The sequence below is a fragment of the Lepidochelys olivacea genome, assembly GCF_965140295.1.
Source record: "Lepidochelys olivacea isolate rLepOli2 genome assembly, chromosome: 10".
Classification (NCBI taxonomy): Eukaryota; Metazoa; Chordata; order Testudines; family Cheloniidae; genus Lepidochelys; species Lepidochelys olivacea.
The window spans coordinates 10245194-11398626 of NC_140420.1; the positions used below are offsets into that span (position 1 = coordinate 10245194).

Below are 1153433 nucleotides of genomic sequence, written 5' to 3' on the forward strand. Positions count from 1 at the left end.
CAGCATGTTTGGGCACTACCGGTACACAAATAATAAATAAATAAAATATTATTATTTGATTTTTATTTATTTTTGACAGCTCATTTATTCTACCACTTGAGCACACAGATTTAATATCAGCTGTCAGCAGAACTAGGGCTCCTAACCTCTTAAAAGGCCACAGCCACTTGACAAGATATTCACAGGCCCTTGAATAGGTCTGATTCCACCAGAGGACACACACATAGGCCAATACATTACATTGTGTAGTATCCAGAGCAAGGCTACCAGAGTTTAGATTCTGAGCGCTGTAGGTAAAACTTCATGAAACTCTATTCCTTTGCCTTTAGATGTTCTACTTGTGTTGAGTACCTTGCCCCCCCTTTACAACAGCATAAAGAAAAGTCTCATGAGAGTTTTCTGTTCTTTAAGGAGATGCAATATAGGAAGGGAGGGAAAAGTTGTAATTACCTATTTCAAACCTTAACTCTCCTATCTGTGTTCTGTTTTCTGTCTTTTTCTCAGCATCTTTGGAGCCTATAGCATGGATGTTGTTACTAGCACTTCCTTCGGTGTGAACATTGACTCCATGAACAACCCCAAAGATCCTTTTGTCAAAGAAATCAAGAAGCTAGTGAAGTTTAACCTTTTTGACCCACTCTTCATTTTGATATGTAAGTTGTCTGTTGCTCACTAAAAATTCCGTTAAAATGTTTCGTTTGGAACCGTGACTTCAGCATCAGAATGAGACAAGTGGTCTATTGGTTATACAATACAAGTGGCTATACCTGAGCCTATAAGCCAATGACAAGGCAACTTTACTGCCAAGGATAAAAGTCTCAAGGGTCACCTGAGACAAATTCTGCTCTAATTTATACCCATACAATCCCACGGATGAGAATCATCTGGAGTTATGTAAGTGCTAGTAAGCTCAGAATTTGGTCTATAGGTTGTGGGAAGGATCACAATACTGTGGGGAAGGTTTGGAGATGTTTGCTGGGACATGAGATGTTAGTGAATATCAGAACGTTGAGGTCAGTCTGAAATGACTGGAAGAATTTCAAAACTTTTAGTTTATTTTCATTCTGGTCCATATCGCTGTAGCATTGGTAGTGCAAACTGGAGGAATGTCCTGCACTCGGAATGTGACTCCCCAGTCTCAGTGACAGCGCCTCCAGTCAGACGTGGTGTGAAATAGTGGAATGCTCCTTTCGCTTTCATTTACATTTAGGGCTAAATTATATCATTTGTGCAGAAACCTGAGAAGAGGGAGCATGGAGCCCATCTGCCCCACGAGGAACATGGTGGCAGACAGGCCCTCAGTGAGCTCCCCAGTACACAGGAGAAATGATCAAACAGAGCCATCATTTAGATGCAGCCTCATCTTTCTAATAAACATTTTCAGTTGTTCTAATTAATATTTTACCATAGATATCTTAGGTGAAATGGACTTCTATTCCCTGGACCTTGCTTCAATCACAGTTATTTTTGTCTCTCTTCTAGTTGTATGCCCGTTCCTCATTCCCCTTCTTAAGAAGATGGATGTGAATTTTTTCCCCAAAGATGCCATAGAATTCTTCACAAAGTCGATCGCCAGAATGAAGGAGGACCGTGAAAAAGAGGCCAAAGGGGTTAGCAGGACTCTCCCAGTCATGATGCCAGAGAACATTCTCTATTCAATTAGCCCAAGAGAAAAACACTTACTTGCTTGAGTTAGAGTCCAGCAAAGGACCACAATAGTGTGTGATATCTCAGGCTATATCAGGGTAACACCCATGCAAACTGGATTGCAGTTTGGGTGTGCAAAGATTACGATTTACAGAAAACTACCCGTAGGAGTAGACTTGGAGAGCTGGAGCAGACAGAGGGAGAGACTCCACTGAGCAAGCAGTAGAGCTGTGCACCAATACACAGTGCAGTGTCACTGATATGGTGGTATTCAGGAGCACAGTCCCCAAAAGAGGCGGTCGTCACTCTCCAAAAATGACAGAATCAGATTTATCTCCCTGCTGGACTTCACCTCCCCCAGAGTAATCCTGTTTTAAGGGAGCTACTTGAAAAAGTCACTTACTGAGATGTAGTTATTACTTTCCCCTAAAATTGCACAGCTACATTAATGAGGGTGCTTTGCAAAGTGGACAAAAGTAGTTTAGTTCTGCAGTTGTCATTCCTTGCGACAGCAAGAGACCAAGTCTGCTGTCTTGGCTGACATCTCTCTGGGACTGGGCAGATGGAACCCTCCCAGAAGCATAAGAGTTTCATGTTTTGAGCCACTGTAACAAGAAAGGCATTTACATTCTGCTGGGTCCTCTCTGGCCACTCCTGGGGACTTTAAAATACAACCTTTGTGTTCTGAGACCCATCTTTGTGAGCCTTCCCTAGGGGATCTCTCACCAAACCAGCTCTCCACTGAATGGTTACTTCTTTTCCCAGGGCCGAGTGGATTTCCTACAGCTGATGATCGAATCCCAGAACTCTAACATTAGCTATGAAAGCAATGGAGTGACTCACACATATAAAGGTAACACCATAAAAATACTCATACTTGTGAGTGCCTTTGGGGGCTGCCGGAGTGAGGGGAATAGGAACAGGTGTCCTACTGGAGAGGAAATAAATGGTTCATCCCGCCGTCTGCAGCTGGGGAGAGGAATCGTCGACTCACCTGGACTATACATACATTTTTGTCCAGCACAGAGTTAGATGGGGACAAGTGTTCATCCCTTTTATGCAACACTTTTTCCACAAGTAGAATAGAAGACATGCATTCCAGGCCAATTCCTGCTGTATAATCGTTAGCCTTGGCCAGTGAAAAATATGGAGTTGGTACCTGCCAATATGGTAAGAGGCAAAAGCCAGCTCTGCTCCCCAGCTATTCGTTTGCATTGCATCACTATTCACAATTCATTTAAATACAACTGCTTCAATTACAGCTTGGTTAGAAATATCCTCAGTTCTTCTCAGGACTGGGAGATAGCAGGTGTCCTGTGACATTTATGTAACCACAGAATATTTGGGTTAGATAACCTGAAAATGAACCACAACAAACTTGGCAGGAACCCATGTTTTGCTTTGTGTGTTCTGCATACACTAATCAACAATGCCAGAGGTTACAAAGCAATCATTAGTCCCTGTTTAATTTTCCCACCAGACCCATCAGCCATGCCTATGGGATAATAACAGTAACAAGAATAATAATAACAACAATAATAAAATAATAATAATAATGATTATTTTTATTATTAAGGCTAAGATTTTTGTCAGGGATATTTTTAGTCAAAGTCAGGGGACCGGTCACTGGCAATAAAGAAAAATTAATGGAAGCCCATGACCGGTCCCCTGACTTTGACTAAAAGTATCCCTGACCAAATGGGGAGCCCAGCTGCGGGGTCCCCATGCTGCCTGCAAAGATTGGGCAGTTGCGGGGGCGCTCCGAGCTCCAGGGTCCCCCTGTTCAGAGCTCCAGGGTAACCCTGCCACCTGCAGCGGCCAGGATCTGTGAAGGATCCCCAGTGCCCACGGTGGCTCAGAGCTCCGGGGTACCCCTGCAGCCGCTCGGAGCTTCTGGGCTGCCTCCCCGCACAGCAGCCAGGAGTGGGAGGGGGTGGGGCCCTGCGGTGGCTGGGAGCTGTGGGGTAGCCCCCACTGCCTGCAGCAGCTCGGAGCTCATGGCGCTGTCCATGTCCACTGGGAGCTGCCGCCACCTGTATCAACCAGGAGCTGCCGCCACCTGTATCAACCGGGAGCTGCGGCCCTCTTGCCCACATCTGCCGGGAGCTGCGAGGGGAGCCCTGCCACCCGCATCCGCCAGGAGCTGCAGGGGACCCCACCGCCTGCAGCCACGAGGAGCTGCAGGTCCTTCCTGCTGCAGCGGGCGGTGGGGGGACCCCGCAGCTCCCGGCCGACAGGGCTGAATTGATGGAGGTCGCTGGAAGTCACAGATTCCGCGACCTCCGTGAATACTTTTTAGCCTTAATAATAATAAATCGTTGGCCATCTATACTTCGATAAAATACACGATGTGCAAAGAGCGCAGCCTATGTGCTGTAATGTTTGGCCTCAACTTTTCTACCTGTTTTCCTCTCTTCTCACAGGCCTGACTGATACTGAGATTTTGGCACAAGCGTTTATTTTCATTTTTGCTGGATATGAGCCCACCAGCAACTCCCTTTGCTACCTGGCTTACAAACTGGCCACCCACCCTGAAGTGCAGCAGAAGCTGCAGGACGAGCTAGACTCAGTTTTACCAAACAAGGTAAGAGAATGTTGTATGCTCAGTGATTGCACAGAGCCTCTTTAAAGCCAGTTTCTTCCCTCTAGTTAAGTCCAGTTAAGGAGACTGTTCTTTAAAGACGTTAAATACATGTGCTAAAAAACTACCATTTAATAAATACTGACTCTGCTATCCTGTGGAAGCTCTTGGTGGGCACACTTTAAGAAAGTTCTGCTTTCACTAAAAGGAGAGCCAATAACTTGCTTCCAAAATGGCATATGTTCATTTCAGGTGTGTTACATAATGTACCATGTATAGAATATACCACTGCAATCTTGCAAACTCCGCACCATAACTATTACACGCATAATAGCTGTTGTGCATTTCTCAAAATCTCCAGATGACATATGAGGGGAAAGGAGGCTGAGGGGATGATGAACACGGATAACAGTAGCCTGGCAATAGCAGAGATTACAAATCAGTCTTTAGTACAATTTTTAAATCCCCAATCTCAAACCCACACCAGTAACTCTGCCCATGGGACAATAAAATAAATCCTTACTGAGTCATATATGTATATTATACCAATATATACAGACACAGAGACACACACACACACATCTTGTTTTTCTTATATCTGCTTGTCTATATATTTTCCCCATACTACCCTTTTTGCTACCTATTTATCTCGCTCATCAGAATTCACACACTCCGCAAGGGGCAAATTACCTCAAGTTACTTTAACTTGCTAAACAACAATGAATTGTTTATGAAGCAGTAGCAAAGGGAAACAAGGAGCAATCAGGAGTAGACAGTTATGCTCATGGAAAGGAGATGCTAGATGGGAGACATGGAGTATTCTTGGAACAACTCAGGAAATTCATACCATTATTCATGGGTACTCATATTATGGTGTTTGTGATCTCTTACACTGGACTTCTACATGTCTCAAGAGATGCCACTTTTCAGAAATGCATTGGCCACACCAGGAGTCTCAGAGAATTGCTGATTTTAAGTACAAACTTTGTTTGCAAAAATGGGCAAAGATTTTCAGTAACTTACATTATTTAGGAAAGGAAAATTAAGGTGAATTCTTAGGTTCACACTGAACGTTCAGTTCAGCATTGAATGTAGAATGTGCACTGTAACAGATGAGAGGGAAGGACATGGTTTCCACACTGATCACATGGAAATCTGATCTAGACTCCCACATGCCAACAACCTTTTTCCCATTCCCCTGAAGGCTCCTCTCACCTACAATGCCCTGATGCAGATGGAGTATCTCGACATGGCAGTGAATGAAATCCTTAGGCTGTTTCCTCTTGGAGGACGACTTGAAAGGGTCTGCAAGAAAGACGTAGAGATAAATGGACTGACCATTCCAAAAGACACTGTGGTTATGATCCCAATCTCTATTCTGCATTGTATCCCAGAATACTGGCCAGAACCAGAGGAGTTCAGACCGGAAAGGTACAGAATCTATATCAATAGGGAATGAGCAATATAATTATCTCTTTTACCGATATTACTTCATTCCTAAATATCAGTCTCTTACAAAGAAATTCTTGTTGTGTTTAATCTTAACACCTGTTTGCCAATACAAAAGCTGGAGAGGATTCATCATTGTGAAGACACACCACTCATAGTTAAGGCTGAGTTGAATTTTGCACTTACAGCAGGGATTTAACAACTCTGTTACACATGAAGAATACAGCATATTCTACTCAGAAGTACAGCACTTCCTCTCTGAGTACAGAGTGAGCTATCTGAGATTGTGCAAGTACATTGGTTGATTAATTTAGGAGTTAAAATTAATTTAAAAAATTGGTCCTTTTGAGAAATTTAGCACCCATTGTCAGACTATTTCTTTCTCCCATCTCAACAACAGAATAATACTGACACTTCAAAACTTCCCATATAGTCAGAACTCACTGAAATCTTTTCTAGAAACTACATTTGAAAACCATTAGGCTTAAAGGTAATTTTTCCCATTAGTATTCATCACTGAAAGTTTTTCCTTCAGAAGGGGTTGGCTGTAGAGAATTCCACGTAGAACTGCCCTCTTTCAAACTGATACCATCTCCCACTGGTCTCAGTGGGACTGAGGTCATACTTGCCCACAGTTAGATGTCATTTTCAAAATGGCTACCTATCTCCCATTGTTCCCAATAGGACTGAAACAACAGGCTGCTCTTAACAAAGATGTCTGCTGGCGACATCAGAGAGATACTTGGCCTCCTTTTTCTTTGCTTCCCTAATTTCTTTCTTACACTTGTAACTGGAATCAGGTTCAGTAAAGAGAACAAAGAGGTCCTGGATCCATACACGTACCTGCCCTTTGGAGCTGGTCCCAGGAACTGCATTGGAATGAGGTTTGCTCTCCTCTCCATGAAAGTTGCTATCGCCAGTCTGCTGCAGAATTTCACCTTCAGACCCTGCAAAGAAACCCAGGTGAGAAACCCAGATTTACATTTGAAAACTCAGATGTGAAAACCAGATGATTATTCACTGGAAAGAATGAATTAAAAACAGTTTTAAATACTTTATTTGGGTAAACAAATGGTAGATGATGAAAAATGAAAAATAAATGTGCAACACAGATGTTAGAGCATAGAAGTGTAATACATAGCAGATTGTATATTGCATGCCTGTGTGTAGTATACAGTATTCTAAGATATATGGTAGGAGTTATTCTATAAGGGAAAAAATAGCAACCAAGGAAACATTACAGGACAGAAAGGAGAGGAAAGTGGTTAATCAGCGTTAGTGATACCTTCATTCAAGTACATTAGTCTGGGCCCATTGGGGATGGATGAAACTTCCATAACAAAACCCCAAGCAAGGAGTAAACTCTCCTGGACTGGGGCTTTGATAGAAAACCAAAAGTATGTCCAAGTTTGTAAAACTTATAGTAACGGTGGGGCAGGTTTTGAGTGAACCTGGACTGGATTTTGGGCAAACAAGGGAAAACAAAGGCATAATGTCTCTTTGATAATCTGTGTATATTTTATTTGCTGGGCTACAAATGTTCTTTTTTCTGTTAATGTTGCAGATCCCGCTCAAGCTGAATTCCCAGGGATCCCTGACGCCAGAGAAACCTATTGTTCTGAAGTTAGTCCCCAGAACTTATACCACACACCCAGAGGAGTAAGACCCAACAGAGTTCACAGCAGCTCTCCAGAGTACCAGCAGATGCTTTACATCATTGGGTCTCTCCCACAGATGCAGAAGAAGAGCTTCCGTTCATTCCAAAGGCATTTACTAAATATCTACATAAAAATTGTGACTGTCAGAAATGTAAACCTGGATAGTGACTGTAAATAGCTTTTATACCATCAGATTTAGAGAATGTATATAAAGGAAAAATTCTACTGAGACACAGCTCTGCTTCTCTGACTCCTTTCTAGTGAGATTCCTCCATCTGGAGAGGGAATTACTGTCTCATCCAAGAGGCAGTGGGAACTTTTTTGCTGGAAATAGAAATCACTAGAGCTACTGGGGGCAGGGGCGGGTGAATGCCAAGAGTTTTGTGAGTTGTACTGATATTTGAAGAAGTGTGTATGAACTGTTGGGCTGTTGAATTTACTGGGATGTGGTGAGATTATCCTAGAAACCAAATCTCTCTTGGGTCATATGTTAATGGAACAAAAGCATGTAACATTTACAGAGAACAGAATTAATCAAATGTTTGTTAAACATTTGTTGTTAAATCACTTCAGCCTTGAAAAAATATTCAGTCTGGACCCCTGAAATTACCCACATACAGCATCTTCCATTTAATTTACTGAATTTGGTCCTTCATTTAACTTGATCAAAGCTTCCGTTCTTACTGTAAAATGTATTACAAATAATACGACTCCTACCTAGTATTTTGGTTAAATGGATCACTTTAGGGCAGGGTTATTAATCTGATCACTAACCACTAGCCATTTGACAATGAACAAGATGACTGCAATGAAAGTTGCACTATTTAGGCATTGTTATTGACACTGTAGGCACTGCTATGTGCTAGGCACTCTGTGATATGAGCCCTACTTATTGTATGGGTTGCAAGATCAACCACTTAGTAAGGTCAAACTGATAGGAAGAGATCCTCAAGATAAGAGGTAGGCATCTCACCAAATAAGGGTAAATCCATCCTCATCATCGTATCCTCTCATAATACTCCACACCTGAACGTAGCCATTATATGAAGAACATACCCTCATATCTCAATGTCTGTACTTTGACATGCTAACCTTTTACCCCCGATCGGGGATATTGCAGATTATGTATTCCTTATGCCATCTGATCCTAAACCGAATTTTGCACCCCTTGATAATCTGTACCTTATTCCCTGATAACCAGAAACTTCTACGCTTAAACTCTGTACCATTTTTTTTATTTTAACATCATCTTAATAAAATTATTAAATCTATTTTCTTTCTATCTTGTAAGCCACTTAGTCAAGTGATTCAGATAAATGTGATAACAAAAACCTAGCCTTTTGGGCACATACTTGATATGCCCTTTCCACAGAACTTGTTTTGGTTGGCGTAGGATGAGGTAGAATATTCACAGCAAACACACAAAATATAACTTACTAAGTTCCTCTTTTGGGCAAGAAATGTTTCTTGTGTTAATAAAAATCACTAGAAACAACATGTCATAGGTGTTGTAATGATGCTCACTCTATAATATGGTAACACGCTAGGCTTGTCTACATGAGAACACTCAGGAAAGTTAATCCAAATTAACTACATGTGAATTAAAAGTGGAGTAGGTAAACTGCATTCGACTGCTGTGTAGACACTATATGCTGTTCATTGTTTCAAGAATGAAAAATATGGATAATTCTCCAGCAAGGGCCAGCTATGACCTGCCAGCACTAGCACATGGAGTCATATATATGTAACAAGATAACATTAATACATCTTCTAGAAGAAAATTACATCCACAGTGGCTTAGCTACATAAAACTGCTTTGCCAATGCAGGCTGCTCCCTGCATATACCAGAATTTTCTAAAGTTCTTTGTTAACCATCATCGCTTTTGGCATTTATTCAGCTACCAAAAAACTGTCTAGGTATGTGATATGGGTGATCACTCTATCCAATCTACTAGCCAGCTAGTTACCCTATTTATGTGAGTTTATTCCTTTTCAATCCAGAGACTCTACTGTCTGGGCTGCAGCATCCCATTTGTTTATCTTCTGCATACCAAGAAGTCCATGTTAATTCACAACATTAACCGTAGAGACTGGGGCGGTCAGAGGCAGGGTCAGAGGCAGGTGCTAAGCCAAAAAACATTGGAGCTGCAGTCAGCATCAGGGGAAGGGGCATAAAGGCAGGGACCTGGAGTGAGGCAGAAAAGCAAGAACCGGGAACAGACAGGGGTCTGGGATAAGGAGGGCAGTAGTCAGGTAAGTAGGCAGGGTCAATAACAGTACCCAGCCAGGATTCACCTAGTTGCTCAGACAACTTCCTGTGCCTCTTTCTGGTTTAAATAGTGCATCCCAGCCAACTGTTGGGGCTGGAGAACTCCCGCAACCAGGAAGTTTGTGGGTGGGGCCATTTGTGAGCTAGAGTTTCATTAGCCCCCTTCTCCAGTGGCTCAGGTGATCTGTGCACTAGCTAGGAACCTATAGGCACAGGTTTGAGGGCTGTGATTCCTCACATCAACTTTATATCGGCTTTACTGCTATTAGGATGTTGTTCTTTCCTATTGATGCTCATAGCATACAGCTGACATGTCTGGACCGTTGTTTTGCATCAGATCTTGCATTGCTGTGGCCAAGCCCTTTCTATGTCAGATTATTTGTTTTCCAAATGCAATATAGCATGCGAGTTAATTTAAGGGCACATCTCTGTTTTACTTCCTCTTTAAAACCCTCCCAAATAACTCAAAAAGATAAAAAGTTGAAAGTGGAACAAGGTGTAAATAACATCTCATAATTCTGGCCCTTATTCAGGAAAGCACTTAAGCACATGCAAGGTAATTCTATTTTAGGTACTTATATGGCCCCATCACTGTAGTATCTCTGTGCCTCATAATCTTTCAATGTATTTATCTGCACAACATCCTGTGAAGTGGGGCACTGCTATTATCCCCATTTTACAGATGGGGAACTGAGGCCTAGAGAGGCAAAGTGACGTGCCCAAGGTCACACAGCAGTGGCAAAGCGAAGAAACTGAAATTGAATCTGGGTATCCCAAGCCCTAAACTAGTGCTCTAACTACAGACAATCCTTCCTTGACTCTCAAGTCCATTTCTATTCAGGATGGGTGCTGAAGCAAGTGCTTAATTGTAATTCCTCATCATGGATGCTTTCTTAAACCCCAGCCTAATTCAGAATGGGAATGTCACTCTTGAACTATAATCTACACGAGTAGTTTTAAAAAAAACTTTATTAAGCCTTATTTGCTCTGAGAATTAAGCTGACCAAATTCAATTTGATTGGTTTCTAAAGGTGTTTTAAAAACACTGTTTTATCATATTAGTATTGTTAGTGGGAAATCCTATATCAGTACAAGAGAGTGAAAAAATAATACAGGATCCAAACCTTGGTAATCTACCACTGGTAGCTGGTTATCCGGGCAAGCTTCTAGAAGAGGTTTTCTGCACAGATATCTCCCATCCTACTTAAAGTCTTTGCTGAAACTTTTCAAAAGGGAAGTTTCTCATGATACAAGAACGGCTCTTATTAACTTTGGAGAAAGGTAGTGTTGGTCATAACTGGTAAGATTTCCTTCCTATGTCTCTGTAAAATACAGAATAGAAAATATTCACCAAACTTCTAGCAGCCTGCCTAAATGACAGGGGTGCTGGAACAATGTGTATAGTGGGGGTTCTGAGAGTCATTGAATCAAACTGTGTATAATGGAAACCACTTAAAGCCAAGGGGTGCGGCAGCACTCCCAGCATCCCTAGTTCCAGCACCTATAGTAAATGATGCAATCCCTTTAATTATTTACAAAAGTGAAGTTGGTTTTGTGAAAGGCAGAATTGCTGCTGATAGCAAAAGAAAAATATTTCACTTAATTCACCAAGCCCAGTTACTAGGTAGTCCATCAATAATTTTATCCCTAGGGCTGCATTTGACAGGGTGGAGTGTCTCTTGTTAATTGCACAACTAATTTTTGGTCCAATTTTTCTTAACTGTCTTGAAGTCCTTTACAATACCCCTTTTGCAAAGGCGCTGACAAATGGAATTCTTTTACATATATTTCAGCTGGAAGGAGGAATGCAGCAAGGTTGTCCCCTCTCCCTTTTATCTGTTGAGCACCTAGTAATAAGTCTAAGAAAGTAGTCCAGCTTTGCAAGCCTACAAATAAACAAAAGGTATACAAAGAGCAAAAGAGCAGTTTGCATGCAGATGATTTTTTGTGTTACTTGGGAATTCTTCTTCGGTCTTCCCCTGCTGTCATTAATAAATCGGTTTGGAGAATTATCAGGATGCCAAATCACTTGGAATCTACTCACACATAATGGACATTTCCGAAAGATCATATGCTTTTTTAAATCTGCAAGGAAATTACATACCCCGGCATGTACAACCTCTCCCATATATCCCATGCAGACACTACATAATAAAACCACTATGACATTATAAGATGGTTGCTTCTTCCCTTTTCTTTATGGGCAGAATTGAAATTGTTAAAATGAACACAAGGTATTTATATTATTGAGTTTGTTGCCAATGGAGATCTCTGCTTTATTATTTAGCCAGCTAAATAAGCTAATCACACTATGTGGGACTTGAGGAGCGCTATTAGTGGTCCCTGAAGAGGCATTGAGGCTCATAGCCTCATTACAGAAGACCCTGGGCTCCTGTGGAACCCAGAGGATCCCCTGCTAGAGGATTTGCAAGGGATTTACCTTCCCCCAGAGCTCCTCCCATAGCAATTTCTACAGGAGATCTAGGTTTGGAAATGAGAAAAGCTGACAGCCCAGTTTAGGGCCTTCTTCTTTGTTTGCATAAGATAGAAGAAAGTGTCTCTTAGTTAATGAACTTTGCATGCCCTTATGATTACACCAGTTTGTTGACAGGATATGGTATTTACTGTATCAATAAAAGCTAAAGGGACTCTGTCCTCACTTGAGGACTCACGTGATTGACCTTTAAAAACACAACAAATAGGATTATGCTCGTCTTGGATTGCTTTGTAAAGAACTGGCTGCTGTGGAAAGCCAGTAAAAAAAGTCAAGTCTCCACTCCATATCCTGAACTGGGTCTGAGCTGTCTCCTGCACAGCTCAGAAGGTGGCATGCACAACCTTGGCAACTAACTCCCTGATCCTGGAGATGGCCAATCACTGTTATTGTCGAATCCTAGATAATAGTGGATAACTGGAAAATGCCTTTTGGATCACAGAGTCCAATCTCCCTGCATTAAGGAGAATAGGATACTAATTTGCCACATGCTTACCTAATCCTGTCATTAACTTGTCTACATAACACATGTAATAATTTTAAGACAGTTGTTGTTAATAGACATTAATCTGGACTGATTTGTATCCAAAGCTCTCAGCAAAAGCCAGGGGAAGGTGGAAAGCAATACGGATCCTCCTGAAATAAGATCAGATGCTGCCATTCATGGTGCTTTCTGGATGGCTCTCCTCAAGTCTTGCTCACAAGCCCAAATTCTACTCAGTGCAACAGTCAACAGTGATGACGTATAAACTGTGAATACCCCCACATTCATGAATGGGAAATTCACATTGTCACACTGGTCTAAATCCTGAGCAATGTCACCGATGTTAGCTTGGTGTAAGAGAGTGGAGAATCATGCCCATTGTTTCAGTCTCTCTGCCTGCAGACTCAGGAGGACATTCCTGCATTGGTTCACATGAGACAGGTTTTCTTCAGTAGGGCTAGCAATGTTTTTTTTTAAATGAAAGTTTTAAATTCTGACTAAACTGATGGGATCACAGGAGATGTGATTGTATGGTTACTGCAACTCTAACTCCTGCTCAAGCCAGCTCTGACTCCGGATTTTAGAAATATTTTAATGGGAACAGGGTTTATTTTTTTAAATTGTAACTGTATTTATATTTATTTCCCTTAAGGAGACCAGAGGCATTTGGATACTAAATCAACATAATTATTCTTGAATTTTTAAAATGATTTGATTGTAATCTAAAAAGAGATGCTGTAGCTCAAACTGAAGTTATGCATTTGATGTAGCAATTATTGGATGAGGTTCTTGGGCCTGTGTTATGCAGGAGGTCAGGCTCGATGATCTAGCTTTAAAGTCTATGAGATTGTCACCATGATAAAGGAACTTCCCTCACATGGGTTAGGAATTCCTGACTAATTATGGTTTGAACAATTTGTTATGAAGAAATTTAAGACCTTTGAGGTTAGTTTCAGGTGCTCTTACATCATAAGATAACATAACCTTTCCGGATTGGCCTCTTTCCACTAGCTCTGGCATTTACTCCTCCTCCCCTTTCACATGAAATAAAGGCAGAACCCAAGGCTCATTTAGAGGCCACTGCGTCATATGAGTAGCAGACAAAGTCGTGAAACTCTCTCATTTTTCCTAGGGCGCTAACCTAATCCAGGGCAGAGAAGAGAAAAACAAAGTTAGACTGGTCAGCGAGAGGAGTACAGAGCGAGGATGAGCTTCCTTCCACATTTCTCCATTGAGACCTGGGCTCTTCTGATCACCCTCCTCGCTCTCCTGATACTGTAAGTAAAGTTCTATTGAACTAAAGCTTCTCTTCTTGTGCTGTTTCCTCCAAGATCTTGAGAATTGTCAATGCCTTAATTCCAATGGTCTCCTGAAATGCAACCTGCATGTCAGTCCTGTAGGACAGGGGTTCTCAACCTGCTTCTTTCTGAGGCCCCCCCGGACATGTTATAAAAACCCCACGGCCAAGCTGTGCCACAACAACTTTTTTCTGCATATAAAAGCCAGAGCCGGTGGTAGGGGGTAGCAAGCAAGGCTATTGCCCAGGGTCCACGCCACAGGGGGCCCCGCAAAGCTAAGTTGCTCAGGCTTTGACTTCAGCCTCAGGTGGCACGGTCCAGGGCCCCAGGCTTCAGCCCTGCATGGTGGGGCTTTGGCTTCCTGCCCTGGGCCCCAGCAAGTCCAACACTGGCCCTGCTTGGCAGACCCCCTGAAACCAGTTTGCAGCCTCCCAGAGGGTGCCGGACTCCTGGCTGAGAACCACTGCTGTAGGATCTGTAGCCTCTGAACTCAAAGGGCTCTCTGGCTAGCAAACCTTTTCGAAAGACATATTGGCAAAGGGATGGTCCAGCCATAATCCAATCTAGGGAGATCTGCAAACAGTATTTTTGTGAATTGCTATGAGTTTGAGCCTCAAGGACTTCCTCTAGGATTTACTGTGGCAGAATTTGGGCTAGATAGTAGGGGGACTATTGCTGAGTCTGTAACTGCTTTGGGATCCATGGAATGAATTATAAATATTGATAAACATCTTGTACAATTTCCAGTGTCAGTATGATGCACAATAAAATACAGTATCAGCAAGAAGTCAACCTTTCAATATACTTACCCTTTTTAACCTGCCCCCGCCCCCCTCCCCATTTTGTTCTGGTCTAAATAAAGCCTCTGCTAAGGTTTCCTTGGTAAACATTAGAGCTATAACATTCACCCAGTGATAAAGTTCTTCCATGGGAAGTTGGTAACCTCCATCCAGAAACAAATATTTTGAAAAGCTCTTTCAACACAGCCCAAGACAAGCTTCAAAATGCTACAGCCCAGATCTTTATAGAGAAGCAGAGAGCCCTGAGGTAGGAGTAATAACTTTACAATACCAAAAAAAGGGTGCTTCAGAGGAGAGAAATCTGCAAAGCTGTCAACAAAATCCAAACAGAAACCCATCAGACTAGGCTCCTCGACACACCACTGCAGTAACATTGGGCTAAGCACAAGGAGAACAACACATGAAATTAAAGTGCAGCCTTATAAAAGCTCCGCTCAGGACATAATGTCTGGCTCGGCTTTGGTTTGTCCGTAATAAACATATGTAAGGTTTTTTTTCCCCTATGTTTCTCTCTCCCTTTATTGGCTCCTCTCCCTGTGCTGGCAATGAGCCTAGAGAGGCTTTTGCATTTTGCTAATGGCTTGAAGGACCCATTCTGTTGGAACAATTATTCCTTTATGAGATGATTGCTTTTACCTCAGGGCTCACTCGTTGATGGTCCATTACAGCAGTGAAGCTTATCACTTGCTGTGTTTATTAAACAGATTTACAAAATACTAATTTTTGGACCAAATTTTCCACAGCTTCGTTCCTGTTATTGTGCAACAGCTCCACTGCCCCTGGATTGCTTTGAGATCCAACAGCCTATTGTCACTGTTATGTGACCTTCAGATTCTTATTATTTTACAGATATGGGATCTGGCCACATGGTTTATTTAAGAAACTGGGTATTCCTGGGCCAACACCCCTGCCTTTCTTTGGGACCAGCTTGGAGTATCGCAAAGTAAGTGACTGAGGGCTCCAGAAACACACGTCCCTCATATTACAGTACCAAAACATTTCCACTGCACTGATGGATGTATCCTGTACAAGCTTCTCTGCTGGCATGTGAAGACCCAAGACAGCACAGAGTCTCTGTAATGTAGACCATGACACCTATTCTGTACAGCTCAAGTGAAGGACCCAGCGAGACCTTGGTGCTAACTCAAAAAAGACAAACACAGATGTAGCTGGTTTGCAGACTCACCATTTACATTTACACCATTTTTTTGGTACACTGTTTACTTACAGTCTCCTCAAGTTCAGGTTTGACAGACGGGCACACATATCCAATGATGGTCTTAGGAGGGTCTTTTTGCTCACAAGGTCATTGGGAATCACACAGGCCTCAGGAACAGCATATTCGGGAATCTTCTCCGCCCAGCTGCCAGCTCTAGCCTCAATTTCCCATCTCAGCAGGCTTCCTGCTTCATCCTTATATGGCACAGGGAAAGGAGGAGTATATGGCTCCTTCTTAAAAGGGCAGCATGCTGTCCCTTGTGACCATTACACTGTAGCTGCATAACTAGAAAATTTTTATTTGTTTACTTTATTTTGTTTATTTGTTTATTTATTAACCACTAAACTACTTGGGCAGCTCTTGGATTGTCTGAATGCCCCTAACCAAACACGGTAGAATATTCCCTTCCTCCAAGCCATCCCAGGAATGACAGGTAGACCCACCAAGCAACAAACAGACCCATCAAGCCAACCCAGCTATGTTTGTAGTTTAAAAAAGAAATCACAGTACCGAACATCAGGCTGAACTATGCGCACAGGTACATGTATGATTTAACCATCAAAGTCAATGTGCCTGTCTATCTGAGGGCAGCCTTTGCTCATAGTGTAGATCCTCAAGAGTCCCTAGGCAGTTTCTGCCATGTAGCTGATGAAATTTCTGCCTGAGTACTCTTCCTCCACTTCTAATTCCATTTTAACATTTCTTCTGCAGGGTGTAGTGGACTTTGACAAAAACTGCTTTCAGAAATATGGGAAAATCTGGGGGTAAGTATTTTACTAGACAGTATTCATCAGCTCAGGGTCTTTAAAGTTCATCCAAAATCTAAATCAGATTGTGAAAAAAAATCCACCAGAAGAGGGGAGCTTAACATCATGTTATATAGAGCTTAACCTGGCCTGTAAGATGAAAGGTGTTGAAATTTCGATCCAGGTGACTAGGTCCTGCTTTCAGTCATGTCAATAACAAAATTCCCACTGCCTTTAATAGGAACAGAATCCAGCAGGGTTTATAACTCAGGTGTCCTATTCTCCTTGTTTAAAACCTGTGACAGAAGGTATATATACCCCAGATACTCCTTTGAGAAACAGCCATAATGCTGTAGCTGATGGGTATTTCTATAGCACCTAAGATAGAGTGATAGATCTGCCTTGTCACATCTGTCCTGACCTGATGAAGTGCAATACATCTGCATTACCACCAGTCTTTTTCTGCATTGGATGTTTGCTTCACTTTTTGTCACTATGATTATAACTCCGGCTCTAAACCTGGAACACACCTTGCTGTTTTCAGTTATGGATATATCTATTCACTGTAACATCTCTGAAAGAGTTTCAGAGTCTAGGGAAAATACCTTTAAATGCCCCACCCCTCCCCAATTTTCTTTCCTTTTCCCCACAAACTCTCCTACCCATTAATTGTTATTATTAATTATTATTATTATGTATTATTGTAGCACATAGGATCCCCAGTCATGGCCCAGGACCCTATTGTCGTAGGAGCTGTACAAACACAGAACAAAAAGACAGTCTTTGCCACAGAGTTTATAATCCAAGAATAAGACAAAAGACAACAGGACAAGGAAACAACGAGACAATACCAGTCAGCATGATAGGCAGTGGGTCTTCCACTCTGTCGCTCCTGTTTCTCTGCACTCCCTCATCTTCCCTCCTGTTCCCTACAGCCTCCTCTGCCCTAGTCTCCTTCTGCAACCCGCATTACTCTTCTCCCTACAGCAGTCCACATATCCTTGCACCAGCCATCTTCCTGCCTTCTCTCCTTACCATCGTCTCCTTACAATTTCCAGTACAGAGCCCAAGGATACCCATGTTTCCTGAGGGTGGCCCATTGGAAACAATGTGAGAGAGCAAACATCTTTACTAGAGGTGGCCTTGCTTCTACGCGCAAAGTAGAGATATGGAAGCCATCTTCACGAAGGGCACCCTCAGCCTTCAAACACTTTGAAAGTAATGGGAAATGGTGGGCATTCTGAAGAAGGGCAAAAGTCATGAGTTTGATGCCAGAAATTGGTACACCATCAGAAATTTAACACAAACGCCTAAAATTGGAAGAGTTAACAACTGATGATTCACAGCACCTTAAACTGCCATGGATTGCAGTGGGCGTTGGAGGTGCTCAGTCTCCTGTACGCCTGGATCTTTTCTTTAAGATTTGCAAAGAAACTTGAAGAAATCTCATAATTTTCACACTGTGTTATGAGTCAAGGTAACATCCTGCTGTACATTCGTTTTTTGTAAAAAACTTTCTATTTCTACATTGTAGAAATGCTCCCTAATGACACAGGTCAAGGTGCTTGTGCCACAGAAAAACATGTGTCTTTTATCTGGTTTTGGAAAGATGTTTTCAGTACAAATCTAATTCTGGAAAAAGTCTATTCTAGCTCCAGTGGGAATGAAGGGATTGATTTATGAAGAGAGATTAAGGAACTGAGTATGTACTGCTTGGCAAAATGAGGACTTGTAGGGAATGGTCTACATGTATTTGAAGGATGTAAACATCAAGGAGATAGTGGAGGTGTTGAGAGGATTAGAAAAAGGCATAACTAGGAGGAATGGGATGAAATTAAATGAGCATCATCAATTTAAAAACCACATTTCTGTCTGCAAATCCTTGACCTATTGTTACCAGTAGCACCCTGATGACTATAAATGAAAGAGATTACATAAAAATATTTCTATTTTTCATATCCAGTCATGGACTTTACTATAAAAAGCTCATGAAGACTAGATCTTGTGGCCATCATAGAAAACTTGATGAAGGAGCTTCCATATAATTCCTTATTCTCCATTAACATTGGTGGGTTTTGCAATGTGTTATTTTTTCCCTAGGTTTTATGAAGGCAGACAGCCTGTGCTGGCCATCCTGGATTCTACACTCATTAAAACTGTGCTGGTGAAAGAGTGCTACACCACCTTTACCAACCGACGGGTAGGTTTCCAATCTTTAACCTTCTTCATTAAGACATAAAAAAGTCTTAAATGAAAACAATCTCAATTACTGTTAGAAACACACAGTATTGGAAAGCTTTAGGGTCTCTTAGTATAGGAGAATGAATGTACATCCAGAATTAAGCTCATTTCCCACTGCATGTCACTCCACTCAAGAAGGAGGGAGAAAAAGCTCAGTTGGAATAGGGTACTTTGGTTCTCAAAGAAACCTATTTGATTGCACTTGAAAAGCGGCTGAACCTCTTAGGAATACAAAAGTTGGGAATACAAAAAAATACTCAGGACAAACTCTGCTGAGTTGAAACAATCAATGAGAGCTAGATATGATCCTTTCTGTGCTTTGCCTTTCCCCCCCAGAGATTTGGTCCAACAGGATTGCTAGAGTCGGCTGTCTCCATCGCTGAGGATGAGCAGTGGAAGAGGATTCGCACTGTGCTCTCTCCAACCTTCACCAGTGGGAAGCTAAAGGAGGTAAAACGCAGAAGAGCAGTCACAAACTAAACCACTGGGTCAGTGCAGACAGCACTGAAGCAAAGATAGTCACAATGGTCTGGTCTCTTCTGTCAGAATCAGATTACTAAATCAGCTTGTTTTCTTTGCGCCTCCTCATGTAAAAAGGAAAAGGATTAAAATGAAAATGCCAGAAAGCCAAAAGACATGATGCTTGTGAATGTTTATGATTCTCCCCTAGGCTATTAGGAACCATGTTTTAAACAAGAGGAAAAGTTACTATACTAATTATCTATAAATAGGACATTTTTATTTGTGTACTCTGATTCATATTTCAGATGTTTCCCATCATGATGCATTATGGGAAGGTTTTGGTGAGAAATGTTCAGAAGCAAGTGGAAAAGGATGAACCCATAGCTGTTAAAGAGTGAGTAATTCTGTCCTGCAAGGCTGGGACTTGTCAGACAACAGCTGTTGATACGGTGTGATTGTGAGCTCTTCGGGGCAGGGATTGTGTCTGTCTGGGGCGCAGCTAATATATTGTACTAATGGCATGCAAATAGTAAATAAAACTAATGGTAATAAATTCATTGTCACCATACATGCAGCATCGGGGACAGAACTTAGCATACTTAGTTCCAAAACCACAGATTTTACTACTGGAGTAAACAGAGACTACACTGTCTTAGTGTTAGGGCTTCAAGGGCCACAGCCATTAGCTGACAAGATAATCACAGCACTTGAGCAGGTCTGACTCCCCCAGAATATCTACACATGAGCTAATAACTGTGTCATACCCCGAGGAAGATTACGAGATTCTAGGCTATGCTAGTTCTGAATGAGGCTTTATGGAAATTTGCCTGTTTCCTCACAGATGCAATACTGGTATTGCATATCTTTCTTTGTTTTCAGAAGGAAAGAGAATTCCTCCTGAGGGTTTTGTTTTCTTTAAGGAGGTGTCATATGGGAAGCAAGTGAAAGGTTACAATCACCTATTTCAAATGTTAAGTCCACAATCAGTATTTTATTTTCCATCTTTTCTTAGTGTGTTTGGTGCCTACAGCATGGATGTTACCACAAGCACTTCATTTGGCGTGAATATTGACTCAATGAACAATCCCCAAGACCCATTTGTGAAGGAGGTTAAGAAACTAGTGAAGTTTGATGTCTTTTCCCCACTCTTTATTTTGATATGTAAGTTGACTCCTGCTCATTGAAAACTCCATCCAAGTTTGTGATCCTGATGTTCAGTAAGGATGAGTGGAGCAACAACAGTACATACTGCTCCATTCTATACCTTAGCCTATGTCTAGGGAAACTAAGTTACTTAGTTCTGCCATAAGAACAGTAGTCTGGACTAGATGACCTCTCAAGTTCCCTTCCAGTCCTATGAGTCTATGATTACACTAGGATGATCTAATCTGTATCAAATTATAATCATGCTATGCCTAATGGCTATGGTAATCTCTAGAAGAGAAGATTTTCTATAGTCAGTGGAGTTGTGTTGACACGAAGACCACCAACATTTGGCCATTTTATTGTATAGCAGGTAGGAAGGGTCACATCCGATGAAGTGAGCTGTAGCTCACGAAAGCTTATGCTCAAATAAATTAGTTAGTCTCTAAGGTGCCACAAGTCCTCCTTTTCTTTTTGCGAATACAGACTAACACGTCTGCTACTCTGAAACAGTGTAGTGGAGATTTGGAACTGGTTTCTAGCATATGAGACGGTAAAGGATTTGAGAACTTTCAAGACAGTCTGAAACAAACTTCAAACGCTTTCAGAATATTGTTATGAGCTGGGTGAAACCTTGTTATGGGTTGAGGTAAAGCCTCATTCAAGCTGAAGTGTGAGTGTGTCCTCCGTTTAAGATAATTGTAAGAGACACTTAAGGGGCCACACCTAAAACAAAGCCTAATACAGTCTGCCCAGAAATTAGCACTGCATGGGGCAATGTGTTCAACTGGGTCTTGTGACCAGCAGGTGTGGGAGTACACACAGATACTGAGGTCACAGTCAAGAACAGAGAGAGGAAGAGGCAAAGAGCCAAGAAAAAGCCAAGCAGGAGCCTGTAAGCACAAATTTGGTCCTGGAAAAAGATAGACTGTTCTTTTGAGTTTGATGTTGGCTACAGAGGTTGGGGGGCTGTTAGCAAAGAAACTGCTCCTTTTGTTCTTGGTTCCTTCTGTATTCAGAGAGATAGGACTTTGTACAGTTTTTGTAAATAAACAAAACTGCTTCAAAGAAATGCCTGATTACCACCAGTTTCTACTTCCAGCCCCAAAGCTTGACTAGCTGCTCAGGACAAAAAGGGCAACAATATTTTCATCTTGAGTATGCCAGGCTTTGTTATTAGTTTGGTTTTTCCAAAGATTTCTTGGGGTGGGAAGCTATTTCTGTGGAATATTGCTAGTGCTAGCTGGAGGAATGTCCTGCACTCAGAGAGCATAATCGACCCCAGTTTTCAATGGTAAAAAAACACCAGACACACATGGCTTGAGAGCAGGGCCGGATTAATACAGGGGCTTTAGGGACTGCAGCCCAGGGCCCTGGGCTAAGAGGGGCCCTGGCGCAGCAGGGCTCAGCAGGCTACCTGCATGCTGTGGCCTCACACCACTCCTGGAAGTGGCTGGCTGCTGGCACGTCTCTGCGGCCCCTGGCTCCGCAGGCTGACCCTGCCCCCAGCACCGTCCCTGCAGCTCCCATTGGTCGGGAAGCTCACACCCCCTCCTGCACCCCAACCCTGTACCCCAGGTCAGAATCCCCTCCTGCACCAAACTCCCTCCCAGAAGGAAACTAATATAACAGCTGTTCTAAGGTAAGAAGCAGGCTACTTTGAATTAATTTAACTATATTCTACATGTTTTAAGACTGAAATGTAACCACAGAACAGCTTTATGTTAATTAAAAGGCAAGTTTAGGATAACGTTAATAGCCTCAATGCCATAATTGTGATCATTTTGTTTTAAATTAGGAAAAAGACTTGTATACAGGGGCCCCATAAAAATGGAATAGCCCCGGGCCCACAGGAGAGTTAATCCGGTCCTTCCTGAGGGACTGGAATGCTCTTGGGGCAGGTATTCATACACAGGGCTAACTTGTAGCAGTGAGGCAGCAACTTTAGTAAGGGGTAGTGTGAAGCTGCATTGCCCCAGGCAGAGCTCAGGAAGGAACTGATTATCCCTCTCAACTCCCTGTTGCCTTTGGGTAGTACACACACTATACCGTGTCAGCACATCTGCCTATGTAAATGGGAGCGGTGCCCATTTGCTCCAGGGGTGAACTGGGCACTAGACTGCTACTGTCTGGAGCTGGATTTGAATCACTGAACTGTAGAATGTACTTGCTCAGTGCCTGGTTCAGCTAAGAATGTCATTTGGATCTGAACAGCCAACCAGTAAAATCTGGATTTTGAACCATTCAGAAAAGAGTCTAAATATTGTCAAATTGATTGTTCTGATCATATTTTTCCGTTAATATCTTAAGGAAATGGATTTTTTTGCCCAGGTTGCCTCACTCTCACAATGAATTTCTCTCTGCTCTAGCTGTATTTCCATTCCTTACTCCTCTTCTTAATATGCTGAATGTGAACATTTTCCCAAGTGATGCCCTGGAATTCTTTGCACGGTCAGTCACCAAAATAAAGGAAAAGCGCAAGAGAGACACCCCCACGGTAAGGAAGACTTTTTCAATGATGGAACCAAAGAATATTATCCATTCAGTTACCCACGTGAAAAATTCTTCACGTGACACCATTGAAAATGCAACTAAAGTCAAATAATGGCCAGAAGCCAGCATTACAACACATCCAGAATTTTGCTGGAACTAAAGTCCCAGCGGAGTCACAGAACAGAATGAATGCAGCAGTGACCTCGGGCTACATCAGGGTAAAAGCAACTGCAATTTAGGCTTGCAATGCTTTTGATTTGACAGCAAACTGGCAGAAGATGTGATCACCCGTGGAGTGGACTAGGGATGCTGGAGCAGAGAGAGGGAGAGATACTGCTGAGTAAGCAGTAGATACAGTGCAGGACGACAAATACTCAATATTCAGCAACATGGTCCCCATACAAGACGTGGTCTTCACACCAAAGATAAGAGGACAGAGTCACTCTTATTACCCTGCAGGACTTCCTCAATCCAGTCCCAGGGAGAATATTAAACCCTATGGTAGAGGTGGTACTTCTGAAATACACTTACTGAGATTATTTCCCCCCCGAAATTGTAAAGCCATATAAGGGTGCCAAGCAATCCGGACTAAAGAGGTTTAGCGTTGTGGTTCCATGCTGTGCTCACTGCTTCTTGTGAGAATGAGAGTCCAAGTCTGCCGTCTTTGCCATCAGTTGTCTTCTGAATGTTACTTCTCTTCCTAGGATCGAGTGGATTTCCTGCAGCTGATGATTGACTCCCAGAATTTAAACACCAGTCACGAGAGCAATGGGTTGGATCACCCAAATAAAGGTAAAACCATGAAATTATTTATAATCATGAGTGCCTTTGGAGGCTCCTGGACTGAGGGGAATTGGATTGTTCATCCTGTGCAGTTGGGGAGAAGATTTATACTCATTCATGTGCACATTTGCACAACAGTGTTGTATAAAATAGGAAACATGTCTCCTTTCCTGCAGTAAAAAAAAAAAAGGCGCATTCCATGGCATCTTCTACAGCATATTAATTAGGGTTGGTCAATAAAAGATATTGGGGTGGTATGTACCAATATACCCAGGGACAAACTGTCCATCCTCCCTCCCCCAAATATTTGTCAGCATTGTATTTATCACTATGAACAAATATTCTCAGTTCTTTTCCGGGGTGGATGGAGGCAGGTGATGTGAGAGAATTTCTCCCCTTTTTTCTTTTCTCACACCTTCCTCAAAAAGCCTCACATCTGACACCCCTTCTCTGCCTAAAGGGGAGAAGACACAGCTGGCTCTGGAGCCCAGCAATTGACCATTCATTAGCTAGCAGGCTCATTTCAGAGGGACACAGGGACTGCATTTACTTTCCCTGTAGAAGTCAAGTCTCGGGGTGAGGGATGAGCTTGAGATCCAAACACAGACATTCTCATTTTAACCCCTTCAGTAGCCTTTTCCTGCACTACAGGATGTGATGATTACACCAACTCCAGACCAAGGTCTCTGCCTCACGCTCCAGGTTTCAGGGCTGTAGTGAGCTCAGTGACCTTACACCAGACTCACGGCCGAACAAGTTCATCAGGCCACAGGATGATGCATACATCCATAATTTACAATTAGTAATTTCTTTAGGCCCTGCTGCTTTAATCAGGAGAAACTTTCATGGGGATTGTGGCAGGATTATACATGTTACATGATTTTTTTTATTAAAGTAAACTATAATTATAATACCTGCAGAAGAACTACAGCAAACTTGACTTACTTGTTTTGATTGGTGTTTTCTGAATAAGTCAACTCTCAATACCAGGGACTCAAATCAATTATTAGCATCTAATTCACCTACCTCAACCCTGTGCTCCTGCACATGGGACAATAAAAGAAACCTTCCTCATCTGTGTGTATGTATATAAAATACAATATATACTGTTCCCCAAACAGCACAGTTTACATACTGTGAATTTGGACTTCACCTTTTCTGCCCGTTTATAATCTCTTCACAGTCCTGACTGATGCTGAGATTCTGGCACAAGCAATTATCTTTATTTTTGCTGGCTATGAGACCACCAGCTCCACTCTTGGCTACTTGGCTTACAGTCTAGCTACTCACCCCGATGTACAGCAGAAGCTGCAGGAGGAGATAGACTCTGTTCTTCCCAACCAGGTAAGAGTATTGGATGCTCAGTGATATGTAGCATCTCTTTATGGGAAATCCCTCTCCTCTAGTTCAAAGTCAGCAACACTGTTCTTTAAAGAAATTAAATGGTTGTATTAAAAAATATTCTAAGTGTTGATTCACCAACCCTTTGGGAGCTCAGAAGGACAGTGAGAAGACAATAAAAGAAATCTTCACCAACCCACATATAAGTCTTCTCTGTATCTGTTTGTCTTTATGTCTACCCCTTCCACCAACTTCAGTCATTTATCTCTCCTCAAAATCCCACCATTCAACAATGCATATTAAAAGGGACAATTTACATCTGTTTTCTTAATTCTGCTATTCAACAATAAGGTATTTATGGGGCAGAGGCAAAGGAGGAGGGAAGGGGCGAATGTAAGAAGAGAAAGCATCTGCACAATATTGAGGGGGGATTGGCTGAGAGACATGGAGCAGTGACAGGGCAATATGGTAACATCGCATTTTCATGGGTACCAACTTGTTTTTATAACCTCTTACACTGGGCTCCTGTACCCACCTCTCTCCACTGAAGCCACTTTTCACCAATATTTTGGCCACAGCAAGGGGCTCAGAACTGCCAATTTTAACTACAAGCTTTGTTTTCAAACAGCTTTTGTGTTTAGGTGGGGTCCCTTTCTATCTAAGCTTTCAGCATAAGGAAAATGGGCACAGATTCCTGTTAACTTACACTGAGGAAAGGAAAATGAAGGTGAACTCCCAGCTTTACCCCCAATATACCTAGGACATGTACTTTGACAAGAGATAAATTGGGGAGGACAGGATGGTTTTAACACTGATCAGATTAAAACAAGATGTGTAAACTCCCACATGCCTGATCAACATTTTTGCTTTCCACTAAAGGCGCCTCTCACGTATGATGCCCTGATGCAGATGGAGTATGTTGACATGACACTGAGTGAAACCCTCAGGCTCTTTCCTATCGGAGGGCGAATTGAAAGGGTCTGCAAGAAAGATGTAGAGATAAATGGAGTGACCATTCGCAAGGGCACTGTCGTTATGATCCCATCCTTCCTTATGCATCATATCCCAGAATACTGGCCAGAACCAGAGGAGTTCAGACCTGAAAGGTACAGAACCTATATTGATAGGGAAGTAGTAATATACAGTACTGACATCTTTAAATTCATTCTTAAATATCAGTCTCTTGCAAAGAAATTCCTTGTCATGGTTAACCTTCATTACTGTTCATAACAAGGCAGGCAGAGAGTCTTCAGAGAATATCAGAATACCTGCTCCTGCTTCCACCGAAGCCAATTGCAAAATCCCCATTAACTTCAACAGGAGCAAGATTATATGCCCAATATGAGCAACTGTACCTGAGTTCTGTTGGTCTTTCATTTATGAACTCAATGCTCATGTTTCCAAGGTGCCACTCCTCTTTATAACAGTCACATATAGAAGATATAGAGAAACATTTTGCCTGATCCAGCTGACTGATGTCTATGGCCCTGCACTTACACTTTACAGTAGCCTGACCAATGACAGACCATGCCATGATGAGGCGGTACTGTTGCAATGCAACATCATTAACAGCTGAAAGGTGAATATAACTGGTAATCACAATCATTAATGGGACTTCATTACTCTGCAGAAGCTTTGCCTAGAACTCTCACTCAGATGTTTTACGGACTATCAACTGAACCTCCACAGAAAAACTCATTGTATCCTACAGAAGCTGATTGTCAGCTCGGTTTCTTTGTTTTTGCTGTTCACTCTCTTGTCCAGCCTGAGGTTGAAATTCATTTCTGACACCACTTGACACTTCTATGTACTTTGTCAAGTTTCGATGGCCAAACAGATGAAATCAAAAGTCTGCCCAAAAGTCAGAACTTCTTGTCCAAAAAAACACTGGCTTTTATAATTTCCGATTAAGAAGAATCCTCATTAGCTTCAGCAGCATTAGGCATTACATCTTCCATTAGCCAGTGAGAGGGTGTCATGATTGCACATATTTCAGTAGGTCTGACATTCCATCTGGTAGAGACCAGCGGTGTATACTCCTTATCAGTACATCAATTATACATCACACCCCTATAGCATTTTCCACCTGAGGATTTAAAAAAAACTTCACAAAAATTATTCAGTTAAATCTCACAACACCCACGTGAGGGTCAGAGTCCAAGACAGGCCAGAGGGCAAATCAAGAGACAGGCATCATTAGGCAGGCAGTGTCCCAGATAGGCCAGAGGGTAAACCAAGAGTCAGGCATCAAGAGACAAGCAAGGCCAAAAGCCGGAGTCTGAGATCTCTCACACACGGGGTCTGAAGCAAGACAGCCAGGCAGTTTGTACTGTTGCTCAGACAATTCCCGGTCATGGATGCCTGGCTTAAGTACCAATGCCAGGCAATCAGTGGATTGCAAGGAGCTGCCACTCAGGATCTGCTGGGCAGTACTTCCTGCTGGGCTCAGCCTTACGGGGCCTTCCGACAGGAGCCCAGCCTCCTGTGGAGGCATCAGGGGACCACAGTCCCAGGTTTTAGCCCTGCAAGTTCTTATAGCTAGCCCCTGGGCTTTCATGAAATGTTGCCAACTGTTCCCATTTGAAATAGCCTCTTCCCCACCCAAACTCATCCCAAGATTCATTCCTGCCTGCAACAGGGCAGTTCAGCCATTCTTCAGGACATCCTCTGTAGAGGCCAGGAAGGGCCCTGGTGCTGTGAAGCAACCCTTGACTTTGCTTTCATGAAGTTCCCATGAAGTCCTGGGGAGAAAGCATAGAACTTTGATCTTGAACTGAAATTCCTCCACATGGCAAGGGGCTTGGTTAACTGTTAGACCATTTGTGTGGCAAATACAAGTTATTTCTAAAACCAGATCATGTTTCTGCACCCCAAAACTGAGCACGTTCTCTCTCTAAAGAAAAAAGACCTTTCAGGTGAAGTCACCCCTGGGGTAGCTCTGCTGAAGTCAATGGAGTTACAGCAGGCAAGAATTTGTGTCTCAGTTTCTATATAAATGCTCAGGTGCTTGTATCTGGAACCAGGTTCAGTAAAGAGAACAAAGAGACCATGGATCCTTACATGTACTTGCCCTTTGGAGCTGGACCCAGGAACTGCATTGGAATGAGATTTGCTCTCCTCTCCATGAAAGTTGCTATCACCAGTCTGCTGCAGAATTTCACCTTCAGACCCTGCAAAGAAACCCAGGTGAGAAATCCAGATTTATACGCAGTTATTTGCAAAAACAGTTAATATAAAACTGCCTCAATTTATTTGGCTAGAACAGTGGGATATAGTGCAAGAGAAATATGCAACACAAGATGCAAAGCGTACAGGTATAATACACGGCAGACTATACACCATATTTAATGTGCATAATGTGAAGTAGTCTGAAATTTGCAATGGAATATTCTGAAAGGGGTAAGAAACTGTCTAGGAGAGAGAAATGAGAGGGAGAAGGATTAATCAGCTTTAGTAGAAACCTTCAATCAAGTACATTAGTTGACATCAGCATAGTGTTCCATACAGAAATGAAATGGCTTGACTCCTAACCAGTAACACATTATCAATGAGTCCTTGTTTTTGCTGTTCAAGTCCCTAGGCAGTTTAAGGTGAGGTTTCTGCAAATCATGGCTCATCCTTCATCTGTTTAGTAAAGTGGCTCCTTAGAAGTCCAAACCCCCCTTTTGCTTAGTTGCCTACGTAACATTTTCCGAAGAAAACAATGGCTTGAGTCAAAATATTGCCAGACTTCCAATGCAAAGTCATAACCCGCCTTGACAATTATGAAGGTCACAGGCTTTAAACATTTTTAGCAGGAAACAAGCTCTTGTTGAGATGAACACTACATATATGAAAGCCAAAGGCCTTCACAAACCATAACTAGGAGTACTGTAATGCAGACATACTGTGACACAGACATATTAGATAAAGGATTTTGTCAAGAATCTGTCATTCCCTGGAACTAGGAACCTTGCTATTCAGAAATGCACATTTATCTCCTTCCCTGAACATCATGGAGAAATATTTAGCTGTGAATCATGGAGACAAAGGGAGCAGGGGACTGTAAGAATGATCATAAATAACCAATCTCCACAAATAACATTTCAGCAGGTGCCCATATGATCATCCAAAAGAATTCCCTCTTGGACAATTTGTTGTAGGAAGGCAAGTGAATGTTTGTTATTGGTTCATTTAGTTTCATCAGGACTCAACTCACTTCCTTTCACTAGGACTACACAGAAAGACACCATTCTACCTAAAGGCAGTGAATATATGCTGATAGTTCCAATTTTACCTTCACCAAATCCTAGCCAAAATGTTAATGGAATTCTCCGACTTGCAAAATAAGCCATTTGGATTTGTGGTTTGGTCCAGGCCCGCCTCTACCCCAAAATCAGGCAAACCTTTTCAATATGAGTTACATTTATAGATTTTGGCTTAGTTTAAACCTACATGTCAACTAAACCAGTGGTAGAGGGAGGGCTGTGAACCCCAGGAAGTTTGCATGACCCACTGTGAAGTGAAATATCCATGTTTAGCACAAATCTTGTTGTAAACTTCAAACAGGGAAAACGAAAGATCCGTGACACAGATATACAAGGGTTTGTGTTCCTGAGAAGGCCAGAAACAGTCCTATTCCCAAGGACAAAATGCCTCTGTCCTATGTCCCCTTTTTATCTGTCTTTTATTCAGTGGGATCTAAATGATCTTCTCTAATTGCTGCAGATACCTCTCAAACTGCTTTCAAAAGGATTCATAACTCCAGCAGAACCTATCATTCTGAAGTTAGTCTCCAGAACCACAGAATCGAAGAAGTAAAATCCAGTGACGTTTTATAGCAGCTCTTTAGAGGCCAATAGCTGCTGTACCAACAGATGCTGTACACATTGTTCTGGGAAGCTGATGCAGACACAGAAGAGCTTAATTCAGAAGACAGTTGCTAAATATTCGCAGAAAAGCATGACCAGAGAGACAGAGAAAGTGGGTGAGGTAAGGAACCATTAGAATATGTGCTAATTACTTATGCTAAACTATCTGTTCAATCTTGTATTTAGCTGTGACACTCTTGAGCACCTTTCCCAGGCCTGGAGAGGAGCTCTGTGTAGCTGGAAAGCTTGTGTCTCTCTCACCAACAAAAGTTGGTCCAATAAAAGATATTACCTCACCCAGTTTGTCTCTCTACTATCCTGGGATCAACATGGCTACAACAACACTGCATGTAAAAAGCATGTTTGTCAGAAATGTAATCTGAGTCATTGGACAGTAATTATACAGTAAATGGCTTTTCTAATTCTGATTGTATAAAATGTATTTACAAAGTAAAGATTCCACTAAAGAGCAACAGCTCATTCACAAAGTTATCCTCTGCTACCTGGTCTATCCTATGAAATTTAATCAAGTCTGAACAGAGTTGTCAGCAATAGCGTTAGCTGAATGGGCTTGGAACACAATTTAGCAGTGAGCGTGGACGAGGGTAAACCATGTTCAGTATTGTGTTAGCTAATTAAACTCAACCACACCTAACCCTTGCTGACAGACATGACTGCTGGCAACTGTGCTGAGTCAGGTGCTGTTAAATTTCAGTGCAGGCCAGGTCTGGCTCTCTTTTAGCGGTATTCCTTCCCAAAAGGGAGAAAAGTACAGTCTCTTTCAAGATGCAGAAGAGACTTGTTTGATACCAACAGGAATCAGTTATTATTAATAATGATTATTGAATGGGAATATTGGTGATGAAAAATGGGTGCATGACAAGATTCTTTTTGAATAGTGCAAATAGTTCTTGTCTGGATACAGTTCAGCAAACAAACTGTTTGGCTGCAGTAAGGCTATATTCTGCTAACTAAACACTTGTGTAATGCATCTATTGTATAAAGTGGTAATTTACAGAGATGACAGAAATCAATAAAAATATGTTGAGCAGAGCTCATTTGTCTGTTTTATATTATGAATGAGTTCATCACTTGTCATTTGAAAGAAATATGTAGTCTTGACCGCTGAAATTATGAATATATAGCATCTTCTACTCAGTTCAATCTCTGGTAAATTTGATCATTTATCCTGCTCAAAATCTCCAAAACAAAAGCATTTGCTTTACATATAATACAGTTTCCACATATCTTGGTAGATAGGCTTGCTTTAGGCAAATATTTGATAATTTGAGCACTGGCTATAGGAAGTTCCCATTTAATCAACAGAGAAGACCAATTGTCTTATGGGTCTTCATTCAGACTATACACAAGATAAATTATATTGGAAATTTGTGTTTAAGACATTCTGAGCATTGGCATGCGTGTGCTAAACAATCTGCGATGAGAGTCCTCATTTTCTGGATGAGGAGATGAATTGTTTAGTTCAGTCAAAGCGATAGGAATGGACTCAATCTAATAAACTACTTCCACACTGTACTACTAATTTCATTTCCATCTTGTAATCCACTTGGTCAAATGAATGAAGTAAATATGATAAAAAGCCTTTTAGATAGATTTGATATGCAGTTTCCCACATGACCACCTCTTGTTTTGCTTGTTGTGGGATTGGGCACAAGAGTCGCCACAGTTGTCACAAATCGTATCACTACACTTGTACTTTGGGCAAGAAATGCTTCCTGTATTTCTGGCTAGAACCTCATGAAGATATTGTTCCTTAGCCAAGTCAAGCAGTTGTTGTTCCGTCAACATCCTTTTGGTTTCATGATGTTCTACAGATGAGCTCCCCCTGGGATACCTCACAAACTAAAGGAAAAAATAGTACATATTCTTGTATTTCCCACAGCACTTTTCAGATACAGTGTTTTCTTCAAGGTGCAAGACTGTGGTGCTTTGTCATGGACTGTACATTCACACTTCTGTCCTCGAATCTATACCTACGCACCAACCCCTGCACCCAAAATGGATTTCAGCTTGACTAGGTCTACGGGTATCCTCGCTTTGACACCTTCAGAAACAGTCACAGGAACCTGATGGAGTGTTAGTTTCTGTTAACATCAGTATTAACGAGCTGTGATCAATGATGCCCAGATACCACGGTAATGGATGCTCTAGAAATGTACCGACAGATTCCAGACGGTCATTACCATTGTTTGCCACAGGGAAACTATTACTATACAGTCGTTAAAAAATTATAATGCAGGAATGATTCTCTTTGCTTAAATGTGTGGGCCTGAACATGCCGTACCATTGTTAGTAGCTACCGTAAACAGACTCCATCATCCTTTTTATGACTTTGTATCTTGTATAAAGGACAATATATGGCTGTAGCTGTTTAATTGTACTATGAAAAAATTAACAAGACGACTTCAAACATTTCTCACACATGCACATGTTTCTTCTATCTAATTTCTTTACCCATTTTAATCAGCCCTTGGAGAGATTTTTCTTAAAATGAATGATGGAGCATGGTGAGGAGTTTATTCTGTCTCACTGTGCAATAGAATATCCTCAAAATCTGTTTAAGTTCTTTCTAACCCGGTAACAGTAGTTTTTCTTCTTCTAGGAACTTTTTCACATATTTTTCGTCTCTTCTCTCTTCCCACCCCAGTTGGTTATTTCATTACAGGGGATATCTTTTCTGGCTGGGTAAAGGCAGCTTACAAACAAATGCATGGAAATATTTTTATGAACACTGCTGGAGCATTGAGTGCCCTTGACCCATGTGGAGAGGCAATGCTTTGTGTCACTCAACAGTCACTTCTCTGCTTGATTAAGGACCATCATCTTTCTTGGCCAGAATGGCAGCACCAACAAGATGCCCCCAAATAGGAGCAAGAACCAAAGTAGGAGAAATTAAAGTGTTACTCAGGGTTCCATGAGCCACTGAAGACTTCCCAGGGGAAGATGAAAAGGAATGAAAAAGGACTTCATTGATAAGCAATTGTTGCTTGTGCCTTGGTACACACATTAGCTTGTACTAATTCTGGTCATGATCTACTTGATTTGAGGATACACAGAAGACTGACTGAAGTCCTAATAATCTGATCCATTTCATTATTCCAAATATATTTCTTACTTTTCAAGTTCTCTAGATTGTATATAGACAGTTGTAATCATTCTAATTCCTGTTATGAGAAGGAGCTTGCTGGGGCAGTACAGGATCTTTCTCATACCAGCATGACAGAAAGAAAGTAACATGAGTAGGGGGATTTACTGAGAAAAAGCAACTTGTGCACTCTGGAAAAAAGTTCTGAAATTGATTATTAAGCATTCTCAAACGGTGGTAGCAAAATCCTGCTTTATCCCCAAAATGTACATTCTCAAGTCCTTTCACATGTCAGCAAAGTGTTGACAGAGTGACAGTGAGGCATATTGGAGTGGAAGCAAAAAGAAGCACCGTGCCTTTTATTTTAACCACAGAGCCATGTGAATTCAGGGAAAAGCAAAGAAGAGAGAGACTGAGAGGACAACAGAGAGAATGAAAATGAGCTTCCTTCTATAGAAATCTGGATTCTTCTTATATTGCTATCTCTGCTGGCACTTCAAATATAATTTTCCTTATTGCTTCTGAAAATGTGCTTTGCTGATGTTTCACTTTTGTTCTTGATGCAAAAATTCCTGACAGACTTGTCCAGGGGTGGGGGTGGGAAGGAGATGCTGGACACTGCGCTTAGAGGGGTATAGACTTGATGATTTTTTCCATTGACATTTTCTACAGTCCCATCTACACCCACAGATTAATACATCTTCTTGTTTCTCCCCTGTGCGTCCTCTTTTGCTCTTCCCATTTTCTCTCCCACCACTTCCTCCCCCACCCCGCCGCAACCTCTGTCTCCTGCCTGATCTGGGTTTCCCCTTCTTTTTCCTTCCCAAACTCCAACATTGCTAGCAGTCCATTCCCCTTCCCCCACCCCCGGCCAATCGCTCCTATGTTGCCAGTTGCAGAGCACTGAACCAACTGCCAGTCAAATGAACACTCCTTTCACACAGCCTGAAACACATGAGCAGACCAGAGAGATGAGCGTGGATCAACTGGGCAGCGTTTTTTTAGCTCTTTGTGTAACGATTAATGACTGATTACATGGTGTGCACATTCTCCTGCACTATAAAATACCATTTACATTACCGACGTCCTAAAAGTAATAAAACCAGATTTAAAACACACCCACACCCACCCCGTAGGTCTGAGGTAATTCCACACATTGCTGAGGGACTGGCACTGACTGAGGGGAAACTCCCCGGGAACGCAGCCTGGGTTTCCAGCTTCCCAAGTTTATATGGCAATCCAATGGTTCCACACAACATTTTACTCCCTATAACACTGTCGCTCACTTTTCACACACACTTTTCTTCATTTCTCTGCAGGTATGGAATCTGGGCATTCATTTTCTTCAAGAAATGGGGTCTTCCTTTGAAATGTGCCCGGAGTACTGTAAAGTGACTTACATGAGGCTTCCAGTGTTAAAGCGGCACAACCCCTGGGCTGACTGAATAATTACACTCCCTTGTTGGCACAGGTCTGTGAGCTAACCCTGCTCATAACCCCAGTTCCCCTCCCCCACTTTCTTGCAGGGGTTTGTGAACTTCAGTGAGGCGTGTTTTCAGATATATGGGAAAATCTTGGGGGGAACAGTCTTCTAGCACAGTAACACTGACTTGACTCTTCCAGTGCTGTACACGGCGTTACATGCACTGCCCCCAGCTCATGGTGTTCAGTGTACACCCGCTCTGCTCCCAGCTCAAATCCTGGTGTCCAAGTGGAAAAAGATAGCCGGAGGGATCTCAAGGTCATGCCACAAGACCCTGCTTCCCCTCAGGTTTCTGTCCCTCTCAGTCTCTTCCTCCTCATGCCCCCTTGTGCCCCGTCTCCCCGCACACCGTGTTCCCCAGGAGCTCCCCTTGACCTCCCAGCGCCCCCTGGCGTATTCCCCCTCAGGACTCCATCCCCATACAGCCCACTCCTCCTCGAGTCCCCACAATACCCCTCTGCCCATCCTCCATAAGTCTCTAGTCCTCCCTCAGCTCCTTCCCCTCGAGTCTCCGTCCCCCTCGCTTTCTTCCAAGGCCCCTGCATGCAGGGCTTCTTTCTGCCTACCCCCTACAGCACCTCACAGGCAAGATGGCCCTTTGGGCAGCTCTGAGGGGAGACAGTCTCCCTGCTCTCCTTGGCTGCAGTCAGTGACTGAGGAACTGCAAGGAAACCTGCAGACTTGGTGGGAGCACGCAATTCCAGCAACGTTGTGTAAAGGAAGGCACAATGCATGAGTGTCCTGACACATAGATATTGTCTATTTGATAAAACCACAGGATTTACTTCACTCTCTGCAAGCGTACATGGCACGGTGTGCCCAGCATGCAAAAATCCTGACCTTAGACTCACCTAGTCAACACATTTACTCCTGGTTACTGTGCTGTCCTGGGTGGAGAGAGCTCATTGGCTCATACAGAGTCACACACATCCAATGCATTCAGAATACCCCCCAGCCTAAAAACAAAACAAATCATAGCCCCCTATAAAGCACTGTCATTAAACACCTCTCATTCTACTCACAGTACTGGTGGAGTAGTTTAACATATTATACAGATTAATGGTTTTCTATGGCAAGCAGCCCATGCTGGCCACCCTGGACCCTGCTCTCTTTGTGGGTCCCATCTATTCCCTCTTCCCTTTCCAAAACACCAGCCCCAGGATACGCTCAGGACACATAGACTGTTGCAGAGGTGCATGGGGCTCACCTCTCCAGCCACAACCCAGCCCAAACTACTGGGCCATCCCTTACAGGAGAGTCCCATCCCCTCTGCAGTGTTTCTCTAACTCAGCTCCCTCAGGCTTCATATAAGGTCCAGGTGAATAACGGCTCATCACCTCACTCTGCCCCCTCTGGCTGGGAGGCAACCAATCAATCAACCCCCAGGTGTGGAGAATGGCTCTAATTGTTGTTGGGCTTTTTGCCCTTCTGGAGCCAGTGCTGGGGAAACCCCATCACATGCCACTTTTAACTAGAAAGCTGGATCCCAGGTATCCAAAAGGAGTCAATCTTGAGAATTAACCGAGCCAGTCACCACATCACCTTATTTATTAATTTTTAAATGTATTTATTAATGATTTGGGTCACAAAGTGGACAAAGTGATGTTTGCTGCTATAAAGTTGTGTTGTTTTATTTAATAAAGACTATGGAGGATTGTGAGAACCTCTCAACAAATTTAACCTTGCTGGGGGGAATTGGGCAGCCTTTTAATAAAGGACATTTAACTTGGGTAAAATGTAATATATAATCAGGGGTGGCAGGCTTGTAGAAATTTTGGTGGTGCCCAGAACCCACCCCCCTCTGTTTTGAGCCGGGTTTGAGGCATTGGAGAGGCTCAGGGCTAGGGCAGAAGGGCAGGGTAAGGGCAGCCTGCCCTGCCATTATTGAATGGGGGGCACTCGGACCCTGCGGCAGCAGTTGATGCAGGGAGCTGGCAGGGCAGAGTCAGCATGAGCTGCAGCTCCAGGGCTGGGGGAGGTGAGCAGGGGCAGCAAGTGGGGGCCGGGGAACATTCGGGGTGGGGGTGGGGGGTGGCAGACATTGGTGGAGCCGGGCCCTGAATATTGCTGGAGCCTGGGTACCACCACCCGGGCATCACCAGTGTATATAACTTGCCGCCCCTGTATATAATTCCATACTTCTCATGGCTTTGAATTCAGATCTTGTAGATTCCTCTAGGTCCTCTACCATGCTGCGGAAGTTGACCTAAGTAGCTTCTCCCAGGATCTCAGCTAGCATACCGTATTACTGGCTATTAAGTGCTAGCAAGCCTCTCAAACATGCCTCTCTGTTTAAAGGTCTTGTACAATAATGCTTGCTGTCTTACTTCTCTGACACCTTGAGAAAGTGGTCCAATTATATTAAAGAGGTATTAGTCTTGTTCTCTCGAGATGACTTTTGCCAAATTCCAAATCTCACAGCTACCGTGTAAATTGCTTGAGTTGTATAATTAAGAACTTTTGGTCTCCAAATGCTTCAATAGTTCATACTTTTTTTCTACCCTACAGTGACAGAAAGAGTCGGAGGACAATTCATTATACTTTTAGCTGCTCTAAATTTCAAACTCAACCTTGGCTCCACTCTCTCAGAACTTTGGTCTAATGGGAGCACTAAAGTTTACCATTTCAGGTGTCACAGATGAACAATGGAAGAGGATTCACACCATGTTCTCTCTGAGCATGTGGGAAGTGAAAAGAGGTAAATAACCCAGGAGATCAGTCACAAACTAACCCAATGGCTCTGTGCAGGACATTTAAAATTCACGGGTCTCTCCAGTCAAAAGCAAATCACCAGCACATTCAGTTTTAACCTTCAAATATGGACATTAGGGAAAAGTTTGGTTTTAAACCCAGAAAACACTTTCAAAAGTCCTATCCTCTCCCAGCAAGAGTCAAAGTAAAGAACAATGTAAGAGCACTTTAGTGTAGCTCACAACTATTCCAGTTCCAGTCTCTTCCAGGTGGAATGCTGTAGGAAATGGGGTAGGAGTGCTGGCTGAGAAAGGAGCTCAGACTCATTGCTGAGAATGTTTTTGGATGTGTGGTAGTGGATGCCATAAGACATTGCCCAGGTCATGCTTTTCAATAACATGTTCTCTATTGTAAAGCAAATACAGGGTGGTGTCTTGATTATATTTCAGATGTTTCCCACCGTACTGCACTCTGGAGAGGTACTAGTGCAACATGTTGAGAAGACAGTGGGAAAGATGCATGTGTTGCTGTTAGAGAGTGAGTAGCTATTTGGAATCACGTGGTTAACTGGGCACAACACCTGCTCTCTGATTGAAGTGTCCTTGTCTCTTAGATAGGTTCATGTTGCATCAGTGTACTTTAGAGCAGAACAAAGCCTCCTCTGGAATGCCATTCCCTTCAGAAGCAGGGACCACCTCACTTTCTCTGTAGTTGACTGCAGCACTCCAACGCCAGTTAGCCTAGCCTACAAGAGCTAACACTTGAGATTTGAACTTCTATTCTGATTAATTCCCGTGTACTGCATGATGTGTATGATTCTCTGTGTGACGGCTGAATGGTTGTGTGTGAGAAAGACAGTCGGCAGAATGATAATGAGTCATGTAGCCATGGCATCTCAAAGACAACTCTCTGTGGTGAAGTAGCCTTAACACCCCAGCAAGACATCACTCTTTCTTCCATTTTCTTTCTCTTTGTAGCACCTTTGGACCTTGCAGCTTGGCTATAGATGTCATTACCTCCTTTACTGTAAACACTGACTCAGTGAAACAATGAGGAGTCTGGTGGCACCTTAAAGACTACCATATTTATTTAGGCATAAGCTTTTGTGGGTAAAAATCCAACTAATTTGGCTAATATGACTAATATGGCTACCCCTCTGTTACTGACTCAGTGATCAACCCCAGTCATCCCTTTGTTAAGCAGATTAAGAAGATAAGAAATTTGATGCTTTAATTCATTTTTCATTTTGGATTATTAGTATGTCTCCCTTTTCTTATTGAAAACCAGCCGGGCAAGGAATTACATGTGGTCTTGATATTGTCAAATGATGACTTTAATAGTATCAACTAACAATACTTGTCAGTTATGTGACACTGGCAGGCCAAGTGCCAGCTCTTGCCAGGCTACAGGCGTTAGCTAAGAACTGACAAACTCATAGCTGGAAACCAGATCACTTATGTGTTAGTGTTGCTCAAAGTAGGTATTAGTCTTATAAGAATGTATTCAGTGTTTAGATTCTGTAGAATGTTTGTAAGTTATTACATCCATTAATCTTATTGGAAAGGTCTGTATTCCATGCTATAAGGAAGAGCAGGGCCTCCCTATGGAACAGTCCACCAAAGAGGTGATGGAAGGCCCACTGCTGGTACATATGAAACTAGCCAGGATTAAACATTTGAGATTATACTGTAGGGACCAACCCTATAGTGTCAGGAGGACTTGGTAGCTCTGATCTAACAAGTATTTTCCATCCTGACATGCTAGGATTTTCCAGTAATTTAACTGCAAGCAGCTGTGTGCTGGGTGTGATGGTGGAATACATAGCTATTTGCCTTTGCCTTCAATCAGAAGTAGAACTCTGACATATGACATTCAACCGACATGTTTACGTAAACAGTAAAAGAGTGGTTAAAGAAGCCGTATTTTACTTAACGTTGTACACTCCACTGTAACTTGTCAGACAGGTTTACATTATCCCTATAGGGCATTAAAGAGTGTCAGTTAGAAATGAACGATCAAACTATTATTACACGGGCTTCAGCCTGTACAGAAAACCATATAAATGTGCTTCAAGGAAGGAGTAATTGGATGTTTACATGGGATGGGCTAACTGCAGGATGTTAGAGACTGATTTTACAATAGGAAGCACGGGTCTAGGAATCAGGAGACCTGGATTCTCATCCTAGCTCTAGGGACATTAGCAGCAATTCCAGCCTATATTCTGCACCGTAATCCAGAAGTACTTACATGCCTGTTTCCAAGTTGAATCCCACACTTACACTTTGGCCTAAACCTATTTGAATAACTCAACAATACCATGTGAGTCCCTGGAAGCGTGTGAGACCTTATCTACGCTGCACTTCCATCCTTAAAACTTTTGTAGGTCAAGGGTGTGAAAACGTGCCCCCCCAGTGACAAAAGTTTGAATGACAAAAAGCGACAGTATGGAATTTATTCTTGCACTGTGACCATTTATGTTAGTTTGACAGGAGTTTATTGTGTGTGGCAGGTGCCAGCACTGGAAATGGAAGTCTTCTGTTTATCCAGAGAATAGGCACAGTAGGTGCAAATTTACCCTATGCTGCCTGAATATTGCCTTGGACAGATCACTTGATCAGGCAATTCAGGTTCTGTCTCATTCAATCTTTACCCTGTGTGACGTTGTTTGATTAACCTATGATCATGTCAATAATTGTTGCTACCACTGTTATATAATTGCAACAAATATGGTACAAAGGTTGTGAAGTAAGGTGTCTATGGAAAGGCTATGATTTGCTGAATATGCCTATGCTATTTGTATGCATGTAACATTTTTGTATTTGAAGTTATGAGCGTTGGCCCTGTACCTGGATTTCAAATGTTTGCTCCTGGGGTAACGCCCCCAAGGTAGCTAGCCAGCACATCTTGGAGCAACTATTCAAATTGAGTGGCCCATCAAAAGAACATTTAACTCACAATGGAAGACACCCACCTACCCTGAATGGACTTTCCTGTGAACATGCTTTTTGAGGTATAGGTCATGACTTCTGCCATGACTAAGTGAAGTCATGCATGGACATGTGACTCGCCTATGTGACTCCACAATCCATTTTTTACCTGTAATTTTCCACTAGCTGGCCTGAGGGCTTTGTTTGAAACAATGGGTTTCCCTCCACATGGCAGAAGCTATAAAAGGTCCTGAAAACACCTCCATTTTGCCTCTTTCCTGCTCCATAGAATCATAGAATCATAGAATATCAGGGTTGGAAGGGACCCCAGAAGGTCATCTAGTCCAACCCCCTGCTCAAAGCAGGACCAATTCCCAGTTAAATCATCCCAGCCAGGGCTTTGTCAAGCCTGACCTTAAAAACCTCTAAGGAAGGAGATTCTACCACCTCCCGAGGTAACGCATTCCAGTGTTTCACCACCCTCTTAGTGAAAAAGATTTTCCTAATATCCAATCTAAACCTCCCCCACTGCAACTTGAGACCATTACTCCTCGTTCTGTCATCTGCTACCATTGAGAACAGTCTAGAGCCATCCTCTTTGGAACCCCCTTTCAGGTAGTTGAAAGCAGCTATCAAATCCCCCCTCATTCTTCTCTTCTGCAGGCTAAACAATCCCAGCTCCCTCAGCCTCTCCTCATAACTCATGTGTTCCAGTCCCCTAATCATTTTTGTTGCCCTTCGCTGGACTCTCTCCAATTTATCCACATCCTTCTTGAAGTGTGGGGCCCAAAACTGGACACAGAACTCCAGATGAGGCCTCACCAATGTCGAATAGAGGGGAACGATCACGTCCCTCGATCTGCTCGCTATGCCCCTACTTATACATCCCAAAATGCCATTGGCCTTCTTGGCAACAAGGGCACACTGCTGACTCATATCCAGCTTCTCGTCCACTGTCACCCCTAGGTCCTTTTCCGCAGAACTGCTGCCTAGCCATTCGGTCCCTAGTCTGTAGCTGTGCATTGGGTTCTTCCGTCCTAAGTGCAGGACCCTGCACTTATCCTTATTGAACCTCATCAGATTCCTTTTGGCCCAATCTTCCAATTGGTCTAGGTCCTTCTGTATCCTATCCCTCCCCTCCAGCGTATCTACCACTCCTCCCAGTTTAGTATCATCCGCAAATTTGCTGAGAGTGCAATCCACACCATCCTCCAGATCATTTATGAAGATATTGAATAAAACCGGCCCCAGGACCGACCCTTGGGGCACTCCACTTGATACCGGCTGCCAATTAGACATGGAGCCATTGATCACCACCCGTTGAGCCCGACAATCTAGCCAGCTTTCTACTCACCTTATAGTGCATTCATCCAGCCCATACTTCCTTAACTTGCTGACAAGAATACTATGGGAGACCGTGTCAAAAGCTTTGCTAAAGTCAAGAAACAATACATCCACTGCTTTCCCTTCATCCACAGAACCAGTAATCTCATCATAAAAGGCGATTAGATTAGTCAGGCATGACCTTCCCTTGGTGAATCCATGCTGGCTGTTCCTGATCACTTTCCTCTCATGCAAGTGCTTCAGGATTGATTCTTTGAGGACCTGCTCCATGATTTTTCCAGGGACTGAGGTGAGGCTGACTGGCCTGTAGTTCCCAGGATCTTCCTTCTTCCCTTTTTTAAAGATTGGCACTACATTAGCCTTTTTCCAGTCATCCGGGACTTCCCCGGTTCGCCACGAGTTTTCAAAGATAATGGCCAGTGGCTCTGCAATCACAGCCGCCAATTCCTTCAGCACTCTCGGATGCAACTCGTCTGGCCCCATGGACTTGTGCACGTCCAGCTTTTCTAAATAGTCCCTAACCGCCTCTATCTCCACAGAGGGCTGGCCATCTCTTCCGCATTTTGTGATGCCCAGCGCAGCAGTCTGGGAGCTGACCTTGTTAGTGAAAACAGAGGCAAAAAAAGCATTGAGTACATTAGCTTTTTCCACATCCTCTGTCACTAGGTTGCCTCCCTCATTCAGTAAGGGGCCCACACATTCCTTGGCTTTCTTCTTGTTGCCAACATACCTGAAGAAACCCTTCTTGTTACTCTTGACATCTCTGGCTAGCTGCAGCTCCAGGTGCGATTTGGCCCTCCTGATAACATTCCTACATGCCCGAGCAATATTTTTATACTCTTCCCTGGTCATATGTCCAACCTTCCACTTCTTGTAAGCTTCCAGCCTCCTTCCTGCTCAGGCTTCTGGATTTATGCTAATGGCAGCATTCTAACCAAGGGACTGAGGATCTTCCAATGATCTGGAAGCAACCAGAGACTTGACTTAAGCCAGCAGTTTATTCCACCACGGCTACAAGCCTGAACCAAGAACTTTGAAATTGTTGTATGTATTTGATGCCTTTAAACAATTTTAACTCTCATCTTTCTTTCTTTCTTTCGATACTAAAGGATTGGCATCAGCGGGATTTTTGGGTAAGATCTAAGTATTATATTGACCTGGGTGTGTGGCTGGTCCTTTGGGATCAGAAGAACCTTTTGTTTGATGTGACTGCTTTAAAGAACCACTCAACTTAAAATCCAATGTTTTTGGTGGGGATACAAGGACTGGAATACCTAAGGAAACTACTCTCCTGACTTCTTGTTAGCCACTGTGGTGAAACAGACGTTTACTTTTGTGGCTGGTTTGGTATATCCTATGGAGTATTAACCACCAGTCTTGGGGTATATTGGCCCTATTTCTCAGCACTTTGGCCTGACTTTGGCATTCTCGGTTGTGACCCATTGAGGCACGGTTACACCCTGTTTGCCTTCAGCAAGCTGACTGCTGCTGGTTGTGTGATATAAACACGTCTGTTGAGAACTAACTTGGGTGAGACCACGGAGTCATTTCACATAAGCCCCAGCAGCTGTCAGAGGGTAACATCCTGTGATTGCACTTTTATTCTTAAAGCCTGTTGAATTCAGTCTAAAGCTTGCCACATGTATCAGCAGTTCAGTTATTACATCGTTTGAATTCAGTGTAAATGCACTGTGACCAAGAGACAGAGTGGAGTGAGTTTCACCATCCAATTCTCCATGTGTAGAGCTGTGCTGCATCAACAAAACTGTGGAAACTGTAAGCTGAATCAGCGGAAATGATGCAGGATCAGGTTGTCAGGGTACAAACACAGCTCTGAATGGCGATCAGAGTGGCTGAACTCCTTTGACACTGCCAGAAAAGTAAACTGTTTATTACTAATATTACCATGTTGTTGCAATGCTTTGCTTGAGAGAGAGAGAGAGAGAGAGAGAAAGAAAGTGACTATCCTGAAAGATCTTATCAGTAAGGTTGTACTTTATACATATGAGTGTGTTTGCCTTAGTTGTGAGACATGTGACTTAACTCAATATAGCAATGGAGTGAGCAGAGAGCGCCTTTGCTGTTCTCAAAGCCCCTTTGAAAGATGTTGGACATGTAGCTGAACATGGTTGGTTGGGACGTGGCTTTCTGTGCAGCAGACAGCAAAATACAGCTGAGTTATGAATTCATAGCTGTGATTCCTGAACTGCAATACTGGGTCCTGCTACTGTTCCATCTGACAGACTGGGGCACCATTCAAGACAGGGACCAGAAACCTCCTGAGCCTTGGCACCACAGAGTCAGTGGATTCCCCCTTTTGGCTCTTCCTTCAGAGGGCTGAGCCTTGCTTGGGCTCCCTCTCAATGTTTCCTGGTCTAGCTGCATGTGCCTTATATTTAAGAGAGAGGAGAGAAAGAGCTTAAAATATGTAAAGGGGGTTGCTCTCAGGTAGAAGCAGCAGCAGGAAGCTGCAGCACTGAGGATTATGAAACAAAAGGTGGAAGCAGTAGCCTCAGACGTCAGAATCCATGTCTGCACTTTCAGTGTTCTCTCTCCCAGTTCATAGCTGGCTCCCCGAAATTTAAAAAAAAAAATCCTCCTCTATCTCCCTTTAGGTAAGGAAAGCCCTATATTGGGAATGTCATCCTGTATAGAAAGCATGTTATGTTTCCCGAATGTAGTGTTTTACCAAATTCCACAAGGATACAAGTATCGAGAAAATGACGTGTGTTCCTGTAAGCCAGCCACTACGCAATAGTAGAAGAAAGCTCCGAAAATTGATGGTTGGTATAAAAGCCGTTTAGACAGTCTCCAGAGCTTTATGCAGCCTTTTCTGAAGGATTGGTGTACTTCTGTTGGTTAATAGGATTCAGAAGTATCCAATTTTAGGATCTGTGTTTCTAAGCTGCAGCCAGAAGTGGCTCTTCCTGCTGCTGACATAATGCTATAATGCTTTGTGTTCTACAGTAAAGATTGATTATAATAATGATTTTCCATCACACAGGAATCCCTAAGTGCATCGCAAATGGTACAGATTGTAAAGCATATATGGAAATCACTTCTCCCACCCTGAAATTCAGCCATTTTTAGGGAAAACCGTGGCAGCTGTTAAATAGTGCATAGAAATAACATACCATAAATTTTATAAAAGGACGTGAAATGTATTATATCACAGAATATGCTGAGCTAATTTACAAGTTGGAAAGGATACAATAATTAGAACACTGTACTCTTGTGGAAAGTGCCAAGGGATGAGATCTCAGAAAGTCAAGAGCTCGGTTTTACATCTCATTTAAAAGATGGCACCTCCAGTAGTTCATTGATTCATACTGGGGTATTTGCTCATTCCTGACTCAGAGGGAAGAGGGTCCCCACCTCAGTCATTAATGTAACTTCCCTGCATCACCTGGGATTTCCCTAGAAGTCTCCCATCTAGCTAATGACAAAGCCCAACCCTGCTGAGTTTGGGAGATGTAACGAGATTCTGTGAACTGCATGGACGCTGGCTCCAATGCCCTGGAAAAGGATTGATTTGTGTGTGGAAGAGGGGGGAGTGGAACCAGATGTTGGCATCATCTCAGTGCAAATGATAAGGAATTATGTTTTTTATTTTAATTATCCTTCTATTAGTACTTTTTGGATTAGTAAATATGAAATCACACCACATATTATACAGAGCATTCAGCATTATGCTCATTTGGAATCTAAGAATGACAAGGTCCAGTGAGCCTTCTCTGCTCTCAGTATCCAACAGAGAGAGACATCCTTCTTCCAAACCCAAGTCTTTCCCAGCGCTGCACCTTGCCGTATTCCTACAATTCAAATCAAAGTTATAAAATGGAATAATAGAGAACAAAGTTAAAAAATCATAACTGGGCTAATATCTGTGTAAAGATATTACACAGGAGACCACTGGATACAATAAGCAAACAAACAGAAAGAACACATAATATGCTTCACTCCCACTCTGCAAACCACTGCTCATAAATGGTAACTGCTTATACCTAGGCTGCTCAGGTTAACTCATCTGCAAGCTGAGGCATGTTACAAGTCTTTAGTAATAACAGCCACCCAAAAACATACCAGAATCTAGCTGATGTATTTACATTGGGGCAAACCCTTAGTGTGGGCACACTGCACTTCTGCAAAATTCTGGGGTTGGCATCAATGCAGCTTATCCCAGTAAAGTTCCAAGCCCTGTTTTATCCCACTCTACAGCATCTGCTCTGAGGGGGTTGCAATGTGTGGCTCCCCTGGTGTGAAGCAACCAAGCAGAAGCAAAGCCTCAGTAAGGGGAATGTATGAAAGGAAACCTCACCACTCTGACCGGCACTAAGAGAGAGAGAGACCCACCTGACCCAACATCATCCTGACCTCTCCTTCTAAAGCATCAGATTGCCCAGAAGGCTGGCAGTGACTTTGGACTAGGGTCAGAAACACCACCAAAGAGTCTTTCAAACAAGCAGAAACCTCTGATGCAGCAACAGAGACAGTGCTACTGTAGCAACAGATGACATAGCCATTGAGGCCAGCAGGCTCTTTGACGTCTGACACCTGGTTTACACTTAATAGGTAGATCGACCTAGCTATGGAGCTCAGGGGTGTGAAAAATTCCCGAGCACCCCTGAGCACGATGGTTAAGCCATCCTAACCTCCAGCGTAGACCTGGCTTGGCAGATGGAAGAATTCCTTCATCAACCTAGCTCCCTCCGAGACCAACCCCTGGACCGTGTGCATCTGTCCACATGCTGCCTTTGTTTTGACTTCCTCTTACCTCATCTCTACATTCCTAACTTATTTGGTCCCTTGCTATCTAGTTCATAGTAAATAGTCCCCGGGGTGTTCTCCCTCTTCTCTTCGCTGGCTCTGACATTCTGTCTTTTCAGCCTACTACCCTATTTACTTATCGTATTTAGCACAAAGGTCCTGTTTTCAGCCTGATGATTCATTTACCTTCCTAATGCTGTCTTCCAAAAAATGAGGCCTCCCCCCGCCCATGTATTAAATACTCATGTCAGGCTTCAGCTGCACTCCCTCTCAGGGAGGTGGATTACCTCCTACATTCCTACAGAAAACCCCCTTCCATTGATGTCAGAAGCGTCTACATTATGATGCTACAGTGGTGTCCATAGCATAGACTAAGAGTCCATCTACGCTGGAGTCAACAGTGTGAGTGGAGCATGTGTAATCATAGCTGAGCTTGCTTTGAACTAGCTCAAATGAAATAATGAAGCCCCAGCAGCACAGGCTAGCTGCTTGTGTCCCCAGGTGCAGTTGTACAGCCCCGGTGGTTCTGGTTTTAGTGCAATTATTACTCAAGCTAGTGAGATTAAAGCTAGCTCAGGTACGTCTACCCATGTGGCAGTGTAAAATACCCTGGGGCATGTGATTTTTATATGGAGTCATAACAACCTCAACTTCGGATGAGTCTAGCCAGATGGGAGGTGACACAGTTTTTGTCCCAGTGCCCGAGGCCTGATTCTCATTTATGCTAAACCCTGCTCTGGCAGCGTAAGGGGGCCTGAAAGCAGGTGCATACCCTTAAAGGTCCCTTTAGACTGTCTGAACAGCGTAAAGGGGTCTTGGTATCAATGAGAAACAGGCCTGGGTCTCTATTATTGCTTTATAAAAATTGTACTCTGCTCAGCCTGTACTTTGTGTGGGGCTTTTTGGTAGAAAAGCTATGCACAATCTCCTGTTAGACAGAAGGGCCCATCAAATTTGGTATGCTGTATAGTCACAAGGCCCTGCTTTTCATGACCCTGGGGCTTTTTCTAGATATTGCTTTTGCTTTCCCTCTACAGTTTTACATGGCTCATTCCTATTCTCATGTGATTGATAGAGAGACGAATGAGGCGGAAGGAGCAGCTGGCAGCAGCCTCTGATCCGTTGCAAATTGTTTTATACCTCTGGATCGACATGGGTTCTGGGGACCATCTTCAGAATGACTGGCTTCTTGGGTTGCAAGAAACCCCTTGTGTCCAGCACCAGAGGGATCTTCACCATTAGTAGAGAAAAATGAAAAGAAAGCCAGAGAATGCGGGGAGCTAGGGAGGGACACAGCAGACATTATATTCCTTCTGACAAAAGCCCAACACCCTGGGAATGTCTACATGTCGATTTGGGATTACGATTCATATCTTGAGCAGACATACAGGCTCTCTGTCATCCAGCTAGCATGCAAAAAATAGAAGGTAGCCATGGCAGCGTGAACAGCAGGAGGAGCTAACTGCCCTGAGTACATACCTCGGGTCTCTGACAGACACGCACTGAGAGAGGCTACACTCTATTTTTAGCATGCAAGCTCAGAGAGTGCTAACATGAATATGTATCCTTGATCTGCCAGCTCCAAGTGTGGACATACCCTACAAAGCGTCCACTCATGTCTCACACCCTTTGCTTTCACTCATTTGCATTTTTCTGACCTACTGCATGAGCCCACTGTTGCCAAATATGTTGGTACAGGTCCAGTGAGAAGGGTGCAGTACAGGTATAATGTTCTCCAGTAGCAGGAGCAATATTGCCTTCAATTCTGTCCCCCACCACCAAGATACTGATATATTGGGAGGAACTCAATGGAGAACCACACATCTGATGAGGGAACTGGACATACAAGGAAAGGTTTCACGAGGTAAATCTGTCAAGCTTGGCTGAGCAATGACTAAGCAGAGACATGGTACCAGTCTGTTAATAGTTGATGAGTGTAAACACGAAGGAGGGAGAGGTATTGTGTGTGACATACAGGAGTAATGGAACAAAACTAAGAAAGGATTATCAGACTGAACAGCCAGAGAAACTTCCTGTCAGTGAGATGCACCAGGCTGTGGAACTGTCTGTCCCAAGGACAGGCTGGAAGCATCGAACCATGAAACTTTTAAAACTAGTCTGGATAGAACAGCAGAGGATGGAGTGCTGGGAACAGCCTTGCACTAGCAGAGGATGGGCGGAGATGGTCTATTTCCCTGTCTAGCTCCTAGGGGATTCAATGATGCTGAGATTCACCAGTGCAAGCAAGATACCCAGCATCTTCCTTCCCAACAAGACAACATGAACACATCAACAATGCAACAGGTTGCTTCAGGCTTCATATGGGCTTGGACCAGGAATCCTGAGTAACCTCCTGATGTCTGAAGTTCGGCTCTCAGCACAGCCTGCATCACTGAGCTCAAGGGGAAAGCAGCTTCTTTGGGCATATATTTTGGAGTGGTATTTTGGTGGGAAAGCTGGAGGAGCTACATAAAGCTGCTGGCATTAGTGATATGATACAAATTTAAATAGTCTTCCTTTAATTAAATTAAACGGATCCATTTCAGGACTAGAAAAGTGTCTTTAGACTCAGGGGAGGCCGGGGAGGCCAGTGGATTGTTAATGGGCTGTTACAGTCTTTCACCTCCAAGGTAACAGGTCAGTTATCGGCAGCTCACGTCAGTAGAGTTTAGAGCTGAGCACTCACAGCCAAGAAAAACTTCTGTAAATATCTGTTTGCTTTTTCAGACAAATCTGGTTTGAGCATGTTCTTGGCCATTGGGCTCATCTTCCCCCAGCAAACAAGCTCATGGACAAGGCGTCCTTGGAAACGGGACATTCTATTGGAGCGTTGTAGAATATTCACAGAAAGCCAATCTAGAATTTGAAGTTGCAAGAACCTGCCCTGAAAACCTAAGAATAACGCTTGCTTAGCCTGGGAACAGAACAAACTGCTCCCAAAGCTGTTACTGACAAAGAACTTACAGCAGGGATTATTTGACATATACTTTCAAGTAGCAAATTGCACCTACTTTATGTCAAATATAAATAGCACCATCTCCAACTTTCTGAGTGCCTTGCTCAACCGGTACATGTATGAAGCTGAAGCCCAAGCAAGACTGAGGACATGCTGACAGGAGGAAGGAGGTTGTTTGAAGAATTTGCCTCCTCTATATAAGATCTCCCAATATTGAGGGTATCTGTTCTCAGATGTCTAAGCAAATGTCTACACTGCAAAAAACATTCACGGCAGTGAGTCTCAGAGCCCAGTTCTACAGATTCAGGCCTCCCGGGCTTGTGGTATGGTGCTAAAAATAGCCATGTAGAGGTTCCCAGTCGGGCTGGAGCTCAGGATCTGAAACCCACCCCCGTCTCTGGCTTCAGAGCCTGAGCAGGACTGTCTACTTGGCTCTTTTTAGTGCCGTAAACCCTTCTTTAGACCCGGGCTGTGATACTCGCTGCTGTGGGTATATTTTTAATGAGTGGATGTAGATGTACCCTTAATCAGCTCACAGTCTTGGGGTCCTTTTAGACTCAATGTTAGCAGATACCCAAATAACCATGGTAACAAACAAAAAAAATCCCAAACACCACCGCATGCCTCTAATCCACACTGAAATCTTCCTGCTTTCGTAGTGTGAAGGTAAAACCAACTCTGCCTACCAGGTTCAGTGCTCCAGAATCTATCAGCCTCTGAATGGGGAAAGGGATTATGTGCGTGAGAGACACAGTGCCCCATCTGTTCTGAGACACAGGTGACAATGCGCACATGTGATTATCTCAATGAGACTATGGTAGCGCGACGGGGGTATACAAACCCTTCATTGGGCAACAAGGGGTTAAGGAGCTGCTCTGGACTCAGCTTGCCCTGCCCTACCACGCATGTAAGAGATGCACAGGCTGGAGGAGGTGGGAGCAGAACAGCTCAGGGGCAGAGCAAGGAAGAGAGCAGACCTGCAACTCGCAGCTCCTGAGGGAAGAGCTGAGGGAAGGTAGGCTCTCTCCCTGAGGGAGGGGAGGATCTGCGTCAGGGGCAACCTGAGGGGGAGCCATTCCCCCTCTCTCATGTGGACTCAGTTTATTGGTACAGAGTGCTAACTGCGGACAATAGAGGGGTGACCTAGGGAGGGCTGGTTTAAGGCTCTTCTGGGTGTTGGAGCCCTGTGTTGCCCTCACAGAGCCCTGGGCCAGAGCCCGGTGAGGTGGGAGGGGCTGGGCTCCCCAATCAAAATCCCCTCTGCAGGTCGAAGAGCCTAAGCCCCGGCCACTAGGCAACGCTCCCCACGAGCGAAGACCATCTCAGGTAGTAAAACAAACAATACAGATACAAGGATGGATTCTCACCGGGGTGTCTTTGCAAGTTCTGAAGGAAAACCTTTGCAACAGCACAATCATGGCCACTTTCAGGCTGAGAAGGGCAAACCTCATTCCAATGCAGTTCCTGGGACCAGCTCCAAAGGGCAGGAAAATGTAGGGGTCCATGCTCTCTCTGTTCTCTTTACTGAACCTGGTTCCAATCAGAGAAAAGAAGAAACAAGTTAGGAGAAACTACTGTCTCAGGACCTGTCCTCTTTGTTGGATTTGGCATGCTCAATGGATTGGGAGGAGGCAAAGGCCTGTTTTGCATATTTCAATGAGAACTTATCTATTTTCCTTGTTCCTCCCTCACCGTACAACACCCTCCCACCCCCTTCCATGCTGGTGCCTAGAATTAGCTGTATATCTCCAGGGCTTTCAAATGAGCAGGAAGTCCTAGAATATACTTGTGATTTCATGGGAACTCTTCTCAGAACTCAAGTTGAAATTCCTCTCGTCCCAGAAACTAAACCCAGAGTCCATATCACAAAAAACAGCTCTAGATCTTCTACTTATAACAAGTAAATGGACAAACAGAGCAAGTGTCTCTCCCTGTCCGGTCTGCACAAGAGCTAGCTTTTGAGACATGCCGCTCAGAAGAGAAGACATATTCTTTCTTTGTGCTGCAAACCAGACAGGATCTGTAAAATAAAAGAGCTTTGCCAGTGAAACATTTCAATAATCCTAAATCAAAATGACAATTTATATTTTTATAGCACTTTCCATGCCAAAGTACTTCACAGATTTAAATGGATCTACAAACTAGGTAAGGCTCACGACAATCACCATTGAAATACAGACTCTGGGGTAGAATGGAGCAGCTGTTTCATGGCATACAACAACACTACACAAATGGTTAGACAAGGAAGTGAAGAAGAATACTCTATCTAACTGTAATGGGAAAATGTAGGCAAGGTAGATTATTATACCCCAGGCTGGACTTTAGCCAGAATACCCATACTCTTATGAAAAGCAGCACGGGAACATTAATCACCACAAGTGGACAAAATTTCTATTTTACTCTGCATCTGAACCAACAGTACCCCCAGAAGGCCAGCACTCTAGCTTGAGTGTGAGGTACAGGTGCAATGCTGACCCAGAGGATCGTGTTCCACCTCCTGAATTTCCAACACCACTTCCCAGAGCGCACACACACAATGGCAGGTGTTCGTTGGATCTCGCCCATCCAACTGCTGAGGTGGCCCTACCATGGCTAGCTTGGGAGAGCTGTTTGGAGCTCATCGCAAAGAGGTTAAGTTGACTTCAGAGTAACTTGCGCAGAACTTCTAGTTCTTTAGTCATTTTTACGTTATCCATTGAAAAGTGGTGCTATCTTCCATCAGTTGAACCACTTGCCAGCCATGTATCTGATACTAGAGCAGAGCTGGCCATCTAGCACAGTTCTCATCACTGTGCGTAAATCCCATTGGGTAATTACAGTGCGTCTGTCTAAGATTCCGCATGCAGGTTCAGCTGGACATGTTATTCTTCACGTCTCCTCCTAAACTTTGTCCCCAAGCTGCCACGCACTGTTAAACAGCTGCCCTGTTTCACTCCAGAGGTGGGTGCATTTCAATGACTGAGGATTAATCTGCAATAGTTTGTAGAGTTTGGGCTCTTCACATGAACACTGCTATATAAATGTCAGCTCTTAATATCATTATTGAGAGAGACAATTATTCCTGGCTCTCTGTGCCAACTTGGAATGGCTGCTGGGCCTTTTGCAATCCAGTGAGGGTTAGGCCACCTAATTCCATCAGATTCTTGCCTCATTTCTCAGGGCCTGACACATCAGTAATTCCTGAGCAGGGAACATTTCATAATGTGAACTGGAAAATTAAATTTTATTTTCAACACCTCTTTGCCCTTCCATCACTGATCTGCATGGCACTGTGCCAGTCACCCGATTGCTCTGGCTTTAATGTCTGGCCATAAACCCCTCAGTGCTATAGCTGCTGAGAGCTGGTTTCAGTGTCATTTTCTTCAATACAGTTCATTAAATTCCATGCACAGTTTATAGATGTAGATCATAAAACTCCACGCGCGGCAACGGCAGGACTGGACGTCAGACATTAATAAATGCCTCATTTAAATGTTATAGTCACGCTTCCCCCACCTTTGCTGCCATTTTCACCCACACACTTCAGGAGGAAGCAGCATTTCTTCCCCCTCCCTGGCCCTTACCTCTCGGGCCTGAACTCTTCTGGCTCTGGCCAGTATTCCGAGTCCTGATGCAGCACGTAGGCTGGGATCATTGTCACGGTGCCTTTCGGAATGGTCACTCCGTTTATCTCAATGATTTTCTTGCAGACTCTTTCGATCCGCCCACCTACGGGGAAGAGCCTGAGGGTTTCATTCACTACCATGTCGAGATACTCCATCTGCAGGATGGCGTCATAGGTTGGAGCAGCCTGGGGAGGGAAAGGCAGAGGGAACCAGATTTTCAGGTACAGAGGAGGCCATCTCAGGGCTTGCCTGGCTGCATATATGCACAGTAGGCATGCTAAACAAATCGGGATGACCATGGGACCCGGGGGCAAATTGTCCTGTCCACCTCCAGCAGGACAGCACCCTCTAGCATGAGACTGAGGTACTGGTACAGTGCTGACCCAGAGGGCTGCTCCTTTAAATACTGCAGCATGTGGATGCCAATGGTTAAACTGGGGCTAGTGAGGTCCCCTCAATCCCCAACCTTGGTCCTGCCCCGCAATTCCAGGTGCCCCCTGGCACAGACAGGCAGGTCACACGAGGGAACTTCCCTAGACGTCTCTACTCCCTGATGCACCCAGATGCTATCGAAAGACTGGGTTGCTATGGCCAAAGAAAGCCCAGGTCACAATGGTGCATGGTGTAGGATTGACAGCCCTGGTTGGGGAAACCTCCTGTGTACAGAACAGATGCTCCGCCTTCCACCCAGGTTCAGCTCAGCCCCCGCGCAGCAGCGACCAGGGTGCATCTGCTGGACACAGAGCACTGCAAACCCCTCTAACCTTGTTGGGAAGAGCGGCGTCAATCTCCTCCTGCAGTCTCTGCTGCACGTCGGGGTGAGTGGCCAGGTTATATGAGAGGAAGTTGAGGGTGAAGCTGGTGGTCTCATGACCAGCTAAGATAAAGACAAGGGCCTGCGCCATAATCTCCTTGTCAGACAGAGCTGGAAAAAGAGGCAAGAAAGCACACAGGGAGGGTGAAGCCTCCCTCCTATACACTGCCCAGCTCAGATGAGAGTCCTACCCGGGCATCCATTTACTACAGTTCCTTTGCTGATCATTTAAGTACAATAGCGAAAGGTCCATCTGACATGGGTTAACCCCTCTAGAATCCAATAAGCAACAGCGGCAAGTGGTGGACTTGACTCCCCTCTCGCCCTGCTGTAAATCAGGAGTAACTCCATTAAAATCAACTGAGTCACATCCGTGTCCGTGAGGTGGGAAACAGGCCCATTGAGTTTATTCACTGCAACACAGCAGCCTGAAGAGCAGGGGTAGGAGAGACCCTGCTCTGGAGAGGGTTTGCGGAACTGCACTCTTGCTCCACAGTGGGTTTGAAAATATAAGAACATAACAGAGATATTCATAGGTGGACAGATGTCTAACACTCGCCCCTAGGCTCTGAGGTGAGCTGCAAGCTCCTGAGGGAAGGTTTCGACTGTGCTAAGCACGCTGGCAGCACTCTGCAATAATTATTATTTAACAATTCTACTGCAGCAGTGTCAGAGGCCACAGCAGGATTAGGGCCCCATCGTGCAAGGCGCTGTACAAACACAAACCCAAAGAGCTTACAAACGAAGAAGGAGAGGGATAAAATCAAGCTATTGTGACAAAGTTCCTCTTCTGCCTTGGTGGGTCTTGTGCTTATTGGCGGATTTGCTCGCCTCAGAGATTCACGGCAACCCTCAGTCTGGCCACTTTTGCTAGTGGCTCAAACCTGCCATTTACTCAGATAACCTCATCACTGTCGAGCATGGGGAAAGGGAGGAGAACAATCCCCGCAGTCTCTGCTGACACACCTAGTGGGTCAGGGGTAGGCCAGGAACCTTCCCCTCTGGTGGGACCGACAATCCAGGTCACCTCTTCTTGTCTCAAATAGGGAGTTGAGGGAGATGGGGGGAACCCGGGCCCGCCCTCTACTCCGGGTTCCAGCCCAGGGCCCTGTGGATTGCAGCTGTCTACAGTGTCTCTTGTAACAGCTGCGTGACAGCTACAACTCCCTGGGCTACTTCCCCATGGCCTCCTCCCAACTCCTTCTTTATCCTCACCGCAAGACCTTCCTCCTGATATCTGATAACGCTTGTACTCCTCAGTCCTCCAGCAGTATGCCTTCTCATTCTCAGCTTCTTGCGTCTCTTGCTTCCAACTCCTGGCACACACCTCATTAACTGAAGTGAGGTCCTTTTTAAAACCAGGTGCCCTGATTAGCCTGCCTGTCCTAATTGATTCTGGTAGCTTCTTAATTGGCTCCAGGTGTCCTAATTAGCCGGCCTTAATTGGGTCCAGCAACCTCCTTGATTGTTCTGGAACAGTCCATTATCCTACTCAGGGAAAGGGGACCTGCTTAATCTGGGGCTAATATATCTACCTTCGATCATTCTCCTGTTGCCATCTGGCCTGACCCTGTCACACTATGTCCAAATCTTATTTATATGACACACATTTTTATACTTTATTATGAATTGTTTTAAAATATAATAGCTACATCGGAACTCTTTGATTACCCTTGGCCTCCCTTTTACTTCTGGCCGAGTTTCTTCTATAGGATCTTGAGGAATGGCATACAGGAAGGGAGAGTAGTTACTGGCTTTCCGGGGGGTGGTGGGGGGGGCGTTCCATGTACAGAGGTAGACAGGATGAAAAGAGCTATGGGAATGACGGACAAGTGAGTGATCAAGGCTAAAGTCATTGGCAGAGTAAGGGAGGATATGGCAAGAGACAAGGGTAGAGAAGTAAGGATTTTTTTTTAAATTATAGTAACTTGGAGCACCTAGGGTCAACTCCTGAGTCATCTGCCCTGCTGGCTTTGACTCAGATTTCACACAGGTAAATCTCCAGTTCGGTTGATTAAGTGCCTCGGGATTTGCCCCTCGCTCATTAGGTTTGATTCTATCCAATTTCATGTGTAGCACAAATCATTACTGTCCTGATTCTCATGAGCGCTGAGAATTGACAACTCCCATTGGTTTCAGTAGGGATTGTGGGTGCTCAGCATCTCTGAAACTCCAGCTGTCAATTCCCTTTCTCTATTTCTGAGAGAGATCCAGATCACAGCATGGATTTCTGGAAAGCACAGAACTTGCTTTGGCGGGGGTGGGAGGGAAGGAATTTCTGGTCATTCTCCTGATGTGTACTAAAACTCCGTCCCTCCAAAACCCTATATGAAATATCGCAGCTAGTGGCTGGGAGGAGGAGGGGCCTGTAGCCTTATCTTTATAGGAGTGTGTCTTCTCATTAGATTCAGAGCTGCCATCTGAACTCTGTGAGTCAACTATCAGCTGCAGGAAATCCACCCGGACCTGGGGATGGAAGGACAGAGTCAGGGCAGAGCTACAGCACAAAGAAAGGTGTGCTTGCAGTGCAGGTAGGCATGCCTGTGCTAGCTTTAATCTAGCTAGCACAGGTAACAATAGTAGTAAAGACACGGTGGCAGGGACTTTAGTGCAGGCTAGCAACCTGAGTACATACCCAGGGTTCCCTGCATGCTTGTACTGGGGCTGCTAGCCTACACTGAAGCCCATGCTGCCACATCTTCACTACTGTTACCCATGCTAACTAAATTAAAGCTAGTGTGGGCTATGCTCACCTGCGCTATAATCACACCTTCCTGTGCTGTGTAGGTGCACCCTCAGAGGAGCAGTGGGTGGAATGAAAGGCTAGTCCAGCACAGGCTTTCCCTCTGATGCTTCAGCCCCAGTTCCTCCATCAGTCCAGCAGTATAAGGAGGATGTGAAGGAAGACCTCAAAGTATGGTGGCTAGGAGGCTCCTTAAGGTGCATGCTGGAGACCCATTTTGAGCAAGGGGATTAATTTCTTCTCCTGAAAGCCTGAGCAGGACACTTATCCAGTCTCACCCAAATTTGGCAAACTGGGAGCTTGTATGGAGTGTCGCCTCTGGGGACAGGCTCAGAAACCTTCCCCACACAGGGTATGAACTACTCAATTTCCAGCGTGCGGAGACATACCCGTGCTAGTTCTGACTGCATTAGCGTGCTAAAAATAGAACCATAGCCGCAGCAGCATGAGCAGCGGGAGGGGCTAGCTACCTGAGAACGTACCTAGAGTCTTGGATGGAATTCTACTTGGGGCGTGTCAAGGTTCCTTCCTCACTCTGAACTCTAGGGTACAGATGTGGGGACCTGCATGAAAAACCCCCTAAGCTAATTTTTATCAGCTTAGGTTAAAACTTCCCCAAGGTACAAACTATTTTACCTTTTGCCCTTGGACTTTATTGCTGCCACCACCAAGCGTCTAACAAATGTATAACAGGGAAAGAGCCTGCTTGGATACGTCTTTCCCATCAAAATCCTCCCAAACCCTACACCCCCTTTCCTGGGGAAGGCTTGATAAAAATCCTCACCAATTTGCATAGCTGAACACAGACCCAAACCCTTGGATCTTAAGAACAATGAAAAAGCAATCAGGTTCTTAAAAGAAGAATTTTAATTAAAGAAAAAGTAAAAGAATCACCTCTGTAAAATCAGGATGGTAAATACCTTACAGGGTAATCAGATTCAAAACATCGAGAATCCCTCTAGGCAAAACCTTAAGTTACAAAAAGACACAAAAATAGGAATATACATTCCATTCAGCACAGCTTATTTTATCAGCCATTTAAACAAAACAGAATCTAATGCATATCTAACTAGATTACTTACTAAGTTCTAAGACTCCATTCCTTTTCTGTTCCTGGAAAAACAACACACAGACAGAGAGAACCTTTGTTCTCCCCCCTCCAGCTTTGAAAGTATCTTGTCTCCTTATTGGTCATTTTGGTCATGTGCCAGCGAGGTTATCCTAGCTTCTTAACCCTTTACAGGTGAAAGGGTTTTTCCTCTGGCCAGGAGGGATTTTAAAGGTGTTTACCCTTCCCTTTATATTTATGACAGGGCGCTTCGCCCTTCCTGCTGTTTGAGCGATTGCAGCCACACTTCTAATTTTAGCACACAAGCTCCATCGGAGCTGGCACGGGTCTGTTTCGTGGAGCTGGAAATTACATCTCCAGCTTAGTCCTACTCTCAGAGCAAGCGCATGCATGCTAAGGAAGACAAGGTGGGCCAGACTGACCGAGTGGTTGTTCTTCTGCCTCTCCGTCTTGATGCTCTGGATAATGTTGAGGAAAAGTCCAGGAAGCCCGAGGGAAACAGACTCACATTCATCTTATCCAGCACTGGTGTCAGGAAGGGGAACATCACTGAACAAGAGAGAAAGGAAACAGTTCCCCTCGTGGTTAACAGGCTGCAGCTCAGCAAAGAGGGCTGCAGTGGGATATGTGCTCCAAGGCACAGCGGGAGAGTGGGCAGAGTCCGGGTAACTCGCCAAGGACAACTAGCCTGCCAAATGACCTTTTTCCGGTGCTTCTGGCTCTAATGACAACTGCTGACTCCCAATTTATTTCACCTAGTTCAGACCCCTGGTCAAGAGGGATTACAGGAGTCCACCGCTGTGGCGTGGGTGGGAATTTCACTTGAGAATCTCCTGACTTTTACCCCTCTACTTAGCCAACTGTGATGCCACATTCAGTGTAGTTGTCCTGCCAAGGGAATAAAAGTTCTCCCTCTTACCTCTGTATCCAGTTATTTTACCTGGGTGCTGCAGACTGAGCTGGCCAAAGGAATGGGGGAGAATCTCTCTGTATAAGTATCTTTACAAATCTGTCAGGGAGGGCCTGATCTTACAAGGGGCTGAGCACCTCCTGAAAAGTGAAGGGGACCCTGAAATCCCAAAGGAGATGATGGGAGATAGGGTACACAGGCCCTAAGGCACTAATCTAGGAGTCTGAGTCTTTAGGTGTGTAGGATCCTCATACCTACTAACAGGAGCAGTGGGTTAAACAAATTGAATGAGAGATACTTCTTGATGTAGGCGACAAGGGGGTCATTGGGGTTGTTCATGGAGTCGATGTTCACACTAAATGAAGTGCTGGCCACCACGTCCAAACTGTAGGTGCTGAAGATGCTGAGGAGAGAGGTGGAGAAAATGAATGCGAGGAACTCAGCAGGACAAGGGGATCCTCCCTGGGAGAATCCTCAGCACAGAGAACTTCCCCTCCTCAAGGACTCAATACCCCCCAAACCTGGCACCTTGGTTTATTCATAAAAGGAAAAGATAGAGATGAGAGCTAGAATTGGTTAAATGGTATCAATTATATATAGTAATGGCAAAATTCTTGGTTCAGGCTTGCAGCAGTGATAGAATAAACTGCAGGTTCAAATCAAGTCTCTGGAGTACATCCACAGCTGGGATGGGTCTTTCAGTCCTTGGTTCAAAGCTTCAGAGTAGCAAAGTTCCTCCAGAGGTAAGAAGCAGGACTGAAGACAAGATGGGGGAGCTGCAGAAGCTTTTTAGATTCTCTTGCCATGTGGTCTTTCTTTCTTTGTTCCAAAGACAAGCTGTCCATCACATGGCATGGAAAAACCTCAGAGTTTTGTCCATAGGCATGTCCCTGCATACCTTGCTGAGTCACAAGGCGTCTCTGCCTTCTCTCAATGGGTCAGTTGTACAGCTGATGGTCCTTAATGGGCCATCAAGCAGGCTAGGCAGAGCTGACACCAACTTCTCTGGAGTGTCACCCAGAAGCATAGCATAAGTTTCAAATACAGACAGTATAGAGCCAATATTCTTAACTTCAACTACAAAAATGATACACACATATAGACAGCATAATCATTGTCAGCAAACCATAACCTTGTCTTAGACACCTCATTTGCCCCCCTTTATATAAGGTTTAGTGCCACTACAGGACCTTGGTTGCAACAATGATCTATACGGTCCCAGATTATGTCAATAATGTCACAAGGTGCTTGCTCTGAAATGCTGATGGAATTTAGAGCTTGTTCTTTGCTACTGTGCACTGCAGTTCAGCTCCATCCTCCTACCGTCCAGTGTGCTGGGCTCATAAAGAGAGAGATTGAGGGCAATTTAGTCATAAAGGGAACTGGCAAAAACTGGGGAAATGTGTCCTGTTCATACCCAAAGTGGGGGCAAGGACTTGATTTTGACAGGACCTCAGCAGCAGCCTGGGGCTCTGCTCTGTGAGGGCCAGACAGAATGGCAACTTCAAAGGCTCCAGGCTCATTTTGGGATCTAGAAGCCATGATTTCTTGAGGGGGTTGTAAAGCTGGGGAAAGGCGGTCTCCCTTCCTTGGCTGGAAAGGCTTACTCGGAGCACAGGGGTACAGTCTGGACTGCACTGATGGGAGGTGCCATTATCTCCAGTTTAGGTGGAAGGGGAAGCACTCCACAGACAGAAACGGCATCTCTGAAAGTGCTGCTGCTGAGGAACAAGGGAGAGCACAGAGAGAGGCAGTTTGTGCCTCCCTGGGACACCCGGCACAGGCTACAGGAGCCCTGAGGGCCGCTCAAATATGTGTCTGACTACAATGACCCCTATGGGGGTTGGCAGGGGAGCTGAATCTTCAAGGAGCAGGCCGGGCCCAGCCATGCCTCCTCCAACCCTTGCTATGCCCCGACTCCATATCCCAGAATGCCCCTGTGATTGTAGGGGAGCAGCTCCGCCTAGCTGTCAGAGTCACGTCTAGGGGCTCCCTGTGCTGGAGGTATTCCTGGGGGGGCACTCATGCCTGCCCTGCAACCTTAGCTGGCACAAGGGGCTGTAGTGCTATGTCAAATCTGGCCCAGCGGGGGTAGGACTGGGCTATTTTCTAATCTGCTGTGCAAACAAAAGATCAGAGCTCTATCTGCTATCATCCCAACACTGATCAGAGCGTTACAACCCCATCCGGAAACAAAGGGTGAGAGAAGAGTGTGATGGGGTGAAAGGGTTAAAGGCCAGCTGGGCACATTCAGTCTACCTGGGCAATAGTCAGACCCTAGCTTGTCAGCCAGAGAGGACGGGACTGAAAACGGATGGGGTGATAACTCCACGGACACCTGGGCCTTATAAACAGGCTGAGAGAGTTCAGGCAAGCGGGCTGCTGCAAAGGGCACTGTTAGGGTACATCTACACAGCAAAGAAAAACCTGCCACTGGCCCATGCCAGCTGACCAGGGCTGGCTCGGTGACCCTCTCACCCTGCAGGGACCTAGAGTCTGCGCTCCAGCCCGAGTCTGGAAGTCTACACAGCAATGAAACAGCCCTGCGATCCTGAGTCGGCTAGCCCGGGTTTTTCTTCGCTGTGTAGACGTACCCTTAGTGGCTAGAGGCCTCAGGGAGACTTAGGTTGGGTGGGACAGAGCTGGAGAAAGGCAGTGGAACCCCAGGGAAGGGTTGAGCACAGGACCCAGAAGATAGGCTGACTCTGGGACTTTGGACTGCACTTGGACATTTATTATTTTTGGGCCTAGTCACTTCTTAGCTGGAGGGGCTGAATGGTGCCCCAAAACAGATAGCCTGCCAGGGGTGCTAAAGATGAAAAATCCTGCATCATTGTTCCCTGACACCAGAGGGCACTCTTGAGGTGAGCACTCCCCATTACAAAGAGCCTTTGAGAGACACAGCGGAAGATCTCAGTGTGTTCCAGTAGCCTCAGTCATATTTTCAGCACAGAGGAACTGAGACTGGTGAACCTGGGCTGCCCTGAGGAGCAGATACGTCTTCACTGCTAAAAACAGGGTGTGTTCTTAACTTGAGTTAGCTAGCACACCTTTTATTCTGCAGGGAAGACAACCCCTTAGTGTGAATCCAACCTAAAGGCATCACCTACACTTAGGGTGACCATCTTTGTTGGATGGAAATAAGGGAAAACCACATGAAAAAATTGTCAATGCTTTATTTTTAGAGGCATTTTAGGGACAAGCCATTTCCCATGGCATACCGTGTATCTTTCTCCGAAGTGAACATCTCTCCTGCCCTCAGGTGTAAAGTGTAATTATCAAAAGCTTCAATGTAATGTTTGGTTTCAGAGCAGCAGCCGTGTTAGTCTGTATCCGCAAAAAGAAAAGGAGGACTTGTGGCACCTTAGAGAGTAACAAATTTATTTGAGCATAAGCTTACATGAGCTACAGCTCACTTCATTGGATGCATACAGTGGAAAATACAGTGAAGAGATTTTATATACACAGAGAACATGAAACAATGGGTGTTACCATACAGACTGTAATGAGAGTGATCAGGAAAGGTGAGCTATTACCAGCAGAAGAGTGTGGGCGGGGTGGGAGGCGAACCTTTTGTAGTGATAATCAAGGTGGGCCATTTCCAGCAGTTGACAAGAATGTGTGAGGAACAGTAGCCGTCAAAAGCTTATGCTCAAATAAATTTGTTAGTCTCTAAGGTGCCACAGTAGTCCTGTTCTTTTTGCTGATACAAACTAACACGGCTGCTACTCTAAACCCTTAAATTCTACAGAAGCTGATTGGGCCACTAGAGAAAGGATGCTACCATATACTGCACAATATCCATTCTTACTCCTGCTCAATACAACTCTCATGCCTTCACTTCGGATCACTCTGTGACACTGCACCCCATATTCTTCACAGTGATATTATGATGATATGATTATAGCATAATTATGATGCATTTTATACAAGATAAGTCATGTGAGGTGTCACTGAAAAAGTTATAATTTTCTGAATATGATTATCCTCTTTGTATGCACATATCACTTTTGTATCTGAAGTTATGAATATTGACTATGTATCTGTATTTCAAATATAGGTACACCTGGGTGATGCCCACTAGGCAAGATGCTTTCAGTCTAGACAGTGGGTGGGGAAGGGCCTATTCAGGGTAATGGGTCATTAGGAAAAACAACAGGCCTTAGGAGAAGCTTATCCCCCACCTGGTGAGCCCTTTTGAGAACGCTACAGACAGCCGGTAAGTAACAGCTGCTATGACTCTACAAGAACATGTGACCAGGCCACATGATTCTGAACTCCATCTTGGGATGTCAGTATTTTTCCATAAATCGGTCTGGGAACCAAGTTTTGAAACAAAGGGTTCCCGCCATACGCTAAAGCTAAATAAGGCAGGGAGTGACATCATCTGAGGTTCTTCACTCCCCACACAAGAAGACTCTTGGAAACATCTGAGGAACAAAGACTGAACCGGGGGAAGTGCTAAAGGGATTTTTAGCCGGTGAATGAAACACCTGGGGATTCCAAGCTGGAAAGCAAGTGCAGCTTGCCCCTTAAGAATCTGCAGCCTGCTTGTATCATTTCTCAGGGTGAGAATCTGGTAATTCATATACAATCTATTTAGTATATTAAGCTTAGTTTGCATTTTTTGTTTATTTGCTAGGTAATCTGCTTTGATCTGTTTGCTATCACTAATAATCACTTAAAATCTATCTTCTGTAGTTAATAAACTTGTTTTTGTTTTAATCTAAACCAGTGAGCTTTGACTGGAGTGCTTGGGGAAAATCTCTGCTTGGTTACCACAAGTGTACATTGTTCTCTTCACATTGAGGGAGAGGCGGACCGGGTATTAAACCCATATACTGGCCAGATTTGACCAGGGCAGGACGGTACTGCTCTGGGATCCTAAGCTGGGAAGCTGGTGGTTAGAGAGCCTGTGTGTAACTGCAGCTGGGTGTGTCCCTACCTGTGTGAATGCTCGTGAAAGTGCAGGCTGGAGGGCTTTGCAGCTTGTCACAGCAGTACAGTGTGAAAAGGAGCCCAGACTGGTGGGTCAGAGGGCTCAGTGGTATTCCAATTCCAGGTGGCAGCCCCGGGGAGAACCCATCACACTCTCTATGTAGGTATGTTGTCTTTTTATTGCCACTTTGACATTATTTATTTCTGTTTAGGAGCCCATTGGGTGGTTCCTCATTAAAAGTAAATATTACACAGGAGGAACTTTATCAAGAGAAAACTGGAATAGCTGACTGTGTGTATATTAAAGAACTTGTGCTGAGGATCTTTGTATTCCTAGAGATTACATTATATCTTTTGTCATGAGCTATTAAAGGTAACATTACCTGTCTAGATTGGCATTTTCACTATCTTTGGCATTCACTCCACCCTTTTGATTACATAAAGGACCAGCTCAAGTTTCATTTGGTCACTGAGCCACGTGATTAGAGACAAACAGATAAAAAGTTGCAACACTGTTCTTTCCCTAGTCCCAAGACTGATCAGAGCAGAGAGAGGGAAAAAAACAACAACTGAGAAGTTAGACAGAGAACAAGAAACTGAGAGGTACAGAGCTAAAATGAACCTTCTCCCTAGCTTTTCCATTGAGACCTGGGCTCTCCTGATTGCACTGCTATTTCTCCTGATACTGTAAGTATAATTCTACACTTTGCTTTTCTACTTATGCTGTTTTCAAATTCCTGAAGGAGCGCCACTGTTAATTTAAATGTTACTGGTCTTTTCACAGAATCATATAAGCGTAGGGCTGGAAGGGACCTCAAGAGGTCATCTAGTTCAGTCCCCTGCACTCAAGACAGGACTAAGTAATAACTAGACCATTCCTGACAGGTGTTTGTCTAATCTGCTCTTGAAAACCTCTAATGCAGTGGCCCCCAAACTTTTGAGAGTTATGCCCTGCATGCGCCCTCCCCAGAGCCAGGAGCAGTGCTGCAGCTCCGGGGAAGTGGGGGGAAGGGATGTGGCCAGGGGTAAGAGGGCCAAGGTTGGGGGCTGCAGCTGGGGGTGGGTCTGGGTCCGTGTCTGGGGCCAGGGCCAGAGACGGGGCCAGGGGCTGAGGCTGGGTGTGGGAGCAGAGCTGCAGCTGGGCCGCAGTGGGGGCTGGCAGTCAGGCTCACGCCCGGGGCTGTCAACAGCTCCACTCCTGCTCCCACCCTCAGCCTTGGCCCCGGGCCGAGAATGGAGCCAGGGCCAAGGGCCGAGGCTGGGGTGGGGCCGGGAGCGGAGCCGTGCCAAGGCTGGGGACAGGGTCAGGCGCGGGACTGGGAGCTAGCACCACAACTGGGGGCGGGAGTGGAAGTGGACCCTGGTTTTCTCACCTGCCAATGCTGTTCTGCTATTAATGGCTCGCAGGTGACTTACTGCAAGCTTGAAGTTGCTAAGGAGTTGCTGAGGGAATCTTTATATTAAGACTGTTCCTCGCAACTACTTCCAGTGATGCAGGAAAAGCAGCACAGATACAGACTAGAACAGAGTCAGACAAAGACTGCACGTTTTTAGGTATAGCGCCTAATGGTCAATGTGATCAATAGCACGGTCCATTTATTTGCTCTGCACGGGCAACTATTCAATAACATCTGCCTTCTGAAACTATCAGCCCTGTTCCTGAACTTGTTTGTGTTACTTGCATTGAGGAGCCATTCAAGGACCCTTCTGGGGGTACACTCTGATCTTCAGTTTGGGAGAAGCTGTTCACCTTCGCAGGCCCACATTTTCATATTGCAGCAATTCTGTGGCCACGCAAGACTTCTTGGTTGTCATGCTGCATTCGGTAGCTACTTGGAATTTCATTGTGGCAACAGGGATAGAACTGCTCCAAAAATTCATGCCCCCACTATTTGAGTTGAAATAGAACATCCACTGACTATTCACATCAGGCTTATGATTCACAATTGAGCTCTTTTGAGTCTGTCTAGGGCAGTGGTGCTGTTCAGGACATTGCTTTATTTCCTGTGCAATAAAGTTATGTAAGCCAGTTCAATATGCTATTTTCCATCCCTTACACGGGGTTTGGGATAGCCTGGATCTCAAACAAACTAAGATGAAGGCCCTTCTGTTTGTTTTCATTGTTTGAAAATGGAATGGTTACAACAAGTGTGTTATTCTCCTGGCTACATTTCTGTCCTGTCCTACTAATACCCGTCACTTCTGTAGCACCATCTGTCTGAGGATCTCACAGCATTTTACAAATGGCGAATTGAGCCCAACAGCCCTGGGAGGGAGGCAAGGGTAATCATCCCAATTTTAAAGATTGGGAAATGGAGCCAGTGACTTGTGCTAGGGTCACAGCAAGCCAGTGACATACCCTGAAAAAAAAGCCCACATTTCCTTTCTTACAGGCGCGTGCTAAGCCCACTAGGCAATGCTAAACCCCAGAGATCGCTGTAGTACAGTGGTGAGCAAGTATTCCCTGTAGATACAAGCACACTTGGACCAGATTCATCCAAACTGGCAAATGCTCTGGCAAGAGTTCCCCACATGCAAACTGAGGATAATGGTGTTTCCTTTTTCCTCACTCTTTGTCAGTCTTGGCTGTCTGGACTGTAAGCTCTTGGGGACAAAGACTGTCAGACAGTGTGTTTGTAGAGCACCTATCACAACGGGACTGATCTCAGCGGGGGTTTCTAGGCATGACCATCATACAAATACAAAGTAGTAATAATAAAGAGAGGTGTAAGTTACAGCTCCCTACCCCAGCATGGCTCCTGGTGTCCCAGGGAGGAGTCACCTGGAAGAAAGGCAGGCTGTATGGCAGCTGGTGTTCTGGGCCAAACAAGACCTTTGATACGGTTTCCTTGACAAACACTGGAGCAATAACGTTCATTTAGTGACAAAGCTCTTGCTTGGGAAGCTGGTAACCTCCATCTGAAAACAAATACAGTATTTGAAAAGCACTTTCAACACAGCCAAAGACAAGCTTCAAAATGCTGCAGCCCAGATCTCATAGAGAAGCAGAGAGCCCTGAGGTAGGAGTAATAACTTTACAACACCAAAAAAGGGTGCTTCAGAGGAGAGAAATCTGCAAAGCTGTCAACAAAATTCAAACAGAAACCCATCAGACTAGGCTCCCCAACACACCACTGCACTAGCATCGGGCTAAGCACAAGGAGAACAATACATGAAACTCAAGAACAGCCTTCACAAAAGCCCTGCTCAGGACTTAACTTCCGGCTCCATTCTGATTTCTCTGCAAAAAAAAAAGAAAAGAAAAAGTAAGCTTTGTTCTCATTTCGTCATTACTTTGTGGCTCCTCTCCATGAGCTGGCAATGAGCCTAGAGAGGCTTCTCTTTTGCATTTTGCCAATGGGTAGAAAACCCTGTTTTTACTGGAGCACCTATTCCTTTATGAGAGGCTTTCTTTTACCTCAGGGCTATCTCTCTGAAGATTTGTGGTGCAGCTGTGAGGTTTATCACTAGCTATGCTTATGAAATAGCTTTACGAAGCACAAATTTTTTGGACCACACTTTCCAGCTTCCAAAGTGGGTTCTTCATTCCTGAGTAAATGCAAGAGCTTCACTTCCCCTGGATAGGCTTTGAGATCTTTCAGCCCCAACATCACTGCAATTATTGTCCTGAAGCCTTCAGATTCTTCTGTTATTTTTACAGATATGGGATCTGGCCATTTGGTTTTTTCAAGAAATTGGGTATCCCTGGGCCAAAGCCATTGCCTTTCTTTGGAACTGCCTTGGAGTATCGTAAAGTGAGTGTTTGAAGGCTTCTCCTGGCTCCAGAAATGTATGTCCTTCATCATACAATAGCTAGATTTGTACACTGCATTGATGAGTTCTCCTGTGTGCTAAGCTCTGCCCTTATGCACAGGGTGTGTAGGACCCAATGCAGGATAACATTTCTGTAATGCAGATTATAGTGTGAAGGGCATGGTGAGCCCCGGGGTGACTGCCTAAACCAGGTGAACACATGTAGGTGGCTGGTTTGCTGTCACTATTTATTGAATTCCTTGCAAACAGTTTACTTACAGACTCCTTAACCTCAAGCATGATACGCCCCTGGAATAACTAGATCCAGCTATGTTCTTAAAGGATTCTATCCCTCACAAAGACATTAGGAGTCACACAAGTCTCAGGAGCTGCGCTCAGGAGTGCTTGGCCTGGCTGCTAGCTCTAGATGTTTAGTCCCACGACAGCCCCATTCCCAGCCCCTCCCCTGGAAACCCTGCTTCTTTTCTAATTCCATTTTAACATTCTCTCTCTGCAGGGTTTCTTGGAGTTTGACAGTACGTGCTATGAGAAATACGGGAAAATCTGGGGGTGAGTATGTTGACCAACCAATACTGTTTGCTAGTCTCCTCACATTATCCTATAGTCAGAATCCAAATTGGAGGGTGAAAAAAATCCACTGGAAGAGGAGATCTCAAAGGCCTGAATCCTGTAACTGGACCCTGTTCTCCATGTGGAACCACGAAAAGGTTAATGGGGCAGCACCCAGATGCAATCATCCATCCACATGGATCTGACTGCAGGATCCAAGCCACAGACATGCTATGTACATGTTAATCTGAACTCTCACATGAAAGCTGTTCCATATCAGGTGCAGACTGCCAGCTTCTGCTCCCACTGAAGTTAATGGCAAAACTACCATTGACATAAAAGGAAATTTGTAACTTAGAAGTCCAGTTCTCCTGGACTGCAAACTGTAAAGGAAGGTATATGTATTCCAGATACGACACAGATATGCTGTTATTATACACAGATCTCAGTTCTACCAACTCTGTTTCTGTCTCTAACCCTGACCTGCTGAAGTGTGATATGTTTGCGTTACCGCTGCTCTTATTCTGCACTGGATATTCCCTACATTTGCCACTGTGGTTATTACTTGGGCTACATGATCTGGTATCTTCTGCAATCTATCCAACTGGCCCTTATAACATTTTCCCATCCATTCAAAAACCCATATAAATCCACATTGATCTTACGTCCATTATAGGATAATAAATCTTGAAAAATCTGGTCTTAAAACCATGATTTAAAACAAGAATTCAAGCCAATCTACAGGTGTATTTCAGTGCAACCTGCTGAAAAGTTTCAAGTACGTGAATCAAAAGGATGGAAGAAATTTTCTGCTAACATCATAACACGTTTATAAGAGTCTGGAAATGTATAGTGCAATGAGTGAAAGTGAAGGTACTTACTGCCTTTAGAATTCAGTAGCTCTGTGTTCAGTACCTCTCATTGATTTTAGAAGGTGTTTGGCCTTCTACAGGATTGGACCCTTTCTTGAACGTTTATTAAAAAAAAAAAAAAAGTGAAGCAATCCTTTTGTTTTCACTTTGTGTGATAAGTTACTGTGACATCCTGCTGAACATTATTTGCTTATCATAAACCTTTTGTTATAATTCAAGTTATGCATGACACCACGTGAGGGGCTTGAATCACAGAAAAAATTGTACTATTGATCATTTGGTTTTGGAAAAGATTTTCATGTACTAATCTCTTACAGGAAAAATCCTATTCTAGGACCAGTGAGAGGGGAGGGATTGATTTGAGAAAAATGGAAAGGAATAAACGTTTTACTTGGGAAAATGAGGAACTGTAGAGAGCTGTCTACATGCATTTGAAGGGCATAAGCACCAAAGAGGGAGAGGAGTTTAGGGCGGCAGACAGAAGTACAACTAGGAGGAAAGGGATGAAATTAAATGAGCATCACCCATTAAAAATGACACCTTGGCCTGAAATCTTTTACTTACTAGTGATACCAGTAGCACCCAGATGACTATAAATGAAAGAAAGTTGAGAAAAAACAGTATTTCTCTCTGTAGCTTCAGTTTGTTAACTATGTGCGTTTGACAGCACTTTGTATATAGCCATTTTCACCATTTCCCCTGGATAGACAGTTCCTCCTATTCTTTGTGTGGGTCTTTAGTGCAACTACAAGAAACAGAAAACTGATTTAAAACACAACTGTAGTACTGTAAGCATAACGGGGGGAACTGGGAACGGGTGTAGCACTGCACCTAAAACTCCATTTAACTTACTTTTTTTGAAGTGACTAAAATATGATGCTGGGTCTCTTTCAGAAAAGATACAGGTAGGCTGTCTTTTGGGGATATTTATGTGTGTGTGAGAGAGATTTTTCAGACAGGCATAGTCTCTCAGAGAAAACATTCCTACAGTGGCTGGAAAAGGCAGGAATATATGATGACCTGAAGGCCTTTTCCATCTCTCATTTCTATGATTCTGTATATCTGTATTTCCAGTCAGTGCACTTTGCTATAGAAGCTAATAAAGACTAGGACTTGTAGCTATCAGAGAAACACCAGTTTTTCCACTGAATGCATCCGATGAAGTGAGCTGTAGCTCACGAAAGCTTATGCTCAAATAAATTGGTTAGTCTCTAAGGGGCCACAAGTACTCCATTTCTTTTTGCGAATACAGACTAAGGGTATGTCTACACTACGGAATAAGGTCGAATTTATAGAAGTCGGTTTTTTAGAAATCGGTTTTATATATTCGAGTGTGTGTCCCCCCACAGAAAATGCTTGTCATAAATATAAAGGGAAGGGTAAACCCCTTTGAAATCCCTCCTGGCCAGGGGAAAGCTCCTCTCACCTGTAAAGGGTTAAGAAGCTAAAGGTAACCTCGCTGGCACCTGACCAAAATGACCAATGAGGAGACAAGGTACTTTCAAAAGCTGGAAGGAGGGAGAGAAACAAAGGGTCTGTGTCTGTCTGTATGCTGCGCTTGCCAGGGACAGAACAGGAATGGAGTCTTAGAACTTTTAGTAAGTAATCTAGCTAGGTATGTGTTAGATTATGATTTCTTTAAATGGCTGAGAAAAGAATTGTGCTGAATAGAATAACTATTTCTGTCTGTGTATCTTTTTTGTAACTTAAGGTTTTGCCTAGAGGAGTTCTCTATGTTTTTGAATCTAATTACCCTGTAAGATATCTACCATCCTGATTTTACAGGGGGGATTTCTTTATTTCTATTTACTTCTATTTTTTATTAAAAGTCTTCTTGTAAAACACTGAATGCTTTTTCATTATTTTCAGATCCAAGGGTTTGGGTCTGTGGTCACCTATGCAAATTGGTGAGGCTTTTTATCCAACATTTCCCAGGAAAGGGGGAGTGCAAGTGTTGGGAGGATTGTTCATTGTTCTTAAGATCCAAGGGTCTGGGTCTGTAGTCACCTAGGCAAATTGGTGAGGCTTTTTACCAAACCTTGTCCAGGAAGTGGGGTGCAAGGTTTTGGGAAGTATTTTGGGGGGAAGGACGCGTCCAAACAGCTCTTCCCCAGTAACCAGTATTAGTTTGGTGGTGGTAGCGGCCAGTCCAAGGATAACGGGGGTAATATTTTGTACCTTGGGGAAGTTTTGACCTAAGCTGGTAAAGATAAGCTTAGGAGGTTTTTCATGCAGGTCCCCACATCTGTACCCTAGAGTTCAGAGTTGGGGAGGAACCTTGACAATGCTCTAAGTGCATTAAGTGCATTAACTCGGCGGAGCGCTTCCACAGTACCGAGGCTAGAGTCGACTTCCGGAGCGTTGCACTGTGGGTAGCTATCCCACAGTTCCCGCAGTCTCCGCTGCCCATTGGAATTCTGGGTTGAGATCCCAATGCCTGATGGGGCTAAAACATTGTCGTGGGTGGTTCTGGGTACATATCGTCAGGCCCCCGTTCCCTCCCTCCCTCCATGAAAGCAAGGGCAGACAATCATTTCGCGCCTTTTTTCCTGAGTTACCTGTGCAGACGCCATACCACTGCAAGCATGGAGCCCGCTCAGGTAACCGTCACCCTATGTCTCCTGGGTGCTGGCAGACGCGGTATGGCATTGCTACACAGTAGCAGCAACCCCTTGCCTTGTGGCAGCAGACGGTACAGTACGACTGGTAGCCGTCATCGTCATGTCTGAGGTGCTCCTGGTCGCCTCTGTGAGGTCGATCAGGAGCGCCTGGGCAGACATGGGCGCAGGGACTAAATTTGGAGTGACTTGACCAGGTCATTCTCTTTAGTCCTGCAGTCAGTCCTATTGAACCGTCTTATGGTGAGCGGGCAGGCGATACGGACTGCTAGCAGTCCTATTGCACCATCTTCTGCCGAGCAGCCATGAGATGTGGATGGCATGCAGTCCTTCTGCACCGTCTGCTGCCAGCCAAAGATGTAAAAGATAGATGGAGTGGATCAAAACAAGAAATAGACCAGATTTGTTTTGTACTCATTTGCTTCCCCTCCTCCCCTGTCTAGGGGACTCATTCTTCTAGGTCACACTGCAGTCACTTACAGAGAAGGTGCAGCGAGGTAAATCTAGCCATGTATCAATCAGAGGCCAGGCTAACCTTCTTGTTCCAATAAGGACAATAACTTAGGTGCACCATTTCTTATTGGAACCCTCCGTGAAGTCCTGCCTGAAATACTCCTTGATGTAAAGCCACCCCCTTTGTTGATTTTAGCTCCCTGAAGCCAACCCTGTAAGCCGTGTCGTCAGTCGCCCCTCCCTCTGTCAGAGCAACGGCAGACAATCGTTCCGCGCCTTTTTTCTGTGCGGACGCCATACCAAGGCAAGCATGGAGGCCGCTCAGCTCACTTTGGCAATTCGGAGCACATTAAACACCACACGCATTATCCAGCAGTATATGCAGCACCAGAACCTGGCAAAGCGATACCGGGCGAGGAGGCGACGTCAACGCGGTCACGTGAGTGATCAGGACGTGGACACAGATTTCTCTGAAAGCATAGACCCTGCCAATGCAGGCATCATGGTGCTAATGGGGCAGGTTCATGCTGTGGAACGCCGATTCTGGGCTCGGGAAACAAGCACAGACTGGTGGGACCGCATAGTGTTGCAGGTCTGGGACGATTCCCAGTGGCTGCGAAACTTTCGCATGCGTAAGGGCACTTTCATGGAACTTTGTGACTTGTTTTCCCCTGCCCTGAGGCGCATGAATACCAAGATGAGAGCAGCCCTCACAGTTGAGAAGCGAGTGGCGATAGCCCTGTGGAAGCTTGCAACGCCAGACAGCTACCCGTCAGTTGGGAATCAATTTGGAGTGGGCAAATCTACTGTGGGGGCTGCTGTGATGCAAGTAGCCCACGCAATCAAAGATCTGCTGATATCAAGGGTAGTGACCCTGGGAAATGTGCAGGTCATAGTGGATGGCTTTGCTGCAATGGGATTCCCTAACTGTGGTGGGGCTATAGACGGAACCCATATCCCTATCTTGGCACCAGAGCACCAAGCCGGCGAGTACATAAACCGCAAGGGGTACTTTTCGATAGTGCTGCAAGCTCTGGTGGATCACAAGGGACGTTTCACCAACATCAACGTGGGATGGCCGGGAAAGGTGCATGATGCTCGCATCTTCAGGAACTCTGGTCTGTTTCAAAAGCTGCAGGAAGGGACTTTATTCCCAGACCAGAAAATAACTGTTGGGGATGTTGAAATGCCTATATGTATCCTTGGGGACCCAGCCTACCCCTTAATGCCATGGCTCATGAAGCCGTACACAGGCAGCCTGGACAGTAGTCAGGAGCTGTTCAACTACAGGCTGAGCAAGTGCAGAATGGTGGTAGAATGTGCATTTGGACGTTTAAAGGTGCGCTGGCGCAGTTTACTGACTCGCTTAGACCTCAGCGAAACCAATATTCCCACTGTTATTACTGCTTGCTGTGTGCTCCACAATATCTGTGAGAGTAAGGGGGAGACGTTTATGGCGGGGTGGGAGGTTGAGGCAAATCGCCTGGCTGCTGGTTACGCGCAGCCAGACACCAGGGCGGTTAGAAGAGCACAGGAGGGCGCGGTACACATCAGAGAAGCTTTGAAAACCAGTTTCATGACTGGCCAGGCTACGGTGTGAAAGTTCTGTTTGTTTCTCCTTGATGAAACCCCCCGCCCCTTGGTTCACTCTACTTCCCTGTAAGCTAACCACCTGCCCCTCCTCCCTTCAATCACCGCTTGCAGAGGCAATAAAGTCATTGTTGCTTCACATTCATGCATTCTTTATTCATTCATCACACAAATAGGGGGATGACTACCAAGGTAGCCCAGGAGGGGTTGTGGAGGAGGGAAGGAAAATGCCACACAGCACTTTAAGCACAGCACTTTAAAAGTTTACAACTTTAAAATTTATTGAATGACAGCCTTCTTTTTTTTGGGCAATCCTCTGTGGTGGAGTGGCTGGTTGGCCGGAGGCCCCCCCACCGTGTTCTTGGGTGTCTGGGTGTGGAGGCTAAGGAACTTGGGGAGGAGGGCGGTTGGTTACAGAGGGGCTGCAGTCTGTGCTCCAGCTGCCTTTGCTGCAGCTCAACCATACACTGGAGCATACTGGTTTGGTCCTGCAGCAGCCTCAGCATTGAATCCTGCCTCCTCTCATCACGCTGCCGCCACATTTGAGCTTCAGCCCTGTCTTCAGCCCGCCACTTACTCTCTTCAGCCCGCCACCTCTCCTCCCGGTCATTTTGTGCTTTCCTGCACTCTGACATTATTTGCCTCCACGCATTCGTCTGTGCTCTGTCAGTGTGGGAGGACAGCATGAGCTCGGAGAACATTTCATCGCGAGTGAGTTTTTTTTTCTTTCTAAGCTTCACTAGCCTCTGGGAAGGAGAAGATCCTGTGATCATTGAAACACATGCAGCTGGTGGAGAAAAAAAAAGGGACAGCGGTATTTAAAAAGACACATTTTATAAAACAGTGGCTACACTCTTTCAGGGTAAACCTTGCTGTTAACATTACATACATAGCACATGTGCTTTTGTTACAAGGTTGCATTTTGCCTCCTCCCACCGCGTGACTACCCCCTCAACCTTCCCCCCTCCCTGTGGCTAACAGCGGGGAACATTTCTGTTTAGCCACAGGCAAACAGCCCAGCAGGAATGGGCTCCTCTGAGTGTCCCCTGAAGAAAAGCACTCTATTTCAACCAGGTGACCATGAATTATATCTCACTCTCCTGAGGATAACACAGAGAGATAAAGAACGGATGTTGTTTGAATGCCAGCAAACATACACTGCAATGCTTTGTTCTACAATGATTCCCGAGTACGTGTTACTGGCCTGGAGTGGTAAAGTGTCCTACCATGAAGGACGCAATAAGGCTGCCCTCCCCAGAAACCTTTTGCAAAGGCTTTAGGACTACATCTAGGAGAACCGCAAATGCCAGGGCAAAGTAATCCTTTCACATGCTTGCTTTTAAACCATGTATAGTATTTTAAAAGGTACACTCACCAGAGGTCCCTTCTCCGCCTGCTGGGTCCAGGAGGCAGCCTTGGGTGGGTTCGGGGGGTACTGGCTCCAGGTCTAGGGTGAGAAACAGTTCCTGGCTGTTGGGAAAACCGGTTTCTCCGCTTGCTTGCTGTGAGCTATCTACAACCTCCTCCTCATCATCATCTTCTTCGTCCCCAAAACCTGCTTCCGTATTGCCTCCATCTCCATTGAAGGAGTCAAACAACACGGCTGGGGTAGTGGTGGCTGAACCCCCTAAAATGGCATGCAGCTCATCATAGAAGCGGCATGTTTGGGGCTCTGACCCAGAGCGGCTGTTCGCCTCTCTGGTTTTCTGGTAGGCTTGCCTCAGCTCCTTCAGTTTCACGTGGCACTGCTTCGGGTCCCTGTTATGGCCTCTGTCCTTCATGCCCTGGGAGATTTTCACAAAGGTTTTGGCATTTCGAAAACTGGAACGGAGTTCTGATAGCACGGATTCCTCTCCCCAAACAGCAATCAGATCCTGTACCTCCCGTTCGGTCCATGCTGGAGCTCTTTTGCGATTCTGGGACTCCATCATGGTCACCTGTGCTGATGAGCTCTGCATGGTCACCTGCAGCTTGCCACGCTGGCCAAACAGGAAATGAGATTCAAAAGTTTGCGGTTCTTTTCCTGTCTACCTGGCCAGTGCATCTGAGTTGAGAGTGCTGTCCAGAGCGGTCATAATGGAGCACTCTGGGATAGCTCCCGGAGGCCAATACCATCGAATTGTGTCCACAGTACCCCAAATTCGAGCCGGCAACGTCGATTTAAGCGCTAATCCACTTGTCAGGGGTGGAGTAAGGAAATCGATTTTAAGAGCCTTTAAGTCGAAATAAAGGGCTTCATTGTGTGGACGGGTGCAGGTTTACATCGATTTAACGCTGCTAAATTCGACCTAACGTCCTAGTGTAGCCCAGGGCTAACATGGCTGCTACTCTGAAACCAGGGAGGAAGGAGCTTTTGTTTAACTCCTGACTTTCACTGATAGTAGTTAATCATGGATTTTTATTTCTTTTCCCCCATAGGTTTTATGATGGCAGGCAACCTGTGCTGGCTGTCGCAGATCCTACAATAATTAAAACCGTGCTGGTGAAAGAGTGCTTCACCACCTTTACCAACCGGCGGGTAGGCTTGTAATCATTAATATTCATCAGAAAGATGCAATAAAGCCATAAGAACATCAAATACTGTAGTTAAACTCTGTGGAGATACACAAGATATGTTTCGGAGATGCATTCAGAATGAATGCACAGCTGGCATTAATCTAAGTGGCCACTGCATATCCCTAAAGGAACAAGGGAGCAGGGGGACCTCACCTGGAACTAGATCCCCTGGCTCTCCGAGAAAACTGTTTGACTGCACTTTAAAAGCTGCTTAGGTTGTTTACTTTTATTTATTAAATAAAAAAAAAGTTCTTAGGACAAAGTCAGCTCTCAGTTACACCAGTATAAACGAGAGCTGAATTTGATAGTGTGTGTGTGCACGCAAGTGCATGAGCACCAGTCTGAGTTAGTGTGTATACATTTGTAGAGGTCTCCCCCAGTGCGTGTAGAGTTGGTGTCTTCTTGTGGGTGTATCTGCCTAAGTGTAACCAGTGTGGGGAAGTGTATGTGTGTGTGTACATGGGGCGGGAAAAGGATTGCTTTGTGCACTCTTATGTTTAGTAGAGAAACCCAATAGCTTCTTGACAGCTATAAACTTGCCTTTGTCACCCCAGAATTTAGGTCTAGTGGGAGTGCTGGAGTCGGCTGTCTCCCTGGCTCAGGATGAGCAGTGGAAGAGAATTCGTACAGTGCTCTCTCCAACCTTCACCAGTGGGAAGCTAAAGGAGGTAAAACCCAGAGCACACACTAACCCTCGGGTCAGTGCACAGGTGGCATTCAGGCTGAGATAGTTATAATGGTCTGGTCTCTTCAGTCTGATTCAAATGATTAAACTGGCCTATTTCATTTGTGCCTCCTAATGTAAAAGAAAGAAAGAAAGAAAGAAAGAAAAAAGGATTAAAACAAAAAGCCCCTGACAGTAGAAACAGATCAAGTCTGTAAGTATTAATGAACCTCCCCTCTGCTTTTCAGAAGCTAGTCTTAACGAAGAAGTAACATTTGGTATGTTTAAGTCATGTCCTGTAATGTGTATTTCAGATGTTTCCCATTATGAAGCAATATGGGGAGGTTTTGGTGAGAAATGTTCAGAAGAAAGCAGAAAAGGATGAGCCCGTGGAAGTTAAGGAGTGAGTAACTCTTCCAGGAACAGGAACAGCAAATCTTGTTAGCAACTCTTTGGTTCGTTCATTACTGGCAATGCAGGTTGTTCTTTGGATGAACCAGACTTCTGAAGTGATGAACAGGACTATCTGAAGGGCTAAAATGAAATTTAAAAGGGAAAATAGAGGTTAAATCTCAAGAAAATCTCCCTGGGGTGAAACCTGTGGAACATTCTCTCAAGGGAACTGGTGGACGCCCCAAAGTTTGGCACATTTTAAACTAGAGTGGAAAAAACACTATAAAATGTAGCATAGGGAACAACCCTGCACTGGCAAGGAGTTTGAGAGGATGGTTTAACAGACCTTTACTATGTCTAAGGTCTGTGATTTAATACATGAGGACCGAGTCTTGGAGATCAGACAAAACTTGTTTGTAAATATGTGCTTCCATGAAAGTTCTTAGATGGTGAATTCTTTGGGGCAGAGACTGTGTTTTTTTGCCTGCGTTGACCCAGCATGTTTGGGCACTACTGGAATACAAATAATAAATAAATAATATATTATTATTTGATTTTTATTTATTTTTCACAGCTCATTTATTCTACCACTTGAGCACACAGATTTAATATCAGCTGTCAGCAGAACTAGGGCTCCTAACCTCTTAAAAGGCCACAGCCACTTGACAAGATATTCACAGGCCCTTGAATAGGTCTGATTCCACCAGAGGACACACACATAGGCCAATACATTACATTGTGTAGTATCCAGAGCAAGGCTACCAGATTCTAGATTCTGAGTGCTGTAGGTAAATCTTCATGAAACTCTATCCCGTTCCCTTTAGATGTTCTACTTGTGTTGAGTACCTTGCCCCCCTTTACAACAGCATAAAGAAAAGTCTCATGAGAGTTTTCTGTTCTTTAAGGAGATGCAATATAGGAAGGGAGGGAAAAGTTGTAATTACCTATTTCAAACCTTGACTCTCCTATCTGTGTTCTGTTTTCTGTCTTTTCTCAGCATCTTTGGAGCCTATAGCATGGATGTTGTTACTAGCACTTCCTTCGGTGTTATCATTGACTCCATGAACAACCCCAAAGATCCTTTTGTCAAGGAAATCAAGAAGCTAGTGAAGTTTAACTTTTTTGACCCACTCTTCATTTTGATATGTAAGTTGTCTGTTGCTCACTAAAAATTCCATTTAAGTGTTTCGTTTGGAACCGTGACTTCAGCATCAGAATGAGACAAGTGGTCTATCGGTTATACAGTACAAGTGGCTATACCTGAGCCTATAAGCCAATGACTAGGCAACTTTACTGCCAAGGATAAAAGTCTCAAGGGTCACCTTAGACAAATTCTGCTCTAATTTATACCCATACAATCCCACGGATGAGAATCATCTGGAGTTATGCAAGTGCTAGTAAGCTCAGAATTTGGTATATAGGTTGTGGGAAGGATCACAATGCTGTGGGGAAGGTTTGGAGATGTTTGCTGGGACATGAGACGTTAGTGAATATCAGAACGTTGAGGTCAGTCTGAAATGACTGGAAGAATTTCAAAACTTTTAGTTTATTTTCATTCTGGTCCATATCGCTGTAGCATTGGTAGTGCAAACTGGAGGAATGTCCTGCACTCGGAATGTGACTCCCCAGTCTCGGTGACAGCGCCTCCAGTCAGACATGGTGTGAAATAGTGGAATGCTCCTTTTGCTTTCATTTACATTTAGGGCTAAATTATATCATTTGTGCAGAAACCTAAGAAGAGGGAACATGGAGCCCATCTGCCCCACGAGGAACATGGTGGCATACAGGCCCTCAGTGAGCTCCCCAGTACACAGGAGAAATGATCAAACAAAGCCATCATTTAGATGCAGCATATCTTTCTAATAAACATTTCAGTTGTTCTAATTAATATTTTACCATAGATATCTTAGGTGAAATGGACTTCTATTCCCTGGACCTTGCTTCAATCACAGTTATTTTTGTCTCCCTTCTAGTTGTATGCCCGTTCCTCATTCCCCTTCTTAAGAAGATGGATGTGAATTTTTTCCCCAAAGATGCCATAGAATTCTTCACAAAGTCGATCGCCAGAATGAAGGAGGACCGTGAAAAAGAGGCCAAAGGGGTTAGCAGGAGTCTCCCAGTCATGATGCCAGACAACATTCTATATTCAATTAGCCCAAGAGAAAAACACTTACTTGCTTGAGTTAGAGTCCAGCAAAGGACCACAATAGTGTGTGATATCTCAGGCTATATCAGGGTAACACCCATGCAAACTGGATTGCAGTTTGGGTGTGCAAAGATTACGATTTACAGAAAACTACCCATAGTAGTAGACTTGGAGAGCTGGAGCAGACAGAGGGAGAGACTCCACTGAGCAAGCAGTAGAGCTGTGCATCAATACACAGTGCAGTATCACTGATATTGTGGTATTCAGGAGCACAGTCCCCAAAAGAGGCGGTCGTCACTCTCCAAAAATGACAGAATCAGATTTACCTCCCTGCTGGACTTCACCTCCCCCAGAGTAATCCTGTTTTAAGGGAGCTACTTGTGAAAGTCACTTACTGAGATGTAGTTATTACTTTCCCCTAAAATTGCACAGCTACATTAATGAGGGTGCTTTGCAAAGTGGCCAAAGTAGTTTAGCTCTGCAGTCGTCATTCCTTGCGACAGCAAGAGACCAAGTCTGCTGTCTTAGCTGACATCTCTCTGGGACTGGACAGATGGAACCCTCCCAGAAGCGTAAGAGTTTCATGTTTAGACCCGCTGTAACAAGAAAGGCATTTACATTCTCCTGGGTCCTCTCTGGCCACTCCTGGGGACTTTAAAATACAACCTTTATGTTTTGAGACCCATCTTTGTGAGCCTTCCCTAGGGGATCTCTCACCAAACCAGCTCTCCACTGAGCGGTTACTTCTTTTCCCAGGGCCGAGTGGATTTCCTGCAGCTGATGATCGAATCCCAGAACTCTAACACTAGCTATGAAAGCAATGGGGTGACTCACACATATAAAGGTAACACCATAAAAATACTCATACTTGTGAGTGCCTTTGGGGGCTGCTGGAGTGAGGGGAATAGGAACAGGTGTCCTACTGGAGAGGAAATAAATGGTTCATCCCGCCGTCTGCAGCTGGGGAGAGGACTCGTTGATTCACCTGGACTATACATACATTTTTGTCCAGCACAGAGTTAGATGGGGACAAGTGTTCATCCCTTTTATGTAACACTTTTTCCACAAGTAGAATAGAAGACATGCATTCCAGGCCAATTCCTGCTGTATAATCGTTAGCCTTGGCCAGTGAAATATATGGAGTTGGTACCTACCAATATGGTAAGAGGCAAAAGCCAGCTCTGCTCCCCAGCTATTCGTTTGCATTGCATCACTATTCACAATTCATTTAAATACAACTGCTTCAATTACAGCTTGGTTAGAAATATCCTCAGTTCTTCTCAGGACTGGGAGATAGCAGGTGTCCTGTGACATTTATATAACCACAGAATATTTGGGTTAGATAACCTGAAAATGAACCACAGCAAACTTGGCAGGAATCCATGTTTTGCTTTGTGTGTTCTGTATACACTAATCAACAATGCCAGAGGTTACAAAGCAATCATTAGTCCCTGTTTAATTTTCCCACCAGACCCATGAGCCATGCCTATGGGATAATAACAGTAACAAGAATAATAATAACAACAATAATAATAATAATAATAATAATGATTATTTTTATTATTAAGGCTAAGGTTTTTGTCAGGGATATTTTTAGTCAAAGTCAGGGGACCGGTCACTGGCAATAAAGAAAAATTAATGGAAGCCCATGACCGGTTCCCTGACTTTGACTAAAAGTATCCCTGACCAAATGGGGAGCCCAGCTGCGGGGTCCCCACGCCGCCTGCAAAGATTGGGCAGTTGCGGGGGTGCTCCGAGCTCCAGGGTCCCCCTGTTCAGAGCTCCAGGGTAACCCTGCCACCTGCAGCGGCCAGGATCTGTGAAGGATCCCCAGTGCCCACGGTGGCTCAGAGCTCCGGGGTACCCCTGCAGCCGCTCGGAGCTTCTGGGCTGCCTCCCCGCACAGAAGCCAGGAGCGGGAGAGGGTGAGGCCCTGCGGTGGCTGGGAGCTGTGGGGTAGCCCCCACTGCCTGCAGCAGCTCGGAGCTCCGGGGGGGTGGGAGGGAGCGCTGTCCATGTCCATCGGGAGCTGCCGGCAGCCAGGAGCTGTGGCCTTGCCACCTGTATCAACCGGGAGCTGCGGCCCCGGTGCCCACATCTGCCGGGAGCTGCGAGGGGAGCCCTGCCACCCGCATCCGCCAGGAGCTGCGAGGGGACCCCACCGCCTGCAGCCACGAGGAGCTGCGGGTCCTTCCTGCTGCAGCGGGCGGTGGGGGGACCCCGCAGCTCCCGGCCGACTGGGCTGAATTGATGGAGGTCGCTGGAAGTCACAGATTCCGCGATCTCCGTGAAAATTTTTTAGCCTTAATAATAATAAATCGTTGGCCATCTATACTTTTATAAAATACACGATGTGCAAAGAGCGCAACCTATGTGCTGTAATGTTTGGGCCTCAACTTTTCTACTTGTTTTCCTCTCTTCTCACAGGCCTGACTGATACTGAGATTTTGGCACAAGCGTTTATATTCATTTTTGCTGGATATGAGCCCACCAGCAACTCCCTTTGCTACCTGGCTTACAAACTGGCCACCCACCCTGATGTGCAGCAGAAGCTGCAGGATGAGCTAGACTCAGTTTTACCAAACAAGGTAAGAGAATGTTGGCTGCTCAGTGATTGCACAGAGCCTCTTTAAAGCCATTTTCTTCCCTCTAATTAAGTCCAGTTAAGGAGACTGTTCTTTAAAGACGTTAAATACATTGCTAAAAACTACCATTTAATAAATACTGACTCTGCTATCCTGTGGAAGCTCTTGGTGGGCACACTTTAAGAAAGTTCTGCTTTCACTAAAAGGAGAGCCAATAACTTGCTTCCAAAATGGCATATGTTCATTTCAGGTGTGTTACATAAAGTACCATGTGTAGAATATACCACTGCAATCTTGCAAACTCCGCACCATAACTATTACACGCATAATAGCTGTTGTGCATTTCTCAAAATCTCCAGATGATATATGATGGGAAGGGAGGCTGAGGGGATGGTGAACACGGATAACAGTAGCCTGGCAATACCAGAGATTGCGAATCAGTCTTTAGTACAATTTTTAAATCCCCAATCTCAAACCCACACCAGTAACTCTGCCCATGGGACAATAAAATAAATCCTTACTGAGTCATATATGTATATTATACCGATATATACAGACACAGAGACACACACACACACATCTTGTTTTTCTTATATCTGCTTGTCTATATATTTTCCCCATACTACCCTTTTTGCTACCTATTTTTCTCTCTCATCAGAATTCACACACTCCGCAAGGGGCAAATTACCTCAAGTTACTTTAACTTGCTAAACAACAATGAATTGTTTATGAAGCAGTAGCAAAGGGAAACAAGGAGCGATCAGGAGTAGATAGTTACGCTCATGGAAAGGAGATGCTAGATGGGAGACATGGAGTATTCTTGGAACAACTCAGGAAATTCATACCATTATTCATGGGTACTCATATTATGGTGTTCGTGATCTCTTACACTGGACTTCTACATGTTTCAAGAAATGCCACTTTTCAAAAATGCATTGGCCATACCAGGAGGCTCGGAGAATTCCTGATTTTAAGTACAAACTTTGTTTGCAAAAATGGTCAGAGATTTTCAGTAACTTACATTATTTAGGAAAGGAAAATTAAGGTGAATTCTTAGGTTCACACTGAAAGTTCAGTTCAGGATTGAATGTAGAATGTGCACTGTAACAGATGAGAGGGGAGGACATGATGGTTTCCACACTGATCACACGGAAATCTGATCTAGACCACCACATGCCTGACAATCTTTTTCCCATTCCCCTGAAGGCTCCTCTCACCTACAATGCCCTGATGCAGATGGAGTATCTCGACATGGCAGTGAATGAAATCCTTAGGCTGTTTCCTCTTGGAGGACGACTTGAAAGGGTCTGCAAGAAAGACGTAGAGATAAATGGACTGACCATTCCAAAAGACACTGTGGTTATGATCCCACCCTCGGTTCTGCATCGTATCCCAGAATACTGGCCAGAACCAGAGGAGTTCAGACCGGAAAGGTACAGAATCTATATCAATAGGGAATGAGCAATATAATTATCTCTTTTACCGATATTACTTCATTCCTAAATATCAGTCTCTTACAAAGAAATTCTTGTTGTGTTTAATCTTAACACCTGTTTGCCAATACAAAAGCTGGAGAGGATTCATCATTGTGAAGACACACCACTCTTGAGTCCATAGTTAAGGCTGAGTTGAATTTTGCACTTACAGCAGGGATTTAACAACTCTGTTACACATGAAGAATACAGCATATTCTCCTCAGAAGTACAGCACTTCCTCTCTGAGTACAGAGTGAGCTATCTGAGATTGTGCAAGTACATTGGTTGATTAATTTAGGAGTTAAAATTAATTTAAAAAATTGGTCCTTTTGAGAAATTTAGCACCCATTGTCAGACTATTTCTTTCTCCCATCTCAACAACAGAATAATACTGACACTTCAAAACTTCCCATATAGTCAGAACTCACTGAAATCTTTTCTAGAAACTACATTTGAAAACCATTAGGATTAAAGGTAATTTTTCCCATTAGTATTCATCACTGAAAGTTTTTCCTTCAGAAGGGATTGGCTGTAGAGAATTCCACGTAGAACTGCCCTCTTTCAAACTGATACCATCTCCCACTGGTCTCAGTGGGACTGAGGTCATACTTGCCCACAGTTAGATGTCATTTTCAAAATGGCCACCTATCTCCCATTGTTCCCAATAGGACTGAAACAACAGGCTGCTCTTAACAAAGATGTCTGCTGGCTTCACTCTCTCAGAAAACAATGGGAAAGAAATAGTGGTCATTTTGAAAGAGTGGAACTCATGATGCTGCTAGCCTGGGTGCAAAGGACATAATCTGGGCTTTGAACTCAGATCCTCCGCCTCACCCCACCCCAAACAGCCGAAGGGCTGTGTAACTATTAGGCTGCTGGGATAACCAAAGATGTGCTAGTTATAAAAAAGCAAAGTTTCTCTAACACACAATCAGAGGTTCTTTTAGAGAGAGAGAGAGAGAGAGAGATACTTGGCCTCCTTTTTCTTTGCTTCCCTAATTTCTTTCTTACACTTGTAACTGGAATCAGGTTCAGTAAAGAGAACAAAGAGGTCCTGGATCCATACACGTACCTGCCCTTTGGAGCTGGTCCCAGGAACTGCATTGGAATGAGGTTTGCTCTCCTCTCCATGAAAGTTGCTATCGCCAGTCTGCTGCAGAATTTCACCTTCAGACCCTGCAAAGAAACCCAGGTGAGAAAGCCAGATTTACATTTGAAAACTCAGATGTGAAAACCAGATGATTATTCACTGGAAAGAGTGAATTAAAAACAGTTTTAAATACTTTATTTGGGTAAACAGATGGTAGATGGTGACAAATGAAAAATAAATGTGCAACACAGATGTTAGAGCATAGAAGTGTAATACATAGCAGATTGTATATTGCATGCCTGTGTGTATTATATAGTATTCTAAAATATATCATAGGAGTAATTCTATAAGGGAAAAAATAGCAACCAAGGAAACATTACAGGACAGAAAGGAGAGGAAATTGGTTAGTCAGCATTAGTGATACCTTCATTCAAGTACATTAGTCTGGGCCCATTGGGGATGGATGAAACTTCCATAACAAAACCCCAAGCAAGGAGTAAACTCTCCTGGACTGGGGCTTTGATAGAGAACCAAAAGTATGTCCAAGTTTGTAAAACTTATAGTAACGGTGGGGCAGGTTTTGAGTGAACTTGGACTGGATTTTGGGCAAAGAAGAGAAAACAAAGGCATATTATCTCTTTGATAATCTGTGTATATTTTATTTGCTGGGCTACAAATGTTCTTTTCTCTGCTAATGTTGCAGATCCCGCTCAAGCTGAATTCCCGGGGATTCCTGATACCAGAGAAACCTATTGTTCTGAAGTTAGTCCCCAGAGCTTATACCTCACACCCAGAGGAGTAAGACCCAACAGAGTTCACAGCAGCTCGCCAGAGTACCAGCAGAGGCTTTACATCATTGGGTCTCTGCCACAAATGCTGAAGAAGAACTTCCGTTCATTCCAAAGGCATTTACTGAATATCTACATAAAAATTGTGACTGTCAGAAATGTAAACCTGGACAGTGACTGTAAATAGCTTTTATACCATCTACGATTTAGAGAATGTATGTGAAGGAAAAATTCTACTGAGGCACAGCTCTGCTTCTCTGACTCCTTTCTAGGGAGATTCCTCCATCTGGAGAGGGAATTACTGTCTCGTCCAAGAGGCAGTGGGAACTTTTTTGCTGGAAATAGAAATCACTAGAGCTACTGGGGGCAGGGGTGGGTGAATGCCAAGAGTTTTGTGAGTTGTACTGATATTTGAAGAAGTGTGTATAAACTGTTGGGCTGTTGAATTTACTGGGATGTGGTGAGATTATCCTGGAAACCAAATCTCTCTTGGGTCATACGTTAATGGAACAAAAGAATGTAACATGTACAGAGAACAGAATTCATCAAATGTTTGTGAAAGGGCTCTCTGTTGTGTACTCTCAATAATTTGTTCACTTCAGCCTTGAAAAAATATTCAGTCTGGACCCCTGAAATTACCCACACACAGCATCTTCCATTGAATTTACTGAATTTGGTCCTTCATTTAACTTGATCAAAGCTTCCGTTCCTGCTGTAAAATGTATTACAAATAATACGACTCCTACCTCATATTTTGGTTAAGTGGATCACTTTAGGGCAGGGTTATTAATCTGATCACTAACCACACAATGTTACCATTTAATCAATAAAGCAGGGCAAAATTCTGAATGTGGGAGAGACCAAGGAAGAGCCATACGACAATGAACAAAATGACTGCAATGAAAGTTGCACTATTTAGACATTGTTATTGACACTGTAGGCACTGCTATGTGCTAGGCACTCTGTGATATGAGCCCTACTTATTGTATGGGTTGCAAGATCAACCACTTAGTAAGATCAAACTGATAGGAAGAGATCCTCAAGATAAGAGGTAGGCATCTCACCAAATAAGGGTAAATCCATCCTCATCATCGTATCCACTTATTATACTCCACACCTGAACGTAGCCATTATATGAAGAACATACCCTCCTATGTCAATGTCTGTACTTTGACATGCTCACCTTTTACCCCCGATCGGGGATATTGCAGATTATGTATTCCTTATGCCGTCTGATCCTAAACCGAATTTTGCACCCCTTGATAATCTGTACCTTATTCCCTGATAACCAGAAACTTCTATGCTTAAACTCTGTACCATTTTTTTTTATTTTAACATCATCTTAATAAAATTATTAAATCTATTTTCTTTCTATCTTGTAAGCCACTTAGTCAAGTGATTCAAATAAATTTGATAACAAAAACCTCGCCTTAGGTTGTAAATTCCAAGCTGTAAAGCAAGTGCAGCTTTCCCCTTAAGAATCTGCAGCCTGCTTGTATCATTTCTCAGGGTGAGAATCTGATAATTCATATCTAATCTATTTAGTATATTAAGCTTAGTTTGCATTTTTTGTTTATTTGCTAGGTAATCTGCATTGATCTGTTTGCTATCACTTATAATCAATCTTTTGTAGTTAATAATCTTGTTTTTGATTTAATCTAAACCAGTGAGCTTTGACTGGAGTGCTTGGGGAAAATCTCTGCTTGGTTACCACAAGTGTGCATTGTTCTCTTCACATTGCGGGAGAGGCGGACTGGGTATTAAACCCACATACTGGCCAGATTTGACCAGGGCAGGACGGTACTGCTCTGGGGTCCTAGGCTGGGAAGCTGGTGGTTAGAGAGCCTGTGTGTAACTGCAGCTGGGTGTGTCCCTACCTGTGTGAATGCTCGTGAAAGTGCAGGCTGGAGGGCTTTGCAGCTTGTCACAGCAGTACAGTGTGAAAAGGAGCCCAGACTGGTGGGTCAGAGGGCTCAGTGGTACCCCTGTTCCAGGTGACAGCCGCGGGGAGAACCCATCACACTCTCTATGTAGGTATGTTGTCTTTTTATTGTCACTTTGACATTATTTATTTCTGTTTAGGAGCCCATTGGGTGGTTCCTCATTAAAACTAAATATTACACAGGAGGAACTTTATCAAGAGAAAACTGGAATAGCTGACTGTGTGTATATTAAAGAACTTGTGCTGAGGATCTTTATATTCCTAGAGATTACATTATATCTTTTGTCATGAGCTATTAAAGGTAACATTACATGTCTAGATTGGCATTTTCACTATCTTTGGCATTCACTCCACCCTTTTGATTACATAAAGGACCAGCTCAAGTTTCATTTGGTCTCTGAGCCACGTGATTAGAGACAAACAGATAAAATGTTGCAACACTGTTTTTTCCCTAGTCCCAAGACTGATCAGAGCAGAGAGAGGGAAAAAAACAACAACTGAGAAGTTAGACAGAGAACAAGAAACTGAGAGGTACAGAGCTAAAATGAACCTTCTCCCTAGCTTTTCCATTGAGACCTGGGCTCTCCTGATTGCACTGCTATTTCTCCTGATACTGTAAGTATAATTCTACACTTTCCTTTTCTACTTGTGCTCTTTTCAAATTCTTGAAGGAGAGCCACTGTTAATTTAAATGTTACTGGTCTTTTCACAGAATCATATAAGCGTAGGGCTGGAAGGGACCTCAAGAGGTCATCTAGTTCAGTCCCCTGCACTCAAGACAGGACTAAGTAATAACTAGACCATTCCTGACAGGTGTTTGTCTAATCTGCTCTTAAAAACCTCTAATGCAGTGGCGCCGTAACTTTTGAGAGTTATGCCCTGTCTGCACCCTCCCCAGAGCCAGGAGCAGTGCTGCAGCTCCGGGGAAGTGGGGGGAAGGGATGTGGCCAGGGGTAAGAGGGCCAAGGTTGGGGGCTGCAGCTGGGGGTGGGTCTGGGGCCAGTGCCAGAGACGGGGCCAGGGGCTGAGGCTGGGTGTGGGAGCAGAGCTGCAGCTGGGCCGCAGTGGGGGCTGGCAGTCAGGCTCACGCCCGGGGCTGTCAACAGCTCCACTCCTGCTCCCACCCTCAGCCTTGGCCCCGGGCCGAGAATGGAGCCAGGGCCAAGGGCCGAGGCTGGGGTGGGGCCGGGAGCGGAGCCGTGCCGAGGCTGGGGACAGGGTCAGGCGCGGGGCTGGGAGCTAGCACCACAACTGGGGGCGGGAGTGGAAGTGGACCCTGGTTTTCTCACCTGCCAATGCTGTTCTGCTATTAATGGCTCGCAGGTGACTTACTGCAAGCTTGAAGTTGCTAAGGAGTTGCTGAGGGAATCTTTATATTAAGACTGTTCCTCACAACTACTTCCAGTGATGCAGGAAAAGGAGCACAGATACATTGCATTGAGGAGCCATTCAAGGACCCTTCCGGGGGTACACTCTGATCTTCAGTTTGGGAGAAGCTGTTCACCTTCGCAGGCCCACATTTTCATATTGCAGCAATTCCGTGGCCACGCAAGACTTCTTGGTTGTCATGTTGCATTCAGTAGCTACTTGGAATTTCATTGTGGCAACAGGGATAGAACTGCTCCAAAAATACATGCCCCCACTATTTGAGTTGAAATAGAACATCCACTGACTATTCACATCAGGCTTATGATTCACAATTGACTCTTTTGAGTCTGTCTAGGGCAGTGGTGCTGTTCAGGACATTGCTTTATTTCCTGTGCAATAAAGTTATGTAAGCCAGTTCAATATGCTATTTTCCATCCCTTACACGGGGTTTGGGATAGCCTGGATCTCAAACAAACTAAGATGAAGGCCCTTCTGTTTGTTTTCATTGTTTGAAAATGGAATGGTTACAACAAGTGTGTTATTCTCCTGGCTACATTTCTGTCCTGTCCTACTAATACCCGTCACTTCTGTAGCACCATCTGTCTGAGGATCTCACAGCATTTTACAAATGGTGAATTGAGCCCAACAGCCCTGGGAGGGAGGCAAGGGTCATCATCCCAATTTTAAAGATTGGGAAATGGAGCCAGTGACTTGTGCTAGGGTCACAGCAAACCAGTGACATACCCTGAAAAAAAGTCCCACATTTCCTTTCTTACAAGCCCCATGCTAAGCCCACTAGGCAATGCTAAACCCCAGAGATCGCTGTAGTACAGTGGTGAGCAAGTATTCCCTGTAGATACAGGCATGCTTATTAAATAGCTTTACAAAGCACAAATTTTTGGACCACACTTTCTAGCTTACAAAGTGGTTTCTTCAGTCCTGAGCTAATGCAAGAGCTTCACTTCCCCTGGATAGGCTTTGAGATCTTTCAGACCCAACATCACTGCAATTATTGTTCTAAAGCCTTCAGATTCTTCTGTTATTTTTACAGATATGGGATCTGGCCATTTGGTTTTTTCAAGAAATTGGGTATCCCTGGGCCAAAGCCATTGCCTTTCTTTGGAACTGCCTTGGAGTATCGTAAAGTGAGTGTTTGAAGGCATCTCCTGGCTCCAGAAATATATGTCCTTCATCATACAATAGCTAGATTTGTACACTGCATTGATGAGTTCTCCTGTGTGCTAAGCTCTGCCCTAATGCACAGGGTGTGTAGGACCCAATGCAGGATAACATTTCTGTAATGCAGATTATAGTGTGAAGGGTATGGTGAGCCCCGGGGTGATTGCCTAAAACAGGTGAACACATGTAGGTGGCTGGTTTGCTGTCACTATTTATTGAATTCCTTGCAAACAGTTTACTTAGAGACTCCTTAACCTCAAGCATGATACGCCCCTAGAATAAATAGATCCAACTATGTTCTTGAAGGATTCTATCCCTCACAAAGACATTAGGGGTCACACAAGTCTCAGGAGCTGCGCATAGGAGTGCTTGGTCTGGCTGCTTCCTCTAGATGTTTAGTCCCACGACAGCCCCATTCCCAGCCCCTCCCCTGGAAACCCTGCTTCTTTTCGAATTCCATTTTAACATTCTCTCTCTGCAGGGTTTCTTGGAGTTTGACAGTACATGCTATGAGACATACGGGAAAATCTGGGGGTGAGTATGTTGACCAACCAATACTGTTTGGTATTCTCCTCACATTATCCTATAGTCAGAATCCAAATTGGAGGGTGAAAAAAATCCACTGGAAGAGGAGATCTCAAAGGCCTGAATCCTGTAACTGGACCCTGTTCTCCATGTGGAATCCCAAAAAGGTTAATGGAGCAGCACCCAGATACAAGCATCCATCCACATGGATCTGACTGCAGGGTCTAAGCCACAGACATGCTATGTACATGTTAATCTGAACTCTCACATGAAAGCTGTTCCATATCAGATGCAGACTGCCAGCTTCTGCTCCCACTGAAGTTAATGGCAAAACTACTATTGACATAAAAGGAAATTTGTAACTTAGAAGTCCAGTTCTCCTGGACTGCAAATTGTAAAGGAAGGTATATGTATTCCAGATACGACACAGATATGCTGTTAGTGTACACAGATCTCTGTTCTACCAACTCTGTTTCTGTCTCTAACCCTGACCTGCTGAAGCGTGATATGTTTGCGTTACCGCTGCTCTTATTCTGCACTGGATATTCCCTACATTTGCCACTGTGGTTATTACTTGGGCTACATGATCTGGTATCTTCTGCAATCTATCCAACTGGCCCTTATAACATTTTCCCATCCATTCAAAAACCCATATAAATCCACATTTACCTTACGTCCGTTATAGGATAATAAATCTTGAAAAATCTGGTCTTAAAACCATGATTTAAAACAAGAATTCAAGCCAATCTACAGGTGTATTTCAGTGCAACCTGCTGAAAAGTTTTAAGTACGTGAATCAAAAGGATGGAACAAATTTACTGCTAACATCATAACAAGAGTATAAGAGTCTGGAAATGTACAGTGCAAAAAGTGAAAGTGAAGGTACCTACTGCCTTTAGGATTCAGTAATTCTATGTTCAGTACCTCTCATTGATTTTAGAAGGTGTTTGTCCTTCTACAGGATTGGACCCTTTCTTGAATGTTTGTAAAAAAAAAAAAAGCTCACGAAAGCTCATGCTCAAATAAATTGGTTAGTCTCTAAGGTGCCACAAGTACTCCTTTTCTCTTTCCACATTGTGTGATGTTACTGTGACATCCTGCTGAACATTATTTGCTTATGATAAACCTTTTGTTACAATTAAAGTTATGCATGACACCACATGAGGGGCTTGAATCACAGAAAAATTGGTACTATTGATCGTTTGGTTTTGGAAAAGATTTTCCAGTAAAAATCTTTTACAGGAAAAATCCTATTCTAGGACCAGTGAGAGGGGACGGATTGATTTGAGAAAAATTGAAAGGAAGAAATGTTTTACTTGGGAAAATGAGGAACTGTAGAGAGCTGTCTACATGCATTTGAAGGGCATAAGCACCAAAGAGGGAGAGGAGTTTAGGGCGGCAGACAGAAGTACAACTAGGAGGAAAGGGATGAAATTAAATGAGCATCACCCATTTAAAAATGACACCTTGGCCTGAAATCTTTTACTTACTGGTGATACCAGTAGCACCCAGATGACTATAAATGAAAGAAAGTCGAGAAAAAACAGTATTTCTCTCTGTAGCTTCAGTTTGTTAACTATGTGCGTTTGACAGCACTTTGTATATAGCCATTTTCACCATTTCCCCTGGATAGTCAGTTCCTCCTATTCTTTGTGTTGGTCTTTAATGCAACTACAAGAAACAGAAAACTGATTTAAAACACAACTGTAGTACTGTAAGCATAATGGGGGAACTGGGAACGGGTGTAGCACTGCACCTAAAACTCCATTTAACTTACTTTTTCTGAAGTGACTAAAATGTGATGCGGGGTCTCTTTCAGAAAAGATACAGGTAGGCTGTCTTTTGGGGATATTTATGTGTGTGTGAGAGAGATTTTTCAGACAGGCATAGTCTCTCAGAGGAAACATTCCTGCAGTGGCTGGAAAAGGCAGGAATATATGATGACCTGAAGGTCTTTTCCATCTCTAATTTCTATGATTCTGTATATCTGTATTTCTAGTCAGTGCACTTTGCTTTAGAAGCTAATAAAGACTAGGACTTGTAGCTATCAGAGAAACACCAGTTTTTCCACTGAATGCATCCGATGAAGTGAGCTGTAGCTCATGAAAGCTTATGCTCAAATAAATTGGTTAGTCTCTAAAGGGCCACAAGTACTCCTTTTCTTTTTGCGAATACAGACTAACATGGCTGCTACTCTGAAACCAGGGAGGAAGGAGCTTTTGTTTAACTCTTGACTTTCACTGATAGAAGTTAATCATGGATTTTTATTTCTTTTCCCCCATAGGTTTTATGAAGGCAGGCAACCTGTGCTGGCTGTCACAGATCCTACAATAATTAAAACCGTGCTGGTGAAAGAGTGCTTCACCACCTTTACCAACCGGCGGGTAGGCTTGTAATCATTAATATTCATCAGAAAGATGCAATAAAGCCATAAGAACATCAAATACTGTAGTTAAACTCTGTAGAGATACACAAGATTTCTTCTGGAGATGCATTCAAAACGAATGCACAGCTGGCATTAATCTAAGTGGCCACTGCATATCCCTAAAGGAACAAGGGAGCAGGGGGACCTCACCTGGAACTGGATCCCCTGGCTCTCAGAGAAAACTGTTTGACTGCACTTAAAAGCTGCTTAGGTTGTTTACTTTTATTTATTAAATAAAAAAAAAAGTTCTTAGGACAAAGTCAGCTCTCAGTTACACCAGTATAAACGAGAGCTGAATTTGATAGTGTGTGTGTGCACGCAAGTGCATGAGCACCAGTCTGAGTTAGTGTGTGTACATTTGTAGAGGTCTCCCCCAGTGCGTGTAGAGTTGGTGTCTTCTTGTGGGTGTATCTGCCTAAGTGTAACCAGTGTGGGGAAGTGTATGTGTGTGTGTACATGGGGCGGGAAAAGGATTGCTTTGTGCACTCTTATGTTTAGTAGAGAAACCCAATAGCTTCTTGACAGCTATAAACTTGCCTTTGTCACCCCAGAATTTAGGTCTAGTGGGAGTGCTGGAGTCGGCTGTCTCCATGGCTCAGGATGAGAAATGGAAGAGAATTCGTACAGTGCTCTCTCCAACCTTCACCAGTGGGAAGCTAAAGGAGGTAAAACCCAGAGGACCAGGCACACACTAACCCTCGGGTCAGTGCACAGGTGGCATTCAGGCTGAGATAGTTATAATGGTCTGGTCTCTTCAGTCCGATTCAAATGATTAAACTGGCCTATTTCATTTGTGCCTTCTAATGTAAAAAAAAGAAAAAGAAAGAAACAAAGGAAAAAGGAAGGATTAAAACAAAAAGCCCCTGACAGTAGAAACGGATCAAGTCTGTAAGTACTAATGAACCTCCCCTCTGCTTCTCAGAAGCTAGGCTTAACGAAGAAGTAACATTTGGTATGTTTAAGTCATGTCCTGTAATGTGTATTTCAGATGTTTCCCATTATGAAGCAATACGGGGAGGTTTTGGTGAGAAATGTTCAGAAGAAAGCAGAAAAGGATGAGCCCGTGGAAGTTAAGGAGTGAGTAACTCTTCCAGGAACAGGAACAGCAAATCTTGTTAGCAACTCTTTGGTTCATTCATTACTGACAATGCAGATTGTTCTTTGAATAAACCAGACTTCTGAAGTGATGAACAGGACTATCTGAAGGGCTAAAATGAAATTTAAAAGGGAAAATAGAGGTTAAATCTCAAGAAAATCTCCCTGGGGTGAAACCTGTGGAACATTCTCTCAAGGGAACTGGTGGACGCCCCAAAGTTTGGCACATTTTAAACTAGAGTGGAAAAAACACTAGAAAATGTAGCATAGGGAACAACCCTGCACTGGCAAGGAGTTTGAGAGGATGGTCTAACAGACCTTTACTATCTCTGAGGTCTGCTATTTAATATAGGAGGACCAAAGCCAAGACTTGGAGGTCAGGGAAAACATCTTTGTAAAGGTGCGCTTCCATGAAAGTTCTTAGATGGTGAACTCTTTGGGGCAGAGACTGTGTTTTTTTGCCTGCGTTGACCCAGCATGTTTGGGCACTACCGGAATACAAATAATAAATAAATAATAAATAATATATTATTATTATTTGATTTTTATTTATTTTTCACAGCTCATTTATTCTACCACTGGAGCACACAGATTTAATATCAGCTGTCAGCAGAACTAGGGCTCCTAGCCTCTTAACAGGCCACAGCCACTTGACAAGACATTCACAGGCCCTTGAATAGGTCTGATTCCACCAGAGGACACACACATAGGCCAATACATTACATTGTGTAATATCGAGAGCAAGGCTACCAGATTCTAGATTCTGAGCGCTGTAGGTAAAACTTCATGAAACTCTATTCCTTTGTCTTTAGATGTTCTACTTGTGTTGAGTACCTTGCCCCCTCTTTACAACAGCATAAAGAAAAGTCTCATGAGAGTTTTCTGTTCTTTAAGGAGATGCAATATAGGAGGAAAAAGTTGTAATTACCTATTTCAAACATTAACTCCCCTATCTGTGTTCTGTTTTCTGTCTTTTCTCAGCATCTTTGGAGCCTATAGCATGGATGTTGTCACTAGCACTTCCTTTGGTGTGAACATTGACTCCATGAACAACCCCAAAGATCCTTTTGTCAAGGAAATCAAGAAGCTAGTGAAGTTTGACTTGTTTCACCCACTCTTCATTTTGATAAGTAAATTGTCTCTTGCTCACTAAAAATTCCATTTAAGTGTTTCGTTTGGAACCGTGACTTCAGCATCAGAATCAGACAAGTGGTCTATCGGTTATACAATACAAGTAGCTATACCTGAGCCTATAAGCCAATGACTAGGCAACTTTACTGCCAAGGATAAAAGTCTCAAGGGTCACCTTAGACAAATTCTGCTCTAACTTATACCCATACAATCCCACGGATGAGAATCATCTGGAGTTATGCAAGTGCTAGTAAGATCAGAATTTGGTCTATAGGTTGTGGGAAGGATCACAATGCTGTGGGGAAGGTTTGGAGATGTTTGCTGGGACATGAGACGTTAGTGAATATCAGAACGTTGAGGTCAGTCTGAAATGACTGGAAGAATTTCAAAACTTTTAGTTTATTTTCATTCTGGTCCATATCGCTGTAGCATTGGTAGTACAAACTGGAGGAATGTCCTGCACTCGGAATGTGACTCCCCAGTCTCAGTGACAGCACCTCCAGTCAGACGTGGTGTGAAATAGTGGAATGTTCCTTCTGCTTTCATTTACATTTAGGGCTAAATTATATCATTTGTGCAGAAACCTGAGAAGAGAAGCTTGGAGCCCACCTGCCCCACGAGGAACATGGTGGCAGACAGGCCCTCAGTGAGCTCCCCAGTACACAGGAGAAATGATCAAACAAAGCCATCATTTAAATGCAGCCTCATCTTTCTAATAAACATTTCAGTTGTTCTAATTAATATTTTACCATAGATATCTTAGGTGAAATGGACTTCTATTCCCTGGACCTTGCTTCAATCACAGTTATTTTTGTCTCCCTTCTAGTTGTATGCCCGTTCCTCATTCCCCTTCTTAAGAAGATGGATGTGAAGTTATTCCCCAAAGATGCCACAGAATTCTTCACAAAGTCAATCGCCAGAATGAAGGAGGACCGTGAAAAAGAGGCCAAAGGGGTTAGCAGACTCTCCCAGTCATGATGCCAGAGAACATTCTCTATTCAATTAGCCCAAGAGGAAAACACTTACTTGCTTGAGTTAGAGTCCAGCAAAGGACCACAATAGTGTGTGAAATCTCAGGGCTATATCAGGGTAAAACCCATGCAAACTGGATTGCAGTTTGGGTGTGCAAAGATTACGATTTACAGAAAACTACCCGTAGGAGTAGACTTGGAGAGCTGGAGCAGACAGAGGGAGAGACTCCACTGAGCAAGCAGTAGAGCTGTGCATCAATACTCAGTGCAGTGTCACTGATATTGTGGTATTCAGGAGCACAGTCCCCAAAAGAGGCGGTCTTCACTCTCCAAAAATGACAGAATCAGATTTATCTCCCTGCTGGACTTCACCTCCCCCAGAGTAATCCTGTTTTAAGGGAGCTACTTGAAAAAGTCACTTACTGAGATGTAGTTATTACTTTCCCCTAAAATTGCACAGCTACATTAATGAGGGTGCTTTGCAATGTGGACAAAAGTAGTTTAGCTCTGCAGTCGTCATTCCTTGCGACAGCAAGAGACCAAGTCTGCTGTCTTGGCTGACATCTCTCTGGGACTGGGCAGATGGAACCCTCCCAGAAGCATAAGAGTTTCATGTTTTGAGCCACTGTAACAAGAAAGGCATTTACATTCTGCTGGGTCCTCTCTGGCCACTCCTGGGGACTTTAAAATACAACCTTTATGTTTTGAGACCCATCTTTGTGAGCCTTCCCTAGGGGATCTCTCACCAAACCAGCTCTCCATTGAGCAGTTACTTCTTTTCCCAGGGCCGAGTGGATTTCCTGCAGCTGATGATGGAATCCCAGAACTCTAACACTAGCTATGAAAGCAATGGGGTGACTCACACATATAAAGGTAACACCATAAAAATAGTCGTACTCGTGAGTGCCTTTGGGGGCTGCTGGAGTGAGGGGAATAGGAACAGGTGTCCTACTGGAGAGGAAATAAATGGTTCATCCTGCCATCTGCAGCTGGGGAGAGGACTCGTTGATTCACCTGGACTATACATACATTTTTGTCCAGCACAGAGTTAGATGGGGACAAGTGATCATCCCTTTTATGTAACACTCTTTCCACAAGTAGAATAGAAGACATGCATTCCAGGCCAACTCCTGCCGTATAATTGTTAGCCTTGGCCAGTGAAAAATATCGAGTTGGTACCTGCCAATATGGTAAGAGGCAAAAGCCAGCTCTGCTCCCCAGCTGTTCGTTTGCATTGCATCACTATTCACAATTCTTTTAAATACAACTGCTTCAATATCAGCTTGGTTAGAAGGTTTCAGAGTAACAGCCGTGTTAGTTTGTATTCGCAAAAAGAAAAGGAGTACTTGTGGCACCTTAGAGACTAACCAATTTATTTGAGCATAAGCTTTCGTGAGCTAAAGCTCACTTCATCGGATGCATACTGTGGAAAGTGTAGAAGATCTTTTTATACACACAAAGCATGAAAAAATACCTCCCGCCACCCCACTCTCCTGCTGGTAATAGCTTATCTAAATTGATCACTCTCCTTACAATGTGTATGATAACCAAGTTGGGCCATTTGCAGCACAAATGATCCATTGTCTACAGCCAAGCTCTGCGATACAACCGCATTTGCTCCAACCCCTCAGACAGAGACAAACATCTACAAGATCTCTATCAAGCATTCTTACAACTACAATACCCACGTGCGGAAGTGAAGAAACAGATTGATAGAGCCAGAAGAGTTCCCAGAAGTCACCTACTACAGGACAGGCCTAACAAAGAAAATAACAGAACGCCACTAGCCATCACCTTCAGCCCCCAACTAAAACCCCTCCAACGCATTATTAAGGATCTACAACCTATCCTGAAGGATGACCCAACACTCTCACAAATCTTGGGAGACAGGCCAGTCCTTGCCTACAGACAGCCCCCCAACCTGAAGCAAATACTCACCAGCAACCACATACCACACAACAGAATCACTAACCCAGGAACCTATCCTTGCAACAAAGCCCGTTGCCAACTGTGCCCACATATCTATTCAGAGGACACCATCACAGGGCCTAATAACATCAGCCACACAATCAGAGGATCGTTCACCTGCACATCCACCAATGTGATATATGCCATCATGTGCCAGCAATGCCCCTCTGCCATGTACATTGGTCAAACTGGACAGTCTCTATGTAAAAGAATAAATGGACACAAATCAGAAGTCAAGAATTATAACATTCATAAACCAGTCGGAGAACACTTCAGTCTCTCTGGTCACGCGATTACAGACATGAAAGTTGCTATATTACAACAAAAAAACTTCAAATCCAGACTCCAGCGAGAAACTGTTGAATTGGAATTCATTTGCAAATTGGATACAATTAACTTAGGCTTGAAGAGAGACTGGGAGTGGCTAAGTCATTATGCAAGGTAACCTATTTTCCCTTGTTTTTTCCTACCCCCCGCTCCCCAGACGTTCTTGTTAAACCCTGGATTTGTGCTGGAAATGGCCCACCTTGATTATCATACACATTGTAAGGAGAGTGGTCCCTTTAGGTAAGCTTTTACCAGCAGGAGAGTGGGTTTGTGTGTGTGTGGGGGGGGGGGGGGTGGGGGGGGGCGGGGTGAGAAAACCTGGATTTGTGCTGGAAATGGCCCAACTTGATTATCATACACATTGTAAGGAGAGTGATCACTTTAGATAAGCTATTACCAGCAGGAGAGTGGAGTGGGAGAAGGTATTTTTTCATGCTTTGTGTGTATATAAAAAGATCTTCTACACTTTCCAAAGTATGCATCCGATGAAGTGAGCTGTAGCTCACGAAAGCTGATGCTCAAATAAATTGGTTAGTCTCTAAGGTGCCACAAGTACTCCTTTTCTTTTAGCTTGGTTAGAAATATCCTTAATTCTTCTCAGCACTGGGAGATAGCAGGTGTCCTGTGACATTTATGGCTTGGGTTAGATAAGCTGAAAATGAACCACAGCAAACTTGGCAGGAACCCATGTTTTGCTTTGTGTGTTCTGCATACACCAATCAACAATACCAGAGGTTACAAAGCAATCATTAGTCCCTGTTTAATTTTCCCACCAGACCCATGAGCCATGCCTATGGGATAATAACAGTAACAATAATAATAATAATAATTAGTGATTATTATTATTAAGGCTAAGATTTTGTCAGGGATATTTTTAGTAAAAGTCAGGGACCGGTCACGGGCTTCCATTAATTTTTCTTTATTGCCATTGACCGGTCCCCTGACTTTTACTAAAAATATCCCTGACCAAATGGGGAGCCCAGCTGCGGGGTCCCCACGCGGCCTGCAAAGATTGGGCAGTTGTGGGGGCGCTCCGAGCTCCAGGGTCCCCCTGTTCAGAGCTCCAGAGTAACCCTGCCACCTGCAGTGGCCAGGAGCTTTGAAGGATCCCCAGTGCCCACGGTGGCTAAGAGCTCCGGGGTACCCCTGCAGTCGCTCGGAGCTTCTGGGCCCCCTCCCCACCGCCTGCAGCCACGGGGAGCTGTGGGTCCTTCCTGCTGCAGCGGGCGGTCGGGGGACCCTGCAGCTCCCGGCCGACAGGGCTGAGTTTACGGAGGTCGCTGGAAGTCACAGATTCCGCGACCTCCATGAAAATTTTTTAGCCTTAATAATAATAAATCGTTGGCCATCTATACTTTTATAAAATACACAATGTGCAAAGAGCGCAGCCTATGTGCTGTAATGTTTGGGCCTCAACTTTTCTACCTGTTTTCCTCTCTTCTCACAGGCCTGACTGATACTGAGATTTTGGCACAAGCGCTTATTTTCATTGTTGCTGGATATGAGCCCACCAGCAACTCCCTTTGCTACCTGGCTTACAAGCTGGCCACCCACCCTGATGTGCAGCAGAAGCTGCAGGATGAGCTAGACTCAGTTTTACCAAACAAGGTAAGAGAATGTTGGCTGCTCAGTGATTCCACAGAGCCTCTTTAAAGCTAGTTTCTTCCCTCTAGTTAAGTCCAGTTAAGGAGACTGTTCTTTAAAGACGTTAAATACATTGCTAAAAAACTACCATTTAATAAATATTGACGCTGCTATCCTGTGGAAGCTCTTGATGGGCACACTTTAAGAAAGTTCTGCTTTCACTAAAAGGAGAGCCAATAACTTGCTTCCAAAATGGCATATGTTCATTTCAGGTGTGTTACATAAAGTACCATGTGTAGAATATACCACTGCAATCTTGCAAACTCCGCACCATAACTATTACACGCATAATAGCTGTTGTGCATTTCTCAAAATCTCCAGATGATATATGATGGGAAGGGAGGCTGAGGGGATGGTGAACACGGATAACAGTAGCCTGGCAATACCAGAGATTGCGAATCAGTCTTTAGTACAATTTTTAAATCCCCAATCTCAAACCCACACCAGTAACTCTGCCCATGGGACAATAAAATAAATCCTTACTGAGTCATATATGTATATTATACCGATATATACAGACACAGAGACACACACACACACATCTTGTTTTTCTTATATCTGCTTGTCTATATATTTTCCCCATACTACCCTTTTTGCTACCTATTTATCTCTCTCATCAGAATTCACACACTCCGCAAGGGGCAAATTACCTCAAGTTACTTTAACTTGCTAAACAACAATGAATTGTTTATGAAGCAGTAGCAAAGGGAAACAAGGAGCGATCAGGAGTAGATAGTTACGCTCATGGAAAGGAGATGCTAGATGGGAGACATGGAGTATTCTTGGAACAACTCAGGAAATTCATACCATTATTCATGGGTACTCATATTATGGTGTTCGTGATCTCTTACACTGGACTTCTACATGTTTCAAGAAATGCCACTTTTCAAAAATGCATTGGCCATACCAGGAGGCTCGGAGAATTCCTGATTTTAAGTACAAACTTTGTTTGCAAAAATGGTCAGAGATTTTCAGTAACTTACATTATTTAGGAAAGGAAAATTAAGGTGAATTCTTAGGTTCACACTGAAAGTTCAGTTCAGGATTGAATGTAGAATGTGCACTGTAACAGATGAGAGGGGAGGACATGATGGTTTCCACACTGATCACACGGAAATCTGATCTAGACCACCACATGCCTGACAATCTTTTTCCCATTCCCCTGAAGGCTCCTCTCACCTACAATGCCCTGATGCAGATGGAGTATCTCGACATGGCAGTGAATGAAGTCCTTAGGCTGTTTCCTCTTGGAGGACGACTTGAAAGGGTCTGCAAGAAAGACGTAGAGATAAATGGACTGACCATTCCAAAAGACACTGTGGTTATGATCCCACCCTCGGTTCTGCATCGTATCCCAGAATACTGGCCAGAACCAGAGGAGTTCAGACCGGAAAGGTACAGAATCTATATCAATAGGGAATGAGCAATATAATTATCTCTTTTACCGGTATTACTTCATTCCTAAATATCAGTCTCTTACAAAGAAATTCTTGTTGTGTTTAATCTTAACACCTGTTTGCAAATACAAAAGCTGGAGAGGATTCACCATTGTGAAGACACACCACTCATGAGTCCATAGTTAAGGCTGAGTTGAATTTTGCACTTACAGCAGGGATTTAACAACTCTGTTACACATGAAGAATACAGCATATTCTCCTCAGAAGTACAGCACTTCCTCTCTGAGTACAGAGTGAGCTATCTGAGATTGTGCAAGTACATTGGTTGATTAATTTAGGAGTTAAAATTAATTTAAAAAATTGGTCCTTTTGAGAAATTTAGCACCCATTGTCAGTCTATTTCTTTCTCCCATCTCAACAACAGAATAATACTGACACTTCAAAATTTCCCATATAGTCAGAACTCACTGAAATCTTTTCTAGAAACTACATTTGAAAACCATTAGGCTTAAAGGTAATTTTTCCCATTAGTATTCATCACTGAAAGTTTTTCCTTCAGAAGGGGTTGGCTGTAGAGAATTCCACGTAGAACTGCCCTCTTTCAAACTGATACCATCTCCCACTGGTCTCAGTGGGACTGAGGTCATACTTGCCCACAGTTAGATGTCATTTTCAAAATGGCCACCTATCTCCCATTGTTCCCAATAGGACTGAAACAACAGGCTGCTCTTAACAAAGATGTCTGCTGGCTTCACTCTCTCAGGAAACAATGGGAAAGAAATAGTGGTCATTTTGAAAGAGTGGAACTCACGATGCTGCTAGCCTGGGTGCAAAGAACATAATCTGGGCTTTGAACTCAGATCCTCCGGCGCACCCCACCCCAAACAGCTGAGGGTCTGTGTAACTATTAGGCTGCTGGGATAACCAAAGATGTGCTAGTTATAAAAAAGCTAAGTTTCTCTAACACACAATCAGAGGTTCATTTAGAGAGAGAGAGAGAGAGAGAGAGAGAGATACTTGGCCTTCTTTTTCTTTGCTTCCCTAATTTCTTTCTTACACTTGTGACTGGAATCAGGTTCAGTAAAGAGAACAAAGAGGTTCTGGATCCATACACATACCTGCCCTTTGGAGCTGGTCCCAGGAACTGCATTGGAATGAGGTTTGCTCTCCTCTCCATGAAAGTTGCTATCGCCAGTCTGCTGCAGAATTTCACCTTCAGACCCTGCAAAGAAACCCAGGTGAGAAACCCAGATTAAATTTGAAAACTCAGATGTGAAAACCAGAGGATTATTCCCTGGCAAGAGTGAATTAAAAACAGTTTTAAATACTTTATTTGGGTAAACAGGTGGTAGATGGTGACAAATGAAAAATAAATGTGCAACACAGATGTTAGAGCATAGAAGTGTAATACACAGCAGATTGTATATTGCATGCCTGTGTGAAGTATACAGTATTCTAAAATATATCATAGGAGTTATTCTATTTCCCTATTCTAAGGGAAAAAATAGCAACCAAGGAAACATTACAGGACAGAAAGGAGAGGAAAGTGGTTAATCAGCATTAGTGATGCCTTCATTCCAGTACATTAGTCTGGGCCCATTGGGGATGGATGAAACTTCCATAACAAAACCCCAAGCAAGGAGTAAACTCTCCTGGACTGGGGCTTTGATAGAAAACCAAAAGTATGTCCAAGTTTGTAAAACTTATAGTAACGGTGGGGTAGGTTTTGAGTGAACCTGGACTGGATTTTGGGCAAAGAAGAGAAAACAAAGGCATATTATCTCTTTGATAATCTGTGTATATTTTATTTGCTGGGCTACAAATGTTCTTTTCTCTGCTAATGTTGCAGATCCCGCTCAAGCTGAATTCCCGGGGATTCCTGATACCAGAGAAACCTATTGTTCTGAAGTTAGTCCCCAGAGCTTATACCTCACACCCAGAGGAGTAAGACCCAACAGAGTTCACAGCAGCTCGCCAGAGTACCAGCAGAAGCTTTACATCATTGGGTCTCTGCCACAAATGCAGAAGAAGAGCTTCCGTTCATTCCTAAGGCATTTACTGAATATCTACATAAAAATTGTGACTGTCAGAAATGTAAACCTGGACAGTGACTGTAAATAGCTTTTATACCATCTACGATTTAGAGAATGTATATGAAGGAAAAATTCTACTGAGGCACAGCTCTGCTTCTCTGACTCCTTTCTAGTGAGATTCCTCCATCTGGAGAGGGAATTACTGTATCATCCAAGAGGCAGTGGGAACTTTTTTGCTGGAAACAGAAATCACTAGAGCTACTGGGGGCAGGGGTGGGTGAATGCCAAGAGTTTTGTGAGTTGTACTGATATTTGAAGAAGTGTGTATAAACTGTTGGGCTGTTGAATTTACTGGGATGTGGTGAGATTATCCTGGAAACCAAATCCCTCTTGGGTCATATGTTAATGGAACAAAAGCATGTAACCTGTACAGAGAACAGAATTCATCAAATGTTTGTGAAAGGACTCTCTGTTGTGTACTCTGAATAAGTTGTTCACTTCAGCCTTGAAAAAATATTCAGTCTGGACCCCTGAAATAACCCACATACAGCATCTTCCATTTAATTTACTGAATTTGGTTCTTCATTTAACTTGATCAAAGCTTCTGTTCCTACTCTAAAATGTATTACAAATAATACGACTCCTACCTAGTATTTTGGTTAAGTGGATCACTTTAGGGCAGGGTTATTAATCTGATCACTAACCACACAATCACAGGTTTCAGAGTAACAGCCATGTTAGTCTGTATTCGCAAAAAGAAAAGGAGTACTTGTGGCACCTTAGAGACTAACCAATTTATTTGAGCATCCGATGAAGTGAGCTGTAGCTCACGAAAGCTCATGCTCAAATAAATTGGTTAGTCTCTAAGGTGCCACAAGTACTCCTTTTCTTTTAACCACACAATGTTGCCATTTAATCAATAAAGCAGGGCAAAATTCTGAATGTGGGAGAGACCAAGGAAGAGCCATACGACAATGAACAAGATGACTGCAATGAAAGTTGCACTATTTAGGCATTGTTATTGACACTGTAGGCACTGCTATGTGCTAGGCACTCTGTGATATGAGCCCTACTTATTGTATGGGTTGCAAGATCAACCACTTAGTAAGGTCAAACTGATAGAAAGAGATCCTCAAGATAAGAGGTAGGTATCTCACCAAATAAGGGTAAATCCATCCTATTCATTGTATCCACTCATAATACTCCACACCTGAACGTAGCCATTATATGAAGAACACACCCTCCTACGTCAATGTCTGTACTTTGACATGCTCACCTTTTACCCCCGATCGGGGATATTGCAGATTATGTATTCCTTATGCCATCTGATCCTAAACCGAATTTTGCACCCCTTGATAATCTGTACCTTATTCCCTGATAACCAGAAATTTCTATGCTTAATCTCTGTACCATTTTTTTTATTTTAACATCATCTTAATAAAATTATTAAATCTATTTACTTTCTATCTTGTAAGCCACTTAGTCAAGTGATTCAGATAAATGTGATAACAAAAACCTCGAGTAAGGTTGTAAATAGCTGACTGTGTGTATATTAAAGAACTTGTGCTGAGGATCTTTGTATGCCTAGAGATTACATTATATCTTTTGTCATGAGCTATTAAAGGTAACATTACCTGTCTAGATTGGCATTTTCACTATCTTTGGCATTCACTCCACCCTTTTGGTTCCATAAAGGACCAGCTCAAGTTTCATTTGGTCTCTGAGCCACGTGATTAGAGACAAACAGATAAAAAGTTGTGACACTGTTCTTTCCCTAGTCCCAAGACTGATCAGAGCAGAGAGAGGGAAAAAAACAACAACTGAGAAGTTAGACAGAGAACAAGAAACTGAGAGGTACAGAGCTAAAATGAACCTTCTCCCTAGCTTTTCCATTGAGACCTGGGCTCTCCTGATTGCACTGCTATTTCTCCTGATACTGTAAGTATAATTCTACACTTTGCTTTTCTACTTGTGCTCTTTTCAAATTCTTGAAGGAGAGCCACTGTTAATTTAAATGTTACTGGTCTTTTCACAGAATCATATAAGCGTAGGGCTGGAAGGGACCTCAAGAGGTCATCTAGTTCAGTCCCCTGCACTCAAGACAGGACTAAGTAATAACTAGACCATTCCTGACAGGTGTTTGTCTAATCTGCTCTTAAAAACCTCTAATGCAGTGGCCCCCAAACTTTTAAGAGTTATGCCCTGTCTGCGCCCTCCCCAGAGCCAGGAGCAGTGCTGCAGCTCCGGGGAAGTGGGGGGAAGGGATGTGGCCAGGGGTAAGAGGGCCAAGATTGGGGGCTGCAGCTGGGGGTGGGTCTGGGTCCGTGTCTGGGGCCAGGGCCAGAGACGGGGCCAGGGGCTGAGGCTGGGTGTGGGAGCAGAGCTGCAGCTGGGCCGCAGTGGGGGCTGGCAGTCAGGCTCACGCCCGGGGCTGTCAACAGCTCCACTCCTGCTCCCACCCTCAGCCTTGGCCCCGGGCCGAGAATGGAGCCAGGGCCAAGGGCCGAGGCTGGGGTGGGGCCGGGAGCGGAGCCGTGCCGAGGCTGGGGACAGGGTCAGGCGCGGGGCTGGGAGCTAGCACCACAACTGGGGGCAGGAGTGGAAGTGGACCCTGGTTTTCTCACCTGCCAATGCTGTTCTGCTATTAATGGCTCGCAGGTGAAGAAGTTGCTGAGGGAATCTTTATATTAAGAGTGTTCCTCGCAACTACTTCCAGTGATGCAGGAAAAGCAGCACAGATACAGACTAGAACAGAGTCAGACAAAGACTGCACGTTTTTAGGTATAGCGCCTAATGGTCAATGTGATCAATAGCACGGTCCATTTATTTGCTCTGCACGGGCAACTATTCAATAACATCTGCCTTCTGAAACTATCAGCCCTGTTCCTGAACTTGTTTGTGTTACTTGCATTGAGGAGCCATTCAAGGACCCTTCCGGGGGTACACTCTGATCTTCAGTTTGGGAGAAGCTGTTCACCTTCGCAGGCCCACATTTTCATATTGCAGCAATTCCGTGGCCACGCAAGACTTCTTGGTTGTCATGCTGTATTCGGTAGCTACTTGGAATTTCATTGTGGCAACAGGGATAGAAATGCTCCAAAAATACATGCCCCCACTATTTGAGTTGAAATAGAACATCCACTGACTATTCACATCAGGCTTATGATTCACAATTGAGCTCTTTTGAGTCTGTCTAGGGCAGTGGTGCTGTTCAGGACATAGCTTTATTTCCTGTGCAATAAAGTCATGTAAGCCAGTTCAATATGTTATTTTCCACCCCTTACACGGGGTTTGGGATGGCCTGGATCTCAAACAAACTAAGATGAAGGCCCTTCTGTTTGTTTTCATTGTTTGAAAATGGAATGGTTACAACAAGTGTGTTATTCTCCTGGCTACATTTCTGTCCTGTCCTACTAATACCCGTCACTTCTGTAGCACCATCTGTCTGAGGATCTCACAGCGTTTTACAAATGGCGAAATGAGCCCAACAGCCCTGGGAGGGAGGCAAGGGTCATCATCCCAATTTTAAAGATTGGGAAATGGAGCCAGTGACTTGTGCTAGGGTCACAGCAAGCCAGTGACATACCCTGAAAAAAAAAACCACATTTCCTTTCTTACAGGCCCGTGGTAAGCCCACTAGGCAATGCTAAACCCCAGAGATCGCTGTAGTACAGTGATGAGCAAGTATTCCCTGTAGATACAGGCACACTTGGACCAGATTCATCCAAACTGGCAAATGCTCTGGCAAGAGTTCCCCACATGCAAACTGAGGATAATGGTGTTTCCTTTTTCCTCACTCTTTGTCAGTCTTGGCTGTCTGGACTGTAAGCTCTTGGGGACAAAGACTGTCAGACAGTGTGTTTGTAGAGCACCTATCACAACGGGACTGATCTCAGCCGGGGTTTCTAGGCATGACCATCATACAAATACAAAGTAGTAATAATAAAGAGAGGTGTAAGTTACAGCTCCCTACCCCAGCATGGCTCCTGGTGTCCCAGGGAGGAGTCACCTGGAAGAAAGGCAGGCTGTATGGCAGCTGGTGTTCTGGGCCAAACAAGACCTTTGATACGGTTTCCTTGACAAACACTGGAGCAATAACGTTCATTTAGTGACAAAGCTCTTGCTTGGGAAGCTGGTAACCTCCATCTGAAAACAAATACAGTATTTGAAAAGCACTTTCAACACAGCCAAAGACAAGCTTCAAAATGCTGCAGCCCAGATCTCTTAGAGAAGCAGAGAGCCCTGAGGTAGGAGTAACAACTTTACAACACCAAAAAAGGGTGCTTCAGAGGAGAGAAATCTGCAAAGCTGTCAACAAAATTCAAACAGAAACCCATCAGACTAGGCTCCCCAACACACCACTGCACTAGCATCGGGCTAAGCACAAGGAGAACAATACATGAAACTCAAGTACAGCCTTCACAAAAGCCCTGCTCAGGACTTAACTTCCGGCTCCATTTTGATTTCTCTGCAAAAAAAAGAAAAGAAAAAGTAAGCTTTGTTCTCATTTCGTCATTACTTTGTGGCTCCTCTCCATGAGCTGGCAATGAGCCTAGAGAGGCTTCTCTTTTGCATTTTGCCAATGGGTAGAAAACCCCGTTTTTACTGGAGCACCTATTCCTTTATGAGAGGCTTTCTTTTACCTCAGGGCTATCTCTCTGAAGATTTGTGGTGCAGCTGTGAGGTTTATCACTAGCCATGCTTATTAAATAGCTTTACAAAGCACAAATTTTTTGGACCACACTTTCCAGCTTCCAAAGTGGGTTCTTCAGTCCTGAGTAAATGCAACAGCTTCACTTCCCCTGGATAGGCTTTGAGATCTTTCAGCCCCAACATCACTGCAATTATTCTCCTGAAGCCTTTAGATTCTTCTGTTATTTTTACAGATATGGGATCTGGCCATTTGGTTTTTTCAAGAAATTGGGTATCCCTGGGCCAAAGCCATTGCCTTTCTTTGGAACTGTCCTGGAGTATCGTAAAGTGAGTGTTTGAAGGCTTCTCCTGGCTCCAGAAATATATGTCCTTCATCATACAATAGCTAGATTTGTACACTGCATTGATGAGTTCTCCTGTGTGCTAAGCTCTGCACTAATGCTCAGGGTGTGTAGGACCCAATGCAGGATAACATTTCTGTAATGCAGATTATAGTGTGAAGGGCATGGAGAGCCCCAGGGTGACTGCCTAAACCAGGTGAACACATGTAGGTGGCTGGTTTGCTGTCACTATTTATTGAATTCCTTGCAAACAGTTTACTTACAGACTCCTTAACCTCAAGCATGATACGCCCCTGGAATAACTAGATCCAGCTATGTTCTTAAAGGATTCTATCCCTCACAAAGACATTAGGAGTCACACAAGTCTCAGGAGCTGCACATAGGAGTGCTTGGCCTGGCTGCTAGCTCTAGATGTTTAGTCCCACGACAGCCCCATTCCCAGCCCCTCCCCTGGAAACCCTGCTTCTTTTCTAATTCTATTTTAACATTCTCTCTCTGCAGGGTTTCTTGCAGTTTGACAGTACATGCTATGAGAAATACGGGAAAATCTGGGGGTGAGTATGTTGACCAACCAATACTGTTTGGTATTCTCCTCACATTATCCTATAGTCGGAATCCAAACTGGAGGGTGAAAAAAATCCACTGGAAGAGGAGATCTCAAAAGCCTGAATCCTGTAACTGGACCCTGTTCTCCATGTGGAACCCCAAAAAGGTTAATGGGGCAGCACCCAGATGCAAGCATCCATCCACATGGATCTGACTGCAGGGTCTAAGCCACAGACATGCTATGTACATGTTAATCTGAACTCTCACATGAAAGCTGTTCCATATCAGATGCAGACTGCCAGCTTCTGCTCTCACTGAAGTTAATGGCAAAACTACCATTGACATAAAAGGAAATTTGTAACTTAGAAGTCCAGTTCTCCTGGACTGCAAATTGTAAAGGAAGGTATATGTATTCCAGATACGGCACAGATATGCTGTTATTGTATACAGATCTCTGTTCTACCAACTCTGTTTCTGTCTCTAACCCTGACCTGCTGAAGCGTGATATGTTTGCGTTACCGCTGCTCTTATTCTGCACTGGATATTCCCTACATTTGCCACTGCGGTTATTACTTGGGCTACATGATCTGGTATCTTCTGCAATCTATCCAACTGGCCCTTATAACATTTTCCCATGCATTCAAAAACCCATATAAATCCACATTTACCTTACGTCCGTTATAGGATAATAAATCTTGAAAAATCTGGTCTTAAAACCATGATTTAAAACAAGAATTCAAGCCAATCTACAGGTGTATTTCAGTGCAACCTGCTGAAAAGTTTTAAGTACGTGAATCAAAAGGATGGAACAAATTTACTGCTAACATCATAACCAGAGTATAAGAGTCTGGAAACGTACAGTACAAAGAGTGACAGTGAAGGTACCTACTGCCTTTAGGATTCAGTAGCTCTGTGTTCAGTACCTCTCATTGATTTTAGAAGGTGTTTGTCCTTCTACAGGATTGGACCCTTTATTGAACGTTTACTAAAAAAAAAAAAAAAAAGTGAAGCAATCCTTTTGTTTTCACATTGTGTGATAAGTTACTGTGACATCCTGCTGAACATTATTTGCTTATGATAAACCTTTTGTTACAATTAAAGTTATGCATGACACCACATGAGGGGCTTGAATCACAGAAAAATTGGTACTATTGATCGTTTGGTTTTGGAAAAGATTTTCCAGTAAAAATCTTTTACAGGAAAAATCCTATTCTAGGACCAGTGAGAGGGGACGGATTGATTTGAGAAAAATTGAAAGGAAGAAATGTTTTACTTGGGAAAATGAGGAACTGTAGAGAGCTGTCTACATGCATTTGAAGGGCATAAGCACCAAAGAGGGAGAGGAGTTTAGGGCGGCAGACAGAAGTACAACTAGGAGGAAAGGGATGAAATTAAATGAGCATCACCCATTTAAAAATGACACCTTGGCCTGAAATCTTTTACTTACTAGTGATACCAGTAGCACCCAGATGACTATAAATGAAAGAAAGTCGAGAAAAAACAGTATTTCTCTCTCTCTGTAGCTTCAGTTTGTTAACTATGTGCGTTTGACAGCACTTTGTATATAGCCATTTTCACCATTTCCCCTGAATAGTCAGTTCCTCCTATTCTTTGTGTTGGTCTTTAATGCAACTACAAGAAACAGAAAACTGATTTAAAACACAACTGTAGTACTGTAAGCATAACGGGGGGAACTGGGAACGGGTGTAGCACTGCACCTAAAACTCCATTTAACTTACTTTTTCTGAAGTGACTAAAATGTGATGCTGGGTCTCTTTCAGAAAAGATACAGGTAGGCTGTCTTTTGGGGATATTTATGTGTGTGTGAGAGAGATTTTTTCAGACAGGCATAGTCTCTCAGAGGAAACATTGCTGCAGTGGCTGGAAAAGGTAGAAATATATGATGACCTGAAGGCCTTTTCCATCTCTAATTTCTATGATTCTGTATATCTGTATTTCTAGTCAGTGCACTTTGCTATAGAAGCTAATAAAGACTAGGACTTGGAGCTATCAGAGAAACATCAGTTTTTCCACTGAATGCATCCGATGAAGTGAGCTGTAGCTCACGAAAGCTTGTGCTCAAATAAATTGGTTAGTCTCTAAGGTGCCACAAATACTCCTTTTCTTTTTGCAAATACAGACTAACATGGCTGCTACTCTGAAACCAGGGAGGAAGGAGCTTTTGTTTCACTCTTGAGTTTCACTGATAGTAGTTAATCATGGATTTTTATTTCTTTTCCCCCATAGGTTTTATGAAGGCAGGCAACCTGTGCTGGCTGTCACAGATCCTACAATAATTAAAACCGTGCTGGTGAAAGAGTGCTTCACCACCTTTACCAACCGGCGGGTAGGCTTGTAATCATTAATATTCATCAGAAAGATGCAATAAAGCCATAAGAACAGCAAATACTGTAGTTAAACTCTGTAGGGATACACAAGATATGTTTCGGAGATGCATTCAAAACGAATGCACAGCTGGCATTAATCTAAGTGGCCACTGCATATCCCTAAAGGAACAAGGGAGCAGGGGGACCTCACCTGGAACTGGATCCCCTGGCTCTCAGAGAAAACTGTTTGACTGCACTTTAAAAGCTGCTTAGGTTGTTTATTTTTATTTATTAAATAAAAAAAAAGTTCTTAGGACAAAGTCAGCTCTCAGTTACACCAGTATAAACGAGAGCTGAATTTGATAGTGTGTGTGTGCACGCAAGTGCATGAGCACCAGTCTGAGTTAGTGTGTGTACATTTGTAGAGGTCTCCCCCAGTGCGTGTAGAGTTGGTGTCTTCTTGTGGGTGTATCTGCCTAAGTGTAACCAGTGTGGGGAAGTGTATGTGTGTGTGTACATGGGGCGGGAAAAGGATTGCTTTGTGCACTCTTATGTTTAGTAGAGAAACCCAATAGCTTCTTGACAGCTATAAACTTGCCTTTGTCACCCCAGAATTTAGGTCTAGTGGGAGTGCTGGAGTCGGCTGTCTCCATGGCTCAGGATGAGAAATGGAAGAGAATTCGTACAGTGCTCTCTCCAACCTTCACCAGTGGGAAGCTAAAGGAGGTAAAACCCAGAGCACACACTAACCCTCGGGTCAGTGCACAGGTGGCATTCAGGCTGAGATAGTTATAATGGTCTGGTCTCTTCAGTCCAATTCAAATGATTAAACTGGCCTATTTCATTTGTGCCTTCTAATGTAAAAAAAAGTAAAAAAAAAAAAAAGAAAAAGAAAGAAAGAAAGGAAAAAGGATTAAAACAAAAAGCCCCTGACAGTAGAAACGGATCAAGTCTGTAAGTATTAATGAACCTCCCCTCCGCTTTTCAGAAGCTAGGCTTAACGAAGAAGTAACATTTGGTATGTTTAAGTCATGTCCTGTAATGTGTATTTCAGATGTTTCCCATTATGAAGCAATATGGGGAGGTTTTGGTGAGAAATGTTCAGAAGAAAGCAGAAAAGGATGAGCCCGTGGAAGTTAAGGAGTGAGTAACTCTTCCAGGAACAGGAACAGCTAATCTTGTTAGCAACTCTTTGGTTCGTTCATTACTGGCAATGCAGGTTGTTCTTTGAATAAACCAGACTTCTGAAGTGATGAACAGGACTATCAGAAGGGCTAAAATGAAATTTAAAAGGGAAAATAGAGGTTAAATCTCAAGAAAATCTCCCTGGGGTGAAACCTGTGGAACATTCTCTCAAGGGAACTGGTGGACTCCCCAAAGGTTGGCACATTTTAAACTAGAGTGGAAAAAACACTAGAAAATATAGTGTAGGGAACAACCCTGCACTGGCAAGAAGTTTGAGAGGATGGTCTAACAGACCTTTACTATCTCTGAGGTCTGCTATTTAATACAGGAGGACCAAAGCCGAGAGTTGGAGGTCAGACAAAACTTGTTTGTAAATATGTGCTTCCATGAAAGTTCTTAGATGGTGAATTCTTTGGGGCAGAGACTGTGTTTTTTTGCCTGCGTTGACCCAGCATGTTTGGGCACTACCGGAATACAAATAATAAATAAATAATAAATTATTATTTGATTTTTGTTTATTTTTCACAGCTCATTTAGTCTACGACTGGAGCACACAGATTTAATATCAGCTGTCAGCAGAACTAGGGCTCCTAGCCTCTTAACAGGCCACAGCCACTTGACAAGATATTCACAGGCCCTTGAATAGGTCTGATTCCACCAGAGGACACACACATAGGCCAATACATTACATTGTGTAATATCCAGAGCAAGGCTACCAGAGTCTAGATTCTGAGCGCTGCAGGTAAAACTTCATGAAACTCTATCCCTTTGCCTTTGGATGTTCTACTTGTGTTGAGTACCTTGCCCCCTCTTTACAACAGCATAAAGAAAAGTCTCATGAGAGTTTTCTGTTCTTTAAGGAGATGCAATATAGGAAGGGAGGGAAAAGTTGTAATTACCTATTTCAAACCTTAACTCTCCTATCTGTTTTCTGTCTTTTCTCAGCATCTTTGGAGCCTATAGCATGGATGTTGTCACTAGCACTTCCTTCGGTGTGAACATTGACTCCATGAACAACCCCAAAGATCCTTTTGTCAAGGAAATCAAGAAGCTAGTGAAGTTTGACTTGTTTCACCCACTCTTCATTTTGATATGTACATTTTCTCTCACTCACTAAAAATTCCATTTAAATGTTTCGTTTGGAACCGTGACTTCAGCATCAGAATCAGACAGGTGGTCTATTGGTTATACAATACAAGTGGCTATACCTGAGCCTATAAGCCAATGACTAGGCAACTTTACTGCCAAGGATAAAAGTCTCAAGGGTCACCTTAGACAAATTCTGCTCTAATTTATACCCATACAATCCCACGGATGAGAATCATCTGGAGTTATGCAAGTGCTAGTAAGCTCAGAATTTGGTCTATAGGTTGTGAGAAGGATCACAATGCTGTGGGGAAGGTTTGGAGATGTTTGCTGGGACATGAGACGTTAGTGAATATCAGAACGTTGAGGTCAGTCTGAAATGACTGGAAGAATTTCAAAACTTTTAGTTTATTTTCATTCTGGTCCATATCGCTGTAGCATTGGTAGTACAAACTGGAGGAATGTCCTGCACTCGGAATGTGACTCCCCAGTCTCAGTGACAGCGCCTCCAGTCAGACGTGGTGTGAAATAGTGGAATGTTCCTTCTGCTTTCATTTACATTTAGGGCTAAATTATATCATTTGTGCAAAAACCTGAGAAGAGGGAGCATGGAGCCCATCTGCCCCACGAGGAACATGGTGGCAGAGAGGCCCAAAGTGAGCTCCCCAGTACACAGGAGAAATGATCAAATAGAGCCATCATTTAGATGCAGCCTCATCTTTCTAATAAACATTTTCAGTTGTTCTAATTAATATTTTACCATAGATATCTTAGGTGAAATGGACTTCTATTCCCTGGACCTTGCTTCAATCACAGTTATTTTTGTCTCCCTTCTAGTTGTATGCCCATTCCTCATTCCCCTTCTTAAGAAGATGGATGTGAATGTTTTCCCCAAAGATGCCATAGAATTCTTCACAAAGTCAATCGCCAGAATGAAGGAGGACCGTGAAAAAGAGGCCAAAGGGGTTAGTAGGACTCTCCCGGTCATGATGCCGGAGAACATTCTCTATTCAATTTGCCCAAGAGGAAAACACTTACTTGCTTGAGTTAGAGTCCAGCAAAGGACCACAATAGTGTGTGAAATCTCAGGGCTATATCAGGGTAACACCCATGCAAACTGGATTGCAGTTTGGGTGTGCAAAGATTACGATTTACAGAAAACTACCCGTAGGAGTAGACTTGGAGAGCTGGAGCAGACAGAGGGAGAGACTCCACTGAGCAAGCAGTAGAGCTGTGCATCAATACTCAGTGCAGTGTCACTGATATTGTGGTATTCAGGAGCACAGTCCCCAAAAGAGGCGGTCTTCACTCTCCAAAAATGACAGAATCAGATTTACCTCCCTGCTGGACTTCACCTCCCCCAGAGTAATTCTGTTTTAAGGGAGCTACTTGAAAAAGTCACTTACTGAGATGTAGTTATTACTTTCCCCTAAAATTGCACAGCTACATTAATGAGGGTGCTTTGCAAAGTGGACAAAAGTAGTTTAGCTCTGCAGTCGTCATTCCTTGCGACAGCAAGAGACCAAGTCTGCTGTCTTGGCTGACATCTCTCTGGGACTGGGCAGATGGAACCCTCCCAGAAACGTAAGAGTTTCATGTTTTGACCCACTGTAACAAGAAAGTCATTTACATTCTGCTGGGTCCTCTCTGGCCACTCCTGGGGACTTTAAAATACAACCTTTGTGTTCTGAGACCCATCTTTGTGAGCCTTCCCTAGGGGATCTCTCACCAAACCAGCTCTCCACTGAGCGGTTACTTCTTTTCCCAGGGCCGAGTGGATTTCCTGCAGCTGATGATGGAATCCCAGAACTCTAACACTAGCTATGAAAGCAATGGAATGACTCACACATATAAAGGTAACACCATAAAAATACTCATACTTGTGAGTGCCTTTGGGGGCTGCTGGAGTGAGGGGAATAGGAACAGGTGTCCTACTGGAGAGGAAATAAATGGTTCATCCCGCCGTCTGCAGCTGGGGAGAGGAATCGTCGACTCACCTGGACTATACATACATTTTTGTCCAGCACAGAGTTAGATGGGGACAAGTGTTCATCACTTTTATGTAACACTTTTTCCAGAAGTAGAATAGAAGACATGCATTCCAGGCCAACTCCTGCCGTATAATTGTTAGCCTTGGCCAGTGAAAAATATGGAGTTGGTACCTGCCAATATGGTAAGAGGCAAAAGCCAGCTCCGCTTCCCAGCTATTCGTTTGCATTACATCACTATTCACAATTCTTTTAAATACAACTGCTTCAATTACAGCTTGGTTAGAAATATCCTCAATTCTTCTCAGGACTGGGAGATAGCAGGTATCTTCTGACATTTATGTCACCACAGAATACTTGGGTTAGATAAGCTGAAAATGAACCACACCAATCTTGGCAGGAACCCATGTTTTGCTTTGTGTGTTCTGCATCGTCAATCAACAATGCCAGAGGTTACAAAGCAATCATTAGTCCCTGTTTAATTTTCCCACCAGACCCATGAGCCATGCCTATGGGATAATAACAGTAACAAGAATAATAATAATAATAATTAGTGATTATTATTATTATTAAGGCTAAGATTTTGTCAGGGATATTTTTAGTAAAAGTCAGGGACCGGTCACGGGCTTCCATTAATTTTTCTTTATTGCCATTGACCGGTCCCCTGACTTTTACTAAAAATATCCCTGACCAAATGGGGAGCCCAGCTGCGGGGTCCCCACGCGGCCTGCAAAGATTGGGCAGTTGCGGGGGCGCTCCGAGCTCCAGGGTCCCCCTGTTCAGAGCTCCAGGGTAACCCTGCCACCTGCAGCGGCCGGGAGCTTTGAAGGATCCCCGGTGCCCAGGGTGGCTCAGAGCTCCGGGGTACCCCTGCAGCCGCTCGGAGCTTCTGGGCCCCCTCCCCGCACAGCAGCCAGGAGCAGGAGGGGGTGGGACCCTGCGGTGGCTGGGAGCTGTAGGGGAGCCCCCACTGCCTGCAGCAGCTCGGAGCTCCGGAGGGGTGGAGGGGGGCGCTGTCCATGTCGACCGGGAGCTGCCGGCAGCCAGGAGCTGTGGCCCCGCCACCTGTATCAACCGGGAGCTGTGGCCCCGGTGCCCACATCTGCCGGGAGCTGCGAGGGGAGCCCTGCCACCCGTATCCGCCAGGAGCTGCAGGGGACCCCGCCGCCTGCAGCCACGGGGAGCTGCGGATCCTTCCTGCTGCAGCGGGCGGTGGGGGGACCCCGCAGCTCCCGGCCGACAGGGCTGAATTGACGGAGGTCGCTGGAAGTCACAGGTTCCGCGACCTCCGTGAAAATTTTTTAAGCTTAATAATAATAAATCGTTGGCCATCTATACTTTTATAAAATAAACGATGTGCAAAGAGCGCAGCCTATGTGCTGTAATGTTTGGGCCTCAACTTTTCTACCTGTTTTCCTCTCTTCTCACAGGCCTGACTGATACTGAGATTTTGGCACAAGCGCTTATTTTCATTTTTGCTGGATATGAGCCCACCAGCAACTCCCTTTGCTACCTGGCTTACAAACTGGCCACCCACCCTGATGTGCAGCAGAAGCTGCAGGACGAGCTAGACTCAGTTTTACCAAACAAGGTAAGAGAATGTTGGCTGCTCAGTGATTGCACAGAGCCTCTTTAAAGCTAGTTTCTTCCCTCTAGTTAAGTCCAGTTAAGGAGACTGTTCTTTAAAGACGTTAAATACATTTGCTAAAAAACTACCATGTAATAAATACTGACTCTGCTATCCTGTGGAAGCTCTTAATGGGCACACTTTAAGAAAGTTCTGCTTTCACTAAAAGGAGAGCCAATAACTTGCTTCCAAGATCAGAATACTTTAACTTGCTAAACAACAATGAATTGTTTATGAAGAAGTAGCAAAGGGAAACAAGGAGCGATCAGGAGTAGATAGTTACGCTCATGGAAAGGAGATGCTAGATGGGAGACATGGAGTATTCTTGTAACAATTGAGGAAATTCATACCGTTATTTATGGGTATTCATATTATGGTGTTTGTGATCTCTTACACTGGACAATCACGTGTCTCAAGAGATGCCACTTTTCAGAAAAATCATTGGCCACACCAGGAGGCTCAGAGAATTGCTGATTTTAAGTACAAACTTTGTTTGCAAAAATGGTCAGAGATTTTCAGTAATTTACATTATTTAGGAAAGGAAAATTAAGGTGAATTCTTAGGTTCACACTGAATGTTCAGTTCAGGATTGAATGTAGAATGTGCACTGTAACAGATGAGAGGGGAGGACATGATGGTTTCCACACTGATCACATGGAAATCTGATCTAGACTCCCACATACCTGACAATCTTTTTCCCATTCCCCTGAAGGCTCCTCTCACCTACAATGCCCTGATGCAGATGGAGTATCTCGACATGGCAGTGAATGAAGTCCTTAGGCTGTTTCCTCTTGGAGGACGACTTGAAAGGGTCTGCAAGAAAGACGTAGAGATAAATGGACTGACCATTCCAAAAGACACTGTGGTTATGATCCCACCCTCGGTTCTGCATCGTATCCCAGAATACTGGCCAGAACCAGAGGAGTTCAGACCAGAAAGGTACAGAATCTATATCAATAGGGAATGAGCAATATAATTATCTCTTTTACCGATATTACTTCATTCCTAAATATCAGTCTCTTACAAAGAAATTCTTGTTGTGTTTAATCTTAACACCTGTCTGCCAATACAAAAGCTGGAGAGGATTCACCATTGTGAAGACACACCACTCATGAGTCCATAGTTAAGGCCGAGTTGAATTTTGCACTTACAGCAGGGATTTAACAACTCTGTTACACATGAAGAATACAGCATATTCTCCTCAGAAGTACAGCACTTCCTCTCTGAGTACAGAGTGAGCTATCTGAGATTGTGCAAGTACATTGGTTGATTAATTTAGGAGTTAAAATTAATTTAAAAAATTGGTCCTTTTGAGAAATTTAGCACCCATTGTCAGACTATTTCTTTCTCCCATCTCAACAACAGAATAATACTGACACTTCAAAACTTCCCATATAGTCAGAACTCACTGAAATCTTTTCTAGAAACTACATTTGAAAACCATTAGGCTTAAAGGTAATTTTTCCCGTTAGTATTCATCACTGAAAGTTTTTCCTTCAGAAGGGGTTGGCTGTAGAGAATTCCACGTAGAACTGCCCTCTTTCAAACTGATACCATCTCCCACTGGTCTCAGTGGGACTGAGGTCATACTTGCCCACAGTTAGATGTCATTTTCAAAATGGCCACCTATCTCCCATTGTTCCCAATAGGACTGAAACAACAGGCTGCTCTTAACAAAGATGTCTGCTGGCTTCACTCTCTCAGAAAACAATGGGAAAGAAATAGTGGTCATTTTGAAAGAGTGGAACTCACGATGCTGCTAGCCTGGGTGCAAAGGACATAATCTGGGCTTTGAACTCAGATCCTCTACCTCACCCCACCCCAAACAGCCGAAGGGCTGTGTAACTATTAGGCTGCTTGGATAACCAAAGATGTGCTAGTTATAAAAAAGCAAAGATTCTCTAACACACAATCAGAGGTTCATTTAGAGAGAGAGAGAGAGAGAGAGAGAGATACTTGGCCTTCTTTTTCTTTGCTTCCCTAATTTCTTTCTTACACTTGTGACTGGAATCAGGTTCAGTAAAGAGAACAAAGAGGTCCTGGATCCATACACGTACCTGCCTTTTGGAGCTGGTCCCAGGAACTGCATTGGAATGAGGTTTGCTCTCCTCTCCATGAAAGTTGCTATCGCCAGTCTGCTGCAGAATTTCACCTTCAGACCCTGCAAAGAAACCCAGGTGAGAAACCCAGATTTACATTTGAAAACTCAGATGTGAAAACCAGATGATTATTCCCCGGCAAGAGTGAATTAAAAACAGTTTTAAATACTTTATTTGGGTAAACAGATGGTAGATGGTGACAAATGAAAAATAAATGTGCAACACAGATGTTAGAGCACAGAAGTGTAATACATAGCAGATTGTATATTGCATGCCTGTGTGTATTATACAGTGTTCTAAAATATATCGTAGGAGTTATTCTATAAGGGAAAAAGTAGCAACCAAGGAAACATTACAGGACAGAAAGGAGAGGAAAGTGGTTAATCAGCGTTAGTGATACCTTCATTCAAGTACATTAGTCTGGGCCCATTGGGGATGGATGAAACTTCCATAACAAAACCCCAAGCAAGGAGTAAACTCTCCTGGACTGGGGCTTTGATAGAAAACCAAAAGTATGTCCAAGTTTGTGAAACTTATAGTAATGGTGGGACAGGTTTTGCGTGAACCTGGACTAGATTTTGGGCAAACAAGAGAAAACAAAGGCATAATGTCTCTTTGATAATCTGTGTATATTTTATTTGCTGGGCTACAAATGTTCTTTTCTCTGCTAATGTTGCAGATCCCACTCAAGCTGAATTACCGGGGATTCCTGATACCAGAGAAACCTATTGTTCTGAAGTTAGTCCCCAGAGCTTATACCTCACACCCAGAGGAGTAAGACCCAACAGAGTTCACAGCAGCTCTCCAGAGTACCAGCAGAAGCTTTACATCATTGGGTCTCTGCCACAAATGCAGAAGAAGAGCTTCCGTTCATTCCGAAGGCATTTACTAAATATCTAATTGTGACTGTCAGAAATGTAAACCTGGACTGTGACTGTAAATAGCTTTTATACCATCAGATTTAGAGAATGTATATAAAGTAAAAATTCTACTGAGGCACAGTTCTGCTTCTCTGACTCCTTTCTAGTGAGATTCCTCCATCTGGAGAGGGAATTACTGTATCATCCAAGAGGCAGTGGGAACTTTTTTGCTGGAAACAGAAATCACTAGAGCTACTGGGGGCAGGGGCGGATGAATGCCAAGAATTTTGTGAGTTGTACTGATATTTGAAGAAGTGTGTATAAACTGTTGGGCTGTTGAATTTACTGCGATGTGGTGAGATTATCCTGGAAACCAAATCTCTCTTGGGTCATATGTTAATGGAACAAAAGCATGTAACATGTACAGAGAACAGAATTCATCAAATGTTTGTGAAAGGGCTCTCTGTTGTGTATTCTGAATAATTTGTTCACTTCAGCCTTGAAAATAAATTCAGTCTGGACCCCTGAAATTACCCACATACAGCATCTTCCATTTAATTTACTGAATTTGGTCCTTCATTTAACTTGATCAAAGCTTCCGTTCTTCCTGTAAAATGTATTACAAATAATACGACTCCTACCTAGTATTTTGGTTAAGTGGATCACTTTAGGGCAGGGTTATTAATCTGATCACTAACCACACAATGTTGCCATTTAATCAATAAAGCAGGGCAAAATTCTGAATGTGGGAGAGACCAAGGAAGAGCCATATGACAATGAACAAGATGACTGCAATGAAAGTTGCACTATTTAGGCATTGTTATTGACACTGTAGGCACTGCTATGTGCTAGGCACTCTGTGATATGAGCCCTACTTATTGTATGGGTTGCAAGATCAACCACTTAGTAAGGTCAAACTGATAGGAAGAGATCCTCAAGATAAGAGGTAGGCATCTCACCAAATAAGGGTAAATCCATCCTCATCATCGTATCCACTCATAATACTCCACACCTGAACGTAGCCATTATATGAAGAACATACCCTCCTATGTCAATGTCTGTACTTTGACATGCTAACCTTTTACCCCCAATTGGGGATATTGCAGATTATGTATTCCTTATGCTATCAGATCCTAAACCGAATTTTGCACCCCTTGATAATCTGTACTTTATTCCCTGATAACCAGAAACTTCTACGCTTAAGCTCTGTACCATTTATTTTATTTTAACATCATCTTAATAAAATTATTAAATCTATTTTCTTTCTATCTTGTAAGCCACTTAGTCAAGTGATTCAGATAAATGTGATAACAAAAACCTAGCCTTTTGGGCACATACTTGATATGCCCTTTCCACAGAACTTGTTTTGGTTGGCGTAGGACGAGGTAGAATATTCACAGCAAACACACAAAATATAACTTACTAAGTTCCTCTTTTGGGCAAGAAATGCTTCTTGTGTTAATAAAAATCACTAGAAACAACATGTCATAGGTGTTGTAATGATGCTCACTCTATAATATGGTAACACGCTAGGCTTGTCTACATGAGAACACTCAGGAAAATTAATCCAAATTAACTACATGTGAATTAAAAGTGGAGTAGGTAAACTGCATTCGACTGCTGTGTAGACACTATATGCTGTTCATTGTTTCAAGAATGAAAAATATGGATAATTCTCCAGCAAGGGCCAGCTATGACCTGCCAGCACTAGCACATGGAGTCATATATATGTAACAAGATAACATTAATACATCTTCTAGAAGAAAATTACATCCACAGTGGCTTAGCTACATAAAACTGCTTTGCCAATGCAGGCTGCTCCCTGCATATACCAGAATTTTCTAAAGTTCTTTGTTAACCATCATCGCTTTTGGCATTTATTCAGCTACCAAAAAACTGTCTAGGTATGTGATATGGGTGATCACTCTATCCAATCTACTAGCCAGCTAGTTACCCTATTTATGTGAGTTTATTCCTTTTCAATCCAGAGACTCTACTGTCTGGGCTGCAACATCCCATTTGTTTATCTTCTGCATACCAAGAAGTCCATGTTAATTCACAACATTAACCGTAGAGACTGGGGCGGTCAGAGGCAGGGTCAGAGGCAGGTGCTAAGCCAAAAAACTTTGGAGCTGCAGTCAGCATCAGGGGAAGGGGCATAAAGGCAGGGACCTGGAGTGAGGCAGAAAAGCAAGAACCGGGAACAGACAGGGGTCTGAGATAAGGAGGGCAGTAGTCAGGTAAGTAGGCAGGGTCAATAACAGTACCCAGCCAGGATTCACCTAGTTGCTCAGACAACTTCCTGTGCCTCTTTCTGGTTTAAATAGTGCATCCCAGCCAACTGTTGGGGCTGGAGAACTCCCCCAGTCAGGAAGTTTGTGGGTGGGACCATTTGTGAGCTAGAGCTTCATTAGTCCCCTTCTCCAGTGGCTCAGGTGATCTGTGCACTAGCTAGGAACCTATAGGCACAGGTTTGAGGGCTGTGATTCCTCACATCAACTTTATATCGGCTTTACTGCTATTAGGATGTTGTTCTTTCCTATTGATGCTCATAGCATACAGCTGACATGTCTGGACCGTTGTTTTGCATCAGATCTTGCATTGCTGTGGCCAAGCCCTTTCTATGTCAGATTATTTGTTTTCCAAATGCAATATAGCATGCGAGTTAATTTAAGGGCACATCTCTGTTTTACTTCCTCTTTAAAACCCTCCCAAATAACTCAAAAAGATAAAAAGTTGAAAGTGGAACAAGGTGTTAATAACATCTTATAATTCTGGCCCTTATTCAGGAAAGCACTTAAGCACATGCAAGGTAATTCTATTTTAGGTACTTATATGGCCCCATCACTGTAGTATCTCTGTGCCTCATAATCTTTCAATGTATTTATCTGCACAACATCCTGTGAAGTGGGGCACTGCTATTATCCCCATTTTACAGATGGGGAACTGAGGCCTAGAGAGGCAAAGTGACGTGCCCAAGGTCACACAGCAGTGGCAAAGCGAAGAAACTGAAATTGAATCTGGGTATCCCAAGCCCTAAACTAGTGCTCTAACTACAGACAATCCTTCCTTGATTCTCAAGTCCATTCCTATTCAGGATGGGTGCTGAAGCAAGTACTTAATTGTAATTCCTCATCATGGATGCTTTCTTAAACCCCAGCCTAATTCAGAATGGGAGTGTCACTCTTGAACTATAATCTACACGAGTAGTTTAAAAAAAAACTTTATTAAGCCTTATTTGCTCTGAGAAGTAAGCTGACCAAATTAAATTTGATTGGTTTCTAAAGGCGTTTTAAAAACACTGTTTTATCATATTAGTATTGTTAGTGGGAAATCCTATATAAGTACAAGAGAGTGAAAAAATAATACAGGATCCAAACCTTGGTAATCTACCACTGGTAGCTGGTTATCCGGGCAAGCTTCTAGAAGAGGTTTTCTGCACAGATATCTCCCATCCTACTTAAAGTCTTTGCTGAAACTTTTCAAAAGGGGAGTTTCTCATGGTACAAGAACGGCTCTTATTAACTTTGGAGAAAGGTAGTGTTGGTCATAACTGGTAAGATTTCCTTCCTATGTCTCTGTAAAATACAGAATAGAAAATATTCACCAAACTTCTAGCAGCCTGCCTAAATGACAGGGGTGCTGGAACAATGTGTATAGTGGGGGTTCTGAGAGTCATTGAATCAAACTGTGTATAATGGAAACCACTTAAAGCCAAGGGGTGCGGCAGCACTCCCAGCATCCCTAGTTCCAGCACCTATAGTAAATGATGCAATCCCTTTAATTATTTACAAAAGTGAAGTTGGTTTTGTGAAAGGCAGAATTGCTGCTGATAGCAAAAGAAAAATATTTCACTTAATTCACCAAGCCCAGTTACTAGGTAGTCCATCAATAATTTTATCCCTAGGGCTGCATTTGACAGGGTGGAGTGTCTCTTGTTAATTGCACAACTAATTTTTGGTCCAATTTTTCTTAACTGTCTTGAAGTCCTTTACAATACCCCTTTTGCAAAGGCGCTGACAAATGGAATTCTTTTACATATATTTCAGCTGGAAGGAGGAATGCGGCAAGGTTGTCCCCTCTCCCTTTTATCTGTTGAGCACCTAGTAATAAGCCTAAGAAAGTAGTCCAGCTTTGCAAGCCTACAAATAAACAAAAGGTATACAAAGAGCAAAAGAGCAGTTTGCATGCAGATGATTTTTTCTGTTACTTGGGATTTCTTCTTCTTCGGTCTTCCCCTGCTGTCATTAATAAATCGGTTTGGAGAATTATCAGGATGCCAAATCACTTGGAATCTACTCACACATAATGGACATTTCCGAAAGATCATATGCTTTTTTAAATCTGCAAGGAAATTACATACCCCGGCATGTACAACCTCTCCCATATATCCCATGCAGACACTACATAATAAAACCACTATGACATTATAAGATGGTCGCTTCTTCCCTTTTCTTTGTGGGCAGCATTGAAATTGTTAAAATGAACACAAGGTATTTATATTATTGAGTTTGTTGCCAATGGAGATCTCTGCTTTATTATTTAGCCAGCTAAATAAGCTAATCACACTATGTGGGACTTGAGGAGCGCTATTAGTGGTCCCTGAAGAGGCATTGAGGCTCATAGCCTCATCACAGAAGACCCTGGGCTCCTGTGGAACCCAGAGGATCCCCTGCTAGAGGATTTGCAAGGGATTTACCTTCCCCCAGAGCTCCTCCCATAGCAATTTCTACAGGAGATCTAGGTTTGGAAATGAGAAAAGCTGACAGCCCAGTTTAGGGCCTTCTTCTTTGTTTGCATAAGATAGAAGAAAGTGTCTCTTAGTTAATGAACTTTGCATGCCCTTATGATTACACCAGTTTGTTGACAGGATATGGTATTTACTGTATCAATAAAAGCTAAAGGGACTCTGTCCTCACTTGAGGACTCACGTGATTGACCTTTAAAAACACAACAAATAGGATTATGGGGTATCAGCTCGTCTCGGATTGCTTTGTAAAGAACTGGCTGCTGTGGAAAGCCAGTAAAAAAAGTCAAGTCTCCACTCCATATCCTGAACTGGGTCTGAGCTGTCTCCTGCACAGCTCAGAAGGTGGCATGCACAACCTTGGCAACTAACTCCCTGATCCTGGAGATGGCCAATCACTGTTATTGTCGAATCCTAGATAATAGTGGATAACTGGAAAAGGCCTTTTGGATCACAGAGTCCAATCTCCCTGCATTAAGGAGAATAGGATACTAATTTGCCACATGCTTACCTAATCCTGTCATTAACTTGTCTACATAACACATGTAATAATTTTAAGACAGTTGTTGTTAATAGACATTAATCTGGACTGATTTGTATCCAAAGCTCTCAGCAAAAGCCAGGGGAAGGTGGAAAGCAATACGGATCCTCCTGAAATAAGATCAGATGCTGCCATTCATGGTGCTTTCTGGATGGCTCTCCTCAAGTCTTGCTCACAAGCCCAAATTCTACTCGGTGCAACAGTCAACAGTGATGACGTATCAACTGTGAATATCCCCACATTCATGAATGGGAAATTCACATTGTCACACTGGTCTAAATCCTGAGCAATGTCACCGATGTTAGCTTGGTGTAAGAGAGTGGAGAATCATGCCCATTGTTTCAGTCTCTCTGCCTGCAGACTCAGGAGGACATTCCTGCATTGGTTCACATGAGACAGGTTTTCTTCAGTAGGGCTAGCAATGTTTTTTTTTAAATGAAAGTTTTAAATTCTGACTAAACTGATGGGATCACAGGAGATGTGATTGTATGGTTACTGCAACTCTAACTCCTGCTCAAGCCAGCTCTGACTCCGGATTTTAGAAATATTTTAATGGGAACAGGGTTTATTTTTTTAAATTGTAACTGTATTTATATTTATTTCCCTTAAGGAGACCAGAGGCATTTGGATACTAAATCAACATAATTATTCTTGAATTTTTAAAATGATTTGATTGTAATCTAAAAAGAGATGCTGTAGCTCAAACTGAAGTTATGCATTTGATGTAGCAATTATTGGATGAGGTTCTTGGGCCTGTGTTATGCAGGAGGTCAGGCTCGATGATCTGGCTTTAAAGTCTATGAGATCGTCACCATGATAAAGGAACTTCCCTCACATGGGTTAGGAATTCCTGACTAATTATGGATTGAACAATTTGTTATGAAGAAATTTAAGACCTTTGAGGTTAGTTTCAGGTGCTCTTATATCATAAGATAACATAACCTTTCCGGATTGGCCTCTTTCCACTAGCTCTGGCATTTACTCCTCCTCCCCTTTCACATGAAATAAAGGCAGAACCCAAGGCTCATTTAGAGGCCACTGCGTCATATGAGTAGCAGACAAAGTCGTGAAACTCTCTCATTTTTCCTAGGGCGCTAACCTAATCCAGGGCAGAGAAGAGAAAAACAAAGTTAGACTGGTCAGCGAGAGGAGTACAGAGCGAGGATGAGCTTCCTTCCACATTTCTCCATTGAGACTTGGGCTCTTCTGATCACCCTCCTCGCTCTCCTGATACTGTAAGTAAAGTTCTATTGAACTAAAGCTTCTCTTCTTGTGCTGTTTCCTCCAAGATCTTGAGAATTGTCAATGCCTTAATTCCAATGGTCTCCTGAAATGCAACCTGCATGTCAGTCCTGTAGGACAGGGGTTCTCAACCTGCTTCTTTCTGAGGCCCCCCCGGACATGTTATAAAAACCCCACGGCCAAGCTGTGCCACAACAACTTTTTTCTGCATATAAAAGCCAGAGCCGGTGGTAGGGGGTAGCAAGCAAGGCTATTGCCCAGGGTCCACGCCACAGGGGGCCCCGCAAAGCTAAGTTGCTCAGGCTTCGACTTCAGCCTCAGGTGGCATGGTCCAGGGCCCCAGGCTTCAGCCCTGCATGGTGGGGCTTTGGCTTCCTGCCCTGGGCCCCAGCAAGTCCAACACTGGCCCTGCTTGGCGGACCCCCTGAAACCAGTTTGCAGCCTCCCAGGGGGCGCCGGACTCCTGGCTGAGAACCACTGCTGTAGGATCTGTAGCCTCTGAACTCAAAGGGCTCTCTGGCTAGCAAACCTTTTCGAAAGACATATTGGCAAAGGGATGGTCCAGCCATAATCCAATCTAGGGAGATCTGCAAACAGTATTTTTGTGAATTGCTATGAGTTTGAGCCTCAAGGACTTCCTCTAGGATTTACTGTGGCAGAATTTGGGCTAGATAGTGGGGGGACTATTGCTGAGTCAGTAACTGCTTTGGGATCCATGGAATGTATTATAAATATTGGTAAACATCTTGTACAATTTCCAGTGTCAGTATGATGCACTATAAAATACAGTGTCAGCAAGAAGTCAACCTTTCAATATACTTACCCTTTTTAACCCACCCCCGCCTCCCCCCACTTTGTTCTGGCCTAAATAAAGCCTCTGCTAAGGTTTCCTTGGTAAACATTAGAGCTATAACATTCACCCAGTGATAAAGTTCTTCCATGGGAAGTTGGTAACCTCCATCCAGAAACAAATATTTTGAAAAGCTCTTTCAACACAGCCCAAGACAAGCTTCAAAATGCTACAGCCCAGATCTTTATAGAGAAGCAGAGAGCCCTGAGGTGGGAGCAATAACTTTACAACACCAAAAAAAGGGTGCTTCAGAGGAGAGAAATCTGCAAAGCTGTCAACAAAATCCAAACAGAAACCCATCAGACTAGGCTCCTCGACACACCACTGCAGTAACATTGGGCTAAGCACAAGGAGAACAATACATGAAATTAAAGTGCAGCCTTATAAAAGCTCCGCTCAGGACATAATGTCTGGCTCGGCTTTGGTTTGTCTGTAATAAACATATGTAAGCTTTTTTCCCCTGTGTTTCTCTCTCCCTTTATTGGCTCCTCTCCCTGTGCTGGCAATGAGCCTAGAGAGGCTTCTCTTTTGCATTTTGCTAATGGCTTGAAGGACCCATTCTGCTGGAACAATTATTCCTTTATGAGATGATTGCTTTTACCTCAGGGCTCGCTCGTTGATGGTCCATTACAGCAGTGAAGCTTATCACTTGCTGTGTTTATTAAACAGATTTACAAAATACTAATTTTTGGACCAAATTTTCCACAGCTTCGTTCCTGTTATAGTGCAACAGCTCCGCTGCCCCTGGATTGCTTTGAGATCCAACAGCCTATTGTCACTGTTATGTGACCTTCAGATTCTTATTATTTTACAGATATGGGATCTGGCCATATGGTTTATTTAAGAAACTGGGTATTCCTGGGCCAACACCCCTGCCTTTCTTTGGGACCGTCTTCAAGTATGGCAAAGTAAGTGACTGCGGGCTCCAGAAATACACGTCCCTTATATTACAGTACCAAAACATTTCCACTGCACTGATGGATGTATCCTGTACAAGCTTCTCTGCTGGTATGTGAAGACCTACGAAAGCACAGAGTCTCTGTAATGTAGACCATGACACCTATTCTGTACAGCTCAAGTGAAGGACCCAGTGAGACCTTGGCGCTAACTCAAAAAAGACAAACATAGATGTAGCTGGTTTGCAGACTCACCATTTACATTTACACCATTTTTTCTGGGTACATTTACTTACAAAAAGAAAAGGAGGACTTGTTGACCTTAGAGACTAACAAATTTATTTGAGTGACAGCTTATGCTCAAATAAATTTGTTAGTCTCTAAGGTGCCACAAGTCCTTCTTTTCTTTTTGCGGATACAGACTAAAACAGCTGCTACTCTGAAACCTGTCATTTACTTACAGTCTCCTTAAGTTCAGGTTTGAAATATGGGCACACATATCCAATGATGTTCTTAGGAGGGTCTTGTTGCTCACAAGGTTGTTGGGAAATCACACAGGCCTCAGGAACAGCCTATAAGGGAGTCATTTCAGCCCAGCTGCCAGCTCTAGCTTCACTTTCCCATCTCAGCAGGCTTCCTGCTTCCTCCTTATATGGCACAGGGAAAGGAGAAGTACATGGCTCCTTCTTAAAAGGGCAGCATGGTGTCCCTTATGACCATTACACTGTATCTGCATAACTGGAAAATTTTTATTTGTTTATTTATTAACTACTAAACTACTTGGGCATCTGTTGGATTGAACGCCCCTAACCAAACACGGTAGAATTTTTCCTTCCTCCAACCCATCCCAGGAATGACAGGTAGACCCACCAAGCAACAGGCAGATGCAGCAGACAGGCAGACCCATCAAGCCAACCCACCTATGATTGTAGTTTAAAAAAGAAATCATAGTACCGAACATCAGGCTGAACTATGCGCACAGGTACATGTATGATTTAACCATCGAAGTCAATGTGCCTGTCTATCTGAGGGCAGCCTTTGCTCATAGTGTAGATCCTCAAGAGTCCCTAGGCAGTTTCTGCCATGTAGCTGATGAAATTTCTGCCTGAGTACTCTTCCTCCACTTCTAATTCCATTTTAACATTTCTTCTGCAGGGTTTAGTGGACTTTGACAAAAACTGCTTTCGGAAATATGGGAAAATCTGGGGGTAAGTATTTTACTAGACAGTATTCATCAGCTCAGGGTCTTTAAAGTTCATCCAAAATCTAAATCAGATGGTGAAAAATAATCCGCCAGAAGAGGGGATCTTCAACATCATGTTATATAGAGCTTTACCTGGCCTGTCAAATGAAAGGTGTTCAGATTTGGATCCAAATGACTAGATCCTGCTTTCAGTCATGTCAATAACAAAAATCCCACTGCCTTTAATAGGAACAGGATCCAGCAGGGTTTATAACTCAGGTGTCCTATTCTCCTTGTTTAAAACCTGTGACAAAAGGGTTTATATACCCCAGATACTCCTTTGAGAAACAGCCATAATACTGTAGCTGATGGATATTTCTATAGCCGTGGTTCCCAAACTTGTTCTGCCGCTTGTGCAGGGAAAGCCCCTGGTGGGCCGGGACGGTTTGTTTACCTGCCATATCCGCAGTTTTGGCCAATCGCAGCTCCCAGTGGCCACGGTTCGCTGCTCCAGGCCAATGGGAGCTTCTGGAAGCAGCGTGAGCCGAGGGACGTACTGGCTGCCGCTTCCAGCAGCTCCCATTGGCTTGGAGGGGCGAACCGCGGCCACTGGGAGCCGCAATCGGCCAAAACTGCGGAAACGGCAGGTAAACACACTGGCCCGGACCGCCGGGGCTTTCCCTGCACAAGTGGCAGAACAAGTTTGGGAACCACTGTTCTATAGCATCTAAGACAGAGTGATAGATCTGCCTTGTCACATCTGTCCTGACCCTGACCTGATGAAGGGCAATACATCTGCATTACCACCAGTCTTATTCTGCATTGGATGTTCGCTTCACCTTTTGCCACTATGATTATAACTCAGGCTCTAAACCTGGAACACACCTTGCTGTTTTCAGTAATGGATATATCTATTCACTGTAACATCTCCGAAAGAGTTTCAGAGTCTAGGGAAAATACCTTTAAATGCCCCACCCCTCCCCAATTTTCCTTCCTTTTCCCCACAAACTCTCCTACCCATTAATTGTTATTATTATTATGTATTATTGTAGCACATAGGATCCCAAGTCATGGCGCAGGACCCCATTGTGGTAGGAGCTGTACAAACACAGAACAAAAAGACAGTCTTTGCCACAGAGTTTATAATCCAAGAATAAGACAAAAGACAACAGGACAAGGAAACAACGAGACAATACCAGTCAGCACGATAGGCAGTGGGTCTTCCACTCTGCCGCTCCTATTTCTCTGCGCTCCCTCATCCTCCCTCCTGTTCCCTACAGCCTCCTCTGCCCTAGTCTCCTTCTGCAACCCGCATTACTCTTCTCCCTACAGCAGTCCACATATCCTTGCACCAGCCATCTTCCTGCCTTCTCTCCTTTCCATCGTCTCCTTACAATTCCCAGTACAGAGCCCAAGGACACCCATGTTTCCTGAGGGTAGCCCATTGGAAACAGTGTGAGAGAGCAAACATCTTTACTAGAGGCGGCCTCGCTTCTACATGCAAAGTAGAGATATGGAAGCCATCTTCACGAAGGGCACCCTCAGGCTTCAAACACTTTGAAAAGTAATGGGAAATGGTGGGCATTTTGAAGAAGGGCAAAAGTCATGAGTTTGATGCCAGAAATTGGTACACCATCAGAAACTTAACACAAAAGCCTAAAATTGCAGGAGTTAACAACTGATGATTCACAGCACCTTAAACTGCCATGGATTGCAGTGGGCATCAGAGGTGTTCAGTCCCCTGTATGCCTGGATCTTTTCTTTAAGATTTGCAAAGAAACTTGAAGAAATCTTGTAATTTCACACTATGTTATGAGTCAAGGTGACATCCTGCTGTACATTCTTTTTTAGTAAAAAACTTTCTATTTCTACATTGTAGAAATGCTCCCTAATGACACAGGACAAGGTGCTTGTGCCACAGAAAAACTTGTGTCTTTTGTCTGGTTTTGGAAAGATGTTTTCAGTACAAATCTAATTCTGGAAAAAGTCTATTCTAGCTCCAGTGGGAATGAAGGGATTGATTTATGAAGAGAGATTAAGGAACTGAGTATGTATTTCTTGGCAAAATGAGGACTTGTAGGGAATGGTCTACATGTATTTGAAGGATGTAAACATCAAGGAGGCACTGGAGGTGTTGAGAGGATTAGAAAAAGGCATAACTAGGAGGAATGGGATGAAATTAAATGAACATAATCAATTTAAAAACCACATTTCTGTCTGCAAATCCTTGACCTATTGTTACCAGTAGCACCTTGATGACTATAAATGAAAGAGATTACAGAAAAAATATTTCTGTTTTTCATATCCAGTCACAGACTTAACTATAAAAAGCTCATGAAGACTAGATCTTGTGGCCATCATAGAAAATTTGATGAAGGAGCTTCCATTTAATTCCTTATACTCCATTGACAGTGGTGGGTTTTGCAATGTGTTATTTTTCCATAGGTTTTACGATGGCAGACAGCCTGTGCTGGCCATCCTGGATTCTACACTCATTAAAACTGTGCTGGTGAAAGAGTGCTACACCACCTTTACCAACCGACGGGTAGGTTTCCAATCTTTAACCTTCTTCATTAAGACATAATAAAGTCTTAAATGAAAATAATCTCAATTACTGTTAGAAACACACAGTACTGGAAAGCTTTAGAGTCTCTTAGTATAGGAGAATGAATGTACATCCAGAATTAAGCTCATTTCCCACTGCACATCACTCCACTCCCGCACTAAAGAAGGAGGGAGAAAAAGCTCAGTTGGAATTGGGTACTTTGATTCTCAGAGAAACCTATTTGACTGCACTTCACAAGTAACTGAAACTATTAGGGTACTTTACTGAAGTTGGGAATAGAAAAAACACTCAGGAGAAATTCCACTCAGTTGAAACAATCAATGAGAGCTAGATATGATCCTTTCTGTGCTTTGCCTTCCCCCCCCCCAGAGATTTGGTCCAACAGGATTGCTAGAGTCGGCTGTCTCCATCGCTGAGGATGAGCAGTGGAAGAGGATTCGCACTGTGCTCTCTCCAACCTTCACCAGTGGGAAGCTAAAAGAGGTAAAACCCAGAAGAGCAGTCACAAACTCAACCACTGGGTCAGTGCAGACAGCACTGAAGCAAAGATAGTCACAATGGTCTGGTCTCCTCTGTTAGAATCAGATTTCTAAATCAGCTTGTTTCCTTTGCGCCTCCTCATGTAAAAAGGAAAAGGATTAAAATGAAAATGCCAGAAAGCCGAAAGACATGATGCTTGTGAATGTTTATGATTCTCCCCTAGGCTATTAGAAACCATGTTTTAAACAAGAGGAAAAGTTACTATACTAATTATCTATATATAGGACATTTTTATTTGTGTGCTCTGATTCATATTTCAGATGTTTCCCATCATGATGCATTATGGGAAGGTTTTGGTGAGAAATGTTCAGAAGCAAGTGGAAAAGGATGAACCCATAGCTGTTAAAGAGTGAGTAATTCTGTCCTGCAAGGCTGGGACTTGTCAGAGAACAGCTGTTGATATGGTGTGATTTTTCGATTGTGAGCTCTTCAGGGCAGGGATTGTGTCTGTCCGGGGTGCACCAAGTATTTTGTACTAACGGCGTGCAAATAATAAATAAAACTAATGGTAATAAATTCATTGTCACCATACAGGCAGCATGCGGGACAGAACTTAGCATACTTGGTTCCAAAACCACAGATTTTACGACTGGAACAAACAGACTACACTGTCTTATTATTAGGGCTTAAAGGGCCACAGCCATTCGCTGACAAGCTAATCACAGCACCTGAGCAGGCCTGATTCCACCAGAATACCTACACATGAGCTAATAACTGTGTCATACCCCGAGGAAGATTACGAGATTCTAGGCTATGCTAGTTCTGAATGAGGCTTTATGGAAATTTGCCTGTTTCCTCACAGATGCAATACTAGTATTGCGTATCTTTCTTTGTTTTCAGAAGAAGGAAAGAGAATTCCTCCTGAGGGTTTTGTTTTCTTTAAGGAGGTGTCATATGGGAAGCAAGTGAAAGGTTATAATCACCTATTTGAAATGTTAAGTCCACAATCAGTATTTTATTTTCCATCTTTTCTCAGTGTGTTTGGTGCCTACAGCATGGATGTTATCACAAGCACTTCGTTTGGTGTGAATATTGACTCCATGAACAACCCCCAAGACCCATTTGTGAAGGAGGTTAAGAAACTAGTGAAGTTTGACTTCTCTTTCCAACTCTTTATTTTCATATGTAAGTCGGCTCCTACTCATTGAAAACTCCAGCCAAGTTTGTGATCCAGACGTTCAGTAAGGATATGTGGAGCAACAGTACATACTGCTCCATTCTATACCTTAGCCAATGTCTAGGGAAACTAAACTCTCCACCTTGATTACTTAGTCCTGCCATAAGTACAGGAGACTGGACTAGATGACCTCCTCAGTCCCTCCCAGTCCTATGATTATTTTAAGTTCACTGGGATGGTCTTATCTCTGTCAAATTATACTTCTTTATACCCATGCTATGCCCAATGATTATGGTAATCTCTAGAAGAGGCAAGATTTTTTGTAGTCAGTGGAGTTGTGTTGACACAAAGATCACCAACATTTGGCCATTCTATTGTATAGCAGGTAGGAAGGGTCACAACAGTGTAGTGGAGATCTGGAGCTGGTTCCTAGGGTATGGGACAGTAAAGGATTTGAGAACATTCAAGGCCGTCTGAAACAAACTTCAAAAGCTTTCAGAATATTGTTATGAGCTGGGTGAAACCTTGTTATGGGTTGAGGTAAAGCCTCATTCAAGCTGAAGTGTGAGTGTGTCCTCCATTTAAGATAATTCTATGAGACACTTAAGGGGCCACACCTAAAACAAAGCCCTAATACAGTCTGCCCAGAAACTAGCACCGCAGGGGCAATGGATTCAACTGGGTCTTGTGACCAACAGGTGTGGGAGTACACACAGATACTGAGGTCACAGTCAAGGACAGAGAGAGGAAGAGGCAAAGAGCCAAGAAAAAGCCAAGCAGGAACTTGTAAGCACAAATTTGGTCCTGGAAAAAGATAGAGCGTGCTGTTGGGTCTGATATTGGCTACAGAGGTATGGGGGCTGTTAGCTAAGAAACTGCTCCTTTTGTTCTTGGTTCCTTCTGTATTCAGAGAGACAGGAGTTTGTACAGTCTTTGTAAATAAACAAAACTGCTTCAAAGAAATGCCTGATTACCACCAGTTTCTATTTCCAGCCCCAAAGCTTGACTAGCTGCTCAGGACAAAAAGGGCAACAATATTTTCATCTTGAGTGTGCCAGGCTTTGTTATTAGTTTGGTTTTTCCAAAGATTTCTTGGGGTGGGAAGCTATTTCTGTGGAATATTGCTAGTGCTAGCTGGAGGAATGTCCTGCACTCAGACAGCATAATCGACCCCAGTCTCAATGGCAAAAAGACACCAGACACACACGGCTTGAGAGCAGGGCCAGATTAATACAGGGGCTTTAGGGACTGCAGCCCAGGGCCCCGGAACAGTAGGGCTCAGGCAGGCTGCAGCCTCACATCACTCCTGGAAGTGGCTGGCTGGTGGCATGTCTCTTCGGCCCCTGGCTCCGCATGCTGAGCCTGCCCCCAGCACCGTCCCTGCAGCTCCCATTGGTCGGGAACCTTGCACCCCCTCCTGCACCCCAACCCCAGGTCAGAATCCCCTCCTACACCAAACTCCTTCCCAGAGCACGCACCCCTCACTTGTACCCCAACACTCTGCCCCAGCCTGGAGCCCCCTCCTGCACCCAAACTGCCTCCCAGAAGGAAACTAATATAACAGCTGTTCTAAGATAAGAAGTAGGCTACTTTGAATTAATTTAACTATATTCTACATGTTTTAAGACTGAAATGTAACCACAGAACAAAGGCAAGTTTAGTATAACGTATAATAATAGTATAATTTAATAGCCTCAATGCCATAATTGCGATCATTTTGTTTTGAATTAGGAAACAGACTTGTATACAGGGGCCCCATAAAAATCAACTGCCCCGGGCCCACAGGAGAGTTAATCCGGTCCTGCTTGAGAGACTGGAATGTTCTTGGGGCATGTATTCATACACAGGGCTGACTCCTAGCAGTGAGGCAGCAACCTTAGTAAGGGGTAGTGTGAAGCTGCATTGCCCCAGGCAGAGCTCAAGAAGGAACTGCATTTGGGGCGGGATTATCCCTCTCAACTCCCTGTTGCTTTTGGGTAGTACACACACTGTACCATGTCAGCACATCTGCCTGTGTAAATGGGAGTGGTGCCCATTTGCTTCAGGGGTGAATTGGGCACTAGGTTCCTACTATCTGGAGCTGGATTTGAATCACTGAACTGTAGGATGTTCTTGCTCAGTGCCTGGTTCAGCTAAGAATGTCATTGTTCTGATTATATTTTTCCACTGATAACTTAAGGAAATGGATTTTTTTGCCCAGGTTGCCTCACTCTCACAATGAATTTCGCTCTACTCTAGATGTATTTCCATTCCTTACTCCTCTTCTTAAGATGCTGAATGTGGGCGTTTTCCCAAATGATGTCCTGGAATTCTTCGCACGGTCAATCACCAAAATAAAGGAAAAGCGCAAGAGAGACACCCCCACGGTAAGGAAGACTTTTTCAATGATGGAACCAAAGAATATTATCCATTCAGTTACCCACGTAAAAAATTCTTCACGTGACAGCATTGAAAATGCAACTAAAGTCAAATAATGACCAGAAGCCAGCATTACAACACATCCAGAATTTTGCTGGAACTAAAGTCCCAGCAGAGTCACAGAACAGAATGAATGCAGCAGTGACCTTGGGCTACATCAGAGTAAAAGCAATTGCAGTTTGGGCTTGCAAGGATTTTGATTTGACAGCAAACTGGCAGAAGATGTGATCACCCGTGGAGTGGACTAGGGATGGTGGAGCAGAGAGAGGGAGGAATACAGCTGAGTAAGCAGTAGATATAGTAATGACGACAAATGACCATATTGCTGAATACTGAGTCCCATAAAAGATGTGGTCTCCACACGAAAGCTAAGAGGACAGAGTCACTCTTATTACCTTTCAGGACTTCCTCAATCCGGTCCCAGGGAGAATATTAAACCCAATTGTAGAGGTGATACTTCTGAAATACACTTACTGTGATTATTTTCCCCCCCAGATTGTAAAGCCATATAAGGGTGCCAAGCAATCCGGACTAAAGAGTGTGGTAAACCCAGGACAAACAGCTACAAAAGGGGGGTAATAATTAGTCCCAGGGGTTTAAAAGGCCCCTCCCTATCCACTGAGGCGAGAGAATCAAGGGGGCAATAAGGTTCAGCTGGAAAAGGGGTTGCTAGGGAACCAATTAGGTTCAGCTGACTCCAACTACTTGGGACCTTTTTAAACCCTAGCCTGGGTGCTAGGAGAGGGAGAGTGAAAGACTCAGAGGAGCAGGGAAGCTGTCAGTAGACTGTTTGCAGCAAGACACCAAACCTTTCCAGTAGGGAGGCTGCAGTTGCTCCCCAGGAGGGAAGGAAAATAAGCACAAGGGACTGACTGAGGAGAGGAGCAGCAGGACCCTGTGCCACCTATAAGGCTTTGCCTTGCCCCAAACCTGAGTCTCCAAGGCTAAAAAGGACTGAGCCTACTGAGGCGAACAAGGTATTTTGCCACAAGAGATTTAGCTTTGTGGTTCTAGGCTCTGCTCACTGCTCCTTGTGCGAATGAGAGTCCAAGTCTGCCATCTTCACTGTCAGCTCTCTTCTGAATGTTACTTCTCTTCCCAGGACCGAGTGGATTTCCTGCAGCTGATGATTGACTCCCAGAATTTAAACACCAGTCACAAGAGCAATGGGTTGCATCACCCAAATAAAGGTAAAACCATGAAATTATTTACAATCATGAGTGCCTTTGGAGGCTCCTGGACTGAGGGGAATTGGATTGTTCATCTTGTGCAGCTGGGGAGAAGATTTATACTTATTCATGTGCTCATTTGCACAACAGTGTTGTATAAAATAGGTAACTTGTCTCCTTTCCCACAGTTAAAACAAAAAGCGCATTCCATGGCATCTTCTACAGCATATTAATTAGGGTTGGCCAATAAAAGATACTGGGGTGGTATGTACCAATATACCCAGGGATAAACTGTCCATCCTCGCTCCCCCAAATATTTGTCAGCATTGCATTTATCACCTATGAGCAAATATTCTCAGTTCTTTTCCGGGGTGGATGGAGGCAGGTGATGTGAGAGAATTTCTCCCCTTTTTTCTTTTCTCACACCTTCCTCAAAAAACCTCACATCTGACACCCCTTCTCTGCCTAAAGGGGAGAAGACACAGCTGGCTCTGGAGCCCAGCAATTGACCATTCATTAGCTAGCAGGCTCATTTCAGAGGGACACAGGGACTGCATTTACTTTCCCTGTAGAAGTCAAGTCTCGGGGTGAGGGATGAGCTTGAGATCCAAACACAGACATTCTCATTTTAACCCCTTCAGTAGCCTTTTCCTGCACTACAGGATGTGATGATTACACCAACTCCAGACCAAGGTCTCTGCCTCACGCTCCAGGTTTCAGGGCTGTAGTGAGCTCAGTGACCTTACACCAGACTCGCAGCCGAACAAGTTCATCAGGCCACAGGATGATGCATACACCCATAATTTGCAATTAGTAATTTCTTTAGGCCTTGCTGCTTTAATCAGGAGAAACTTTCATGGGGATTGTGGCAGGATTATATATGTTGCATGATTTTTTTTATTAAAGTAAACTATAATTATAATACCTGCAGAAGAACTACAGCAAACTTGACTTCCTTGTTTTGACTGGTGTTTTCTGAATAAGCCAACTCTCAATACCAGGACTCAAATCAATTATTAGCATCTAATTCACCTACCTCAACCCTGTGCTCCTGCACATGGGACAATAAAAGAAACCTTCCTCATCTGTGTGTCTGTATATAAAATACAATATGTACTGTTCCCCAAACAGCACAGTTTACATACTGTGAATTTGGACTTCACCTTTTCTGCCTGTTTATAATCTCTTCACAGTCCTGACTGATGCTGAGATTCTGGCACAAGCAATTATCTTTATTTTTGCTGGCTATGAGACCACCAGCTCCACTCTTGGCTACTTGGCTTACAGTCTAGCTACTCACCCCGATGTACAGCAGAAGCTGCAGGAGGAGATAGACTCTGTTCTTCCCAACCAGGTAAGAGTATTGGATGCTCAGTGATATGTAGCATCTCTTTATGGGAAATCCCTCTCCTCTAGTTCAAAGTCAGCAACACTGTTCTTTAAAGAAATTAAATGGTTATATTAAAAAAGTATTCTACGTGTTGATTCACCAATCCTTTGGGAGCTCAGAAGGACAGTGAGAAGACAATAAAAGAAATCTTCACCAACCCACATATAAGTCTTCTCTGTATCTGTTTGTCTCTATGTCTCCCTCCTTCCACCAACTTCAGTCATTTATCTCTCCTCAAAATCCCACCATTCAACAATGCATATTAAAAGGGACAATTTACATTTGTTTTCTTAATCCTGCTATTCACCAATAAGGTATTTATGGGGCAGAGGCAAAGGAGGAGGGAAGGGGAGAATGTAAGAAGAGAAAGCATATGCATAGTATTGAGGGGGGATTGGCTAAGAGACATGGAGCAGTGCCAGGCAATATAGTAACATCGCATTTTCATGGGTACCAACTTGTGTTTATAATCTCTTACACTGGGCTCCTGTACCCACCTCTCTCCACTGAAGCCACTTTTCACCAATATTTTGGCCACAGCAAGGGGCTCAGAACTGCCAATTTCAACTACAAGCATTGTGTTCAAACAGCTTTTGTGTTTAGCTTTCAGCATAAGGAAAATGGGCACAGATTCCTGTTTCCTTTTCTTGAGGAAAGGAAAATCAAGGTGAACTTCCAGCTTTACCCTCAGTATACCTAGGACATCTACTTTGACAAGAGATAAATTGGGGAGGACAGGATGGTTTTAACACTGATCAGATTAAAACAAGATGTGTAAACTCCCTCATGCCTGACCAACACTTTTGCTTTCCACTAAAGGCGCCTCTCACGTATGATGCCCTGATGCAGATGGAGTATGTTGACATGACACTGAGTGAAACCCTCAGGCTCTTCCCTTTCGGAGGGCGAATTGAAAGGGTCTGCAAGAAAGATGTAGAGATAAATGGAGTGACCATTCGCAAGGGCACTGTCGTTATGATCCCATCCTTCCTTCTGCATCGTATGCCAGAATACTGGCCAGAACCAGAGGAGTTCAGACCTGAAAGGTACAGAACCTATATTGATAGGGAAGTAGTAATATACAGTACTGACATCTTTAAATTCATTTTTAAATATCAGTCTCTTGCAAAGAAATTCCTTGTCATGGTTAACCTTCATAACTGTTTGTAACAAGGCAGGCAGAGAGTCTTCAGAGAATATCAGAATACCTGCTCCTGCTCCCACCGAAGCCAATTGCAAAATCCCTATTAACTTCAACAGGAACAAGATTATATGCCCAATATGAGCAACTGTACCTGAGTTCTGTTGGTCTTTCATTTATGAACTCAATGCTCATGTTTCCAAGATGCCACTCCTCTTTATAACAGTCACATATAGAAGATATAGAGAAACATTTTGCCTGATCCAGCTGACTGATGTCTATGGCCCTGCACTTACACTTTACAGTAGCCTGACCAATGACAGACCATGCCATGATGAGGCGGTACTGTTCAATGCAACATCATTAACAGCTGGAAGGTGAATATAACTGGTAATCACAATCATTAATGGGACTTCATTACTCTGCAGAAGCTTTGCCTAGAACTCTCAGTCAGATGTTTTAAGGACTATCAACTGAACCTCCACAGGAAAACTCATTGTACCCTAGAGAAGCTGATTGTCAGCTCGGTTTCTTTGTTTTTGCTGTTCACTTTCCTGTCCAGCCTGAGGTTGAAATTCATTTCTGACACCACTTGACACTTCTATGTACTTTGTCAAGTTTCGATGGCCAAACAGATATAATCAAAAGTGTGCCCAAAAGTCAGGAACTTCTTGTCCAAAAAAACCACTGGCTTTTATCATTTCCAATTAAAAAGAATCCTCATTAGCTTCAGCAGCATTAGGCATTACATCTTCCATTAGCCAGTGAGAGGGTGTCATGATTGCACATATTTCAGTAGGTCTGACATTCCATCTGGTAGAGACCAGCGGTGTATACTCCTTATCAGTACATCAATTATACATCACATCCCTATAGCATTTTCTGAGGATTTAAAAAAAACTTCACAAAAATTATTCAGTTAAATCTCACAGCACCCACGTGAGGGTCAGAGTCCAAGACAGGCCAGAGGGCAAATCAAGAGACAGGCATCATTATGCAGGCAGGGTCCCAGATAGGCCAGAGGGTAAACCAAGAGTCAGGCATCAAGAGACAGGCAAGGCCAAAAGCCGGAGTCTGAGATCTCTCACACACAGGGTCTGAAGCAAGACAGCCAGGCAGTTTCTACTGTTGCTCCGACAATTCCCGGTCATGGCTGCCTGGCTTAAGTACCAATGCCAGCCAATCAGTGGATTGCAAGGAGCTGCCACTCAGGATCTGCTGGGCAGTACTTCCTGCTGGGCTCAGCCTTACGGGGCCTTCCGACAGGAGCCCAGCCTCCTGTGGAGGCATCAGGGGACCACAGTCCCAGGTTTTAGCCCTGCAAGTTCTTATAGCTAGTCCCTGGGGTTTCATGAAATGTTGCCAACTGTTCCCATTTGAAATAGCCTCTTCCCCACCCAAACTCATCCCAAGATTCATTCCTGCCTGAAACAGGGCAGTTCAGCCATTCTTCAGGACATCCTCTGTAGAGGCCAGGAAGGGCCCTGGTGCTGTGAAGCAACCCCTGACTTTGCTTTCGTGAAGTTCCCATGAAGTCCGGGGGAGAAAGCATAGAACTTTGATCTTGAACTGAAATTCCTCCACATGGCAAGGGGCTGGGTAACTGTTAGACCATTTGTGTGGCAAATACAAGTTATTTCTAAAACCAGATCATGTTTCTGCACCCCAAAACTGAGCACGTTCTCTCTCTAAAAAAAAAAAGACCTTTCAGGTGAAGTCACCCCTGGGGTAGCTCTGCTGAAGTCAATGGAGTTACAGCAGGCAAGAATTTGTGTCTCAGTTCATGTATAAACGCTCAGGTGCTTGTATCTGGAACCAGGTTCAGTAAAGAGAACAAAGAGACCATGGATCCTTATATGTACTTGCCCTTTGGAGCTGGACCCAGGAACTGCATTGGAATGAGATTTGCTCTCCTCTCCATGAAAGTTGCTATCACCAGTCTGCTGCAGAATTTCAGCTTCAGACCCTGCAAAGAAACTCCGGTGAGAAATCCAGATTTATATGCAGTTATTTGCAAAAACAGTTAATATAAAACTGCCTCAATTTATTTGTCTAGAACAGTGGGATATAGTGCAAGAGAAATATGCAACACAAGATGCAAAGGGTACAGGTATAATACACTGCAGACTATAGACCATATTTAATGTGAAGTAGTCTGAAATTTGCAATGGAATATTCTGAAAGGGGAAAGAGACTGTCTTGGAGAGAGAAATTAGAGGGCAGAGGAGAGGGAGAAGGATTAATCAGCTTTAGTGGAAACCTTCAATCAAGTACATTAGTTGATATCAGCATAGTGTTCCATACAGAAATGAAATGGCTTGACTCCTATCCATTTACACATTATCAATGAGTCCTTGTTTTTGTTGTTCAAGTCCCTAGGCTGCTTAAGGTGAGTTTTCTGCAAATCATGGCTCATCCTTCATCTGTTTAGTAAAGTGGCTCCTTAGAAGTCCAAACCCCCCTTTTGCTTAGTTGCCTACGTAACATTTTCCGAAGAAAACAATGGCTTGAGTCAAAATATTGCCAGACTTCCAATGCAAAGTCATAACCCGCCTTGACAAATATGAAGGTCACAGGCTTTAAACATTTTTAGCAGGAAACAAGCTCTTGTTGAGATGAACACTACATATATGAAAGCCAAAGGCCTTAGAATCATAGAATATCAGGGTTGGAAGGGACCTCAGGAGGTCATCTAGTCCAACCCCCGCTCAAAAGCAGGACCAATCCCCAATTAAATCATCCCAGCCAGGGCTTTGTCAAGCCTGACCTTAAAATCTTCTAAGGAAGGAGATTCTACCACCTCCCTAGGCAACGCATTCCAGTGTTTCACCACCCTCCTAGTGAAAAAGTTTTTCCTAATATCCAACCTAAACCTCCCGCACTGCAACTTGAGACCATTACTCCTTGTCCTGTTCTCTTCTACCACGGAGAATAGTCTAGAACCATCCTCTCTGGAACCACCTCTCAGGTAGTTGAAAGCAGCTATCAAATCCCCCTCATTCTTCTCTTCTGCAGACTGAACAATCCCAGTTCCCTCAGCCTCTCCTCATAAGTCATGTGTTCCAGACCCCTAATCATTTTTGTTGCCCTTCGCTGGACTCTTTCCAATTTATCCACATCCTTCTTGTAGTGTGGGGCCCAAAACTGGACACAGTACTCCAGATGAGGCCTCACCAATGTCGAATAGAGGGGGACGATCACGTCCCTCGATCTGCTCTCTATGCCCCTACTTATACATCCCAAAATGCCATTGGCCTTCTTGGCAACAAGGGCACACTGCTGACTCATATCCAGCTTCTCGTCCACTGTCACCCCTAGGTCCTTTTCTGCAGAACTGCTGCCTCGCCATTTGGTCTCTAGTCTGTAGCTGTGCATTGGGTTCTTCCATCCTAAGTGCAGGACCCTGCATCAGATTTCTTTTGGCCCAATCCTCCAATTTGTCTAGGTCCCTCTGTATCCTATCCCTGCCCTCCAGCATATCTACCACTCCTCCCAGTTTAGTATCATCCGCAAATTTGCTGAGAGTGCAATCCACACCATCCTCCAGATCATTTATGAAGATATTGAACAAAACCGGCCCCAGGACCGACCCTTGGGGCACTCCACTTGACACCGGCTGCCAACAAGACATGGAGCCATTGATCACTACCCGTTGAGCCCGACAATCTAGCCAACTTTCTACCCACCTTATAGTGCATTCATCCAGCCTATACTTCTTTAACTTCCTGACAAGAATACTGTGGAGACAGTGTCAAAAGCCTTCACAAACTATAACTAGGAGTACTGTAACACAGACATACTGTGACACAGACATATTAGAGAGAGGATTTTGTCGAGAATCTGTCATTTCCTGGAACTAGGATCCTTGCTATTCAGAAATGCACATTTATCTCCTTCCCTGAACATCATGGAGAAATATTTAGCTGTGAATCATGGAGACAAAGGGAGCAGGGACTGTAAGAATGATCATAAATAACCAATCTCCACAAATAACATTTCAGCAGGTGCCCATATGATCATCCAAAAGAATTCTCTCTTGGACAACTTGTTGTAGGAAGGCAAGTGAATGTTGTTGGTTCATTTAGTTTCATCAGGACTCAACTCACTTCCTTTCACTAGGACTACACAGAAAGACACCATTCTACCTAAAGGCAGTGATATATATGCTGATAGTTCTAATTTTACCTTCACCAAATCCTAGCCAAAATGTTAATGGAATGCTCTGACTTGCAAAATAAGCCATTTGGATATGTGATTTGGTCCAGGCCCGCCTCTACCCCAAAATCAGACAAACCTTTTCAATATGAGTTTCATTTAGAGATTTTGGCTTAGTTTAAACCTACAAGTCAACTAAACCAGTGGTAGAGGGAGGGCTGTGAACCCCAGGAAGTTTGCATGAAGTCACTGTGAAGTGAAATATCCATGTTTAGCACAAATCTTGCTGTGCTAAATCAAACAGGGAAAACCAAAGACCTGTGACACAGACATACAAGGGTTTGTGTTCCTGAGAAGGCCAGAAACAGTCCTATTCCCAAGGACAAAATGCCTCTGTCCTATGTCCCCTTTTTATCTGTCTTTTATTCAGTGGGATCTAAATGATCTTCTCTAATTGCTGCAGATACCTCTCAAACTGTTTTCAAAAGGATTCATAACTCCAGTGGAACCTATCATTCTGAAGTTAGTCTCCAGAACCACAGAATCAAAGGAGTAAAATCCAGTGGTGTTTTATAGCAGCTCTTCAGAGGCCAATAGCTGCTGTACCAACAGATGCTGTACACATTGTTCTGGGAAGCTGATTTAGACGCACAAGAGCTTAATTCAGAAGACAGTTGCTAAATATTCGCAGAAAAGCATGACTAGAGAGACAGAGAAAGTGGGTGAGGTAAGGAACCATTAGAAACTGTGCTAACTACTTATGCTAAACTATCTGTTCAATCTTGTATTTAGCTGTGACACTCTTGAGCACCTTTCCCAGGCCTGGAGAGGAGCTCTGTGTAGCTGGAAAGCTTGTCTCTCTCTCACCAACAAAAGTTGGTTCAATAAAAGATATTACCTCACCCACATTGTGTCTCTATTATCCTGGGATCAATGTGGCTACAACAACACTGCATATAAAAAGCATGGGCAAACCGTGTTCAGTATTGTTAGCTAATGAAACTCAACCACACCTAACCCTTGTTGACAGACATGACTGCTGGCAACTGTGAGTCAGGCGCTGTTAAATTTCAGTGCAGGCCAGGTCAAGCTCTCTTTTAGCGGTATTCCTTCCCAAAAGGGAGAAAAGTACAGTCTCTTTCAAGATGCAGAAGAGACTTGTTTGATACCAACAGGAATCAGTTATTATTAATAATGATTATTGAATGGGAATATTGGTGATGAAAAATGGGTGCATGACAAGATTCTTTTTGAATAGTGCAAATAGTTCTTGTCTGGATACAGTTCAGCAAACAAACTGTTTGGCTGCAGTAAGGCTATATTCTGCTAACTAAACACTTGTGTAATGCATCTATTGTATAAAGTGGTAATTTACAGAGATGACAGAAATCAATAAAAATATGTTGAGCAGAGCTCATTTGTCTGTTTTATATTATGAATGAGTTCATCACTTGTCATTTGAAAGAAATATGTAGTCTTGACCGCTGAAATTATGAATATATAGCATCTTCTACTCAGTTCAATCTCTGATAATCTTGATCATTTATCCTGCTCAAAATCTCCAGAACAAAAGCATTTGCTTTACACATAATACAACTTCCACATATCTTGATAAATGGGCTTGCTTTTGGGCAAATATTTGATAATTTGAGCACTGGCTATAGGAAGTTCCCGTTTAATCAACAGAGAAGACCAATTGTCTTATGGGTCTTCATTCAAACTATACATACATGTATACAAACTATACATGGGTCTTCATTCAAACTATATTGAAAATTTGTGTTTAAGACATTCTGAGCATTGGCATGTGTGTGCTAAACAATCTGTGATTAGAGTCCTCATTGTCTGGATGAGGAGATGAATTGCTTAGTTCAGTCAAAGCGATAGGAATGGACTCAATCTAATAAACTACTTCCACACTGTACTACTAATTTCATTTCCATCTTGTAATCCACTTGGTCAAATGAATGAAGTAAATATGATAAAAAGCCTTTTAGATAGATTTGATATGCAGTTTCCCACATGACCACCTCTTGTTTTGCTTGTTGTGGGATTGGGCACAAGAGTCGCCACAGTTGTCACAAATAGTATCACTACACTTATACTTTGGGCAAGAAATGCTTCCTGTATTTCTGGCTAGAACCTCATGAAGATATTGTTCCTTAGCCAAGTGAAGCAGTTGTTCCGTCAACATCCTTTTGGTTTCATGATGTTCTACAGATGAGCTCCCGCTGGGATACCTCACAAACTAAAGGAAAAAATAGTACATATTCTTGTATTTCCCACAGCACTTTTCAGATACAGTGTTTTCTTCAAGGTGCAAGACTGTGGTGCTTTGTCATGGACTGTACATTCACACTTCTGTCCCCGAATCTATACCTACGCACCAACCCCTGCACCCAAAATGGATTTCAGCTTGAATAGGTCTACGGGTATCCTCGCTTTGACACCTTCAGAAACAGTCACAGGAACCTGATGGAGTGTTAGTTTCTGTTAACATCAGTATTAACGAGCTGTGATCAATGGTGCCCAGATACCACGGTAATGGATGCTCTAGAAATGTACCGACAGATTCCAGACGGTCATTACCATTGTTTGCCACAGGGAAACTATTACTATACAGTCGTTAAAAAATTATAATGCAGGAATGATTCTCTTTGCTTAAATGTGTGGGCCTGAACATGCCGTACCATTGTTAGTAGCTACCGTAAACAGGCTCCATCATCCTTTTTATGACTTTGTATCTTGTATAAAGGACAAAATATGGCTGTAGCTGTTTAATTGTACTATGAAAAAATTAACAAGACGACTTCAAACACTTCTCACACATGCACATGTTTCTTCTATCTAATTTCTTTACCCATTTTAATCAGCCCTTGGAGAGATTTTTCTTAAAATGAATGATGGAGGATGGTGAGGAGTTTATTCTGTCTCACTGTGCAATAGAATATCCTCAAAATCTGTTTAAGTTCTTTCTAACCCAGTAACAGTAGTTTTTCTTCTTCTAGGAACTTTTTCACATATTTTTTGTCTCTTCTCTCTTCCCACCCCAGCTGGTTATTTGATTACAGGGGATATCTTTTCTGGCTGGGTAAAGGCAGCTTACAAACAAATGCATGGAAATATTTTTATGAACACTGCTGGAGCATCGAGTGCCCTTGACCCATGTGGAGAGGCAATGCTTTGTGTCACTCAACAGTCACTTCTCTGCTTGATTAAGGACCATCATCTTTCTTGGCCAGAATGGCAGCACCAACAAGATGCCCCCAAATAGGAGCAAGAACCAAAGTAGGAGAAATTAAAGTGTTACTCAGGGTTCCATGAGCCACTGAAGACTTCCCAGGGGAAGATGAAAAGGAATGAAAAAGGACTTCATTGATAAGCAATTGTTGCTTGTGCCTTGGTACACACTCAGAACAGCATACTTGAAAATAATGGAAAGGCTGCATTCTCTTGCTCCAACTGTCATTCATCTCAGGCAAGGAGTTAGAAAACCTTCAGCTAAAAGTGAGGGGTAGGGACTCTACCTCTTAGATGGGTAGGGGACCGCTCTTCTAGCATTTCACAAACCAACCACATTGGTGCAAGGCACAAGTAACGGCCAGTAAATAGGCAGAAGTGACCCATAAAACAGCAGCAGAGGAAGAATGTTTTTCCCCCCACTCAGAAGAGTGCTGTACTTCACCAGAACAGCCACTCCAGACACAGTGAAGGAGAAAGAAAGATCAGGAATAGCAAAACATATCCAGCAAAAATCACATGTGGGCTAGTTAGAGGCTTCAGAAGAGGATTCACATGGCGTCTAGTGATGGAAACATACGCTCCTAAAGATGATGATTAGAATGAGAAACTGTTAATCTAGCCACAATACAGTAAGAACAGCACATGCATGGAGTCCATAAAAATGAAGTAATGTAACTGTATATGCTATTCATGCTTTCAAGAATGAAAAATATGAATAATTCGCTGGTAAGGGTCAATTATAACCTGCCACCACTGGCACATGGGACTATATGTATTATGGGGTAGCAAGATAACATTAATAAGATTCCAAGAAAGGAAATTAGAGCCACTGTGATTTAACTGCATCACACTAATTTGACTATTCAGGCTGGTTCCCGCGTATCCCAACACTTTCCAGACTTCTGTGTCACCTTCAGTCATGAACGTGAAGTCCAAGAGTCGTCATACCTAAGCCTGGCTAGGCACATCATCTGAGAGCTCTATTTCAAGGAAGAGGGCCTGAATAGAGGAGTGGAGAGGGACTTGTGGTGTTGCAGAAATGCTAGTAATGACTGGGTACCTGTCATCTTCTAGCCTCTCGACATTTGCAGAGGGATGGAAACGATTAAATGTCAATAGCAGAAGTTTATGTTTACTGTAGTTCTTGCATTATCTTGGAGAATAGTTATTACTAGTGAAATATTAACTTAAACGTAGATATAGTGTTCCTCTACACTTACAGTACAGATAGTTGTAGATGGAGCCTTTAACCTCAAGTTCACTGGTACGGTTCTGACTCGTGTCAATGATGTCCTCAAACTATCACCAATTTTATGCCTAGTCACAATTAGCTGATGGTCTCTGTCCTCTTCCTAGAGTAAAGATGTCCAAATCACAAAAACCAGCCACATGTTCTAATCTCAGTAGAGGAGAGGACTGAATGGAATGGAGTATAAACTCTGTTCTCAAATTCAGAGGTGGTCTTTATGGGACCGGCTTGAAGGACATTGTCAGGGCAGTGCAAGGTAGCTTGTACTAATTCTGGTCATGATCTACTTGATTTGAGGACACACAGAAGACTGACTGAAGTCCTAATAATCTGATCCATTTCATTATTCCAAATATATTTCTTACTTTTCAAGTTCTCTAGATTGTATATAGACAGTTGTAATCATTCTAATTCCTGTTATGAGAAGGAGCTTGCTGGGGCAGTACAGGATCTTTCTCACACCAGCATGACAGAAAGAAAGTAACATGAGTAGGGGGATTTACTGAGAAAAAGCAACTTGTGCACGCTGGAAAAAAGTTCTGAAATTGATTTTTAAGCATTCTCAAACGGTGGTAGCAAAATCCTATTGGACTCTGCTTTATCCCCAAAATGTACATTCTCAAGTCCTTTCACATGTCAACAAAGTTGACAGAGTGACAGTGAGGCATATTGGAGTGGAAGCAAAAAGAAGCACCGTGCCTTTTATTTTAACCACAGACCCACGTGAATTCAGGGAAAAGCAAAGGAGAGAGAGACTGAGAGGACAACAGAGAGAATGAAAATGAGCTTCCTTCTATAGAAATCTGGATTCTTCTTATATTGCTATCTCTGCTGGCACTTCAAGTATAATTTTCCTTATTGCTTCTGAAAATGTGCTTTGCTGATGTTTCACTTTTGTTCTTGATGCAAAAATTCCTGACAGACTTGTCCAGGGGTGGAGGTGGGAAGGAGATGCTGGACACTGCGCTTAGAGGGGTATAGACTTGATGATTTTTTCCATTGACATTTTCTACAGTCCCATCTACACCCACAGATTAATACATCTTCTTGTTTCTCCCCTGTGCTTCCTCTTTTGCTCTTCCCATTTTCTCTCCCACCACTTCCTCCCCGCCCCACCCCGCCGCAACCTCTGTCTCCTGCCTGATCTGGGTTTCCCCTTCTTTTTCCTTCCCAAACTCCAACATTGCTAGCAGTCCATTCCCCTTCCCCCACCCCCGGCCAATCGCTCCTATGTTGCCAGTTGCAGAGCACTGAACCAACTGCCAGTCAAATGAACACTCCTTTCACACAGCCTGAAACACATGAGCAGACCAGAGAGATGAGCGTGGATCAACTGGGCAGCGTTTTTTTAGCTCTTTGTGTAACGATTAATGACTGATTACATGGTGTGCACATTCTCCTGCACTATAAAATACCATTTACATTACCGACGTCCTAAAAGTAATAAAACCAGATTTAAAACACACCCACACCCACCCCGTAGGTCTGAGGTAATTCCACACATTGCTGAGGGACTGGCACTGACTGAGGGGAAACTCCCTGGGAACGCAGCCTGGGTTTCCAGCTTCCCAAGTTTATATGGCAATCCAATGGTTCCACACAACATTTTACTCCCTATAACACTGTCGCTCACTTTTCACACACACTTTTCTTCATTTCTCTGCAGGTATGGAATCTGGGCATTCATTTTCTTCAAGAAATGGGGTCTTCCTTTGAAATGTGCCCGGAGTACTGTAAAGTGACTTACATGAGGCTTCCAGTGTTAAAGCGGCACAACCCCTGGGCTGACTGAATAATTACACTCCCTTGTTGGCACAGGTCTGTGAGCTAACCCTGCTCATAACCCCAGTTCCCCTCCCCCACTTTCTTGCAGGGGTTTGTGAACTTCAGTGAGGCGTGTTTTCAGATATATGGGAAAATCTTGGGGGGAACAGTCTTCTAGCACAGTAACACTGACTTGACTCTTCCAGTGCTGTACACGGCGTTACATGCACTGCCCCCAGCTCATGGTGTTCAGTGTACACCCGCTCTGCTCCCAGCTCAAATCCTGGTGTCCAAGTGGAAAAAGATAGCCGGAGGGATCTCAAGGTCATGCCACAAGACCCTGCTTCCCCTCAGGTTTCTGTCCCTCTCAGTCTCTTCCTCCTCATGCCCCCTTGTGCCCCGTCTCCCCGCACACCGTGTTCCCCAGGAGCTCCCCTTGACCTCCCAGCGCCCCCTGGCGTATTCCCCCTCAGGACTCCATCCCCATACAGCCCACTCCTCCTCGAGTCCCCACAATACCCCTCTGCCCATCCTCCATAAGTCTCTAGTCCTCCCTCAGCTCCTTCCCCTCGAGTCTCCGTCCCCCTCGCTTTCTTCCAAGGCCCCTGCATGCAGGGCTTCTTTCTGCCTACCCCCTACAGCACCTCACAGGCAAGATGGCCCTTTGGGCAGCTCTGAGGGGAGACAGTCTCCCTGCTCTCCTTGGCTGCAGTCAGTGACTGAGGAACTGCAAGGAAACCTGCAGACTTGGTGGGAGCACGCAATTCCAGCAACGTTGTGTAAAGGAAGGCACAATGCATGAGTGTCCTGACACATAGATATTGTCTATTTGATAAAACCACAGGATTTACTTCACTCTCTGCAAGCGTACATGGCACGGTGTGCCCAGCATGCAAAAATCCTGACCTTAGACTCACCTAGTCAACACATTTACTCCTGGTTACTGTGCTGTCCTGGGTGGAGAGAGCTCATTGGCTCATACAGAGTCACACACATCCAATGCATTCAGAATACCCCCCAGCCTAAAAACAAAACAAATCATAGCCCCCTATAAAGCACTGTCATTAAACACCTCTCATTCTACTCACAGTACTGGTGGAGTAGTTTAACATATTATACAGATTAATGGCTTTCCATGGCAGGCAGCCCAGGCTGGCCACCCTGGACCCTGCTCTCTTTGTGGGTCCCATCTATTCCCTCTTCCCTTTCCAAAACACCAGCCCCAGGATACGCTCAGGACACATAGACTGTTGCAGAGGTGCATGGGGCTCACCTCTCCAGCCACAACCCAGCCCAAACTACTGGGCCATCCCTTACAGGAGAGTCCCATCCCCTCTGCAGTGTTTCTCTAACTCAGCTCCCTCAGGCTTCATATAAGGTCCAGGTGAATAACGGCTCATCACCTCACTCTGCCCCCTCTGGCTGGGAGGCAATCAATCAATCAACCCCCAGGAGTGGAGAATGGCTCTAATTGTTGTTGGGCTTTTTGCCCTTCTGGAGCCAGTGCTGGGGAAACCCCATCACATGCCACTTTTAACTAGAAAGCTGGATCCCAGGTATCCAAAAGGAGTCAATCTTGAGAATTAACCGAGCCAGTCACCACATCACCTTATTTATTAATTTTTAAATGTATTTATTAATGATTTGGGTCACAAAGTGGACAAAGTGATGTTTGCTGCTATAAAGCTGTGTTGTTTTATTTAATAAAGACTATGGAGGATTGTGAGAACCTCTCAACAAATTTAACCTTGCTGGGGGGAATTGGGCAGCCTTTTAATAAAGGACATTTAACTTGGGTAAAATGTAATATATAATCAGGGGTGGCAGGCTTGTAGAAATTTTGGTGGTGCCCAGAACCCACCCCCCTCTGTTTTGAGCCGGGTTTGAGGCATTGGAGAGGCTCAGGGCTAGGGCAGAAGGGCAGGGTAAGGGCAGCCTGCCCTGCCATTATTGAATGGGGGGCACTCGGACCCTGCGGCAGCAGTTGATGCAGGGAGCTGGCAGGGCAGAGTCAGCATGAGCTGCAGCTCCAGGGCTGGGGGAGGTGAGCAGGGGCAGCAAGTGGGGGCCGGGGAACATTCGGGGTGGGGGTGGGGGGTGGCAGACATTGGTGGAGCCGGGCCCTGAATATTGCTGGAGCCTGGGTACCACCACCCGGGCATCACCAGTGTATATAACTTGCCGCCCCTGTATATAATTCCATACTTCTCATGGCTTTGAATTCAGATCTTGTAGATTCCTCTAGGTCCTCTACCATGCTGCGGAAGTTGACCTAAGTAGCTTCTCCCAGGATCTCAGCTAGCATACCGTATTACTGGCTATTAAGTGCTAGCAAGCCTCTCAAACATGCCTCTCTGTTTAAAGGTCTTGTACAATAATGCTTGCTGTCTTACTTCTCTGACACCTTGAGAAAGTGGTCCAATTATATTAAAGAGGTATTAGTCTTGTTCTCTCGAGATGACTTTTGCCAAATTCCAAATCTCACAGCTACCGTGTAAATTGCTTGAGTTGTATAATTAAGAACTTTTGGTCTCCAAATGCTTCAATAGTTCATACTTTTTTTCTACCCTACAGTGACAGAAAGAGTCGGAGGACAATTCATTATACTTTTAGCTGCTCTAAATTTCAAACTCAACCTTGGCTCCACTCTCTCAGAACTTTGGTCTAATGGGAGCACTAAAGTTTACCATTTCAGGTGTCACAGATGAACAATGGAAGAGGATTCACACCATGTTCTCTCTGAGCATGTGGGAAGTGAAAAGAGGTAAATAACCCAGGAGATCAGTCACAAACTAACCCAATGGCTCTGTGCAGGACATTTAAAATTCACGGGTCTCTCCAGTCAAAAGCAAATCACCAGCACATTCAGTTTTAACCTTCAAATATGGACATTAGGGAAAAGTTTGGTTTTAAACCCAGAAAACACTTTCAAAAGTCCTATCCTCTCCCAGCAAGAGTCAAAGTAAAGAACAATGTAAGAGCACTTTAGTGTAGCTCACAACTATTCCAGTTCCAGTCTCTTCCAGGTGGAATGCTGTAGGAAATGGGGTAGGAGTGCTGGCTGAGAAAGGAGCTCAGACTCATTGCTGAGAATGTTTTTGGATGTGTGGTAGTGGATGCCATAAGACATTGCCCAGGTCATGCTTTTCAATAACATGTTCTCTATTGTAAAGCAAATACAGGGTGGTGTCTTGATTATATTTCAGATGTTTCCCACCGTACTGCACTCTGGAGAGGTACTAGTGCAACATGTTGAGAAGACAGTGGGAAAGATGCATGTGTTGCTGTTAGAGAGTGAGTAGCTATTTGGAATCACGTGGTTAACTGGGCACAACACCTGCTCTCTGATTGAAGTGTCCTTGTCTCTTAGATAGGTTCATGTTGCATCAGTGTACTTTAGAGCAGAACAAAGCCTCCTCTGGAATGCCATTCCCTTCAGAAGCAGGGACCACCTCACTTTCTCTGTAGTTGACTGCAGCACTCCAACGCCAGTTAGCCTAGCCTACAAGAGCTAACACTTGAGATTTGAACTTCTATTCTGATTAATTCCCGTGTACTGCATGATGTGTATGATTCTCTGTGTGACGGCTGAATGGTTGTGTGTGAGAAAGACAGTCGGCAGAATGATAATGAGTCATGTAGCCATGGCATCTCAAAGACAACTCTCTGTGGTGAAGTAGCCTTAACACCCCAGCAAGACATCACTCTTTCTTCCATTTTCTTTCTCTTTGTAGCACCTTTGGACCTTGCAGCTTGGCTATAGATGTCATTACCTCCTTTACTGTAAACACTGACTCAGTGAAACAATGAGGAGTCTGGTGGCACCTTAAAGACTACCATATTTATTTAGGCATAAGCTTTTGTGGGTAAAAATCCAACTAATTTGGCTAATATGACTAATATGGCTACCCCTCTGTTACTGACTCAGTGATCAACCCCAGTCATCCCTTTGTTAAGCAGATTAAGAAGATAAGAAATTTGATGCTTTAATTCATTTTTCATTTTGGATTATTAGTATGTCTCCCTTTTCTTATTGAAAACCAGCCGGGCAAGGAATTACATGTGGTCTTGATATTGTCAAATGATGACTTTAATAGTATCAACTAACAATACTTGTCAGTTATGTGACACTGGCAGGCCAAGTGCCAGCTCTTGCCAGGCTACAGGCGTTAGCTAAGAACTGACAAACTCATAGCTGGAAACCAGATCACTTATGTGTTAGTGTTGCTCAAAGTAGGTATTAGTCTTATAAGAATGTATTCAGTGTTTAGATTCTGTAGAATGTTTGTAAGTTATTACATCCATTAATCTTATTGGAAAGGTCTGTATTCCATGCTATAAGGAAGAGCAGGGCCTCCCTATGGAACAGTCCACCAAAGAGGTGATGGAAGGCCCACTGCTGGTACATATGAAACTAGCCAGGATTAAACATTTGAGATTATACTGTAGGGACCAACCCTATAGTGTCAGGAGGACTTGGTAGCTCTGATCTAACAAGTATTTTCCATCCTGACATGCTAGGATTTTCCAGTAATTTAACTGCAAGCAGCTGTGTGCTGGGTGTGATGGTGGAATACATAGCTATTTGCCTTTGCCTTCAATCAGAAGTAGAACTCTGACATATGACATTCAACCGACATGTTTACGTAAACAGTAAAAGAGTGGTTAAAGAAGCCGTATTTTACTTAACGTTGTACACTCCACTGTAACTTGTCAGACAGGTTTACATTATCCCTATAGGGCATTAAAGAGTGTCAGTTAGAAATGAACGATCAAACTATTATTACACGGGCTTCAGCCTGTACAGAAAACCATATAAATGTGCTTCAAGGAAGGAGTAATTGGATGTTTACATGGGATGGGCTAACTGCAGGATGTTAGAGACTGATTTTACAATAGGAAGCACGGGTCTAGGAATCAGGAGACCTGGATTCTCATCCTAGCTCTAGGGACATTAGCAGCAATTCCAGCCTATATTCTGCACCGTAATCCAGAAGTACTTACATGCCTGTTTCCAAGTTGAATCCCACACTTACACTTTGGCCTAAACCTATTTGAATAACTCAACAATATCATGTGAGTCCCTGGAAGCGTGTGAGACCTTATCTACGCTGCACTTCCATCCTTAAAACTTTTGTAGGTCAAGGGTGTGAAAACGTGCCCCCCCAGTGACAAAAGTTTGAATGACAAAAAGCGACAGTATGGAATTTATTCTTGCACTGTGACCATTTATGTTAGTTTGACAGGAGTTTATTGTGTGTGGCAGGTGCCAGCACTGGAAATGGAAGTCTTCTGTTTATCCAGAGAATAGGCACAGTAGGTGCAAATTTACCCTATGCTGCCTGAATATTGCCTTGGACAGATCACTTGATCAGGCAATTCAGGTTCTGTCTCATTCAATCTTTACCCTGTGTGACGTTGTTTGATTAACCTATGATCATGTCAATAATTGTTGCTACCACTGTTATATAATTGCAACAAATATGGTACAAAGGTTGTGAAGTAAGGTGTCTATGGAAAGGCTATGATTTGCTGAATATGCCTATGCTATTTGTATGCATGTAACATTTTTGTATTTGAAGTTATGAGCGTTGGCCCTGTACCTGGATTTCAAATGTTTGCTCCTGGGGTAACGCCCCCAAGGTAGCTAGCCAGCACATCTTGGAGCAACTATTCAAATTGAGTGGCCCATCAAAAGAACATTTAACTCACAATGGAAGACACCCACCTACCCTGAATGGACTTTCCTGTGAACATGCTTTTTGAGGTATAGGTCATGACTTCTGCCATGACTAAGTGAAGTCATGCATGGACATGTGACTCGCCTATGTGACTCCACAATCCATTTTTTACCTGTAATTTTCCACTAGCTGGCCTGAGGGCTTTGTTTGAAACAATGGGTTTCCCTCCACATGGCAGAAGCTATAAAAGGTCCTGAAAACACCTCCATTTTGCCTCTTTCCTGCTCCATAGAATCATAGAATCATAGAATATCAGGGTTGGAAGGGACCCCAGAAGGTCATCTAGTCCAACCCCCTGCTCAAAGCAGGACCAATTCCCAGTTAAATCATCCCAGCCAGGGCTTTGTCAAGCCTGACCTTAAAAACCTCTAAGGAAGGAGATTCTACCACCTCCCGAGGTAACGCATTCCAGTGTTTCACCACCCTCTTAGTGAAAAAGATTTTCCTAATATCCAATCTAAACCTCCCCCACTGCAACTTGAGACCATTACTCCTCGTTCTGTCATCTGCTACCATTGAGAACAGTCTAGAGCCATCCTCTTTGGAACCCCCTTTCAGGTAGTTGAAAGCAGCTATCAAATCCCCCCTCATTCTTCTCTTCTGCAGGCTAAACAATCCCAGCTCCCTCAGCCTCTCCTCATAACTCATGTGTTCCAGTCCCCTAATCATTTTTGTTGCCCTTCGCTGGACTCTCTCCAATTTATCCACATCCTTCTTGAAGTGTGGGGCCCAAAACTGGACACAGAACTCCAGATGAGGCCTCACCAATGTCGAATAGAGGGGAACGATCACGTCCCTCGATCTGCTCGCTATGCCCCTACTTATACATCCCAAAATGCCATTGGCCTTCTTGGCAACAAGGGCACACTGCTGACTCATATCCAGCTTCTCGTCCACTGTCACCCCTAGGTCCTTTTCCGCAGAACTGCTGCCTAGCCATTCGGTCCCTAGTCTGTAGCTGTGCATTGGGTTCTTCCGTCCTAAGTGCAGGACCCTGCACTTATCCTTATTGAACCTCATCAGATTCCTTTTGGCCCAATCTTCCAATTGGTCTAGGTCCTTCTGTATCCTATCCCTCCCCTCCAGCGTATCTACCACTCCTCCCAGTTTAGTATCATCCGCAAATTTGCTGAGAGTGCAATCCACACCATCCTCCAGATCATTTATGAAGATATTGAATAAAACCGGCCCCAGGACCGACCCTTGGGGCACTCCACTTGATACCGGCTGCCAATTAGACATGGAGCCATTGATCACCACCCGTTGAGCCCGACAATCTAGCCAGCTTTCTACTCACCTTATAGTGCATTCATCCAGCCCATACTTCCTTAACTTGCTGACAAGAATACTATGGGAGACCGTGTCAAAAGCTTTGCTAAAGTCAAGAAACAATACATCCACTGCTTTCCCTTCATCCACAGAACCAGTAATCTCATCATAAAAGGCGATTAGATTAGTCAGGCATGACCTTCCCTTGGTGAATCCATGCTGGCTGTTCCTGATCACTTTCCTCTCATGCAAGTGCTTCAGGATTGATTCTTTGAGGACCTGCTCCATGATTTTTCCAGGGACTGAGGTGAGGCTGACTGGCCTGTAGTTCCCAGGATCTTCCTTCTTCCCTTTTTTAAAGATTGGCACTACATTAGCCTTTTTCCAGTCATCCGGGACTTCCCCGGTTCGCCACGAGTTTTCAAAGATAATGGCCAGTGGCTCTGCAATCACAGCCGCCAATTCCTTCAGCACTCTCGGATGCAACTCGTCCGGCCCCATGGACTTGTGCACGTCCAGCTTTTCTAAATAGTCCCTAACCGCCTCTATCTCCACAGAGGGCTGGCCATCTCTTCCGCATTTTGTGATGCCCAGCGCAGCAGTCTGGGAGCTGACCTTGTTAGTGAAAACAGAGGCAAAAAAAGCATTGAGTACATTAGCTTTTTCCACATCCTCTGTCACTAGGTTGCCTCCCTCATTCAGTAAGGGGCCCACACATTCCTTGGCTTTCTTCTTGTTGCCAACATACCTGAAGAAACCCTTCTTGTTACTCTTGACATCTCTGGCTAGCTGCAGCTCCAGGTGCGATTTGGCCCTCCTGATAACATTCCTACATGCCCGAGCAATATTTTTATACTCTTCCCTGGTCATATGTCCAACCTTCCACTTCTTGTAAGCTTCCAGCCTCCTTCCTGCTCAGGCTTCTGGATTTATGCTAATGGCAGCATTCTAACCAAGGGACTGAGGATCTTCCAATGATCTGGAAGCAACCAGAGACTTGACTTAAGCCAGCAGTTTATTCCACCACGGCTACAAGCCTGAACCAAGAACTTTGAAATTGTTGTATGTATTTGATGCCTTTAAACAATTTTAACTCTCATCTTTCTTTCTTTCTTTCTTTCGATACTAAAGGATTGGCATCAGCGGGATTTTTGGGTAAGATCTAAGTATTATATTGACCTGGGTGTGTGGCTGGTCCTTTGGGATCAGAAGAACCTTTTGTTTGATGTGACTGCTTTAAAGAACCACTCAACTTAAAATCCAATGTTTTTGGTGGGGATACAAGGACTGGAATACCTAAGGAAACTACTCTCCTGACTTCTTGTTAGCCACTGTGGTGAAACAGACGTTTACTTTTGTGGCTGGTTTGGTATATCCTATGGAGTATTAACCACCAGTCTTGGGGTATATTGGCCCTATTTCTCAGCACTTTGGCCTGACTTTGGCATTCTCGGTTGTGACCCATTGAGGCACGGTTACACCCTGTTTGCCTTCAGCAAGCTGACTGCTGCTGGTTGTGTGATATAAACACGTCTGTTGAGAACTAACTTGGGTGAGACCACGGAGTCATTTCACATAAGCCCCAGCAGCTGTCAGAGGGTAACATCCTGTGATTGCAGTTTTATTCTTAAAGCCTGTTGAATTCAGTCTAAAGCTTGCCACATGTATCAGCAGTTCAGTTATTACATCGTTTGAATTCAGTGTAAATGCACTGTGACCAAGAGACAGAGTGGAGTGAGTTTCACCATCCAATTCTCCATGTGTAGAGCTGTGCTGCATCAACAAAACTGTGGAAACTGTAAGCTGAATCAGCGGAAATGATGCAGGATCAGGTTGTCAGGGTACAAACACAGCTCTGAATGGCGATCAGAGTGGCTGAACTCCTTTGACACTGCCAGAAAAGTAAACTGTTTATTACTAATATTACCATGTTGTTGCAATGCTTTGCTTGAGAGAGAGAGAGAGAGAGAGAGAGAAAGAAAGTGACTATCCTGAAAGATCTTATCAGTAAGGTTGTACTTTATACATATGAGTGTGTTTGCCTTAGTTGTGAGACATGTGACTTAACTCAATATAGCAATGGAGTGAGCAGAGAGCGCCTTTGCTGTTCTCAAAGCCCCTTTGAAAGATGTTGGACATGTAGCTGAACATGGTTGGTTGGGACGTGGCTTTCTGTGCAGCAGACAGCAAAATACAGCTGAGTTATGAATTCATAGCTGTGATTCCTGAACTGCAATACTGGGTCCTGCTACTGTTCCATCTGACAGACTGGGGCACCATTCAAGACAGGGACCAGAAACCTCCTGAGCCTTGGCACCACAGAGTCAGTGGATTCCCCCTTTTGGCTCTTCCTTCAGAGGGCTGAGCCTTGCTTGGGCTCCCTCTCAATGTTTCCTGGTCTAGCTGCATGTGCCTTATATTTAAGAGAGAGGAGAGAAAGAGCTTAAAATATGTAAAGGGGGTTGCTCTCAGGTAGAAGCAGCAGCAGGAAGCTGCAGCACTGAGGATTATGAAACAAAAGGTGGAAGCAGTAGCCTCAGACGTCAGAATCCATGTCTGCACTTTCAGTGTTCTCTCTCCCAGTTCATAGCTGGCTCCCCGAAATTTAAAAAAAAAAATCCTCCTCTATCTCCCTTTAGGTAAGGAAAGCCCTATATTGGGAATGTCATCCTGTATAGAAAGCATGTTATGTTTCCCGAATGTAGTGTTTTACCAAATTCCACAAGGATACAAGTATCGAGAAAATGACGTGTGTTCCTGTAAGCCAGCCACTACGCAATAGTAGAAGAAAGCTCCGAAAATTGATGGTTGGTATAAAAGCCGTTTAGACAGTCTCCAGAGCTTTATGCAGCCTTTTCTGAAGGATTGGTGTACTTCTGTTGGTTAATAGGATTCAGAAGTATCCAATTTTAGGATCTGTGTTTCTAAGCTGCAGCCAGAAGTGGCTCTTCCTGCTGCTGACATAATGCTATAATGCTTTGTGTTCTACAGTAAAGATTGATTATAATAATGATTTTCCATCACACAGGAATCCCTAAGTGCATCGCAAATGGTACAGATTGTAAAGCATATATGGAAATCACTTCTCCCACCCTGAAATTCAGCCATTTTTAGGGAAAACCGTGGCAGCTGTTAAATAGTGCATAGAAATAACATACCATAAATTTTATAAAAGGACGTGAAATGTATTATATCACAGAATATGCTGAGCTAATTTACAAGTTGGAAAGGATACAATAATTAGAACACTGTACTCTTGTGGAAAGTGCCAAGGGATGAGATCTCAGAAAGTCAAGAGCTCGGTTTTACATCTCATTTAAAAGATGGCACCTCCAGTAGTTCATTGATTCATACTGGGGTATTTGCTCATTCCTGACTCAGAGGGAAGAGGGTCCCCACCTCAGTCATTAATGTAACTTCCCTGCATCACCTGGGATTTCCCTAGAAGTCTCCCATCTAGCTAATGACAAAGCCCAACCCTGCTGAGTTTGGGAGATGTAACGAGATTCTGTGAACTGCATGGACGCTGGCTCCAATGCCCTGGAAAAGGATTGATTTGTGTGTGGAAGAGGGGGGAGTGGAACCAGATGTTGGCATCATCTCAGTGCAAATGATAAGGAATTATGTTTTTTATTTTAATTATCCTTCTATTAGTACTTTTTGGATTAGTAAATATGAAATCACACCACATATTATACAGAGCATTCAGCATTATGCTCATTTGGAATCTAAGAATGACAAGGTCCAGTGAGCCTTCTCCGCTCTCAGTATCCAACAGAGAGAGACATCCTTCTTCCAAACCCAAGTCTTTCCCAGCGCTGCACCTTGCCGTATTCCTACAATTCAAATCAAAGTTATAAAATGGAATAATAGAGAACAAAGTTAAAAAATCATAACTGGGCTAATATCTGTGTAAAGATATTACACAGGAGACCACTGGATACAATAAGCAAACAAACAGAAAGAACACATAATATGCTTCACTCCCACTCTGCAAACCACTGCTCATAAATGGTAACTGCTTATACCTAGGCTGCTCAGGTTAACTCATCTGCAAGCTGAGGCATGTTACAAGTCTTTAGTAATAACAGCCACCCAAAAACATACCAGAATCTAGCTGATGTATTTACATTGGGGCAAACCCTTAGTGTGGGCACACTGCACTTCTGCAAAATTCTGGGGTTGGCATCAATGCAGCTTATCCCAGTAAAGTTCCAAGCCCTGTTTTATCCCACTCTACAGCATCTGCTCTGTGGGGGTTGCAATGTGTGGCTCCCCTGGTGTGAAGCAACCAAGCAGAAGCAAAGCCTCAGTAAGGGGAATGTATGAAAGGAAACCTCACCACTCTGACCGGCACTAAGAGAGAGAGAGACCCACCTGACCCAACATCATCCTGACCTCTCCTTCTAAAGCATCAGATTGCCCAGAAGGCTGGCAGTGACTTTGGACTAGGGTCAGAAACACCACCAAAGAGTCTTTCAAACAAGCAGAAACCTCTGATGCAGCAACAGAGACAGTGCTACTGTAGCAACAGATGACATAGCCATTGAGGCCAGCAGGCTCTTTGACGTCTGACACCTGGTTTACACTTAATAGGTAGATCGACCTAGCTATGGAGCTCAGGGGTGTGAAAAATTCCCGAGCACCCCTGAGCACGATGGTTAAGCCATCCTAACCTCCAGCGTAGACCTGGCTTGGCAGATGGAAGAATTCCTTCATCAACCTAGCTCCCTCCGAGACCAACCCCTGGACCGTGTGCATCTGTCCACATGCTGCCTTTGTTTTGACTTCCTCTTACCTCATCTCTACATTCCTAACTTATTTGGTCCCTTGCTATCTAGTTCATAGTAAATAGTCCCCGGGGTGTTCTCCCTCTTCTCTTCGCTGGCTCTGACATTCTGTCTTTTCAGCCTACTACCCTATTTACTTATCGTATTTAGCACAAAGGTCCTGTTTTCAGCCTGATGATTCATTTACCTTCCTAATGCTGTCTTCCAAAAAATGAGGCCTCCCCCCGCCCATGTATTAAATACTCATGTCAGGCTTCAGCTGCACTCCCTCTCAGGGAGGTGGATTACCTCCTACATTCCTACAGAAAACCCCCTTCCATTGATGTCAGAAGCGTCTACATTATGATGCTACAGTGGTGTCCATAGCATAGACTAAGAGTCCATCTACGCTGGAGTCAACAGTGTGAGTGGAGCATGTGTAATCATAGCTGAGCTTGCTTTGAACTAGCTCAAATGAAATAATGAAGCCCCAGCAGCACAGGCTAGCTGCTTGTGTCCCCAGGTGCAGTTGTACAGCCCCGGTGGTTCTGGTTTTAGTGCAATTATTACTCAAGCTAGTGAGATTAAAGCTAGCTCAGGTACGTCTACCCATGTGGCAGTGTAAAATACCCTGGGGCATGTGATTTTTATATGGAGTCATAACAACCTCAACTTCGGATGAGTCTAGCCAGATGGGAGGTGACACAGTTTTTGTCCCAGTGCCCGAGGCCTGATTCTCATTTATGCTAAACCCTGCTCTGGCAGTGTAAGGGGGCCTGAAAGCGGGTGCATACCCTTAAAGGTCCCTTTACACTGTCCGAACAGCGTAAAGGGGTCTTGGTATCAATGAGAAACAGGCCTGGGTCTCTATTATTGCTTTATAAAAATTGAACTCTGCTCAGCCTGTACTTTGTGTGGGGTTTTTTGGTTGAAAAGCTATGCACAATCTCCTACTGGACAGAAGGGCCCATCAAATTTGGTATGCTGTATAGTCACAAGGCCCTGCTTTCATGACAGCTGGGGCTTTTTCTAGATATTGCTTTCGCTTTCCCTGTACAGTTTTACATGGCTCATTCCTATTCTCATGTGATTGATAGAGAGACGAATGAGGCGGAAGGAGCAGGTGGCAGCAGCCTCTGATCCGTTGCAAATTGTTTTACTCCTCTGGATCGACATGGGTTCTGGGGACCATCTTCAGAATGACTGGCTTCTTGGGTTGCAAGAAACCCTTTGTGTCCATCACCAGAGGGATCTTCACCATTAGTAGAGAAAAATGAAAAGAAAGCCAGTGAATGTGGGGAGCTAGGGAGGGACACAGCAGACATTATATTCCTTCTGACAAAAGCCCAACACCCTGGGAATGTCTACATGCCGGTTTGGGATTATGATTCACAGCTTGAGCAGACATACAGGCGCTAGCTGTCATCGACCTAGCATGCAAAAAATAAAAGGTAGCCATTGCAGCGTGAACAGCAGGAGGGGCTAACTGCCCCGAGTACATACCTCGGGTCTCTGACGGACACGCACTCAGAGAGGCTACACTCTATTTTTAGCATGCAAGCTCAGAGAGTGCTAACATGAATATGTATCCTTGATCTGCCAGCTCCAAGTGTGGACATACCCTACAAAGCACCCACTCATGTCTCACACCCTTTGCTTTCACTCATTTGCATTTTTCTGACCTACTGCATGAGCCCACTGTTGCCAAATAAGTTGCTACAGGTCCAGTGAGAAGGGTGCAGTACAGGTATAATGTTCTCCAGTAGCAGGAGCAATATTGCTTCAATTCTGGCCCCCCACCAAGATACTGATATATTGGGAGGAGCTCAATGAGAACCACACAACTGATGAGGGAACTGGACATACAAGGAAAGGTTTCACGAGGTAAATCTGTCAAGCTTGGCTGAGCAATGACTAAGCAGAGACATGGTACCACTCTGTTAAAAGTTGATGAGTGTAAACACTGAGGAGGGAGAGGTATTGTGTGTGACATACAGGAGTAATGGAACAAAACTAAGAAAGGATTATCAGACTGAATAGCCGGAGAAACTTCCTGTCAGTGAGATGCACCAGTGAGTGTATGGGCCTAAAAATAGCCATGTAGAGGTTCCCACTCGGGCTGGAGCTCAGGATCTGAAACCCACCCCCGTCTCTGTCTACTTGGCTCTTTTTAGTGCCGTAAACCCTTCTTTAGACACGGGCTGTGAGACTCGCTGCTGTGGGTATATTTTTAATGAGTAGATGTAGATGTACCCTTAATCAGCTCACAGTCTTGGGGTCCTCTTAGACTCAATATAACCATGTAACAAATAACCCAAATAACCATGGTAACAAACAAAAAAAACCCCAAACACCACCACATGCCTCTAATCCACGGTGAAACCTTCCTGCATTCGTAGTGTGAACGTAAAACCAACTCTGCCTACCAGGTTCAGTGCTCCAGAATCTATCAGCCTCTGAATGGGGAAAGGGATTATGTGCGTGAGAGACACAGTGCCCCATCTGTTCTGAGACACAGGTGACAATGTGCGCATGTGATTATCTCAACGAGACTATGGTAGCGCGACGGGGGTATACAAACCCTTCATTGGGCAACAAGGGGTTAAGGAGCTGCTCTGGACTCAGCTTGCCCTGCCCTACCACGCATGTAAGAGATGCACAGGCTGGAGGAGGTGGGAGCAGAACAGCTCAGGGGCAGAGCAAGGAAGAGAGCAGACCTGCAACTCGCAGCTCCTGAGGGAAGAGCTGAGGGAAGGTAGGGATCTGCGCCAGGGGCACCCTGAGTGGGAGCCATTCCCCCTCTCCCATGTGGACTCAGTTTATTGGTACAGACTGCTAACTGCGGACAATAGAGGGGTGACCTAGGGAGGGTTGACTTAAGGCTTTTCTGGGTGTTGGAGCCCGGTGTCGCCCTCACAGGGCCCTGGGCCAGAGCCTGGTGAGGTGGGAGGGGCTGGGGTCCCCTATCAAAATCCCCTCTGCAGGACGAAGGGCCTAAGCCCCAGCCACTAGGCAACGCTCCCCACGAGCGAAGACCATCACAGGTAGTAAAACAAACAATACAGATACAAGGATGGATTCTCACCGGGGTGTCTTTGCAGGTTCTGAAGGAAAACCTTTGCAACAGCACAATCATGGCCACTTTCAGGCTGAGAAGGGCAAACCTCATTCCAATGCAGTTCCTGGGACCAGCTCCAAAGGGCAGGAAAATGTAGGGGTCCATGCTCTCTCTGTTCTCTTTACTGAACCTGGTTCCAATCAGAGAAAAGAAGAAACAAGTTAGGAGAAACTACTGTCTCAGGACCTGTCCTCTTTGTTGGATTTGGCATGCTCAATGGATTGGGAGGAGGCAAAGGCCTGTTTTGCATATTTCAATGAGAACTTATCTATTTTCCTTGTTCCTCCCTCACCGTACAACACCCTCCCACCCCCTTCCATGCTGGTGCCTAGAATTAGCTGTACATCTCCAGGGCTTTCAAATGAGCAGGAAGTCCTAGAATATACTTGTGATTTCATGGGAACTCTTCTCAGAACTCAAGTTGAAATTCCTCTCGTCCCAGAAACTAAACCCAGAGTCCATATCACAAAAAACAGCTCTAGATCTTCTTCTTATACAAGTAAATGGACAAACAGAGCAAGTGTCTCTCCCTGTCCGGTCTGCACAAGAGCTAGCTTTTGAGACATGCCGCTCAGAAGAGAAGAGATATTCTTTCTTTGTGCTGCAAACCAGACAAGATCTGTAAAATAAAAGAGCTTTGCCAGTGAAACATTTCAATAATCCTAAGTCAAAATGACAACTTATATTTTTATAGCACTTTCCATGCCAAAGTACTTCCCAGATTTTAATGGATCTACAAACTAGGTAAGGCTCACGACAATCACCATTGAAATACAGACTCTGGGGTAGAATGGAGCAGCTGTTTCATGGCATACAACAACACTACACAAACGGTTAGACGAGGAAGTGAAGAAGAATACTCTATCTAACTGTAATGGGAAAATGTAGGCAAGGTAGATTATTATACCCCAGGCTGGACTTTAGCCAGAATACCCATACTCTTATGAAAAGCAGCACGGGGACATTAATCACCACAAGTGGACAAAATTTCTATTTTACTCTGCATCTGAACCAACAGTACCTCCAGAAGGCCAGCACTCTAGCTTGAGTGTGAGGTACAGGTGCAATGCTGACCCAGAGGATCGTGTTCCACCTCCTGAATTCCCAACACCACTTCCCAGAGCGCACACACACAATGGCAGGTGTTCGTTGGATCTCGCCCATCCAACTGCTGAGGTGGCCCTACCATGGCTAGCTTGGGAGAGCTGTTTGGAGCTCATCGCAAAGAGGTTAAGTTGACTTCAGAGTAACTTGCGCAGAACTTCTAGTTCTTTAGTCATTTTTACGTTATCCATTGAAAAGTGGTGCTATCTTCCATCAGTTGAACCACTTGCCAGCCATGTATCTGATACTAGAGCAGAGCTGGCCATCTAGCACAGTTCTCATCACTGTGCGTAAATCCCGTTGGGTAATTACAGTTCGTCTGTCTAAGATTCCGCATGCAGGTTCAGCTGGACATGTTATTCTTCACGTCTCCTCCTAAACTTTGGCCCCGTGCTGCCACGCACTGTTAAACAGCTGCCCTGTTTCACTCCAGAGGTGGGTGCATTTCAATTACTGGGGATTAGTCTGCAATAGTTTGTAGAGTTTGGGCTCTTCACATGAAAACCGCAAGATAAATATCAGCTCTTAATATCATTACTGAGAGAGACAATTATTCCTGGCTCTCTGTGCCAACTTTGAATGGCTGCTGGGCCTTTTGCAATCCAGTGAGGATTAGGCCACCTAATTCCAGCAGATTCTTGCCTCATTTCTCAGGGTCTGACCCATCAGTAATTCCTGAGCAGGGAACATTTCATAATGTGAACTGGAAAATTAAATTTTATTTTCAACACCTCTTTGCCCTTCCATCGCTGATCTGCATGGCACTGTGCCAGTCACCCGATTGCTCTGGCTTTAATGTCTGGCCATAAACCCCTCAGTGCTATAGCTGCTGAGAGCTGGTTTCAGTGTCATTTTCTTCAATACAGTTCATTAAATTCCATGCACAGTTTATGGATGTAGATCATAAAACTCCCCGCACGGCAGCACTGGACGTCAGACATTAATAAATGCCTCATTTAAATGTTATAGTCACGCTTCCCCCACCTTTGCTGCCATTTTCACCCACACACTTCAGGAGGAAGCAGCATTTCTTCCCCCTCCCTGGCCCTTACCTCTCGGGCCTGAACTCTTCTGGCTCTGGCCAGTATTCCGAGTCCTGATGCAGCACGTAGGCTGGGATCATTGTCACGGTGCCTTTCGGAATGGTCACTCCGTTTATCTCAATGGTTTTCTTGCAGACCCTTTCGATCCGCCCACCTACGGGGAAGAGCCTGAGGGTTTCATTCACTACCATGTCGAGATACTCCATCTGCAGGATGGCATCATAGGTGGGAGCAGCCTGGGGAGGGAAAGACAGAGGGAACCAGATTTTCAGGTACAGAGGAGGCCATCTCAGGGCTTGCCTGGCTGCATATATGCACAGTAGCCATGCTAAACAAATCGGGATGACCATGGGACCCGGGGGCAAATTGTCCTGTCCACCTCCAGCAAGACAGCATCCTCTAGCATGAGGCTGAGGTACTGGTACAGTGCTGACCCAGAGGGCTGCTCCTTTAAATACTGCAGCATGTGGATGCCAATGGTTAAACTGGGGCTAGTGAGGTCCCCTCAATCCCCATCCTTGGTCCTGCCCCGCCATTCCAGGTGCCCCCTGGCACAGACAGGCAGGTCACACGAGGGAACTTCCCTAGACATCTCTACTCCCTGATGCACCCAGATGCTATCGAAAGACTGGGATGCTATGGCCAAAGGAAGCCCAGGTCACAATGGTGCATGGTGTAGGATTGACAGCCCTGGTGGGGGAAATCTCCTGTGTACAGAACAGATGCTTCGCCTTCACCCAGGTTCAGCTCAGCCCCCACGCAGCAGTGACTAGAGTGCATCTGCTGGACACAGAGCACTGCAAACCCCTCTAACCTTGTTGGGAAGAGCGGCGTCAATCTCCTCCTGCAGTCTCTGCTGCACGTCGGGGTGAGTGGCCAGGTTATATGAGAGGAAGTTGAGGGTGAAGCTGGTGGTCTCATAACCAGCTAAGATAAAGACAAGGGCCTGCGCCATAATCTCCTTGTCAGACAGAGCTGGAAAAAGAGGCAAGAAAGCACACAGGGAGGGTAAAGCCTCCCTCCTATACACTGCCCAGCTCAGATGAGAGCCCTACCCGGGCATCCATTTACTACAGTTCCTTTGCTGATCATTTAAGCACAACAGAAAAAGGTCCATCTGACATGGGTTAACCCCTCTAGAATCCAATAAGCAACAGCGGCAAGTGGTGGACTTGACTCCCCTCTCGCCCTACTGTAAATCAGGAGTAACTCCATTAAAATCAACTGAGTCACATCCGTGTCCATGAGGTGGGAAACAGGCCCATTGAGTTTATTCACTGCAACACAGCAGCCTGAAGAGCAGAGGTAGGAGAGACCCTGCTCTGGAGAGGGTTTGCGGAACTGCACTCCTGCTCCACAGTGGGTTTGAAAATATAAGAACACAACAGAGATATTCATAGGTGGACAGATGTCTGACACTCTCCCCTAGGCTCTGAGGTGAGCTGCAAGCTCCTGAGGGAAGGTTTCGACTGTGCTAAGCACGCTGGCAGCACTCTGCAATAATTATTATTTAACAATTCTACTGCAGCAGTGTCAGAGGCCACAGCAGGATTAGGGCCCCATCGTGCAAGGCGCTGTACAAACCCAAACCCAAAGAGTTTACAAACGAAGAAGGAGAGGGATAAAATCAAGCTATTGTGACAAAGTTCCTCTTCTGCCTTGGTGCGTCTTGTGCTTATTGGCGAATTTGCTCGCCTCAGAGATTCACGGCAACCCTCAGTCTGGCCACTTTTGCTAGTGGCTCAAACCTGCCATTTACTCAGATAACCTCATCACTGTCGAGCATGGGGAAAGGGAGGAGAACAATCCCCGCAGTCTCTGCTGACCCACCTAGTGGGTCAGGGGTAGGCCAGGAACCTTCCCCTCTTGTGGGACCAACAATCCAGGTCACCTCTTCTTGTCTCAAATAGGGAGTTGAGGGAGATGGGGGGAACCAGGGCCCGCCCTCTACTCCAGGTTCCAGCCCAGGTCCCTGTGGATTGCAGCTGTCTACAGTGTCTCTTGTAACAGCTGTGTGACAGCTACAACTCCCTGGGCGACTTCCCCATGGCCTCCTCCCAACTCCTTCTTTATCCTCACCGCAAGACCTTCCTCCTGATATCTGATAACACTTGTACTCCTCAGTCTTCCAGCAGTACGCCTTCTCATTCTCAGCTTCTTGCGTCTCTTGCTCCCAGCTCCTGGCACACACCTCACTAACTGAAGTGAGGTCCTTTTTAAAACCAGGTGCCCTGATTAGCCTGCCTGTCCTAATTGATTCTGGTAGCTTCTTAATTGGCTCCAGGTGTCCTAATTAGCTGGCCTTAATTGGGTCCAGCAACCTCCTGATTGTTCTGGAACAGCCCATTATCCTACTCAGGGAAAGAGGACCTGCTTAATCTGGGGCTAATATATCTACCTTCAATCATTCTCCTGTTGCCATCTGGCCTGACCCTGTCACACTATGTCCAAATTTTACTTACATGACACACATTTTTATACTTTATTATGAATTGTTTTAAAATAGAATAGCTACATCGGAACTCTTTGATTACCCTTGGCCTCCCTTTTACTGCTGGCCGAGTTTCTTCTACAGGGTCTTGAGGAATGGCATACAGGAAGGGAGAGTAGTTATTGGCTTTCCGGGGAGGGCGTTCCATGTGCAGAGGAAGACAGGATGAAAAGAGTGATGGGAATGATGGACAAGTGAGTGATCAAGGCTAAAGTCATTGGCAGAGTAAGGGAGGATATGGCAAGAGACAAGGGTAGAGAAGTAAGGATTTTTTTTTTAAATTATAGCAACTTGGAGCACCTAGGGTCAACTCCTGAGTCATCTAGCCCTGCTGGCTTTGACTCAGATTTCACACAGGTAAATCTCCAGTTTGGTTGATTAAGTGTCTCGGGATTTGCCCCTCGCTCATTAGGTTTGATTCTATCCCTTTTCATATGCAGCACAAATCATTACTGTCCTGATTCTCAAGAGTGCTGAGAATTGACAACTCCCATTGGCTTCAGTAGGGATTATGGGTGCTCAGCATCTCTGAAACTCCAGCTGTCAATTCCCTTTCTCTATTTCTGAGAGAGATCCAGATCACAGCATGGATTTCTGGAAAGCACAGAACTTGCTTTGGCGGGGGTGGGAGGGAAGGAATTTCTGGTCATTCTCCTGATGTGTACTAAAACTCCGTCCCTCCAAAACCGTATATGAAATATCCCAGCTAGTGGCTGGGAGGAGGAGGGGCCTGTAGCCTTACCTTTATAGGAGTGTGTCTTCTATGAAATATCCCAGCTAGTGGCTGGGAGGAGGAGGGGCCTGTAGCCTTACCTTTATAGGAGTGTGTCTTCTCATTAGATTCAGAGCTGCCATCTGAACTCTGTGAGTCAACCATCAGCTGCAGGAAATCCACCCGGACCTGGGGATGGAAGGACAGAGTCAGGGCAGAGCTACAGCACAAAGGAAGGTGTGCTTGCAGTGCAGGTAGGCATGCCTGTGCTAGCTTTAATCTAGCTAGCACAGGTAACAATAGTAGTAAAGACACGGTGGCAGGGACTTCAGTGCAGGCTAGCAACCTGAGTACATACCCAGGGTTCCCTGCATGCTTGTACTGGGGCTGCTAGCCTACACTGAAGCCCATGCTGCCACATCTTCACTACTGTTACCCATGCTAACTAAATTAAAGCTAGTGTGGGCTATGCTCACCTGCGCTAATCACACCTTCCTGTGCTGTGTAGGTGCACCCTCAGAGGAGCAGTGGGTGGAATGAAAGGCTAGTCCAGCACAGGCTTTCCCTCTGATGCTTCAGCCCCAGTTCCTCCGTCAGTCCAGCAGTATAAGGAGGATGCGAAGGAAGACCTCAAAGTATGGTAGATAGGAGGCTCCGTAAGGTGCAGGTTGGAGACCCATTTTGAGCAAGGGGATTATTTTCTTCTCCTGAAAGCCTGAGCACGACACCTATCCAGTCTCACCCAAATTTGGCAAACTGAGAGCTAGTTTGGAGTGTCGCCTCTGGGGATGGGCTCAGAATCCTTCCCCATACAGGGTATGACTACTCAATTTCCAGCGTGCGGAGACATACCCGCGCTAGTTCCGATGGCATTAGTGTGCTAAAAATAGAACCGTAGCCGCAGCAGCATGAGCAGCGGGAGGGGCTAGCCACCTGAGAACGTACCGAGCATCTCAGATAGAATTCTACTTGGGGCGCTTCGCCCTTCCTGCTGTTTGAGCGATTGCAGCCACACTTCTAATTTTAGCACACAAGCTCCATCGGAGCTGGCACGGGTCTGTTTCGTGGAGCTGGAAATTACATCTCCAGCTTAGTCCTACTCTCAGAGCAAGCGCATGCATGATAAGGAAGATGAGGTGGGCCAGACTGACCGAGTGGTCGTTCTTCTGCCTCTCCTTCTTGATGCTCTGGATAATGTTGAGGAAAATGTCCAGGAAGCCCGAGGGAAACAGACTCACATTCATCTTATCCAGCACTGGTGTCAGGAAGGGGAACATCACTGAACAAGAGAGAAAGGAAACAGTTCCCCTCGTGGTTAACAGGCTGCAGCTCAGCAAAGAGGGCTGCAGTGGGATGTGTGCTCGAAGGCACAGCGGGAGAGGGGGCAGGGTCTGGGTAACTCGCCAAGGACAACTAGCCTGCCAAATGACCTTTTTCCGGTGCTTCTGGCTCTAATGACAACTGCTGACTCCCAATTTATTTCACCTAGTTCAGACCCCTGGTCAAGAGGGATTACAGGAGTCCTCTGCTATGGCGTGGGTGGGAATTTCACTTGAGAATCTCCTGACTTTTACCCCTCTACTTAGCCAACTGTGATGCCACATTCAGTGTAGTTGTCCTGCCAAGGGAATAAAAGTTCTCCCTCTTACCTCTGTATCCAGTTATTTTACCTGGGTGCTGCAGACTGAGCTGGCCAAAGGAATGGGGGAGAATCTCTCTGTATAAGTATCTTTACAAATCTGTCAGGGAGGGCCTGATCTTACAAGGGGCTGAGCACCTCCTGAAAAGTGAAGGGGACCCTGAAATCCCAAAGGAGATGATGGGAGATAGGGTACACAGGCCCTAAGGCACTAATCTAGGAGTCTGAGTCTTTAGGTGTGTAGGATCCTCATACCTACTAACAGGAGCAGTGGGTTAAACAAATTGAATGAGAGATACTTCTTGATGTAGGCGACAAGGGGGTCATTGGGGTTGTTCATGGAGTCGATGTTCACACTAAATGAAGTGCTGGCCACCACGTCCAAACTGTAGGTGCCGAAGATGCTGAGGAGAGAGGTGGAAAAAATGAATGCGAGGAACTCAGCAGGACAAGGGGATCCTCCCTGGGAGAATCCTCAGCACAGAGAACTTCCCCTTCTGAAGGACTCAATACCTCCCAAACCCTGGCACCTTGGTCCTGTCAAAATCAAGTCTTTGCCCCACTTTGGGTACGAACAGGACACATTTCCCCAGTTTTTGCCAGTTCCCTTTATGACTAAATTGCCCTCAATCTCTCTCTTTATGAGCCCAGCAGACTGGACGGTAGGTGGATGGAGCTGAACTGCAGTGCACGATAGCAAAGAACAAGCTCTAAATTCCATCAGCATTTCAGAGCAAGCTTGTGACGTTATTGACATAATCTGGGATCATATAGATCATTGTTGCAACCAAGGTCCTGTAGCGGCACTAAATCTTATATAAAGGGTGGCAAATGAGGTGTCTAAGACAAGGTTATGGTTTGCTGACAATGATTATGCTGTCTATATGTGTGTATCATTTTTGTAGTTGAAGTTAAGAATATTGGCTCTATACTGTCTGTATTTGAAACTTATGCTATGCTTCTGGGTGACACCCCAGACAAGCTGGTGTCAGCTCTGCCTAGCCTGCTTGATGGCCAATTAAGGACCATCAGCTACACAACTGACCCACTGAGAGAAGGCAGAGACGCCTTGTGACTCAGCAAGGTGTGCAGGGACATGCCTATGGACAGAACTCTGAGGTTTTTCCATGCCATGTGATGGACAGCTTGTCTTTGGAACAAAGAAAGAAAGACCACATGGCAAGAGAATCTAAAAAGCTTCTGCAGCTCCCCCATCTTGTTTTCAGTCCTGCTTCTTACCTCTGGAGGAACTTTGCTACTCTGAAGCTTTGAACCAAGGACTGAAAGACCCATCCCAGCTGTGGATGTACTCCAGAGACTTGATTTGAACCTGCAGTTTATTCTATCACTGCTGCAAGCCTGAACCAAGAACTTTGCCATTACTATATATAATTGATACCGTTTAACCAATTCTAGCTCTCATCTCTATCTTTTCCTTTTATGAATAAACCTTTCGATTTTAGATTCGAAAGGATTGGCAACAGCGTGATTTGTGGGTAAGATCTGATTTGTATATTGACCTGGGTCTGGGGCTTGGTCCTTTGGGATCGAGAGAACCTTTTTTCTTTTACTGGGGTATTGGTTTTCCTAACCGTTTGTTCCCATAACGAGTGGCACTGGTGGTGACACTGGGAAACTGGGGTGTCTAAGGGAATTGCTTGTGTGACTTGTGGTTAGCCAGTGGGGTGAGACCAAAGTCTTCTCTGTTTGGCTGGTTTGATTTGCCTTGGTGTGCACAGAAACCCCAGCCTTGGGCTGTAACTGCCCTGCTTTAAGCAATTTGTCCTGAATTGGCACTCTCAGTTGGGTCCCGCCAGAACCAGTATCGTTACATACCTCTCATCTGTAAAAGTGACTGTTAAAATAACCTTAAAATGTTTTTTCCCCGTCTGCAGTTTGTCACACTTCTAGGATAGGCCTGATTTCTCCCATCCCCAACGAGACTCTGCACCCCCCCTTCACCCCCCAACAGCTAGTAAAGTGACAAAACCACAGAAGTGTACTGAGTAGTACCGGTCTGGTCTGATCGGGGCAGAGGGCAACCGAGAAACGTGCCATGAGCAGGACTGTTATGGAGATTGTCTTCATGTCGCATCTCAGGAGAGGTGGGGGAGAAAAGTGGGAACGTGGAAATATTTTGTGGGGGCCTGGTTCCTATTGTGGAAGCATCAGGATATCCATGTGCATTTTAAATAAAAGTAAACTCATCTTTACAGTGTGATGGACATTTTGAGTGGAAGATGCTGTGTGAAGGCTATCATGGCCCCTCCAACTCAGCTATACTTCACAGAGATGAAATGCAGCATGCTTAGGGTAAGCTAGAGCCAAACCAAACTCTGGGGCTCCCTTATGAACTCTCAAGACTTGCTCTCCACACCTGTTGTGAACACAGGCTCTTTCCTGCCAGCGCAACAAAGCTACTCACCTCTTCATTTCCAGGGACTCATCGTTATCCACTTTCTCCTGGATATTTTTCACTAAAATCTCTCCATAGCGATTCATGATAGGAAACATCTGAAATGCAAACCAAAGCACAAGGCATTGCAGACGCCTTCTGGTTCCTGAGGCAGGGTCACCGCTAGGTAGCTCAGCCTTGCTATTTGCTGGCTATCCCCTAATAATGATCAATACTCTGGTTTGAGAGGGGCATCATTAGAGCCAGGGCTCAGACATGGTTGGGAAAAAAACAGGGTTGCTCTTATCTCTGTAGTTGGTCCACCGAATCATCTGGGTGTGAACTAAAAAGGGTCCCGTCCCCCCGACAACACACCCAACTTCCCCTCCAGAAAGCAGCACCTGGTGCAAAGGCCAACAGGGTGCTGTCCATCAGTGACACAAGTAGACTCTGTAGCTGTCTGCCCTGAAGGGAGAGCATAGCTGAAAAGGATTGAGAAACCCATGTAGTGCGCCTCCAGGCTACAGTGTGGAAAGGGAGACGGATGTTCCTTGGCACCAGCGGTCAAGCACCCACCCTTAGTGCTGGGCAAATATTGTTTTCTTCTGGTTTGGGGGCAATTCCCAAAAATCGGGGGGAAAAAACTGTTTTGGGTCAAACTGAAAACGAGATTTTTTTTTTTTAATTTTTGGCAAACCAAACAGTTGAAAAACATATTTCATTTCGGGTTGAACAAAATGTTTCATTTTGACAAAATCAAAGTGTTTCATTTAGATTTTCACCATTTGTAAACTTTATCTGTAGGGTCTCTGATTCTTTAATTGTTTCTGTCTGTTGAATAACTAATTTCACAAGATTTAAATCAACTAAGGTGGTGGGGTGTGATTGGTTAAAGAATTGTTTCGTAATGGGCTGTGATTGGTGAAAAATACTGTTTGGTAGTACTTTAGTTTAAAATGATTGGTTACAGTACAGCTAAGCAGGACTCAAGTTTCACTATATCAACTGGGGTCCAAAAGGAAGTTCTTAGGAACCTAACTACAGGACACGGCCCAAAATCAGAGCTACCAGACCTCAACACCCAGCCAATTATATCACGTAGAAGCTGGAGCCCCAGATGACCTGACCCTGACTGGCCAGCAGGAAAAATTCATCTGCCTTATTGGGAGTGGTGAACATCGTATGCTTAGTATGTGTATTGTGTTTTGGTAACTGTTAATAAATAGAGGTTAAGGATATTACTGTGTTAGGATCTTTCACTGGTAAAAGGCCCCACAAACCCGCAGAAGATTACGCCCTGAGCCCTCGGAACTGGGTAAGGGTGGGGTGACTAAATTAACCGGCGTTATGCCTTGAGCCTACGGAAAGATAAAGGAGGGGTGGTACTCTATAGTGTGCGAGTGACAAGCCATGGTGGTGAAAGTGACTGAGTATGTACCTATTATCTCAGATGGGTACACACTTGGGGTGGCTAACCTGTCTTGCCACCCATGCTTCCATGGCCACACTCTATTTTTAGCATGCTAGCTGGATCACAGCTGGCAGGAATACATCTCCTCGAGCTGGGAATCGCACCCCCAGCGCTCTGACTGAAAATCTACCCATTGTGCTGCCTTCTTCTTCGTGAAGAGGGATCAGCAAGAAGAAATCTCAGGTCAATGGTGGGATCCCTGGCAACAGATTGCCATACCCTAGTATGTCAAATCTTGTAGCCATTTCATTCCCCAGAGGTCAGTTCCTTCCTGAGAAAGCTATGATGAGGGGCAGAATGGGGAAAAACCCACCACCCTCACCCTGACTGAAAAAACATCATGTTGCTGAAATGCCCATAAGGATGGTTGCTTTTGGCGGAGGCCCTTTTGGAAAATGAGTCTGGCAAGGGGATGGGTGGCACAGCAAGATGATTTTCCAGGTGCCTCTTTATTGAGGCTCCAAACCCAAATAGCCTTCAAGCCACTGGCCCAAGCTGGAACTATTAATGTAATCTGGACTTCACCTCCTTTAGCTTCCCGCTGGTGAACGTTGGAGAGAGCACAGTGCGGATCCTTTTCCACTGCTCATCAGTAGCTACCGTAAGGGCAGACTCCAAATCTCCACTTGGACCAAAGACCTAAATGGGGAGAATAAAGTAAAAGGTAACTGTTTATACAGTGCATAGGATTTCAACCAGCACCTTCACATGATCGTCCTGAACATGGAACTCTGACCGTGCCCACAACGCCTTAGGAATGGGACCCCTGCTGCCTGCACCAGGAAACTCTAGGATCAGGCCCATTGTCGTACTACTGCAATATGGAAGCAAAGGCTTTTCCCTGCCTGGTGGGTGAAACAATGAATTATGTGCAATGCTACAGTATATTTGAACTGAAGCACTCCAAATATCAATCAACCAGGCCTTACAACCCCCTGTGAGGTTGGTATCATTACATATATTTTATAAATGGGGAAATTGAGGCACAGAGATGGAAAGTGACTTGCCCACGGTCCCACAGTGAGTCAGTGGCAGAGCCGAGAATAGAACGCAGGTGTCCTGTCTCCCAAGGCCTGTCCTGTGAGCAGCCCATGTTACTGAAAGTTTGCATTGCTCTAGGAGAAACCCTGCCTTCCCACCCCACACACAGGTCTGCATAGGAAAGGCCTATCCTGGATACCTACCCGGCGATTGGTAAAGAGGGCATAGCACTCTTTCACCAGGATGGTTTTGATGATTACAGGGTCCAGAATAGCCAGGACTGGCTGCCTGCCATCAAAAAATCTAGGCCAAAGAGAAACTCTGAATCAGTCCTTTGCGTGTATCAGATAGAGCAGGACTGTCTTGGTTTAGTTATGAATAAATAATCATCCATACTAATTTACAATGCCCAATACCAACGGGCCTCAATTCTCGTCCCCTGCAAACTCCCCTAAAACCCATCAAAAGGGATAAGATTCTGAAATTGTTTTATTACTCAGTAAAAAGGAGAAATGGGGGTGGAGGAATAGTTCCAAGCATTGATATCTAGCATTTCTAGCAAATATCTGCACTACTGAGAATAGCATTGCCAAAGCGGGGTGTGTTTGGGCAGGGGGATGCTGATTATCTCTGTATTGATTGTGCTGTCTGATCTCTCTTTGTTTCCCTCATTGCTGCTACCTGGTGTTAATAAATCCACCCAGATTAGCCCAAATGGAAGAAAAATGAATTTCTCTGCACAGCGTCTCAGACAAACAGAGGGGGAAAAACCCAAACATCTGCAGTGTCTGTTTTTAAATCAAAGTATGTAGAAAAACATTAAAATCCAAGGCTTGGGCCCAGGGGTGGGAGAGCCAGGGGTGCATGTGTGTGTCTCAGATTTCACAAGCACTTTTATCTTTTAAAAATGTTTTGAGCTCATGAAACTTTTCAGAGTTTTGTGCAACAATTTCCCTCCGAGAGCATCCTAATGGAAATGTGATGAGAAAGCCTCCTATACTTCTGTCCACACAAAACCTGAATTGTGAAAGAGGCATCAGGACTAAAAGGTAGCTCATGCCCTGATTGTAGGAGGAGCTGATATGCAAGATAAAAACCTGCAGCAGCAGCCTGGGGCTCTGCTCTGTGAGGGCCAGACAGAATGGCAACTTCAAAGGCTCCAGGCTCATTTTGGGATCTAGAAGCCATGATTTCTTGAGGGGGTTGTAAAGCTGGGGAAAGGCGGTCTCCCTTCCTTGGCTGGAAAGGCTTACTCGGAGCACAGGGGTACAGTCTGTACTGCACTGACGGGAGGTGCCATTATCTCCGGTTTAGGTGGAAGGGGAAGCACTCCACAGACAGAAACGGCATCTCTGAAAGTGCTGCTGCTGAGGAACAAGGGAGAGCACAGAGAGAGGCAGTTTGTGCCTCCCTGGGACACCCATGAATTAGAGATTTTGTGCAGTGGAAAACTCACCCCCAAATTTTACCATATTTCTGGAAACACTTCTTGTCGAAATCCAGAATTCCCTGCCAGAGAGAGAGACAGAGGTTAGATGTCTGCAGGTAAACAGTGAGCAAAGGAGGGCCGCAGCTTGGGTTTCATTGGAATACATTTCTCCGCAGCAAACCAGAAATAAATGGCAGAGATGGGTCAGGTGGGCAGAGGGGAAAGGTGGGCTGCCCTGAGGAGCAGATACGTCTTCACTGCCAAAAAACAGGGTGTGTTCTTAACTTGAGTTAGCTAACACACCTTTTATTCTGCAGGGAAGACAACCCCTAAGTGTGAATCCAACCTAAAGGCATCACCTACACTTAGGGTGACCATCTTTGTTGGATGGAAATAAGGGAAAACCACATGAAAAAAATTGTCAATGCTTTATTTTTAGGGGCATTTTAGGGACAAGCCATTTCCCGTGGCATACCGTGTATCTTTCTCCGAAGAGAACATCTCTCCTGCCCTTAGGTGTAAAGTGTAATTATCAAAAGCTTCAATGTAATGTTTGGTTTCAGAGCAGCAGCCGTGTTAGTCTGTATCCGCAAAAAGAAAAGGAGTACTTGTGGCACCTTAGAGACTAACCAATTTATTTGAGCATAAGCTTTCATGAGCTACAGCTCACTTCATCAGATGCACACAGTGGACAATACAGTGGGGAGATTTTATATACACAGAGAACATGAAACAATGGGTGTTACCATACACACTGTAACAAGAGTGATCAGGAAAGGTGAGCTATTACCAGCAGGAGAGCGTGGGCGGCGGGGAAACGGGACCTTTTGTAGTGATAATCAAGGTGGGCCATTTCCAGCAGTTGACAAGAACAGTAGCAGGGGAAATAAACAAGCAGAAATAGTTTTACTTTGTGTAATGACACAGCCACTCCCAGTCTTTATTCAAGCCTAAGTTAATTGTATCCAGTTTGCAAATTAATTCCAATTCAGCAGTCTCTCATTGGAGTCTGTTTTTGAAGTTTTTTCTGTTGAAGAATTGCCACTTTTAGGTCTGTAATCGGGTGACCAAAGAGACTGATGTGTTCTCTGACTGGTTTTTTAATGTTATAATTCTTGACGTCTGATTTGTGTCCATTTATTCTTTTACGTAGAGTCTGTCCAGTTTAGCCAATGTACATGGCAGAGGGGCATTGCTGGCACATGATGGCATATATCACATTGGTAGATGTGCAGGTGAACGAGCATCTGATAGTGTGGCTGATGTGATTAGGCTCTATGATGGTGTCCCCTGAATAGATCTGTGGACACAGTTGGCAACAGACACAGTTTGTTGCAAGGATAGGTTCCTAGGTTAATGTTTTTTGTTGTGTGGTGTGTGGTTGCTGGTGAGTATTTGCTTCAGTTTGGGGGGCTGTCTGTAAGCAAGGACTGGCCTGTCTCCCAAGATCTGTGAGAGTGATGGGTCATCCTTCAGGATAGGTTGTAGATGCTTGATGATGCGTTGGAGAGGGCCTAACTATCTATAATGCCATCGCATAGATGCAGCTTATACCGACGGGAGGGCTTTTTCTCTTGGGGCAACACCACCACCTCCCAGAACAATGGTAGCTACAATGACTGAAGCATTCTTCCTTGGACAAAAATGCATCTACATGGGTGGTTAGGCTGGTGTAACTATGTCAGTCAGGGGTGTGGATTTTTCACACCCCTGACTGGTGTAACTATGTTGACCTAACTATTACTATAGACCAGGGTTTAGCAATGGTGAATTAGGAACCACAATACAGACTTGACATCAGTTCCCCTCTCCTAAAGTTCTGAAGCCAAGTTGCTCCCATGGTTGGGGTACAATTTTCTCTAAGGGAACATCTACACGGGAACACTCAGGAAAGATGAATTAACTAAAGGGGTGACTTTAAAGTGCATTATTTAAAACACATTAAACCCTTCTGTTGATGTTCTTCATTCAGAAGTAAAGTGGCCTTTAAGGAACTTCAGATTCATGCCTTGAGTTAATTCAGCTTAACTTTTCTGAAGATCCCCGTGAAGAAATGCCCTGAGTTTCCTATAGACACCAGGCATAGACCTCCTATTAAACCTTCCCACAGGAGCAAGGCAGAGACACCCCCCACCCTACGACCACAGGTTAGTTAAGAGCCATTATCCTCTGAATGGGCAGATAGCATAAACTCCCACCACTCACATTCCGGTATTCGTGAAATGTTCCGATGAAAGGCAGAGGCCTTGGCCCAGGAATACCCAGCTTCTTAAAGAATCTGTATGGCCAGATCCCATAACTGTGGAGCAAACAGAGATCAAATACATGAACGACAGGTCATTTATACGTGAATGGCCTTCGTGCTGATGGTTTAAACAGCTGTCACTGTCACTTAGGTACTGCTGAAATAATGGAGAGAGAACACATGTACGAAGGAGCAGGGCTTTATCTAGTTGTCTCTTTCTCTGTCTAGTGAGAAGGGTATAAGCGTGTTACAGTTGCATTTACCTTCTTGCGCCATTCTCCATATGGCAAAATCCTCTCCACCCAACTAAAACCCAGATGATCACACTCCATGCAGGTGGAGTGAGGGGAGAGGAAACCCACCCCCTAGTCCAGTGCTAGGGTGAGGGGCAGCTGCTGTTCCTGTCTATAGGCTGGAATGTGGCAGCATTCCACAGCCCTTCAGCGCTAGTCATGCAGAATACAGTAGCCACGGGATCAGCGTAAAGCAGCCCATGCATGGCTTTCTGACTGGTACTATAAGGGGCCAGCGCAGAGGCTCTTACCATGGCCATCAGCTGTTCAGAGATCAGCTTGCAGCCCCTAAGTGCTTACCCTATGCAAGAGTTGAACAGTGTGGAGGGCCTTGCACCAGCTCTCTGTGTCACAGATACTGTCCCCTGCAGTGCTCAGCAAGGAGTCAGCTTCCAGATGGTCCCAATAGTCTGCCTTAGCTTCCTTGCCATGTTACTCCATGTGGCCTCCTACATGAAGTAGCGTGGGTGTTTAAAATGCAGGTCAGAATGCTCTGACAAAGCAGCATACAGTCACTGCCCAAAGCATAGCAGTTTCAGCAGGGGCTCTGCAGTTTGGAGCTGTTACCCTTATAATTTTTTTTATAAGGGCACAAAGTGTGTTCCATTGCCAATGTGTAAAGGGTGCAGCATGGAAATCCCCAGCAGGTACAGAGGATTTGGAAACCTGCCTCGATGTGCCTGGTGCGGGGACATGACACCTTCTTGCTGGATAAGGGTTAGCTGGAAAGGTCCCAGATGTACCCTGCTGATGGGCATGAGACCCTGCAGAGTGGATGTGCCCTGTTCCCTGGGCTTTTGCTACCTTAGCTCAGTGAAGCAGCATGAAAGACCTGAATGGGGCATTGCTTCATTTGCAAGAAGCATTTAGATTTTATTTCAATACAGTATAACAGGTGGTTGTTGCTGTTTTGGAAACACCATCTTTTGCCACAACAACAGAGCCAGGAGAGAAGCCAGAGGAGCTCCAGGCCCCAGTCCTGGAGGGGAAGCCAGCACTTACAAACAGGGCTGTAAGGTTAGCCACGTAAACCTTCCCCTCTCCGTTCTGGGGGACCTACTTTAGTCTACACTGCAATTAAAAATCCACAGCTGGCCAGTGCCAGCTGACTCGGACTCGCTGGGCTTGGGGTAAGGGGCTGTTGAACTGAGGTATAGACATTTGGGCTCAGGCTGCAGCCCGAGCTCTGGGACCCTCTCACCTCACAGGATCCTAGAGCCTGAGCTCCAGTCTGTGCTGAAACATCTATACCGCAATTAAACAGTCCCTTAGCCCGAGCCAGCTGTCACAGGCCAGCCGCGGGTGTCTAATAACAGTGTAGACATAGCCTTAGCCTGAGCACTTTGGCCTGTGTGTCTTGACCGAAGCCCCAGAGAGCCAGTATCCAACCTGGGATTGGTCCCTTGCCATTAGACCTCACTGCCTCTCATATTTTTCGGCTGCCCCCCTTTGCAATTAGAGGTCATGCTGCCTGCTGACCTATGGCTATCAGGGAGCTTGCAAGCCACTAGTGCATTAGGTACATTTCTAAGGTCTGGTCTACACCTACAACGTAGGTCGACCTAGCTTTGTCGCCCAGGGGTGTGAAAAAGTCACACCCCCTGAGAGACGTAGTTAAGCCAACTTAAGCCGAAGGTGGACTGAAGAAAAAATTCTTCAGCCACCACCTTTCAAATGGGTGGATTCACTGATGGATGGAAAAGCCCCTTCTGTTGCTGTTGCAAGTATCTGCGCTGCTTGCATTGTAGCGCAGACCTACCTTAAGGGTCCCTGTGGAACGAGTGAGAGACGTTCTCTTTTTCTAAACCGAAAGCCAGGTTCTGTCTTTGTATTTATAGCGAACCCAAACTGGGGAGCTGAAGGGGGGAGGTGCTGTGCCCACAGGATTGTGGGACCGAAAGGACCAGCTCTGCTTCACAGTAAACAAGATGCAAACCAGAGTGTCTTCTGCTGAGTTTCTTTGGCAAAAGGCGTTCCCCCCTCCTCTGTGTATTATCCTCTCCCCCTATTTCTCTTTTCTCTACCCATAAGGAGTTCCCTGAAGCCCAGTGAAGGCCATGCACTTTCCTGTTAGGAAGGCCAGTCCCTCTTCTCTAGCTGAATGTCTATCAATTCCCTGGTCTGCTCCTCCCCTAAATTCTCCCAAAGGCCTTGTAAGTGCTGGCAGAACAACAAGGAAAAATCCCCTGTCCCCTGGCCAGTTAGAGGCGGGGTGCTACTTACAGCATCAAGAGGCTCACAAAGGCAATGAGTAAAATCCAGGTTTCGAGGGATAAACTCGGAAGGAAATTCATCTCGACTCCCTGCCTGCTACAAGCGAACAACTGTCAGCTCCAAAGAGGCTTCTCGGCTCTTTAAAGTTTTTCAGCCCTCCAGCCAAGTACAGCAGGTTTTCTGCAAGGGATGTTCCTGGTCACATGACTTAGTAAGTTATTTACTCTCACTGCACAATCTTTAACCCTCAAATGTGCTTCTCCCTTGAGTGCCTGAGAACAACTGTATCTGCTTTCTCTTTGCATCACCTCCCTCAGTATCCTCTGAGCTCTGAGGTGCCTTAGCAAAGCCCACTGGCCTGTAGCCAACCTACCCATAAGATCCCTCATGCTGCCTTTCCTTTTTCCTAAGCTAGAGAGGTGCCCTGTATTGGAGTCTTGAAACGCAGCCTACGGCCACCTCATTGCTCTGACTACAGCGGGAGGGATAAACCAGTGAGCGACAGTGAATGCACCCAAAAGGCCATTTCTGTTCATCTACCCACGCTGATAGGAACACCTAGGTGAGTAGGGAGGGGACTAGTCTTAGGGGTTCCAAGCACTCTGAACTAACCTGCGATACAGAACAGTGCTGGGCGTCAAGTTTTGAAGGAGTGCTACATGGAGACAAAAAGCCACTTCTCTGACATGCTGCCTGGAATAGGGTCAGAGGAGAACAGGACAAGAGGATGTGCTATACAGAAACTCTTCAAGTGGCACCCAGCCAAAGGGTTCCAGGCTAGATGGATGAAGCAGATCATTTGTCTCCCTATAACCTACCCACTCTCTTTTCTTGTCTTATTTTGCTACAACCCTGTGTCTTTAGACCTGTGGTTCTCAACCTGTTTACCATTGTGGACCTCATACACAGCTGTGTATGTGTTATGTGGGCCGCATCCACACAATATATATACTACCTGTATGGCCGGGAGGATGTCACATGGGCCGCAGCTGTGTGCTGACTGGGCCGTCGGCAGGCTGCAAGTTTAGAACCACTGCTTTAGATTGTTGTCTGGAAATCTTGGCCAGAACCCGCTGAGCCAATGTAACAATCTTAGCCACTGAGAAGAGGGAATGATAAATGGGTCTCTGCAGCTGGGTCAGCTCAGATTCCTTGGTCAGAAAGACACAGACTAGAGCCTGGTCTACACTACAGAGTTAGGTGGACCTAAGCCGACTTGTTTGACCTAGTTTTTGCATGTGTCTGCACCTAAATTTGTCTCTCACCGGTACAAGTACCCCATTACAGTGACGCAATAACACCACCTCCCTGAACAATGCAGAGCCATAGTCAACCTACTTCCATCGACACAGGGCAAGTGTAGACACTGCATTACCTGCATCAACCCTCATAGACCTCCAGCAGCTCTCCCACAATGCCTCTGTCCCTGCAACAGTAGTTGCTTCAGTCACAATTTTGAACTTCACTGGCCAGGGGTCACAGACATTAGAAGTCCACCTCTCCCCCTTTTCTATCCTCCCCCTCCCCCAGCCTGTTTTTAAAATGTCTTTTCCTGAGGGCCCACTTTGACGAGCACAACCAGAGCTTAAATTCTCATAGAGTAGTCCCCAGAGGGTCCCCCCCATGCTATTAAAACTCCAGGGGGGTGAAAATATTTACCGAGCTCCAGCTGAATTTAAGCCCTGAGAACAACTACTAGCCCACCTTGGCAAGCAACTAACCATGCCAGCTCCACACACATGCTACTAGATGTGCTCCTGCCTGGAGCAGGTGAGAACTCTTGGATCTCCTCATCCTGTGGGGAGAAGCTAAGGATCAGCCAAAGAAATATAGATATCTACGTGCAGCTTGCACAGGGGTTGCTGAAACTGGGGTAGGACAGAGATGGACAGCAGCAGGGGGCGAAAGCAAAGAAACTTTGGCAGATCTGCCACTTCTCCAGTGAACTACATGCCATACGTGGCAGGTACCCCACGAGAACTTGACCAGGAGACCCCTGCAACTGCACAGTGAGGAGGAAGAAGTGGATGGGGGTGTGGGGGAAACGGTGGGAGACACAAACCATGAAGCCAGCCAGGAGCTGTTTGAACCTCTGCCAGAGCCAAGTGCAGATGAACCTGCTGATGAAGGGGAAGGGAGCTCAGGTAAGTGTATACAGGCATTCTTCCTTATAAGTGTTTTTTTACCTATTCATTGCCCCAAGTCTTCCCTCTCTCCCTCCCTGCCCCTTCTTCCCCACTTAAAAATGGCACCCATCCCCTCTGCGTGTTTAGAGAACAAAGGCATTGACTTGATTGCTCACTTTCCTTGTGAAATGTTAGAAAATAAATTCATACAGATTATTCTGGCCGTCTGCATTACACAGTCCACATAAGATCAGTGTCCTGTGCTCGGACAGAGGGAGAAGAAAGAGGTGGAGGCAACATCAGCTCTTCCATTTTTTGGCTTGTTCGGCTAGGCGGGGGCCAAGTGGAGTACTTTGTTTATGTGACCAGGGATGACCCTTTTATCCTGTTGAGCAATCTCTCTGAAACTTTCAAGGATATAATCTGTAATCCTTTCCTGAACATTTCTAGGGAGGGAGGCCTTGTTTCTTTCCCTGCGATAGGAGATTTTCCCATGCCATTCTGCGACTACTTGTGCTGACACCATTGTAGTAAACAGGTTAGCAGCACACGGTCCTGGCCAGCTTTGGAACATCAGTAGCAGCTGGGTTCTCTGTGATTTGGTCCCCCTCAGGAGCGAGACATCAGCCCAAAGCACTGCTGCCTGTGAAAATATTGGCAATATTCGCTGCACTTTCCTTATACTCACACCCAGAGGCACCCAGCGGTTAATCCTTCCATGCAACAGACCTTCCCCCCCTGGCCCCAGTCCCCCACTAGGGCGTACTCACCATGGCTTGCGCTGCAGAGTGGTGCTCCAAAGCTAAAGTGACAATTACCACTTCTTATGAAAGGTGTTTATAGAAATAATGCAAGGGAATGTTGAGACTTATCTTTCCCTTTCCGTTGTGACTGTAAATTTAATGCTGTATCTGTCTGTTTTAATCAGCAGCTTTTGGCATGGTAGCCTTTGACGGTGTCCCCTCCACGCCTGCTGAATATGTGACCTGGTCAGGAGCAGAAAGAAGCAGACCAGAAAGGATACATTCTGCAAGATCCTTCAGTCGTCTGCAGCTGCTGACAGTGAACGCAGGGATTAGAGGGGGGCAAGTGGCTGAGAACAAGGAGCAGGACTAGGAATGGAGAAATCTGTTGTGGGAGGAGAGGCAAAAGGACAGAGAGGTGCAGCAGGACATTACGGCTTTGGTCAGCAACAAACGTAGCTGTTCCAGAACATTATCGAGCTTCATGCACAAATACTCCTGGAACAGCAGCTTTTACAGTTTCTGGGAGACCCTCTGGTCACTGCTCCCTGTAACCCCCAATGTACCAGGTGGCAGCATGGCATGAACCCTTACCCTTGTGGCCACTGCACACCTGGGGAAAACAGGAGAACCCTAACTACACCTCGAGTGACTAGTGATAACTGCAGGGTCAGCCCCGGGCACAGTGCACTACTTGTGTTGCAACATGAATGAAGCTTTGTCATATGTTTTTAATATGCATGTTTATCCTTTCCTTGGGTTTTACAAGTATGGGTCACCCTCTTACAGTGGTGCTAAAATGTGTTTAACTTGTATATTTGCTCTTTCATGTTGGCTCCCATTTCTTGGCACACAATAAAGTTATATTTTTGGAAACTCGGAATTTGTTTATTAGTTCACACCAAGCATAAATACCACTTTACAAAATATGTAACAGGAGTCAATAACCCACCCATATTTAAGCTCTGTACACACCAAGGCTCACTAGTTAATAAAAGCATCACACAGTTGCTCTACAGTTGACTCTTCTGATAGTCCTTGTGTCTGGCTGTTCAAATTCAGCAAATAGTAAGTCCACTTCAAACCTCCCCCCTGCTGGTAGCCTTTCCCACTTTACCTCACAGATATTCTGTAGTACATAACACACAGCTCTAACAACAGGAATATTTGCCTCATTGAGATCCAATCTAGTCAGTAAACATTGCCAGTGACCTTTGAATCTATCAAAAACACATTCAACAGTCGTCTTGCACTTGGTGAGCTGGTAGCTGAAACTTTCCTGGGTGCTATCAAGGTGGCCAGTGTATGGCTTCATGAGCCAAGGGTAGGCTGGGTCTGCCATAACAACTTTTGGCATTTCAACATTGCCAATAGGAATGTGCTGATCAGGGAAGAACGTCCCTGTTTTCAGCTTTTGGAAAAATCCTATGTTCTTAAAGATGTGAACATCCTGCTCCTCCCTTGACCAGCCCACAGTAGATCCCCCAGCATTTCCATAACCACGGTTATGGACTCATTGGCAAGGTGGAGGTAGTGCCAGAATAGGGAGATGTGTCCCATCTCTCAACACATTGCAGCTCAGGATCCCCACTGTTGCAAATCCATCCACTGATTCCTGCACATTGCCAAGAGTCACAGTCATGTGCAACAGGAGACAAATAATGGCTTGTGCACCTGAATAACAATGGTCCCCACTGTAGATTTTTTTACCTCCAAACTGAATGGCCAGTGACAGTTACTAAGCTGGTGTTACAAGCTTCCAGAATGCAATTGCCACTCGCTTCTCCACTATCAGGGCAGCTCTCATTCTGGTGTCTCTGCACTGGACTGTTGGGGCAAGCTCAGTACACAGGTCCAGAAATGTGGCCTTTTGCATCCAAAATCTCTTCAGCCACTGCTTGCTCGTTGTCTCAGACCAGAATTACTGTGCCATCTCACCACACAGTGTTCATGTCTTGGGCCCAGAAGACACTATGTGGAGCTGCTTCATGAATGCCAGCAGCAACCTGGTATTTTTATTTGCCGTGTCCAGCAGCATTCAGTCATTGTCGTCGAACATTGTCTTCCTCCTCATACAACTGATTGTAGTAATACTCACCGAGGTTCCACAAATATTGTACAATTGTGTGTCCTGTATTAGCAACAGTCATTAGAATTGTGCTGAGCTCTGCAGGGTCCATGCTTCTGCCAGAGAGATGGTGGAGACACCGAAAAGCAGCGCACAGGGCTGTGGAAGTTTGTTAAATGGCACAAGAATTATGAGATGGAATGAGCATGATAGGATGGAGAAGGTGGCATTGTAGGAATTTGACCCCTAGTTCCCAGAAATCCCTGGGTGAACTGCTGTTATGCCACCCAGCACTTTGAACATGTCCCACAAGTGATTGCACCAGCTGCATGTAGATGTAGCTTCTGTCAATCAAACTTCGTAGCGTACATGGCCTAAGGCAGTGTCTCCCAAACTTTTCAAACCTGAGCCCCTGTGATGGGGTGTCCACCCCCACTCGAGGCCAAGCAGGTTAAATTATGTCAATTAACCTTGTATGCTGCATCAGTCAGAGAGCAATAAAGCCTAATGGAAGATGACGTTCGCCTGGGAAGGAGCAGGTTGGGTCTGTGTAAAGGGATGGAAGCTGAGAACAGAAGAGGGCTGCAGGGGAAGTAGTCTACAGTTACTTGCTGGGAGGAGGGAGTTTGGGCTGTTAAACCCAGGGGGAGAGGGCAGAAGATAGAGAAGGGATGTAGGAAGGACTCCAGGGAAATAGCAACAAGGTCTGGGAGCAAGCCACTGTTGCTGGACATAGGGTCCCTGGGCTGGACACGGGAATAGTGGACGGGCCCAGGTTCCCCTACCAGCCACTGGGAAAGTGGCACAAGACTTGGTCTTGAACCAGATGACTGCCTGGAACAGCATGTGGACAGCTGATCCAATGGGAATTTCATGCTCCAGAAGGGCAGGGCTCTACAGTGATCTGCCGGAGGGCTGAGGCTTGAAGAGGGAGCACTGTAAGCCCTGGAGAGCGAGAAGGGACGTGGTGTGAGCATCTATCGGAAAGGGGCGGGCGCCTGGCCTGAAAGGCGCTAATCCCCACACACAGCCATAAGAAGGTACCTCAGTGGTGAGTGACCCTCATTACAGCCCCCTCTTCAGATAACTGCAACCAATTGCACCCCTCTTCAATCCCAGTGAAAGGCCTCTGTAAAATGAGAAGACTGAGCAAATCTTCAGGATGATACTCCCATTCCTTTCTGACCCACTGTGACAGTGATACATAAAGACAGGCAGTGCGACAGTTAACAGTAATAGTTGACATTTAAAGTACCATTATTGGCACCTGAATCTTTCAGAGCTATTGTTTCAGCCTCTCTGCAAAGAAAAGCTGGACGAGGGGATCATCTCCACCTGGTGTGCCGCTGTCAGGCTGGGATCCTCACGGTGCGTGGGAGATATGTAATGGCCACCCAGGCAGCAGGGCCGGCTCCAGGCACCAGCGTTCCAAGCAGGCGTGTGGGGCGGCAGTCAGAAAGGGGCGGCAGAGTTTCTGCGGCGGCGGCGATTTGGCGGCAGCTTCTCCGTTCCGCTGGCTGTGGCGGCAATTCGGCGGCAGCTTCTCTCTCCCCTGCTGTCCGCGGTGGCAATTCGGCGACGACAGGTTTTTTTCCCTGCTTGGGGCAGCAAAAACGGTAGAGCTGGCCCTGCACATGAGAACTATTTCAGGGCCATAAGGTGACATAACCAAAGATTATATCAGGTCTCAGAAGCTAATTATTAACAGAGTCCTTGCTTCAGGCTTTGGGAGTTTGTCCTGATGACATTTTGCTTCTTTCTTTGTGGTTGACTGTCCTTTCACTCAGTATCCTAGAGGGCGGATATGGGGAGTTCTTTCTATAGCCATGAGCAGACTCCCTCATGCTTGCATAGTTGAATTAACCTCTCTGAACAGAGCTGGTTTTCCACTTTGCAACTGGACTCTCCAAGGCTGTATTACCTCAGACATAACAGTGCTATCCATGGCAGAGCAGGTCCCCTCCAGCACAGCATGGGCAAGCAAGACAGGCGGAACCATGCTGGCCAGGACAGATAACTCCTAGCCACCATTTGGTTTAGATGTGGTGACTTATCTGCTCCTTCCCTGGGCCCTGGGAAGACCTGGCAAGAATGAGATTCTGAGAGGAAGCTTATTGGATGTTAAGCAAACTCACAGGGCCCAAAAGGCCATTTGGCAAATCTAGCAAGTGGCACTTATGTTCAGAGCCTCCCAATGTCAGTGAAGGGCTTTCCAGCCGGGTTTCTGTCACCTGTATCCTGGAGACGGTCACGACTTCCCATCCACTCTGGGCCTGTGGCTGCAGAAGGCAATGTGTTTTGTCTGGCAGGTCCTGTTCTCTTGTGAAGTGTGGCAGGGCACTTCCTTTGCCTCGTTGGCCTCAGCGTTTCTCCCTTGGGCAGTAGGGGGCCTGGCGTAAACCAGTCTGGTGATGCCGGAAGGGTTTTCTCTTTGCTCGGGCTTTATTTTCCCTTATTTACATGGTGGGCCTCAGGGTTTGCCCAAAAAGTTCTCCTTAGGGGGAAAAAAAGCGGGGGGGGGGGAAGAAACCTCCAAACTCACAACGCAAACAGAAATATTTTCCCCAGGCCCCTCTTCTGGGGTGTTACCCTCCTACACTGGCTCCTAGTTGCAGTGTTTCCCCAAGCAGCTATCTTACTTTCTTTCCCCATAGGGAGGGGAGACAGCCTTCCACGCAGGGGAAGCCTTTCCTTCCTGCCGCCACTACCCCGGCTGCAGCCTGTCTCTCCCCTCCCCACTCTCACGGGAAGAGGGGTTTTTAAAGGTCATTGGTTGCACTTAACTGACCTCAGGAGTCTCTAGTTTCCTTTTTCAGCTCCTAGGGAACAGGGCCTTCATCATTCTAGGGCTGATGTATCTGCCTTCCACTCTTTGTTACTTGGGGCCTATTTCTGGTCCTCCCTCCATTCACACTTCCCAGGGGAGTTCCTCTGGGCGGCATCCGCTGGCTCCCTTGACACCTTCGAGGAGCAGTGGTTGCTGTCCGGGGTTCTCTGCTTGATGTCCTCTTTAGGTTCTCTCTTTCTGACCCTTTGACCTGCACACCCAACCTTGTTTTTCTTTGTGGTTGTCTCCTGTAATCAGTTGAGTTCCTGGGCTCAGTGGATCCTCCCTGGAGGGTCCTTTAGCTGTGGGTGGGCTTACGCCTGCCCACTTCCCCTGGAATTTTCAATAGGACCGCTCTCTTATATCTGTCAGGGGTGAGTGAGACATGCCCCCTTGGTAGACAGACATGCACTAGTGGGGCTCAAGCGAGAGCTAGCTTGCTAAAAGCAGCAGTGTGGGTGTTGTAGGTCAGGCTCTCAAACTGAGGGAGGCGGGTGGACGTGAGAGCCCCAGGCACAACACCCACACTGTTATTTTTAGCATGCCAGCTTCAGCCCTGTTAGCATGAGTCTCTCTACCCAGGCTGGGAAGCACGCTCCCAGCTGCAGTGTAGACCTGACCCTGGGGGCTAAGTTGGTAGGGATGCTGGGGGAGGCTATGGTATTCATAGATTCATAGATACTAAGGTCAGAAGGGACCATTATGATCATCTAGTCTGACCTCCTGCACAACACAGGCCACAGAATTTCACCCACCCACTCCTGAAAAAAACCTCTCACCTATGTCTGAGCTATTGAAGTCCTCAAATCGTGGTTTAAAGATTTCAAGAAGCAGAGAATCCTCCAGCAAGTGACCCGTGCCCCATGCTACAGAGGAAGGCGAAAAACTCCCAGGGCCTCTTCCAATCTGCCCTGGAGGAAAATTCCTTCCCGACCCCAAATATGGCGATCAGCTAAACCCTGAGCACATGGGCAAGATTCACCAGCCAGATACTACAGAAAATTCTTTCCTGGGTAACTCAGATCCCACCCCATCTAACATCCCATCACAGGCCATTGGTATTGTGCCCAAGCTCTTATTTTCACATCATAAGACACATCCAGTGCCAGTCTTTTTGAAGCTGCAGAAGCTCTCTTGCTAAAGCCCACACAAAAGAGAGATGAAGTGGTGCTGGTTCTAGTAGGACAAGATCACAGGCAGCCACAGGTTCTCACTGCCATAACGTGCACAGTGATTTATTTGCTAATCAGTCAGTCTGTTTACTGGGGGAGCCTGGCTGATTTCCAAATTCTGAGGCTGCAGCAAATTTCCAGCTCTCCGCTGATCAGGGCTGGCTGTGAGTGTTTGGGGCCAGAAACTTTGGCTCTTTAACTTTATGCTTCCTTTTCCGCCCTTCAGAAATCTGGTTCTTTTATTTTTCTCGCCTCACACGCTCCACAAAAGTGCTGATTATACCACATACTTTTACAGCCACCCTTCCCACTTGTCATATGATGCAGATTCTTCCAAACCCCAGAGCAATTATATCCAGCTTAATACAGAAAGCAGACTAGAGACCACAGTTATGGGGAGGGAGATGAATTAGCCAGTGTTCAGTTTTGAAGAACAAGCCATTTGAGAGAGCACAGCTCTGTAAAAGAGTAGTAAATATCCCAAATAAGGGCTGGCTGCACTCCATCTCCTACACACAAACCCTTTGATTTTCCAGTAACCTCTGCTAATGACTGCTGTGATTTTCTCACAGGCTTTAGTGGGAACCCAGCTTGTATTTCCAGTTTTCATCCCCCTCCTTGCTAAATCACAGGAGAGCAGCTGATGGCAAAGCCAGTTTCCCCAAGGAGGGAGAGTGGACTGGCCCAGACAGAAGGTAAGGAAGAGATGGGGCACCAGACAAAAGAGGATTTAGTTCAATGTAGCACCTTCCATACAGGGTAATGTTTCCCTACCTGCAAAATGGGCTTCAGCTCCAATGATCCATGCTAATAGGTCTGCCAGCTGTGGGACAGATCAGAAGACAGAAGAGTCTTCCACCAGAAGGCATCGCTGCTGCTGGTCACGCAGAGGAAACCAACTTCTCTAGAATGATCAAACTAATAGAAATGGTTAACATGTATCAGGGATACAGAATAACAACAACCAGGCAGGTCATTGGAGCAGCTCACACAGAAACCCTTTGTACTGTTTGGGAGAAAATATCTTTCCTGCAGCAATTAGCTGCAGTAACCCTAACAATGGACTCTGTCTAGTAGCAGTACTAGTGAGCCACATTCAGAAGAGGAAAGCCAGATCCCTGGACCAGGCCTTAGCAAAGAACTTCCAGCAGCTGCTTTGTGAAGCTCTTACATAGAGGTTATCCCCTTAGTCTGTTGGACTTTCGCTGATTGGGGGCACAGGGATCCTTTCTCAGAGTTTCATTTCCTTCTGAGAAAGGGGACTGTATATGCTGCTCCAAAACAGACACAAGGGCAAACAGTTCGTGGAAGAGTTGTTTGTCTTTTCCTTTATACTTCCAGGTTGGAGCACACTGAGTGAGTGTAGGACCTTTCCTTCTCCCACAGGGGGCTGGGGCAGAAGGAATGGAGGGATGCTTTCTGGATGAAGGTGAAAGCCAGGATTCTTCTTTGGGATGGAACTGGGCACAGCAGTCAAGTCTACTTGGGGAGGATGACTGGTGACAAATGAGAATCTGCCAGAAAAGTAAATGCGATTTGTCCTAGCTTCCTGGCTGAGAGAATCAGAACCAAAAATGCCACCTCGGGTGAAAAAAATTGACAGAACAAGATGGCACCAGACTGAGCTTCCAAGGTGGAGTGATTTCATTGAACATAGGTGATAGAAAACCCCTTACTAAAGGGAAGAGATCCTCCCCAGAATCCACCGAGATTGTCCCATAGCACCAAATGCAAAGACTGACCCTTTACCAAGGGCCAGATTCTTCACTCAGCCATACCATGGAATATTAAGAAAACCAACTATTTGGCACCTAAAGAGGGAAATATCCTATTTCTCATAGCATAAGGGTAGGTTATCCAGACTCTGTGGTTACTTGTCTTGGGGACTTGAGAAGGATTTCAGTGCCTTTATTGAATAGTCCTCAGTGTTTCAAGAGGAGATTATTGGGGTGTATCAGTCCCTTCTCTAGGTAAAAATTTGGCTAGGTTTTGAATCCTGTCCTAACATACATCCTGCGCAACCCCATTGTAATCAACGGGGTGTAAACCAGGAAAGGCCAGAACATGGCTCTTCGTATTTAGAGGGACACAGGCCTGCACAGTTAGGCTGGTGGTGTGGGGAGGGATGAGGGAGTCTTGGTTCCCTGAAGGCCTTGATGAGATGGCTTGCCAGCTCCATATTTTGAAGGGAAATAGGGACCTTGTCCGCTGATGAGAGGGACCAGAGGTGGTGGGAAGCGGGAGGATCAACATTTTGTATGAGAGTCCGTCTGGAATAGGGCTGGATTATTGTTTGTATTATGGTAGCACCGACAATGGGTTAGGCACTTGTCACACACATGGGAAGATAGTCCCTGGCCCAAAGGACTTACCTTCTGCTGCTAAGAAAAGAGTGACACCAACAGCACACTATTGCCATGGTAGGCGAACAGCAAACATGGCACACCCCGACCTGCATTACTGATTAACGAGTGCACTGATTAACATGACTTTCCACTGATCTCATGTGGCAGAGGTGTTTCCAAACCTTCATGAAGTAACATTATATCAATAGAGAAAAAGTGATGATAGCTGTGGGAGTCAGCAGTTTTACAATAGACAAACTGCACGCTCCCGTGTGACTTCACCCTTTTGGAACATACCATGTATGGTCTTGACTTTGGCCAGGGACAAACAGAACCCTGGCTTCCTGCTCTCTTGGAGAGCCATTCACCCCGAGAACCTCACCAAGTTAGTACAAGCCTCTGTTTCAGGGGTCTAAGTGCACCATTAGCTATTAGAGGAGGTGGCTTGCAACTGAAGTGGTATCTTTGAGGGGTTAAGTGTCTCTAGCTATGGAGGATGCTATAGATTCCTGAAGAGTCAGAAGAAGTCTTCTTCCCTGGCTCCATGAGCTGTTGTAGAAGTGGCTTCTTAACTTTCCTGCCCATGCCATTGTTACTTGAATTTTACAGACAGCGTGCCATTACATTCCCTATTGAATAAGAAATAAAGCCCCGGGACCCCAGTGAATAGGGAGATGGGTGTGAACCTCCACTAGATACACTGTGATATAAAGGATTAATTCTCTAGTTTGGGGACACAAGGTGATTCAGTCTGAGAACCCAGTTAAACCCAGCAGGCAGCTTCCACTAACGTGTCAAAATAACCCTTCAAGGTTTCAGATAGAACTCCAGGCAAAGGTCCGGTACCACACCTATGTTTGTTAGTTAGCGGCATGGCCTGACTGTGTCAGCACACAGGATAGTTAGTAACTGTGGTAGCCAGCAATGTCTCTCCCCTGCCAGAGTCTTTAGCAGGTGCATGGTTCAGCCATTAACCAGTTCAGCACCCTTATTTTGCAATACGGACAGGAAATCCTATTCAACCATGTCTATACAATCATTTTGGCTGGTCTTTCTTCTGCTCTCGTATTTCTCTGTGCCACGGACATCCCAGAGTGCATTGCCCCATATGTGGCTGGTGCTGCTCTGTGTCCTTCTCAGGGTGCTCTACCCCAGGGCACACTATAGGATAGTTGCCCCAATTTTCCCACATTGCACTGATTCAGAAATGGATGAGCAGCATGGTAGGAAGGTGTGAATGCAAAAACCACCGTTCCAGAGGCACAGGCTGATTCAGTCTGAGAACCCAGTAAGTAGCTTCCATGAACATGCCCAAATAGCCCTTCAAGGGTTCAGAGCGAACACTAAATGAACCGTATTATTTATAAACACCCTATGGTGACCATAACATTACAGCTGCAGCTGTAGCACAGATGGGCTTCAAAAGGGGCCCAGGGAGATGGTTCCTACTGTGTTAAGAGAAATGGCTAATGAACTTCCTAGATTGACAATTATTTTTGAAAACATGCAAAACTGGGGAGGTGTCAGATAAGTAGGGCCTTACCAAATGCATGGTCCATTTTGGTCAATTTCACGGTCACAGGATTTTAAAAATTGTAAATTTCATTATTTCAGATATTTAAATCTGAAATTTCATGGTGTTGTAACTGTAGGGGTACAGACCCAAAAGGGGAAGAAGGTCACAAGGTTATTGTAAGGGGGGTCACGGTATTGCCACCCTTACTTCTGCGCTGCTGCTGGCAGGGTGAATCCCACAAAGCTGGGCACCTGGCCAGCAGCCACCACTCTCTGGCCACCCTGCTCTAAAGGCAGCAGAGAAGTAAGAATGGCAATACCACGACCCCCCTAAAATAACCTTGTGACATCCTGCTCCCGCTACCCTCTTTTAGGTTGGGACCCTCAGTTTGAGAAATGCTGATCTCCCCTGTGAAATCTGTATAGTATGATAAAAGTACATAAAAGATCAGATTTCATGATTTCTGGGGGACACCAGATTTCACGGTCCACGATGCATTTTTCATGGCCGTGAATTTGGTAGAACCCTACAGATAAGGGAGAAAAGCAAATATACAACCAGTAAAATCAACCCTAGCAAATGCTGGAATAGCCTCCCCCAGGGAAAGGTGGGTGTGATGCTGGCAGACCAGGTGCCAGCTCATGCCAAGGCCCCAGGCCCCAATGAACACTGATACATGCATACCAAGCAATCAGTCTGGCTCACCTGTGGGTTAGTACAGTCAAAATACATAGTAGTGTTATAAGAATGTGTTTAGACTTTACGGAAGGCTTGTAGGACGCTGCACGCATTAATCCTAGTTATACTGTCTGCATCCCACGCTATAAAGTAATACTTAAGTGTTTGCTCTATAACTGTCAAATGTTTTTTCTGAAATGCTGTAACTCACCAAATGGGAAAAAAGTCACCTAATGCAAAATGCTGCACTTCTATAGAAAGGATTATCTCCTGCCCATCAGGACGGCCTATTGAACCCAAATGGGTCATTGTGGCAGAAGTGCTCGTCCCATCACCTTGAACTCTAGCGGGCTGGGGGAAAAATCCCTGACCAGAAGGAATTAGGTCTTTTTATGCTGTTTGGACTCTAAGTTTGGACAAAGATTCCTAAACATAAGCAAGAGATTTACAGGACAAACTTGGGTTAGCCCTATTGGACGTATAGAACTGGCATATTTCAGGGGCTGTATCACCCTCTGAAACCTAAGACCGCAACTCATTTGTGGGTGTATGTTTATCCGCTTTAACTTTGTAAATAATTCTCATTTCTTTTTCCTAGGCGATAAACCTTTAGTTAGTTTATTACAGGATTGGCTACCAGCGTTGTCTCTGGTGTGCAATCTAAGGTGCAATTTGACCTAGGTTAAGTGACTGGGCCTTTGAAACTGGGAGTAACCTGAATATGTTGTGATCTTTGGTGTAAAGTGACCATCTAGCACAGAGTCAAGCTTGCTGGGGTGGCAAGATAGATCGGAATGCCCAAGGGAACTGTCTGTGACTCCATGGTAAGGCTGTACAGTGCCTGAGGAGCTCATATTTGTTACTTGGTTGGTGAAATCTAATTATAGAACTCACAAGCAGTTTCGGGTCTGTGCCCTGCTTCTTAACTGTTAGTCCTGGGGTTGGTATTCTTGCTTGTGAGCCACTACAGACATTCTGGCAGTGGGATCCTTGCCACTCAGGCTCCTGAATACTAGACTGAACAGAGCTTTGTGGGAACAATCCTGCATTGCCCAGGGGAGGATGGGCTAGAGAATGACCAGCGGGAGAGACTTCCCCTGCGGCCCCCCTCTCCCATTGCTCTTCAGCTACGAGGAACGTTAGTAATGTAGCCACAAGTTTCCTCATTTCCCCTTCGCCCTTTGAAAAGATCATATTGCAACACAGAACCATCTCCCACAGAAGAAAGCAACACTTTAGATTTGTTAATGAAGCAACTTTAGATTAGTTGATTGCCCCACCTTTGATTATTCTGTGTGATGCTCCTTTCCTTTCCTTCCAGGCCAGGAAGCACTTTCCCACTAACCCCACCTTCCAATGAGCCTCTTGCTCACTGCTGAATATGTAGAGACTACCCGGGCAAGCATGAAATGTATAACTTCCTCCAAGGGTTTCACTTTCAGGGTGTGACTGAGTGTTGGCATTCACTTCTCACCTCTTTCTCATGGACCCCAGGGCAAAGCCCACCATGTCTGCATGTTCCCATCACTTCTGCATTGTGATACCATGGGCTGTTCTGCCTGAGCAAGAATCTATTTCCGTTAAATCAGTAATTGCTCTGCTCCTGAAGTGCTGACAGCTCAAGAGCATTTCCCCCTCTATACTCTGTAATTTCCCAGTGAAGAGAGAGAATTATAGTTCATAGCCAGAATTACTGCACACAGCAATTTATAAAGAACAGAAAGGCTAGAGCACTCTCCATGCGATCAAATGCCGCATCCAGGGGCAGGTCGTTCAGCTGTTTTCTTTCTGACCTAATTATAACTGGAAAATGATTTTGCCAGAAAGGAGCAACTTGAAATAAGGGCCCAGCTCCTTGTGGTCCCTTGAATACCTGGAAGGCGTTTTGCACGGCCAAGTGGCAATGTGCCTTCCCTGTCTCAAACCTCCAAGCAGGTAACCCTGGCTCACCTACGATCAGAGAACCCAGTGCAGTCCAGAGACCCATTCAGGGGCAGGGTGGAGATGCCGCATTTTTAATACCATGGAGTACATCTTAACAGTGTCATCTGCGCTTCAGACACAGTTTAAATCTGAGCTTCTTGATAGTGCACTGTGCATCTTCCCAGCAAGCAGAGTCCTTTTGAAAGAGGATTCAAACAGCACCAGTGAGTGAAGTATCTGGGAGGTGAAGGGAGAGGACTGAGGAGATAAGGTGGTGGGATTCCAAACTAATGCTCATTGGTGCTGCTGTGGGAAGTCATGTGTAGGCAGATATTAGGTGTGCCTACCTAGGGAATTTGACTGGAATAGTTGCCTGGGTGGACAATCTATTCCAGAATAAAAGTTGCTTTTATTCCAGAATAATCAGTGCATTTCCAAAGCCTGATTGAGGGATGGGAGGGGGATGATGAAGAAGAAGAATCATCTCCTTAAATAGTGACCAGTCATGAATATATCATGATAGATATTTCTCTTCTAGCCTGGTATGCACACAATCGTCTGAGTTTAAGGAAATCTTCATCCTGCTCTGGAGGGGTCTAACAGGTCTCTGTCTCCAAACTGTCACCTGCTTTATGTCCTTCGGTTCCCAGTGATTCATAGGAAGGAAATTGCTATGGAACCATGCAAAATGCTGCACACATCCGTTCCCAGGAATCAAGACGATAGGGCTGGGAATCAACACAAAGTCTCTTGCATGGTCGAGCATTGTAGACAACAAGCAGAGTTTAACAGCATCCTCTTTTTACTGTGTAAACATTGTGTATGAGCTAGACAGCAGCACGGGTGCTGAGACATTGGGATGAGCATGCTAGAAATTCCTCGACAGCCAGAGATTAGATAGCAGTTACTCCTTACACTGTGTTGCAAATTGATTTCTGTAAGAATGGAACGTTTGCATTTTTATCTGGAAATTTTCGAGCTGGTCGGTGAAGCGCAACAAATGATTTTTTTACGATCAAAGCTTTCAATATTTTATAGTCCTGGGCCAGAGCGCCCACTGAAAGCGGCCTCATACATTTTTAGAAATTCAAGCATATTTCTCTAGTTACTCTGCATCATGGTACCCCGCCATCCATTTTTGTATTTACCGCCCAGCTCTTATGAAATTAACTGCTCACACTCCACCCCCCTCCACGAAGAGAGACTACATCTCAAGAAGGCAATCCTTGGATAACAGCTCTGCTCAGGATACTGGGGCTCCCCTTAGCAGTCACCCAGAACAGTTCAAAAAAACATGGCCAAAGCAACAACATCACTTCGATGAATTCGTGTTGTATGACCTCACCCACTGAGCAAAACACTCTCCTCTCCTTTGTCAGGGGTGTTCTGAATTGCCAACCCTGAAACGTTCCAAACTCATGAGTCAGGCCTCAAAAAATCATGAAATTGGCTTAGGAACTCATGAGAGTTAAAAAACAAACACTGGGTTCATTGTCTTCTGGTTTCTGAGCCATTAGGGTGCACTCGGGTCACAGTGACAAGCTTTTTCTGCAACCAAGAGGGTTAGAAACTCTTTTTTTTTAAAATGAATTCTCTCATAATCTCTTCACCCCAAGAGCTGGGGATTTAAGAAAAACATCAAATATCATAAGAATCCCAATTAAAAATCGCAAGAGTCGGCAACACTGAGTTTTAGGGCCAGAATCTGTTCTCAGTTTCGCTAATCTAAACCCATTGACTAAGAGCAGAATCTGCACTTTACCTTGCCATCTCCAGTATCTGTGAATAAAGTAGCCATCTTTTTTTTGAGAGAGAGTGCCCTGCATATTGATCAAACAGCGACCTCATCGGTGAGTGATGTAACCTCCTAGGTCTGCAGTTATTTCAGCATAGTTATCACATTAGCAAGCTGTGCAGCTTGCTCCAGGTCAGGGCATGCCTGGGCATGCTACTTTTGAGAAGCACAGCAGGGGTGACTGGAAGCTGCTCACTCATCCTGATGGGAAAGCATTTGCCATAGCAACAGAACATGAGTATTAATAGATGGTTTTAACCCTTACTTACTTTTGAAAGAAATAAGCACATTTCTCTTACCTCGTTAATTTCTTTCCATGAGGCAGCAACACCTGCATGAACTAATAAATGAGTCCTCATATGTCAGTCAACTAGGTGTTAGTCAATTCATACCCAGGATTGTTGTGCCAAGTTCTTCCACCTCTTGTCCGGTCCCTGCCATGGCTAATGCAGGATTGCTCCCTATTCTTAGCTGCTTTGTCCAGTTTCGTTTTAAATGACCCAGATGATAGGGTTTTCTTCATGTCTCCTGGGAGATCATTCCACAGGCTAATAGATCAGTCTGGAAATTTATCCTGCACTTCACACCAAATTTTCCATAGTTCAAATTCTTCCCATTATTCCTAGTTCTATTCCTCCAGCCAGGGTCAAATAAAAACATTCCTCATCTCCTTGGTGTTTACACCCTCCAGACCCTCAGTGTGAATGGCTAAAAAACTACCCCAACATCAAGAAAATATTTGTATTTAAGAGCAGAGAGTTGTATTGATAAAAGGCTAATTAACTCACTTGGTACAGCATGAATGAAATCACTATGTTAACTGACTGTAAAGCATGCTGATATCCTTAAAAGGAAGGTGCTACATAGGTGCCCAATAGTATTACATAAACTTCCTTTCATGGCTATCTTTATACCTGACCATGAGTTCTCTTTTTGGATAGTGCACAAATAATTAACGTCTTGCCTACGCATGGTTTCTTTTTCACGAGGACAAGAATAAAGGGCAGGACAAATGTATTTCATTGCCATCCCCTCAGACAGCATCTCCTGCTTTGTCACAAAATCACATGCTGTTGAGTAACACCTGTAGGAAGCTGTTTCCTCATCAGTCACCAGGTTATTAAGCAATTTGGGGCAATACCTTTTCCTGATATTATTGGCTTTGTGCTGGCTGCTTCCTCCTCCCTGAACTTTTATCTCGTTGCACTCTCATACCCTGGAGCTTTCTTAACTTCTCCATTTATTGGGCCAGATTCTCTGCCAGTGAAACTCCATGGGCTTCAGTGGAGTTAGGCTAGCAGAGAAATTGGCCCATTATGTTAAACCTTTTTGCTGCTGTCCAGATACTCAATCATTTCAGACACAAAAGACACATTAACTTCAAAAATGTTGCTTTTATTGTGGCTAGTTATAGTCCTGAAGCTCTTATTCAGTTAGGGCAAAATTTTCTGCATGCCCAGCACCTGCCCCATATCTGAGGCTCTTTTAAACATATTTTCAATTATTTTTTCCTTTTAAGGGGTGTCTTGTGCCACCAAGGTTACCTACTGCCCCTGAGCCCAGATAGTCTTTGTCTCTGAGTTGTGTCCTAAACAACACCCTGCCTGGAAACTCCCTACCATCTTTTCACCCCCATTCCTATGTCCTCTGCCTCAGTAGACATTCCCCAAATTGGTTCCCTCCCCATTGCCCATTCCCTGTACCCCTCGGACATGGTTTGGCCTGATTTACCCCCAGTCAGTAATCATCTGCCTCTAGTCAACATGTTCCTTGCTTTTTGAGCTCTCCCTTACACCTGGCCCACAGATCTTCTACATGAATGGAAATAAGCAGATGCACTTAGTTCCTTTCTCCAAAGCAGAGGTCCAATGTCTTGAACAAATATGCCTCTTCCCAGTCTCATCTAGGAACCCACGCACTAAGAGAGTCTGAAGTGTTTATACAATGACCTCTTTCCAATGGAGACCCCTACTACAGGATTCTGCCCGATTCTCGATATAGGACAGTTGCCGCTTCAGCTCCTAGTTTTGTTGTGCTGGGTTTTCCAGTTCATCCCGACGCTTGCAGCATTGTGTGCACATGCACAGTTATGGGGTGCTACAACCATTGGTTGTGGAGAAGCAGAGCAAGCTGTACTCCTGAAAAACACCAGACAGGAAGTGCGGCAGTTGTGGGGAGGAACATACATTTATACTGGGCAGAGGCCTTTAGAGGGGGAGGTGGGAAGCAGACTAGAAATCATATAGAAGAGATAAGTCTCCCCTCTAAAATACTTTGTTAAGCACATGTGATTGCTTCACAGTATGAGCCATTCCTTCATGCTGACTTGGCTTGTAATGGCAAGGCAAGGCTGGGAGGAAGGAGGACTCCTTTTCTCTAAGCCATGTGCATCCAAAGGAACATAAATGTGCATTTATAAAGATGTTTCTTTTGGTTTTATAGAAGGGCCAAGATGGGAAAGAAGAAATGGGCAAGAAATGAAAATAACGAGTGAATCAAGCAAAGGAGGAAAATATACAAAAGAAAATCAACCGGAAGGGTAAGTTCAATGAAAAAGTTTAAAAAAATAAGAAATTAAAAGGGAAGGGAGCGAAGTAAAATAACCACAGAGGAAGTGGTTACTACAAGGTGGAACTACATGGTGAAGAGGAGGAAACAAGGAGACAGTTACCAGGTAGAGAGTCAGCAACCAAAACAGATTTCTTGGTTCCGTCAAGTCATTCGTTGCCTGCACTGTTCAGATTGGGGCAGGCAGCCAAGCCATTTTTCTGTGAGATTGTTTAGGCTTCAAATGCCATGGCAGCTTTCCTACATTCTGCAGTGTTTATATCCATGCTCTGCTATTAAACACAAAACCATATGCAGGGGAAACGTGTGCTGAAAACAGTTAAGGCTGGCAGTGGGAGGATGATATGCTTTGGAGCTGAATGACCTCAAAAAAACACGGCTGCCTTTTGTGGCAATTTTGTAGAATAGTGTCTTGCTCGCACTGTTCTGCAGAGAGAGGATTTTCATCTTCAAAACAGGCAAATTGATATCTCTGGGTTATGATGAGCTACCAGCGGGCTGCTGTGTTTATATAACGCTGGATTATTTATAATGTCCCTTGCAGGAGCTGGAAAATAAAAGGCCTTCCTTAGAGGTTTGGCTCTTTTCTTCCATTTGGCAAACACTGATATTGGGGCCAGATCCTGAGTAGTGTACATTGGTGTAGCTCCGCTGATTTTCTACTGTCAGCTCATCAACTCGTATAAATCAGCAGAACACCACTGAAATCAACGGAGCTGGGCTGATTTACACCAGCTCAGGATCTGGCCCCATCAACATCAGCACACTTCTGGGAACAAATTCACTGCTGCTTGAAAGTCTGCAGGGAGAAGCCAAATGTGTCTCGTGAAGGGAGAGAACCACACAAAATGGATGCCGTTTGGCTTTCCATTTCCTGGCTGCTCTCCCTCCCCCTAATATTCAGAATCTGGAGGAAATTTATCGCACCATTTTTAACAACAATTTAAGGTTGATCACATTTTGGGTCTAAACTACTTGAAGTATCATTTTAACTGAAAAGCAGCAGGAGATTGATTATAAGCTTTTACAGTCTAGAACTATCAGCTTGTGATTTCACCCATGTTAGATTTTCACTGTTCTGAGAGCTAAACCAAGAGTGTACTGGCAAGACACTGAGAACGCTCTGCAAACCAAAACTAACTGCCAGCTTGCTGCAAATAGTTTTCAAAAACAAATGTACCCAGGACACTCATGTTCAAAAAAAAAAGGTTCTTTTAATCAGAAGCAATTTTGCAAAGAAGAAATAATTTTTTCATATAAAAGAGGGGAGTGGTGGGAGTGAGGCTAACAACAGGAGTGGGACAAAAAACAGGTCAAATCCTGAAGAAAATAAACCCAAAGTAAAAGCAGGACCCAATACCACAGTACAGTAAAAAGAGACTAATTCTTGAAACAAGCTATGAAACATTGGTTCTACTTCCTAAGCTGACAGCAGACACATCAAAAGATTAAATCTCCATTTGAAGAGCCACAGCTGTGTGGCTACAAACTCAATGTACAGTTTTCTTGCACCTTTCTGCTACCTGAGACCTCATGCTGTATACGTAAGGGGACTGTTGCTCCCTTACTAACATTCAGTGGGGGTGTTTTGGTTGGCTAGCTCCCAGTACTAAAAGGGGAAGGGTCTATGGGAAACCAGGACCCTGAGACTGATAGTCCCCAGGAACAATGGGGAGAGGCCAATGCCCCAGGTCAGCCTGAATGACAGGGCGGGCAAGCTAATCAGGGAGTCAGGAGGCCAGGGAGGTCCCGTCCTCCATGTGAGCTGGATTTGCCTGGATCAGACAGAGTGGGGCTGAGCTAAGGAGAAAGCAGGGGCTCAAGCTGAGCTGGGGAGCAGAGCTGTGCCAGATCCAGAGGAACCAGAAAAGCAGCCCAGAGAGAGCAGACCCTGTCCTGGGAGCAGAGCTGGAGCCCCAACGCCAGAGGCACAGCCAGAGAGAGCAGACCTGTCCTGGGAGCAGAGCTGCAGCAACCAGAGCCAGAGGGGCCAGAGAAGCAGCCCAGGGAGCTGGAGGCAGAGCAGCAGCAGCAGCCGTGCTGAGACAGAGTGGTGGGGCTGGGGTTGGAGCAGTCCAGAGCTGGGTGCGGTGACAGCTCAGGAGACCGAGGGGGACCCTGGGCAGCAGGCCCAGCACAGGGAGACGCCTCAGCCAAGGGGCTCTGCAGGCCAGGCTCGGATCATAACCCCGACAGGGCGGGGGCGACACTGGGAAGAAGGGTCCTACCACTTAGAGCCTGAGAGCGTGTGGCCACCACCGGAGCAAGTGTCCAACCCACAGCATCCCTGCAGGAAAGCCAAGGCCAGAGAAGGAGGCCTGGGACTTACAAGGAACAGACTGAACTGCCCTGACATTCCAGAGACACTGTTTGTGATGTTCCCTGCCACAGAGCAGGGTGATGTGTTTCCTTTAACCTTTCCCATTTTTCCTTATTCTTTTTAAAATTAATTGTTGATTAAATAACTTGCATTTGCTTTAACTTGTATGTAATGGTCAGTGGGTCAAAAAAGTGCCCAGTGCAGAGAGAGTACCCCGAAGTGGGGACACCCTAGCCCCTGTCCTGGGTGACCACAGCAGGGTTGGGGGTCGAGCCACCCAGGAATCCTGGGCCCAGCCTTGTTGGGGTTACAAGGACTCTGCCAGACAGGAGAGTGGAAAGGGAGTCCTCAAGGGCAGGGAGGCCACTGGGTAAAGGAAGTGGGAGCGAGGACTCAGATCCTTTTGCTAGCCCACTTCACCGGGGTAGTGCAGAAGCCAAGGAAGGTCCCCACGATAGCAGGACTATTCCCCCACTTATATATAGACATAGATCACAGCAGTGCCTGCTATTCACAGGGTTAACATATACAGTATGCTAGGTCTAGTGAAAACATACCATACCCCTACCTGCAAGACTCCACCTGTCGCATTTACTAGGAAGATCTCATCTCCAGACTTGCCTTAGATGCCTTAAAGTATATCTGCTCTGCACACTAAGCCTGGGTCTGTGGGACTTGGGCTTGTGAACCTGGTGGGTATGTCTACACTGCCATTAAACACCCATGGCTAGCTCGTGTCAGCTGACTCGGGCTCACAGGAGTCGGGCAATGAGGGCTGTTTAATTGTGATGTAGACGTTTGGGCTCAGGCTGGAGCTTGAGCCCAGGGACCCTGTCAGGGTCAGGGAAGCCTGAGCCCCGGGATCCTGAGTCAGCTGACACAGGCCAGCCATGGGGGTATTTAATGGCTGTGTAGACATACCAAGTATTTGCAAGCTCATCCACACTGCACTGTAAATCTGGTTTTACAATTGCTGGACCCAGGTCTCACAGCCATGCTAACATGTCCATATTACACTACTCAGACCATCTGACTTGGGACTGTGGCTTGACCTGCATACACACTGTAAGATGAAAGGGTTTGGACCTGACTTACAGTGGGACTTGGGCTCTGACCCACCCCCAGCAGCAGGGTCCAAGGACCTGGGTCCTGATTGCTTGATGACCCGAGTCAGACTGATTTGTGTGTGGATGAAAGAGAGGGGATGGGGCTCAAACCTGAGTCAGAGCCTGGGCTTAGTGTGCAGCACAGAGAAACACACATGCATGGAGAATACCTTTGCTATAAAATGCTGCAATCCTGCTTCAGGCTCCAAATCCAAAGATGTAAGCGCCAAGATCAATGATCAGATCTAACTGGGTTGAAAATCACGATTCTCCTAACAAGTCACGACTAACCTCGAGGAACCAGACACTACTAAAAATGCACCTGTGGCAGCTCTGAGAGGATAATAATCCTGGGTCAGATCCTGAAACATCACAATGGAAGTACAGCCCTTATCCAGGAATATGGAAGGTCATTGACTGATTCTGTCTGATCCAATCCACTCCTCCTTCATCTGTCCCATGCATGGTGAGTGTGCTTATGAGTGCAGGCACTCCACTTCCAGTAGCTGGAAAGCAAACCAAGTTTGTTTGGCTATTGGGGGTGGAGGGTTATCTACAAAGATGAAGAACCTTTCTGAGCAAGTTATGGCAGATCTCAGACTCACCGTGCATCTCTCTATCATTTTCATGCCCTGCAATAACTCAGCTGCAAACTTGGCGGATGACTTTCTGCAGTGAGAACGTTTCAGTGGATAGTATTATCATACAACCAATTTAATCAGTGGCTTTTATGTACACAAAAAACAATACCAACTCTGCTCCCCAAATGAGCTTTAGTTATGTCTCACTTAACTGGAAACTGGCAAACACTTAGGTTTGACTCCCAGTCTGTACATAACACAAGGCGCCTACCAGCACCTAGTTCTGTAATGGCCTTTCTCCTCCACAGCTCATCCATTAATGCATCTGATGAAGTGAGCTGTAGCTCACGAAAGCTTATGCTCAAATAAAGTTGTTAGTCTCTAAGGTGCCACAAGTACTCCATCAATGCACACACCCTGCTGCTGGCTATTTATGGAGGAGCTCTCAGACAGAAAGCAGTGTCTGAAATCACGTCCACGCTCTCTCTGTCTCTTGTACAGCCCTCGTTTTCAAGACTCAGCTGATTTCTAGTAGGCCTGTCAAAGCGATTTATTTTCATATCCTGATAATTTCATTTTCTGCAATGAGTGAACATAATCACAGACTAATGTGTTTTGATTATGAGGAAGACAGCAGTGCTACGTATGATCAAAAAGCTACCTCTGCTTCCTTTCTGAGGAGTATCTTGGAGCCTTTTGTGTAAGCCATGGATTTCTTGAGGGCAGCAATGATAAGGATAGTCAGTGCATCTTCACATGGAGGAGCCAAAGACAGATGCTTGCTCCTACCAAATCCTGCAGCAATCTGATGTTGACCTGGGAGTATGGATTCAAATGACATCTCAGCCAATCTGGAAAATGTCACAGGCCTGTATTTTAGCATTCAGATAAAGGCAAAACATTTCCCACTGGATAACTATCCAGTCCCCTTTTTCAAATATTCCTTCTTCTCTGCAGTGGCAGCAATTACTTCCAAAAGCAACAAGATTCCTTTAGTAAATGTTGTTGGAACTTTTCACCCCTTTCCATTCACGTCCCTGGGCAACTGCTGACGATGAAGAAAAAAGCAAGAGGCTGTCATTGATTAAAGTGAAACAGTGCCCTCTCCTGTCTCTTCATTAGTACTGCAGCATAACACATGATTTCAGCAATTGTCAGAAATTAGGGTTGATACATTCATTATTGTACGCTGTAGCTGTGTTGGTCCCCGATATTAGACAGACAAGGTGGTGGGTAAGGTAATATCTTTTATTGAACCAATTTCTATTGGTGAGAGAGACAAGCTTTCAAGCCACATAGAGCTCTTCTTCAGGTCTGGGAAAGGTACTCCAAACATCACCGCAAAATGCAAGGGTGGAACAGATTGTGTAGCATAAGTAGTTAGCACATATTGTAAGGGACCATTCAAGGTAGTGTGGCCCATTAAGACCTCTGCAGTCATAGGATAAAAAGAGGGGATTAGTGGGTTACAGGTTGTTGTAATTAGCCACAAATCCAGTGTCTCTGTTCAGTGCATGATTTTTAGCGTTTAGCGGAGTAATGAATTTAAGTTCCCAGGCTTTCTTTTAAAAGTGTTGTGCAGGTTTCCTTTGAGGATGTGGACTGAGAGGTCAGATACAGAGTGATCACTTTGTGAAAAGTGTTCATCCACAGATGATAGGGTGTTTTTGTCTTTTATCATTTTCCTGTGTGAGTTCATGTGAGAGCACAGTGATTATCCGTTTTCATCCACATAGCTGTTAGTAGGGCATTTATGCACTGGATGAAGTGCTGTACACCACAAGTTGGGATAAACATGTAAAGGATCCATGGGTCTTGAAAGGTGTATGCAGGGGGGGTTTGTTGATATTGTAGCAGCAGATATATGTCTGCAGATGTTGCATCTATTGTTCTGGCAGAGTCTGTTGCTGCTTTGAGTTGGTGTTTCCTGGTCTGTGAGGAGCTTGCTTTTGATGATGAGCTTGGAAAGGCTGGGGTGTTGTTTAAAGGCCAGAGGAGTTTGAAGACCAGAAACAAGCTCCCCACAGACCAGGACACACTCTGCTAGACACTAAAAATCATGCAGTGATGCTGGGGGTACCTCTCCCAGACCTAAAGAAGAGGGTCTGTGTGGCCTGAAAGCTTGTCTCTATTACCCACAGAAATTGGTACAATAAAAGATATTACCTCACCCACCTTGTTTCTCGGTTGATACATTAAACAGAGATCTTGTAGAGCATTTCAAAAGAGTGAGCGAATGATTGAGGCTTGGTGGGGGACAGTGTTGTTTATGAAACAGAAGCAGAGGTTAAGAAAAATACATACTTAAAATTATGCAGAAATGATACAAAAGATTTGTAGAGGGGATTTTAATCTGTGTGAGTTTTTCCAACAGAGTTAGATTCGTTACATGGGAAACTTGAGATTCAGGTTATATGCTCACATCAAAGATGACATCATTGAGTGGTTTGCAGTGTCATCTGAGCCCAGAGATGGGTGTGTAATATTATGCACTGTTTTCCTGTGTGAGCTTTGATATATTTGAAGGCTACCACAAGAAAACTATGTTTCCATCAGATCAGAGATGACCCTCTGTGCTCCTGCATGGACTCGTTAATTATGCTGTTTTTGTTTTTTAATAGATCCATGAGGGAGGGAGGGAGAAAAAGAGCGAAACGGATTTTTTAAATGTAAGCTTTGAATTAAAAGATTGTTCTGAACAGTGATATGGTGAAAGGTGGGTGTGATGCATAGAAGGATTTTGACATACAGCTATCTCAGCCTATAGTGTGCTTTAGTTTATTTGCATACTCAGTTCTTATTGGCTAAAATGTGGAATTGTGTCTTGAGTTTTCCTCAAACTTGAAACATAACTTTTAAAGGATCTGATCCCCAAAGATCACAGCTTTGAAACAGGACTTTCTTGCTAACTAAGGGTGCGTCTTGCCAGACATGGCAATTTTGCTTAAATCCCAGTAAATAAAACACAACTATTAATCATACCTTTTCAACTACAGAATGCTAACAGCAGATGATGGGAGGTTCAGCCTCATAATGTATTTAACTAAGATACATGGTAGTGGGAGGGGTAATGCACATTATATTCCCATTTGCTAAGAGTAACTAATGCCATGCACTTCCATTCTTTATGGATAGGGTAACTTAAATAAATGTACGGATGTGGAAATGACTGTTAGAGTAGAACTGAGTAGAACTTACTCTGTTAGTGTCAACAGGTCCTAAAAGAATCACACTTGACATTTTTATTTGGGAGACAGAGTTCTCATACAACCAATTCAGCAGGCCCTCAACAAACTCAACAAAATTCCTGACAGTTAAGTAGCAGAAGGGTTTAAGGAAGGAGGAGTATTCCCTTCACCTCACCCTATCAAGTTCTCACCGTTCCCCTCTTCAAGCCACAGGGGAATGGTGGCCATTAAGGTCCATTTCCTTTTATCATGCACTGTTCACGAGCTGTTTGCTCAATGAGAATGGAAGTTGGGATACAAAGCAATGTGGTGGTAGCACTATTCCAGGAAGTGCTCTCTCATGTGCCACATTCAGACCTGGTGTTGTCATCTGTGGTGTGCACCTGCTTAAACTAAGCCTGACTTTGGACCTAAGCCTTTCCAGGTTTGGATCTAAGCCCTTCCAATCCATGTATCTTACCAGAAAGGGCCCTGAAACATGCTTCCGGTAACATCATCCCTCAAAGCTATTGGATCAGTGCAGGGTTACTAAAATTCCAACAGCAATCACACTGCCAGGGCAGCTACATTATAGAAACAATTCTATACAAAAAAACCCCAAACCAAACCAAACCAAATCTAAAAATACGTACTCAGACACAGGAAATAATAAAGGTGAAAAAAATCAAATCACCGGAAATAATGAGGCTATTAAAAAAATCAAAGCAAAACCCTCACTCATGTAATTTTCCCCAAGAAACAAAACAAAAATTCAAATAATAGATTTCAAACAAATTCTTTTCAGTTAATTAATTAAAACAATGTCCATATGGCTTAAGAGAATAGTCAAAGTGCACAGAAAGGCAGTCATTTCTTTCCGTGTGCTCCATTTCTACATTCACCTTCACAGTAAGTTCCAGTTGTCCCCCGTGGAGGCCCATGCACAAGCAATAGTGGAAGAGAGGGATGCTCCCTTCTTCCCTCAAGCACATGTCTCTCCAAGACACTTTCCAGCCCAAGAACTGTGGATAGTTATCTCCACTTCAAAAGCTGTTAAACACGCGCTCTCAAGTTTTTGGTTTGGAATCGCTTTCTTTTCTGGAGCGTTTGGAAGGGAACATAAATCCAACGTCAAGGCTACACAGAGTATGCACCTAGAGCTGCAGTACTGTACTGAAGGATAAAGCAGTACTAAGGTCGCCTGCCCTAAGCAGGCACTAGAAGGTAACAGCTGTGCTGAGGTTGTGGTTGCACCACACCTGTCCAGAAGAAGTGCCAATGCCCAACCAATTCCTCATCTGCCCTGAAGAGGCATTGGCAGGTAACAGCAGTAATAATGCAATGACTGTTTCAAACCTGCCCTAAAGGCCATTGGCAGGGAGCAGCCGAGACAATGCCAAAGCTGTTTCACGCCTCTGCTGAGAGATGTGGACAAACAGCAACGATAGTAATGCCAAGGCTGTTCCACACCCGCCCTAAAGGAGCCTTAATAAGTTGCAGCAGTGCCAATTTTTCTTGGCTGTTCCCCAAACACATCTGGAAGGAACTGCCAGATGGCAGCATTGCCAAGGACATGATTAGTTCACAGTAATTGTTTCAAACACCTCATGTAGAAATGGTGTTACAGGACTGTTGCTAAATCCAAAAACTGGACTGGGATTCTTTAAATCACTGACAGTTTCCCCTTGAAAACAACCACTTGCTGATAAACACAACAGACTTGGGTAAAAGCCTGCAGCTCTGCGGGTCAAAAACGGGGCAGTACAAAACAGATGTAAAACAAAACAAAAAAAGCTCTCTCATTTCTAAAAGTTGGAGGTTTGGTGCACAGACCGAGCCTGTAAATGTGCACGAGGTAATTTGCAACCCTAACATTTGAAAACCCGTTGAACTTTATTTGGAGACATTTTGTTGCTTCTCTCATGTACAAAGCTGCAACAATCAATAAAAGGCACCTGTGGACAACAGAACTCAGCCCCTTTGTGTGATGTGTCTTTGTATCAAATAAAAATCAAACCGACACAATTAACAATATGTACTTTTTACAGAGCAGTGTGCAGAGCTGCAGAATCAAGTAAGAGCGGCATGGCGGGGAGGAAGGCGGTTGGCTTCTATCGACAAGGAAGGACAACTTTGATTACTGAAAACCAATCTATCAATTAGCAGGTCCCCCAGTTTGTAACTGTCACGTTCATTCAAATTTCCCTCTGCTTGCTATTTTTTCCTTTCAAATTTGCAATTGAAATTTGCACATGCAGTCTACCAAAGGAGGGTTAGAGCCACACCAAGAACAAAGGGACCCCACATCAGAACAGCACCCTACTGCTTCACCCAGTACCATCTACAGCGCTTTCAAGCTGTCTCCTCTTAGAGGAGCCCAGGAATGGGAATATTTTAGGAATTCAAAAACCCTGTTTGAGAAGGATAGAAAAGCAGGTAAGATATTCGTTATCAGAAACACCCATAGCGAACCTACTGGCAAGAGAAGTGATATCACTGTAAACTAATCAGCTGGTGTTTCTAAGGTGGAGGCAGAATGCTGACAAGGAGCAGGGGAAAGAATGTTGTCGTTTTTCATGAAAAACATTCCCCCCTCTTTAAATATTCCTACTTGAGCCTGATGGGGGGTGGGGAGAGAGTTTGGGAGGTTTCCTGTGTTTTCTCCTCAAATTACATCACAAAGTCACACACTGCATCAAGGGAATTCACCTCCTTGGTTGGAAAGAGGAAAGAAGAAGAATAGGGGAACTGCTTCCTGAAGCAGTGCTACAAAAGTGGTTAAAAACTTCCCCTGCTATTCACAAGTGGTTAAAATTGTACCTTTTCAGAATATTTTTTTTAAACAAAAGTTTAGCAAGTTCAGCTCCGGGTTTTAAGAGTTGATTGTCTTCAGAAAAATAGACTCATTCATGTTCACCTCTGTTCTACCCTGATAGAGAAATTTACCCACAGTTCACTGCACCGATCACGCACACAGTCACTGTGATAGGTCATTCTCATCTCCACAGGAGTTTCCACTGTGCTGTCACGTCACTCCCAGTGTCAGACAAAGGAGGAGAACCCTGTCACTGGAGTCCGTGAGCTGGGAGCAGGCTGTCCTGTTGGGGTATACACCCCACCTGTGCTCTGCGTTGTGATGACAGTCTGGAAATAGGGTTCTGTCTCACTCGCCGCACACTCTTCGTACCTGTAGGGCGTTGGGTGCTTCACACCCTTCTGCTGACGCTTCCAAGAATTGTAGTATGTGGGGTCACTCATATAATGGTTCACAAAAGAGTGCTTTGGCACCTCATCTTCGTAATCTGAGTCAGTGGCCTGCAGCATTAGAGAGAAAACAGCCATTAGCATCCAGGACTTAGCTTGTTCCTTACTAATACAGATTGTACGAAATCACCACCACCACCACATACACCACAACCCTGTATTTTCAGGACAGGCAGGTCTGCAGTCTAAGTGCAGCACATGTAGAAAAGTACGGTGCTCTGATTTAGCACAGCTCTGTGACAGTGGAACTGGGCTGGAGAGAAATGAACCCTGGCTGGAGGAGAGACAGAGATCTGTCCTGATTCACTGGGAGTACTGCTGTACGCGTAACAAGCTCCATTTCAGCAGAAGATGCAAGGGAATGTACAGATGTCACAGTGAAATAAAAAGCCTTCAATCATTTCATCAAAATGCTCACAGTTTCAATTTCAAGACAAGTGAAATCTTACTAAATGTTGAGCAGAAAAAGTTTCTCTGTATCTATCACATTTCAATTTATAGGAAAAAATATCCATGCAAATCCCCTGGCTCGAGTCAAATTTGCTATTTGTTTATGATGATAACACTGAGGCACCCGCATGTCACTGGGTTTTGCTCACAAGCCCCACTGATTTTTGAAATTAGCTACATCGTTATAAAGAAAATTAAACAAAATCACATTTGATTTCAAGCACAGAACAATTGCCCTTATTGCACCTTATGAGTTTGTTTTTACAAAACTAGCAGTATTGAAAGATAACTGAGCACCAGACCTGAAAGAGAGCATTTCCAAAGTGGTGGGGTTGCTTTCCTGGGATGTTTCAGAGTAGCAGCCGTGTTAGTCTGTATTCGCAAAAAGAAAAGGAGTACTAGTCTCTAAGGTGCCACAAGTACTCCTTTTCTTTTTCCTGGGATGGTCCATGTGTTAGCCTGTGCTCAGATAGATTCTTATTCCAACAAACAATTGTACAAGGTGGCTAGCCAGCTAAGGAGCACCCCCAATCCCTCCACCAGCTAGCTGGGGTCTGGAAGCTCCTTTTGGTGCAATCAAACAAGCTTTGTAGGTCTGCCCTGCTTTTGAAATGGTGCTGCCGTTACCCAGCAGACAGAATCTCAACTGGTTTGTAGATCTCATCAGAACACAGAGACAAAGGCAAAGCCTTGCATGAGGGATGCATTTCAGGTGCACCTTTGTCTTGTATTTCTATTCCCACCAAGAACTGACATCATGTAAAATGGACAAATATTTGCTCAAAAATTTCCATAATTTAGGTCTTTTCTTAACACCATCGGGCTTGTCATGCAAAAATTGCTTTACTCTTTTTTGATAGTCTGGTTGTTTCTGAAAGTCTTTAGATATCAAAGCAGTAGTTGCTTAAGAAATACAACAGATATATGGATAACTAGAGTTTGCAGTTTATAGTTACTGGCATTGGTTATAAAGTGTTGGTTTATCTCTAGGAAGTTTCCATGTCATTATGATCTGTGACACTGAACAGCAAACACATGTTCACTCATCTCCTGTATGCCACACGACTGCCCTCTCCTCCTTCAAATCCCTCTTTAATCACCCTTTAACATTCCCCAAAGAACAAGCATCAGATGCCCTGTAAACTATTGTTAAAAAAGGATGTCACATCCTTCATCCTATTCCTTTGTCAGTAACAATGCATTGACACTAGTAAATTCAGTGCCCATTTCCCCCGCAACAGTGTGTAGACAGGTCTTAGGCCATTTAACCACTGTGCTTTGAAAATCTTTGCAGAGCAGCTTTTTATAACATAGTAGTGTTTTCTACAATGGAAATTTTGCAAAAAATATCCTACTGCTGTTAACAAAGGGTTGGCACTACCAGAGCTATTGTACTTTTATTACTTATTTATTTCATTTTGAATAATAAAATAGATGTGTACACAACACTCCAGGCATACTGACACATAATTAATAATTACAACAAAACCAAACCCAGTCGCATTAAACAATTTTTCCAAAAGGAACTCAGCCAGCCTGCTAACGACAAAATGCTCCTTTCCACCCTGTCATCATCCTGGGAAGCAAACTCTCAGCCTCATCCAAAAACCCTGTTGGACAGATGTCTATTGTGGCATGCCTGGAATGTCACCAAATTTGGGCTATTTCAGATCTAAGGGATTTCCACAGTCTTATCACACATGGATCCATCTCTAGTGCCTCTGATGACTGCAGCTATGGCAGTATTGCATGGGGAGAGAGGCAATCTCTCAGGCTGGCTGGTCCCCTGGGCCATTTAGGTAACCAATACCTTAAACTCTCTCTGGAAACCAATAGGCAGCTAGTGCAGATCCCAGAGCGTTTGTGTGACACTACGCCCCATATTCTTCATACAGACATTGTTATGATACGAATATGGAATAACTAAGATGTGTTCTACGCAAGATGGGTCATGTGAGGTATCATTGGAGAGGTTGTGATTTACTGAATATAATTATTCTATTTGTATGCATGGATCATTTCTGTATCTGAAGTTAGCAATATTGACTAGGTAACAATTACAAGTGGGTTTACACCTGGGGAACACCTACCAGACAGAATGCAATCAGCCTGGATTGGCCATTAGGGAGAACAATAGGACTTTGAAGATGCTCATCTCCCACCTTCCTGAGAAGCTTCCTGGATGCTGCAAACAATCTTTGACTCCTGGCTGCTTTGACACTGCAAGGTCATGTGATCATGTCACCTGGTACTGGATTCCATCTTGGACTACTAGTATTTTTCCACTAGTAGGGGATGGGGATTAAACTGGGAAACAAAGGATTCCCACGATATGTAAATCCTATTTAAAACAGGGAAGTGAGATAATCCGGTTCATTCTTCACTGAATCCCCGCCCAAGATGACTGCTGAGAACATCTAAGAAACAGGGACTGAGGGGGGCAGAAGAGCTGAGCCAGGGCTGTAAAAGGTGTCTGGCCTGTGAAAAGAATGTCTAAACCAACATTTAGGGTGAGAAATTACTACTTTAACCAGTTTCTTTAATATATTAAGCTTAGTTTGTCTGTTTGTTTTATTTGCTCAGTAATCTGCTTTGATCTATTTGCTATCCCTTATAGTCACTTAAAGTCTATCCTTTGTAGTTAATAAACTTGTTTTGTTTTCTCTAAACCAGTTTGTGCAATTCATAACTGGGGGAGGGGGAGGAAAGCTGTCATATCTTCTTCCACATTGAGGGAGGGGATGATTTTCATGAGCTTTCACTATACAGTTCTCTGTGCAGCGCAAGACAATACCATTTTGGGTTTGCACTCCAGAGGGAGTGGGCACTTGAGTAATGGGCAATCCCCTAGCTGATTCTTCCCATGCAGAGCTGAAATCAGTGTCTGTATCTTTCTGCAGCTGGGCATGTCCCTACCTGTGTGTGTGCTACAGGAGGCTTGAGGGCCTGGCACTGCAAGACAGGGTGAGGGAACCGAGGCTGGTGGAACGGCCAGGCTCAGTGGGACTCCAGTACATCAGGTGGCACCCCGAAGTGGGGGGCAACCCATCACAATTGGTATCACATGCTCCCAGCAAGATGTCCTGCTCAGAAAGCATGCCACTACATTCTGCAGCAGCGGCAGTCTTTGAATGGTTTTAAGGTGTAGTTCCATGTAGAGTGCGTTGCAATAGTCTAATCCTGAGGCAACAAAAGCACGTGTAACCCTTCTGCCAGATGCAGCTGGCAGCAGCCATGGCTGGGTTCAATATCTAGAGGTTCCTTTTTAACATACATCCGGCTCGATCCCCCACCCAGTAACCTGGGAAAATTACACACTACCCTTGGGCGCCTCTGAGAGGCAATGCTTCCTCACTCGCAAGCACAGCGTCTGAGTGTAGAAAAGAAACTTTTAATGAAAGGAGAGAAGTCACCCTACATTAATTAGGGAAAATTCCACAAGCAGAATTCATAAACATAAAACTGTGAGCAGGACACCCACCCCAGAGTGCATGGGGCAAAGTCTTCTGCCTCATGTTGTTGAGTTCTACAACCAAAAGGTCCTTTACTATGTCCCCCTCTGCTGCCTCACCATATCCCACTCACAGCGGTTATCCTTGGTCAGTGAGGACCCAGGGTTCAAAGGTGCATCTGTGTGAGTTCATTTCCCACCGGGGAAGAAGGCACCTTGCTTGCTCTGCCATCTGAGCACTTGCTCTGGCTGGCTGGCCCACCAGCTGCTGTTCCTGTCTGGTGGCCTCCCCACCAACCACGATCCCTTGCTACCTGGCTGCCTGTCAGCTATAATTGCTCACCGCCTGACCACGCTGCCAGCTGCCTGCTTGCCATTTTCACTGGCCGCTGCTGCTGGCCAACTGCTCATCACTTTCACCAGTTGCCCATTAGTTACCTTCTGCTGCCACCTGCCTCTCTGCTGTGACTTCTGCTGGTCAGTCTCTTATAGATTTTTAGCTCTCAGCAGGCTGGACAGAACCACTGTCCCACCACAAGTGATTTCAGTTTACTGAGTACTTAAAATAACAAAAGGCTCCTAATGAAGCCTATTTAGCTCTATCTTTGAACAGTGGGGAGGAACAGGTTAAACCAGAACTGGAATCCTTAGGGAGAGTCCAAACCTCCTGGCTGGGATATCTGTCCCCACCTCTCCTACTTTCACAGGGGTCTGGCATTCGAGCCCCTGGCTTAACGAGGTCCTTTCAGCTGAGGGTGACCCCCTCATTTGGGACAGGTGAAGGACAGTTCTTCTCCCCTTTATTCATACAATAAAGACAACAACACTGATAATAACATTTCACTACCCCTGCATTAAGTACTAAAGTGATTTATAACCCAACACTAGCCAAAGTTGATCACTTTGAGTAACACAGCTCTATCTGCTGGGTATGTTGGCAGAGTAGATGTGTTCATGTAAATACAGTTTGCTCCTGAAGTCTCTCCCCCTCCCAACTAGCTGTCAGCAGAGAGTTCATTCAGACCCTGCTTACACATGGATAATAGTGGCAAAGTCCATATCTGAAAGGAAAGGTGGCTACCTCCGGGCCAGACATAGATGATACAAGTTACATAGGGTATGTCTATACTGCTATAAAACACCGATGCTGACCCGTGTCAGTTGACTTGGGCTTGTGGGCTTGGGCTACGGGGCTATAAAATTGCAGTGTAGACAGTTGGGTTTGGGCTGGAGCCTAGGCTCTTGGACCCTCGCCAAAACTATTTGATGAATTCATGTAAAATTTGGGAACAGTTTCAGGTTGACCAAAACTGCATTTTTCAGTGAACAAACTGTTTATCCAAAAAGTTTCTCCCGGCTCAAGTCCTGGGTCTCTCTCTGTGCTGGTAAACCAGGGAGTATCAAGGTATATTTTCCCCACTGTCTCCCATTATGACCCAGATTGCTTACAGGATCATTCGTGGAGTGGATATATTATTTTTAATGATTCAAAACTATTGAGTACAAGGAAATGCTGTAGGGTTTTTTTATTATTATTATTTGTTTTCTCTGTTGTATGCAGCCATTTACCGTGATTATGGGTTTGTTACCTAGGAAACTATGATAGGCTGGAATTTGATTGGATGTAGTTGTCAGTTTCTAATCTGACAGCAAAGGTGCGTGCATGCCATTGAAGCAACAAATAAAGAAAATGCCTGACAATTTAAGTATTTTATTGGTAAGATGAAAGACACAAATGCTATTTAGGAGACAAATGAGGGACCAGTGGGTTAGTATTATGGGAAATTTGAAAATAGTTCTGGGTTGTCAAATTTCTTAAAAAGTGATTGGAGCTAAAGTGTTCACATATATGTTCATTTATAACCAACAAGGCAGAGAACAGCAGCCCTTGCCAATGACTGCAGTAGAAATAGGAGCAGACCAGCCGGCAGCCTGCACCAATTACAGGCACAGCTGGGGATGTTTTTTCCTGTGACATCTACTTTTGCCTCCCTCTCCACTTCTTCCTCCCTGCCCTATGAACAGCTCATCTCATTGCCAAGTGACGGTATCAGGACCAGTCATCACTTTCCCCTGTGAGTGCATGAACCGGCTGCACCCTCCTGGGTGAAATGAAATGAGTCAGCCACAATGAGAGTAAGGAGCAAGAGACAGGACAAAAACAGACAGGCAAAGAGATGTCTGTGGACACTCTGATATCTATTCACTGAGGGTACGTCTACACTATGAGCTAGAGGTGCGACTCCCAGCTCGCATAGAAATATGCGCACAACCTATCATCAACCTAGCATGCTAAAAAGAGTCGTGTATCAGCAGTAGCATCGGCAGCGGCTGTAGTGGCCTGAGCTAGCTGCCTGGAGTACAAACCCACCTGAACCTCGTGAATACACACTTGGGGCACCTAGCCCAGGCCTCTGTGGCCTGGACTACCGCAGCTACACTTCTGTTTTTAGCGTTCTAGCTTGATGAGAATTAGCGCAAGGATGCCTATCAGAGCTGGGAATCACACCCCTGGCATGTAGAATAGACGTGGCCTTTGGGAGAGGCAGGTTTTATTATTAATGTGCCATCTACATCTGGCTTCCACATGGTACCATCTTCATCAAAATCAGTTGGAGAATTTTATTGGATACTCATTAATCCCTTCTCAAAAATGAATTATAAGTGAATAAAAACTACATTCATACAGAGCTGAAAAAGCACAATTCAGTTATAGTGCATAGAGCATCAACGTACCATTGTAAGCACTAGCATTCAGCACGGCCAGATCATTTGTGAAAGCATCAGGTTCTGGAGAAACTCTTTAGGAAATGACAAAAAACAAACAAACAACCTTCCAACCTCCCCAAAAATGATGGCTCCTCCCCTAGCCTGGTGAAAGGTGAGCTGTGCCAAGCAACTACTCTACGCACAGACCTCAGAACTTCCTGACTGTATCTGCAGAGAGCCTAACCTGTTTGAGCTTGTATCCAAGAGCTTTGGTTTTATCATTTGGCACTTGCTCTCATTACTCGACGCCCCCTCTACTGTAGATGCCAATGAAATAATTTCCATCTCTCTGTAACACTGCAAATACTTGGCTTCCAGGACATGGAGTGTATGTTAGTATTTTTATATATGCATATTTGAATACTGTATATTCTTGCCCCATTTTTTTTCCTTCACTGGGGGGGCTCAGAGGCAGTGCTCCCAGGCAGCTGTGTTCTGATCTAACTGTGGAGAATCAGTCCATGAGTCTTTTATGATGGCCTTGTTCACATTTGAGTGACCCCACGGGATGTGGAGGCAGCTGATTTCCCTCTCCACCATGCCAAATCTTGGCACTTCAGGCTAAGAGGTTAAAGCAAAAATTCAACAAGATGACATCTGGGCTGAAAGCAAAAAGCACAATTTTGGCCTTAGCTGGCCAACTGCACACTGTATTAAGTGGAATCCAAGACACACACAAAGAGGCATCAGAAGAAAACAGTATCAGAACATCTCCTGCTGCAAAGGACAAAGCCTCTGCAGAGCCCACAGGGAAATGAGACATCTGTATCATGGAGAACATCTCTTTCTGCTAAATATGACGGAAATCCTGGGAAAATAAAGCTTGTCTCCTAAGAAACCCCAGGAGAACTGAAACGAAACTAGCAGAAAACACCAAACAGGAAGAGATAAAAGACACTCAAATTCTGTATGATACAAGTGGTCAACGATCGCAAACTAAACACCATTTCCAGGCTGATCAAAAGGCAGCATCCCCTACTGATACCTTTGTTGGCAGCCCATTAACATGTCATGCCTAAAAGCATTTCCCACGGAAAAACAAGCAAGCATCAAAGACACTATATAGAAGGGCTGCATATCTAAGCCCCAAGGGAAAACGGGTGGCACATTTTGTTTGCATAGAAGCATGCACAGAAAGGAATACAAAGGAAACAGCAAGGATAAAAATCACTTTCCTCTGTCTATCCTGTGTAAACAGTGCCCACTTATGTATGGCAGAAATGACGACTTGTGAGAAGGTTTTTGTGCACTATACAGAAAACAACACATGGAATATTGAAATTAAATGTCAGAAAGTGCCAGTGCTAAATTCATGATCATGCTCACAAACCATATGAATGGCAGGTTTCATGATGGGTTGTTACAGGGACATGACCACAGATATCATGGGTTTAATCTGTAGGTAATATGTCTACATCACAAAGAGAGCAGCTTACTTGAGCTGCAACCAGGAACACTGACTGCACGGAGGGTCAGTCACAGGGCAACATAAAATGGCAGTCTGTCCAGGGTAATTAACAAGAGGTCAGAGCCAGGAAACCAGCAAGCAAAAAAAAACAAAAAACAAACCAGCTGTAGCTGCAGGTGCAGAAAAGCTGCAGATGAAAACTGTCATCTTCTTTCCCCACTCGCTGCTTTTGGTTTATTCTTGCCGGAAGGGTCAGATTCAGAATATTTTGGCCCACTTCTTGTGCTGTCTGCTCTGATTCATCAAGATTTCAGCGGACAGCACCCAATTTTAGAGACAAATGTACCTTTCTGCACATTCCTCACTGCCAGTTCTAAAGCCTGCCTTTTAAGCCAGGGCTGCTGCTGAGTTTATACAGACTGTAAGTGCTTCATAAAGCGAATGTGAGACAGAAAATAGAGGACTGTCAAATACATAGCAATAGCACACAGTATCGTCTTCCTCACAGAATACATGGTTTTCAGACTTTTTAGGCTGCGTACCCCTTTCTAGATAATGTAGCTTGCTCAATACCCCATCCGAGATGGGGTTATAATATATCTAGGATTAGCCTGCCAAGTCTTACTAAATAAAATGCATTGTCAGCCATTATAGGAATTTTCTTGCGTACCCCCCTGCCGAGAGCTTGTGATTCCCAGTCTGAAAACCACTAGCAAACAGAAAGGAAGGCAGAGTAGCCTTGTGGTTAGAGCATAGGACTGGGATCAGAAAACCTGCATCCTGGCTCTAAGAATGATTTGCTATGTGATCTGAGTCCCCTGTGACTCAGTTTCTGCATCTGTAACACAAGGATACTTACCTAACTCACAAGGGGATTATGAGGCTTAATCACAATGAACATTTGTAAAGTGCTTAGAGATTCTTGAACAGAAGGTGACGTAGAATTTTTACAGATAAAGGACCCGCTCTACAGAACCTCAGTAGTGCCTGGAATTGCCTAGCAGCTGTGAAAGATACTCACTGTAAATTCCAAACCATCTCCCACATTTGGGCTAGTTCCATGATGTGAAATTCATTTCTGATTAAATGTCACTTCAGACAGTAGATGCGCAGAGCTGATTATGTACGGACTTCTCACAACATGTGCTTTCATGCTTTCTTTCCAGGAGCTTCAGGGTGATAACATCAAAGGGAGAGCAGGGAGCTCAGTGCCTAACCAGTGAAGCCAACTGCTTGCATTTGCCTTTTATTAATAATATTGGGAGATTATGAAATATCTGACATGACCCCAAGTTTTTCTGGTTGGCACCTGCTCATTATTCTTCACCACGGCATTTCAGTTTTAAAGACAGATGCTATTTTAGAGGGGAGGGGCCATGAGACCCTAAAGTTTGAGCACCCTGAAGTACTGTGCCTGAATATGAAAAACTGATGCAAAAGTAGCATAATGCAGGCATGGAAATTTGATTCCAGAGAACATGCTGCATGCAGTGAGTTCAGTGACTGTGCCAGACCCTGGCGCTGCATGATGGGAGGAGAGGCAAGGGATAAGGAATGTACTCACCTCTGATTCTGACACTTCCAAGGGCTTCTCATTCAGGGCCACACTCTCAGACAGCACTGCTCCATTGTACTTGTTGCAGATGTCCTCATCTGAGTAGTGCAGCCCACCAGGGCTTGGGCGAGGAGGGGACCTAGGTGGACATCAGGAGAAAGCGTATGGCACATTAAATAATGGGTGAACTACATGTTCTACAATCCTTTTCATACCTGGACACAATATATCTACCAGTTCCCACCCCCCTCTGAACTCCAAAAACACAGTCACTTACCTTAACCCTGAAATGAGAAGTTTAGTGTCCCACTCCAGGCCTAGATCTCTTTAATCATTGATCATGCCATCTACCATCAGGGGCTGATGTTGCATTCTGGGGTAGAGGCTTAGCTATTAGCCCACAGTTTTCACCATATCCTCCAAACAGAGCTCCACCCCATAATCCCTTTTGCTTGTCCTGCGGTAGGTATGAAGCTAGACAATAAGTGAATGCTACGGCCAAAACTGAGACAAAGAGGGTCCGTCATCCTACCTCGTCCCATTCTTCTTGGAGAAAGTGCTCTTTACGTTGAGGTGTCGGCTGTTGAGCTCCAGGGCTGTGAAGCCTCCATTATCCAATGTGACCGACTCTTCCACATTCAAAATGTTTTTACCTGGAGTCAAACAATGAAACAATCAGCAAAGACAAAGGCACTGCCCCACCCACTACATGCCTAGTGATAACCTAAAGAACCACTACAAGCAAGTGTCAAACCTTGTCCTTCCTTTTATGGCTACTTTTGTATCCTCGCTTTCCATAATGATCTTTCCCTTCTTTCATAGTGGTAGAATAGCTCAGCAAGGAGTGGGAGAGAAAAGGAGACAAAAGATCAGCAGTGGGCTGCAGACCAGGAAAAGGGGTGAGAGAGAGACTGACTGAAGGCGGGAAGGGAAAGATAAAAGAGGAGGGAAGTGAGAGCAGGAGACAAATGGGAAGAGAAAAAAGTGAGGAAGGAAAGAGAGAAGAGAAAGAGAGAACAGCTGGGTGGACAGTGAAGGAGAAAAAGGGGTTGGAGCTGCAATGGAGAGAAGGTATGTAAATGAGAAATTACAGGATGGGGGAAATCATAGAATCAGAGAAATGCAGGGCTGGAAGGGATCTCAAGAAGTCACCAAGTCCAGACCCCTGCACTGAGGCAGGGCCAAGTGAACCTAGAGTGTCCCTGACAGGTGTTCTTAAATGATGTGGATTCCATAAGCTCCCTTGGAAATCTATTCCAGAGCTTAACTACCCTTATAATTAGAAAGTTTTCCCTGATATCTAACCCTAAGTCTCCCTTGCTGCCAATTAAGCCCATTTACTTCTTGCTTTACCTTAAGTGGACCGGGAGAACAACTGATCATAGCCTTTATTTATAGGAGCCCTTAACATATTTGACTGTTATCAGGCACCCCCCGGTCTTCTTTTCTCAAGACTAAACTTTCCTCACAGGTCAGGTTTTCTAAATCTTTTATAATTTTTGTTGCTCTCCTCTGGACTCTCTCCAGTTTGTCCACATCTTTCCTGCAGTGTGGCTCCTACAACTGGACACACTACTCCAGCTGAGGCCTCACCAGTGCCAAATACAGTGTGACAATTACCTTCCTTGTCTTACATATGATACTCCTGTTAATACACCTCAGAATGATATTAGCGTTTTTTGCAACTGCATCACACTGTTGCTCATATTCAATTTGTGAGACACTATAACCCCCAGATCCTTTCCAGCAATACAATCACTTACCCAGTTGCTCCCCATTTTTCCCATTTACTGCAGTACTTTGCACTTATCTTTACTGAATTTCATCTTGTTGAATTTAGACTAATTCGTCAAGGTCATTTTGAATTCTAATCCCATCCTTCAAAGAGCTTGCAACCCCTCCCATCTTCGTGTCATCTGCAAATTTTATAAGCATACTCTGCACTCCTTTATCCAAATCATTAATTTAAATATTGAATTTGTACCAGACACAGTATTGATATGCCCTTCTAGTCTGACAGCAAACCATTGGTAACTACTTTTTCAGTTCGGCCTTTCAATTAGTTGTGCACGCACCTTATAGTAAATTCATCTAGACTGCATTCCCTAGTTTGCTAATGACAATGTCATGTGGAACTGTGTCAAAAGCCTTACTAAAAATCAAGGTACATCATGTCTACTGGTTCCCTCCTATCCACTGGGGGAAAGATTCCCATGTCAAAGATGGAAATTAGGTCTGTTTGGCATGATTTGTTCTTGATAATTCCATTCTGACTATTCCTGATAACCCTATTATCCTCTAGGTACTAACAAATGGATTGTTTAGTAATTTGTTCCACTATCTTTCCAGGTATCTAGGTTAGGCTGAGTGGTCTATAATTCCCAGGGTCCTCTTTGGTCCCCCCTTTTAAAGATAGGTACTAAGTTCCAGTCCTCTGGAACCTGATCCATATTCCATGAGTTCTCAAAGATCAGCGATAGCTTCAGCTAGTTCTTTAAGTACTCTAGGATGAATTTCATCAGGCCCTGTTGACTTTAATACATCTAACTTATCTAAATGTTCATTAATCTTTTCTTTCTCTACTTTGGCTTTGGTTCCTTCCCCCTTGTTGTTAATATTAATTGTATTGAATATTTGGTCACCATTAACCTTTTCAGTGAGGACTGAAGCAAAATAGGTATTAACCACGTCAGCCTTTTTGATGTCATCAGTTATTAGCTCTACTTCCCTGCTAAGTAGAGGACCTATGCTTTCCTTCATCTTTTTCTAGCTCCTAATGTATTAAAGACCTTTTCTTATTCCCTTTTATGTCCCTTTCTAGTTGTAACTCATTTTGGGTCTTAGCCTTTCTCATTTTGTCCATACATGCTTGTGCTATTCTTCTGCTCTCCTCCTTAGCAATTTGTCCACGTTCCCACTTTTTGTATGATTCCTTTTTGATTTTTAGGTCATTAAAGAGCTCTTGATGGAAGTAAAGAACAAAGACAAAAGACGGGGGGCAGAGGGGAAGAAGAGAGGAAGACATGGCAAGAGATTTTTTTCCTATGCTCATAGTGTGTAATTCCACAGGTCTGAGCTCTGCTGGTATCTTGGGCAGAAAGGCTGGTGTCATATTGCCAGTCTGCTGTAGACAGGTATTTTATCCTCAGCTTCAATTACAATGTTACATTAAGGCTCAGTGTGAACATGGATATCAGAAGGTGCAGATCAGAACTGTCTTTTCATGTCTGTCCTCCAAATGTAGAGCACAAGTAGGAAGATGAGAGATTTTCTATGTGCCATGCATAGTAATCTGTAATAGTATTAGCTTTGTAAAATGCCATGGCATTCATACATTTTAAATCCCATGGGGATAAAGTCTGATTTACTAACACTTGTTAGAAGTGAATTTATACAGAAAAAATAAATCTTTCCTTTGGGCTGAACCACTGAATGCTGCCAGGGGAAGTGGGAGGTTCCTTCCATTTCCCTTTATTCTATTAACCCCTCGGCATCAGGAGAGCTGGGACTTCTGCTGCCTGCTCCTGTTGATTAGCACCTGAAAATTAACGTAGTTGTCTCCTGGATTTTGGAGAAACATGCACACCAACAACATTGCCAGAACTCAGGTTACTAAAGGGGGGAAAGGCAAAAATTATTTTAAAAGCTCCACAGCCAGAGATCTGGGATTTGAAAGGGGGATCTTTAAACATTCCTAGTGATGGACCAGCTGGTCCTGTTTTCTGTGAGAGAGGTGACTGTCAAAAAATCACTCCTAAAGGCAAATTAAGAGGCCTGGGGCTCAGATTATAGTATAGTGCCTTAAAGTCCAATTCAGGTCAGCCATTAGACCCCACTGCCATGACAACTATAGCACTAACGAACAGAGGTGAGACATGGGGTACCCACATACACCATTTATCATCGATGGGATATTATCTACTCCCAGCACCATCCGTGCTTTGTAAATACATCCCTCCACCAAATATTTATACGGGGTGTACCCATGGAAAAGCACAAGCCATTTCTCCCAGATTAGAGATCAAAAAGACCTGATTGGTTGCTCCAAAGAAACACAGAGAGCGAGAGATTTCACGCTGCCGGAGTCACTGGTTCAAATGGAAAAAGAATGTCAGTGGCATGGGAGGGACTGAAATGGAGCCACTATCTCACCTGTGCTGCAGTTCTTGTATTTCTTGCTCTGGCCATGCAGGACCAATGCAAACACCACTAACAGGATGAGGATGAGACTAGACAGAGCCATCACTAGCAGGAACCACCACTCTTCGTAGAAAGGGGTTTCCACTTGGGCTACAGAGAGAATAAATAAAGGTTTAGGACCCCTCCACCTAATAACAATTCCTACACATTCCTCCCCTAAGCCCCACTAACATCTCCCTACCTTTTCCCCATTGAAATCTGTACCCCTGTTAGTTCTCAGGAAAGGGTGGGGCTAAAAGGCTGGATTAGTGCCAGAGGAAGGTCCTGTGCCTATTTCTCCCCCATAGCAATTCCAAAGTGCCCAGGTCTTCCTGGCCTCTGATACTCCAGTCCTGGATCCAAAAAGAGCCCTGCTGACTCACCTCAAATGTCACTTCACTTGGAGGACTGGGCCTTCCCAGAACATCACCCAACAGCGCTCGCAAGAGACACAGGTGGTACCTGTGGGTAATGTCCAAGCACTCTCCAGTGCCAATGTGCCTCAACCCAAACTCTCAACATCCCTGCTATTCTAGCTTTATCCCTCACCTGCTGTCAGTTTAAACCATCCTGACCAGCAGCACCCTGGCTATTCAGAGAGTTGGGTTCTATTCCTATCCACAGATTTGATGTGGCCCATCTTAACTCCACCCATGCCTCAGTTTCCCCAACTGCAAAATAGGTAAATGACATTTACTCTTCTTTATAAAGTGCTTTGAGATCCTTGGTTAAAAGTGGTAACTATTATTAATTATTAATTATTATTATTCCTTTCCAGTCATCCCCTTTTCCAGGGCATCTCAGCATTCCCACTACGGCATAGATTATCAATTGTGCATAACTACATTGTAGTTAGCGAGACAGAGAAATACCTGCTCGAATGGCTGATTCCAGGAAACCTATTTCACTTGGGACCAAAGCCCTAGCTGAACCCAGACCACTGAGCTGCCCATGGTGGAGTCGCAGCTGCCCCCAGTGGTGAACTTCGGCTCCCTGCAGCAGGGGCCGCCAGCAGCCCCCCCCCACACACTCTCCTAGCTTTCTTACAGCTCTGAAGAGCACTTTACTGCCCAGATTCCCTGGATCTAAACTCAGCCGTGTTATGAGCCTTATGATGTGGGGGGCCTGATTCATCCCAGGGCACTGGGAATTCTGTAGCAGTGAAAACCCTCTGCTGGGAGGCCAGCACGGACCAAAAAAGCCAAAAAGACAAGTGGTACAGGCCAGGCTGGGGGCTGAATGGACCATCCAGCTGTGCCAGCGAGGCTGACTAGCCTGTAATGCTTTACAGCTTTTAAGCCTGTGAGTCTCAATAGAAACTTCTTTCTTTCAGGCTGCAATTTGAGAAACTTTAGAGCATCAAAAGGAAGTGAATTAAATTGTTCTGCTCAAGTGGAGAACATACGAACGGGAAACTCTATGAGCTCCTTAGAGGAAACAACTACTAATGGGAAGAGAGGATAGCGGGGCTGACATGATTCCAACTACAGAACATCCCTTTAGATTTTGTGTGAAACGACAGAATGGAGAAACACGCTAATATGTGAAGTGGGTTCCCCTTCTCCCTTGTGCTTGGAGAGGAATGCAATGAGACAATTCGCGCGGAAATCCAGAGGTAGTTCATAGGGGCTAAGTGGTTAGTTACCCAGGGACAAAGAAGGGAATGAACACAACAGCAACAGCGATAGTACCATTTATTTCCCCTTTCTGCTGGGCAATTGTTGTGGGATATTTGTGTTCTTTACACCAGGAGCAAAGAGATAAGTCCTGCTTCAGATACTGGCACTGCCAGGCCCCCAGGAAGCTCCAGAATTTTGAATCACAAAGCCGTTTTAACAGTTTGCCTAAAAGCAACTTGGAAGGAGGAAGCAAGGGTAAGGAGACACCTGTGCAAGGCCTTAACCAGGGCCGCTTCTCCTGCTTCTGCAACAGGCCACCAAACTCCAGCTGCAGGGATACCAATGGAACAGAGCAAGCATCAGCCTAGTTTACCTCACAAAGTCCCATCACTCTCCTTCTGGCAAGTCTTGAACTCTGAGTTCAAAGAGATTTCTGAAGGGTGTTCAGGCCACATCTCTACATACTGGGGATAACCACAACAGAGCTGGCAGGAAGGTGTGTGAAGAACATCAACAATCCAACCCATACAGGCTTAGGGTCTGATGTTGTGATGGAAGTCTTTCCATTGAGGTCAGTGCGTTTTGGGTAGGACCCTTAGAGAATTTGAATTGCCAGCGGAAGGATACAATGGAAGGATACAGTTTACTCTGCCAGTAAATTTCACCTAGCACATTTCTGAGAGCGATATATACAACATAACATAGAAATATCTACCCCAGGAGACTGGGGAGGGAATGGACCCAGGTGAAAAGAGGAAACAGAAATGGAATTGAGGAGGGGGAAAAAGCTAACAAATCACAAACTGTATAGTCATGTTGCAATACATGCTAATTTACATGTGGACTCCTGGGGGAGTTTCTTCAGCAAATATTAAAGTGGTAGGCCCCTGTTTTCCTACAAAATGGTTTCCCTTGGGAGAAAGGCCCACTGTAAAATCAGCATCTGATTCATCATTGCATCATACTGGTTTTAACATGATTTCAATGGGGTTTCATGGCATAAAGGAAAAGTAGCACAGTTTTTAAGAAGGGCCTCAGTGCTTTATTTTAACTGTTGGCTCTGGTTTGCTCTCTCCTCTTTCCCCACAAAGGAAGCCTAGTGGAGAAAGTATAATACAGAATGCACAATTACCTGATACTGCTGCAGATGGGATGCTTGGCTCTCCATAGCCAAACTCATTTACTGCAACCACTCGGAATTCATAGCTCACCCCCTGTTTTAGCTTGTCCAGACCGACTGTGTAGGAGGTAGCACTGTGGGGGATATCCTTCACAAACGTATCCCACAGTCCTTCATCTAGGAAAACAGCACACACAAAAAAAGGGCATCATTAGCATTATTACTGGACACTCTTTCTCCTGCTCTGTGGAAATGAGTTGCTATTAATCATGTGTTTCAACATGAGGCAATTTCCGTGCATACCTGAACTACTGCTGTCCAACACAGCAAATAAATTAAACCAATGTGGTAGACTATTGAGCCACAGTCATTCTAGGTTGTGATTACTTTTACATTATGTCAAGATCCAAACGTGAAACCTTCACATGGGTGAAACTTACAGATAGAACTTGCTGTGTGACGAAATCCTCCCTGTTCTATACCCCAGATGTGCGCAATTAGATAATCTAGATATTCAATAGCCATACTAATATTTATATTGATAACCATCCAGAGTGTGTATCGCATTGTTTTCCTATTACGTAGGTCATATTCTCATATCTACTTGAAGCACAATGAAAAGAGGTAATTTTCAACAAGATGGTCACTGCCAGTGGTAGGATAAAAAATTACAACTGTGATTAAAAACTCTGGCCAACAATTTTGAATTTTGGACCCTAATGTCAGGCTAGGTGGCCTATTTTCCAGAGACGACCGGCAAACCTACCGCTTCCATTGACTTCCCACTGATGAAATATAGGCACCGTTTGTGTGTTGGGGAGTAGTGCTTATTGTTACAGGAGCATTCGAGCTGCAGCGCTGAGGACAATGGGCCAGATCCTCAGCGGATGTAAACTGGCATGGCTTCAAGGACCTGGCCCAATGACTATTAATTTTATTTTAACATTTTTGGTAATTAATTTCCATTCCCCCCCCAGTATGTCTTAATGACAATATAAAAATAGAAAGACAAAGTCTGCACAAATACAGTGTATGAGATGCTTGCACTGAAAGAAAGCCCTCTGCATGGAGAGTCTACCACATCCATGATTCCTTCTGACTAGAGGTGCCACCAGTATAATAGTAAAGTAAAAGCCAGCCGCATTATCATTGGTGTCATGTTTCGATGCTGCAATGTCAGGAGCAGAATCTGTTCTCACTTACTCTAGATTTCACAAGTCCATTGAAGTCACTGCAGTTATTCCAGAATTACACCAGTGTAAGTGAAAGCAGAATTTGGCCCTTAGCCTATTCCTTTGCAACAGAAAATAATGGGCAGAACTGAATGATTTATGCCATAGGTGCATTTCCATGTGAATGTTTTAATTTTGCCATAAGTAAATACTAATTTGTAATGCGCTGCATGTCCCCCACACTGCACCTGTTCTGATCAAGATGATTGGCAGTCCCAAGTGGACAGAACAAGGAGGCTGAAAATTTTATTATTCTGTCCACATTTGAGAAATACTAACGAATAGGCAATTTTTCTGTCATGTTTAAAATTCAGACCAATACATTATTCACCAGCATTTTCAGAGTTTAATGAAGTTATCATAAAGTACCATTGTTATGAATTACTTTTTTTTACAATGTGTGTAAAACAGAAGATAAAATATTGACTTCCCATATGTAGGGCAGTGTAAAGCTAGATTATTTTCACCATGCAAAGCTAACCATGTAATAAAAAATGGTTGGAATGTTTTTTTACTTGAAGTGGGTGGAGTGTGGATACATTTTCAAAGAACGTTTGCTGCAATCACTGACACTAGATCCTGCATCTGATTCTATAAAATATTGTCATAATTGCTAGAACTGAATGAGTTTTCATAAACACATTTGTAAATACTGATACAGAATTTCAGCCCACTGTGATCTGCTTTAAAAGCAATTCATTTGCACCGCAAATTGCTTAGATGGCGGAAAAAAATAACAGCATAAATAACGATTTTTCCAACACTAATTTCAACAGAAACAAACCTACCACTCTCTTGCTGTTGTTCTTAAAATAGTCCATGAAATTATTTGTATAGACAGCGTGCTAAATTCAACAGAGCTGCTGCAGGGAGCTGGAAAGTCAACCTCAGAGTGCAGCCTGCATCCAAGGGGAAATTACCCCCTGAGGACTGATGGTGGCATTTCTGCCTCTGCCCTGCCCCGGGACCATGTTGGGGAGGGTGGCAGAGAGAGGACACAGCTGTAGTTTATATCAGGTATCGGGGGTCGCTGTGTTAGTCTGTATCCACAAAAACAACAAGGAGTCCGGTGGCACCTTAAAGACTAACAGAATTATTTGGGCATAAGCTTTCGTGGGTAAAAAACCCTTCAGATGCAAGTTTATATCAGGTTATCCATGGAAGTTTGCTGGTGGGCGTTTCTTCAGTGAACTGCCGTATCAGAGAAATTCCAGTTGCTCTGACCGCCTCCACTTTTGGCTCACATTCTGCTCCAATCCTAAGGGGACTGCCTCCTGAAGCTGGGCCAAAATGGAGCCATTTACCTCACATCCCCCATTCCAAACTTTGGGGAGCTGTATGAAATAGAACCCAGATTCAAACTACCCTTGGTTTGGGCCAGATTGTGCCTTACAGGAAACCAGCCCACGCAGAGCTGCACAATGCTAGGAAGGACTGCAGTTGGGGCTAACCCATGCACTGCAGGCAGGAAAGTGGAGGAAGGCTCCTTGTTCTCTCTGCAATGCACAACACATGCACACACCAGACACAATCCAGTCCTTTGGGTTTTCAAGACTAAGACCTGGCCAACAAGACTTTGTCCTATTCCTGACAGGAATACTTGGGTCTGCCTGTAGATGGACAGCACAGTCGGGTTAAAAAGACAGCTTATTTTGATGGCAAAAATTGCTATCCGATGTCGCTGCATGTAGTTATGAAATCCCTCATTGCATTTAACTTTCCCTCTTCCCCAAAACACATTTGCTATAAATGTCAGCAGCTCATGGGAGAGAGAATTCATTAATGAGATACCTAAGTGGGGGGTGGAGGGGGCAGATTGGCTTCTGTATTAAGTGGAAAATCATTAGCATACTGTACACAATATTTCCCACACAGGTCATGGTAAGGAAGGATTTGCATGCCAAAAACTAATAGCTCAACAGTGTATCAGTGCAGAGAAACCAATGAGAGAAGCAAAGTTTGCACCACTGACTAACACCCCCAAAACAGATGCAAGGCTAGCCGGTCCCACTCAATTCCTGTTTAACGTACTGTGAGATTCAGCACAGCTGGTGATGGGGATGCAGTCATATTACTCTCAATTGCTTTTGCCTCAATAACATCTGTCCATTCTTTCAATTCTTATTACCTTTCATTGTGTATGTGGAATCTGATAGGAGGGGTAAATATATGACACCAAAAGGAAAGTTCCTTTGAAAAATCAATCTTCTTTTGCTTCCTGTTTTTATAAATGCTACACCGCATCAAGGCCCAGCCTCATTTCCTGCCGACACAAGAATCTGATCTCTATCGTCAAGCTTCGATTTCTCCATCAGCGTTGAGAGGCATACGCATGTGTGTGGCGAGAAGGCTCTAATCGCTCTAAAAGACACTAACCCCTCCTACCTATCGTCATGTTGAGCCTCGGCTACGCACACAGTTTATTCCTCTGAAATGGTGAGCAGTGTTGTGCACTGCAGGTGTTCGAACAGACACCACACCAACACAAAAGCTTGATATCATGGACAATTAATCAGGGTCTCTATGCTGCATAAAACTGTCAGTCAGTAACAGAGGTTTCTGGTTCTTATAAGACAGGCTAGGTGACAAATGACTGGCATGCTGGAGCTGGGCTAGATGGAAACCTGTCAATTATTCATTTCTGAAACACTAGCTTTTCTCTCTTTGTGTAACCGGAAAGCTGTGTTATAAAACTTACTAGTAATCAGACATCAGGAGATTTACAAGAATAGAAGCTACTGATCATTAGGGTCTCCTGTACTTGGTCAGTGTTCATCCCACAAATGACAAGATTAAAATGTTAATTTCTTGAGTAAAGGGAAAGGTTTGGGTTATGATGCCAACTAACAAAAGGACAAGAATGGAAAGTGAAGGCTGACAAACCGTCACTGCACGCAGTTCGGAAGCAGGAGCAAATGAAAGGCCCCATGGCAGGAGCCAGAGATGCAGCTGCATCCTTCACTTTGAATTTACTGAATTTTGCTGGTTTGTGTCCATGTTAAACAAGGAATTTACTTATTTGCTTAAAAATAAATAGAAAATGAAAAAAAAAAGAAAAAAGAAAAAAAAGAAACATTACTCAAGAGACCAGAGACGAGCTAGAGAGAGATCAGTTCACAGGGCTCCGGGAAACAAAATGCCTCAGTCATTTAGGGGAGGGAAAACCCCCATGCTGAGTGGAAGGGTTCTTCCCGAAAATGTCTGTCCTCTGGGAAGAGTAATTTTGAGGACAAGATACATTATTTGCCTGATTTGTCTATATTCTAAATATGGGCTTCATGGCAATTGGGGGCTTATTTGGCCTATATTAGAAACCACGATAACTGGAAGCATGTTTAAATGCATTTTCCTACTATAGGGTTAAGCCATGCCCTCCTACAGGGAAAAACCAGGTCAGCACCAGGAAACTTTGCATCATCCTGTCCTGGGCTTTGGGTATCTGTCCCACAAAGCAGGCAGATCCATGGCCTGCCTACCCTGGAGATATCCTATGATTTGCAAGGAAATCCCACAGATCTCAGAGCATCTGCAGCAGGCCAACATAGGCATTAAGGCACAATGCCTCTGTACTATTCCCTCCATATATCCATGGCAGCATGGATCCCTCAGGAACCTTTTGGGAGGCCAGTAGCAGGGGGCGGGGAGTCTGCAACATCATCCATGAGGAAAGCTGTGGGCTTGGAGGGGGACAACTCTGTGCAAAATGGTGCTCCCCAGACTACACCCCTCTCCTCACCAGCCACAAGTCTCCAGCCACATGGAGGGGAAGCACACGGGATGCCACAGTGTCGCAGAACGCAGATAAAACCACTTAACTCTTCCCTGTGGTAAAATTAGGGCCATTTGGACAGGTTTGCCATTCTCTGCCTGTTCTCTGCACATAAAAGCAGAAGGCATGATCTGATACACATTACACAAGTGGCCTAGGTGATATTTACTGTGAGTGCACCAGAGACTTCTCAGTGGAATTTACTGTAACGCAGGAGGAACTGAGCTGGAATCTATTTCTCCTGCCACAGAATGGAGGCAGGAGGGGAGAGACCTCTGTTTTTCTGAAAATTCTCCCACTTGCCCTGAAATCTCTGAAAAAATGTTGCTTTGCCTTGTTCTGTGCCAGTGTCTGAATTATATGCTAGATGTGGAGGAGGTAGGCAGGCTGGTCACCTGACATAGATCCAGGGGAACAGCAGAGAGGCAGGATAAATACCTTTACCTGTGTATATAAAAGAAAAAGGCAGCAGGACAGAAGGGCCTCTTGAAACAGAGCAGTGCAAAGAACAACCTGATGAAGTGGCAACTCAGAGCAGAGGCCAGCATTTATTACTCTAAGCCCCCTCCTTCCCTGGTGGAAGGCAGCTCTGGCAGAGAGCTACAGCAGGATAAATGAGATGATACGGCAGTTAATGTTTTGGGTAATGAGGCCTATAATAGATGACACCTGAGATCCAAAGCCCTAAGGTAATGGCACAGTGTTTAAATATTGACATCATGCTAAAGCTTTTTATTTGCCTATTAGATGCTTCTGTTCTTGGTCACAGAAAGATGGAGACTTCCCCTTTCTTGCTTTGTATGTGAAAGGCACATGTCAACTGCTTTTCTCTGAAACAGCAACTGTTTAAAAACAAAACCAAAAAGTCTCTCCAACCTGCGTTTCATTGCTCAGTAACAACCCAGAAGGCAGGAACAGCTTCTTAGCATTATATTAAAAAAAGATGTTTTTCTGAAATGCCCAGCATGGGCAGTGGAAATTAGCCCCCTTCTTTTGCTGAGCTCTAAATTCAGATGGCAAATTCCTGCATGCAGAGATGAGGAAGAATGAGATATTTAAAGGAAGCTGAAGCCTGCATGAAATAAACAAACATTGCAATTAGTCCCTCTCCTCACTTGGATCACATTTCACGCTCTCTACAGCTTCAACCAGAACTAATAACTGGAATCTAGCATACAAATGGCCAGTTCACATGCTACAGCAGCATGAATAGGATTAAAATAATCTGAAGAGGAATTAAATCAGATCCTGAGAGCAGGAGCACTAAGAGACCTCACCTCTCCCCTGTTTGTTTGCAGGCTCAGTAGAGTAGGGCCAGGATGAGTTAATGTGGCTCAGGCTTGCCTTGGAAGGATCATTCTCTCCGCACAAAGCGCCAGCGTTCTATGAATCCCTAGGCAGTGAATGTAAAACATTCACTTAAATGATGAGCCACGCATGACAATGAGAGGGAGTTGTGGTGTAGCCATCGCACTGCAGTGTTATCTGCTTACATGGAAATGCTCCTTCTGAAGTCTTGTAATTTGTTTCCACAGTGTTAGGGGAACACATTAGAGCTTGGGGTTAGCCATCTACAGCAAGATGTGAGTGACAGTGGATTCACCAGGATATCTTAAAGGAAGGTTGAAGCTAATAAACTCCTATAGTTTATGTACGCTTGTTTTTTCAGCACAGCACTTAACATTTTCTTGTTAGTATGTGATAGGTAAGTGGGATGTAGGCCTCACTCTCAAATACTCTTGTTTTATTGAGCGCCATTTGTCTGGACTGGTAAAAGTTGGCTAACAAGCTTCAATGACTGTTTTGTCTGAGTGTTACAGGATGGGCCCTTTAAGGGCTTTTGACTTAGCCCCACCTGTGCCTTGTCTGGTCCTAACTGATGAGTTTGGGCTTGGGCCAGTAGTTGGGTCAGGTGACTGAATATCTGATGATGGCAATCTGGGGATGAGGCTTCCTATAAGAGTGGGTCTGCTCCCTTAGCCAGAGGGAAAATAGGGACTAAGAAAGACCTAGGGGAGGTCTCTTCAGAGAAGCCCAGAGTCTGAGATAAATCTGACAGTACCTTTGCTTTGAGTGATTTGGGGAGGTGAGAGAGCTGGATTTGAAGTCTTGACACCAGGGTAATGGGGGAGATACACCTGCAAGGAGGCTGTTGCGGGGATTCAGTGGGGACCAAGGTCAGAGAGGAGTGGGAAAGAGGCTCTCCCCAATAGCCAGAGGAGAAGGCCTGGCTGGAGCTACCTGCAGTGGGGTCAGGAACAAAAACTTTAAGAGGGTCAACAGCTTTAAGAAGCTTGGCTTGAAGAAATGCTAGGCAGCAGGAACTGGGTTGTGGAAAGAACTGGTGAGACCAGTAAGGGGCTGAAGAGACAATGGAGGGGGAGAGGTAATTTGTTTTAGTTTAATATTACATTTAAACTGCACTGTTTTAATAAACCACTCCACCCAAGATGAGCTGTTGCTCAACTCACAGAAGTCTGGGTGCAGCTATTGGGAAGCCCAAGAAGGGGAAACTGAGGCAGCAGCAAGGCCCAAACCCAGTCCACTTAAGGCCTTGTTAAACTTGGACACTCCAATCCTTGAAGAATGTGCGCATTTTATTAGTTTTGTTTGAAAACCATGATCAAGGTTGAGTCCTTGAAAATAGGAAAAGGTAATGGAATCACAGTGGAACCTTGGAATTCATGAGGGAAGCCTATATCCCTAGGGCTGAAGATCACAATAATTCAGCCTATGGTTTAGCTAATCAGTACTGGGAGAGTGCCAACGAAAAACCTTAGTGGAATTCCATCGGTGGCACTCCTCTCTCTGACACAGGTCTGAATTAACATCCAGCATTAGTTAGAATGACACGGCTGAAGGTGCCATCTGCCAGAGCAGATACAAAAATGAGGCTTTGACCCCTTATATGGTGTGTCTAAACTTGGAATTCGGGGCTTGAGGAGACATACCCACGCGAGCTCTCATTGAGTTAGCGCAATAAAACCAAAATGTAGCCACATCAGTGCGAGTAGAGGGACGGATAATACGTGCCTGTCAGAGACCCTAAGCATGTATCTGGGGCGGCTAGCCTGTTGTGCTGCTGTGGCTACACTCTAACTTTAGGGCGAGCATGGGGATGTCTCCCCCCAGCTCGAAGTGCAGACGTATCCATAGTCAATAAAGATCCCATGACATAATAACTTTGTTGTCTTGATCACATTCCTCCTGTAGAATGAATCGGAGATGTTGTTATTCTGTACGTCCACTGCAAAAAGCCATGTTTTCTTACTGATCCAGGATAGCTGCTGCATTCTGCCCAGAAGAGGTGTATTTCAGTGGTGGATCTGTGATCCTCAAATATACAGTTTGCAAAGTGCTTGAGGATCCTTCTGCATTAAAGGGACTGCATACATGTCCATTATTTTAAATTATGAATAACATCAGTTCCTTAACTGGCAGCTTTGTTGGTGACATATGAGGAAAAATGGCACAGTACTCATGGCAATTTGCTGTGACTATTTCCAAGCAGGAGGAAATATGACCATTAACATAGTTCCTATTTTTGCCTTCTGTAAACATATTGCTATGTAAAAACACTTGGTGGTGGGCGTTTAGAAAAGAAGAGCTGTGTCTTTCTTATCTTTCTTCAAAAGGTCCCATTCCTCTGCTTCATGGACAAATAAATTCTTCCAAACTATTACACTGTGGCTAGGACTATGGTGTGGACTAAAGGGAACAAGTTCCCATCACCAAATCCTGTCCATGTTTTATGGATTTTTTTTTCCTCAGCAGTAGTTCCTCCTACCTGATGACCGTGCCTCTATGACGTAGCCAGTTGTGGGTTTGTCCCCTGAATCTCCCTCAGTCCACTGCAGAGTCAGCCCAGAAGCAGATTTTGTAGCCAGAATTTCCTGAGGGGAACCAGGAGACCCTAAGGGATGAGACCAGAATAGCAAATATCAGGGGGTGTGAGAGTTGATCACATTATACTTTGTAACATCTTCAGAAATATGCACATAAAAACCACACACAGAAGCCAAACATATACACAGGGTAAACCAGTTTAATAGGGTGCTGGCTCAAATCTCCCCCGGTTCGAGCACCACAGATTAAAATATCAGCTGCTGGGTTTTACAGGGGTACTCACATCAACTAAGCAGACCAAAAAAAAAACACCCCAAAACAAAAAACCCTGTACTTTCACCACTTACATCTTTGCAAACATCTGCATATTATCCCTGGTATTCCTGCCTACAGAGTCACCCCAGCACCATCCCTGGAAACTCACAGACCAGCAGCAAAGACACGCTACCTGTTCAGTCATTCAGTACCATGTCATTCACACATCCGACCAGTAGTTATAATGCCTGTGATGTGAGCATGAGGATGAGTTAAACTGCAGCATCATGCATCACCATCGCATTCACATGGTGCAGAAGGTATTTCAAGAACATTATAACTGTTGCACAAACATTATAGGAGAGCTATTTATGATCATATAGCACCTTCAAAAGATGAGATCACAAGGGAGGGGTGCAATGAGAGAGGTGGAGGGTAGCTTCTGTTTGATTAAGAGGGCAGGGAGACACAAAATAGAATCGTGCATGAATATTGCACAGATGCTTTAAGGACTACCAGTCCGGCAGAGATCATTGTAAGACTTTAATTTTTCTTGCTGTAAACATAATGATTAAAATGAATCATCTGTTTAACAACAAAAAATCTTGGTGCACAAACCAACAAGTCAGGGAGTCTGAAGTTAAGCCTGCTGTTCCTCTCTCTTTGCATATGGCTAATATATTCATGTGTGTAAGCCAAAGCATAAAGACACAAGGGAATGTTTCTGAACTCTCACCAGTTTTACACCCAGGAAACACCATTGATTTATATTGGGTTAATTCAGGACTGAATCAGGAGTGTGATCAGTGCAATCAGAATCAGGACCATGCTGTCAAGGAACACCTTTGAATTCCCTTGGCTAGTCGATTTGTCTTTCAGTTTATTTGCACAGGTTTTTGCAGTCAGACTTTCTGGATTTCATAAAAAAGGAAAAACGTTTTTCATGGAATGTTATGAACCCACTAAATCATGCCTAGAGCCCTTGTGACTCAATTCTTCCTCGGACTGGAAATGTATTTGCACATACACTGTATTACTCCCTGCTGTTGGATTGAATTAATATAATTGGCTCTGGTCTGTTGCATGTTGCTAAGGTTGCACTTACCCTCTGCTGGCCCAGCTGTGATGTTGGCTTGTAGCTCAGGTCCATAGGTGATGGTTCTGGCTTGCACTCTGAATAGGTAGGTCACCCCCTTGGTGAGATCTCGGACCTTTAACCAACGCTGCCAATTTCCTTTTATGTCCACAGTCACTACCTTACTCACCCCTGGAGTAGCCATCAAGATGAAAAATAAGAGAAAGCCTCAATGCAAAAAAGGAATTGAGCAGAGCTTATCATGTCTAGATAAGTGAAATTATCTCACAGTTTGCTAAGAAAGTATTTCTTACAATTAGTGGGAGTTTAAATAGTGATAATAGCCAATTTTCAGCACAAATAAGTGTAATTAGAGTTTAAGCTTGATAAGTGGGTGCTGACAAGAAAAAAACCTTACAACACAACTGGGAAATTACCATGAGACTATACGCAACCTCACTAATTACGCTGGGAAAAAAGGAGGAGGTAAATGAAGGGGATTGCAAGCGGCACAGCTCTTCCTAAGCCAGAGCTTCTCCATGTGGTGTCTCTTTGCCATGTACCTTGCAACACTAGTCCAAGCAAAAAAATACTGTGCCAGATTCATCTTTGCCCTGCACCTTGTACTTTCGTTTACACCAGTGTGAAGTGAGTGCACCATGGGTATAAACAGTTACCATGACTCAGTAGTGTTTTACACTGAAGTAAATGACCACAGAAGATGCACTGCAGTGGTGAATCTCATCAGCTGCATTATTATTTAACGGGACAGTGAGATCCTCCCCCTTGTTCAAGCCTCTTTAGGCCGGGGAAAAAGGGCTGGAGTAGCATAAAGGGGCCCTAAAAGTCATGGCTTGGTCTGAGAAGAATTCCCTCAGTAGAGGCACAGTGGGGTAGAAACATAAGGCTGTCTTCCAAGGGCCTCCTCACAAGCCATGGCATAAGGGGTGGATCCCCAGGTGCAAGACTGGGTATGGGAGTGATGTGTCAGGGGTGGCGCTGTAGCATGCAGCACTGAAGAGATTCTGGGCAGCACTACGGCCCACAGCCCCAGGAGGTTGTCATAGCTGAGACAGATCCTCAAGATTGTCAGAGTTGCACTGAGGGACTCTCCCACTCCTGGAGGAGCCCAGGATCAAGAGGGCGCAAATGTGACTTAAAACTACTTCAGTGGCGCATTCTCCAGCGCTGCGATTTCTGTGCTGTGATTTGTAGACCCTTACCCTATATTCTATACACACACACATTACTTTAACTATGTTACTGTCATCTCTTTGGATTAAGCCTGCAAGAATTTAAAGGATTCAATTTACTTTTCACTCTTTATGCAACACTTTCTTTCACGTGCATTCCTCTCTCATAGAACAAGGAAAATCAATTCAGTTTCTTTCACTAACATTTAGAGTCAGTTTCACATTCAGGTTCTCAATGATGCCCTATGTACGTTGCAAAACTGCAGAGGCGTGATTATTTGAAAACAACTGTTTTCACTGGAATATTCTAATATAATTACATGGAAACATTTCTTAAATTTTGTACAAGTTGTTTTACAAAATTTTGGGGCTAATCTGAGTTGACAACGTTCTTTTAATATTTGCCAGTGAAATAAATGTATGTAGCCCTTTCCAGACAAATAAGAGAGGTTGCTCTCTCAGGAGGAATCATAGAATCATAGAATATCAGGGTTGGAAGGGACCCCAGAAGGTCATCTAGTCCAACCCCCTGCTCAAAGCAGGACCAATTCCCAGTTAAATCATCCCAGCCAGGGCTTTGTCAAGCCTGACCTTAAAAACCTCTAAGGAAGGAGATTCTACCACCTCCCTAGGTAACGCATTCCAGTGTTTCACCACCCTCTTAGTGAAAAAGTTTTTCCTAATATCCAATCTAAACCTCCCCCACTGCAACTTGAGACCATTACTCCTCGTTCTGTCATCTGCTACCATTGAGAACAGTCTAGAGCCATCCTCTTTGGAACCCCCTTTCAGGTAGTTGAAAGCAGCTATCAAATCCCCCCTCATTCTTCTCTTCTGCAGGCTAATTCTTCTCTTCTGCAGGCTAACAGGAAGAGGAGTGCAGGAGTAGTACAGGAGTGTACTAGTTTTGCAGTATTCAGGGAAATACATTATGAATAGAATTTCCAGTTTTTGATGTAAAGTTTATGCAAATTATCATCCATTTTCAAGATGCAGTTGTACTTGTTAAATTAAAAAATGTTTTCCAAAGGGTTTTTGATCAAAATTTCATCCCAATTACAACTTCCTATTCAAAGAATCCTTTCTTATTTAAAAGAGAAAAAGCTCTAAGCTGCAAAACTTCTCCCTCTACATCTAGGTATATTATTTAATTTCTCAGTGACAAATGTGGAGACCTAATCCAGCAAAACACTGAAAAGCAAGAACCTCTGAAATTTCAAACAAGCTTTTCCACCCCTCCCACCCTTAAACTGTGAAAAAAGGCTCCAGGGTAGTTTTGTTGTCAGTTATTGGTAAAACATAAAATTGTACATGTCTAAATATGAATGATGTGGAGAAGACAGCACTAGAGAAGAGACTTTAGGAAGAAGGTTTTAAATAGTGCTTAGAGCACAGTAAGAGAGAGGTTGTTCCAAGTCCTACGAGAAAAGCCAAAAATCATGAGTTGGAAGAGGAGACAAAGAAGACAGATTTAGGGAGGAGGATTTGCTAGCATTCAGTGTACAAGTGGGGCAGCCAGAGAAGGGGAAGACGGCACAAACAGACATGGTAGGGAAGAGCAGAAAATGGTGAAGATAAGCGTGAGTGGGTTAAACTAGATGCACAAGGAGAGAGAGGGATCTGAGAAGTAGAACAGAGGAAGGGAAAATGATTTATTGCTATCAAATATGGAGATGAGAGGGTGTTCCTGGAGTCTCATTTTTCCTTGTCCCCCCTACATTGTAATTGCCATCCATGCCAACTAGTTAAAAGGGAAGACAACAAATACTGAAACAAAAGTTCAGGATAATCCAGAGAGTATTTTCACAGATATACTGTGAAACACAGTATCCAGACACACACATCACACATTTCTTTTTATTTTCAGCAATTGGATCTCCAACACCAGAGCATGAACTTTTCTTTCTTGGCCAACTGTGAGCGAAAGGGGACAACACATCTACAAGGAATGGGTTCTGGTGGATCAAGGGGCATTTGAGGCTGCAGTCCTCTTGCAGCTCCTTCTGTTCTCTCCAGCATCCAGCTGCACATGAATTGGGTCCCTGATGACCACTTTTTAGGTGGTGCTTTTAGCTTGGACTTTACCCGTCCCATGTTGCTGGAATCCTGAGGGCAACTCTGAACTCTGAATTGCCCATTCAAGGGCCTCTGAACTGGTTAAGTACTTGGGTAGCTCCAGAAATTTTTAGCTGGTATATTTTTCATGAAGGTTCATCCATTTGTGCTCCTCCACTGTACACAGTAACGGCAGCTGCATAATATCCCTTTACCCTGACATCCATCACCAGCAACTGATCAGACACACCGTTTTTGCCATATCAGTAATCCATCTAGTCTGATATCCTGTCCCCAGCAGAAGCCAGAATCTGATGCTTCAGAAGAAGGCAATCCCTTCACAAGTAATGCAGCTGCCAAGTGTGCAAATCTGTAGATGTTGGGCAGGGAAGGGGGAAATTCCTTCCTGACTCTACAAGCAATCAGATTATACGCTGAAGCATGAGATTTGATTGACTGCTGAGAAAGCCCAACTGCTTTCATGAAAGAACTATTTCAGTACTGGACAAGAGTACTTGAAACACTAATATTTCCACATAAAAGATGGATTCCCTTTAAGTTTTATGTATGAGAGAATAAGAAGCAGGAGAACTCCAAGGTATCTGAATGTCCTTTATGCCCTGTCCACATTTCCTGGTCAGAATTATGCATCCGTTCTGCACTAGCTCTTCATGCTGAAACTCTACAAAGGGTGAAAGTGCTTTTATTCTCCTGCTTTCATTTCTGAGTATGACTTTCCCCATGCACAAGACATGGAAAGTCAGCTATAAAGAAATACTTTATTCCTTACAGCAGAAACAAATGCTAGTGATTGATACCCTTATTTCTTCTGAAAGAAGTTTAAAATGGATTGGCAATGGTTGAAATTACTCGACCCGTTATCACTCTGCCAAAGCTAGACATCCTATTGAACTACTAGAAATGTATCAGGAATATAAAAAATATTAATAACTCCCTCCCTAAACATTTTAATCTTCTCTAAATCATCTTTAGAATGATTTTACATTTGTTTTCAGAGAGATTGCCAATTCCTTCTCTGCCGATCTTCTGGCAAATTAATAATGCATTTGTGACTGTCATACTGTCATCAGGTGGGATTATATCTAGTGCTGGGTTAAAAATGCAATTTGAAAACTCAGTAGAAACACACCGATACAATGAAATCTCTACCACTGCCATTCTCCTCTTCTAAAGTGGTCACGGTGCCACTGAAAGCTAACACACGATGCCAATACGACCCTTGTTTTATGATATAAATGATATAGTTCACCAGCAGCAACACAAATGGGACTCAGTGAGGGGTATTCTGTGGCAAGGCCCAGGCTGCAGTTTTGGGATGAAGCGCAGGGAGACAATCAGGACACGAATATGTTGAGTTTCCTATTCTGCCACAGAGAGTAACAATGGCAGTGTAATGGCTTTTCAAGCCACTCAAGAACACGCTGAATACATCTTTGCAGGGAAATGAGAAAGGATGGAAAAAAGCTGTATTCCACAGTTTTATAGTTTACAGAGCAGTTTTAGCAAAGCAGGAACACCCACATTTGCTCCAACCACCCATGTCCACATGGCTACTGTCAAAGCTCCAGGCTGGCACCCCCTCTTGGCCACTCACCAGACTGCTGTGAGGGGACACAGCTGCTGGATCCCATGTGTGTTCAGTCTCTGGAGTCTGAACAGAGCTCTGAACACTGTCTCTGTCTTGGCGTCCCCAGGCATACTCTCAGGGTGCCTATTCTCTATCAAACACCCACTCCTGAGAGTTTAGACCATGCGATCCACTGCCCAGTCCCTGGAACCAGAGCAGGCCTCACAGCCCCCCCCCCCCCCAGCTTAAACACACCTTCTCCCTGAATCTCACCGAAGGTGTGAGCCTTCTGGGTTCCAGTTTAACTCTCTCAGGGGCACACAATCAGGTGTAGTATACAAAACAGACAGACTTTGCACAGGACCCAAACACAGCGTTACTCTTTCTTTAATAGCAGGAGAAGTACACAAATCTATACCAAAATAATACTTTCAATAAAATAATAAAAATAGTAAGTGAACTCAGTGATTCCAAGTCCGTGCTCGAGCATCTGCACTGCAATGTAAACCTGGGCTTACAGTCACCGAACTCAGGTCTCACAGCTGTGCTAACACATCATTACTACACTATGAGCTGCAAAACGACAGGCCCTAGACCCGAGTGCCAGAGGGACTTGGGCTGTGACCCACCCTCCTAGCAAGGCCCTAGGATCAGGGTCCTCAGTGCTCGCTGACCCGAGTCAGACTGATTTGTGCATGGATGAAAGGGGTGCTTGGGCTCAAACTGGAGTCAGAGCCTGGGCTTAATGCGCAGTGTAGACATACCTAAAAAGACCACAGAGAGGCAACTAGCCCTACATTCAAAATGGATTTTGCAGCTTAGTAAAGATACACACACAGAGTTCATAATTTCACAAAGATTTCATAGAGAGTACCCACACTTTCCCTAAATTGTCACAGCTACATGTAGAGCATGGATGGAGAAGAATGGCAAGCTGGACAGAGATAAAAGACATGATGGTGCTTTTTTCCCTAGCCTGAATATATAGGTTCTTTGGGGCTTACTTACCCTGGACTGGTGCCAAGGGCTCATACACCACTCGATAACCCTGCAGGATTCCATTTGCTGCCGTCGGCTCTCCCCAAGACACATTGAGTGTCGTGCAAGTGATTTCTGAGAATGCCAAGAAGCTAGGAGCGCTGGGAGCTGAAAGGATTACAAACACACTGAACTGCAGCAGGAATATTTATTCTGATATACGTATTATGAAATGGTATATATTACCCAGTGTGAATCTAAAGGAAATAAGATGAGAACAGGATTTATCAACAGCATCAGGTCTTCCTGTAATTGACTGGAAATATAAAAAGTGTTCTAAAATCAGCAGACACTAAATTGCAAAACTGAAATTAAACAGGCTAGGAAGAGGAAATGACAAAGATGAAGAATGAATGACATAAGAGAACAGCAGAGAGCTTCATTTCCAAATGACTGCATCACCAGGACGGTGAGAATGCCTTTTCTACAACCTTTTTGGGATTGGAAGACATAAAAATGAGTCAGGGAAAAACATCAAAAGTTTAGGGATTCTGGTCCAAGTGGTTAAGTGGCTGTATGTGAATTGAACACACAAGATACCCAAAGTGCATGTGTTGGTCAGGTCTGTACTCAAGTATACTGTTTGTATGTGTGCATGCAAATCCCCAGCTTACGTGCATGCATCAGCATTCACATGCTTTCATGTTGGGGGTCTCAGTTTGACTAAGCAGCCAAACTTTTCATCTGGAGTTGTTGGCCTGCAAATCTTGTGCACACGGATGGCATTTTCTGTTATCCCAGAGCACAGGGACTGTTACTGTGTGCTGCTTGCTGCAGCCCTTTGCCACTGCATGGTGGAGAGAGGCCAGCCTGGCCCTGAGGGTTTAAATGGTGCACGGTGCCTTGTGTGTGCTCTCTGCACTGGGGTGAATTTCATTCTCAATCCTGTGCAACAATCTTCAGTTTCAGATGGGGATGTAGACTCCCATTGTGGAATATCAGTTTCTTTGCTAGTAATGTGACCCAAAGAGAATCAGAGGGCATTGTATAGTCTTCCCCAGTGATAAAAAAGTGAGGGTTCAGAGGCAGAAAGACAATAAGAGGGAGTCTGCTGTTGGTGCACACTCCCTCACAGAACCTAATGACTACGGAACATCGATAGAATACGTGTCCCTCTGGGATCAGCATCTCCAGCACAGATATTACTTACTGTAGTTGTACATAATGCCAGAGGCCCAATAAAAAACAAAAAGAGCATGACTCTTCTCTCGCATGATTTTATCAGTGTATCTCCACTTACTACAACTACGTTACTCCTAATTTACTCCAGTGGTAAGATCAGAATCAGGTCCATAGCCTTTTGTTGGACCAGTTTGTGACAGAGATTCTATTGCTATCCCAGCCTGTTCTACTTCATATTGCAGCATCAATTCTGAAATCCCTTCCCAAAGGGTTGACTCTGATTCGATCCAAATTGTTTGCCTAACCATAATAACAATACAATATAATAATTTACCCAATGATCAGATCTAAAACACAACCATCCTATAGTTCTGTATTTTGTTTCCTCAGACACACAGATGAACAGTTATATGATCATTATCTCTAAACAGGTTAAACTGTGGTTTGGAAAAGAAAAATAATCTCATACCAGCCTGGTGAGTCCTGCCCTGCCTGGGGCTGCTTCTTGGTCCATCGCCTGCTGCATTGAAGGCAGATATGCAGACCATGTATTTGGTGTGGCTGGTCAGATTTTTCAGCCGAACTGTTGTCTCTGGGAGGAAAAGGACCTTCACTTTCTCAGTGTCATTCTGGATGTCCATTTCCCAGTAATAAATCTGTTAAGAACAGAGAGATGTTGAAGTCAATCCTGCACTCAGATTACAGTCTCATTGCGATGCAGGCTGTAAAACAGGTACTCTTGTTTCCCCATGACCAGTAAGACGTTGGCAGTTTTAGCTTTGGACCATTCAGTTATGGGGTATAATAGTATTATTCACTCTTTGCCCAATCCTGAAGGCCTTATTTTATTTTTACTGAGGAAAACTCCCCTTGGGTTCAAAAAGAGTTTCCTGAGAAAGGCCTTTTAAAAATAGTGTACAGACAATGTGACATGGCCTAATGACGTTAAATAAGACCTTCCAGAACACAGGAATAAGTGGCCAGGTACCAAACCATTCTCAGGTGTGAATTGCCCATTAGTGCTGGCATTCTGGTATGGCTACAAACTACACAAGAAAGTCCTTAGTCCCAGACACAGATCCACCTCCTCTGAAAAAGGCTCTTTCTTTAGCTTTCATGTAGGTACTTCCCCCCGATTCCCCTTTTCTCCCATACTTATCCTGCAGCCATACAATTTAAACTCCAGAGATGATGATTCCAATAGGCTACCTGCAGAGCCATTGGTAGCACGGCTTGTGGATAGGCCTAGCAGTGACAACTGTACAGGCCAGGGCATAAAGTCAGGGCCGAGCCAAGAGTCTACCTTGGCTCGACAAGCTAAGCTATTAGAACTATCTATACACATACAAGAGGGAAAATGTATAAATTGATATATAACATTGCTTGCTATGGCCAAGACGTAATGCCAGATTATTCTCTCTCACTGGCTCGGCTTTCCTTCACTTGCAGACCTAGATACATGGAGAAAGGCAGAGCCAGACACTGAACTCAAGCCAACCTCCAGCGTTTGTAGTCTTGCCCACTTCCACTCTCAAAGGGTCTTCTCCCATCTGGAGAGACAAAACAAGATGGTTCTGCAACGTGCCTTGTGTTTCTGCAAACCAAGTGCAATAAATACTACTGTTTAATTTTGTTAAAAAGTTAAGGACATGAAATAAACTCTCTGAAATCTGACATGGCTCATTCTTACAGCTCAGAGAAAGTTATAGATTTCCTGATGTCTCAAATCAGCTGTCAGTTCCCACCCCCACTTTTCCTGTGCCTTTGGTATTTGGAGCAGACATGTTGCCTGCCTACACTGAGCTCCCCAACTCTCTGTATGCACTGAATTTCCATTGAACAGAAGTACCCTCTTCTCTTTGTCTCTGCCTCATTCTCTCTCCCTCTGGTTTTGGGACATAATGCCATGTTCATTACTGTAGCCTGAGTATTGCTTTAATTTGCCTCGTGCAGCAAAGGTAATTCTGAAGCCAAGTGAGATAATGAAAGCAGCAGGAAAAGGTTATTGCCTTGTAGCCTTGTATGTTCCCATTTTGGCTGTCGACAGGAGGTGGGTCCCAGGTGATCTCTAGCTGGCTCGTAGTAAGAGCATCTACTTGGATGTTCTGTGGGGCCATTGCTGGTGCTAGAGAGAGAGACAGTAAGAGAAGGAAATAAGGAGAATTAATAGTGACAAGCAGAACTAAACTGATATCCAAGTTGTACTTTTCCATTTATGGAGTAACCAGGTTAGTCTCTTTGTTTATGCCACAAGTGAGCTAAGAAACAGAATCAGCTTTAAATCCATCTAACACCGCAGAGAAGTCTCAGATAAATACTTGCAGTGCGTGTGGAATGAGAATCACTTGGGCCTCTTGGAGGTGGCTGTGTTCTCTGTCTCATACAGACCAGCTGAGCACACTCAGTCCACCAGGCAGTTCTTTAAGAAGAAAATGGCAGAGAAAAATCTCCTTATTTGTGTTCATCTAAGCTTCAAAGGCAAATGTTTGACGGTGACTTTGCCTTCCTGAATGGCCAATTGGTGAAGATAAACATATAGAGAAGTAGCTCAGGTTTCCCCAACCTTTCTCCTTAGCAAGAGTCACCATAATGTCCTGTTTATGCTATTGCAGTTTGCTGCCATGAGGCTCAGACAACTGGGGCTGCAAACACAAAAAGCAAGAGGAGTGCATCTTTAAAAGACTAGCATCTTTAAAATTATCTCCAGAACACTTTAGAAACAAACCAATGAAAGTAACATTTTCTGTACAGTAAATGGATTTTGATACAGTAAAATCAAAACAAAAAAGTATCTTCAAATATAAACACAGACTGGAATTGTGTCTCTTTCTGGCTGAATGTGTAATTTATTCACATGCTTGCCATTTCTCCTCCTGTGTACTGCACCATACCAGAAAACTAATCTCTCCTCTTTGTGCGCACCTGGGTCACACAATCTTTTCCCTTTGCTGTGATCCAGCTCAATGCAAGTGAAACTTCTTCCCAAGTGACGGGTGGGGATGGTCTGTTTCCTAGATCCTCTGTCTTAGCCTACAGCAGCTCTTAACAAACAGCATGTTCTGGTTACAGAAAAGATGTCTAAACATGTCCTGTTTGAGCTCCCAAAATGGGAAGGAGAGGGCAGAGTATAAAACAATACCACTCCTACCTTCTCCTTGTGCATGTGCAGATGGTACGGCAACCTTTGCCCACAGTGTCTGAGCTTCCTGCCCATTTATAGGTTGTAAATAGAAGTGATAAAATATTCACCACCCGAGTAAGATAGCCCTGGTTATCTGTTCCTCTAGAGAGCTCTTTCTTTAGAATGAATGACCTTCATAAGTCAGACTCTCCCTATACCCGCCTGCCTTCCAGGGTTATAAAATAAAATAGTAATTAACACCCACTCAGCCTGACACCAACTATTTATTTTGTTCTAACTGTGTGGTTTCTATATTATCACTGCCCACCCTGCCGTTAATGGAAATGTTAATAACCAGCGCCAGGTTGTTGTGACAGATGCTTGGGCTCATTATCAGAAATTCTTATTTACCGCTCCATTAAACGACAGAATCGCACAAAAAAGCCACAAAAACAATTCAATCAAAACTAACTGGAGGTATTTTAACAGCCACATTAATAATCCAAAACATAAATAAAGTTAATGTCTTTTGCCTGTTTGCCATCGGCAACCCTATTGCAAAATTATTGTTGTACAATTAAAATGTGAAAGGCAAAATTGAGCAGGGTCATTATCCTGGTGCTCAGTTAAAACTGTTTGCTTATTATTATTTTTTAGTGGTTTTTTTCAGTTGGATATGTCAAATGCAGGAGGTGAGAATGGCTATAAATAAAACACAAGCTGGGCTTGTTTAGTCAAGTGAACTCATCTAATTGCTGCTCTGCAATCCAACCCCTCTTCCAGATTTCACTGGTAATGTGAACATAGCAGCAAGCTCACCTGATGGCTATGTTCAGTGCAACTTCACGATGCTACCTTAGTTCTGAAACTCTCAGATGTGGAGGGCTTTATAGCACACATCAGAGCACACAACTGTATTCTTATACAATAGAAACCTGCAAATACATCTTCGAGATCTGGCGATGACGACATATTGGAGAAAACAGAAATATGCATAAGCACAGAGAAAAACAGATCCGTTTTACCATCTACTTTTGTCCTACGTAGTGACACAACTGGATGTATTGTACTGACAGAGAGATTGTACTTTGAGGCCACATCTACACTAGCATTCTTCTTCAAAATCCCAGTGCTGGGCTAGAACCAGTGCAGTTCCTATGCTGCAAACAACAGTCGGAGAGCTAGCGTGCACAGGCTCCTGCCATTTTAACCGTGTCATGTAACTCTTTTCAGAGCATGTCTAGACAACACAATGTTTAAAAATGCCAGTGATCATTCCATCCCGACGCTCCTATTTATAACCCCAGAATCCTGATGACATGCAAATTATGTTTGGTTTGGTGCCATATGAGTCTGTCTCGCTATCGAACTTTCAAACTCAGATGCTTCACTCTCCCTACATGCACAGATTTCCTGTTGAAATAAACAGGGACAGCAGAATAGTGCTGTGCATGCCTGATGCTCTGCAGACAACATATTACATTAGGGGCAAAGTGAAATATTTTAAAAAGAATGAAACACATCCCTAAAATCACTCCTGTTTGAGACCCCAAAACCTTCACTGAATGCATGGGCAGAGTTTACCAGTACAAGCAAACACATTTTAAAGGTGAGCTGAAAGGCCTTTCACCTTCTAGGAATTCAGTTTTTCATAGCTGCTGGCCTCACTAAAACATAAAGCAGAGTGGGAACTGCATCCCTGACATTGGTGTAGGTGTTAGTGACATTATCAACTTTATCAGGAGAGACACAGAACCCTGAGGGCCTGAACTCAGCTCTTGGCTGGTAAAAAGCATTTCAATTCCTTTGAAAAATGTATTTAGTTGTCATTTCTAAGTCTGCACATATATTCTTTTTTGGGAGCTCAGGTAGCTTTTTGCAAGCGCTTATTTTTGTAATAGGATTTCAGTTTACCTTTGAGGCTGCTGTCTTTAAAAACTCACTCAGCAACACAGAGACAGGGTAAGGAGTTGAATGAGCAGATTGTATAATTAATTAATACAGTAATAATACTAATTATGGATTGGTATGATGCTAATAGAATGGCACAAGGACAGCAAATCAACAATACCACATGGAGACACAAAAAGATGAAAGCTGGAGCCAAAATTTACTAACATGAGTGCCTAAAGTTTGACACCTACATTTGTATTTGGACACCTAAAATGCAAGTGGCCTAATTTTTGTCCCACAGCAAAGTCAATGGGAGCTGCAAGTGCCAATCACCTTTACAGAACATGGTGGTTAAAATATGCAGGGGCCAGGCTACAAGAGAGTTCCCTGTATTGTTAGCACTGGTGGAGTGGCACTGGGCCATCACACTGATTTTCAGTAATTGTTGGAACACTGGGGAAGCTCCAGATGACTAGAAGAAAGCTAATGCTGTGCCAGTGCTTCAAAAGGGTAAACAGGACAAGCTCGGTAAATAGACTGGTCAGCCTGACATCAATAGCTGAATAGCTAATACGGGACTCAATGAATGAAGAATTAAAGGTGGGTAATATAATTAACGCCAATCAACAGGGATTTATGAAAAATAGGTTCTGTCAAACTAATTTGATATCTTTTTTGATGAGATTACAAGTTTAGTCAATAAAGGTAACACTGTTGATGCAATATACTTAGACTCCTCTAAGGCATATGACTTGGTACTGCATTATATTTTGATAAAAAAATAGACAGATATAAAATTAACATGCACACAATAAGTGGATTAAAAAGTGGCTAACTGACAGGTCTCAAAATGTAACTGTAAATGAGGAATCATCGAGCAGGTGTGTTTCTAGTAGTGTCTCATGGGGATCAGTTTTTGACTCTATGCTATTTAACATTTTTATCAATAGCCTGGCAGAAAACATTAAATCATGACTGATAAAGTTTGCAAATGACACAAAAATTAGGGGAGCAGTAAATAATGAATAGGACAGGTCACTGACCTAGAGAAATCTGGATCATTTGGTAAACTGGAAGCAAGCAAACAATATGTGCTTTAATATGGCCAAATGTAAAGCTATACATCTAGGAACCAGGAATGTAGGCTGTACTTACAGGATGGGGGACTCCATCCTCGGAAGAAGTGACTCTGAAAAAGACTTAAAAAGAAAAGGAGTACTTGTGGCACCTTAGAGACTAACAAATTTATTTGAGCATAAGCTTTCGTGAGCTACAGCTCACTTCATTGGATGCATCCACTGAATGCATCCGATGAAGTGAGCTGTAGCTCACGAAAGCTTATGCTCAAATAAATTTGTTAGTCTCTAAGGTGCCATAAGTCCTCCTTTTCTTTTTGCGGATACAGAGTAACATGGCTGCCAATCTGAAACCTGAAAAAGACTTGAAGGTCATGGCGGATAATTAGCTCAGCATGAGCTTCCAGTGTGACACTGTGGCCAAAAGGTCTAATATGATCCTTGGACAAATAAACAGGAGACTATTGACTAGAAGTAGGGAGGTCATGTTACCTCTGTATTTATCGCTAGTGTGAATGCTACTGGAATACCATGTCCAGTTCTGGTGTCCACCATTCAAGAAGGAGGTTGACAAATTGCACAGTGTTCAGAGAAGAGTCATGAGAATGATTATAGGATTGGAAAACATGCCTTGCACTGATTGAGCTCCTTGAGTCTCTCTATTTAGCTTACCAAAGAGAAGGTTAAGGGGTGAATTGATCACAGTTTAAAGTACCTACAAGGGGAACAACAATTTGATAATCTCTTCTATCTAGTAGATGAAGGTACAACAAGATCCAGTGACGGGAAGTTAAAGTCAGACAAATTAAGACTGGAGATGGGGAGCACTTTTTTTTTAAAACAATGAAAGCAATTAGTCATTGGAGCAATTTACCCAGGGTTGTGGTAGAGTCTCCATCAATGGCAATTTTTAAAAGACGATTGGATGTTTTTCTAAAAGCTATGCATGAGTTCAAACAGCAATTAATTCAGAGAATCCCTATGGCCTGTGTTATACAGGATGTCAGACTAGATATATGATCACAGTGGGTCCCTTCTGGCTTTACAATCTACTTGAATGATGGGAGAATTACCAAAAAAACCCAACACAACAAAACATTGTTGCATATGTAGCCCAGCATTACTTCTTGTTAGTGTGGAGTATTACCTCTCAAGGCTGTGTGGCACATGGAACTTCTCACCAATATGATGTTGCAGTTGGCCTTTCATTTCTTTTCTTAGTGACAGTTGCTATGATGCTTTGTAGCACTCCATAGGCTACAAATCCTTGTGATTTATTGTTTAAACATAATAACTTTCTTTATGAAATGCACTCTGCTGCTACTGTTGTGTCTGTGATATTTGTGGGTAGCTGAGAATTTTCTCTCTACTTATTTTATTATTGTTTATGTAATGTCAATATTATACAAGGCAATTTAAAGACAAGTATAGGACAAAATCCTTGCCCTCGGGAGCTTGCTTTTTAAACAGATAAATCAGTTGACAGTTGAGGGGAGGGATGCAATGAAACAAAGATGGACTGCAGCATGCTATTTAGCATGATTCTCTTTGATTCCACAAGTTTCAAACAATTCTGTGTTTCTATTTTGCTGATCCTTTTTTATCTAGTGAGCATTATTTATATTTTTCTATTCTTCAATAAGAGCTTGAAATTAACCTGGCTGCTTTAATTCCCTTCTAATCATTAGTTGTATTATGCTAACATCTAGAAGTCAGGATCCCATTGTGTTACAAATTGTACAAACATATAATAAAAAGATATCCACTTGCCTAAAGGTTTTACAGTATAAGACTGTAGAGAACAGGTGGATTAACAAAAACTTAGATGAAGGGGCAAGAGCACAAGGAAGCTATGAGATGATCGAGATCAGCATGACAAGCAGTGGTCACAGCAAACCAGCTGCCTAATTACTGTGGAGTTTTTGCAGGCATCACAACAGAGGAAGGTTTTAAGGAAATAAATTAAAGGAGGACAAAGAGACAGCTTTTCCAATGTTGCAGTACCTCCTCCCATGCACAAGGGGCAGCATGAGAGACAGCGCCAAGATGGTTCTTGGAAAATTTTTGAACTGGGCAATCAAAGCTGGCACCTTCGTGGAATGAAGGTGTGGTATGTCATACTACTTACTGCATCTCCTCCAGCAACACTGATGCTATCACCATAGCTGTGTAACTAGGATGATTCGTTAGTTCATGTTATAGAAACAGCCAGAGATGAAGCAGTTTTTCACTGACAGAATGGGATCTTTTAGAAACAGATGTTCAGAATCTAGAGGATGTTCTCCACTCAATTCTAGCCACTTTCAGGTAATTCACATTTTGGGACTAAATTATGTGGTGATGTCCCTCTAAGTACACAAGTTCCATATTAATTTTATATGTGTAATAATATAGACATGCATACACACAGAGTACATATATATTATATCCTTGAATTCTCAAAAATAATACAATTTACAAATATAGGGTCATTTGACCTAAATTGTACACTATTTTCTTATTTGGGTATCAGTTTTTCGCTTCAAAAGGTTGGGAGGAACAATAACAGTCTTACAAACATTAGGTATCTACAAATGAATAGACAGGGTTAAACCCAAAGGCCAAAATCTGCTCTCAGTTGTATCAATGTAAATTAGGATTAACCGCATTAAAGTCAATGGAGTTAAATCAGTGTGAAACTTGTGTAAATGAGCCTTGGTCTATACTATGAGTTTATGTCAGATTTAGCAGCATTAAATCGAATTAACCCTGCACCCATCCACACAACAAAGCCATCTTTTTTGACATAAAGGGCTCTTAAAACTGATTTCTGTACTCCTCCCCAACAAGGGGATTAGCACTGAAATCAACAGCACCATTTTGAATTAGGGTTAGTGTGGACGCAATTAGAAGATATTGGCCTCTGGGAGCTATCCCACAGTGCACCATTGTGACTACTCTGGACAGCACTCTGAATTTGGATGCACTGACTAGGTGTACAGGAAAAGCCCCGGGAACTTTTGAATCTCATTTCCTGTTTGGCCAGGCGAATGATGAGCTCTGCATGGTCACCTTTGCTGATGACCACCTGTGCTTGGTTATCAGCACAGGTGACCATGCAGTCCCAGAATCGAAAAAGAGCTCCAGCATAGACCAAACAGGAGGTAATGGACCTGATCACTGTATGGGAAGAGGAATCCGTGCTATCAGAACTACGTTCCAAAAGACGAAATGCAAAAAAAAATCTCCAAGGCCATGAGGGACAGAGGCTACAGCAGGGACGCAACACTGTGCCGTGTGAAACTTAAGGAGCTCAGACAAGCGTACCAGAAAACCAAAGAATCAAACGAATGCTCCGGGACAGAGCCCCAGACATACTGCTTCTACATTGAGCTGCATACCATTCTAGGGGGGCCCGCCACCATCACTCCACCCCTGTCCATGGACTCCGATGATGGGGTACTCTCCGCCATGCCTGAGGATTTTGCAGATGGGGAAGATGAGGAGGAGGAGGACAAGCTTGAGGAGAGCACACAGCACACCGTTCTCCCCGACAGCCAGGATCTTTTTATCACCCTGACTGAAATACCCTCCCAAACCAACAAAGCCAGAGAAGGGACCTCTGGTGAGTGTACCTTTTAAAATATAATACATGTTATAAAAGCAAGTGTTTTTTAATGATTAAGTAGCCCTGAGGACTTGGGATGCATTCGTGGCCAGTACAGCTACTGGGAAAGTCTGTTAACGTGTCTGGGGATGGAGCAGAAATCCTCTAGGGACATCTCCATGAAGCTCTCCTGGAGGTACTCTAAAAGCCTTTGTAGAAGGTTTCTGGGGAGAGCAGCCTTATTCCGTCCTCCATGGTAGGACACTTTACCATGCCATGCTAGTAGCAAGTAATCTGGTATCATTGCATGACAAAGTCTGACAGCGTATGGTCCCAGTGTTTGCTGGCATTCAAGCAATATCTGTTCTTTATCTCTCTGTGTTATCCTCAGGAGAGTGATATCGTTGATGGTAACCTGGTTGAAATAGGGGAATTTAATTAAGGGGACATTCAGAGGTGGCCGTTCCTATTGGGCTGTTTGCCTGTGGCTGAAAAGAAATCCTCCCCACAGTTAGCCACACGGTGGGGGGTGGGCATTGGCGCTGAGCTGTTCGCGTTTGGCTAGCAGGGATCTTCCCTGATACCAGCCACGTGGTGGGGGAAGGGGTAAAGCGATCATCCCAGAGAATTGGATGGGTGGGGGTTAGTTTGGTTTCTGCTGCTGCACGTTAACAGGAAAACCACAGCACTAAATGGCCAACTCAACGTGCTTTGCTTGCTATGGGAGAGGAGAGCACTGCTGTTATGAAAGTTGCAGAAGCCAAAAGACTATGGCTTACCATGGTTGCATGCAAGCCAAATTCTGTTGCCCGACACTGCATGTGTGATCTCTAGCACCAGAGCCGCAGGCACTCAATATAATATGCAAAATGCGACCTTGTACCAAAATCGCATGTGCTATGTAATGTGAATAGTGTTGATCATCATGAAAGAGTATAGCCATTGTTCTGTAAAATGTATCTTTTAAAATACTTCACTCCCTTTTTTTCCTCCAGCAGCTGCAAATGTTTCAAGCCTCCCTCCTCTGTCTCCAAGGCTATCTCAGATAAGGAAGCAAAAAAAACGCACGTGGGATGAAATGTTCTCTGAGCTCATGTAGTCGTCCGGCACTGACAGAGCTCAGCAGAATGTGTCAAGGGACACAATAGCAGAGTACAGGAAAGTGGCCAATGAATGTGAGGAGAGGTGGCGGCAAGAAGATCAGAGGAAGCATGAGGCAACACTGTGGCTACTGCAGGATCAAATGGACATGCTCCAGCGTCTGGTGGAGGTTCATGAACGGCAACAGGATCACAGACTGCTGCTGCTGCAGCCCCTGTTTAACCACGCTCTCTCCTCCCCAAGTTCCATAGCCTCCTCACCCAGATACCTAAGAACGCAGGCAGGGGAGGTTCTGGGCACCCAACCACTCCACCCCAGTGAACAGCCCAAGCAACAGAAGGCTGCCATTCAAGAAGTTTTAAAATGGCCTTTTCCTTCCATCCTACCCTCCTCCCACACTCCACCCGGGCTACCTTGTGAGTTATCTCCCTATTTTTATAATCAATTAATAAAGAATATGTTTTTTAAACGATAGTGACTTTATTTCCTTTGCAAGCAAGCTGTGATCAAGGGGGGAGGGCGGGTGGCTTACAGGGAATTTAGAGGCAACCAAGGGGGTGGGTTTTCATCAAGGAGAAACAAACAGAAGTGTCACAGAGTCATGAAACTGGTTTTCAAAGCTTCTCTGCTGCGCAGCGCTTCCTGCTGTGTTCTTCTAACCACCCTGGTGTCTGGCTGCGTGTATTCCGCGACCAGGTAATTTGCATCAACCTCCCACCCTGCCATAAGCGTCTCCCCCTTACTCTCACAGAGATTGTGGAGCGAACAGCAAGCAGCAATAACAATGGGAACATTGGTTTCTCTGAGGTCTGAGCAAGTCAGTAAACTGCGCCAACGACCCTTTAAACATCCAAATGCACACTCTACCACCATTCTGCACTTGCTCAGCCTATAGTTGAACAGATCCTTACTACTGTCCAGGGTGCCTGTCTATGGCTTCATGAGCCAGGGCATTAAGGGGTAGGCTGGATCCCCAAGGATAACTATAGGCATTTCAACATCCCCAACAGTTATTTTCTGGTCTAGGAAGTAAATCCCTTTCTGCAGCCATTTAAACAGACTAGAATTCCTGAAGACGTGAGCGTCATGAACCTTTCCCGGCCATCCAAAGTTGATGTTGGTGAAACGTGCCTTGTGATCCACCAGTGCTGCAATCCACCATTGAAAAGTACCCCTTGTGGTTTATGTACTGACTGCCCTGGTGGTCTGGTCCCAAGATAGGGATATGCGTTCCATCTATAGCCCCACCACAGTTAGGGAATCCCATTGCAGCAAAGCCATCTAGTATGACCTGCACATTTCCCAGAGCCACTACCTTTGATAGCAGCAGCTCAATGATTGCATTGGCTACTTGCATCACAGCAACCCCCACAATAGATTTGCCCACTCCAAATTGATTACCGACTGACCGGTAGCTGTCTGGTGTTGCAAGCTTCCACAGGGCTATTGCCACTCGCTTGTGAACTGTGGGGGCTGCTCTCATCTTGGTATTCTTGTGCTTCAGGGCATGAGAAAGCAAGTCACAAAGTTCCATAAAAGTGCCCTTACGCATGCGAAAGTTTCCGAGCCACCGGGAATCATCCCAAACCTGCAACATTATGCGGGCCCAGAATCGGTGTTCCATGGCATGAGCCTGCCCCAGTGACACCATGATCTCCAAATTGGACTGCGGTTTTAGAGAAATATGAGTTCATGTCCTCATCACCGCGCTGCTGTCGCCTCCTCGCCTGGTTTTTCAGATGCTGGTTCTGCATAAACTGCACAATAATGCGCGAGGTGTTTACAATGGTCATAACTGCTGCGGTGAGCTGAATGGGCTCCATGCTTGTTTTGCTATGGCATCTGCATGGGCAATCCAGGGGAAAGGGCACAAAACGATTGTCTGCCGTTGCTCTGACAGAGGGAGGGGCGACTGACAACATGGCTTACAGGGTTGGCTTACAATGAATTAAAATCAACAAAATGGGTGGCTTTGCATCAAGGAGAAACAGAATGACCCCCTCAAGGATAGAACTCAAAACCCTGGGTTTAGCAGGCCGTTGATTTCACGGAGGGAGGGAGGAAGAGAGAAAATGAATACAAAACAAATCTGGTCTATTTCTTGTTTTGATCCACTTCATCTATCTTTATACATCTTGCTGGCAGCAGATGGTGCAGTACGACTGCTGGCCATCGTCATCTTCTGGGTGCTCAGCAGAAGACAGTGCAGTATGACTGCTGGCCATCGTCGTCTCCTGGCTGCTCATTAGAAGACGGTGCAGTAGGGCTGCTGGCAGGACTGAATCGCCATGAGATGAAACTTAAAAGGGAAATGACCTGGCTGAGTGACTCCCATGTTTGCCCAGGCGCCCTTGACCGACCTCACCGAGGTTGGCTAAAAGAGCACCCTGGAGTACGGCGATGATGGCTACCAGTCATACTGCACTGTCTGCTGCCAAAAGGCAATGAACTGCTGCTGTGTAGCAATGCAGTACCGCGTCTGCCAGCAACCAGGAGACATACGGTGATGGTGAGCTGAGCGGGATCCATACTTGCCGTGGTATGGCATCTGCACGGGTAACCCAGGAAAAAAGGCACGAAACGATTGTTTGCTGTTGCTTTTATGGAGGGAAGGAGGGGCCTGACGATATGTACCCAGAACCACCCATGACAATGTTTTTGCCCCATCAGGCATTGGGACTTCTACCCAGAATTCAAATGGGCGGCGGAGACTGCGGGAACTGTGGGATAGCTACCCACAGCGCAATGCTCCAGAAGTCGACGGTTGCCTCGGTACTGTGGACGCACTCTGCTGACTAACTGCACTTAGAGCATTTGTGTGGGGACACACACAATCGACTGTATAAAGACGCTTTCTACAAAACCGACTTCTATAAATTCAACCTAATTTCATAGTGTAGACCTGGCCTGAGAGTACAGTCAGCTCCACTGACTGCACAATTCAGAATTCAGCCCCAAGGATGTATTGAAGGTTGTTCAAGTATGCAAGAATATGCGGCAAAGACGCTGCTGGGTGTTTGACATTGTGTGAACATACTGGCCTGATTCTCTTCTCCCTTACTACACCAGTATAAATTAGGATAACACCATGTGAGAAGGTGCCTTTTCTGATCTGCAGTAAAACAAAAAGTCTATCCTTGTGGGGAGTCAAAACTCACATCCTTCCCGGGGCCTGGCTTTATTAACCAAGAAATTAACAAAGTTCTGTTCAAGTCTTCTCCTCAGGCTTGCCTGCCCCCACAATTCCCCCTGCTCAGCCCACATCCTAGTTCCTGTCTTTGTTGAGGGCCATTCCCACTACCTTTATCTCCAGATGGGGTAATAAGTCACCTACATCAGTGAGTCAGCAGCATCCATTTAACATTTATTAGCAGGATCAACATCTGCTAATAGACTGGGGTGTTTCATGCAAACAGTGTCAACTTGTTACAGTCCACTGAATGCAGTGTTGTTGTAGCCGGGTTGGCCCCAGGATATTAGAGAAACAAGGTGGCTGAGGTATTATCTTTCATTGGTCCAACTTCTGTTGGCGAAAGACAATATCTTTCAAACGTTCAAAGAGCTTTTCTTCAGATTGAAGAGCATGGCGTAAGCTCCAAAGCTTGTCTCTTTCATCAAGGTTGGTTCAATAAAAGATATTACCTCACACACCTTGTCTCTCTAATCCTCTGCTGAAGTCAGTAGTGTTGCAGTGGTGTATAACCAGTAGGAGTGAGAGTAGAACCAGGTCCACAGACTTTTCACATGCTTATGGGTATATATAGAGGTGCATATATAGTTCTATTAAGGAGAGGCTGTGCTAGCTCTTCATCAGGATAGGTGTCCAGGTATGTTTGGTATCACAGGGATGTGAGAGCTGTTAGCCAAATATATACTGTATCCTCCATGTGTGGATCTGTCTGTATCAACTAGGAAAGGGTCCCAGCTTCCCCAGTATTGACCTGCTTTACCTTGTAAGTCAATATATGGATTTCTCTACTCAAGAATGTCATTGAAAACAGGCCATTTTAGCTCCCTCTAGAGGCAGTTAGGGTATCTCAGAGAGCCCATCAGGGAAGTTAGCAAAGCATGAGAATAGCCAGAATTTAAGAATGTAGGGAATGTTCCTAGTAATCAGTGTTGCCAACTCTTGCCATTTTTCTGAGAGTGATGGGGGCTGAAGCCGACTTAGGGTGCCGCAAGAAGCTCCAGCCTCCTCCTGAAGTTAATCCCTGCTGGAAGCCAGGAGAGTCTCTCTACTAACCTCTACTCCCTGGCACCTCTTCTCCTCCCCACTGCAGCTCCTGGCCTCGGAAGGGGCAGAGAGGAAGGAGCCCCTGGAGCTGCCCCCCACAGACCTGAAATGGGGCGAGAGGACCCTGCAGCAGCCCCCAGGCCTGGGGTTTGTGTGTGTGTGTGTGTGTGTGTGTCTGTGAAGAAACCCAGGAGGAGCAATGGTGAGGATGGGCAGGAGATTGAACTGAGAGGGGCTGAACTGATAGGGCAACTGGAAGAGGTCTGAACTGACGGGGTGGAAGCAATGGAGTGGGAGGGGCTGAACCAATGGGATGGGGCTGAACTGAGGGAGAGGCTGGGGGGACAGAACCGATGCGGGGGAACTGAGGAATGGGATTAATTGCTGGGTAGGGGATAGGCAGATGTGCGGGTGAGAGCTCCAACAACAGGATCCAAAATCACCTTACCCAATATGTTTGGGAGAGTGTCAGCACTAATTGTCACAAACACATGCACACACAGAGCCATCCCCTCTATTCGACATTGGTGAGGCCTCATCTGGAGTACTGTGTCCAGTTTTGGGCCCCACACTACAAGAAGGATGTGGAAAAATTGGAGAGAGTCCAGCGAAGGGCAACAAAAATGATTAGGGGTCTGGAACACATGACTTATGAGGAGAGGCTGAGAGAACTGGGATTGTTTAGTCTGCAGAAGAGAAGAATGAGGGGGGATTTGATAGCTGCTTTCAACTACCTGAGAGGTGGTTCCAAAGAGGATCGTTCTAGATTATTCTCAGTGGTAGAAGATGACAGGACAAGGAGTAATGGTTTCAAGTTGCAGTGGGGGAGGTTTAGGTTGGATATTAGGAAAAACTTTTTCACTAGGAGGGTGGTGAAACACTGGAATGCGTTACCTAGGGAGGTGGTAGAATCTCCTTCCTTAGAAGTTTTTAAGGTCAGGCTTGACAAAGCCCTGGCTGGGATGATTTAGTTGGGGATTGGTCCTGCTTTGAGCTGGGGGTTGGACTAGATGACCTCCTGAGGTCCCTTCTAACCCTGATATTCTATGATTCTATGATTCTCTGGGGATAGGCAGGAGGCGCTCACAAATCAGAAGACTCAAAAACACAATATATATATTGTTTAAATCTCATGGTTTTTGCGGGGTCCAAATCATGATTTTCAATTTCTTGCAGATGGTAATACTGAATACTGTATCATTTAATTAAATGACTGTTAATTACAGACCCACGCTTCAAAATCCATTCTGTCCTTGATCCTTGAAAATTTCATTTGCTCGGGATTCAGTATAGCTCAAAGTGTCACTAGGGGGAGCTAAAACAGCTGTAATCTTTACATATAATCTTTTCTCCTATCAAAATCAAAGGGAAGTTAGAATACATGTGTACCATTCAGTCACAGCAGAATATGCATTTTAAAATGATATCTTTCTGCTCTTTTCCCTTCATCCTCCCGAATGAAAGGCTCCCTCCTTCACCTCATCATCCCAGACACTCTTGCTATGAGAGCCAGGGCTTCAGGATAAAACTGACAAACCAAAGCAAGTGTAAAATAAAGTATAAAACCATACATTAAATACCAAAGAGTGTTGGTATAAAAGCCAACTCCTCCTGGAGTAGAAGAGAAACCTTAGAATCCCCCGACCTTCCTCAGTTTCCTCTCACTCCCTTAATACCCTATGTCACGAGGGCTGTCTCTCAGACAAAGGAAAATGGATGGGGTTCCTTCAGTCAGCACCACTTCTGTATCTCAGAAATTAAAGATGGAAAATACTATTACATCAGCTAGTTCATATCTCTGCCATAGCAGGATTGTTCCCTACATATAGTCACCTTGTAGAGCAACACAATGACACACCCTTTGTGATGCAGAGATCCACTGGTGCCAACGGGCGAAGGGTTCACTGTTCTTTACAAGCAACTCCTGCCTCAGAACTGACAAACTCACTATCCCTAATACATCACTTTCATGGTATTTATCAATGAAGCATTGTGTGAACTGACTGGTCAACCACACAACTCATTTGGAACTGGAAGAACACAATTAGGCAGCAGAGGAAAAAAAAAAGGATTACAGTACTGGGTTAACTAATAAAGGGAAAGAAGTAAACTGTTTCACTTAATTTAAGATGGTTAGAAGCAACATTTTTCTTCTGCATAGTAAAGTTTCAAAGCTGTAATAAGGCAATGTTCAGTTGTAAATGTTTGAAAGAACCATAAAGTTTTGTTCAGGGTTACGAACAACCTCCATTCCCGAGGCATGTGTAACTCGGAAGATCTACTGTATTGAAACTATGCCTTATGGCCCTGGGGTAAAGGTTAGTCTCATTCATGACCCATTCAAGCAGGAGGGATATGTCACCTCTCCCTGATCAGCAGAGGATGTAATGCAAGGGTTCAGTTGTCTACCTTTGCCCCATCCTAGAACGGTCAATGGAAAACCATCAAAGACAGCTGCAAACTATCGACAGGACTTGAAGATTAAAAGAAACATAACTGACGGGATTGCCCGGACCATGAAAAAAGGCAAAAGAACCATTCAGTGTGTCACAGGATGGAAAAAGACACTCTGTATTCTTTCACTGAGGAGACCTCTTGTTGAGCAGGGGTGTTTCATGAACGATTGAATCTTGGTTCCTGAGAAGCAAGCCAGGCTGAACTCAGAAGGGGAAAACCTACTTCATTAGATGGGAAATGTAACCATGTAGACCCTAGTCCATATTTTATGATTTTGTTTTATATTATAACAATTTGTTTCCATCATTCTCTCCTAATTGTAGTGGAATCACTATTCTTTCTTAAATCAATTTTCTTTTGTTTTATTGCTCACAAGTCCTGTGTGTGATACAGGAGTGATGATTTACAGTAAAACCAGTAAACTGCGGACACTGTTCCTTTGGGAGCAGAGGATCTGGGATTTCTGTGAGGACCCAGTGTCAGGAGCTGGATATCACAGGGGAATGATCTAAGGGGAGTCAGGGACATAGAATCATAGGACTGGAAGGGACCTCGAGAGGCCATCTAGTCCAGTCCCCTGCACTCATGGCAAGACTAGGTAATATTTAGACCATTCCTGACAATTGTTTGTCTAACCTGGTCTTAAAAATCTTAACCTGCAAGGCAAAGACAGGGCTGGTGGTGTTGGGGAGCTAACACCCAGCTATCACAGGCAAGACTCCCTCTTGCTAGGGGCAGGGGGTTACAAGATGACACATAGCCTGGGGCACCCCAAGATCCAAAGGCGACGCCTGGGAAGTTCAATAGGGTCACATGCCCCTCTCCAGATGCCTGGTGGGGGTGGGCACAGTCAGCAGGGAACTGCAACAGCGAAAGGGGCAGAAGGTGGCGCCACTGACAGCTCCTCCAGTGGGGCTGTACTGCCTTCTCCCTGCCCGCAGCCCTCCCACGCAGCTGCGTTTCCTGGGGTCTGTAGAGCCCAGCCAGAGGACAGGGCTGGCGGCGGTACTGGTAGCGCTGTGCCGGAGGAGCTGCTGGTGCGGGAGCCCTGCGCTGACAACTCCTCTGGAAGAGTGGTACTGGTACCGCCCCAAGCTGCGAGTCCTGTCCTCTGCCAGGGCTGTGCAGACCCCAGGAGACGCAGCTACATGGAAGGGCTGCGGGCAGTACAGCCGCGCCAGAGGAGCTGTCAGTGCAGGGCTGCCTTCTTTTTGCCTGACGTTGGTATCCGGCGCAATGGGAGGACAGAGCTCCTCACTCTCGTAGGGATGAGGAGGGGACGAGGATGGCGCAGGGGCCTGGGCTGGGGGCAGGGAAGAGTCATGTGTGTGTGGGGGGGTGTCACATGGCAGGTCAAATGGGGAGGCTTTAGCTGGTGTCCCCCTTTGTGTCCCTCCCATGAGTCGCCCATGCCAAGAACTGCTACACCCTTCCCACCCATCCTACCATGGAGCAGACTCATTTCCTGCCACCTTAGGAATAAAGGGCCAAACCAGAGTCTCAAATCTGGTGCTATTAACAGAGTATGGGGCTGTCCACATGCACCTTTTGGTTCACAGATTGGAGAAAGAGTAATGACTTTTCGTCTTGAACAGACCAAATGAATGCATTATTCAGTGGCACTGTGTGCTATACAGTTATTTGTTCTTTGTTCTCACATTCAAACATGGTATGTCCTCTAGCAATAACGGGGTGACTAGGCACTTTTGTGGCTTTGGAAAGCATAGTTATGGTTTGGATCTGAAGACCTTCATGTTTAACATAATGGTAATGTACAGTATCTTCTAACAGCATTTCTCCATTTAAGCCAAAGAAGAAAATTTGAGTTTGCAAGACATTAGGTCTGATGAGCAGAGGAAGCTTGCCAAAGTAAGTTTTGCAGGATCTGGTGCCAGGTGCTCGGGGGTGCCCACAGAAAGTGTGGTTTGACAATGTGACTGACTGGACGGGATGTGGTATGGCGTGCCTCTCCGAACTGGTGAAACACAGAGAAAGATCGCTGGACAATAATTCCTGTTTTGTGGGTTCTATTCACAGGGTCGGTGGTGCGGGTTATAGCCAACCCCAAATTTGCCTTAGGCCCCCACCCCCGCCGCTATCCCGTAGCAGCTGCTGCTCTCCAGCCACCCAGCTCTGAAGGCAGAGCGGAGAGAGCACTGGAGCAGCATCGGAGAAGTAAGCCTGGGCAGGGATGCCTGAAAGCAGGCCCTAGCCTATGTTCCCGCCCGCCAGGGCACGCCATCCAGGGCAGGTGAAGGGTCCAGGGCTCTCTACAGTTGTTGCTCCCTGGACCTCAGTAAGAGTCGCCTTGGCAGGGGGGACCCAGCTCTGGGGCTGACAGAGCCCTTGGGGTCCGGGGACAGCAACTGTAGAGAGCCCTGGACCCTGAGGGCTCTGCCAGCCCCCAGAGCTAGGTCCCCCTTGCCGAGGCAACTCTTACCGGCTGCGAGCACTGCCCACACTGCCTGACTTTGGCTTCTGCCCTCTGATGGGGCCATGGGGCAGGACCTCAGGGAGGGGAGGGGAAGAGGACGAGCAGGGGCTGGAGCCCATGGAGAAGGGCAGGCATTGCGGTGAGGGGGGCTAAGCTCCCACACTGGAAGAGGCTGGTACTTCCCTGACTATTCGTTGTGATGTGACCCTATGGTATTTTGCACTATGAGAGAATGTATGTACATATTTAAGCCAGAAAGACTACCTAGTCTGCATGGGAACTCCATCCTCACAGCAAATGAAGCTACTCCTCACCTTGACCGTGTCAGGCCCTCAAATCGTTAAGGCTGCAGCTGAGTTCTATTTCATTCTATGTAGGTTCCTATGCCCCCCTCATTACCATAGTATCTGAGCACCTTCCAGTAGTGAGTTCAGCTGTCTGACTAACATCTGTCAAACATTGTTTGTTCTCTCCTCTTCTCCCCAGAGGGAGAAGCACACACAGTGGAGTGTACTGGTATGGTTATGTGTGTGGGCAGGAGGTGGATTTTTTTTTTTTAATATATCTATACCTGTTGCTATGTGTTTACGTTAGCAAATGCCTGGTGAAAGGAAAGTGGTAAGGTTTGTGATGGTCTTTAGTTCTTGAGAGAGTTCCCATTATAAGCCTGATTTTACACACACCACCCAACACTCAAATTTCAAAACCCACAAAAATGTCAAAACTTTGCTAGATACTAAAAATCATGGACTGAATAGAGAGACTGGATTTATGGCATATTACAACAATCTGTAACCCACTGACAACCACACACACCCGCAGCTGCTTCTCCCTCCCTCCCTTTCCTCTTTATGACTGGAGGGGTGTTAACAGGTCATTTCACCTTGAATGGTCCCTTGAAACATGTGTTAACCACTGATGCTAAACAATCTGTTCCACCTTGTATCTAACAGCCACACTCTCAGACCTGAAGAAGAGCTCTGTGTAGCTCGAAAGCTTGTCTCTCTCACCAACAGAAGTTGGTCCAATAAAAGATATTACCTCACCCATCTTGTCTGTCTAATATCCTAGGACCAATGAGGCTACAACACTACATAAAAAACAACAACGTATCAGTCTTAAAATTAGTTGGGAAAATCAGGAACTAAGGTAGACTCTCTCCAAAATTAGAAGTGAATCAGACAAGAGGTCACAATTTTGGCTCATTTAGGGTTCAGGAGCCAAATCCGGTTCATTTGAGGCTGCAGGATTGCAACGAGGCTAATGTGACTGGAGGAGTTTGGGGTCCAGATGGGGAAAGACTAAGCCCTGCATTTTCTGGGTGTTGGAGTTTTTTCACTGTAACATTCTTGCACTCAGTAGAAGCCAGCTTTTCCTAGCTTGAATATTTGTGCGTGCTATGGTCATATAATTTCAGTCGGTTGCTAATTCACATTTTCATGAGGAAAATCAAGGCCTTTTTACTTTCAATCCCTGATAAATGGCTGAGAATGCCTTCAGTTCAGTGCCTGACAATGGCCAGGATGCTGAAATCTGAAAGCAAAAGAAACAGCATTCCCCTGTGCCTAGGTTCACAGCAGTCACATGGGAGGAAAAATGAGATGGCAGGACCATAGGGAGTTGAGGTGTGCAAGAGAAACATCACAATACCTTGCTCACTTATCCCAGGATGAGTGTATGCAAGCAGAGCAGGATGGGAAAGTGAGAGGAAACAAAAGCTGATTTCAAGGTTAACCCTTGAGCCAACCAGAGTCCAAATCTAAAGCCTATCCCCGCTTGAATATGAGTTATAAGCCAAAGCAGAGGTGGTTTTGTCATAGCCCAACCTTATCTGTGCAATATATGGCCCATTTTATTTTAATAATGCTTGTTCATGGGTTTGTTTTTTTTTAATGGAAATTAATTTCTTTGCTTTCAGTGAGTGAGTCTTGCTAATTTTCTCATTAAGGCCATGTATCCACCAGCACATTTCCTACCATTTTTATTACTGTATTACTGTAGGACATAGGGACCATAGTCATGGATCAGGACCCCACCATCGTAGGCCCTGGACAAATACAGAACAAAGAGACCTAGTGCAGATGCAGCTTTACTGGGCACAAATAGTTTCACCACAGCATCCTCTGTCCCTGCACTTAGTTCCTATCAGGGTTATACAACACAACAGTATCAATGCTATCAGCTGCTTTACACTAGTACTCCCACCATTGCTTACATGGGTGGTACTGCAATGATGGTAGTTTTTCTGAAACATGCTAGTGTAGCTACAGTCTATGTCTTCAGCTGGTCATTGCTGAGAGCTGCCAGGGGACTGTCAGGTTTGTAAGAGGTAAGTTAATCATCCAGGCAAGAGTTGCATGGCAAAGTATGGTACAATGGGACATAAATAAATGAGAACAGGGGAAAAGATGGTAAGCTCTGTTGATCAAAAAACGTTTATCCCTTTAGTTCGGACACTAACATCTTTCCTGGATCGCAACATGATAGAAGGCGGCAATTAAGCCAGAGCTAAACAAGAAACTGCTGCACTGTATAAAGCATTGTGTTGTACGGAGGGCTGTGTATGACTGATATTAACAGCTTAATGAACTGTTAATGAGGTGCTCAGTCAGCTGCTTTTACTTGCAGCATGAAAATAAAGCAAATGATTTCAGTAAGCCTCTGCATTCTTGATGGGGAATTAAATATGTCAGATAAAACTATCAAAACTATGTCTCAATCTTGACATTTTTCAATGCATTGTTTTAAAATTCCTTTTTCTATATGGTAAAATAACGTGCTCTGACAGCAATATGACTCCTGGTTCCTTCCTTTCTATCTTGACAATGGATTGAAGTCCCCAGCAACCTGCAGAGATATCTTTTTGACACATTTACATTAGGACACTTCTTCCAGGGACTTGCACTGGCCTGGTTAGATTCTCCCTTTCTATTATAACATCTACAGAGCTGAAGTTACTCAGTTTGGGTGTTTAATAAATAAACTTCTTTGATCTCCTACAAAAAGTGTGAGATCCTAAAATTACCTCTAAAAGAGTAGCTTGGGTGGGTGACGGAAGGAGGAGATAGAGATAAGCCTGGTCTAGATTAGTACAATTCATATCCATAATTCACCATCAATGCAACTCCAGTGCAGTGGTGAAAACTCTAACGTAGGGAATGCTCAGGTGTTTTCATCAACCTTCCAGGGTCCAAAGAGATGCTGTGCACTATCCACACCAGTGTTACCACAAGTGAGGCTGCATCAATACTGAATTATACGTCTCATTTGGGCTTAGTGCAGGCAAACCCAGAGTGATGCCCATGTATAGAATGAGACTATGGAAGCATAAAACATTTCACAGAAGCTGACGGGATCACCAGAGAAATGCTGGTACAAGGCAATACCTGTAAAGTCCAATGGCTGATCACACACCCAGAGGGCCATGCCATTTAGATATAAGATATAAGCCATTATTTTATTGGCTTCTTGTAAGGCACAGGAGATTGGAGAAAGGTATGTGACTGGAAACCCCAGTCAAGATAGAACACTCTCCCTCCCCTCCATTTTCTCTTTCCACCTTCCTGAGTTTTTCCTTTCTTGTTCTGCTTCTCTTTCACTCCATTCTTTCAAGCAGCAATGTCAGGGAAACTAGCTAGCAATCCTTAACTCTGAACCCCAGTACAGTGCTTCAGAGACCAGACTGTTAGTCAGTTTCACAGATGCATTGCTGCTGTTGCTAGGCCCCTATTCAAAGCAGAGTGGCATAGCATGGGCAGGTAAACTAGGCAGCAAGGTGGAAGGAGTCAGCCGAAACCTCTCCCTACTCAAGAAGCTGAGGGAAGGATTTAACATCTCTGCTGGAGAACAGCACCCCACACTGTGTAATGGCAATGTCCCAGTACCACTGTCCACCATGAAGGCTCTGCAGCCCCTTCAGATTTAAATAGAAAATCAACATCTTACATACTCCTTATTCCCCGCACCTCACCCAAAGAAGCCTTTTACTCACAGTCAGAAGATAACTCTTAAAATTAAAATATTTCCTACATTTCAAAAGTTTGGTACTTCTACGTGCCAAGAGGGATCAGCCCACTGCCAGTACAAGATATTATAGTGCAGATTTATTTAGGCAGCATGGGTGCTAAGGTAAGCTGCACTTTGTTTAAAGCTTGGCCAAAATGAAACCAGTTCCTCACCTCGACCTCTTTAACAGAAGAAAAAACGGCAGCTAGGCTGACAAACTGCATCCTGCATTTTAAACGGATGCAATTTGAAATGGCCAAGACATTTAACCTCCCTCAAAATGGTTTAGAGTGGAAATGTCCGACTAACTCTTGCAGCATTGTACTTCCAATCTGCAGACGCACAGTCATTCACATACATACCTGCAACTGGGGTCGCTGGAACAATCTGTATCGCGGGGATGCTAAGAGCCACTGACAAAAACTGTAAACCCTGTATATGATGGACACCGCTTCAAGCCAGGGGGTGCTGAGGCACCCTCAGCACCTCTATTTCCAGCACCTATGGCTGCAACACACATGCCCCACACAGATAGAGGGAAAGCAGCTACGAGTGCCAAGTTAGAATGACTGAAGTTGCCAGCTGTAATGTATTGAAGTGTTGGTTTTCCCGGGACCTCTCTCCAGAGGCATCATTTCAACTACACTCTGGAAAAGGAACAAGAGGAAGCCCTTTTTCTGTAAGGGCTGGGAGGTTTGAGATGGGGGGTGGGGGAAGATTCCCTCTCCTCTCCCTCCAAGTAATTGCGGGTGTGGGGAAATGATGCCAAATTGGCCATTCTGGAAGGACATTTGAAAGTAATGGAGAGGGCTTACATCAGGGAATGAAAACCGTCAATGAGGATAAGTCCTTGCACCCACATCCTCCTCCCGTAGCAGAACAAGAATCAAAGGCAGAAAGCACCCTGCTGGGAGCAGCTCACGGCATTGAACCGGTGTCTAGAATTTAGCCTTCATCCCCCAAAATGCTGTTACCTGCTCCTCCTTCCTGAGCACCGTCCCTGTTCTCCCACCTAGATATTCAGGCTCCCCTACCCCCACTGCACCTTGTGTTCCCCTAAGTCTCAATCTCCTATTCATGTCCTTGGCACTCCTCAGCCTCTTTCTATTCCTCGCTTGTCTGTACCAGGCATCCCAGAAGAATATGAATGCTTTTCCTGCTGTAATGGACAGGAACAAAGCTTTCTGGGGTGCATTATCAGTGCTTCAGATGCAGGTGGGCAGGGGGATGAAAAATAAACAAGTTCATGAGCTCTAGGGACATTTGTGGTGCTGCAGGCAGGGAGGCAGAGGAAAATAATTACGGGTAACAGTGGGAAAAGATATTTGCTTTGGCTTCTGTAAGCTTTGTACTGTGGGGGCAAATTCAAGTCAGGAGGTGGTGGAGGGGAAGAAATGGTCCTGTTACTGTCCAGACGGCAACTTTCATTAGACAAAGTGAAAGCAAGACAGACACTTTCCCAAAAGCTGATGTTAAAGCAGCCAAGGTAGCATTTCAATACAGGACACCCGGGAAGGGGGTCTGCATCTCCCAGTCCTTGGCTGCATCTTTTTGCTTCCTGTGCCGAGCCCGCTGGCAGAGCTCAATTATTCAAAAAATTAAAAAGAAAAAAAATCAGATGCGTCAGCTCCCGTGAAGCATGAAGGGCAGTCGGTGTCACCGTCAGTTATAATGATACGCGTCACTTTCCCCTTCCCCATCCCACAAGTGCCTCCATCCCCTGTTGAAAGGAAAGTATTCCTTGGCATATTTCACCCTTTCCATGACTTCCTCCCCACAAACATACACCTCCAGCAGCAGCTGCTAAAACAAGTTAAGAATTCCACTATATTTCATCCAGGGCAGCTCTGCTGGATGAGAGGAAGCACCAGTGTGCGCATGCCTGCCAGCAAAGGAGTTGCACTGCTGCTTTCCATTTTATTCGCCTCCCTAAATTAGGGGAAGCATGACTGCCCTAAATCCGTGATTTGTATTCAAGTATTATGCAGATATTGGAACTCCAGATCCCACCCCACAAGCAGATAACAACAAGAAGCCAATGCTCCTGGCATAGCAGCAGCTGTAAAGGAATCTTTATTTCATTTGAGCAGACCACCACCTCTGGTAGCAGTTGTATTTAGGAGCAGGATTAATATCAGTACCTAGGCTCTCACTGAACAGTCACTGGCTTTCCAACAAAGCTGGAACCCTGACAGCTGAACTGTTAAATGAATTAACAAGGAGAGAAGGGGGCCTGCCGAAGGGGCTGTGACTCCCTTTCTAATTTCTGTAAGTAGCAGCTTTCCACTTTTCTGTCATTTGTGAGGAGCTCCACACAGTTTACTAATGAGCAGGGCAGAGCTGTGGCTGGATATAAAAGGCAACATTAGATCATTACAAGCATCTTCTAGTCCACTGAGAAGAGGAATCTACTGGTCTGTGTGCTCGTCCCTTAGGAAAAAGCCGCTTACATCTACCCCACTATTTCACTGCTCAAGTCAGAAGACAGAGTATCACCATTACTGCCCAGTCTTGTCAACAAGCATGTGGCGCTCACAGAAATATTGTCATCTTCTTTCTTGCCCTGACTGCCAAGTGCATCACAATGGGTACCCAATGGCTAGGACCCTTGCCTGTGAGGAGATGGGTGTTGGGTAAGGTTGATTAGTAGTGGTGGTGTAGGACTCTGGTGGGGAGGTGATTCCTTCTTGTCTTGTTATAGTTGTGTTGTTACTGGGTTGTTTGATTTGATCTGGGGTAACCCACAGATCTCTTCATCTATTAGGGCATTTAAAAATAATTGTCAAGCATGCTCCAAGTACTGAAAAGCAGCATTATTGTAATACATAAAATCCAAACAAATAGGAATAATTCAAATCTAACAGAGAGGGAAGGGGCAGATCTGCAGATAGTCCTCCTGTGCAGAAAGTTGCTTCCACCATACGTAGATGGTAGAGATTAAGGATAAACCCTTAATGCAGACTGTTTGAACTGCACTTCAATGAGTGTGTAGTGGTAATTTGGTGCTGACTGTGCTCCATGCAGCACTAGATATAAAGATGAAAACAATGCCAGAAGATCTTAACTTTCTGAGAATAGTGGATTCTAAATTTAGAAATGACATATTCCCCCCAATATATACCTTGCATCTCTCTCTCTATGGCCCCTTCCTTCCAGATGAGTGGTATAAACTACAAAAGGACTCACTTTACCCACCACATACTACAACCTGTGGGATTGAATGCAGCAGCCATTTAACAGCACTCATCAATAGACTAGCTGGGGTATGCTGAACTGGTGTTGGTCTCCTTTTGTCTATGTGTGTGCCACTGGTGATGGTATGATAATCTATATCTTCCAGTGGATTAGTGAGCTCCCATTCCCATTATTGGCAACCCTCACTTTTTATTGTGTGATCTTTTTTTAAAATGGGTCTCCAGAGCCAAAATCAAATCAAAGACCCATCTCTCCCAACCTATCCTGAAGGACGACCCATCACTCTCACAGATCTTGGGAGACAGGCCAGTCCTTGCTTACAGACAGCCCTCCAACCTGAAGCAAATACTCACCAGCAACCACATACCACACAACAAAAACACTAACCCAGGAACCTATCCTTGCAACAAAGCCCATTGCCAACTGTATCCACATATCTATTCAACGGACACCATCATAGGACCTAATCACATCAGCCACACTATCAGAGGCTCATTCACCTGCACATCTACCAGAGTGATATATGCCATCATGTGCCAGCAATGCCCCTCTGCCATGTACATTGGCCAAACTGGACCGTCTCTACGTAAAAGAATAAATGGACACAAATCAGACGTCAAGAATAACAACATTCAAAAACTAGTCAGAGAACACTTCAATCTCTCTGGTCACTCGATTACAGACCTAAAAGTCGCAATTCTTCAACAAAAAAAAACTTCAAAAACAGACTCCAATGAGAGACTGCTGAATTGGAATTAATTTGCAAACTGGACACCATTACATTAGGCTTGAATAAAGACTGGGAGTGGATGTGTCATTACACAAAGTAAAATTATTTCCCCATGTTTATTTCCCCGACTCCCCCGCCCACTGTTCCTCACACATTCTTGTCAACTGCTGGAAATGGCCCACCTTGATTATCACTACAAAAGGTTTTTTTTCTCTCCTGCTGGTAATAGCTCACCTTACCTGATCACTCTCGTCACGGTGTGTATGGTAACACCCATTGTTTCATGTTCTCTGTGTATATAAAATCTCCCCACTGTATTTTCCACTGCATGCATCTGATGAAGTGAGCTGTAGCTCACGAAAGCTTATGCTCAAATAAATTGGTTAGTCTCTAAGGTGCCACAAGTCCTCCTTTTCTTTTTGCGGATACAGACTAACATAGCTACTACTCTGAAATATCTCAATTATGTAAGTATCTCCAGCTGTAACCGGAGAGCAGGGCTGCCTCTGATTAATTGATGAAGTTTTATATAACAGTGAACATTACAACTATGTCTGAAATAAAAAAGATTAAACAGAGTTAATAATTTTTTTTCTTAGTTCACAGAAATCTAGTATTTAATGTAGCAATAAAAAGCCATCTCGAGAGTTTGAACTCAAACCTTTAAATCTTAGATTTAAGAAAAAGAGTAAAAGTGAAATCAAATTGGTTCATATAGTTGAATGGGCAAGAGACCAAGTGGTGGTGGATTTCCCATCTTACCTGAGACTCTAATGGGAGAAGTTGCTATGGGGAATGGTACAGAAGTGCTAGCTGAGGAAGCTCACAGCTACTCCAGTCCCATCCTCTCCCAGCAAGAATTACTGTGCGGGACAGGGTCCCTGTTTCATGAAGCATTCAAATGGTAAGTATTTGGTTATGAGCACTGTGATGACTTGTGCCTCTAGACTCTCAGCCCTTTAGAGACAGGGACTGTACTTTGATCTGCAAGTTACACTTTGTAAAGCGCAGTGTAGATTTCTGTACTAGATCCATGCTAAGTAATACGAAGTTGCATGGCAAGACAGATATCTAGGTGCTGAGGGAGGGTTTGCAGCTGGTTAGATTAGAAGCAGAGGTAGAGAGTATTCATTGTCTTGTGGGTGACTGGGAACTTCAGCTCCAGAGCTACCAATAAGCTGAATCCACGGATTCAACGTTTTATTTATTTGTGGGGTGCATGCACAGAAAACATTGCCATGCAAAAGGGCTGTAAAAAAAGGATCTACTTCCAATGTCTCTCTTGTTTTATGACCCCTCTTCGTTTCCTAATCTCCACTTTTTACTTCTATAAATTGAGTCACCTTTTCCTCACACTTCCTGTTTCCCTTTCCCAGCTAATTTGGTACAGATGTTAATCTTTTGGAAATTGCTAAAACAGTTGTTGTCCTCTTTCTCCAAGAGGCATATTCCTTCTTTATTTTGGGTATTCTAGATGTGTTGGGCTTCTGAACAGCAAATGACTATCGCACTCCAGTCCCAACCTCTGCCAGCAGGAGGTGCTGCGGAAAACTGTTTAGGAATCATAGCTATCTGGGGAATCTCTCAAATTCCTCAGTTCCTGTCTCAACTACCTTGAAAGTGTGAAAAAAACTCAGGTTCCATTTAAATCAATTAATTTTCCATTTGCTTACCTGCTTCACCAACAAACACTTCCACAGGTGTGCTGGTAGGGCTCTCCCCAATGATGTTATATGCTGTTATTACAACTTCATATCTCTTGTATTTCTTCAGCTCTGGAAATTTAAATCAGCAGATTAAAAAAATGGGCACTTTTAACATCCCACTTAATACTCTCTCATCGCTTTATACCCAGAATTCTGTCTCTCACTTGATACAGTGCTAGAATACTAGAAACAGTAAGTCACTGAAAAGTTCGTATTTCCCTGGCTATAACCATATCTAATTCACACATCATCATTGTACTTCCATAATTATGAAAGACACAATATCTGCCCCAAGAAAGGACCTGACTTTCCTATTGCTTCCTCATTTTACTGCTTCCGTAAAACGGATAATACTTGGTGGGTGACTAGAGGGAGGTAACATTGCTGGGCTATTCCACAGCTGCCATTACTCAGGGGGAAGCATGTGCATGCAATGGACTCTGCACTGTGCTCCAAAAGTTCAAAAGATTCATCCACATGTCTGCCGGTGGGAGATTTCATAGCTGCAGGCCTTCCCCCAGCCTCAAAGAGTTTCACCTTGGGAACAGTCAACAGCAGCATCATTATTGTTTGCTGCTGCTGAAGCGGGGTGCAGAGGGAGACTCATGGATGGAATTTGTAGTCCTATTCAAAGGGCTGCACAGAATTCTTTTTCTTGCAGCAATCACAGTTTGAACATTGAAATCTCTTTCCTTTTTAAGATCAACTTCTTCTATGCTCCATTCGGCCACTGGGCAACAATTTCTTAGCTGACCCTAGGAAATACACTAACAGCTGTGGAAAGAGTGACAGCAGGGAGAAAAGAAGCTAGCAAAACCCATGGCATTATGGTAATTAATAAACAAGGGAAAGACAAGAGGCAGAATAGAATCATGGAAATACCCTCACAGAGGGCTGGCTGCCGCCGCCCAGAGTTCCAGGATTTGCAACTGAAAATGAAATAACCGTCTTTACAGTTAATATTTATTACCTAAAAGGGTCCCACAGCAAAAGCATATGGAAAGACAGATCAATGGTATAATAAAATTGTACTTTAATCAGCACTGAGTTTATTCACACAGGTGTGTTTGTGGATATGGGTCTGAATTTCTCCCCTTGTCAATACCTTTTCTCTGTTATCTATGAATCACACTACACCCCCAGCTCTGTAGCTCATGGCAGGCCAACAGTTCAGTAAAGGTTCAATGCATCTGACCACAGGGGTCCTTCTAATTTCAGCTTCACAGAAGTATTTACAAGTATTCTGCCCACATATCTGAGTCAGAGTCCAGCATCTCTGACTTGTTTCAGATACACAGTAGATGATTTTTTGATACATCGCTAAGGCTTTGCCAGCCTATAAATAAAACATTGATATACCATAGGAAACAGCCATCTTGATAAGAATTGCAGCATTTGTCAGCTCACACAGAGGAACTTTTATTGCTGCTGTTGTTAAAAAAATCACAAGAAGGGTTTCAATGCCAGGAAAACAGAACATATGAGATTTCAGGCATCCGAATGCTTGTGGGGCTGGGGCTTCACTTCTTTCCCCCCCAACAATCTGTAACTTAAACGCCTGGGGCCAAACCTGCCTAGTGAACCATCCTCACCAGAAAGCAATTTGCCTTTTAACTCCGTCGAACCCTGTTTTATTCATTTCCAACTGAACACACCTCTGAGCTGCATAAGCATTCTTTGGGCCCTTTCTAAATTAGCCCTCTAACTGCGGGACTGCCTGAGCATCCCAGTGCTCGAATCAAAGGACTAATGATGTGACTCAGCTAAACTCAGATGGACTGTGAAATATGAGGCGAACACAATCAGAATTCATTTAGCAACAGAAATATTGAGATGTTAGAGTCAATAATGCTTCACTTTCCCAGCAGCCTTGTTTTTAAACTGTTACCTACTTGCATCATCAATGTCTTGATATATTGGAAAGAAGCATTTAAAGAAAAGGAATTCAAGGAAGCCGAGTCATTAATCTGGAGTTGGTTTCTGCATGATTCGGTGAGGAGAACCATATAAGTGTGCCCATGGTGTATTCCCAACCATTACAAAAAGTCAAGGCAGCGTGCACTTACGTGTTAATTCATACGTCGTTAATGCAGAGGGGCTATTCACTGTCTGGAAGCCGCTTTGGGCTATTCAGGGTAAGCAAAGCAGAAAGCTTGTTACAGTGCAGGGAAACAGTTATTGCAAATGATGTACAGCAGAGACAGAGGGAAATGATGCAGCACACACATACGCAGTTTGAGCTTTAGGACTCTACCTTGAAGGGCAATAAAATCACATCACTCTCTCGTAACACATCAAAAGCATCTCACTCACAAGGGGCTGTTTCATTTCATCACCACAGAGAGAATCACACAAATATACAGCACAGGGAAATGTACTGATTCCTTAGATTAAATAGAACAAATCAGTATAAGGGAGGCAAATTCTATGGGGAAAACTCCCAACACCGCACTGAATTGTTAGTTCTCAGCCTACCAAAGCTTAAATGTGGAGCATCATAGGATAAAGTCCCCAGATGTGGGACATAAACAGCTAATGTTTAAATTTATATGGGATTTATTTCTTTAAAGCATAAACTAAGTTTCCCACAGTTTCATTTTCATGGTATTTACAGTAATAATAAACTGTATAAAAACAGCAGGTCAATGTGGGAGAGGTACGCATGGGTACAAATATCACTGTATTGCTTTAAAAGAAGAGGGAATTTTCTTTGAAAATCTCTCTCTCTCTCTGTCTTTCCATAAAAAGCACAGTAGGGTGATTTATACTATTAGAAAATCAGCTATAGAACCTTTAGGGCCACATTCTGCCCTGATTTACACTATGTACAATCCCATTGTAAATTAGGACAGAATTTGATGCATAAGCTATTGCAAAGAAAATCTACTCTCTATAGATATTATCATAATAGTGTCTATAAGAGACAGCCTGAATGGGTTCTCCCAGTCCTGAGAAATGCTGCAAGACATTATCATATCATGTAAATCCTGCTGGACCAGATTGTGCCACCCTTACTCACAGTGAGTAGTATTTAACTCTGAGAGTAATCCCATTGATTTCAATCATGGCAGAAGCTTATCTGTCACGATGACATTTTATTGCTAGTCTACATCTCTCAAGCTACTGAGCCGTCACTTGATCCTCCTCTCCCGCCTGATTTTTATGCTTTATTCTTCCTTCCTACTTTCCTTCTTCTCTTTAAATCTCCTCTTCATTTTTCTCTTACTCTTCTCCTTCTCAGTATTCTTTCCATCAATAAAATGTTTCCTGACTATTGTTAACCTATACGCCAATATAAGACTATTTGTTAGTCTCTAAGGTGCCACAAGTACGCCTTTTCTTTTTGCTTTTTATTTATTTTATTTCCTTTCCATTTTGACCCTAAATAATGACAAACAAACACTTAGAAACTTTAAATATTCCCATCAGCCGGAAAAAAATAAATAAAAACCTTTTCTGAAATAATACATTTTCCAAAATGTATCTGCTACCTTTTGTGTATGAAGCCAGAGCATAGTGTACCACAGTAACCACCAGATGGAAATAGGAGAAAGCAGGAAATCAGAGTATGCATGGAGGGAGGAGAAACAAAGAGGGAGAGAAAATGCCACTTCAAGCATGCTGGCATGGATTGGAGTGTGCCATTAAATATAATGCAGATTAGACCATAGTTAATAGCATCTTTGAACATCTCTGCCCTTTGTACTTAAGTGTTAAATAATTTAGCACCCATGGCACATCTTTACATCCTCTCCACTGAGTAATGAGGGGTGCGGACTCTGATGGAATGGTGGATTATCAGCTTCTAATACAGCAGTGTGTCTACTCACGTGTAAGCTCAGCTCGTAAAGCTGAAGGGATTTTAATAGTCTTGGACTCTGTTCCAGGCCCAGTTTCATACTCCAGCTCCCGGTAATAAATCCGATACCCCAACAGCAAGCCATTCAGACTCTCAACCTTTGGTGGCTGCAAGAAGTTCATATTAGGAATGTGCTTGGTAAGAAGTTCAATGCAACAAACATCAGACAGTTTAAGACATTGGTTTAGACAGTCTCATCCAGAGTCTGGGTTCAGTGCAACAGGGACTCAAACTTCTATGGTGAGAACAGATCCCTCAACAATACAAGAGAAAAACATTCATGGAAGTTATAAAACAACATTTAAAGGCATTGTTGTTATTTTAACTCAGAGACAGTAGTTAAAAATGCCCTGGATTTAGTAGTCCACGGCTTATATGATTCACACAAACATGAGCGTCCTACATCCTGAATGCACAAGAGTCTGTGTGTGACAAATTGTCTGGACAAACCAATGGCAAAAAAACACAGATGTCGTTACATGTTGCCTGGCACAAAAACAGCAGAAAAGGAAGCCAATTTTTCACACATTTAGCCGCAGAAGAGGAATTCAAAATTTTGGCAACGGCGGTTATTATTAAACAGCGATTCTCTCCTGGTTGTTCTCCTTGAGGACAGCTTCTGGATTCAGCATGGTTAGAGATGAGGGGTAGCTGATGAGAAGTGGAATAAGGATCAGTAGTTTTAACTAATTAGGTGAAAACCAGGTATTTTGGTAATGGCCCTACTTCCATATGAGGTACTGCCACTCATTTATATTTGGCTAGTGCAGAACACACATCCCTCAAGCCACATGGGTCTGTCTATAACAAACAAAGAAATACACAAGTCATGAGAATAGCTGCAATTTAGGAAGTGAAGGATGTTTACGGTCTCTCCCTTTTTGTGCCATGAATATAAGTCTCACCTATAACACTCCTTCAGACTATGTTTCTTTTTCCCCAAGGAGTCTTGCACATAATGTATTGGGACCCCCAGGATTCTGCTCTTTCCACTCACTCCAAGCCTCCTGCTTCAAAGAATCTTCTTTACGGCTGAGGAGTGAATGGAGCCCAACATTGCTGTTCTCACATCAGCAAGGTATCCACTTTGGATACTGGGCTAAGTTGAAGAACAAGAAATTTAACTTGAGAACTAAATATGGATTTCTGGCATAGCTATATGGTAATTATGTAGGGCCATCAGGCTGGCCATCCATACACTTGTTATTTCTCTAGATCATACTCTGCCACTCAATAGTACTTATACCTCAGCAGAGGAATGCTACTGCAGTCCCCCACGTCCTTCTCCAACTAGAGATAAAAAGGCCGAAGAAATCCATTACACTGAGAGGAGATTTTTTTATCTGAGTGACTTACTTAGATATAGACAGGACATGGGAGTCATGATGGTTTGGAAAAAAAAAATGTTTTTTCAGGAGCTCACCGTAGGTTTAATGTGGCAGAGAAGAAAAGTGACCTTGAGCCATTATTTTCTAAAGATCCCCAAATTTAAGCAGAAAGGAACTGAAAGGGTAAATGATAATGCCTGTAGCTATAATGATCTTGCTTTTAAATTCCAGAAAAACCTCCATGTACATTGGAAACTTTACACAGAAATATCTTTGTCCATCACTGAAACAGTAACTACTTGGGTGAAATGTAGTGACAATACCAGATAACACCCTGTGTAATTTTAAAGAAGAAAGTGAAAACCAATAATTTAATCATTTAAAACAGGGAGAGAGGCAAGTACTCTGAAATTTAAAGAAGAATTTGGTAACAGTCTAGCATACTGCTATGAAAAGAAAAAAAGAACATAACACCTCCTGCTCCATACCACCACCAACAAAAAGACATCCACCAGAACTGACTGTACTACAGAAAAAAATGCCTCTGTATTAGGGCAAAAGGTATTTTGGGGGGCTTGGTGCATAACCTAAGGCTGAGGGGAAAGGGGATTGCTTACCTGTGCCGTAACAGACGTTCTTCGAGATGTGCAGTCTGTAAACATATTCCACAGCTGGTGATTGCATCACACCAGTGTGCATGTGTTGAAGAACTTTCTAGTTAGCAGTGCCTGGAGGGGCAGCATATGCACCTTTCATTGCCTCAGGAGCTTGCGTGACAGAATAAGGGGCGGACCTGCCCCGCCCACCTCAGTTCTTCCACGGCTTTCAGAGCCCCTGGCCTGTGGAGTCTGCAGTAGCATGAGTGGAGAGCGGGTCATGGAATATGTATATGGACTACATATCTTGAAGGAGATCCATTACTGTACAGATAAGTAGCATCCTTTTCTGTATCGAGTGATAGTCCTTATCACATTCCACAGCTGGTGACTCCTAAGCAGTAGAACTTCCCGGAGGCAGGTGCAAGGCATTCACAGTCAGAGTGCCAAATCTAGCATCATCCCTGGTCACCTGCACTTTGTGAATGTGTGAAGAAAAGACTAACTTACTGCTCTGCAGATGTCTCTGAGGAGTATGCACACTAAAGAGGTCACCGACGTAGCCGGTGCCCTTGTGCAATGTGCTAATTTGCTGCCAGGAAGAGGTGCCCCTGCCAGTCTATAACATGATCTGATGCACTTGGCTATCCATCTGGATAGATGGACACTACTTGTCCGCTAGCCCCCTCCCCATAAGCCACAAAGAGCCTGGAGAATTTTGTGAGGGGCCTAGTCCTGTCAAAGTAGGATAGCAAGGCCCTTTCTTACATCCAACATATGCAGCTTATTTTTATGTAATGAGAAGCGTCATACAGCACTTCAAAAAACATGAGAAACTTTTTTAGGGACAAATATTTTACTGTACCCTTTCCTATATAATGTAAAAAAAGTAAACACTGTTGAATAAGAGTATATGAGGGACACTAATGCGCCACATTATGTTATACATCTAATTAAAGGATATTTCTTTAATTCCACATGAATCCATTGACAACCAACTTGTATTTATGCTTTCATGTTTTCCCCAGTCCTTTCCTCCTTCAAATATAGCACAGGGATACTCAGAAGATAAATGGCCCAGGATGTTTTTCTCTTTGCCATGAAAATGATGATTCTTCCTTGAAAAGGGTACTTTGCTGAAAGGTCAGGTCTTTCCACTCCTATCAGTCTTTCATGGATAAATGTCCGCTTTTGATGTAATGGATTATTTAGGATTTTTCTCTATCTGGAGAAAGGCCTAAGGGATCTGCTGAGGTAGGTAAAGTGATTATGAGTGGCTGCCTGGATGGTGTGCAGTAGTAATAATAACAATTTGTTTATATCATGTGAGTTACAGAAACTCTTGTGTCTAAGGTGGAAGTAAAGTGATACACTATCTTGAAGTTAACAGTAACATCATTTAGAACTTTTAAAATCAATCTTAGATTATTACTATAACTGGCTTTGATGGAAAGGACTTGTTTTCTACCAGTTACATTTAAAAATAATGGACTGACTGGACCAAAGAAATGGAGTTGATCTAATCTACCTGGATTTCAATAAGGCATTTGATACAATTCCACATGGGCAATTATTCATTAAATTAGAAAAGATGGGAATTAATATGAGAATTGAAAGATGGATAAGGAACTGGTTGAAGGGGAGACTACAATGGTTCATACTGAAAGGTGAACTGTCAGGCTGGAGGGAGGTTACTAGCGGAGTTCCTCAAGGATCAGTCTTGGGACCAATCTTATTTAACAGTTTTATTCCTGACCTTCAAACAAAAAGTGAGTGTGCGCTAATTAAAATTTGCGGATGACACAAAGTTTGGCGGTATTGCCAATATGGAGGAAGATCGGATTATCAAACAAGAAGATCTGGATGACCTTGTAAACTGGAGTAATAGAAATGGGATGAAATTTAATAGCACGAAGTGCAAGATCATGTATTTAGGGACTAACAACAAGAATTTTTGCTATAAACTTATCGGTTGGAAGCGACAGAGGAGGAGAAATAACCTGGGTGTATTGGTTTCTCACAGGATGACAATGAGCCATCAATGTGATGTGGCTGTGAAAAAAGGCTAATGCAGTCTTAGGATGCATCAGGAAAGATATTTCCAGTAGAGACAGGAAAGAGTTAGTACCATTATACAAGGCACTGGTGAGACCTCATCTGGAATACTGTGTGCAGTTCTGATCTCCCATGTCTAAGAAAGATGAATTCAAACTAGAACAGGTGCAGAAAAGGGCTAGTAGGATAATCCAAGGAATGGAAAACCTACCTTATGAGAGGAAACACAAAGTGCTTGGCTTGTTTAGCCTTGTTTAACCAAGAGAGGCTCTTGGGGGAAATGATTGCTCTCCATAAATACATCAGAGGGATAAATACCAGGGAGGGAGAGGAGTTGTTTAAGTTAGGCGCCAATGTGGACACAAGAACAAATGGATATAAACAGGCCAACAACAAGTTTAGGCTCAAAATTCGGTGAAGGTTTCTAACCATCAGAGGAGTGAAGTTCTGGAACAGCCTCCCAAGGGGAGCAGTGGGGGCAAAAAACCTAACTGACTTCAAGACTGAATTTGATAAATTTATGGAAGGGAGGGTATGATGGGACTGCTAGCAGCAAAGTCACCTAATGGCCAGAGATGGGACACTAGATGGGGAGAGCTCTGAGTTACTACAGAGAATTCTCTCTCAGGTATCTGCCTGGTGGGTCTTGCTCACATGCTCAGGGAGTAACCGACTGCCATATTTGGGGTCAGGAAGGAATTTTCCCCGTGGTCAGATTGGTAGAGACACTGGGAGGTTTTCACATTCCTCTGCAGCATAGGGCACAGGTCACTTGCAGGTTTAAACTAATGTAAATGGTGAATTTTCTGTAACTTGAAGTCTTTAAACCATGATTTGAGGACTTCAGTAACTCAGCCAGAGATTAGGGGTCTATTACAGGAGTGGGTGGGTAAGGTTCTCTGGCCTGCAATGTGCAGGAGATCAGACCAGATGATCACACTGGTCCCTTTTGACCTTAAAGTCTGTGAGTCTATAAGTGGATTCAAATACAGATAGTGCATTTGGATTTTGTTTTGTGAGTTATTAACAAAATTCAAAGTTAAAAATTCAGCTTTGCTTGGAACTCTACAGTCTCTTCTTTCCCCTCTTCTCCGTTCAGACTGGCTTGTGTTTTCAGTTTTACATTATTCTTTAACACTGCTGTAGAATGCCCTGTTTATTGTAGGCTACTGCGGGATTTGAGGTTTTTATTTATTTGAAAAATAAAGTACAGCTGAATTACTGAGATCCCATATAAGACATGTAGTAATGACATGTAATTGCCTGCAACTCCCTTGACATGGCTCTGGTACAACTATCCCATTTCATTTTCATGAAATAAAAAGCATCTAGTTACCTAAACAACCACCTATTTCACATTAATTACCCCCCAATAATCAGTCAATTGGACAAATGTGGTTTTTTTATTGTGCATTACATTTCACATTCCCTGTTTGTCCTTGCAAAGGACTACACTGATTTGGAAGTGGGGCTATTGATTGATACCTATACTAGCTCCATTGGTAAAGTTGTTCAGTATGTCTTCCATTTGTCAACATGCAGTAAAAGTGAGAGAGTTACAAACTGTGTTGCTGCATGAAAATGTGCTCACTACTCATTTGAATAGCCAGACCTTCTAAGTACAGTTGCACAGCAATAAACAGGCCCTCATACATCAAAGAAAATTCTTCCAACATGCAGGAAGCCTGATCTACACTGTAAACAGTATGTTTTCCGCTTGAATCCAACCTGTCAAAGATGCACTTCTTATTTGGGCAGAAGTCTATCTTAGGCATGGGGTGGGACAGAATTTCTGGCACAGGTAACAGATACCTTGTGTTAACCCATTGGGTTTTCTATATTAATGCTGACTAGCAAGAGGAAGTCTCGGGTAATAGCATACAAAGAGTTCCAGTAAATCTAAGTAGATCAAGGCCAGACTGAAAAGATAGGATAGAAACTGAAAATGCATATATTTCTAAAGCAGATATGGCATGGTTACTCTCAGCATCCATTATTCTGGAGAAACTTCCATTCTTTAGACCTCAAAAAGAAAGAGCTCAAGTGTACGTGGAATTCCTTGGAGGTATGAATGTTGTCTCAGACACAGCATATTTGCCTGTTTTATCATCTGAAGGAGATTATATGCAATTTGAACTGAATGAGATTTTTGTTCCCTGATCCTTACCAACTCTGACAATGACTCTGCTGTGTATTGTACAGGCAAACTGTGATACCTAGTATTATCAACAAGATGACAGTACTACTTGTAAGAGAAACATTCTCAGGCATCTGTAGAAACCCCTTTATGTCTCCGGTCTCCCTCAAGGTGCATAACTATCCAGTCCCCCTTAGAGTAAAAGCCAGGAACCAGAAATTTACATCTTTCATCATAATATATAACTGGATCAGCAGTAGGGAACTAGGCTGCAGTCTTTCTAGTGTGCTATAATACTGGCTTTGCAGAGAAGTTATTCATTGCATTGTGCCATTAGGCCAACAAGGTTCATCAATCTTAGGTCACTGTAGAAAAGTTCTAGTAATTTTTGTATTTTACCTACCTGCCACTGAACAAGGACAGAGGAGGTAGTGTGGGGAGTTACTGACACAGAGCGTGGAGGTTCACCTGGAACTAAACAAAACCCAAAACATAATAAAAGGTTATAATAGTGTGGCAAAACACAGAAAACTTATTCCATCAACCCCTCCTTCCTTCACTACTGACCTTTCTGTCCCAGCTTCAGTGTTAGGTTGCTCAATGGAAAAAGAGTGAACAAGAGTACTCCTACGCATGGCCAGTTACCTACCATACCTCCTCTCTGTCTACGCTACCTCTCAACACCCAGTATGTATCATCTCAGGAATAAAGAAGGAAAAGCTTATCAGGAGCTCACAGCTCTCCACAGTGGAATGCACTAGGTTTGCTCAGCAGAATAAACGATTACAGTTTGCCAAGGAAGCGAGACTCTTTTGCAGTTTTTACCCATTTGATTGTAAGGAGGCCAAACTGTTCTGGATTCCCTGTAACTAAACAAAGTAAATTAAACACACCTCAGCCATTTGGATGGACTGCAGCCTAATGTGGATCATGAGTGAAAACAATTGAAGACATTTCTTCAAACATATGCACAGTTCCACATTTATTTTTAATGATCCCTTGTAAATTATTCAATTTCTGCAAAGATAATGGTTGGAACAGAGTTTGAAAACCAATGAAACAGAGTTTAATTCCATTTGGAGACTCCTGAAAACATGGTTCATTTTCAGAGGGCACACCAAAACACTTAAAGCTGCCTGTTATTAATTAAGCTATTTACCACCCATATCAATTGTTTGTGAACAGAACTGTGTTTAAGTGGGTGGGTACCACTGTCTAAGGCACAAAATGGAATTAAATCCACTGGAAAGTGTGTTCTAGAGGTTATAGCAAGATCTACCCATGCCCCATCCCATGCCAAGGGTAGGATCATATTCCCTCTCCATCTCTCTTACCATCCTGCAGAGTAGTGACTGCTTCTGTCTCAGCACTGAAGTCACTATCTCCAATATCATTGGTTGCTTTCAGACGCAGCTTATAAGAGGTAAATGGGTTCAGCCTGTAAAACATAACAATGAGGATGAGGGATGAATTCTCTTCAAAAGCTGTCTGAGACCAAACCTCTTACAAAGAACCTGCCCAAAGGCAAATGAAATTATTAGAGTAGTTCATCTCCTCTTAAGGCTCCTCCCTTTCTATCTGGCCTTGTCCTTCTTCCTCGTAGCACTGGATTTGCTCAGACTCTCCACTGTTGTCATCACCTTCTCAAATATTGACTGGACAGAGTTCTTAAACACAGGCATTCTGTGCTCTTGATGGTCTACAGAATAGCCATAGCTATGATTCACAGACATATCTATGGTAGCTTTTGGTTCTGGAAAAGGGCAGGGCATATTAATAATAATAGAATTCAGCATGTATATTAGTGTTTCAGATCTTCAGAGCGCTGTTCGTATTTTATCTAATATATCCTCACAACACACCTGTGGCACAGCTAAAGACTATCATCCTCATTTTACAGATAGGGAAATTGAGCTAAAGAGAGGTTAGATGATTTGCCCAGAGCCACCCTGTGAGTCAATAGCACAGCTGGCATTAACCCTGAGGCCACCAATCTCCCAGTTAATCCTCTGTCATGCTGCAAGATTGGCATGTTTCATTCCTATTAAATTCCAAGCTAATGCAATTCCCTGAATTATTTAGTATGGACCGTGACTGCAGATTCACTACAGTTCTGTATACGCATGGCTTTAACATATGCAAAGAGCAACTTCCAACTGATATAACCTTAGCAAAGCTTCTTCTAGCTTGGCGAGGGGGAAGATTTGCTTTTGAGTCACCTTCACGAGTTTCAATTTCAGGGCTACAAGTTATGGTGAGTTTAGTTAATTAATTGGTAGTATCTGTCCAACAACCAGCAAATGCAACTGTGACTACAGGTCCAAAAACCTACTGGGAAGGAATGTGTAAAGGGGTGAGCCATCCTCCTGCACTCCTTTGTGTCCCACCGCGGTGTTGCAGGTGTGTCCCACCTTAATTTCCAGATTGGGCAGCAAAAGGTTTGCTTTATCAGCTCAGGCCAAGGAGAACTCAACACACATTAACAGAACAGCACGTCCTTTTATAAAAAGGCTTTAGGAAAGGAGCATTTACAACAAATTTCATAAGGTCTTCACCACTGGACTCTGGTTCAGAGCTCCCAAAACTTGAAGTCCATAACACCAACCCTCTAAGTCTCATAAGCCTGGTCTGCTGGAGCCTGAGGAAAAACCTTATGCAGCCTGAATGGATTCTACTCCCCTGCTGAGCTTCCTCTTCTTATTTATATAGCCCAGCCCTAGGACAGGGTCTCCTTGATTACACTCCAGGCTGTCCCAGCTGCAGGCTCCAGTCTTTCCTTTAGAGGGGTAAGACATTCCTTCACAGGATGATTAACTACTGAGGGATGGGCAATAGTCTAGTGGCACTCAAAATATTGCTTTTCTGGATTCCCCCAGGAAAATGCTTTTAGCAAGGTGGAGAAGAAATGTTTCCCTTAGTTCTACCCTATTAGAAAACTTCAGCAACTTAAATGGTCTTTCTTGAAATACAGATCTTTGATTTTCAGTAACTACAGTGTCAGTTCCAAAATACATAGCTGGTCTCCTTGATTTCAGAGGCCTTGACTAGAAAGACACCAGGCATAATTCAGGCCTGATGTAACTCCACTGAGGACAATGAATCAGGTCTGCATTTGTCCTACAATCTTCAAGTTTTCTTTTTCCTGCACAGTTAGACAAAGGGTAGTAGCAATTTGTTTATACCTCTGGGTGGACTAATAAGTCAGTGCTGTGTCCTCCATGACAGCGATTATCTTCTAAAAGTCATGGAAGATGGGAGAGATTCCAGAGGACTGGAAAAGGGCAAATATAGTGCCCAGCTATAAAAAGGGAAATAAGGACAGCCCAGGGAATTACAAACCAGTCATCTTAACTTCAGTACCCGGAAAGATAATGGAGCAAATAATTAAGCAATCAATTTGCAAACACCTAGAAGATAATAAGGTGATAAGTAACTGTCAGCATGGATTTGTCAAGAACAAATCGTGTCAAAGCAACCTAATAGCTTTCTTTGACACGGTAACAAGCCTTGTGGATGGGGCGGGGTTGGGGGGAGGAGAAATGGTAGATGTGGTATATCTTGAATTTAGTAAGGCTTTTAATACTGTCTCGTATGATCTTCTCATAAACAAACTAGGGAAATACAGCCTAGATGGAGTGACTATAGAGTTCCCAGAGAGTATTTATCAGTGGTTCACAGTCAAGCTGGAAGGGCATATCGTGGGGATCAGTTCTGGATCCAGTTCTGTTCAATATCTTCATCAATGTTTTAGATAATGGCATAGAAAGTATAGTTATAAAATTTGCAGATGATATCAAGCTGGGAGGGGTGGCAAGTGCTTTGGAGGATAGGATTAAAATTCAAAATGATCTGGACAAACTGGCGAAATGGTCTGAAGTAAATAGGATGAAATTCAATAAGGACAAATGCAAAGTACTACACTTAGGAAGGAATAGTCAGTTGCACACATGCAAAATGGTAAATGACTGTCTAGGACGGAGTACTGTGGGAAGGGATCTGCAGGTGGATCACAAGCTAAATATGAGTCAACAGTGTAACACTTGTTTCAACTTGAGTTGAACAAACTTGAGTCAACAGTGTAACACTAAAAAAGGCAAACATCATTCTGGGATCTATTAGCAGGAGTGTTGTAAGCAAGATACAAGAAGTAATTCTCCCTCTGTACTCTGCACTAATACGGCCTCAACTGAAGTACTGTGTCCAGTTCTGGGTGCCACATTGGACAAATCTGGACAAATTGGAGAAAATTCAGAGAAGAGCAACAAAAATGACTAGAGGTCTAGAAAACTTGACCTGTAAGGAAAGATTGAAAAAATTAGGTTTGTTTAATCTGGAGAAGAGAAGACTGAGAGGGGACATGAAAACAGTTTTCAAGTTTATAAAAGGTTGTTGCTAGGATTAGGGTGAAAAATTGTTCTCCTTAACCTCTGAGGATAGGACAAGAAGCAATGGGCTTGAATTGCAGCAACAGTGGCTTAGGTAGGACATTAGTAAGAACTTCCTAACTATCATGGCTGTTAAGCACTGGAATAAATTGCCCAGGGAGGTTGTGGAATCTGCATCATTGGAGATTTTTAAGAGCAGGTTAGAAAAACACCTGTCAGGGTTGGTCTAGAACAGTGGTTCCCAAACTTGTTTGCCGCTTGTGCAGGGAAAGCACAAGTGGTGGAACAAGTTTGGGAATCACTGGTCTAGATAATACTTAGTCCTGCCTTGAGTGCAGGAGACTAGACTAGATAAACTCTCGAGGTCTCTCTGAGTCCTACAATTCTATGATTTTATTGTCTAGCATACTAAACATTGGGGGAGGAGCCTAGAAATGTTTAACTACAAAATCAACTCTGAATTAGATTTGTGGGACGTCCTTAGGCAAGTTACTAAACCTGTGTATCTCAGCTTTGCCAACTCTAAAACAGGGATAGTGACCATTACTTACCAACCTCACAGAAGGGTTGTGAGGTTTCATTATCTAATGTTTGCTTAGTGCTTTGAAATTATAAAATATTTGGAATGGTAAGTATTGTACCTTCTATGACACTCTGATGTTATACAATACCTCTCAATAACACAGGACGTTGCCTCATGACTGATGGAAGAGGAATAGGTTTGCCATTCTCCATTTGGTAGCTCCCGCACTTGCACGGTGAAATACCGTATTGGTGAAGATCCATCACTACCAGGAACCCATTGTAGCTGCAGGGTCTGTGATGACACCTCAGACTGGGGAACCTTCGGCTCTCTAGGAGGTGCTGGCCGCTCTGCAATTAAACAAACAATGGGTATTACTGTGGGAGGAAACTCAAGATAGCACAAATCTAGAGGTGCTCATGGAGCTTCTCAGATGCAATGCAACAGATTACTGCTGCTTTTAGATTTGCTGCATGAAACAGTGAAGTAGACATTCTGTACCATATCTCAAGTTTCAGCTGCAAAGAGGAGTGTTAGGAATGATTCTTGTCTCCCTAGGAAAAAAAGACACCTCTGTGTGGCTATGCCCTCAAATAGCCAGATACTGAGGAGCTGATCTTGTAATCAATACATTTTATATCTCTAGAGACCAGAGAACACCTGCACCTTCTACATACACCTTCTTGGACAAAGAATTGCTCCTTTGCCCCAGCATACATGGGAGGAGAGGATGCCTCAGGGTGTGCTGGAGTGTGGTGGTCAAATTTCACTATGCCTTATCCTTCATGGGGCAGCAGAAGTAAAAGAGGCCACATTGTTACTCTAACTTTCACTTGAGCCAGCTGGTCAAAGATCTGGAAACCACACCCATCTTCCTGTGGCTGCTGTTGTCCATGATGTTGGAGCACAGCTTGGTGGAGTGGAGAATTGGGAGTCTAAGAGCCTCATTCAGCTCACTAGTCAGACCCACCCCTCCTTCTTCCTTCACACTTATTGACCCTGAGCCTGCAAAGGCAAGAAAGCTAGTCCCAGTGCAGATGGGGAACTCTCCAGAGCAATTAATGGTTAATATCTTTCATATGAGGTGAAGAATGGGAATGCAGGTGCTGCTGAAGCCAGTATCTATCTGTTTGAATATAGATCTCCTCTACCTTGTCAGTGTATCTGCTCACCCCATCGATTTCAACTGAGAAACTCAATAGAGTGAGAAATAATTGTTTAATTGTTTATCATGAAGTTTATTGATTCTGATTAAAACGTGTGCATGTAATAAAGCAGGAATTGACTGGAGACACCACAGTGACTTGCCTTCAAGAAGTGATATGATTCAACTTAATCAGCACTTGTTTCCATAAGCACACACCTCTGACTGCATGATTCTCCTAGCTTTGTATGAAGAGCATTCCCTCTCCCCCCACCCCAACTCAAAACATTTCCTTTACGGCTTGGCATTTCTCCGCAGCATGCTCTTGCTGATGCATGAATGCCAAAAGAATTGTAAGCTATTAGCCATGCAGAGTCAGCAAGTGCCAGTAGTGTGCATTGCAGAGTTAAGCATAAAAGTCATTGTCTTGCACTGGCAGGACTAGACAGGTGTTCAGGGTTATTCCTTCAGAGGAAGTGAGTAGCTGGTAAAGTCTTGTGGGGGTTTAATACTCTCATCTGGTAAACTTTAACTGGCTTGCAATTTGGGGCAGATCACATATTGTATCCAGTTTCCCATGACAGGGTTTTAGTCTGTTGTTAAAGTCTTGATGATCCATTACCATCTTCTTCTTTTTTTTAAAATAAATTCCCTGATTGTTAGTAGGAAACTATTACTACAGAGGGCCCCCATTACCGGAGTTTATCCACAAGCAAACTCAAAGGTTAACTTTCCTGCAGAAGTAGCTAAGCCAGTTCACATGACTCAACAGAATTTTTTCACAGGCAGGGGCACGAGTTTCTTGTTAAGTTTAACAATGGAGAATCTCAAGGCTCATCAGCTCTGCTCTAACCAGCAGGTGTTACTATCCTGAAGGGCATTATAGTAAAGTGTAAATCCAAAGGATCAAGAAATACCATGCTGTCTAGCTATAACTATTGCCACGAAGCACCTTGTGATAATTAAGTCATGACAAGCACCACATATATAAAGTTTTAGACTTCGATTTTCATAGGAACCTTTGTAGTGGGGTCTATCATGCCTTCTCTACCTCCTGCTGGAGATGGCAGTGCCTGATGCACCCCAGCTTAAGGAAAATCCAGTCAACCAAAAAGCCTTCGTACTTCAGGGGCCTGAAAGGGCCAAGAGGAGACACTGACCAATTGGGAGCCAGCAGTCCTGTTCAGAAGGCTTGCCTGCCTCACCTCCTGTCATGGGCGGGAGTGCTGGGACAGGAGAGGAGCTCCTAAGTGTTAACCCAGAACCCCAGGGCCAGATCAGAGCCTTTGCTTAAAACACTGCAACAAAATAGATAGCTTTTATGTTTAGTCGTTAGTTGAAAGGTGCGGACAGCCAAATTTGGAGTTTGTTTATTGCTGAACCATTTCAAGACTGAGGCTGAGCTCACAGCATGGGCCGTTCTAATCCAGCTGGGTTACCACTGGCCTAAAACGGGTGTCCAATCCCGACTGAGTTTCAATGAGACTTGGGTGCCTATCTACTTTAAACTCTTTTGAAACTTCCATCTTTATTTGATATTAAGTGAATTTTATTAGTGGAGAAGTGAGTATTCATTCATGAAAGCATACACTATAAAGACTCTCATATTCTGGTTTGTTTCCTAACTGAACAGCTGCAACTTATGCATTTCCTCTCATCTTATTGATATGAGCTTCACCATTTTTCTTTCTCTCCCAGACACACAGACCAGACAGCTGGTCTCAACTTTATGGGATACATGCAGGGACACGAAGCCAGCTATTAGAGAGGGAAAGGTTTTGTTTTATATAATGACTCTCACATTCAAGATATCCCTACGGGCTTGATGATAATGGAGAACATTGTTATTGTAGTGAAAGTGGGAATTATGCAGTGAGCTATTATGTGCTCAGCAACAGCTAATGTGCAGCACTGGAAATTAGAATGGCTATTTTTGAGAAAGAGAATGTTTCCCAGGACATCGGGGTTCTCATCTACACTTTACTGGAAAGTTCCATGCATTGTTTAACCTTCCACTTGGGCTTATCAGTCCGTAAGATGGATAGGAGTGTTAGCATGTGTATTTTTAAAATTTTTCTACAGCTCTTTTCCTTCCCTGGGGACAGCACCTTGATGCGACGGGAAAACTTGTGTGTGCCACTGTCCTTGAGAGCTATGCCAGTAGAAGTTTTAACTCCTGGGGGGCCATCTAAGCTGGACAGGTCAAATGGTAGGGACCAGACAAAAAAACCCAGCCCCACTGGTCCTCCAGGTTGGGTGTGGAGCAATAGGCCAACAATGGTATGCTTGTAAAAAAATTATAGAAACACAATAAAGTAGCCATTCCAGAGAACAGCGAAATACACAGGGATGGTGGAGCCTTGTTCATGCCCCTCACATTGATGGTACAGGAAAGATTCAGATTCAGGTTCAGATCTAGAACTTGTTGGACAATCAAATTTTATGAACTGAGAAATAAAATGCAAAACCCCGTAGTGTTGCACTGTTATGTCAGAACTAGGCAAGAGCCAAAGTCTGCAAGCTGATCCCACAATCGTTTTACTCCAAGGCAGGAGGCCTACCAATTGAACATTCAGGCTTGCTTTTGTTGGGGCTTTATTGTTATTGCCGCCTCATGAAATGTGGTTCTACTCTGAAAAGTGATTGTGTATAATTGGTACATTGGAATTCCATGCTTATATTCTTTCAGGCCAATCAACTTTTCTACATTTATAAGCAAAAAAAAAAAAAAAAAAGTTTTTCTGTCAGATCCTCAGACTAAACTGAGGATCTCCAAGGCAAGTGGGATTCTTTCCTGCTTATGTAAAAATACCAGTACCAAAAATTCTACAGATCAGATTCCGTCATATCTTATTTTTTCTATAATATTTCTGAGGAACCCATCTCCTTGGTATTTAACTGGATTCAGTTACATCTGTGCAACCTCACGGTCACCAATGAGGTTCCACAGGTGTAAATTGAAGGCAGAAGTGACTCTGGATTTGGAATGTAGTTAGTAATTCTGAGCCAGATTAAAATCTGGGGGTGCCCTGGCAGTGTGCATTAGAGCCAAAGAATGGAATAACAGGGAACTCCTTAGATCAGAACTAAGATGCAGTGGCAGAGCACTGTGGGGGAAGCCTGCACAGTGTCTGCTCACAGCTGCCTCTCTTAATTAGTGCAATTAATCCTCTTTTCTTCCCCAAGACTGCCACCTAAATGTTTTATTTAGAAGATCAGTAAAGACCTGAAAGAAAATATCTGACTGCAGAAAGGGGTTGTGCATGATCAACACACTGCTTGATGGGAAAAGTTCAGTCTCTGAGAATCCTCTTTTACACAGTTCATCACATTCATTGTATTAGTGAAGCCACGATGGCTACAGGCATTACCTCTCTTTTCCGTAGTGATTACTGTGGCTTCCAGAGGCTCCCCCCAGCCCTGTCTGGTCTTGGCAGATGTCCGGAAGATGTATGCAGACTCAGGGCTGAGATCGGTAGCTGTGAATTGTCTGACTGTTGAGCCAACTTCCACTGTGGTGAACTTGTTAGGGCTGCTGGTTGCCAGGCGGTATGCAATTTGATATCCTGAATTCATAGCAACAAAAAGCAGAAGAGCGAAGAGAGGTTAGGGTTGTTTTTCAATCTTTTCGTGGGGGAAAAATGCCAAGACTATTAGTTCATCCTAATTACTTATTTATTTGAAGGCAAAACAAAGTAATTCAGCTTTATAACACCCCCTCCCCCAGCCAGATGCAGTACATTATCAGGGAAATTACACACATTGTGATGAATGGAAGGGCCTTCTGAGTATTAATGCACCATGAAACTCGTTTCACTTTTCATCCTTCACCAGAATGGGATATGAAAACAGTTTAATCTTTCCTGAGCATATTGGTACACTGAGAGAATGCCACAGGAACCAATAGAGTCCATACAATTGACTTTGACAGGCCAAGTCAGTTCACTGAAACTAATCTCCCCTTACTGTTCCCCTCCTGCTGACACATACACATTTACTGCAGAGCAGAGCATCCTGATTGAGAATTTTTTAAAACATGGGTATTCAGATTGCTTAGGTAATGCAACATTCATATCTCACACTCAGTTAATTCTCACATCTGTTTGGAGATACCTTTTTTCATCTTTCCTGCCCATGTGTAGATCTAGAATTCATGCTGTAGTTGATGGTACAAGCCTCTTTCTTTTAGTCACTTGGTGTTCCTGCTCTTCTCCTTCACTGCAGAAGATCAGGTTTCAGAGTGGCAGCCGTGTTAGTATGCATCAGCAAAAACAAGGAGGACTTGTGGCACCTTAGAGACTAACCAATTTATTTGGGCATAAGCTTCCCCACGAAACCTTGTTTCTTTACCTACATTTTAAACAGACCAACTAATTTATTTGGGCATAAGCTTTCCCATGAAATCTTATGCTCAAATAAATTTGTTAGCGTTTAAGGTGCCACAAGTGCTCCTCATTGTTTTTTTAGGAGATCAGGAGACTGTGGGGTCCTGCTTGAAAAATACCCCGTATGCTGAAAAGCTGATACCACACGTCATCTGTTTAGTAAATTCTGCTCAGTCGACTCTAATCTCCTCTCAGGCCTTTCTGATGGTTATGAGTTTACAGTTTATCACACATTATTAATGATCCAACTGTGCAAACTAGTGTGTCCAGGATTCTCACACACCACAAACAACAACTGTCCCCCAAAGAGAGAATACCAAATGTTCAAACCCATTCTGGAAATACTACCAACTGCACCAGGTTCTCTTTCTCCTGGAGCGCACTGGCAACTTTTAGTCCAGCAACTATGTTCCAGAATCAATTCATACTAGAACTTGTGTGGTGCTCTGTTTTCCAAGCTGAATAAAGTCAGAACTGTTAAATGCTTCATCAAGTTACGTGAGAGAGGGTAATGGCCAAAAAAACCCTACAAAATAAAACAGCTGAACTCAGTTGTGACAGATTTCTGCCAAACCTTTGCTGATCTTCTGAAATACAAACAGCTCTGCAGAGACACTGATTTTCCCCCCTGAACTTTATATCCCCGCTACAGAGTTGAATGCCTACTAAATCTTGATTGCAATAAGAGCAGAAAGAGTGTTTCATACATGAAGGTCAATGCATGGAAAACTAAGGATATTAGTGGACATTAGACAAAATTGATGGCATCTATCTCCCACCGGGAAACTGCAGTGATTGTCATTCACCCAACTAACAAAGAAAGAAGATGCACAAATAGAGAATTAAAGTACTTTTCAGAGTGAATTCTATATATGAGTATGTGTATTATCTTGTGAACCATAGAATTTACCTGGGATACAAATGGTGTTATATGTGTATGCAGACAGTGGTGATGATGGGGATGGGGTGTCACAGGGTGATTGGCCCCAGTAAATGAAGTAGGTCTAGCTCCCAGGTATGAGAGCAGGTGCTCCCATTTGGCTAATTAGGAGGGCTGCTTGGGTTAGTCAGGAACCCAGAGATGAGAGCAGACTGGTTCAGCCAGGAAGGGCAGGTGAGAACTGTCAAAGACCAGTGGGACTGGAGAACGTCCTGGAAGGAAGCAGAAGGTGTTTCCTGGGGAAAAGTTGAAGGCAAGGAGAGCTGCAAGAGGCATTTGCTGGCTGGCATCTCCAAGCCAGAGAGCTAGGACCAGAGAGGGTTGAAGACAGGGGAACGGCAGAGGAGCTTACCTGCTGACATCCCCAGGGCTGGAAAGCTGAACCCAGGGTAACCACGAGAGCGCTAGGGGGAGTGAAAGATGCTCCCAGCAGAGAGGCTGTGGGGTTCCTGCTAGGAAGAGTGGAGCTACACTCCAGTTGGAAGGGCTGGGGTGGCTGTCCTGGAACAAGGAAAAGAGAGGACTGACAGTGTCCAGGCATGACTGAAGGTGTCAGTCTGTGGTATGTGAGGCAGCTAGGGGCAAGATGTCTTGGGTTTTAAGGACTATATACACTGGGTGTGGGAAACAGACTATTTGGGACTTTTGGTGGGGATGATTTGAGCTATGTTTTGGTAATGGTAATGTTGATGGACTAGAGGTTAAGTTTGCATGGAGTTATGTCGACTCTGAAAGGGGAAACCGAGGCAAATGAGACTGTCTTGCCATGGCCTGCTGCAGAAGGGTGATCCAGGTGGGGCCATCCTATTCCATGTTATTACTGATGGCATTTCTCTTCCTTATATTTCCTTGTCTTTTTCTTTGGAGGCTATAAAGAAATCTGTGGCAATGGTTAGCAGTGGGACTCTGAATGCTAGTACTGTATGCTGCTGTGACCCAGAGTTTCAGACCCTGTGGCTACACATGGACAAGGGTAGGAGACCAGTCTTCCTTCGTATTCAAATTACAGCAGGTAAAAAAGAGAGAGGGAGCCAATGGTCTCAGCCCGTATAAGAATAATGACATATACAGATGATAGACTGGAAGACCAACATTTTCAAACCAGAGTGCATAAAGGTAGGCATCTAAATAACCAGCTTGCTTTTCAGATTACCTGTAGCTCCAATTGAAGTCACTGGGGGCTGTGAGTTCGCAGTACCTCTGTATATATAGCCACTTATTTAGGTGTATAAACATGGATTTTGGTGTTTAATTTTGGGCACCCAAGTTGGAAACTTCTGGCTTTGGAAAATAAGGTGAATAGTAAGAGCTTGGGTAGTTTTCTCAGAAACATTATAGGGCCATCTGAGATAGCACAGATTAGAAACCTGAGCGTGTGGATTAAAATGCTGTCCTACTATGAACAGTGACTGTAACATGACATGGTGAGGCTCTACATTTACTGTCTCTTGTAACAGGGCTGGCCATCTCCTAAGCACCCTTTCATGACCAGAGCTTGCTTTGCAACATCCTACTTCTGTTTCCCTCTCTTCAGGGTCCCTTAAGAACAACACATAGATTTCCCTCTGGATTAACACCACCCCTGCCTGGGGCGGGTTTAGTAGCAGAAACAATTCTTTGCCTGGGGTGTCATGAACACAGTTTAATAACAGAAATAGTTCTTAACAAACCACAGGGTCCCAAAAATAAAGACCATCACCACACAAAAGTCTATACTTTGTGCGGGTGCCTTCTCTCACAGGCACAGCTTGGTCTTCTGTCCCAGACGGTTGTCACAGTCCATCCTCCCAGCTCTTCCTAGCTGGAGCCTTAGCCTTTGGGCAGCAGCATCTAGGCCCCAAACTTTGAGACCCAAACATCATCTGGGTTTCCTCACAGGTGCCTCGTGATGCCTGGGCTCCTCTCTGACACACCCTTGATCTCAGGTCTCCCCTACAGAAGCTCTTCACACTCGCTATAGTTTCTACAATTTCCTGATCTCTCCCCACTTCATTGCAACCTCCGGCTGCTTTTTATAGAGGAGTAGTCACACAGATCTCTTCCAGGTGTTGGCTATCACCCCCGTTACATTTCTCTGTGACTTCCAGATCAAATATTTTCATTTTATGAGTATAAAGATGGTTTTCCAAGCTTATAGCTCTGAAATTCATCCTAAGATCTGAAAGTCAAGCTATATACTTTTGGCTGCTGCATCACTAATGAAGAGGGTGCAATTAGGGCTCAGTTAACAAGTCTGTTGATGACCCATGAGCCAGAAGACATTCCATTTTGCTATCTCAAACCTATACTGGTCTGCAGTGCTAACAGGAAATTTAGACTAACATTTTCACAGTTGGGTGACTAAAACTAGGTACCTAAACAAAAAATGATTTGATTTTCATAGGTCCTGCGCACTCACAACTCCCAGTGATGTCTCAGAGGTACCCATCTTTGAACTTTCCAGCCTTACACTTTTCAGGCAAGTATATATAATCTATCCCTTTTGACCTATAGTTCCAAGCCTCTCATCTGTCCTGCACTCATCACCATGGTATTTCAGCATCTTTAACACTAGAGTAGTCTGTCTTATTTAAAGTCCAGAGAAAGACAGATCAGTAGGACGAAGAGGAAGGGATATGTTGTGATCTTTTCTGTTTCTGTACATGTACAGAAAGCAGAATTGAGAGCACAGATACAGGTGACCAGAGTGGGGGAAACAGAAGAAAGAATGCATTGTGGAATTTATACAGTAGCAAGAGCAATGCAGGAAGAGGCAGATAAGATAGTTAAAGAAGTACAACAAGAGAAGATAAGAACAAGTAGTAAAACAGCAAGACTAGAGCCTGGAGGCAAAACATGGACTATTAAGAGAAAAGCAAGTTGTTAAAAGGTAAGTATGTTATCAAAGGCAAATTATTGTTGGTCACTTTCCTACCTGTTCTAATCCCGCTGAACTATAAAATTTTAAGTATTAGACATGAATGCAAAGAAAAAAGTGTATTACTAAATGCTAAGACTAATGATAGACAGATGTACAAATGAATCAAGGAAATAGATTGACATACAGGGAATTATAATAACCAAGTTTTTAGAAGAACAAATTCTCACTACTGTTAATGCTAGTTTTACTGTTTAGAAGATTAACAAGAAGACTCACTTGTCTCTGACAGCTATACAAACTCCTTCAGTGCAATCTGAAAAAATACAAGCTATCGTCATTCTCTCCCATATTTGCTTTGCTGGCTGGCAGTCTGGGAAAGCATTCCCCTTCTTGGTGGTTTCAAAAAGATTGATGCAACCAGAGACTCCAACCTTCTTCCCTCAGATGTTTCCTCAGAAGTCCACATCTAAAGCCCAACTCACTCTTGTTATCACGAAAGCACCTGAAAAATAGTTGGAATCTGCATCTTTAGTTTCTTGGGTCACTCTCTACTATGTCATCCTTTGATGTTCCAGAGTACCCAGCAGACGCTCAGTCATGGTAGAGCAAGTCTTGTCTTATTTTTGAGTGACACAGAGGCAACATCTGAAGCATGGAGGTCTAAGCCACAGTCGAGCTTGGTTAAGTTAAGCTGAAGTGAAATTAAAATGGTAAAATTATTAGGTTGCTGAATTTTAGCAATAAAAGGATGGAAGAATGCAGGAAGAGTTGGGTAAAATTAAACAAGGCAAATCAATAGAGGTAAACGGAAAGTGTTCAAAGTGAAATTAATACATGCCTCAGGGCATTAAGAAGCAATGTAGCAATAACTGCGAAAGGAGCTATAAAGGCTCCTGCAGATGAACAAGGAAGCTCAGAAAGGAACAAAGGATAAAAGAGTCCCAGAAATCTGGCAGAGAGGAGAGCTGGAAAGATTACTGAACGGAGTCAGTGAAATATGAATAAAACTTAAATGCAGAATGAAAAAAATTACACACAGATTATGACAATACGGCTTTTTTCAGATATAAGAAACCAGAGGGTCATGGGGAAAATAGAGTAAAAGATTTAAGAGGTGGCTCAAGTAAGTCTTCTGGGACAGGAAGATATTCTAGAAGAACGATATTCCAGATGGCCAATCACAGTAACCATGACAGATACAGCAATTTCTTGCAATATCTACAATGAAAATGCTGCAGTGCTTCAGTGAAGACATTACCTAGGTTACTCGAAGCACTTCTCTCATCAGTGTAGGTAATCCACTTCCCCATGAGGTAGTAGCTAGGTTGATGGGAGAATACCTAGGGAGAGGTGAGTGAAAATTCCCCACATCCAGTTATACAAAACCCCCAGCCTTCTGAAGCTATGCCCTGTGGAGAGGGTGATTGTTTTTGGATCACCTGTTATGTAAAGCCAAACTGTGATCAAAGGCTCAAACTATATAAAGGGAAGATTGAACTATTTCTCGTTGTTCTGGTTCTGAATCTGACCTCGTAATGAACTTGTAATCCCGGAAAAAAATAGTTGTGAGTTTTGAAGGACTGACACCTACCACAGCCTGAGGCTGCAGGTGGGGTGACGTCTTGTAAGCTTTTTAGCATGCGTCTAGGTTCATTTTTATTAATGTTTTCTCTGAATGCTTTAACCTTAAGAATAAATGTGCTTGCCTACAAAGAGCTGTGGTAATTTGTGAGAGCAATTACAGCTGTTCATAGCCTCTGGAGAGAAGCAAAGTGCAGACGCTGGCCTGTTTAGGTAGTCTGGCTTGCTGGAAATATCTCCGTGTAGGCAGGGAGCTATGCAGCCTGCAAAACCCATCAGAAGGGAGAGGAACACAGGTCTTTACTCAAGAGAGGTGATGGCTGAGGAGCCAGGACCCTAGAGTAGGAATACAGATGCAATTGCCCTGAAACTGTGAATTTACCTTTAAGTTGTTTAAGCCTTTTCCTTACTCTTTTCCCATATAATGCCTGACCCTAAATCCACTACCATCCCTGGGAGCCTTTCCATTGACTTCAGTGGGCTTTGGGTCAGGCCCACAGTGGATAACGAAAAAATAGATATATTCTTTAGGAATTTCTTTTTTTTTTAAAATGTGCTTACATTTGCCTGAGCATCTTTTAAAATACTTTTTGCGTGTCTGCAATCAGTTTCATATGGCTGTGCTTTCTGAACTGAATAAAAGGCAACAGTTTAAACTGCCTGTTAAATGTTAGGTCACTGTAACACAACCACTTGATTCCCCAAAGCAAACAGGCAGGAGAATGACTACAGACAGTGAATACTAAAGCATCTTTCAAGCTCGTCACCATACAAAACCTTTCAGAACCGACAGCACTGCTCACATGGGCTGTGATGCATCAGAGCGATAAACACTCACTAATTTGTCATAGAACTTAGGAAAAGCTGAATGATATTGGAAAGTTACAGCCTGCCTGATTGTTTATTTTACCATTTGTGCTATTTAAGGGCCAGGGTGTGTGCAAACGCAATACAGGATTAAAATGTGAATTTGCAAAAATGGATTACATCCAATTATTGTTCTAATTCTCAGACGAGTTCTTACACACAGTTTTGCAATAAGCTGCAGGTAAATGTTAGACACAAGGATACCATGAGGAATACTAACCAGGGACTGGAAGGGTGCCGAATGAGCTCTCATTCTCAGTGAACCGCTCACAGATATGAAGAGCACATCCATAGTAATGCATCACTTTGTTTAAATAGTATGTAAAGGAACTGTGTCTCGTGGCAAGTGGATGGAATGCAGAAAAGAAGGAAGAGTAGGGGCCCAGGTGGTTACTTCAACATTCCCAAAAGAGGAGTCAGAAATATCTGCAGCTCTCCATAGTAAAATATTTAAACAAACAAGTATTTTTCCCTCTAGGTGCCTGCCAGTGTTGCATGCTGCTAATCCCTCTCTGAAATGCTAGAACATGTTTTAATATGGATTACAAAAATGTTAGCTACAAAGGTGTTTGTATGCTCAGAGGGCCACACTAGCAGAGCAGAAACATTGATTCTAAGCCTTTGATTCTAATGTTGCTCTTGGGGGGAAAAAAAAGACACTTTCTCTTTCCAGCACCACTGATGGTCTGCAGGGCGCCCTGCAGAACCGTATTAACCTATTTTCACCAACATTTCCAGTTCAGTACACTTGGCTGTGATGGTTACAATTGCTTTCTAAAAGTTCACTGCAATAAGGAGATTTAAAAAACAATACAGGAAAAAAGAGAAAATTGTAACCTTCATTTTCCAACAGTGTTGCAGTGCTATGCTATTTTTCACATATTTTTGGGGTACTCTTCTTTTGTTAGAACGGATAAGATATACCCTATGTGGGTAATTCTTACCCTTTCATTGTGACATTGCCAACTAACTACTTCCTTCCTTGGACCCTCATGTTATTATTTATCATGTTTATTGAGGTAGCGCCTAAGAGTCCATACAAGAATGGGGCTGCAGTTTGCTAGGCCCTGTGCAAACACAGAATAAGAGATAGTCCCTCCTGTAAGGAGCTTACAGTCTGAACAGATAAGGCAAAGATCAGCAATGAGGCATAGTGTGACAGAGGAGGCACAGTTTATAAAATATTTTTTTATATTTTTCCAATATTCTTTATCAGCTGGAATTTTCTGTAGACACATTTTATGCTTCAAATCCTAGTTTCCATTGGAAATAAGCACATAGGAGGTAGTTCTCCTTTATTTAAAAAACAGACAGACACCCAACACCTCAAACTGCAGGATTCTGTCTCTGACAGCTAACTGGTGCCAACTTTCATGCAAAGACTTTTTTTCTTGTATTCAGGAGATCCCTGCAGCAGCTGCCTTCAAATCACATCTGATGACTTGCCTGCTGCTTCAGGTGCCAGGATTTCCTCACTTGAGTACTTTTGGAGGACGTGAACCTGAGCAGTTTCTATAGCGATTGACTCAAGATTTGAACAAAATGCAAAAAAAAAAAAAAAAAAAAAAAAGCCTGTAATTTAAAGGGACACTGTCAACCTGGTAAAACCCAAACTATGGGCCTCCCTTAAAATTATGCTAATGCTATGGAAAATTATCTCAGAATTCTAAATACAAACCCAAACTACAGCGCTGCCAGGTAACCCTAGAGACAGAACCGAGGCAGCAGAGTCTAAAAGAATGAGTACAAGATGAGAAGTCAGGGTCTCAATTTCCCCATTTTTAAAATGGGAATTAGCATCCCTACCTACCTACCAGGGCTGGTGGGAGGATTATTAACATTAGTCCAGAGCTTTGAAGACAAAAGTGCTATTTAACTACTCAGTACTTTATTATTAGAGGCAGGAATGGATTAATATCTTGTAAACATCTTCATACAGATCACATTGTTTTTGTAAAAGTGACTGCTGGTTTGTGTGCTGGAAAGCCATCTTGAGAGGTCAGGGTAAAGGAAAGGTGAGAAGACATTTCACAGATTCTTGTCATTCAGTTAGCTACTACTATTGCTCTTGATGAAAAGCTAATTATGAGTTAACTCCTTGTAACCTGACAGATGGTATTCGCCAAAGAAAAGTGATAAAGCAAAACACAAGAACACATACAACTAAGAGCTTAGGTGGTCCTGGCATCACAAGGGAAAAACCAACTCTTCCCCTGCCATAGAATAGGAGGCAACTCCCCAAATACTCATCTAAAAAGGATACAAAACAGAAAAATGGGACACAATTTAAATATAGTGCCATGAGATTACATGCATCTGACTCATGCAAATGTGCACCCTGGGGATCAGAAGAGTGTTACATTAGTTATACAGAATCTCACTGACCCTTCCAAATCCCACCAAGGGGTACCACGCGTCTCAGCTGACAGCAATGTAATATTTTCATTTGTTCACCTGTGAACTGGCTTGGATGTGCTTTCTAGTACTGAAAGCAAGAGGAGAATAAGCACATATTCATAGTTCTCCTTCTGTTCTATCTCCGCCTCTTCCTAACCGTTGTGTTTGGAAATTTAAATGTTGCCTCTCTTACCCAGAATAATTCCATTGGGTTCTTCTGGTGGTTGCCATACAATTCGTACTGATGTCAGTCTCACTTCAGGGAACACCAGCCTTACAGGAGGTCCTGGGGCTGAAAAGAGCAACCGAAATCTCAAAAGTGGATATTACGTACCAATGGAACTGCTAGTTCTGTGGCAGCTGCTTGTTTAAAAACTCCTCTGTCTACTCTATACAGACATCAGGCCAAGCAGTATCTAACCAGAACTCCAGAGATGGCTGTGAGCTTATGATGCTGTACATGCACACACTGGTTATATGGTGAGGAATTCTGTGAAAGGCTGCACCACAGAAGAGTAAATATAATACCGCAACCACTCACCCTAGAATGTTTTGCTGCTCCTATAAAAGTGTGTTATACAAGGATGCTTTGACAAATGAGTTCTGACCTATGTGAGGATGATCTCATAACGGCATAGCTGGGAATCCCTGTGAGCCAATCAGATTACACACTTCATCTAAGTCACTACATAGCTGATTATATTCTAGGGTGCGAGACACTGAACTACCTTTACAGAGAGAGATAATGTGTCAGCTTAATCCCCTTCATGCCTGTTGAAACTGAATAATATCGTCTAACTGTGCGGGCAGCCCTAGCTTTGAACTCCCCTCTGATTTTACATATGCATTTTGTACGCGTGTCTAGGCTCGAGAACCTCTGTGAGGTCAGAAGCCCATTAACACAGATGGCTGGCACCCAGGTTGTCCATCTCAGGTTCACAAGGTGAGTTTATGCGAATTCACAAATACGCAGGCTCTAAAATTCTCCTTAAGTACAAATCTCACCTGCACTCTCATTGATGATACTTTTAAGTAAATTGAACTGAAAGAAGACGCAACATGTTTATGTCAGGAGTTTGGAGATGGAAGAACAATTTGTGACATTTGCCAACATGTACTTTAGGAGGGAACAGGTATAATGAGCTTGTCTTTGACAAACAACCTTAAACATTTCTCATTACATTCTGGTTTATGGAATTCAGTGAACGCACTATCTCCCTGTAGAGTTTTGCGACAATAATCTCCTCTCTGCCTCGTCTCTTAGAAAAAGGCCAAGTTACCACACAGCTAGTGTGTTAGGAGAATGACTAAAGCAATGATTGGGGGTAATTGCGCTCTTCCTATGTGCAAGGCACATCCTTAGTGCTTTGTTGTGGACTGCAGAAAATATTGTACTAAATCAGAAATCTGAACATGTTCTCAGTCCAATGTAATTACTTAAATAAAGTTTCTTATGGAAATCTACAGTTATTTAATTTCTGTTGGGAGCTTTAGATCCAAAAGTATTTGGGTTTTTTATTTTTATTTATTTTTATTAGGATGAATACAAAAAAAGAGTTTTCAACTGACACATTCTTTATACTTGCTTATACTCTACTGAAAATGCAGAGAAAATGGTCACCTTTAAGTGTTTGACATCTGTAAAGCTGAAAAATATTTTTACTGCTAATGTAAACTGCAGTGAAAATACACCAGGAATACTCTCATCACGCGGACAAGTTTAAACAGAAACAGGGGGTGGCTCTAGTCCTTTCAGCACATCAAACTGCACAGAGGAATCTTTGAGCTCATAAGAAGCATTGTGGCTGGGCTTGGGGGTGTTTGGGGGGGGGGAGGATTACAAAGGGAAGCTTATATGGTCACTTTTCGAAGATCAGTCTCTTATTGACCAGAACAAGAAGGTGAATGATTGACAGACCTGTGGGTTGGGTTTAAACAGCAGGCTGCAACTTTATTAATTTTACCTTGTGGAGGGGCACTTCATTGCCTGCCCCACTCTCACATATGAGGCATTTAATTAATTTGTTCCAGTGAGGGTTCCAGGGCTTTTACCACAAACCAAAAAATAACTTGAGGTACATCCTTCCTGGTCTACTCAGGGACTCAGTTCAGTTGTGAAACCTCTTTCCCCTGGTTCTCCGCGTAAGGAGGCTGGAGTGACAGAGGCCACAAAGGCATGAGTGGGGAACCTCAGTCCTCAAAGACTTCAAAGTTCTTCTACTGCATGAGAGCAAGGTCCAGCTGCACAATCCTGGAGGTCTTGTTGACCTCTGGAAGCTGGCTCTTCTCGCCTTTACTCCCGGGCACCAGCTGCAAGTTATGACAAGTCAGCAATCATAACAGTGTTATAAGTAGGGCTCCGTGTCTGTCATGGAGGTTGCGGAAGTCATGGATTCCGTGACTTTCTGTGACCTCCATGACTTCTGCAGCAGTCAGCATGCCTGAGCCAGGGCTGCCCATGCAGCTGGCTCAAATAGGCAAGGTGGGGAGGGGAATGCAGCACGCATTCAACTGTTCCCATCCCCCCTTACCCAGCCAATGGCTAAGGAGAGAACTGAAGGGGGGAAACCCCCTCGCTGCTGTGCATGCATTTGGACTTCTCTCATTCCCTGATGCCCAGTCAAAGTACCTTTCCCAGTAAAGGCAGCACAGGGTATTCTTTTGCAGAACATTGGTATAGATCCTCTTACTGGAATGCCAAACTCCATATCTCCTTCAGGCCCAGTCAGGGCTAAATTTGTTTACTGTGTCCTATTATAGCTTTTCTTTTTTTAGTGCTAAGATTGTAGTTCTGTAGAAGTTCATAATTGGGCTGTCAAACTTCACTCCAACCTGGAACTAACTGTATGAGGTTTGAATGAGTGAGAAATAGAGTTTTTTGCTTTTGTCAATTATGAGGGGAAATGTTTTCAGTTTTTGGGCCCAGAACCTCGGCTTGCCCCCAACATTGTGCTAATTGACACTAGCCAAGGATCAGATTCTTTATGTTAAAATTGTAAGCAAATCTAGGCTATATTTTTAAAGCTTGCATAATGAAAACAGCTTTGATTTTAAAAAGAAATGCTAGAATGTATGGGAAGAACACTTGAGCGACCCATAAACTCACCATCATCCTTGGTTCTCTCTATGACTGGAGGGAAGTTAGGGACCCCATCTCCAATACGTGTGAACGCCAGCACCTGAATCTCATAAAGCACATATTTCCGCAAGCTGGCCAGCAGGACAGACTGGGTGTGGTTACCTCTCACTATTTGGGTCTTTGGTTCAGAGTCCAAATCTTTTGCTTTAAACAGAATCTGCAAGAATAAACACAACAGAAAAAGTACGGTTATCAATCATTATTCAAAAGGATTGCAAGAAAGATTGTATGTATTTTGAGTTCTTCCTGATCTTAAAATATAAAACAACAGATTCAACTGCACTCTTTTGCACAGAGTAAACAGGTAATCCCATAGACATGAGCACCGGCTGTATATAACACAGAGGGTAAGCCATGAACTGCTGTACATGTGAAGGGAAATCAGTGATACTGCATGCTTGAACCTGAGAGATTATGACTTTAGAAGACAGAGGGCATTGTTAGAAACAATGCAACTCTGCTGGATACTTTGCCCTGATCTCTGGTGACTGAACTGCAATGATCTGGGATGATGAGGTGAGTATGGGCAAGCCTGTTCCAGGATCTTGACAGATATCCCTTTCTATGGTCTCCACTTTGAGCTGCAGGTGTAAATTCCAGTTCAAGGAGACATAGCATGCTTTAAACAGAAAGTAGACATGCAATGTGAGCAGCAGGAGAAGCTAGCTGCCCTGAGTACATACCCATCTGAGTTTGTATGAAGTTGGGGTACCTAGCCTGCTCCTGCTATTCACATCACTGTGGCAACACTATTTTTAGCATGCTAGCTTGATCAGAGCTAGTGTAGTTTATATCTCCAGCTCCAAGTGTAGACATACCCTAAACCAATCAGATCACTCCTCTGAAGAAAGAGCACATTTCCTGACCCTTCTCAAAAGATAAATGGGTAAATTAATATGCATCTGGTAGATAATAACTATCAAATGGAAAAACAGCATAGCAAATGTATTAAAACACTTGACAGCATGAAATCTCAACTGTGTACCTTGTAGCCCAGGATAAGTCCATTCTGCTCTGGTTCAGGTACTGATGTCCATGTCAGTAGGATCTGGGTGGAGCTTACAGCTTCAGCTGACACATTCTCAGGGGGAGCAGAAGGAACTGCAATCATATGGAATCACAGACATTAGAGACAGGTCTTCCCTATTATGTCACCTAGTCCATCGCCCTGCCAGCTCAGGATTGTTCCCTACAGAGCATTTGCATCTGTCTTGTTTAGTCTAGTTTTCAGTGTCCATTGCAAGACTTCTCCACAGCCTAAAACAGATGAATGTCCATTTTTCTCTGATATTCACCCTATATTTCCCCCTCTTAAATCTCACCCTATTTTTCCTAGCTCTATCCCTCCTTCTACGCTAATTCTTCCTGCAGATCATGACATTTGTGAACAAGCAAAGGTTCTAAACTAGGGACAGTCCATTCCTGGGTGCTCATGTGTTTTATTTTTATAAAATAATGATAAAGATGGAAATTGGGATTTAAACACTCAGCATTCTATATACTTTATAATAATGAGAATCAAGTTAACATTGGACTAATGTAAATATCTTTCTCAATATCTCTGTCACACGTTTTATTTCCCTGTGTTGTAAGCCAGAGATCCTTATATGCTGGAAATTTATCTGAAGGTGCAAATCTGTTCCAACAAGAAGTTTTACATCTGCCCTGCTTCCTATGCTATCTGAAAGGAAAGTACAGCATCTTGTCTAGAATTGGCAACAATTCCAGCCTCTGGATTGAGCCCAGACCTCCCGATTTACTGAGGACTGCTCCAACCTGCAAGCCTTTCAATTAGGGTGTAGTGTACAAAATGACAGTGTTGTAGATCTATCACTGAGGAGCTTGGCTTGGATCAGCAGGGTATAAAAGAAAGACATGTCTATTTCATTTAAATTATAAAATGTGATTATTGGGCCTTATGAAACTAGAAATACGACCGCAACTGAAATTACAGACTCCTCACTAACCTGAGAGCGGAGGGATTCTGCATCCTCTGACTATATTACCTCTCCAGACATCACAGAAGAACCACACAACCACAAGTTTAACACCAGGCAGTTATGCAATTAAATTTGGAGGCTGCTTTTAAAGGTTCAATGAACAAGATTTTATTTCAGCTCTTTCATCTTTTTTTCTGTGCATTTCTAATGTCTGAAGGGCGTAATCCTTTTTTAAAGCATGATACACCTGTCAAGCTTCAGAGACCACTCATTTGCCAAGGAAGAGAATGTTACACAAGCACACGTGGAAAAGAAAGCTTGAATAAGGTTCTGAGTGCATCACCAAGGGAGCGCAGTGCCCCTGAAAAAGCTAGCACTCTCCTTGCAGTCCAAATGAAAGCAGAAGAAAAGCTGTTATGGAGGGCTCTCTCCTGAGGCTGTAAGCAGCAAGAACAGTATAATCAGTATGACACAAGAATTAATATATATTGGGGGGAAAATTCACCAACCCGCACCCCAGTGCACTGAAGGTTAACCGCATATACAGTCATTTCTGAAACAACTTTCCTGTTACCAATTACTTGGGACAAGAGAAACACAGCACCATCACATGACAATGTAGCAGACTGAAATCAGATTTTTTCCCCCTCTCTATGCTGAAGTGTTTTTTTATCTTCTTCTAGATTTATCCCCCACAAGGATATAATTATGTTAGAGGAAAACAGATTGCCAGGAGCCATGAATGTCTTTGGATCCCTGCCATAACTTTATCTGTAGATCTTCACAAAGAGCTACTCCCACATGAATTACTTTGGAGGGAGAGGAAAAGGAATCAGAGTAAGTGTAAAGGAAAGCAGCCCCTTTCTAGCCAGATTTATTCATATTTTATTTGCTTTGAATTTTCCTTTTTACAAGAGAAGATTTCTTTATTTTATGAAGAATCTTTTGCGTTTTGGTCAGCTGCCATAAGTTCTCCAGAGTTCACAGAAGGTTGAGGCTGAAGTTGTCCCCACAGTGTATGCATGCATCTTTAGGCTGTGTATATGATCACTTATTACTGCTAGGAGGAGTCTAAGTCTAACAATACAGGAAATGGAGCTTTCTGAAGATTTGCTAGCCCAGACTCTTGATGGTCTCTCTCACCTCTCAGTAATGGACACGGCAAATATTTCCCCAAACTTTACTTTAGATTCGAATGTAAGCACAATACCTAAATGGCAGCTTTTTTTGTGTATCAGGTGCTTACCAAATCTTTAGTTTGTGTCTGTTCTGGCACTCCACTGCAATTCTTTTTTTGATGGTCATATTTCTATTCCAAGGGGGAACCAGATTCAAGATAATCATTAGACAGGGAACGTGAATGTGTGTGTTTGTGTATTGTGTTTAGTGATAAGGTGGTTGAATTTATGGTTGTTTTTCATCGGGTGCCACAGCCAGAATACAATGTTGAAAAAAAGGCATGAAAAGTTGAAGCTAAATGTTGAGACAATCTACTGTTCTCCATGAGGTAGTTAGAAGTAATGCCAACTGCACAGGGTACTTTGTGTGATCAGACATGGGAAACTACAGAGAATCTACTGGTATTTTCCACTGGATGTTAGCAGAAGCTCATGGTTTTGCAGTTACGTTCAGCATCACCATAGCCTCATTCTGTCCATTGTACCGGGAGTGCCTCATTGTGGTGGGACCATACATCCCTGTCTTGACTCGAACAGTCTCATACTGAAAATGCAACAATTATTCATAATTCATCTCTTTATGTATGTCAGTGACAATCCTTACAAACTATTAGTCTCTATTTTGGATTTGACCAGGAAAATTCAACTGTCTTAGAAGATGCCAGATGTGGAGTGGTCCACTGGTTCCTTGTATTAGCTCATTTAAGTTAAATGAATCATTGTAACATTTTGAAAGTAAAAATAAAGCTGATAATTTGTACATCTTATGTTAGTTAGAGGTGAGGGTTCAGACCTATGGCTATGGTAAAAATAACAGCGTTGCACCATAAAACCCTCTTTGTCTATAAAGCGAGTTAGGCATTATAGGCCAGATCCTCAGCCGGTGTAAACTGATATAGCTCCATCAGCTACAATGGAGCAATGCTTCTTTACACCAACTGAGGATTTGGCCCTATTTCTGCCATAAACCAATGCTTTATCTCAGAATCTTAATTGCTTCCTGAGGATCAATGTCTGAAACACTAAGAACTTGATCCTCCCACAGATACGTGACTGTGCTTATATAGCAGCTGATTTTGTAAGATGAGTGGCTATGCACAGCCACGTCATCAGGGAGCATTATGAGCCCACAAATACTAGGGCAGTGGATTGGCGCATTTGAGATGAATTATGTGAAAACATGAGGTTATGGATCAAGAAAGAAACATTCGAATCAAGGTTGTATGAACACTGTGAAGGTCTAGTTAGCATTTCTGTAGTTGAAATATGTAATCCTGAAAACCAATTCCCATCACAATGAGTGGAAACAGAGTTTGTAAATTGTCATTCTGTGATTATATTACACAGTGAAATTAACTGAATTATTTAAGTTCCCAGAGTATAAAAACATTTTGGATCAATAAAATCTGTCCTTTTTGAGGCCCAAATTCATCTCTCTCTCTCCTCTTCAACAACCTGTTTTTGTATCCAGGATGTGGATCTTCCTTTCACTTTGTTCATCCTTCCTGCTGTCTACTCTTAAGCCATCCCCCAACCAATCCCAGTATTGCTTCTCCATGCTCAGTCTGTTTGGTTGCCTCAAGCCTTCTTTATAATGAAATGCATTAAAAGACAGAGTAGCTGCAGTGACATGCAACTTATGGTTAGCACGTGTGCTCAGCTAACAGTGACATAATCACAAATCTTAGAAAAAACAGTCATTCAGATGCAATTTTTCTTTTTAATAAGGATTGTGGACTCATCCAGCTGCACTGACATATAGGATACCAAGAATGAGGTTAGTGCCTGAACTCACTTCTCAGGCTGCCACCCTGGGCTGTCGGTTAGAGCTCTGCACTGGCAGTTGAGAAATACAGGCTCCGGTCTTGGCTCTGCCACTGCGTGGCCTTGGATGAGTCAACTTTGGCCTGATTGTCAAGAGCGCTGAGCACCCACAATTCCAGTTAAAATCAGCCTAAGTCTCCCCATCTGTAATATAGGATATCAATTCTTACCCACCTTCTACCTACCTCACAGGAATGTTGGGAGAATTTTTGTAAGGCATTCTGAGCATATAGACCTCTGTATAAATGTTAAGTATTACTATTATGCTCACTCCCTGAAAGAAGTGGCTGATGGGACTTGCTTTGCCTTGAATCCTCACTCTCCACGCCCCGGCTTTAGGGGTACCCTACTCACACTTTAGCCCAGCCATGCCCATGAATACAAGGCCTGTCAGGTTAATTTCAGCCTTGATGAAGTTTTTGTTTTCAACACAGCAGGTTGCTCCACCAACATTTGTTTTCTTGTGCCACTTCATCTGAAAAGATGCAGCCTAATGTATGATTCTTAACTGTGCACCAAGATGCTTTATTCTTGCAACAGATACAGACACCAAAGAAAATACATGGAAAACAAACAAACAAACAAACTAGTCCTTATGACCCAAACCAGTGTTCAGCATCATTTTGATTCCAGTTTTCTTTCTTTCTCCTCTAGAATTGCTTGCCAAATTAAATATTTTTTTTAAAATTGGGAGAGAAAATGCTGAAATATACACATGGAACCTTTGATCTTTAATGGATGATCTGGACCACTATCATCCCTAGGTTTTATGAAATCACTTAATCTCAGTATCTGTTATTTTTCAGAGGAATTGTTTGAACAGCAATAGAGAAAAGAGGAAATGCAGTTATCTCCTTATAATGATACGGAGCTCTTCAAAACTATTTTATTTTGGGACATACTATCTCAAACTCCATTACAAACATATCTTGTTTAAAATACCCCTAGCAATAACATTCCAGTTACTAGGAAAAACCCAACACTTTAAAACGAAGGGGCTCAAAGAGTTTGTTTAACCTTTTACCTTCAGTTAGTTCAAAGGTTAGTTGTCTGAACCAGGAGACCAAATCATGCAAGGTGCTGAGCACCTGTTGCTTCCATTGGTAGCTTTGGCACATTGTCTTTATTTACATACAAGCAGATGTGCATATGCACACACAGCATGTACAGTATTAAGTTTCAAGCACTCAAGTTTAAATGATGTTGAAGAAAAATAACAAACATGAGCATTGCTTAAATACAGGTCACATGCAAGAGTAATTCACTTTTATTATTGAGTATTTTATCCAAGTAGGATCACTCCATCTAATTATTCACCTGCAATATAAAATCAATTTACGTCATAGGCATGCAGGCTGGGTCAGAGAAAGAAGCTTTGTCTGAAGTTCCTAGCTAACAGCTTTGCAAGATCTAGCTTCTGCTGTTGCTACAGTTACCAGTTATTTATTACTGCCTTGATATTATAGAGACTGCTTTCTTCTGGCAACTGGAAGTCTCTAAACTAGTTTAATATCTGCATACTCAGATCAGGTGGACAGAACAATTTCTATGCTCTTGTTAGCTTGCACATAAGTGGGTTACATTTATGCAGATCTACGGGCACAATTTTGGAAGGTGGCACTGATAGCTCAGATCATTAGTTTCCTCTTTGGTTACTATCTACTTCGTTTAAAATCTTCCCCAACAAGCTGCCTGGCTAGCAAATGTGTCTTTTTTACCACCAATGGATCAGTAGAGTGCACTTTTAGGTTTAGTAGATCTGCAAGAAAGAGAGGTTGAGGGAAAGGGCTGAAGATACTGAAATACACTGAGCCCATTCTTCATAGAAGCACATATACTCCTGTTACTTACCAGACTCTCGTGTGCAACTTCTCACGACCTCACTCCATGGTCCTGCTCCAATGGCATTGAAGGCCTGAATCTGCAGTTCATATTCTACCCACTCCTCTAGATCCTCAATAGTATATTCCCTCTCTAGCCGGTCACCGATAACCTTCGTGAGCACTGGAGACGGCAGATCCACACGCCACAATTTTATCCTGTAGCCCACCGACTCTGGGTTGCCATTATATTGAGCATCAGGGAGAGGCTGGCCATTAATAATAAGAGGAGCACAAAATTATTGCACAGAATGGGTGGACTATGCTTTTCAAATCATATGTCATTGCCTTTTGTACTCATATACTGAACAAATACTCCAAGAAGGTGAGAGAATTGTGAGAGGTTGAGGGCTTATTATACATTTTGTTTACCTTTGTTGACCATTTATAATATTTTTTTATTTTGTATGTAATATTTTTAATTTTTTTCCATGCCACCCTACCTAAATATTTTATAGCAAATAACACCTCTCTCTGCCCGTCCCATACCTACATACACCCCTCACTCCATATATGTGGAGGTAATACCAGTATGGTAAATTGCAGAACCATGGGATAAATTGTGGAAACTAGTGATCAATTGCACAGCCATGTGATAAATTTATTATGCACCTCAGACTGTTTTATTGGACCTCTGCCTATTAATCCATCTAACTAGGATTTATTCTAACATTCCAACTCCCTGAGCAGCATCAGACTCTTAAAAGAAAAATTAACCTGCCCCAGAAATGTCATCACCTGCTCCACCCGAGTGTGGATTTTCCCCCTTAAAATTATATCTGTATGAGATCAAGTATGAGCAAGATTCAACACTGCTTCAGTAACAGGTTTTGTTCTACATTAACATTTCATAGCTTTAAAGTATTCTATCCTGCGGCCCAGTAGGACTAGAAATGTAAACTTCATTCAGTTGGAAAGAAGTTCCCAAAGGGTCACAAAACTCATTGTTGGCCTTGAAGGGCAGCGATATCATTCTTTAAAATGCTGACATTATACTGTGTAGAAAAGTTAAACTGGGTCATTTTCAGATGTGTTTGTGGCTCCCTCTGACCTCTGCACTGTTGGCCTCATGGTAAATAAGACATCTAGCTATACAGGTAGATGAACATAAAACAGTCCTAATGAAAGTTTTAACAAGCCCCTAAAATGCTCTTAAATGATCAGAGTACAGACCACAGATATGAAGGTTAATATGCTATTAAGGTGTGATTGCATAGGTTATGGAAGAGCATGTTACTCATATGTGAAGCCACAAGTGAGTTATGCAGCTCAATGACCAAATGAACTGTAATAGCTTTTCTATACATACTAATGTCCCATTTATAAGCCTGATGTCTCAGCCCTTCAAGGTCTAGACAAGCTCTGGGTGCCATTTGGAAGCTGGGATCTCGCCTTTCCAATGAAATACTGCTCCTATCTAGTCACATTTTGGAGTGGGGGAGGGGGAAGCTGCAGCAGAAGGAACTATTTTGGGGTCAGATTTATAATTTAGAAAGGTGACTATTTGAAGGGAGTTAGAATATTAGAGTAAATCCCAGTGAGATATTTTCATGGGCAACTGCGGCAGTCAAAGGTGCATGATAAATTAATTTGCAAATGGCTCTGCAATTAATCACCTGGTTCCACAATTTATCACATAGCTCTGCAATCGATCACCTGGATACAGATTCCACGTAAGTGATGTGTAGGTATATATGGAAATACTCTGCTCTCAGTTACACTAGCATAAAACCAGAGTAACTCTCTAAATATAAAGGGTGTTACTCTAGATATATATCAGTGTAATGCAGAAGCAGCATTTAACTTATTACAATTTTAGTTCTTTAACAGTTTATCATTACAACATACTTCTGGGTTTTTTCCTATGGACAGCCCATTTCATCTTCCCTTCACTATCACGTGATCAACCTTTTTTTTTTAAAATGATCTCAGATGGCCCCCCCTCCCAACCTCGCTAACATCTCTTGGTATCAATATCTGCAAGATCACCATATTTTAGTGATCAGAATTCAGTGAAGAACTCTGAGGCAAGAAGCAGCAAATGAGCTCAAGTATTCATATTGCCTATATGCGCTGACTGAAGCTGAGGAAATGGAGAGCCTCTAAAGCTAAGGCACTCACATCTCTGGCCTTTTACTCAAGGCATATATTTGCCTTGTAAGCAAAGGAAGTGGGGAATTGAGCTGATTAGTAAAGCACTTAGATAAATCTCAGATTTCAGACAATTTGGGAAAGGGAATATTTTTGCTGTTGCTCTTTGGGTCAAATGAATGAAAAAGTAATTCATGAACTTTGGACACATTCTCTGAGGAAACTGACACTTCAAATGTCAGCATCTCCCCCAGACTCTCCAATTTACATTTACTCACCATCCATCGGATCCACAAGCTAGTCTCACTGGCAGTGCGTACAGTAACACTTCCTGGTGCAACATCTGGTGGTGCCTGCAGTGTCTGGATGACACGAGATGGTTGGCTGAGTGGGCTTTGGCCGACAATATTCACCTGTCTCATCCGGAATCTAAAGCATAAAGAAAGCACAGTGCAAACATGTTCCAAAGCAAAGCTAACCTGAAAACTGAACAAATGCTATTTCTTGCCCGGAACTACACCAATATGAAAGAAAACCAGGCTGTCATCAATTTGAGACATAAATGCCATTGGTCATGAATACCCATTAAATTCATCGCCCTGTCCACTACTGCAACAATGGCAAGATCCTCAAAATTAGACTAATTTAGTGTCTATTAGAAACAGACGGGCAATATAAGGAGATTATGTTAGTTATACCAAATTTGAGGAGATTATGCCAGCATTAACTGATTTTCCATTGAGATGCCTCCATGTTACATTCAGAAAGGGTGTTACAAATATCGGTATCTGGATATCATAGTGTCCTTGCAAATATCAGAAATGCATCAGTTACATTTCCCTTCAATCGTCAATTCAATGAGGGCTGATATATCTCTGTGGACTGCCTTGTCTCCTTTCCTGCACAAGAATGATTAAGTTATTTAATATGGATACACAGCTTAAAAGCCATCCTGTTTGCTCCAAATGATCTCTTCTACAGCAGGAGTCCTTATAGAGGCATGAAAACCTTTTACAACTTCATAAGGACTCACAAAAAAGTTAAGACTTGCTGTAGGCATCAGATACCCACAGGTGACAAACACAGGAGGGTCTTGCAGTTCCAATTATTTGAGGCTAGCATGTAGCTGCTCAATTTGTTTATACTGAACCGTGGAAATTTGGCTCTAATGATTGGACGTGGATAAGGGCTGAGCTAGACTACGAAGCACCATTTATCTATCTGCTTTGATCATTTTAGGAAGTGCATTAAAAGCAATACATCAAACAAACATCGTCCCTAATTTCACACTCAAACACTGGCAAAGAGTGTAGAAAAGAAGCTCAATTGACAAAGACTGTCTAACTGATAATTAGGGCCCATGATTTATCCCTTCAGCATGCTGTAACTAGAGCTGGCAGGATGACCACTCTGTTTTTCAGCAATTTTTGAGGTTTTGAAATTTGCAATTTTTTTCATGAAAACAGAATTGTGTTGAAATGTCAGAGAGAGAGAAAGAGAGAGAGCAAGCGAGCGAGCATGTAGGTAGCCTGGTAGTAGGGCACTGGCCAAGGATGTGGGAGACCCAGATTTGAATCCCTACTCTGTCTTATTCAAAACAGAGTTTTTCATCCAGACCACTCTGCTTCAGGCAGGGCTGGGACTTAAATCTGAGCTTCCACATCCAGGCCAGTACCCTAACCACCAGGCTAAGGAGTACAAGAGGGTCCCCCCTACCCAGCTCTAGCACTAACATTCTGGCTCTCCTGACAGCACAGTACCATTGATAACCTCAAGGATCTGGTGACAGCTGGGAAATTCATCTCTTTCAATGATCCTATGAACAGAGCTGAGTGAATATTTACTTTGCAGGCAATCTGGGGGAAAAATGGTTTGGGGCCAAACTGAAAATGATGGTTTTTGAAATTTTTCGGCAAATTGAAAAGATTGAGTTGAACCTCCATGAAACATTTTGGCAATGTTGAAATGTCTTAGACCTGAACATTTCTGTTTCCTTTCCTTTTATCAAAATTCCTGAAAAGTGAAAGGAGGACTAGATTCACAGAGGAGGAGGTGGTGGTATGCTGCATCCCTTATTAACTTTCGCCTTCAGCTGGGATAGGGGAGACCTGGGCTCAGTTTCCCCTCTACCTAACATAGGAACAGGAACGTAATGTGGATCTCCCCCATTACCAGAGAGGGGTCTAGCCACTGGGCTAGGGGATATTCTGGTATGAGGCTCTCTCAGTCTCTCCTTTTGAAGCTGCCCTTTTTATATAAACAATTAAAGAGTCACTGGAGCAGGGATTTGAACTTGTGCCTCCCACATCCTACATGAGTGCCTTAACTACCAGGCCATGGAATCCTTCCCATTCTCTTTCTTTGGCCCAGTGACTATCCATTGTCATCATGAAAGACTACAAAGACATCCTGATAATACACTTTTTTCTAAAATTGCCTTGTTAGAAATCTCCCACATCTGGAAATAGCTTTTAGAAATTCTTGGCAGGTCCGTATGTATCCGATAAAACTGATTGACAATAAACTCTACTGGGAGGAAGAGTCCAATATGCTCTGGTGGTTTTTACTAAAATCAAGAAAATTAGTGCACAGGCACTGAACTAATTACAAATGATAAGATCTTCACCTTGTTTGTATCTTATTGCTTTGCAATTCACATTATTATGTGATCCAGGTAACAGGCCTTTCAGTGGTGTGAAAGTGGACAGTGTCTATAGCAAACTGCTTTGCCCTAGCTGCCAGAAGTCCCTGATTACTAAGTCTTTTATTAGTACACTATTTAATGTAGGCATTTTCCATTAGGATTGGGCATCCCCATTCTCAGACCTTGTCTATGCTAGAAAACCGCATCAGTTTAGTTACATTGGATGCACTAAAATCGGTTTAAACTTTACATATATTGATTTATCATAATTTGATGAATTCCTGTAAGCAAAGTTTTAAGCCAGTTTAAATTACCAAACTAAGATAAATCAATAGAAGCATCTTTAACCTGATGTAAGTGTGTAGGTAGGAGATTGTGACAGTTTAACTAGACTGATTTGTAATCAATCAGCTTTAGTTAAACTGGTGCATCCTTTCTGTATAGACAAGGCCTCAGACTCATGATCTAAGAAGTTACTCAGTAGCCCCATTTAGTTGGTTTATTCCCCTTTGCATCACGATTAGTTATTTTAGTATGCGTACGTCAAAATTTAAATGCGCTAAACAGGTTGTAACTGTTATGGGGTGTGAACTTTTGCCTTTCATTCATATTGCAAACTACAGTCAGCTGCTTATGAATGGAAAAGCTCCTCCATGCTACAGTTTTCTAGGTTGTTAATACTGCATTTAATTACTAGCTGTCCTCACCTGTAATGAGTGTATGGAATGAGGTTTGGTATCTCCAGCATCTGGGCATCAGGTTCATTCTCCACCTCATATAGACTCACCCACTCCTCCTCCTCTCCTAGAACACCAACCTATAGTTGAGAAGTGGAGGAACAAATGTTAACCAGACAACACAATGTCCACACTGGCAACGTTTAATTGCTGCAGTGGAAGGGTGGATACCTTTAAATCAAGAGTTTCAGAGTAGCAGCTGTGTTAGTCTGTATCCGCAAAAAGAAAAGGAGTACTTGTGGCACCCTAGAGACTAACAAATTTATTTGAGCATCAGCTTTCGTCCTTTTCTTTTTAAATCAAGAGTAAATAGCTAACGTTTATTTTATGTGCTGTGGCATTCAGCAATGGTAAATATGAAACAGTGGCACTTCCAGCATTCCTTATCACTGCTGGGATTTCACTTTTGATTCACTGGTGAGACCTATTGCAAAGACACATCCTAACAACCCAGAGTAAAGAGGGCTAAAGCGATGTGTGATTCGTGTGCATGTTAGTATCTAGAAGGCAAAAGCGTTCGCTAGTGTTATAACAAAAATGAAGAGTTGGCTTCATCAGAATAAGTTCAGTAACTGATGCAGATTAACCAGGTCCGAGTGGAGGCAAAGCAAGGGCCCCTCAGTAATGAAGTCAGAGAACAAAAGAAGACGAAGAACAAAGGAGCTTTGTGCTGTGCTGAGACCATGCTCCTCTATACACAGCGCTCTGTATTAATTAACCACTGTCTGTGGCCAAGAGCCAGCTCAGCACAGCCCCTCAGCTAGTGTTCATGGGAATTTAAAGTATTTCGTTCCACATGCCATCTCCAGGGAAAAACTGAAGTAGGAACAATCAGGACTTAAAAGAGAGACACCAGTGGATAAGAGGGGAGCCAGGGTCTGGCACTAGGTCTCAGAAGCTGGCAGCAACAGTACGCTGAAGACTGGGTCAGGCCTAATAGAGCGACAGCAAGAATCTTGGGAGGGAGCTGGAAAAGAGAGTGAGAAGGATTAGTTATTAGCTTGGTGATTCAGGAGTGCCTCAGAGAGGTGCAGCAGAGAGCCCTCTAATATAATCTTACACCCGCTATCATCATACAGGAATTCTGCATTCCGCTTACCCTTCTGTGACTCTTTAAATGAGGGAAATGAGTATTCTTGTTGTTTACTCTTTATGGCAACAGATTCTGGATAGCTACTGTGTACTCGTGTACATTGTCTATCAAGATACTTACATGGCCCCATCACTGTAGTGTGTAGCACTGCTAACTATTTAAAATAGAAATAAATCTCTACCTCATTCTCTCTTTCTTCCTATAGGAGAAGTATCTTGATTAATGTATAAGTTTCTTGTTTGTTTGGGTATGAGTTGGTGTGTTGTGTGTCTATGAGCTTGTGAATGGAGAAATTGAGGGAAAGTTAAACTGAAGAAATTAGTTTAGCACTTGATTCAGAAAGTGTTTGGTTTTGTGATCATTCTGGTGGACAACAGCTTTCAAGGAGAGTCATGGTCGTGGAGGGAGAGGAGGTCTCTCAGATACCTAGGGCCAGTCCCAAGGAGATCATTGGTAACTTCACAGAAAAGAACTAGAAACTTCTTACAGAAAAAATAAAGTCTGGGAAATTTTGAACGCTCTGTGCAAAGATCCCAATTCTTTATATTACAGAGATTTTTGCACAGTACCAGGGCACAGAAGCATAGAGAAGGCATCACAAATCATATCTCCACTCTGAAATTGAACAGCCCCAGACTGAGCCCAAGGAATAAATATCTGATAAAAAGAAAAGTTTTCTTTAACAACTCCAAATGGGGAGGGTGGTGAATTTTTAAGGCAGAAGCAGAAAATACTTTCTAAAATGAGTTTTTGATTAATTTTGTCAGAAACCTTTGGTAAATGGTTATTTTTGAAAGGCTCCTGGCTCTTAATGGTATCACCTCAAAGTGCCGCAGTAAGTATGCGGTAACAATCCACAATGTTTCAAAGACAGCAAAATTTCTTTTTCTGTCTCCTGCAGTGATTTAGAGTCTTCTTTTTAAAACTTAAGAACAATAATAGCCCTTTTGGAATATTTATTGCACAGCAAAACACACCACAGGTTCCAATCCATATGCAGCAGCAGGCAGGTCATTAATACACATTAAGGACCACATGGCTCAACCACTAAGGCCCATGAGACTTTGTAAACAATTGACACTGAATCAAGCTTGAGAGGTGTCCAATTCCCTGCCTGTATTGCAGGTATGCATTTACCAGCTGCCTGTGAAGCTGGAGACATTAAAGATCTTTCACTGATTGGATAACAGTGAAGGTTCTGTGTGTTTAAGATCTTGGCGAGACTCAGAAAGGATGTCCCAAGTGAGACCCCATATCAGAACAAAGCTTTCTGTATCAGATAAGGATGATTGGTGCAGTCTCTGAAAAAAGGCAGATCCAGGACCAGTCTGGCACATTGGAAGTTTCCTCACTCTAAAGCCAGCTGGGTAACAGGTGGCATATTACCTGCTTCAGGGCCTTGGAGGCTATGGGCAGAATGGCTTTACAGACAGTAATTATTAACCTTGCTTAGACCTGTACACTGGTGAAAGATAAAAACAGGGAGGGGGATGAAAAGAGGAGGAGTAGAAGCAAACAACTGCAGGAGATGCTCAGGTCTCTCAGCAGAACTTTGAAGAAAAATGGAATACAGACTCAGAGAACTCCTTTTGTGGAAACCCGGCAACATCCCACCCATCTTCCAGTGTTCTGGTACCAGCAGCAGGGCAACTTCCACATACAGGGCCTCATCCTACCTCCACTGAAGTCAACAGTAGGACTCTGAGTGCACTTCCCCTGTATAAGAGCCGAATGAAGACAACTGGAGGGTGCTGTGGATGACCGGACAGACATAAATACTGTTATAGGCCACTGTTAATTAGGTAAAAAATTATGAATTTAGCAGTATTGTTAGGAATCACGCTTACAGCAGAATGTGTAAAGGTGGACTTTTGTGTTTAAGTATTTTGATGTCTCTAACAGAGTCCTAGGTTCCACATACAGAGATGCAGAACTTTTTTGGTTACTCATCCTGATACATGGTTCTAGGACCTACCCTGCACAAAGTTGCAGTTATTTTTGCTAAATCACTCTGATGTCAGTTCAGAAGTGTCCTATCAGCTTCAAACAAAGGAGTATAAAAGGAGCTTCCTCAGGTAGAGAGAACTAAGGGCAGGGACAGAGGGGTCCTTCAGGGAAAACAATTCTTTAGGAACAGGAGGAAGTTTAGGTTAAGGCTTATATTTTGTTGTTGTTGTTGTTTCAGATAACAATAAAAGCAACTCTAGGAAAGGATTAAGTCTAGAAAAGACCCACACAGATACATGCATGTACTGCGTTAGGAGCAGGACTGGAATGCCGCCTGCTTATAATGCCCCTTGCAGACCTTTTGGTTGCTATCTGAATGTAAACACTTCAATTCAGGGGACTATCTTGTAGTTTGCCTCTGAACACAATGGGTCTGCAATCCTGACTGGGTCTTGCATGTGCTACAGCATTACAAATATAATAATGCCCATCAACTGGGCATTTAACTGGGAATTGGTCCTGCTTCGAGCAGGGGGTTGGACTAGATGACCTTCTGGGGTCCCTTCCAACCCTGATATTCTATGATTCTAACTCATTCCTTTTAAGACACTAAACATCAGCCATCACATAATGATAAGCCATCCGTTCCTTTGCCAAGGGAATTATCACTGAGAGGGTAATGAATTGGGAGTGCTTTGTCGCAGGTGAGCCTTGAGTGGGCCTGACTGTTATAAAAAGCCAGTCAGCTGAGCTGCAAACAGCGGAGGAGGCTAACAGAAGGAGTTTGCCTGGGAGTTCGCCTGGGGAGAGCCCACTGAGGCTTTCATCTTGCAGGCTTCTCTGAGTAATTACTACAGCACCTGAGGAAGGTAGAAGGAAGGTAATATGGATGGTGAGCATTCAGCTGTTGTTACCTGCACAGGATGTACCATATTTGTCTTTCTTCCACAGGACAGAAGCGACTTTGTCTGTATAAAGTGCAACTTGGTTTCCATAATGGAAGAGAAAGTTCAAGGTCTGGAGAAACAAGCATTGACCCTGCGTTGCATAAGAGAAATTGAAGATTTCCTGGACAGACATCAGGATATGCTTCTACGGACACAACATTCCAAAGATTCAGAGCAGGCTGCGCAGTGGGGACAGAAGGACGTGAAGAAATTTGGCAGCATGTGACTTCCAGAAGAAGAAAGGGGAGTGTCCATGTACCAGCAACGCAGATACAGGTAAGCAACTGTTTTCATGTTCTCTCCACAGGTACTAATGCGGCACGTGGACTAGATGATACATCTGAGGGAAGGGAGCAGAAGGAGACTCCGCCGATTGGAAGGCATGATAGTCCTAGGGATAGGGGTTCCATGACCACCGCTCCCAAGAGAAGGAGGCGGGTGGTGGTGTTGGGGACTCGCTCCTCAGGGGGACGGAGTCATCTATCTGCCGCCCTGACCGGGAAAACCAAGAAGTCTTCTGCTTGCCAGGAGCTAGGATTCACGATGTGACAGAGAGACTGCCGAGACTCATCAAGCACTAGGATCGCTACCCCTTCCTACTTCTCCATGTGGGCACCAATGATACTGCCAAGAATGACCTTGAGCGGATCACTGCAGACTACGTGGCTCTGGGAAGAAGGATAAAGGAGTTTGAGGCGCAAGCATTGTTCTCGTCCATCCTCCCTGTGGAAGGAAAAATCCAGGGTAGAGACGGACGAATTGTGGAAGTCAACGAATGGCTACGCAGGTGGTGTCGGAGAGAAGGCTTTGGATTCTTTGACCATGGGATGGTGTTCCAAGGAGGAGTGCTAGGCAGAGATGGGCTCCACCTAACGAATAGAGGGAAGAGCATCTTCGCAAGCAGGCTGGCTAACGTAGTGAGGAGGGCTTTAAACTAGGTTCACCGGGGGAAGGAGACCAAAGACCTGAGGTAAGTGGGGAAGTGGGATACCGGGAGGAAGCACAAGCAGGAGAGCGCAAGAGGGGAGGGCTCCTGCCTCATACTGAGAAAGCGAGACAATCAGCGAGTTATCTTAAATGCCTATGCACAAATGCAAGAAGCCTGGGAAACAAGGAGGGAGAACTGGAAGTCCTGGCACAGTCAAGGAATTACTGGAATAACAGAGACTTGGTGGGATAACTCACATGACTGGAGTACTGTCAGGGATGGATATAAACTGTTCAGGAAGGACAGACAGGGCAGAAAAGGTGGGGGAGTTGCATTGTATGTCAGAGAGCACTATGACTGCTCAGAGCTCTGGTATGAAACTGCAGAAAAACCTGAGAGTCTCTGGGTTAAGTTTAGAAGTGTGAGCAACAAGGGTGATGTCATGGTGGGAGTCTGCTATAGACCACCAGACCAAGGGGATGAGGTGGACAAGGCTTTCTTCCGGCAACTAATGGAAGTTACTAGATTGCAGGCCCTGGTTCTCATGGGAGACTTCAATCACCCTGATATCTGCTGGGAGAGCAATACAGTGGCACACAGACAATCCAAGAAGTTTTTGGAAAGTGTAGGGGACAATTTCCTGGTGCAAGTGCTGGAGGAACCAACTAGGGGCAGAACTCTTCTTGACCTGCTGCTCACAAACAGGGAAGAATTCGTAGGAGAAGCAAAAGTGGATGGGAACCAGGGAGGCAGTGACCATGAGATGGTCGAGTTCAGGATCCTGACACAAGGAAGAAAGGAGAGCAGCAGAATACGGACCCTGGACTTTAGAAAAGCAGACTTTGACTCCCTCAGGGACCTGATGGGCAGGATCCCCTGGGAGAATAACATGAGAGGGAAAGGAGTCCAGGAGAGCTGGCTGTATTTTAAAGAATCCTTATTGAGGTTACAGGAACAAACCATCCCGATGTGTAGAAAGAATAGTAAATATGGTAGGCGACCAGCTTGGCCTAAGAGTTAAATCCTTGCTGATCTTAAACACAAAAAAGAAGCTTACAAGAAGTGGAAGATTGGACAAATGACAAGGAAGAGTATAAAAATATTGCTCAGGCATGCAGGAGTGAAATCAGGAAGGCCAAATCACACTTGGAGTTACAGCTAGCAAGAGATGTTAAGAGTATGTTAGCAACAAGAAGAAAATCAAGGGAAGTGTGGGCCCCTTACTGAATGAGGGAGGCAACCTAGTGACAGAGGATGTGGAAAAAGCTAATGTACTCAATGCTTTTTTTGCCTCTGTCTTCATGAACAAGGTCAACTCCCAGACTACTGCACTGGGCAGCACAGCATGGGAAGGAGGTGACCAGCCCTATGTAGAGAAAGAAGTGGTTCCGGAATATTTAGAAAAGCTGGATGAGCACAAGTCCATGGGGCCGGACACACAGCATCCGAGAGTGCTAAAGATGTTGGCGGATGTGATTGCAGAGCCATTGGCCATTATCTTTGAAAACTCATGGCGATCGGGGGAGGTCCCAGACAACTGGAAAAAGGCTAATATAGTGCCCATCTTTAAAAAAGGGAAGGAGGAGGATCCTGGGAACTACAGGCCAGTCAGCCTCACCTCAGTCCCTGGAAAAATCATGGAGCAGGTCCTCAAGGAATCAATTCTGAAGCACTTAGAGGAGAGGAAAGTGATCAGGAACAGTCAGCATGGATTCACCAAGGGCAGGTCATGCCTGACTAATCTAATTGCCTTCTAGGATGAGATAACTGGCTCTGAGGATGAGGGGAAAGCAGTGGACATGTTATTCCTTGACTTTAGCAAAGCTTTTGATACGGTCTCCCACAGTATTCTTGCCAGCAAGTTAAAGAAGTATGCTCTGCATGAATGGACTATAAGGTGGATAGAAAGCTGGCTAGATTGTCATGCTCAACAGGTAGTGATCAGTGGCTCCATGTCTAGTTGGCAGCCGGTATCAAGCTGAGTGCCCCAGGGGTCGGTCTTGGGGCCGGTTTTGTTCAATATCTTCATTAACGATCTGGAGGATGGCGGGGACTGCACCCTCAGCAAGTTTGCAGATGACACTAAACTGGGAGGAGTGGTAGATACGCTGGAGGGTAGGGATAGGATACAGAGGGAACTAGACAAATTAGAGGATTGGGCCAAAAGAAACCTGATGAGGTTCAACAAGGACAAGTGCAGAGTCCTGCACTTAGGAAGGAAGAATCCAATGCACCGCTACAGACTAGGGATCGAATGGCTAGGCAGCAGTTCTGCAGAAAAGGACCTAGGGGTTACAGTGGATGAGAAGCTGGATATGAGTCAACAGTGTACCCTTGTTGCCAAGAAGGCTAATGGCATTTGGGGATGTATAAGTAGGGGCATTGCCAGCAGATCGAGGGATGTGATCATTCCCCTCTATTTGACATTGGCGAGGCCTCATCTGGAGTACTGTGTCCAGTTTTGGGCCCCACACTACAAGAAGGATGTGGAAAAATTGGAAAGCGTCCAGCGGAGGGCAATAAAAATGATTAGGGGACTGGAACACATGACTTATGAGGAGAGGCTGAGGGAACTGGGATTGTTTAGTCTGCAGAAGAGAATAATGAGGGGGGATTTGATAACTGCTTTCAGCTACCTGAAAGGGGGTTCCAAAGAGGATGGATCTAGACTGTTCTCAGTTGTAGCAGATGACAGAAGAAGGAGTAATGGTCTCAAGTTGCAGTGGGGGAGGTTTAGGTTGGGTATTAGGAAAAACTTTTTCACTAGGAGGTTGGTGAAGCACTGGAATGCGTTACCTAGGGAGGTGGTGGAATCTCCTTCCTTTGAGGTTTTTAAGGTCAGGCTCGACAAAGCCCTGGCTGGGACGATTTAGTTGGGCATTGGTCCTGCTTTGAGCAGGGGTTTGGACTAGGTGACCTCCTGAGGTCCCTTCCAACCCTGATATTCTATGATTCTATGGTTCTATGCTTTTAGAAATCAGACAATATAGAACAGTACCAGATTTATAATTCCAACGAATTATCAGTAAATATTGGAGTGAAAAATCAAAGGTGTTTGCCTCTTCACTTTTAGAAGAAATGCTAATACAAAGAGTGGATATGGTTCCAAACCTGAGAATGGTTATCAAGTACCAACTGCTGTAAATGGAACATGTTTCCATGGGGATATCTACACTGAAATTAAAAACCCACGGCTGGCCCGTACCAGCTGAATTGTGCTTGTGGGGCTCAGGCTAAGGGACTGTTTAATTGCTGTGTAGACATTCAGGCTCGGACCCTGCGAGGTAGGAGAGTCCCAGAGCTCAGGCTACAGCCCTAGTCCAAACGCAATTAAACAGCCCCTTAGCCAGAGCCTGAGTCAGCAAGCACAGGCCAGCTGTGGGTGTCTGTCTGTAGTGTAGACATACTTTATATGTTATAGAGGCAACTTGTGTTCTGCTATAGTTCAGGGTATGTCAGAGTTTTCATTGTAGAGGTTTATAAACAGGCATTTGAAGTCACTTTGGGAGGAAATTTGGTACAGAGGTTGTCAGCCCAGATGCAATATTTTCCTTACAAAAGAATACTTAAAATTGATTCAGCCATTTTTGATTTAAAGATTGGAAAAAGTATAAAACTGTCAGAGTTCCAGACACTTTATTTACCAAGCTCTAAAGTGAAAATAGAGAAGAAGTACCTTATACAGTGGATGAATCCGAATAGCTCCATTAACATTGAGGCTTTGATTTAACCCGTGAAATAAGAGTAATTCTCAGTTACTCACTGAGGTTATGGCTCCATATTGTGGTAGCACTTAAACATTTTCCTGGGTTGAAAATCTGTTTTCCAGTTCTGACAATATTCTCCATTATATGCACAGGAAATCTCTCTCAAACCAGCAGAAATACTTTGCGTGTGCTTTCTGTCGCTCAGCACATATGGTACATACTCCCACAGTTCTGAGACCCTGTGGGTCGCCTCGTAGAGCTTCCTATTGCTTAAGCGTGGCACAGCTGGTGCTCCCTGCCTCAGTTTCCTTCCTTGAGGTGGGTCTCCTCAGCCTTCCACACATTGGTCAGTTAGGAGATGTAGTCTGGCCCTCCAGCCAAGTCACAAACAAACTTAACCCCTTCTGGGGTAAGAAAAGGCCCAAACAAAAAGGTTCTTCCTCCCTTGTGGGCTTTTCTTCAGCTTGACCTGCGAGCCCCTGTTCCTGGCACCTCTGGGCTCCCTTTCTACCCTTCCCCTGCTCCAGTATAGAACATTCAGCCTCCTGGGCTACTTCACCTGAAGTAGTGTTCTCAGCCCCTGTTGAGCATCCTTCCCTGTCCATGATAGAGCACTAGCCCCCAGGCTGGTTCCTTTGGAGTACCCAACTTCCTGCAGATCCTGACTCAGGTCTTCGGTAGGAGCCCAATTTGCTCCCTGTGATTCCTGCCCAAACTGAGCTATTTCAGCTCTTTTATGAGGACCAGCTGTTCATTAGCCTATCACCTGACCCCCTTAGTCCCATCCCCTCAGCCTGGGAAGGAACTAATTATTTATGACTGGGGGAGGCAGGCTGGCCCCATCTCCCCTTAAAGGGGACAGTTACACCATGACATCCTGCAATACCTAATCCCAGTGGGACCTCATGCTTTGCCACAAGTCTTCTACTCACTTTGTGACAGCATTATTGATACCCACAGTGAATCAAACTTGGCAGCTGTTAATGTAATAATAATCTACTGAATTTTTGATGGGATGGGCAAAACACCCAGCAAGACACTCTCGCTGTGGTGTCATTTACACACGACTCCTGCCAGAGTCCCAAGAAATCCAGCAAGAGAGAATCAGTATGAAACTAGACTGCAGCATGGAGAGAATACAAACGTGAAACAGTGAGGAACAACAGACAGGATCTAAAACGTATTTTTGGTGGGGAACTGCCCCTCCAAAATCAGTAGCATATATGCCCTTTATATTAGGCACTGAATATATCTTGGAGTACATAGTGGTGTGTGGCAATACGAAGGATTTATTGACATGAGTTTGCAATGATCACATTACTCATCAGTGGCAAAGCCACAAGTCAATTATTCTGAACAGATGTTAATAAAGCCTTCATGTCCACACCACACCCTTCTCTACTTTGCCAATGCTGGTTGTTTCACAGAAAACCAATTTTAAAAATGTTTTTAAATGGTCTTCTGACTATTTTTTGTACTTCTGGTTTGGAAATCCAGTTTGCTTCAGTACTATGGGTTTAACTGTACAAAATGAAAGAGGAAAACTACTGCTAATAAATTTTAATAGACCTCTTAAGAAATATGCCATGTCGATTTACTATAAATCAGAGTGATGAGATTTTAATGTTTGATATCGCAATCCCAGCCAAAGTTAGAATTAAAGGTCCTGGTTCTCCTTTCACTTTCCTCGGTGCAAATCAGGAGTAACTCCATTGACCTCAGTGGAGATACACCAGTGGACAAGAGGAGGGAATCAGCATATTACTTGCAGCTGGGATTCCAAGCTCCCCAATGTTATGAAACAAGTGTTTTTAGCTCAAAGAGTTCATGCAGTATTAGACATTTAAAAAGGTCACTCATCCAAAAATTGAATATAATATGTCCTGCACCTGCTCCTATCTGACTCAGCCTCCTACCATATATTGGAAGAAAGAAGGAAAATGTTCTAGCGGCAGGGTGTTGTTATATATACAAACAACTAGGGCTGTCAAATTATTAAAAAAATAATCACAGTTAATCGTGAGATAAAAAATAGTTGCAATTAATCACAGTTTTAATCACACTATTAAACAATAATACAATACCAATTTAAATTTATTGTAATTTTTTGGATGTTTCCCACATTTCCAAATATATTGATTTAAATTACAACACAGAATGGAAAGTGTGCAGTGCTCACTTTATATTATTATAGTTGATTACAAATATTTGCACTGTAAAAAGATAAGCAAAAGAAATAGTATTTTTCAGTTCACCTCCTACAAGTACTGTAGTGCAATCTCTTTATTGTGAAAGTACAACTTACCAATGTAGATTTTTTTTTAATATAACTGCACTTAAAAAAAATAATGTAAAAATTTAGAGCCTATAAGTTTAAGCATGATGGGGCATATGAATGTTTAGCATATCTGGCATGTAAATAACTTGCAACGCCGGCTACAACAGTGCCATGCGAACACCTGTTCTCACTTTCAGGTGGCACTGTAAATAAGAACTGGGCAGCATTATCAGCCGTGAATGTAAACAAACTTGTTTGTCTTAGCAATTGGTTGAACAAGAAATTGGAATGAGCGAACTTGTATGAGGTGAATTGAAAAATAAGATTTCTTTTGTTTATCTTTTTTACAGTGCAATTAATCACAACTATTTTTTAATCTAGTTAATTTTTTTTGCGTTAATCACATGCATGAATTGTGATTAATTGACAGCCCTACAAACAACTGGTGGAAGTTGTTTGTAGTGGCTCAGAGATTTGGAATATTGGAAGAAGACCCAGTAGAGATGGAATAGTGGGCTAAGTGCAGGGGATGAAGTCAAAAGGTCAAAGTAAATTAAACTTATTCCATGGTTGCAGAAGCAGAAATAAAGGAAAATAACCTCATGGTTACCAAGATCCCATAAAACACAGAGTGTGAGAGTACAATATCATACTTAGGTCAGCTGAGACCTCAGTCATGCTTTGTCATGAGCCCACATTGTTATGCTGCCCCAGGAGCTACAGCCTGGGAGGGAGATTGTTCCCCTGCACTTCTGGAGAGAGAGTGAATAGTAATATGTCTATACTTGATACAATGCAGCCCACCTACATGGGGGTGGGGGGAATAGTGGCTTTGTCCTAATGCACTGTTACCCATGATGCAAATGGCCACTGTGGGTTTGCAAGGAGGTACGCCTTTATTGCACTGCATTAGCTAAGTCACAATTTGGCCCTAAATGAATTATTCACAACGAATAATTTATTTGACAAAATCAGCTTCTCTCTCTATTCCTGAAATGTTCATGAGCATATTGCAGTTTCCTCAGACTGATGCTTTATTCTAAATTAATCAGTACTTTTTTCATCCATTCTTTTTGGCTGCATACAGTTCACCGCAAGCAATTAATTCTCAATATTTGAAACACGATCCGTGCTGGCTGGTTGTGACTGCTCACATAAAACACCTGGTTTTATATCTGTTCCCCAATTATAAGAGTTACACACATCCAATCTGGTTTCATTCATTACAACAGCGATTTTCAACCTGTGGTCTGCAGACCTGTGGGGGTCCGCAGACTATGTCTAAGATAGCCAAAGGGGGCCACACCTCCATTTGAAATTTTGTAGGGGTTTACAAATGAAACAAGGTTGAAAACCACTACATTAGAATATAAAATTTGACCTCTCAAACTCTTTCCATACAAGTGTCACAATGACAGTATCAGATGTTTCCATATACTAGAATTTCAAACAACAGCCAACCCATTGAATAGAAGGGAACTCCCAGATTTCTACTGGCATATAAGCACTTGTTTCTAGCCTTGATATTCTACTAGATCTTGTTCTTCAAAGCTTTCCATTATCAAAGACTGAATATTGACCAAACCCATATATTTCTGGGGGGAAATTCCATATTTGGGGAAAGATCTAAATTTGGGTGACACGGGTAAAGTCCTGGACCCATTGAAATCAATGGCAAAATTCCCCTTGATTTCAATGAGGCAAGAATTTTCCCTGTGGTGTCTGAAGCCAATCAATACAATAACAATTATAACAACAACTCCTCAGCACCTCTTGAGCCTGATTCTACAAGGTGCCAAGCAGTTCCTGAAGGGTTTGAGAGCCATTGATGCCCAGACTGGTGACCTCGTCACTGACCCATGCTGCTTCCTTCATGAAGCTAATGCCAGGAAAAGGTGCACAGCACCTCTCGGAAGATGGTCAGCATCTTACAGGATCTGGCCCATGTGTGGGTATCCAGCACACAACCATGGGCTAAATATTCTTTGCCTGTGGGCCTAAAACAATGACCTCCCTCTCTGAAAACTGAAACTTAAAGAGCACTTTTAATTCTGCATAAGAGAAAGCTAGTGATCCAAATATACAGCAGGCAATAGCACTCCATGGAATGTATGTACACTACACACCCACACAGCTGAGATGGGTTTGTCAAGTATGAAGCTTAAGAGGAACTCCAAAGACTTTAAAAAGATGAAAACAAAAACAAATTATTTAAGTTCCTAAATTTAACTAAGTAGCTACTATTAGAGTCCTACAGCTTGTATTTCTTTTTTTTAAAATCTTTTTATACCAGATATTGTGATGTGATATATGGCTGGGACAAGTCCAATAATTCTGACTGACACAAGTGGTCTCACTAAAGACTATCGAACTACTTATAATGAGTAAGATTACTCCCATAAGTAAGTATTGCTGAATTAAGTCCTTGAATTGTGTTGGAGTATTTTATGTTTTCCAAAAGACTATAAATAAGAAGTTTAAGAGGTATCCTAATCGGTAATCTAGCATTGTCCATGTGCAGACTAATGAAGACAGTTTCAAACAAAACAATGCATTGCAAAATTAATTTCTTCCTTGCTTATATGCCAATACCTCCATTCAGAGTTCTGTATTTCTCCTGGAAAAGCTGAGGAGATCACTATCAGAGTAAAACGGCATAGAGAACTCCATCCCCCACAAATTCTCAGGTGACAAAGATTCCACTAGCAGCAGAAATACAGAAGTTTGAACCCAGGTATTAGCAGGCAGTAAAACCTTCCTGTTCACATATGGATATGGACTTCCGATTCTGATCTAAATGACAAGAGAGTAAATCAGCGTTGACTCCTCAAGTGCCCTCAGTCATCCCGGAGGTGATGGAATTCAGGACCAGGGTACTACCTAGGGCACACTGCTGCATTTATAACAGGTTGTAGGCCAGATCCTCAACGGTGGCAGCACAGCAGCCCTTTGCACTCCTCTGAGCATGGAGCATTCTGCTCAGAGGCTGGAGCTAAGACACACAGTAGAGCAACCTAAAGGCTACTCAAATCTGCGTTAGCTACCAATAGCCACACCTCATTTCCCCTGGCAATGCCCCCTAAACAGGCAACCACTGAGCATCCCCCTACCACAGGGGAATCATTTGGAGGCTGGAGCCTCTGGGCACAGCAGCTATTATATTGCTACAATGCACAAAGAAGCATTAAGTGTTTTTTTATTTTAATTTTAGGAATGAAATGTAATCGCATTGGTACAGCAGCCATTACCACCATCATGACTGCTGCAGAGATGACAGTTTAAAACAGTTTTGTGATACTGTGAAAATCAGATGTTTAAATTTGATGCTAGTTGATAGAAACAGTAAAAGCTTTAGATTTGAAAACCACAGGCTGTTTCCATGTATGCTTTAACTGTAACATTCAAATGTAAGGGGAAATGACAAAGGAAATACACTACCCTAAAACAGAGTCTCTGAAAGGTAAAATGTAACAACACAAGAATCAAAAGAAGCTATTCAGCTCACTATATTGCCAGAGGCATGAAGAGCGCCTTGCTCAGACTAGCAATTTCTATTTTTAAACTTGCAGTTGTTTCCGTGTCATGGCATCAGGGGCTTTCAGCAGACGCACCAGTGACTGGAAACATTCCTTCAGTAATTCATGAGTGATAAATCTCAGGCTCAAAGCATCCCTGATTTAGTTGGGTTCTTTTTCATAAAATGCTACAATTAAAAGGGGACCTTGTCCACAAAAATAATGTTATTAAAAATGCAGTTAGGTCAGTGAAGGGAAAAGATCAGAAAGACTATAAATCACTACTGTGGGCTGTAACAGTTTTAAAGCCTTCATGGGCAAGTCCTCCCACCATATCAAGTCCACAGAGCTGGGTTTGGTGCAGAGGAGACATTCAAAGAGAGCAATGGAAGAGGAATCCTTCCTCACTCCCAGGCTGCACAGCAGTAGGAGTGCTACTCCACGGTCAGTCCTGGTGAGACCCTTTCTACAGAAGACGATATGGCTGGTGGATCTGTGTTTTCGCAGATGCTATTCCCACTCCTCATCCAGGTCCTGCATCTCCCCTGGCCACAAAATCCCTCATTGTGAGGGAGCTCACACAGAGTGTGGCTTCAGAGCATGCATACTGTGTGGATTCCTGTTGGGGTTCCAAGAATACCCTTACCTGGCACAGCAGAAGGCCTCTAAGCTCTGTTGCACCTGGGACCCTCCATGGATGTGGAGGAGAGGATTTTGCCCTTAATTGTTATTAAGCTGTTTTGAGACTTTGAGATTCATTTTATTTCAATGGTGTTTTGTGATCCAATGTAGCTCACAAATTAACAAGTTCCCAGCAACATCCTTGTGGTGTCCCACGATAGAGGTGCTGCTCAGAACGTGCCAAACCATCAGATTGTAGGTTTCACCATTTCACTTTGTAATATGCAATAAAGTGTAGGTCAATGGATCAAAATGTACCAATTAGTTCACAATGATCTCATTACCAAGTGAATGAATTGTATCAACATATCTAAAGCTATAACACTGATTGAAGAAAGCCAACATTTGGTTTCAAAAACAGATTATGTTATTTATAAAGATTTGTGGGCAGAAAAGAAGAAGCACAACTCATCTGTCAAGAGAACAACTGAGAAATGTTTATTTCCTCCAAGGCATAATGACAGAAACCAGGAGGAATATTGTTTAAAACTAACAAGGAAGATCATTCACCCTATACATATCTAAAGACCTGGATAGGAAACACAGGCATATTTCATTACATGGTAATGATTTGATGAAGTGGGCATTCACCCACGAAAGTTTATGCTCCAATACGTCTGTTAGTCTATAAGGTGCCACAGGACTCTTTGCCGCTTAGTTTATGCTTCATCTTACCTTTCCCTGAAAATACATACAAAGCTCCTTACAAAGGTCCATGTGAATTATTCAAAGGATGAGACCTCTCAGATATATTATGTATGGTAAATATCTTAGGACCCACACAAGAAACCTTCAGTTTGTTCCTGTGTTTCCTTTGTTGATCTTTTTGTTCTGCCTGTGCAGAGAAATTAAAACATACAGACCACCCCTTTCTCCCTCTGGTTGTTCCATTACCATTTCCTGGCTAACCCTTCTGAATTCTCTTGGGTTTTAACCTCTACTTTCTCTCCCAAGAGACCAAACATCACCAGAACAGTCAGTCCACTGGTCAAGACCTTGTATCTGAAGCTGATAAAAAATGTTATTTGAATACCAGTGGAAGATTCAGATGATCTATTACTGATCAGGAACCTCATCAACAGATTTCTGTCATGTACGTACCTGCCCCTCTACTATCCACTTGGAGATGGAGGTTTTCCCGTCAGACCCAGGCCGGAACTGAAGCGTGGCAGAACGAGGACTGATGTTAGAAATAACCAGATTAAATGGTGCACCAGGGAGTTCTGTAGAAATTAAAACAAATGAAAAAGGGTAGAAATACTTTGGGATTTAGAGTACAAGTATGCAGATCAATAAGTAGACATTCAATATTTCAGCAAGTAGTACAGTATATCACTTATAATAGAGCAAATACTTTAATTTTCTACACAGGCATATATAATTATATTATTTATCCTGCACCATATGTATGCATGGCATTTTACAGACTAATAAAATGACATATCCCTGTCTTGAGGGATCTAGATTAACATCACACCATAAAGGCTACATACGAAAAAGAGGCATGGTCTGGTGGTTAAAATGGTCCGGAAACATGGGCTCCATTCCCAGTTCTGCTAGTGAATTGCTGTGTGACCTCAAGTAAATCACTTAAACTCTCTGTGCTTCAGTTCCCCATCTATAAAATGGAGATAATATTTACCAACCTCATAAGATGTATAGAGGCTTAATATATAAATGATAGTAAGAGACTCTGAGATCCTGGTGTCTGGCTGTTAGGCCTTGGTCACTTGCTCAGGGTCTAACTGATCACCATATTTGGGGTCAGGAAGAAATATTCCCTGGGTCAGATTGGCAGAGATCCTGTGGGTTTTTTGCCTCTCTCTGCACTGTAGAACATAGGGCACTTTCTGGTTTGAACTAGAGTAAATCAAGATTTGAGGAGAAGAGTTTGAGTTTTTCAGTAACTCAGTAACTCAGCCAGAGGCTATGGGCCTATTACAGGAGTGGGTGGTCAGACTAGATGATCATAATGGTCCCTTCTAGCCTTAAGGTCTATGAGTCTATGAGATGGAAGGTTCTTGGAATAGGGATTTCTGAGAACCTACCTAGTTAGCAGGTGTTAGAACTCTGCAGAGAAATGTTGACCAGTATCTGCTGACTCAGTGTGGCAGATCAGGTTTGTTAACTACATGCTGGAAATAAGTTAGGTGGGAGTGAATCTTTAGGCAGAAGAAATGGGGGTATAGGACAGAAAAGTCTCTGCAGAGAAATCCCATGATCAGCCAAGCTTAAGCAGAAAGCTTAGGCTGAACTACACCTCTACCCCAATATAACGCTGTCCTCGGGAGCCAAAAAATCTTACCGCGTTATAGGTGAAACCGCGTTATATCGAACTTTGATCCACCGGAGCACGCAGCCCCGCTGCCGCCCCCCCCCAGAGTGCTGCTTTACCGCTTTATATCCGAATTTGTGTTATATCAGGTCACGTTATATTGGGGTAGAGTTGTACATGTGTTTTGATGTTGGTATTTGAGTTATCAACAAAGTCAGACCCCAAGAATGTGGTAAAATTAGACCAAATACATTTTTTTGTAGATTGTATTCTAAGCAGCATAGAAACTCCAACTGCACTACCAAACTACTAAGTATTATTATTATAATTAGTAATCATTCATAATGTTGTACTATGTAAAAAACTGCAAAATTAAAACAGGAGACTTTTATGGCATGCGTTGTGAGGATACAGGAACACACAGCATTTCTTGACTCATATTTCATATTCACAGGAAGCATGATTGGTAAATGACCTTGCCAAAATGGGACAAAATGTACTGGTATATATTTGTAGGAGTGGCAAGAAGGCAAACTGCACTGAACTAGTCTAAACGTACTGACACATCTACATCAGAATGCACAAAAGGAGTTAGGCCATGCACTGCTCTAGAGGAAATGAAAATCTTAGGTAACACCAGAGAGAGACCTGACACCTCAGAGTAAATAGCCAAGCTGATTTAGATTTTCAAAGCAGATCTAAGTCAAACAGTGTTACTGCATTTGAGACCTCCTCCTCTGAATCTCATCTTGAAAGGTAGCTGTACATTGCCACTCCCATTTTAGCAGTCCCACTATTGCAACTTAAGCTCTAGGATGCAGAACTACTTCTTCTACAAGATCTCTCGCATGCCAACACTTCCCACTTTTGTAAATATTTTTTTATTTGCATCACACAAATATCTTACAGTCCAAGTGCACTGCAGTTCTAACCCTTACAAAGAGAAAAATCTTTCTTCATTTTTAAAAAGCATCTAAATTCCCTCCCCCCCAAAGTTGTGGTTTATTTGGATTTTTTTAATAACGATCACTGCTTGCCCCATCTCTTATGTTACTTTATAAATGCAGAAAGATTCTATAATAAGTATCTATTTTATTACCTTTCCCTCTCATTCGTCCATCCCTTCTATACGTCTTTAATTATGTCGTACTGTGTCTCCATCGTTAAAAATAAAAGAATTATTATTACTGTACTCAGGAAACCAGTGTTTCCTGGAAACGGCTGCACATGGGAGTCAGTATACTTTGGGTCATTCTCTGTAGTTTTACCAACCTGGAGGCACTCCAGAGGAAATGGTAGAGGAGGTGACCAACCCAGTGCCTTTTGCAGTCATAGCCGCCACCTCAATAGTATAGGTGGTGAGAGACGACAGCCCAGTGATTTTGTATTCAAGGGTTGTGTTGGCTAGAGTGCAAGCCAGACGAGATTCATTCCTGCTGTACACCTCCCAGGAGATTTGGTAGCCTAGAAAACAATTACACAAAAGTCAAGGAGTTGTAACAATGGTGTGTTCTTTGCCTTCCTATCCATGATAATCCAGACGTTCACACTGTGGTGGAGCACTTGCTGCTGGTGGGCTTGGAGAGTTAGCTGGTCATGTTGCTGGCTCTCCTGCAGCATGAATACCTTTGTACAGAAAGGAAAACGCACTTAATGCATTAAGGCCAATTAAAAATACATACTTTTCCAATACTACTTTTCCACATGAGCAATTATGGTGGCGGCCACTGGGATATCATGTGACCATGAAATTCCAAAGGGGAAGGGAGGTGGTTTACATGGAAGAGCCTTCTATCAGTATGTAGCATACACAATAAAAAGGTTGAGGAACCCCAGCAATAATCTTTCTCCGAAGGGTGGGATTTCAATTTATGAACTCTAAAAAATGAATAGGAAGAGACACTGAAAAAGTCAAACTCTTCTCACCAGCAAGTAGTTGGAAACTTCAGTGAAAAATCTATGCACAGCTACCAGGAGGACTCCTTTCCTAGGCTGAGGATCTAGAAATACTTACAAATCAGGTGATAATGATCTTGCAGGAAAAACCTCTACTCCCCATAGCTTCCTGCTGCACACACTTTTTAGCAAGGTGAATCATTATCCTGTCCTTTAAAAACCTAGTGTAGCCAACCTATCATCCTAATCCCTACAAAGCCTGACCCTCCACCTCATTCTTCTATTGGAACCAGCCTGTTAAATCTTTCCTGTCTAATCTCTTTTATATCCATTTGCCTTCCAGGAACTTTCAAAAGTTTCTACAGCCTGATTTGTTCAATTTTGTCTCTGAATGTGTTTGTTCTCTTCCTCGTTCTCCTTGCTTGCTCTGCCCGTTCCTACTCCTATGGCAACTTTATTCTCCCCTGAGGACATTTGAACCTTACTGTGTCAGCCCCTGTGATTTGGCTCAGGGCAAAAATTACATGCAGCTCTCAAAATCAAAGGAAATGGATGTGATTAAAATGAGTATTAGAAAGGAACCTCTCTGACTGTACTGGGAACACACTGCAAGGGAAAACCAGGCCTTCCAACCACATGCCTTCCTCAACGTCTCCCAGTGCTGACTGAACTCAGACAACTCACATTGCTTTCAGCAATAACATCATAAGTGATTAATACGTACAAGTTGAAATAACAAAATGTCCAGTGATTTTAATCAGAAGTGTTTACTTCAGAGAAGCAACATGATCTAGCAAATTAGATACTGGAGAGGGAACCAGGAATTCCTGAATGCTAATCCTAGATCAGCGACTTAAACACTCAGTGCCTGAGTTTCCCCCATCAGTAAAATGGGAATGATAATAATCAACTTACATCTCAGAGGTGTTGTGGGGTTTCATTAACGTACATGAAGCAAGCAGTATTATCTCCCAGAGAGATCATACTTTGTGTAGCACAGATAGTTATTGAAAAAAATCATTAAGAGCAGTAGTGAGTGGGTGAGGTTCTGTGGCTGGCAATGTGCAGCTGGTCAGACTAGACAATCATGATTGTCCCTTCTGACCTTAAAGTCTATGAGTCTATGAGGATGCAGACTTTGAACAAGGGGTTATTGACGTATTAATAAACGGTGAAGGTCACAGAAACACAGAGTAAGAGCAAGGCTCTCCCCACTCTTTGCTGCCCAGTGATGGGGTTATGGGCAGAACTCATGGGGAACTTCTTCATCCGTTGCACACCTCAGAGGAGGGCACTCTGCTGCTCCAAATAGACCAGTATGGTGGGTGCGGGGTTGGGAGGTGAACCAACAAAACCGCAACTATGCAGAATCCTGTGACTCAAAACTGCTGCGTGGCCTACACAATCAGTAGCTACTCTTAGCCCAGAAGCTGCCAAAGGGCAGTTCACAGCTGGGGTAGTGGTCAGAGAGGAGTTGTACTGCAGCCCTGCAATCTGCCCATGATCTGTGGAGAGGGCTGATATTTTCTCCATTCCTGCTTAGCATCCTGATTATTGAGGCTGTGTGTGGGGAAGGGGGAATTTCACCCATAATGCACAAACAAAATAAAATGTTTGAAGATGTTTTTAAACTAAACGATAAATAAGGGATTTGCAATGTTTTTCCTATCCATCTGTGACAATATCCTGTCCTAAGTTAAACAATGTGAACTTTCCTCTGCTGATGTAGTATGTTTAGGAGAAGCTTTGGCTAATCACCAAATTTTGAGGATTCACCTCTGTACATATTATGGGGTGCCCATCACTACTCCAAAGCTGTACTGCATGTGGAAAGAGATCCAGTTTTGCTGCATATTGGGCAAGTATTATTGATGGTTTTATTTACTGAAAAAAGAGTCACCAGGAAAAATACACCCAGACGTATCATTTACAATGCCAATCTAGAGCAAAAGCAGAGGCAGCATTTACTGTGGATATTTCAATTCCAATAATAAAACAATTAGAGTCTATCCATATAAAAACACAAACCAAAATGCGCGCACACACACACAAATGAAGCCTAGTGAAATCAGGCAAGATAAACAAACAAACAAACACAGCAATGAAGGAAAGGAACTCCAAAAAACAGTATCCAAAAGACATAGCACTTAAGCACCAGTGACTGACAGATGGGCAGAACTTTGGGACACGCGGCTGGAAAAAATGCCCTCTTTGTTTTACAGACATAATCTATGCCAGGGATGTGTGCAGTGGAGTCCAGTGGGGCTGGGCAGCAATGGTTTCATCTGGTTTGAGTGTAAGCAAGAAGACAAAAGGTAACACAGAGTCTTCCTTATGCTTTGGAACTAAGCCTTCTCCCTAAACTGCTGTCTAACCAAAACTAACGACCAGAGGTGTTGCAGAAATAATTTTCTGTTGATCTGGAGTAAATTCTCTACAAGAGACCAGTACATCCAATCACAAACTGTCCATCTACATCCAGGCTCTCATAAATCAGAGTTTACTGAAGGAGAGAGGAAGATACTGAAATTTACAATGAGAGCTATGGGCAGTTTAGCAGAGCAGGCTGGCTGCCTGCCTTGCTATGCCCCCTGTGTTTTCCTCTCATTCCAGGCACCAGAATTAAAAAGGAGCCATAGTAAATGATATCAATGAGCAGAAGTGATGAAGCAGTGGCTTTCTAAGCACTCTTAGATCTCCAAGCAGCACTGTGTAAAAGCCTTGAGCCATTCAGGGAAATTAATGGTTTTGCCATCCCTTTCTCCCAGCCTTAACACAATGTACACCACTAAAAGGGGAAGTTATAAACCTTGGCTGCCATGTTTTTTCCTGCCTGTATTTCCTCATAAACAACCGCGCTTTTTTTTAGTTCTTTTCTTCTAAAACAATTTACCCTGTGTATGAAACAGCCCATCATCTCGCTCCATCAGGTTTCCAAATCATTCTGGGAGATGGCAGCTTGTTTCCAGCAGAGCAGTTCTGGAGCTGCAAATGTATTGTGATCTGCTATGCAGAGGGCAGATTGCTAAGTGCAGTGTTAATTTGGGGGGAATTGTCAAAGCAACACTGAAACCATTCAATAGTAATAATAATATCTTATATTTGTATAGCATCTTTCACCCCAAAGGAACCCAGAATGCTTTACAAACTTCACATGTTAGCATGTTATGCTAGATATTACAGTGATGGCAGCAACAGAAATGACAGGCTAAATCAGATTAGTAAACATACAGCCAGGAATCACTCCCCTATCCCCAAACCAAAATGTACTCACCTCTGGGATAGAATAGGGCAGCTGTTTGAAATAATCCACAATATCACAGAAGCATTTATGACAGGAACTAAAGAAGAATCTCATATCCACTTCAAAGTACTGGAGCAATTAGATAAACTGAACATAGCTACTCAAACTGGCAAAAGTGTCTGACCCTTATGAGACATGAGGAAATTATAGTTGAAAATGATATGGCTAATGTGTTTCTTTACACATTTTATTTTTATACTTCACTTGAATTCATGTATACAACTGAATATATGTAACTGGTAAATATTGGAGAAAATATTTATCTTTAAAGTTTAGCCTCAAAGAATGTTATGGTCCAAAATTTTCAAATCTGGGTGCTTAAAGTTAAGCATCTAAACCCATATTTAGTTTTCTAAATAAGTGCCCTTCTATTAAGATGTGCTGAGACCCTACAGCTAGGGTTGCCAACTTTCTAATCGCACAAAACCGAACACCCCTCCCTGCCCCTTCCCCAAGGCCCGACTCCCGCTCACTCCATCTGTTGCTCCATCTGTCTCCTCCCTCTGTCACTAGCTCTCCCCCACCCTCACTCACATTCACTGGGCTGGGACAGGGGACTAGGGTGCGGGAGGGGCTGAGGGCTCTGGGGTGGGGCCAGGCTCTGGGGTGGGGCCGGAGATGAGGGGGGTTCAGGATGTGGGAGAGGGCTCTGGGCTGGGGCAGGGTGTTGGGGTGCAGGAAGGGTGAGGGCTCTGGGCTGGGGCCATGGGCTCTGGGGTGGGGCCAGGGATGAGGGGTTTGGGGAGAAGGAGGGGCTGGGGTAGGGTGTTGGGGGGGGGGTGCAGGCTCCAGGAGGGAGTGTGGGAGGAGACTCCAGGCTGGGGTAGGGGGTTGGGATGTGGCAGAGGGTGTGGGGTCCTGGCGGTGCTTACCGTGGATCCCGGGAAGTGGCCACCAGGTCCCTGCAGCTCCTAGATGCAAGAGCGGCCAGGGAGGCTCTGCGTGCTGCCCTCGTGCCCACAGGTGCTGCCCCCACAGCTCCCATCACTCGCAGCCAATGGGAGCCGTGGAGCTGACCCTCAGGGCAGGGGCAGTGCAAAGAGCCTCCCTGGCTGCCCATGCGTCGAGGGGCTGCAGGGACATGGCGGCCGCTTCCGGGAGCTACCAGGAACTAGGGCAGGCAAGGAGCCTGCCTTAGCCCCGGGCTCCCACTGTGCCACCAACCCGACTTTTAATGGACCTGTCAGCAGTGCTGACCAGAGCCGCCAGGGTCCTTTTTTTGACCGAGTATTTCAGCTGAAAACGGGACGTGTGTCAAACCTACCTACAGTTCCCAATGATTTCAGTGGGAGCTGATTGCACTTAGCAGCTCTGAATACCAGGCCACTTATTTGGGTGTTTAAATATGGACTCAGGTGCCTAATTTTAGGCACCCAGGTTTGAAGATTTTGGCCAGATTTATCCAACGGTTACAGATCTGCTTTCTGCAACCATCAGTTTTTGCCCCAAGACCACTGAGATCAAGGCATGATTTCTCTGAGCAAAACTTCAGAAGAGCTACCTCTATTCAGAGCTATCAGATTGTGGTACGCATGCTCAATATAATACAAAATTATAAAAAACTTGAAATGAAATGTTGCAATTTTGTAAAAACAAAATGTTTCATGGACCCAAAACAATTAAACTAAAATTCCTTTGCAGAGATGTCATGGATTTGTCCATAGTATAGTGCCCCCTTTAGGAGCTCTGAGGGGAGCACATGGTGAGAGTCCAATTACCCCCACCCCAGCAGGTGCTGCAGGGCTATGTCCTTCTAACGGGCCAGCATTCAACCAGCCAGATAAAGCCTCTTGGCTGTCTCCTCCCTTCTCAGAAGAAACTACGAAACAGCCTGCAGTAAGCAAATGAGGTCAAGTAAAGATACGAAGGAAAAGAACGGGGAAATAACACTAGGCAGCTCCCTTCCGGATATGGGCCTCCCTTACTTCACAGGGTCCCAGGAGCATTGTAGTCTCCTTCAGCGCTTACTGGGTCTTCAATGCAAGTCTCAGTCTTCCCCCCCTTTTAGCTCAAGGGATCCGCACCTCCTTCACAAAGAGCAGAGGCTCTATTGGCTTTCCGCCCTCTTTTTGAGACTGGAGAAGCTCAACAACCTGTTCCTTTCCCAAGGTCGCCCTCTTCTGATTGGAGCTCCTTCCTTTTAACTCCTGTTCCAGTCCTGGCACCATTTGCCAATGTGGAAAGGCAGGGCCACTCCAGCCCAAAGCAGCCTTATCCCCTTCCACGCAAATGTAGGGTTTATATACCCTGTCACTGGAGAATTTTGAAATTTTCAGGCTTTTTCAAAATTGGAATGAAGCCAATTTTTGAAAAATCATACTCCTTTGAGAAACAGATCTTTCATCCTCTACACTGTTTGTTTTCTCTAAGGCTTTCCATCTGATGACAATATTACCGATGTGAATAAGTTGCACAAACTTTCTCAGGTATGTACTCCCCTTTTCAGAAAAGTGTGTGGCTGCTCTCTGAACCACATTGACGTACAGTATATGGATATATAGCAGGAAAGGGTGAAGTAGCATGTGAGTGTGAAACCTGTGCTGTTATAATATATTCTATATTTTAGCAATAATGTTCAAGTCTTTCTGTCAAATTACCCATAGCCAGACTGCTTGATCAGAGTGTGAAAGACTCTGCTAACTTGTTATTTCATCTTAATTGTAACCTCTTAGCACTGCCAATCAGGATTTCCCAGCTGTAAATTCAGCATCAGGAGGTCCTGATCCTTAGCACCAAGGGTCAAACAGAGTCTCAAAGAGTTTCAGAAATCTAGTAATGCAGGTGGAACCAGCAGGAGATTTAACAAGCTTGAACACTCTGTGGGGAGTTGATTTCTAATACCGAGTGCACTCTCAGTGGCCACAATCATGGACTGGTGGTAACTGGACCTGTGCCTTCTGTAACATGCCCTAGTTGACATTTCAATTACCCTAAAGAGGAAGTGGGAAGCGTGCATTCTTGGTAGGCAGGTCTCTCAAAATGTTCTATTATCCAGCCATTTTTTTCACTGCAACAAGACATTCTAACACCTTCTTTTAAAGGATAACATCTGATACTTGCCTGTAATTATGCCATTTTTCTCTATAGGTTCCTGCCAGCTGACCTTGAGAGACGTGTCCAGAATCTCAGTGAAACTCAGGTGTCCCACAGCTCCTGGCTCTGGCAATCAGAAAGGGAAATCTGTTAATAGGAGATCCCCATTTACTTTTGATGTGATTCATGCGGCAAGGTTAGCACTGAAGAAATAAAACACCGAGACAGGGCCAGTGGAAACCAGCAGAAGACATCTGTAAGAGCTGCAAGGGAGAGGGGGAATGCAAGGTGTTAAGAATCACTCTGGCTATCACCACATAAATTATTTTATCCAGTCCTCATCCTCACTGTGCAGAGAACTAAAGAGACTGGCAGCAAGAGATTTACACACAACTTGTTGTCCGTCTCTCTTCTTGGTCTAATCTAATTAGAACAATCAGGCTAGCTGGATCCTGAAAAGCAATTGTATTTGCTGTTCTCCCTCAACAATATCATGCAGACTATAGTCTTTTCCTGTGCCTTTACAGGGGCTGAGTTATCAGGCCTTGTATCTGCAGATGCAGTATCAGCAGAATTCTCATTTGGGTAGGGTCTTTTAACTTCACGAATCAAGGTCAGTGTTATCCAATCAGCACTTGGATAAACTCTTGCAAAACAGCTCTAAAAAATCTCCAGTATAATGGTAACTATCTTCTGTAAAGTGTATACAACTTTGCAAAACTTTTAAAGGATTTGTATGGTGTAGCTCAAGAGCTCTTGAAACGTTCAGTTCCCTGGTGTGCAATGAAACTACAAAATGGAATGACTGTCAAGAATACACTATCCTCCCTCAATTCTGATCTTCAGGGAAGACAACCTGACTGATTTTTGATCCAACTTGCTGTTCTCTCTTCAACTGATAAACTGGAAAAGGGAGCTTTTGGCTTACTTTATATTCACATTTTCATGTGAAAATATACAAAAATTTTAATTTTCAATGTACTTACTGGCAAAAAAAACCCCTCACTTCTGGTGCCTAAGTTTAGGCTGCTAAATCCATATTTGAATATTTAAAATTAAATATTTTAATTTCTAGTGGCCTGATTTTCTAAAGTGTCAAGCAATTGCATCTCCCATTGATTTCAGTGGGTGCTACAGGTGCTCAGCACCTCTGAAAATCAGGTCACTTTCTTTTATGGAATTTTATTTTTTTATTCTTTTATTTCTTTTCTAAATATGGATTTAGGAGCCTAATCTTGGGAACCAAGGTTTGAAAATTTTGGCCATCACCTTTAGCAGAACTGTTTTCAGGCACTGCAGGTGATTTCTGGCTGGACTTGGCTATACTCACTATCTTCATGAGTGCACAACAGCTGTAGTGGGCTTCGTGGTCCATCCCCTGGTGTGGTGAAACACAGAACTGATGTGTAGTAAGCAGTGAATTTCTTCAAGTTGGTAATGCAGCCACTGTGAACTCCATGAAAATCAGGAGCAATGGTGACCACGGTCACAGACTCTGGTGCAGCCATTGGCCATGCCAGGAGCTGGAATAGAGAAAATTTAAATATAGATTAACACTCATTAAAAGTTGTTTCTTTTCATAATACACTTCATTGCCAAGACCTTGTTAGTCCAATTACAAAAAACAATACAGTGAAAACAATTGTAAATTCTATCATTGTGCAACTTGAGATAATCTTGTTACTGGGTTCACTGGATGGATATGTACCTTACTATCAACTCTTGACAGAGAATAAAAAGCATGTTTTAAAAATAAATGGCCACAGTTTTTACAAACTGGGTGCAAAAAGTTAGGTTATTATATCCATATTTGAGCACTTTAAGTAACCTGTTGATAGACTCATAGACTTTAAGGACAGAAGGGACTATGGTGATCATCTAGTCTGACCTCCTGTAGCCATAGAACCTTACCCACCAACTCCTGCAATAGACCCATAACCTCTGGCTGAGTCACTGAAGTCCTCAAATCATGGTTTAAAGAGAGTTACAGAGAATTCACCATTTACTCTAGTTTAAACCTGCAAGTGACTGACCCATGCTGGAGGGGAAGACGAAAACCGCCCAGTGTCTCTGTCAATGTGACCTAGGGGAAAATTCCTTCCTGACCCCAAATATGGCAATCAGTTAGCTGCTGAGCATGCGGGCAAAACCCACCAGGCAGATATCTGGGAAAGAATTCTCTGTAATAACTCAGAGCCCTTCCCATCTAGTGTCCTGTCTCTGGCTGTTGGGGATTTTTGCTACTGGAAGTCGCTGATGGGCCACATGCCATCATAGGCAGTCCCATCATACCATCCCTTCCATAAATTTATCAAGCTCAGTCTTGAAGCCAGTTAGGGGTTTTGCCCCACTGCTCCCCTTGGAAGGCTGTTCCACAGCTTCCCTCCTCTGATGGTTAGAAACCTTTCCCTAATTTTGAGCCTAAGCTTGTTAATGGCCAATTTTCTTGTATCCACATTGGCACTTAACTTAAATAAACGCTCTCCCTCTCAGGTATTTATCCCTCTAATGCATCTGTAGAGAGCAATCATATCTCCCCTCAACCTTCTTTTGGTTAAGCTCAACAAGTCAAGCTCTTTGAGTTTCCTCTCACAAAATAGGTTTTCCAGCCCCTGGATTATCCTAGTAGCCCTTCTCTGCACCTGTTCCAGATTGAATTAATCTTTTTTAAACATGAGAGACCAGAATTGAACACTGTATTCCAGATGAGGTCTCATCAGTGCCTTGTATAACACTTCCCTGTTTCTACTGGAAATACCTCTCCTGATGCATCCTAGGACTGTATTAGCCTTTTTCACATAGGTACTCAGCACTTGTGGCTCCCACTGACTTCACTGGGTTTTTGGGTGCTCAGCAATTTTGAAAATCAGGGCATTTATATTTAGGCACCTTACAGGTTTCTTTAAGAAACAGACCTATAAAGTGCCAGTGAAAGATGTAATTGGTGAAACCCTTTGAAAAGAAAAGATACCTGACTTCAACTAGTAATTTATAAAGCATGAAAAAAATTATGTGGTAGATATAAATGTGGCAGAAATGTTGTCTCCATGCCCGACATAATACAATTCAGAATTCCCATGAGAAGCAGGAACTATAAAGCTATTGCAATCTAATGGAATTAAAGAAATCCAAGCAAATAGGGTTTTGACAGTTTCAATAAAGTTTTCACTATCTGTTGATAGGTATATATCAGGCTTTTAGTCATTTTATACAGTTGCAAAGGAATTTGCAACTTACATAAATAGCTATGCAACAAAAGTCTCCAAAATTGCTGGATTGAAAGTTGGAATTACATGTGTTAAGTGCTTCTGATTGAAACAAAAGAGAAAATCTAAAATATGGGAAACTGGAAAAAAGAATTTAGGGTGAAATCCTGGCCCCAGTGAGGTCAGTGGGAATTTTGCCTTAGAGTAGATAGAAATATAGGAATTGATTTTCAAAGGCACAAAGGTCATTTATGCACCCAATTCCCACTGACTGTCCAAGTTATTGGGCACCTAGCTCCCATTTATGCCTTTGAAAATCTCTACCCTAGCATCAAAGGAATTAGGATTTGCAACCGATCGAATGTTCCCATCCTCTCAGTGAGAATTTACATAATCAGCAGATGTTATGTTAGCAGTGACAACAGCTCACTTAGTTTAACATAAGCTTCCTTCTGATGTAAGACATTGTCTCTGATGATATACAGCAGGGCTCTGGAGACACATGGACTTCTCCAATCTGGCCCCAAGAAAATTATATATCAAGAAAGTTATGCTGCCTTGATCCAAACTTTGGTTTACCTTGTATCCTTGATTGATACCATTGATAAATTGCTGTGGTGGAGGATTCCATAGGAACTGGATGGTTGTGGAGTTCACAGCTTCAGCTTGCACATTCTGTGGTGGAGCTGTAGGCACTGTTCAAAGTCACCAGGGAAGATAGATTGAGGGTGGGGTGGAATGACAGGGAGGAGAAGAGATGAATTTAGAAACCTTTAGTTGCCATTCATGATTCACAGGAAATAACAACAGTGCTGAGAAAAGGGATGTGTGATTTATGATTTTGGTACCCAGCAGCGACTTAAAGAGAAAGGTAATTGGGTTATTTCTCATTTTCTAGTGGAGATTCCTTTAATGGGTAAAGGGAGGGGATGAAATAGTTCTTGTGGCTTATTATTCCACCGATGAGCTTCTCCTAGGGGCTTGAGACAGAAGGTTAGATGATGATAGGTGAATACATCTCTTTCAATTATCCATGGCTGTAAGGGCAATCAATGGTTTCACCAAGAAATTCCCTAAGCCCTTTAAAATCAAACAAGCCTTCTAAGTAGACAAACAAAGATATAATGTGAACATATAGAAATTCTAATTGAGGAATCATAATAAGGAGACTGCATCTGTATATCATTTACTGTTCTGAAAAATGTATGATGAAGAAATCTCCTGTGAAATACAGATTATGCCCTGGAATAAAGTATTTTTTTCTCCTTTGCTTTTTCCATCCTATTATGGTATTTATTCATATAATATATGCATATTCAACCAAGATGTGCCAAAACCCATTGAAAGTTAGCAAAAATAATATAGGTCACAAATAATAGATGTTTTCAGAGACCTATCCATTGGTGGCCATGTTTGTTTATATTCCATAAAGGGAAGAATTCTCCACCACAGTTTTTGATGCTTTAAACGTACTATTTTCATTATGTTCAAATTGGACTTTTCTAGGACTTTTCTAGGATTGAGTCTGAGAAATATCCCCAGTTCCCACTAAGTCCAATAAGAGTTGTGGTTGCTCCCTGCTTTTCAAAATCAGGTCATAAGCTTTTAAAGATTCAAAGGCATTGTGGGAAAATCCTCTTGCTATGGAGGAACTAAAAAGCAAGACAAGCCACCAGAAGGTCTGAAAAAGCACAAACGATTATTTATCCACCAGAAACTACGCTCAGTGGAAATAAAAATGTTGGTGGAAATCAACCCACCCCAAACTACTAAAACTCACAATCAGCTAATGATAAGAGAGCAGATCTTCAGCTGATATACATTAGTCCCAGCTGCATAGAAGCCAATGGAGCCATGACACATTTATACCAGTTGAGGATCTCCTCCAATGGGCCCTATAAAGGAAAATTGGGGTATAAACCAAGCATTTCAGGAATGACATTATAAACTAGTCAGGCATCACTCTTCTGTTTAGTTTTATGTCACTGAAATTCCTTGATGACTATATGGCTTGGAATTTCTGTTACATCTTTACTACCCTTTCGCCCTTCTATATACACTGTAACAGTATGTCACCATACACTGATTAAGCAGAATTCTATACCGTTAAACTGACTTCTGATGTCATTACTCATGGATTTTACAAAATCAGCAAGTTTGGAGTCAGAATGCTCTAAATTACCACTGAAAGTAGAACATTATTCCTACCATACATTAGAATCCCCAGTATGCATTATAAGGCTTATAATGCTATCTCTTGCCATTATAAAGTTCTTATGGTTTAGAGATTCATGAGAATGTTTTGATAGCATTACAGCTGTGTGATACATAGCTTAGGAAATATTATCCCTCATTGTGGTGGGGCAGCTGCAGAAGGGGTTAAAAGCAGCACCAAGGAGGCTGCGCAGAACCCAGTAATCAGGAAAGGACTTATTGAGCCCACCAATAGGGGGAAGGCTTGCTGGAGCAGCCATTCAGGGCCAGCGAGGGCCATATATAAAGGAATGCTCAGCAGAGCAGAGTGGAATCTCTCCCTGGAAGGTAAGGGAGGAGGACTGGCTGCCTGAGGAAACACCATATATAGAGCAGAATGTGAGGGTGAGCTTCTGGCTGACTACTGCCAGGCTGGGGCCTTGCTACAAGGGCTGAGAGGGTTCTAGGGCTATGGGGGAACTGGTCCAGGGCAAATAGGCAGCAGGTTGGAGGAGGGCAGTAGGTGGCTGCTGGATAAAAGATCCCTGGGTTGGGACCCAGAGTAGTGGGAGGGCCTGGGTCTCTCTCCCTCCCTCCCTCTCTTTGCACCTCACTTGCCAATGAGGAGAGTGACCAGTATCCAGACTGTAGTTTGCACCTGAGGTAAGGGGCTGGACTTTGGACTGCAGCTGGCTGCTGAAGCAAGTGGTGGGACTAAGGACTGTTGCCCTCCCCTGCCCTGGAAGGGAGGGAGAAAGCAGAGTGGGGCACAGCCAGATGGCCATGCCCAGAAGAGGATGCTGCAGTCTGGGGAGCGATGCGGGTCCAAAGAGTGGAGACAGCTGTGAGGGCAGGTGTGATGCCACTAGCTGAAGGTGGACTGGAACAGCCAAGAGCTAATTCCCAGGATGACTAGCAGGAGGTGCCACGGTGGTGAGTCCCACCCTGTAACACTCATAAACAAACCTCTTCTTATCAAAAACTCTGATGAAACCTCTCATGTCACTGGAGTCCTGTGGTGTGTGTATAGTCCTATTCGTGGCTTCCCTGTGTGGTGTTTTGTATATTTGATGGCTCACATTAGAAAAGCTTATTTTGTAAATTAAAATTCCTGCCTTCCTGTATATTTCTTGATGATTTTTAGAATATATTTTTCAGATTTCCTATTATAGGAGAAAACTGTTTTAAACACCTTTTACACTTAGTTTGACATTAGACAGTTATGAACAACTGTGATAAATGAAGGGGGGTGGGGAGCTCCCTTTTATGGACAGCCAGCCAGTCAGTTAGCTATAAAATTCCTCTTAGTAGCTGTTCTCTACTTGCTTTACCTGTAAAGGGTTAACAAGCCCACAGGTAAAAGGAAAGTAGTGGGCACCTGACCAAAAGAGCCAATGGGAGGGCTAGAACTTTTTAAAATGCGGGGGAAACTTTCTTTTGTTGGTGTGTTGTTATCCTCTAGGAAAGAGGAGAGCAGTTATGCTGTGAGAAGCTTTAAGCCAGGTATGAAAAACCATCAGATCATACCTAAAGATTGCTTATCTGAACCCCAGAAATATAAGTAAATTAGGGAATGTCTAGAAAGGTGCAATTAGGGTTATTTCTTTTATTTTTTATTGGCTTGTGGACTGCTAACTCCAGATGCTTTTTGTTTTGCTTGTAACCTTTAACCTGAACCTCAAGAGAGCTATCTTGATGTTTAATTTTTGTAACTTTTTTTAGATCTAGCAAAAAGCTTAAGTTCCAGATGTATTTTCTTTCTTCTTTGTTTTTAATAAATATTTACCTTTTTTAAAAACAGGATTGGGTTTTTGAGTCCTAAGAGGTTTGTGCATGTTTAATTAGCTGGTGGTAACAGCTGATTTCCTTTGTTTTTCTTTCTCTGCTCTTCCCCAGACGGGTGTATGAAAGGGTTTGAGGGTACCCCAAAGGAAGGAATTCCCAAGTGCACCTTTCTGTTTTCAAAGCGGTTTCTGCACTTGGGTGGTGGCAGCATCTACCCATCCAAGGTCAGAGAGAAGCTGTAACCCTGGGAGTTTAATACAAGCCTGGAGTGGCCAGTATTAATTTTTAAAATCCTTGCGGGACCCCACCTTCTGCACTCAAAGTGCCAGAGTGGGGAATCAGCCTTGACAACAGCTCATTGATGGATTGTAATATCCTCCTGCATGGTCTTTTGACATGAGGGGTAAATCAAGCATCCTCCTCTCCCCTTTTTCCTTCTCAATTAATTCTGACTATATTGGGGGGGGGGTGTATAAAATCTGAATGTTTTGGTTGACAGATATGCCTACAGAAAAATGCAATTCTAACACTCATTGATATAAATCAGAGAATACCATTAGGAATAGTTCGTTGTTCATAGAGTACAACGAATATATGTAAAGGTGACTGAATATTGTTATGCAGGATATATGATAGTTAAATATCAAGCCAGTCCTAAAAGCACATTCCTAAAAAAGTTGTTCTAAAACATTTTCTGTATCCTGCACATTCCAAAATAGGAATAAGCTGTCATTTTGTTGGACATCACCTTTTTCTTTAAGGGTGAAATCCTGGTGCCATTGATTTTAGCGATGCCTGGATTTTATCCTAAGAGTTCAGAGGGCCTTTTAGGAACTGGGAAATCTGCATTGTGGGAACTGTCATTTGCCACAGCATTGAGAATTTACTAACAGAAAAGAAGCATTGCCCTAAAAACATGGGGTTTCATTTATAATTCTCATGATAGTAAACTTCTAAGAAGGCGAGACAAACACTTAGAAGTGTTTACAAAAGTTTTAGAAATGTGGATAACCATTTTTTCCATTTCTTTTTATGAATGTTCTGAAATTAGAATAAATCATTCTAGTCCAAAAATACCTATTACAAGAAGAAAAATAAAACCTTTGGTATGCTGGAAAGCATGATTTATGGTATAATTTATATTTGGAATTCTTTATAGAAAATCAATATCTACATCTTAATGCATTTTAAAAATGGAGAGAACAAGGCTGGCTAATGGGCATCAGCTTAATTTTATTGCATACAATAAGCATACTACAATCCATATTTATCAGTAAAAATGTAGCAATATAATCCTGAATTTACTTCAAAGCATAATGCTAAATGCTCTCATTATGTGCTAAAGTTAAAATTGACCTCCATGGTTATCTGAACAAGTATATATTAAAACATTAACTTGAGCTGTGCTACATTTACATCATGGCTGATCTCTCAAACAATGCTCCAGATTAAATCATCAGTAAGTAGCAAGAACTGAAATTGGCAACTAAGGTATCTCTAATTATACACAGTATTTAGCCATGCAGATCTGGCTAAATCATGTTTTTCTTATTGAACACAAATTATTTACAAAGAAATCCTTATGTAATTGCATGCTGGATTTTTTTAAACCTAATTTTGGTCATGTTTGTGATTATACTGAAGATCTCACATTGGAGTACAGCTCCAAATTTGTGAGACACCTTTAAGACATCCCTGAATTTCAGAGCATAGTTGGTATGACAGAACCAACCTTTATATTCCTCCCAGTAAAGTTAATTTGGCTAGAAATGTATTAGAACTCAACTGCTTGAATTTTAAAACATTCTAAAACTACTCTTAGCAGAAAAGGTCATGGAGGCACTGTAGATAAAAGCCATTAAATGAGGTTGGCCAACAAGATTATGGGAATAAGAAGGAATTAAGGATAAACACATGTTCATGTCTCTAGTTATGTGTGAATAGGCATTTAAATCGCACACAGATTCAGATAGACAGACTACCAGTTTTAAATATAAATCTTCAGCAAAGGCATGCAGAAAGATCCCAAGCTCCTGGCTTTCAGGATGCCAACTTTCACATCTCAATCAGGCAGGCTCACAGATTTTTCTCTGAGAATTTGGTTGTTCCTTTAATGCAGAGGTTTCAGGTGCTAAGCTGCAGAGCCCCAGTGGGAACTCTGGAAAGAATTTTGCCTCAAAAGCACACAATTCTTATTGTGCCGCTGCTGAAACACTCCCTTAGGGAATGAAGCATTTTCTCCCTAAGCACCTGGCCTGAGATCCAGGCCTGTAATTCTGTGCCCCTTCTGTGTAGGGGCATAAAGGGGAAGTGAGCTCCTTGTTCCCTCCCATCTTGATAAATCATAAAGCAGCAGTTCACAATCTGACCGTAGACAACTGGTTGCTCTAAGCCAGAGGTAGGCAAACTATGGCCCGTGGGACCGTCCTGCCTAGCCCTTGAGCTCCCAGCTGGTGAGGCTAGCCCCTGGCTCCTCCCCCACCATCTCCCCTTTCCCGCAGCCACACTGCTGCCTGGGCAGCACTCTGGCCTGCTGCTCCTGTTGGGCAACATGGCAGCATGGCTGGCTCCAGCATGGTAAGGGGACGGGGTGTCATAAATATAAAGGGAAGGGTAAACCCCTTTGAAATCCCTCCTGGCCAGGGGAAAGCTCCTCTCACCTGTAAAGGGTTAAGAAGCTAAAGGTAACCTCGCTGGCACCTGACCAAAATGACCAATGAGGAGACAAGATACTTTCAAAAACTGGGAGGAGGGAGAGAAACAAAGGTTTTGTGTGTCTGTCTGTAGTCGTCTTGGCCGGGGACAGAACAGGAATGGAGTCTTAGAACTTTTAGTAAGTAATCTAGCTAGGTATGTGTTAGATTATGATTTCTTTAAATGGCTGAGAAAAGAATTGTGCTGAATAGAATAACTATTTCGGTCTGTGTATCTTTTTTGTAACTTAAGGTTTTGCCTAGAGGGGTTCTCTATGTTTTTGAATCTAATTACCCTGTAAGATATATACCATCCTGATTTTACAGGGGGGACTTCTTTATTTCTATTTACTTCTATTTTTTATTAAAAGTCTTCTTGTAAAACACTGAATGCTTTTTCATTGTTCTCAGATCCAAGGGTTTGGGTCTGTGGTCACCTATGCAAATTGGTGAGGCTTTTTATCCAACATTTCCCAGGAAAGGGGGAGTGCAAGTGTTGGGAGGATTGTTCATTGTTCTTAAGATCCAAGGGTCTGGGTCTGTAGTCACCTAGGCAAATTGGTGAGGCTTTTTACCAAACCTTGTCCAGGAAGTGGGGTGCAAGGTTTTGGGAAGTATTTTGGGGGGAAGGACGCGTCCAAACAGCTCTTCCCCAGTAACCAGTATTAGTTTGGTGGTGGTAGCGGCCATTCCAAGGATAACGGGGGTAATATTTGTTACCTTGGGGAAGTTTTGACCTAAGCTGGTAAAGATAAGCTTAGGAGGTTTTTCATGCAGGTCCCCACATCTGTACCCTAGAGTTCAGAGTGGGGGAGGAACCTTGACACGGGGAATGAGGGGGGGTTGGCTAAGGGGCAGGGGGTCCCAAGGGGCAGTCAGGGGACAGGGGGCAGTTGGATGGGGTGGAGGTTCTGGGGGTGGGGGCAGTCAGGGGATAGGGAGCGGGGGGGGGGGGGGGGTTGGATGGGTCAGGGGTTTCTGAGGGGGGTGGGAAGTGGGAGGGAGTGGATGGGGGGCAGGGGCCAGGCTGTTTGGGGAGGCACAGTCTTCCCTACCCAGCCCTCCATACAGTTGTACAACTCTGATATGGCCCTTGGGCCAAAAAGTTTGCCCATCCCTGCTCTAAGCAGATTCCCCTCTGCAAGTCTCTTGCTCTTTGTTTCAACAACTTGGCCTAAAGGAATAACAGGGAGAAATCTATTTTTAAAGAACAAAGAACCCAACACTTGGAGATGATATTCTTGATTCAAGGATAGCAGCTACATTTCTTCCTCTGGACTATTTTCTACACACAGAAGGCAGCCCTGCTGACAAGTTTTCAATGAAAGGGAACGAGATTTCCTTTATGACTCCCTTCATATAGCTAAGGAGGAAACATCTTCAGTATACTCCTCTTGCTCTTCTGCCTCTCCTTATCATGTCTGTCAAGGATTCACTAATCTGGTGATTCTGACCTTTCATGAGCTCAAGAAGCACCATTCACTCAACTGTTCCTAACCTTTATGATAAGCACAGATGCATCCAATAGAGGACATCTCTAAACTGCACAGCTTTGGAAGAAAAAAAGAGATCAGACTACATATCCATGTCTTGAAACTTTGGGCTACAAGACTGGCCCTCAGAACTTTCCTGCTGTCAGCTGGAGGAAAAATGGTGAATTGTCACATACAACATGAATATCAAGGAGGCTGCTAAACTGGCCAGTGAGTCTCATTCTCTCCTCCTCCCCTCTCATGGGAGCAGGGTGTGTTGATGGAATACTTTGGTCTAATTTTGATTGTTGGGTTTAGTGTGTAGGTTCTGAGTGGTGTTGACCGCCTGCAATACACCGGTGGTTAGGCTAGATCTGGTGGTCTCTTCTGGCCTAAATGCTGTGTCTCTAAGAGATGCATTTCCTTTTGCTCTAAACTTTCCAGTCAAAAAGAATTAATTGGAGAACAACTTAAATCTCAGGTTTCAGGACCAGCATGAATGGCCCCTCTCTTTTCCAGTTGGCTCATTTAGAGTAGACCTATTGGTTTTCTGAAGCAGTGTTAAGTGATCAAATTTATTCTGAGTGGGTCACAAAGGCATTTTCTTCTGGGATGGGTGCCATTTCTCCTGGTCCCTTTGGTACTTCAGTTTTTGCAGAAAATAAAATAGAGCAGGGTTCACATAATCTTGGTAGTTCTGGGTTGTGCTGGGCAAGCATGGTTCTTCAACCTGTTGGCACTGTTATTGGCCCTCTCTTTACTAATCTCATTTATCTCCTCTAAAAAGAACATCTTGAGTCAATTTGCCTGGTAGTATGGCTTGTGTCCATAATGTCTGCAGGTTTTGAGTGTTCATAGTTTTGAGTTTTGCCCTACCATAATTGGAGGGCATTTTCCGTATTACACATTCTAAGTACAGTAGGCCACCTAGGAACCTATTTTGCCCCCGTACTCCCATTACCATAGCACTTCCCAAGTATTTAAAACAACAAATTCTTTCTCATTGCCACACTTGTCGGAGAAATAGCTTGAGTAAAATGGTATGAAATGGGACCAATGTTACAGACTGTTTCCTCATGAAATCAGACAGATGTATATTGAAATTATAACTTTCTCCTTCAGGTTTGGGAGCAGCTTTTGAGCACTGGAGACTCAGGTGTAGTTCTCCTCAGTGTGGAGCCACAGTCTCTCAGACACATCCCAAAGGTGACCCTTGAGGGCTATGAAAGTGGGTGGGGAATGTGATGTCCATCTACTATGTAAGTTACTTGAAGGCTAATGTAAATCCATGGACTGGCATTTAACTTTGTGAGGAGCTGTTCAAAGGGAGAGCACCTAAGAAGTCAATAAGATTGTTGAGATCCAAGTGCTAGATCCCAGAGTGAAGAGAAGAAAAATTGTCTCTCTCCTGGACCAAACATAGCAAGGGAGATGACTTGCATCACCTGCCAAAAGACTTATGTATATGAAATAACTCTTCTGTGCAGAGATACTCGGAAGCTCAACTTTTCACACAGTGATGAAAAGTCCTGAAGGACTCTGTTCAAATGAGCAACAGCTACTCTGTGCAGAAAGTTGGCACAAATCCCTGTCAAAGATAACATCAAAGAAGTAAGGAACAGCTGGAGAAACCCTGATGAAGAAAGGCATGCATATATAATATATATACACACACACACACAGCATCAAAGGGTTATGCTGAATATCCCACTGAAAGACTTTTGGGGTTTTGAAACAGTCAAACCCTTAGACCTCAGGATGTTGCATGCTTTGCCAATATATCTCAGAGGACCTGACTGACATTATAACTCAGTTTCTGTGAGAGTTCAGGTCTTCAGACATCTTGCAAGTTACATTCTCACTTAGACACTGGCCACGAGTTATTTTAAAAGAGCTCCGAGCAGCTGATCGTCAACTATGGGTTCTTGGGCTGCCACTACTAAATGCCAAAAATAATAAACTTATATAACAAACAATAAAAGTCCAATCATATGCATTCAAGGGCAAGGCCACAGCTCACGTGGCCAATGAGGTAGGAGGTGGAGGGGAATTCAATATTAACGTGTTGATCTGCTCTCAGCACTCATTGGCTGCCAGGGTTTTGATTGCATGGCACATTCAACTAATGCCAGGTATTTTTTCTATCCACAGACAAGAAGGTTCTTGCCAGTGCAACCTGAATCACTAGTGTGTGTGAAGTGGAGTGTGTGTGTGGAGAGGTGGGCAAGGTGCATAGATGCAGGTTTCTTAGGCTCATCTTTAAACTATATTATGGATTATAAAACAGTTTCCACCCATGCTCTGACTTACGTTCCTGGTTTGGTTTAGGAGGCACAGTCAGCAGTGATAAATGGTCACAAACAGGTGTCTGTACATTCTCCAGTTGCAGGGAGAGTGGCATAGGACATGATACATTTCTTAACATATGGAAACATGATACTAACTCTGCTTCAGATTAGACTGGGGCTGTGCAGCCTCCCCTCTGTTCAACTCCAAATGTGAAAAGGCTTCAAACTGTTTTTAAAGTGGGTTGAAAGCCTGAGGATTTCCGCAAGGCATGCATTAGGTGATGGCAACATCCATTCTGGAGCTATTTATTGCTATTGTGAATTACTTAAAAAGGGAACACCTAGCTTTTTCACTTGTACTAGGTAAGAATTACATAAAGATAAATAGGGCATTGCAGATTGTCCTGCATTATAAATACTTCTACCAGTCAAACTGAATGCAGGACCAACTGCACTTCGTTTGTAACAGAGGATTTATATCCTTACAAAGGACACCAGATAGTGAACTAATGAAAGATAACAGCAGCTATCTCTGAGAGATAACTTGGACTGTTTCCTTGCTCTTTAACTGTCTTGGTAAACTGGTGCTGCACTTGCATAGTCTATTTTTAAAATCTCTCTAACTCACAATACGTTTATTCACATCATAATGTACTCCTACCAACAATTAGGAAACCATTACATATACTTCACTGATTATAAAATACCATGCACTGTAAAAGTGTTAGTTTTTCAAATAGTTTAATTGTTTTTATGACCTACTAAAGCAGAGATCATGAGACTGTCTATTGCTCAAAATCCAGTCCTGCAATTTTGGAAATCAATGGAAATCTTAAGGACCTGACTCTCAATTATGCTAAGGATTCTTCATACTGATCCAGTAGTGTAAATACACCTTTCAGTAGGTGTAAAAGTAATTACAAATCCTTTTGTTATAGATGTAATTCCCACCCACTTCAGGGCACCTGTATATTGCCAGAGAGGTATAAATGAGCTTTAGTGTAAATGAGAATAAGAATTATGGCTCCCTTTTCCTCTTGGTAAATGCCTCTATCTCACTTGAACCTCTCCTGTACAATCCTGTCTCTAGAGTATGTTTCCCTTCATAAAGGTAAACATACGACAAATCCTTGCACTATTTGTTCACCCTGTCTAAAATAATTAGTGACTGCAAAGGATTTGCAGTTTAGACTGCAGAGTGGAGCTCACCTCCCTGTAAAGTGTACTCTGTCACTGCTCTGCTGAATGCTCCCAGCCCGGCTCCATTATAAGATGCCACCTGGATTTCATACTGAGTCCAGATGATCAGGTCTTTTACCAAACAGTAGTTAATCTCTGCGCTGGTGATGTTCTTATAGTGATACTCCCCAGGGAGGCCTGCCAGGCGATACCTGCATACAGAAAAGGAAAATTCAATGCAGTCAGTTAAAAGACATCAATTCTATCAAATGCACTGACTAGCAAAACAGCTTCCCCTCTGAAGATGCAATATTCAAACTTTTACTGCAGAATTATACAAAGGATAATAGAACGCCCTCAAAAAAAAAAAAAAAAACCCAGACTAACCCCTGATAAGACCATACCCTGCTTGACTGCTGTAGTATTTATAATCTGATTTCAATGAAATTACATGCTCAGGGCTAAACAAAACTGGCATTTTATCCTGTTTTATGGCTGTAGAAAACTTATAGCTTTTAAAATGTGGCTTGTCTAGTAAAAGCTATGATTTAGTATAAAAAATATCTTGGACAGGATTTTTATCAGGGTGCTGATGTAAATCAGTTTGAGAAATGTTTTCTTCCTCAGTCTCTAAACCTGAAAAGCAAGATGATCTCGGTAGTGTTCAGACCTTCTGGTCTAAGGGACTGTCAGCTCAAGCCTGCAACAGGAACCCACTTTCACAGAATGATAACAAGGTCTGAAACAGGGGTTGCCTAGGGACTGAAGAGCTTGCTATAGAGTGGGAATCAGAAGGATGGCAATATGGAGATGAAACAGTTTGCCAAATAAGGATTAGTAATATCTATATAGTGATGAACCTCTGCCAAAGAGGTGGAGCAACTGAATACATTTCCCTGTAGCAGTTGTTATGGAAAATAGAATTGGATGCATATTTTAGAGCCCTTTTTTGGTGTGTCCTTTTGCACTCTGAGAATCCACTGTTCTCTATCATTTCCTCTCAAACAGTCCTTGGAAATTTGAACACTTCAAGTGAGACTGTTTGCTTTTTTCCCTTTAGGAAACAAGCTGTGTAGTAGATACTTACAATATGCTAATCAACATATCAGAAATAAGTAGACCAAATGGCATTATGACTTGCAAATGAAGCATTGCTATTCTGTGAAAAGGCAAATATGGGAATGTTTGGATTTTTATTCATCATACTATTTTTATGCTGTTTTAAGTCAGCCCCTGCTTAACAATAACTAAAGGCTTATCTACATGAGAGTTTCATTGGTTCATTTACGGTGCGATTTTAAACCAATATAAATTTAATCAGTGCAATCCCTGTGTTTAGACAAGGCCTAATTCTTATAGAGATTTTGTTGTTCCTAGAGAGATCTCCGTGCAGCTCTTGATCACCCAATAGCAGTGATACAGACAACCCCAAAGAGTTGGGAGAGCAGTGTGGCTTCCTGACTTGGTCATGTTTTGTACTATGAGACTACATTAGCATAGCTCCATGAAATATTAACACAAAATCACAAGGAAAATATATCAAAGCAATGTCAGGATCTCTCCCTGGGACTATTAGGTGGCTCTCTCTGCCTCCATTCAATGCAAGACCTCCCTTTCCTCCACTTATGAGATGATAGGAAGGTTGTATGAATCTTGGCAATGTCAATTCTTTGCTCAGCACTCTGTTTTCTCTCACAGGTAGCAGTCAAAATGTGGAGTGCTCCTGTGGTCTAATCTGTTGTACTCTTAGCATGACACTCCTATAAAAACAACACTCTGCTGGGGAGAAAAAGAGCAGAGGAAAAAGGCCAGTTCAGAAATGTCATGTCTTAGTGACCTTTCTCACTATATGTACACTTTGATGCCTATTGTTATAGGCTTTGTGCAGTGCACCCTCACTTTTAAGATCAGGCATTCTGTCAGTTTAAGTCCAATACATCCTCTATGGTGGGACTCTTTGCTGCAAAGACAGAGCAATGGACCTGATGTTACAGTGGGTCTTTTCCATTCTTAATTTTAAAAAGGCACCTTTAATACAGAGTTTTATTATATGACAATTTTAAATTCCCGCTGCATGGTTTGTTTCCCTACTCAGGAGCCTAGACACAATAATTTAAACATCTAAATAATATTTTCCACAAACTCACACAGACTGATGCCAATGGACTGGATAACTCTCTACTAATATGAAAAGGGATGTTAGAGAGGACAGGGATCAATTATGCTAATTTTGCATGAGCTGCAGAAGGAAATGTTTAACTTAAAAATTAGTCAGCATGTTATATGAAACAGTCAGACAGTAGAGTAAGTTGCAACGGGTAGGGAGGCTGTGGAATTGCTGTCTCCAGAGGTATTTAAGGACAGACTAACTACCAATCTATTAGGGCTGGTTTAGGAATAATGAAACCAATCCTGTGACAAAGCAAAGGAATGGACTAGCTGACCCACCAGAGTGCCTTTTGATCCCACTCACTCAACAGTATATCAGCGCCCAGAGAAAATGGTAACAGATTCTCTGATCCACCAAGGTTGCTTACCAACCAGAAATTTCCATTGAAGACATCTTCCTCTGCAGGGGGAAATCTCCTAAACTAACCTCCTGCATCAACCCTGGAATAAATGGGGAGAAAGGGGCACAGTAGCGGCAAAAAGGGGCGTGGCAGAGCTGAGTTCCACCAAACATGACACTACACTGCCATTAGGCACCTCAGTGGTATAAGCAAAGAGCAGGACACCTCCTGTTCTACCACAACCAGAGCCCTGAACCAGGGAACTGCAACCGGCTCTCCAGGGCTGCCCCTCTCCATTATATCTGTGCCCAGTAGAGAATAAGGGCCTGCAGCTTTCCCCAGCAATCCATCTGAACTCAAAGCTTCAGCTTTAGTCTTTGGCATATTTAAATTTTGATTCACCAGGCTTTCATCAAGAAATGTAGTAAACTGGCCAAGATTGATGGCGTGCAAACAGTGTTGCCTACAGTTACCGTTTGTTATTTATAGACGGACCCATAGATGTGCATGACACCATAGTTGCTGCAGACAAATCCCTGCCCAGAGGAGCAGATGGTCTACAGAATAGATATAACACAGAAAAAGATGACCATAAAAAAGGTGTGGTGTAGAAAGCACAGAAGTGCAAAGCTTACCATAGTGAGAGCTCACCAAATACAGTGTGTGTTGTGTACACATCTTTTTACTACTTTAAAAAAAAATTTTTTTTACAAATTTGACATTTGGAAAACTGCTGGGTGAGAAAGCTGTGGTGCAGGCATAAAGTCAAGAGTTATATAAACCATACTGTTGTATCCTCTGTGATTGGGCATACAGACCTCATTACTTGGGTGGCAGGGAGACAGTTAACATTCTTCAGCTGTGTCTGCACTAGGCTTGGCAGGAAATTTCCACCCTCAGCAATACCACCAAAGCAGCTCCATCAACAGTAGCAAAGTGGTAACACTAGTGTAAACAGGGCATGAGCATTTTTACCACCATATCCTTTAGCAGTTCTAGAGGACACTGGTAAAAATGCCACCAGCAATCTGTATTCTGTCTAAACTGGGGCTCCAACCTTGCATGGTGCTATACCAGTGGTTGTACAATGCTAGATTTTCCAGAAAATAATCTTGTAGACAAGGCCTTCCTGAGCAGAGTGAATGCTACACTGCCTGCTCTCACTGCAGGGACAGTTAGCGAGCCAACTGGAACCATGCAATAGCTGAGTCCAGCTGGACTGGTTACTGACTCCCAAAAAGACTAGAAAATGAATGTGCTCTGGGAAGTCTCTCAATATGATCATACCTGTTTTAGGAGCCACACCCTCTCCATACGTAAGCAGAAAAATTGGATGAAATAAGTTTCATAGTAGCAGTTACCCGTTTGAAGTCCCTTTTCACTCACTTAGTATAGCTGGGCTGCACAAAGACTATTTACTTAATTTATTTTCAACTCCAAACCCTAATCTGGCTATGGTTCACCTGATCTGTGCCATCTACTTTATTGGCAGAATCCTTGTTCTTTCAGAACCCAGAATGCCACTGTTCCACTTGTGTAATATGTCTGACTTAAATTATGAGCTACTTGCGGTAGGGAGTCTTTTCTTTGTACGCAAAGCACTATGCACACATATGGTACAGTGCAAATAATAAGTAATGATAAATTAGAAATTGTCTTTTAAACATTCTTTCTTTTTTATTTGTCAAACCACTAGGATGTCCACCTCTAACACACTAAGATATTTAGTGCCAGACTCTATATTAAGATCCCTCTAGGCTAGAGCACAAATCACTTACCTTAGGATGTACCCATGGAGAACCCCATTATGTTCACTTTCAGGAGGAGGCTGCCACTGAACCATGATAGACTGATTGGTACGTCCACTGGCTACTATGTTTTTAGGAGGAGCGCTGGGAGGTTCTTCAGGTAACATCAATCTAAGCACAAAAGAATGTAATGGGATGTGGGCGTTAAGATAAAAACAAAGTTCAAGCTTTTTATTTTGTGTGTCCACTAAATGTGAACCATATTTATTTACTAAAGTCCAAAGACTAGAAAGAAGCATAATGCTGACCAAACTACTGATGACTTTGCATGAAATAGTTACTACAAATCAACATAATAGAAAATCAGTTAAGCAAGCCACAAGGAGGACAGCTGAGGTAACCTTATTCTGTCTGAATCCCCCATGCTGTTCCAACTATATAAAAACATTACAAGCCTGAATGAGTTAGAGCTCAGATCAGAATCTGTGACTCCTTTGACTCTTTCAATATTTTTCATATCAAATGCCTACATTTTGAAAAAGCCATTTAAACCTCAGCTGTTCTACAATTCAAACTCATAGCAAGCTTTGGTTTATAAAGGAAGGGGGATGCATCTGAAACTTAACTTGATGAAGCCATCCTTCTATATCACAACTGAAGTAATTACAGAAGTGAAATGCAGTGACTGGGTGAGTGCTCTGCCCAGTCCAGAGTTAACCACTGAGTCTTTAACCGCAGGAAAAAAATATGTTGGCCCTACGTGCACTCACTCCATCTCCTTCTGTGATCCTGTTTGATTGTTACTCTGCAAAGATGGCTGGACCTCTGTCCCCAGTGCATGCAGAATATGCTGCTGCTGCTAACTGCCAGGATGGCTAAATACTGTTCAAAGTTCTTAGGCACTTCATGTAACTAGGGGTATCCGCTGAGTGCCCACATCCTCCCACTGTGATACACAAGGTAACTTCATTTTAACAATTCTGAACAACTGACAGATTAGGGGTTCCCTCACATGCTGTGCATTTTACATAGGGATCTACTTTTACTTTACCTGCTGGTCTCAGTGCTGTACTGGCCCTTGCCCACCTGGTTAACGGCACACACCCTAAATTGGTAGGTACGGGCTGGAATTAATCCACTCACAGTGATACTGGTCATTTTAGGGTTAACATTTGATAGATGCACTTTCCAGGGAGAGTCTGGTGGAGGAACACACACATGTTAATAATATTGAGGTGCTTGTTAAAACACCTTAAGAAGTGAGTGAATGTCTATGACTGCAATATGCTTCCTTTAACTTCTTTCCTCAAAGTAACTTTAGAACCTTCTTTCCTCAGATGAAAGAAAGAAACCTTCTTGTCTATCCCCATGGTTCGGTAGATTGCACATTTGTCTACTGGAAAGGGATGCTACACTTGTCACTGTGTAATACCTAAAAACTGTATTCATTCTCATTTTAATAAAAGAGGAAATGAGCATAATAAAGATAGATGGGCCATGTATTTCGTGACCCATCTGTTTAGCAGGCCATTACAACACCACACCTATGAGTCTCTGGCTGAAGGGCTGTAATGAAATTCGCAGCTAGTCTACAACATTTTTCTACCCAGCTCTTTAGCAGGTGTGGAAGAGTGACTGTCATCCAAATTAGCTCTTTGCTGCAAGGCCTGGGAAGGCTTCTACATGCCTGAATGTTTTCTACAGATGTATTGTCTTATTTTCAGTCTAATCATTTCTTAGGATGGCTCCTTGGAATAACCTGCTCTGGCAGTAGTGTAAAACCTCCATTGTCAGTTCACATACTTCACACTCTGAGCCTCTCTGCTGCCTGAATTACATTCCCAAGTTTCACAGAGGTGAAAAATGAAATATGTTGGAAATTAAATATTCTGTCGTCTTTTCACCTTAGCATGTCATATATTTCTTGTACACAGCAGGTTGCAGGACTGCTACTAGCAGGTCACACTTCTGTACCAGATATGAAGTGGCCACAGAGCTTTTTTCTTACAGTGAACAGATGTGGCTGAGGTTAGCTTAAATAAGGTATGGTATACACAGTGCCACCTAGTGACAGACCAGTATAATATAGGTTAGCATTCCATTATATCTCCCCCTTAAATTCTACATTCCTACCATTTACAAAATTTACACTATCATGCTGTCTTTGAAGTTCAGTACAGATCAATCTGTTAAATGTCTCTGAATCATACTGGTTTTCTAATTACATGACCCGAATGCATAGCAACTTTGTAATCTGGCTGCCCATTTGCTGCAACAATTGGCTGTGCTCCATTTGGAATCTTTGAATCATCATCTTCTTGTTCTATGTCTGCCATCTGTAGAATTTTCTCTGATTGTTCAGTTCTGAACAAATTGTAGATGTTAACAGTTTCTGTTGAACTCTCCACTGTTGGCCTCCATCACACATGATCTGAACAATTAATTCTTTTTCTTTATGACAGCTGAAGTTTTTCTCTTTCCAATTTGACATGAACTCAGTCACCAGGTTCTCGACTTGGTAGTTCTCTGAGTGGTGCATGCTGTTGCCTTTTTATCCAATTTAGCAACTCTCTTCATGTCTGGCCACTTTGGAAAAGACTATCTCCAAAGTTGGAACAGTACTACTGAGTTATCTTCCCATCAGAAGTTGTGTAGAACTAGATCCAGTAGCTGCTTTTGCTGTTATCTGTAACTCAGAGCAAGAAATGGCTCTTCCAGCTGTAGGATTTTCTTGACTGTTTCTACAGGTCTCTCAGCCCCTCCATTCACTTGTGAGTAATGTGGACTGTTAGTAATATGATCAATCATATTTAGTTTAGAATGACTTAAGTTCTGCTGCAGTGAATTGTAGTCCATTGTGTGTCACTAGTTCTGGAATACTGAAGTGAGCAGAAGTGCACTTGAGTTTAATAACACTGCATCACGCTTTGTCTTTCAAGTTAATTATGTCTATGCACTTGGAAAATAGACCAGTATGATCAGGTAATGATGTCTTCTGAATTAGCATAAATCTGGAGCTAGTCTCTTTCGAAGTCTGTCTGGTAGAGGTGTTTGTACACTATATTGTGTCTCAAGTTTATTTGTACTGGATCTCCTTTCAAAAGTCCAATATCTTCAAATTCTCTGAGTTCTTCCACCTTTTTCATTAGGCCCATCGTGGTTATCATGCCTAAGAAGGTTGTTGGCCTTTGATAGGGTTCCCATTTGTCTGGGTTTTCCTGGATGCAGCCTCTCTTTTTGAGCCCTCTTTCTCTGTTCAGATGACTTTTCAAATAACAGGAAACGTCTGGGGTTTTTGCAGAGCAGACAAGCTGCAGCTCAGAAAGAGCCCTGATTGATCCACTTCCTAATTGGTCCCTCCTGTCCACCTGCAGCTGATTGGTCCATTCCTCTGAAAGCCACAGCTGCTAAATCCCACCCACCCAGGTCCCAACTCCCAGCCCTGGGGAGGAGGTCCCATAGGAAGGGGCTGACTGACAGCTGTCACTGCTTGCACCAGCTGCCCTCACACCATGATAGGGAGCAACACCTGTTAGGACCCTCACCACAGGACCCTTCTAGCACCTCCAACTGTACCCCCTACACCATCCCTCCCCTCCAGCAACGTCCTCTTTTTGGGAACCTGAAATATGGTAACCCTAGTCTTTGATCACATGCACTCTGAATGCAAAGCTATTGTTTCTGTGGTGAACTGGCCCATGCAGTTCAAAATACCTCCAGGACAAGTCCGAGCTGGGTCAGGTAACTTCAGCTTCGGGGGTGGCGGGGAGGTTTGAAGGTTATTGTAAGTCCCTTCAGAGATAACTGTGACATCTGGTGCATAGACAATCCAGGAAGTTTTTGGAAAGCGTAGGGGACAATTTACTGGTGCAAGTGCTAGAGGAGCCAACTGGGGGGGGGGGGGGAGCTTTTCTTGACCTGCTGCTCACAAACCGGGAAGAATTAGTAGGGGAAGCAAAAGTGGATGGGAATCTGGGAGGCAGTGACCATGAGTTGGTTGAGTTCAGGATCCTGACACAGGGAAGAAAGGTAAGCAGCAGGATACGGACCCTGGACTTCAGGAAAGCAGACTTCGACTCCCTCAGGGAACGGATGGGTAGGATCCCCTGGGGGACTAACATGAAGGGGAAAGGAGTCCAGGAGAGCTGGCTGTATTTCAAGGAATCCCTGTTGAGGTTATAGGGACAAACCATCCCGATGTGTCGAAAGAATAGTAAATATGGCAGGCGACCAGCTTGGCTTAACGGTGAAATCCTAGCGGATCTTAAACATAAAAAAGCTTACAAGAAGTGGAAGGTTGGACATATGACCAGGGAAGAGTATAAAAATATTGCTCAGGCATATAGGAATGAAATCAGGAGGGCCAAATCGCACCTGGAGCTGCAGCTAGTGAGAGATGTCAAGAGTAACAAGAAGGGTTTCTTCAGGTATGTTGGCAACAAGAAGAAAGCCAAGGAAAGTGTGGGCCCCTTAATGAATGAGGGAGGCAACCTAGTGACAGAGGATGTGGAAAAAGCTAATGTACTCAATGCTTTTTTTGCCTCTGTCTTCACTAACAAGGTCAGCTCCCAGACTGCTGCGCTGGACATCACAGCATGGGAAGTAGATGGCCAGCCCTCTGTGGAGAAAGAGGTGTTTAGGGACTATTTAGAAAAGCTGGACATGCACAAGTCCATGGGGCCGGACGAGTTGCATCCGAGAGTGCTAAAGGAATTGGCGGCTGTGATTGCAGAGCCATTGGCCATTATCTTTGAAAACTCGTGGCGAACGGGGGAAGTCCCGGATGACTGGAAAAAGGCTAATGTAGTGCCAATCTTTAAAAAAGGGAAGAAGGAGGATCCTGGGAACTACAGGCCAGTCAGCCTCACCTCAGTCCCCAGAAAAATCATGGAGCAGGTCCTCAAAGAATCAATCCTGAAGCACTTACATGAGAGGAAAGTGATCAGGAACAGTCAGCATGGATTCACCAAGGGAAGGTCATGCCTGACTAATCTAATCGCCTTCTATGATGAGATTACTGGTTCTGTGGATGAAGGGAAAGCAGTGGATGTATTGTTTCTTGACTTTAGCAAAGCTTTTGACACGGTCTCCCACAGTATTCTTGTCAGCAAGTTAAAGAAGTACGGGCTGGATGAATGCACTATAAGGTGGGTAGAAAGTTGGCTAGATTGTCGGGCTCAACGGGTAGTGATCAATGGCTCCACGTCTAGTTGGCAGCCGGTGTCAAGTGGAGTGCCCCAGGGGTCGGTCCTGGTGCCGGTTTTGTTCAATATCTTCATAAATGATCTGGAGGATGGTGTGGATTGCACTCTCAGCAAATTTGCAGATGATACTAAACTGGGAGGAGTGGTAGATACGCTGGAGGGCAGGGATAGGATACAGAGGGACCTAGACAAATTGGAAGATTGGACCAAAAGAAATCTGATGAGGTTCAGTAAGGATAAGTGCAGGGTCCTGCACTTAGGATGGAAGAACCCAATGCACAGCTACAGACTAGGGACCGAACTGCTAGGCAGCAGTTCTGCGGAAAAGGACCTAGGGGTGACAGTGGACGAGAAGCTGGATATGAGTTAGCAGTGTGCCCTTGTTGCCAAGAAGGCCAATGGCATTTTGGGATGTATAAGTAGGGGCATAGCGAGCAGATAGAGGGACGTGATCGTTCCCCTCTATTCGACATTGGTGAGGCCTCATCTGGAGTACTGTGTCCAGTTTTGGGCCCCACACTACAAGAAGGATGTGGATAAATTGGAAAGAGTCCAGCGAAGGGCAACAAAAATGATTAGGGGTCTGGAACACATGACTTGTGAGGAGAGGCTGAGGGAACTGGGATTGTTTAGTCTGCAGAAGAGAAGAATGAGGGGGGATTTGATAGCTGCTTTCAACTACCTGAGAGGTGGTTCCAGAGAGGATGGTTCTAGACTATTCTCAGTGGTAGAAGAGGACAGGACAAGGAGTAATGGTCTCAAGTTGCAGTGGGGGAGGTTTAGGTTGGATATTAGGAAAAACTTTTTCACTAGCAGGGTGGTGAAACACTGGAATGCGTTACCTAGGGAGGTGGTAGAATCTCCTTCCTTAGAAGTTTTTAAGGTCAGGCTTGACAAAGCCCTGGCTGGGATGATTTAATTGGGGATCGGTCCTGTTTTGAGCAGGGGGTTGGACTAGATGACCTCCTGAGGTCCCTTCCAACCCTGATATTCTATGATTCTATGATCTGCTCCTGAGTCAATTTTAAAGTCTTTCCATGAATATTAAGTTTCACTCTCTAGACAGTCCCTTTGTCATCCCGAAGGCTAAGATTTTTTCAGAGGTCGCAGAAGTCACAAATCTGACTTCCAGTGACCGCTGTGACTTCAGCCTGCAACAGCTGGGAGGTAAAGGGTTCCCACCCCGCAAGAGCTCCAAGCCTACCACAGCAGGTGGGGGACCCTGGAGCTTCGAGCAGACCCCTGCAGCTGCCTAGCCACTCCAGGGCCATGTGGGGACCCCACAGCTGAGCTCCCCATTTTGTCATGGATATTTTTAGTAAAATAAATACTAGCCCCTGTGAATTTTTCTTTATTGCCTATGACGTGTCCGTGACTTTTACTAAAAATATCCATGACAAAATCTTAGCATTAGTCATCACACATGATAGATCCACAGAAACAATGGCTCTTCATTGTCTGTAACGTGAAGCTCCTTGATTGTTTTAGTGTGGCAAACAGCTGCAAAATATCCATATTTTGCACACTTATTACACCTTGCACCTTTGGTTGGACATGCCTCATCCCATGGGATATGATTTATTTCCACATTTTGTGCATTTTGAGTATAAGGCTTCGGTGTTTGACTGGAATTTGTCCCTCATAGTGTGGGAGTTTTCTCCTTGCCTCAGGGAGGGTTCTTATGGTAATGACTTGTAGCAATCATTCTGCATCTGTTAACGGCATCCAAGCTAGTTTATTGTTTTACAGGTTTGATAAGTTGCTCTTGGTTTTGCTGTCTCACCATCTCAGACTGCTTGGCTATTTGAATAGCTGTGTGTACAATTAAGTCTATTTTAAATAGCACCTGCTGTGACAAATTTTTATCTTTTAACCCACTAACAAGCCTGTCTCTGATATTTTCATGTTTTGCAGTTCCAAAATCAGTTTCCAGCTAATGCATGCAGAACTCCTAAAAATATTAAACATTTTCCCATGGCCCTTGAAATTCCCGATGAAAACATGCTCCTTCATAAACCTCTTGTTTCTGAGACAAAGTATGCATCAAACATTGCCAGAACACTTTTATAGTCATTTTTTGACTGTCTTCAGTAAAGGCAAAGGATTTAAAGATTGCTCTTCCTCCTTCCCAATAGCATAAATTCTTAATTTTCTTTAGAGTTTTGTAGCAACTGATAATCATGCAAAATACTGCTTCCAGTCTGTCCATTGTGAAGGTCTGTCAAAGCTGAAACTCTCTGAGGCATTGACGAGTGGCATGTTGATGAGATCCTTTGTTGCTTTTTTTACCAGTCTGCAACCTCTGTTGATTTTGTTCCTTCTGTTTGTTTTCCTTTGGGACTAGTTTACTTCTGACACCACATCATGTATTTCTTATACATGGTAGGTTGCAGGTCTGCTACTAGCAGGTCATGCTTGTGTACTAGATATGAAGTGGCCACAGCTTTCTTCTCAGAGAGGGACATACCAGCTGTTCACTATAAGTTCTTTAATGCTCTGCCAAGTATGGCTGAGGGTAGCTTAAATAATGTGCGTTGCAGTGCCACCTTGTGGCTGAACATATATACAGTTTAGCATTCTGTTACACAGCATGGCATGCATGACTGGGGCAGTCAAGAAGAGGTGACATTTGGTTCTTGTCCGCTGATTTAAAGACTTGTTCAGTTTTTAATAATACCAGCTCTTTTCACATTCCACACTCAAAATTACAAACATTTCTGAAAACAACTGAGGACCTAGCCAGAGATTTTGGCAACATATCTGTGCATACGGTACAGAACTACACTGCAGTCCCTAACAGATCACCTAGATGAAACCATACACTGCCTGCAAATGAAGATGAGGTGTTCCAAATGTGTTAAATGTCACACCAACATGCAAATCACTAATTCAGTGCTTTGCTGGCTGGTTCTTTAACTAGTTAAAACCCCCTCAGGCTTGATGCCAGTTGGGCTATATAGGCTGCATCTTTTAATTATTCAAAATATATTTACTATAGTAATAGCTTTCTGAGAGCAAAGTCATCTTAATGTGATTTCTGACACAGCAAGTAGTAGGAATCCTGGATAGATACTTGCAGAACAGTAGATTTCTCACACCAGTAGGTGTTTGTTTGGCACAGGTTTGCTAACAGTGATCTTGACTACAAGAGCTTGATAGCAACTTACATTGTGAGAATATGCTTACCCCTATTAACTATGAAAACCACAGGCTAAGTTTTGTCTTTGCACTCTTTACTTTGCCTTTCATAGAACTTCTCCAATGACCGTGGCCAAACAACTGTTCACCTTACTACACCCAAGTGCACAATGAAAATTAATGGGAAGCAGGAGTTAAGGTATGGCTGACTTTAGTAAGTTCCCTGAAGCCACTTAATCAAGAAAATGGAAAAGCACACACAAACAAGAATGCTGAATGCCCTTAAATAAGCTAATTCGCACTGGCCCATTTCCTGGAACAATTCAGTTTCATTTGTTTACTGCTAGTGTAAACACCACTTGAGAGTGCTTAACCCAAACAGTTCGATCTAGTGAACAGTTTGATTCAACAACGGGGCTTATTAATCTCCTCAGCACCTTGGGGCTCTGGTCTGTTTATATACTGCAGCTGTAGAATACTTTATTTATTCTTTTTCCTCTCCTGGTGGAAGATAAAAGATCTGGCAGGAAGAGAGATTAAACTGAAAACTAATATAAATGAACCCTATTCATCTCCTGGGTACTCTGATTTGTTCAGAAAAGTGGTTTGGGGAGGATTTGCTTGCTCATGGAGCAGCGGATACAGCGGGTTTGCAAAGTATCTTTAAAATTTAAATAGCAAGTCATCTCTTGACACTCAATAAACTAAACCCTTTGAAAGGCTGCTCTTCCAGCTTAAATGCACAGCCAAAACAGAATTGCAAAGAAACTTGTTTTACCACGTAGAAGAACAATTTTGACATAGGAAACCTTCCATAAAAATTTCAATACCCACTTTCCCTTCCTTCAGGGATTACTGTCAGTCTCCTGACCCAGAAAGCCTGGAGAAGTTCCACGGTGACAAAAGACTTGCCAGGTCAATCTATTAAATAAACTTCCATTATATTGAACAGACAGTGCTAATCTTTCATTTAACTTAAGCTGCCCAGAACATACTCTGGGTTCCGCTCACTCAGTCTTCCAATTTAATTGCTGTTGGCTGAAAAAGTTTCTCATTTAGTTGTCAATCTGCTCAGACATGCTGGCTATTTGAATTAGTGCTGTCTTATCTTTTTTTCAAATTAAGCTGCATGAAAATAAGAAAGTGACACTATATTTTACCATTTGATTTCTTGACCTGTCAAGAGCTTCTGTTTTGATTGTCAAAGAATTTCTGTTTTGGAGGCACTTATTTGACACCAGTGACATTCCTTCCTAAGACAAGTGATTTACCAAGAGGAATTTCTTCTACATATTTGAAGTCTGCCTGCTGTTCTTAGGGGATATCGACTGAGTTAAAAGACTCAAGATGGATGTCCTGTTCCTTCCTGCTTGTTGATACAGAACCATTGTTTTCTTAGCTGATTTCCGTAGCTCTGGACTATATTTCAGATGCCTCCCCTTTTCAGGATGCTATTGTATAGCCTGGACTACTGGAAAGTACTGAAGTTTCTCTTGTCTCCCCAGATACATCTGTGTTCATAACAATTTGAGAATGTGAAAGATTCAAGTTCAAGGCCTCCACCAGCCTGCAGGAATCCACTAGGATCTATTATTCAAATGTAATTTTAGGGATTTCACTTGGTCTGAGACCACCATCCTCTAAGGCAGGGGTGGGCAAACTTTTTGGCCTGAGGGCCACATCTGGGAATAGAAATTGTATGGCGGGCCATGAATGCTCACAAAATTGGGGTTGGGGTGCAGGAGGGGATGAGGACTCTGGCTGGGGGTGTGGGCTCTGGGATGGGGCCAGAAATGAGGTGTTCAGGGTGCAGGAGGTGGCTCTGGGCTGGGGGAGTGAGGGTTCCAGGGTGGGGCTGAGGATGAGGAGTTTGGGGTGTAGGAGGGTGCTCTGGGCTAGGACCGAGGGGTTTGGAGGGTGGGAGGGGGATAAGGGCTGGGATAGGAGGTTGGGGTGGGGGAAGGGGTGCAGGCTCCAGACGGGGGTGCAGGCTCTGGGGTGGGGCAGGGGATGAGGAGTTTGGAGTGTAGGCGGGTGCTCTGGGCTGGGATCAGGGGGTTGGGATGCGGGGAGGGGCTTGGGCAGCACTTACTTCAAGCAGCTCCCAGAAGCAGTGGCATGTCCCTTCTCTGGCTCCTACGCAGACCATATAAATGGTCTACGCAGAGGCACAGCCAGGCAGCTCTGCACGCTGCCCTGTCTGCGGGCACTGTCCCTAGAGCTCCCATTGGAGTGCCAGAGGGGGCCATTGGAGCAGGGCCATTGGTCTGTGTAGAAACCGGAGGGGGGCCATGCCGCTACTTCCAGGAGCCATGTGGAGTGGCTCCCAACCCTGCTCCCCAGCTGAAGTGCCAGAGGGGGGGCCGTGCTGCTGCTTCCGGGCACCATGTGGAGCAGACCCTGCACCACGGGTGGAGTGCCGGAGCGGGGCCATGCCGTGGCTTCCAGGAGCCGTGTGGAGCAGCCCCTGACCCTGCACCACGGCTGGACCATAGGAACAGGGCAAGCACCAGGCCCACTCCCCAGCAGGAGCTCGAGGGCCAGCTTAAAATGGCTGGCAGGCCAGATCCAGCCCACAGGCCCTAGTTTGCCCACCCCTGCTCTAATGCCTTACGGACCACCATCCTCTAAGCCTTATGTAGAAATAAGTCATGGTCCTAACAAATAGCCTTCAAGACATATATATTTAAGTCCTGATCCTGCAAAGGCTTATGCAACTACTTATCTTTAATCATGTGAGTAAATCTACTGAGTTAGTAGAACTATACACAGACTTAATGTTAAGCGTGTGCATATTTTTTTTTAGGAGCAAGGATTTAATGTGGTCCTTACCTCATTATCAAGTGGCTCTGAGTTATCCTATTATATCTCAAGGCACAAATATCCAAGAATACAGTAAAAGAGAAACAGGCTTTCACCTAAGTTGCATCCAACAAAGCTCCATAAATGCTTGCTCAGATAGCTACCAAGTAGAAGTAACTTTTGATTAACCCCAGAAACATTGACACCCTGGCAATAACGTGAATAAACCTCTAACTCTTCAAAGATATATACAACACAGAATTCCTAGGTACACCAGAGCAGTGGCTAACCATGTTATGAAGGCATACAGAATGATGCCAGTACAAATCCACAGTAAGCCACACAATCACTTGTTTGGAATGTCTATTGTGAATGTGGGTTCTTACCCTCGTATGCATATAGTTTGAATGCTTAAGGACTGTTTCCCAGAAAATGTATTTTATGAATCAAACTATACATTTTCCCCAAATCCAACATTTTTGAAGCCCTATGACTCAAAAATCACCCATGGTGGTAGTCTATTGTGACTAATTACAGTCCGAAAACGGCTGTATCCTGCCAGGTACATATACTTCATTTTAAAGATTAGGTGAACAAGGTGAATGAAATCAGATGCTTTTTCTGCAATCTATACAATCTGCTGCTATTCCCTCCCCCAATTAAAATCAGTTGTTTACATCTCTTTCCTGCACCGATACCAATGGAAAAGAGCTTTAATCCATGCCAGGTGGAGCGATATGCCATTCTTCAGTGAAGCTAGTAATTAGTCCCCTGAAATTTTCACTCATTATTTTGAGCCTTCTTCAGCTAGTTTTCTATAACAGATACCTTTATTATGTATTCACTCACTATATGTACTTTAAAATGTGCAATGGATGTTAAAGCTATTAGAAATTTATTCAAACCACAACAGTCAAAAGAAAAACCAACAAAATCCAGAGCACATATTGGCAACTATAACAGTGTAATGTGAAATCCGTGTATTAAAATTGCACAGAATCCAGAAAGAAGATTTCTGTTCATCACTGGGAACTGAAAAGTAATAACCCCACCAATCTTCATCTATATAACAACAAATGGGGAATAGGATACCTAACATATTGTACTGCTGCTGACAGTAAAAGAGCTACAAATACAAGCAAATGAGGTCATGGAGGACATATGCAAAAATCCCCAATATTTTGTGTATATGAAAAGGCAACTGTGGCCCAAAAAGAAGAGGCAGAAAAAAAATGTAAAGAAAGTTGTCTATGAAAAACAAAGGGAGAATTTGTTTACAAAAATGTATGAGACAAAGCTATGTCAACAGTATCGTATCACAATTCAGCATTGATCAGGAACACTGCTGAAAAAAGAAAGGAGAGACACGGTGCCAAGCTTACCTCAAGTAGGAAATCGGTAGCTGCCAACTAAGGCTAAACCATATACACATCAGATGAAAATAACTCTCAATCAATACATTTCAAGATTAAAAAAAAAATGGAGACCGTGAAGCTGTGCACTAATTAAAATCAATTATACAAACCATACTCACTGCTGACATTGCTTATGGTCCTTTTGGAATCTATAGCAAATGAGTATTAATACATAAAAGGAGAGGACTGAAACAAGGGCATGGACATTCAGGAACTCAGAGTCCCCTCTGCCCTGTGTAAACAAGTGATTATGAAGTGAAAGAACATGAAAGCAATGTAGATAAAACAAACAGTGAAAACTCAAAGTACAGTATAGTATAGAGCGGTCCTGGAAGAGAGACAATTCTCACTTGAAGAGAAGGTATTCCGTTCATAGAACGCAAGTGGTTTGGGTTTTTTGGGGTTTTTTTGTGCAGTTATCCATCTTACTCAAGTACACACGTCTATGATTTGTGATGAGATTCACACAGTGGTAGATTAAAATGCCTTCAGATAAAAATTATTAGAGCTATCTCACCGTGTGTAAGAGTTAAGAGGACCCTGTGGAGTTCTGAGGTATTATTCACATGACTTCTGTAGAACTCTCTCAGATGTTTGCTGAACTTCTTACATATTTTGTAAGGTGAATTACTGTGTGGTGCCTTTCAGACCAACCACCAGACTGGAATACTGCAAGGCTACACCTGAAGGCCACTAAGAAACTTCAGCTGGTGAAGGAGGCTGACCACCTAATTAGCAGTACCTCCAGCAGGCATCACATTGCACCTGCACATTGTTCCAGAGTGTTCTAAGGGGCTCCATACTAAATAGGCTAGGAATCACCCATCAAGAATCTTTTCAAGAGTTGCTACCATGACAATGGCTATGAGTAGCACTTCAAAGCACTCTGCCTGGTTGATGTTAAAATAATCAATTCTGGAACCTTTAAGTCTGAAGATCCATACCCTCCAGCCTAAAAGTGAGTCTTAAGAATGATCCCAACCCCAGGTTCTCCATGTAGCAAAACAAGGTGCTATTCATGAGATGATCTGTAATAATCACAATTTACCTTTAGATTTACAGTAGCTAACTTTCAGATGGTACAAAAACAGTGCTTTTTGCTTTGCCATGGGAAATCCATTTTGGGGGCCTGCATTTCCACTTCTCAGGGTAGTAGAGACAAGAGAGTCTCGCTAAGGTGACTGATCCCCCAAAACGGGAAAGAGGAGCAAAATAACTGCCCTTTGTACACCTCAGCCCTCAGTCAAATTCTAAAGTGGCATTAGCTATGTCCCTGGATAACACTGCAAACAAAGTGCCATGAAGTGGCAGCCTGAGGGAATTGTGAGGAGTGACAGTTCAGAATGGCCAGCTTTGCAACCTATGAAGATAGGTATCCTTCTAGGCACTAGCCTCAATTGCCAACTTAGAGGAAGGGCGTTAAAATAGCAGAAGAGGGAAAGCTGGAGTTAACATATGAAACTGTATGTGCATTAAGGATGGGAGTCTTGAAGGCAGAGTGCATCGTTACCTCCACTTCCAGCATCTTTGGTAAGCCATTAAAATAATTATTAACATTACCATGGTGTCTAGAGCCTACATCTGAGATTGGGGCCCCATTGTGTTCAGAGTCATATGAACACCTAGCAAGAGAGAATCCCTTTTCCAATACATAGACAAAACAGACAGAGGCTGAGAGAAAAAGTATTACTATCCCCATTTTACAGATGGGGAACTGAGGCATAGAAAGGTTAGGTGACTTGCTTGAGATCATACAGCAATTCACTAGCAGAGCTGGGGATGGAGTCCAGGTTTGCTGATTACTTTAATCACCAGACCATGCCTGTTTTTCTTCATAACCTTTCTGATGTGATGTTTATCTAGATTAAAACTCAGGAGTTCTTGTTCCCAGTCCTGTGCGGAAACCATACTTCTCTCTGGATATGCAAATAGCACTAAGATTTTGTCACTAGCTCTGGTAAAAGCTAAGCCTGAAATGAAGGTTGAATAGTTAAGAAACAAGAGGTTGCAATGTATTGACTCCACTTACTGTTCTCAGACAACTCTACTATATAGTAGAGAACAGGGCTGTTTCCATCAAAGGGACGCACCCAGGAAAGCATCACACTGTGGCTGTATGAAGAATTCAGGATGGCCAGAAGATTCTGAGGGGAATGAGGCAGCTCACTATTTTAAAAGAAAAGAAAAAATGAAGGGATAAATCCCACAGAAAATCAATCTACACTTCATTTGTCCTGATGCTTGTAGAAGGTTAGACATTCATATAACATCAGACTTGTTCATAAGAACAGCCATACTGGCTCAGACCAAAGGTCCATCTAGCCCAGTATGCTGTCTTCTGACAGTGCCCAATTGCCAGGTGCCCCAGAGGGAATGAACAGAACAGGTAATCACCAAGTGATCCATTCCCTGTCTCCCATTCCCAGCTTCTGGCAAAAAGAGGTTAGGGACACCATCCCTGCCCACCCTGACTAATAGCCATTGATGGACCTATCCTCCATGAATTTATCTAGTTCTTTTTTGAACTCTATTATAGTCTTGGCCTTCACAACATCCTCTAGCAAAGAGTTCCACAGGTTGACTGTGCGTTGTGTGAAAAAACACCTGCTGCCTATTAATTTAATTTGGCGACCCCTAGATCTTGTTTTATGAGGAGGAGTAAATAACACTTCCGTATTTACTTTCTGCACACTGGTCATGATTTTATAGACCTCTATCATATCCCCCCTACGTCGTCTCTATTCCAAGCTGAAAAGTCCCAGTCTTATTAATCTTTCTTCTTATGGAAGCTGTTCCATACACCTAATCATTTTTGTTGCCCTTTTCTGAACCTTTTCCAAGTCCAATATATCTTTTTTGAGATGGGGTGACCACATCTGCACACTGTATTCAAGATGTGGGCGTATCATGAATTTATATAGAGGCAATATGATATTTTCTGTCTTATTATCTATCCCTTTCTTAATGATTCCCAACAATCTGTTCGCTTTTTTGACTGCTGCTGCACATTGAGTGGATGTTTTCAGAGAACTATCTACAATGACTCCAAGATCTCTTTCTCGAGTTTTAACAGCTAATTTAGACCCCATCATTTTATACATATAGTTGGGATTATGTTTTTCAATGTGTGTTACTTTGCATTTATCAACATTGAATTTCATCTGCCACTTTGTTGCCCAGTCACCCAGTTTTGAGAGATCCTTTTGCAGCTCTTCGCAGTTTGCCTGGGACTTAACTATCTTGAGTAGTTTTGTATCATCTGCAAATTTTGCCACCTCACTGTTTACCCTTTTTTTCCAGATCATTTATGAATATGTTGAATAGGACTGGTCCTAGTACAGACCCCTGGAGGACACCACTATTTACCCCTCTCCATTCTGAAAACTGCCCATTTATTCCTACCCTTTGTTTCCTATCATTTAACCAGTTAGCAATCCATGAGAGAACCTTCCCTCTTACCCCATGACAGCTTACATTGCTTAAGAGCCTTTGGTGAGGGACCTTGTCAAAGAATTTCTGAAAATCTAAATACACTATATCCATTGGAGTCCCCTAGTCCACATGCTTGTTGACCCCCTCAAAGAATTCTAGTAGATTGGAGAGGCATGAGTTCCCTTAAAAAAAAAAGTTTACTTTTCCTCAACAAATTATGTTCATCTATGTGTCTGACAATTTCAATCTTTACTATAATGTCAACCAGTTTGCCAGGTACTGAAGTCAGGCTTACTGGCCTGTAATTGCTGGGATCACCTCTGGAGCCCTTTTTAAAAATTGGCATCACATCAGCTATCCTCCAGTCATTTGGCACAGAAGCTGATTTAAATGATAGGTTACAGACTACAGTTAATAGTTCTGCAATTTCACATTTGAGTTCCTTCAGAACTCTGGGTGAATACCATCTGGTCCTGGTGACTTATTACTGCAATTGGTTCTAAAACCTCCTCTAATGACAGCTTAATCTGGGACAGTTCCTGAGATTTGTCACCTAAAAAGAATGGCTCAGATTTGGAAATCTCACTCACATCCTCAGCTGTGAAGATAGGGTGACCAGACAGCAAGTGTGAAAAATCGGGAGAGGGTTGGTGGGTAATAGGAGCCTATATAAGAAAAAGACCCAAAAATCAGGGCTGTCCCTATAAAATTGGGACATCTGGTCACCCTACGTGAAGACTGATGCAAAAAATTCATTTAGTTTCTCCCCAATGGTCTTATCGTCCTTGAGTGCTCCTTTAGCATCTCGATTGTCCAATGGTTGTTCAGCAGGCTTCCTGCTTCTGATGCACTTAATTTTTTTTATTACTTTTTGAGTTTCTGGCTATCTGTTCCTCAAATCCTTTTTTGGCCTTCCTAATTATATTTTACACTTCATTTGCCAGAGTTTATGTGCCCTTCTATTTTCCTCACTAGGATTTAACTTCCACTTTTTAGAGGATGCCTTTTTGCCTCTCATTGCTTCTTTTACTTTGTTGTTTAACCACGGTGGAACTTTTTTGATTCTCTTACTGTGTTTTTTTTATTTTGGGGTATACATTTAAGTTGAGCCTCTATTATGGTGTCTTTAAAAAGTTTCCATGCGGCTTGCCGGGATTTCACTTTTGGCACTGTACCTTTTAATTTCTGTTTAACTAACCTCCTCATTTTTGTGTAGTTCCCCTTTCTGAAATGAAATGCTACAATGTTGGGCTGCTGTGGTGTTTCCCCTACCACAGGGATGTTAAATGTAGTTATCGTATGGTCACTGTTACCAAGTGGTCCAGCTATATTCACCTCTTGGACCAGATCCCAGGACTAGATCAAGAGTTGCCTCTCCTCTTGTGGGTTCCAGAACTAGCTTCTCCAAGAAGCAGTCATTTAAGGTGTCAAGAAACTTTCTCTGCATCCTGTCCTGAGGTGACATGTACCCAGTCAATACTTAATTTTAAGTGCCAACAGTCTGGTTCCATGTTGGTTTAGGTGGAGCCCATCCTTCCCGTATGGGTTCTCCCTTTCCCAAAAGTTTCCCCAGCTCCTAATGAATCTAAACCCCACCTCCCTACACCATCATCTCATCCACTCATTGAGACTGTGCAGTTCGATAGTTGTATATGTACCAGTAGCCACTGGAAAAAAAAAATAAAATAGATCTCTGAATTATCCAGTTTTGTCCTGTTTCTAAAATGTAATTTATGCCGAGATTCCTATGGTTGACAGTGCAACAGCTAATGGAACTGTGACTTGCTTTGGAAAAAGCCAAATTCAAACTTTTTTTTTTAAATTGAGACAACCTGGTTAATACTTCTTTCTTTTTTAAAAAACCCAAGGATATCCTAGCAATGCATAGAAGTAAAACATATACAAAGTAAAACACACGAGAGACATTATTTAACATGGAATTTTTCATACTCATTGACACTATCCAAACAGAGTTAGTAATCAAAATTAGCATATGTATTTTTAGGCTACAAAAAACAGCTTGATTACGGGTGGATGAAGGCTTTTAACTGTCATTGGTAGAATCTTTCCCTCATATAAAATTGATTTTGGAAGCATCTAAGCAGAAAATATAGAGAAAATGCCTGCAGAAACTCCATGGAAATGCTAAATGAACATTAAAAAAAACCCACAACCTCAATTAAAAAGTGCAATTCCTAAAAATACACGTGACATGAAAAATACTTCATTTGGATTCATTGGCTGAAAGTGATGGAGGCTGTACAATGAGGTGCAGAAACCAAATTCTGCTGCATTCATTGAATGCTGATCTACAACGCATACAAAACAGGGATAGTCATTATATTTTATAAACCTGAGTTCTATTTCTTGCCATCTCAGTCCCTGAGGGCCAAGCTCTCCCAGTCAAGGAAAGCAGAAGAAGAGGGAGTGCTGGTTGTCACCCATTTGATCTACCTCTCCTCCAACTGTCAGAGCTGACTGTAAATTCTTCCTCAACATCCATTATTGCTGACCTATGCCAGTCAGAGCAAAAAGCCATAATTGTACTTGACATTCTTGAATTAGCAAATGCACTCATTTATTTTCTTAATTCATTAAACTGCTGGATATTTACTGCTCTCTAAAAAGCACAACAAACTCCTTCGCCTGCACATATAAACCTACAAACTATTCCAATGCAGACCGTATCTTTAAATCAGAGCAGTGCAAACCATGCTCTGAATTTCAGATTTCTTGTGGGAGGAAGAAGGTGGGTTATTTATTTTTGAATTAAACATTAAACCACATTAAGGGTCCTGTGGTGTATTCCATCCTAATCCCAGATCAACCTGTGCACCTTGGTTCGGAAAACACATTTGCGATTAAGCTGGCAAAGGAACCTGCTGAAGGGAGGAGAGTGAAATGGCTGGTTGCGTAGCTGCTCACCAATGTCACAGCCCTCCTTCATCTATCACAAGACCCTGTGGGGAATGGGGCCAAGATGTGCTGCAGCCACAGACTCTTCCAGAAGAAGACACTAGCACAGGGCATTGCATAGGAGCAATGGCTATGGGTGGGGGGGAGTGGTAAGGGGGGCGGGGTTGCAACAATCTCCACCCAAATAAGTGTTTTATTAAGCACTTCATAAACAATTATTTGAATGTATTAAGGATGTTGTCAGTATTTATACTGATTGGTTAATCCTGTTTTCTTGTAAATGTAGAGAGTTGCATTTAAGTTCATCTGGGGATATAAGAAGCTATTCAATTGGGGAAGAGTTTGCAGGATAGCATTTTTCTTTGGGGGGGGGTAAGTAGTGAACGATTTTACAGAGGAAAATGGACATATCCTTTTTCACTCTCAGTTCTGTGGTGAAACTTGTCCAGGGACCTAAAATGGCTTTCTGACAGATAAAACGGAGAGTGTCAAGCTTGTCTAGAAACCCAGGAGATTTGTCTGGGGTAGTGATATGTGAGTTAACGTTCTTTTTAAGCATAAACTGAATTTAAACATGTTTGTTCTTAGGATTTGGTTTGAGTTGATTATTCTGTCAGATTCACACCAAATGATAATGCTAATATGCAGGACAATCAGTTAGCAGCGTGAAGGAAATGGGAGGTACGCTCTGTTCACAGAGAGCCCTAACACCATGAACTGTAACTTTCATGCAATACACCTAGCACCACTAATGTAATTTCCTTTAATCTTAAGGGTCTACCTTGTCTAGCAACAGATGGTGTGCACAGAGTTAAGCCCCCTGAGGCAGATACAGAGTGTGTGTAAGAAACACACCTGACGAGAAATGAACATTTAAAATTAAAAAGAAATTGGAGTGGGGAAGTGTATTGCTCTCTCTGAAATGCCCCAAAGTGGAGATTAACAAATATTAATTCCCCACTTTATAAAACACTTACACTTTGTGCATAAGAGATGGTGGCAAAGGAAGAGAAAAGCGTGCAAGGAAATGATAAATGAATCCCCATCAACATCATGAATATTCATTCCCCCAAAGAGAATGCTGCTTTTTTTCTTCTCTAAGAAATTGTTTTCCCTTGTTGCTTAAACATACTGAAAGTCACGTGCTTGCATGATAATTTAAACTGTGTTTTAGATTGAGAGGAACTTCCACCTAGGACTGTTCTGCCTCGAACAAACCAAGGAAGTGAACGAGACTTGGGACAATGATGTATGGGGCATGGAACATTCCTAGGACAGCTGTCATTAGTTTAATTCAAGAAATGATTTTTTTTTCTCACTCTCCCAAGTTACAAATAGGAAAATATGAAGTTCTCACATAAGAAATATCATGAGCTCAGACCATGCACCTCTCACGCTAAGGACTCAGGTGTGGTCATTTTTCTCCATAACTTCCACAAGAAGACTTGCTATGGTGATATAGTTTTGCATCTGCCTCATACCGTCATGTCTGAGGTTGAGACAGCCACTGAGGTCATGTGATGGGACTCTGACAAAGCAATTAGAATAGGGGTTATGCAAACAAGAATGAATGTGCAGTCATGGTGATAGGGCTAGAGAATAATGTCAGAGAGTTGCAGATGATACATGTTAGAAACAAATACTGTAATATTGAGTCAGCTCATAACTGCCAGAGGTTAAATTCTGGAGCAGGTAGCTCAGCTGATGGCCCAACAACTTCCTAGGAAGTCAAGGTAGGAAATCTAACAAATCACACTGCCTTGATGGCATCGTCATAAATGTTTCTAACATATTAAATGAAGAGCCTGTCTTCTGTTCAGAGCTTTCCCATTTGTTTCACCAAACTCCTAACACAGGAATGATTACTGTAGTGCATACAGAGAACAGACGCTCCGGTGAGTGTGCCTTCTTGAAAGCCTATATCATGGCTGTATTGAGAAATTACAAGTTTGGCCAGAGTCAAATCAGACAGATTTATTTCTGATTTCATTCCTGGAGCCAACACTGGATTTACCTCCATGGAGGTCAAATCCACAGATGCCTGAGGGAGAGTTTTTGTATCTTACTCTGTCTTCTTGGTCTAAAAAAGCACATACTTTTAAAAATTAACCATCATTATTGCTAGTTTACATTTGATGGTGAATAGTTAAAAATAGTTTTGTATTTGTTTTTTTTCCAATTTGGATTTGTCAGTAATTTTTATATCCTGGGTAACAGCCCAATAGAGAGCTCGAAAACAACTAAAACCTTCTCCTTAGAGAGGAGGAGGCTTTCTGCCTGACTTCCTTCCTGTTCCCATGAAACTGTGAAATACACAGTGTGGTGGAGCAGAGAAATCCCACACCAGCAGAGAAGGATAAAGGGAGCCTAAAGGCCCAGCTAGTCCCACCCTGCTACAGCTGCTATACATGCAGACAATGCCATCCCTGAAGGGGGAAGAAAAGGAAAGAGCCTGGCTCAATTCAGGGCTGACTGGCAAAGAAGCAGGATGCAGCTCTGCAGGCTTTACTACAAGCCTGGCAGGGGCAGGGGCCACTGCTGGATTGAGGCTTATAGGCTCCAGTGTGGTGGATATCCGTAGTATGGTGGCCACCTGCTGTACAAGCTGCTGCTGTAGTTGCCACGGATGCTGGTTGGCCATTTGTTGAAAGAGTTGCTGTTGTTGTGCCTTCTGCTTGGCTATTCATTTTAGCAAATGATCCAAATCCACTGTAGCAAGGTAGGGACACGTTTGTTTGAAGTGTGGGTCTTTGGGGGCTTTTTGTGTGTTTGGTTTTTAGGCTTGATCAACTCCCTTACGCAGGGTCTAGGTCAATGCACACCTTCTCCACCAATTCTCTAATGGCTTCCCTGGATTAACGCTTCCTGGTTGACTCTTCTGGCTTCCTGCCACAGCTGCAGGTAGCTCAGTGCCGGGGAGGAAGTCTCTATTCCCTATGTTCACTGGGTATTTCTATGACCTTCAGCCCTCTGTGATCTTTGTGGCCCCACAATGTCCTTCGAGTAAATAGAGTCCAATCACTATTGGGCATTCCCCAGTTTCCTCAACAGTCTTTTTCAGTCAGGGATGCAGCACTTCTCTCTCATTGGTTGTCGTGGCTGCAGAGACACGGAATTGCATCCCGTGTCTTCGTCAGTCAGCCCTGAGCTGAGTGTTTTCTCTGTCTCTTCCCACTCCAGGCCTGGCATTGGCTGCAGGAATAGCAACTGTAGCAGGGTGGGGCTAGCTGGGCCTATTGGCTCCCTTTAACCCATTCTCTGTTGGTGTGGGGTTTTCTGCTCCATCCCACAGAGAATGAAGGTAGAAAAGGCAAGGGACTGCCAAGATATTAGACGACTGTGGGATATGGAATCCATAGCAAATGGCTTTTTAATTAGGTGTCATTTTGATTTTTGTTACTGCACATTGCTAAGATCTACCATTATTTATCTGGTACCAAAATTCCCCGACAAGTGACTGACAATGAAAATACTTAGGAGTACTTTGAAGTCCATAGGATGATATCTGCTGTAAGTGGTTAGAGCTCCAGTTCCTTGATTTCCAGTTTTGGGGAAGAACAATGGAAGTGGAAAACTCTGGAAAAAGGACTAAAGCTAGCAAGATGAATGGCTGCCAAATATAAATTGTCTATTTTGTATTATGCGTATTTCCCCCCCCCCTAAATTTTAAACAAGTAATTTCCTTTGTAGTGGGGGGCGGGGGGGGAGAATAAAAAGCTTTTGGTCTTTGGGGAGATTTTATTTTCCCAACAGTGTAGGGTATTACCATGATTCCCAGTCACATTCATTCATTCATTCATTCAACAAAAAATATTCCTCAAATGAATAGTGGGGGAGGAGGGTATGGTGCAGCAGGTAATGTCAGGTATAGATATTGTTACATATTTTAAATGTATCAAGAACCCTTAGCATACTTTTGAGTTGGAATCAGCAAACCTTATTGTCTGGAGAGATCCAGCCTGATCTTCCTTGAGTTTATTGAGCTATGGGAAAATGGAAAGTTTCCTCTGTGTATATCTTCTTATTGGGCAGGACTATAAAGATAAGATGAATGAAGCTGGCATGCTCTATTACTCGCAATTACTTTCAGGATCAAACATTATGAGTTTTGGATGCAACAGAAACAGAAGTTCAATCTGCACATGTTTCTCTATTTGCAATTGAGAAAATTTTGCAAGCATAAAATAAATCAAAAATTAAAACCTCATATTGTAAGCGATATGCATCAGGGAAGACACTCTGTACTGTTTGCACCTGTCAAGGTTCCTTTCCCACTCTGAATGCTAGGGTACAGATGTGGGGACCTGCATGAAAAACCTCCTAAACTTATCTTTACCAGCTTAGGTCAAAACTTCCCCAAGGTACAGAATATTCCACCCGTTGTCCTTGGACTGGCCGCTACCACCACCAAATTAATACTGGTTACTGGGGAAGAGCTGTTTGGACGCGTCCTTCCCCCCAAAATACTTCCCAAAACCTTGCACCCCACTTCCTGGACAAGGTTTGGTAAAAAGCCTCACCAATTTGCCTAGGTGACTACAGACCCAGACCCTTGGATCTTAAGAACAATGAACAATCCTCCCAACACTTGCACCCCCCCTTTCCTGGGAAATGTTGGATAAAAAGCCTCACCAATTTGCATAGATGACCACAGACCCAAACCCTTGGATCTGAGAACAATGAAAAAGCATTCAGTTTTCTTACAAGAAGACTTTTAATAAAAAATAGAAGTAAATAGAAGTAAAGAAATCCCCTCTGTAAAATCAGGATGGTAGATACCTTACAGGGTAATTAGATTTAAAACATAGAGAATCCCTCTAGGCAAAAACTTAAGTTACAAAAAAGATACACAGACAGAAATAGTCATTCTATTCAGCACAATTCTTTTCTCAGCCATTTAAAGAAATCATAATCTAACACGTACCTAGCTAGATTACTTACTAAAAGTTCTAAGACTCCATTCCTGGTCTATCCCTGGCAGAAACAGCATATAGACAGACACACAGACCCTTTGTTTCTCTCCTTCCTCCCAGCTTTTGAAAGTATCCTGTCTCCTCATTGGTCATTTTGGTCAGGTGCCAGTGAGGTTACCTTTAGCTTCTTAACCCTTTACAGGTGAGAGGATTTTTTTTCTCTGGCCAGGAGGGATTTTAAAGGGGTTTACCCTTCCCTTTATATTCATGACAGCACCCATTAATGGTATCTATTATTTGTGTCATAGTAGGGGACCCATTATGTTAGGCATCACATATACACACATAGCTCCTGTTTAAAAGAGCTTATATTCTAAATAGACAAGACAGACAAAGGGTTGAAGAAGGAAGCTTTGTTGTTCCTTGTGACGATTCAGGGAATCTGCCTATGTGCAGCTTATGAATTCTGGTTGATACTGGGGATTTTCTGTATATCTGTACCAGACTGCAAAATCCACTCTGAATGTAGAACTTGGTTGTCTTGTCTGCTATCTTTTGTCTCCATATTGAGCTAAAATGCAAAAGTTGCAAAAGGAGAAATTCATGCACCTGGCACAAGGCTAATAACAGAAGGACATTTAACTTTGACAATCATCCATTCAAATGGCACACCGTTGGACAAATTGTTGGCTGCTACCCTAACCCATGGCACACCAGTTTTCTGGTCTGAATTCCAGGAGAGAGGTTACTAAGCAACAGATCACCTGATGATGTGATAAGGCTGAGCAGAGGGTCATCTGACAAAGGGGATGGGAGGTTATAAAAGGCAGGATCTCTCACTAGCCATTTTGGAAGTGAGGAGAAGGAAACAGTCTGACAGGAGAGAGACACACTTCATGATTAGGAGGAGAAGTAGTGCAGACAGTGGGGTGGATCTTAGATGATTTTGCTCTATGCTCAGAGAATGCTAAATACTAGTGAGAGATCTGAAGCAGGGAAGCATGTGTTTATTGTTTTGTCTAGAACTATATATTTCTTCTGCTAGCTAAAGCAAAGAGTAATTGTGTTTAGAAACCTTTGCAAAGTCTGTACGGGTTATGTGCTGAACCCATCATGTGTCCTTGAAGAGGTGAACTGTAACTCCAGAGTGCCCACAGGGTGGAATTTTGGGAGAGGGTGTGCTTATACTATTAGGGAATATGGGAGATTAGACTTGGTCCTGGTACATATAGCAGCTGGGCCTCATGGTCCCATTTCCATAAGGGGAATGGACAGAGCTTCTGTGCCTAGGAAATGTGCCAAGGACATCAAGGAAAGAAATAAGGCTGCAGCCTACTCAGATCAAGGGAAGGCTAAAGCACAGGGAGTCTATTGAGCTGGAGGCCAAACACAACAGCCTGGAGTGTTCAGCACAGGGAGGTCTACTAGGGTTATGTAACATTCCCATTTTACAGATGGGAAAACTGAGTCAAAGAAATATTAAATGGCCTACGGTCACACAAAGTCTGTGGCAAATACGGGCTTTGAACTGATTGACTTTCAATGCATTTGTGTCCTTTACACCTTAGTGTAGGGCCCCATGGGGTCTAGAACCTAGGCTTGTAGAGCTACCAGACAGCTGGCAACTCCAGGCTACCATCCACAACAGCTGTAGTCACCTTATGCTCCACTTTCCTTGACCCACAGTTGACACAGACGATGGGAAGTTCCACCTTAATGACTTGACCTACAGCAGCCCCCGGCTCCTGATTCTCTCCCTGCACTATATAGAAAGTTCCAGGAAGTGTCCAGGCAACAGCACAGATCTTCTGTAACCATGATGACCGTTCCTGCTCCTTGGTCTTGAATTCCTGGCTTGGCCTCGGCTTGATTTGGACTTCACCTCCTGTCTTGGATCCTGAAACCTGACTCTGACTCTTGATATCTACCCCAGTCTATCCCCGACTATGAACTCCTCAGCTACTCCTGAGGCTCAGGTTTGCCCCTGTTCTGTCCCTTGGCCCTGGTAGCCTGTGTTGGGATCCTGACGCTTAGAAAATATCCCTCTAATTGCATAGAGGTAGAGGAAAGATACACAGGTATCCAGGGTGGAGGAAGGAGGCAACTCTAACAGATTGCAAAGTTAACTAAGATATAATACTCAAGGCTATCACTGATTGAGAGCCTCTTTTTGAGCATTTGGCCAAAGCCTTTGATGTGAATGCTCACAGATAAGAATGTACATCCAGTGTTTGTTAATATTCTCCACAAGAGTTATTTGTGAGACTAGGGAATTGCCTAGATCTATCATGCATACAGCAGCTGTTTTTTAATTTAAAATTTTACTTCAAGAATTTCCTTCCAAGTATTTTCTTCTCAATTTCACTTCTATTGTATTATATATGTCTCTGTTTTTTGTGGATTTGTGCTACTGAGCCAAATAATAATGCAAGTTGTCAAAAAACACAGTATTCCTTTGTGTTCTTGCAGTACTTTATCTCACTGAGATAAAAATATTACAATTCAAAAGTATAACTGAATGACTTGCCAGTTACTGGAGTTCTCTAAACAGACTGGGTCTGATCCATTCCCTAGATTCTTGTGGTAGAAGCCTGGGTATAGACTATCAGTAGCAGAATATCCCCAAGGAGTGAGGACAGAGTGACAACGGACTCCACTCTGCATGGGGACCCAAAACTAGCCAGCAGAGTAGAAAGTGGGCAGGATTGCAGAGAGGGACAGGCCCAGGACACTTGAGAGATATGCCCCTTTCAGGTAACTTCCACTGGCCGGAGTTCTATGGGGTGTAACACTGTTCCTTATTGATAAAACCCCCAGAGGCGAGCAGTGACATCACCACCACCTACCATCCTCTGGGGGTGAATGCATCTGTTAGTGCAGCTGCTCCAGAACACAACATAAAAGGCTGCCTTTTGCTGAACAGACTTGAGAACTATTCAGATTACTTAAGACACAGGAGTGTGACACACGTCAACACAGATTTGTAGCTCGGCTTCAAAGCCTTGGTTATAAAGATGTGGCAGCTTTCCTCCTTCTCGCCTGTCCACCTTTCAAAAAACTACCACACACATTGCCAAAGCCCACAAAGGCTCCAAAGAAGTCTGGATAAATGGAAAGTGAAGATGGTTGAGAGGAGATAATATATTTGGAATGGTCCTCAAAAATTCCCACTGTTGGAGACTACCCAGCAGTAGATATGCACTCCAGGAGGAGAGTGGAAGAATGCTTATTTAGCAAGAGAAAGTATGACAGCTCTCTCAAAATGGGCATCTGATCTAGCCTTGGTGCTGTGAGTAATGCTGTATAAAACTGAGCACCGTGTAGCAAATCTCAGATGGGAACACATTACACTGCCAGGCGGTAAGAGGAACCATAAGAATCTTCTCTAAGAGACGATCAGGAGTGACCAGCAGAAACAGATGCTATTTTAGTTACACTAAAGTGCAGTTTAACTCAGAAAAATGACTATATAAAAACATTACCTTCATACCCAACAGATATGCTCCATACATACATCAGTGTCATAGCTTATGACTTGAGTGATACCAATAAAATTCTATTGCATTTTACTCCCTGTTAGACAGAATCAACACAGCTAAGGGTGAATGAAGGACATTCTATTCTGGCTCACACATCATCATCAGAATTGTTAATTAAATACCAATGTCAGGGCCAAATTCTGCCCTTAATGAAGTGTGACAGGGTCGGGCCAGATGGCTATAGGAGAGTAATAGAAGACAGATATATTAGCCCCAGGCTAAGTAGGTCCCTTTTCCCTGGTTAAGGTAACAGGGCAGGTTCCAGAACAATCAGGAACCTTCTGGAGACAATTAAGACAGGCTGATTAGAACACCTGCAGCCAATCAAGAAGCTGCTAGAATCACTTAAGGCAGGCTAATCAGGGCACCTGGGTTTTAAAAAGGAGCTCACTTCAGTTTGTGGTGTGCGTGTGAAGAGCTGGGAGCAAGAGGCACTAGGAGCTGAGAGTGAGAACATGGACTGTTGGAGGACTGAGGTGTACAAGCATTATCAGACACCAGGAGGAAGGTCCTATGGTGAGGATAAAGAAGGTGTTGGGAGGAGGCCATGGGGAAGTAGCCCAGGGAGTTGTAGCTGTCGCACAGCTGTTCCAGGAGGCACTGTAGACACCTGCATTCCACTGAGCCCTGGGCTGGAACCCGGAGTAGAGAGTGGGCCCGGGTTCCCCCCAAATCCTCCCAACTCCTGGTCAGACACAGGAGGAGTCGACCTGGTCTGTGAATTCAGAAATACGGCCAAGCTGAGGGCTGCCGTGAAGCTCCAAATCGAGCAAATCCACCAATAAGCGCAAGACCCACCAAGGTAGAGCAGGAACTTTGTCACAGAAGATAATGAGCTAAATTCTGCTTTCTGTACTACACTGACGACACAAAACTGAGGTTCTCTTAAGGCAGTGTCATTAGCAAGAACTGGCTTAACTTTTTCTTTTAAAAAGTAATAGAAATAAACAGTACAAAATGCTCAAGAGAATTAAAAACCAAATATAATGTGCCATCAAAAGCCAGACAGCCGGAATACTTACATCACTTCTAGTCGAGCCTTTCTCGAATCATTTCCTCCGAAAGAAATAACCTCACAGGTGTAGTCTCCGATGTCACCTGACCAGGTCTGGCTAATAAGGAGGGTACCACCTTTCTCTACTGTAACTCTGGAACTGCTAGATGGGTTTATTACCATGCTGTCCTTCTTCCAAACATACCTGGATGTTACAATGTTTCAAAATGTTAACAAGTACAACTAAGAAAGCTCAGAAAGATTTGTACAACAAGGAGATATCAGCTGTTAAAAATCTACAGTAAAAATGGAGCTAAACTGATAGACCACTACTAATATTTTCAGGACCTTTAAACTTTTCCGACCTCGATCTTAGACCAGTGACCAGAAAGAAAATGTGATATACACAAACAATGTATAAATGATGGAATAGCTATAGGGAATGAGTATATTACCCATGAGTAGCAAAATTATGAGTGAATTTTGTAGGCCATCTTTAACAGGTGCTGGTAAAGCCTTTATGAAGTACTGTACTGCAAGTAACTTAATACACATTCTTAGGTAAAAGCAGTGTGATTGAATCTTCATCTGACTCATTTCATTATCTCTGTGATATCTAACACTATCCCATTCCATAAAAAAATACCATTTCAGGTATGACAGGTTTCAGAGTAGCAACAGTGTTAGTCTGTATCCGCAAAAAGAAAAGGAGTACTTGTGGCACCTTAGAGACTAACTAAGGAATTTATTTGAGCACAAACTTTCGTGAGCTACAACTCACTTCATCAGATGCATCCTCCGATGAAGTGAGCTGTAGCTCATGAAAGCTTATGCTCAAATAAATTTGTTAGTCTCTAAGGTGCCACAAGTACTCCTTTTCTCATTTCAGGTATGGACACCCAAACATAAGCTTAAAATAGCCTTCCAGTAGGTGTCTGTACAAGTAAAACTCAGTCACAAAAATATTTGCAAAAATTGAATACAAAAGCGGTGCAAGGAAGTTGTGGCCCAAGTTAATTCATTTTTTCAATTTAAGCAAATACTGCAAAAATTTTCCACAAGTATTTACCCAACTCTGATTTTTATACTGTATGTGTTTATGGGCCAGATCCTTGGGTGTGGCCAAAATGCACAAAGTGAAAGTCAGGAGGTGGTATATGTGCAAAGATTGTTTAAAGCTCTCCTTTGCACTCTCCTGATCCAGCTGATATTTGGTACAGACCATTCACCCTATTGTTCTAACCAAAAGGGGCCAAAAATGCAGCCCAGTATCAGTGTAAAATAGAACCACCTTTACTTCCCTATTTCTCTAGCCACACCCCCCATACTTTTTTATGACAGCAGAAGGGAAGGAATGTGGCTTAAGAGCCCCTCTGTTTGGTGTAGGATCACACTTACACTGAACTGATCCTCCCTGAGCTAGTTACACCAGGTATATTGCCAGACTACACCAGAAACACAATACAAAGTGGCTGCCATGCCAGAGGATCTAGCCTTGTGTGTGTAGATTTAGATACATATATACAGCTACAAAACATGTGTATACACAGCCCATAGCCATACAATCAAGTATGGTCTAAAAGTGTTTACATAAATTTATAGGTTCTCTGCACTGTCGTTTTCTAACATTTTGAAAACAATCCTCAGAGCCACAAATAATTTTTTTCGTTCATGTGTGGTGCCTTTAAACTGTGCATATTTCAATGCTGTCATTTTGTTAAAAGCAGTGAGCTTCCTCTAAATCCTGTGTGCAGCTCTACTAGTTTAGAGGCAAGTTCTGCTCTCCATTATACCGGGTTAAATTAAATGAGAATTTAGCCTTTAGTTATTAAAGTGTTTCAGCGAGTGGGGACAACCCCTCTCCTAGAGTTTCAGCACCCCCAATGTAAACACTTCTGAAGTCCTATTTGATCCCTTTGGGCTTTACTCTCATTAAATAGCAGCTTCTGACAAGTTGGTTTTATTGATAGTGTATTAACCTTGACAGTAAAATCATGGAAGGCTGTATTGAAGTCATGAAGTGGAACATAGCTCATTGTAAATAATACATAAGACTGAAGTAGAAAATGGAATTTATATGATTAATGATGCAGTCTACAACCTTATGATGCAGTAATCAAGGGTTTGATGCTGAAATCTGGGATCCTGAAACTTCTCACCTAATGACACTCAGATAGTTTGTAAAATTAAGTTCAGATAAGCCACACAAACAATAATGGACACCACCAACCTGATTGAAATTCTAGGGTCATGAGTTGCATCACATTGTAGAGTGGCTGTGGTTCCCTTAATAACAGTGCTGTCTTCAGGAGGGCGAACAATAAAAGTGCGATCTGAAAAGAACAGAAGCCACTGTTCAGGTAAAATTGCAGACTTTTATCTTGTCTTTCTCAAAAGGCAATGAATGAGTTATTTGTCACTCAGGGCAAGAAGCTCTCTTTCACTCTGGCAATGTGAGTTTGAGAGCATGAAGCTTTCTGTATGGCATATGGAAAGTTGCTCAGTAGTTAAATCTAACAGGCAGGACACTCTTACGACTACTTTATGTGGATCTCTCTGTCTCCCCCACCCCCAAATCTAATTTAACTATGTAAAGGTGAGGTCCTAAGTATGTGATGAAGAGACTTCAGAGAAGCAGCAGAGGACACCAGCATGAGCAGTTTTTAGTTAATCTGCAGGCAGTGCTTTGAATATGAAAAGTGCTAGAAGAGTACTAAATGTTATTTGTTGTCTTTGCTGCAACCAGTTACTGGCAATCCCAAAGTCATAAAGTACCAAGAACATCTATGGTGCCATATAAGTCAACAATAATATATTGTTGTTCGGGAGCCCAGTCATGCTATTTGGAGTCAAAAGCCATGCAAGGAAAGAAGATACTCTAAAAATTATTCAGAAACAGGAAAATGTAAATGGCACCTTATCCCATCAAGCCTATGCAATGAGGGTAGAAGAGGAGCAGTATCAAGGAGCATGAATGTTCCTCATAAGCAGGGGCGGCTCTACCAATTTTGCCGCCTCAAGCAGTCACTGCTGAATTGCTGCCGCTGCAACAGCGGCGGAGCAGCCGCCAAATTGCCGCCGTGCCCGGAAGAGCGGCAGAGCTGCCGCCGAATTGCTGCCGCGGGATACGGACTGCCGCCCCATTCTGAATACCACCCCAAGCACCTGCTTGGAAAGCTGGTGCCTGGAGCTGGCCCTGCTCATAAGAAAGAGGTGCTTTCCCAAATATTGCAAAACTATCTTCATTCAAACATCTCTGGAGACACAGAACATAATAATTGCTTGTAACTATAGCAACTAGATCAAATGTGAAAGATTTCTATTATGCTCAGCAAAGAGGTGGTGGCAGCTCATATCATCAGTTGAAACAGGTAGACAGACAGAAAAGTGTGGAAGATGGATGGATAAAAGGAATGCAATCCCAAATTCCGGTAGAGATGATAACCCGTAACAAATGAGAAATCACAGGTGTACAAGAGATGACCACCTGAATCAGATCTGTACAAGTAGAGATATCATACTATTATAGACAACCTGGGTGAGGCAATATCTTATACTGGACCAACTTCTGTTGGTGAAGGAGAGAAGCTTTCGAGTTTACACAAAGAAGAAAACCTCTGTGTATGCTCAAAAGCTTGTCTCTCTCACCAACATACCTCATCCACCTTGTCTCTCAAATAGTCTAGGACCAAACACAGCTAAAACAACATTGCAATCATGATGCACTATGTCTAATATTACTAACACTGTTATTACTTGACTTTAGCAAAGCTTTTGATACGGACTCCCACAGTATTCTTGCCAGCAAGTTAAAGAAGTATGGACTATACGGTGGATAGAAAGCTAGCTAGATCATTGGGCTCAACGAATAGTGATCAATGGCTAGTTGGCATCTGGTATCAAGCGGAGTGCCCTAAGGGTCGGTCCTGGGGCCGGTTTTGTTCAATATTTTCATTAATGATCTGGAGGATGGCGTGGACTGCACCCTCAGCAAGTTTGCAGATGACACTAAACTATGAGAGTGGTAGATACGCTGGAGGGTAGGGATAGGATACAGAGGAACCTAGACAAATTAGAGGATTGGGCCAAAAGAAATCTGATGAGGTTCAACAAGGATAAGTGCAGAGTCCTGCGCTTAGAACGGAAGAATCCCATGTAGTGCTACAGACTACGGGGACCGAGTGGCTAGGTAGCAGTTCTTCAGAAAAGGACCTAGGGATTAAAGTGGATGAGAAGCTGGATTTGACTCAACAGTGTGCCCCTGTTGCCAAGAAGACTAATGGCATTTTGGGATGTATAAGTAGGGGCATTGCCAGCAGATCGAGGGATGTGATCATTCCCCTCTATTTGGCATTGGTGAGGCTTCCTCTGGAGTACTGTGTTCTGTTTTGGGACACACTCTAAGAAGGATGTGGAAAATGTGGAAAGAGTCCAGCGGAGAGCAACAAAAATTATTAGGGGCTGGAACACATTATGAGGAGAGGCTGAGGGAACTAGGATTATTTAGTCTGCAGAAGAGAAGAATGAGGGGTGATTTGATAACTGCTTTCAGCTACCTGAAAGGGGGTTCCAAAGAGGATGGATCTAGACTGTTCTCAGTGGTAGCAGATGACAGAACAAGAAGTAATGGTCTCAAGTTGCGGTGGGGGAGGTTTAGGTTGGATATTAGGAAAAACTTTTTCATAAGGAAGGTGGTGAAGCACTGGAATGCGTTACCTCGGGAGGTGGTGGAATCTCCATCCTTTGAGGTTTTTAAGGTCAGGCTTGACAAAACCCTGACTGGGATGATTTAGCTGGGGTTTGGTCTTGCTTTGAGCAGGGGGTTGGACTAGGTGACCTCCTAAGGTCCCTTCCAACCCTGATATTCTATGAGTGTATGAACACCATGTACTATGTCAGTATTATCTGTTGTACCTGTGTAAGATTGTTAGCTCTGTAATGGAGTTCTCATTGCTGTACATGTAGTGTGTAGTTATATTCAATCATAAAAGTTCAGCAAGAGAGAAAAAATGAACAGGAACCCTATCTATTACAGGTATTTGCTCCATCGAGAAATGAATTATAATGGAGACCTCCTGCTGTGCGCCATTAAATACATCTGAATACCAAGCAATACACATCCTAATACTTAAACCATATGCATAGTCAGTAATATCAATACGACATCCATATATGACAAGTGTGTCTTACATTACATTTACTGCCAGTATATTCCACAGATATGCTCAAGATCATAAGGTGGAATGTTTACATTCTTTTGGGAATGAATAGATGTAAAACGTGCACCATCCGCCCCAAGGATAATCAGTCCCCAAGCTGCACTTCGAAGAGAGGGAAAGAGAGGAGAGCAATATACTTTTTATAAAAAGGATTTTTATTCTTAACTCAGGATTTTTTTTTCCTGCTGTTAATGGCAACATGTTAACATTATTCCTATTAATTTATACAAGTTTTTCTATAAAATGGAACTGCATAATAGTTTGACAATTTCCTGAGTGCACACCAAAAACTGATTAATCCTTGATTAATGTTAGATTTAAAATAAAGCATTATCCTTACTCCAGACAGTCAGGATAGAGAAAGCATTCAGGGCTCCTTCAGAGTTGACTGCATAGCAGGTATAATTGCCAGCATCCTGGAGGAAGACGGGAGTAATCTGGAGCCCACCAGATTCAAGAAGAATGAACCTGGGAATCTGGACAGAGCCACTGGCTAAGATCTGGTTCCCTGAAACATAGGACGACGAAACAGCATGACTCGTTATTTGCAATGCATGAATTAAGCGATGAAATTCCAAAAGATTAAGTAACAAAACCACACAAGGTGCTTACACAATCGCGCATACACACCCACACACCCATACACCCTCTTCTTGCACAGAACAAACTAGAGAAAAGTGAGAAGTACATGCTGAATGGACTCTCCCAAAGTATTCGAAGGGAGAACAGAGCAGGAATTCACTATGGTTTCACAACAGAATAAGTGTTTACCTCTTTTCCATGTTATGGCAGGTTTTGGAGCCCCGGTAACCTCACAGCTTAATACTGCAGTCATCCCTTCTGTAACAGTAGTGTCCACTGGAGGTCGGGTAAATGTTGGTATAATATCTGGAATTAAAAAAGTAAAAAAATTAATGGGATCATCTATCAAAACAATCCCTTAACTACCATCCTGGAGTGGTTTGCTTCCACTTTTATAGAGCCGATCGTGGAGAAGGACATGACACTAATAAATAAAAACCCTTCAGCAGTGACTGTAACCTTTCATTATTCATCTCCTAGGAATGATCTAACACAGTTTATTACCTAAACGGAAAATAAAATCTATCAGTGCTTGTACAAGTACAAGCAAGAGATCTTAATGATAAAAGTGGAAAGGTGTAAAATTAGTGTTTTGGGGAATACAGAAATCTAGATAAACAAAACTATTTGCTTTCATCTTCATAATACAGAGTTCTTTAAGATGAAAAGTAACTTGAAAATGACATTAACTTTCAAAGTTAAATGTCAGCCAAAAATAGTTAGAATCTGATTCTCATTCAATACATTGTCTAAGTTTTTGCTTTCTTATTTTCCCCCAGGTGCACTTTATTACATTTTTTTACTGCCGCTTCCCACATAGATATCGAACTGTTGCAGATCTGTTTTCTAAAGCCCAAAGAATTCTGGTCAGTACTTGTATATTGTCCTTGAACTTAAAAAAAGCTCATTACATTGGCAACCATGGAATTTTCCCAACAAATAAGATGACAGAGTGATTCAGTAACTAAAACATTTAACTTGGTTTTTACTGTTGAAAAATATGTTTTACTTCGAACTTCTGACTTTATGTGTGTTTTTCCCCCCATGCAAAATATACCTAAAGTCTCATCCTACACAATCATAAAACAGTAGCATGAATTATATAAAGCATTAGAATAGGAAAACTCAACCATAGAACTAAAAGGAAGAGAGAGAGACCCCAATTCTCCTCCCCCCCATTTTTTTTTAAGCAATAAGGGCCTGATCCAAAACACATTGACGGCAATAGGAGTCTTTCCATAGACTTCAGTGTGCTTTGGATCAGGCACAATGAGTGCATTAGCTCTAGAACACTTACAAGGTTATGGAAGTGCAGGTGTTGCCTCTATAGATTTAATTCAATCAATCTGAATCAATCCACTGCACCCACAAAGCTGTCCAGAAGACTATACAAATGATTGTGGCCCTTCAATCAATTATCTGAAATGGGAACATTGCTCTCATTAATCATTACCATAGTTCCTTACTCACTGGTTACATCCAGATAGGTGTGAGTCTGTATTTCTCCAGCTTTATTACTGGCAAAACACTGAAAGATTCCGGAGTCATCAGGATGCAGTCCCTGGATCTGCAGCCCGCCATTCATTAGCACTTTGTAACGAGGATTTTGTAGCTCGTTGATAGGAACAGAGTCCTTATACCAGGCTAGAGTGGGAACGGGAATGCCTACATATCGAACAAAACCAATTCACTATTATTCTTTGCAGATCACTGAATATTCTGTACAATCAAAGTACGCAGCAATGCTATATTCAAATATCTGAGCTCAAAATTGAGCCCAGTGTAGCCTAACTTGCCCCACCCAAATAGATATATATATAGTACAAAAGCACCGTTTGATCAATGGTAAATACAGGTCATGTTATCAACGACAATGATATACTGTAGAAAGCGTGATGACAAAAACAGCAAATAATCAGAGTGTGGAGATAACCCTATGATGTTTTCTTCCTCATAATCATACTTCACACCACACTTAGGGAAAAATGTTTTAAAACAAAATCCTGTAAATGTAAACCATAGCTTGTGACATAGAAATTCCTATAGTGTAGTTTCATACTGAATAAAAATCTTATATGCCGCTACAGTCAAATTGTCAAAATTAAAAGAAAATGACAAATTACAAATTAGCAATGAAATGTTGAAGTGACTATAATAAGTATTTTAATTCTTAATTTAACCATCCTTTTAATGATACCTGGCAGTGTATCTTTAAGCGATAATGTACAAAAAGCATATTGTATTCAGTAAGACTGTTTTAAAATTTTTATTTTGATTCATTTTCTGCTTCACCCGTGGTTGAAACATTTATGCATTAATGCAAACCAAAGTGTAAACAGAAATCCTACCTTAAAAATAACACCTCCTACTGTGTATTACTCTTTTCTTGCATGCACATTTATATAGAAATACTGGCAAGGGTTTTCACTTATGCTATAGCCACTTCACACCAGTCTGCTGCACAAAAGTGGCTATAAATTCAGCAGTTCGGGCCAGTGGGGGATTTCCCCTTCCTTGTGGAGTTATCCAGGGGTGTAGGGTAGCCATAGAAACTCCTATGCCACTTCCAGCATGATGCCTGCATTGTCCTCCCACTCCAGCAGTCCCTGGCTCTTCCTGAACAGCCCCCAAGGGCCTAAAGTAAAGCGGCTGTAAAGTTGCTTTACTTTATGATGGAATTGGATGACCCCAAGATTGGGAGGGCATAAATGCTCAAACTACATTGGCCCACCCCTAGTCTCCACCACAAGCTGTGTTGAGCTTATGGGCACAATTGGAATTCAGCCCAGAATCTGAACCACTGACTGATTCTAAGGTAAGAGTCACTGTCTCCTGGTGTGGTCTTTGGATGGGTCTCTGCTTCTCCTGACTGACCCTCCTTAGTTTGTTCTCAGTCAGGTCAGTTCCTGGACCCTCACCACCAGTTAATTTTATCAATCCTTCAATTTTAGGCCTTGCAATTGCCTGGCTGTTTTCTTAGAGGCAGCATTGTCACCTCTTTGCTACCCCCCAGATCTTTCTGCCTCCTCTTCTAGCTCTTCACTCTCCTCTTTATAGCAGGCCTTGTTTTCTCTATTGGTTGCAGCTGTGGGGGCCTGCCTCCATGACTGGCAGCTCTGGTAGCTGCATGGGGGTATGATCAGGCTGTTTGCTTTAAACAGGAGAGACTCTCCTCCCTGCAACTCTCCCATCTATACTCAGTATGGGGTTTGTAGACCACAATGCAGTCCATGTCTGTCATCCATCTGTCTACCTTATACATCTCTAACGCACTCATCACAATAATATCTAGGCAACTGAATTAGTCAATGGGAACTGAAGTTGCCTGATTTTCAGAGGTGCTGAGCAATCTCTGTGTCTCACATTTGTAAAGTGGGGATAGTAGTTACCTACATCACCAGGCAGCTGTGAGGTTTAATTCCTTAATGAGTGAAATTCACTCTAGTGAAAGACTTTTGCCTCATTTAAGCCCTTAGGATGGGGCTCAAGTGATGCATAGAGCCTTGGGCAGACAGTGAATTTCACCCTAATGTTACCAGACTTTGAAATCCCTAGATGGGAGGCACTATAGAAGAGCACAATATTACCATTATTTTGAAAATCCCAAAGTTACTAATATGACATGTCAATTTGTATCTCCTTTCAATTTTACTAATCCTCTGGGTGTGGACAAAGTTACATTTACCCAAATAAAAATGCACAAAAAAATAAGAAAAAGAAAAAGGATATTTGTTTCATCCTAATGTTGTTTATACAAACATGCATCCGTTGCCAAAATCACCCCTGAAGCTGATAATCGTCTCAGAAAGAAATCCTCTGTACATGGTGTGTGGTGTTTGATATTAATAGATGCACTGTACCACCATGCAACAGGCACAATTTCAATTTCATACAACAGCCCATATACAAAATTAGTATAAACTCTAATGTTCAGAATTCTCAGTGTGTGTGTTATTCATCTTTTGAAAATCCCCCTGGCAAATACAAATTATCACTGAGTAATGAAGAAACAGAATGGAATAGTCCTCCTGATATGAAAGAGGCTGGAAATGATTTCAAGTTTAAATTATAACAACTCCATTTTCCCACACATTAAATTTGATGGGCATTCAGATAATGAAACCTGGCATTCAGTACTTTGACCCCTACCTTTAACATTAGAATCATTCCTCAAATCCCTTCCCACTAACAATATTAGCAAAAAAATCCTACTCCTATAATCATTGTGAAATACACCTTTCCATCACTACCTCAGATGACAAACTGAATATTACCATCTCTTTATTTCCTGTGTTTCAGACATGGATACGTTCCCCTACCCCACAGTTATGAATCTTATCTCATATGGATAAACAAGGATCTTATCTAAACATTTAGGAGCCTGTCAATAGCATTCACTTGGGCTTTTAGTGATCTTAGAGACAACTGCCTCGAAAATTGTACAAAATTCCCTTTTTTCATTTTGCAATGAAAATTTTAAAAATAGAAAAAACAATTAGGAATTTTGTCTTTATTCCTCCCTGAGCCTTCCTAACAGAAAATCTAGAGAAGGAAACATTTTAAAGATCTTTATTCCTCCATGTAAGCATTTTGCCAACCCTTAGTCCTACCTTGCTGTTTGAGGGGATGCAGTGTGATCTAAAGACTCATAAAATAAAATTATCATAATAGTTGGCATTTATAGAGTGCCACACATTTTCCAAAGCACTCTGCCAAGATTAGAAAATTAATCTAATGGTTAGAGAGGAGACTGGGAGCCAGAAAAGTTAGACATTATTCCTGGCTTTACCACTCACTATATGACTTTGGGCAAGTAACTTAACCGCTCTGTGGCTCAGTTTCCCCACCTGTAAATAGGGCTAACAATCTTTAACTATCTTATAGCCATGTTCTGAATTTTAGCAATTGTAAGTGATTTGAGAACATGAATTAAAGACTAGAGAAGTTTAAATTATTATTTTTGTTATTTATTTTTTATAGCACCAGCATCTCCCAGTGGGCTGCTGATGTGTCCCACAAGTATCCTTCCATCTACTTGTCTACACAGGAAGAACTATAGTCTAATTAACTGCACTCCCATGACACCACCAGTGAGGCCTGCAGCTCCATACTTTCTATAAGTAAATAAGGAACAGGATAAAAAAAGTGCATTGCAAATGTACAAAGCATCAAGAGATATACACCACAGCCTGGTTACAGTATAATTGGATATAGTGAAACTCCATTTATGAGGAAGTAAAAAGCAAGTCTGTGCAGGTTGCAATTTTATTTATAGTTAATTTCTACTTATACTGTGAAATTAATCTGTCTCTCACACTCACAGTGCGCAAAGGCTGAGTGCAGAGACCTCCACAGGATTGGGAATCTGAGGCATTGAGAGGCTAAATGACTTGCCAAGTTCATAAGTCAATTCAGTGGCAGAGTCTAACATAATATTCAAGGTTAGAAACTTGCAGTTCACTGTTCTAATCACTAGATTATGATGCTTCCTGTTTTTTAAGTAGAGGGCATGCTTCTGCTTCTTTGGAATTGTATCGAAAAAGGCATTTCATTTTAAGTCCAGTTGTAAGTATTTTGCGGGTTGTTATGGCATTAAAACACCTTCCAATTAAAAACGGAAAGAAAGAGTGCTTCTGCAGAAGTGTAACTACACTTGAACATTACTGCAACTGACATTTCTACTCAGTGTAAAAAGCACCATAATTTTCAACAAGGAGGTTTAAGTATTGGAATTATTGATTGTTTCTCGGCGTCCCAAGTTATGAGTCCCAAAGCCATTGTTTTACCTCAGTGAATTTACTGACTCGAGACCCTAATCTTTTTTAGCCAACTACAATTCTAGAAAGTATCCTAAAGCAAGGAACATGAAGAGAAGGAGCAGGGGCTATTTTGCCCAGCAGACAAGTAGCATTAATGTTGTTACCCAGCTCTTATACCAAAATTCCACTTACTTGTATCACACGTACAAAACAAAACTAAAAGAACAGCCCAATTTTCTAAATGCGAAGGGGCAGCTCCTCAGCTGCTGTAAATGGTCATAGCTGAGTGAAATCTACCCCAAAATGTTAGGAATTGGTATTGGGTGCTTTGTTCAACAGAGGGTGCATTTATTTTTTCCAAGCTTGTACTCATTTTAAGCAGCTTCATATACTTTATGTACTGCGCACTCACCCATTGCCTGACATAAGAGGTCCACTGTTTTCTCCACCTCGGCCAAAATTCGACTCTCAGGCTCAGCAGTGAAATAGGGTGGCTCTTTAGAACAGAAAGGAAATAAACAACAAAATGAAAACTGAAGTTGATTTAAAGAATTTAATATAGTTTCCTCGCAAATGCTGTATTTAATATAGTATAATACAAATTGCCTAGTTCATCTCCTGTTTGGGGATCATGGGAGGGCTTTTTGTTGTTTTTTGCTATGATGAATATGAATTTCAAAGATAGCTGAGCCAATGCCAATTTAAATTTAGGATTTCACACCACAAATTAATACTCAGTGCAGGGGCTACTTTTCATTTTATAGGTTTGAATCATGGAATGTTTTAATTCTCTGTTTAGAAGGGCCACCCCAAGAGGTTCATAAAGGTTTATATTTACAGCATAATATTTTATAGAATAGTTTGCTTCAGTATCTAAGCTAAACACCAGCTTCTCACGAAGTAATGAAGCATGTCAAATAAAGTGCCATACCATGTCAGTGACCCTATATCAGAAAGTAAGCACAGTATATTAAAAAATAACCCTAACAGTTTTATTTGTTGAAAGCAAACAGATGTAATGCTTTAATTGAACATGCAGTAATAACCAACAAAAACGGACAGTTTATCATTAGGACTAAACAAAAGACATTATAGGTTGCATTAAACAAAGACTAGACATGGGGGATTGTAGAACACACTGTCATGTAACTACTTAATCTATGCAGGATAAAATTTCAGGAGTCTCCTGTCAAAGTCCCACAGGCATTAAGGTTGCAGTGATTATCATGGTAACTAAAAACTGTCATACTCTACTCAATGTGATTATCATCTGAGTACTGTTTTCAGAAGCATTTTATTTGATTATAACTACAATTCTATCATATCATAACTAAGCACAAACACCATGCACTGATTGCCTCTTAAAAGAGTGGAAAATACAGAAAAAGGGATATAATTTGCCATGCATTTTCCTCTCGAAGAATACAGATATATTTGAGAAAAAGTGTAGTGGGTTAAAGACGGCCCAAGGTAGCTTTAGGCTGTCTACATCTCAACCCCACCCCAATAACATATAAATAATTCCACGGTCCAGACTTGCACACTTAGTACTAACTAAATGGCATGACTTGTTTTCATAAATAGAATAAAATCATACAACAATCTCAATGTATATTACATTACAATATTAATTAACTATTCCTCACAGTACCCTTGGTGGTATACTAAGTGTTGTTACACTCATTTTGCAGAGACGTTAAGTGACATGCTCATACCCACACATCAAGTCAGTAAAAGAGCCACGGTTAGAACTCAGGACTCCAATCCCCCCTCCTCTGCTCCAACCACTAGAAGAAGGGATATCTGAATATAAATAGGTAGTTTTAATAGTTGTTGAGGCTTTTTATGTACTGTTGACATTATTCTGTAAACAGTCTCCCCACAATCCCCTTGGGAGCCTGCAAAATCTGATACTATTCAAACCTCTCCCACATAGAGAGTTACAAGGAGAATGATTTTAAAATTCTAAAGATAACAGTCAGCATCCATTACACACCCTTCAAGCTGCATCTGAGATGTGTGACCTAATCCAAGGTCCATGCATGGAAGTCAGAAAGAGCAGAAAAAGCCCCAAACATTCCACCACAAGCCAATACTCCATATCAGTCAGAAATTCAGCCCTGCATATTTGAGTGGAAACTTTGGAATCTATCTCCATTATTAATGTAAACTAAATTAGCCACTGAACATCCTGTAAGGAAGATGGGACTGGCGGCTTTAAAGTAACTTAGAGTACAAAGTATGAAGGTGGATAAGAATCTGTCCATCTTGGGAGTAGAACCATCTCATACACCCAGTGGTGAGCTGGAGCCGGTTCACAACAGTTTGCGTGAACCAGTTGTTAAATTTTTCAGCCGGTTGAGAACCGGTTGTTAAAGGGGTGGGCAAACTCCTGTCCTGCCCGTCCCGCCCAAGCTCTTGGCTCCCCTGACTCCTGACCTGCCCATCCCGCCCAACCTCTCAGCTCCCCTGACTCCTGTCCTGACATTTTGCCCAAGCTCTCGGCTCCCCCTGTGAATTTGTACTCACCTGGCGGCACTGCACACCTTTGGCGGCATTTCGGCGGCAGGCCCTTCACTTGTTCTGGGCCTTGGGCGGCACTTCGGCAGCAGGTCCTTCAGTGCCGCCGAAGACCCAGAGCGAGTGAAGAACCTGCCGCCGAAGTGCTGCCGAAGACCCGGAGCGACTGAAGGAACCGGATCTTCAGCTTCTGGCAGCTCATCACTACATACACCCATGTCTATACACAAATGTTGATAACAGTTTCCTGGAACCAGGACTTTTCTTTGTCTGAAATCAATCACAGAACTGTTATAAACCTACACAGACTACCTCCAGGTAGTCGATAATGTGGTTTGGAGAATATGAATCTCAGGAAAAATCCCTTTCCATGTTAGCAACAATTGTCTTCAAGCATGGTTGTAACTAGCACACTTTTGTCCCCAGAGTGGGGAGAACCTAATACCTTCTTATGTGATTGCATTTTTAATGTATGACAGACACCTGAATAAATCAAATAAATATACATCTGAAGGATCTTTGTAAAAAATTAAAATAAAGAAGGGAGAAAGGTACCAACCACAGAATAAATCTAATGAAATAATGAAGCAAAAAAGATTCTTAAAAGGCTGACACATGGATTCTAAATACAGCTCAACAGTCTGCGAAGCCCAGGAACAACTCAGGTCTACTCTTTCCAGATGCTTTAGGTAATCTCCCCAAAGATTTTCCCTTTCTGCGCCCCTGAACTCAAGTCTGAGCAAGTCAAGTGGCTTTTATATTCAAGGTAACTCCCAGAATTCCCTGCCTTGAAAGGGCCATGTATTGTATTTTTATTTCCTCTATGAAAAAACAGAATCCTTAACTAAAATTCCCTCCTCTGGTTTCTAGGCTTGGTTTGTGGTGTCCTTGCTTCTTACTTTGAGGGGCAGTCATGATGGGCCACCTACCTGTGTCTGGCAACCAAACTGTAGTTCATCTCAGCTTCCAACCAGGTCAGCCCTCTGTAGTAACTTTATAATTGTTTTCAGATTGGCCTCTGAATCCTGTGGACTCGCAATGCTGTACCCTTGATGCCTGATAAAACTTCATGCTGCCTTCACAAAAGGGGAAAGGCCTAGACGTCTCTCCCATCTTTTGTTCCGTATTGCCCCCTAGGATCTTATTATTGGAAATAAACATACCCAGCTAGGATACAAAAGCTCTCTCAAGGGAAAACAAAGAAGGAAAAGAAAAATAAAAGAAAGAAAATGCTGGCCAATGCTTCCAGCTACGGAAAGAATACTGAAGAAAGATTAATCTTCCATCATGTAATTTTCCTCTGTTCCATCATATTTTCTTCAATTCCCTTATACTTGGCACAAAATTTTATACTGCTACTCTGTCCCAAAAGACCATTCTGATGTCTTTGTATTGCTGCTTCTCTCTCTCTCTCTCTCTCTCTCATTTTGTTCAGATTTTGTTTTCAATCTCTGTCTGCTTTAAAGCACAATCATTTTCATTTTCCACACTTTCTCAGTCCTGGAATTCATAATCTCCCATAGAAAAAGTCAGTTTAAAAATAACTGTTAAAGTAATTTGAAGAACTGGAGCAAAAGATTTTTAAAAATTAGCTCAGTTTTTAAATGAGTCTGGTCATGAGCAGACTCTTTCAATAACTTAATCTTCAGCTGGTTAGTGGTAAAACAAATGTGCTTTTATCTAGTCTGCAACAAATCTTCCCCAAACTGTTACTCTGCCAACTGAGGAACATGCTACCCTTTAAAAATTTTCTAACATCTGCAGCTAATAAACCAGAGTTTGGAACCGCCTCAGTTTATCTTTGCTGTAATAATATGAAGATGTCAGAAGGAGAGTTTCCACCTTCATTGGAAAATGGCAGCATTGCAAGAGGCTAGCAGGCTTTATACTTGTGAATGCACTGTTCTAACACACTATGTATTCAGATTTTGCAAATTCTATGTGTGACTTTAATATACAACTCAAGTGTACTTTAAAAACCTGAACTTGCAGGTTCTACTAGGGGTTTAAATTGACCACAAGCCCTTCAGCATTGGATTCTTTTGGCTTCTATTAAAAGTCGGCAGGAACTAGACATGCTCAGTACCTCTGGAAGGGCTCTTAGTTGCATGACATATTGATTGGGGAATGGAAGGAATCATGTGTTTTATAACATTTTGTCTATTTTAAATCTGTTTAATGTTCTTGATATCTTCTCCTTTTTGCTGTTCAATATGGTAATTGCAGGGTCTACCTAGCCAGATATGCATCCATCCAATACTTATATGGCTCTTATCACTACATCGTCTGAGCATGTGCATTTGATATATCATAATAACTTAAAAAATAAAAAACTGTTCAATTAACACAATTTTTTGTTGTAAGCATGAGATTGCTCATTAAATTAATTCCATATTATCTTGCCCAGAAGTGCAGCTCTTGATGTGATGTGGTATCAATTTGTGCATTCTACAAATATTTTATACATGTAAATAGACAGGCATACTTGAGTCCCTGTAAGTGCTACTAAAACAGATTTTAATAATATAAGTGATAGGGAAACACCTCGAAAGGAAGCTCAGAGAAAGAATATGCCATTAGCAGAAGGAGCCTCTGCTGTTTGAGTCTTATCTCCAGTTTCCTCCAGAATCCATTCCCTTGCTAATTAAACAGTGGCTCTGTTCCATTTTGGAACTCTGAGGTTGAACAGTTCTTCATGAATTAACTACTAATCCCTTGATTCTGCTTCCTGTTTGGAATTAGACATCTATCCTGCTGTTCAAGAAACTCATAAATAAAGAAACGTAGCAGGTAATGCTGACACATTGAGTAAACACCTGCAACTAGAGTGTCTTGTTCCATCAGGACAAAATAAAAGTAATTGGTAACCAATTTGTTTCTGCTTTCTTTCATCTGTTTGTTCATATCTATTGCTCTTTTCATAACTTCATTCCCTGACGGCCCCCTAATACTGGGCTAGAAATAAATAAAACATCTATCAAGAAGAGAGTAGACATGCTCCTAATCAAAGGTGGCATCACCATTTTACTATGAGCCCCCAGTGATTTTTTTTCTCAGTTTTAGTTTAACTATATTTAAGTACCTTTTACACTGAGAGGCTGCTTTAAGTATTACAGTAGGCAGGATCTGACAGCATAGCAGCAAAATTAAACTAGTCCCAATAAAATCTTATGAATAAAAAAGGGCTTAAATCAAAATCATAAATAAATGAATTGTGTCCCTGCTCCTTAAAGGAAGAGAGGCTGCAAGGTAATAATTGTAAGAAATTGAATACAGAGGAAAGAAGCTGGAACTAAAGTTCATACAGGAGGATCTAAATATAAAGGGAAAGAGTGCTGCAAAATGAAACTGGAACACATCTTGCTAGAGGAAGGAGCTGTTTCTCATCTTACATAAAGTGCCTTAAAGCACTTTTACAGAATGAAGCCTATATGCGAGAGTCTTACAATATAACATTTTCCATTTAAACTATAATGTGCAACAAGTACTATATGTATCAATTCTGATCAACATCAACAGCCAGGGTGTCATTAACAAAGCAATAATCTACCTATCTAGGATACTTGTATGGCTGTAATTTGTCCTGATATCTGATAAAGAATCAAATTAGATCCAGAGTCTGAAATCAGCACTGGCTTGTAATTCAAAAGCTTCTCTTTTCTTTTCCTTTTAAGAAATCCCACCAAGCTTGGTAAAGTGTCCAGTGTGCTCAACAAAAAAACCTGATGCTAGGAGAGACTTTCATTTAGTCACCAACATTTAGAAAAGCTCCATATTTAAAGGATTGGAGCAAAACCACTGTATTATTACAGTATGCATTCTCTTATCAAGCCAGACACAATTCTGCATTTCTTTAGTTGTTTCCCCAGTGAGCATGCCTACACCTCGATTTGCAAGATCTTTATTTCCTCTGAATTGTAACCAGACTGCTCCTACCTAATCCATTCAATAAAGCCACAGGTTTAGTGCTTGAGCCTTCACAATATCTTCCAAAGTGATGGATAATGGATATTGTTGAGGCCTGATCCTCCCAGGTGTTTAGGCCCTCCTGTGTGGTAATGAGCACCCCCACTGGAGTCAGTGGGAGTTTAGCACCTAGAGCAGCTTCAAAGATTGAGCCACAATTAATTAGTTAAGGGCCACATGGGCAACCCCAGCTGGAGAAAGTTTAATTTACACACACACGTTGCTAATTAGTAAAAACTGGAAAGGAAACATAAAAAAGTCCATGATAAATTCATGGGCATTTAGTAAGCTGCTATAGTTTAAAAGTTTAGCCTGAATGTAACAATGCAGTTTAAGTATTAGAGCCCAGAGACTAGCAGAAATATGCAGTGCTTAATTTGTGCCAGGGCTGAGCCCCATCACCTCTAGGCTTGGTAGTTCATAGCCCCAGCACAACTGGGCTTGCTACGTCAGTTATGAATGTAAAAAAATTGCTTGAGCCCCAGCACCTCTTTCATTACAAAGTAAGCACTGGAGACATGGCTTGTTACACTGAAGTTCAACTTTCGTCTTTCTCTCTCTCATTTGACATCGGCCAGCACATGTGCCTGGGAATGTCCTTCACTCTGGGACTAGAATTTGCAAAGGGCAAATTTCCATTTGTCCAAAAGCTCTCCTAAAAGATCCTCTTGCAAAAACAGCAACATGACATGTTAAAACAAGAAGTAAGCAAGTTGGAAGTTAATCAGGATTTAATGTAGCTAAAAGCCGAGATGTGGAAGCTGCATGATAAGGATTTTAGTACTGGGTTTCCCCAGCTTCACGATTACATTTAAGTTTGAAAGGGTATTCAGAGTCACATCAGTGCTTAAAAAGTATGTTTAATTAATTTATATTCATGGAGACGAACAGCAGAATTAATCTGGAAGAAAATCCCACTTCACCTTGTTTGTCCCATTCACTGAGGATAGGTTCAGATGTAAGGTTGATGAAATATTAAAATATCAATTCTATTTCCTATTATACCTGAGTTCAAACCCTGCTTTACTATAAAAGAGACTGCTTTCAGAATTACCCATTATAGAGAGGAAGGCCTTTGCTCTTGCTGGCTCAACAGTGCTGTCTTTCAACTCTGCCTCACAGAAGTACATCCCAATATCAGCAGTGGTTGGATTGGTGATAGTAAGACGTCTCTCAAAACTGTTAACCCCACTGCTTATTTTTATTCCATTTCTCTTCCAGGTCATGCTCAGTTTCTCAACGGGTCTGTGGGAGTAAAAAACATTCAAATTATCACCAAGAATACACAGAGAATATAACTCACCTAACTCTCCCAATATCCCTGGCAGATTGATCGACACTTAAAAATAAATTCAGACATAACTCTGAGGTCTTAACAATCACTCATCAAGGGTACAGACTGCTCAAGTACTACTGAACAAAGATGGCTAGTTATTATAGCAATGGAACTTAAGCGCTAATGATTTGGTTTGTCTAAGCAAACAACATTAAAAATAAATACTACTATGGGACTCAGCTACATGGGAGAGGCTTTCATTATAGCACAATTACAGAGGTAGCACTAACTGTACCAAGAACATCTCTGACTTCAGAGGGAGAGGAAATCAGCTGGACCTCTTATCATCCAAAGGCCCCAGCCCTTTACCTCTCTTAGGATTCAAGCCTACTCCCAACATTCAATTGGCTTTAACAGGAACAATTTCTAGCCTTTAGTGAGATTCCTAACCTACACTCTACGTTATGGTATGTACAAAAAGTTAATTGTAAAAACTGTAAGCTGAGAACAGCTGTAACAGGTAACTGCAGTACTCTGCCTTGTCCATTTTATCTATGTGGGGTGAGGAAAATACGAGGATCCCCTTCATAATTTAGTGTAGAATATTAATCTATAACTGTAATAGGATTAACCACTAACATTATGGACGCCTGTTACAGAGTGTTTGCTGATGGGCCAGTGTCACATTTCTACCTCCTCATTTTTACTCTGTTGCAGCATAAATAAAGGTGGGAAATTAATTATGTTGAGTTTCTTATTTTCTCAGAAATAATCTATATGTTAAACAAGTAATATGGATTCCTTATCAGTCGTGCAAAGCAAGCTGTGTGCTATATTCTGCTTATTACAACCATGAAATTAAAAAAAAGAGGTTCTCACTCCATTTTTAGCAGAGGACAGTTCCTTATTATTACTACTACTATATTTACAATACCTTGCATTGGCCACACATTCCAGTGTGATTTCACTGCTCCCTGCTACCACACTGGTGTTGCGTGGAGGGACTACAATGACAGGAGCCATGGTGTCAGACACATTGCTGGCATCTACAAAGGGCAGAAAAAAAACCTTGTGAAAACACTGTACTTTTGCAAACAGCAATGACTTAAACATTCCAGGAAAGGATCTCAGAAAATGACACAGCTGCAAATTTCACTCTTATAGATTCACAGATTCATAGACACTAAGGTCAGAAGGGACCATTATGATCATCTAGTCTGACCTCCTTCACAACGCAGGCCACAGAATCTCACCCACCCACTCCTGCGAAAAATCTCACCTATGTCTGAGCTATTGAAGTCCTCAAATCGTGGTTTAAAGACTTCAAGGAGCAGAGACTCCTCCAGCAAGTGACCCATGCCCCATGCTATAGAGTTGCAATCTCCTCATTAGAAGGAGATCTTCAGTATGGTCATTTTCATTTACTTTCATTATACTGTACAAACACACACTTTCAAAATGCCCTGCTGACAATAATTCAAAACACATAACTCACAAGGACTACTCCCAAATATAAAGCAAACAAATTAAGCATCCTGAAGGTTTTCAACTGCTGAGCACTTATTTTTATCAAACCCTCGCTGACTTATATTTTTAAGACCTTTTCATGTTTTGTTTAATCTTACAACTTCCATACCATTTCAAAAGAGCCTGCCAGTCTTGCATTAGTTCTTTAAAAAGATTTTGTACACCAGGGAACAAATATGAAATTAACAAAGGAACATATCAGCAACTTCAATCCATTTTTTCTTATCAGAGAAGTAAATAACCCAAATCTGCTTCTCTTTTGTGAGGCATCAAACTGTAAATAATTTAGCTTATGCAACAGTCAGCAGACACTAGAAAAATGATAAAAAGGCTGGTGCCTTACTTGTTTCATTTTAAATTTTCTGTACATGCATTTAATAAGTGAATTAAAATGCCGAAGTATTATTGCCTTACTTCTAGCTATTCATTTGGAGGGGAGGAAAGGGTGGGAGGGTAACTTGAATAAGAGAATAATGAAAGATTTCCAAAAATAAAGAATTCAATAAAGGAATTATCGAGAAAAAAAATGAAAATACATCTAAACTGAGGCAAATCCAAACTGGCTCATCAAATGCTTTACGCTAAGGAGGCTTACCAATGCAAAATCCATCATTATTGGTAATGGCAATGGGAAACTGGCAAATAAAAGGTACCAAACTCTGCTGTCTCTGACACAATGATATAGCCACAAAGAGCAGAAAATGGAAATACATTTCAGTGTTTATCTAGTGCTTCAAAAAATCTTTGATTCTCTCCTTCACATTTTGGACGGAACAGGCCTTTTAGTAGACAGGCCCATAGACATTTAAAATGGGGGTGGGTGGATGAGAAGAGAAGAAAGCAGCATTTTGCAAAACAAATACTCTAAATCTCACAGTGACAAGATTTTTACTCTTTAACACATTCTCAGCCGACAGGGGAAGGCACAGGATGAGAGAAGAAAGCATGTCATTCCACCTCAAGCCCCAGAAGTACTTAAGTCCATCCCCGTTCACAACAGCACTTAAGCAAGTGTTCAACTTTGGGCCTGTGCCAAAGTGGCATCCTCAGCAGAGGTGCTTTCCTGAAGTAAGCATTTAGTAATTCCTCCTTTTCAGTATATTTACACCCAAAGCAAACCACTAACTGTTATAGCCAAAGATCCCACAAAGATTTAAATTGTTAGTGATTTTTACTTCTGTTTCCATTCAGAACTCTTTTTGCAAAATTACTGGGACTGCTGGGGTGGCTATTAGCAGGTGGTAAATAACTGTTCTCTACTGGTTTTGTGTGAGGGGAAAATTAGCAGCAGTAAATGCTAAAAGGTCAACAAGCAGGGTACTAATTTTGTATTATTTACTACTTATCTTCACCTAGAAAAGAGGAAAACCATGTTCACTGCTGATCAGCACCTTTGGAGGACTGGCTCACACCACTCCAAAAACAACCAAAGAATAGAAGTAGGCTTTGTGCTACCGTCCAGGAGTTCACCATATGAAACAGGCTCTTTGTGCAATAAACAGATAAGCACAAGAGCTAGAAGTGCACTTTATTTTCCTTGCAACAAGAGAAACATAGGCAAGGCTTCATTTACTTCTTTATTACTAATTGTAATGAGAACACTAATGAATAGAATTTGAGCCATATTCACAATGTCCTAGAATAAATCTATGAGAAGAATTAGCCGTCTGATAATGGTTTTTGAACATGTGGGGTTAAGAAGATACAGATCTGGATCTAGTATATTTCTTTTGAATCATGACATAAAAAGCCAATATTCTTCTAACTGTTATCTAATGGAAAGCTAATGTGCCCATTACTATATCCAGTATAATATGCTGTATTCTCACATTATATGGGGCTCATCACAATGCTTGGTGCTTGGTTGCTAGGTACTATACCTAGAAATGTCAGTTGCAGAAATAATACATAGAAATACATAGAACACTAAATTTTCAAACCACTGTACAAACATTAACTGGGCAGCATACAAATTTGTAGTTCATACTCAAGCACAGTCAAAACGTTCCATTTGTACAACTAAAGAGTCACCTGCTGAAATCCACTATGGCCCTGCTCCTGCAAATGGGTCTCAGCAGGGGCATCCACATGGTTCCCTTTGCAGGATGGAATCCATAACATTTCATTGTGTGTGGCCAATACATGATGAAGCAAGACTAAAGGCTCTCGGAAAGTATAAATCTCAACACAGTTTTAACCATGTAGTGGATACCTATGTGCCCATAACATACCTTAAGGGAAATCCTTTTGTAGAAACCTACGAAGTACAATTTCAGAAAGTACCAGAACATCTAAATTTAGATAGAAAGGAAATAATACCATAGAAATAGCATGTAAACCATTTTTCAATGCAACCTGGGAGAAGTGGACCACCAATTTCAGATAGGTAAGACAGAAACTGTTCAGGTTTTCTATGCACTGTTGTTTTGGCCATGTTTGTCCCAGGATAATAGAGAGACAAGATGGGTGAGGTAATATCTTTTATTGGACCAACTACTGTTGGTGAGAGACACAACCTTTCGAGCTTACACAAAGGTCTTTTTCAGGTCTGGGAAACTAATTCAAAGTGTCACTGCTAAATATAAGATGGAACAGATTGTTTAGCATAAGTAGATAACACATATTTCAAGGGACCATTCGAGGTACAGTGACCCATTAACAACTCTCCATTCATAGGGAGGAAAGGAAGGGGGGGAGTGTTAGTTTGTTACAGATTGTTGTAGTAAGCCATCAATCCAGTATCTTTATTCCAGTTGTTCTCCTACTGTGGGTCGGAACCCCAAAGTAGGTCATGACCCCATTTTAATGGGGATGCCAAGGCTGGCATTAGAGTTTCTGGGGCCTGGGGCCAAAGCCAAGCCTCATTGCCCAGGGCCAGGGCCAAAACCCAAGGGCTTCAGCCCTGAATGGCAGAGCTCAGGTTACAGGCCCCCCACCTGGGACTGAAGTCCTTTGGCTTCAGCTTTGGTCCCAACACCCGTGGCGGTGGGGCTCAGGCTTCGGCATTGATCCCAACACCCGTGGCGGTGGGGCTCAGGCTTTGGCTTTGGGCCCCTTACCCAGGACGGCAGGCTCAGGCAGGCGCAGGTCTTAGACCCCTCCTCCTGGGGTCATGAAATAAAGTGATCACGCTAGATCTGCCTCCTCCCGTACCTTGTGCCGGCAGGGATCAGGTGTCACCAGCTCTGAACCAGCACAGACGGCCCTCTGCTGTGAGGGATCTGCTCACTCACTCCTGTGACGTCAGAGCTGGAGAGGACTCATGTCACAGCTGCGGGGCTGGTGACACCCAGTCCCTGCAAGCATGCTCAGTGTCACCAATTGATATTTTTTTGGTCACTTTCAGTGCGTCAGCTGAAATGTACAATTACAGATAGTTATAGATTAAAATCGACTCCTACACCAAGCCTACTCATGAGAAATGCAGTCACCTCAAACTAGGCAATCAAGATTGCATCGCATACAATCAAATTCTTTCACCGTGTGTTATATACAGTGTATATGTTACAAAAGTACACCCAATTTTTAATAAAAAGTGAAGTACCCCTCAAATACTGAAATCATAAAAGCAATAACATATTTTGTAAGACTCTGAATCTTCAAACACTTCTGCATGTGCTTAACTTCGGGCATGTCACTAGTTCCATTGAATTCAATAGGAATGCTCATGTGCCTGAGGTTAAGCACAAGCAGAAGTGTTTTCAGGATCCAGAGCTTTCTATAAGAAAATAGAAAATATATTAAGCATGTAAACCCATAGCTCTTATGCAAGACAATATTTTATGTGAGCTGTTTCCATTGTCTGACAAATTTGAAGAAAACTTATAGACAATATAGACAAACTAACAAGAGCTTAGCAGAAACATGAAATAAGCTAAGATCCATCGTATAAATATGTCCAAATGTTTAAACACTTAACAGTCTTACACATTTTTAAAAAGTATTTTTTTTTAATGACTTTCATGCAGACAGAAAGAACTGTTAGTTTTAGCCCTAGGGAAAGATTAATGGAGAACTGAACTCCACCCATCAGGAAACTTGCCTCAGATACCCTGGCAACAAGGCACGTTATATATTATATTACATATGACAGAGCCTAAAATACAGAGCTGAGAAGCTTCTGAAATCTTTGAGGGAGTTCTCTAGAGCCCAATCCGCAAGAGTAATAAGAGACAATTTATGGGGCTCCACAGAGATTTAATTTACCTATAGAAAATACATTTTGGGCAAGATCTTGGCTTTTTAAGCCAGAGCCCTGTGTGGGGGATGGTGCAGGGTCACACTGCCCAAGAGAGGCACCAGAGTGACTGGACCCCATGCTGGAGAAATCTCTCCAGGTCTCTCCTTGCACTCAGGGAGCGAGCACTCTGCTCCGTCATTCCCCACAGTGCACCAGCCTTGTATCGACAGGCTAGGAGAGGGCATAGAGTCATGTCCCAACTCTTTTGCCAGGATCCTGCTCTGAGGAAAAGCAGACGTGAGCAGTCCTTGTGCTACCCAGATGCAGAGAATATAAGGACTGCTCTTGTGAGTGACCTCTCCCTGCCTGTATAAAGATGATCTAGATAGCTTTCTATCCACCGTATAGTCCATTCATCTAGCCCGTACTTCTTTAACTTGCTGGCAAGAATACTGTGGGAGTCCGTATCAAAAGCTTTGCTGAAGTCAAGTAATAACAGTGTTAGTAATATTAGACATAGTGCATGATGACTGCAATGTTGTTTTAGCTATGTTTGGTCCTAGACTACTAGAGAGACCTTTTCTGCAGAACTGCTTCCTAGCCATTTGGTCCCTAATCTGTAGCGGTGCATGGGATTCTTCCATCCTAAGTGCAGGACTCTGCACTTGTCCTTGTCAAACCTCATCAGATTTCTTTTGGCCCAATCCTCTAATTTGTCTAGGGCCCTCTGTATCCTATCCCTACCCTCCAGCGTATCTACCTCTCCTCCCAGTTTAGTGTCATCTGCAAACCTGCTGAGGGTGCAATCCACACCATCCTCCAAATCATTAATGAAGATATTGAACAAAACCGGCCCCAGGACCGACCCTTGGGGCACTCCACTTGATATCGGCTGCCAACTAGACATGGAGCCATTGATCACTACCCGTTGAGCCCGACAATCTAGCCAGCTTTCTATCCACCTCATAGTCCATTCATCCAGCCCATACTTCTTTAACTTGCTGGCAAGAATACTGTGGGAGACTGTGTCAAAAGCTTTGCTAAAGTCAAGGAACAACATGTCCTTGGGAGGTTTGGGAGGTTCACAGAGACAGCTCTCCAAAAGTTATGAAAACGGTGCTTTGCTGCACATGAACATCTGGGGCAAACATTAAGAGTCACTTTCTGCTGGAACAGGACCCCATTTTTTTCTTCTAGCCCATGTGTTTCATGTACCCATTTCATGTATTTATCACCCCCTTTCTCAACAATGTATTTGAGTTAATTTATTGTACTACCTGTTAGTGTTTCTAATTTAAACAAAGGCAAACAGAATTGCCAATTAATCTGATGAATAGATAATGAGAAAAGCAGAAAATCTGTTCTAAAACATTAAATTCAGGCCAGAGAGTTCAGTAGTGGAGTAACCAAAACTGAGGAAAGAAACAAAGAGGAAGGGCTGGGTGCCAGGCATGGTTGTATTACCAAAGATAATGACAGCTTGCATGGAAGCCTAGATGTGGGACCTTTTACTTTTTGCTGTCCAACAGCAGGAAGAGAAGAAAAATGAGACAGAATATAGTGCCACATTTTATTTTCAATTTCATCTTCATATGTACAGTCATTTTTACATGCAGTGTTGTTGTAGCCATGTTGGTCCCGGGATATTAGAGAGACAAGCTGGGTGAGGTAATATCTTTTATTGGACCAACTTCTGCTGATGAGAGACACAAGCTTTCGAACATACACAGAGCTCTTCTTCAGGTCTGGGAAATGAGTGTCACAGGTAAATATAAGGTAGAATAGAATGTTCAGCGTATGTAGTTAAAACATACTTCAAGAGACCATTCAAGGTGAAGTAGCTGATTAATATCTCTCCAGTCATAGGGCAGAAAGGGAGAGAAAAAGATGGGGGGGGGGGGGGTGGAAGTAAGTGGGTTACAGATTGTTGTAATAAGCCATCAAGACAGTGTCTCTATTTAGTCCTTTTTTTTTTAGTATCTAGCTAAATTATGAATTTAAGCTTCCAGGCTCATCTTTTGAAGGTGTTGTGCAGGTTTCCTTTGAGGATGAGGACTGAGAGGTCACATATAGAGTGATCGCTTTGTGAAAAGTGTTCATCCGCAGATGATAAGATGTTTGTGTCTTATTATTTTTCTGTGAGAGTTCATTTGAGAGCGTAGTAATTGTCTCTTTCATCGATAGTAGCTATTGGGATGTTTAGTGCACTAGATATCTGCTAAACAATCTATTCTACCTTGTGACACTCTGAGTACATTTCCCAGACCTGAAGAAGAGTTCTGTGTAAGCTCAAAACTTGTCTCTTTCACCAACAGAAGTTGGTCCAATAAAAGATAGTACCTCACCCACCTTGTCTCTCTAACCATTTTTATCTCATTTTATATACTTCAGGATTCTTCTCTTTAACAAGAGAAAATAAATAAAATATGACAATTTGACAAACAATCTAGCTGTTTCTTTCCCCCCTCATTTGTAACATATTTGAACACACCTCCATTTCAAATGAATGAGATGTAACAAAGAAAATGTTCTCATCTGCCATTTCTTGGGCTAAGAAAAATGACAGGGATAAAGAAAAGCAACTCTGCTGACTCTGCACTTTGAAAGGGTCATTTTAAGGGGTGAGGAGCCACTTTCAGATAAAATTACTTCAGAAATCATGTAAGATTAAATAATAGCTTAATTTCTGGGTATAAAAATTGAAACAACAGCTGCCAAGGAAATATCTAGTTCAGTTTGGTCCCTTTTCCTGCAAAGTATCCATGCTGACCCTTACATTCGCACACAGTTTCGCTAAAATCAAAGGAAATCTAGGTGGTTCATGGAGGTGGATCAGGGCCTTAACTGTTAAAACAATTCTGGTTTATAAAATTCGATGCATTCACAGTTTAACGTTTGAATGGCAGGCTGTAACAGGTAAAGGAAGAATCCAGGTGATGAGTAACAAAATTCTTTGACGTAAAGACTTATTTTTTTTAATTAACTTGTTTTAATGTAGATGATTTTCAGCTTTGAAAATAAATGGTGCAAAGTCAGAGCATACTTTCTTTGCAAATCTGGGAAACCTGAACAGTTAGTGTCAATCCATACTAATCAAAAGATATTAGCAGAAACAATAGAGATCTGCAGGTCATTCAGGCAGAATCTGTAGGGGATTCCTGCCTCTCTGCCCAAAACCCTCTGGAATTTCTGCTCAGGAAGGGAATTTTTTTTAATAGAATGTTGGGCCAAATCCTTCTCACAGTACTCACATTGAGTACTACTGAAGCTAATGGGACTTCATCATATGTGTAAAGTGAGCAGATTTGTGAGCTACAAGGAGAGTCACCTCACTATTCCTGAATCAAGTTTTATAGAAAACCAGTGCTTAATTTTTGCCAGCCCCAGCACCTCTAAGCTTGGCAATTCATAGCCCCAGCACCTCTGGGTTTGCTGCATCAGTTATGAAAGTAAAAAAATTGCTCGAGCCCTGGCATTACAAATTAAGCACACAGCAAACCCATTAGAGCTTACAAAGACTACGTCAAAGATGTCCACCCTTCTCATCTGTTTATGCTACTGCCATCACCACGATGTCTGTGAGTGCATTTGTGGCACCTTAGAGACTAACCAATTTATTTGAGCATAAGCTTTCGTGAGCTTATGCTCAAATAAATTGGTTAGTCTCTAAGGTGCCACAAGTACTCCTTTTCTTTTTGTGAATACAGATTAACACGGCTGCTACTCTGAAACCTGTGAGTGCATTTGTTACTGATCACATTCTAAATGCCATTTTTACCCTAATTATTCAGAACAGTAACAAATTCCTCAGTCATCTGAACTGCACTAAATCAAGAGAATGTTGACTGGCTAGTTTAGTGGTTCAGTGATTAGATGGTTAGCATATTACATTGCAAAAGACCCAGGGAAGATCCTTGACACTGGTATTATTCCCTGAGCAGCCAGGGCTAGATTTGCTGAAGTCAGTGGAGCTCTGCACCAGTGCAAAGGTCCACCCATGGGGATCTGACTGCAGGACAAGGGCTATCAGAGTTTCTTATCTGTCTTATCCTTCCACATAGTCCAGATTTTAACATGGCAGCTTCCTAAGGTTCTCACTGAAACTGTTTACTCTCTCATCCACTTGCCCATGGACAGAAAAAGTAAAATGTCAAAAGTCCTAAATGCTTTTAAAAAAATAAAAATCAAAGAATCCATGCCTCCAATGACAAAAAGGCAGCTTTAGTTATAAGTTTCTAAAAACCACCTGTTCTTTACATGATAAGTGATCCACCAAGGAAAATCAGTCATTGGATAAACGATGTGTCAGTCAAAGCCATCCACAGAAAACCCACCCCCAGGTCCCTGAAGAAATTTAGTTACATCTAAATGCTTTTCATACATGAAAATGTCACATAACACCACTTCAAACCCTGTAATTCATGAACATGAATCCATTTATTAAAGGGTGAGGGGAAGGGTTATGCAAAGATGTTTAGAAAATTGTACTAACATAGCTGCTTTTTGTTTACTGAACAAAACATTGTTCAATACAAAAGGCACACGTACAGCATTTTAAGCTCAAGGTCAACATTTGCTGTATTCTATTTATATGTGTAACATATTTTGGGATCCAGCTTGCTACCTTGCTCCCAAAGGTCTGTTGTTTCTGATCATTTTCATAATGGGAACAGAACTGAACAACAAGAAGCTACCCCACAGCCTTCCTCCAACAACTAACTGAAACAAGCATATGGAATGACTTGTCAGAATAATATTTTAAGAAATAGGTTACGAGGGGCCTGAGGTCCACCCCATATGGTTTGAAGTTCCCCATTCACCTCATCAAACCAGGCTACTTCCCTCTTCTCTTCCACAAAGAAATAAAATCTTTAACAAGTTGTGCAGGTCATAGAGTTCCAGAAGCAAATAAAAATCTTTCATTTACATATTTAGTGTACTGTAAAACCTAAAAGCAGGGCAGAACCATAAACAGATCAGAAATAATTTATCCAATGTAAAGAAATCCCCCCTCCCCCCAACATTTTTATGCACAGAAGTTCTTCCAAATGTGATGCTTTCCCTATGCAGCCTTTGTGATTACCAAACTTTTGGATATTTTATATTAGAAGGTCACCTCAGACCTCAGCAAGGAGAAAAATACAGTTTGCTGTATTTCCACTGTAGCAAGAACAAAACAACTGTGAATACATAGAGCATTCCAAAATGGTAAACAATAAGCCAGCTAAACAAAGCCTACAAACATATTCATTCAAAAATAATTCCACAGATGGATAAGCATTTAATTTTCTGAAGTCAGAAATAAAATAAAATAGTATCTCTCTTTTGAAAGATGGTGTGGGGTTTTTTTTCTATTTATATACAGTATATAAATGCATACTGCAAGAATATTGCAAGTACAGTAAAAAGAAAACTAAGGGGAAGTTATTATTCAGGGCTTTTTGTTGTTATTATTTCTGTAATACGGGAAGTGTCAGCATTGTTACGAATAAATTGTTAGATGCACCTTACTTGCCCAGTACAGTGGCTGCTTGCATTAATGTACTGATTATCTTCTATCTGGTGTTCCCAGATAAGACCAGCGTTCAGGAGCACAATGTCTCTTGGATCCCATATTGGCTTTTTACCCTCTAGGGAACAGATGGGTAATTGTTTTTAGCAATATGAATGGTGAATACCCCTCACTGCATATGGCAGTTACTTCAATAGAAGAAAACGGAAGCTTGTGGCTGTGGAAAATTCATGTCTCCCTTCCCACTAATCACCCACCCCTGCAAACCTCTACTTTGTGCTGCTTCTTGTTTGAAGTTGTTATATCACAATGACTGTAGGGTGTCACAATAGAGGTGCAGATAAACAGGAAAATCTTAGGAGTGAAAGAAAGATAAAATAAAGTGAAAATGTATGTATTTCTTTCCTGTCTACCCCAGCTATCTTAAACAGGAATACATTTGCTCCTAGATGGTAGAAACATAGTGCTCAGCTAGTATAAGACAGTTTGAGATATGGCCCCAGGTTATCTATTTAAACTAACTGGTCCTCTAGTCAGCCAGTCTGTTACACTGCTTTTTCTTTTAGTCAACATAACCCCATTTAGATTTGCTTTGGAATTAATACCATCACTACGACTTTACTATCTAGGGGTGGAAATTAGGGCAGAACCTTCTCACATCAGCAAAAGAAATAGAAAAGTGTAACAGAGATCTTCTGAAAACAAAACAGACTCCTCCACCACTATACCCATAAATTGTTAAGTTTACATATTCTAGATAGATAGACAGACAGACATGTTAGTGAAAGGAGAGAGAGTCACTTTCACACATATAAAATGCCTTTCAGATATGGATTAAAATTATGTCAAGCAGTTGAAATGAAAATGGAAGCCCTAAGTAGAAATAGGTAACTGGTTTCTGCTGATTGGCAAACAGAATTCTCTCTATAGGATGCCTGTCAGTCAGCAACAGTGCACAGTGTTTTCCCGTTTCTGCGTTGTGACTTCTGTCCTCTTTTGATTTTGCTATTAGTTCTACAAATTCTGAGCAGCTATAACTGTCTGTGACAAAAGGAAACACTAAGTGAATAGATCACAGACATGAAAAATTGGCCATCTTTACGGATTCTTAGAAGCACTCCACAGAGGGAGAGATGCAGTTGATCAGAAGCTGGCAAAGCCAAAGTGATTACTTAGGAGAGTTTTAAATGGATCCAGGGGATTTTGGTTAATTCAAGATCCCAATCTTTTTTATACAGAGTGGGTTTAGGAAAATAAAATGTGTCATGTATTTAGCCAAAAATCCCTCAGAAAATCCAAACAACCCCCCGTGCCCAAACAAAAACAAAACAGAAATCAACCAGACCCCCCCCGCCCCAAAAATCCAACAAAACAAGATCTAAGAGTGATATAAAAGAAGCCTAAGACGTTTGTCTGGAGTATTTTTGACAATGTTAAAGTTTTGCTTTCTCAATAGTTCTTTCAAGAAATAATCCTGAACTACTGTTGATGCTAAAAGAAAATAAAAATCGATGAATTCTCACTTCTTATTTTTGGGGAAAAAAACCAACAACTTGGTATTTCATCTTACTGTTCTATGGTGGCTTTACAATGTTGCCTATAGTGGTGTGCATATAAAGTTCTCCTTCCTGTGCTATTTCATTCTATATTACTGGTTTCCCAGGTGACTAAAAGAGCCTTATTTCACCAGTACTGATGGAGACTTGATTTTTTATATTCTTATTTGTTCACTACTTTGACTTTGATCCTGGAAGCAGTGACACATTTATGTTTTTACGTCAGTTGGACTACTTATGTGCACAAGTATTTGCAGGACTGAGGCCCTGAGCACTTCTCTCGACTTCCTATTTTTGGGGGTGCAAAGAGGTTTTTGGGTGCCTGAAACAAAATCTGAAACTGCCACTGCCCCATCCTTCCAAAAAATTGCCACTGAGGGGTGGCCTCAGGAAGACTGGGAGGGAATGGACTGGAGAGTGAGCCCCTCCCCACACTCACCCTGCAGGAGCAGCTCCTGTCCTGCAGGGCTGGGCCCAGCTCCCCACTCTGGACCTGGTTCATGGGGTTGCAGCACCATTCAGATTTGGCCTGGCTGCCCCTCCTTGTGACTCTGTGCAATAGGTCACAGTGTCACTTGAGTGCCCTCTCAAATGGGGTGGGGGGGAAGCAAATCTGTCACTTTTGCTCCTCCCACATGGCGGTCCTGCCTGTTTTTCAGCAGTTTTAGGTTCATAACTAATTGAATAGTGGCCAGAGTAGCACTAGCTTCATTCCTGATGGAAATTATTGTGAACCTTCTATACATGACATTAGACCATACAACAAGTGTCTTTGAAATCAGAGCAGGTGGCTGAACCTAATAAAGGCAGGTTCAGTTTAAAAATTGTACATTTTACAAAGAATTGCAGGCAGACTGTCTCTTTTTCTTACCCACAAAATGTCAAAAAATATTAAGTTTACAAATAATAGTGGTAACTAATATTAAAGACAAAAGGAAACAACACTATTCACTGAAAAAGACCTATTTCCTTTAACTCCCATAGTCACAGCCTACTTTGTCATGAAAAATCCTTTACAGCAAACATTTCAAACACCAAGAATTTTTCTGCCCTTTCATATTTAGATCTATGTGTAGGAATACATAAAATGTAAAATGGAGCAAGGAAGTGAAGCTAAACATTTTAAATAGCTAATTTAATTCTGCATCAATAAAACCTTTGCTCCTACTGTTAGAAAGTTAAAATTTATCACCAGAGGAAAACATAAGAAGTCAAATGTGCTCTTGGAAAATGCAGCGTGAGCAACATGTAAAGGAGACAACAACAGATAAACATCTGTCTTCTCCTCTTTACTGAGTCATCTCAGCTCCTGCATGGGGAGGAGGACAGGAAACTCTGAGGTTTTCCTCTCTGAGCGTCTTACACGTTCTCTCATTGGAGGAAGAAGCAGGGTTTCTTCCCCCCCATATCAGCAGATAACCAAGATCCATACTGATTTTGTGGCTCTGAAGATGCCCCATGCACCTATATTGTTTTGCATTCCCCAGATTCCCTTTTCACCACAATGCTTAATTGAAAGAATTATTAATGCTGCGAGGCAGTCTGGATTAAATGCAATTGTATGCTTCCTGAAAGCACTAAACTGGACAGTTCCTCATGGTGTCTCTGGCCAACAATGATTGGCTTGGAAAAAAATAAGTCCATGTTATTCTCCCCAAGCTCAACTACACATGGTGTCAAAATGAGAACAAAAGAGATGGTTCAGACCTTCCAAAGCTATTTCACGCTGCCTGCAGACTCAGGCACACACCACTGCATTGATTTATACTTGTTTCACAGTTTGAAAGTTACCTTCATAACTATATGGGTTAGACACTCTTTTAAATGAAAACTTAGATTGTGGAATACAATATTGGAGAATCAAAAAAAAAAAAAAAGGTAACAGCTTAGTGAGCCACTGCAAGGCAGCCCAATTTGGCTCTTAATGGCCAAGGACAAATAACATCTCTTGCCTTCAGTGACAACTCTTCTAAACACTAGCTTAGGACTTGTGCATAGAAAATGACCAGACTCCAAGATGCTCTCTTGACAGCTCTCCAATCTATGCCCCAGCTGCTTCAGCTCCCAGAGATCGTTGTAAACTGTAGTAGTCTCCAGGCATAACAAATCAACCAGTCATCTAGGGGGAAGTGAGCAGCCAGGTAAAATGCCATTGCTTTCATTCACTCCTGAATGCTGCCACTATCAACAACCCCTTGGTCAGTACGCATGGTGCAGGTGTGAGTTAGGTTGGTAGGGCTGGAGATCCTTCTTTGGTAAAATAGAAACACTGCTGGTAATGCATGGTTAGAGATGTTGCATGGATAAATACATGTGTCTGAAAGGCCAGCTGATACCAAGATATCTCTGAGTGGATGATCAAGAACAAAGATTTTTTAGATTATATCGGGAAATGGCTTTTGAGGACATTTAGCACTGGTTCAGCTTCTTGAAACTGAGGATCAGTCTGTTTCTCCCTAGTCACTTGAATACCACTACTCTGAGTTTGGAACTGGAACAACTGTGCTTATGGAGCATAAGTGAGAGACGGTATCACAAATCCTGGAGCACTTGAAGGGATTTTTGAGAAAGGAAGATGGCATTCCCTGGGGAATGGAGATCAAGGAAACTGAATTCTGTTCACTTACTTTTGTGAATCACAGCTACCTATTTGTCTGTGGTGACAGATCCCCATATGTCCCAGAAGAAACCAAGGCCTTTCTAGAGGAAGGGGAAGTATAAATGTAGGCAAGTCAGAAATAGTTCTGAGTCTCTTGGGGTCCACGCTGGGAGCATCTTTTGAAGGAAGAGCCTCAATAAGACCAACTATATGGTCACCTTCTCCTAGAGGTATTGTATGTAGGGGTGGCTCAATGGGACTCAAATCCCCTAGATTTGAAAGAGAGAGGATTTGGTTCTCTGACATCTTTGAGGGCTTGATTCAACCTACCCTGAAACTCCTTTAAATGCCGGGAATACTACCCTAAAATTGGTCAAGATTCTCCTCAACCAGGGTTAAAGCCACAGAGCCCTGCTGTCCATTGAGTTATTTATTAGCCAGGCCCTTGGCTGACAGTTTTAGTCTGTCCTGACTTGTGTCACTGATTTTCCACCTGTTTACATTTAGACAGCTTTTTTGAGTCTTCTTAATCCTTGATCTGGCTGACAGATAACGAGCAATGTCCTGAATTTTGTAGAGCCACTGAATGAGGTGCCTAGCTGCATACAGACAGTGTGTGCTACTGAATCTCAAAAAAACTCCAGTCCTTAATGAACCTTCCTGATTCTGGGGGAGAAGACTCTTTAATGCACATTATCAAATTACTAAATTTAAAAATGAAAGCCACAGTCCACAGCCCCTCCTTAGCATATTATTAGAATGGCAATCCCGTGATGAAATAATGCCTTTAATCATAGAATCATAAAATATCAGGGTTGGAAGGGACCTCAGGAGGTCATCTAGTCCAACCCCCTGCTCAAAGCAGGACCGATCCCCAATTAAATCATCCCAGCCAGGGCTTTGTCAAGCCTGACCTTAAAAACTTCTAAGGAAGGAGATTCCACCGCCTCCCTAGGTAACACATTCCAGTGTTTCACCACCCTCCTAGTGAAAAAGTTTTTCCTAATATCCAACCTAAACCTCCCCCACTGCAACTTGAGACCATTACTCCTTGTTCTGTCATCTGCTACCACTGAGAACAGTCTAGATCCATCCTCTTTGGAACCCCCTTTCAGGTAGTTGAAAGCAGCTATCAAATCCCCCCTCATTCTTCTCTTCCGTAGACTAAACATCCGCAGTTCCCTCAGCCTCTCCTCATAACTCATGTGTTCCAGTCCTCTAATCATTTTTGTTGCCCTCCGCTGGACGCTTTCCAATTTTTCCACATCCTTCTTGTAGTGTGGGGCCCAAAACTGGACACAGTACTCCAGATGAGGCCTCGCCAATGTCAAATAGAGGGGAATGATCACATCCCTCGATCTGCTGGCAATGCCCCTACTTATACATCCCAAAATGCCATTGGCCTTCTTGGCAACAACGGCACACTGTTGACTCATATCCAGCTTCTCGTCCACTGTAACCCTTTTTCTTTGTAAGGTCCTTTTCTGCAGAACTGCTGCCTAGCCATTTGGTCCCTAGTCTGTAACGGTGCATTGGATACTTCCGTCCTAAGTGCAGGACTCTGCACTTGTCCTTGTTGAACCTCATCAGATTTCTTTTGGCCCAATCCTCCGATTTGTCTAGGTCCCTCTGTATCCTATCCCTACCCTCCAGCGTATCTACCTCTCCTCCCAGTTTAGTGTCATCTGCAAACTTGCTGAGGGTGCAATCCACACCATCCTCCAGATCATTTATGAAGATATTGAACAAAACCGGCCCCAGGACCGACCCTTGGGGCACTCCACTTGATACTGGCTGCCAACTAGACATGGAGCCATTGATCACTACCCGTTGAGCCCGACAATCTAGTCAGCTTTCTATCCACCTTATAGTCCATTCATCCAGCCCATACTTCTTTAATGAAGCACTATGACATGTTGCCATTATTTGGTGATCTGCTTCAGGATTACACCTGTTTAATCTTAGAGACTGCAGATTAATAGTGATAGTTTCTTCTAATAACTATTAAAATGTGACAGCTCCTGCCAATAACAACTTGAGCAATGAACAGGTTGCTATAGATACATTGTTTATACACCACTGACTGCAACTTCTATAAAGAAAATTTAATAGATCCCTTTTCCCTCGGGAAGTTCATGTGGCCAGGGATTCACTGCTGCATTATTCCTTACGACCTGACTTATTTATCATGTCAGTCATAGTAATGACATGTCAACATTATCACAATTCTGAAGCTTTTGTTTTTTAAAACATTTTCAGTGCTCCTACTCAACACTGGAATGACATATGACTGAAAAGTTATCAGTGGCATTGATTCCATGCTTGGTTCTAACACAGCCATAGAGCTGAGAAGCTACTTTGAGAGCCAAAGCACCCAGGAATAGCTGCATTTCTTTTCTTTACTTCAACCATTTGTGTTAATAGACAGATTTACACTACAACTGCAATTAAGAAGATAAGAAAAAAATAAAATAGTGAATGTCAACCCACAGAGGCATTGCCAAGGGTCAGATTAAGAGGCTGGAACTTGTAGGTCCTGACCCACTTGAGTGTATGCAGTTGGCTTCTTTGCATCACCAGCCAGAGGTTTAAAATTACAATGGCTACAGTTAGTGAGAGTCCAAAGCCTGAAATACAAGAGAAGAGGGCTATTTATTGGAAAGACTGCCCTTCCCCTCCAAACAAAAAGCTTTGCCACATACGCAAGAGAGGGGGGGGAATAAAGCACGTAGAAGGAATTACAGTAACTACTGGAATTAAAACACCATGGCAGTGTGTGTGGAAGATCATTATTAATTACTGTACAAAGTTATGGACTCAGCAGTTCAGATGGAGCCACACTCACAATATAGTTCTGAATGAAACACTATAGAATGCATCAAAACCAAGGTACGAGTCAGAGGGCTTAAAGAAAGAAAAATAGTTAGCAGTGGGAATTCAGTCTAGGAATACAGAGCAAACTCCTGTACCCAAGTACAAGTCAGTATCTGTGCATGTGCACAGGTTTGAAAATCTGGTTTTCAGATTGCAAACTACTTGATGTCCAGATCTTCAGTCAGGCCCAACTTCTTTGACTTCAAAAGAGCTAAACCTATTCACTCCAGCGGAAGATCTGGTTGCATGTATTCCTTTATCTTTATTCAACTCTAATCACACTGACTGCATTCAATAAATAATAACAGTCATTCAAAATTAGAGATTTTTCCTCCAAATGAGTGAAACATGACACATATAAGCTTTGCTTAGGAGCAGTTTAGGAGCAGGTCTGATGGATTTTGAAGAAAATCTTGTTTGACTGGAGTCGTCCTTGGGCTAATTTTGGCCACAACTGCATGCTTCATGGGAGAAGAAATCCAAAGGGGAAAAACTGGTGGAAATCCATAAGAGTGTATTTGTGGCACAAAGGATTACCCTTAGGATGCAGCAGAAGGAATAATACCGGAAATAATTTGTGCATAGCATCGCAGAGCTTATTTTAAGGTTTAAGTATGTTCAGAATAACACATATAAGGAGAAAAAACCTCGGGGCCTATACTGTACCCCGATTCTGTGGCCATGGGAAATATGGTCTAATCTATGGATGACTGCAGAAATGCCTTTAAATCTGGTATCAATGAGCAAATTCTTCCTCCGTATTTAAATTCCACTCCATACATAACCCCGTCTTGTCCCTTCTTTTCTTTGTTTTGGAGATGCTCACTAATGCTTCAACAAGCAATAATAATGGAATGGTAAGAAGCAGGAGATTTTATGTTTTAAAGTCATTCATGTTTCTTCCAAAAAGCACCATATCTCCTAAGGAGTCACCGGTACCATACGCTGGCACTCTTCAGTCTTCTCATCTTTTATTTAAAAAGCTTAATTGAGAGTTGAGAAAGTTGAAAACATACATCTAAGCTATTTAAATAAAAGATTAAAAACAGTTCCTGTACTCTGCGACAGTGGAATGTGCAGGCACACTTCCACACTGCAGGAGTAAATGCAGCAGAATCTATAAAATACAGCTGTACCCTCACTAATGCAGCAGCAGAAATTGGTTCAGAAGTGCCACAGAACTCTGGAGGCCTCACTAAAACTCAATAATACACAGTATTAGGTAGCAACTTAGGGCCAAACTGAGGACAGCAAAGGGGTGAGGGGCAGTCAGGGAGCCAGTTACATCACCCTGATTTTCTGTCCAGCCATGCCCTGAGACACTGGTTAGAAGAGTCTGGGTAGCATTAGAGCAATGGTTCCCAAGGGCCATTCAACACCTGAGGACAGGTGGAGACCAGTGTTCTTTAGTCACGCCTCTTCTCCATTCTGAAACACCCTGAGAGCTGGGGGAAGACTGGAATAGGAGGCAGTTATGCCAGTCCTATGCCTACTGTGGGACTCCATCACACTTGGGGGAAAGTCTATGCAATCGGTCTATGTTCCCTTGACTCTACCTGAGCAGTGCAAAGGGAGCAGAATGGGCAGAGAATCTGTGTGATACTTTTTAGAAAGTTCTAAATAAAATATATGTTCTCACTATCAGGTCAGTGGAACATTACCTTTGCCCAGAAGAAGTGTGACATATGGTCTGAGATGCAAAAATTACATACAGAATACACAAAAAGCTGCGAAAGTTTGACAACTCAGTTCACATAACATTGGGCCTGAATATGATTTAATGGTGGTTTAAACAACATGAACTCACATGAAAAAATGATAAAATGGTCAAAAATGATTTAAATCCACAAAAAGCAAAGAAATTAGCCAATCAGATTACATGGATCGTTTCTCAATATTCCATCTAGCTTTTAATTACCCAAAAGACTGTAATAGCTCTTTTGGAGCCGTTACACTCTATCGTGTCAATTTGCTGCCACAAATGCACATCACTTGTCCTCAGGCTAAAAATCATTATAAACTTATCATTGTAAAAGGTTGTTGGGTGTTCACAGCAGCAGGTTTTTAAACTTCTATGCTTTAGAAATTTTTTTTAATTTTCCTTTTTATAAATAGCAAAGCAATTAGATGCTGTTATGGAGCAATTGAAAACCTTTCAGTTTTTAGATCTAAGAAATGTGAGTTATAGAAGCATGAAAATTCCCTTAAATTGACAAACTTCTGTTTGCACTGTCTGTCACAACCTCATAGTTTATCTGTGTCCATATACACACTCCATTCAATGCATGTTATTTTTATATAGGCTCTTTCATATAAAGTATCATAAAATATTTTAGAAAGAGATAAAGTCAAAAACCTTTAGAGAAATAGGTATATACACTGCAAGCCAAAGCAACAAGGTGATAGGAGTAGAAGAAAAAGATAAACTCAAAGCATTAACTAGGGCGGATGAGCTGTCTTAGATACTAATTACATTCATAGAATATCAGGGTTGGAAGGGACCTCAGGAGGTCATCTAGTCCAAGCCACTGCTCAAAGTAGGACCAATCCCCAATTTTTGCCCCAGATCCCTAAACGGCCCCCTCAAGGATTGAACTCACAACCCTGGATTTAGCAAGCCAATGCTAAAACCACTGAGCTATCCCTCCCGCCCAATTCGTAGGTAAGGGAAGAATATAGGAACATGAGAAGGAAATGGTAGATGAGATTTAGCCTAAAATAATGGGGACTCTTTATAGGTGAGATCTGTGGAGAATGAGTGACTCAATGGCTTATGATTCAGAGGAAGGGAGAAAGAGTTGCATTTTCATACGACACCCTGTTTCACCTGTGCATCCCAAACTATGGAAAGCCAAGGGAGGGACTGAGAAGAGGCTAAAACTGGAGGAGCACTGCATTGGTAAGAGAACTATCTGGAACCATTTATTACATCTATATGTCCCCACCTCCGTTCTATGTTTCCCTCAGTCTGTGCCCCTTATCTTTGTATATCTCCCCTTGTCCCTTTCTGCCATCATCCCTTCCCCTCTCTCTGTCTCCCTAGGCCTAATCAATCACTTGCTTAATTGGAAGTCAATGGCATTACACCTATTTATGCTGGTGGTGAATGTCAGCCTCGCTTCCCTCCCCCCACCACCAATATACTTCTCCCTGTACTATTTATTGTTATAGACTTTTAAAATGAGGAATCTATATTCTAGGCACATGCACAACTACAAGTATTACAAAAAGAAATAAAACAATAAATGACAAGTCCATAGTACTTCTCCTGCCATTTTCCTGGTCTCTTACTCCATTGTGATTTTCTTCCCCCAATACACTCTTCTTTCTGTCTCACTGAATTAAGTAAATTCATCTTATATTGCAAGGTTTGGAAATCAATAATTCTGACATCAAATCAGAGTTGACTGTAATCATTCCATGGTATTGCAGACTTACAGAGATACTTCTCATCTACGTCTTCCCTTGGTTCTATCCATTTATGCCCTATTAAAAAAAATAGGATTTGGAATACATTGAACTTCACAACTGTGTACATGAGGTTGGACTATATAATATCTACTATGCAGCCAAACTCTAAACAATTTTTTACAAACATAAGAAAGGTGGCAATATCAGAAAATTATAATTATGATGTGGCAAAATAATTATTTATCATATAAGATGTTAATTTACAACCTGCCGCTATGTAATCCAGGTGAGACTCTGTATGGTGTTTGAAATACCAAAAAAAGAAAAAAGATTAAAATCTGTCCTGAGATTGAATAAAATAAAATACTTTAACTGTACAGCAAAGGAACCAAAGATAGTAAACATTTCCTCATAGACTTTCCCTCTTTCACAGATGTGAGAGCTCAATATATCTCCAAGAAAAACTTATCTCACAGAAAAAAATATAACCAGGGACAAACTATTATACTCAATAGTGTCCTGTAATCTTCATGCACTTCAATCTAAGTGCAACCAAAAAAACACTTTTTTAAAAAACTAACTGCACGTTTGCTGAAAAAACATGGATAAACGCAAAATGTGATTACCGCTTTTGTTTTCTGGGACAAGACTGTTGCCATGTTGTGATACAAAGTTTTCACATAATCAAATGTTGATATTTTAGGATTTTTTTCATGATACAGGGCAGTTGTATCAAAATCTGGATTGTTTAATAAATAATAATAATAATAATAATAATAAAGCTTTTCAATACAGGGGCTTTCCTATGCCACAGAACTAAACATGTACAAATTGCAAGACCCTCAAGAGCCAATTTATCTCTAAATTTGAAGATACTGAGTTTTTGGAAATGTTAACTCTCTTCTTGAAATGTTAACTTTAATATTTATATTTTAGTAAGGATGTGCCAAAGAGTTTGTTAAGAACACAACAAAACAGCAAAACATTAGGGCTAATTACTTCATCATGGACTAGGCATAGCAAATCATTTAAAACTTTTGTTGCTCCTCTTCTTTGCAAAGACTTGTGTTTGCTGTCAGTAACTCAATTTGTGAGTAGTTAATAATTTGGTTATTCTTTAGTAATGGTCCAAAACACTATAGTTTACTACACTGATATTACATTATTTTTGGATCAGTACTAAAATCCAGTACTATTTAATTAATACAATTTTTTTTCATTTCTAGAATGCTAAGATTTATGGCTCCCAAAGAGAATTTCAGCTGTGAAGAAGTATGCACCCACTGATATCGAGATCTTCAGATGTGTTATATTCCACAAACTTTTCCCATATGTTATTAGTTCACCATTGTTATCTTGCTCAAAGAAATCAATATAAAAATATAAATAAATCAATCAGGGTTTCTCCCTCTACCAATATGGGAAAATATGACACGAGGCACAGAGGAAAGCTGATCAAAGATAATATTATTGATTATTTTTAGCATCATAATGCCTAGGAGCCCTTGTCATGGCCCAGGACCCCAGTGCACTAGCTGCTGTACAAACACAGAACAAAAAGATGGTCCCTCTGCCCATTTAAGTATAAGACAAAAGCCAACAAATGGATAGACTGACAGACGGGGGAGTAGAAGGAAACAATGACACAATATCGGTCAGCATGATGACAGTGCTTTTAGCCCACAAGCAACCTAACTATTGTCAAAATTTTGGTAGGCATGATGGCAAAGGAGAGTTTTAAGGAGGGTTTTGGAGGAGGATAATGAGATAGGTTTGTGGATGTTTACAGAGAGCTCCTCCCAAATGAGAGGGGCAGCCTGGGAGAAAGCATTAAGGCACTTGTTAGAAAATTAAACAAGCAGGCAATGGAGGCCGGCATCATGGACAATTGGAGGGGAGAGTCGACATCTTGACAGCAAAGGACAGTACAGGTAGGGTGGAGATAGACCATGAAGGGCGCTGAAAGTAAAGACAAGCAGTTTGATGCTATAGAGAAGGAGAAGCCAGTGGAGAGATGCAAAGAGAGGGGTGACTTGATCAAAGCAGTGGGCTAGGAAAACATTTGCAGCACTATTGAAGTAATTGAGACATGAGTTTATGAGAACCCAGACAAGAATTTTAGCTGTGTGGATGGATAGGAAAAGCCATATCTTCGAGTTGTGATGCAGACCAATTCTGCAAGATTTAGACATAGCCTGGATATGAGGACCAAGTAAAAAAATGATGCCCAGTTTACAAGCTTCAATGACAGGCAGGATGTTGGTGTTGTCCATAGTTACAGAGATTGAGAGACTATCACCACAGTAATCAAGTGACTGAGAAAGGAGTTGGGGAGAAAGGAGCTTGGGAGTAAAGATTAAGAGCTCTGTTTCAGCCATGTTGAGCTTTAGCTGACCACTAGACATCCACTAGGAGATGTCAGAAAGCCAGGTCAAGATTTTTTATAACTAGTTGTGGTGCCACTAAATTCTATGGGTAATGGTGGCTTTTTAATGCACATAGGCTTCTGCAAAATTCCTGAGCATTTCCCGTCCCCCCCCTTCTCTATGGCTGGCTGCACAGACAGAAGAACTGGGAGGAGAAATGAACGAGAGATCAGAAAGATGGAATAGAGCAAGTCTGTGGAGAGTTCTGAAAACCAGGAGAGCTATTTCAGACTGGATGCAAAAATGATTAAGGAGCAAGGCATCAAAAGTGATACATGATCAGGGTGACATGGTACACAGTACATGGCATACACACATTTATATTATGTAAAAAATAAGGAACCAGACATTTATTTCCATAGCTTTGTATTTTAATGACCCTGTCCAGCTTTTATAACATGCAGATATATTACTAGCACAGTCAAATTCACTGGTAATACAGAATGCCTTTGTAGGCACAGAGCAATTTGGGTGCATCTAATTCTGCTTGAACAACATTTTTGATAAGAGATGGCCATGAACAGACTATTGTGCTAGGGTAAGGCAACAGCATAGCAAAAGAGTCTACTTTGGTTCTGTTTGTCTTAAAAAAAAAGTAAGAAAAAAATAACCCTGTGATTCTGCACATGGGCTGCTGAACAGAGACACAAAACACTGCACACTCCACAGAAAAATCAAATGAAGACCGTTTGCTGATGCAGCACAGTGCCAAAGAACCATTCATATAGTTTGTCATTCCATTACAGCAAAGAACGAAATAGTTCTTCAATCACTGTTTTCAAGAAAAATTAACACTCCTCTCAGACAGCTTTTCAGTCTGTGAATGCATTTTATTCATTTGTGTGCACCTAGCCCTTATTTATTTGTTAGTAAATTTATGCTTTCTATGTAACATTGTACACCACATGTATTGCAGACTTTTCTAGGGGTACTAGTACTTAAAAAGATACAGTTAATTTCTGCCTCCCATCAATAAATAAGACATGAGGGCAAAAGAAAAAAGTAAAGTTAGATCCCAGGATACAAGGAACGGCATCAATTCAATTATTGAGCTTGAAAACATCCACAACTAAATGCAATTGCTGCAGTGTATTTAGGGCGTTTCAGACTATCACTGTCCTGGGTAGGGACATCCCTAAGTAGTGAGTAGCACATATGATATGCAACATTATACTCTCTTATTACGCTCCTGCATTGTTTAGATACAAGTTGAGTTAAAAAGACACCGTCAACGTTGGTAAAACAAAAATGTGACCTCCCTCAAAACAATAATTACTTCTTAATGTCCACATAGCATTTCTCAAAATAGAGGTTGCAAAGCCTGCTTTTCAAAAAACAAACTGAATTCCCCTTGGTCCTCCACATATGTAAACAACAACAGTTTCTCTCGGCAATCATGGGGCTGTATGTGGCGCTTTCTTTTCCTGTGACTGCCCCCTGATGCTCCCAGAGTTGCTAGTATTCTGAAATTGATTACTCTTCTCTGAAATGTTTTGAAGAGGTAGATTCTTATCCATTTCTATGCTTAGTAGTATCTAACAGCAGGAAAAACTTTGAATAAAGTCTTTGGGTTAGAGGAAAGAATTCATTCACACCAACCCACATCTCACATTTATGTCTTCAACCCAAAACACAGCTGACAGGTCACCTTTTGAGCTTACTAGTTTTGTATGTTTCAATTTAAGGAAAGTGCAAGAGGGTTAATTCAGTGTTTCACTTCTTTTGCTAGATAAATACCTCTTAGATATCCTAACAAATTTCTTAACTTATTTTAATTTTAACAAGAAAAACTTTAAACTTTTAATGTTACAGAATAGCTTGATCACACCCTACACATATCAGTACAAGTCATGAAAAGCAGAATACCAAATTTTCAATTATAAATAATGATTTTTAAAGCCTTTTGATGCTAATATAAAATTATGTCTGACAAAAATTCTCAACACTGTTCCCTCTGAGTCTGTACTGAACTAATGCCCCATAATGGCGTTAGTGACTTCCAGGGTAAAGAAGATACAATTTTTGCAGTGGGATACTGAGATCTCCTGCCTTTTTACAAGAGTACATTAACTCTGGTGTCCTGGCCACAGTACATTTTACAAGAGTACATTAGCTCTGGTGTCCTGGCCACAGTCTAGTGACAGTAACTATATTCTATGCACCTAAAATTCTTCCTGTAAGTTCTATTGGATACATAATCCTTTTTCAATTCATCCCCTAGACTCCCCTGAAGTTGGCTATGAGCTGTTAAATAACTGACAAATATCATTGCAAAAAAGAGCATTTAGCTGTAACATTTAACATCAATGTAATTCACTATGTATCAGAGTGGTAGCAATGTTAGTCTGTATCCACAAAAACAACGGAGAGTCCAGTGGCACCTTAAAGACTAACAGATTTATTTGGGCATAAGCTTTTGTGGGTAAAATTACAGATACAGGCATAAATATATATTGGCACATGAAGAGAAGTAACTCCCTTCTCTTCATGTGCCAATATACTTCTCTTCATGTGCCAATATATATTTATGCCTGTATCTGTAATTTTCACTCCATGCATCTGAAGAAGCGGCTTTTTACCCACAAAAGCTTATGCCCAAATAAATCTGTTAGCTTTTAATGTAATTCACTGTATGCCTTTTGTTTAGCTGCCATGTACAGAAAAACCTAATTAGGGTAAGAAATATTAAAATGTTTTAAATGTTTCAGCAACAACAAAGTTTGCCAACAACCCACAGTTTTTGACTTCCGGGTCAAAAAGGCATTCAACAGCTTATAGGTTGAAGACCACTGTGGTTTCAATTATAACTGACCCAAAGTTCAGTCTGTCCTCTCTTCCTTTTCATAAAACCAATACCTTAAAAGAATATTTCTGTGGTGCTTCATGTTCTGTAATTTTTCACTCGTTCTCTAAATCTTAGAAAATGTACTGTAGATGGCCCCAGGAGCAAACGCAGCAGAGATGAAGTAAAACTAAAAAAGGAGCTGCCTAGTTTAATCTATGAATGTTCATAGCAAGGGCTACGGGTAAGAATTTGTAAGCAGGATCTTCACCAATTATGGTGTTGAGGTTTCATTGAAACTGGGATTCTGGACATCTGTAGGCTTTGTCACACAATAATCTGTGCTCATTTGTTGCTTTTCGGATTCGAGAATTCCCAAACATTTTGTTTCTCCCAAGTGTCCAAATACATATACTGTATATTTTTTGTTTAGAAACCACCCTGGTTTAATAGCCACACATTTTTTGTGCATTCTGCAATGGGAAGTACAATATACACTCACATATAAAGTGACCTAGCTCTAAAAATGTGACCAAAAATCTATCCAATCTAACCTACCTAGAGCACAAATTACCATATTATCTAGAAGGAAATTATCCTCACCTGGGTTGCTGGCCAGAATGATGGAGGAAGGTGATAGATGACCAGAGACTTTTGTGGGTTAGCAATCTATCCCATGTCATCTGTGCAGGCCTTTCAGCCAGATATTTTCTGCAGTTCTGTGTCTTTTTCTACCTCTGTCTTGCCTTGCTTTTTACTCAGCAAAATTCTTTATTTCTGACCTGTGGTTTATTTAGCCCGCATGCTTCCTAAGGTCCTCATGCCTTTGTCTCTCACCCTGTGGCTTTTCCCCTACTCTTTTCCCCCGTCTCTCACCCTGTGGCTTTTCCCCTGCTTTTTTCACTCTCTGTACCCTCTTACTAGCATCTGAAACAACACTAACTGACCTTCTCCAAACACAAAGAAAACCAGATCTACTATAATTTTAACTGCTATATTCCATTATTTCTTGTGAGACTGGAAACTTTGCATTCAGCCTCTAAACACTGTACTATCATTAGCAGAGACTCTGAAGTGTGTCAGACTACAGTGCCATCAATATGTTGGTAACACCCAGCTCTACACAGTTCTTACTCAGTACAGTCGATGCTGTTGCCTTGCCTCAGGCTGGAGCTCAGACTCTGAAGCCTAGGGAGGAAGTGAGCTTAAGCAGAAGCCTGAACCACAACTTCAAAGCACTGTTTAGACATTTATTGTTAAGCGCTAGTGTGAGCTCCATTATCCTGAGTCTGTTGACTTGGGCTAGGAGGCTTGCTGTTATGGGCTGTATAGACATACCTGAAGCCAGAGATAGGGTTGCCAACTTTCTAATTGCACAAAACCGAACACCCTAGCCACACCCCTTCCCTGAGGCCCCGTCCCCTTTCCCACCCCTTCCCTGAGACCCCACCTCCAACTCACTACATTACCCTTCCCTCAGTGGCTCATTCTCCCCCACCCTCACTCACTGTCACTGGGCTGAGTCAGAGGGATGGGTTGCGGAAGGGGGTGAGCGCTCTAACTGGGGGTGAGGGCTCCAGGGTGGGGCCAGAAATGAGCAGTTCAGGATGCAGGAGGGGACTCCAGGCTGGGGCAGGGAGTTGGGGTGCAGGCTCTGGGTGCAGGCTCTGGGGTGGGGCCAGGGATGAGAGATTTGGGGTGCAGGAGGGGGCTCTGGATTTGGGGGGGGCTCAGGGTTGGGGCACATGCTTACTTTGGGTGGCTCCTGGTTACCGGTGCAGCGGGGCTAAGGCAGGCTTCCTGCCTCTCCGGGCACCGCATTGCACCCTGGAAGCGGCCAGCAGGTCCGGCTCCTAGGCGCGGGGGGACCAGAAGGCTCCGTGCGCTGCCCACGCCTGCAGGCACCGCCACCCCAGCTCACATTGGCCATGGTTCCCAGCCAATGGGAGTGTGGAGCTGGTGCTCAGGGTGGGGGTAGCACGTGGAGCCCGATGGCCCACCCTGCCTAGGAGCCGGACTTGCTGCTGGCCGCTTCCAGGATCCAGCACGGTGGCAGGAGAAGTAGTAACTAGCCTGCCTTAGCCCTGCAGCACCCTGACTGGACTTTTAATGGCTAGGACTCAGGGGCATTGGCAGAGCTGTGTAGGGGAAGAATGTAGAGGGCTGTCTTTCTGCAAGATGCATGACTCAAACCATGGTTATTAGTTTCTTGCTCCTGCATGTGCTATATTCATTCACCATTTTTTATAATCACAAAACCCTGCATGTAAATCCCTGCAAATCAAAGTGAAAAGATACTCCCCTACATTGCATCACATTCTGTACCTATCCTGTTGTTTATTCATAACTGTAATTTGTTTAGGGTGTCCTCTTGGCATTGTTATGTGGGGGAGATTTATGTGAACAGTTCCTGTTAACCTTACTGGGAATTGCACCCATAAATTCTCTGCGCATTGACTCCTTTCTTTTCCCATTACCTAATTTCCAACATTTTATTCTTCAGTTTTATGTTATCTTCCCTATAATTCCAATTTATTGCTTAGATCCTGCCAAAAATGCCTCATTATGCACTAGCTGCATTTGCAGATAAATTGACTGCCATGATGAACTAGTAATATTTGTTTCTCCTACATTTGTTGAGAACTAATCAAAATAATCCAGTGATGGAAAAAATTGCAAAATACATTAAAAATAAACTGCTGCTAATATCTGTTGAAAACATGCTGATTTTAATAAACATTCTCTTTGCCAGACAAATCACCTAAAATAGGTTGATTCTGTATCAACAAAAAATAGTTGTTCCCAGCCTAAAAGCTAGGGAATTGTTATTAAGATTTGTCTTCTTCTTGTGCTATCTTAACGGAAATAAGGCAAAATCTATTCCACTTTTTCTCTTTAGCACTGTCTGTGATGTGCTATTGTTTGATGCTCTAGCAGACATTAGGGAGTATTAACATGGCCAAGGATGCTCTGAATCCCAACAATAAAATATTTCACACCTGCAGTCAAGTCTGTGGCCATATTCTTCCTTCAGCTACTCCTTTAATTGGTCATTAATGAAACTGTTCTGGTGAAAGTGAATGTGGAATTTGGCCCTGTGACATTAACACACAAAGTTGACCATGCCCCTAAGAACTCTTAATGCACTGTGGAAAAGTTTAGTACAGTTAGAGTTGGCGTACAAAGAAAAATATAAAAACTTTAGGGAGGCCTCTTTCAAAATACTAAATTTTTTAAGGGTTGGGAGAGGAAAAGAAAGAACAAAATTCATGCGATCAAGATCGCAGTGTTAGTAGAACTTACCTTTAAGTTTTGTCTCTATTTCCATTTCACCATCCTTGCCATGAGCTTTCATCTGACCAGTGCTGATATGTGCTCTCCTCTCTGACCACTCACACAGCCTTGTCCTCTACAGTAGAGATTCATTTTTGAGGGCAAACTATTAGATACTCTAGAAAATAACTTTTCTTGTATTTAGGAGTCAGTTTTATTTAGTGGTAAGTGCACTGGACTGGAAATCAGGAAATCTGAGTTCTAATCTTGGTTCCGCCACTGATGGTCACAGGATGATCTTGGGCAAGTCATTTCACCACTCTGTATCTCCATCTTCCACTTGTAACATAAGGATAATTGGGATGATATGTACCTTTTTTGTAAAGTGCTTTGAGAGATACTCATAAAAATCTCTATATAAGAACTAAGTATTATTATAATTATTAATATCAGTAATAGTAAAGTGCTTTGGGATCCTTGGATGAAAATTGCTAAATAAGTTCAAAGCAAACTTTAATTGTTTCAGATTTCAGATCACATCAGAGTTTGTCTACTCCAGCTTTACTTTCAAGTACAGTATACTGAGAAGATAAATTAAGCACAATTTATCTCACAGTAGATACACAAAGATATCAATGTAAAAAAAGATAAAAATCTTTGAAATGTACCTCTGGCTTTGTTGTTTTTGGAATACTACTGTACATTGTTGAGGGTCTTAAATTGCAAACTTCTTACTCAAATTTTAATATTCTAGTACCAACATATTAGTACATCAACATCTAGTACTAATAGAACCATCCTGTCCATGAATACTGATATCCCCAAATCAGATCTATAGTCTAACTTCAAGCATCCCATTCATGTATAATTTATCAAAGCCATTACCATTGTGGTGAAATGACTATTGTTTTGAAATGATATACTGAACAAAATGTCATTATCAAGGATTTTCATTGAGTGAATGAAGAACTGAGCAGTAGTCTATTAATGTATTGCTATTGATTTATTCAGTGATGTGCCCTGTATTCTGGTCCACAAAAGCCTTTGTAAAATCCACTGCAGTGTAATTAGCCAATATAACTATTCTGCAGGGCATGGCTCATTTTGTTTCCCTTTTTGCTTTTAGTACAGACTGCTGCAGATAACATCTGGGCTATCGGCGCGCAGACTTTCAGATGCAGTGTCAATAAGAAAACATTATATTGGGTTAGACAGGTGTCAGTCTCTTCTGAATAGGGATTCACCCACTGTCTTCATAACAAACAGCACAGAGAAGACAACCAGAAACTTAACTCGAGTCACATTATTTGTTCCTGTGTGTCAGACACTCAGAATGTTGAACATCTGACAATTATTCACTGCTAGAAACTAAAAGAAAAAACTTCAGACAGTCAGAAACCAGGGTGGTTATTAAAGTAATATTTCCCTTTATAAAACAAAAACAAAACTTTTGTATAGCTCACCTGCCATCTGCTTTCCTGAAGCATACAATAAGTTAGCTCTTTTAGTTGCTCCAAATTAGGCAAGTCAGTAATGGAACAATGAATAACTAACCATTCTGCATCTGCATTCATCTGACAAAATAATTCCTGCTATATCACTTACTTGGTTTAATAATGCCATAGCAGTTGATGTTTTTTATTTCAGAAATACCTCTTGCTTTGCCTTGACATTTATCTAGCAGCAGAAGACCATTATCCTGTGACAGTGTTCTATTCCAGTGACATTAGCTCTTAATTATAACCCAGCTTCCAGGTTGGAACTGAGGAAAGGAAACCTGACTGGCCATTGGAATGTATATTAATTATCTAGAAAATCCTCATACCACAGCAGGGCTATATTCAGACTGATTATCCTTGCAGTTCTCAGAAGAAATGAGGACTCCATGGGAAAATGGTAACAAGTTCTTTTTTGTTTTGTTTAATAACAAAACAAATGAATTAGATTAGCAATAACAACCTTAGCCCATGGCATTTCTGGGGAATTAATGAGCAACTGGCATTTATGGCCTGAGGCAAAACTCTTCCAGGAGTTAGGTACTTAAATAAGTGCCCTAATTTTCAGTGGTAGTTGTGTTCCTACAGGAGAGACCAAGAGGAGGTCTCTAGAAGGAAAAAAAAGTAAGTTTAAAAATATATATATTGTTATTCCGTTTAAAAAAATAAAGCCCGTTTGCTCACATCACAAAGCTACCACACAATTCTGCACCATTACCATTTCTGTCCAGTATAAACTCAGGACTCAAGTAGCAAGAATGTTGCAGCTCAGGACTTACTTGCAGTTTTTTAAATTGTATTCTCTTTGGAATAGGGATTGTGTCTTCCTGTAAATTTGGAAAACACCGAGCCCATTTTGGGTTCCACTGCAACAACCCTGTTGTGTTTGTTTGCACATTAATTGCTATATGCACTACATGTGATCCTAAACAGTGCTAATGTGCATATCCGTGTCTATGTCCATATAATGAGCACCACCCTCAAGTACATTCTAAAATAAACAAATACAATTAGGCGGACATAGAAAAAGATTGTATTTGGTTTCCTGTGCAATATGTACATGAGAAGCATCTTATTTAAAAAATAAAACAGGCTGTATTTTAGCAAAAGGCTGGTTCTACAAATACTTCAGCAAACAGAACAGCAAGGATTGGAATTGGCTTCAATTAATATATTACTTCTTATAGGATATTATGGTTTCAAAAAGTATTGTGTGGAGAGGTTGCCATTTGTTTTGATCAAACCAAACTATCACTCAGAAAAGCTATTAAAACTTTCTTGGCTGTGCCCCTCGAAAACCCTGTCATTTCTCTGTGGGGGGGGGAAAATGATGTTTTAGATCGTATAACTCATCTTGCCATAAAAAGCCCCAAACTTCCACATTCAAGATAAAACAATATGCATTGTCTCTAGAGAATCTAACCTGTGACACCATCTTACCTAAATCCAGTGGCTAAAGCTTCTTCCATCATGAATTTTCTGCATCCTCCTATGAAAGTGCTAAATTACAAAAGGCTAGTATTACAAAACTCCTGTATTTCCAGGAATTGATGCCACCTGAATCCCAATAGCCTGGATTTCAAAGGCCTGATAAAGGATTTCATACAATTGCAAGGAAGCTAACTGGTCTGCCCAGGTAGTCCTAGAGGCTGAAAACAGTATGTGATCGTAGATACAATATATGGGCTGCAATAACAATAGATATAGCAGTGAGAGTTGAGGAATAAGAGGCCTTTACCCTGAAATTCCTGGCTTTTGTAACATTAAGTCAAAATCTTAACATTACTTTTGCTCAGGTATGTTTTTTATTGCATTTAATATTTTTCTACAGTGATCAGCATTGTTTCATGCTCAGACTAGCAGTAAATGAGCTTGGAACTGTTAAGGATACATTGGAGTCTGGATGCCAGAGGTTGTTACCTCACTTGCATCCAAAGATCCTTTTTACGTAGAATGCTTTTTCTTTTAATAACCCTTTGACTTTAAGCTGGGACCTTGGTGAAATTGAGAGAAGGCCAGGATCTAGCGATCTGTGACAACAGATATTTCTAGAGGGTGGGGCTTGAATATTTTTTTTGACCAATGGTGTAAGACATGGGAGTATGGAATAATCACCCCAATCATGCCTCATACTAATTTGAGCTGTAAGTACAAAATTGCTTTTCCAAAACTGAATATTCTGTGTCTAAAAATAACCGAGAACCAAAACCAAGAGAATAGACTTATTTTCTTAAAGCATGCATTCCCTATTACTAATAATTGCAGCACTAACCCCATGTCTGTCTTTTTAGTTACTGTAATTGATGGGAGTACTCAGTCTTAAGGATGGACACTTCTTTTCTTCTTTTATATTTTTGAAGTTATTTCAAGATTATATTAAATGTCACGGTAAATAATATAATTTACACTGCAGGCTTTTTAAGTATTCAGAATACAGGCTTTTAGAAAAAACAGATTTTAAAAACACTTTTCACTTAATGAAATGAATAAAGTGCCGGGTAAAGACAGCAGGAACCTGATCTCTGCAATGTTCCTATGTTCCAAAGTCATGACAAAATAGATTCCAGTCAGGCAACAGGATTCTGAGACCCAGCAACCTCTTTCCAGTTTGTATGTCCACCTGGCAAGGTCATAGCAGCAGCAGTGACCCAAAAGATCGTTAGCTTGCACATTCTTAAAAGGGAGCATGTGGCTCTAAAGTGTCATTGCATGTCTGTGCAGAAGCTCGGCATAATTCCAGGAAGGGAACTAATGTTAAGTAGTGTTATGTTCCTGATGGCTGTCTACTGTGATCCTTGTACTTCCTTGTCCACTTGCTGATCACCTTGAACAGCCTTCCTGCTGCCTCTCTTCACCTGCTGACTGCCTGGTGTTGCCCTCCCACTGTATCTTCCAAATTCTCATTGCCTCATGTGGCTGCCTTGACCAGACATGAAGAATTTACTTCCAAAACAGACCAATTATTTTTTTAACTTTTTTTCACCAAGAACAGGGACGAAGGGGAACCCTTTGGATTAGTTTTTTAGAGGACGACCAGTATGAAATCCCCACATGCATCCCTGCCCCCAAAGCATGCATGGGAAATTATGTTCATTAAAAAACTTTTCATAATGACATCCTTACTATCAAAATGCTCAGGGATGATTGACCTTGGCATCCAGGATTAAGGCAGCATTATTTTTCTTGATTACCAGCAGCAGAATAGTGGGGAAATTATAAAGCCATTGAGAGGATTAATACAGCCTTGATCTCTCTCTCCTGGCTCTTTATCTCAAGTGATTAAAATTCTCCAGGAAAAAAAATGGTCATGTAGCATACGCCTCCTGCCATGGATAGATACTGTATCTGCTCCATGCATCAGCTCCCCATGACAGCCAGCACAAAGGTTAATTATGCATGCTGTATATAGTTTTAATCACTTTAATCAGAGCACAGTTACGCTCCATCCCAGGCTATAACTTTTCTACAAGCAGGAGAAGCACTTCGAGCCTGGCAACATTTGTTTAAGGGGGTGGGGGGGGGGAGAAAAGAAATATGGTACATTAACCAGAGACAACAAAGAGACTGTGAAAGCTATCAGACGAACAACAAGACTAAGCCTAGGCTTCTGTCTATGAATGGAGGCAGGATGGCTACGAGTGATCGAAAAAGGGGTTAGAGTCTTTCTCCAGTTTAGAGTTAAAACCAGACAGCAGCTCACGGACTGAAAATCTGAAACAAAACACCTTCTTAACAAGGGGTTTTACAAACAGTAGCCCTCTCTCCACCTCCAATTTTGCTTGTTCCAGCAATGTAAAAGGGGAATAAGGGAAATAATTGCATGGTAGCAGAGAAAGAGATAGAACTAACTGTTATGATATTACAAAAATCAGAGTCCCCTGATCTGACATTAGAACAATGGATTCCTTTTAAAAACTTCTGCTATGATTATTATAGGCCCTATTCAGTATTCCTGGCTCACATCTTACTCAGACAAATCTTTCATTTATGGGAGTTTTCCTGGAGTGAGGATTAAGGAGTATTTATTTATTAAAGAATGTTAACCCCTGTGATAAGGGGAGGAAGCGCCATTCTTGGAATACAGAAGGAAGAGACAAATCTGCATTAGATTCCCCCAGAAAAAAATGGAAGCATTGTTCAGATTGAATCAGAACATCTTCAAGATGGCTAGGGAGAGGGGAGCATCCAGAGTTCTCAGCAGCAACTAGGGTTTCCAACTTTCCAGTATTTCAAAACCAGAGACTACATGCCCCCCCGTCACTCACTTCCCCCCACCCCTACCGCTCACACTCCCCACTAAGTTGTTCACACTCCCCTGTGTGTTCACACTCACGTGTGGCCTGCAGAGCTCGGCTGGGAGGGGCTGATGCAGAGCCTGCCTGCCCAATTGGGGCATGGCAGGGCAGAGTTGGGGGGTCAGTACCTGGAGCAAGGGGCTGGAGAGAGCCAGGGCCCCGTGAGGCTAAGGCGGCAGGATAGGCTGTTATGGGTGGTGAGCCAAGCTGTTGGCCCCACTCCTCAAACGCTGTGCACTGTCAGGGTCCCTTCTTAACCTTCTTCCCACCCTCCCGGCAGCAGAGTCCGATTGTAGTTACTGTGGTAACTAGACTTTTAGTGTCCGGTCAGCAGTACTGACTGGACGCTGCACAGGGTCCCTTTCAAACAGACTTTCCAGTCGAAAACCGGACACCTGGCAACCCTAGCAGCAATTGATATACATGATGCAAATGTGAAAACAGTGTTGCCACTTTTAATAGTATGTTCTCTAGGCCAAACTTATCCTTATCACAAGGCTCATTCACATCACAATGCAGGATTGCAATGCAAAGGGCATGATGCTACTTCTGCAAGATATAATTTTCAGGATGTTTTACCTTTATATTGCAAAGTGGGATTCCAGACCACTAGCTGGCCCTAAATAAGCACTATACTGCAAAGAGAAAAAAACAAGCTGGGGTAGGTGATGTGGACTCAAGCTCCTCTCTCATTGTTTTATCAGGCAAGCAGAAACCGTAAACATTGTTTCCTTTTATTTCATTTCAACCTACCAATTCTTCATGGTTTGAAGAATCAAACTGGCTATCACCAGGAGAACATAAAAGTGTGTGAAGAGAATTTACTTCTTTTTGATTTATTTTTAAATCCACCCATCTGTGAGCAAATTTCCAGAATTACATAATAAACCCAAATATCCAAAATATGTACTCCTTCGAAAGGAGGACTTTTCCTCCATCGAGTAAAACCCACTCAATCCACCTAATTTGATGCTTAAAGGTACTGCTGGATCTGAAATGTCCTGCTTTGCCAATTCCAAATCTTACTGTGGATGTTGCTGCATCAGTGACCAAACTACATTTTGATTCCTGTTATTTCTCCTTTCTTCTTTATATAGGAGCATCATAAACATTTTTTTTCTGGAAATTAAATACTAGATAAGGATTCAAATCAGGAACCTTGAATCTGAATCCCTTTACAATTGGAAGAAGGCGGATTCAAAGTCAAAACCTTGGTCATTTTTGATCTTATGTTTCTGCTTTGGATCCAAAACAGGAAAATGTTATTTTCGGTCTCAGAAATTGCTGAAATCTCATTAATATGACTCTTCTTGTAAGATTCTGTCATTCAAGGTGGCAGAACTTCATTTCACAAGATTTCTATCACATTGGGGCAAAATCTCAGGAGAAGAGCATAAGAGACTTCAGCACTATCAAATCTGAACAGAAATCTAGTTCAGTGCCAGCCTTGAGCTGGACTCATAACCCAAACTCTCCTCTAAACCTTATCTGGATCCAAACATTGCCTCTTTGGCCTCTGTCTAGTTCATTCCAGTCTTCTCATGAGGTAACATCACATAAGAAATCCAGTTTAAATAATCAGGGTAGGCAATTGGAGAGCAAAGGTACAACATCACAATGAAATTTGAGATTGGAAAAGCAGGGCATTTGTGACCAAGTACTTAAGGCATTAGCCTGGGACTCAAGAGATCCATTTAGGTCCAATTAAAGGCTGTGCCAGAGAGTCCCTATGTGACGTTAGCAGATCACTTAATCTCTCAGTGCCTCACTTCATCACAGTAAAATGGGGATAATACAACTTGCTGTCTTCCACCCTTTGTACATCTAGGTCTATTTAGATTGTAAGCTCTTTGAGGCAGGGGCTGTCGCTTACTCTGTGTTTTACAGCACCTAGCACAATGGGACTGTGATTTTGATTGGGGACTTTAGATCCTATTGTAAAACATGTAGTAGTACTGTTGTAATTTCCCTCCACACCTTTTCTGCCAACCCCAGGTATATGATGTAGCTCATTAAACTATAGGACACAAAGCAGGAAAAACACACCCAGCCCTCCCCATCTCACAAGCGCCATAGAGAAAGAGAAACAGAACTCCACACCATACTGCCCATAACTGCTGAGGATTGCAAGTCAGGAATTCTTTGCCCATGGGTTTGGAACTCATGCAATGGTTCAAGCATTTCCACTACTGCCCCATCAGAACATAGCTCCATTAACCTTTTGGACACAGTGTGATGGGTCGGACCCCCCCCCCCATCCAGGATGCCACCTGATGTACTGGAGTTTCACTGAGCCTCTCCAGCTACACCAGCCTGGATTCCCTCTCCGTTTTACTGAATTAGGCTCTCCGGCCTCTTGCAGCACACACACACACACAGGTAGGGCCACACCCAGCTGCAGACACAGACTGAAGTCAGCTGTGTGTGAGAAGGCTCACCCAGCACTCACGTACACACCTCTTTTGGGAGTATATTGTTTTGCACTGCATAGAAAAATCTGCACAACGCAGACTCATCAAATTTCGCCTCTTCCTCAGTGTGAAGAGAGATATGCAGGACTTCTTGCCCCTCCCAGTTATAAATTACATAAACTGGGTTTAATAATAAAACAAATTTTATTAACTACAAAAGGCAGATTTTAAGTGGTTAAAGGGGCAGCAAACAGAACAAAGCAGCTTACTAAACAAATAAAACAAAACACGCAAACTAAGCTTGATTATCTAAAGAAACAGGTTATAAAATGTAATTTCTCATCCTAAATGTTGAATTTAGGCAGGATGCAGAATTTCTATAGCTCAGAGTTCTAGTTATTTTCTTACAGACTGGACCCCTGTCTCAGTCTGGACTCACCCCTGCCTTTCCCTTCAGGTTGTTTTCTTTGTCCCTTCAGATTCTCTCAGCAGTCCTTCTTCTTGGGCAGGCCATGGAGGAGAGTCTGGAATGCCTTCCCTCCCAGCCCTAAATAGAATTTACATAAGGCAGGAAGCCTTTTGTTTCCCAAACTTGACCTCCCCCTCCTGTGAGTGGAAAATTACTAGAAGTTCAAGATAATGTTTAGGACTAGGTGGCAGGACCCCCAGACCTAGTAGTGTCACAGCTAGTCACTTGTGTGTGTGGTTTTTGGAGGGGGGTGAGGGGGTGAGAGAACCTGGATTTGTGCAGGAAATGGCCCACCTTGATTATCATGCACATTGTGAAGAGAGTTGTCACTTTGGATGGGCTATTACCAGCAGGAGAGTGAGTTTGAGGGGGTGGGGGTAGAGGGTGAGAAAACCTGGATTTGTGCTGGAAATGGCCCAACTTGATGATCACTTTAGATAAGCTATTACCAGCAGGACAGTGGGGTGGGAGGAGGTATTGTTTCATGATCTCTGTGTGTATATAATGTCTGCTGCAGTTTCCACGGTATGCATCCGATGAAGTGAGCTGTAGCTCACGAAAGCTCATGCTCAAATAAATTAGTTAGTCTCTAAGGTGCCACAAGTACTCCTTTTCTTTTTGCGAATACAGACTAACACGGCTGTTACTCTGAAACCTCTCACATATATGTATCATTATGGATCCTCCTAATTGAAAAGTGAAATGCAGCAGACAACAGCATCGATCATTACCTTTATAATAATGTGATAACCAGTTTTATTGTACTGAAAGCCAAATATATTCATTAAAGCAGCATAAATTACAATATGATTAAAATTAAATGTGTGTTATTCTGCATAAATGAGAGCCTTGTTGGGTCTTTGCACTGGCTGTGTTCTAGCAGGCGGATAGGATATTATTTGGTATTTGTACATCTACTGAGTTTTTAATTCATTTAACAGTAATGTAAATTAAGTCTCAAAAAAACAGTTAGCCATTAATTGGGTGTCGCCAACACTATAAAGTCAACACTGATAATGCAGTCCTCTCTCTTTGTCTCTTCTTTAATAAAATTTATTTTCCTTATGTAGACAGTTTTAATCTCATTACACTGAAGATTTTGCTCAATAGTATTTAATAACCCCAGTGCTATCAAAAGAGTCACCCTTTCCGTATTCCATTTATTGGAATAAATTATGTGGCAAATTTTTCAGAATCAGTGATTGGTGATAGGTTTGTTTACTGTTCATTAATAAACAATAAAGGTTATAATTCCTGCTGGATAATACTGAGGTTACTTAATTACATTTATGTCCAATTACTGTAAATGACCTATAACTCACCAGACTTCTGGACATTTATTCTGAACTTTGCACAGAATGCAGTGGCAATCCTTCATCGTGGCATCTAAATATGTCAGGATTAACATTCTGCTAAACATTCAAAAAGAAATTACAGTAGAGTTGTAAAAGGGGGGGTTATGAGAGGTTTTATGCAATCTGTGGATTCTGATCAGCTCTGGGAAGATATAAAGGATAAATATCATCTCCTAGCAGACTATTACTTATCTCTCAGTTAAGCAAAAACCCAGCTAATGCAATGGAAAAGCAGTAAGAGAAGTATAAAGTCTTTTTACAGAAACAAAAACTAGAGAATAAGAGAAAATTTTACAGTAAATTGAAATATTTCTATATTTTGTCCTCATTTAAACTGAAATTGTTAGAAAAATTCCACAAAGGCCAAAACAGAAGTGACACACAAGTGAAATCATCTTTACCCCAGTTTTATCAGTTCATCTGACACATAGCTAACATACTTTTTTGTGGATTTTCACCTATGAACTGTAAATACCTTTGTTGCCAGTGCCTGGACCCCATGTACCCTTCAGTGCTTAATTCTTAATTAATTCCTGTTCATTTACAGACCCTTTAAATAACAATGCTTTTTATATGTATCTTCACATTTTTTTCTGCCTCCCACAATCATGAACTCATAGGAATTTTGCTGATGGTGGCAGCAGACCATGAATTTGCTCTGATATGTTTCTAAGCTTTCTCCCACCATACCTACAACCTGACTACCTACTGACTCGTACAGTAGATCACTGCGTCAATGTCCTTTGCGTAACTTCTACACCACCACCTATCAATCTAGCTACATCTCTTGCATGAGGCCAGTTCAGACAATGTTGCCACTTCAGAAGGGATAGGATGAAATGTTGGTGAGATGTTTACTGCTCATGCTCCAGTGCCATGTGATGTCAAGTACCAACTGCAGCACATTAACAAGAAGCTCTGGAGTGATAATTTGAGTCTCCTAGGGAATCACAGATTTTTCTTCTATTTTAAAGGAAATCTCCAACACTGTTCCCCTAACTCCTTCCATGAATACACATACCATTTCTAGACTCATTACTTGTTCCCTCTTCTGGCCTTAGATACTTTGCAGTTGTCTGGCATAGGAGTTTGTGGCAGATGCATGGAGGAATCAGACTGCACATTAAGGACCTTACCCCGCAAGCTGCTCCATATGTGCCAAAGCCTCACTGATTTCAAGGCTCTTAAGGACGTCTTGTTCCCTCATGACTGCCTTAAAAAAATCTCAGGCCTCTTGATAGTGTCAGAGTTGGGAGTGCAAAGGCCGGGGGTGCTAAGCCTTTGAAATGGGACAGAACTGAAAAGGAATACAGAGATGGGTTCTGTCTAGGCAGGCCACAAAGTATAAAGAATTTTTGATTTCCACAGTCTGGATTCACTTAAAGTGGGTGATATTTTTCTGATTTTTAGAGAGAGAGAGGAGAAGAGAGATAAAGAGTTTAATTTTCCCAAATCTTAAAACAAAGAAAAAAGCTACAAATGTGGGACATGTGGAGGGGAGTTAGGGTAAGAGGGAAATCTCAGTATTATTTTTCCATTGTACACAGGTACTGAGGGACTACAAATATAGCTTGCACCTACAGGGGATGCACTCTAAGATGTGATGGCTTCCCTAGTTCACGGTGATCCCATTATTTAAATTCAGAGCTTTTGGGGCTTTACCAAAATGGGCTGCAGAGTGCTCCGAAAAGGTAAGTGATCCTGAAATGCAGCAATCCAACCTTAAGAATTCAATTTGCCAGGAACTGAGATAACATGAAAAAAGCAAGACTAGAGGAACCCAGCTATCGTTAACCACATATCTCTAATGGGACCCTTCACATTTGCTCAACAGTGATGTTGTTACCTTTCTTCTAGCCACATCATCATGATGGTTATTACCTAGAAACTTGAATTTTTCTTTCAAGAAACAATTATCCAAATAATATTTCTAAGCCTTTCTCAAAAACAAACTACCAAATTTTTCTATTTAACAATCACTTAATTTTGGTGGCAGGAGGAACCTGGCATCCTAGGCTGGGCAAGTGTGACAGAATGTACCCCTGTGTCCACTATTGTAATAATCTTTTTACAAAGTAGGCCTTGAGAGGTATCATTTGAAAACTCATAATTTGCTGGTCGTTATTGTCCTGGTAAAAGACATGTGGCAACGCTTTGTGTAAAGTTAGAAGATTCGCCATATGGTGTTAATAAGGGCTTGTCTACACTGGCACTTTACAGCGCTGCAACTTTCCCGCTCAGAGGTGTGAAAAAACACCTCCCTGAGCGCAGCAAGTTTCAGCGCTGGGGCGCGCCAGTGTAGACAGCGCCCCAGCGCTGGGAGCCTGGCTAGTAGCTACACCCCTCGTGGAGGTGGGGTTTTCTAGAGCTCTCTCCCAGCGCTCTGCCGTGACTACACAAGCCACATTAAAGCACTGCCACAGCAGCGCTTTAGCGTTGCCAGTGTAGACTAGCCCTAAAACATGTTCCAAGTCTGGGGAGTGACCAAACCAGTTCCTCAAAGACATACAGCAAGCTCACAGCTCAGCCAGGTGTAAACAAGGTCAATGAGCCTGTGACACTGCACCCCATATCCTTCATAGTGAGATTAGTATGATATAATTATAGCATAATTATGATATATTTTATGCAAGGCATATGAGGTGTCATTGGAAAGGTTATGATTTGCTGAATATGATCATCCTATTTGTATGCATGTATCATTTTTGTATCTGAAGTTAGGAATATTGACTATGTATCTGTATTTCAAATGTGTTTACACCTGGGGAACGCCCACTAGACAAGATGTTCTCAGCCTAGATAGTGGGTGGGGAAGGGTCATTAGAGAGAACAGTAGGCTTTAGGAGATGCTTATCTCCCCAGGCGAGCCTTCCAAGTAATGGCTGCTTTGATCTGTTTGCTATCCCTTAAAATCTATCTTTTGTAGTTAATAAACTTGTTTTTGCTTTATCTAAAACCAGTGTGTGGGAATCATAATTCAGGGCAGAAAGCTGTTGCACATTCCTCTCCACATTGAGGGAGGGGGCGAATTTCATGAGCTTACACTGTGCCGTTCCCTGTGCAGTGCAAGACATTATAATTTTGGGTTTATATTCCAGAGAGGGTGTGTGCCTTAGGAACTGGGAGGTGCCCTAGCTGGAGCCTTCCCATGCAGGGGCTGGTCAGAGCATCTGCCTGTAACTGAAGCTGGGTGTGTCCCTACCTGTATGTGTGCTGGTGAAAGTGCAGACTGGAGCCTGGAGGGGGCTTGGTGGCTGGTCACAGCAGTATAGTGTAAAAGGGAGCCCTGGCTGGTGGGTCAGGGGGGCTCAGTGGTACCCCAGTTCCAGGTGGCACCCCAAGGGGAACCAGTCACAGGGCCACTAACTGCTAAGTGGCTATTCTTTAGAAGAAAAGGCAGCAGTGGGAAAAAAATCTACATCTTAGCAAAGAAACAGCATGGAATTCCTGGCCACCCTCTGCTTTTTGCCATGCTCCCAGATGGAAATGCTTCTCAAAGGGAAGACAGGACTATAAAAAGAAGGGGCAGACACGCCAATGTACCCCTCCTCCTCCTTGCTCTCTCTCTCTGTCCATCTATTCACTGTACCAGAAGGAACAAAGGGAGCAGCCATTCAACTGGGAAAGGGGCCCTGGTCCAAGAAGTTTAGCCAATAGGACTGTTGATAGCATGCAGAGAGAAAAACTTTGCTTTGAGTTTAACCTAGTTTATTAAGTTGGGCACTGTTGCATTTTATTTTTCTTGTAATCATTTCTGACTTTTATGCCTCATTACCTGTATTCACTTAAAATCTGTTTGTGGTTAATAAACTTGCTTTATTGTTTTATCTAATCGGTGTATTTGAATTGAAGTGTCTGGGAAACTCCATTTGGGATAAAAGAATATGTGCATATCATTTCTATTAATAAAATGATGGACTTTGCATAAACTTGTGTTGTCCATGAGAGGGCTGGAAAGTACAAGTCCCATTTCTGGGGGGAAATCTAGGAGTAGGGGTATGTTGGGGTCACCCTGCAGTATAAGCAGATAAAGTCCTAGGTGTGGCTGGACACACAGACCAAGCTGGGAATGACTTGCATGCTGGAGGCTGTTTGTGAGCAGTCCAGAACTGGAGACTACAGTGGCAAAGCGGCATAAAGGGCATCCCAGGTTAGAAGTCAAGAGCGACATAAGCACTCACTAGTCAAGATAGTACCCTGGGTATGTCACAACATGTTGCCAACCTGATCATTGAGATGTGCATTTTGTCCCACCATTTCTTACCCAGCACTGCTCCACACTGCCTTAAATACAAGCACACTGGCCTCTGTGAGACTACCACTGTTTGGTCATTCGAAGTGACCCATCTGAGGAGAGCTTGGAAAAGAAATGGTTACTGAAGTCCTGCTTCAAAAGCCCAAATGTGTGGTGACACCCATTACCCTGCACAGCAGAAGCACCAAAGACAGTCTTAAACCCAGGTCTTGCATACCATCGTGCAGAGCACCTGCTGAGAGGCCAGACTCTCCCAAGCTTGGTAACTAGATATATTGTTGTTCATTTTGTGTTACAGTCGTTGACTGCATCTTCCTCTCAAACATCTGAACTTTGCACTGAAAACCTTAGCATTTCAGCAGCAGTTTTTTCAAAGCAGATTTCCCCTTTTACACAGGGACAGAATAAACACAAACTCTTCTAATTCACTAATCAGGACAGATAATTACATCCCCTTTAATTGTTTTTTTTTCCTCAGCTTAGGTTCATGATGATGGGAAATGGTAAAATTAGTCCAGAAGCCATCTGAAGTTTGCTGCTTGCTGATTAAAGCCTTAATTGATTCAGACTGTTTTACAAATCAGTCTCTATGTATTACTTCAGGGTCCTGATGGCATCTTGTAAAGAAGTATTCACAAAAAATATAATAATAATAATAATAAATAATTAATAATCAGATGTTGATTGAGCACCATAAATCAATCCCTGTATAAATGACCAAATTCTTTCCAAGCACTGAAATAACACTAGCTTTCTTTAAGAATTATTTTCACATTTCTTATTCACTTACAGTTTCGTGAAACCATAGCAGTAGGTGGTAAACTGAGGATCATGCAAGAAACAAAAAACACCTTGCAACAGTCAATTACCTCAACCAAACCAGGGTAAAACTCAGTATACTCCAAATGAGAGTTACTGTTCATGAGAGCAGATTGATTTAGGAGGAGACTTATCTCTAATAACCCCTTTAAAAGTCAGGTTCCTTACAAAGGCTTCTCATCCTTTCCTGAAATGACTGACAGTTTCTGAGTGGACTGCATACAATGTATTCTTTAAACAAATGTTACTGCTCTCCATCTTTTGCAAGGCTCATAAAGCTGGTATGTTTACAATTGCTGTGCCTGATAGCAGCAATGCATCCAGAGCTATAAGTGCTTCTCTGATGCAGCACATTTCCACCCCCTCACCTCCAGACAAGATCTGAATTCTTCAGTGGTATTTTATGCCATTTATCATGCAGTGTTGATCAGCTTTACAAATCTGCATGGGCTGTTAGCCAGGATTCCTTTCTAAAACATGGATTACACAGATCCCAAGGAGATCAAAGATAAAAAGGAGAAAAGCCTTACAATGTTATTCTTAAAGGCTAATCAAAGTGAGTAACTTATGGAACTAAACATAAGCACTCTCTTTCCATCTGTGGAACTCAGAGTTAGTACACAACTACTTTAATGCATGCCTTCCTTCTTTCTGCACTGATCATGCAATTCAATTCAACTCTATTTCCATTCTAAAACTCATATCTCAGTATCCGTGTCTGCACTGACACCACATAATACATATTGCTGTGTCATTCTTCTAATAAAATAAAGCTAGCTCCCATCTGATTTTTCAAAAACTACCATGTTTCACAGAATACACTATTCTTAATAGTACATGTAGTCTGTAAAACTCTTAGAATGATTTCAGGCATGCAAACTAAGGTGCTAAACAGAACAAAATTGGAGAAGTGATTGACTGCAGTCCAGTGTTTTTTCAAAGACTACTACTTCTAGAGTCACAAAGACTGTCTATGCAGAAAGTTTGACTTGTGTGGTGTGTATAGTCATTCATAAACCTTCCTATAAATCACATAACTCATGCAGGTTAATCCGACTTTGTTTGCAATGCTCTTATTAAAACATGATTGGCAAGTGTTCACATCACAAATATTACTGATCTAAATGGTAGTTCACTTGTGATGAATAGTTTTAGAATATTATCCCATGAAAGATAACCATTTGTGACAAATCTAATATCTATAAATGTAATACAGAGATTAGTTTTGAACTTCCAGCCCTACTGATAGATCATGAAACTAACATAAGTGCTGCAGTGAGAGACCGAAAATCACCAAGATTGCTTACAACATTATAAACATTAACATGAAAATGAAACAAATTATCAGTCCCATATGAAACTCTAACACAGGATTACTACCTAATTAAATTCCTATCTTTTAGAGAATTCAATAAAGATTTGTCAGTTGACTTCATAAACCTTTCTGTTTTAAAGGCACAGTACCCCTTTCCAGATAACACCTTTACTGGATGTAAACTACTGAAAGGTAGTGTAGAGAAATTATTATATTCACCCTAAAGAAACTGTGCATAAAAAGATTAATTTAGAGAATTGACTGAGCTATTAGCCATAATACCAGCATGTTCATAGTCTATGTATTTTAAGTTTCACTGACCACAACCAGTTTTTAAAATCTTTTGACAAAATTAAAAACTCCTTCTCTTAGCAGGTATTTACACTAGAAAGGTGAGGAACAAAATATACAATCTACCTACATTTTGCTAGAAATACCCTAACACAATTCACTTGTGGCTTCTGGTCACTCCTCCACTTGGAAGTTATGTAGTCATTCCAGACCTCTGAAAACAGGCTATTATTCCATTCCCTTTCCCACCTTTCTCTGCATATGCTCATGTATACACACACACACACACACACGTGTGTGCCTTTCACTGCGACCATAATTAAGGATCTGTCACTTTTTCCATTATAAACTCCCTTTGAGAGCATTTGTAACAGAAAAGATTTTAGAAAAGATTTATTTATGAATGTACACTGATAGATGGAATGTTTAAAACAATGAGAAGAAATAAATAGCCCAGCTACTTTATCGACCATATGTGCAACACAGGTGATGGCAGGATATCAGCAACATTCCAATCTATAACCAAAATATATAATTGTCCCAGAGTAATTTATCAAAATAAATTCTGCATTATACTTGAAATAGGAATTCAGCAGACATTACGAAGTCCAAAGAAGTCTGCCAGATTCCATAATTTTTCTCTGAATTAGCCTGTGAAGTGCAAATTACCTTCTCCATCAATGAACATAATATCAGATTTCTCATCCATAGTTTAATCAAAGGTGGTGTTTCTCACCTTCTCTCATCCTATCTAATACAACTGTTTGTTTTGTTGGCAACACAGACAATATCTCTAGTTTAGTTTCTGAAGAATCCAAGCCCTTCATAGCTACAACATAACAGTTTAAACCAGTCGTTCCCAAACTTGTTCCTCTGCTTGCGCAGGGAAAACCCCTGGAGGGCCGGGCCGGTTTGTTTACCTGCTGCATCTGCAGGTTCAGCCGATCACAGCTCCCAGAGGCCGTGGTTCGCTGCTCCAGGCCAATGGGAGCTGCTGGAAGCAGCGCGGGCCGAGGGACATACTGGCTGCCGCTTCCAGCAGCTCCCATTGGCCTGGAGCAGCGAACCGCAGCCACTGGGAGCCGTGATCAGCTGAGCCTGCGGATGCAGCAGGTAAACAAACCGGCCTGGCCCGCCAGGGGCTTTCCCTGCACAAGCAGCGGAACGAGTTTGGGAACTACTGGTGTAAACTATATAATAGAAAACATTTAATATCTTTACACAAAAACTAGTGGACAGCAGATAATCAAAAGTTCTAGCATGCCTCCTTTACAGTGTTTAGAATCCATATAATTTATAAGGGGTTAAGGTTTTATGCACAAACTTAAATCTGGAATTTACCAATTCACATTTACCTTTATTGGGATTTCTTTAACAAGCACATAAATATAAGGCAAAGCCACATGCACCCAGAGATAGTCCACCGAACTTTCACATTGCGTTGTTGTGATTGGCCCCTCATACTAAGTGCTTTTCACAATCAATTTATTAATTGAAGATACTCTTCTTCCAGCCCAAACGTTCAATTAATACCCTTTCTTGGTTGTACTCTCACCTCAGTATGTGCACTTTCACTTAGCATCAATCTGAGTTATGTTTTTGTATCTGAATGAGAACTGTCCCCTTTTTGTCTGACTTGAGATACAGTAGTATCCCATCAGACTACATGCGAGGAGTCCTGCAAATGCTCATATGAGTAGTCCTTACCAAGGTCTCTAGTCCCATCAAAGCCAAAGAAACCACAAACTAAAAAAGAACTATTCACACGAATGTTTGCAGAACCAGTCCCCCAATATCTATAATATAAAAATCTAAAAAGAGTGTAGCTCAAATTATATTTTCCACTATATTGATCAAAAGACAAATGCTCCATTCAAATAAAGATCTTACAAAAGGAGATACTTTCCTGGGCCCACATATTGAATTCAAACTATTTCAAATTGATGAGACATAGTTATTCCATCATTTTGTTCTGGGTGATAGCTATTTTGCTCATCTGTTCAAGAGCACCAAGTCAAAACTACAATGTATTTTTTAAAGGAGAATTAAATCGTCACTATCATTAGGTCTTTCACAACTTGAGATCAGTAATTGAGCCCATAGAAGGCACTGTTAAATGCTAACCTCATGTACAATACTAAACTCAACTGAATTGATTAGGTTATACCCCTGCATCTGAAAGCAAAATTGAGTTTATCTGTTACTCACGATGAATTGCATTTCGCAAAACTAAACCTGCATCTACACAGTTGTAAAATACAGGAATTATGCCCCATCTTAAGACAACATTGATATAGTACTGTTGAGTCATGACAACCACCTAAAACATATCAATCTGGTAAGTAAGTCACTAACCGTCTTACAGAAATCATTATAACAACAATTGTAATGCACTTAATATTTAGGAAGGACTACAATTTTATTAAGATTGATTCAAGCAATTAAGGAGATTGGAAGATAGAAATTTTGGAAACTTCTCATTCTAATATAAGGGATAGTACTTTCTTTTGAAATAGCTCTAGGACATATTTATACACATCAGTTCCTACATACCTTATGGTATAGGCTGTTCATTTTAAAGAAGGGCATAAGAAGCAGAATCTTAAATCCTAAGAGTGGCACCAAATGTTTGGTTAGTTTCCAAAATCCTACTCAAATTATTTTCATAGCTGCAAATGTACCAGATGTCTTCAGAGCAAAGGAACATAATAGTGTCAAAGATCAACATATTGCTTTTGCATGTGTTTATGGATAAAGTTTTTTTTTTTAAATGGGAAACAAATTCTCACTGCTTTCTCTTTTAAATCTATGTTATTTCGTGGCTGTTTTCCATTTCCAGTGAAAGGTGGAGTTTGCCTTTTCCCAGCTAAATTGGAGTGGTGATCATCTGTTTAAACAGTCCATTCCTCAAAAACATGCCTGTTACATTCACTAGGACTGTACTAATAATTAATGTTTGATTTTTTTTAGAACAGCTTTTTCAACACTTGCATACTACAAATACTCCAATTTGTCTGGACAAATGCAAGCACACAACTCTAAGCAGTATGACTAAAAATAAATATTACTTGAATAGAAAAACAGAATTGTGGATCAAATTTACCAGGGAAATTGCCATAAATGATATAATATTCATTTAGTTGAAGAAACAATGCATTTTAGATTTTTAACACAACAATGGACTCACAAAATGTGCAACAAAATTTAGATAAGGAGAAGAATTCTCTTAAAAAAAAGAAATCTTAAATTATTGAACAAACCAATTGCTTCCAGTCAAACAAAAGATAATAAATGATAAACACACAATAGAAAGTTCTCTTCAAATTTACAATCTAAACTCTAAAAAAAGGCAGTGCATGCTTAGCTAAAATAAAATTGCCAAAATAGCCTTTTCTTATTGTGACACAAAGTTTCCCGTATTAAAATTAAAATACACTCAATCGTAATTCTTGGCTGTGCTGCAGAAGCAGAGATTATGTGGAAGTGAGCATTTGTCATAATCACTTTTGATTTGAATAGCAGAGGAGGAGAGAACCAAGATTGTTATTAATTGTATAGTATCATAGGTGTGCATCGGGCTATTCAGATCTGTAGATGCTCAGTCTTAATGATGAGCATGAGATAATAAACACCAAAGTACATAGCTAGATTTGTTACAAGTAAAAAATCCCAGCCCAGAGGGATTTACAATCTAAAAAAAACCCCAGATACATAGTTGGTTCCTCCTCTTCAGTAGGCCCATTTGTCTTATGTTGTTGCAATTTGCCAAGCTTCCCAGTGTTTTGTGATGACCAGAGGCATGGCAAATAAGTAGCAAATGCAACTATTCCAATTTTTTGCAATGATCTTCAGAATATTCTCTTCTCAGTTTCACAGACCCTTTCACCTATCTGTTAAAGACTTGATTTAATATTTGCAATCACCTTGAAAAGACCATCTGCAACTTTATTCACTCACTACCAATTACCTTCTTTAATAGCTGTGAAACGATCACGGACAGGGATACATGAAAAACCCACTCAGTGGTGAAGGCACTGCTGGATACGTGTTGTCAGAGGCACCCTCAAAAACATGTACAAGGACAAAATCAAAAAGGCTAAAGGACAAAATGAGTTATGTCTAACAAGGTCCATAAGAGGCTCTAAGAAGAGGTTCTTTAAATGCATTTGAAGCAAGAGAAAGATGAAGGAAAGTATACATCCACTACTTAGCAGGGAGAGAGAGCTAATAATGGTTGACATCATGAAGGCCGAGGTGTTTAATGCCTATTTTGCTTCCATCTTCTCTAAAAGGGTTAATTGTGACCAGATACTTAACACAATTAATATTAACAACAAGGGGGAAGGAACACAAGCCAAAATAGGGAAAGAACGGGTTAAAGGATATTTAGATAAGTATTCAAGTTGGCAGAGCCTGATGTACTTCACCCTAGGATACATAAGGAAGAAGCTGAAGCAATCTTGGAACAATTAGTGATTACCTTCGATAACTCATGGAAGACAGATGTTTAATTCCAGAGGACTGGAGAAGGGCAAACATAATACATTTCTTTTAAAAGGGGGAACAAAGAGGACATGTAGAATTACAGATTAGTCAGCCTAACTTCAATATCTGGAAAGATACTGGAACATCTGATTTAAAAAATCAATTTGTAAACACCTAGAGGATGATAGGGTGATAAGTAATAGCCAACATGGATTTGTCAAGAACAAAGTATGCCAAACTAACTAATTCCCTTCTTTGACAGGGTTATTGGCCTAGTAGATAAGGGGAAGCTGTAGACATAGTATATCTTGATTTTAATAAGACTTTTGCTACTAGGGAACTGTGGTCTAGATGAAATTTTAATATAAGGTGGATGCATAACAGGTTGAAAGGCCATTTTCAAAGAGTAATTATCCATGGTTCACTGTCCAGCTGGGAGGACCTATCAAGTGGGGACTGCAGGAGTCTGTCATGGGTTTAGTACTATTCAAGTTATTATGAAAATATTGGTTATTGAAGTGCAGAGTATGCTTGTAAAATTTGCAGATGACTCCAGGCAGGGGAGGTGGGGAGCACTGCAAGTGCTCTGGAGAAAAGGATTCAAATTTAAAATAATCTTAACATATTGGAGAATTGGTCTGAATTCACAGAAATTCAATTCAATAAACACAAATGCAAAGTACCTCTCTTAGGAAGGAAAAGAAAATCAAATGCACAACTACAAAATGGTGAATAACTAGCCAGGCAGTAGTACTGCAGAAAAGGATCTGGGTTATAGTGGACTACAAACTGAATACAAATCAACAATGTGATGCAGTTGCAAAAAGGGCTAACATCATTCTGAGGCATATTAACAAAAGTATTGTATGTATTTTACAGGAGGTAAATGTTCTGTTCTACTCACACTGGTGAGGCCTCAGCATGAGTACTGTTTCCTAAAGTATGTCTAGGAGCCATACTTAGGAAAGATGTGCAGAAATTGAAGAAAGGCCAGACAAGAGCAAAAAAATAAATGATAAAAGGTTTAGAAAACTTGACCTATAAGGAAAGATTTAAAAAAACAGGCATGTTTCATCTTCCGAAAAGACGACTCAGGGAGGACCTGATAATAGTCTTCAAATATGTTAAAGGCTGTAAGAAACAGGATGGTGATCAATTTTTCTCCATGTCCACTGAAGGTAGGACAAGAAGTAAAGGGTTAATCTGCAGCAAGAGAGATTTAGGTTAAATATTAGCAAAAAGAAAAGGAATACTTGTGGCACCTTAGAGACTAACCAATGTATCTGAGCATAAGCTTTCGTGAGCTACAGTTCACTTCATCGGATGCATACTGTGGAAAGTTTAGAAGATCTTATGCTTTTCTAAGGTGCCACAAGTACTCCTTTTCTTTTTGCGAATGCAGACTAACACGACTGTTACTCTGAAACCTGTTAAATATTAGGAAAACCTTTCTAATTATAAGGATAGTTAAGCACTGGAATAGGTTACCAAAGAAGGTTGTGGAATCCCCGTCTTCAGAGATTTTAAGAATGGGTTAGACGAACACTAGTCAGGGGTGGTCTAGATATACTTGGCCCTATCTCAGCACAGGGGGCTGGACTAGATGACCTCACAGGGTCACTTCCAGTCCTACATTTCTATGATTCTCCTCCTGGGTTGCAATCAAATGCTTTAACCACAAGACTATCCATTCTCTCCATGTCTCATTTACTGCAGACTTTTCAACTTCTTTCAGAGTAACAGCCGTGTTAGTCTGTATTCGCAAAAAGAAAAGGAGTACTTGTGGCACCTTAGAGACTAACCAATTTATTAGAGCATAAGCTTTCGTGAGCTACAGCTCACTTCATCAGATGCATATCGTGGAAACTGCAGCAGACTTTATATATACACAGAGAATATGAAACAATACCTCCTCCCACCCCACTGTCCTGCTGGTAATAGCTTATCTAAAGTGATCATCAGGTGGGCCATTTCCAGCACAAATCCAGGTTTTCTCACCCTCCACCCCCCCACACAAATTCACTCTCCTGCTGGTGATAGCCCATCCAAAGTGACAACTCTTTACACAATGTGCATGACAATCAAGTTGGGCTATTTCCTGCACAAATCCAGGTTTTCTCACATCCCCCCCACCCCCATACACACACAAACCCACTCTCCTGCTGGTAATAGCTCATCCAAACTGACCACTCTTCAAGTTTAAATCCAAGTTAAACCAGAACATCTGGGGGGGGGGGTAGGAAAAAACAAGAGGAAACAGGCTACCTTGCATAATGACTTAGCCACTCCCAGTCTCTATTTAAGCCTAAATTAATAGTATCCAATTTGCAAATGAATTCCAATTCAGCAGTTTCTCGCTGGAGTCTGGATTTGAAGTTTTTTTGTTTTAAGATAGCGACCTTCATGTCTGTGATTGCGTGACCAGAGAGATTGAAGTGTTCTCCGACTGGTTTATGAATGTTATAATTCTTGACATCTGATTTGTGTCCATTTATTCTTTTACGTAGAGACTGTCCAGTTTGACCAATGTACATGGCAGAGGGGCATTGCTGGCACATGATGGCATATATCACATTGGTGGATGTGTAGGTGAACGAGCCTCTGATAGTGTGGCTGATGTTATTAGGCCCTGTGATGGTGTCCCCTGAATAGATATGTGGGCACAATTGGCAATGGGCTTTGTTGCAAGGATAAGTTCCTGGGTCAGTGGTTCTGTTGTGTGGTATGTGGTTGTTGGTGAGTATTTGCTTCAGGTTGCGGGGCTGTCTGTAGGCAAGGACTGGCCTGTCTCCCAAGATTTGTGAGAGTGTTGGGTCATCCTTTAGGATAGGTTGTAGATCCTTAATAATGCGTTGGAGGGGTTTTAGTTGGGGGCTGAAGGTGACGGCTAGTGGCGTTCTGTTATTTTCTTTGTTAGGCCTGTCCTGTAGTAGGTAACTTCTGGGAACTCTTCTGGCTCTATCAATCTGTTTCTTTACTTCTGCAGGTGGGTACTGTAGTTGTAAGAAAGCTTGACAGAGATCTTGTAGGTGTTTGTCTCTGTCTGAGGGGTTGGAGCAAATGCGGTTGTATCGCAGAGCTTGGCTGTAGACGATGGATCGTGTGGTGTGGTCAGGGTGAAAGCTGGAGGCATGCAGGTAGGAATAGCGGTCAGTAGGTTTCTTGTATAGGGTGGTGTTTATGTGACCATTGTTTTTTAGCACTGTAGTGTCCAGGAAGTGGATCTCTTGTGTGGACTGGACCAGGCTGAGGTTGGTGGTGGGATGGAAATTGTTGAAATCATGGTGGAATTCCTCAAGGGCTTCTTTTCCATGGGTCCAGATGATGAAGATGTCATCAATATAGCGCAAGTAGAGTAGGGGCTTTAGGGGACGAGAGCTGAGGAAGCGTTGTTCTAAATCAGCCATAAAAATGTTGGCATACTGTGGGGCCATGCGGGTACCCATAGCAGTGCCGCTGATCTGAAGGTATACATTGTCCCCAAATGTGAAGTAGTTATGGGTAAGGACAAAGTCACAAAGTTCAGCCACCAGGTTAGCCGTGACATTATCGGGGATAGTGTTCTTGACGGCTTGTAGTCCAACTTTGTGTGGAATGTTGGTGTAGAGGGCTTCTACATTCATTGACTTCCTGAGGAAACTTCAATCCATCGGTGATCTTCCTGATAACACCATCCTGGCCACTATGGATGTAGAAGCCCTCTACACCAACATTACACACAAAGATGGACTACAAGCCGTCAAGAACACTATCCCCGATAATATCACGGCTAACCTGGTGAGAACACTTCAATCTCTCTGGTCACGCAATCACAGACATGAAGGTCGCTATCTTAAAACAAAAAAACTTCAAATCCAGACTCCAGCGAGAAACTGCTGAATTGGAATTCATTTGCAAATTGGATACTATTAATTTAGGCTTAAATAGAGACTGGGAGTGGCTAAGTCATTATGCAAGGTAGCCTGTTTCCTCTTGTTTTTTCCTACCCCCCCCCCGCCCCAGATGTTCTGGTTTAACTTGGATTTAAACTTGAAGAGTGGTCAGTTTGGATGAGCTATTACCAGCAGGAGAGTGAGTTTGTGTGTGTATGGGGGTGGGGGGGATGTGAGAAAACCTGGATTTGTGCAGGAAATAGCCCAACTTGATTGTCATGCACATTGTGTAAAGAGTTGTCACTTTGGATGGGCTATCACCAGCAGGAGAGTGAATTTGTGTGGGGGGGTGGAGGGTGAAAAAACCTGGATTTGTGCTGGAAATGGCCCACCTGATGATCACTTTAGATAAGCTATTACCAGCAGGACAGTGGGGTGGGAGGAGGTATTGTTTCATATTCTCTGTGTATATATAAAGTCTGCTGCAGTTTCCACGATATGCATCTGATGAAGTGAGCTGTAGCTCACGAAAGCTTATGCTCTAATAAATTGGTTAGTCTCTAAGGTGCCACAAGTACTCCTCTTCTTTTTTCAACTTCTGTAAGAGTCCTACAGACAATAACTTCACTCACTACAGAATCCTCGCTAATTCATTAAGCACTGTCCATGTTGTGAACTGAATGAAGCAGAGGTCTGACTGAAAAAAATAGGATGTGATCATGTTACAGGTACTATCATAATGCATATGCACAAACGATAGAATTAAGATTCCATGGGCAACCTTGAATATGGCATTTCCTATCTTATGAATGCTTGACTTTCCAACCTTAATATATTCATATTGCCTTTTTGCATGGCATTGCCTATATAGCTTAGAGTTGAATACATATACTTGTACAGTGTCCAGCATACTGGGGCATCATGCTTGGTTGACCTTTAAGCACTAGTGTCATAAACATGGTTAATAACATAAGAACATAAGAATGGCCATACTGGGTCAGACCAAAGGCCCATCCGGCCCAGTATCCTGTCTACCGACAGTGGCCAATTCCAGATGTCCCAGAGGGAGTGAACCTAACAGGTAATGATCAAGTGATCTCTCTCCTGCCATCCATCTCCACCCTCTTGACAAACAGAGGCTAGGGACACCATTCCTTAATTAATGGACTCAACCTCCATGAATGTATCCAGTTCTAATAAAATAATAGTAATAATATTATACTCCCAGCACATAGGTCTGCTGTCAGAATGATAGTGCTGGCATCAGAACACAGAGACTTTCCAGGCTTATTCCTTTTCCGGTTCTGTGTTTTATATTGATTAAAGATTAAAAAGAAACTCTTTAACATGAACATCTATTACAATAATAATCCCTGATCTTTCACGAGTTTATTTTTTTCAGATTATGTTTGTCAAAAATGCAAGAGGAAAGCAGTAGATTTTAAAATATACTGTTTCTCAGCTATATCATAGTCTTCATTAATAGAACTATTTTTCAGTGACTGCTTATTATATTGAGCTACTCTGCTAAGAAATAAATATGCATAAAACAAGAGAGAGACTTATAAGCAAACTTTTCTGATATAGGGGTAGATAAAAAAGAGAACCTCAACTTATTTGCTGTCAAATATCTCCTAAACTGTTTACTTTGGATGATTGAACATGTGAGCCCTGTTCATATCCTTGGAATATGTCATTTTAAATTACATCTTTTCATTTGTAAGAAATTACATGATGATTATATTTTGACATGATGATCACTGAGAAGCTGAGCAAGATACCTATATGGTTTCATATTATAACTCCTAGAACTGATCACATATAATCTTATTTTATTACAAAATCACGTAGAGCTGTTGCAGCCTCATACCACAAGAAAATAATTGTGATTAGCTCTTCTTAAAATAGCAATTCTAAGTTAATGTGGCCTTCAGTAAATCTCACAGAAAAGGCTACAGCTTCTAGAATTTTTGACATTACAGGCAAATATGGCTCCTGATGTATACCTTTAGAAATTTATGAGATCTGAAATTGCGCAGGCACCTTCCATTGTTTCCGGCAACTTTAGGTAGATGAAATTCCCGATTTATATAGGTTAGATGATCGGAATGTATAAATTACACAGAAATTTTTCTAATCATTCATCTTAGCTACTTACATACTCTAATGGGTTGAATTAGTAGAAAGACTCATACAAAAGATCAGAAGGCAATATCCAAAGGGAGTAAACTGGAATTGGAATGTTGGCATCTTTTAAATCAGCAGCTGGTGTCAGGCAGGGCTGTGTCTATGCCCCTGCAACCAGTGGTGAGCTGGAGCCAGTTCGCACCAGTTTGCTGGAACCAGTTGTTAAATTTAGAAGCCCTTTTAGAAGCGGTTGTCTCGCGAGGGTTCTAAAAGGGCTTCTAAATTTAACAACCGACCAAAAGTTTAACAAGGCTGGAGCACCCACGGGGAAAATTTGGTGGGTGCAGAGCACCCACCGGCAGGTCCCCACCCTGCCCCACGCCCAGCCCCAGCTCACCTCCTCTCCGTCTCCACCCCGAGTTACGCTCCGCCCCACTCTGCTTCTCCACCGCCCCCCCCGACCCCTGGCTTCCTGTGAATCAGGTGGCGGCTTCTTGCTCAGGCCCAAGGAGGCGGAGCGGAGGCGAGCTGGGGTGGGGGGCACAAGGAGGGCCGCCTGCGCCGCAGCAGGTAACCGCGGGGGGGGCACAGGGCAACCGCTCCCCACCCCAGGTCAACTCCGCCTCCATGGGCCTGAGCACAAAGCCGCCGCTTGCTTCTCAGCCCCCCCCAGGCTTCCCACATGAACAGCTGATTCGCGGGAAGTCGGGGGGGCGGAGAAGCAGAGCAGGGCAGCGCATTCAGGGGAGGAGGCGGAGCGGAGGTAAGTTGGGGCTGGGCACGGGGCGGAGAGGGGAGCTGCCGGTGGGTGCTCTGCACCCACCAAATTTCCCCCGTGGGGGCTCCAGCCCTGGAACCCCCACAGAGTCGGCGCCTGAGGCGTCCCTTTTGATGTGATTGGGGGGGAGCGACCGCTCCCCTGCTCCCCCCCAGCTACGTTCCCCGACCCTAGGAGCCAGAGGGACCTGCCGGGTGCTTCCTGGGAGCCGCCCCAGGTAAGCACCTCCAGGACTCCCCACCTCACTCCCTGGCAGGTCCCTCTGGCTCTTAGGGGCGGGCTGGGGTGGGCACCCACTACGGTGGCCCACAAGATCCTCCTGCCCAGTTCTGGTGGCAGTCAGGGGACAAGGGTGGGGGGTGGATGGGACAGAGGTCCCGGGGGGGGCATCAAGGAACGTGGGGGGTTGAATGGGGCAGGAGTCCCAGAGGGCCACGACCTCCTTGTGGGGTGAGGAAGGAACTGGTTGTTAAGATTTTGGCAGCTCATCACTGCCTTCAACTCCTTTGTCAGGCAACGGATTTCAGAATGCAGCATGCCGTTAGGTCCATAGGCATTACGATTAGTGATCTCTTGCTCTCACACCTTGACTATGCTGATGACATTGTTCTTCTAGTAAAGAGCCACGACCAGTTTCGCGAGGCCAGAGTTGGCCAAGGTTAGGCTCCATGGTTCATGGTCAAAGACAAAGCTGCAAAACCTATGTCAGGTCCTCCCACGACTCCAATCTCCTTGAATAATGAAACAGTTGAAGGAGTCTCCAGCTTTTGTTATTTGGGTTCTATACTCACCAGTTTCCTCCAACTCTGATACAGAGGTTCTTCACCGAATTGGCATCACAGCATCTGCAGCATGACGATCTCAGCATGACAACCAAGTTCAGGATCTATTTGAGCTGTGTCCTCTCCATACCGCTATACGAATGCGAAACATGGACACTATTGCCACTCAGACTGGGCAAAGCTGGAGGCTTTCCACACAAAACGCCAATGTCGTATATTGGGCATAAAGTGCAATGACTTCATTTATAACACAGACGTTTATGGTAGCTTCGGTCTACAGGCTACTGGGGCCATCGTCCGCATCTTCTGCTTTTTGGACATGTCACCAGAATATCACAAGACGTACTGGCTACTGCCATTCTCTGGGCAGCTTGTAACATCTGGGATAAAATTCCACCAACTGAGTGGTAGAGGCAGCCTAGAGGTAGACCCCCTATCACATGGATGCATCAAGTCTGTTCTGACGTTGGACTTCTGACCCATTAAGCCCTTGCAGCTGCACAGAAATGGACCAAATGGGGAATGATTGCTATGGCAGACCATTCAGCTAAGCGTTGAGGAAAAAGAAGATGATAAACTGATATGTAGGACTCCGGAAGCTATTCTTTTTTAGACTTCACAGAATAAAAAACAACAACAACAACAACAAAAATCAAACGTAGAAAAACATAAACCAAAACATCTTTTTCTCTTTGGTAGAGGTGAGAATATAAAATCTTGATTAAAAAATATTTTATAAATGCTTCTAAAGCATGTTTAATAAAGTTCTCTTATCTGGGAGTTTAAAAATTTTCAGTTTATGTTGATCATTTGGGTGGGAATACATTGTTGAGAAAAACTGACAGTTCTAAATTATTTGTTGTTAGTCATACAGTCCCAGGAAATGGTCAGCATGGGATATTGTTATTCAGTTTTAATGGCTCCCTCTATTCCAATAAATGAAATAATAATAATATATATAATTTATTATTATTACTAATGCATATAAAGAGTTTTTCAAAGATCCCAAAGTATTTTGCAAACTTGAAGTATACATAGTTATCACTTCCTACACAGGAAAAATTCAGACAATTCAGGGATGCAAGGTTGCAGCTCTTTAACAGCACATAATGTTTAGGAAATGAAGTAATGATGTAGCCAACTGAAACTACACAAGGGATTTTTGGTAGGCAGGAATGGAATTGGAGATGGAATTGGTCCAGAATATTAAGGTTAGCTCCTGATTTCTAAAAATTGGCATGAGAGCTTGAATGATCAAAAGTGGATAAGAACTTAGTTTTATTTCCCATCAAAAAGTTGCCATCTTCAAGCAGCCCAATGCCCTCTAAAGCCATGCTAGTATACTGGTTCAAAACTGACATAGTCATGAAAGTGCCACCTATTCAATGATCATTATCACTTTCTGCAGCACACAGAAGTTTCTTGGAAGTCTCCTATCCACCTAATAACCAGGCCTGACCCTGCTTTACTGTGACATCTCACACTCCAAGGAGATATAGCTGGACCTATGTAGCAAGGTGACAAGTAGTTATTTGTCAATAGCTTTATTACTGCAATGGTTTAACTCTGAAATATATCTAACCAGAGCAGAACACAGTAGAAAGCAGAACAGAGTATGTTTCTTGGTGTTATGATACATCTTTTATTACTATTAATTGGTGAGTTTGGATGTAGGAGTTAATCCTCTTCCTGTTACCATTTCCAGCATCTATGGTTTTCTGAACATCCAATCAGCATAATGAAATGAAAACAATTTTTATCAGAATGAAAAATAAAACTGATTTACAAGGGTCAATGGCCCTGGTTCTCCAGTGTTCTCAAGCTGCTCTCCACCACTCTAATGATCCAAAGCTGCCCTGAAACTGACGCAGTAGTCAGGCTGCAAAAGATATCCCCCAGACTAAGGGGATTTTTGAGTGGCATAGAGCTGCCCGAGTCGCTGCCTATGCACATACCCCGGCTACCGTACAGGGCGACTGTACAAGAAAAAGGCTATAATAAAGCCACTCTAATTTATGCTAGGGACCAGAGGGTTCCAGGATCAGGGAGCCAAATATTGCTTTAAGCCATCTTTTTGCCCCCTCCTCAACTATGCCAAGCACTCCTCAGCCACAGCTGAGAATCTGAACTTATGTATCCTAACCCAAATACTTAAGAACCAAATGTAAACAGATTTTGCGAGTTGTACAGTATCTAGAAAAGGACTATCCGGTTACTTCACATGAAATTTATCCCATCTCTCAAGAGACTCAGGATTATTAATTACCCATCTCTTCAACCCATTCATATACTCTTCATGCTTTTAATTTCTTCTTAAAAATTAACTCTACAACTGTAGTATGAATTTACTTATATCTCAAGGCCTGACTGACATAAAAATGTATATGCTATATCTCACTGAAGTGACTGTACTTTTTAAGATGTTGATACAAGCCTAATTCATTTGGCATTTGGTATGTTTTCACCATAATTTGCAGAACATAATTAAAATATTTTTTCTAGGCACATCAGTAAGTTACGAATTACAGGTCCACTGTCATAATAAAACTTTTCTGTGTATAAAAGCTTTTTGGCACTACTGCTATGATGGTCTTCCAGAAAATCATCATGCTTTGTACACCTAGGGAGGTGGTGGAATCTCCTTCCTTAGAATACCTAGGGAGGTGGTGGAATCTCCTTCCTTAGAAGTTTTTAAAGTCAGGCTTGACAAAGCCCTGGCTGGGATGATTTAATTGGGGATCGGTCCTGCTTTGAACAGGGGGTTGGACTAGATGACCTCCCGAGGTCCCTTCCAACCCTGATATTCTATGATTCTATGAACATGGCATTACCCTAGCTGGCATGTATAATTGATGTATGTCACATTTTATAAAATGATTGGAAGGTAAATTCAATTTTCTATTTTCCCTGTTTGTGTCCTCTAAGAATTTCTTAACTTCACATATCACTTACAGAGCAGTGGCAGACAAAATAGGAGACAAATCACTCCAATAAATGTAATAGCAAAACTGATTAGAGAGAGGGAGAGATTAATTGCATGTGTCAGATATAAATAAAAGATTTAGGTGACAGCCTAGATATATTATACATATGTATTATATAGCTAGATATATAGATCTACATTCACAAAGTTCAATATATAATATAAACCCATGTTAAAATAAGGGCTAGGTTTTCAAAAAACAAAGCCAGTTATTTGGCTGAGCAATGTGCATAATCTATACAAACTATGGGGCAAATCTCTAGTGGGTATAAATTTTCATAGCTCCACTGAAGTCAATGGAACTATGAAAATGCACAATGGGAGAGGCTCTGCCCCCTATTATTATGATTGTATCTAGGAGAAAAGGGATGGATTGTTTCTTCTTCCACCCACTTATTTTCCATATTACAGTCAGCAGCAGTGAGAAGCACAGAGTGGCTCACCCAATTCAAGAACAGAGTAGTCATTTTGAAAAACTTGCAATTTGGGTACTCATTTGCCAGTGTAATAATATTTAAAATGATACATTTCACAGACATGCAGCTTCTGATTTTTAAATATTTTGTTATGCTGATTTAGAAATCGAAAACTCTCAAACTTCAAAGATTTGGGGTTTTGTTTTGTCACTTCAAAGGAAATTTTACCTGCCTTTTTTATTGCAGAAATATTATCTACTATCAAAAATAATGACATTGGCTTTGAAAATATTAACACTGTAGTTATAAGTTGATCTTATCTGCTCATTACCTCATTCCTTGGTCTGGAGTTCAATCTCACCTTCCCCTCATGCTGTGTGAACCTTGAATACCAGTCTCCAGGTGTGAAGTCAGCTGGAATTCAAGTTCAAATCAGCAGGGGAGATGTTTTCAATCTGGGCCAGGGAGGCACAGCAGATGTGAAATGTGTGGAATGCAACCTGCTGGGAAGGTGAAGCATTGCCAAAATAGTGCAGTGGAACAGAGGGACATAAGATTGTCACTTTGCCTTCTATTCTACAGGAAGGAAGGCAACTAAAAGAATATAAGGCCAGAAGAGAGATGAAACTTCCAGAGATAATTATTAGCTAATATTTAAATGATATAGTCTTTGTAATACATAATTTATTTTCTATACAGCTGTTGTTAAAAAGCAGGGAAGCTTTCCTTACAGGAAAAGATATGACAATCTAAAGGGAGTCATGAAATTTGGAGTTTAAGATTGCCATTATGTCCTTAATGCACACCATTATTCCAATTTAATGTATATGATGTAGTCCAATATCAACATACCAGATTCAATATCCCAGGTAGCTATAATGGGTTAAATTAATGATAACAGCCTTCGCTAAAATTCCTAGCTTTGATCAGATATAGTCCAACTTTAATATTTGTTTCTGTGATTTAAAAGTCAAACCTTTAACATTTTAATGGAATCTTTTTTTTATAACTTCAATTACTGTAAATATATATTTGACTTTTAAGAAAATATTTAGCCCTCCCTCTGAAATTTATTTAAGTTGTAGCCAATCAATTCTCAGAATGAACGGCACATAAAGACCAGCCTGATAAGATGGAACAATCACAATGATAGTCTTCCTGGAAATTCTCCTTGGCAAGGAGAAATTTTAAATACTGTGAAGAAAAGGAGGGGAAATGAATTGGCATTATTTTCAAGAAAGAAATAAAAATGGAACAGCTGATGGAGCACCCAGAGTTGGACTATACTGGACTTTCCTCGCATTTGATCAGAATGGATGGCTTATAAAGTACAATCATTGCTCAGAAATGTAATTTTCTCTTCTCAGCTTCCATCCCGTGTACCTTTTCTTTAGACAAAAATGTCTTATTGAAGCATTAATTTTATTTCAGCAGAACTAATCCATGGAGGCTAAGTGAATGTAAAAGTCCCATGGCAAGGACTAAAAACAGTGTGACAAGTTCATAGAGCTTGCTTGAGTTTGACCTCAGAATAGAAATGTCTGTTCTCAGGAGGGTCTGGCCAATTCCTTTTTTCTGCCTACACCTGACAGGCTGGAGTTAGCTATGAAAAATTCATGCAACAATATGTTTCAAACGCCCCCCTCTATACCCTCAACATCTGTTGATTTTACTTCACATTAAAACCTCTAAGTGAATCCTCTCTTCTAGCTCGCAGTAAACTTTGATGGTGAATAAGAGAAATTATGGTTTAGGAACGCTTCCTTCCTGAAAGGAAAATATCGACTCGGGACCTGCTAATGATTTATCTTCCTAACAATACTGATAGAGGGAAGTATTTCAAAAATAAATGCATCCTAAACAAGGGGAAAAATCTTGTAGGGAAAGGCTACAGAGCTAGCTGGATGCACAACTACCTCAAAAATATTATTAGAAGTAAGCAGAATGCCTATAGGGAATGGAAGAAGGGATTGATCAGAAAAGAAAGCTACATCCCAGAGCTTAGAAATTGGTAGGAAAAAAAGTGAGAATTGCTAAAAGTTAACCAGAATTAGCTCTTGCCAAGGAAATTAAGACAAGTCATGAGAGGTTTTTTTTAGTTATCTAAATAAAAAGAAAATAAGGAAAGATGAGGTTGGGGTGCCATGAAGTGTGGACGGGAATGTGATAAAAGAATCTAGATATGGCCCCAAAATTAAATAAATACCTTGCCTCCATTTGTTGCAATTAATTTCTAAAATGTTATGCTCATTGTGTAAAAACCCTTTTATAGTTATTTGATCTCCATGGACTCTGACAGTGACCTAGACATCTTGTACTGTAATAAGTGCCTTTTATTTTATTGTTCAAATACTTTTGGGGAAAAATCAGTACCCTGCCATTCTGAAGTTGAATATTTTTTGTCTTTTAAATTTTGTGTTTTGATAACAGTTAATTGAATAATTAAATGGGTTTCAGCCAGGGATAATTAGGTCTATTTAGCTTCATCTGATAGGTGACTACCACCACAGAATAAAATACCTTCTTACTGCAAGTGGAAGCTAGGAATGATAATATGACATCCTTGTATTTTAAATTAATTACAATACAACCATGCCAGGAGTATAATTTTTAGACCCCAACTATTCCAATCTTACCAATTGCACAACGGTTTCCTTTTTACACTCCCAATGCTCAGGGAGGAAATTTATCTTCATTAAATGATAATTGTCTTTATTATCTTTTGACTCTTCAGAAATGCTAGCTGGCAAGGTTTTTACAATTTTCATCAATCTTGTTTTGTGTTTTTACAAAGCCTGCATCAAAAAAAGATGTCTAAATCTGCAGAATGCTCTATATTTCCTAGCAGTTTGACTAGGTCTTGAGAATATCTAATTTACTAATATATCTACTGAAACGACATGCACCTCAATTTTTCACAGCTTAACAAGAAGGTCCAGCAGCAAGGTCCTGAATTGCAGTTCCAGATGATTAGTGCTGCAAAAGCAATTCAACCAGCAGTGTCTATGCTGTCAAAACAGCTTACATATGCCCATCTTCTGCAGTCTTGCCTTTTCACTCATATACCAGGGCTATGCTCTTTCTGATTTTTCATAAAATATTTGGAGAGAGATTGACAATATAACTGCACATTGTTAAAGTTCCTAGACTGGGTATTATTGGTGTAGTGTTTCTTATTATCTATAGTTTTCTATTTAAGTGAATAGCTAAATCTCAGTATAGCTTGGATTCTCAGAACCTCACCTTTTTATTGAAGTGATACCACAGAGTACTATTTTATCATCTTTATCATTTTATTATATACTGACAGCAGAAACCTCAGTCAACTACATATGTGGGGATCACACCTTCTTGTGAACCTGGTTACTTATAGGTTTCAGAGTAGCAGCCGTGTTACTCTGTATTCACAAAAAGAAAAGGAGTACTTGTGGCACCTTAGAGACTAACACATTTATTTGAGCATAAGCTTTCGTGAGCTACAGCTCACTTCATGGGATGCATTCAGTGGAAAATACAGTGGGGAGATTTATATACATAGAGAACATGAAACAATGGGTGTTACCATACACACTGTAACCAGAGTGATCACTTAAGGTGAGCTATTACCAGCAGGAGAGCGGTGGGGGGGGGGTTCCTTCCCCACTCTGAACTCTAGGATACAGATGTGGGGACCTGCATGAAAACCTCCTAAGCTTACTTTTACCATCTTAGGCTAAAACTTCCCCAAGGTACAAACTATTTTACCTTTTGCCCTTGGATTTTCGCTGCCACGAGCAAACGTCTAACCGGTTTTATTTTATTAGGAAAGAGCCCGTTTGGAAACGTCTTTCCCCCCAAAATCCTCACCAAAACCTTGCACCCCCCTTCCTGGGGAAGGTTTGATAAAAATCCTCACCAATTTGCACAGGTGACCACAGACCCAAACCCTTGGATCTTAAGAACAATGAAAAAGCATTCAGTTTCTTAAAAGAAGAATTTTAATAGAAGAAAAAGTAAAAAGAATCACCTCCGTAAAATCAGGATGGTAAATACCTTACAGGATAATTAGATTCAAAACACAGAGAATCCCTCTAGGCAATTCCCCCCCACCCCCCCACTGTTCCTCACACGTTCTTGTCAACTGCTGGAAATGGCCCACCTTGATTATCACTACAAAAGGTCCCCCCCCACCCTATTCTCCTGCGGGTAATAGCTCACCTTACCTGATCACTCTCCTTACAGTGTGTATGGTAACACCCATTGTTTCATGTTCTCTATGTATATAAATCTCCCCACTGTATTTTCCACTGAATGCATCCCATGAAGTGAGATGTAGCTCACGAAAGCTTGTGCTCAAATAAATTTGTTAGCCTCTAAGGTGCCACAAGTACTCCTTTTCTTTTTGCGAATACAGACTAACACGGCTGCTACTCTGAAACCATAGTTTATAAAAATCATGACTTATTAGTTCTGTAAATAGGTTTTTCAGTTGAAGATAAGACATTTTAAATTGATGACTAATCTATGACTTCTTGGTTCAGGTTGCATTTGACATATAACTGACATTTTCTTACCGTGCTGTCTGTTGGATACAATCATAATTCACTCTAGCTTTTGTGAGATAAGACTATGAAACCTCTTCAGAACAAAAAGACCAGCTGTCACTAGCCCATCAAGCACGTTTTCTATTATTTGCACAATTCTCTCCCATTTCTGTTTAATTTATTATAGATATTTCCATAGCACTCACCATTGTGGTATCTGAGCTCATAAATTGCTCCTTTGTCATCTAAGACCTGATCAATTGCCCTCGAAATAAATGGAAATATTTCCACTGACTTCAAAGGGAGCTGGATTGGACCTCTAGGCTACATTTTTAATTATATCTATTTTGTGTGCCTCAGTTTTTGGGTGGTCAAATTGACACATTAAAGAGTCCCAATTTCCAGCAGGTAGGTATTCAGCACTTTTTCCAGGTGTCCAAAGTTGGGAAAACAATAACTGAGAAAATGGAACTTGACTTGAGCTTTAAACTCCCACAGCTGGTGAAACTACTCATTGATTTGCACCTTTTTGTTTAATACATGTGTAGCAAATAGGGCAGACGGTGTGGCAATTTGGGCTGCACAATCATCACGATGCAGATTACACAAAGCTCTGTTCCTCTTTTTCATCCAATCCACATGTTGCTATGCCAACCTTTTCAGAGTGCGGCCAGCCTTAGGCTGTTGATAACAGTGAGTTGAGACTCAACCCAGATAAGACAGAAGCAATATTGATAGGGTAAATGAAAGATCTTAGAAGTATGCCAGAGATAGTTTCTTGCCCCTTCCTCTTCCCCCCATTACTTAAGCCTATGGAGCAATGCGACCATTGACTGGATAGTAGTACACACCTTCTCAATTGTTGTTGAAAGGCCAGAAAGCGGTCAAGCTTTATCCCCAGATTAGTATGGTATGGTTCAAAACCAACTGGCTGATTGTTCAGAAGGACCTGTTGTGATAACTGGGTCTACAAGTTTACCCCAATTGTGAGCTCATCTGTGAAAAGTGAGTCAAAGATCATAAAATGTCACAAAAACCTACAACAACAAATGTTGAGGGGGAAAGGTGCAAAAGTTGAGACAAAAAGATTGAATTAATACAAACAAAAAGGCCTTCTGACAAAACTCAAGGGCTATGTTAAAATCATGCCTGGGGTGAGTGACTGGTCCTTTGGGACAGGGAGTAACTCTTTTTGATGCAAAGGACTATTTTTCACAAAGGCAAGCTTACCTAGGTGGTAAGATCAACTGGAGTTTCCAAGGGGACTGTCTGTGACTCCCTGTTAAAGCTGTTGTAGTGCCTGAGGAATTCACACTTGGTGAAATCTAAGTATAGAACTCACAACCAATTTGGGGTGTGTGCCCTGCTTCTTCACAGCCTGACCTGAAGTTGGTACTCATGCTCCTGAGTCACTCCAGACAGCTTGATAACAACCACCACCATCTCTTGGGACCCCAGGCCTTCTTTGTCCTAATCCTGAGAGATGTACTCACCAGCTCATAAAGAAACCGCTAACTGCAATGCCCTAAATAGCCTAATACTGGTACAAGTTGCCAGGTCTCAGAGTGGCTAACATGACCATTTTCTATGCCTGTGTTTCTCCAGCCATGAGATTGAAAGTGAGAGTCAACACCAAAGACAAAGGCTGCATTTACTATCCTTGCTGTTCTTCTGTCTCCCCTTTTGTGGCTTTATGTCTTGGTTTTGTCTTCTAGGAAATGGGATTGGACTTTAACAGCAGCAACAGCAGAAGCTCTGGCCCATCTCAACTAACTTCTTCTCTTTTCCCTAAAAGGACAGTAATTATCTTTAATACCATTTGAGAGACTGTCAAATACGCAGGGTTTCCTTCTAAAAACTCCCTCTAGCTAAAGGGAAAGAGAACAAGGGGTGTTGATAAAATGAAAGCCTTACTTAATATTTGTTCAAATGCTTTAACTGTTTTTCCCTCTTTTCTGTATCTTTAATAAAACATTAAAAAGGATTATTAATGGTGTGCTTGCCATGGTACCAAGCAGGCTGAGGTCTTTCTATACCAAACCCCAAATCTTGTGTAAAATCAGTTAATGTTGGACTCCCACTGACTTTACTGGGAGTTGAGTGTGCTCCATACCTCCCAAGAGAAGCATAGCTCCTTTCAGGATTTCTTTGTTAGTAAATTCTTTTCAGCATGCCGATCTTTGGGAACATTTTCAGTGACCTCAATACCAAAGCAATTTTGGTGAGATTTCAATACTCACTCACTACACTCAGATAAAGAAATGGACTCGTCTTGTTCTCTCCATTTTTTTCATTGACTGCTTGCACATAGTAACCGCCTGCATCTGTTGCTTCTGCTGCAAGGATCACCAACTGATTCTCCAGTGTTATAGCTCTGTTTAGGAAAACAAAGCATCATGTTAAAACAGGAACAATGATAGTAACTAAGCTTAAACTGAACAGAACCTGGCAGCACTACACAATATTCAAAGGTCATTCAAACAGAGATGCGTGGAACTCAACAGCAAGACTTTATCTTCAAACACAACCACAGGAAGGATTCAAGAACTTTTGGGTCTGTGATGTTTGAGCCTTTTCTCTTTCTCTTCCTTGTTTAAGATGCTTCCAGTAATATAGAAGACTACAATAAGTGATATATAAAAAATAAACAGTTATTTAAGGAATGATGAGAGAAAGAGTTAGAACAGGTAACCCATATAGTTATGGTCAATGCTCCTGGCAAACACCATTTTGCTGCAAATCCAGTTTGACTGAAAACCTTCTCAGAAAGTAGGAAGATCAGCACTCTGGGAATAAGAGCACCCAGTTCAGTTAAAAATCAGAGGCAATAGAATTTCAGGAGATAAATATATTTATGGCCTGCGTAATTATCTCAGGTACAGATACAAAAAGAGCAAGAGACTAATTAACATGCTCAGCTGAAGAAACATGTATATAGAGGTAGCAAAGAGCAAAACTATTTAATCTAAACCAGGTATGAAAGCACAGCACTGTTCTGTAGTAGGTGGTGGTGTAGTCCTAGGGGAGTCAATAAATGTCATGGTCTAATATAATTTACTCTTTCTTAGAGCTGCTACATAACCATTGTCTTCATAAACTCCCTTGTAAGACAGTGCTAATCATTTGTACTGCAGTAAGATCAGTATGTTTGCATTTTACGTGTGCTGTATAATCTTTTGAGTGTATTAGATAAAATATAAATCAAATATGTAAAAATTTAAGTGCTTGGAATAAATATATTCTCTCCATTGAATCTGTTCCTTTCCACAAGTTAAGTTCTCCTTACCTGGTTTGTAATGACAACACAGACCAAACACGAGCGCTGCTATCACTAATGGTTCAAGGCAGCCGTATTAACTATTCAGAATGCCACATTCACAAATTATAAAAGATGAGGAACTCTGATTTGACCATATAACAGGAGCACAATATTCTGCCACCTAGAAGATTAAACTTCATGTTCAGAATTGGGTCTTTTTTTGGATTTCCAGGGTTGGAGCCATTAAGAGGCACTGACATGATACGGTCTTAGTGTGGATAGGGCAGTGTTTCTCAACAACCAGTCTGTAGACTAGTGCCAGTCCCTGAGATCTCCCTGACACAGTTTAGGAAGGCAGCAAGCTGGTGCCTGGTATCAAAAAGGTTGAGAAACACTGGAATAGAGGGTTTAGGAGGACATGAGAAGCTCAAAGATAAAATGAAAATTAAATAGGAACCCCATAGCATTATAGTGGCAGAGTTGTGTGTCAGGCAGCAGTCATTTTTATGTTGACTTTGATAAAGGCACAGTCTAGTGATCTGAATATGGAACTTGAAGTAAGAAACTCCTAACATTGGGCCCAAATCTTCTACCCATAGTCACAGTACTCTGAGTAGTCCACTAGGCTCAAGGGTACCTTTAAATCATAGCCCTGAATATGGGTTGGGGGCACAATTTCTGACCAGACTCAGAGGGAAGTAACTTTGTTGACCCCCACTGCGTGCCCCAACAGTTCTGGCTAGCCCATACGGGTGGGGATACATATTTATGCTCTCTTTCTGACCCTCTCTGTCCACTTGGTCATAAAGCAATATCATGCATGCAGTCTTCTGCTCTTTCAGCTATGCTAGAACTGCTATCTGGACTGGTCCTGTGCAGCTTCAGAGGGTATGTTTAGTGGGAGTGGAAGGATCTTACTCCCCTGTGCAGCTATGTAGGACAAGACACACTCTAGTTCATTGAAAGTAATGGGGGCTCATTGTGGAATAAGGTATAATTCAGCAGAAATAAGAGTGGTAGAATGGAACCCTTTGTTATCTTGGCCAAATTACTTCATCCTTCTGTGTCTTGATTTCCTCACTTGTAACATTGGAATAATAATATTTATCTCACTACTTCACAAGGTTCACAGACTGAAGAAGTTAGAGGGCATATTAAAATAAAAATCTTAATCTAAACCTCCTAGCACTAACAGTTTCACAGATTTTTTAAGAAGCTATGTATATAGGCACTGACAGAGGAATGTGTATTCCACCCACCCCATAAACTGGCTGTAGAAGAGAGCTTTAAATAAATTAGAAAACTATACTGTAATTGTTAGCAAAAGAGCAGTTGCCAAAGATATGAAATGGGACTTTACAATTGTTAACAAACGGGTTTTTTTTTTAATCAATGGTTATCTCATAACAGAAGCCCAATATTTCAAAGGCATTGATGAACTAACTACTGAATCCTATCATAATGAATACATTGCTGTTAGAAAAAAAGATTTCACAGCTGAGGGTTTGAGTCTGCAGAGATGTGTGCATGTGCTTAACCTGATGTATTGGTAGTAGTCCCATTGACTAGGAAAGTGAAATAAGCAAAAAAATTTTTAAAGGATACAAGCCTGAGTTCCCAACAGTATCATCTAACATGTTCTCTTTACAATATTATGCTTTCAGTAAATCCCCTGGGAAAACCTATCATTTTAGAAATATTCTCTGAGATGCCATCAAGGGACCTGGATTTTTCTTATTATCGATTATGTAACAAAATTGTGAACAAATGCAAAAAATTCTGTTCCATCTATGTTAAAGGAACATTTGCAGGTGTAAATGATTGATTATGTTAGATGGAAAAAGTTTACATACTAACATTACTCAAATAGCCTGTGAACATTTTGAGTTATTCTCACTCCAATAGATCAGTAAGGAGTTTTCCTTTTATAGTGTTTTTGCATGGTCTGGTTCCATTAATATTAACTCACAATTATTTTATTTTTGGAGAAATGTTCTTCTTCATAAAAGGGACAGCAATGGAAGGAACATGTATTCCCAACTGCTGTATGCTGAACAACGAGGAGCAAAATAACTGTGGGAAGACTGTTTAAATAGAAGCTATGTTTGTTATATTTTATCCATGACATTTTGACTTTATAATCAGAAGACAGATAACAGTAACCATTTGTAAAGATACCCATAATTATTGACAGCTCAACCTCCTGATAAAGACAGAGAGCCAGATCCTCAGCTGGTGTAACTTGGAGCAGTGTCGTTGCATAGAATTGAGTTACACCAATCTACACCAGCTGCATATATGGCCCATTGTATCACATTTGAAAGTTTGTATTAAAAAAAGATATAGGAAATATCCCTGTGGGTCAATTTTTCCATGTTGAATGGAACTGTATTAGCTTAATTGACTTGGAAATTGAATCAAAGGAAATGTTTCATAGATTTACAGAATGAGGATATAAAATGTAATCAATACTGCATTTAATAAAGCAAACAGGATAAAGAGAAATTTCCTATTAAATAATAATGATAGCATCTTTAAATACCATGCATATTATATTTGTTCCTATTGCAGTTATTCCAAAAAGATACAGCAATAAGGAACATTATTTTTAAATACTGGAATACATTTCAGGCAGATCCAATACCAGCTACAGTTGTAGCCAAAAGCCTTATAGGTGATGCAGCACTTTTGGAAAGAGTGATGCATAATTACCTTGCTGTTATTGATTTAACTAGTGTAAGTGATTGGTTGAGAATTCCCAAAATAGTGGGTAATAAGCATATAGCCACTCTTCAGGAATGAAAGGCAAGGGAAATTTTAAGATAAATTTACTAAGGGATTTTTTTAACATTTAACAAAATATCTCAAAGAAATCTTCAGATTACTAAACTGTTGGATTTTTGCATAGAAAATTGCAACCAATGAATAGACACAGTAATTTTGAATGTAAGGGACTAATTTTCAGAAAGTCATATTTTGCTAGACTGTTAGTTAACAGATTGGTGGATAAACAGATGTTGGAAATCTAAATCATTGCAGTAATAAAACCAAAACCACAGAATAACCTGATTCAGCCTCTGCTTAAAACAGAACCATCTGTTCAAGCTCCAGAATGCAATATTTTAGTAAAAAGGCCTTTGATAAAGCCTCTTTTCCAATGCTATCATCCAGCTAATACAAACATCAAAACCCTCTTTACAAGACATTAATTCCAGAAAATCTGTATTTCTTTTTAAAACTTTTGTTTATATAATGTAACCAGAGCTGATCCTTCTCCACAAGGACTGATACCCCGCCAGTAACAATGATTTTACTAAGAAATGCAAGAGATTATAGCGTAATGATGATGTAAATACTAAAGGATTCCCAGAGGGATTTTTGGCCTCAGAACATATGCAGTAATATCATATATAAATATACATTATCTGGCTATAAATATATATAAATCCTGGCTCCACTGAAGACAATGGGAATTTTTTTCAAATTTCAGTGGAGCAAGAATTTCACCATGTTTTCCTCCAAAATTTCCTTGGCACTTTTGGTAATTATTAATGACAGAAGAAAAATATATGTTTAAATAAAACTAAGAGCTCACCTTCATCAGCACTCAATCCTATACTAAAGTATTATGAAGTTGGCTATATTATAACATACCTGTAGCAACAGAGTATGAGGGGTCCTGGACAGATCTCATTCTTGAGCAGAACAAAATATTCAGATTTCAGGTACTTAATACTGCAAAACAGCTGTGTACTTATTAAGTACACACACAAACACACATGTTTAATACTGCATAAATCAATTAATGCAGTGTACTAAACAGAACATAAACCAAATTCTAACTTCTGGACATTTCTGCTTAAAGGCCTTCTGGACAGTCATTAGCTGACAGCCTGTTTTTTTATTTCTAGGGTTTTTGTAGCCAGTCAAGATTTCTCATGAAGATTTGTTTTTAAAGAGAGAGTATCCTCTTTTTTACTTTCACACTTAACAAAAGAAATATGCAATTCATACGTATACGGTGGAACAGCCATTTCCCAAAACTCAGTCAAAACGGTCCAAACAAAACCAATTAGCTGACCTACAGTAAAGAAAAGGAACCAAAAATAGTGTTGGCATTGGTAAGATACTAGTGGCCAATCGGGACAGATTAGCTGTAAACACAGTGAGATGGAGACTTCTCCAGTTTACTTAACCCCTCCACCAATGAGGCTGCCTTGGTCCTGCCTCTGTCTCAGTCCACAAATTACATGGAGACCCTCTTGCTGGTTCAACACCCTGTGCAATTTATTTACAGTTGTGTGTTATTTACACTACCTTCACAGCATACCTAAGACCTTCCCCAAGCAGAGGAGAGAGATGGCTAATGGGTTAACTGCAATATACCAATCATTTACAGTGTTTGTTTTCCCCCAGAATTTTCCAGTGCACATTAGGAACCACCAAGACAATCTGGGGAAGAAAATTGAAGCAGGTTGTCCACTGGTTGTTTCTATTGTTTGATCTCTGTTCTTACAGAGCCTGTAAAATACAGGAAATAAGGCAACAGAAGACAGGCAATACTTGGCTGCTCTCCTATGCCATTCATCTTTATCCTCCTACAGGATATAAAGGGAGTTAAAAACTCCTTGAGGCACTATTTGCACATATCCCTCCCCAGCCTGCAGCTCTGCACCCAAGGATGAGTTGATGCATAAAAAGACTGTGTTTTTTTTCAATCATGTTAGCAAAATTGAGTTAGTTTAACACAATTGAAAACTTTCATTGAAGTACAGGCTAACATGTCTTAAGACCTTTTAGCTGGTTGTCTGCTAGCCTAGGGGGCCAACCTGCCAAATGCAGAGTTGAAGCTGGGCAGCTCTGACTGCCTCAGCAGAAAGGAAATCAGAGAGACGGCCCTGGCTGTTGCTTTGACTTACACTTCCCCCTATACCCATCATGAGCTCCACTCCCCATGGCAATACTGTTTTAAAGGGAATGTTACTAATAAAATAGCAGAGCCTTCTTGGTATACTGATCATGCCTATATCTCCAGTGGCATCTGCTCCTGTCCCTCTACTCCCTATTAAGTATTTCTAGAGATTGGGGTTCCTGGACTGACAGCCCAGTATTACGAACCCCAAGCATTCAAAAAACATGAGACAAGGCCCCAAAAATCAGGGGATTGGCCTAAAAATATAAGTGTTGGATTTTTTGTCTTTGTTTTTTAAAAACGTTTTTAGCATGCACTCGGGAGAAGTTTTCAAACTTTCCTTTGCAGCCAAGATGGTTTTCTAAAAAAACCTCTGAAAGTTGAGATTCTCATGTAATCACATGATTCCAGGCACTGTGGCTTTAAAAAAGCCACCAAATATTGTAAGACTTTGATAAAATCATGAGAGCTGTCAACAATGAAAGACCCTCCCTGCTCCTGCCACCTGGAAGGAGCCCTAAGGGTTCTCTCTCAGGTACTACAGCAAGACGTAAGGCTCATTCCTTCTTTGGGAATGGGGGGTTCTCAGGAGGTGTTCCCCAAAATACTTATTTCAAATATATTTTTTAAATTATGCCCATGTTAGTTAGCACCCCAGATATTGCCTTTTTTTGCAAAGTGAGGGGCAAGATAAAATTGAGTGTAACTACCTTTTAAAAAGGGGGAAATAGACAACTGAGGCAGGGCTGCCTTCCCACTGCAAATAGCGTGGATGAAGAAGAAGAAGCATCCTCAGGGACTTCACAGAGTGATACCTTAAATACAGGATGATGACAGCATTGCAGAATTGTGAAGGAGGTGCTGTGCAGTGAAAGAGAAAGCTCCTCTTCACAGCAAATGTCTTCTATAATAAACTAATGAATACAGAAAATGCCAAGCGACATAAGTTAGGTTTTGTTTAAATGTTCTTTATCTTTCAAGCTTGCCCTGAATTTTAGTTTTTCTTTAAAGAGACAATCATCCCTCTCCCCCCAGAAAAGAAATTTTTGTTAATTTTTTAATTATTGTTAAGTAACAAGAGCTCAGTCCAGCCGACATCAGTACCTGTAATGGCTATGCTTGAATCACAGTATGCAAGTGGTATCTATCTGAAGCACGGTGTAGTGATAACTGTTCTCCTGGGCATGCTATTGTAACAGTGTTCCTCAAACTAGAAGAACACATCCCAAACTTTAAAGCTAAACCAGAAAACTCCGTCAAGAATGGAAGCCAGAAATTCTGGGGAAAAGTCAATTTTCTTTTCAAGTCTTTTTTCTTTTATAAAATTGTTACTGTAATCAAGGTATGTGTGCGTCAACAGAATATTTGATTTCTGCTCTCTCTCCAGTTTATCATACAATCAACCCATTGAACTCCACTTGAAACATCACTATCTGTTGCTATGGACATAGCTAGCAACCAGTAGAGAGAGGAATAGTGGAAATACTTATATATAAATGGATTATTTAAACACAATCTGGCTGCTGGGAAGTATTCACAGGTCACTGATCTATAAAGCTAACTGACTACACTAAAGATGAGCAAGAGGCTATTTGTATTAGTTTGAGATTTGGCAGGCCAATTTTAAGATACAAATACAAGTAAATATTGCCTCACTATGAAGCATTTTCTTGTACTGAATAAAAGAGAGTTCTCTGTTCATTTTTTACATTGGCTTTTTACCTCCTCTATTGTGAAAGGAATATTTTTGGTGTTATCAAATAGCACCTACCTTTCTGCTACAGCAGATCACTATAATGTAGTGTTATTATAGTTTGTAGTTTGGTTTTAAAGATCTCCTGCTGGAAGAGTCTTATATGCAGTGGTGCAAGTAAGCAGGTTCAGTTAGTTACGCCGTACCATTAAGGTATTTATTGCCGGTACACTGTACCGGAAAGACACATTTTCAGAACCGCAGGGCTCTCCTGAGAACCACAGTGGTGAAAGGAGCAGAATGTGGGGGCGATGGGCAGCCCCACGCCAGCAGCTCCTCCGGCATGTCTGTACTGCCCCCAGCCTTCCACGCAGCTGCATCTCCTGTCTGGGGTTTGTACAGCCCTGCTGGAGGACAGGGCTGAGGGAGGGACATGGGGCGGTACAGCCACACCGGAGGACCTGGCAGCATTGCTGTGGTTCCCGGGAAAGTCCTGCAGTTCAGAAATTGGTATCCGGCACAGCGGGAAGACAGAGCCTGCCCCAGGAAAAGTGGGATGGGGAGGGGATGTGTAGAGCATGGGGGCCCTGGGCTGGGGGTGGAGTGGGGAGGAGTCATGTGGGGGGGTCACATAAGGAGGCCACGTGCCCCCTCTTTAACTGGTGCCCCTCCTTATGTCCCTCCCATGAGTCACCTATGCGTACCGGTAAGAATTAAAAGCTACTTGCACCGCTGCTTATATGTTTCTAGCACTGTTTCATTGATAGCTATTCCTGAAAATAATTACAAAAGTGAGCCATGACAATGAACTGTATTGAACAAAAACAAATTATCAGTGGCATGCCTCTTGCCTCAGGGCATCACAATGAACAGATGATGGATTAAGTGACAATGACAGAGATGAATCTTCAACTCCCTAATAATTTATTTACCAGATAAATTTAGAAGTGCCATAACATTGCTAATCTTGATGCCCCTATGTCTATTTACTGCCAATTCTGCATCTGCCATTGGCATTGCTTCTGCCATTTTACATTTGTTTCTGTAACTCTCCCCTGAACACACTGTTTCTGCTCTCACAGTGTAATTCAAAGCAGAATCTTATCCATGGCTTTTCAAGAATGTTTGGTTTTAACCATTTGTACCACAGTATTTGAAGCATCTATACTTTTTGTAGTCACAGGTTCAAATCCCAACAAACACAATTCAGCTATATCTTTCTAATAGATGTTGCCCAATTTTCTTGGCTAAAAATCTATTCCTCCTTCAACATCCACACAACAAGTTGGGCAGTGTTTTGTGCCAGCTATCCACACTTACAGGATGGGCAACTTTATCCTGGGAAGCAGTGGCTCTGAAAAGGCCTTGGGTATTGTGGTGGATAATCAGCTGGACATGAGCTCTCAATACAATGCTGTTGCCAAAAGGCTAATGAGATACTTGGATATATAAACAGGGGAATCTCGAGTAGGAGTAAAGGTTATATTATCTCTGTATTCGGCACTGGTGTGACTGCTACTAGAATACTGTGTCCAGTTCTGGTGAGCACAGTTCAAGAAGGATGTTGAAAACCTGAAGAGGGTTCAGAAAAGAGCCATGAAATTGCCATGATTGGAAAACATGCCTTATGGCGACAAATTCAAGAAGCAAAAAGTTTTTAAAAAGAGAAGGTTAAGGGATGACTTGATCACAGTCTATAAGTATCTACATGGGCAAAAAAATTTGGTAATAGAGAGCTTTTCAGTCTAGCAGACAAAGGTATAACAATGGCTGGAAATTGAAGCTAGACAAATTCAGACTGGAAATAAGATGCAAGTTTTTAACAGTGAGTGTAATTAACCTTTTGGTTCAATTTACCAAGGGTTGTGGTAGACTCTTGATCACTGGAAATTTTTAAAAGATATGATCCAGTTCAAACAGGAGTTAATTCAGGGAAATTCTATGGCCTGTGTAATACAAGAGGACAGACGAGATGGTCACAGTGGTCTCTTCTGGCTTGATAATCTATGAATGTATTAATCTGCCTGCAGACCTCACTTCCGGATGTGACTGCATGTCGAAGAAGGAGTATCCAGTCGTTTGTAGGTCATTCTGGAACCCTTCAAGATAAAAAAGGTGCTATTCTATATGTAAGGTATTAGTAAGTGACCTAGTGGCCTCACTCTTCCTCAGCTCTCAGAAGACAAATGTCCACTTCACAAAAACTACTTCCAAACTTGGCAGTGGTCCTGGCTATCTCAACAGACAAGTGAAGAACTGAATGAAGACAGGAACTAAACTACTTTTCAACTCTATAGTTGGAGAAAAGAATTAGGGCAAATAGATATGGTGGCATGGAGAAGTATGTCCTGCCATAGCCTGTGATGTACCTGAGGACTTTATTCTCCAGGGTTGTCAGTCCAGTAATCCAGCGTTTTCACAAGCACTAGTAATTCTTGCACTGCCAATGATGTATGGCTTTGGGCAAATTATTTAACCTCTCTGTGTATTTGTTCTGCCATTAGTAAAATGGGGTTGACATTTTTACCTCAGGAATGTATTTTGGGGATGAAATTGTTAGTCTGTATAACACTTCAAAGATGTAAAGGATTATATAAATGTTGTTATTATTAGTCTTAATTTTCCTTACTTCTGCTTTTCAGTTTGACTATCAGAAGTTTTGTCATGACTGCAGGCTAAAGACAACTTCTTTTTGCCTGCTCATTTTTAAATTCCTTTAATATCTCTTTAATTATACCCATCCACCCACTCACGGTGTATTTATATTTCAAACACTTGTCTTCCAATAACTAGTGGTTTTGCAATACTTTGCTAACTACAATCCCCCATCTCTCGAATTGAACAATTTTGTATTTACTGTAGATACATATTCAGTAATGTATACGTTTATCTTGGTCCCTGTAAATTCCGTTTCTCTGCTGAAAGACTCTCTTCTGTACTATTGTTTTCAAGCCAGTCCGTCATTCACTTTACTTTGAATGGTGCCCTCAATGCAAACACCTCAGAGTGCTTTAATCCAATAACTACAAAACAAATGGTAAAATACAGACGAGTAAACAAATAGGACTTTAACAGAGATTTAAAATGAACTAACAATTCCATATTTATAACACAGGCAAGATATATGTTAAGCAAGATGGCAAGCAAACATGATCTTCAACCATACGGTGATCTTAAAAGTCCTGGGAGAATACAGGGAGAATACAGGAAGCTCTGGGAATGGAGGGGACCACCAAATCACTAAGATATCTGTGACATTCTATGTAATGACTTCTATACAATTAGTAACACTTCATAATCAATTCTTTGTCAAATAGAAAGCCAAGGATCTATAAAGAAGAGCTCTGTGTAAGCTTGTCTCTGTCACAAACAGAAATTGAACCAATAAAAGATAATGTCTGACCCACCTGGGATCTCTACAGTATTTTAGGTATTTAGAAGTATAATGACATGGTACACCATAGTTTGTGTTATAACTTGCTCGCTGCAGAATTCTATAAACCTGAGATTATGTAAAAAGGAGCAGAAATGATACCCGATGAGAGGTCAAATCTTCAAGGCCACAGATCAAGGTTTCCAAACCCTAACAAGTGAATAGAATAAGGTGAAACCTACCAATGTTTAAGAGAGAAAGTAAAATTATATAAAAAAAGATCAGGTTATCCCCTCCTATAGTAACAGAGAAGGACCTGCTGGCAGAGAATTCTCTGGATGTACTACTCCTGGGGGAATTCTGCACCACTGCACAATGCACAATTTTGCAAAAATTAAATGTTTTTTGCAGTTTCCTTTCCCCTACAGAAATGGACTGCAGTGCTGCTGTCCGCCACTGGGGGCCACTGGACCCAGCAGAGCCCAGCTCAGCTCAAACAAAAAAGACACTACCGGGAGAGGGAGAAGGAGCTAAAGGGTACCCAGCAGCTGCAGTTCCCTGCACGCCCTGAGAGAACGAAATGGTGGTGCGTAGGAAACGCCACACAAGCCCTGGACCCAGCATCAGGCTGTTTCACCCTCTGGATCCCTGGGTTCTGAGGGGTAGGGGGGTGAGTGTTTGGGCTGGAAGGGCATGGCTGGGCTCTGGAGGGGGAGGGGACAGGTGCCTGGGCTGGGGGGGGCTGCGACTGGGCTCCGGGGGGGGTGCAAGTATCTGGGCTGGGGGGGACACAGCTGGGTTCTGGGGGGAAGGAGATGCGGGTACCTGGGCAAGGGCAGACCCCACAACTGAGCTCTGGGAGAAAGGAATGCAGGTATCTGGACAAGGGGGAGCCTGCAGCTGGGCTCAGGGAGGTGAAGAGGTCAAGTATCTGGGCTGGGGGGACCCTGTGGCTGGATTATGTTGGGGGAAGGGGTGTGGGTGAATTGGCTGGGGGGGCATGGCTCAGCTCTGAGGGGGAGGGGTTGTGGGTGTCCAGCCCCCCGGCTGGGCTCTGGGGGGCAGAGAAACAGGAACTGGGTTGTCATAGAGGTTTCTTTAACTCTCTACTCCTCAGGAAATTTTGTTCTGTGTCTGTATTGTTACAGACATACTTACTGACAGTAAATTACCAAAATAATTGAAACTGGCCTAATTATGTAGTGTTATTTTAACAAACAAAATTTACAGAATTTTGAAATATTGTGCGCAGAATTTTTATTTTTCTGGCACAGAGTTCCCCCAGGAGTAATGTACTGATATGGGAAGCATGAAATGGCCTTATGTTTTCAATATCCTTATGATCAGAAGTTCTTCTTCCCACCAGTTGCAATAGTACACATATTAGTATCCATGAAACTTCACTTATGTCAGTGCCTTTTAAAAACAAATGTTCTGAGAGATAGCCTCTTAGAAATTCTGAGATGTAGCCCCATAAAGAGTGCATTTGTATTTGTACCTGAAACCAAAGTGTTGCCTTTGAGTCCATAAACTAAAAGATGAGTTCAATAACCAACAAAAATTTGGATTATGTATGATTAAAACACAGCAGATCATAGGATTTTTTATTTCAGCCTGGGCTGTGTTCCCAAGAACAGAAAGGTAGGTAATCTATCAACTCCGTTTATTTCTAAATTAAATCAATAGATTCGTTGTTTATATGACTTATAGCCTATTTGACTTGTGAGTTAATGACATAAAATTCACTTCAGTTGGACAGTAACAAATACTTGAATTCCTTAGACCAGTATAGCTTGATTATGTTAGAAGAACAAAGCTTTTTCAGTCAATCTTGCCAGCCTCAGGATAGAATGAGAGTGACTTCAGCTTTAAAAGTATCTGTCAAATATATGGGGAGCAAAGAGCTTCAACCCCCTTTGTCACAGCACTATTGAATATTGAGACTGGAAGCACCACAACATATTCCTTAATGTGAAGGGCAATGTGGAACTCAGAGGATGCAAATGAAAGACTGCTTTGTTCAGATATGTTGGGTGATACATAAAAGATATGCTCAGTGAGCAGTCCAGTGGAACACTGATCTGTTGTCATTGGATGCACTTTGGTTTTTCTGGGTTTATGGCTACAGTGTGCCATGTACAGCCTTTTTATCCTCAGCATTGAAAATACTCAGTTATAAGAATTTACAAATCCCAATAAATATGCCTGTGAATTACCAAACTGTCTTATGTTTCTTGAGCTGTGAACAGAATGTGCCCTGTATCACCAATGCACATAACTCTAGATAACAGTCAGACCAAGAAATGAAAGCCTGTGATGCCCCAGAGCCTGTACTACAATCTTTTTCACCCGTGGACACTTCTGTTGCTCAAGTTTTAGGGATTTGCTCCTACAACTCAGCAGAATGTTGCTGGCTGTTAATCCCCTCATCCGGAGAAGAGGTGTAATTGCTGAGTTAATGGTCAGCAAACAGGTCATTACACAAACTAAAAACTATTTCCCCATGCTAATTTTACCCCCTACTGTTACTCACACCTTCTTGTCAACTGTTTGAAATGGGCCATCCTGATTATCACTACAGAAGTTTTTTTCTCCTGTTGATAATAGCCCACCTTAATTGATTTGTCTCATTAGAGTTGGTATGGCAACCCCCATCTTTTCATGTTCTCTGTATATATATATATCTTTCTACTGTATTTTCCGGTCCATGCATCTGATGAAGTGGGTTTTAGCCCACGAATGCTTATGCCCAAATACATGTGTTACTCTCTAAGGTGCCACAAGTACTCCTCATTCTTTTTGCCATCACCTTAAATTACTGATTTATATTACCCACTTCACTCTGTACTGAGAATCTCGCCTCACTTACTCACATTTATATAACAGCAGCATCAGGTATCTACTAATGCTGCAACACAATAAAAACATACAAATAGATGCAGGAAAACATTAAAATGTCCTTATCCCTTTGCTGCAGGAATAGAACATGAAAGAGGAGATGGTTTTTCAGTTGAAAATAACAAGATAAATGTATTTATTTCATTTTCTTCTAAACAAACCTTGTAAATGTTGAAAGGATGGTTTGATTATTACTGTAAAGATCAATAATGAAAGGTTACATTACATCTTACTTAGGTTAGATAAAAATAAATTCCACTGCTTCCTAATGCAGCTTAAGAGGAATGCAGACAGCACCTTCTCTTACACTTAGAATTATCCAACTCATATTCTTAGTGATAATATTAGTTCCTGCCTGTTACCTTCTTTTGGGAAGGGGAGGGGAAGAAGAGAGCAGATGAGCTTTGGGCGGTTAGGGGGTTGTTTGAAGGTCAGAAGAAAGAGTTCGGGAAAAATTTCTTTCAGGATGGAGTCTCCATCAAGTATGGGTTGTAGCTGTTTGATGATACCCCACACAGGTTCCAGTGTGGAGTGGTAGGTGACAACTAGGGGTATGCAGTTGGATGGGGTTTTATTTCTGTATTGAAGCAGGTTCTCTCTGGGTATTTGATATGTTTAAGTTCAGTTTTTACCTCAATAAGCTTTCTAAGCAGTCTTGGGGATCACTGACAAAAACCCACATGTAATTTTTTAAAAGACTATCAGAGTGTGTCCTATGCATATGCATGCTAACATATACATGTGCCATGGGAGACGTGTCAGATCTGCTACTTTATAGATCCCTGTTCCGACTGAAGTGCTGAAATTGCTCCTTTAGCTCATCGGACAGCCTGAGTTTTTGAAGCAGCTGTTTTAGATTCAATTCCCCATGCCTCAAACAGGTTAGTAGTGTATGCATGGAACATGGATCGTTATAATCAGAGAATCACATTTCAACAGAGCTTAAGGTATTGCTCCCTAGACAATATTCTGAAAGTGTTCAGTGTAGTACTCTTCACTCAAAAATCATGAGTACAACAAATGTCTTCCCCCCTCACCTCCCAGTCTCTACTCTTTGCCATACATTTGCATATTTCAGAGGAGGAAACTAGAGAGTCATACCCTGGAACAAGCTTTCAGTTTTTCACTCTGTAGAAAGATACAGCCTGTTACCAGTCCAGGTATGAAGAAAAAGTGACAGGAACCAGCAACACAAACACCATCTCAGTGGTGCTACCTTCAGAAGAAGGAGAGCTGGTGGCTTGAAGAAACCCCATGCTTCACTGGCTGAAGGGAACATCATCAACTAAAAAAGCCCTTTAATTCTGGAAGTTTTACTGTAGCTATTTATTACAGAGAGGCAGAATCTCTGCTGCCCCAAGGAGCTTACAGAATGGTCTTCTGTGGTAATTCTTATTGTAAGGATGAAACATACATCCACATAAGAATGGAAATTCACAATTTAGGATCAAATCATCTGCACACAGGCTCAACGAAGCACGCCAGGGTAGCATTAAAGTAGTATGCAAAGACGGCAGTTTAAACCCACAGAGCTGTGAATTTCAATTCTTTTCCTGCTTCCTGAGTCACATCCCTATTCATTTAATGTAGATTAAGCAGTTTCCTAGGAAGGTTTTTACATCTGTAAGAACCTGCCTGCAGATAAAGGGATATGAAAGATTTGCTGCACTGTGGGCCTGATCCTGCATTCCTTGCCCATTGCTAACTCCCATTAACTTCCGAAGGTGTTTGGCTGGGGGCTCAAAGAATGCAGGCTGATGCACTATGGTTGTTACTTTGTGATTAATGGAATTAAACCCTAATTGGATAAAATACTATAAAAACTAGCCAGTTGGTATAAAAGCAGCTTCATTTTAAAACTGTTATTGTTCTACCACACCACTTCTAAAAAATGCAAGGTACCATTCTATGTTGAGAACTAGTACCTGATTGGGAAAAGCAATCTCTCCTGTTCTGCACCCCCTTGTGCTAGAAAATTCTGAACCAGATTTTCCAAATCAACACACACCAAAATTAGGCATGCAACTACCTAAGATGCTTGTAGAAATTGTGTACTTGTGTGTACACATGGCTTATTATGCGTTTAATTGGCCATGTATGTGTGCAGCTACGTGGCTTGTGTATGCACAGTGAGTATTTCTACACATCACCTAGGCTCACATAGTTGTAGGTATGCACAGTGCATGCCTAAGTGCCATTTCCTGTCAACACAACCATGTGACTAACTTTACTTGATGACTACCTCTGTTCTGCTAAATGGTGCCAGCCTTTATAGGCCATTACTCAAATTTTCCTACAAGCACCTTCACACTTTCTCCCATGAGGGGGAGGAAATGTCTGTAAAAATGCACAAAGCCATTACATTATGCTCCTTCAAATCTTAGCTATACCAATTGTGAACAAAACAGCTGAAAATGTCTAGGAGGACAAGCAGTGGGTGTGCCTGCTATTTATTACACTGATCATGTTAGACTCACTGTTACCATGGGCTCGCTCCAGTTTCTTGTATCCACCTATTGTCTCTTGTCATACACTAAGATTATAAATTCTTTGGGACAGGGACTATCTTTTCATTATATGTGTATGCAGTGCCTAGCACAATGGATTTGTGAGACCTCTAGCCACTACGGCAATACTAATATTAAACAATCAACAAGTCATCGAGTTCAATGGGACTAGTCAGATGAATAAAGATACTCATGTGCTTAAATGCTCAGGCCATTCATTAATAAATATGTCCCAATGTCTCTACAAATATTTGCAGAATCTTATAATTTCTTCTAAATTAAAGATTATCTGTAAAATAAGTGTCATCCTGGAGGGAATTTCTATGGTAGTTATGGAAACTAACAATGTTAATGCTAATTAAAAAGCAACTATTTAAATTCTGATTTCACTTTAGTCTTTTAATATATTTAAATCATCTCCGTGCTTCAAGAGCTCTTGGGAGAGAAAAGGCACATGACTATGGAGGAAATAGTATCCTCAAAGCCTGCTCTCCTATTCAAGCTTTGCTTCCAACAGCTAAATAAGTGGCAGGAGAGCAGAAGGTTAAAAACGACGCAGTTCATCTCTGCCAAAACACTATAGAAAAATGAGATTGCCAAATAGCTGACAAGGACTACAGAATCAACGCAGCACCAATCTGCCTAAAAGTTGCAAAGGGCAGAATTCAGGGGTCTGCTTCAAAGCTCCTATCAATTGGTGCGTATAAAACCGTTATTACTGGAGCTACAATCTATGGCCATTATGCTTTGTGATATGCAATGTCATACATATTGAGTGTTGTGTATTATGCATATTAAATAATTATATTCTTCTGTAGCTCTTAATGTCTTAAAATGAGTATTTTGATACATTAACAAGTTATTCATCTATACGTTTTGTGCTATGAGGTTTTGTAGTTGTAATAAACGGATACCACCCTGTGAATCTTGTGCAGATTCAGATCTCAAAGCTCAAAGGTCTGCAACCTGTGCATGCTAACAGCCATTAAGTTCCCCTCCTCAGTTCTTTTCAAAATAATAAACCATAATACCTCAGACAAAACTATGTCCCTATCTCTTAGGGACTGTGGGTGGCTAAGTGAGTTTCTATTGCAACCATGTACTCTATCTTCAAAGACAAAGCACAGATAAATAGTTTTCATATTTCCAAATGTACCAGTTGTAATAGACCCCCCACTGAATGTAGACTAAGGTGGTACAGGAAGGTCTTGACAAAGATTGCTCAATAGTACCAAATTTAAAAAAAAAAAATCTTGTTACAATAAGAGCCATCAGAAAATCTGATTCACAAAGTGACCACGTAGTGCAATACAGCAGATTCTTGCTAAGCTACTTTTCAATAAGCCACAAAACCTGCAACTGCACAATTGCAGTTTACTGAAGCACAGAAGCCACATACACAGTGATGGGTGTGGTGTAAGAACATAGATGAAAGATAATATACACAATGAGATTTTGCTACTGTGCACGGACGGAAGCTTTGATATAGTAAGCATTTGTGATGCACTTCCTTTAGTCTGTGCATCATGCTCTTACCTGGCAGGAACAGAAAATACAACAGCTGGATGTATGTGTTTTGTCTAACACAAAACAAACCAACTGCTGAAATTTGTAAAGCTATTTTAGTTTTCAGTCAGTAAAAGGAATAAATGGTTTCAGCTGTTTCAGAATCTTTCCTGATGAACCTTAAACACTACCAGCGAAACACCACACTTTTTAAAAATCCTGACTTCTTTAAACATGTCAGTCTCAAAACAGAGAAAGTGGTTTCTCTGACTGCTGGTCCATAGTAGCTCCACAGATTGCTTGCTTTTAATATCCACACTCTCTAAAGGCAATTCTTACAAGGTGTTGTTACATGCTGGGAAATCTCTGTATTATTTCTGGTTAATATTGTGCATGTGTCAGTGTTTGTTTATGATGGGGTATTCGCTAGGAATTACATTGGAGTTACATTGTTAAAAGGGATTGTTAAAGGAACCAAGCAGGGCAGGGAAACAGTGACACAGACAAGAGTATTTGAGGAAACAATGGGGAAGCTGTTTATTGGGGAATACCCCCTACCTGACTCCCGCCAGGATAAAAATGGTTTACTCTTCCCAAGACTAAGCCTAGCATCAAAAGTAGGCTAACAAACATTAGAGGACCATGGGCCTAGAAAATGGTGGGGGCTAAGTGAGTGGTCAGAGACTGCTTAGGACATGACAGGCATGCAGAGAGACAGCAGCAGTCTGCTTCTCTGAATACAGAGAGAGGTAACTGCACAGCACTAGATGAAATGCACCAAAGTTGCAAGGAAAGATGAAGGATTAGATAAGGAGAAATATACCATTGTTTTTACCCTTTGTATCTGTGGGTGAATGAATATTTTGTTTTGAAGATGCTGTTTTGAGTTGCTTTAATCAGCTCACTAGTCATAAACCCGCAGAGTAAAAGGGCTTACAGGTGCCACACCCAGTTGGGCCTGTGTCATTAACATGGTTGAGAAATATTGTGCTGCTGCCAAGAGATCCAGTCCCTGAGTGGTTGAATTTCATGGTTCTGCTCAAGCTGGAGTGAAGGTACAAAGGTGTACCCTCCCCCTCGGGAGCACTTGAGAGGTACTAAAAGGGTCTCAAGTACAGTTTATCCTGTAACAATGACACAAGGATCTCGCTTCAGCAGCTGCAAAATGCCTGATTTAGTAACCCCACCTTGGAAAGGGAAAGAGTATACTCCGGGTATGTCTACACTACGAAATTAGGTCGAATTTATAGAAGTCGGTTTTTTTGAAATCGGTTTTATATATTCGAGTGTGTGTGTCCCCACAGAAAATGCTCTAAGTGCATTAAGTGCATTAACTCGGCGGAGCGCTTCCACAGTACCGAGGCAAGCGTCGACTTCTGGAGCGTTGCACTGTGGGTAGCTATCCCACAGTTCCCGCAGTCTCCGCTGCCCATTGGAATTCTGGGTTGATATCCCAATGCCTGATGCGGCAAAAAACATTGTCGCAGGTGGTTCTGGGTACATGTCGTCAGGACCCCGTTCCCACCCTCCCTCCCCCCGTGAAAGCAAGGGCAGACAATCATTTCGCGCCTGTTTTGTCTGCTGCCAGCCAAAGATGTAAAGGATCGATGGAGTGGGTCAGAACAAGACATAGACCAGATTTGTTTTGGACTCATTTTCCTCCTCCCCTGTCTAGATCACACTGCAGTCAGTCACAGAGAAGGCGCAGCGAGGTTAATCTAGCCATGTATCAATCAGAGGCCAGGCTAACCTCCTTGTTCCAATAAGAACGATAACTTTGGTGCACCATTTCTTATTGGAACCCTCCGTGCAGTCCTGCCTGAAATACTCCTTGATGTGCAGGCACACCCTTTGTTGATTTTAGCTCCCTGAAGCCAACCCTGTAAGCCGTGTTGTCAGTCGCCCCTCCCTCCGTCAGAGCAACGGCAGACAATCGTTCTGCGCCTTCTTTCTGTGCGGACGCCATACCAAGGCAAGCATGGAGGCCGCTGAGCTCATTTTGGCAATTAGGAGCACATCAACCACCACACGCATTATCCAGCAGTATATGCAGCACCAGAACATGGCAACGCGATACCGGGCGAGGAGGCGACGTCAGCGCGGTCCCGTGAGTGATCAGGACATGGACACAGATTTCTCTGAAAGCATGGGCCCTGCCAATGCATGCATCATGGTGCTAATGGGGCAGGTTCATGCTGTGGAACGCCGATTCTGGGCTCGGGAAACAAGCACAGACTGGTGGGACCGCATAGTGTTGCAGGTCTGGGACGATTCCCAGTGGCTGCGAAACTTTCGCATGCGTAAGGGCACTTTCATGGAACTTTGTGACTTGCTTTCCCCTGCCCTGAAGCACATGAATACCAGGATGAGAGCAGCCCTCACAGTTGAGAAGCGAGTGGCGATAGCCCTGTGGAAGCTTGCAACGCCAGACAGCTACCGGTCAGTTGGGAATCAATTTGGAGTGGGCAAATCTACTGTGGGGGCTGCTGTGATGCAAGTAGCTCACGCAATCAAAGATCTGCTGATATCAAGGGTAGTGACCCTGGGAAATGTGCAGGTCATAGTGGATGGCTTTGCTGCAATGGGATTCCCTAACTGTGGTGGGGCTATAGACGGAACCCATATCCCTATCTTGGCACCAGAGCACCAAGCCGGCGAGTACATAAACCGCAAGGGGTACTTTTCGATAGTGCTGCAAGCTCTGGTGGATCACAAGGGACGTTTCACCAACATCAACGTGGGATGGCCGGGAAAGGTGCATGACGCTCGCATCTTCAGGAACTCTGGTCTGTTTCAAAAGCTGCAGGAAGGGACTTTCTTCCCAGACCAGAAAATAACTGTTGGGGATGTTGAAATGCCTATATGTATCCTTGGGGACCCAGCCTACCCCTTAATGCCCTGGCTCATGAAGCCGTACACAGGCAGCCTGGACAGTGGTCAGGAGCTGTTCAACTACAGGCTGAGCAAGTGCAGAATGGTGGTAGAATGTGCATTTGGACGTTTAAAGGCGCGCTGGCGCAGTTTACTGACTCGCTTAGACCTCAGCGAAACCAATATTCCCACTGTTATTACTGCTTGCTGTGTGCTCCACAATATCTGTGAGAGTAAGGGGGAGACGTTTATGGCGGGGTGGGAGATTGAGGCAAATCGCCTGGCTGCTGGTTACGCGCAGCCAGACACCAGGGCGGTTAGAAGAGCTCAGGAGGGCGCGGCACGCATCAGAGAAGCTTTGAAAACCAGTTTCATGACTGGCCAGGCTACAGTGTGAAAGTTCTGTTTGTTTCTCCCTGATGAAACCCCCCGCCCCTTGGTTCACTCTACTTCCCTGTAAGCTAACCACCCTCCCCTCCTCCCTTTAATCACCGCTTGCAGAGGCAATAAAGTCATTGCTGCTTCACAGTCATGCATTCGTTATTCATTCATCACACAAATAGGGGGATGACTACCAAGGTATCCCAGGAGGGGTGGTGGAGGAGGGAAGGAAAATGCCACACAGCACATTAAGCACAGCACTTTAAAAGTTTACAACTTTAAAATTTATTGAATGACAGCCTTCTTTTTTTTGGGCAATCCTCTGTTGTGGAGTCGCTGGTTGGCCGGAGGCCCCCCCACCACGTTCTTGGGCGTCTGGGTGTGGAGGCTATGGAACTTGGGGAGGAGGGCGGTTGGTTACAGAGGGGCAGCAGTGGCAGTCTGTGCTCCAGCTGCCTTTGCTGCAGCTCAACCATACACTGGAGCATTCTGGTTTGGTCCTGCAGCAGCCTCAGCATTGAATCCTGCCTCCTCTCATCACGCTGCCACCACATTTGAGCTTCAGCCCTGTCTTCTGCCCGCCACTTACTCTCTTCAGCCCGCCACTTACTCTCTTCAGCTCTCCACCTCTCCTCCCGGTCATTTTGTGCTTTCCTGCACTCTGACATTATTTGCCTCCACACATTCGTCTGTGCTCTGTCAGTGTGGGAGGACAGCATTAGCTCGGAGAACATTTCATCTCGAGTGCGTTTTTTTTTCTTTCTAAGCTTCACTAGCCTCTGGGAAGGAGAAGATCCTGTGATCATTGAAACACATCCAGCTGGTGGAGAAAAAAAAAGGGACAGCGGTATTTAAAAACACACATTTTATAAAACAGTCGCTACACTCTTTCAGGGTAAACCTTGCTGTTAACATTACATACATAGCACATGTGCTTTCGTTACAAGGTCGCATTTTGCCTCCTCCCACCGCGTGACTACCCCTTCAACCCTCCCCCCTCCCCGTGGCTAACAGCGGAGAACATTTCTGTTCAGCCACAGGCAAACAGCCCAGCAGGAATGTGTCCCTGAAGAAAAGCACCCTATTTCAACCAGGTGACCATGAATTATATCTCACTCTCCTGAGGATAACACAGAGAGAGAAAGAACGGATTTTGGTTGAATGCCAGCAAACATACACTGCAATGCTTTGTTCTACAGTGATTCCTGAGTATGTGTTACTGGCCTGGAGTGATAAAAGTGTCCTACCATGAAGGACGAAATAAGGCTGCCCTCCCCAGAAACCTTTTGCAAAGGCTTTAGGACTACATCTAGGAGAACCGCAAATGCCAGGGCAAAGTAATCCTTTCACATGCTTGCTTTTAAACCATGTATAGCATTTTAAAAGGTACACTCACCAGAGGTCCCTTCTCCGCCTGCTGGGTCCAGGAGGCAGCCTTGGGTGGGTTCGGGGGGTACTGGCTCCAGGTCTAGGGTGAGAAACAGTTCCTGGCTGTCGGGAAAACCGGTTTCTCCGCTTGCTTGCTGTGAGCCATCTACAACCTCCTCCTCCTCCTCATCTTCTTCGTCCCCAAAACCTGCTTCCGTATTGCCTCCATCTCCATTGAAGGAGTCAAACAACACGGCTGGGGTAGTGGTGGCTGAACCCCCTAAAATGGCATGCAGCTCATCATAGAAGCGGCATGTTTGGGGCTCTGACCCAGAGTGGCTGTTCGCCTCTCTGGTTTTCTGGTAGGCTTGCCTCAGCTCCTTCAGTTTCACGCGGCACTGCTTCGGGTCCCTGTTATGGCCTCTGTCCTTCATGCCTTGGGAGATTTTGACAAAGGTTTTGGCATTTCGAAAACTGGAACGGAGTTCTGATAGCACGGATTCCTCTCCCCAAACAGCGATCAGATCCCGTACCTCCCGTTCGGTCCATGCTGGAGCTCTTTTGCGATTCTGGGACTCCATCATGGTCACCTGTGCTGATGAGCTCTGCATGGTCACCTGCAGCTTGCCACGCTGGCCAAACAGGAAATGAGATTCAAAAGTTCGCGGTTCTTTTCCTGTCTACCTGGCCAGTGCATCTGAGTTGAGAGTGCTGTCCAGAGCGGTCAGAATGGAGCACTCTGGGATAGCTCCCGGAGGCCAATAACATCGAATTGTGTCCACAGTACCCCAAATTCGAGCTGGGAACGTCGATTTAAGCGCTAATCCACTTGTCAGGGGTGGAGTAAGGAAATCGATTTTAAGAGCCCTTTAAGTCGAATTAAAGGGCTTCACTGTGTGGACGGGTGCAGGTTTAACGCTGCTAAATTCGACCTAAAGTCCTAGTGTAGACCAGGGCCTTGACTCTACACAGCTCAACTGCTACCCAGTTTGTTCTCAGAGAAAACCCCATACTTCTTAAAGTGGAAGTATATTTTACCCTGGCTGAACAGCTAGCTCTCTACAAACAGAAGAGAATTTCATAGAGATCACAACTAAATTCTTACGCTTTATTCTTGAGCTATTGCAAAAATCACCGAGGCAGTGCTATCTAGGAGAGCATTTTATTTACTTATTTGCATCTAACTCCCCAACCAGTGGTAGGATGGCTTTATGATTGTTATTATTAAATATCTGATTATGGACTTAGGTACCCATGGCAAGTTTCAACCTCAATGAAGAGACAAAGTGGGTGAGGTAATATCCTTTACTGGACCAACTTCTGTTGGTGAGAGAGACACGCTTCCAAGCTTACACAGAACTCTGCCCCAAAATGCTTACATGTGTAAAACAAAACAAAATAATAATGACCTGGAGGAAGAGATGTCATTAGGCAAGAGGGAAGGATATTTACACATAATCAAAATGGAAGGCTGCCTTTTTTCACAAGGCATCATACAAATCATGTAAGCCCCTTATGGATTTCTATTACTACTAATTTACATTTTGTTACCTTGGCAGTAGGGTGGCCAGGTGTCCAGTTTCTGACCGGAAAGTCTGATCAAAATCGGGACCTAACCGTGTCCAATCAGATCTACTGACCAGACACTCAAAATCCAGTTACTGCAGGTGGGGAGGCACCAGGTCATCACCTGCACCAGCCCCTACTCAGCTGGGGCCACTTCCTACCTGTGTTGGGCAGCTGCAGCTCCCGGCCCCAGCTGTGCAGGCACGTCCCTCCCGACCTGGGCCATGGGGAGAGAAGAAGGGAAAAGCAGTGAGCGAGGGAGGATGAGGGGAAGAGGAGCAAATGGAGGTGGGGCCTTGGGGCAAGAGGTGAGACAGGGGGCGGGACCTCGGGCAGAAGAGGTGGGAGGAGAGGTCCCAGCACTCTTGCTGAAAGTGTCCAGTTCTTAAATATTACAAAGTTGGCAACCCTACTTGGCAGCCATGTTAGGATTTGACAATCGGTATAAGTTAATGGCAGCATTCACTGCCCTAGAATAGTAGTATCTAACCTGTGGCAACCCAGAAGTCACCTGTGACCCTTGAGCAACTGAAGAAAGTGAATATAAACTGAAAATATGTTCCCTGAGCTGTGCCTTGTATTTTGTAAAGGAAAGTGTTTAAATCAGCACTTTTGAAATGGGGCAATGTCTCTTCAAATGCCTCCTACCACTTCTCCTGCAGCCCCAGGAGCAGCTCTGGTCTGAGCAGGAAGTGCAGCTCTGGGCAGCTGCTGTCACTTCGTTGCTGCAGCTGCTCAGCAGTCCCCTGCTGGCTGGCTCTTGCAACAGAGGGACTGGAGGAAAAGAGTAGCTCTGACTTTGGGAACTCCCCTAGACTCAGGCACCTATTGAATGAAGCTTTCCTCTTTCACAACACATTCTGAGCCATTCATAGTAGAGGAAGAGAGAGTAAACAGAGGCAAAGCTGGGAACCAAAAATCAATTATGATTCTCTGCTCTAGCCCCAGAATCCATATGCCAGCTTGGCAGAGCCAGAGTGTAGTGTGCCACTCTCTCCCCACACTCCAGGGACTGCAGGGAAGGAGAGAAGTGTGCACGGAACTCATGGGCTGTTTCTACTCCTGTGAGCTCCCTGAATGGTGCAAAAAGAGTGAAACAACAGGACAAAGAATGTGACCCAAAGTATTAAATGTGGCATCCTGTACGTTTTGAAATAAGGTTTGGGTCTCAGGCTGAAGAGGCTGGACACCACTCTAACATCATAACAAAGATGAAAGACAGTGATTTGGTCATGGCTAGTGATCTGTGTCTAAGCAAATTATATATTGATTATCAGGGCAGTTCTGATGCTTCACCCGTTCTCAAAACATGCTAATTTGTTATTTAAAAAGTAATGTTGAAGCAAGTCAGGGAGGAGCCCATTCAACGTTAACCTGTGTTTACACTGAACAGTTTTCCCAATCAGGAATTCAAGTAATTTCATATCTTTTAGGGCCAGGAGAAGGAATTCAGCAAGTCTGAGAATAGTACATTTGTGAGCTTATTTGCAAGTGCTCTCCTTCTCCTAGCCAACTTCACAACTTGAGGGTGCAGAGGTGGCATTTTTTGTTTTTTTGTTTTTGAGCTTCTACAACAGGATGATTCTAAGGGTATTTTAAATGTGATTTTACAATGTTGTAATGTTTGACATGAGCACAACATATGTTTTTACTGCTCAATACTTGTAGGCTTACAGATAATTGTGGAATGTTTTGAATATTATTCAATAATCAAAATATGTATTATCAAGTACATACAGTGTATGCCTACCCTTTATAAAACTTTAACAGATTTAAGCATTAACTTTGGAAGCACACTTCAGAATTATTATATAATTATGCTTTTGTGAACATAAGTTACATTATTGTATATATTTGTTGATGCAAAGGAAAGAGAGGAAAAGGAACCTTCTAGAACCACACCTTTGTCTAAATAAGGTCACAACTAAACTTGCTAAAATAGTTGCCTTGTAGTAGGAGGGGTGGAGGGGGAAGGAAGGAATTTCAATTACATTTGTTCATTGTCAATCTTCTAAAAAAATCCTTTGTTTTCTGTTATAATAGCATAAATGTTCAAATTTTCAAATAGCATAAATGTTCAGAATTATCAAAACATCTATTGAATCTATAATAGAGTACTCTAAAAATATCTTGGATCTCAGGATTTTCCCAAAGAGGAATATATAAAAATGAACGAAGATCAGATTATACAGTACATTGGTATAATTTGTTATGGAAAACTCAGTTTTTGCCAAACCACAATATTTTTTCTATATTTAAACTGAAGATTCCAGTCTGTGTGTTCTACTCCTGACTCCTACCTGCCTTCCACTGTAGTGTAACAAATCTAGGGCAACCTAAAGTGTCCTTGTGGCACCTTAGAGACTAACAGATTTATTTGGGCATAAGCTTGCATGGGCTCCAGCGAAAGCTTATGCCCAAATAAATTTGTTAGTCTCTAAGGTGCCACAAGGACTCCTGGTTGTTTTTGCTGATACAGACTAACACGGCTACCACGCTAAGGTGTCCTGTTTGTCACTACGATGCGTACAATGGCCATTCAATTTCACAGCAGACGTATAGCTTGAACTTGAATTCTTCTTTTCCAAAAGCATTGGCTCCTCCCACCTGAGTTAAAGGAGAATCTCCATTAACTTATAGCTGTATGACTCAGTTCAGAAGTTCAAAGTCTATACAGTAAAGGGCAGTGGTATACAAATGCACAGTAGCCAGTTCAGTGTAACAGATGTGCACTTGTAAAACTCCATGTGATGCACATTTTGGTTTCTAACTTTTGATGCTAGGAGTTGGTAGTTTTATAATTTTGTTGTTTACTGTTGTCTCCTATGTAGTATAAGCGTACAGTAATCTTACCTATTACCTTTGCTGAATGACTGTGGTGGTACCATAGTGCAGACTTCCCTTTTTAGACTTCCCACTTCATCCTTATAAAGGTTTTCATGAATAAGGGCTTGTATAAGTGTTTATTACTTTAAATAAAATATTTGAGACAAAAAAATCCAAATGATGTATGCAAAACATTTGCATTGCACAAAGAACATCTCATGTAATAAAGCCTTGTCCTGTTTCTTGTTTCTATAACTGGAAGGAGTTCAAATTTGCTTTATGGAGTTTTCACCGAGGCTGCTCAAAAGATAGCTCTAAAAGATTAGTAGCAAGGGAAATTAATTTAGAGTTTATTCTCTAGTACAGCCCTGAAAGCAGAGAATGGGTAGGCTTCTTCTGTCTGTATTTTTAAATGCAGCTCAGTACAATCAATATTGTTGGTTTTGTTGTTCTGTTTATTACAGCAGCAACCGCATTAACAGATTATGAATGTAAATACTGTACCCGGTTGAAATTGGAATTAGGAAATGTAAAAACACCATGCTAACACTGGCAAATGAGAGGCTATCATAGTTCAGAGAAGCCACACAACAGATAACCAAAGCAGATGACCTAGCAGAATTTAATATGGGACATAATACTGCAGTTTTCCAAAAGGTTTTATTATACATGGGCATTAATTAATGCAAAGTTACAATAAAAATATTAGAATTTGCACAATAAATCACCTAGTATGTTCAAAGTTGACTGTGGAACTACAATGATACTAGAGGAGAAGAAGCCCTATGCAGGGGGAAATGATGCCCGTGCGAACTTTTCCCCAAAAGAACTATTACTTTTGATTAGAGATAACAACTGCAGTAAGAAAGCAACAGAACACTAGATGACACAGGATTTTTGCACAGCTCCATTAAAAATTATATTCCTCAATGCACTAAGGGGCCATCACGGGAAACTTTCTGGGGGAAGGGAGATAACAATGAGCTACCTACTATAAAATGTTACAGGGAAAGCTCACGTATGTGTTAAATGAATAGAAGAGCTCTGCTGCAGTAATGGGTAAGAGAGAGGGAAAAAAATCTTATTTCACTGACAAAGGGTAACAGTTTTGTTTTCTAAACTGACCCTGAAGTCAGCTCCAAATAAATTAACAATTTCTGCTCAAAACCACAACATGAACAAACATCTGATTGTGTGGTTCCAGTTTTCTGCCTTCCTCTATTATTCCTTTAGAGCTACTCATAGAGTGTCAGAATACAATGCAATATTGCTGCCAGCTTTTACTCCATCAGAACACAAATCCCCGGAGAAAAGACAGAAGTAAAAATGGCCAAATTTCAGTACATTCTTTTTAAAGAGGAACAAAAGCAAAACATTTTCTGCCTGATATAATTGACAAATGTTGGTGCTCCTAGAAGAAACTGAATCCAATTCACTTAACCTATAGTAATATGCAAGCACTCACACAGGGAAAGTAACTCCTGTGCAGAAGGCCAAAAAAGGTATATGCTCTGTTTAAGCAGGGTTAAAGTAGAGCTTAAGTAGTGAACAGACCATGTGGTGGCCCTCTGCATAGGCATGAATTTCTTCAGGACAGGTCCTAATATGTTCATGCCACTCTCTTGGGAGTCCTCCAATTAGCTGCTGAAGTTTGTCTGATTTGCTTTCTCTTCTATGAACGTCTGGCCTTTTTCGAAGAGTTCAGCTAGCAGTCCAGCAGGAAAGTCTATACAATTAGACTGATTGCTGCAAGTACTGTAGATTACAAGAGCACATAATGAGCTCATTTCATACGGGTCCCCGAATGGGCCAGTACCATAGACATAGATGTGAAAGGTTCAATATCCCATTACCAGTCTCCAGAGACATTTAAATACTCACACACCACATGAGTGCCTCCCAGCAGTTTTCCTTTTACAGTGAGTTTGCAATAGTTAATTTTAAAAATACCGCAGAGAACATGGATATCATATAGCGTAAAGCACATGTAAGCAGGGTCTGAATGAATTTTCCCCGGGCAGCTAGCTGGGAGGGGGGAAGAGACTTCAGGAGCAAACTGCATTTATATGAACACACCTATTCTGCTTAGATATCCAACAGATAGAGCAGTGTGTTGCTCAAAGTGATCAACTTTGGCTGGTGTTGGGTTACAAAACACTTTAGTACTGACTGCAGGGGTAGTGAAATGCTGTTATCAATATTGTCATTATTGTATGAATAAAGGGGAGCAGAACTGTGCTTAACCTGTCCCAAATGAGGGGGTCACCCTGAGCTGAAAGGACCTCATTAAGCCAGGGGCTCGAATGCCAGAGCCCTGTGAAAGGAAGAGGGGTAGGGACAGGTGTCTCAGCCAAGAGATGTGGACTCTCCCCAAGGGTCCCTGGTCTTGTTTAACCTGTTCCTCCCCACTGTTAAAAGAAAGAGCTAAATAGGCTTCATTAGAAGCCTCCTTGTTATTTTAAATGCTCAGTCAGATCTAAAATCAGTTGTAGTGGAACTATGTTTCTGCCCAGTCTGCAAATAACTAAAAATCACTGAGAGACTGACCTGCAGAAGTCACAGCAGAGAGGCAGGTGGCAGCAGAAAGTGACTGATGGGTGATGAGCAGGCGGCCAGCAGCAGCAACTGGCAAAAGCAGCGAGCAGGTGGCCAGCAGGAGCGGCCAGCGAGAGTGGCGAGCAGGCAGCCAGCAAGAGCGGCCAGCCAGAACAAGCTCTCAGATGGTGGAGTGAGCAAGGTGCCTTCTTCCCAGGGTGGGAGGTGAACTCACACAGATGCACCTCTGAATCCTGGGTCCTCACTGACCAAGGATAACCGCTGTGAGTGGGGTATGGTGAGGGAGCAGAGGGGGGGCACACTAAAGGAACTTTTGGTTCTAGAACTCAAGAACATGAGGCAGAAGGCACTGCCCAATGCGCACCGGGGTGGGTGTCCTGCTCACAGTTTTATGTTTATGAATCCTGCTTGTGGTGTTTTTCCTAATTAATGTTGGGTGACTTCTCTCCTTTTCATGAAAAGTTTCTTTTCTACACTCAGACTCTGTGCTTGCGAGTGGGGTAGTATTGCCTCTCAGAGGCACCCTGGGTGGTGCATCATTTTCCCAGCTTACTGGTTGGGGGCTTGAGCCATTTTTGTGTTGCATTGTTGAAAAGGAACCCCTAGATATTGAATGTGATCCTGGTTGCTGCTGGCTCCACCTTGCAGAAGGGTTACGCAATACTATAGGGTGCCAGTATGTAGCAAAAGTAGAGAGCTAATCTATGGGTATTTACACAGAACTTTTAGATAGCTGTGAATAATAGAGGCTAGAGATTTGTGATTAATTGGAGTCACATATTGATGCATAAAAGACAGACCCTACAGAACAACCTTTCTGGGAAGAGGTTAACATTCAAGGGAGAGATTCTTTCCTGTTCTCATTTGTACTCTATTGTGGCAACATATAAGGTCCCTACACATGTAGCAAAGAGCTGGTAGAGGGTTTGCCAAGTGTAGGACAAGGAGGGGGATTTCTGTAAAGAGATTCTGAGAGCTCTGGGTTACTGACTGATCAGGACACATGGGCAAAAGACAAACCGCAATGGATTTAAGCAACAGGCCACAGCTTTATTAACAAAGAAAAGGGGCACAGTATTCCTACACCCTCTTCCATACCAGCTATTTAAATGGATCTAGCGTGCGGTTTCAGGCTCCCACCATACAGTCAATAACTCATGGTAGGAGTGGGTCTATACGGATACTGCGTTGACCTAACTACATCATCAACATAAGTGCTATGTCTCTCATGGAGGTGGAGTTAAGTCAGTGTAGTGAGCGAGTTACATTGGTGGGAGCTAATTTTTGAGGGTAGATGCTTAGAGTTAGGTCAACGTCAGCTGCTTTACATTGACCTAAATCTGTATTGTAGACTAGTACTCAGTCTCTGACAGGAGATACTTGCTACAGGTGAGATATTATTGGCTACATTCAGCAATCTTTTCAGTACTCTCATTAAAATCAATGAGACTGTTTGTACGAGTAAGGACTACAACACAGGAGTCAGGCCCTGCATTTTCCAGCGTCTGATTATTGGAGACTCATTTCTAATGCAACTGCAATGAGTGAGCAGAAATCCATATTAAACATGCACATGCCACTTCAACTTCAGACTCTTCTTAAACATTCAAAGACTGTAGCATTCTCTTTATTTTCAGTTCCAAAAGTAATTGATTTTCCTTTTTACTCCAATGTCCATATTTAAACATGAAGTAGTTAGGCATCAGAGGGTTCCACCACTCATCCTTTGTCATTCCCATTTGTGCCTCAGTATTGGGGAACATAAATCATGGTAATATTTCACTTGACCTTCACTGCAAAGTGTCTTTCATTGTTCTGCACCATAACCTTTAACATAGTTTAAATGTAACTTATAGGGCCAAGTACAATTTAATTTCAGTTTTAGGAACTAAAAGCCCATTAGAAGTATATTGTATCTTAACATTTACATTTGTATCATTTTAGAATGTGACTTGCAAATAGAAGAGTCAGTGCATGAATGGGTTCTAAGGGGGAAGAGACAAGGGATGGGAAAGGAAAGGAAGGATTCAGAGTTTTAAGGAGAGTAATGTAAGAGCACGAAACATACCCCCACCCTCCACTGACTTCTTTTTGTAAACCTTGTACAGCTTTTTAATAATAATTTGCAAAAAAACCCTCCCCTACTAATGGTAGCAGTATCCCCTAATGGACATTTAATAAATCCCAATTCCATACAGCAAAAGAGAGGCAGAAAAATGGCAAAAGTATAGGCTGATAAACAGATCTTTACTTAGTTCAATTTCTGTGTACCCACAACTGGTGTTCAGTTTAGAAACAAACAACAACAAAAAGACTTAAAAAACCCCACACCCTTTCAAACAAACAAAATCAGCTGTGCTAGTGGAAAACAAATTACTTGACACAGTGGAGGCAAGTGAGATGGATTCTGACATCAAGACCCCTCTATTTAAAAAGCTCTTACTGCATCGAATTCCCAGAAACAGCTCTCACTGATCAGTTATGTCATCAGAATGTGGTGTTTTGATGATGTGTGATAAAGAGTCATCTTCCTTTTGATATCATAGTGTAGAAAATAGGTTAAATAAGTTTGAAAAATGGTTCACTTTGAAAAATATTACACTGAGAAAGTTTTGTAAGGAAAACTTTTTGGGCATTTATTATTTACTATTTACACATTTTCTTCTGCAAATGTCACACTTCTCATTCTTTTGGCATAGACTAAAGACTATTATTCTTGTGCTCACAGACATCATAGATTTCCTTAGTGATTTAATTTAGCTGGTTTATTTTTCCCCCACACTGTACTGTATTAAAGGGTGAGACTCTAAAGTTCTTGTCAAGTGACACTAATATGCCTATCCCAAAATGAAAGCTACTAACAAGCTGTCTTCAGGAACTACTGTTCTCAGATGACTTTGAAAGTACATTACTGAACTTTGTTTACTCTGCAGGATATGTAAATCTTGGATTAAGAATTTTTGGCTATTGTACTAGTAACACCAAAATCACCAACAGACATCATTTTTTATAGCTACAAAAGCAATTGTTCCTCCCCCTACTTCTTCCCCTTAGCATCATTTGTAATCCTGTAAACCATAACACAGAAGACAGATTTGCCTACACCACTCAGGAACAGGGATTTATTGCAGGCCCTTTTTAAACAACTGCAGCTCTACTGCAATTGATTTCTGCAGCCTAAGAAAGGCAGCTTGGCAAACTTCAGCACTGTACCTTTTCCATTCAGAATGTGTTTGACCAACTGATGTTGAACTGCTCTGTAAGACCAACTGTATGTTTATTTCATATAAATCAATATAGAAAAAGTACCATCAGAAATGAAAACCTGCAGATTTCTTTGTTGAGGGGGGAAGAAGAGGGGAAGAAGGAGAAAACATCAATAGTTTACCATTCTTCTGTTAATTCAATATTACTCTAAGGCAGTCAATTAAAATGCCATGTAATAAAGCAGCTGTTACAATGGGATCCCAAATCTTACTAAGTGTCAAGGATGTTAAACCCACAAAATTAAAGATCTCCTAACCTAAGATCATTAAGTTACTTTAATAAAAATGATGTTCTGCCATCTAATTTCCCATCTGAATAGTGTTTTACTGGTAAAATTTTGTCTAGAAACGTACAATCATTGCAGCACTTTGATGTAATGGACCCCAAAGGACCCTTCAACCTTATTCCATATGTTGGATAATTATGAACTCATTCTTTCTGTTTAAAATGTGATTCTATTCTGAAAAAATGACTGCAAATATGGCATTGCAGATTTCTGTTTACTAATTACATCCTGATTAAATTTTCTCAGTTCCTAAGTAAGGATTTTTTTTCCCCTAGTTACCAGCCCTGCAAACTCCAAATGAATTTGAGAATCAAGTTGGGCTCTCCCTCTTCTTGTATATCATCATCAATAATAAAGGTTCTGCAGCTCAAATTCTGCTTAGTTGCACCTGTGGAACCTCGTAGTCTGCAAATTATGTCCTGAAAAACACCTGCATAACCACTGATCACAATGCACAGGATTTTACTTGAGTAATTGGTTGTCTCCTCTGGAGTAGCACAGGAGTAACTCAGGGAAGAATTTGACCTTCGCTTTGAAACTTAATTAGCAATTCCATTGATTAAGCAAAACTCAGAAAAGAATCCGTCTCACATTTCAATAACTGGTTTTGGTGCAACATTGCTAACAGAAGATAAAAACAGTAAAAGCCTACTTCTGACAAAAAGTAAATAGATAGGACTGAATATGTTCAAGGAACAGAACTGCGTTGTAAGAACGTGCCACTTTTACACTAGTTAACTTTCAGATTAAAATACATTTAAAGCACTGTTGTAAAGTTAGTGTCAGATGTGTCCCGCTTCCAAAAATTCTATTCAGTTCAGATTTCAAATAAATCTTTACATACAGTTATACAGTGTACAGTTTACAGTTATACAGTGCAAGTTTATCTGACTCTTAATAAAACCGGTAAAATTGTGAGCCATTTGAAATACATTATATACTGTATGCACAGATCTCTGCAGATCTACAGAACACGTATATTTATACTCTGTATGTGTGCATGACTTCGCGATGCAGAGTAAAAGAAAAATAACTGCTAAACAAAACAAATTTGTACTGATCTCTCTTTATCAGATATAAAATACATAATTATGGACTTTTTCCACAGTGAGTAAAAAAGGAGGTATAAAGGTAGATATGGATTTTTCCAGCAGAAGTTTTAAAAACCTTATAAGCTGCTTAGAAGTTGTATTACCTTTAGGAATTAAACTGCAGGGTATTTTTATTTGTTTTAAATACACACATTTCTCTTTTATTCAGTCAGATATATTTGCCAGTGGGAAAACTCAGTGGGTCTAATTCTGCTCTGTTACACCAAGAACAATGTGGCATAATTCCATTTGAGTCAATGGAATTACACTGAATTTACTCTGGAATAACTGAAAACAGTATTATGCTCAATGTCTATAAAGCTGCAGTCTGGGACACTCAAGAGATGAGCTTCAGCTTGGCTGATGTATTAATAAAAGCTGCTATCAACTCCATACACATTTCTGTTATCTATCTCCTGTGTTAATGAAATCACTACACTGATAGTGCATGATGTGGATAGAAGATGTATGGAAAGGTTCAGTTAACGAGGGTTTGTGTAAAATAGTATCCTTATCGTAAGGGCATTGATCCTATGGGAGGGGAGAGAAGATTTTGAGAAGACACTTTTAGGCATTTGCGTAAAATGAAGTTTATATGTAAGAAATTCAAGCTATTGTTGTGAAGAGGTTAGTCACATACTAATGCTTCCCTGTAGATGCCAACTCACTCTTGAGCATCAATCACTGTTACATATATTTTGTCACAGTGTAAGATACCACACACGATGATACATTGCATGCAATGTATGCATAGACCATGATGATGAATCTGATGTTTGTTACCCACAGTGGTACTCTATGTTTATTAAGCAGGACTAGTGAATAACAGCCTTAGGATTGTAACAACAACTGGTTTGATTCCTTGATCTCATTGTCCTAATCCCTGTTGGTAGAATGGAGTCCTACCAGATAGATTTCATACTAATCTTGTCATCTCTGCCAGAAGACTGAGACCACATTTGTTTTCTCTTTGGTGATAGACTGCTTCTACAGTTAAAGTTACTGATATGAATGACCTTTAATCTATTTTAGATGTTTCTAAGGCACCTGTCACTGTGGTATCTAAGCATCAATAAATATAAGAGAGCCAAAACACATTCTGTGAGCCTTTTTCAATACAAGTATCCTCAGTGTGACTTAACTTATTATTGAACACAACATAGAAAGGGTAGGATACAGAATATGCATGTGCATTTGTATGTTTGCCAACTCATATAACAGATAACCACATAAGTAGTGTGAGATATATCATCCTCCAGAAACCCACCTTCAATGCAGCTGGAAATTTCAACATGAATCTAATGTTCCTCATTCATATCCCTCAAGAAGACTCATTATTGTTGTTACTTCTACAAGCAACTGCCAACTAATTATGATTAAGTAGAGAGGAAGCTGGGAAGAGATTATACACGCAGGATTGAAAACAAAAACATGAAATTTACATTGCACATTAGCCATTACTGTGATCACTACTCATTATATTTTTCCTTTCAAACTTTGAGGTCTCTGGGACAGGGACTATATATTTCTGTATGTTTATACAGTTCCTAGTATATTGTGTACTACCATAATAAATAATAATAACAATAATAACAATAATAATAAGTAATAATAAAGTTCAATTCCTCTGAATTGTTGTTCCATTTAAAATGGATGTCAAAATAAATACGTGAACAGCATGGCAATGAAAAAACTGCAAAAGAGACCTAGTTGCTCAATAAAATATTGTAAGTATCTATATCTGTATCTACATTGATATCTATTAGGCTCACCTCAGAACTTTTCCCTTGCAGTGATCATAAACTACTTTATCAGTATGCTGAATCCCTGTTTTATTTACTCACTAGAACACTGCTCCTGAGTTGTGGATCTACCCTCCATTTAATACAGTGTAATCCTGTTACACCATTCTACTCTGTATCCTCCAGAGTTTCAAAGCAACAGCTTTTCTGTTCAGATTCCAGAAGATATTATGCCTCCTCTGCTTCCTTTCTTACTTCTAGCTGATTTGACAAGGATGGTATTTACAACCAGAAAAAAACTGTTAATAAAATTACAAGCATCAGCTAAAGAGGAACTGAAACAATAATCTATTGTCATCACTCTGGCATGGAAGAGTCATTCTTCTCTGTGTTAACCAATATCCTGGGGGAAGACAAACTACAACATTTCCAGTTCTCCCTGACTTTCACACTCTGTTTCTGAGGCACATGTAAGAGAGCATGTAAATCAACTTTGGGGAATTGAGCAGTCTCTTATTAAGAAAGCACATCCTCATCTCTCACAGTATTATTACTCAAAGCTCCAATTTTACATGATGGTCTCCAATCACTTTAATAATGGCTGAACAGTTAAAGGTAAAAATTGCAACCAAGGTAAAGAACGCACCACTTCTGGTTGCAAGTCAGTGTTGCAACTCAAGGGTTGGTTTTCCATTACCATAATTGTGAAGAATTGTGTACTGAATATTACAACATGATGCAATTTGCAATAGAATGAAAAGTGTTGGACATTAAAGTAGATTTGGGCTTTTAACTCAGGCAAAAATTTCAGTCATGGTGTAATGACACTGGGCCTTGGGACACATCTGCACATCCCAGTGCCCCTGTTACAGACTCAGAACCCTTTAAATTTGGGAGTTCTAGTTGCAGGGCACATAACTAGGAACAAGCATGCAGGGCACATAAGTAGGAACAAGGAACAAGATGTAAGCCTTTCTGCCTCTTAGGCAGGAAGAGAAGAAAGGAGAGAACCATGGTTAGGGGAAACCTACTATGGGTATCTCCACAGTAGTCAGGAAGAGCTACTAAAGGGATGAAGTTGGAAAGGCCTCAGCTGTTTAGTATCCAGTAGTTTTGAGATTGTGTTTTGGGACTAAACCAAGCCCTGAAAGATGTGATGAGATCTCATAGCTGAAACTTCATTGTTCAGTCTCTGACCGGTGCACCTTTACACCACACTTGGTCTCTACAGTTAGGTGCGTCTTCCCCGCACTGGCCCTGATAGGGTTAAAACCCAGCCTGGAGGGCTGCAAGGAAACAGCCAATTAGGGCAGCAGCTGGACCAACCAGTCAGGACCCAGACGGCCCATATAAAAGGAAGCTGCAGGCCAAAGCAAGGCAGTCTACTGTAGGAAGCTCAAGGGAGGGGACTGGCTTCCTAGAGGGCTGCAAAACTAGCACTGTGAACAGGGCTGCTAGGACTTGTAGGCCTGTGACCCTGGGAAGAGAGTGAAGGAGCAAGAGCTGAAGGTACTGGGGCTGAGGGGAAGTGGCCCAGGGAATCGAGACAGACTGGTGGAGAAAGAAAGGAGGGGCAGTGGGAAGCTGTTGTTTACAGGGTCCCTGGGCTGGGACCCAGAGTAGTGGGCAGGCCTGGGTCCCTCCACCTACTTACCCACCCATTTGCCACTGAAGAAGTGGCCAGGCTATGGACTACCAAGCTGTTGTGAGAAGTGGTTAGACTTTTTCACAATCCAGGTTCCCCCCCCTTCCAGAGGGCTGTGTCACAAAGCAGAGGCAGTGAGACTAGAACTGCAGTGGGTCTGCAGGTGGCGACAAAGATGGGAGAGCCACCACCACCACCGGAGGGCACACCTGCTGACCAGAGCTAATTCCCAAAATGGCCAGCAGGAGGCACCAGTGTGGTGGGTGACCCTGTGACAGGTGCCTAAATCCATATTTACCTGCACACACTGAAATAAGTGGCTGATTTTCAAAGGTGCTGAGCACTAACATATCCCCCTGAAAGCAATATTTACCAACTGTTCAAATGGCATTATCTGAGATGACCAATTTTCACCTTTTCTCTTCTAATTTTTAGAATAGGAGATAACTGTGTGGTATCAGTTGGCAAGTGTTGCCTGTTTATGCATGTATAATAAAAGCCATTACTCTTCCTTTTTTAAAAAATCTCTAGATAAAGAGAGAGGAACATTTTTTCCATTTAAAAAGTAGTTATATATGCTATTTGTGATCAAGTGCCTTGCCCCCTAACTGGTCTCATTCTCACATAAAACAAATGAGTAATCAAATATAAATTCTAGCACTTTTCATTTTGTGTCTGTTCTTCAAATAGCCTTGCTCTCTGGATGATTTCTAACAGCCTACTGGGGTTTCTTCACCAAAGTTTAAATCTCTGGATTTGAACATATGAACACTAAAGTGAGAGAAGGTTAAAGTGACTTGCCTCCCAACTTTGTGAGGTGTATTTTCTCAAGTGATTCTTTTTCTATTATGAGTTTATTTTTCCCCTCAGCCTTTAATCCACATACTTCCAGTAATCTCATTGCTAATGACTTGCAAGGTATTCAGTCAACAAGGAAAATATTCACTGGGGCAAAACATGTCTACAGACGTTGTCTGTTTCATCAACTGTCCACTAACCAGAGAGGAGTTCTAGTTTAGAATAATGATAGTGTATATTTAGAGATTTATGCACTGGGTAAATACAGCAGAAAAATTTCAAAGGAGAAGAGAGACCCAATAGTCTGTTAAGATACGAGGGTCAAATCAACATTTACAGAAATGTTGAAAAAACAAATTACTTATTTTGGTGATTTGCACGTTCATTGATCAATTCATAGTATCAGTGGAAGTAATACATTTATGATTAGATAGGAGAGTAAAAGGAACAAACAAGATATTAACCCAACAGCTCATTAAACCTATTGCTGAAGACCACACTGTATGTAAGAAACTTTTCAGAGTGGAAAAGAAAAAGGTTACGGTTTGGATTTTTTTAAAATTTTAGTAAAATATTTGTAGACTTGATAGAACATCTTTCAGGCTCCCTGTTACACACCTTTGCATATTTTGTCAGTGGAGAAAAGCCTATTAAATAGATACTATTCTTCATGTAATTTGCAACTTAATTTTACAAGGGGGTATCAATCAGAGTTGGCAAGTCATTCACCCACTCTAATGGTATTGATATGAAGGTTTCAAACTGGTTCAAAGCATTGAAGAGAATGTTTGTGTCCAATCACCCTTACAAGATTAGTTTAAGTACACTTGTCATGAATCTTAAGTCTCAAAATTAAATTTCCATACAGTAATGATTAATAGGATGATGAGGCATGGGGTTTAGGGCAATAGTCCATATTATACCAAATTGGACAAAGAAGTTTAAGACTAGGAAATGATGACAGAAGTATAATTGAATTTGTAAAGCTGCTGTATCTACTATACAATATGGTTTCAACCAGGAAAGGAGGAAAAAATAGAAACAAGCTTTTCTTTCAAACAGGCAGCTGCAATACCCTCTTACAGATCAAAAGAAGAAAAACTCAGGGTTAGTTGTTGGGAGTTCCAGAAAGAATTTGTCAGCTCTCTTGGGTAATGGGAAATATGCCATGGCTTTTGGACAGCAAAAGCACAAGCTCAGATCCCATCTGTAGCTGTTCCTTCAACCTAAGAGGCCTTTGAAATGCAGGCTTTTAACCAACTGATCACACAACTCAAAGCTTACCTCTTCATAGAAATGAAGGATAAGTACAAGAGAATTCAACAACATATCTACTATTGCACAGTTTCATGTGGTTTAATAAAATGGAAGGTAATCTATGAAATGACAAGTTAACTTTAAAAGTAAAGCTACCTCCTTATTCAACCACGATTCTTTACTCTGATGTTTTTCCCTAGTAGTTAAGTATCATCTTTAGAAAGTACTTTTAGGAGTTCTCCATAGGTGTGACTGTAGGTACTTTCCCATTCCACCACCAAATTCTGTCCCTCAGAGCACTAACGGAATAAAGAGGGTCATCCCCCCACCCCCACTTTTGTCTGCATTTTACTTCCAAATGTTTTAAAAAAGAAACTAAAAAATGAACTTCCTGTATAAGACCTTTCCCTCCCCTGTGCTGCCCTAATTTCTTTGAGATGTGCTGAATAAATGTTTGTCATAGAAAAATCAGACCTCAAACTATGTCAAAATAGTGAGAGACAGACACTGAAAGAGTTTTATCTTTAAGTTGTTTTTAAGCTACCCAAGAGGAACCATCACTTAAAATACAAGCAATGTTCCTGATTATCAGGTAAAAACCTGACAGATGATCACTCCACTTACAAAAGAAATATCGGAGAAAGCATAGTTACAAACTTCTGATTTAGACAGTGCTAGTACTTTCTCACTATGAATTAGGTGAAACACCATGGAAGGCAGTTTTCAGATAGATCTGATTCTGAAAAAGCTTTCATAAGCAGCATTGGGAAAAGCTCCCTGAATTAAAAAAAAAATTTAAAAATTCCCCAAGGTACCAGCTAACTCCCTAATCTCAAATCTTTAAAATAAAACAGATCTAAGGAATGGCAGATCATGCAGTTTGCAGGTAACGATATTTGGACTGTATGTCTAAAATGGATCAGATTACTGAAGCATGAATTTGCAGAGCATTCAGACTGAGATGGATGGAAAATTAGTTTGCATATTTTACATTACCAGTGCATATGAAATACTGAGGTGGCAAATCTGATCTTATTACATAATGATAATACTTCCTGAACATGGAAAATCCAGGTTAGTTTGTTTCGTAAGATTCAAGAGGCCAGTCTTCAGGAATAAAATGTTAGAACTGTCACCGAAAAAATGTGGTGGGTTTGTCAGTGATGTCAATCCCTGAACATATATCAATATTAGCACATTGGATCCAATCACTCAAAGCCAAAGAGGTGCTGAATGAACACCCACAACTCCTACTGATGTCGGTGACCACACATGCCCATTAAGCTGGAGGGCTGTTTGGCTTGCTGGAGAAAGGTGTGTACCTATTTAAGTAGTAGGCATGGAGTGATCTTGCAGCAGCTGCAGAGGAGATCAGCCTGGGGACACTGACCCATCCCTTCAGGTGACCAGAAGAGAGGGGAGGTTATCTAAGTACAGGCCGGGCAGGAGAAGCCCTCTTTTATCTGGATCAGAGGGAGCAGGATCCATCCATGGAAGGGATAAAATGCCAGGTTTGCTCAGGATCCACTGTGGGGCGCTGCACTAGTCACTCCTTCATTGTGGGACTTGGAAGGAATTTGTTCCCTCACTGCCAAATTGGCCTTGGCAAAGTGGGGTTTTTGTTTTTTGCCTTCTCCACAGCAGGTTCGAGGGGAGGAGCGTATGGGGGCAAACATGAGTTATGGTATCATAGCCTCTCCCCCATTCCATTATATTGATGTGGGGTAGATGTCCAGCGCAGGTACTCCATAGGGAAGAGATACAGTGATTAGATAAATTGATTGGTAAAGTATTTAAAGGAGGTATTTGTTAAAGGAGCAGACACAGGGGGTTTCAGGGCTCCTATCACTGGCATGGCAGGGAGCCAAGCCCCATCCCCTTCCTTTATAGCCCACCCAGGGCCATTCTTACCCATACGCAAACTATGCAGCTGCGTAGGGCACCAGGAAATTTGGGGCACCAAACTGCCCCAAATTTCCTGGTGCCCTATGTAGCTGAGAGCTGCTCCAGCGGCCAGCCCGATTCCCCCGGACGGCTGAGCCGCCCAGGAAAGCTGCCTCTGTCCCGACTCCACCCCTTCTCCAAAGCCTCTGCCCTCACCCTGCCTCTTCCCACCCCTGCTCTGCTCCAGCCCCACCCCACTTCACCCCTTCCCCGGAGCAGGAGTCGGGCACGCCCCGCACTCTCCAGGTGGCGGTAAATGGAGCGACCCAACCCCAGCCTGCTCCGCTCCGCCGGTTAGTGCTGGAGCAGGGTGGTTTCCCCTGCCCCCTCAAGTCCCAGGGCTGGGAGCCAGGGGAGCAGAGCATAGTGGGCTGGGGCCGGATCACTCCACTTCCCACCACCCCGTGAGTGCGGAGTCAAGCCCACCCTGTAATCACCAGGCAGCAGGAAGTGGAGCAACCTGGCCCCAACCCGGTCCCCTCTGCCAGCCTGTGCTGTGGGGCAGTTTTCCCCCTGTCCCCCAAGCCTGCTCCGGCCCCCACTTGGAGGCCTTGGGCCAGTCCCACCTCCCCCATGGAAGGAGGAGGGGCTGTGTAGGGCACTAAAATGTCTAGGGGTGGTCTTGAGCCCATCTTAACCCTCATTCAAAGGGAGGATGGTATGGTCCCAGCAGGAGGTTGGCTGGGGACCACAATGGTAAAGGGTAGGGCTGACAAACTCCCCCACGTATATACTGAAGTCATCACTGAATTACTTGCACTGTACACTTATATCTGCCAGGTACTCCTAGACAGTTAATAAATTTAACGCCTAGTAAAACCACATCCAGTGTCTTCTGTTCTTCTTCTGGCATAGCCTGACAATGTGGGAGCTGAAAGCAGATTTCAGGATCAGGCCATTGAACCACAAACTGTTTTATGGCAATTATATTCTCTTAATTTTATTTGGGAATATTCTTTGGGCTTCAGAAAGGAATTTGTCCAAGTGTTTTTTACCCCCCACACTTTGCGTCAAACATTAATATGAAACATCTGTTTTAGGAAATGTTATACCACTTTCCCATATTCATTATATGTGCATATAATCAGTCTTGAAACAGATAATTTCTTGGTGCAGTTCTGTAAACGGAACATGCTCCAGATTCACTGCTGCATTACTCCAGTTTCATGGTGTTATATTGAAAGGTTGGAGGACTGCAATGGTGAATCAGGTTCTAAGTGTTGAAGGAACAGGTTAGAAATGCTTCTCTCTCAAAAACAGAAAACCAAAAACTTTTAAAAAAAATCAACCCACACATCTATAACTAACAAACCAAACAAAAACCCATGCAGAAACTGAGTAGATCACCAGTCTCCATTTCAAAATACTTTTACTAAATTGATAAAGCAAAGACTATCTTGCAATATATTATAGAATTTCAAACATTACCTAAAGAAAACAGCATTAAATTCATCTTGTGCGAAGGATTAATTGTGTCCCAATTCAATTACCTGCCATATTATCATATCATTGATACTGATCTCAGGAGATTGATCCAGTTCCCACTCAGTAGAAATAGTGGGTTTCTCTTTTCTTTAACGAACAACAGCAATTCATCCATATAACAAAAAAATATGGCCCAGGAGCTTAATTCAGCATGTCCCTTTGTTATACACCAGAAAAAATATCTATGGGTTTGCATTGCTTAGGGAACAAATATTTTATGAGCTGAGTCTTCTCATAGATCCAGTCTCTATCAGCAGAAAAACCATGATAGTGTTATGGTGGAAATCAGACAGTGCTGCCACACCTCTTTCTTAGCCCATGAGCACTGTTCAGTCTTTGAAGAAATGCTGTGTTACTGTTAGTTTTGTGATGCAGCTCTTTTAGGAGGAGCTGTCACAAGCGGTAGTGAAATGTGCTCTCTGCCTTAACCTCTCTAATTAGAGAGAATTTTTGGGGGGAGAGTTGTTCCCTGGGAACCTGGCAAAGGTATTTTTGCTGAGATTCCTGAAAGAGAGGATTGCCTAACTGCTGGGGACTGATTACTTGCGTGCTGACCCCCACGGTTATTCAGAGACTCATGCAGTGTAAATAAAACAATTTACACTAAAGAAAGAATCACAGATTACTCTTCCAATGGGAAACTTACCTGCAAGGCCCTGACCTCTGCTACTGCTTGACAGAAGTGCTACTATAGCATTCCTCTTGATAGCTGACCCAATGCAAGGATTTGATATCTGTTCTGTTGGGACAGATACTTTTCATTCCCTCACAATGGCCAAAATAGAAAATAACTTTTTACACTTGACCAGCGAATAACATACTTTAACAAGAAGATGGAGGAGTCCCCTCAATAAATCTCAGATCTTCTTGAAAGTATGCTGAGTGTACAGCGAATATCCTAAAGAAAGTTTTCTTATAGTGTTTTAACAGTGGGTAAGATACTTATGGTATTTGTGATATTTAATGTATTGAGAATGAAGAGTAACACTAACAATAAAAAGAGGTAAAAGGACACTATTTAAGGATACTCACTATTTTTAGTTGTTCCCTTGCTAATATTTGTTAGAGATTATCCAATCACTCTCTGCCAGTGAAGTTTGATAAACTATTAGACCTTTTCCACCAACTTCTGTTTCTATATTCTCAATAATGTTCAGTGTTTTGAGCTTTTCTCTGAAAACAAACATTATCTTTAGTTGTATGCAGTGTTGGTACCAAGATATGAGAGACAGGGTGGATGAGTTAATCTCTTTTATTGGACCAACTTCTGTTGGTGAGAGATAATGTGAAAGCTCGATAGCTTGTCTCTCTCACCAACAGAAGTTGGTCCAATAAAAGATTATCTCACCCACTTTGTCTCAATCTTCAATTAGCATTTTTACACCTGCCCATAACACTTGCAATTTAGTACAATGGATAGCCACAGATTTTACCACAATATCTTCTGAAATTTGTTTTACTAAGGAGTCTTGAACATTGTCTGTTTTCTTGACAGACTTATTTCATGTTCTTAAAATAATTGCTAAAGTTACATCTTTTTTGTAGGCAACAGTTCCACTTGCATTGTCTTCTTTATGTGAAGTGGATATAGGTGAATTAGAAGAACAGGAAAGAGTCCAGGCCACTCCAACCACTCCTGGGGATTCAAGCAACAGGTTGAGTAACTCTGAAGTAAGTATTAATGAAGTCTATTGAAGGTGAATAAACAGGTACACTCTGGGGAAAATTTCCCCTTTCTTTCTTTGACACTGACACTCCACTCTTTGACTGCTGGTTGCAAACAACAGACAAAAGTAACTTTTTAGCAGGAAAAAAATCAGTCTCAAACTGACATTTGACTAGCTCAATTTAGGAACCCATCAACTTCACACCTACCAGAGCCTTAGGAAATATAATTGAGCAGTCCCATGGGGTCCACCATATAAGTAAGTCCAAAAGCAACACTACTCACTATATCCATTCACTATATCTATTTCTTTCTTTGAAGCAGTTTTAGTATTTTAAGTCAGTTATTGAACTGCATTTGAATTTTAACAGATTAAAAATTGGAGGCTTTCCTCAAACTTTGCTGTGTACCATTATGTGCATGCATCAGATGATTCTAATATTTTCCCATTTGCTTGCAGGCTGAACTGCATGAAAAGAATTCTTTCCAAAGAAAGTCTCTACCCAACTTTAAGAAGAGCAAATCTTTGCATTTTCTCTTCTAGTTTCTGGAGAGAGGCTATCAGAAAGCCCTTTTATTTTAGCACTAAAATTGAAAAGCTATACAAAGTTCAGTACTGATACAATGTGTAGGTCTGACCCACCTCCCCATATAAACACCAAGCACACAATACTCCTTGAACCCCCAGAAACTCTACTAGAACCTACTCTGTCCTTTGTGAAGCCCTCTAGGGGGGAAAGTTATACACAAATCCCCCTCTCTCCCTCCTGAGATAAAATTTATTTTTGTATTCTGTCACACTCCAGCATTATGTATGTATGTTTGCCTAGAGGCAAAGCCATGGTGGAAGTTTGATCACCCGGTCATAAGAAGCTGTGCTCCTTGGTGAAAACCAGCAAAGTTAGTACACTGTGGAAAAGTTGAATCTACGATGGAAATTTGGGAATTTGTTCTGGGTAATATTTCACAAAAAAACTTCAAAAAATCCCTCAAATTTTGGGCATTAAAATTGATGAAGTAGAGATTTTTGCCTGTCTGTGGTCACTTGATCATTCCATTTCAAAGTCATTTCAGTTTCCTACCATGTCAGCTGTGAAACATTCCAGCCTCTTTTGTTTCCCTTCTTGATCCCTCTCAATTTCTAGTTTTCTGCTCTTGAATGTTCTAATTTCAGACCGTCCCAACATCACACACACCTCCATTACTGGTTTGGTGAAAAGAGACAATCTAGACTGCACAGGGAAGGTGAGGGAAGATGCTGTGCTAGAGTGGAAAAGGCATAGTACCCAACACTGGGAGAGAGCTGCTATGATAAAATTGAACAAATTACAAAGGAGAAGGAGGCAACACCAGAAACAGAAGAAAGTGAAGCTAGATGGAACTGGAAAGAAAGTGGTAGAGCACAAAGGGAAGGGTGAAGTGTTGATTTGTTAGTCTTTCCTTTTTTTATGTCCTGTTTCTGAGGTTCCATTTGATACCTAATTCCAGTTTACCATTTTTTTCTATACAAATACAAACCAGTTTACTTTTTTTCCAGTTCCAGGTTTGCTGCTTCGCAGACAAACCAGTTTCCAATTGCTTTCTCCTTTCCAAGTCAGAGGCATGTCAGAGTTGAACTGCAAGGAGAAGGTGATGTACTTTCCACATACAATTAATGCCCCTCTTTTACTCTTCCGTTTACGTTATGTTTGTTTGCTTTTTTCATTTAAATCTCATCTGTTTTCCCTCTCTCCTCTTTCCATGCCATTTTTTTTTAATTTGACAAAGGTGATTGGATAGACTAAGGATATGGGGCTTTTTACCTCTTCATTATTGCACATCTAGCCACAGTTGGCAGTGATCAAAAGCCATTACAATCTGATACTTATTTGATGGACACAGCCAGGTACCACAAATCCATTTCACATAACTCACCAAATCACCATAATATGGCAATGAATCTTGGTCACTAACAACTTTTGATTAGATTTCAACAACTGACCTAGAGATGAAAGGACTTGCTGTGGGTACCAGTCACATGAGGCATTAAAACTCTTTCCTGGTCCATCCAGTTTCCCTAAGTCATGTCCCTTAATGTTTATTCTGCTAGTTCCCTCCTGATAAAATTTTAAGTTCTACTTTATTGTCTTAGACCTGCATTATTTCATCTGAATATTTCATTTTTACATTTTTTTTGGTCTCCTACTGAGCTGCTTCTGTAATTTCCACATCTTCCTGCCTTCTTGTGCTTGCACTGCTTTTGGGTTTTCCACAGCTTCTCTACATTTATGCCTTCACTCTCCCTGTTGGTCACTTGGTCCCTGTTTAGATCATTTCAGTCTGTATTTCTTCCATTTTTACATACTTTTCTTTTGCATCTTTCGACTCCACAAGATTATGAATCTATTAACCTGCTATATAACTGCAAGGGGTGACAGTTCAGTAGGAGAAAAGTTAATGTACTAGCTAACTAAGATCAGTGAAGTATTGTTTATGACACACATGGGAACAATCACTAACTGAAACATTTCTGCCAACATTGTAATCATTTTCTCATTACACACCAGAGCCTTTCATATACCTTATTACAACTCATATTGTTAGATAAATTCACTTTTCAGAAGTAAGCCCATCCATATTTTTAACCAGCCATAGCAAGAGTTCAGAAAGAGATTAGGCGGAGAAAAAAAAATCGCAAAAGAGATGCCAAATAAATAAGAGGCATAACAACTAATCTCTAAAGAGGAAACTAGTGATGGCTCCCTGTGCTGCAATTCACTTTCAAAGTCACAAAAACCCTTTTGAACCTCTTGTGTTCCCCCTGACTAATGCCATCATTATTTCAACACTGGCTGTTTACAATGAAACAGGTGCTATCTTGTCAAACGAGACCCTTTCTTTCATCATCTTGGAGTTATTCATTGAGTATTGTTACCACTGACAAGGTTTTCTGGTTGCCTGGAAACCAGGTCATGCCGATATTATTCAGTACACCATGAATAACCAAACACTCTTTTGCTGGGGGAAAGAGGGTATGGGTGTAGAGGGAAAGAATTGTTTTTTATTCCCCTACCTATGTGTCCCAGGAAAAGAAACTCCATCTGCTTATCTCAGAGGCATTAAATGAAATTAATGATGGAAAACTTCCAGCACCTGATTGAAATGATTCACTAAATAATAAGCTAACATTCTTGCGTTTCTTTTCTAAAAGCTTTTCTTCCTTACTACATACAACAGCATCTCCCAAGCTATCTAAAATAAAAGGGAACTAGTAATGTATGCTAAATTACCTGATATGGTTTAAAGGTATTATGACAGAATAAAATTTGTTGGGGGAAAGCAATAACTATTGGTATTCAGAAACAAAGTACAATATTCAATTATGAACCTGACACAAATCCCGAGCATGTACCAACCAAGACAGTGACTTAAAAATAACAGTTTGGGCTTATAAAAGAGGTTCAGTTGAATAAAGATTCTGTTTCTAACCCTTCTTCATAGCTCTCATTATACCACCGATAGCTATTCAGAAACTATGTTCCCAAACAACTTGCAAATTCTCCAGCCATACATTTTCACAAAGTTCAAATGTCTGCAAAGAATGGTGCACACAAGAAAAGATATTCTTGTGGAAATTGATTTTTCTTCATCAAATCAATAATTTAACTTTTACTTATAAAGTTCAGTTTTCCTTTGGGATGCCAAAGGCTTGTATTGTTCTTGTTCTGAAACTAGTTGTTTGACAAATAGCACTCTGACCTCACCTGTTAGGAGGAAACTAATGATGATGAGAAAAAACATACTATGTCAGAGTTCTGATCCCTAGCCACAACGGAGTGTGACTGAATTCCTAGAAACAACTGCTTTTTCAAATGATTACAAAGTATTCAGATATACAAAGCCATAATCCACAGAGAACTCCATTTTACTAATTTCAATGACACTCACTGTGGCTTGTAAGAAAATGCTTCTCAGATAGCATGTTATAGAAGATTTCTTCCAAATGGTTTACTTTGGCAGCCCACTCAGTACAGATTAAAATACGGAGTGTTTCAAAGGAAAGTCACACCTTTAATGTTTAAAGCTAGTGATATATGAATGATATAGGGAAACCCTCAGCCATCATACACACATTTGCAATAAGGCAGACCTAATGAACTAGTAACAGTCATGCAAAAATACTTGATCCTTGGATGAGGCCATTTCCTTTTGGGGCAGGCAAGGACCAAAACAAATCATGAAAACTGTTGGTTCTGCCCTAAATGGGAAGGAAAAAAATCAAGTACAACTCTTAATGAATCTTGACAACTAGTTAGAAACAGTTGGTACATGCTCCTAACCATGACTGAAAAGGGAGGGAGAAGGAGATCAGATGGTACAGTACCCATGCAACACTTACTTTGATTCTTAACCAAGCAACAGAACCCCTTCCAATGCTCTGGGTGCCCTTAAAAATGCTAAAATCACATCATAGATAGATAAAGAGATATAGATGTAGATAAAAAAGAGAGAGAGAGAAAGCACATCATACATATAATGCGAGAGAGAGAGAAAGCAAGCATGTGTCTATGGGGTAGGAGTAGAGAGGAAACAGGCAGGATGTGAGGCTAGTGACAAAAAAAGTTAATATATATACCATTTAAATGCTTGCTACTACTGATTATTGCAATCATTGATATTTATTCTTCCAACAAAAAACCTTATCACTTTCTTACAAAAAGGCAAGCCCTAAAGGATAAAGGTTTGTCTCTCTGTATAATCTGCACAATATATCATGAAGCATATGAAGAGGAGCGCAGTTGAATCATTTTTTCCTGAGGCTGGTGTACTATTGGAAAACTAAAATCCTAACCAGGTATATCAAAAATGGGGCAACTCTACAGTAGAACTTTAGGTACTGGCAGAATCTCAAAACTCTGGAAAAAGAGACAAAAGGTACATAAGAATAAAAGTGTTTTTCCACACCAATGCCTTTTAGATTCTTTGAACATGGATCCATGTTTTGGGCATCACTGTAAAAAACAAAAAATAGCCCCCAAATCCTTACCTCTCTTCTGTTGCTGTCACCTTACCAGGTGATACTAAAGGTATGCAATTTTATGATGTATTCCATATTTTTGTATTTAATCCAGTGAAGCCATCGAGTAAAAATATATTCAAGTCTTTATATTCTGAAAGTAAGTATTAAAGCAAAAGGCATGAAAAGCCTTGGGAAGGGGGGGAAAAAGCTAACCAAAAAGGACTCAGGGGAAAAAAAGAATTTTAAAGCCCTTGAAGGAATACATCAGAGGAAAAAAATAGGTCTATTAAATTAATTAAGTAAATGGATTGTAAAAATTACAGCCCTACACAACACAGAATAAGTCTTGTGGAAGGCAAGTTACCAAAATCAATTTTACCCCTTCAACCATGAGGTACTTGTAAACCATCTCATAAACTCTATCAATAGAAAATAAAAATTTCCTATATATGCTAAGTACTCCCAGCAATAATCTACAAGACACCTAACTAGGTTGCCTCTTGTTATGGATCTCTGGTTTGTGTGTTTTTATTTAATTCAAAACAGCAAAATATGTGCTTTAGTTATTCTTTCAAGGTGACTTCTTCTTCCTGCACAGTCCATGTTAATTTTGTACACTCTATGTAGAACCACAATACTTGGACTCTTTTCCCTTTTGATCCCTGCACACTGACTTCAGTGGGTTTTTGATGAGGCCTTATAAATAGCTTTAAAAAAATCAGAGTTTTACCAGTATAATGTAACTAGCACACATCTTCCTAACACCTGCCCACCCCCCGATCCAATCAGTTACAGGACTATCATAGGTTTCAGAGTAGCAGCTGTGGTAGTCTGTATCCACAAAAAGAAAAGGAGTACTTGGGGCACCTTAGAGACTAACAAATTTACTTGAGCATAAGCTTTCATGAGCTACAGCTCACTTCATTGGATGCGATGATGCAACACTGCATCCAATGCAGTGAGCTGTAGCTCACAAAAGCTTATGCTCAAATAAATTTGTTAGTCTCTAAGGTGCCACAAGTACTCCTTTTCTTTTTGAGGACTATCATACTGACAGTTCTCTTATAAGAATGTTTAAACATACCAGTTCTCTTAATGCTTCTAGGAAAGTTGCTTGTTTCATCTCTTGTACCTGTGACAGCCAGATCATGGGCAGCCAGACCTACTAGTCAGAGCCAGAGGTTATGTGTCTATTACAGGAGTGGGTGGGCAAGGTTCTGTGGCCTGCAATGTGCAGGTCAGACTAGATTATCGTGATGGTCCCTTCTGGCCTTAGAGATTATGATTCTATTGGAGTATCAAGTTAGCTGGGTCAGGATCCCAGGAACAGGATACAAACTGGAGATCAGAACCACAAGTCAAGAATCAGAGTCAGGCTGGGTCAGGATACCAGGGGGTCAAAGGCAGGAAATAAACCAGAGGCCAGGATATCACTCAGTGGAAGTAAAAGGCACACAATCCATCGCAGGAGAGAATTCAGTTGTTCAAACAGCTTCCTGTTCCTGCTGCTGACTTAAGTAGGGCTCGTGGGCCAACCAGCCACTCTGGGGGTCTGCTAATTGTACTGTGGGATCCCAAGTAAGGCACTATCAGCAGGCTGCTAGGCGGAGGGCTGCAGTGACCCCAAGGGAGCTGGGCTTGAGGCCCATGGGTCAAGACAGTACCACCCAAGCAGCTTTTTGTTCACAGTGCCTTACCTCTTACAGGAGGTTTGATTCTATTCCACTTAACTCTGCAACAGGTAGAATGGAAGCAGGTGTCTTCACCATTCAAGCGGAAGTGGATGGTGACCATGGAAAGTGCTTTCAAAGGATATACCCACATAGCTAGTCTAGGTGAATAAACTAATTACATTACAGATGAAAAGGTATTTGGAGTCTAACTGCCCTTCTTGCACATATCTACACTATTTTACAGTGGCCCAAGCAGCACCCATGAATAACTATGTATAAATATCTTCCCGTGAAAGAAATCTGAACCATGATTTTGACTTTAAGTTTTAACAGAAAATAAATAAATAGCCATGTAATCCTAGTTGATTTAGTTTCCTCTCTACTTTGATATCACAAGAAAAAAACCTGTTAACTCTGGTAAAGATTAAGATATTTCTCAGTATCACTGACTTGAATTTCAGTTTCTTGTTATTGCTACAGATCTCCCCTCCCACCAGCAGTGTAGGTTGCTGTGAGCACCCAAGAAGATACAGTGAAATATGTTTTCAAACAGGAATGTGGAAACAATGTTATATAACCCTGCCTGTGATCTTTGACAGCACAAAAGGTTTTCTTCATTTTTTTTTTAAAATTCAGCACTTCCTTCACACAAAAGACCTGACACACCTTTTTAAATCTGCAGCTCTTCTTTTCACAGAAGAACTTGTACAAAACAGTGATTCTTAATTTTAAGTGCATGAAATAACCATGTATGCTGGGAGAGGTATTTTATTTATCATCTTTCTTGCAAAAATCTAACTGCCCTTTTAAATTCTGACCTCTTCGCTGTCCTCATTACAGATACTGAGTAGTGTCCTTCCCATCTGACCTTCTCTAACACCGTTTTACATTAGACCATCTGATTAAGCGCTGAGGTGTGGAATAATGAAATTATGGTCTATAAAATATTCTCATTACCCATTTTGTTTCCTTCTGCATTAAGTTTTGTTTTGCCTCTCCTTTCCACAGTAATAAATCTCATGACAGGATCACAGTGTCATTGATGTCAACAGGTTTCTGCAGTACAGCAAGAACAGGAACTTAAACAGCAAAGAAGTAGTCATGGGGGGGAGGAGGGAGGGAAATAATACACTAGGTTTATCTGAACACCACAGAACAAGAGGGCCTGATTCACCGCTCTGTTATTCTAATTTTATGGTGGTCTGACTCCAGTGGAATTACATTGGCATGGAACTGGTGTATCACAGTGGTGAATGTAGCCCAGTAATTTGCACTTGTTGAGAAGCACAACTCTGATCCATACTAATTGCACATTCACTACATGAAATCTTGTCTTGAAGGATTCATGTTGTTCTTTTGAGTCAATTATTAGATTGTTAGGTCTTTGGGGTAGGGACTGCATCTACCTGTGTGTTTGTACAGCACTAACCACAATAGGCCCCAGTCTTGCTTGGAGTCTCCTGAGGAGATGGTAACATAAATATTAAATAATGGTAACATAATTCATAGACTGAGTAAATAATTAACAAGTTGAGTAAATTTGAGTCTTTGTAAGAGTTAGTGAGAAATATCAAGGCAGTTTTCTGCAAAAACTCTGACATGAGTATGGATCATCCAAAAGTAAGCACGAGGTAGCATAGCCCATTGTGTGGATTTCTGATGCAGCCTCTAATGGGAAAGTGGCTTCAGCATCTACCCCAGATGGCAGCTGTATGCACAGAACATATCTGTTGTTCTTACCATAAAAATGACAAAACCTCAGGGCCTCATTCTCCACCAACTTTCACCTCTGCAGAGTGAGTACAACATACTACCAAATGAGAATGATGCCACTTTTCATCTTCTTTACACTTGCTTTGCACAGGTGTACCTTTTAAAATGCATATACTTTAACAGATATTCTTGTAAATATTCAGAACATTCATAAACATGGGGAAATAGTTTTACTTTGTGTAATGACACATCCACTCCCAGTCTTTATTCAAGCCTAATGTAATGGTGTCCAGTTTGCAAATTAATTCCAATTCAGCAGTCTCTTGTTGGAGTCTCTACTTTGTTACTAGTTTTTGACATTACATTACGCTTGAATAAAGACTGGGAGTGGATGTGTCATTACACAAAGTAAAACTATTTCCCCATGTTTATTCCCCACCCCCCACTGTTCCTCACACATTCTTGTCAACTGTTGGAAATGGCCCATCTTGATTATCACACAAAAGGTCTTTTTTTTTTTCCCTCTCCGGCTGGTAATAGCTCACCTTACCTGATCACTCTCCTTACAGTGTGTATGGTAACACCCATTGTTTCATGTTCTCTGTGTATATAAAATCTCCCCACTGTGTTTTCCACTGCATGCACCCGATGAAATGAGCTGTAGCTCACGAAAGCTTATGCTCAAATAAATTGGTTAGTCTCTAAGGTGCCACAAGTACTCCTTTTCTTTTTGCGGATACAGACTAACACGGCTGCTACTATGAAAAAAGAATAAGTGGTGTAAACTGGAGGAGGATTCTTAGATAGGAATAATATAGTGTAAGAAATTTGCAAGTTTAAAATTTTAAAACAACCTTAATTACAGAGCCACTATGGTACCTCTATAGTACATAAACACACACACAAACACGCATGTATGCAAATATATGGACAAAGGAAGTGGTGTGGTATAGGAGTCATTTTTGTGTTTGGTATATGTACCAGTAAATAGAGGGAAAGCCATTAAGATGTCACAGCATACTCGATTCAATGCTGCTATTAGCAATGGTCAAATAAAGGTTATTTTGGGTGCAGATGAATATGCTTGGCTTTTGGCATTTTTCATTCTGACAAACCATAGCTGTAAGATGATTGTCATCTGTTCCTGTAAAGGAATAGACAAGCAGTTTTATGACAGAACTCTTATCTCTCCAAAGACCCAACTATATAAACTGAAATAGTTTCATCATCAGCATCAGGAGTAACCAGTATAAATGTCTCATACATCTCAGAAATAATTTGGCCTTCAGCCTTTGGTATTTGCAAACATTGTCTAAAACTACAAACGGGGTTATTGGTTAATTAACTGTGATTATGTTTGCTCAAGAAGGAAAGATCATATCCCCTGATTTTGGAAGGGAAACTATTTGACTACATATTTCAATCCATCTTGGCTGATGTCTTTCTAATACCCAAAGTTTATTATTACTCGATAGGCTTTCCTTCAGCTCCAAGTCTAAGAGAGAAAAAAATGCCAAGCAAATTACAGGCACAACTTAGTACTTTCCAGTAAGTGAGTTGGAATAGCAGCACCTATCTTTGTTTCATATTATGCTCTATTGAATTAATTTAGAAATGAATATTTTGTGTATGTGATTTTTCCAAAGACAAACTCAGCATCCATTCACATCTCATTATGTCTGTTCATATTTTCTTTAAGCCCTGCAAGGTCCATAGAATATTTTTAAACCTTCAACTCCGTAAGAGCCCTATACCACTGGATACATATTTTCTGTTAAAAAAACAAATTCAGTGTATTCGGGCCTAATTCAGAAATGGTGTGTATTGTGGTATAAATTATATCCCCTATTTCCTTAGACCTACCTAATCCTTCTCCAAGGCATGAAGGAGTCTAACTGTGTATTACTTACAACCTGAGGATTTGGAAGTATAAAAAGGTACAAAAGGGAAAATGGTAGGACTTATGGTTACTTTAGCTTACACATTTCTCCTGCATACGATATGACCACTTACACCCCATCACACATCAACAGAATAGCATAAGAGGCTAGCTGAGCATAAAAGGGTATCCACTAGTGGAAGGGGTTCTAACAATCTAATCTTACTCATCACTGCTGAATTTGGCCCTTTATCTTATCTTTTCCTGCTGTTATACGTTACATATCTTTTCACGACTTCACAACTAGTAGCAGACAATCAAAATTTCATTGAAAAGATTTTTTTAACAGACAAGCAGATTTATAAAATCTATCTAAAAGCATCAATTTAAAGTGTTTCCCAATATAGGAAAGTGTTATTATTCTGTCTTTTTCTCCATTAAAAAAGTCTCTCACTTGAACATCCTTGTCGGGTACTGAATGTGAGCTGAGTAGTCTATTTATGGGTACATGCTAACAAAAGTAAGAATTCACTCTTATTTTCCTTGCTGATGTTGACATGATTTAAGGAATGGAAACTGACTTGAAAAGAGAGTGCTAGAATATATGCAAGCAATGTAAGGATAGACTGTTGTGCAAAGCTACAGAAAGCAATGGACAGCAAAGCTGTGGAATTATAGTCCTCTAGTAGGTGGTCTCACATGCATTGTGCCTGACTCTCAGATATCTAGGGGAGTACATATCAAGTGACCACTGCTATGTCCTTTGAAAGGGTCCAGTTGCACTGGGGAAAGGGAGGTCAATGATCCCTATCCCTTTAAGAAGACAATCACAACCATCAGAATTTAACTTTTACTCAGGGCTTGTCTACACAGAGAAGTTATTCTAGAGTAAGGTAGGGTGTGAATTATTTAAAGTAACACAGATGTTCCACAATAGCTCCCCAGATGGACACTCATTTCAAAACAGTAGCATCCACAAAGGGAGATTTTCTGGAATATCTGCTGTGAAATAGAAAAGGAGGACTTGTGGCACCTTAGAGACTAACCAATTTATTTGAGCATAAGCTTTCGTGAGCTACAGCTCACTTCATCGGATGCATACTGTGGAAAGTACAGAAGATCTTTTTATACACACAAACCATGAAAAAATGGGTGTTTACCACTACAAAAGGTTTTGTCTCCCCCCACCCCACTCTCCTGCTGGTAATAGCATATCTAAAGTGATCACTCTCATTACAATGTGTATGATAATCAAAGTGAGCCATTTCCAGCACAAATCCAGGGTTTAACAAGAACGTCGGGGAGGGGGGAGGAAAAAACAAGGGGAAATAGGTTACCTTGCATAATGACTTAGCCACTCCCAGTCTCTATTCAAGCCTAAGTTAATAGTATCCAATTTGCACTGCTGTGAAATAGCTATCCCACAATAACTATTCTGGTCAATTTCCCCAAATAGACAAGTCCTGAGATTTTGAGCACTCCTGCACAAGTTCCTGGGCATTTGGAGATGGAAAGGACAACCCTTCTGCCCACAAAACACCAGTGCAGGGCTAGATTCAATCTAGTGCTCAGCGATTGCATTGTATTTGTGACTATAGAAAATTAATACAACCTGAACTTACTGCCATATTAGCTAAAGTGATTTAAAGTTTGATGTGTAGAGCATACACTTCTATTATCCTTTTGTGCTACTAAACACTTATTTTGGCAATTTCTAGTTTCTAAATAGTTACCTTTCTCCTGTCTAAATTACACCCACTCAGTTAATAAAACGAAAAGGAGTACTTGTGGCACCTTAGAGACTAACAAATTTATTTGAGCATAAGCTTTTGTGAGCTACAGCTCACTTCATCTCACGAAAGCTTATGCTCAACTAAATTTGTTAGTCTCTAAGGTGCCACAAGTACTCCTTTTCTTTTTGCGAATACAGACTAACACAGCTGCTACTCTGAAATCAGTTAATAAAGGACACTATCCTGCAAACTGTTAAGCTCTCTCAACTCCCATTAATTTCAAAGGGAGTTGAGTTCACTCAACAGCTTGTAATCTTGATCCAAAATTAATAAACACTGTTTTTGTAGTACCAAAACGGATACAGATTTCTGCTAGCACTGCAGTAGCATTTTACTGCTAAGTGCTAACCTAAAGCTGAGCTGACATTGAACAAACTGATGCTAAAATCAAAGCTGGTGCTAAAATCAAAATGTTTTCACAAGATTTAACACTATATAGTTGCAGTTAAACAGTCCCATTATTTTCTACTCTAATCAAAACACAAGTGAGAAACCTGGTTTTAACATTTTTCTTTATTCTGAATGACAATGAATTTGTGATGATTAAGACTCAGTTGATGATAAAGAAATTACTATACTTTCCTAGGGGCCAAGACTGCCAATAAAGGAAAAGTGTGACGTGATATAAAAGCTGCTCTGATCATTACATCTGATTGTGGTTAAGATTTTTCTAATTATCCCCATATTTTTACTTTATTACGTTTTTACTGTTCAGTTCTGGTTTTGGCATCCTTTCTCATGGTGAGTAGTATCTCACCCACAAGAGCAGACCCAATAGAGTTTAATGAGGCTATTCATGCATATGAGTAAGGGCTGCAGGATGCACGCCAGGCAATTACAACTAATCACAACAGTTTCATCATTAAGTACAAACATAACATAAGTGTTATTTGTTTACACAATTGTAACAAAATTCCCAGATTATAGATGAAGTTCAGTTGACTGGACCACTGCTGTGGTCCACCTTGTCTTTTAAATCTACTTGTGTCCTTCCTCCCATTCACACACACAAAGAAAAAAGCATTTCTGCCATCATGAGAACTGCAAGGAGGTTTCTTTTCATTTCCTTGCTCCATTTTAACCTACAAAAGATGGAAGGGAGAAATTCTCCAAACAGAAAATCCCCCTAAGGATCTGATGAAGCTTAAACTGAGCTGAATCATGCCACCTTGTCCTCTAAAGAGAGTATGTTCCTAGAAGAAGTAGCTGCCTATATTACACAATTGTATTCTCCCCTCTTTTTCAAGCATGTCCTGCCAGCAGCTGGTAAAGTCACTTAAAGGAGGGTCTGGTCCAGAGCAAAAGGGGTCTGACTGGAGAAAAAAAGAGTATGCTATTCTCACAAATTCCACTCAGCAATGACACCAAAATAAGGGCTTGTTTACATGGGAAAATTTTCCAACTATACCAGTATAATTATACCAGTAAACTTAGACTGCTATAGTTGTAGGCTGGTATAAACACCTCTCTCTCTCTCTCTCTCTCTCTCTCTCACACACACACACACACACACACCCCATGTTCAGAATAAGAGTGGCTTTTTTCATTTTAGCTTAAACTGCTTCCAAAGTGACACAAGGTTAGTGAATAAACTAAACTGGGAAAAGGTACTCTTATACCAGAATAACTGTCCATATGGGACTTTACCAAATTACAGGCAGAGTGATTTAAATGTACACCCAACCTTATACTGGTATAACTTTCCCATGCAGACAAGCTTTAAGGGTATGTCTACATTGCAAATAAAAGGTGTGTTCTTAACTCAGGTTAGCTAATCCAAGTTAGCTAACTTGGGTTCAATAGCAGTGAAGATATGGCAACTCATCTTTTAACTCATATTAGCAGCTAGAGTTAAAGCCTACAGGGAAGCCTAGAGCTGAATTCAAGCTGTTAACTAACCCAAGTTAAAAGTCGAACTGCTATGTCTTCACTGCTATTTTAACTGGAATTAGTTAACATGGATTAGCCAACCTGAGTACTGGAGGGCAGCTAATGTAACAATTTTTAACAAAGGCTCCAGAGGTGATCCTGGCAATTACAGACCGGTAAGCATAATTTCAGTACCAGGCACATTGGTTGATACTATAGTAAAGACCAGAATTATCAGATACACAGATGAACATGATATGTTGAGGAAGAGTCCACATGGATTTTGTAAAAGGAAATCATGCCTCACCAATCAATTAGAATTCTTTGAGGGGGGTCAACAAACATGTGGACAAGGAGAGGGAGGGATAGCTCAGTGGTTTGAGCATTGGCCTGCTAAACCCAGGGGTTGTGAGTTCAGTCCTTGAGGGGCCATTTAGGAGTCTGGGGCAAAAATTGGGGATTGGTCCTGCTTTGAGCAGGGGGTTGGACTAGATGACCTCTTGAGGTCCCTTCCAACCCAGATATTCTATGATCCAGTCAAGACTGTGTAGGTGGACTTCCAGAAAGCTTCTGACCCTCACCAAAGGCTTTTATGGAAACTAAGCAGTCATGAGATAAGCGGGTAGGCCCTCTCATGAATTAGTAATTGGTAAAAAGAGTAGGAATAAATAGTTTTCAGAATGGAGAGAGGTAAATAGTGGTGTTCCTCAGGGATCTGTACTGGGACCAGTTCTGTCCAATATATTCATAAATAATCTGAAAAAAATGGTTAACACTGAGATGGCAAAGTTTGCAGCAATAAAAATTACTGAAAAGAGTTAAGCCCAAAGCAGACTGGGAAGAGTTACAAAGAATAACTCACAAAACTGGGTGACTGGGCAACAAAATGGCAGATGAAAAGTAATGTTGGTAAATGGCAAGTAATGGACACTGGAAAACATGATCCCAACAACAGATAGAAAATTTTGGGGTTTAAATCAACAGTTATGATTCAAGAAAGAGAATCTTGGAGTCATTGTGGATAGTTCTCTGAAAACATCTGTTCAATGTGCAGTGGCAGTCAGAAAAGCTACCAGAATGTTAGGAACCATTAGGAAACTGATAGATAATAAGACAGGAAATATCATAATGCCACTATATAAATCCATGGTAGGCCCACAGCTTGAATACTGTGTGCACCCCATCTCGAAAAAGATTATTCGAACTGGGAAAAGTACAGAGGAGGGCAACAAAAATTATTAGCAGTACGGAACAGTTGCCATATGAGGAGAGATTTTTAAAAACTGGTACTGTTCAGCTTAGAAAGGAGACTACTGATGGGGGAGATGATAAAATCATGAATGTTTTGAAGAAAGTGAATTGGGAAGTGCTATTTACCCCTTCACATAACACATGAACCAAAGGAAGGGTTTCACACCACACACAGTCAACCCCTGAAACTCATTGCCAGGAATGTTGTGAAGGCCAAAAGTATAACTGCATTCAAAAAATAATTAGAGAAGTTCATGGAGGATAGCTCCATTAATGGCTATTAGACAATATGGTCATGGGTGCAACCTTATGCTCTTGGTGTCCCTAAACCTCCGACTACTAGAAGCCGGGACTAGACAACAGAGGATGGATCACTCAATAAATTGCCCTGCTCTGTTCAATCCCTTTGAAGCATCTGGCACTGGCCACTATTAGAAGACAGGTTACTGGGCTAGCTGGACCACTGGTCTGACCCAGCATGGCCATTCTTATGTTCTTATAACACGGTGACTAGATGTTTTCTTAGCTATTTTAATAGCTAGTTGAAAAGGTTAAAGCCAAGTTTTACACTGTGCTTTTGAAAACAAACCTTGTACTTTCCTGCTATTGTTAGATAACATATAATGGTAGTTACTGACTGTGTTCCCTATTTAGTGATTCTGATTATACATTAGATCTGTACACACAAACAAACAGGAGTCAGATAAAATCAATGCAGCAATGAGGTTGCCTTTTAAACTAAAAGTAAGTTGATTCTCTTTCTGCCATGTAAACAATCATTGAGTCGTACCTTTTTCCAAAGCCTATTTATGATGCAAGCCAAAATAAAAAAGTCAATACACTTCAATGGCAGGAAACATCAGTGTCTCTCTGTAACAACAGTAAAAGACCCATTCTTGTTTCTTATCGCAGTCATGCCACCCTTGTAAAGACTAAAAATCACATTCCCAGGAATGTCAGTCAAAAGAAGACACCTCTATCATGATCAATATTGCTAGTAGGCAGATTGTAAAGCTTGTAATAAACAGTGCTTCTGTTCACTTTGCAAACTAAGAAATCTTCCTAAGTACTGATCAGTGAGTCTTATCAGAACACAAAAGGTCAAAAATATAAAAAGTACATGCATCTCCAAGACTTACTGAAAACAATTAAGCTCTGTGTTATTATTTTAAGTTATTACTTTGATTTAATCATATAGTAAGTGAGTAACTGATTTCTGACAAAATAATGCATTAGTATAATTAATTTCAAGCAACTGCATGATGCTAGGCCTGGAAGGGAATAGAGAAGGGGACACAATTGTTTGTGAGATTTTATTCTAATCAAGATTATCCAATAAAAGTGTATTAAGGGTTTTAAAACAATTGTGCAATGGAATGGGGAAAGAGGCAAGAACTTCTGTTCTATGAGAGAAGGAAAGATTTCCTGTTAACAGAAGCTATAAAACATATCTCTCTCCAACTCTTTTAATTATTCTTATGGTTCTTCCTGATCTTGATTGCATTTGAAAGTGGATGGCATAAACCAATCTATTTATCTTTGAATTCATGAACTAGTTAGACTGATAGAAAACAAGAAGATTGTTAAAAGTAAAAATAGAAACAGTTAATCTACTTTTTAGCAGTGCACAGATTGCAAAAGACAGAACAAAGGGTTAATTCAAACTAGTAAGGGAAAACAAAATAAGAGGTGACACTTAGGCCATGAGACCATTTCAGGCTGTGGAAAAAAACAGAATTATTTTCCTACAGCCATAAGAAGAGCTCAAAAGCTGAAATGTCTCTTCTAATCTTATCGTTTATTTCTACCCTGAATTTTATTATCCTCTTTGCTTTTATAGATTACGTACTCCTGCAGGACCATATTTGTCTCCAGATGTTGATCACTATTAATTCTTTTTGCTAAATGTATTCCTAGATCTAGATCCTTTCTCATGCTGTGTCTTCGTGTTCACACCCTCTTCATAGCATTGCTGTTAGTCTAACCATACCCTGCACTAGTACAAAGACTGATGACACTTACCAGAGCCAGGCGAAGTGCAGGCAGTTGCTATATAAGTTTTTCTCATGTGATTTTACCAATGAACCTCATTGCAGCATACTTGGTGGGCATGAAAATGCAAACTCTTTAGTTCATTCCAATCTCTTTTTTAAAGTTGTATAAGTACATTGTCATGCAAAATCAATTTAATATTTAATGTAATTGGATTTTGACTGCTGAAATCTCAGAAACTTTATTGTAGTTGCAAACTCTGGTTTTAGAGAAACTGTCATTCATTAGCACCATCTGATCAAAAGGGGTGATTCCAGAATTAAAAATCAAGTATAACAATGTCCTCAATTATTTAATATAACCATAGGTGTACCTACTTCTTAATTTAGGATGTAGTAATTCACCATGGACAAATGATAAGTATTTGAAGTGTGCAATGGATTTCTCATGTGGAAAGTGAAAAAAAATATTATTTTGTTTTAACCTACTTTTCCTTTCCTCACTAAGGTCACGCAATTGCTGTCTGACACTATCCACACCAGTGGTAGAAACTGGCAAAGATTGGAATCTCTTCATGTGGGGCAGAGATTGTGAAATCTGAGCTCTGGGGAGCAGTGGTTCAGGTGGAGCCTGCTTTGATTCAATCACCATATTCCCCCACCACCACCACATTTACTTAACCTCTTCTTTGAGCAAATTGTTAAACCTTCCCTTGCTCTATGTTGTTCCTTTGTAATTTAGTGTTGTTTGTAATCAGACAACAAGTGTTGCTGTGGAATGACACATCGCTTATCTTCCCATTTCTCTTGAGGCTGAGTGGACTATCTTCATATTACTGCAATCTCAAAGCATTTCAACATGATGACAATGGGACAAATTATGACAACTCTTGGACAGATGCACATGGAGTAAAAGAGTCCAAGGATCTGTTTTCGCTTTACGTACTTGTTATAATGGCCACCACAATCTCAGGCAAGGTCTATAAAGAAAACGTTTACCGTTGCAGTAACATTGGTTATAGGTGTGATTTTTATGATATTTTTATATCAGCAAAAGCCATAATGTAGATACTGTTATATTACCAAAAAAAGAGAAAAGAGGTTACTTACTAGTAGCTGTTCTTAGAGAGTTGCCTCTGTGCATTCATATTAATGGCTTCTTTGCAAATTTTTACCAGGGGAACTTTTCTTAAATAGGCTATGGAAGTAGTCTTGACCTTAGTGGAGTGTGTCTTCAACCCCACAGGTACTGGTTTCCTAACGAAGCAGTAGCAGTTTTCAGTACCTCTCTTCTGAGACATCATAGGCATAAAGCTACCTTGAGGCCTCATGGCAACTTATCCTGTAGGGGGGGAGTGGCCATCAAGCAGTAAGCACATTAACTCTCCTAGAAGAGGTGCTAGCTATTAAGAATGATGATTTAATACAGAGATGTTCTAATTGTGCCCGAGCCAGGGGCTCGTATGGTGGACCTATAAGCATGCTATATGATTTATAAGGACTACATTCAAGTCCCAGGCTCTCTGTGTCCCTAAATCTATGACTGCCAGCAGCTGGGACAGGACGACAGGAGATGGATCCCTCAAAACTGCCTGGCTCTGTTCATTCCCTCTGAAGCATATGGCACTGGCCACAGTCAGAAGACAAGAGACTAGTCTTGATCTGACCCAGTATGGCTGTTGTTATGTTCAATGTCTTTTAGCCAGTCTTAGATTCTTCCATCCAAGCCAATCCAAATTTTAAGAGTAAGATTTAGTCATGGTGTGAATATACTGTTTTCTTTGTTTGGCAAATTTATGTTGATTTCAATGAAAATTTTCAAAATGAAATGTGTAGATTTGTTAGTTTGAAATGACTTTTCATTTCAAAATCTCTTATAATTTATTTTCAAAATTTCAAATAAGTTTTAAAATGGTTAAAATCATAACAAAACATTCCAATTTTGCCAAAATGAAGTGTTTCTTTCAAATCCAAACTACTTTTTTTCAACTTTTTGAAGTTGCCAACAAACCAAAAAATTGTTTATTCACCCAGCTCTACTGCCTTGGTAAGTACATGGTACTCATACAATCCTTACTTGTCCATGAATTCATAATATTTACCAGTTTATGCCATAATTCATAGATTCACAGATTATAAGGCCAGAAGGGACCATTGTGACTATCTAGTCTGGCCTCCTGTATAAGATAGTCCATAGAACTTCCCTGAATTAAATTCGTGTTTGAACTGGAGTGTATCTTTTGGAAAAACATCCAATCTTGATTTAAAACTTGCCAGTGATGGGCAATCCACCACAACCTTTGGTATATTGTTCCAATGGCTAATCACCCTCACCGTTAAAAACTTGCACCTTATTTCCAGTCTGAATTTGTCTAGCTTCAACTTCCAGCCATAGGATCTTGTTATACCTTTGTTGATTAGATTGAAGAGCCCATTATCAATTTTTTGTTTCTCAGGTAGGTATTTATACACTATGATCAAGTCACCCCTTAACCTTCTCTTTGTTAAGCTAAATAGATTGAGATCATTGAGTGTATCACTTTAAGGCATGTTTTCCAATCATTTAATCATTCTCATGGCTCTTCTCTGAACCCGCTCCAATTTATCAACATCCTTCCTGAATAATGGACAGCAGAACTGGAAACAGTATTCCAGCAGTGGTTGCACCAGTGCCAAACACAGAGATAGTATAATCTCCCTACCCCTACTCAGTATTCCAAGTTCACATATTAAAGGACTGCATTAGCTCTTTTGGCTATAGCATCATAATGGGAGCTCACGTTGAGCTGATTATCCACCTTGATCCCAAGTCTTTTTCAGAGTCACTGTTTCCCATGATAGGGTCCCCCATCCTGTAAGTATGGCCTATCTTCTTTGTTCCTGGATTAATAACTTTACATTTGACCATATTAAAAGGCAAGTTGCTTGCTTCTGCCCAAGCTTATCAAGTGATCCAGATCACTCTGTATTAGTCACCTGTCCTCTTCATTATTTACCATTCACCCCATCTTTGTGTCACCTGCAAACTTTATCAGTGATGATTTTCTTTTCTTTTAGGTCATTGATAAAAATGTTAAATACCATAGGGCCCATAACTGACCCCTTCAGAACCCCACTAGAAACACACTCGCTTCATGATGATTTCCTGTTTATAATTAAATTTTGAGCCCTGTAAATTAGCCAGTTGTTAATCCATTTTATGTGTGCTGTGTCAAATTTTGTATCATTCTAGTTTGAAATAAAAATGTTGTGTGGTACCAAGTCAAATGCCCCTTATAGAAGTCTAAGTACATGACATCACACTATTACCTTTATCAACAGAACTTGTAATCTTGTCAAAAAAGATATCAAGTTTGTTTGACATCATCCATAAACCCATGATGATTGGCATTACGTATATTACCTTCTTTTAATTCTTTATAAAAAGTGTATTTATGATTACATAAAGCTATATAATGAGTTATAACAGACTTGACTGTTAAATTAGTAAAACTCCACTTTTCATTTCTGAAGGCCAATTAGAGCGCCTAGAAGATTGTCATTGGTTGCTATCAAGTTAGGACAATCTGTTATAGCACATCTGTGAATGGAGTACTCAAAGTTAGTAGTACTCATGTTAATTGAATGTTACTTATAAATGCAATTACTTTAGATTATAATGAGAAATAAGAGAGATATTGATTTCACGTTCAGTAAGAGTCCTCAAGCTACCTTTTGAACATTTAAACGTATTAAGGAGCTTGGGGTTTCCATACATCATTGTCCATGTTTTGTTTTGTTTTGTTTGTTGCATGACATAAGGTTACACACAAAATTTCCTTTAAGAATTCATTTTGACGACAAGTGGTATATATTGGAAACAAAGGAAGGGTTAAAAGTATGGGCCCTGACAGTGAGCACCCATCTACACAAGAGAACTGTTCCATTGCTAACTTAACCGATGGGACTGCAGTAGCGTAAAGAGCCATGATGCAGTGCATCCACACTAGTTACCCTGTTTTGGCTATTGTTTGCCCTCACATCCACACACTGCATTACTGTCAAACAGAGCAATTACTGTTCCCTTTGGGTTCCCAGCACCTGGTTCGGAAATCTGGGAGAGAAACTTGAGAGTCTTGTGGCAGAAGGGTCTGACTCCCACAACACCCAGAGCCAAAGCCATACCTAGGGACCCAGCTCCTGGAATAATGTGATTACGTGATTTGAATTACATGACATGAATCCAAACTTTTCATTAATAAAATAGTAAGAGGGAATCCATTTATTTCACAGAACATAAATCCAGTTTTATATAGCAACTGGTGGGGGAGTCTCCAACCCGTACATTGCAGGTGTGTGGGAAAATGAGGTAGGGTGAGTAGATAAGGAAGGTAAACCAAAACAATGCAGCCAGAAAACAACTGCTGTATTTAAGGGGATATGTACAATTTGGCCAAAATTTTCCAATTGCTGCATTCAGAACTTCTACTTCACTGGTGGTAACAATGGCTTCAAGTGGCTCCTAGAGTTTTAAGCATCATGTTGTCTAACCACTCCGAGCAGGTCTGTAGAATTTGATGCTTAAAATGCTCATATTCTCTGGTGCCTCTTCTACACTGGTGTTCCCCATGTTGGAGCTGAGCCAATGGGAGATTTTAGAATAAGTGTAGTGTAAACAAGGCCTAACACAACGGCCTGTACTGCCTGGGTTCGAGTTGGAAATATGCAGCTGTGGCAATATGCATTCCATTCCCAGCAGCACATATCAGACCAGGTGGGGGAAGAAGCACACAAAACAGGCCAGGGAAAAAGGAGGGGAAAACCTGCCCTAATGTTTGCCAGATTCCTCTATTTCATTAGTTGAAGATGAAATCTGAATGTCTGAAACAAAGCTCATGCAGAAGTACTCGAGGAGCAAGTGACATTCCAAAAAAGTACTGTAAATTACACTGGGCAGAAAAGGCACAAGTAATTAGCACTACACAGATCTCCATATCTTGGCTTTTCTTATAATTAGCAGACAAGCAATTTAAAAACCACAATCTCGCACAGAATCACTATCATTATTTTCCAAAGGGAGTGTAGAATGCTGGCAGGGAATGGATGATTTTTACTTCACTCACTGAGTCTAGTTTCATTACAGAAATTGGTCTGACACTGTTAGAGAAGAGAAATTCAGGAAACAAAAATACAAGTAGCATTTCTCTTTCACCTTCTAATTTTCAGTCTTAAAAAAAGAAAAGAAAAAAAAAAAGAGGCCACCATTCCTGATCAAGCTGTTCAAAGGAATTTTAAAATATGCAGCTACATCCAAAAGAGCCATTTAATATATGGAATGAATTTTGTGACTGTAAATTATATTTTCTTTAGAAAATCACCATTTAAAATATCAGAGGTCTTTCCCCATCTCAACGGCTCTGATATCTGACACAGGTTTTAATATTGAAATGCTTTCTTTTACTGGTAATAGTTTACTTGCAATTAAACGTTCATTCTAAATTCAATATTCTGTTTAACAAGGCAATTAGAGAACCAATACATCAGAAATTAATTAACATTTTGTATTGTGTTTCTGTCAATCCTCATTTTTTCTCCTCAAATGGGCTCTTTTAAAATGAGGGATTCTTAATATTGTCAAGAAAAGAGGGTGTACACGTTGAAGGGATTTAGAAGCAGTGGCATGGCTTATGTTAGCATCCGGGCTGGAGCAGCTGAATGAGGCAGGAAAGAGGCACTTGTATCAGATGTACCAATGTACCCATGCTTTACTAGGGAAGCCAGCCAGTGATGTACCAGAGCCCAAGACAGAGGCAGCATGGCCTCGTGTTCCTGTAAGGGAGAAGAGTGTGCTGCTGGGAGAAGGGACTGCTCCAGAAAGAATAATGTGGATTCAACATTATAATATTAGTGGAAGTATGCTGAAGCTGGGACAAAAATGTAATTTCTATAAAATCAGTCCGAATATCAAAGCAGCCTCTCAGGACAGATAAATCAGGACATCCAGACGATCAGATGAGGCTATATCTTTTTTCATTTTCAATTCTGAGGACAGAAGTAGGCACGGAGTTTAGCAAAATCCCTGTGTATAAGGGCACATTGTTGCATGTTTGAGTTAATTATGACTCAAGATTGTCGAATAAGGGGCTCAACTGGAATTATTTAATCAAAGATTATTAATCAGAGATTAGTACAGCACTACACGGAATACCGAAAGCACTATACAGAATACTGAAAGAATAGACACATTATCACCTTTTGATGTGATGATGATGATGATTGATGATAAAGAGCTGGTTATATGTCTCTCCTTCACTGTATCTGGAGGGATGCAGCAGATTCATTCCCCAACTAAATTCCCATATTAGTGTCATTATATAGGATTTCCAAACAAAGAAAACCTTTTTTGCCAAAAGAAATATGTTTTGATGTCATTTCTATACATTCTCAGTTTGCCTGATTTATCTGTGAAGGCATAATTATTTACAGCAGAGAGGACTAACAAGATAATATAGTTCAATGGGTCTTTCTTCCCCCATAATTATTCTTTTTATCTGCTGTAAAAATTATCCCTTATCAGTTTCCCAGGTTTACATATGCTTAAATAAGCACATATATATAAAGAGAATAGTTTCCCAGACTATCTGGAGTTCTATGGACATAGAGGCGCCGAAGATTGTAAAATACAGTCTAACACATAGAATTCCTGAATAGGGTTACTTATCAATAAAGGACCATTGTTCTGGACCTTAGAATTCAACATACTCTTTGTTTATAACCTAAAGATGCTAAAGAATAATGTATAAATCAAATATACAGAAAGTAAAGGACTAAAAGAGTTAATATTTACTATCAGATACTAAAAACATTTATCCACAGCCAACCTTTATAACGTAATTGTCACCATATTTATCCAGTAGAACTCAACATGAGGAAATCATCTTTGTTTGCAAAAGCAATCTGGCTATGGGAGGGCACTCAGAGGCTTCCAGTTCCCCATAGCTCAAAACACATAATCACTAATTCTATTAATAGTCTCATTTGTGGGTTTGCCTTACATTGTAGTGTTGGTTTAAATATGTGTATTGCACTGGCGATCAAGCACTAAGTTAGCTCCTTACAGCTTCTTTAACTTGTACCTTCAGAGAGTATAACCCTAATTGGGAATAACGTTAACTAAAGCACATTTATGATCACACTGAAAGGCTAAAATCACAGCCAAAAAAAAAAAAAACACCCAATAAAATTGTTCCACAATGGATTTTGCCAGACAATGTTTTTCAAAAATGGCACACTACTAAAAGGCAAAGATCATATAATTCTCCCAAGTCACAGTTAATGTCTCTAAGGCCTTGTGTACAGCAAAGTGAGATTTTCTGTTGTGCTTCTTAGCGAGGCAACACAAAACTTGCATGTCAGGAGGAAGGGGTATTAAGGTGGTTTTCAACCATCTTTGTGCCGTCCTGAACTTCATTTGGAATGATCATTAAGTGCTCCACTGAGACGCTCAGCAATTTTCAAGTGGTCCGTGAAAAAAAAAGTTTGAGAACCATTGCTTTACAGGATATCTTTTGAGGGGCCAAGGTGGGTAGGGAAAATGGAGAGCTTCTTTGGATACGGAGTGGCCTTCCTTGGGTGGTGGGATGGAAAACTCCACTGAACATGTGCTCAGAAAGAGCTATATAGTTGCTATCCTTTCTTTGACAATTTTATTCTTCACTTCTTAACTTTCTTTTTGACTGGATGAAGTGGTTAATGAAAGGGCAAGACTTCATGCAGGTCCATCATTTGTTTTGGCATTTAGCTTCAGGAGACTAGTAACTCACGAATGGCATGGATCTTCATCGATCTTCAGTAACTCAGCCAGAGGTTAGGAGTCTATTACAGGAGTGGGTGGGTGAGGTTCTGTGGCCTGCAATGTACAGGTGGTCAGAACAGATGGTCATGATAGTCCCTTCTGACCTTAAAGTCTATGAGTCTATATATCTCACTCTTATACATCTTTCATCCAAAAGTAGTACTAACTACACAAACCCCATAAAGTACTTTACAAAGACACTGTTTACTACCACTGAATTGAAATACTGTAGTTTAGGTGATATCACAGTCTGCTTCAGACAGAGACAGGCAATACCTTTAGGACCCCATGCAGGACATTTTCAACCTGTTCTATACCCAGCATTATCACTAAACTGTTCTTTTCCTTCATCTATGCATCAGTTTGTGTCAATTTTGTAACTCTGGCTGTAAACTGGCCATTTAGGCAGTTTGTCAGGAAATTCATGTAAAATGTTGAGGGGTTTTAAGTCCTGCCTTTGCTACAAATTTTGCGATATAGGAAGAATGTTGCTCAAACATGTTGCATAGTGCCAAAAAATGTAGAAACTGCCAGATATGATGATTTAGAGGAACATACTGTAGTGCATGCTATATGGGACTATATAACTGATCTAAAAAGTCTGGCAGTAGCCAATATCGGCATCATCAGGAAAAGGTGAAAAAACTCTTAATGCATGTTTTCATTTGTACAGTGTTGTACACATGGCCAAATTACTTCCTGTGCCTCTCAGATGATCAGCATGTAGTAACACTGAACACTTACACGGTACTATTCCAAATGCTCTACACACATTAACTAATTAATCCTCACAATACCCCTGTGAAGTAGGTTAGTAAGTATTAGCATATGCCCTGAAGCATGAGATTTGATTAATTTTATCATTATGTTACTAGTGGTCATAAAAAGTTCCAACAATGTTTTTGTAGCCAGCTACAGCATTTGAGCTGAAGGCCTCCTGTGGCAGTGAATTCTACAGGTTGGGCATGAATATAGGAATATTTGTTTTTATTTGTTCTAAATCTGTTGAGTAACCCATTGCTCTGATATATTGACACACTAAAAGAAGAGACTAATGAGTTTTCATTGTGTCTTTATTTTGAATACTGTGCCTCAGTACAGAATAATCCTGGCATTTTTGATATCTTCTCAGACTTGTCCAAATTCAGCTGTGATTACCACTGAAGTTAACTGAGATCCAGAGTGTAAAGCAGAGTAGATTATGTCCTCTATGGAGAAAAGTCTTTCCATACCTTTAACCATTTGCATTGCCATTCTTTGTGCTATCTCAATCCCTGCTATATATATTTTAAGGGAAGATGTCCAAAACAGGATACTTTTAACCCAGACAAAAGCATACCATTAGTTCAGTATAATGGCATTACTATATCTTGTGTCCCTATTTTAAGGCACCCAAGCATCCTATTTGTTTTGTAATGCCACTACCCACTGGGCAGATATCTTCATTGAACTATCCATAATGATTCATTGAGCTATCCATAGTTTTCCCTCAGAGCATCCCACAAATTCAAAGCCCATCAGCGTATTTGAGAAGTTTATACTACTTTTTGCCAATGTGCAATATATTACATTTACTTAAGTTAACTTTTTTCAGGCATCCACCTGCCCAATCAACCAAGTTTAAACATCTAGAGCTTCTCAGTCCTACAAAGTTTGACTAAAAACCAACAATTTAATGTCATCAGCAGATTTAATCAACTGGATGTCTCTTCCTTCGCCAAAATTATTAAAGAATACATTAAAATATTGGATCCAGAACCAATCTTATCAAGTTCTGTTCACTCTGAAGGGCAATCATCAACTATAGTTTCCTATTTGCTTGGCAGTTTTTAATCTCCAACAAGACTTCACTCCCTTGTCTTGTAGTTATACATTTTCCAAAGATAAACTGAAGAGTTCCAAGTTAAAAACATGTTTGTAGGGTTCCAAAAGCAGAATCTATTAAATGGCTATTTTGAAAAAAAATGTAATTAACACAGTAGTTTTACAAAATTGCTTCTTAAATTCCTGAGAAATCTGAGCACCAGATTTTCTGGTTTTCTCTGCAACAATAAGTGACACCACAATTACCATAATATAAAGCATGGGAATGAAAAAAAGCATATAAAATTAAATGGTTCTTTCAAACTCAAGCATATGGTACTGTATTTATGATGATGACATTTAGCCTGGCAAAGAAACCGGAAAGTCTGCAGTTCAGATTTCTCAGAATTTTTGAGAGCTCCAGAAAAAACGCCACCATAGAAGGGGGAAGTATTCTTATTCTTATTACTGAGGTGGTTATATGCATTTTATTTAAATACAAAGCTTGTTTCAGTTTTAAACAATGGATAATATATATAGTGTACTGATTTCCTAGTTTGGAACCTTATCAAGGAGTTTGGAATTTTTTTTCTTCAAAAACCTTTATTATTCACCACTAGTAGTCTATTCTGAGTGAGATTATTAAATGTCCTTTTTTAAAAATCCTAGTAAATTTTATACATTCAGTCATTTTACCTCCTAGTTTATCAACTATTAGAATTGCATAATCTTTATGTAAGAGCTGCATAATCTTCTCTGATAAAAACTGTGCTGGTTTGATCTGATTAGATTATACTTAATCAAGTGCACTTTTTTAATCTCACAATCTAAACCCAGATTCTGCAAATACTTATGCATGTGAATGCAATGGATGCATTCAAGTTAAGCATGTGCTTAAGTGGTTTGCTGGATCAGCACCTTGCAATATTGTGTCCTTAATATATAAGAATATAAAGTGGCTTAAGGATTCTTCTTAGGGGATTCAGTCTCTGTTAAATCCACACTGAATCACGATGAAAGTGCCTTTGGAATGGGAATTTCCACAGTAATGATAAATGAATATATATATACATACACACTTTGTCATCTCCTTTAATTGGCTCTTCAATTGAATTCTTAAAGAATGACAGCAGACCAGTGTATAAAAGAGAACCAGATGACAATTTATTTGGACTTTCAAAAAGTCTTTTCAAAGTCTCTCACCAGAAGCTATTTAAGAAACTAAGTAGTCATAGGATAAGAGGCAAAGTGCTGTCAGGTATCAGAAACTGGCCAAGAGATGTAGAGAGAGAATAAATAATAACACCACCACCACCACCTAGTTCTCATATAGAACCTCTCATCAGTAGATCTCAAAGTGCTTTATGAAGTAAGCTTCATTATCCCCATTTTACAGATGAGAAAACTGAGGCCCACAGAGTGGTGAAATGACTTGCCCAAGGTCATCCAGTAGCCCAGCATCTCGATTATTGCAACATCCTTCTCTCTGGCCTTGACAAATGCAATCTTGTCCAATGTTGCTGCAAAGATCATCCTCCTTGCCTCTCGCTTTGACCTTGTTTCCCCTCTCTTTGCATCCCTCTACTAGCTCTCTTTTCACTAGTGCATCAAAAATGCTTGTCTTCACCTTTCAAGGTCCTCCATAGTCTATCCCCACTGTACTTATCACCTCTCATTTGCTACTGAGATGTTGACTCTTGCCTCCACTTGATCTGTGGCGCCAGCCTCCATTGTCCACTTGTTAAACTTTCTCCCATGCTGCCCTCAGACTTGGGAGGAGCTGCTCATAAACAGCTACAAAACTAACTCATTATCCTCTTCCAAAACTCTTCTGAAAACACTCCATTGGCATGATGCCTACAAAGAAAACCCCAAAACTGACCATGACTAGGCAACTGGTGTGCTGAAACTACTGCCTGTCTTGCTGACCAGTCGTCTCACTGTTTCCTTGTGCTCCCTAGTATCAGAGGGGTCGCCCTGTTATTCTGTATCCACAAACACAACAAGGAGTCCAGGTGGCACCTGAAAGACTAAGAGATTTATTTGGGCATAAGCTTTCGTGGGTAAAAAAACCCACTTCTTCAAATGCATGGAGTGAAAATTACAGATACAGGCATCTGAAGAAGTGGGGGCTTTTACCCACGAAAGCTGTTAGTCTTTAAGGTACCACCAGATTCCTCATTGTTTTTCTTGTACTCCCTGTCTGCCTTATCCATCTGCTGTCTCTTGCCTTATATTTTGATTGTTAGCTCTTTGGGGCATGGAACATCTGTTTGTTTTATGTTTGTACAGCACATAGCACAATGGAGTCGTTATCCATGACTGGGGCTTCTAGGTGTTAGTTGCTGTAGTAACAGTTATTATACTATTAATACTAATATTAAAGTATAAAGTGACGTATTTCTCTCCATTCTGTTGAACTATTTTGCAACCCCATTTTATTCTTTTTTAGTTGACTCTGATTCTCACTTTGTCTCCCTCACTTTCATATAAATTAAAATGCCACTGCTACCACCAGACTAAGACAAAATGAGACTGATACTTTTATTTCAAATCAAGTTAAATTTCTAATTTCTAACTAATATTATGGATAATGTCCAGCTTTTTTAACCTTTTAATACCAAAGAATGATATCTAGTATTTATTTATTCACTGTTCTGCTAAAGGGCATTTTGCTGCTGTGCATCATGAGGAAGAAAGAGATCACCCTTTGCAAGGTTGCTACTTCCCCTCCTGTGCATATGGGTGGGGACTAGGTGAGCATAGCCCTGACCCCATCCTCATGGCAAGCATAGCTGAGCTGACACAGAGCGGGAGGGTTACTTCCCACTGCCAATAAATCAGGAGTTATGGCTCTGTTAATGGATTGGGATACCCTATTGAAACAAGTAGTAAGAATCAAAATGGGGGAATTTTTTTAAAAAGGTTGACCCCAAAAATTAAATTTAAAAATGCGTAAGACTAGATTTTATGTTAGCATTTTATAAAGTACAAATTCAGATTATTTTATGTAGTTCTGGTAAACCCCTTTTGTTTGTTTACTAAGAAGAGACATTCAATATTTCCATGAGAGTGAAACGTTGATGACCATTTACTAAAACATGGACGTAAAAGAGTAATCCAGATTTTTTAAAGTGCTTTGATAATCTTGTCCATGAAAGACACTACTATGATGTTATTTCACAGGCATGAATGAAACTTTAGGGACTGCAAGATTTAAATGATTAGTGGATCAATCTGCATCTATCTGGACATTTTAGATCAATTTTCACATTGTTTCCCCATTCTAACCTAATACATATGCTCTTGATATAACTCAAGGGACCTCAGATAAAATAAGGCAAATTGTTTAAAATGATTTGGGTATCTATTATGCTCTGACATAAAAACCTGCCTGTCATTACCTAACACAAACTTACCCACAGAACAGAAAAAAAAAATATTTGGAATACTTAATGAACATATATTTTGCTATGATGATGATTAAAACGTAGTACCTAGCAATAACTACTGTCATTTATTTGAAAAGATGAAGCAAATATCCCATTGGGAACTGTGAGTTCCAGGGTCTATAATATAACTCTCAGAGTACCCATAATTCATTAGCCCCTACCAATGAATAACAAAATAACTCTAAAAGGCATCAAGTATCAGAGGCGTAGCCATGTTAGTCTGTATCCACAAAACAATGAGGAGTCCGGTGGCACCTTAAAGACTAACCAGATTAAAGACTATCTGTTAATCTTTAAGGTGCCACGGGATTCCTCGTTTTTCTAAAAGGCATGGCATAATCAAAGACCTGAGCTGCACATGACAACTTTTTTTTTGAAATGCAATATATCAGGAGGTTGCTTAGATATTTTTCAGCAGAGAAAACTGTATACGTTTTTAAATGACGTTAACATTTTAGCTCTTAATTCAATGGAATGGCCTTTTTGCCCCATGTGGAGTTTTTTCTGAATTAAATCGGTTTATCATGTACAATAAGAAGGTGACAAGTGAAATTGTACCTTTATGCATCTTGATTAGTAAAGCTCAGTGCCGTGAACTTTTTTTATTCAATGAAAGTAACACTGACAACTATGGATTAAAAACTATCAGGCATTAAACTATTAAACCTTCACTTCTTTTTGCTTCCATTAAACAAAAAGATTTTGCAAGCTACTTGTCCATTAAATTATCAATAATGTATCAGTTTACCCCTGCTAATGGAAATCTAAATAATCGACACATTGTGAAGACACAATTCACAAGGTCATATTTCCACCCCTCTAATCAAAATCGTATCTTAGCAAAAAAAAAATCATAATACTATATTGTTTGTCTACTGAGAGTCAGTTTAGACAATATTGCCAAATCTACCAGGGATGGCGGGTGGGAGGCGAGGGGAAAGCAATTTATGCAGGTCCTGGCACACATTTAAAATGCTAGCATGACATTCATTGCTCATTCTCCAGTGTTGTATACTTTAGGGGGTATCACCTGCTTATCCAAGTACTTTTATGTATCCCTGTCTCCATAGTGCCTGAATGCCACCCAAGTATTTTAAAAAGAAATCAAAATAATCAACCCTCTTCCCAGCCTAAAAGAGAAATAGCTTGAATTGTTTATAGTTTGTGTCTCTGGGTATAAAGAAATTATTGAGGAAAAGCAAAGTCAAAGAGGTGAGGTTTTGCATTTAGTTCTAAAAGTGGTTAATTCAATGGTAATTATTATCTCTTGAGGCACTGACATCCATAGTCTAGGTCCAGCTCCAGTGAAAATTCTGTCTCCTACACACACAAGAAGAACCTGAACCTTTTCAGGGCATTTCCATTTACCTCTGCAGCCTCTTGGAGATGGGATATGAATATTTTGTGATCAGTGCTATCAAATACCATAGCAGAATGAATATGGATGTATTTCCCATGTCTGAGGGCAGGACAGGGTCATCCATCAGAGCAACAAGTGCTGTCTATATATTGTGCACTGGCCTGAAGCTTGACTGAGAAGAAAGATTCAGGATACTGGCAACTGACAGGTGGAGCTGGAGACGGAGACTATTTTTTTGCTACCCTCTTGATTAGTTTTATGAGACGCTTCATGCTATCTGAGCTCTGTGGTGATAATCTAAGGCCTTGGAGAAATCAAGAAGTCTCCCCTGGCATCTTCGCCCTAGAGGGGGCACATCACAGTTTCCTCTCTCTTCCTGTTTAACAAGAAACCTCCATCCACTATTTCACTGAGTCTCTCTATCAGCACACTTATCAGTACACAACTTATTCCACCTGCTTACACCCCCTCCTGAGACCCATCCAGCTGGCATGACAGAGTAGTGTCAGGAAGATGAGGGTAGGGTAGTTTGCGGAGTGTAACACCTTGTAATAGAACAGCTTTGCTAGGGATCCCAACTGACCCTGTCTCTATTTTGCACCATATAGTAGCAGATTAAAAGGCTAAGGCATTCTAATAAAAAAGGAGATGAGAAAATGATAAACTGTTGGTCAGTTGTAGACATGCATGATGATACTGTACACAACTAATTGCCTGATTTTCTTTCTTGTAATGCTCTATTCCTCAGTAAGGAGCCACAGTGAAACAACGTTTTAATGCACACTGCTATAATGATTTACTACATGTATTTGGTTAATGGGCAGTATAAAGGGAAGCACTCAGTTCAGCTCGCAAGGATCCTGACGGCAACTATCCAGTACTAACTCCATGTGTTGGGAACTATTGGCCAGTTTACTTTTTCTCTGATCTTAACAATTATGCTAGGTTAGGAAAAAGAAAGAGAAAAATCTATATGATGTTTTCCTTATTTTAAGGTTTTTTTAAAGTAAAATGTTTACAAAGTTAACACTGGGCTTTGGAAGGGTGTTCTGTCCTAGTGTCTGCAGGTGCTGTTGGGAAAACAACATTTGCAGCTGTCTACCAGCAGTCACTGAAATTTACAAGTGTTCCAATAAACTCTGCTTCTGGCGGCTGTTTGCTCCCATTCTGGTTCCCATGGAAACAAGTGATGGATTGCCAAAAATGAGAAATGATGCTTTAATAATCAGTGTTTTGAACCAGCATCTATTATAAAAGCACCTCACTCTTTTTCCTGTATTCCCAAGGGAGTGGAAATAAGAACACATGGCAGCTGGAAGCCAGAAACAAAGTTGGTAGAACTCTTGCAAATGTCATTGGTTGGTGAATGACAACTGCAAATGCAGTTTCATCAGCACCACTAAGACATTTTAGTAAACAGTCTCTTTCAAAGTGTATGTTTGAACTTTCAAAGAAAGAGTATATAAATTATTATATTGTACACAAAAATCTTTTGTTTGGCTGATTTCAATAAGGTACCCCCTAATCATGTGTGAGAGTAGCCCACAAAACATAACAAACATAGGTTTCTTTTAAACCATTCCCTCCCACTCTATCCCCAACTCTGCCTTGAGAACTGTAATAGCCAGTAATATATATTCCTACAACAGGTAGGAAGTTGCCTGAAGATAATCAGGTTATCTATAACCCATGTCCTTCCTCATTCTCCCTACTTTTTAATGTATGTCACATCCTTATGTCTCTATCAAGCCTATCATTTAGTCCCTAATCCTGCAAACACACATACAACTTCACACACATGCATAAAAATTTGCAGAGGCGGGGCTTTATATTGTAGGCTCCTCAGGTCAGGAACTCATTTTGACTCTGGCAGACCAAGTGCCAACTCATGCCAAGGCCCTTAGGCCCCAGCTGAACACTGATGAATTCAAAGCTGGAAACCAGTCTTGCTCACCTGTGTGTTACTATTATTAAAATAGGTATTAGATGTATAAAAATGTGTTTAGACTTTATGAAATGTTTGTAGGATACTACATGTATTAATCTCACTTAGCATGTACCCCATGTTATCAGGTTAGATCAACTGTTTGCATTGTAAGCCTCCGTAATTGTGTACTCACTAAACAGGAAAGAAGCATTAATTAACGTAATGGCAGGTGCTGTTGGGAATATACAGAAGGTGTTAGGACCAACACATAAGAAGGCCCATTGAAACCAAATGAGCCATCATGAAAAATCAAAGGAGAAAGACTTTGTTCATTGCATTCCTCCCCCGACACCCTATGAAGAGCAGACCCCGCAAGTGAACTCATCTCATCAGCTTGAACTCTGGGAGGAAGGGAATAAAACCCCCTGACAAGAAACAACTGGGTCTCTATGCTGCTTCGACTTGGAGTGGGCAAGATTTCTAAGCATAAGCAAAGGATTCTCAGTGCTTGGCCTGGGTTAACCCTAAAGGACTTCTAGAGCTTGCATATTACAGCAGCTTCTATTACTCTTGTCTGGGTGGCAAGATAGACTGGAGTACCAAGGGGTCTGTCTGTGACTCCGTGTTAAGGCTGTTATAATGCCTGAAGAATTCACACTCGATACTTTGTTGGTGAAATCTAAGCATAGAATTCACAACCAGTTTGGGGTTTGTAACCTGCTTCTTAACAATCTGCCCAGAGGTTGGTACGCACGCTTCTGAGACACTCGAGACAGCTTGACCCCCATCTCCCTTGTGATTTTTTGAAATGCTACCGAACTTGTGACTTCTGTAAAGTAGCAAATAATAGTAAGCTCATGCAATATTTAAATATATGTGCACACATTCACAAAAGAGGGGACAATTTTAACCTACATCAGTGAGATGGATTTCTACATGAGTATTCTGAGGCAATGTTTTTCTCACTTTTAATTGTTAGGCTCCATCAAAAGGTTTCACCAGAGACAAGAATGATGCTTCTCCTACAGATCAAACAGATCCATGAAATCTCAGACAAGGCATTTACAATTTATTTATATTCATTTTGAATCTGCTAGATGAAGGCCAGACACAAAACAGCTAGAGATTCCACTCACAACTAACGATGAGAGATAAGCCACAGGCAGGCTGCCAGCTCCTTCCTTCCTCTCCAGCTTTAATTAATGTATGGTTTGCTTCACATTTGCTTCAATGGACCAAATTCTTAGAACTCAAGTTGAATTTTGTTCAAAGTTGACCTGGTGCAAATCGACCAAAAAAGCCACAATATATCCGAAAGTTGTGGGTTTTTTTCTGAATTAGGCTTAAAAATTTTTATATGAAAAGGAATCCTCCCCAAACTGACAGGATTCTAAAATCATTCATCAAAAATCCCCATCATGTTATTACTAATTTACTCATCTTTACACATCATAAAAATATTCACTAGGCATCTGAACCAGACAGGATTTGCTTGCGTCTGCACAAGAACAAAATTAATGTCTCATCATAGTCTGCAGCAACCAGTACTAACAGATGCATTTTACATGAGTCAGTTTCAATTAATAAAATAAAATTGGTAAACACAAGGCATTACCTAGTGTATCATTTGATAAGTCACAAGCATTTTGCATCTATTTCTGTAAAAGTAAACCTATGTGAGGTGGTCACAAGAGTATACATCTGAAGTATTTCAACTTTTCAGGCACAACGCAAGACTCTTCTGTTTGCACAACCAACTTCCAAGAATGGCTACTGCAAAAACAGCCAAGCAAATTTTGTCTTGGTTACGATAAGAATAATTCACTTGCAGAAAGCACAATATATGAGGGTGAGGTAGATATCCAGTCACCTCTAAAAGAAATAATGCTTTTATAAAACCCTACTATTTGTTATAGTTATTTGACTTAATCTCAAATAATTCTGATAACATAAATCACAGAAGTGATACTCAGACTCTGATTTTAAATCCTATAATCTTCCTACCTACAAATTGGAGATTCTTTCTTGAAAAGACATATCACGGGTACCCTTTGAAAGAGGAACGTTATTCATGCTCTTTTGGCAGTTTATATTTACCCTCAAAATCCATTTGCCTCTAAGAACCTACACAAACTTGTAAATCAACTTCCTAACCTAAGCAGAGTTAACTGAATCATCTTTAATACTAAAAGGCTCCTGTCCAGTGAGGATTAGCTTCCCATTCTCCTTACTTTCACCAGCTCCACATTTACGGTTAACAAACTGTGGTGATACAGACACAGCTGATCTCTATTCAGTATTCAGTACTGTAATTCAGTAACGGCATAGTCTCCTGCACTTTGTTGCTCTAAAGCATCAACAGAGGTTTATGAAAAACAAATCCTGTCAAACTACCTTGATATCTTTTTTTTTTTAAGAGATTACAGGTTTGGTTGATACATCTATGTAATCGTGTTGATGTAATATAATTAGACTTCTGTAAGGCAATTGACTTGGTACTGCATAACATTTTTATTCTAATTTTTAATGATATAAAGTTAACAGCATGCATTACATGGATTTAAAAACTGGCTAATTGGCTAAATGTAATTGTGAATGGGGAATCGTCATTGAGCAGGTGTGTTTCCAGTGGATTTCCATGGGGAACAATTCTTGGCCCCATGCTATTTAATATATTTGTTAATAACCTAGAAGAAAAACACAAAATCATCACAGATAAAATTTGCAGAAAACACAAAAATTGGGGAAGTGGTAAATAACAAAGAGGACAGGTCAGTGATTCAGAACAATCTAGATCGCTTGGAAAAATGGAAGCAAGCAAACAATGTGTGTTTTAATATGGCCAGCTGTAAATGTATACATCTAGGAACAAAGAATGTAAGCTACACTTACAGCATGGGGGAGTCTGTCCTGGGAAGCAGTGACTCTGAATAAGATTTGTGGGTTGTGGCGGATAATCAGCTGAACATGAGCTCCCAGTGTGACTCTGTGGCCAAAAAAGCTAATGTGATTCTGGGATGGATAAACAGGGGAATCTTGAGTAGGAGTAGAGATTATTTTACTTCTATATTTGGCACTGGTGCAACCACTGCTGGAATACTGTCCAGTTCTGGTGCTCACAATTCAAGAAGGATGTTGATAAATTGGAGAAGGTTCAGAGAAGAGCCATGCGAATGATTAAGAACATAAAAACATAAGAACAGCCATAATGGGTCAGACCAAAGGTCCATCTAGCCCAGTATCCTGTCTTCTGACAGTGGCCAATTCCAGGTGCCCCAGAGGGAATGAACAGAACAGGTAATCATCAAGCGATCCATTCCTTGTCATCCATTCCCAGCTTCTAGCAAACAGAGTTTAGGGACACTGTCCCTGCCCATCCTGGCTAATACCCAGGCATTTATCTAGTTCTTTTTTGAACCCTGTTATAGTCTTGGCCTTCACAACATCCTCTGGCAAAGAGTTCCACAGCTTGACTGTGCATTGTGTGAAAAAATACTTCCTTTTGTTTGTTTTAAACTTGCTGCCTATTAATTTCATTTGGTGACCCCTAGTTCTTGTGTTATGAGAAGGAGTAAATAAACTTCCTTATTTAGTTTCTCCAAACCCATCATGATTTTATAGACCTCCATCGTATCCCCCCCAGTGGTCTCTTTTCCAAGCTGAAAAGTCCCAGTGTTATCAGTCTCTCCACATACGGAAGCTGTTCCATACCCCTAATCATTTTTGTTGCCCTTTTCTGAACCTTTTCCAATTCCAATATGTCTTTCTTGAGGTGGGGTGCCCACATCTGCAGGCAGTATTCAAGGATTAAAGGATTAGAAAATATGCCTCATAGTTATAGACTCAAGGAGCTCAATCTATGTTAATAATGAGTTCTTCAATCTAGCAGAGAAAGGTATGGAAGTTGAAGCTAAAAAAATTCAGACTGGAAATAAGGCATTAATTTTTGACAGTGAGGGTAATTAACCATTGGAACAATTTACCAAGGGTCATGGTGGATTCTGCATCACTGATCATTTTTAAATCAAGATTGGATTTTTTTTAATATATACTCTAGGGATTATTTTGAGGAAGTTCTTCTATTGCCTGTGTTATACAGGTTAGGCTAGATGATCACAATGGCCCCTTCTGGCCTTGGAGTCTATGATTACTGAAGACTGCACTGAAGGATTTCCAGGTACAGTTTGGTCTAAGAAGCCCATCACAGTAAATAAACATGCCCCAAGAATTCACTTTTTTCCTACAAATGTACTTTCACTTTTTAGTTCTAGTACAAAATGTAAAGTAGTCTATAAAAGTCCTTCCATGTAATGAAATCATCTCTGAGCTATACATTTAATATCCAGTGGAGAACATATTCCAGAAGATACTATGAGCAAAGGGATGAACCTATGTTCCGTAGAACAGAGAGATGGAATCCTATCAACTCAGCCTGAGAGAATAATCCCAGCTTCCTTTATTCTGAAGTATTAGTGTCCTTCTTCCACTACATATAATAGCAAACCATTTGCACTAGTTCTCTATCTAGCACTGCTCAAGTTGTACCAGTGTTAGAGCAAAATTTGGAAGATTTACCTATAATTTTCACAGTAGATGCCCTAGAGGAATAACAAAACTTTGTATCAGCTGTTTTCTAGTCCTGGCTGGATCTTGGAAGGAAAAGTACTCTATGCAGCATTTGGCAAAGAAAAGGATGAGTTTAAGGATATAATTCCATGAGTCCCCTCCCCCCAAAGAAAACACCATCTCCCAAGTACTAAAAGAGGTTGTTTTTAAACTGTATGTGAAGTTTGTACAACTGCATATATACTGAGACAGCCCAGATTATTCAGGTACTGTACTATCATCTGTCTTGTTCAAAAGAGCTGCCCATTCTAATTCATAACTGCAGATTTAGAAACTCTGCTAAAAAAAGTTAAGTATTATTCAGCTAATGCATTAAAGACTTGGCAGTCTCAGAATTTATTGTTGATTAAATATACATGCTAATTATCACAGTTTTAATTAAAGTATTATCTGGTGTATGTGAAATGCAATTATGCATGACCAGTGTAAATTGTGTAACAGGATAATATTTGTAGAGAAATGCATTGTTGGCAATGAATCTGCTCATGTAAAATGAAGTGATGTTTGTTTTCAAATGAAAAATCTGTACATGGAACATTACACTGAACTGTCACCATCAAGGCAAAACATTCTAACCTAGATTCAAAGCTTAATAAGTAATTTTCAGACTTTTTCCACCTTTGTCATCTTCTACACTGAAATATTTGATTAGAGCTATAGTTACAGGGATCGCTCTTAAAATCTTCACTTTTTTGCCTTAGCAAGGAGACAACAAAACTGCAGTAACTTTAGCAACATACAAAGACATATGTAAAGATTTTCATAGCAACAATAGGCACATGAACAAAGGAACTGACCATTTCTATTCCATTGATTAATTGACATACATCATGTCACGGATTCAGTCACAGAGACCCCCTTGGGACTGTTACTTGATATGCTGAGACTACCTCTGAGCCCATTTTCTCTGCCAGTTTGGACCTCCAGAACCCTGCCTTGTTGAGCCAGACAAGCAAGCCTGCTGCAACACAGACCCAGGGTCTGAACCACGCCTTCAAAGCTACAGACTTAACTGAAAACAGCTTAGCAGTACTCCTGTCTACAGCACCAAGACACCCAGCTCCCAGTGGGATCCAAATCCCAAATAAATCCGTTTTAGTCTGTATAAAGCTTATACAGGGTAAACTCATAAAATTGACCCCCTTTATAACACTGACAGAGAGATATGCACAGCTGTTTGCTCCCCCAGGTATTAAGCACTTACTCTGGGTTCAATAATAAACAAAAGTGATTTTATTAAGAATGAAAAATAGGATTTAAGTGGTTCCAAGTAATAACAGACAGAACAAAGTAAGTTACCAAGCAAAATAAATAAAACACACAAGTCTAAGCCTAATACATTAAGAAACTGAATTCAGGTAAATCTCACCCGCAGAGATGTTCCAATAAGCTTCTTTCACAGACTATACTCCCGCTTAGTCTGGGCCCAATTCTTTGCCCAGTATAGTTCTTGTTAGTTCCAGCTCAGGTGGTAACAAAAGGGATTTCTCATGACTGCAGCCCCCTTGTTCTGTTCCATCCCCTTTAACAGCTTTGGCACAAGGCAGGAATCCTTTGTCTCTCTCTCTGGGTTCCCATCCCTCCTTCTAAATGGAAAAGCACCAGGCTAAAGATGGATTCCAATTCAAGTGACATGATCACATGTTCTGTGAGAGTTCATTACCCACTCGCTGGCACACAGGTATACAGGAAGTCTTACAAGTAAACAGAGCCATTTACTACCAATTGTCCTGGATAATGGGAGCCATCAAGATTCCAAACCACCATTAATGGCCCACACTTTGCATAATTACAATAGGACCTCAGAGTTATATTTCATATTCCTAGTTTCAGATACAAGAATCAAAAAGAAAAGGAGTACTTGTGGCACCTTAGAGACTAACCAATTTGAGCATGAGCTTTCGTGAGCTACAGCTCACTTCATCGGATGCATATCGTGGAAACTGCAGCAGACTTTATTTATACACAGAGAATATGAAAAAATACCTCCTCCCACCCCACTGTCCTGCTGGTAATAGCTTATCTAAAGTGATCATCAGGTGGGCCATTTCCAGCACAAATCCAGGTTTTCTCACCCTCCACCCCCCCACACAAATTCACTCTCCTGCTGGTGATAGCCCATCCAAAGTGACAACTCTTTACACAATATGCATGATAATAAAGTTGGGCCATTTCCTGCATAAATCCAGGTTCTCTCACTCCCTCACCCCCCTCCAAAAACCACACACACAAACTCACTATCCTGCTGGTAATAGCTCATCCAAAGTGACCATTCTCCCTACAATGTGCATAATTAAGGTGGGCCATTTCCAGCACAAATCCAGGTTTTCTCACATCCCCCCCACCCCCATACACACATTCATACAAATAAGATGACCACACTCAGTAGATTATAAGCTTTGTAATGATACCTTACAAGAGACCTTGTGCATAAAGCATATTCAAGGTAGATCATATCCACACTTATAAACATATTTTTATAAAAATATGGAGTGCAACATCACACATCAATCACTAGGTCATTCTGTTCTGCCGCTGTCATTTTTTTTTTCATATGAGGCTACTAAACATGCAGGCAGTGTTCAATGTGAGAATATACCATTATTTTATATTATGGAAACAGAATATTGTCCATATTCTTATCTAGTTGCAGAACAAAAATGTATTTATTTGACTGCTACAATGCCTAAAGCAAGTGTCTTCACTGAGCTGTTCACAATGATATCTAGATACTACTTCTTGTGAGGCTACAAATAATTCAGGACTTTAACAAGATGTATGAGTATTTTAAGTTCTTCCTTCTGATGCACACCACTGTGCATTTGAATACTGAATTTTAAATGCCATCATGTTGCATGTTACCTAATTTTATCACATGCTCTAGAGTTCCTCATAATCCTCCCTAATTATGATTAACAAATGAAATGTCATCAGCAATTTTGGCACTGCACTATTTCCTCTACCTCAAATTCCAAGTTGTTAATAACTGACTCAGTTACTAAACTCTGGAGAAACTCTCTGTTAGCTTCTCTCCATGCTGTGATTCTCCTGATCTCTTGGAGTCAGTAAGTACCTTAAATAAATCCACTCTGTATGTTTTCACCAGTTCTAGTTTTTGGGCTTGGGGGGTTTTTTAAGCAAATTTCTTTAAGACTTTCCTTATATTGTACCTTGAGTACCTTCATAAGAAGATAATTTGGAGACTGCTTTTCAAAACCTTATCTTGTAGACCCTTCAACAAATAATGCTGAGGACCATGTATCTAAAGAGAATACTGAGGATGAAGCATATCATCATTCCAAAAGGGCTCTTGAATGCCTTAACACCTCCCCTTTCTCTCTGCTTAAGCTCTATTTGTGGAGTACTTCAATAATTTCAGAGTTTCATTCAGGGACACAGCATGCTGAGGCTTCTTTGAAGAGAAGGATCTTGAAGCAGGATCCTATACCAGTGGGGCATCTACTTGAAAGACATCAGGAGATTCTTCGTGTCTACTGGACCTTGAAAACTTCTGAGGAAATCTTCAAGCAATTCCTACAACTATAAGCAAACATGACCACCCCAAAATACAACAGGCCATGAGTGACATCTTTTGGGCACACTTAGGTTAGTGCTTAAAAGTACCAGGGGACATTAATTCAATACTAGACATTTGCTACAATAAAAAAAATTTAAATATCAACCATTAGAAAATGAAGTAAAAGGCAGTAAAATCTCAGTGAAGAAACGGGAAAAAAATCACAATTAGTTTAACCAAATCCTTAGAGGCCAAAGAGAGGTCACCTCACAAGAAGAGCTATTTTTGCCTTTAAAAGAATTATAGCAAAATAACAAAAGATGAACTAACCCTACTTGCATTCTTGCTGCCACTATCCCAGTCAGTAATGTGAAACAAGCATATATTACACCTGAAGTCTAAATTTTTCTAAATGTAAACAAATATTCAGAAATACACATTAACTAGCTCACAATGGGTCTGATCAATTGAAAATCAATGGCAAGACTTCCCCTGACTTTAGTAGGCTTTGCATCAGGACCACTATAAACTACTCCTGACACAAAATTTTAGTTTGAAAAACAAAGATATTTTTATACCTGAATTTAGAAAAACACCAGAGACAGATATGTTTATTATTATATTATAAAATGAGTCAACTTGTTTTCAACTTAAAACACAGCAAAATGAACCTGGTTTGCTCTTTTGCAAAAAAATTCCCAGGCTCAGATTTTATATCTAAAATATTTCATTCCTGAACACATTGTAATAGTCCTTTCAAATTACCTTTTAATAATTAAATATTTACCTGAGTCCTGGTAACTTCTGCTGTAATGTTAGGGTTTCTTTTTTATTATGCTATATAAAAATTCAGTAAAATTAAGTTAAAATATTTAAATACATATTTAAAAGGCCCAATCTATGGCATAATCATTATATATGTATGTGTATAGTGACAGATTGACTTTATTATACATTTAAACCAAGACTCCATTTTCAGAATTATCAAGAGTTTTACTGAAGCTGATGAATGACAAGCACAACTTAACAGAAGTATTAACACAGAGCCACTATTTCATAAGTCAATAAAAATAAATATGTACACTAAAAGTCCAGTAAAAATGAAAAACATTTGACATCACTATGTTCTTTCCATTACAAATGCTAAATTTAGACAAATCTTTCTTAAAGTAATTGAAGTCAAAGAGTAATAAGTTAATGGACGTTGAACTATTTAAATATATGCAATTATGCATTATATTGTTTTCTAAATCACCTGGGATACAGTTTACTCCCTAGATGTAACAATTAAGATTATCATTAGGAAAGCATACTACTGCAAAACTAACTAGAGATTTTAGATGTTTAAACCATAAACTTCATATCTCAAGGAAAACCACACAACGAAAACAACATATAAAAGGAGATTCTGCTAACATTCTTGTCAGGTAGGCCACAGGATGCAATTTGAAGACAAGAACCTGCAATTAAGTAGGAGCCTAGCATGGTACAAAACATGCTCTTGCATACTAATCTGATAAACACCAGTAGAAATTACCTCCTCGTGGAACAAAAAAACCCAGACTGATAGTCTATACATTTCATTTTCCAAGGAAGAAAAAGAAGTTACAAATATGTAAATTTAAAATTCAAATAACTGGAACTTTCAAATGAGGACATTGCTGTTTACATGTCTAATGCAAGACTGTTCCCACCTTTTGTTATGCAAAGTAAATGGAGCAAGGTAAATGAACATATGCCTGCTCTTTGCAATGCCAGTGCCTGAATTCTTTGGTCTCAGAACATAAACTAACTTTGGAATCATTATTTACAATTTTCAGTATAAAAGCAACAATTGCTGGAGTATGAAAGAAGCCAGTTAGCCCATTAAGACTCTAAAGTATCTTTTTTTAAAGAGGTTACAAGTGTAGTTGATAAAGGGAATAGTGTTGATCTAATATACTTAGACTTCTGTAAGGCATTTGACTTGGTACCAGATGACGTTTTCATTAAAAAACTGGAATGATAAAAAATTAACTTGAGACACATTTAAATGGATTAAAAATTGGCTAACTGCCAAGTTTCAAAATGCAATTGTTGACAGGGAATCATCATCAAGTAGATGTGTTTCTAGTCAGGTTCTGCATGAATCAGTTCTTGGCTTTACAGTATTTAACATGTTTATCAATTACCTGAAAGAAAACAAAGTCATGACTGGTAAAGTCTGCAGATGACACAAAAATTGGAGAAGGCGTAAATAACAAAGACAGGTCACTGATACCGAGTGATCTGGGCACAAGCAAACTATATATTTTAATATGACCAAACGTAAGGTTATACATTCAGGAACAAAGTACATAGGCCATACTTAGAGGATGGGGGATTCTATCCTGGGAAGCAGTGACTCTAAAAAAGACTTGGGGGTTATGGTGGAAAGTCAGCTTAACATGTGCTCCTAGTGTGACGCAATGGCCAAAAGCGATAATGCAATCCTTGGATGTATAAATGGGAATATCAAGGAGGAGTAGGAAGATTATATTACCTCTATATTTGGCACTGGTGCAATCGCTGCTGGAATATGTCCAGTTCTGGTGTGCATTATAATAACTGGGTCTACAAATTTACCAGAACTGTGAGCTCAACTGTAAAAAGTAAGTAAAAGTTCATACAGGGCCACAGTAACGTGTAACAATAAATGTTGATGGGAAAAGATGCAAAAGTGAAACAGAGACTAAATTAGTACTAACAAAAGGAACTAATGACATTCAAGTACGGAGTTAAGATTATAACTGGTAAATAAGAGGAGCAGAGGACTGGAAATCCTCTACTTGGAAACCAAAATGGGTATGTCAGAATTCAGGCCTAACTGGTGGACAAAATAGTGAGGGGATGGGCTATTCCACCCATCACTCCCTTTTGGGGTCCTTGAAGAAAGGACTTTGGGAGAAACATTGTCCACCATCACTGCCACCTCCCCACCCCAGTAGGAGTCCTGACCAGATGGGGCCAGAGAAAGAGGAGGACCCAGATGACACTGCTACCCATGGGCAGCAGGTAAACCCCCACTTTGGGGAGGATACCCCACCAGCTCTGCACCTTCTGTCCAAGGCCCTGTCCCCTGCATGCCGGAGCCCCAACACCCCACTCCCCCCATAAAAGGAAAAGCCCTGAGGGCCCCCCCGGACCAGAAGAGTTCCGGCCCACCCACCCCAGCCACGCCCTCGACCCACCACGTCCTGCACCCCAGCACCAGACCGAGCCACCGGCGCCAGCCCCCCTGAGTGCCAGGCTGGCCCCAGCACCGCCAGAGTTGGGCCAGCCTCAGTACTGGGCTGAGCCACGAGCCCCCCAAAGCACCAGACCAAGCCACTGGACCTCCTGAGCACCAGGCCGGGTGCTGAGCCAGGCCGGGCTGAGCCAGCAGCCTCCCCGAGCACTGAGCTGGGCCAGGCTGAGCCGCCAGCTCTCCCCGCCCCTGACGGCCCTCCCCCCGGCCCACTAAGAGCCACCGGCAGCCTCCCCAAGCGCCAGCTCCTCCAAGCCCTGAAGACCCCACCCCCCTGCCAAGCCGCCGGCCCCAGCAGTGCCCAACTGAGCCTCCTCACTCCAACGGCCACTGGCTCTCCACTTCGCTCCTCACTCCCGCAAAAGGACGCGGGGAGCAGAGGGGACCTTGTGGGTGGGGGGTGGAGTGGAAGTGGTGGTGAGGGTCTCGGGGGTGGGGGGCAGGCACAGTGGCCCAGTTGTCCGGCCTATTACATCCGACGCCCATGCCGCCACCTCCACCGTCTCCAGCTGAATACCACCAGGGATGTGAGACTGTCTCCCCTCATCCCTGCCCCCATGTCTCCTTTACCTTCCCCATCTTATTTCTTCTCTTTCCTGTCCTTCTCTTTTTGCTTTCTGTCTAATAAGAATCTGGCTTAGCCAGGCAAGACTGTATATTTGCAGCACTGCTGTAAGCCTGTGACCAGAAAGAGGCAACTACAAGCAATGCCCTGAACAGCCTGATGCAGGTATAAGTTTGTTAGGTGACTGATAAGACCTTGTGCTATGCCTGTTTCTCCAGCAAGAAGGAAGAGAGAGCCAACACCAGAGATTGCATTTTTTATCTTTGCTGTTCTTTTTTCTCCTTGGGTGTGTGTGCTTGTCTTGTTTTGTCTTCTAGGAAACAGGAGCAGACTTCAACAGCAGCAGCAATGACAGCTCCACCCCATCTCCACTAACTTCTCTCTCCCCCCCCCGCCCTCCCCCAAGGAAAGTTATTACCCTTTTTAATACCATTTAAGAAAATGTCAAAACAAAGGTTTTTTCCTTCTAACAACTCTCTCCAGCTAAAGGGAAAAGGAAAAAGGGATGTTGCTTAAAAAAAAAAAGGCCTTACTTAATAGTTTATATTTCAAATGCTATAACTTTTTTATCTTTTATCTTTTTATCTTTAATAAAGGGTTAACAAATATTTTTAATGGAGAGTTTGCCATGGTACTAAGGAGGCTGAGGTCTCTGTGTACCAAGCCTTTTTAAAAAATCATTTAATATTGGACTGGGTTATATTAACATCTTTGGGCCCCTGTATGCCATCTAAATTGTTACATGTCCACAATTCAGGAAGAATGTTGATAAATTGGACAGGATTCAGAGAAATGCCATGAGAATGATTAAGGGATTGGAAAATCTGCCTTTTATAGTTAGATTCAAGGAACTTTATCTATTTAGCATGATAAGGAGAAAGTTAAGGAGTGACTTGACCATAGTCTATAAGTACATGAGTGGGAAACAGAAATTTGATCAGGGGCCCTTCAATTTAGCAGACAAAAGGTACAACAAGATCCAATGGCTAGAAGTTGAAGCTAGGCAAAATTCAAATAGGAAATAAGGCTCACATTTTTAACAACGAGAGTACTTAACCATTGAAACAACTTACCATGGACTGTGATAGAATCTCCATCACTAGCAATTTTTAAATCGAGATTGGATTTTTTTCCTAAAATATCCGCTCTACTTCAAACAGGGAAGTTCTGTTACCAGTGTTATGCAGGAGGTAAGACTAGAGGATCACAATGGTCCCTTCTGGCTTTATAATCTATGAATCAGTGAACAAATTTGACCCAAATTTTCTCCAGGAGAGCATTGATTGTGTTTATATCAAAGAGCAGATTCCCCCTCACTCCCCTTTCCCATCCAAAAGAGTGCAAGTTTATCTTTACTATGGCCTCCAGCCTCCCTCTCCATCCTACAAACATCACAGCCCAGACTCTTCTTTGATCTTTGCTACTGGCCATGGTCCAAATGAAGTTGTCAGGTTTTTCTGATAGCCAGACTGCAGTGCTTAGCAGCACTTCAGAAACAGCTAGGGTGGATTGTACTGAGTAAAACTTTACTGTTTTATCTAGAAAAGGCATGGGGATCAAGAATGTAAAATACTATAAATGAAAAATAAATATTTATGCAAAATTGAGGTTCCACAGTGAAAATCACAAAGGGTTCAATTTAGGAAAGCATCCCTTTTTAGGAAGGGCACTTAAGCATGTTCTTAACTGTATGTATATGCTTAAGTCTCACTGAAGTCCATGTCCTTTTCAAGGTTTGTCTACACTGCAATCAGAAGGTGGGACGACAGAATCTCCAGATTTACCCAAATTTGCAATCTAGTTAGATTGAGCAACAGCAGCCGTGAAGCCATGGCAGCACTGATTGAGGCATGGATTTGTCCTGCCCACCAAGGACCCTGGGTACATACTTCAGCAGTCACCCTCCATGCTACTGCAGCTTTATAGCTATTGTTACTCAAAAGCTAGCTCAGCTATGTCTACATGAGAAGCAATCACACCTCTAATGGCTGTGGATACATACCCTCATTGTCACAATCTGCTTCTCAGACTGCTCTTAGGGCAGCACAGCTACATGAAACCCCTTGCTCAGGGCAGATATTCAAGTGATGATTTCATCTCATGCCCTTAATATATCATTTTAAATTTTCAGTTATAAATACCAGTGCGGAACTGCAAGAAATGGTTTTAATACCCAGTTAGTCATATTCATAAAGGCATCTACAGATTTTTCTTTGCTTTTGAGATATGATTTTGGACAAGAAATTAATTTTAGGTGTAAGTTGGTATGTATATTTTTGCATGTATATATGTGGATGGATGTGTGAAAATAATTGATTTGTGCATGTGTGGCTAGAAAGGTGTATCCCTTGCAAACGTGCACCCAATTAGGAGCTGAAAATCAGACTCTTGGTTTTCAAATCCACACTTTAATGAATGTTGCATGTGTGTGTATTAATGGGAGAATAGATTTCACAGAACAGAAAGATTAAAGGAGGAAGAATTACAGTAAACTACTTAAACCAGATGCCGATTGCCTGAGAAACTGTAAGTTTCCAAAGCAAAGACAGCTTAGCCACAGAGAAAAATATTTCTCTGGATAACTTTTGGTTCCATTCCCTACCAAGTGTCACTTTCCAGTTACTTTCCTCTCAAATGAAGGTTTGCACTGTTCCTCCCTTTTTCCTCACTCCTACGCTGTAGTACTTGCATCTAGTAATTTAATAGCTGTGTATCGCTTCAACTCTTTGTGCTCTTCCCCAAAGTTTGGTCTTCTGCTACAATATTTAAGGCCCTCATCCAAAGTCCACTGAAGTCAACAGGAGTCTTTCCACTGAATTTCCACACTTTTTCCAATACTTTCTCAAATTTACTTTGAGTGTTGACTAAAATTACCACTTCCTGGTAGAAACAAACTAGCTAGCTACATATGAAAAATATTTCTGAACAGCAATATATTTGACCAACATTCTACAAAATGAAGTTTGATTCCCAAATATTTTTGCTTCATAAAAAATTCCAAATGGCCCATGAACAGGTGGAGAAAAGTTGGACACAAGAGAGGAAACAATGCAGCAAGGAAACTGGTGACTCAGGTAATAGAACACCGGTACCGCAAATAAGATTTTCATAATCCTGTGCTAAATGAAGATTCCATAATGAAATAATGAACAAAACATTCTAATCCTTTATGATGTTTCTATACGAACACACCTTCTTTGGCCACCATATGAATTCATCTGAATACATTGTCAGGTTTCCCTTATTCTGAAGAGAATAATGATTAAGAGCACCGTACAATTTTTATTACAGATGAAGTAACATGGCTTTTCTTTGATGGTGCACAAACATCCCTTTAAAATATCAAAATAAGACTTTGATGAAAGAAAACTCTCAATAGGCAAAATTTATATTGGTTTGTTGTATTACACACCACACATGAATACACTGAAATAGGGTGGAAAGAAAACAAACTCAGGGGCTTTGAAAGTATCTGGGACTTTGAAATACTGTAAATATACTCCATTGCTTTACTTGAATAAATGTTCTGTGGCATATCAGTCATCTTCTATCAGGAATTTTATCAGCAACCTCAAGACTACATGAAAGGCTTCTTACTAGACATGATGAGCTCCATATGCTTGTGTTATCTTTACATCAGCCCACCTGTGATTGCATGCAGCAGGAACTAAAGATCTTCAGAGTGGATTTGAAAGTGAAAAGCTTGTACAAATTAAGCCATTATTCCGATCTATATCCTGTGGCTTTAACACAATTTAAGAATTTGTTATCTAATCAATGCAGCTAAGCTACTGATTAACATCTGAATTAATACAGTTATTTTCTACAAAGTCGAATAATCTTTCCACCATGAGTTTCATTGCCATTTAAATTAATGAAAATCCACTGTCTTTTAAAGAAATTGTCTGTATCTCAAAAGAAGCCCCATCCCAGTAAATATCACAGCTCTGCACTCTCACACAGCAGGATTATCATCATGACTTTTCACTTGTGGAAGAATGTGAAGACTAATCTATCCATTGAATCAATGTTTTTTTTCTCCAGTCTAACCAACTGACCTAGTAAGAGGAATAAGAAATTGGTCTATTATCTTTGTGTAAGCAGAGTCACGATGAGCTCCACCCTGACATCTGGTGGTGAGGTGTGGCAAGTTGTGGAAAAGCACTTCAGGGGCTGATCTCATTTGCATAGGCACACCCACCCCGCCTAGAATGAGGCCATAGCTGCCCAAATGGTCACTTTGGCTGCTATGGGATCCCCAGTGTCTCTGTTATTAGGGCAGGAAGAATAAATTGTTATTACCCTGATTATGGGAATCAAGGACAGTGGAACTGTACTTGGCCTTTTGTTATGATGGAGGGACTCGCCATCAACTAAGTAGCACTCACTAGGCAAGGGACATGGGTTCCAAAACTCTGTGACTTGGGGACAGGTATTAATACTTGGTGGCATGGGCCCCCCTGGTGAGGGCCTTACATGCTAATTGCACTTCCTCCTCTCTCCACTGTGGAATATCAGAGCTAATTTTGATTCTATTAGGCGTCTAGTTACAGGCTGCTGAGCTGAATTCGCTTTGGGCTAATGGTGCACCAGCACTGAGGCTCCCCTACTACAGGCTGAAATCACAAAAGAGCTAAACTTACTAAGAGCTGAAATCACTGAGTGTTGTGTTAAGTAGTGGGGGAACCTGAAGATATATGGTGGAACAGTTTGTGGGACGGCGAGCAGAGCGGCTGGTGGAGCAGAGCAGAGTAGTTTGCGGGATGGTGAGCAGAGCGGAGCAGCTGGTGGAGCAGAGCAGTTTGTGGGACGGCAAGTGGAGTGGCTGGTTGAGCAGAGCAGTTTTGTTGGATGCTTAGAGCAGCTATGGGGCGGCTGGCAGAGCGGAGCCCCATGGAGAGGTGGGGCCATCAGCTTTGGACCACGTAAGGTGCCCCTTAACCCCCCCCCAATCTCCACCCTGGTTGGGAGGTAAAACTCTGCAGATAAACTTTTGAACTCTGGGGCTGCCCTGATCAGGGACAGAGACTTTTGGGTCATTGGACTTTTGGGACTTTGGGTGATTTTGGGTTGCTGGACTCAAGAACCAAAGGGAAAGGACATGCCCCAATTTGCTTGGGGTGGGTTTTTTGCTCATGGGTTGTATTATAAATCCTGTTGGTGGTGTTTCCCCAACATAATGCCACATTGTTTCTCTCTGTTATTAAAAGGCTTTTTGCTATACTCAGACTATGTGCTTGCGAGAGGTGAAATATTGCCTCTTGGAGGCGCCCAGCGGGAGTGGTATATATTTGTCCCAGGTCACTGGGTGGGGGCTTGAGCTGGTTTTGCATTGTGTTATTGGAATGGAACCCCTAGATACTGAACCCGGCCCTTGTTGCTGCCAACTCTGACAGGCAGAAGGGTTACATTTGCTTATTCTAAATTCAAGAAGTATCTGTTACACCTGGAGACCATGCTAAGATGTGAAGTTGACATTAGAAAAGAAAAAGAACAAAGGCTAGTCCTATTCAATATATTTGTAAAATACCTCCAAAATAATAATGTGATGCCAGAATTTACGACAATGCAATAATATCTTCTGCTACCTGCGTTCCCCAGAAACAAATAAAGATGGGAATGCTAAACAGGCTCAACTGAAACATTAACACACTGGCAGGAAAAAAACTGATATTAGTTTAAAAAAAGCAAATTAATGAGCATTAGCTGCTTTAAAACTGCTATGTCAGCTCCACTGCAAATGCCAATAATGGAAAATTAAATGACAGATTCTTACGAACTGCTGAAGAATTAATATTTTTGCATAACTATTATTAATTTTGATCTTTTAAGTTTATACAATAATGACAAAGCCTGTACATTCACCTGGATTTCTATTACAGTGATGTAAATTTGATTGAATAATGGTAGTTATCCCTGTATTCCTAATGGGCCTGGTTCTCATTTACACTAACACCCGTTTACACCATTCTGGAAATATAAAGGGACCTTAAAGGGTGTGTAACTTTAAAGTATGCTTACTTTAAGTCCACTTTACACTGACAAAGCAGTGGATGGGCCTTAGTGTAAATGAGAAGCAGTTCCAATAATTGGTCTTTGAGCCAATGGTTTTCTTGAATGATGTTACCGTGAAAAAATAAATGTCAACTTTTCTTTGGGGTGGCAATAAGAAGTTTCAGCATGGAATAACCACCTATGCTCTCTCCAGTTCATGCACTGAGGGTATGTCTACACCACAATTAGACAGCTGTGGCTGGCCCATGAAAGGTGGCTCAGGCTCATGGGGCTTGGGCTAAGGGGCTATTTAAATACAGTGTAAATGTTTGGGCTTGGACTGGAGCCTGGGCTCTAGAAATCTGTGAGGTGGGAGGGTCCCAGAGTGTGGGCTGCAGCCTAAGCCAAAATCTACACCATAATTAAATAGCCCCCTAGCCCAAGCCCTGCAAGCCCAAGTCAGCTGGCATCGGCCAGCCACGTGTTTTTAATTGCAGTGCAGACATGCCCTGAATGTTTCATCAGCCTGCATAAAGTGTAATGTTGTCATTACTGGGAAATATTGTAGCTGATTGACTAGTTGATTGATTTAGGTAGAGGGGTGCAAACCCCTTCTGTGGACACTCTTAATAGGATATAAAGTGATTTGTATTGATTTAGGAATATAAAGCACTCAAACCAATTTAAGAGCATCCACACAAAGGGTCAAAACAATCTAATCAGATCAGTTTCTAAACTGATTCAGTTAAATTGATACATCTTGTGTGTATATAAGGCCTTATTTAAAATTGGAGGGCTGCTGCTCAGAAAACTTTTGCCCAGAGGCAAGTAGTTCAGTCCCCCTAAGGGAGGCATTACACATTTTCATAGTTGTTTTTTTTTAAACAGTGTACAAAACCTTTATTCACCAATAAGTTAAAGTGCTGTCATAAATAGATGTTTAGTCTTTTGTATGCTGTTTAAGAGTATAAAGCTTTCAGTAAAAGCTTCATTTATTCCTCAGACTCTGATCCTTCCTCATCTTAACCGATTTGGAAGCCGCGCAGCTCCTGTCTTCTTATCAAATGCGACCACACAAAGCCAGTCATGAAGACTGTTCTTCTTGAGATATTTCTTTGTGAGGTATTTCAGATATCTTTTAGAGAACTGCTTCTCAGATATGACTGTGATCTTGTTCTTAAAACGTTCAATGTGAACTATGTTCCCAAGGTTTCCAGTTTTTCCATTGACCTTAACCTTCTCCTTTAGGAATTGTTTAAAATTTCCAGAATCAAATATTCGATCTTCTACGTGATGGGTGAGGTTAAGGCTAAACTTCCAAGTTGATTTTTAGAGGGCTAGGTGCACATCTGACACCTTCTCTAGCCTCTGACTGCACTCCCTGAGGTCTCAGATTTCATGCCTTCACTTCTCTCAAGATGGAATCCTGTGATTCTCCCACTCCTAGACCAGTACCTGGGTATCCACTGCACTTATCCCAATAGGTCTGACTAGGTTTGATACCTGCAGTTCTTCCTGTCAGGGGCTCGTGACCAGTGGTTAACACAGGGATGCCAAACAGCCTTCTTAGATCAAAGTACTGTTTAACCTTAACAGTTGGAAGCAGCATAAGATACAAGAAATAGGATTTTTAAAATAAACAGCCAGCCTGTATGTATATCTATCTTACCTAAAGCTCTCCCACCCTTTGATGGAAGGCCTAAGAAAGCTTTGCTTCTTCAGACACTTGAACAGGTATCTGCTTGTGTCAATCTGTTCCCTGCAAACAGCTCCCAAAGAAATGCCTGACCTCTGGAAAGAGACTTTTTAGCTGCCTGTAGCTCTTTTGATCTGTTTGTTCCCAGCATTGGCAAAACAAGCTTTGTAACTTGACTGGGGTCAGTGAGTATATTCCTCACAGGTAAAGAGTTCAGGCATTGTCTCTTAGCCCCACTGAAGTGTTTACCAGGAGATGTTTCATCTGGAACAACATACTGTTTCTGCTTCCAGTTTGTTTCCCCAACAAGCTGCTATTAAACTAAACCGACATATATACACTAAATATTCCAATAACTGAATATAGCCGTACAATAACTACCCCAATTAGCAGGCCATATTGTCATAACTCATCACAGAGCTGCTCCACATCCTTGACCACACTAATTCCAACTGACTTTCAAAAGAGCCTGTAACACTAGCTTTCATGTTTACAAAGTGCATAAATGGACTGCAGTAAAATATTAGCCAAGATGGTCAGGGACATAACCTCATGCTCCAGGTGTCCCTAAACCTCCATCTGCCAGAAGGTGGGACCGGATGACAGGGGATGGAACACTTGAAATTGCCTGGTTCTGTTCATTGTCTCTGAAACATCTGGCACTGGCCACTGTCAGAGACACTGGGCTAGACGGACCATTGTTCTGACCCAATATGGCTGATCTTATGCTCTTCTAAAAGTATGACTCTCCAGATAAAAAGTCAAAACTCAAAAGCCTTTTTTCCCTACTAAGAACTCTTAGTGCTCAGCAGCCATCCTGGAACCTAAAAATATCTCTCACCATAAGCTGCCAGCTACTGGATCCTTTAGAAATTCTCATTCTCCAAAAAACCCAGTAATTCTCTATTAAATTTAACAAAGAGGCAGGGACAAAAAAAAATTTAACACTCCAGCTGACCACACAAAGCTTTAAATAAACACATGAGTGTATTGATAGACATTGGCATTTTAAATGTCTTAGGTAAGGGATAAACTAGTAAACCTTGAGATAATGCTTAGCTAATCACAGTGCAACAACCTTGCCACGAGTGGATGAACTGCTAATTAGACCAAAGGAAATAAAACTGCCAGTTGGATAAAAGAATAAGGAGAAATAATCAGTGATTACAGTTTTATTGTCAAGGAAAATAGCATCAAGCAGAGCTCAATATAAAATGCAGCCTTATAAGTAAATACCAGCATTCATTAAATTAATGCATTCAAGTAAATACAATCCAGGGACAAACACTCACTTCTCTAAAGCACACCAGGAAAATGAATGGGAGGAGGAGAAAGCAGCCATTCTCCATTACCACTGCCCGCTGCTGTACAACCACCATTAAGATCACATGAATTATTTTGTTGAATTACTTAGGAATTTCAAAGCCAGTCTTGAAATAGCCATTTATCTCAAACTTGGGATGAGCTACTTCATGACTACTTCATTTTCTTTCAACCGTAATTAGTCTGTTTAAAATGTAAGCTGTTATCAAATGTAATTAGTCAGATTTCACATCTTTAATTGTTTGAACTTCACATCAACTTACATTCTGCTGCTTGGAATAATCTTGTGGCCATCTCTAAACCAAGTCACTTGTGGTTTGGGATAGCTGATGATGTGCAGGAAGGCTAGAACTGCAGCTTGTCCTTGTGACACTGTTTTTCTCTGGTCTGTGTCCATGAAATTTCCCATATCTGAAGAGAAAAGTTATATTCAAAGTTTTGGAAGTTTCTTCTCCCCTTTCTTTTCTTTTAAAAGGCATCAGAGAAAAAGTTATATTTTACGGCATTGCCATAATTAAGTAAAAAGATCTGACAATAGTGTTGATTAATGCAGATTTCAGGTGTGTGGTGAGGCACAAGGCAAAACACAGTACCTCCAGAGCACACAAGTGTATCACTCAGCACTGCTACACGATTTAACGTGTCCTATTGCAATAACTGACTTTTTTTTTAAACCAGAAAGTGTCATTTTTAATGTACAAATAATTTTGGAATATATTCTTACATTGGATAAAATAGTTCGTAATGTAAATACAAAAGTAGTGTAAATGTTTTATGAAGTCTTTAGCACAGTTTTCTTGTTCCCAAGTCTTTCTGATCATGATACTCCTTCAGTCTATTATTACACCCACAGGCATAACTGTATCATGGTCTAGTCGCACCAATAGCCAATCAGATTCACGCTGATGGACCATTGTGTGCCCACTTGATAAAACTGTAGGATCAAGGCCATGGTTATCTGCAATATTTTCATTAGCTGTTGGTTCTTCTGGCCTCCTTCCATGACCCAAACACCCAATCTATGTATATGACATTTTTTTTAAATGCAAACTTCTACTATGGGTCCTCCCACAAGTGCGCTCATGTAGTTTATATTTTTATGGGCAAGGACGGGGAGTTGGAAGTCCATTAAAAACACTCTGCATTTTTTCTTCCTGCTTTTGTTTGGTCTTTTGAGCTTTGTCTTTGAGCTGCAGGTTTCTACTCTTCTGCCATCTAAAAATCTGTATACATTTTATTTTTCTATAAATTACGAATTGGTGTACAGAAATAACTGTTTTGGTTTCCCCACTGAATTCCCATCTCCCAAAGGCCAAGGGGTCAGTATTCAAGTTCTCTGGAGCAGAAAGGGATGCAGGGACGGCAGAAGAACATGAACCTGCAGCCCGTCTAAGAAAGGAAATAAGAGACTAAAACCCTTTTAAAAATGCTATGTTTTTTCTTCCTGCTTTTGTTTTGTCTTTAATCATCTTTGTGATTTGCAAGTTACTTATTCAGACATAATCAGCACTGTTGCTCCATGTTTTTGTTTATAACTAATCAGATCACCTACTTGAAAAGAAGTTTTGAACCTGTAGATAGTTCTAATTAATCTCACTGTCATGTGACTGGTCTAGCCTTCAGAATTCAGGAATTTTTAAGCCCAAAAAGAACTGCTCAGCATTTTTTTTATAAACATCTTTTTTCATTCATTTATATCTCAACTAATTTTTCTGAGCATGAATTGAAAAAAAATTGGAGGACTTTTATACTGTGAAAGTGACAACAGTAAAACACTACAAAGTTTGAGGTACTTCCTTGCATGCACATTGCTTAAAACTATTTAGATTTGAAAATTAAAGTTTTGCAAATGTTAAGTCATAAGATAGCAGCAGTCACTACTAGGTACAGAAATCCAGTCCCTTGGTATTTAACACATTTTTTAAAAACTTCTATGATATTTTAAAAGTTATTTTAATCTGTAGGAACAGATCTTAATATTGGGTGCTGAGTTTCCAGATTTGTGTTGATTTACAGTAATTCAGATTCTTGTTACCAAAATTGGCTTTTTGGTATTTAATAGTATTAAATATAATGGTGACAGATTAATATTTACAATAGAATTCAGTTTTAATGACTGTATTTTACAGAGATAATTCAACAATGGACCAAAGTGATTTTTCAAAAGCTATTTTATACCATAGCTGACATATTTGTCCCTCATGTATACTAATCAGGGGACAGTCAGTTGTGAAGACCAAATAAGAAATAATTTCTGTAATTTTTATTGTTTGTTTTCAAAGGAAGGAAAGAATTTCACACCTTTCTTGGGTACCATTTGATTATAGGTGTAGAACATCACATCTTGCGGGATTGCTAATAGAGACAATACTAAACAGACTAAAATGAGCAGGACTCATTCTGTCCTTCTGAGATGGAAGTTGTGCTTTTAAGGATATGTCTGATTTGGGAATTCACTGTTTTTTGTGAAATTGCATTTATTGACCATTTGGGTATAACCATCAGAATAGAGATGCTCAAATTTATCCTTATACCACATTTCCAGTTGTGCTATTATCCTTCATGCTTTATCTCCTCCACTCCTGTCTTCTCTCTTTTTTTTTTAATTGGAAAACAATTGTATAGTACTTTTATGTTCTGCAAAATCACTATGCCGCTGCAGCACACTCTTGGGAAATCCCAATTCCAGGCTCAGTCTATGAGTCATAGTCTCAGTTTTGCTATTGACTTGCTGTGTGACATTGGGCAAGTCACTTAAACCCTCTGTGTCAATCTCTATATCTGTAAAACTGAGATAATACGAATGCTTATTAGAGACTGATGTTTTAAGGGATAAATTACTTGAACTTGGTAAAAGAGTGTATGAGTGCAATGTATTATTCTCATTACAACTTTTCGTTTTAAAGTACAGTCTACTCACTTACTTGAAAATGGTTATGACTAAAAGAATTCAACTCATCTACTTAATCTTACTTCCATTTATCAACCATTATCTATTTTATTATTGCTGATCTTCCAGTTATGTACCCTAAGGAACAGTATCCTATGCATCAGACAGCTAACATGTAGTGTTACAAACAAATGGTACTTTACTTATAGATTTTGAAATATTTACTTCAAAAGAATGCTATTGTTTTGGTAAAACGAGGAGGATTGGAAGTAAGAAGCTGAATTTAAGTCCAAAGCTGGCATATGTTCAAACATACTTTTTAAAGAGTAATGAATAGATCACAGTCTAATTCTTTAAAAATACTTTCAAACAAGTTATTTGATTTATATTTTCTAGATGTTAATGGAGGAAACAAGAGCAAAAGTACTCTGAATTATGACATCTTTAATATTTTACAAGCTAAATCAAGTAATTCAGCACCAATGATTGAGAAAATCAACCAGCATTTCCAAATGAAAGTCAAAAATCAAATCAGAGGTCAAGTCTGACAGCCTTTGTATTCTGAAATACAGATATGAACATCATACAAATTTGGTTCACAGTCATGTTCAGGAACAGAATCTCAGAGTTTAGTTAGTGAGGTATTGACTGTGAATAAACCCATTGATTTTCTATTGCAAGGGTGATTAACTGGAACCTCCAAAGCAACATCCCACCTCTCTCTTCCTTGGGTATTCTGTACCTGTCTTCCTAATAGCTCCATGCCTCCTTCATGCTCTAGGGCTTCTATCATTGATGTCTTCAGGGAAAGGCATGGTGTTCTCCTATCATCCTCCTGCTGTCTCTAGTTATCTCCCTCCCAAGAGTCTTTGAAGGAGTGTGAGAGTAGAGTGTGACAACTGGCTGCTCTTTCCATTTTCTGTTGTTGGAGACCAGGAAGAGAGGACTGGCAGTAGGGCCACTGTCTCTCAAAAGAGTCGTGTTGGGGCTAGAAATTTGTCTGACATCCTTTCCCCCACAAACAGCAGCCAATGGAAATCCTCCATCTTCTGATGTTGCCAGCCCTATACTAAATCCAGGGGCAGGTAGCACTCTACTGGGCTTAGCATGTTAGCTAGGGAATTATATAGGGTTCCTTCTTTTCCTGCAAGGCCCTGACAGTACCACAGAACTTTTATGGATTCTTAGGAGGCCTTTCTCAGTACTCCTGTGAGAAGAGTGTGTTTAAACTAAAACTATATTGAGACACATCTTTCCTCCCTATTTCCCTCCAGGAGCAAGGCATTGCAAGTAGGAGTCATTGCTAAAATTGGAGGACACAGAAAGCAAGATCAATCAGTGCTTGCCTGCCCTTTATATCAGCTACATGACAAATCAGCTCCAAAGCTCCTTTTTGTGTGTTTTGATTCATTGGAGAAGACAATCTGTCCCTCTCAGAGAGTAGTACCTTTGCTGGCCATAATCACCAAGGTATCACCATGTCTCAAAATCCTTATGGATTTCCAGTAAATTCTTGTTCCTTGCTTGGTGGTCAAAGTTTCTTTCTTTACTTCCAACACACTAAAAGCTCAGCTATAAGTGACTTTAAACTGTCAACTCCCTCCATTATTGTTTGTGCCATTTTAGGTGTTTTTTCTGCGGGGGACTCATTTCTCCATAGTTTAGCCCCAAAATATTGTCTCCCCTTTTAAACCACTTTTTGAGATCCCTCTTTTTCCTTTCCCAGAAGGCCCTTGCCTTACCTGGCCTGATTATGTCTACTGCAGTTGTGTGTGAAGGGGAAGTCAGCCCTGCTTACTGGCTGTGCAAAAAGACCCAAAAAGACCCTAAGGTAAGCCATAGCAAGCCTCTAATCCAGTCTCAGTTTGAGTGATTCAGTACTTGCTGCACACATTTCACACTGCTCCAGTTCGAATTTTCCTACCAGATGACCACCACTGTCACTATGAAAATTCTTGCAATATAACAATTTTTAAACATATGACTTATCTCAAGACATACCTGTAATGAATTGACAAACATTATTGCTATATTATTCTTCCTGCACATAAGAACTTAATTGGCTTGTTAATAAGTTACAAGATAACACATACATGCCACTTGAACTTCAGATTTCCTTTGCAAGAGCGCCCCCATCCTGTTCCGCACCACACATTGATAAAACCCAGCATGAGATCTCTGTAAGGTTGGGATAATGTATCTGCGAGACACAAAGAGAAAGGCAGCGTTATAACATATCCTCTGTTATGGATGAAAATGTTACTATCTATTTCCAAAAATAGGTTATGCCTTAAGAAGAGTGTCCTATCCACTCTTAAATTGTGTGTTGAGTTTCTACATCTTACTCTAACATCTTACATTGCCTCATGCATATCTTGCACCTCTTTCCCATGAACAAAAATGCATAAATGACTTGCACTCTCAAATTATCAATGATCCCCTGATACATCCTGTACTAGATCCAAGAACAAAACATTTGAATTGTATGGCAAACTTACAGTCTTAAGATCCATTTATGATAAGACTAACTAGACTCAACATTTTGCCTAGTAGTATTGATTTGAGTTTTTCCCTCAACTCAATTTACCTTCATCCATAAGGCAAGAAAAGTCTAATACTTTTCCCAGAGGTGCTATAACAAAACAGAAATCTAAATAATGGCATTGGCAAAGCTTTCCAACAACATTAAAATTCAGGTATGGAAAAATCTTTTACTATACTGTGCGACCAACTTAACTCATAAGAGTACTGAACAGACAAGGTGCATTATATATTGTATTTGTTCTGCCCCTCAGCACACTTTAAAAGTCACTTAGTCTACTAATTGTTCATCTTCTTCGTTCAACTATATCCGACTAGTCAACCTGAAAATCAACTGATAGGCGCAATTGTAATATGAATAAAACATCAGAGTAATATAGATAATCCTACATTAAACAAATATTAATCAAAGTACATATACCCTCAGGTCACCTTCTGGAGATCTTATGGCAGGATTAATGAAACCCTTTATGAAAAAATAAGGAAAAATAATACTGCTGACTTTTAATCTTTACAATTTTATGCCATTAGAGGAAAAGGTGTTCATGTTCTCTCTCTCTCTCACACACACACACACACACACACACACAAATAATCCATGAACAGAATCAGATGCAATGAAAATGAGGGAGGTAGGGAAAGTCATTTTTAAAAATAAATATAGAACTGAGTCACCAGCTATGATTCCTGTATTATAATTACCACTAAATACACATTTGTATCTAGGTAAGGTAGACTACAATCAATAAATTAAAATCAACAAGTGTCAGCGATCAAATATGACTAATGTTTTTCTTTTTTGCTAAGAAGACTAAAGCTGAACACCATAAACCACAAAAAAAAAAAAAGAGTGACTTAACTGGACATTGACAAGTCATTTTTATTTTTAGTTTTTCTTTATAGTTTATAGCTCTTACAAGCTAAAAATTTATTTATTTTACTTTTTCTAAAATATTTTGTTATTTTCTGTTTGGCCACTAGATTTTTCCCCCCTTGTGTTTTAAATGGAGCCAAAATTAAAACACTCGTTTTTCCTGTGTTCATCTGCAGCAAGCCAGGACTGTAGGGCTAGATTTCCTGCCAGTAGACCAGATCGAGTGGATCAGAAGTGTGCTGCTTTGATGTCCTTTTCTCAGACTTATTTGTGTATCAGAATGAAAACCCTTTAAACCCCTTTAAAGGTTGCAAAGAAGAAACCATCTAAACCCACATAAGGGATGGCTTCTAACTCTGGATCTACTGTCTTCCCATGTGTCAAGTAGGGCAAGTGGAGACACACTTTGTGGCACAAATCTTTGCAGCATATGCTCTAAAATGATGCAGATATCGGTTTACACTTGAAGCAAGTATACTGCGGCAGGAAGTTGTTATACAACTTATAACCCAATGCAGTGGACTCAAGCCATTGGTCTTTTTCCTTTTCAACCCCATTCACCTACCAAATATCCAGCACAGAAATGGAACTCCTAAATGCAACTGTATGTACAAGAGAATTAGTTTCCCACACTTTGGGGAGGATCATTCTGTTACTCTCTAGTGGATTATTAGCACATTTTAAGAGTCTTAGAAACCTACTAAACTTTTTCTTTTAAAAAGGAGAAGATCTCTCAGTTCCTCTAACATCCAATTTTCAAGCAGGTCCAAAATTTTAGCTCTAGGCTCTTCAATTTAAGTGTAAAGCCTATTTATTCATGTCTGAATACTGGTGACATAGTAGAATTTTTGGAAGCATTCTCGATCCATCTCTAACATCACACACTCAGCAGCTGACCTACCAGTGATCTGCTGCAAATCATCTATCCATCTCCCCACTGGCTGTCCCCTATTACGATGACCCATCACCATGCTTTCCATGGTAACTTCTCAAGTTATTTCCATTTCTACGCCTGATGTGACCAAAGTACATATGTTTGCATTTGTTGATTTCTGACAAGAGTTCATTTCTCTATAATACTTCTAACAAGCATTTGTTTTCTTTTTTTGTCCAAAAGAGATGCAAGAGTCCTCACCAGCACCACATCTCAATGGCTTCGATTTTCTTCTTGACAGAAGCATTAGTTTCCCAGGAACTACATCAATAAGTCACTATGGAAAAAAACTAAGCTTTTCATTACTCAAACCCCCATACATTTCAAGATGCCATGGTTTTTCCACACTTTTGTAAGAGGGACAATGGCTGAGCAAGCTATCTATAGTCTTCAGATTTCTTTGGAGCAGCCTCCTTCATTGGATATGTATGATCCCACGTAATTAAATGCATTTACTGCCTCACACTTGACCATTAATTGTGATGTCCACCTGCATCCTGTGCTTATTGATCATGTCAATTTAAATGCATTTTGTTTATGCTACATTCAGGGAAAGTCCATATACCTCTCTTTCCCATTTCCCAATACAGGTTCTGGTCAGTAGCTCCAAAGGTGGATGCTGCTATTTCAACAACGGAACCTATACCGTCAAGTCCTCATGAAGGGATGGAAGGATGGTATTGTGATTTAGGCAGGTTTTCATTTTCAGAAGCATCCACAGTCTTAAAATGGCAAATTGTCCCCTTGAATTCAGATACCATCAGTTTCTGGTAACGGTTAAATTTGACATCACAATTATACCATAACTATTGTTAGTTATTTCATTACACCCATAAATATGTATTTGCTACCCCATTTTCCCCACCCCAGTCTGCTTTGGGACTGTAAACTCTTTGAAGCAGTGACTGCCATTTATTATATGTTTATACAGTGCCTGGCTGGGGCTTTTAGATGCTATCACAATATAAGTGTTAGATAACAAAATAATAATAAATGCTCCCATATGCTGCAAAGGAAGAAAAAAGAAAAAGACAAGTCCCTACCCAAAATTCTTACAGTCAGGATGATGGATCAGACAAGTGAAGCTGTAACATACATTGGGAAGGAGAGATTAAGAAGGAGATGATTATAGAGCCGATTCCACAGTCTTTGGGTTAGGTATATGTACATAATGTGGGTTCAACATATTTTTTGTTAGTTTCTGTTCTGAGTGTAAACTTGGGTCCTTTTTTATAGATAATGCTTCAATAATATGCTTTTAAAAGCGATCTGAATGAGGCAAAAGGTTCCAAAATATTTTGGAACAGTGATTCATGAGCAAATGGCAGCATGAAAGAAGGCAAAAAGCCTTTTATGGAAGCAGATGAAACGGGAGTCAAGGTTGGTATAACTGGGGGATTGGCTGCATGTCAGGAGGTTAAGCGGAAGAATGCTAAACAGACAGGGAAAAAGATCTAGACAGGAACTTTATGATGTAGAACCTTAAAAGCAAGGACAAGATTTTTGAACTTCATTCGCAGTGCCATGGGGAGCCAGTGATGTGACTCTTGATCACAGAGACTAGTGCTTATGCCTGCCAACTTTTATTGCTCAGATCTTGGTTTACAAAAATGACTAACCAGATTCCCTATGAAAGGCATCTGCTATTCAGGACAGGAAAGACTCTTAATCTCAAGAATATTTTTCTTCTCCAACCTTCTGCCAGAAACATCATAACAGAACTTATTCAGTCTCAGACAAAGGGAATATGAATTCAAGTTTTATTATCATCAGTTCCAGACCTCAGTGGTAACAGATGTTGGAGAGAAGTCATTCTTCCTATACTTCCCTAAGTACTCCTGAATATCTGTGGATCCATGAATCCAAGCCAGTCCCTGGAGGCAATCTCCAAATTTAGCAGTGGTCATTTGCTCAGAGCCATTTTCCTTATTGCCATGTCAAGACCTCATTACAGGTACATTACAGAATACCCTCTCAAAGAGAGCTGAAATATGGACAGTAATATCCCTCAACTGAAGTATTGTGTCTAGTTCTGGGCACCACATTTCAAGAAAGATGTGGACAAATTGGTAAAAGTCCAGAAAAGAGTAATAAAAATGACTAGAAGTCTAGAAAACATGACCTATGAGGGAAGATTGAAAAAAATGGATTTGCTTAGTCTGGAGAAGAGAAGACTGCGAGGGGATGTGAGAACAGTTTTCAAGTACCTAGAAGGTGGTTACAAGGAGGAGGGAGAAAAAAATATTCTCCTTAAAATCTGAGGAGAGTAAAAGAAGCAATGGGCTTAAATTGCAGCAAGGGCAGTTTACATTGGACATTAGAAAAAACTTTCTAACTGTCAAGGTTGTTAAACACTCAAATTGCTTATGGGGGTTGTGGAATCTCCATCACTGGAGATTTTAAAGAGCAGGTTAGAGAAACACCTGTCAGGGATGGCTAAATAATACTTAGTCCTGCCATGAGTACACCGCACTTAACTATATGACCTCCTGAGGTCTCCTCCAGCCCTACAATTCAATGATTCTATTAAATCAGAAGTTTTCAAGCAGATGTTGCACTCTGACTCCTTAGTTGTCCAGTCTTGACAATTTGCAGTCTCAATGGACTTGGTTTTAGTGGTGAAAGCTTATGCCCATGAAAGCGTATGCCCAAATAAATGTGTTAGTTTCTAAGGTGCCACAAGTACTCCTCGTTCTTTTTGCAGATACAGACTAACATGGCTACCACTCTGAAAAATGGACTTGGAGGAAGTCTAAAAACATGTTCCAACCTGAGCCATTCACCTACATTTTCTGAGGCTTGGTGTGGGTAAAGAACACTACCAACACAAAATATGCCATTTGTTTGATCTCTGGCATCAAGAAGCTAGTGGCATTACCAGTAAATCCAAAATATTCATATCCATACACATGCAAATGCCATACCACTGTCTAGATAACTTGACATTTCTGAGAACAGCAAGTATATTATGGCCAGTCAGAAAAAAAAAATGCTCAAGCATACACTAAACTCCATTTTAATCTCTAATTGACACCCTTAATCAGTCAAACATGATGGAGCAACTGAAATCAAGGTGATTTCAATCAGTTTGAAGTTTGTCTAATTTGAAAATTATTGCAAATTTATCGGGAACTAAATTATAAACACTGTTTTCAAATGCCACTACTGCTAGGGAATCATATTTGAATTTTCCCAAACTGCTAAAGGAAATAAATATTAAATTGAAAATTAAGTCCCTGATTGTGCAAACACTTAAACAGGAACGTAACTTCATTCACGTGACTAGTCCGATTGATTTACATGGGATTATTCATGGTCTTAAAATATGAACATATGTGATTGCAGAATTATGAGGCTAAAATGGCATCTTTATTAAAAACGTCCCTCTTAGAGGTATAAAATCTTTGTAATTTCAAAACAAAATTGTTTCAGCATTAACAATGAAAAGTTATTTAGATGTCCAATACATTAATGAAGTTATAATGAATTTTTTTAAACACACACACACACAAAATAGACCATTTTTTACGGCTGTCAATAAATTGCAGTTAACTCACATGATTATATCAAAAAAATTAATCACACTGTTAAACAATAGAATACCAATTGAAATTTATTAAATATTTTGGATGTTTTTCTACATTTTCAAATATGTGGAGTTCTATTAAAACACAGAATACAAAGTGTACAGTGTTCACTTTATATTATTATTTTGATTACAAATATTTTCACTGTAAAAATGATAAACAAAAGAAATAGTATTTTTCAATTCACCGCAGACCAGTACTGTAGTGCAATCTTTTTATTATGAAAGTGTAACTTACAAATGTTGATTGTTTGTTACATAATGGCACTCAAAAACAAAGCAATGTAAAACTTTAGTACCTACAAGTCCACTCACTCCTACTTCTTGTTCAGCAAATCGCTAAGAAAAACATGTTCATTTACATATACAGGAGATAATGCTGCTCGCTTCTTGTTTACAGTGTCACCTGAAAGAGAAAACAGGCGTTCGCATGGCACTTTTGGTGCCAGCATTGCAAGGTTTTTATGTGCCAGATATGCTAAACATTCGTATGCCCCTTCATGCTTTGGCCACCATTCCAGAAGACATGCTTCCATGCTTGTTAAAAAAATAATGCGTTAATTAAATTTGTGACTGAACTCCTTGCGCGTGAATTGTACGTCTCCTGTTCTGTTCTACCCCATTCTGCCATCTATTTCATGTTACAGCAGTCTCAGATGATGACCCAGCACATGTTCATTTTAAGAACACTTTCACAGCAGATTTACAAAACACAAGAAGCTATCAGTGTGAGATTTCTAAAAATAGCTACAGCACTCCACCCAAGGTTTAAGAATCTGAACTGCCATCCAAAATCTGAGAGGGACGAGGCATGGAGCATCCTTTCAGAAGTCTTAAAAGAGCAACACTCTGATGTGGAAACTACAGAACCCGAACCACCAAACAAGAAAATCAACCTTCTGCTGGTGACATCTGACGCAGATGATGAAAATGAACATGCGTTGGTCCACTCTGCTTTGGATTGTTATCGAGCAGAACCCGTCATCAGCATGGACGCATGTTGTCTGGAACAGTGGTTGAAGCATGAAGGAACATGACTCTTTAGCGCATCTGGGATGTAAATATCTTGCGACGCTGGCTACAGCAGTGCCATGAGAACGCCTGTTCTCACTTTCAGGTGACATTGAAAACAAGAAGCGGGCAGAAAATTGTAACCAAACTTGTTTGTCTGAGTGATTGACTGAAGTAGGACTGAGTGGACTTGTAGGCTCTAAAGTTTTACATTGCTTTATTTTTGAATGCAGATATTTTTCTGTACATAATTCAACATTTGTAAGTTCAACTTTCATGATAGAGATTGCACTACAGTACTTGCATTAGGTGAATTGAAAAATACTATTTCTTTTGTTTTTACAGTGCAAATATTTGTAATCAAAAATAAACTTTGTATTCTGTGTTATAATTGAAATCAATATATTTGAAAAAGTAGAAAACATCCAAAAAATTTTAAATAAATGGTATTCTATTAAAAGTACGATTAATCTCAATTTTTTTAATCGCTTGACAGCCCTACAAGGCACCTAAAGTTAGGGTCTTTAGTCCAAAATTTAGGCACTTGAGAGTGGGTTTTTGAAAAGCTCTCAAGTGACATAGGAGCACAAGTGCCATTGACTTCAAACTGAAAATGCTGATAGAGGTTTAGCCAGGTTGAATCTCTTCAGCTTTCTTGACTTTTAGAAGTTCAATATACCAGAAGGTCATGTAGGATGAAAATATAGCATGGGATAATTGCTTATCAATTTTGGATTTGAGTTTATGTGGTTCTCACAGAAAGGATATTAATAAAGCCCCAGACTTGTCTCTTTTAGAAGATATAAGCATTTTATGTATGAAATTTAGCAGAAAATACCACCCTATAAAATCTGAAATTTTACAATTCTAAATCTAGGAAACTAAAGAAACAATTACAAAACATCTACTTCAGTGATTTAAGACCATGAGATAGGAAGAACACAGAGAATCATCAAAATATAAATAAAAATGATTACATATTTTTAAAAAATATTGTAATCCAAAAAACTGATATTTTTTTAAATCATGATTATCCATTCAGCTGTTGAAAAAAAGCCATTTTATGTTATGTTCTCCACATTTAACAAAGCTTCAGCATTTTCTGCTAGAGACAGAAACATAATACTTTCAAAATTCATAAGCAGAAAGTTGATCCAAATATAACTTCATCCCAAAAATGAAGAGCATTTTTACAGTGATCAAGAGATTATTTTGCTTTCATTTTGTATGCATTCTAAACCACAAGAGAAAAGGAATTTCCATTGTCTGGATGCCAGCAGGGCACTTAAAGTTTCTGCAAGTAATTTAGAAAGATGGACAACCTATTTGTTTTGAATGGAACAGCCAAGTAGAGACTAGCTGCCTAGAAGATTTCTATTGCAAGATGGATAGTGGCATGTAGCAAAGAAACCTAAAGAGCTCCTGTTCCAGAACATAAGGGCTCACTCAGCCAGAGTGATTGTGAGATCTTGGGATTCAAGGACAAAACCTTGACCAAAGATCTATGCAGAACTGCAAGTTGAAGTTTAGTTCATTAAAAAAAAAAAAGGAAATTTGAAAAAGTCTTCTAAATGCAGAATGTAAGTTAAAAGACGGTGTGGCTGCAGGAGAAAGGCAGTGCTTGATTAGTAATGAAAGACATGCCGGAGCTCAAGCAAGTAGGTCCCAGGTCTCAAGCAATTTTTTACTTTCATAACTGACGTGGCATGCCCAGAGGTGCTGGGGATATAAACTACCAAGCCTAGAGGTACCAGGCTCAGCCCTGGCACAAATTAAGCACTGGAGAAAGGCTTTTTATATCTGTGGCCATAAAGATGCCAATACAAGGCAAATTCAGAAAAAAAAAACCCGCTTTTTTAAAATAAAGCTGTTGGAAAGACTAATGTCTATTCAAAATATGTTACCAGAGCCTTATCCATCTACCGATTTAGCCTCTTTTATATATAGTTTTTTTAAGTAAAATGTGGCCCACTAAAATTAAAAACACATCAAAACACCGAGATTGCCAGATAGAAAACTAGATCATGCTACTGCTCAAAAACCTTTATGATAAGCTAAATAACATTTGCTTCAACCTCAAGATCACCAAATTTGGGACAAAGGCAGTGGATGAGATCCAAGGAGTCTTGTTCTAATTAAAAAAAAAGGGGAGGGGGAAATGATGTCTGACGTTCAGACATACTAGTTCAGACTTGATGCATGCTAATATAAATCTATAAATATGTAAGACGAACTAGTGTATGCAAAGTCACTACAAAAGCCATGCTCCTCATACTTAATTAGCCATGCTCTGCATACATAATTTCTAACCTTGAGAACGTAAGGTGTTCATTCAGGATCATTTGTGTTAAAACAATACTGTGCAAAGACTCTAATTACTCTGTATTTAAAGGTTTCAGGGTAACAGCCGTGTTAGTCTGTATTTGCAAAAAGAAAAGGAGTACTTGTGGCACCTTAGAGACTAACCAATTTATTTGAGCATAAGCTTTCATGAGCTACAGCTCAATTCATCATCATCCTTTTCTGTATTTAAAGTGGTTGAACCCTACCATGAACCTGAGTAAACATTTGGGAGCAGGGTGAATGTCCACCTGAAAGTACATGCCCTTCATATCAAGAGCTGCAAAGCACATGTCCTTTTCTAGGGATGGTATGTGCCAGGGTGGATTTGATTTAAATCACTAGCCAGGAAGACTCGATTTAATCATGGATTTCTACATAAAAGTGCATTCTTGTCGGTAGTTATAACCTTAATACATATTCTTCACAACTCAGAGATAGATGTACGTTTCATTTTTAGAAGGTACACACTATACATTTTTAAGTGATTTATTATGAAAACTTTTCAGATTAGTTTTACAGCTAAATCAGAAAATGAATGATCGTTTGGTTATTTCATTTACCAAAGGTCATTGAAGCAGATATTTATGAAGTCATTGGGAGATGAATATCTCCAATTCAACAGGTTTATCATTAATATTTGGAGGATTTTCTTGCCATGCTGTATTAGGAGGAGAACGTCACCAGACAGACATTTAAATATTTTTATTTAACTAAAACAACAACGTTATGTATTCTGTATTTTTTTTCTTCAACAGCAAACACACGATATTTTAACAAAACAAGCATATGAATTTTTGAATTTAGTTAATCATTCACGTTTTTTAAAATCAGGTTTGTTTTTGTTAAAATTGCTTTTAACTAAAATAGTTACATGAAATACTTAAAAAAAACAAAAATTAAATCTCTATGTCAGCCAGGTCAACATGAGAAACTTAAAATACTGGTTTCTGCAGCTAACACAGTCATCTTCACCTTCATTTTCCTGTTTGTTTTTGAACACTTTCCTGCTTTTTCAGGTCCCAAATGATTTCTCAGTTTGGAATGAATTAGTCCAAAAGAAAAAAATATTCTTTCGAAACCGGCAGAAGAAGCTACTGCTGTTAAAAGTGAGATTATCACTTCAACAGTCTCTGAATCCAAATGCTTATGTGACTTCCACCAGTTCACTGGTATGTCTTTCTTTAAAACATCATCAGCAAACATATATTTCTTAAATGGTTCTTATTCCCAAACTGGGTCTCTTTTATGGCCTGCTGCCATTATAGGTTTTCCCTTCTAGTAAGAAAATGGTATGGTAGATCTCAAATCAATGAAGGCTACACTCAGAAAGACCTCAAGGCTTCTGGAATATGCTGCTCAAACAAACAGTTTCACTTTTGTTTCTCCTGCCCGTTCCTCCCGTCTCACATTTATCTCTAGACTTCTTCTCCTTGTCCAGATCTATTCCTCCCCCAAAAATCTTCTATTCATTCAACTTTTTGAAACTTTGCACTTTTAGAGAGAGGTAAGGGATTGACGCTATGTACACAAATTTGCAGAGGAACAATAGCCTTGAAGTCTGTTATTTCTCACCTCTATGTTATTTATTTAAAATCATTTTTGCTGTTAACAAGCATGTTATCGCTGGAGACCCAAATCCACAGTTTGAGAACTGCAAAACCTAAGCATCTCTGATGGTATCTTCTAGACTGAACACTGAGTCCCATTGGGTAGATAAAAAGATTAACCTACATAATCTATACAGAAGCCCCTGGAACTCCATAAGATTGGGTCCCTAATCCATGAACTATTGAAACTCATTTACAAAACTTTTCTTAAACATTACATGAATATATTGTCTTATACTATCAAATCAGAATTCATAATCCCTATTCCATGATGAGATATCTTTGAGCTATAATATATCTTAATTAAAACTATCTTTAGATAGGTTTTTTCCTGCAAAAAGCATTTTATCAAAAAAATTCAATTTAAATTTCAAAAATCCATTTTTTTAAAAAAAAAATCATTGAGTTTTATCCACCCTGGTATGTGTCCATGTCACCACAGGAAACTTGAGTTTCCAAATAAAATGGTTGAGATAGTGGAGAATAACAATGGGTATCAGGCCATGCTTCTTCTTGGGTACTAGGAAGTACATTGAGTAAAAGTCTTTCCCCTGGTACTATAGAGGTACCAGGGCTCTATTGCACCTCGTTCTAAGAGATTCTGCTTCTTGTTTGAGAATCTACTCAGAAGGATGGCCCCTGAAAGGGTGTGAGCAAAGGGTTTTGGAGGGGGCAATGTAAACTCAATCACATAGCCAGAATGGATGATATTTAATACCCACTTGTCCATGGTTATTGCACTCCAAGTGTGGAAAAAGGGCACTAGACAATCCCCAAAGGATATATGGGGATTGGCAGGCAGTGGCATTACTGGTTTGCAGCTTTCAAGCTTAACAAGGATGTTTATCTCCTGAGATGAAACCAGAACCAGTTTTATCACATCCAGAGTTTAAATCCTGCAACCAAAATCTTTATGTCAAAACGTGCCCTTTCTTGCAATACATTCCAACATACATACAGCACAAAAATCTTCCTGGGGGAGCACATGAATATGAAGACAGCAAATCTAGAGGTTTTTCATTCCTACAAGTTCAAAACCCTTTTGTGCTCATCTTGGGTTACAGAGAGCTATTAAAATTAATAAATTTTATTTAGACTTGCAAAATTAATATTTTGTAACAGTTATTGTAATTATCAATAGTTCATATTTTACGAGCTTTTCAAGCACATATAGCTGTAGCAAATGTGCTTTAATTAGATATCAAAAACAAGAACGGTTAAGTGCTAAATAAAATAACCGTGCCTTACATCTTGGCCTGAAATTCATTAGACTAAATTGAATATAAAGATAAGAAACAAGGTACTGTGTATGTAATAGGTATGTGGTCTCACACACACACACACACACACACAGTTACAGTCCACTGATCTGAGTTTGTTACAAGACCAGTACATGGTAAAATGATAATTGTTGTTTTAATTTATTACAGATGTGCGCAAATCTGAATACTGAATACCATGGCAATCTGAACTTTTTGTTTCAGTTCACATGTGTCAGACATATTGTTATTCAGATTTTTTTCCCATGAGCAGAAAATAAGAAGTTTCTCTCTCATCCAAGCATCTTTAATGTTCTTGAGTCCTACTCTCTGCCTTTTGATACCACCCCAGAGGTCCCAGGTCCTGCCCTCCCCTTACGCTCTTCCTTCTTACCCCTTCAGTGACAGTTAGTGGTTTCAGATCCTTCTACCAGCTTCCCTGCTGCTGATACACTGCAGTCAACTTTGCTCCTGTCAATCAAAACAAGTGTCGCACTGACTCAGTGATGCTCATGCTTCCTGTTGTGATTAATCATCCTATTAGATGTTTTTCTTCTGAAAAAATATTAAAAATCTCCATTTTATAAGCTAAACACCACAGTCCATGGTGTGTGTACAGCACGTTTTGACATATCTGAATAGCTGGCATTCACAAAACTGTTCAACCATAAGTGGTCCCACAAAGTAGAATCCCTTAATGTTTAGCAGAAGTGCAATCAGAAGTAAAGTTGATGTGGAAATAGAGACTCTGAATGTCTCCATAAGCATTCCCTTCTTTGGGGTAGAAGGTATATTACTGGCATTTACTATATTGAAAGAGGATACAGGGAATTCTGTTAATTATTCCCCAAAAGTTATTACCCAAACCCACATATTCTATGCAGTACAGAACCACTGGTTTTGGGGAAAAGCAAGCTTCTTTTCTCCACAGTAAGATCCTGGTAAAAATTAAAGTTATAGAAAGAAACCCTTTCCTGGGCTTAATCAGAAGAAATGATAAGTCTATCTAAGTTTATACATAGTAAGGAAATTTAGATTTGTCTTTCTATGCTAGACAAGAATAGATCTGGATGAAGATGTTAACAGAGCTAGTCCTAAAAGAAGTAGATGAGACTTAAGGCAAGAATACCTCTTTCTTCCAAGAACACAGGCATATGGGATAGCATAAAGTAGATAATGTAGGAAAACTTAATATTTAGGTTATTATATTCTTCAGTAGAGGGAACAGGCTTTATTCCATAAATATGCTACAGTCAGCTGGGTATGTCATTCGGCTGGATTTGTACTTCTGAAAGAAGAGAAACTGTGATGCTGCATGAGATACTGCAAATAGACTATCCAGTGAAGGAAGCAGAGCAAAGTGATCTAACTTCAGTATTCCGATTTACAGTGTTCTACTGCAAGTGGTGCAGCTGCTTGCGTGTGTCTTTAATGCTTTGTGATGAAATGGTCATTCCAGTCGTGCCACAAACAGCCCCAAAGCACTGCAGCCCTTCAAACAAAGCTGAAAGTATAAATGGAATTAAAATGGACCCATTCCATAGTGAACAACTATCTTAAGAGGCAGAAAAACAACCAGTATTGTGAACTAAGAAATATACTCCTGAGAGTAGAGGTGAAGGAGAGATGATGAGAAAATGTTCCCTTGGGAGTTACTGTCACTTACCTGATTGATAGAGAATGGTAGTGCTTCCGTCTATATGTCTACTCTGGTGGCAACTGTATCCTAAAATAATACTGCACTGCCAGCAACTCTGTATACCGCAAAGGTGGCCACAAGGTGGCCAGCAGAGCCCTGTAATGCACATTTCTGCTACGCTACGTGTTTATGAAAGAGGTGTGGCCTACATAAGTATGGGGACTGTATGTTCTAAAATGCCTTGCTTTGCAATGTGCAAAGGCAACAGAAAAACAATAATGACATGCAGATAAAATCCAAAAAATAATCCAAGAAAGATGGAGGCACTCTCGGTAGGTAATAATCCTGTGTTGCTAAAGGATCAACGAGACTTGATTGGGCTCCCTCAATTCTACTTTCTATGATTTTATGAAGAAAGAGTAAAAGGAGGGAGTAGAGAAATGGAAATAGGTGAAAGTGACAACTTTTAGATTAGCAAACTTCATTTTATTAATTGCATTTAATTTATTCTCAATGACGTAAAACCCAATTTCAAAAACCCCAAATCTAGGAAAATATATAGGTCACATAAAGTATTCAAGTGGCCAGCATGAAGCTTTACCAGTTTGCATTGTATTACTATTTTACCAATTTGTATTTTTGTAACTTTATTCAAAATCTTTTTTTTAATAAAAAGAAGAAATGCTACCCATATTTTTTGTTTCTTTCAACATGTGCAGTCTTATATTCTAATAACTATGTGTTAGTTACCTTGGAAACTGCTGTAGGGTGAATTTTGATTGGATGTATTACCAGATTAATTCTTTACAATTGTGGATACTGTTTAAAAATGGTGTACATGTTTGTGCATTTTTATGGTACAGGTGCCGAGATGTCACCTCCTCCTCCTCCCCAATGTAAATGTTCAACATTTTAAAAGTCTGTTGTTGCTGTTGCTATTGGAAGTGCAGAGAATATGAAAAATTATGCTGAATATTAGTAAATTATATTTTTGAAAAATCTATAAAAATGAATTATGAGCTAGTCTGTTTATGCAACTGAGTTACAAGAACAACTATTGGTGTGAGCAGAGATTTTTAAGAAGCAATTTTGATAGAAGCAGTGATATCAAAACGAATATATAAAATAGTTATAAATATCTGAGCCCAGGAAGACAGAAGTGCCAGATACGTCCTGAAGTCCAGGAACTTTGCTGTTGATGTCACATGGAAGGCATTCACACATTATGGAGATGGGCAGTGGTATAAAACTCTAAAATAGATAGTTATCAGAATGTATGCACTGGCATTATTTCCACATACAATGTTATGAACCATTTTTGTTTACCTTGAGTATGTAAATAGAAGGATGCAGCTTTTTTTTTTAATTTCAAAATTAAACTCCACATTCATAGAAGCAGAAACAAAAAGAGTAGTGATTTTATACTACAGGCTTTGTTCTGCACTTCCTCTAACTTTGAATGCAGGGGGGCTTTGTCTGGCCAGTGAGAAGAAGATTCTTGGCTACTTTCAGGGATCCCTCCCTTTTGGGCTAAAGAAGGGAGGATGGGAGAGCATCACCTGAGTCAGGGACTGACCGAAATGAGCTCAGGTGGGCCACTGGCCCATGTGCATCTGGGGGAGGGGTATTTCTATCCATTCCCTGCAGACAGTCATCTTTCACCCTGAAGCAGCAGCACTCATCCTCCCCACCATGTGATCAGAAAATAAACAGGTTTTATCATCTGCTGTAGGCATTGCACTAGTTACTTGTTTCTGCTGGAAAGGAATTTTCCCTCACTAGATTGTCCAGGGCAGAGCAGGCTTCCCCCACTCCTTCCCCACAGCAGGTCAGTGGCCTGGTTGGGTTGTCACAACCTAGCAGATGGGAGGTGTCCAGTGCAGATACTTGTTCCATAAGGAAGAATAGCTCCCTGGTAAACCAGGGAGTTGGATTTAGGGGAAGTCACCCCCTAGGGAAGCTGAGGAAGGGGAGCTGGAGCCTCTAACATCTAGTAAATTGGGGACTCAACCTCCTTTCCCCAGCTCCTTTAAATCCTCATATGAGGGGAAGGCTGAGGGGTCCCAGCAATGAGTTGGGGCCAGAACGGGAGAGGGGAGGGCTGATGGCAGCTCTCCCCAAACACATGGAAATGATTAAGGAAGGAATGATGATCTGCACTGTACAATTTCTTGCTGGGTAGTTGAGGCTGAATTAAAACCACATTCCTTGCATCTTGTCTTTCTTCCTGCTTGGCCAGGACAATAGCCCCTCTAAACTCAGTTCTCTATTAGGGGAATGTAGCTAAGTCAATATAACATGCAACTGTGTAAAATTGGCTCTGCTTTCAACCCACCATACTTGGTCTCCAAAATGGAGAAGCAAGGTACTAGAGTAGGAGCTAGAGTGAAGTGAAAATGGAGAGTGAAATGAAAAGCCTTTTGTTAATTTAAAACACAGGTTTTTTGTTGTTTTAGAAGACACTACTGTACCAGGACAATTTCTATTTTCAAAGGTGAGTACACTTATATAGGCATCATTTAAGAAATCTTTGAAGATGATATTGTAAGCATTTCCCTTCCACTGCATTCCTATTTTAGGGCCTGATTTGTAGCAAGTTATAAGCATTCTTTTAGCAAAACAGCAAGACACTTTCAAACTTCCACTCAATTTACTGTACATAGCATCACATTTTATTTATATAGTGCCATTGTTCCAACTTTCTTCAGGATGCATTGGCACTGCCTGTCATCATTACCACACTGTGTTATTGTGACTAATAGCAAATCTTTTCTAAGTGTAATCACAAAAAATATTGCAATTAAAATGATATTTAAAAAAAAATCCATTTACTTATATTCAGTGGAGTAGGCAGTGATTTCAGTGTCATTGTGTAACCACTTAAATTCCAAAGGCCAGCTGCCTTCCGCAAGGCACGTGAGTACAAGACGGTTCCCCTCTAGATGGATCTGGGGCAAACCAGGCTCAGTCTTGAAGTAGGGTGCAACGTCATCTGAAACATACAAGAGAAAAAATGTTTTCATGACTATGAAAATGGATATTATCCTTGATTTTAGGCCACTAATATTTACCCAATTTCCTCCTAAATTATTTAATAAAATAGGGGACTAGGCTGTCCAGTACTTAAGTATCAACCTCCTAAGTACCAACCGTCTGTATCTAGAAACGTGCTACTGGTTAAAATGTTGCTTGGTTCACAAGTTAAAAACAAGTTTGGAATCCTCAGCCGAGGCTCCTCTTCATAGGTGTTTATTTACATGGCAAAAGCACTGGACAACCTGGAACATATTCTTGAGCCTCTGCTCATCAGAGCTATACAACAGAAATCTACACAGTGCCTACATCTGTGTTTAATGTGTCTGGTAGTAGCCATTGCTATTAGTTTCTTACTTTCATTAACACTAAATCCACTCACAAAACTTTAAAAATCCCTTTGAAAAAAAAATATCAGAAAACCAAGGTTGAACGGAAGTGATCATCACAGCAGGACAAGTCTCAGGGCAAATGAAGAATTCTGACAAAAGATCAACTTAGAACAAAACATCTTACAAAATAGCAAGATTAATATATCTTTCAATATTGTCTCTAACTACAGTGTCTTAAATTATATTTTCTGTGACCAATCACAGGTTTTGAATTAGGGTGTTTTAATAACGTTCAAGGCTCAGATAGATGTAGCATGCAAACTCTTATTCTTCTGTGGATCACAATTGCTAACCATACTCCATTAGATGAAATTAGGGGTTGTTAATGCAAACAAAAAAGATGCTCCTCTTTCATGTGGAAGGAAATATCCAACAGGATTCTGAAACATTCTGAGCCCAAACAAACACGCACCGACATTCACTAAAGCAGGATCTGGCCGATATTATCTAATCACGGATACAGTCAAGTTAATTCAAACTATCATCAACTACCAAACTACCTGAAACTAGACATTACCACTACTAATAGACCATTTTGAAAAGACAGATCAAAAGAAAGTTGAATGTTCAGATTTTCTTATTCTGGGTATGTCTTTTTATTTAAATTACACTGACAAAATACCCCATTAATGGTACTGAGCCTGTTTAGTAAACATGCAAGGCCTATTTGTGCATGGAATCTGGACTCTCTTCCTAGTTGTTTTATAGACTTCCTGTGTAACCTTGGGAAAGTCACTTAGGGGCAGAGCCTCAGTTGGCTTAAGTTGTCATAGCTCTTGCTCAAGTTTCTGGAGCTATGACAATTTACACCAGGTGAAAAACTGCCTTAATCTCCCTGTATGAAATCAAGGACTTCAGTCTTTATCTTTTATTTTCCATTTGTAATTTGGGGGTAATAATACTTCCCTTACCCACATGGGTGTTGTGAGGACAAATTTAAAAATATAAGCAATTTAAAAACCTAAGAATATAAAAGAATTTCTGTTGCTCATATAGGACGGTTCTAACAGAAAACTAAGACAAACTTTACATTTACCGCATTACACAAAATGTGGACCTGATACTGAATACAAAATGAGCACCATTAATAGAATACATTACTGTCCAGATAGAGCTTGAAAGAAAAAAAGTCAATACAGAATTGAGTCAAAACTGCTTTTTTGTCTGTCAGATTATTCAGTTAAACATTCCATAAAATTAGGTTCCTATCAGTGTTAAACTATAGCAATATTACTTTCCAGTAGAGTATAAGTCAATGCTCGTTTTATGCACTAGTCAAATTCCAATTAAATTAGACCAAGTTATTCAAGAAGAAAGTCTACAAAATTCAGCTCCCATTGGTGTAATAGTGCATAAATACAAATATGTTGCTTTCCAGATCACAGAGTTTCAGTACAAAAAACATGAAGAGATAGAGGTTTAATCAGGTGGGAAAGCAATTTCACCTGTGTACTGAAGAAAAAAAAATTGAAAACAAAAACCTGAAAGGAACCCAACATATAGCTGCTGGTGAAATCAGTGGAGATGCTCATGCCAGAGCTCCTGTGAGAGGTAAATGCTAGCAAGGCACTGTAGCCATTGTAGGCAGTCTCATTAGACAATTCCCCTCCATAAATGTATCAGCCTCAGTCTTGAAACCAATTAGGCTTTTTGCTCCCAATGCCCTTGGAAAGCTGTTCCAGAACGTCATTCCTCTGATGATTAGAAACCTTCACCTAATTTCAAGCCTAAACTTGTTGATGACCAGTTTATATTCATTTGTTCTTGTGTCCACACTGGCACTGAACTTAAATAACTCCTCTCCCTCTCTGGTATTTATTAATCTGATACATTAATGGAGAGTAATCATATCTCCCTCAGCCTTCTTTTGGTTAGGCTAAACAAGCCAAGCTCCTTGAGTCTCCTCTCATAAGGTAGGTTTTCCCTTCTTCTGATCCTCCTAGAAGCCCTTCTCTGCACCTGTTCCAGTTTGAATTCATCTTTCTTAAACGTGGGAGACTAGAATTGCACACACTATTCCAGGTGAGGCCTCAACAGTGCCTTGTACAATGGTATTAACACTTCCCTACTGCTGCTGGAAATACCTCACCTGATGCTTCCTAAGACTGCAGTAGCCTTTTTCAGTCTTATGACATTGGCAGTTCCTAGTCATCCTGAGATCAGCCAATACACACAGGTCTTTCTCCTCCTCTGTGCTTCCCACTGATACAGCCCCAGCTTATAACAAAAACTCTTTGTTAACTCCGTATTGCATGACCTTGCACTTTGCACTATTAAATTTCATCCCATTTCTATTACTCTATAACTTTTCTGTAGATCATAAAAGCTGAGCTCCTGGAAAACAATACCAAAGTATGTAGCATTCATATGTTAGTATTACCTAAAAACTCATAGAATTAGATATATAAATTACATTTTTAGAATTAATATCACATTCTGAATGATTCCTTCTCATCATTTTAATACTTAAAAATCCCTATTAAAATAAGCTCTATTCACTCCACTGCCATACCCAATTCTTCTGATTGAATATAGAACTTTTATTGTGATTTTTATGCCCATTAATGGTGTGAGAGAGAAAGAATTATGGAGAAGTGCATGGATATTCCAAATTTATTAAGGAGGAAAATTATATCTATCTGGGTCTCATAATGTCTACTCAGTTACGCCAGATGATTTTTGAATTCAGTTACATTTTATAAAGTTTTATTTTCATTACATTTTAAAAACTTTCAGTACTTTTTCCAAACAAATTTGGTGTTATTGTTCTAGACAAAAATATGTATTTATTATTTTTTTTTACTTTTTAAAATGAAAAGTAATGATATTATGATTAAAGTTAACTTGACTGGGTTGTACAATGATGCTACTGTATCTTATTCTATGCTTTCTGATATGAATTCTTAAAAAAAAAAAGTAACTCGGATGTTATTCATTCTTCCACCCCACTTTTTTTTGTAAATAGACATCTTGTGATTATGTTACCAATTTGTGGCAATACTGTTCTTAAGAATCAATGAAACATTATATTCTAGCAGTGCATGGGGTTTTTGTTGTGGTGGTGGTGATTTTTTAATGGCAATGTTTATCCTAGATGTTAAGAGGTTTTAATTATAGTACATTAAAATTTAGATCTTATATTTTTCTTATGTATATGCTTCTATTTTGCCAATGATTTAGCAATAATTTATCAATATAATTATATTTTTAAATTTAAAGAATTTAAATATATAGTCTACATAAAGGAACTAATAAAGTAAATATCTTACATTATCCACTTTACAACATTAACTTGAATACTTTTTGTATTTTGTCAAACTGACAACAGGACATCAAAGCATGCCTTCCCCCACCCCAAATTTTTATAACCTAGTTGAGCTGAGAGACCTAATGACTGTAATCTATTTCCTAACCTGACCTTCTCTTTTATTTTCCCTTTCCTTTTTTTAAAAAAAAAAAATCCACCCCCAGATACCAGAAGAATCAATTGTACCATAAACAAGGGGTGCCACTAGCACACAAATTCTCTAAAACGTTCTTGTAAAGTGACAATAAAATTTATTAAGCCATCATAATAAGCGCTATCAATCAGGTTAGAGTCCAGCTGAGGAAGGATTAGAAATCTCAGCATGAATGGAGCAATCAGCCTGAGTGGGACCTTTATTAATCGCACTCTGGTTTTTAGACAGCTGAGTTTCCCAGGGCGACTAACCTTTTGGTTAAAACTGCTAATCTTCCTTTCAAAACTTATTTTATATCAAACTCAAACATTTTCATTCTCCAGCACACTGCATGGATTTACTACTGAAGGACTGAAAGTTATAGCTTTACAGTTTGAGGAAAAGACCTAATGCACTATTTGTTATCTCTCTGGTCAGTCAATCAATATGAAAATTATGGATCTCTTCTTGTTTTGGTAAATAATCACCCAAACTTCATTTGCAGATAATTTTGGGTACAACAGTAAAACTGCGAAAATTATGAAATGCACAGATTACCACAAAGAAACTTCTCAAAGTTTTAACAGCAGAAAGATTTCAATACTTTAGCATAATAAGTCATGGCACACTTCCAGGTATTTTGCTTTATAACTATCATAAATTAAACCCAGCCACATAGCCGTTACTAAAATAAATGGATAGTGCATTCTATGATGTTATCATCCTTGCTGGGTTTTTTTAATTATATTTTCCCACTTCCTTGAAAATGTTCAACAATTCGTTAATTCCAAATGGGTCAGTGATTAGAGCAAATTAATAAGATTCTACAGTTTTTGTCTTATTCTTGGTACAGAACATGCCAGACATACGGAATCAAATCCCATCAATTTCATCCAAGGCAAAAGAAAGAAAATTTTTTTCCAATATGTCTAACTTTTCTAAAAATGTATTGAAAGCTGTAAGTACAGAGAACCAATAATAAGAAAAAATACGTAGAACCTCAGAGTTACAAACTGACCAGTCAACCACATGCTTCATTTGGAACTGAAAGTACACAATCAGGCAGCAGCAGCCACCAAAAAAAAGCCAACAAACCAAAAAACAAAACAAAAAGAAGGAAATGCAGAAGGGTGCTGTGTTAAAAGTAAAGTACTAAATAAATAAATAAATGGAAAGACGTATTTTTCTCCTGCATAGTAAAGTTTCAAAGCTATGTAAAGTCAATATTCAGTTGTAAACTTTTGAAAGAACATAACGTTTTGTTCAGAGTGCCGAACATTTCAGAGTTCCGAAAAACCTCCATTCCCAGGGTATTTGTAACTCTGAGGTTCTACTGTATATAACTGGATAAATACATTTTAATACTTGAATCTAATAATAAAAAGCATTCAAGTACATATATCCATTCTCGTGGAGTTTTGCTAAGTAAATAAAGTGGCAGATTTTGTTTAACCAAGCTAACCACAGATGTGTAAAGAAATGCATGGAATAAGACCATTTGTCATATTTCTTCCTTATGAGACTATTGAGCCATCCACTGAGATTAATCTCCAATGAAATGGACATCAGCAAAATAAATGGTTGCCCTAATAAGCTATTTGTTCCTGTTTTTTCAGTGGTTTCTTTCAACATCCATGTTAATAAGAAGCAGACATTATGCTGGTAAAAATCCTTCGGTTACTTCACTCCTATGTAAGCATTTACCCTTTCTAAAAAACAATTTTATTTAAAAGTCAGAGCAAAACTGCTGTCCAAAACTTTGCACTTAGCCTTATCCACAATGATTTAAAACCTCACTGCTGATGCAGCCCACCAAGAGGTTTTTTTTCAGATTTCAAATGTTATAATCAAGCTGGTATTGTATTAAAGTGGTCTTCAGAATTCAATCAAATTTTCTTTGAAGCTAAATTTTAATAGACCTACTGGAATGTTTTAAAAAAGAATACAGCACACAATATAAATTATCCTGATGATCCAGAAAATTTACTTAAACCCTTTAAGTCATTGTATCCTCTAATCTTTTATTCCTGATTTTCTCATCAAGCATTCACCATTAATTTAACAAATTCAATTATGTAATCAGCAATCACTAAAAATTCACTAAAAGAAAAAATGAAAATAAGATACTGAGCAAAGTTCCTAAAAGAAAAGGTAGCCAAAAAGCCTTGATGACTGCGTGTTCTTTGAAGCTAAGTGTAGTGCCATGGAGAACTAGCCATATTTTCAGTATTTGTGTTCATTTATAGAGAGTATAGTGATACTTATGCCCCCAAAGCATGTTTTAAACAGAGTTAAATAGAGGCAGTTAAAGTGGGAGGCATTTAAGTTTCAAATTGGACTATTAGGGGGAAGTTAACTGTGACTCCCATATGGCAGACCCAGAATAACCACTCTAGGAAGTATAAGTTCAGCCAGAATGAGGAAAGCTGACTCAGGAAGAAAAGAAGGATGCAGAAGCTAGTTAGAATGTGGGGACACAGCTGAGCAATTCAACATGACACAGGGAGTCTCTCTTTATTAGTTCAATTGTTGGACAGACAGAAAAGCCCAATCCAAAGAGGGAACGGGGCAACTCAAGGTTCAGCAAAGCTCAAAAAAAGTAAAGGAGCCCCACGACAAGTTCCTTTAAGGCACTATTTCAGTTTCACTGCACTGAAGTTTGGGTCAGCTTTCAAGTGAGTACTTCTGTGCTTGTATATTCCATTCAACCATCCCTTCTATTCACAGTGCTACACAATGTTCACAATACATACATTTTAACTGTATAAAACCAATTAATTAATTTTCCCCCTCACCACCAAAAAGCCAGGGTATAATTTAGAAGCAAAAGTAGCATTTATACATGCATAGCCCAGAAGCATATTTTTCCTGCACACCAAAGCCTTATACATTCACATTATTTACTTCTTCTTATATGTTTTGTTCTGGTAATCAACTCTTCTTGACATGACTGGAGCTTTACCTGCTGGTAAATCTGACTGAAACTGAAATTCAGAGGGAGTTGGGCACCTAACACCCCAACCCCTTTCTGAAAAGGTAGAAGATGCTATAATTATCTTGATCTCATAGAAAGAAACTTTTCCAACTGAAGTACTAAGAGGACACAAACAAATTAAAAGAAGACAGCTGGGGCCCCAAACTAAGGACTACTGATTTGGGAAAGGCTGAGTAGTTACAATATGGAAGGTGCATCTACCAGAGGGTATAGCCACAGGTACAGGAATATCAAACCTAATTTCTAGAGATTAGATGCAGGGAACTGAACATAAACTACCCTAAATTCCCTTATTGTAACCTTTCCTCTCTCATCCCAGAACAGTGCAAAAGTTCAAACAGAGTAAGGCTCAGTGTGTATTACACAGGGTAGGAGGGAAAAATTTGTCCACCTTGCTATCATATATACAGAAACTCTGTGGCCCTTCCTCTAGCCTTCAAAGTTAACAAAAGGGGATTCAGAACACCTGAAGTTATACACTCTGTCTAAATAAAACTGTAAAGCCAGATATATGTTGAGACTATGCCATAATTTCTCTTTCATTGCTTAAGGAATATGGACAGAAGTAAGCCATAACAGTGGACAGAAAGAGGATAAAAAACTTTGGGAAGGAAATTGAGATAAGCACAGGTTACTTTATCCCACAAACAAACTGTAGGGGAGTGTTGCTAAGTCCTAGACTTACCTACATAAAGCAATGGTCCCCAAGAAACCAATCTTCAGGACAGAGGAAGAGGGGATTTAAATAAAACAGTTTGAAGGGATAAAGGCAGAGAACCGGGGCTCTGACCAGGCTCCTGGGAGGCAAGGAAGATCCATTTGGGTGTGTAAGGGGGGGAAAAAGAGTTTGACAGTTTAAAAAGCAAGGGGATGGGGACCCACAAGAACACCTCCAACCTTTCCTCTCTAAGGATGATAAACCAGAAAACAGAGGGAAAGGCTTTTTCAAATCTTGCAAGCAGAAAAGACAGAGCAGTGAAGCTGTCAGATTTGTAGCTGAATGGGGTTCCTTAGCACAACGCATCAAGTACACCCTGAACTATATTCAGTATGCTACCAAGATGCTAATGGAATCTCCTGGATTTTCTTAGAGATCCCCAGTCCCTTTAGCATGTTCCTTTCATATTCAAGGGCTGATAGCAAAAGTGGATTTCAGTTGGGATGCAGGAAAGAGTCGAGGCACAGCGGATCTGTGTGGTGGATTATGTCGTCTTTGTTTTCAGGCCTCCTGAAAATGTCCAAACTCTTTAGACACCGATTGGCACTACTAACATGACAGTTGTCTGGCTCTAATTTATCTTTCTCAGCACCCTCCCAAAGGAGCAGGAGAGAGACACGGCATACAACTAACTGAATTCAAAATGGGATCAAACAATCATACCTCATGGTCTGGATATCTGCTGAAAAATCTGTCAGTGTTCCTCCTATGCCCAAGTGATTCACCAACAACTGGAATACACTGCCTAATTAGCCATTTTACCTATCTTTTATTCCCTCTATCTGCAGCACATGAAGAGCCTGGATGGATTTTATCTCAGACTGTAGTTCCAAGATCATCAACATATGTAATTGGTTAGTCTCTAAGGTGCCACAAGTACTCCTTTTCTTTCTCTGAAAGAAGTCAGTGATAGTCATAGAATTTAGGGCCAGAATGGACCACCTGATCATCTAGTCTGATCTCCTGAACATCACAGACCACTACATTCCACCCAGTTATCCCTGTATTGAACCTAATAACCTGGATTAGACTAAAGTATTACAGGAGACTAAACTACAGGAAGAATGGAAGTGCACCAAGGTCCAAGGTAATGTCAGGGAAATAATTTGGTGAGATATACCCAGATGATCCCAGCAAACTAGCCTTACCCTATGCTTTGGATAGATATATGTAACCTGTGACTGTCTTAGTTGTAGGGATGTCATTTTCAGGATATTTCAATGGGAGCTTTTTTATCCCAGCAGTGCCAGTGTCCTCTTCAGGACCCTGTGAGATAGGGAACTATATCCCCATGTTACAGATGGGGAACTAAGGCACAGAGAGGCTAAGTGACATGTCCAAGATCATACAGGAAGTCCATGGTGGAGCAGGGAATTGAAGCTGGGCCAGTGTCCCAGCCAGTGGGCCATCCTTCCGCCCTTTTGGTAGATGGTGTTATATAAATACAATACAATTATTTTGTATTTGATTGTCTACTATATATTTCTCGATAGCTCTAGCAGGTATGGTGTATCAGATAAAAGGAGCTAGCTGTCCAATACTCAATATCTGCCCTGAAAAATCAGTCAGGCAAAGGTTCTACAACTAGAGAATCCCAGGAGGAAGATTTCAGAGTAGCAGCTGTGTTAGACTGTATCCGCAAAAAAAAAAAAAAAGGAGGACTTGTGGCACCTTAGAGACTAACACATTTATTTGAGCATAAGTTTTCGTGATCTACAGTAGTACTGTACAGTAGTACAGTAGCTACTGAAGTGAGCTGTAGCTCACGAAAGCTTATGCTCAAATAAATGTGTTAGTCTCCAGGAGGAAGAGGAGGTCTAACTGCATAGCCCTGTAAGAACGGACTGGGAGCAAAAGTTCTAAAGGCCACTGCTGAGATCTTAAAAATTTAACTGAGGGAACATTACTTCATAGTGATAGCTTAGTGAGAGACAAATGACAAAGGCGTCTGGCAACTGGATTCCATTCTTGAGATACAATATCATGGGAAACAGCCACTAAACTGTGATACTTACTATCTCAAAAAATATTCACCTCAGATTCAAAGCACAATGAGAGGAAGGATAGTCCAGTGGAAAGGGTGTTAGCCTGAGACTCAGGAGATCTAGGTTCAAGTTTCTACTTTGGGCAACTCGCTTAGATTTTCGGCACCTCAATTCTCCTTCTGTAAAATGGAAGAACAGCAATTCCCTATTTTAGGGTTGTTGAGAGGATAAATAAAAGTTAAGACTATGAGGTGCTCAGATACTGTGGTAAGTGGGTCCTTGTGAGTACCTTAGATAGAGGAGTGCCTTAGATCTAGAGAGTCAACGGATCTTAAGTAGGAGCTTTGTACCTGAACCAGCTCCTTTCAGGGAAATTTATCTCCAGTTCCTCTGTACAGAAGTTCTCCTGCAGCATCTGACCCTCAAGATCTTATTTCTAGTCTGTAAGGTGGACCTTGATAAGGGCTGTGCTGAAGAAGCAGGGTGTATGTAAGCCAACTTGAGCAACATGGAAAGAAGAGCACTAAAAGGCAGTCCATCCTGTTGGTTGGCGACTGGTTGTGATTGGTCATAGATGACTAACTGGATGACACAAAACTATAGCAGCTTACTTTAAGCTTACTTTTAAAAATAGTAATAATAATAATAATAATAATAATTAACAACAACAGAATTAAGAAAACCAAAGTGGAACAGCATGGGGTTAACAGACTAAAAGAAAGAAAGAAAAATCTTTTCAGTGAGCTTGAAAGAAGAATGCAATAAAAAGAAATGGAATATAAATATATAAAACAGCAAGCAAGCAAAATAATGAAATCAACACTTTCATCATTGTTATTTTACATACATTTTGAAAGTATCATGCTGAATAATATCCAGAGTCTTATGTTATCAATTAATCAAAATTAAACTCATATTTATATTTCCCTTTATGGATTTTTTGTTCTATGGATAATGGTCTTGATTCCACCAAGTTACATTTCTCATACCTATAATGCTACGGAGATACCAGAAATTTTCATTTCCAGGGCCAGTACTGTCAACAGTGCCAAATCTTTAACCACAGACAAGAGCAACACCCCATCAAAGACAGGTTAAAATGCTGGTGTAACATTTACTACGGATGCTTCAGTGCACATGGCATGGAGTGCAAACAGCTTTGTACTGATTGACAGCTGATAACTAGAACCTCCTGGGGAATCAAAACCTCTTTTTATCATGCCCTGGCTTGGGCACATCCCAAGTCTCTTCTCTTCCTTCTTTTCAAAAGGAAACTTCCATCTCTTATCCCCTTAACTTCCCCACCGCTCCCCCCACACACGCAAGTTCTGGATGCAAGATTTATTTCCCTGTGCAACTGAACCTGCCTATCTTGTATGGCTTAGGAGTATGGGGGAAGGTCAGGCACTGAATCTTGGGCCCTTAAAGCATAGAGACCAAATTAAATGGCTTCGTTTCAGGGGCCCAGATTTTTTTAATTAGTCTTATGCTTGAGTTTAAACTTTTAAAATACAGCATTGAGACACAGTAGAAGATCACTATCTACAATGTCAAAGGTACATTAACATGTTGGTGTCTCCTTAGCAGTATTGCTCTGCAAGAAGGCTGTTCTAGCCAATATGTTGGCTAGTTGTGATTCAGATCGTTTTGGCTGTAAGTGTGATAAATCGTTGAACACACCAATTAAATTAAACAAATGTTTTACTGCCATTCTCCAAGTGTATATTTCAAAACAGATAAATCACCATTAAGATACCTGATTGTTTTTTAAATACTATTATGATTTGAAATTCTCACATTATGATATTACATGAGCAAAGCTTCTGTCATGGGGTGTATGTACCCCAGCTACCTAATACAGGTTTCCTGATGATGTTTTAAAGAAAGTCATACCACTGAACTATTGGAAGGCACTAGCTAAGCACCTGGAACCAGAGTTTGTTGAAGTGCTAAACCAGCTTTTAACAGCAGTAGCCTCCTTTGCAGGCACAGGAAGAATTTGGACTAACTCCTTCAATGTTAAGAAATTGATTGGGAGTTGAAAAAGCCGAAAAACTTGTCTCTCTTTTCTAGGCTAGAAATAAAAATGACAAGGGGGAGGATGAGATCTACTACTTTTAAAAGTTTGAAGGATAGTCTACGTAACTGTCAAGGTTCCTTCCCCACTCTGTTCTCTAGGGTACAGATGTGGGGACCTGCATGATAGACCCCCTAAGCTTATTCTTACCAGCTTAGGTTAAAAACTTCCCCACGGTACAAACTTTGCCTTGTCCTTGAACCCTATGCTGCCACCACCAAGCGTGTTAAACAAAGAACAGGGAAAAAGCCCACTTGGAGACATCTTCCCCCAAAATATTCCCCCAAGCACTACACCCCCTTTCCTGGGGAAGGCTTGGTAAAAATCCTCACCAATTTGTACAGGTGAACACAGAGCCAAACCCTTGGATCTTAAGAGCAATGAAAAATCAATCAGGTTCTTAAAAGAAGAATTTTAATTAAAGAAAAAGGTAAAAGAATCGCCTCTGTAAAATCAGGATGGTAAATACCTTACAAGGTAATCAGATTCAAAACATAAAGAATTCCTTGAGGCAAAACCTTGAGTTACAAAAAAAGACACAAAAACAGGAATATACATTCCATCCAGCACAGCTTATTTTACCAGCCATTAAACAAAAGGAAATCTAACGCATGTCTAGCTAGATTACTTACTAACTTAACAGGAGTTGTAAAGCTGCATTCCTGATCTGTTCCTGGCAAAAGCATCACATAGACAGGACAAACCCTTTGTCGTCCTCTCTCCAGATTTGAAAGAATCTTGTCCCCTCATTGGCCATTTTGGGCCAGGTACCAGTGGGGTTACCTTAGCTTCTTAACCCTTTACAGGTGACAGGGTTTTGCCTCTGGCCAGGCGGGATTTTATAGCACTGTATACAGAAAGGTGGTTACCCTTCCCTTTATATTTATGACAGTAACTTACACACATTTTCCAGAGACTTAGGCAAGTAGAAACTTAAGCTCCAGTCACCTTTCATTTAGTCATATTTGAAAATTTTCCCAGGCTGACCTGAAATCAGTTTATTTAATTGACTACAGTTAATATCTGTGTTCCTCTTAATAAATCATTTAGTTGTAAATGTGAAACATGTTTTAATAAGCTTTTAAGTATCCAAAACATTTAAGGTAGCTTTGTTTAATAAATAAAAAAAAACCTGTTTAATTAAATTCCAGCAACCATTGTAATGCAGCTTGACAAAGCATGAGCAAAAAGTTAAAATTTACCATTTTCTAACATATTGAAATGTACAATAAGCATTTATACATATTAACCTATATACATTGCTTAAATGTATATAGTTAATGTATCCTCCTACACAGCAAAAATATGTACCAAATCTAGAGGAAAGACTATTTGCTTGTAAATCAAACATGTTTTAATGTTTAAAACAACCAATGAGAATGCACCTCTCTTTTGAAAATAACTAAAGTAGAAATAGAAAAGTTGATTAAAATTAATTTAAATTGAGGCTTTCCACTTGGTGATTTAAAATCATGAGTTAATAGTGTTGGTTCAAATCAATCCATCCTATATAAAAGGCTGTCAGACCAACCCCTACTTGAGACACTGGAATGACATTTTCATTCCCACTTAATGCTTCTCCACATCTTATTCTTTCCATCTTCACTTCTGATGGTTTCCACAAAGTTGTGAGTATGTGCAATGCAAAAGGTCATTTTGTTACACTTATCTATCTTTTCTATGGTCACTATTGTATTTGTTTGTATGTAAGTGCTAAACAAAAAGTCTTAGTGTTTCTCTGTACATGACTCACCAAGTAGCTGCCTGAATAAAAGAACTTGTTTTTAGTGACTTGACATTTTTGCAGCCTACATTAATCAAAGGCTAAACAGGTATGTTCTGCTGGAATCATAAAATTATGAACCAATAGGAGGCTGACTTGTAAGTGAACAAAACAGAATGTTTATAGGAGCTGGGCACTGTCATAAGGGCTGAGGATGACCAATAACCTCATTGTGTTTAGAACTAAGGATATCACCATCTTGGTTACCACCACCAAACGCTGAAAGGGATGTGCCATTATACCATTCAGTTTTCTTTTTCTTAAGCCTGAAATATGTCTTGACCAGACAAGGGAACTAGCTGCCATCACTATCTTCATGGCTAACTTCTGAGCAATTCCTGAGATGTTAACCTCAGGTTCTGAAATTCCCTTGGTAGCATGTCAATTTCCACCTCTCCCATTTCAGTTTTTCTTTTACCACCTTCTGTTTAGTAATACGCTCATTTTGCCAACAAGGACAGTCTAACATCACCACATTTTACTGTGATTAGTTTGGCAAGCTAAAAGCAACACCATTCTGTGACACTAAGCACCCCTGTATTCACAGCCTATGTACTTTTATAGTAATCTTTGAACAAAATATGCCTTGTGAGATTTTAAAACTGATCTCACCTGATCATAAATATTCTCGTGTGATATATGTATGCATGCAATAGGTATTAAATTATGACTATATACTGGAGTTATAAGTAAAGGGTGTGTTAATCAGGTACCTCAGGGGAGTTGTTAAACAGGTCTATCCTAAACAAAGGAATCTGTGTTTACCTCATCTTACATACAAGCAGTAGACAGACCCCCTCAAGCTAACAAGGAGTAGATGCAAACCTCACACATAACTGGAGGAGAAGACAGCATGGTGCCTACACCAGCAGGAAAGACAAGCTTCGTCTGGGGTTTTCTTTTCAGAAGAATCCATTTCAAAGGTTGACTGATCTATAAAGACAAGGGGCTAAACCTCAAGTGATAAGCAATTGAATCAACTGATTGTATAGAGTGAGGTATTTTCTGAAAGCTAATAACACTGGTGAGATCATTGTGAAATGTATTATACTGGCACTGGGTGGGGAATTGTAGATGCTTGTTGATATTAGGCTATGCAGTGTGCCCAGACAGAAGGGAATATCACAGCTATCTACCAGTTTCCAATGTAAACTAAGCATGGTGATATCAAAAAACAATGGAAAACCTATTTAAATAGATGTCATATAGGGGGATGGGAAGCCCAGAGGAAGGGAAAAAACAGTATGAGGTCATCCTGCCTCTTGAAACAAGTTCATTGAACTTTGAAAGATATAAACAAGGAAAGAAGCCATCTTTGGCATCCATCACTAGACAGACAAGAGACCAGAATGCTTGCAAGCTGAGGAGAATGGGTCCAAGTAACCAAATGGGGAGGTTGAAGTCTCTGGAACTGACTAGAGTCAAGAAACCTGCTTAGGCAAGAGATCTTTCATCCAAGATAACAAGGGAAGCCAGCACCATGTACTTTTAGGGAAGGTTGTAAGTTAGCCATGGCTGGGAAGAAAAATGACATGTGAGAGAGCCTTGTAGATGCATATTTTCACTTTTATTTGCTTATAACCCTTTCTAACTTTATTCCTTTTTACTTAGCATCACTTAACCCAAGTCTTATTTTTAATAAAAATTGTTTTATTTTTTACTATAAACCAACTCAGTGAAGTGTTTAAATGAAAGGGTGTACTTACCCCAGTTAAGTTAATAAGCTGTGATGTGGTTGTGTCTCTTTACAAGAGCAACAAACCTTATCATTTCTTTCAGGTGTCCAGTAGAGGGCTGGACACAATCCAGGCATATGGTTTTGGGGAAATTTGGGACTGTGTTGGGGTCACCTGGCTGGTTGTAACCAAGGCTGGTAGAAGCTAGACAGTGTGAACGGTATGTTGCTGGCAGGCTGCTGGAGCTGGGCTGCAGCTATATACAGACATTCAGGGTGTGACCTGTATGCTGGTGGGCTAGTTGTGAGCCCACATTGGGAACTACAGCAGCAAAGCATTGTGAGGCATCCAGGGTTACAGAGCAGGTCGTGACAACCCCTCACTGGTCTGAATTGCACCCCTGAATGATAGGTACATGTGGTTTTTCCAACAACAGAATTGTAACCCAGCAACAGATGTTCTATTTTACTATTCTCTCTCCTTTGTGTGTCTTCTTGGCTTAAGATAAGCCAAGAACAGCCTGTAACAAAATCAAAGGATCTGAACTAAAAGTGACTTCTCTCACCCTCCTAAGAAGGGCATTTGATCAAACTGAGAAACTGTCAAGCAAAGAAAGAGAAGGAGAATAAAAGTTTGTTGAAATTACAATTGTTTAAAAACAAAATGCACACATTTAATAGTAATTTACGTTCAGAATACTGTTGCTAGGGTCTTGGCTCACCTTGCTGAGTGCCTTTTAAACATTTATTAATGGTGTGACAGAGAAAATGTATCAAATAATGTAACTTTAAGATTATCAGAGTCTCTTAGCAGGTGGTGTTCCCATCCTTCTCCAAAACAGAGTACTCATAAATTGTAGCAGGTGAGAACAAAAACTTCCTGGGGCTTGACTTTACTCACAAAGACACAAAACCCACACAGACACACACACAAAAAATACCAAACCAACATTTCTCCCTAGACTTGGCTGCTCCTTGGGTTTATCTTTGATTGCTCAACCCAAGAGAGGTCAACTCCCACCACTCATATTTGGATGGGGTAATAAGCCATTTCCGAGAGAGAGAGAGAGAGAGAGACAGACAGACAAAGTTGCTGAAGTAATCTTTCATTGGACCAACTTCTGTTAGTAAAAGAGTCTTGAGGAAGAGCTCTGTGGAGCTCAAAAGCTTGTGTCTTTCACCAACAGAAGTTAGTCCAATGAAAGATTACCAATCACACCTTGTGTTTCTCATATCATGAGACCAATGTGGCTACAACAGTGAGATAGGAATAGACATTTAACTCCCAGCTGATCATCATCATCACCTGCAAAAAGGATGGGGCTAAAATTCTTGAGTCTTGCAATGATATTTTGCCATTTTATAGCTCTCTTCTTCCTGCCCCCCGGTAGATATTAAAATCCATCTTATGAGCGTGAGGGAAAGTCCCTCCTGGCAACTACAGGATTCAGCCTCTTGACTCCCAGCCCCCTGCTCTCTAGCTATTTGACAATGCTATCTGTATTTGCAGAAACATACTAAATTAAACTCCAGATTCTACTATGAAAATCCATAATCTCAATATTCTTGTTCATTTTAAATAAACCTTCAAGTTTATCTGCTGCAAAAAAAGCAAGACACTGGCAGAAAAGTCTTTCCTCTAATGAACAGAAATAAAAGCTAAAGAGGACTAGTTGAGTATTTGCCTTGAGAATAAGTGGGAAGACTCCTGATATTTAGAAGCATTTTACTCTCTATTTGACAAAATTGGAGTCTTAATAAAAATAGATTATTGGTAGTTGTCCCTTAACTAGAACTCAAACAGAGAACTCATCAGCTCATGAAAACTGTACACTTCCCATAGCCCTGTCAGAATTAATGCAAGGTTATTAGCTTCTTTGAATGCTACAAGATTATTTAAAGGAAACTCAGTACAAATGCTCTTAGTACCTAAAAAAAAAAGAACCCCCCAAATAAAGGCCTACACATGGGCAATAAGAGCCAGTGTTTCAGGTATGCAATTAGATCTGCTTCAGCAGCTGCAATTTAGTAAAAGTTCATGTTTGTATAAGTCACTGACATTTTAACCAAACACTGCAGATCCAGCAAGAGCCTCAGTACATCAGCCTGCCACGGTATCATACAAGAACACACTGTGGCTCAAGCTCACTCGGCTCTGTAAGGGTTTTCTGCAGGCTGAGAGAACATAAGAGCTCAACCTCTGGTAGTTGCTAGAGTTTTATTTCTATTCTGAACATCTGTAAACACAGTCTCTTCACGTGTGCTTTATTCCCATTGCAGCATCCTTGCTAAGAGCCTGTGGGATCACTTATGGAGTGATTTCACAATTTTCAGCTCTGTATTATAGGACAGAATGTGTGGGGCAGGGGGAAGAAGTGGGGATACATAAAGAATCTCTGGGATTATACTTATAAGCGGAGTTTAGGAAAAGTTTGATTTATTCTATGTTAATTAGAAAGATTATGGTGGATGGTTCTAAACTGTTCAAAGAGGTGGCAGGCTCAGAAACAAAAGGATAAGAACCAACACTAAAAAAAGGGATCAGGCTCTAAGAACTTCTTTATGTAGCTAATCTGTGAAAAATGGTATTGAAGGCAGCTGCAACATGAACATATTTTAAAGAAAGTTAGAAATGCACTTAAATGAAAAAGGCATGACAGAGTATAAATGTTACATAAGCAGGTGGATGAGCCTAGCATCATATGGCCTCTTTCTGTTCTAAAACGTTAGTAAATCAAGGAAGGAGGGAACAAAGAAATGCAGCAATCTACAACACTTCAGGCCGGACTCAATAGGAAATCATGGTTTTGATTTTTTAATATCTGGTGATGTTTCCAGTGACTTACAGAGTTCTGAAGGAAATGCGTTGGTAAGTTTAAATCTCAGCAGGCAGAAGACAGTTTCTTCCTCAGTAGAGACTGAACAGGAAATAAGCTTGTTGCAGAAAGACTTCCACCAATACTTCAGAGAGCAGCTAGCCTTGGTACCATGTAATCTATTGCTTTCCAATAGGGCATTAAGGACCTTGTGCTGAACACACTCCACTGCATTATCAGAGATCCGAATGACCCCTTTGAATACAGCTGAAAAGAGGAAAAAATTCAGAACACGTGTTCATTTCAAAAGTCTGCCCTTGGCAGAGCAGCAAACACTCTTATTTGGATATTTTAGATCACATACTATAAGTCATAAGGTTATGCTGCTGATGGAGCCTCCAATTCTGGAAATCCAAGAATAGAAACCCTATTGCAGTGGCAGCAAACAATGGCACAGCAGAGGCACTGCCAGACCTGGAAGCCAAGTAAGTAGGCCTATTCCCTATTATGAGGAGAAAGTCACCATGATACTGATTTCCAAATAGCAAAGCAATTGAGAATATCTATGAAAGGTAACATAGATTTACTGGCACAGTCTTTAGGAGCTAAAGTGGAAATGGTTTATGTACAGTTGTTCTTTATTATAAAATTATGTGCATTCCTTACTATTGCTATTTTATGTACATAACTTTTAAGTGTCTTTGTCTAGCAAAATGTATATATATGGGAAGGCATGATTCAATAAATCTCTTAAAGTCATGCTCAACTTTAAGCATCTGAGTGGTCTGATTGTAGTTGATTTAAGTGCTATGCTGAGTAGGCATGGGATGGTTCACATAAGTCATTTGCTGAATTAGGGCATCAATGTTGACAAGCAGCACGATCCAAACTCCACTGAGGTCAACGGAAAAATTCCCCATCAACTTCAGCAAGATTTGGTTCGGTTTGGTTTGCATCTGAACCTGTAACCAACAACAACAGCCACATAGACATCTGAGCCCTCAAAAATAACAATCTGCACACACCTATATTGCAGCACACATACGTGGATGCACAAACCATTTTTCCCCCCTCCATACAAAAGTGCAGACACAAAATTCAAGGCCAGATCAAAGCACCCTTGGAAATTTGGCACCAAGCTTGTCTCAACTTTAGTTGATCCTTTAGGAAGCTATCCAAGTAAGATTTTAGTGTCATCCCTAGGCACATATATATTTTATGACAAAGTATTTTAAACAATACTGACTAAAGAGGGGTGCGGATAAACCAGCAGAGAAGATGGTGGCTTAATCCTGCTCTCTGAAATAAGGTGGGAATAAATGAAAAAGGTTAAGATGATAAGAACCAAGGCAACCTGAATCCACTGATCTGTGCAGGGATTAGAGGCAGGGAGGCTGAAGAAAGCTGGCAAATCCTAGTCCCAAAGAGCAGCCTCTGGGTGATTGAGTGTTCCCAAGGTGCAACCTGGACTGTGGAACCACAGAGCCTTCCAAACCCACCAACCTGGATTGACTCTCACACTGTGATGCTGATGTCAAGCTACAAACCTCTGATAGGCATGACACTCACACAGATATCCACAGGCAGGGACACACCCAACTGTATTACATGAATGATCTCCCAGCCACTCATGAATCAGTTGGGAGGATCCAGCCAATTCCCCCAGCCTTGCACCCCAGAACTGTACTATCTTGCACTGATCAGAAGCCTGGCAAGCGTAAGTTCATTATCTAGTTTGCTACTTCTTCAACGGAAAGTGAACATGCACCAATCTTTGTAAACTGAGCTGGGATTTCCCAAGCACTTCAACCAAAACATTGTTTTTTAGGTAAAATATAAAACAGATTTATTAACTACAGATCGATTAAGTGATTATAAGTAGCAAGCATAAATATCAAAGTTGGTCACTTAACAAAAATAAATTCACAGTTTAAGTTCTACAAACTAAACATGATTTGAATCAGTGTCTCACCCTGATAGTGGTACAAGCAGGCTACAGATCCTCAATACACAAGCTGGGACTTTTTCCCAGCCTGGGACCACCCTTCCCCAGATCAGTCTTCATCCTGCAGTCATTCTTCCAGGTATTGAGTTGGGGGGGGGGGGCAGGAAAAGAGAGGCCAAGTGATGTTACTGTCTTTTATATTTTCTTCCAGCTTGCTGGAAGGATCTTTGCTGCGATGTGGGTTGGTCTACCCCCAGAGCGTACCTGCCTCCTTCGAGAAGTCTCTAGGATAGTGGATTCTTTTCTTGATCGGTGTTGAAGAGACATTAATGCTGTCTGGCTACTGATGGCTACACCTTTGTTGTACCTGAAAGGCTGGTTGTGGGTGTTCCCAACCTCAACATATTTCAGTGACACATACAGCATTACTTCATAACTTCACATGTAATGACAGCACATACAATCCAACAGGATATTAATGTTCAACAGATCAAGACTTTTAAAATGATACCTCACAAAGCATACTTTGTACAAATCAATATCAGTGGTGCATATGGGGGTTCCAGGGTGCCACTTTGAGATACAGAGTGTGTCAGTAATAAAAATCCAGCAACAGAATCCAGTGCCATCAGCAAAAATGGCTCTGAAAACTCAAATGTTGAACTGGACCTTTGTTATCCTATAAAGAAACGGTGGATGAGTGCAATAAGATTTAAAATTAAATAAGTAAAATTGTACTACTGTGGCTGGGAAAGAATGTGGCAGCAGACACCATGAAAGAGGTGTAACATGCAAGGAGGAAAGCCAGGAAAGGAAAGGAGTCCTCCGACATAAAGATCTGTCCCCACTAAAACAAAGAGTCACAAAAGAGCGTAACTCCGCCTCCTGCAAACAATGGAGACAGGTGAAGCAGCACTAGTCACTAAGGCTGACCTGAAAAGACTGCTGTTAGAAATTAAAAAGATGGATAAGGAGATGAGGGAAGAGTCCTGGTCTTATGTTAAAGATATGAAAAAAATTAAAATTAAATTAGTGGGAAAATATCAGATGTGGAGATAAAATTAAGTGAGCAATTCGACAGGATTACTAATCTAGATGAAAGAATCCAAATAATTGGGAAAAAAAGACAAAATTAAAACTGGAAAACATGAAAAATAGAGAATACGGGAATAACTTAAGATTTAAAAGGTACTCCAGAGGAGACTGAAGGGAGAAGTCTTGTGGACACACAGATGTTATTTTCCAAGACAAATTAAAACTGGGAAACAAAGATCACATTAATATTAAGAGTGCTCATAGATCCCTTTTTCCCAGGCCCCCAGCATACTCCACATGTTTTAAACAGAAAACAATAAAAATTAATTTGTCAAGCAGCTAGACTTTGTATTTCACATTATTGGAATCTGTGAAATGCACCTATGAATTGTAGTATAGTAAAATATGGACTCCCCTCGCAATAGAAGATCTTTCATACAAAGTATGTACACAAGGGAAGCACCAGAAAGAAATAGGCATTTAGAAATTTGATCACCCTTTCTAGCACACTCAGCAGGAGAGTTCTGCAGCCAGCAAGCCAGAATCTTTTGCCAGGTTCTTGGACTATTACCCTGATCCTGAATACGTAATATATTATTATTGCAACTTTGCCTTCATAAGGAGTGATAAACAAAAATCCCAATATTGACTAAACACCTAATTTATACTTGTCAGGAATAGGATGAAACATTTCATTGAACCTGAAAACACAATTCAGCCCAACATATTTCAAGGCAGAAATGCTTTTAGCTTATTAATGAGGAAACTTGTCCATTATTTAGTTTCTTCAGATTATAAACAAAAGATAATTTAATATTGTTTTAATCTTTTGACAGTTCTAATGTTAATTACATGTACTGCATTTTATAAATCAGTATTTCTTACATAAAATGTTATTTAGCTTGTCAAGTGTAGTAATAGATAAATGCATTTGCTGCTCTTTTTAACCTCAGTAAATGACATACTTGCATTCAAATTACAAGAAAAAGAAAAATAAGATTTGTTTGAAAGCGAAACAAGGTTAACTTTTAGCTAGCCAGAGAGAGAATTTAAAACCGCATTTTGAAAATAGATGTTACAATTTGTTTTAATGTTTGCATAGATCATCTTTTGCTTTTGATGTCAGTGTATGTCGCTATCATATTTTAGATTAGCCTAATACACACAGCATTATAATTTCAATTACAGTGCTACAACTGTTGGTCAAACACAGAAAAACTGAGCCCAGGAGATCGGATCTCTTTTGTGAATGTTCTGACAATGCAGCTCACTCCTAGAAGTGATAAAAATCCACCATAAGAAGAATGATCAGGATCCAAAGCAAAAAGGGATCCTTGGGCAAAAAGGGACAATGTGATGAATTAACAGGGGAGGAGATGGAGGAAGGTGATTCTGTGTATATGGCATTAGTTAGACAGTGAAACATTGTATCCAGTTCTGGTGTCAACTTTTTAAAAAGAGGATACTGAAAAACTGAAGAGTAGAGATGCTTAAAGAAGTCAATCAGTTTATCTTGTCAAAAAAAATTTGAGAGCAGACATGCCAAACACGGGGCAGGGGGGGGAGGGGGAAGAAATGCAGAAATTGGGCTTGTTTTTGGCTTAATTGTCTTGAGAGTTGGTTTTTGACTAGTTTTTGGCTTGTAGCTTGTTGAGTTTGTAGTTTGTTGAAGCTTGTTGCTTCTTTTTTTGATCGGCTCCCGGCAAGCAGGGGCAAGAGAGGAGAGAGTCAGGGAGAGTCCTCAGAGGGCCCCACCACAGTCCCAGACTGCACTCTGGGGGGGATCTAGTCACATAGAGTGTTGGGGTTCTTAGGGATTGGCGTGTTTTGGCCTTGTTTTGAAATGAGATTTGAAATGACTTTTGGCTTATGGTGAAAGTTGGGGTACTTGTTTACCATGTGAAAGTTGGCAACTGTGATTGAGAGGTGACTTGATTACAGTGCATAAGTACTTCCACAAGGGAGAAAATACTGTGTACTAAAGGTCTCTTTAATCTAGCAGAGAAAGGCATAACAAGAACCAATGGCTGACAGTTGAAGCTAGACAAATTCAAATTAGAAAAAGTCACAGATTTTTAACTGTGAGTATGATTAACCATTGACACAAACTACCAGTAGAAATGGTGTATTCTCCATCTCTTGACAGAGGTGCTGGAACAATTTGTACAGTGTAGGCGCTGAGAGCCACTGAACCAAACTGTAAGCCCAGTATATCATGGAAACCACTTCAAGCCAACACCCCCAGCATACCTTGTTCCAGCACTTATGTCTCTTGATGTCTTTGAATGAAGACAAAATGCCTTTCTGGAAGTTATGATTTAGTCAGACAAGTTATTGGGCTCAATACAGAATGGTCAATTTAATGACCTGTGACAATATACAGGAGGTCAGACTAGATTATCTAATGGTCCCGTCTGCCTTAAACGCTGTGAATCTATGACATGCTTCCTAAAATGATGACATTCTCGTAGTATTTGCAAAGGTTAAGCAACACAACACAAGAAAAATTAGAATTCAGAATTAAAGAAACAGACAGTTGTGTTGACATGACATTTCAGCTTAATTTGTTCTGACCTGAAAATGAAAGAATCCCAGGCTGTATCAAATTCATACAGAAAACTAAATTAGGCATAACCAGAATCTCCTTAGTTGGATCCACTGCCTGGACAAAGGTCATGGGAAGAAGAAAACAGTGACTATCATCCATTAATCACCTAGTGAGAGTAATGAAATAGGAAACAAAAATCACTGCAAATAAAGAAAAGAACGGTGACTATGGGTGAAGCCAAAGCAAAAAGAAAAACAAAACAAACCACAACCCCACACTGAGCAATCTTCTCAGACTAGCACTGGCCTGAGATTAAATAGGATTTACACTATATTTTTAATAAACTGCAAACTCAAATGAAAAAAAAAGTCAGAGGATTTGGTCTGTCTGCCAAAGCAGGACTTGGAGGATAATGTAATACTTTCATGGAACTGCAAACACCAGAAGAAAACACAGATTTAAATGGTTTTGATTAAAATTGTCCAGACCAAAGTGAAAATGCACTTCTAAGTAGTCAAAAGGCTTTGGGAAAAGAAGAGAAAAATCAACTACTTTCGGTGGAGCTCAGTTATACAAGTTTGATGGAGTCTAGGGCTGGCCTGCAGACCACCCTACCAAAGAGTTGGAAATAGAGATCTACAAAAGAGAATTTCTGCACACTTAACCTTCTCACCAAAGTAAAAGCCATGAAAATTAGAAAATAAGGAGAGTCCCTGGTTGGCTGTTTGTAAGAGACTTTAATGACAGCTTATCACAACACTTTAGAAAACCTGAGTTCATACAAGGAGACAACCATGAGCCACAACTACAAAGATGAAATAGTGGGATGGCACTGAGGATTTCTATAGCAGAAGAAGATAAGGTCCATAGCAAGTTATGCTGAAATTTGAGCCTAAACAAGCTCCTTCTGATATTCTCTCTCAACCTCTCATTTAGGGACAATCTATTGTGCAGCAAGATTGAATGAGCAAATGAGGAGCCACTCAACTTTGCTGGTTGTAGGTAAACCTGAGGAGAAACCTCTAGTGCTTAGGGAATACATTCCAAAAACAAGATACCTGGACAGGGGGAGGAAGAGAAGGGACATTCATTGCCAAGAGAAAAGGCATTCTGTGGCAGACTGTATCATAAAGAACAGAAGAGGAAACATCAGCTCTCTTCCATGGAGACACCTATACCACGGAAGACTTGGTCAGTTCAACATACATATCAGGAGGAACTTTATGTTTCAAAAGGAAAAGAGGAAATTTACTCCATTCTGCTGGATTAAGCAGAAATGCCAAGAAGTTATGATTTCAGTCCCGCACAGTGGATTCAACTCAGGAGAAACAACTGATGTCATAGCTGTTAATCAGTAATATTTCAACTGCAGCTCTCAAGTCCTGTAGCAAAACCCAAGTTTACAAATGTGCTAAACAGCACAGCAATTTTAGAAAAAGGTTTCAAGTTCAGGTTCAGCTGACTCTCATCCATATAGCTTAAACACAAACAAAACCACCACAAAACAGTTGTTTGCCTGTTTCCCTGTACTATTAGCAAATTAGACTAGACTATTTTAATTCCTATAACACAAATATACTCGTTCCCTAAACCATATGGAGAAAAAATCTTAATATTGAATAAAATATTTACTCAAGAATCTTAAGCATCTGAGGGTGTGAACACTGAAAGTTGAACATTCAATTGGAAATTAATTTCAGATATGCAATGAAATAGGCTTAAATTGATCTCAAGATGCTTACAGCACTGGAAACTCTCAGGATTTTAGTAGATGCACCTATCAGATTTGTAGCAAAACCCCAGGTCCTAAAGTAATGTAATTACATTAGAATCTCAAATTTCATTAAAATAAATTTTTAGCCCTCTTAGTTGTGGAGAAAAGCTAGGAAACAAACCAAGAAGTTCAAAAACCATCTGACACTGATTTCTGAAAGTTTGGAATTGGCAATACGGTACTTCTGCAAAAGCTTTTTATGCGCCCATTCTCAGTGTGCAATGGAGATCAATACAGACATGCTCAAAACCTGCCATTGGGGAGCCTCAGTATCTAATGTTTTATGAAACAACAATTATTAAACTCCTGTAAAGACATGGACAGTCACCCTGGCACACACCCCCATCGTCAAGCAAAGCACTGCAGGCAAGTCATGCTTTGACTAACCTCAACCTGGAGTGTAAACAAGTCCAGGCCAGCTTTTGGTATTGAACTGCATACACAACCCCCTTTCTATCTCAGCTTCCTGGGTAAGGGACTCAGTTAGTTCCATGCAGCCCATCTGACACCTCCCTGGAGTTCAGTATTCACCCCTGTTCAGGCACATCAATCTGGTTGTCCCCACCTCAGGTCTCCTGATGCTGCCAGGGTAGAATCTTCTTCTAAGATTGAAATCTCTCCAGGACCACTCCACATATTAGGCAGGGTCCACTGTGTATCTGCCTCTCCTCTCTTGAAGTATTTCTTCCAGGCTCCCAGCCTAGGTAGGCTGACATGTTTCCAGGATCCCCCTATACATTCTCTGCCCTAGAAGATTTACTTCTGCTTAACTCTGGCTTCCTGCCCTAGGAACACTGTTTCTGTCTGACTCAGGCTCCCTGCCCCAGGAGCACAGATCCTGCCTTGCATAATCTTCCTACTTTAAAAAGTACAGCTTCCACCTGATGAAGTCTTTCTATCCTAAGAGCACAGCTCTTGCCTGATTCAGACTCCCTGGGAGTTCCCTTCTTCTAGATTTCAGAGTAGCAGCCATGTTAGTCTGTATTCGCAAAAAGAAAAGGAGTACTAGTGGCACCTTGGAGACTGTCAAGGTTCCTCCCCCACTCTGAACTCTAGGGTACAGATGTGGGGACCTGCATGAAAAACCTCCTAAGCTTATCTTTACCAGCTTAGGTCAAAACTTCCCCAAGGTACAAAATATTACACCCGTTATCCTTGGACTGGCCGCTACCACCACCAAACTAATACTGGTTACTGGGGAAGAGCTATTTGGACGCATCCTTCCCCCCAAAATACTTCCCAAAACCTTGCACCCCACTTCCTGGACAAGGTTTGGTAAAAAGCCTCACCAATTTGCCTAGATGACTACAGACCCAGACCCTTGGATCTTAAGAACAATGAACAATCCTCCCAACACTTGCACCCCCCCTTTCCTGGGAAATGTTGGATAAAAAGCCTCACCAATTTGCATAGGTGACCACAGACCCAAACCCTTGGATCGGAGAACAATGAAAAAGCATTCAGTGTTTTACAAAGACTTTTAATAAAAAATAGAAGTAAATAGAAATAAAGAAATCCCCCCTGTAAAATCAGGATGGTAGATATCTTACAGGGTAATTAGATTCAAAAACATAGAGAACCCCTCTAGGCAAAACCTTAAGTTACAAAAAAGATACATAGACAGAAATAGTTATTCTATTCAGCACAGTTCTTTTCTCAGCCATTTAAAGAAATCATAATCTAACACATACCTAGCTAGATTACTTACTAAAAGTTCTAAGGCTCCATTCCTGGTCTATCCCTGGCAGAAACCAGCATAGAGACAGACCCTTTGTTTCTCTCCCTCCTCCCAGCTTTTGAAAGTATCTTGTCTCCTCATTGGTCATTTTGGTCAGGTGCCAGCGAGGTTACCTTTAGCTTCTTAACCCTTTACAGGTGAGAGGAGCTTTCCCCTGGCCAGGAGGGATTTCAAAGGGGTTTACCCTTCCCTTTATATTTATGACAGAGACTAACCAATTTATTTGAGCATAAGCTTTCAGATGCAAGTTCATCGGATGCAAGTGAGCTGTAGCTCACGAAAGCTTATGCTCAAATAAATTGGTTAGTCTCTAAGGTGCCACTAGTACTCCTTTCCCTTCTTCTAGAGTTTCCTTTCTCCTCAGGAGTCTTTCTGAGGTCCTTAACATTTTATCATGCCCAGGTCCTTCCCTGCCTATTAGCTGTCTCCCAGTTACTCAGTGAGATAACTACTCCCAGGTAAACTTGAGTCATCTCATTACTCCTTGTGGAGCCTGTCAGAGGTAGGCTGGGCCTCTGACCCCTTCAGAGGGCCATCTACCATCTAACAAAGCCCAGCACCTGACCTGCATTTCTAGCCCAAAGTCTCTGATATGTAAGTTAACAAATTAGCCAGTTCTCTATTAGAACAGAGTTTGAAATTATCAGGATCCTTCTTTCCACTCAACATATTATATATACCAGCTGACATTCATTTATCTACAAAACCTCAGTTAAGTCTGAGCTGTAGCATTTCTTTTTTGACCCATTTGGAAGTCAACAATCTGTCCAAAATGATAAACATTTTCCATAATGGCTCCTGTTCCTAATACATATTCCTCTAATTTTGGAATCCTTGGTATAGAATGAAGTAAAATACCACTTCCTGTATCAAGCCAGAGAAATAAAGGGGAATGATGTGAAGTATCACACTAGTTTTAGTTTCATGGGGAAAAAAACAACAACAGACATGGTTCCATACTGTATGATGCATGTGTTGTATTGTGGTCCCCACCCCCAACCAACCTGATTTTCCTCAACATAAATACTTCTGGGCATGAGAAGTGTTATGATTATTACTAGTCTTGTTTAAAAAAATGCTCCATTTGAATTCTTGAAACAAGGTTAAAATTCCTAAGTGGTATCAGTGACCTGAAAACAGACTGCACCTTATGTATTCTCTGAAAAGATCTGGATGAGACTCTACTGTTTTCTCTTCTTTAATCCCTGAAACATCTATTAGTTTCTGTTGGAACCTAAACCAATCAAACACTAAGAACCTTGTCAAGTCCTGCTGGCAGAAAATATGAAGCTTACTTGTAACTGGAGTTCTTCAAGATGACTCTGCATATTCATGTCTATGGGTTTTGCTGTTCAGTACAGCCTACTTGCAGAATCTTCACCAAGCAGTGCCTATCAGAAGAGCATGTGCACTCCTTCTTGGCCCTCCTCTCAACCTCTCCGGATGTCCTGAGGGCAAAAGGTATATAAGGGGCTGCTGCAAATTCTACTGCCTCAGTTCCTTCCACCACCAACCCAGAGAAACCATAATAGGACTCTGAGAAAGAGGGGAAGGTGGGCAGGAAGTGTGAACATGAACAGAGTGGCTCTGCACATTTCCACTTGTGGGTAGTTTGGCAAGCAATGCTGAAAATTCATGAGGAGGAAAACGGAGTCCTAATTAAATAACAATTGAAGCACCACTCTACCAAATCTAGCATCCACTCTTGCAGCCAGATTCAAAGCATAATGTTTAGTAAAGGTATGGACTGACTTCCAAGTAGCAGCCTTATAGATTTCTCGAATAGTAATATGTTTAAGACAAGCAAAAGATGCTAACATGACCCCAGACCTTACAACAAAAGGCACCAGGACTGAGACTAACTTCTAACATCCAATGATACGTTATTTAACCCAACTGAAAACAGTCTGAGCAGATACATTATAATCCATGTGATTCTTAGCATAAGAAACAAATAACCTGGATGACTTCCTAAAACTCTTATTTCTATTTAAATAATAGGCTAAAATCTTTCTAGCATCTAGGGAAGTCATGGGCAACCTGTGGCCCAAGGCCACATGAGGCCCATCAGGATAATCTGCTGGCGGGTCGTGAGACAGTTTGTTTACATTGACTGTCCGCAGGCACGGCCATCTGCAGCTCCCAGTGGCCACGGTTCGCCATTCCCGGCCAATGGGAGCTGCAGGAGATTAACCACTAGGCAGTACATTAGTAATGTTCATCAGTACGTTCATATAATTCAGCTGGAAGTAATTTTGCATGTTAGAGACTGTGTGCGAGCAGGATCAGGAGTGGTTGTTCTCACAGCAAAGCAGTACAAAAGGCATTCCAGATTGGAGAATTGAGGGGACACAGCTATTTAACAGTCCAGGCTGTACCCTGGTGAATGTCATAGTATAATTTTGAAAAAGGATGAACTTGAGGTATAGACTGTCATAGTAATTTTTCAAATTCTATTGCACAGCCCTTTTGTTTGATTTCTAGAACCCACCTGTCCAATGTAACAAGGCTCCAACTGTTGATGAAATGGGCTAGCTTGTCTTCAAACAAAGGGATGCTCCCTTGCCAACTGGTCCACAACTCCCAAACCTCACATCAAATATGAGGCCTTGTATTCATCAAAGTCAAAGAGGAAGGCGCAGATCGTTTTTACTGATTGCAGTTCCCAACCAGAATGATTTCTTTTTATTCTAGGACACTGAAGAAGACATAGTCTGTTGATATTGATGCTAATGTCTGAGATGAACAATAAGATAAGGACTGAGGATAGGACTGCCTCTGACAACAAAAAGGAATATGCAGTCTCCTAGCATCAGTCTAGTTTCTTTCAAATTTTCTAAAAGTTAATACATTTTGTTAGTGAAAAGACTATGATCTTCAAAAGGGAAGTCCTCCACTTTAACTCTAATATCTACAGTCAATGAAGACAAAGGCAGTCATGCATGCCTCCTCAAAGTAACAGCAGATGTCCATTCTCTTGCTGAAGAGTCAGAGGCAAAGAAAGCCCCAAAAGCATGCTTCAACATATTTTGTCCCTCCATTGATATTGCATTTGCTAATATCCTCTTATAATCTGAGAGATCCTACACAGACAAAGACATCTTTTTCCACAGAGGGAATTGTTAATAGGCCATCACTGCCTGGTAATTATCCACCCTAAATCCAAGAGAATAGGAAGAAAAAAATATCTCCCAAGGGCATCAATCTACTTCCCCTCTCTGTCTGAAGGAATCAAATGGGCTTGACCTGAGCCTATTACTGGCAGTAGCAGTCACCAGAGAATTTGGCTCGGAGTGAGTAAAACTACAAAAACCCCTCATGAAGAATCTGATACATCTTGTCCACTTTCTTAGAGAGATATGACAAGAAGCAAGGGTAGCACAAACAGGAGGCAAAAGACCACCAAGTATAGGGTAAAAACATTCTATTCCTGGAAGGAGCAACAACAAAGTCAAATACCAGATGTGACACCTCCTCCAAAGCAACTAAGGATAAATTCAAAGTGGATGCCATATGATCCACTAGGTCATAGAACTGAAAATCATCCTCAGAAACAGACACTGTAGAAGCAACACCCACATGTTCACCAAGTGAGAAATCAGGATCAAAGACCCTCTCTATCCATCTGATCCTGTTCAAAAAGAGAAGCCACCTCCTCATCCTCCTCTTCAGACACAGTATGAGCCACTACTGCCTGGGCTGCAGATAGATCTAGTAGAACTGGATCCAAGGATTCCCCAGCCACCAGATTCTTATAATATGAGATGTCATATCTCAACCCATAAATCGGATGATTTAAGAATTCAGGTGGTGGAACCCAATAAGGCTATGGCACCCAGGACTGCCAATCTTTCCAATAGCTGGGATCTGGAAACATACCCATAGGAGGAGTGACAAACTGTCCAAAAGGCTGAAGAAACCCAGACTTAGGTAGCATAAATCAGTATGGTTCAGGTCTTAACTCTTCCTCTAGCCTTCTCCCACTGAGCGTATGACCTTGGATCCACTACAGACCTCAGTAGAGATAACAACAGCACTGGAGAAATAGGTGAGAAGAATCTGCCTGGTGATCCTGTAGGAGTCTTAGAAGGAGGAGGAAAACATAGATCTGGAGAAAGTCTCTCAATATCTTCTGCTCTCCTCTTCTTTTCAGGTGAAGGGGATGCAGATCTAGGAACCAATGAAGCCTCTCGTCCTCTCCCCCCCTAATCTCTCACTCAGATCTGAGCAATGCTCCAAAGTGGAACAATCAATGTCGCCATCACAGCAAAGGTCCTTTTCAGATCTGAGGATGGCCCTGGCACAGGAATGAATGATGGTGCTGGTCCCATAGACCTAGAGAGCATTGGATCCAAAATGAGATTTAGCTCCACACACTTCTGGGCTTTGAAGTCAAACCAGAAACCATCTTAGGTTTCAGAGTGGGAAATGCAGAGGCCATGTCACACTTGGATGGATCCGACAAGTATGACATACGGATCCGGCACTGCTTAGAGTGGCCTTCTTCTGCCTCAACTTTTGCCTTCTGAACCAACACAGCTGGAACCAATGACACTGTAATGCTGAACCAGCGAAGGTTAAACAATCAGCAATCTGGGTGACCTGGAAGCAACCCTTAAGGACATATCAAAAGGGTATTGCCATGGTAAACAGGGCCATTCTTTGTAGCTAGTTATCAAAGTCATGTTAACTAGACTCGTATCTTTATGTTTGCCTTTATTGTTAGAGAATTAAGAGCAGATGCTAAATGTACTTATCTGTATCTTGTTAGAAGTTTAACAATGTGATCTAATGAGCTTGTAGATGCTAAAATCCTGTTCCTGTCTCATAATGCTTCATTATTGTATTCTATTGATTCAGAAAGCAACAGGGGCTGTTACATTTAGATGGGACTTGCGGTGTAATAATATTATTGTCCTCATTTCTCTTTGAAACTTGTAATTCCACATAGTGAACTGTCTTGATAGTTTGAATAGCTATTGCTAACTGTATTGTCTGAGAAAGGACCTATTGAGTAGAGATCAAATTGTCAGCTTGCTTTCATCGATTGATTCGTTAATTGATCTTTAAATATTCATGGTAAATAGGCCCAATGGCCTGTGATGTGATGTTGGATGGGGTGGGATCTGAGTTAGTACAGAGAATTCTTTCCTGGGTATCTGGCTAATGAATCTTGCCCATATGCTCAGGGTTCAGCTGATCACCATATTTGGGGTCGGGAAGGAATTTTCCTCCAGGGCAGATTGGAAGAGGCCCTGGAGGTTTTTCACCTTCCTCTGTAGCATGGGGCATGGGTCACTTGCTGGAGGATTCTCTGCTCCTTGAAGTCTTTAAACCATGATTTGAGGACTTCAATAAGTTTAGACATAGGTGAGAGGTTTATCGCAGGAGTGGGTGGGTGAGATTCCGTGGCCTGCATTGTGAAGGAGGTCAGACTAGATGATCATAATGGTCCCTTCTGACCTTAATATCTATGAATCAAAGCCTACCAGGTGGAGTTACCTGTGAGCACCTAGCTTGCTTCAACTATAAAGGAAGCTTCGGGTCTGATCCTTTTAATCTCAGGTCTGCTTAAACTTTAACAGGGAAGGCCTAAGCCATAGGACTGAGGTCTCCAGGTAGACATCTGGATTACCCTGGAATTCTCATGGAGAAACTCTTAACAGACTCAACACCTGAACTGCCTATTGGACTATAACCTTTTAACTTGATTCCATAAAGATTTTTACAAATCAGCAGCCTCATCATCTCTGCTATGAAACTGACTTCACACACATTTGTATGTATATTGATCTCTTAGCATGTAACTCTCTCTCTTTCTTTTTTCTTTTGTTAATAAATCCTAGATTTAATTAATGATTGGCTGTAAGTGTGCATTTGGGTAAGATCTGAAATATTCATTGAGCTGGTGGGAAACGTGTCTGGTCCTTTGGGATTGGTAGAACATTAAGTATGGTGAATAAGGTTTTTGATAACCCCTCGCTATATTAGACTTGGCTGTCTAGGTGCGAGCCAAATGCTGGATTGCCTAAAGGGGACTGTATATGACTTCTGATTAATGAGTGTGGTATTACAGTAGTTGTTTTGTTACTGGCTTGGTGAATCTAATTATAGAATAAATCACCAGTCTTGGGGATTGTCTGCCCTAAATCTTCCAGTCTGCCCTGAGTTGGCATTCTCAGCGTGGCCCATCCAACTCCACGTTCACAGACACAGACCTAGGTTCTTTAGCAGCTAGCTAGACAGTGCCTTCAATGCCTTGACAGCTTTAAGGGGAGGATCTGATGTAACAGGAACAGGAGCCAGATCTGACAAAGATCCTGATCTCTGGGATCCATTAGGTATCTCAGTCTTGCTAGACAAAGCAACCAGAGCCGAAACAGGTCTTAGTCTTCAGATCTGACAATCCCTCAGAATCCAACAGTTTAGCAGCAAGAGCTTCATTAAGTCCTGCTGTTCCTTATGTGCTCTGGATGTAAAGGTCCATCAAATAGAACACTCATGTCAAGGTTCCTCCCCCACTCTGAACTCTAGGGTACAGATGTGGGGACCTGCATGAAAACCTCCTAAGCTTATTTTTACCAGCTTAGGTTAAAACTTCCCCAAAGTACAAACTATTTTCCTTTTTCCCTTGGACTTTATTGCTGCCACCACCAAGCATCTAACAGATATATAACCGGGAAAGAGCCCGCTTGGAAACATCTTTCCCCTCAAAATCCTCCCCAAGCCCTACAACCCCTTTCCTGGAGAAGGCTTGATAAAAATCCCCACCAATTTGCATAGCTGAACACAGACCCAAACCCTTGGATCTTAAGAACAATAAAAAAGCAATCAGGTTCTTAAAAGAAGACTTTTAATAGAAGAAAAAGTAAAAGAATCACCTCTGTAAAACCAGGATTGTAAATACCTTACAGGGTAATTAGATTCAAAACATAGAGAGTCCCTCTAGGCAAAACCTTAAGTTACAAAAAGACACAAAAACAGGAATCTACATTCCATTCAGCACAGCTTATTTTCTCAGCCATTTAAAGAAAACAGAATCTAACGCATATCTAGCTAGATTACTTACTAAGTTCTAAGACTCCATTCCTGTTCTGTCCCCGGCAAAAACATCACACAGACAGACAGAGAGAGACTTTGTTTCTCCCTCCCTCCAGCTTTTGAAAGTATCTTGTCTCCTCATTGTTCATTTTGGTCAGGTGCCAGCGAGGTTATCTTAGCTTCTTAACCCTTTACAGGTGAAAGGGTTTTTCCTCCGGCCAGGAGGGATTTTAAAGGTGTTTACCCTTCCCTTTATATTTATGACAACTCAGAAGGAGAATGACCTTCCCTGTGGCACTTAAGGCACCTAATGTCATCATCTGACATCAGGAATACAACTGGATATGAAGCACATTTGTTAAATCCCTGCTTCTTCTTCTTTGGTTCTGTGATTACATGGAACCAAACCTACAAATTTTGCTAACTAACTATAACTACCTTAATCTACACTGTGCGCTAAACTAAACTATTATAAATTATCCAGAGGCACTCAGTAGGAGAAACCCCCGGATCCAATGGACTGGATCAATACACTTTTGTCTGGTGCAACAGTTGGAAGGAACTGAGGTGGCAGAGAATGCAGAGCCTTACCCTCAGGACATGTGAAGATGCTGAAGGGAGGAATAAGAGGGTATGCGCATGTGTTCCAACAAGCACTACTTGGAAAAGGTTCAACCATTAGGCTGCACTGGGAGGCACAAAACCTATAAGTGGAAATATGCAGATCCACTCTAAGAATTAGGAAATTAGACACTATACAGTGTCTAAGTATTTCAATCTGTCCCCTTCTTTTTGAGCTTACACCCAAACAGAACAGGATTTTCTTAATTCTAACTCTTGACTTAAGAGAGCCCCTGTGTCCTGTAGAGAGGGAGCCCTGGGCATGTCTGCCAGTTTTGTAAAATCACTCTCTGCAGGAGACAATCTACTGTACCACTGATTTCTTTGATTCTCTGCAAGATCTCACAAGTCCCTTCAGTCATCTGTTTCTGCTGTATACATTAAAATGCATCATCTAAATAACACTTTAGAAATTGGACCAGACAGATTTGTAAACCAAAACAACAAAGTTGTTTGTAAAAAGTAAAAGCTATTAATCAAAATAATTTATTCTGCAAATTGTGTGGGAGACTGAGAAGGCTATATTTGACATTTTTCACGTGGTTACTGGTACTACATTATAGTGTACTGCTCTTCTGAGGTCACTCTTGCAAGGTCCACTAGATAAGAAAAACATTGATAACTGAAATGTATCCTAATAATATGCTTTTTCCAAATAAGCAAACTGCCACTGAACAAAGCAAAAAAATAAAAGTAATGTTTTTTATTTCACTGAGGAAATACACTTGCCAACTATTTCAAAGAAGATAATTTTTTACAATTAAGAACAGTTCACTGCCCAGCAATAGTTCTGACCTCTTGTTACAGCAAAGCACCAATGGGGACATAAGGAAAAAAATAACAAATTTCCAAATGATCATAGAATCATACAAATATAGGGCTAGAAGGGACCTCAAGAAGTCATCTAGTCCAGAGCCCCTGCACTGAGGCAGGACCAAGTAAACTTAAACCATCCCTGACAAGTATGTGTCCAACCTGTTCTTAAAAACCTCAAATGATGGGGATTCCACAACCTCCCTTGGGTGCCTATTCAAGTGCTTAACTTCCTTTATCATTTGAAAGCTTTGCCTAATATATAACCTAAATCTCTCTTGCTGCAAGCCTATTTCTTCTTGTCCTACCTTCAGTAGACATGGAGAACAATCTATCACAATCCTCATTTATAGCAGCCCACAACTGCTATATCAGGTCCCCCTTCAGTCTGCTTTTCTCAAGAGTAAACATGACCAGTTTTATTAGCCTTTCCTCATAGGTCAGGTTTTCTAAACCTTTTATCATTTTTATTCTCTGGACTCTCTCCATTTTGGCTACATTTTTTCCTAACGTGGACACAGTATTCCAACTGAGGCCTCATCACTTCTGTGTCTTACATACGCCACTCCTGTTAATACACCCAGAATGATATTAGCCTTTTTCACAGCTACATAATATTGTTGACTCATTCAGTTTGTCATCCGCTATAACCCACAGATCCTTTCCAGCAGTACCACCACCTAGCCAGTTACTCCCCCTTTTGTAAGTGTGCTTTTGATTTTTCCTTCCTAAGTAAAACACTTATCTTTATTTAATTTCATCTTGTTGAATTCATACTATTTATCAATTTTAATTTTGACTTTTAATCCTGTCCTCCAAAGTGCCTGCAACCCCTCCCAGCATGGTGTCATCTGCAAATTTTATAGGCATACTCTCTACTTCATTATCCAAGTCCTTAATGAAAATATTTACTAGTACTGGACTCAGGACTGACTCATGTGGGACCCCACGAGATATGCCCTCCCAGTTTGACAGTGAACCACTGGTAATTACTTTCTGAGTATGGTCTTTCAACCAGTTGTGAATGCATCTTATGATAATTTCATCTATGACCACATTTTCCTAATTTGCTTATGAGAGTGTCACGTGGGATTGTATCAAAAGCCTTACTAAAATCTAGACATGTCACATCTACTGTTTCCTCCAATCCATAATACTTAACTTTGACTTCAAGTTTTGGATATTTGGTGTTAAGACAATTGGAAGATAACCTAGTCTGTATGTTCTTGAGCTTCATGATTCGCAGAGCAGCCCATCTCTCCCATTAGCCTCTACAATTTATCATATACCCAATTGCAAGACAAAACCATATGCATGCATAGCAATTGTTTGACCAACCTAAACCAATACAATAAAAACATTCATTTGAAGCAGGCATGGAGGCTATTGTAATTTTGGAACTAGAAAAAGATTTAGCAAAAACCAATACAAGGAATATACTCTATACCAATACAAGAAAAATTAAAGAAAAAAATCATAGGGGAAGTTCAATGGAAAGGTCAATATATGTTGGGTAACAGGAGAAAAGAGATCTTTGTACATTTAGAAATAAATGATTTTGGAGGCTTTAGTCAGATACAATATGAAGATGTATTTTGTAATGTAAACCAATGGATGTTGTAATCCTATGATAATACTCTGCTACATTACCTACTGTGAAGATAGAGGAGTTTATAAAATGAACTAACAGGTAAGGCAGGATACACATTTTCTGGGACGGGGTATCATAGTGATACTGACAGGCTGAGACAATGAGCTGCTTTCTGTGATGGACACTTGCTTTCCTTCACCTTCTTTTGTAATGTAACTAAGGCACAAAGAAAGGAACAGTACATTGGATATACCTCATCTTACTATTTTTAGCATTCAAATTACAGAAGGAAAAATAGCTTGCAGTAAGCCGAGCATTGCAGGCTGAAAATTGAACCATCTTAAAATTACTTCACATTCTAAATACCTTTATCTACTTCTTAAAAAAATTGTAGATTGTTATATGAACATTGTCTGTTTATACAATTTTCAGCAAGAGAAGCAACTCCTTTAATCTTATATTCATGTAGTTTATGAAAAGATTCCCTTTGACTACAAACAATTCAGGATCTATTTGTAATAACAGATCTTTGAAAAATACACGCTTACCCAGAAATCTTTGTGCCTGACCTAAAATAAAATAGACTGAAATAATAACACATTATTATTGGTTCACTAGAATGTAAATTAGTTGCATTTTTGTTTGCTTAACATCCTGAGGCAATACTAAACATGTGGCAGTTTTGAAATTGGTTTCAGGTGCAAATACATTAAATTAGCATGTTCTATGATTACAGAAAACACTTATTGGACAAGTGCCAAATCAGGAGGCCAACAACAAAATTAATAAGTTTTAAATTAAAGCAACATACGTTAAATTGCATTATATAGTTTTCTACATGTGTTTCTTCTCAGCTTGCAACATCTGGCCACAATCTGCTATTTGTATAACTGTACTCCATAGTTTACAAATATCAAATATAGCTTTATTGGGGGGGAAGAGAGGGGAAGCTTGCTTAAGTGATTTACATGTTAAACAAAATAAAATATGGCCAGAGCAGATTTTATCTTTAGATGACAAAATAACGAAATTGTGTACACAAAGCTCTGGAGTGACTTCAGTAACCCCTCTTTATTGCTTCCAGCCAACAAATTTTGCTAATAATCAGCATAAACATAACATTTATTTCATCTGGCCTTTTGGCCACAGGTTTATAATACTGTAAAAGAAAATGGACCCTGTGCATTATTGCAGGTAAACTCTTAATCAGTAAAGTTATATGAAGGTGCACTAAAATACATTATTCCACTTGGGAGTCAACAGGACCACAAGTGCGTTACAAGAAAGGCTGTTTTTCTCTGAGAAAATAAGTGCAATACTAGCCTCTACAAGCAATAAAATAATAATAATAATAATAAAAAAACTCACATAAAACACTTCAGACTTTGCTTCCCATTTTAAATAGCTGCAGGCAAAATTCAGAATACATCTGTCAAATTGATATTATCAACACAACAGGGCCATGCCTGCCTTGTTCTACATTTGTTCTGAAAGTTCACTTTTAGTGGTGATAAGTCAAGTAGGAAGGGTACAGGAGACCAAAATAATTCACACTACACAGGCACACAATTATACATTTAAACACTGTTACTAGATACTTGTGGGCAACAATCACATGAGATTTAACATTTGACACTCAAGACCAGACATTCTGAAAATGAAGGGTGATGTGTGGTACCTAGTAATAAGACGACCTACCCTGATCTGTGCCAACCTGTGCCAACATCTTTAATTTTGTTCTTGACATCTGAAAACAATTTCAAATAGACAGACCCATCTGAAGGCTAGAGGTAGAGACCAAAATCATTCCAAAAGAAAGACTAAAATGTAAAGGTTAAAACCTGCATACATGTGCAGTTTAATAAATGCTGACTTTGTTTTCTTTGCTATTTAAAATCACTTCAACCATTTATCTGGTGAAACTAAAAATGTTACTTTCATACTATTAATACAGTCTTAAATATAGCTACACTTCATCTTCATGCACCATTTTCTTTGGGATCAGAGCTAGCTGAATACTGCAAAAACAAATAATGTTTTCAAGTGTTACTTTGATTGATTATGTTTGTGCCCCCTTTTACTTGCTCTTTTCAAACAGGCATGGACAGCTTTTTGTTCACATAAATGTTTGATGAATGACAGTTCTTCATAATAATACATGGGTTTGTGCGTGCAAACAAAATTATTCTTTTTTTAATTATTAGTGATTTCTTGTTTTTTTGTTTAAGAGCATTCAGCCCTATAGGCAGGGCGGAAAAACAATACCTGGTGACCAAGATGACCATTTACATACCACAAATAACAAACAGCAAACAGTTGAAATGAACCAATTATGATCAATCCACAGGCTAAATCCATTGTCTATCTGAACTATTCAGCAGACACAGATAAATACATTCACAGAAAGGAGAATCCTCACAAAAATAACTTTGTTATTTTTTAATTTGTACTGGATGAATAATTCAGTCAGCTCTATTCATTAGGTAGATACGCATTAAGGACTGCTAGAATGAATCAATGAATGAATGAATGAATGGAGAGGTGCTATCATCACAACTGAAGTATTGTTTAATGGACTTGAAAGACAACACATAATGCAATATCTTTAGATCAGACAATGATTTTTAAATGAGGGTGTGGTGAGCTTCACTTTGGCACTGATACAGTGTTTATAAGACTGGGATTCCAACATCTGCACTGTACGGATGGTTCCTTTTCTTACAGAGCTTTGAGTTGAGGAAACATTAAATCTATGAATACGGTTCCTGAACCTTGTTTCTTAGTTTGCTTTACTTTGCTTGCAGAAGAAAATTGGTAAAGGCTAGAATAATATACACACCTTCCTTAAGCTATACACATAGTACTTCTTGTTTGTATGAAAAGTATTTTTATTTAGTTTTAGGATCATTCACTGTTGATAATGAACCATAGCAGCTCTTCTGTAAAAGTAAAAATTCAGCTTCTTTGTGATGTAGCATTCAATATTATAAGCATTTAAAAAAAAAACAAAACCATACACAGAGACTACACAGAGGCAAAAGAGGTCTCTGATAACAGCCAGTAGGAAGCAACCATTATAAAATCAGTGTGCATGCATTGTGTGCTTGATGATGGGTCTTTATACCAGTGCAATGATATCTACTTTTCACTGAATGCTGTAAGGTGTGATGCAGTCAGCTCTGGGAAAAATTCTGATTTTCTTTGGTACAAGAGATAATTTTCATAGTATTATATTTTGCAAATATTAAAAAGAATTAGACACACAGCAGCTCTCTTTGTCCATAAGTAGACAGCTGTCAGAATAAAATCACTGTATCACGTACTATGAAATTGGAAGTATGCCATTATTCCAAGGTAGATAATATCTGTTCTTTGTTGTCTGTTGAAAGATGCACACACACACACAAAAAAAAAGTGGTTGGAATGGAAGCTTGTGAATGATACATTATTGAGCCCACCAGTTAACACAAAACATTACTTCCTTGCACACAATTCTTGAGCCTCAAACTTATTGGACAATATATTTCAACTCCTCTGCATTAATTCAGTTAATTGGCCAGAACCTGGAGTATGGCTAATTTCACAGCAGAGGTCCAGGGCTCCCTTGATCCTACTGCAGACTATGTGCAGTGCTTTGCTCAAGGTTTACACTGAGGATTAATTTTATCAAAGTAAAAAGATGTCATACATTGTCACATATTACACAATTGTTAAATTCACTTTTAATCAACGAAATGAAAGATCAAAACAATAGCTTACACTTTTCTTCCAGCAGATATCATCAGGTTGGAAAGCTAAGTTATCATGTAGAATAACTACACTGCATCATAATGGCAATTGCTAGAATTGTTACTAAAAGAAAAACTTGTGAATAGTTACATTCACATCGCCATGGAAGCTAATATATACATGGTGAAAAAACAAGCATAGTAAATAATACTACTCACTCAGATATGCTATCTTCTGATGTTTCCCAGTAAAAGAACAACTACAATAATATAAAGAAAAGGAGTACTTGTGGCACCTTAGAGACTAATAAATTTATTTGAGCATAAGCTTTTGTGAGCTACAGCTCACTTCATCAGATGCATGAAGTGAGCTGTAGCTCACGAAAGCTTATGTTCAAATAAATTGGTTAGTCTCTAAGGTGCCACAAGTACTCCTTTTCTTTTTGCGAATACAGACTAACATGGCTGCTACTCTGAAACCTATTACAATAATATAGAGTAATCCATAGAGATGGTAGGGAAAAAGGCAGAAAACATTCAAAATTGTGCAGTTAAGTTCAGTTTTTCTCCCATTTGGCTATATTACTATTTCTGGATTAAGTTAATCAACTTTTTAAAGGTCAGAAGTTACCTTACAACTTTGGAAGTGTTTTTGCTTTTGCCAACATTTAGATGGAGATCTACATTCCCATGACCTAATTGATATCAGATTGTGAAAATGGCTTCGATGATCTGATATTTTTGTCCAAACACAACATTTTATGGAGCGGTTTTCAAAAGCACTCAATGCTGGCCTAACTCTGCTCCCAGTGGCTTCATTGGAAGCAATTAGCCCAACAGCGAGCACTTCTGAAATGATCACTCTTAATGATTCATGCGTTTTTGCAACTAGTAACACTCAACCTCTGGTCCTAAAAAGGGGGAGAGGAAACACTGCTGAAGATACTTCATTCTGTAATGATGTTGTATCCATTTTATTTGTTTAATTATTTACATAGTGCCAATATTTTTCATAGCTCTTTCTAAAACTCCATTTCGGGAAAGTATTTTAATTTATCATGTTGTTATGCCCATGCTATTTTACTACAAAGACTCTACAGATACAAAACAAAAAAAAACAAAACAAAAACCAATAAAAACACATCTACCAAAAGCTGGAAGCAAACTAACAATTCTGATCTGAAACGTTGTCCATTTCAGGCCTTATTTAGCAAATATCACAGAAAGTCTCTACAGGGAAGATTCTTTTATAAACCATATTGTTATAATATGTATTATGAAAAGAGCTAAGATACGACATAAATTTTACCTGGAAAGTCAAAGTGATAGCCCATACCAGTCAGAAACTCCATTAAATAATGCAATCTAATGTACATTAAAACTTCTGTCTGTCCTGATTTCCAACCGCTTACAATACTATATAATGGACATGCATTTCCAAACTTTTACAGGACTTCATAAGATAAGCTAATAGCCTTTAGAAGAAGCAATATAGGCTATAGCATAAATACGTACGTGCAAAAACCAATAGTTAAACATTTTGGAGAACACATTTCAACCCCACCAACATTAATTGAGTTAATCAGCCAGATCCCAGAGTGTGCCTGGTTTAATCTTCTTCATAGTCTAAATACTATGCAATAGGTGGCCCATGATGTTGGATCTGTTGTCTGAACTGCATTTCAGTGAACTCAATAATCACTGTGTGCTTGCTTGAGTTTTCATTTTTTAAATGTTAGTTTCTAGACTTTTTTATCTCTTAGTGATTTCCTTGGTGTATTTCTTCTTGAATATTTGTGTGATGGTGTCAGGCATTCACACCTCTCTAGAATACTTAAGCCAGCAGTAGTTTTCCTTGAGCCTTAAGGTTAGACCTTCATGTCGGGTGAAGGAACTACAAATCCACGGCAGCTATTATTCCCACTTCTACCCTGTTGTTATTGCTAATGAGTCTTCTAGTGTAGACCAAATTGCAGAGAAAATTTCACTTAAATCTATTCTGGCAGCTATAACCCATTCAAAAGCAAAGATGAATGGACATGGTCCTTGGATTTCTAAGGGGAAGACTTCTTTGGAATCCAGACAAGAGAATTTAAAAGCTGTAAGTACCTCTCAAGAAAGATTTAAAAATTAAATTTGATCCTGTAAAGGCATTGTCAACTGCAGTTATAAGAGAGAACACCTTTTTATCAAGGAGAATTGAAATGATAGAAACTCAGTTTAAATGTAGAAAAAAATCAGAATCCTTGAAGTCAATGAAGCTTAAACTATTGATGCGTTCTGCGGAAGAATCAAACTTTTATTAGAAACTCAGAACCAAATGTTCCCAACTTATTAATGCACATAGATGTGAAATGTACAAAACAAGCAGTAGGGGAGACCAACAAAAATGTCAATATATGCTCCTCCCTGGTCCCAGAGAGTATAGAGACCTTACTGCAGCTGCTCTGTAGCTAGAAGGAAACAGGCAAAGATGTAGGAAAGCACATGAGCAGCTGCCTGGAAACCACTGATGGAGGAACCTGCAATACTCCCTTTCTTTGTCTGCAAACCAACTTGGAAAGTGCAGTTTGGGGAAATAGCCTGTGGGTAACTAGAGTGTAAGGGTATGTCTACACTACGGAATAAGGTCGAATTTACAGAAGTCGTTTTTTTAGAAATCGGTTTTATATATTCGAGTGTGTGTGTCCCCACAGAAAATGCTCTAAGTGCATTAAGTGCATTAACTCAGCGGAGTGCTTCCATAGTACCGAGGCTAGAGTCGACTTCTGGAGCGTTGCACTGTGGGTAGCTATCCCACAGTTCCCGCAGTCTCCGCTGCCCATTGGAATTCTGGGTTGAGATCCCAATGCCTGATGGGGCTAAAACATTGTCGCAGGTGGTTCTAGGTACATATCGTCAGGCCCCCGTTCCCTCCCTCCCTCCGTGAAAGCAAGGGCAGACAATCGTTTCGCGCCTTTTTTCCTGAGTTACCTGTGCAGACGCCATACCACGGCAAGCATGGAGCCCGCTCAGGTAACCATCTCCCTATGTCTCCTGGGTGCTGGCAGACGCGGTACGGCTTTGCTACACAGTAGCAGCAACCCCTTGCCTTGTGGCAGCAGACGGTACAGTACGACTGGTAGCCATCATCGTCATGTCCGAGGTGCTCCTGGCCACGTCGGCTGGGAGCGCCTGGACAGACATGGGTGCAGGGACTTAATTTAGAGTGACTTGACCAGGTCATTCTCTTTACTCCTGCAGTCAGTCCTATTGAACCGTCTTATGGTGAGCAGGCAGGCGATACGGATTGCTAGCAGTCGTACTGTACCATCTTCTGCCAGGCAGGCAAGAGATGAGGATTGCTAGCAGTCGTATTGTACCATCTTCTGCCAGGCAGGCAAGAGATGAGGATGGCTAGCAGTCATACTGTACCATCTTCTGCCGAGCAGCCATGAGATGTGGATGGCATGCAGTCCTTCTGCACCGTCTGCTGCCAGCCAAAGATGTAAAAGATAGATGGAGTGGATCAAAACAAGAAATAGACCAGATTTGTTTTGTACTCATTTGCTTCCCCCCCTCCCCTGTCTAGGGGACTCATTCCTCTAGGTCACACTGCAGTCACTCACAGAGAAGGTGCAGCGAGGTAAATCTAGCCATGTATCAATCAGAGGCCAGGCTAACCTCCTTGTTCCAATAAGAACGATAACTTAGGTGCACCATTTCTTATTGGAACCCTCTGTGAAGTCCTGCCTGAAATACTCCTTGATGTAAAGACACCCCCTTTGTTGATTTTAGCTTTCTGAAGCCAACCCTGTAAGCCGTGTCGTCAGTCGCCCCTCCCTCCGTCAGAGCAACGGCAGACAATCGTTCCGCGCCTTTTTTCCGTGCGGATGCCATACCAAGGCAAGCATGGAGGCCGCTCAGCTCACTTTGGCAATTAGAAGCACATTAAACACCACACGCATTATCCAGCAGTATATGCAGCACCGGAACCTGGCAAAGCGATACCGGGTGAGGAGGCGACGTCAGCGCGGTCACGTGAGTGATCAGGACATGGACACAGATTTCTCTGAAAGCATGGGCCCTGCCAATGCATGCATCATGGTGCTAATGGGGCAGGTTCATGCTGTGGAACGCCGATTCTGGGCTCGGGAAACAAGCACAGACTGGTGGGACCGCATAGTGTTGCAGGTCTGGGACGATTCCCAGTGGCTGCGAAACTTTCGCATGCGTAAGGGCACTTTCATGGAACTTTGTGACTTGCTTTCCCCTGCCCTGAGGCGCATGAATACCAAGATGAGAGCAGCCCTCACAGTTGAGAAGCGAGTGGCGATAGCCCTGTGGAAGCTTGCAACGCCAGACAGCTACTGGTCAGTTGGGAATCAATTTGGAGTGGGCAAATCTACTGTGGGGGCTGCTGTGATGCAAGTAGCCCACACAATCAAAGATCTGCTGATATCAAGGGTAGTGACCCTGGGAAATGTGCAGGCCATAGTGGATGGCTTTGCTGCAATGGGATTCCCTAACTGTGGTGGGGCCATAGACGGAACCCATATCCCTATCTTGGCACTGGAGCACCAAGCCACCAAGTACATAAACCACAAGGGGTACTTTTCGATAGTGCTGCAAGCTCTGGTGGATCACAAGGGACGTTTCACCAACATCAACGTGGGATGGCCGGGAAAGGTGCATGACGCTCGCATCTTCAGGAACTCTGGTCTGTTTCAAAAGTTGCAGGAAGGGACTTTATTCCCAGACCAGAAAATAACTGTTGGGGATGTTGAAATGCCTATATGTATCCTTGGGGACCCAGCCTACTCCTTAATGCCATGGCTCATGAAGCCGTACACAGGCAGCCTGGACAGTAGTCAGGAGCTGTTCAACTACAGGCTGAGCAAGTGCAGAATGGTGGTAGAATGTGCATTTGGACGTTTAAAGGCGCGCTGGCGCAGTTTACTGACTCGCTTAGACCTCAGCGAAACCAATATTCCCACTGTTATTACTGCTTGCTGTGTGCTCCACAATATCTGTGAGAGTAAGGGGGAGACGTTTATGGCGGGGTGGGAGGTTGAGGCAAATTGCCTGGCTGCTGGTTACGCGCAGCCAGACACCAGGGCAGTTAGAAGAGCACAGGAGGGCGCGGTACGCATCAGAGAAGCTTTGAAAACCAGTTTCATGACTGGCCAGGCTACGGTGTAAAAGTTCTGTTTGTTTCTCCTTGATGAAACCCCCCACCCCTTGGTTCACTCTACTTCCCTGTAAGCTAACCACCCGCCCCTCCTCCCTTCAATCGCCGCTTGCAGAGGCAATAAAGTCATTGTTGCTTCACATTCATGCATTCATTATTCATTCATCACACAAATAGGGGGATGACTACCAAGGTAGCCCAGGAGGGGTGGTGGAGGAGGGAAGGAAAATGCCACACCGCACTTTAAGCACAGCACTTTAAAAGTTTACAACTTTAAAATTTATTGAATAACAGCCTTCTTTTTTTTTGGGCAATCCTCTGTGGTGGAGTGGCTGGTTGGCCGGAGGCCCCCCCACCGCGTTCTTGGGCGTCTGGGTGTGGAGGCTATGGAACTTGGGGAGGAGGGTGGTTGGTTACAGAGGGGCTGCAGTCTGTGCTCCAGCTGCCTTTGCTGCAGCTCAACCATACACTGGAGCATACTGGTTTGGTCCTCCAGCAGCCTCAGCATTGAATCCTGCCTCCTCTCATCACGCTGCCGCCACATTTGAGCTTCAGCCCTCTCTTCAGCCCACCACTTACTCTCTTCAGCCCGCCACCTCTCCTCCCGGTCATTTTGTGCTTTCCTGCACTCTGACATTATTTGCCTCCACGCATTCGTCTGTGCTCTGTCATTGTGGGAGGACAGCATGAGCTCGGAGAACATTTCATCGCGAGTGCGTTTTTTCACATGCTTGGTTTTAAACCATGTATAGTATTTTAAAAGGTACACTCACCAGAGGTCCCTTCTCCGCCTGCTGGGTTCAGGAGGCAGCCTTGGGTGGGTTCAGGGGGTACTGGCTCCAGGTCCAGGGTGAGAAACAGTTCCTGGCTGTCGGGAAAACCGGTTTCTCCGCTTGCTTGCTGTGAGCTATCTACAACCTCATCATCATCATCATCTTCTTCGTCCCCAAAACCTGCTTCCATATTGCCTCCATCTCCATTGAAGGAGTCAAACAACACGGCTGGGGTAGTGGTGGCTGAACCCCCTAAAATGGCATGCAGCTCATCATAGAAGCGGCATGTTTGGGGCTCTGACCCGGAGTGGTCGTTCGCCTCTCAGGTTTTCTGGTAGGCTTGCCTCAGCTCCTTCAGTTTCACGCGGCACTGCTTCGGGTCCCTGTTATGGCCTCTGTCCTTCATGCCCTGGGAGATTTTGACAAAGGTTTTGGCATTTCGAAAACTGGAACGGAGTTCTGATAGCATGGATTCCTCTCCCCAAACAGAGATCAGATCCCGTACCTCCCCTTCGGTCCATGCTGGAGCTCTTTTGCGATTCTGGGACTCCATCATGGTCACCTGTGCTGATGAGCTCTGCATGGTCACCTGCAGCTTGCCACGCTGGCCAAACAGGAAATGAGATTCAAAAGTTCGCGGTTCTTTTCCTGTCTACCTGGCCAGTGCATCTGAGTTGAGAGTGCTGTCCAGAGCGGTCACAATGGAGCACTCTGGGATAGCTCCTGGAGGCCAATACCATCGAATTGTGTCCACAGTACCCCAAATTCGAGCCGGCAAGGTCGATCTAAGCGCTAATCCACTTGTCAGGGGTGGAGTAAGGAAATCGATTTTAAGAGCCCTTTAAGTCGAAATAAAGGGCTTAATTGTGTGGACGGGTGCAGGTTTACATCGATTTAACGCTGCTAAATTTGACCTAAAGTCCTAGTGTAGACCAGGGCTAAGAAAATGCCAAAGCTAAGGTTGCATCCCCTTGAGTGTATGCATTTTGATACTGTGCTTGGTATATCATACACCAGCTGTTCTCACCCAGGGGTCTGTGCCCCCTGAGGATCTGCAAACAGGTTTCGGGGGGGGGGGTCCACCACGCAGGGCCGGCGTTAGACTCATTGGAGCCCCACCACTCAGGGCTGAAGCCGAAGCCTGAGCAACTAAGCTTCATAGGGCCCTCTGTGTCATAGGGCCCCATGCAATTGCCCTGCTTGCGACCCCTAATGCTGGCCCTGGCTCTTATATGCAGAAAAACTGTTGTTGTGGCACATGTGAACCATGGAATTTTGATCGCATATTGGGGGGGCCTCAGAAGGAAAAAGGTTGAGAACTCATGTCATACACTATTTTTTCCACATAACCACAATATTTAAAAGTTTGATAGCAGCTGTTTAATATTCAATTTTATCCTCACTGTTCGATGCATGAGCTGCCAGTGAGGGTTCAAATATGTTTTCCATCATACTGGAGTAAATTCATAGTTACATTATAGTAACTACAAGTAAAATTTGGCCAAAAATAACCCAGGACCTATTTTTCAATACAAGTCCCTGCTTCATTCACCAAACATCGTCCAACCTGAATATTGAGATCTCCATTCTGCAAGGTGCTTGAAAATTCCTGTGAAGTCCTGGGCACCCTTAACTTCCACTGATTTCAATGGGTGTTTGGGGTGTTCATCTTCTTGTCTGGTTATGTCCTAACAAAGCAGGGATCAATACTGAAGAAAAACGTAGCATGCAACTGTGTAATTAAATACTGCCTCACAACTCCCCTTTGTTCCACATACATCAGAGATAAATGACTAATTACCTATACATGTAAATTTCTAATAGAATATTGGTGGATCATTAGTGAAAGTAATCTATATAGGTTAAAAAAAGAAATCACTGGGAATACACTTTTTAAAAAACAGCTATAATTCACCCAAATCACTGCAGATGTTCCTAGGACCACTAAAAGGCACATGACTATCTCTATACCAAATTTCATGTCTCTAACCCTAATAACAGGTTCTAAAGCTATTATAACAATTTTGTGAATTAATTTTAAATGACAACACCTTATTTTTGTCCCCTCTCTCGATATTCAGAAATACTTGAACAGTTATTGTTCAAACTTTCCAAAAACATTCACCTACAAGCATAGACAAGACTGAGAAAATTTCAGCCTGAAATTTAAGAAAAAGTTACATGGAATTGAAAATAGGAACAGGTGAATTTATCTGTGAGTGGCTATGCATCATCTATAACATCACTATGACACAGATAAATGTACAAGGTGAAGTGATACAATTAATGTTTGCATTCCCCTTGACTTACAGTCATGATATTTGGTACATATTCGCTATGAGACATTGAGTACATGGGGGGGGGGGAAAACCCAAATCTGGAATTAGACATTTCTGTTACAAAGGTTCTAACATTTTACAAAATGTATCAGTTTCTTCCATGAGATGGTCATGTTAGGTATAAGACTTCTTTTGGAAAAATTATCATCGTTTGACATCACTAGCTCAATTTAATGGATTTTAGCCATGAAAATTGTTGAAAGCAAATGAGTGCACTGGAAGCAGCTATGATGATAGCCACAGCCACCCTAATGGACCAACCTACACACACTTCATATGAATAAAATTATTCACATGTCGAGGTGCGTGCAGCTTCTGGATCAGACGGTGGACTTCTGTCTACGACTGAGAATTCTGTGTTAAATGCCCAAAAATATATGTGGCAGTGACTACATTGCAGAGGATACTATTTAATGCAGAAAAAAATTACAACTAAAATATTTTAAAATTGTGTGTGACATTGGGCAACATGAGGAAGATAACATAACCAATCATACTGCAATGTGTCACTGTGAATGTTACAGTACATCAGTTCCCTTTAGATGTTGGGTAGCATGCTCTGGGTACCAAGTTCCCAGAGAGGAGCAATGCAGGCACTCCAAGCTTTAGGCAGTTCTATCACTAGTCCTTAGTAGCTGCCCATAAACATTCACACACTTTGTGTAACAGAGAATTATTTTACTAGCGCTGCTGGAATTGAAGCAGTGCAAATAGCCAGGTACAGTTAGTTTAAGTTAAAATAAAAGATCAACCCAACAGCTCCTAGCGCAGCTCATAGGGACAGTCTAGTAAAGGGGTATAAGTGTGAACATGTCTCATTGTAATATCTCTACACTGTGCTCCTGCTTACGGGCTACAGCCTTATATCTTCCTGCTGTGACTACTACTAGCCCAGGTGTTCCCTCTAATTTTTAACAGGCCGTGTGCAAAAAATTTCTTCTGTGCCACCGCTGAAGCAAAAAAAAAAAGCCGCCGAAGCCAGACTGCGCACGGTGTTTCGCCATGTGCATGGGGTTTAAGATCTGTGTGCACACGCGCACAGCTTAGAGGGAACAGTGAGCCCAGCTCTCAGTTTTCCATTTCCAGCTCCCATTCAGTCTACTATCCAGACTTCCCTCTAGCCTACTGGTCCTGCTGTCATGCAGGTTCCTCCTTAGATTGATCTCCTCCTGATCTCAGGATAATTCCTCCTTTTCTTGTTAGTCTGGTGATCATGGAGCCCTCTTATCACTAACTGTTGAACTGGGTAACATAATCCACTCCACTGGCTAGAACTTTCCCTCCAGCTCAACCAGAGTGGGGAGAAGTAACCCAACACTTGCAGCCAGCAATTTCATTACAATATTACTGTTTTATTTGTTTTGCAATATTGAAAACAGTTATACTACTATATACTCAATTTTTAAAAATAAAAACAGTTTTTATTTGGAGTTTCAAATGTCATTTAAAAACTGGCCAATTGCTTTTTTATTTTATCATTTATGAAATATTCTAATACTAAAACAAAAATAAAGCTTATTGTTTAAACAAAAATTCTGTAACAACAAAAAATGTTTCCAAGTTGAGGTCTTGAATGTCAAGCTACAGCCCAAAGAGAAATTTTATGTCTGAGTTCAGAGTTTCAATAGTCTGAGAATTCCAGTTTGCAGTGAAAGTTCTGACATGGTCTTATTAACCAGTGCAGTGGTTAACCATTGCTCTAACAGTAAATTTTAAAACATGACATTAAGAAGAAGAAATCCAGATACACCTGAAACAATCTAGTATGTTATGTAATACTTATCAGGTGCCACCTTGTATTTTCAAGAAATCCTTCCCTCTTTTATTTACCACACTTACATCGGAGAAACAGCAACTTTACCACCTTAACATGTGAGCACCTTTTTTCTTAACAAATTGGGTTCATCTTGAGTCGTTACCTAGTATATATTAAGAGACTGTTACATATCTGAGCCTGAGGGAGTTGGAGTTTGTAATCAGACATGACTTTGAAATAGCCTCTCATCCTTATATGAAGGTGAACTTAAAAAACAAAACAAAAAACTTTCATTCTGGGTGTTTTAGGTCATCACACAAGATTGCACCTTGATTCACCCTCAAATTGAAGCATATATATTAAACAAACCATACACTGCAAGTTGAGCAATTGGAAATAATTGGACAGCTTCAAATTTCTATTTTAATTTGACAGATATTGGGTTTCTGAGCTTCTGCAGTGAACACTGATTGAAAATTAATGGTATGCCTCCAATGTTTTCAGAGGAGCTTCAATTATCTATACTGAAATTCTCCTAAAATATAAAGAAGTGCAATATTCCCTTGCTGGAGGAGATTGAGACTTTGTACTTAGAGGATGCCAAAAGACAAACAAAATTTTCTAATTCAATTATACTGGATTAATGGCTTTATAATAAATAAATAAATAAATAAAAATTAATATGGTTTCACACCAGAACCACTCTTGATTAATTTTCAGAACTTCAATGATTTCATGCATGCCACTTTCAATCTGTAATTCCAAAGCAAAAGCTACATATTTACATAATTTTATTCTAAATGATACAAAAGCTGCAGACTATGTCAAATGTTTACAGAATTGAAAACTGTATTAGTAACTGCTTGAATTCTGGAGTATAGATGGTTATGATAAATCTCTTTTTACAGCTGTGGCAGCTGTTGAAAAAGAGATGGCAGAAGTGTGAGTATAATGCCTTCTCCTCCCCATGTACACAGATAAAATTCCAGTCCTCAGTAAATAATCTCCTGAATGACAGTAAGCAGTATCCAAATCAGTGCTGCAAACTGGCCTGATGTAAAAAAGTTTCCTCTGTTTCACCTAGTTTACAAACCAATCTTTCCTGTTATAATGGACGACAGTCAGCTGCTTTATGTCATGCTGTCATTCACAAATCCCTCCTGAGACTCTCCTCCTGCTGACTCTTTTCTAACTTCCAAAATGCAGGCACAAGCTGGCGGGAAGAGCTACATTTCCCATATGAAATTCAGTAACTGGAGTTTATCTATTAAAATAAGTTGTCATAAATATAAAGGAAAGGGTAACCACTTTTCTGTATACAGTGCTATAAAATCCCTCCTGGCCAGAGGCAAAACCCTTTCACCTGTAAAGGGTTAAGAAGCCAAGGTAACCTAGCTGGCACCTGACCCAAAATGACCAATGAGAGGACAAGATACTTTCAAATCTGGAAGGGGGGGGAGGAGGAAAGGGTCTGTCTGTCTGTGTGATGCTTTAGCCGGGAACAGATCAGGAATGCAGCCTCACAACCCCTGTTAGTTAGTAAGTAATCTAGCTAGAAATGCGTTAGATTTCCTTTTGTTTAATGGCTGGTAAAGTAAGCTGTGCTGAATGGAATGTATATTCCTGCTTTTGTGTCTTTTTGTAACTTAAGGTTTTGCCGAGAGGGATTCTCTATGTTGTGAATCTAATTACCCTGTAAGGTATTTACCATCCTGATTTTACAGAGGTGATTCTTTTACCTTTTCTTCAATTCAAATTCTTCTTTTAAGAACCTGATTGATTTTTCATTGTTCTTAAGATCCAAGGGTTTGGGTCTGTGTTCACCTGTACAAACTGTGGAGGATTTTTATCAAGCCTTCCCCCGGAAAGGAGGTGTAGGGCTTGGGGGGATATTTTGGGGGAAGACGTCTCCAAGTGGGCTCTTTCCGTGGTCTTTGTGTAAGACGCTTGCTGGTGGCAGCATGCAGTTCAAGGACAAGGCAAAGTTTCAGAGTAGCAGCCGTGTTAGTCTGTATCCGCAAAAAGAAAAGGAGTACTTGTGGCACCTTAGAGACTAACAAATTTATTTGAGCATAAGCTTTCGTGAGCTACAGCTCACTTCATCGGATGCATGTAGTGGAAACTTCAGTAGGGAGATTTTATATACACAGAGAACATAAAACAATGGGTGTTACCATACACACTGTAACCAGAGTGATCAGGTAAAGTGAGCTATTACCAGCAGGAGAGTGGGGGGGGGGGGAAACCTTTTGTACTGATAATCAAGGTGTGCCATTTCCAGCAGTTGACAAGAACGTGTGAGGAACAGTAGTGGGGGGAAATAAACATGGGGAAATAGTTTTACTTTGTGTATGACCCATCCTCTCCCAGTCTTTATTCAAGCCTAAGTTAATTCAAGGCTAATGTAGTGCCAATCTTTAAAAAAGGGAAGAAGGAGGATCCTGGGAACTACAGGCCAGTCAGCCTCACTTCAGTCCCTGGAAAAATCATGGAGCAGGTCCTCAAAGAATCAATCCTGAAGCACTTGCATGAGAGGAAAGTGATCAGGAACAGCCAGCATGGATTCACCAAAGGAAGGTCATGCCTGACTAATCTAATCGCCTTTTATGATGAGATTACTGGTTCTGTGGATGAAGGGAAAGCAGTGGATGTATTGTTTCTTGACTTTAGCAAAGCTTTTGACACGGTCTCCCACAGTATTCTTGTCAGCAAGTTAAGGAAGTATGGGCTGGATGAATGCACTACAAGGTGGGTAGAAAGCTGGCTAGATTGTCGGGCTCAACGGGTAGTGATCAATGGCTCCATATCTAGTTGGCAGCCGGTATCAAGTGGAGTACCCCAAGGGTCGGTCCTGGGGCCAGTTTTGTTCAATATCTTCATAAATGATCTGGAGGATGGTGTGGATTGCACTCTCAGCAAATTTGCCGATGATACTAAACTGGGAGGAGTGGTAGATACGCTGGAGGGGAGGGATAGGATACAGAAGGACCTAGACAAATTGGAGGATTGGGCCAAAAGAAATCTGATGAGGTTCAATAAGGATAAGTGCAGGGTCCTGCACTTAGGACGGAAGAACCCAATGCACAGCTACAGACTAGGGACCGAATGGCTAGGCAGCAGTTCTGCGGAAAAGGACCTAGGGGTGACAGTGGACGAGAAGCTGGATATGAGTCAGCAGTGTGCCCTTGTTGCCAAGAAGGCCAATGGCATTTTGGGATATATAAGTAGGGGCATAGCGAGCAGATCGAGGGACGTGATCGTTCCCCTCTATTTGACATTGGTGAGGCCTCATCTGGAGTACTGTGTCCAGTTTTGGGCCCCACACTTCAAGAAGGATGTGGATAAATTGGGGAGAGTCCAGCGAAGGGCAACAAAAATGATTAGGGGACTGGAACACATGAGTTATGAGGAGAGGCTGAGGGAGCTGGGATTGTTTAGCCTGCAGAAGAGAAGAATGAGGGGGGATTTGATAGCTGCTTTCAACTACCTGAAAGGGGGTTCCAAAGAGGATGGCTCTAGACTGTTCTCAATGGTAGCAGATGACAGAACGAGGAGTAATGGTCTCAAGTTGCAGTGGGGGAGGTTTAGATTGGATATTAGGAAAAACTTTTTCACTAAGAGGGTGGTGAAACACTGGAATGCGTTACCTAGGGAGGTGGTAGAATCTCCTTCCTTAGAGGTTTTTAAGGTCAGGCTTGACAAAGCCCTGGCTGGGATGATTTAACTGGGAATTGGTCCTGCTTTGAGCAGGGGGTTGGACTAGATGACCTTCTGGGGTCCCTTCCAACCCTGATATTCTATGATTCTATGATTCTAATTGTACCCAGTTTGCAAATTAATTCTAAGTCAGCAGTCTCTCATTGGTGTCACTTTTTGAAATTTTTTTGTTGAAGAATTGCCACTTTTAGGTCTGTAATTGAGTGACCAAAGAGATCAAAGTGTTCTCCGACTGGTTTTTGAATGTTATAATTCTTGACTTCTCATTTGTGTCCATTTATTCTTTTACGTAGAGACTGTCCAGTTTGCCCAATGTACGTGGCCGAGGGGCATTGCTAGCACATGATGGCATATATCACCTTGGTAGATGTGCAGGTGAACGAGCCTCTGATAGTGAGGCTGATGTGATTAGGCCCTATGATGGTGTCCCCTGAATAGCTATGTAGACAGAGTTGGCAACGGGCTTTGTTGCAAGAATAGGTTCCTGGGTTAGTGCTTTTGTTGTGTGGTGTGTGGTTGCTGGTGAGTATTTGCTTCAGGTTGGGGGGCTGTCTGTAAGCAAGTACTGGCCTGTCTCCCAAGATCTGTGAGAGTGATGGGTCGTCCTTCAAGATAGGTTGTAAATCCTTGATGATGCGTTGGAGAGGTTTTAGTGGGGGGCTGAAGGTGATGGATAGTGGCGTTCTGTTATTTTCTTTGTTGGACCTGTCCTGTAGTAGGTGACTTCTGGGTACTCTTCTGGCTCTGTCAATCTGTTTCTTCACTTCAGCAGGTAGGTACTGTAGTTTTAAGAATGCTTGATAGAGATCTTGTAGGTGTTTGTCTCTGTCTGAGGGGTTGGAGCAAAGGCGGTTGTATCGTAGAGCTTGGCTGTAGACAATGGATCGTGAGGTGTGGTCTGGATGAAAGCTGGAGGCATGTAGGTAGGCATAGCGGTCAGTAGGTTAGGTATAGGGTGGTGTTTATGTGACCATTGCTAATTAGCACCGTAGTGTCCAGGAAGTGGATCTCTTGTGTGGACTGGTCCAGGCTGAGGTTGATGGTGGGATGGAAATTGTTGAAATCATGGTGGAATTCCTCAAGGGCTTCTTTTCCATGGGTCCAGATGATGAAGATGTCATCAATGTAGCGCAAGTAGAGTAGGGGCATTAGGGGACGAGAGCTGAGGAAGCATTGTTCTAAGTGAGCCATAAAAATATTGGCATACCGTGGGGCCATGCGGGTAGCCATAGCAGTGCCGCTGATTTGAAGGTATACATTGTCCCCAAATGTGAAATAGTTATGGGTGAGGACAAAGTCATGAAGTTCAGCCTCCATGTTTGCCGTGACATTATCGGGGATACTGTTCCTGATGGCTTGTAGTCCATCTTTGTGTGGAATGTTGGTGTAGAGGGCTTCTACATCCATAGTGGCCAGGATGGTGTTTTCAGGAAGATTGCCGATGGATTGTAGTTTCCTCAGGAAGTCAGTGGTGTCTTTAAGATAGCTGGGAGTGCTAGTAGTGTTGGGCCTGAGGAGGGAGTATACATAGTTAGACAATCCTGCTGTCAGGAAATGGCCCACCTTGATTATCACTACAAAAGGTTTCTGCCCCCCCTCTCCCGCTGGTAATAGTTCACTTTACCTGATCACTCTCATTACAGTGTGTATGGTAACACCCATTGTTTTATGTTCTCTGTGTATATAAAATCTCCCCACTGTATTTTCCCCTGCATGCATCCGACGAAGTGAGCTGTAGCTCACGAAAGCTTATGCTCAAATAAATTTTTTAGTCTCTAAGGTGCCACACGTACTCCTTTTCTTCTTAAGGCAAAGTTTGTACCTTGGGGAAGTTTTTAACCTAAGCTTGTAAGAATAAGCTTAGGGGGTCTTTCATGCAGGTCCCCACATCTGTATCCTCGAGTTCAGAGTGGGGAAGGAACCTTGACATAAGTAAAAACCCTAATATATATTAAAGAGAGTGGAATACCACATTGGCAATATCTTCCTGTAAATCTAGTGTAAAAATGAAAAGCATTGGAAAGCAAAAAATTAAAAAACATAGAAGCCAGACCTTCTGAACTATACGTGAATAAACATCACCCGTTAATAAAACAGTCCTCCCAGTGGCATAAGGCTGGTAGGTAAGCCTTACACCACCGCGCCAGGCAGTTTCCAATGTGGTGTGTAGCAGGGACATGCCCTAGGACAGGAGAGAGCATGGCCAGAGCACACCACACTCCAGCTATCCTGGACTTGTGGAGCAACCACCGGGTGTCCATTTGAGGTGCCATAACACTGCTATGGGATGATGAATCAGGGACCAGGTCCAGAATTTGGAAAGCACAAAGCTGGCCTAAAGCCATCTTTGACTTCATATTGCCACCCAGGCTACACCTCATGAGCATTGTCATTCAAGAAGGAAAAAACCTACAAACTTTTTTGTATATTAAAAAGTTGTCATTAACTTTGCATAGTTTATTAAATGTTTTATCTTTTTATATGTATGAGCTACAGCTGCAATGTTGCACACAAAATTATAAATTATTTTGAATATTGCAGCAGTCACCTACCTCCAATAAAACTGTCAATTCAAGTGACAGGTAACTAAGTTAAAAAGCAACTTTATCAAAATTGTATGGGACTAATTACTTATAAAGTTTGTGTTTTCAGTAGCTATCTGACCAGCTAGCATCTGTGCACATACTTTTTTATTGTAAGCTGTAGATTATCCCTTGATTAGGCTTTTCAAAATAACTCTCCAGAAAGATTCAAATCACACACAATTTTAACAGTCAGGAGTGACTATTTACTTTAAGAAACAAGGGTTTTTTTCTTCTTTTAGACAAAAATGACAATTTTCAATATCATTACCATTAATGGTTCTTATTACTATAGTTTCTCAATACTAAATTCGGTAAAGCAAATATGTATTTATTACACAACAAAACAATTGTTGGAGTGTGCCCTTATTCCATGAAACAAATACATAGTAATTATCCTTTTTGTTTTTCATAGGATTACAAAAATTATCTTAAATTAGACCCAGGATTTTAACAATTTATAATCAGTAATTTATTTCCCCGTCACTAGATTTGCTTTAAACACTTTGCAATACTTTCTGAAATAATCTAAAGTTTTACTATTAACATTAACAGCTCTTTCACATTAACTACTATGAATATGCATCTATTATTTCTATACAATCAACCTTTGGCCAGTGCCATTTCAAAACAGCCAGTACGGACTTCAGCAGTAGCTTTGTTAAGTCCAAACATTTACTGTGAGGCAATATTTCTTTTCAGAAGTATTACCAGTATGTGCAAGTTTGTGTGCTGTCTGAGAACTGATACTCAAAGAATATGGGGAACAGACAGCAAAAAGTCTCCTGATCAGTATAGCCAGTGGCCAAATGTCACAGTCTGTCTCAATGACTGGTAGTACTTTACTCAGGTTGGCTAAGGCTTCAGTTTATTGCAAAGATTAGGGTATAAGGTAACCTCAGAGATAGGGTGACCATATTTCCTATGGTGAGTACAGGACACCTGGTAAAATTACTCGTATTCAAGCGAGTTCAACAGCAATCAATCGTACAAATGTTCAAATTAACATAATGTTGACTGAGCCCCTGTTAAAAAGAAATACTGCGTAGTTGGATTCTTTTTATTTACCTTCTTATCTTTAAGGCTTTAGGGTTCACACGGGGAAGGGTCACACACACACCCCTCCCCTCTTCCTTCCCCCCACACACACAGGGGGAGGGATGACATGCACACACTCCAGTACACCTTTCTCACACAGTGGGGATGACCAACTGACATGACCCTCCCTGCCCGGCGCTCTCCACCCTCCATGCCTGGCTGAAACTCCAGGACTGACCTGCCTCTCCTGGTACTTGGCACCACACCTTCCTGAAACAACACATGGGGGGGCATGCAGGGTCACATGCCCCCGCTCCCAAGATTTCTGCCAGGGTTCACCCCAAAATGAGGCGAGCAGCAGCCTTTTGGCACTGTGTGGGAGGGAAGGGACGGGAGCAGCTTCCAGCCACATGGGAGGAAGAAGGGGGGAAGGGATGACCAAGCTTGTATCTATGCAGAGCTCATCTCTTCCCAACCCCGCTCCCATGTGGCTGGAAGCAGCTTATCCCTTCCTGCCCCCACAGTGTCGAAAGGCAGCTAACACCTCCAACCTGCTGGTGGTCACTGACATAATCCAACCGACTCCAGTCCCCGGCTACAATGCAGGCAGGAAGGGGTTAAGTCCTAAGGTTGCGTTGTGCACCAGGGCCCAGGGAACCTGGCTGCGGGGACTTCAGTGAACCAGCCAGAGAGGTGGCTCAGGAGAGGAGGGTGCCTAGGGGACAGAGCAGCCCCACGCTCCCTGTCGGCAGGACCCTGGAAGGGTGGGCGAAGAGGGTGCTAAGCCCCTGCCCCAGGGGCAGTTGTGGAGCCTGCAGGTTGGGGATGTGAACAGACTAAAAATCGCTTCCCCCTCCAATCCACCCCCCCACCCCCCACTCCAGAGCTTAGCTGAGAGGCGGAGAGGCTTCCCCGTGCCAGTGCTGTGTGGGGCTTTGGCACATGCAGGGTTCAGCTCCTCCTGGCTGAGCCAGAGGGTCTTGGGCTTTCCTGGGGCACCGGCCCAGCCAGAGGCAGTGGGGGAAGCCAGGCGGTTGGTGAGCTGAGCATTCAGACCAGGGGCTGGTTCTCTGCCCAGCACTGAGAGTGGGACGCACCCCGCTGGGGGGGAATATGGAGGAGCAGCAGGGCTGGAGGTGTGTGAAGGGACAAAGCAGGGAGAAGACAGCGAGAGGAGAAGCACGTAAAGGGCCAATGGGTGGGCAGCAGAGGAGACGTAACCGGCTGCCAACACACCCCAACCACTGCAGCTTGCAGCGCGCAGCCAGTGCCAGCCGGAAACGGGATGGGGCCCTGCTGGTTGAGAGCATGCAGCGGGGGCTGTGCTGAAGGACCAGCACGGGGAGCAGCTGGCCCCATGCACTGTATTTTCGCCCTGCCACCAACCTTGCACTCCCGCCCACAACGTTGGTCACTGGTCTCCCCCAGAGACCACTGGTGGGGAGATCCAGCCAGCTGCAGGACCTGCCAGTACTGATGTGGGAGGGGAGACAGAAAATACAGGACAATTTGCCCGTTTTAAAGAAAAAGTTGAGACACCTGCAGGAGGGCTTAAATACAAGACTGTCCCTTTGAAAACGGGACATCTGGTCACGCTACTCAGAGAGCACAGGAATGATTTACAAACTAAACAGTTAGGCTGCTTTGCAAAGTTCATGACAAAGTTGCTCAGATTGCAATAAGAATCAGCTAGTACAGTCTGAGATTTCTGTTAGGCATATAAAACAACAGAACTGCATTGCTCCTGCTATTTGCCCCGGCTTCAATCCAAATGTCTTTCTCTTCAGTCTCCCATTGGTCACTGCCTGCAATACCCTTAGCACCTGTCAAAGAATCTCTGGGACTTCATCCAGCATTCTCTATGCACAGCTTCACAATTGTTGGTTCTGAGTCATACATAGGTTACAAAGTACCCATTTTATAATAATATACTCTCTTCCTTGGTCATATCCAATAATACATCCTGGCTTTGCATTGGATTTGTCCCTGGAACTCCACTCTTAAATTCTCAGGATACTCCAGTAACACTACAACTGGCTAGTGTCTGGCATACAGGGTTCTTATAGTTACACAGAAGAATTTATCTGCACTGTTGGTGGCAAGCTGGGAATCAGTTGGAACGCTTACTGACTTGGATGCTCAAAAGTTTCCGTCTTTCTCCCAGATTTTCTCCAAAGAGCTTTGTTCTTTTCAGAATTTGTCTATTCTAACAGCTACTTGTAGGAGGCCAACTCCCTTCAAGTTGGCTCCCAGCTTCTTTCTGATGCACAAACTGTTTTTACTCCCCTCCCAGTTTTGTTTACATACTCTGCATCTAGCCTATATTCCAATCAGATTTCTGTGACGGGTGCTTAGCGCTCTCCAGCATTGCTTTGTTGTTGCATTTTATTTTGCACTCTTCTACACTGCCACCAATTGCTCCTGCCCCTCATTTTCTTAAATGTCATTTCCACTTTTCTTCTTTAAATTAAACCCAGTCCATCACACTATGACTCATTTAGATACTGTTTAAAGAAATAATGACAGTTATACTAGGAATGATACAGAAATCAACAATGGATCATAAAGCACAAAATATTCTTCATTGCTGCTTATCAGTTTTTAAACTACATCCATGCTCTCCACCATTCCTGTCATTATTTTTTTCTTGAAGGAAAGAGAAATACATATACTTAACACACAATCATTATAATGAAAGTTGAAGTACAGGGTTTTATTTTATTAAGGGATTATTTTGAAAACAAATTAGCACACTGGACTAATTTAATGTAGGTAATTAGTACTCAAGATCTTTTTCCTAGCTTTATAAAAGATCCTATTTAATATATCTGAGCAATCTGAAGGATTCATTACTCTTGGTTATTTGAAGACATTCAACTCTCTTTACAACATTTGTTAGTTTCTATAATGGCTCAAAAAGGTTAAAAGCCAATAGCTGAACTGTTTCAAGCTGCAGAATTTCAGACAGGGCAATAAAATGCTCTGATACAAGAAAACAAGGTTCATGCCAGCAAAGTATCATTACGGATCTGTAACTCACAATTATATAAGATCCAGGGGTCAATGATAGCAGCACATTGCATATATTTAATCCAATTGCTCTGAACATAATTTAATAATCAAATTGCGGTGCATTTGGAGCCATTGTGAGGAGAAAAATGGCTGCAAGTAAATTAAATGATAACCCTCTTATATGGAAAGCTGATCTATAAAGTTCAAAATAAAAGTTATATACCTATGACCCAGTCCTGGAAACCTTTAATATGTGATATAGCATTTACTACTGTGAGTTTTGGATGTCAAGGAAGCAGAGTGACTACAGATTTTCCTCTGCCCAAGTCATCAGCAGGTGAGCTTTCCTTTGAAGGACTGTAGATATTGCTCCCCTTTGTCTGTTGAAGTATGACATGGCTCAAGTGTTGTATGTCATGATCAGCAAATGAGAGGGATCCAGATATGAGAGCAGAGCTTAAAGATCATAATGGATTGCCCTGACTGCTGGTTTATATGGTATTCCTTTCTTGTCTGGATCAGGCTTGGGTTCCATCAGTGTCTCTTGTCCCTCCAGGCTGTCATCTGTGGTGATAAATGTCCTGACAGTCTCACCTATTGGAAAGTCTGATTTGCAATTGTTTGGATTCATCCACCATCTGAATGACCTGAGAATCCTCCTGGGGAGAGAGACCTTCACTGAGAGGTGGATAAAAGATTGTTGATGAAGGGATGAGAGGAAGCTCTATAGCAGCCTCATGAGAGCATGAGATCACTAAGAATAACCACACAGGAGACCACTCATCCCAGAAGAGACTTTTTTGATGAAATTCCTCAGCCTCTCCCGTCTCTCTCCTTCATTGGTTGTTGAGGGGACTAAGGTCTTTGACTTTTCCAATAAGTTCACGAACACCCAATCCATGGATTCACTGAATAGCTTGCCTTCAGAGAATCTTGGAAGTGGCTAAAAGCAGCATAGCCAGTGGGTCTGACTTCCAGTTCCAGAGCCATGTATGTCAGCATGCTACCACATTGTAGCCCATGGCCCTTGCAGCATATTGGAAAGCAACCAGGAAGGCAGCAGATACCAATGCAGCAGCTAAGGATATCTTTTTTAGAGATGTGCCTAGATTTAAGGCTGTTCTGTATTTTACTGTACTGTGTCAGCCAGATTCTCAACCCATGCTAGACCGTGCTAGTCTGGCAAAACCATATAGTGTTTTACATCAGTAGCGCTCAAAGCTCTAAGGGCAGCTGAAGAAGCTTCAAAAATTGTTCTTGTTGCTGATTCAACCCTCCTATCTGGAAGGTTCTCTGGTGGCAGGGACTCCTCTGATGGAATCGTTGTGTCCTTTACCAGAGAGGACAGGACCGCATAAACTTTAGGGAGGGAGTCCAGATCTGATTTTGATTGGTGGACTGTGTTGTCTAGCCACTGCCCTCAGCCTTTTGGCCTTCCCTGGAAGCTCCCATTCCTCCTTTATAATTTTATTATTAAAGGAAAATGAGGTTCTAGCCTGGAACCAGAGGGATAATGTCACTTAATGGTCTTAGTTTCCCTATTAGACAGGTTTTCTTCCTTCTCCTTTGCCTGCTTGCTGCACTGGCAGACAGAGCTGAGCTGACAGAGAGGGGCATGCTGTCGAATGGAGGGAGGCATTCACAGCAAGGGCTCCTTACCAGGCTCTGTCTGCTCTGGATCCATTTTAGTACCTTCTGGCTGCCACAGCAGCCACAGGGTGAGGGGCTGGACAGCTGCTGCTGTGAACAAAGACTGCAGGGGTTGGGCAGGAAGCTTCCTTGGCCTTTTCATATTGTGATTCAACCTATGCTCCTTCCACAGCATGAGTGGGAAAGGAACTGCCACTGTTCTGGTCTTGGGGCAGACTTTGGGGATTTGGCTGCTTTCTGGGAGTTCTCCTAACTGAGGAGGGAGGCTTCAGAATATGCTTCCCTGGCCTGAGAGGGGCAGGAGACACAACAGGCACAGATCTCCATCCAGCCACAATCACTGGAGAGATGCAGAACACACAGTTTCTGGCTTTTCCTTTCTTCTTCTCTACCCTGCTGTACTCTGATTGGGTGATCAGGGTGGGGAGGTACGGAGAGTCCCAATAACTACAGGAAATGGGCAATCCCATCGAGATCTTAAGTCAATTGAAGTTTTGTTTTTTAAATCTGCTCTGCAGCAGGGATGAGCTGGTTTGCCTACCTGCAGCTACAGAGATAGACAAAAAACTAGCAGTTTGTCAGAGGTACAGCCACATCTCCCCTGCCAATGACTGACAGGTTTTGTCTGCCTCAAAGGCTGCATGGAGCAGAGACCCAATGTCATGAAACTATGGACAATAAGAAAGGGAAACCCCTTGTATATCTCCTTCTCTATACCAGTCATTCATATCTTATAATGTATATAAGCTAAGGAAAAAGCTAAGGCATGGGGAGGGAGGGAGTTCCTGGAGCATGCCAAATGCTTTGGATTAGGAAGAATAGGTGGGCAGGTCTGGTCAAGACACCTCTGGTCATCTATCAGTTCATTTGAAACCCTGCGGTAGTAGCATTTGGCCTATACTAAACTAGAGAGCTAAACTAAACAATAAATGTAGAAATGTACGAGACTGGACGTTGTATCATCTGGATGTAATTTACACTCTTTAGAGAAGTCCTGCTGATATTAAAGTAAAATCATAATAAGCATTGTACTAACGGGACTTTGTTTAGCTCTACTTAAACATACAGTGCAATGTAATTTAATGTTATAATATGTAGTTCAGACGGAGTTGTCAGTGTGCTTGTTACAATAATGGATCATGTAAAATATTATAATAAATTAAACTGGGAACAATAGATTACAAGAAGTGTGAAGGACTAGTAAAAATCCTATTGCTGAATTAAAATATGTTAAAAACCATATTGCTGAACTATTTTAGGTAGGAGATCTGAGTTGTAAAAATAAGGTTCATACTGAATTCTGGTTAAGAATATATATTTAAATTCATGAGTTAAATCCAGGGTGCAGAGTCAAACGGTAGTAAAAGACAGGTTTCCTCTGTTAATTCAAGAAAAACATGGGATCCATACTAACTAGTTATTATCAACTGCACAGGATTGTGCAGAAGCATTCTGAGATTTTGTCCCAGCTTCCTAAAATAATGTACTTCTAAACATACTAGGCAAAAAATATGGGCAGAAGAACTTCATCTCCAAAATAATCAGTACTGTAAACTGGAGAAATATGGCTTGACAAAGAAAAAGATGGAAAGGAAATGAACCCTTAAAAACATGAGTACTAAATAAGGGACACTCATTCCATCTTGGAAATGCACCTTGGAACATGCTGGAAAATGGACAGATACATGTGAGACATGCATATATTAGACTTCATGCAAATTGCATCATTCTTGGTGAAAGAAAGAATCCCTTTAGTCTGACTGCAAAAGTATCCAACAGCTGAACAGGGGTTAAGAGGCTTGATTAAATTCTGAATTTGCAGGAGAAAGCACTGGTGGATATAATTAGTCTTTTCCTCTTCTTACCTATATGAATCTATGTATTAAATCTCTTTGGAAACAGAAGAAAATGTATGGGTAAATTTGAATCAGTCTGTCAATAATATTAAATCAGATCTACGAATACAATCTTTATACATGAAATTGCATCTCTGCTCATTTTCACATCATCTAGTTATGGTGCTGGAGAAGAAACTGCTGCTCTAGGTGATGGAAAATGAAAAGGAATAGGCCCATGGAAACAGAAAGGTATTAGTCTTGGGAACACACTCAAGACTGGGTGAGGAAGCTAGGCATACAAGACTGTCAAGAGTGGTATACACACAATGTTGTAACATATTGAATAATAAAATTGCAGAGTGCTCCAGATTCAGATCATGTTTCCTAAACCAAGGGTGGGGAACCTACGGCCCATGGGCTGGATCCAGCCCACTGCTTCCTTTACTCCAGTCTGTGGCAAGTCTGCGCACCGCAGATTGGAAGCTTTGAGCCTCAGCATCCCCCAAGCTCACCAGGTTGCCAGAAGTCTGGACGGCTCAGCGCAGCTCCCAGCAGTGATCAGCATGTCTCTGTGGCCCCTAGGAGCAGGGGTGATCAGGGAAGTTCCGCACGCTGCCCCTGCCCGCAGTGCCAGTTCCACAACTCCCATTGGCCATGGTTCCCGGACAATGGGAGCTGTGGGGGTGGCACCTGTGGATGCACCCTGCAGAACCCCCTGGCCCCTCCGCCTAGGGGTGGACATGGCAGCTGCTTCTGGGAGTAGTGCGGAGCCCCGGCAGGTAGGGAGCCTGCCTTAGCCCCACTGCACCACCAACCGGGAACTGCCTAAGGTAAGTGCCGCCCAGACAGAGCCCTCTTCCTGAACCCCCTGCCCCAGGTCAGAACCCCCTCCTGCACCCTAACTGCCTCCCGGAGCCCACTCCCTGAACCTCCTCCTGCCCCCCAACCCCCTGCCCCAGCTCTGAGCCCACTTCTGCATTCCAAACCCCTTCGTCCCAGCCCAGAGCCCCCTCCTGCACCCCAAACCCCTCATCCCCAGCCCCAAACCAGAGCCCACACCCCCAGCTGGAGCCCTCACCTCTTCCTGCACCTCAACCCTCTGCCCCAGACCGGAGTCCCCTCCTGCACTCTGAAACCCCCATTTCTGGCCTCACCGTGGAGCCTAGGGGAAACCCTGTGCTTCCCCTCAGGGCTGGAGCCACAAATGCTGGCTCACCCTGCTGCGGAGGGAAGCCCCGAGCCTCCGCCCCCTCCCCCCACTCTGGGCTGTGTGTGACTGCTGGTAGAAAAAAGGTTCCCCACCCCTGTCTTAAACCATTACTGACACTGAGTAGCATTTATTCATAGACTCATAGGTCAGAAGGGAGCATCATCTAGTCCAGGGGTGGGCAAACTTTTTGTCCCAAGGGCCACATCGGGATGTGAAACTGTGTGGAGGTCTGGGTAGGGAGGGCTGTGCCCCCCAAACAGCCTGGCCCCCACCCCCATTTGCCCCCTCCCATTTTCCACCCCCTGACTGCCCCCCTCACAACCTCCCCATCCATCCAACCCCCCCTCATGTTCCTTGTCTCCTGACCACCCCCTCCCGGGACCCACACCCCTAACCGCACCCAGGACCCCACCCCCTATCCAACCCCCCTATCCAACCCCCCTGCTCCCTGTCCCCTGACTGCCCCGACTCCTGTCCACACCCCCGCCCCCTGACAGGTCCCTCGGGACCCCACCTCCTATCCAATCCCCCCTGTTCCCCATCCCCTGCCCCCCCGAACCTCTGCCCTATCCAACCACCCCCTGCTCCCTGTCCCATGACTGCCCGCTGGGACCTCCTGTCCTATATCCAACCCCCTGGCCCTAGCCCCCTTACCATTTCGCTCAGAGCAGCATGTCTGGAGCTGCGTGCCAGGCTGGAGACAGACGCACTGCCCTGCATGAGCGTGCAGCCCCGCTGGCCAGAGCGCAGCCTGCGCAGTGGCATAGCTGTGGGGGAGGGAGGACAGCCGGGGAGGGGCTAGTCTCCCAGGCCAGGAGCTCAGGGGCCAAGCAGGACAGTCCCATGGGCCAGATGAGGCCCGCGGGCCATAGTTTGCCCACCTCTGATCATCTAGTCTGAGCTCCTTCACATTGCAGGCCACAGAACCTTACCCACCCACTCCTGTAATAGACCCCTAATCTCCTGCTGAGTTATTGACATCCTCAAATCATGATTTAAACACTTCAAGTTATCGAGAATCCACCATTTACACTAGGTTAAACCTGCAAGTGACCCATGCCCCATGCTGCAGAGGAAGACGAACCCGACCGTCCCAGGGTCTCGGCCAATCTGACCTAGGGGGAAATTCCTTCCTGACCCCAAATATGGCATTCAATTAGACCCTGAGCATGTGGACAAGTAACTCTACTGGGACAACATGGGTAAATACTAATCAATATGACAAGGGTTGTAGAATCAGGCCATGAGTGTTTGTCTATACTTCAGCTTGGAGTGAGCCTCCCAGTCCAATTTGACAGACTCACACTAGCGGAGCTTGAACTAGCAGAGTCAAAACAGCAGTGTAAATGTTCCAACTTGGGCTCGAGCTCAGACGTTCCGGAGAGCCCAAGCTGGAACATCCACATTGCTATTTTTACAGTGGTAGCTCAAGCCCTGCTAGCTTAAGTCTGTTTACCCAGGTTGGGAGGCTTGTTCCCAGATTTAGTGTGGACATACCTTAAGAGAGCTCTACCCTGAAAGAAGTTATCCTGACTATTCTACACAAAATGTTTCCAGTTTTTGACCATAAATTAACATTAATTCACTGCTGTGCGCCTTAAAATTAAATGGCTTAATGCCCTTTATTTCCTATTGTTTCATGACTATTACAGACAAAATCAATATATATGCAAGTAAGATTTGTTAATTAACTTGTGCTCTCTTCTCTTTGCTCTGCAGGAGAAAAGCACAAAACAATGTAGGACTGACTGTTATTTATTCATTTTATAGCTACACTGAATAACCATAAGAGTCGATTTCAGGCCCTTTAATTTCCATTTTCTATATATTTTTCCCTAAATTTTGCTTAGTACTAAACTTATAATAGACATAATACTGACACCTTATCATCACCATCATCATCTCAGTCCTATTAATTTATATTGCAAGATTTACAATCAGATTTTGCTAGCTTTTAACCTTTTCCTTTAAAAAAAAAAAGAAAGAATATACTGCTTTTAAAAACCTAAAAAAATCTGCCTGTTATTTGGCTGTAGATGCAAATTGGTTAAATTCATAGGCTCTTTCAGTATTCATTTCTTTGATAGGATATTATTACACTCTATGCAAGAATTTAAGTACTGAGGTGTTTGCTTAGATTCTCATTTCCTTTTTGATGTGCACATTAACTTATATCCAAGATGAATTTGAGATAGAATATAAAATTCTGATGTGCCTTTGTCTATTTGAAAAAAGGTTATTACCCAGTTAATTTAAGAACTGATGAATAACAGGGATGTGGTTTATTCTGAAATGTTCTTTTGTTTATGTGTATATTGTGTTTTCCTTTGTGTAATTTTACTTTATCAAGAGAAGGGGGGAGGGAGTAAACGGGGTGAGCAAAAAAAAAAATCCCCCAACCTTCTAATTTATAGTGATGCTATTTTGTTTATTTTGATAAGTACAAGATGCAGTTGTCTTTGCATAACAAAGTTGCCATCAAATTTGTTAATAATATGTAAAGACTTAAATGACAACTCATACATATTATTTTTATTATTCATTATTTTCTTGTAACAGCCTGAGATATTCTTTAAAGTCCAGTAATCAACAACCCAATGGAGTTTTCCCATTTGATATGTCTATAATAAATAAAATATAATTTCCTTATTGAACTTTATAACTGGAAGTTCAAGCACATTGTCTTAACTGAGCTCTATATTTAATTGTTGAATATTGATATTTGTGATTATTCTCATATTTCATGGTGAAATTATTCTGTATGTACGTATGATGTCTTACCATGTTTACACATCCCCTCTAGACTTTATATAATACCCAAATAAATAAGATTCAAGATTCTACTGACTGAGATTTCCCCTGTGAAATATTATATTATTACTGTTAGTATTTATGATATTTATTATCAGAGCACCTAGGAGCCTTAGTCATGGACCGAGACCCCATTCTCCTAGGCACTGTACAAGCACATAACAAAAAGACGGTTCCTACTCCAAGAAGCTTTTAATCTAAGTATGAGACAAGAGATAACAGTTGGATACAGAGTATAAGGAAACAATACGACAATAATGATCTGTACGATAGGAAGTGGTCTCAGTGCACCCGCAGTCTAATCTTTGTCAAGTTTTTGATAGGCATCACAGCAAAGGAGAATTTTGAGGGGGGATTTGATGGTGGATAATGAGGTAGTTTTGTAGGTGTTTCTGGGGAGCATCTCCCAAGTATGAAAGGCAGTGTCGGAGAAAGCACAGAGATGCTTGTTTGAAAATTTTAACAAGTGGGCAATGGAGGCTGGCATCATGGGCTGATTGAAGGTAAGCATTGGCAGCTCAATAGCAAATATGAGAAGATAGGGTGTGGATCGATCATGAAGGGCCTTGAAAGTGAAGACAATCAGCTTACTTTTGATGTGAGAAAGAAGGGGAAGACAACGGAGAGATGCAAAGAGAGGAACGACATGATCAAAGTGATAGGCTAGGAAAATGATCTTTGCAGCAGCATTCTGAATAGATATAAGCAAGGCAAGACTACATTTGTCATAGCCCAAGAAAAGGATTTTGCTGTAATTTAGATGAGATCATGAGAGGTGGGATGAGAGTTTTAGCTGTGTGGATATATAGGAAACACTGTATCTTAAGGATGTTATGCAAAAAGAATCAGCAAGATTTAGACATAACCTGTATGAGAGGACACTTATATTACTGGCCATGGCATACAAGATGGTGGTATATTCCACAGTGATTGAGGAAAGAGATAGTGGGGAGAGTTTGTGTGGAGAAGGTGGGGAAAGACTAGGAGCATCTGTTTTAGCCATGTTGAACTTGAGCTAATGGCTTACATATCCACCAGGAGCTGTCACAGAGTCAGGCCAAGATTTTGATTTGGACAGAAGGGGACAAATCTGGAGTAGACACAGATGTATGAGTCATCTGCATAGAGATGATAGTTGAATTTGTGTTTTCCAATGAGATGACCTAGAGATAAGGTATAGAAGGAGAAGAGAAAGGGACCATGGACAGTCCTGTGGAACCCCCACAGAAAGTTGGAGGGCAGATGAGGAAGATCCTCAAAAAGACATGAGGAAGGATTGATTAGAGAGGTAGAAGGAAAACCAGGAAAGGACAGAGTCATGGAAAACAAGGGAGGACAAGAGATGCATGGTTGACTGTCAAAGGTGGATGTCGGGTCAAAGAAGATGAGAAGTGGGAGTACCAGTTCAGAGCTATAGCTATGAAGAGGTCATTAGAGACTTCAGCCAGCGTAGTTTCAGTGGAGTGCAAGGAGCAGGAGATAGACTGGAGAGTGTGGAGAATGAACCTGGAGGATAAGAACTTCAGACTGTAAATGTAGCTAGGGTGTTCAATAGGCTTAGAGAAAGGGAGACGGGAAATTGGTTGGTAGTTGGAGAGTTAAATGGGATAAAAGATGGGGTTTAAAGATGGAAGAAACTAAAACATTTGTATTGTGAGGGGATGGAGCAAGAGGTTAAGGAGAAGAGTAAGGCAGAGGATGAGTGTGCATGAAGCAGATCAGGGGACGGCATGGGGTCACTGGGGAGGGTGGAGGAGTTAGAGTAGGAGAGCAGACACCTTCTGTGTCTGTGATAGGGAGAAGGAGGTGAGAGTTGTAAGAAGGAAAGGCAAGCTGAGAAGAAGGGAAAGGACACATTATATTTTCTCAGTTTTCATCTTTGAAGAACTCTGCAAGATCCTGTGTGGACAGAAAAGTGAACGGAGGGTTTGAGGTGGGAGTTAAGAGTGGTGAAAAGGCAGCTGGGATTGTGGATGTGGGATTCAATTAAGTTGGAAAAGTAAAATTGTTTAGCAAGGAAGGTGGCAGAACTGAAGAAGGAGAGAACAAATTCGTATTGAACGATGTTAGCCTAGTCACAGAATTTCTGCCAGAGTCACTCCACAGCATGAGAGCAGGACCAGAGGATGTGTATGTTGGGGTGAGACAGGGCTGGAGGAGAATATTTTCGTAGAAGATTTTGAATCCACTCAAACGATGACGTATATATGAATTTGATACAGGTGGTGCCACACTGCCTTCAGAACTAGTTTTCTCCATTTACAAGTAATACTACAACTTTTTACTTGATAATCAGTGAGGCTACCTGCAGTTTTAAATGTTTCTCTCTTTATCTGAATTAAGTATGGTTTTCAAGTGTGTGATAATCCTAGAAAAATGCAGGACATTTGTTTTCATTTACTGTTCAACGATAATTCTTAAGAATCCAAGTAGAAGGTGCTTTAAATACTTGTATAATACCTAAAAGCTTGATAAATACTACTTGTGATGACACCAAGCCAAAATGCATGACATTATCAAAAATGCTTCTTGCATTGCTAAGGATCTTTTATTATCAAAATGGCCTATTGATGCCTATATAGATACAAAAAGAAAAGGAGGACTTGCGGCACCTTAGAGACTAACAAATTTATTTGAGCATAAGCTTTCGTGAGCTACAGCTCACTTCATCGGATGCATTCATCGAAAGCTAGTCTCTAAGGTGCCACAAGTCCTCCTTTTCTTTTTGCGGATACAGACTAACACGGCTGCTACTCTGAAACCGATATAGATACAGTACAGATTGGTAAGAGTCAAGAAATCTTTAACAGAAATGTACTCAAGTGTCTCCAATCATATACAAATAGGTATACTGTACTTGCACAGCTAGTTGATTTAAAACCCTGTCTTTGTTCTACCTCTTATGACATGTAGATTAGATCAGCGGTTCCCAACCTGGGGTCCGTGAGCCCTTTCAAGGGGTCTCTGCGGCTGAAACCCAGAGTCTTAGCCCTTCCGCTCCCACACAGGGCTCAAGCGTGCAGGGCTGAAGCCCCGATCCCTGCCGGCGCCCCCTCCCCTACCCCCAATGGGGCTGAAGCTGGGAGGCACAAGGCTGAAGCTCCAGTCCCCAGCGCCCCCTATGGGGCTGAAGCCCCAAGTGTAGTGGCACAAACAGCTCCCTGACAGAATTTCCTATCTAGGTCGTACTGAGCATGCTCAACCGAACTGAGCAGGCTCAGTAGGTAACTGCTATTGGTGGGAAAATGTGCAGGCTGCTGTTTTTGCCCTTACACGGGGCAGTGCGGGGCAGCTGCTGCTCTGGCTGGTGCATGGAGCAGGCAGCGGCAGCGTTTCCTCCTCTCCTGCTGGTGCCCCGAGTTGAAGCTCCAGAGTCCCAGCTCCCTTTGCTCCCGCAGAGGCAGCCAGTAAGAGCCGCCCCTGTGGGGAGACCCAGCTCCACGGCTGGAAGACCCCTCTGGGAACAGGGACTGCAGGGAAGCCCTCCCAGCACATAGCCGCTAGTATCCCTCTCCCTGCACCCTGAGGCTACGCCCTCCCTGCACCCTGAGCTATCCCCCCTGCCCACACACAGCCCCTAGCCACCTCCTTCCTTGCACCCACAGCCCCAGCTACACCTCCCTGCATCCTGAGCTACCCCACTGCCTGCACATAGCTCCTAGCTACCCCCTTCCTGTGCCTTAAGCTGTTTTCAAATTTTTTGAGCTAAGCCCCCATACCTATGAGTTATCATTTTTGGTTGCCCCCCGCAACCCAAACAGGCGTGTGGCCTGCTGAAGTGAATTGGGGGATGGAGGTGGTGCTCCTCCCTGGACCCTGCCATGAGGTTGTGGCTTGAGCCCCACTGGCCCCCGCACACCCATAGATGTCAAACTGCACCTAAGCCTAAGACCCCTGCCCCGAGCTCCCTCCTTCCCCATCCCCCAGCTGGGCCCTGGAGTTTTTATAGCATGTCGAGGGGAGTCTCAGAGAGAAAAAGGTTGAGAACCCCTGGATTAGATGGTCTATTCTCTTATCTTCTTCAAAAAGCTTCAGAAGAGTGAGAATTTACACACACAAAAAAGTTTCAGAGTAGCAGCCAAGCCGTCAGAAACAGTATTCCCGATAATGTCACGGCAAACATGGAGGCTGAACTTCATGACTTTGTCCTCACCCATAACTATTTCACATTTGGGGACAATGTATACCTTCAAATCAGCGGCACTGCTATGGCTACCCGCATGGCCCCACGGTATGCCAACATTTTTATGGCTCACTTAGAACAATGCTTCCTCAGCTCTTGTCCCCTAATGCCCCTACTCTACTTGCGCTACATTGATGACATCTTCATCATCTGGACCCATGGAAAAGAAGCCCTTGAGGAATTCCACCATGATTTCAACAATTTCCATCCCACCATCAACCTCAGCCTGGACCAGTCCACACAAGAGATCCACTTCCTGGACACTACAGAGCTAATTAGCAATGGTCACATAAACACCACCCTATACCGGAAACCTACTGACCGCTATGCCTACCTACATGCCTCCAGCTTTTATCCAGACCACACCACATGATCCATTGTCTACAGCCAAGCTCTACGATACAACCACCTTTGCTCCAACCCCTCAGACAGAGACAAACACCTACAAGATCTCTATCAAGCATTCTTAAAACTACAGTACCTACCTGCTGAAGTGAAGAAACAGATTGACAGAGCCAGAAGAATACCCAGAAGTCACCTACTACAGGACAGGTCCAACAAAGAAAATAACAGAACGCCACTATCCATCACCTTCAGCCCCCCACTAAAACCTCTCCAACGCATCATCAAAGATTTACAACCTATCTTGAAGGATGACCCATCACTCTCACAGATCTTGGGAGACAGGCCAGTACTTGCTTACAGACAGCCCCCCAACCTGAAGCAAATACTCACCAGCAACCACACACCACACAACAAAAGCACTAACCCAGGAACCTATTCTTGCAACAAAGCCCGTTGCCAACTCTGTCTACATAGCTATTCAGGGGACACCATCATAGGGCCTAATCACATCAGCCACACTATCAGAGGCTCGTTCACCTGCACATCTACCAAGGTGATATGTGCCAGCAATGCCCCTCGGCCATGTACATTGGGCAAACTGGACAGTCTCTACGTAAAAGAATAAATGGACACAAATGAGAAGTCAAGAATTATAACATTCAAAAACCAGTCGGAGAACACTTCAATCTCTTTGGTCACTCGATTACAGACCTAAAAGTGGCAATTCTTCAACAAAAAAACTGCAAAAACAGACTCCAACGAGAGACTACTGAATTGGAATTAATTTGCAAACTGGATACAATTAACTTAGGCTTGAATAAAGACTGGGAGTGGATGGGTCATTACACAAAGTAAAACTATTTCCCCATGTTTATTTTCCCCCCTACTGTTCCTCACCCGTTCTTCCAACTGCTGGAAATGGCCTTGATTATCACTACAAAAGGTTCTTCCCTCCCCCACACTCTCCTGCTGGTAATAGCTCACTTTACCTGATCACTCTGGTTACAGTGTGTATGGTAACACCCATTAGTTCATGTTCTCTGTGTATATAAATCTCCCCACTGTATTTTGCACTGCATGCATCCAATGAAGTGAGCTGTAGCTCACAAAAGCTTATGCTCAAATAAATTTGTTAGTCTCTAAGGCGCCACAAGTACACAAAAAAGTGTTAGTGAGAGAAAGGCAACCTAGCGCTATCCCTTGCTTCAACTGTCTTTTATCCACCACAGTCACAACAGGTAACCATTCCTGAAGGGGAAAAGAAGACTGGGTTTTATCCATATGAATGGCCAAGCTTTGTGGTCCAGAGATTTCCAGTCCATTCAAAAGAGATTTGTGGATTAAGACAGAAAAACGGAAGTAGAAGAGGGGAAAGATGTTTTAAAGTCTTCTATGGAAATAAACTCTAATTCAGTGAAGCTGGATAAATCGGTTAAAGCTAAAACTTGGATGAAAACTCTCAGAACTAGAAGTCTGTTGGTGAGACTACAACTCAGACCAGCAACTCGATTTGGGAATTTTTTTCTACTTAAAGAAGTGAAGCAGGCAAAATTGATAGTTTCAGAACTGTAGACAATTCAGCCCAACAGTCTTAACTGCATTGCTCTGCATTGCCATTCAGCAAGAAACTCTGACTAGATTGCTCATCCAAGGCTCAAACCTTGGGCAATCAGGGGCTGGAGTTCTCTGGAATTAAAGGAAAAATCCCTCATGGCACTCAGTAATAATCACTGCAGCTCATTAATGAGTAACTGACTGCCTGCAAAAGAAGACCTGTCCAGTTCTCTGCTTGAAAAACTATGATGAGGGAAAACTGGAGTATGCTGAACCCTCTGGCAGGAATGTGGAGGACCCTCCCTTCCTTTTTAATTAAAATAGAAAAGACTACAGTTTTCCAAATAACAGCTCTCTTCTAAATGATAGATTTACAAGAAATATTTGGGGGGCTGAGTTGAGTCAGTTAATTAAAGACAATGTGCTTGATTCTCCTCTTGCTTATACAAATGTAAATCAGATATAACTTGGATCTGAGAAGAACATGGGTGGCATGTGAACCCGCTGTTTGTGGAGGCTAGTCCCCTGCCCTGCCCCTTCTGCCTCGCCTGCCGGAGTTGGAGGAGCCCCGAGCTCTAGCCCACCCACCTCAGCTGCCCAGAGTCCCAGGCCACTGGCTGGCCTGAGCCCCAGTCTGCCGGCTAGCCTGTGACCTGCCCACCCCAGATGCCCCGAGTCCCAGGCCACAGGCCGACCTAAGTCCTGGGCCACTCCGGGCTGCTGGCAGTCCCAGGCCACCAGCTGGCCAAAGCCCGTGGGCCAGCCCAAGCCGCCCTGAGCTCCGGCCAGCCCGAGCCACCCAGAGCATGGGTGGGGCCACAGCTTAGCTGTTTGGGGAAGCTTAGCCTCTCCTGGCCTATTATACCCATTGCCCATGGAGAAAAGGCTCAGATGTAATCACACCATCAGTCATTACTGAGACTGAAAAAAATGGGTGTCCACATTTAAAATTCCAGATTATTCATATACCTTCTCAGCACCACATTGATTTAGCCCAGGGGTTCTCAAACTGGGGGTCAGGACCCCTCAGGTCATGAGGTTATTACATAGGGGGTCACGAGCTGTCAGCCTCCACCCCAAACCCCGTTTTGCCTCCAGCATTTATAATGGTGTTAAATATATTTTAAAAAGTGTTTTTAATTTATAAGGGGGGGAGGTTGCACTCAGAGGCTTGCTATGTGAAAGGGGTCACCAGTACAAAAGTTTGAGAACCACTGATTTAGCCTTTAGGCTAACAGTCCTGCCCACTAGTAAAATAGTCCGGCAAGTAGTTGGTAAGATGGATCCATTTATGCTTGGGCCAAGAAACATTTGGAAACATTACCTTTTGGTACTCCATTGTGCTTTTAAATACCACATATAAGTACTTTGCAGTTTCCCAAACTGTACCCATCCACTCTTGACAGATAAATGAATAAATAGTTGGGTTTTGTTTTTATTAATAGTGATCAAAGGATGCCGGATAATATAAAGAAACTGAGAAAGAAGGCTACAATGGAGCAACTTTAATTCTTAGTTACATAAAAGGGCTTAAATATGGTGACAGCTCTTTAGAAAGAGAGTTTAATATTTTTACTGTGGGTTCTCAGTTGAGACCTCCAGACTGATACAAAAGAAAAGACTCCCTAAATTATTAACTGCAAGTTTAAAGAATAAAAGATTAAACCGGAAGTAAAAATACTCACAAAGAAGTAACTCAAGAGATGAGGAAAGGGAAGGAGCCAACACATTTTTTCTTAATCAAGGAAACACTCAAAACGGATCCAGTAGGGGGGCAAGAGGTAACCTTTGTCTCTTGACAAATTAAAAAACAGATTAGTAAGTGGAGCTGAGGGATGTAAAGGAGAAGCCACTCAATCCATAGCAAGTTATATCTGAAGTGGATTATGCCACTAGATTCTGCTGTTCTTTGCCTTTAAACTCTAGAAACCATGAGCTCTTATACCCACAAGGGACTCCCAAATATTCTTTACTTCCCATCAGAGACCACATTGTACTTCTTCTGTTCCAGAGATGCCCCTCCAACCACTCCCTTACAGAGATCCTAATGAACTCTAGCTGATCCAATCTCCCTTTCGCTCAAAAGAAAACAAAAGCAATCCCTAAAAACCTCACTACCCACACTTCAGCTATGTACCTTCCTCACAGAGGCTCAGACTAAGCAAAGTACTTTAGCACTTGCCTGCCTTTCAACATTTAAGTAGTTCTATTGAAGGAAATAATTAAACAGATCCCAAGAGCAGGGAACAGGGAAAATACACTAGCAACTTATTCAAAGTCAATGTGACTACCTAGGGACTTTTCATTGAAGTCATTGGTATTACTCAAAATGTGTAAAGTTAAGCACGTGCTTAAGTACTGAATCTGGCCCCAAGAGTCTCATTTTCCTCCTTGCAAAGACTTACTGATACATCTATTACTCCCACCATAAAATTTAAATATAACCATATGACAAAGTGCTTGCTTATAACATTGATAAGTACTATAGAGAAACCTAAGATAAAGGGTAAATCAAAGAATAACTACCAATTTATTTCCATTTTAAGAAATAATTTTTAAATCTAATAAACCCTTATTTTTAATTCAAGTAAATTTAAAAATTAGTATCTGAAATATACATTTTTGTTCTTTTTCAAGTTCCAAACAATAACAGTTTGAATATTAAGAAGTTCTGTATTTGTACTTTATTTAGATGGACTAAATTTTAAGAAGGTGGAAGAACACAAGACAGAAAACAACTTAGATGAATGACAACTTTTAGCTGCGCTGAGAGAATCACTAAGATTAAGTAGATAATATGGCAGACTTCTCAAAGATACCTAACAGATATGAAAAAATACTGCAGTCAGCTAAATTCCAAGCTCAAAGGGACCTAACAAAGGAATTGTGCTATGCTTCCGATATAAATAAATCCCAAGACCCTGGGACAGGGAAACTACTTGAGGAACTTCTTTTCCAGCAAAAAGACAATATAATATCCTTTCCAGGGTTTATATACGAAAAATAAAATTATAAAGATAGCTGTATACTCATCTAAATAGGGAGAGAGAGTATAAAACTGATTAAATCAGCCTTACTACAGTAAGATCCATTTGAAACCAACTAATTTTTTAAAAAGATACTAGATTCACAACAATCCAACTTTTGTCCAAAATATTAAGGTTGCAGGACTAAAAAGGAAAAGTAAAGTTAAAAGGCTTTCTAGGAACTATTTTATGTAGTATTATACCTCTATCTTCTCAAAAAGGTCTGCTGTTAAAATTAAAGATATATTTTTCAGCTTATTTATTTTAATATGAAGCTTGAACTCTATTATTTCATTTCAATCCACATCTCTATATTTCATCTGTCATGTGAAACAAATGTTAAAGAGTTTAGCAATTTACCACTTTGAATTACATTACAAATTTGCCTGGAAGTAGGTTTTTATACTTTGATCTAAAACTATTACCCATGTCTTGTAAAATGTAATTAAATAAATGAAACCAGCCCTTGGGGACCTTTTGCTCCAAAATGAAGTTTTAGCTCCAAAGAGCACCTGTAACCTTTACTGTAACCATGTCTAAAATGCCGCTTGTAATTTCAACACAGTAATCAGATCGCCATAGAAAGGCAGACACTTGTTGATGTGAATTCTGCTTACAGATGTCCCCAAGGACATATTTACCACATCATGATTCACACAAATCCTATTAGACCACAAACCATGTTTAAAAAAGGATATTATGAGTTATGAAGCAGTGCATCTGGAACTCTATTGGTCAATTATGAAGCACATGCACTGTGATCTCTTTTTCTCCATTACCACCTTACTAAAAATTCTTTTAGTGACACTTGTTACATGTCATACTTTGTGTTTTAATTCTGAAGCATTTTATGACAAGGAACAAGTGAGTGAAAACAAGATCTTTATTGCTTCTGTCTTTGCTGCTTATTTCTTGCTTGATGTCAACCTTCTCTCTTTGAGACATCACATTCTGATGAATACAGAGGTCATAACCACAAATTTAAAACTGACTTCAAGGCCCCAGTCCTAAGTTCAGAGCATTCTGCAGCTCACAAAATCAAGCCCCAAGTGAGAGATAAGTTGGAAGAGAAGTAATATTATTAAAAAGGGTCACAAAGCAGTTTCCAAAATTTAAAAGTTGAAACATTTCTTTAGACTGCCATGAATTAAATCGAAAGCAAAGTTCAAGTTTCAGTCCAGTAAAATAAATTAAAGTTTTCTTCTAATTAAATTACCAATGTGCTTTTAAATAAATATCGTATAAGTATACAATATACAATTCTGGTCAACTTTACAAGCATTAACTCAGAATATTCTATTAAAATGAAAAAGACAAGCCAAAATGCCCAGGCCTGGATGCCTAAAGTTAGAAACCTAAAAAAGCAGTTTCGTGCTGAATGCCCACTAATTAAAAAAAAAAGTTGTAGGTCCTCATATCTTCTGAAGATTAGGCAATTTATTTAGGAGCTAAATATGTATTTAAGTGCCAAATATAAGGCACCCAACTTTGAACATTTCAGCCACAGTGTTCACTGAAGGCAGAAGCATTGGTCCAGATGTCCAGCTTTAACTGAATTTCCTTGCTATTGCGAGTTAAAGTCAAACAGACCCCGGTAAAAATGTGGGGAGGAGGCAAAAATACAGATTTGGCAAAACTGAAACATTCCACAAATTTGTGTCACTTCACCAGATTGTTTCAGTTTAAAACATTTTTTTTTAATTCCAAAACATTGGGACAAAATGTTTTGTTTTTTTCACTTCAAAATGACTTTTCATTTAAAAATTTCTTTAATACAAAAACAATCAAAAAAATGTTTTTAAATGATTGAAATAGAAATGAAATATTTTGTTCAACCCAAACTGAATTTTATTTAACTGTTAGAATCACAATTTAAAAATTCTTTTTGGTTTGACATAAAACAATTTTTTTAATATTATTTTCCAGAACTGCCAGCAACTGAAAAATCAGTTATATATCCAGTTCTAGTCAAACAGTATGCAACATTTCCCATCCTGCTAAGAAAAACAAAAAAATCTTTGACTGTAATACATGAGGCAATAGAATAAATTTTAAAGGCTCTTTGGTAATTTTATGCACCACTGTGTAAATGTGAAATTAAAAGACACTTAAAGTGCTATGGCCTATACTGAATATATTAAAGGCACTACAGTCTGTTGGGTCAGAAAAACAATATATGGCGTATAAACAGTAACTTTTTTTAGGTGTCAGTTTGCCCAAGAATCTCCCCTTTTCCATCCCCCTCTTGATGGGTAATCAGGCTGCTTCATATGTTATTACTCCTGAAGGAATTCTGCACCAAAAAATTAAAAATTTAAAATATTTTAAAATTCTGCATGTTTTATTTGTCAAAATAACACAATATAATCAGCAAAAAGAATGAAGAGTACTTGTAGCACCTTAGAGACTAACAAATTTAGTTGAGCATAAGCTTTCATGGGCTAAAACTCACTTCATTGGATGCATGCAGTGGAAAATACAGCTGGAAGATATATATATATACATACACACACAGAGAATACGATCCATTGTCTACAACCAAGCTCTACGATACAACCGTATTTGTTCCAACCCCTCAGACAGAGACAAACATCTACAAGATCTCTATCAAGCGTTCTTACAACTATAATACCAACCTGCTGAAGTGAAGAAACAGATTGACAGAGCCAGAAGAGTACCCAGAAGTCACCTACTACAGAACAGGTCCAACAAAGAAAGTAACAGAACGCCATTAGCCATCACCTTCAGCCCCCAACTGAATTTATCATCCAGTTTGCCTTCCCCTCAATGTAGAGAGGAAATGCAACAGCCTTTTCTCCTTGAGCTAAGATTTCCAAGCACTTTATTCAAACTCACTGGTTTAGATAAAGCAAAAGCAAGTGTATTAACCACAAAAGATAGATTTTAATTGATTATAAGGGACAGCAAACTGATCAAAGTAGACTACCTAGCAAATAAACAAAAACGCAAACTAAGCTGAACATACTAGATAGATTGGATATGAATTAGTAGTCTCTCACCCTGTGTGATGATACAAGCAGGCTTGCTGATTCTTAAGGCACAAGCTGCATTTGCTTGAGAACCTGGGTTTCCTAGGTTTCCATACACAGGCTAGAAATCCCTTTAGCCTGGATCCAGCACTGCTCCCAGTTCAGTCTTTATTCCTCAGGTGTTTCTAGGAGTCCTCTTGTGTGGGGAGGGAAGAACAACAGACGATGTCACTCCTTGCCTTATATAGCTTTAGAGTAGGGCCGGAATCCCTTTGTTTCAAACTTGGTTCCCAGACCAGTTTGTGGAAAAATACAGACATCCTAAAATGGAGTCCAGAGTCATGTGGCCTGGTCACATGCCCTTGCAGAGTCATAGCAGCCATTACTTACAGGCTGGCCAAAACATCCACAGAACAGCTCATAAGGTGGGGAATAAGCTTTTCCTGAGGCCTATTGTTTTCCCTAATGGCCAATTATCCTGAATGGGCCCTTCACAATCAGCTCTTTAGACTGGAAGCATTGCTTAATGGTGTCAACCAGGTGTGACAGCATGTGAAATACAGATACATACTCAATATTCATAACTTCAGATACAAAAATAATATGTCCACAAATATGATAATCATATTCAGCAAATCATAACTTTACCAATGGCACATTACATGTCCAGTCTTGTACAAAAAGTATCATAATTATGCCATAATCATGCCATAATCATATCATCATAATATTACTATGACGAATATGGGGTGCAGTGTCACACTGGGATGCAAGGAATGTCAGTTCAGAACCATTGTCTAATGTACCAGGAAGCTGAAACTGGAAAGTAGGATTATTTTGGCCTTGTCCTGTTTAATAATCTGTACTGCTCTGGTAAACATAAGAACATAAGAACGCCCATACTGGGTCAGACCAAAGGTCCATCAAGCCCAGTATCCTGTCCTCTGACAGTGGCCAATGGCAGGTGCCCCAAAGGGAATGAACAGACAGGTTATCATCAGTGATCCATGCCCTGTCACCCAATCCCAGCTTCTGGCAAACAGAGGCTAGGGACACCATTCCTGCCCATCCAGGCTAATAGCCATTGATGGAGCTATCTTCCATGAATCTATCTAGCTCCTTTTTGAACCCCGTTATAGTATTGGCCTTCACAACACCCTCTGGCAAGGAGTTCCAGAGGTTGACAGTGCATTCTGTGAAAAAAATACTTTCTTGTGTTTGTTTTAAACCTGCTACCTATTAATTTCATTTGGTGGCCCCTTGTTCTTGAATTATGAGAAGGAGTCAATAACACTTCCTTATTTACTTCCTCTATATCACTCATGATTTTATAGATCTCTATCATATCCCACCTTAGTCGCCTCTCTTCCAAGCCGAGAAGTCCCAGTCTTATTAATGTCTCCTCATACGGAAGCCATTCTATCCCCTAATCTATACTTCTAAAACCTTAGACAATAGGTTATCACTCCTGGATTATTGAATCCACTGATCTTATTTTCCATTACTGATTAATCAGACTTTAATACTTGTCCACCTCTGCAAGCAGAGCAAAAGTGTGGTTGTCTGAAATTTGTATGTTATCAACCATAATACTGCAGGATTCAATGACCAGTTCCCTGGACTTGACATGCTTCAGATGAACATCTTTACCATCCTATTTAGAGTGCCTTTTACGTGATTGGCCTTGAGCAAGAGAATTTGTTCTTCTGTCCACTGAAAACGTGTTATTTTGTTCACTGAAACAGGAACATTAATTCCCTGATAGCCTGATTCCTTTTATACCTGTCCACCACCACAGTGGTGTACTTTGTGTGACGGAGCAAGGTCAGATGGCTATAGAAAAGTAGTGGGAGATAGATATATTAGCTCCAGGCTAAACAAATCCTTGGTACCAGGATAAGTTAAATGGCAGCTGCTCCAGGTCAATTAAGACACCTCGGGCCAATTAAGAACTTTCCAGAAGGCAGGGAGAACTCTAGGTTGATTGGGACACCTGAAGCCAATCAGGGACTGGCTGAAACTAGTTAAAAGCCTCCCAGTTAGTCAGGTGGGTGCAGATTTCAGGAGCTGTGGGAGGAAGTTGTGCTGTTGGAGAGACTGAGCAGTACACACCATATCAGGCACAAGGAAGGAGGCCCTGAGGTAAGGGTGAAGTGGAACTTCAGGAAGTGGGGGCTGCTGTGGGAAAGTAGCCCAGGGAATTGTACGTGTCACATTTCTAAAAGGTCAGCTACCATAGCTGATACTGTTAGGGTCCCTGGGCTGGAGCCTGGAGTAGAGGGTGGGCCCGGGCTCCGCCCTTTGCCCTCGCCCCCCCAATTAATCACTGAGACTGGGAGACAACAGAGACTGTGCAAGGGAGGATAGCTTCTCCTCACCTCCCTCACTGGCTTATGATGAAAATGGCTCAGTAGACTGTGACCCTTGTCTCTAGAGAGAGAAGGGTTATGTGGAGGGTCACAGTGAGCCTCTGAGGCTAGTGAAATCTGCCAGGAAATGCAGGACCCACGGAGACAAGGACAGAGCTTTGTCACATTTGACATTAGCAAAATAGTTTTCTTCTCAAGGAGGCACTGTAATTATAAAAGCACCAGTTGTATTGCCTAAATCTCTAGGATGCTGATATTGCTGTCTCTTTCATTTTCTGTAGACAGTGCATGGGCTGAGTAGTTTCACATATTGTTTCGCTAAGACTGATTTCAAATGGGATAGTAATTCTCCTTGGTGTTTGGAAGGGAACTTCTCCCCAGAACCTCTCTAAGGTCAATGAGTGAGTCGAGGACTATCTGCCTCCTATGCCATAGTGTCTCTTTGGCACTGATTTAGCAAAGCACCCGAGTAGTCCTATTGCAGTCAACAGGACTACTCTCATGCTTAAAGCTAAATAGATGTTTAAGTGAGGAAGAACTGACAACTAAAGAGTGTGAACCAACCCACCAGATGTGACCTTTCGAAGGAAATAGGTAATGATATAACTCAAATAATAATTTTATTCTTCCTGGTTGAGTAAATATACCATTCACCTTAAAGTACAGCAAGACATGAAGAAGTGCTATGCCATTTACAAAAGGTTCACATCACAAAAGCAAGGTAGCTTTTATTATTTAATTTGATTTATTTTTGCAAATTTCAGCTTGGAAAGCAATGTCACATAGAATCAGACACCTTTATTTGAATAGTGGTCCTGTAACAGAGTCATACGCGGTGACATGCTGAGAAAACACCAATTGCTCCTCATGAACATTTTTAAAGGTCAAATGGGAAAATTTTTATTCTGAGCCTGATTGTACCTCATAGTTTAACAGAGACTTGGATTTAGATCACCTTGAAACACCTCTCTCCATTAGGAAACCTCTGCTGGAAGCAATATGTACATGAACCTTTGTCCAATGAAGTGGTGAAGTGTCAGCTTCAGGTGGAACTTGTACAATTTTAGGATTAGTTTCTGATTCCTCAGAACTGCAGTGGCTTCTTTGGCTTGTTCCCTGAGCAATAATAAATTATTATGGGTAAATATGAACCCCTTGAGGTGGATAAACCTGAATTCCTCTAGTTTTTGCCCCTACAGTCACTAGAAGCTTTGTTAAGACTCAATGTGTTGCTTAGAGACCAAACAGAAGGATTCAATACTGATAATGGTTGTGAAAATAACAAACCAGTGGACTATTCTGCTGCCTGACCTTCCAGGCATGTCTAGATAACCTCTGCAGATCTTACAGAAATCTATGAAGTACTCTAAAAGATTGTTATTATGGATTTCAGAATCTCAATTCATATTTGTTTAAATAATGTATTAAATGTGTTGAAGATAACAGATTTGGGTAACAAAAGAGCATATCCTGTCCTTGCAAGCCAAGAGGCAGTAAAAATCATAGTTCACAGACAGGATGCAGCATCCATTTGGAATGCTGACTGTCCTATGCATCTGCTGAGTTTCTTGAGAGATAATATGACACTCAAGATTTCTTACAATGAAGATAACTGAATATAGAACTGAGAATTTCTGACTAAGATTTTTATAACTCCTAGTTCTAACAAAAAACAGGCTGTCCCCAACTCCTTTATATGCTTTTGTTGGGGGCTGTTGGAAGCCTAAGACTGTATTTACCATGAAGAGTTGGAAACTTCCCAAGTTATAAGGAATACCCCAGATTTACTGTTTCCAATAGCCACCATCCTGGTGGTAACTTTTCTCATCCTATGGCAAAATGCAATTGTATTTTCCTTAGCTTCGGTACCCTCCAGATGCCTGGCGTAGTCATTCTGCTATTCCTATAATAGTAACTGCTCTTCATGGAGGAAGGATTATCCTGTCTAAGTCTACCTTCTCCTCTGTTTCATTTACAGCACCTTTTCTTGCTGTATCAAGTCTCTCTCAAAATTCTTACAGTTTCTGTATGAGTTCCAAAAGAACTATCTATTCCCTCTGGAAGTTTCTGTTATCATTTAGTTGTGATATTTTTTATAGCAAGCAATTCCTTTCCATCAAAGCAGTTAAAATAGTTTAAAAGGGTGCTGCAATTCTAAACTCTCTATGGACTTCAACCAATTCCTGAGTACCTCAGGGGATTTTTGTTCCTGTTGTCTTCCTTCTTAAGAAGAAATAGCTTCCATACTCTTATTTAAAAGATGACCTGGACTTCCAGCAGATCACCTATGTAAAAGAAAACAGAACTAAGTCTGTCCTGTGCTGCATCATGAAGGAACCTCTTTGGTTATGATATTGTGGTAGAATCCTTGTCTGGCAAACAAAGTACTGCCAGTGAACGACCTTTGCAACATATAAGGTGTAGACAACAAATCAATGAGCTGAAACTGGTAACAACAGTCTGTGCTGAGATGGTGAACTGAAGGGTAGATTAGTGAATTTCTTCAGCTAATATAGCTTGGTCTAGCTTCAAATAGTAATGAAACCAAACATTTCCAGACTGACTTTAGCTGCAATGGTGTTCATTGCATAAAAAAGGCTTTAAAATCGAATCCAGACCTACAGTAATGAAGAATTATACAGAGAAATGTTGAGAGTTTTAGAGAGGTACTAGAGTAATCAAAAACACTGAGGAATTACTATAGTTCAAGCACTCAACGTAACTTGTTTTAAGAAAAACAATATAATTAATGAACAAACATCAGTGAAGAAAAATTCTAAAAATATTAATTCTCATTAAATCTATGTAATACCAGTTAAATCTCTAAACAGCTACTCCATGTTGTTCTATATCATTTTACTGAACTCTTGGGAGCCATGTCTTTCTGTGTGTCTGTCAGTGATGCACACAACTTTGACAAGACCTTAATTATCTTTGGCTGAAATTGAATCTGTTAAGGACACTGTAAATCAAATAATCCAATTCCTTTTAACACCCTGGATTGAATCCCTGAGTCCCCATTCTTCCCCTTTCCCTCTCTGTAGAGCTAACTAAATTGTTGTCAAGAACCTAGCAATTATATATAATTTAAATATTTCTACTTTATGCTCATTCACCACTTGCAAGTGGGGACATGATTGCAGTAAGTTTCCCAACAATTCTATGTAATTTTAATTAAAAAAAAACACATTAGACAAAACAATGGCATCAATATCTAACACACTGCATCAAACATGTCTAACAACATTAGAATTACTTAAATAGGCTACATTTATAATAATGACCTGTAATCAGTGGTGAGCTGGAGCCAGTTTGCAGCAGTTCACTGGAACTGGTTGTTAAATTTAGAAGCCCTTTTAGAACCGGTTGTTCTGCGAGGGACAACCGGTTCTAAAAGGGCTTCTAAATTTAACCAGCCAAAAGTGGTGCCTTAGGCGCTGACTCCATGGGTGCTCCAGGGCTGGAGCACCCAAGGGGAAAATTTGGTGGGTGCAGAGCACCCACTGGCAGCTCCCCGCCCCCCCCAGGCCCCAACTCACCTCTGCTCCACCTCTTCCCCTGAACGCACCACCCTCCCCTGCTTCTCCGCCTCCCCCAGGCTTCCCACGAATCAGCTATTTGCGCAGGAAGCCGGGGTGGGCTGAGAAGCAGGCCGCGGCTTCCCACTCAGGCCCAGGGAGGCGGAGGTGAGCTGGGGTGGGGGGGCGTGAGGAGGGCCGCCTGCGCCGCAGCAGGTAACCCGGGGGGGGAGAAGCGCGGGGAGGTTGATCAACAAATCAACAGGGGGAGGGTAACGGCTCCCCGCCCCAGCTCACCTCCGCCACCCTCGGCCTGAGTGGGAAGCCACAGCTTGCTTCTCAGCTGTCCCCAGCTTCCCACCGAACAGCTGATTCGCGGGAAGCCGGGGTGGAGGGGGTTGCGGAGAAGCAGAGCGGGGCAGCGCATTCAGGGGTGGAGGCGGAGTGGAGGTGAGGTGAGCTGGGGCTGGGTGTGGGGTGGGGATCTGCCGGTGGGTGCTCTGCACCCACCAAATTTTCCCCGTGGATGCTCCGGCCCCGGAGCACCCAGGGAGTCGGCGCCTAAGGCGCCACTTTTGATGTGATAAGTGGGGGAGCAGCTGCTCCCCCTGCTCCCCCTGCTCCCCCCCAGCTACGCTCCCCCATCCCTAGGAGCCAGAGGGACCTGCTGGATGCTTCCTGGGAGCTGCCCCAGGTAAGCACCACCAGGACTCCCCACCTTGCCCCCCGGCAGGTGCCTCTGGCTCTTAGGGGTGGGCATCCACTATGGTGGCCCACAAGACCCTCCTGCCCGGCTCTGGGGGTAGTCAGGGGACAGGGGAGGAAGGTGGATGGCGCAGAGGTCTGGGGGGGGGCGTCAAGGAACGCAGGTGGGTTGGATGTGACAGGAGTCCTGCAGGGCCAGGGTGGGCAATGACTCCCTCGTGGGGTGAGGAGGGAACCTGTTGTTAAGATTTTGGCAGCTTATCACTGCCTGTAATGATGTTTACTGGAAACACTGAATATTTGATAATGTGTATAAATATACTGACTGTGTATTTCATACATAACTTTTTATATTCAAGTTTTAAAATTGTACTTAATTTGCATTCATATAGCAAGTTTAGCATAAGAGCTAAGAGTCAAGGAGACTCCATACCTAACAAGATATTTTGTTGCCCCAAACAGGAGCGTTAACAAGAGGTCCAGTGTTTATAGGGTCTTTCCCATTAGGAAGTTTTATACAATTTAGCAGTCATCTAATTTTTTTTTAGGTGTTTTAACATTACGCAAATATATGAGTATAACCCCAAAAAGGAAACACAAGAATCTCTATTAACATTCTTCTATACATAATACTGCCAGAAATAGAAAAATCACAATATATTCTTATTGTTATTTTACCTTAGAAAGGAAACATGGTAGGAGAGAGACTGAAGACTACCACTACTCCACTACCCTTTCAATTTTCAGTTTTTGATATGTGAGATACTTATCTGACCCTAAGGAAAGATCCCTAAATCAATGCTCCTGAGTAAGGTGAAAGACACCCAAAGTATTTGATAATGCTTGTCAACTGCTGGTATCAAAGTAGAAGTACATTTATTGAGTCAGTGCATTTATCGTACAAAAGTTACCCATGAATACTTAATATTTATCATTGAAAACATGTGCAACTGCAGTAAACTGCTTTTCTTTATTAAGAACAAAAAAACGTTCGGAGTTTTTAGTTACTCTACATTTCAATTCATGAAATAGAGCCATTTTTTAAAAGGATGTGAGCGCACACACAAAAATTACTGCTACTTTTTTGCAGTTATAAACCTAGACACATTTGATAAGCAAAAAGTATGTTATTACCCCAAGACTTAGCTGGGAACAAAATTTGGCCATAAAATTCTAAATCCTTAAAAACAGGATTTAATAGTGGAAAAGCTGTCAGAAATCTAATCTTTTTTTTGCTGGTTCTTCACTTCAATAGCCATGAGGCAGCTTTCCAGAGATACTCAAATCAACAGAATGACAAGACACACCTGTTATATTAGGCAGGTAGCACAAAAGGACAGGTATTGTCTGTTTAAAATTCAGCAGCAGCCAAGCAATTAAACACAGCTGTTCTAGAGGGTTCTGCTTGTATAAAATATCATCACCTTAAATTACTTATGGTGCAATGCAGTTTGGGGAATCCTATAGAATCTTGTGGGATTTCAGGGTGTCTGACAGAAATGTATTTTGCAAGGTGCTTAGAAATGAATAGTGCTGGATGTCCAACAGAAATGCATTAGAAATGCAAACTACATTAGTTTGAATTCATAACGGTTTTGTTTTTGGCTCAAAGTCAGTGCTTAATAGTATAATATAATACATACACAACTGCATATATAATGACATGATGAAATTCTTAAATTAATAAAGCAATATGTAATAATAGACCAAAGGGGGAAAATCTCATTTTAAATAATTAACTTTGCAATCAAGTAATTCCAATCAATAAAAAAAGATTTGATCTGCAAATGAAATGTTCTTAGCCACTAAAAGATTTCACCTTTCAACAACTATATTTTCCAAAGTTTTGATTCTATAAGAACCTGAAGACATTTTCAAGGTACACACAGCATGGAGGTCAAAGCAGGGTCTCTTTTGCATTTTAGATAGTGAATTGGTGGCTTGTTGATATTTCAACCACTAGCTACCTTTCTGGGTCAGAGGACAATGCTGCACAGTACATGCAGCTTGCACAGTGAAATAAGACATTAACCATGCCATAGCAAATGAAGACAGCTGAGCAAAAAGTGGATTACTTTACCATAAATGTTTTTGCTCTTATGAGTCTACTGAGCTTACTGTACTAATTCAAAAAGTTAGCTGCCAAATTCCCAGAACACCAGTGTTTACTATTTTTTGTTTTAAGTATTTTTGACTATCAAGTTTTATTAAACATTTTTTTAAATCTGTACTGCTATGACCATCATCAAGACTGGAAACTATACTCCTGAAACACAGATTTTAATCTATGGTGTTTATAGATAAACTATAGTTGACCTTCTACAGCTGATGTAACTGGACCCACAGTACTACTCTACTGCAGAATTTCAAAAGGAACATTTGCAGCTTTCTCCCTCCCCCCCAATTTCCACTTTCACTAGAAGTCCTAATTATAGATGGTCAATCTGGCAATCTAGCGTAACTAAAACAAAATGCCATCCAAGCTCCCAGGCCCACAAAACCTGTGAAACCAGCAAAGGCAGCATGGTAAGCTCCTGGAGAAAAGAGCAGTATATCACTTCACTCTAAAAAAGGAGTACTTGTGGCACCTTAGAGACTAACAAATTTATCTGATCATAAGCTTTTGTGAGCTACAGCTCACTTCATCGGATGCATTCAGTGGAAAATACAGTGGGGAGATTTATATACACAAAGAACATGAAACAATGCATGTTACCATAGACACTGTAACGAGAGTGATCAGGGACAATTAATTTAGGCTTGAATAAAGACTGGGAGTGGATGGGTCATTACACAAAGTAAAACTATTTCCCCATGTTTATTCCACCCCCCTCCCCGCCACTGTTCCTCAGATGTTCTTGTCAACTGCTGGAAATGTCCCACCTTGATTATCACTACAAAAGGTTTTTCCTCCACCCCCTGCTCTCCTGCTGGTAATAGCTCACCTTACCTGATCACTCTCATTACAGTGTCTATGGTAACACCCATTGTTTCATGTTCTCTGTGTATATAAATCTCCCCACTGTATTCTCCACTGAATGCATCTGATGAAGTGAGCTGTAGCTCATGAAAGCTTGTGCTCAAAAAATAAATTTGTCAGTCTCTAAGGTGCCACAAGTACTCCTTTTCTTTTTGCGGATACAGACTAACACGGCTGCTACTCTGAAACACTTTACTCTAGTAACTTTCATCAAATGTTAGGGGCAATGTTGCCTACTTCCACAAGGAGGCACATCTATCCTTCTTCAGAGGGAGGGGAGGGTTACCTAAACACATATTTTAATTTCTCTTTATCAATAGCTATTTTGTAAGGTCTTCCACACTTCTTAGTTGTTTAAATTGCTTGCTTTATTTTTCTCTTTGAATAATATTTTCTAAAGGACTTTGGTATTTTAGCTACTTTTGAATTTATAATTAATTTTATCCCTTTCATTTTTATAGAACTCCCTTCTTCACAGCACCTTTCTCACCATACATAAAAACTCTTCATAATCCGTGAACACATCTAGTTATCATTAACTATTTTTTTCCTTTTCTTTATCTTTTTCTTGCAAGTCTTAATAAACAGTGCATTTGTTTGGATGCCTCTTCCCTTTTCCATTTACAGTACTGATTGTGGATTTTGGAGTTTTATCTTTTAAAAACTTCCGATCTGCAAGTACTCTAGTGAAGACACATTGGCCCCTTCATGTTCCTTACATTCTTATTTTCCAGAAGAACAGTACTCTGCTACACCATGATTATGTTGTCTTTTTTGGATTCCCCAGCCTGTTTCTACATAGGTAGATTTTAATATTTCTTCCCATTGGTCCTGAGACCTCAAGAAAGTGGTTCTCTCAAGGATGATGTAATGGGCACTGTAGCATCACAGATGTCATCTTTTGGATGAGACTTAAAAACTTAACTTCTAACTCTCCTTTGTGACTTTGAAGATCTCCCCATTAGAGTTTCTGAAAAGTGCTGAATTGACAGCATTGCAGACTAAAGCCCTCTACCCACAAAACAGGTATAATCAGTGAGCAGGTATGCATGCTTGCACAGATAACGTACTTAAAACCTGACCCGAAGGGATCACCGCTAGAAATGAGAGAATAATTTAGACTCCATGCCCATTCAATCTTTGCAGTATGCTGACTGCCTTGCAATTTCTTTCAAATACAACATTCTTCACCACCTGTTTTAAACTGTTGTGTAGCATTACTGTACAGTGTTAAACATCTGCTACATTCCTACTCAGAGGTGGCAGCAATCTAACATTAGGTGAAGTGTTTCCTGTTTGGTGTTTTGGGATCCTTCAGGATAGAGGGGACTATATAGTAGCATTTCACAGTGTATGGTTCACTCCAAACTTTCCCACCCCTAAGCCAGACATTCTCCAGGACTTGGTTTCATACCAGAAACTAATACTACAGTTCTTCACTATTAGAAATACTACTTTTTTGATTAAATGTTAAGTAACAGATTTCAAAATTAAAATAAAATATTCCAGATGTTTTATTGTAATACAATCTATTGAACTGCATAGGAAAATACAACTAAAAAAATATTAAGGTTATTCTAGATAGGTTCCGTGATTTAAAACTTAAAGGAGAAAACTGGCACAGCCAATATATATATTGTTGCATATAATTTGTGTGCATTGTTATATATTTTCACTTATCTATACGATGAAATACATTATCATAAGACATAGCTGGGTTGTGGACAGTTATATACATATTACATATTGTGACAGGGTTGGGCCAGATGGCTACAGGAGAGTGATAGAAGGCAGATATATTAGCCCCAGGTTAAGTAGGTCCCTTTTCCCTGGGTAAGGTAACAGGGAAGGTTCCAGAACAACCAGGCCAATCAAGAAGCTGCTAGAATCAATTACGGCAGGCTAATCAGGGCACCTGGGTTTAAAAAGGAGCTCACTTCAGTTTGTGGTGCGTGCAAGGAGCTGGGAGCAAGAGGCGCAAGAAGCTGAGAGTGAGAAGGCATACTACTGGAAGACTGAGAAGTACAAGCATTATCAGACATCAGGAGGAAGGTCATGTGGTGAGAATAAAGAAGGTGTTGGGAGGAGGCCATGAGGAAGTAGCCCAGGTAGTTGTAGTTGTCACGCAGCTGTTACAGGAGCCACTGTAGACAGCTGCAACCTACAGGGCCCTGGGCTGGAATGTGGAGTAGAGGGTGGGCCCAGTTCCCCCCATCCCTCCAACTCCCTACTTGATACTGGAGGAGTTGAACTGGACTGTGTGCGTTCCACCAGAGGGGAAGGTCTCTGGCCTGTTCCCCGATCCAGTAGGTGGATCAGCAGAGACTGCGGGGATTTTTCTTCTTCCTTTTTCCATGCTGGCCAGTGATGAGGCTAACTGAGTGAACAGCAGATTTGAGCCACAAAAGTGGCCAACCTGAGGGCTGCCGTGAACCTCTGAGGCAAGAAACTCCGCCAATAAGCACAGGACCCACCAAGGCAGAGGAGGAACTTTGTCATTGTATATATACACACACATATATATGTAACATAACATTTTCATGGAAGCAGTAAACAGTGTTGGAGAACTGAAGAGTACATTTATCCTCAATTTGTGGAAGCATACAAAAGAGCCTGTCATTTTTTAAAAAATGGTCAGTCATTAGCTATTTCAATAGTAGTGAATTCCAGTTCTTGTCCCTTCCCCCTGGAGTTTGAACTGCCTCTGTCTTGAGTTTTAAATATACTGTTTGAAAAAACAAAGGCAGACTGTTTTACAACCATTTTTTAAAACTGTGGTTTAGAAATCAGTCTGTAATGAAAGGAAAAAACCCTTAAGATTCAAATCTCCAAATAAAATGTATGTCAGTTTAACTGTGGGGTTTAACTGCACCAAGCTTTGGAGGATCAGTTTCTTTAAATCAATTATAATCGATACAAGCCAGATGGCTGGGCTGTCACACTGGATAGAGCTGTCTGTATGATAAGGTCACTGCATCTGTCAGTGGGAGACTGCTGCAAAGGCGTCACATCTAAAAACTCCCTAACCTCACAGCCCATCTATTTCAGAAGAGTCCATCAGGGATTAAGATGTGCAGTGAAGGAATTAGATGAGGTTACCATATTTGACAGTGTTTGTCAAATTATTTTACCTTTGTGGGGAAAGAAAGAAAACAAACCCCAAGCTGTTGTCCCTACAGTTAATAGAAGTTTCTCAGAGTTTTCCCCAAAGTGTGAACATTTTCATTCTTTATGTTTTTAAACAATGCTCTAAAATATTTTACCACAAACTGCATAATTTTAACATACACCATGCTGTGTATCAGCTATCAGGAAAGATATTACCATAATTAAATGTCATTTCTGTGAGGGGACAGATATTACAGGTTCAGGCTAGATCATATCTGGTATTATATTACGATTTGCAAAATAATCTCTCTCCTGCTGCTTCAGAAACTCACTATAGAATAGCAATGACTACTAAGTTACATTCCTTTCATCATAAAGCAGATATTATATCTATAGTTATACAATCAAAGTTCTTACAAATGATGATATGGATCATATATCATTATGAGATAAAAAAAGTGCAACGCAGGCTAAGCACACTTTTAAAGTTTTTAACTTACAAGAATTCTAACTTACAAGAACAAACAAAAACACCCCACCACCCCATGCCCACATTCAGTGGGAGAGGGATCTTGGTTGGACAGGAGGGAATGTGAGTGTGTGTGGGAATGTGAGAACACTTACTTGGCAAAACAAAGGCTGGCCCTTCCTTCTTCAGGTACTCCACCTTCCCACTGGCTGGGGTTGAGAGGACTGGGTCGACTGACTGGCTCTGGCATGCCCCCAGCCCTGCCTATTTAAATTCTCTGGGGCATTTTAAAAGCCTCTTGCCTATTTTATCTGCAGCACCCTGCCTCCCCTTACTAGTACAGGAGCTGTGTTTTTAGGATGCTGTAAGTATGCTCATTTGGCTGGTTTAAGATCAGGAAGGAATTTTTCCTGTTGGGGCAAATCGGCTGAGGTCCAGATGGTCCTTTTGTCTTCCTTACAGCGTTACGGAAGCACAGTCAGGTTCAAAGCAACAGGACTTTAAAATTTAATACTAGGAAAGTAAGACTGTTTAGCTCATTGCAACTTGTGTCTGGTGTCTAGTGAGGATAAAGGCTAAAAAGTCCACCTCCCAGAGGTAAATGACACCCAGGATTTTGCTGGTGGATCTTGTGCCTATAGGAGATGGAGACCCTTTTGGTAACCACTGTGTGGGGACGAAGAGGATGATTCATAAGTGAGCTGAGTCCTAACTCAAGGACTGTCTATTGCAAGTTATTGGTTATATGTTGAGAGCCCTGTGTCCGCACACTGGAACCAGTTAAATGCCTGGTATGTGAGAGCAGGGGATGAGCACATAACACAGTGGTCAGCAGCCTGTGGCTTGTGGGCTGCATGCAGCCCATCAGACCATTTGTTTACATTTGCACAGCTGCCCGCAGCTCCCAGTGGCCATGGTTGTCCTTATCAACATCTTCAAGATTTTTTGACCATCCAGATAACTTCCATCCTGCTTAAATGTCAGCATTGGCTGTAGATACCTGCTTCAGCAGATCAATTAAAACCTAAACTCCATTTTTTTTCCTGAAAACCTTCCTTACAATGTTATTTTATTTCCCTAAAAGCATAACAAAGTAAAAATAAATGAATTAATATCACTCAAGTGAAAACAAGTAGTACAGTATGTCTATTTCCCCTCAAGCTATAGTTATAATATGTAGCCCTGCAATGTTTAATAGCCTTAGTACTAATAAATATTTTATTCTAGAAACACCAAAAATAGTCAAACACCATTTGAATAGAACACTTCTCATATAATTTATATATGACAAATTACCCACTGAAACTAACTTTTCCATTAGTGTTAAGTGTTTTATGTGAAACAATGAAACAGAAAAATAAGAACTATTTGCTCTGACATTTTAAAATGTTCCCACCATGCACTAAGGAAATTAGAGCTACACTTCTCTTTAGGTGTTTGTATACAAGAGCACAAATTGAAAAATAAAATATAGCATATGTCTCTGATGTGCTAATGTGCATAAAACTTTCTTAGTATTAGCTAAAGTTTATTGAATCATATTTTTAAAGTTACAAAGCCTGGGTATATAGCACTGAATCAATTTCATATAATTTCAGTACAAAATTTCTCACATCTCCAGATATTGCAATTTAGCTTAGATGTATAAATTCTGTTAATAGTAAAAATAGCCATATTGACTAGGACTACCCCGGGGGGAATTCTGTGCCACAAAATTAAAAAATGTTGCACACAATACTTTAAAATTCTCCAAAGTTCTGCATATTTTATTTCTCAAAATAACACAACATAATCATGCCAGTTTCAATTATTTTGGTAATTTATTTCAAAATACCTGTCAATAAGTATGTCTGTAACAATATAGACAACAAAAAAGATTCAGGAAATGTTTTTTGACAAATAGATTCCTTACTAGCAATATTATTACAGAATTTTGAGTAATAATTTATTTAAAATAGAATACAGAAATGTATTTCCTGCACCCCTGAGAAGCAGTGAAAAGGCTTGAGGGAGTTAGGGGTAACAGAGGAGCTGAGGGAGAGGGAAGTAATTGCTGGGAAGGAGCTTGGGTGTGAACCTGAAGGGTTGTTGGGTGTGAGAAGTATGTAACAGGGTTTTTTTTGTGGGAGAAGCAATTGTTAGGGAGCCTTCCCCATGCAGACCCTGTCTGACCTCAGTCAGACACATCTGCCCGCTTTCCCATGTGTCCCTGTACCCCTACTCAGCCACCCTCCTCCCCCATGTGTCCCTGCACCCCATCCCCCATTTTCATGTGGCCCTGCACCCCCACTCATCCACCCTCTAATCCCCATGTGGCCCTGCACCCCCACTCTGCCACCCCCTTATCCCCATGTGCCCTTGTGCCCCCACTCCCATCCAGCCCCTGCCCCAGTCTGTTCCCCTCCATGAGCCCTTCTGAACCCCAGTCTGTGACCCCCCCCAGCAGCTCCAGGTGCCCCATGCTGTGCATCCCCCCATATCCCTTGCCTCCTGACCTGGTCCCACAGGCAGGGTGCTGTGAGGAAGGCAGCCACTGCTCTCTCCCTTTCCACAGCTGGCGCTGACCTGGGAGTGGCTAGTCTCTGTTCTGTCACCACAGCAGCCCCTGGTGGGCAAAAGGAGTAACTACAACCACCTTTTTGGCAGCACATATTTTCTGTTAGGAAAAATATTCTGCATGCCACATGAATTCTGCACACATGCAATGGTTCAGAATTTCCTCAGGAGCACTAGGACATACAACACAGTAAATTCAGTAAATATTAAATCACTGTAAAGTAAAATAAATGTCCAAACCAGTTAAGGAATACAGTACTAAATACAGGGCTTTTATCTTGTAATTATTAATCTCAGAGAGTATGAGATCAGAAATATTGCTTAAATCATGATATATGATTAGCTGGTCTCCTCCATTTTAATGAATATGGTTTTTGTGCATGTCTATTCTTTCCTGTGATTTGTTATATCATTGCAAACTATAGGATAGTCCCTCTTCTCTCATAAGGGGAAACAGGCATATTTGACTAAATATATCTCTAGAGGACTTACTGAAACAAAGTTAACAAGAATCTTCTCTTCCTGGATGAGTAAATCTCCTTTTATTTATTAGAGCATACTGTCACCGTGCCTCAGAGGGTCACAGCTGAGAATACCAAATTCAGGACAGACTGCTGAGAAATGGAGCAGACTCACTCCAGAATGGTGGTTATTCTATCATTAGATTAACAAAAGTAAACTTCTGTCTCACCACACTGGTTAACAAGAAGCCAACAATGCAGTCTCCTTAGGCATTCCAGACCTTGACCCATCACCCAGATACTAGACTCTATGATGAGTGGTTACTGAAAAACAATTTAATCAAATATAGGGCCTTCTAATCTCAAGGGATCAGCCACTTAGCCAGGTCAATATGTAACTCAAATCTTACGCAAGAATCACACTGATGCCAATCCTTTAGTAATTAAAAACTAAAGGTTTAATAATAAAAGAAAAGAAGAGAGTTGTAAATGGTTAATAGATCATATACATACAGGTAATTTTTCATTGTTCATAGATCAGAAACATAGCAATGATGGAATAAACTGTGAGCTTGCAAAAGTCTCTCTAGATTTACCCAAACATACTGGGGTTCATCAGTCCTTGTGCAAAGCTTCCTTGTTAGAAATCCAGCCCAGAGAAATGAAACAGGAAATTAAGACAAAATGGAGATATCTCGGGGGGTCCTTTTATATTCTCTGCCATGTGCATGGAATTTTACTGTCACAAACAAAGGCAACAGCCTCTGTTTGTGGAAAGTTACTGGCCCAAGATGGAGTCTAGGGACATAGGAGCATATCATATGACCGTATATGCTTTGACTTCCAAGGGGTAGCTATTCACCTCTCGGAGTCTGAAGGAAGACCTACTGGGTGGGATGAGTTTCTTCTATGGCCCATTGTGAGAGCTAAGTGTCTTTGATGGGCCATCAATATATTTCTGTCTGGCCTCAATGTAAATTCTATCTGGGGGGTGTTACCCAGGATAACAACACATGTGTATAATACCAGTACATAGCCAATATTCACAACTTCAGATACAAAGATGATACATGCATATAAACAGGATAAGCATCCTTAGCAAATCATAACTTTTCCATTGACACCTTACATGACATATTGTGTACAAGATTTGTTGCAATTGTATAATAGGAATATATCAATGATATAAATGGTCATAATTATTTCTAAAGCATCATTCATACCTGCCTATATTGCCCTGCTAAAAATGTTAATGGACAGTCATGCCTTTCATGCATTTTCCGGAAGAATTATAGACATCATGTTGAACTGCCAACATTTAAGTTTCAAAAATGAAAAAGATGGCCATGTTTATTCTAGCAATCTAAGCTAATTTTTCTGGTTCAATGGATTTAAAGTGAGGGTCAGATTATTTTGTGAAACAAGGGAAGAACATCAGGAGAGCCAGAAAATGTTTAAATTCTGCAGAATATAGTAAAAGACACCAATGATCTAATCTGACGTTGCAAATCCTATGTTATTTTACTCATAGTGCACTGTCAAAGGGAAACAGGGATAGTTAGCATCAGTATTTCTGAACTAATATGTGAAAAGTTTTCTTCTTGCACTGAACTGCCACAGAATTCCAGGGCTCTGACACTTAATAGTAGATTACATAATGTTTTTTACATAATCTTTCTTCCCCAGACAGTACAAGGATATTTAAAGAAAATCCTAAATATTAACATTATTTTAGAACTGCTAAGCATTTATTCTGTATGTGAGTATGTACACACACACAGAGACACACACCTTATAAGTTAGACAAAGAAGGCATAAAATTGCTCATTGTGAGCACTGACAAATTTATTTATTTATTCAAATAATTAAAACACATCTGCAGGCACATATCCAGTGCTCTGATTCTCTATCCCATAAATTAAAAATTACAACATAAGTAAAATGTCCATTCAACCAACACCTTCCTCAACATCCTCAACAAAGAGTACCTGGAAAGTTAACAAATCTGGGGTATGGCAGACAAGGTGGGAGAGGAGGGGAATTTTCAAAATGGAGGACACTTGACAGAGAATGCCCTGCTAGCAATTCCATCTCCATTGTACTGAGGAAACTCCAGCTCAAGTTTCTCTGCTGATCCCAAGTATGACAGTATATCACAGGGAACAAGATGCTCTTTCAGGTAATTAGGTATCAAGTAGCCCCAGCATTAGTATTTTAATATTCAGTATTATTAATTCTAAACCTTAAGAAAGCTGTTGAAAAAGTCAGTGCTTATTGGGGTAAATAACCCTTAAAAATTATGACAGAGGTGGATGCTATACTAGCATCCATATACCTACATACATTAATCAAATTGTCGAATAAAACATTCCAATCAAGTATAAGTATTCCTTGGATTTTCACAAATATGGCTAAGTCAAAGGTGCTCTCTTACATCTCTTCCCAATATTTGTAAATATATTACCACACTTGATTAGTCAAGGGACAATGAATAAAATTACTCATGTGTATGTTTACAGGATCAGGCCACACATTTGTCCTCACTAACAATTAGCTAACAGCAATAACATAATCATCTTGTATCTGTTTTACAAAGCATCCTCATACACTGTATGCTTAACTACATTTTTAAAGTTTCCTCTGGGGAAGGTTTGTCATCTTTGAAAACAGTAAAAAAAATGCATTTAATGTTTCATTTTCACTACCACATTAAGCTTTTGATACATGCTGCAACAGCTTTTGAATTTAGCTGATTTTGCTCAAGTTTCAATTTAATACTCTCTCCATCATTTTGAAAGCAACTTTAAATAGCTATTTCATAATTTGATAAGTGTTCATATGAAAGTGATTGATTTAGAGGCAACAGAATTTTGAATAATATGCTCTATATTTCAGTTAAGTAACAATGAACTAACATAAGTGAAGAACATGTTTACTCACTGACTCATTCAGTTAATTCTGGCCAAGTAACTTAGTCTCCTTGTTCCTCAGTCTCAATCAGTAAAATGGGATAATAGTAATATAGTTACTTACTTACCTCAAAAGACTGTTTTAAGCATTAGTTTATGTTTGAATAATGCTTTGAAGATATAAAGTGCTACAAAAATGTTATGTATTAAAAAGGCATTTATGAAAAGATAGTAACATACATTTAAAAATTAGTAAACATAATATCCTTGTGGGAGGAAAATACCAAGGAAGCCCATCACACCATCATTTAACTTCAAAAACGGGAACTACACAAAAATGAGGAGGCTAGTTAAACAGAAATGAAAAGGAACAGTCACAAGAGTGAAATGCATGCAAACTGCATGGAAACATTTTTAAAACACCATAATAGAGGTTCAAACTACATGTATACCCCAAATAAAAAATCAGAGGACCGAAAAATATCACCATGGCTAAATAGAGAAAAGGAGATGATTAGAGACAAAAAGACATCCTTTAATAATTGGAAATAAAATTCTACTGAGGAAAACAAAGGGACATAAACTCTGGCAAGTAAAGTGTAAAAGTATAATTAAGCAAGCAAAAAAAGACTTTGAAGAGCAGCTACCTAAAGACACAAACACTAACCACCAACATTTTTTTAAGTACATCAGAAGCAGGAAGCCTGCCAAATAATCAGTGGGGCCACTGGATGATTGAAGTGCTAAAGGAGCACTCAAGACAGACAAGGCTGTAGTGGAGAAGCTAAATTAATTCTTTGCATCTGTCTTCACTGCAGAGGATGTGAGGGAGATTTCCACACCTGAGCCATTCTTGGGTGACAAATCTGAGGAACTGTCCCACATTGAAGTGTCAGTAGAAGAGGTTTTAGAACAAACTGATACATTAAACAGTAAGAAGTCACCAGGACCAGATAGTATTCACCCACTAGTTCTGAAGGAACTCACATATGAAATTGTGGAACTATTAACTATGGTATGTACCCTATCATTTAAATCAGCCTCTGTATCAGATGACTAGAGGATAGCTAATGTGACATCAATTTCTTTTAAAGGCTCCAGAAGCGATCCTGTTAATTACAGGCCTAATTTACAAGCCTAACTTCAGTACCAAGCAAACTGTTTGAAACTATAGCAAAGAACAGAATTATCAGACACACAGATAAACGCGATATGTTGGGGGAAGAGTCAACACAGCTTTTGTAAAGGGAAACCATGGCTCACCAATCTATTGCAGTTCTTTGAGGAGGTCAACAAACATGTGGCGTGATCTAGTGGATATAGTGTACCTGGACTTTCAGAAAGGCTTTAACAAGGTCCCTCAACAAAGGCTCTTAAGCAAAGTAAGGAGTCGTGGGATAAGAGAGAAGGTCTTCTCACAAACCAGTAACTGGTTAAAGGACAGGAACAAAAAGGAATAAGCAGCCAGTTTACACTGAGGAGAGAAGTAAATATTACGGTCCCCCAACGTCTATACTGGGATCACTGCTATTTAACATATTCATAAATGATCTGGAAAAAGGAGTAAACAGTGAGATGGCAAAATGTTCAGACAATACAAAATTACTCAAGATATTTAAGTCCAAAGCAGACTGCAAAGAGTTACAGAGAGATCTCACAAAACTGGGTAACAAAATGGCAAATGAAATTCAATCCTTCCTATACATAGAAAATGATGGGGTCTAAATAAGCTGTTCCCACTGAAGAAAGATCTTGGAGTAATCGTGGATAGTTCTGTGAAAACATCTGCTCAACGGTCAGCAGCAGTCAAAAAAGCTAACAGACTATTAGGACACATTAGGAAAAAGCTAGATAGTAAGCCAGTCAATATCATAATGCCACTATATAATCCATGGTACAGCCACAGCTTGAATTTTGCATGCAATTCTGGTCACCTAATCTCAGAAAAAGATATGAGAATTGGAAAAAGTATGAAGAAGGGCAACAAAAATTATAAAGGGTATGGAACAGCTTCCATATGAGGAGAGATTAAAAAGACTGAGACTATTCATCTTGGAAAACAGACGACTGAGGGAAGTTAGAATAGAGGTCTATAAAATCATTAATGATGCAGAGAAAGTGAATAGAGAAGTGTTGTTTACCCCTTTACATAACACATGAATCTGGTGTCACTCAATGAAATTAATAGGCAGCAGGCTTAAAACAAATATAAGGAAATAGTTCTCCACATAAACCACAGTCAACCTGTGAAATTCGTTGCCAGGGATGGTGTGAAGGCCAAAAGTATAACTCAATTAAAAAAAAGGAGTACTTGTGGCACCTTAGAGTGCCTTTTCTTTTTGCGAATACAGACTAACAGGCCTGCTACTCTGAAATCAGTTAAAAAAGTAATAGGGGATATGCCCATCAATGGCTATTAGCCAAGGTGGCCAGGGACGCAAGAAGCTGGAACTAGATGACAGGGAATGGATCACTTGATAAATTGTCCTGTTCACTCCCTCAGAAGCACCTGGCACTGACCGCTGTCAGAAGACAGATGCTGGGCTAGATGGACCATTGGTCTGACCCAGTGCGGCCACTCTTATGTTCTCCAGAATAAGACAAGTTCTGAAGAAATGTTTAAACTGTTTCACATGCTCAATTGCTATTGTCCATAACAGAACTTCTAGAGTTGAATGATCCCCTTAGGGAAACTGATCTTTGTTTCTTTATCCTTTCCCTCTACATCATGGTCTGCAAACTGTGGGGCGTGCCCCCATCGGGGGACACAGAGGAACAATTGAGGGCGTGCACAGCAGGGCACAGGCCAGCCCCCACAGGGGGCAGGAGCGCCCCCAGCCCCACTCTGCCCTCAGCTGCAACTCTTCTCCATCCCCAGCCACAGCTCCACTTTGCCCCCTGCACTAGCCGCAGCCCAGCTCCAGCTCCATTCTTCCCCCTGCTCCATCCCAAGCCCAGCTCTGCCCTCATTCCCATTCTGCCACTTGCCCAGCTCTAGCCCCAGCTTCTCCCCCATCCCCAGTTCTGCCTCTAGCTCTGTTGTCTGCCCAAGCCTCTCTGCTGAGCCAACTGGGCAGTAATGGGGGCGGGAGCGCAGATAGATTCCATTACTGGTAAGGGGGGCCCAACAGGAAAAGTATAGGCACCACTGCTCTACACCACTGAAAGTTTCAGCAGGAAGACGCAGAAAAAGGTTGATTCTTCATGCTGTAGGTACGAAGGGAAGAGGCTTAGTATTAGTTCGGTATTTTTTTTCTGAATGTACAAAAGAGATTATATTTAAGCTAATAGAGATGTGTGAGATGTTCAATGTGTTCAGAAGGAGCAATACCCAAAAGAGAACAAGGACATCTTTAGAGTGAATAACCATGAATACTTTATTCTCATCAGGAATGGTACTTCAACACAGCTGGATATACTGAACAACCTTCTTGTGGAAAAAGATGGGATCTAGGAATGTGAGAAAAAAGTAGGGGGAAAAGTAGGAAAGCTTGAGCTCAAGCCAGACAACTTGAAGGTGACACTGGTAAGCTGGCAAAAGCATCTGCTCTAGATCATAAAGCAAGACATACTGGTGGGGAGGTCTTCTAATGTTACTGAAGGAGCTCCGCCATACTTATCCCTGAGATTAGCAATTTAGAGGTACTTTATGGGTCATAATTACTCCTGGATTGCCACATAGCCTTGATGGCCTATGCTGCTTTTTTGTCTACTCCTGATAAAGTGATCATCACCTATTCTCTCTGATATTCACCTTGCCATAATTATTCATGCTTTTGTTACCTTAGGAGTGGATTACTGCAATATGCTCTGCATAAGGTTAGCCTTAAAAATCACTTGGAAGTTTCTGACTCAAACTTCAGAGAACATATTAAGCTATTTCTTCAAAGACTGGCTCTCAAAAGTTTGAGTTCTGGCTGTTTGAGAAACCACTCCTTTCTCTTATGTGCTTTAACATGATGGGTCTTGGATCAGTGGAAGAAGTTCTGAGCTGGTTTATCTTTCTACATGGAGTTTGTGAACAGTAATTGGGAGGCTTAGTTGAGAGATGGCAGAGGAAGTTCTTCATTCTGGCACTAGAGACAAAAATATACTTTTGAATCAGTGCTGGTGTTCTATTCAAAAGAGTTAACACTTGGATGTGAGCTCCTTTACACACATCTTAAATGATACAGAAAAGCCAAGAACAATTTCCCTAGGGCCAAAAGTGCAAGTATAAAAAGACTTAACAGAGACATGCCACTTCCTTTCATACTAGATATGATATCATAGATTAGTAGGCATGGCTAGCAAACATCTCTCCACAATCCCAGTGAGACAGCTATTCAAGGAGAGCTATCAAGAGAAAAATAATTCATTTTCTTTCCTTTAATTGGCATCAGTTATAAGAACTATTAACCTAAACTATTAATAAAAAAATATAAACGGAATTTCATAACCCATCATTCATGTTAAAGTATCTGCCTACTTGCTAAAGAAACCTAGCAGCTATAGGATCAAACTGCTACTGACAAGAATACACTACACTTGTGGTAATTTCCGTGAAGAAAGATTTGAGTTATTTGGAATCTAAACCTAAATATCAAAATAATTCCAGCTAGAAGGCAACTGACAGTATATAATTTCTGATCAGTCCCTCCAAAGAAACAAGCGATAACAGTAAGTTTTTTTTTTTTTAAATCCAGCAATTAACTGTATTAACTTTTGACTGCTTCATACATAGTGGGCACTATTTCATAACATGCCTTGGTGCAAGATTTTTTATCTAACCATAACTTTCTTCCAAGAACATTCCTCTAAGAAAACTGTATACTTCACTTTTTTATTTAGCACTTTAGCTCTGGAATAATTAACTGGTGTATTTTGAGACTAGTAATTTAACATTGCTTCTGTGTAATTTAACATTGTGTTAATGTAATTTAACATTGCTTCATAAGCTTGCAAAGGTGGCAAATTTTGATATTGCTTTGCTTTAAAAAAGAATCCTGCCTTTTTTCTTAGAATTTTTCCTAGTTTTATGAATTCATGAAAAAACTCCTGTTACTTTTTACAATAACTAACCCCCCCCCAAATGATGGAATGCCTAATTAAGTCTTTTGAAATGTTGTTTTTCAGTTCTTTCCCAAATTTGTACCTGAGTAGCTCTGAACAACATAGATAATGTAATAACATCTATTGGCCAAGAAACAGATATAAGTCACAGGCTTTGAGGCAAAAAAGATCCATCTTTCAGATGTTAGTATCTATTAAAACCTTCATATCCTCACCGTATCTCAGACTAATACATAATTAGGGCCCTGCCAAATTCATGGTCCTTTCTGGTCAATGTCATGGCCAGAGGGTTTTAAAATTTGTCAGTTTCATGATTTCAGATGTTTACATCTGAAATTTCATAGTGTTGTAACCACAGGGATCCTGACCCAAAATGGGATCGGGGGAGGGGTTGCAAAGTTTTTGTAGGGGGGGTCCCCAGATTGCCACCCTCAATTTTGTGCTGCTTTCAGAGCTGGGCTCTGAAGGCAGCACCCTCCCAGCTTCCTGCAGGTAGAGGAGGTTCCCCTGGAGCTGGAGGTGGGCAGGATCTTCTCCATGCTGCTCAGAGTGCCCCAGCTGGGGGCTTTTAGCTGCGAGTCCATGCCAGGGACAGATTAAGGCAAGTGACCCTGGCCAATTTGGGAGCCCCCAGGAAAAATGGGTGCCCCAGCCATGGAAGAAGCCCCTACTGGGTCACCCTGAGCCCCTGCAGGAGCCGCAGGGGCTGAAGTCTTGAGCCCGGGCAGCCTCGAGCCCAGACTGCCCCAAGCTGCAACAATGACCTGGATTCCATTCCTTCTTCTGCATTAACAGAATTGTTTGTTATGTTCTATTCAGTTAAATCTATGTAAATACACTGACATCAGTTGGGTTGCACAGGTCTCAGTGAGGGTACGATTTGGTCTGTAAAGACTTCATTACTGGTGGTGATGAATAAGAAGCTAAAATGCTAGCTTGACTCTTATATCTCAGGGCTGCTAAATTAGATAACTATTTTTACTTCTAAATTAAGGAAATCTGATACAGAAATCATTAAGAGGCAATAAATAGGGAATGGTACCATGCCAGGGTGGTTTGGGTAGAGAGAACAGTGGGAAAGACAGGAGGAGAAGATGAAAGCTGAGAGTTAGGCAGGGTCAGGGATTTTGAAGGCCCTTGAGGATGAGGACAATAAATTTGAATTTGAAACAGGAGATGAGAAGTGCCTCATTTTGTTCACACAGAAACTTAACGGTGTTGAAATCTGTGAACAATCAGTAGAAGTTCAGAATAATAACACACAGTAGTTACCTAGCAGAAACTAGCTACATAAATAATTCAAGGAAAATGAACCAGAGCATAAATGCAAAATCCTTGCTTACAGGAGCCCCTGGATTTCAACAAGCCATTAATCTATCACTTCATATAATGAGTCAAGTCAAGTTATTTGCAATTTAACATTAGAAAGACTTGTGAATGTATATAGGTCACACCTGTTGCTTGTGAAAAGTTGACACTTGCTGCATTTCACAAATATCCTGCCAAAGGGTGGACGTACAAGATAAATTTATGCAATTAGGTTTTTGTTTAGATTACTAGAACAAGCCATAAATGATTGTTCATATCCCTTACTTCATTAATGTCTCCCTAATTAGCAAAACATCAGAATCTGTGGCTGGAGCATTAATGGTTAGTGATAAAAATACAGGTGTGAAATAACCTAATTTACAATATCAGAAGATGTTAATGATTTCTCACAAAGTAGCAAGGTCTCATGGAAAATAATCTAACTTCCTTTTTCTACCTACTGACAATCACAGGTTTATATCATGCAAAAATTACTATACTTATCTTCTCATTAGCAACTAATCTCACTCATTCCACTTGCCAAGCCAATTAGAAGAAAATTTCCAGACTGAAATGCATTAATAGAACACTTGGATCTCACTCATTTTTCTCATGATAAAATAATTAATAAGCACTTGTATATAAAAATCAAAATACTTTTGTTAACTAATTACTAATACTAAGGAAAATACAAACTATCATGTACTAGAAGTAACACAAACTCCTTATATTGTGCAATAAAATAATAATCAGATTTCCCTAGTTGACAGTGAAATAAGGGACACAAGAAAAATACTATAGTACTACTGTTTTACAGATCACTTCCCCTTGAAAAATCTTAACAGTTCTCCTCAAAGTGGAAAGGTAAGTGGTGGAGTATTTACCCCCAGTGTTTTAATTAACTTCATGATTTATAGAAATAAATGGTTAGCAATCTGGTGAAATTTGCTGATGATGCTAAATTGTTTTAGTCAGTAAAAATTATGGAGAATAACTTAAAACTCCAGTATCAGAGGGGTAGCTGTGTTTGCCACTTTTACAGATCCAGACTAAGAGTTCTGTGGCACCTTATAGACTAACAGACATATTGGAGCATAAGCTTTCGTGGGTGAATACCCACTTCTTTGGATGCATGTCATCACCCACAAAAGCTTATGCTCCAATACGTCTGTTAGTCTATAAGGGGCCACAGGAGTCTTTGCCGCTTTTAAAACTCCAGTTGGAATTAACACTCCCATTGACATAGCTACTGCTTCTTGGGGAAGTGGAGTACCTATGCTGACAGAAGAAGCTCTCCTGTCAGTGTAGGTAATGTCTTCACTAAGCACTACAGCGGCCCAGCTGTATCAGTACAACTGCATCACTGCAGCACTGTAGGTGTAGACAAACCCTAAGAGTCTTTTGCTTTTCTCTGAAGAACCAGGAATTGGCACTACTGGAGGCAAAATATTTGACTACTATAGGCAGATCAACGGTCTGATTCAGTAGAGCAAATTCTATATAATTTTACTATCAATACACAGGCTCAAAAGAAAAACAAAGAAAAAGATGTAATTATGTGGGTTTTTTAATTAAGGCTCCTTCAATCCACTTTTGTAGGCATGTATTTGCAAAAGAATATTTCATATTGCTGCAGTGGATTTCAAGACATCCCAAGATTTGCAGAGTAAATTTCTGCAGTCCTTATCCTATAAACAAACAAAAGTACTAGGTACTTTAAGGAGTCTCTTGATTTATCTGCAAATCAGTACCTTAGTATAAGAATTAAATTCAGACTACTTAGAGACAGATTCAGTTTTAATTACCTTATTGGACTTTAGGTTCTTAATGAGGTTTTTAAATACTACTTTATCCAGGGGTTAGCAGGATCATTATCCCTCTGGGTTTTAACTAACATATGATTATATGATGCCCTACATTGTTTTTTGGCACAGCACTAAAGCTGTACATCACACACATTTATGTATCTTAGAATGCTGGTCAAAACAGTCTGATCACTTTCCCAAATCTTAAGTCCTTGAGAAGGGAAAGCCTCACCTGACCTGAAATCTTAGGAAGTACTTCCAATTTCACAGGAAAAAAATTGCCTGACAGCTTTCTTTTTAATCTGCTTTTAGTTAAAGCTCTCTGAAGATCAAAGAGGCCTCACTCAGACAGACAGATGCATTTTCATGCCAGTGGCTACGAAAAAGAACAGCCTTCAAGCGAACTGCTCAGTGAATTCTTAAGTAATCAGGCAGCAGAATGGAGAGTACAAAACCTAAAAAAGGTCAATGGATTAAAAAAAAAGAAGAAGAAAACCTTGGCATTTGCTAAAAAATGTCATTGGAAAACCAACCTGGAAATAACCACTAACTGTGGAATTTAGTCATGCTAACAATTGTTCCTCTTAAGCAGAGAACCACTTTAAAAAAGTTAAATACTGCTGATAAAAAACAAACACCGTACATACACTAAGAAGTGGCACTTTTCATTTTCAGATAAATGGGTTTCCTAATAGTAACATTTAATCAAATGTTTAAAGAAAAAAACCCCCAAAAACAAACAAACTAAAAAACCTCAGGGTGTTAAAAAATCCAGTGACCAGATGGCTAATCTCAATTTGAGTTTCAGAAAATTACTCAAAATTACAGTAACTCATAGCAGAATGACATTAGATATAAGCTTTAATTGGAAAACAGAAGCCCAACAAATTATCAGTCATTGAATTCCAATAATGTATCAACTACCCACAATATTTGAAAGGCAGGGAGAGGACCTTTAAAATAAGGAGGCCTGATTCTTCATCATCTTGTACCTTGTGCCATGACTTAAACCTGGGCAAAGAGGTAGAATGCCACCAAAACAGAATAGTAGCATTTTACATCCAATTTGCACAGGTGTAAATGGAGACACAAGGTGAGAGAGAAGGTAGAGCAAGGCCCACAGTTTTTCTTTCTTAAGGTACAATGTATTTTTTGGTTAGTGAGAAAAGGTAGTTCATTTCTAACAGAACTTCTCAACTCAAGCTTGACCATCCATTATTAAAATTTTCTGTTTGATAACTGGTTTCTTCCTGTGACACCTGCCTTGAAATCAAATTGGTAACAATAACTAAAATGCTCAAATAGTAAAATATTATGGTCTCTCAGTACTATGCTTTCCAGGATCAAAGTAAATGTAAAATGAAAAAAAAAGTCCCTGGTACATTCAAATATTTACTTCTTGGATTATTTTGAAATATACATTTTTTGAACTCAAACACGGGTATAGAATACTATGTACTTGTAATGCCACACTGCTGGGTGGGTTGTCAGTAGGGGATTGAAATTGGGACCTCTTGTTCTAAAAGCATGAGCCTCTACTGCTTTAGCTAAAAAAGAGTTAGCTCTGTAAACCAAGGCTGTAGCATGCTCATAAACCTCTATATGTAATCCAGTCACCACTAGAGAGAGACAGAGTGTCACAATAGGTGGGTTACATACTACTTAATTAATACACTTGGCAGATAAATGTTAAAAAAAAGTTAGATTCTGAAGGCTATTTGAAACATCCTAATGTATAGGTTTCAGTGTTTCCAAGATGTGATAATGAGTGCCTTTAATGAGAATACTCAGAGACAGAACGAGTTTTTGTTTTAAAATGCATGTCTGAGCATATGCAAGAGGCTTATATTCAAAAATAGTTTTTGCTTTTACTTAACAGTGTCTACAATTGGACTGACAGAATAAATGTCCCTGGCTATCTATGTTCAAATGTTAATTTAACAAAACCAAAGAAATAATCTCAAAAATGTCATTGGCACTTATGCTCAAGAGGACCAATTCCAAGGCAGATTTTCAAGCCAGAGACCAACTTTCTAATTACTGTATGGACTTCTGCAAAAAGAAAAGGAGTACTTGTGGCACCTTAGAGACTAACAAATTTATTTGAGCATAAGCTTTCATGAGCTACAGCTCACTTGGTCGGATGCATGCAGTGGAAAATACAGTGGGGAGATTTTATATACATAGAGAACATGAAACAATGGGTGTTACCATACACACTGTGACTAGAGTGATCAGTTAAGGTGAGCTATTACCAGCAGGAGAGAAAAAAAACCTTTTGTAGTGATAATCAAGGTGGGCCATTTCCAGCAGTTGACAAGAACGTGTGAGGAACAGTGGCGGGGGTGGGAATAAACATGGGGAAATATTTTTACTTTGTGTAATGACACATCCACTCCCAGTCTATATCCAAGCCTAATTTAATGCTTTCCAGTTTGCAAATTAATTCCAATTCAGTAGTCTCTCGTTGGAGTCTGTTTTTGAAGTTTTTTTGTTGAAGAATTGTGACTTTTAGGTCTGTAATCAAGTGACCCGAGAGATTGAAGTGTTCTCCAACTGGTTTTTGAATGTTATAATTCTTGATGTCTGATTTGTGTCCATTTATTCTTTTACATAGAGACTGTCCGGTTTGGCCAATGTACATAGCAGAGGGGCATTGCTGGTATCTTGTATCTTCTGGAATCTTGTATCTCAGGAACAGAGCTATCTCACCATGTAATACAATGCCCACAACAACTTTAATCAAGAAAATTTGGGATTCTTTTTAAAAAGAAAGAGAAAAAAAAAGAATATTTGACTACTTTGACCAGGTTCTGCCAAATAAACTGGGGGCAAGAGTTTATTCAGATTTCCTTTAAATACATTTCTTCTGCATAGCCTTCCAAAATGAATTCAGCCATTAAAGACATGATTCCACAAAAAGATTTGTTACATATTTTAACTGGGCTCAGGATTTAGGAATTTCAAAGGGACATGGAGCCCTTCTGCTAAGTCGCCCTAACGTCAGCTGGTAGGAACCCATTAAAAAGATGGTTATTTCTGCTTCCAGGTGGGTCCTATTAGCTCCAGCCTAGCATATAAGAATGTTTGGAGTGACTTTCTGAGCAGAACCCTGGGGGGTCTTGCGGGAGAAAACACTATAGATGTCCATTACCAAGAGAAAGCTTAGGCTTGGGTTTGTATTTTGTTGTTAGTTAAGAAAAATCCCACAAATGAGCTAAGTTTTCATCACATCCAGGGTTTGTACACTCTGTCTGGAACATAGGAGGCACTCCAGCTGCTGACACATGGTACCAGAAGTGATATGAAACATCGTCTCTCCAAAGAATGGAAAGATCCTGAAATAGATGATGGAATCATGGAAGCAACAGCTGCATGTTTTTTGCAGTTTATGAAGGAGCAATAAGCCCAGGCTACAACTCAATAGTAACAATATTAACAATTCCAGGAGCAGTGCTTCACAGGATGATTAGCACAAAAGCAGGCCTTAATTAAGTCTTAGCCCCTCCCAAACTGGATTGGAAGATGACACACTGTCTACCTGATCATTTTTGAGTTGGTAGTTACTGAAGCTTATTGGGAGGAATCCAGGGATATTTGTTTGGCCCTGTGATGCACTCTATATGATTTTATTAAAAATATGCTAATAAGTGTGAATATAATGTAACTGGAATATGCTTCATGCAAAAGGTCTCTTGTAAGGTCTCTTGTAAGGTATCATTACAAAGCTTATAATCTACTCAGGGTGGTCATCCTATTTATATAAATGTATCAGTCTTGTATCTGAAAATAGAAATATAAAATATAACTGAGGGCCTACTGTCACTTCTGTGAGCTGCTTTCAATTGAGCCTACAGCTGTTAGGGGACGTGGTTCAGACCTGGGTCTGGGTTTGCAGCAGGCTAGCGAGTCTGGCTCAAACCAGGCAAGGCATTGAAGTCCTAAGTTGACGGGGCAGGAAAGCAGGGGCAGAAGTAGTCTTGGCACATCAGGTGGCAGTCCATAGGGGGTTCTGTGATTCAACCCTTCACAGGCCCTTTTTCTGATGGGATGGGCATAAGCAGCATACCGGGTGCTGGATGAAGATGTAGCCACAGAGGCTATGAAGGCTGGTAATTTGGACCAGTTGGAGGTCTCACAGAAGTAGTATCAGTTGAGGTTTCAAAATGAGCCTTATTCCTCAGGAGTGCTGACACACACCTTTGCCCAATGCCTGACGACTGGTAAAGCATGCAGGAGGGGACCAAGAAGCAAAGGCAAAAACTCCACAAAGCATTAACTTTTAGTCAAATTCCCCAAGGGCTTAGTGGGGGAACTAAGAGCAGCCATGTGTGAGATTCCTGGACCCCAATAGCAGGAAAGACAGTGCAGAGGAGGTGGATGAACATCTCCCTCCCCCTGTTCATAAAGAGAGAGAAGGGCAAAATCCACAAAGAGATGAAGGACAAGATCTGGCCATATTTTTAGAAGAAAGGAAGTGAGTGAAAAGGCACATATACACTACAGTTGGAACAAGCTGCTCTAAACTCTAAAATGCTCTACATCAAAAATATCAAAACCTTTTCATATGTTATACAGGCTGTTCAAAAAGATGTTACTGAGGGATAAAGGATTCTCTCTATAAACTGGAATAAGCAGTATCTGTTGGGGACTGTGACAGGGTGGTTTGCCCATAGCTGGGGAATCTAGGGCTAAGCCAAACCTGATTATAGATAGGGCCCTACCAAATTCATGGTCCATTTTGGTCAATTTCACAGTCATAGGTTTTTAAAAATCATAAATTTCACGATTTCAGCTATTTAAATCTGAAATTTCACAGTGTTGTAATTGTAGGAATCCTGACCCAAAAAGGAGTTGAGTGGGGGTCACAAGGTTATTGTAGGGGGGAGTTGCGGGACTGCTACCCTTACTTCTGCACTGCTGCTGGCGGCGGCGCTGCCTTCAGAGCTAGGCAGCTGGAGAGCGGTGGTTGCTGGCAGGGAGCCCTGCTCTGAAGGCAGAGCCGCCACCAGCAGCAGCGCAGAAGTAAGGATGGCCTGGGATGATATTGCCACCCTGACTTCTGTGCTGCTGCCTGCAGAGCTGGGCTTTCAGCCAACAGCCACTACTCTCTGGCTGCCCGGCTCTGCAGGCAGCAGCGCAAAAGTAAGGATGGCATAGTATGGTATTGGCACCCTTACTTCTGGGCTGCTGCTGGCAGAGTGCTGCCTTCAGAGCTGGGTGCCTGGCCAACAGCTGCCGCTCCCCAGCCACCCCACTTTGAAAGCAGCGTGGAAGTAATGGTGGCAATACCGTGACCCCCCTAAAATAACCTTGCACCCCCCCTGCAACTCCCGTTTGGGTCAGGACCCCCAATTTGAGAAACGCTGGTCTCCCCTGTGAAATCTATATAGTTTAGGATAAAAGCACACAAAAGACTAGATTTCAGGGGGGAGACTAGATTTCACGGTCCCTGACGCACTTTTCATGGCCTTGAATTTGATCAGGCCCTAATTATAGGATTAGCCCTGCCTGTGAGGAATCAGGTGATTCCTGTATAAAAGGAGCCAGATTTTAAGCACTGACAGGGTGCAAGTGTGGAAACAGCAGAGCAGAGCAGAGCAGAGCGGAGCGGAGCGGAGCAGATCCTGATCAAAACAGTGAAGAGACTGGGAGATCCAGAGAGGAAGTAAAGAGCCAAGATAGGAAATGGCCCAGGCAAAACCATGATACAGGTAAAGGAGCTGACTCAGCTGTGCTATATAGGGCCTTGTGCTTAAACCCAGAGTCAAGGGTGGGACTGGGTTTTGCTACTGGCCCCAGTGAAGGGGGATGCAGGCTGAACCTCAAAGACAGACTGAGGAACAGCCCCAGAGAGGGGAGAAGGTTCTTTTGTATTAAGACATTTTGGGGAATTTTTACTTTGGACAATTGTGACCCTGAAAGGGGTGAACTTAAGATGGTTACCCAGCCAGAGGGCTGAGTTAACTGGCAGAGAAACCACCACAATTCCAGAGTGACCAATAGAAGGGGGTGCTAGTACTATGAGAGAGCTGTGATGAAATAGTGGGCCACAAAGGCTAATGATCAATGGACTTAGTAACAGGGGTAATGGACCCCTTGCCTGAAGACTGGGAAGTAGCAAGCATTTAAAAAAAATAATCAGCAAACTGTTAGACCAGTTGGCTTTCCAGCGTATGTGGAGAAAGACGCTATAAATGAATTTTTAGAGGATATCATTAAAAACATAACTTGATTAGACATAGCCCAAGTGGATTTATGAGAGGGAGGTCTTAACTTGAACAAACTTCAGCAAAGTAGTTAATACTGATATGCTTGAACATAAAAAATGACTGCACACTAATATCCTTCAATTGGAGTAACAAGTTGTAGGACAAGAAGTAAAATAGCCTGTCATATAGAAAATAGTTTAAACTGCAGTGATGATTTCTGTATCAATTATGAACTGATGCACCTTTATCTTTTAAAATATCCTTTATTGATTATAGGTTTGTCTCTCTACAAATCATAAAAGAGCCAGAGACTGACCCATGCAGCAAAACATTTTTATTCAAGCACCAAGACTGTGTTTCCAGAAGAAATGCTGGAAAAACTCTGATTCCTGATGAGGCATATTTTTTCTATTGTCATTCTAGCTGACCAGTTTGAAACTGGGAAGAAACAACCATCCAAAGTCATGGAAATAACTACATATAATGGACCCAGGCTTTTGACTAAAGTAATGATATTCCCTCAAGAATAAATCTGAGGTTTAAGACAAGACAAAGTGTATCCTGAGATAGAACACGTAACAGTTTATCTGGCCTATGTAGATTTCTTCTCTGATAGGTCATATTAAACAAAGCTGCTGGTTCTTTAGCTTAAAACTGTGTTTTCAGAAAGCATTGGATTAGAACAGCAATTCAAACTTTTAAAACCTGAGCCCCCACATAAGGAAAATGAAACTAATCTTGCCCCCGTGAGCCCTACCATGTACACAAGCTCCAGAGATAAAGGAGGCCTAAAACCAAATCACTCTAGTTGAGTCCCAGCCAACTCAAAAGTCCTACAGAGGAAACCGATCTTTCTTCCTGAAATGCTTTTATATAAAACGTTGGTCTCATACAAGGCTTCATACAGGCTGTCACTGAGGGATCCATCCAGAGTGAGGTAGGTTTGATTACCAGAGCTCCTAAGGCTCACTGTCTACACTATACTGCACTGGTGTGGCCACATAAACCATGGCATCTGGGGATTCCCAACAAGTATTGTCAGTCTTTTTTAACTGAAGAGTAGATAGGCAAGGTATCCTCCCTTTGGGCTTCATCCAAAAAAACAGAGATAAATCATCTTCCTGCTCCTTAATGGGTGAATCTTAAATGTACCAGGTACATATTTAATAACAATATTCCCGTCTTTTTTCAGAAATCCTCTTCTGAGCATCTATAACCACTACGTTAGACTCAAGAAAACAGAACTTTCCACTCCTCTGTCCATGTGAATAGCAGAGACAAGGAGGAAAAGCAGGCCTGGGCATACTGAAGAATAGCGTTGCCAACTTGGTACTATTTAAAAACTGTACATTCCAGCAGGAGTTCGGGAACCTCCCCCACCTCATCCCGAGGCCCCGCCCTGCCTCTTCCCCTGAGGCCCTGCACGCCATCCATGCTTCTTCTCCCCTCCTTCCTGTTGCTCACTGCTTTTCCCCTCCCACTCCCCCACCCAGGTCAAGAGGGACTCACCTGTGGAGGCAGGGCTGGGAGCTGCAGCCACCTGACACAGGTAGGAGGTGGCCCTGGCTGAATAGGAGCTGGCATGGGTCTCTCCTGCCTGCAGTAACTGGACATTGGGTGTCCGGTCAGTAGATCTGACCGGACACAGTTGGGTCCCCTTTTCAGTCGAAAACCAGGCACCTGGCCACCCTACTGAAGAACTTGGAGATATATTATTCTCTGCCCACCAAAATGAAATAACACTCTGGGGAGGCCCAATTGTAGGAGCTACTTGGGAGTGGGGGGGAAGAGGGGTTCCCTATATTCACCTTTGATCTGGCAAAGTCCTTGTTTAGTCAAGCAACAACCCCTGAGGTGAAGATCACTTTAATGTGCTGTGCAGATGATAGGAGGAAGAGAGTCAACTAACAGGTTTCAGGCACTCTGTTCCAAGACCCTAGTGGGACACTCCAGCTAATGCGAGTCCCTGCGAAGCTGGCTGTCCTCCCTGGTGCAGGCTGGGCAGCTTGGAAACCCAGATTGCTACTTTGGCATGATGGCAGAAACCACTTCAGAATGCAGTAAAGACTGTATTCTGCTGCCTCATCCCAGCAAGATAGGAGAGAGACTGAGAAAACAATGGAATGGAAATGAAGTGAAGCTAGGCTAGCTGAAAGGCACCAGAATGAAAGTTTTGTATTAGTTACTGTCCTGTTTAATCTGTATATTTTCTGTGCTGGGGGTAAGAGGACTCAGAATTATCCATTAAAATACAGTAGGGTTACCTTTCATCCTCTCTTGAAAGAAGTGTGTATGTGTGTACACACACTTTTTTGAGGGCAGAATGTATATATGTTATGTGTTTGTGTGTACAGACACACACCTGTATACTGCTTACAGAGAAATTACTGTAGAAGTAATAAACCAATCTAGTGTAGAAATGAATTACTATACTTTACAATAACACTGATTACCTGAAAGATTTAGATAAACCTCGGCAATGATTGAAGTTATTCTGTTTTTGCCTAGGACATTTACTTTATTTTTTAATTTTATTTTACATTACTAATGTTCACTAACTATGAAACTATTATAATATATGATTCTTGGAGATAATCTTGTAAGTGAAGGTGGTACATTGAGAAATATATATAACATGCACACACATCTCCTGCTAGAATTTAAAGCCTCAATTAAACTCTGTTCCTTTCCTTGTTCACATAATTAAAATGGTCAGCCATGGTGAAAAGGAATAGATCATTCAGAATAAGCCTTTTACTGAACTACCTTAGGCCTTACATATGAAACAGATAATCATTTGTCATTTATACATATCAGATTTTATATCATTTAAGTTTTATACCTTAAATTCAATTTTTCAGAAGTTACTGACTGAAGCCCTGATCCAGCAAATACTTATGCACGTGCTTGAACTCTAAGAACATGAGTAATCCCATTGGCTTCAAGTGTGAACATAAGTGTTTGCAGGATAGACACCTCAATAGTTTGTGGCCATCTAAACTATGTATCCATGGTTTAGGGATATTCAGAGTATATTTTGTATAAAGCCTACAAGTGAATCAGGCTATTGTCATTTATTTGTTCAATAAAAACTAATTTGTGCACTCTAAAACTAAATGTCAAAGATTCATTGCAAATTAGAGATAAGAAAAATACAGCATAAACTCACAATACATACAATATCAAATGTGTCCTACGAGTATTATTTCCTTCAATTAAATGAATTGAAGAGAGGATATTAGGGCTAATTTTTTATTTTTGTTTGAAGATTTCATGCAAAGCTTTCAGTCAATAACATTAAAAATATGTAAAGTTTTTCAATTAAACTTAACAAAATGTTAATTTTGTTTTAAAATACTACTTGGAGCTCTATAACTACAGTAGTGATAACTATATAGAGGTAATAGAGTAAGCTTCCAAATCACTTAGGTGATGTTTTTACAAATGCTGAGAATAGCTCCAACACTGGTTTCCCAAATCAATACCTAATCCATGGTGACTTTATTTATCAGCTAAATCATATGCTGGTCATGTTTATATTAGTGTACTAATTTAAAAAAAAACAGTATTTTTCAGTGATTTTTAACACAGGAGACAACAAGAGGTAAGCAAATGCCTAAAGGGAAAAAAAAAGATCAGTCTGGCCTTGCGTCTCTTCTCCTACATCTTTAAACAAACTTTATATCAGGCAGAGAGGAAGAAAAGGGTGCAGTAACAAGATCCCTTCTATTTGTGCTTTAAATAATGAGTACTGGTACACAGTGAAATTTTGAAACACAGACTGACATTCAGAAGTATTCATAGTATACCCGTAGAGTTGAGATTCCTCCAACAAAAAATGAGTTTGTAGAGCTTCATTACAAGAGGAAAGGGCCTACTTGGTAAACATCTTTCACTCAAGAGTGGAGACATAATTCCTTTTCACTCTCTGTACTTGCAGGGGACACTGGCAATTGGCAGGAAGATGTCTTTGGAAGGCCATATGTTCATTTCCAAGGAATGTAAGAAGATACTCTCAGTGAAGAGGAGCTGAACTGTAGTAAGACTGGGTGCACTTTACCTCTTCCAGCACGGGGAACTGGCAACTTCTCTCTACTTTATTTTTTTAAATATTGTAAAAATTAAATAATCTCAGCAGAAATAAAATTAGTTGTTAAAAGCATGATTATCTCTGAGTTGTATGAAGAACCACAAATAATAAAATTTAATATACTTGGTATCCAATAAATAGAACTTTTTTTTTTTTTTTTACAATCGAACAAAACATGCACAACATTAGAGAGAAAACACAAAGTAGTGGCATGGTAAAGTAGAAAGGAGCGGTCAGTACTTGCGATACATCTGATTTAACATTGAACATTGTTTTGGAAAAGGGAGGTAAAGAATCTTACAAGTGGCCAATATGACCATTTAAAGGAACAATGCTGATTAGCTCAAGGAGTCAGTTTGGAGCACTGAACTTACAATGAGTGAGCAAAACTCATCAAAACATTACAATGTTCTTCCTGAGCCACTACATTTGACAAAAAATATTCTAGTCATTTCAGGCTGCAAGTATCGGAACAACTGTCCATTTAAAAAAAAAAGACGTTTGTGTGAATTTCTGGTGGGGGGGGGGGGGGGACTGTACAAAGTGGAACAAAATTAATTGCGATGCTACAATTATAATCCGACATGTACAACATGGCTGCACTGTTACATTTTAAATGACAAATGACAGAAATAATATGACTGATAGATAGCTCTAATGAGAGAGAGAACATATGTGAGAGAATTTTTTATTGAATTAACTTCTGCAGGTGGAAGGGAAGCTTTCAGGCTTCATAGAGCTCTTCTTCAGGTCTGGGGAAGATAGCCAGAATGTCTGAGCTAAATACAAGTTGGGACAGATTGTTAAGCATAAGGGGTTCACACATTCTGTAGAAAATCAATTAAAAATGAAGTGAGCAGTTAAGGGTTATCAGGCAGTAGGGTTTGTTACAAATTGTTGTAATGAACCATAAAACCAGTGTGTCTATTTAGGCCATGTTTTTTAGTATATAACAGAGTTATGAATTTAAATTCCAAAGCTCATCTTTTTGAAGGTCCATATCTGACCTCTGTCCTCATTCTCAAAGGAAAGCTTCACAACCCCTTCAAAAGATGAGCTATTTAAATTCATATCTCTGCTAGACATTAAAAACCATGAACTAAATAGACACTAGTTTTATGATTCATTGCAACAATGGGTCTCTGGCTTACATCTTTCTGGTTGCCAACCATGTTCTATTACTTTGTAGGCCCTATGGGATTGGTGCCTGCAAGAGTTTCCCTTTGGGAGCCTGCTGATAATAACAGTCACACAGCAGCATCTCCAAAAGAAAGTATGTTTTATTTTGCCCAAAGGTACACAGAGAAGTGAATGTAAAACAACAAAAAAACCTATACACATACTGTCTTATCTACACTTGTTATTCCACTCAAGTCCCTAGGTGGACATAACAGCCTTGGTGTCCTCCATTGTCTTGGGGACCAAGTTATAACCTGCTTAGTATAGACCCTGGTTCTCAGTCAGCCTGCTGTCTCTGTGTCAGTTAGCCTGTTGACCCTTCCCTGCTCTTTTTCTCCAAGGGGCACCTTTCAACAGATCAGTGTTCTTTGATCTCTCTTCTCAGCCTTGACCAAACAGCACTGGAACCTGAGGAGTCCCTCATCAAGGCTATAAACCTGGCTATTGTTTGAGGGAATGCTTCTTACCTTAGGCATTTGTTTTACCTTTTCTGATTGGTTTCTTTTAATAACCCCTTGTGATCTAACTGTTCATTCAGGTAGGGGAATATTACATAGATATACCGAGGAGCTGTGACAGGGTGTAACAGCTCCTTTGAGGCTCCCTGCTGGAGGCCTCACAGTCTAACACACCCTGCCCCAGGATATTAGAGAGACAAGGTGGGTGTATTAATATCTTTTATTGGACCAACTTCTGTTGGTGAGAGATAGACAAGCTTTCCAGCTACACGGAGCTCTTCTTCGGGTCTAGGAAAGGTACTCAAAGTGTTACAGCTAAATACACGATAGTATAGCAAAAGTGAGAGCAAATGTGTGGGCTGAATGGACACTGCTACCTGAAATTTCCAATTAGAGGTACAGGGGCACTGATACACCTATAGTGGAGCACTCATAGAGACACTACTCAGAGAAGAAGTTCTGCCCCATGTTGTCCCAATCTCAGTTCTGCCCCATGTTGTCTGAGAGACAGTAGAGAAGTGAAGGATTCTTATAAGAAAATTCAAACTTACTTCAGGCTCATTTTCAATCCCTTCTTCAAGCATCTTGCAGCTCACAAGATTCATATGTAAGGAATCAAAGGCTACCCAAAGATTAGCAAACCCAGCACACAGCTTTTGATTTTGGGATATTTACATATTTATTGACCAAGGGAGACAATACAAAACACTGATCAATAACAGAATGAGAAAACCAGAAGCCAATCTGTTCTTCACAAAAATAACAAACTTCAGCCTCTTACTGCAATAGTTTGGTCAGCAAAAACCTTGCATAGAATTTAGTTGTGACATCAATAAGGCTAATGGGTCCATAACATGAAGGTTCAATTTTATCACCCTCCTTCAAAACTGGAATTATAATATTTATATCTCAGTACCTAGGAAAAGAGCCAGATTGATTAATAACACTAAAAGGGGCATCAAAAATTTGTGTCCACCAAGAAACATTTAAACCCTTACCTTCTATATGAAAACTGGGCCAAATTCTGCCCTCACTTAGGCCTGTACATCCCTAGCAATTCCATGAGTTATCAGGAGTAAAAAATTTGGTCCATTAACTATCCCCAAAGATAGGTATCTTTGTTGTAAAATTAGGGTATAAGCTTCTGCTGCTGTTGCTGCAGGCCATGAAGTGAAAGTCCAATGGACAGAGTTTAACTCATTAATGTGCAGAATTAAAGATAAAATAGGTTTCAGAGTAACAGCCGTGTTAGTCTGTATTCACAAAAAGAAAAGGAGTACTTGTGGCACCTTAGAGACTAACCAATTTATTTGAGCATGAGTTTTCGTGAGCTACAGCTCACTTCATCGGATGCATACCGTGGAAACTGCAGCAGACTTTATATACACACAGAGAATATGAAACAATACCTCCTCCCACCCCACTGTCCTGCTGGTAATAGCTTATCTAAAGTGATCATCAGGTTGGGCCATTTCCAGCACAAATCCAGGTTTTCTCACCCTCCACCCCCCCCACACAAATTCACTCTCCTGCTGGTGATAGCCCATCCAAAGTGACAACTCTTTACACAATGTGCATGATAATCAAGTTGGGCCATTTCCTGCACAAATCCAGGTTCTCTCACCCCCCTCCCAAAAACCACACACACAAACTCACTCTCCTGCTGGTAATAGCTCATCCAAACTGACCACTCTCCAAGTTTAAATCCAAGTTAAACCAGAACATCTGGGGGGGGGGTAGGAAAAAACAAGGGGAAATGGGCTACCTTGCATAATGACTTAGCCACTCCCAGTCTCTATTTAAGCCTAAATTAATAGTATCCAATTTGCAAATGAATTCCAATTCAGCAGTTTCTCGCTGGAGTCTGGATTTGAAGTTTTTTTGTTTTAAGATAGCGACCTTCATGTCTGTGATTGCGTGACCAGAGAGATTGAAGTGTTCTCCGACTGGTTTATGAATGTTATAATTCTTGACATCTGATTTGTGTCCATTTATTCTTTTACGTAGAGACTGTCCAGTTTGACCAATGTAAATGGCAGAGGGGCATTGCTGGCACATGATAGCATATATCACATTGGTGGCTGTGCAGGTGAACGAGCCTCTGATAGTGTGGCTGATGTGATTAGGCCCTGTGATGGTGTCCCCTGAATAGATATGTGGGCACAATTGGCAACGGGCTTTGTTGCAAGGATAAGTTCCTGTGTTAGTGGTTCTGTTGTGTGGTATGTGGTTGTTGGTGAGTATTTGCTTCAGGTTGCGGGGCTGTCTGTAGGCAAGGACTGGCCTGTCTCCCAAGATTTGTGAGAGTGTTGGGTCATCCTTTAGGATAGGTTGTAGATCCTTAATAATGCGTTGGAGGGGTTTTAGTTGGGGGCTGAAGGTGACGGCTAGTGGCGTTCTGTTATTTTCTTTGTTAGGCCTGTCCTGTAGTAGGTAACTTCTGGGAACTCTTCTGGCTCTATCAATCTGTTTCTTTACTTCCGCAGGTGGGTATTGTAGTTGTAAGAAAGCTTGACAGAGATCTTGTAGGTGTTTGTCTCTGTCTGAGGGGTTGGAGCAAATGCGGTTGTATCGCAGAGCTTGGCTATAGACGATGGATCGTGTGGTGTGGTCAGGGTGAAAGCTGGAGGCATGCAGGTAGGAATAGCGGTCACTAGGTTTCCGGTATAGGGTGGTGTTTATGTGACCATTGTTTATTAGCACTGTAGTGTCCAGGAAGTGGATCTCTTGTGTGGACTGGACCAGGCTGAGGTTGGTGGTGGGATGGAAATTGTTGAAATCATGGTGGAATTCCTCAAGGGCTTCTTTTCCATGGGTCCAGATGATGAAGATGTCATCAATATAGCGCAAGTAGAGTAGGGGCTTTAGGGGACGAGAGCTGAGGAAGCGTTGTTCTAAATCAGCCATAAAAATGTTGGCATACTGTGGGGCCATGCAGGTACCCATAGCAGTGCCGCTGATCTGAAGGTATACATTGTCCCCAAATGTGAAATAGTTATGGGTAAGGACAAAGTCACAAAGTTCAGCCACCATGTTAGCAGTGACATTATCAGGGAGGAAATGGCCCAACCTGATGATCACTTTAGATAAGCTATTACCAGCAGGACAGTGGGGTGGGAGGAGGTATTGTTTCATATTCTCTGTGTGTATATAAAGTCTGCTGCAGTTTCCACGGTATGCATCCGATGAAGTGAGCTGTAGCTCATGAAAACTCATGCTCAAATAAATTGGTTAGTCTCTAAGGTGCCGAAAGATAAAATAGTAAAGCTGCTTAAAAATACTCTTTCCAGTTGCTTTTTATTACACAAACTTCAGTATTTATTCTGAATTCCATTTGTTGGTGCCAAATCCCATGAGAATTTCTTAAAACTAAACTGCTTCTCCAAAGTCCTACCACAGATAAAACTTTTCTTAGCTTTCAACAAAACCATACATTACTGTTTAATAGGAATAACCAACACAGAGATTGTTCTTCAAAATACACAAAAATTTGCAATAAGTTTATCATTTTTTTCATCACTCCCTTTTCCTTGGTTTTAGCAGATCTGGAGATTGTGAATTTTAACCTATTTCTGACTTGTTGAGTACACAAATAGCATTATCACCTAACTTTGAAATAACTATTAACTGAACAATTAATACAAAAGCAATGGAGGCAGCCCACAGCAGGCTTTGTCTAGAAGAGTCAGATATCCGTATTTACAGTACCTAACTGCTGTGAGCACACTTTACCTGTCAATCTGTCTATTCAGTCACAAAATGTCATCAGCCCCAACTGCACAGCAAATATCTGTAATAGAAGTTGTGACACTGCACCCCATATTCTTCACAGTGATATTATTATGATATGATTATGACATAGTTATGATGTATTTTATGCAAGATAGATCATGTGAGGTATCATTGAAAAGGTTGTGATTTACTGAATATGATTATCCTATTTGTATGCATGTATCATTTTTGTATCTGAAGTTAGGAATATTGACTATGTATCTGTATTACAAATGTGTTTAGACTTGGGGAACACCCACTAGACAAGATGCTTTCATTCTGAAAAGCTGGGTGGGGAAGAGCCATTAGAGAAAGCAATAGGCCTTAGAAGAAGCTTATCTCTCTCCTGTGGGCCTTCCTGAGGACGCTGCAGACAGCCTCCAAGTCACAGCTACTGGGACACTACAGGGACATGTGATCAGGTCACCTGGTGCTGGACTCCATCTTGGAATATCAGTATTTTTCCACTGACTGACATGGGAACCAAGCTTTGAAACAAAGCATTCCCACCATATGCTAAAGCTATATAAGGCAGGGGAGTGACATCATCTTGGTTCTTCACTGACTCCCCACCCAAAGAGACTCCTGGAAACACCTGAGGAACAAAGACTGAACTGGGTGAAGTGCTGGACCCAAGCTAAAGAGATTTTTAGCCTGTGAAAGGAACATCTGGGGATCCCAAGCTGTAGGCAAGTGAAGCTTGCCCCTTAAGAATCTGAAGCCTGCTTATATCATCACTTAGGGTGAGGATCCGCTATTCATATCCAATCTATTTAATCTATTAAGCTTTGTTTGTGTTTTTGTTTATTTGCTAAGTAATCTGCTTTGATCTGTTTGCTATCCCTTATCATTACTTAAAAGCTATCTTTTGTAATTAATAAATTTGTTTTTACTTTGTCTAAACCAGTGTGTGAGAGTCATAACTCGGGGCAGAAAGCTGTTGTGTATTCCTCTCCACATTGAGGTAGGTGAATTTCATGAGCTTACACTGTACAGTTCCCTGTGCAGCACAAGACAGTATAATTTTGTGTTTATACTCCAGATGAGGTGCATGCCTGAGTAGCTGGTAAGTTCCCTAGCTGGAGCCTTCCCATGCAGAGCTGCTCACAGCATCTGCCTGTAACTGCAGTTGGGTGTGTCCCTACCTGTATGTGTGCTGGTGAAAGTGCAGGCTGGTCACAGCAGTACAGTGTAAAGGGAGCCCAGGCTGGTGGGTCAGGGAAGCTCAGTGGTACCCCAGTTCGTGGTGGGACCCCGGGGGGAACCTGTCACAGAAGTATCTGCTGTAAAATCCTCAATTTTCTGTTTCCTCTAACTTTTCTTCAGAGCTGAAGGGCCAAACGCATGAGTTCTACATCTAACAGCAATTTGAGAGAGAAATGATCACTGTCCATTCTGAATTATCTGGAGGAAGTAATATGTTCCCCAATTACAATACTCAGAAGTGAAATCTTTTATACGTATAATGCAGATAGTATGTAAAATTTTAAGTCCCAACTGTAACCAAACTAATTTAACAAGACCCCCATAAAACTGGTATACTATAATGACAACACTCATGGGGATGTCTGCAAGGGATAAAGGTGAATCTGATTAAGTCTTATTAAACTAACTGGGTATTAAAAGCATTTCATCACCTTTCTTAAGGGAAAGATTTACTGGCTGATTCAATTTCTGTTTTCTGTAATTCCTAACAAAAGCCTCAGAGGCTCCCTGTTTTGAAATGCAACATATAGTTTGTAACTGTGAACTGGACCACTCCCTCACAAAAAAATTCCAAATATTTAAGAAATTCTCTATTTGCCCTTCACTGGGATGTAAAGGCATTTATCCTTTCTAGGATGCCAGTTTCCCTCCTGCATCCAAATGTAACCCAATTTAATGCTCTTATATTTTTTATGTTTTGGGAATACATGCCAATCTTTCTATCATTTTTGACAGTTCATAGGGTCTAAGATTAGACATATGGTCTTTTTATTATCTACTTCCACTCATCCTCCATGATGTGCTGTAGGACTTCACAGAGCCCTAAACAAACCATGATAACCAGATAATGACAAATCTACTATTTGAATCCAGAAAATGGATCCCACATGATTAGCTAGAGCCGATTCTCTTATCCTATCCCTTAAGCATTTTCTGTTTGTATCGTGTCTTAACAGAGCGAGCGCCTTGAATACTACCTTCCCTTGTGTTGGCAACTGAATAGCATTCCTGTGACTGGAGGCAAGGACTGTCTCTTAGTTACATGTTTGTACAATGGGGCCCTGGCTGCTATGCACAACCATAATACAAATAAACAATAATGTAGCAACTGCTTAAATGGCTAAACAATATTAGGAATCTATTTAATCTTTTAAAATGCTATTTAGCAGCTGCACACAAGGAGGAGTGTCAGCACCATATAATATGCCAACTGACTGTGGAGCACCAGCAAAAGATCCACAGATCACTGGCAGTCTGCAAATTGTAATTTGGTAATCACTCTTCTATAGTGTCATTTTTATCCATTCATTCAATATTTTTTTCCAGAGGATTATCTAAAATTTAATTTTATAAAATATGAGAACTTTCACAAAGTTTTGGTTCTCCCATATGACCCATGTCACTGTCCATTAGCAGTGTAATATTTATTATGCAAAAAAATTCAATAATAAGCTATATACAGCTTTGAAATGGGCATGAACCTTTGGCTAGAGCTGCAGGGACAGGAATATATAGCTTCAGTATGGTTTTTTTAATTTAGATACTGAAATAATATATTCCTGTCCTGACAACCATGTCTACAGGTTCATCTTCACTTCACTGCCATGCCAGCTTCTTCTTTTAAAGGACTTTTTTTTTTAACTGTATAGTAGCTACATTTCACCACTAAGACAAATGAGAGTTTTTAACAATAAACTTAGTTTCAGTTTTAACTTCTAACAATTTATGCTAATCTTTTGTTGTTACTGGCATTCTTTACAATTTATAAATGCCGTGAACTTTGACTCATTTCATTTCAGGTTTACTATGATAACTTATTACTATCTTCTACTAGTGAAAGCAACATACTGTATTGCTCTACACATACTAATATAGCTCCTTTGGTATGTAAAATGTCTTTATAAAAAATCAGTTAACAGATCATTTAAAAAAAATACCATCAACAATCAGCAACCTAAAGGGACAACTAGATTTCTGAGACATTATATAGTCCCTAAGTAATTTCCAATGGGACTACAAACAAAATAATTTTGGAGAAGATATGTAATCACTAGTCAGAAGATGAGATTCTATGTAAGTATAAGCAGGGGGTTGGACTAGATGACCTCCTGAGGTCCCTTCCAACCCTGATATTCTATGATTCTATGATTCTAACCTTGGAAAAATGACAAAAAATGTGTGTACTGTGGATCAGTATTAACAGAAACAACAGAAGTGTGATTCATTCTCACAGTTACCAAGCTAGGAAAACCAGAAGAGCATCTGCCAATCCTATTTGCGTAAGAAGCTCCTCAAGGACAATATTATAGTCATCAAGTGAAAGGCAGGATTCTTGAATTAAGAGTAACTCATAAAAATAAAATAAGTAGTACTGTTCAAAATAGTTAACATTTCCCCTTCAGACAGACCACTCTTCATAATATAGACCAGCAGTTCTCAAACTGTGGGTTGGGATGCCAAAGTGGGTTGCGACCCTGTTTTAATGGAGTTGCTAGAGCCGAAGCCCGAGCCCAACTGCCTGGTGTCGAAGCCTGAGGGCTTCAGCCCTGGGTGATGGGGCTCAAGTTACAGGTCCCCTGCCTGGGACTGAAGCACTTAGGCTGTGGCCCCCCACACCCAGGGCAGTGGGGCTTGGACTCTGGCCCCCCTGCCCGGGGAAGTGGGACTTGGGCAGGCTCAGGCTTCAGTCCCCACTCCTGGGGTTAGGTAGTAATTTTTGTTGTCAAAAGGGGGTCATAGTGCAATGAAGTTTGAGAACCCCTGATATAGACAAAAAGAGGGAAAAGCAGTCCTTCTCACCTGACTTTTCTGTTTCCAAACTATCTAGTAAGTCTACCAGTGAAAAACGTTATTTTCTCAGGTCCACTTCTTTCAATCTACATATTAACATCCCTTATTTGTAGTTTAGATGATATCAGCAACTGTAACACTGACACTTAGGCTACAAACTGTAGCATTCTACTTGGCAACTATCATGAGAACATAATTACACTAATTCTCTGCTATAGCATATGCTGTATAGTATATACTGTACTTACAAATGAGGAATTTATCCCATAAACCTTTTTAATTCTATCTTACACTAGCAGAAAGGAAGCTTACTGACCACAACCTTGCTGCTCCCCATCTGAGTTATTAGACAAAACAGAGAATCTAGAATTAAACGCAAAATTAATAATAAATGTATTGGTAAATTAGATTAATCAATGCAGAACTTAAAATAACTATTGCACTGGCTGGAGAAGCAGTATCATTAATTCTGCAGCTGGAGTCCTAAGAGTGTTGTCCATCAGGGACGATTACTGAACCTGATTACAATCAGGTTTCAGATCCTACCCTTAAAAGCACCTCTGGGATCTGAATCAGAGGTAAGTTTCAGTAAATCAGACTACACAAAAATAGCACCTTAAAATACTTCCATATCTGAAGGCAGTCTAAACTCATACCAAATACCAATCAGAGTCATATCATAGCCTCTCATTAAAGCTGCTTTGTGCCATTCCAGCAATGCAAAGAAGACTCATATCTGTCCTAAATTGTCAGAGGTATAGCTTGGAGAGCAAGGGAGCATGGCCAGAATGTCACTGAATGCTAGCAACTGTCTGCTGGCAGAATAGCTCCTGGAAAGAAGTTACAGCCAGCTGTAAGTTAAAGCAGTCCTGAGTCTGTTCTAATTTGTGATGGAGACCCAACCAGCTCCTGGGTAACACCAATACTGGAGAGGCATAAATGTGGCATACAGCAATGTTCCCCCACTCTTCCTCTCAGGCACAGATCACTCAAACCTGATGAATGGATCCATTATGTCTTGTGCTGGTAGAAGACTCACCAAAGAACTGGATAAACAGTGACTTTTGTCTAAGCCTTTTCTTAGGCAAAACCTCATAACTACACTACTCCTCTACAACACAGGCAAATTTAAAAGATGGACTCTTTAGGTTTTGAGAGGAACAAGCCAGCTTGGTTCTACATTCACTGTATGAAGCCACATGATTAATTTGATCTCCTATTACTTTAGGAGCTAACAGTAGAATACAGAAAAACATTAAATTAACAGTATATCCTAATTAAAATTGGTTGATATATACAACATACACTCCAGGAGCTGAATAACAAAGTTTAGTTCCAAGAAGATTGGGAATCAATCTATTTCATTGTCACACCATCTATAAAACTTAAACTTCATAAATGATTGTCTTTATATATTATCCATTCCAAGTAGTTGGTCTGCTCAGTTGCCCTCTCCGTGCTGAATGACTTGCTCACTGGAAGGACAAATTTCAACAATGACAATGCAACCCAGGTGCAATAATTGGATGAGCAAGTATTTGTAGTTTTAATACAGTGAAGAACTCAGATAAAAAGAAATTATATTCAATAAAAACAGAGAAATAAATGACTTTGGGCTTTTCCATTCTCATTCCATCTCAGAAGTATTCCACTCACATTTCAACTTATAAATCACTTTGCCTGAGTACTAAATAGAAAAGACTGAATAGACTGAGAGACTGTGCAACAAAGGAAGCTAAGTGCTTTTCTGACGTTTATGTAATGCAGACTTTTCTTCCTTATGATTCCTAAGATTTAATTTAAAAGATATCAGGGGTAATCTGCTGGTGAAGCTGAACACAGTAATATATTTTTGGAATGAACTCACAATAGGCTGAAGGACAATATCATAAACTATAGTAGCTCAAAAAGAAGTTTGTTGGGCAGAGAGAGTGCTTTGAGCAGATCAAGAACGGGAACAAGATAGTAGGAACTATATACATCTACACTGCAAATCACAAAATTGAGGGGACATCAAACCATGGGATTGACTGAGGTGACTTTATCTAGTCCGTCTGAATTTGGAGAGCACCTCTCTGAGATCCACATTCTAGAGAATTAAATAAAGCCCTGAGAAACCTACTCTCAGCCTGTGGGAAAGGGAAATTTTACAACACGCTCTCCAGAGAAGGAAAAAAGTCTGTGGAAGAGTTTCCCGGAAAGGCACTAGACAATTAGTGTTGACTAGAGTCAAACAAAAGTCATGCTCTTGATTATTCTGTTTATAAAACTTATAATTACATCCAGTTGCCCAATACAATCTGGATTGTCTTCCTTTCATATTTATGAAATTTTTGGGAAGAAATTTGAAAGTCAGTCATACTAGTCTTATTTCCCACAACTGTGACTTGAAGCTAACCCATTATGTGCAAGATAGACACTCTCATCCATAAAAGAGACGGCATCTACAGTATAATATGTTATTAGTGTTGCTGGCTTATACTATAGTTGAGGTTTACAATGAGAAGTTTGCTTGTTATTTTAAAATAATTTTTTAACTGAGGAAAAATATATCCTCTCTAGTAGTTCCAAACTGTTACTATATGCAAAGCCTTGATCCTGCAAGCTATTCTGCATACACAGCAGCTTGCAAGAATGATGCCTTGGTCTTTGTCCTAAAGGCTAGACATTCTCACGAAGACAGTTGTTGCAATTCCCTGATTGGTATGCTATAATTGGTCCTGTGGGTAATCATACAGGACCTAATCAATATAGTGGTATATTGGTAGGGCCCTATCAAATTCATGAAAAATGCACCACAGACCGTGAAATCTGGTCTTTTGTGTGCTTTTACCCTTTACTATACAGATTTCACGGGGGAGGCCAGTGTTTCTCAAACTGGGGGTCCTGACCCAAAAGGGAGTTGCAGTGGGATCACAAGGTTATTTTAGGGGGGTCACGGTATTGCCACTCTTACTTTTGTGCTGCCTTTAGAACTGGGCAGCCAGAACTGGGTGGTTGCTGACCGGGCACCCAGCTCTGAAGACAACACCAAGCCAAAAATTGTGCAGAAGGAATGTTAGCAGTACCGCAACCCACCCCCCACCCCCACAATAACCTTGCGATTCCCCTACAACTCGCTTTTGGGTCAGGACCCCTACAATTACAACACTGTGAAAATTCAGATTTAAATAACTGAAATCATGAAATGTATTATTTTTAAAATCCTATGACATGAAATTGACCAAAATGGACTGTGAATTTGGTAGAGCCCTATATATAGAGTCAGACTGAGTGTCCAGGACCAAATAATAGCTTAATCCATTATTTAAATAAGATCAGGGTTCTGCCCCCAAACTCCTTTCAAATAATCAAATGATAATGACATTTTTTCTCCAAATGTGGTTCTTAAGGCCTTGTCTACATGGTGGTGTAATGCACATGATGGGGATGTAATTTCTAAAGAGCACTAATATTTTGTGCATTGCCCTGTTGGTGCACGCTAAAAGTTCCCCATGCACTTTAACAAGTACTGTTTCAAGCAGCACTATGTTAAAGTGCACTAGGAACATTTAGGGCATGTCTACACAGCAACTAGACACTCACAGCTAGCCCATGCCAGTCGACTTGGGCTCAAGGGGCTCGGGCTGTGGGGCTGTTTCATTTCTGTGTAGACTTCCAGGCTCAGGCTGGATCCCAGGCTCTAGGACCCTGTGAAGTTTGAAAGTCTCAGAGCCCTGAGAGCCCTGTGAACCCAAGTCGGCTGGCATGGGCCAGCCATGGCTTTTTCTTCACTGTGTAAACATACCCATAATGCACACCAGCAGCATCTCCATGGACCAATTAATGCACAGCATATTAGTGTGCTATAGAAATCATACCCCTGTAGTGCACATTATCCCACCATCATATAGACAAGCCCTCGGAAATTCAGTCTGATATTTAACTATTTATTCTCATTCGTTGAGGCTGAAGTGAGTTTATTTCCACAACTGACTTTTATCCGTACAGTTTTGCATAGTCAATGAAATTATGGATACAGCATGCTGTTCCTTTTTGTCTTTCTCCTTCTTTAGGCAACTTCTATGACAGTTGGGCAGATTCATCATTCAGCTAAGTCAAATTGGTGATAAAATTGAATGTAGCAACCAGAGAGGTATTACACTGTTGTTGGCACCAGGGAAAGTCTTCACTTTCCTGTTAATGTCTTCAATCAACAGGCAGACTTCATGGCACTGGCTGGATACTCAGTGCAACTTTAGATCTGGTAGTTCCACTGCTGACCAGATCTCTACCTTGCAACAACTTTTTGAGAAGATAGCTGAATTCAATAAACCATGCATAGCACTTTTTAAAGACTTCCATCCAGGCTTTGATCAGCACAGCAAGCAAGTTTGTGGGATCTGATGAGGCAACTCGGAATTGCTAGGAAGAGAATGTTATTGATAGAAGAGCTCTATAACAGAACAGAAAGCTGTGTTTGCATCAATGGCAGAAACATGGCAAGGTTTTGTATCTCCATGGGAGATCAGCCAGGCTGCATTCTGTCACTATCATTGTTCAATACTGGCATTGACTGGATGATGGATAAGCTTGAGGAGGCAGCTGTCTGTGGCATTGACCTGAACACTATTCTGCTTTGAAATCTGGAATACACTGATGATGTTGTCTTGCTGGCTCAGTTTGGTTAATCGCTGCAGCTGGTGGCTGGTCTGGTCAGGCAAGTAGCAGCATGCACTGCTTGTTTATTAATCTGGATAAAACTAAATCCCTGGACATTTTCATCAAGCATCCTCCAGGTCAAAATTAAAATCAGCTCAGCATTAACCTGTACAGACAGAACACTGAAGAGGCAGCAACTGTCAAATGCTTGGGCAACATCATAGACAGTGCTGGAAAATGCTCAAAATATGTGAATATTCACATAGCAGCAGCTGCTGCCATTTTTAAGGTCCTTCACCAAACTCTGTGGGGACATCATGACATCAAGCTTGCCACAAATCTATGAATTTGTAGAACCATGACTATATCAACTTTATTGTATGGAAGCGAAATGTGGCACTGAGGAACGCTGAAGAATACTTGACTGATGTTTCCATTCTCACTGTCTTCATCTGCTTCTCCATATTAAGAGGTAGGACAGGATCAGAAATGAAGATATTTGAAGCTGAACTCAGCAACCACCTCCATCTGCCTGGTTTCAGTTTTGGCAGCTTTCTTGGTATGGACATATTATCTGAGTGGAAGATCAAAGAATTCCGAAGTATATTTACCAAGGAATGCTACTACATGCCCATTGATTACGTGGGTGTCAAATGCTTCAGTAGTGCGATAAAGATTTCTAGTGATGGACATACATTGGATATCCAGCCAGACCACCTTAAGGACGTAACCAGAGATCGATCCAGGTGGCAGTCGACATGCAAAAAGCCCACATCCCTTTGGGATTTGGCATGATAATGAAATCAAATCTGCCTACAAGTTAACAGATCTAGCATTCATCTCCTAAAGCAAATGTAAAATGTATTCATTTTATTTTGTTAGTCTTCCTGAAGTGTGTTTCTCACTAAGGGCTTTATTCATCAAGTTATCATATACCTAACTTTAAGGATGGACTACTCATAGATTTAAAGTTACATTTGTGTTTCAGTACCTTTATGAACTGGGGCCTACAGCTGAAATTTTCCCCTGGGCAAAGACTCAGCATGTCCTATGCACAACTTAAGACCTTAAAATATGGAATATAAATGGGACACAGGTCTTGTGATGGCTCTCTACAGAGTAGAGCCTAATAGCCCATCCTGTTTGGCATAAGGTTTCCCGCAATTGTGTATTTTTAACCAGTCTGGCTGAGAAGTTTTAGACTCATTATTAAGAATTATGGGAAGATAACAGAGCAGTGCCTAATCAGTTTTTAGTTTCTGTGCAGTTTGGGAATAATTTACCTTTCAATCTGATTTCTGACCAAATATTACTAAAATACTAGACTCTGAAAAAGGATTTTTGTACAGTTTTTTCAGTCTAGCATATTTTCCAAAAAAACCCACCCCAAAATAATTAAAACTATGGCAATATCTATTGGTACTGTAAGAACTGTAAGTTTCAGGGATCACATATCAGAATATTTACAAATTTATTTTCTCAGAATTAAAGGAATGCCTCTAGGACTGATGTACTCTTTCACTTAGAAGAGGGCAGATTGAATGAAGAAGTCAAGTTTGTTATTTCAGAGGTCTGAAACAGGCATCATGACTCTAATAGTACGATCGGTGGAGCTTTTCAGGAAGTGAACTTTTCAGCTGACAGGACTCCAATGTGAACTAATTATTATGTATAGAATTACATCTTCCAATCTGGCATTTTTTATCTTAGATTATAAACTAATGCTGTTTTAATGAACAACAGCTCTATGTCCATATTTTGATGCTAATCCTTTTCAGTTTACAAATGCTGTACATGCATGTCTATAAGCCTTATGGATACTTAATACTTCTTGTGGTACTAATGCAATTTGAAGTCATTTGTTTGCATTTCATTATGTGGATTTATATAATTGTGATTGATGCTAGCTGAGTGGCACAAGAGCTTTATGAAACGGAACTTTAAAATGAGGGCACAGTTATTCACTGAAAAATATAAAGTTGGTATCTTCAAGGTTACCCAGAGAAATACAATAAAATTAGTTTTCCTCTTGTCAATGTTGTATGATGGCATTAAGGGCATGTAAGTACTGGGCTAGTACAACTCTTCTACATACCAGCTATAAAATAAATTACTTAAACTTCATACCCAGCTAATACCAGCTTTTGTGTAACTAGTCATCATCCCCTTCATTAATAAGCCTTTTGTGACAAAAACAGATCTCATTTTCTATAGAGTGAATTACCAAATAGAAAATATAAGTATCAAAATTTTGTTAGCATGCCTGACATCTGTCAACTATTGTACTTAAATTATGCTTGAATTTGAAATACAGGAGCCAAATAGCTACAAAAATTTAATCAGTTTATACTAAAACTATTTTTCAAGTTGTCACTATCTTTTCAGCACACTATTTCTTGTTTCTAAACTGGGAGAAAATGTATTGCTGATAAGATAGCAACATTTTTCTGTCCTGCCAGCAAGCAGGATTCCAATTCATATTTACCACATCCCACTACTTCTCTACATTTCTGTGATACAGTCATTGGAACTATATGAGGAGACAGTCATAACAAGCCTTTAACCACAGAAAGTAAGGGAATAAAAGGAAGCATGATAAAATATCCCCATCTTAATTGTTTTTACTGAGTTACTGCCGTGTGTAGAACACCTCTTACAAATACTGCATTAACTGAGGCTTGTAGAACCAATCTGGTTTACTAAACTTATCACAAGTATGAATATTAGATCATACTTATTTCTGCATATTTACACTAAAAGTACATAAGGTTATCTGCCCAAGATAATGCTATAGTTCTAGTTGACTGAATTCTTATACCATGGGGTGAAGACAGTCCCTTAGAGGTTTATGCTTTGAAAATACATCCCTGTTCCAGCTGGAAATAAATGATCTTGACACATTATTACCTTTGACATTAGGATGAAATGTTGCTAAAAGAGCACACATCTTTCTAAATTCAGTTGTCCTTTTAATGTGCACCTTCACCACTCTACTAACTAGTCTATGCCATAATTTCTCCTCACATAAGTATGACAGAAGGAAGTCAATACTAGCTGTTGTGATCTTTCAAATATTTTAAGAATAAATTAAGGTGAGATTCCTAGATTATTTTATACTGTTGAAAAACATAGTACTGACCTTCTAAAGAAACAATCCCTCTGATCTGTAAATTATCCTGCCTGATGTTACTGTAATGAGTAAAAGCAATTTAAATGGAAAATATACTCAAATTAACTTTAAAAGTTCAAATGGTTGACTCATAATAGCCTGAAGAACTCAATTCAGTGCCCAAATTAAACATTTTCTAATCTGTGAGGGTTTTAGTCCATTTGATGCTTTTAGATATCTTTTACTATGTGGATGTATCAAATGGCTAATGTAACTGTCAAGTGCAATTATACTTTCAACGGAGATACCTGCATATGACCCAGGAAGTCCCTCAATGCCAACTGGCAGAGTGCACACCATGCCATAAATCACATCAGGCCTGGTACACTCATTGCCCAAACATAGTGTTGTCATAATCTGTATCTAAAAGGTGTCATTTAAGGTATCATATGCAATCCAGTAACTCACTGGTCATGAATATTATTGCATGATGTATGTACAGGCAGAGTATAATGAATTATAGATGTGTCCTGGAAATATGTTCTTAAAATGTGTTTTGCAATCAGTGCATACACCCAGCCTGTCTTAGCCACAGGAAAGTTGTTTTGCCTATTTTCCTGTGTCTCCCATGTAAAGCGAGACAGGTAACACCTCAGAGGACAATGAAAAGTATATCTACATAAAAGGTAAATAAAGCCATCAAACTAAACAAGCAGGAGGGGGAAGACTGCAGTTTTAATTATTATGATGGGGGATGTAGCTTGCACCCCCAGGAAGCCTCCCTAGTTCTTGAAACAGAGGCAATAGGTTTTGGAGAAATACAAACAAAGGCAGAAAGCCATTTTGGCATCCATCACCTGGGGGACTCAAGAGACCAGAGCTCTTGTAAACTGAGAAAGGTGAATCCTTCAGGCAAGAGGGTTGAAGTCTCTAGGAACTGACTATAGGTGATAAACCTGCTTAGACAATGATTGTAACTTGCTGAAGTTAAGTTTTATCACTAGAAAGCGTGTTTTGTTTTGTTTTACTTGTAACTATATTACAAAAACATCTCAGTGCTGTGTATTAAACTGAACTGTGGCCCTTCAGCTAAACTAACAGGCTGGTATGTATTCTGTCTCCTTGGAGATAGCAAACTTAATTACTTCTGTGAGGGTACAGCAAGATGGACTAGACACTGCAAGGGAGATGGTTTTGGGTAGTTTTAGGACTGGAAGGGCTGTTGGTGTTTCCCTGCAAGGAGTAACCAGGCTGGCGGAAGCCAAAGTGAGGTCATTGTGTGAGGGTTACAGGGCAGGTAGTGACAGAGCCCCTTACTGGTGTGGGTGAACTCCCAAAGCATCATACTGCACTCCTAACGTATTAACACTAAGCCCTAAGAAGTAAGTCCATCCTAAGTAAAAACTGATATCTATGAAATCTTCTGCTTTCTTGGATTCATCTCTTTTTCAATACACCCACCCAATGTGCAGACTCCAGAATAATTTGAGTTGAGGTTTTACTTAGATTAATGTAACAGAGAATTGCAGTATCCTTTCTCATATATCAGCGTATGTGCAATCTGCCCAGCCATTTAATGGTGTCATCGTCAGCCAGGTGGAGAGCCTGCTGTCAAAGTATGTCAGTGGACACTCATCAAGGATATGCAACATAGTCTGACGTTGACCACAGCTGCATCACAGGTCATTAGAAAACCCCATTTAAAGAGATTGGCCACACAGTGTCCCTGTCCTGTTTGAAACCGGTTCGGAGATGACCACAGGTGCCTTGGCAGATCAAAACCTGGTGGACAGATATTTGGGTCAGTGACAAGAGAGTGATTAACAACTGTTGCTGCTGACCACTCGTTGCGCCAAGCAGATTCCACTGCCATGTCCTGTGGTGGCATAAATGACTATAAAGGGCATCTAGAAGACAGGAGAGCTGGCAAGTGGTTGAAGAGGTCTGCACACAAAGGCAAGTCACTATTCTCATGGATCTTGGCCAGCAGCATGAAAGAGGCCTTCTCATGGCGAATATGGGGCAGTGTTATGTTATTAAGTATTGGTAGCTGTGGCAATGCAGTTGCCTGTAAAATCCTGGTTACAATACCCATAGCTTTGTTAAGCTCTACATCGACCAGCCTCTTATGAGATAAGTGACACCAGACAGGAGCACAGTACTCTATTGTTGAATTGCAGAGGGCAAGGCCTGATGTTCTGAGTGTCCACGCAGTCGCAACCCAGGTTGAACCAGCCAATTTTCTGAGAAGGTTGTTCTGAGTGCTGACTTTGGCTGCTGTCTTCCTCAAGTGGTTGCAGTACATTAATGACCTATCCAATGTCACACCAAGGTAAATCAGTAAATCGGTAAATCATGCTATAGGCGTCGTCCATTGAGGAAAATGAATGCCAGCTTTTTCAATAACCAGGTTCAGTTTAATGGTGTCTGGATAAATACTGTGCCCTAGTTCAGAATTTCCTGTTTAAATGGTAGATTTCAGTACCAGATCTTTGGGGACACTTGAGAACTACCTTTATTAGGTAAGTTTAAAAAAAATTAATTTTGAAGAAAAAATATGTGAAAAATCAGGTAATTGGACCAATTCTGAGGTAACGTATTTAACACCTGAACTTTGTTGCTCCTCTTCTGTACCTAAAAGAGGTCAATTATTCTAGATCTTTCAAACTTTCCTAGTATCCACCATTTTAACTAGATTAAATGACTTTGAATTTAATCAGTCTTACATCTTAAACCCATAGGTCTGATAACACATTAATTTGTGCTCACCTCAATATAATTATTACCTCCTGATTCAGAATTACTCTTGTACTCTTCTGATTGGTTATGTATGAAGTCTGTCATGTTTCCAACATGATATTTTATTCTCCAGTGAGATGACTGAATCCTTAGGAAGCCAGTCTTTGTCTTTTGTTCTTGTTGGAACTCAGTGGGGGTTTCCATTGTTTCCACAAGTATTCTCCTTCTGAAATGGGTCACAGACCCTTCTATCCCTTCAGGCTGACAGCTATTCAGATCACAATCCTTTATGAAAACTTGAAAAGGTTTGGCACTCCCTTCATACAGATGTGTCTACTCATTATAGTGATCTGAATTGTCATTGCAGAAATATGAAGTAGAGAGCAAACTATTGTCACTGACAGTAATGACAGTACTTTGGTATCTTTCATCAGGGTGACTTGGATTCAATTACAAATGAGGGTATTGCAATTTTCCAGAATTCTCAGATCTACTTTTCTTGGAGTTTTACCTCTCAATGGGAAGGTTTGTTAGTCAGCTCAGAAGGGATACGACACAGTGCCCAGAAAGGGTATAGGGGAGAGGGAGAGTGCAAGGTTGGGGAGGGAAGAGCTGGATTTCTCCTCCTTGGGTCCTCGATCTTCCATTGGCCAGGCAGGGGGGACTGGGTGTGCTGACTGGCTCTTGCACTCAACCCCAACTCCTCATCCTTCTATTTAAACCCTTCTTGGGCTTTTCAAAAGAATCGTGCCCCTTTAGCTGCCGCATTCTCAGTCATTCACCTTTGGGGGAGTACAAGAGATGTGTTTTTCAGGATGCTGTGGTACTGACTGACGACATGTTTTGAGATCAAGAAGGAATTCTTCCCATTGGGCCAAACTGTCTGAGATCCAGAGGGTTCTTGCATTCCTTGCATCATAATGAAAAGACGAGGACTTGAAAGTTTAATATAAGGAAAGGTAAGACTGTTTAGCTTGTTGCAACCTCTATCTGGGGGGAAGGTGAGAGGATTCAGAAGTGAGATGGGATAGGCCAAGGAGGGTCTAACTTGAGTAATTAGTAATATTGGGAGCCCTCTCACCCGACAGTGGACCCAGTCAAATGCCTGGTATGTAAGATTGAAGAGTGGGGGTATCACACCCCACCCCAGAGTTTAATTCATGAAGTAGTGGCCTGCTGCTTAAATCCATCTCTGTGTCTGTCATTCATGGAGACCTTTCCAGTTAATTGTCTTACTGTTCCAGATGCATCCCCCTTCAGGACTAATGGACAGCAGTACATTTGCACAGGCAACAGTATCCTGTTCACGAAAGGGGACTGTTTAGCACTCTCCAGTGGAAACCTCCTAAAAGAATATTTTCCTCAGATTAGACTTCCAGAGTTTTGCTCATTCTCAAATAAATGCTTCAACAAGCTATTAGCAATACCTGAAACTTGTCATGGCAATGGAAACCATCAACATGTAGAGAAAGGAAGTAAGTGCTATAAGAAACTAGCTCAACATGGAATACCCATAGTGAGATTCTTTACAAGCAACATCATTCTAAAATTGCACATTGCCAATGCAGCAGGTCAGTTAGCAAGTACAATTTTATTTTTTGCCAGTTTCTGTATGCCAGTTTAGAAAAAATGGTATCTGCATAGTAATCCCTTAAGTAATAAATTGCCAAACTATCTAGAATGAGAGGGGAGCATGTAGTGATAAGGAAGAAATCCTAGATAGGCTCAGCAGTCCATAGGATGTGCCAGCCAAAGGTAAAAAGGGTTTTCATGCAACTGAAAAGTTTGTCCATGAAGAATTTATTTTGGATATTCTAGAAGGGAAATTTTCCCAATGATATTGAATTAAGGGCTTTACGTAACTTCACTATTACCAATTATTTCAGTGTCCTCTTTTAGCACTAAAGCCTCTGAAAGCTTTTTGGACTTTGATGAATCATGTTTAAATATTAAAAACTCTTTAGCCAAAAATCTTGCCAAACAAGCCTAGGTCTCTGGTTTAAACCATCTAGTGGCTTCATAGAGCTCTAGGGATGCTCTACATATTCAGCTGATTGATTATCATTTTTGGGGTGATAAAAATCATTTCACAATTTACACCTGCCAAGTCAGAGGCTAATAGTCCCCCTTTAAATAATTAATTGTTCTCCATCAACCAGGACACATTTTCTGTGTGTGGAATGTGTAGTATAATCATCTTTTTTAAAAAAAATTTATTTGAAATAGTACACTGGGACCAGACAGGTTGGGGATAACAAATTATTTACTGTGTCCCAAAGTCATATAACACCAGGTTCTTCACTCACTAGTTGTTAAAGTCATACCACTTAACTCAAGAACAGGCTTTAGTTTGACTGCCCTGATTTGCTGGTTTGTGGAATCACCTCTTTAAGGCCCAAGAGCAAGTATGGAGGCTTTAAATTTATCTGTAAGACTTACTTGCTTCTTTTCCAGATCAGCAGCTGTCTTCTTGCACAGTGCTCAGTACAGTATTTGTTTTACTTTTCAGCTTAAATGTTCCTTGATTTGGAGCCACTTTCTCATTATGAACTACTTTCTGTGAGAGATACAACTCCTGGAGAAAACTGATTCCCTAAGGCAAAGAGATCAAGAGGGGAATCAAGAAACACCTTATTGCCACTGGCTGTCCAGATGCTAAACTAACTGCATCCTTTCCATTTTGAAATGACAAATAGTGCAAGATTTCAGATATATGTTATAGGAATACTCTCACTACAGTGTATATACTTTACAAGTAAATACCAGATACACCAGGCTCTGAGCAGGATTCAAAGTACTCTCGTCCAAGTTTCTTAAAACTGCAAGGTTTTCAAGGGATGAAACCACCAAGATATCGCTGCTCTGAATGTGGCTTCTATGAGTTGTAATGTTATTAATGTGCCACCAGATGGAAGAAATAAGTATATTCCCTTTGTTCTCAGTGATGCAAAGACCAAAATTAATGTTTATGTAAATACAGCTGGGGCAGCTGAGAGTCTGAAGGGTAGAAATATGTGCTGAAAGCACTGCTTCCGTTAAGCATCCCTTATAAATTTCCTGGGGCATTCTTGAATAGGAAATAGAAATTTGCCTAGTAATTTTTTATCTTGATATCAGTGTACAGACACAAAATGAATAGGTTGCAGTTCTTTGTACTGCCTGCAGGACAACCATCACTATCAATAACCAAGAATGATTTCAGGTGCCCTCTGCTAGTTCTTTATCTTTATTTACAGACTTTTTTGTAGTTGATACTTCCAAATCACTATTCTATTATATATGCTCCTTGCCATATAAGAAATTAGTAATTTGTTTCCAAACACGAATAACTTTACCAAGTGAAAGTTTAATCATAGCTATTAGATTATTTAATGTTTGTAAAGGCACCTAGCTAAACATTATAATTATTTTTAGCTCTAATGAGAGTAAAATATAGAGATGTAAAGAATTACACTACCCTATTTTCTCTGTATCACACTGGCTTCCTGCCTGCCAGTATCTCGGTGAAGTGAAAAGCAGATGGAACCACTGTTCTTGCTCTAGATGCTATTGGTACAAGACACTCTTCATTGTACTACTTAGACTGCTGTTTCATTAGCAGAATGTTACCCCCTTAATGCTTCTTCTGGCCCCAGCTCTCTGATGATGACACTAGAAACCACGTGAGCAGCAAAACAGAAACTCCTCCTGTAAGCAGGAAGAAAAGGGAAAGAATCCCTCAGAGTCTCAAAATAGCTAAAATTAAAAACAGTTAACTTTGGTCATTTTCTCACCCTGAATGTTCCTCTTTTTAAAAGTAAGGCCTGTTTCATAGTGACTCTAGCAACATTTTGAAATGTCAGACTTCTAGGGTATCTTATTCAAAGACAGTTACATTGCTCCCATAATCCACAACACTGTCAGACATGTGATTGATAAGTAAGATGCTGCTGTTGAGTTTGTTCTCAAAATTTATGATCACATCTGCTTGTCAGCTAAGCATTGAGCAGCATGCCAAGGATTTTTTTCTTACTTTGTTAAGTTGTCATGGCAAGAGGTTTCCCCTGCGTGTTTGCACTAGATGGTTGTCTCTAGAGCCTGCCATTCAGAAATTAATATTTTCTTGGACAGTCATTCTTTTATATTTTGTTTGACTTGGCAGAGTCAGAGTATTGAAAAAGTGGTTAGAATTCACAACAGATGAAACTAAGACCAGAAATGGACACATTTTTGAGTCCAAAGTACAGTTAAACTGCTACTGGTATTTTTTTCACTGAAGTCTTACCCATCTCAGTGTGAATAACTGAAAAAATGGAAAGTTGATCCCAACCTTACTGAATGGTTTGTCAGTTAAACTCTCTGTTTATAAAACTCCAAATCAATTATCAAATCATCCTGAAGTATAGATATGGATAAGAAGATCTTTCAAGTGGCTTTCACAAAGTGCAGTAGACAACAACAGAATTTTGCACTACAAAATATCTGATATTTACCTTCCTGGTGTTGTATGTGTGGGGTTGCTTGTTTGTTCGTTTTAAAGGAAGGACTCTTTGATACAGCCCGGGCTGATTCAGTCCTACTGGATAGTCACAGGTCTACTGTGTTGGATCCAACCTTTGAATCTCACATGCTATATACCAGTGGTGGGTAACCTGCGGCCAGTGGGCCTCGTGTGGCCCATCAGGGTAATCTAATTGTGGGCCACAAGACACTCTGCTGACATTGAATGTCCGCAGGCACGGCCTCCGACAGCTCCCAGTGGCCGTGGTTTGCCGTTCCTGGCCAATGAGAGCTGCGGGAAGCAGCGGGCCACTGGGACTTGCTGGCCCCCACTTCCCGCAGCTCCCATTGGCTGGGAATGGTGAACCATGGCCACTGGGAGCTGCGGGGGGCTGTGCCTGTGGACGGTCAATGTCAGCAAAATGTCTTGCAGCCCACAATCACATTATCCTGATGGGCCGCAGGTTGCCCATCATTGCTATATATCAGCTGGGCCTGAGTAGTGTCCAGATCCTCTCTCTCTCTCGTTCTGGGTTCTCAGGCCAGACTTCCAGTTTTGAATATGGTAATTTGGAGTCCAACTGCCCTCAACACTAAGATCAGTGCTGAACCTCTCAAGACTTCCTAATGGTTTATGCATGCTCTCCCCACTCCTCCAGCTGAGTCTTCTGGTTCTGGTCTCTCTTACCTTGCTATATAAATAGTGCTCATAATAACAAATGGAATTCATAATTGGACATAGACAGAGACATTCCTCAAACTGTCACAAACTTGTCTACGTATTTCATCTTCTTCAGTGCATAAGTGGAGGGGAAGTTGTATTTATTTCCAACTTCAGCAGCAGCTTCAATCAAAAGGAATGTGAGAAGAAGCTGTTCTCCCCAGCTCTTCCCACCACATATCCAGGACTGAGGATGTGTCCAGAGGAAAAACATCATCCCATACTACCACTACCGTGAGAGGGAGTTGTGCCCTAAGGAAATCAGCAGGCTAGCTATATTTCTCATACTACTGCTTACATTGGCAGAACCACCTTCTTGCTTCTATTCCCTCCTCTACTCCTCTGCACATTACCATCAGCAGGTGAGAGGAAATGGGGCTTTTTTGCTAGGACCACTGCAACCTGGTTTGAGGTATGTGTGACAGACTGCCGAATTGACTGATCTTTTTTTTCTGGCAACAATAAAGTCTGCTACTAGAGAGGAAAGCAGAAGCAAATAGATTCACTGCATATATGTCACCCAGTGAGCTCTCCAGGAGTGCTATACCTCTTGTCCTCCACTATTCTTAAGAAACAGGAGGAAATGAGATAATTAGACTGGGCACCCAACACTATATAAGATTAACTGGATTTCCTTGCTTTTAAAGAAGACCAAGACTGGTCCCTTATTCTGTTGTTTTGTTTTTTTGTTTTGGTTTGGGGTTTTTTTTTGGGGGGGGGCATGGATTTATAGGATTATTTTCTATCAGTAGGTCTTTCAAATGGAGGCTAAGAAATTGGATTCTATGACTAAGCATACATAGAACAAACCCCTACTCACTTAGCAAGATACTACTCAACATAAGTCAGGGTGGCAGAATTTAGCCCTTAGTGAATGTTTGTTTGAAACAAAACAACAACAACCATTCTCTTGACATTTCTAAGAGCTATCATTCTGGGAAAAAATTGTTTTAGATCATTGTTTTTTTACTAAATGTAAATACTTTGAACATGGATAATACTGTTAGAGAAAACAAGGCAAGGCAAAAATGTTTTTAGTTTTGACTCTGCTGAAGGAAATTTGTCAGTATGAGGAATCAGTTCTTCAGAAATAGAAAAAAATGACTTCAGTTTTCAAAAGAAAAGGAAAACTCTGCTTTGTTGCCTTTAAGCATGCCTTAAGATGTGGGTTCCATTTCCAGCTTTGCTACCGACTTCCTGAGTGACCTTGGGGAAATCACTTAATCCATTTGTGCCTCAGTTCCCCATCTGTAAAATGGAAATAATACTTTCACACCCCACAATGGTGTTGAAATGATAAATTCATCAATAGTTGTGAGCCACTAAGATTCCACAGTGATAAGTGTCACAGAAAAGGTTATCCATCAAATACATAAATAAAAATGTCCTATTTTATTTAAAATCAAGTTCATCTGTGAAGTTCAGCACTGATTTTTTATATCATTATGTTTATAAGGGTGAATAAATTCAGAAAAGTATTCTGATCAGAGCCTGGAGTCACTCCCCTGCCGCTGTGTCCTCTTAAAATGGTGGGAGATACTCAAGATCTCAGCTAGTTTGCCAGGCCCGGTATGAAAATAGGAAGCTACCCACTAACAAATTGGCGTGTAATAGCCTTGTGTCCTATGTTTAAATTAAATAAAATGTTGCATTTATACCAGTTAGACAAGGTGGGTGAGTTAATATCCTTTATTGGACCATTTTCTGTCTCTTTCACCAACAGAAGTTGGTCCAGTAAAAATATTACCTCATTCATCTTATCTTTCTAATATCCTGGAATCAACATGGCTTCAACTAGACTGCAAACAATATTTTTACCAGAACAGAGTAGCAGCCGTGTTAGTCTATATTCGCAAAAAGAAAAGGAGTACTTGTGGCACCTTAGAGACTAACAAATTTATTTGAGCATAAACTTTCGTGAGCTAAAACAAATTTGTTAGTCTCTAAGGTGCCACAAGTACTCCTTTTCTTTTTACCAGAACAGTTACACAATACCTGAATGTGCCAGATCTGCTAACAAGTTGATTTTTAAAAAATACTGTTGACTTGATTGTTGCAAAGTAGCTAGGCCTTAACCTTTTGAACACACATTCCCAGGATGACAATTAAAAAAATCCAAGAGGGCAAATGAAAAAACATATATATCCAGAACCCAGAAAGTAATTTTGTCCTAAGTTTGTGTCCATCTGTAAACAGAATGAGATGAAAGAGCTTTATTGTATGGTACAAGCTCGTGTAGGGTCTTTTGAAAAATTACTAGATAAAGTTAATTACTAAAAACAAAGTGTCCAATTGATTATTGATTATACCATTGTATTTAAGAATATGCTTCCATATGAAGTGCTCTAGAAAAGTGGTATTGATTTTAACTTGATGATTACAACTAGAATTAAATTATGCCTTTGTAATACAAAGCTATTTTGAACTTTTTTCCCACAAGGAAAGTATTTACCACAAAGCAACTTTTACATATTGTACAGTAAATACAAAAGGAGCAACTACTTCCCACAGTAACTTTAAACATCAGTAATATTAAACATATGCTTTATTTGATAAATGCTTCATTCTGAGATCACATTAGTAGTGTGCTCTTTGTGAGAACTCTTTTTTGTTTGTTTTGTTACTAATAAAAGTCTGAATAATTGCTCCCAAGCCTGTAAATACCACCAAAATTCCAGTCAGTTTTCCTCACCATGGAGGAACATAACTGCAGTAAATAACCACTTTAAAATGTGCATGAGGGATCCATACCTAAATTCCTTTGGGATGAGGAGGGTGGGTTTAGAACAAGTAACTATTTGTTTTCTGCAGGCTAAAAATTGCTCAAACAGGTAGTTAGTACTAAACTCCCACTTCCCAGTAAATCACAGCTCATTCCCAGTAAATAATATCACAAACTATGCTGAGAATAGAGCCATCCCAGAAAAGTGTCTTTTCAGCAGACCCAGGATACACACTAATAAAATACATACTAACACAGGAAGACCCCGACCTAGAAGACCTGAGCTTCCCCTTCTCCTTCCTACTAATTCCAAACTGGTAAATGAGCCCAATGAAGAGTAAGAGCACAGGAGGTCTTGGAGAATTAAAGCTAAATGTGGCTTGGATCTACCAGAAATAAGGACGCTTTAAAAATATTTTTTAAAGGGAAAATGGTATAGTGGCAACAATGGCACCTCTTTGGAAATATACAGCACCAAGCTTCCTCAGGTATGTTGAAAGGGAGTTCGAAGTTTTGGATCCCAAAATGTGGGGAGCCCTACATTTTTATAGGCCCTTCAGCATATATTATGATTAGGGCCTGGTCACTGAAACTGGCATGCCTCTAAAGTTTTATAGGAAAACATTACAGTGAGCAGACTAGGGTTAATATGTAATTGCTGCAGAAGTGCAGACAAAACCATGGTCATGTTCAAACTTTTCAGGAGGTGCAAACATCTCATCAAACCATATTCCTTTACATTCTGGCAAACATTTGGGCTTTAGAAAGGCAGTTGCGTCACACTTTCTGCAGGTGATGAAATGCATTTCTGCCATAAAATACTTTTTATTTGTTGCAAAAGGGGTTGGTAATCTGATTAACATATGCTAAAAGAGAATGATTGAAAAGTCAGTTAAACCTTACCTTTCCTTGAGCAGCACTTGATTTACTATTAATTGTAATTAGAGTGACTAAGATTTGATTAAAACACTTCCTCAGATATTTACTGAAAGCCGTTTGAGAGCAGTTATAGTCCTTCTTAGCAACAGGATTCATCAAGATATTAGAGTATTACGGCTATATGTCTGTATCACAGGCTTAGGGATCATAAAAATAAAGCAAATACCAACAACACAACAACCTGTCACTCACTGTATTATTCCCTTTCAATCAAAACTGAAAATAAATTAAAAAAAAAACATTTTATCTTGACTAAGCTTTTCTAGTAAAGAAAGAACAAAATATACGACATATACTGACATCCAAAAACCTATTGAAATATTCTATTTAGCACCATTCAGGAAGAATTACATTATTATTAAGCTTTTTAGTAATAACATTTTACCATTCCAACATCCTCAACTTTTTAAGTTTACACAGGAATTATTTACATTTTACGGATTAATATTATTCATGCAGTATATTTGGTGTGCATACTGCTTTATAAAAACATAAAATGACAAGGTTCCTGCCCCAATAAGCATTTAGTTGCTTAATAAATTATTACAATGTTTTTGAAGAATCTCCCACAAAACAGCTGAATCTGGAAATTTTTTGGAAACATGGTAGCTTTTTCACTCACTAAATTACTTTACTCCTCTAACAGGTAATGCAACTGTGTGAGTTTAAAGAAAGCAAAAGTTAAACTTGAGTGCATTTATAGCACACCAATCTGTTTCTTACATATGTGAGAAAGAAACAACTATAACTCTGAAACTGCAGGTAGCAGTCAAACATCCTCTGTAAAATTACTTCAAGGAAAGAGCTGGAGCTTGTCACTTCTTAAAAGCCTCTGCTATACAGAGTTAAAATGGTAACTTTAAAGAAGGTAGTGTTATTAAGTCTGTCAGTTGCTGTCACCACAGGAGTCATCTTCATTTTTAATAAACACTTGTGATGCCCAGAGTTCCTTCCTCAAGCAAAAATGAGCACACTTTTTTTGACAGAAACTAATCTTTCTAAGACAACCAATTTTTCCAGTACAGTTACATAAAGTAATATTAGAGCACTTTATTTGATAATAAATGTAGTTTGCTAAGTTGAAGGGAAATGACAGGTGAAATTTCTCAGATCTCTTCAATCTGTTTAGTATACTGACTTAATCTTTTCCTGACTTATATATTGAAAAGAAATGCTAATGATGACTACACAGAAATCTTATATGTGGTATAAGAAAATTCCTAAAATATAATGGTTTTATTCAGTATTCTCTGCAAATTATAAGTAGTAATGACAAGCCTGACTCTACAGACTGCAAATGATCAGCGACAAAATTCTTTATTAGAAAAGCAGCACAGCAGAATACACCTCTGCTCTGAATCACAATGTCTGGCAGGATCCCTTTAGGGATCTGAATATCATTTTTGTTCTACTGATAGTATAAAATGCTAGTTGAGAAGGCTACCATATTAAATTATTTGTTAAACTACCAAGAATCTGGTCTCTTACCAGACTTTTTACAGTTGAATTAGCACCTTTTATCTCAAGCAAAAGAAAATGCAGCTCCAACAAAATTATAACACATATTGGTGGAAGCTCAGCCAAAATTTTCAGATGTGGGTGTCCAAAGTCAGGCAACTAAATCCATATTTAGAAAATGAAATATAATCCCAATCCGTCAAACACTTATGCTTTACTTTAACCATACCAGTAGTCCCACTGAAGTCAAGTGAAGCGTGTGTGTAAGTGGCTGCAGAAACACAAGGGAGCTATTTTTCAGACTTTCACACCATGAGCCTCTGAAAATCCGGTCATTTACTTAGACAAAGGCACCTAGATTTAGGTGCCTAAATTTAGACACCAACGTATGAACATTCTGGCCAGGGATGAGCAGCAGTGCCACATGAAAGTGAAGGAACTACAGTAGGCATACCACAAGGCCAGGGAGGCCAACAGTTGATCTGGTGCTGAGCTTCAAACCTGCTGCTTTTACAATGACCTACAAACCATACTCAGCAGAGATACCTCTAGCACCCCACAGACCACTGTGAATACCTGAGTGGAGCCCAAGACAGAGAACCCTGCCATGAATAAAGAAGAGGAAAAGGTGGAGCAGGAGCACGATAACGTGGCAGGGGAGGGGGGCGTGAAGGGGAATCCAGCTATGCCGCAAGCTAGGGCCTGTCTGAGACTCCCCTGCAGTCTAACCAGCCCCATCAGCCAAGCATGGACAAGCCCGATGCAGGGGAAGGAACCTCAGGTGTGTGTATAAATCTTCCCTTGCAATGTTTAAATGAAAAGACAGCATTGGGCTCATTCCAAGTCACCAAAGACACATGTATCGACTTTTCGTTCTTTTATTCATATGAGAAGAGGTAGCATAAAAAACAGGTAGAGTTATCTGCTTTTCATTCCCCTATAGGATGGGGGCGGGAGGGAGAAGCGGCATGCGGAACAGTTTGTTGATGTACATAGGGATGTCCCTAGTATCTTCCTGAGAGATCTTGATGAAACTTTCACAGAAGTACTCTGCAGTCTTCCCAAAGGTGTCTAGGGATGACCACCTTACTTCTTCCTCTGCAGCACGGCAGTTTCTCACACCAGTTCGTGATAACTTCTGCTGGCACCCATTGCAGTAAACAGTCTAGTGGCATAACAGCCTGGGTGGCTTCAGGAAGCCAGCAGCAGCTGCATTCTCTGTGCCTTTGTGATCCTCAGGAGTGAGATATCAGCTAAAATCACCACCGCCTGTGGAAAATAGTGCCATTTTTCCAGTGCCATTGCTGTATACTTGTACGCATGAAAATAGGGACCAAATTGTTTCACGCAACTAAAAATTTTAATGCCCTCCTTCTCTCCTCCCCCCAACCCCTTCACGGACAATACTCACTATGGCTTGGCCTGGAGAGTGTTGCTGTGCAGAGATTTATTTTAAAATGTAGAGGGAATGGGGGAAGGGAGCATTGATACTTATTTTTTACATTCCGTTATGACTATAAATACAATGATACATCTGTTTGTTTTACTTGTAGTTGCTACCATTGTGACCTTGAGGGGTGTCCCCTCCACACCCACAGAATGTTCAGTTCACTTAAATTGGAAGTTTGTATTGCAGTGTCCTATTTTATTTGTACAGTGTTTTTTTCACTTCTTTTGACAGTCAATAAAATTCAATTTTTGAAAATAAATTCATCTTTCTTAGTTCACCACACATACTGCAAAATGTATAGCAGTACTCAAACCATCCAGTATTCCTATGTGTACTGCACCACAAAACTCATAGGTTTAAGAAAATACTGTTATATGCGTAAATGTACAGTAAGCACCGCATAATTCATAGTTTCAGTGAATGAGTGCAATAGTTATAAATGTATAGCAAAATAGAATAGTTCATAGGGTCATTATAAGACACAGTGTTATATCCATAAACATACACCATGCACTACACAATTCCTAACAGCCCACAAACCCTCAGGGCCAGAGTGCAGACAAGCACAGGCTGACCATAAAAGAGGTCTTTCAAGACTTCCTGTAGTTGCAAAGCTCCATGTTGGAATTTCAGCAGACAGCTGCTCCACCTTCATCCTCCACCCCGGTTGCAACTTTTCTCCCTTTGCCTCACATATATCACACAGCACACAACAGGTAGCTGTAATTGTTGAGATATTTCTTTCTCTCTGAGATCTAATCCAGGGAGCATACGTCGCTTCAATCTAACAAAAGCACATTTAACTGTCATTCTGCACCTGCTTAGCTGGTAGTTGAATCTTTCCTTGGTGCTATCAAAGCAGCCAGTATATGGCTTCATGAGCCAGGGGAGCAAGAGGTAGGCAATACACTAATTTTGGCAGGTGTACACCCACATAACTTGCGTTGACCAAAGGCTTAGTATTTAAAAACACATTATGCAGTAAATTCAGTATAAGATATACATCTCAGAACTTGCTGGAGGGAAAAGCTTCATCACAAAATGAAAAAAGGTTCATAAGGTTCTCATTTGCTTAATAAAAATACCTATTGGATTAATGAGACGCTTCCTCGCCAGCAGCAGAGTTTATGAGCTCACACCACTAGTTATCAAACATGAATGGAGATTGCTGAGCAAGGTTTAGAAAAGCCATATATGATATTTTTAGCCAAAACAAAATGATTAAAGAGAATCTTTGTTTAAAATGTCAATTGCTCCCCACACACAATATGGTTATGGCTTTTTATTATTAATTATTATTATTATTATTAAGAAAAAATCCGACCTGTAAATCAGATTTCTGCAATTTCCTTACAGTAACTTGGATTTATGGATTTTGCTCTTCTACTTGACAGGTCAATCCAGTGCTATAACCTTTCCCAACAAGAGGACTTGCACAGCCGTACTTCTGCTTGAGAAGTTCAAGGAAGTTTATTATTAGGTTTGCTAGACATAATTATTAAACCACAAAAGGGTCCAGGAAACAACTTTCTCCTGTAACAGATCCATTTTTCTGAACAGGACCTATAACTTATGAATATTTGCAAAATTGAAGCATAATTCCTTTTTGGAGGTAAAAAGTTCCTCCTGATAGTATATTTGCTGAACTGATTGTGTCCTCATCAGTGTCTCTGCCTCTGTGGAGAGGGGCAAATGTTTCTTCTTCTGCTGCCTGCGGAAGAGTCTGTTGTAAGGGAATTTTTACCCTGCCAAACAAGTTTCCCTTTATTTATTCCTGCTCATTTTCTTCCTCTTCTTCTAGCTTGGCCCACACCCATCTGGAAAGGAGAAGATCTTCATTGGAGCATGTTGGGGACAGGGAAGGGATTCCCGTAACTTAGCAGTAAATCCACAGCTGTTATTAGTGATTGAAGCAGTTGTGCAGACCAACAGCAACAACAAATGGCTCCTGCTTATGCTTTCCAGTTCAGAAAATATTCTTCTTTTAAAATGGAATAGAGCACTTGGGACATATTCTCTTAGCATCAGAGGTTTTCTTCTCTTACCTCCCCACCAATATTGTTCAGCAGCAACTCCTCTGCTCATGTATCCAGAATCTTAGCTGTGCCCTACTTTGCTGCCCAACAGATTGTGGACATATCAAGAGGGTTCAGCAAAATAGTTTTAGGACCTGAATTTGTCTTCTCAAGGTCAGAGGGATGCTTCTGTCCAAGCTGCCCTTGTACTTTGTTGGCAACAGTTTTACATCAGCAGTAGAGCATTTTTGAACCAACACTGGCAGTCTACTTCCTCACCAAAACCTGCCTGAACCCACAAAGCCTTAAGCCATTGCAGGTAAAGGGTGGAAAACTCTTAATAAAGACCCAGGCAGAAAACTACTATAATAATTTACTTATGTCCCAAAGGCATCAGGTGGGCCTTAGCACTTTAAGTGCTCTCTGTGTTGGACTGACAGCTCTCTACCTGGTTATTACACAATTTCCAGAGGACATGGAGGAACATGTTGGAAATTCCTACAGCTGCACTTGTGTGGTGGCTAACAGTCCAGATATGCATGTCCTCAAGCTACTTCTCATGAGTTATGGCTTTTGTCTTGATCTGTGCATCCATTTCAGAACAATGGCAAGATTAGTTTTCTTACCTTTAATTTTTAATTCTCCTAATATGAATCTATCGCTCTTAACTGACACTCCCTATGCATATCTAGTATTCTATACAGGTGTGGTTTAGCATGGAATTTTGTCTTACTTCAAGTAAGGACAAGAGAGAATGTTAAATTGAGCTCAAATGTCAGTGTTATCAACAAAATGGCTGCATTTGCTTCTTCAGTGTAAATGATGGTAATTGTTTTAGTATTGTGTCTCCACACCTTTTGAAATTGCTGATTTATTTTCCTGACTCCACCTGCTAGTTGCAGATGAAAACAAATGGTTACTGACCTTTTGTAACTGTTGTTCTTCAAGATATATTACTCACATCCATTCCATGTTAGGTGTGTGTGCACTGCGTGCACCATGACCAGAGATTTTTCCCTCAGTGGTACCTGTCAGGCTGGCTTTAGAACCCTCTGGTGCCACACGCTTATGCACCGGTATAAGGGGTGCCGCTGGCCATGCAACCTCTCAGTTCCTTCTTGCAAGTTAACTCCAAGAGAGGGGCAGGAGGGTGGGTCACAGAAGGGACATGAGCAACACATCTTGAAGAACAATAGTTATGAAAGGTAATAACTGTTTTTCTTCTTCGAGTGCTTGCTCGTGTCCATTCCATGTGAGGTGACTTACAAGCAGTACCCAGAAAGTGGATTTGGAGTTCATGGACATGCTGACTGTAATGCCACTCTCCCGAATCTGGTGTCATCTCAGACCTGTTGGGTGATAGCATAGTGAGATGCGAAGGTATATGCCGATGACCACGTTGCAGCCCTGTAGATGTCCTGGATTGGAACCTGTGTGAGGAACACTGCTGATGAAGCCTGTGCTCTTGTGGAGTGAACACTTAACAGGCTGGTGGCAGGACATTCACCTGCTTGTAGCAAGCCCGATTACAGGCAGTTCTCCGGAACGAGATCTTCTGGGCTAACACAGATAGCCCTCTCAGCCTTTCTGCTATTGCTACAAAGAGGTGTGAGAATTTGTGGAAGGGTTTAGTCCTTTCAATATAGACGGTGAGGGCAAACCTAACATCCAATGAAAGAAGACTCCATTCCTCAGAGTTCTTGTGAGGCTTCGGAAAGACAACTGGCAGGAAAATGGTCTAGCTGCTATGGAACTGTGACACGACCTTTGGCAGGAAGACCAGGAGGAGGCGCAGTTGGATCTTGTCCTTGAAGAACGCCATGTAAGGCAGTTCCAACATAAGGGCCTTGATTTCAGAGACCCTTCTGGCCAAGCTGATGGCCACCAAGAAGAAAAAGATAACAGAAGACCATCTTAATGAGAGAGGGGAAAAAAGGAAATGTAAATTTCTAAATTAAAACACTAGTTGAACTGTGTTCACTAAAAGAAATAAATTAATGTTTGTGTCAAAACTTAAGGGTGTTTGGTATATAGTTTATTAACTCTGCATATACTACACAATAGCTATAGGAGTTTTAGCAAACAGACCTATATGGTGCAGCTAATGTTGTTTATGTCTTCTATGTGAATGCAGCACTGTACATTGTGATCTGTTTTCCAAAGTCTTAGCATAACATTTAACTTCTTAAGCACATAGCTTATCTGTCAAAAAAAATTCTCTATAGTGACTGCAGCTATGTCTCCAAATGGCGAGCATCCTAGTTGTGTACCAACTGTTATTTAGTGTCTCATTTTTGTTCATTTTTATAAGGAAGAAAATTATTCCATCATGACAAGTTGATTAACCCCTATCAGCATTATTTTTAGAAAACTGATCAGATATTTCCAGAAAACTATTTAAGATGCTATGATGGGGTGGACTAGGCTCAGAAGCCCCATGCTGGAGGCCATGGGGTCCTGCCACACCCATCCCAGGAAAGGAGCAGTGGAGTTAAGTGTTCCAAGTGGTCTAGAGAGGCTGCAAAGGGCTAGCCAACCAAAGAGGCTGCAGAGAGCTGCCAATCAGCGCCCAGGAGGGCCATATAAAAAGAGCTTCAGAACCAGACACCAGTAGTTCCTTGCTGGAGCTAGAGGGGTGCAGTTTGTGCTTTGAGCTGGCCAAAAGGACTGGCAGCACCCTGGACAGCTCAGTGCTCGCAGGGACAGGGGGAACAAGAAAGAGCTCCTGGCTGGCTGTTAGGCCTGAACACAGAAGAGCCCTGAGCTATGGGTGAAGCATCAGTGAAGGCTGGGGATGTGGGGAAGTGGCTCAGGGAACTGAAAGCAGTTTTGTTAAAGGGACATGGTGGCATGTGGCCTCTATTCTTAGGGTCCCTGGGCTGGGACCTGGAGTAGTGGGTGGCCCCAGGTTCCCCTATAGGCCATGGGGAAGTGGCCTATAATTGAACAGTGATAAACCCCTGGAAGGGGGACTGAACTGCTAAGAGGCCCACCTGGAGCCCGAACAGACCAAGAGGGCAAAACCGTTGCCTCCAGGGAGAGCACTGGGGGTATGGCCTGACACAAGGGCCAGGACTGTTTAAAGACTGCAGACACACCTGACCAGAAGGGATGCTCATGAGAGGTGGGTGCTATGCTGTTGCAGATGCTCTTACCTGATGTTGCTATAGATAGGATTATTCACAGTAGTAAGCACTACAGCTGCTAGAAAATATTTTCAGGCCCCAACCAGTGCTCAACCCCCTGGTGAACCCAAAGTTGTCTTCTGAGAGTTGAGGTATATGCTACAGATTCTAAAGCTTTCATTTAAAAATAAATGTTTCCAGACTCTATAAAAATAATGTTTAGAATATAAACTGAGGCTACTCTAATTTATGGACTGGAATCAGATGATTGCTTCCCCTCCCCATCAAGGTAGTGTATCTAGCATAGCTTGGCCAGCCCCAAGAATTAGGCCCATTTTCTTCTGTTCTACCCATTTCTAGTTTTTCCAATGTAACTACTTCTGAAAAAACAGTGAATAATCAGTTATGGTATAACTCACATTCAAGAGGAGTGTTTTATAAATATATTATTTGTCTTTAACATATATTTCTAAAGAAGTTGTTTCCCTATTTTTCACATTGTGTATGCACGTGCATACACAGAGCTGGATATATTTTGATAATATTTTGTTTTACTGTTTTGAATTATTGAACAGAATCATCTAAATTACTAGGCTCCACATGGGCACAACGGGCTACCCACATAGATCCTGACAGCAGTATCAAGGTCTATATATCATTGAATATTGAAATTCTATTAATAATTTTGAATTTTATATCACTTTTAGGGCTATATGTGACATCCTGAAGTATTAGCTATAAAAACATTGGGGAATGTGAAGTTTACGACATCTTATAACAATGTATAAATTATATATTTTAATGTGAAATTAGGCAATTACATTCAATGTATATATTGAGAAAATCTGAATTTATTTTAATAAATTATGATGTACCACAGCATTTTTGGTCTTAGATTGAAAATATACAAAGAACTCCTAGATAAGAGTGAAAGATGGGGGTGGGAGGAACATAGGTAGATCTGGAGTTGCAGACTGAAAGAGGCCCAGAAACCATGCACTAAATGGCTTGACATTATTGGTCTGCTACATCATGAATTATTCGGTGAATTTTGACTTCCACAATCCCACAAGAGACAGTGTTTTTCTGTTAATCCCAGAACACAATTCCAAGGAAGTGCTGTTTTTGTTACTTGTAGGCAATCTTATTTGTGAGTGATTTTCAGAAGCAAACTGTATTTGCCATTATAAATGTACATTACATATGTACTGTAGGTCTGTTTCCCATAAAGTCTCCAAATGCACCTAGCAACAGTTGCCATAGACCATTACAAGGCTTTGTTTTTTTCCTCCACATAAAAAGCACAGCAAAACTGCCCTTTTAAAGAAGAATTTCATATATATTAGGGGTTTTTAATTACATAACAGAAGGGTTCTGGGCTATACATCTCAAATAGGGACTATAAAACATCAACTATCAGCACAAAAGTGACTCTAAACTTTTTTGTTTTCTTTATAAAAGGATCCTCTTTTTTTCTAAATCCGGCATTAAGTTCCGCACCTTAAATTCACTGATAACTCACGGATATACTTGACTTCACAATTTTCATTTTATCCCTCCACTAAATCAGAGTCTAACATTCTCCCTTACAGAATTATTAGCCTACACTACCTCCATATACACCAAGGGCTTGTCTACACTTACTGGGGGATCAATGAGTGGCGATCAATGCATCAGCGGTCAATTTAGTGGGTCTAGTGAAGACCTGCTAAATGGACTGCAGATCGCTCTCCCATCGACTCCTGTACTCCACAGAATCGAGAAGAGTAGGAGGAGTCGATGGGAGAGCTATTCACGTAACTCAAATTGTGTAGCTTAGATCGAATTTCCCCTGTAGCGTAGACAAAGCCCAAGATATATTTGCAGTGGATTGGTACATCATCAATGGAGCTGCATGAGTTCACCCCTGCAAAAAACTCTGTAGATGGCTACAGAGGAATTATCTATTACGATGCACACAAATGACTCAATAGGCCCAAAATGGGAAGTCTTACATTTTGAGAATAAAAGACTAAAGTCTGTTGATGGCCAGGCCAGAATGTGTCAAACCACCAGTTTGTGAAATTGTACCTCTAGAGCCAAGACCAAATAAGAAGGTCTTAGAATTGTCTGCCAGACTTGTCAGTGGTGCTCTAATCACAAGCTGTGTATATTAATGAAAGCATATTTACTGTTCCTTTAGCCAGTTATTTTCTGGTTAAATTTTGAAGAAAGGAGCTAGAAACTAACTAACTGTTTAGTGTGTTACTGTGGCAGGCAGAACAACAATGGGACACAAGATGTTACAGAAAAAGGAACTAATGAGAGGCCCTTGAAATCATTCCAAACCAGTATGTTGTAGATGTAGAGAATTTTCCTTAACAATAATCTGTGCTCTGAAGGCCCCTCATATTCTTGTTTGGTGTTCAGTACATAACACTACAGTAAAGTAATTTAAAACAATACTTTCTGGTTACCTTTAAGATGAATTTGATTAAATATACAAAGGTAATTTCTACTCTTCACAGACGAATTTTGGAAGCTAGTATTTATTAAATTATATTAAGAAGACATTTCTTGGTACATTTGAAAGGTTTTAGGGAGCCCTGCATTATGCTCAGGACTCAAGGATGTTACTACAGATAGCACAATTTCATGCACTTGCTTTTTACCTCTAAGAAGCTGGATTCAAATTCCATCCTAAAACAAGTGAAAGGGTGTAAGTCAGGGGTTCTCAAACTGGGGGTCGGGACCCCTCAGGGGGTCGCGAGGTTATTACATGGGGGGTCGTGAGCTGTCAGCCTCCACCCCCAAACCCTGCTTTGCCTCCAGCATTTATAATGGTGTTAAATATATAAAAAAGTGTTTTTAATGTATTAGGGGGGTCGCACTCAAAGGCTTGCTATGTGAAAGGGGTCACCAGTACAAAAGTTTGAGAACCCCTGGTGTAAGCAGTCTCATGCTATTCCTTTGTCCACACTACAAAGCCACCATGTTATCTGATACAATTGCTTAGACATAATCCTAAATACAATCACACAATATCCTACTTAGGGTGTGACTGCAAATGAGATGGCAGCAATGGTACTATAACATTTTAGAAGAACTATTCAGGCAAAATGAGTATAATGTATATGCATACTATGCCTAATTTTAGCCAATGCTACAAATCCCTCTCTTTCTTCACCATCTAAATTTACCCAGTAATAATCAATGCCATATTCTGAAACTTATATTTGAATGATGACATTATTAATCAGTTCAGAGTTTCCCTTAACTTTCTAAATACCACAACCGCCTTAAAAATTCAGGAGCAATAAGGCTATGAAGATAATCAGTACAGTCAACAGAATGTTGAGAATTGCTCTGGGGTTCTACAAGTATGTACAGGTTATAAGCTTTTTAGATCATCGAATTTTTGAAGAGGTAATCCCACAATCAGAAGCCCAAGAGACACTTATCTTTCAATTTTCTATTACAGCAACTATGGAAAGACAGACATAAAATCCTGTATAAAAACAATAAAAATAAATAATTTCATTTTCCAGTGAAATTCTGTAATTACATTATTCAATAAAAACAAGGTGTACAGACTGAATGGCATTTGATTATTTTCAATTGGGTTATACGAGAGTAGTCAGAAATTATTGTTCTTAAAATAAAAAAGCTTAATATATTTCTTATAAAAGAAAAGGTGCATTTTGACATACACCACCACAGATTCAATTATGCCAATATCCAGCAAGGGCCCTAAGGCACAAAAAGTGTAATTATTACTTCAAACATAAAAATAAAAGATCTGGCACTGCAGATAACAAGTTTAGGAATTTTGAAACACAAATACTATATGTAAAATGAGAACATTTAGATGTACTACTACAAAGTTATTGAACTACTGAATAAAGAACTACCAACTACTTCTCACTCTATTAAAAACCATCAGAAAATCATCAGTTTGTTTAATTAAAAGTGAGTTATTAGAAAGACAAAAGAAGGGGGTTTCCTGTAATTTCATTTTTCCCAATATGGATCCACTACTCTCGACAGAGATCATAAAGCATGTCCATCCAGTCAAATAAATGGAGGTGAGGCAGAGTTCCTCCTTCATTTGTGTGTCAAACTAGAACTTAAAGCTCTTCCTGATGGCTCAATCAACCATGATTCCCCCAGAGGAGTACTTCCAAAGGTGAGAAGATGCAACAAATAGGACAATTATCATTTAAACTGATTAAATAAACATAAGCATTATGTTGATGACATTCTGTGACATTTTTAGCTCCATTTGACTTTTCCTCTTCTCCTGACTTGACAGAAATCCTATGTTAAGCCAAATCTCTACAGAACAGATCCCCCCACTAGGTCTGAAAACCCCAAATCTATTGATCTTCAGGGTAAATTACAAGGTGGACTTTTGAGGGAAATCAGATTTGTGGGGACGGAGTTTGGTGTTCTGCAGATGATTTAACTTATTTTTTTATATAATTTATGACAGGGATGTCTAGAAGAGGAGTCCTTTTAATTTGTTGTATAAATATAAATAAGTAAATAAATACTAGGTAAACACAGAGAGAGTCTGTCCTGAACAATTGATCATTACATATATGAAATCAAACTTTGCTTTTCTCTTGTGATGGATCCACTTCTCTGAATAGAAATCATAACTCAAAGTAGTAAGCAGTGATCAACAAACACTAAAGCTACATTTTAGTCACGGGTATTTTTAGTAAAAGTCATGGACAGGTCACGAGCAGTAAACAAAAATTCACGGCCCGTGACCTGTCCATGACTTGCACTATATACCCCTAACTAAAGTTTGGGTGGGATGCTGCGGGTGCTGGGGGAGGTGGCCCGGGACACCCGCTGGTGCTGGGGAGGGCAGCGGTGCATGGCCAGGGACCCCATGGTTCGGGGGGGGGAGGGGCCAGCAGTGCACAGCCCGGGACCCCCGCTGGTGCTGGGGGGGGATGTTTGGTGGGGCTGGCATGGGCTCCCTACCCAGCTCCACATGTCCCTGCAGCTCCTAGGCGGCAGAGGAGCCAGGGGTCTCCACGCGTTGCTCCCACTACAAGCGCTGGCAGCTCCCATTGGCTGGGAACTGCAGCCAGTGGGAGCTGCAGGGGTGGGGCCTGAGGGCGCAGGCAGTGCGCAGAGCCCCCTGGCCCCTCTGCCTAGGAGCTGAAGAACCATGCCAGTGGGAGCCAGGGAGTCCCCCCACCCCAAGGTAAGCAACCCCTGCCCTTAGCCCTGAGCCCCCTACCACACACCAAAACTGCTGCTGCTGGCCCAGGGGCTGCCCTGCTCAGGCAGCTGGAGCCAGCACCAGCCTCTGCAGAAGTCACAGAAGTCACAGAGGTCACGGAAAGTCACGGACTTGCAGCCTTAACAACCACTAACCACATACAGAGGGTTATAAAATAGTCAATAAATGCAAAAATAGTCCTTTCAAATAAAGGAACTACAGAGATGACTGTGAGCCAAATGAAAAGACCATACTCAAACTATAATTGACCTGAGATTAGAAATATACATCAAACTCTACTTTCAATTAACTGTGCATGAACAAATTACTACTTCCCAAAAGGAATAATTTTACATATATCTACATATAATTTTTATGTATTTACTTAGTTATACATACCTTCATCCTGAAAAGGATTGAGAACACATTGAAGGATCTCTTATTCAAAAATAGTAACAATTGTTTGCCCATCCATAACTTTTCCTCCTCTGAAGCGCTCACCTGGTACTCTATCATCCATTACAACAGGATTATTCCTCCTCATCTTTCAAAAGGAAGCTCTTCTTCTTTTGTGGGGGGGGGGTGGGTTGTTTTTGTTTTTTAAACCCCTCTCTCTCTAGCTTCACAATGTATAAGCTCCACCAACTGCCGTTCAGAGAACTGACTACCTCTCTAACTCCCTAACCAATTGCCCATGCTGAGAAAACAAACTATATATATTCTATAAATAAACGTTAAAAAATTAGCCAAATGAAGGCAGAAAATTATATCTTTTATCTACTTATTCATTTATTATACAAAAATGAAAATGAAGACATTGCAAATTCTGGTTCCAATATGAGGGAAATCCAAGACTTCTCCTTCTCTCTGTAGGAATGCTCCATAAAGGGAAAAAATAAAGACAGATATTTCCTCTGCAACAGGAATTTAATGGAAGGTTTTGTGAGGCTGGGGTCTCAGGGAACACCAGGTGTCCACTACAGAGAAGGAAAAATTACAGCTGGGTAAGTAAGTACATTTTATCGTACTCCATGGTGAGCACCTGTTGCTCCATGAGCCACTACATCTGGGAAGTAGCCAGCAGTAAAAACAATCTCTACAAATGGCAGGAAAATTTAAAACATCAAGAAATCTGAATCAAGAAGAAAAATAGCATGTATGTTAAAGTAATGGATAAAAGAATACACTGAAGACCACATAGCCATAGAGCAAATTTACTGGAATGAAGCACTGTGCTGTTCTGCAGAAGAAATAGCCATGCCTGCCTGAGCAAGCCATCGCAGAAGGAGAGCAATATTTTATGAACAATTTGCAAGCCAAAGTACTGACTTTATCTGTTTGAAAACAGTGATTATGGATGACTTATGCCCCTTTTTAGATCACCCAACTATTTCTGAAATTGTATTGACTTTCTTCCTGGATATGGTTTGCATAAACAATAATAAGGCGTGCAACAGATTCTTCTAGTTGTGGAGGGGCTTGGCACACACAGAAATTAAATAAATAGATTGGTTCAAGTGAAAAACAAATTTATGGGACCAGATTCTGGTTCAGGCCTGAAATCACCTTATCTGGGAAAAACTGCACATAAGCATTCCAGGTGAATACAGTCCCCAAACTTACTGAGGTGTTGTCTACACAGCATTAACAAAGCAAATTAAAGGTATGTAATATATCAAGTGCTCTAATGTGCTGCACTCTAACTACCCTGCATAGACCCTGCTGGGGCAAACTAAAAGGTACCTAGTTCACATTAAGGTTAGGTGCCTTTTACTTCACACCAGCAGGCTCTAAAGGGGGCAGTTAGAGCATAACACTCTAAAGAGCTCTACAAATCACACCCTCTGACAAGCCCTAAGATTCCTGGCTAACAGGAAAAATTTCCAAAAGAAAGTAAGGGAGGACTCCTCAACATATTCAAAAAGAGAAGGTTAAGTGATTATCTAAAGCAGGGGTGGGCAAACTACGGCCCACCAGCCATTTTAAGCCAGCCCTCGAGCTCCCGCTGGGGAGCGGGATCTGGGGCTTGCTACTCGCCGGCGCTCCAGCTGGGAAGCAGGGTCGGGGGCCACTCCACGTGGCTCCCGGAAGCAGCGGCATGGCCCCACTCTGGCTCCTACGAGTTCCAATGGTCCCACTCCAATGGTCCCCTCCAATGCTCCAATGGGAGCTGCAGGGGCAGTGCCCGCGGATGGGGCAGCGTGCAGAGCCCCCTGGCCACACCTACGCATAGAAGCTGGTGGAGGGACATGTGATGCTTCTGGGAGCCACCTGAGGTAAGCACCGCCTGAAGCCTGCACCCCTGAGCCTCTCCCCACGCCCCTGCCTGGAGCACACTCCTGCACCCCAAACCTCTCATCCCCAGCCCCACCCCAGAGCCCACACCCCCAGTCGTAGCCTGCACCCCCAGTCGTAGCCTGCACTCCTTCCCACACTCCAACCCTCTGCCCCAGCCCTGATCCCCCTCCTGCCCTTCCAACCCCTCGTTCCTAGCCTAGAGCAGCCTCCTCCCCTCCAAAGTACTCATCCCCAGCCCCTACCAGAGCCCTCACCCACTCCCGCATCCCAACCCCAATTTTGTGAGGATTCTGTTCGCTTTTTTGTCTGCCGCTGCATATTGAGTGGATGTTTTCAGAGAACTATCCACAATGACTCCAAGCTCTCTTTCTTGACTGGTAACAGCTAATTTAGACCCCCATCATTTTATATGTATAGTTGGGATTATGTTTTCCAATGTTCATTACTTTGCATTTATCAACATTGAATTTCATCTGCCGTTTTGTTGCCCAATCACCCAGTTTTGAGAGATCCTTTTGTAGCTGCCCGGTTGGGGAGGGAGACCAGACCCACCTCTGGATGCCTGCCCCTGCTGCAGGACACTCTGGGACTGGGCAGCAGCCCCAGAGATTCTTGCAGCTGGAGGAGATTAGTGGAGTTGGGTCCGATTTTCCCTGTGCTACTGGGAGCACCCCAGCAAAGGGGGCTCCTAGCTCTGGCTGGGCTGGGGAGGGACAGGACTTGTGGGAGGGAGATCAGACCCATCTCCACCTCTGGGAACCTCCTGCAACTGCAGGAAGCTCTGCGCTCCAGCTCTGAAGCAGCAAAGAAGTGAGGGTGGCAATCCCATGACTCCCCTACAGCAGGTTTGCGACACCCCCTCTCACAATCCCCTTTTGGGTCAGGACCCCCATGGTTATGACACAGTGGAATTTCAGATTTAAACATCTGAAAACATGAAATTTACCAATGTTCAAACCCTGTGGCTGTGAAATTGACCATACTGGACCATGAATTTGATAGGGTCCTAGTTATGAGGAGTAAATAACATTTCTGTATTTACTTTCTCCACACCAGTAATGATTTTATAGACCTCTATCATATCTCGTCTTACTCATCTATTTTCCAAGCTTAAAAATCCCAGTCATTAATCTCTCTTTATTTGGAAGCTGTTCCATACCGCTAATCATTTTTGTTGCCCTTTTCTGAACCTTTTCCAGGTCTAATATATCTTTTTTGAGATGCGGTAACCACATCTGCATGTAGTGTTCAAGGTGGGCGTACCATGGATTTATACAGAGACAATATGACATTCTGTTAACTTTTTTAACTGGCGCTGCACATTGAGTGGATGTTTTCAGAGAACTATCCACGATGACTCCAAGATCTCTTTGTTGAGTGGTAACTTCTAATTTAGATCCCATCATTGTATATGTATAGTTGGAATTATGTTTTCCAATGTGCATTACTTTGCATTTATCAACACTGAATTTCATCTGCCATTTTGTTGCCCAGGCAGAATCTTCCTCACAGGGTTTTGGTTTTTTTTAAATGGTGTTGATAATATTCCCACCTCCAGGTTTTCTTTACTTGCTTACATAGAATAATGATATTTTCCTATCTGAAGTTCAAGTCATGCCCCCAGATAGAAATATATCAACATTAACATACCCTAGAAAATCCCCATGTATTTATGTGTAATGATACCACAGAAAGTAGCTCCCCAACCACTCTTCAGCTAGGTCAAGTTAGGATGGGATGAAGCCATGCTGGAAACCAAATCGGATTTCAGAGGTGCTGAGTACTAATTGCTTCTATGTAATTCAGCTGGAACTGTAATTGTTGAGCATTTCTGAAAATCAGGTTCTACCTGATTTTTTAGTTGCGGCTATTGAGCAACAAGTTTGCTGATCGAGAATAGATCTAATACAAAGAGAACATTCTGATAACATACAACAGGTGTTCAGCAGATCACTTATGAAGAAGGCTTTAGTTATAGCTCTGCTATCAATTCACTAAGAGGTGCATTAACATAGGTATTGGTGAAGATAAGAGATTAAAGGCGGGGGGGGGGGGAATCAGAGAAATCAGTATTTACCAAATAGCCTTGGTGTACTCTCTTAGTTCAGTAAGGATAATAAATAACATAAAGGTAGAAAACAAAGTACTTGAAAGATAACTTGTCATGAGTCCTGGCAAGATCTTCTACAGTGTCATGGCAGTTGCTTTTAAGCCACAATAGCATCATGAACCTATCTACGTGAAATGAACAACAAAAGATAGCATTGCATTTCTCTTAACAACATGAACACTAACTTACTATAACCTTGCACATTCTCAGCCCACATAATAGGCAGTGTAAAAGATAAAAACAGATCCCAAAATCAAGCTATTATTTTAAGCCAACAGAACTAGCAGACTGAGAAGACTCCAGATAAGCACTAGGCTGTCAAAACTTGTAATAAAACAAACACACACATGCACAGGAGGGATTCACTAACACCTCTCCACATAAGAATCATTCTCTGCTTCCAGGAAAATGTTTACTGCCTTAAAAAGAACTAATGAGATCTAAACAAAAATGCAAGAAAGCACAACAGATGGGTGTTGAAACCACGTCAGCTGTAAAACCTTCCAGAACCAGGCTCCCGGCAATCCATCAAACTGTGTAAAGCAGTGGTGGGCAACCTGTGGCCCAACAGGGTAATCTGATTGTGGGCAGCGAGACATTTTGCTGATGTTGACTGTCCGCAGGCACAGCCCCCCGCAGCTCCCAGGGGCCACGGTTCGCTGTTTCTGGCCAATGGGGAGGAGCTGCAGGAAATGGTGGCACGTCTCTGCGGACCGCCACTTCCCACAGCTCCCGTTGGCCGGAAACAGCAAACCGCAGCCACTGGGAGCTGCGGGGGGCTGTGCCTGCAGACAGTCAAAATCAGCAAAATGTCTTGCAGCCCACAATCAGATTACCCTGATGGGCCACATGCAGCCCACAGGCCGCAGGTTGCCCACCACTGGTGTAACGTAAATACTAATCTAGCTAACCATTTTGAAATCTTTTTGTTTAAAACTTTATTTTCATGTTCAATGGGCCAATCCCATGTACACATTTTGCAAGTTTTTGATATGGCAAATACTACAACATTCCTCTTCTAATTTTATCACTCACAATTTAATATCCAATTAATAATTAAATCCAGGAATTGTATATTAAATGGAATTTTGTTTTATTAAACAGGATGTTAGTTTTGGAATAGGCACTTCACATCTTCCCTTGCAAGCCCTCCTTTGTTCACTACACCACTGTTAATATTTCAAACAGAATTTATAATAAATTCCATTTAATTGGACAAAGGTACATTTTCCCCTTATATAATTTTAATAAGGCCACATTTTTGCTCCAACAGCACACAAATTTACGATCATGCAATACCCTGATGAAGAGGTTTTTTTATTCTCAAATTTCCCTCTGCTTTGTATTCTGAACCCCTATTGTAGACTTAGGAACTTCTTAGCAGAAACTAGTTCCCATCACATCTATGTTCCCCAATAATGGAAGATCAGAAGAGTAACAAAGTAGTATTTATTGAGGATCAATTCCCCTAGATTGTCTGTTCATACTCTTGAAAGGTGAGATAAAGAGTTCCACTAAATGCTGATTTGTGCTCACCTGAGCATACCATTTACTTCCTGTGCCATCAGCCTGCTGCATGCACACATCTAGTCATTGAGAAATATTACTATAGTGGCTTCTAATCTTACACAAATTGATTTCTTCCTCATGCACTTGTACAAACATAGGAGCACCATTTCCACTTCCCCCCCCCATTTTTGATGGACATCTTTTTTCCTAAAATGGAGTACCTGTGTCCTAATATTGTAAACCTTCTGTCTTTTGGATTGAGGATGGAGCTCAGAAGCCTCTACAGATATGGACAATTTTCTTTTTCTTTATTACAAACTTAGAACTTGGATTCTCTCCGTTTGAAGATGGGGAAGATTGTGCAGTAGGCAACTTCCATTTCCACTTTACCTTGTGAAGACAGAAAGAGGAGGAAGACCTTTCTTTAACCTTTAGCTAGGAGAGATCCTGGTCTAGGTCTCTGAGCAGGAAGTTCCTGGGAGTTTATGGCCTGTAAGGGTCTCTGAAAGGTTGAGAAGTTTTCTGGTTATCCTCTGGAGGTGCAGGGAGGTTGGAGAGGCTGTCCAAAGGGTTCAAAGCTCGGAGGTCCTAAAGGGTAATACCATAAAAAGTGTTCTCTGAAATGATACTATAGTCTGAGAGGGAAAGTGGAGGTAGTGGAAAGCCAGGCATTGAAAAGGTACCTGTTTCTCCTCATGGAGCAATATATCTAACAAGACAAGATGAGAGGCTTCCCTCCTGTGGGAAGAAACTGCTGCTGTCTAAAAAAGGTATGCCTGACACAGAACCATGAAGGTTCAGGAGAAGGCTAGGGGGACATAAGTTATTTCTCTGATGTCATTAGCTTTGGCAGTTTTGAAAGAGGCCTGTTTGAAAGTTGCAGTAGAGATGACTTAACTCTAAGTTTTTATAGTGTTGGTTGCCTCAAGTACTCTGTAGGACCTCTCATATGTTCCTTGTCTGTTTTAGAAGTGTCTGAAGAGATGAGAGTAGAAGTTGGTAGTGCTTGAGGGGACTGCTCCTACTGATCAAACAAAATAAAAACAATTTTAAAAGTTAAGCTTCCAATTTCAATATAGCTATGCTTTGGCTGGGTGCACCTGGAACTTCCTGTTTTTCTTTCCAGCCAATGTATTGACATTTTGTGCTTTTGGAAGTGGTGGGCCATCACAGATGTGGAACAGAGTATTTCCTCCTACACACAGAGCCTTAAAAGCAATTAGATCAGAAGTTCTCAAACTTTTTCCTTGTATATTCTGATTCTTATAGACAGATTTTCCATGGACCACTTCCCCTCCTATTCATGATTGTAGATTATTCCTGTAGCAACGACAACAATTGCTTATATTGGAAGTATTAGGAAAGTACTTAGTGTATTTTAATTGCATATAATGGAGGGGCAGCCAGGACACATCTGAGTGAGTGGTTCTACAACCTTGCACACAGAATTGCAGCGCCACTCAGGTACGGCCCAGTGAAAGGATGGTCAGGCCATGTTGCTGCTTACACACAGACAAACACAAACACACCCTCTGTAGCCTATGCCCCCAGAGACTCAGCAGCTGGTTTCCCTCACAGAAATCCAGTGAGTGGTTGAGAGGGGGCTCTCTACTAGGATCTGGGGTCATTCACACCTCTAGTATTTCAGGCATTTTTCCTGGTTTTTGATAGAACACTTCAACTTACCTGCACTGAAAACTATTATATCTAGTCTATACGGATACAGTATATTTCTGAATACCCTTACAGTTTTCAAGATGAACATACGCTGTATGTGAGATTTTGTGGTTCCTTCAGACCTGATATTTCTACTATGTTGTCTTGGAAAAAAATTGAAATCTTGATGAATTTCTTAGAAGTCTTTCCTCAAAAGGTGTTAATAGTAATTCTTCTTCCTGCAGATTGTATGGCCCTTTTTACTAGGAGCTTAAGGGGACAAGCATGGAAATCTCTTGGCAACAGAATCTGCTCCGCATATTGGAAAAACAGATTAGTTTGATTTATATTATTTTCCAGAACATTTACAATAATGTCTATATGTTCAGACACAGGATAAAAGTGGTTTAGTAATTTAAAGTTTACAGACAATCTAAATATCATCATGACTGCTTGGAAGAACAGCAGATTTGTTCTCTGAACAAATCAGAGCAAAACACTAGCTCCTCCAAAATCATCTCCAAAGGATAGTTCTTAATCAGATGTGTGTACAAAACCAATGGTAGGAGATGTAAATTGAGCTTCTATTTTATAAGTTCCTGGAATTAATTATTTTAATAATATGAAGAGAACTCATAGAAAGAGCACGTGTATTGTTGCTTAAAAAACACACTAGGAAAATACACAGGAAATCATGCTGTAATTCGAAACCTTAACCAAATAAAAATATTTGTGACCTTCACTTTTACTGATCAGAAACATCACTATAAAACTTCTTGTTCAAAGATTTTGTTGTTGTTGTTTTAAATAAAATGGCTAAATAAGTGGGGGGAAAGAATATCAAGATCATTTTAAAACAAAGGGATTTTAATGCTCTAAGTCTACTCAACAGGAAAAAGACATTATTAAACCAATTATTCTGCATGTTACAGATGAATTTGAACAAAGGGTTGGATTCACTCTAGTGCTGCATCCAATTTGCAACCATTCTTGATTGGGTCTGGTCACTGAAATTCAGACCACACTGTGTGATTTTTTCCCTGTCCTTCTGTGGGAATTTTAAAAGTCAAGTTTCTTCTTGCATAATGAATATGCTATGAACAACAAGATTTCCTAGGCCTATTATGAAGGGCTCTAGGCCTGGCGTTTAGAGAAATTAAAACTCATAATGTATAACATTTCTTGCCACAGAATTTCAAAGTATGTTTTATTTCTCCCAAAAAATCCAGGAAGTCAGAATTGTTATCAGATAGCTTCTTTAATATATTTGACCACATCCATACCTTAAACATGCTTCAGCAAGGCCAAGTCATCAGTTTGAACCCACTCCCATTAACCACCTCCCATTAACCACCTCTTGTTCTTCAGTGTGACTTCTCCTAAATAAGGCCTTGATTCAGCAAAGCACTTAAGTGCTTTGCTGAGTAGGTATGGATTTAAGCACATGCCTGAAGTTAATAATGCACATGCATTATTTCCAATATACATACAACACAATACCTCTTTTCGGTTTATTTGGTTATTTTTAAACATTCATTCACTGTACACACTGAAAGCTCAGTTTTATTACTCTTGAAAAACAAGGTTAGGAAGTTACACCACAGTAAACTTGTGTCTTCTAAAATACTCCAAAACAGCTTTTACATTCTTGTCCAATCAGAACACATTTATTAAAATACCAATTATAACATTAAAAAGAATCACATAATGTATTGACTGGCCAGATTTGGACTATTTACCAGGTCTGCATCTGTTGAATGCTGCAGTAATTGACCTTAGTCATGTAAGAACATTGACAAGAATGAGTTGGCTTCCAGCCCAGGGAACCTTCAAAATCACTACTGAGGCTCTTAACAAGTCACTATTGAGGCTCCTAACAAGTTCGTGGTGGGATCTGAAAGTCAATCTGGGTTCTTTCATTTACATGCGTCATCATCATTAAGATTTTTCATACAAGATTGCACCCTCACTTGGCACTTGTGCAATCCTCACAAAGAACACCCCAAAATGTGAACCATTTTTAAAACAATGGAGTGTTCACATTCTTAAATCTGTAGCCACCCTGAAATAGCTCAGATTGGTGTGAACTGCCACATTCATCTAAATGAGCAATTAACTCTGAGACCTAAGAAGACAGTTTAAACATAAATGTTAACTACTTCGTTCTTGATGGAAGAATTCTGGAAGAATTCATTCTTAGAAGAACCATCCAGCTACTGTGACAAATTCGTTGGCTTACAAGCTCAAAGTTCTGACTTCTACAACTTCAGATGACAAGTGGAGATGAAGACAAATGAATCTGATGACAAACATTATATGACATAATTATGACGACTGCATTGATGTTTGCACTTAAAGCAATGATAGGAGGATTGATTCCTACATTGTCTTGCACCTTGTGTAGCTATTTACAGCTGTGCAAAGAAAGTGAAAAGTTATTGTAAAATCTACCATTTGGTAGTATTTAACAGCCATTTTGCATAGGTGGAAAGGTGCAAAGCAGTGGAAAATCAGGGTCTAAATCAATTTCTTATTTTTGAATAATATATGAACAATAGTATTCACCTTAGATTCACTTACTCTTTTGGAACAAAATTTTCTGAGAATTTATAAAAAAAACTGTTTGTTTATGAGTTAACAACTATAAATTACTTTTTGGTGATTCAAAAGGAAAACCTTGGAATACAAGTATTTAAATGATTCAGTGTTTCACTGGATGGGCTACAAGAAAGTACACACAACCAGAACTTTACTCCTAGCTCCTGGGAAGTCTGCAAGAGAGGAATTGCTCTTGTTATTTATTAATATTTGTATTAATTTGTAATTTGTAATATTTGTATTATTTTTATTACTATTGCTCCAGGACTCCTAGACACTTTACAAGCACAGGACAAAAACATAGTTCCTGTCCCAAATAGCTTACTAACATCAGCAGAAGAATTCCCCTCGTATGCACCTCTGTCACATTCTGGATGCAATCCAGACCAATAAGGGTGGTGTCATCATTTGCCTGCAACCCTGAGTGCCCTACAGTGCTTTGCTACTGAAGCTCCCAGCCTGGGACACTCTCTGCCATGCTACACAGCCCTAGTTCAGCCGCTCTGACCCCAGCAGCCTGTTGACAGCCCCACAGTCCCACTCTGGCTTCCACCAGCTTTGGTTACAACCAGCAAAGCCACCCCAACATACTCTCAGTCCTGAATTTCCCAAAAACCATGTGTCCTGAAATGTGCAGCCCTCTTCTGAACTGCTCAGATAAATAATTAGGTTCATAGCTCCTTTAAAAAGACAACAACACATTACAGCTTATTAACTTAACTGGCGTAAAATACACCCTTCCCTTCAAACACAGCACTGAATTGGTTTATAGTAAAAATAAAACAATTGTATTAACAATAGGACATAAGTTAAATGATCCCACATAAAAGGAATAAAGTTAGAAAGAATTATAAGCAAATTAAAGTGAAAACGTGCATCTAAAAGTCTAAACCTTAATCTAACAAGGTAAAGGCTTTGTTCAAGATGGCGTCTCACCTATGTTCAGTTTCCAAAGACTTCAACCCCTCCATTTGTTTGAAGCATCCATCTTTCTCAGCTTGCAAGAGCTCTGGCTCCTTGTGTCTGTCTAGTGATGGATGCTTCTGTCTTATATCTTTCAAAGTTCAATGAACATCTTTCAAGAGGCAGGATGTCCTCTTGCTGTTTTTCCCTTCCTGTGGGCTTCCCATCCCCCTGTATGTAAATAGGGCTTCCATTGTTTCAATTCCACCATGTTTAATTACATAGGAGACAAGTAAATAGCTGTGATATTCCTGTCTGCAACAGATCGGTTTCTCCCTTTGTTTGGACATAGACTGTAAAGCCTAATATCAGTGAGCATCCATAATTCCTTATATAATATTAACACATACATTTTTATGATGATATTCATAACCAGTGTGTCAGTCTTTCATCAAACACCTCACTCGTTATACTTTTATAATACTGTAATATTGTATACAATCAGTGGAGTCAATTGCTTATTGCTTGAGGTTCAGCCTCCTGTCTTGATAGCCCAGATAAAGTTTCTCTTCTCAGCTGGAGAACAGACACTAGGCTGTCTGCTCCCCCACTTGTTAGCTTGATAGCTTTGTTTACCTAATCTGTAAATAGACCTTCATTGTCTCTGCCTGATGATTGGGCTGGTCAGAGAAGAAAATACATTCCTTTGTCTCAGGTAGATCTGTTTACCAACACCCCCTGACTGCCCGATTTAAACACATTTTAGGCATAATTCCAGTGGATAGCCATAATTCTTAATACATACTATGTACATACATCATGCAAGAATAGTAATAATCAGTGAGTTATTAGTTTTCCAATGACACGACACCTTTTAAATACAGATTATAACCATAGTGAATTGGGGCACACTGAATTGTTCAGGCCAGCTGAAACTCATTACCAGTTACCAGTGAGCCCCTTGCTGTTTGGCACTAGGATGCTATTAGGGTCATAACCTCCAAAAGTAAAAAAGACTGAAGCTCCTCTCCTGGGCCCCAATTCTGCAAATACTGAATATTGAATGGGTTTTAAGCCCATCCCTATTAAGCAAAGCACTCAAGCGTGTGTTTTAGCTCCATTGACTTCAATAGGAATGAAGCACATGTGTATAGTTCAGCCAATTCTTACGTTTTTTATTGAATAAGATGACCTTACATATATGAATGCTTAAATAGTTTGATGAGTTGGAACCTTAGCCCTACTACAGACTGTCAGAAGCCACACTGGCTCTTGACCACTGTCCCCCTGGATCCCCTACTACATCTCTGCACTGCTCCATCCAGTTTTCTACTTGTAAACTATAAACACGTTTTAAATATCTAAATAAACATATTTAATTGATAAGGTATTATATTTATATAAAGGAAGAGAAATTTTCAACTGTGAAACTTGTAGGTCCTAGATAGAGACCAAATGTGCTGTTCTTCAGTAATACAGTGTAAGCCTTGCCTTTTCACTCAGGCTGTTTCCTGAGCTGGGGTGAGTGGGTGCAATGATGTGCTGGACAGGGTATGGAGTTCATGGGCGCTTCAAGAAAAAGATTCTGACACCAAAAGAAGTGAGGGTTGGGGTGATTTCTCCCCCTCTCTAAATATTGCTAAATCATCCCTACCAGAAATTACTTTTACCCCTACTTCATAAAAAACACATCTGAAAAGCAAAATGCTTTTCCTTTGGAATTTACCAGATTGCCACAATTGTTAGGTTTTTTTTAAGTTATAATAGGGGAAAATACCCTCATAAAATATTATCCATTATGCTCTCCCCCTCGTTCCAAATTACCCAAGTGGAATGCTCTGTTATATTATTAATATGCTCTATATAGCTGTCCAAAACAAAGTGTAAACATTTCCAGCATGTATTGCTTAATGTAAGATTGTTGCCTCTTTCCTGAATTATGGGGAAAAAAAACAGTTTAGTTTAAGTAGGATGACCAAAACTTATCTTCCTCATCCTTCACTCCCTCCCTTACATCTATCTCAGTACATGGTCTTATTACAGACAAAAAGGGACATGTTTGTGAGAGTTCTTTTTTTAAAATATTAGTCACACTTATTTACCAGACATTGTAAAATAGTTGTGATTGTTAAATAGTTTAATTGTAAACTCACTCTGGGACTCTGCTAGATGCATTTTATAAAACTAACAATAAAATAATTAAAAATTATGAAAGCATATAATTAATGGATTACATTTTATCATTCTACCATAAACAATTAGGTAGTTTAAAGCTTAGTTACTCAACTAAAAGTTGTTTCAAAGATACTGGTATAAGAACAGCAACATTTTCACTGAAGAATGAACCAGTTAATTTTTGGGTACGTCTAGCATAACCCTATGAACAGGTGAGGTGACTATACCTCTAAATTTTGAGACTTTTAACTTCTGTATTTAAAGAACATACCAAAGTGGAAGGGGAAAAGTTCAATTAAGAGGAAGAACAACACATTTTGATTTATTTAAATAACTCAAATGTCATAATGCATTATTCAGCATTAAAAATACTTCAAATTATTTTGCTTTCACAATGCATGTTATTGTTTCATTTGAGAAATATAATTGTGTTTTGTGTATGACCTTTAAAGCATTTTTGTCACAGCTTGATAACAACTTCCTGGTAATTTCCATTCAACAATCAACCACAGTTAGTTTCCATAATTAAAATCCTCAAACATTCATAGAAACATTTGGTAAAATTTCCTCTCTTTAATTTAGTCTTTGCTGCATTTGAAATTAATATTCAATTTGTCTTTTAGGTAGGCTAAGGTAGTGAATGGACTCCAATTCCTGAAGACATTAGCCATTCATCTATATATTCAGTGTCCACTAGTGGCTTGAATGGTTCAGCTGTAACAGCTTGACATACAAAGTTCAGCTTCTACAGGCAGGTCTGACAGACACTCAGGAAAGTTAAAATGAACTAACTAGAAGTGTGAAGTTAAAGTGCATTAGTTAAAGCATATTAAACCCCTGTATGGACACTTATTCGGAAGTAGAGAGGCATTAGTTTAGGGGATTAAGCTAAAGTGAATTTAGGGTATGTCTACACTAGAAATGCAGCAGTGGCACAGCTGTAGCAATACAGTGATTGGAGTGGTTCTTCAGTCACTGTACTAAATCCACCAGTCCAAGTAGCAGTAGCTAAATCAACGGAAGAGTTCTTTCTTTGACCTAGCACTGTCTATACTGTGGTTTAGGTTAGCTTAACTACATCTCTCAAGGGTGTGAATTTCTCACACCCCTGAGCGACATAACTAGGTTGACCTAAATTTTAGGCGTAGAACAGGTCTAAGGCCACTTGTAAATGAAGAATGAACATGCAGGGGTCTAATGGGATTTAACTAATGGATTTTCATTTCACACCTTTAGTTAATTTGCCTTAACTTTCCTAAGTGTCCTCATGGAGACATGCCCTAAGTAGGATATTTGCAGAACACTCATGGTTTTATTCCTGTTACTTTCTAAGGGCTGGTCTCACTGAAAAGTTACATCAGCACAGCTACATCGCTAGGGGATGTGAAAAATCCCCTGATATAGGGAGTGTTAGGTTGAATCCAAGAAGAATTCTTGAACCTTAAGAACTGAGAGAGAGATGCCTTACACCTGGCCGTTTTTTCTACTTTCTCTCTACAATTCTGAAAGCTTGCTGCTCTAAAGATACTGTAAAACATGACAGCTCTGCATGCTGCTGAGTGAAGAGAAGAAAAAGCAATGAGAGAGATTTATTTAAAAAAAATTGGATTAAAAAAAGTAGGAAGAAGATTTCTTTTTCTAAAGGCAACAGCACAGAAGTGCTATACACTCCTGCTGGGGAGCAGAAAATGTGGATCAGACAGGTGTTGGGCAGTCTGCTTCACATTGTGGTTCAGGAAGACTAATTGCTGTACTTACCTCCTGACACTGCCATGAAAGGGCTCAACCCAGCAGTTAAGGATCAGTGGCAGCTAACTTGAGAGAGAATTATAATATTCCTTCCCTTGATCACACTCTTCCTACCTTCTTATTACTCTCCCTCTTGAGCATCTAGAGCTATATACTAGCATCAGTTTTAGTGTCTAACTCTTGAAGTGATAATGACCAGAAATCAGAAAGCGAAGCCATTACGCTACGGGGGGTGGCAGGGGGCATGGAGGGGCAGAACTATATAAGATTGGAATTGTGTACCAAGGAGCAAACCTTGGTCTTAAATGATCCCTGATCAATTGTGCAAAAGTTGATCAGATTTTTCTAAATAGCAGTGGCAACAACATTTTTTAAAAGTGTATGCGATTGAACGGAATGAGGTAGTAACCACAGGAGAGTGAGAAGCAATGGTACGGTCACCAACTATGTTTTAAAGAAGAAAAGATCTCACAGTCAGAAAACATTGATATAGAACAATATGTCAATATTTAATAGATAAATATGATCAGGCTACTTAGATTTTGGCCTCTTCCTATGGCATGAAAAAGGGTGATTCTAATCATTAGATAAAGCAAATGGTTGAAGATGTCACTACTTGTTAAAATGGGATAGAAATATAAATTAAAACTTAATTGAACTCAAATTGTTGCATACATACATGCTGGGCTATGACATGAGGAATTATTTAGGCAAACTAAATTAACTGCTATAGAGCGCTACCAAGAAGAGACATGGATTTGAACTCTATCGAGTTTCACACTGTCTACGCTAGAAATATTAGTATTAGCTAGAAAATGGCATTGTCAGTCAGCTGGATGGAAGCAGCAGAATAGATCGCAATACACAAGGCCACCTCATCTGAAATTAACCAGGGAACACACACACAACCACCACCCCACAGCAGCACTACCCAAACAAACAGAGATTCCGCCTTCCCATATTTAAAGGCTGCTTTCTCAAAGACCCTTACAAAATCTAAACCTTCTGGGAATACACGCTTCAGTTAGAGCTAACTGGGGCAGAGAATCTCATTGGAATAATTGTCCTTTTTTTATACCCCAGCAGCAATTAAATTTAAACTTTTTATGGTCCTTTTTTACAGGGTTTATTAACACTCAACTTAAAACAACTGACTACGCAGAGACTTGCAACTAATCTTGAAGGAAAGTTCAATGATTTACTATTGGGAATTTTTATTTTGCTTGAAGGACAAGTAAAAGTGCTATTGTTGGCAGCCAAATCTTCTGAATTAAAAAGTATGAAGTTGCAAACTCACCAGTTTTCCGAATACCAATTTTGAGCTACTCAGGGAATTTAGAGACATACCAAATGTGTAATTGTAGCATTTGTACAAAGCTGAATTAGAAGCCAAATACTAGCTAGAAAAATATATAAGAGTAATGTATTATATTTGATTATTTACTCTTTCAGAATGTTCAAAATAAAAACCAGTATCAGTTTGGCATAAACCTCATAAACTCACAAAACATATATTAGATATTACTTTTTCTATTATTTCTCATCACTATGTGAAAAATACAGCATAATTAGAACACCTACTTTTCATTAAGCAGATGAATCAGGAGTTAAGTATCAAACTCCAAATCATAATTAAAAAGATAATTCCCTTTGCAATAATACATTTTAGCAATCAACCATTGTTCAAATTACTCATTTTTTTAAATAATTGATTTCTGTATCTAAAAAATTAAATGGTCTAATGCATTATGGAAAGGTTAAAAACCTTATTCTGAATACTGTTTGCTTATACCATTGACCTAGAGGGTTAAGGTAATTAAGCCTACATTCTGATAGTCATATCTATCTCTGCCCTCTTCCAAGCAATATCTCTGCCCTCTTCCAAGCAAACTTTCTCGATAATGGCAAAATATGTAATAGCAAAAGTCCGGAGGGCTTCCCTCGGTCAGGGTGGCCAGAGTCAGTATAACTGCCCCTTCCATGGAGCTGCATAGCCTATTGGCCTGAGTCCGTATAACTGCCCCTTCCGTGGGGCTGTGTGGCCTAGTGGCCTGTCAGGGGAGTGGACCGTCACCCCAGGGTGGGTGTGTCATAAATATAAAGGGAAGGGTAAACCCCTTTGAAATCCCTCCTGGCCAGGGGAAAGCTCCTCTCACCTGTAAAGGGTTAAGAAGCTAAAGGTAAACTCGCTGGCACCTGACCAAAATGACCAATGAGGAGACAAGATACTTTCAAAAGCTGGGAGGAGGGAGAGAAACAAAGGGTCTGTGTCTGTCTGTAGTCGTCTTGGCCGGGGACAGAACAGGAATGGAGTCTTAGAACTTTTAGTAAGTAATCTAGCTAGGTATGTGTTAGATTATGATTTCTTTAAATGGCTGAGAAAAGAATTGTGCTGAATAGAATAACTATTTCTGTCTGTGTATCTTTTTTGTAACTTAAGGTTTTGCCTAGAGGGGTTCTCTATGTTTTTGAATCTAATTACCCTGTAAGAGATCTACCATCCTGATTTTACAGGGGGGATTTCTTTATTTCTATTTACTTCTATTTTTTATTAAAAGTCTTCTTGTAAAACACTGAATGCTTTTTCATTGTTCTCAGATCCAAGGGTTTGGGTCTGTGGTCACCTATGCAAATTGGTGAGGCTTTTTATCCAACATTTCCCAGGAAAGGGGGGGTGCAAGTGTTGGGAGGATTGTTCATTGTTCTTAAGATCCAAGGGTCTGGGTCTGTAGTCACCTAGGCAAATTGGTGAGGCTTTTTACCAAACCTTGTCCAGGAAGTGGGGTGCAAGGTTTTGGGAAGTATTTTGGGGGGAAGGACGCGTCCAAACAGCTCTTCCCCAGTAACCAGTATTAGTTTGGTGGTGGTAGCGGCCAGTCCAAGGATAACGGGGGTAATATTTTGTACCTTGGGGAAGTTTTGACCTAAGCTGGTAAAAATAAGCTTAGGAGGTTTTTCATGCAGGTCCCCACATCTGTACCCTAGAGTTCAGAGTGGGGGAGGAACCTTGACAGGGTGGCAGCTGGGTAGGGGGACCCAGGCCTCCTGCTCCTCCTCCCAGCTCCTGCTCAAGGCCCTGTCAGTGGATCAGTGGGGAATCCGTCCAAAACATGCTGACCCCACTCGACACCACAGCCAGTTTTCCAAAGCTATTTCCTACCCGGTTCCTGATGTCGTGGTCCCAGCATCTCCAGGGTCTCTGCGCTCCTTGGTCAGCGCGGCTCCCAACAGCTCTGCCACTCCTTGGGTGTTGTCTGGAGTCTCAGCATCCTTGGCTTCTGCCGTCTGGGGCTTCTGTGGTTCCTGGGCTGGAGCCTGCAGCATGCATCCTCTCTCTTCAGCGGTCAGCCTGAATGAGCTGAGCTGCTCCCTTTTATACCTAGTCTCCAGCCGGAGCATGCCCAGCAGGGCTGCGGGGTCGTGACCTCCTCGGCCCAGATAGTAGAGTTTACTCTCGCAGTACCAGTGCGAGACAAGTGTGTACCGTCACAGGGGGCAAGAACTAAAGGAAAGGGAAATTCCTGACAACATTGCTGCATTTGCAGTAGTTTCAGCTGCCGTCTTGTGCTTCTTCACTTTCCTACATGTTCTGCTTTTTCCACTAGTCAAAGGATATATGTTGGGTTATACATTGTAAATAAAAGTTCAAAGACCCCCCCAACTTTTGACTGACAAATTCATATGGAATGCTTGCTACACACCTCCTTCTACTGCAGCAAAAGATGACCACAGGAAGCATCCCCATACTAAAACTAGTACCTCTAAGTTTTGATATTTTTAATTATTAAAGGTTTCAGAGTAGCAGCCGTGTTAGTCTGTATCCGCAAAAAGAAAAGGAGGACTTGTGGCACCTTGGAGACTGACAAATTTATTTGAGCATAAGCTTTCATGAACTACAGCTCACTTCATCGGATGCATCCAATGAAATGAGCTGTAGCTCATGAAAGCTTATGCTCAAATAAATTTGTTAGTCTCTAAAGTGCCACAAGTCCTCCTTTTCTTTTTAATTATTAAAGTAACCTGCAAAGTTAAAATAAACAAACTGAGCTTGAATCCTTTTTCATTATGCATAAAGGAAAGTCTAAAAGTGTTCTTTACATTAAGATTATAGGAGATAATATAATGACATGATAAGAGCATAAGTAAGAGTGAAAACTGAGATGGTTAAAGGAGAAGATGTTCAGTTTCCACATGTTTGTTTGATCCGTACCTCTTTAACCTCAAAAAAAAAATGAGGAGTCCTTGTGGCACCTTAGAGACTAACAAATTTATTTGGGCATAAGCTTTTTGTGGGCTAGAACCTACTTCATCAGATGCATGGAGTGGAAAATACAGGAGCAGGTATAAATACATAAAAGTATGGGAGTTGCCTTACCAAGTGTGAATTGATTTAGCAAGAGTGATACAGACTAACACGGCTACCACTCTGAAATCTTTAACTTCAGTTACTATCATTATGAATCAATGAAGCCTTTGTAAAATATACAAACAGCCTAAGCACTTCAGTTAAGATGTTATAAACATATCTTGTTCCTCCTACTGGTCCACCAACAAAATCGGGGAAGAGTATATTTAACTTTATTTCAAAGTTTAAAAACCACGCAGAAAAAGTAAAATTAAAAACTCAAACCTACCACACCTTTCAGACCTTCTTAATACATCATAAAGCAGCAAAAATTGGCACAATGCCTTTTTTTTTAAATTCATTGGCATATTACTTTAAAATGCCATCTCCTTTAACTTCTGGGTGCACATTTGTTTCTATTTTATAGATTGTTTTTTCTTTGTATTTAATTTTATAACTAAATTTTATTACATACTATTTTTCAAAGTTCAAAGAATTTTGATGTTTTAAAAGGAATATTTACTTTTCTGTGATTCCCACTCTAATTATATACTTTTCCACCACAACATACTAGCTTGTCATGTTTTCCTCTTTCAGATATTTCCTGTCAATTCATTTGTATTTTATCCTGTACTTGTTGCCGTCCCCCCCCTTTTTTTTTTATGTGACTACCCCTAGTATATATATTACACACATGCACACACACCCTCCTATCGGGTAAACTGGTTTCATGTGTTTTCCCCTGCCTTTGTTCACATGTGATATATGGTCATTGTCATCTTTTTCAGGAATGTACAAATAAAGGGAGCTTTTTGAACATCCATAAATCTGGAATATGAAGTGTTAAAGGTATCCATTTGCAGCCCATAAATGGCAGATGGTACTTCTCTGTTACAAATCAGAAGAGACTGCGAAAATGTTACTGTGTTTGCCATCTTCACAGAGCAAATATTTGAGAGTGTTAAACATATATTAAAATGTGGCCCATTATTAGATGTATTTCATTAAATCATACAGGAAGGCATGATTTTGGAACCTGTTAAAACATACACAGAATTTAGCACTACTAAGGGCTGATCTACACTACAGCTGTAAGCTGTAAATTACGTAACTGAAGTCAACATGACTTAGGTTGACTTACAGCGGGGTCTAAACTGCACTGTGTTGACAAGAGATGATCTCCTGCTAACTTACCTTACACTTCTCGGGAAGCTGGAGTACAGAAGTCAACCAGAGAGTGCCTGCCATCAACTTAGCAAGTCTTCATTAGACCCGCTAAATCGACACCGCTGCATCTATCTAGCCATAAGTATAGACATGCCCTAAATCACAGAAACGAGAGTGTCTCAACTGTGATTAGGTCCAGTGTGCTACAAAAAACTATTACCCCTTTTTGACTCAAGCAGTGAGAAGGAATTTCATTTAGGGGTAACCCTCAGGAAAATGCATTGTAATGGGTGACTGGACTACAAAAGTGAAGGGCAAAAATACTCCAGGTTCTCTCTCTCTCTTTCACCTAAGAAGACAAAGGAACCAGCCTTTTGATTTTGGGAAAGATCCTGACACAAAAATTGGATTAGCAATATTGCTGGGAACATGTGGTAAGGATTTTACCTTGAACCACATCTAATTTGTTAAGTTTTAGCTACTAGAAACCCATTTATTTTTATTTCTCTTGTAACCATTTCTGACTTTAATACCATATATATATATATATATATATATATATATATATATAATCTCTCTTTGTAGTTAAGTAAACTTTATTTTTAATCAAACTTAATTCAGTGTTGTGTTTAAAGTGAGCTGTTCGGTGACTCCATTTAAAGGAGCATGCTGTTGGATATTGACCCCTTACAGGGCAACAGACCTTTAATATATGAACTGTCCAGAATATTGGACAGTTCAGAACAAATCTGGGGAAAATTTGAGACTGGGAGTGTGTTGGGCTCAGCCTGCACATAACAACAAAGGCTGTTGGATGCTGGAATGTTGCTGATGTACTGCTGATAGGCTGCTGGGGTCAGAGTTGCTGTACCAGGACTGCAGCTATACACAGATACTCAGGATGTGACCGTCATGCTGTTTGACTGTTTGTGAGCAACCCAGGTTGGTACTACAACAGCAAAGCATTGTGAGGTAGCTACGTTTGCAGGGCAGATGGTGACACAACCCATCACTGATCTGCACTGCACCCTGGAATGTGACAGCCTCCTTTGACTTTTGGAGAACTGGACTTCAGTTCTTCAAACATACCAAGCTGAAACAAAAGAGCAACAACAAAAATCCAGTTTATTGGGCCTGATTCTCCATTGCCTTGCAACTAGCATAGTCACTACACTTATGACTATAAAGCTGACCAGAACTGTCCACTAATTTGCATGGGTGGTGAACTCACTTTTCACAGGGATAAATGACTACGCAAAGTGAAAGTCAGTCAAGAATCAAACCCATTATGTTTTTCTTTGTTGTGTCATTTGTTTATATTTTTATTGAAATTAGATTATTTTTATACATTTGTTCACTGAAGATAAATGGGAAAGATAGAATTTTGCTACTGGGAAATTATTTGCCGACCAATTAAGTGTATCAGGTAGTGATTTGCCAAGAGATTCACCAGCATCTTTCTAGGACTTCCACAAGACAGCTCTATTTTTTAGAAACACATAATACCTTAACTGTGCATATGCCCGTAGCAGGTTTCTAGTCTGCCAAAGGGACAGAAAGCACTCCCTAACGCAAGCTACTGGTGCAGTAAAAGTACAGGAGGAAACATCAGAAAATGTTAATGCACCAACTATGAAAACAATAAAAAAAGAAAACTTAAGAAGTAATGCTTCCATTTGAAGACCTTTCTCACAAAGAATGTTCTCCAGTTGTTAAGCCAAAACACTTAGGGCTAAGGTTATACCTGAGCCTTATGCAAGTGGGCTGAGATGGGAATGCAAATACAGTAGTGGTTCCATCAGCTTTGTGCCTCCTGTGCAAGGACTATGGGAAATCACATTCCCCGTAATAAGGGGAATGCAGAGACTGCTCCCTGTTAAGTGTCTCTGAAGGAGCAGACTACTCCAGTAAGACATGGAGAGAGGAGCATGTTGCATCAGTCTAAGGGTGGATGTAGCATGCCTGCCCCCCTTGCATTCACCCATCGATTGGAAGCTATTATGAGGGACAATCCATTCTGGAAGCTCTTTACTGCCCATAATGAAGGGCAGTGCACAAATTACACAATTTAGCTCAGATTGTATAATCTTGTTTTGAGCAGTAAGATTTGGTTAAAATATTAAATAAAGTACAGTACAAAGAAATGCTATTTTCTTGGTCCACAAAGAAAAATTGAACAATATAACACTTCAAACCAACATACAACACTTGTTCTCATGACAGAATCCTTCTCCTGTATGAATTCTTACTCCTTCATTCCATGTAACCTGCCATCTCTTTCACCTCACATAATATAATGAAGAATTAATAAAAAGCTTTAAAAATTACAATTTGGGGCTGTTTAGGTTGCAATTGCAACTGAAACTACACTTGCCCTTTAAACTCATTCTGTTTCTTACCCATTTATTGTTACATGGGTTTTTCTGATAATCAAAATAGAAGCTGTAATGAGATGTGTCTATTAGACATATTCATTCTGTAAATATTTGCAAACTGACAGGCTGACATATGGTACCAATTCATAAAGAAATTTATGATCTCGTGTGATACAGTTCATTTCTAATAAACCTACTACACTTCAAATTAAACCATGAAAGTTCTCTTCCCATAGATACCCTCTGAAGTGTTTTGTTGATGGGCTCTAAATCCTGAACTTAGTTTTTGCCTCACTATCTTTCAATTTTCCTATGTCAGATCATTTCATGTCTTGATTGCTGTTAGTTATCTTATGTGTATAAGTAGAACTTATCTTTCCCATTTTTTCTGTCTCTTTTCTTTAACCATTTAACAACAAAAATGCATAATCCACACGACAATATTTACAATATGATGATTTCCCTTTTTTTTTTTTTTTGCATGCTAACAGGCAGGATTATTGCTAAGGAAAAGGAGTGAAAACTATCAGCACAATGAATGTTCTCACTAATTAACCTCAGAATTATGGAAAATACAAGAACAATTTGCTTTAAAAAAATATATCCATGGATTCCTTCAGAACCAGATTTGGAGTCCTTCCTTTAAAAGACTGATTGTACTTTGGATTTTGGCAAATTATGAACAGCAGTCCTTCACAGCAAAACTTTTAATCCACAGTAAAGATTTTCATGTTCACAAACATATAACAGTTTAGTTACCAAGAATGAGAGAAAACAAATATTTATGTTCATAAAAGCCCCTAATATTGTTTTTAAATTTAAAGGTTTTAAGGATTTAAAGAACATTTACCGTAAATGTTCTAAAAACATTCTTTCGGCTCTATCCTAAAGGTCCTTTTTATGTCACATACTGTCAATAGTAATGTTATGTAACAAATAATATTACCTCAGAGGTTCTTGAGTCAATGTAAAGTTATCCTCTATATTGCATAAGCTGTAGTTTATAAAGGGTATTCATTCAGAAACAAATTGCATAAGTAATCAGTCACAAAGTCCATATTATATGTATAACCCTTAAAAAAAAATGTGTTTCAGATGGATTGCAATTGAACAGCTTCATATTACCATGAATCTGTAACTGCTAGGTATTACAATGTGAATTTCATAATTTGTTTATTACACTTTATTAGACCAGCATATTAGAACTATATGTATCTTAAAACTATTTTTAGCACTTCAATTTCATTTAACTAGTGCTAAAATAAAACTAAATAGCTTAATAAAAAAAGTTTCAATTTAAATCTGATCTTTTGCTCACTGTCCCATACTTCAATTAATTTTTTTTCATTTTAAAACAGAGTTTAAGTAAACTCTAGTGAATTTTTGATCAAGTATTGTATCCCCCAGGAGAGTTCCACAACACACCTTACTTTGGGCTGTTCTCCGTTTGTATTTATTTTTAGAGCTTGATGGTGTCTAGATATTTTAGATGAAGATAGTGTAAATTAAGAGCATAAATTAATCTTATAATGTGAGGATGGAATTCCACGTTGACCAAGAATACTAAGTGTTGCCATATGTGAAATGTCTCAAGCCTATATTCATGCCATCTTAAGAAATTTTAGAATGAGAGCTGATACCGCTCTTGAATTTAACTTCTCAAAAGCCTGTTTCATTTTTTCCCCAAAATATTTGTGCACTTTGGGAAGAGTGTGCATGGATATTAATTATGTGTTTACTTATCCTGTACTGAAGTTTGGGCATAATTACTATATACTGATGGCTCCATTTAAACTGATATCCAAAGAAACACACAAATTAATACCTTTTATTTCTATTTTTACTTTTTGATCGAGTTTTCCTACTTTTTCCTGATCGAGTAGATTCCAAAAGACTTGTCAGAAGAGAGTAGAAAATGTAAAATTAGGAATTCAGATTCCTTATTCGGGGTGAGGCAGCTTTCTGAATATCTTCATCTTTAGACAATATAGCCTCATATTGCAGAGGAAATGATAATATTATGACCATATTCTTTGAGGACAGATTGTTTAGCCAAGGAAAAACTTGGTACAATGTCCTCTTCCTCATGCTGAATGCTGGAGGCATTGCATAAAACTTCAGAAAGGAGTACCAAGGTCCCTGATGCAAGTGCAATAGAAGTGCTATTAGAATTGATATTTTCACTTACTCTAATGATATTTTTTGATGTGCCTAGCTTCTCTGCAAGATATTTTCCCTGGAATATTTTTTCAAGCAGCTGCATTTTAAGAGGTCAACTCTTGCTCAGAAACAGCAATACTTGGACCATTAACATTTGAGGACACAGGACAGAGTAGGAAAATTCTGTCTCTCTTGTAAGGTTTCCTTCTGTGTAAATCTGAGCTCTAGGAATTTAGCCCATTTATTACACTCCGTTATGAAGGTTTACTTCATTTATCACAGTGGAATCTTCTTGATCTGCCAAATTCAGGGATTTTTATTTTCAGTTAATTTTTCTAGTTTGTCCTGACAGATTGCTTTGTGTTGTGGCTCAATAACAGTTGGAAATTATGGGGGAAACTGAAAGAAGAGAAATCTGAAAATTCTCCCGAAGAAGGCTGGGTATCAGCTGAAGTGCTTTGTCTGTCCGCACAACAAGGGCAGAATGTTCTAAACAGAACATGTTGAGAGCAGGCCCTAGTTGGCCAGCACTGATAATTCTAAGAACTCCCTTCAGTCTTCATGGTGAAGGTTCTAATTTCCATGGACTGGTGGTCACTTGGAATGAGAAGCGGCATTTTTTCCAGTACTTATTTTAAGCTGGACTATTCCAGTCATAAAATAGCCTTTAACTTTAGCAGCATTCCTCAGAAGAGTTTCCAAGGCAGTAAAACCTTACACTCACATGAGTGATTGCTGGTTTTATGCTTGTCTACATGGTGCTGCAGTCCAGACTATGGGGGTGTGATTTGTAGAGTTCTCTGAAGTGTTTCACTCTAATTGTCCTGTGTAGACCCTGCTAGCATAGCACTATAGGACTACATTAACACAAACTTGGTACTTTTTTGTTCACATCAGGAAGAAGCAAAAGTTGGGGTGAAAGAGGTTGGACTCTGGGGTTTGAGGAGAATCAAACAGGGGTGGGACAGAGGAACGGAGGCACAGGCTCCAATGGGAGAGACCAAGCTCCCTGACACTCAGAGCCAGCAGTGAATGACATCAATCATTCTTGCTAATACATGAACAAAATTTTGTCAACAAATAATACATTGACCCTATTTTGTACACCACCATAGTAATGTAATGGTTATTCCAAAATGCCCTGAGCCTCCTTTGCTACAGAAAATATTGTGTAATCCATGCTAACACAGTTTGGCTTTGTTCCCCTGTAACAGCTATATCACCTATTGAGTTTTATGAGTCTGGTACTGTCTTTGAGTTAATGGACCTGGTATTTCAGTTCAAACAATAAAGGCTCATGGTTTTAAATCCAGAGATCTGAATAGGGGCATAATTACAAATTGTCTCCACTCTAATGGCTACACAAAAACCTAATTGTTTTAGTGCATACTTGCAAAGTAGGCCAGCAAGGGAAGATCATTCCAATATCCGAGGTCCACAAAAAATGAAATCTCCATACATGTCTGCAAGGATTAAATCTGGGCCATCTGGATCTAAAAGCACGTGTCTGTAGTGCATGAGCTAAAGGACCAGATTCATTACCTAAAGGCAGAAGCAGACTCATAAATCACTACCTGTGGTCTAGCCCTACAGAGGGATAAAGAGACACTTTATTTCTTCAGGGTGTTAGGGTGAAAACAACGAGGAGTCCTTGTGGCACCTTAGAAAGTAGCAAATTTATTTGGGCATAAGCTTTCACGGGCTAGAACCCACTTCATCGGATGCATGGAGTGAAATTACAGGAGCAGGTATAAATACATGAAAGAATGGGGGGTTGCTTTACCAAGTGTGAGGTCAGTCTAACGAGTTAAATCAATTAACAGCAGGATACCAAGGGAGGAAAAATAACGTTAGGGTGGTGATATGGGGCATACAGGAATTAAGGAGTTGCTCTGGGCTGGAGTAGCCCTGCCCCACTGCCCCTGCAAGTCATGTAGGAATGGAGGAGGAGTTTAAAAGGAGGAGGCTCAGCTCAGTAGGGAGTACCTCTGAGAGGGGAGCAGATTGCTGAGCTTCTCAGCTCCCAGGAAGAAGCCCGGTAGCAAGCAGAGCCCATGCCCTTGACTGAAAGGAAAGCAGATCTCTTGGGATGAAGTGAGGAGACTGTAATCTATCATTTTTGCTAAGAACTAGCGGACTTTGAGTTGGACTGTGGCCCATCTAGGGCCCCTCTTCAGGAAGGGCGATCAGTGTCCTGGCTGTGACTCTTGGTATCTTTTTTTCTTTTGTTTATTTACTGTTGCTGCTACTGAGCACTTTATTTGTTCCCTGGAATTTTAAAAGAGGGAGAAGTATCCAGAAGGGCTTGGCCAGACAACTTAGAACCCATCATTGGCAGAGTTCTATGGAATGCCCCTGCTGGAGTAACTGGACCTGAGTGAGTTCATGCAAATCCACTGCAACACCTCAAGGAGGGGCTGTGTTGGGATCAGATCCTTGCATGGTGGGTAACAATCATATTTTCTGAATCTTCTCAAATCATACTAAATAGTATGTCTGATACACTGTTTCATCCTAAATCCTCTATCATTGTGTCAACATAACACCTATGAGGTCCTCATACTTTATGTCATCAGTAACATTGTGTCAACACAAGTTATGTTGATATTCAAAATAGTAACTTTTTAACCTTATTTATTTATACAAAACATGGTGCGCCTTTTAATAAACATTCTTCCCAACTTCTTGTAGAAAAACATTATATGCATTTAATACCTCATACTATTCTAGTACATTTTAAAAAGAGTCTGAAGAAAACATTAGTCCCTTTTAAAAAATTGGTCATATGGTGATCTTTGAAATAGTTCTAGTTATAACAAGGATTTTCTTCAAAATCTCTGGAAAACCCAAGCAGTTCACAAAGTACAATAGGTATTTGACATTGATCATCTATCTCAAAATGGATAATAGAATGGACACAATCTGAACTGTGGTGGTATGCTGCTCCATAATAGTAAAACAAAGAGATCTTGTCCTCAATCCAACAAAATACTCAATCACATAGTTCACTTTTAATCATACGAGTAGTTTCTTGAAGTTAATGTATTTGAAAGTTAAGCACATGCTTAAGCACTTTGTTGGATCATGGCCTTAGAGAAGTTGGAAATATAGGCAGCACATATGAGATCCATCTTGACAAAATGCAAGTTAGTACAACTTAGGAAAAATGCCAAATGCAAAAATGTTCAGTAGAAGAAAGAAATCTGGGAAGTACTAATGCTGAAAGTGACCTGAGGGTGACAGTCAATAGGAAAAATAAAACAGCACTTCAAAAAACAGAACAAAACAAAAAACATGAAATTGTGGGTTGCATGCACTGAAATATGATGTCATAGTACTGAGACAAGTTCCTCTACACAATTTCAATGGGATCACACCTAGAATGCAATAGTAATGCATAATCCTATATAGTGCGTTTTCATCTTTAAATCTCAAAGCACTTTACAAAGGAGATCATTGTCATTACCCCCATTTTACAGATGAGAAAACCAAGGCACAGGGCATGGAATATTGCATTCAGCTCTGGGAAAGATACAAATTGGAGCAAGCTCAAAAAAGAATGACAAAAAATTGTGAGAAGATTGTGAGGATTGTTTTATGAGGAATAATTAAGAGAATTAAATAAGCAAATCTTAGCTAATTTATTACTGGGTGGGAGGATATGATAACCATCTACAAGCCTCTGACAACACCAAGTAGATAGACAGAGTAAGTAAGAGTTCATGGGATGAAATTAAGAAATGGAAAAGTTAAGATACTGTCTTTATCACCGAAGTCTAAGTATCCCATTAAAAGATTCTGACTTATTTCTTTTGATCAGAATAAAAAGAAATATCTTAGCTGATAAATAACATGATGTTAAAATAGTATGATGCAAAACCAATTCAGTTAGAAAACCACTGATCACATAGACCAGAGTGTATGACACATCTCTGGGGTACCCCCACCAGTAGAAACACTGGATTAGAATGAGGACATTACATATGTAAAATGAGGTTCAAATGCTTCCTGATGATAGAAAAACAGGATCCTCCTGCTTTTAGTGAACTCCTATGTAAAAGCAGGAAGACAGAGCCACCTAAACATGCCTTTACTTTCCCACTAAAGGTATTTCAAAACATCAATAAGTTGCTCCTCAGTTATGCCTCAGACACCCACAGATTAGACAGCTGACTCGGGCTTGCAGGGCTCAGGCTAAGGGACTGTTTAATTGCAATGTAGATGTTTGGGCTCAGGCTGCAGCCTGAGCTATGAGACCCTCCCACCTCACAGGATCCTAGGCTGGGCTCCGGCCTGAGTCCGAACGTCTACAGATCCACTCATCTGCTGAATAACTGATTCCCCTCACCCTTGTGGAAAGTACCATGAGCTACTAGCTTTCAGGCAACTCACTCTCTTTACGAGGAAATTATTTCTTCTATCTCAAAATGGTGCATTCACCACCCTGAGTCTGTAGAACTTTCACCCATTGGGCTGCCAATAACTTATTTCCATCCAACATGAGAGGTACTTCCTACGCATGTTGAAAAAAAGACAACAAGACTAGTCTCTTTCTGAGCATTAGGCTCACAGATAGTTATCCTGTGATCCACTATCCTGAAGCAGCAAACATTGTCAGCCTATATCTCTGACCTCATTTTCTTTTCTGTTGCACTATGCTCCAGTCTGAGGTGAAGGGAGATGGATGGGTGATAGTACGAGAACTTAAATGTACCAAAAACTATTTCTATATCTCAGCAGATAGCTGGAGGTTCAATGTTTGCTAATACAGAAAGCTATGGTAGAGATGTTGATTTTAAAATTCCTGTGATGATTTGTATGGTCTGATTCCTCTCCCTATCCACAAGTTGGGTATGGCAGCTTCTTGTCCATACCAGTGCACAGTACTCTGCAACTGAATACACCAGGCCCAAGGCATGTTGGTAGCACCCATGCTCTTGATCCCCAGCTTGTTCCCATTGACTTTTGAGTAATGTTGATGTGAGCCTTCACTTTACCCCAACAATACCTCAAATCACAAAAACCACTATGGACCACAGGTGATCACCTCATGTCTCTGCATCCAGCCAGATGGACCTCATCTATCATTCCAAACAAGCACACTATTACTGACCCAACAAGCCACTCTCCCAGTTTCAACCTGCCACGCAGACTTTGCACCACATTGAACTGCATCCGAACAAACCATGGAAGATGCAGCTACTTGATGTACAAGTGAAAAATCAAAGACTCCCCTTTGTGCAACTAAGGTAAGAACATCCAATCCATCGAACACATCATAATGCATTGCCCCAAATATGAATTCAAAGGTGAATTAGATCATATCCACAACATCACAGAGAAGACCTTGAAATGGCTTATGGACCTACAACTGCATCTATAGAATGTTGCTCTGAGATGCCATATATGAGAGAGAGAGAGAGAGAGACGCTTCAGTCCTTTCCATTTCACCAGTGAAACCAACCATGATGACCCGTTTCTATATCCTACTCCCATCTCATGCCTCTTCTATGCTGCCCTCAACACATTAAAGCCCCTTCCAGATGTGGTCCACCAAGCCAGCTCCCTCACCTCGGACCAAATCAGCACTAAAAACTCACTTACACCATGTCACCTATGAAGAGGATGTAAAAAGAATTCACAGACTGATCTAACAGACAGAACCATTGAGAAGTATAAATGCCTTATTAAATAATCATGTTATCTTATTATTTAAACCCTCGTCCTTCTGCCAATTCTCCCTTTTTTGTCTGTTTATAATCACCACTACTTTTGTCTTGTCAAATTTAGACTGTAAGCTTTAAAGGCAGGGATGGCAGATACTCTTTTTTCTGTGAAAAGTCTAGCACTTTTGAGAGCTTACTAAAGTTCCATTAAAGGAACAAACAAAATTTAAGTTAATTAATCTAAAGCTAAAAACCCCACACAGAACAAAGTATATCTATCTTTCCTACTAAGCTAAGTCACTCAAGTCAGGCAAGCTTTTTCACCTTATGGAAACAAGAATAACTGGAGTAGAGCAAGGAGGAAGCCCTCCCCACCCCCAAATAGAGAGTAATATTAAACTGTTTCCTTGTCTTCACCCATTGAGAAAAGAAGGACAAAACTCACTTGACTGGGGTGGCACAGATGGACACTGGAGAATCCAATATTCAGTATGCTGAGCATTTCTTAAAGACCAAAGACTTCTCAAAGTGGGATAGTTTTCTTAACAGATGTTTCTTGCTCTGTCAGTCAAGGATAACTTTGATGATTTCCTACAATTATCTCTTTCTAGGCAATGGACAAAGCTTTTGATCTTGATAAAGCATTTAAGAGCCAAATAATTCTAACATCAAAATATAGCAAGACTTCTTAAGTAAACTTAATTTTCTTCTTCTGCACAAGTTAATTGTACTACAAGTTAAGAACCATTTCTGTTAAGTGTATGTCAGCATCTTCATGACGTTGCAATTGATATACACTTGACCTGAGGCAAAAAGTGCATTTTTCACACCTCATCTATGCAACTACATGTTAAATATCAGCTTCCAAAGTATGCTGTGTTTCTTTAGAGAGTTTTGAGAACTTGGAAAGGTTTGCCCTGATAATTTTTTTTAAAAGCAATATTTTTCAATAATTAGACCAAAATTACCATTTCAGTATTCTCTTCAAAACAAAATAGTGAGATGGGGGGAAGAGTGGGTAGGGGGAGAGTGGCAAGACAGAGATTGTTCTATCCCTTAAGGGTTAACATTTGTGTAGCTGTCTCTTTTTGTTGACACAACCCATATTTAAGAGAGCACCATCTGCCAAGTTGTCTGGAATACAGTTCTTGTCTGATAATTATCATGTTGGAAAATAAACATTTCACTGTACCCATATACTCAAGATTTACTTTTATGACAATTTAAAAATCAGGCCACCAAACACCTTCTGAGGTTTACAAAATGTTCAAACTTTGATTGACTGGGTAATGTGACGTACAACAGAAGACATGCCAAGAGGCATTCAATGAACACCCTTCTCATCCCTTGAAGACCTGGACTTCACAGATGTGAGTCAATGTGAGATTGACTCAAAAGTGAGATGTGAGTCAAATGTGAGATTGATTCAAAGTCTCACATTGACTTCACAGATGTGAGTCAATGTGAGACTCCTATGTGAACTCCTCAGATGTGAGGAGTTCACATAGGAGTCAATGGCAATGTTGAAGAGGATTGCAGACTTGCAGATGTACTCCTGTTTTGACTTCAAAACTGAGCTCACTGTGATCAACATTGCATGTACAGTTGGAATAGAAGCTTTTAATGATGTTGATTATACGGGGAGGGATTCCATATTCCCACAGAATGCACCATAGGCTAGTCCTGTGAATGCTATCAGAAGCCTCCTCAATGTCTATGAAGTTTATGCAGGGTTGCCGTTGCCATTCTAAGCATTATTCTATTATGTTTCATAGAGTGAAGATCTGGTCTGTGCATCCACACCCTTTCCAAAAACTGGCTTGCTCTTTTCTGAGAACACTATCAACTGCCTCTGATATACTACTCTGTACTATGATCTCATGCAGTACCTTGCTTGGCACAGATAAAAGTGTGACACCACACCAGTTATTACAAATCACTGAGAGTTCCTTCCGTTAGTATCTTCACTATGACCCCATTGGTTCACTCATCTGGCACTTTTTCCCTTTCCCAGACTGATGTAAATAGAGGGGCCAGGATAGATGCTGCTAATTCAGGATTTACCTTAAACAATTCTGCATTCAAGTTATCCTTGCCAGGAGCTTTCCCATTTTTTAAGGACTTGATGGCTTGAATGATCTCTTCCTTAGATGAGGTTTTTGTGTTAATATCAAGATCTTCTTCTGCCTTCCGGATGTTTGCTTACTCTTTAGGTGGTTCACTATTGAGCGATTTTTTGAAATGCTCTGTCCAGTGCATTTCTTGTTCTTTTTCTGTTGTCAGTAGGTGGCCTTATTTGTCCCCGATGAGACTATTTGTTGGTGTCAGCCGTTTACCACTGATAAAGCATGTCATTTTGTAGTCAGTTCCTTGCTCACCACGAGCAGCTGTGTCCTCTGCTTGTGTTACCAGATTATCAGTATAGTGTCATTTGTCTGCTCTCACAAGGCATTTGACCTCCTAGTATGCCTTGCTATACTGCTCATGGTATTTGTCCTTTAGCTTCTGGGATTCTGTGTCTAAAACTTTTTTCTTCAGGGCTCGTCTGGTTTCTATGGTGTTGGGTGTAATCCGCTCCTTTCTTCTCTTCTGCTAGTAGCCTAGAAAAGTTTCACTTCTCTGTTTATAGATTGTTGTTACTTTGTCAACTTCTTGTTGGTCTCCTCATCTGCATTCCCCTCCTCTTCATCAAGGTCTTCAAGTGCCTGAAATCTGTTCTTTAACTGCAGAATGAAGGCTTTCTGTATTTCAGGGAACTTTAGCTTGTTAATGTCATAATGTCTATGTCGCTTGTTTGGTGAACCCACACGTCTCAGTTTTAGCTTGATGGAGGCTGTCAGCAGGTGGTGGTCGCTGCCAACATCTGCTCCCCTTCTCACTTTCACATCTGTCAGTGAGTGTCATATGGTCAATCTGGTTCTTGTCTGCCATTTGGAGAACACCATGTCAGCTTGTGAATTTCACGATGTTGAAATAGGGTTCCGCCAACTACTAGATTGTTCATATTGCAGAAATCAACAAGCCTTTCTCCATTTTCATTCATGGTGCCACACCCATGTCTTCCCATTGCTCTGGCATTGTTTGTGTAGTCCTTACTGACCTCGGCATTCAGGTCTCCCATGATGATAGGTTATGGCGTGATACTCTCTCTAACTCCATCTGTAATGTAAGGTAGAATTTGTCCTTCAGTCTTCATGTCAGTGGCTTCCTTTTGGCTTTCACCACTGGCAATCATATAGGTCATTGACTCCTGAAGGCCATCACAAACTTAATGGTCAATTTCTCCGGCACTGTTTCCGTAACATATTTTGTTTTTTATGGGATAGGATTGTTAGCCCTGTGCCAAACCCCCAACCTGGAGGACCAGGGCATCTGTTTTGTCTGGCCGGTCCCCCACAGACAAGTTCAGCATGGTTGAACCTACCAGGAGCAAAAAGCCCCTGCTGACACAGACTTTGGGGATCGTTAGAGCATGCAAGCTGTCCTGCCAAAAGGTATGGACACCAGAGGACAGCAAGTACTCTATCCAAAAGAAACTCTTTCTCTTGGCTTCCTCCCAGGGCTAAACTCACACTGCTTCTCTTGCTGTCTACTCATTTTCTCCCTACTTTCTGTCATATATATCTCAGCTGCAATCAATCAGTGCCCCAGCCACTATATTTGCAATCATTCTCCAGGTAAATATTTGTTTTAATTAATGTTAATAAGGCTAAGACAGCACAGTAAATATTGTCCAATTGCGAGTCTGTAAAGAAAAATGTGTCTCTCCTTTATCCTTTCTGGAAATATGATTAAACAACTACAGACTGACTATCCACCGTTCCCTCAAGACAATCTTTATGTTTGAAATTTGTGACCATTTTCACTTTCCATTGATGATCAATCAAATGGAAGTGAGAAATGTCACATCATCCATCTCTCTCTATTTGAGATCTTCCATCCATCAAGATTTAAGTACAGTCTTAAAAAAAAAAAAAAAAATCCCTGAATTGTAGGGCAGACATCTGTAGTAACATAGGCCTCTCAGAAAAGAATTTATAAGATAATAAATCCTTTTTTCTATGAATCCTTTTATCATCTAAGCAGACTGGTTGGAAGAAAACAAACAATCAAGGAAGACAAAAATAGAGTGCTCTGGGAATCTCCATCCAGTTTTCTAAGGATTTTAGTTTGGGTTAATTTACTTATTAAGAGTGATTTAAGCCTATATAGCTGAACCCTAATCAAGGACACCACATGGATTAGGAAGGTCGTTAGTCCAAAAAGTCTGGTGACATTCTTTGAACTACACAATTAGTTTCCATGAAACATTTTAATGAACAGTAGGGAGAAGCTATCAAATGGCTTCTGTGTGTGCAATAAGAGGCAGCAACCTGGAAACTTAAAAAAAATACATTTACAAGTGTTAATTTTAAATGCGTGAATAGTAATTAGAGATGGAAGACAGTCATTCAACTTGTTAGTTTCCTACCAATGCAGGATATTTCTCTACCATACATTCAAGTGCTTTGTCCAGTCTAGTTTTATATTATTCAAGGGAAGGATTTCCACTACCGTTCCTGGGACAATGATATGTACTATGGAACATAGACTTCACTATTATAAAATGATTCCTTAAACTTTCCTTTACTCAGTTTTGTCTGAATAATCGCTAATGCGATTCTGGGATGCATAACCAGAAGAATCTTGAGGAGTAGAGAAGTTATTTTACCTCTACATATAGCACTGGTGCGACCACTACTAGAATACTGTTTCCAGTTCTGTTACCCATAATTCAAGAATGTAGATAAATTGGAGAGCATTCTGAGAAGAGCCACAAGAATAATTAAAGGATTAGAAAACATGCACAGTGATAGACTGAAAGGGTATGTCTATGCTGCAATTAAACACCCACAGCTGGCCTGTATCAGCTGACTAGGGCTCGTAGGGCTCAGGCTGTGAGACTATAAAGCTGCAGTGGTAGACATCCAGGCTCAGGCTGTAGCCCAGGCACTGAGACCCTACTGTGACATTGCACTCTATATGATTTTATTAAAATATGCTAATGAGTGTGAATATAATGTAACTGGAATATGCTTCATGCAAAAGGTCTCTTGTAAGGTATCATTACAAAGCTTATAATCTACTGAGTGTGGTCATCCTATTTGTATGTATGTATCATTCTTGCATTTGAAAATAGAAATATGAAATATAACTTTGAGGGCCTATTGTAATTATACAAAGTATGGGCCATTCATGGTGGTTTGGAATCTTGATGGCTCCCATTAACCAGGACAACTGAGTGTAGATGGCTCTGTTCACTTGTAAGTCTTCCTGTATACCTGTGTGCTGGCAAGTGGGTAATGAAGTCTTACGGTGACAAGTGATCATGTCACCTGAACTGGAATCCATCTTTAACCTGATGCTTTTCCATTTAGAAGAAGGAGTGGGAACCCAGAGAGAGACAAAGGATTCCCGCCTTGTGCAAAAGATATATAAGGGGGTGGAACAGAACAAAGGGGGCTGCAGTCATGAGAAATCCCCTAGCTACTACCTGAGCTGGAACAAGGACTGTATCAGGGGAAAGGATTGTGCCCAGACTAAGAAGACATCCAGTCTGTGATAGAAGCTTATTGAAACATCTCTGAGGGTGAGATTTTATCTGTATTCAGTTTTCTTATTGTATTAGGCTTAGACTTGCATATTTTATTTTATTTTGCTTGGTAATTCACTTTGTTCTGTCTGTTATTACTTGGAACCACTTAAATCCTACTTTTTGTATTTAATAAAATCACTTTTTACTTATTAATTAACCCAGAATATGTATTAATACCTGGGGGGGGGAAACAGCTGTGCATACCTCTCTATCAGTGTTATAGAGGGCAAACAATTTATGAGTTTACCCTCTATAAGCTTTGTAGAGGTTAAAACAGATTTATTTGGGGTTTGGACCCCATTGGGAACTGGGTGTTGGAGACAGGAGCACTTCTTAAGCTGTTTTCAGTTAAGCCTGCAGCTTTGGGGGGATGTGGTTCTGACCTGGGTCTGTATTTGTAGCAGGCTAGCGTGTCTGGCACAACCAGGCAGGGCACTGAAGTCCCAAGCTGGCACGGAAAACAGGCTCAGAGGTAGTCTTAGCACATCAGGTGGCAGTCCCAACGGGGTTTTTGGGACCCAAACCGTCACACCTACCCATCGCGAGTTCCAGAGCCCAGACTCCAGCACGAGCCCAAATGTCTACACTGCAATTTTATAGCACTGCAACTCTAGCCTTGCATGCTCGAGTCAGCTGACACAGACCAGTCACAGGTGTTTAATTCCAGTGTAGACATACCCAAAGAGTTCAATATATTTAGTTTAACAAAGACAAGGTTAAGGGATAACTTGATTACCGTCTATAAGTATCTACATGGGAAACAAATCTTTAATAATAGGCTCTTCACTCTAGTAGAGAAAAGCATAACACAATCCAATAGCTGGAGGTTGAAGCTAGACAAATCCGACTGGAAATAAAGTTTAAATTTTTGACAATGAGGGTAGTTAATCATTGGAAGAATTTACCAAAATTTGTGGTGGATTCTCCCTCACTGAATTTTACATCAAAATTGAATGTCTTTCTAAAAGATATGCTCTAGGAATTATTTTGGGGAAAGTCTATGACCTGTAAAAAGAAAAGGAGTACTTGTACAAATTTAGGAAGAAAATTCATTTTATCATTTTGCTTAAAGTTGTTCAATGGTATTGCAGCAGCAGAGCCTCTGGGGAAAAGACCTAAGAAATTGGAATATGGTATGCAACTGAGAAGCTGTACTTTGTGTAAACTCATGAAACAATTTCAGCAGTGGCAGAATATATTTAGTAAAAATGCAGGACAAAAAAACCCAAACTTATGCAGAACATAGATAGAATGAGCCAAGTTCAGGAATCTGAAATAAAAAATGCAAAGCACCAGTAAAACAATATAATCTTTGCTCTATGGATTTTGACTGCATACTAGTAATTCTCTCCTTTGCCAAGCATAGGCAGTAGGAAGTTAGTGTTCAATAAAAGTGTTGAGATTTTTTCAATAAAATGAGAAGTTTTGTGGCATAAGTCTTCTTACACTCTCCTGACATCAACTGAAAAGTCCATCAACACAAGCTATTATTGGAAAAATAATGGTATAATAAAAGAGGGGGTTGGCAGGGTATTCTCCTTGAGGACCTCCTGAGTTTGGGATTCATTGCCCCACTATCTGCTGACCTTTGGGCATGCTGCAAAGTCTACCTGACTTTTGGGGAGAGTTGGGGTTCACATGGGAAGGGATGTGGGTTTGTCTTATTTAAAGAATGCTAGATTTTTGTAAAGGGGTGAAGCTGATTGGGATATGTATTATAGATTTGTAATTTAAAGTGTTGGTAGGAGATCCGCAGCCTGATAGGAGCACTTTATTGTGCATGTTTACAAACTGAAAAATATTCAAAAATGTCAGCCGTACTGTTTTTGCATACCTTATAAATATTAACCTAAAAAACTATTCTCAATGTAAAGGGTAAAGTGATTCTGTGGTGATTTGAAATGCCACAAACTAGTCCTCCTGCATCCTTTCTGTATTATAAAAAGACAGGTTATACTGCAATTAAGATTATTAAAAGACAGATTATACTTCAACTAAATTAAATACATTTATTTAGATAATTTATAATGCACCATTGCCAAAAAAGGTAAGAGGGTGCTGTATGTAAAGCCATTTATATTTTTAATATTATATTACTTTATAATTGACTTTTGAATTTCAGAATTGACAGATTGCACTTTGGAGTTCATTGATGCACTGAGCAGAAAATAACCAATAAACACTAGTATTAATTAAATGTACATATTGCTTTATATCAAGTATTATTTATGCCAGCCAATCACTTGATACAAAATTAACCACAAGTCCCTAACTGTTTTAAAAATGTATAAATTGACCAGTTATAAAAGAATTTTAGCTTATTCATTAAAATTACTGAAGAAGTTTAAAAAAATTCCTCTCAGTTTATCCAGACATCGGAGTTTTCTCTTTTCCTCAGGTACTATTCTAAGAATCCACACATTATTCACCTTTCAAATGTCCTTTATCAACACTTCTACATGAGCTGGCATGAATGAGAATGGTTTAGTCTCTAGTACACTCTGACCACAAATGTCTTCGAAGTTTCAATCCTCAGATTTGTGCTTTATGATTTTTTTTTCTGTTAAATAGAAAAGTAGTTTCATGTCTACCCTGCTATGATGCACTATATATATATACACACACATAAATACGCACACACACACACACACAAAGCATGATCGAAATAAAAGATTATTCTGTACAAAGTGGGCAGTATATCTATATAGACTTGTTGTCTTGTGCAATTCTTTTAAAACAACAATGTCCTTAGCGACAAACCCAAGCTAACCTATTTCATTTTTTCCTAAACTGTTGTTTAGTAATATAGAAAAACATAAGATCTCTATTTCAAATCTTTGAACACCATTTTTCTTTGTTTAAAATTATGCTATGTTGTCAACAAACTTGTTCTGAAACTGAATGTTCATTATCCCTTTTTATAAGAATCTTTAACGTCCCTTTAAATATTTGGAAGTCCTAAATCCATATTATTGACACTGCAAATTGTGTAAATACATAATCAACATCAGCTGTATAGGTATAGCCCTGTGTTCAATGATTCACAGTCTGTTGTCATGACAGTCCTGGGACCTGAAACAGTTTAGGCTTGATGAGTAGCTCCACTGGACATTTAAATAGCAACTGCCAGGTAAATTCTTAATGAGGAAAACAATGTTTGCCGCTCATAATAATAAAAAAAAAAGCAGCAATGTGATTTTTGGATTTTACTTTTATTATTTAAAAAAGGAAAGTAAATTTATTTTATTTATTTCTCTGTTCAATACCATTTTTTCCATTAAGCTTTTTTATTTTTATTTTTTTGTGGAGGGGATGCAGGAATTAATGATCCACACATGAAGTTATTAGCAAAAATCAAAGAAGAATGATTTATCACCTATCTTTTTAACTGTAGAAGTATTTCAGCAGAAAAAGCAGTGTTATGCCAAATAATATTAATGCAATATATTTTTAAAATTTTTCTTGAAGCTGAAACTTTCTTAAATTATTCAGCTCTCCTCTGAGACCAAGCATGCTAAATTTAAGGATTGACTACCCTAGGTTACTTGATACATCAGGTATCAGTGATGCTGTGGATGAATTCTAGGTTGTCATTAGCAAACCAGGAAGTGCTGATGTGTTAAAGATTTCACAAAAGGAGTGAAAAAGAACATAAAAGAGTAAAGTTAAAAGTGTCTGGTTAGTGGGGACATTCAGTATATCTTTCTGGGTTTTCATTTTAGCATTGTAGTTCATCGTTGATGCACTGCTGGACCTACAAAGTTAACATTAAGGGTCTTCTAACAGCACAAGCAGAATAACTGGATCCAGCATCTTAAGGCAACAGAACTTTTAAAATAGATTAATTTACAGAAAGAGTAACATCCTTTCGTATTCAGAGGAGTGCCAGAGGCAAAAAATGGATAAAGCTGACCTACAGTTCAGAGAAAACATGGAATGGTACATAAGTGATTGTTAACATAAAGGAACCACGAGCTCCTCAATCTTCCAAACTGAACCTAGGAAGAAAGAAGTTCTATTTTTATGGCAACTCATAGAAGCGGAGAAGTCCACATTTCTACATGTTCCTACAGCAACCTTCACAAGTAATGAATATGCTGAACAGGGAGGACCACTAACACTGGGCTTCTAAGTATACTTGTAGATGGCAAAATTATGTTCTTTCTGTAAAATTTGCTGATACGTTGACCAGTAGCAAAGCAGAAGGCATGAAATTCTGACAAGGGAGTATTCACTCACTGGAATTAGTGACAGCAGAATCTCAGAATAACTGCTCTTTAACGTTAATAGTGTTGCTTTCCATTTTTTTTAACTTGAGTGATAACTTGTGGTATGACATCAGACCACATAATTAAAATCTGGATTCAAGGAGTTTAGTAACATATTGTTTTAAATGTGCTACACTTTTACCTCTGTAGAGGTGTCAAAAGTGGAAAGAGGTTCAGGGACATCCATCCACCTGTGGTCTAAGCACAACAGTGAGCCAGGAATTTAAACAGGACAAGAAAAATCCCTTCCAATTCTTAAGATATGGCAACTAGAATAATTCCCAGTGGCTAAATACAAAAAAGGACTTTGGTTCTGATAAAATAATTTATCTATTAATTATTTTCTGTGAGCTAGTAACATGAGTTGCACAGCAATGCTGGGCTCCTTCTTATCCATCTGCTAGGCAGAGTGGCACACAATAGAATTCTTCCAAATTCACTCCCCATAGCCAGCCAAGCCTCACCATCTTTTCTTCTCCAGTGCAAGATTTACAGTGATGTAAAATCTTTTAGATTAGTGAGTAACATAACTATTTTGATGTCACAGAACTTTTTGATTGGTGGAGCTACAACATAGAAAATAGTTAGCAAGTACGAAATTTCCTTTTCCCTATCCTAGTTGTCAGTGCAAAGAGATGGAATTGGCATAGTATTCCTTCCTTCTCACCCCTCAACCCCCGCCCCCAAGAAAAAACACAAAAAGGCAGGGAGGGGGAAAGAAAGAGCCCTTAGTTAAACAGAGCCTACATAAAATTAAGAGTTGGGGGGGGGGAGTAACATGTACTTACTTCAGAACTCAAGAAAAGGAGCCCCAATCAACAAAATTAACCTGTGGCTCCAAGTAAAAGGAAAAGAGCAAATCTTTTTTAAAAAACTGATCAGAGGTAATGATTCACAAAGGTGACATCTGCTAAAAGTAGCACAATGAGGTAAAAGTTCTTAGTGAAAGCATGGAGTGGAAACACCAAGTAACACCATCGCAGTTACTCAGCTAAAGCATCTCCCCTTTCAGCCCAAAAGGATATGAAAGAGGATAAATAAGCCTTATTTATGACAGGAACAATGGATGCCCACAACTTCACAGAGCTTATCATATGTCCAGAACAAAGTAAGTTCTAGGGGTCTGATTTGTGACTTTTAAGGCAATTTCCTGGACTCTGATGTGGTCAAGCTGAATAACCCTATCCTGTGCATGTCTAACCTCAACCAGCTTTTTTTTCCTCTCCACTCTCCCTTCAGATTGGGATAGACACTAAGCAGAACAGCTCCTTATTTTAAAGGTATCTGTCAATCTAAAATTTAATCACTTTTATGAACTTAGCGGTGTCAAATATTACATCTGCCTCTAAGTTCTCCCGTAAGTTGCTGATTTAATTATCACATTTTCCTATTTTGTTAAATGTTTGCTGTGTGAAGAACATACCTAAATAAAGGGGACATTGACTAACTATATAAGGGAAAAAGTGAAACCAATTATATACAGAATGCTGTCAAATGCACAGGGTAACCACTTTTTTAAAAAAAGAAGTAGAAATAATGTCTAAATTCTCTTAGCTCCAGAAGTCTTAGGTGTTACTTGCTTTAACTATGGTTATTAAATTTTTAGATAGCAATGTGTGTTTTAAGTTGGTAGCATTCCTTCAAGTGGAAGGGAGACTGATTTCAGGGAGGAAACTGGTACAAAGGACAAAAAGTGTTCTAATGAATGAACAATTCAGAATAGGGAGAAATAATACAGAAAAGGGCTGATAACTCCATCATTCTAGCCAATAAATGCCCACTAAATAAACCACTTTCCAAGGGCTAGTTTTTCACATTTGCAAATTTATCCAAGCACAACTTGTACATATGCAACTCCCAATATGTAAGTCAGGTATATGCACATTTTAAAATCTTGTCCCAACATTACAGGTAGACTGAATTTAGGCTTCAGGAAGGGAACTGAGATTTCTATAAACTCTGAGATTAGAGACCTTGTCTTTTAAATTATTTGTAAAGCACTTAGTGTACCATACTTTTGGTGCTACATAAATAAATAATAAATTATAATAAGTGGAGGCCTAAGATAGGTGACTGCCTTGGAAGACACAAAAAATTTTCACCATATGAAACCTCCCAGTATTGTCCCTTAGTACTGATTTAGCTCATGCCTGAACTTTAAAGCTCTGTTCTACTTTGAAAAGAGATTGTAAAATTGGTAATGTGCTTCCAAGATTATTGTCTTTCAATTATTTCTATTTGCAAATAAAAAAGGGGTTTTTTTTTTGGTAACTGACAGACTTGCTCAACCTAGCAGATGAGAGTCAACCTGGGTTCTTTCCTTTTGGAACACCAACACCAGTAATAAAAGTACATACATGAGAAATTAGGCCCTCTGTTATACCTGTGCAACCTCATTCGGTGGTATTTGTGCTGCCCCACTACCTTCACAGGGTTTAAAAAGGTGTAACTGGTTGCAATTTAACAAACAAATCTATTGATAATGTGCTGGCTAATTCAATGGCCCTCTGAGAGATAAAGAAGATAAATAAACCAGGACCATCTCAGCCACTATGAAGCTATAGTGAGTGACCATGAAAAATGCTCCCCATTGGCAATCTTCCAAGTCTTTCCAGATTAGAGGGAAGAGTGGAAATTTGTAAGCAAACTCCCCCATTCAGAATATGGTTAAATCCATGTGCCAAGCCAGGGTATCTACGGCAATATCTAAGATACGCAAGCAGGTCCAAGGATAGAGTGCCCATCTTGGTGATCAGTCCCAAGAAGATGTCCCTGTGAGATCACTGAACTGGAAAGAACCAACTACTCATTAGCCTGTTCTCCTATTGATCTTGCTTTACTGTAATATGCAGAGCCATCAAAGATTTCATTTTATTCTCTGATCACATGAACAGTATAAGGAACTTGTATAGGAGGGAGCTACTCTTGATCCTCCCTGAGCTATTTAGATGTGTGTTATGGGTTGGGTTAAAAGCCCCGTTGAGGTTGATAATTGAAGGGTGAGTTCACACCTAAGATAACTGTAAAAATAAGACCCACCTAAGACAAAGGTGTGTGTGAATTCACCCAGGAGCTTTTGGGCTCAGTACTGTTTTGGACAGGTGTATGTGGGAGGGTGAGAGAACAGAAATATTGACATCACAGACAAGAACAGAGAGAAAGGCAGAGGAAAAGAGGCAAGAAAAAGCCAAGCAGGAACCTGTAAGCACAATGTGGTATGAAAAAAGGTAGAGAAAGAGAGTTTTAGGATCTGATGTTGGCTAAGACTGAGGGGCTGAGCTAAGAAACTGCTCCTTTAGTTTTTCTGTATTCAGAGACACAGGACTTCGTACATTCTTTTTAAATAAACAAAACTGTAGCAAAGAAATACCTAACTATCACCAATTTCTACTTCCAACTGGATACATTCCCAAGGCCCAAACATTGACCAGCTACTGTGGTCAAAAAGCAGGAACAAGGGCTACGATCGACTTGTCCATATGAACCAAAATGTAATGATGCTGTCATGACTTTTTCCATGGACAGAAAAGTGTGGCAGACTGCTCAAAGTTCCAGAGCACTGATTTGGAGAGTCCTCAACCTGCTGCTAACTGATTTCCCGTGCACTAACATAGGAGCTGAATGGGGCCTCTCACACAACGAAGCTGACATCAACAGTAATGTGAATTTGCTAAGTACAATGAAGGGGGATTTGTCCAGCCACCAGTTCAGGAATGATTTTACTCCAAGGGGGAAAGGTACCAGTCTCTCCAAATTGTCTTGCCCAAGAAAGAATGGACAGGAGGGACTGTTATAAGGTCAGGAATAAAAGTGGGCACAGAACTTACAAGAGGTTTGGATCCTTTCATGAGAAACATAAGTACAAGATGGATCTAGTTTCTGTGTTCTTGAATAGGAAGATTATATTCATCTTCTGATGAGGCCACCTGAAGATGCTTCCTACATGAACATTCTCTCTGTTAGGTGGGCCATTATTTTTGTAAAATATACAGGAAACTGAGGACAGGCTGAAAAGAAGGGACCGGTTCTGGAAATACAAATGCCATACTATAACTGAAAGGTACTTCGGGGGAGTGGGGGAAAGGAGCAGTGGGGATGGGGAAGTGAGAAACTTATGGAAGAAATTCCTCTTTATCTACGGCTGATAGGGTCACGTAAAAGGACTGCCTACCTTCAACATTTATAATTTAATTAATTGGTTTAGCTACTCTCAGTCCAGGACAAGGCATATGTATTCCATCCTCTTGAGAACCAAAATGTACCCAAACCAGGGTAATAAGCCCTATCCGAATGAGTTGCTGAAGGATCACAATGATTATTGTCTCTTCTTTGGATCTTGGGAAAGGAGAAGGGAAGAGACTAGAATATTTCTTTTCAATGAATGAGGGACACACATATCAGAATAATCCTGGAATATTGGTCCAAGTATAGAAAAATTCTGAACTCCTCATGATCTAGGCCAAATCCTCTGCTTTATTTTCTCTTTCTCCTCCATTTCCCTGTCTAAGTTGTCTTGGAACTCTGCTGCTGAAGCAAAGTTAGGTCTCCCTGGTCAGCCCCACTCACACTGCTGCTCCTGTCAGGATGGGCATCACTCCTTGGATTTCCACCCAGTGACCAAAGAAGGCACTGCAGACATACCCGCCCTACAATGAAGAAGTGGAAGCTGCCTCCATAGTCAGACTGTTCTGAAAGATGATAGACTTCATTTTGATTTTTAAGATGTTATGCTAGTTCTTTATTATTTTCCATTGCTAAATGTAATGTTATTTTAAAACAACTAACTTGTTTTCAGTTTTTAAATCAGATATCCTGCATTTTTTTCTAAGTTTTTTAAATAAATCCAAATATCCAAATGATTACATTTAAAATGGATTTTAGAGTACTGAATCCTCTCGCTTTATTTCTTCATTGTTAAATTTTTCACCTTCTATTGATGATCAAATTATTAAAACTAGGCCTTTCAATCACATTAAATGGACACACTTCTTATTCAATATTCAACGGACTGTATTTGTCTAAGACACTTGCATTAATATGCATCTCAATTTAAGACTTAGACATAACCCTTGGAAAAAATATTTAATTTTAGTCAACAGCTTATACTTTCCGCAGCAGAACTGGTTAAAGCTTATGACTGTGTGCACCAGGTGATTTTAATTTAGTAAAAAATTATCTCCAGTGATAGACAATGGTAATGTACTAAATGAGCCATCAAACTGCTCAGTGCATTCTCCAATGCAAACATTAATTTTCAGCCCAAGTGTAGAAAATTTCTTTAGTTAAGTATTCATTTTTAAAAAATATGTATTACACATATGAGGACACACACTCTCTCATAAACTTCCCCTTTCCTTCCCTCTGCTCCAAACATGCAAATAAATTATTCCTCTATGTTTACCTTTTTTTTTTTTTTCAAATTTGACAATTATCAGCTGAGTACTTCATCTTTTTTATCCTCTTGAACCTTTTTAGGATCCAGGAATCTCATAACTTTTTCTTAAATAAATGCAAGACCATATTATTTTATTATGAACACCAATAAAATCTACACGACCAAAAAGATAAGTGATTCCATTATAAATGCCTTATATTTAAAATGACTCTTTACTTGGAAAAGGAATTTTTGCCTATTAACAATTTAAGTGGACCGACTATTTTTCAGTTCTTGAACCCTATTGAACCATATCCCTTTCCACACACACAAAAAAGGGATTTGTATCTGTGCAAGAAATTAGATCAGAGCAATAGTAATGAAAGGAGAACAACTTACACATTGACATTAAAGAATGGAACTTTACTGGGATCAATCTGTATAACTTCAGTGATACTTATTAGTAAGCCCTGTTCTGCACATTAATTACCCAGAAAAAAAATGAAGAGCTTAAAAGCTGCAGACCAGTGTAAGTCATGCTTTTAAAACTCCCTATTAAAATATAAAATTTTAAGTATTCTGTATCAGTAATCCCATCATATCAACAAGAGTTCACAGAATGTAAAATAATCCTTAAGAAGAATATTTTCAAATTAAAAAAACCTTTATTTTGAATAATAATTTAACACCTGGACTGAGGCAGTTTGACTGGGGTATATTCAAGCTGAAATTAAAATCAACTATATTTTTAAACTACAACTGAAAATATTAAAATTACAATGCTAATCTAATCAAGCCACAATCTTTGTTTTTACAACACTAATTCAAATGTCATTAGTTTTCACATGCCCAAAGGATTTATTGGGAACTGTCCTAGACTTTACTGGAAGTTCACACCAGATACAAGTTCTGCATTCACTTTCCTGTGTATAGCGTTAGGCAAAAAATTTAAAGTTTCCAAATATTATATGTAAAGGACTTAATGCTCTTCCATTTCTTTACGAACATTAACAGCATGTGCAATGACCAAACATGACGATAGGCCCTCCTTTACCAAACTCATAGCCAAGTCTAAAAAAAAGTTTGAAACCTGTTTCTTGTAGCTACCTGTTTCTTTAAAACAAAGCATTGCCGCAACCCTATAATCTTTGTTTCTGATAGAACTATTGCACACACACACACAGAAACAAAGGATAATTCAATAATTCAGTAAGCACTCCAGTGTTTTTACTCTAATATTACAGTTGACAACACAGATTTATGAAAGTTGGGATTTGCATTCATGATTACAGAAGGAGTTTATACTTTTGGCTCTGCCCTAAATAAGCTAAAATGAAACCTCCCTTAGATGCATTAACAAATTTAAAATATGCTTAGAAATCTGAAACCCAGCAGTACATAAATGTAGATCACAAAAATAGTTTTGACTTTTTCCCACGTTACTCCATGACATATCATACAAAATAATACATTAACGTACCTATCTTAAATTAAAATGAAAAATAATCCAAACTATGATATATCATTTGGCTTCTGAGTGACATCTTATTGTTTATGATGGTCACTATTTTTCAGCTGATTACTTCAAGTGTCACTCCTTCCACTCAGTTTCTGACACCTAACAAAGAAGCAGGGGGAATATGTACATGTGTAGAATAGCTATTATGGTCCAAATGGGAAGCTAAAATTATTAAACCACAGTGCAATTTTTCACATTATACAAAATAGACATCTAATGAAGAAAAAAAGGAAATAGATAGCTAATGAATTTTGAAGAGATCAATTTAAAACAAGTTAATATGATTAACTGCAATAAACATCTACTGTATTTGGCAATTTGATGTGTCTAGAATCCAGTTAAGCATTGCATAAGCAATCCTTCAAGAAGTACTAATAATCATCAATGCAGAGGTTAGAAGTTTCAACACAGTAACTATCAGAAGGATCTTAATACAGTGGAAATTCTCAAAAGTTAAAGCAGATAACGAACTGGGAATAAGCAACTCATAAAAATGAAGAGAAAGGAGGACTTCAAAATGAATATTATGAAAACTGACACATTAGAAGGCCTATGTTAAGAGAACACACTATGCACACATCTGAAGGTTACAAATGCCATTTTCTGCATCTTAACTCCGCTTTCAGGGTATTTTCTTTCTTCCTTGCTCAAAGCACTGCTTCAGACAGTTCCCCTGTTGCTTCTCTCAGTTCTACTTGTGCCAAGTGACAAGTGTTTGGGGGGAAATGAATGCTAAGCTATTGCTGCTGGAACAGTATTTCCCATCTTACACTGCACCCTGAAGGCCATTCTTCTGAACAGCCAGATGACAAAAAAGGCCAAAAGAGAGATAATTATTTAACCTGACCCCAAGTGACAAGAAACATCCCTCAAGATATGTGAAAAATCAACCTGTGTAGCAAGAATACTAAAGAGCCAGTCAGAGATTTTAAAATATCATTTTGAAACAAAAACTGAATTATGTAAGAGACCAAAAATAGCTATAAAAATAAGCTAATCCACAACTTCTGTCTTACATATAAGTAATAATTTGTCTACAAAAATAATAAAAGTAGCATCACTTCACAAAGTAGAAAATTGCTTTTCCTTTCCCTAATGATATAATGCCTACTGCCTTTGCAAGCTGGGAATTAATCCACTTTGTCATGCATTGATGGGTGACACAGAACAGTTCTACTATATGTATAGACTTTGGTGTTACATTAACTCAATATTCAATGCAACTGACAACTGAATGGGCTAGCTGTACCCAGCCCCAACAGTCACTGACAGATGGGGAATAAAGATTGTGGAGTATGCCATAATTTACCAAAGCACTGAAGCCTATTCACTTCATGCTGCAATGATTTCCAAGTAAACACACCACAAGTACACCATTAATACAAAGAAAATGACAGCCAACGCTTATTCCACAATAGTGCACATTCATACAAGAGCTGGTTTATTCAGGAAGTGCTATGACAATAACACTTTGAAAAAACACAGAAAGTTCCTAAAAGAAGATATGCATTTGCTCATTTCAAAGTTAGGAAATCTAAAAAATGTACAGTACAAATATACAGAATGAACTCTTTGCGCTAAATTCTACAAAACCTCCAGGGCATGTCTCAAATAGGCTTATTTCTTACCTGATCATTTATTACCCAACAATTCCTTTATGACTGGACTGTATTAATCCAGACTGACTAGCAGTCCTTTTGTAGTGAGGCAGAGTGGCCTCCTTCTAGATCACAGAGGGAGGGACCATTACACGCCTTCATCGTGGGCGGAGCCAAACCCACACTGCCCCCCACACTGGAAGCACAGGGGCAGGACAGGAAGTATAAAGAGAGGGACCTACAGCTCAGTTGGTGTTGGGCCAGGCAAGCAGGTGGACGTCTCGAGCCTTCTGCAGGATCCCAGATCAGCCTCTGAGCTGCACAGTGCCCTGCCAATGGAGGAGGCTGAGGGCAGCAAGAAGTTGCTAGAGCCAATGCCAGCAGACTACAGAACAGCGAGAGAGAGAGAAAGAACTGCCAGCGGAGCAACACCATTGTAGGAAGTAGCCCAGGGGAACCAGAAACTGATCTGCTTGTGCTGCTGGGAAGCGAGGCAACATGTTTCGGTTGTTCCCCTGCTGACCCAGTGGTGGGACTACCTGCCACTTGGGACCCAGTGGAGTGGTGGGGGGGGCAAGGACCACCTACCCCCTCTCACCAACAGCCCACACTTGGGGCCAGTGACCAACACACCTGAGGCCTACAGCTGTGGCCATAGACTATTTGTTGCTTTACCCTGCCCACAGGGCCAGAGTATATAGACCAGTGGTCCCCAAACTTTTCACGTCATGCCTCCCCTTACCCTTGTCTGTGCCCCTCCCCCCCCGGGAGCCAGGGTCGGAAGCACGGCCACGACTTCGGGGGTGGGGGTGGGGTGGGGGGTGCAAACAGAGGTAAGGGGGCCAAAGCTGGGGCTGCAACTGGGGGTGGGGGTGGGGCCAGGAGCAGAGCCACAGCTGGGGGATGAGGCTGGGGGCAGGGCTGCAGCAAAGGGAGCAGAGCCATGGCTCAGGGCCCAGGCTGGGAGCCAGGAGCCAGGGCCATGGCAGGGGGTGGGAGCAAGGGCCACCGCTGGGAGCCAGGGCTTGGACTCAGGGCTGGCGGCAGAGAGGCCTGGGGGGACTGGCCCGGGCCCTGCTGCACCCCCTTGAAAGTTCCTCCACACCCCCATTTTGGGGACCACTGCTACATAGTTCCTCTGCACCCCCAGTTTGGGGATCACTGCTATATAGACTGCTTATTTACTGTCTGCTCCAGCCAGGAGGCTGTGGCCATAGACTGTTTGTTGCTCTACCCTGTCCAGTAGGCCAGAGCCTATAAATTAATTATTTCCTGTCTGCCCAGCTGGGAAGCTGTGGCTATAGACTGTTTGTTACTCTATCCTGGTCAGAGGCCCAGAAACCCAACGGTTGGTGTCAGCCACGAAGAGACAGAGTGGCATCCCTCCAGACTCGACAGAGAGGGACCATTACATGTGGTGTAGAATGTGGGTAACGTCACACCCCTGAGATAAGGGACTGAGCCTAAGGCAGAAGTGAACTACCCAACCATAAAGAATGGACGTCAAAAAATTAAGTGGCTAGCCAAGAGCCAGCAGCAGCAACTTGTGGCACAGCTTCAGCAACAACAACAACTCTTGCAACAAAACGATAATGAGCAGCAGCAGCTGGTCTGAGAGTTGGGGGCCCAACATTGGGAGCAGCAGCTACAATGTTTGTAACAACTCTCTGACCTGCTACCTAACCCCGGAGGCTCAAACCCCAGAGAAGCAGCACCACTGGCTGTCCCCGCCGTACCTGTAGGCTTGGTGAAGATGGGGTCCAAGGACAACCCGGATCATTACGTTTGAGCAGGTTACCTCAGCTGCCAAGTGGCCCCGTATCTAACAGGCCTGGCACAAGCAGCATACCGCTAGGGGTGCTGGGGGCATGGCAGCACCCCCTGGCTTGAAGTGGTTTGCATCATATACAGGGTTTACCGTTTTTTTCAATGGCTTTTAGCACCCCACTGTAAAAATTGTTTCAGTACCACTGCCAATCAAGGAAGCCCAATGGCAGTTGAAAGCTCTCGACATCACACCTGAGACATTCTGGTGACGATTCCGGGGAAAGACCTACCTGCTCAGCACCTGGCCAACAATGGTAGTGCAACAGCTAAAAGACGCATGCTGGTGGTGACTACAGCCTGAGCAGCACTCCAGCACCAAAGATGCGGACAAAGTGGCACTTGAACAATTTACAAATGTTCTCCCACTCTGAGAGAGGGCTTGGATCCTTCACCACCATCCGACAACATTGAGAGTAGCCGTCTCCCTGACGTAAGACTTTTTGTTGACAGAGACTGCTACGACCCCGGTGCTTGCCCTGTGATACCAGTGATGACCCTACTGCGGGAAGAGAGGACTCAGGGTTAAAATAACGACTCTTGGCCCAGCCCGAGATGCCCCAACAGGAGGGATGTCATCCATGCTCAGCGCTCACCCCTGGCATCTTGCAGAGGTCCCGACGTGGTGGGAAGATCCCCATCCCTGGGCCAGCCCACACACTCACTGAATCCTGAAGATAGGCCCAGGTGGCCTGAAATCAGCCCATTTCATTTCGGGCCATTTCAGGCACCTGCAATGCAAGTGTCCAATGATGGACTGCAGCTTTGGCCATGTCTGGACTGGGGAATCGCGGGCCCACAAACAGCCCGCTGCTAACATGACCATCCCCTTGGACATGGAAGGGCTGTGAGCAGTGGTGAGCCGACGCTTGTCCGTCAGAATCTTGTCAGAACATCAGATACATCCCTTGGGGTTATTTGGCTCCAGTGCGTCAATGGAGATGTGAGGCAATACCCTAGTGCCTGGGTCAATATGACAGTGAATGTGGTGATGTGGATCATGACGGTAGGCTGGCACTGAAGCTAGCATACCCTGTCATCCTATGGTGTGACTGGTAGGAATTTGCAGAACGTTGGGACCCCACATGCTGAGATGGCCTTCAAGAGAGATTCCCTCAAAGGAGCAGATGAGCCTCCCAAGCACCCTGATCTGGATGACCAGACAACCTGGGAGACTAACTGCGACTGCCACCCACTTGCAAAGAGTCCCCGAGTTTGGGAACTGACTTCAACTGGGAGCAGTGGGAAGGCCCCACACTCAGCTGGGCCTATGAACTGTTGGCTTGTATCAACAGGGAAGTGACTGAACCCCATCAAGTGATGCAGGACCCTGGCTTTCAACTGACATGTGACAGCCTTTACCGCATCTACTGTGACCCTCAGATCCAAGACGCTCAGACCCAGTTGGTTGTACCACAGTGCCACCAACATACAGTCTTTAAGCTTACCCATGATGACCCTGTAGCAGGACATCTAGGACAAGTGAAGACTTTAGCCCAAACATTGACCCGCTTCTTCTGACCAGGGATACACCAGGATATAAAGGATTCTGCAACTCTTGCCCCAAATGCCAACTTGTGGCCCCACAAGGAGTACCAAAAGCCCCCCTCTTACCATTGCCAGTGATCGAGACCTCATTCAAGAGGGACACCATGGACTTCATGGGGCCCCTTACAAAGAGTGCCGCAGGATTCAAGTATATCCTCATCATCCTAGACTATGCCATCCAGTTCCTGGAAGCTATCCCCCTGTGGAACATCACAGCCTCAACCATTGCTGGGGGACTCCTTAAAATCTTTCCCCAGGTAGGCCTCTCCGTGAAATATTGACAGATCAGGGCATGAATTTTATCTCAAGACTGCTCCAATAGATTTGTGATTTTTTTAGGGATAAAGAAGTTGCAGAAGTCCATTTACAATCCACAGACCAATGGACTGGTGAAGCATTTTAACCAGACCCTTAAGGACATACTACAGAATTTCTCTCCAAAGGAATTTTGCCAATGCGTTCAGCTTGTTCCACCCCTGTTTCTAGCCATTCAAGAGGTAGCCCAGTCTTCGACAAAGTTCTCCCTCTTTGAGTTATTATATGGTCAGCAGCCATGGGGGCTGCTAGACCTTATGCAAGAGACCTGGGAACAAATGCCATCTCCATTCCAGGGCCTTCTTCAGTATGTCTTACAGCTGCAAGGGCATTTGATCCAAGCAAGGGACTTGGTCAAAGAAAACCGCCAGGCCATACAGGGAACTCAGGAGCTGATGTACAACAAGGAAGCTTGAAGACGAACCTTTGAACCCAGCAAGAAGGTCCTCCTCCTGCTTCCCTTGGACAAATCAAAGCTCCTGGCCCGATGAAAGGACCTTATGAAATTATTCGCTGGGTGGGGCCGGTCACTTATGAAATACGGCAACCTGACTGATGGAAGAAACGACAGATTTATCATATTAACCTCTTAAAGCCGTGGCAGTAGCATGAGGGTTGCTAATTGCCCATATCTCCCTGAGCCAGATCTGGGTCCCCAGATGCCCAACCAACAGACTCTGGAAACCCGCAACTGGGGGGACACAACCACCAAAGAACAGTGGAGGCAGGCCCAGAGTCCATTGAAGCCTTTCCCCAAAATCTTCACACCCCTGCCAGGCCAAACTTCCCTCGCCCATCATACCATTATTAACAAGCCCAGGAGAAGTCGTCCACGAGACCTCCCAACCCCTTCTATGACAGATGCGTGAGATAGTGGGAAAGGAGGTTCAAACCATGGTGGAGCTAAAAATAATTGAGAAATCCCAAAGCAAGTGGCACGGTCCCATTGTTCTGATCCTGAAACCAGATGGGATCTTAGATTTTGCATCAATTTCCAAGGGTGAACCCCATCTCGAAATATGATGCATACCCGATGCCTTGAATCAATGAGCTGCTCAATCGACTCGGTGACACCCAGTTTATCACCACCTTGGATCTCACAAAGGAATACTGTATTGGCAAATCCCACTAAATTCAAGCTCTAGAGAGAAAACAGCCTTTGCCACACTGACCGGGCTATACCAGTTCACACGGATGCTCTTTGGTCTCCATGGAGCCCTACTGACCTTCAGTGGCTGATGCACTGTGCCTTACAGCCCCAAAGCACCTACTCTGCTGCCTATCTAGATGACTACAGGAGCCACTAAGAGGACCATCTTAACCAGGTTGCAGCCTCCACACCACTGGGCTGATGGAATAATAAGGTCCATAAATCCATGACGTTGGGTCTCTTCTCTATAAAACCTTGGAGGCAGACTAAACCTATCAATCAGTGACAGGGGAGGTATGGCTCCACCTCTGACAAACTGCCAGTTAAAACATTTCCATAGCCTAGGAAAACTGTTCATTTTATATTGGTAAGGAAAAATTAAGCATTATGACTAAACAGAACAATCCTCCTGCAGAGCAACAAATTGAATGAAAAAACAAACTCTTGAGTACCAATTAATAATCCCACATCGTTCCCCAGGTAACAGCCCATTCAGGGTGGGGTGGATTTGTGGACTTCATTATTCTAAAATAGTAAATTCTCAAGTCAGGCAGAGATAATTTTCCTATTTTTATTCATAAAAATGTCCACAGATTCAGGAAAGTAGAATTTTCACAGCAGTGTCCACTGGAGTGGAGGAGGGTCAACTATCTACAGTTATGAAGAGATTCAAAAGACAACAGGCCTTTCCTAATAGTTACTGGGTTACTACAGTGAGGATCACTCATCTACAAAGGACAACGTCAGTCAATGAGTGATGTCCAGATGGCTGAATTTGAAGAACATATGACTAAATGGCAGCTTTACAGATTTCCTCATATGAGGCATATAATCTTCCTGCTCATGAAGTTGCCACAGTTCTGAGAGAGTGAGTTCTGATATTGGAAGATGAAGTTACACTTTTTGAATTGCATGTCAAAACCATACGATACCTCAGCCACCTAAAAATGGATGATTTTGAAACCTTTCCCTTTGACACGAAGTAAGAAAGCACAAACAAAACATTTGTCTTTCTGAACTGAGCTGCACGGTGAATATATGTTTGGAGAGCTCTGTGGATGTGCAAAGGATGCCACAATTTCTCTTTGCACTGGGGCTGGGGAGAAGGATGGAAGGACAATCTACTGTGCTCTCCAGAACCTGGAGTTAAACGTTCATATGAAGACTGGATCAGTTCTGAGTACCAGCATCCAAACCTCAAGAGGCTCAGATGGGAGTGGCTATTCTGGCAGAACCTTCTATTGAAGCACTGGTGACCTTGAGAGTAGTGTTTTACCCTGCCATGTTATATTTACTTCCTATTTAATATAATTACTCTGTTGAATATATTGTGTGTGTTTGTGTTATTTCTTGGGAGTATCCAACTATCTGGCAAGTAAATGAGGGTTACCCTGTGGTTACAATTTTCCTTCAAACCTGCCCTAGTGACTCTACCAGGAAGGTGCAAGGTGGGGCTCAGGATCCAGATGAACCCAGGCCTGTCCAACAAAATCCATAAGGAGACTGGGGTTAAAGGAGGTAACCAGACGGATAAAGGCGCTACACTAGTAAAAAACAAACCAGGAATTTCAAATGATCTTACATGGGCAAAATTTCTCACAATGAACTAATGGATTAGTTCTTCCAGAGGCTCAGCTTATGATTGACAGCTTTAAAGACTGCCCCACAAACTGAGCAGGATCAAATCTTGCTGTGAGAATTTCAGGATGTACCTTTCATAAAAGTAAACTGTAATCATTTTCCTAACTATTTTAAATACACCTACTGTGCTAGGAAATATTTGTTTAAAAAAAGACAATGTAAGAGACGATTACAATATTTTGTGATATACTTCTAAAAAACAGGTGTGTGCCATGCCTATTGTTTCAATGACATTCATGCATAATGCCACAAAAAATACTGCAACTCTTACTACTCCCTTTTAGAAAAAGAAAAAATCTAACGTCTTGGGGATAATAAAAATGACTTGACAGAAGGCATAGCACAGAAATTACTGCTTTTGATCTTTTGCCTCTTAGTGTTATCTGACATTTTTGAAAAACAACATCTGGGATAATTCATCATGTAACAATCTTTCTGATTATCTGTTGTGAACTTGGTCTTCCAGCACAATAACAGCCCTGCTTCAGATAATGTTAGTCACAGATAGGATATTCTGTGTAGATTTCAGTTAGAGAATGACTAACGAGTTAGTTCTGTGTCTGACAGCCAGGAAGAAGGAACTTTAAACCAGCATGACAAACTTAATTTTGACTATTAGTACAAGTTTACACAGTGCAAATGTGTGTCAAGGATGCCTTAAAATATTGACCCATAAAATGTGGAAGTTGGATGGATCAGCCTTACTTGGCATCTAAGTAAACTAAACTTGTTGTAAACAAGAGAAGTAAATAGTGTTTTTATATGTGGATGATTTATTTCTTATTGCACTCCCACACAGAGGAGAAAAGAGATATAAGGACTCACTCCCCATGTAAGCCCAAGCGGGCTGCATCATCACAAAAGCCTGTGCAAGGGGGAGAGCAGCTGCCATCAGGCTGCTACTACACCTCCTGTGCAGATGCAGGGAAGTGGACAGGCAGAGGTGGGGAGGGGGTGGAGCTTTAGCCCTATAGCAACCACAGAGGTGAGAAGTAATTTGTACCAAGTGCAGATGCCTGTCCCCCTGGAGCAAGGGGAAAGCAAGGGTAAAACTGTGATTCTCTGAGCGCACAGGGCTGCATTACTGTTGCAAGTCTTTGCAGCATTTTTGTTTAATATATTTTTCCAAACCATACCTCCAAAAGAGAAGTGGATTTTAGATTTCTTCCTCGTAAAAGTTTGATATGCCTTTAATATGTCTTTACATGTAAAAGCACATAAATAAGTGGAAGTCACTTTACTTTCATAAAGCCCAAGTAATCAGTCTTTATGCAGGCAAAGTATTGGGGGAATGAAATCCACCACCACCTCAAAAAGTCAGGGGTAAGCCCCCCCACTTAGATGCTTTGCCAGTTTATAAACTGAAACAACGCCCACATACAAGGCATTAGGACATTGTATCAGCATAAATGCATCCCCTGTGGCCCCTCCCCTTTGAAACCTCCATTGCCTCCCTCTTCATCAGTCTATGTGATGCCAGCCTGGACTCTGCACCACAGTGGACAAGAAGTGAGAAGACTTCCTAGTAGAGCCAATCTGCTGGCAGCCCCCTCTACAAGGCTTAAGTGGTGGAAAGGGCCTTCACACTAAGGTAAATTCAAACGATAGCTCTCTTCTTATAGAAAAAGTCTTTCTTTTCTCTCTGTAATAATAATACCTAGCTCTTGTACGGTACTTTTCATTCATAGGTCTCTAAGCACTTTACAAATGTGGTTAGTATTATTATCCCAATATTAGAGATGGCAAAACTGAACAAGTGACTTGCCCAAGGCCACCTACAAGCCAGTGGTAGCTCTGGGAGTAGAACCCAGATTTCCTGAGGCCCGCTTCAGCACTCTATACCCTAGGCCACACTACAAACAATCAGTAACTTAAGACAGCTATTCATTAAGTGTTATTTTTGCCCCATTTCTTGTATCTTCTTGAGAGTATCTTAGTCCATAAACATTCTTTTAAAAATGGCTATAAACAAAAACAGTACCAGTATAACTGAACAGCATAAATTTTGTGTGTGTATGTGTGTGTATAATTGGTATACATAAATATATTCTACTTTCTTTCAAAAAATTGTAAATGCTTTTGTTTTCCTCATTAATTCCTTGACATTTTCCTTTAAAAAAAAATACAAAAAGCACTGGGCATGTTTCCTATGTACACAATACGAAGGGGATACAAGAATTTGTTGTCATAACCACAATATTCTGAACTAATAGATGTTGATCTTTACCTAATTTTGAATCTCAGAATGGAAGAGTTATGATGCATGGTAGAAAATAGTCTGTACCAGGAATAAAAGGGGTTGATCACCCAGAGAAAAGAGTTCTTCAGTTTTGCTCAGAAACTAATTGTAACCACATTGCTTGGCCATCTGCACAGAGACCCTGGAACACTCCTCTCTGCCTTTTGGTCTATGAGGTTCATTACCCAATTGACTTGGAGAATAGTTTTCTTGGTAACACCTGAGTCATAAGAGTCTACTCTTGAAGGCTATCAGTCTTATCCTTTGAAAGGTGTCTAAAGAGGTCTAAAGGACAATGATTTATCTGGAGCAGCCTACTCTCTCTTCAAGCAGTAATGATAGTGTGCTGAAATGTAAAAAAGTAGAATTGCTTTTCTGGCCAGCCAAGGTATGTTCTCTGTCTGCCAACCTTCCTCCTCTAGCAACTCATCTTTCAAATTAAGAATGTGCTTAATCAGCATATATACCTTATCACTTGTTAAAGAGTATAACTTCAAAATATATCTGGGGTGGCTTATAATAAAACACTATAATCCCCTCTTACATTTAGCATAAACTGGTCATAAAGGATTTCCCCCTTATCAGGGTTGTTGGTTCTTGTACCACCACTTGTATCTGCTGAGTTCACATTTTTTATTATTTGTATTATGTTAACAACCAGAGACGCAAATAAGATCAGGGTTCCACTGTGCTATGAACAATACAAACACATAGAAAGAGACAGTCACAAAGAGTTTACAATTTAAATAGACAAAATAGACATGCTATCCCTATTTTACAGATGGGGAACTGAGATACAAAGAGATTAAGTGTTTTGCCTAAGATAACAAAGAAAGTCTGTGGCAGAGTCTTATTCCACTACAAAGCCATCCTTCCTCCTATCATCATTCCTATTTATCATCCATATCTGTATTATCATCTTTTGCTGTATTATCAGCAACATCCACATGATGACGCTGAAATAGTGGAAAGGAATTTATGTTCCTGTAGAGAGCTGATCACCGTGGTATAATTGCTGATATGCTCCCCCCAACACACACACACACCCCAACAGACAAATTTGGGAAAAGGGAAAACAGAACTTACAGGACAAAATGGCTTTCTATCCATCCACCCTGTCTTTTATGCCACACTCATCTGAGAGCCTTAAGAATTCTAAAACTTCAGGCAAAACTTTGCATTGACAGATCAGGATCAAGGCCACAAAAGAAAAGAACTAAGGGAAATATACCATGCAGGAATTAACCCCTTTCTCCATGTCATCACCATCATTGCTAAGTGGGTCTATCTTGAACTAAAAGCTTAGCCTACAAGTCATTATCTGCAAAAATATCCAGGACCTTATTTGCATGCAAAGGAAAAAAGAATCCAGCAGCATAATCTTACACTAGGAAAATGTTTTCAGTTTTTTGGATGACTTAGATGTATTATGATACATTTTGTTGTTTTATTACATTTCCCTATAACTTTTGCTTATTTGTTATTTTGTTCAACAACATTTTAAAAAATTGCAAAACAAAGAGTTTTTTAAAGTATCAAGCTATCTGATGAAGGACTCCCTTTCCAAAAGCACTGGCAGTTCCTAATCTTTTGTGTGATATAGCCACATCAACTTCCATGAACAGCATAGTAAGCAACCAAGAAAACAGAACTGATTCACATCCAGGAGTTTCCTTCAGAAAGGGTTCACCGTACTCCACTAGCTACTACATCTACAGCAGAACTGATGTACCAACAACCTACTGAGCTCAAAGCTTCTTCTATCATACACCAACGTGGGACTTCATATGTCATAAATATAAAGGGAAGGGTAAACCCCTTTGAAATCCCTCCTGGCCAGGGGAAAGCTCCTCTCACCTGTAAAGGGTTAAGAAGCTAAAGGTAACCTCGCTGGCACCTGACCAAAATGACCAATGAGGAGACAAGATACTTTCAAAAGCTGGGAGGAGGGAGAGAAACAAAGGGTCTGTGTCTGTCTGTATACTGCTCTTGCCAGGGACAGAACAGGAATGGAGTCTTAGAACTTTTAGTAAGTAATCTAGCTAGGTATGTGTTAGATTATGATTTCTTTAAATGGCTGAGAAAAGAATTGTGCTGAATAGAATAACTATTTCTGTCTGTGTATCTTTTTTGTAACTTAAGGTTTTGCCTAGAGGGGTTCTCTATGTTTTTGAATCTAATTACCCTGTAAGATATCTACCATCCTGATTTTACAGGGGGGATTTCTTTATTTCTATTTACTTCTATTTTTTATTAAAAGTCTTCTTGTAAAAAACTGAATGCTTTTTCATTGTTCTCAGATCCAAGGGTTTGGGTCTGTGGTCACCTATGCAAATTGGTGAGGCTTTTTATCCAACATTTCCCAGGGAAGGGGGGGTGCAAGTGTTGGGAGGATTGTTCATTGTTCTTAAGATCCAAGGGTCTGGGTCTGTAGTCACCTAGGCAAATTGGTGAGGCTTTTTACCAAACCTTGTCCAGGAAGTGGGGTGCAAGGTTTTGGGAAGTATTTTGGGGGGAAGGACGCGTCCAAACAGCTCTTCCCCAGTAACCAGTATTAGTTTGGTGGTGGTAGCGGCCAGTCCAAGGACAACGGGTGTAATATTTTGTACCTTGGGGAAGTTTTGACCTAAGCTGGTAAAGATAAGCTTAGGAGGTTTTTCATGCAGGTCCCCACATCTGTACCCTAGAGTTCAGAGTGGGGGAGGAACCTTGACATCATATAATCACAGATTCCAGTGCCAGAAAGGACCACTGTGATCCTATAGTCTGATTTCCTGTAACAGTATAACAAAGGCCAAAGAACTTCCCCAAAATAATTCCTAGGGCACATCTTTTAGAAAACATCCTATCTTGATTTTAAAATACTCAGTGATGAAGAATCCGCGATGAACCTTGGTAAATTGTTACAATGGTTAATACTCTCACTGTTAAAAATGTATGCTTTATTTCCAATCCGAATTTGTCTAGCTTCAACTTCCAGCCACTGGATTGGGTTGTACCTTTCTCTTCTAGACTGAAGAGCCCATTATTAAATATTTGTTCTTCTTATCAATACTTATAGACTGTAATCAAATCACCCCTTAACCTTCTCTGTTAATCGAAATACACTCAAAGAGCTCAATCTATCACTATAAGGCGTGCATTCTAATCCTTTAATCATTCTTGTGGCTCTTCTTTAAACCCTCTCCAATTTATCAACATCCTTCTTGAATTGTGGGCACCAGATCTGGACACAGTATTCCAGCAGCCGTCACACGAGTGCCAAAAAATACAAGCAAATAACCTCTCTAATCATACTCGAGATTTCCCTGTTTATGCATCCCAGGATTACATTAGCTCTTTTCACCATAGCATCACACTGGGAGGTCATGTTCAGATTTGGGACCTTGCAGAATCAGTGCAACCATGGGCATTAGCACACTAAGTCTATTTCCACTGAGTCAATGGACAAGAATCTATCCTCTCTTTGACTCAAGAGATGATTATCCAGCTTCTACCCATTTAAGAAAAAGCAGAACATACTGCACCTGGACAATTACCTCCACACAGTGTGTTCCAAAAAGAATGAGGGAAAAATAAAACTTCATTACAGAACATCCAAAACAAACCTACTTAATCCTGTTAAAAAGTAAAAGATTGGTGAGGAAATTACCAAAGGTAATTCTAATTACATAGAGAGAGTGTGCGCACTCGTGCTTAGCCAGATTGTGAGGAGATCTGAAAACAAATCAAGAGGGTTAGTCGGTCACCTTTAGAGAGAGCGGGATGATCATGTCACAGAAATGTTTTCCCCTTCTCCATCGGCTGGTAGGACAATTTATATCACTGTGATGGCTTGTGTAGATGGAAGTACCAGTTCTTCAGAAGGAACACATTAGCTGTGTTACAAAAATAAAACAAAAACAACTACCTGTGCCAATTTCCAGTTCCATAATACTTGAGAATTCTAATTGACTAAATGGATAAATATGTTCTGCTTGATTTTTGGATTTGTTTAATTACATGTCTGAAATTTTCTTTAGCATAAAACAATTAACTACTTCACTTTGTTGAGACAATTGATTCCCCATTAATTATTTTGGGTGGGGGAGATGTTGGGGAGTGAATTTCATTACACAGTGATGGAAGTGGCAGGACTGGCTAGAAATAGGCATGGTATAGACAGTGCTAGTTTCTTTTTAGCAGTTCTGTCAACAAACTTCACCCCTCCTAACCTCCAACACTTCTACTGTTCCAAGAATATGCAATGTTATCAAGCAAAATTATATTGCACTTCAGGAATTTAGAAAAAAGTCTAATAGGGACTAGTTTGAGACTACCAAACTCATTCAATTATGACCTAACCTATGTTTGAAACCAAGTCTCCAGAGATAAAAGGTGAAATCATAAATGCTTTTAGGTGCTAGCCTATTCAGATTGGTAGGTCCTTCCCCACTACACCTTGTAACCTAGGGCCTTGTCCTTATTAGAAAAATGCACCAACCATTGCAAACACTTCAGAAATGAAGCAGAGCTGAGGAGGAAAATCTCCCCAAAAGGGAAAATGTAGCCCTGAAACATAGCTGAAAATTAAATGGACATGTGTTGACAGAATTCCATCCTCATGTATAGTTTTCAAATGCACAAAAGTACATTCAAGTACATCCATTCAAGACATTTTTTTTATTTTTTAGGATTTAGTTGATCAACTAGTCACTTAAATCCATCAGTTAAACTTCCAAATGTATTATGTTAAATGTCCACTCTGTATTTCAATCATTTTAATTTTAAAAAATAAGACTGTAGTATAGCTGAACTGCCAGAGGGTACTACATTATATCAACACATACAATCATTTGTGCAACATAAAAGGTGGGATTTTCAAAAGCACAATGTTGGACTAACTCTGTTCCCACTGAAGTCAGTGGGAGTTTTACCAACACTGCACACTTTTGAAAACCTAAACCTATACTTAAATATTAGTGAGCAGGCTGTTAACATTGAATCTCATGGGCAAAATATATTTTTGTACATGTTTGGCAACATACAGGTAAGCCACAGGATTGGCAACAAAGTATGGAACGAAAAATATTCTAGTAACATTAAACAATATTTTCTATTTTTATAGCAAAACAGAGTAAAATAATACCTCTGAAATGAGAATAGTAATATGTAAAATACAATACACAACACCATTGTGAGAAGCCAAATAATAATGCAGAGAGGTCTTGCAATAGCAAGGTGGGTTTTAATGCAATAAAGTATTTGTTAAGAAATAAAGGTAAAAAGCACACTAAAAGAGAAACTCTTTCCCTCCCAACTGTATAGCCCAGTGGGGTCAATCCTGCAAGGCTCTGTGCACTAATTCCCACTGAAATCCATTAGAGTTCCAAGAATGGAGCATTTGACAGATCAAGCCATAGATCTGCAAAGGCATATGGAAGCCCTATTTAGAACAAAATATTTTATTGTAACAGCTATTTAATAACAGGTTTCAGAGTAGCAGCCGTGTTAGTCTGTATTCACAAAAAGAAAAGGAGTACTTGTGGCACCTTAGAGACTAACAAATTTATTTGAGCATAAGCTTTCGTGAGCTACATCTCACTTCATCAGATGCATTCAGTGGAAACCAATTAATTAACAATTAAGTGTCTACAAGTAAACATAGCTAGATACTTCAAAGCCTCCAACTTAAGAAATGCTTGGCACCTCCCTAGGGCCGTGGTTCCCAACCAGAGCTATGTTTACCCCGGGGGTATGCAGAGCTCTCCCAGGGGGTACATCACCTCATCTAAATATTTGCCTAGTTTTACAACAGGCTACATAAAAATCACTAGCAAAGTCAGTACAAACTAAACTTTCATATAGGCAATGACTTGTTTCTACTACGCTATATACTATACACTGAAATGTAAGTACAATATTTATACTCCAATTGATTTATTTCATAATGATATGGTAAAAATGAGAAAGTAAGCATTTTTAAGTAATATTGAGCTGTGTCACTTTTGTATTGTTATTATGGCTGTCAAGCAATTAAAAAAATTAATAGTGCAATTAATCACACTTAATAATAGAATACAATTTCTTTAAATATTTTTGAATGTTTTCTACATTTTCAAATATATTGATTTCAATTACAACACAGAATACAAAGTGTACAGTGCTTACTTTGTATTTATTTTTATTACAAATATTTGCACTGTAAAAAAAACAAAAGGAATATTTATTTTTCAATTCACCTAATACAAGTACTGTAGTGCAATCTCTTTATCATGAAAATTGAACTTACAAATGTAGAATTATGTACAGAAAATAACTGCATTCAAAAATAAAACGATGTAAAACTCAGTCCTATTTTCTGTTCAGCCAATCGCTAAGACAAACAAGTTTGTCTACATTTGCAGGAGATAATGCTGCGCACTTCTTGTTCACAGTGTCACCTGAAGTTGAGAAAAAGGCATTCACATGGCACCGTTGTAGCTGGCATCACCAGATATTTATATGCCAGATGTGCTAAAGATTCATATGTCCCTTCATGCTTCAACCAGCATTTTAGAGGACATGCATCCATGCTGATGACAGGCTCTGCTCGGTAACAATCCAAAGCATTGCGGACTGATGCATGTTCATTTTCATCCTCTGAGTCAGATGCCACCAGCAGAAGGTTTTCTGGTGGTTCATGTTCTGTCATTTAGCACTGGAGTGCTGCTCTTTTAAAACTTCCGAAAGCATGCTCCACACCTGGTCCCTCTCAAATTTTGGAAGACACTTCAGATTCTTAAACCTTGAGTCGTGCTGTAGCTATCTTTAGAAATCTCACATTGGTACCTTCTTCGCGTTTTGTCAAATCTGCAGCGAAGGTGTTCTTAAAACGAACAACAGGTGCTGAGTCATCATCCAAGACTACTATAACATGAAATATATGGCAGAATGCGGGTAAAAAAGCTGGAGACATACAATTCTACCCCAAGGAGTTCAGTCACAAATTTAATTAACACATTATTTATTTAATAAACGTCATGGAAGCGTGTTCTCTGGAGTGGTGGCCGAAACATGAAGGGGCATATGAATGTTTAGCATATCTGGCACGTAAACACCTTGCAATGCTGGTGACAAAAGTCCCATGCAACCGCCTATTCTCACTTTCTGGTAACATAATAAATGAGAAGTGGGCAGCATTATCTCCCATAAATGGAAACAAACTTGTCTGTCTTAGCGATTGGCTGAACAAGAAGTAGGACTGAGTGGATTTGTAAGCTCTAAAGTTTTGCATTGTTTTGTTTTTGAGTGCAGTTATGTAACAAATAAAATCAACATTTGTAAGTTGCACTGTCATGATAAAGAGATTGTGCTACACTACTTGTATGAGGTGAATTGAAAAATACTATTTTTGTTTATCATTTTACAGTGCAGATATTTGTACTCAAAAACAATATAAAGTGAGCGGTGTACACTTTGTATTCTGTATTGTAATTGAAATCAAGATATTAGAAAATGTAGAAAAACATCCCAAAAAATATATTAAATATCAATTGTTATTCTATTAACAGTGCAATTAAAACTGATTAATTGTGATTAATTTTTTTAATCACAATTTTTGAGTTAATCATGTGAGTTAACTGCAGTTAATTGACAGCCCTAATTTTTATGTCTGATTTTGTAAGCAAGTAGTTTTTAAGTGAGGTGAAACTTGGGGTATGCAAGACAAATCAGACTCCTGAAAGGGTTACAGTAGTCTTGAAAGGTTGAGAGCCACTACCCTAGGGCACTATGACCATAGGAAGGAAAGTATCTTGTGCTACTGAATGACTATTACATCAACTGTTTGAACTAATTAGTGTAAGACCAGCATCAGCAGAGCTCAGGAGAAACTTTGCAAGAGTCCCAGGGTACTCTCTGGGGTTTTATGTTTGTTTTATAAGGCTTATTGTGTACAATTATAAACATAACCAATAGGAGTCAATGGCCACATTCCCCTTATTAGAGATTAAAGGGACATTTCAAGTTGGCAATCTAGTCAATTAAAAAAAAAGTTAGTTAAAAGCAATTCCAGATATTCCACCAGACATTTTTGCAGTTGTAATATCACACTGTGCTGCATTTAAAGTGTTTTTCTCTATCCCCTGTTACTGAGTGAAAAACTCATATAATGAGAAACTAATACACTAGATTGGGAACATAAAACTGGTCTACACTAACATGCAGTAAAAACATTTTTTCTTTAATCTCTTTGTTTTATAATAACCTGTGTGACAACCTTTCTGGTAACAATATGTGAAGTTCTCAGAAATGTGATATAAATTGATAGTAAAAATCTGTATATTCATATTTTTTTTTAAAGTTCATCACACAAATGCTATATAAACAAACCAAATCCATCTTCAGAGCAGCCTGCCCCAGCTTCAAGAAAACAAACCCTTCCCTCCTTCCAGCATTAAAACAGTCCAGTTTCTTTCTAAGATTCTCATCCACCCAATTACCTCATATGAGAGAGGCTCTCCAAGGTAGAGAATATCCATTCTGGAATTTAATCCAAAAAAATACCATGCTATTTTCGGGTTTTGTAAGGTCTTCCCCATAATAGCACCACTGGATTGGAACACACTGTAGCCACAGAATCCTCCAGAGTTGCTAAAAGAACTGTACACCCCCTCACATAATGTCTGGATCTTTAAGTCTGGATACCTCCCCTAGACAAAATGATAAGCATAGCAGCAGTGCAACACTGTCTTAGGACAATGGTTCTCAATCAAGGGTACATGTACCCCTGGGGGTATGCAGAGGTCTTCCAGGGGGTACATCAACTTATCTAAATATTGGCCTAGTTTAACAAAAGGTTACATAAAAAGCACTAGCGAAGTCAGCACAAACTAAAATTTCATACAGACAATGACTTGTTTATACTGCTCTATATACTATGCACTGAAATGTAAAAGTACAGTATTTATATTCCAATTAATGTATTTTATAATTATATGCTAAAAATGAGAAAGTAAGCAATTTTTCAGTAATAGTGTACTGTGTCACTTTTGTATTTTTATGACTGATTTTGTAAGCAAATAGTTTTTAAGTGAGGTATAACTTGGGGATATTCAAGACAAATCAGACTCCTAAAAGGGATTCAATAGTCTGGAAACCTTCACAGCCACTGTCTTAGGAGACTCCTTCCTCCAAGACCCTTCCTCCACAATAGCACACTCGCTCTTTGCATACTCCAGACATTTTCAGGCAGAGTTAGGGTGACCAGATCTCCCGATTTTAAGGGACAGTCCCGATTTTGGAGTCTTTTTCTTATATTGGTTCCTATTATCCCCCACGCCCTGTCCCTGTTTTTCGCACGTGCTGTCTGGTCACCCTAGGCAGAGTACAACTCTTCTTCCAGCACCAAGGCTCAGACCACAAAGGGACTTAGGTGTTGCAATGCTTAACTTTTAGGTGCCATGAAAATCACTGGAATCCACAAACTCTGTGTTAGGTGCCTAGGCTCCCTATACAATGCATGGAGAAAGATAGGGGCCTTGGAATGGGATCCACAAAGGCCTGCACACTAGGTAGGGAGCTGCTGAAACTGGCCAATCACAGTTTCTGACAAAAACGGTGTGTTCTAAACCCTGCCCTTCTCAAGTCCTGCTAAATTCAGGCTAGCAGGAGGCACCTATCTCTGTTTGCAACCCACAGGACCCTCTCCTCAAAACAGGTGCCTAAGCTGTTTCTCCACAGAATGGTGGCAAAATACACCAAACTCTACACAAGACATCAGGAGGGAGGAAGGCGGACTCCCTGTTAACCCAGGGGTTAGGAACTCCCCAGGATGGGGGAGACCCCCCCCTCATTCTATCCTCCCCCACCACATAAAGGATTTAAGTAGCTTTCAGGTGAGTGCTCTAACCCCTGGACTACAAAGTTACTCTTGTGAGCTTTGTGGTCCATTGCATATTTAATACACAGTGGAACAACTTCAGTAGGAGAGACTGTGAGACAGCTCATCAAAATATCCCATAATCCAGCAGTTAGGGCCCTCACCTGGGAAATCTCTCCTCCTTTTCAGGGGGAAGGAGGAAACTGAACCAGGGTCTACCATAACCAAACCACTGGGCTACAGGATAGGCCTCCTCTTCTCTTAGCCATTTTGAGTGGAGTTAGACATGCGCTGAGCATACTTATGGGATTAGGCCCCACAGGCGACATAGAAGGAAGAATACAAATATCCACCTTATCTGAATTGAGGATCGTGATGGGGCTCAGGTGTGACATTGGTGTCCAGAAATCAACCTGAGGCAGCAATGCACATGCCAAGAGGCAGAAACTTAGGTGCTTTGAGAAATTTTACAGCAAAAATGTAGGTGCTTAGTAAGATTAGGTGCCTACAAATTTAGGTAACAGTGAATGAGTGTGGTTTGTGGGTTGCAATAGCACCTAAATCTTCGTTTTAGGCATCTAAACTCCTTTGTGGACCTGGGCCCAACACACCTCCCAGTGCTCTATCAGTCAATCCTATCCCGACAAGTGCTAAGACCACCTCTAGATATGTTTCTAAACCTTTTCTATTGCCTTCTGGCAGCTCATGCTGACACACAATTGGCCTCAGATTGATAGACTATGTTATGCTCTTATGTTCTTAATCTTCAAGTGCATGGCGCACCATGGCTTCTTTCATTGTTATGACTGAGCAGCCAATGTAAGAATTGATTTCCAACCACTTAGGGAAAGTGGAGATGATACTAATCAAAGTATACATTGTGTCTTATAAAACTTGGGTCACTTTACCTTAATAATAATGGCACATTTGAAGATTATAACACTTATCTGCATCTAAAAACTACTCCTCAGCATCTGTGGACTGAATTAACTATTCTGTTTGCCATGTTTGATTGGACAGCTTTCTAAATTTTTGGAAAAGACTCTTATAGTCTTGGATAGGCACTTCTATATGTTTTCACAGCAAACTAAATATAGAAAGGACACTGTTGAAATTGTTCAGCAATGGAATATAGGATGCCAGAGTTGTAAGTTATGAAGAAAAATTAGCTGTATGAAGAAAAATAGCTATAGTTGGGATTAGAAATAGAGCTGGTAGCAATCCCTATTAAGAAAGTTGCCCAACACTCTGTTTTCCAGTTGCTTAGAACTTTGCCAAAGTTTAACCAACTGGCTGATCTATTTATTCTGTTTTAGGTGTCTGCCTCAGGCTGTATTGTTTTGTTTTGTTTAAATTTCAGACAAAATGTTTCAGCTGTTTCTGAAAACAATGTGTGTGGGGGCCGAGGGGGGGAGAATATCTTGGCCATGTTAAAAAATTCTGACAGTCTTTTCTGTGAAAAACTTTAGCACCCTGGAGCAAAGATATTAAATAAGATGGACAGAAGCTCTTAGTTATCAGAGATGTACCTTTCACTGTTCCCATGAAAATCTTCCCAAATTTGGCCAAGTTATAAGACTTTGATCATCACAATTTGCACATGGCCAGTAGAGACTTCTGAGATTTAGCAGCTGAATTCCCCAGTAATTCCATGTGCACTGGGCGTTATTCAGCCCAGTGAGCAGGACTTTCCATGCCATTGCAGCTCTGGGCTGCTGCAGGCCATGTAACCTCTATGTCTGGGAATGTGAACTGAGATCTAGGATACTGTCTCTCATGAGCTCTCAGTGATCCCATGCTGCGGCCAGGCAACATGGAGGAGAAAGTTGCCTGATTCAGATGCAGAGGGAACAAGAGTTAGACCCAGGGTACGGGGGAGGAGTATATGGGAGAAGGAGAGAGTGGGATAAGGAAGAGCCAGGCAAAGGGGACTGGAACTTGTTAGGCAAGGAGACTGGACCTGAGAGACAGTGAGTAGGGGGAAGGAAGTGAAGGAAGGAGGAGAATCAAATCTGATGAAGAGCCAGGTTGCGGGGCAGGAGAACTAGGACTAGCAGGGGAAGAAGACTGGAACAAGGAGCCAGGGAAGAGGGGGAAAGGGGAATGGGACACTGAGATTGGACAAGGAGCCAATGGGGATGTGGAATGTGGGCAGGGAGGGGTTAATAGAGGCCAGAGTAGGGGAGAAATAGATTGGATGTTGAGCTGGCTGAGGGACAGGACTGGGAAAGTCTAGGCAAGGAAACTGAGGACAAGGAGCAACTGAGCAAAGAGACAGGAACAGAGATAGGTGGGGAAACAGAGACTGAAACAGGATGTCCTGAGGGGCATGCTGGATATGGAAACTGGAGTCAGATGGCTCAAAAGGGACCACGCTTGGGAGAAATGGGTAGAAGAGTCTGTGTCCACCAGATCATACTCCACTTCAGGGCCTGGAATAGAACCCAAGATTCCTGTCTCTCACCATTCCTCTGCCATCTGCTAATATCTGTGAAATCCACTGATAAAGTGTCCCATACCATGCTAGTGCTGATCCATACTGAAGATGACAACCTACTACTGCTATCAGTTTCTCCATTAGTTCAAGTGACGGGTCTGTGTGGTGGATCTATAGATTCCAATCCTGCTGAACCATGTGGCTACCAATATGATGCCACTTAACATAATGACATAGAGTAGTTGGCCATGTGAAGGGGTCAGAAGCCCTACCGACCTCTGACATCCTTCTCAGGGGAATTCAGCCAACCCAATTAATCCCCTCGTTAACTGCTTAGGTGTATGACAGTGAGTTAAGTAAATAAGGAAGCTAATTAAGTAAAGGCTTATGACAGCTCAGTTAGAGGAAACCCATGAGAAGAAAGAAAGTTTTGGAGGAGGGGAGCTCCTAGAGAGCCTGAACTAAGTAGAAGCTGTACTTCTAGAGCGAGGGAGCCTGAACAAATCAGGAGAGAAATCTGATGAAGACATCACAACTTTGTGAGGCAGTTGCGTGAGATGGTTTGGGGAACCCCCGAAACTAACTTCACAGTCTATTCCCAACATCCTACAGTAGGTGTTTGGTCAAGAAGAAAAGACACCAGCTTTGCTGGTTTCCTTTGAATATCATCAAAAGGTGAGGAAGGGAAAACAAGAGAATAATTTTCTTATATGTTGAATTTGAAGTTTTATGATGTTGATTCAAATAGGGCATTTTAAAGCAGAAAACATTTGATTTGTTTTCAACATTTTTATCACAAAGTCATCTGAACACATTTGGTTCAAACTTTCCTAAAGAATCTGATTCAATACTGCATCACTCCAGTTTTACACCACTGTAACTTAATTTCACTGAAACCGGTGACATCAGCATAAAACAGAGTAATGCAGAGGTGAATCAGGCCATAAGACTGTTTGAACTTACATCTACTAAAACAGTCCCCTATTTTCCAGTGGTCAGAAAACAGTCAAGAGCATCATACTCTCCCCTCTCATGCCCTTTGCTGGACCAACCATGCCCTCTGCACTGATGATGCCACAAGAGGCATCTGACAATTACCCTAAAATGTACAAATCCTCAGCTCCTCCTTTAGGACAGTAGTGCATGTTGACTTTAGTGGGGGTTGATGACCTGGCCCTATAAATTCAGTTTATGGAACAATGGCATGAGTATAAACCCCTATTGTCACACGATTCCATTTGGATTCTTATGTCATCCACCTTCCAGTAGTGCATTAAGCAACAAGACCAATATCTCTGGTGTGGCTTACCACTCTCACACTACCTTTAAGGTCTTCTCTCATTAATTTGTCTGAGGCACTTCACTCAAAATATGAGTAAATCAGCAACTATGTATGATGCTTAGAATATTAGATTTAAGTTTTTTAGCAAAGTATACAAATGAATCCATTTTAATAAATCTATTTAAATCACAGGAAGAGGAATTCACACATTTGAAAACTGACGTAAAAACCGTACTAAGAAAAGGGAACACAAAAGGAAAATGTATTGTGATCTGATGGCCCTCTGACAAATAGCATAAGGCTGTTATAAGACTAAAAATACCTCTCCTAACATGTAACTTGCCATACCTTCTGCTCTTCAATAAGTTCATCTTTTCATCTGCCTGCCTGTCTTTCCCCTTACACAACAACTATTTATCTCTTGACATAATTTGCTAAGTATCCTTTGCAAGTTCCTCATCCTCTTTTTGTATCAAATGCAGTGTACAATTTGTTTCACAAGTTTCTTGCACTTAACACGTTTACAAATCCCACAAGATTACAAACTGGCATTAACAAAAACCATACCCCATGAAAATACATTCCTCAACCATCCATTTCACAGGTTCTATCAAAAGCATAATGGATATTAATACCACTTTAAATAAGGATTCTGCTTCTTATACAATTTTAAATTATAAATTTGATCAAGTGGCATGAAAAATTACACTTTCATCTCTGTTAAACTAAGAATCAGACAAGCTTCTCTTTCTTTAAATATTAAGATACTGTTTTTCTTCTTAAGAAATGCTGAGAGCTTTGCAGTGGTTTTTATCTTTTTCAAAATTACCCATTACCATCAAATTTTAAAAAGTATTCATTCAATCCTAATAAAAAGTGAGATCATTTGTTGTTAGTATTTAAAGACACTCCCCAAAATGTATCCCAGCCTTTAGCAACCTCCATCATATTTAAACAAACAGTAGTACTTCAATTCCAATCCACTAGTAGACATGGCACTATAGGGTATGTCTATACTATGAAATTAGGTCAAATTTATAGAAGTCGTTTTTTTAGGAAGCGATTTTATACAGTCGATTGTGTGTGTCCCCACTAAGTGCATTAAGTCGGTGGAGCGCGTCCACAGTACCGAGGCTAGTATCGACTTTCAGAGCATTGCACTGTGGGTAGCTATCCCACAGTTCCAGCAGTCTTCACCACCCATTGGAATTCTGGGTTGAGCTCCCAATGCCTGACGAGGCAAAAACATTGTTGCGGGTGGTTTTGGGTCCATGTTGTCAGTCGCCCCTCCCTCCATGAGAGCAATGGCGGACAATCATTTTGCACCTTTTTTCCGTGCAGACGCCATACCACAGCAAACGTGTAGCCCGCTCAGCTCAGCCACCAGTGTTGTGTCCTGAGTGCTGCTGACTGCAGATGGTGCAGTAGGGCTGCAAACCATCGTCATCGAACGACTGAATGACCGCTTCCGCTGCTGCTCTGCTCTCCTGCTCTGGCAACAGACGGTGCAGTAAGGCGGCAAACCATCATCATCGAATGACCAAACGAATGCTTCTGCTGCCACTCTGCTCTCCTGCTCTGACAGCAGACGGTGCAGTAGGGCTGCAAACCATCATCATCTAACGACCACTTCTGCAGACACCATAACATGGCAAGCATGGAGCCCACTTAGATCACCACGGCAGTTATAAGCACTGTAAACAGCTCGTGCATTATCCTGCAGTATATGCAGCACCAGAACCTGCAAAAGCAGGCGAGGAGGTGACGGCAGCGTGGTGACAAGAGTGATGAGGACATGGACACAGATTTCTTTCAAAGGACGGGCCCTGGCAATTTGGACATCATGGTGGAAATGGGGCAAGTTCATGCCATTGAACGCCAATTCTGGGCCCAGGAAACAAGCACAGACTGGTGGGACCATATAGTGTTGCAGGTCTGGGATGATCCCCAGTGGCTGCGAAACTTTTGCAGGTGTAAGGGGACTTTCATGGAACTTTGTGACTTGCTTTCCCCTGCCCTGAAGCGCAAGAATACCAGCCAGTACATAAACCAAAAGGGGTACTTTTCAATGGTGGTGCAAGCACTGGTGGATCACAAGGGACATGTCACCAACATCAATGTGGGATAGCTGGAAAAGGTACATGATGCTTGCCTCTTCAGGAACTCTGGTCTGTCTGAATGGCTGCAGCAAGGGACATATTTTCCAGTACAGAAGATAACCGTTGGGGATGTTGAAGTGCCTATAGTTATCTTTGGGGACCCAGCCTATCCCTTAATGCCATGGATCTTGAAGCCAAACACAGGCACCTTTACAATAGTCAGGAGCTGTTCAACTACAGGCTGAGCAAGTGTAGAATGGTGGAAGTTTAAACCTGTGCTGGTGCAGTTTACTGACTCAGTTAGACCTCAGCAAAACCAATATTCCCATTGTTATTACTGCTTGCTGTGTGCTCCACAATATCTGTGAGAGTAAGGGGGAGACATTTATGGCGGGGTGGGAGGTTGAGGCAAATCGCCTGGCCGCTGATACGCGCAGCCCGACACCAGGGCAGTTAGAAGCACAGCAGGGCGCACTGCGCATCAGAGAAGCTTTGAAAACCAGTTTCATTGTACGGGGAGACTTTGGCAAACCAGTAAAGTGCCTGAAACCACTATGGCTTGTTGCTAAAAGCAGCCAACTCAGCAGGCTGTAAATTGGCCATTCAGCAGTCTCAGTTTAACCAAGGCAGGAGGGGAGGGGGGTTTTTGGATGCCACAGAGAGGGCAGCTTGACCCCATGTCCTTCCTGATAAGAATTGTGTTGAAGTTGCTGATACATGCATCTTAGAAGAGCAGGATGTGCCCCAGGAATGTCTATTGGGGCCTCAAGGCTGCAAACTCTGGGAAAACCCACACCTGGTGTACTAATAAAGTTTGCAGATGATACAAAGCTGGGAGGTATTGCCAATTTAGAGAAGGACAGGGATATCATACAGGAGGATCTGGATGACCTTGTAAACTGGAGTAATAGTAATAGGATCAAATTTAATAGTGAGATGTGTAAGGTCATGCATTTAGGAATTAATAACAAAAATTTTAGTTATAAGCTGGGGACGCATCAATTAGAAGTAACGGAGGAGGAGAAGGACCTTGGAGTATTGGTGGATCATAGGATGACTATGAGCCACCAATGTGATATGGCTGTGAAAAAAGCTAATGCGGTCTTGGGATGCATCAGGAGAGGTATTTCTAGTAGGGATAAGGAGGTTTTAGTACCATTATACAAGGCACTGGTGAGACCTCACCTGGAATACTGTGTGCAGTTCTGGTCTCCCATGTTTAAGAAGGATGAATTCAAACTGGAACAGGTACAGAGAAGGGCTACTAGGATGTTCCGAGGAATGGAAAACTTGTCTTATGAAAGGAGACTCAAGGAGCTTGGCTTTTTTAGCCTAACTAAAAGAAGGTTGAGGGGAGATATGATTGCTCTTTATAAATATATCAGAGGGATAAATACCAGAGGGGGATTATTTAAGCTCAGTACCAATGTGGACACAAGAACAAATGGATATAAATGGCCACCAGGAAGTTTAGACTTGAAATTAGACGAAGGTTTCTAACCATCAGAGGAGCGAAGTTTTGGAATAGCCTTCCAAGGGAAGCAGTGGGGGCAAAAGATCTATCTGGCTTTAAGATTAAACTCGGTAAGTTTATGGAGGAGATGGTATGATGGGATAACATGGTTTTGGAAATTAAATATTCATGGTAAATAGACCCCATGGCCTGCGATGGGATATTAGATGGGTTGGGATCTGAGTTACCCAGGAAAGCATTTTCTGTAGTATCTGGCTGGTGAATCTTGCCCATATGCTCAGGGTTTAGCTGATCGCCATATTTGGGGTCGGGAAGGAATTTTCCTCCAGGGCAGATTGGAAGAGGCCCTGGAGGTTTTCCTCTGTAGCATAGGGCATGGGTCACTTGCTGGAGGATTCTCTGCTCCTTGAAGTCTTTAAACCACGATTTGAGGACTTCAGTAGCTCAGACATAGGTGAAAGGTTTTTCACAGGAGTGGGTGGGTAAAATTCTGTGGCCTGTGTTGTGCAGGAGGTCAGACTAGATGATCATGATGGTCCCTTCTGACCTTAGTATCTATGAATCTATCGTTAATCGATAATCAGAAGGAGCCTCTTGCTTGCCCATTGGAACTGCTTGCTTAACAAGTTTTCTTTAAGGGACATGTCATTCTATTACTAATGTATAAATAAAGGGGAAAAGTTTGAGGTGGTGGGACTCTTCAGGACTGGACTCTCCCTCTGGATGCATCTTGTGTTCCCCACTAGCAGACGGGCTGCCGCTGTGCCACTCAAGAGCCACACTCAGCTTTGATAATTATCAAAGGTTGGAGGTGTTTTACTAACCTGTTGCAGACGTGTGTATAAGTGCTTGAGACTAAGTAAAATTTAGCTTTAAGTGAAAGCACTCTTGTGTTGTCCTATTTGTGCCAGCCATCTATCGGTCGGATAGCCGTGTCTCCCCTGATTTATTTCCTGACACCACCTCGCACAGTGTAGAAGTTACCAAGAGATTTGGGTTGAAAGAGTCCCGGGTAACATCATGACTGGCCAGGCTATGGTATGAAAGTTCTGTTTGTTTCTCATTGATGAAAACCTGCCCCCATGGTTCACTCTACTTCCCTGTAAGCCAACCGCCCTCCCCTCCCCCCTTCGATCACCGCTTGCAAAGGCAATAAAGTCATTGTTGTTTCAAATTCATGCATTCTTTATTAATTGTCACACAAATAGGGGGATAACCGCCAAGGTAGACCGGGAGGGGTGGGGGAGGAGGGAAGAACAAAGCCACACTGCACTTCAAAACTTATTGAATGCCAGCCTTCCATTGCTTGGGCAGTCCTCTGGGGTGGAGTGGTTGGGTGCACGGAGCCCCCACACCCTGCATTCTTGGGCATCTAGGTGATGAGGCTATGGAACTTGGGGAGGAGGGAACTTGGTTAACAGGGGCTGCAGCGGCAGTCTGTGCTCCTGTTGCCTTTCCTGCACCTCAACCATATGCCGGAGCATATCAGTTTGATCCTCCAGTAGCCTCAGCATTGCTTCCTCCCTCCTCTCATCATGCTGCCGCCCCCACTCCTCTTGCTCCAGCCATCTATCCGCTCACGCGTCCCTCCTGTCCTCGCGTTCATTTTATGCTTTCCTGGACTCTGACATTGTCTGCCTCCACGCATTCTGCTGGGCTCTTTCAGTGCAGGAGGATTGCATGAGCTCAGAGAACATTTCATCTCGAGTGCATTTTTTTCGCCTTCTTATCTGCGCTAGCCTCTGGGACGGAGATGATAGGGGGAGCATTGAAATAATTGCAGCTGCAGGAGGGAAAAAAAGGAGAGTAGTATTTAAAAAGACACATTTTAGCGAACAATGGGTAGACTCTTTCACAGTGAACCAAGCTGTTAACGTTAGATAGCACATGTGCTTTCTTTACAAGGTTGCATTTTGCCTCTTATATTGAGGGCCTTCCAGTTTGGTGTGAGAGATCACACACGCAGGGCCGGGCAACAGACTTCAGCTTGCAGGCAGCTATGGTAAGCCACAGTCTTTTGGCTTCTTTAACCTTCATAACATGTGGGAATGGTTTCAAAGAGCAGCACCCTCATTTCCCATACCAAGCACCCATTGGGTTGGCCATTTAAAAGGAGGGGCTGCGGTTTTCAGGTTAACATGCAGCACAAACTCAACTAAACCCCCTCTCACACCCAATTCTCTGGAATGATTGCTTCACCCCTCCCCCGCACCGTGTGGCTAACAGCGGGGATGATTTCTTTTCAGCCACAGGCACACAGCCCAGCAGGAACGGCCACCTCTGAATGTCCCCTTAATAAAATTCCCCTATTTCAACCAGGTGACCATGAATGATATCACTCTCCTGAGGATAACACAGAGAGATAAAGAACAGATGTTGCTTGAATGCCAGCAAACACCGGGACCATACGCTGCTGTGCTTTCTTATGCAATGATTCCAGACTACATGCTACTGGCCTGGCATGGTAAACTGTCCTACCATGGAAGAGGCAATAAAGCTTCCCTCCCCAGAAACCTTTTGCAAAGGCTTTGGAAGTACCTCCAGGAGAGCTTCATGGAGATGTCCCTGGAGGATTTCCACTCCATCCCCAGACACGTTAACAGACTTTTTCAGTAGCTGTACTTGCCGCAAATGCATCCCAAGTCTTCAGGGCAAATTAATCATTAAACACGCTTGCTTTTAAATCATGTATTATATTTACAAAGGTACACTCACCAGAGGTGCCTTCTCCGCCTTCAAATTCCGGGAGCCCGGGCTGGGAGGGTATTGTCTCCAGGGTGATAAACAGTTCCTGGCTGTTGGGGAGAACGGTTTCTCCACTTGCCTGCTCTGCGCTATCTTCAACCTCCTCCTCCTCCTCATCTTCCTCGTCCCCAAAACCCACATCCCTGTTGCGTGAGGCTCCCCTGCAGGAGTCCGTGTACAGGTGTGGGGTAGTTGTAGGGGCACCCCCTAGAATTGCATGCAGCTCATCATAGAAGGGGCATGTCTGGGGGTCTGACCCGGAGTGGCTGTTTGCCTCTTTGGTAGGCTTGCCTGAGCTCCTTAAGTTTCACGCGGCACTGCTGCGAGTCCCTGTTATAGCCTCTGTCCTTCATGCCCTTGGAGATTTTTTCAAATTTTTTGGCATTTCGTCTTTTGGAACGGAGTTCTGATAGCACGGATTTATCTCCCCATACTGCGATCAGATCCAGTACCTCCCGTTCAGTCCATGCTGGAGCTCTTTTGCAATTCTGGGACTCCATGGTCATCTGTGCTGATGAGCTCTGCATGGTCACCTGTGCTGATCAGCTTGCCACACTGGCCAAACAGGAAATGAAATTCAAAAGTTTGCAGGGCTTTTCCTGTCTACCTGGCCAGTGCATCTGAGTTGAGAGTGCTGTCCCGAGCGGTCACAATGGAGCACTCTGGGATAGCTCCCGGAGGCCAATATGGTCGAATTGCATCCACATTACCCCCAAATTCGACCCGGTGATGTCGATTTTAGCGCTAATCCCCTCATCGGGGAGGAGTACAGAAATCCATTTAAGAGCCCTTTAAGAGCCCTTTAAGTCAACAAAAATGGCTTCGTTGTGTGGACGGGTACAGGGTTAAATCAATCTAATGCTGCTAAATTCAACCTAAACTCGTAGTGTAGACCAGGGCTATTAAACACTAATGGCCCAATCCTGTAATGAGCTCTGTTCAATCAGTGGTGCTCTGCACAGTCACAGGGATCCACCCAACGAGAGTAATTTGCAGGATCAGGACCTTTGTTTTAAAATACAGTAGCTACCTACAGGAGCACTCGTTAATTTAGGGTGTTGTTAATGTGATCTGAAGCCTTTCATCACTAATCTGCTAATCTGAACCTGAAATTCCTAAACAGTGACTAACAGTGGTTATAAATAACTGTCTTATGGCTATTTTATGGCCTATGATAATTTGGTGCTAACTAGCTCATTCCTAATGGGAAAACCTGTCAAAAATCACCACAAGCATTATGGTAGGCAGGCTCCGCAGAAAGACCAAGGACTGAATACACATAAAAATTTTAAATTACACTCTCATCCTTAAAGGTTGTCTATTCAAACAAGTTCAAGCTCATTGGTGGACCAACGTGGGAAGGCTTGCACTAATGTTGCAAGTTGAAGGGAAGACTTCACTTTCCAATACTTTCAGTCTTTGTACCTTTCGTAAGCACTGGATTCATTTTAAAATAAAAATCCACCACAATAAGCCAATATCACAGTTAGCCATCAGTGAAGATTGAAAAGCTGATGAATATTTAATGCTTAAATATCCTCTTTACGCAGCCTAAGAAAATTGCAATGAAAACTTTGAGCAAAGCATATTGCTAAAATGTTCTATTTGTATGTTCATCTCTGAATCCAAAGTTCTATGTAGATCATGCAGTTGTGGCCAGTACTCAAACTAGTTACAACCACAAAAATATTTTATTGTTTATTAGAAAATATTAAATACTTAGTCTCAATCCTTTCCATTAAGTTTATTGGGAAGAGAACTGATAGTGCATTTCAGTGTACCCGGTTTAATTTTAAAAGTGCTGGAACAGTCATCTGTGAAGACTTCAGATCCTAACAGCCATAGACTTCACATTTAGAATGCTGTATTTTATTTTTATCAGATAAAAAGATTAGAGAGTCGTGTAATACTCTTGTCCATATGACCAACTCATCATCCCATTAGAAACCCTGTGTAGCTGTACCAGAACTTTCATTTTCAAGATACAGGAGCTTTTGTCATAAACTGACATATCTTCTATAATGTGAATTTTCAATTTGATATAAAAATGATGGATATATCATACAATTCAGAAAGCATAGAGAACAGCAACCTGTCACTGAATTTAAAATTTGTGATAACCTGTTTGAAGTGCATCGCATTAAGACTGGTACTGTTTTTTATTACATCACATTTTAAAAGGAATACTACTGTGGGCAATGGGATATACTGATGTAGGGCTTCCTCCGTCTCTCCTGCTCAAGCTGTTCCACTGTAGCTAAATGAAAGAGTGATCAGAGTATGGGGACTAAACACAGGCTTGCCCAGCACCCAGATGGGTGCTCTAACCACTGGACTACAGAATCATTCTCACACACTGTCTCTTTTTGGCCCAATGGCTGTTCCACTGTAGATAAATACCTCATTAGTCACTGAGCCAGACAGAGAGAGAAAATGTGAGATGGATTCGCTAGTCCAGTGATTAGGACACTAATCTGGAATGAGGGTGACCCTAGGTCCAGTCCCCCTGCATCATAGTTCATCCATACTGAAACAGCTTTAGCAGGAGACACTGAGGGAGCCCCACATCAGAATATCCCATAGCTCAGTGGTTAGAGAACTCTGCTAGGTGACCAGATGTCCCGATTTTATACGGACAGTCCCGATTTTGGGGTCTTTTTCTTATATAGGCTCCTATTACCCCCCACCCCGTCCCGATTTTTCACATTTGCTGTCTGATCACCCTAAACTTTCCTGAGCGATGAGACCCCTGTTCACATCTTTTCTTCCCCTTTGGCAGAGAGGGGGGAACTTAACTTGGGTCTCCTGCATCTCAGATGAGTGCTCTAACCACTGGGCTAAAAGCTATAAGGTGGATGGCAGCACCGGCAACACCTCCTCCTGCAGCCATCTTGTATGGCGTGAGGCAGGTGCTTAACTCATTTTCACAAGAATCACCTTAGGAGCCTGATTCCCATTCATGGGTTGCTAAGCAGAGAGAGGGTGTTTCCCTGCAGCCCAGGCTCAAGCACCTATCTCAAACAGAAGGATGGGACTTAGGACACACCACTCTCACCACCATCTCCCATTGGCAAGTTTAAGCAGGTCCCTATCTGGCATGCTGGCTTTTGTGGATTGCATTCTAAGGTGCTTATCTCTCCCCATTTACTGTACAGGGAACCTAGGCACCTAACTCAGCTTTGTGGATCACAGTAGTATTCTTGTGATTTTCTTGGCATCTAAAAGTTAGGGGCCCAGGCCCTCAGCACTGCAGTGCCCAGGTTCCTTCCTGTAGCCCACCCTTTGTTGGCACCTCATTGAATGAATTGTTCATACTTCACAGACTAATAGTTACTAAACCCCAACCCCATGTAGTTGCACAAGTGCTTTTCTACTGAAGGAGAAAGTAGTTTATCTTTCTGCCCCCTCGCAGGCCTATTGCTTATTTAATTAATGTTTTGTCTATGCATTTAATAAACTGATTTGGTGTTAGGGCTTTTTTAAAGTTTAGGATAGTTTGTAACACTAGACTTTGTACAAATCCCAAACAAATTCAATAAAGATGCATTTTGAATGTGCTTAGTAAACTTTGAAATATGGTACTAAAAGAAATATTGTTTCAGTATATTAAGTACTGCACACGTGTATGTGCATAGTTTTTACTGCACGATGAAGGTTACTTTTACTATTCATCGAAAATATTTTTTTAAAGAGTCAATTTAATTGATTCAGGAATCTACATGTAAAACTGGCTTCACTGCTAGTCTCAAGAAGTCTAATTTAAATAGATATATTAAAATATTTGCCTCTCAAAATAAAAGGTCACATTGGTAGATGTCAATCAAGGATACAAAAAAAGAGAAGAAATGTGAATTATAATTTGCAGAGGATTACATTAACTAGATTTAAGTACATTCTGTTTTACTATAACAATACCCTCTGTTAAGGTTTGCAGGCCTCAGCACAAGTAGTTTGGGAATAGGAATGACAGCATAAACAAAACTTCAAAAAAGAGACAGATTTATGAGGGTGGAGTTCACTATTAGACAGTGGATTAGAACTACTCCATACCCTGGGGCTGAAAATGTTTGAAAGGGTGCAATAGTAAAGGCTGAGTAGACAGATTACAGCAAACTTTGTTTCATAGCCCTCTCCCTCAACAGACTATCCAGTTATTAAACTTTAGCTGTAGCATTCTCCCCTATGTACAAAAACTAAAGCGCTAGTGAGCACCCATACAAACCATTCAAAGAGAAGCAAACCACTGCATTGATTTTATTTGTAAAAGGCTAGTTGACTAAGATACACTGTTTTAGGCTTTAAAAATGAAATTCCTAAACATCTATTAAATACAGGGTTAATCAAAACAGAGAGGGTACTTTATTTTAAAGATTTGTTCACAGGACTCATTTCCCCTGTTAAAGATATTATTAATTTCTGAGTTTTAATCACTGACTCGTCAGCCCACCCTATAGAGACGAACACACTAGTGGAGCACACACAATACACTCAGCAATAAAACACAAAACAGCAAAGAAAGTGAAAGCTGCATTTGTTCAGCATGTTATTTTGCTCAGCCAACCATAATGCCATCTCCCACCACTTATTGTTTACTCTGTCAGAGGATTATTTAGAATTACCCTGCATTTGGCGATTTTTTTAAAGAGGCAAATTTAGATGGAAAGTGATTGCCACTTGATATTTGAAGTCGATTGGTTGTTTACAAGAGACTCATTTGACAGCAAGGATCTCTGATTTGAAAATAGTCAGATACGAATCAATCGCAGTTGTTTTTTTAACAATATAAGAAATGAACAAGACTCGAATCAAAGTTCACATGCATTGGTACTGTTTTTAAAGATTTTTGTTTACATGCTTGATTTAGTTCTTGTCGGTGAATTTATGAGTCCGTTTCTCTTGACAACTTATGTCAGTCACAATTTTTTTTTAAAGTCACACAGAAGTTAACTCTTCTGCTGCCTAAGAAATAACAGAAACGTATGTTTATCTCCAATTAAATAAAAGGCAAGGTTGTGTGACGATTAACAGCGAGGTCCCGATATAGCTATTGATACTTATCTAGAGGGTCGAAACGGGGTAGTAAACTGACAGAATTAGGTAAGGGGGTAAACGCTTGTTCCTATAAAGAAAGGGCTGTTTATAAATAAAATACCATTATATAGTAAATCAATTGTTAATTACGATTTCTGAAATTTGTTCTCTGTGATTAAAGCAAAAGGCTATATCCATGCCTGAACAGGATTTCTACATCTTAAAGGGCAGATGCAGCGTTTCTCCAAACAAAAATGTCTGTGAGCCCTACCTTGTGCCAGTGCTTGCAACATGTGGAGCTGAATCAACAGAAACGCCCACCATCCGCGACAGAAGAAGAAACAGAAGTTTAACTTTATCATCATCCGGTCTCTCCTGCTATTCCTTCGTGCAATAATTTCTCGATCCACCTTTCTTCCAACCATTATTTCTTCACGGATCCCCAGTCGATTCGACTGCCTGATGACAGTTTTGTCAGCTCTTTGGCCATTGATCACTCCACGCCCCGAGGCCGGGTTCTCTTTGGTGGGTTGAGGAGATCGCCCTTTGCCTTCATCCTGAAGTTTGGGGGGAACAGAAACCCCCGATTTACAAGAACGGAGGACTCGGTGATTTGTGCTCACTTTGCATGCAACCCGAAGGCAGCACGCCGTGTGCATGACTGTGTTATAATCGCCATCTAAATCAATGTATCTTGTGGAGGTATTGATTGCACCAAAACAACCAGGCAGAAATGTGAAACACATGTTTCTTTGCACCGTCGCATCCAATGCCTTCAACGCTGAGAGAGTAAATTTATTGGCGTTAGTATTCCAATAAATCTGGATCCTTCATCACATCGCTAGCAAAACCAGAGAGAAATTGATCCATCTAGAGAGCCACTAGCAGACAATTCAGAGAGCACCTTTCCCATACCGCAAAGATGACGGAAACTATTCCCACTTGTGATTTTTATGGAGCAGGTTAGTTTTCTGTATATGTCCCATTCCTCGTGAAACCCCTGCTACAGAAGTGTTAAATTCTTGTATAAGAAGAAAATAAACCTAAAACCAAGGGGAAATATCGCACTACTCCTTGCACTAAGGATTTATTTCAGACAATTTCAAGATCAGCCGTGCAGACAGAGTAGTCTCCAGATATCCCCCCAGTGCTCCACAATTATATTAATCCGATTTTCCTTTGGCTACAAATCTGTCATCAATATGAGGGTTTGAAGGGTCCTTGACCAGGTAAATTTAGCAGCCCTAGGCGTGATTCCAGTTAGATTTGAAGTCAGCTACAGGCCAGTGGGGGTGTCACTGGAACTCTCACACTCAGCCGGAGGTGGGGAAAACCTCAATTGATCAGATTTCCCTCCTAGCAGGAAGGTGCTGGTCTGTTTCTTGCAAGGGAACCGCAGTAAAAACCACCTCCAAAAACATGCAAAGCCTTTGCTTCTGCTTGGTTGTGGAAGCAACAAAGAAACCCTCTGCTGGGGCGTTTCAAGAAGGAGGAGGACGCAAAATCGCCTGAAACAAGCAGCAACAAGGTGAAATCCTTCCAGTCCCTTTGCTTATATGGACTCCTCCTACGTTCCTTGTTTGTTCAGCCCAGGGATCCTGGTTCTTCCTGTGTGTCTCTCCCTCACAGAGGCTGTAAACACAAGGGGGGAAGCTCTATCGCAGCAGCAGCAGCAATAAACCCCTACACAAAAAAAAAAAAAAGTAAACACTAAAGGTTTAACATTTAAACAAACAGTGGGAATTGCTCCCCTACCTCCTTAAAGAGAGTGGGGGAAAGTTGTTTTTTTTTAAGAGTTTTTTTCCTGCACAGATTTTGTCCTGATTCTTAAAATACAAACAGTAAAAAGCGAATCAGGACCAAAAGTAAAACAAATCACCAGGGAGGGAAACGGATCAAACAAAAATCCTGCCAGCTCCCTCCCTTGCCAGCCACAAGCCTGAGCCTGAACTTTCCTCACCTCTCGCTCTCTGTCACCTGGTAACAACCCTACCCCTCTCGCCCACACTCCACCCCCACTTTACACTGCGTCCGGACACTCCTCTCGCGTCCCCTACCTCAGCGCCTCCCTTCTCCCCAACCCCTCTGACTCAATCCGCATTCACCTCCCATCTCACCACCTCCCCTGCCCTCACTCAGCCCCCCCATTTCCTCCCTCATCCCCTGACCTACACCTAGGAGGGCTGGGTCTGTGTGGGGAAAACACCCCTCCCGGGGCCAAGCAAAGCGGGGGGGGGGGAGGCTGCCAGAGGCAGGCGGTGTGCGGGGGTTGGGTGTATTCACACAGGTTTGCGCGCCCGTTCTGTACAGGCGCGGCGGGGGGGAGGGGAGGGGGGAGGAGGAGGGAGGCCAGCTCCCCTCCCCTCACACACGAGCTGGCAACGAGCGCGGGACCTTCCAGCAGCCACAAGGAACGCTCGCCGTTCTGTTCCCTCCCCCGCGACCCTTCCCGAGGCACCGCCTCCAGCCAGGCGGCTGATTGGCCAGAAGACGCGTGGGGGAAGAGGAAAAAAGAGAGCTGGGGGGGGGGGCGCGTTCTTTAACGGCCGCGCGCGCTAGCCCGGCGGAACGTTGCCGCTGGTCCTCGCGCTCGCTGCGCCCCCTTTAGGCTTGCAAGCCAGCCTCTGCAGCCGAAAGGGTAGGCACGCCCAGCAAAGAATGAGTGAGACTGCTGGAGCCGCTGGCCAAGAATGTTTCTGTCTGTGCATCCCCTGCAGCTATTAATTTTTTGCGGCAACGAGCAAAAAGAGGGATTTGACGAAAACCAGGGAGCCTAGAGGTACAAATTAACACCCCCCCTTCTCTCTTTGTGTGGTGCTTCTCAGCGTGCAAGGGCTAGCAGCGCTGCAAAGTTATTGAGCTTTGTTTTATTTGATAGACCAGCAAATGTTTAAGCTAGGTTTGCTCCCAACTTTTTTTTTTTATACCTTGGAAAGATACCTATTGCGTTGGATTCACCAGGGGCACACAGTAAACTGTCACGTCAAATGTAAGAGGTTTTTGTATTATTAGGGGATGTAGGAAGCTTTGGCAAAGAAATGAGAGGCATTTAAATTAAGCCAGTTCTTTTTCCACGCTCCCCTGTTTTCTTGCATAGTAAAAAGGAAAGTCTCCCACGCTGCCTCACAAACTGGTGCATATCTACCAGCTCCACACCTCCTTGCTACATAGTATCCGACAGGTGCAATCTATCTGTAGCCCCTTCCTCTCGCTAATGTGTAACAGGTTAATTGATATCTAATAGCCACGTGTGCACGTTTTTCCCTATGCAGTAACTAATAGGTGATTATAACACCCCCAGTCAGTATCATGATAGCCAGTGCCCTGCACATTCTTTCCTTCTTCCACTTATTATCTAATAAATGCATTATATATCCCAGCTTTTCTCCAGGCTTTCTCTGTTTCCATTATTGAATTAGTGTATAGTATGTCTCTGCCCCTACAAATGAACTCTTTCCACTCCAGTATCTAACATCTCTGTGATACCGATATCCCACTGTGTTCCATATCCACTAACTGGAGATCTACGTTATCCCAGTGCTTTGTAACCTCTCCCTAGTAACCGAAAGATATAAGCTATATCTCAGCCCCAACCTTATTAACAACCAGATGCATGATACACTGTGTCCCAGTACATTTTCCCTCTCTGGTATGAAACAGGTGAATAATTATAAAACTCAGGGCTCTGCTTTTATACTCATCCCTCCCTTAGGTCTGTTTTCATTACAGTACAAGCTGAGCCAAGCCTGTTTTAAACTGTAGAGAACTGATCTCAGGGGTACAACTGTGTTTATAATTTCTGTTGAGCTATCAACAATTCACTGTAGTGGGGAGAAACTGTGTTTTAAAACTAGTTGTTTGGACGGAGGGGTGGAGCTCTAATTTTCCCTAAGTGGGAATGCATAATACACTTAATTGGGTTTTTAATTACTACAAAGCAGTATTATGACTGTAGATCTGCCTGACAAGTCTGGAAGTTTAGTTTCAGATTTTAAGGTCAGTTTGAAATCAGTGGGTGTCATTTGCTATAGGGCAACTTCCCCCTGACATAGGTATATGTGCTCCACTTTTTAGCTCCCCTCCTGGACTTTGGAGGATATAATATGATATATAATGTTTTATGTGCTGATGCAACTTTGCCACACACCCCAATTCTTTTTTTTTTTTCTTGAAATGACATCCCTGCATGTAGGAAGAAAGGCTCAGGTACTCTCTATTTGAGTTATAGTGAAGTTGAAAGTGGTTATCATTACTGAAGAAGTAGCGGTTGTTAAAATAATTGTCGGGCAGTTTAGGCCCCAAATTAAGGCTTTATAAAAGACGAGTTATAGAAAATCTAGCATTAATATGTTTGTTTCCATAATTTTGTTTTCACTGAAGCCATGTTTTTCCTTGGAATTAAACATTCATTTATAGTAGTCTCAAACCCACAGGATTGTGCTGGTGTCTAAAAACAGGAAAATTAAACTAAACTAGTCAATTTTCATCCTCCAAGCATATGAAGTTAAGTGAAATTAAAAAAATAAATACACCATCTAAATAACAGTAAATCAGTTTTAAAACATTTTAAAATTAATATTTCAGGGTGCTTTTAGTAACAAATAAAGGTATCTGCTTTTTTTAAAAAAATCTCTTCAACTTGATAATGTCTCTTTAAAATTATTCCCCCCTTTATTTTCAGTAGGGAGGCTGTGTGTGTTTGATTACTTTCTTTTGACCTGGTAAAGTGCCTTTGGTCTCCTGAAGGGCAAAAATGGTGTTTTCTTCAATCATATTAGTTTAACACAATTGAACAGCCCTCTTACCTGGTTTGCTAAGACGCAGAATAACATGTTTGGATACCAGCTAGTGGGGCTGAGCGGAACTTAGGCTGCAACACAACCAGCCTGACTTCAAAGAAGCTAGCCTTCATCTTAGCAAGTGTTTAGAAGGCTTTTAAATTGTATTAAGCTAAGACAATTGAAGACAATACCATTTTGGCCATATCTCTAAAATGCAGCTCTATTGTTTTGGAGAATTGGTTTTGGGGTTTTTTAAGTGTTGCAATGTGAGGTGCCTGCCTGGATGTTGGTAATATTGCTTTTGCTGTTTCCATGCTGCCGTTCTACACTTGCTCTCCGCTCTCCCTAATGTACATTATGAGTGAGGAGCAAACTGCTGAACCAGTGGCAGGAAAGGCAGTAGATCAGCTCTCCCATATGACCAAGACAACTATTGGAGATTTATGAAGGCAAACCAGTAGTGGGGGGAAGCGTAGAAGAGAAGGAGATGGAGCCAATGGTATAAAAAGACAGGCAGATAATGGAGAAAAGAAGATAAATATGGGGCAGATCCTGTAATTTAAAAATGACTAAAATGCAAACATGATACCAATTGTACTGTAAGCTATATAGTTTTGTATCAGCATTGTAGAATATTGTATCATTTTATTTACATACGTGATGAGAGCATAGAGAAACATTGGGAATAGAGGGCAGAGAAAAGGTGGGGGAAGGAATAAAAAACTCACCTACCGAAGAGATACCAGCTACCTAAGGGCAGCTGTTTAGCTAAAACAGAAGGATCATACAACCACTCTATGGAGAAACCTAACTAAAGATCAACAACACAGTTCTTGGTTTGGTAGAAAAGAGAAGGGGGAAACAAATTGCCATGCAACCAATTGATAACTTGCATCTTTATGTTACTCATATGGCTTGGGTGTATTTGTTGTAACTGTACTTCTGACATTAACAAAAATTTTATAATTTTGTCACAAATAGTTAATTTGTCGTGACTCATACAATTGTACTGAATACTGCTACAGTTGTAACTTTTGTCAGCCAGTCAGATTCCTGTGGAGAGAGTATCCCAAAAGATTATATTTATTATTATTTATTATAATTATATTTATTATATTTATTTTCAACAAATGTATCCCATCTTACTTTCCTAAAACTATCCCATTCACTGATGGATAATACTGAATTGCAAGGTTGCAAATCACACCAAATTCTAGTTTTCCAACCAGGAAATCACTATGATTTTGTTGCTTATGTTAGTCCTGTAATTAAACTTAGTCATTGCCTTTCATATATTCTTCTAGAAAAGGCATTTCTGACTAATTTTATGCCAGCATATAGTATTTTTCACCAAGATGTTTTCTTTGATGTTTTACTGTACTCAGAAAATATAGCTGGTAAAGAAAAAAAACAGCAATAGCTTTGAAAGATAAGAGGAAAGACATTTCTACATTGACAGGTAATACCATAGAACAAAGAAGTGGCACCAGCGTAGGTGTTAATATTCAAACTCTCAAGAACACTATTTATCCTCTTGTACTTGAACATCATATCTTGCTCTATGATCTCCATCCAGGCCTTCCTTGCTCCATCTTGAACAAGCTGCTAAACCATAGAGTAATTCAAGTTTCTGATGTATACACAGAAGGGTTCTCTACAACACTTGTCTGTACAATGGTGACAATAAGAATTCCCAGCTTCCTGAGTGCTGGAGCTTATTCCTAGACTTGGATTTTGCTTTAATCTAAAATTACAGTGCAAATTTATCACTAGGAAAAACAATTGCATTAACTTAACTATATGGTTGTCCCAAAAGGTTTTATACTACTTTGAATACTCTTCCTTTCTTCCCAAGAGACAAAGCTTTAGAAAACAACAGATATGTGATTGAAAAATAACTTGTTTTACAAACAGGATGATTTTGGAACCCACTAAATCAGTCTGAGTATAGTAAACTATTGGAGGGTCTGAAATCTTCCTAAACAAGGGTGTAGTCCCAAGCGTCACTAGCCAGCTGCTCTGCTTTAATGGTGTAAATCTGCTCCAACATCAATAATAAAGATTGGAAGAGAATGAAAAAATATCACATTACATAGCTGGGAATCCCATGAGAAGCACTATACAATGACCTCACCATACTTCTGGAAGTGTCTTTAGCAAAGAAGACAGCTCAGGAATAACAACAATAAGAATTCAGATAGAATTCTAGGGCTTAAAGAACTTAATATGATATGAGTTATAATGCCTCTTACACAAACACAGTAACAGTCTTGTGTTTTCTTCTGTTTGGTTTTAATTTACTAAAAAGCAGTTAACCATAGAAGATAGGCTCAGACTCTGGATGGCATTTGAACCTAAGCTCCAAGATGCCAGCAAATTCAGAGTTAAAAGTTCTTCACTTACTGCATAGTACCATTGTGCCAAGACATAGGAATCTGAGAATAGTAGAGCTGCAATACTAAGGCACAGCGGTAAGAGTTAAGGGCAGAGTGAGCAGACTGACTGAACTCCACTTTTCATGGCTTTTATGAGTTTAAGACCTATCCTCATAGTGCTTTAACACAGCTGTGTTTAATATATTCAAAAGCCAGATGAGCAGATTTGGACAGTGTCTGTACAGTCTCTAGAAAAGGGTAAGTGTAGCTTCTGAATTACCCCCATCTTCTGCATTATGCCAATGTAACACAAGGCCATCCCATTTCCCTGTCAGAAGAAATTTACAATGACCTGGCCATGTTTCCCTGCTGTGTTTTGTGGAGTAGAGTGTTAGCGGAGTAACATAAAGGATCAAGACAACAGGTTCTGCGTTTTTGAAATGTAGATGTTTGAAAACATTCTTAGAGCCTCCAGGAGGAAGACCACAGGGGCTGTAATGATTCTACTCCAGACGAGTTTGGATAAAATGTAGAGAGAGACTTATTTTAACAAGTCTGCAGTCTTCAAACACCAATTGGTCTGGACATCCAGCAACGGGCAGCAATGATTACCTTTCATGATTCAGACGATGCCCCAGGCAAAGGTGACCTGAGCAAGTTGAGCAATGGCTGGGATTGTCCATAAGTACTATAGACACAAAATGTATAGGTTGTACCAAACCTTTATACCGTACTTCTTCCATCATATTAAATTTCTTAAATTTTGATCTTCCTTTTGCATCTGCCTGCAGGTCTCTGAATCTACTTAGTGATCAAGATTAAAATACAAGTAAAAATTGATCATATGTACAAAAGAGAAAGCTTCTAATAAATTACATTTAAACCTGCAGTCATACCACTTCATGCTGAATTCCAGTAATATGTCAACCTAAGCAGGGTCATGCCAGATGGGAGACCTCCAAGGAACACCTAGGGCTGCAGGGAGAGGTGCTGGTGATTCAGTACACTTACCCCCTGAGCCATTAATGAACCAGTGCCTGAGCATAATGTTATGAGTGTACTATTGCTGGAGGTCCCGTCTTTAAGGCGAGACACAAAACTGAAGTCTTGACCATTTGTAATAATTAAAGATTCCATGGCAGTTTCTATATGAGAAGAGGTGACCTCAGTGTTTTGGCAAAAAGGCAGCTAAGGGATTATATTCTTTTTACCTTAATTCCAGTGCAGTTTCAGCTGATCACAATTTTCTTCATTTCCTGACCTAAACTGTTATGGAGTGTTCCTTTGCACTGTTAGGTGCTGAATTTCACTGCAGAGAGAGCTGCATTTTAATGGTGGAAGAAATAATCCCTGTATATCACTTACCTGCCGTGCAAGGGTGTTGTGAGGGCTCAAAGTTTCTGAAGTGTTTTGAAAAGCACTATAGAAGTACAAATGATAATACTTTTATTAAATACAAGGCTTGTTTCAAAATGTATGATACATATGTTCTGTTCATAGCTATTTTATCTTGCGTAAGGAAGGATACCTGTTGAATTTTGATATTATGAAGTTACATTATCAGTATTTTTCTTTAAAGAAATATATAAACATATACAAAGAAAACCTAATTTAAAATAAATTTAGTATATACTTGAGTTACTGTAACTGTTAGTTGAAAAATGCATAGAAATAAATATATTGATTCCATTATTACAAGGCTGCATTGTTTTAAATGGTTGACATGATTATAATGGAGTAATTTTAAAAAAATCATATTTAATACAAGGTAATAAAGATATAACAAAGAGAAGGATGAAAACAATTATTATGAGGACTTGAACAATAAACGGATCATGAAATGAGAGCATAAGTTTCTAAACACACATTAGGTGTTTATAGTGATTACAGTATAGGCTTCCTGATCTAACTGTAAATTATTTTTCTTTTGGAAGGATATAAAAAGGTATTAATTAGTAGTGATTTAGACTAAGATTCAAATCCAGTGGAATTTGCCATTATGTTGATTTCAATCGTGTTTTTACCTGTATTTAGAGTGTTGCTTATCTTTTAATGATATTCTGTTGGTTGCTAATCTTTTGTGCATGCATATACTTGCATATACAAGAATTTTCCAAATTTACTGATGGCTCAAGTTTAGGCATCAAGCTTAAATCTCATAACTCCAGGTGGCCGAAACAAAAGCTGAACTAGATTGTATGACTCAAGGGAGATGAAGACAGAGGATTAAAGCAGATGAGCCAATATGCTAGCTGTCTTTACAAGTTCTGGGGTGTTGGCACAATATTAAAGTCATTTAGTATATTTATTCCCAGGCAGTTGGTGCTGAGGATCTTCACCAACAGGTTTTTATCCTTAGCAGCCAAAATAATTTAATTGTTGCCACTGTTCTCCTTGGCTGCACCCTTGCATAAATCAACTCACCCCTTTTCTGGACTGACTCTCCATTATTCACCCGCCATCTAATCAGCACCTCTCTGCTTTTCAAGCCTTGCTCTTCTGAGTGACATGATTCTTCCCTTCTTCATGGAGTTATTCATTTAAAGGTGATCAACAGCAAATAGACTATATCTTTGAATGTAGTCAAGTTAGGCCTGGGGTCAGAGCAAGAAGAACACTAACAATAATTTTGCTCACATGACTAGTTATTGCCATTCGTATCCTGCTCATACATACAGAAAAGTAGTTTAAATAGCAAGTCAGGCTGTGTACATTTATATGGTTCCCATCTCGGGAGTACCAATAAGTATAGTCTTTGACTCAAGGTCAATAGGGCAGTTCTTTGCTTTGGAAGGGAAGAATATTTCCCAGTAACAGAAATTCTGACTTGTCCATATCCATTGTCATCTATTTAAAAGTAGCTAATTACAAAGATTTTCCAAGGGGCTGTTCCTGCACATTCTTTAGGTAAGTTGTAGAAATTTATTTTAATGTGTAATAAAGTTTGTCTGGCTGTGCACATTTGATTCAAATTCTGACTGTCACTTTTCAGTAGTAAACATGATCTGAAATACATGTTCCTTGAAAAAACCATAGCAATACTCAACTGTAATTAACTTAACCAAATGGCAGAATGTTGCACTTGCAGCAATACTAAGGCAGATGAAATGAAGGGGGAATGTTGCAGTAAAAAAGTAAAAATGAATCCTTAAAGAAGTAAGCAAGCATCAAAGCCTTGTGGTCACTTCTTATAATGCTACTTTAATTTATTCTGAACATCTTTTTTATCCAGATATAGTAGTAATTTAAAATGTTTTCTTGTGATAATTGAGCCTACAAATTTATCCTAATTGAGTGAAAGTTTATAAAATGTCACAGTAACCTATAACAGTAAATGTTGATGGGCAGGAAAGGGGCAAAAAGGAGACAGACTGAATAACTCCAAACAAAAAAAGCCCTGCTGATGTAATTCAAGGATTGTGTTAAAATCATGCCTAGTAGACCAGAAAAGTATGGGACTAGAAATCAATCAGCCAAAATTGGTGTGTTAGAAATTAGGTGTAAGTGGTAAGCAAACTAATGTGGAGGATAAGCTATTCCGCCCATTACTCTGTTTTAGGATCCTTAAAAGAAAATAGAATCACAGAAGTGTCGGACTGGAAGGGATCTCAGTAGCTCGTCCAGTCCAGTCCCCTGCACCCAAGGTAGGACTACGTTATAACTAGACCATTCCTGACAGGTATTTGTCTAATCTGTTCTTTAAAACTTCCAATAATGGAGATTCCACAACATCCCTAGGCAATTTGTTCAAGTGCTTAACCACCCTGACAGACAGCAAGTAGGGCTGTCAAGCGATTAAAAAAATTAATCGTGATTAATCACACAATTAATTGCACTGTTAAATAATAATAGAATACAATTTATTTAAAAATTTTTGGATTTTTTTACATTTTCAAATATATTGATTTAAATTACAACACAGAATACAAAGTGTACAGTGCTCACTTTATATTTATTTTTTATTACAAATACTTGCACTGTAAAAAACAAAAGAATAATATTTTTCAATTCACCTAATACAAGTATTGAAGTGCAATCTCTTTATCATGAAAGTTGAACTTACAAATGTAGAATTATGTACAAAAAACCTGCATTCAAAAACAAAACAATGTAAAACTTTAAAGCCTACAAGCCCACTCAGTCCTACTTTTTGTTCAACCAATAGTATTTTTCAGTTCACCTCATACAAGTACTGTAGTGCGATCTCTTTATTGTGAAAGTGCAACTTACCAATGTCAATTTTTTTTGTTACATAACTACACTCAAAAACACAACAATGTAAAACTTTAGAGCCTACAAGTCCACTCAGTCCTACTTCTTGTTCAGCCAATCGCTCAAACAAGTTTGTTTATATTTGCAGGAGATAAGTCTGCCCTCTTCTTATTTACAATGTCACCTGAAAGTGAGAATAGGCATTTGCATGGCACTGTTGTAGCTGACATTGCAAGTTACTTACGTGCCATATGTGCTAAAGATTCGTATGTCTCTTCATGCTTCAACCACCATTCCAGAGGACATGCATCCATGCTGATGACGGGTTCTGCTTGATAACGATCCAAAGCAGTGCGGACAGATGCATGTTCATTTTCATCGTCTGAATCAGATGCCACCTACAGAAGGTTGATTTTCTTTTTTGGTGGTTCGGGTTTTGTAATTTCCACATCAGAGTGTTGCTCTTTTAAGACTTTTGAAAGCATGCTCCACACCTCATCCCTCTCAGATTTTGGAAGGCACTTCAGATTCTTAAACCTTGGGTGGAGTGCTGTAGCTATCTTTAGAAATTTCACATTGGTATCTTCTTTGTATTTTGTCAAATCTGCAGTGAAAGTGTTCTTAAAATGAACATGTGCTGGGTCATCATCCGAGACTGCTGTAACATGAAATATATGGAAGAATGCAGATAAAACAGAGCAGGAAATATACAATTCTCCCCCCAAGGAGTTCAGTCACTAAGTAATTAACATATTATTTTTTTAACGAGCATCATCAGCATGGAAGCATGTCCTCTGGAATGGTGGCTGAAGCATGAAGGGGAATACGAATGTGTAGCATATGTGACACATAAATAGCTTGCAATACAGGATACAAAAGTGCCATCCGAATGCCTGTTCTCACTTTCTGAATAAGAAGAGGGCAGCATTATCTCCTGCAAATGTAAACAATCTTGTTCGAGCGATTGGCTGAACAAGAAGTAGGACTGAGTGGACTTGTAGGCTCTAAAGTTTTACATTGTTGTGTTTTTGAGTGTAGTTATGTAACAAAAAATTGACATTGGTAAGTTGCACTTTCACAATAGAGATTGCACTACAGTTCTTGTATGAGGTGAATTGACAAATACTATTTCTTTTATCATTTTTACAGTGCAAATATTTGTAATAAAAATAATAATGTAAAGTGAGCACTGTACACTTTATATTCTGTGTTGCTATTGAAATCAATATATTTGAAAATGTGGAAAAACATCCAAAAATATTTAATAAATGTCAATTGGTATTCTACTGTTTAACAGTGTGATTAAAATTGTGATTAATCAGAGTTAATCACGTGAGTTAACTGCGATTAATTGACAGCCCTAACAGGAAGTTTTTCCTAATGTCCAACTTAAACCTATTTCCCTTGCTGAAGTTTAAACCCATTGCTTCTTGTTCTATCCTCAGAGGTTAAGGAGAACAATTTTTCACCATCCTCCTTGTAAAAACTTTCCATGTATTTTGAAAACTGTTATCATGTATCCTCTCTGTTTTCTCTTCTCCAGACTAAAGAAACCCATTTCTTCAATATTTCCTCATAAGTCATGTTTTATAGACCTCTAGTCATTTTTGTTGCTCTCTTCTGGACTTTCTCCAATTTGTTCACATCTTCCCTGAAATGGGGTACCCAGAACTGGACACAAGTCTCAGTGCGGAGTAGAATGGAAGAATTACTTCTCTCTTGCTTACAACACTCCTGCTAATACATCCCAGAATGATGTTTGCTTTTTTTGCAACAGTGTTACACTGTTGACTCACATTTAGTTTGTGATTCACTGTAACACCTAGATGTCTTCCTGCAGTACTCCTACCGAGGCAGTCATTTCCCATTTTTTATGTGTGCAACTGATTGTTCCTTCCTAAGTGGAATACTTTGTATTTGTCCTTATTGAATTTCATCCTGTTTACTTCAGACCATTTCTCCAGTTTGTTCAGATCATTTTGAATTTTAATCCTATCCTCCAAAGCACTTACAACCCTTCTGAGCTTGGTATTATCCACAAACTTAATAAATGTACTCTCTGTGCCATTATCTAAATCATTTATGAAGATAGTGAATAGAATTGGACCCAGGACTGATCCCCACATGGATAGGGTTGCCAGGCATTCCGGTTTTGAACTGGAATGCCTGGTCGAAAAGAGATCCTGATGGCTCCAGTCCACGCTGCTGACCAAATCACTAAAAGTCTGGTCAGCAGCACAGCAGGGCTAAGGCAGGCTCCCTGCCTGCCCTGGTTCTGCACGGCTCCCGGAAGCAGCCAGCATGTCAAGCTTCTAGTGGAGGGGTGGCCACGGGGTGTCCACATACTGCCCCAGCCCTGAGTGCTGGCTCCGCAGCTTCCATTGGCCAGGAACCATGGCCAATGGGAGCTGCAGGTGTGGCACCTGCGGGTGCAGACAGTGTGCAGAGCCCTTTGGCTCTTCCACCTAGGAGCCAGACATGCTGGCTGCTTCCGGGAGCCACCTGAGGTATGTGCCACCTGGCTGGAGCCTGTACCCTAAACAGCCTCCCCTACCCCAGGTCAGAACCCCCTCCCTCACCTTAACTCCCTCCCAGAGTCCGCACCCCTCACCCACTCTGATGCGCCAACCCGCCAGCCCCACACCAGAGCCCACACCCCCAACTAGAGCCCTTACTCCCTCCCATATTTCAACTTCCTGCCCCAGCCTGGAGCCCCCTCCTGCACCCTGAATCCCTCATTTATGGCCTGACTCTGAAGGGCACACCCCCAGCTGGAGCCCTCACCTCCTCCCACACCCCAACCCCCCTCCGCAGCCCTGTGAAAGTGAGTGAGGATGGGGGAGAGCGAGCAACAGCGGGAGGGGGGATCGAGTGAGTGGGAGGCAGGGCAAGGGTGTTCGGCTTTGTGCTATTAGAAAGTTGGCAACTCTACCACGGGACCCCACTTGATATACCCTTCCAGCTTTTCTGTGAACCACTGATAATTACTCTCTGGGAATGTATTTTCAGTTATGCACCTGCCTTATAGTAGCTCCATCTAGGCTATATTTCTCTAGTGTCCTTATGAGAAGGTCATGTAAAACAGCATCAAAAGTCTTAGAAAGCTATTAGGTTTGTCTGACATGATGTGTTCTTGACAAATGCATGTTGACTGTTACTTATCTCCTTGTTATCTTCTAGGTATTTGCAAATTGATTGCTTGATTATTTGCTCCATTATCTTTCCGGGAACTGAAGTTAAGATGACTGGTCTGTAATTCTCCAGGTTGTCCTTATTTCCCTTTTTCAAGATTGGTACTATATTTGCCCTTTTCCAGTCCTCTGAAGTCTCTCCTGTCTTCCATGAGTTTTCAAAGATATTGCTAATGGCTCAGTCAGCTCCTTAAACATTCTAGGATGGTTTTCATCAGGTCCTGCTGACCTGAAGACATCTAACTTGTCTAAGTAATTTTTAACTTCTTCTTTCCCCACAGATCCAACCCCACTATGTTAGACATCTTGATAGCTACTAACTTTTTTGGTGAAAACTGAAACAAAAAAGGCATTTAGCACTTCTGCCATTTCCACATTTTCTGTTATTGTCTTTCTGTTTGAGTAAATGGCCTACCCTGTCCTTGGTCTTTCTCTTGTTTCTAATGTATTTGTAGAATGTTTTCTTGTTACCATTTATGTCTCTTGCTACCTTTTGGGCAGGGGGAATCAAGAAGAAGAAGCTGTGTGCCAGACACAGTTATTGACTGAAAGATGGGAGAACTGGAAGGAATAAGCTCATAGAATATCAGGGTTGGAAGGGACCTCAGGAGGTCATCTAGATCAACCCCCTGCTCAAAGCAGGACCAATCCCCAACTAAATCATCCCAGCCAGGGCTTTGTCAAGCCTGACCTTAAAAACCTCTAAGAAAGGAGATTCCACCACCTCCCTAGGGAACGCATTCCAGTGCTTCACCACCCTCTTAGTGAAAAAGCTTTTCCTAATATCCAACCTAAACCTCCCCCACTGCAACTTGAGACCATTACTCCTTGTTCTGTCATCTGCTACCACTGAGAACTGTCTAGATCCATCCTCTTTGGAACCCCCTTTCAGGTAGTTGAAAGCAGCTATCAAATCCCCCCTGATTCTTCTCTTCCGCAGACTAAACAATCCCAGTTCCCTCACCTCTCCTCATAAGTCATGTGTTCCAGTCCCCTAATAACTTTTGTTGCCCTCCACTGGACACGTTCCAATTTTTCCACATCCTTCTTGTAGTGTGGGGCCCAAAACTGGACACAGTACGCCAGATGAGGCTTCACCAATGTTGAATAGAGGGGAACGATCACGTCCCCCGATCTGCTGGCAATGCCCCTACTTATACATCCCAAAATGCCATTGGCCTTCTTAGCATTTTCTGAGTGGAAACTGCATTAGGAGGGATAACCGTATGAAGTTTTTTGCAGTTGCTGCTTTATGAACATAAGCTCCATTTAAAACATACCATTCTAAATAATCATGGTAAACCTTAAGATTCATATTTAAAATTGATATAGTTCCTGATTTTGTGTGTATATGTGTGTGCGCACGCACGTGTGTGTGTGTATATATATCATCAGTTTTTAAGTATTTTAAGATCAAGCATCGCTAGTAAAGGAGCTCCCCAGTAGAGCTGTCCTACAGAGCCCTTATCGTTACAAAACTGCATGGGGAGCTGCCATGACATATAAATCTTTCATTAGTCACAGCTGTGCACCTGTTGCAGCATCTAACAAACAGCAAAACAGGATCCAGCCAAGTCTGGAGCACTAAGAAAATATAGAGCCTCATTCTGATCTCACTAACATATGGTTTAAATTGATCCAACTCTGTGGACTTCAATGGGATTACTTCTGATTTATATCCGTAGAAGAGACTGATCCAAAGCCCATTTAGGTTAATAGGGGTCATTTCATGGACTCCTGCGAGCTTTGAATCAAGCCCATAACATTCCAGAGTGTGTACATTGCAGTTCTTCATGGTGATCTTCTGAAGAGCATTTCAGAGTCCATCTTATGAGGACAAAAATGTACCAAATGTAGGTTAACTCCAATACCCAATAGTAACATGTATGCCCATACAGTATATTGAAGTAAATATAAAGATTATAATGCAACAAGCCACAAATGCCAGAATATTCACATATATGGCTGATAAAAGGTAGGGGGCTGGTACCTAGGCTGCTGCACAATAGACCTGCAGTCACCCCTCTGTTCTATTATAGTTCTCTTTTTTTATGTGGCGAGAAACAGAATGATGAATTCATATCTTACAGTGACAATGAAATACTTTCTGTTCCTTCAGCAAATAGGGAGGAAGTTAAACACTTTTAAAATTGCAGGGCTGGGTAATTTACATTCAAGAATATTCAAAGAATTGTCCAAGAAGCTCTATGAACCATTAATGCTAATTTTTAGCAAAGCTTGGAACACTGGGGAAGTTCCAGAGGACTAGAAAAAAGCTAATGTGGTAGCAGTATATAAAAAGGGAAGGATGTCCCAAGTAGCCATAGGCTGGTTAACCTGACATCTATCCAGACAAAATTATGAAAAGGCTGAGATGGGGGAGCAATTAGTAAATAATTAAAAGATGGTAGCTTAATCAATGCCAATTAACATGATTTTTTTGAAAATTATCTTGTCCAACAAATTAATAATTTTTAATGAAATCATACATTTTGGTTGAGTGATAGATTTTATAAAGTAATCATACATGGTGAATCATCATCCATTGGAGGTGTTTCTTATGGGGTCTCATGGGGACCCAGTTTCAGGTCAGTGTTATTCAGGCACCTATGTAGGGAAGATTTTTGTGATAGTGAATGACTCTTTAATCTACTAGACAAGGGTATAATGAGACCAAACGGTTGCGAGTTGAAGCTACACAAATTCAGACAACAAATAAGGTACAAGTTTTTAGCAGTGAGGTTAATTAACTATTGGAACAATTTACAAATTCTCCATCACCTGAAGTCTTTAAATCAAGACTGGATGCCTTTCTAAAAGACATGCTTTAGTTGTAACAGAAGTTAGGAATTTGATGCAGAAATTATTGGGCAAGGTTCTTTGTCCTTTGTGATGCAGCGTTTCAGACTAGATCCATGGTTTTCAACCTTCTTATTTGTTTGTGGACCCCTAAAATATTTTGAATGGAGGTGCACACCCCTATGAAAATCTTAGACATAGTCTGCAGACCTCCAGAGTCCACAGACCACCGGTTGAAAACCACTGTTCTATGGTAACAATAACCTTTTGTAGACCCATTAGAACCAGTGGTTCTCAACCTTTCCAGACTATTGTACCCCTTTCAGGAGTCTGATTTCTCTTGTGTTACCCCCAAGTTTCTCCTCACTGAAAAACTACTTGCTTACAAAATCAGACATAAAAATACAAAAGTGTCTCAGCACACTATTACTGAAAAATTGCTCACTTTCTCATTTTTACCATACAATTATAAAATAAATCAATTGGAATATAAATATTATAGTTACATCTTCGTGTGTAGTATATAGAGCAGTATAAAAAGTCATTGTATGAAATTTTAGTTTGTACTGACTTCGCTAGTGCTTTTTATGTAGCCTGTTGTAAAACTAAGCAACTATCTAGATGAGGTGATGTACCCCTGGGAGACCTCTGTGTATCCCCAGAGGTCAGCAGACCACAGGTTGAAAACCACTCGACTAGAGGATCGTAATTGTCCCTTCTAGATTTAAAATTAAATTAAAAACCTAACTGGCTTCAAGACTGAGTTTGATGGGGATGGTATGATGAGTGTTTACAATGGCATGTAGCCGATCTGCGACTGCTAGTAGCAAATATTTCCAATGGCTGGTGAGAGGATGCTGGATGGGGAGGGCTCTGAGTTACTACCGAGAATTCTTTCCCAGGTGTGGCTGGTGGGTCTGACTGACATGCTCATAGTCTAACTGATTGCCATATTTGGGGTCGGGAAGGAATTTCTCCCTGGGTCAGATTGGCAGAGACCCTCAGCAGCATGGGGCACGGATCACTTGCAGGTTTAATCTAGTGTAAATGGTGGATTCTCTGTAACTTGAATTCTTTAAATCATGACTTGAGGACTTCAGTAACTCAGCCAGAGGTTATGGGTCTATTTCAGGAGTGGATGGGTGAGGTTCTGTGGCCTCTAGTGTGCAGGAGGTCAGACTAGATTATCATGATTGCACAAAATCATGATTGCAGTGTGGCAAAAAAAAGCAAATATAATTCTGGGATGTATTATTAGGAGTGTTGTAAGTAAGACACAAGAAGTAATTCTTCCACTACTCCATGCTGATTAGGCCTCAACTAGAGAATTGTGTCCAGTTCTGGTGCCACATTTCAGGAGAGACATGAACAGATTGGAGAGAGTCCAGAGAAGAGCAACAAAAAATGATTAAAGGTCTAGGAAACATGACCTATGAGGGAAGATTGAAAAAAATGGGTTTGTTTAGTCTGGAGAAGAGAGGACATAAGTTTTCAAGTACATAAAAGGTTGTTACAAGGAGGAAGGAGAAAAATTGTTCTCCTTAACCTATGAGGGTAGGACAAGAAGCAATGGGCTTAAATTGCAGCAAGAGCGGTTTAGGTTGGACATTAGGAAAAACTTCCTAACTGTCAGGGTGGTTAAGTGCTGGAATAAAGTTTCTAGGGAGGTTGTGGAATCGCCATCATTGGAGATTTTTAAGAGCAAGTTAGACAGTCATCTGTCAGGGATGGTCAGATAATACTTAGTCCTGCCATGAGTGCAGGGAACTGGACTAGATGACCTCTCAAGGTACCTTCCAATCCTATGATTCTATGATGGTCCCTTCTGACCTTAAAGTCTATGAGTCTATATTCAATCTGGCAACAAACCATAACAACAGGGTATCTGTGGTAAAGATGCAGAGAAAGAGCGAATCTACCAGTACAAGATGAAAATGATTCCCTACAGTACTCCATGGACACAGTAACCCTCTGAGAATCACAGTATGGAGGTAGGCTAGGCTACTCAGTGATCAGACTCCTAAGCCGCTGTTAGCTGAAAGTGGTGGCATAGCAACATGATTCGTGTATGGCATTTATTTTGTTGGGTGTTTTAAACAAGAACTATAATACATTTGAGTAGTCAGGAATAAGAGTGGGTGGTGAAAAAAAGGGGCAGTTGTTCCTAAGTCATTGCTGAGATGCCAGTGTTGGAGACTCCCATCACAGACTGCTTAGCATGAAGCCAGCAGTCCACTAAGAGCTGGTTATGAGGCTCCGCATTATGTTTTAAGTGTCCACATACCCTCAAGGGATATTTGCTGCTGCTTACTGAGATGTATAGGAGAGATCCTGTGCAGAGATTTCATCACGTTGTACAAACTAGCAGAAACAAATGGTGCACCCAAAAGCAGCCCTAGTCAAAGCAGAAATATATTGCTTTACCTTGTGTTCTGTATAATACTCCTTTCTTAAGTGTGTTATTTCTCATCACATACAATGTTTTGCTGCTGCTTCCCTACTGCAGCATTCCCCTGATGTTCCAGTGTTCCCTTTAATCAGAGTATAATCTTATGCCATACTGACTGCAATACATCAAGTAGCCCAGGAGTTGTACTTTGCCTGAGGTGCAGGTATTTCGTAAAGCAGCAGTACAACATTTAAAATATTGTTTTTAAATGAAGGACTACAGCCTACTGACTCTTGTATTACTAGTGAATGTTCACCAAACTGGGTAGACGCTGTTACCGTATGAAAGGAGAAAATAAAGTTAGAAAAGTCAGACTTTTTAATGGTACATTGACTTGTTTCTGTGGCTAATATGTAACTACTTCAGTTTATCTATTCTTTTTTCTTCCTGTAGTAAACAGGTTTGTTTTAATCACTGACATATTTTCCCTCTCTTTTTTGTTCTCCCCAGCAATAAACAGTGACCTAAAAGTTATTAAATAGATAAGATAGATATACTCCCTTTCTTCAAGATATTTATGATGCTTGCTAAATCCAGTCTTGATGCATACTTATCTATGTGATTTCTTTAAGCATGCAGAGTACATGCTTTGGGAGTTGTGAAATGTGTCGTAATATGTTGTTTGTTTATAAAAATTCTATAAATTTAAAAGTTTAAACAAGATCTGTTCCTTCCTACTGAAAGAGATTTTTCAAAATCCAATGTTTATATGTTGGCCCTACATAAAAATCATGTGTATGCTCCCTCTTCAAGCTCTGTGAGCATGATTCTGCACCACTGCAATTTAATGGAAGTTTTGCCATTAACTTCATTTGGTACAGGAAGGATCAAGACATATAGGAGCAATTAGTTAACCTGGAGTGAAATCATGACTCTATCAATTGGAGTTTTGCCATTGACATCGTTGGGGCCAGAATTTCACCCAATACTGTCAGATGCTAAGTACCCTCAATTCCTGTAGAAGTTAATGGGAATAGATAGCACTCAGCACCTACTGCAGTTGGGCTCAGAGAGCAGTGAAGCTGAGTAACAAGCAAAGTAAACAGAGAAAGATATATTAATTCCACTTGTCAATAGAAATGTAGGTGGGTGGGGGAAACATGTTGGTAGCCAAGGTAAGAACTAAATTGGTGAAGGAAGACATTTAAATCTTCTAAGAAAAATCTAAAACAAGTGGAGCTTTAAAAATGTAAATAAAGAAATATTTTGCAGTCTCCCTTTTTAGTTCTGACATTTGACAAAAGCAGCTTTGCAGTGCGATTCCTAATGTGGCATCCTCTGATCAAGGACACCATCCTACTTTTGTTTCCAGAGACACTCTGTTTTTAGCCTCTCGAAAGGAGAGGATTTACGGAGTGGCTCAGACATCTTACAAGCATAGATTAATAAAAAATAAATTGGCATTGAATGTTGGCAAAACTCAAAACCATATGTTCAGAGAGTTGTTTCATTCACTCTTAATTAATTTTTTACAAAATGTGTCTTTTTTTGGCCCAAGCAAATAGCTTTAAACATTTGAGTATCTTGATGAAGTCTGACTCCTGTTATGGATGTTTGAAGTCTCAGAGACTTGCATGTAATCAGTAAGAGTTCTCATCAAACAGTTGTACATACTTGGAGCTGTTAGGCCACTCCTAAGTAATTTTGAGACCATTTCTACTTGGTCACACTGGTGTAAATCCAGAATAAAGCTCTGCTCTTAACACACATGCTTAACTTTAAGCGCCAGAGGAATCCCATATAGTCCAATGGGACTACTCATAAGATGAAAATGAAGCATGTGTGTAAATCTCTGCAGGATTTAATTTCAGAGGAGTTACTCGAGATTTAAACCAATGTCATTTAGAGCAGAATTTGGTGCTATATGAGGAGTCATTGTTCTTTATTTACACATGCTGGATGATCTCAGTGACAAGTTGTGCAGGTTTACAGTCACTTCTGGTTCTTAGCAACAAGTAGTTAAAAACATCCTTGGAAAATTTCTAGAATATAGCTGACCATAAACTCCCTAGAAAGTCAACCAAACAATAAATCTCATATTGTTACCCAACACTGCAGATACAGCATTTTCATAATAAAGATCATTTTAAATGGTTCCAATTTTAGATTTTCTTTTATGTACATTGAAATCTTTTTCCTTCAGAGCAGCACAGTTAAGAGGTGGAGGAGATGGATTCTTTTAATCTTATTTGCATTTTGGTGGCATGGTAGCACAGGTTGGCTGATAAGCACTTGAGTGGAGAGCACTTCTGAAAAAGAAAGATGAGAGCAAAGCTCTCTTCCTGGTCAGTGCAGTTCACTGTCTTTCTACATAGCTAAGTATAGTTAAATTATTTGGAACAAAGGGTTTATTTGGGTGAATATTAATGTACAAATAGCTCTTATTCCTGGAAGCTTATTGTGAGGCATAAACTTACAAAGGCCATTGAAAGGTGAGTTTACGACTATGCTTAATGTATTTCATCTCTTTACATGAGCGCAGTTATATATGGGTGCTCTTTTGAAAGCTGCTGAGGAACGAATAAGGGAAGGATAATTTATGACCACTAATATTTGTAATTATATATGTTAAGAGAAGAGAAATTGCATCTATGTTTGCGAGTGGTAAGTGATCACCACAGGAGTCAATGCTAAGATTCTGCAGTATTAGGCACTATGTAGAAACCACAGAGCAAAAGACAGATGGTCAGGGATATTTTTCCCTCCATTAGTTGTGTTGCATAATTAGCTAGATGTATCATGGGAAGGGGTTTTTTGTTTTGACTTTCTCTGAAGCATTGGGTATTGGTCAGGAGCAAGATACTGAATGTTGATGGACCAATGGTCTGGTCCAGGGTGAGAAATCCTATAGTTTCCTAGAAGGATATTTGCAAGTCTTGGAAGTCCAGTATGATATCTAATGGCAATACATCACAATCTCCCTTTAAGAGAGGTTATAGTAAACTACTGTTAGTAGTTTCAAGGTCAAATATAGTTCTCTCTATGAAAATAAAGGATAGCAGTACATTACTTGTCAAGTTAATACAGTGTGATAGAGCATCTTAGGCAGCACACTCTGAAAGGCTGTAAATGTCTAATAGATTTAGGGGAACTGTACTTTAGGGAATATATTAGATAGAACTCATCAATGGATCAAAACGGTCTTGGAGCCTTACTTACTGGGGACCAGCAAAGTTTTAAATGATTAAAATCTTATCAAAAGCCTCGAGACAAATTGTATTTCTTGGATTTACTTTTCAAGAATGGGTCAGTAATTTCTATTGGAGAATTGTATAGGTTCTGTTTGTTTTTTAACACTGGCATGAATAAGTTCTGTAATTTGAATTCTGTAATTAAGTTTTTAGGGTTTTTTCCAAATGATTTTAAAATTACTTAATGTGCTGTTTATAGATGAAATTGGATACGTTTGCAAATCTCTTTGCAGGGTGCCTCTAATGACAAAAAATATTAATTATAAAATATATTTTTGTAAGTTTTGCATTAATCAGACATAAAATTAACAAAAGTGTAAAGCTTGTACACATGGCCACAGACATATAGAATATCAGAAAACTTTCATCCCATGGGAAATATGTCACAATATATTAGAATATTTTGCAGTCAATACCATGTTTAGGGACAGATTCTTGCTATTCTTGCTCACATAGTAGTATGTCACCCTGCGAGTGATCCCATTGAATCAGTTACAGTTGGTGGAGTGAGGTTTACTCAACATGAGTAAGGGTGGCACAATCCGGCCCTTAGTGATTTATTTTCCATACAAGTTGCTCTCCATAAAGACAAATTCCACTGCTGTTTTCTGTTCAAGTGCTTTCTAGCTGTATTTTAGTGCAGAATTTCACATCAATAAGAGTCTCTTAACTGCTATCCAAATTGTAGAGGTTTTTGTTCTTCAGTTACACTTTTCTTTCATGACAAACGTTTCTGTTAAAAGGCTGTTAAGTATTGGCACTCAGCTATGTTAACCCCATTATGTTCCTTCAATTTAAAATCATGCCACACTATAAAAACTTCAGCTGAAAAACTTTACTCAAGGGTGGATGAATATGATTAGGTAAATAATTCTTTAGTTCTGGAGCAGTTGCTAGTTACAAAGCATGAACTATGGTATGCTGATGACAGTATTAGAGAATTGTTTAAATTAAACAGTGTATTGCCTTTGTCTTCTGGTTACTAGTTTTCTGTAATTAGCTTTTTGTAAGGCATTCATTTGCATAGTAGAGATTGCAGCAGTCCTTCCAGGATAATATTTGCTGGGGCCTATATTCAGCAAAGTAAAGTGTTTAGCTCTTCTCTCTTATTCTCCGTCCTCCCTTCCATCCACACCCCAAGGAGTTGATTCTGATACTTTTTCCCATGGTGAGTGGTGCCTTACTCCATGACCAGTTGTACTGAAATCAGTAGGGCTACTCTGAATAAAATATTAAATGTGGGCAAGGGTCGTTAGAGTACAATAAATATTAAGGTTTGGACATATACTACATTAGCTTAAGTGACAAGTGAAAGCAAAAGCAAAATATTTGATCAGTATTGAATTTCTGCACAGACCCAAAATTACGGCATGTTTCCACAAGTTAACATAGAAAAGAAAATAAGATGTTACAGTATTCTTTCTTTAAACCATCTTATCAGATATAAAACCTGACCCATAATCCATGACAATGGCTAAATGCTCCTAATATTTCTGCTACCCATTCATTTTTATTGTTCCAAGCATATGGCGAACAACCAAAATATGTTTGAAGAGAAACAGCAATTTTTTTCTTTTCTTTTATCACACCTCCAATTTGGTTCTAATTTTGTAGTTCCCATAACAACATCCAAATGACTGAAAGCTCTGTCAAGACTGTTCCAGTGCTGTCCACGAAGCCAACTGGGCGAAGTAGCCTAGCTGAGCATCTGCTCTGCTTTCCTTGTACCTGTGAAAAAGACAGCTGCGCTGACGTTATTCCCTTCATCCCTTGCTCTGCAAACCAAACTTACTGCTAATTACTGTCACTAGTTTTCCCAACTGTTGAAGTCATGAGAACAAAATACCCACTGTTGGGAATTCCTTGCTGATATTATCCAATTTGACTGTTGATCATACCTTCATTTTTCTGTGGTTTAGCCAGACAAATAGAATGCCACTGTATATTTGTTGCCCAAAAATGACAACAAGGAAAAGAATATTTCTTCTAACACTTCTGTTGTGTCCCAATACTTCACATCAGATTAGGCAAAAGAGAATAATGCCGATCAAATAATTAATGGAGTATTTCTTTTAAAATCCTATTGTTTATCCTTTGTGAAGCAAATATATTAAGAGGGTGCAAACGCTAGCAGGTGGGGAAACAGTACTTTTGTTATGTCATTCTAAGTTGGATGTTCATTTCCCCCAAGCTTTTTCAAATCTCCAAATAATAAAACAGGCAGCAGCATGAAATAAACTTGAAGTTGTATTCTAAGATCTGTTTGAACCCAGTGCTTTAGCCCAACAAATTGACAGGGCACATGTCCTCACTGGTGTGCTGATGTGTGAGAACATAGATGGGAAAGAGATTGAGTGTGGGGAACTTGGGTTTGTTTATCCTGCAGGTGATGAAAATCACCCTCTAAATGTCTTATGGCAGCCTGCTATTGCACAGAAAAAAAATGCCTGAACTGCCTGTGAAATAGCAAGTATCCTACTTTGCAAGTAGCCCCAACCCTTCATTTATTTATTAAAGATATTTCTATAGCATATCTGTGTTAAACTTGACAACTTGATTGCAATGGGGTCCTGCCCCAGGGCAGCTATTTCTATGCATCTTATGACAAAAAACATCAACACAAAATATTTTCCTGGAATAAAAACTGTCTGCTTATCATGCTGTCCATATTTACCATCTCAAGTGCACAATTCAACAGTTTTGCAAAATAGAATAGTAGATGCTCCAGTTCTCTCTTGGAATGTTGTGATAAAAAAAAAGTACTTCTGTGCAGAAGGAGATTAATCTATTCAGCAACAAAGCCTTGTCTAGAGCATTATGATCTTTCCCTACCCATATATAAGTTGCTGTATGGCTAAACTCCTCCACCACTAATATGTAGCTGTCACCTTCAATATACCATTATGATAACACAGCAAATCTGTATATTTCCAGACCAAAAACTAGGTTAAAATGGCGTTAAGATTGAGAGTACAGATCAGTAACCTTAAGGGTAAAAAAAGTTGTTGTTGTTTGTTTTATTATTTGTATTATCATTGTCCCTAGAAGCCCTAGTTATGGACCAGGACCCATTGTGCTAGGTGCTGTACAAAAACAGAACAAAAAGACTGTCCTTTCCCCCCAGTGATTTACAATCTAAGCATAAGACAACAAATGGATAGAGACAGACGGAGGAGTATAAGTAAACAGTGGCAAATATTGGTCAACATTAAAGGCTGCACAGTAGCAGCCTAATCGTTGTCAATTTTTTGGTAGGCATCATGGCAAAGCAGAATTCTGAGGGGGAATTTGAAAGTGAATAATGAGGTGGCTTTGTGAATGCTTAGGGGGAGCATCTGCCACGCAAGTGGGGCAGGATGGGAGACAGCACAACAGTGTTTGAATATTGAACAAGGGTGGTGGAGGCTGGAATCCAGGGTTTCAGGGACCAGACCAACTAGGAACAGCTGCTGGCCTGCTCCCCGAATAACTGTGCTGCTAGACTGCTAATGAGCCCAGCTGCACTGCCTGCTGGTTCAGAAGTCCTGTTTATAGGCGTGGCCCCCACAGCAGTTCAGTGGCTGCTTAAAGCATACCATGCCCAGAGCTGGGCTTGCCCTTGTTCCAGTCCCTGCACTTGCTCCAGCTTGCTTCCAGTCTCTACTCCACTCCAGCCCCTGCTCCCTTCTGGCTTCAGACTTCTGGCCCTGACCCCTAGCTCTGGCTTAAGGAGCTGATTTACCTCCTCTGGCTCTAGCATTTGGCTTCTGTTCTTTCAGTACTGACCCATGACTCATTTCCTCGACTCTGCCCACCCTGGACCCAGCTCTAACCGGTAGGCTGAACTCTTGCTTTCATCACTAGGCATGACTGCTGAATTGGAGGCAAGCATGGAGAGCTCAATAACAACTGAAAGTTGATAGGTAGGGTGGGGATTAACTGTGAAGGGCATTGAAAGTAGGGGCACAAGCAGAATTTTCCTGAGGAGGAGGCCAAGAGCTCTCCCTCCACTGCCATGTAGCCAGTCCCTTATGTTCCCCGCTGCTGCCCCTGCATCCGGCCCCAAGCTCTCCCCCTACTACTCCCCCATCACCAGCCCTGAGCCCTCCATGCTATCTTTGCACCCAGACCCATGCTCTCCACTCTGCACATAACTCCATACACTCCTGCCTGCTGCCCCCACAACCAGACCCATGCTCTTCCCCTACATTGCCCATGCACCAAGCTCCACATTCTCCCCCATTCATCCAGCTCTGCACACATTCCACTCCTGCAGTCCCACATCCTGCCCTATGCTCTTCCTCTGACACTGCCCCACACCCAGCCCCAAGTCTCCCCACTCCATACCGAGCCCTGAGCTCATACCCAGAAAGCTGGTAAGGCTGAAGAGCACCATCCCTACCAGGTACCAGGCAATTCTGGGAACCCAGACCCTATCCTCCTTCTGCATCTCTGCTTCTCCAGGAAGCACCAAAAGCCTGGATCCAGTCCTCTCACACATCTAGGGACTGGGGTTTCCAGGTGCCTCCCATTCTGTTTTTCCCTAGGGACTTGGGGGTGTCTGGTGTCCATGTTCACTGGAAAGACTGCAAAAGTAGGGGGAGCCAAGCAGGCATACAGAGTCATGACACCACTCAAAGTTGGCCCAGCTGTCCATGTAGCAGTGGTATTGTGACCTGGTGCACAGGGTCACAACACCACTCAAATTCAGCCCAGCCACTCCTGCTTTAAGCCAGCAGGGAAGGGGCTCAACCATTAAGTCAGCCAGCTCCAGTCAGAGACCAAGGAAGGAGCCCAGATTCCCAGCTCCCCCACCTATTGCACCTCTGCTTGTAATGAATACAAGCAGCTTAAAGATTGATGCCACAGAGAAAGGGGAGCCAGAGGAGGGATTCAAAGAGATGAGTGACATAAGAATGGCCATACTGGGTCAGAGCCATGGTCCATCTACCCCCATAATCATGTCTTCCGACAGCGGCAGATGGCACAGAGGGAATGAACAGAACAGGACCGTTTATCAAGAGATCCATCATCTGTCGTTCAGTCCCAGCTTCCAGCAGCTGAAGGTTTAAAGACACCTGGAGCATGGGGTTGTGTCCTTCACCATCTTAGCTATGACATGGTCAAAGTGATGAACTAGGAATATCATCTTTGCAGCAGCATTTTGAGTGGTGGAGAGCAGAACATTTGATTACATTTGTCAAAGCCAGAGAGAAGGGTATTGCAGTAATTGAGATGATGAGATCTTACATGAGAGTTTTAGTTGTGTGGATAGATAGGAAAGGCTGTATTTTAAAGATGTTATGCAAAAAGAATTGGCAAGACTTAGACATACCCTGGATGAGAATACCAGATAAGTCCAAACCATAGATGATGCCCAGGTTATGGGCCTGCATGATAAGCAGGATAGTGGTGTTGTCCACCATGATCCAGAAAGGAGGAAGTGGGAAGGCTTGTGGGGCAGGGGAAGATTAAGAGCTCTGCTGTATCCATGTTTAGCTTGAGTTGGTAGCTCGACATCCACAAGGAAATGTAAGAGAGACAGGCCAATTTTCATTTGGACAGAAGAAGTCATGTCTGGAGTAGAGAGAGAGGTAGATCTCTGAGTCATCAGCAGAGATGGTAGCTGAAGTTGTGATTGCAGATAAGATTACCCAGAGATAGGATATAGAGGGAGAAGAGAAGGGGACCAAGGACAAAGCCCTGTGGAGCCCCCAGAGAAAGTTGGAGGGCAGATTAGTAGGATCCTCCAAAGGACACGCTGAAGGAGCAACTGAAGGGGAAGCAGGAGAACCAGGAGACAGCATAGTCTTGGAAGCCAAGGGAGGACAAGATTTCAAGAAGAGCATGTTCAACTTTGTCAAAGGCAGTTCACAGGTCAAGGAAGCTGAGGATGGAGTACTGGTTCTGAGCTTTCACTAGGTACAGGTCATTAGAGATGTCAACAAGAGTGGCTTCAGTGGAATGGAAGGGGCAGAAGCTGGAATGGAAAGGGTCTAGGATGGAACTGGAAGAGAGGAACTTCAGACAGCACTTATAATCAGCACATTCTGTGAAATTAAAAACAAAAGGAAGAAGAGAAATGAGGTGGTAGTTGGAGAGGCAAGTGGGGTCAAAGATTTTTTATTTATTTATTAGATGTGAAGTTGTAGTTATCCCAAAACCAAGCATTACAAACCTATAAAATTCAGATTAAGGATACACTTGAAAGAAATCCAAATATGTTAAGGTATGAAAATGCAGAGTGAAGGTACACAAACAACCTTAACTTTCTCGTGTAGTGACACCATGCAATGGCTATATGATTATGAGTAAGACATTTTCATGTTTGTAGCTCTAGATTAAATTGACTTTTACAGATGCATTTGATTATTTTTTAACATACTTCCCTCCAACTCAAAGTGTCACTACAGAGCAGAATGAAGGGTGGGCGCCTTAACTATTCTTTTCCAAACCTTGACGTGTTTGGATTTCTTTTAAGTTTTACCTCTTAGACTGTGGTTAATGCTAAGATTGGTAATATTTGGTTTTGGGATAATTACAACATGTTTTTGTTCATTTTACCTTTAAGTTACTGATATGTACTCTCAACCTAAACTCTATCTTAATATAGGACCCAGTTTTTAATTATTTTTAACTTATAAAATAATTAATGCTTTTACTTGTAAATTCTCAGAATTCATTCTGAACACAGGGTAAGTGCTGTAAGTTTGGGGAGGATACACTTATTTTTCATACATAGCAAAGACATGGAATCCCTGCTTTAGGTGCACAATGAAATTCAGTCTTAACTATGGAGTCATAACCAGAGTCTAAAGAATTAATAATCATCCATATATAGAACTGTAAATATGCCCAGTGATTTACAAAATATGGTCTTTACTGTCTTTAATTACATGATCACATACTATTTTTTACATAAGACCCCAACCTGATTCAGTGCACGGGATGCACAGTGATCACTTAACAAGATACTATTCAATATACTTTTTTCTTTTCATTGTTCGATGTGTGGCCCCATGCCTTATTTACTGCACATTATTCAAACCCCGCTCTGACGACAGATTACTAATTTCCTTGTGGGCTTTTCTGTGGTGCTCATCACAATAGTAGCTGAGTGCTTCACAGATACTAATGAATTTATTTTCACCACACCTCTGTGAAATGAGGCATTATCCCCATTTTACAGGTGGGGAACTGGGGCACAGAGAGATTGAGATCAAAAGTATCCACTAATTTTGTGTACCCAAATTTATACGCTCAAAGCACACCTCCCAAAGACTTCAGTTGCAGCTGTGAGTGCTCAGAACTACTGGAGTTCAGACCCCAGGATCTCAACTCAGCAGACCCCTGAACAGATACAAAATTTGTATCTGCACCTGAGCCGCAATTGCAAAAATGGTCTGCAGATTTAAAGCGAATATCTGCAGATTTGAAGGGCTCTACAACTCAGGATCTCACTGTCCATTCTGTGAAAAGACTGGCGTGAGTGACTTGACTGTGGAGTTCAAGGTGCTTGCAAAACCTTTGCTTTATTCTGTGATCAGTGCCAACTGTCTGCATGACAACAATATGAAATTCTGCACCTCATCCAGGTTCTTGTATGGGAAGCTCAGCCCTTAAAGGCATAGTCCCTAATACCACATCTTTCTTTTCCATCTGAAAATTTAATAACAATAATACTTTAAAAAACCCCAACAACTAATATATCACAGTTACAAATACTTATAACTAAACAATGTTCAATTAGTCATATTTTTATGTAACACTTTAGGAGGACTTTCCAACCTGGTGCCTTTAGAAAAGGTCCTATCGAGTACTGAAGGCTCCCCATTAAATTGATAATAGGAGTTGAGAGCCTGTTGACCTGGCCACTCTGTGCTAATAGGCTTAATTACTTGCTGAAGGATTTCATCCTGACCAGTATCTCTGACAATCACAGTCCACATTTCGTCTGACGTTGGACAGGTTTTTTTAAATCAGATTGACGTGCAAAATCTAGCTCTGGACTTTTATCCATTGCGCTTTTGTCAAGTGCTCTAGTGTGTGTGTCTGGAACCACCAACTTTCTCAGATTTATATTTAATTTGCAAATCATGCATTTGTAGCTGAAAAAATAATATCTATATTCTGAAGGGGATGTTTGCTATGTCCCTTCCAGCAATGGCAATAAATGGTTTGTGGTCAGCTTCAGTTAACACGGGCTTCCATAAATAAAGACACGAAACTTTTTACACGTATGGGGCACAGTCAAAGCCTCTTTCTCTATTTGAGCATGTTGACACTCAGTTTTTGATAGTGCCTATGACACATGAGCTACTGGTCTCTAGTTTTGACCGAACTGCTGTAAGAGGATCGTGCCAATATGCTCCTTAGAGGCTTCTGTGGACAACTTAGTTTTGTACTTACTGTCATAGTACCTCAGGATTGGGGCTTCTTTACTTATCTCCTTCAGTTTTTCAAATTCTTTATTCAGGGTTTGTCTATAGGTAGACCTAGTGCACGGCAAGCTAAGGTGTAAGTCCACAGCACACCAGCTTTCTATCCATGACACACATCTTTCTGGACCCCGCTACCCTGCACTAAAAGTTCCATTAGTATGCTTTGCTGTATTGCCTAGCGAGGTAAGTAGATACCTAGAGGTGTGGCTGCCTAGTACATAAACCTGAAGAATCCTATAATTGTTTTCACTTGTTTTATGTGTATAAATTTGATGTTTATGAATGGGAGGGACTGATATTACAAGCTAGGGTCATTCCCAGCACAGGTGAACACTCCCAGCTTTTGTCACACTGCTCTGCCAAGTCTGGGTGAAGGAAAAGTGACAGTGCACCTGTCTCTTAGCTGACATGGGAATAATTAATTTCATTAAAATGATTTTTATTGGCGGTTAACTTATTTTGGCTGACAGTCACATACGTTAGCAGACGTATATTGCTACAGCAAGGCTGAGCTTTATTTAGAACAATCATTTATATCTTTGGGTGATTTCATTGCAAAGAAAGGGGAAGATGTGCAGGAACTTCAAGGTTGAACATTTTCTCCCTGTTTGAAAAGGATCAATAGGAAAACCACAGAATGCTGACTGATGGAATGCTTTGGCCTTGTGATGTGGGATTCTTCCATTGCCCAGGCTGATGAAAATCCAGCACTAAATAGGAATGACACATTTGGGCTTTTTGTATAATGAGCAAATACCACTCTTCCCTCTCACTCTTCTCACCCACTAGTCCAAGTGAAGTGACAGGGAAAAGAAGTGGTATTTGCTCATTGTACAAAGTCCTCCTTGCAAGAAGTGGTGTTGGCATCAGACTCAAATGAAGCAATTCACTTGTTCCTCTGGTCAGAATCTGATGTTTGCAGCCACCATTTTTTGGAGTAGTGAAATCTGATGACAGAAAAAATGGCAATCTCTAGAACCGAGAAGATGGGAGTTCCTCAGGGCTGATTTTCAGTTGGGGTCAAGCCTGGGAAAGTAGCACTCAGAGTTTAAATGGCTAAATGTGAGTAGGAGGGAACTACCCCATACTGTAGAAGGACAAACGTGAAACTGTTAACTGGGCTAGTACATTAGACAGTTAAATATTTTTCAGGACCTAATTCTAACCTCATTTACCTCAGCTATCCCACTGATTTCAAATAACCAACAACAAAAAATGTGATAGAGCTTGCATTTGTACAATTCAGGCAGAATTTGGCTTTCTGTATTTATCTGAGAAACAAGTAGATAGTGTTTATGGAGAAAGTAGTTGCTCGTAAAGAAAGTCAAGTTGCCTCTTTTGACCTCATTGTCCAGTTTTCTCATACGCTGAAAGAGTCTCTTGTTATTCTGGTGCCCTTCGCAGAGTAGGAAGTCTCAGGTTATCTAATTAGGCTTGGACGCCTTGTAGAAGAGAGAATCATGAATCTTCCTACACTGGTGTATAAAAGATATATGGTATCTCATTCTTCACTTTCATACCACTTTTTGCTGTGGCTGGGGTCCATCTATGCGATGGAATTTATATTTATCAATTTTGTGACATTCATCTGTAGCATCAGGACTGCTGTTACAAACTCCAATAATATTTATATACAACCCAGACTCAATGTTCCCCCCAAAAAGATCAGCCATTCTTGCAAACAAAAAAATGGACAAAAAGATAAGACTTTTAAAAAAGTGGTAAAAAGGAAGGCTGAAATCCTATCTCTGACCTATTCCAGATGGAAACTTGGAATGGAAAGCAAGGTCAGGCAGCTCATCTTATTTATCTTGGGGAAACAGAGGGAGAAATGGTTGTTCAGTTACTTTGGATTTAGATTATCAAGCATTTATGGAAATATGTTGCTGGTTTCCCAGGATTTCAGCCTGTGACCTCTGTTCATGCAAACCACAGAAAAATCCATTAGGAGACTGGCTACTAGCCAGCCCACATGAAATCAGCTGTCATTAGATTAGAATATAAGCAGCACGTTTTGACTTGCTTCTGTGTTGGCCTGACTAAAAGTTAAAAAAATATGCTCACACAAAAACCAAATATAGCAAAGCAAAACAAAAAGGGGAGATAATGCATTAGGATTAAAACTGACAGAGCTTCAGTGCCGAAGGATGAATGTGTGACATACAATAGTGTTATGACTTCAGGATCCAGAGCATGCAAAGTACAGGTGGGACTTTCATCTACCAAATCTGCTCCTCCAAAACAGGATTCATTTAAATAAATGGATGAAAAAAGCAGGGGCAGGGACATATGTAAACTGAAGGATTTCTGAAGAAGACAAGAGCCACTTCAGAAATGCTATTTACAGATGAGCAATATGTAAAATAAGAGATCTGATTCTCCACTGCCTTGTGCTTTGTGAAGTCATTTACACTTTTGCCAAGTGATTGGCAACAGTGGCATTTTAAACTCACTTGGCATAGATATAAATGACTACACAAGGTGCAAGGCAGTAGAGAATTGGGCTCAAAGTATTTAGAATCAGAGTTGTCTTATTTAGGTACAGACTCATTCTACTTGTATAGATTTTGTGAAATATTCAGCTGGAGGAGGGGTATTGTGTCTGGTTTTGGATTCAGATAAAAGTTTACATCTGGGCCCTATGTTGGCTTCCTGAGAACATCTCTCTCCAAAAATTAACTAGATTGCCTGATTCCTATTGCCTCTCAAGGGATCAAATTACGGTTCTTGTTACAACTGTACAATCCCCTGAAAGTCAACAGAGATGGTTGGGACTGAGTATAAAATTTGGCTCAGTGTGCTTTCTCCTTTGTGATTGTTTCTCTCGGATGGTGTTGTGGGTCCCCTTCACAACCCTAACCACATCCAAAAAACCTGCTTTTTTTAGTTATGTTTTAATTTATTGGATTTTCTTTGCAATAATCCCCATATTCATCCCTCCTCTGCCATTCTCCTGGGTTACTAGCCAGATGAAAAATCAACTCTTACGCATTCACACTTTCTAAAAAACATTGGTGACCGCAACCACTACAATGAGTCCCTCTTCTCTAGGCCTCACAAGTTCTGTTGGAATAGTCTAAGACCAGTGAGAGAGAGAGAGATGCTGCTGCTGCTGAAAAGTGTTACTTGGGAATTGACCTGGAAAAAATTCCCCTGAAGAGCAATAGGGTGTCAGTGCTAATTCCCAAATAGGGAAACCAGTGAAACTATTGAACCGTATCAAGCGCCATCCTTTTTATCTCAAGCTGTTAAAAGACTAAGCAGAGTTGTTGACATAAGAAAAACTTAAATAACCTCTCACTAGAGGTTACTCATGGAAGCATTGAACATTTTGGTAATAGCCTGGTAGGTGTCAGTCAAAAATCTTCCAGCCATGTGCGATGAAGTGTAAAGAAACTGGTGATGACAGGGGCCCCATACTCTTCCTTCAAGATTCTCTTTAAACCCCATTGCTTCCATAAGGACCCCATAGAAACAGTGGTCAGTGCCAGGCATCATGCAAATAATGTAATGGCAGGTGTCCCTAGGTGGAGTTGTTACACAGTATCTCAAGTTATATTTCTTCGTGTCCGAGCAAGTTTTGACCCATAGGAAGACTTGCTAAGTTGCTCGTAGTTTTGGGTTATGTAACACGAGGTTTTTGAAGTGAGGCAATTTGAGGAAAGAAGATGTTGTTAAAGTCACTTCTTATGGGTTGCTCCCTGGGAACAGGGTATTGGTGTTGGGCTGAGATTTCTGGGAGGGATAGCCTTGCTTGCTGATTGACCATTTCATTTCAAGACTGGTATATGTGTGTAAATAAAGCAAGTTACGCTTATTATATACCCAGAATTTACATCACTGATTTCTTCTCCATGGGGAAGCTGACCTCCAAGGCTCCAATGCCTTTTGCTGCTTGTCAGAGGGACTATGTTGGTGTCAGAATGGGACACTGGTATCAGAAAAAGAGGCAATAATAATAAAGATGAGAGGAATGATTCTGGCTCAAGCATGAAGGTGGTTGTGAATGGGAATTAATGCAAGTGAACTCTCTCCTCCATTCCCTCTTAATTTCAAGTGATTTGTCTCTGTTCCCTCCCTCCCAAAATATCATGGCTTTTGCCTACTTAGCAGGAACAAAAACAAATGTGTGTTCTAGAAGCATATAGCTATGTGAGAGAGGCTGCAGTTATATGCATAACACATCACATCTCTCTTGCTGAACTAAGGATGATTGGGGACTTCGAGAAAAAAAAATCCAAAGCACAACTAAGAAATAACATCTCTTTCTTCTTTTCCTTATTGTCATTATCTCCTCTAATATTCATTATCAGGGATTTTTCCCTCGGTGGCCTAATTCTTTTCCATTGGCTTTCTTTAAGCTTTCCCTGAGCTTTTTCAAGCTTATGGTTTTTCTTACTGTAATTGTATGCTGCTTATGACAATGAAATATATCCCATGAAAACACTGCCCTCTGGGAAGGGTGCTGCTAGCTCATGTTACAAGACTCACTAGAACCCAGACACCCTTTCCTTACAGTACAAAGTACAAGATCTTGCAATAGTAGTAAGAGAAACGTAACCTTTGATCTGAAACATTTTTGGTCTGGTTTCCATTATGGTTTTGCCTTTAAGTATAAGGCAGGTTTGCCTCCTCCCCCACACCCAAGGAAACACGTTTCATCCTGGTGAATAGCATCAGTAATTCTCACCAGAAAGAACAGCTCTCCTTTAGGTTAATGCTCATGTGGGTACAACCGTATTTGTACGTTTAGAATAATACATGTTTTATAGTTGAATTCCAGTCTGTCTTTCAAAAGATGGTGCTGTGCTGAAATCACAGAAGCTGGAGCAAGTTATAAATGTCAGCAGAACCCTGTGATTTAATTAAAGCCTTAGTATTTAGCCAAGAAACTATGTATTTTTTTCAGTGCATATAAAGAAATTCTCAGTAGTTAGCCTCCAGTGGCTATCACTTATAACTTTACATTGCAGGTGGGAAAAGTTTATAGTTTGAGAAATGTAGACAGCATGTATGTGCTTTTGTGTGTGTGAAAGGGGGAGAGAGAGACAGACATCAAGAGAATACAGTTTAATGGAAAAGGCCTTACAGTATATGAACATGAGAAGAGGTACACTCTTTTGTTCTTGTGTATATACAATGCACTCTTATCTGCATAGTTCTTGAGCCATCGCAGTAGTCTGCACATATGCACAGTGTGCCTTCATCTAAATAAGGCAGTTTCATGCTTGAAAAGATACTAAAAGATATAGATTTTTAATTGTGGTTGTTACTAAAGTATACATGCAGCTCAAAAGTATACAGTATGCTAATGAGCACTTAATAACTCCTGTATAAAAACCACTGTGTTGTAACATGGTTACTGAATTTTTTAGAAGCAAAGATTAAAAAAAAAAAATTAAACCATAGTACTGTATGGTCCCCACGTGTCACATTTAATACAAACATTTCAAATTAAAAATTCAGTTAACCTATTAACACTGTCAATGTTATTGTACATTCATTTTAAAAAACATTAAAGTAGTTACTGTATTGGACTTGATTTTGATTGATTCTGGCTTTCACGATGAATGTTACAAAAGCATTGATAGTTGCTCTTTAGGATATAGGAATTACCATACTGAATCAAAACCAGGTGGACCAATATCCTGTATCTGACAGTGGCTAGTGCAAGGTACTTCAGAGGAAGGTGCAAGAAAGCCCATAACAAACATTTAAGGAATAGTTTGTCTGTAAGAAAAAGTCCTTTATGACCCCCATCAGTTAATTGTTTGGTTTATGCCCTGAAGCATGAGGCTTTATATTCCCTTATAATCGTGGACGATCTCATTACCTTTATAAAAGTCTGATCCTTTCTTTGACTCCTACTAACTTCTTGGCATGTGATTTCTTGTACTGATGAGTTCCACAGGTTGATTTTCATAGTATGTCACAGTAACACTGATGAATTAGCAGTCCATGTGATACTTTTTTCATGCAAGTGCTGCATTTTCACATTCCACCAATGCAATGCATTTTACCTATATATTTATGCAGTCACAGTGTATAGGGGAAGGCAACTCGTGACACAATTAGGCAAGCACTTAACTGGGTTATTTATATAAACAATATACACATTTTATGAAGGGGAATCAACATGTGGTTCATGCTGAGGTGAAAGTAAGCTGGTATGCCCCAGTACGGCGTACCGGTAAGAGCCGGTGCGCTGTACCAGGACCGGATTTCAGAGAGGGCAATTTAAAGCCCTGGGGTAGCAGCAGCGGGGATTTAAAGAGCCCCGGAACTCCAGCCACCCCTACTGCCCCGGCCCTTTAAATCCCCGCAGGAGCCCTGCTGCCAAAGCTCTGTGTAGCGGGGCCCTTTAAATCCCCGCCAAAGCCCCACCACTGCCGCTACCCCAGGGCTTGGGCAGCAGGGCTCAGGCGGGATTTAAAGGGCTCGGGGCTCCGGCAGCTGCTACCCCAATGTCCTGGGGTAGCGGTGGCAGCCGGGAGCCCCCAGGGCTCCTCAGTGATTTAAAGGGCCCGGGGCTCCGCTGCTGGTAGCTCGGGGCGATTTAAAGGGCCCCGGGCTCCCAGCCGCCACTACCGCAGCTGGAGCCCTGGCCCCTTAAATCAAGATTTAAAGGGCCTGGGGATTTAAGGCTCTGCCTCTTCTGGTTGAGGCCATGCCCCCTGCTCAGTACTCCAGCATACTGATAAGTCCTCTAACTTACTTTCACCCCTGGGTTCATGAGAGAAAGATTTGGAGTGGGTGCCTGCTATGTATATAAGCAGTTTGCGTTTGTGGATTGTATTACATAATTGTACAATTTTATGGATTAATATATACTTAAATACATGCTTTGCAGCATCCACAGTTTAATAATGGGACACAAGATATCACTGAGATGTTACTATTTTTGTTTTAAAAAATAAGTCATTCTTGAGAATTAATATTTGTACGGTGTTTGGAAATGTAAGGCACAATATAAGTGCTAAGCATTCACAATATGAAACTATGATTTAGTCCTTTTAGAGTTGTAGATCAATTTATGCCTGGGCATTCTCTCTTTCCTTATAATGTACATTTTCCAATATGTTGCACAAGTGGTTAGTCTGCTTACAAGAATAAATAGTCAGTGTTTGCAGTAACCTCTGCAAGACAGCATTACTGACACAGAATAATAACCTAGCTATAAGTAATAGAAACTACCCCAGTTCCTGTTTTCTGCATGTTACTGGGCTGCATTCATTCCTCATGAGTTGAGGTTTTGATCTCTCACATATGCACTGATAGTGAATAGTCAGTCTGAAGTAATGTATATTTGTTATAGTAATTGTGACATTGTATTAGGTACTGTTAAGAGTATGGCATACTTTAATGTGATACAGTTTGACATGACATACATTGCAATGCAGTGTTAGCAAAGCAGAAACAGAGCAATACAAGATTTTTAAATCAGATACTATTAGGCCACAAAACACTTTTGCTATTTTTTCTCTTGTTGTGCGCACAGTCTCCTTTATGGTGGAAATTGTGAAGAAAGCCAACATCCACTGCAAAGCTATGTTGGAGTGTTGTCATCCCCTGAGATTCAAGTACCGCATGCGGTGTCTGAGAGCATTAGAGGCATAACCATAAAACACATTAATCTAAGACCCTAAGTGCAGGTGCTCTGTTGGGAAAGACATAGGAGCTTGTGTCCTAACCCACAGATCTATTGTCAGTGAGGCTAGGACTCAGTCCAGCCTCATCTACTTAGGAAGATCATGTTTTTGAGCCTGTTGCTGTCCTAGATCTCCTATGTATTATCTTCTAACAGTGGCAGATGGTTCCCTGTGTTTACACAGCTGGCAGAAACGTTGGTACGATACTTTGCACTTTTATTGCACCTTCCATCTGAGGGTCTGTGTATTTAGTGCTGTCTTAGTCAGCGAACCTGATTTGGAGACATACCATATACAGTGAGTGTTCCTCATTTCCTAAGGGCTGCCAACATTTTTTTCCTCAGTGTCCTGCCCCCGCGTCCTCTGTGGCATGGATGCTCCTGCCAATAGCTCTGTGACTTACTGTTGCATGGCCATTTTTCCTTTACATATGCCCTTCCCAGTTCTGTTTAGCATTGTTTTTTTGATAATCTACTGTTTAGAGATCTTAGGAAACATTAGGTATTGCAGAGGTAGCTATAGGCTGGAGGTTGTGTGTGGTAGCAGTGCAGCCATATGGTACCATATATGTTCTGTGCTAAGGAGGGCTGTTGGGAGATTGTCCTCATCTCTCCCCAAGTCTTATAGGAACCCACGACAGAACAGGAAGCAGCATATTGGTAGATCATTATATTTATGGCCATTATACCACATTACAAACGTGTGGGAGGCCAGTTGCATGGTGACTTTACCAATTTCATATCTCTCACTTCCCACCATCCTCTTTATGTAGTGTGTTTCTATATGTAAGCGTGTATGCCTTTATATGGTTGTGTATGTGTATGAAGCCAACATGGCTTTTCTGTCCTATTTTCCACCCCTTCCGAAAAATGGCAACTCTCAGACCCTGTTATCAGTGTAGATAAGCAGAGACCCATCCAAAGTGAGACCGGAAAGATAACATAGGACAAACTACAGCATGTCAGAGGCCTGTTGCTTGAAAGATCTTTTGCCTTCATCGGGAAGAGGAGGAGAATTTGGTGACAGGGGGAGATCAGTAAGATGAATAGGATGAATGTGGCTTTAATTTGTTGCAGTACAGCTGGAGCTTAAAGCGCTGCACTATCAGAAACACCTGGCCAACAAGGAGTGAGACCTTTTATCTCAGTGGAATGGAATTCCTGCTCTGTCCATCCCACATTGTGCACCTGGGAGAGGGGGTTTTGTGTAGGTATGTATGTGAATATTAGAACGGAAGTGTAGGGTGGCTGTGGCCTCTGTATTGCAGCAGAAAACTGTTTTGCACATGTTGGGCATTATTCTGCTGTCTCTTACAACACTTTTACCTATTGTAACTCCATTCAGGTCAGAGGATTTTCCTCTGATTTATACCAGCATTTAAGTGCTGTGTAATTTCTTTGCTTTCCTTTTGGCAGAGGGCTGCTTTAATGTACTTAGGAGTTCAGCCTGCTTTCCCTCTTCTTACGCAAGACTCCCGCATGAAAGCTTGAACAGTTTCATGTCCTCCACTTGGTCTCCCTGCGCTGCTCTGCCTCACTGCTACACCATTGTCATTTTTTAAAAACTAAAATTACAAAAAGTTTAGAAGAGGCGTTTTTTGTTTATGCAGAATTAGTGATATTTATTCTCAGTGAGTGAAGTTAAAGCTTCATAGGGAAAACGAAGCCAAGGTTTTGTCTGAATGTAACTAAAAACCACTCAATAGGCTTTAATATCAATCTGCAAATGAAAATATGTGGAGAGAATAGGTTTTATTGTCTACTTACCCCTCCCCCTGTATTTTATTTCCTGCTTCTCCAGTGACTAAGTTTTCCAGTCAGCGTGAGAGCAACAGGGCACTGGAGTTTTGTTTTGCAGAAGTTCAGCTCCAATTTCATTCTATACTGAAAGTTGAGTATCCTGAGACCGGCTAACTGGACGTTTGCAAACCAGCCATGCTTTTTACAGTAAGGAGCAGCCCCTCTAGTTTCAGTGTAGAGAGAGCCTTTTCAACCTGTGCTGTCACTAGAGCATTCTGGTTTGTTTATTTAATAGAGTTAATGAGACAATCTTCATTATTCACTAAATCGGGTACCAAGGCTGTAAACCAGATGTCATGATATACAAAAAAGCTCTGGACAGATCAAATATGCAACAAAAGCTAGTGCCTTCCTTTTACTGTGACTTTGATGAAAGATTGCCTAATTATTTTATTCCGTTTTGGTGGTCCCAGACTTAACATATGCTTTCCTTTCTTTTTTCAGCATATGCTATTTTTTAAAAAAAACAAGTTTAAAAGAAATAAGCATATGTACAGAAAGTAATAAAGTAAAATAGTCCTAATAAGCTAGAAGTGAGGTGCTGTATGTTATTTTCCTTAAAAGTACACATCTTATAGTAGGTCTGCCTTCCTTACCATTAAAGGGAAGAAAGAGTGCGAGAGAAAAACAAAAATAGAAGAGAGCATAGGTAGAGGGAAAAGAGCTCCGGTTGGCAGAATTCTGATTGGCAGTGTATATAAATGGCTTATATTTCCTTTGGAGAGCATGTGTTGTAAATCATATAGAGGAAGAAGGGGCTTTGCAGGGGTCTCCCTCCTTCCTTTTAGCTCCCATGGTTTTTAAATATTTCCAGAGTTCTGAAAAGGATCCTGGAAACACATCTTTAGTGCCTTTCATCAAGGGATCTCACAGCACTTTGCAGAGTGATGGATTAAATGTCACAACACACCTGGGGATATTGGCACTGGGAAACAAAACTTATAGGTGCGTAAGATAATATTACTACCTCAGATAATATTAATACTTGATAGCAGGGGGGAGGCTTATAATGATTATTTACTTAATGTCTAAGTCTATATTTAGGCACGTAAGTGGCCTGATTAGCAAAAGTGGTGAGTACCTAGTAGCTTTCAGGCAAAAAGGATTTAGGAGTCTAACTTTAGGCACCCATTTTGGAAAATTTTGGCCAATGTTTTGTAACATTAGATATTTTATAGGCATTGGCAGGGAATCTGTGATTAAGGTTGCATTGAGATTTTAATGTAAAAAAGACTTTCATACTTTAATGACTTAATTTACTTTCAAGATTTGGCACAGTAACTTTTTATAGGAAAATTTAATTTCCTGTGTAAATCTTTAAGTAAAATATTTACTAATTTAAGCAGAGGAAACTTTTTTAAGTGTTCAGAATTTTGAAATATTACCTGTTTTCCTTGAATTCATTTGGGTTCCTCTACCTTTAAAATAATCACAGTCCCCAGAGACCTCACAGCAAGTATCCATAGCTTTATCACTTCCAGAATGGATGTCTGCAGTGTACTTTATATTGGGACTACACCTGAAGATCACAGAATGCCACTTGCTACTTACATAATGGACCAAGTTATCCCTGTTCTCTGTAGATTGCCCTGGCATCCATTTAGTCTTTGGATACAATTCAAGGTCTTGATTTGGATCTACAGTATAACGTCTGTAATGGCGTGGGTCCTGGTAGCTTAGAAACCACTTCTCTCCTCATGTCTTACCCTGGCATTTGAAATAGTCTGAGATGGATTAATTGATTGATGGTCTCTAGATGTATTCATGTGGAAGCTGAGGCCAGAACTTTTTCCATGGAAGACGCTCAATTCTGGAATTCACTTCTCTGGGTCCATTCTAGCCTGAATGTATTGACCTCGAGGGCTTTTTCAGAGGAGGTTGCTTGAGGGATCCCCAGAAAAGCTGTGTCGTTGCCTTAATTTCCCCCCGTTGGGGCAAGGAGAAGCCACACATTAACCAAATAGCATGTCCCTCTTTAATTAGGTTAGCAAGGTTTCAAGACAGGAATAATTACAATAAACAGTTTATCAGGACCCTGGTTCAGAGATCTCAAACTTAAAATCTACAAAACCAAGTCACTGAATAGACTCCTGAAGACTAGTTTCCGGAGAGAGAAACCACCACCGACTGTAGCCTGCCTGGACTCTCCTGTGCTCTGCTGCTTCCTGCTCCTGTTTAAATTGCTCAGCCCCAGAGTGGGACAAGGCCTGCTTGATTACACTCCAGGTGACCCAGTTGTAGGCTCCAGCCAGTTCTTCACACTCCTTCACGAAGTCTCATATCAGTCTTCTAGTTTGCTGAAAATAGTTGTCATGCAAGCTCTCAGCTGTGGGGAACTGTAGAAGGAGACAAATAATGGTGTCCCCCCAAGTGAATAGTCCACTAAGGCCTGGAGAAGAAATACCTATCATACTCACCTAGACAAAGAACATAGGAACTAGTCAAAGTCAAGTCTGGCAAGTTTGTCCCTTTATTCTTTGTTCGAACATTTTACAATTAGGCTCTATGGTGATGGAACAGTTTGGCAGAAATTATAATACTGGAGGGGAAATGGAAAACAATCTGTAGGATTATCGATGAGATTCCTGGACAGAGGAAAAACACACACATGCTGTTTGTATGGTGAATGGGCACAGTTGCTGTTCAGGATTTATTACACATTTTTGTTCTGTGGACATATGAATATTGGCATGTCTGGAATTGTGTGCTGGAACATGGCATCTCTGGCATCTTGTGCATATGTGCCTAACATCCTGAACAAATTTCCAGAAGTTTGTGGGCCTATACTATATGTCCAGGATTCTGCCACCTTCAGCACTTTGCACTCACGTGTTTAGGGTTGCCACCTTTCTAATTGCTGGTAACTGGACCCCTGAGGCCCCGCCCCTTTCCCGCCTCTTCCCCCCCGCTCCATCTCTTCCTCCCAAGGTCCCACACCTTTCATTTGCTCCTCTCCCACAGTTCCTCACTGGATCATCTCCACCTCAGTGGGCTCCCTCTGCTCCAGGACTGGGACAGGAGTGGCTGCAGCCTGACAAGGAGCTGTCTGCAGGTAGGAGGCAGCCCCAGCCCCATGACCCAGCGCCTCCCCTCTCCCCACAGTAACCGAACTTTTGGTGTCCAGTCAGTACATCTGACTGGACACTGGCAGGCCCCTTTTTGAGCAGATTTTCCAGTTGAAAACTGGGCACCTGGCAACCCTACACTTGTGTTATATCCAGGACTATGTCATTTCCAGTTTTGTGTTGCCTCATGCTGCTACCAGAATGTTTTGAGAGCAATGATGGACAGTCACTGCAGTAAAATTAAAATCCACTTACACAGACTGAAAGAGAAAAAAGTGTGCATATATGAAAAAGTGCATTCTGACTTTTTCAAGGGGTTTTTAATGGAATATTCCATTCTCTCTCTTCACACTTTTTTTTGTAATCCGTTTTAACAGAATCTCCAATAAAGCAATTTCTACAAAAGAAGAAATTGAAAAAATTATCTTAAATTTACCATTGGCTGATCATATGTCCAGCCATTGTGATAGCCAATATCCAATTTCTGATCTGCTTCTGTGTAAACCACTTCCAGATGTTTTGGGAGTGATTGTTGAGCGTTTGGCAAAAGTCAGATGGTAACTCAGACACAATTGTCCCTTCATGCAACCTTAAATTTTGTATTTTAAATTCTTTAGATCTTGTCAGTTTTAAATGCTAAAGTAATCAATATAATCCAATAGAGAAATGAAGATAAAATTGATTGAGAGAGTGGGGAGGAGGACATAGGCCTGTTCTGTATTAGTTACATCTTCTGTGTATGTTATACCATTGTCCAATAGCTGTAAAGGAAGTTTCCTGAATGTAGGGAATTAAATCAAAAGGGGCTATTAGGAAAAACAAGGAGAAAATTAAACAATAAGAACTGCCAAACTGGGTCAGAGCAACGGTCCATCTAGCCCAGTATCCTGTCTCTGGCAGTAGCCAGTGCCAGAGTTTCAAGGGGAGCGTACAGAACAGGGCAGTTTTTGAGAGGTTCACCCACAGGCACTGACTTTCCAGTGTGCCAGGGGTGTATGATCCCTGGCTCTGCCCACATGCCCCACCCCAACTCCACTTCTTTCCCCAAGGCCACACCCCTGCCCCACCTCTTTCCACCCCTTCCTGCCCTGCTTCGTTGCACCCCAGCTCCCCCAAGCCTGCCCTGTCCCCGCTCCTCCCTCCTCGCCCCCCAGAGCCTCCTGCATACCGCAAAACTGCTGATCATGGGAGGGAGAGGGAGGCACTGATTGGTGGGGCCCGGCAGTGGGTGGGAGGCACTGTGGGGGGAGCTGATGGGTGCTGAGCACTCACTGGCAGCCCCCCTACCATTTTTCCCCATGGGTGCTCCATCCCCAAAGCACCCACGGAGTCGGCGCCCGTGGATCCACCCGTCTTCCCCTCCCAGCTTCTGTCAGTCAGATGTTTGGGGTTGCATCCCTGGCTATTTTGGCTAATAGCCATTAACGGACCTATCCTCCATGAATTTATCTAGTTATTTTTTTGAATCCAGGTATACTTTTGGCCATCACAACATCCCATGGCATTTGGCATGAGGTTAATTGTACATTGTGTGAAAAAGTACTTCCTCTTGTTTATCTTTAAACCTGCTGCCTATTAATTTCATTGGGTGCTGACTACTAATTTCACCCTGGGTTTTGTATTGTGGGAAAGGGTAAAATTACACTTTTCTATGTTCACTTTCTCCACACCATTCATGATTTATAGACCTCTATCATATCCCACCCCTTAATCATCTCTTTTCTAAGCAGAACAGCCCTAATCTTTTTATCCTCTCCTCATATGCGAGCTATTTCATAACCTGGATCTTCTTTGTTGCCCTTCTCTGAACCTTCTCCAGTTCCACTATATCCTTTTTGAGAAGGGGTTACTAAACTGGACACAGTATTCAAGGTGTGGGCACACCAGGCATTTATATAGTGAAGTTATGATATTTTCTGTCATATTTTCTATCCCTTTCTTAATAGTTCCTAACATTCTGTTACCCTTGAAGTTTTCAGAGAACTATCTCAATAACTCCAAGATCTCTTTCTTGATTGGTAACAGCTAATTTAGAACCCATTATTATAGATGTGTATTTGGATTTTTTTTTCCGTTGTGCATTACTTTGCCCTTATGAATTTCATCTGCCATTTTATTGTCCAGTTACCCAGTTTTGTGAGATCTATAATTCTTTTCCGTCAGCTCTGGATTTAACTATCTTGAATAATTTTGTATCATCTGCAAACTTCACCACTTCATTATTCTCTCCCTTTTCCAAAGAAATAATGAATATGTTGAACAGCACAGGTCCCAGTACAGATCCTTGGTGCCGGCGGATCCCACTGTTTACTTCTCTCCATTGTGAAAATTGACCATTTATTCCTATCATTTGTTTCCTGTCTTTTTCACCAGTTATTGGTCTATGAGAGGGCCTTCCCTGTTATCCCATGACTGCTTAGTTTCCTTAAGAGCCTTTGGTGAGGGACCTTGTCAAAGGCTTTCTGAAAATCTGAGTATACTATATCAACTGGATCACCCTTGTTGATACCCTCAAAGTAGGGTTGCCAACTTTCTAATCACACAAAAATGAACACCCTGACCAGCCCCTCAGCTGAGGTCCCGTCCCTGTCCTGCCCCATCCCGAGGTCCTGCCTCCACTCGCTCCATCCCTGCTCCCTCCATCGCTTGCTGTCCCCAACCCTCACTCACTTTCACCAGGCTAGGGCAGGGGGCTGGAGTGTGGGAGAGGGTGAGGGCTCTGGCTGGGGATTTGGGCTTTGGGGTCAGGCCAGGGATGAGGGGTTTGGAGTGCAGGAGGGGGTATGTATTAGCAAGTTTTATCTGTGTTTATCGGTTAAAACCAAAAATCAGAAAGCCTTTGTATATGCCACTGTTCACAAGCCCCAGAGAGCAAAGCTATTGGTACTGAACCTAAGTCAGGTATTCTGAGGTGGTAATCACTAGTATACAGGGGTCCACTAGTAAGCCAGGACTGGGTCTGAGTGGGAGAACCATGTGAGTCCACCCTGAGAGAGGTGAAAGCTTGGGGCTTGTCACCTGGGCTGGGGGGGCTGGGAGAGGGGACTGCCCTCAGAGATGGGACAGTGGTGCAGCTCACTCTGTAGCCATGATTGGAGGGGAAGCAACATCACACCCCTCACCCAGAGAGAGATCAGAAAAGAATGCTAAAAATAATGGACGAGTGTGTTGTTTTTCCAATCAGTTAAGGATGAATAGGTTCTGTTCTGTTCTATTAATGTTCTTATACTACATCCATCATCACGGTGTCTGAGCATCTTCTAGAAGTCCACTAACTGATATAACTACCCTCTGTCAGGTATGGTTGATCTTTCTTTTTCTCAGTCTCTCCTCAGGGGGAAAATCATTTGTGGATTTAAAAGACAATATTTTTGAATATTTGATTTTTTTTAAATTAATGTATGACACACCATATGTTTTTATTAGCAAAGACCCAATTAGAATTAAATATTGGTGATGTTTATGGTGGTTCTTACTCCCTGTGGGAGTTCACCTCACAATCTTAGAGCAGGTTTCAGAGTAACAGCCGTGTTAGTCTGTATTCGCAAAAAGAAAAGGAGTACTTGTGGCACCTTAGAGACTAACCAATTTATTTGAGCATAAGCTTTCGTGAGCTGCAGCTCACTTCATCGGATGCATACTGTGGAAAGTATAGAAGATCTTTTTATACACACAAAGCATGAAAAAATGGGTGTTTACACACTACAATGTGTAGGAGAGTGATCACTTTATATAAGCTATTACCAGCAGGAGAGTGGGGTGGGGGGAGAGAAAACCTTTTGTAGTGGTAAACACCCATTTTTTCATGCTTTGTGTGTATAAAAAGATCTTCTATACTTTCCACAGTATGTATCCGATGAAGTGAGCTGTAGCTCACGAAAGCTTATGCTCAAATAAATTGGTTAGTCTCTAAGGTGCCACAAGTAATCTTAGAGCAGCCCCTGAGAAAGCTCTGAGTCCTGCACAAATGAGCTTTACGTTGGCGCCATAAATCTCCACTGTTCCAGAGAAATGGAGTTGCTGACCACAGTCCTCATCCTGGAGACTTTAGGTGATCTTTTCAGTATCCCAAGTTCAGACTGGTAAGTGCCTTGAAGATAAAGACCAAGACCTTGATTCCTTGGAAAAGTTCTAAAATTTCTTAGTGAAGCTCATCAAAGTGTTCAAATATAGTTTCATTCATAAGGTTTGCTTATTAAATTTTCTTACTCATTCCATCTTTCTTGACACAGCTGTAGAATATCTAGTAACCTATGAATTAATTCCTCATGTCAGGCATCATGCATATGCACAAGTCAGCCAGGGTGGTTATGGGATTTTTCTCACTGTTCAAATGTGCAAATCCCCCAGCTCTTCCCAACTTCTGTAACAGGTAAACTTCTAGGAGACCATTTTGTTCTCCTCTAACTGAGCTATTGCCGAATTTATATTCAAAATGTGTAAAAGTAAAAATTTATTCCCAGGCGAAGAATTTAAATCACAAGTCTCTGTCCCAAGCAGATTTTCACAGTTGAATTAAACAGGAATTATAATGGAAATGCCGATAGATGTTTTACTAAAGCAACACCACTCTGAGAATCTCTGCTCGACGTTTTTAAAGATATTGCTGCACTTTCATGGTTTGCTTCTGTTCAGCTTAATTCTTCAAAACAGGCCATGCCTATGCAGCAAAGTAGTTAGTAATTCTAGCGTGGAGCTTCCATGCCTTGGCCATGTTCTCATCAGTGTCAATCTCACCTGTAACTTAAGATTTTTCCATTTTCAAAAGGACTGAAAATAATCACAGTGTTTTAACTCATATGGAAAGCCAGAGAAAATGCACAGATCCCAAATATTTTATATCTCTGTGGCTCCTCTTTCCTCTCCTGCCAACTCTCCTCACCAACTCTTCTGCAGAGAACACACATTTGCTTCAGTCAGATCTTTGGGTGCTAGTTGTCACAGGGCTACTGTACCTGTATTTCCCTGCAATGGTCCAGCAAGGGCACCCACACCTCTCTTGGGTGGAGATATGCATCTCTCTCCCTTCTGACCGAGGTATTTCCAGGCTGTACAGTTTCCTGCCTTCGCTGCATTATTCCCAGCACAAACAGGTTGCCCAAGGCACATACTTGCTTTCTCTTCAGAGATGGTCAACAGATGTAATTGCTACAGTTTTAAGTACCGCAGAGTTCTTTCTAGTCAAGCTTATTTTATTCTTAAGATAAAAAGCATTACAGAGAAAACTTACTTAAAACAATAAAAGAACCTACACACATGTTAATATGTTTACTAGAGTTAACTGCAACCCTAACATGGATTCCAGCAGGAGTAGTCCTTCAAATCCCCACCCAAGGGAGATTCCTTGTGGCTACCGCTTCACCCTAGCTTCAGCTCAGAATAAGTACTCAGTCTGATGGGACCTCAGTATGCCCAGCCCTTTTCAACCCTAACCTAAGAATCGTGGCCCTCTGTGGACCAGCAGTCCTGTCCATTTGCTGGATCAGGAAGAAGGACTTGAGCCGGTTTAAAACCAGGGTATTTATCCAAAAAACCCTTTCTTTGTCTATTGGTCCCTGGAGAATCCAGTTTGAACAAGGATATGTGCACCTTCCAGGGGTTGGCTCCAAAGGGCTGATAACAGAGGAAATATATTAGCATCCCCATTCCTATTAGAGAAGATATGTACAATGCCACAATAACATATCCACAATTGCAGTTTTTATACAATGTACCCCAAAGGTATAAACCCTTATTCAATAAGGTTTAACTTAATTCAGAGACATTGCAGGAAATTGTCAATCTGTCACACTAGGAACCTCTGAAAAACAGGCCACAAATGGCTAGTGCGTGCCTGTCTATATCACAAGCTTCAATCCATTGTTAACATCAGTGAACTAAGGTGGCAATGCTGTACCATGCTACGTAGTAATAATTAGATATTACAGTGATAGACACTATAGAAAATCCTTAGGAAGATAGATATACTTTGATTCCCCATCCCTGTGTTTCAGTCCCCAGGTCATCAGGGTAAGGATCAATGCTGAGATTGTGCACCTATCCTTTGTGGGGGAGGACATGCCTTGTGTTACAATCCTTCCGGATGATTAAGGGTTAATACTGAGGGTTTCCAAAGGAAACCCCACCTAGTCTTTCTCATGCAAAAATTGTAGGCATGACGTGGGTTATTTAAAGTAGGGGGAAAAGACAGAGGCTCCCTAGGAATGACAGGGATGTTGTGGATCCGTTAAGTATTGGAGAAAGATCAGCAAAAAATGTAACAGACGACAAGGGTCTGGTGTGGCCTGAAGCTTTTCTGTCGTCTTATCCAGTCTAAATACTGGGAATATAAGTCATGATTCTTGTTTACTTAATATTTAAAGATAAAAGGCCAAATACTCAGCTAGTGTAAATCAGCATAACTCCATTGGCTCCAGAACATCAAACCCTTTGACTCTTGGGCAGGGGGAGGCTGGACAAAACAGACTAACTGAAAAATGTCAGCTGAAGTGGAACAGAATAATATGGTTTGCAACATTTTTAAGATGTGCACCTTATTTCTTCTTGTCATTTTCCCGCTGGGGAAAAGAATGGTGTTGAAAAGCATGCGGTTCATAGACAGGGAGCAGTATAAAAAAGTGCAGGAAAAAAGAACTTCAGGATATACACATAATACCCAGTTTGCTTCTGAAGCCAAACACCAGAACTTTGAATTTTAAGTAGAACTCGTGGTACTCAGTCCAATCTCTCTCTACATTCATATAAATTCTACAGGTGCTCCCTGTGCTCTTCTTACCTTTCCAGATGCCTCACCACCCGTATAATCACTGGTTTATTATTAATAATGTATATAGTGCTATTAGTTGTATCCAGGGGTTTACAATTGGTTGAATGTGCCACACGTAGAATAGAATCCCTGCTCCAAAGGGCGTGCAGACTAAAGGCACAGGTGGTGCCCAGATATCATGGTGCTGAGGCCGCGTCTACACTACGTTTACTGCAGCAGCAAAGCCAGAGCACTGCAGTTGTGCAACTGAAGTGCCAGAGGAGAAGGGTTTTTTCTGTCCAGGTAGGTCATCCATCTCTTCTAGAGGTGGTAGCTTGTGCTGATGGAAGAGGTCTTCCGCTGACTGAATCGTGTCCACAGTGCGGGTCAGGTGAACCCAACTGTGTTGCACAGGGTGCAAAATTTTTCACCCCACTTAGTGATGTTAGCTAGGTCAGTCTAATTTTTAGGTAGAGACCACGCCTGGGTGTTGTATAAGAACCAGACTAGAATAGAGTGGATTCAATAAAATATAGCGCAAAACAAATGAGTGCTATGTAGGTAACCACACACACACACACATAGACCGTAGCAGCTATTCCTTCTGACTGGGGAGTCTGACTGACAAGTGTGGCTATCATGAGATATAGATACAGTGCGTTGAGCGACTGCACAGCAACCCCTTTTTCTAACAACCAGTTGTGAACAAAGCCTTGGTCTTTCTGGAGCAAGCTTTGTGGCATCTGACAGAATGAGATCTCTGCCAACTGCAAATTTTCTGAACTTAAAACGATGGTTAAATAAATGTATAAATTACAATGGGCTGAAATTCTAATTGCTGTAAAATGCATGTTCTCTGTGCCCTCCTTGTGCTCGGTCTCCTCTCTAATTCTTAAAGCAATAGCGAAGCACATCGTTGGTCCTTCTGACTTCTACCGAGGTTGCCTGTTGGCATATTTAACATCTCTGAACAGGGGACACTTTCTAATGAGTGAACAATCCAGACTCTCTGCCCCTCCCCCTCCTTCCTAGCCTGCCTTTGGTATTCAATATGCATATTAGAGCACAGTGCATGTTATGAAGAAGAATATTATAACTGACTTATCATAGAATCATAGAATATCAGGGTTGGAAGGGACCTCAGGAGGTCATCTAGTCCAGCCCCCTGCTCAAAAGCAGGACCAATCCCGAATTAAATCATTGCATCACTTCTCTGTGGTCGGGGAGGGGAAGCAGAAAGGGTTGATTGGAATAGCTGTATCCCAGAGGCAGACTCAGACAGCCTTTGTATCGTGATCTGTGTCAGTAATACCTGTGCAGCAATTTGCACAGACTAATCTGAGAGGGAGAACAAAGCGGAAGAAAAATATCCAAATTATAGTAAGTAAATTATTCAAACAGGATAATTAGTTTTTTCCTCCAAAACATGTAACACAGAACTGGAATTTCCTTTAATAAGCCCTGAATGCAGAGGCCTGGGAGGGTAAAGCAGTAAACCGTAAAGAAAAATACCAAAATCTTGAGGAGATGTTAAAAAGAACCTGTTTTCAGTTTATCCTTTGGAAAATAGCATCAGGCTTTTCCACTTCAGTTCAAGGCTAATGGGCCAAATGAGAGCTGAGTTGTTTTCCCCCTACAGGAAAATTGCCGCCTCGTGCTAGGGAGATGCCCTTCTTGACACACAGCTGAGAGCTGGCATAACTCACTACAGTACAATCTCCCCAAGGGCCTGGGCTGGGGTCTTCGCTGCAGAGCGCAGTAGGAGAATGGTTGTCAAGTGTTGCATCTTCCTGCAATTCTAATGCAACATGAAAGAGAGACACTGAAAGCCCAGGACAGTTGCACCCGCCTTTCTTCATTATTATTTTTTTTTCCTAGAGCTTGCTAATTAAATCATTAAAATTTTATCTTTGCTTAACCATGGATAAAACCATTTGAAATGTTTAATTAGTATGCTGCAAAGAGATTTGTGTGAAGGCAGGAGCATTTGTAGAGTGTGAGTGGCGGCTGGGGGAGGAAAGAGAATATGTGTGAGAGTGCATTTCCTTGCAGCAAAGACCCTCCCTTGAAATAAGCTACAGATGAAACGCTGGACTACATTCATAAGTTTGTACCACCCTAGCATAAGTGGTCTGGCTCCCATTGAAGTCAGGGTATCTGCTCACAAAATACCTATAGCTGATCCCCACGATTTAGGCAGGTATGTAAGATAGACCCTTTGTTCCTTCAGCAGAAGGGTGAGGGAGGCCACAGCTGTTCTTGGAACTTGTACGTACGAGAGACATGTTGGTTAGGAAGGTGGACACTATGAAAGTGTCAAATGAAAAGTAGGTGTGGGGTCCATGCTGGTCACTACATGCTGCACCCAAAAGCCATGTAAAACAGTGTATACAGAGGCTGCAAGTTAAAGCTGCCGCCAGCAGTTTTAACTTGCTCAGATGGTATAGGGTTGTAGGGGAGATGGGTTCTCTCACCCTTCCATGGGACAGGTTCAGGAGGAGCACCTTTGTAAAAGGAGCAAAGGGAACACTGTAGTCTAGACTCTGATATATTATGCAGTAAGCTTGTAGGTCTTGGCACAGTGACACACACACACACACACTCTCTCTCTCTCTCTCTCTCTGCCTGATATGGAGCAGCAACACAAACCTGGGTCTCCCACATTCCAGGCAAGTGCTCCGATCACTGGGCTAATGACTATTCAGGGGTTTCAGTTTCTTGTTTTGACCAGAAATTCCATCCTCGACCATAAAAATCATCCCATTTTAAATTTTTGTTGAAACCAATATGTTTTCATGAAACTTTTCAGTTTGCACAAAAGGGCAAGTTTTGTCAAAAAAAAATTGACCAGCTGGACCTGGCAGCCACTCTCTACTGACTCATGCTGCCTCTCTGTAACAGTTGTAATTAACACCCATTTTACTGTGGGGAAAACCATGCAGCCACCTATGACAAGTTGCTTGCATCATGCCCTACCCACCTAGGCCAATGCAAACGCTATGCCTGCATTGTTCCTTTTGCTGCAGCCAATGGATACTTTTCCTGAATGGTATGGGGGAGACCCCTATGGGAATCTCATTAGTGCTGGCTCTTGCTTCTTATTGTCTTAAGAATTGTCATAATAGAAAGGAACTTACGGCAGCTTCAACTAATCCCTCATTACTGGGGCATGCAGTGAAAAGGGTTATTGAACATTACTTTGTGGGGGGATAGGAGGGTTAAACTGAACCCCCCTCCCAAGGTCATGAATATTTGTATGCACCTTTTTTATGCTCTGTAGGGCAATTGGGCTCATGCTGTTTTAGGCCCATGCAACACGGGCAGCTCCTACATATACCCAGTTATTTCCCACTGGGGTCCAAAAAGTCACCCTTGCTTGCAGCCTGTGCTACCATATTGAAGTCACTGGGATTGCACTGGGCAAACAAGATCAGCATTTGGCCTTTGACTAGGCATATCATGTGCTGGGTGGGGAGACCCTCGGGTTACAGACCATGGCAGATGTCCCTTTCCACCGCAAATCCCTCTGCAGATGGACAGCTGCTGTCAGACCAGAGGAGCCAGAGAGCAAGGCACAAATAACAAGAGTCAGCTGGCACCTCTCCCTTGTTAACATTCCAAAGAAGAAAGGAAAGGAAAGGTGTATGTGGTCAGGGGATTTATACGGAGGAAAAGAAATTAGGGTGCTTGGAAGGGAAAGGGGTTATTAAAGGCCAGCCCCTGGTCATCATTCTGTCACTTGTTTATAGTCGCACACACACCCATGAAGTAAGATGTGCCTTTTTTTTTGGTAACTACACCCCTGTTGTTACAGTAAATAAATTGCTTACTGGCTGTTTTGCTAGAGACTGGCTTCCCCCAGGCAGTTCTCGCATGTCAGAAAAGTTGTAAGAACTGTGTGGTAAACAAAAATTTTAAAAAAAGAAGAAGAAAAAGATTTACCCTCTTCCTCCCCCCACTTCCCATAAATACTGTGATTACTAAAATCTCATAAAGACTACAAGAAATCAAAGTGTCTTGTGAAACATAACTGCTGTTATTGTGTTAGGTTACAGATATGCTGTGGTGGGGATGTGCGTTAACAACCCATAATTATATAGTACTCTATTTAGAAATGGCAGTGACAGCTGTTAACCTGTTCTCTTAGTTATAGGATAATGATGGAGGGTAATCCCTTGATTGCAGTTAAATATTCTGAGAATTTGTAACGCTGTCTTCAGTGTTAGCGGGTTCACTGGGAGAAAATTGCAAATGAGAGCTTGCTTGCTTCTTCATGTGTAAAGTTTTATATTCACTTGGCCCAATGGCTTGGCTAGAAGAAGGTTCAAAATGTGAGGGTGAGATTGTTGTTGTTGGTTATGCAGCAAAGGCTTTGCAGACACATGAGGTGGTGGGTAGAGCAATGGCTCTTTCACACAGGGTCTGTGATCAGATTCACACCTTGGAGAGAGTGAGTTGATACGGTATTGCTTTCTGTGGGTTTGATCTTGCAATGTGCTGAATACTTGTCTGTGGTGCTGAGTGGGAGTCGGGAGTACTCAGAACCTTGCAGGACTGAGCCCTAAATGCAAACAATGCAGCAGCAGCAGCAGCAGAGCTGTCTGATTGTTGAGGGAAGTCAGAAATAGTTGCTTGGAATGATGGGAGAGATGAAAATTCTCCAGTCTTTTGGATCAGCCATGTCCAGCACAAGCTGGTTCTCACTTGTTAACAGACAAGGAGGGAGGATAGAAAAGGTGAGCTTCACACCTTACCTAGTGCTGAAGACTGACAATAACTGCACCTCCCCACCAGTAAAGCTTCACAATAATGATGAAGAGAAACAGGATGCCAATGTATCAAAAGCCACTGTTGTCATTGTGCTGAGGATCACTTTTATAAGGGTAGATGAAGGAAGCAGATGTTAAGGGAATTTTCAAGCAAAATCAACCAAGGGCTTTCACAGTCCTTCTCTACCAGTGCACTGCACCACTCACCTGGTGTGACTTCTCCCTCCTAGGATAAGAAGGCCATTCAGCCTCCCTGCATTCAGCATTGTTTTCCCCCCATATTGTTCCATCTTTGTACCCCAGCTCCCATCTGGTGGATCACCTTGTCCTGGGATGAAACAGAAATTAGTTCTTATGTGCATTCGGTCCTGAGTTCCCCTAACCCTGCTTCATCAACTAAATCCTAAACTCTGACCTGGCAGGGATACCTTTTGCTGAAGCAAAAAGGGAATTAGTCCTCCTGGATTTCCCCACATTGGGCCTGGTTCAAAGCCCATTGAAAGTCTTTCTTTGACTTCAGTGGGGCTTTGGAGCATATCTATTGCTGGGTCAATGGACTTGAGGGTAGGCATCCCCTTTTCAAATGCAACCCAGTGAGCACTGAGTCTCCATGTTCATTCAGACCTTCAATTTTGCTGCCAGTATGTCACACAGCCAAATAGTCAGTAACACCAAAGCACTATAGTGGCTTAACCATGCTAGCATATATTTTTTCACTGCTGTCAACTGGATACTTTGCACTGGGCTCTAGAACAGTAAAAAAATATCCTACCTAAATTTAGTGCAGCTGCAGTCTTACCTGGCCCAGTATAGACCCATGGTCCGAGGGCTGAATATTGTGACTTGATATCCCATGCTGCATATGTACAGTTAGCTGATGGTGTGCATATGTGTTGAATGAATTGCTACATTCTATGATCCTGCTATCTCTGGACTTCAGAAGATGGTCATCAGTGTACCCTCTCCCCCACAAACTTTGGGATGGAGGAGTGGCCTACTGGTGTTATCTCCCAAAGATCAGTGCTGCAGCACAACCCGATGACATCCATAATCTTCTTTTACAACTGTTTTATTTTGTTTCACTAGCAAATTCTCTCACTTCTGCTTCCACAGAGACAGAATTTGTTAGCATGGCGTGTGTTTAATTATCTTGCAAACAAACTGCTTGAAAAAAAAATAACTCAGAAAGTAAGATAGGCAGCTGATATTTTCTGCAAGTTCTTCTGGATCCCTTAAAAAATCCTAGTCCCCAAAATAAAACCCCTGAAGGGATTTGAAGTCATTTTAAAAAATAAACAAACAACAAACCCTTTTGCAGTCCCCCTGAGTTTAACTTTCCCCAGGCTTTCTATCATCAGTGTGTCATTCATATCAAAGTAAGAAGCTCATAATAGAACAGCTAAATATCAGCACAACGCACCTACAGACTCCGGCAGAGTACAGAATAGATTATGAATTGCAGGTTACATTCTATCTTGAGTTATACCCATGCAACCCTATTGAATTTAACTGGGTTGCCTGGAGGTACCTTTAATAATTGCAGAATTTACCCATGCAAATCTTTCACAAAGCTGAGATATTTCCCCTTTGATGACATCAGTTTTCTCTCATCTCCTACAAAAGACCGGGTTATGCCACAAATTGGATTTTTGATCATCAGATGGTATGGTTAACAGCTAGGGTTGTTGAGTCTTTGAAGAAATGCTATATTCTTGATTGTTTTGGGTTGTTGTTTCTTTTGGGAGGAGCATTTGCCAATATCAAGAGAGTTTGTTCTGTGCCTTCATCTCTCTATATAGTCAATTTTTATGGCAAATAATTAATAAGAATTGCTCCCTAAAAACTGAGCACTGATGTTGGGCTGAGATTTCTTAAAGATGGGTTTTCTGCATACCATTTGTGACCACCTCTGTTCAAGAACTGATGTATATAATTTAAATAAAACAAGGTATGCTTTAAAAAATGCCTCCATGACACCACTTCTTCTCCAATGGAAAACCAACCTGCATGTCCCCAACATCTGCAACCACTCAGCAGGACAGCTACAGTATTATAACATGATAGCCCCCTCATAGTGTCATAATGTGATTTGGTCTTGCCTGTGTAGATTGGACAAAACCTTGTTGTAACTGTGTGGTGGAACCTTGCTACAGTCCTAGTTTTCATGCAGTTGTCTCACAATTAGCATGATTTGGGGTCCTCTGTACAGATAATACCAAACCACACGATAAATGTGGCCTCACAAAACTGGTGGTTTTGCCCTGTAGATGAATCAGTAATGACTGTCTCCAGTACAATACACACAAAAGCGTCCTTCAACATATAGGCTGTTTTGGGACAAGTAGGGTCAACAGCAGAATAATGTAATGACCTGAACTCCAGTTCTCTTTTTTTCCCCTAACTTGCTGGTAAATTATCTCAAGCACAATGCACATGCTGGGGAAAATGATCTTTGAGTTTATACCAGTGTTTAGGAGTAGATCAGCTGTGATTTAATGCATAAACCTTTTATCTATGGCAACCTAGGTTCATGTCTGGATTAAGTCACAGGATGATGAATTTGCCCTTAGGAAGCATTTTGACATCAGAAACAACATCTGCTGATGTAAATCCACATAGCTTCACTGTTTTGAGTGGAGCTATGTCAGTTTATACCAGTTGGGAATATCTAGCCCTAGGTATTGAGCGTGCCTGGCAGTAATAGCTCAGGAGAGGCCTGAGACTAGAACAGCTAGGGAGTTGCTAGTCAAGAATGAAGTGACAAGAAGAGCTTATTGGGGGCCGTACCAGTGGTTTAGAGGTATTTTAGAAGTTTTAGATCAGGAAACTGAAATAAAGGTTGTTAAAACCCAGGACTTGAGGACTGGGCTGTGACAAGGAGTAGTTGGAGTAGGTTCCATTGGGAAGGCCTGCTGAGCGTGTGCTGTCTTTGCAGTTAATTCACAGTTAAATGGGGGGAGAAGAGGAACAAATGGATGTGCTACGAGGGTTGAATCCTAATTCTGGGGCTGTGGGCTAAATCCATGGATCCTTCTGAGGAAAAAAAGTGATTCAATGAGGGAGAATTTTTGTGCCACAAGAAATGCAACATGCTTTGCCCTTTCCATCTATTATTTTCAAATGCATTTTCCAGGTCAGGTGGTTCTTGTCACTTGTCCCACTTCCTGACACCTGGCCTGAGTTGGATTTTCTAAGTTCATTACCCTCAATGTGAGCAACCAAAGGTGGTGTTTCTGGTAAGATGCCTTTCACCTTTCTCTTTCTACAGCTCTTCCCTCCCTCCTATTGTTATATTCTTTTTGCTTTTCCTTTCTTATCTATCTCTATTGACTCTTTCCTTTCAGTATCACCCATTCGTAGATTAAAAGAGGCAGCTGCAGGTCAGAATTAATGCACTGTGGCCAAATGCTGGGCTTGATTCTCCTCCAAGTTACTTCAGCACTGATGTAATTCCATTGACTTCAATTCCTGATTTACACCAACTTCAGTGAGGAGAGAATGCAATGCTGTGACAGGGCCGAGGCAGTGCCTGTCACACAGTACATGTCTCCAGCCAGTGCTATAATTGTGTCTCTGTAATGAGAACTAAAAAGAGTTAAGCAAGTTCACACTTTGGTGGTTATTATTTATTATTGCTATGAGAAGACACTATCCCACTGACAAGCTGTAATTCTCAAATTAACCCCTAGAGATCAGAGAGGCATCACCGCAGGAGCAGCAGCCTCAACAGGCTCCCCCGATCTGAAACAGTATTCTGTCTAGATGGCTTTGTTTCTTCTACTAGAAATGATGTTTGAACTGCGTGGGAGAGAGGGAGGAGGGGATGAGTGATATTGACACCAATAGCATGAAAGTATACATCATCATCCTACAATTGCAAATCGTATTCCACTGATCTAAAACTGGATTATTCAGTAACAAGGTTCTTTGCCTTCAAGATCTTTGGAGCATGATGAGACAGACGCAGGAAGGTCTAGCAACATCTTGCAGTTGACAGCAGAAAGCCTGGCCCAGTCCTCTACCTTGGCAAATATGTGATGTTTGAATTGTTCACCTGTTTTAGTAACGTATGTTTACCATGAATTGGAACCATCTCTGTGAAATTACTTTTCCTTCCCCACGTTTGAAATACAGGAGCTGACTGCAAACACTCTGCTTTGTGTTGGCCAACTTACTGAGCCTGATAAGGGAATCAATCTCAGTCTCTCAAGCACAATTCCATCTATATGCAAGTTTCCCAACAAGTGAAAATCTAGTTTAAGTAGAATTTTGTTTACGCCTTTTGCAAAGTGCATAGATATCTGCAGGTCTTGTGTTTATTTCATTTGTTCAGTCCCTGCTCAGGATGGGGATTTTGGTGGTGAATTATTTATGATTATAGGAAACAGGAGGGGAAGTGGTGAGAAGAATTTCCATGCAAACCTCATGCAGTTTTCAACAGATTTCACTAAAAATATTTTTCTTTTCCCTGCAAATTTCATTTATGTTCTATCACTGGAGGAAACCATTATTGATTTATTTTAAAATATTTATGCAGAATTACAGTGGAAAGTTACACACATGCTGTCATAAATGTAAAGGGAAGGGTAAACCCCTTTAAAATCCCTCCTGGCCAGAGGAAAAAATCCTCTCACCTGTAAAGGGTTAAGAAGCTAAACCTCGCTGGCACCTGACCAAAATGACCAATGAGGAGACAAGATACTTTCAAAAGCTGGGAGGAGGGAGAGAAACAAAGGGTCTGTGTCTGTTGGTAGGCTGCTTTGCCGGGGATAGAACAGGAATGGAGTCTTAGAACTTTTAGTAAGTAATCTAGCTAGGTATGCGTTAGATTATGATTTCTTTAAATGGCTGAGAAAAGAACTGTGCTGAATAGAATAACTATTTCTGCCTGTGTGTCTTTTTTGTAACTTAAGGTTTTGCCTAGAGGGATTCTCTATGTTTTGAATCTAATTACCCTGTAAGGTACCTACCATCCTGATTTTACAGGGGTGATTCCTTTACTCCTATTAACTTCTATTTCTATTAAAAGTCTTCTTATAACTGAACGCTTTTTCATTGTTCTCAGATCCAAGGGTTTGGGTCTGTGGTCACCTATGCAAATTGGTGAGGATTTTTACCAAACCTTTCCCAGGAAGGTGGGGTGCAAGGGTTGGGAGGATTTTGGGGGGAAAGACGTGTCCAAACTACGTTTCCCAGTAAACCCAGTTAGAGTTTGGTGGTGGCAGTGGTTATTCCAAGGACAAAGGATAAAATTAATTTGTACCTTGGGCAAGCTTTAACCTAAGCTGGTAAAAGTAAGCTTAGGAGGTTTTCATGCAGGTCCCCACATCTGTACCCTAGAGTTCAGAGTGGGGAAGGAACCTTGACACATAAATTAAGGGAGAGCTGTATGTTCGGGAAGTTTATTTCCAAATAAAAAGTTGGAAAGGTTGTGTCTGCAAACATCAACAGACTCATGCTCTGCTAATTACGGACACCTGCAGTGGAAATTAGTCTCCACTAAGAGCATTTGGTTCAATTCCTGCTGTAATTAGAGGTATAACGAATGCATCTTCCACTTGTTAGCAAAATATACCAGTGACACAATACAAGGCAGGTTGAGTATAATACTTAGATAAACTGCAGCCATTTAAAGGCTTAGTGTACATGACTGTAGCACCAGCACTGACTGGTAATAAGGTAGGGACAACACATATGCGTATACCATGTTGTTTTTTTTAAACTGCATCTCTTTAGAAATGCCACTAGCCTGGACTCTTCAATCCGTTTGGGGAATTTTCTGCCTTTTAGGTTATGTCTGTAGGGCAGTCTGATTGCAGCATATGTAGAGATATCCAAGCTCAGGTACATCGATAGCAGTGAAGATGTGGCAGAACGGGATTCCGTGCAGGATGTACAAGCCCACCTAGGACTCTGGGTACTATATAGCATAACACTTACTCAGGTAGCTAGCCCGCACTGAAACCCATGCTACCATGGCTTCACAGCTAACTTGAGTGTGTCTACATGTGCTGAGTCTGTCTACGTATGCTGCAATTACATGCTCCATTTATGGTGGAGACATACCCTTATTTATCTTTTGACAGGGCTGGGTTTACAATTTGTGAGGCCCCAAGCTACCGCTTGGCAACCCTTGTTGGAAGTGATTATTTGGCTTGGCAGGGGACCTTGCATCCCCTGGGTGCTATGGTTGGAGACGGGATAGTGTGAATCAGTGCAAAACCTCCGGAGTGTGAATGTGGTGAAATGGGGAAAGCAAACACAAAGCCGAAGTGTCAACAAATGCTCAGCTGAGTTCCCTCTGTCTAAGGCCAGCCCTGTCATCCGGCTCTGGTTCTGGACCAGCTCATTCTTTCCTTATCCCTTTGGTCCCGTCAGTTAGTGCAGCCTGCAGCATGGTTTGAATCACATGTGTCAGCTCCATCTTCATGGCAAAGATCAATAGCCAACAGAATAAGGGGATTAAGTCTTCATTAGCTTACATCCTTACATCTCTAGTTCTGTTAGTGTGGCATTGTCCTTGTGCTTAAAGACTTTGTAGGAGAGATCCTGTGCTGGAGACCACACTGGAGTCCCATCCTCTGTAAAGGAGTGAAAAAAACATGGCCTAAATTCTTCCCTATTGTGGCTGCTTTTTGCTGTGATCATGGCAAAGTATCGCCCTAAACCCAGCAAAGCTGTCCCTGAGATTATCACTCCAATGCAAGGTAGATCCTCTAGTGGTAGAAAGCTAGCAGTGTCCCCTATATCCCTTGCTGCCTATGTAGGGGATGGAGTAGTCTTAGGGCTGTTCTAATTTATAGTGGGGGACTGGTCTGGTGCACAGCTGGATCAGTATAAAGAGAATGTGAATGTGGCATAAAATCACCTTTGCATCCCCTGCTCTATGCATTCCTCAGCCACACCTGAGGACCTGGCCTATGTGGCTCCAGTTTGGAATATCAGTACAGAAGGACATAAAACATTAGCCAGTAATGAGTTAACAGGCATCCTTAAGCAAATAAAAGAGCCTGGATCATATCTCATTAGGTGTTCACAGAATTAATTTAGTTTGGTTTTGCATCTCTTTCAAATGCTGCATTAAGTAAGATCATCTGTCTCCTTCCAAGCAAAGTGAAACCTCTTATAATTGTCAGTTTCTTCCCCACAAAAGAACTTCACAATAAGCAGAAGAGGGTCACTAGACCTGGAATTAAATGCACACATTGGAATGCATGGAATTTAGAATGTTCATCCTACTTCACTATAAATGAAGTTCCATTCTATTGGAGGTCACTACCATGTGTGGGAATGCTTAAGCATGCAGCGTTACTGTGTTTGTGTCAGTTATATAAGCCTAATGCTCACCATAGAACTTTTTGTTCCTAAAATACCACAATTATTGTATTAAATTAGATGGAATAAATGAGCCAAAGGTGTTAACATAACCCAGTCACTGTGCACCATTAAACAATGTTAAGCAAGGTTCAGGCTTTAGTACACAGAGACCTCAGCCGGCTTAGTACCATGACAAACACATCATTAAAAATCCTTTTAACTTTTTATTGAAGGTGAAGAAAAGAAGTAAAAACAGTTAAAAAATTTGAATAAGTATTAAATATGGCTTTCATTTTAACAACATCCCTTTCCCCTTAGCTGGAGAGAGTTTTTAAAAGGAAAAGCCTCTTGTTTGACAGTTTTTTAGATGGCATCAGAGATGATAATAACTGTCATTTTGGGGAAAAGAGAAGAAGTTAGCGGATATGTGCTGAAGCTGTTGAAGTCCGATCCGATTTCATCCCAGCTGGTGTTTGGGATTCAGTTAGAACCAGAATAGGTAGTGATATTATCTGGGTTCCTCTCTCTGGATGGGTCTGGTCAGGACATCCCTTAGGACCAAAATGACAAAGGCATAGGATCCCAGCAGATGGTGGGGGTGTAGCAGCCATGATAGTGAAGCTTGCTTCAGTAGCTTTCATCTATTCTTCTTATTTTTCCCTCCCAAAGTCTCTTTCTTTAAGGGCCTAAAAAGAAAATGAGGGGTGGAATAGCCCATCCTTTTATTACTTTGTCCACCAATTAGGCCTCGTTTCTTACATGCCAATTTTGGTTCACTGATTTCTGGACCTACATTTTCTTGTTTACCAGGCATGATCTTCACACAGTCCTTGAGTTATATTAGTAGGTCTTTTTGTTTACATTAATTCAGTTTTTCTGTCACCTTTTCCTACCTTTTCTTATCAATATTTGTTGTTATAGGCTATTGTCAAATCTTATGAACTTTAACATACTTTTTACAGTTGAGCTCATAATTAGAATAAATTTGTAGGCTCAGTTATCACAATGGTATCCTAGAGATATTACTGAAGTGTGGCAACTCCATAAAACAGATATAATTGCTCTGTTACTGTTGTTAACGCTAGCCGAAAAAAGCAATTCTGATGGCATGCACTAACTCGGCAGGACCCAAAGATTGAATGGCTCAACCTGAACTTGATAATGAAGCAAGTCTCAGCAAGAGCAACACGGAATTCAGAGCTGTTTGAAAGGAAATGGGAAACAACTATCAATTATTTCAAAATAAATAACAGACTTAAAATTACTATCTGGTTTTGTATTCATTTGCTATTATTGTGAAGGTATAGGGCCGCTTTTGCTTCATTTAGATATGTTGTTGGAAACAAAGGGAAAGTATTATGTACATGTATATTTTGTAATATTTGAAATAAATATAGTTTTGAGGGAACCTCTTGCCATCAAATTCCATATAGTGGGATGTATTGTTTGTGATAAAACCCCACGTAATCCCACCCAAACATCTCTATTTTCTAAATCTTCCATTGAACCTGTTTCCCAAAGTGTAACCAGGTACCCAAATGATAGTAAACTGGCATTGATCCAAAGGTATCTTAATTTGCAGAGTATATGCAAATTCTGCTACCTCCTTTGTATTTCAGTGTTTGGCTACTAAGTACGTAAGCAAATGTAAGTCATTTATTTAACATGTAGCTCTTCCACCACATTTGTAATACCTGCTTTTGTAAATTATTATAAAGTAGTTTGTGATCTGCAGTATGAAAGATGTTACATAAACAGATACAATTTATTTTATCAGTCTTGTAATGCTTTTCAATACTCAATCAGTTTAAAGAACCCTGTTTGTTTGACGGCTAAGTGCATTAACATATGCTACTGTGGTATTTCTTTTGTAATGTAATTATAATTTTCTCATGTAGTTTCTGTGAATTATATCACAGTTGTTAATGTTATCCATGGCTCCAGTATGAATGGATGGATGTATTTTCAGTATGCCTTTCAAGGCACAAACCTACCTTGAAAACAGGGCTGCATTGCTAAATAGATTATATCAGCTAAATTGATCCTGCCCTGTGCAAATATCTTAATAAATAAAATAAATAACTGAGATTAATTTAGCAGGGCTGAGCATGTCACTGCCACTCAGCACAAATGCATATGAAATTAGTCATTTGGCAGTCAAACTGTAACTAAACAAAGGCAACTTGAGTATCAAAGTTTTCAGCAGTTTGTAACCACTCTAATTAATTCTTCTATGGCTTTAACCTCATTATCATACTCAAAATGCTTGTTTATCAAACAGTTTTAAGGAGCCACTGTGGAATTATTCCCCTGCAGACCTTCAGAATTACTAATGACATGCCAGGCATTTGGATAAATCCTTTACAAAAATGCAAAGAAAATCCCAAAACAATGTGGCTGGTTTCTCTCCAGGTTTTATTTGCTATGCAAGTCTCATAAATATGTACTTGACTCTAAGGCCATTAGGTGGCGCTTTAGAGCTGTTGGTTTGGCAGGTATGGTGTGCCATGAAATAACTTGTGGAACCAAGATGAAAATTGGTGAATCATCTACCTTTTAATTTACACGGAACAAAGTAGGGAGACTTTTTAAATGAAACAAAGCGATGTTTAAACGTGAGGCCTTGTAGATATTTTGTAGTGTGCAAAGCAGTGACTGTACCTTTCTTCTAGCTCTTACGGCATGATCAAAATCGTGTCTCTAGTAATTCTAACTTCTGTCTGTCTGACTCTTTATTTATATGGGCCCCATCCCCACGGTATCTGAGTACCTAGCATGGTGGAGGTTTTTTGTGTGGGGGGGGATGTTATTTTAAACTGTTTGTTTAATCTAATTTAATGCTAAGTTTAAAAAAAATTTTGCATTTAGTTCTGAATGTGGTGAGGTCCATGGTCGTTCTCATTTCTGGTGGCAATGAGTTCCAGAGTGTAGATCCAGCTTCTGTGAAAAGTCTGCCTCCTGTTCTTACAACCTTTCATATGTTTGGTGACAGTTTCATTGTTCTAGTGGAATGTAACTGTCATGAGAGGTCATAATTACAGAGGCCATAATTGACTATTAGGACAGAGATCTTAACTTGCACTCTGCAGTAAATAGAGAGAGCACAGAGAGCAGAGTACTGGGGAGATGTGTTAATGGTGACCTATGTGCTGAGTAGCTGGGCTGCTATGGTTTGTACTAGTTGGACTTTACTCAGGGTGGGTGTCTTCATTCCTAAATAGAACAAGTTGCAGACATGAGACTTACAAAATAGAAATGTGTTGAACACTGTGGCCAGTTGGATGGGGCTCAGTTTTCTAGCCAGCCACAGATGGAAGTGGGTGTGTTTTGTTGCAATGGCTATTAGGACACCCATTAACATTGAGAAGCCTGAAGCAAATCCCAAGTCTGTGAAATTATTTAACATTCTGAGGGAAGGTGTCCTCAATAGTGGAGTATATCAAAGAGGAGGCAAGTTCATCAGCTTGTTTTTTCTTCATACCAGCATCCCCCCAGTCTTGCCGATGTTCAGCTATCTTTTTCTGTATGTCTGTACTATAACTAGCATAATGGGTGCCCAACTCAGATGAGAGATGTAATACAAATAATATAATAATACAGAACTCAGTTTTACCTTGTTTGCACAACTGAGAGTCTGAGCTTCATCTGCATCTGTAGAGGGAAACTTGCATTAACACTGCTCCTGCACATGCCTAGAGCTCTTCTCTTGAGATGTTGCACCAACTGAAATTCCTTTTGGATATGAATATACACCTGTATTCCTACTTATCTGAGTTCTGATGTGGAAATTATATGCTGTGCTTGTGTGGACATCAGAATATTTATTGATATTTAAAATTTCATGTTCTGTGTATGGATGTTTGTGCATGAGGACAAACGACAAGTGTTGCAGATACTTAAATTAGGTGTAGTAGAAGATTTAGCATGAATGCTGCATTCTCTCTTACAATTCTCTTGGAGATGAGAATCATAGTCTCCAGAGAAAACTTGGTGGGAAATGGAAATAAATTATAAACATATAAATAACTTTGCAGTGCTTTTCACTGGTAAAGGCTGGTTTTTAATTTATGATCAGGTTACAGCTTCTAATTTAAAGCTCTTAAAACATTTAGAAGGAATTCTTTGAAATATTAAAATACTTTATAAAAATCAATCTGGAAAGTGATAGTTTTCCTAATTCACATTTATAGTCTCTCTAATGCTTGTGCTCTCAGTGGAACCACATGGTGTCTGACTTCTCAGCCTTATCCATCTGCCGTATGAACAACATGAGAAAGGGCTACAGGATTAACTAAGGGAGGGATCAATAAGCACAAAAGAGCTGTCATTGGATTTCAAAAATTTCCATCTAACTGGCTCCCTCTCCTCTTTCCTTACTGCTGTGAGCCTCTGCAACAGACAGTGAAGCACATCACTGAAATGTATCATAAACTCAGGGAGGAAATTACCTGATCTCACAGAACTATGTCACATACAATCCTATTGTGGAATTTAGATTTCTTAGGATTAACCAGGGCTGAAATTACATAGGTCCTGCAGGTTAGTACCTTGGTGCATTGACAGAACAGCTTGAGAGGCTACGGTTAGAATAGCAGGGGAACTACAAAGATCTGAAGGCTACTGACCGAGTGGAGGAGAAGAGGAAGCAAGACTGGGTGTGAAGTATGAGGGGTACTCCAGAACAGGGTGGAGGCTCATTGACTGAGCTGGTGTGCTGGGACTGGAAAAGTGAGCTGCTGCTTGAGGGATATTGGCAGAATTGATGGTGCTGGCGATAAGGCAGGTACTGCTCATCAGGATTAAGATGTGCTAGCAAAGCTCATGAAAACGTAAACAACTTGTCTAAAAAATAAAACATAAGCTGGACTCAACTGTGAAAGACCTTGAAGGTTTTGGTGGTGAAAGAGAGACTTTGGCCTTTCACACTCTGTGAGAAGGGGAAAATATTAGCTAATTTGTATGCAAATCGAGAATGATCCCATTCTTATCTATTACTTGGCGTCCTCTCAGACTATGTCCCTTTTATTCCAGTTCACATAGCTAATATTTACACCGCCTGTGATGACAACTGGAGGGATGTTTTTCTTAAGTATTGTCAGGCATCCTCTCACGCTTTGTGTAAAAGCTTCTGTAACCTTCCCCATCTTAGCTTTGAATCTTTCCCTCTGGGCCTAACTCTCTCTGTACAAGTGGCCCCCCAGTTAAGCCTCATTAGAATTGGGCTCAGCAGACCACATGTGACAAAAGTGTCACGTGTTATAGCGATAGAAGAGGAGCAGCTTTCTAGGGAGTAGTGCTCTTGTAAAGGAAGTGCTGACTAGTGGGACAAAGGGAGCACTGTGGAGAATAGGCACCGCAGGAAGTACTGCCAGGAAGACCCAGAATGACTACCCTGCGGCCCTCTGATTGGCCCAGTGCCCATATTTAACCCCGGGGGTTGCCCCCGGAAGTTGTCTGGGCAACCATACAGACCTTGACCTGTTACTATGCTGGACTTTGCCTCATCTCTGGACTCTGACACCAGCCCGACTTTGACCCCAATTCCTGCCTCTTGATTCAAACTTGGTACTATTTCTGGTCTCTGACCCTGGCTCTTGTTTATGGAATCAGGTCTTACAATTCCCTCTAACTCTGGCCCGGTGACTTTTGTCCCTGGTAGGCAGACCTCCACCCAGCTGCAGCTGCTAAGTAAGACTGCCTATGCCCCAGTCCCTTTCACTCTGTCTTCCTATTGTTTGATCTTTCCCGACACACACAAATGCAGCCGTTCCTTTTCTTCCTATTCTTCTATGCCCTCATGCTAGAATACTGCACATGCTCTTCTCAAAGGTATTGTATTTCCTTGAGCATCACTCATTAAAGAATAGTATATAAAGAAAATGATTAAAGATGTCAAAGCAAACCTGCATGTGGTGGGGACAGGGAATTTAGAGAGAGTATACATATTTTTTCCTAGGCCCTTTTGTTGGAAGGTGATTTCCTTTTTTGGTTCTGCCTTTGGTGCATATTAGTCCTTTTTAGGTTTTTACTCTGAATTTGATGTGAAGGCTATAAAGGTGAAATATGCAAAAATGACCAGTCCAGGTCCATCAATAGTGACTGAAAAGGCCTTCAGCGTGGCTTCATGGGGTGGACTAGTTGTTGCTTTTTCTGTAAGGGCTGGAGGTGGGGGAGGGAAGGAAGAAGACTGAGACAAAGATAAAGATGGTGGTCACTGGCTTAGCACTTCCGACATGCTGCTTGAGAGGTGATAACAGCTTTTGGTATGGAATTAAGTGTGTGTCTATATATAGGACAAGTGATAAAGAAATTCTGATCTTATATAGATACAGCTTGGCCTCTGGTTTTTCATTGATTCTTGTGGAGTTAATGGTTTGCTGGAATTTATTCTTAGGCTGGTGGTTCTGTATGAGGGATATAGTATGTTTTGCCTCCCCCAATTACAATCCAGATCTGCTAGAGATATGGCTTTGTAATAAAGGCCTGACACAGAGGAATGCTGGCAACAGATTGCTCTTTATTTCCTGGCCCCAGTCACCTGACATGGGCCAGGGGTAATAGTTTATTGCCTCGTGTCACATGGCCAGGTCACTATCCACTGACTCCAGTGGCTATTGTTACAGGCTTAACAATACTTATTTTTGTAAGCATCCATCACTTAGCTGCAGCAAATAAAAAAGCAATGGTTATAAGGAGGTATACATAGGCATTTTTATTGTGTATCCTGACCATCATTCCCATGAGTTAGTTTATAAACAGCTACACCTGTATCAAGTGGAGTTCCCCAGGGGTCTGTTCTGGGTCTGGTTTTGTTCAACATCTTAATTAATGATCTGGACGATAGGATAGATTGCACCCTCAGCAAGTTCGCGAATGACACTAAGCTGACATGGGCCAGGTGTTCACTTGTGTTCACCAATGACACTAAGCTGGGGGGAGAGGTAGATACACTGGAGGGTAGGGATAGGGTCAATAGTGACTTAGACAAATTGGAGGATTGGGCTAAAAGAAATCTGATGAGGTTCAACAAGGACAAGTGCAGAGTCCTGCACTTAGGATGGAAGAATCCCATACAATGCTACAGGCTGGGGTCCGACTGTCTAAGAGGCAGTTCTGCAGAAAAGGTCCTCAGGATTACAGTGGACGAGAAGCTGGATATGAGTCAGTAGCATGCCCTTGTTGCCAAGAAGGCTAATGGCATATTGGGCTGCATTAGTAGGAGCATTGCCAGCAGATCAAGGGAAGTGATTATTCCCCTCTATTCGGCACTGGTGAGACCACATCTGGAGTATTGCGTCCAGTTTTGGGCCCCCCACTAAAGAAAGGATGTGGACAAATTGGAGAGAGTCCAGCAGAGGGCAACAAAAATGATTAGGTGGCTGGGGCACATGACTTATGAGGAGAGGTTGCAGGACCTGGGCTTATTTAGTCTCAGAAGAGAAGAGTGAGGGGGGATTTGATAGCAGCCTCCAACTACCTGAAGGAGGGGTTCCAAAGAGGATGGAGCTCGGCTGTTCTCAGTGGTGGCAAATGACAGAACAAGGAGCAATGGTCTCAAGTTGCAGTGGGGGCAGTCTAGGTTGGATATTAAGAAAAACTATATCACTAGGAGAGTGGTGAAGCACTGGAATGGGTTACCTAGGGAGGTGGTGGAATCTCTATCCTTAGAGGCTTTTAAGGCCTAGCTTGACAAAGCCCTGGCTGGGATGATTTAGTTGGTGTAGGTCCTGCTTTGAGCAGGAGATGGGACTAGATGACCTCCTGAGATCTCTTCCAACCCTGATCTTCTATGAGTCTATGAAACTGGAGTATATTAAAGCATACTCATGAAATGTTAGCGCACATTAGCAGGGCGCACATAGACAGAGTTGTGCAGGGTAGATTGCACACTCCAGCTTGCCAATAACTCAATGTTCATGTAGACAAGCCTTTAATGTATGTTTGCTTTTGCTGTCAGATGTCCCTGAAGGGTTAAACTGTAAATTCATAGCACCCTCACCGCCAATGTTCTGAGAAAGGGTGTGCTTAACCTACGAGGGAATCTAGGGCAGAGGTCATCGCTAGTCCTGGGGGCCGAGGGCATCTGGTCTATGTGGTTCCATTTCCATGAAAGGGTAACAGACGAGCGCCTGTGCCCAGGAAATGTACCTGTTGCAGCCTGCTGAGAGCCAGGGAAGCTTAAAGCATGTGAGTTCCGTGGACTGGGAGCCAACACGGCAGCCTGGTGAGGGTGCCCACTGTCACACACACAGCCCTCAGTAAAGCACTGGAAGGGGGTGCTTTACTGAGGGCTGTGTGTGTGACAGTGGGCACCGTGCATGCTGAGGCAGTTGAGCAGGCTACAGTGAAACCCATCTCCCATCTGTTGTGTGGGCAAGAGCCACACTGACGTAAATTGAGCAAGACCAGGCCAGAATCAGTGACATGGAACTGGGGAGAAGTTTTCTAAAGCCCCCCCTCCCAGCTTTCCCCTCAGCATGGGACCCCAATTTCCACAGCTCATGGAAGAAGCAGGAAAGTTTCTCTTGCACCTAATATTAGGTGAAAGCAAGGTTGTCCCATAGCAACTAGGAGGAAGAAATTCCTGCTCCCAGCCAGCATGTAGGCAAAGTCTGGTGTGGGATGGTTGAGAAAGCTTCATTCCCTTTTCCAACAAGCTGTTCTACTTGCAAAACCTCACCTGTCACAGCAGGTGCCAGCTCCTACAACCTTGCTGATACCAATGAATCATTTTCTCGGTTGGGTCTGGTTCATTCCTCATTCTGTGTGGTTGAGCCCCACTCAGCTGAGACCCCATAGCAGGCAGCATGGGGTGAAGTGATTCAGCTCCCCCTCCCTCGGAGATGGCCCTACCTTGTCTCCCCTTCCAGCCTTTTGGGGTCCCACAGGAGGTCATAAAGTGGCTACTATTTTCTTTAGGGAGACATACAGGATGCATGCCTGCAGACTCTCAATCTGCCTAGTAACGCCTTTACAGGGGCCCTTTTTCTTTCTTGCAGGGGTTTGGCTCAGGGACTGGTGAAGGATATTGCTCACAACTAGCTCCTTAAGGGGCAGCACAAAGTCTTAAAACTTCTCATGAGAGAGTGTCTCCTCTAACTCCTCTAAAGAGAACGAGAGCTCTCTCAAGCTGGGGCTCTGAGCAAGATGCCTTGGCCTCTCAACTAAGCTTCCCAGAATTAAGCATGCATTATGTTTTCAGAAAATGAAGTGCTGTACGCACCACCCACCGACCAGGCAAAGTTGAAGAGCTGTGTAATTCTTCTTCACTTGGATTTTGAAGGTTGGTTTTTAAGTGGAGTAGGAATTCCCTATCAAGAACTTCCTGTACCTAAATGTACTAAAATATCTTCATTGTTCTGCCTAAGGTTAAGCCTGCTGTGGCCTCTTAATAAAGAAGATAGTCACTAGAACCCATTGGTGACTTCATTCTTAATGTTATTTGATGTTAGGTCCAGAGAAGCTGATCATCGGGGCAGATACTAGACCCCATATAGAGGGAACATATTTGGAGTCTGATGTGATTCTGGGGAGATTGAGGCCCAAGGAGGAGATGTGTAGTATAACCTGTCTCATACTATGGCCCCCAAGCTCAGTCCTCCATTTTCAGCAGATGATTCTTAAGCATGATGTCTATACAACTACTATGAGGGCAGAAAACCTTCAGCACTGCTTAGAGAAAGTAGCCTTGTCCATGTCCTGGGCAGAAGCTCTATCTATTTCTCAGGATTCCCACTCCAAAAAGAAAAGTCAGAGTCAGCTGGCTCAGCAAGACGTACCTAGAACTGAGGTAAGGCCGTCTAGATCAGCTAGCCTTTCGGCGCATCGCTGCCCGGGCTGGAAGCCTAGTAATGGAACCGATGTCCGTCAAAACTCAATTAAGAAAACAAAAGGAAGTCCTGTGTGAGGAAGAGATGCTCAAAAGTGGACGCTATGGTCGCTTTGTCACATAGCTTTATCTTTACCTCAGTGGGCTAAAGGTGTCCTTTATGCTTTCTGCCGTGCAGCCAGTGAGAGTAAAGATGGTAAAGAAGATTATAAAGGAACAGGCCACTATGACTGTAGTCATCTTCTCATTAATCCTCAGATTTTGATTCTCAGACCTTCGTCAGAAGTAATTGGAACTTCCTCTCAAGCTCCTAATACACCCATACAAAACAGTACAACAGGGACCTATCCTGCACCAATATCTAGCGCTGCCTAAATTGTCAGCTGGGAAGCTGAGAGGAAGGAACTATAGTCACTCATTCTAAGAAGGTGATAAACACCTTCCTAGCATTTTGGAGGAAATTCACAAATGGGGTCTATCTAGATGTTGGTGATATAAGGGACACACACAAAGTCAAAGTCAGCTGAAGCAAAGGACAGTTTTGCATTTTTACAAGATGGCCTACCCATGGGGCTCAAGGCTATCAACTTTTGGAAAGACAAGTCAGGAACTGCAGGCATATTACACAATAAGAAACCCATAAGAATCTCTAGTCACTGGCAAACAACCGATTACTGAGAGCTACCACTTTCATTGGCCCCATATGCAGATACATGTCATGAGTTTGATCTGTGGCTCATAAGTCCTAATAAAGTTACCTTACTCCATCAAGGTTGGTAGTTTTTGTCCTTTTCTCAGTGCAGGTAGCTTGTCTACTCATCACCGCCTTGCCAAAGGGGGTTTTGGAACTTGGTGTGTTCTTTATGAAACCTTGGTTACACATTCTGTCAAACATGGTAGTTTTGTGAACTAACCCAGCCTCCATCTCCGTCACCACAATCTTTCTCATATAATAAGTGGTATTGTTGCCCTTTGGATTGAAGGAAGGAGACATGCATCAGCTAGATGGAAACAGAGTCTACAAAGGAATAAAGGTGTATATAGAAGAGGCGTTCAAAACCTCAGGTACGACACTCTCAGTACTATGTATTCTGTGAAAAGTGCAGCTGTTTTGTAAGCAGAGACATCACATGCATCTTATGAGGAGATCAGTAAGGCTGCTACAGGGCCTCTCCTCCATACTTTCTCAAATCCTATAGAACTGACGTCTTCACATCTGCTGGTGCAACATTTGGTAGAAAGGTGTTATGAAACAGGGTTCTCCAGTAACCACCAGGTACCTTTTCATTTCTACATAGGTAAACTGAATCATCCTCTCTCCCTAGGAATGACACTGATTGCTACATCCCAGTGTGAAGGAAATTTCATGACATGGAGAGGACTGAGAAAGGAAAAGTTCTAACTTGTGAATTTTCATTCCAGGATATTGCCACGTCAAGCATGCTGACCCTCACTCAGAGGATTGCATTATGTTCAGGGGGGGGGGGGGTTTCTAGCTACTGCTTGCTGGTTAAGTAGTTTGAAAGGGAAAAAGGTGTTCCTCTGAGGAATCCCTAAACTTCATGCCAAGGCTCTGCTACAAATGATTGGAATTGAATAGTACCTGTGAACCTTTATATAGCTAGTATTGGAAGCTATTGTTCTGAAAAGTTCTTCCTGAGGGGCAGTCCTATACTCAGGCTCAAAGGAAAGATCTGATCTGTCTCTGGTTGCCATGAAATGGGGAGTGCCCCACCGTGAAAATTGTCTGCCATGGGAGAGCCTAGAATGAAAATTCACAGGTAAGAATTGGATTCCTAATTCACTTTGGAAGTTAATTAAAATGAATTAAGATAAACCAAATTAAGGCTACTTTAATTCTGATTGAGTGTGTCCATACAGGGATTTAATGCAGTTTAACTCATCTATATCTACATCTCAGTATCATCTACTCATCTACACCTTTAGTTAATTTGAGTTTAATTTTCCTGGGTACCCCGACGTAAACAAGTCCTAAGGAAGTTCTCCACTCAACCCCACTAAGCTTTATTGGAAGTTAAAGGTTTCGTGGAGTAAGGTTTCGTGGACATCCTTAACCTTGTAATTTTTTGACTGTTGGGTGTCTAGCTTTGCAACCGTAATGTTCTCTGAAAATAGTGGAGGGGGGGGGGGGGTTGAGGCAGGTTGTTTGTTTAGTATGTGGATGAACTATGATATACTGATTACAGTGCTGTGGACACTGCAGTGCCTGGAAAAGGCCCTCATAATCGTGGGTGTGATAGCATGCACTCAACTCAACATTCATCTGTGTGATGTTGCACTCATAAATTACAAAATCGCACTGATGAGAACTCTCCAACAGTGTTTGAAGAAGAGCCAGGAGCAGTCAAGGTCAAGCAGTCTAGTGCCTGTCAAGGATCTGATGCTGGAGAGACAGGATAAACTACACTGAATGAGAGGTAGGTTGAAGTGGCACTAAAATGATAACCGTCATAGGCATGGGGGAGGCTGGTTTGGAGGCAGTGAGCCAGAGTCTGTTTTTAGTTACACTAGTGTATATCCAGGGTAGTTCCATTGACTTCAGTGGTGTTCCTCAAGTTTTCACTGGTGGCACGATAGCAGAATGTAGCCCAATTTGGGTACTGTTGGAAAGAGGCAGCCTCAGAAACTGAATGTTTTTTGGAGTAGCTGTAGGGGTTGCTGACATTTTTTGAATGGGGGAGTTGGTAGTGATAATAATTGGGGACTTTGGTGGAAAGCAGGCAGAAACAGAAACCGCTTGGGGGTGGCATTTATAGTTGGGGAGGCCTCAGCAGGAGCTATCAAAGAGTATGGGGGCGGGGAGAATTGTCATAATCCAAGACTCTGGGGGAGGCAGGACCCACAGGGACTCATATCAGTGTATTATGTAAAATATAAAGCAGACCAATTGTGAATTACAGGGCTATAATTCCTGTTCTGAGTTCTGCTGATTACACAATCTACTTGAACTTCTCTCCCATGGTTTATGATGTCATCAGAACATCTTGATGGAATTATAGCCCTGTAATTCACAGCTGCTTGTTATTTATTACATGCACACGTATTTTTTATATTTAATAGCATGCCTCACACAGCTATTTTTTTCTTTTCTGCAGTGGTTTTCTCAACAGAGCATTATATGAAGCAGAAGAATTAAATATCACTGCCATGCTTGGGTTTATTTGCTAACCAAAATAACAAGCTTTTATAGAGCTTTATCATAGCAAGGCCACTGCTTTACAATAACATTAAAATGAAAAGCCATCTGGGGCAGCCGAGCTAATAATTATTTAAAATCATTTAAAAGCCAGTGAAAATAGATAATGCAAATGTAGATTTAAAACAAGGGGAAAGTAGGGACATGCCTTATGTCAGGCTAAACCCAACCCTGAAAACCTTCTCATGTAAATAGCCCTGTTGAAGTCAACCAGTCGCATAAGGGATTGCAGGTTTGGATCCTTATTTTGTTACAGTTAGAAGGTCAGGGTCTGGTGACTGTAGATGCAAATACATATTTTCTTGGCAACAGTTGCTACAAGTCTGACGTGAAATTTACAATGATTGATAAGTGTGGCTGAGAGGTTTTGAATGGTTTTGTTAACTTCTACACATTTGTACTCTACTTTGCCCAAAGCCTTGTTGTGTGGAACTACATGGGAGTCAATGGGATGGAACTCTGGGGCTGGGAGTGGGGCTTTGCAGTAGAATCTGTGTAACTCTGGTTCCAGAGACCCTTGCATTTGATGGCTTCTCTCCCCCAGCTTCTTGGAGCCCATCTGAGCAGTACACAGGGTAGGCAGAGATTCACCTGCGTTGTCACATTGCCCATGCTCCACCCCTGCCCTTAGAGCTGAAACCACCATGGCTGCATCAAGTGCCAAAAGGCTTGAGTTTGGAGGCAGTTCTGAGGGCCTAATAAATCCTGAAACTCTGACATGAGGCAGTTATCCTGGCTGCATTTCTCACAAGTGGAGGAAGCCACATATGAGTTATTCGGGTCTCTCTATCTTTCATATGCAGGCATCAGAGCTCGAGGTCCAGGTTCTGTAACCAGAGGAGGATCTCTGTATCAAGGGAGGCTAGGCATTGTAGACCGCCCTCCAGATGTTGGGCTGGGCTCTCTTCCAGCACAATGAGTTGTTATAGGTGATGCTGCACCATAGTCACAACTTGGGGAGGACACCAGATATCCTGAGCTGCTGTCCCTGCACGGCTGCCCCAGACCAACAGCCTTGGTGCTAAAGGCTACAGACTCACAGCAACCACTCCCCAGGTCCTTGATTGGATGGACAGGCAGCACTTTCATCGGGTACCCGCACTATATATAGCACCCAACAGGAAGAGGAAGTTGTCTGAGCAGCCGCCCATTGCTTGCCCTGTTGCCTCACTGGCCCCAGTCTTGCTGCCTTGCCTAACCTCATCTCCCTAACTGCTGACCCAGCTTCTTGGATTGGATCTTCCGGCTTCTGACCCCTGTGAGAACTCTGATCATTGCCCCGGACTGCCTCTGATACGGATTGACCTGCTGGCTATCGGACCACCCTCACACACTTGACTGCTGCTCTGGACTGCCCCCTAGCCCACCCTGGGCATTACACCTGTTAAGCCTGGTCCAGGATCTACAATCAAGTGGACATGGAGGTGGGTGTAGCATTGGAGCCTGAATGTACTTAGTTTGTTAGACCAGCAGTTCTCAAACTGTGGGTCAGGACCCCAAAGTGGGTTGTGACCCCACTTTAATTGGGTCGCCATGGCTGGTGTTTAAATTTGCTGCAGCCCAGGGCTGAAGCCAAAGTCTGAGCCCCACCTCCCAGGACTGAAGCCGAAGCCTGAAGCCCTCAAGCTTTGGCTTTGGCCCCACTCCAGGGTGGCAGGGCTCGGGCTTCAGTACCTCTTCCTGGGGTCGTGTAGCAATTTTTTGTTGTCCGAAGAGAGTTGCAGTGCAATGAAGTTTGAGAAACTCTGTGTTAGACTATCTTTCCAACCACGGCTTCTACGCTATAGGGCATTTTGGCTCCTTGGTGCTGCATGGTAAAAGGTCAGAAGAAACTGTAGCAAAGGAGTGTCAAGAGATCAACTATGGTGACACAGCCTGGACTACAGGAGTAGGATTCCTCCCCTGAATACAACCAGGTCATCCCAGACAAATGCTTTTATATCACCATACACCAGCATGTATTCTATTTATGCCTCATTTTATTGTAGAGGATATTTTAAATTGTTCTTAGAGCTGCATTGGCACACATTGGCATTATTTTTATATCCCTACATCTGTGTAGCCAAGTTGCCTTGGTTATCATCTACCAGGCCTCAGAATGATAGAAAAACTAGAATAAAATTAAAACCCCTCAAAAACAAAAACTTTATGCCACTGGAACATGGGGATTCCCATCTCCCTATTGAAATGCAGCACATATTTCTAGCCAGCAGATTTTAAATCTACCACTGGCTCAGCACTAAATATTACCTATCCTGGATCTTAGATCAGTGTAATTTTGGGTTAGGAAATTAAACACCTAGAAGGAAAGAAGAAAATACCTTTTGTGGAAGGTTCTTTTGGCTAAATGAAATGGAAGCTGCTCAGAGGCTTAGGTGGTCAGAAATAGTGCCCGTGGCAATGAATTAGTAGACAGAGTGCAGGTGGGGAGATGGAAGGTACAACATAAACTTAGCTGATCACGTGGCTGCAGAAATACAGGGTTGATGATACTCGATAGTGGTAGTGAGTTTCTAATGACAGTCCCACTGCGCCGTTCTGCAGCCCTTTGATTGTGATTTAGGAAAGTGTGCTTAACTTTAAACAAATACTTAAATTCTATCAACTTAAATGGGACTTAAGCATATGCTTAACTGCATTCTTAAACAAGGATGCTTGCTGAATCAGGGCCTTAGTCCCCACGCTGGCAAAACGCCTGTTAACTTCTCTGAGAGTTTTACCTGTGTAAAGACTGCAAGACTGGACCTAACAGCCCAGATACTGAATAGTCCATGAGAGTTACATGGATAGATCCCCATTCATTGGAAAGAGAAAATGCTCTCTGTTTAAATAACATATAGGGTTTGGCGTGAATTGACAAAAGCTAGGGAATTCTACATTGTTGCCAACACTTTGCTCTTTACCCACTCGTTTTGCTTTTTCCATCTATAATAGGACAAGTTAAAGAGGCTGTCAGCACTCACTTTGTTTTTCCTGACTTTTGTCAGTTGAAGTTAGACCTTTAATGCTGTTTAAACATAGTTTTCTAAAATCGTGGAGGAAAAACGATGCCATATGTCACATAAACCTGGATGTAAAAGATACAATAGTGTAATAATGGGGCTTCCAACCTGCCAGGATATCCTTGTAAAGGAGAATTGATTTTCTCAAGGATTCTTTACTGGGCAAAACAAATTAAACCTACCTTTAGTTCTATTTGTTTAAAGACCTCTTTGTTAAAATAAGAAAAGTGATATAGAGAGACATTCTAATAAATTAGAACAGGATAAATTATACCCGGAAGCTTTCTGAATACCTCCAGTTATGAGATTCTTTATAATTGAAGAATACTGCTGAGGCCTCCCAGGAAGGGAGCCTGCAGATGTCTCTGAAACACTTCGATTGACTGTGGTTTATTTCAGCTGTGATTCTACAGCTGGTGTGTGATCCCTCTTTTTTCACCTTCCTTTTTGTCTTCATTTTTTTAACTTTTAACTTGATACGTCTTCTGACATGTAAAGGGGTTCTGAGTTAGACACACTGTCAAGTAGATTAGGCCCCATACTTGATTTTAAAAATAGGGTAATCTGCTCCAAAATGCTCCAGGATATCTAATCAATCACTACAATCCGGATAATTTTTTTTTAAAAGCTAATATTTATTTAGGACACAGTGTGCACATTATGCTGGCCTAATTTATTATTGAGATGAGCAAACAAAGAAAAAATTCATGTTAATTTCAACGAGCATTACAAATGCATTAAAATAAATCTCATTATGGCCAGATTCTCGTCTGGTTTAAACTGACCATTGTAAAAGTTCATTGATTTTAATGGAGATATGACAACGTACATGATCTGATGATACGATCTACTTCTGTTTGTCAAAGGAAATCTCACCACCACTTAAGTGGGATTTTTTCTAGTGTTCTAATAGAGTATTAGAAAGAATAGAGTGAAAAAAGTTAAACATTGTCTCCTTAACAAAGAAGAATGAACACTGTAATGTATTTGTGTTTCTGTGCTGCGATCTACTGGTGTGGGTTGTTAAGCTATGATAGCATAAATATGGCTGACTGAACCAAAGTCACAGTGTAACTCACTAGTCAATGTGTATTGTGTGTCCCTTTTCTGTGTGCAATGGGTCTGTTACAGCTCTTAGCTTGGGAGCCTGGTTCTTTAGTTCAAGCTATAGTGATTTATGAAAATATGGTGGTCATAGCATAACTGCTCATCTGGGATTTCCACTGCTGTGAGACTCAGATCCTCAAGATGGACTTCCTCTGTCCCAGGGAAGTATGTAATCCACTGTTCAGTGCATGTGATGTGTCCTTCACTGTGCCTGATGCACAGAGGATTAGAATCTGTTACAATCTTGCCCAGAGAGCCTAGATCTTTATCTCAAGTTCTGAAGACTCATGCACTTAGTTCTGAATGCTCCCAGTTCAAGCCATGGTGTTTTTGCTTAGACAAGGATCACCACATCAGCATACCTCTCAACCTCCCCACTTGAATGCAATGTGTGACAAAGACTCTAAAATGAGAGACACAAAAAATTTACATGTGGTGGAAACTTACAACTCTGAGATTCATTCATCTAGTGTAAATAGCTCTTTATGTAATCTTAGTTTCATGATTCTTTCTGAGGAAATAATTTGCAATACTAAAAGTGCAGGGACACAAACTGTGCGGAATGTGGAGAACTCTGGGACTGAAACTGAGTGACATCCCTCGAAATAAGGGACATTTGAGAGGCCTGAGTCTCAGTATTTGAGTCACTAATATTAATTGCCTTGAAATAGATAACAGAGCTGTTTCATTTGTAAGAAAATAGATGCCTCCTCTGCTGGAGGTTGTGTAAAAGTTCAGCCGTAATAAACTTGCTCCTTTAAAAACTGTTGTCTGTGTCAAGAGCTCGAGCTCTGTAGCTTTGTTAAATGTTTGGCATTCATAATTTGTAGATGTTTAAAGCTCAGTAAGGAAAAATTTTGAAAAACAAACTGTTGAGTGCTGAAAGCGCGGCACTAGAAACGTAATTATTGGGAAAGATAATTTTTACAAATTAAATCACTGCAATGCTCCATTGGGCCCAGAAGCATCTTCAGTTTACTTGATATAAGCTGACATTTTGTACATTTGGAGCCATATGAACATGCACTATAGGGCAGCAGTAATGGTATTAGTTCCTTAATTTCTGCATCGCATGCTCTGTTAAGTAATGGCTCATAAGAACAAAATAAATCCAGGACTTGCGTAAAGATGATCAGATTGGAATAATAATTGGGTATAGGCTCAAACCCAGAGCTCAGTTCATGCCACAAGTAGCCAGCTGCATGCTCCTACTCCTATTGAAGTCACTGGGATTCCTTCTGTTGAGATCAGTGGGACCTAAATCGGGTACTAGGTGTGGAGAGGGGAGGAAGAAATTGTTTCCTGCAAGATGCAGACCAGCTTGTCAGCTATTCCATGAAGAATTTGCTAGCCCAATGGCTGGAGTAGGCCAGTTGTCTCCCACTGTGAGATAGGACAGGATGATCTGCTTCCCCCAGTCTGCTCACATTTTGCCAACTCTGAGCCCCATGAGTGTTCACTCCCTCCCTCCTGCAGCTCACCAAGCTCCATACTGCATAGTGGGAGATCATCTCCTTTGTACTCTCCCTACATTGAGCACTTTCCATTGCACAGCAGAGCACACTGGTTCCACTGGGTGGAGCCTTTGCAGTTATGGGGGTGAAGGCTGGATTTCTTTCAGAGTGCTTTTTCATCCAAGGATCTCAATATGTTTTCCGGATGATAGGCCTGATGCTGTGAATGTGTACTCTTGGATGTAGTGGTTACTGCCATGAGTGGTTTCCTAGATGTCAATGCAGACACTACTCATGGCAGAAAAGACTATGCAGGTTAGTGAGTGTTTGTTTGCAGGAGGGGCCTACGTGCCCAGCCTTGCAGCCTAATGCTGGCAGAGCTACCACTGACTTTGGTAAGAGTTATGACAACCCAAAGATTGCAAGATTGGGACCGTTGATTCTCACAGAAGGCCTGTGATATACATAAGTGTTTACTGTAATTTTACAGATGGATAAACTGAGGCCCAGAGGAGTGACTTGAGATCACATAGCAAGCTAATTGCAGATTTGGAACTAGAACCTAGCATAGGCACCGAGTTCCCCTCTTTTCCCTGGGTGCTCAACCCCCACCTCTGCCCCCAGCCCTGCCCCCACTCCACCCCTTCCATGAGGCCTCCCCCGCCCCAACTCTTCCTATCCCTTCCCTGCCCCCATTCCAAACCATTCCCCATAGTCCCCGCCCCAACTCTGCCCCCTCCCTACCCCATTCCAACTCCTTCCCCAAATCCTCCACCCCTGAGCACGACATGTTCCCTCTCCCCCGCCTCCAGCCCCCCGGAGTGTGCTAACACCGCCAAACAGCTGTTGGCGACGGCCGGGCAGGAAATGTGGGGAGATAGGCGGGAACGCGGCACGCTCAGGGCGCGGCACACTCAGGGCATGCCAGCCCCAGAGCACCCACGGAATCAGCACATATGGAACCCGGGAGTCACGACTCCCTCTCCCCTGCTCTTGTTCCCGGACCACTCCCATCCCTAGTGTCTGAAGGGATTTATCCTGTTTGAGTGGCATGAAGGAATAGCTCATCTCAGAGAAACTTCAGCAAGGCTTAAAAAAAATGCTATCAGTGGAAAATATGTGTAAGCAGAGTCAGGATGAGCTCCACCCTGACATCTGGTGGTGAGGTGTGGCAAGTTGTGGAAAAGAACTTCAGGGGCTGATCTCATTTGCAAAGACACACTCACCCCGCCTAGCATGAGCCCATAGCTGCCCAAATGGTCACTTTGGCTGCTGTGGGATCCCCAGTTTCTCTGTTATTGGGGCAGGAAGAATAAATTATAATTATCCTGATTATGTGAATCAAGGACAGTGGCACTGTATTTGGCCTTTTGTTATGATGGAGGGACTCGCCATCAACTAAGTAGCACTCGCTAGGCAAGGGACATAGGTTCCAAAACTCAGTAAATTGAGAGAGGCTGGGGACAGGTATTAATATCTGGTGGTATGGGGCTGCTGATGAGGGCCTTACATACTAATTGCACTTCCTCCTCTTTTCACTGTGGAATATCAGAGCTAATTTTGATTCCCCTAGGAGTCTAGTTACAGGCTGCTGAGCTGAATTCGCTTTGGGCCAATGGTGCACCAGCACTGAGGCTCCCCTACTACAGGCTGAAATCACAAAAGAGCTAAACTTACTAAGAGCTGAAATCACTGAGTGTTGTGTTGAGTAGTGGGGGACCCTGAAGATATATTGCGGAGCAGTTTGCGGGACAGCTGGCAGAGCAGAGCGGCTCGTGGGACGGCTGGAGCGGCTCGTGGAATGGCTGGCAGACCAGAGTGGCTGGTGGAGCGGAACAGTTTGTAGGATGGCTGGAGCAGCTCATGGGGCGTGGCTGTCAGAGAGGAGCGATTCATGGGACAGCTGGTGGAGCAGAGTGGAGCCCCATGAAGAGGTGGGGCAATCAGCTTTGGACCACATAAGGTGCCCCTTAAATCTCCCCCTCCCCCTCCCCCCATCTCCACCCTGGTTGGGAGGTAAAACTCTGCAGATAAACTTTTGAGCTCTGGTGCTGTGCTGCACTGACCAGGGACAGAGACTTTTGGGTTGTTGGACTTTTGGGACTTTGAGTTGCTGGACTCAAGAACCAAAGGGAAAGGACATGCCCCAGATTGCTTGGGGTGGGTTTTTTGCTCATGGGTTGTATTATGAATCCTGTTGGTGGTGTTTCCCCAACATAATGCCACATTGTTTCTCTCTCTTATTAAAAGGCTCTCGCTACACTCCGACCCTGCTTGCGAGAGGGGAAGTATCGCCTCTTAGAGGCACCCAGCTACTGAACCTGGCCCTTGTTGCTGCCAACTCTGACGGGCAGAAGGATTACATATGTGCAGTAAAAACTACTGACCCTTACTAAATGAGCCTGAGAAATCTCACAAAGGGTAGATGAGAATTCTTGTAGGATAATTCATATTTAGACAGTGTGAATTACTTCAATGAATTAATTCAATATACAGCATTAAAAAAACATGCAGCAGCTTTGAACCTTTGGCAGAATAAGACAAAAAGCTTGAGAGCAAACTAGCACTTTGCATTTCTCACATGGACTTCAGACTCTTTCCAATTTGCTTGGGCGGTTTTCCAGCAAAAGAAGCCCAGTGAGCTGTTCCTGTGAAAGGTGTAACTTCTGGTAGGGGGTGAGCCACAATGAGGTGCTGGTATGCTATAAAATGAATGGGGTTTGAAGGGTCCGAAATGACTCCAGGACCACATCTGGTCATGCATGCTTAGTCATTTATATATGGTACATTTACCTTATGTAGTAGTACATTTGTACTGGGTCTGTTCATGTTTAAAAAGGATTGTGGGCTGAATGTTTAACCTCACTGACACCGGGGCGACTTTATTGCTTTCAGTAGGGTTACACAGGTACTGGTAATGAGAGAATTTGCCCTTGGGTTTGCATAAGCATCCAAACAGAATCTGCTTTGTAGAAATATGAAACAAAGCAGAAAAAGCAGGGTTTTTTCCTGTCAACATGACTTCATATCACTGGTAACATCACAGAAACAATATGCATATTTATCCTCTCCTAGGCTTGGGCACAGCTGTCTTGCAAAATATATCAGTGAAACAGACAATGACACAACAACAAACCTGTGAAACAAAACTTTAAAAAGAAGCAACATTAATTATATTCCTCACAAACGAACACACTGAAAGTCAGGCAGAAGCCTGGATAGTCAGGATTAAGAATTCTCACTCCCACGAGGTGTAGATATTGCTGTGGTTGTCTTTAATATTATGTGTGATTATTAGAATGTGATTCTACACGATATTATGTGCCTTTATGTACTGCAATACCCAGAAGCACAATAGTCTCAGATAAAAGAAGATAAAATCCTCAAGAGGCTTCCAGAATGGGGCAAAAGAAAATAGAACATTTATCCAAGAAGCAATTAACTTGGTTAGTAATTTTGGGTATCCGATATTTATGTTTGAAGATACGTTTCTGAATAAAAGCTTTTTTTCCTCATAACTCATCTACTTCTCCTAGCTGAGCCTGTAGTGAAAACATAATCCTGTGTAGCAGAACCTCACTAATGATTGGGAGACCCATTGTGGATTACTGAATTTTGTGAATTAGCAAGTGCTGTAAGTGAACACAATAAAAAATAAATCAGGGATGCTGCGTTGCAAAATGAGCTTTATTCATTTATTTCTGACAAGTCTGGCTTAGTTTTAATTATTTATAATACTTCACAGCACACTAGTAAATGTGCTGCAGCATATTTTGTAAGCGTAACAAAGTCACTGTAATAAGAGACCATGCTAAAGCTCTCATCTGTCACATCTTTCCTGAAGTGGGAAATGTTCAAGGTAACAATAAATAGTTTTTTGGAGTAGCTAAGTGAGAGTTTGTGAGATTCTACTGGCTTGATGTGCTTGTGGCCATGGGAATCATAGAATTGTAGGACTGGAAGGGACCTTGAGAGGTCATCTAGTCCAGTCCCCTGCATTTATGGCAGAGCTAAGTATTATCTAGACCATCCTTGACAGGTGCTTGTCTAACCTGCTCTTAAAAATCTCCGGTGATGGAGAAGGATTGCAGTGTCAAATTCAGCAATCTGGGCACTTTGTTTCCCTCCATTGTGCAGTCTGGTGGGGAAGATGACCATGCAGAATTTTCCTTCCCACAATTTAGCTGCCACCAGCCCCACCCATCCACATCAATGTGTCATAGGAAGCACCTGAGAAAAGGGATTGACCTGGAGAAGGCAGAAGGAGTCAGGGTCACATGGGTGCGGCTAGTAGAGGAGAAACCAATACCACACCAAGGCACCATTCTAAGGCAGCTTTGCTGCCTGCCACTAGTAGGAGAGAGAGAAACAGAGACAGTTGTACATGGCACGTGGGTGGCCCAAGGGCTTTGAACCTACATAACTCAGATTCTCAGGCTCTGTGTGTTCAACAGGTGACTCCCCAGTCAGTCCTGGACCACCAACTCTGCCTCACAGAGAGGAGCATATGTCAAGCTTTTGAGGTTAAGGATACCTTTAAAATATCCAAGGTAGGTCCTCCCCTTCCATGTGGTTTTAAATGGGAACTGAAAGTAGAGGTAAGTAGAGCCCTGCCTGGATACAAAATTTGTGCTGCATTCGGTCTGCACAAATGATCCGCAGATGTGGATATAAAGTGGATATCTCTGGATTTTCAGGGCTCTACAGGTAAGAGGGTGAGACACCTTGTAGGGCGAAAGCCTTTGTTTAAACTCAACTATATATTTTTTAAGTGGAAGAGTCAATAATTTAGTTTAAAACAAATCTGAAAAATTAACAGAGAGAGTGAAACATATCTTGGAGTTCTCTCTAGCCTGAAAGCCTTCCTTCTGACTCTGAGTTTCCTAATTTTTATGAGTTTAAATCAGACCTTTCAAACTTCCAGTCTAGCGTTTCTGTTTTGTTGTGTTATGTTTTTTGTGCTGTTAAGGTATTTGAAATCATTAACTTCCTGAATAAAAAGCTAATGTCCGAAATGATCTGCACGACAGCCACAAGGAAATAATGTAAGATACCTGGTAGTTTGTTTGTTTAACAGAACTTTGTGGCAACGCAACAGAGGGAGCCACCATTACAAACTCAGCATGAAAGAGCTTTGTTTTTCACCTATTTTTCACATGCAAAAAAATCTCCCCTTTCCTCTACATCAGTTGCATGGGTAATAAACATTTGTGTGTACGTGTAGCAGGTACCCTCTGTTGGATGGAATGTCAGACCTGCACAAACGCATGCTGTAGGTTCTTTCTCCTTCATTCTGTCCTGAGCACACATGCCAAGCCTGCGAAAAAAATGCAGAAATTGGGCTTGGGTTTGGTTTAATTGGCTTGTGAGTTGCTTGTTGGCTAGTTTTTTGGCTTGTAGCTTGTTGCTTCCTTTTTTTGATTGGCTCCCGGCAAGCAGGGGCTGGGGGCAAGCAGGAGCTAGGGGCAACCAGGGACAAGTGGGGGAGAGAGTCGGGGTGCACAGTAGGCCTACCACAGTCCCAGACTGCACACCGGGGGGATCTAGTCACATAGACCAGTGGTTCTCAAACTTTTTTTTCGCAGACCACTTGAAAATTGCTGAGGATCTCGGCGGACCACTTAATGATCTTTCCAGATGTTGTTTGTACTGTTAGCTAACTATTGTAAAGCACTTTTGATTAAACGTCTCTATAAAAAAAGCCTTAATAATAATTAATGTTTTTTGTTCTACAAATTAAAGCACACAACGCATATTTTAATATCAGTAGTCTTACCTTTCTAATGTGATGGATGTGTCCTCTCTACCCTGCCGCAGCAGCCCCCGACTTGGTGCTGGGAAGGAGGTGGGGGTCTCTCTCCCGCCACGGAGCTGGGGCTGGGAAGGAGGGCCGTCTCTCCCCGGCAGCCTCAGCCCTGGAGCTGGGGAAAGTTGCCTCTTTCTCTGGCCACCGCAGCCCTGCACATCCCAAATTCCCTCCACCCCTTCTTCTCACCCCACTGCCCCCTCCCATCTACCTCTTATTCCCCCCCAAGGCCACCACCTCACCTTACATGTGCGTCCTCTCCAGGGTCCAGGCACCTAATTAGTGGAGCCACACCTGTGAGGCTCCACTAATTAGGTGGGTGGCCCTTCATTCTCTTGTGTGCGGCCACCCAGGTGCACACCTTAGAGGGAAATATCCACGGACCACCTGAATGGAGCTCGCGGACCACAATTTGAGAACCTCTGATGTAGAGTGTTGGGGTTCTTAAGGATTGGCTTGTTTTGGCCTTGTTTTGAAATGGGATTAGCTTGATTTTTGGCTTATTGTGCTTATTTACCACGTGAAAGTTGGCAACTGTGGTCCTGAGCTGGCCTTGGGTTGTTTCACACTGGTGAAGTCTGATGCTGGAAATGACCCACAGCAGAAAGAGTGCTTATTTGAGGCCAGATTCTGATCTCAGATACACCAATGTGAATATGGAGCAACTACAATGAAGCCAATGAAATAACTCTGGATTTACACTTGTGTAAATAAGTTGAGAATTTGGCTCTTGTTCCTTATGCTCCTGAGACATGACACTGCATTCCCTTTTTCCAGCAGAGAGATCTGCCTCCCAGTACTGCTTTTAATCCTTTACTATAGCAAGAATGTTAACCTCTCTTCAGGTGTCGTCAGGGAGGAACAAGTGTTAATCAGTCTGGCTTATGGGGATTCTTGAATCTTAACAATCTTAAAAAGACTTTTGTTTTTTTTAGAGCCTTTCATGTCTATCTGCCACCTTCATGGAGTAACATGACATTAAAAATCCAAACCAAGGTGCCCATCCTGCAAAGACTTGTGCACAGCCTTAACTCCGCGTACTCTGAGCAGCTCACTGACTTCACTGGGATTGTTCACAGTGTGAAAAATTAAACATTTACCTAAGTCTTTGCAGGATCAAGGCCTAAAATGTTAATTGTGTTTTTGTATTTTCCTAACTATAATTGTATCTTTCCCCAGGTGACTGTCTAGGACAGTTGTTCCATCTCAATTAGAGAGAGCTGCAGAGCAAGAGATTTAGCTTCTGCTTAAATCATATGGTCTCTGTGAATGCAGCTCTGGTAAAGTTAATTTGCACAGAGCATCTGCCAACACTTCTCCTTCCTGTTTTTCTTCTCTCTTTATTTGCACCATGACAGAATTAATTAGTCTTCACTCACGATCTATCCAGTAGTATGGCCCAGGCATTGCCCCCTTTCCTCTCCCCTGGGAGCACTAGAGAATCAATGGAGGAAAAGAGAGGTGCCATTATCCCCAAAGGTGTCTCTTCCATCAAATGATCTGCAGTGGGTCAATCTAAGATCTGTCTGCAATCAAAAAGAATTATTTGACTGTTCCAGTGCCCCAACTTTGCCTTTGGGGTTATGCCAGAAATAATCAGTATCTCCTCCCCACCCCCAGCATATGGAGACATTCTGAGTCGCCAAAAATGTGTCTATTCTGGACTCCAAAAATAAAGTTGGTCGGCTCTCCGCTACACCCCTGGTTCCTCTTCCTTCCTCCCCCCGTCTCATTTCAAGGGCATTGAGTTCCTCAAATGTCCTCTGTGGTGATCACGGTTTCCTATTAGACCTGTCAGAGCAGACATCGTCCTCCTGCTTCTCTAGTGTAAAATTGAGATTTATATAAACAAATGTAGCCACCCCACAGCTCACTGATTCATCTAGCTGACATAAAACTCAAATGTTATAGATAAGCCTGTGGTAATTTTCATAGGATACCATGTAATGGGTCGATAAACCACACAGTTATTGCATTCTCAGATGTCGTCCACTTTCTCCAGGGCAGAGACAGCCAATATGGGGCGAGCTGCAATGGTCTCAGGCAACTATAAAAATAAAATGAAAAGTGACACTTTTCAACTCAGCAAAAAAGAAAAAGTGAAATCCACTTCTCCACCCCTTTGAACACTTGTGTTTTAGCTTCCAGCAAGGGCTGTCGCTTTGGACTAGACTCTGCAAAGAGAGAACTGCAGCCGAAAGCACTGTGAACATCTTCCAAGTCTTTCTTCTCACTCTCTTTCCTTGTTAATTCATCGCTACTAATCCTTTTCTTACTTGCTATAGTCCTAGGGTTTTTTTTCTGAGTTTGATGGGGTGTCAGCCATGGTTTCCCCTGCTGAAGGAAAGTCAGGGCACAACTATATGGCAAATAGGTATCAAGCTGTACCTTGTCTGATAGGGGCACTGCAGGGAGCTCTCAGTGCTATGTATTCCTGTTCTTCATTTCTTTCTGCACAAAGTGTCATGTCCCCATTTTCCTACACATGTAGGTCAGTATCAATGAGGCTCTTTCTCTGAGACAAAATGGCAACCATTGTCCTCTCTGTTTTCTTGCTCAGTCATCCGAGTGTATGAGAGAGAAATTCATTTAATTCTTTCCTTCCTGAGGTAGAATCTATTATCTTCAGGATAAGCCCTGCACAGGGGTCTTGGCTTTCTCAAATCAGTGTCTCAGGCCTGTTCCTAGACTAGGGTAGCTTTTAGGATCAGAAAAATAGCCTATTGTGAGACCACTGCCTCATCCTTTGTTTTTGCTTCCCTGTCCACATAGTTATACTTTTTTTTGCCAGCTGATCCCCATTTCCAGCTGTTCAGTGCACGTGTGTGCATCCGTGTGTGCACTCCATTAATATGCCAGGCCCAGAACGTTTTAGTTGATCCCAGATATGTAGCCACTAAAGAAATCCCAGGGGTTCCATCTCAATCCCTCTTTCTGTTTGTAATTAGTGCAGTGTAGATTAGGTTGTTAATCCAGAGATCTTTCATACGGATTTTTTCTGGGGACCTACCCCCAGATGATATCTTCTGATTATTTGGCTTAACACGTCCAAAACTGAAATCCTTCTGAATGGCAATAAATGTGCTCCCAGCAAAACTACCTTACTGCTATATTTGCCCCCAGTGCCAGAAACCTAACATGGGAGTTTGGTTTGACTCTGACATATCGTTTGCTTCTCACATCTCCCAGTTCTACAATGGTAACTACTCAGCTCCAGATCCCCCACCCGTGTATCTAATCCTAGGCTGATCACTCCTCTGTCAACACTTTTTTTCGTGACTTCATCTCTTTCTGTGTATGACTGTAATTATCTCTTAATGACACATGTTGAGGACTCAATTAGGGTTGTCATGTTCTTATACAATAGCAGCTTGGAATTTGGGCATGTTCTCTGTGAAGATCAGTTGTCTAGTGGTCAGAGGAGGGGCTGGAAATCAGGACTCACCTAGAGCACACTAGTCCTAGAATGCTCAGGGCACTTGGCTGTGATCTAACACAATCTAGCTGCCCCTTTCCAACTTGTGCCCCTGTATTGGCACCCAGATCACAGTTTTCTCCCATGCAGCCTTTTGCAAATTTTGTTCTTATCAGTGCCCCCACTTTACCCAGCTATGACAGGAGGAGAATAATTGTTACCTACCTGCCCCACAGGGTGAAGTTTATTTAGAGTCAAAGTGCTTTGAGAGCCTCAAATGAAAGGCTTAATGGAGGTGCAGAGTACTGTTACTTACAGTTGTTGCCCGTCTCCTGTTCAGAAATATTAACTCCTTGTCCATTTCAAGCAATTGGTAGAAAGTCTTCCTCTTAGTCTCCATGGTTCTCTAGGGATTGAGCTTCAGCCTCTCATGCCTCACTATCTCCTCCTGTTCTCCAGCCTGACCCGTAGACATTTTATGTACAAGATTTCTTCCTATGCCCCATCTCTGTCTCTCCACAGTGGGCCGCGGTTCCTTCTCTCAGTTTCCCTCATCACCTCGAATGTCCTTGTTTGGTACTGACTTTCTGACTCCCTTCAAATTCCATCTCCAGTGCACTCTCTTCTGCCTGGCCCCGGCTCCTATTCCTCGCTAATAAAACCATCGAAAAGAGGCTCCAAAAGCAGTCTGGCTGTTTCCCCTTGTTCAGCTATTTTCCATGAAACTAAGGCCTGGTCTACACCAATAAGTTAAATTGATCCAGCGATGTCACTCAGGGGTGTGAAAAATCGACACCCCTGAGCAACGTAGTTAGGACGACCTAACCCTCAGTGTAGACAGCGCTATGTCAATGGAAGAATTCTTCTGCTGACCTAGCTACCATGTCTCAGGGAAGTGGATTAACTACAGCGACGGGAGAATCCCTCTCATCGCTGTCATGAGTGGCTACATTGAAGTGCTGCAGCTACAGCAGTGCTGTAATGGTTTAAGAGTAGGCATAGCTTTATCCTTTGTACCCTTGTTCATTACTGCCGTGGTGTCTGCAGATGCTGCCTGTATACGATATTGTGACCTGCATGCTTTACAGTCTCTACCTACACATACAAGTGATGCATTTTGTTAAATGTCTGTATGAAGGATGCAAAAATAAATTGGATTGAATTGTACCCCAGTGAGAATGACTCCACCCTCCTCGCCTCTCTTTATTTGTCTGCAGCATGAAAATAAAAATAAAACCTGTAGTCCTTCTCTTTATTACTGGCTACTTGCTGTTTCTGGATTATTTTTCTTTGTACAGAATAGTTTATGCATGCTTACTGTGACAGTAAGATCTTATTTACCTAAGTTAATTTTGCTTGTATTGCAGTACACTTGAATATAAGTATGAATCTTGTTTGTTTTAGTATGCAGAGCTCCTTTGGTGAGTAGCAATTTGAACTAAATTACAAGTGTTCAAGAAATTCAGTCACATATTACAGAGCTGTTCAGAAACATCTTGCCGGACAAAACCAGATTCAAATAAAGCCATAAACTAAACCACTGTTTGTTTTAGGGGTCCGGTGATAGGGCATCTGCTGGGGTCTTTGCAGGATTTGGGTGGTAGTTTGTTTTTGTTTCCAAAGCTGGTCACAATTTTGCCATCTGTCTCACTCGTGTCTCTGGCAGTCAGGACTGTAGTTGGCATCAATGTAATGGTTCCCAGTTCATTAAAAATGCAGACCTTTTTTTTCCTTTTAAATAAATCCTTCCCACTCTCCATGTCTTCACAGTCCCTAAACTGTCACAGAATGAGAGTACTTTATGGTTTGTCTAACAGGGTGTTCCAGCTCTGTGCTCTCATGAAAGAGAGCTGAGCACCTGTTCCTGGGCTCTCAGGCCTTATAGCATATTGTTGCCCTAATACAACTGGAAAATATAGTCCCCTCCAAGCCCATGGCCACTTGCAAAATACACAGTTAAATTAAGCTGCCCCAGGCAACCACCTGTTCATTTCTCTTAATTAACTTTCTTCCGAATGAATTTCCATATTCAGCATATGTATTTAATTTATAAAATGCACCCATTTCTCAACACAGTTTTAATGAAAGCCAAAAGTGAAAGAAATATAACTCCCCCATACAACTGTTCCCAAGTAAAAGCTTGTGCCAAGGGACACCCATTGCCTTGTGTCTAAAGGTCAACATGCTCTGGGAAGCAGAGAAGCAAATTCCAGAGAACAGAACTTATTGTTGAGAACATCACACCAGTACCATTTGCTAATTCAGTCTTGGGACAGATAGCTGTGCTTGCCTTGGATGACCTCAACTCTGAGGCCAATATATGAGTAGAGGGATGGTCTCTCGAGTTGCCAGGATACAAACCATACAGGTTTTTCCTCAAACATCTTGAATTTCAGTTGAAAGAGAAGAGGAAGCCAGTGCAGCTGGCAAGGACTATCCTCTCTGAGGGTATTCCCACCAAATAGGTGGCCAACCACATGCTAAATTTTAGTTTCAGAGTATCCTTCAAGTGTAGTGCTAAACAGGATGCAACAGAGCTGTAACCACTAAAATAAAATACTGAGAAAAAGCTATTTCATCTTGGACAAAGGTGAAATCATTTCCCAAGATACACTGTATTGTACTCATTAGGAGCTTGATCTTGAAGGTTGCTGAGCAGCTTCTGAGAGCTACATGACCTATAAAATTATGGATGCATAATGGTTGTCTTTCTGAAATAATTATATTGGGCAATTGTATGTTTTCTCCCGAACATTTGAGCTTCACTAAAGGTTACCCCAAATTTAGGCACAAATTCTGTTTTGAAATTAAGCTTGTAGGTGAAGGGACAGTGTCCACCTCCTTGATCCCAAATCTGCAATGTACAATGTGCCGGCAGAACACTGTGCCGGCAGGGAGCCACAAGGGGCACAGCAGTCTCCCTGTACATTATAAATTGCTGAACTGGGGACTTAATTTGTGCAGTGCCTCGCCAGCTCTGATAAGGGCCTCTGGGAAGTACTGTAATAAATCATCATCATCATGGGAACTTGGAGTTATATAGTGAACACAAAAAACACCTGTGCTCAGTCTTTGTATACATTTAGATTTCAGTTACATATTGTGGTACAGATTCCAACCTGTTCCACAGTGTAAATCTGAAGTAACTCCATAGATTATGATGATGAGGCCCGGTTTTTAATCTCTAAATATCAAAACACTTCACAAAAGAGCAGTATCATCACCTCCATTTTACAGATGGAGAAACTGAGGGTCAGGGAAGGGAAGTTAGTTGCCGAAGGTCACCCAGCAAACCAGTAGCAGGTCTCCTGAGTCCCCGTCCACTGCTTTAGCCACTTGGCCATACCTAGTGACGATGGATTTACAGTATATAATGGAGATCAGAATCTGGCCCACAATGTGTAGTGTGTGTAAAAAGCATTGGAACCAGGCTGGATGGAAATGCTATATATATATATATATATACACACACAAAATTATTTAATATCATAGACATATCATGCATCGAGGGAGCCTAGCTTCTACCTATCAGTACCATTGTTTCAAAGAGAACTATGAAAACTGTAAAACATAAGTAAAACTAGGTATTACGGGTTAATAAATAGCAGCCATATAATTTTACAGCCATGTTTAATCGCATGTAAGTATAATAGTGAGTGAAATATGAGTGCTATTTATAAGCAATTTGAGAGTTCCTCCAGACTTACAGTTAGTTTCATTCCCTTGGGGGGCACACAGTTAAAAAGTGAACATCAGAGCCTGAAAAGAACAAATAGAACCAAATACGATAAAATCTTTCACAAGCAACAAGTCATAGAACAATCAAACTTACTGCATCTAAACTGTCTAAACTGACTTCTGAATACCTTGTAACTTGTTACCTGAATCTTGTCCTATTTTAATGAGCCCATAAAGAGAAATAACAGTTATAACAATATGTTCATATCATAGTCCAAAAGTCTGAAAACTAGTTCTCTGGACCCTGATAACCTCTCCTCAACTGCCGTCAAGTTACTAACCTATCCCGAATTTTTTCTGCAGACTCCAGGTCCTAAACTAAGAGTATCTTCCCTTCACATTTGCCCTGTGGTCTAGCGGCTTCCAATCCCTCTTCCTGCAATGGTTTCTTTACAAGTGAGGAATAGGGTGAATAAGTGGAAGATAATAGATTCTGCTTGATTTGAGCACATGTAACGTCTTTCCTTTGTTTTGCCATTTAAATTCTATTTATGGGCAGGTTACTCCATTACAGGGTTTCTTTCACTTTCTACTGAAGCTAGATTGGTCCATAAAGTTAATTCCTATATTCATATCCCGTGTCCAGAATTTTCAAAGCCAGGCTTTTCCATTTAGTTTTTTATTATTGTCTTTGCTCTTGCCTCCCAACTGTCCATGCATCATCCGTGTATATTGGATCATTTTTACTTCAGTGCCTTGATGTTTTGTCAGAATAGATTTATTAAAACAAAACACGTACCAGCTTCTCCTTCCTTTGGTTTTTTACTTTCTTCAAACTACTAATGTATTTCCTTAGTTGTAGGACTGTAGTGAGGCCGAGTGGTTTCATAGGCACCAACTTTCCCTGGCACCAGTGGGTGCTCGTAGCCCTGCCCCACCTCCACCCCTACCCTGCCCCCATTCCAACCCCTTCCCCAAAGTCCCTGCCCCAACTCCACGCCCTCCCTCCCAGCACTTGCTGCATGAAACAGCTGTTTCATGGTGCAAGTGCTGGGAGCTATGGGGAGAAGCCGGGACACGATGCACTCAGGGGAGGAGACAGAGGCAAGCTGGGGTGGGGGAGCAGCGCGGGGAGCTGCCGGTGGGTGCAGAGCACCCACCAATTTTTCCCTGTGGGTGCTCCAGCCCCGGCGCCTATGAGTGGTTTCCTTCTGAGCCTGACAGGGAACTGCCACTACAGACCCCCTGGTGGGTGGAGCCAAGCCAGAGCCTGAAGCAGAGCGGCAGGACAGGCAGTTTCAGAGGCGGGCCCTTTAATTCAGTTGAGTGGGAGCCAGGAAAGTAGGCCTACATCTCTAGCCCAGTTCAGGACTGTGGCCCTGCTGCTGAGCCCTGTAGCACCCTGTCCCCAGAGGACTGAATGCAGAGAGGAGCTGCTGGGACTGCCGTCCACCATTTACGCAGAGGAGTCTGAGGACGTGCAGACTACGGAGCCACGCCAACGGAGGGCAGTAGGAAGTAGCCCAGGGGAACCAGACGTTAGTCCAGTTGTGCTGCCCAGAAATGAGTCAGCATGTTTTGGTGGGATCCCTGCTGACCCACTAGTGGGACCACCTGCCCCTGTTACAGGCCTGGGCTGGGACCTCATGGAGTAGGGTGGGCCAGGGTCTGCCTGCTGCCAACCCCACCCTTGGGATGGTGGCCTACTCACCCTAGATCAGAAGGCCTATATCTTGTTGGTAGCATGCCCCAGCCAGAGGGCTGAAGCTAAAGGCTGCTTGCTGTTCTGCCCCAGCCTGAGGGTCAGAGCTCCAGATTATGTTTGCTGTCTGGCCTAGCCAGGAGGCTGGGCTAAAGACCACATGTTCCTCAGCCCCACCCAGAGGGTCAGGGCGTATACACTGCTCATTAATAGTGCTTTTTCTGCCTGATGCAGGAATCCGAGTGGTCTCCCTCAGAGCCTGAGAGGGAGGGGCCACTACAGACCACTACAGAGATTCAGTGTCTTTCCAATGGCATTGAATTTCACCTTCAGGCCCTCTTCGCAGTTTTTAGTCCTGGACAAGCAGGGATCTACATTTTTCACCCTTGAAGTTAAGTGTCAAAGTTTTGATTAAGTCCTGCTGGTTTTCTGCTGATTTCCCATGACAATGCTATAACAGTCAGTGTCTGCCTGAAGGCTTTCCGTTGCCCTGGGATATGACATAGGAACATGTGACATTTGGGGCTACTGCATTGCGTACGAGTGGTTCGGCTCAGAAAATAGCCTGGCAGGCCACTTGATGCATAGTGTACTGATGCTGGGTGGCACAGTGCTTACTTCAAATGTCCTTGGGTGGAAAAGAAGAGTTTCATGCAGAGAAACAACACACACTCACAAATAAAAAAGGGAAGTAGCAGGAACACCCCGAGAATATCTCAAGCAATGACCAAAATGAATGTATCACCCTCCACCGTGATGATGGAAATTCAAACAACCTTAATGCAACTTCTACTGCATATCCCTCTCTTCGTCGGTTTTCCTTTCCACGAGGGATATTTTCCCATTATAACTCTGAAGTTCAACCTTTGTATTTATAGACAAAGAGAAACCTGTTTACAATTTTGATATTCAAGGGAAGTCTAAATCTGACAGGATGTAAATAAATCTGAAACACAATTATTTTTTCAAACAGTGATTGATAGCCAGCTGGATCTACTCGTATTTTAACTTTACAATTGCATCAGCTCCTGTCTTCCTCAGATAGCACTTATTTTCAGCTCTGTGGTAGACTCCTATGTCATTCCACTTTTGGGTTTTAGATTTTTTTCCAATTTGCCATAGAGTTATGTCACGTTTGCTCCCCAAACTTACTCATATAGTTGCACTGGAGGTGCATTTGTAGAAGGTTTTACTTGGATATGCTATTAATAGTTCTCTCTGAGTCACTTCCCCGCTACCTATCTTACATTCGGCCAGATCCTCTAAAAATGTAATTGCTTATAAATGCAAAATAGATTTAGAGTATGGTTCAGGTTGGAAGCTAAATTAAGGTAAAAGACTAGGGTCCAATTAGGAGCAAGCGAAAATTTTCAAGCTCTTTTGGGATTTGACATAAGAAATTTTGTGGGATCAGCTGATCTCAAGAGATTTCTCATAAAAACAGCTGTTGTATTTGCAGCTGAATGGGCCCAGAAAACAAGTATCTTCTGATTTCAGACCCAAACTGGAACTAACACCACTGGGGGGGGGGGGGCTCAGAAACAGGATTTTAAACTGAATCCTGCCTCCCCACAGAACTGGAAGGGGTTTGGATTTGTTAATTATTATTATTATTATTTTATTATTATACTATGTCTGTGATGTAGTAGATCCCTCTGTGTATGGCACTTAGCAAAGATTTGCTTCCTCCTGACCTTTTATGCAAGCTTTATGGAATTAAAAAGAGAGAAAATTAAGAATAACTCACAATCATTAAGACTGTGCAGATGTTTTCAATTTGTTTCCATTAAGAATACTGGCAAATTACTAATTAAAATAAATGTTGACCTGTGAAGAAGACTGCAAAATTTCCACTTTAACATAAAGGAACAAAAAGTAGCAGCCTGCCAAGCCCGAGTGCTGCTCGATTTTAATTTTGATAGAGTGGCCTTCTCACTCTGGGTGTCCTAACATTCTTCCCAGCTTAATCTGTTAGGAGTACGTATTGACAGTGGAATCACTGCATAGACAGAAGGATGGCATTGTGCTTCGGACTGGGAATAGAACTGATCAGAGCTATAGTGGAAACTTTTTTTTTTACAACAAATGGTTCAACAACAATGACATTTTCAAGTTTTTCAGTGAAAAACCGAAACTGGATGTTTTCAGGTTTTGGACAATATTTTTGGTTTACAAGACCCAAACACACTCTGTGTGTGGGCAGAGATAACCGAAAATATTGTTTTGGAAACCAAACTTTTTTTTTAATTATTTTTAATTTTTTTTTTCATTTTTCACTAAATATATTCATGGGAAATTTTGAAGACTAAAAAATTGGCATTTTTGACCAGTGCTATCTGGGAGTCCTAAGTTCTTCTCCTGTCTTCATTATAGACTTCCTGGGTGAGTGGGCAAGACTTCTAACCTCCCTATGTATGAGTTAGCTTCATCATCTATAAAACAGGGATATGAATACTTATCGCGCAGGATTGCTGTGAGGCTAAATTTTTGATCTGTAATACTAAGATCCTTGGATTTGAAGCCCTATAGAAAGTATAATTAAAGCCAATAGTGCAGCTAGCGTGCTGAGAAATAGCTCACACACAGCATTAGTAACTAATGTCTGTGTAGCAGCGTGAGGCTGTTAGCCTAGAGTCAGACATTAAATAAACCCGTATTCTTTTGGAAAGAGTGCCATAGTATCTTAAACCTTCACCTATGCAACCCCAGAGGAAGGCAAAATGGATCCGAGTTCACCATTTCAGCTGAGGGTTGCTCTTCTGATAGGTTGCCACTAGGGATGTAAATACCGGTTTAAAAAGTTAACCAGTTAAATGATTAAAATTATATCGGTTAACCATTAAACGAGGTAACTCCGGCTGGCCTGGCACAGCTGGGGCTGGGGTAACTCCAAGCAGCCACCGCAGCTGGGGCTGGGGTCCTGCTGGACTGACGCAGCCAGGGTTGGGGTCCCTCCAGTCGGTGCAGGGTCACCAGGGTTAACTGTAAGCCTAATGCTTACCAGTTAACCGTTTAACCTTTTACATCTCTAGTTGCCACCCATCATTACTTTACTGTGAGGTCTTGATGGATACAAACCAAAGTCCTGGAGTGGGATTTGACCCCAACACCTTACAGAACAAGGGTGAATGTGCTAAGAACAGGCACACACTGCTAGACTCAATAATACTGTGCCTGTCACTAACGGCTACAAATTTTGTGCAAAAATACATAAAATCCTGTACAGTCATATGAGAGAAAATTTTATACTATCTGTTGCCCATGTGATATATGCCTCACTAGCACAATATTTCATAGTTCAGGCAATTGAAACACTATTTGAATGTGTATCATAAGCATACAGATGGGAACATTTTCCTGCTGGATTTAAACCATTATCCCCATAGGTGTTACAAAAATCCACCTGCATATTGCTTTTTAAGATCAAGGGGCATTTCTGATATCTGATGTTAGAGCTGAAGGCTTAACAGCTACTTGTCCACAGGATGGTGAAATGAATGGGGAAATACATCTGAGTCAAACCTCCAGAGTGACATAATAAATTATTAATATCTTTAATTAAGAATGATGTTCTAAGGTGGTGGTTTTTAACCTTTTTATGTTTGTGGGCTCCTAACAAAATTCTAATGGAGGTGCAGACCCCTTTGGAAATCTTAGATGTAGTCTGCAAACCCCCAGAAATCCGCGGACACGGGTTGAAAACCATTGATCTAGGATAATTAAAAACACTAATAATATTAAAATATGCCTGGATTCCCCCTCCATGGTCTACCAAGGGCACCCACTTTAGACTTCTGGCTCCCAACCATCACCTCTGTGGGGTGGAGACCCATGTCTCTCTCCCTCCTGACCAGCGATTTTAAGGCTTCCCAGCTCCCTGACTTACATTGTGATAGCCCCACAAGCCAGACAGCCTAAAAAGGCCTAGGGCTATGACCCGTGTATTGCCCACAGTTATAAGTTATTACACAGCTCCTTCTAAGCAAGCACATTTATTCTTACAGTAAAAGCATTACAGATAAAACATATTAAGACAATAAAAGAGCCTACACACATGCTAAAAACTTATCAAAGGCCACACCCAACTTCAACCTAGGACTCTAGTAGGTTTCAGTCCTTCAAAACCCAGAATTGGGCTTTCCCCATGGTTAAGGTTCGTATCTGTCTTAGATCCAGAACAACATCTGGGCAGATCATCTATTTCTTTATACAGTTTGGCCTTTGCTCTTGGCCTTCTGTAACAGGTAATCAGCAGACAATTACCCTCTGCGGGTATTGCTTCAAAAGGCTGCGTTTTTGTATAACTGGATTTGGGGAATTTGGGTTAACCTTCCCCTAGGGATTTCCCAGGAAATCGATTTAACACTTATTGTCCCAAAAGTCAATACTTCTCAGGCACAATTTCAGTAAAGTCTTTTGAACTCCCAGGTCTCACCTCTGTCACATTTCCCCACTAAAGAGGATACACACAATCCTGGACCGCAATAATACATAAACGTAATACAATAAGGCTCTTCAAGGATATTGCAGGAAATCGACATCTCTATCATGAAAGGTATTCCTTAGTTCTGTTTCTTTGCTGTAAAGAAGTTGTGTTAACCATATATACAGGAGCACAGAACTATGGCCTCCAGGACAAATGCATTATATTATTTCTCAGATCAATAGCTTGTGAAATGCATTTCTTGTATCCAGGGACTTTCAGAACTATTATGCTGATAAGGAAAGATTTTCTAGGAGTTAAGGGCAGTCTTTGCATGGGCTGGGATTACTGTCTTGGGAGAAGGAAGAGAAGCACAGGGATGACAATTTAAGAGCTGGATAGTTCAGTGTTCCTCTGCATTACCATGGCTGATTCTGGTCAGCCTCTTCAGCATGGGAATATCCAAAGACATTCAGCAGCTTTATTGCTGGACTACAGAATGCCTTCCTGGGTGCCAGTGATCTAATTGCCATGGAAAGAGAGGAACATGGGAAGTTGTGCAAAGAGGATCTTCCAGTGGAGAGAGACGCTTTGCACAGCTCCTATGGCCTAGTCAAAGAGAGGATGCCTGCCTACAGACCACAAGAGTTCTAGTTTATGTCTTGGAAGCATTAATGGGAAGGATGCATACAAAGCAAGTCCAGCAACCTGACAAGGGACTCTGGTAATGTGCTAAATCCACTCTATTGCTTGGCCACCCTGGTAGACCAAATGAGCTAGCTTCACCTCCAGCTTATACTGGTTTCTGAAGGTGTAAACTCAGATACAAGGCTCCCAATGGATAAAGTCCTACAGGGAGGGAAGGTATAGTGGGATAGTGCAGGGCATGAGCAAAGCCCCAAAAGTGGGTGGGGTTGGGCTGGGGGGGAGGGTTATGGACAGGGCAGCTGAAGGGCGCACTCATTCACCAGCCTCCATTGGCAGGGTTTCTATGGAGCCACTAGAGGAAACTAAAACTCCTCTTCCCTTATAGCTATCCTGATGAAGAGTAGCAGTGGACACACCACCTATGTTCCCTCTTGGTGAATTTCTTCTTCCAATGCCAGATCCCTTCTTGTCAGAGAGATGCAATTTCTACTTTCCCGTACCAGGCTGAGTGAATCTGGACTAAGAAGCTACAGGGGGAAAATACCACTTGCTCAAGAGCCTTCTCCATGACACTGAAAATCGGGATCAATGGTAAAAAAAAGTTCTTATAAAAGAAATTGGGATTGAGTGTGACCTTGTGTCTGGGGGCTGGATCACACTGGGCTAATCTCAGTGTATGAGGCTTCCATTTTATGATTAAGGATAATTTTAAATCATTGCAGGTTTCAGTGACAGGATGCATAGGGTTACTAAAGCCCCAGCAGCTAATTAAGCAGTCTATAAGACCCCACTCTGAGCCCAGTGAATGCTTGGCTCTTCTTTAAAACAAGTTACTGAGTCTTTTGAAAGCTGTTTATGTTTACCTAACAGCACCTTGCAAAACAAACCAGGAACAGATCCTAATTCCCTCATGACCTATTTCCAACCCATTTTCCCCCTGGGAGTCAGGGAGGGATTATCAGTGTTGTAAAGGAACTGTGGCTTGGTATTTATGTGAAAGATCTTTGGGAAATCTCAGCTCTGAACTGCCTGGTATTTGTGTGGAAGTGAGAGCTACAGGCATAGCTAGTCCCAGTAGTTGTGCTGCAAATGGTTCCCCTGGTGCATCTGCATATCAGCTTCCTCTGTGAAAAGAGTAGAAAGCATAAAACAGAACTTAGTACTATACTTGTTTTCTCAAAAATATTCTTGTTTCCTTCCTTTGCCCCAACCTGTTGGCCACACTTCCCCAAAAGCTGCAGAACCTCTTAGAATGCAGTGTTTAAATGGCACTTCTGCCAGTAGCACCAATTCAGATATTTGGGGAGGGTACGAGGCAAATTCCAGCTTCCCTCCTCCCTCTGAGAGTCCAGCTCTCTCTAGGCCAGGAAACCTCCCCTCTCTCCTTCATAGATTCCACGGCCAGAACGATCATATAGTCTGACGTCCTATATAACATAGACCATAGAATGTCCCCAAAATATTTCCTAGTGTCTCTCTTAGAAAAACATCCAATATTAATTTTAAAAATTGTCAGTGACAGAGCATCCATCATGACCCTTGGTAGGTTGTTCCAATGGTTAGTTACTCTCACTGTTAACAATTTACATGTTTCCATTCTGAATTTGTCTAGCTTCAACTTCCAGCCATTGCATTATGTTGTACCTTGCTCTGTTAGACTGAAGAGTCCATTATTAAGTATTTGTTCCCCATGTAGGCACTAATTGACTGTAATTCAGTCACCAGCACATGAGCCAGCGCTGCCAGGAGTCAAGTTCTTGGCAGATTCCCCATGTGCCTGGTCACAACACCCCTAGGCTCGGCTGCCCCTCTGTCCGAATGAAAGGGCAGTTGGGTCAACTTCAGTGGTGTTGTGGCACGCAGCTGGAGCGATGCTCTGGACCACTCCAATAGCAGTTGTACAGATGTAGAACAGGACCACTGCTTAAAAGTAGTAGGGTCATGGCCCCCTCCAGCTCTGAGGCCCATGGAACTTTAAGAAAGTCCCAAAACATTGCGGGGTCGATTCACGCTCCCATCCCCCAAGTCCTCTCACTGGGTTCTTCCTGCTCAAAGAAGGAAGCATGCAGCTGAGCAGCATTCCTCGGTCTCCCACCAATCCTCTCTGTAAATGCACACACGCAGGACAGAGGTTTCACCACAGGCTGAAGAGGACATGTTTGTGAGAGGTCTGATAAAAGATGGCCCTCATTTAAAACTGGAACAGAAGGCGGTAATGAGAGGTGTACTGGGCTGTGTGTCGTACTGTACTGCAGCTCTCTGCTGGAAATGAGGAACTCCAGTATCCTTTGATCTTTCGGTTCTTGTTCTATTTATTAAAGTAATTACAGCATTTTAACAGGAAACTGGATTCCCCTTCAGTTTGAGCCTGCACCGGTTCCTTCCCCTGGGGGGAGCTTTTGCAAGTGCTCCCTAGCCATCAAGGAAAGAGGCGGAGGTGTGGATGCAAAGTGGGGGAACCACGAGGATGAATTAAAGTTGAGGACAGGGAAGAAGAGGCAGGCTGGCCCTAGCCATTTTGCTGCCCTCTGAAAATGTAGTTCAGCCAGCACAGCGCATGTGGCCCCTTTCTAAAAAACGCTTTCATGAGGGATGTAAGTTTTCTGTTCAGTAATACGAGTATTTGAGACTTGCATTTTCTGCCTTGCATTCATTCTTTTCACTTTGCCCCCTCACTTCCTTTGCTGTTGTCTGTGACCCTGTTGTGTCTCTCAGTATTTTTCCATTGGCTTTTTACATTTGTTCTTCCGTCCACTGTATTTTTCTTTATAGCATACCAACTGTTCCTCTTTCCATCTCTCCCTTCCTCGTTCTTTTCCAGTGTAGTGGTCTCTCCCCATGCCCTTGCTCTCTTCTCTCTCTTGGTTCCCCATTTCCAGTCTCTCTGATTTCTCCACTCGTCTAGCATTTCTCACGCTCTCCTATTTCCCGCCCAGCAAATACACACACACCAGTGTCTCTTTCCCCCCACACATTGGGGCACACACATGGTGGCTCCCTTACCCACACACTCACAGTCTCCTCTTCATCTGTCTCTTTACTCCCACTTAACTCCTGGTGCTGATTCCTGATGAAGCGTCAAGGTGGGTCCAGCTCTATGGCTGCCCTAGTGCCCCCTGCTGGGGAGTTAGTGTACTACTATACTGCTGCCATCTGTTGCATTCTGTTCCCCCTTACTCCTTGTGGCTGTGCCTATGGTAAGAGGCCTCTTTCCACATTTTGGAAGGTGAAGGTGCTCAGTAAGACCCCAGTATATGGGGGTTTGCCCACATATGGCCCTGAGCCAGCAGCCCAGCATCAAGCCTGCAGAGGTTCTGCAAGTCAAAGCCCTGCTTTATACTGAAGTCAACAGAGATTTTTCTCCTCCTTGGTAAAACATGTAAAATGTTATTTTAAAAATAATAGTATTTAAATTCCCCCTCCCTTCCTCGTGTTTAAAAACAACAAAATGAACAAGCAGCTAATAAGGTGGATGTCTCCTGGAGAAGCCTCTGGAACTTGGAAACGCTGGAACCTCCCAAACTCTACCTGAAACTGCTGCTCTTGAATCTTTTATTTTTCACTGCAGGCTGAAGTGTCCATTCGTCCTTTCCCTTCCCCTCTCTGGCTGGCGTGGGCTGTGGGCAGGGAAGGGCTATTACCTTGTGCTAGGAAAGGAGCAATACCTGTAACATGTGCATTTGCCATGTCTGCCTTTGCCTCAAAGGGGAACAGATTGTGCAGACTCTGCGCCCTGGTGATGCAGCAGACTCGTAAGAGGCAGGGAGGCAATCTGATACTTCCACCGAAAGCTGTAGTTTGTGCTTGTGCTGCTGCTGGGCTGCCCAATCCCTTTCTGGTTTAGAGGCTGGAGTTTGCTTGCAGTGCGCACCTCTGGGCTCTGCTTCCACCTGCGTCCAGAAGCCTTTGCAAGCAGTCCCTATACTGCAGAGCAGAGCTCTTCTTCTTCTTTTTTTTTTTCTTTTCTTTTTCTTTTTTTTAACCTTGTGCCGATTAATAGAGTCTGGTTTCCTGTCAGGTCTTTGCATTTTCCTTCTCCGCCCCTCCCAGCCTGTGACACACTTTTTCTTACTTTCTGTCTTGCCACTTGCTCATTCTGACACTGGTGCACTTGCATCCTGTATTCCAGAGCCCTCTTCTCCCTAGACTCTTGGCTATCTGCAGGGCTCTGGCCCTTGCCATTCCCTTCCGTCCCAGCAGATGCAGAGCACGGTTCACCTCTCTAGGGCTCCTGGAGAGGGATACTGACAAGTGTGTGGAGATGACCTAGTGAATTTCACCCAGCAGCAGGACAGCAAGTGAGCCTGGTCACTCATGAGCGCCCAAGGTAAGGAAAGCAGCCACCTGCCAGACCAGCTCCACACCATTGTCGGCTGGGATGGTACTTGGTTCTGATCACTGCAGCTTTCAGTTTCACTCTTTCCCCCCGCCCCCCCCCAGGAGACTTCTTTGATAGTCTTTCTGTGAGCTCCTTTCTCACCCTCGGCAGGTCTAGCTCCACTTTGCATGTACAGAAATTGCAGGTTGCATTCATAGGTGCAAGCACAAATCAAAATGTTTTGGGGGGATCAGGAGGAAGAATTAGGGGATAGGTAAGAGGGAAGGAGATTGATTGAGCAGGGCTGGCGATAGGGAAGTTTCTGTTCCCACTCACAGTACAATCCATCCTGCCCCTTTCTGTAAAACTCTTGTTTGAGGATTTATGCTTCCTCTAAGTAATAAAACCACTCTGAATGTTTTCTTGCTTTATAGTTGTACTTCTCATTTCTTCCACTCTGTTTTCTTTGACCCTGATATATCGTCTATTATCTTTTCTGCCATCTTTTTACGTCTATTTTCCATCCAACGTATTTTCTTTATTGTATGACAACTGTTCCTATTTTTCCTTTCATCCTCCTCCATCACCTTCCTCTTTTTTTAGCCTCTGCAGTGGGCTGTACCTCTACCCCCAAGTTATTAATTTCTCTCCCCTCTCCCTCTATTATTTTGTTCTTTTCTGTCTTGTTCCCCTTTCCCATCTCTTTGTTCTTCCCCTCCTCTAGTCTCTCTCCACTTCCTCTCCCCAAAATCTCTCTCACACATAGGGCTGCCTGCCCTGCAAAATCAGTCTTGTGCACTGCTCTTGCTTTACCCCAAAATTACCCTTTCAAACACATGCTGCCTCCCTTTGCACCTGTCCACACTTGGAGGATTTGTTTCAAAAGCTCCCCAGCCCCCTTAAAATCTCCCCATCTCTCTCACTCACTCACACACACATGCCTATGCAGGTTTCTTCCAACTCTCTCACTAATACACAACAGACAGCCTCCCCCTTCCCCACACTGTCTGACTGTCAAGCACAGAGCCTCCTTGTATCTCCCTTTATATGCACATTGCTTCCTCTCCATGCACGTTTGCACATATATACGGCCTCCTCTGAAAAGGATCCATTCTCTCCTGCTGCAAGTGTTCTCCTCTTCCCACAGTTCCTATCTCTCCCCTCATCCCTCCCAGTTTTTCTGTCCTCCCATTGCTTCCCAAGTTCTGGCCCAGCCCTTCCCCCATGTATCCCTGTCTCCCCCATGTTCCTATTTGCTCTTCTCCCCCAGTTTTTCTTTGTCCATTTCTTCCCTTTCACTCCTGGTGCTGCCATACTGGACCGCAGCCCACCTGGGCGGTCCAGCTCTCTGCTGCCTCCCGGCCTTTGCATCCCCCAGTGGTGCCTGCAGGAAATTTGGAGGAAGTACTGCGATACCTGTGCTTTCCCCTTCCATTGCAGGCTGTATGAGCAGAGCAGTGAGGGGAGTGAGGGTGGGCAGAGAAAGAGAATGGTTTGGTCCAAAATGTCCTTGGAGAATGGTAAAGAATCATAGAACGAGATATGTGCTTCAAAAGCTGGACAAGGAACTTAATTAAAACAGAGAAAACAATTACACTGTTCCCTCTGCCTGACTGCAAAGGTTCTGCTCAGGACTTTTTGAGCCTTGAGGAGGAGGTTGTCCTGTCGATTCTCTTGGATTATCAAATCCCAAAGATGCAGAGTCCGATAAGTGTGTGTCTCTCCATTAAGACTAAGGTGTGATTGCTACCAGAACCTCACAACAATTCAGCAGGGGTTAGAAACAGCTGAAGAGGCTCCCTGTTTCTCATGTACTGAGAATTTTGATCCATCTCAAACATGTAGGATATTGGGGTAAAAGTACACCCAATGACAACAGCTGATATTGTGTCCTGGTTTAAGTTTGGATACGTTTTGGACTGGATTGTGACACTTAAAAGCAAGGCCTGAGACTTCTTAGATTTGACATCTCACACCCTCACATCCTTAAACCAGCGCCATTTAAGATGAAGATTTACTTCCAGGGCTGGCGGTGTTGTTCTGATTTCAGATTTCTCAGCGTAAAGCAAGGAAATTGCCCCGTATCCCAGCAGAAGTAACAAGGGGTCTTTATGTTCTGGAATTCTTCTAGCACTCTGTCCTGCTCTCTCAGATGTCTAGATTTAAAGTAAAATCTTGTGGATGGCGGGGGGAGAGGGGGGGCTGCAAATAGCATGCTTGAAATGTGACAGCATCCCAAGAGTTTCAGGGATGCAGAGCTGGCAATCTATGGCCTTTTGTGAGTGACCATTCCTTCCGGAATGCTGAAACAACTGCAGTCTAATTTTTCTATCACCTGTTGACTTGTGGGCCTATTGAGAAGTAGAATTTCTACAAGTCGAGAATATTATCACAAGCAATCGACTATCTGGGAGCCTTTCTCCCTCCAGCTCATGCTATTATATCTCATGGTCTGTTGGCTAGTTTTGTGGGCATGAAAAGTACTTTGAGTCGGGGGCACTGGGGAGGGGGAGGATTAGTGCCCCCACGGTGAAAATATTGGGGGTGTGGATCTATCTTTCTGCCCCCCGATGTTTTCCACCCCCACAATATCCCATGCAGACAAGAGGGGGACCAGAAGGAGGGGCTGGAGTGGCCACCAAGGTGCACAAGATCAGGTTGGCCACCGGGGAGCAAGTAGGACTCCCCAGCCGAGCCCGAGCCTATCTTTCAGACACTAGCCACAGTGGGTCCTGGTGGAGAAGCCCAGCATGGGGGAGGGGCAGGAAAACATGCATCAGGTGCTGGGGTGGGGAACAGCACAGGGCACCAGCACCTGAGCAGGGCGGCAGGGGGCCAGTAGCTAAGAAATGTGTGTTGGAGCTCAGGGGGCACTGGGCACCAACCACAGAGGAAAGGCTGTAGGAACTACCAGGAAGCCTCTTCCCAGCCTGGAGCCAGCTCCCTGCCCTTCCCCAGTCTTAGTAGCTCCCCTTGCTCCTCCTTCTTCTCCCCCCACCCCGCCCCACACTTTCAGTTGCACCATTTTAGTCATTCTGCATGATTCCACCTGGCATTTGAGGTTCTTCTGTGTGCTGGGTCACCACACCTGACATTTTGTGAGGCCCTGGCATGTCTCGTGTACCCTTTCATTATGTCCTCCTGCAAGGATTGTGGGACTACAATACAATCGCCATAGGTAATCAGACCTCCCGTTTCAGAGCATTTCCCTCTCACTGCACCAAGTTACAGGCTGGGACACCTGATAAGTAACTGGCCTTTGAAAATCTCTCCCCAGGGCAACAATGTCTTGGCTGTTATTCAGTTCATGAGCTTACTTACAGTGGCTTCATTAATTACCAGGAGGGGTCTGAGGTGAGCTCTTTGTCATTGTAGCTAGTAGAAGTTTTGAATTTGCATGGGCACCTTCTCTTAACCCCTAGCTTTTCCTCGGTCTGCTCCAATATAGGTCTAAAGGTTAAAGCCACTTTGCCTTCCCTTCCACTGCACTGAGAACAGTTACTCCAGAATGGAGAATCAGGACATAAGTCTTTGACTCCAAGACGTTTTCATGTCGCTGTCTCCAGTAAGAGATGGCCCTGAACTAAGCAAATAACAAATCCTATAATGTATGTGGAAACAGTACAGTCTTCATCCATGCACCTCTGTCAATTTATCACCATTCTGATTTGCAGCAACTAAATTTGGACCCTTCATTGAACAAACTCTCCCAACTAATTTAACTTTAGTGACCAAGAGCTGTTGCCAGTTCATAGCCAAGGGAAAGCAGCATGGCAATTGGGACCACTTATGAAAATGAGGGGTTTAGATAGTTTTTCTCTGAATCTTCATTTTGCTACTCGGGCAAATTATGACTCCTGTTAAAAAGCAAATAACAGTTTTTTAAATGCTTAGGGCAGGTCTACATTTAACATGCTGCATTGGTGCAGTTGTCGATGGGAGAGAGCTCGCCCATGGACGCAGTTTATCCACCTCCCCGAGGGGCAGTCGCTATATTGACAGAAGAAGCTCTTCCACCGACATAGCGCTGTCTACACTGGGGGTTAGGTCAATATACTACATCACTCTGGGGTGTGGATTTTTCACACCCCTGAGTGATGCAGTTATACTGGTTTAGATCCGTAGTGTAGACCAGACCTTATTTTGTCTGAATTATGTACAAATTCATCCCCTTTGGAGCCTGGTGTTTTCTGGGACGAGCTTCCAAGGCATTTTGTGAGAACTTCAAGAGTCCGCCAGCCCCCTCTGTAGACAATCTCCAATGCTGCAAAAACAGCAAATGTGCTATTTCCAGTGTACTGTTTATAATAAAAAAACTATATTGAATTTTTGCTTTAACAGACTTTTAGCACATTTTGGGCCCAATCCTGACTCCTTATGCATCCCAAACTCCTTGGGCGCGCAAGGAATGTAAGATCAAGCCCTTTATTGGTTTTAACATAAATCTTGGGCCAAATTCTCCATGGTTTTGCCAGTGCAACTCTATTGATGTCAGTAGCATTCCCACAGTGTAACAGAGAGGAGAATTTCACCCCCAGAATGTGATGCTCCATGCTCCAGTGTCAAGAGTTTTGATGAATTTATGAAAACACACCAGGAACTGACAAAAAGTGTTTCCGTAAATCAAACAGTTAATAAAGTTCTCCATTTGACTTTTCCCTGGCAGCCCATAGGAGCTTTGCCCACTGACTTCCGCAGAAGCTGAACTGGGCTGATAGAGAGCTGCCTTCATTGCTGAGGGTACAGTGCCTGTACTTTTAAAAAAGGAAACAAGGAAAAGAATAAGTTTATTTTCAGTACAGATGATGGATTTTTACAAGTGTGCACGTAAAACAGCTTCCATCTCCCCTGCCCCAACGTTTCCTCAGAAATGCTGCCTTCACCCTCCTCTCTGGGTCAGTAGTTTTAATGGAGGTGAATATTTTCCGGAGAGTAACCTTTCTGCTTGTGATTTGTTCAACGGCTCAGGAGTTATAATGGTCGCCATAAGATTTATATGATTGCTGTCTGTGGCACAGATCCAACAAGGTAATAAAAAGTGTGTCTGTTCTAGCTTCCTCGGTCACTTTTTTCTCTCCTCTTGGCCCCCCCTCACTTTTGCCCCTTGCAGACAAAAAGGGGAAACAATGTCAGTCCGTTTAAATTGCAGCTTTGGCAGAACTGGGTTATACCCATTTCACATAGGACGTGTCCTAAATGTAGTTGGTGAATTACTTCTTTCTGGAGGATTGTCACAATGACTTCAGTTGAAGTTAAAAGTGGTTTTCGGATTTTACTTTAAATCTAGACGTCTCTTCCGCTCCACATTCTCCTGCCAAATATTTGGATTCCAGAAGAGACAAAATTTAGTGGGGGCCATATCCTGCCATCAGTCCACATGCAAAACTATCTACTGAAATCGGTGGGGAGTTTTGCCTTTAAAATCACTGGCAGATAGGGCTCTTCCATTTTTATACAAAAAAAACTAGTAAATTTTGCAAAGCTCATGAAAGTAAAGAACAAATAGCATCATTAACAGCTGGGCATAATGTATGTAGTTCCTGTGCAAGTGTGGCAGAGGGCTAGTTCTTGTGAAAGCCCCACTAAACCTCATCTGCTTTCACTGCTGTATGTTGCATTGCTTTCCAATGTAATCAGCTGTGATGGGTCTGTGTAGCAACTCAACAGGAAAGAGGACTGTGTCAAACATCCCTGGAAGTCTATCAGAAATGTCAAACTAAATGTTTTAGTTTAAAGACTTTTTAGTTTAAATTTTTAGTTTAGTTCTGTAAAAAATTACTATAGGCTTAATACTTGTTTCTTCGGTGACTGAATCTCTGTGTAAAGTAAATAGGTATAGCGATGACAGATGCTTGGATTCTGGTGTCTAATGTCTGGTTTGGCAGAGTCAAATATACTTTCTCTCTGCATGAATATCACGCTGTTCTGTGAGCCCTCCTAAATAGTAACATTTTAAAGTAAATTGGGTGAGTTGTGAGAAAATTCATAAGCATGAAGGTTCCTTATCAGTGTTAGAAAAACAGTCTTTGGACCTGATCAAAACTTCATTGAAGTCAGTGGGAAGACTCCCATTGACCTCAGTGGGCACTGGATCGGGTCCTTCATTGGTGATTAAGTTTTCCTCATTAATGTGGATAGAATAGGATATTTGCTCTGTGAATGCTGGAATAGGCTATATGGTGGTAGTATGTACATGGATGCCATTAGCAGTTAACAGATTGTTTCCCTTTTGTTTTGTGAGTATGTTGTGGACATATGTTCATAAACTAATTCTGAAAAATTGATATGTGATACATAAAATCCTTCTACATAATGATCATTGTAACAGATATCAGTATGTGCAATGCTAGATTGGTTAATGGCTATGGGTTTGCTTAATGGGTTTCCGGATATTGTTTCTACACCTAAGCAGAAGAGCCATTTCCATAAAAATTAGAAATAACCATGAAGAAACTCTTAAAATATTTCCCTCTGTGAATTCTGAATCCTGAGCATAAGTAAGCTGGGAAAACACCTGAAGTCACTTTACTGTGTGTGTGTTTTAAATAGGATTATTTACTTTCTACTTGCAGCACTCTATGGGTTCTTCCAAAACTCTACCGCTGCACCTTAGTCCTGAACAAGAACGAACTCTTCCATTCCAGACCTCGCTCCCACACTGCAGTTTCTATTTATTGGCGTCTCCTGAGCAAAGATTTGCAGTTCCATCAATCTCTAATGGCTTTGTAGCAAACCCAAAGATCCACTTTGTTGAGATTATCAAACTCATTTCACTGGTGACCTGGGAGAGTTGTGCTTCTTTGTGCAGCCTTTGCTATGAAAGATGTTGATGCAATTTGAAACATGAAGTATTTAAACTCTTGTCTCAAGTCAGAAAGGGGGTGCTTTTCTTTTTCTTTTGCTTTGATTGTTAGAAGAAATAAAGGGGCCTTATGTTTCCTATAGGGCTGGAAACACTGAATCAGTTTATTTTTACCTGAAACTCTCTGGTCAGAAGGGAGGATGGGACTTCTGAGGCATCTCCACTTGGAGTGCTGTTGTACATGTTGGTGTTTGTATGACTCCCCTGTGCTTGTTGGGGCTAATGACAGTAGGAGCTCCTGGTTAAATGCTGCTGACAGTTATGGACATGCAATGCCAGTGAATTCAGGGGTGTTGCGCAGGTGTGAGAATCTGCTGGCCTTTTATGTGCATTACTGTTGAGGATAGGTTGAACTCTCCTCTTGAAGAAAGCAATCAGAAAATGATATTCATGGCTGACAGTCTGGGCAGAAATGCTGGTAATTTTAACCATCACTTTGGAGGCTGGCAAGTTGTCAGAAAGCTCTGGCAACAGGTTCCGACCTTTTTTCTATAATGTGGAAGCCACAATGACTCAAAGTTGCATCAACATGGCATTGATGCTAAGTCACAACCTGATAGTGTGTCAACCTGAAGCTGTTTCAGGGACAACATCAGAAAAATGGCTTTTGAGCCTGTTAAATTACAGGCGTCACTAACCCTATATGGGATCCTGAGCCTACATTTGAAACATTAGCTATTGGAGGCAAGCAAGGGATAGAATTCCAATTTGGATAAAAGTTCACAAATTGTAAACATTCTTTGTTTCTGTTTCTTTTTCCTATATCTAGGTTTCACCTGCCTGAATTTCATATATATCTGAATTTTGTTTTTAATGGGCCCATTATTGATTTGTGAGAAGAAGAAAAGGTTGAATTTATGAATACTGATAGAATCATAGAAACGTAGGGTTAGGAGTCATCACGTCCAGCCCCTGGGCTGAGGCAGGACCAAGTGAACCTAGACCATCCCTGACAGGTGTTCGTCCAACTCCTGCTTAAAAACCTCCAGTGATGAGGAATCCACAACCTCCTTTAGAAGCCTATTCCAGAACTTAAATACCTTCAGAATTAGAAAGTTTTCCCTAATATTTAACCTAAATCTCCCTTGTGGCAGATTAAGCCCATTACTTCTTGTCCTATCTTAGTGGACATGGAGAACAATTGATTACCATCCTCTTTGTAACAGCCCTTAACATATGGAAAGACTGTTATCAGATCCCTGTCTCTCCATCATCTTTTCCCAAGACTAAACATGCCCAGTTTTTTCAACCATTCCTCACATAGATTTTTTTTCTAAATCTTTTATCTTTTTTGTTGCTCTCCTCTGGACTCTCCACATCTTTCCTGAAGTGTGGTGCCCAGTATTGGACACAGTGCTCCAGCTGAGGCCAGCTGGTGTCTGGCCTTGGCTCTGGTGCTCCAGCTATGTACCAGTGCTGAGTAGAGCAAGACAATTACCTCCCGTGTCTTACCTACGACACTGCTGGTAATGCATCCCAAAATGATATTAGCCGTGCACCTCTATCACATTGTTGACTCTTATTCAATTTGTGATCCACTATAACCCCAGATCCTTTTCAGCAGTCTTACAGTTATTCCCCATTTTGTAGTTGCCCATTTTGATTTTTCCTTCCTAAGTGAAGTATTTTGCATTTGTCACCTTTGTCTGGCTTGTCCTCGTCTGTCCCTCTACGAACGCAAGTCAATGCCACACCATTCTATTTTGTTGCAAGCATGTTCTTTCCATTTCTGGCCAAAGAGTTTTGTCATGGGATCAGCCCAGTGCATTTTCGGTCTGCCCATCAGTCGCTTGTGGTCTCTGGAGATCCAGTCACTGATGCGGGTTGTCCACCTATTGTCTTGCCTGCGGACTACATGACACACACCCCTTCACTTTGCATCGTACATCGCCTGCACTACATTGTTCACCTCTGTATGCCTTCTGATCTCCTCATTCGGTATATGATCACAGAGCTATATCTTACGCATTCGCCTTTCCATTGCTCTCTGGGTGATAGTGAATTTTTCTTCCTCTGCTTTTGTCATTGACCAGCTTTCTGCTCCGTATATCATTGCTGGCAGAACAGTGGAGTTAAACAGTTCTTTCCCCTTCTTAATGGGCAGTTCATCGTCCAGTAGGGAAATCTTTATTTTGTTGAAACTTGGCCACCCTGCCTTTCTCCTCCTACTGCATTCCCCTTCAAATGAGTGGATGTGATCAATTGTTGAATACTCTTAGCGGAAACCAGCTTGTTCTCTGCTTTTGTGCATTTCAAGATCCTGCTTAATCTGATTGAGTATGACACGGGTGAAGACTTAATACACTTGTGAGAGGAGTGTGATCGGACAGTAGTTGCTCAGTTCTTTTGTATCACCTTTCTTCATCAATAGTATTGTTTTAAATTTCTTCCATTCATCTGGAACACGCTTAGCACTTGTCTTTACTGAATTTCATTTTGTTGAATTCAGACCAATTCTCAAAGTCATTTTTAATTCTAATCCTGTCCTCCAAAGTGTTTGCAACCCTTTCCCTCTCCCCCTCCCCCATTTGGTATCATCTGAAAATGTTATAAGCATACTCTTACCTATATTTGAAGCTGCCAAATTTAATTTGAATTTTCCCAAGGTCTCCTCAGCACTGGTATAGTAGAAGTTTTGCCGGTTAGGATTGGGGTATATTGGCAGATTACTGCAGAGCATGTATCCTAGAAATGAATGTCCATTAATCAGCTTTTTATGATTATGAATGTTGTTTGGGATAAAAATTTCAAAAGCACCTAAGTGGCTTAGGCTTATAAGCAGGGTTACCATACACTGAGTTTTCCTGGACATTGCCTCTTTTTTGAGCCTCCATCCTCTGTCTGGGAGGATTATTCAAATAACAGGCAATGTCCAGGACTTTTTTAGAGCCAGATGCTGCAGCTCAGAAAGAGCCCCAATTGGTCCGCTTCCTGATGGGTCCCTTCCCTGCATTGACAGCTGATTGGTCCATTCCTCTGCAGCCACAGCTGGCAGATCCTGCCTACCCAGGCCCCAGCTCCTAGCCCAGGGTAGGGGCCTGCAGAGAGGCACTGGCTGACAGCTGTTGCTGCATCCTGGACTTGCGCCAGCTGCCCTGCCACCATGACAGGGAGTGACGCTGTCCCCCACCACCACCTCCAGTGAGTACCCCTGCTGCACGTATCATCTCCAGCTCCCCCAAATGTACTCTCCTCCAGATCCCTTCGCCCCTCCCCGACAGTGTCCTCTTTTCGGAAACCTGAAATATGGTCACCCTAAAGTCCCATTTATTTTAATGAAAATCCCAATGGGAGTTAAGCACCTAAAATTTTGAAAGTGGGATTGAGACTTCTAAGTCACTCAAGTGCTTTTGATAACGTTACCCTTTGTTTCTTCTATAAAAAACCTCTGAAAAGACCAAAAAAATTAACACACGAAAGTTAAAGTTGTGACAGATGAGTTAAAAGAAAAACCCAAGGAAATTCATAGTTAATGGTGCTATTGCTTTCTTAACTCACCACATTATATTAGGGTAGTGTAAGGATGTCAAACAGTGATTAAGTAGCATAACTTATTTGCTGTAGTGCCCAGACATTACAGAGCAAGTTAAGAATGGAGTGTCAGGCGTAATTGTGCGTTTTCTCGTTGTATTGGCTTGTGTTACATGCCTAACATTACTTTAAATGTAGTTTTGTGTATGTTGGAGTTTTCTCTTATGTTTCCCCATGGCTAGTAATATTTTGTGTTGTAGTTTTCCTCTCTTTCATGTGCCATGTTATCCATTACTGTCACCAGCCCTGCCAGGATGTCCTTGGAGAGGCGCCTTAATGGAGCTGTCCCAGTTAAAGAAATTCAATGTGATTGAGCTGCAGCAAAGAATCAAAATCCAAATATCTGAAAGGGATGAATAATAACTAGGTATTAAAGCATATTGGTTATTTATTACTGGCAGAAGGCAGGAAAACATTAGCATGTAAAAGCTTCATATTAATCACTGCTGGTGAGTGGAAACCTGAAAAGTCACCTCTATCTTTGCTAACTCCATTTTCATTATTCCTGGTGTGTTATCACTCTTCCAGCCCTCTCTCCCCCAACATCCTCAGCTGGTAAGAAGTAATTCTGAACAGGCAGGCTACAAAAAGAGACAGGGTTAATTACAGGAAATAGAAGTAGCCAGAATGCCAAAATAGGGCAGGTGTTTTCTTTATTTTTTACCTGCTCAGATCCAGCTTCAGCTACTGTCTGCAGGGAGGAGGGTGAGAATAAAATCCAGAATCTGAGTTGTTGTTCACTGTTCTTCGTCAGGGTATAAATAGGGGCTGCAATCTCAGCTGGGGAAAAAATCTATGATGAGAAATGGAGGGCAGTGCAGTGCTTAGAGTAGGGCAACTGGGCATCAGAATTCCTGGATGCATTCCTGGCTCTGCCGCCAATTCACGGTGTTCCTCTGTCTACCCAAATGTAAAGTGCGCATAATGATACTTATGTGCCCCATGGAGGTGTTGTGAGAGTTAAATGATGTTTGTAAAATGCTCTGTGATCCTCCATTGAAAAGTGCTGTGCGAACACCCAGTGAGCTTGATTTGATCTGAGAGGCTTTGCCAGCAGTCAGGTATCAGCACCTGGCACTTTCCTGGGCCAGCATTACAAAGCTCTTACTTTTCCAAACACACATCAGAGATGTAAACTCCCTACCTTTAGGCCACGCTGAGGATGACAAGATCCTGTTTCATCTGAAAAAAGAAAAGGAGTACTTGTGGCACCTTAGAGACTAACCAATTTATTAGAGCATAAGCTTTCGTGAGCTACAGCTCACTTCATCAGATGCATATTGTGGAAACTGCAGCAGACTTTATATATACACAGAGAATATGAACCAATACCTCCTCCCACCCCACTGTCCTGCTGGTAATAGCTTATCTAAAGTGATCATCAGGTGGGCCATTTCCAGCACAAATCCAGGTTTTCTCACCCTCCACCCCCCCCCCACAAATTCACTCTCCTGCTGGTGATAGCCCATCCAAAGTGACAACTCTTTACACAATGTGCATGACAATCAAGTTGGGCTATTTCCTGCACAAATCCAGGTTTTCTCACATCCCCCCACCTCCATACACACACAAACTCACTCTCCTGCTGGTAATAGCTCATTATGTGCTCACCAGTATGGGGGTGGGGGGATGTGAGAAAACCTGGATTTGTGCAGGAAATAGCCCAACTTGATTGTCATGCACATTGTGTAAAGAGTTGTCACTTTGGATGGGCTATCACCAGCAGGAGAGTGAATTTGTGTGGGGGGGTGGAGGGTGAGAAAACCTGGATTTGTGCTGGAAATGGCCCACCTGATGATCACTTTAGATAAGCTATTACCAGCAGGACAGTGGGGTGGGAGGAGGTATTGGTTCATATTCTCTGTGTATATATAAAGTCTGCTGCAGTTTCCACGATATGCATCTGATGAAGTGAGCTGTAGCTCACGAAAGCTTATGCTCTAATAAATTGGTTAGTCTCTAAGGTGCCACAAGTCCTCCTTTTCTTTTTGCGAATACAGACTAACACGGCTGTTACTCTGAAACCTGTTTCATCTGGAAAATCCTCAGCAGCCCCGAGCCATCTCTGTAGCAGTTCCACACTGGGTAGAATGCTGCTGGTTCTTAGCCACTGGGTATGTCACATTGGCAGGCAAACTGTTTTGTATGCAACCTCATTCCTGCGTCTTTCAGGATTTCAAGCCCTGCCCTGAAGTCTCAGCAATGAAGCCAGAAGAATTAAATAGGTTTCAGAGTAACAGCCGTGTTAGTCTGAATTCTTAAAAAGAAAAGGAGGACTTGTGGCACCTTAGAGACTAACCAATTTATTTGAGCATGAGCTTTCGTGAGCTACAGCTCACTTCATCGGATGCAACTGTAGCTCACAAAAGCTTATGCTCAAATAAATTGGTTAGTCTCTAAGGTGCCACAAGTCCTCCTGTTCTTTTTAAGAATTAAATAGTAACCAGGGCCAGTGCTGTTAAGGCCCATCTACTTTAGAAAATATTAGAGAGACAAAGTGGGTGGGGTAATATCTTTTGTTGGACCAACTTCTGTTGGTGAGAGAGACACGCTTTCGACTCTGTCTCTCTCTCACCAACAAAAGTGGGTCCAATAAAAGATATTACGTCACCCACCTTGTCTCTCTCATATCCTGGGACCAACATGGTTACAACAACACTGCATACAACAATGAGAAAAGGTTGTCATTTACAGCTAGTTCAAGTACCAGCAATACTCTTGCCCACCCACAGCATTGCTCCAAATGCTTCCCAAATAGTCCAGAAATCATTTCACTTGCACTAGCCCGGGCAGCTCCTGTGAACATTTCCACCCCCACCAATTCATTTCCAACCTTTTACTGATAGAGTAGGTGGGAAGTGCAGATTTTGTGGTTGCACTGGTTCACTCAGCTCTCCCAGTGTTCTCCCACAGTGCTTCCCCGCTTTTCAGTGATGACTCTGTACAGGGTTGTTTGGGGTTTTTTTTTGGCAATTTGTGCTCCTCCACTACGGCAAAAAGGACCTGTGCATCCTTGCTCTGAACTTACCTTAGGCAGCTGTGGCTGTGTGATTGTGCAGGAACCTGGCACACTTGTTCCCCCTTACACTCACACTGATACACAGACCCAGTTGCAAGAACTTCTGTCTTCTGCTGCTCAGGAGCTGCGTCAGAGGAGCTGGCAGAATAACACACATACACACACTCCTAGGAACAAGCCCCTTGCTCTTAGGGTATGTCTTAGGCCCGTGTCAGCTGGCTCAGGCAATTGCAGTATGGACATTCAGGCTCAGGCTGGAGCCCGAGTTCTGGAACCCTACCCCTTCACACAACCTCCTTTCCCTCTGGAGCTATGGGAGCTAGAGACATGGTAAGCCCAGAGGGAAAGGTGCACAGCCCACGGAGGCCTGGATGTGGGCTGAAGACTCTTGTGAGGGACACTAGGTTTCTATATATTTTGTAGGACTCTGGTAAGCCCCCCAGTGCTCCTCTTCTGCACTGTTTATGTTGCTGTTTCACACTGGAGTGAGTGCTACCACAAGGATAGAGAATCTTTCCCAGTAAAGAAAAATGGGGCACAACAGCCTTAGAAGAGCTGAAATTCTGGCAGGGCAAAGCAGGAGTTAAATTGGCTGCTGCATCACAGTTGTGTTTTATGCTTGCCTGTCACCTCATTTTCCATGGTGACTTCATTAGCAGTGAGCTGCTAATTAAATTTCATATTTATGATGAGAAAATAAAATCATTGACCCTTTAAGTAGTCCCCCCCCTTTTTTTTTTTTTTTTTTGCATTTAGACTCAGCCAGCTGAGTCAGCAGTCAGAGCGTCTGCAAAGATGAAACTTACCAGCTTTCACAAGGAAGATAAATAGAACAAATAATGATGGAAGGAGAGTCTACTCTGAAACCATGTAGTTATTACACTATATTAATTTTTTAATGCAAGAAAACAATTCAGTTTGCTCTTCTCAGAAAGCAGTGTTGCTGAGAAGAAGGGAAAGACCCTTTTTGATTTTTTGAAGGGTTCAGGATGTAAATATTAATCTAACTCTCAAAAGTTTGTTTGTGATGGGAGATAATACGTTGAAAAAGACTTTAGACTGGTCCACTGACAATGATTACCACCATCTACTCACCAGTAGACTGTCTATGTCTTGGGTTCCCAAGGATTAAATATTACCACACATAAGCATTGATTCATGGTGCCAAGTGTCTTCCTCTTGGGATCTGTAGTTTTTCTGTAGTAGTGTAGAGTTTATATGGTGTCAGCAAACCAGAACTATAAACTACTACTCCCAGCAAGCTTTGTATGCAAGAAGTGCTCTATAGCCGCATCCTATTCATGCAAAGCGAACATCTGAAGAAGGCTTTAAGGGACAGATTTTCAAGTGCTCAGCATCTATAACTGAGCCAAGATTTTCAAAGAGCTCAGGCAATTTAGGAACCTAAATAAGGGACAGATTTTTTGAAGGGCTTGGTACCCAGCAGCTCCCACCCATTGTGACACATAGGACCAGATTTCCTCACCATCTGGGCTAGGTCTTTCAAAAGTCCAGGTGTGATATTTCCCGAGGGCATCTAGGGTTGTGAGGCACCCCACCACCACCTGCCTTTAGCATGAGGAATTCTTGTTTGTGCCTACCAGGAGTCAGCTCTCCAACTCCACCGGCAACACAAGCATTCCCCTCGAGACGTGTGCAGGCCCCACATTCCCTCTGCGGGTTAGTGATCAGCACACTCCAACCCCTGACCCCTCTGAGCATCCACCCTGGAGTGTCTAGCTCCTGTTCCACTGAACACTCACAGTATTCACAGATTAGCTGCTCCCAAAGAAGTATTGTGCACCAGTTTACCAGTTTTCCTTCAGATCACTGCTCTATTTAACACACAGCACTTAAATATGGTTGAAGTGAAAACAAGTAAAAGTTTATTTAACAAAGCTTAGAGATTTGAGAAGCAGAAGTCAAAGTGTTGAAAACAAAAGGTTACATGTAAAATAACATCATGATACACAAAGACTTAATTACTGATATACTCTCCTGTCTAGTGAAGTTTAGCCCATCTAAAGTCTTTGCAGCATTTTCCAGCCAAGATTAAACTGCAAGTCACACAATGATCAGCCAGAGAGAGAAGTGTCTACTATCCCCTGCCTGATGCAAACCTGTTTGTCATCTTCTGGGGAGCTGTCTTATGACTTACATACCTTAAGAATATCATTTTCAGTGTAGACACATAGCTGCTTAAATATCCATACATACATTTTGCAATGATTAGGACAACCAGTGTGTTACTAGCTGTCGGTAGAGACCTCACATCCCACCCTTTGATGCACTATTATGTAGATATCAGACCCAGGCTATCCCTGTAAACTCCTATGCATCCCTTATGTCCTCTGCCAATTGACACCAAGGGGTCCCTGGGTCACACCAGCCATTATTTTGCTGCTTACATGGCAGCTGAGTTCTTTGCAAAATATGATCTTGATTGTGGGTTCTGAGCTTGTTGAAAAAAAATAAAAAATCTAGTCCTAAGGCTCTTGAGTAGAGGTGAGAGCTGAAAGAATTCAGTCCTCAAGTGTGGGAATTATTTACCCATTCTCAGATTACAAGAAGAAGGTGACCATCAATGGATCTCAAAGGCAACATGTTTAATGAAAGCGAATAGCTCTTTTGCATAAAACATAATTAACCCTTGGTAGTGGGTGAAATGAGATAGTGAGGCGTATAACTTGTACCTGCAATCTCTTCAGTTCCACGAGCTAGAAGAAACATGGGTAAGTATTGTTGTTCCTCATGTTTCAGGAGAGAAACCAAATACAAAAGGGGAAATTTTTAAGGGCCCAAATGATACTCTGGTACCGTGCCTTTAAAAAAACGTCTCTCTAAATACTTGGGATTAGGATTCTTCCACCTGCACCCCCTGTCATGTTTTTACAGTATTGTCCAGAAAGGGTGTTTTACTGGTACTGGCCACTCTCAGAAACAGGATATGCATGTAGATGGAGCACTGTTCTGATCTGATCTGGCAGTTCCTAACTGCTCCTTTCCTATGGTGAGAAAGGGGAATTCAGTCAATAGTACTCCTTCATCCTGGGTTTCCCCATACTGCTCCTCATGATGACCACATTCTCTTAGGAGAAGAAGGTAGTTAGATTTCTGACTCATTCAGTTCTTGGCTTCTCCACTCTTCATCAGTGATGCAGCTTGACTCTGAATTGTACAAACTGGCCTCTTCTGTGGTGTAAGTGGAATTGCCATGTTTCACTAGTCCTTCTGGGAACAACTTTTCCATACTGGAGTTTGTACCTCATCTTATTCTCCTTGGGTAAAGCAATGTGTACAGTTTCAGCATAAAGCAGCACAAAGGTATTTGTTTAACTAAGTAATGTCTGCACAGCACAAACAGTAACGTTTGATGCTATAGGACCTGCTATAAAGGTCCTGAGTATTGCTGTTATTCCTTTTCCCTGGCAGTGGGATAATGATTAATGGAGAACGTTGCTTACAGGAACAAAGTACAGTCCCACCTGTTAAGGAGTTAGGAGTTCATTACAGTGGGGTCATCATGCTGCTTCCCTAATAGGCTGTCTCAAGGGAATGTTCTCCCAGGCTGGGAGTGATCTTGTGCATTCCATCTCTCTTTTCCCCACCCTTTCACTGATGCACATGTCACTGCAGAAGGACCTCTGTTGCAATGTCTGCGGAAGAGAGGGCTGCCTTCAGGTAACACCCGTCTCCCCCATCACATCCAGAGCAGAGCTCTCTATCTCCATGAGACACTTCCTCTTTGATTTCCCTCTACAGAGGTGTCATGTTTTAAAGTCACCCACAACCTCTGTTTAGAAGAAATGGGGAAGTGAGGCAGCCCCCAACACCTCTCCACCTGCTATATATAGACACAGCATTTCTGAGAGAGGATGGTGGGTGTGCGCTTCCGGAGCTGTGTCACACAGTCCCGCTGCAGCAGCAAGTGAAAAGGCAGGACGCAGAGCGAGAGGAAGGAGAGGGGATCAGAGGGGGTCACAACGAAGGGAAGCCAGTTTAATGAGATGAAACTTATTTAAAAGATTCAGCCAGTTCTACATGAAAGGCACAGCTTTCTAACCAGCAGAACAGCAGGTAACCTGCCAGGAGCTGCTTCTCACTCCTAGCAGGGCATTGTCCTTCCTCAGCAGTGTTGCATTTTATCTGTTGGGTAACTTTCCTTGCCAAGTGACATCCAGATTTCTGTGTGTGGTTTGTGCTTCGCTGGCTGGGAAGAGCTCATGGCACTACCGGCTTTAAGCCAGGGATACCATAAAGGCAGTCTGAGGAACATTGGCACTGCCCATCAAGAGGCATTTCCAAGGAGCTTCATGACTGAGAATGGAGCCTATCACCAGTTGAGTAAGTATGTGCCCCCCAGAGGCTAGCGCACCCTCTGCTAAGTTGTAGCACAGCATCATATCCCATCATTTGGCCCAATGATTCTGGCTTGGAAAGATACCTGATGCCTGTGTTATGTATGGCATTTACTTCATTCTTCAGGCAGATCTGAGAAAGAAAGGTGTGAGCACCTGGACTAGTACATTAATGGATGGTGCACCAAAGAGTAGTCTTTACATTACAACTGTTGGCATTTCGAAGGCATTAATTACAGGGAGGTACAAAATTGAATAAGTAGTTAGGTGAATACTATATATCTGAGGTTCAAGAAGTAGGACACAGATGTTAACAACCATTGGTCATAGGATGCTGAGCGGTTTATGGGACGACAAATTCAATGGTAAACAGTTAGCTGGTAAACATACAAGTAATTGATTCTATATAGAGAGCTAGGTGTCAAAGCATTATACCTGTGTATAGTACACTTGAGATGTTTGAAATAGCTGTCATATTCCCAAGAAAGGACAGAATTGTTGTATTGTGATATTTTATTTTAGTGGTGAGGTTTTGTGTCTTATATTGCCTTACGTGTTGGGAGTAGTAGGTCTGCGAAGATCCATCTGTCTGCTGAAACTGTCAGTCAGCTGGTCACTTGTTCATATCTCATATTTCTTGTATTTTGTCTAGCCACAGTGTAGTACTCTCATTTGTGAGCAGGAGTGTGACAGTACATTCCTAACAGTATGGTGTTACTGGATCTCCTACAGTCTTTTGAGTAAAGTATTATTCATGAATTTATCTGGGCCAAGATGAAGACAGCAGAATTACATGAATGTAACAGATGAAAATTTGGGCCTTTCTGCTCATTGGAATGTCACATGAGTTTGTGCTTATTTCTTGCTGAATTTGGACACTTCCTGGAAAATGAGACAATCTGGTCCTGACTCTCAGACATTCCATGTCATGAATTGGTTGTTTGGAAATGACAGAATACTGTACTTTCAACAAGAATCCCATTGACCTCACTGGATGAGAGAAACATTGCAAGTTTGAATTTTGTGGATGCATGTTCTAATCCAGGTAACATATGGGTTTACAATAAGCCAAAACTTAAGTAAATAACACCTATGATAATTGTATATGGTACAATTACATTTCTTTCTCTCTTAATATTTATCTATTTGTACTCATAAAAGGGAGATGCTAATAGCACTGGTGAAAACCGGCTATAATGCACGCAAGGACAGTGGGAGCTTTTGCTAATGTGGGAATGAACCTCTGTCCCAACCTTGGTTCCCACACAGCTCTGTCAATTCAACTTAATCATGAGCCAAGGCTCACTGTACCAGAGTTATGTGCTAGTTTATGGTGGAGACGAACACACACACACAAATATATACACTAAGTAGGGTTACAATTTTGTCACAGAAGTCACAGAATCCATGACTTCCAGAGACCTCCGTGACTTGAGCCTGCGGCAACTGGAAGCTGCAGGGTTCCCTCCTCCCCCCACCCCCGTAGCCAGCTGCTGTGGGCGGTGGGGGTGCCCCGTAGTCCCTGGCAAACAACGGGTGGCAAGGCCCCCGGGAGCTCCCAGCCATCGTGGGCGGGTGCCACGCAGCTCCCCACGGGCAGTGGGGGTGCCCTGGAGCTCCAAATCACCGCAAGCTGCTGAGGTGCCCTAAGCTGGGAGCCATGGGAAGTGGGGTGACCCCACAGCTCCAAGCTGGGGCCCTCTGGGATGGTGTGGGGACCCCACAGCTCCCCATTTTGTCACGCATATTTTTAGTAAAAGTCACAGGTAGGTCACAGGTTTCCGTGAATTTTTCTTTATTGCCCGTGACCTGTCCGTGATTTTTACTAAAAATATGTGTGACAAAATCTTAGCCTTAACAATAAGACCTAAGCTAAAATCACCAGACTCATTTGCACTGGTGGCCAAAGTGAATTTTGAACCCAGATCTCCTGAGTTGAAAGGCTGGCGAATTGACCTTCCTCTACCTAGCATCTTGTCCTCCTCTTCCTCTTAACTCGTAACTCTTCCTCCTCTTAGCCTCGTTGGAGTCCAGATCCCAGTTGTAAAAGCAGACTGTTCACCACCACTAAAAACAAGTGTGAAGCCTGGCAACGGGTTTTCTGCAATCTCAACACCTTTCCCTAGATCAAGTATCTCATGAGCCATGTACTACCCAAGGACAACAGCCTCTTTTTATACCTCTGCTTTTCCCACACACGAGTAAAAAGAGCGTGTCTGTGTCAGCAGCTAAATGCTGCATTCAAACAAAAAAATTCCAGTTTTTAAACATGTTTGTATTACACTATCATCCTCATTGTCGTTGTCCTCATCATCATGCACAGTAGCATGGAGGATCTGTAAATTAAAGCAAAGCTAAGTGTCAAGCTTTCGTCTCTCTGCTTGCTGCTTCTCAAATCCTTTTAAATGCATGAAGTAAATTCCTATGGTAAATTATTAAAATTATTGTACCATTAGCTTGATTTGCATGCTCTGAACTAACCCTAATCTTTAGCATGCCAAGGTCTGTCTCCGGACCTCCCCATCTTACACTCCCTGTATTTTCCCAATTGCTTCTCACCTCTCTCCATTTTTACTACAACCCTTCTTACTTTCATCCCCATCTCTCTTGTGTCTCCTCTTTGTCTCTGTCTGCATTCACCTCTCTCTCACCTTTCCTTCTTCAGACACTCCTGGGGGAATACTGCACCTTAAAAATTCTGCACACAAGATTTTAAAATTCTTCAAAATTCTGCAAATTTTATTTGTCAAAATTTCACTATATAATCACACCAGTTTCAGTTATTTTGGTAATTTATTTCAAAATACCTGTCAGCAAGTATGTCTGTAACAATACAGACACTCACAAAAATTCCCCCAGGAGTAGAGAGGCAAAGAAACCCCTACAACAACCCAGCTCCTTTTTCTCTGCTCCCTCCCCCACAGAGCCCAGCCAGGGGGCCAGACACTCACACTCTCTCCCCTCTAGAGCCCAGCCATGGCCCTCCCAGCCCAGACACTCACAGCACTTATGGCCCCCCCAGCCCAGACACCCTCCCCCCCGGGAGGCCAGGGATCCACAGGGAGAAACAGCCTGATGCTGGGTCCCGGGCTTGCATGGTGATTCCTGCGCACTGCCCCCTCCTTCCTTCAGGGTGTGCTGGAAACTGCAGCTGCTGGGAACCCTCCAGTTCCCCCGGCCTTGTCTTCTATTTGCAAGCTGGGCTCTGCACTTGCCCTAGTGGCAGCGAGCATCTCTGCAGCCCATTTCTGTGGGGGAAAAAGGAAATTCTGTGTACACAACATTAATTTCTGCAAAATTCTGCATTGTGCAGTGGCGCAGAATTCCCCCAGGAGTAACACTTGTCAAGTTTCAGAGTAGCAGCCGTGTTAGTCTGTATTCACAAAAAGAAAAGGAGGACTTGTGGCACCTTAGAGACTAACCAATTTATCTGAGCATAAGCTTTCGTGAGCTACAGCTCACTTCATGGGATGCATTCAGTGGAAAATACAGTGAGGAGATTTATATACACAGAGAACATGAAACAATGGGTGATCCGATGAAGTGAGCTGTAGCTCACGAAAGCTTATGCTCAAATAAATTTGTTAGTCTCTAAGGTGTCACAAGTACTACTTGTCAAGTTGTCTGTCCAGATCACAGGTTTAATCATTCCTTTTTCTCTTAGTATGTATTGGGAAATGACATGGGTAACGCTTTCAGAAGAGTCTAAGTTAAATCCCATTTTCAAAAATGACTTCGACTCTTAGGAACCCAAGTCTCATTGTCTTAGGGCTGGTCTCCACTGAAAATTTACATTGGCATAGCTATGTCTCAGGGTGTGAAAAATCCACAGACCTAATCCTGGTGTAAAGACAGTACCAGGTCAATGGAAGAACTCTTCTGTCAGCCTAGCTACTGCGAGCTACAGCCTAGCCACCTCTCTGGGAGGTGGATTAACTACAGTAGTGGGAGAACCCCTCTTGGCACTGTAGGGAGTGTGTACCCTGAAGCACTACAGTAGCACAGCTGCAGCTATGCTGGTGTAGCATTTTAAGTGCAGGCGTAGCCTCACAGCGTTCAAAATGGGCTGTAGACTCCTAAGTCACTCACAGATGCTTTTCAGAATGATTCCTCACACAACTAGTGCTCAGATGCTATGGTGGTGGGTGGGATAGAAATACCTGCATAGAAGAGAATACACACAGAAAGGGTGGCAAAAAAGCCTAAGAGTAGCTACCCCGCTGTTTGCGAAGGAGGGTTTTTTCCATTTTCTGTGTTTTTATTATTGGTAATGGATGTTGTGCAGGCAAATCTGATTGGATGCTGCCGGTCTGGGCTATTACAATCTGTTGTGGGTTTTGCTATTCAGACAAAATTAGTCATTTTCCTTCCTGTATGAGAACTAGATAAGAACTCTTGAAGGGCTAACGCTAACAGACTTGAGGAATGTACAGTAGGTTTGCCCTGGACCACAGATATCTTACCAGATGGAGAGAACTGCAGAAAACATGAATCTTAATCTTGTACCGGACTGAAGTCACTGTAGGGACAAACTAAATATTATTGCTCTGATTAGGAGAACACATGACCTCCACAGCAACGTCTTATAGGACAAACCAGCATTCTCAGTAAAGGAGCAATTTGCCCTTCCACAAAATAGATGAAAGCTAGGGATGGTAATCCCCATGCAACCCCAAGTAAAACTAAATGGAATAAGCAAGAGTGTGTATGGTTCAGATATTAAGCAAGATTATCCTGGCACGTGGAACAATTGCCAGCATTCTGTCTTCGATGTGTGTCATCTTTTCTAGACTGTGAAGTGCAAAGCCACTTCTGAGCACTACGCAATAACGATAATAATTGATCCTTGCTTCATCCATGCATGATTCTTTCACTTTTTGGTGGAATGGAGTTTTATGTGGTTCCATTATTAGTTGGGAAAGTAGAACTCTTCTGAGGTTCATTCCAGTTGTTCTCTCCTGTTTACAACTCCTGACTAGGAACTAATCTCCTGCGATTTATTCCACTCGTTTAATATTTCATAAGGACATAAACATGAATATAGGGACAACTTTGTAGATTTCTCCTTTTTATTCTTCTAGGTCTGAATCTCTTGAGGAAGTGATAAATATGAAAAGTGAAGAGGAATTCTTTCTCTCTCCTTTTGCCAGCAGTGAGTTGGGTTTGCTTCTAGAGCATTCTGAACCACAGTGTAGGTGTTTGATTTGGATTGTCCCTCTCTCGCTTCTCTGATGTGTACTGAAAATGATAGTTGGTTCCCTTGTGGACCCAGAGGGAAACTGAATAACGGGTAACTCTCTTGTGAACTGGGAGTGAAATCGAGTGATGTATGAGCGTGCCTCTCAGCTGTCCTCAGTGACGACTGTGATAGGCTGAGCCTCTCCTTTGGGTCACACTCAAGCAGTTTGAGTCTCTTTCACTTCCATAGTCCTTTCCCCATTTGGGAACTTTACTCCAAACTCTATGGCGCTATGGGGATCTCCTGCTTAAGGGGACATTCAGCCTCTGAGTTCCCTTATAGAGGTCTGATTTGTATGTCAGTCTGGCACAGATGGACCTGGGTCAAGGTTTATCTTCAACCCCTGCCCTGCAGTGATCAGGATGTCCTGGGTCTAGTAAGTCCTTGTAGGCAGCAGAGTCTTGTCAGCTGTTTCCCTCTCAGCTGCTTTGTTGCAAGAGTCAACTACTTCTGAGACACACCAGCTTTCCTCCTGGTTGCTACTTCTTCCTGTGACAAGCTTTCTTTTTTAAGCTTGCTTCCTTTAGCTGGAATACGCTTTGCAGGTGTGCCAATTTGGTACCATTTGAGCCCAGAGAAGCTTGTTAGCCTTCTCCAATTGGGATGAGGGCATGCCTTATGACAAGGACCCAGCTTTACCTCACTGATTCCTTGCAAATCTAGTAATGGTCTCTTTCCCTCTGTAAGTTATTTGTAACAAGAAACCTGACTCAGTAAGAGAAGTGGATAGAAGGTATTTATGCTAATGGAAAACTATATTGTGTTTAAAACTTTCTATTCTATTTTTTATGGGTCCATCATTTTATATCTTCTACATTTTGCTGACCTTGGGGCATTTAGCAAGCTGGTTGACTCTCTTATAGACAGAGAGAGGGAGTGCTGATAGCAGTGGTTGTTTCAGTGTCCACCCAAACTATGTAAAGCAGAAACGTAGCTATTTTCAACCCTGATTATCCAGCAACGCTCTCAGCCTCCTAGAGATACTTTGAGGATTTCAGAATCTGAAGTAATAATACTGTGGTAATAATAAATAACACTTCCCGAATACCTACCATCCTGGGATTTCAAAGTGCTTTGCAGTTACTAATGAATCCTGCCTTGTGATGTTGGTATTTATTGCTATCCTCATTTTCAGATGGGGACACTGCAACACAAGGAGACTAAGGGTATGTCTAGTCTAGACACGATAAATCGACCCCCGAGCGCTCTCCCGTCGACTCCTGTACTCCACTGCCGTGCGAGGCGCAGGCGGAGTCGACGGGGGAGTGGCAGCAGTCGACTCACCACGGTGAAGACACCGTGGTAAGTCGATCTAAGTACGTTGACTTCAGCTACGTTATTCACGTAGTTGAAGTTGCGTAACTTAGATCGATCCGCCCCCTGCCCCACGAGTGTAGACCAGGACTAAGGTTCAAATTTTTAAAAGCAGGCTCTGATTTTAGGTTCTCCTCCTTTAGGGTATCCAAATTTAGACACCTGTCTGGACAAACTTTTCAAATGTGGCGCCCAGAGTTAGGTATCTAAATCCATAGTTATGCATCTAAATAAAAGGGGCCTGATTTTCAGTAGTGCAGAACACCCAGAACTCCAGCCGGAATCAGTGAGAGTGGTGGGTGCTCAGAACCTCTAAAACTAGACTGTGGTTGTCTAAAGTTCAGCACCTGCAATTCAGAGGCCACTTTTGAACATTTGGCCTTCAATGACCTACCCAAGGCTATATGAAAAACTAGTGGCAGAGTCAAGACAAAAAACACTTTTCCTGGTTCTTTAAGCAAAAGAAGTGATTTCCTTATCACATTTCACACTCTGATTTTCCTTTGGGAGAAAAAATAGCACTAAATCCTTCTCTTTTTATTGTGTTTTGTTGTTGTTGTATGTTGCTCTGATACTGCAAAGCTGCATCTATACAAAGAGAGAGGGCTTATGAAAAAAGTTCTCTGCTGTCATTAGTATCATGATTAAGGCTACATTTTTGTCAAGGGTATTTTTAGTAAAAGTCACGGACAGGTCACGGGCAGTAAAAAAAATTCATGGCCTGTGACCTGTCCGTGACTTTTACTATATACCCCAGACAAAATATTGAGGTGGGCGGCGGACCAGGGGTGCCATGAGTACTTGAGGGGGGGAAGGCCGGGGTGCACCGCGGGTGCTGGGGAAGGCAGACATGGGGTGCTGCGGGTGCTGGGGGGGGGCAGACTGGGACGCCGCAGGTGCTGGGGGGGAGGGTGGCAGTGGCGTGCAGCCCAGGACCCCCGCTGGTGCTGGGGGGTTGGTGGGGCTGGCAGGCTCCCTACCTGGCTTCATGCATCCCCAGAAGCAGCGACAACCCTGTCCCTCAGCTCCTAGGTTTAGGCACGGCCAGCCAGCTCTGCATGCTGCTGCCACGCCGAGCACCAGCTCCCATTGGCCATGAGCTGCATTGGCGGCCAATGGGAGCTGCAGGAGTTGTGCCGGGAGGGAGGGGCAGTGCACAGAGCCCCATGGCCGCGCCTCTGCCTAGGAGCCAGACATACCAGCCACTTCTGGGGAGGTCCCCCCCAACAAAGTAAGCGCCACCCAGAGCCCTCACCCTCTCCCATGCCCTAGCCCTGAGGGCCCCCCCCAAACACCTCCAAACTCCTGCTGCTCGGGAAGAGAGGCACGGTGACCTGAGACTGCCCCAGCAGCAGCCATTGTGGCTGACCCAGGGGCTGCCGGAGCTGCTCAGGTGGCCCCATGGGCCAGTCGCACTGGCCACTGCAGAAGTCACGGAGGTCCTGGAAAGTCACGGAGTCTGTGACTTCTGTGACCTCCGTGACAAACTCGCAGCCTTAGTTATGATTTATTGTATTAGGTGCTCTGCAAACACATGCTACGAGGGCACTTCCTGTCCCTTGTGTGCCAAAGAACCATACAAAGGAAGAGAATGAGCTAAAACATACACACAAAGTGTTGCTGATGATAATAGGCACACAGCTTGCAGGTTCCAGCTTTAAAATGTTATCTTTCTTATATAACCCTTTTCTTTTTTATAAATATTATTTAAGACCTTGCTTTTATTTCAACTATTTAGCATCAAACACTAACCCACTCTCTCCCCACCCCCACCCCGTTTGTATATTAATGTGTAGTTAACATGAGAATTTTCTGTGTTGTGGTTTCTTTTTAACTGCCACCACACTATGAACATCTGTGAACAAAATGCGGAAGTCCAAGAGACCCAGATAATTCACCACTTCCAGAATAAACTTCCTCCTCCTCCTCACTTGCACGGCACCCTGTGTTTTTTCGTATCTCACGAAGGAGCAACCAAGTGACCCACAGAGATAGCTGAACACTGTGCTCCCACTCAGTTCTAGAGAGCAGGGTTTGGTTCTGGTCACCTCAGGACTGATAGAGTGGCAAGAATTCAGAGCAAAGTAATGGAAACAATTAAGGGGCTGAAGGAATTAACTTCTGCACCATCATGGTGAATGCTGCTGTGTTGAATAGAAGTCTGGCCATGGGAGCTTTTTCACAACAGTGTTTTAGCAATGCTCGCTTGAATTGCAGAACAACAACTCCTCAATCCCCAGGATTTTTCCCATGCTGTTCTTGTTGCTTTTAAGGGAAGCTCCTTGCCTGTCCTGCCTTTGGACTTCCGCCTAACTAAGAGACCCCAGGATTCAAAGCTAAACTCATTCACTGGATGTTGTTAGAATAAGAATTAAACCCCAAGCATTTTATCTGTCTAAAAATGAAGCTTTAGATCTGACCTGGAGATGAGTGCTTTATGGAACCCTGGGTGGTTTTTTCACCTTGATCAGTGGAGAGCAGTCCCTGGCATGTGAAAGAGTGAAGGCTGAGAGAGACCAGAGAAGAGCTTTAACTGTGAGGTGATTTGTTCAGTCAAAAAATATAACAAAAAGAAAAAAATAGCAAACACATAGGAAGGTGCATTTGTGTGAAACAGCCAAGAGAAGGCTGAGAGAGAAAGAGAGAGGGGAAGAGAATGCTTCTTTTAATGTAAAAAGGAATTCTCTCTTTTATTCTTCTGAATCCACGAAGACCTTTGAAATAGTTAGGACTAGCTGGAGGTTATTATTGGATTAAGATCTCCAACTGTTAAAGAATATCTTGTATACTAAACACTGAAAGGAACAGCGGGAGAGCAATTTCTCAACTGCTGTGGTTAGTCTTATTTCTTTATGGCCAAATCACTGTTCAAGTCAGCCCAAGTTTGTGTATTTGCACCTGTGATTTGTGATGGATGCCAAAGTGTTTCCATGGTATTTAATAGTCTCTGAAGGTGTCAGGTTACAGCTCAAGAAGTGCTGGAATCAGATGCTAGAGAATGCTTATAAAAATCAGATGCAATAAATGGTTACACATTTCAAGGACATTGAAATCTGTCATTTTTAATTGGTTTTTATTTTAAGTGAAAACAGCTTCTCTGCAAAGGTGTCAGAAGAAGGAAGGGCAGAGGCAGGGAATAATACAATTCAGACATGCAGGAAGTGTGTGCTGCTGGAAGTCTCTTCTCCATTTAAAACGCTTAGCCACTCATGCAGTGAATTTGTTAGTTTTCATTGGCCTTCAGTTGACCGCCTCTGTTTCCTGACCAGAGCACCAAGGCTCCAGCCTCTCACTATTATTTAATTCATTATAGAGTATTAGGTTAAATAGACATTTGGTGCTGTCATAGAATCACGTTTAGTTTTTCCAGTGAACAGCTGGAGTAATTCTATGGAAGAAAATGGAGTTACTCCAGGCTCACACTCTTGTAAATAAGAACAGAATCCGACCCAAGGAATCCCACAACAGCAAAACCCTGAGCTCCTGAAGGGAAGAGGGTGCTGTATTTTACTCACTAATAGCCCCTGTAATAGACCAAGCAGCAGCTCGGAGAGGAGTCAAGGATGTTTGTCATGCTGGACTTCAAAGGTGGGAGATGTAAAGAAAGAAGCAAAAAGGCTCTTGTATGGAGACGAGGACCACGCCTCTTGGATGTTTTAGATGGCTAGTGCATGTGTAGTAAATCCTTGTTTTATAATGAAATTCTTATATTTCTAAATGTGGGGGATCTTGATGGAGGGGTTTTTTTAATTCCTATGAAAACGTTTCTGCAATAGAGTGACAGGTTTCAGAGTAACAGCTGTGTTAGTCTGTATTCGCAAAAAGAAAAGGAGTACTTGTGGCACCTTAGAGACTAACCAATTTATTTGAGCATAAGCTTTCGTGAGCTACAGCTCACTTCATCAGATGCATACCGTGGAAACTGCAGAAGACATTATATACACAGAGACCATGAAACAATACCCCCTCCCACCCCACTCTCCTGCTGGTAATAGCTTATCTAAAGTGATCATCAAGTTGGGCCATTTCCAGCACAAATCCAGGTTTTCTCACCCTCCGCCCCCCCCCCGCCCCACACAAACTCACTCTCCTGCTGGTAATAGCCCATCCAAAGTGACCACTCTCTTCACAATGTGTATGATAATCAAGGTGGGCCATTTCCTGCATAAATCCAGGTTCTCTCACTCCCTCACCCCCCTCCAAAAACCACACACACAAACTCACTCTCCTGCTGGTAATAGCTTATCCAAAGTGACCACTCTCCCTACAATGTGCATGATAATCAAGGTGGGCCATTTCCAGCACAAATCCAGGTTTTCTCACCCCCACCCCCACCCCCATACACACACAAACTCACTCTCCTGCTGGTAATAGCGTATCTAAAGTGATCATCAAGTTGGGCCCACATTGTAGGGAGAGTGGTCACTTTGGATAAGCTATTACCAGCAGGAGAGTGAGTTTGTGTGTGTGGTTTTTGGAGGGGGGTGAGGGAGTGAGAGAACCTGGATTTATGCAGGAAATGGCCCACCTTGATTATCATACACATTGTGAAGAGAGTGGTCACTTTGGATGGGCTATTACCAGCAGGAGAGTGAGTTTGTGTGGGGCGGAGGGTGAGAAAACCTGGATTTGTGCTGGAAATGGCCCAACTTGATGATCACTTTAGATAAGCTATTACCAGCAGGAGAGTGGGGTGGGAGGAGGTATTGTTTCATGGTCTCTGTGTGTATATAACGTCTTCTGCAGTTTCCACGGTATGCATCCAATGAAGTGAGCTGTAGCTCACGAAAGCTTATGCTCAAATACATTGGTTAGTCTCTGAGGTGCCACAAGTACTCCTTTTCTTTTTGCAATAGAGTGGTATTGCTGAGTGAACTCCGCTCTGAATCATCTCATGGAGGGATCCGATCCTCAGTGATGTCCCAAGGGAGCACTGGCAAAGAATGTAACAGTTCCTGATTCCAAAGAGCAGGCTAGAAGAGATTCTGGGATGTTGTGAACTGCAGAGAAGAGTTTATATTGCTCCCCTCAAGGCCCAGCTGTGAGCTTATTGGAAACCTATCAAAAATCAAAGGATCTGGGGCATTGGGCTTTTGGATGCAAAAGACTAGCCCTGTGATCTTTAGTTCCAAGCTTTGACCCACATTTGGTCCATCCTCTCAAGGAAAAGGGCTAGAAATTTAGCTTTAAAAGAATGAAAGCTATGATACTCTTAGGCCTTGTGTGCATGGGATAACTTTAGGGTTTTTTGCGGGGGGGCGGGGATAAACTACCTTACACACACATACTTTTTTCTGTTTTAATTCTCTGGCATCGTATCCTACACTTATTATTCTACTTTGGAAGTGAAACAGCACTATTCCAGAATGAGTTTTTTCAGTGTAAGGTTCCTGTGAACACATCTGTAGTTTGGATTAACTGTTTCGCTTCAGGCAGTCCTCCCACTGCTGTCGAAACTGCATAGCTTCACATCTGGATTGTGTGCCCTCTACTGTTCTGGGGTTGTTTTGAATGGACTTTTAAATGCTGGCATTCAGGCAAGTGCATTCCTTTGCAATTCCTGCCTGTGGTGAGTTCACACACCTGGAGCTGCATACCCAATATAGCAGCCATGCCCTGTGCTTCCTCATGCTCCCATCTGGCAGTTTTGGACTTCCTTGCCTTCTGGCAAGAATAGATCATCCAGGCCCATCTGAACAACGTCACTAGATGCAAGGAGAAACAAATGGAGGAGAAGGGGTAGTCCTGGGACACAGGCCAGTGCTGCTATAAAATAAAGGAGCTCTGGCAAGAGACAAGAATGGGACCTCCAGTAATGCGCCCACTACCTGTCCATACTATGAGGAGCTGGACTCGATTTTTGCAAGGGAGATCACCACCAAACCCCAGCATGGGGAGGAAGGCCTTGAATGGCACTGTAACCACTGCCAAAGGCACCCAAGTGACCACAGACAGCATCAACAAAGCAGTGTGCATACTCCCTTACTGTAAAAAGAACAGGAGGACTTGTGGCACCTTAGAGACTAACAAATTTATTTGAGCATAAGCTTTCGTGAGCTACAGCTCACTTCATGGGATGCATTCAGTGGAAAATACAGTGGGGAGATTTATATACACAGAGAACATGAAACAATGGGTGTTACCATACACACTGTAACAAGAGTGATCAGGTAAGGTGAGCTATTACCAGCAGGAGAGCAGCGGGCGCGGGGGGGGGGGGGGACCTTTTGTAGTGATAATCAAGGTGGGCCATTTCCAGCAGTTGACAAGAACGTCTGAGGAACGGGGGGGGGGGGGGGAAGGAGGGAATAAACATGGGGAAATAGTTTTACTTTTTATAATGACCCATCCACTCCCAGTCTTTATTCAAGCCTAAGTTAATTGTATCCAGTTTTCAAATTAATTCCAATTCAGCAGTCTCTAGTTGGAGTCTGTTTTTGAAGTTTTTTTGTTGAAGAATTGCCACTTTTAGGTCTGTAATCGAGTGACCAAAGAGATTGAAGTGTTCTCCGACTGGTTTTTGAATGTTATAATGTTATTCTGCATTAGTTCTAGCAGTAAACCATATTCAGAAAAATCTTTCTCACATAGACAAGGTGTCAAATTTCTCATTCCCCCACATTTGAAGGCGCTTTCGGCCCCAGGCTTCATAGACCTAAAGGCTGGCTCAGCCCAGTGATTCCCAGTGTTTGCCAGGCAGTTTTGCAGTTCCTGAAACTGGAGGCTGAGGAAGTCATAACACACTGAAGAGAACTCTTCTGGCCCAAGGAAAATTGTTTATTGCTATTGAGCTAATTAGTTATTGATTAAAAGTCAGTTACTAAGAAAAGTCTCATAAAGCAGAACTCTGTTCTCTGACCTGGAGAACAGCACATTGTTGTTCGATCACATCCTTTTAAAAAAGAAAAGGAGTACTTGTGGCATCTTAGAGACTAACAAATTTATTTGAACATAAGCTCTGGAAGGAGCTTTAAGGAGACTGTCTCTGCCTTTCCTTTCCCCATCTGAGGGTGTTGTGGTGTTTACATGATATATCTGCTGTATGCAGCATTCTTCACACTTATTACACTTGATTGTAGGCCATGCACATAGAAAGTTATTTTCTCAAACAGATTGCTAGGAAGGAAGGTCTTGGAAACCCTGTATTGGGAGTCAGGAGAGCTGGGTTCAGCTCCTGCCACAGACTTTCTCCCTGTGAACTTAGGGGTTGTCCATTAATTACATAACACATTTTGGTGACTTTTTTTAAGATCCACCCACCCCCTTGGAACGCTGGAACAAACACACAGATTAAGGACCCCTAATGAGTTATGTAATTTGTGGATGGCCCCTTGTGCAAGTCACTGAATCTCTCTGTGCTCTCAGCTCCCTATCTCCTCCAGCCTTTGTCTGTCCTGTCTGTTTAGACTGTAAGCTCCTCAGGGGGGGAACTCTCTCTCCCTATGTGTTTGTAAAGTGGATCTGCAGTCTGGGTTGGGCTCTCCCAGGCACTACTGTGATATAGTAATGGGAGGCTGCTGTTAACATCTTGAAGACAGGCTGAGTCCAGCCAGCGAGAATGGCTAACTCTGACTTGATTGCTGAGTTTAGAGTACATTATAAAAACATTTAAAATTCAGAGTACCTAGCATTCCTACCTGATTCCTGGGAGATTTCTTTTCCTGTGTGCTGACTTACTTCGCAACATGTTTTCTCACCTCATTGCCTGCCCTGTAACCTCCCCAGATGAGCTGGTCACCGAGAAAATGTTGGTAGGAGACCGCTTAGCAACAGGTCAAATATTATGTGACCACATTTGCATGAGTCAAGAATATTTTCATGCTCCGATGGTGTCACACACATTTAAACCCATTCATGCACACCCACACAGATACCTGGACGCACACAGGTACTTACATTCATGCCCATGCACTGATTCACAGACAGCCGCCCTGTACTGTGCATGCATACAGCTACTTTTGGAAATTCAGATGCAGTCGCTTACACATGTACCTGCACATTGCACATACACCTGAAAGAGTACATGCTCAAATCTGTAAAGCTGAGCTAAACCTGCGTGGGGCGGGGGAGAGTGAATGCCCCATAGTACTTTAGTGACTGCATGTCTTTGGGCTGCTGAGCTCTGCAAATTCAGGCCCCTTTCTTCCATTACACTTCCTGCAGCACAGTAACCATTCAGAAGAGGAATTCTCTGATGTTTAGGGACCATCATAAAGTTCACTGGGATGCAAAAGCATCACTTGAGCAATATGCCGTCGTTCAGAGTCTAGCTAGAACCTCTCTAAGCTGTCACTTCTCAGATGAGCTGAAGACAGGTTGCATTTCAGCACAAACAGTTTTAATATAGGGCAATATCAGCATTCCTGAGAGGTGCAGCCGAGTTCATCGTATGTGACAGGGCAGCTCAGAAAGGTAAACAGGACCGAAACCCCCCTGAGTCCATGCTGATTTGTTTCCCTTGCTAAGGAGCCGAGCCAGAAATGGATGACTGCCTAGAGATGCTGAAAGATGAGGAGGAAGCCCTGTGGGAGAACGTAGAGTGCAATCGGCACATGCTGAGCCGGTACATCAATCCAGCCAAGTTGACCCCGTATCTGCGTCAGTGTAAAGTCATCGACGAGCAAGATGAGGATGAGGTGCTCAACTCGCATATGCTGCTCTCCAAAATTAACCGAGCAGGTAATTCATTCCTGAACAGCCAAGACTATGTGCTGCATTGCCTGGGTTGGGTTTGACCTGACCCCAGCGTTGAATTAAAATCTATGAAGGGGTCTCTGTTCCCTTTAAGTTAGATTTTTGGGAAAAATCTGATGTTCACGAAAATGAAGAGCTGTTTGGTAATAGTGACTATGGCCAAGCCTGTGTTGTACAGAATGGCGCTCACAAAGCTTTCATTCCTCAATTTGCCAGTGCATTGCAGTTATCATAGGAAGCAACTACTTCCATGCCAGGTGCCCAGATGTCTCTGTCAATCGGGGCTGGTCAGCAGCAACCCTTTAATCTGAGCATCACTTTTTGTGGAAAGGTTTGCCATTCTGGCATTTCAGTACTGTACAGCGTGGGCTGTGTTGAATACCACTTGTCTTTCAAAGGCTCAAATCCAAACGCTACCTTCCCTACCCCATTCCTTCAAAGTAACACCCCGCACAAAACATGGAGAATACATGGCATAGCTTCATGAGATCAGCTGCGCACAGTGTGACAAGACTGGCTTTTCCAGAGTGTATTTATGTGCCAGCAACTGTTCAATCTGAAGCGGGGTTGGCCTCAGGGTTACAATATCTGATTATCCTGTTCTCAATACTCCTGTGTCCTTTCTCATTGCACTATTTTTGGGTTGTCCCTAGGCCGACTGCTGGACATCCTTCATACCAAGGGGCAAAGGGGCTATGTAGTTTTCTTAGAGAGCCTGGAGTTTTACTATCCTGAACTCTACAAACTGGTGACGGGGAAGGAGCCCACACGGAGATTTTCTACCATTGTCGGTGAGTAGGATCAGTCCCTGAGGAAATAAGGGCTGGAGTCAAGGCACGAGAGAAGACTCCGATTTTTTTTTCAGATGAGAAGTGTTAATGAGGCATAGTGACGGGTGGTAGCTCATTCCCACCTCTCACTCTCTGGTCTGGTACGGCCTAGCATTGGCTAAGCTGTTGGTGAAAGCAACACCCCTGGTTGCTGGAGTGAAGCTGAAGAGCTTCAGTAGGACTGCTACCCAGTCTGCCTCCATTTCTAGAATGGTAGTCATTACAAGGTGCCTCACAGAAATAAATTAGGGACCAGAATCTCATCTCAGTTACACTGATGTGAGTCTGGGGTAGCTCTGTTGAAATAGACAAAGGTACTCTGGATTTGCAACAGCATAACTGAGATCAGAATCAGGTCCAATGGGTGTACATGAACCTGCTCCACCAAGTCCAAAACCAGGTGCATGTATATGTGTGTATTCACCATTGTAGTATATATGCCTGTGTATTAGAATGTGTGTGAAGACTGACTAAATGAGTTTGAGTGCACATATGCAGTTGCATATGATGTCTGTGTGTACTCTGAACGTGGGCATGCATGACTATAAATATACGTATGTGTGTGTGTGTATAGTGACTCTATATATGATGGGGTGCATATATGGATGATTGTACTGTCTATGTTTGGTATTTGTGTGTCTGTTAGTGAGTTTGACTGTGTCTGTATATTTCATTGTTTGTGTATTGTGTGTGTGCATTTGTTTGTTCCCCACCTGTGCTGTTCCAACTTTGCCTGAACCCACATTATTAACCTGCTCTAGAGCAGTGCAAAAGACCTTGGGGCTGATGGGCTGTTTCATTCTTTTCAGTGGAGGAGGGACATGAGGGTCTCACCCATTTCCTAATGAATGAAATCATTAAGCTACAGCAGCAGGTGAAGACAAAGGATGTGCAGCGCTGTGAACTCTTGGCCAAGTCCCGCCAGCTGGAGGATGACAGGAAGCAGCTGAAACTGAACAATATAGAGTTACTGACCTTCCAGGAGAGATACAACAAGATGAAGGAGGAAAGGAACAACTACAATGACGAGCTGATCAAGGTGAAGGATGAGAACTACAACCTGGCCATGAGATACGCCCAGCTGAGTGAAGAGAAGAACATGGCTGTGATGAGGAGCCGGGACCTCCAGTTAGAGGTAAAAGAGATGCTCTGGATTGGTTTGGGTCTAAATCACAGATGGAGGATGAAGTGTAGCAATTGGCTCAGTGGTATTTTCAGTTATGCTAAAGGTATGTAGAACTCATCCTTGCTTTGCTTATCCAGGTTAGAGGCTCACAGCATAATGAAATGTTAAGCTGAGATGATGTGTATTGGTGTAAGATTCCCTGTGAGGGGTGGCACTTCCCAGCCTATGGAGAAAGGAAAAACATTGTTTTTTCAGCATCAATAATATATTGGGACAGTTACCCAAGGATGCACTAAAGTTTCATGGTGGTTTATCCAAGGATTCTAACATACCACGCTAGCACTGTATTGAGCTGTTGGGAATTAACCACCCCAAGAGCATGAAGTCCATGTTTTGTATGCACTCAGCTAGAGGTGAGGGTGTATTTAGAGAAGCATATACCAGAGGCTTGATGTATTTTGGATAATCTTTTTTTTTCTGTGCCTCTCTGCTTTTCATTTGTTCCTGGGGTGTCCTAGATTGACCAGCTGAAGCATCGGTTGAATAAGATGGAGGAGGAATGCAAGCTGGAGAGGAACCAGTCACTGAAGCTGAAGAATGACATTGAAAACCGACCCAAGAAGGAACAGGTTCTGGAATTGGAGCGGGAGAATGAGATCATGAAGACCAAAATCCAAGAGTTACAATCTATCATTCAGGTAAACCAGAGGAGGAATTACACCCCGTCCCCTTACTCTCTGCCTCGAAATCAGTACACCCTCCCCCCCATTATACTGGTGGGAAATGTGGGGTGAAGCTGTGCCCCCAAAGCTGCAATGAACCCAATCACCATGTTTGCAAAGACCAAAAGGTTACACAGCCCCCAACTTTCTGCAGATTACCCCATATAAAACAGATGAACAAGCAAAAGGAATTCTTAACCTAGTAAAGCTAGATGCAAATACAGGGCTGGATCCTGCAAGGTGCTGAGTGTCTGCTATGAAGTGCTGAGCCCTCTCAATTCCTATTGAAATCAATGAGCCAAATCCTGGCTCTGCTGGAATTGTTTTGCCCAACCTCACCAATGCAAAACCACCTTAGCAAGCTCCCCTAAATTCTTCTGGTGTAGGGTCTGCATAGCCAGCCCTATGTCATCACCCACGCTGGAGTAAGGGATTTGACTGGGGAAAGGAGGCCTGTTCAGAATGTTTCTGCTCTCCAGAAAGGACAAGCTACTGAGATGACCTCCTTGTGGGTTATTGCAGAAAACTACTCTAACTTGCACTGGGGGCTTCACCAGGGGGTGGCCAGCTCCAGATTTGGGGTAAGGGAAGGGCATAAAGGAGGGCACAGCCACTTTAGCCCTCCTTTTCAGGTGATGTGCTAAGCAGGGCTTGGCCAGACCCCAGGATCGATCTCAACATGTGGGTGCTCAGCACCTTGCAGGAACAGACTTTCCTTTTTAGAATGACACCTTTTAAAGATTCTCAACTCATTCTTATGCCAGAGCACAGCTGTATCCTCTCTGGTAGTGCCTAAGAAGCCTTAGGGCTTGCCTTCCCATAAACCGCTACGCCACTAGAGTGCTTCAGGGAAGACGCTACCTATGCTATGTAGGCACTCCATCTCCCAGGAGGTAGGTCGATGGGAGAATTCTCCCATTGATTTAGCGCAGTTTACACCGGGGATTAGGTCCGTTTGACTGTGTCACTCAGGGGTGTGGATTTTTCACACCCCTGAGCGATGTGGTTATACCAACCTAATTTCCTAATATAGACCAGGCCTTAGTTTTCTACAAAGTAAAGGTCAAATCTTAAAAAAAGGTATAAAAATATCCAATCTTACATTGAGATGCGATCTAATCTGAAGACTCGTATGCTGTTAAAAAATTAACATGATGATTACTATGACACACAAGGAAATAAGGAAATAATCACCAAAAAATAACTATCTAAAAATGGAAACAAAACACTCTCAAAATAACAAAAAGTATTTAGAAATACTTATTTTATTCAGTAACCAAAATGTCAGTGGACTCTCTAATTTAGTATAAGTATTTTTAAAATAAATTTGCATTTTTCTTGCTTAAGATTTTTTACTTTGATTCCCGGTTTATGTAGTTATTTTTGGATGCAATTTATTTCTCCAACAGTCATCTTGTTAACTTTAATTCCTAAAGGGGAAAAGAAAGTTTCTGGACATTGTAGAAAATGAAGTATAAGTTCTAGGCAGGGGCATTGGTGACTCTAGGCATGTGTTTAATATTCATTAAGCACAGTCATGCAAAGTCTGCATGCTTTAAAAATTCCTCTACATGTTTTCTTGGGCCCTGCTCCTTGGCAAAGGGCAAACTCTGTGCTCAGTGTGGGCTGATTAATAGAGAGAGGTTTTGAATGCAGGGCCTGGAGCAAAGGAGAGGCTGTTCATTGTCATTGCATCCAAAATGTATCCAATTATATCAGATCCAGTAAAAACAACCCCTTCTCCACAGCCATTCTGACAGTGAGCAGGGCTTTGTTCAGCTTTCAAAACATTAACAAATATCCCTCCTTTCTCCTACTTTCCTGCTGCAATCTCATTTTCTCTTCTTTTTCTTCTACTGTCTGTTTCTTTCTTTCTCTCTCCTCCTGTCCTATATCTTTAAACCTTGTCCCCTCAGGCTGGCAAACGTAGCTTGCCAGATTCGGACAAAGCCATCTTGGATATCTTGGAGCATGACCGTAAGGAGGCGCTAGAGGACCGCCAGGAGCTGGTCAACAAGATTTTTTATCTCCAGGAGGAGATCCGTCATGTGGAGGATCTGAGAGACAAGGTGAGAGAAAGACAGGACTGAAAGAGTGGGATCAGATCTCTTTGAGGGATCTCTGATTGCGATGACCAGTGATACCTGCAGGTAACTGCTAATGGAGAAGTGCAGTAGCAATTTGGTTCAGTCCTCACTTCCCATCCTGAGCTGTTCACATGAATCTGTCTAGGGTCATCTGGGCAGGGCAGGTGCAATTCCTTGAAATCAATTAATTTTCACATAGACAACATTCACTGCTGTGGGGGTAATTTACAAGACTCCATCAGCATCAGCTTGGACTGCAGTAGTCTAAGCTTCCTCACAGCCATGCCTTTTCAGCACGGAGCTACACTCTAGCCATATATGTCTATGTCTTATATAAGCAAATGTATAGATTAATGTGCACTTGGAGGTGAACAGGAATCTCCTCCGTGCCACAGGGCAGACCTCCCGACTACTTTGATGTACTGCTTTTATTGATTAGTCTGTGTCATTTGCAGTATCTTGAGGAGAAAGAAGACCTGGAATTAAAGTGCTCAACTCTGGGGAAAGACTGTGAGATGTACAAGCACCGTATGACCACGGTGATGATACAGCTCGAGGAGGTAGAGAAGGAGCGAGACCAGGTACATCACATTTAGAGGGGGGGGAAGTAACAATGAGAAATTGGATCTTCTCTTTCTTCTGTTTCTGTTGGAAGCCACCTCTGGGAATTGGGGGTAATTGGACCCAAACTGTCACTACATTTGTTACATATAATGGTTGCTATTAAAAAAAGGAAACGCTTGCTAGGTAGTGGCATTTGCAATACTGCTATTATCTACTAGTCTAAGCGTAGGGAAATTCTTCGAGGTTCTGTGGCAGCTGCCAGTGGGTGCTGACTCTTTAATGGCAACGCAGTAAGCTGCTTATTAGTGTCAAGGTTTTTGGTTAGCACTCTGCAACATTTGCTGCCAACTAAAAGTTGTCAGCCATCATCATCTTCATTAATCATATTACTATAGTGCACAGAGGTCCCAAACATTGTGTTAGGAGCTGTACAAACACACAGCAATAGACAGTCCCTGTCCCAAAGACGGCGCAATCTAAATTAAGACAAGAACCCATGTGACACACATGTGTGAAGCAGTGTTTTCTTTCCTCTGCAGGCATTCCGTTCCCGAGATGAGGCACAGACCCAGTACTCACAGTGCCTGATTGAGAAGGACAAGTACAGGAAGCAGATCCGGGAGCTGGAGGAGAAGAACGATGAACTTCGGATCGAGGCAGTCCGAAAGGAGGCTTGCATTGTTAACCTGGAGTGCAAACTCCGACGACTCTCTAAGGAGAACTGTAATGACCAGGTAGGTCCAGGAAGAGCTAGCTGTGCTCTCTTCTCTTCATGGCTCTGTCTCAGTTACAGCATGATGTAGAGGAGGATGGGATTTTATTTTTATTCCGTCTGTGAGCAGCAATGCTAGCCTGAAAAAAAGCAGTTGAGGGAAATTTCTCTTCTATTCAATTTCAATGCTGTGAGAAGCCCTCCAGGGCTAAGGGTTGGAACTTGGCTCTGCCACCACGAGACTGGCAGTTCACTTCTGCTGAGCCTTGACACCAAATGGAAGAGGAGGAAATGTAGAGGGTGGATTACCTGCATACTGGGGAAGGAAACTCCTAACAACTCTTTCTGAGGAGCTAGTTCTAATGAAGTTTGCAAATAGGTAAACTGGTAACGGGCCATGAACTATTGCTAAAGACGAACAGAAATTTCTGTGACTTTCAGTTTCAGTCTCTAGTTTGAGACCTGAACCACAATCTGTTTGGTCAATAGACAGCGGCTGAACCACTTGAACTACAGGTATGTGGCTGAACACCATGACAACAGAGCATGCAGGCCTCACTCGGTCCACAGGCAGTCCTGCCAGATGTACTAAAGGGAGGCCACGAGAAGTGGTGCTACGCTTTTGGCAGTAGCCTTCAGAAAAAGGTCACTAAAATCTCTCTTTTATCTCTAGAGTTTACCAAGGAATCTGCCGGTTACCATGATTTCCCAGACCTTTGGTGCTCCTGGCCCCAAAGCCAATGGTCAGGAAGCAGATGACTCCTCCACCTCTGAAGAGTCAGCAGAAGACAATAAATTTTTCCTCCTTGATCAGTCTCGACTTAAGAGAAGAATGAACCTGAAGGGAATCCAGGTGTGTCCCAATCTGAGGCCAGAACTGTGTAGTTCAGATGGGTTGTGGAGGAGATACAGTCAGGCTTTGTTGGGGGGGAAGCAATCAGGTTTTGCGAGACAATTGCTGCCCCCTTTTCCTCCTCCCCTGTGCTCTCCGTACTCGTGCCGCTCATTTATATTCTCACTATGGCTTCAGTAAAATGGATCTTTGCCTCCTTAATAGTAGTGAAAAAAGTATGTCTTGAAAATTGGTTTAATGCCCTAAGCCCAGCACATGTGGAATGGCTGGTGGGAAATGCAGCACTGATGGAAAAGCTGGCATAGTATGGAAGGAACAATCGGAAGAAATAAACAAAATCTGGAGCAAAATTAGCTAGCTAATTCGGAATTACATGAAGCATGTCCTACTCAATCAAATATAAGCGGCAGCCTGACTGAGGCCCTTGACTTCCCTGACTACTGGGCTGACGGTGGCTGCCACTGCATTCATGAATTATAAAAACCTACCATCTAAGATTGGTATAGAATGTATGAGCTGCTCTTTCTCTGTCCTCATCTGAATTCTCTCTGCCTTTCCTAACCTTTCTGAGCCCCGGCTGCCTTTATTGCCGGGAGCAGTAGAGGTCCATTTTTCCCTTTTATATGGCAAAGGGAGGCTTCTTGTATGAGCAGCCTGTTGAAACCAGTCACAAGAGACCCACTTCATCTTTTGTCATTGCCTCTCCAGAATATGGGAACTGCAGTGCATTTGGTGTTTAAATAACTCTTCTCCAGGCCCTGTTTGATGAAGGCACATAGGCTCTGCAGTGTGACAAAGGGGAAGGAAGGGAGGTCTCTGTTTTACAGTGAATGTGACACCTACCCTGAGTTTGGCTTGATTTCTGTCTTCTTTCTTTCAGCTACCACGAGCTAAATCCCCCATCAATACAAGCAAAGCATCAGATTTTCAAGGTCAGAGAGAGCACCAGTGTCCCAATTGTCTGTCTCAGTCTGTCTCATCTAGTCCATCTGCATCAGTTTGTTCTAACAAACATGCCAACAGGGCGAACTCAAAACTAAACCTGAGAGACTAAGGAACAGTCTTCTTTTGCACTAAATGATGTTAATCATCATTTCAAATTGACAAGATGCTGTCTGATCATTCTTTCCATCCATGGTCACTCTATAGACTCCTTTATCCTGTCCCATAGACAGTCTCAGCTTTCTAGCTACTTTTAACTTGCATCTTCTATCTGATTATAATTTAAAAAGGGACAAAATTAGATCTACTTTAAAGATCATCAAACCATTCTTCTGATTCTGAATATTGATGAAATCTTTGAGTAAGAAGGTCCCCTAATCTACTCGGTCATCTAAACAGTCCCCTTATCTGTTGGCAAGCTGGAGTGCATTTTTAACTCATTTTTAACTGCTGATATTCATTTTTACATATCCATCAGTTAGCTGTAATCTCACCAAATTACCATGTGCATCTTGGCTGTCTGAATTTTCCTAGTGCCCTGCATTTAACTAACAGACACTTAACAAAAAATAATGGTTTGAGCAGGGAGTATGTGCATTATTTGTTGTGTGCAGGCAGTATGCTCAGTGTTGTACAAAAGGTAGAGGAAGACATGGTCACTGCTCCATGGAGCCTACATGTTAAGCAGACAATCAGTAGAGTTCAGACACACAGTATGTTAAATGAGCAGATGGATTAATCTCCACCCATAGAGCAGATGACCAGCTCCAGCTCATTTAAGTTTTTATACAAATAAGATATTTCTTTAATGTTCATGAACCTCATAGGAGAAATGTGTTTTAAAGAAGGGGTTGAATGAGGGGCAGGGTGGTCCCCAGAAGTGTGCACATTCCTGCTTTAGAGCATCTCCCAATAAGACAGGGAGGAAAGGGTGATAGAATCAGAAGTCAATGGAGAGCTTCCTCAATCTCCCATTTAGTAAAGAGAATGAAGGGACAGACAGAAGATAAGCTCGAATGGTTGGAAAATCCTACGTCTTGTTGGGAATGTGAGGAAGAGTTTTATACTGAAGCGGATCTAATATAAATATCTCTGGTGTACGTCTCCCTCTCTGCCTTTGTCTCTGTCATTTGTGAGCACAGCAGTCAGAGCACAGGATGAAGATGGGGCTGATGCCAGCAGCAGCCGCACAGACACCAGTTCCTCCAATCCTGTTTCCATCAATAACTCAGTCAGCGGCTGTGAAGTTGGCAAAATTGTAAGGAACCTTCGGGTGCCCCTTGTTTGTCTGTGACCTTCCCTGTAATGTGATTCAGAGCTCCCACCCCTAGAACTAGCTCTGCACTAGCAGCCCAGCTGCGATCAAACTCAGGGCCCTGTCACTAGTTCCCTAATCCTTTTTACCAGCATTTTATTAGAACCATGTTATTAACCTTTCCCAAAATCACATACCTGGCTTATGTTTATTTAAAGATATTTCAACAGGACTTTACAGGCTCTCGGTATCTCATCTCTCCATTTAACACTTTGTGTAGGAGGTGGAGGCTTTTCTTCAAAGGCTGCTTTGTAATTGATTTTAGTGGAACATTTGAAATTCTATTGGAGTTTCTCATGCCCTTCATGTCCATAACCCACAGTGGGTCAGGGAAGGGGCGCAGCTAGCAGCTGCTAATTTCTGCACACACTAACCAATCCGTTTCTGCAGTAGCCCCATAATCTCCCAAGGTAGACATGCCATTATACACAATGTGAACACCGACACAGCAGGTGTAGTTAGAATGATCTTGCAGAGTGTTAATAAAAGACCTGATGAAGAACAAAACACCTTGCCGGAGCACTGTAAGAAATGCTGCCCCCAGGAAATTAAAAACTATAGCCTAGACTAGCCAGTGGGGGACCCTCTGCCACCCATAATAAGCTCAGCTGCCTTTATAGGGATACTCTTGGGACTATTAGTCAGATACACTGATGAATTACACTGTCTTGATTATAGTGCAGTTTAGAATAGTTTATGAACTGGTGCTATTAATTTATTTAGAATGAGCAGAAATGTATTTTTCTTTCTTTTTCTGTAGCCTCTGATACATGTATTCACAATGCAACATATGTCCCACTTAACAAGGTTAAAGCTAAAACTCTGCAGTGAATCAGCCACTTTGCATTGCTCATGTGCATTGTACTCTGTGACCATGGAATGAGTTTATCCTACTCCATATAAGACAGAGACTGTCAGTAAAGCACCAGACCAAAACACTTATGGCTTTTAAAATGAGAAATAAGAAAAGGAGTACTCTCTAAGGTGCCACAAGTCCTCCTTTTCTTTTTGCGAATACAGACTAACACGGCTGTTACTCTGAAAATGAGAAATGGATATGACACTTAACATGGATTTTCTTTCTTTCTTTTTAAAATAAAAGCAAACCCTGAGAAATCGCAACCACAGTATCATGTCCACCACTCCAGAACCTCCAGGAAATGATTCAATTGTCCGACGGTGCAAAGAAGATGCTCCTCATTGCAGGTGAGTAGCTGTGTTGGTGAAAGATGGGTAAAAACATTGTTAAGGCTGTAGCACTAACTGTGCCTCCTACCCCTTTCAGTCCTTCCCAAGACACTCCTCAGGTGACTGGCCTGGCTTCCCACACCTCATTCTGAGTGGAATCCTGTGGTCCAACCAGACTCAGACTGGATGCATGGCTCCCTACTATGTTAATGATACAGGCCCAGCTTGGTTTTGACACTGGTACGAATTTCCCTTGAGGAGCCTGTGACAAGCTTTTGTTTGCAGTGATACAGAAACAGCATCTTCAAAACAAAGCTTTCTTTATTCATTCTTCAAAGGTGCAAAGTACATAGAACCCAGGGTTAAAAAAATAAAAAGCCCCTACACGCATGGGTAGGGTGGCCACTCACACATTCCTGGAGTAGCGGACATTCTGGTACTTCTGAGAATGGCATGGGCCCTGCCCTCACCGGCATAACCCTACCTCTCTTGTTGTGACCTCATGGGCATGGTTCGGGCCAGGTCATGCCGCATGGGGGTGCCGTTTTGAAGAGCATGCCACTCTGCCCCTGCCGGCGTGACTTCTCTCACACAGTGCATGCGACATTACATTGGCAAGGGCAGAGCAGTGCATTCTTCATTACGGCATCTCTCGTCCGATACTGGACAAAACTATGGGTGGTTTAGTCTCAGTACTCGGCAGGGGACAAAGATTTAGAAAAGCAGGGCTGTCTGGTTTAAAACCAGACGAATGGCCTGCCTATGCATGGCTATCATTACACCTCTGTAAATTCCCCTCAGCCCAGCTCTCTCCATCTCTGGCAGGGGGAAACAGACTGACCATGCTGCAGTTTCTGCTGTGTTTGTCAGCCTGTTAGCTCTTCACTGACACCCTGTGAACAGCCTCTCCTAGCTTCTGCAACCCCCCCACCCTTTTCTAAGGTCTTTGAGGGTAGGGTCCCCCTTGATTCCAGGCTTTAACCTTGGGAAGAGTAATCCATTCCATGGATTCAGTTAGGGGGTATTCCCCAACTAACTGTTATCTGTGTCATTGTTTTACCAGTCCTTCTTGGTTTCTTTAATTAAACTCCATAGGAAGTACCTCCATCATAACCAAACATACAGAAGCCTGAACCATATTCCTAACAAATAATACAGATACTTCCCAGTTCACCATAATTGCTGATGTGTCATTTAAGTTCAGACTTCCTTTAAAAAAAAAAAAAGCAGAAGTCCTGGGACCTGACCTTGATATGTGTTCATATGGGATTGTAGCACACCAAATATTGGTCTTTTATTAGGAAATGCAAAACACTGGTGTTCCGGACACACAGTGGAAATTTTTTTAAACTTTATTTTTATATAAACATATAACGAAACAAAACATATATAAATGCATGCACAACATGGAAATACCATATAAATAACACAATTCAGTGTTCATTATTTGTAAAACCTGGAAGAAACAAACAAACCAACAAACACAAACCTGAACCCATAGAGGTCATGCAGGGTATCAATTTTTAAAGTGACTATCTAAATAAATAAGTGAGAACATACCCTATGAGTATCGGGGACTAATATATACTGAACTGCTAATGTATGCAATAGTTTCATGTGTGACCAAATTTTTTCCAAGCATTTCTATTAAACAGAGTCATTTTTTCCATTAATGCAGTAGCAGAGAGCTTACTAAGCCAGTCTGTGTTTGAGGGAGGAATTGCAGATTTCCACTTTCTCAGAATAACTCTTTTGGCTACAAGAAAAGGAGGACTTGTGGCACCTTAGAGACTAACCAGTTTATTTGAGCATGAGCTTTCGTGAGCGACAGCTCACTTCATCGGATGTAGCTCACGAAAGCTCATGCTCAAATAAACTGGTTAGTCTCTAAGGTGCCACAAGTCCTCCTTTTCTTTTTGCGAATCCAGACTAACCCGGCTGCTGCTCTGAAACCTGTCTTTTGGCTACAGAAACAATGACTGCAATCCATTTATTCATGTTAACTGGTAATCCCAACTCATCCAGCACTCCTAACATCAGTGGAAATTTTAAAAAGCGAGAAATACAGAAGTTAAGGTTCTTACTAAAATGTTAACTTTGGTACATTGCATGTATGTAGCATTTTTATTTCTATTTTTCTTCTTAAAATCTAGGGTATTACATTTTTGGTTGTTTCATTACATGTTTACTGTAAAATGTACAACATGTTGCCATAGGTATTTAATTTTTCACATTTCCTGACTCTCTTTGGTTTAACTGTGCCCTCTGTAAATTGTGCTGTTGTGGGGGCCAGAGGGTTGCATGTGAGAGCTATTTTTATAAAGGCAAAGGAGAGAGAATAGGCAAATGCCAGTGCTTTGGTAACATTAACACATAAATGGTCCCAAAGAGGTTCTGAAGTTCACACCTCATTGAGGTTAATGGGGTGGAAGAGGAAGCAGAGTTCACATCCCTTTGAGACAGTTTTCAGCATGGTTGAGCTGAGAGGAGAGAGCAGCCCATCTGCGTACAAGGTGTTGGCTGTGTGTCAGCATGTGAAAAAGATAGACATTTAGGCCACTGAGTTGGGCTGCCCCCGTTTTTGAATGCCCAGGCTGAGGCAGCTTGGGTCTAGTTTTCAGAGGAGCAAGCCCTTGTGCATTTGAAGTCACTAGGAGCAGAGAGTTCAGAGCCTGTTTAAAATCAGAACCAACGTATCTCAACCTAGGCACCCACAATCAGTGACCATTTTTGAAAATTTGTCTTAGTTTTTTCAAACGAAAACTTAACATTTGCAGCATGCAGTAAAAACTATAATGCCATCTTAAAATCATAGTATCTGCCATGTTTGCAAACCTTTGGACCCATGACTGTCTAGTTCCAGATGTTACAGCACTGGGGTGGTTTTTTGTTTGTTTGTTTGTTTGTTTGTTTGTTTGTTTGTTTGTGGAGCTGTGTGTGTTTGTGAGAGAGAGAGAGACTCACATTTCCTTCATGCAAGCTGTCCCAGCAGCACATCCTGTTTCTGTCTGACAAGACAGATGTGCATAGTGTCCAGCAGAGTTAGAGTCTACATATTTAGCCAATTGGATCACTCAATTGTCTAGACCTATAATAACTGGGCCTACAAATTTACCTTAATTGTGAGTTCAGTGGTGAAAAGTGAATGAAAGTTCGTAAAATGTCACAATAACCTATAATAACAAATGTTGGAGAGAAAAGATGCAATAGGAAAACAGACTGAATTAGTCTAAACAAAAGGTGCTACTAATATAATTCAAGGACTCTTAAGATCATGCCTGGTAAACAAGAGAAGTGTGGGACCGGAATTTAATGAACCAAAGTTGATGTGTTGGAAATTAGGCCTAACTGGTGGACAGAATAATGAGGGGATGGGCTATTCCACCCATCATTCCCTTTTGGGGTCCTTAAGAGACTTTGGGGGTAGCAGGGTAAGCTGGCTACCATAAAACTAGCTGATTAAAAGACAGGAAATAGGGAAGGAGCAAGCCTCATCATCATGGCTACCTCCCCCACCATCTCCTGGGACCCCTGATCTTTGTCATCCGATCCTGAAAGGTGTCCTAACTGGGCCAATAGAGGGGGACCAGATGACATCACCATCTACACTGACTCCAGCTAATGCCAAATACAAGCTGGGTGTGAGACTTTGTCATCTCCTGTGTGTCCTTTTCCTTCCCCACCTTGTTTCACCTTCCTATCCTCTCCTTTTCCTTCTGTCTAATAAGGAAAGCCTGTTACCAAAAAGGCAACTAATGCAATGCCCTAAATAGCCCAGTGCTGGTACCAGTTTGTCAGGTCTCAGAGTGACTGATACGACCAGGTGCTGGGCCTGTGTTTTTTCCAGCAGTAAGGCTGCAAGTCAGAGTCAACACCAGAAATGGAAATTGCATTGTTTTTAATCTTGGCTGATCTTCTTCATGATGAGCAGCATCTTACTCCTTTCTCAAGAAGTCCCTATGAAGTCACCTATTGTGTAGGAAGGTGCTGTTCAGTAACTATAAGGGAATCACAATCTGGCCCCTTATTTTTATTTTTAGTAAAGATGTCAGCAAGACCCGAAGTGGCTAGTATTTTGTCATGGTGCCTGATCCAACTTCCATTGAAGTGATGTATCTTACCGATTTCAAAGGGATTTGGATTGGGACGATGGTTGTGGAGTGGGAGGTTCTGCACATAGCCAGGTACACCTAGACATTCCTCTGATTTCACCAGACATTCCATTGTCAAAGGTCCCTCAGAAAGACCCGTGCAGCTGTTATAATACTGCAAGTACACTTCAAAGGTATAACTAAAATAAATCATTTTTATTGCTCTACTTGAAGCCCTTCCCTTACACTTTGGACCCAGTGTGGAATAAAGCACATAGTGGTCTAAAGCAGGTACTATGCATGCACTGTATCAAAGTGTTCAAAAGAAGAACTGAAATAGTAAGTGCAGATCAACCAGTTCAGGCCACCAGAGACCACAGTTTCCTTCCATCTGTCAGAACCTTCACTACCTCTCTGTTAACACTTCTTCCTTCTGAACTTCCTGCTGCTTCCCGCGCCTCTCTCTCCTCCACAGGCCTCTCTAGATAATGTTTCCTATGCAGCCTTCCTGCTTCTTCCCCATGCCACATGTGTCTGTAAAGCTTAGTCTGTTGGTGCTGTCCTGCTGATTCACCTGCCACCTTCAACACCTTCTTCCATCACAGAGCTTCCTCAGTCAGAGCCTACCGATACCGGCTGAATTTTGAAAAGTGAGTCTCTCTCTCTCTCTCTCTTTGTTTTTTAATTCCAGTCTGGCTGAAGAGGACAATGACAGCTTTGCCTATGATACTTTGGAACTAGATGGTAAGTGAGGGGAGGATACCAGTTTGTAACCTTAGCTCTGAGCCATGATCATCGTTCCTTAACTCACCAGATGCAGATACTATCCACCAGCCCCTATGATCACATAAAGGTATAACACCTCCTGGATGTGGTCTTCTGTCCCATCTAATGGCACTTAGAAAGAGATTAATGAGTCTGCTACAGCCTTAGCTAACAGCTATGTGACTTTCAGCTCACGTAGTAGAGCTAAATGTGGAATTTAGCTCCCGAGGTTTGCTCCTGGGGTCTGTCGGTGTTACATATGGTTGGAGGAAGGCAGATACGTGAAATGCACTGGCTTTCCATTATCACAGGCAGAACTGGGATAGGAGAGGGATGCCTGATGTTCACTGACCTCCATTAACACAGGTAGAACCTCAGCAGGGATATAAAGGACTCCCACCCTCACACCTTTTGGAAAATGTAACAATTAAGACCAACTCAATTCACACAAGACTCTCTTTTTTTCATATGGAATATGGAAAAGACCCCAGTATGCAGGGATTGTAATGACCAGAAGTGACATTCAGTGCTGAAAAGGAAACAAATGACAATTGAACCTTGTATTTTAGAAAATGGTGTTGGAGCACTGGCTGTAGAGGGAGCTGCAGCTTGTTTCGTCCAAACCTCTTTTAGCGGGAGTCACAATGAGAAGTGATATAGGGGCAATGGCTGTAGAGCAGTTCTCTGAGCCCAGCCTTTCCCAGCAGGAGTTGCTATAGGGAATGGTGAATGGATTCTGGCTGTTGGAGGAAGAGGTAGTGTGGACTAAGCAAGGGACTGGGAACCAGGAATTCCTGAGTTCTCATGCTGGCTCTGGTCCAGAACGGATGTGTGATCTTTGGGCATGTCCCTGAACCACTCTGTATTTCAGTCTATCCATGCACAGAGTGGGGATAATGATGCTTTTCTTCTTGGGCTGTTGGGACCATTAGTTAATGTTTATAAAGAATTTCTCAAAGGGATTGTTACATTCCATCATTCTTTCACTGATCCAGTGGCCCTGGAGCATTTATGGAAAACCATTTGTGTGGGGCTGCTAATTTACAAGGTGCCTTACAGATATCAACGCATCCTCTGTCCTAACAGTCTAAATAAGATGGGACACAAAAGCACAAGAAAAAGCCCAGGTTTGCACTTCAGAAGAGGAAAGGCAAGATGGTGATTAGTTATAAGAAGGAGGGGGGAGCGATTGCTTGAAGAAGTGGTCTTAGGGAGGGATTTGATTTGGAGGAGAGAGAAGGCATTTGGCTGGTAAGGACTAGGTGACTGTTCCAGGCTTAATAGACAGCATGACAGAAATATGAAGCTGAGAGTGACCAGATAGACTTTGGATGAGGGGGATTCTCATTCCTGCCTCCAGGGCTGGTGGATCCCATTCCCTGCTGTGAATCAAAAGAATGTGTCTCTCCCCAATCCTTGCCCTGGGATCAGCTACGCCTGCACCTTTCCCCAGTCTCTGTTTCCTCATGGCATTGGGAATTCCTTCTGATTTTTGTGTCCTTTTTCAGATGACAGTCATGACAGATACTCTCATGGAGCTCCCTCAGTGCACTCCTCCTCTTCCTCTCACCAGTCTGAAGGCATGGAAGCCTATGACCTTGAGCACGTCAGCTCCATTTTTAGGAAGTTCTCTCTGGAAAGGTATTTTGGGGATGCTGGTTTATCTGCCCTAGGCTGATCTGGGGACATAAAGGCTACCCAGGGTAGGGTTGCCATCTTTAAATGCAAGATATTAGATCACTCATACCAGAGGCTGGGATATCATATGGCATGGTGATATCACAATGTTGCATGAGCAGTTCGCTTCCTCATGTCACAGTGCAGCAACACAACACGTTATGTGAGGACCGTTTATCCTGCAAACTGAGGCTGTGATTGACTGTCATGATTATCTCAGAAAAATCAGGGGAGGCAAGTGATCTGAAGAAAGTAGCTTCACCCTAGTGACCTTGTTGTCTCCCTGCTGCTAGTTACTAGACGCTGTGCCATTATATATCTGAAGCTGTTCAGTTTTGTTTTGGCATTTAGGAGGTGCCCAGATGCAGCTCTCTAGTACAACTTATGTAGTAGTGTAGCAGAGAGGACAGATTTCTCGGGGGTATTAGATCCTAGTGCTTGATAAATGTAGAAAGCTCATTTGCATGCCCCGTTCCCTCCCCACATTTATCCTGAGTGGAGAATTTCTCTGCTGGTCCCAGACCAGTTGAGAGAAGCTGAGAACTGCATTGTCTAAGCTGTTTGTTTGTTTCATGAACACAGACCTTTCCGTCCTTCTGTGACATCTGTTGGTCGCATTAAGAACTCTTGCCACACTATCCAGCGCATCACACTGAATGGAGACAGCCTCAACTCAGAAATCACTCTGCTGGGGGGGAATGACAAAGGAACCTTCATCAGCTCTGTCAAGCTGGGATCCCTAGCAGAGAAAGCAGGCCTCCGGGAGGGACATCAGCTGCTTCTGGTGAGCATTAAACAAACAACGAACAGCGTGTGCTCATTGCACTAATCCCCTTTGTTTCTTTTTTCTTCTTTTAATTCTCTAGTAATGACAAAACTTGAGTGTCTCTGCAGCCGATATTCCTACATCTTTAGATCCAATCAGGAATCCTGCTGAGCAAGTCTGGAAGTGGGTGTATTTGTGGGCTTCCCAGACACCTGCACAATTACAGCTTACAATGACTCCAGCTGGAAGAAGCTGGGACAGGAGTGACTGTCCCCTCCTTTTACACCCTTCGTTATAGTGATACCCCTTGGAAAAGACTAGCATGGGAGTGGCCGTGAGCTTTCCCTGTCACCTCTGTCTTGTGTTTGCTTGTTTGTTTTCTCTTGTTCAGTCTGTAGAGGCTGGTAGGAGGCAGCATGCTGTGAGAGAAACAGAGCCCTGATTGGGCAGCCAAACAGTCAGCCAGCGGCACAGGTGCAGCAAACAGAGCTATAAACAGGGGAGTTTGAGTGGGAGTGTGTAAGGGGAGTATGGGGGTAGGGATGGGTGGTCTTCTGATTTTGATCTGGTGTTTCTTTGGGTCTTTGTTTTTTCTTTCACAAGAATTTAGGCAGGAAAGCTATGGCAGGTACAGAGGCAGCAGTGGTAGTGACCCAAGCCATGGAAGAGACAATGAAGATGACCGGACGTGGAAGCTGTGGGATGTACATGATCCTACAGCAGGTACCTGAAAAAAGCTTTGTTTGTATGAAGTTCCACTTGATAGAGCTGATGGAAGAGAAAATCTGAGGCATGGAGATGCAGGTGGAAATTATGGTTGAGTTTCGAGGGGGATTCAAGAAGATGATGGAGCAAAGGCAAGAGGAGGCTGCAGGGGAAAGTCAAGACTTGCAGATGCAAGCTAGACTGAAAGGACTCAGAGCAGAGTCTGATGGGTGAGGAGAGTGGTCAGTGGAAGCATGTGACTACAAGAACCAGGCTGAGGAAAAGACCAGCTGGTGAAGGAGAAATAGAGCTCAGGAACAGGTGTGCCAAGTTGGAAAATGAAGAAGGGGCACAGCAGGCTGTAACTGAAGGAGGGAGGGCAAGGAAGAAAAGAAGAGTTGCTAGTCCTACAAGAAGAGAGGAAGAGTCAATGGAGATAGCCGGAGTTCAGAGCCTCAGGAGGATGCAGGATGACTTGCAGAAGGTTGTAAGGGAGAATAGAAGACAAGAGGACTCGCAGCCAGAAAGAACAAGAGGAAGGCCGGAAAATCATACCATCACCAGGAAAGTGCAGGTCTACATGACTGGGGACTCCCTACTAAGAAGAACAGACAGGCTTGTCACTATGGCTGAACCAGAGAACAGAAGGGTGTGCTGTCTGCCAGAAGCTAAGATATGGGATGTGGACCTGAGACCGAAGAGGATCCTAATGGAAGCAGGAAAGAATCCACTGATTATCCTTCATGTTGGAACAAATGACACAGCTAGATTCTCACTGGAACATATAAGGAAATGGAGGCTCGTTTGATGTGCAGAGGGATTCTTCCCGTCCCTAGAGGAGGAGAACGAAGGCGAGACAAAGTTATGATGATCAACAGATGGCTCAGGCAGTGGTGCTATAAGGACTTTGGGATGTTTGACCATTGGGAGGCATTCATGGACAGAAGACAGTTCTCATGGGTTGGACTCCATCTGAGTAGGAAGAGAAATAGATTTCTGGGATGGAGGTTGTCACAACTCATTAAAAGAGCTTTAAATTAGGAACTCAGGGGGAGATGGTTGGCAGATGCTCATGTAATCTCCATATCTGCTTTTAACAATAAGAGGAAGGAAAATCAAGGAAGAATGGACACAGCAATGTAGAAAGAAATAGCTAATATTTTTTTAAAAAGCGGGGGGAAGTAATCCAGGAAACTACAGGCCTGTTAGTTTGACCTCAATTGTATGCAAGGTCGTGGAACAAATTTTGAAAGAGAAAGTAGTTAAGGATATAGAGATGAATGGTAATCAGGATAAAATACAACATGGTTTTACAAAAGATAGATCTTACCAGACCAACCTGATCTCCTTCTTCGAGAAGATAACTGATTTTTTTAGACAAAAGAAATACAGTAGATCTAATCTATCTGGATTTCAATAAAGCATTTGATACAGTTCCACATGGAAAATTATTAGGTAAATTGGAGAAGATGGGGATTAATATGAGAGTTGAAAGATGGATAAGGAACTGGTTAAAGGGGAGACTACAACATGTCATACTGCCAGGCTGGATCGAGGTTACTAGTGGAGTTCCTTCGGGATCGGTCTTGGGACCAATCTTACTTAACAGTTTTATTACTGATCTTGACACAAGTGAGAGTGTGCTAATACAATTTGCAGATGATACCAATTTGGGAGGTATAGCCAATACAGAGGAAGACCGGAATATCATACAAGGAGATCTGGATGACCTCATAAACTGGGATAATAGAAATGGGATGCAATTTAATAGTGCAAGATCATGTTTAGGGACAAACAACAAGAATTTTTGCTGTAAGTTGGGGACTTTTCAGTTGGAAGGACAGAGGAGGAGAAAGATCTGGGTGTACTGGTTGATCACAGGATGACTATGAGCTGTCAATGTGATGCGGCCATGAAAAATGCTGTCCTAGGATGCATCAGGTGAGGCACTTCCAGTAGAGATAGGGAAGTGTTAGTACCATTGCACAAGGCACTGGTGAGAGCTCATCTGGAATACTGTGTGCAATTCTGGATGTGATGGGATCCCCAGGGTGCAGCCTGAACTGTGCCCTCTGAACTCTCTCCAGCCTGGGTTGTCTCTCAGAATGCCTTGCTAGTGACCTGCAGCAAATCCCTCCAGGGGCTATCACTCAGCACAACCGCATGTGGAGACCCAACACCCAGCTAGATTGCATGAATGCTTCCAGAGCCACTCATGAATCACATGGAGAAAGGCACCAGAGCCAAATCCCCCCAGCTCCCAGCACTGTACCTCAGGAATATACCGTCTTGTGCTGCTCAAGATGAGCAGTGCAAACTCATTAATTGGTTCACCTCTTCATCAATGGAAAGTGGATATACACCAGCCTTTGTATAAAACCTGAGCACATTTACCACACACTTCAGGCAAACCCACTGGTAAAGATAAACAATTGGATTGACTACAAAAGATAGATTTTAAGTGACTATAAGTGATAGGCAAAAAGTCAGAGTTAGTTACCAAAAGAAACAAAATATAAGCACACAGTCTAAACTCTCAACCCTATTAGACTGGGCACCAACTAGACTATGCAGTTTTTCTCACCCCACTGGATATTGCAGTTCTTAATATACAGATTTGTCCCTTAAATCTGGAGCAGTCTACTCTGTTGGAGTCTTCAGTCTTCTTCCGAATGTCTTGGTTGCTTTCAGCATAGGTGGGGGCAGAAGAAAGGCGAAGCATGGGCCTGCTCTGTTCTGTTTTATACCCTCAGTCCCATGTGCCTGGGCAACACACAAATTCAGGCATGTCTGGTGGGCATTACTGAGTCTCTAGGCAAGGTTGAGCAATTCCCCTGGTGTGGCCTCGTGCAGGTGAGTCATTGAATTGTAGCTCCCTTGCTGTACAATGGCTGCTGATGGTTGTATGACACCCCTCCCAGGCACTGGTTACTTTCCTTGCTGTTGCATCTGGGGAGCTAATATCTGGCTGATTCTCCAATTTACAGCATGTTTTAGTGACAACCATACAACACAATTCTCATAACTTCATATGCATTAATGATATACATATATGGATAAAGAAATTACTTTCAGCAGATCATAACCTTTCCCCTGATACCTTACAAGGCATGCTTTATATGTAAGATCATGATGATATAAAAATGAAGAATATGGGGATTACAGGACGCTCCCCCAAGGTATAGAATGTCACACTGGATATCCCATGTTTAAGAAAGATGAATTCAAACTGGAACAGATGCAGAGAAGGGCTTACTAGGAGGATCCAAGGAATGGAAAATCTACCTTATGAGAAGAGACTCAAAGAGCTTGGCTTGTTTAGCCAAACCAAACAAAGGCTGATTGTTCTCTATGAATACATCAGAGGGATAAATACCAGGGAAGGAGAGGAGTTATTTAAGTTAAATGCCAGTGTGGACATAAGAACAAATGGATATAAACTGGCCATCAAAAAGTTTAGGCTTGAAATTAGGTAAAAGTTTCTAACCATCAGAGGCGTAAAGTTGTGGAACAGTCTTCCAAGGGAAGCAATGGAGGTAAAAAACCTAACTGGCTTCAAGACTGAGCTTGATAAATTTATGGAGGGAATGGTATGATGGGACTGCCTACAATGGCATGTGGCCCATCTGCAACTGCCAACAGCAAAAATCCCCAATGGCTGGAGATGGGATACTAGATGGGGAGGGCTCTGAGTTACTACAGAGAATTCTTTCCCAGGTATCTGCCTGGTGGGTCTTGCTCACATGCTCAGGGTCTAAGTGATCACTATATTTGGGGTCAGGAAGGAATTTCCCCCGGGTCAGATTGGCAGAGATCTGGGGGTGGTGGTGGAGGGGAGCGGGGTTTGCCACCTTCTGCAGCATGGAGCACAGGTCACTTGCAGGTTTCAGCTAGTGTAAATGATGAATTCTCTGTAACTTGAAGTCTTTAAACCATGATTTGAGGACTTCAGTAACTCAGCCAGAGGCTAGGGGTCTGTTTCAGGAGTCGGTGGGTGAGGTTCTGCAGCCTGCAATGTGAATCATAGAATCATAGAATATCAGGGTTGGAAGGGACCCCAGAAGGTCATCTAGTCCAACCCCCTGCTCGAAGCAGGACCAATTCCCAGTTAAATCATCCCAGCCAGGGCTTTGTCAAGCCTGACCTTAAAAACCTCTAAGAAAGGAGATTCTACCACCTCCCTAGGTAACGCATTCCAGTGTTTCACCACCCTCATAGTGAAAAAGTTTTTCCTAATATCCAATCTAAACCTCCCCCCCTGCAACTTGAGACCATTACGCCTCGTTCTGTCATCTGCTACCATTGAGAACAGTCTAGAGCCATCCTCTTTGGAACCCCCTTTCAGGTAGTTGAAAGCAGCTATCAAATCCCCCCTCATTCTTCTCTTCTGCAGACTAAACAATCCCAGCTCCCTCAGCCTCTCCTCATAACTCATGTGTTCCAGTCCCCTAATCATTTTTGTTGCCCTTCGCTGGACTCTCTCCAATTTATCCACATCCTTCTTGTAGTGTGGGGCCCAAAACTGGACACAGTACTCCAGATGAGGCCTCACCAATGTTGAATAGAGGGGAACGATCACGTCCCTCGATCTGCTCGCTATGCCCCTACTTATACATCCCAAAATGCCATTGGCCTTCTTGGCAACAAGGGCACACTGCTGACTCATATCCAGCTTCTTGTCCACTGTCACCCCTGGGTCCATTTCCGCAGAACTGCTGCCTAGCCATTCGGCCCCTAGTCTGTAGCGGTGCATTGGATTCTTCCGTCCTAAGTGCAGGACCCTGCACTTATCCTTATTGAACCTCATCAGATTTCTTTTGGCCCAATCCTCCAATTTGTCTAGGTCCTTCTGTATCCTATCCCTCCCCTCCAGCGTATCTACCACTCCATGTGCAGGAGGTCAGACTAGATGATCCTGATGGTCCCTTCTGACCTTAATGTCTACAAGTCTATGAGCTGTTATCCTTTAAACTGTTATACCCAGTAGCCACTTCTGCCTGGAGAAGCTGTTATTGTGGTAGCTCTGTGTTTTGTCCAGCCCCATGGCTTGTGCACCGTTCCCTACTATAACTCCTGCAGCAACTGGACATACTATGAGCTTCCCCCCACCACCAGGATTCCTATACCCTTCCCTATTGCCGCTCTTGATAGGAGAAGCTGGGAAAGGAATAGCTGCCAGCTTAACCTAAAGCCATCATCCCTATACCATTCCCAGTAGTGACTCCTACTGGAGAAACATGGATTATCATGGAGTTACAGTTCCATCAACTTCTAGAATTTCTAGAGGAGAGAAAAGAAGCTACAGACAAATAATTTAAATGTAATTTCATTGCTAGCAAAAATAGGCAGGTTGTTTAATCTAGAAAAGAACTATAGAATGTAATGGGTGACATAGTTGGCTCACACACTGAGCTCACAGCTAAGAGTCTCTCTTTCATCTAGCTGGAAGGCTGCATCAAAGGGGAAAATCAGAGCGTTCCCTTGGATACCTGCACAAAGGAAGAAGCTCACTGGACAATTCAGAGGTGCAGTGGATCAGTAACACTCCAGTATAAACCAAACCATGAAGGTAAGACCTGAAGTTTGGCTCATCACAGATTGCCAGAATTCTAGTTAAGGCAAGTCCACTGCTAAATCAGAATCCACTGAGCCAAACTTTGCTTTTAGTTGTACTGGTGTAAACCTGGGGTAAAATCCATTGGTTTCTATAGAATTACTCCAGATTTACACCAATGTAACTGAAAGCAGAAATAGCCCATACATCTGGCATTCCAAGAGTCTGCAGAGCTTAGTGGGTGGGTCATTGGAAACAATAATCACAATGTGCCAGATGATTTTTGTATACTATTTTCTGTGATGTAACATGGTGTGCTAAGTTTTCTTTTACACCTCTAAAGTCTGATTTAACAGTTACACTTTGGAGATTACCTTGTTTATTACTGTTGCAGTTTTATCTTATCTTTAACAGCTGAAGTGCAGGCATGGTGAATGGAGTTTGGTTTTAATGATCATGGCTTGTAGGAATAATTTGGTATTTTGGATTAAAAATTACATTCCAAAACCCATTTTTTACTTGTGTAGCTATGTTGGCCCCTTCTTTATCCTGGGCAGGGGAATTCAGTTGTACAGATCATGCTGGAAGTGATTGCTTTGATTTTCTTTTGATGTTTAAGTAGAAAAGAATATCACACTTTTTTGAGCACCACTTGGCTGCTGATAAAGCATGTTACAGATTGTGGGAGTGCCAGGTACAGCTGCTAATAAAGTGAATAGCCTGCCATTAGACCGCCTGGTAGAATTCATGTTATATTTGCAGGATGCAGCTTAAGCTTTTCAGCCTGTGACTTTGTTGGGAAGTTCACTGTTTTGTGGATGATTTGTATCTAACCTATCAGAAATGTATCCTTACAACAGGATTCTCTTATGGGCTGGGGTACCTGCAGCGTGAGCTGCTCCCAGACCATTCCAGCTATCACTCTAGAAGTATGAGTTTCCTCTCGGAAGTGCCCTATCAATTTAAACTAGGATTTCAGTGTGGTGAACTTCTACCACAACGGTGCCTACTCATTGAAAGCTAGGAATACAGCAGCACTTGGCCACAGATTGACCATGCTTGGCTCCTTCCTTTGTTGCTACAGGTTACAGGAAACTGCTGACGGAACTGGAAGAAGGATTGATCACATCAGGGGACTCATTTCACATCCGCCTGAATCTGAACATCTCTAGCCAGCTGGACTGCTGCTCCCTGTCAGTGAAGTGTGATGAGATTGTGCATATTCTTGACACCATGTACCAGGGGAAGTGTGAGTGGCTGTGTGCCAGAGTTGACCCTTTCACTGACAGGAACCTGGAAATGGGGACCATCCCCAGCTACAGCAGGTGAGCATAATGCAGGCTGAAATAGGACAGTGACCATGACCATGAGCAGCAACTATATGAGCACTGTTGTGTAAATCAGTACCTGCTATAATGGGGGGAGGTGCAACTCTCAGAGTTGGCGGTCAGGACGGGTGTTTGGTTGAAAGGTGAGCATAAGGGTTTCCAGATTTTATTAAGAGACTGTGAGTTTCTCAGAGAGCAGGATAGGAAGATGTACAACGGAGACCCCCTTTTCCTCAGCTCCGTACCACAGTCCTGCTGACTATTTTGTTCCATGTCTTTACTGTGTGATTCAGCCATTCCTCATTGCTGTTCTCTTTAGTCTTTTCCCAAACACTGACCATTGCATCCACTCTTCCTCTAGATGGTCTCAAATGCATCTTCTTGATCCACATGTTCACTGTTTCTTGCAGAGCCCAGCAACTCTTTCTGGTGAAGCTACAGCGGTTGATGCACAGAGGCAGCAGGGATGAGACGGAAAGTTCATCCAACACTCTTCGAGCACTCCGGGTAGGTCTCCACAGCCAGGGTTTTCCACACCAATTGTTCCAGCATTCTTTATTGATCACTACTTCATGTTTACATTACATTCCTGTTTTGAATCACTCTCTGTAAGCTTCCTTTGGTCCCCCCTGTGGGTAACTGTCTTGTGTCTCCATTCCTTTTACCCACAGTGTTCCCTGCTCAGAGGCTAGCTCCAGTGTAATTTTAACTCCTGATGCTGGCAGGGAGAAGTCTCCACATATTTAATATCCATTCTACCTGGTCTCTAGTCTCTTTAAGTCTTCCACACCTCAAACCTCCCAAAGGTCTTTCCCTCAATCCTACCTGGGGAAGAAGCTATGTCTTTAGAGCTAATAATCAGAATTTCTTCTCTCCTATCTTGAACAAGCATCTAACCCCTAGAGTTCTCTTTGTCCCAGGCCCAAAGAATCTGTCTCCTCCAAAAGTATATCCCGTGCAGAGAAGTGGGATTACTGTATCTTCTGTGCATCAGGTCTTCAGACCTTTTCCCCTACTCACAGTGATACTGGGTTGAGTCTATTCCTTTAGCCCCAAGAGTTCCTATTATCTACACTAGTACATTAGTTTTCTGCTGTATTAGCCACTTTGTGTGCACCTAGCCCTCCTTTAACACACTTTGGGATCACACGTAAGAATGCTTCTAATAATGCAGAGATGCTACAATCACCATTTGGATTAGACTTCAAACAAGGCAAAGCACCAGAAGGTCCTCCAGTCTCCACTGATCAAGTGTCAGGGTAGATGGCAATCATTGGCATAAAAGCATTACTGGATGCAAATAGCCTTGCCATCCCACAGCAAACTAGTCACTGCACAGGTGGCCTTTGGTCAAATCTCTAGTGCAGACACAGTCACAGAGCTTCCTCTGAAGAGAGGCATGTGGTGAAGTAGAAACAGGAGCAGAGTTACTCATCATAGGCAGTGCTAGGTCTGTAGTTTGCACAGAACACTCCTTGACTTTGTAATGGATATGAATGCTAATGAGTCACTATCTCCTTAACTGTAAATAGCCAAATAGCTGCTCAAGGCCTGTTTTGTTTTTGGATGCTGCAATTTACTGAAATTGATCTTTTCCTGTACAATTCTTATCAGAATACACTGCAGCCTGAGGACCCACAGAATGACCCCAAATCCAGCCCTCGCCTCTCCCGTGCAAGCTTCCTTTTGGGACAAATTTTACAGGTAATAAAGTTAAAATTCTCCTCTACAAAACATCAGAGCATGATTTTTCACTGGGAGCTTTGAGTCAGACATCTCTTTGTGACATTCTCAAGTATCTGAGTCTAACTTCCCATGTTGGAGACATTGTATAAGTGCTTATGATTGTGACAAAGAGCTTTAACATATGAGAAATCTGATTGATTTATACTTTCTAACTGTCCCTGTCATGCGGGACCTTTAGCTTTTAATACTCTCATCTCCATTATTAATATAATCTGGATATAGCATACAGCCCTGCCCTGAAGGGCTGAAATGGACCTCATCTGAAGCATGACAATAAATTCTCTTGGCCAGACTAACTTTCTTGGTACTTAGGAGAATGAAATCCCAGAAGAGAATAGCTTTTTAATTGCAGGGGCAGATATCATGGAGAGGATCGAGAATGGGTGGGTGAATGGTACGATTCATAGATTCCAAGGTCCAAAGAGACCATTGTGATTATCTAGTATGAACTCCTGTATAACAGGTCATTGAACTTCCCCCAGACAATTCCTAGAGCAGATCTTTTAGAAAAACATCCAATCTTGATTTTAAAATTGTCAGTGATGGAGAATCCACCATGACCCTTGGTAAATTGTTCCAGTGGTTAATTACTCTCACTTAAACATTTGCACCTTATTTCTAGTCTCAGTTTATCTAGCTTCAGCTTCCAGCCATTGGACCATGTTATGCCTTTCTCTGCTAGACTGAAGAGCACACTATTAACAAAAACCCCTAAGGGCGTGGTTTGGAAGGTTAGAGAATGCCCAGGTTGGGGAATGAATATTTGGGTGGATGGTGGATGAAAGAAGCATTTTGTTAGGTGTTAAATTCTGCTATAGGAAAAAATGTCGAGTGCTGACAAGCTAAATGTTGGGGGTTGCAATAAGTTAAGGGTACAGAAATGGGGAGAGTCTGTGGAACTGCTGTGCTAACATTCATAGTGGGCATGCTACTCCCCAGTGAGTCCAGCTGTAGTAACTCGGTTGATGCCGGAGGGTTTTGAGAAAGAAATAGAACATGACTCATAAGTAGAGAGAACAAGAGGGAAAAAATCCCACAGGGAATAACAAAAGCTGAAGGTCAGATCTATGTTGTTTAAAATAGCCCTGGAATTCAGCCAGCAGCTCTGTGGAAGCATTGGTGAACCTGTAGCCTTGTTTTTGAGGTAATTCAAATCTGGTAGATAATGGAAGGGGACATGGAGCAAACAAATATGTGGAAGAATAAAGAATATAATTCCATAGAATGGATGAAGGTCAAGCCTCTTTGTTTGCGCCTTTCAGTTTGTTAGCAGGTCTGAAAACAAATACAAACGTATGAACAGCAATGAGCGAGTCCGCATTGTCACTGGCTATCCCTCCAGTCTGGCCCGGACCTCTTCTGAAGCAATGAAGCTGCTGCCTGATAAACTGGAAGGTAAGGACATAACAGCATGACAACATTTTACACCCACTTGACATAGGTTAAATGACTACACAGGTGGAAGGTAGGGCACAATCAGGTCCGAGGCCTTTTCCATCTCTAATTTTTATGTTCTTCTGCATGTGACTCAATCCTTGGATTTTTCTGGAGAGGCAGGGGGAAGATAGCCCTTGAAAACAAGTCCGCTGGACTGAAACTGCCTATTTTGTTGACAACTGTTCCTAGGTTCTCTCCTGTTCTTCCTCCAAGGAGGCATAACTCCAAGTAGTGAATTAGAGTTGAGCAAAGGAAAATTTAAGCTGTTAATCAGGAAAAATGTCTAACTGAGTGGTCTATTTAGCTGTGAAATAGTCTCCTGAGGAAAATGACGAGGGGCCTATTGCTTGAGTCATTTACAACTAGACTGGACATTGCACTGGAGAATATACTGTAGGGGACAATACTGCTCTGGGTGGAGGGATTGATATAATGACCAAACATGCAATTCCCTTCTCTAACATATGTGATTCTTCTACATCCTTCTCCCAGTACTGGTGAAGAACAAACTAGATTGTAAACGGTCTCCTCTTTACTCAGATTTGGATTCAGAAAGTGAAATCAATAAGAGCCTAAGTCTGATCCCCTATAGTTTGGTGCGACCAATCCACTGTGACCGCAGGCGCCCGGTCCTCTTCACTCCCACTATGCTTGCAAAGACCTTGGTGCAGAAGCTTCTCAATTCTGGAGGTGCCTTGGAATTCAACATGTGCAAGCCAGGTAATTGTGTAAAAGATTGCAGTGCTAAATTTACATGCTAAATTTAGCAAGCCTTTTTACTGTAGGTATACAAATGCCAACTGCGGGGGACTCCTGCTGCCATGTCACCACACAGGGTAGCTCTGGATCCTGTAATGTGACAGTTTGTAAGAATATTCTGAATGTGTCTGAGATATCCATCATAAATGGTCCTGAGGTGCTGTCTGTGAACGTTGTACATGTGTATGTTCTATAGTTGTCATGATACACTCCAGGGACTGGCATGTTGTGAGTGCTCTTTGTCAGTACTAATGTGTTTAACTCTAGGTAATGTGACATTTTGATCAGCTCGTGTCTAGCTGTTGCTATAATGATGAATATCTTCCTTCCAAGCAATTATAGGTTTCTTTCCAGTCCAGGGCATGAAGATCTTGCATTTGATCTTCTCCAAAGACTGGGTTTTTGAGTGAAACTCTTTCTTGTTAACTGTTTACCATTCAAAGCAGTATCCTGTACGTGATTGCTCTGGGATACTACTGTCACCGCTCCAATTAAGCGCCACCTGAGTTCCACTCACCAGACAGCTATGAGGATCCAAGTGCTGAATCCCTTGTGTTTTAAGCCTGCAGACGAAGATCAGAGTACAGTCACTACCCTGATTTAGGGTCCCTAACACACCTTCAGCGTATAGATCTTAATCTGGCACCCCCTCTCGAGAGCTTAGACTGCATAGCCCAGTCCCTAGAACCAGTGCTGGGCCGTCAGGATATGTCTTCACAGCACAGTTACCTCGGGTTATAACTTGACTGTGACCACTAACTCAATTCCCATCCACACACATAAATCTCTAGCTTGAATTGGTGCTGTAGGCTTGGGCTAGCTAGCCCATTGGTGGGGTCTTGGGCTGAAGCTCAAGTGCTTCTGAGTAATACAGTAGGGATGCAACAGCTTAAGTTGCAACAATTCCACAGCAACTAATCAAAACGCACCCTCAGACTCCTGCCATAGCTTAAACACACCCTCTTTCAGAACTCCACCTGAAGTTTTGAGGCTTCTGGGTTTCCTCTTGAGGGCATGTGGTAAGGCGTAGCACATAGCACATACAGACTTCGCAGAGGATTCTAACACATTATTGCTCTTTCTTAATAGCATTAGACATACATCCCTATACACAAATAATAAACCCTACGTGCATTGCCCTGCCTTAGTTTCGTCACCATTCTGGAGCATTAGAGAGTCAGAGTCCTTTGAGGCCATCAGCATCCTTCCGTTGCAGTGCATGATTTGTGTTCAGAAACATGTAGCCTTCTCTCCAGGCTCACCCATGCCAACTTTGGCTGGCCAGTCCATCCTCTTCCCCTCTCCTGCCCACACTTTCTGTGTGTCTCTCTGTGAGCCCTTTCCTAGCCTTTCAGTTCTTCGGTCAGGTGACTCCTCAACCAGCATGTTCTGATGATCCCAGACCATTATCAGGTGACTTCATTGCCAGGTGATCTCTCCCCTGACAAACCAGTTTTCCTGGTTGGGAACCTGTCGATTGTCCAGGATGTTTATATTTGAATAGAAGACCATCTGAGTTAATGACCCACTGTTGTCAGCTCTGTATCAATACCCTTTCGAATTTCAGTCCAACGCAGAGGTAAAGAGGCCACAGAGAAGGTAACAAGGCCCCACATTCAAAATGGAGTTTGCAGCTTGGTAGAGTTACAGACAAAGAATTCATAATCCCACACAAAAATAATAAACTATACAAACAGATTCCCCAGACCATCACAACTACCTCATGAAGAGAGACTCTTAGGTTAAAAACCATCTGTTCTGAAATCCAAGTACCCTGGTCTGTGTTGTTATGAACAACTTAGACTAATATAAATACAGTATTTTTAAGAGTCTAATTTACTCTCTGATATTTGTATGGTTTGTTTACTATTCTGCATTTCATGCACCTTGGACAGTGAAATTGTCTGTTGCTAGTCAGAATCATAGAATCATAGAATATCAGGGTTGAAAGGGACCTCAGGAGGTCATCTAGTCCAACCCCCTGCTCAAAGCAGGACCAATCCCCAATTAAATAATCCCAGCCAGGGCTTTGTCAAGCCTGATCTTAAAAACTTCTAAGGAAGGAGATTCCAACACCTCCCTAGGTAACGCATTCCAGTGTTTCACCACCCTCCTAGTGAAAAAGTTTTTCCTAATATCCAACCTAGACCTCCCCCACTGCAACTTGAGACCATTACTCCTTGTCCTGTCAGATTGATTTTCAGATTCGCAGGCTCTGTACAATGCTATAGAGTTTGGTTTGCAGTGTTTATTTAGTATGAGTACAAGAGCTGGGTAAGCTTTTTGGGAGAGGGACCATCTTTCTGTTATGTGGTTGTCCAAGACCTAGTTCAATGGCACTTGGACACCTTGGCCCCATGGCAACATCAGTAATAATGTGGTGATATAGTAACATATTACTGTGTGAAATGCTGTCTCAGCTACTGTGTAATATTCCAGCCCTGTGATTTGGTGCTGTGGAACATAATTGCTCTTGGATCTTAGGTGTTGGTATAGTTTTTACTGCATCATATTGTCATCATTTGGTGCCTTGATTGTGTTGTGGTGATTGCTCAGAAATTCACTGAGGCAAGCCATATTTGAGGTACTGAGCCAAGGCTTCAGTTCAATTAAATGAATGAAATGAGACCAGCACTCAGAAAGACTCTTGGTCTTCTTTCACTGTACCATCAAAGAGTCTTGTCTGAATTCCTGCTGGACAGTTTCCTAGGTGCACATATTATGTGAACCTACTAAGCTTGCCTTCATCCCCCTCCCTCTCCAGATATTGTAACAAAGGAAGAGTTCCTAAAGAAGCAAAGGACGGAGACTGTCATCTTTTCCAGAGAGAAGAATCCAAACACCTATGAATGCATTGTACCTGCCAATATTGAGGCCGTCACTGCCAAGGTGAGGGGAGTGGAATGTAGCCAGTATTTAGGCTGTCTGTGAGTCTGTCTACAGAGCGGGTTGCTTTTCATAAACAAAGTGGTCAATTAACTGCCACATTAAGGGCTTATATTTTCAGAGTAACTTCTTTTTTCTCCCTTTCTCATCCTGTTCCCAGATTTCTATTTATCTTTCCCCAAATAGCTTTAGCTTTGTGCAGTTATTTTTCCTTTCTTTTTGATCCTTAACCATATCCTTTTACATTCGCGCTCTCTCTCTGTGATGGCCTACTTTGACATAGTGAAATACCCTTTCATTTCCTACCCATTCTTCCCTAGTCAGTCCCCCTTTCATTTTATCTGTGTGCAAATGCAAAAGAGAGAGACAGGGACCTAGACAAGGAAAAGGATAGACTGGGACACAGAGAGAGACAATGATATGCAGTATAAAGATAACATTGTCAAAGACAGAGAGATAGCTTCAAATACAGTGTATTTGTTACACGGTGGAGAAAAAAAGGAGGATTAAAGTGAGTAGTTGGTTGTTTTTCAGAAGAAATTACAGTATATGTTCTCTTTGAACAAAGACCACACCTGTGCATGTGAATATATAATATATGTATGACTTTATTTTTTTGTTTATAGTATTTTAGCTTGTTTGTTATCTTTAGATCAAGTCACTCATTTTTAAATCTTTGCAAAAGGAGAGCTCTCATACTGAGTATTAAAATTAGCTTTTGTCTGATTGGCTAGTTTTGAATTCATGGGAGGAGTTTGGACCTGAATGTACATTTCATTTAAAGATTTTACATCAGGTCTGATGAATGAAGAGCAATTCACCTGACCCTGTTGAGATATGTCTGTCTGTACCACAAGATATTAGTGCTGTGGATGTTCCCTCATGACCCTGTTATGGTTTTGTTTTTAGAATAAGCATTGTCTACTGGAAGCTGGAATAAGCTGCACAAAGGATTTAATCAAAGCCAAGATATATCCTATTATTATCTTTATCAGAGTCTCAGAGAAAAACATCAAGAGGTTCAGGTAACATATAAAATCTTTCAAACATTTGCTATTCTGTCTTTGTCACTGAATAACACTATAGTCCAATGACTTTATCATTGAGAGAGAGAGAGAGCTTCTTCTTACTAATCTAGTACTTCAGTATGGCACTATTTCCTCTCATGACTCCTCCCTAGAAATATGACCACTGGAGTAGCTATGAGTTTCCCCAAATCCAGCACTCTATCACCACTCCTGATGGCAATGTTTGTTGCAGGAGGATGGCACTGAACTGGAATATCTGTGTGCTCCCCCATACTTAGCACTCCTGTGCCATTCCCTACAGTGATTCCTGCTGGGAAAGATTGGGTCTGGAGTAGTGATAATTTCCCTACAACGAGCACTCCTTCATTGTTCCCCATGTCAGTTTTGGTGGGAGAGAACATGGCCGAAGTAGCTGTGATGTTCTAGCTCTCCTCTGCCCTTCTTTACATCAACTCTTGCTGGGAGAGAGGGAGATTGTAGGGATTCACTTTAAACATAAACCTATTTTGCTTATTTTCGGCTTGGTCATCTGATGCAGGAAGCTGTTGCCAAAGCCAGAGACTGAGGAGGAGTTCCTACGCGTGTGTCGCCAGAAGGAGAAAGAACTGGAGGCACTACCATGCCTTTATGCCCCCTTAGAGGCAGACATGTGGAGCAGTATTGAAGATCTCATCCGAATAATTAAGGAGAAGATTGGGGAAGAGCAGCGTAAAACCATTTGGATAGACGAAGATCAGCTATAAAAATAGCAGCAAATAAAGTGGAGCTCAGTGGCAATGAAAGGACACAGTAAAGTGGAGCTGGGGCTTTCAGAATTCTCTGATGCAGTGCCGGCCGCTCCTGTTTCATCTTTGCTGGCTGGGGACTCTTGCTGCTGGCAGAATTTGTGTGTTGAATGGAATCAGAGCTGTGTGTTTAACAATGTCACAGATGCTAGGTAGCTCGGACATGGATGAGAACACGGCTACCAGCATAGCGCTGGATCCCCCACTCAGAGTCGGCAGCTGTTTAACATATGAGAAGGCCAAAGATCTCGAGAGGGAGCTTGAGGTAATTTATTATGTATAAAGATGGACCTCATTTAATCTCCTGACGTGACCAGAGTAGTGAAATCTATAGGGAGATAAAGGATGAGGGTCAGGTTGAAGGACATGGAATCTGTGGAGTGCCCCACGCCCAATCCAAAGTGAAAAGCTGAGTATGTTCCATTAAAGAAGCTACAGGGTGCCCAGTAGCAACAGAAACACTGCAGCTGATACCCTCAGCAGCTACACCACCCTGTGTATACATGCATGTGCAGTCATGTTGGAGGGAAAGAAAATAATCATTGTTCCTGGAATGAATGAAAATGACAATTTTCCCTTTATCTTTAAACCTCAGTTCTGTTTAGCAATTGTCAGGAGCCTGCCTAGTCATGGCACCCTCAACAAAGCAAACTCCCAGCACCCCAATGGCAAATCAAACCTTTCCAAATCTGCCCACACTTCACTTAGTTTATCCCTGTTACTGTTATTTTACTAGTCCCACCACTTCAATCCTTAATTTCAAAAGCATATTTTAGTACTAAAGCTGCTTGGTGCAAACGATGGGAGCTGACTCCAGTTCTCTGTGACAAAAAGATGCCAATATAATTAAAAGGTAGAGTGTATAAAACTATAACTCAACCTATCTTAATCTACGGAACAGAGACTTGGCCAGCCACAAGACAGGAAATCAGTATGCTCTCCGCCATGGAAATGAAGATGCTGAGATTGTCAAATGGTTGGATGCTCTGTGATAGGAAATGTAATGAGGTTGTAAGGGGCCTAATGTGGGTTGCTGATTGAAGACAAATTGAGGAAGATTAGGTTATGTCGGTATGGAGACCTGAGAGCAATATCGGTAGGATGGCTCTTGCAATGTTTGTAGACAGAAGAGGACAAAAGAGGAGACCGAAGATTCGGTATGTAGACCAAATATCTGTAGACCTCAAAGAGACCAATCTGCATGACAGCCAGGCATACAATCATGAGTTTTGGAAGAAGGCTATAAAAGTTGCTGACTCCCAGTAGGGAGGTGGCAAGAAAGAAGATGATGCATTTTAGTGCTGTTGGAGGGTGCAGGACTAACACTCCTGGAAACTGGATGTCTGCATTTACCCCAGAGACCTACATGCTTCCCCAGCACTGCCATCTGCCAACATGCCTGCTCTGAATAGGAGGGGGCATTTTTAGAGGAAGATGGAGGAAGTTCTTCCTCTAGGGATAGGAGGGGGCATTTTTAGAGGAAGATGGAGGAAGTTCTTCCTCTAGGGGAAGTTCATTTTTCATGATCCATTCAGTCCTTGGCCTCTGCCATGATTGCCAGAATGGAAGCCAATGAGTATCACACTTGGCTGTAGACAGCTGGGGTAAAAATTTCAAAAGCATCCAAATTACTTAGGAGTGTAGGCCCCGTTTTCAAAGGACTGCCTTCTGTTGAGTCAGTGGGGCGTAAGCTTCTTTGCCACTTATGTGCTTTCGAAAATGTTATGCCTGTATACTAGGCACTGGATTGAAACCACCAAATTAATGTTCACAGCAGCCTTCCAATAATAATGATGTCCACCATTACTGACCTGGAATAAATGAAACAGGGACCTGTGGCTGTATATCCCTTTTCCCTTGAGTCATCCAGGCCTCCCCATTCGCCTCCCTTTTTAGATGGATTCTACCCTGAAAATTGTCATTGCTCCTGTGCTCATCCAAAGTCCCTGGTTTCAGTGCTTCAGGCCAGCATGCAGCAGCTGGTAATAAAAAGGCACACAGAGCCCAAGCAAAACATCCGGCACTGTCATAGTTGCTAGATGAGTGACTGCATTCTCCTTGGGAGGTGTCTCTGATGTTCATGTGTGCTGGGTGCCTCTCCACGGCGATGCACTTTTTTCTGACTGGTCAGCTTGCCAGACTGTGCCTACACGTGCAGTGGTGTACTTTATTTATTTTTTCTTATGGTACCTTATAGAAATCACTGCCTATTTTCCCTCTCATTCCCTGCTACTGTGCCCATCACATCATTAATGTTTGAAAAGCTGTTCATAGCAAGTATTTATCTGAGAATAGTTAGTTGTCTGTCCCCCTCCATATGCTGGGAATCTGCCCTCTTCTGCAGTGTGGGGAGTAAAGAGATTATACCACTCCTAGTAGTTTGTAACCCCAAAGTTATTTACAGATTATAGTATACATATGCAATGACATGCAGCCATTCTGTGGCAAGGGGTAACAAATAACTGGTGTACTCAGCACATTGCATGATTCTCTAGAGGTCACCTGTCATTTACAAGAGCTGAAGGCAATATCGTTTAGGATACATGTCAGAGTGGCATTTTCCAGGTATTTGTAATGTCCTGAGATCACAAGTCTTAGTGTTGAACCATCTTTATGCAGAGACTATGGGAAGGTGGCAATAGAGACTGCGGTTGGATGAGACAATAGAACGAATTCTTTTTGTAGAAGGAGTGACTCCATGGAAGAGATGCAGTCTCCTGGCACCTTAAAGCACCTACTGTGTTTCCCAAGGCCGTTGATACTGTAAGGAATTGTGTGTGTCTGCTGGGGTGAACTAGTGGAGTCATCCCTAGCTCAACAGGCAGAGCTCCCAGTTCTACTACGCCCAATTCCTTTACACAGGTGTCTGGCAACCTATATAGTATGTGTAATCCTTATCCATTTTTCCAGGCTGAATTATTGGAGGTGGGCTGGAAGCTTTATTCCCCATCTGATCCCCAGATGTGAACTCAAGGGGCAGAGCCGCAGCTGGTGTACGTTGCCATAACTCTACTGACTTCAATGAGGCTATCTATGACAATATACACCAGCTGAGGATCTGGATCCTGATCCAAGTGCCTCCTCTTTGTGATGGGGCCAACTAACCTCTGGTATCTACAAATTTGCAGGCTTGAAATGTGAATGAGTTTTTTTCCGAATTTGAGGGTGTTCAGCATCTGTGTTTGGATTCCGCCTGCTCCAGAGATAGGTTTGAGATCCACCCTTGGAGCTGGGGCTCAGTTCCAGGTTTTTGATTCATCTAGTTCTTATTTGTGATGTATCTTTTTAAATTACCAACCCCACCTCCCACGGTCACCCAGACATTCTTTTGAGCACAGCCAATCTGTTAATCCTCCTTGGGTAGCAGACAACATTTATTCAGAGTTTGTAAGGGATTAGAAGCAATAACTAAGCAAATTGCCCACCAGACAACTAATTGGAAATTGGTTTAATTTATTGTAGAATAAAGATGGGCCAAAAATCCCAGTCTGAACTCTCCTGGGTGTGGGGATTTGAAATCCAGATTAGAATCCAAACTTTCCCAAATTTCAGGGTGTTCGCTCTTTAGCTCAAGGAGTGTCTCTTTGTTCTTCATTTGTACAGCACGTAACACAATGGGGGTCCTGGTCCAATACTGGGACTTCTAGGTGCTACCACGATACAAGTAAATAGTATCAATAAGGCAGTCCATTAAAGAAACATTCAAGCTTCAATATACCACATTAAAATTGGAATCCAGGGTTTGAATCTGGAGATTTGGCTCAGGCCCATCTCTGCTGAAGATGCATCTGATTTGTATAGGCCTATAGTAAGTAAGCAAAGTTTACATCAGACTCTTAAAATACAAGTTGCTGAAGGTTTGTAATTGGAGGCTGGAAAATGTCTCAACTTTCTTCAAAATCTTAAATTGAAAAGGTGAGATTTCCAACATCCAAGGTAATTGCCTTGTCACTTGATGAGCTATTTATTCTCTAAGAACACTTACAGAACCAGGAAATAAAAATCTTTTTAAAAAATGAACTGTTGGAAAATCTATTTCTTTACCCTTAAGTAATTGCAATAAGAAGAGCTGGTCGACAATTTTCCAATGGTATGGTTTTCCACCAAAAAGTGCATTACATGAAAATCGAAACATTCCACAGAAGGAAGATCATTTTGATTAAATATCATTACATCAAAATGAAGCCTTCTGATAATGTTAAAACATTCCATTTTGACATTTTCAGAACGGAATGTGTTGATTTTTGGTTCTGAAATGTTTGTTTGTTTTTTTAAGTTGAAATCAAAATGAAATGTTTCAATTGACCAAAAACAAAACATTTTCAAAAATTTAATTTCACAGGAAATTTTGAAATTCTATGTTTTGCTCCAATTTAGAACAAAAACAGATCTCAAAAATAATGGCATTTTCCACACACAAAAATTCTGGTTCCCACAGAGCTCTAGTAAAACAAGCTATGTTTACTATATTTTTGGTAAAGTACCAGTAAGTCGTGGGTGGGGTATTAAAGTGTATTTATATAGCTTTAAAGTAATGTCAATAGTGGTTTACAGTCATCAGAGGTGGGGCAGTATTTATGATAATAAAGAAAAGCAAACTAAAGACAACTTTCCATTCTGCTTTGCCCAACTCTTGAATTATGCTGTATTATGTAAGTCAGTATCATACAGGTCAGCACAGTGGGGAATTGTTGCATGTAAGAATTTCATGCAAACTTTATTACACTATTTGTTTTTCTTTTGCATCAGCATGCTGGCTGGAGGCTAACCTGTCAATTGTTCTGCAGTAGCAGACAGCAGTGGTAGCACAATTTGCCAGGGAGGGAGAGCATGCACAAAGCAGACTCCTCCCTACCAAGTTTAGATGGAGGTCAGCTGCAATTATAGACATGTCTGTACATCACTTATATATTTGTGTTGGTTTATGCCGAACCATTTTCATGGCCTGAGGTTGGAGGAATATAGCAGTGACCAGATGCTGAAATCAGAATGCTGTATTCAGATTCAGCCTGAATCAGACTGAATTCAGTGCTGTGGGATTCAGAATTTGTGTGTAAACCCAGTGCTCGCAGGAGGATTAGGACATGCCAAATGGCTACGTAAAATTGGGGCTTTTAAACTAAAGTAATTACTCCATTTCATGATGACTCTGGGGAGGCAAGGCACAGCCAGGGGTTTAGGGCTTCTGCAACAGTGACAATCGAGCATTTTGCATCTGTGTTTAATGCTGAATGAGCTGGAGCACTGGGATTTAATCTAGCCATATTGTTAGACCTACTGATTGCATTTGTGGCTGGTTCACTACTTCCCCTTTTAAGTGTGCTAAGAGACTTGCAGCTCTGAGAAATAACATCCTTGGAACCCAAATCATCTGCAATTTCTGTTCAGGGATTATTGCCCCGATGGGTCTGCTCTGTACATCTAGTCCCCCTGTAAATCAGAGGGTGAGTTACATGTGCACACACATCAGAACAGTCTTGTTACAGGGCCTGTAAGACAATGTGCAGCACTGCAATTTCTGTTTTAATGTAGCACTGTTTCTATTGTTCTATCCACTGAACAAAATTAAAATGTACAAGAAAACTGCCAGCCTCTAAATGCTTGTTTCGTCTCTTACAAGTTCTTTTGTTTTTTCCCATTGCAACTGCCTTGTCCAGTTGTCAAAGTTCTTGTGGGCCAGCCCATCTATAAATGCATCTAATCAGGGCCTGCCGTGCACTTGCATTGCCCTAGGGTCCTTCACTGTAGAGCTGTCCTGTGTGGCGGTGTGTGGCACCAAATGATTAAAATGGGGGAGGGGTAATCAACAACAATAATCCCAGATGAGAACTGGCTTTATCAGATTTATCCACACAAGGAAAGGCGGGAAGGTGGGTGGGCAAATCTACTGTGGGTCAGTGCAACAGTCTTGCAGCATGGAAGACCTGACTCCCAATGTGATTTTTGCAACAAGTGAAACAAATCAGGTTATTTTGCCCTGGCTGCTAAATGGCCATTTAGCCACATGTTAACAGTATCTGGTTGAGACGTCTCAGTCTGGAGTAGTAGTTTTTCGATCGGCAGAGCTCTGTAGCTCCCACACAATACCTGATGGAACCAATGTGGCCATTCTGACTGTCCCTTTCCTGAGCAGATCATCTAATTCAGCCACTGCAATGCTGCTGCTCATAGAATCTTGCAAGGCACACAGAGTTTCCTTATGCTTCTGGAGATAGCGCTCAGTCTCTCTGCAGAGATACCATTAGCCTTCAAGGATCATCCTTGACCCTTCCACGTGATACTTTCCTCTGCTCTCAGAGACTGTCCCCTGAGTCTTTCTAGGGAAATCTCTTCTGGCCCCAGGCCCCCACCCCTGAGTCTCCAAGATGAACAATAACACTTAGCTCTTAGGATTTCCATCTGTAAAAGAAGGTATTGCTATCTGCATCATACAGATGGGGAAAACAGAGGTACAGAGTCGTGAAGGGACTTGCCCGAGGTTAAACAACAGGTCAGTGGCAGTGCCAAGAATAGAGCCCAGGTCTCTTGACTGCTAGACTCGTGCCCTAGCCACAGGACAATGCCGAGTCACATAGATATATAGAGTGATACATTGAAATAGGCTCAAGGCTCTGAATGAACACACAGGCCAATTCTGATATGCCTGTCTAGCATTTGAGTGGCAGCTGCCCTATCAGGTGAGGTTTCTAGTTTGACTTGAAAACCTTACCAGTAAGCCAAGTTTAGAACAACAGGAAGCTCCTGCATGAGTCCTGTTTCACACACTCCCCCTTCCTCCCCCGCCGTCTCTTTCTGCTCCTCCGCTGCAGCAACCCTCTGATGTTCAGATCACAAGCAGATTCTCAGGGGTTAAATGCGCCATTAGTCACTGGGGAAAAAAAGACCCTTTAAAAACAGATGGTGGGTGATAGAAAAACTGTTCTGAGTGTAAATATCTATACCAGCCCAGCTGCTTCATCGGATATTAGTATCAAAAGCCGTTTGTCAATTTAGCAACAAACAGCAGTATTGATTTTATTCCAAACTATAGACCTCATGAGAGATGGAGAGGTGGTGCTTTCATATAGAAAACCCTAGGCTGCAGATCAGGCCTGGGGGGAATAACAAGCCAGGACAAGCCAGCTAGCAAAGTAACTGCAGCACCAGAATCAGCTAGTATGTAAATAGCAGACAGCAGGTTGGAGGTTATCAGGAAGGATGTGCGGGCTAGTTCAGCCTACGCAGTTCATCACGGAGCAAGGCCCCAGACTAAAGGGCTAAAAGAGTTAGTTTCCCCTTTTCTGCACCAGAACCTGTCAGCTTTGGTCAGGGGTGTCCTGCATCACATGAAGTTGCTATTTCAATCTGCACAGTGGTAAGCAGCTTCAGGAGAAGGTGGAGAAAAGGGAAAACACAGAACAAGAGAGTGGAAGAATTCAGACCGCAATCTAGGAGAAGGATGGCGTCTGTCTTGCACTGTCTCCCGTTCGCTTCTCTTGTCATTAACTGCAGGGCTAACAAGTAGACTCTGGAAGCATTTCGTGATGGGAAGGGGTAGGTACCTCTGATCCACTGGAGAATGTCCCTTCCTCTCTGAGCTAAAGTCACCATAACTATTCCTCTTATAAGTACCTCACTAAAGCACGGTGCTCCCTGCGCTCTCAGGAGAGAAGTGCTCTACAAGCCGGTTCATTTTGCCAACAAAGGGGTCTGGAGAAACCAAAGGGAATCACCAGCACAGCCTGCAGTAATTTCGTTTATTATGGCTCTATCAAAACAGTGAGGAAATGCCCATGGAAGCACACTTAAGTCCCATCAGAGCCCATGTAGAGCCAGAACTCACAGGGCTCCCATCCTGGTGTGGCATTCAGAAAGGGCCAACACATGCAGGGAGCCAGTTCCTGGTGTGATGCTCAAAGAGGGCCAGAATGTACAAGGGCTAAGTCCCAGCACAGTGCTCAGAGAAGGCCAGAACATACACGGACCGAGTCCTAGCATTGTGCTCGGAGAAGACCAGAATGTGCAGGAAGGAAGAAAATTAAGCCAAGCTGTAAAAAGTAAAGTATAATTCACAATTAAGCAAAACAAGGTGAAAGAGAGAGGAGAAAAGAGCCCAATTAATTCCTGGTGTAAGTGGATATAACTCGATTGATTTGCACCTCATTCTAGCTGGTCTTAAATATGGTCCAGAAGGAATTAAGCTGCGTTCCTTCTCTGACCTAGCCTGAGTTCTTCACACCAATGTAAATTTATGATTAAATACAGTAGTAAGAGCCAGATTCTGACTCCTGTACTCATGTCCCTCCACGGGTCTGCTAGTGGGGCACAGTTCTATTTAGGGGGAGTAAGGGGATCAGAATGTGCCTCTAAATATTCAGGTAGAACACATAACTGAAAACCAAGTGGCTCCCATAGGCATTGCTCCCGGTGAGCTCTGCCCTGGAATACGCCGGCCCCTCCTGTGCTAATGGTCTTTTTTCTCTCTAGAAGCCTGGAATAAATGAGCCTTTTTCTAAAGACAACCTCATGCTGGTTAGTCTGAACTCTGCCATTGTAGCACTTGCTGCTTCTCTACACCCTGGTGGTGAGCTGCTCCCCTCATTACCAGATTGCTGTTCATTAATCAAAGCACTAACAGTGAGACAGAGAAGGCTGGAATACAGCGTGGACGATGCTTCGTTTGTACTGATTGATTTTCCCGTCATAGTTTATTACTATTATTTACTTTGTGTGCCTCAAAAGAGATTGAACTGTAATGTGTGGTGGGTACCTATTGTGATTCTCTTTTTAGCACCTGCTATTCCTACTATGGCCGTAAGAACAACTAGTTCTCCAAGGGCTAGGGGTCAGTATCTTCTCTACTAAGGGACAGAAAGAGTAGTGAAGTTGTTATAGAAATGGAGTCCTTCTGAGACATATGGAAGTCCAGATTTTCAGAGCTGCTATCCACAAATCCTGCTGGAATCAGTGAGCAACATGAGTGCCCTGAAAACCGGAGCCCAAGATGTTATGTCTGACAGATCCTCTATATTGGCCAGGGTTGCAGCAGGTGGGGGGATAAGCTGATAAACGGATAGGACTTGCATGGTTACATTTGGCTCAGGGCAAGGATGGCTTGGCAGCTTCATGGTGAAGCTTCTGTCTTGCAGTGGAAAGAATGGATACAGTGCTGGTAATGAAATACACTCAGTCTTCTTCCTCCCTGGATCTCCATTAATCTCCCAAATCACCATTCCTGGCAATTTGACTTTAATCTCCAAACAGACTGGAGCAAATTTTGCAGATTTCCTCCTTGTTGCCGAGACTATCAGAGCAGGGCGGATCTAAAAGATTGGAGCTGGTGGTGGTGTGAAGTGGCCAGTGAAATGTTCTCATGGAAGTTAACATTTACATCAATAAAGGGAGGATTGAGGCTGCAACAGCACTTACAGATCGCCCTCAATAGACATCTGAGCCCCATAAATAAAGTAGAGGTGAACCTAGAGTCCCCAGGTACTAGGGGTGAAATCCAGGTCATACTGAAGTCAATGGCAAAACTCCCATTGGTTTTATTGGAGACCAAGATTTCACACTAGCGATTTTCAATCATCTGAGCCTGTGGTTGCACTTATTCTGCAATTGCCTTATTCAAGGAATGCAACAGGAAGCCCAGGGTTGGTTGCAGTCATGGGTGTGAACAGCAGTTGTGGAGGGAAGTAATGAAAATAGATGAGAGAGAGTTGTTTTTCTACTTGTATTTTATAATTAGCCCAAGTCAGGAGTGAGGGGGCAGCTGTCAGGTGACAAAGGCCCTTAGCACCGTTTCATTAATAAAGTTCATAAAAGAAACCACAACTATTCAGCTGCGTTGAAAGTTTCCATGGGTGGTTCTTCACTGTTACTGGAAATGTGAGTCTCCTTCAGACAGGAATTTCTGTCTTATCATGTGCTTTATCTTGTTCAGATGCTGTTTTGTACTGATTGGGGAGGGGGAAGGAGTGTGTCACCACTACCTTCTGACAGCATGTGGCAGAATTGATCAGAGAGAACCATTCTTCCGCTACTTGCTCAGATAGCTCCTTTAGCCCCACTGGCCGAAGCCTTTGTTTTCTGAAGTTGGAGATGCCTCTCAGTACCACATGCATATAGTGCTCTGCTGTCCCATAGCATCTGAATGGGGTGACTGAGTTTTTATGATGGTCCCTTCACCTCCTGTGGCTGAGGTCCTTGGGCTACACCAAATAATTGTTTTCTTACCGGGTTTCTGGAGCAGCGGGAGGGGTAGTTGAGTGATTGCACAATGGGCCACCAGGCCACAGTCAGTGGAAACTCAGATGACCCCATCAATCAAGCCAATATTTGCTCACACGTGAAGTTTCACACCCAAGGTTAGGAAACAAGCGTTTGAGGAGTTGGTATCGTAAATGTGTTTTTACAAGCACAGCCTTGTGAGTGATGGGAGGAGGTGAGGTACCTAGACATTAGTGATGGATTTAACCAGGACCAAGTACAGAAGTCTGGATAAGATTCAGTTGAGCTGTATTGGTGAAAGCATTAAATATCTTTGTAAATCTGGCACTAGTTCATTCATATTTTTTTATTATTGTTATTAGGGCCCAGGATGTACTGCAGCTGGCTTGGATCAGAATCAGATGCAAAGGTTTTCAAGATTTTTCCTCTCCTTTCTTTCTTTGGTGCATTTATGCCAACAAAAGATGTTACTGACTTTTTAAAAGAATTCTATCTTCCTCTAGTGGTGAAAGGGGTTAACTTCAGTTTCCAGAAGCAATGGGCATGCAGACGTGTGCGCACAGGAGTGCAGATGTATGTGAATTAATGATGTGACCAATCTAAGGGGTCAAAGCCCCAGTGTTAGGTGTTTACTTTTATAATGCTAGGTTTCAGAGTAACAGCCGTGTTAGTCTGTATTCGCAAAAAGAACAGGAGGACTTGTGGCACCTTAGAGACTAACCAATTTATTTGAGCATAAGCTTTCGTGAGCTACGGCTCACTTCATCGGATGCATACCGTGGAAAGTTTAGAAGATCTTATATACACACAAAGCATGAAAAAATACCTCCTCCCACCCCACTCTCCTGCTGGTAATAGCTTATCTAAAGTGATCACTCTCCTTACAATGTGTATGATAATCAAGTTGGGCCATTTCCAGCACAAATCCAGGTTTTCTCACCCCCCCTCCCACACACACAAACTCACTCTCCTGCTGGTAATAGCTTATCCAAAGTGACCACTCTCCTTACATTGTGTATGATAATCAAGGTGGGCCATTTCCAGCACAAATCCAGGGTTTAACAAGAACGTCGGGGGGGGGGGGGGGATAGGAAAAAAACAAGGGGAAATAGGCTACCTTGCATAATGACTAAGCCACTCCCAGTCTCTATTCAAGCCTAAGTTAATTGTATCCAATTTTCAAATGAATTCCAATTCAGCAGTTTCTCGCTGGAGTCTGGATTTGAAGTTTTTTGTTGTAAAATAGCGACTTTCATGTCTGTAATCGCGTGACCAGAGAGATTGAAGTGTTCTCCGACTGGTTTATGAATGTTATAATTCTTGACATCTGATTTGTGTCCATTTACTCTTTTACGTAGAGACTGTCCAGTTTGACCAACGTACATGGCAGAGGGGCATTGCTGGCACATGATGGCATATATCACATTGGTGGATGTGCAGGTGAACGAGCCTCTGATAGTGTGGCTGATGTTATTAGGCCCTGTGATGGTGTCCCCTGAATAGATATGTGGGCACAGTTGGCAACGGGCTTTGTTGCAAGGATAGGTTCCTGGGTTAGTGGTTCTGTTGTGTGGTATGTGGTTGTTGGTGAGTATTTGCTTCAGATTGGGGGGCTGTCTGTAGGCAAGGACTGGCCTGTCTCCCAAGATTTGTGAGAGTGTTGGGTCATCCTTCAGGATAGGTTGTAGATCCTTAATAATGCGTTGGAGGGGTTTTAGTTGGGGGCTGAAGGTGATGGTTAGTGGCGTTCTGTTATTTTCTTTGTTAGGCCTGTCCTGTAGTAGGTGACTTCTGGGAACTCTTCTGGCTCTGTCAATCTGTTTCATCACTTCCGCAGGTGGGTATTGTAGTTGTAAGAATGCTTGATAGAGATCTTGTAGGTGTTTGTCTCTGTCTGAGGGGTTGGAGCAAATGCGGTTGTATCGCAGAGCTTGGCTGTAGACGATGGATCGTATGGTGTGGTCAGCGTGAAAGCTGGAGGCATGTAGGTAGGAATAGCGGTCAGTAGGTTTCCGGTATAGGGTGGTGTTTATGTGACCATCGTTTATTAGCACTGTAGTGTCCAGGAAGTGGATCTCTTGTGTGGACTGGACCAGGCTGAGGTTGATGGTGTGATGGAAATTGTTGAAATCATGGTAGAATTCCTCAAAGGCTTCTTTTCCATGGGTCCAGAGGATGAAGATGTCATCAATATAGCGCAAGTAGAGTAGGGGCGTTAGGGGATGAGAGCTGAGGAAGCGTTGTTCTAAATCAGCCATAAAAATGTTGGCATACTGTGGGGCCATGCGGGTACCCATAGCAGTGCCGCTGATCTGAAGGTATACATTGTCCCCAAATGTAAAATAGTTATGGGTAAGGACAAAGTCACAAAGTTCAGCCACCAGGTTAGCCATGACATTATCGGGGATAGTGTTCTTGACGGCTTGTAGTCCATCTTTTTGTGGAATGTTGGTGTAGAGGGCTTCTACATCCATAGTGGCCAGGATGGTGTTATCAGGAGGGTCACCGATGGATTGTAGTTTCCTCAGGAAGTCAGTGGTGTCTCGAAGGTAGCTGGGAGTGCTGGTAGCGTAGGGCCTGAGGAGGGAGTCTACATAGCCAGACAATCCTGCTGTCAGGGTGCCAATGCCTGAGATGATGGGGCGCCCAGGATTTCCAGGTTTATGGATCTTGGGTAGTAGATAGAATATACCAGGTCGGGGTTCCAGGGGTGTGTCTGGGCGGATTTGATCTTGTGCTTTTTCAGGGAGTTTCTTGAGCAAATGCTGTAGTTGCTTTTGGTAACTCTCAGTGGGATCAGAGGGTAATGGCTTGTAGAAAGTGGTGTTGGAGAGCTGCCGAGCAGCCTCTTGTTCATATTCCGACCTATTCGTGATGACAACAGCACCTCCTTTGTCAGCCTTTTTGATTATGATGTCAGAGTTGTTTCTGAGGCTGTGGATGGCATTGTGTTCCGCACGGCTGAGGTTATGGGGCAAGTGATGCTGCTTTTCCACAATTTCAGCCCGTGCACATCGGTGGAAGCACTCTATGTAGAAGTCCAGTCTGCTGTTTCGACCTTCAGGAGGAGTCCACCTAGAATCCTTCTTTTTGTAATGTTGGTAGGGAAGTCTCTGTGGATTAGTATGTTGTTCAGAGGTATGCTGGAAATATTCCTTGAGTCGGAGATGTCGAAAATAGGATTCCAGGTCACCTCAGAACTGTATCATGTTCGTGGGGGTGGAGGGGCAGAAGGAGAGGCCCCGAGATAGGACAGCTGCTTCTGCTGGGCTGAGAGTATAGTTGGATAGGTTAACAATATTGCTGGGTGGGTTGAGGGAACCATTGCTGTAGCCCCTTGTGGCATGTAGTAGTTTAGAAAGTTTAGTGTCCTTTTTCTTTTGTAGAGAAGCAAAGTGTGTGTTGTAAATGGCTCATCTAGTTTTAGTAAAGTCCAGCCACGAAGAAGTTTGTGTGGAAGGTTGTTTTTTTATGAGAATATCCATTTTTGAGAGCTCATTCTTAATCTTTCCCTGTTTGCTGTAGAGGATGTTGATCAGGTGATTCCGCAGTTTCTTTGAGAGCGTGTGGCACAAGCTGTCAGCATAGTCTGTGTGGTATGTAGATTGTAATGGATTTTTTACCTTCAGCCCTTTTGGTACGATGTCCATCTGTTTGCATTTGGAAAGGAAGATGATGTCTGTCTTAGGCTTGAATAGAGACTGGGAGTGGCTTAGTCATTATGCAAGGTAGCCTATTTCCCCTTGTTTTTTCCTACCCCCTCCCCGCCCCCCGACGTTCTTGCTAAACCCTGGATTTGTGCTGGAAATGGCCCACCTTGATTATCATACACAATGTAAGGAGAGTGGTCACTTTGGATAAGCTATTACCAGCAGGAGAGTGAGTTTGTGTGTGGGGCAGGGGGATGAGAAAACCTGGATTTGTGCTGGAAATGGCCCAACTTGATTATCATACACATTGTAAGGAGAGTGATCACTTTAGATAAGCTATTACCAGCAGGAGAGTGGGGTGGGAGGAGGTATTTTTTCATGCTTTGTGTGTATATAAGATCTTCTAAACTTTCCACGGTATGCATCCGATGAAGTGAGCTGTAGCTCACGAAAGCTTATGCTCAAATAAATTGGTTAGTCTCTAAGGTGCCACAAGTCCTCCTTTTCTTTTTATAATGCTCTGTCTCATAGAAACCCCCCTTATCTTTGATTTCCAACTGTTGTATATTAAATCCCATTTTAATGCCCCCGTTGCAACAACAGCCTTTTAAAATGCCCCGAATGACAATGAATTATTTTAGTTGTAGGACGGGATTTTTCTCCCTCCTAACTCCTGCGATGTAGGATAAAATTCTGGGTCATGCCAAGAGGGGTTAGGGTAATAGACCACTTCATACGTTTTGCAGAAAAAATCTCTTTGGGTTAAGCTGTTTTCAGTTCAGACAAGACATGTTCCAGCCCTGATCACCTTGTAACTCAGCCATATCATACAAGTGCACTGGAGTGAGGCAATATTGATTTACTTTGTGTAAAAATGTACGTAAAGCCAAGAGGCCAGGCACTTTTCACTGCCTCTTCTGAACTCTGTCTGATTCCTGTGCCCCCCACTGCCAGCTCCAAGTCTCATCCCCTCTGCTGTGTGTCCCATATCACTCTAATCATCCCTGAGCTGCAGGCCTCCGGCTGCGAGCCCCAAGTCTGACAGCCTTTGCTGTAAACACCACTGTAACTTCCTCTTAATTATCCATCATGTGTTCTTGGCTAAAAAACGAACGCTTTACTGCTCCCTAGATCTTCTCATCTCCATGTCTCCGGTATGAACTCCGCAGCTCCCTGTCCCTGATAACCACGGGCCTGACTGTGAGCCCAGCTTTATTCCCTAGTGTGGTATTACAAAGAATATTGAACTAATGGGGGGGATGTTCCAAGACTGGGAATGCCACAGAACCGTACCTCACCCTGTTTCAACTGATATTTAGCATTGTTTGGGGTTTTTTTGTTTGTTTTTTTTCTGCTGCCAGTAAATATCCATTTAATGCCAAAACTGGATCCTCATAAAACAAGCTTAACATGATGATCCGATGAGAATGTCAGTACTATCTATTCATGACATCCTGGTGATTGGATTCTGGAATGATGGACTATGATCGTTTTGGACACTTTTGAGCCCCTCTCCTTCTTCTGAGCACCATCATATTGCTCCAGACATTTTCATAGTGATAGAGGCAGTGTTTAGTTGCAGCTTTTATGCATGATATGTACCTCGCGTGTCCCTAAAGGGTCTTATGTCCCTTTTGCAACAGCTCAGAAAATCTCAGTGTGGCAGATTACACTGAAAATATTATAAACGGGCTGTGGTGAGTCAAAGGGAAATACCTCCATCTTGTAACTGCCTTGTCTCTGTCATCTGACCCTTACATGGAATGATTTCCTTGGATCCACACTGCATTGCAGCCATTTGCTAAAACATTCCAGATTTATCAAAGACGCTGTCATCTTGCTCCCTCCTGTTGGAGGCACTTTGATTTGGGTTATTCTGGGTTCCTTGTTCTATCCGGTCCTGCCACCCACACCCAACTCCCCCCTGTGTCACCTGTTCCTCTTCCAGCCTAGGTTATAAATGATATCCGTTTCATTAAATTCATTCCCTGTGTAAGTGGGGGAATAGTCCCGCTATTGTGGGGAACCTTCCTGGCTTCTGTACTACCCCGTGAAGTGGGCTAGCGAAAGGATCTGAGTCCTCGCTCCCACTTCCTTTACCCAGTGGCCTCCCTGCCCTTGAGGACTTCCCTTCCACTCTCCTGTCTGGCAGAGTCCTTGTAGCCCCAAGATGGCTGGACCCAGGATTCCTGGGGGGCTCGACCCCCAACCCTGTTGCAGTCATCTAGGACGGGCTCGGGTGTCCCCACTTCGGGGTACTCTCTCTGCACTGGGCACTTTTTTGACCCACTGACCATTACATACAAGTTAAAGCAAATGCAAGTTATTTAATCAACAATTAATTTTAAAAAGAATAAGGAAAAATGGGAAAGGTTAAAGGAAACACATCACCCCGCTCTGTGGCAGGGAACATCACAAACAGTGTCTCTGGAATGTCAGGGCAGTTCAGTCTGTTCCTTGTAAGTCCCAGGCCTCCTTCTCTGGCCTTGGCTTTCCTGCAGGGATGCTGTGGGTTGGACACTTGCTCCGGTGGTGGCCACACGCTCTCAGGCTCTAAGTGGTAGGACCCTTCTTCCCAGTGTCGCCCCCGCCCTGTCGGGGTTATGATCCGAGCCTGGCCTGCAGAGCCCCTTGGCTGAGGCGTCTCCCTGTGCTGGGCCTGCTGCCCAGGGTCCCCCTCGGTCTCCTGAGCTGTCACCGCACCCAGCTCTGGACTGCTCCAACCCCAGCCCCACCACTCTGTCTCAGCACGGCTGCTGCTGCTGCTCTGCCTCCAGCTCCCTGGGCTGCTTCTCTGGCCCCTCTGGCTCTGGTTGCTGCAGCTCTGCTCCCAGGGCAAGTCTGCTCTCTCTGGCTGTGCCTCTGGCGTTGGGGCTCCAGCTCTGCTCCCAGGACAGGGTCTGCTCTCTCTGGGCTGCTTTTCTGGTTCCTCTGGATCTGGCACAGCTCTGCTCCCCAGCTCAGCTTGAGCCCCTGCTTTCTCCTTAGCTCAGCCCCACTCTGTCTGATCCAGGCAAATCCAGCTCTCACGGGGGACGGGACCTCCCTGGCCTCCTGACTCCCTGATTAGCCTGCCTGCCCTGTCATTCAGGCTGACCTGGGGCATTGGCCTCTCCCCATTGTTCCTGGGGACTATCAGTCTCAGGGTCTGGATTCCCCATCGACCCTTCCCCTTTTTAGTACTGGGAGCTTGCAACTAAAACACCTCCACTGAATGTTAGTAAGCGGGCAACAGTCCCCTTACACCTGGCTAGCCTCACTAATAGTCCTGCGCAGGGGGATCCCAGCTGCCTCCCAGAGCTGTAATTCAATTGGACTCACCAGCTCTTGTTCTCAAACCGCTGAGCTGCACTTTCCTCACAAAATTATGGCAGTAACAACATGGGTGCTGGAACTAGGGGTCCTGGGAGGGCTAACCCACCCCCAGGCTTGAAGTTGCTTCCGTCATATACAGGGTTTACAGTTTGGTTCAATGGCTCTCAGCACCCCCACTATACAAATTGTTCCAGCATCCCTGAGCAGCAATGTCCAGAGACTGAGTTAGAGCTGGAGGTTTGAGCAGGGACTGCATTATTCTGCATCTAATCCCTGCATTCTGACAGCAGTGGTGGGGTGGGGAGGCTGTTTAACAGGAACAGTGCATTGTTCTGCTTCACGGTCAGAGGCTGAAATGCCTTTGGAATCAAGGAGTTGTCAGCACAATGCTGCAAGCAAAGTAACTTGGAACATAAATAAGAGCTCTAAATACAGAGTCATGAGCTAGTTGCTGCAAGGCCGCACTCTCACTTCCCTCTTCCCTCATTCCGCCCGCAGTTGTGCTCTTGCTCTGCTGCTGGACAGCTGTGCTCCTGTAATAATGGATGGGGTGGAAAACCTAGACCTGTTCTCTCACTGGTGACACAGTGCTACACAGAGACACAGCAGTGACCAGTTATCCTACACACACGCTGCCCAGGACCTAGTAGTCACCACCTTCTGCTCCCACAACACAGGCTTTTATCACTTGAGGTAAAACAGTGGTTCTCAACCAGGGATACGTGTACCCTTGAGGGTATGCAGAGGTCTTCCCGGGGGTACATCAGCTCGTCTAGATATTACCTGGTTTTACAACCGGCTACATAAAAAGCACTAATGAAGTCAGCATAAACTGAAATTTCATAGAGACAATGACTTGTTTATAGTGCTCTGTATACTATACACTGAAATGAAAGTACAATATTGATATTCCAATAGATTTATTTTATAATTATATGGTAAAAATGAGAAAGTCAGCCATTTTTCAGTAATAGCGTGGCTGTGACACTTTTGTATTTTTATGGCTGATTTTGTAAGCAAGTGGTTTTTAAGTTAGATGAAACTTGGGGGTACACAAGACAAATCAGACTCTTGAAAGGGGTACAGCAGTCTCGAAAGGTTGAGAGCCACTGAGGTAAAAGATAACCTCCATCAATAAGCTGTCACTAGCATTAGGGTCTATAGTCTCCTTGTGGGCCAGACACTAGAGGGTGGTAACCATAGACACTTGGCTAGTCAGGTGAGATTTCATCCAGAAGAATATTTGCCCATGCATTGTGCTCCCGTACCACTGGGCAGATATATATATAAATGCAGGGCCATATGTTCAGCATAAGTCCAGTGGCAGCTCATCAATTAGTTTTCATTCTTGAGTGATTCAGGGGAGGTGCTTCACCACCATACTCAGACCTGCAGCTGCCCCTCTAACACTGCCACTAAGTGGTGCACACCAAGTTATCAATTCTCTTGGTTTGTTTGTTTGTTTGTTTGTTTGTTTGTAGCAAAATGAGCCACATTCTGCCCTGTGGGTAAAACCCAGAGGTCAGCTTCTGTGCAATCTAGCCATTGAAGTCAGAGCCTTGCGCTCAGCACCTGTCAGGATTTAGCTGAGTGAGTTTATCCCCAAGTTTAAATTGAATCTTTATTTGCAGCTTTTTATTTTTAAAAGCTTGTTCGTTGACAACACAACCCGGTTTGTCTGTACAACCCGGCCATTTTCCACCAGATTTTCTGCTAGTGAGAGCGAGAGCTGGACAGGACATAAAAAGCTTAGGCTTCTATGTGGCAATGCAGAACAATACCACTTTGCTGAAGTGGAATGGTCCACAGCTTACTTTCTTCCTGGGGGAGGTTGGAGTGGCTAGTAGGCTTCTGTTCTTAACTCAGCTGGCTAGATCACACAGCACCTGGTTTGTGAATCCACTGGGGCTGCAGACCCCTGCTGTAGAATAAGTAGCTTGAGGCTGCTTGCCAGATTCTCAGTCTCTGTTCCCCAGGTGCTCTTCAAACTGCTTTCTGTTTATTCCAGTTTACTTTCTCACTCATTTCTTTTCCTTTGTGAATTGAAATATGTTTTTCCATTATTAACTAACTCCCTGCCACCCTGCTTGCAGTAAAGCCTGATTTATTTATCCCTTTCTGCATTAAGGGGATGGGATATTTAATCTCTTCTGTGTGGACTCAGACATATCATCTCAGTGAAATGCTGATCACTCCTCTGGTTAGCTTTCTGCCAGCTCTCCTCCGCCTTCCTGCTGGCCAGGTTCTGCAGCATTTACTACCTTTTCTTTAAATTACACAGTCCCCTCCTCCTCCTCATCAGAGACCAGTAAATCCCAAATTAGCTAGTAATCTGTTGTCTGAGTGCATGCGATTGTCTGTGACCTCCAAACTGTTCACCAGCTAAGCAACATTATGCCAGGTCAGTACTTGGAGGAATATCTAAGTATTGCACTTTTGTTCTGGAAATTTACTTTTCTGTTAATAAGCGTCCCCTTTCCACAGGAATCTCTGCAGAAGACTAGAGAAGGCTGGTAATCACCTCAACCAGGGGACAATGAATAAACATTTCACAGGACCAACTAGACTCTCAAGCACTGTGGGCTAGCATTTTAAATCTATGTTAGATGCACATCTATAAAGTGAAAAATGAGGGTTACCCCTATGCATGGACACATGCATACAGTCTGGCAGTGGCACGTTCTTTCAAGTGGCAAACACTTACTGTAAGTACTGCTGTTTTGAAACCCTGAAAATATTGTGTAGAAGTGGAAAGAGAAGGTTGTCCACCTGCAATTTTCAGTGCAAATTACGTGGGTAGATTCCACACCATAAATTAGAGGAGGGGAGCCAGGAGTTCCTTGTAAAAGAGCTCAGATTCTCCTCAGAGATGGACTTGCTCCGTGGCAACTCAAATACCACCAAACTTCATGTTCCAGTTGTTCTGTCTGTTCTCTGAAACGAACCCAGGCAGAGTGAGCAGAATACTGATCTCCACACCAAGGCTGGACCTCCAACATACCAGCCCATCAATGACCTCATGCAAACACTGGGGACAGTGTTTCATTCTTCTTAAAGTGCAGGTGTTAAGAAGTAGGTGACAAGCAAGTGGGTGGCCCTGCATTTGTGAGTGTCACCTCCAAGATTCAGGTCACTGGACAGCTCTGCAATAGATTAATAAAATTGACATCATTGTAACCTTTTTACAGCTAGCACCTGGCTTCTTTTTTTTAAGTAACTAACAGAGCCCTTGTTTGAATCTGAGAGAATAACCAAAGAGAACATCTGTTGTCCCCTTTATATTTGAGCTTCACTAGCAGGTCATGCACATATTAAGCCTTGCTAATTTCCTACTGGTTTGGGAAGCTCTATATTACCCATAGAGATATTTGGCTCAGCATCACGAAATAAGTCATTTTAAAAAACACTGCAGAAAAAACCAGGCATAGTTTAGAAGTGATTGTGATGAGTTCCGTTCTCAGGAAGCTCCATTTTCCCTGGCTTGCGTTTGTCATTTTTGCCAAGTTGTTTTTCTCCCCGTTTCTCATGTTATTACTGAGTGGTTGGTTTTATAATATAGACGTCCCACGGACAAGTGTGAACCAACAGGACTACTTAGGGCTGCACCTCCCATGCTCAGAAGCCACAAGCCCACCACTATGTGTGCTTTCCCAGGACATATGCCCATTCTCAGATTCCAGTCCCTGTGTGCTTTCAAGACCCATCCTCCCAGGCAGAACATAAGAGCCAGCCTCTGTGTTTTCTTGGGACATAACCAAACATTCAGAGAGGCCCATTGCTTGGACCCCAAAGGCCCATGTACTCTGATGACAACACATCATCCCAGCACAACTTGGCGGTTCAGTCCCTGTACTTTCAAGACCTAGTCCTGCACTCAGAACCACAAGTCACAGTCCCTGTATGCTCTCAAGATATCCCTATACTCAGAACCTAGGCCTTGTGAGCACTTGAGGCCTACCCTTATACTCATCAGGACACTTGGTAGGGTACACAATACATACCATGTTGCAGAAATTCTATGGGGAAGCCACAAATTAGATTTAAAAATATCAGCTTCTTTCAACTACTAATAATTTGGAGACTAATAGGAGGTTTAGTGTTTTGAAAGTTAATTGAGTGACAGTGGCTGGCGCTGCGTGGAAAGAACAGGTTGCTGCCAACTAGTCTGCGAATGAAGATTAATTGGGTAAAAAGTCACAATTTACATATTTCTTTTATTCCAATTTCATCCCCTAGGGGACAAAAAATGAGTGCTGCAAAGAACATGCACAAAAAATCCCTCTGCCACAAATTTTATAAAAGAAACAGACTTGCTTTGTCCCTCCAGGCCTGTCTCAAGCTCCCGCGCTGTTTAGTGGTGGGTGCACCATCCGCAGCATAACGCATGCTGGAAATAAATTACACAGAGCAAGAACTGACTCTGTGTTTGTGAATTTAACAAAAGAAAGGAGAAAGAAGGAATAACTAAACAGAGAAATGTATTGAAATCACACAGAGTTGGAACATGCTATTGGGCCATCTGGCCATCCAGTTCACTGTGACCAATGCAGGATTGTTGCCTGTTCTCTTGTGCTTTGTCCAGTCCTGTTTCAAATGTCTCTTCCCCTGCCCTCAATAGCTCAATGAAGCCCTTAATTATGAACCTGGAGCCCATTACATCTTGGGAAACTTCAGATCCCAAATTACCGCCAATTGTGTAGGATAGGGGTTTGACTATTCCCAGGCTCCACTGTGGGAGAAAGTAAAGTGAAATGGAAAAAAGGCAGAAGCTGGGAGCCAAATTCATAATTAAGAGTCATATCATGGGGATACTGAATAACATCAATTTACATTGAGTTCTTTGGGGATTACAGGTACTAGCGCTTTGAAGGATAGGGCCCTGAAAGAAAAAAGCCAGTTGTATTAGGGATGATCAGACATGTGGAGACTATCCAGTCAAGATTCCAATACCAGAAGCCTGAATTACCATACCAGATTCCAATACCGGGAGCCTCTGGTCCCATTGCTGAGATCTCTAGCATCCTCTCCATTTGAACAATTTTTTTCTGATTCCTCCGCATAAATTTCATTGTTTAATTTGTGTCTGACCATTTTCTTTTTATTCAGCTATCAAGAATACACAGAGAGAAGGCTGTCAAGAGAGTCACATAAAACCACAGGCAACACAGCAACTGGATTTTCACAAGTGCTGGGCACCTGCACATCTCACTGATGTCAGCTGGAGTGACACCTGTGTTCTCAGCTGCTCTGAACAGCCATAGGATTTTCCCCCCACCTTATTCTTTTGACTCGTTTCTTTGTGGGACATTGGTGACATCTGGTGACTGAATTGGTGAATTACATGTAATATATTAGAGTCATCCAGCCCATGGAGATAGGTCCAATGCAGCATCTCAACCACTATAAAGAGGAAAGGTCCTGGAAGACAAAACCCCCATTAGGTCCTGCAATAGTGAGTAGAGGACAGTTTGTGACAAACTGCTATGCTCTGCTGCTCCAGATTCTTGCAGTACCTAAGTCACTGCACTTACTAAGACTAAAAGGGTTTGTTTTGGAGTGCTCACAACAGCATCATGTGTGGTTAATGTTCAGTCTGTACACTTCCAGAAAGGATGAGCTTGTTTTTAATTGTTCCCTGTACGTCTGTGCATTCAATAATTGAGAGGGGGACAAGAGAGGGGGGAGAAGCAACAAGATAGGGAGACATCTCTCTCTATCTTATTGAGGGTGTGTGGCTATTTATTGTTTGAGTTTGCAGCCAGAGGGTATTGGATCCCTGGCTGTTGTCAGGGAATCACAAACAGCAGGTCCAGGAGTGCTTTTTTCCACCAGTGCTTGGCCAGGAGACTGTGGCAGTTTTGTTCAGATGCTCTTGCTCCTATAATCCATGCCTTTGTCACCTCAGCGCTGGATTACTGCAGTGTGCTGTACATAGAGCTACCCCTGAAGTCAATCTGGAAACTTAAACTGGAGTCTGCTTGTTGGTGGGAGAATAGGACACCAGTGCTCCATGAGCTCCATTTGCTGATTACTGCTCTCCACAGGAATTTAAATTGTTTGTCTTGACCTGTAAAACTCAACTCCAAACAGGTTGGGACCCGCCTACTTGGAAGATAGCTTCTCTCTTTGTTTTATGCTGCCACAGTTGCTATTGAAGGAAATGTTTGTGCTGGAACCCCTTGATTTGAAAGAGTTGGTACCAGGGGCAGAGCATTCTTCAGAGAGGCTCTCTCTTTTGGAATCTACCCCTCCGTTGGTCCAAAATAATGTGCTGATCATCATGGCACTTCTATTTCTCTGCTCTCATTTTGGGTGGAGGAGGATACTTGATAGAGACTGATGGTTCTGAAAGAGGGGAGATTTGGGGGGACTGAATTTTGTTTTGTTAGAGTTTACTAGGGTCTTAACTGCTGGTTACAATTTGTTTTGTTTTAACTTGTGTATGGAAACACATAGTTAAAGCAAACTAATAACTTTAACTTGGTTCTGTAGTGGCACTGTGAAGAGAAAAAAATGAAAAAACTCTGTCCCCTCAAATCTGGGATGACAAACACTAAAATGCCTTAATCGTAATTGTATGATTATTGCCTGGTGTCAGTACAGGGCACTTAACATTCATTGGGTGCTTTCCCTGTGCATTTCTGTACATTAACATGTAACATGTCCCTTCCAACCCTGATATTCTAAGATTCTATGAATTTCTTTTAAGTCTTAACTCTACATTTCTTGAGTTGGTAATACATGGTTTTGGAGACAACTATAATTTGTTTAACTATTGTTACTGCTCTGTATTCCTAAACTTAACTCTATTTTAGAGTCTTTGTCTTGAAATATAAAAGTAAATGGTAATACAACAAGAAAGTCACAATCATGCTGTTTCAATCTGAATTTCTTCCTTTATTAGGGCCTGAGGAGTAGCCTAAGAAATAATTAAAATGTACATGAGTGTCTGCTACTCTAGATTTTGCAGAATGTTTTATCATTAGACATTTGAACATACATTGATTCTGCAGCATTATCTTTTCCTGATGTGGAGGTCACGTCAGATTTGCAGTTTCAGGAACCCACTTTTGATTCTAGGTGGCAGTTTAGAGATGGGTCTATTAAACATTGCTCTGCAGATTTGTTGTAATGGTTATAACATTTTGACTGAACAAAGAACTTTTGAATTGGTAGCGACACTCTCACTGTGGGACTGATCCTGCATGTATTAAAGATAGTAGGGATTTGTTCATTGACTTCAAGGGCTGCTAAAGCAGGACCTAATAAGCTGTGCAGTTCCTCTTAGCTCATCGCTTAATACCTTGTGCATATGTTAGCAATACTCCTCAGCTGCTCTGTGTAGGAACAAGCCCTTGTGTAGTTCCAATAATGAGACGCTCACGCATGGCTTTCAATACACCAATCCTGACCCCGTTTTCTTAATAATCTGTGTAAGGGTTTCTACTGCCGTCTTAACTATACTTCTGATTTGATTTCAAATGCCGTTAACAACTCCAGCTATCAACTAACAACCCCCCTAAGCAATCCAGGGAGAAAGGAGCAACATATCTGGCTTATGATTTTTTTTTTAAACACAATTTTTTTCCCACCACCACTGAGTTCAAAAAGCCCAACAATGAGAACATCCGTGAATCCCAGACGCTGAGAGAGACAGGTTAACACCACCCTTCTTTCCCCTCCCCTTTCCCTGGGCCAATGCTGCCGCCGCCTCCTCCTTTTTAAGGCCTCTCCTCTTTGCTCCGCCTCCCTATGGACTCCGCCCCTTTGTCTCTTATTGGTGCTTCTGTCCTTTACCCCGCCTCCCCTCTTGGAGCTCCTCCTCTTCTCCTCCCCCGCCGTCGGATCTCCTCCCCTTGGCCCCTCCTCCTGCCTTCCCCCGCCAACTCTCCCTTAAGTGCAGCGTGTCCAGCTGGCTCTCGGCCTACGTTGATTGACACCCCGTTGCCCAATGAGGCGTAGGGTGGGCGGAGTGAAGTCCCGCCCTCGCCCCCACCCCTCACGACCAGCGCTCTGGGGGCGCCAGCCAGGCTAGTAGTAACCGAGGGTCCGGCTAGTTCGCTCCCCGCCCCGCGGCACCCTAGCGGCTGGCTGGGCCGACCTCTCCCGCGGCGCTGCGAGTGGGCGGCGCTCCCGCGGCCGTGTCCCGTTCTCCTCAGGCATCTGACCCGCGCCCCGCCCCCCACGGGCTGAGGGGCGCCGCGGCACCAGCCCCGCCCCGGTCAGGGCCTCCGGGCCGCGCCCCGCCGGCTCCCCGCTCCCCTCCCGGCCAGCGGCTCCCTAGGCCCCACCCCTCCCCTTCGCAGCGTGCCCCCGCCGCCTCGCCCAGCCGCGCTGCGCGGGGGAATGGGCGGTCCCGGCCCTTAGCCCCCCCCCCCCCCCTCCAGTCTCCCTGCCCCTCCTCAGCTGCGGCTGCTCGGAGCGTCTGGCTGGCCGCCGCCCGCTGCTAGGGGCGCTGGTGGGGTCCCTGGGGCTGTGAGTGCCGATCCCGTCCCCAGCAGCCATGTCCGGGGTGGTGCGGACCCTGAGCCGCTGCCTGCTGCCGGCCGAAGCCACCAGCCGCGGGGAGCCGCGGCGGGAGGGCAAGGAGCGGGGCCGGGACTCGGAGCGGGAGGCGCGGCGGCGGAGCCGGGAGATCGACGCGATGCTGGCCCGGGAGCGGCGCGCCGTGCGCCGCCTGGTCAAGATCCTGCTGCTGGGCGCCGGCGAGAGCGGCAAGTCCACTTTCCTCAAGCAGATGCGGATCATCCACGGCCGCGAGTTCGACCAGAAGGCGCTGCTGGAGTTCCGGGCCATCATCTACGAGAACATGGTCAAGGTACGGGCGAGCCCCGGGCTGGGGCAGAGGGGCCGCTGGAGCCCGGGCCCGGGGGTTGACCCTGCCACAGAGAACGGGGTGCACCAGCAGCTGGAGTTCGCGCCGACCTGAGAGCCACCCCCAAGGGGATGGGGACAAGGTTGGAGGGGGGACCCCATGCAGGACAAAGGGTTACTGGGCCGATGGAGTTCCGGGCCGCCATCTGGCCCTTTGGGGCTGCTGGGGTACAGGGGTTCCGTGCCACGAATGAGGGTGGCCGAAAGGTGAGTTTGCGTTCAGAGCCTCCTGGTTTTCTGGATTATCATCCAAGAAGATGTTTTCAAAGGGCCCAGACACCCATGGAGGGGTTCTGGAGAGACTTCTAAGACCCGGAGGAGAAGGAGGTATAGGTGTGGCTTATGTTCTGGGAAACCATGATGTGAACACCCTCAGAGGAGTTGGGATCCCCCATATTTGGAAGAAGCAAGTGAAAAGGAGATAAGGATCTCTCCCCTGAGGAGTGAGTGTTGAGGATCCTTTCCTGGAGGATGACCCTGAAGATGTGTGGGGGAGGTCTCCTGTATTGGTGTACATAGATTACAGGAGTTAAAAGCTGTAATTTGAGGAACATTTTTAAGAGAATAGGGGGGATCTTAACACCAAAGACCTGTGGAGATTGCCCCAAGGCCTGTCTAGGACATTATGCATGATAGCCTCAAGATTCAGAGCACCCCGAGTGGGATACTGGCGGAGAAGTTGGGCCTTCAGTCAATGCTTACATCTTTATTGTGGTGACCCCAGCACTCTGAGGCTCATGGCATGATGACTTCCTAGTGAAAGGATAGAATAGTTGCTGGAGTTCAGGGCCATAATGTACAAGAACATCCTCAAGGTGTAGAGAGCTTGGGGAAATTGACTGCCCACATCTTCTGCCTGGGGGCCTTAGGTGTTCTGCATAATAACCAGGTGGTGGTCATCTTTTAGAACAGGGGTTCTCAACCTTTTTCTTTCTGAGGTCTCTCCCAACATGCTATAAAAGTTCTATGGCCTAGCTGTGCTGTAACTGTTTTCTGCATATAAAAGCCCAGGCTTGTGTTAGGGGGTATCAAGGAGGGCAATTGCTTGGACCCCCAGACCATAGAGGGCAACACAAAGCTAAGTTGCTCAGGCTTCAGCTTCAGCCCCAGGTGGGAGGGTTCAGCACCCCAGGCTGCAGTCCCGCATGGTGGGACTTCAGCTTTCTGTCCTGGGCCCTAGCGAAGCTAATGCCAGCCCTGCTTGGCAGACCCCCTGAAACCTCTTTGTGGCCCCCGTAGGGGACCACAGATTCCTGGTAGAGAACCACTGTTTTAGAACAATCCTACTAGTGCATAAAAGCTGGTCGCCAAGGGAATACAAGGAGCCCTTGTGCTCAGAAAAATAGATATATGCTGTGTACAAGGGCTATTTCCCATATTCTCCATACAAATGCAGGGCTACCAAGAGGGCTTGTTCCCCTCTGGGGAAGGGTCCCTGCCTACATTTTTAAAAAAAAAAAAAGTCTTGCTCCTTCAAAGGTATCTGTACAGGACTTTCCTCACTTCTGCATGGACACATACTTGTGAGGAAACTTGTAGTTGCTGCAGGATTTCCTGCAAAAATCAAGGGAGGGGCCAGTATACCATCTGAGATAAGGAAAATTGTTTCTGTGTCTTAAGATGCGCTTCCAAGGATAACCTTTTTATAACAGCGCTCTCTTTAAGTACAAGTTGAAGAAGTGACTCTTGCAGTCTAGAACTCCTTTAGAAGCTTCCGCTTCCTTCCAAACTGAATGGGAAGACCATTCATAGCTTAATTCCGCTACCTGAATTGCTTTTAAGAAGCACTACAAAAACATGAGGCAAGGCACTGAAAATGGGTGGTAGGAAGGGGAGGAAAAAAGGAGTTCCCTGTGGTATCAAGTGCCCTGGGTTGGCTTTGCACTCCACTGCAGCAGGAAGAAGTGGGCACATATAATGCACAAGGAGAGGTCAGACCACAAAATCCATAGCTTGACAACTTGCTTCTCTTTCTTCCCCTAGTATTCCAGAATGGGGGAGGAGGGAGGAAAGAGAAGAGTATCACTAGGTTTCAAGTATACCCAAAAGTGAGTAGTATGAATCTTGGATTAGTGTGTTTATTTTAGTGCTACCTTAACTGAGTTAAAATGATGGTAAAAAGCAGTGGAAATGTTTGAGGGTAGGAAAAGAAGTGGGACAGAACAGTATGAGAAACCCTAGTTATAATAACCCCTCATCCCTGGCCCCACCCCAGAGCCGTCATTCCCTCCACACCCCAACCCTTTGCCTGAGCACCCTCCTGCACCCTGAACCCCTCATCCGCAGCCCCAGCCTTGAGCCCCCTCCCACACCTTGAACCCCTCATCCCCGACCCCACCCCAGAGCCCTAGCTCTGAGCTCCCTCCTGCACCCTGAATCCCTCATCCACAGCCCCAGCCCAGAGCCTTCATCCCCATGCACCCCAAACCTCTGCCCCAGCCCTGAGCCCCCTTCCACACTTCAAACCCCTTGGCCCCACCCCCACCCCATGAATTTTGTTATGTGCACCAATATGAAGGTGATGCGTCACACACCACCTCCATATTGGTGCACATAAAATTTATTCCACACACGGACATAAAAAATTAGAGGGAATACTGTTTCAAACTAATGTAACCATCCATTAACTCTAAATGGAAATACCTAGATCATCTAAACAATATTGCAAACAGTAGATCTTAAACGTGAATTAAGTGAATTTAAACAACTGGTCTTGTGCTCCACTATTTAAGCATTTTTAACCTTATAAAATATTAATTCTGCTTGACCCTATTGCTGACAGTTGAACTGCATTTTAGCTCCTCTTTCCTCACTATTTGTCAGCATTATCAAAGAGCAGTTCTGTTAAAGCTTCTAGAGTTTTGGGATCTCTGCTAGAAATGTAGTGTAAATATCTTGGATTAAGTGGTGACCTTTTATTCCCCAATATGATTAAATTTCTCTCTGAAAGAGAATAGATTACGCCCTCCTGATGGTTTGCATTGTGTTCTTTCTAAAGTGCCTCTTACAGTAGTACTTGGTCATTTTATATGGATTAAAGAAAATGGCATGAATTGGTGCAGGTAGTTTGTCATATTGACTCTGATGTGAACTGGTTTGTTTCCTTTATTACTAACACTCCCACTTCTTTCTTTCTGACTTCACAGCCTCTTACTTTTCCTGTATCTTGTGGCAAATTAAGCATGAATGCACGGTTCTTAGACTTCTGCTTTTGGGAGGCACGGTTTAAAAACAAAATGCTGAAATAAGTAAATCTGTGATCCAAAATTTACTTTTCCATATAGTACAGGTGACGGTTCAGAGCCTTGCTAGCTTTTTCTGGCATTGTGGGGCAATCTTCAAATATGTTAGTCTTGCTTTGGTTTAAAGTAAATAAATAATCACTGGTTAACTAGGGTTTTGCTTGTTAATCAAGGCTAAGTTTCAAAGTAATTTTGAAACTTTTTGATGATTGAAGTGAAAAGCAGTAGTGTTAATGTTCTGCTTTGAGTACACAGACTCCATTACTTCAGCACACCCACCTGGAAGTGGAAAATGGAGAGTACAGGAGTAACTGCTGTGGTGTGTTTTTTAAAGAAGAATCTCAAATGTATGGAGAGACTGAGGAAGTCTTTGCATGTTGCAAGTTTCAGATCTGGTGAATGGCTGCTGCTATTCTGTAAAAATGTTTGTTGGAGTTCCGATCTGAGTGTCAAAGAACAAACTGAATAACTAGTCTTCAAACATAAAATAACTACTCCCATTCTTGCTCCCTCTGACTAAAATTAATGAAGGTTTAGGGACTTCTGGCTGTACTGGGACCTGGTGAGTTATAACTCCGATGTTCCTTGTGTACGTTTGTTGCTATTTTCTATTTGTTTTTGACTATTAAAATAGAGCACCACAAAAGTGGAAATGAACCAGGCTTCACTGCCTGAGAAAACAATTAAAATTACCCACTAACACCGAAGCAATGCCTGTCCCAGCACATGTGATTACTTCGAACAGAAATCTAACAGTTAAATTCAGCTTTAAAAAAAGCATAAAGTGTAATCTGTGGAGCTTTTTCAAATTAGTGTCCGTATTGAAATGGACCAAACCAATTAAAGCTGTAAGGAGCACTGAGTGACTTTTTTTTTTTCAGTCCACAACCTGAATAATTTGAAAGTGACTGAAAAATTCATATTTGAGTAGGAAGGGACTCCAGAGAAACTGTTGTTAGAAACTCCAATCCATAACTTAAGTTGTGGACTTTGAATAGAAAAGTTCTAGGATGCTGTACAGATGTGCACTCTCCTTATGGCTGCACAAGCAGAAAGGTTTGTGCTTGATCAGAGGTTTATCTGAAACACATACAAATTTTATGTGGCAATAGAAAGGGTGGAGTTGGAGAATACCGTTGGATTCAGTTGTAAATTGTACTTACGTGAGCAAGCTGATTGTTCTCCTTGGACACACTTGGCCCTTATTAGTTTGGGAATCCAGGGAGAAATGTCATCTCATTATTGGGAATTCCACAAGCTGCTGTGGTCTTGATCCACAGTGTTTTGGGTTTGCACATGAGTGAATTCGGTAACCTGTGAGGGAATAGTAATACTTGACCTTCAATAGTCTTTCACTGTTGAGGTAAAATATTCTGGGTATTGATTCTTGATTAGCGGTTTTTTGATTTGTAGTAGGTGTGGTTGATTCTTGATTAGTCTGTCACGGGACAATATCATTTTCTTCTCGATCGTGACAGCTGCACACCTCAAAGGACTGATGTGGTTCTATTACAACAGTCTTATCTATTGAATTTTCTTACATTAAAGCTGACTTTGTAATTAAAGAAAATTCAGTAGATAAGTGCTGTAAAAAAACTGTCAGCCCTTGGAAGTATGCACGTGGCTTTGTAATTAATTAGACCGTACACTGTATGATTGAATTGGTACTTAATTAGTGTTATCTTCAGTCCACTCTCAATGTGTCTTCAAGATATGGATCCTTTTGTAATAAAACTACCTGCATCATTACCACCTTTACTCCTGACTTAACTGTAGAGGACCATTGTTGTTGAAATTTGTTTCCGGGTGCCCTTTGCAATGCACTTGGAATAGAATCAGTACGACACTTAATAAATTTCACAATGCAAAATAACTGTAATAAATCCCATCAACCCTAAGTAGATCTGGATAGTTTCTTGTTTGGGTCAGGAGGGAAGTGGTCAGTGTAACTGCCTACATCATGGCTGACAGGATAATGAATACCATCAACAGTTACTATCGATGCTTATTTCTTTGATAAATATTCACTCTTGATCCAAAATAGCATTCGGTGAACCCATACGGTTCTCACAGAACATGATTAGTCTTTGGAGAGTAAAGACACAAACCTTGACATTTTCCAGTCTTCGTCTCACATTTAATTTTTTTAAACCACTTGGGAATACAGAAGGTGGAGAAATCACCCCTATACCTAATTACAGTTCAAACAGATTCTCTAGCCATTGAAATACGCTTGAGTGATGGCTAGAGTCGCTGCCATTAGCATACAGAATATGAACTTGAGACCCCAGGGACTTCCTGTGCATGTGATAATTCATTTGTTGGTTTTCTGGGGGAGGGGAGATTTGGATGCCTAAATAAGGAATGTCTATACAGGCTCTAAGCACCCCTTCTGTAAATTACAGAAACAAAATTAAAGAGCCACAGCTCTTTTAGCAAATCTGTTTAATCTCAAAAGCCTGTGTTTGTATCATTCCATGCAAATAGAAACACCTGGCATTGTGCTCTAAAGGTCAACAGACCTGGGCTATCTTGGAGTGGGGGAAGGAGAGACTTTGTTCTAGAGCCACCAGCAGTCCCCCTCCCTTTCAGATCAAGAGTTCATGTTGATGATATTGCCACCCCAAAATGTTCAAAACTCATGAGTCAGGCTCACCAAAAAATCATGATTGGCTTTAAGATCATGAGATTATGTAAAATAATAGATGTGGTGATCTTTTTATTTGCCTTCTGCTTTTTGAGCCTTTAGAATACACTGGGGTCTCTCACACTGAAGCTTTTTTCACAGCCACGAGAGTTAGAAACTTACTTTTTCTTAAGAATGAAGGCTGGAATCATCACATATTTGCTTGAGTCCAGGAGCTGGGGATTTAAAGAAAACAATAATTATGAGACTCATGACAAAATCATGAGAGTTGGCAACACTGTATGCACCTCTGCTGATTGCAACTATGGCAGTATAGTATGAGGGGAGGGATGGTCTCAATCCACTTCATAGATCAGAATCAACACATTATGCTCAGAACACTAGAAGCTGCTTCAGCAATGTTCAACACATTAGCCAATTATGCGCTAAAGGTCAGTCATAAGTTCATAGCACTTGATCTGTAAAGATCTAAATTAAATGAAAAAACTACTAACATAATTTGGAAAGTTCTCAAAGGGCTTGTGCCAACCTGCACTTCTGGGTTCAGCAGTCACTCTACCTTGAATTCTAGTTGCAAGCTTCATTTGCAGCAAGAAGTTTTTGTTCTGCTGCATCTCTCCATCTCATTGGATTATTTTGGAGACAAGAAGTCTTTTCACAGTTTGCAGACAAGCAGACGTCACTGCTGCTACAAATACAGAGATTCCGCAGCTAATCCAAATGTTTCTTAATGTTTGTGTTCCTGTGGACTAAGTAAATGACACTTTCCTTTGTTCATATATTTTATTTGGCAGTCTGGAAGAGTAGTCATCTTTACTGTTTACCCTGCTCTCACCTGGGTAGCACTGGATTAAGTATTTACATATATTATCCTTCCACCATTCAAATAAAGTACTTGATGTAAGTTTCATGTTGAAGGTGAGGTAAGACTCAAATGCTAAAAGATCTTTCTGGCATTTTGGGGTATATCTCTTGTACTGAGTAACACTTCCATTCTCTAGAAGACTGTAATATTTTCTCCTCATAAATTACTACTTTTTCTATAGCAATCAAGAGTAAAACATCTATTTGGCTAAGTTTTAGCTATAAAAAAATTGAAGTTAATGGTATTGTCTATTCCTTTCTGATTCAAACACTCCATTAAATGAGGTAGCTGTATTTTAAACACTCCATTGGTGTGTTCTATGGAAAAAGCTTGTGAATTTTAACTCAGAGTGAATTCAGGAATTCAAGCAACTGCTTCAGAACACTAAATCACCAAAAATTCTTAATTTGTTACAAAATACTGTTTACCAAACACTTCATTAGTTTTTAATATAATACAGCATGGGGAAAATGAGTCTAGTCTGAAAACTACAGCAGTTCTTTTCTTCATGGTGAAGACCAGTGTTTCAGTGAGTGATTTTGCTGAGATAAGGTGGATGAGGTAATATCTTTTATGGGACCGTCTTCTGTTGGTGAGAGAGAGAGAGATGCTTTCAGGCTTACACAGAGCTCTTCTTTGGGTCTGGGGAAGTACAGCTCTATGGAAGAACAAAAGCTTCTCTCTCTTTGTCAACAGAAGTTGGTCTAATAAGAGATTAATTCACCCAACTTGTGTCTGGTATCCTGGGACTGACATGGCTACAGCAACATTGCATACAGTGATGATGTTGCTGACAGTCACAGTATTGTCAATATCAAGAGAACAAAAATAATGAGATTTTAAAAACAATGTTTTTTTCAGTCTGTCTTTTTTTAACTGTCCCCTACTCCTCTACCAATTCATTTGTGGTGGTAGTAGGTTGAAAAGTCACTCCTAAAATGCACACTTCTCCATGGCTGCTCAGATGGAGACTCCACTTACCCTCACTCCCAAGATAAGGGAACTGCCATCCATTTCCTGTTACTCTCCCCTCCTAGTTGATTCCCTTTGATAAAAGAACAGCTGGATGGTAAGTAGTTTGAGAACAACTGGCTTAATGCATCATGATTCACACTCATACATAAACTTATTACTTTTAGGGTTGATGAGTTACAGATAAAGATACAAAAACTTAGTCATATCAGTGATATTACAATACAGACTATGGAATTGGTTTAGTCTTTTGTAAGAAGGCACACTTCCCTGCTTCTCTCCTCTCTCCCACTTCTCTGCCAGAGATGGGTAGCACTCCCACATTCTTCCGGACCCCGCTCCACTCGTTTCCACACCCCATTCCCCTGCAGCCCCTTAATTTGCCTCCTGGTCTTCCTCATTCTCCCTGTCTACCTTGTACAGTGTGTCTGCTGCTTCTCACAGTCCTTGTGTCCTGTCTAGACCACTGAACCATAGAGTTGTAGCCATTTTGCACATGGGCATGACTTCAGTCTCATTGAAAACAGTAGGATTTGGCAGTTTCATTGCCTCATGCAGATTGACTGTAATGAACTGGCAGCCATCTTGCTGGTGTCAGCCCCATTCACAGCAATAGGAGATGGTGGCCATTTTGAATGAGTGAAAACTCATCAGTTGGCAACCTTTCTTCACCATGTTTTCATGAGATGGGTTTTTTTTTTAAAAAAAAAACCTCATGGCTAGAGTCACGATGAAATCATAAGAGTTGGCAGAACTGCATTCATTTGTCACATCAGTTCCTAAATGTAGAATATACTATCTTGAATGGTGTAGTATAAACTATTGGCCATCTACAGTTTTTTTGTATGAGGTCTGACAACTTTTTTTTTAAATAGCTAAAAGCCTGGAGAAGGTTATTGCTTCACTGCTTCACATGTAGCTTGCTTACATTCTGTTGCCCATCCATTGTAATGTAGGGAAATGAATCATGTTGCTAATTACAAGGGAACTGAAATGCATTTGAAGTGGCTCCTTAAGACAATTCTTAGGTCAGATAGAGCAAACTTTACTAATGTTCAGTTATGTAGAACTCTGGATAGTATTTCATGTTAGTAGACTTAGGTGCTTGAGTAGAACCATCAGGTTGGTGGTACTTGAGTTGTTTGGTTCTTCCCATGTCCATGGTGATTTCATGGACATGAGCTGGTGGTTGCCAAAAATGCTTTATTTTCCTCTGTAGTACTTACCTCTGCTTCCCTCACCTTTATAATCACAGCCTATCTGTCGGGCTGTCTTCAGCAAGATATGTGATCTTTTGGGATAATGAAAGACTTCATCCAACGGAATACACCATTATCTTAAACGCTACGGTTTTTTTCCTTTGTTACAGCTAAGAATTAACTTTTCATGTGAAAGGTGTCTGTCTAAAACATTTCAGTAGGTATCTCAAAACAGTGTAACAATCTTTCCTTTCTACCAAATTAATTAATTACTTTTTAAAATAAACATTTTGCTCTGTTATTATCTAAAGAAATGTGATCAGTACGTAACTTAAAAAAAACTCCTCTTTTCTGAGAGAGGGAACTTGCCTTGCAAGTAGAAATAATCCTTTTTTTCCATGCTAATGGTCATAGCAAAATAAAGAAACTCTTTTTCATCTTTCTGCAATTTATGGAAGACACCATCTCGTGAATTTGGATTTTTGTTGGTGAACTGGTGTGCATGACAATAGGCAAGATAAAGTCCTGATTTCAGCCTCCCATGTGTTACTGTAATACAAATACTAATAATGAAATTTTAGCTGTCAGGAGTATAACTAAAATGTTACAAAACAAGCTTTTTTGGCTCGGGTTAGTACTGTAGCTTGGAAAATCAAACTAGATCCTACTTTTAACTAGTCCTGTGCTATCTACTACAAATGACCAAAAAAAGGCTTTTTAAAATAAAGCCCATAGGCAGCAACAAACAGTCTGCCTCCAGGGCATTCATAGTTTGCATGTTGTATTCTAATATCTGCAACATAAGCAAATTCAAACCTGGGATGGATCACAAATAGATGAGGATTAAAATAAACTAGAGAAGTTGGCTGACATAAAGCTCTGCAAATTCTAGTTCAAGCAGTTTGGCTATAGATCCTATTGTTTTATTTACTACGTGGAAACCTTTATAACTGTAATAGATATTAAAAGGTCAAATCCTGAATATACTATTAAGTAGTCTGCTTTTAACTTATGAAATGCTAAATTCCTTTATTAGTTATCTGCTTGTGTAGTCCTCATTCTCTGTAAATACATTGATACTTTTATTGAATTACGTGTACAGGGAAACCATGCGAAAGAGTAGTTGTCTTCAGTGACCCATGATGGCCTGGGAATTTCAATTACACTTTTCTTCCGTACTTGAAAATGAGGACCTCATTTTAGATTGTATAAAACTACTGGTTCTTCAAGTACAGTATTTGAATTAATAGGGCAATGCTTTCTCACACTGGCTGTACTAAAAACTGGGTTTACTAGGGTTCAGATGATCAAAAGTTGTCTGTGCAGTCAGTCAATCTTTTTTTTTAGACTTTATTTGGAGTTGATGCTTAATGGCTCCTTTAAGGCAGTGGTTCTTAACCTTTACAGACTACTGTACCCCTTTGAGGAGACTGATTTGGCTTGCATACCCCACATGTTATCTCACTTAAAAACAACTTGCTTACAAAATGAAACATAAAAATACAAAAGTTTCAGCACACTATGTTTGCTTGAAAACTTGCTTACTTTCTCGTTTTTACTGTATAATTATAAATTGTTACCCCAGGTTGAGAAACACTGATATAGTATATAGAGCAGTAAAACATTTCACTGTATGAAATTTTAGTTTGTACGGACTTTGCTACTGATTTTCATGTAGCCTGTTGTAAAACTAGGTTAATATCTAGCTGATATTAACCCCCCAGAGGTATGCAAACTGCTGGTTGAAAACCACTGCTTTAAGGGATAGCACCATGACAAGAACACAAACTAAACTCTCCAGAGCAAGGAAGAAATGGAATGTTGTTGCTGAGGGTGATGGCAGAGGTAACAGCATCTTGGAGGGCTCTTGAAAGCTCAGCCAGCAAAGATCTGGAAGAGACCGACAAGGGGTCACTCTATGATTGCCTTGACAAAGGACAGTGTTATATGATCTTTTGATGCATTCCAGAGTGGTGAGGATTTCTTATGGTTTAATTTTGGTGTTCCTTATCTTGAACTTTATTGAGTTGAGAGGGCCAGGTTATGTAAGAATTTTTAAAACTTGTAAAAGTGGTAAATAGCCACTTTTTATAAGTATTTTGGAGTACAGCAAATCTGCATTCTCTCAGACAGCTGTCAAATGAACAAAAATGTCTAAATGAGATCTCTTCTTACATTTGGGAAGATGAACTTTGTGGTTCACTTGCTTCTGAGCTTGAAAGTAGGGAATTGTAACTTTCTGTGGTAATGCTGACCCACTGCATTGATACTAGAAAGCATCTTTATGCCTCCTAATTCTCCTTTTATGTATGGTATACCAGTACAAACTCCCAGCAAGTTGTTGTTTATGTAACTAGATGGATCCCAATTGCTATTTCCTCACTAACACTTTTGGGGACAAATTGGGAGTTCTTGCGTCCCCTCACAAATGACTAAATCTAAAGGTAGCTCCTTTCACAAGGCTTTGTTTGGAAATAGTAAAACACAACTAAACAACTCTGTTATAGAAAAACAGACTAACTGGATCCAGTAGAAATTCTTAGTTCTTCATTAGATTGCAGCGCCTTCAAGGCAGTGATATCTTCTCAATATCCACAAGTCTGTGCAATTTGTGTAATGCAAACACACCTGTTAAACGTTTGATTTAATATACTTAAGCCATAAAATAGATAGAAAATGCCTTTTTTGAAACATAAGGAGGTTCTCAAGTCTCAGGGTTTGTCCACACAACGAAATTAGGTCAATTTTATAGAAGTCTATTGGTAGAAATTGATTTTATACAGTCGATTGTTTGTCCCCGCTAAGCTCATTAAGTCGGCGGAGTGCGTCCTCAATACCATGGCGAGCATCGACTTACAGAGTGGTGCACTATTGGTAGCTATCCCACAGTTCACGTAGTCTCTGCTGCCCATTGGAATTCTGGGTTCAGCTCCCAATGCCTGAAGTGGCAAAAACATTGTCGTGGGTGGTTTTGGGTACATGTCGTCAGTCGCCCCTTCCTCACTCCCTCTGTGAAAGCAACGGCAGACAATTGTTTCGTGCCTTTTTTCCTGGGGACGCCATGCCACGGCAAGCATGGAGTCCGCTCAGCTCACTGCTGCTGTTGTGAGTATTGTAAACACCTCGCACATTATCCTGGAGTATGTGCAGCAGTGAGCTAAGAGGCACCAGCACAAGGACGACTGTGGTGAGGACATGTACACAGATGTTCCTGAAAGCATGGGTGGTGGCAGTGGAGCTGGTTGATACAGTAGAACGCCAATTCTGGGCCTGGCAAACGAGCACAGACTGGTGGGGCCGCATAGTGTTGCAGGTATGGGATGATTCAGAGTGGCTGCGAAACTTTCACGTATGTAAGGCCACTTTCCTTGAACTTTGTGAGTTGCTTTCCCCTGCCTTGAAGCAAGATGAGAGCTACCCTGACAGTTGAGAAGCGAGTGGCGATAGCCCTGTGGAAGCTTGCAACGCCTGGCCTCTACCGGTCAGTCGGTAATCAGTTTGGAGTGGGCAAGTCTACTGTGGGGGCTGCTGTCATCCAAGTAGCCAGTGCAATCACTGACCTGCTGCTATCAAGGGTAGTGACTCTGGTGAAATGTGCAGGTCATAGTGGATGGCTTTGCTGCAACTGGATTCCCTAACTTTGGTGGGGTGATAGACGGAACCTATATCCCTATCCTGGCACCGGACCACCTTGCCAACCAGTTTGTAAATCACAAGGGGTACTTCTCAATGGTGTTGCAAACACTGGTGGATCACATGGGACATTTCACCGACATCAATGTAGGATGGCCGGGAAAGGTGCATGACGCTTGCATCTTTAGGAACTCTGGGCTGTTCGAGCAGTTGCAAGAAGGGACTTACTTCCCAGACGAGAAAATAACCGTTGGGGATGTTGAAATGCCAATAGTTATCTTTGGGGACCCAGCCTACCCCTTGCACCCATGGCTCATGAAGCTGTACACCGGCAGCTTGGACAGTAGTAAGGAGCAGTTCAGCTATAGGCTAAGCAAGTGCAGAATGGTGGTAGAATGTGCCTTTGGATGTGTAAAAGCTCCCTGACGCTGTTTGCTTACTAGGTTAGACCTCAGCACAACCAACATTCCCATTGTTATTGCTGCTTGCTGTGTGCTTCATAATATCTGTGAGAGTAAGGGGGAGACGTTTATGGCAGGGTGGGAGGTTGAGGCAGATCGCCTGGCGTCCGATTTTGAGCAGCCAGACACCAGGGCAATTCGAACGCAGCTAGGCGTGCTGCACATCAGAGAGGATTGAAAACCAGTTTCATGACTGGCCAGGCTACGGTGTGACAGTTGTGTGTGTTTCTCCTTGCTGCAAACCCGCCCCCTTTGTTGATTTTAATTCCCTGTAAGCCAACCACCCCCCCCCCCCTTCAATCACAGCTGGCAAAGGAAATAAAAAACATGTGTTCTTTCTTTATTAATTAAAAAAAAAAAAGTGAGATAACTGACAAGGTAGCCGGGGTGGGGTGGGGTGCGGGAGGAGGGAAGGACAAGGCCACATTGCTTATTGTAGCCACACTACAAATCAAAACTGTTTGAATGACAGCCTTCTGTTGCTTGGGCCATCCTCTGGAGTGGAGTGGCTGGGTGCCCGGAGCTGCTGCGCGCACCCCCGCATTCTTGGGCATCTGGGTGAGGAAGATATGGAACTTGGGGACAAGGGCAGGCCGTTGTACAATAGATGCAGCAGGGATCTGTGCTCTTGTTGACTTTCCTGCAGCTCCAACAGATGCTTCATCATATCCATTTGATCCCCCATTAGCCTCAGCATCACCTTCTGCCTCTGCTCTTCACACTCACTTAATGCTTTCCTGGCCTCTGCCACTGAATGCCTCCATGTATTAAGCTGTGCCCTATCAGTGCGGAAAACATGTCATTGTGAGTGCGTGTTTTTGTTTTTGTTTTTTTTCCGCCTTCTAATCTGCGATAACCTCAGGGACGGAGATGATAGGGAGAGCATAGAAACATTTGCACCTGGGGGGAGACAAACTATATATAGGGCTATGATTCCTATTAAAGTAACTTTCCTGTTGGCCATCAGATTGTTCAGGAGATTTCAGTTTTGGGATCTTTATCCAAGTGGGATCCTTATGTGAGGTTTTGTCCAAATGAAGTGTGTCTCTGACTTGCACCAATATTTCTGCCTCACAAATAAATTAAGGGTTTTTACATAAGTCAGCCTGTTTTCCTTCTTTATGTTCGAAGCCCTTCCACACCCAGGAGAAACAGTTGCACACTTTAGGTGTAGACTGAGCATTCAAATTCTGGTTAGGCAAAACTAATCATTTATTCCATTTTTAGGATTATACGGGGGACCTAAAGTGGTATAAAGCAACTATATTCACTCTTTCCAGATGGATAAACTCAGGAGTTCTTCAAGCCCATATACAGTTTATAAATATCTTCCATTTCAGTGAGGGCTCACTCATTGAGGCACATGGCTTTTTCCTGGGCTTAAAAGTACAGAGTTCAAGGAATTGTGCCATTCCTTCACCAACTGGTATAAATTACATGTGTTGTGTTCATCTGATACGACGTTTGGACAAAAGGTTCTGCAGTATTTCTCTTGATTCTCCTTCTTTAAAATCCTTGAGATGGGAGGGAAATGTGATTTCATTCTTTGTGAAAACTTATTCTACTGGTTACTTTCCAGTTGTAATGGTTCAAGGGGCAACAGGTTCCCAAGAGAGGAGAGGTAAAAATATTACTTATAATTTTTGTCTTCTCTGAAGTGGGCACCTGGTGCTCCATGACACTTAACCTGGGGCATCACTTAACTTGAATAATTTCCAGTTGATGGGGAAATCTCAGTCCTTCCCTTCCCATTCACTCCCATTCTCTTATTTGTTTCTCTAGGGAGATGGAGGAATCTTGGGATTGGATTCCCTCTTATTGGGATCTTGCTTTGTCTTAAATCTTAGTCTTCGCTTATTACATAGTGAGTGAATATATACATCAAAGAAAGTATACAGGTGAAGATATGGTTAATTGTTCATTTTAATTGCAGTTTAGTCTGCCTTTTTCATCTGTGGCAGATGAGTAGGTAGCTAGAGGCAAGCCAGTTCTCTGAACAGCTCCTCTCTCCAGCTCCAATGTCGTACCAGCATGAGAAGGGGAGTGTGGGTGGGACGAGGGAGCCTCTCTGTGGCTGGTTGATGAGGAGGAAGAATACGGTCATAGTGGATCATAGACCACCACGTTCTACTTTAAAGAAGGCAACGTTACAGGTAGATAGAAATGTACCTATCTTTAAGACTCTGTACAAGTAGGAATAAATGGGTATATAGACTAAACTCCACTTGTGCCCCAGAGATAGTTACTGTAGTAAAGAAAATACTTTAAAAGGGGGTGGCCTGTTGTGCCATACAGAGAAAATCTGACTCCCTTTCTCTTATGTTGCATTTGTCCTATATCTGTTTCTGAAATTCCATCTTTGTGGAGGAAAAAAGTTGCAGAAGTGATAGGATTGCAGTGACTAGGTGTTACTTCTCTGTCCATCTTGACAGTAGTCTTATCTTGGCTGACTCTTTGTATTAAGTGTCTGAGCAGCCTATTGCTTGATCTAAAATGACCTCAAGTTTATAACCATCAGTCTAAAGCTTCTATCCTAACAAAAGCTATATCTACACTACAGCCGGGGTCGACGCTCTGAGATCCATCCACTGGTGGTTGATTTAGCAGGTCTAGTGAAGACCCACCATATCAACAGCAGATTGCTCTCCAGTTGACCCCTGTACTCTACCCCCGATGAGAAGAGTAAAGTAAGTCGATGGGAGTTTCTCCCATCGACCCCCCGCAGTGTAGACCCTGTGATAACTCAACCTAAGATACATTGACTCCAGCTATGTTGGTTGTTTTTTATTTAAAAATTTTTAAAGCACTTAAGTATCATTTTCAAAAGTGACTTAAGTTCCATCGACTTTTCATTTGGACTTTGGAGCCTGAAGTCACTTATAAATTGGTTAGTGTCTAAGGTGCCACAAGTACTCCTTTTCTTTTTGTGAATACAGACTAACACGGCTGTTACTCTGAAACCTGTTATTTGCACTTGAAAATCTTGTCCCAGGTTACCGAACTTGTCAGTTTGGGAAGCATCTATGGATGAATCTGAAACTGATGTAATGGTCACATTTGTTAGTCGACAGTTGCAAAACATCTCCACGTCGGCTATCAGGCTGTTTTCCAAACAGATAGGGAAACTTAACTAGAATAAACTCCACTTCTTTGGTATTTTTGTATATGTGGAATCAGGAAAAATCAGAGCTGACCATTGTATGGAAATAAAATGTATATCAGACATTTAAAAAATTTTAAAAAATACTGAAGTTGTGATGTTGATGGGAATTCCCATTATCTTGTAAGCAGCTGTTGTAACATCATTTAGCCATTCATTGGAGAGAGCCTTAAGGAAATGCTGAAGCAATGAGATGGGTAAAGGTTGAAACTGTTTTAAAATTGTAAGATAGAGAAGCTAGATAGTAAAGGGCTGAGTGAGATGGTTCTGGAGAGCTGGAGCCTAAGCAGGTGAAAGGTCAGAGCTGGCTTGCATGGGCTGGAGCACTACATGCATATTTGCAACCAAACTTAAAGAGATGTGGAAGATAGAAATGGTAACAACTGATATGATTGTATTTTGGATAGCTTCCCTGGAGAACAGCCCAAATAACCATTCCTCTTTAAAAAAACAAAAACAACCCCCAAACATTGCTCTGCATATTGATAGACAATAAAACACAACCTTGACGTTAAGTCCAAAAATAGCAGTTTTCCACTGGTCAGTACAAAACCAGTTCTGAAAAAAAAATAGTAGTGACTTTGAATTCCTCCCAGAGTGGTACTTTTGCGTAAGTGATTAGTTTTAAAGAATGTGTAGAGTCTGTGCAATTCTGAAAGATAGCCTTGTATATTCTGTTGTCGTCTTTATTCTTAGTTATGGTGAGAGCTTCAAATACAGTAACAGTGAGGGGGTGAATTAACTATTTGGAAATGAGAATAGGCTTTTCAGCTTTGGGTCAGTCCAATAAATCAAAATCCTAAATGCGTATCTTTAGTACCTCATTTTGAGGATATAAATGGTGAATTGTACTCTGTGCTTGGTGTCACAAAAACATGTTCTTTGAATAGTGTGTCTGGAGGATTATGTTGTATTAAAATGAATGTCGTTCAAGATTAACTGTTTATTTTTGGGAAACCACACTAGTAAGAATGTTACTATATAATGGTTTCTGAGGTACTTTGATTATAAGCTCATGTTCTGTGGCACTCAAAACTGTTTAACATCTCACAGTTCTGTCCCCCTCCAATTTTTTTTTTAACGCAATATCCTTGCTGTGTGTTTTTAAAGGACTGGAGCGGATGAGGTATTTATGTCTGTACTTCAACATTAACTGCAAACTTGTTAAGTAATCCAAGATTGCATGTGTGTTTTAAACAAAATGTTTTGTCAAATATCCTAAACAAGCTTCGGACCCTTGGTCTAGAAGTTGGGGCTGAAACCTGCTGAAAAAAAGAATTCAGTGCTCTGTGTATTAAAAGAAAACAAAAAACCCCTCACATCTCTGAACAAAGCAGTTTCATTTTTAAATTGGCTTACAACAGATGACATGCTGTACCAATGAGTCAGTTAGCTCATATAAAACCAAACCTTGTAGTTGATATATCCATCGTTCAAATTGCTTTTGATTTTAAGAACTAGATGTCTACTACATGGAACTCTTGAACATGGGTGTGCTTTAATGGCCGTTGAAATGCCTTTCATATTTAAACTTTATCTTGTGCATTCAGTCTGAAATATAAGCCTTATGTAAAACTTCAAATCATGAAGACTGACTCGGTCTATTCTATATTGTCAAGAACTGTTTGGTTAGAGAACTAGATATTTCCTCCCCTCCCCACAAAATCTGATTGTTAGAAAAATGAAATCAGAAGGTGGCAATTTACTCACCAAAAGCCCTTTTTGTGAACGTGGCAAGTTAAAAGGAAGCTTGCTATTAGAGAACAAACTGTGCCTGTTTTGCCCAGCCCTGTAGTACAAAAACTCGCAGAATTCTTTGTAATAAATATTTCATATTAACTGAAATGTCTTGTTCTGCCTACAAACTGGCTGGAGACAGCCATCTTTATGAAAAAAGGTGTCTTGAGAACTTAGAATGGGATCTAAGCCAGGGGGTGGCCAACCTGTGGCTCCGGAGCCATATGCGGTTTTTCAGAAGTTAATATGTGGCTCCTTGTATAGGCACCAACTCCGGGGCTGGAGCTACAGGCTTCTACTTTCCAGTGTGCCGGGAAGTGCTCACTGCTCAACCCTTGGCTCTGCTACAGGCCCTGCCCATACTCCACTCCACTCCACCCCTTCCCACCCCCTCTCCTGAGCCTGCCATGCCTTCGCTCCTCCCCCTCCCTGCCAGAGCCTCCTGCACACCACGAAACAGCTGATTGGGAGGTGCAGGGAGGGAGGGAAGGGGAGGTACTGATTGGTGAAGCTGCCAGTGGGTGGGAGGTGCTGGGAGCCGCGGGGGAGGGGGGAGCTGATGTGGGGGCTGCTGATGTATTACTGTGGCTCTTTGGCAATGTACGTAAGTAAATTCTGGCTCCTTCTCAGGCTCAGGTTGGCCACCCCTGATCTAAGCTATTTAACTTAAAGTCCACTAGAAAATGCCATGGCATTATATTGGAACCCACACTGCCAGTGTCAAAGCCCTGTTTCACAGCAACATAAACGCCTCTAGGAGTCCATTAAAAATGTCAGTGGCAATTTAAAATTGATAACATCTAATGTGAACTCCAACTACATGACTGAGCAAAAAGGCACTAGTTCTTTAAGGCTATATGGTAAACACATAGACATGTCTCATGCATCTTCACATTTTTTTTGTTTGACCTAGAGTTCTTGGGCATAGAGACAATGATCTGTAAACCAGCCTAATTTACTTCAGTAGACTATGCTGAATGCCCTTTCTAAAACAGGAGTTGGCTTCCATGCTGAGTAACTCCTTTCTAAGCTTAGAGGGGAGGTGTGACCAGCTCTCCATGTGTGACATACCCAACAAACAATCATGTTTTTTGGTGAGTTCCTGTTTCTTTTTACATGGCAATCATCAAAGTTTCCTAAGGTATTTCCCCCAGGCTCGGTAGCAAGAAAACTTTGTAAAACACTCCCTCTATTAAATAACCTCCAGAGTGCTCCCATCTCCTCCTTTTTAAGCCAGTTTCATATTCCAGCAGACTTTTCTGGTAGCTCTTACAATACATTGTGTATTTCAGGTCAAGGCTAATAAGTGGAATAGACTTGCAGGTCTCTGTAGTACTTGAGGGGGGAAAAATAATTTGGGTTGAGCAATAGGAGTGCACTATTGAATTGAAGGACTTTCAGGTTTGTAAAAAGAAAAGGAGTACTTGTGGCACCTTAGAGACTAACCAATTTATTACCTATTTATTGTTATTTATTACAGCATCCGATGAAGTGAGCTGTAGCTCACGAAAGCTCATGCTCAAATAAATTGGTTAGTGTCTAAGGTGCCACAAGTACTCCTTTTCTTTTTGTGAATACAGACTAACACAGCTGCTACTCTGAAACATTTCAGGTGTGTGCAACCAAAATTATTTCAGCTTTTCAATCCAGCCAAATCTTTCAATTAATCTTCATTAAAACTGCCTTTCGTGGGGCTGAGTTAGTCTAACTTTCTCAGGGGCAGGATGTGTCATGAACTGGTATCAGTATCCAACTGCTTAAGACAGGTGGAAAGAGATATTAATGCTTAACACTGTTTCAGACGTGTCTGCTTCAGTAGGTGTTTGGATAATACAGTGATGGGGTGGGAGTTGCTTATAAGTTGCTAGACAGAAAATATTCTAGTATACATTTGATATAGGTCTTTATTTTTATACTTTGCTATCTGACCATGTCATTGTAAAAGTGTTTCTCCCCATCCCCCACCAGATACATAGCAGCTAAGTTGCTGGAACAAGGAAAGTTTTTGTTCCTTCTTATGTTGCTCCTTGCAATGGAGCATATTTTGGATCCCCTTCTGAATTGTCCTTCCACAGGACTACTGACTTGTGCTACTGTAAGCTTCATGTACTTTTAAGTTCGAGTTCGTTTACATTTTTATTTTTTGATCACTGACTCTGTTTTATCTGAATCATTCCGCAGGGCTGCAAGGTTCTCGTTGATGCACGGGACAAACTAGGGATTCCTTGGCAGTACACGGAGAATGAGAAGCATGGAATGTTTTTGATGGCTTTTGAAAACAAAGCTGGAATGCCTATAGAGCCTGCCACCTTCCAGTTGTATGTACCTGCACTGAGCGCACTGTGGAGGGATTCTGGGATCAAGGAAGCTTTTAGCCGTCGGAGCGAGTATCAGCTGGTAAGTATATCCAACTGTATGGTGATTGAAAAGTTGTAAACAGGGTTTTTTCAGTCTGAATCCAGTTTAAGAGCAGATTGCTAAACCCAGTGTGTGGCCATAATACAAGCAAGCTGTAGCACTGCTATAAATCTGAGCATGCTATAGCAGCAAGAATGAGTAGTAACTGGAGCCAAACTGAAAAAAAATATGGGGCAGTAGGAAAGAGTGGACAAGACTGGATAGACTGGAAGAACAAGAGGAACCAAAAAAGGCAGGAAATGATTGAACAAAAAACCCCCCAAAACCTGAGCTGCTCAGTTGGGCCGATCATAGTAGGCCACTGATTAATGCACACTTCTTTATATTTGTCCAGTTTTGCCAACTTGTATTATATTGATGCTGGCAGGCTATTGCTATTTGCAGATCAGCTCTTTTGAAGTTAATGTGATCCCTTTCCAAGCTGTTCTTGGATTTTTTTTTTTCCTTTTTTATATCTGCAGGTTGCACTTGAGGCAGCATTTGGATGTCATCCTAAAAATAAAAACGGTTTTCCCCTGTTTTTCTTTTCAAACAGACTTCTAGAGTTCAGCACAAAACTCATTACATAATATAAAATTCAGATAAGAGCACTTCTGATATTGAACATTTTTGTCTTTGATCTGAACAAACATATTTATTTATTTTATGCCTGTTGGAGCAGTTGATGACCACCCTTTATTCCCCTGTCTTGTCTTCTCCCCTACCTTCCCCACCTCTTTTCTCCCCTCTCCCCCTAGCCCCAAATAATGAGGTGATTGTCGAGGGACTATAGCCTCTTTTGGTTGATTGGGGTTTTTTGGTTGTCACTAACCTCAAGATGTGGCTACCTATTTGGGTTCAAACAGTGGTATAACTAAAATCTGACCAGTCACTTAAGTGGCTTAACTTAATATATAAGCTTAGAAGCTATGTTCCATGTTTCTCACTCTGTAACTTCACATAAAACACTTCCTTTTTTTCATTGAAAAGAGACGTTGTGACTTCCTAAAATTGGGCATAAGAGGGATGTTTATTCTAAATAGTGTTTTCCTTGCTTTGCTGCTATAAATAACATTGTGTTCAAAGAAAGGAATTTAATTCTGTGTGATGGAGAATGTGACTTCTTATGTGAGAATTGCCAGATGCAAAGGTGAGCCCAGCAGTAGTGAATTCCAAGTTGGGGCCTCCCCTTAGTACATTACACTATCAGTATTACCACTCTCCTCAGACAGGAGGTGAAATGCCATTCCATCTCTCCCTCTGCCACCTCTGAGCAACCATAGTGTTTGAGGCGGACAGGACAGGGAAAGAAGCAAAGTCAAGTGCAGAGTTTTAGATTTGAGCAAACATAAAAATTGGAAATGGAGAAGTACTCTGAAGACTCCTTTCTGGGCGCTGCTGTGATCCGAGACCTCTTAAAATGTTGAGTTTAAGAGCCTCTCTTCCATCCGGTTGGGATTGTAATTCTCCAGATTTGAGATTAGTTTGTGTACTTTTAAGGTCTGGAATGGGAAACTGTTACTTGTGCAGACTTCCACCCACACACTGTCAGTTCATAGTTAAGGAGGAAATAGTCAGTCCAAAATAATCTTAGTCCTTTTGCGTCCTAGGCCTTGACGTGTAAAAGTAACAGATATTGTAATGTAATGCAACTGACAGTAATGTAACATTAATAATTTACCTAGACCAGGCATAACACTAAAACACATTCTTTGCCTATATCAGAAATTATTCTTTGTCTTCCCTTGCACCATGCTCTTGTGCTCCCAGATACACAAGTCTGCAGTGTTTTTGTTAGTACTTTCATACAAGGAAGCAAAGTGGCCCTATAGCTCTGCTCTTTTTCTAAGGAGTCAAGTTTTTGGCTTAATTTCAATAATGTCATAAAACATAATATATGCCATTCTTTATATTCTCATTGTTGCCTGACTCTGGAAAAGCATTTCTGAAAACTAATTGCATAAATAAACTCTGAAGTTCTTGAAATGGAATGTGCTTGAAGTTTAAGGGCAGGAATTACAGCATTGCTGTGTCTTCCTTTTTTGGCCCTAAAAGGAAGAACTGGAATTAATGGAATAGCTTATAACAAGATTAAAACAAACATTTCTGTTTAGCAGTGTCTTTTAGTAGTAAGGGTCCAACGCTCTGCTTTTTGTGCCGTTACAGTTAAGATTGTCAGTACTTCCATTATATCCCTTTTCCAGAAGTCTCTAACTTTAACTCTAAAATTGTGCTTTTGCTGAAACATGACTTAAAAATTCTCAGATCAGGAGTGACTCCCTTAAAATAGCTAGAGAGCTTTTTCAGTTTAGTAAGGTTTTTTGGGGTTTTTTTGGTTTTGTTTTTCGTTCCCCAAAGAAAAGGCTGTATATTGTATTTCACTATGTGTGGTAATGCCACAAGGGGTTTTATTTAAAGCCCAAACAAACAAACCCTTGCCAATATACCTCAGCACCACAACTAATAGTCCTTGGAAATTTATTTAGGATAAGTATTTCCTAGGTATTTTAACAACTTATGAATTAATCTGGTTTATTTTCAGCATATCTAAACATCCTTTAATTTGCAGATTGAAGTCTTTCATGCAGGTGTCCGGCTTGCCAGCTTAACTCTGTAAATTATTATCTTCTTAAAATGCTTAGTTATATTTGCTAACCCTAAATAACTGAGACTATTTAGACCTAAACACTTTATGACTACTTGAGCTGTGATAGTGGGATTGGAAACTCACCCCTTGTAAGTGGCTGAAGTTGGTTACAGGAGAAACAACCTTTGAATATTAAAAAGTGACTAAGTATACTGAGGGGGTGGGGGGCAGGTGGCAGAGTGGAGAACTGTTACATAGGTCAGATGCTCCCTCCACATCACTAAATATCAGTGAAATTTATTATGTTGGAAAGACTAGTTCCTTGATACAAGATTTTTTCCAAGACTATAAATTAAGGCTGCTCTTGCATTCTTGAACTTCAGCTACAAGCTTTAAACAAACAGAAGGCAGAGATTCAAGCTAAAGACACGAGAGCTCCACCTTTATGTTGAAGTCAGTAATATTTGTAACATCTAATGCAGAGATTCCCAAACTCTTTCTGCTGAGCTCCTCCATTCAGTCATGTCCCATGCATAGGGAGGGAGAGGGAGGGGTACCAAATACCCATAGGAGGGTCCATGGGGGTATTCACCACTGGGATTTGAGGAAGTGTTCCGCTCCCTGCAGTGGTCAGGTGATCTCACTCTTGGGTCCTGGTTTCCTGCCTGTCCTTGCTCTTCTCTTTCCACTCCCCCTCTTCTCCCGCCCCCCATTTTGCAGGGAAAATTCACAGGACTGTGCTGAAGAGCTGGGGTCAAGAGGAGAGTGGAGTACTGTCCCCCTCCCTGCCTTCTGGACACTGCCCCATCCTGATCCTGGCTTTTCAGTGTGGTCGTGTCTGCTTCCCCTGTGCAGACGCTGTCCAGAAAGGCAAGGGGACAGTGCTCTGCACACTGAAGGGTTGGAGTCAGCATGGGGCTGTGTGAGGCAGGAGTATCAGTACTCCTGGGGTGCGGCCTTCAGCTTGCAGTTCTCAGAGTCCGTCCCGTCCTGCCCACTGGCCTTCCCAGCAGAGGAGGTTGACAGCTGGTGGGTGGCTGCAGCAATGGAGGAATGAGATGGGTAGGGAGCTTTGTCCCTTCAGCTAAGACCTCTCAGACAGAGCCCCCTCCATACTCCCAGCCCTTTAATGCTGACCTATCAGGTCCTTGTGTCCTCCAGTAAACTCATCAGTTTACCCCACAGTTTGGGAACCTCTGAACTAATGTAACCATGACTTAAATTGGTTATGTAGAAATATATTTTATGGATATTAAGGGAAACAAAATTGTTATGGGCCCCAGAACTATTGCTTCGGAATATTTTATATACAAAGGCATAAATGTAACCTATAGTAGTACAGAATACTACTTGTAACTCAGCCTGCTGTGAATAACATAGTTTAAGACAGAAGACAGGAATTCAAAGTTATCAACTATAATGCATGATATGGCACACAGATACAATCAGAATGATGCCTTAAATATAAGTTAATTATAGTTTATTACATTAAAGCTTCATAAGTGTACAGTAGGAACTTAGAATTATGAACACCAGAGTTACGAACTGACTGGTCAACTACATACCTCATTTGGAACTGGAAGTGTGCAGTCAGGCAGCAGCAGGGGTGGGGGGAAGCAAACACAGTACAGTACTGTGTTAAACGTAAAATACTTAAAATAAATAACTTAAATAATATTTTAAAAAACCCTTTGTAAGGAAACAGTTACTGTGTTGCATTTAAATTAAGATGGTGAATAGCAACATTTTTCTTTTGCACAGTGAAGTTTCAAAGCTGTATTAAGTCAATGTTCAGTTGTAAACTTTTGAAAGAACAACCACAACATTTGTTCAGAGATACAAACAGCCTCCATTCCCGAGGTGTTCATAATGCTGAGGTTCTACTATATGTGGTGCATGGAATTAAAATGTTCTTGAAGGCATAGGTACTAGTTTTTCAGACTGATGCGTTACTAGACAAGTCCTTTCAAAAATAATCTTGCTGCTTAATAAATTGAATGATTCTGCTTCCTCTTGTTGGCTCTTAGGGCTGTTCATGCAATGCCTAATCTCATTAGGATGTAGCAAAAGGCTGGTAGCTGAGGTCAGAGAGATTGGGAGTAGCTTGTGGTCTGGTTTTTTTTGTGTTTAAGTGGAATGCTTATTTATAACCCCATATTGTAGATACTGGTTTAGATCTTGTCCACACCTGTGCACTGGTTTGGTTAAATCCCTACGTGGGCACTTAAATTGGTCTAAATAGATGTAAACCAGATTTAACATGTCTCTGTTGATTTATAGGTCTTGTATATGTGAGCAACTGAATTCCTTTAACTAAAGGTGTGACTTTAAACTGACTTGGTCAAATAGAAGTATCCACGTAGAAGTTTGTTCCTTAGTTCTTTTTAGTTTAAACCAATTACTGATTTAAACTGAAATAAGCCTGATTTTTTTAATCTTAACTGAAACAAGTGCCTGTAAAGTCTCTTGCACCTGTTTTAATACCTAACTGGTACAACTATGTGTAAACCAGGCCTTAGGGATGCTTGCAGTGAAGACCTTCCTTAACACTGTAAAATATCTTCAGGGTGGTCTTGCAGTCAATTTAACACTAAACGTCTTTTGTTTTTTTAAATTTAAGCTCTGTGTAGTAACATGTTGTACAGTCATTTATGCAATGTATCTGTCTACTAAACCATACTATAGTAGTAATTCTGCTTTTGAACTGTATATTTTTTTTAAAAAAAATAGTGGTTACTAAAAAGTAAAGTAAAATATGATGCATGGATTGACTACCTATAGCTAAAAAAATCTAATCTATAGGTGCCTTCCTTTGTAATGCTAAATTTGAATTATTGGTTTAGCAGTGGAAAGCTTGTTGGATAAAATGGCTGTTTGATTATAACCTAATATCTGAAATTTTCTTCACTTGGACCAGAGGAGCTGCCTCTAGGCATTTATCAGCACTTTCTGTTTCATACACAATGCATTCAAGTGCTGCCTGTAAATCCCTGTCTGGGTATGTGAGCCTCTTAGAACTGAGTGGGTGGATTCCACAATAGCAGTATTTTCTTTGCTTCAGTGTCTCTCTCCTTCTAAAGCAGCCTAACCAATTTCACTCTCTTCACATCCCGCCCATTCTCCTCTCCTCCTCCCTCCCCCCAAGTTCCTCTTTTCCTTGTATGCAAGCAAGTAGTTCTGGGACAAAAGCTTCATTGTGTATTTGGTTACATTGTCAGGTTGCTGTCCTCATTTTTTTTAGCTACAAGAATAAGAATTCTTTTGTAATCAGTATGTGACTCTCTACACCCCCCCATATTTTCTGTCTTTATTTTTGAAAGGAATACATTTTATCACTTCACTATAGATACCCGGTAACACTTGTTCTCTCAGGTTTTCTGTGCTACCTCAGATTCCTCCCTGCTAGCAGTACATTCCTCCCTGCCAGCAGATGGAGACAGAATACTTGATTTGCATGACTACTTCCACAAAGGAGCGGAATCCTTTGTTGCTTGTCTCTAATACATGGAAGTGAAGAATTTCCAGTGCTCTTGTGTAAACTGGAGTTCCATATGTACCAACATCTCGGGGTTGTAGGGCTTAGGTGTTGTAGCCATGACTGCTAGCCATGACAGCACTGGTTCCAAGTCCATCAGACTGAGTACTTGGTGGCCTCCTGTCCAGCTGAAGGCTCCATTCTATGTCAAAGGTACTAGGGAAACTCAGTGCAAGAATAGTGGCTGCCCTATGGATGCAATAAATGGTGGTAGATTTACTCTCTCACCTCTTCCTGCACTGGGTGTACTCCGTGCATGTGAGGAGGAAATCATGGCAACTCTCTTTGGCAGCAATGAGATGGCATAGGCTCAACCCTCTTTCTCCACTTCTCTGAAAGTAAGATTGGCAGCAGATTACTCCTTTTATCCAGCAGATCTTGCACCCAAACAACAAGGGATAGAACTTGCAAAAGCTATTTCTTGTGCACACACTTGCTCTTCACTTTAGTGTGTGTTGGGGGGGACGGGGGACTTCTTACCCAAAATTGGTGCACACAAAAATTGACGTGTGAGCATAGCTCAGCTCAATTGGCTATCGGTATCTTGGTGTTGGTCCATAGCAATGGATACAGTCGTTAACACACGTGGGCCTAATAGGACTTGTTAAGCAAAAAAGAGAGACTCCTGTTTCAGTCAGTGTAAATGTGAATTTTATCCCAGCACCCCAGCCCTCTTAAAGATTAGAAAATCTACCTTGATAAATAAACTGAGCTCCTTGAATCTACCTTAAGAAACAAGGTTTAAGAGAGGCAAAGAGTCCTGTGGCACCTTATAGACTAACAGGTGACTTGATTATGGTCTGTAAGTACCTTCATGGGAAACAAATATTTAGTAATGGGCTCTTCAGTCTAGCAGAGAAAGGTATAACCTGGCTGAAGCTAGATCAATTCAGACTGGAAAGGAGGTGTAAATTTTTGACAGTGAGGGTAATTAACCACTGGAATAACTTACCAAGGATTGTGGTGATTTTTCCTATCATTGGCAAGTTTTTTAAATTGGGAAGAGATGCTCTAGGAATTATTTTGGGGGAGTTCTACAGGAATGCAGACTAGATGATTACAATGTCTGTTCTGACCTTGGAACCTATGAGAGAGCACCAAATATTAGCTTTTATATGACGCAGCAATTCATGAGAGGCATATATGGAGGGGTTGTGCGGGTTGCAGAGGTAGGAGGAAACTTCCTGCTGTGCTCATGTTAAACTACTACTAATGAGAGTGTTATATGCAATTCCTTGTGCAGAGAGCCATAAATGATCTAGAACCCCTGAAGCCTTTTGGGGGGGCAGTTTGCAATAGAAGCTCAAGAAAAATACTTAACTGTTCTTTTATAGGTTCTTTTGATATTCCCTGTCTTTGTATGGGACCCCTGTGTTTGGAACACTATCTCCCTGAAGGGTTCACTTCATTTACTTGCTGATAATATAAATATAAATTTCTGTTGGATATCAGACTTCACAGGAGGGCTAACAGAGTTTTATGATGCTTTCCCAGTATCTGAAAACTCAGTAGTATGCATTGTTTTATCGAAACGCTGCATGGGTTTGTCTGCACTGAAGTAAAACACCACGACTGGCCCATGTCAGGTGACTTAAGCTGCAGGGCTATAAAATTGTACAGTGGATGTTCGGGCTCTGACTGCCCGCAGGTCCCCAGGGCTCCCGCTCCTGCTCAAGTTCGAACATCTACACTGCAGTTTTATAGCTCTGAGCCCCATGAGCCTGTGTCAGCTGATGTGGGCCTGCCAAGAGTGTTTTATTGCTGTGTAGACATGCTCTGTGTAACCTGATGTGGCAGTCTGTCTCCAGTACTCAAGGTGAAACATGGATTGAAAGCTCACTCCATCTCAGACCCTCAGTGGTTTTACATTTTAGACATAAGCACATGACTCAAATAGCATTTTGCTCTCTTCTTACTATGTGAAATAGTATAACTATAATATACAATCATGGTGAAGAGGATTTGTGTATCTAATGTCAACTCTATATACTTACTGTGGATTTGCTCTTCAGGAATTTTAAGTGCCAAATTAGCTCTGTTGTACAATAGTTCATAAAACAAATGTTACACGTAGACCGCTGTTCTCCAAACCACTGCTCAATCATAAACTTACGCAAGGAGGCTACAAATGTTGCTTGTTCTGTAACTTTGACCTCTTTTTCAGTCCAGTTACTCTTACATATTCTATCAGTTGTGTCCATGGAGGCTTCTGATAAAGATGTACAAAAAAAATAACAAAACTATTCATTACTTCATCTTGAGCATAATTTAAACAAGGTGCCAGCTACAGAGAGAACCTTTTCTTCACACAATATTCATTGCAAAACTATTTTAAAAATTTCCAGGATTTTTCAAGTTTGCAAAACTTCTGTGAAATTGCAGCATCATGGGGAAGCTTTGCACAACATCGTTTACATCTCTATTCAACACCACACTTTAGTATCCATGTGGAAGTCCATGGTGTCCCTACAAGCAGCATAACCTAGTGGTTGAGCACAGGGCTACAAGCCAGAAACATCCTTGTCACGCGCTGGCCTTGATGGTTTGCAGTTACTAGTATTTGTAAAGTTCTGTGTAAGCTGTTTCTTAGCAGCCCTATGTGCTGATGGTTGCATCTTGTCCTCCAGAACCTAAACTTTCACTTAAATTTGTCTCTAACATGGCTGTGAAAATAATTTGAAGAATGTGAACCTGCTGTAATATGATGTAGTAGTGTATGCAGACAGCACTGAAACAATAGTTTTCAATGATGTAAACTGCCCCTGTTGAAGGGGCATTAATGCTGAAGTTAAATGTGAGCACTTAACCATTTAACTGCTGATCAAAACATTCCACTTCCTCCACTTTTGCATATTAAGATCTAAACAAGCTAAATAACATCTTGCTTTGACATAACAGGTGGCTGGATCTTGAGTTATGGGTGGACCTTGAGAGCAGTGATACTTTTCTTCTCTACTTGATCCTGGAGTAATGTGAGATGCTCAAAGCCACACAGCAATTAAATGACAGAACCAAGACTTAAAACCCTGGTTTTGGGTGTCCTGTCCCCTAAGGTACTGTACTTGCAGTATCTTTTTGAAAACTTAAAACTTGAGGGCTGACACCATGCAAAACAAAACTGCAAAATTCTATACAAATTACTGGATATAGACCAACTTTGCATGCTTTTAGCATTGTACTTCTGCAGCGTGCAATCCTATGTATGTTTACAGGATTAAAAGTCATTAAATGAGATCAACAAACTGACCCAGTGCCAACAGAAACCTCCCCAAGTAGCCTACTTCAGAGCCCTCCCAGCATTTATTCTCTCACCCCAAAAACTGCCTTAAACAGGCTATCTTGAAGGTCACCAAAATCCAAGCTCAGGATTGAGGGGGAGTGATCTCCAAAGTTGAGGACCCCCTTGCTACTTTTAAGAAATTTCTGCTTAGTATCCCCTTTTCATTTAAACAAAGAACCCTTAGCTTGAGCATCTCACTGGACCATAAATGCTGTGGAACATCACGAGGAGAAACCCTGCTTCTAAGGTAGGTAAGACTCGAACCATTTAGGTATTCAAAGAGAAATAATCTTTCACTGGAAATCAATTGGAAGTCCTTGTAGGTTATGAAACACTGGTGCGATAGCCTTCCCTCATGCTGGAGGCTTATTTCTTCTCCCAAGCTGGAGCACATGCAAAAAAAGCTGCTCCATGAACAGAGCAATTATGTGATTTCTCCCCTGATAAATAGAATAGGGGCGACAAAGTGACATGTTTCTACCCTTTGCTCTACTTCAGGGTTATCTTCTGCTTGGCTGTTTTATCTGTAATTTAAAACATTGGAGAATGGTTGTGTTACAGTGTCCTTTCTCCAACGTTTTATATTACACTCCAACTAAGGGTTAAAAGCTAACTGTACTAAGTTCTTTGCGAACAAAGACAGTTCTTGTCCCAGAGAGCTTCCAGTCTAGGTTTATAGCAAAATTCAACAGCTGGATGAAGTGCGGTCATCATGGGAATTGGGAGGATGAGGCAAAGAGTAAAAGGAATATGTGTCTGTATGATAAACATGAGCTGCTAATAAGGAATAGGTATGGACATAGGGGAGGCTAGAGAGGCTGCTGGGGATAGCTCATGTTTAAATAAAATATGGAATGAGAACCTGTGCCGATGGGCTGCTTTGGTGTTCTATATTGTATTTGCCCCTCCCTGCCGCAATCCTTTTTGCGAATACAGACCAACACGGCTGCTACTCTGAAACCAATCCTTCATCTGTATTCTTTCTAATTAAATTGTAAACTCTTCAGGTTACGGACCATATTTTAGGTCTATAAAACATAGTATGTTCCAGGCATTTTTATTAATGCTTGCTGCTTGCTTCCAAAGGGCTAAAGTTTAGAGCTTGTCTGGTTCTGTTCAAATAGTATGGTCTTGGAGGTAAGTGTAAAGCTTCATATTTATAACACTAAACAAATTCTATAGGAGTCTCTGCTTCTGTCCCCTCAAATGCAAATGAGTATTTATTTGAGTTTGGTATGTTCAGGGTGGAAAGTAATTCGATCCCAATTCCAGTGTTCAGAATCTGTGACCATAATTTGCATCTTGCATAATAATGGCTGTACTTTGCTCTGAAAATACTTCCCGTCATCAAATCCTTCCTACTTATATGTACGTTACCAATCCTTATCCGGATTCATTTGTTTGCCTTTGCAGCTCATGTCTAGTGACATTTGACTTACAGAATTACCTGTGAGGGTTTCTAGCTTAGATGCTGAACCAGTCCTTGCTCTTTCTTTTTCATGTGGCTCTAGTCTTTCATGTTTACCAGTGCATATTCCCTTAAACACTATTCTGCTGAAGCATGAAATCTTAAATTTTTTAGAATGAAGCATTAACTTGGGATCCTAATTCCTGAGACTGCATTCTCTACTCCTAGCAGAAGGCTCTAATTTTATTATGCATACAACCAAGGTACAGAAACAATTTAAGTATTAAGACAAAAATACAAATTAGTCCTACTCTAAATCTTGCAGGATTTTGAGTATAGGGATTTGTTCAGAGTAAGACCAGCTGTAATTAATCTTTGCATTCCTATCAAGAAATGCTGGCATATGCTGTGAGAAACAAGGGAGGAAACTTTCAGCTCAGCCTCTCACTGAGCAACTACCCAACTGTGGCTAAAATCCACTGGTGTAATCTGCTCTCTAGTGTGCAAGAAAACTCAGATCTGCACAGACCGAAATCCAGCCCAGTTGGCTCTTGATTAAGCTGTTTGGTGTCCGTGTCTAGAAAGTAATTAAAATAGATCTTAATTTTCAAGACTCAAATTGTTGAAATAGTTTTCAGGGAGACATCAGTTTCAGGAATGTATTCTTCTGTACTGGAGGTCAAACGAAGTATCTGTAAATTTTAAGATCAGATTTGTGTACCTAAGGGAGGTAGATGCACAATTCCCATTGAATTTCAGTGCAAGTTGGTGCCTAAGTCCCTAGGCACTTTGTGAAAAACCTCCCACTTGATTCCAACATAGGGATTAACTACACTTGTTAGAGGCTTAAACAATAATGTTAACATTTTTCACATTAAAAGAAGCCTGCTGATCAGACACCAACATGAAGTCTTTGTCCTGTAAAAGCTGAATTACTTGGGCTCACTAATTATGAAAGTGTTACTGTTATGTTCTCGCATCATTCTCGTATGAAGTGGTGGTGATTACAGAAATGCTGCTAAAATGATTGTGGTGAACAAAATCGGTGAACACACAAAACAGCATACAGTACATCAGTGTCAGTGCTCAGTGGCAGAAATGGAAAGTATGTTTCCAGAACTCGTATGTATCTTCTATTTGAATTCTTTCAAGAGTTTTCTTTGTGGCAGAAACTTCAGTCTTGTTTTTTAAAACTAAACTGCTACTGATTAGAAATGGATCAGAAGATTATAAAGAAGTTGCACTAGGAATCTTCCCCTGACTACACTTTTCATTGATGCAGGTGTGTTGCAGCTTAGTGTGGCGATGGCATTGCTTTTCCTGTTTGCCTCAGTCTTAGTTTTTGGCATTTCTCCATTTTTGATAACACGAGGTACCAATGCATGCTTAATATTACTCCTGGGAGAATTCTGCTCCAAAAAATTAAAAATTGTGCACTTAAAATTCTGCAGTTTTTATTTGTTAAAATAACATTATATAATCAGACCAGTTTCGATTATTTTGGTAATTTTATTTCAAAATACCCGTTAGCAAGTATGTATGTAACAATACTCACTCACTCACTCACACTCTCTCTCTGTCGCTCGCTCTCTCTCCCTCCCTCTTCACCCTCCTCCACCCCACCCGGAGTAGAGAGTTAAAGAAACTCCTGTGACAACCCAGTACCTGTTTCTCTGCCCCCTACCCCCCTGACCCCAGCCACAGACCACCCCAAGCCCAGACACTTAGATCTCCTATCCTGCCAGAGAGGCCAGCTGCGGGCCTTCCCCTGGTCCAGACATGCTCACCTTCTGCCCCCCAGAGCCCAGGGATCCAGAGGGAGAAACAGCCTGATGCTGGGTCCCAGGCTTTCATGGAGATTCCTGCACACTGCCCCCTCAGTCCTTTAGGGTGTGCTGGGAACTGCAGCTCCTGGGAACCCTCCAGTTTCTTCCTCAGGTGTGTAATATCTCCACTATACAAAGATATGGCTGTTAAACACCTAATTTTAGTCTTATCCTTACATGAGGATCTAAAGGCTCTTCTAGAATATGGTTCATCAGTGCTATGTTTGTTCGGGGTTTTATTTTTATTTTTGCTTCAGATAAACCAAGCTGCAAAGTGAAGAGGTCAGTCTCAAAGCACTAACTGATAAACTTGTTAGCAGTTTTAGTTGATTATCTTTTGCTGCTTCCACTTCATGGGTTCTCAAGGTATTTTCAGTGCTCCCAGGTGTAGTTCTGCAGGACCTTCTGATTTGTGAAATGAGTTCCCTTAAAGCAATTTACCTTCTCTGTTCCTTTAGTTACAGAAGTATTACTTCATTTATCAGGCCTTCATCTTTCAGATTACTAAACAAACACAACGAAATTACTCCAATTTATGCAAAGTATTTTCCTGTTTAATGTGCTCATATTCCATTCATGTAATTGTGTTGCTGGTTAACTTTCAAAGGGCCTGTACAGTTAATCTGATTAATTTTTTAACTGGATACATAACTGCTTCGTGTCACTTTTGCTACAGTAATTCCTACTCTGCAATGACTCTTGCTGTATGCACATAAAATAGCACAAAGTATCTCTGCTTTAAAAATGTTTTAGTTCTTTGGCTGGCTTTATTGTCCAAATCTTGTTTGTAATTATATAGCCTTTTGCCATTTCATGGATTCAAAGAGTTTAGTACCATGTTTCCCTGAATTACACCTATTTTGGCTACTGGAGGATGGCTGCGTATAATCTAGGGGCACGTTTCAAAGACTTACTGTACATCAGCTGTACACAGAATGAAGTAGCTATCATCAGCATATGGTCACAGCACTAGATTTGCTTTTTGCAAGCACCGCCATAACCTTGGTGAACAGAACTGAGTGGTGGCTGCTGGAGTTGCTGTCAGAAAATGTAAAGACTTAGCTATGCTGCATACCCAGCGCCACATTTGCATTCCAAAAAGTTCCAAGCTTGTGAGTTGAGGGCTTGTCATCTATACACTGATTCCATATACTTACCGTGATAAATGGGCATTCTCTTGTAAATGGCCACTTGCTGTCGTGCGTGGGGATTTGAGGTCCAGCCCTGTCAGTGGAAAGCTGGGGCTGGGTGCCAGAGGAGTGATACTGGCAAGGCTCAGGCCCCAAACATTGGTTGTTAGCTATGGAAAGGGAGTAGGTTGAGTGATAGGTTACTTTTCTTCAAGCTGAATTGTTGGAGGGAGCTACAGAGGCTTACAGCAACTTGAAAACTAAGCCTCATGCTTCCTTTCATTTCAAAGATACTTGTTAGAGCTTCTAAAATTTTAATCCCTTCACAAGAGCTCTTGTTCTGAGAGAGTGAAGGTGCTGTAAATGTAAACTACCAAAAAGCTTCTTTGGAAGGAAAATATATATTCCCTGACAAATTCCTTTAACAGAGTTAAGGTTGCCCACTGGCATCTCATGCCCTTCTAGAACATCAACTTAAACTTTAGAAAAGCATGGGATTCAGAGTGAAGGTACACACCCATGGAAACTTAACTACCCCTTGAGCTGGCAGTAGCTACTAGTAATTATCTGCATATACTCCAGCTGCATTCACTGTTAGATTGTAGCTGTATTGAATGGTAGAGGGGTAAGTTAGAGCAGTCTGGCAGACCTGTGACTGATATGAGATGATCGGGCGGGGCGGGTAGGGTGCTCCCCGTGTGTGTGTGCCCCTCTCCTTGACCACTGTGTGTATGATCAAAGGAAAGAGGTGCATGTGTACCTTGAGTATACTTCTTTACAGTGCCATGTTGTGACAGTAGCGGGCACAGGGGTTGTCTTACCCTAGGGATGGTCAGCAATTAGGGTGGGTGCTGAGTGGCCTGAAGTTCAATGAAGGGTACATGAAAGTATAGTGTTGGATAGCATCGTGCGCATCAGGATGATGAAGAGATTGTAAAATTTAGCAGCTATGTTATTCTTTCTGTGAAGTAGCTTAACTGCCTGAGTATAGAACAGGTGTAGGTAACTCCTGTTCTGGACAGTGCAAAGGCAAGTTGGAGTATGGGGATGGAGTTAAGGTGGTATACCTTATCATAGAATCATAGAATATCAGAGTTGGAAGGGACCTCAGGAGGTCATCTAGTCCAACCCCCTGCTCAGAGCAGGACCAGTCCCCAATGTTTGCCCCAGATCTCTTAATGGCCAATCCTCAAGGATTGAACTCACAACCCTGGGTTTAGCAGGCCAGTGCTCAAACTGTATTCCCTGCTTTTCCAAGTTTTTTAAGTGTTCTGAACTCGATGTTCTGGAATGGTATGAGATAACATTGGGCAACCTTAATTCTGTGTTAATGAAGGCTTTTGTCAGGCTTTTTTTTGTCAGTAAAAAAAAAGACAATTGTTTTTAGTAGGAGTTAGTGGTCATGGCGGTGGTGTATGTATATAGGCTTGCAGTTGAGATGCAGCAATGGCCAGGTAATGAGAATGCTACTGAGCTCTTCTGTAGCACTTTTCATCTGTAAGTATGAAAGACTTTTGCCAAGGACAAAAACATCATTATCCCCATTGTACAGTTGGGGAAACTGAAGTACAGAGAGGTGAAGTGACTTGACTCTGCCACTGGCCTGCAAGGTGACCTGGGCCACGAATAGAGACCAGGCTTTCTGAGTGAGAGTCCACTGTTTTTCTCTACAATGAAACACTGTTGCTATGTGATTCCTAAGTGCCCCCTGGCCCCCAAACAAACTTTGTTATCATGGAATTGGGATAATGTTGTCTGTGCGTAGTTGCTAACAGGGCTGGTGAGAGAATCCAGACATGAACAGTTTTATTATGTGGTCATGATAGTAAATTCAAGCACTTGGTGTCTTTTTGTCTACTCTCACCCCTGCACCTCCACTTTCAGCTCACCCTCCCCTTCCTGTCTCATTAAGCCATTATAACTTTAGAACCCAGGTTTGCCTCCCCAAAGTTGGTAGAATCTGTGAACTTTAAGAAAAGTGTTTTTGGTGTGGGAGGCATATCTTGGAAACACCTTCTCCAAATTACCCTAAATTTGGATCACTGACCCTACAATGTGTCCCCGTTTTGAGTAACCATGCAGATTATAGAGCACTTAGTCAACCTTTAAACAGAGAGAAATTCTTAATTGGGTGTTGGCTGAGAAATGTTCTTAACAAATGGTTTCCTTGGAAAATGCTGATTCATTGAGGCAAAATGTTTTACTGTATCTGTTGCAGATTCCACTAAACTTTCACTGAAACCTGAAGGTCTACATCTCCATGGCAGGGAACCCATTGGCACTCTTAGGGTTGCTAGGCTCCTCGCTGGAGTTGGGGATTTGTGGGCTGTCAGGTTCCCTTCCGTAGAATTGGAAGTCTGGAAGTCCTAGGACCAGCTTCCTGTGTCCACAGCTCAGGGAGCCCTACCCTACAAGCTGTTTCGGGATTATGATGTTGTGGGGAAATTGCCTTTTTAAAAAGGAGACCTATTTTTAGGAAGGATAGAGACATTGGAGGGAAGAGGTGCTCTGCATGTCCATCTGCAGTATAAAAGGCTCAGAGGTGTGAAGAAGGGGTCCATTCATCTTAGTGTTCCTAGGTGAATGAGAACAGCTCCGTGGAGATGAATACAGCGTGAAACAATCCCTCTGAGAAGCATGAACTGCTCCATTCATGTCGGTAGGTGTTCCCATTCTCAGTACTGGAGAGCCTGTAATACAATGCAAGCATGCCTATTCTCAACTCCTCACTCCAGACTCAGCACTGTGTTCTTGGTGTGTGCTCCCAGCGTATCTTTTCTCAGCTCCCAACCCAGACAGTCAGGGTTTCCCCAGATGCTAGCTCACAAGGGAGGTAGGGAGAGGGGCTCATACCCTCCCTAGAGGGACAAGATGAGGCTGGGAGGTTGACATGCCATCCCAAATCCTGGTTTAACTGAGGAGTGACAGCAAGAGGGGCTCAGACCCTCAAGAGGGACAGACACTTTCAGCTCACCCAAAGGGGTAGAGAGAGGGACTTTGCGCCCTTCTCCCAAGATCCTGGGGTACACATGAGGAGAGAATGTGGGACTGACAGGTTTCCCAGCCCAATTCTTTCCACATGCCCTGGCACCTACCTCTTAACCTCAACCCCCTCTCCTTTGTCACTCATCTGCATGCAGTCCCAAACACCTTCTCCTCCTGTTACCGTCAATGTCTTCTGCGTCCTAATTCCCACTGTCCTCCCTGAAAACATTTGTATTGTTTCTTTTCACAGTTAGTTTGAATGCCTTCTGAATCTTGTTATAAAAAATCTTATTCCACCCCACCCCAAAACACAAACCTTATGATAAATACACATTCTAGCAAGTTGCCTCCTATTTTTAATTTCAGATTTCTCCCCTGAATTCAATTTAAACTTGCTGTGCCTGGATAGTGCGTAGATTTGAAAGCCATAGCATTCCCTCAAAGCTACATGGGCCCTGTGACTCTTAAGGTAAACCTACACTGTGATAAAATACCTGCAGTTCTGAGTTTGGGTCAGCTGACTCAGGTTTGTGAGGCTTGGGCTTCGGGGCTACAAATTGCAGTATAGGCGCTTGGGCTGGAGCTAAACTATTTTTGAATACTGTTTTCAGTTTTGCTCCTCCAAAAGTAGTGGGTGCCATACACTAGTTGAGGTAAATATCTAGCAATTAAGACATTTTGTCTAGGATCAGAGCCATAGTTTGATCTCTAGTTCTGCACAAAAAACTCCCAGAATTTCCAGCCTTTTAAGAAAAGCTGTGTCTTGGGAACCCATTGATCAAAATGATTCCAGATTTTGATCACTAGCCCTACCTTCCGCTCCGTGAGGTACAGCAAGTTTCTATGCAATACGAATAACTATGTGGCCTTCAGAGCATGTAAAAGTCGGCCTTTAAACATAAACCTTAGCTATAGTGGAGCTATTCTGCTATAATCTTGACTGAGTTAAGGCGGGGAGTTTTCAAAGGAGCTAGGTTTCAAAATCCCACTAAGTTTTAATGGGTTTTGGGTACTGAACTCTCTTGGGCTCCTTTGAAAAGGCTGACTGACATTGGCTAGGAAGACAAAACTAAGAATAAGTGTTAGGTGTAAACAAACTCGTAAACAACAAGGATCTCTCATGCAAATACTTAAGTTTTTATTACTAACTAGCATATCCATTTGTAAATGCTTATTTTCTAATGAGAACAGATGTTTGAAACACTTAAAAGGGTCAGGGCAATGTCAGTGATGACTGGCTGCACTGAAAGTGTGCTGTGTGCTTCAGACACAAGGCAGGCCCTGTCCTAAAGAATAATCTTTACAGACACTGTGGGAGTGAAACGTTAATCATTTTCCTAGTTTCATCTATTGTGTTCCTGCCAGCTATCAACTGATCTTTCTGTACAATTTCTGTTACTGATATCATTCTCACTAATCCACCCCCTTTTTTTATACTCGAACATGTTTGCTCTGCTACATGATAGAAATAACTCCCTCTCCACCCCAGCATTCAACCCAGCCTCATCTCTAATACCTCACCACATCTCACTCAAGGCAGTTACTGCCTTTGCCATCCACAAATCCCTCTTCTCGGGGCACATCTTCACTGAAAGGCTCCCAGCACTGGTGCTCTGTCAACACTGGCACTTCACAGTGCTGAAACTTGCAGCGCCCAAGGGGGTGTTTTTGCACACCCCTGAGTGAGAAAGTTGCAGCGCTGTAAAGTGCCAGTGTAGACAAGCCTTCACCTTTTCTCAAACCCCTTCCTCCCCCCATTTCAGTGCTGAAATAAGTAGTTAATAGAATCCTAGAAATAGGGGGCTGGGAAGGACCTCAAGAAGTCGTCATGGCTAGTCCCCTGCAGAACCAAGTAAACCTAGACCATCTCTGACAGGTGTTTGTCCAACCTGTTCTTAAAAACCTCCTGAGATAAGGATTCCACAACCTCCTTTGGAAGCCTATTAACTATCCTTATAGTTAGAAACGTTTCCCTAATATCTAACCTAAATCTCCTTGCTGTTTTACGACTTGTCCTACCTTCAGTGGACATGGAGAACAATTCATCACTGTTTCCTTTAAAAAGTCCTTAACATATTTGAAGGCTTATCAGGTCCCCCCCATCATTTTCTTTTCTCAAGACTAAACATGGCCAATTTTTTTTTTTTAACTTTTCCTCATAGGTCAGATTTTTCTAAACGTTTTTCTCGCTTTTGTGGTGCTTGTCTGGACTCCCAGTTTGATCACATCTTTCATAAAGCGTAGCACCCAGACATGGACACAGTATTTCAGCAGGGGCCCCACCGGTGTGAGGTAGGAAGAGACCATTATCTTCTGTGTCTTTCAAACAACACTTCCATTAATATAATTTTCTGGTGTTTTAAAAAACCTCAGCCGCCTTCGTGTCCCCAGTTATTAGCTCTCCTTCCCTGCTAAGTAGGGGACACTTTCCTTTGCCTTTTTCTTATTCCTAACGTATTTAAAGAACCTCTTATCTCCTTTTATGACTCTTGCTCGGCATAACTCATTTTGTACCTTAGCCTTTCTGATTCGTCCCTACATGCTTGTGCTATTCTTTTGTACTCCTTAGCAAGTTTCCATATTTCCACTTTTTGTAAGATTGCTTTTTGACTTTCATGTCACTAAAGAGCTCCTGGTGAAGCCATATTGGCCTCTTATTGTTGTTCTTACTTATCCTTCACATGGAGATTGTTTGCAGTTGTTCCTTTTAATATTGTCTCCTTGAGAAACTGCCAGCTGTCCTGGCTGAGCAACTTTTTCCCTTAGATTTTCTTCCCACGGGACCTAATCTGCCAGCTCTGTCTGTTAAAGTCTGCTTTTTTGAAGTCCATTGTCCCTGTCCTGCTGCTCTTGCTCTTTTTTTCTTTCCTTAAAATCATGAAATCTGTCACATCATGATCACTTCATCTAAATTGCCTTCCACCTTCAGATTCACTATCAATTCCTCCCTGTTGGTCAGTATCAAGTCTAAAATGGCTGTCATCCTCATTACTTCCTCCACTTTCTGAAACAAAAAGTTGTCTCAGTACATTTCAATAACTATTTTGTGTTTTGTCATATTACTTTCCCAACAGATATCTGGGTCCCCCATTACTAGCAGGTCTTTTGTTTTAGATGTTTCTGTTTGTGCTAGAAATGGTCATTCCTAATTTGGTGATATATAGGAGATCCCTATTTTTTACCCACTTTTATCGTTACCCAGATATTCTGAACTGCACTCCACATGGAATGCCTCACCTCCTTCTGGACCTCAGAAGTATGTTTGTTCTTGATGTGTAATGCAACAAATCCTCCCTTTTTATTCTGCCTGTCCTTCCTCAGCAAGCGATGCCCCTCTATACCAATATTCTAGTGATGAAACTTATCCCATGAAGTCTCTTTGTCAGTTAAGTCATAATTTAGGTACATTCTGGTAGTGTCTGTACTGTGAGGATGTTCTCAGTTGTAAAAGCATTGCTGCATTCAATACCCTAGTCTACCTCCTCGAGAAACTGAAGTCTCTGGAATAGTGTAATGGGAGCTTGTGGGTCAGGGCTCTTGTCTCATGGTATTCAATTGGGGAAAAGAAAGGAGGTTTTGGACTCCTGCTGTCCCAGACAGGTTCCCTGCCTCAACTCTTGGACACAGTTTAAAAAAAAAAAAAAAAAAACTTGACAGATGGCTTGTAATCTCATAATTTTTTGAGAGTTAGGGTTTTCTCTTTAAAAGGTAAAGAGGATGGGTATAATTTTTCTGCAGAAAATATTTTCTGAGATGTTTCAACACTGTCACAAGCTGTCCAGATGATAATTAAACCCAGTGGAGAGAGCAGAACTGCTAAGATGTCACTGTTCTCTAAGGAGTATACTAAACTCCACAGGCTAACTATTAGTTGACATCCCAAAAAGGAGATAAAGTAACTCGGGGAATATTCATTAGTATAAAGGCAGAAATGGGGCAAAATCTCTTCTCTGCTTCCTACTAGTTTGCAGCTATGCTTAAAGAAAAGAGGCTATGTGAAGTAAACTTCATTCACTCTATTTACTTTGCATTTTGAAAAAAAGCTCCTGGAAACATCATGCAAGATTTTCTGTTTGAGAAGGTGGAAAACATGTTGCTTTGAGAAGTAATTTATTGACACCTTTCAAATGTCTCCTCTGTGTACAACGCAGATTCCTGCAGTTCAGACTGTGGTGGACTTGTGCTTCACTTGGCTTCACTCCCGAACAAACCATTGGTGTTTGTCCTAAGAAGGTCTGCTCCCCCACTCCACCCCCAAAGCCTCTTCATTCTGCTCACTTTTCATGATACTCACTTAATTCTACTTGGAAAATTAATTCAGTAAAATCTTAGATTGAATAAATTGAGTTTTAATGGTATAATTTTTTCCTATATATTTCTATCTTAAAATAGTGAGCTCCTAAGACTTTAACCAGCTTGGTTAAAGAAACAGATGGGGATGTATTCATATTTCATCTATTCTCAAAGTTCCTTTCTCCAATCTTGTTCTAAGTTTTTTTGTTTGTTTTTTTGCAGTGTTTGATATGTGTAAAGCAAATGGGTCTCAGAATAAATAACACGAGCTTTTTGATTGGATGTAATTTTTTAATGAATAGCACTTCAGGGTAGTGTGTTTGAGTGATTAGTCCATCCACTATAGAACTGAAATATCTCACAAGCCTTTGGTCTTCCAGAATTCACTGTCTGAATTAATTTACTACCTGAACGTAAAGGTGCTACGACAGCAGTTGCTCTGGTTCCGGATAGGCTGAAACTGGAAGCAGTTTGAAATGATCTGTACTTTCTTCCATAGCAACAATTCCCTTCAGGGTTTTGAGTGCATGAATTTTGGGAAGTGGTGGGGCAGGGGAGTGAGGGAATGTAGAAGAATAGTCCTCAGTCTTTCATGACGAAGAAACAATTTTCAAACTAAAAAATAAGAGAGCTTGATCAAGTTACTTGCATTCTGCATACTAAGGAAATGATTTAAATCATCAATAGTATTAAGTTTCAAGGAAGCAAGTGCTGGAAACTTTTTTTGAAAAAGCAACAAACTTGAACATTGTGTGCAATGGAAGAAGGATGACTAAGAGCCCTTGGATACCGTAATCAGTGTAACTGATTACAACCTGATTTTCAAGGGACTGCATAGATATCGTAGTAAAAAGAAAACTAGAAATTGTGAACAGGGAACCAAACAAGTCTGTTTCAAATCACTTGAGGCTTTTGAGGGGGAAATATAAAGCCACCGCGCGCGCTCACACCCCCGCCAAATTGACCGTTAATACTCATCAAAGCATAAGTAAGGAATAAATGAAAATCAGGTCTGGGTGTTGTACATCTCATAGTATTGAGTATAGTGGATAGGAAACTTGGTGAAATTCTGGTAACTTGAGGAGTTATTGGAGAAGCAAGCATGATAGCAGTTTTCAAAATAAGTCAACTCTTGTAATTTAAACTGACCAGTTGGGTTTATGCAAAGGGAGGTGGTGTTCCTTTCTACAACTAGTGAAACACTACTGTGATTACAGTGGTTAGCTGTAGATACTATTATCAAATAGATACAAAATAGATTGAAGAACAATTGAAAGTTCACCATGCCACAGGGATTTTCATCTGAAGAGATTGAAAATGAAACTCTGTATAGGTTGGGCAAGTGATTAATTGAGAGGGATGAAGGGATATAGGATACAACTTTCAAAAGTGACGTAGGTGCCTAAGTCTCACTGACAAACAATGGGGCTTAGACATGTTTGAAAACTTTACTTGTTTAAAAGTATTTCATGTAAATACTGAAGGAGATGAATTCTTTAGGATAGTACAACTGAGCATAAATAGGACTAAGAGGGTGCAGTTAACAAAAGGAAAATGTAAATGGAATGCCCAATTCAAAATCTAATGGGCTTCAGATAGTGCACCTACCCCTAAGGTTTTGGCTTCACAATGACATCATCCCTTTTTAATGACGGATTTTTCTCTCATACAAACAAGGGAAATGGAATATACAAGGAAAACAGTAAAACTCACTTTTTAAAAAATGATCTTAAATCTACAAAGTGAGAGACTTCTCTCCAATCTTTGTTATAGTAACTGTAGGCACAAATGATAAATGTAGTGAAACTTTTAGCCATGTCTCTTTAAATTGATGGTATTCTTTAAAAACTGGATAAGACAAAGCATTAGAAAATTCTGGGGGAACAAGATTGCATTGGCGTAGAGGTAGACTAGATAAAATTCTGTGAAATACTCAGGGATGTGCACGTTGCAAGTAATTTGAAAGCATTTAACTTGCCAGCTGGCCTTCTGCCACAGAAAGGTCCAAGCTCAAACTTCTCTCATGGCTGGTGTTAGCTGTTCCTCAGTCCATGAGGAAGAGAGTTGACCCTGGATATTTATTTCAATCCCTTTGCCTAATGAAACAATTTGAAAGGGAAACTGATTAATAAGCTTTGTTACTGTGATTTAGGTTTGATCTCTCAGTTGACAGACCAGTCTATCTTAAGACCCTCTTTTCTGTCTTAAATTCATCTATCTTTACAGCGTCATCTGGAGACACACAAGTGTGTTGACTTTGTGTGCAATGGCTAAAAAATGGACCCTAAAGTATGGGATCAGATTCCGTTTCATAACCTTATTATGCATGTTTCTTGATACTATGTAAAAGCGATTAATTGCTTTCATAAATTTCTGAAGCAGTAAGTGGAGTTGCCCATTTTTGCTTGGCAGCTGTCCATTAGGAATAATTCAGACTTACTCGCCAATCATTAACCTGGGTCTAGGATACACCCTCTGAGTTAGATTTGGAGTGTTTTTATTTTAGCTGCAGCAAAGTTGCTGCTTTCAGTTGCTCCCTCTCTGTGCTTAATTGACTGTGTGTCAGTGTCATTTAGAATCAAAAGTTGAGTTGGCATGCATGGCTCAAATCCACAGAGAACCTCCGTGCTTCAGAAAAAGGGTTCTTACAGCAATTGCGGGCAATGTGTTCGCTCAGATAGTTGGTAGGGCAACAGGAAAGAATCTTTTAATGGGATACTTATGACTAGGCCTCTAGTCTGTACCAGGTTGAGTGGGTGAGCTAGGCACACTGCTGATGTTGGATACAGTGATGAGGCGTTAGTGTGTCCAAAACAATTTCACCTCTCCCACATACACTGGGTATGTAATCTCCTCATACCCGAAACTGTCTGTGTTAAAATAATCCTGTTCTTTGAATCCTTAACTGCAAGTCAGCAGAAGGCTTGGGGATGTGGGGAAATAAGCAGCCAGATGAACTACCTGCAAGCTTGAGTAAAAATCCCATTTGTACATGGGGTAAATCTGGTGGTATGCAGAATGCTGCAGGATGAGATTTCAAAATACAGAAATAACGTTTTAAGATTGGAATAATTAACATGTTGCTGAATTCCTGTGCTTCTGTCATACTCACAAGATGTCTGTCATCTTCATTTTCTGTTTGCTGTGAGCAAGGGAGGGAGGTGGGAACACATTAACTTGAAAATATTGTACTTCTCTTTAAAGTAACCTCTACAATTAACAGAATAAAGACTATACGTAACTTCTTTCCAATATGGGCTTGCTTTGTGCATATGATAGCCTTTTGTGTGTTAATTGTACATACCTTTATTCCAATCTGAGCAATAGTGTTAACCAGTAGCAGCAGTGCTGAAACTCAAGAGGCAGCACGCAGGAATATGTACAGAGAAGGTGTGGGCCTCATGTTGGTTTCAGGATTGCATAAAGGTCTTTCTAAACATAAATAGTGGAGCAGAAAACCTTTGTTTCTAAAAGGGAATTAAAGAAAATGCATCAAGATACACAGTTCAGTGGGAACTCTTATCAGAATTAGTACCTTTTAGAATCCCAGAATCATGAATTAAAAACATTCAAGTTGGCCCTTCAAGAGAGCAGTCTTGTGGACCAAGTAAGGCCCACTCTAAACAGTTACGTTATAAATACACAGTTATAACTAGTGTATTTTTTATACCCGTTTAAACATGCAGTTCTTGTGTGGACACATTCTTATCTGTTTAAAACCAATTATATCTGTTTATCTTGTGCCAGTAACTGGTTTGCTTAAATTTGTTACAGCTTGTGTACACACAAGTTCAAGACTAATGAAGAGTATTTGTCAAAAATATTCATCGGGGGATTTTTCTTTGTATGGCTTGAGGAGGATAATTAATGATTAACATAAAGCAGCACAGCATTCTAACCTCATTTTACTGCTTTCATTTATAGCTACTTATGAGCCACTTAATTTTTTTCTAATCTTTGAGTCAGCTGGTAAAAATCTGATTCTACTTTTGTATACATGCAGAAGGTGTATTTTTAAGAAAATGGTGGGAGTCTACCATTCTTTGGATTCACACACCTAAAGTAGGGTACAGGATATTAAGATTGTTCATCTGGTATGAAGTTTCCTCCTCTAAACTAATGGCCACCTTGTCCTAAACATTCATCTAGGTTTTTTAAGGTTACTTAGTAGGGAAAGATGTGTTGACTTGACCCCCTTGAATGAATTCACCGAGTGAACTCAGAACAGACACCACAAAGGAAATGGCTTTGCAGACCTCACTCTAGGCATGGCTGAAGGGCAGCAGGGGAAACAGCTCAGGTTTTCGTTGTTGAGGGTTGTTGAGTGTCCACTCTCCTCCTTTGTGTCTGACTTCCAAAAAGCCAATTTGGACCCCTGCCTGCAGGCTGATGCCATTAACCCATTTCATGGAAAGCATTGGGTGATAACAATTTTTGATTATTTGGCTGAAGCTGAACTAATGACTTGGTGTGAGAATTGTTTTGTTTTTAGATGTTTAAATCTAAAGGATTCCCACAAGTTGTGTATGTCATGTTGCAGAAAGACTATACAAAATAGTACTAGAACAGCTTTTCCCTGTACTCTGACATTTGCATGGCCTAAAGATGGCTACATATGCCAAATTCTTAATGTAAATGGCTTGTTAAACTCTGTGAAGCTACCAAGATCCCCACCCCTCTTGGTTGTAAATAAAACACATCTCTTCAGTTTCCTGCTTGTGGACAGTGGCAGCTGCGATCGTGGCAAAGCTGTTTTGTTGGTGGTTGCTCCTGGCAAGAAGATGGCTTAGTGTGTGGAGGCGGCAGCACTTTATTTTAAGGCACACTCAGTAATCTGCATATCTGTGCGACTGATGGACTGGGTTGTGTGCTTAGTCATATGCCTTGCCCCTACTGAAAAGGAGCTTTTATAGTAGGACACCTGGCCATCCACGGCTGTGGCGACCGGCCAGTTCGTGCCAATACTTGCTCCTGCTGTTAACTTTTAGTGAAAAGATCCAGTTCAAATCTAACTTGCTTGCTTAAATAGCAGTGCTGGTAACTACATTACAGTATGTGATCTTAGGGGTGCTCAGTCTCCTTGAAGATTTAGGATAGGAGCAGCTAGGATCTCCTGAAGTGTAGCCTCTTCACTGAAAACTTTTGACCAGCATTTTGAAATACTTAATTGTTCAGAAAGTGCTTTCTTTAGATAGTCTTGAGTGTCTGCAAGAGGATCCATTTTTTTTACAGTGGAGTTTTTTTAGGAGAAGCTTTTTGGATGTAGGTCCAAAAACCTACATGTAAATACTTACCCACAAGGATCTATTACTGTTTGTTAATGGGTAGTCTCGATTTCCATTAGGCCTCTGGGAGACCAAACCAAACAGATTACTTCACGTCATTTACCCAGCAATGATCTATAACATTCAACCATTTAATTTCTCATGCCCTAGAAACGGAGAATGAAAATTAACTGAATATTCAGCCATAACTTCAAGCTACAGTGAGGGCTGAGAGAATATATCAGTAACTTGGTAGTGCAATACTGACAAAGTTGTAGTTATCAAACTCCCATTAAAACCCAGGACATTGAGGTAAGATTTATATTTGAGACCCAAATGTGAATGTGTGTAAACGCACAGTTAAGACATCTAAAACCTGTTAATTCTGCTACTGCAGCAATGCCAACTTTCCAGCCTCTCAGTTTGGTAAGAGGTTGCTTTCGCATTCTTGTTTGAAGAAAGAGTTGATAATCTGTTCACAGCTGGGTATTGTGCTGGAACTAACAGCTTTTGCCTCCGTGTAGGACTGAATTAGTTAAGACATCAGTACACAAAACTGGCACCTCTTCCCAGTTTTACTTCTGGGAAAAGGGCTGTTCTAGTAGGCAGGGTTCCAGTGTAAATACAAAATTGTGGTTTAGCAGTTAAAACAGGGTACTAGGAATGAGACTTCAGATTCTTTTCTTGGCTCTTAGACTGTGACCTAGATAAGCTAATTTACTATTCTCAGTTTACCCATCTGTAAAATAGGGGGATAAACCCCAATTCATAGAAGCTTTGTGGAATGTATGAAATCATTTGAGGTGATATATATGTGGGGATAGTCTCTTGACAAGGCCACTTATGGCTCTAGACCTTAATTATGGGGCATGGTATGACTCACTGACTCCCCACAGTACAGTCGGTGTGCTATCTTGTCTTATCTGCAACTTGTCACTGTTGCCAATATCTGAAACATCAAGTCCGTAATAGTTAACCTGTACACTGCAAAACTAAAAAGTGACTGACGTTGAACCCTATCATGAAATTCTTAGATAAGTCTGCTAAGGTGCAGCCATGGCTGCACCTGCAGAGAGCCCTTGTGTTTATCTAGCATGTACAGGATTTTGTATAGCCTGTTTGTACCAAGCTGGCAAATTTCTAAGATTTCTGCAGGTGCTGAAGCTTGATAGCTTCGCTATCAGTCCTTGCAAAGTGGAAAGGGGATGTGGTGTGTGCGTGGGTTTTTTTTTTTTTTAAGGATTTGGAAACTAGTAGTGAATTTTTCTATAATTGGTATTTGCAGGGTGCAGATAGCAGCAACTTGGATAAGTACTGGAGACGTGGATGGGAGCCAATAAGTCAGTTGGCAGTTAAGGAGAAAATCTAAATGGTATTGGGAAAGATCTGATACAGTTATAATGCTGTATGGCTTAAATGAGGAGAAATGGTTAATTTCCACCTCCTAATTATTTGTTGATTGAAAAGCAGAGTGCATACTGGTGCCGGTAAATCCCAGTGCACAGACAGGAGTTGGAATGCACTGAAGTAGAGAAATAAGATTAAGCATGGGTTTAAACATTTCAGATGCATGTTTAGTTAGTTTTGGCATCTTTTGGGGTTAACTGTTAACATATATAAACATCTTCACTGTACTTTTTCCCTTGGAAGATAGCTAATGTAGATTCCATCAATTTTCATTCAAAACAAACCATATTTAGAGTATTGCTTTATGTGAAATGTTGGGTGATAAAGTTTTTCATAGTTCCCAGGCATATTACCAATCTGACTATACAGTGGTAAATGTTCTGCTTTGGTTGGTGCTGTTTATATGACGTATCCAGTTGAAAGCAGTTTGACAATTGCTGCTCATGAGGGGTTTCTGCTGACATCTGTTGGTTGGTTATTTTTCCCCTCTCAGATGGGTGGTGGTTCAAGAGGACAGGCTGAAGGCATGTCTGCATGTTAGCATTCAGAGCCTAAGTCGGTTATTGTGGCAGGATGCTAAGCTACAGGCAGTGTTGCATAAGCCTTTAATTTTCAGTCACTGAAGTAGGAAAGTAGGAAAAGCAGTGTCGTGCTGTCAGTCCCAATTCCCTATTAAAGGGACCCACCCACTCGAGCACTGTCTTCATAGTTTGTATGCACTAGTCTCTTTGGGTATGTCTTCACAGCAGTGCAAGCCTAGGATTGAGCTTGGGCTCAAGCCTAACTCCCTTGTGTCCACACCCCAATTGTGTGAACCTAGGATTCCAGGATCCTGCAGCGCTGGAGGATCTCAGCCTGTATTAAGCGGAGATCTGTGATCTGAGGTCGAGTACTTTCCTGTGCGTATGTAGTTCTAGCTTGACTTGGGTCCTGGAAGTCTTTAGGACGTATCCCAGAGTTCCTTGGGGAAACTTCCTTAGTCCTCTACACCAACAATCTATGATGCAGTCTATTGCAAACGGAAGCCGCACCTCCCTTTGCAAATGGCAGCAGCTCAGTAGCGTTAACGCATTGCCATCTGAACATTGGTCTGCAAGCACCCTGTCAGAGAGCCTATAGGGTTTTTGATGGAGACTGATTAGAAGAAGCTTTTTGCAAAGAGAGCTGCTTCCTGGTCACAAGAGCAGAGCCAGATTTTGGTGCACCTTGCATAGGTAACCCCGGGAGGGCTCAGGAGTAAGGGCCAGAGAGCAGAGCGGGGACTAAGCGGCTGCCCTGCAGGGAGGGGAAGCAGCAAAGCTTCTGGCTTAGCATGGCCCGGGGAAGATGACCCCCAACACGCAGCCCCCCTCAAACAGCCAAAAATGAATAAAAACAAATAAGAAAAATCACTTTCATTGAACCATCCCATTTTAAAAATTAAGAATTGCAAAGTTTAATTGTAATACTTTGACAGCCCTGGAGACAGCTGTCCTAATTAACCTCAGAACAGGTGCACATGGGCATTTTCTTGCCAATGTAACTCAGCCTAGAGGTGCACAGCCCAGTTCTCAGATTAGATGGTAGTTCAGTATAAAGCTTTCACAAACTACAGCCCTCAAAGGAGCTAATTATGCAGTTTATGTATTTGTGCTCCTTATGGGCACCTGAATCCCCTCAGTAGCACCTTCACTGTTAGGAAATAGGGTGGGCAGCACACTTGTAGGGGTAGAGCAGTAGTGTGCAACCTGTGGCCTGTCAGGGTAGTCCACTGGCCCACGCCGCTTCCTGCAGCTCCCATTGGCCAGGAACAGCGAACTGCAGCCACTGGGAGCTGCGGGTGGCCATGCAAATGTAATCAAACTGTCTGATGGCCCACCAGCGGATTACCCTGACGGGCCACAGGTTGTCCACCACTGGGCTGAGTGTTGACGTGGGGAGGGGCATGCCAGGCACTCTGGGGTAGGGTTACTTTGATGGGTCTGTCCACTGCTATGTGGACACACGAGCCCTGCGTTCGAGCATGGGAAAGAAAATCCTTAACCTAGGGTTAAAATGCAGTTTAGATGCTCAAGCCCAGGGTTCCCTGACACAGGTCAGCTGACTCAAGTCCCACTAACCTTAGGCTTACATTGCTGTGTAGACATACCCATGGTTGTTTACCAACCCGTGTTTCCACTGTCGTGTAGTGAGTGGGCCAGCTTGGATACCTGCTTCTGTAACACATCTCATTTATAACCTCCAACTTCATAGCTTCAGCAGTTAGAGACTGTTGGGAATTATGGTGGAATGGACTTCACAATACTCATATCTCTGAAATACTAGCATTTCATGTTACCTGCTTTTTTATGTATACCTGTTTTTCTCTCAGCAAATTTCTTTAAACAAACTTAAACAGTACACATATTGTGCAGCTTGTAATTGGTTATCCCAGGAAGGCTAGGACGAATGGTCTAGTAGAGCAGCTTCTTTCCACTTTCATGTCAGCCAAATAGGAAGTCGGGTACACATACGATAGAAATCTACGCACTTCTTGGAGGCTGAATCTCAGACTTGTTTTTGAGGTGTGCTAGTTTTCATCATTTGTGCTGGCTGTGATAGCTGACTCTGTCCTTCTTTGCCTCTTAATACCTTACAAAACATAGGTTCCCTCTGAATGGAAGGTGTGATATAAACATCACTGTTATATTCTGATCACTGTATTGCTAGTCCACCTTGGGCTTTTAAGTGTTTGCTGAAGTCTAGGAGTGTGACTCTCCCTGTCATCCAACCTGTCTCAAGGAAGAATTGATGATGAAGAGAATATTTTGCTATGATTTGAGGGAGTCTGTCACTGTTATAATCTTCCTTAAAGTATGTCTCTGGCTTAATTTTTTATCTGGGCCAGGCAAAGACTGACTGATCTACCTTAAATTGTCCCATCTAAATTTAGCAGCTAGGCTTCACAGAGACAGAATGATCAGGAAGGGCTAAATTAATTTTGTGTGAAAGGGGCCTTGGGACAAGGAAAGAAAAACAGAAAATATAGAACAGAGGGTCCCATTTTGAGTCCTCTTGGTTCAGAGCAGAATTCAGTAGGACTTTGTCTTTCAGAAGTAGCTGTTGATATTAGCCTGTATTTTTAGATAGTGTAGACAATTCTGATATTTCATTATAATTGATCTAAGCAACCCAGCATTACTTTGAATTTCTGGCCAAGGCTTCAAGTGGTAAGTTAATGCTTTTTATCTTTCTCCTCTAGTAAATCTTTTTAGTATGAAGCTTTTGTGGGACTGTTAAAGGTGACCTGCAAAGGATCTTTTTAAAATGGGTTGTACGTTTGTTGTATATAGAAGGCCTGAAAAGTTTGTGGGATGTCTTGCCAACTTTTTTTCTGCTTGCCTCCTACTCTAGAACTATCAGTGATATCAAATCTAGTGTTATGGTTTTGCTGGAATATTCTTTCAGGGAGGGGTGTTTGTTTGGCAGTGGTTTTAAATAGGTGTTCACAAAATAGGAAATGACTGTTTAAACTTACTTTTAAACTTTTCCCTCTGAATTCTTCAGCTTTCAGTGTCTTGTGATGTAATTTCACTTGTCCAGTTACCATAGAGTCTTCAGGTCTTGTCTGGCTTAGAATTTTTAGTGTTAAAATTTAAAAACTTCTGTGGGGATGGAGAGGGACATTTCCGGACTGCTTGATTACATCATAAAGGAGTAGAAAGGCTTGTCCACGTGGGCCCATCTTCCTTTCTTCTGCAGATCACCCTTTAAGTTAATTGTGTTGTTTTCTGGAACTGCAAACTTACTTTTCACAAAATCTGTAAAGAGCAAACTGTAAAACTGACGTGTTGCTGCACAGTGGGACTTGTGGCTCATTTCAGGCCTGCTCTTTGCATTTCTGCATTTCCCAGATGTGCAGTGACTCATCATGCTGCTGAACAATGGGAACAGCATCTCCTATTCCTTCACTTGGTTCCAGTTGGCAAAGCTGTTAGAGGATATGCATTGCAAAGGGAGAAGAAATTTGCAGGGCTGGACTGAGTCATCCAAGTGTTTGTGATAACTCTCATGTGGTAAAGTAGGAGTTAAGGAAGACTTAGTCTAAGAAGCCATTATGTTCAACACTTCAGCATTAACCAAGAGTTGCTTAGTAATGCAAAACAAGTAAAAACTGAGTTGATTTTTATTTTTATTTTTAATAAATGAAATGGAGTCAGGGGCAGGACTTGAACAGTTTAACTTAACTCCACATTTTGCTTCAACAGGATTATCTGATATGTAGCAGCATTGTAATAGATAAAGAATCTTGAGCTGCACAAGCATTAACATAACTGCCTAAAGCTAAATGTTTGTGGTGGTGGTGTTCACGTGAGAAGGTGGGTGAGATAATCTCTTTTATTGGACCAACTTCTGTCGGTGAAAAAGACAAGCTTTTGAGTAACACAGATTTATGCAAAATGTGTTAGTGAAAAAGGAGCATAGGGTTTGCTATAAAACTATATTCCCATTAACGTTGCACTTTAATTCACTGAGGCTACTAGCTGTTACTATCATAGGCCACAATTACAGTGCCAGCTAAAGTAGAACAAACAAATTCAGCATTTAAATATTCACTGTGAATGATGCTAAGATCTTAATTCTAAATCAGTAATGGAATATTTCAGGAGTTAAAAACACATTGAAGAGGTTTCACCTATTTTAACTGAAGAGTCAGAAGGGTGTGATTACTTTTTCCTTACATACAGTTGGTGTTACTGAAACAGTGCAGGAAAACCTTCGTGTATGGCCTCATGTGCTTTCAGGGAAAACTATTTTGATCCCATAACTAGAATGTTAAGCAAAGGGAGAATGATGATTTTTTTTTCTTTTTTTTCTTCCAAAATTAGTTGTTGAAGGTGTTCAATACCATGGTATCAGTTAGGTAAAACCTTGAGTAGAATGGAAGCTAATGATTTCCATGTCTGTTTTGCCATGTGCAATTGTTTCAGAATGTTTCATTAACCCAAATATTAGGAACTCTAGAACAGTTGTTCTCAGCCAGGGGTACACATACGTAGAAGTCTTCCGGGGGTACATCAGCTCATCTAGATATTTGCCTTGTTTTACAACAGACTACATAAAAAGCACTAGCAACGTCAGTACAAACTAAAATTTCATACAGATAGTGACTTGTTTATACTGCTCTATATACTATACACTGAAATGTAAATACAATATTTATATTCGAATTGATTTATTTTATAATTATGGTGACACTGCACCCCATATTCTTCATAGAAATATTTTTATCAATATGGCATAACTAAGATATGTGTTATGCAAGATGAGTCGTGAGGTATCCTTGGAAAGGTTATGATCTACTGAATGTGTTTATCCAATTTGTATGTATGTATCACTTCTGTATCTGATGTTAGGAATAATGACTATGTAACAATTACAACTGTGTGTCTTTGCCTCCTGTCTGGTGCATGTCTCCCAATCAGCCTCAATGGGCCATTAGAAACAACAATAAGACTTGGAAGATACAGGGGTGGTTGTTTTGACACTACAGGGTTAGGTGATCGGGTCACCTGGTACTAGACCCCCATCAGACTCCTGAAAGGGGTACAGGAGTCTGGAAAGGTTGAGAGCCACTGCTCTAGAATGTTTAGAAAGTTACTTTTTTTTTTTTTAAAGTGACCCCTGAAGGTTGCAACCTTTCGTGTAAATTGTCTTAGCCTGGTCTCACTTTTTAATCTAATCGTTACTGTCCTTCCTCTGGTTTGTGGGATTTTTCTTGGAGTCAAGAAAATTGTACAGAACATATTCTTTATTGCAACACTCCTCTCTCACCCTCTTTCCTCCAACTATTCATCTTCTCTGGCTTTTTTCATAGCAATTACTCAATGAGGCTGTGCCGTACACGCTTTTTCTGAAGTTGCATATTATCACTCAGTGAAATGGAATTTGAGAAAATGGCTAGATTAATGGTTTAGAGCTGTCATCCAGCATAGCCTTAATTCTGTAAAGATCTGAAGTCCATTGTTAGCTTCTTAAACTGTATGCAAAGTCAAGAATATGTGGAGGTTGGACTGTGGTAATGTGTTAGAATCTGTTACACACCAGGTAGACCAACAATGCAGTCAGTAGAACAGCCAAACATATCTAACGGTATATAGATTTGGATCTTTTTTGTTTTGCACACAACATATCTTCAGAGACCTTGCTTGCCTTCTTTCATATCCAAACACTTTATGTTGTATTAGTATCTCTAGAGAGAACCCAGGATTGAGGTATTATTGGAAGAGACTTCTTTCCTGAAGTGGATAGCTCTTCCTGATAGGAGTTGAGACTGACATACATGATGAAATGATTTGGAACACTTCTTCCTGTTCATATTTTAAATTTCATTGCTGCTAATAGCTGTAGGGGAAGAAGTTTAATTCCAAGATAAGGTGAGCAGATAATTTGGTACAATAGATGCTGTTTGACTTAAAAGCTACTTTGTAACTTTGGCACCTGTTATGTATAGCTTTGGGTTTTCTGTCTCAGGTATTTTTATGGCCTCAGTTACCACAGTATCTGAACACATTAAAAATGTTAGTGCATTTATTCTCACAACACTCCTGTGACGTAGGGGAGTGCTATTGTCCCCATTTTACAGATTAGGCACAGACTCGGTGACATGCTGACTTCCTATCACACAGTGACTTCCTATTACACAGGAAGTTTGATAAAACAGGGAATTGTACCCAGGCTCCTGCGTGCGAGGCTAGTGCACTAAACACTGGACCATTTGTCGGCCTCCATTTTTATGTTGCAGTGACTTTACATTGCCAGTGTGTTAAACTGATGGGGTTAGTTCAGATTTATATTTGGGTCCTGTTACGTGTTATGCAGAAAACACTTTTTTTAAAAAAAATATTTTGCTGGCAAACTAATGAGACAAGTTATTCTGGTAGAAACTGTCTCCTTCCTAAGCTTTTTGTGGGCATTTTAAATGCTATGAGGTGTTCTTACCTTGAAACCATGTGGAGGTCATGTAGTTTGTGTTAAGTACTTAGTTTCTTTCCATTCCTTTGTAGTAGAGAATATTCAGAACTCTTTAGATGTGTCCATTTCTTTCTATGCTCTTAGCATGGGCTTCAACCCGCTGGTGTAGTCACGCTCCTTATTGGGATTTATCATGGAGAATATTTTGCTTAAAATCATTGATTGGAACCCCCTTAAAAAGCGATTGTGTTCCTTAATTATAGGGCTTTGGAAAAGCTCTGGGGAAAAAAAATAGGTGAAAGATTATTCTGTTTCCACTAAATCACAAATGAAAGCTTTGTTAAATATGTTGCCCTATTCAGTCTTGTTTTGACTTTAAAACTGTAGCATATACATAACAAAATAATCAGTGTAAGGTGGGGGATATGGGGAGGCACAAGCAATAAATCAGGTAAACTTACTTATGTATTCCAGCAGTTTACATGCACACAGCTGTTTCCTGTTCTGAGCGTGGGAGGATGTGCGTACAAAGTAATTGAAGAAAAGAACAAGTTGTCAGATACAGCCCACTTTCAGTCTGTACCACATCTAGAGACACTGTTAAGGACAAGGGATATAGCGAAAGATACACTTTTAGTTCAGTGACCTTTCCCTCTTGGGGGGGCCCCTCCAACCACTCCCCCATGTGACTAATGCTGTACAGGAAGTTTTATTTTTGGAATCTGTGAGATTTCTTCTGCACAAACCTATGCTGCCTTGACAAGACAGTCTTTTAAAAAGAGTGCCAGAAAATGCAGGATATTACACTCATCTTCTGAAAATTCATGACTGCAAGGAAGAAGCTCTTATTTTAGGAATTGTTTAGAAAATGTGTCCTGGAAAAAAGTAATTTCTCCCTACCATCCATCTATAAATCCTTCAGAATCACTTACAAGTAGTGACTATTTGCATTTTAGTATGTAGGTGCTGGATCCCTTATGAAGCAAACTCTTCCCATTTTACTTGAAGATGGAAAATGACGAGTCAGAGCTCCGTTGTCTCCATTCATTAGTGTGACGTCCTGCTCGTGATGCCCAGAATTCTGAGCCACTGTATTACTCCTCTGCCTTAGCAGCAGCAAAGCTCTCTTGCTAAGCTGTGTGTCAGCTTCCTGACACATCAGCCTGTCTGCCTTGCCAGCAAATTCTTCAAGACTCTGCCAGTCTAAACTTTCCCTTGCAGACATTACTTTCCCCAAGAATTGAAATTAGGGGAAGTGTTTGAATTTATAGGGGGGTGAAGGGTGAGGGATGAGACTGTGAGGGCTAAGGTGGGCTGTATGGCACCATAGTAAAAACTGAAAACTGTTTCAGAACCATTTTGATTAGATTTAACTGTTTTAAAATCATCACACAAATTAAAGTTGGCTATTCAAGCCTTCTATGAAGCACTACATCTGCATCCTTCTTGGTTTCTTGTACTTTTGCACAACTCAGTTAATGAACTTGTTGAATGCAGTGCGTTAATCTTTGGTGGTTTCTCACGTGTCCGGTAGTTTCAGTCCTTGAATTGATATGCTCATTAGTTCATTCACAAGATCAGGCAGAAGGTAGCTTCTTTTGGAACACAAAATTCTTTCTATTCAATGACAAACAAACACTCACCTGTAGCTGTCGTCTGGGAGTAGCAAGAGATGAATTCCTACTTTTATCCCAGGACACGTAGCACAAAGATCAGATCAAGCCACTAGCGGTGTTTTAAAAAAAAAAAAAAAAAAAAGTTGAAGTTAAATCTTTGTTCATTCGTCATATGACATTCCACTTTGTGTTCAAATTCTCTATTTTGTCCTGATCCCATGGCAGCCCCATTGCTGGTAGTGCCTCACTTCACTCTACTGTCGGTGTTTTATAAGACAGGCATCTGTAAAAGCTACATAGAAGCTGAGTAGAATCCAGAAGTCACTATTGTAAATTTGAAGAATCAAGTCTGTGTCTTTCTCCAGCTGGCTTAACAAACATTTCTTGTCTCCTTCACTTAAGGATTCAATATAAGAGTCTTCATTAGCCAACTTCTGGACTGCAGTCTTTGCCTCCTTACAGTACATTTTCAATGGATATCTCTGATTGATCCAGATGTAGCTTCTGTTGCTGGACGAAGATCTACTAATGTTGTAGCAGATGCCTGGATGGAATTGTTTATTGACCCAAGTGGTTTCAACAGTAGAATTACAAGAGAGAGAATGGCGATTGTCTTCTCTAAATGTGGCAGCAAAAGTAGCCCACCAGCCTCGCTACTTAGATCCGTCCAGTCTTGGTAGATACTTTCCAAAACCAGTAATACTGGTTCCAGTAATTTTAAGACAACAGCCAAGGATCACTCATGAGAAAGCCAGTGGGTTTTCCCAGGTTGAACTAATATGCACATCAGTCCCAGAGCATCTTCTGTTTTGTCCAGTCCTTTTGGACTCTTGTTGAAAAGATAACAAAGACATTAAATGGCTTTTAAAATGGCTTTTGAAGATTCTGCAACTTGTACTACTGCTAGTTGAGTAGATCATAGAATCGTAGGAGTGGAAGGGACCTTGAGAGATCTCTAGTCCAGTCCCTGGGACTCAAGGCAGGACTAAGTATTACCTTCTAGACCATCCCTGACAGGTGATTGTCTAACCTTGTCGTAAAAACTTCCCAATGACAGAGATTCCACAACCTCCCTTGGCAATTTATCCAGTGCTTAACTAACCTAACAGTTAGGAAGTTTTTTCTAATGTCCGACCTGAACTGTGTGTGCTGCATTTTAAGCCCATTGCTTCTTGTCCTATGCTCAGAGGTTAACGAGAACAATTTCTCTCTCCTCCTTGTAACAACTTTTTGTGTACTTAAACTGTTTTGTTCCCTCCGTCCTCTCTTCCCCAGACTAAACAAACCCAATCTTTTCTCCATCTTTCCTCAATGGTCATGTTTTCTAGACATCTAGTTGTTTTTGTTGCTCTTCTCTGGACTTACTGCAATGTGTCCACATTTTTTTCTGAAATGTGTCCACAACTGGACACAATACTCCAGTTGAGGCCGTATCAGTGCAGAGTACAGCAGGAGAATTACTTCTTATGTCTTGTTTACAACACTCCTGTTAATACATCCCAGAATGTTTGCTTTTTTGCAACAGTGTTACATTGACTCATATTTAGCTTGTGATCCACTGTGACCCCCTGTCAAGGTTCCTTCCCCACTCTGAACTCTAGGGTACAGATGTGGGGACCTACATGAAAAACTCCCTAAGCTTATTTTTACCAGCTTAGGTTAAAACTTCCCCAGGGTACAAACTACTTTACCTTTTGCCCTTGGACTTTATTGCTGCCACCACCAAGTGTCTAACAAATATATAACAGGGAAAGAGCCTGCTTGGAAACTTCTTTTCCCCAAAAAAATCCTCCCAAACCCTACACCCCCTTTCCTGGGGAAGGCTTGATAAAAAATCCTCACCAATTTGCATAGGTGAACACAGACCCAAACCCTTGGGTCTTAAGAACAATGAAAAAGCAATCCGGTTCTTAAAAGAAGAATTTTAATTGAAGAAAAAGTAAAAGAATCACCTCTGTAAAATCAGGATGGTAAATACCTTACAGAGTAATCAGATTCAAAACATCGAGAATCCCTCTAGGCAAAACCTTAAGTTACACAAAGACACAAAAACAGGAATATACATTCCATTCAGCACAACTTATTTTCTCAGCCATTTAAACAAAACAGAATCTAACGCACATCTAGCTGGATTACATACTAAGTTCTAAGACTCCATTCCTTTCCTGTTCCTGGCCCCAAAAAAAAAAAAAAAAAACCCCACCAGACAGAACCCTTTGTTCTCTTCCCCCCCCCCCCCCGTCTCCCCCAGCTTTGAAAGTATCTTGTCTCCTCATTGGTCATTTTGGTCAGGTGCCAGCGAGGTTATCTTTCGCTTCTTAACCCTTTACAGGTGAAAGGGTTTTTTCCTCTGGCCAGGAGGGATTTAAAGGTGGTTAGCCTTCCCTTTATATTTATGAGCCCCCCAGATACCTTTCCGCAGTACTACTTCCTAGGTAGTTATTTCTCATTTTGTATGAATGCAACTGATTGTTCCTTCCTAAATGGAGTACTTTGCATTTGTCCTTATTGAATTTAATCCTATTTACTTCAGACTAATTCTCCAGTTCGTCCAGACCCTTTTGAATTTTAATCCTGTACTCCAAAGCACTTTCAACCCCTCTCAGCTTGATATTGTCCATTAAACTTTATAAGTGTACTCTCTATGCCATTATCTAAATCATTGATGAAGATAATGAACAGAACCAGATGCAGGATGAAGCCCTTCAGTACCCACTCAATATGCCCTTCCAGCTTGACTGTGAACCACTGATAACTACTCTCTGGGAATGGTTTTCCAGCTAGTTATTTACTCCCCTTATAGTAGCTCCCTTTAGGTTGTATTTCTCCAGTTGGTTTATGAGAAGATCATGCGAGACGGTATCAAAAGCCTTACTAGTGTCAAAATATTCCACCTATCGCCTCCCCCTGCTACCCACAAGGCTTGTTACCCTGGCAAAGAAAGCTATTAGGTTGGTTGATGCAATTTGTTCTTGGCAAATCCATGTTGACGTTACTTATCACCTTATTATCTTCTAGGTGTTTGCAAATTGGTTGCTTAATTATTTGCTCCATTATCTTTCCAGGTACTGAAGTTAAGATGGCCTCTGCAGTGTGTAGGAGAGATTAGGGTTACACTTTCCTCTGAGCAAAGCTTGTATCCCACCATGTCTTCCAGAGAAGTTTGAAGCTCCATCAAATGCTTGTGCCATCTGTTTGGGGTCCAGTTTACAAGCATTTAATTCTAAGATGTGGGTTGTCGCAGATGTGTCTGCTGTAACCTGAACATCTAGAAATGCATCTCCTGGCCTACCACTGACATCAAGATAACGTATGCAGTGACTTAATACTTGATGCCCATTTGCATCAGGGTATTCATTAGCCATGTATGCAGATTTTTTGAATGTGGTGAGAGAGTTCTTCACTTTTTCAACTGCTGTCTTTCACTGTTGCACCGCATGCTTCTAACCAGTCAGTTGAGTTTCTTGCAGAAAGATATTGAGCATTTGCTGGTCTTGTTCAGAACCAGTGTCTAACTTCAGGGTTAACCAGTGACAATGCACTTAACTTTGGCCTCCTGTCTGTAGTGTGAGGTATCTCTTGCTTAAGTGAAAGTATGATGCAACAGTCATGTTTGTTCGCATAAACTATGTTGAGTCTAGCATTCTTAACAGCCTCATTAAGTACTTCTAAAATTGGCTTTGACAGTGACTGGCTTATAAGGCTTGCTGCATATCGCTGAAGTCGAGAGGCTTGGTGTTTTGCAGCCTTTTCACATAGTTTGTCAGCACTGGCTTTGCTGATCAGTCTGGCAAACCAAGCTCCTCTAGTTGTACCAACTGAAGCAGTGAGAAGCTTTCCTTCTTTGTAAGCTTTTTTTGCAAGAGGTGCACCAGTTGTCATCTTTTCTAACTTAAATGGGAAAAGTTTGACCAGCAAAACATCAGGAACTGCCTTTAGGTTTTGGAGACCTGTTTCTTCAGTAGGTAGCTGTATTTGTGTGTTTGGCTGTTCAGATGTAGATACACCACTTGAGCCTTCAGATGACATGTTGGTATATTCTTGGTTCTTAGCACGTTCTTAATCTTTGTTGGTCTCATCCAAGTCGGGGGGGGGCCACTAGTAGCGGGGTTGTAGAGGTAACAAATCAGTGAATTCCAGTTCTTGAGTTCATTGGGATTTCCCTGCAGTGTCCAATCCCCCTCACTGGACACTCAAAAATGGTTAGGTTTGCTGTCTCCAAAGAGACAGAGCACACATCACCCTGTTAGAATAGCTGAAGACTCATGCTTGACTTCCAGTATACGGCACTGAGATGGTTTTTAATAAAACAAGAATAAGTTTATTAACAAAGACCGAATATTCGTGATGCTAAATGAGAGAGAGGCGCAGATATGGTTACAGACAAAACAAAATAAATCCCGCTTTCTAGTGACTAATCTTAGCACATTGTAATCTTTACATAAGCAGTTTCCTTACACCAAGTTAGCAGCATCTCCAAGCCCGGGGATCCACCTACACAGAATCAAAGGGTGCTTCTCCCTTTGTTCCTCAAGTGATGGATTACTAAAGTCTCTTTGCTCCCCTTATATTACGTAAAATCCACTGTGTCTGTCCCAAGAGCCAGGAAGGATTCCTGGGGTGCAGACTCTGCCCCCTTGTGTGCTCACTAAACTGCTGCTTGATAGCTTTGTTTATCGTTTATATAAATATACTTTCATTGTCCTCTGCCAGTAATCAAGATGGTCAGACAGCTAAATACACATACCTTTGTTTTGGGCAGGCTGGGCTTATGCACTGTGTCCCAAACACATTTTAAGAACGTATTTCCAGCACACACACACACATCTCTTTGTGCACAACCTGTATATACATCACAAAATGATTTTCAGGACCTCATGTGTCACCAGTTGTTATATACCTTACATGACACTTTTTAGATAGATATTACAATAACCATGTGTTGGGGGAATGTGTGATAGAGTTATAGTATGGTGGGCCCTCTGCCAGTTGGCATTGAAGGGCTCCTTGGGGCTCTTAGTCTGAAAGCTTTTGCTGAGTTGTAGTAAACTAGTATTGAATGCTCCAGTCTTCCATGGGACTCTTCCAAACATGGTACCCTTTTTAATTTGTTCTGGAAAGGAATTTGGTTCTCTCACCTCATACACTATGGTGATGGGGATCATACAAAAATAAGTAGGTAGCTCTTTCTTGTGGGAGATAATAGGTTATACTCCTAGTTATAAATATGATCCTGAATGTAACTATTTGGTGAGCACAAACTACCAATCTTAATCTTGGTTCAGTCTACTGGTAGCACTCTCTAGTGCGTACATTTTGCTCCCCAGGAGTGCAATGGATAGGCTTTGAAGGGAAACTTTAGACAACTTTATAGGTGCAAGGATGGTGACTAGTGATGCAAGGAGGAGTGGATGCTAATTTAGATTCTCAGTCTAGGATGTGGAGTACTCCAGGACAGATGGGTTTGAGGAAGAAGATTCCTGTTTCCCTTTGGAGCAAAATTGAAGCTTCCTTCTAAATGGAAAAAGTCACTTCTTAAAGGAGTATAAATGTATTCCTGCGTGTGTGTCAGCTTTAAATGACCTTTGATTTGACTTATTTAAAATGATTTATTGGAGGTCTTGCAAAGAGATGCATTTTTAAAAGATACATATAAATAACCCTTGAGGCTTAATATTACATACCCAATTGAACAATAGTCTGATATAGTTTTAGAAAAAGACACTTCAGTTTTAAAAACAACCTGGTTAGATTTTTGAAAACCACTGTATCCTTCAGGAGGGACCATATTTTGAAGGAAATTTAAAAAAAAACTATATTTTTCCGCCAAGCTTGTCTCCTTAGTGAAAATTTAAGCCAGACACGTCCCATGTTGCTTAAACCTATTGCTACTTCATTTGGCAATTTTTGATGTGTAGCATGTGCTTCTGTCCTCTGCCATGAGTTTTAAGACAAAAATGCAATGGTTTCCAGTAAATGTAGTCCACTGTACTGTTACCCAGTGATATTTAATCTGTATTCTACATACAAAAGAGGACCCAGTGCATTGAGAGAGCATGAGCTGGCTCTAGCAGCAGCTCATGTTCAGTGTATGAATTTTGAGCACTTATTGTACAAACCTATTGCTGTAAACATTCTTTATTGCTTTTTAAGTAATGTGCATTGGTCTCTTTTTTTTTTTACAGGTATTCCACAGGAAGTGCTGTACTGTCTTATGGTCACGTTAAAGCTGCTCCAATATTCTTACCAACAGTTTGTTTCAAAGTAAATTATACAATGCTCTTCTCATTACAGCCTCTCAGCACATCGGGATCCAGTCCAGACATCAGTTTTCTGTGTATGTGTATGTTTAAACTTCAGTGTATATGGAAAAGCAAATGGGCAAAAAAGGCTTTCATTCAATAAACTGCTTGATTTGCTAGCTTAGAAACAAGATTTAAGAAGCATTTCTTTCCTTTTCAACAGGGTGAATCGGTGAAATACTTCCTGGATAACCTGGATCGGATTGGCCAGCTGGTAGGATGTAACTATTTATAGTCCACAGTGTTTGAAGTTAGGAAGTGTATTCTTGCAGATGCTTTAATATCCCTGGTTTAAAACTACTAAGCATAAGTTCCAAATATTTTAATCAAGAAAACAGCGCTCCCCTGGAATGTGTTAAACTTTGGCCTATGCAGCTTGATATATGTTTGGACATTTTACTAAGCCTTTGTATTGACAAGTAAACAGGAATACAATGAAAAGTTACATGAACAAAAACAAAAATCTACATCTTCCTCTTCTGTCTCCTCTTTCACCATCCTTGGACCACATCCACTTCCTATGCTGATCAATTGCCCTGAGCAGCAGTGTGAATTTTACAAGAAATTGCCCATTGAGCTACAACCACCTGTAAGGGCCACAGTAATGGGGAAAATAGCTTGGGTTCTTGCAAAAGGTCTAATGGGGAGAAAAGGTGAGAGGGGATGTACTGCTGCTCATCTTCCTGAGCATAGAGAAAGACAGAAGAATTTCATCCATTTCACTGTTGTTCCTATAGGTGGCAGTGAGACTGGCCAGTACTTACAACAGAATTAAACTTGTGATAGAGGTCAGCACATACCTACTGTGGAAGGATGCTGTCACTACAGCTTGCAAGATATTATTATTATTATTTATTATTATTAATTATTATTGTAAATGTATCAAGCTTGTTAAAAAACAGGTTTAAAAGATAATTTCACTGACATTATGGAGACTTGCATTCATTAACACAAATGAATAGTTTCATGGGCAAGAATATCCTAATAGTAAAGTAGTTTCCAACCTGGAAAGGAAGAACTGAATTTTAATATGCAGAAGGGGTGAAACTTTGAAGGAAAGTACTGGAGTTATACATAAACTTTCACATGCTCCATCACAGTCCTCCATCTTTCAACAGCAAATTTTCAATGTACAATCCATTGGTCAACAAGTCCATTAATTTTGACCTTGTATAGTAAGTCCTTCACTTGGTCACTCAGTATCAGATGTCACCTAGAGCTCCTAGAACTGGAACATTATAGCTCCCCACAGCTATCATTACATTGAGATATGATCAATTTTATTTTTAAAATGCCAGCTGATATTGCATATTTTAAAAGGAAGATCTGAGGCAATTTGTCACTATTCTCCTTTCTCTTACAGAATTATTTCCCCAGCAAACAAGATATTCTGTTGGCCAGAAAAGCCACCAAGGGGATCGTAGAGCATGACTTCATCATTAAAAAAATCCCTTTCAAGATGGTGGATGTGGGTGGACAGAGGTCTCAGCGTCAGAAGTGGTTCCAGTGCTTTGATGGGATAACTTCTATTTTGTTCATGGTTTCCTCCAGTGAATATGACCAGGTTCTCATGGAAGACAGACGCACAAACAGACTGGTGGAGTCCATGAACATCTTTGAGACAATAGTCAATAACAAGCTCTTCTTTAATGTTTCTATCATCCTATTCCTGAACAAAATGGATCTCCTTGTAGAGAAGGTAAAGACAGTCAGCATTAAGAAGTATTTCTCAGACTTCAAGGGTGATCCTCACAGGCTAGAAGATGTTCAGCGTTACTTGGTGCAGTGTTTTGACAGAAAGCGCCGGAACCGCAGTAAGCCACTCTTCCATCATTTCACAACTGCCATAGACACTGAAAATATCCGCTTCGTGTTTCATGCAGTGAAGGACACAATCCTTCAAGAGAATCTGAAGGATATTATGTTGCAGTGAAGAAGAGCACCCCTTGTCTTGTTGAAATCTACCCAGGGGTTATAAGTCAAGCTTTTATTTTATCTTTATGGCTCTTGCGTGTGGTTTTAGGACCCATGCTATTCACTTGGCTCAGGAATGCTGAAACTCGCCAGTCATGGAGGCAGGAGGAGTCAAACATTGATGTTAGCTACTGAATCATTTGACGAGTAACACTACTGAAAAAAGTGGCCGTTGTAGGGTTTGACACCTAGTTTGAAAAGTTGAATAACACAATCACCTTCCTATCTTAGAAAAAATCTAACTTTGACAAACTATGTAAGGAAGACTTTTAATGAAAACTGTCGTTTTGCAAGGACAGTAACTGTACAGACTGCCTTTCTCTGCAGTTTGGAGGTGCTGAGTTAACCAGTCAAACTAATGTAAATTATAATGAGGTTGGTAGTTGTACTAGAGAATAAATGGCAATATATTAATCACAATTCCACATGTAATCTTTAAATATGTAACCAGATCTTGCTTGCATGTGCAGTGTTTGCCAAGGATCTGGAGTCCACTTATCAGTGTGGATGCACAACTCTTGTCTGAAGGTCTTGCATCAGTCTCTTGAGACATGCAAGTCTAGGACTATAAATGAAATGCAGTAGAACTATAAATGAAACCCACCAGACTATATGAGTCCTCTGTCCTGACACTCTGAAGTCAAATGGAGGAGAAAATTAAGGCCTGGCTGATGAGGACAAGATTTTGTTTTGCACTACATCTACAGTGTCTTACATCATGGGAAACTGACCTCCACAGTAATACAGCTTGAGGTATGTACTAGAACATCTGACCACATATCTGCACATAGTGGGTGCTCTAGTGAGGTGTCATCTATGGAAATTCATCACTGTTCTCACACCTGCAGTTGGCAGTATTTGTAAAGCTCCAGTCTCTCAGATCACAGGGCTTTATCTGTCTCCAAATGTGTGGAAGCGGATTAAACTTTTTAGCAAAATATTTGGTGGTAGAGCAGCTGCTTGATGACTTCCTAACAGCTGACCTTACACTTCTTACACAAGAAGAGCCAGCACTCTTGAGATCCCAATTTTACAGCTGCACTGGTACATTTGGACAGCAGGACCCTGCTGTAAACTAGCCCATTTTTAATCTGTTAATGGGATCTTTAGCCTATATTAATTTATATATAGTATGTGTAAACTGTCAAAATTAGTTGCCCATTTCAGGCGATGGTATACATGTGTGAAATTGCAAGAGGCTGTGAATAATGTTGATGTGAACTGTTGACTTTCTAGCTCTCTAAACTTACGTAGTTAACTATCAGGTGCCTTTCTTTGTGTACAGATAATTCCAACCTTGTCGTCTACAATGAGGTACATAAACAAAATTTAAGATCTGCCTTTTATTTCAATGCTGTAGTATTTTTTTTTTTCTTGCCAGGGAACTTTCAAACACAAATGTTTATTGTGCAATTGGTACCATAGTTTGATTTTATTAAAAAAAAAAAAAAAAAATCGAAGGGCTTTCTCTAACTAGACCAAGTCAGTCGAATCTCTGTAGTTCTTGTCCTCTTTAAAACTGTAATGACATGTCAAAAAAGGAACACTTCAGCATTTAATCCCAAGAGAAATGCTGGTCTAAAAAGAACCCTGCTCTGGAGTTTTCACGTGTTTAACTTGGATAAAATCTAGAATCCTTCTTTTTGTGGCTTGCAGAAGTTCATTTCTCTGTGTGCGGTATACGCAGCTTCTTAATGCAGAAATCTGCTGCCCTTGTAGCTTTTTGTGCTGGCTTCAGGAGTGAAAAGGATGTGGTTGTATTCTAGTTATATATAATGCATATAAAATGTTTGGTGAAGTAAACCAGTAAGGAGCTACAGATAGGAAAAATTTATTTATTTTAAAATTACACTTCCACTACTTCTCAAATGTAAACAGAAGTTAATTGTCTAGTTAGAAAAGTCTTACTCACCATGGACCAATTTTACTTTTTTTTAACATTTAGTGATATATTTTTTTTTTTAATATCAAGTCCTGTCTTGAATGTTCTGCATTGTTACAGATGAGGATTCTGTTACGGTAATTGCATTTGGAAAGGTAAATGCTTCAACATGAGGTGTTACAAATTGTGGCTTAAGGGTCTAGAGGAATATATTTCTTCTGGGCGTGCCTCTTTATTTGGTTAAACGAGATCTAAAGGTGTTTACTCTTCATTACTTAAGCATTCAGATACTGTATTTAGACTTTGCAGTAGTTTCTATTCAACAGAAGGCTTTAGAGCTATAGCAGGTCAACTCAAACTGCCTAACTTCCCAGTTGATTCTTTGTGTACTTCATTATTTTACTGAGTATTCTATTTGGAATAATGTGCTGCCCATTTAACTCTTGAGAAAACATTCCCTTTTTAGAACCAGATATTATTGAAAAGTTACCTCGGTTTTACATATGAAGCCTGTCGTAGCTTTAACTGCAGTACTGGAGCATGAGACTGCTCTTCTTTTTAACGCACATTTGAGGTCTTTTATTCTTGGTCACCTTATTGATTTTTAAAAGAACTGAGCTAATGAATATGAGGTTCTCCAAAGCAACTCTCATTGTTACAGTTGCACCCTGAAAAATAGCAGCATGCATTTCCATGTTTCATATCGACAATTCTTAACAAGTTTCATTTTTTTGTAATAGTAGTAAAACAACCAGTTCTTCTGGCATGCTGTGACTGCTCTGTACCATAAAGTTGGCCTGTTAGGTCCCTAGGAGGAAGGTAGGGACATAGGGCTGCATGATCATGATGCCCTTAGACTGCATCAATCCTCAGGTGCTGTTTTGTCCCCTTGGGGCCATTAGGTGTAAGAGCAGCCTAGCTTTGGTATGGTACCATCCCTTCACACAGTAGCCCTGTGATTGAGGAAATGCAGAGGAGAATTTTTTGTGCACAGGTCATGAAGCACAAGTCAGAATAGGGCTTTGCACCTCTCAGCCATAGCTAAGGATCTAGCTCATGTTTTACTCACTGCAAGCCCTGTGTATTCTAAGGCTCTGTAATGTAAGACGCTTTCTTGCTCAAGCATTATCATCCAACCATCAAGACTTTATAGTTGGTTAACAGTTTTGATGAGGGAACTAGAAAACAATTCAGGTCAGTATTCCATAGCTATATTAATTCTGCAAAACAAAGAGCGGTAAAAAATAGCAAACTTGTCTTTGTCAAAAGTAATCAATATGGCTCTGTATTTGTAAATGGAAAATGTAATTTAGTCACTCTTCTGACCATAACGACAAACAAAAATTAGACTGGAATATGATGTGCTTAACTACTTTAACGCAAAATGAGACACCTTGATGTAAGTTGACACTATGCCATATTACTGACTGCTTCAAGGATTCAAGTGCACCACTGTTTTTAGTGCAATACTTAAATTAGTTTGAAACAGGTTTGAGTGGACCTGTGTCTTTGTTTGGTGCATGATTAAACCATCTTAAGAGTAGTTTGGAGACACTAGCTATCTACTGTGTTAGGTGAATATACATCTTTCAGGTGTAGTTATAACATACATTGTCCAGTTATAGTGTGAAACTTCATTGAAAGTTTCCACTAGAAAATCTAAATAACCTCAATCCAGCAAGATTTCCTCTTGCGAAGACACATTTACCTGGCTACGACATACTTTTAAATACAAGCCCTACTGGATTCCCCTATGTAAAAATAGTACAATAAAGCTAGTCATCTGTGGTACTAGTAATTACTAGTGCAGAATTCAAAAGGTACTACCCAGTATTGTGCAACAATCTTTAGCCAGACTTGGTGATCTGCTCAATTCTTTTACAAGAAACAACTAATAATTGTATTTTACAGTGACATCATGAAGTTTGCGAGGGACAGCTTTTTTATAAACTTCATAAGTTATTGTTCAACTGACCAGTCAGGAAATGGGTCACAGGCAGCCCTACAATCAGGTGGAGGCCTTGAACATATGCTTTTAAAAAAAAAAAAGCTCTTCGCTCTCCCTCATTTGGTACATGCAGGTCACTGACAAGGGTCCTCTGTGTGTTTTGTCTCCAGCAAGGACAAAGAGGAAATGCTTGCAGCATGTTTAAGCAGGAGAGCCCTATAATGTGATGTACTATCAGTTTTATAAAAGTGGCAGATGGGAGCCTATACTGAAAATCATGTTGGTATCTTGTGTCAAAGCCAATGTTTTGAAGACTCATTCAGGTCACCAGCAGGTGCCTTTCCCTCAAAGTAGCTAACCAATAAGTTGCTCTTTGAATTAGATACCTACAAGGCAGTAACTGCTCTAGAATTACCAAGTGAATTGGGCTTAAACAATTTTATCTTTAAAATTTTACATTATAATTGTTGATAAACTACATGTTTAATAGGTAACTGCTATTTTTAACAACCCATTGAACAATATTCTTGAGATGTAGGGGGAACACAAGGTATTGTGGTGACAGATTTAATGGAGTTGATTAACAGCTGCTCTATTTTAAATGACAACTCTTAAGAATATGTCTAGTTTCCATTGTCACTACACATCTGAATCTCATTCCCTGTAATACAGCACAGTAGGCTGTTTGAGCTTGCCAACTTCATAGTAAATTACCTGTTTAAAATTGTGCTGTCAAACCTAGAACTGTGCTGCTAATATGTCTGAAGGAGCTTCCAATGACTCGCATTTCTGCAGGCTTTTCAAAGCTAACTAAAGGGTTAACAGATTTGCTATCTTAAGTTCAAACAGAGTGGAGAGCATTTGTGTAGCTCAGAGATTTTGGTATGGCAGGAGCTATAGTTTAAACAGTGTGGAAGGAGCTGATCGGGCCAAAGACTAAAATTTCACTGTGACAGCAGCTGAAATGGAGTCTGGGACATGTGAAACGCATCCCATCAGTCCATCCACAACACTGATTTCCCCTTTCCGCCCAGGATAGCGTCACAAGTTTTTTAGGTGTGTTATGAGGCGGTACCTAGAGTAATCAGCATTTAATTGAGTCTGTCCAGCTTACTTGTATCTTGTGTATGGGTTTCTTCCCTTCCCTACTTCTGTGATGGTCTTTCAATTTAGTGCTGGTCCTCTAGTGCTCTGTAAAGATTTATAATGGGTGTGTTTTATTACTGTTCATGTGAAGCCCATTTTCTCTGGGCTTTTTCCAGAGTTGTTTAAAGTGGGGGGCAATGTTGAATCTCTGCAAGCCTTATTCTGGATGAATCACTTTTATTTCTTCCTTTAAAATATCTTGGCTGATTGTAGCTGTCATACTTCTAGGCTGAGGCTGCTTAATTAACTGACTAGCAAGAAATGATGCCTTTGACCAACTGCCCCCATGCCCTCAAAATCCAACCATGCACTCGAGCTCTACCTCCCTGGAGAACAGGTGCTACAAAATTGCTTCTAAGCTGATGTTCTGAAGCTCGGCTTCCCCATTAATAGGCCACTTGGTACTGAACAGTCCTGGTGAATGGACAGAAGCACAGGGGTATCCTGTAAGGAATTTTCCTGGTCAATGAAATTGCAGCATGGAGACTGAGCCATTGACGGGATTAGCAACCCTTTTGTGCCACGCATTTATCCTGTCCTTAGACAAACTAAGGCCCATGTTCATTTCCATTTGTGCCCTAAACTTGCCAGGGAACAGCACTTTGACTCCACTTGATAAAGATAATATCGATATGGCCTTTCTGTTTGCACCAATGAACAGGGCAGTGGCACTGGAACCTATTATGTAATTCCAGGCTATGCCCACAACAGTAAGTTGTTCAGTCCTCTAGCTCTTGTTGCTTTGACAGTAGGTAAAATGTAAATGCTCCTCACTTGATATGCCCCTCTTGCATTTGATCGTGAAAATCCCTTGAAATAGCTGAACTTACTTGTTTAGCAGCCTAGAGAACAGCCCCCACCCTTGTTTGATTGCAGTAACAAAACATGCCGTCTGCTTTGCATTCTCCGTATAGTTGCCTTTGTGAGCAGTGATGCTACGTGGTGGGGCCTTGATTCTTTTCTTAACTTAGAAGGAAGTTGCATGCAGAAAACTTCCCTCAGGTGTTTAAGGTGGCCTTTATACACAACTTCTGAATGGAATGAGCCTTGAGGCCTGCATGATGTTTGATGGTTATCAACAGATGTTCACGTCAGAACAGCTCTTGGTGCTGTCAAGCAACCGGCTGTATGCCATCCTGGGGCAATAAAAACTACACAAACAAACATGGATTTTTTAAAGTGCAACTTGCTATAAATCAAATGCTGATCTCCCAAGATAAAAGCAGTACCTATTTTTGAAGCTAGTATTAGTCTCTTCCCCATATCAGTTGTCCAGTATGCATTAAACAAAGTGGTGTAGTGAGGTTGTAGGCCTGAGACCTGATCAACCCCTCCCCCCATGTTAAAGGAGCCTGGTGTTCAGATTGCACTTCCATTGTGAGCCCAACTGTTTACAGGTGTGTCCCTTCTCCCTTACTCTTTAACACAATAAAAGTTGGTGGATAGAAAGATACTTCAGCTCCTGTAAAGCAATTACCCTCTTTGGTAAGGGAATTATTATCTAAGGATTTCCACAATGGCTGCTTCTTGGAAGACGTGTTCCTAGGACAGATCTTTAAGATTGGCTTCGTCAGTGCCAGTCTTAAACTGAATAAGCATGAAGTCCCCTCCACTCTCACTTCTGAATGTTCCAGCCTGAGAGTGAGAGATGTTGACAGGACAATGCAGCACCTGTCTCCATGCTTGAAGGGTTGCTGCTGTCAGTGCTGAGTATTTCTTGTGGCTAGCTGGAGGGATCCCCCACTTGGTGCTGTAAATCGGATTTTTTTTTTTTTGTGAGCACTAAATTCACTTTTTGTTTTTTAAACAATGACACTAAATTGTTTAACACAAATGGGGATGAAGGGCAGCTAGGCTAGTCAGAACTGAGGCTGGTTCTCTGTTAACTAATCGAGTGGTGCCTCTGTGTGAGTCAGTTTAGTCTCGACTCCGAATTGCTTGGCCCTTTGTAAGTCTGTATCTCTCTTTAATGGTATCTTTAAAAGCAGTGTTTAGGTTTCTGTCTCTGTGTGACATGCTTGCCTTTCCGTGTGTGGGGGAGGGAGACGTGGGACGGCTCCAGTGCCAGGAGTTCTGTGGCTGCCTTGCTGTACTCTGTAAACTACTACAGTCTGGCTCTTGGCGTGTGTCCATGGTTCATCTGATTGACTTGGAAATAACCACAGTCAGAAGGAAAGAGCTGCACTGATGTCGTCCAAGATGGACTTTCTGGTGAACAGCCCAAGGGTATTGGGGGGCGGGGGGGAGGAGAGAGAGCGGCAATCTAGTTTCTAAATAGATCCCAAATGCTTCTGCTTAAATACTGTCTGTATACTGAAACGAAATGCAATCAGTAGTCAGTTCGTATTCTTTGAGAACTGTCTCCAGGAAAGCTATTTGGCTATCTACCAGCACATTGGCACAGCTGTAGCTGTGTGCACTTCCATTATAAACCTTTGTTTCCAACCGTTTGTAACTGGGTCCTATAAACTCAATCCCTCCTAACTTGTGACATGCAAGCCTCTTGTCAGTCAGCATGCCTTCCCCCAATTTAAAAACTAGTTAACCTTGCTTTGAGGTATTAAATTGTGAGGAGTATGCAGAGACAACGGCTTTAAAGGGGTCAGATTGCTTCAGGTTACTTTGAGACATGAGGGCATCTTGTTCAAAACCAGCTGTTGCTCTTACAGTACGGCTTCACACAGACATATGTTAAACTCACATGCTTGGCACAATAGTGAGTAAATGATCTTTCAACAATCCACAGAATTTAAAGGTCCTGTGGTAAACTCTGCTTTGGAAGTTGTGTTTCAGTTCATAGACATTAGTCTGTTGGATAAAGCGCATTTTTCCAGATAAGCCTGTTCTGTTGTTTGAATTTGCCCAATAGACTAGAATAGCGAATACACCTTTTTATTAATGACTGACTGCACACAACAATGTCTCTAAAACCCTTGCTTAAAAATTGGCCAAGTGTGGTGTTACTCTTTTAAACAAGCTGTCTGATTTTTTTTTTATTTGATATGAATCACATACAAATGAAATGATTATGGCTATGAGTGCCACACAGGTCTCTGAATTCTTTGACTTCCGCCCTGCTTGGGCTTCAGCCCTGCACGGCAGAGCTCAGGTTTCAGCATGATTTATTGTTTATCACCTGCATCCTATCTGTGACTTTGAATAAAAATACCTTTGCCAAAATCATAGCTGTAGAAATGACAAAACACTCGTTAATTTTGTGACACAATCCTGTATCTTGGAAATTGATTTTAAAATATTACCTTCTCTGCTATAACGCCCTGTGGTGCCTAGGTATTGTAGCACACATACTATGCAATATCATACGACTAGTTTTAAACCAGTTTGCTGCATTGGGCAGGAAAGGCCTGAGTTTAGCCTTAATTTCTAACAATTCACATAAAACTTCTTTTTAAAGACGGTGACGAACTAAAATAAGTTGAGGTGAAAAAGGCATTGCTCATGTAAGTGTCTTTGTAGAACCAAAACAGCATGCACCATACAAGCGGCCTATTTGCTGTGATAGTCTCAACTTATGAAAACTGTGTACTAGATAAAATTATATTGTGATGTGTAAAAAGTGTATTTTATAGTTTTGGTGAATTAGTTTACTGTTTTGTATATATGAATTTTATAAATATTAAAACTTGACTTGTTATACTGTTCATTATGGAGTGTTGGATCTTTCAATACAGGACCTGAATTGTGGTAATATTTTAACCTTGTTCACGTGCTTACTATGATAATACAGGAACCTAACTGAAGCAGTCTTGGAACTGTTAGCAGTTATTAAGAACTCATGGAGGACGTGGGTGAAATCCTAGAAGACTGAAGAAGGGCAAACAGTACCTGCCTTTAAAAAGGGGAACACAGAGGACTTGGGGACTTAGAGGATGACTGACCTTTTATACATGAAAGGATACTGAAACAAATGATTAAACAATGAGTTTGTAGGCACCTGGAGGATAATGGGTTTACAAGGAATAGCCAGCATGGAATTGTCCAGAACAAATCACAACAACCTAACTTCTTTGACAGGGTTACTGGCCTAGTGGATGGGGGAGAGGGGTGATATCTTGATTTGAGTAAGGCTTTTGACACAGTCCCCCATGACATTCCCATAAGCAAATGAATTTACTATAAGATGGGTGCACAACTGTTTGAAATGCCATACTCAGGGTAGTTATCAATGGTGTCAAACTGGGAGGGTGTAACTAGTGGGGTCCTGCATCTGGTACTAGTCGATATTTTCATTTAATGATTTGAATAATGGAGTGGAGAGTATGCTTATAAAATTTGCAGATGACACCAAGCTGGGAGGTATTGCAAGCACTTCGGAGGATATAATTAGAATTCAAAACAACCTTGACAAATTGGAGAATTGGTCTGAATTCAACAAGTTGAAAGTCAATGAAGACAAGTGCAAAGTATTTCACTTAGGAAGGAAAAATCAAGTTCCCAAATATAAAATAGGGAGATAACTGGCTAGATGATAGTGCTGCCAAAAAGGATCTGGAGTTATAGTGGATAACAAATGAGTCAACAATGTGATGCAACTGTGAAAAAGACTACTATTCTCAGGTGTATTAACAAGAGTATTGTACGTAAGATGCAAGAGGAAATTGCTCTACTCAGCTCTGGTGAAGCCTCAGCTGGAGTACTGTGTCCAATTCTGGGCACTACACTTCAGGAAAGATGTGGACAAATTGGAGGGAGTCCAGAGAGCAACAAAAATCATTAAAGGTTTAGAAAGCCTGACCTATGAAGAATGGTTTAAAAAACTAGACCTCTTTAGTCTCAAAAAAAGAAGACTATGGGGGGACCTGAGAGGACAATGATCAATGTTCTCCATGCCCACTGAAAGTAGGACAAGAAGTAATAGGCTTAATCTGCCACAAAGAGATTTAGATTAGATATAGGAAAAACTTTCTAACTATAAGGGAAGTTAAGCTCTGGAATAGGCTTCTGAGGGAGGTTGTGGAATCTCCTTATTGGAGGTTTTTAAGAACAGTCTGGACAAACATCTGTTAGGGATGGTCTAGGTTTACTTGGTCCTGCCTCAGCACAAGGGTCTGGACTTCGTCTTCTCGAGGTTCTTTCAGCCTTATATTTCTACAATTCTAAGAAATTAATAAAAACGAGACCAGCACTGTCATACAATGAAAACTTGGGTGGAAGAACACTTGTCCTGTAACTGACTGTCAATCGCAGTTAACTCATGCGATTAACTCAAAAATTAATTGCGATTAAAAAAATTAATTGCGATTAATCAGTTTTGATCGCACTGTTGAACAATAAAATACAATTGAAATTTACTAAATATTTTGGATGTTTTTCTACATTTTCAAATATATCGATTTCAATTACAACACAATACAAAGTGTACAGTACTCAATATTTTTATTACAAATATTTGCACTGTAAAAGTGATAAAAGAATTCGTATTTTTCAATGCAGTGCAGTACTTGTACAAGGTAAAATCTCTTTATCGTGAAAGTGCAACTTACAAATGTAGATTTTTGTTACATAACTGTACTCAAAAAGAAAACGCCGTAAAAACCTTAGAGCCTACAAGTCCACTCAGTCCTACTTCTTGTTCAGCCAGTCGCTCAGACAAACAAGTGTGTTTACATTTACGGGAGATAATGCTGCCCACTTCTTATTTACATTGTCACTTGCAAGTGAGAACAGACGTTCGCATGGCATATTTATAGTCTGCATTGCAAGGTATTTACATGCCAGATATGCTAAACATTCATATGGCCCTTCATGCTTTGGCCACCATTCCAGAGGATATGCTTCCATGCTGACAATGCTCGTTAAAAAAATGTGTTAATTGAATTTGTGACTGAACTCCTTGGGGGAGAATTGTATGTCTCCTGCTCTGTTTTACTCACATTCTGCCATCTATTTCATGTTCTAGCAGTCTTGGATGATGACTCAGCAAATGTTCATTTTAAGAACACTTTCACTGCAGATTTGACAAAATGCAAATAAGGTACCTGTCAGTGTTCCCTCCCAACTCTGAACTCTAGGGTACAGATGTGGGGACCCACATAAAAGACCCCCTAAGCGTATTTCTACTAGCTTAGGGTAAAACTTCCCCAAGGCACAAACTCTTTGCCCTTGGAGGGTACACTGCCACCACCAAGTGATTTAACCAAGAATCAGGGAAAGGACCACTTGGAGTTCCTATTCCCGCAAAATATCCCCCCAAGCCCTTACACCCCCTTTCCTGGCGAGGCTTAAGAAGAATATCCTAACCAATTGTTTACAAAGTGATCACAGACCCAAACCCCTAGGTCTTAGGACAATAGAGAAATCAGTCAGGCTCTTAAAAGAAACAGAACTTTATTAGAAAGAAAAAAGGTAAAAGAAGCACCTCTCTAAAATTAGAAGGGAAGCTAATCTCACAGGGCAATCAGATTTAAAACACAGAGGATTTCCCTCTGGGAAAAAACTTTAGCCCTGGTCTACACTAGGACTTTAGGTCGAATTTAGCAGCATTAAATCGATGTAAACCTGCACCCGTCCACATGATGAAGCCCTTTATTTCGACTTAAAGGGCTCTTAAAATCAATTTCCTTACTCCACCCCTGACAAGTGGATTAGCGCTTAAATCGGCCTTGCTGGCTCGAATTTGGGGTACTGTGGACACAATTCGACGGTATTGGCCTCCGGGAGATAGCCCAGAGTGCTCCATTGTGACCGCTCTGGACAGCACTCTCAACTCAGATGCACGATTGTTTGCCGTTGCTCTGATGCAGGGAGGGGCGACTGAGGACACGGCTTACAGGGTTGGCTTCAGGGAGCTAAAATCAACAAAGGGGGTGGCTTTACATCAAGGAGTATTTCAGGCAGGACTTCACAGAGGGTTCCAATAAGAAATGGTGCACCTAAGTTATTGTTCTTATTGGAACAAGGAGGTTAGCCTGGCCTCTGATTGATACATGGCTAGATTTACCTCGCTGCACCTTCTCTGTGAGTGACTGCAGTGTGACCTAGAGGAATGAGTCCCCTAGACAGGGGAGGGGGGGAAGCAAATGAGTACAAAACAAGTCTGGTCTATTTCTTGTTTTGATCCACTCCATTTATCTTTTACATCTTTGGCTGGCAGCAGACGGTGCAGAAGGACTGCATGCCATCCACATCTCATGGCTGCTCGGCAGAAGATGGTACAGTACGACTGCTAGCAATCCGTATCGCCTGCCTGCTCACCATAAGACGGTTCAATAGGACTGACTGCAGGACTAAAGAGAATGACCTGGTCAAGTCACTCCAAATTTAGTCCCTGCGCCCATGTCTGCCCAGGCGCTTCCAGCCGACGTGGCCAGGAGCACCTCGGACACGACGATGATGGCTACCAGTCGTATTGCACCGTCTGCTGCCAGAAGGCAATGGGTTGCTGCTACTGTGTAGCAATGCCATACCGCGTCTGCCAGCACCCAGGAGACATACGGTGACGGTTACCTGAGCAGGCTCCATGCTTGCCGTAGAATGGCGTCTGCACAGGTAATTCAGGAAAAAAGGCGCAAAACGATTGTCTGCCCTTCCTCTCACGGAGAGAGGGAGGGAGGGAAGGGGGGCCTGACGATATGTACCCAGAACCACCCGCGACAATGTTTTAGCCCCATCAGGCATTGGGATCTCAACCCAGAATTCCAATGGGCAGCGGAGACTGCGGGAACTGTGGGATAGCTACCCACAGTGCAACACTCCGGAAGTCGACGCTAGCCTCGGTACTGTGGAAGCACTCCGCCGAGTTAATGCACTTAGAGCATTTTCTGTGGGGGGACACACACTCGAATATATAAAACTGATTTCTAAAAAACCGACTTCTATAAATTCGACCTTATTCCGTAGTGTAGACATACCCTTAAAGTTACAAAAGTAAACCAGGAATACACCTTCCTCTCAGCACAGAGAAAATCACAAGCCAAAACAAAAGTAAACTAACACATTTCCTTGCTAGTACTTCCTAATTCTCATGGAGTTGGATTGCTTGCTTGCTTGCTTGATCTCTCTCCAGCAAGCACACACAACAGAGAGAGAAAAGCCTTCCCACCACTCCCACCCCCCAAGATTTGAAAGTATCTTGTCCCCCTATTGGTCCTTTTGGTCAGGTGCCAGCCAAGTTACCTGAACTTCTTAACCCTTTACAGGTAAAAGGATATTGTGCCTCTGGCCAGGAGGGATTTTATAGTACTATTTACAGTACCCTGTATATTTGACAGTACCAGTGTGAGATTTCTAAAGATAGCTACAGCACTCAACCCAAGATTTAAGAATCTGAAGTGCCTTCCAAAATCTGATTGGGGCAGGGTATGGAGCATGCTTTCAGAAGTCTTAAAAGAGCAACACTCCGATGTGGAAACTACAGAGCCCAAACCACCAAAAAGGAATATCAACCTTCTGCTGGTAGCATCTGACTCAGGATGATGAAAATGAATATGTGGTGTTCTGTACTGCTTTGGATAGTTATTGAGCAGAACCCATCATCAGCATGGACACGTCTCCTGGAATGGTGGTTGAAGCATGAAGGGACATATGAATCTTTAGTGCATCTGGCATGTAAATATCTTGCAATGCCGGCTACAACAATGCCATGTGAACGTCTCTTCTCACTGTCAGGTGACATTGTAAACAAGAAGAGGGCAGCATTATCTCCTAACATGCAAACAAACTTGTTTGTCTGGGCGATTGGCTGAACAAGAAGTAGGACTGAGTGGACTTGTAGGCTCTAAAGTTTTGCATTGTTTTCTTTTTGAATGCAGTTTTTTTTGTACGTGAACTTACAAATGTAGAATTAACTTTCATGACAGAGATTGCACTATAGTACTTGTACTAAGAGAATAAAAAAAATTATTTTTACAGTGCAGATATTTATAATACAAAATAAATATAAAGTGAGCACTGTACACTTCGTATTCTGTGTTGTAACTGAAATCAATATATTCGAAAATGAGGAAAACATCCAAAAATATTTATAGAAATAGTATTCAATTGTTTAACAGCGCAATTAATCACAATTTTTTAAATTACATGATTAATTGTGATTATTTCAATTGCTTGACAGACCTACCCATAGCCTGTACGTATTCCATATGTCCTTCCCTTGATACTGCTCTGAATTGCTGCTCCTGAGTCTGTCAAAGAATTGAACCTTTAGTATGGCATATGGAGGAAATGCTAATGAACTGTTACCTAGAACTGTTAAAATTCAGATTCATCCTGTAGAATTTCAGTAGCTGGTGTAAATTTTAAAGTTTGATGGGGGTACAGCTAGAACCACTTGTGCTTATGTATTTTAAGCTCAGCCAGGGAAGATTTTTAAGCTCGTTCAGTTGACAACACCTGTTAGAAATAATTTCTCTTCAGCTGTGTAGTATCCAATAATAGTAGTATGACCTGTGTGTGTGTCTCTCTCTCTCTCATGGTGCCAGTTCCTCCCTTGTCAGCCTCACTTGCTTTTTATCACTAGTGTAGAACTACTGACCTTAGGACAATTTTAATAATCTACCTCATTGGCCTCCTCTTACAGTATTGCAATCTTAGCACCAGCTAATTCTACCAAGCTTTGAGCTCCTACTCTTTACAATCCCTTCAATCTTTCCTCTCTTGTACTTTGGCAGGTCACATATATAGCTTTTTCTCCCCTCTTATGTGAGTATTGCTTTTATGATATGACTGAAACTTCTAGCGCAGTTCTTAATTGTAGATTGACACTACATTGCCAATCCCATTTGAACAGGGCAGTACAAGCACAATTTGACTCTCTTTAATGGGAGTCTTGGCTGTTAACTGTAAATGTTGGTTGCCCCAGGTTAGATATCACTGTTCGGGTATATGAATTGGCTTGAATTTTGTTTCCACCGATGCCCTGAGCATTTTCAGCTCCCATCAGGAATCATAACATTCAAAAACTGGTAAGAGAACACTTCAACCTCTCAGGCCACTCAGTAACAGACTTAAAGGTGGCAATTTTGCAACAGAAAAGCTTCAAAAACAGACTCCAATGAGAAACTGCTCAGCTTGAATTAACATGCAAACTAGATATCATTAACCTGGGTTTGAATAGAGCCTGGCTGGGTCATTACACATTAAATCTATTTCCCCATGTTAAGTATCCTCACACCTTCTTGTCAACTGTCTAAATGGGCCATCTTGATTATCACTACAAAAGCTTTTTTTCTCCTGCTGATAATAGCTCATCTTAATTAAATAGCCTCTTACTGCTGGTATGGCTACTTCCACCTTTTCATGTTCTCTGTATGTGTGTATTGTGACAGAGTTGGTCAGGATGGTTATAGGAGAGTAATAGAAGGCAGATATATTAGCCCCAGGCTAAGTAGGTCCCCTTTCCCTGGTTAAGGTAACAGGGAAGGTTCCAGAACAATCAGGAACCTTCTGGAGACCATTAAGACAGGCTGATTAGAACACCTGCAGCCAATCAAGAAGCTGCTAGAATCAATTAAGGCAGGCTAATCAGGGCACCTGGATTTTTAAAAGGAGCTCACTGCAGTTTGTGGTGTGCGTGTGAAGAGCTGGGAGCAAGAGGCACTAGGAGCTGAGAGTGAGAACACGGACAGTTGGAGGGCTGAGGTGTACGAGCATTATCAGACACCAGGAGGAAGGTCCTATGGTGAGGATAAAGAAGGTGTTGGGAGGAGGCCATGGGCAAGTAGCCCAGGGAGTTGTAGCTGTTGCACAGCTGTTCCAGGAGGCACTCTAGACAGCTGCATTCCACAGGGCCCTGGGCTGGAACCCGGAGCAGAGGGTGGGCCCGGGTTCCCCCCAAATCCTACCAACTCCTGGTCAAACACAGGAGGAGTTGACCTGGACTGTGGGTTCAGAAAAACGGTCAAGCTGAGGGCTGCCGTGAAGCTCCAAGACAAGCAAATCCGCCAATAAGCGCAAGACCCACCAAGGTAGAGCAGGAACTTTGTCACAGTGTGTGTGTATATCTATATCTTACTATATGTTCCATTCTATGCATCTGATGAAGTGAGCTGTAGCCAATGAAAGCTTATGCTCAAATAAATTTGTTAGTCTCTAAGGTGCCACAAGTACTCCTGTTCTTAAAGTTGTGGGTGATGGTTATGAAAAGGAGGGTTATTCAGTTATTAATCTAACGAGGACCATGCTTCTGCCTTCCTGACTGTGGAGCCTTGGAAAGCCATACAGTAGTGTCAACTGAGGGAAGTTTGGTTGTAGGAATGTTTTGGGTTTCATTTAAAAAATAGGATCTTTTAAAAATAACACCTTCTGCCCCATCCCAAACAAAGAACCCAACAAAACCCACCACAACTTGTGTTAAATGAACAGTGCAAGAAACAAGCTTTTGAGCTCCATAAAGCTGCTCTTGGCTTCTTCCATAAAAGATGGCCCAATAAAAGATAATACCTTAAGCACCTTGTCTTCAACTAATGGAATTATCATCTACAAGAAAAAGCAGCCTCCCTCTTTTCCTGTGCAGACCCTTGTTTGCAAGCTGTTGCACCCATGGTTGGGTGAAACTATCCTTCTAATGCCTTTCTCTTGCTCCCCTGCCTTTGTAGGGCACAGTAACTTCCTAGTATTGGTGATGTGAACGCAACCCACAGGGTGTCAATGATTTAGCAGTGGAAGGCTGACCTACCCATTAGATCTTGTCCTTCCTAATGGAGGCTTCTGCTTTCTTGAGCTTGTAAGGTCAAGTAACCACTAAGCCCATTGGTGCTGTATGGAGAATTATAGGTTTAAGAAATGGCAAGAATGGCTTAAAATAGTCTGTCTGCTTTTAGTATTTATCAGTATCAACATAATGGATACTGGAACCACCACTGAACTTTTGGGTAATAGGCTAGAAAGTATATTGAATTCAGACACTTAATGTGGCACCAGTTTAACTTAGCTGATCCACCTCTAAAGCACTCTTGAAATCTCTGGTCTTGGGTTGTCATTTGAAAGATTGAAGTGGCAACTTCAAAAAGCAGGTGGAAGTGAGGCCCCTTGCGCATGATGATACAGCTGGGCAGATGTTCGCATAAATCCAGAACAAATGCCAGTCATCTTATCCCCTTCCAGTGTGTACGTGCACACCACCCCCTCATTATTTTACGTGCTTTTGTATCTTTGCCTCTGCAGTTGGTGGGTTTCCTGGAGCTGCTGCCACGAGGACAGTGGCTAGGTAGTAGCCAAGGCTGTTCTAGACCTGTTGCGCTTCAGGACAGCAAGATATTCTCAGTCGTAGTACGGCAGAGAAGACTTCTAGGCAGTTCAGTTCAGGAGTGGAGCTCTGTTATTGCAGGGGTAGGGAGTTATACACTGTAGCTAGCCTGCCCTATGCTGCTACCGAAGCTGCAGAAGAGCCCTGCACAGCTTAGGAGCTGGGCGGCAACGAAAAGGAGCTGCTTAATCTCACAGAAGCAAAGTTCTGCTCATGGGCAGTTTAAGCTTCTCTGGTAGCAGCCAGTGCTCCTCCTGTATGCCAATCTCCCTCTCCTTGCTCTGTTCATGAGCCACCAACCCACTGTAAATGGTCTCCCTGGGATCCTGGGGAGCTCCTTAGATCCATAGGAGTGCTTTGCCTTCGTGTAGTGGTGGTGTGCTTTCACTTACACTATCCTAATGCAATGGAGGGTGTTCCCAAAATAATCAATGAATGCTGCATCAGCCATGAAGCTTTGTGCCCTTCACCCTGCTTCCCTATGCAAAGCCTCCCCAGCTGAGGTCTGAAGTGCTGTGTAGTACAAAAGGCCCAGGCCCTCCTACCCATTATTTACAGTACAATGGAGCTCTGTATGTGCCTGACCCATTTGTAACACTCTGTGACCCCACCAGTGGGTTGCGACTAAGTTTCTTGGCTTACAGTGTGTGTAAAGTGCTCATCTACCTCTTGCTGATTATGGGTCCTTCAAATTAACTTCCTAAACTCAAATCCCCTCCTCTTGTGCCCTGCCCCTGCTACAGCTAATAGCTGTAACCTGTGTCTTCACCAGCGCACTCTCCTTAATCAAGATGTCTAGGAGGGAAGTAATTTAAAACCGTGTGTGCTCAATAGCACTGACTGATACTTAAAGGGGAGGATAACTCCTTTTAACAGGGCAGCCTTCATCTAATTTAACAGCTGTTGGGATAGTCTGGCTGTTTGCTCCTCCCCTTTTCCATCCATCCACAGCTGTGTCGCACACAAAAGGCAAGAATGCGTCTTTGTGACTTGGCTCTGAAAAGGACTTTCTGCAGGACCTTTGGCCAGTCCCTTCACCATGCTGTGCCTCAGTTTCTCCATCTCTATTAAGTGGGTAATGATACTTGCTCACCTTGGTAATCAGACCTGCTATGTGAGTGCGCTAAACATTACTGAGCTGCACCTTCGGTGTCAACGCCCCATATCGGTGTATATTGGCTACTGCTGGGTCTGTAAGTTGATGTTCTCAGGCACATAAGCTGCCCGTGAGTCTGACCAGTAACAATTTCTGAACTCCTGGGTTACACAGCGCTCTCTGCTTAGCAGCATTACAATGAAAGTAGTCTCTGTTAACTGGATATTCTCTTAATGGGAATGAATGACTGTGCCCTGATGAAGAGAGCTTCACTGGACATCTATCTACTGGTGCAGAGTATAATCTGCTGCAAAGGAATGTGATACTTCTGCATGAACAAAAGTCTACTGATCTGTATTGGACAGACTCTCTCTACTGTACAGCTGCTTGAAAGCTCAGCAGAGCAGCGTTGGGGCTTTACATCTATCTCTCTGAAGTTACATTATGGCCCTGGATCCTCTTAAGCTATCTATGTAGATGTGTGAAGCTCTGAGTTCCAGAGCTCCTTTAGTCCTTACCTGGAGTGATCCTAGATTCTCTGAACTGGTAAGTGGTTGCTATATCCATGATTACACTATTGCAAACATTTCCATGGTTGTGGAGCATGAAGCAGGAGGATCTAAACTCTTCCATGAAAGCAGGGATACTGTTGACAGGTTACTAATAACTGTATAAGCAAAAATGTCTATAGCCAACCAGAGTCTGCCCTCCCCCCCCAACCCCCTCCCGGCAAGGTTTCTTGTCCCTCCCTGTTTTTGGCTTCTCCTAAATAGTGAGTGAGAATAGCCAAGCATTCCCTCTGTTTTTGTCATTGTCCACAAGGGAGACTTCCATATTTCTGCACTTCAGCTTAGCCCCTCCTCTTCTGTATTCCCTTCGCAATTGCGTCTGAGCTGAGAGCTGCATCTGCCACACTCCCCACTGGATTCTCTAGCAATAACGTCTTGCATTAGTAACATCTCTCTGGAAATGCTCTTAAATTCAGCCTTATAACTTGGCTCGGGCTTGATCCTGCAGTAAAGAGGCAAAAAGGAATAAGCTCTTCTCAAAAACTAGTCAATGTATTTAAGAAACACTCTAGACCAAGATTTAGGCTAATGGATGGATTTATAGTTCAAGTATGACTTGTTTTAAAGTTTCTGCTTGTCTGAGAAATCTTAAATGGAGTGATTTTTTTTAAATGTCCTTAGACAGCCAGCAGGTGGCGGCAGCAGCAGCAGCAGTGTTCACATAACATGGATTCCAGATGTGCAGACTGGAAAAAATGCCTTTCCAGTAATTGACATCATTAGTCTTTTAGAAGTCAGAACCCCCATTGTTCTTTGTATGAATCATGCTGGTTTTAATTTTTTTATACATTTTTCTTTAAGCAAGCTTAACTAAGGTCACTACAGATTTTCTCCTGCAATCACGTGCATTAGCAGGTCACACGTTTTCTTCAGGTGTCTTCCCCGAACCCCTCCCTCCTTTCCCCCCATCCCCCATGGAATCCACAGGTTATTGTGGCTTTCTCAATCTCAGATTGTAGGGGGGCGGGCAGGGGACATGCTTAGTTTTCTCATTAAAGCCCAAAGCTCCAGCCTGGTAGGAAACGCCCCACCCCCCACGCTGAATGTAATGGACTCAGTTTTACTTTCCTTTCTGCTTTGGACAGTTGGGAACTCAAGGTATTTTTAGATCAGATCAATCTGAACTCTGACCACTACCCTGCAAGTTGATGAGTGTATTATCAGTGTTGGAATTCTGAGTGAGACTCTAATGGGGAGAGTCAGCCTCTGCCAGCACACGCGGCTCTCGCTATTACAGGGCTTGAAAAACTGTCAGCCTCTGGAGCACCAAGCTATAAATAACTGAAAAGTTATTATGTAGTAGCAACTGAAAGGCAGGCTCTGCTGCAGCTCTCTCTCGGTAGAGGCACCCGTGCCTGTGCAGCGGAGACTTAACGGATCTTGGGGAAAGGAAGGTATGGCAGCTTTTCAGCTGCTGGAGCTAAAACGGGAGGGGAGCCAATAGTTCCCTTTAAGCGAACACCACTGATTATGTTGGCTAAGCAGAAAAGGTTCTTCCTGCTTGCTTGTTTGCTGTGCCCCCCCCTTCCCCTCCCACCCCTCCGGCCTGTTCCCCTCTGCCTCTCCCAGACCACGTGTCTGCTCTTCACCCGGACTCCACAGGGCGATGGTTAGAAAGCCTCAGCTCTGCGCCTGTGCTTGGTGCAATCTGCAACGTGTGGGACATGGCTGGAAATAGACATTTGGTATAAAACACAATGAAGAAACAGTTTCCATGCTTAGAGCCGCAAATGCTCCCTGGCCTGAGGCCTTGACTACATTGGAAAGTTTGCATGGGTTTAACTTACATCAGTTTTAGTTAAGCTGGTACATACGCCTATGTGGACACTCTTGTTTTAATTTAACATAAACCAGTTCCCAGCCAACTTAAGCCAAACTGAAATATGCCACTTTTATACCAAAACATGAGCATCCACACAGAGCTTTGTTCATAATTTGGATTCACATCTTGGGTTAAACTTGTGCGATTTTCTCATGTATATAAGCTCTTAGAGTGCCTGAATGATTGAAACAAATTCCATGTTCGGAACCTCAGCAAAAGAAACACATTTCATTCCAGTAGTGAGTTCCTGTTTCCTTCTCAGACAGTAACTTCTGGTGAGAACGACCAAATGCATGGCAATCATGTAACAAAACTTAAATCAAAATGATGAGCTGAGCTTGCTTTTCCTAGCCCAGAAAGGAGCAAGGACTGCAGAAGGATAAGTCCGACCGAGTGCTAGTTTTCCTCCCAACTCCAGTGATGAGGGGAAGATTCAGCTTTGGACAGTTTTCTAGAATTTAGTTTCCTCCGCAAGGAGGAGAATTTGTCTCCAAGGACTTTCCTTAGCCCTACGTTGTCTCTGGGGAAGGGCAGATCTTTTCTCATGGTGGGGAGCTGCCCCGTAAACATTTCCCACTTCGCCAGGGCCTCCACAGTTTTGTCCACTTGAGCCAGCTCCTCCTCAGAGACGTTCTTCTCCAGGGCAGCAATGCATGTTTCCAGCCATAGTTGATGATCTTTAATGATATCTGTGGACTTGGTGGTCCTGCCCAGCTGCTGCTGGCTGTGTGTGTCAGGTGGAGAAACAAACTGCTGGTCATGCTCCAGCTCCTGCCCAATGGAGAAGGCTTGGCTGCAAGTGTCTGGTGTCAAGGGCTCAGACAGGGAAGTTAAAGGCTCAGAGTCATTCTCACAGCACATCCCAGAGTCCAAGCTAAATGGCAGGATGTCCTCAGATGTTGACAGGTCTGACTCTTGAGGAAGCCAGGTAGACAATATAGTTTGAGTCCAAGCATAGAGTTTCTGTGGTTGGAGGAAAAGATTTTCATGTTAGATCAACTTAGCAAAACAACACAAGTTGGCCAAGTGCCAAGTGATCTCGGGTCCCTCAGTTCTGGGGTGTTTGTAAGACACTTTAAAGGTGTGTGATTTCCAGGGGGTGCTGAGCACCCACCCTCTGAAAACTGGGCCCCTTTTAAGGCATTTCAAGTTGGGCATCCCAAAACCCCGACATCCCAAATCACTAGGCACTCTTTAAAATCTTGACCGTGCGGTAACAAGAGTGGAATAACACTGCTAGCATTCCAAATATCCTTCAGTGATGATTCCTATTTGGGAGAGACTGGGCCTGGAATACTTAAACTGCTTTCACAGCCTGTGGTTCTGCACCGTTCCTTGCAGTGACTGCTGCTAGAAAAGACTGACACTAAACTACCTGTGAATACTTTACAGATGATGGTAGAGAAGTAGCTGTGTACTCCCCTGGTGTTACCCCCCCACAAGAATCTGTGTGCCATGTGATCTGTGTAAAAGCAACAAACAAACAAGTGTCATCTCTCTAGAGGAAGTTCGGTTACATGAATATAAATGCTCCTGTGGCAAAGCTGAGGAGTCTTGTTTCACGAACATATTCATTCCTATTTAGCATGCATTTTCAGTCTCAAGAGCAGCTCTTCACTTGAAACACATAAGGAAAGGCTGGGCTCTAGCAAAGAATTAATAGAAAGTAATTTTTTTTTAAATCTCAAATTTTTCATGCTATAATATGTCAAACAGCTGCTTGCTTCTGGCACACTTATTCCTTAGACTGTGGGGAATTAATCATAGCACTTGACAGTTGCCAACTGATAAAATTTGGTCTCCTTGTCTATTTAGCTGGCATACATGTTGATTCTTTTTGTTCCTTAGCATTCACACCCCCACTCCTATCTTCTCGCATACTGATGTATCTTATCTTTGTTTTCTGTTACTCCCCAGCTGGTATCTCTGCAAAGCTATACACTTCCTCAAGCAAATACAGTGGTAGTAGTTAGAAAATACTAGCATGGGGCTGGTAGGTAATGTATTAATTGTGTGAGTGTATTGTGCTTTCTGCTCCTACGGAGGATGGTACTGTGCGTGGTCCAGCAGAGGGCATCAGTGTTGCACTCTGGCTCAGACTCCAGGCCTTATGGGCATTTGCAGAGGTCCCTTTCCCCAGAACTTTCCACTCCCCCATCCCCCTTCTATAATTGCCTTCTTTCCCCAGGCCAGTGACAGAAGCAGTACGGAGACCAAATTGAGTGGGTGGGGCAAGGCAGCCATGTTCCCTCTTTCAGTCTCTGTGTGAAGCCCTGGCAAAGAGTTTTGTACAGACAGGGCTGCTGGAACAATTTGTATAGTGGGAGCCATTGTACAGTGAGAGCCATTGAACCAAACTGTAAACCCTGTGTATATAATGGAAACCATTTAAAGCCAGGGGTTGCGGCAGCACCTATGTGTACAGGGATGCATCTGAACAGTTGAGATCCCCTATAGCCAAGAAAAAATGCAAAGGGAAGACTTTCTTTCTGTCTTGCTGTGAACGCTATTATACAGTTAAAGCCAGCTGTGCACACCCCTGACCACCCATAAACATGTTCAACAGAACATGCATCAGAGCCTGCGGAGGGGCCAGAGTGGAGGGAGGGGCAGTGGTGCTGTCTGAAAGCCGCAGCTACACCCTGGGTTTTATCAAGGCTCTTTAAATTCCTAAGACATCAATGAAACTCCAGAATAATCAGAACTGCCACTCAGTCTAAAACCACCTAAGCCGGGGAAAACATGTGTATCCAAGCAAAAAGATAGCTGAAGCCAGGACATCCACACAGAGGTGTCGGGTAGAGATGTGTGAATAAGGGATTTTTCTGTTTTCAGGTAATTCCAGGGGGAAAACATTTTGGGTCTACCTGAAAACTAAATTTTTTGAAAAAATTCTGGCAAACCAAAAAGTAGGGGAAACAATTAACTTCAGATTGACCAAGGCATTTTTGTTTTGACCAAAATCAAAACATTTACTTTTGATTTTGATAATTTTAAAACTTTTTTGATTTTTATATCAAATTGAAAGAAATTCAAAACTCAGTCATTTAGAACCAAAAATAACTTAGAATTTCAAAAATGTCAGTGAAACATTTTGATTAGGTGAAGCTGACATGAAGTTACAAAATGCTTTGGTGTTGCCAAATCTGCATTGTTGTTTTTACAGAAAAATTCAACCAACTCTAAGGTCTTGTTTATTTCAAGTCAAGAAGAGGGAAGAGCTGTCCCTGAAATCCCTGTAATGCAGGTGAGGGGTGGGAGTGGGTGGGAATCCTTTTCTATCTTTCAGACTCTGTGGTGCATTTGACACAAGCTATTTAAGGGTTTGTGTGGTTTTAGCTTCATTTTTCTGTTCTGCTCCTTAACCAGATGGGGGCATGCTGCACACGCCTCTCTCATGTGCAGGAGCCTGTGAAATCTGTGTTCATGGGATGGAGCCTGCTCAGTATGCAATTGAGCACTGCTTGAAGTCCACTTTTTGATATTACAAGGGAACCGTGCTACTCAAATTTTACTACAGAGTCACCCTGTCCTTGTCAGCATCAGTGGCACCTCCATCAGTGCACTGTAGGCTAGGCAGGAGCAGTTTGACCTGGTGATATTTAAAGGTGAAAAAACTGGAACTGAGCAATTTGCAGAGGGCAGAGAGAATAAAGCCTCTGACTTAGGGACTGCTGGGGTGTAATCATCTGCAATTAGCTGCTAGTTGCTGCATTCTGAAGGCAAAAAGGAAAAAACAAATCTTTCATAGCGAGCTGGAGAGAAGTCATTCCTAGCAACACTGATTTACATCAGCCACTGAGGGAACGAACTCCATAGAGACAGGGATATCCCCTGCTTCAAGCCAAACCCTGCTACACCCCAATCTGAGCATCATTAATGGGCCTTATTAACCAATTCTCTTCCCAATGGCTGGGACAGGCTGAGCAGTAAGTTAGGGCTCATCTTTGTTGCAGTGTTAGCTCAAACTTAGGGTGACCAGACAGCAAGTGTGAAAAATTGGGATGGGAGAGGGGGGTAATAGGAGCCTATATAAGAAAACGCCCCAAAAATCAGGACTGTTCCTATAAAATCGGGACATCTGGTCACCCTACTCGAACTGTAACTCGAGCGTTGCCCCGACCCAGATCCTGTTTGCGCACACGTCTCTCGCTTGAGTTGGTGCTTTAAACTTGAGCTAGCTGACCCATCAGGGTGCTAATGCAATGGGGCTGCAGATACTCTGAGCTGCTTGAGTGTTTTGCGGTGTGACTGATCTCCCTCCAGCTAGCCTGAGCTCGAGCTTACACGGCAGCGAAGGCAAGCCCTTGGGGTATGGCTACACTGAAATGCTTGCAGCAGTGAGTCTCTGAGGCCAGGGCTACAGGCTCGAGCTTGTGCTACGGCACTAAAAATAGCAGCACAGACATTCCTGCTCAGTTCTCTGAAACCTACCCCCACTCTGAGTTTCCGAGCTCAGGCTCCAGCATGAGTGGGAACAGCTACATGGCTATTTTTAGTGTCATTGCACAAGCCCGAATCTGTAGACTCAGTGCCCCAGAGTGTTTGTAGTGTAGGCATCCCCTTAGTCGCTCTCCAGTTGCTCCTCTGTACTAGAGCCGTGAAGGGAAATGTTGCGGCATAGAACAGCATGTGACGCTGTAAGGGAAACTTGGTGTAACATAAGTGCAGCCTGGATTTTTTTGCTCTAAATTTGTCAGGATCAAACAAACCCTGGCTGATGTCAAAATAGAGCATATTTGAGTGCAAACTCAAATCAATTAACGGCAAAGAGTTCATCCTCTTACAGAAAGATTGCCTACCTCCACCCACTGCCCCTTCTGCCCATGACCCGCGCTGCTGTTTCTGGCCTTGGCAGCATTATCTGATATGGGGAAGGCACAACCCCACTATATAGCGCTGCATATAGTCTACTCGAGCTCCTTCTTTATTGTCCTGGAGGCAGTTGAGACATTTGTGGGGGAGGAGCGAGTTGGCTCCTCTTTTTCAGGATTTCTTTCACTGTAGCTGCGGGGAAGCTGAGCTAATTACTGCAATGAAACAGGTGTGGAGGGAAATCAGTTATGGCAACATTTAATTCAGATAGTGTTTCTCTGTGGGAAAGGGAGAGCTGCCTTGCAGAGGGCATTGCTGGGTCTGAGGACCACCATTGCTCTGGCATGTGCTGGGTCTGAGGACCACTCAGTTTTGGATGTAGAGCAGATGGCCCAGGATCTAGATGAAGAGCACTAGTTCTAGCCTCACCATCTCCGTGAGTGGCAGCACAACCAGGCAGTGTGTTCTCCCCCAAGCATGTTGACATCCTTCTGTGTGAATGTGTCTGACTTTCAAGGTGAATGGGCAAGAACTTGGTGGGGGAGAACCTAGAAAAGTTCCTGGAACTGCACAGCTAACTTTATACAAAGTGACAATACAGTGCACCGAAGTTTAAAATAGGCAAGCCTGGAAAAATCCAGTCTCTGAAGATGAGGCAATTAATAAAATAATGTAGAAGATAAGGCACTGAGCATGAATTGTCGGCTTGCTTATTTTGATGCTTTATGTAATAAACCTGTCCCATGGCTAGAGTCCAGCTCTCTAGATATTGGAAGGAGATGCTCCTTCCAGCATTAAGGGGCAGTGATGGTGTCTAAAGCTAGTTGTGCTATTAGCATTTCCTTGATGGGCCAGGAAATCACACAGCACTGTCTGAGCAGAGGACTGGGACCTAGGAACTTCCACACGCTAACCACAGTTCTGACATTGCTTGTGTCACTTTCCCTTTGCCTCCATTTCCTCATTAGTAAAACAGGGAGAGTAGTTTTGTGCTTAGGTGTTGTACTATTATTGTTTGCAAAGAGCTTTGGAGATTGTGTTTAAAGTGCAAAGAACTGGTCACAGTGAATGTGTCTGGGATGCCCACCCTCTCTATTTTGGATCTTGTGTTAAATATCTTGCTAACTCATAACCAATGCCAGGAGAGAGCTCTGTGTAATTCTAAGCCCAGCCCTTACTTTAACACGGTGGCAAGAGGCTGAGATTCACAGATGGGCGACCTGGCTGTAGAACTTCTTGCTTTACCCCTCTGCCCCCAGGACCACTCAGTGGTCCATCGCTCACCCTGTAGCGCTCGATGAGTTTGAAGCCCACAACGTATTGCAGCTTCCTGAGGCAAACTGGGCAGGGCTCCAGGGGCCGCAACAATGCTTCGTCCAAACTCAGCACGCCCTGCATGATGCACTGCAGCCATCTGCAGTTCCCCAAGCCAATCAGGTGGCAGATCTCATGACACGTGACCTTCAGGAAAGCAAAGTTGCTTTGTTGTTAAAAACAAACAAACCAAACTTTCACCACAACCTCCTCTTGCTCAACCCTTCCTCAGTCAGGGAGGTGAAAGAGGAATCCAAGCTCCTTGTTTGGACATGCACCAGACTTTTCCACTAATGCACTCCAACCCTGACATAGAAGGAGGACCCTTTTCTGGGGTGTGAGGGGAACTCAGTACCCTGAATCCCAGACTATCCCTAGAGGCAATGTCCATGCATGGGCTGAGAAGGGAGAGTTTGGATGATGTTTTAGTTAGGAACTGAGAGAAGACCCTTTAGGTGGCACACAGGCATAGGTAGGGCACTACCAAATTCACAGCCATGAATAACACGTCGGGGACTGTGAAATCTGGTCTTACAGGGTAAAAGCGCACACGCTACACAGATTTCACAGGGGAGACCAGCGTTTCTCAAATTGGGGGTCCTGACCCAAAAGGGAGTTGCAGGGGGGTCACAGGGGTATTTTAGGGGTGGGTAGTGGTGTTGCCACCCTTACTTCTGCACTGCCTTCGGAGGCGGCAGCTGCTGGCCGGGTACCCAGCTCTGAAGGCAGAGCCGCCGCCACCAGCAGCGCAGAAGTAAGGATGGCTGGGATGGTGTCGCCACCCTTACTTCTGCGCTGCTGCCTGCAGAGCTGGGCCCTCAGTCAGCAGCCACCACTCTCTGGCTTCCCAGTCCCTCTCCTTCCCCTGCCAGCCAGTCAGGCTGCCTCCCTCTCCCAGTCCGATCCAGAGGGAGCTAGGGAAGGAGCCCAGGGCAGGGAATGCCAAGTGCCAGCTGGGGAAGCAGAGAGGGAGGGAGATACAGGGCCAGCCCTGCAGCAGGAAATACCGCAGGCCAGAAGGGGCAGCTGGGAGAGAGCATAGGAGGAAGGAACACTGACGTGGATATGTCTATGAGGATTTAATTGATTTAATTGGGGATTGGTCCTGCTTTGAGCAGGGGGTTGGACTAGATGACCTCCTGAGGTCCCTTCCAACCCTGATATTCTATGATTCTATGATTATAAGCACATTTTCATATAAATATATGTGCAAACTTTTCTCAGGCTTTTTGATGAGCTTGCACGGGCAGGTCTGGCAGGGATTAGCACCAGGTTTTCCTCCGATATGGACAGCAGCCACTGGAGGGAGATGCAATTGCGTACACCTTGCCTCCCGAATCCATCACAACATTCTATACACAACTCTGCTACACTGCCTACGAAGAGACTACCAGACCACGAACAATGACTCGGGGAGAGAGAAGGTATTATCCATCCATCCACCCAGTGCCTGCCAAGCAGCACAGTCTAATGTCTTGAGCATGAGACTGGGAGCCAAAGACAACTTGGTTCGTAATCCCAGTTCTGCCACACGCTTGCAGTGTGATGTAAGGCAAATTGCATGACCTCTCCCTATCTCTAAAATGGAGATGATAGATCCCAATTCCCTCCCAGAGCCAAGGCTACAACCCAGGAGTCCCAGGTCCTGCTCTAACTACTAGACTCGCCTCCTGGGAGTGTTGTGGAGAATGGTCAAGCCGTGCTTTGAAGATGTAAAGTGTTATGTAAGCGTAGGCACACTGCCGGAACTTCCAATGGCTTTTGCTAGGTCGGTGTCACTCCTCTTTCAGGGAACTGTCACAGGCTACTGGCACATAAACCCCACATTGCAGGACATTGGCTTCTGTGTAGGTTGCTAACCGCACCTTGCAACACTGAACCATCTCCAGCACACTGAACAGCAACGGCCGGTCTCGGGCCTTCTCAGTGACCTCGTGCAGCTCCTCTCGCCTGGTAGCTGGATTTAAGGTGGTGCAGCCTGGCTGGGGGAAATTGCCAGAAAACCTGGCAAAGCTGCAGACACCCACTTCTACAAAAAGAGGCAAATAAAAGTGAGACAGGTCCTCTTAGCCTAACGTCCGCCTCCAGCATCTACCTCTAGCCTTAGGCCCCATGATGGCAAACTGCTTTAGCTTCATCCAGTATAGTGCTTCGCCCTCCACTGCACTGAATGTTGGGGGCATGTGCTCCCCTCAAGGCTTAAGAACATAAGAACGGCCATACTGGGTCAGACCAAAGGTCCATCTAGCCCAGTATCCTGTCTTCCAAGAGTAGCCAATGCCAGATGCCCCAGAGGGAATGAACAGAAAAGGTAATCATCAAGTGAGCCATCTCCTGTTACCCATTCCCAGCTTCTGGCAAACAGAGGCTACGGACACCATCCCTGCCCATCCTAGCTAATAGCCATTGATGGACCTATCCTCCATGAATTTATCTAGTTCTTTTTTGAACCCTGTTATAGTCTTGGCCTTCACGACGTCCTCTGGCAAGTAGTTCCGCAGGCTGAGTGTGCGTTGTGTGAAAAAATACTTCCTTTGTTTTTTTTAAACCTGCTGCCTATTCATTTCACTTGGGGAGCCCTAGTTCTTGTGTTATGAGAAGAAGTAAACAACACTTCCTTATTTACTTTCTCTATACCAGTCATGATTTTATGGACTTCTATCATGTCTCTCCTCATATGGCAGCCGTTCCATACCCCTAATAATTTTTGTTGCCCTTTTCTGAACCTTTTCCAATTCCAATACATCTTTTTTGAGATGGTTGACCACATCTGCTTGCAGTATTCAAGATATGGGCATACCATGGGTTTATATAGAGGCAATATGATATTTTCTGTCTTATTATCTATCCCTTTTCTTAGTGATTCCCAACAATCTGTTTGCTTTTTTGACTGCTGCTGCACATTGAGTGGATGTCTTCAGAGAACTATCCACAATGACTCCAAGATCTCTTTCTTGAGTGGTCACAGCTAATTTAGACCCCATCATTTTATATGTATAGTTGGGATTATGTTTTCCAATGTGCATTACTTTGCATTTATCAACATTGAATTTCATCTGCCATTTTGTTGCCCAGTCACCCAGTTTTGAGAGATCCTTTTGTAGCTCTTCGCAGTCTGCCTAGGACTTAACTATCTTGAGTAGTTTTGTATCATCTTCAAATTTTGCCACCTCACTGTTTCCCCCCTTTTTCCAGATCATTTATAAATATGTTGAATAGGACGGGGCCCAGTACAGACCTCTAGAGGACACCACTATTTACCTCTCTCCAGTCTGAAAACTGAGCATTTATTCCTACCCTTTGTTTCCTATCATTTAACCAGTTAGCAATCCATGAGAGAACCTTCCCTCTTATCCCATGAGTGCTTACTTTGCTTAAGATCTTTTGGTGAGGGACCTTGTCAAAGGCTTTCTGAAAACCTAAATACACTATATCTACTGGATCCCGCTTGTCCACATGCTTGTTGACTGCCTCAAAGAATTCTAGTAGATTGGTGAGGCATGATTTCCCTTTACAAAAACCATGTTGACTATTCCCCAACAAATTATGTTCATCTATGTGTCTGACAATTCTGTTCTTCACTATAGTTTCAACCAGTTTGCTCGGTACTGAAGTCAGGCTTGCTGGGGTCACCTTTGGAGCTCTTTTTAAAAATTGGCATCACATCAGCTATCCTCCAGTCATTTGGTACAGAAGCTGATTTAAATAATAGGTTACAGACAACAGTTAGTAGTCCTGCAATTGCACATTTGAGTTCCTTCAGAACTCTTGGGTGAATACCAGCTGGTCCTGGTGACTTATTAATGTTTAGTCACCAGCTTGTAGCTAGTCAGCCTTCCCTGCCTGGACCAACAGCCTCTTGGTGGCTTTGAGTCCTGAATTCTCATGCTTTACATTGGGATATCCTGTTTCCTACCACTGGGGTGTTGATTAAAGTTGTGGGGAAGGCCTGGGTACTCTGCCTCCCAAGCAGGTTTAAGGTAAAGCACTTTCTTGTTCATTCCCTGCATGGGAAGAATACGGGACGTCACTTGCACCTTGTCCTGGCAGGAATTTGCCAAAGGTGAAGCTCCAGGTCTCACAGGGGTACAGGTCCAAGAGAGTGAGTCCAAGGACACACAGGGCATCCGGAGGCTTGTTGTTCTTCAGGAAGGTCAGGATCCCATCTGGATAAATGGAAGAGAGAAGGTAAAAATCCAGTCTGCCCAGAGGGCAATGCCAAAGCCCCCATTTCTCTTGTCACCGGGATGGAACTTGAAGTCCAAGCCACAAGCTGGTGGAGATGCTGAACTCAATATCCAGGGTGAAGGGGGTGGTCCTTTTTCTTGCTCTTTATCACCCATTCCCTCTACTCTGGGCACCATTAGACCTGGCTTCCCTGGAGATGCTGCTGCTGTATAGAATAAAGCCGAAAGAGAATTCTAAGGACAAAGACACGAGTGAATCCTGTGCCAAGCCACATGAAAGAAAGGAAGGATGGGTCAGAGCAAAGAATTTCCCTATGGGCACCTCACACCTGACCTGCAACAGCCCTATTGTTCCAGCACTGGGCCTTTCCAGAGCAAGCACTGTCAGCTGTACCAAGCAGCGTGGCAATCTTGCATTGTGGACGAATGGTCCTGCAACACTAGCCTGGCAACCAACAAACCCATTTCACCTGAGACCTAACTGATATTTGAACTCAAATTTCCTCATATGAAAGGCTAGTGCATTAACCCACCCAGGCATTCATTTAATTGGGCTTTAGGCAACAAATGAGGAAATGACATAAAATAGTCAAACAGAATGAAATCTAAAAGCATGTTGTACTCACTGAGGGAAGGTGAGCAGCAGCTTTTACCTGGCAAAACTGACTTTAAAGATTAAAAACTCTGAAAAATAAAAACCTAAAGGAAAAAGTATGATGAGAACTGCCCTCCTGGCTAGTTATTGTTGTGGTTTCCAGCCCAAAAGCTGGGTTTTCCATGAAAACAGGATTTCCCCCTCTTCCCTCCCTTCCTCCTCTGTGTAGGCAGCGAGGTGATATTACAGGCATTTCCTAAGGGAGCGAATGTGGGCCGAGAGACTGCCATGAGCCAGTATGCCAGACAGACTTCTCTGCTGGCTCCACTCTTCTCCCTCCTTACCTGCATGGAGCTGCGCTCTGTCTGAATCTTGGCTCTGTCGATAGCAGCAGCGGATGGAAGAGATGGGAACAGAGGGAAGGCACTTGACGCGAAGGCCCAAGAAGAAAGACTCTAGGCAGCTTCTGAGGGAATCCAGCAGCGAGATCCCAGCAGACTCTTCAATTAGATCTAAGAGCAGAAGCACCGATGTCAGTTACTTGTACACAGGGGCAGGTCAAAATGTCTTAAGGGATTTATTTGGGGCTAGTCAAAGGTATGGTAAGGGGTTAGCTCTCCAAGGGTGTTTCAGGGTGTTGCCAGGTCTCTCTGGAGCCAGTCATTCCGACTAGGGGGTGTTTCTCAGGGACGGGCTGCTTAGGGGATTAGGTGCTATGGGGAGTATCTGTCTAGTCATTTACAGGGCAGGCCACTGAAAGAAGTTAGCTCTATGTGGGGTGTCTGGGAAGTCATTTGGGGGCAGGCAGGCCATGCAGAGAGCTTAGTCGGGGGGAGTCTCTGGGACCACTTTCTTAGTTCACCATTTTGTATGTATTTCTTGCCAGTTATTCATGGAGAAACCACTCCCAAGGGCACATAATGCCCTTGGGTTGGGACCCGATCTCCAGTTGTCAGCAATGGCTCCTTACTGTGGATCAAAGGCAGCCCTTAGCACCACTACGTATGATCCAAATGTAAAGGTTGCCCAAAAAGGCCTTGCTGTGGCATTGGCCATTTGCAGGCTCAGCCCTTGGACAGAGGAGGCTGAGGTAATGATGGAGGGTTGACAATGTTTAAAAAACAACAAACTCCCGTTTCTTAAAAGGTGTCCCACATCAAAGATGCTGTGGCTCCTGGCCTGCGTTACCTATAGGCTGCAGGTATATATGCTTCTGGCAGAAACGCTGCTTCTTCGTCAGCATGGAGTGATAGAAGGTCTCGAAGTCCTCAGGGGCATCAGGATGGCTGAGGAGCCAGTCGAAGGCAGTCCTGATCAACAGAGTGCAGAAGAGTGTCCTCTGGGGATTGTATGCTTCGGAGAGGAAAAGTTTCTCTGCACTGGAGAAGGCTTTGGCATAGAGCTCCTGCAGGGCAGGGTTGGTAGAGATGAGTGCGTCCTTCAGAGCTCGGGGCCCAAAGCTGAATTCCTGAGCATGTCTGCACTGCAACATTGCTGACGGGCCCTAGGGCTGTAGCACTGCCTGTAGAAAGTGAATCAAATCATCAGGATTTAGCCTCACAAGGGACTTGGGGATTTGCACTTGAGTAAATCTGCCTAACGATTTCAGCTGAGATATCACTGGGTGCTCAGAGTTCTGTGGTGCTGCTGGCTTGGAGTCACTGCCTTTTGTGGTGATATCTGTTTCAGGAGTACTCTGTGTCTATGCATATGTAAATAGATAATGAACCAGAGGATGGCCCCAGGAAACTGGCTCTTGCAAATGCAATGCCACCTCCATGTGTACAGCTAGATAATGGCACCTGCAGTCGTATTTCTGTGGAGTAAGAGTGACAATCAGTGGCCCTATTGGGTAGCGTTACCAATAATTCATTAATTGTTAATAAATACCATGGGCCAAATTTTATATATAACTTTTCTGTATGTCTGAGATGCTTTACAACCAAATAAACATAACCTTTGGAAAGACTAAACATGTGTAAACAAGCATTAACAGTGACTCATTTTTGTGTGGCCTTCCTGAGGCTGAAAAGGAGAGCTCCAGAGAGAGAAAGGGATGAGCAGGATGCATCCGATGAAGTGAGCTGTAGCTCACGAAAGCTCATGCTCAAATAAATTTGTTAGTCTCTAAGGTGCCACAAGTACTCCTTTTCTTTTGCGAATACAGACTAACACGGCTGTTACTCTGAAACCTGTCGGTAACACTGAGGGAGGCAGTAGGGGCTTACTCCAATCAAAGCTTTACATTCAGAAACCATCTACAACACTGTTTGTGCCCAGCCCTCTGGATCTGCCAGTGGATGTATCCATAGATTCCATGGGCAGAAGAGACCATTGCGATCATCTAGTCTGACTTCCTGTATAACCCAGACCATAGAACTTCCCCAAAATAATTCCTAGAGCAGATCTTTTAGAAAAACATCCCACTTGCTGCAAACTATTGCCCAAGGGGAAGATGCAAATCTAGGAGTCTTGCATGGTGTCATCCCTGCTCTCTGGCTCAGAAACCTGGACTATGTACGCTAGGCACGTCAGGAGACTGAACAGCTTCCATATGAGATGCCTGCACAAGAACCTGAAAATAAAGTGGGAAGACAAAATACCAAGCACAGAGGTGCTGGAGCATGCAGCACGGACGCACTCAGAAACCACTATTAAGAAGAGGTTGCAATGGCTCAATCATGTTGAGAGAATAGGAGGAGACCGAACCCCCAAGAATATTTTGTCCAGAGATTTGTGACAGCTCTAGAAAGCGGAGTCACCCTATATGGCAATACCACAATGTGTACAAAAACTATATGAAGTCGTTCAACATCCATGTAGAAAGCTGGGAGGAGGGCGCAGAATCCCATCCAATCTGGAGGGAACATCTGGCACTGGCTGCAGCTCAACATGAACCAGCTTTGATCCAGAGGATGGAAGCAAAGCAAGAAAAAAAGAGAGCAGCATGCTGTCATCTTGGTCTCCAACTCAGACAACACATGGATCTTGGGCTTGTCAGCCATAAGCAGATTCATTGGGCACCTAACTAGACCTCCAACGTGCACACCATGATCAAGTGGATTGTCAGTTGCCTAGAGACAGATACACACACTTAGAACCAAAGACTTTGGCTTTTCATCTCTCACACTCCAGACCAGCAAAGGCTTGGAGCACTGAAGCAGTCTTCTTACAGGAGCTGTAAGATGAGCTGAAAGACTCCAGCCCAGGCATTGTTATCTGGATGAGCAGATGCCGTAAGATGGGACCTTCTGAGAAGAATATCAGCTGTTTGTGGTGTAAGTGTGGCTTTTGTTGGTACCTCGGGACTTCACACTATATTGTACATATTATACAACCACTTTTGCTGGGGAGTTTGTGACTTGAACTTTATTCTAATGGTTGATATTTTCCCCAGGAATGCTCCCTAAAAATACAGCTTCATCTCTCAGTTGGGTATAGTCAGTATATTCCCTCCAGAGCTGACAGTTATCCGTAAATGGTTCTACATGCAATTCAGTTGCTCATAAATTATTCTCTTTGTAAATCAGCTACCTATAAATTATTCCCTGTAATTGACAATTACTTATGAATTATTCTTGTTCTAATTCTATAAATTATTCTCAATATATTGATGTTGCTCCCTAGGATAGATGTGTTTTGGAGGTGACAGTAACGGCATAATTGAGAACATCTGTAGAATAAAACAGCACAAGTACTGAGAGGAGACAGCATTGGACCCTGGGTGAATAGGTTATATGTAGTGTTGGTCTGGTGGGAGAAAAAATGCCCAGAACCTCAGGGGATTGTCTCAGCATTCTTCCATGATCTAGCCCTAACCTGGGCTTAGGTCATTTAAAAACCACCCTTTAAGCTGTTTCTTTTATACATCATTCTACTCACTTTCATACAAACTATGGATTTCAGATTCCGAGAAGGAATCTTTTGGATTTTGTTTCTTCCCCTCTGAATTTCTGTGAAGTGTTTGGAGACTAATTAATTTAACTAGGCACTTTGAATATCTGAGGGATGCTAGCTGAGTCTGTTGAAACTGATTAATTGGTTAAATTATGTGCTCTACTGTAAATAAGCAGTCATAGTGCAGAAAATTCATAGCCTGTCAACCTAACTGAAAAGCCCAGAGTGCATATAAAGAACATTAGCTAATTATCAGCAAATACTCTAATCACTCAGTAGGTCCCTTCCCAAGATCTGCAATCACTGCTTGCTACTGCTGCTTTCAGATAATCCTCTTATTTCCAGTACAAAGGAAGATGCAAGGCCGAAGGCAATTTTCTCAATTTGTTTGTTGACATGTATTGAAAAAGACTTTTTGACTAAGAGGCTGAACTCTTGATATATAGAGAGTCAAGGTCTGTGAGAGGAAGGGAGGGCACTAAGAGAAGCCAGGGTGTTTAACCCTTATGCAAACAAAATTCGCATTCCCCTGGCCCAGGTGGTACTTGCTTACACATACTCCCATGTTTAGACTGATGCATCCTGCACTAAGTGGGCCCAGCTGTTGAGATCAAAGGAGTACAAACTTTCTGCTGGGTTCAATCTTGAGGGGTGGTGAAGACCTGCTACTCCCACTGGCTTCAGAGGAAATTGATGGTGCTCACTCAACACCTTGCAAGATCAGGCTCCTCTACTCAAGGAGAAAATAAAATGCACCAGAGCCTAACTCATCATTACTGTATCAATGTAAAGTACCACCCAACCAAGACTGTGTCATTTTGCAACCACTTTGCACTGGGGTGAATGGTTACAGAAGGTGCAGGGCCTTGTGTGCTTCATACCATAAGGGTAAATTAAAGTGTCCTGTCCCCACAGTTACCACCTGATTCTACTCAGACTTATTTTCCTGGAGACATTATAAATGTTTGTCACTTTGAAACAGATGCTTCATTTAGTCTCCCTGGCATGAGTCATTCCCAGGCTGAGAGGGTTTCCCATGCATAGATATGCATTATTGGTAAGACAATTTACCTGTCACACTGTAGCTGAGATTAGTCTGTTTTATTATTGCAGGGGGGAAGGGAACCATCCAAGCTCTTACTGTATCATCCTCATGCATCTAGCTGCATTGAAAAATATGCCTCATGAGTAAAGGTTTGCAGGATTAAGGGCTAGATTTGTGATTGTATTTAGGTGCCTAAAGATGCAGATAAGGTCTAGTGAATGGTTTCAAGGGGAGCCACTTGCTTTGTTTTATTTCTAGAAAAGGGTAGATTCCAACACAGACTCCTTCGGGTATTAATATGTATTAAGCAGATCCATTACCCTAACTTCATTCTTCTCTCTCTAGGGTTTTATATGTTGTGTTCCCCGATGGATCATGTTATAATAATTCTTTACCCTCTTCTATAGCACCTTCCGTCTGATGAGCTCGAAATACTTTACAGACATTAATTACAGCCTCACAATCCTCCAGCAGGTAGGATGAATGAAATGGGGGACTTACTGTCACTGTTACTATTTTATATAGTGTTGGACCCAATAGTCACCAAAAGAACTGATGAGTAAATCATTTCATTCAGTTTTTAATAGGCTATTTCTTCCAGTGCTCATTTTAATGTGTATGGGTAACACCTTCAACAGCGCCTAAGTTACTTATGTGCTTTTGAAAATGCTACCATGTGTATGTATGTGGTGGTGGTGTGACTGCATTCTCCCTTCCTTGCTCCTATAGGAGATATTGCTGGCTACTTTATATCAGGGTGTCATTTCAGAAAAACTAGGAGAGGGGTAAAGTTGTCAGTGGATAGAATGCTATGTGTATTATATCCTGCAAAGTCAGGCGGGGACTGGAAGACCTAAGGGAGCATATAGACGTATGGAAAGGGGACAAGAGCAATCCCCCGTCCCATGCAAACTATTGCTCTTTCACATGTAACTGATAACTGAGCAACTGAATGTGCACACAAGCAGGGAGATCATCTAGCAGAACTTTTTTAATAGAAAAATCTTGCTGGAGAAGTACCCAAGTGCAAATCATTCACTGCTCAGGGCACCTTAGTCTTCCTTACACATATGCAGATAGACCTAATGCTTCTACAGGTGGACCCTAGTAGGTTCCTGAACATTTTAAAAGTTTAAATAAAATTGCAGTGTTATCATAATGGTTTAACATACACATGTCTGTGCTCTGACTTATCCCCCTGACAGTCGTTATGGTAACATTTCATTTTTATTTAAATGTAGATGCATTGTACTGATGCCCAAAGCATTTTACAAACATTAATCCTTGCTTATTGCACCAAGCTGAGTTATTTTACCAATTTTGCAAATTGGGAAACTGAGGCACACCAAGTTGCTGTGACTTGCCGAAAGCCACACAGCCAGAGGCATATCTGGGAATAAAATCCCAGATCTTGTCTAGCCTGGTACTCTAAGCACTGGACTGCATTGTCTTGCATAAAATCCCTTCAGCATAGTTGATAAGGCATATCTTCAAAGGATTGTTTTAAATAAACTGAAAATGTAAAAGCACATGCTTGTTCTGATGACAGCTGGAGCCTCTGTGCTCACGGTGGCTTCCTGTTTGGTTCAGTCCACTGGACCTGGACTGACAATGCAACAATTCCTCCCCTGTCTCCCCTTTACTGAGTCAGTCCCAGAGCTGCAGCAACGTTCAGCTCCTGTAGTTACCAGGAGAGGCTAATAAATGTTTGTATTAACGTTATTGTAGGGAAAAGCCTCTACCCTGGGAGAGGCTAAGGAGCCTCTTGTTTTCCCAAAACACAGCCCCCAGGAGTATTGTATCACCTGGAGCTGGGCTATAGATACGCTGCACACAACCCTTGTCCCCTGGCAGCAAAGGGGTGGTTTCCCATCAACCCTGTCAGGTCTACCAGGGGGCTTTTACATACAAGGAGCTAGCATTTGCCTTGATCCCTGCTGGGGCTCGGGAATCCTACATGTGACAGGCTCCGGGCATCTGAGTCTGACCCACACCCTGGAATGTGCTGCTCCTTGCTTACCGTGTCATGAAAGAGGTGCTGGCCCTTAAGCAATTTTTTTTTTAATATTCATAACTGATGCAGCAAGCCCAGTGCCTGGGCTGCGAACTGCCAAGCTGAGAGAGGCCAGGCCTCCGCTCTGGCACGAATTAAGCCCTAGCGCTGCCCCACCCCTGTGCCAGCAGCCAGGCACCGGGAGCACATCCCCTGCAGCAGCTCCTGGACCGAGGTACCAGGGCAGGGCGCCTGGGCTCCACCAGGCTCCTAATCCCGCCTCCAGCCCTGGGCGCCTGGAGCCCAGGCAGGCAGGGGGCGGCCCGGGACTCCCGTGCACGCCGGCCGGGAAGGAGCGAGGGGCGGCACAGACCCTCCGGCGCCCGGCCGAGGCTGACCAGAAGGGACCCAGGGGCGGAGAGCAGCCTGCGGTGGCCACGCCAGCCCCTCGCTGCAGAGGGGTCCCGCCCAGGGCAGCGAGTGACCCGCTCTCCCCGTGAGGGGCGGGAGCTCGCTGTTTTGCACGCCGCCGTGTGTTCCCCTTAGCTGCAGGACGGGGGGCCCCGGCCTTGGTCCCCCGCGGGGGTGGGGGGGGAGACGGCGGCTGCATTTCCCCCCGGACCTGAGCGGCACCTTCTCTCCCGCCCCGTCAGCGATCCCCGAGGGGCGGACCCCGCCGCCCTCCGCTCGTCCTGCCCCCGGCAGCGCAGCCGGCTCCGGGGCGCGAACAGGCCGGGACGTACCTGGGGAAGCAGCAGCCGGCGCCTTGTCTGCAGCGGGCGAGGAGGCGAGAGACACGCGGTGGTGAGTGGGGGTGGGGAGGCTCCAGGACTCGTGACGTCTGTTCTTGGGGGGGGGGGTCCGCGGAGAAGAGGTGCTGCGAGACCCGCGTGGGGGGGGGGGGCGGAATCTGCGCCTTCCGTGGGAGGAAACGGGCCGCGTTCGCCGGCCACGAAGCGCCCGGGAGATTCCCACAGCGGGTGGCGGGGTGAAGGTCTCCCCCGTGCAGCTCGGGTTCCCGGAGCACGCGTCTGCAGCGATTTCAGCCCTTGGGGGAGCGCAGCTCAGCGCCAGCCCCGAAGGGTCCGAGGGCAGCCGGCTGGAGAGCAGGGTCTGTTCACATCGGCGCTGCTGCGGTTGTTAGGGTGCCGTTCAGACGGCCTGGCGTCAGTGTATGGGGTCTGACCTGACCCTGGGGATCCTCGGGACTACTGGCTCGGGTCTGTGGTGCGTCAGAAGAGCATTTCCATCAGGCTGGGGTGGAGGGGGCTTTGCTTTATCACTGTTACCTCTCAGAGGACACAGTAACTAAGGGGCCATTACAAATCCCTGGAAGGGCAGGTTGATAGTCATTCCAGGACATCCCCGCATCCCTGGTCCAGTGGAAGAGCAGTGCCCTGGTTGTTCTCCGCCCAGGGAGGCGTCAGCCCGGATGATGGGGGAAGAGGTGGAACAGTGCGGGGAAAGCAATATCTCCTGTTAGCCTTAGGGAGGGGGGCTTTCAAGTCAGGGCTCTAGGCTGGGATGGCCTTGACCATGGCCAGGGTGGACAGTCTCAATTCTGTCCTAGCCCTGATGGATAGTTGTGGGTGTAGATCAGGGACTGGGGGATGGATAAGAGCAAAGAAGCTGTATGCCTGAATGAGCCTGGGGCTAAGCAATGTGATGATGCCCAGGAGTACTAAAGCCCTCTTGAATTCCATCTTATAATGAGAAATGAACAAAGCCACATCTGCCTGGAGACCAGCGCTCTGAATACTTGGTTCTGCAGCATACCACAAGATCACTTCCTCAGGAGTGTGAAAGCTGGTGTTTGCATTTAGCTCTAATATACACTGGACCGTTCCCACCCTCTGTCCCTGGCTAAGGCGACAGGCAGAACTACTCCCCTCTCTAGCCCTCCATGGCCCAGTCCTCTTAATGCTGCCTGCCCTTGGTGCAGAAATCACAAACTGGGTAACGGCAGCAAAGAGTTAACAAACTGCAGTGGACCCAGGTAATTAAACCAGCCCCCACTCCTCCAGTCCTTGCCACACTTAAAAGCCCTCCGCTGTACGCTGTACGCAAGACACAAGAGAGAGCAAGGAAATAAATCGAGAGGTGGCTTAGGCAGGGTGTTGATCCTGGCTATAGGGACGGAGGGGTGAGGCTCTGAATGCTAGAGCTAGTGGAAGGGAGAAGTGGCAGTGAAGAGAAGGCTCATTCCATGGCCTGTTTTCACACCATGTGAGAGAGAGAGGTACTGGAGACAAGATCTGGGATATGGACTCTAACAGCAGCTGAAACTCTGGCCCAAGTACCATTGCTCTAGTGATCTCCAACAAGCTATGTTGACTTACGGCCCTCCATGGATCAGGCTCAATGTGTTTGTTTTTCCTCTGGAGCTGACTGTGCAATGGACGTTTTCTGGGGATGAGGATGCTGGTAAATTTGCCAGTTGTGCCATTCTGTTGTCCTTCAAGACCTTCAGCGTGGGTACGTCTACCCCTGGGGTTTAAAACCTGCAGCAGCGAGTCTCAGAGCCCAGGTCTGTGGACTCAGCAGGGCTCAGGCTACTGCACTGAAAACAGCAGTGTAGATGTGAACTGAGCTGGAGCTCGGCCTTCAAAACCCGCCTTCTTCCCCAGGCTTCAGATTCTGAGCTCCAGCCTGATCCTGAACCTCTAGGAACAGCTATTTTTAGTGCTGTCACATGAGCCCCTGGTCCGAGACTCACTACAGCGGGTTTTGAAATGTACCCCATGATTTCTTTCTAAGATGGAAGCCGCATTGTTACAAACCTCAAGAGATTAGGTGCTATTCCAAAGCTACAGCTCATCAGTTGCTGGTCAGCTCATACTCCATGGTGAGTTTCATCCAGGAGAATTTGTCTGTGACTTGGCCCTTCTTTGATTTAATAGAAAATAAAAACTCCTCCACTGCAAACTCAATTTAATTCCTGGCAGTGGTACCTGATTCGGCAGAAAGCTTGGCTAAGCAGAGGCACCTAGTTAATGCAGGGCAGTGATTAGCTGGAACAGCAGCTATTTCCTTTCAGAGTGGATATTGTCAGACAGTGACTGGGCACTCTGTGCACCCAATCCACTCTTTTTTCCTCTCTTTGGATTCGAAGTGTACTTGATCCTTACTTATTAAACCAGTCGTGGACATTGTGCCCAGAGATGCTTGAGCTCACTGTAAAATCGTGGTGGTGATCACCACAAGGTGGACGGGAGATGCCAGTGTGTCAGGTGCTGTAGCCAGCTCTGTGTGTGTTTCCTCTTAGACCAATGTGTAGGGAGCCTGAATCCAGGAACAAATTAAAGCCACCACCAGAAATCTTGGAAGTCTGAGTCTGGGAGATGACTGACGTGGTACATGATTCTTACAGCAGCTGAAGATCTGGCCACCCAACAGGTACAATCTTTTCCCCCGGCATGCTTAAACACCACAAAGACTAGGACCAGCACATGGACTTAGGAAAGGTAGATGAAATGTGAATTTGCTCCAGGTCAGTAGAAAACATTAGGTGGAGGATCCTTAGACTTTGCATTGAAGTCCTTAAGATCACTTGCTTCTGAGGAGAAATTCCCCTGGCATGAAGTTCTAAAGTGCTATGTTGGATGTCTGGAGGACTACTCTTTTGTTGGAGTCACTGTAACCACCAGCAGTTAAACAACCTTGAAAAACATTGAAAGTGACAAACCCTTCTTGGAACGGTACCTCTCAACGGACCCTCGTTAGCAGAGGTGGCATGAACTAGTGGATGGACACTGATGTGGGAGTCAGGAGACCTTCCCAGTTCTCCCACTCACCTGCTGTGTGACCTTGGGCAAATCCCTTCTTCTCTGTGCTTTTGTTTCCCCATTTCTTGTCTATTTGAACAATAAGCTCTTGCTATGTGTGTTAGTGTCTAGCACAATGGGGCCCTGATCCAGCTTGATTACTCCGGGTGCCACCATAATACAAATAATATTATTGACCCACATTTAACTTCAGTCCACACCAGTTTACTTACAAACAAAACGATGGGGTCTAAATTCGCTGTTACTGCTCAAGAAAGATCTTGGAGTCATTGTGGGTAGTTCTCTGAAAACATCCGCTCGGTGTGCAGTGGCAGTCAGGAAAGCTAACAGTGTTCGGAACCATTAGGAAAGGGATAGATCATGAAACAGAAAAATCATAATGTTGCTATGTAAATCCATGGTATGCCCACACCTGGTTGTTCTATTTCAAAAAAAATGTATTAGAATTGGAAAAGGGACAGAGAAGGGCAATAAAAATTATTAGAGGCGTGGCTAAAAAGACTTGGACTGGTCAGCCTAGAAAAGAGACGACGAAGGGGGAATATGAGAGAGGTCTATAAAATGATGAAGGATGTGGAGAAAGTGAATAGAACTGTTATTTATCCCATCACCTAGCACAAGAAGTAAGGATCATCTGATGAAAGTAATAGGCAAGAGGTTTAAAACAAACAAAAGGAAGTACTGCTTCACACAACGCACAATCAGCTTGTGGGACTCGTTGGGGATGTTGTGAAGGCCAAAAATATAATTCAGTTCAAAAAAGTTAGATAAGTTCCTGGAGAATAGGTCCATCAATGGCTATTAGCCAAGATGGTCAGGGACACAACCCCATGCTCCAGGTGTCCCTCAACTTCCAACTGGGATTGGACAACGGGATGAAATTGCCCTGTTTTGTTGATTCCTTCTGAGGCGTTAGAAGGCAGGATACTGGGCTAGATGGACCATTGTTCTGTCCCAGTTTGTTTGTTTTTAGGGGACATTTAATCTTCTGGGTTTAATTTCTGTAATGGACATGGCAAGTGTAAAGAACCCATGTTGGCTGCGGTGTGGATGTGCATGTCTGCAACCGTGCTGCCAGAGAGGGGCCAGAACTCATGCAATCCAAGAGGCAGTTCAATTTGTAAGCCTTGGCTAATCTCCCACCTGTGAATAAATGGCTTTTTCCCTTCTGCCAATTAGTGAATTAGATTGAAAATGCAGGTGTCCTGGAGCTAGTGTGCACCACAGGCCTACAAAGCCCAATGCCTCTTTGAGGATTGCTGATGCATGGGACTGTCTCTTGCAAATGTATTAAGTGCTGTTTTCTTTGATATCACCTACTGCAGGGTGTGTGTGTGTGTGAGAGAGAAGCCTGTCCTGGTTCCCTGTACAGCCTGTAATGTAGAGCAAGAGGGTGTGTGACTAGAGATAGCTTTTCTCCTGCTGGGTTGGTGGAATGGGGACCTATAGGCAGCTGTGGGAAGCTATTTTAAATCGGAGCAGCCTCTGGGTTTGCTCTGATTTATGCTGGGGAATAAATATGCCTCCAGTCAGGCTCAGAATTCCAGAGGCCCAAAGGAGGCTTAAAGCCATCTTTGCTTTCTCTGCTCCACCCTGGGCTGTACCTCTGGAGAGGTGCCATTCAGAATCTGGCCCAATACTGATCCAGGTTCTTATACCATGGCATCAGCGCAGTATCCAAGCTCCTCACAAGATATGTTTTAAGAGGTGGATACTTTGGGTCTGATGGCTCTCCTTGAGGTGATCCTGTATCCTAGTACCAATCCCTTAATAAGACACTCAGTTTTGGGGGTGGGGGAGATGGGTAATGTTTAGGATTTGTAGGTGGGGAAAATGGAATCTTACAGCTTGGGCACTGTTATGTGTATCCTGTGGTATTAAATCTCCCCACTGTATTTTCCACTGCATGCATCTGATGAAGTGAGCTGTAGCTCACAAAAGTTTATGCTCAAATAAATTTGTTAGTCTCTAAGGTGTCACAAGTACTCCTTTTCTTTCTGTCGTATTGGGGACTGTGCCT

At 42.0% G+C, this 1153433-nt stretch overlaps 9 protein-coding genes and 1 long non-coding RNA gene across 16 annotated transcripts in view; 7 read left to right on the top strand and 3 right to left on the bottom strand.

Moving 5' to 3' along the window:
* The window catches only part of LOC311527117 (cytochrome P450 3A9-like), a 16823-nt gene extending 8249 nt beyond the window's left edge, over window positions 1-8574 (top strand). Inside the window, exons 7-13 of the mRNA XM_084640760.1 lie at window positions 505-653; window positions 1483-1610; window positions 2413-2500; window positions 4071-4231; window positions 5433-5659; window positions 6478-6640; window positions 7242-8574. Of these exons, the coding sequence (XP_084496886.1) occupies window positions 505-653; window positions 1483-1610; window positions 2413-2500; window positions 4071-4231; window positions 5433-5659; window positions 6478-6640; window positions 7242-7340 (1015 nt within the window). The 3' untranslated portion in view covers window positions 7341-8574. The remainder of the gene's footprint in view (window positions 1-504; window positions 654-1482; window positions 1611-2412; window positions 2501-4070; window positions 4232-5432; window positions 5660-6477; window positions 6641-7241) is intronic.
* Window positions 8575-13665: 5091 nt separating this feature from the next.
* Window positions 13666-86196, top strand: LOC311526867 (uncharacterized protein). The gene is made up of 27 exons (XM_084640337.1): window positions 13666-13860; window positions 15531-15624; window positions 16612-16664; window positions 18747-18846; window positions 19224-19337; window positions 19655-19743; window positions 20362-20510; window positions 22862-22989; window positions 23690-23777; window positions 24952-25112; window positions 25989-26215; window positions 28133-28295; window positions 29817-29905; window positions 34385-34446; window positions 63840-63999; window positions 66974-67067; window positions 67583-67635; window positions 75587-75686; window positions 76279-76392; window positions 76703-76791; window positions 77779-77927; window positions 78755-78882; window positions 79684-79771; window positions 81355-81515; window positions 82719-82945; window positions 84017-84179; window positions 84781-86196. The coding sequence occupies exons 1-27, from the start codon at window positions 13790-13792 to the stop codon at window positions 84877-84879; spliced, it is 3213 nt and encodes a 1070-aa protein (XP_084496463.1). The 5' UTR covers window positions 13666-13789; the 3' UTR covers window positions 84880-86196.
* On the bottom strand, window positions 45101-57525 carry LOC311527118 (cytochrome P450 3A19-like). 2 transcript variants are annotated; one of them, XM_084640761.1, is made up of 7 exons: window positions 57478-57525; window positions 57290-57364; window positions 53603-53763; window positions 52797-53023; window positions 50601-50763; window positions 47418-47507; window positions 45101-45322 (listed from the first exon to the last, which is right to left on the bottom strand). In XM_084640761.1, the coding sequence occupies exons 3-7, from the start codon at window positions 53741-53743 to the stop codon at window positions 45251-45253; spliced, it is 693 nt and encodes a 230-aa protein (XP_084496887.1). In that variant the 5' UTR covers window positions 53744-53763; window positions 57290-57364; window positions 57478-57525; the 3' UTR covers window positions 45101-45250. The 2 variants fall into 2 exon arrangements, with proteins under 2 accessions (XP_084496887.1, XP_084496888.1); XM_084640762.1 differs by lacking the exon at window positions 47418-47507.
* A 1066-nt stretch (window positions 86197-87262) lies between the features above and the next one.
* LOC311527167 (cytochrome P450 3A9-like) lies at window positions 87263-104511 on the top strand. Its single transcript, XM_084640852.1, has 13 exons — window positions 87263-87422; window positions 89227-89320; window positions 89836-89888; window positions 92164-92263; window positions 92856-92969; window positions 93293-93381; window positions 94381-94529; window positions 95357-95484; window positions 96287-96374; window positions 99244-99404; window positions 100609-100835; window positions 101913-102075; window positions 102687-104511. The coding sequence occupies exons 1-13, from the start codon at window positions 87352-87354 to the stop codon at window positions 102783-102785; spliced, it is 1536 nt and encodes a 511-aa protein (XP_084496978.1). The 5' UTR covers window positions 87263-87351; the 3' UTR covers window positions 102786-104511.
* A 146-nt stretch (window positions 104512-104657) lies between these two features.
* On the top strand, window positions 104658-144440 carry LOC311526868 (uncharacterized protein). The gene is made up of 26 exons (XM_084640338.1): window positions 104658-104808; window positions 107757-107850; window positions 108366-108418; window positions 110658-110757; window positions 111350-111463; window positions 111792-111880; window positions 112868-113016; window positions 113846-113973; window positions 114777-114864; window positions 116427-116587; window positions 117336-117562; window positions 118638-118800; window positions 119402-119497; window positions 126014-126105; window positions 127777-127870; window positions 129014-129066; window positions 131487-131586; window positions 131977-132090; window positions 132408-132496; window positions 133124-133272; window positions 135503-135630; window positions 136785-136872; window positions 138045-138205; window positions 139061-139287; window positions 141202-141364; window positions 144001-144440. The coding sequence occupies exons 1-26, from the start codon at window positions 104738-104740 to the stop codon at window positions 144091-144093; spliced, it is 3084 nt and encodes a 1027-aa protein (XP_084496464.1). The 5' UTR covers window positions 104658-104737; the 3' UTR covers window positions 144094-144440.
* Window positions 144441-160016: 15576 nt separating this feature from the next.
* SDK1 (sidekick cell adhesion molecule 1) lies at window positions 160017-847903 on the bottom strand. Its single transcript, XM_084641923.1, has 57 exons — window positions 847849-847903; window positions 846241-847652; window positions 602767-602926; window positions 586234-586340; window positions 581514-581661; window positions 482064-482197; window positions 413946-414057; window positions 412790-412980; window positions 405662-405745; window positions 400961-401155; window positions 399680-399796; window positions 399249-399416; window positions 395920-396022; window positions 393718-393894; window positions 379925-380061; window positions 366388-366535; window positions 365367-365507; window positions 361109-361290; window positions 350048-350163; window positions 347593-347785; window positions 346290-346388; window positions 339302-339493; window positions 336856-336977; window positions 320629-320738; window positions 317556-317706; window positions 315158-315395; window positions 309350-309465; window positions 308332-308521; window positions 305419-305517; window positions 295567-295761; window positions 291200-291401; window positions 287478-287581; window positions 286547-286617; window positions 279999-280134; window positions 276136-276237; window positions 248640-248755; window positions 247100-247286; window positions 245479-245616; window positions 239665-239826; window positions 238246-238371; window positions 229470-229634; window positions 226692-226829; window positions 223072-223192; window positions 222549-222678; window positions 212830-212957; window positions 180161-180254; window positions 177983-178035; window positions 176730-176829; window positions 176071-176184; window positions 174105-174193; window positions 171935-172083; window positions 171192-171319; window positions 170142-170229; window positions 167652-167812; window positions 166847-167073; window positions 164658-164820; window positions 160017-162824 (listed from the first exon to the last, which is right to left on the bottom strand). The coding sequence occupies exons 2-57, from the start codon at window positions 846713-846715 to the stop codon at window positions 162729-162731; spliced, it is 8088 nt and encodes a 2695-aa protein (XP_084498049.1). The 5' UTR covers window positions 846716-847652; window positions 847849-847903; the 3' UTR covers window positions 160017-162728.
* A 711-nt stretch (window positions 847904-848614) lies between these two features.
* LOC311527168 lies at window positions 848615-926651 on the top strand. Of its 3 annotated transcripts, none has more exons than XR_014713262.1 (3): window positions 848615-848748; window positions 920902-920998; window positions 922581-926651. It is a non-coding gene; the product is annotated as an uncharacterized lncRNA (long non-coding RNA). The 3 variants fall into 3 exon arrangements; XR_014713263.1 differs by lacking the exon at window positions 848615-848748 and adding an exon at window positions 889832-889887; XR_014713264.1 differs by lacking the exon at window positions 848615-848748 and adding an exon at window positions 919433-919625.
* Window positions 926652-951071: 24420 nt separating this feature from the next.
* Window positions 951072-1022354, top strand: CARD11 (caspase recruitment domain family member 11; the record flags this gene model as incomplete). 4 transcript variants are annotated; one of them, XM_084642071.1, is made up of 24 exons in its annotated part: window positions 951072-951339; window positions 984120-984332; window positions 985001-985138; window positions 985987-986312; window positions 986822-987001; window positions 988942-989094; window positions 989568-989693; window positions 990216-990410; window positions 991062-991241; window positions 992122-992173; window positions 993326-993441; window positions 994601-994704; window positions 999469-999521; window positions 1001051-1001183; window positions 1001802-1002003; window positions 1008133-1008259; window positions 1009329-1009569; window positions 1009983-1010079; window positions 1011187-1011276; window positions 1012581-1012713; window positions 1013296-1013475; window positions 1016279-1016403; window positions 1017310-1017425; window positions 1017967-1022353. In XM_084642071.1, the coding sequence occupies 24 exons, from the start codon at window positions 951327-951329 to the stop codon at window positions 1018169-1018171; spliced, it is 3498 nt and encodes a 1165-aa protein (XP_084498197.1). In that variant the 3' UTR covers window positions 1018172-1022353. The 4 variants fall into 4 exon arrangements, with proteins under 4 accessions (XP_084498197.1, XP_084498198.1, XP_084498195.1 ...); XM_084642072.1 differs by lacking the exon at window positions 951072-951339 and adding an exon at window positions 968344-968423; XM_084642069.1 differs by lacking the exon at window positions 951072-951339 and adding an exon at window positions 968966-969086 and having other exon boundaries at window positions 1013248-1013475; window positions 1017967-1022354.
* A 21440-nt stretch (window positions 1022355-1043794) lies between these two features.
* Window positions 1043795-1110489, top strand: GNA12 (G protein subunit alpha 12). The gene is made up of 4 exons (XM_084641102.1): window positions 1043795-1044205; window positions 1064359-1064574; window positions 1107304-1107354; window positions 1108504-1110489. The coding sequence occupies exons 1-4, from the start codon at window positions 1043891-1043893 to the stop codon at window positions 1109071-1109073; spliced, it is 1152 nt and encodes a 383-aa protein (XP_084497228.1). The 5' UTR covers window positions 1043795-1043890; the 3' UTR covers window positions 1109074-1110489.
* A 19493-nt stretch (window positions 1110490-1129982) lies between these two features.
* On the bottom strand, window positions 1129983-1148440 carry AMZ1 (archaelysin family metallopeptidase 1). The gene is made up of 7 exons (XM_084641538.1): window positions 1148372-1148440; window positions 1141882-1142215; window positions 1141038-1141205; window positions 1139949-1140077; window positions 1137777-1137940; window positions 1135882-1136058; window positions 1129983-1130745 (listed from the first exon to the last, which is right to left on the bottom strand). The coding sequence occupies exons 2-7, from the start codon at window positions 1142183-1142185 to the stop codon at window positions 1130179-1130181; spliced, it is 1509 nt and encodes a 502-aa protein (XP_084497664.1). The 5' UTR covers window positions 1142186-1142215; window positions 1148372-1148440; the 3' UTR covers window positions 1129983-1130178.
* Window positions 1148441-1153433: the final 4993 nt, after the last annotated feature.

Bases quoted from the DNA above. Each gene is read 5' to 3' on its own strand.
- LOC311527167 (XM_084640852.1), top strand. From the start codon at position 87,352: ATGAACCTTCTCCCTAGCTTTTCCATTGAGACCTGGGCTCTCCTGATT. The intron at 99,405-100,608 runs GTAAGAGAATGT...ATTCCCCTGAAG, and splicing joins ACTCAGTTTTACCAAACAAG to GCTCCTCTCACCTACAATGC. The intron at 102,076-102,686 runs GTGAGAAACCCA...CTAATGTTGCAG, and splicing joins GACCCTGCAAAGAAACCCAG to ATCCCGCTCAAGCTGAATTC.
- GNA12 (XM_084641102.1), top strand. From the start codon at position 1,043,891: ATGTCCGGGGTGGTGCGGACCCTGAGCCGCTGCCTGCTGCCGGCCGAA. The intron at 1,044,206-1,064,358 runs GTACGGGCGAGC...ATCATTCCGCAG, and splicing joins TCTACGAGAACATGGTCAAG to GGCTGCAAGGTTCTCGTTGA. The intron at 1,107,355-1,108,503 runs GTAGGATGTAAC...TTTCTCTTACAG, and splicing joins TGGATCGGATTGGCCAGCTG to AATTATTTCCCCAGCAAACA.
- AMZ1 (XM_084641538.1), bottom strand. From the start codon at position 1,142,185: ATGTTGCAGTGCAGACATGCTCAGGAATTCAGCTTTGGGCCCCGAGCT. The intron at 1,137,941-1,139,948 runs GTGCAAGTGACG...CTCTTTTTGTAG, and splicing joins CAAATTCCTGCCAGGACAAG to AAGTGGGTGTCTGCAGCTTT. The intron at 1,130,746-1,135,881 runs GTGAGCGATGGA...CTCCAACCACAG, and splicing joins AACTCATCGAGCGCTACAGG to AAACTCTATGCTTGGACTCA.
- SDK1 (XM_084641923.1), bottom strand. From the start codon at position 846,715: ATGTGTTTCACATTTCTGCCTGGTTGTTTTGGTGCAATCAATACCTCC. The intron at 336,978-339,301 runs GTTGGTAAAACT...TAATTTCTACAG, and splicing joins TTCCTCTGGAGTGCCTCCAG to AACTCCCTGGTGCACCATTT. The intron at 223,193-226,691 runs GTGAGATAGTGG...GTTTGACTCCAG, and splicing joins ATACAAGAACTGCAGCACAG to GTAAAAACATTTTGAATGTG.
- LOC311526868 (XM_084640338.1), top strand. From the start codon at position 104,738: ATGAACCTTCTCCCTAGCTTTTCCATTGAGACCTGGGCTCTCCTGATT. The intron at 111,464-111,791 runs GTAAAACCCAGA...TGTGTATTTCAG, and splicing joins CCAGTGGGAAGCTAAAGGAG to ATGTTTCCCATTATGAAGCA. The intron at 113,017-113,845 runs GTACATTTTCTC...TCTCCCTTCTAG, and splicing joins CCCACTCTTCATTTTGATAT to TTGTATGCCCATTCCTCATT.
- LOC311526867 (XM_084640337.1), top strand. From the start codon at position 13,790: ATGAGCTTCCTTCCACATTTCTCCATTGAGACCTGGGCTCTTCTGATC. The intron at 19,338-19,654 runs GTAAAACGCAGA...TTCATATTTCAG, and splicing joins CCAGTGGGAAGCTAAAGGAG to ATGTTTCCCATCATGATGCA. The intron at 79,772-81,354 runs GTAACACCATAA...CTCTTCTCACAG, and splicing joins GGTGACTCACACATATAAAG to GCCTGACTGATACTGAGATT.
- LOC311527118 (XM_084640761.1), bottom strand. From the start codon at position 53,743: ATGGCGCAGGCCCTTGTCTTTATCTTAGCTGGTCATGAGACCACCAGC. The intron at 53,024-53,602 runs GTTAGAGGGGTT...TTCCCTCCCCAG, and splicing joins ACGCCGCTCTTCCCAACAAG to GCTGCTCCAACCTATGACGC. The intron at 45,323-47,417 runs GTATAAAACAAT...TTTGAATTGTAG, and splicing joins GAACCCATGTCGATCCAGAG to GAATACGGCAAGGTGCAGCG.